We start from the raw sequence: 1,116,499 nt of genomic DNA, 5'->3' as shown, positions 1-1,116,499 counted from the left end.
ACCCTGAAAAATGAGAAGGGATATCCATTCTCTTTTGTACTTTACTGTATCATTTAACTTTTTTTAACATTGTTATGAAAATAATAAAACTGTTTTGAAAACAAGAGAGTGGAGAGTAGAGCAGTCCTGGTAAAGAGAATAGTACAGTATATAGAAGCCTTGAAATGGGGAAAACTTGGCATCTGGAAGGAACTGAAAGAAAGGCAGTGTGACAGGAGCATCACGAGCCATGGGGAATAGGGGGAGGGAGCTAGAGAGGTCCACAAGACTAGCTTGGAGGAGGGCTGTGGAGACCAGGCCACGCAGTCTAGATTTTGTTTCTCTAAGAACAGGAAGCTTTTGAAGAGGTTTAAGCCATTTCGTGTAGGTTGTAATACAAGTAAAACAAAACCACTTTGCATCTTCTTACTGTGAGCCTAGCTTGTTGGTATTGGTAGGCATGCAAAAATGTGATAAAGCTATGACACTGATAAAGAAGTCAAGATTTTTTTCCCCCCCAGCTTTGTTTACATCATAATTGACGAAAATTGTGTGTGTGTATATATAAGGTGTATAATGTGATGATTTGATATACCATACATTGTGAAATGATTCTCACAAGCTAATTAACACATCCTCAAGAAGTCAAGTTTTAAGTTTTTGTTTTGTTGTTTTAATCAGACTTTATATCTCAGAGTCTCACAAGTCTATGTGGTTCGTCTTTGTTCTCAATTTTCGTGCAAGGACATTTATCCCCATTTAAATGTCACAACCCTTTTAAAATGAGTTTCCCGATGAAATCCCCAATGTCTTGGTTTGAACTCTATGCTGCTTGCCATCGTGTTAAAATAAGTGCTTGTTTCAGAGTAAGGGCAGGTGTGCTACCTAACATCAGAAATGCCACTCTGGGCAGACCAAGTCTCTCCCTCAGTGAGTGGAAGAGTGAAGTTGCCTGCCATGGTAAAGACCTCAAAGGCCTGGTCCTTTGCCCCAAATGCCCTTACCTTTCCAACAATAATTTTCTATCCTTTTCTCATTATTACTTAGTCTGATTTGCTCTTTAGCTCTGCTTTATTCCCAGTTATTTCTTTGCTCAGCCCACCTCCATCATCTTGTTCCACAGAAGCCCACCCACCTTCTTGACATTTGGAAGGCTTGCTACAGTCATGTCATGCCTTAAATAATATTTCCAGTGCTCTTTTTCTATTTTGAAAACTAGACATTTTGCCCGGTTCTCAGGGAGATATTTTTCCATAAAGCTGTGGAAGATGTATAAGTGAGTAACATCTGTAAATAGAAGTGAAGTAAAGGAGGTTTTTGTACTATTTTAAGTATTACTGCAGGCGTTACTGTAATACTTTAAACATTTCTTCAAACCTTAGAATACATAAAGTTCTTCTGTAACTAACCATGTTTTTAGTAACAGTGACGAAGAAAAACATTTTTACTAAAATGAAATAACAGTTAAGGAGGTAAAATGATTTAACAAAGGTCTTATGATTTGGGAAAGATGAAACATATACTCGAGTATAGACCTGTTCCTACTCAGTTCAAGTCCTGCCCTCCCTATGAAGCCTGTTCCTGGCTCCCTCAGGAAGACCCAGGCTTTCTTGTTCTTGTGTTCCCACTGGTCTTTCTAAGTAGGCATTTTACAGCTATTGTATACTGGTTGTATGAGAGGCTCCTCAAGAACAGGAACAGTGTATGACATAGAGTAGGCATTGTTAAATATTTCTTGGTTGAATGAATGAATGTTACAAAACACAGCTGAGATCTGAGTTACTGCATATCACTAAATTTCCTAGTATTCAGATAGGAGAGTTGAAGGATAAATTTAATATACTGAGGAAACTTCTGTATATGTTTTTGATCCCCCACCCCTTCCCTCTTTGCCTGTCTGTTACAGATGCCTGAGGAACAGGCATTCAGTGTTCTGGTCAAGATCATGTTTGACTATGGTCTCAGGGAACTTTTCAAGCAAAACTTTGAAGATTTGCATTGCAAATTTTACCAGTTGGAGCGCCTCATGCAGGTAAGTAGAGAATCCAGCTTTGCATTTGCCAGTAGGAATGCAAGACTGGGAAGAGCGGGATTGATGAAATGGTGCCAAGGAGCAGGGGTGATTTCTAGCCCTCCAGGGTTAAGGACAGGTTTTAGGTTTTTCATTTCTCTCTATGTAACGATGATGCCACGATTAATACGGTGTTAACCCGACGGGTGTGAGCCGGGTTTTCAATCTCATAAACACCCAAAAGATCAGATGACTGTAGGAGCCTTTAACACAGCAAACTCAGTCAAGAAATATTCACCAAGGCTCTGAAGCTGACTGGTTAGAAATCTTATAACAAAAGTGAAACAAACTTTCCCAAACATTTCATAACTTGGAAAGAAAAACTGTCCTTCCAAATATTTGTCACCATTTGGGGATTCCTCTTCAGAGCTACTTTGTGGACTGGAAACGAGAGCTGAGTGCCAGTTTAATACCAGATGATAAGTGTTCTTCTCAGCACTTGGGCAGTTTTTAGAAAAACACAAATATGTGACTTTTTTGGCCTATTTCTGGCAGATTTATGAACCTCCTGAGTGAGAGTTCAACAGCTGCATATGTGCCCAAGACTAATTAGTTTGCTATTTCAGGAATACATTCCTGACTTGTACAACCACTTCCTGGATATAAGCCTTGAAGCACACATGTATGCCTCCCAGTGGTTTCTTACGCTCTTCACTGCAAAATTCCCTCTCTACATGGTCTTCCATATCATCGACCTGCTTTTATGTGAGGTACGTATCACACTTTGGCTTTTGTTTGTAGTGTCCTTCCTGTGTCACCTCTGTTAAAACAGAATTTGTTCTTCTCAGTTATTTTATTTCATTGCTGGAAAATCCAGGTTTAAGTTCCTCTTCCTTGGGCTGATGCTAATAATCATGTTTTGTCAAAGGTGCTCTCTGCTAAAAAAAGCACATTTGTATTAGTTAGGTTTGGCTGCATTGAAGAAATCCAAAATAACAGTGACTAAATAAAGTAGAGGTTTATTTTTCTTTCCCATGTAAAAGAAATCAGAAGGTTGGCAGTAACCTACCTTCCTCAGAGTGCAACTCTGATCCGTATGGCTGGTTAGAGCTCCAGCCACTGTCTCTCTATATTTAAGCTAGGGGGTTTAGGGGTTCGGGGAGGTTGCATCCCCTCTTTTAAAAGACATTTCCTGGAATTTCCACCTGCATTTCTTCTTAACCTCTTATTGACCAAAAGTTAGGTACCTGACCATACCTAGCTTCTAAGGGGAGTTTTTTTTTTATTTAAGCTGACTAGAAATTTGCTAAAACGTGGGGGTCTATTACTGAAAGAAAATAGATATTATAGTAAATAACAATCTTTGCCTCAGCTTAGTTTTGGGTTTTAGGGTATGTGTGTGCCTAAGAAGAAAAAACTAATTTCAAAAATAATACATGTTTGTTATAGAAACTATAAGCAAAAAGATTTAAAAATACTTCTAATCCCAGTCTAGAGGGAAACTACTTTTAACATGTTGGTGTATATTCTTTCTGCCTTTTCATATATGTGTATGTGTAATTTCTATATGGAACAGTTTTTTTTCATATGGAATATTATGTAATAATGTATATTATGGTTTTATATCTATATAAAAATACATAAAAATACGATTATGCTATATATGCTATCTGGTAACCTCTTTTTATCTCATATACTTGACTATCTATAGACAGACACCTCCACATGTATACCATCCTTATTTTTAATTATCCCATATTCAAAACGTATAAAAATCCATTAAGAAATTTGTATCTTCTATCTAGCTTGAAACATTATAAGAAACAGCATTTCAGATATACCATTATTCTTTTTTTTTTTTTTAAAGAAGATGTTGGGGGTAGGAGTTTATTAATTATTTTATTTTTGCTGTGTTGGGTCTTCGTTTCTGTGCAAGGGCTTTCTCTAGCTGTGGCAAGCAGGGGCCACTCTTTATCGCAGCGCGCGGGCCTCTCACTATTGCGGCCTCTCTTGTTGCGGAGCACAGGCTCCAGACGCGCAGGCTCAGTAGTTGTGGCTCATGGGCCTAGTTGCTCCGCGGCATGGGGGATCCTCCCAGACCAGGGCACGAACCCATGTCCCTTGCATTAGCAGGCAGATTCTCAACCACTGCGCCACCAGGGAAGCCCCATTATTATTATTATTATTTATTTTTTTTTTTTACGGTATGCGGGCCTCTCACTCTTGTGGCCTCTCCCGTAGTGGAGCACAGGCTCCGGACACGCAGGCTCAACGGCCATGGCTCACGGGCCCAGCTGCTCTGCGGCATGTAGGATCTTCCCGGACTGGGGCACGAACCCACATCCCCTGCATCGGCAGGCGGACTCTCAACCACTGCGCCACCAGGGAAACCCAGCCCCATTATTCTTAATTAATGCCAAGTATCCCATTCTTCGGATATATCATAATTTATGTAACCAATTCCTAATCTCAAACCTTTGTCTAGTTTTTCACTATTATAAACAACCATTCGTTAAGTAGTTACTGTGGGCCTGGTGGCATGCTAAGTAACCTACATAAACTTTTCAACTAATTAGTTCAGAAAACCATTGGGAGACTATTTGTTATGGAACTTGAGGCCCAGAAACTTTAAAAGTTTAACACTGTCAGCAGATTTTAGGGCCTCACCTGAGCTGTCCTTTGCCCCACTACTCCTAGAATGATTAGATTAAGAAAGGCAGATTAGAGGGAACCCTGAGCAGATTCAGTTCTGGGTCCTAGGGCTCATGGACAGAGTGATTGTTGTACTTGGAGTGAGCAGTATAGAATACAGGAAGAGCCACCAGGAGTTACTTCCTGAGAGATCACAATTTTATGACTCTAATGTTTTAGTTCGGAAGCATAGAATACTTTGAAAAGCATTCTTGAATTGCGAGAATAGCTCTAGAAAAGCTCTTCTCTCAAAAAAATGGGAGACTGGGTCTACCTTAAGTGGTTTTTCAGTGGTTGCCCTGTAATTTCTTTCCCCAAGATATTTTCAAGATTCATTCCTTAAGTTTTTACAGTTTATCTAAAAATTGTGGGGTATTCTGAAGACAAACAGCTTTTAATAATCCATATATAAACACTGAAAATGTTTTCTGTGTTTTCTTTTAGGGAATAAGTGTTATTTTTAACGTCGCCCTTGGATTATTAAAGGTACAGTACACATTTATTTGTAAGCTGGGTTATCTGGTATTCCTTGTTCAGCACTTGCAATATCTTGGTCTTAATCTCATTCTGAACAGCCACCATGCTCTAGCATTGTCCCTGACAGTGGATATGTGCAAGTAGCTCTGCAAAGGCTACAAAGTATCTTCTGGGGATTATAAAGGTGCTGGGATTATAAAATCCTTCTTGGGCACCTTCATAGCAGAAAACTTTTTCTGTACATGGTTGTATTTTCTTCTTTCTTCAAGACTTCCAAAGATGACTTACTATTGACAGACTTTGAAGGTGCGCTGAAGTTCTTCAGGGTTCAGCTTCCTAAGAGATATCGCTCAGAAGAAAATGCAAAAAAACTGATGGAATTAGCTTGCAACATGAAGGTAAAATCATTTTTGCATTAATTTAGATTCCTGTTAATATCAAATTGTCAACATTTATAGTACATTAATAATAATGTTTTCTTTTGTATTGTATAATTTTCTAAATATTTTCATATATATTACAGCCTATGAATTAAATATCAGGTTTCATGATTTCTACTGTGCTGTCCTTTAACTTTCAGTATTCGTTGTTATGGTCAGAAATTCCCTAAAATGAAAGTAATAATACATGAAGGAAACTTATTCACTATTTATCACTTCCAGTGAAGCATTTATGATTTGTATCATTTTTTTAAGGTTAAAAAAAAAGAAGAATCTCCTTGTGTTCATGTTATAAAAGTTTTGTTTTTAAAGAAGAAAAAGTAATTGAGGGAGTTTAGTTTGGAATTTGAGAGGTGGAGGCAAATGGGAGACAGAATAAATAGCTGTATTGAGATGCTTATAGGGTGCATAAAAGACTGACTGTCATATTTACTCAGTGTGTCTCCAGAGGGTAGAATTGTGATCAGTGTGTCGGGGGCAGATGTGGTAGGAGAGAAGCTTCACTATCTACTGAATTAGAGTACGGACTGGGAATTAGAGAGAGATCTGAATTCAAAGTTATTTCACCTATTTAAGGCACAATTTCCTCATCTGTAAAGTAATATTGGATTTCTGGTTCTGGTTATATGTCAGACTGAGCTAACTCAGGCTACCCTTCTTTAAACATTTAGAGATGCTAAATAAAGTATAATCCAAGAAATGTTTAAATACCTGGATGAACTTGAAAGAAAAAAGAGAAATACCCAGGTGCCTTAAACAAAGTGGCTCAGTGTATTGTGTGTGATAATAAAAGAGCATTCCAAGGGAATATAGAACCAGAGGTAGGTATTAGGATTTTACTACTCACGAAGACAAGACATGATTTGGGGCCTTCTGGAGGCCCCAAAATGAAACTGAAATCTCTGCATAAAGTTAGGACTTCAGAATGGCCACCCTGTTTGTAAAAGCAGGAATACAAAAACTACATATTAGCCTGATAAAAAATAGGAATCATGATATAAAGTGAATGGGGGATTTGGGGGGGAGGGAAAGGAAATAGAACTTCTAGAAATTAAAATAATCATTAAAGTTATCGTTCAATGTAAAATGTTACATCCTTCACAAGTATTATGGATAACATTTAATGATATTTTACCATGTGCTAGGTACTGTGATTAAGTGTTTTTACGTGTGAGGATTGTACAGTGCTTACCTTAGTGCCTGATAATTAGTAAGGGTTTAAGAAATAATGGCTACTACTATGATTATTTCCTCCCTGGTTTTTCAAGCAGAAACAAACTCTTTTCAGTAACATTTATACCAGTGATGGGTTTGCACGCAGCACACAGCCAAATGAGCTCTGAGCTTCTTGGAGTTGCTTTCTGTCCCAACCTGGTTTAGCATACAGAAGGATGCTGACTCTTACTTATGATTTCTTCCCCTCCAAAACCTGCTTCTTCCTCAGTGTCCCCATCTCCAGTTTGTGGGACCTCATTGCTCAGGCCTGAAAACTTGATACCATCCTCTTCTATTCTTTCTTTCACACTTAACATCTTCATATTCCACATCCAAGCCCTATCATCAAAATATATCCTGAATCTGATCACTTCTCAACCCTTTCATCACCAATGCCCAAGTCTAACCATCTCATCACTTCTCTTCTGGAATATTGCAGTCGATTCCTTGGTCCTTCTGTTTCCACAGTGATTTCCTCCCAGACTCTTTTTGATCTCATCTCTCTCTTGCTTAAAACACTAATGGCTTCTTATCTCAGAATAAAACTCAGGTTCTTGCCTTGGCATGCAAGGCCTGGCACCATCTCACCTCTGACAGTGTGATTTCAACTACTACTACTTTTCCCCCTTACACTTTTCCACTTCAGACACCCTGGCCTCCTTGCTGTTCTCAGACATGCTGAGCATGTTCCCTCTGCAGGCCTTTGTACGGGCTGGTCTCTCTGCCTGTAATGTTGTTCTCCTTGCTGTCCACATGGCTTCACCCTCACCTCATTCAGTCTTAGGCTCAATGATCATGTCATCAGAGAGGACTTCTCTGATTACAGTGTCTAAAGTAGCAGCTCCCCCCAACTCTTTACACCCTATCTCCTTATCCTGTCATATTTTCTTCATGTCACTTATTGATACTTAACATTATTTTATATGTTTGACTATTATCTGCGTGCCCCCTGTCCCCATGCTGGAATTAAGCCTGTGACAGAGGGGACTTTATCTCGTTTGTTTATTGCTGAATTCCCAGAACAAGAACAGGATCTGACATGTAAATATTGGTTGAATGAGTGAATAAATGAATATTCTGTTGAGCTTCTTCCAAGTGTTTTACAAAGAAGAGTTAACATGGATTTGGGCAAGGCTTAAAAATAGCTTCTAGCTAAAGGTTTACCTTTTGGGTTTTCATTAGCTTGAAACACTTTAATAATAAATGGATTCTTTATTTCCAAAGTCCAGATGGGAGGTGTCTAATGTCTTTTTCCTTGCCTTTGCTTCCAAAGAATTAAGGTAGACAAGGCCGCACAGCACACGTTATTATTTGCTTAGATACGTAATTCCTTTTGGTCTTGGAGAGCCCTGCATGGCTAGGGTACACTTTGGATGATTTCCCCTACTTGCACATGGTTTCAGGTGAGAAAAATAGTAATTTTTCTTGAAATTGACTCATCACGGAAAGCCTACAGATTCACCAGGACATGAGAGAGTGAGCTTTTTCTGTTAAAAGGTGGGATATGGTGTGTACAGTTTAGTTAGTGATGATTAGTTTCACTCTGGCAGCTATACTTAACACCAAAAAATATTAAAGGAGATATAGGCAATAGTTGAGCCAATTATTGGCAAAGGACTTCAGTCACAGTGATAATTTGTCAGCTCAAAAATAAGAGAAATCATTGGCAAGCTCAGTTATGAGCCCTGCATTACGTAGACTGCATGATGGAGGAGGGCCTCAGTCAGCACAGAGAGTGCATAGTATCTCTGGTTGTTTGGAGACCCTCTAGCCATGGAAAAGGGGATTCCTGCTAGGTGAATGCTTTGGAAACTAGCTTCTGAATTTCTTGGTGTAGAATTTAGAAAGGAACATTGGCCTTGTAACTCATTCAATCCCATTCCATTATTTTTTAATTAAAAAAAAAAGTTGTGACTCAGTTTTCTCAGTTGTACTTCCTAATTAAGGTGGGAATAGGGAATGCTTTACCTCACATGCCAGTCCAGGAAACAGATACCTATTCTTGTTGTTGTCTTTTGTTGTGTTTTAGCAGTTACAGTGTTGTAATTTCCAGTATTTGTACAGATTTTATAAGAATCTCATTTGTTCCTCACAGTACCCTGTGAGGTGCAAAGGGCAAATCAAGTATGGAAACTGAGGCTTATAGAAGCCAAGTGACTTACCCGGCTGATACTGACTGGGCAGTGACAAAAGCCCTGTTGGAACTCAGGCCTTCTGACTGCGTGCTCCCAAGGCTTTCCGCCCTGTTTCATGGCCTCTTATTTCAGAAGGCGGCAGGAACCAAGTTTGGTGCAGCAGTATCTGCAATGGCCACAAGGTGGGTCTGTTGCCCAGAAAGGTCCACTGTCCTCTCGGTGCCTGCGTCTTCCTTTTCTCCATCAATCTCTCAGTATCTGTCTTTACTTGCCTCTCCTTTTTTTTCCTCTCTCTCCTTTCTTCCCTTTTACTTCTCCCCTTCTTCTCCTTAATTTATTATGGGACCGAATTTTTTTTTTTATTTCTTACAGAGTTTTAGACCCCTGCTCTTAATCTAAAATTTAACAACATACATACATACATCAAAACTCATATAGCCGTCTGTTGAATTTCTCTCCCTCCATGGGTCAGTGACCTGAGATGGAAAAGTTGTTTCCACTTGCGATATAAGATCTAAAAGGAATTTCACTTTAAATAGATTGTTCAGGAGATCGGGAATGGTCCTAGGAGCTCCACAGCCCTTTCATACCCATAACTGTGCCATGCATCATCTTTAGTGGAGGGAAATGGGAAAAAAATAATTAGGTCTTTTAAGTTTTGACTCAAGAAATATGTGAGAGCAACTGTTTCTTTGTGTGTCTATACAGGAATTTTGAGAACAAGTCTGATACGTGAGGCTGGTTTAGAAGCAGCAGGAACTATGCTAAAAGAGATGGCTCAGTGGGTTTCTTAGATCAAATCTGAATACTTGACCCTTTGGCTGTAGAATCCTGCCTGATGTGAAATGGAATTTCTGAACCATGGCTTCATTGGAATTTGTTATGTCAAACATAAAGTGAATATGCTAGGCTTCAAACTACCTGTAAGAAAAGATATTATTACAAAAACCAAATAGTAATATCTGTCAATTAATGTAATCCTGACCATTTGCTATTTGGAGAAACAGAAAACTCTTTGGCATTTGGGGATATTTGCCCTCAGGGCATGTTTTTATTCATGAGCCTAAAAGCAGCACTAGTTTGAACTTCATTCTCCGCTCAAATCATTTGTGTAGTTAGTGTGGGTTTGGGTTTTAACTTCTGTGTTTGTAGTGACTTCATCAGTCTTTTTTCTTGATATGTTCACAGAAGCTTGTATAGTGTCTACACATAGTGAATTTATCCTTAGAGTGACCATATGAGGTCATTTTATGGATGTGTGTACTGAAGGTTAGAGAATTGAAGAAAACTCCCAAAGGGCACAAAGTCAGGGATGGAATTGAGATTAGATCCCAGGAATTTCAGACTCTAAAGTCAATGCTTATCATCATTGTGCTTTACTGTACCTGAGGGATTGAATGAATGGGACAAGAGCTACTTCTATTGGTCCACTTTTGGTGATATTTATCATATAATGATGGGTAACTCAGTCTCTATGTCAGTGTTGAAACTTACCTTTTGTACACTGTAGCTGAGTTCCATTTTCCTTATAACTAGACCTGGCTAGTTTTACAAGATATCTTTACGTGTTCCTACCTTTTAGAATTAGATTTCATGAGGAAGCTTCTGAGTGGGTTCTCTCTTTCTCTGCATTGAACCCTAAAGTTTGCTGGTTGTTGCAAGGGTAGCAGTGTTCACTACCTTCTTGTTTTATTTTAATGAGTTCCTCTCCCTTGGTCCTTATCTGCATGTGATTCGTCTGCTAATAATTTGCTTCTTGCATTTTAGAAAAATACTCTGATGGTAGAACAAGGATGCCTAATTCTATTTAGTTATCTTTGAGGGAGTGTGAGCCTGAACTGTTAGAATAAATTAAATAAAAAGGCTGAGAAATCAAATAGAATGTTGATTTGTTTCAAGTGGAGTCCCACAAACCTTGGCTCTCAAGCTGGCTCTGCCTCTGCTTTGTGAACTAAGGTAGGTTAGCACAGCAGGGTTGTAGAGAGAGAAATAAGACGATGCCTTTAAAGTAGTGGCTGCTCTTCTGATGATATTATCATCATCCTTCACACACCAGTGCTCTTTTGGCCCAGGCTGTTTTGATCTCCTCTGCCCAGGTATCTGCTTTCCTTAAGTCAGTTCAAGTCAACAAGCATTTGTAGATTGCTTTCTATGCCAAGAATATACTGTGCTCAGTACTGGGCATGCTACAGAGACGGGTAAAAAACAAGAATCACCCCAGACTTGCATTCTTGTCCTGGCATTGCTGCTGAACAGTCTGGGTCCTTTACTTTAGACAAGTCACTTTACCTAGCGAGGTCTCAGTTCCCCAGTACAATGAGGGTGATAATCCCTGCTGTACGCATCTCAGAAAGTCGTTTTGATGATTAAAGAAAATAGTAGATGTAGAGGTAGCTTGTTATCTTGAAACTTTTATGTAAATCTCAGGTTCTTGTAATCACTAACTGAAAAAGAACCATGGACTTGTGTCAGATTTCTTTATTTAGCAACGAGGACTTTGGGGTCGGGATCTCCTTAATGTGCCAGACCTCTTCCTGCCCACACTCACCCACACAGCATAACTCCAGTCCTGCCTCGCAGAGCTACTAACATTCAGCCTCCCACCTGCACTGGACTTTCTGTGAGTCCAGCCCAGCAGGGATTCTTGACTTTTGCAGGAACTTTATTTATTTTTTATTTATTTTAAAAATTTATTTATTTATTTTTGGCTGCATTGGGTCTTCGTTGCTGCACGCGGGCTTTCTCTAGTTGCGGTAAGAGGGGGCTACTCTTTGTTGCGGTGCGCGGGCTTCTCACTGCGGTGGCTTCTCTTGTTGCGGAGCACGGGATCTAGGTGCACGGGCTTCAGTAGTTGTGGCTCGTGGGCTCAGTAGTTGTGGCTCGTGGGCTCTAGAGCTCAGGCTCAGTAGTTGTGGCACACGGGCTTAGTTGCTCCGCGGCATGTGGGATCTTCCCGGACCAGGGATTGAACCCGTGTCCCCTGCATTGACAGGCGATTCTTAACCACTGCTCCACCAGGGAAGCCCCTTGCAGGGACTTTAAACCAAACTTCAGAATCAACTCCTAATATTTCCTATCAGCAGCCTGTTTCCTACTCTTCTGTGTTAAATGGACTTTGTTTAAATGGCTCATTGTTTGCAGCACATGTTCAGAGAAGAAAAGCAGATAATAATAATGTTACAGCCACCCTTTATTAAAAAGACTTCACTGTGTGCCAGCCAGGTACTCTTCTTAGCTCTTTATGTGTTTTATATCATGTGATCCTCATAACAGTAGTTCTCATAAGGACTGTTGGGATTTTCACAGATGAGGACCCTGAGGCTGAGATAAGGCAGCTTGCCCTCAGTCACACAGTAAGTCATCTGCAGAGCCAGGACTCAAGCCTTGGTCTGTCCAAGTTCTTACTGGCCGACGGTACTACCTCACTCCCACCAAGGTCAGCAGCCACTCTCATTCTTTCTCCATCAGTGTGGGCCACGACATCCCTGCCTGTTCCACGGCCTGATCGGGGGCCAGCTTTCCCAGGGCAAGTAGCACATGTTTTAAGAGAGAACCTTATCCAATTCCTGTGACAGATTCATGATAAGTGAGTGACCAAAGGAAAGGTGTTTTAGACTAATTTTTACCTCTACCAAAATATCAAACTGGCATGTTCCAAGTCTCCGCCTTCTCTCTAATTCAGGGTTTCTTAACCTGGGACTATGGATGGGCCTCAGGGAGCCCATGAGCCCTCTGAAATGGTGTGTAGAATGTTGAATTGCTGGGGGTGGGGTGGGGGTTAGCTTCTGTGCTTTTTTTGTGGGAACCATGGCTCTCAGGGGACATTCAAAGTGGTACTGTCTCAAACAGTGTTAAGAACCTTGTACTAATTGCAATGAGGTATAAAATTGGTTTTACCTAAATTACAAACTCAGCCTTAACCCAGGAAATTATTAGAATTTTTTCCTCCTTGAAAGTGTATTTAAACAGAACAGATTTCAAATTTAATCGTCTTTGAAGGCAAAAATACCTCTGTGTGTGAAGCCGTGATTTCCACAGCCTTCTGATAGGAGTCAGCCAACAGCGGGTGTGATTCAGAGATCTGCGGCTGATTCCATAGCTTCTCTTCTTCTTGAATTCAGTTAAAATTTTCGTGGTAGAAGTAAGAGACAGGCAAAATGAACCGTGGGGACTATGTCTCTTCATTAAGTATTTTCATGCTTACTGTGTGCCAGGTATTAGGAATTTCACAGTACATAAAGAGTTCCTGCCCTTGTGGAGTTTGCATATCCTGATCTGTGTACATCTTCGTATCATTAATGCTTAGCAAAGAACACTGCACATAGTGGGGCTCAACTATTGGATCAATAAATGTCCCTGCTTGCATCCTTATTGGGTTAAAAGGAAGGCCTTTGACTTTGATTTGTTCAACAGCTGACTGTTCCGATTATGTTCCAAGCATTGAGCTGGGCGCTAGAGGTATGGTGGTAAGCAAAACAGATGTGGCCTGTTTCCTAGTGGGAAGACAGTTAATCAAGTAAGCACATAAATAAATAATTGTGAACTTGGACAGCTGCCATGGAGGATTTGGCTTGACGCTATGAGAATATATAATGAAAGACCAAGCCTGATAGGGGGAAGAGACTGTCAGGGAAGGGTTCACTAAGAAGTGATGTGGAGGGACTTCCCTGGTGGCGCAGTGGTTAAGAATCCACCTGCCAATGCAGGAGACACAGGTTTGATTCCTGGTCTGGGAAGATCCCACATTGCCGCGGAGCAGCTAAGCCCGTGCGCCACAACTACTGAGCCTGCACTTTAGAGCCCGCGAGCCACAAGTACTGAAGCACACGTGCCACAACTACTGAAGCCTGCGCACCTAGAGCCCGTGCTCCACAAAAAGAGAAGCCACTGCAATGAGAAGCCTGCGCACCACAGTGAAGAGCAGCCGCCGATCACTGCAACTAGAGAAAGCCTGCCAGGAACAAGCAAAGAAGACCCAATGCAACCAAAAACAAAAACAAAAAAAAAAGTGATGTGGAGCTCTGATCTGAAAGGTGAAGAGGAGTGATCCAGGCACAGGGTTGCACAGGCAGGGGTACCAGGCTTGCAGTGTACGTTCGCTTTGGATGCCATTTCCATGTAGAAGACAGGTTGATGCAAAGGGGCGGGGCGGGTGGTGGTGTGGGTTCCCTTCTCATTAATTTAGCAAGCATTTCTGGGCGCTCTCTGTGCATGCGCAGGGGACAACAGTGAGTGAGACGCAGTTCTGACCTGGAGAAGGCACTGATAATGGGACAGGCGGGCTGAGAGGTGCTGGTCTTTCCTGGGTGCTGCCTCATAAGGACACTTGAATTGCTGCTTTTGCTGCTGATACCTCTCGTTCCTCATTCAGGCATCAGTCTTTTTCACAGGGTCTCTGCCTCAGAGGCAACCTGAACTAGTTGACTCTGGTATGCAGCCACATGCTCCGGAAGTCAGGATCAGCTATGAACCCATTATAAGCAGTGTTATGTTTGTTTATTTTTTGTTTGTAATGGGGTTGGAGTGGGTGGGGTAAGGCATTCAAGGGAAAGAGAGGGAAGAAGAGAGAGACCGAGAAGTGAGGCTGAGAGTTGGGAAGGCAAGTCTCAGCTGGGAAAGAAGTCAGAACTCTGGACCAGCAAGCTCTGCGTAGAGAAGTGAGCAGAGCTTTGTCTCAGAGAAGCCCAGGGTATGAGAATTGTTTTTAAACAGCGTTCACTTTGTTAGCTTAATTATAAATGTAATTCATGCTCAATGTAGAAAATGTGGAAGCATAGGAAACACAAAGAAATGCCCATATCCTATCACAGAACTGAAAGAACCAAATGAGGTGACATGTGTGAAGGGCCTGGCATGTCTGGGGCACTTATTACACACTAACTGCTCTTACAGTGTGAGGGAGAATCAACCCTTTTGCTCTGAGAATGAGACATTTATAATAAAGGCTAATGAAAGGTAGAAAAAATTACTTTGTAATTAGCCTTTTAAAATGTATGTTTATGAGAAAAATGTTAATTCTTCCTTACCCCAGCATGAGAATGACAAGTTGAAGAATCCTGAAGATTTGTGAGAATGTTTTGTAGGATTTGGTGTCAGTTCTCTTTTTTATAAAGCACGAGGGGAGCCTTGTATCCCTGCCCTTCCTTGTCATTTATACAGACTGACAGCAGAGAGTACTGGGAGGAAATGTTTGCTGCCCACAAGCCTCATTTAGTTTCTGTTCCTCTGCTATTGATCTGTTAGGATTGTTTATAAATTTACTGATCACAAAGTTGTTCTATTTAAGTGCTTTGTGAATCACTTACACGCACGATAAACATTCACCCCAGCATTGGCCTTAAACCGCAGAAGATCTAGGTTTAGGGATGTCTGTTTCCAGCTTGTGGCCTCACCCCAGGTGTTTAGTGGGCATCTTTCTATAGACTGCAGCCGGGGCATAGTGCTGCACGGCTCCTAGCTGCCTCCCCTCGGGCAGCGGCCAAACTCCAGGAGCAAACTCTAATTGAGGCAGGCCTGTAAACGGCCCGACAGGGCCAGGTGTCCACAGAATCAGTTGGAGAGGAACACCAGGCAGCTCGAGTAAGACAGAAAGGGAAGAATGGGGCAGGGATTGGAGATGCTGACATCAGCCTGCCAAAAACTTGGGCCTGTCCCATCCCCTTTCTATGGCTCAGTATTTTCTTCTGTAAACTAAGGAAGTTGGACTAGACTAGCTCTGTGATTCCTAGGAACTGGGGGCTAAAAGTCAGATTTGTGAGTCAGCAGTGTAGTAGTTTGTAGTGGTTGGTAAGAAAAAGCTTGAGAGAAAGAAGACAGTAGTTTAATGGGATGGAAGAGCAGCTAAATAGAACGCTCAGCAGAACTGTGTGTTTAAGGGCAGAGAGAATGTGCCTGTTTACAGGCAGCACAGAAGGTGCTAGTTGAAAGGAAAGTGGTAGATGGTAGGACAGTGAGGTAGCTACAGCTTGAACTTTGGATGATGCCTCGCGGCCTGGGCTCAGATCCTGAACCTGCTGGTCGCTAACTGAGTGACTTTGGTCAAGTCACGTAACTTCCTTATATCTCAGTTCACTTGCCTCTAAAATGAGGATACTAATGCCGTACCTTGTAGAGCTGTCATGAGGTCACAGAATGAAAGCACCTGCAGCAGTGCTGGTATGTGCTAAAGAAGTGGCCCATGAGGAGGAGGAGGAAGATGGACAGTCAGACCTAGAGCTCAGGTAGGAGGGGTTATCTGTTGGGTGCTCATTCTGACTACTGGTAAAAACTTCAGCAACCAGTTGTCCCCAGCAGACCCATGGACATGATGGTAGTCATTGAGTAAGAATTTTAGGTCCTGGGCTCATGTGCAGGAAACACCACTTTCATGGTAACTTGGGATGCCCAGGTCAGCAGAGGTCTTGGTCTTCAGGGCAAGCCCTGAAAGCACCCACCCGTTGCTGATCCTTTTTTTTTTTGGCGGTACGCGGGCCTCCCACTGTTGTGGCCTCTCCCGTTGTGGAGCACAGGCTCTGGACGCGCAGGCTCAGCGGCCATGGCTCACGGGCCTAGCAGCTCCGCGGCACGTGGGATCCTCCCGGACCGGGGCACGAACCCGTGTCCCCTGCATCGGCAGGCAGACTCTCAACCACTGCGCCACCAGGGAAGCCCCTCTGATACTTTTTAATTTGTGCTGTGCTTTATCCTACAGATTAGTCAGAAGAAGTTGAAAAAATATGAAAAAGAATATCACACCATGAGGGAACAGCAGGCCCAACAAGAAGACCCCATCGAGCGATTTGAGGTTTGTTTACGGCCTAGGTGATGTGAAGTGTTTTCAGCCTTTCATTTTACATAATTGTGCCTGTAACTAGCTTTAGTGAGTTCTTTTTAAAATTTAGTTTCACTATTTCTAGGGTCCAGTTTCAGTTTGAGTTTGCAAATGAGAAAGCAAGATTTGTTTTGCTTCAGACTAGCAGCCTAGTTTGTTACAGTTCGGTGGGCTTTTGTCACAGTTAATAAGAAGTAGCTGCTTGACAGTCACTTGAATTTAAGTATTTCTCTGTGGAGATAGAAGGTAAGCAGTTGTTGACTGGCAGCACGTTAGGACCAGCCACATCTCCCGTGATTCCCGTAGGACTCAGCAATTAGTTTTGGGGGTTAACCTGAGAAGTTGTCATTTCCATCTGATTTTTATGTCTGTAACTGGTTTCTTTTTACCCATCAGCGGGAGAATAGGCGTCTACAAGAAGCTAACATGAGGTTGGAACAGGAAAATGATGACTTAGCCCATGAGCTGGTGACCAGTAAGATTGCACTGCGAAAGGACCTGGATAACGTAAGTCTGACTTGTCTGAAGGGATGATTATATTGAAACACTTCTCCCTTAATCAAGTGAAATCCTGGAATTTTAGTGTTTGTTGTTCTAGTTAGTGTTTCCCTCTTATGATCCACCTTGCTCTTGTCGGTACTGTTCCCTCCTCTCCTTCAGGACCATCCATGATCTCATTAAGGCCTCCTTACCGCATTCTTCTCTCATTATACAGCAAACCCTGAACGCCTTTCCAGACATTGATTGAAAGGTGTTTCTGGCTATTCTTATGTTATTGCAATTGGCAGTAGCATTTAATCACTATAATTTCCTTAACTTACCCCTAAGACAAGAACAGATTTTGTCATCCTGCACATCACGTGCCTGTTGGATAAGCATTGCCAGTTGTAATAAAGCTCAGTGCCTCCGCAGCTTGCAATTTCATCAGGAATTTCTGTTGGCAGATATTCTGTTTTTCTTTGCTTCTCCTAATCTTAAAAGGTTTGAGATGGTGGCATTCCTGGCAGGGTGTTTGTCCAATTTCTATACTACAGGCTTCCCATAGTGCACTCTCTCATTCATGGTTTAGGTCGAGGTTGGCGAACGTTTTCTGTAAAGGGACAGATAGTAAATATTTTAGGCTTTGTGGGCCACATGGTCTCTGTTGCAACTATGTAACTCTGCCATTGGTGCCTACACAATAAATAAACGAATGCACATGGCTGTGTTCCAGTAAAACTTTATTTACGAGAATAGGTGGCAGGCTGGCTTTGGCACTTGGACAAAGTTTGGCAGCACCTGACTTACGTTTCCCTTCAGGCTCCTAAGATTACTTTTCTGCTTGTTGATTTTCCTGAGGCTCTGGAGATAGGCTTAGGCTATTGAGGGTTTACAGGGGACTTAACATAATATATTGAACCCCTTAGGACCTGTGAACTTCACAAGGTCCTTGACAGCCACCAACATGTATGAAAATATTGTGTACTACTGTATTTCTCTGACAGTCTTTGCTTTCATTAGATTCTCCAAGTGAGTCACATCGCAGATGAAGAGAAAGAGAGATGGCAGTATCTACTGGTTCTTATTACTTCTCTTTAGAAATAGAATAATGGAGTAAAATTTTGAACAGGTCTGGATTCTACCATCAGCTACTCTACTTTCAAGCAGGGTGAAGTGTGGGGAGGTGGAATAATAGCTGTGTCCAAGAGTATAGTGAGAATTACGTGATTTGGTGTGTATGAAAGTGCAGGAATTAGGCACAGGCAGTGTTGTTTCACTCTCTTTGTCTGATTGTCAGCTATAAGTAGCTGCAGGTAACTGGGAAGACTCCTTTTTCCAGTTTTTCCAGGGAGGGTGTTGCAAGGCCATTAGCCCTCAGTAACCAGAACCTGGAGATCCCGTTGCTTTTTGGTTTACCACAGTCTCCTTAGGTTGGAGTTTCCTCCCTGTGGTGCAGGTTCCCAGCATACCCTCTGATCTTCTTTGTAGAAACACTATGAGAATCATTCCCTCACTGTTCAGGCATTTCTGCCAAGTGAGCGGAGGGAGGAGGGTGTACACTGAGCAGGGTAATTGCTGAAGCAAAAATCACAGTGTGCACCTGTGATGGCTCTTCTAGCAGCTGTAGGTCATGCAGAAAGGAAGTGGAAAAGAAAAGAAAATGGGTCCTGTACTAGAGCTTTGTATTCTACAATGAAATTATATTAAGAGGCAACTTAAGATAAAATTCCAGGCAGATTTTTAGTTTGAGCTGTTGCATTTGCCAGTCTGATGGGACCAGAAGTAACATTGATGCTCTACTAGTTTAGGGTGGAAAATACACTTCTTAGGTTCTTGAAGCCTGCCTCTAAAGAGGGTAAGCCTTTTTTTAAGTTGTCTTTGCCTGGCACAGTAGTCAAAGAGCTAGGTTACATTTCTGGTATCAGAAGTGAGAAATAGTAAAAATAAGATGAATTCCCATTTACTCTATGATGATGTATGTGACAGGCACAGTGAGAAGCACTTTGTCAAACTCTAATATCTCTTATCCTTACCTCAGCCTTGTAACATGAGCCCCATTTATGGATAAGGATTTTTTAACAATAAAGAAACTTGAGACTCAAGAGAGAGGAAGGCACCCAGGAAGAAGCAGAGCCAGGAATGTAACCCAGGTGCATCTAATTGAAACACCCAGGCTTTTTCTGTAATGCCACACTGTCTCCAAAATAAATATGGAACAAGAAGCTATGGTTTGATGTCATAACTACATCAAAAATATACTGACACCTAACAGAACATTTCTTAAGCACTTACAGAGTTCTAGACACTGCTCCACGTGCTGTGTACTTACTGTCAAATCCTCCAAACAACCCTTGTGTAAAGGATACAGTTACGATCCCCATTTCACTGATGAGGCCAAAAGAGGTTAAATGTCTTACACAGTCACACTGTTAGTGGCAGAGCCCTTAGACTGCAGTCCAGCTGGCCTGCCGCTCTTAACTTGGCTCAGAGGAGCAGGAACCCTGTTGCCACTGGGGTCAAACTGGGGTCCCATCGTCCAGCCATCGACGATGCTGAGAAAACAGACCTTTTCACACTAAACGTTGAGTCCCTTTCCAAGTTAGTCTTCTCTCGTATCTTTTGAATCATCACGGAAAATCAGAGGTTCTGAAGTGAGGGCTGTGGGGTCCTCTCAGCGTGTTTTGGCTTCAGGGACTTAGATTTCTGAAAGAACTTCATCATGCCCTTTCACTCTTCCCTTTCTGCATCCCAGAGAAAAGCTCTCATATGTGGCTTATAGAATTTCCAGAACCCTCTTTGTATTTCCAACTGATTTTATTATCACTTTTGTTATTCCTCACCTGTCATTTCTGTTACTTGTCACAAAGCAGCTATGGAGAGATCCCCGGTCAGCTACTGAGTCCCTAGGTGACTCCATCCAAGCTTTCTCCTCTATGAAATGGGAGTAATGCATGGACCTGACATTAAGGCATTGGTGCTAAAGGCTGAGAGGGAACCTGTGGAAGGTACCTGGCACAGGGCTGATAGGACCCCACCTGAGTCCCCTCTGGCATGGTTGCTCTCTGCATTGAGACAGTGTAATGTGGGAGTGATGGAAACAGACTCAGGAGCTCAACTCCTGGGATTTGAATTCTGGCTCCACTGCATTCTAGTTCTCTGAACTTGAGCAGGTGGCTAAACTTTCCCCACTGAATTACTTTGGTCTCTTTATCAAAAATCAATTGACCTGGGCTTCCCTGGTGGCGCAGTGGTTGAGAGTCCACCTGCTGATGCAGGGGACGCGGGTTCGTGCCCCGGTCCGGGAAGATCCCACATGCCGTGGAGCGGCTGGGCCCGTGAGCCATGGCCGCTGAGCCTGCGTGTCCGGAGCCCGTGTTCCGCAACGGGAGAGGCCACAACAGTGAGAGGCCCGCGTACCGCAAAAAAAAAAAAAAAAAATCAATTGACCTGTATGTATGGGTCTCCTCGATTCTGTATCTCCTCCATTGATGTATACATCTATCGTTAATGCCAATACCACACTGTCATAATTACTCAGGTCATGGGAGTCCTCCAATTTTGTTCTTTTTAAAAAATAATTTGGCTATTGTAAGTAATTTGCATTTCTATATAAATACTAGAATCAGTTTGTCAACTTCTAGAAATAAAAGCCTTCTGGGATTTTGAGTGGGGTTGTATTGAATCTGTAAATTAGCTTGGGGAGTATATTAACATCTGAGCAGTGATTGAACCTTCCAATCCATGAATATGTTACAATTTTCATTTATTTAGGTCTTTTTCAATTTCAGCATTGTTTTCTTAGTTTTCAGTTTACAAGATTTGCACATATTTTAATCTGTTATTAAGGGTAATTTTTTCTTTCCTTTTTTAAATAAATTTAATTTATTTATTTTTGGCTGTGTCATTGGGTCTTCGTTGCTGCGTGTGGGCTTTCTTCTAGTTGTGGCGAGCAAGGGGTACTCTTCACTGCAGTGCACAGGCTTCTCATTGTTGCAGATCACGGGCTCTAGGTGCATGTGCTTCAGTAGTTGTGACACGCGGGCCCAGTAGTTGTGGCTTGCAGGCTCTAGAGCACAGGCTCAGTAGTTGTGGCGCACAGGCTTAGTTGCTCCATGGCATGTGGGATCTTCCCAGACCAGGGATCGAACCCGTGTCCCTTGAATTGGCAGGTAGATTCTTAACCACCGTGCCACCAGGGAAGTCCCAAGGGTAATTTTTTCTTAATTGCATTTTCTAATTATTTATTGCTAGTCTCTAGAAATACAGTTGATTACATGACCTTGTATCCTGTGACCTTGCTAAATCACTATTCTTGTAGCTTTTTTGTTTATTTTTTAGGATTTTCCACATACACAATCATATCATCTCTGAATAAAGACAGTTTTACTTCTTTTCAAGTCATTCTGTCTTTTTTCCCTTGCCTTCCTGCACTGACTGGGACCTTCGGAACAATATTGGATGGTGAGAGTGGACCTCATCACCTTGTTCCAGTTAGCTGTAGGTTTTCCATAGATCAGGTTGAGGAAGTTCTCCTTTCTTCCTGTTTGCTGAGAGTTGTCATGAATGGGTGTTGACTGATCAAATGATCTTCCTGGATCTGTTGAGGTGATTATTTGCTATTTTTCCTAATTCTCTTAGTACAGTGAAGTGTAGACAAACTGATTTTTCAGTGTACACAAACATTGCATTCCTAGGAAACGTGGGGTTTCTTTTTTCTTTTAAGATTTTTATTTGTATTAAAGATTTTGGTGTTGCTAAGGAATATTTGTCTGGAGTTTCTTTAATGTTTTTGTCTGGTTTTGATATCAGGGAAATGCTAGCCTTCTAAAATGAACTGGGAATTGTTCCCTCCTATTTTTTAAGGACTTTTTGTGGGATTGTTCCTTGATTAAATCTTTAATTCCCTAATGAAACCACGTGGGCCTGGAGTTTTCTTAGCAAGAAAAAAAAATTTTTTTTTTTCTTGCTGCGTTGGGTCTTCGTTGCTGCGCGCAGGCTTTCTCTAGTTGTGGCGAGCGGAGGCTACTCTTCATTGCAGTGCACAGGCTTCTCGTTGTGGTGGCTTCTCTTGTTGCGGAGGCTTCTCTTGTTGCGGAGCACGGGCTCTAGGCACGGGCTTCAGTAGTTGTGGCGCACGGGCTTAGTTGCTCTGCAGCATGTGGGATCTTCCCAGACCAGGGATTGAGGCTGTGTTCCCTGCATTGGCAGGCGGATTCTTAACCAGTGTGCCACCAGGGAAGTCCAGCAGGAAATTATTTAATTACGATTTCAGATATGGAGCTATTCAAATTTTCTAATTCTTCATGTGTACATTTTTATACTTTGTGCCTTTCAAGTGATTTATCCATTTCATCTTAGTTGTCAAATATATAGGCACAGAGTCGTTGATATTCCCTTACTCTTTTAATGTTTATAGGATGGATTTGTTGAAGTCTTCTCTCTTTCATTACTGATATGGGTAATTTGTGTCTTTTCCCTTTTTTCCTTAATCAGTCTACTAACTAGAAGTTTATCAATTGTGTTGATCTCTTTAAAACCAAGCTTTTGGTTTTGTTGATTTCTTTTTCTTTTATTGATTTCTGCTTTTTATTATTTCCTACTTTTCTTTTGGTTTAATTTGCTCTTTTTCTGGCTGCTTAAAGAAGCAGCTTAGTCATTGATTTGGACCTTTCATCTTTTCTAAAATAAGCATTTAAAGTTATAAATCTCCCTGAAGCACTATTTCAGCTACATCTCACACATTCTGATGTGTCGTGTTTTTATTTTCATTCACTTCTTGTGATTGCTTCTTTGATCTCTGAGTTAATTAGTAGTGTGTTGTTTAATTTTTAACTATTAGGGATTTGTCCCCGAAATTTTTCTGTTGTTGATTTCTGATTTAATTCAGTTGTCATCAGGGTACATATTTTTTCTGATTTTATTGCTTTTAAAACATACTCATGCTTATTTTAGGGCCTTCCATATTGTCTGATGGGTGAATGTGCCACGTGCTCTTGGAGAGTTTGTGTGTCCTGTTGTTGTCGGTGGGGCGTTCTTTCATGTCACTTCTGTCAAGTTGATTGACTTCCACGGATTTACTGCCTTTCTCTTTATTTGGTCTATCACTTACTGAGAGAACAGTGAGGAAATCTGTAACTCTGTGCACTTATCTATTTCTCCTTTCAGTTATGTCAGTTTTTGTTTTCCTGTAATTTGAATTTATGAATGCATTTCAGATTTACTGCCTTCTGGAGTGACTCTTTTATTGTTATGAAATGTCCCTCTTTGTCCATGGTTAATACTCTTTGTTCTGAGATCTACTTCGTCTGATGTTAATATAGCCATTCCGACTTTCATGGTATTTCATGGTATATCCTTTTCCATACTTTTACTTTTAACATATCTGTGTCTTTATATTTAAAATGGGGTTTTGTAGCCAGCATATAGTTGGATCTTGTTTTTTGAAATTTAGTCTGATAATCTCCTTCTTTTAATTGGAATGTTTAGACCAGTTACATTTAATGTAATTATTTATATGGTATATTTAACTCTACCACTTGCTGTTTGTTCTCCATTTGTTGTATTTGCTTTTTCTTTCTTTTTTCCCCTTTTCTGCCTTCTTTGGTTTAATTGGGTATTTTCATGATTTCATTTTATCTCCTTTACTGCCTTATTCGCAGTTCTGGAGCGCTCAGATCTCCAGAGCTCTACTCCACAGTTTCCAGCCACCTCAGCATCTCTGACCCCCTATCTCTGCCTCCTGAACCCTTTGAGGCATATGCTCTGTTTGGAACTCCTCACCCTGCTCCTTGGTCCAGAAGTGCCTCTAGGCAGAAAGCCAGAATGGTAGTAGGACCTTGCTTGTTTCCTTTCTCCCAGGAACCACAATTCTGCATTTGTTTTTAGTGTCAGCAAACAGTAGTTTTATGTATTTCGTCCAGTGTTTTGTTTACAGTGAGAGGGTAAATCTGGTCCTGGTTAGTCCTTTATGACCAGAAGCGGAAGTCTGGACTTGTGTTTATCGCCACATGTTGCCTCCTTATGTGCTTATGTAAGTAGAATGACTGTGCAGCAAGTGTGGTGCCATAAGAGGACCCTGGCTGGTCAGTCCAGTGGCCTGTGTGCACCTTCCTATTGACACAGCCTTGAGAGTCAGCTCTTGGAGTGATGGCACAAATGCTGGGCTTAATGTTGAGAGACCTGGTTTCGGATTCCAGCTCTGCTACATGCATTGTGCAAGCTTGGGGAAATCACTTCCCCATCTAAATTTTTTTCTAAGCTGGGTAATCAGGATGGGCCAGGAAGACTCTTGAGTCCATGACCTGGCTGTCCCGTACTTCTTAGAATCAGTCTTATCTACCATGGGAGTGATGGTGAGTAACTGAGAGAATATAAGTGTGTGCTACAGGTTCCAAAGTACTGTTCAGAAGATGTTAACTGGGTCCAGGGGAGAGAAGGGAGAGGTAACAGGATGTTCTGTTGATTAAAGTAAAACAGAATCTTTGACAGGACTTTATTCTTCTTTGTTATTTCCTCTTTTGTTTGATTCTTATTTCCATTTTGATTGCTACTGGGGTTTGAACTAGAGGTGATTATAAGCCACTCACCAGAAAGGACAGGCCTTAACTCCAGGACCCCATTTAATTGCACGCATATGCAAGTAACTGATGGCCTTTTGCACATCATGCCATTCTCAGTTCTCCATTTAAGGCCCCAGCCGCCTGGAACCTATGCCTCCCAAAGAAAGTACGTCAGAAGATGTGGTGTAGTAGAAAGCAGAGGGGCTCAGCTATACCACTTTAGCTAGGTGACATCTGAAATGCTCTTTAATTTCAGGGAAACCACCATCCATTGTCAAAGGAGGTTGGATATAAGGAACTGGCAAAGACCCTCTATATCTAGCACTCTGTAACTAGGAGCTTCCACCTCCTTTCCTTGACTGCCTTCTAACATGCTACAGTCTCTCATTCTTCAGTTATCCTTGGACTCTCCAGTGTCAGGGACTGTATTTGTCAGGTACAGGTGTATCATTTTCACTTGGACCCAAAGATCTGCCCACCAGACCTTTGCATGCTTTAGAAAAAAACTGGGGTGGAAGATGGCCATTTCAGATAATAAAAGGAGAGTGCTAGCAAAGGGGTGCCTTCCTTTGTCAGGTGACAGGGAGAGCAAAATGCAGAACTTATTTGATTAAGCAGAGCAAATACTGAGAGTTTGGAAGAAGAAAACCAGAATTTATTATTACTATTAATGATAATGACACCTACCTTTTGTTGAGTGTTTACTATATGCTAGGCACTGTGCTGAGTCCATTCCATGCCTTATCTCTCAGCTGAAGATCGTGAAGCTCAGAGAAGTTCTCAATGACTTGTCCAAGTGGCACACAGTCAGGGAGCAATGGGAGTCAAGACCAGGCTGTCTGACAAAGGCGAGCTCCTAGCTACTGCCGCGCACTGCCTCTGGGCAGGAGACGGGGCCAGACACTTGTGTGTGAGTGTAGTCTCAGCGTGACCTTGGGCATATCACGTCCCCTCTCTGGATCACAGTTTCCTCATCATCTTAAAATTGGATTGTTCTGGGTAATTCAAATCCCTTTCAGTTCTCACTTCTTGTTCTGTAACAGCACCTCTTAAATGTTTCAGGCTGAGGAAAAGGCAGATGCACTGAATAAGGAGCTGCTTATGACCAAACAGAAATTGATTGATGCAGAGGAAGAGAAAAGACGGCTGGAAGAAGAGTCTGCTCAGGTGAGGGGAGCTTTGCCCCTCCCACATTCCTCTGTGTCTTGCAAATGCTTGAGAGCTGGGAGTTCACTGGTGGCTTCCTGTTGGCACTGGAGAACCCAGAGACAGCTGGCTTCAGTTTCTCTCCAAAGGCCTTTTGTATTTACTGTGAAAAGCATAATGGTTCTTAATAATTAAAATGTAGGGGGAGACAGTGGGGCAAAGCCCATCCTTCACTGGGGCAGGAGAAATTCCTGTGTGTCAGCATCTGAGTGTGACAAGAGGGTTAGCATTTCTGCAAAAGGAAGGCAGACATCACGTAATGTCTGGCTCTTCCCCTACCTGTCCACCGACATCTCCCCCACAGAGCAAACTCTGGAAGGCTTGTCCTGAGCATAGCCCCTGGGCGCAGACTCACAGCCATAGGAAGAGCTTTGGGTGCTGCATGCCCCAGAGCAGGCGGGCTCTCCTTCACCATCCACCTTCTCGTCTCAGTCAGGCTGCCTGAGGTGAGAGATGGCGGGGCGCCTCCCACATAATCCATGAGGCACTGAAGGAGCAGCAGTCCTCCTGTTAGCTCTTCCTCTGCATTTGCTTTGTGTTACCTCTCAGCTCAGGATCCCAGGTAGGGCTGCACTGACAGGGAGGAACTTCAGCAAAAGCCGCAAGCTGAAAGTTCAGAAGTTTTGACTGTTCTCTCCTAGCATCAAGAGTAGGGTTAATGGGCTTCCCTGGTGGCACAGTGGTTGAGAGTCCGCCTGCCGATGCAGGGGACATGGGTTCGTGCCCCGGTCCGGGAAGATCCCACATGCCACGGAGCGGCTGGGCCCGTGAGCCATGGCCGCTGAGCCTGCGCGTCCAGAGCCTGTGCTCCGCAACGGGAGAGGCCACAGCAGTGAGAGGCCTGCGTACCAGGAAAAAAAAAAAAAAAAAAAGAGTAGGGTTAGTAGTGCTGAGAGTGAGGAAGAAGGGAGGGGAGTTACCTCCAGTAGGTCAGGCACTTTGGGGAAAGCCCAGCGCTAAGCGCGGAGTGCCAGAGCTTCGCTTGTATTTCCCTTAACATTCACTTTTGCTTTTCTTAATGTACGCAGTTAAAAGAAATGTGCCGTCGGGAACTCGACAAGGCAGAATCTGAGATTAAAAAAAACAGTTCTATCATCGGTGACTACAAGCAGGTGGGTCCGTGCACCCTGGAATTGGGCCGTGTTCTCTGGAAGCCCTGCTTGCCTGCACAAGATGTCTTCTCCACACCCACACGCATCCCTGCTCGGCGACTTGCACTGACGAGTCCCTTCGCTTCACTGGACAAGTTACCGCACTGCTTTTCAACTGTAAAATAAGGGAAATCATCGCTCACGCGGAGAACTGTTGTGAGGAGTCCATGAGATTATCTTTGTGGAGTACCTGGCATAGTTCCCTCACATAAGCAGGCACTTAATACATGGAAGCCCCCGAGTTCTTGGGAGCACTTCAGACTCATGACGTAGAACCACCTCTCTCCCCAGCGGGTTGCATTTTGAGAACGTAACTGAATTGGTCTTATTTCTTTCTGTACTGGGATCTCGTGCTGGCTCCTGAGTCTGGCAGTGTCTGTAAACATTGGCCATCGAGCGTGGCACTGATAGGTCCCTGCAGGTCCTAGGCCAGTGGATGCGGGGGTGGGAGAGCCAGAGGCACCTCTGCCCACCTGTCGTCTCACACCCGCTCCTGCTCAGTGCTGTCCCAGTTCCACTCCATAGTCCAGCTTCCACTGCAGAGCTCATCCCAAGCCCAAGTTGTGCGGATTATGACATTGCTGAAGAGATTGTCATTTTCTATTATGTTTGTTTTCTTCAGATTTGTTCTCAGTTGAGTGAAAGATTAGAGAAGCAGCAGACTGCTAATAAAGTGGAAATTGAAAAAATTCGGGTAAGTCTTCCTTTATCAAAGACATTTTATACCACCTAGTTCATTTTATGGCTATATTCAGCACAAAAAATTTGGGGAGGGAGTATTCTGCTTTTTTTTTTTTTTTAAATAACCTACCACTATTAGTAACAATACTATCTTTTTTTTTTAAATAAATTTATTTATGTATTTATTTATTTTGGGCTGCACTGGGTCTTCGTTGCTGTGCGTGGGCTTTCTCTAGTTGCGGCGGGCAGGGGCTACTCTTCGTCGTGGTGTGCGGGCTTCTCGTTGCAGTGGCGTCTCTTGCTGCCGAGCAGAGGCTCCGGGTGCGCGGGCTTCAGCAGTTGTGGCGTGCAGCCTCAATAGTTGTGGTGCACAGGCTTAGTTGCTCCGTGGCATGTGGGATCTTCCCGGACCAGAGCTCGAACCCATGTCCCCTGCGTTGGCAGGCGGATTCTTAACTACTGCACCACCAGGGAAGTCCCCAGGTATTCTGCTTTGATTCCAAAAATGAGGGAAGCTGATGAGTACCTGACAAGGTGGCTACAACTGACAACTGATATTCTGCCTCTTCCCTCTAGGCAGGGGATACAGATAAGACCAGAAGAGCTCTGGCATTAGATCTCAAAATACAAGTGTCCCTCTTCCTTACAAATTTGTGTAACGTCCTCCTCCGTGCTAACTTCACTTGTAAAAAGACAAAACAAAACACAGGAGCCCCAGGACTTCAGGTGTTGTCTGTGATTACTGCGGCACCCTGCTGAGGTGGAGGAGTCCTGCAGGTGACAGGCTGTGCTTGAGGGTGGGGCGCAGAGGCCAGGTCACTCCCCACACCGTTCTGTAGCAGGGGGACACTCGCCTTCTGAGCTCAATTCCTCTTGCTGTAATGGGCCCAGATACAGTGAGAACCTGAGTTTTTAATGTTTGCTTGCCAATTTGAGGGGTTTTGTAACTTGGTGCTTTCTTTCTTTATTATTAGAATACTTGTCAGATTTTACTGAGATGAGTAATTTACTGAAAGATACTTTACTAACATGTTTACAACTCTGGACAGAAACGTGGGGGAGTCCATGGCCATGTCTGCACAAACCAGCATTTCACCTGGAGCAAGATGATACCTGGCCTCCATTATAAGTAGTGTTTAACCAGCAGTACCTATTTTTTAAACAAAATTTATTTTCTGATGCTAAAACTAATAATAATGTTCATTGCAGAAAATTTGGAAAATAAGAGTAAAGGAGGAAAAAAAACCCTTATAATCTTATTACCCACAGACAACATCATCATTAACACTTTGGCGTGTATTCTTTCAGTCTTTGTTCTAACATAGAAAATTTCATTCACTCTAAGGCATTTTTTTCACATTCACATCTGAAATTGGGACATATTTTATAACTCATGGCTTTTTGTGGTTTAATTGGCAGAGTATTTTCTTAGAGGAAAACGAAATGATGTTTTCTTACAGTCATTGCCATCTTATTTTCATGAAATGTGGTATATCCTTGTAGCTATACTTTAAAGACATTTTTGTGTCCTAGTTTACCCAGCATTTAAACATTTTTACCATGTTACAAAAAATTCCTCAAGAACTTTTCTGAGGCTGTGTACTTCTTTGTATAAATATAGCACATCCTATTTAATTTTTCCCAGTAGCTGGATAGTTTATCTCCCCACCCCTTTTTTGTGTCTCTAATTCTGCAGTGAAATTCCTTGTATGTAAATCTGTATCTAGTCACTGCTTTTTCATTTTTTTTTGTTTGTTTGGTTTTTTTGGTTTTTTTTGCAGTACGTGGGCCTCTCACTGTTGTGGCCTCTCCCGTTGTGGAGCACAGGCTCCGGACACGCAGGCTCACCAGCCATGGCTCACGGGCCCAGCCGCTCTGCGGCATGTGGGATCTTCCCGGACCGGGGCATGAACCTGCGTTCCCTGCATCAGCAGGCGGACTCTCAACCACTGCACCACTAGGGAAGCCCGCTTTTTCATTTTTTTAGCCAAGGTTCCTAGAAGTGAGATGACTGGATCAAGACATAAGAATATTTGTGTTGCTTTTGGTATATAACACCAGGTGACTTTTCCAGTAGGTCATCTGCCAGTTTACAGAGAGAACACAGTTTTTCAGAAGCTGTAGTGCTCGGCAGAGAAGCCATCTCTTGGCTCCCCAGAAAGGAGATGCTCACACCTTCATGTCTTCTTTGTCTCTTCACATCTGACATTCAATTTCAGCAAAATGTGGATGACTGTGAGCGCTGCCGGGAATTTTTCAACAAAGAAGGGCGCATAAAGGGCATCAGCTCAGCTAAGGAAGTTTTGGATGAGGACACAGATGAGGAGAAGGAAACACTCAAGAACCAGCTGAGAGAGATGGAACTGGAACTGGCACAAACCAAGCTGCAGCTGGTGGAAGCTGAGTGTAAGATCCAGGTAACAGCTGCCTCTGTGCCCCCGGCCAGCCCTCTGCCCCTGGGGCGGCGGGACCCAGACCTGCACGGGGGCAGGATTTCCCTGGTGTGGGCTAGAAACCCCAGAAATGATCTTCATGGTTTGGGGTTTTTTTCCCTTTTAAACTTCTACCATAATCCTCATGGGAAGAAGCCCATTACTTGCTATTTACTAGTGGATGTTTAATTAGCATTTAGCCTGTCCTAACGATTGGACTTTCTCATAATGAGAATTATCCATCAAACTTGGAATCTTTCTGGTGGAGCAGAGAATGCATGATTTGAAATCACAGCTGCACCACCAAACTCTTTGACCTTGGGTTAGTGGTAACCTTTCACTTCAGGTTCCTCCTCTGCCAGTGGAGGTGATGAGGGGTCACTCTGATAGTTTGCTTTGAGGACTAAAAAAGATAATGCACGGGAAGGGCTCAGCACGATATCTGAGGGCTTCACAAATACAGGCTTTTGTGCCCCCGCTCCCGTCACTTACCCAGCTTTGTGACTTTGGACGTATTACCTAATTTATCTGGGCCTCCTTTCCTTATGGAGAAACTGGGGCTTGTTTTGTTCATCGTTACACTGCATGGCTAGTTCCATCAGGCCTGATGCTGAGCACAAGGTAGGCACCAGGCACAGTTTGCAGAAGGAACCAAGTTCAGGACTAAAGCTTAAGCCCTGGTCTTCGTACCACACACGGTACCTGGGCGTCTACTTCGCCCAGGCCCGGTTCCCACTGTTGGGGCTGCACAGCTAGCACGTGGCCTCCGTGACCGTCCAAGGTGGCGAGGAGAGGCCTCACCAAGGACAGTATCTGGGCTGTAGTCCGAGAGTGAGCAGAGGTTGCTGCTGGAGAAAAGACGGAACAGTGAGCCTTCCTGGTGGAGGGCATGGTGTGTCCAGCCGCACAGAGGGAGGAGAGGGCCTGCCTGGAAGGACCTTTAGGAAGTAGGGGTGGAAGTGGGTGCCAAGCTGGAAGAGTCTCTGCCCAGATTGTGAAGCATCTCGGACGTCTTGCTAGGGGGTCTAGGCTTGAAAGGCTCTTGCCGGAAATTAATGTTGCATTCTTAGGTAGAACATTCGGTCTGTCTCCTGGTATGCAGTGGGTGGACGGAGAGGGAGACGTTCAGGGAGGAGGCCGTTTTAATAAGTAGACGAGGCAAGAAATGAGGAGGTCTTAACTAGGAAATCTCCCAGAGCTTGAGGCACTCCAGATCTTTCTATGCCACTTTGAGAACTGGGGGAATTTCCAGAGCCCCCTCGAGAGGAAATAGACTGAATTCTTGGCTCGGCTCTGGGGAGGCAGTGTCATTAGCACTGGAGACCAGCATCCTCACGTACGTCGTTCTTCTTCCAGGACTTGGAGCACCATTTAGGCCTTGCCCTCAACGAGGTACAGGCGGCCAAGAAGACGTGGTTTAACCGAACACTGAGCTCCATAAAGACGGCAACCGGGGTTCAAGGGAAAGAGACTTGCTGAGAGCAGCTGCTGCCTCCAGACACCTTCAGAAAACATGACACCTTTTGTTGCCTTCTTTGGCCAGATGTGTGATTCTGTGACATGTCCCAGGACCAGAATGTACCTAAGTCAGATCCATAGAAGCATGTGGGTAGGTTGTTGGACCAGAGCTCATGAAGCAGGCAGCCTGTGCGGTAAGGCCCTCCTCACTCCTGATACTAACAGGCCTGCCGGCTGGCCTGCCACCCTGGACGTTCCAGAAAGCCACTCCTCCGTGTGACCTCCGGGCCTCTTCCCGGTTAGGTCAGCTCCTCACCCAGCCCAGCGGCTGAGTGACATTATCAGAGTCTGGGGATCCTTCAGGCCTTTGGTTTTTTTCTAAACCTTTAATCTTTTTTTTTAAAATACACATATTATTATATATTGGGGGAGGTGGGGCAGGGGATCGGTAGCTCAAATAATTATCTGCTCCAGTGCCAGCAAAGGGTCCTCCAGGTAGACATGGAGAAGCACTTTGTTTTAAATAGGAGGGTTTCATGGTTGTAGGTGAAGCCGCCTAGTTTTGTTAAACTAACTCTACGATGCACAGGTTTTTGGTTTGGCATTATTCACATGTTTCTGATCAATTCTATGCAACTCTCATAGTTCCTGTTGTTTTTAGTGTTAGCTGCCAAATGACTCCCCAGTGCTGGGGTGGGTGACTTGACCGACTGTCGAGACTGGATTAATCATAACGTGGACAAACCTTATTTTGCTTAATGTGTCGTGTGTGTGTGTGTATATATAAATATCTTTTCCCAATGCACCCAATTGACAGTGTTTAAATCCCAGACTAGGACTGATCTGCACAACTTAATTATGTGGTTATTTTGGGCACTTAATTTCACTCAAGGTTTGTCGGGCTCTGCTCTCCACCCTGCTGTCGCGAGAGCTGTGAAGAGCTCCCTCACTTCAAGGTTCTAGTGTTTTTGCACAACAGCTTGTACAAGTGAGAAAGACTCTGAGGTGTGTGTGTGTATGTATGTGTGTGTGTAAATGTGAGGATGTGCAGGACACACATGCCAAGAGGCCCCCGTCCGGCTCGCCTGTGTCCCTGCCTGCCGGGGCCCTCCCCGGAGTGAGGCTGGGTGCAAACCTCGCTGTTCAGATGGGCTGCAAGTTCTCGCTTCAGAACTATGGAATAGAGGTTTTAGCACCTTTTTTATAAACAAAATAACTTTAGACTTTTAATTTATATAGTGATATGCTGACAGGCTGTCTCGCAGATGACTTTGTCGTCTTCTCTGCGTGCAGTGTGGAGGTCGCTGGTTACAAGAGGCACTGGTTTGTACATAAAGACACCTGGGTTGTTTTGTATCTCTTTTCCTGTTGGCTGTATTAACGCTTGCTGAGGTCATCTGTGATCAGGGAGGTAACAAGCGGCAACCCCTGACCCCCAAACCATCCCCTCCACCGCTTTCTGTGTCTTTCTTGTTCAGTTACCAAAACAGCTGTAAGCCCATCTAAAACTAGGTGCGTGGACATTGTGCTAGGGTAGTTTCAGTGTGTCAACTTTATGAATTGAAATATAAACCAGTAAAATTGTATTACTATTTCTTTTGTTGGCTTTATTTTAACGGCATATTCATTAAATATTTTGGTACAAACAGCATTGCTTTGTAACAACCAGTTTTATCATGGTGTGCTCTTGCCTCCCTCCCACGGGCAGTCAGAGAAGACCACCCTCTGGGCTGGCAAATAGGTGTACTTGAGCACTGGGCAGCGCCTCCCCGTTCATCCATTCAGACACTTAATGAGCAGCTAATGTGCTCCAGGCCCATGGGGTGAGAGAAGACACAGGCTTTGTCCCCTGGGAGGCCTGTGCCTTCATCGTGAGCATTGCCTGTCTTGGAGAAATAAAGTGAGACATGACCTGTGTATTTGAGGGTTAGGGAAGTCTTATAGGAGGTAAGGGTGTGTGTGGTAAGACCTTGAAAGACAAAAGCATCTCACCAGGCAGAGATGGGAGAGGGAATTGCAGGCCCAAAATGTGAATGTGCAGGGGAAATGGCTGAAGAGCAGAAAGGCCGAGTACCCGAGGTCCAGTTATGCTCTGCTGGAACTTTCAGGGGAAGTGGTGGCATGGCCAGCAGGTACCTCTTTCCGAAAGCTCCTTTCTGTTCCCTGCTGGTCATCCCACACCGCGGCACCATAGGGACGAGGCTCCCAGACCCTCGGCCGTCCTTTACCACCTCGCCCCCTTCTCTGCAGCAGGAAGAAGAGCAGTGCTTCCCCAACCCGACGGTCCCCTCCTTGCTTGACCTGCCCTCCAGGACCCCCTACACCCAGCCTTTGGATGGAAGCGGGCTGAGATGCAGGCCATGAAGAAGGGAAGGTGGTGAGTGAGCCCTGCCCCATCTTCTCTCCGCTGAACTGAATCAGGGCAGGTGCCTAGCAAGGGGCCCGGCCATGACAGATGCTCTGCAGAGACCAGGACAGGGACTCCGGAGCACAGTTGGGATCCCTTTGCCGTTCACAGACTAGAAGGCATATTTCTGGGATCCACGTTCCTGGCCAACAAGGGCCAGAGTCCAGATGGGCCAGCCTGCTCCGGGCTTTTCCAGTCCCCAGGGTCCCAGTGTTCCGGAGTGTAGGGACTCTGCAGAAATCCTCATCCCAGCAGCTGTGCCCTGCCAGGAGAAAGGCGCCCATAGCCAGTCAGCCTTGGCACATGGGGCCTAAAGTGACTCCGGGACATCCGGAGAGAACAAGCAAGCTCCGCCTCGGGAGAGGGCGGGACTGGACGAAGGCTCATGGGCTTGGTGACTGGGAATCTGCTGGCGCTCAGGAAGGAAGGAGAGCAGAGGTGGGTGGGGTGCAGCGGAGGGGCCAGACCCAAGTGGGTTGAGAGGCAGGAGGGTGGGAAGCAGAAGCAGGTGAGTGTAGATTTCAAGAAGCCTGCTCTGCCTGTCACGTATTTCTATGTGACAGGCTGAGTAGACCATCTAGCAGGCCCTGTTGAACCTGAGCGGATCTGCACGGCCTGGTCATGATCTCTCAGGAGGAAGGAGGCAGCTCAGAATGAAAGGCAAGAGGCATCTGCCGCCCTGTCTGTTCTGAACCCCAAGTCCCAGGGGCAGGAGTGAACCACGAGAGGAGTGAAGGAAAGAGAACTCCATGGGAGCTAAAACTTAGTCCAGAACACCGCTCTCAGCTCTGAACTGACCCAGCAGTTGTGAAAACCAAGACATCTATGCAGGGGGGGGAGTAGGTAGGTGACAAGAGAGGAGAGTCATTTGGCCTCTCAGAGCCTGTTTCTTCATCTGGCTGATGGGGGTTTAAAAGGCTGTCTGTAGTGCTTCACTTGCTCAGAGAGATGCCTGATTCTGACCTTGGGATGCAGATCTTCTCCTAAGCTTCATTTGGGGGCTGATGAGACAAGTGAGCTCAGAATGGCTGAGGTGCTCACTCCCAGAACAAGAGGACCGAGCACTCCGTTTCCCTGCCCTTCCCCCACTTTTATAGGCGAAGAAATCGGGCCCATAGAGCGGTTCCTGGCCCAGACCACAAGGCTAGGACGTTAATCCCCATCTCTAACTAACTTCCAGTGACCAGCAGGGCAGCTGCTTTAAGATGACCACGTGGGCAGTAGGTGGGTGTAAACTCTCACAGCACTTCACTACAAGCAGCGTACCTGGGCCAAAAACCCTGAGTTCAAGGCTGGGCCGTGACCTTGGATGCTCACGTCACGTGGATAGGTCACTTCACCCTCCCAAGTTGTGTGTGTGCCGTGGCTTCGGTGCCCATCTCGGTCTCACACGGGTTGCTGAGCTACTGTTAAGCTCCTGACCCTTCCCCTGTGTTCTCCCCCCAGTTGTCGCAACACCCCTGTGAGTTAAGTGACGTTATCCCCAGATTTGAAAGTGAAGGTGAAAGGCCCGTGATGACGAGATCTGGGATGTCAATGCTTTGTACCAGGTACCACCACCTCCACCTTCTCTTCCAGGGCCCCAAAGCAAGGAAAACAGTGCTCCTCCCTCCACACCCCGTTTTCAACTCCTCTTGCTGTTCCCTGTGCCAGTCACGGGCCAGAGGGTGGGAGTGGGGCCCCTGGGAGGAAGCAGCAGCGGGCCGGCCTGGCCGGCTCTTCTTTCCATCAGTGCGCTGTGGTTGTAAAGCCCAGGGGACAGTGTGCAGAGCGAAGGCGGCCCTGAGTTACAACACACCCAGTGCCTTCGTCCACTTACCTGGAGGGCAGCGACAGGCCCGGCCTGGCTCCCTCCAAGACCTGCGTGGGCCGCCTTTGTCCTTCTTCCTGGGGCGGGCAGAGACCTTACTGTAGTCTTGGAATTACTGGGGTCGGTCGACTGCAGGAACCTCACAGGGGGAGCAGTAGGAAGAGCTTTGGCTTTGTTTTCAAATTGCTGCTGCCATTTCGAAGTCCTACTCCCTCGGGTAAGTCCCTTTATCTTTGAGCCTTAGTGTCCCGATGTGTAATATCTGCCAGCTCTGGGGACAGGGGTCAGGGGTCAGGACTAGGAGGAAGGCAGGTGTGTGAGGGGCACCCGGTGAACGCTGAGCTGAGCTGAGGCGGCGGCACTCACACCACTCGCTGCACCAGGGGCCCGGGTCAAAGGTTCAGGTTGAGTAAACATTTGGCACCATTAGCAGAGAGAGACGGCAAACAGGAATAGGAATGAGGCCTGGCCCTCTGCATGAAGGGAAGATTCTTCCACATGTGCTGAGCTGGAGAGTCAGGGCCAGGAAAGGGGTTCTGCACTTGACCCTTTCATCAGTCAAAGCCAGAGTCAGTCCGTCCTGCACAGAACAGTGCAGCCCCTTGCTGTTGAAGACAGAAGCTTTTATTTTTATTCATCCAAATGGGGAAAATGCAACATGTCAGGGCATTACAGACAAGCTGCAGCAGCCAGACAAGAGGGTCAGTCTATGGCAGAGTCCAACACAGTCAGTGCACAGGAGCCGCAGTGTGGGCGCTGCCTGTGGGAGTCGGGGTGCAGAGTCCCTTTGGGTGAAGGCCAGGCGTCTCTGGGTGAGGCACTGGTGACAGTCCACACGTGCAGGCTGCTGCTTCAACCACGCCGCAGGTTGAAAGTTCGGAGTCCTACGTGTAATCACTGCCCCAGAGAGGGAGGACAGTCCAGGGTGGTCGCGTTCTCCAATGTTTTTTTTTTAACATAATACACAACATGACGTTATTGCCAGGGACTCTGCACTGTAATTATACTATGTACACTTGTGTATCCAGAAAAAACAGTAAATAGATACAGATTGGTATTTTAAATAGATTTCTTAAAAACTACCTTGGCCATCACCAGACCAGAGAGAGAGCAAGCTGTATATAGCCAGGAGTCCGATGTCACGTGTGTAACTGTGCAGGAAACTGGGAAAGGTTTTCTACCCACAACTAAACGCAGCCTTCTCCTTGCCTCCTGAACCCCCATCCTGGGGCCAAGGAAGGGCTACGACTGAGCAGGACCCCTTCCTCCTTTGTGAGGGAAGCCCCTTCTTGAACAGCTCAGGGCTTCAGGTCTAGACTGGCTGCCTCCTGTCTCCTTCCCAGACAGTGAGTTCTGCTCGGAATGGGTGAGAAGCGAGTCTCAGAGGCCGCTCTCCGGGAATCCTACGCGGCAGGGAGACCCGGGTGCCTGCACTGTGGGGCTTAACAGGCAGAGCCGGGCCCCAGGCCAGCCCCTTCCCTGGTCCTCCTGCCTCACTGTCCCTGGAAGTGCCCTGGCCCTGATTAGGGCTCCCTCAGGAGACCTGCCTTTTCCTGAAGGTGTGACTGGGCCCCAGCCAGCCACTTAGACCAGAGGTTCAGCACAACAGGCCAAGATGGTCCCTAGTCAGAGGTCTGAGTTGACAGATACTTTGGGGAAAAGAGGATCCACACTGCTAAGAGCTGAAGTAAATGAAGTCTGCCCAACGCAGGTGGCTCATGACTCATTAGAAGACATCAAGAAGGACAGAAGCAGAGGAGGTGTCCCACCTTGACCAAGCATTCCCTTTGCCGCCTCAAGCCCCTGGGAAAGGAAGTCTGTGTGGAGGCTGGCGACAGCTCACAAGACACGCAGAGCCACGCTTGATTCCCGGGAGATGCGGAAAGTAAGGCCCCTGGTCAGGAGCCCTGAGGATGCCTGTTGTCTGAGAAGCCACCACAGTAAGTGAACGAGGGGACAAGCGGTACTCAGTGTCCCCTCTGCAAAGTAGGGGTGCAGTGTGAACCCCACCTGACCGCACAGGGCTGGCCTGAGCAGGAGACACTGCCATGGTCAGGGAAAGGGACGCATCAAACACCAGCACTGCCAGCCTGGCAGGTGAGAGAAGAGGTGTTTCAGGAATCTGACTAAACCCCACACCGTGCCTCGTGTGGGCCATCATCACAGCCTGGGCGTCAGGGCCGCGGCCGAGGGAGCCACTGGGGGGAAGAGTCGAGGAGGCTCACAGAGCGGCACGGACACGTCAAGGAAAGGAAAGGAGCGCCAGCTTAACTGCAGCTTAAGCCCGTCACGCCGGCGGAAGGGAGTGGGGGAAGAGGCTGGGCACGGAAGGTGCTGCTTCCTTGATTAGGAACTACAAGTGGAGAAGACAGTCCTCTTAGCTATCTAAACTCCTACCCTTATCCATGGTTCATCTTCACGAACAAAAATTTTAAAAAGTCTTCCCAGAACAGCAGAAATATCTAGGTTAGAATCAAAAAAAGAACTTTCAGACCATCATCTGTTTCCCCAAGCAGGAAAGTGAGACAGATGGCATCTAGCTTATTATGGCCGTGGGCCAGGATGGCGCAGGGGCCAGGCTTGAGCTCCACGAGGGTCTAGGGTGCCCCAGACACAAGCCTCCCTGTGAGGCCAGAGCCGCAGCACAGGCTGAGCTGCCCGACGAAAGACCACAGCTGGCGGCACATCTGGCTGGGCCAGGCTTGCCTCTGTCTTTGCCGTTCCAGGACCCCAGAAACACCTCTGGAAGACCCGGGCTGTGCCCCTTAGAGATGGTAAGTTACGTGCCCGCTGCCATGCTGAGAGCACCGCCCCCGGAGCCTGAGGAGCCCCACGGCAGCAGCCCGCGTGCCCTGGAGCCGTGGCTTCTCCGCGACTCTTCCTTCCACGACCCTCTTCCGGCCTCAGCAACGACCAGCCGTGCCCTCACTCAGAGCAGGCAGCAGCAGTGCCCTCAGGCAGCCCACCACCCACCTGCCTGAGGCCCTGCCCACGTCTGCCCAACGGCTCAGGGCAGCACCAAAGCCCTCACCTGCTGGCTCAGTCCCCAGGGGATCCACAGCCACACGAAGCTGGTCCACGGTGCGGCGCTGCCAGAGCCGTGCGGGGAGGCCCCCCGGGGTCAGCACCGCCACACGCCCCCGCCGTGGGGCCTCGGGCAAGCGCCTTCCCTCCTCGAGCTGCCCCTGATCCTCACCCACTCTTACGGGCCCGTGCGGGTTTCAAGGAAACGGCATCTGCGCAGCCTCTTCACGGGCTTGTGAAGCCAGCACCCTCCAGGCTTCTGTCCACGTCAAGGGAGCACGCTGGCAGCTCGTGCCCCTGGAACCTCACCTCACGGTGCTCAGTCAACAGAAGCTCCCTTCACCTGCCTAGAAACATCTCTGAGGGGAAATGCTGTGGAGAGTAGAAAGCACTATAGAGAGTCTCTTCCTCGCCCCAACTACACGGAGCACCTTGGGGCCAGCGCCGCGTCCGACCTGCAGTCTCCCCCAGCCCGACCTCAGTCCCGGCCTAGAGCGTCGGGATGCACCTGCGCAGCACCTGCTCCGGCCTGGGCATCTTGCCCCGGTCTACAGGCACCAGCTCCATTCTGAAGTGAGGGGAAGCCCATCCCTAGCATTTTTCACCCTCATACACCAAGGCCCCAATCCAAAATTAGACATGAGACAGAAGAAGCCCAAAGGCAGCGGACCATGTCAAGCTCTGCCGTGTCAAAAACTGTGCCACTCACTGGCCCCCTACAGCCGGCGGCCAGAAAAGCTACTCAACTTGGGGGTCGCTCCTTCCCACTCGGGTACCAACAGTAACCAGACTCTGGGCAAAAGAGACCAGATTAAACTGAAAGATACTACTTGTAACCACAGACGTGGTCTTCCCCAACCAGAGGATCTTTCCAAAGTGCATCTGTGATCACTTCACCTTCCTGAGCACAACCTCCCACTGGCTCCCCAGCGCCCTTTATTCACAGGCTGGGCCCCAGCCGTCCTCCTCTCCGGAGCTGCCTCCCTCCCTCCCTCCGGCTCTCCGGGTTCACCCTCAGCCTTCTCTCCCTGAGCCCCGTTCTGTATTTCGCTCTGCAGCACCCGCTGCCCCGAAAGGGCCCACCTCTCACTCAAAATCTGAGGTCCTTCTGGGCAAGAGCTGCACACCTAACAGACGCGCAGGAAGCCTTCGTGGGAAGATAGATGGGTCCAGGCAGCAGACGGGAGGAAGCTTCCAGTCATGATTGAGCCAGAGGGTGAGTAACCGCCACAGTCCAAGGCAGGGATTGGCGAAGTGTGGCCTGCAGCCACGCCTGTCTGTCTACCTTCTGCCTCTGGCTGCGTGGGTGCTGCTGGAACGGCAGAGCTCAGCAGCTGTGACAGAGCGAATGGGCCACAAGCCTGGAAGAGTTACTCCCTGGACCTTTCCAGAAAGTTTGTCGACACCAGGCCTAAGGCAGCGTTCCCATCAGTTTCCACACTGTGACACGCAAAAAGTGATTTTTCTGTGGCCCACTGGGCTAAACAAACAAGGCCACTTGTAGTTAGAGACACCTGGTCACCCCAAAGGCCGATGCAGTCAGTGTCTCAGTGAACCCTAACCTTTCAGAGCTCTGACCTAAAGGCTCAAAACCACCACCGCCTTTTTAGCCCCCGTCCCCAACAGAGGTATAGAAACACAAGTGCAGAAACCTACCCCGACTCCTCCTCGGGTCTCCCTGCCCACCTGTGCAGAACGAGCCAGCGGTGGCAGGACAGACACAAAACTGAGGCCCAAAGCAAATTCTCTAGTAATCTTACAATTGCGCCTTTTTCCCTTCCCTGTAGCACTCTGTGGAGCCAGTGTGTACCTTCCCCCGGCTAAAGACCCTGCTCCACAAATGCTGAATCCAATGAACTCCAGCCCTTGCCCAGGTAAAGAAGCCAAAACATTACTTTTTTTAAAAGCAGAAGCCTCTGTACCAACGAATATCCAGTACCTGCCACTCCCTTTGACTGGCAAACTCAGCAGAGCAGAAATGCAGGGAAAGGGTAAGATTCTGACTGACCGGCCCATAAACCTCTCTGTCCTTTGCCAAAGGAGACGCTTCCCAGAGAGCACACGAAGGGGGCTCAGAGCCCCCGCACCCACGAGAAAGTCAGGCCCACCGAATCCCCGCTTCCTGGCCAATGGAGATGGCCCTTGCTACACTGCAACGCCTCTCCCCGCCACCAACCCCCCTTTCCTGTCTTGGTCCCAGGCACCTACTGAACAGTGGCCCCCAGTTCCCTGGCTGCACGTGGGGTTCCTGTGGTTCCCTGGCCCCATAACCTCCTGCTGGGCCCAGGCAAGGAGCCTGGACTATGAAGAGATGCCATTCCTGCCTCTGACGCCCTCAGCCAGCCTCCTTCATCCGGGCATCTGCAACAGCTTCTGACTCCTTCCTTCGGTCCTTCCCCATCCAGCTGTCCAAACCGATCCTCCAGAATTCTCTCACCGTTCTGGAAGATGGTAAGCCCTCCAAGGCCTTTCACGAAGTGGCCCCGAACTACACATGCCATCTGCTACTTCACCCTCCTAACCATCCCAGTTCCCAGGTTCCCATTAACAAGCACCTCCACGCTGTCCTGAGAAGCTGTGCCTTTCTGCGCACACCAGACGCCCCTCCTTGAGACCTCCCAGCCAGCTGGATGCCAGGCTTTGCAGAAGCCATGGCCACATCTGCTGGAGCCCCTCTCACTCTCTAAGTCACGCAGCTCTTAAGTCTCTTCACAGGCCTGGCTCTGCTCCTGGACTGAGTGGGAGCCCTTCTCCCAAGCACAGAAGATGGCTCTTGTTCTGCTCAAGGCCCCGAGCAGTCCCCTCCCGCTTCCTGGGCTCCTTCTTGGTCAGGGGTTTCACCTTCTAAGCTGAAAATCCTGACGTTTTCCTCAAGTGCTCCTCCCCCAGCACAGCCTGGTTAGTAGTAGGAGGTGACAGTGAATGTTTCCAATAAATCCATGTGCCCAAGAGGGGAGAAGCGGTCTTGACAGTGTCACCAACCACATCAGCATTCTGTGCAAACTGACACCCCATAGAAGACCTTCCTCTGCAGTATGCAAACAGCTGGCTTCCTGCCTAAGCACTCCTGGTAACATGCGGCCCACTTCTCACCACACCTCATGGGAGGCACACTTTAGCTCAAACTGCCCAACTGGCTTTACCGTAACTATCTTTCCCCTTCTAGAACCACATACGACAAGTAAATACAACCCTTTGAAACAGCTGATGGAGGGCTTCCCTGGTGGCGCAGTGGTTGAGAGTCCGCCTGCCGATGCAGGGGACACGGGTTCGTGCCCCGGTCTGGGAAGATCTCCCATGCCGCGGAGCGGCTGGGCCCGTGAGCCATGGCCGCTGAGCCTGCGCTCCGTAACGGGAGAGGCCACAGCAGTGAGAGGCCTGCGTACCGCAAAAAAAAAAAAAAAAAAACCCAAAAGAACAGCTGATGGAAAGGTCCATGATCTCTCCAGGTCTGTCCTTCAGCAGCCTTAACCTATCCCATCTTGAGGTGCTTTCAGCTTTCCTGAGTTCCTCAGGTGCCACCTTCCAGATGATGTGGAAGGAGTGATCCCCTCCAGGATGATGGCCACCATACCTCCCATAATACAGCCTCCAACCTTGCCTGAAGGACGTCAGAGAGCTGAGCATCTTCTGAGACCGTCTACATCGTGGAAGGGCCCAGTGAGACCCTGGCACCAGCGCTCTGGGAAGGCAACTGTGAGGGCGACCCCTTTAGTTGGAGCACACAAGGAAGGCCTAGCCAGAAACATGACAGCTGACAACCAAAACGTGGATGAAGCTCAGCGGAAACAGCACATCCCTTCCCTCCATACAACGCCTGGGGATCTCTCCGATGGCAGTTACTGGTTTGCATTTTATTACAGGGTTCAGTTACAGCACAAAAAGATGGTCTGTGGAAACAGACCCAACTGTGCAGCTGGCAAAGAAAACAACAAACAGGCCACCTGGCCCAAGGCTGGCCGGTCGGTAACCTTGCCCAGGAGCCAGGTTAGCGGGAGAAGGATGAGCCCGAAGTCTGGTTTCTTTTTTCCCACGGGGGGAGGGGAAGAAGAGGGGGGTCAGGGGGAGAGAGGTGGCTTTCTGCGTGTTTTGTCTCAAACCACACAGGACACATCCCAGAAGTCTGGAAGAAAGGTAAGTAGAACGAATGCCTCGTAAAGAGGAGAGGAAACTTGCCAGACAGTTTTAGGAAACAGGATAGCAGCAGCCTAGACTGTCGACACCAACCAGCAGTGGTGAGCACAGCGCCAGCAGGAGGGGTGGGCTCAGCCACGGACTAGCTGTGTAATTTTGGGCAAGTCATCTTGTCTAAGCCTCTATTTCCTCATCTGTAAAAGGAGAAAATTTCTAGATCCCACAGTTGTGGAGGAGCTCAAATCTCATCCCTAAGAAAGGGCTTCTGTTAACTCTAAAAACAGGAGAAATGCCATTTCTCCTGTGTGATTAAAAACTCACTTATCAGGAGCCACAGTGTTTTACCACAAATAAGCTGGTGGTTTGCAGAGGCCTCTTGGCTTCAATTTTCTTGTCTGTGCAGTGGTAACAACCACCCCTGTGCTGCAGCTTCTCTCAGTGGGACCATCAGGGCAGGGAACACAGCCACGGCCCGGAGAGAGCTCTGCTGGCATGCTACACGCGCACGTGCCATTCCCTCCGCAAGCCGCGGCTCAAGAACGCCTACAACCTGGGTTTACAAGAGGTTCCTTCTTCCTGTTCCGCCCCAGGATTCTGGCAGGTGGCTCAGAAAAACGGCAACTGCCAAGGCTGGTGGTGACGTGGGTTAGGGAAGAAGATCCTTCCCTGAAGAGGATTCTGCGTCCACCTCCACGGCCACCTAACCCTAAGCAGAGACCCAGCCAGCCCCAGTCTGCCGAGGAGCTGGTGAGGGGACCCCAGCCTTCCGTGAAGCCGAGTCCAGGGGACACTCCTGGCAAGCAGAACAGGCCACTGCAATCTGCCCCTCACCCCCATCTCTGCGCAGCACTTGCCCAGGGCCATCTCTCTGCACTCACACCCCAACCCTGGGCCACCCCTCTTCCTTTGACCCAATGAGCCCAGCCTCACCAGCTCTCCTTCAGAGTTTGGCTTAAATCTTTTAAGACATCCCCATCGCCAATCTCAGGCCAGATAGCGTGTACTCAGAAAGCATTAGCTAAATGAAAACGCACACCTCAATTTCTCATTGATATTCAAACAGAAAAACAAGCTTCAAATGCAAAAGCTTCCTCTGTTTATACAGCCACACCTCAGCCCTCCAGTCTATCTTTCCAGTTTGTTAATCTTTTCCAACGGCTCTAAAAGAAAACAGCCCTATTTTAGGCCAGGGTATCTGGTCTAAAATGACCTCAAGCCAAAGCCTAGATTCTAGCACGGGAGCCTGGGATTGGTTTGAGTCGGTGAGCTCCAAAGATCCTGCGACAGTGAGGCCCCTGGCTTGTGTTCAGGCCCTTTTTAGGCTCCATTCGACCTTGCCTCACTGCCCACACACCACCTTCCTGTCCCCCGATGTGCTTCCTCACCTTCTTTCCAGACTTCTAATCCTTGGCTGGTACAGCAGAAAAAGGCTCTGGCACTGGACAGAGCTGGATTTCATTCTTGACTCTAGCACTTAACTCTGAGCCTCAGTTTTTTCATCTGTAAAATAAGAATAATACCACCTTCAAAAAGGCTGAGAAATAAGAAAAATGTCCAAGTGCCTGGCACACACAAGGTACCAATTTTAGCATCTTTCTTCCCGCTCTCCTTTCTTCCATCCACTGCTGCCCACAGCCCAAAATGACCTAAACTGAAGGCCACTGTTAGCTACCTGGGACATTCAGCTGACATGTGAATGCAGAGACTGTTCTTCCAAACCACACAAAAGGATCAAGATAGGAGAAACTGCAACAAAGCAGAGAAAGACTAGGCTCCTAGGCAGCGCAAAGAGAATGCCCTCACTGCAGCAGGCTAATCCCGTTACCTCCTGGGGGCCGTAAGCAGCAAAAAGATGACTCAGGACCGCATCTCCAGCTAGGATATGCTAATCTGACTCTTAAACTGCCTGGGCAGATGGTGGCAGTCTCCACACTACCCACCAGCAGAGACAGCATAGTTTGCAGAAATAGCAAAGTTCTGCCAAGAAAGACCCTAAGACCCTCCTTAGAAGGACCAGGTAATTAAGGTGTTAACAACTGACTGATCAAGGCAAAACAAACAAAAGAACCCTCGATCGTTACTGAGGCAAGAATTCCACCCAGATGGCTACAGCTGAGGAATGGGGTCACGTCTGCCAGGACATCACTGACACACATATATCCTGGATTGAAGAAGCGCCTCTTGACTATAATGCAACTCTACCTTATTTGCCTTTAAAAGTAACACTCAGTCCTGTCTACACAGTTTTTATAACCTTAGAGCATCACAGAACTCGATCTGTATTCCCCACTCAGCTCACCTCTACCAGCAGAGAGGAATGCGGCCGCACACTTTTCTCCAGAGGTTCCGGAGGTCCACGTAGACACGTGCGAGCCAGAGACAGACAGGAAGATGCTCACCCTTTATTCAGACCAACCATCTCCTCATTTTTCTTTTTGCTGAAAAGCAACTTCCCAACTGTGTCCAGATAGATAAATGGGTATATGGACAGAGAGAGGGATGGATAGACAGGTATGTTTTTTTCTAAGATTAACAGGCAAGAGGGAGGCCTCAAGTGGTGTTAACTACAGATTTTTTTTTCCCCAGGGTGTTGCAGCAAACTAGAAGAGAGAAGCATCCAAGTCAACAGCCTTCTAAGCATGCCACCCGGTCTCCTCTTTCTTTTCTGTGATTTATAGCAACTTGCGTTCTACCTGCCAAATAAATGGTGAGCTCTGAATGTCAGATTCTGGGGCTAGCTGTAATCAAACACACACTCTTTTCTTACTAATGCACTGGCAGGAAACTTAGAATCAGCAGGTTGATAAGCTCAGCCCCTTTGAAGTTCCAAGCACACCTAAATCCCAAAGCAAGTATTACGAACCCCTGGCAACAGACTGCCCGATGATTAACTACCGCACAGAAACATGAGCATCTTCGTCCAGCACGGATCTGCAGCAGCCTCCCACACCAGGTCTCATCCAGTGTTTGCTTTGTACCTCCCGACTGACCCGAAGTTGCTAGAGTCCTCTCCCAAAGCCTGGAGTATCCCAAACCTGCCAACACTAAAGAACCCACGCCGCTCCCCCCGCCCCCCAGCAGGCCACGCACCTGCTTCTCCACTACATGCCAGCACAGCACAGCCTCCCGCACGTATTTTGTCACCTCAGCCAACCACAGTAAGAACGGTCAGCATTTACTGAGCACTTACTCTGTACCAGGTCCTATTCAAAGCACTCTGTGTATTAACTCAGAATCTAATTCCTAGGCCCCACAGGAATTTGCTGGAGGGAGAGAAATATACTCTGGCCCAGAGTCCCACATGGTTTCTAATCCCTATTTCTAGCTGTGCTATAAAGCTTACATAACCTAATTTGCATTATGCTGCTATTTTAAAAAAATCTCCAAAGATCACTGCTTCAAGCATCAATGGAAGCTGTTAGCTCTTACCTAAAATGATAATGTGGGAAAGGATATCTATTCTTACAACTAAGTCAACTTCAATTCTTGACTTAAAACAGACTTTCTGGAAGATGCTATTGGGAAAGGAAGGAACTTACATAAGAAGTACTAGCTCTGTGCTCTGTAAGTAACTGCTAGAGAGAAACACGTCAATATTGAACTCACCTCAGTGGTAGACAGCTTCCTGGCTCTGCAGGTTCACTTACCACCCATCTCCCTTCCCGGCCTCCTAGTAACACTGAGAAATCTCTGGTCAATGGATGGCATGGCCTCAGATGGTTTCAGAGTAGGAGTCTGAATACAACAGAACCTTTCTTGTTCTGGGTGACTTCAGAGGGACCACCCCCATCCCAGCACCACCAGGGAGGCACTGGCATACGCTGAATGGAAGTTGCAGGAAGACCACTCACAGAGCAGGCTGTCTTCAGCTTTAACTGCTCTCAATGTCCCTGATTTTTAGGGCTCTAGATTGCTAGAAATCTAACTGTTGGGGTTGGGGGAAAGGGGGCAGATCTCCTTAGTTCACTCCTGTAACTCACTACTGAAGATTTACCTCCAGTGCAGTTATTAATGAAACCCAAGAAACAGGGAAATGATAATGAATGATTGATTATAAGAGTAAAATTTCCCTCACTCGTCATCAAAAAATGTGGTCAGTGTTTAAATTAACCACTTTGGTTCTTTGCTACACTATAAAAACTAGTTTTAAAGGACTGGGCTCTTTGTTATTCATTTCATTCACTGCACTTATGTGGATAGAGGTCCATGAACATAAACCAGAGTTGGTTTCAGGCTCTCAAAACTGCCAGGGAAATTTAAAATGAGTGAATTTCCAAATGATGCCCATTTTCAGTGATGTCAGGGGGCCCATATTATTAAATAATTTATAAATAAACTATTAACTAAGTAAATTATCTTCTGACACTGCTAATGCATTATTTGGCTCCCAACCTAGGATATTTACAATAGGCCCAATTCCACCAACAAGGAGACTCTCCGACTTAAAAGGTTTCCACTGGGCGGAGCCTGTTTTGCTAGAGAAGAACCTGTCCCGTAAGGGGCACTTGGCTGTTTGATCAGGACTGGAATGTACTTGGTACTAGTCAACTAGACCTCACTCAGCCTTTTATAGATGCCGAAGCCACATTCAATGTACATACAGATTCTGTATGGGAAAAAAGTTGTTCCAGCAACCTTCAAAGTTAGCAATAAAAAGAAAACTACTACTTAGAGACAAATATAAAACATAAACTTCATTTTAATCAATCTATCTATCTATATATATATATATATATATATCAAGTACAACCTTAGCACAGAACATCTAACACATATGAAATGCATTTATGGAATGAATACACGTAACGAAGAAGCAAATCCTTTTAAAAATATTTGGCCTAACCCTCACATCTTTTAAATGAACTCCATGACGGTTGAATCAGGTGGGAAATAAATCATCTATCTAATCTGGAAAAGAAAGATGAATTGCCTTACATCTATTTGGTCTCTGCACACCAGGTATTTACCATTCTGAGTCTTGCCATAATTGATTCTGCAAATACTTAGCTTAGTCAATTTTATATTTTTCCATAGTTACCTTAATAGTTTGGTTTTTTCATTTGCTATTGCTTTTTTTTTTTATGGCTTCTTGCTGCTGTTGTATTAGGGCATACAACACAGATCAGAGATACTCATTTCTCAGAGAAGTCTCTCTCCTTGAGAAATTGGCACTTGGATCCTCAGCTTATGTAACAGCTACATATAAATGGGTCCTACCAGCACTGTTACCAATCTTGCTGCTTATGAAATTCCAGCACTTTTTGCCCTGACGTAAAAATCTTCTTAGGTGAACACTTCCCACCACCAAATTCTTTTATTTAAACAGGTAAGTGTGTGTAATTCGCATATACGTTATAAGTTTCTATACACATACACACACTTAACTCAAAAGTGAAATGTCTCTCAAAGAGAAAGTAATTATAAGGGTATTAAAAACAAAATGCTGAAAATAACTATTTCACATTTAGATCATTAAAAATGTTAAAGTAATGTGATGAGATAAGACCTAAGAGATCAAATACATCATATATGATTGTCATATATGCATGTTGTGTTCATCGATTTTTAATTTTCTCTTTAATCAGAAAATAAAAGCGCTTACCTTTGTATACTGAGACCACAGCTTACAGTCACTATATCTCAGCCTATTTTATACAAGTGATATGGCTACGAAGGTCCAAGGAGAACGAGAATAAAGTGAGATAAACGTGCTGAAAACTGCTTAAAAGTATTAACCTGAAATACACAGAGGATCCAACACCAGTTTTAAAAATACATTAACGAGGTATTCCCAGCTCTTCAATTAATAATGGTGAATGACTGATTCATGATTTTCAAACATTCACCCAAATTTTAAAAAAGAAGAAAAGGCTAATACCAGCAAAATCTATCAGTGGTTTGTTCCCCAGGTTAACAATTTGAGAGAGACTACAAACGACTCCAGGAGCCCTGGCTTCCCCGCACCATGCACTGCATCTAGTCAGCATGAGGTATGTTGGGAATCTATTGGACCAATTACCTTGCACAAGAGATGGGGTGCTCCCACAGCCTCAAGAAACATGGCTGCAGGCCACCTCCCTGGCTGGGTGCCAGCCCCCATGCAAAGAATATGGCTTCAAGGAGGACCCCTATCTCTGAGGAATTATAATAGCGCTAACTGACGCAGTCAGGAATGCAACTATTCAGTTTATGTGCTAAAAAAGTTTAAAAACTGTCAGAAGATAGCACAGCTCATACACTAATTCTAAGTTCTACATTGGTTTGTAGACTCCCCGACGAGAGACTAGGCTAGGAGGGGCTAAGTATATCTAGATATTGCTAGGTTTCCAAAGGAAAAGTTTTCAAACAGACACCGTGGCTCTGAATAAAGTATTGCTCTTCTTTAAAATGCTCATTCACTGCTTTCCAAAAGGAGGTGTCAGAGTGCTGTGTCTGAAAGCTGGAAAGCCTCAGGGGGTCACATTGCTCTTAAGACTAAGACATAGAAATTGCCATTTCAAGCCAGACAACCTGATGGTTCTAGAAGTCAGAGAAGAAATCTTGAGGGCCCAAGTGAATAATAAATGGTGCGACGCTCAGAGGCTGGCAATAGGGGCTGTCAATGAAAAAACCACCTACAGTGGAGAAAAGAGCAGAGAAGCAAAACTTTATGTTAATTTCACAGAATTTGGTGAAGCCAAAAGCTTCATTTATATTTCTCTGCTCTTTCAGCTGTAAGTGGAATTTTCATTACAAAATGAAGGGGTGGGAAGGGTAAAGGGGGTGGGGGTAGGGGGAGGACACTTAATTCATTACAAGATTTAAACAGTTGAACTTGCATGGTTACCACTTCTAACAAAGGACTGACAGCTCAATTATTTTAAGTAAAGCAGAGAAATGTAAAAGTTTGCAGCAACTGGGCAGGTTTACAACATGGTTAGTAACTTCCAACAAACAACAACAACAAAAAAAAAGACTTGGTAGAAACCATTTGAAATGACTGCCATCATGTTGGAAAACAGCACAGCTCCATTTTCACCATTATAGAAGGGTTGAGTTATGAAGCTGAGTCAGCTACTTCAAAAGAATTTTCTAAAGAGAAATCTCCAAAGAGATTCCAACTTGGAATGCAAATTTGACAATCAATTTCAAATAACAATACAGCTGCAGCTGCCAATTAATAGTATTCCAAAAACAAAGAGGACTGTTTGTAAATATTTAATTAATAAAAAATGGACACTACCAGCCATGCTTTTTCTTCTCAGTGATGGCTCTGTTTCATCCATAGGTCAGCAAAACGAATCAATGAAACATGAAAACTCCCAGCTGAGATGGGCCCTCTTGTGTACGTCTAGCCACTAATGCACAGGATGAGAATGGTAAGTTCACAGCTACTTCCAGCAAGTGATGAGGTTTTATTAAAGTATCACCCACCACTAATAAAGACAAAAGGTCAAGGAGCAGCAGTAACAAGCATGGTGTAAAAATTTTATTTCTGATAAGTAACACTAACATTTGTTTTAAACGATCTGTTTCATTCTCATTTAGCGGTCCCAAAGAAATCTGGTACATAAATTTGCCGTATTTTGTGAAGCCCATTCTCAGCGACGGGTACTGTTCAGCTCCAAAAACCAGAAATGAAGAAAGACGAGGAAAGCTAATTCATACTAAAAACAGACATTTTTAAGACACAGAACTTGTAAATATCAACATGGGACCACACTGTTGCCTTCATGGGGGCGAGTACCTTAATAAAACCATTACCTTCTAGTAACATCATAGGCTTCCAAACAAGGTGAGAATGCAAGTGGAAGACTTAGGTCTGCACCCTTTACAGAACAACACAATGTTACCAACTGATCATTTTTCACCAGCTTAATCAGGTGTCTTAAAAAATAAATGCTGACCCATGGCTGAAACCTGTCACTTTTCACAGCAGCACTCAACAAGAACTGGGACAATCGAAGAGCAAGTTTTTATGGGGACCCTGTTGCTGCTTTAGATTCTGATGTAATTGAAGAGGATAAGAGACCCTTCAAAGAATCCCAGAAAAATCGCTAATCTTCTCTCTGCATGAAAAAAGCCAGGGAGTGAACACAGTATCTTACAGAGTGAAGAAGGCCACAAGAACAAGAGAGGGTGATTGATCAATTAATTTATTATTTTTTAAAACTTGGAAATTCGGAAACTAAAATAATCACATTCCTCCTTCCCCATCTCTGGGTAGTGCCATCATTTTAATAAGCAATGCTCAGATAACAGAGTAAACCTTTATCATGGGGATGCCCTCGTACAGCAGGAGTACAAAGGGCTTACAAAGTAAATAGACTGTGGCTCAAACTAACAATCGCCTTTGCTTTGTTTTATCAGTTTGGTTACAAATGAATGGGTTTCTAGGGCTAAGTTATTATTAGTTTTCAATTCTTTATAATTTGATACCAAAACATATCAAAAATAATAAGCTAAAACAATATTCAAACCCATATTTTATTGGCTTTAATTACACACTTCAATATTTACAAAGTTAAAGTTTAAATGAAAAGTCTCTATTGTATTAAAAAAAATAACTACAGCCCGAATTAACGTGCCCTGGGGCAAATACATATCAATCAGCTAAGCATCAGTGACTGCATCAGGAACCAGGCAGTACTCTGTGTTACAACAAAGCAGTTTATTTGTGATCAGTGTTTGAGACTCTATACATCCTTCACGAATTTAATTTTACATAATCTGATACTCCTCTTAAAACTTAAACTTTGAACTGCTAGACTTATTTCCCTAGAACAGAAGGGCTGGTATAAGTTATTTTCCGGAAATGAGGTACCGTTTCACAGAACTAGTTTCTTTTTGTTTGTTTGTTTTCAAGTTTTAGAGAACTAAATTTGCGTTTGTTAAAATCAAAAAGTAGGAAAGATGTTCTTTACAAATAATTTTGATCAAGTATGTGTTCAAAGAAAGCAGGATAAAAAGGCTTTTTCTCTAACATTCTGTATGTACTGTATTGTTCAATAGGAATTAGCTTCTGTCATTTGCTAAAAGAATGAGTAGTGGGGAACAGGATATGTTGGGAATTTCATAACGGGTAACAGAACCATTCTCTTGGGTAAACCTACAGAGAAAAGAAACGGAGAGGACTCCAAATAAGTTTAATAATCCAATAAAAATTTCAGGTTAAAAAAGAAAAAGAATCTTACAGTAATTATCATTAACCTTTTCCAGATTAGTCAGTCAACATGTACCATTATGGAAGAGGCCCACAAACTTTGAAGTTACTCTTAATATTTTCCACTCAAAATTAAGATGGCTACATCATAGGAAGAAGGATATTCAAAAAGGGATTTCATCTGAGTGAACTGTCATGAATTATAAAGCTCAAAAGCAATGCTATTGATTAATATTCTGAAGTGACTCTCAATTTGGCACATCACATATTACAGGAGAAACAGGGACGGTCAAGATTCACAGCACAGCTTTCTGTGCAGGCCTCAGATCCCCAGAAAGACAGTTCCAACTGGAGCCGTGACCAGGTGTTTACCTTGGCTACTGCCAATATTGGCATGGCAAATCTGGAAAGATTAATTACTTGCTTAATTTTGTAATTAATGAGTTCTTGTGGCCTCACAAACTTCTGCATACTCAAGCATGATTTGAAATCTGATCCTTATTTCTATTCTAATATTTAAGCTCTGGAGAAATCACAAAGCAGCAACAGCAGGTACTCGAGGGCACCAGATGATCAGAGGGAAGTTACCCCACATGCAACAGCTTTACAAAGGCCAAAAGACATATTTACCTTACAGCCAAAAGAAAGCATCGTTTTAGTAGGTTGGCATCACAGTAACATTTAAAAACCAAATCTTTTATGTGAAAAATGGGGGCATTACATTTCACCAGCTTTGGAAGTCAGTTATATGGCGCATGGGAGCCTTCTGAAGGGGGGCTCAGAGGCCGTGGGGTGAGAGCATAATGTTAGAGAGGGAAGAACAAGAGAGAAAAACTAAAAAGACAGGAAAAACGTGAATGTGCCTTAGAGCCTAGATATACAAGTGTTTTAAAGAAAAAAATTAAGCTGTAGCAAACCTGTACTAAAGAACATGGGACTTACTATGTCTAAAAGAAAGACACGGACTTCAGGACCTGCCCTAGGAGGCAGACGCTTTGGCTCTCACACAAGACATATTACAATGAGTCTAGTGAGTCAAAATGTATTTGGATAAACTGACCAGACCTAATTCACAGGAAGGATGAGGTGGTCAGGGTATCCAGAAGTTGGCTGAATGGTAAAAGCAAATTGCCAAATCAAAAGGAGCTAGAGAGCCTGAATTCAGAAGGAACTCTAAGTGATAGCATATTCTTGGATGGGGAGGCCCTGGCCAATCCTGAATGTGTCAGTGGAGACATTCAGTTAAGGAAGAAACTCCAGACTCTGCTCTCAGCCTTAGAGGAAACTCACCCCAAACGTCTGAGCCTTCCAGCTTCTCCACATCTTTCCAGGATGTAAATTATCTATCTTAATGGGGAAAGCGGTCAAACTGTTCACTTTCTACTTATTTCTACAGCTAGGAAATCAGATGAAGCTTCAGTTTAGCAGTGTCTTAAAGACCCATAATTTTCATCCAAACAAAAATGGGAAAGCTGATGCATGAAGAGAAAAAGCATAATGGAAGGTCTGAGGCTCGTGTGGAGGACTAACGCCACAAGTAGCAACACAGTCCAGGGCCTTCTCTTCTGTGTGCACACACACCCAGCCTGGGGTCGCACTGCTGCACACACACGTGTGCACCCGCCCACTCTTACACTCACATGCATTCTCTCACATGTGTGCACACACACTCGCGCTCTTTTTTCTCTCAACGGCAAACATCCTATAGATGGCCAACTCTATACCACACAGCACCCGAGTTAGGAAAAATGCCTAAGAGAGCATATCACTGACTCCAAACCTACTGCCTCCATTGCCACATAAACCTCATTCAAAAGTTATCCAAAGGGCCACTGAGGTTCATTTCCGCATCTGCCTTTGTTTTTTATTTTTGGAGGGAGAGGAGCTATTCCTATGATTTTCTCACTGTACTACACAGACCTTCTGCAGTAAGCACTTCAGTAACTGCTGCAGATACCCCCTCATCACCCTCTAGGACCTGTTCACTACACCTCTACAGAAAAATTCATGAAAAAGGATGACAGCTATGAATTTGAAGTGAGCACTTCCTATCTCTAACTCAAATCACCTAGAGTTCACAAACCAGAAACTTAAATGTAGCTCTATAACTGGCAGGCAGCCAAGCTAGAAACTGAGTATGGCCCTTCAGTAGCCTTTGAATGGAGTATAAGTTGGCTGTAAGAAGAACTACTTAAAATATTTAATTTCAATATGGTCAGAAACAGGCAATTAGAACAAGCAGTCCTTCAATCAGGCAAAGCAGAGAGAAGAGCAACTCCAACCAAACCAAGAACCACAAGGTTGTGGCATTTTCAACGGGAATTTAAGTTGGGTCACTAGAATAAGTAGGTCTGAGATCCTCCAATTCATTTAAAGAAACCCTAGATACAAACTGTGCTTTGGACTGCTGTACAGAGTGGCTTAAGAGGAGAAATCAGTAAGACGGTGTACATACCATAGGCAGGGGCAGCTGTGCTGTAACCATATGGTGTTCCATAGCCTGGTGCAAAGAAGGAGAAAGCACATCAGTCCAGGAAAAAGGGCAGAGTCAGCGCCAGCCCGATTCACAAGGACCACCCGGCCCGGCGCCTTGGGCCCCAAGGGCTCCTTCCAGGTGCTGGCTCAACCAGAACCCTTCCCAGAATGGCCCGAGTCCACCGAGATTCCTCCATGCCTATGCAGAGTGGAAGCTTTTTACTACGGCCTACCAAGCTCTCCTGACCTACCAGAATATCCTGTTTCTTTCTCACTACACTTACCACATTGTATTATAATTATCAACCCTTTGTCTGTGTTCCCCCCTAGAATGGCAGAGACTCAAGTCTTATACATCTTTGCAACACTTGAACCTAGCAGAATGTCTGGCATATAGTAACCACTCACACATTTAATTTGTTCAACAAAAGAATACTTAGAACCACTCAAGTTACCAATTTCTCACAGTTGGAAAATAGGAATTTCCAAGTCTTTTTTTCAGAAAGCAGTGACAGAGCAGGCTAAAGCCTCAACTGCCACTGAAGAGGGCGCACAGATCAGGCTGTGGGCTCGAGGGCAAGGTCCATGTCTTGTTGAAATCCGAATTTTGGGCCCCAGCACAGGGTCTCTCAGTAAATGTTGTTAAAATTGCCATTAGCATCTGGTGCCTATGAAGAAGGCTCATATTATCAATAAAGTACAAAGAACACAAAAGTTTTTGAACCATTTAGTTCTGGCACTAGTTTCTTATATGTCCTTAGATATGTAACCTCTGAGTTGCCACTTTCATCTATAAAATGGGAAACCCTCCAAGCTACTTTATAGTTTTAAAGGGATTAGAAATACTACGTTAATAGAAATGACAATCTTTAATCTTTCAGTAAAATGACTTTAAAACATATAACTACTAAATCACTTGGGTAAATCTCTAGGAAAAACTGGTTTCTAAAATAGAACAAGGGCACAAAATCTACATGGGCCCTTCACATTGTACCCAAAACAAATCAAGCTTTTTTACTTTACAGCCCCTTTTTCTATAATCATTTCTGCCGCTAGAATGATTTTTTTTTCCTTCTTCTCTAGCTGACCAACTGCAACTCATCCTTTAGGTATCTATCACCTCCTCTGTAAAGTCCCCCAGGCTTGCTGTTCACTTTGCCCACCCCATGTCACAGCTTGCATCATATCACACGGTACTTTCTCAAGTGTCTGTTCCTACCCCATGTGACCCCGAGCATTCACAGGGGCAGACGCTAAGTGTTGGTCATCTTTGAATGCTCAGATCTAAATCTCTTGTTTGAGATAAAACATTCAAATATATGTTGAATAAGTAAATTGCTTTTGGGGACTAACTGAAACATTTTCTTAGAGATAAAGTTTTTCACTTTTTAGTCTATACTTAAGTCATATAAAACTGCGGGTTGTACAACTTAGTCTTTAGTGCTCACTAAATCATATATTTCAAGAGGACACAAGGCAGCTGAAATAAGCAGTAGGAAATATACAGTAGGAAAAGTATCAGAAGCCAAAAAAAAAAAAAAAAAAGATTAATGCTTAAAAAAGAAGGCTGTATATCAAATCTATTCCAGGAAAAGGTAGCTGGTTGGCTAAGGCTACAGTTTCAAACGTTTTACTAAAACCTCCTTAAAGAGATGAAACTATAACAACTAAGCTGGCCACTCATGAGGCCACTGGGGTTCTAATCCTGACTTCACATCTCACTAAGGTGACTCTGAATTGCACCTGCTATTTAACCTCTCTGAGCCTCAGTCTTCTGCAGAAACTGATGGCAGAGGAATGTAATTAAATAACATATGTAAAAATACTTACTACACTCCCTGCTGCACAAAATACACTCTGCAAATGGCATATAGCCTATTCATAATCCAAACTGACCTAATCTGAATCTTCTCTAGGCTATAAAAGAACTTCCTTTTTAAAAGCTTCAGAAGACAGGCCTTTCACAGAGGTCAGTGCAATGATGTAAGAGAGAAGCTACTACAGAGCAGAGAGGCAGACAGCAGGATTCCTCTCACAATCACTGCCACTAGCTGATGGCTGCTGACCCCTCGGGCGTGAGGGAAACGTCCCATGGCCCAGCAGCTGGACAAAACTGGACGAGCACGTCACCAAAGGCAAGAGAGTTCACCTCAGTAACCTGCCTACTACTGTTTAATGAAAGCTGCTTCCTTTAAATAAGACATGAAATGAGGCAAAAATAAATAAATAAATAAATTTCCATAGAAATAGTGAGATGCACAGAAAAATGTCTTAATTTTGGACACACAAAAAATACCAAACTGTAACCACCCTCTTACACTGTCTTTCAGCGCTCTCTGTCTCCTTCAATGGTGCCGCCATCCAACCTACTTCCTCCAGCATAAGATCCTGGGAGGGACCTGAAACCTCACTCTGTTTCGTTCCCCACATTCAATCCATCAATTCTGCTTCTGAAGTTCTTCCATCTGCTCACTTCATGACCCCCATCTACTTCCCTACACCCCCTGGAGATCCCTCCACGGCCTCTAGTCTAGTTTCTGAGCTTACAAAAACCTTCTACTTTGTCTTGGCATGCTGACTTCTATCCTTACAAGCCATTCTTCATGCTACAGAGAGTGATCTTTACAAATAAAGTCTGAAAGTCTTATCTCCTTACTCCTCTTAGAACCCTTCACGACGTCCCCCGTACTTAGGTGCTAAGACCAAAATCCAAACCACAGCCTCCAGGACAGGACTGAGCACCCACTTTAGCCCAAATTCCCCCCACCCCCTCCCCCTTCACCCACACCCAGTGCTCTCCACACTACAGACATGTTGGCCTCCTCCTAATTCTTCAAATGAGCCAAGTTCCCTCCTACCAGCACCATAGGGTGCTGAAGTGCTATTCCCTCTGTGTGAGGTGTTCTTCTGTCCCAATCTTCTCTGAGTTAACCCCTACTCATTCTTCAAAGCTCAGTTCAAGTGTCACATCTTCAGGGAAACCTTTGAGTCCCCGACAGACTAGACCAGGTTTCTCTGTCACATTCCCTCACAGCATCGTGCCCCTCTCCTTCATCACAGCAACTCAGTCAGTCGTGAGTATTCCATTAGTATGTTTCACCTTTAGACCAAACACTGCAGGAGAACAAAATCCATGTCTGCTGTGTGTCAAAGCAGGCACACAATATTTGAATAAGAGTACACATTGTTTATATGACACATCTTTGAGCTATGCCCCTACTGGGATCAACTTCTAGAAGCTTAATTCCAAAGCCACATCATCCACAGAACTTCCCAAAAAGCCTATTCTAAGTCTTTCTTAGAAAAAAAAAAAAAAAACCACAACCTAAGTGAACTTCTTAAGAGTGTTATGCAAAAAAATAATGACAGGATAAGACCCAATCTTTATGACCATTTCATCCTGATCAACAACTACTAGTGGTTTAGTTGTCAAGTTCAAAGTTCCATACTTGCAATATTACAGAGAATTTGATTTTCATGAGACAGAGGTACAGCTACTGCTGAGATGATACAAGGATCAGAAGAGAAGGCAAGCAGAGCGCATCTTTTCCCATCTTCCTCAAGCCATGTGGTGAAATGGAAAGAATATAAACTTTGGAATTAGAAACACCGACATTCAAATCTTTGCTCTGCTGTTTACAAGATGTCTCACACTGAGCTAGTTGCCTTACCTCCCTAAAACTTAGTTTCCTCACCCAGAAAAATGGAAAATATTTCTACTTGAGGAAACACTGTGAAGATTAAAAACAATTAAGTGAAATCATTTATATGAAAGTATCTAGTGTATACTCAGCTCTAGATAAGTAAGTTCCCCCTTTCCTCTTTTTGTACTTCTTTAGCCCCTGATGGTTCCCCAACATAGAGTTAAAGAAATGCTAACATCGCCAGGCTTCACACCAATTAAGTAGCTCTTACCAGCCATTTTTCTCACCTGTGATACCCAATCTGTCATCTATGTCCCCACCGAATACACTCTGCTCAGGTATCCAAACTCCCAATCTGTGGAATATCTTTGAGCTCATATCTCATTGTCAAAATATGTCCCCTCAACCAAGCGCAATACTCCTCATCTGTCACCTCCCTCCAGAAAGCCTCTAGTCACTCAGCAGATTCCAGGAGAAAACCTGTAACATTCTGTAGATTCTCTTCTTTTGAAATTCGGTGCACACCCATCCTATACCCATATTATGTTTCCAGAAACCCTGTATAACCCTGGAAAATAAAGGAGAGGCTGTTCTTGGAACTCTGGCCCAGAAAAGGAGGCAGATGTCTCCCAGGGTGCACTGTACCTGGAGCTATGTAGCCAGGAGCGGCTGTGGCCCCAACAAAAGCTCCCCTTGTCAGAGTTCCTCTTCCTCTGCCCCGAACAGCTTGGACTGCTGCGGACACGGCTGTATTCACAACACCCTTTGCCTGTTAAAAATAACACATTTCATTACTGAGAGAAATAAGATCATCTCATCAACTTTGTAATGTATAACCTCTATGAGAAACTTGAGCCTGTACATGAGATTAGTCGTCTATGACCTTGAAGCTTCAGTTTATCATCTGTAAAATGGAAATGACATCTATCTTACGGAGTTGTTCTGGAGGAGAGCTGGCACACAGAAGTGTGCAAATAAATTCCTCCTTCCACTTGAGGGTTCCCCAGAAAGAGTTCGTTTTCTGCACACAAATTTCAGCAGTCAAGTTACATCCAAAGTCATTTTAGGCCTGACTAAAGCAATTACAGACACTTGATACCTAGGTTCAAAATTTACTGAATTCTCCCCCAGCAAACAAAAAAATAGCACAACAAACCACCTGGAGTTAGCTGTGAACCTGAATGGGGTTTAAAAAAAAAAAAAAAAAGGAACTAAGACAGGAAGACCAAAGGTGTGGATGCCAGTTCCTGATGTAAGTAACTGAGACCTCAGGAAGGTCATGCAATTCTGTGTGTATGTGTGTGTGTCTGTGTGTCTCTGTGTGTGTGTGTGTGTGAATCACCTCTGAAGTCTCTTCTTGCCCTAAAATGCTATGGGACTCTGGTAAAGTCACATAATCTCTATGGGAGTCTCCCCAATAATTGCAAAATGACAATTATGATACCCATTTTGTTTTCCTTACTTCAGAGTAGAAAGAGCAACTGAGAAAATAGATACAAAGCTCTGAAAAGTAGAACAGATAAGGACAAAGAGTAACGGTACACAGAGCTGCTAGAACATTCTTTTCCAAAACTGAAAATTTAAGAAATAAGAAAATATCTAGTTTTAAATTACATATTATATTTACTTTTTAATATAAAGATGCTATAAAAACTCAAGCTCATAAAACTGCTAATACTCCCTGCTATAACCAAGCTGCAGGGAAGGAGGTGCAGAGCCTCAAAGGCATTGTACGATCAAGTCAACAGCATCTCAGACAGCTTAAATAGTCAGTGCATATACACATTTATCTCTCACTGAAAAAATCCTAGGATAGCCTCTGTAACTGGGTAGAAGACAGTTTCAAGGTCGAATGTATCGTGCACAGAAAACAGCCATTTTTTCCTTTTGGCTGAAAAAAATCCAACCAAAATAGACTGCTTCTTGGCTGTCAAGCACATTGAACACGTGAGTTCTATAGCTTTTAGTATGGAAAATTTCTAAAAATGAGTGAACTTCATGCGGGCATTTTTTTTTAAAACACAGCTTAGTCAAATGCAGTCAGAAAGTAGTAGTCTGGCAGCAGCAGAGTGACTCCACACAAAGCAAGCTCATGTCTCCTAGAACCAAACCTAACTACCTAGTAAGTATCTGCACATAGCACAGGCTTTTTTAAACACTAAAATTAACTGACCCATATACAAGATGTAACGCATGAGAAAAACACACCAAAACAAACAAGGTAACAATTATCCTTCCACTAATTTAGAACATATTCTAGGAAGATTTTAGAAAAAGAAAATCCACTTATCCTCTCTCTACATGTGTACCACTGCAATTTAAACGCTTTATTTGTATTTCATCTCAGTAAAAGTTCGTTTTCTTTGTTTATATTTTGAATTCTAGAATATAAGCAGTGTTTATTATAGTAAACACAAGAAGTTTAAATTAACACAAAACAAATTTCTAAGGTGGATATAATATACAATAGGAGCATGCCAATGGTCTTTGGAAGATGAAGAACCAGGTTTCAAAGGGAACCCTTACCATCAATTAGCTATGTTACTACAAGCGGTATCTTAATGTGCTCAAGCCTCATTTCCTCATCTATAAAATGAGAGCTATTCTAACCTCTTATAATGGACTTTGCATATGCATATTTAACACAGAATCTTAAATAATCTAAGCTTCCTTCTATTAGTCTAAACATTTTTACTTGACTTGTTCCTATCACATAATATATTCAGACATTATTATACCAGTATTCTCCACGAGGGAGAGAATGTGTCTTATAGTTAACGTATCTCCTTTTCCCTCACAATCGTGCACATGGTATATGTCTAGAAAATATTTTTGAATACGTAAATGAATGGATAGAAGAATCTGTTATTCAAAAGCGTGCAATTAGGAGGCCATCTTTTCTTACTGCAACCCTTGTTACAATCCTGGGCCTTTAGCAGCTCTGACATTTCCAATGTCGGTAATGAACAGAAGCAACAAAGGGTCAAGTTCTACTGTGACGCCCTCAAAGGAAAACCCAAAATAAATAATGCAAAAGGACAAAACTGGAAAGGAAATGGAAGAGCACCTGCAGACTCTGATGAGAGTAAGCCCCAAATACTCTTGGCAGCTTCCCTAAACTAAACAAATGCTAGTATCTCATTAAAGTCCCAACCCTCCAACACTCTACCTCTTCAAGAATGACCTAAATCCCCCAAATAATGCTAATAGTCTCTATTTAATAATTTGCCTAAAAGACCACAGAACAGAGAACCACTAATCATATTTCTATTATTCATGATCAAACCCAAAGCAAGGGTTGCCAAATCCAAGAAAAAGAAGTAACTTTAGAAAAACCTGAAGTGCCACAAAGACAGGAAAGGAAATTTAATTCTGGTAATATCTTTCAAAGGTTTAATGCTTAACTCATACCTGAGGGATAATCTTCTTTTTCTTATTATTTGCTGCATTGGGTCCAGAAAACAGCTTCTCCAGGGCAGCTAAAGCTGCACTTGCCTTTGCCACTTTCTTATTTGGACCTGCACCTCTGAATTTCTGTCCATCTACTTCTACCTAAAATCAAGAACAACACTCTGCAATTATCCCATGCAATTCCTCTACGTAGTTTTAATTTAAATGTGTCACAACACAGAAAACACCAAAAGTCAAACAGCACCATGAGATTTGACTCAGTCTAAAGCTTTTTTATATATAAGCTGAGGATATCCTATGTCTTTGAGGGGAAAAATAAGGTTGGCTTGTATCTAGGTACACACCTCCATTACAAAGCGTTTGTCATGGCTTCCACCAGTCTCCGAGATGAGTTCATACTTAAGACCTCTTCTTTTTTCATTGAGCTCCATTACAGGATTTTTGCCACTTGCTGTGAGGATAGGGCCCTGAGTTCTTACCTAAAAGGAGGTTCAATCAAGTAAGATTTTAGAGTATTAGATTTCTTATTAATACAATTATACTACGTCTCCGTTGACAAAGAGGCTCAAGAATTGTACTTTAAAGCATTCAGGGGCTAGGATGCATGATCACTTCTGTATACAAATGGTAAAATATCTTTAAAGGTATAGAAATTCTACAAGCAGTAAACATCACAGTAAGTCATCTGGCCAGCCTGCCATGGAAGCAGGCTGTCTCAACAGATCAGTATTCAAGAGCAGTGTAGCCTTGCCATCACATGGCACTCCAGGGTCTGATCTGGGGTGTTCAAGATCTAAGAACAATACTCTAAATGACTGACAATGTAGGTAGAACAGTTGAGACTCACATGGCACCTGAGCATTCATTGTTTTTCATCTTTAGGATTAGGAAGAAATAACTCTCAATTTGGGAGACGGAAACAAAATGTGCCTACACACCTCTCAGTCTCTCTAAAGAGATTTAACGGCACCTAGAGTAAAAACAGTAGGCTACAGACCATGAATTCTGAAATTTAAAAATAATAAAAGCAGTCATTCTCGGCCCTCAAGGAGCTAGAGTACAGAAGGAGGGATTGATCGAATCACTGTAAAACAATGTACATTATAGAGCCCATGTATATTATGGAAACATAGTACAAGGAATCATTTTCTAGGGCAAACAGGATAGTTTTCCTGGAAGTGACATGCAAACCTGACCTTAAAAGGTAGGTACCAGACCATGAGAAGGAGGAAACGAAGGAGAAGGGCATTCTGGACAGAAGAAACAGCCATGCAAAGGCCCAAGAAAAAGAAAGACCATTTGTTTGGGAAATGGCAAGAAGTTCCATTTGGCTGTATTAAGCGAGTGAGGAGAGGAAAGCACAACCAGATTAGAAACACTCTTGATGGAGCCAAATCATAAAGGACTTCAAATGTCATGCAAATGAGCTTCGACTTTATCATGGACAATAGGGAGCCACTGAAAGACTTAAATCTGGGTAAATTCACGATTAGACTAGAAAACTGCTCTAGGAGTGGTGGAAAGAACGACATAAGGATAAGACTAGAGGTGAGGAAGAGAAGTAATTCACGTAAGAGTGTGAAGGCTCAAACAGAGAGGCTAGCACCAAAAATAAAACCAACCACAAAACACCACAAAATTTTAGAAAGACCCAACGACTGAGCACTTTTTGAGGTTAGAGAGCATGTCTGTAATTCTATCCCAGTAATTGCTCAAGAAATGCTGAACAAAAATGAATTATTACATATAATAGGATTTTCATGTATGTAAACCTAATGGACAGCAAGATTCTCTTAACATACTCTACACTGATTTAATAAGTGGTTGATGCTATAAAAGTGAAACACTGGACAATTTTTAAAGACAATTTTAATAAACATTCCTGGGTCTTTTGCAATAAACCACTTCTTGAAGAGTTTTTAATAATCTACATCTTTTTAATTTCAAGGCAAATTTCTGGAGTCCATCTTTAAAAGGTAATGAGTAACTTCTGAAACTATGGTAATCACTCCCTGCTTTCCAAATCTGAAATCACTTTATAAAAATGAGTCAAGATAAAAATATTTGCGGTTCTAATCAATTATTACTATTTTAATGAAGAATAAGAGCTTTCTCCCCTCCCCATTACTAGATTATACAGAAGCAAAGCAGAGATGGATTCACAACCAGAACCTCCACATACTCTCGTAACTGCTATTAGTTTAGCCCACGCTGCTCTCTTAATTCCCTTTGAACTTAACAGTCTGTACCTCATAATTAATGCGCTCTTTCTCTCTTACTATTTACAACACTGCCAGCAAACCATCTTGGCCTGCCTGTGACAACCACTTATGAATGACTGGTCCTCTCTAAAGCCAGGGCCATGTCTTCTATCCTCCACAGCATCACATGAGGAGTCAGGCATGGCTTCCACAGGCCTCAGCCCCATCAGTCCCCACCATACAGGCCTACCTGGTACTTCTCAAACATTTACTTTCACAACTCCAGATATTATACCTTCTATTCCTTGGCCCAGAATGCCTTCTTTCCACCTCTTCCCCACATAGCAAAATCCTACTCATCATCTCAAACCAAGCTCACAGTTTATTCCCTTTGATTTTACATGTGTGTACATTTCATAATCACATCCTCCTTTGAGATTATACATTATTAAATTCATTTTGCAATCACGGTGCTTATCACATTACATTGTAATTATGAGCGTATCTTTTGCTCTTCTATCCTGAGAACATCTTAAGGCTCTGGACACAATTTCTGCAGCATCTAGCAGTAAGCAGGTACTAAAAGGGGAAAAAATTATAGTCCACTAAGTCCTTGATAGATACTCATTCTTACAAATGACATTTTTTTAAATTTAATGTAAGCTCCTGCGGTTATTTAAAGCCAATTTTTCTTATGTAGAATGTAATAAGCAAGGGCCCCATGAATTCCCAAATAAGCCGTGTATACTCAGTACTTGGATTTTTGTCTCGTTCTATTATCTCTGACAATACGTCATAGGTCAGGACTTGCTCAAGAGTCTGAGGAACATGCTAAATCAGACGCCCTCTTTAGGGCTGGACCAACTCAATGATGACCCCACTGACTCCCATAGCTTAGCACAAATTTCGAATAATTCTAAATTTCTCCATTAGATTTTTTTTTAAGTTTGCAAACATACATGCATACACATATTCATTCATTCATTCATTCGTTTATAGCACAGCAGCTTGTGGGATCTTAGTTCCCCAACCAGGGATGGAACCGGGGCCCCCTGCAGTGGAAGCATGGGGTCCTAACCACTGGACTGCCAGGGAAGTCCCTAGATCTTTTTGTTTTTCACTCTTCAGTTATTGTTGACATTCCTGATACATTATGATTGGATACATTATGACATTCCTGATACATTATGATTGAAATGCTGGAAGCAACTCCCATGGCCAGCAAAGGAGAAATGCTAGTTAAATTAGGATACATCCATGTGTTGTATAGTATACAGTTATGTTTACAGCGATTTTTAAAGTTAAGTGAAAAAACAAGATGTAAAACTATATGAAAATATGACTGCCTTCATAAAAAATACACATAGAAAAAAGGCTGGATATAAATAAAGCAAAATATTAATAATGACTGCCTCTGGAATACATACACTTGTATATGCTTTTGATTGTCTCATTTATACTTCTCCATACCTCTCAAATTTTTGACAATGAACATACATTACTTTTTTTCCAAGGAAAAAAATATATAAGTATACCTCTAAGGTACTGGAGGTTTCAGTTGTAGAATTTCCAGTATTATTGCTTGAGTTTGAAGACACTGTTTCATTTTTGCCTTCATTATCTGACTTTTCATCGGAACTCATACATTCAATATCTGCATCAAAGCCCGTTGGGTATCCCATTGCCTGCAGTACCTGTACAAATTACATTAAGATTCAGTTTTATTCAAATACCAGACACCACAGAGAACAGATGAAATATTGAGAACAACAGTTTCAAACCCACAACATTTGAAACGGTGAAACACCTTGCAGAAAGAGAAAGATGGTGCTAAATCTATAAATCCTCGGTTAAAAAAGTTTTACCTACCAGAGTGTCACCGTGGAAAATGGGGGAAACCTCCTCAGAGTATTTAGGTTTAAATAACGGAAAACAGAAATGCAAACCGGAGGCTACCCTGGGTTCATTTAATTTGGAGATGAGGGGTAGAGAAACAGAATAGCCAAGTTCAACCAGTGAGGCGAGGGGGAAAGTAAAATCGCACACTATGAAAAGTACACGAGGCTAGAAAGGAAAACACCTGATGTTCTAACTCTTTATTTCTCCTCTGGTCCTCAGTTTTCCAATTTGCAAAACAGGAAGACTGATTAATTGACCTCTAAGTTCTATGACTCAATCCAATAGGGGAAATTAGCACAGAAGGGAAATCAAGGAGTTTTCTTTACCTTGGAGCCAATATGCCTGTTAATTACAAAATTACATCTGAAGCTTTCTACTATCCATCCCTTTGGCTCTCCAATTAAAACCATAATCGAGACTTGAAAGAAAAGATTCAGCCTCTAGGTTTATTCTCTACCACTAAGTGAACCAGGAACAAGTTTAGGTTTGTATCTCCATCCCTGCCTCTCAAGGCCCGGTTACATTATGGCTTCCCCCAGTGTTCACTCTTCTTATATTTCTACTCATGCCTGGCATTTCTCATCTTTTTTAAAATACAGTTTTCAGAACTGTGTGTGTGTGTGTGTGTGTGTGTGTGTGTGTGTGTGTGTGTGTGTGTGTGTGTGTGTGTGTGTGTGTGTGTGTGTGTGTGTGTGTGTGTGTTACACCTTTTAATATCTCCTTCCAGGTTAAACTGCTTTTTAGATGTTTGCAGAAGAATATGTGCACTAGCATTTTTATAAGCCTCTATCAAACTGGTTGACATTGCATTGTCAGTTACTGACTTAAAGGTCTGTACCAGAACTAGGTGCCTAAAAATCCCTATATTTGTTTTAGCTTTTGACTAATGTTTAAAGTTGCTGGAGTGTAAAAGCAACAGCATATTTCTTTATAATCCCAACTATACCCAATAGGTGTCTCAAAAAACTGTTATTGGCTGCCACACAAATGAGTAGCCAAACAGTCTAGCCTTTATAAACAATGGCATTCTGTACAAAGGATTCTGCCAATATAAATAAAATATTACTCTAAACAAAAAATGGGCAGAAGTAGACTTCTGTACCTAGAGAACTTGAAATTAATTCACCCAATTCATATGGAGAACCTGACATTCTGTTGAACGTTTCAAATCGTAAATAAATTCCTTATATTCATTGGGAGTAAGGCCAAGAATACTTCTGTAACATCGTAAGTTCTAAGAGTACTCAGGTAGGACTTCGCACTAAATACACTAACATCGTTTGCCTATACCCTTGTCAATATTTATAAAGAAAACACCTTCTCCACTGCCTGAGTCCTGCAAATATGCTCTCCCTAAGAAATCGCGTCTCAGAAGGAACAGTTATCGGTCTGGAGTTAACACCAGGCTAACACAGGCTGCAAGTCAAAAGCCAAGAGTCCCAAGGAAATTTGATTTGTTTACTCCAAAAAAAACTAAAGACACAGTTTCCCAATTTAATACAGACTGTTAAAAGTCTAATGTGAATTATTTAACACCACTTCTCTCTGCCCTTTCCACACATATCAGATTCATTTATTGTTTTTGTAGCAACATATTTCAATACATTTACAAATATTTTATATAACTGATGGATAATTTCAAAGGATATTAGAAGTGTACTTGCAATACAGCACAACTAACAAAAAATTTTCAAATTATTTTTCTATGAACATATTCTAAGATTATTAACTAACATATGCTACAGAAGTAAAAAGAAAAAAGTATGGAGTTTTTGGACCTATAGAACCAGTTTGTTTGGAATCAATATTAAGGCCATGATTCTTCCTGCAGCATGAAGAGGGGCCTATAAAATATGTCCCACCTCCTTTCATGCAAGATGCATCCTCCTATTAAGGACCATAACCCTCTATTTACTTTACCATGTTGCACCATGCAATGTTTCTGCCCACCTTCACCATTTGACTGTTGGTAAAAAAGGATATTTTACTCTTTTCCATTAAGTGTGAATCCTGTTTTATCTCTGATTATAATTAACACACTTGTTTCTGCAAGGTTAGCAAAATGATGACAATTGATGAAGTTCTATAATGGGCACATGGATGTGTACTGCATTATTTTACTTCGTGTTTGAAAATTCTCATAATAAAAAGTTTAAAAAACATATATTAAGGCCAAAAAAACTGGTATACCAAAGAAAAGTGAGCTTCAAATGTCTGGCAAACAAATCAAGCCTAATAAACACATCAACTGAGCTGAAAAATCACAAAATGATTCTTGGAAACAAGGTGACTGGAAAATCCAGGGTAACCATGCCTGTTTTCTCCTGGAGAGGGGTTGAGACTGAGAAAGTTGATACCCTCAAAGACAAGGGGCCAAGAGTGAAAACATGCAGCACACCCTACCCCATGGCTCTCCACTCAGGAGAAAGTCATACTCGTGGCTTCCACACAGTAGAGAGCCGATGGCTCCGGAACCTCTGCAGAGGGGCTTTACCCCTTGTCCCCTTCAGCCGATCTTTTCCCCACAATGATTAAGATTCTTTTCATGGAATATGGCTGATTATGTCCTTAAAGGTGTCCTTTGTGAGGGACAGTCAGGAAAAAGGACTAGAGGAGGAAAGGGAAGACTGGCCACTAATCTTCATCATTTTAGGGTACGTGCTGCTGGGCAGCCACACTCCTCCTTCTGTTATGTCATAGACAGTGAATTGATATTGATATTTCAAAAGCTTTCTGGGTCAGATGCTAGAGAACTTAGATCCAAATTTGTGACTCATTCTCAGTATACTTTACAGCTAAGTTATTAAACTGTATTTTTAGCCTTATTCCTAAATTCACTTTTTCCCTCATTCTTAGTTTTCTTTCTCTGCCTCATTTTAAACTCATACTATTTCAACAGACTTAAAAAGTACCCCTTTTGTAAACAACATAACATATTGTTCTATAATTTTACAGCTTAGTTATTATTTTTCTGCATTGTGCTTATTACTACCTGACAAATAATTGACCCATTTGTATATCCCGCTGTCTTTCTCCCCATTCTATCCTCACTAGAATGCAAGCTCCAGGAGGGCAAGGACTTTATTTTGATCACTGCTGTATCCTTAGCATCTAGGATAATGTTTGCATCTACATTAATAATACTTGCAAACTGGAATGACTATGAAAACAGACCAATTACATCTTATGTCATACTGTAACATAACAGAACTTTTCTTTAGTGAAAAGTAATCTTCCATCTACTTGATCTTTGACATTTTCGCATTTGTCTGCAAGAGGTCAAATGTAGTCATGGAGAGATTCCAATATTTAAGAATTTTCTATAAACCTATATGCATAATTGACTGGTTCAATCGTGGACCTTATTCTCTATGGAAATATTCTGAAATACAGAAAAGGCACCACATGCAAAAAAAAACACATTAAATTTATTTATGACAGAAAAAATCTGCAAACAGCAAAATAGCCAATGATAGGGGAATGTTTAAACAAACAATAGTACATCTATATCATGTTAATCATACAGCCATTTAAAATTATTTATGAAGATTTTAATAACATAGAAAGACACTGATGACATGTGAAATGAAAAAAAAAAAATCAGAGCATAAAACTACATATACACTGTGAGCTCAACCTAAAAAAAAGAAACAGAAAAGGACTGCAAGTATATACTATACACAAATATTAATGAACTGCCTCAGAGATAAGCAACCAACAGTTTTTATTCTTTTACTTTTTTGTGTTTTGCAAATTTTATATGATCAACACATTTTATAACCAAAAAAAGAAGAGTTTTGTGATCCAGAGGTGACAAAAGACTGTATGTCACTGTCATTAAAATCTTGAAAAATTCTGTTAATTTACTATAGATAAACAAGCACCTTATTTACAACATAAAATAACAAAGCACTGTTGAGTAAAAGAAATACCGTACCTTCACTGCTACGTGAAGTTTTGCTGTTTTCTTGGATGGTCCTGAGGCTTCATATGTTGTACCATCCACATCTACAGACATTGTGAAGACTGGGGCATGGACAGGGCCAGACTGAGATAAGAGCTTATATTGAAGCCCAGGCCTGATCTGATTTAGCCTCATTAGTGCATTCATAAGGTCTATTGCTTTGCTATCCAGAACTGTACGAGAAAGAGGAATAAGATCAGAAGTTAAACCATTTTGCTTTAATCTATGTTTCTGTAGGTTCCTAGTGACCACTATAAATTCAGATTTTAAAAAAGAATTTCAGGGCTTCCCTGGTGGCGCAGTGGTTGGGAATCCGCCTGCCAATGCGGGGGACACGGGTTCAAGCCCTGTCTGGGAGGATCCCACATGCCGCGGAGCAACGAAGCCCGTGTGCCACAACTACTGAAGCCCGCGTGCCTACAGCCCACAAGCCGCAGCTGGAGAAAGCCCGTGCGCAGCAACGGGGACACAATGCAGCCAAAAATAAATAAATAAAATAAATAATAAATTAAAAAAAAAAAAAGAATTTCAAAACGCACATATAAATTAACTTCACTTCGTAAGTAATTCTAAAACTACTGCTTAAATAATTATGGTAACATCATTGTAAAAGTAATATGCATTACCATAGCTATACATTAGTTTTAGTTTGTCAGTATATTTTAAGCAAATGATGCTTGGAAACAAAAGTTATTCAATCAGTTTCTTAAAACTCCAATTCAAATCAATCAAATCAATCACTTTTTAATTTTTATTTTCCTGAGACATAAATCCTTTCTAGTTAACATCTATAAGAATAAAGATTTTACACACTTTTCCTTAAGTTTCGTTTCATCTTCTTATTGGGATCTTTATCATCCCCTAATCCATCTTCAAATGGCCTCTTCAGAGCTGAAGACCCAGCACCTAAACAATTATAAGAGATTCATTATCAGTCAAAACAATGATTCTACTTACTCTACCAAATGTACCTAATATGTTCAGGAAGGAAAAATCTTAGGAATCACAAGGACCATAAGACCCTTTCACTGATAAATTAAATATTTATAATCTTGTAACAGCAAAAAGTTTTAAGTGAATCTTTATGAAACAATATTATCCCTTTTTATAAATATTTATTTTCCCATTTATTCACATATACACATACAAATATCTATGCATAATATTCACATCTGTATATGCATAAATAGAAAAAAGTCTGGAAAGAGATGTATCAAAATGTTAAAGGTGGTTATCTGTGGCAGTAAGATTTATTTTCACTTATGTCTCTTCAAATATTTCTATAAGTTCACATTTATTATACTATTAATTTTTAAAGTCCACATGTTAAATATTCTGCTTATGGAAATCTGATTATTTCTCATACTATGACATATTCTTCTGCCTGTTCAAATTTCTATTCAAGATTTTATTTACAGTTCATCTTCCCCATGAAGTTTTCTTCAGTTTCCCTCTCATCTCAACTTTTTAGAAGAGTTTCTATGGTATCAGAAATATAAAGTGTCATACGTAGTCTTGTGTCATTGCCTATTTCATATACAGAGACCTTGTGTTTCCTTAGTGTTCCATGAAGGTCAAAGATATTTTCTCCTTGTCTGTATCTTATAAACTATCTAACGTAAGACTCAGAAACAACATAATGGGTATGGAACAAAAACTAACTGAGCTAATATTACTCAATTTCTTACATAAAGCAGCTAGTTAATAATGCCGTCAAGACATAAGGCAGGAGCTTTGCTGTCCAAGATAAAAACAATCAGAGAAAAGCTCATCAACCTGTCCAAGTACTACTTTAAAGAACTCTGTGTTTTCAACGTAAAAGTTGGTTGTTGGGTTTTTCCTAAAGGAAAGTTATGCTCAAAAGATTCATGCCATAAGATTTCCAGATACTTCTTAGTGAAACCTTGTAGTAACACTGAGATTAACTACATATTCTCTGATCATCAAGATTTATTGTCCCTTGGGGTAAACACTGACTTCAGCATTTGCTTGAGTCAATACTTACCACTCAGGTCAATCAATCTTGATGTGCTCTCTTCAACAGATGGCAATATCTGCTTATATGTGCTTAGTATTGTATTTCATTTGCATTACATAAAACTGTGAGTTTGCCAGTCTCCCAGAATGCAGTCTTTAAGAGATAAAGTTAAAAAGGAACAACATCTATTCAATCACTCTCCCACTCATTAAGTTACATTAAAAGCTGCTCCCTGATTGCCTGGAATTCACCAGCTGGCTTAGACGTATGGATCTATTCTCTAAATCCTCCAGCTACGTGAACAGTGCTGCATGGATTAAGCTTCATTCTACCATCCCTGCCCTTGGACAAGGGCTGTAAAATCTGGAGCTAATCATAATAGTAATGGGGGGGAGCAGCGGGGTGGGGGGGGATGGGCTTGTGTTACAAAAAGCAAGTTGTTTTCAACATCTACAGTATCTAGAAATAAGAAGTGACCATTTCAGAGGCAACAATTTTTAAAAACAATAGGTGAAGGCTTACCATATGCCTGGCACTGTTCTTAATACCTTATATGAATTAATTTATTTAAGCCTCACAAGCACCCTATGAAGCCTGTACTTTCATCATCCTCATTACAATTTTATTCATGTATTCATCCAGCAACAAATATTAATAGTTTTTCTATGTTCAGGACAATTTTAGGTGCTGGACATCTAACAGAGAACAAAACAACGTCCCTGTTCTTAAAGAGTTTGCATCTGGTGGTGGAGACTAAGCCCAACATGTCATATGGTCCCGAGCACAATGGAGAAAAATAAGAGGCTTACGGAGGAGGATGTGTTGCTATTTTTTTTACATGTGATGCCCGTCAGAAAGGTATCACTTATAGATAAGGTAGCTTTCTGATGAAGATCTAACGAAAGTAAAAGAGTAAGCTATTCAGCTATGTGGGGAAAGAGCCCCAGGAAGAGAGAACATCAAGTACAAAGGTCTTAAGGCAGGAACACGCTAAGAAATAGCATACAGGCCTGAGTGGTTCGAGTGGCATGACGAGGACGGGACAGGAGCAGAAGATGAGCAGCAGCAGGAGCTCTCAACCTTAGCTGCCACTAAGTCACCAGAGGAGCTTCTGCAAAATACACAAGTTCCACTTCTAGTACGAGAAAGTAAGTCAACTGAAATAGATGAGAGCAACCAGAAAAGATGGACCAAATGTCTGTTCCTGGGCAACAAAGAATTATAGAGTCAAGATCCGAGAGACAAAGGAAACCCTGCTCTGGGGGCCACACTTCCCCTGGGGGTATCTTGCACATCCAGAAGAAGCCACTAAGAACTGAACAGAGCACCTCAGGCACCCCAGGTCTCAGGGGTCAAAAACTGGACTTTATGGACCTCCAAAAGGGGAAGGCTTGGTGAATTCCCCACGCTGTGGGTTGGGCCTCTGCAATGCCACATGCTAGAAGTAAATGAAGTAGAAACAGTCTGGATCTCAGAAGGACTGAAGCCCACCTTCAAATCACCTTAATCCCTGATTGCATTAATATGATCCAGATTGCCAATTCCACTAGTCATCTCCCAGAAACAAATATAAATCCTCCCTGGAGCACTATATCATTACTCTAAGCTTTAATTCCCTCCAAAATTTTTAAATTTAAGTCTCCATCACTCAAAACAAAAACAAAACACAGGTACATGAGAAGACAAGATACTGTGATCAAAAATCACAAGAAGCAGCAGAAAACAGAAACAGATCCCAAAGAGACCCAGACGATGAAGCATTCTTTCAGAAACAAACTTTATTAAAAAGAATGATTAGGATGCTCAAAATGAAAATAAAAAATCAAGAAGAATTTGTGGCAGAAAATCTGAAACTATAGAAGAGCCAAAATTGTAGAAATTAAAAACTGACAGACCTGCAAGGGGAAACAGACGATCCACAATAGAGGGGAATTGGCATACCTCTCTCAGTAATTAAGAGAACAAGTTAAAAAAAATATGTATGTATGTATGTATGTATGTATGTATGTATGTATGTATGTGTGTGTGTATGTGTGTGTGTGTGTGTGTATACAGGTATATAAGATTTGAACAACACAATGAACAAATGCAACCTGACATGTAAAGAATATTCTGGCTCTACCAACTACAGAATATACATACTTTTCAAAGTATGAATCATTTATAAAAACTGACCATAAATGAAGTTTCAAGAACTACCAAAGGAAAAAAATCACACAAAGCATGTTCTCAGATCACAGTAGAATAAATAAGCTCAAATATAAGGAGATAACAGACTTCCCTGGTGGCACAGTGGTTAAGAATCTGCCTGCCAATGCAGGGGACACGGGTTCGAGCCCTGGTCCGGGAAGATTCCCACATGCCATGGAGCAACGAAGCCTGTGAGCCACAACTACTGAGGCTGCGCTCTAGAGTCCACAAGCCACAACTACTGAGCCTGAGTGCCACAACTACTGAAGCCTGTGCACCTAGAGCCCTTGCTCCACAACGAGAAGCCATCGCCATAATTAGTCCGTGCACCGCGACAAAGAGTAGCCCCTGCTCACCACAACTAGAAAGCCCGCGTGCAGCAACAAAGACCCAACGCAGCCAAAGATTAAAAAATTATTTAAAAAATTAAAAAAATAGGGATAACTAAAAAATCCTCATTTGTCTGGAAATTAAGCAATGACATCGAAATGGCTTACATGTCAAAGAACTGATAACAGGAAAATTAAAAAATAGTTTTAACTAACTGATAATGAAAATGCTAATGTAAAAAGAGTACAAAGCACATAAATCTGGGCATAAAGGAGAACTTAGTCTTAATAGTATATATGATAACGTAAGAGGCTTAAAAAAACGCCAACAATGTATTCATCTATTTCAAAACATTTAAAGAAGAACAGCAAATTAAACCTAAAGAAGGTAGTGAGGAAAAGCAAAGGATAAGAGCAGAAATCAATGACATAAAATACAAGCATATACCAGGAGATGATCAACAAAGTCACAAGTTTATTTCTTTTTAAAGACTAAAAAAACTGATAAACCTCTAGTGAGAGCGATCAGAAAAAAAGGAGGTACAAAACGTATAAGACAGGACATCAATACTGCAGACAATAAAAAGATAAAAGGATCTTATAAACTACTTTATTTTTAAATTTAGATTAAATGGACAAATTCTTAGAAAAACACAATTTACCAAAACTCTCATAAGAAGATGATAGTTTGATGCCTATTAAGGAAATCAGATCCATAATTTAAAACCTTTCCTTAAAGAAAACCTCATGCCCAAATGGCTTCACTGATAAATTCTTCCAAACATTTAAGGAAGAAATAACATCAATCTTACACACACTCTTCCAAGGAACAGAAAAAGAAGGACGGACACTTCCCAACTCATAAGACCCACATAACCTCAGAACCAAAACTTGATGAAACATTACAACAAAGGAAAACTGCTGGCCAATCTAACACACAAAAATCTACGTTTTTGTGAATTGCTCACAAAAACCTACACAAGATTGTTCACAGCACCTTTATTTGTAATAGCCCAAAACTGGAGACAAACAGAATGTCCTACAATAGGTGCATGGTTAAACCAAACTCTGACTCATTCATGCCACGGAATCCTACTTAACAGCAAAAAGAAACAAAACTATTGACACATGCCAAACAACTTGGATGGGCCACAAGGGCATTATGCTGAGTTGGGGGACGAGAATCTCAAAAGATCAGATAATGATAACTTCATTGACATAAAATCCTTGAAATAACAAAATTATAGAGATGGAGAAAAGTTAGTGGTTTCCAAGGCTTGGGGATGACTGTGGGAAGAGGAATGGTGTTACTATTAAGGGGCAGCATAAACGAGATCTTTGAGGTGATGAAATAGTTCTGTGTCTTGATTGCTATGGTGGTTACACAAACCTACAATGTGATAAAATGGCATAAAACCTATACACACATTGTATAAATGTCAATTTCTTGGTTTCCATGTTCTCCTATAAGTTGCATAAGATGTAACCATTGGAAGAAACCAGGTGAAGGGTCCACAGGACCTCTCTGTACTATCTTTGCAACTTCCTATGAATCTGTAATTATAGATAAAATGTTAAGGGGAACAAAAAGAGACTGCTGCTTTGTTGAGAACAGACAAGAGGGGCAAGGAAGACCAGATAGGGAAGATGCTGCAATAACAAGGGTAAGAGATGACAGCAGTTTAGGCCAGGATGGTAGCAGTGAAGAAATTAAACAGACTTTGACACACTTTGAAAGTAAAACAGCTAGGATTTCCTGATGGTTTGGATATGGGTGAAAGAAAGAGAAGATTCAAGGGTGAAGGTTTTTGGCCTGAGCACAGAGATGCATAGAGTTTCCAAAGACTGGGATGGTGATAACTATGGAAAGAACAGATGAGAAGCAGAGTAAGGACAGGACATCTTAAGTTTGAGATGTCTGTTAGACATCCGTGTGGAGACAGTGAGGAGACACTTGCATAGCTGGGGCTGAGGTCAAGGGCTGGGAGTCTAGAGTGAAGACATACATTTGGGAATCTTCACTGAACAGAAGGTGCTTCAAGATGAGAGACTAGATAAGATCTCCTAAAGAGTCTAAATGGGTGTAAATAAAGAGAAATGGTCTGAGGCCTGTACCCTGGGATACTAATATTCAGAAATCAGGAAGATGAGGAAAAACAAAGACAGCTGAGGAAAGGGCAGTGGGATAGCAGACCCAAGATAAAGTAATGACCTAGAAGTCAAAAAAAAGTAGTATTTCACGCCAGAAAAAGTGTCTGACGGACTTCCCTGGTGGCAGATTGGTTAAGAATCTGCCTGCCAATGCAGGGGACATGGGTTCGTGCCCCGGTCCGGGAAGATCCCACATGCCGCGGGGCGGCTGGGCCCGTGAGCCATGGCCTCTGAGCCTGCGCGTCCGGAGCCTGTGCTCCGCAACGGGAGAGGCCACAGCAGTGAGAGGCCCACGTACCGCAAAAAAAAAAAAGAAATAAAAAGTGTCTGACAGTACCAAATGTTGTTGAGGATACAGAACAACAGGAACTTTCATACACTGCTGGTGGCAACATAAATTGCTATATATACCACTTCCTAGGTCATATACTGGTCCACAGTAACTCCTGGATCTATACTCCAGGAGGCATGAATAAGAAGGCTCCCAGAAACAATGTGGGTGGCTGCCAAAAAATAAGAAGAATCCTAATGTCCTTCAAAAGCACAATGGATAAGTTGTAGTATATTCATAATGGATACTATATAGGTATAAAAATGCACTATAGCTATATGCAATAACATGAATATATCCCAAACAATGCTGGACAGACAGACGTCAGTCACAAAAGATTAAACTCAATATGATTCCATTTCTAAAAAGTTCTAGGCAATATCCAATTAATTGTTTAAAAAGCACAGAAAGGTGGAAAAGCTTTAAAGAAAATTAAGGAAACAATTATCAAAAAATCAGGAATCGTAGTTCATGGGGCACGGAGGTGATGTACAGGATAAATAAATGGCTTCTGAGAAGGTGACAATGTTCTGTTTCTTAACTAGGATGGTGATTATATGGAATTGTTAAATAATTACTTGTTTTTAAATTTATTTATTTATTTCTGGCTGTGTTGGGTCTTTGCTGCTGTGCGTGGGCTTTCTCTAGCTGTGGTGAGCAGGGGCTGCTCTTCGCTGAGGTGCGCGGGCTTCTCATTGCGGTGGCTTCTCTTGTTGTGGAGCACAGGCTCTAGGCATGCAGGCTTCAGTAGTTGCGGCTTGCGGGCTGTAAAGCACAGGCTCAGCAGTTGTGGCGCATGGGCTTAGTTGTTCCGTGGCATGTGGGATCTTCCCGGACCAGGGCTCGAACCAATGTTCCCTGCATTGGCAGGTGGATTCTTAACCACTGTGCCACCAGGGAAGCCCAAAATAATTACTTTTTAAATGATAAATATTTTATACTTTTATATATACGTGCCATATCTCATAACTAAATATACCAGAAATAAGTGTTCATCTGTGTCCAGTGTTGCTGAAAAGCTGCCTAAGATGAGTACTGAAAGCTAACCACTGAACGCAATAACGTGAAGGTCACAGGACAGACTTAGGTAGAGTGACAAGGAAGAAAGGCTGATTAGAATAAGTTGTGTTTTTTTTTTAACTTATTAATTTATTTTTGGCTGTGTTGGGTCTTCATTGCCGTGCGCAGGCTTTCTCTAGTTGTGGTGAGTGGGGGCCACTCTCCGTTGCGGTGCGCGGGCTTCTCATTGTGGTGGCTTCTCTTGTTGCGGAGCACAGGATCTAGGAGCAAGGGCTTCAGTAGTTGCAGCATGTGGGCTCAACAGTTGTGGTTCGTGGGCTCTAGAGCACAGGCTCAGTAGTTGTGGCGCACAGGCGTAGTTGCTCCACGGCATGTGGGATCTTCCCGGACCAGGGCTCAAACCCGTGTCCCCTGCACTGGCAGGCGGATTCTTAACCACTGCGCCACCAGGGAAGCCCCTAGAATAAGTTTTAAAGAAAGTGTGGAAAAGGAGAAAGAAACAATAGGCCACTCTTTCTGAAGGTACTGCTATAAAGGGGAGCAGAGAAATGGGAGGAAGCTGCAGAATCAAGGGGGAGTTAAGCTTTGTCTTTCAAATGGGAGGCATTATAGCAGGTTTTTATGCTGATGAGAATGATCCAGTAGAAAAGCAGAAAAGGAGGAAATGACGCTGGTGAGGAAAGAAAGAACTGCTAGAATAATGTCCATTTGTAGACAAAAGGGAATGTGATATGGTGGACAAGCAGAGAGGCTGGTCTTTATTCGGTCAAGGGAGGGAAAGCAAAGTGCATGAGTACTTAGAGCAAATAAGGTCATCAGACGAGAGGGAGGCCTGGGTAGGGAAGTGTGAAATGACAGAAGATTTGCAACAGCTGTCTAGGAAAACTGGGGAACTCTAGACTTTACAGGATGATTTCCAGCCAACACAAACAGTCTACTTAAGGTTAATGTCTGAAACTTAAAGGGAAAACAGTTAAGATGACTATGTATTTTTTTCTCCAACGATGTCCAACAACCTGGTGTAGGCACACAGTTGGATTTCAACCAGAGCTGTCAGGAAGACAGGATCAACAAAGTGAAGGTATATGCTAGGGCGTGATTATTAATGACAGACCACGTGAATATAAGCAGAGAAGGGACAGAAGTGAGTACATGAGGAAGGAGAGGGACTAAGAAAAGTTAACAGAATCAATGGTGAGGTTCGAGAATTGGGGCAGGAGGACTGCTCCTGACAGTATGATGATGAGAGGCGGTTTACAAAGTGGGATTCTTGAGAATGAATTAGGGACAGGGCACAGGTACAGTTATTGAAGACAAGGTCTAGGATATGTCCACAGAATGGGCACCTGAGGTAAGGTAGAAAACAAGGTATTTGTGGGAGAAGAAGTCAAGGAATTAAGAAGTCAAAATTCTGAAAAAAAAAAAATCATCTAAATGCATATTGAAATCACCAAGAATTCTAAGAATAAAGTTTAAAAGCAAATGTCAGGAGGCTAGGTGGTAAAAACATGAAAGTATGAGGAAGACTGCAGCAAGTGTCTGGAGGCAATGACCTTGGCTCCCTCATCTTATAGCTAAGGCACAGAATGTGTAGGTGACCTGCCCAAGTCATGTAGCTAGTAACTGACAGGGCTCAAATGGAAACACCAACTGTCTGGTTCTATTTTAAGCTATAAATTGACAGACCAGCAGTTCCCAAACTCTTGAGAAAGACTGTTGATGTTAAAAACAAAACAAAACAAACAAAAAAAAACCCATAAAAAACTAAGTCACGTTAACAATAGATATACTTTTACTATCTAGAGAAAGAAAAAATACAAAACCCAAAGAACTGCTATGAATTCAGTGACTGAAATAAAAATTTTCATTATTAACCATAAGAATCTACACATATATTTGAGACATATTTATTCAATCATTTATTATATATTTATTCAGTCATTCAATCCAGAGACATGGTTATGTGAATCTCTTTCAAAAATTCTTTGCTGCTGTGTGAGCACCCTCTGGAAGAGAACAGCTTTCATTCCACAACATTTCTTGAGCATTGGTTTTGTAATAGTTATGTGGTGAGGTCTGGAGGATTCCTTACCCTTGAGGAGTTTACAGTGTAAGGCAGTGATTCTCAAACTTTTCAGTCTCAGGACCACTTTACCCTCTTAAAAAATTATTGAGCACCCAAAAAACTTTGTTTTGTGGGTAATATCTATCAATATTTAGCATATTAGAAGTTAAAACAAAAAAATTTTAATGCAATATACAAAAAATTTCATTAGCCATCAGAGTGACGATGCCATCACAGGTCATATACAGCTTCTAGACAACTGTACACTCATGAAAGACAGAGTGGAAAGGGTGAAGAAACAAAGCCTTAGTATTACTATGAAATAATTTTGATCTGGTGGACTCCCTGAAAAGTCTTTAGACCCACTGGAATTCCAGTGTTTAAATAAATAGATTGGGCCATTCCACTATTTTTGTCATATCAAAATTGTTAGAATAATAATATCATTTGTGGTAGGTGGGTTGTCCCAGGTGAAAATATGGTGTTAAACATCCCACCTTCTAGTATAAATAGAGATGAAGGAAGGAAGGGAGGGAGGGAGGGAGGGAGGGAGGAATGTTTTTTGTGGCATAATGAGAAGAGTAAGTGGATTTGCATTTGAGTATCTACTGTTTCCAGGCACTGAATTGAGCATTTTAATCTGACAACAGCCAATAAGGTTGGAATAATATCAGTACATAAAGTGATGAACTAATCGCTCAAGAGCTAAAGCTAGTAAGCAGGGGCGCTATGACTGGAACCAGGTCACACTGACACTAACGCCTGTGCTCTTTCTGCTGAAACTCTAATCTGAGTTCACACAGACTAGTACAAATGGAAGACAGTCCTGAATTTTCCAATACACTTTTCTCCTCCTCTATGTTTTTGTTTTCTCTTTCTTGGTTACATTAACACTTCCAAGTATGACAAGATCATCAAACTGATGAGTGACCGTGACAACGTCTCCTCCTCGTTTGTGACTTTTCTCTTCGCCTCAGACCAGCGGTTCTCAAAGTGTTGTCCCTAAGTCTATGCAGTAATGGAATCTGATCAACATAGCCAAATGAGTTCGTCACTAATAAGAATAAATGACAGCAAGCTGATGTCACTAATGGGATGGAAGAAAACCAATAAACGTTCTTATATGACTTGGGTTAAAAATTAAGTTCTCTCAGCTCTAACAAGAGACGCATCCCATGGCCATCTCCATCACTGCACACATCCAACCCCAATAAAAAACTTGCACACTCACCTTCTTTATCAGTAACTGACCAGGAATATTTCTGAAAAGGCTTACTAGATGGAAGGGGGTCCATTTCCAGCACTTTATAAATCTGGCCAAAGGCTGATAGTCTGAGTGCATGCTAAAGAACAAAAGATTGTATTTATTCAAATTTCAAATGTTTCATTCATAAAGCCCTTAGAACATCTAGCTAAAAACACATTCATCAAATACTATTATTATGATGACAAAAGTCCCTAACAGCAGGCAAGAATAAAGTGTTTAAATAAATTACATGATATCCCTCTAATAGACCACAGTGATATGGCCCATCTCATACCTGTGCACTGTGGGTAATATCTTCTTTTTGTTGGATGGTCATATAGCTCAGAGCATCTGTTGGGTCCCTCTCGCAAGGATCATGAAGACCAGGACCCCCTTTAGCAAAGGCAAAAGAAAAACTCAAGTATCATTCAGAACTGAGTTTAGAATTCAATAAACTAACACAAAATAGAAAGAAAAGAATGGAGAGAAAAAGAAAAAAAAACTAAGGAACGAGGTTAAAAATCTCCTCAATTTAAATGGAGTAAAAAGGACACTCATTTTCAGTATGTTAGCATATAAATGTCCTTATTTTACTAGAAGTCACTTGTATATCTAAGGTCGAAATTGGGTTTTAACTCTGAGAATTTAGAAATGGCATGATGAATCATCCCAAATCTTTAAAGGGATTACATATGGAAAATAAGACCAAATTTAATTTTTCCAAATTAATCACCAGATTGCAAACAGAATGAACTTCATACATTTTAACTCAACATAAACATTTTCAAATTCAAAGCTCTAGGTGAAGCAAATTCATAGCAGACACAATATCTTATTAGTACCTTTTATGTTAGTACATATGGAACATAAATTACAATTATTGAGAGAGAGTTTTATGGCACTTCTCCAACATTCAAGCATTCTAGTTGCTAAAATTCCAAGCAAAACAACTCCTACACATCATTTCCCTGGGCAGAGGACAAACTTAGCACATAATAGAAAACTAAACTAAAATGAAATTTTTCTGATTCTTCTGCCTCCACAGTTTGAAACCCTTACCAGGAAGTAGAATTCCAGATGCCAAACACTCCATTACTCGTCTCAAGGCCTCCCCAGCGCCCAAAGGTCTATTACAAGTACCTATAGACTTTTCACATATAAGCTCTAGTGGCTAGAAGATATTAAATTACAAATTAGTACATGCACCAAGTGTTAAAAGGATTCCAGTTAAATGTGAGCTGACATTTCTATCTACAATGGAGGCCAAAAAGGTTAAAGTCCATTTAACATTTAGGGCCCAATTAACTTTTCCCACTTGATTATCAACTTTTACCCCAGCCAGAGTGTTTAAATCAACCATTTTTGAGATAATATATTCAGAAGACATTTTGTCACCAAAACTTTATTTTTATTTACCCTGAAAGGATTACTTAAGAAACTGCAGTCATCTAATTGACTTAACAAAGTTTTAACAAGCCTTCATATAGGTTAGTAATAGCCAATAAATAATCAGTGTTCAAACCCAGCCCACCTGTATCTCCCACTTAACCTAGGAAGCACTCAAACCACAGTAAGACTTCATTTCAGACATCCTGCCCCAACTATTACAACTGGAATTAAAGAAGGACCAAATCTCCATATTTAATAAACTAAAAACTCACGATGCCAATATCAAAGTAATAATTGCTAAATTAATTTAAAATGACCCTTTTATAGCTTTATTTGTTTTATAATGTTCTTTATTGGGTCTTAATTGGTTCAAGCAAAATAATTTCCAAATTAAGTAAGTTTGGCAATATACATTATAAACTACAGTTAAGTGTACTATTCACCTGACTTCAATTACTAATATGAACTTATTTTTAAGTGTCTATACTCAAAGAGAAAGAAAAAGAGGGTAAGGGAGCCTTACACTGGTATACCAGGTAATTTTTACTTTAAACGGAAGTAGCACTGAAAGAGAAATGTGCCAGTCACGCAGGCTTTCCTGGGCAGTAGGTGAAGAATAATCAACCATCAGTGCAGAGTGAAGTGCAGGAAGACACTTACTTTTAACAGGTATAGAAACTTTTTGTCAGAAAAAATAGCTCAGTCTGTATAGTATGAATATGATGAAGTAGAAAAGTTATATTCATAAAAAAGAATTCATATAAAAAGATCCATAATTTTTTTCCAGAACAAAAATAGATAATGCACACCTTAGCTAACTCAGAATATAGCCATTTTACAGTAACATATAATTTCTACAGGATTTCCTCTAACTATAGCTTCAGAATGTGCTTTTAATCATATTTAAGTACTTACCCATCCTTTTAATGGTGCCCATGTGGGGACTCTGTTGCACAAATCACGCAGAATTCGGAGGACAATTACGCATGATTTTAATCCATTTGCCCTTGCCTAAAACAAACGAAATGGTTCCAATATCCCTGTTGAAATCCACCCTTAATTTTAAGGACACTGATCACAGATAGGTTCTTTAAAATGAATACTAATTAGTTAGTCATTCATAAATTGTCAAGTAAACAAAAAAATCAAGTTCTTAAGAGTAGTAAAATTATGGTTTAGAAAGGCAGGTTTTAAAGTAAAGGAAGCATATTATTAAAGTCACTTTTATAGCCTCATGGCAACCCCATTTCCAGGCAACTCTGTCTGAACTTTTAGCTTTTCTCACCCCATGTTTGGATTTTATAAGCTATCATCTGAAATTCAGAGTACTAAGCCAAAAAGGATCATGTGATAATTAAATATCACTAACTACAGGAGAAGCTATACTGGGCACTTTACCTAAATTAAAGCATTTGCTCCTACAATAACCCTAAGAGGCAGAGAGCACCCCTGTTTTATATATTACACAGAAACCATTAAGAGGCAGGTGTTCCAAATGAAACCTGCACAAGGCTACAATAACAATAAGATAATAACAAAGAGCCAACCTGAAACCATTTGGCATGTCGAAGAGACGCCAAGGCGTTCAGGCATTTCTGCCTGTCCAATAAGTCCGGAGGATCTTTCATCGCAACCTTTTCTAATGGGAAAATGGGATAAAGAGAGACAGATACAGTTTGACCAAGGGGTTCCTGTCAAATTACCAAACGATAAAAATAAAAAGAAGAGCAGCATTTGAGTGAACTAATAAGACTCCCAGAAGATTTCAGGTTTTGGCTTTGTTGCTTTCTTTTTAAATTATGTGCACTATGATTACTTAAGTAAACAGTCAACAGAGCCATTCTGCACACAAGTCTAACAGGAGCACAAAGGCATTCGTTCAGTAAACAAATCAATGACCACTGCTACATCCAATCTGGGATCTTATTAAGCATGTATATAACACCACAGGGCACAAAATAGGTACATAGCACTTTTTCCTTTGGCAGGGGACAAAGAGTGGCAATCTGGGACCACTAGCAATAACAATTTTTCGCTATAGAAGGGATTTTAATCACTAATCAATTCTTAAGGAAAATTAGGGCTCTCTTAGGTCATCAATCTGAGATATACTAAGAATACACTGAGCATGGCAATTTTATTTTTTTACAACTGAATAAACTCATCCAATAAGATAACCATTAATAGAAACTTTACCCCACTGATGAGAACTCTGCCAGTGTTACCTTGGAGTTTTCTAATTATTTCTTTTCTAAACCAAAATTATTAAAACTACAAATATGAAAAACACTGAAATACACTTCAAGTTTTACATAGCTTTTTTTTCAAAAAGCAGCAAAAAATACTATCTAAGTACAACTATTTGACTTGCCTTAACATTTCAAAGTTGGATTAGATGGCCCAGAGCAGCAAAATTAAGAACTCAAATGTGTGATTAGTGACAAACATCCACATTCGAGAAGCTGTCACAAGATACTAAACCCACGTTTAGACAGCCAAATTCATTTCCTCTAAGCCACTAGGAAGTGGGTTTTTAAACTTTTGAAGACTTGGTGCATTACTTAAATGCATACAACATACAAATGTTTCTTGGAGAACAATTCTTTGACTAATCCAATTAAGTCATATTCACCATCCTCTTTTAAGAACTCTCTTAGCAAGTCCACCAACACTCCTTCCTGGTATAATCATGACAGTCACAAACTCAGCAGTATGTCTATGTGGGCTTTCCTTATTGGCTGCAACACGTAAAGGCTGAAGTGCTACACACTTATTTTTTGACCAGGCGAGCTCTACAGCAGATACTTGCATTGTTTCACATTAATCTCTGCCAACAAATTCAAAACACGGGGTTTCATTTCATCACCCCTTTTTACTCATTAAATGGAAAGCCTCAAAAAGAACTGTTAATATGTTTTTATTTATAAACATAAGCAAACATACTATGGGTACTTATTTCATAGGTGATCTAGTTCCTGGCCTTGCTTAATTATGTCTTTTTAATGACACAAAGCATACAACTCACTCATTTTCATGTTTATATGTGAAAATGTTTAACTGTGGTCAATACAAGCATCTGTGTAAAGCTCACGTACAAGGTAGCACAAACTACTGTAAATGAACAATTAGGATCTCTTAAAAGTTAGACATGACAAAGGTTGACTGACTGCTAAATAATGTAATCCCAAGAAAAGGTATGGACCGTGCTTATTTTTTAGGACTTCAATCTTTAAGTTAAGAGTAAAGCAAACTAAGTTTTATTCTATCATTGTATCAAGTAGGAGTATTTGGAAGCGGAGGGTCAATGGAAGAAGGGAGTGAGTCAGAGGAAGTTTGGATAGGAAAAGACAAGGCAAAACAACTCTTTGAACTTTCTGATACTTTCGTCCAGTGAACAGAGCTTGTAATTAACATCTGCTCATCACCACAGAGACATTTTTATTTAATGGCAAAAATGTTTAGACAAATTCTTTCATTCCCAAAGTCAGATTATATCCATTAATTCTTATTAAAAAATAAAAATAAAAATACTGACATCTGCTTGCTACAGACAGTCAACATTTGGAGGCAGCAGATTCTACTAAAAAGAGATGAAAGGGACAGGCAGTGAACAGAAGACTTCCACCGGATTCCTTTTTATATCACCATCACAATGGCCATGTTTCTTTTCTTCATGCTCTGACCATCAAAAAGTCAAAAGATCCAAAATGTTTCAATATTCATGAGATGGGAAACAGCAGAGGAGATGTACTCATTTATCTTATTTTATCTTCTTCAAAGTTTCTTATTTTAAAACTATATAAATTTATATGGCACTGCAGTGCTACTTATAAGCCCTGCTTGCCTATTTCCTTTATATAATTAATTACATAGTTTTTTATATTTTCATTCATTAAAAAAAATAACTTACTTAATGTGGCAATCACAGGATTGTTGCTGGAAAAACACTGCTACTTCTCAAAGAAGAACCTCAAGTTTAACATTTCTGTGTGAACTTTAACATAGATGTTTCAATTTTGCGGGGAAGCAAAGCTTTTCTGATAAAAAGGCATCTTGGAGTCTTTAACTTAGAAACAATGGAACTGTGAGCCATTTCATTTTTTCCTACAGTGACCAGTAAAACAGATAGGGGATAGCAACAAAAATGACAAAAGCAAAGAAAACAGCTTTTTTAAAAACTTCACTGCTCAGTAACCTGGTATCAGGGCATGAAGGTACATAAAACATTCGAAACAATGGAAGCACTGAAAAGAAGTCTATTATGCCTAACTTCATTTATTTGGTTAGAGGTTAGATCAGTGACCAGAAACACACCGTATGGCAGGAAATGCTGGTCAGTTTCCCTCCATCCCTTACATGCAAGCTAACTCTTTGCCCGTTCACAAAAACACTAGCCTGGAGATGGGGTGGGGAAAAGCCAGAACATGACTGTGTTAAATAGGATTTCTGTGCCTGGAACCTGGGCTCTTCAAAGGTAAAATAACCAAGCTGAGTTATCACGAAGGCCTCCTTAACATTTCAAAGTTGGAATGAAGCTGAGCTACTGAGCTGACAGCATTTCCAGGGTAGCCCGAAGATACTCATGCAGTCCCTTCTCCTAATTCCTTGAGGCTTTGCGGAGAGCAGACATTATGCTTCAAGTCACTGCCCGTGCGAAATCTCAGGCCACAATAATGTGAACAAGTAAATGTAGCACTAGGGTAAAACAGAGCACTGTTCTCCTACTTTATGGTAGAAACATCACTAGATATCACTTTTCTTCAGTGCCTCAGTAGGCAGTGAGCCACTGGAAAGATAGTGGCTACAGGTTTGCACTGGATAATGTAGGTCTAGCAGCTGGGGAAGGCAGGAAAATAAAGCCTGCAGCATTGTTATAAATCCTAGTTGTGATCTCTGGACTGGTCTGCCACCTAGCAGAACTCATGCTAGCGAACTTCTGCCAAAAAGCATCAGAAGTTCACACTGGCACAAACACGGAAAAGGGACTCTCGGGCAGCTTCTCTGTGAACCCCTGAGAATCTATCTTCATACTGAGGGCTGCGGTTTATCTTAGCCTTAGCCACAAGTGCCTCTGTAGTTTCCCTATCCACTTGGTTTCAAATTGCACTGTAAATACAATAAGCAGCTGGATTTATCAGCCTCATAGCAAATATACTTCTGGTTTAAAATCACAAGCACCAAAAGAAGCTTAGACTGTGTGATGCTCAGAATAACTAAATCAGCTAAGATGCTCCTATGATCATCCTAGATAGTAACTGGACTTAAGAGTCAGAGGAAACGGGTAAAACGTGAGACTTTCTTCATTTATACAACAGTACAATTATCTACCTCATAGAACTGTTGTGAGGGTTCAAATAAATCATATATGAGAAAGTGCTTATAACACAGTATGTTATAAAATACCTTAACAAAGCTAAATCTTCAATATATATTACTTGAATTCTGAGATGTCCACTGTTAATGCTTCTTGCATACCAGACAGTTCTATTTGATCAGATAATATGCTAGCTACAAAAATTCATTTAACAGATTTTCTTTTGATTGCCTACTAAGTATTAGGTACCACTCCAGGTGCTAGGGATAAAGGACAGAGGTAGGGAAAAAGACACCTGTCTCAATGAATCATAAACTTTATAGTAAGAGAGCTCATTATTAGCACTGCAGCAAATACAGTATACTGATTCCAATACTACACTTCAATGGCTATTTATGAGTTTAACTGTGTTTACTTTCACTTCTTCAGACCTATCATGTACATATTATTCTCACTGTGAACTCAAGGCACTTTGAGTAGATGAGTTTGTGCTGTGACATTTTTTAGTAAGCTGAGTAACTACTACTATTTACTAAGCAATCGCTTTGTGCTGGGTATCGTACAGGTTACATTACATAAATTCTCTCATGTAACAACTTTCTAAAGTATTCATTACCCACATTTTAAAATAAAGAAACCTGTCCAAGGTCACAGAGTAATAGTTAATGGAGTTAAGAATCAAACACTTGGCTGCCAGGCACCAAGGTCTGTGCTTTTTCTCCTGTGCCTTCTTTAGCAGGAAGCATGTAGTTATGGGGAATGGTTATTCTACAGGGCCTTCAAGTAAAGGGTTAGAATATGGAAAAAAGACTGGCGGCACAGGAGAACTCTTACCTGTGAAACGTTAAACCACACCAAAGAGATTCACTATGTACTCTGGCCACTGAAAATCTAAACAGTGATTTGAAACGAGTAGTTAGATAGATCCACTTCTGCAGAGACAACCCTGAGGAGGTAAGTGTGATGCTCTTCACCTGCCCCAGTCCTCCAGTTCTGCCTGCTCTCGGACATTTTTTCCCTTTTTTGATTTTACCCAAATATGTGGCAAGTGAAGAGAGGGAAGAGAAAGACATAAGGTATGTATTGTGAACAGCCTGTTTGTTTTGTGGGAGGGGAGAAATTGAAATTCTATAGGAAAATGTCTCCCAAAAAGTTACAATGCCTATTTTTTTAAACTGAGAAAGAAAATGAACGCAGATTTTTTTAAAGAGATCTCTCTTAAACTCAGAAATCCCTGGAACCCAAATGAATCTTGTGCTTTCACCCCATGCAGCTGAAAAGAACTGCATCAAGGCAAGAGGAGCCATCTGGTGTGATAAAACAAATCCTACAGAATTGTATAGCCCAGATCTCAAATGCTTAGTTATACTGGATCCTCAAAGTTGCCCAGGAATACAAAAAACTGCTAGTGCAGATCAAAAAACCTCTTGACAGGGACTTCCCCGGTGGCGCAGTGGTTAAGAATCCGCCTGCCAATGCAGGGGACACGGGTTCGATCCCTGGTCCAGGAAAATCCCACATGCTGCGGAGCAACTAAGCCCGTGCCACAACTACTGAGCCTGCGCTCTAGAGCCCGCAAGCCACCACTACCGAATCCCGCACACCCTAGAGCTTGCACGCCGCAACTACTGAGCCTGTGTGCCGCAACTGAAGCCGTGTGCCTAGAGACTGTGCTCTGCAACAAGAGAAGCCACTGCAATGAGAAGCCCGCAATGAAGAGTATTCCCCACTTGCCACAACTAAAGAAAGCCCACGCGCAGCAACAAAAACCCAACGCAGCCAAAAATAAATTAAAAATTTAAAAAAAACAAAACTTTGACAAAGTCCAAATTAGACAAAATGGGCAAATTATAAGAGATAACAAGCGAGTCAACAGGGCAGTGAGGTTAAGGAAAACGGCAAAGCAAATCTTTCTGCCATTTAAAAGGAGAGGAAGTAACGTGTAAATCATTAGATCCAAGCTGATTCTTTCATCTTACCTGATCCCACACAATTATGCTAACATCATCTAATGAGATTCATATTATAAAGAGGTCTTGGGATCCTTTAGTAACCCAAACACCTTGAATAGAGACTATAACTCTCCTACTCTCCTACAAATTCCATTCTGTAATAACTAGTCTTCTAGTAAGGGTGCAATATTCTAAGAATCTGTTTTCAGGTTCTCTGAACATAAAGTTATAAAGGCAACAGACTAAGCTTAAGGGCATCACTGAAAACTGATAAAATCCCATGTAAGTGCACAAAGCCATGGGGAAAGAAGAAGCCTGATATTCTCAATACTTTTAAAGTAATGGAAGGGATGTCTACAGCTACAAGCAAACATTATCCAGTTTTCGGCAATTTCAAATCTAGACAAATCTAGCCTTTGGCAACTTCAATCTTCTTTCATCTCTCTATACTCAAAGAATTTTTAATAATATCTATAATTATAACTATACTTAGAAATGGTTAGTTTTACACTAGAGGGTCAAGAGAACACAGCTTACCAGAATTAACAGAATTATCTTGATACTTCAGAAATCATTTTATAGTTCTACAGTTAATGGTGAACTGTAAAGCTGTTAAAGAAATTAAGCCATTTAAGATTGGTTCTTCAGAGGTGTTAGAGATACTATATGCAGCCAAAAAAAAAAAGTACAGGCATAAACCTAATTATAGATAGGATGCATTTTAATTTTAAGCTATGACTCATAAATGTGTCTAGTTTATATCCGTCGGGTATGGTATAGCTGATTTTAGTTACCCCAGAAGACTTTTTACAAAAGGAGTCTATCACTTTTACTTTAAGAAATCCTGAGTCATGTCTGCCAAAACTCGAAATTCTAACATCTCTGGTAAATGTGTCTTTTTCTTCCTTTATCATCAACTTGAAATAAATTAAGACACTAACCAATACTTCTTGCTGCACTGGTATTTCAGGTAGGGGAGTAAGCAATGGAACCTGCTGAATGTCTAGTGATGAAAAAACAGCAACAGGGAGTCCCCCCCACCCCACGTTGGTCCAGTTAAGCCACATTGCCTCTAAATTGTCATGATAGGGAGGGGCCAGTTGGTCAAAGGTCTGACACAGGGGAAATATCACATGGCAAGTTTCTAGTGACAGGACTGAGAGGCAGTAACAAGCTAATGTGAAAGGATAAAAATATCAAAAAAGAAACCCAGCTCCATCATTACTTCTCAAAACTGAAGAGATTTATCACTCTTTTGTACGATGGCATTGCCATGCAGAAATTCTTTTCAACTTCAGAAGAAAGTTAGTTTAAAGCATGATTCCCACACATATAAAATTTTAAATGTTAACAGGATCACAAACCTCCTAGAAAAGAAATTTACTAAAGATTATTTATTAAAAAAAAATCAGTCCCCCAATTTGTATCTCTTACATTATAAAACATTTACACTTAGGCAATCAGATAAAGCATAATTCTTAAGAGGTTATATAGTTATTAGAAGTCAAGAGAGATGTGCAAATGAGTAACTTGACACAATAAGCGAGTAAATTTGAAAATAATACTGTTTTGAACCACATTTAAGCCTAAAATCAGACCTAATAACCAAGCCACACAGAATAGGTTGGCTGATACCAATAACACTGCAATACTAGACAAAGTAAAACAGAACACCAAAACAGTATAAAAATTAAAGTGGATTTAAGACCAACATGATAAGCACAGGTTTTTGAATTAATTAACGTATCTTATATTTCCAATATAAACATTTTTGTAAAATACAGTGATTGTGTAAATAAAGCTGCTTAAAATACTATAAGTGGCGTAAAACAAATGAAGACAGGTATTTCTTAAATCCATAAAACAATTAACATAGCATTCAAGAGAGTGCTTATGTGAACAAAACAAATATATATTTATATATATACATCTATCTATATATATATATATATATACACATGTGTACCTCCGTCCTTCTTCTCCAATTCGTCCCTAATTAGAGGGGAAGTAAGTATCACCTTCAAAGTTAGCGTGGGTTCTTTTGTATTCCGAATTATAATAGATGCCTCATCTACACATTGTTCCACTTGATATTTCTCTTCTGTGAGTTTCTGAAAGTCACAGAGATTTCAAAAATACCCAATTAATTAAAATTTCAAAAAATGAATGATTGCCCCTTAAGTTTTTAAATGTTATTAACGATTAGTATTACTGTGCTAAAAGAGCAAATAGTCTTTAACTAGTTCTTTAGTGTAGAGGTAACATTTTTCTCTCCTCCCAACTTACCAGCAAATCCTTTCTCCATCCCTCAAATAGCAACCACAATGTCAATCATCTATACAATTATTAAACAACATTTAAAACCATTCTTTCTAATATTTGAAAATGAAAGTTACCAAAAGCATCATTATATGAGAAAAGGTAAATTATTGTTCTTGAAATTATTACAGAGGACAAGTATAGAATAATAAACTCCCAGTTTAGAGAGCATTCCCAGCAGTTTATTATTCTATAATTGTTCCTCTGTACGGTCCGTGGCCTGTTAAGAACCAGGCTGTACAGCAGGAGGTAAGTGGCGGGCAAGCAAGGGAAGCTTCATCTGCTCCCCCCCATCGCTCATATTACTGCCTAAACCATTGCCCCCCATGCACCCCCATGGAAAAACTGTCTTCCACAAAACCGGTCCCTGGTGCCAAAAAGGTTGGGGACCACTGCTCTAAACTGATAACTTTTTGATAGGACAGCCTAAACAGGAACTCCTACTTGCTAAGAACTTATAAGATTAGATAGGTTTTTATATAAGATTATGTAGATTTTTAAAGAAAATCAAGTAAGAATGAATAAAAAAGGATCTCTGCACAGTCACTCATCAGCAAAAAAGTTAATATAAACAAGTAACTAACTTCCTAACAACAGGTCTCAGAGATCATTCAAGTGAGACCTTCTTCAGGGCAAGTCATCTGACATCCACAGGGAAATGTACATTGCTTCTTTTAACATACAATTATACACATACAAAAAATAATCACCAATTAGAATCATATATTGTTATATTTAACGTATCATTAAAGTTAATAGTTTAATAAGTTGTGCAGGGCCATTCTTGGTGGTGAAATTTAGTATCTATTATCTGACATAAATAGCTGAACGGTAACACTCCTGGGTCTCTGCTCATCACCGAGCATTGAAGGAACTAAAAGCCATTTATATAAAACCAGCATTTTACCATTAAACATCCCAAAAAAGACAGAAAATAGAAAATTCATTACCTTAATTTTGAACAGAGGAAACCAAGGAAGGGAAAAGCCACACAGTGGCTAGAAAAACCAGAACTAGAATACAGAGAAAAAGCAGAAAACGGCTCACATTCATTTTGCCACTATAAGAGTATTAAAGATGTATCAGAGAAAAAGCAAACTAAATTTTTCAATTTAGTTTGAAATTGCAAGTAAATTTCAATGGTCCAGTGATTAAGAATCCAACTTCCAATGCAGGGGACGCGGGTTCGATCCCTGGTCGGGGAACTAAGATCCCACATACCACGGGGCAACTAAATCTGCACGCTCTAGAGCCTGCACACCACAACTAGAGAGTCCACATGCCACAACTACTGAGCCCACAGCCACTAGAGAGTCCACGTGCTGCAACTACTGAGCCCATGCGCCACAACTAGAGAGAAGCCCACGTGACACAATGAAGAGCCCGCACACCACACTAACACCCGACACAGCCAGATAGATAGATAGATAGATAAAATATTTTAAACGATAAAATTTAAAAAAATAAAAAATAGGTCTCATGTATATGTCTTAAAAAAAATTATACATGCAGATCACCATAAGACACATCCAAAGTAATAAACATATGGTATGAGTTTTGGGCTAGACTAATTCTAAGTGATTCTGGTTTTGGTCATCCTTCTCCCTTGCTCAAGGAAGTACTAAAATCACCCTAGAAAAGAGTATGTAGAGAAAAGGTAAGGTACAACCCCAATTAATTAAGCTACTTTGATAACTGAAAGTTTTGCTATAATAAGTACTCAGGAAAAAGATTTTTAATTCACAAGAAAATAAGATCATATCAGATCAGAGATTGGTTTTCCAAATAAACACCAAGAAAACAAAGGGGAGGTAGTGATTTTTAAAGGTAAAAATCACATTTAAAATGATTTTCTGAAATATTATTAGTAATAAAACTATGTCTGTGCTTATGTGTATATATGTGGGTGTATATATGTGTGTACATGTATACAATTTAATATAAAATGGGTGTACAATTACATACCCATTTTATTTGGGTACCTTTACCCAAACACCTATGGTCATGGATCTAACCATTACACAAAGCAGCCGGTTTCACTGCCGGATTACTCTATTGGCTATGGTAAATTCAAATATGTTTCTTTTTTTTTTTTTCCAGCAGTTTAAAAAAAAATTTTTTTAATACATCTTTATTGGAGTATAATTGCTTCACAATGCTGTGTTAATTTCTGTTGTTTCTTATAATGTCCACCACTGGTCTTAAGAGTTCAGGCCACCTTTACCTTTTCCAAGAAGCTCTTCAAGATCTAAAGATATTTGTGTCTTTTTTTGGCTTCTCTAGGCTAAAAAGCCCTCCTCTCTTCAACTTTGAAACAGTTTACACAGCCCACACTCTCTCCTGGGTCCCTCCCTTGAACACCTGCTAGCTCGACAAGAACATTTTAAAACTGTGGTGCCCAGAAATAAAGACCCTCACTCAGGAGAGAAAATGCAGAGTTCACACAGTTGTGATCTACACAGAGAAAGTTCTATTAATGCAACTGAAGCTCCAATCTTCTCTATCTTCAATACTCAAGAAATACGACAGATCGTCAGGATAAGAACTTCAGTTTCTTAGTGCAAATGGTTCTCAACCCTTTTTCCATCCTGACATACCTGAAAATATGACCACTCTCATAAACAGGACGCACTAAGTGGAACAGAAAAGGGGGTGAGATGGTTGGAAAAGCCTCTATGTCCAACCCTTTGATCACTGCTTTAGCATAAATCTAAGAGTAACAATGTTCACTACAATAAAAGCAGAAATAAAGATTAAATTTTAAAACAATATAAAAAATAATGGAAAAAAGATGAATTTTGTTAACATTCTGATAACAAAAAGTATAGTTATTCAGAAAACCGTTACTGAGCTTTCCATTTCTTAAAGCTTTATTGTACTCCATGTTGCTTACCACTCTCCCTCCCCAAATGATCACATAAGGATTTAAAATAATTTTTTAAAAGAAATGAATTTGACCCTTGAAAGAACAGAAACCTTTCTTCAATCAGAATTGAAAATGGAAAAGCCAAATGTTTGTTCAGTCACTTAGAAAACCTTAAGATCTAAAAATGATAAAATAAAACAGTGCTCCAGAAGTTAATACAGGAGAATGTGTCAACAAGTAACACAAATTTGAGTGTCAGGAACAGTAGATTAAAAAATCAGGAAGATGGTTTTGAAGATCAGTTGGTGAATATGAAAGAAAATGATCCAGTAACAAAGCTAATAAAAACAAATTTAGAATTCATATTACTTGGGGGGAAAAAGTCTCTTTAGAAGAAATACAAATACAGGAAACCAACAACAAAAAAAGAGAGCATTCAACAACTCAACAGTTTGACCTTGTATACTCGTATCTATTTATGTGACATGGATGTAAAGACTAACTAATATGAAATCATCAAAAAGCTATAATCTAATTATACCACAGATAACACATCTGAAATTGAAAGGTGATCACTGCTTCCCAATTAGTGATGCAACTAGCCCTTGGAGCAGGCTGGCAGAGCAGGTCCTAAGGTGACCACAGCCCCAGATGAACCGGTTGACTTCAGCCCTGAGGAGCCCTCAGCCTCCAGCAGCATCCTCCAGGAAGCATGACAACATTAAAATTGTCTAAATGCATCCCAATGTGAAAAAGGTTTGGAAACAAGGAATTAATAGCGACTTTCCATTAACAGAATGAATGAGTGAAGTTAAATTAACAGTCTTCAATTTAAAAAATTATCAGCTATGGAAGTCTCCAGTTGTCTAGGCTCTTTTTGATCTTTCAATTCTTTTCTGCATTATACCAACCTTTCTAAGAGTTTTATAATGCTGAGAGGCCTAGTCTGGAAAACATGAAGACTGTCAGCAAGACACATCTGAAAAATTTAAGACCGTACTTTAAGAGCCATCTTAATTTGGTAAATATATCCTTAATACTAATCACCAGAAGTTTGCCTTAGATGTGATGGATGAGTCACTGACCCAGAGTAGCAATTCCACTTGTCTGTACCTACCCTTTACTATTACCAATTTCTTATTAAATTTATCAAGGTCACGGCCTATTTTTACCTTTTTACAAATTCTCCTAGAGGTACAATTAAACTGTACTCACCTGAATCTGAATAGGAAGATTATCTTTGACTGTATTTAACAGGGTCTCTGTGGGTTTGTCTTTGCACATTAAAACCAGCTCCAAGTCCATATCATCTTTAATCAGCAAGCCTTTTGCAACCAGGCCAATCCTCATTACACCACATAATGTCCGACCACCTTGATCCCTAAAAATAAAAGTCTGAATGATTACTTTCACAACCTATTTCCCAAACTATAACTTCATCATCACTTGGCTTTCTGGCTAACCATATGAATTGATAAGGGAGAACATAAATCCAAATATCCAAAATTCTGCAAAAGTACATCTCAGATTTAAGGCTCATAAACTATCTACCACAAAGAATCAATAGGGAGAATATTTCAGACTACAGATCTTTCAATACTTTATTAAATCTATATTGCTTAGGAAAATCCAAAAATACTGTATCCCCTTAAATATCTTCTCAATTTTTCTAACTTCCTCCTTCTGTCTTTTAATTCAGTAATTAAAGAATTGTGAGAAACATGAACACCATGGTATACTAAGAAGGAACATCAGGGTGGAAATTAAAAGACCTGAGCTCTACTCCTAGTGGTGCCTGCTGGCTCAGTATATGTAACTGTAAAATGGCTATCCACTAGATAAGCCTTAGCTCATCCCTTCTAGCTGTAGCATTCTAGGAATCCATAAAAGTTTCTGGGGAAAGGAGAATAATGTGATAAAAGTAAAGAGCTGAGGAACCCAAAGACGATCTGCCAACACAGGCATTCCATATCCAGTGGTAGCTAAAAGAACAAACATTCAAAGAACATCAAGTCATGAATGGTGTGTAAGAATACTGTTAACATCTATCCTTGATTTTAATACCAAAAGTTTCTTATTGGTTCATTTCCCTCAATCACAAGTGAAAATGTAACTAAACTGAGCAGTCATTCAACAAGCAAGCAACTGTTTGAGTATGGAAAACATACTAAAGGAGCTCCAAACTCTCCAGCTCCTGAGGCTCACACTGCAGACTAAGTACAAAAGCTGTTTAAAACCTGCTTCAAAGGGAAGAGAAAGGTGACATCTGAGAATAAACTGAGTGCCACAGATCTCATTAAACCTTACAAAGAGAGCCCTGTATTTGAAAGACAAGGAATGCGAATCTCAGAAAAAGTGATTAATTGCTCAAGTTCACAGAGAGAGTAAAATGGCAAAGCCGAGATTCAAACTCAAGTTGGTCTGACCATAACACTCAAGTTCTTTATATAATTACAGCTGCTTCCCAATTTCAGAAAAGAGAGAGGTCAAAATTAGAGAGGTCAAGCAAGGCAACCTGCACGTGTGACTTCAGCAGAGTCGTGATTTGGTTAAATAGAAAAAAAGGTCATTCTAGCTGGAGGCAAAGAATCAGCAGAGTTGGGCCCAAGTCAGCAGAGTGGGGAATGAACTAGAGAAAGGAGAAGGGACAGAAGTAAATTGTGGCAGTGGAAACAAGACAGGAAGTTATAAATAACCCAGCCACGGCTCAGTGCCTGACACTCCTTAGAGATTCAGTAAACGTTAAATCAATGAAAAACTATAAGGGTGGTACAAGTATAGAAAGAAAGAAAAAGCATTTTGAAGGAAGTGAACCAAGTATGGAATTATTTGATATTAAGAACAGAGTCTAGGGCTTCCCTGGTGGCGCAGTGGTAGACAGTCCGCCTGCCGATGCAGGGGACACAGGTTCGTGCCCCGGTCCAGGAAGATCCCACATGCCGCAGAGCGGATGGGCCCGTGAGCCATGGCCGCTAAGCCTGTGCGTCCGGAGCCTGTGCTCCGCAACGGGAGAGGCCACAACAGTGAGAGGCCCGTGTACCGCAAAAAAAAAAAAGAACAGAGTCTCATCTTTGATTCTTTTTTCTTCTATATCCCTGTTCTTTCATCTTCTCATTCTCCCAAATCTAGTAACAGTTTTTTAATTGCCCCTCTGTAATCACCCTCAAACCCCTGCCTTCAAACTAGCTTATTTTCAGGCTCTTACTACCTCTTACCTAGACCACCTCAATAACTTCCTCTCCACTGGCCTTACTAAAACTAACCCCTACCATCTATCTCAGCTACTGTATGTACACAGTATGTTGCAACCAGAACAGTCTTCCAAAAGCACCACATGGATGGAACTCTGCCTGTTATTTTCCTGGTATTCCACTGAACACTTAGACATGAGCATATTGGGAGGCAATTGAAGAGACAGCATGACTTCCTGCTTCGAATCCCAGCTCTGCCACTTACTGTGTGACATTGGACAAATTACAAATTACTTGACTCTTTTGAGCCTGCCTTCTCATTTGTAGAAAAGAAATAATACCTTCCTCAGAGTGGTACTGAGAATGTCATTTAATTAGTGTAAGTAATGAACTTAGCCCAGAGCCTGGCATATATTAATAGCTCAATATTCCTTAAACAGTCCCTATATTTTCTCACACCTAGATCTTTGCTGAGATTTATTTCTTCTTCCACTTCCACTGCCTGACAAAACCCTACTCATCCTCTGGACCTACTGCAAACGCTACCTCCTTCATAAAGTTTTTTCTGATCCCCCGAACCAGCATATAGTCTCTCCCTGCTCTGTATTTTCACATTTTTGTCACAGATACGTGAAGTAAAGATGCTAAGAAAACTGGATCGGGAGTCCGACAGACTTGAATGTGAATCCTGACTCCACCACACACTCATTCACTGACCTTAAGCAAGTTAAAGTTTGTTAATGATTCTGAGTTCCTGTTTTTTCATAAGTAGTGGAAATCTCTTAAGTAAAATGGGGGTGGAGAAGGGGGATAACAATAATAGAGACTAGCAGGTTTGTTGTAAAATAATGTGAAAAGTAATCTGGTACAGTAATTGGCACTCAATAAATGGCAGACATTCTTAACTAGCCATTATTAGCTTGCTTATTAAATTCCATATCATAATTATGATATACTTGGTCTTATCATGTACAAGACAGCATGACTGAGCAGAGAAACTAAGTCCTAATTCAGTTCTGAATTTTAATAATGAATTTGAATATGACGTATTATAACGCAAGTGACCCAGATACAGGGAACTAATTAAAATTAAGCTAATATTCCTAAAATACAAATAGTGTAAACTTATTCAATTTATTTGACTTGTGAGTCAGCTTGTAAAGAGGTAAGGTAACAGCACACAGGTTAAAGCTGCCTACCAGTCTCTGGCAATAGGAGGTGCTTAGTAAATATAAGCTAGCTTTCCCCATCTCTATGCCCTCTGTAGTGCTTAGCATACTCCAGGAGCATAATACGTATCTATGACCAGAACACACCTCTGTTCTTGGACGCCTCTGTTCTAAGGACACGATCGTTCTGCACTCCTTGAGTTCTACCACATGGGAAGAACCATACACAAGTGCTCAACCCCGGAATGTTCCACAAACTGGAAACACTTTACAGAGACAACTGATAGCCTGCACACAGAGCACTCTATTTAAAGATCCAAACAAAGCACGGAGTATGTTATCTTTTAAAAACCTTGAAAACTCAGTGACCTGATCCAGTTAAGCAAAAGTCTACTGGAGCACTTTCCAAAGGTCTGCTCAGCCTTGACAGCAAACAGAAGATGTATTTAGAAGGCCTGAACTTCACTGAAAAATAAAACTCCACTTAGAAATAGTAAAAATAGCAAATTTTATATGTATTTTACCACAATAAAAAAAAAAGTTTTTAAAAGGGTATAAACACATTCCAACGTGCAATTTAAATATGTAATGTGGTAACTCACTGGCGGTCCAGTGGTTAGGACTCAGCATGTTCACTGCCATGGCTGGAGTTCAATCCCTGGTCCACGAACTAAGACCATGAAAACCACACAGCGTGGCCAATCAGTCAATCAATAAATAAGGAATGCATGACTATTTCACTTGCACAGGGACTGGGATTTAACTTGCACTGGGAATGGGCTAGATTACTGGATGATACTACTAATTACCAAGAACCCCCAAATTTGACAGTATCTTTTTTAAAGCCATCATATGCAAGAAAAAGTGAATTACTGCCAAGAAACTTCTAGCTGACACGTCCCTGACTAGATACAATGTATATATTACCTGTAAAAAGCTAACAAAGTCAAGAAAATACATTCTTCAGCTAAAAACTGATACTGATTTTCTTTCATCTGAAGATGGAAAGGTTACACTATCACTCAGTTAAAGATATCAATTTATTACTACCTTCCCACTATTATCTACTTATCACAGATTTAGAATTGAAAGCCTGAGAAAAAATTCTGTAACTTCTATCCTCAATTTACCAGTTGCAGCCAAAGTAATGTTCTTAATCCTATTAATACAATAGAGTCAAATGAGCTACACTTTTTGAAGTAAACCATACAATTATTCCAATCATAGTGACATTGCTCAAAACAATAACTCTAAGTTTAGCAAGGCATAAAAAGTTTCCTAGTTATCATTCAGCTTCATCTCATTAATCTCTTACTGTTGTTGCAGCACTGGGAATACTGTGCTATAATTGTTGAAGGGTCTGGCTCCCATTAGGCCTTCATTCATTCCACAAATACCCAATGAGCATTTACTATATGCAAGATACTGTACTGGATCCTGGAAATCAACAAGGCAGATACAGTCATAAAAACCTTTACAGTATATTCTCCTGCACTCTCTCTTCTACACCAGGATTTTTAAATACCTGACAAAAATGACATTCTATGATTTTCCCAGAGACCAAAAACACTACTATTTATTTCTGAATTTAGGAGGCTAAACCAACACATGAAAAAGATGACATAGCATAACCTCCAAAAAAGAGAAGTTTTTTTTTAAAAGGGCTTGGTGCTTGCTCCCTCGAAAGGCATCCTGAACAGGTCTATCTTCTTTTTCTGGTCTAATCATTATTCCTTTCTTGCTTTCCCTGCAAATTTAACTCAGAAAAATTCCACAAACATTTACTTCCTTGTTTACAGTCATATAAATGAGAGAACCCAAAGAACAGCAAATGTAACCCAGTGGGACGGGACCCTGGGCATTACAGGACAGCACCACAAATGTCAGGTCACACTCACTTGGAATAGGAGTCTACAGCCTCATCCTTCTTCACTTCTGTCTCACCCTCTGCTTTTGTGCCTTTATTTGTTTCATCCAGCCAATCCGAGACATGTTTAAGAGCACACTCAACAGTAGACACCATATTCTGAACAGCTTCAAGTTCCTCCGGAGACGGATAAATTGTTGAATGTTTCACCATAACATGGCGATCATCATTGGCAAAAGATCTAATAGATCTCTGTCAGAAGGTGAAAGGAAACTATTACTTCAATAAAAGAAATGTTACCTGAAAAGGATGACTTACAAATATATTTAAGTCAAGTCATAGCATTAATTGTCAAACTGCTGTGAAACAGTTAACACTGAGGCAATGAAAAACTGCTCAAGAAAGGAAGTAAAACCCCATCCTGCCAAACTCCACACCAGAAAATTAGAGATCTTTCATTCATATTTTGGAAGAGTTCACCCAAGTTACATTCAGTATTATGTATATGCCACATTTTAGCTCAATCTATGTGTTTTCAACACCACGTCAAAAAAGGTCATCCATATCACACATCATCTACAAGAAACAAGATACTTCCTAGCTTCGACAGAGTATCTAGAAATGCATATGGGTGACTCATGATACCCAGTCACTCCTTTCCAAACTCCTGGACACTTCTGCATCTAGAAAAATTGAGATTTTGTAACATAGTAATAACACATAATACAAAGTTACATGTGAACAAGATAGTAAAACTATGGACCACATTAGAATATTATTTATTATTTGGCATTCAAACTTTGGTGTGCAGCTTTAATTTTTTAAATAGATTAGTAGGAGATATTCCAAATTCCAGAATGGGGAAAATACATATTGTAAAAGAATTAATTTTCCAAACTAATTTACAAATGTATTCACATTCTCAATCAAAATCCCCTCAAGATAGATTTTAATACTCAACAAAAATAATTTTAAAGCTCATTTTGGGTGGGGGGAGGGAAGTCATGAGTGTATCAAGAACTATTCTACAAAGGTGGATGGGTGGTACCATTATGCTAAAATATCAAAAATGTTAAAAGCAATAATTAAAATGACACGCTGGCCCAGAAATCAGTGGAACAGATTACAGCCTAGAAACAGAATGAATTTCATGAAAATTTAATAGAGTAGATCCTTCACACTCATGAGTCACACATCCAAAAACCTTTGAATATTTCCAAATTTACAAATACCATAAAGACACTTGTACCAGTACAGAGCAAAATGAACAAGGAAAACTTGGTGAGTTTCCATAAAGCCAAAAGTATTTGACTTAAAGGGTGGCTACAGTGCCCTAACTTACATGAAATTATGTGCTAGCAGACAGTAAATATTTTGTTTTAAAGTCTTTACTGCAAAATAATATATTTGCAATGCTTTATCAGTCTTGTCTCTTTTGTTTTTGTTTGAATGTCAATGTTTTAAAATCAGATTAATTTGGACACTAGTAAATTAATACTACAGTATCATTGTCCCCTACAAAATGAAGCTATAACTAAAAAGGTAAGTAATCCTTTGAAACCCTCAATTATTACATAATAAAAGTTACTAAAATCAATCATGAAGCTTTCCTTTTTTCTAGACAAAAGCCAATCTCTGTCTAGATTTCTTTCTTGCTCTCGAAGTCCATGACCAGTTTTCCAACTGGAGAAGTCTTTTGCTACAAAGAAAAAAACTTTTTAACCACTTCATGAGATTTACTTATATATCCCAAAATAAGTTAACAAGAAAACAAAAGAGCCATGTAACAAATTGGAGATGCTAGGTTGTTCTAGGGATTATAACTTATTGATAGTTAACTTGCTCTTTAAAGAAAAAATTCCACTAATATTTTAGTTCTCGATGGTGGGGGAAAAATTGTTAACTTGAGATTTTCTCTGTCATTTAGTTTTATGATGAGTTACTAAGTTACTAAATTAAGTTACTCAGTCCTACACACTGGCCACACCTTAGGAAAATTACATACTGCTACCTAACACAAACCTTTGGCCTTTCTCTCACAAAAAACATAAGACTGCCAATGTTAAACCCAAGAATCTACTGGATGTGATAGGACAAGCATCATGAAACAGTGATGAAAGAACTGAATGAATGGTATTACCACCCCCCAAAAAAAAAGCTACCTTATTTACCCAAATAAGCTCCACATTGATTTTAAGTATTAAAAAATTAATTAGAAGAACTATGCAGAAACAAAGTTCTCTTTCAAACCTGAGATCTAAGGCAAAACTGGAAAACACCTACTGACCAATTAAACTACGTAAACACAAAATTTCTACACCAGACATCTAAAGCTACATTTAAGATGAATAAACTAGGAAAGGAATTTTCATCAACTATGGCAAGTAACACATATAAAACATTTCTTTAAGTTCGAAGAATATCAAGACTATAGTAGATAAATAAGCTGAAAAGGCAAATAATTTATATGGGAAGAAACACAAGTTACAGTGTCATTTTTCACATCTCACCATAAACGTAAATGACAGAGAAAATCCCAAGTTAACATTTTTTTCCCACCATCCAGAACTAAAATATTAGTAGAATTCCTTCTTTAAAGAGTAAGTCAACTAAGTTATAACCTCTAAAACAAATTTTTTAAAAATCAAATGTCATTTAAAGAAATACCATCAGACTTGCTAAACAACATATTTCAAACATACTGATGATTAATATTTTTGTGCTTTTTCCCTCACTTACAACATCTTTTTAAAGCCTTTTCTCACTTATGGAAAAATTCACACAGCATCCTCCAGAACCAAAATATGAGGAGAAAAATATTCAGCACATTTTACCAATTAAAAAGTTAGGGACCAGATGTTATGACCTCATCTAACATCTCAAATTCAATTTAAGTATTAACTTTCCACAAAAAGCAAGGTTTCCATGATATTCAGTTCAGTGCCCTCAATACACTCAACACCTGACCCTATTATTTTAAAATTAAAAGCATGTGAAAAAAGGTGTCTTTTTGAGTTAAATACTCACACATTTTATAAACTCCAAACCCTTCATATCATTACTTAAAGGACTGGTTCAGGATTTTTAATTTCCATGGGAAAAAACCTGAATTTCAGGTAGAAAGCTAGAGAAAAATTACATAATTTCAAGTTCAAGGTCACCTTAGCCATTTGTATCAGTTTGCTAATGCCAGTTTTATTAGAAAATATTATTTATGAGCATTCCCTCCTTTGTATTTAATAATTTACGGCCTGCAGGCTCATGGGGCTCCATCTTGTGGTTTAAAGGGCTCGTAATAAATCTGAACTCATTTGCTTTGCTTAAATAGTAGAATGCCATCTTTAGCTGATACACTGGAGCAAAAAATTACCACCACTTTTTTTCACTTGCCCTCACTGTTAACGGTTTCAACTTCAAGCGACTGAGATCTTTGGTAACTAAATTAAGGAAACATAAATAATAACCTACCATGGTTTTCTACAGTATTTTAGCTTCTTCTTCCGATCCTTTTCCCTCTTTCTTGTCGTCTTCACTAGACACTGTTTTCTGTGACAGTACCTCCTCATAAGCCTGAGTCCCCTGACAGCTCAGAGTCAATACGGCAAAGGTGTTTGAAGACTTGTTCTCTAGAATACACCTGCAAAAGAAAAAGAAAAACAACTTTTCAAAAATGCTTATTTAGAATTAGTTTCATATCAGAGTGTGGAACCCATAAACGTGTTATTGACAAAAATGAAACAATCTTTATAGAGGAAAATTACTTCATTTTAAACAAAAAGCTAATACATCCTTTGAAGGCGTGGGCCCAAGAGCCTAAGTGATATGGCCAGAAAAATAACCCTCCTGGTAGCCATAATGTGGCAGCTGGCTGACTTGCACTCAATGAGATGAATACATTAACAGACAGAGATTCATTAAAGAAGTACAACCAGAAAAAGTAATACTACTACTGGTGGCAAAAATGTTGCAATTAACCATGAGATTTTCAATAGAAACTGGCATTAGTCAGACCTATCTGAAAAGTAGATAAGACACCTGAAAATATAACACTGTTGATTGTAACCATGAAGCTTTTCCATTTGATACTGCCATCAGATTTACAGCAAATGTTGGAACCACGTTTCATCTTTAATCATTTTAGGCCTAAAATTCAGAATGCTTTTTTGGCTCTGCTCCCCTAACCCCCAAGAGACCCTACTTCCCTCTCAACCTATATGCACTGTTATGCCAGACTCCTGAATATTCACTAAATCCTGATTTCATTACCCATGAATGACTCTCACCAGAATCCCACAGTATATTTCTGCCCAGAGGCCTAAACACCATTCTATTACCCCTTTGTTCCACTTTTATAAGATTTTATTCCAGATAAGGTAAAAAATAAGCTTTTCTGAGCGCTGAAGTCCTTATATAAGCCCAGTGGTAAAAAAACAAAAAAACTAGAGGGAGACCATTAAAATAGAACATATGCCTTACATGGTTATCAGGAGTAACACACACCACAGGATATGTAAACACACACAAAGAAAGAGCTCCCTCTTCATCTAAATATCTTTCCTTTAAATTCTCCCTTAAATAATGAAACCCCCTTTTACTTTTATTTTTTTTTTTTGCAGTATGCGGGCCTCTCACTGTTGTGGCCTTTCCCGTTGCAGAGCACAGGCTCTGGACGCACAGGCTCAGCGGCCGTGGCTCACGGGCCCAGCCGCTCCGCGGCATGTGGGATCTTCCCGGACCGGGGCACGAACCCGTGTCCCCTGCATCGGCAGGCGGACTCTCGACCACTGCGCCACCAGGGAAGCCCCCCCCCCTTTTACTTCTATCTACAATTATTTCCTATCAGTTGCTCTCTTAAAGAAAAAAATCCTTTTTGAATTCTTGGGACCAGGAAAGTTAAAGGTGACATTTAACTCTCCCCAATACTACAAATGAAAAAACAGACCCACATTTACAGTCAAATGATACTCAGTTGTGACCTACATGCAACACTATTCATATCTTATAATAACCAACTTCCCTGACTCTGACTTAACAAAATCCACCTGAAATAAGCTAGTGAAGATTGATATTTTTTTAAATTATGTAACAACGAATAGATAGAACTTACTTTGATTACTACACATATCAAATCAAGGTAAGGAGGGAACACATAATGCTGCAATTCATAAGGTCCTTTTATATAACAAAGTTAAGAAACAAACTAAAACATGATCCCATGGTAAGAGATATCTCAAAGATCCTCCTGTCACTAAAATTATACCTTTTGTATAAAGATCGCACTATACAATTTAGAGTCTTTGGCACTTCCCATTCCCAACCCTACTCCATTCTAGAAGATTCAACCATTCAGTACTTAGCTGTGAATCCTGCAGCCAAAGATTGCTGCACTGATGAGAACTGAACTAAACTGCTCACAGGTGAGAACTGAAAACAAAGTCCACAAGCTGCTCGCTATAAAAAGGTAAAACCAATAAGTCAAACATATTAAGAAAGTTGACTGAAAGCAGAAAAAGAGGGAAGAATGTTAAGTAAAAGCTGATGTAGTGGAGAAAGAGTGGATCACCAATAGCACTTTTCAGTCATCAGTATGGAGAGTAACCACCCTACCTATACATCAAGAAGCTCTGGGCTCATTCTTGCCGCTTTTATTCAACATAGTTTTGGAAGTCCTAGCCACAGCAATCAGTGAATAAAAAGAAATAAAACAAATCCAAACTGGAAAGGAAGTAAAACCGTCCCTGTTTGCAGATGACATGATACTATATATGGAAACCCCTAAACATATCACCAGAAAACTACTAGAGCTCATCAGTGAATTTGGTAAAGTTGCAGGATACAAAATTAATACGGAAATCTGTTGCATTCCTATACACTAACAATGAAGTAAGAAAAAGAGAAATTAAGGAAACAACCCCATTTACCATCAAATCAAAAAGAATAAAATACCTAGGAATAAATCTACCTAAGAAGGCAAAAGACCTGTACTCTGAGAACTACAAGACACTGATGACAGAAACTGAAGATGACACAAACAGAAAGATATACCATGTTCTTGGATTGGAAGAATCAATACTATTAAAATGGCCATACTACCCAAGGCAATCTACAGACTCAATACAATTCCTATCAAATTACCAATGGCATTTTCCACAGAACTAGAACAAAAAATTTTTTAATTTGTATGGAAACACAAAAGACCCCGAATAGCCAAAACAATCTTGAGAAAGAACAGAGCTGGAAGAATCAAGTTCCCTGGCTTCCGACTATGCTACAAAGCTACAGTAATCAAAACAGTATGGTACTGCCACAAAAACAGACGCATAGATCAATGGAACAGGGTAGACAGCCCAGAAATAAACCCACGCACTTATGGTCAGCTAATGTATGACAAAGGAGGCAAGAATATTCAATGGAGAAAAGACAGTCTCTTCAGTAAGTGGTGCTGGGAAAACTGGACAGCTGCATGTAAAACAATAAAATTAGAACATTCTCTAACACCATACACAAAAATAAACTCAAAATGGATTAAAGACCTGTATATAAGACTGGATACTATAAAACTCCTAGAGGAAAACATAGGCAGAACGCTCTTTGACATAAATTGCAGCAATGTTTTTTTGGATCCGTCTTCTGAAGTAAAGGAAATAAAAGCAAAAATAAACAAATGGGACCTAGTTAAACTTAAAAGCTTTTGCATAGCAAAGGAGACCATCGACAAAACGAAAAGACAACCTACTGAATGGGAGAGAATATTTGCAAACCATATGATGGATAAGGTTAATAACCAACATATGTAAATGGCTCACACAACTCAATATCAAATAAACAACCCAATTTAAAAGCGGCAGAAGAAATGAATAGACATTTTTCTAAAGAGGAAATGCAGATGGCCAACAGGCACATGAAAAGATGCTCAACAGAGCTAATCATCAGTGAAATGCAAATCAAAACCACAATGAGATATCATCTCACACCTGTCAGAATGGCTATCATAACAAAGAACACAAATAACAAATGTTGGCGAGGACGTGGAGAAAAGGGACCCCTCAAACACTGTTGGAGGGAATGTAAACTGGTGCAGCCACTGTGGAAAACAGTGTAAAGGTTTCTCAAAAAACTAAAAATAGAACTACCTTATGACCCAGCAATTCCAGTCCTGGGAATACATCTAAAAAAACCCAAAAACACTAATTCGAAAAGATACACACACCCGAATGTTCATAGCAGAATTATTTACAATTACCAAGATATGGAAGCAACGTAAGTGTCCACCAACAGATGAATGGATAAAGAAGATGTGGTATATATGTACTCGGCTGGCCAAAAGGTTCGTCTGGTTTTTTCCCATAAGACGGCTCTAGTAGCACTTAGTTGTCTTTAACTTCATTCAAAACAATTTTGTTAGATTGTATGCGACAGCTGTCACATCAGCTTGCATTTAAAAAAAGACTTAAGGAGACACAGGTTTGAGCCCTGGTCCCAGAGGATCCCACATGCCGTAGAGCAACTAAGCCTGTGTGCCACAACTACTGAGACTACACTCTGAGAAGCTCATGCACTGCAACAAGGAGTAGCCCCCGCTCTCCACAACTAGAGAAAGCCCACACGCAGCAGTGAAGACCCAACGCAGCCAATAAATAAATAATTTAAAAAATTAAAAACACTTGGAGTTTTAAATAAAGACTTATCAAAATGGGTGAATTTTTGTGTAGCCATTTTAATACTGAAGATGGAAGAAAAAAGCAACATTTTTAGCATATTATGCTTTATTATTTCAAGAAAGGTAAAAACGCACTGAAACGCAAAAAAGAAAAAAGATTTGTGCACTGTATGGAAAAGGTGCTGTGACTGATCAAACGTGTCAGAGTGGTTTGCAAAGTTTCGTGCTGGAGATTTCTTGCTGGACGATGCTCCATGGTCAGGTAGACCAGTTGAAGTTGATAGTGATCAAATCGAAACAATACTTGAGAACAGTGAACATTATACCACATGGGAGATAGCGGACATACTCAAAAGTACCCAAATCAAGCGCTGAAAATCATTTGCACCAGCTTGGTTATGCTCATCACTTTGATGTTTGGGTTCCACATAGGTTAAGCGAAAAAAACCTTCTTGACCGTATTTCTGCAGCAATTCTCTACTTAAACATAATGAAAACGTTCCGTTTTTAAAACAAATGTGATGGGTGATGAAAAGTGGATACTGTACAATAATGTGGAATGGAAGAGATCATGGGGCAAGTGAGATGAACCACCACCAACCACACCAAAGAAGGTGATGTTGTGTATATGGAAGGGAGTCCTCTATTATGAGCTCCTTCTGGAAAACCAAATGATTAATTCCAACAAGTACTGCTCCCAATTAGACCAACTGAAAGCGGCACTTGACGAAAAGTGTCCAGAATTAGTCAACAGAAAACGCATAATCTTCCATCAGGATAACACAAGACTGCATGTTTCTTTCATGACCAGGCAAAAACTGTTACTGTTTGGCTGGGAAGTTCTGATTCATCTACCATACCCATCAGACATTGAATCTTCGGATTTCCATTTATTTTGGTCTTCACAAAATTCTCTTAATGGAAAAAATTTCAATTTCCTGGAAGACGGTAAAAGGCACCTGGAACAGTTCTTTGCTCAAAAATACAAAATTAAAAAAAAAATACAAAATTTTTGGGAAGATGGAATTATGAATTTGCCTGAAAAATGGCAGAAGGTAGTGGAACGAAATGGTGAATATGTTGTTCAATAAAGTTCTTGGTGAAAGTGAAAAATGTGTCTTTTATTTTTACTTAAAAATCGAAGGAACTTTTTGGCCAACCCAATACAATGGACTACTACTCAGCCATAAAAAAGAACAAAATTTTGCCCTTTGTTGCAACATGGATGGACTTAGAGGGCATTATGCTAAGTGAAATAAGTCAGAAAGAGAAAGACAAATACTGTATGATATCACTTATATGTGGAATCTAAAAAATACAACAAACTAGTGAACACAACACAAAAAGAAGCAGACTCACAGATACAGAGAATAAACTAGTGGTTACTGGCAGGGGGTGGGGGGACAAAACAGTGGTGGGGGAGTAGGAGATACAAACTATTGGGTATAAGATACAAACTATTGGGTATAAGATAGGCCACAAGGATGTACTGTACAACACGGGGAATATAGCCAATATTTTGTAATAACTGTAAATGGAGTGTAGCCTTTTAAAATTGTATAAAAAATTAAATTTTTTTTTTAAAAAGCAGCTCTGGGAACTTCAGGGTATTATAGCATAGTGCAATAATTCATGATATCATCTCAGAATCATAATCTGTCAATGCTGTAAAAGGAACTTAGAAATCATCTGGTCCAATTCCACCTACCCCTCAGTTTAAAGTGAACTACAATCAGAGATATTCAAGAAGTCACACAACTAATCAGGGACAAAGCGTGGTCCAAAACCTAAGTCATAGCCCAATGATTTTTCCCTACCATATCTGACTGAAAAAAAAAAAAAGTTATATTTGGTAGACTGTGAGCTGATAGAAACTGCAACACATTTTTAAAGAGTTTCTCTCTAAAAAAGTGATTAACTTAGTGGATAAAATTCTGGCCTTGAAATTTTAAAAAAGACTCAACTTCACCATTTAATAGCTCTGTGACCTTAGAAAGTTATGTGACTCAAAATCACTTAATTTCCTTGGGTCTCAGTTTCCTTAACCTATACAGTGAGAAAATATTCCACTACTAATTAACAGCTAACAGTTATGGGACTCACATTCTGTACCAGGCACTGTTCTAAGAGCTTTTGATATATTAATTCATTTAATCCTCACAACAATCTTTTTTTTTAATTTATTTGGCTGCATCGGGTCCCAGTTGCGGCACGCGGGATCTTCATTGCGGCATGCAGGTTGTGGTGCGTGGGCTCCAGAGCGCACAGGCTCAGTAGCTGTGGCGTGTGGGCTTAGATGTCCTGTGGCATGTGGGATCTTAGTTCCCCAACAAGGGACTGAACCCGAGTCCCCTGCATTGGAAGGTAGATTCGTAACCACTGGACCACCAGGGAAGTCCCACAACAATCTTAATATCTCCACTTAACATATAAGGAAGCTAGAGCATAAAGAGACAATATAATCTAATTAAAATCACAAAGCAAAAGTACATACCAGAGCTAAGATTCAAACCAAGGCAATCCTTTCCATAATATTTTTGCTCTAAAGGCACTTGCACTTCTGTTAGTGGATAAACTTTAGCTCTTTCAACAAATATGTCTATGTGAATTACAAAGGCCATATAGGACACCGGCTTTGGAGTCAGGTCTAGATTCAACTACCAACTTCGTTGCCACTTCACTTCTCTTAGCCAGAGCTTCCTCACCTGTGCAATGAGGTGAACAGTATTTACTTCAAACTAAATGAGACAGGTTGTTAAAAATACTTAAAAGTATTTGGCATATAGTATATGCTCAATATATGGCTTCAGAAGGGAAAAAAACCTCAAGTATCAAATAAAATGTTTTGCTTATATATCAGATATACGTTCTCTGATATATATATCAGATATATATTTCTCTGAAAAACAGAGCTCAGAAAAACATTAGCTGTGTTCTACTTATTAAGTAAGAGTAGTTGTATGCAGAGGGTGGAGTGTGTATATATGGGCATGTGTGTGCCTGTGTATCACTTTTTTTATTAACTACTATTTTTTTCAATTAATAGACATTGTTTTTTTAGAGCAGCCTTAGGTTTACAGAAAGATTGAGTGGGAAATAGAAAGAATCCCATATACCACTTCTTCCTAACACACACACAGTTTCCCCTATTATTAACATCTTGCATTAGTGTGGTACATTTGTTACAACTAATGAACCAATGTTAATACAATATTATTAACTAAAGACCACAGTTTACATCAGGGTTCATTCTTTGTGTTATACCTTCTCTGAGTCTTGACAAAAGGATTATGACATGCACCCACCATTACAGAATCATCCAGAACAGTTTCACTGCCCTAAAAATCTCAGGCTCCACCTATTTGACCCTCCCTCTTCCAAATGTCACATAGTTGAAATCATACAGTATGTAGTCTTTTCACTAAGCAATATGCACTTAAGATTCCTCCATGCCGGGACTTCCTTGGTGGAGCAGTGGTTAAGAATCTGCCTGCCAAAGGCAGGGGACACGGGTTCGAGCCCTGGTCCAGGAAGATGCCGCAGGGCAACTAAGCTCGTGCACCACAACTACTGAGCCTGCGATCTAGAGCCCGCGCTCTAGAGCCCACGTGCCACAACTACTGAAGCCCACGTGCCTAGAGCCCATGCTCCGCAACAAGAGAAGCCACCGCAATGAGAAACCTGCGCACTGCAACGAGGAGTAGCCCCCGCTCACCACAACCAGAGAAAGCCTGCGCACAGCAACAAAGACCCAACGCAGCCATAAATTAAATAAATATTTTTTAAAAAAGATTCCTCCATGTCATTTCTTTTTATCACTGAAAAATATTCCACTGTCTGGATATACCACAGTTTGTTTATCCATTCACCTATCAAGTTTTGGCAATTATGAATAAAGCTGCTGTAAACATTCGTGTGCAGGTTTTCAACCCATTTGGGTAAATACCAAGGAGTATGACCACAGGATCATATGGTGAAACTATGTTTAGTTTTGTAAGAAACTTCCATACTGTCTTTCATCCAAAGTAGCTGTACCATTTTGCATTCCCACCAGGAAAGAATGAGAGTTCCTGCTGCTCCACATCCTCATCAGCATTTGGTGCTGTCCAAGTTTGGGTCTTCAGCCATTCTAATAGGTGTGTAATGGTATCTCACTATCATCTGAAATTGAAATTCCTTGATGACGTATGATGTTGAGCATCTTTTCATATGCTTATTTGCCATGTGTATACCTTCTTTAGTGAGGTGTCTGTTCAGGTCTTCTGCCCTTTTTTAATTGGGTTGTCTGTTTAATTTTACGACTTCTTTGTATATTTTGGATACCAGTCCTTTATCTGATACGTGTTTTGCGAAGATTTTCTCCCAGTCTGGTACTTGTCTTCTCATCCTCTTAAGAGTGTCTTTCGGGCTTCCCTGGTGGCGCAGTGGTTGGGGGTCCGCCTGCCGATGCAGGGGACGCGGGTTCGTGCCCCGGTCCAGGAAGATCCCACATGCCGTGGAGCGGCTGGGCCCGTGAGCCATGGCCACTGAGCCTGCACGTCCGGAGCCTGTGCTCCGCAACGGGAGAGGCCACAACAGTGAGAGGCCCATGTACCACAAAAAAAATTAAAAAATAAATAAAAAAGAGTGTCTTTCATAAAACAGAAGTTTTTAGTTTTAATGAATCCCAGCTTATCAAATTTTTCTTTCATGGATCATATTTTTGGTGGCGTTGTATGTCCTTTTTAACTAACCTTTAAAGGTGAAAGCTTTAGATGTCAGGCTACCCAGCCCACAAAGCTAGGTTTTTGTAATGTATGAAATCTCAAAACTGGAGAATGACGATGCTTTCTATATTCAAACTATAAAATTTAGTCAAATATTTAGGAATTTTTCTGAAATGCAATTAGGAGAAAATATTAAAAATTAAGGCAAAAAATATTTAAATATACCTACTTTCTTGAAAAATTCCAAATAATGTCTTGTAAACAGTGTGACATAGAATCCAAGAAATTATTTACTCTCAAAATAATAACTGAATAGAAAACTTTAAATTTTGCTAATACTAACATCTGCAACCTCTCCAGAAGGAGCTATGTGAAAATCAAATATCCAGGCTCTACTTCTCCATTACAAAAGAACAATCACATGTCCACTATATTAAAGATGGGCAAATAAAATTAGAAAAAGATACCTCACTGATACGCCAAAGAGGATTACTTTAAGATAAAGAGATTTACCAGTAAATAGATACTAATTGCCTGTTCTGTAACTTGGTACTGTGCTTGATAGCACAGGGCATATGAAAATGAACCAATTCAGATACATTAAGAGAAGAGCAAATACATATAAATTCAATACTTCCTCCAAATCCCTTCAAATAAACTAAACTTTCCCTACGTGGTGGCATTCAGTTTCTGTACAATACTAATGTGAAAAGAATACTGAATTTCCGTACTTTCCTCAGAAAATTTCCTTTTATTTTCTATATTAAAACGGCACTAGGGGAATGCTAAACTGAAAAACCTTTAAATTACTTATACCTACTCCAAAAATCCAGCTCTTCATCCCTACCCCAAAACACCTATAATGATGGAAAAGCTCAATCCCACCACATCACTTGAAGCCTTGCAACACTGGGCTCAGGCCAAAAGGTCCCTGCTCAATTAACAATTTAAACAAGGATTGCACAACGGCTGCAGCGCTAACATAAAATGCACTGTACAAGCCGGCTAGGTCAATCAGAATGCTTTCTGAACACTTACTGTCAGTGAGCAGGATGAAAAAGATGTTATCAAGTAACCAATCCAAGGAAGTGGTGACAGGAAACCACATCTCCTCACTGAAAGCACACACACTAGCCCTTCCTCATTCCTGATGGAATAGTGACAGAAGTGAAAGAACTCTATCCACCAGTTAGACAACTCATTTGGTTAAAGAACCAAAATTTAGTGCATCTCAACAAGTCTTTATTGAGAACCTACAATAAGCCAGCCACTGTTCTAGGCACTTAGGATGCATCAGTGAACAAAACAGACAAAAAGCCCTGCTCTTGTGTTTAAGTCCAGAGTTGGGGAAACAACCAAAAAACAGTAAATGTAAAAACAAGTAATTTAAACAGTATGTGAGAAGGTGTGAGGTGCTATGGAAAAGAGCAGGGGACAGCACACGTACGTGCAGGTACTATACAGAGGAGGGTGCGATTTTAAATAGATGGTCAGTCCTCATGGAGAAGGTGATGCCTGAGCAAACCTTGATGGGGTGAGGGAGTGAGCCATGCAGAGATCTCAGGAACGAGCATTCCTGGCAGGGGACGAAGACTGTGCCTGGTTAGATAGAGGCACAGGAGGCCACTGTGGCTGGACGGCTGGAGTAGGCTGGGTGGGGAGAGAAGGGCAATGAGGACTGAGGGTGGGAGTGAGGAACCACATCATACAGGGCAGAGGTTGGCAAACTTTTTCTTTAAAGGACCAGATAAAAAGTACTTTAGGCTTTTGAGCCATAAGGTCTCTACTACTCAACGCTGCCTTTGTAGTGCAAATGTAGCCATAACACAGTGTGCAAACAAATGGGTGTGGCTGTATTCCAATACAACTTTATTTATGGGCACTGAAATTTCAACTTCATATGATGTTCATGTCACAGAGTATCAGGTTTTTTTTTTTTTCAACCATTTAAAAATGTAAAAATCATTCTTAGCCCACAGGTCACACAAAAACAGGCAATGGGTCTTCCCTGGTGGCACAGTGGTTTAAAGTCCACCTGCCGATGCGGGGGACGCGGGTTCGTGCCCCGGTCTGGGAGGATCCCACGTGCCGCGGAGTGGCTGGGTCCATGAGCCATGGCCGCGGAGCCTGTGCGTCCGGAGCCTGTGCTCCGCAGCGGGAGGGGTCACAGCGGTGAGAGGCCCGCAAACCGCAAAATAAAAAAATTAAAAAAAAAACAAAACAAAAAACAGGCAATGGATCCAAATGTGGTCCAGGGGCCACCGTTTGTCAATTCCTAAAACAGGAGGTCCTTCTAGTCATCTTAAGGACTATGGCTTTTACTCTGAGTGAGACACGGAACCCTTAGAGGGTTTTGAGCAGAGCACTGACAATATCTGACTCATGTTTTTAAAAGATCACTATGCTTGCTATGTTGAAATACATTGTAGAGAGGGCAAGGGTGGAAGGAAGGAGACCACTAAGAAAGTTTAGCAATCAGAGAATAGATACATTCTGAAGGGAAAGATGGCATGTCTTCCTAGTAGAATGGATGTGGAGTGGGAGCGAGGTGGAGGCGTCAAGATTGACTTCAAGGTTTTTGGCCTGAGCAACTGAGTTAGGGAAGGTGCAGGGAGAGGCGGTTTGGGGATTAAGAACAGGAATTCAGGTTTGGACATGTTGAGCTGGAGATAATTATTAGATATACAAGTAGGCAACTATAGCATATGAACCTATAGTTTAGAAGAGAGATCTGGATTAGGTTATAAATTTGGTACTTTTCAGCATATAGGTAGTATGCAAAGCCACAAGATCACCAAGGGAGTAGGTGCACCAACGAACAGGAAAAAGAGGCACAACTAGCCAGAGAAGTGCCTGAGAGATACCAGGAAAACGAAGACTGTGCTGTTCTGAGAACCATGTAAAGAAAACATAAATGAGGCAAACTCTCTGAATTCAAAACAGGAAAAGGGATACAGCATGAGAATGGAAATCCTGAGTTTCAGTCTTTGTTTTACTACTAAAGATGTTTATAACTCAAAGATATAGAAGTCTTGTATACTACTGTGAATAGTTTTGCCATGTTTTACTATTTACAGGAATCTATCTTCTCCTAAACTATTCTATCCCACTTCAGCCCATCTTTGGGGAAAATTTTACTTTGAGAACATCAAGCTCCCCTTCAAAACCTTCAATGATGGGGACTTCCCAGGTGGCGCAGGGTTTAAGACTCCGCGCTCCCAATGCAGGGGGCCTGGGTTCGACCCCTGGTCAGGTAACTAGATCCCACATGAATGCCGCAACTAAGCCTGTGTGCCACAACTAAGGAGCCCACCTGCTGCAACTAAGACCAGTGCAAATTAATTAATTAATTGAAATAAAATAAAGTAATAAATAAAATTTTAGAAAAACTTTCATTGACTACTCAATAGCTTAACTGGCATTCCAAATACTGGGTGTCACCAAGGCCCTCCATAATACAACACGTATGCAATTCTGTCCCTGTCATTTCTCTCATCACTGTAGTTCCAGCCAAAAAGAGAATAATGAATCTTCCCCAGAATACCATACAATGTGCTACCGCTAAGCTCCAAGTTAAACCCTTCCCTTACCTGGACTGCAACTTCTACTCCACTATGATTTGCCCTTGTTCTATTCATCAAATGTCCATCTCAAATCTACCCTTCCAGGAAGTCTTACCTAATACTTGAGGTTAATATAAATTTCTTCTTTCTTTGAGCCATCCAGTCCTTTTTCAACTTCCTTTATGACATTTCTATTACTCAGTTTTAGTTATTTTTATCACAAGCTCCTTAATGAAATTACTTACCTTTATCTCCACAGCACCTACAGTGCCCTGCACTCAGGAGAGGCTCAATAAAAATCTGAATTCAACCCGAGATTTCTCTTTCCTTAGAGAGTGCCATTAACTGTAGAATCCAAGAAGGCTCCATCTGAAATGTCACTCTCTCTTCCCATATATTTCCACAGCTGTCATCATCATAGTAACTTACAGGCAATTTCTGACTCTTCTTCCATAAGCACAATTTCCACTGTTTATTTGCCTTATTTCACCCATCTTAGATTAATCCCCCAAACTTCCTTCCACTCCTTCAGGACGGACTTTAGTACTTAGTTCATCTCTAATTCCTGGCATAATTCTTAGTAATTTCCAGAACCACATAGATGATCCTTCTAAAATCCTTGTATTCTTTTCCTCCAATGTTCTCATCTCCTTTCCTACCCGAGGTACCCACTCCCCACCAGGACCCATAATCTACTAGCCCAACCACCTTTCAGAGTCCCTCACCCTTTGCATGCCCTCACTTCTGTCCTTATCCAACTGAAATTACACAATCCATCATCTATCACTGATTTTCACCAGCAATTTCCTTTGTTATCCTACCCTGGCAAAACCCCAACCCTGATCATACCCAACACTCTTAACTATACCCCACCAGTAACCCTGGAATGTGGCAGGGGGGTGAGGGGGAAATCACATAATAGTGCTAATTGGTTCTTTTTTTTTTTTAAGGTGTTTTTTTTTTTGATGTGGACCATTTTTAAAGTCCTTATTGAATTTGTTACAGAATTGCTTCTGTTTTATGTTTTGGTTTTTTGGCCGAGAGGCATGTGGGAGCTTAGCTCCCTGACAAGGAATCAAACCCATACCCTCTGCATTGGAAGGCGAAGTCTTAACCACTGGACCACCAGGGAAGTCCCAGTTCTTTTTCTAAATTCATGATTTAACTTCAAAAGGCCCAATAATCAACAGTTCCCAAACAGGGGTGGTACTGCAACCCTGGGGGATTTAAAAACGTGAGGTAAAGTTTGCTGGTTGTCACAATGACTAGGTGGGTAATCCTGGCATTGGGTACCCTGGGATGCTAAACACCTGCAACGCCCAAGGAGCCCCATTAAAAAAAACAAATATTCATTCACTTCCCACTTTCCTAATGATTATTTCACATCTTCTCTTGTCTCATCACATCTGTATTTTCTTCCCATATCCTCGCATTCAACTGGTTATCCTCCTGCTTCCTATTTCATGCAAAATATCAACGTTGCTGCATCTTTTCCCATATATTCTTCCTTCTTTCCTGTTTTACAAATGAACTGTCCCTATTCCTATCTAATGGAAATCCTTCCACTCAAATCCTCTAGATCCTATCCCCTCAAGAATATCACTCCTGTAATCACCCCCCTCCACTCTCTTGAATAACTTTCCTTGACCTCTTGCCTCCCCACGGCCGGATTCTCTGCCTCTCTTAAGGCATAATTCTTTGAGTTCACACTTCTGGTTTCCATTTCCTCTCCTCCCATTCTCTCTTAAATTCACCCCAATCAGCCTCTCACCCCAATGCTCCACCGAAACAGCTCTTGTCAAGTCCCATAGGACTTCCATGGAGTTCAATGCTGTGAACGATTCTCGGCCCTCATTTTAGTCAACTTCTCAGCAAGAGCTGACACAGCTGACTGCTCCCTGCTTAACCATTTTACTTCCCTTGGCTCCCATCCAGTACACTACCCTCTTTGCTCTCCCCCTACTTCATAAATTACTCTGCCATCTCCCTTCTTTCTTATATCCACAGCCTAAATGCTGGAGTGCCTCTGGACACACACCTCACTCTTAATCTCTTTACTATTCTACACACACTCCCTTAGCAATATCATCCAGGCTTGATGCTTTAAATTCCATGTGTACACTGAGGACTCCCAAATTTATATCACCCTGAGTTTCAGACTCACATTCAAGTACACAATCAACATACCCACCTAGATGTCTAATAAACATCTTAAACTTAATATGTCCCAGACCAACTCGTGACCTCCTCCCTCAAAAAAACAAAACTAAAACGAGATTTGCTACTCACTCCCAGTCTTCCCTCTCTCAAAAGAAGGCAAATACCCCATCCTACAGCAGCTCATGCCAAAGACCTGGGGAGTCATCCTTGACACCTCTCTTCCTCTCACATCCACATCTGATCCATCACCAAATCCTTCACTTTTACCTTGTTCTCTTGCTTCCCCACCTAGAGTTTATTCTCAGCAAGAGTAACCAGTGTTCCCTTTAAAATTTAAATTATGTCATGTCACAGCCAAGACATGAAAGCAACCTAAATATCCACCAATAGACAGATGGATAAAGAAGATGTGGTACATATATACAATGGAAAATTACTCAGCTATAAAAAAGAATGAAATAATGTCATTTGCAGCAACATGGATGGACCTAGAGATTATCATACTAAGTGAAGTAAGTCAGACACAGAAAGATAAATATCATATGATATCACTTATATTGTGGAATCTAAAAAATGATACAAATGAACATATTCACAAAATATAAACAGACTCACAGACATAGAAAAACTTATGGTTACCAAAGGGGAATGGTTGGGGGGGGGAGGGAAAAATTAGGAGTTGAGATTAACATATACACACTACTATATATAAAATAGAAAATCAGGGACTTCCCTGGTGGCACAGTGGTTGAGACTCCACGCTCCCAATGCAGGGGGCCCGGGTTCAATCCCTGGTCAGGGAACTAGATTCCACATGCATGCTGCAACTGAGAGTTCCCATGACACAAGTAGGGAGCCAGCAAGCCACAACTAATGAGCCCACTGGCCGCAACTAAGGCCTGGCGCAACCAAATAAATAAAATATTTTTTTAAAAAATTAGTCAACAAGGACCTACTGTATAGCACAGGGAACTCTACTCAATACTTTATAATAACCTATATGGGAAAAGAATCTGAAAAAGAATAGATATATATGTATTAATAAAACTAAATCACTTTGCTGTACATCTGAAACTAACACAACATTGTAAATCAACTATATCCCAATATAAAATTAAAATTTAAAAAACATTAGGTCATGTCATTCCTCTGCTCAGAACCTTCCAATGCTTCTGGTCTCTGAGTAAACACCTCATAATGGCCTATAAATCTCCAATAATCTGATTCCCATTAACTTCTTGGCCTCATCCCCCATCACTCCCCTCCTCACACACTGTGTTCCACCCACACTGGTATCTTGCTGTTTCTCAAACAAGGCACACAATTCCGCACCCTTGGAACCTAGCTAGTTTACCCCTGACATCCACATAACTCCTCTTACTTCTTCAAGCGTCTGCTCAAATGTCACCTTATCATAAGCCCATCCCTGATTACCCTATATAAAACAGCACGCCCTCCTCCAGCACACCTCTGACCCTGTTCTCTCCATAGGATTTACTATTGCCATATGACATCTTTTGCTTACTTTTTGTTTTGCAAACATAGAATACCTGGCACAAAGGAGAAACTCAAATGAATTTCTCAAAATATTTTCTCATATAGCATCACATTCATTGCTTACAACAGCCCTGAAAAGTAGTAAAAAACAGAATGGTATAAATTTCATTTTTTAAACTTTTAAAATGTGAAAGCACAAATATACAAAGATGTTAAATTATTTATCTATGATCACACATTGGCAGAGCTATCCCTAGAACTTGGGTTGGGTCTCCAGCATCTTTACGATTCATATCACCGTGTCCACAAGCAAATCAAAGAGCAGGTATAGATTTAATTTTGCACAGTGATCTTTAAAAGATCTAGTCCTTTAAATCACAATTAAACATGAAGTAGCACCTGAACTATATGTGCCTCAGTACCTATTAACTGCCTTCTCACTAAATGGCTGTGATAGAGGTCATCAGAGTATCTTTAGAATTTACAGATCTGGTGACAATTCTGATCAAAAGAAAAAAGTGGTAATGAATGTGCCAAGAAACAGTATTCTCTGCCCTACTGTGCCCACTGCAGCACACTTAACACTGGAGGGAAAACCAGCACCTTGGTAAACAAGGTTCAAATATTGTCTTTGGTTCCCAAAAGACTTTTTGTTGTTATTCTACAGGACAGAGCATCACAAAGAAACCATATCTGAAGATAGAAAGGACAAGATTATTTCTCTTAATTAGTTAGGTTTGCAAAATGACCTCAGAACCTGCAATCTAGTAATAAACAAGGAGTAATGTTAAAAACTACCAACTTTAAAACAAAAAGAAGTCTTTTTGTTTTCACCTTAGCAAAATAAACAATAGGTCTTGTATGCCAAAAAAGTACACAGATTCACCAAGTATTACAGCAATACAGAAAATATTTCATATACAACAGTGCTAAAAATGAAGAACTATATTAGATTCCTCAGTAATATAATAATTTAATTTCCAGCCTCTTGCCAGCACTCATTCTCCCTTTCTGGCATCCTCTGCCACAGTTGGAAACTGTGTATCTAGGTCAGAAAAGACAAGCAGCTTTTCAGAACAGCTCAGTATCTTTGGCACAAGTGTTGATATTATAATTCAACCCTTTCACGAACTCCTTTTAAAATACAACCTGTTGTAAACCACAAGATTAGTACTGCACAGACAGTACAGTAGTCTGATATTTATGAAAAGCCACTGGAAAAAGTACTTAAATGCCAGATTTAGAAAACTGATGAAAAACATGAGACAGGCAACACTATGTAATTAGTGGAAGAGCAATGGATTTAGGGTCAGAAGATCTGCCTTCTAATTCCAACTCTGCTACAGTGAGCTGGCCAATTTTAAATAAATTTCAACCTCTCTGAGCCTCAATTCTTTCATTTACAAAGTAAAAGGGTTAGACTACACCTAGATTACTTTATAGGTACCATTTGTTTAAACATGATTCTATGAAAAACCAGAAATCTAAGAGTACATTTTATATGACACTGCTTAAATATATTCCTTAAAAGTATATATTTTCACAATGTAATCATATTTTAAATAGTGTAGATAAAATGAGAAAACAGATAATTGGCAAAATTTGAATGCTGAATATTTGATAACATTATGGAATTATTTCTGGAGGGTGATAATGGTATTGTGTGGTGACAATGGTATTGTGGGTTTCTTTTGGGGGGGTAGGAGATATATAGTATATAAAGATTAGTATAGGGCTTCCCTGGTGGCGCAGTGGTTGAAAGTCCGCCTGCTGATACAGGGGACGCGGGTTCGTGCCCCGGTCCGGGAGGATCCCACATGCCGCGGAGCGGCTGGGCCTGTGAGCCATGGCTGCTGAGCCTGCGTGTCCGGAGCCTATGCTCTGCAATGGGAGAGGCCACAACAGTGAGAGGCCCGCGTACCAAAAAAAAAAAAAAAAAAAAAAAAAAAAGATTAGTATATACACTAAAGTATTCACAGATGAAATTAAATGAAAATCTGTGATCTCTAAAATAATCTAGTTGAGGGGATGAGGGAGAATGAAATAAGGCCTGCCATATGTTAATAATTACTGAAAATTGATGATGGAGGTTTTCTCTATGGTTTGCAGGGGTTCTCTCTACTTGTACAGGTTTGAACATTTCCATAAGAAGGTTTTTAAACAGGAATAAATTTATCAAGAATCTAAACAACCAACTTTCAATTTATCTGTAGTAAAATTAGATTGTCATATGTCATATTTTCTTCAGGTACAACATGTCTGCTTTAGAGTACCCATGATGTAATTGTGCAAACCAAAGCAAGTGAAATTATAAAAGGATAAAACCATTTTGCGAAGCAATTCAGTAATAACTGAATAGTCAAAGATGTGGATATACTACAAGCAACAATACTATTTCCAGTTACATTATCTAGAGAAACTCCAATATATAAACACAGTAAGACAGATAACACCAATATTCACTTTAGCACTGTTTATAATCACAAAATACTGGAAACCTAAATGTCCATCAACAAAAGAATGAAGATACAAATCATGTAGTAAATGAATTACAATGATACATTTTACCATGTCTAAATTCAAAACAAGGCTGAGTGGAAAAGCTAATAGTTGCAGAATAATATGTACAAAATGATGGCTTTTATTTAAACTTGAAAATGCATAAAATATTACATATAATTTATAGATACAAACATACACACTTTGTTGGTATAAAAACATCTAACGTAATGACAAGCAAAAGATTCAAGAGTAGTTATCACTGGGAAAAGAAGGGACAGAACAGGATCAGGGAGGGATACACACACAGTATGTATCTGAGATACTATTTCTTAGAAAAATAATGTGAAGCAAATTTGGCAAAACATTAACATGCAAAAAAAAGCTATGTGTGGTGGGCATCCAGTTTTTTGTTATTCTATTTTGTCTATATGCATGAAACAATTTGTAAATATTCAGAAACAAAAGGAACCTTGCTTGTTCCTCTTAAATCGGAAGCTACTTTAGCTCTGGTTCTAGTCTTTGGGGATTAGCAACTTTTTCAATTTAAACTAAATACTGACATTGGATAGAAGATCCTAGAAAGTTCCATCATCAAGAAAGATTACAGGGTTTTTCTTTTAAAGTGGAATGAGACATATTCTTACATAGAATTTGTCCAGGGGAGTAACCAAAGACTTGCAAAGTATCAAGAGTGTAGGCTAAAGCCACTGTCACTGTTAGAAAGGTCCCAAAGCACTACAGGAGGCAATACTGCTCAGAAACATTCTAATTTTAAATAAAATGTCAAGTAATACTTTTGTTAGGGTATCTATGGAAAGTTCAAGATGCTTCCCAAGTTTCCCTAACCTGGGAGAACTCAACCTCCAAGTTCTGTCTCCCCTGCAGATTTTGCCTTATAGGCTTTGTTACAGGAAGATCTAGATTTGGTCATAGGCTTTGCTATGGGAAGGTCTAGAATAGGCTTTAACTCTAGGGCAGTAGTCAGAAAACTTTTTCTTAAAGAGCCGAATAGTAAATATCGTGGCCTTGCCGGCCCTAATGTCTCTGTGGCAAATACTGAACTTTGCCATTGTAGACTGAAAGCAACCAGACAATATGTAAATGACGGGCGTGGATATGTTTTAACAAACTTTACTGACACGGTTTGCCAATCCCTGCTTTATCTCATGTTCTTTCCAGTGTTTCATCAGTTGCCTGGGGTGTCCATCATGTCTCTCAAATCCGTCTGGGCCAGAGCTCCAATATCCCCCAGCTGTACGACCTCTAGTATCTCTGTTCCATTCCCAACCCTAAGGCACCCTTCTGGTCTTTCTCATTCATGGACGCCCAACCCTCTGCCAAGAATTCACAAGGGACCCACAAACAAACATCTGAGCGCCCCTCCTACACACCTTCCTCTTCTCCAAGGTCCTGCCCTGAAGATGCTAGACATTTTAGCTGTCCCAAATTCTGAGCTCAGAACAGTAAGGCCACAATGCTCTGCCTGGACTCCAGCTCAGGAAATTGTTTTCAGGTAGAAATCAGGGTCAATCATGGGGCTCATTCCATGAATTCCAAGACCACAGGCCTGTTGCCCAAAGGCTAAAAGAGCTGCCTCATATATTTTGTCCAGTTTTACAGTTTTTTTAAGGCAAGAAGGCTAGTCCAGAACATTACTCCAACATAGCCAGAAGCGGAAGTTGTAGTCAATAAACATTCTAGTTTCTACTATATACCAAGTCCTCTGCTGGGGTATAACTAAATCTGCAGCCATGATATAATCCAAAGGGCATGAGGGTGAGAACAGCCATTCATTCATTCATTCATTCCTCCATCCAATAAATACTTACTAAGCATCTTAATGTACAGGAAAGTGCTGACTTTATGACTTTGAGCCTTAGTATTAGCCCAGCCCAAAGTAGGACTAAAACTTGCCCTGCCAAACACATAGGCTTTAGGTAAGGGTTAAAGTTGAGAAAATGTACATAAAAGCACTTGGTAAAGCACTACACCAGTACAGGTTATTTCTGTGATGGCAACAACTATACCCTTATTAATAAAGCACAAGAGGGGCTTCCCTGGTGGCGCAGTGGTTGAGAGTCCGCCTGCCAATGCAGGGGACACGGGTTTGTGCCCTGGTCCGGGAAGATCCCACATGCCACCGAGCGGCTGGGCCCGTGAGCCATGGCCGCTGAGCCTGCACGTCCGGAGCCTGTGCTCCGTAATGGGAGAGGCCACAACAGTGAGAGGCCCGCGTACCGAAAAAAATAATAATAAATAAATAAAGCACAAGAAGTTCTCCCAGCAGCAGAAACTGCATGTAAAAGGATAGCTGTGAAAGAATATGGTGTCTATTATGAGTGTGTGTGTGTCCGTGTGTATGCTTGCACAGACATTCCCTGGAGGTGAAGGGATTCCAGAATTCAAATCTGCTAGAAAACAGAGTACATTTATAGAAGTGACAGGAGATATGGGTATCTGTCATACAATGCTTCTGATAAGCTGAACGAGGAGCAGAATAGCATTTAAGTGAAGCACTTTTTTGAAATTTAAAATCAGCGTATAGAAAAAATAATTTTTGAAAATGTTTTACTATAGAATGCTTTACCACAAATTTCTTTAGGTTAAGCTTTATTCCAACCATTTTCAAATTCTAGAAGTAATTTCTAATATAAATAACACATTCATGTAACATCCTTTTAATATTTGTCTAAATGAATCACAAAGGTCATAATCATTTTCTCACCAACAGTCATGACACGAAAAAAAAAATGAAATATATAATAAAGTCCAGAGAAAGGGTAAATCATTCAAGAAACACAGGCTGGTGAGAGTTTAGGGAAAAGTCACGCTGACTAGTAGACCTGTGATCCCTACACAGGTACCTGAGTTTAAAGCACAAACGTGAATCCAGCTTTTTTAAAATGACTTATTTTCTGTTGGGGGTTGGGAATGAGCAATGACTAGTTATACATACACATGGGTATATGCCAAAATGTTTCTCATTCTGCTTTCATTTTCCTAAACAATCTTCTTCCTTCACTGTTATTCTACCACTGCAATCTCAGGACTTTAAATGTCAGCTTTAATGTTAACAGATATTGGCATATAAAATGAAAAAAAGAAAAGCAAACGATTCCGTAAAGACACAAAAGTGTTGACTATAAAATAAAATATAGTTGAGTATATTAAAACCTAGAACTTCTGTTCATCAAAAAAAAACCCTAAAGGAAGTTGAAAGAACAAGTTACTGAGGACTCTAGGAGGGCTCACGCCAAGGAGTACTTCCCAGAACTTCTGTTGCCAGTGTCCTTGTCCTCGCGGTGAGTGAAAGCCACCCCCCAGCTCTGCAGGAGACCCTCCAACACTAGCAGCTGTGTGCCTGACAGGGTCTTGGTGCTCCGGCCGGCTGTCTGGCCTGAGACTCTGAGGTGGAAGAGCTGAGTTCAGGACACTGGACCACCAGAGACATCCGGGCCCCACATAATATCAATCGGCAAGTGCTCTCCCAGAGATCTCTGTCTCAACACTAAGACCCAGCTCCACTCAACGACCAGCAAGCTCCAGGGCTGGACACCCCATGCCAAACAACTAGCAAGACAGGAACACAACCCCACCCATTAGCAGACAGGCTGCCTAAAACCACAAGTTCACAGACACTCCAAAATACACTACCAGACGCAGTCCTGGCCACCAGAAAGACAAGATTCAGCCTCATCCACCAGAACACAGGCACCAGTCCCCTCCACAACCCACTGAACCAACCTTACCCACTGGGGACAGACACCAAAAACACAGGAACTCTGAACCTGCAGGCTGCGAAAAGGAGACCCCAAACACAGTAAGTTAAGCAAAATGAGAAGACAGAGAAATACGCAGCAGATGAAGGAGCAAAGTAAAAACCCAACAGACCAAACAAATGAAGAGGAAATAGGCAGTCTACCTGAAAAAGAATTCAGAGTAATGATAGCAAAGATGATCCAAAATCTTGGAAATAGAATGGGGAAAATACAAGAAACGTTGAACAAAGACCTAGAAGAACTAAAGAGCATGATGAACAACACAATAAATGAAATTAAAAATTCTCTAGAAGGAATCAATAGCAGAATAACTGAGGCATAAGAACAGATAAGTGACCTGAAAGATAAAATAGTGGAAATAGGGCTTCCCTGGTGGCGCAGTGGTTGAGAGTCCACCTGCCGATGCAGGGGACACAAGTTCGTGCCCTGGTCCAGGAAGATCCCACGTGCCACGGAGTGGCTAGGCCTGTGAGCCATGGCCACTGAGCCTGCCCGTCCGGAGCCTGTGCTTCACAATGGGAGAGGCCGCAACAGTGAGAGGCCCACGTACCGCAAAAAAAAAAAAAAAAAATAGTGGAAATAACTACCGCAGAGCAGAATAAAGAAAAAAGAATGAAAAGAATTGAGGACAGTCTCAGAGACCTCTGGGACAACATTAAACACACCAACATTCGAATTATAGGGGTCCAAGAAGATGAAGAGAAAAAGGAAGGGACTGAGAAAATATTTGAAGAGATTATAGTTGAAAACTTCCCAACATGGGAAAGGAAACAGTCAATCAAGTCCAGGAAGCACAGAGTCCCATACAGGATAAATCCAAGAAGAAACACACCAAGACACATATTAATCAAACTATCAAAATTAAATACAAAGAAAAAATATTAAAAGCAGCAAGGGAAAAGCAACAAATAACATACAAGCGAATCCCCATAAGGTTAACAGCTGACCTTTCAGCAGAAACTCTGCAAGCCAAAAGGGAGTGGCAGGACATATTTACAGTGATGAAAGGGAAAAACCTACAACCAAGATGACTCTACCCAGGAAGGATCTCATTCAGATTCGACAGAGAAATTAAAATCTTTACAGATTTTAATTTTAAGCAAAAGCTAACAGAATTCAGCACCACCAAACCAGCTTTACAACAAATGCTAAAGGAACTTCTCTAGGCAGGAAACACAAGAAAAGGAAAAGACAATAACAAACGCAAAACAATTAAGATAATCTAATAGGAACATACATATCAATTATTACCTTAAGTGTAAATGGACTAAATGCTCCAACCAAAAGACACAGACTGGCTGAATGGATATAAAGACAAGACCCGTATATATGCTGTCTACAAGAGACCCACTTCAGACTTAGGGACACATACAGACTGAAAGTTAGGGGATGGAAAAAGATATTCCATGCAAATAGAAATCAAAAGAAAACTGGAGTAACAATTCTCGTATCAGATAAAACAGACTTTAAAGACTTACAAGAGACAAAGAGGACACTACATAATGATCAAGGGATCAATCCAAGAAGAAGATATAACAACTGTAAATATTTATGCACCCAACAGAGGAGCACCTCAATACATAAGGCAAATGCTAACAGCCATAAAAGGGGAAATTGACAGTAACACATTAATAGTAGGGGACATTAACAACTCACTTTCACCAATGGACAGATCATCCAAAATGAAAATAAATAAGAAAACACAAGCTTTAAATGACACATTAGACAAGATGGACTTAACTGGTATTTATAGGACATTCCATCAAAAAACAACAGAATACACGTTCTTCTCAAGTGCTCATGGAACATTCTCCAAAACAGATCATATCTTGGGTCACAAATCAAGCCTTGGTAAATTTAAGAAAACTGAAATCATGTCAATTATCTTTTCTGATCACAACGGTATGAGACTAGATAACAACTACAGGAAAAAAACTGTAAAAAATACAAACACACGGAGGCTAAACAATACACTACTAAATAACCAAGAAATCACTGAGGAAATCAAAAAATACCTAGAAACAAATGACAATGAAAACACAATGACCCAAAACCTATGGGATGCAGCAAAAGTAGTTCTAAGAGGGAAGTTTATAGAAATACAATCCCACCTCAAGGAACAAAAAAAAAAATCTCAAATAAACAACCTAGTCGTACACCTAAAGCAATTAGAGAAAGAAGAACAAAAAAAGCCCCAAAGTTAGCAGAAGAAAAAAATTATAAAGATCAGATCAGAAATAAATGAAAAGAAATGAAGGAAACGATAGCAAAGATCAATAATACTAAAAGCTGGTTCTTTGAGAAGATAAACAAAATTGATAAACCATTAGCCAGACTCATCAAGAAAAAAAGGGAGAAGACTCAAATCAACAGAATTAGAAATGAAAAGGAGAAGTAACAACGGACACTGCAGAAATACAAAGGATCATAAGAGATTACTACAAGCAACTATATGCCAATAAAATGGACAACCTGGAAGAAATGAACAAATTCTTAGAAAAGCACAACCTTTCGACACTGAACCAGGAAGAAATAGAAAGTATGAACCGACCAATCACAAGCACTGAAATTGAAACTGTGATTAAAAATCTTCCAACAAACAAAAGCCCAGGACAAGATGGTTTCACAGGCGAATTCTATCAGACATTTAGAGAAGAGCTAACACCTATCCCACTCAAACTCTCCCAAAATACAGCAGAGGGAGGAACACTCCCAAACTCATTCAACAAGGCCACCATCACCCTGATACCAAAACCAGACAAAGATATCATAAAGAAAGAAAACTACAGGTCAATATCACTGATGAACACAGATGCAAAAATCCTCAACAAAATACTAGCAAACAGAATCCAACAGCACATTAAAAGGATCATACATTATGATCAAGTGGGATTTATCCCAGGGATGCAAGGATTCTTCAATATACACAAATCAATCAATGTGATATACCGTATTACCAAATTGAAGGATAAAAACCATATGATAATCTCAATAAATGCAGAAAAAGTTTTTGACAAAATTCAACACCCATTTATGATAAAAACCCTCCAGAAAGTAGGCATAGAGGGAACTTTCCTCAACATAATAAAGGGCATATAGGACAAACCCACAGCCAACATCGTTCCCAATGGTGAAAAACTGAAACCATTTCCACTAAGATCAGGAACAAGACAAGGTTGCCCATTCTCACCGCTATTATTCAACATAGTTTTGGAAGTATTAGCCACAGCAATCAGAGAAGAAAAAGAAATAAAAGGAATCCAAATTGGAAAAGTAGAAGTAAAACTGTCACTGTTTGCAGATGACATGATACTATATATAGAGAATCCTAAAGATGCTACCAGAAAACTACTAGAGCTAATCAATGAATCTGGTAAAGTAGCAGGATACAAAATGAATGCACAGAAATCTCTTGCATTGCTATACACTAATGATGAAAAATCTGAAAGAGAAATTAAGGAAACATTCCCATTTACCATTGAAATAAAAAGAATAAAATACCTAGGAATAAACCTACCTAAGGAGAAAAAAGACCTGTATGCAGAAAACTATAAGACACTGATGAAAGAAATTAAAGATGATACAAACAGATGGAGAGATATACCATGTTCTTGGATTGGAAGAACTGACATTGTGAAAATGACTATACTACCCAAAGCAATCTACAGATTCAATGCAATCCCTATCAAACTATCAACGGCATTTTTCACAGAACAAAAAATTTCACAATTTGTATGGAAACACAAAAGACCCCGAACAGCCAAAGCAATCTTGAGAAAGAAAAACGGAGCTGGAGGAATCAGGCTCCCTTACTTCAGACTATACTACAAAGCTACAGTAATCCAGACAGTATGGTACTGGCACAAAAACAGAAATATAGATCAATGGAACAGGATAGAAAGCCCAGAGATAAACCCACACACATATGGTTACCTTATCTTTGATAAAGGAGGCAAGAATATACAATGGAGAAAAGACAGCCTCTTCAATAAGTGGTGCTGGTAAAACTGGACAGCTACATGTAAAAGAATGTAATTAGAACAGTCTCTAACATCATACACAAAAATAAACTCAAAATGGATTAAAGATCTAAATGTAAGGCCAGACACTATAAAAGTCTTAGAGGAAAGCATACGCAGAACACTCTATGACATAAATCACAGCAAGAGCCTTTTTGACCCACTTCCTACAGAAATGGAAATAAAAACAAAAATAAACAAATGGGACCTAATGAAACCTAAAAGCTTTCGCACAGCAAAAGAAACCATAAAGAAGACAAAAAGACAACCCTCAGAATGGGAGAAAATATTTGCAAACGAAGCAACTGACAAAGGACTAATCTCCAAAATATACAAGCAGTTCATGCAGTTCAATATCAAAAAAACAAACAACCCAATCCAAAAATGGGCAGAAGACCTAAATAGACATTTCTCCAAAGAACATATACAGATTGCCAACAATCACATGAAAGGATGCTCAACATCACGGTACATACATACAATGGAATATTATTCAGCCATAAAAAGGAACGAAATTGGGTCATTTGTAGAGACGTGGATGAATCTAGAGACTGTCATACAGAGTGAAGTAAGTCAGAAAGAGAAAAACAAATATTGTATATTAACGCATATATGTGGAATCTAGAAAAATGGTACAGATGAACTGGTTTGCAGGGCAGAAATTGAGACACGGATGCAGGGAACAATCATATGGACACCAAGGGGGGAAAGTGGTGGTGGTGGTGGTGGTGGTAGTGGTGGTGGTGGTGGTGGTGGTGGCGGAGGTGGTGGGATGAATTGGGAGATTGGGATTGACATATATACACTAATATGTATAAAATGGATAACTAATAAGAACCGCTGTACAAAAAAATAAATAAAATAAAATTCAAAAAAAAGAAAGGATGCTTAACATCACTAATCGTTAGAGAAATGCAAATTAAAACTACAATGAGGTATCACCTCACCCCGGTTAGAATGGCCATCATCAAAAAAACTACAAACAATAAATGGTGGAGAGGGTGTGGAGAAAAAAAAGGGAACCCTCCTGCACTGTTGATGGGAATGCAAATTGGTACAGCCACTATGGAGAACAGTATGGAGGTTCCTTAAAAAACTAAAAACAGAACTATCACACGACCCAGCAATCCCACTAGTGGGCATATACCCTGAGAAAACCATAATTCAAAAAGAGTCATGTACCAAAATGTCCATTCCAGCTCTATTTACAATAACCAGCACATGGAAGCAACCTAAGTGTCCATCGACAGATGAATGGATAAAGAAGATGTGGCACATATATACAATGGAATATTACTCAGCCATAAAAAGAAATGAAATTGAATTATCTGTAGTGAAGTGGATGGACCTAGAGTCTGTCATACAGACTGAAGTCAGAAAGAAAAAAACAAATACTGTATGCTAACACATATATATGGAATCTAAAAAAAAAAAAAGGTTCTGAAGAACCTAGGGGCAGGACAGGAATAAAGACGCGGACATAGAGAATGGACTTGAGGACATGGGGAGGGGGAAGGGTAAGCTGGGACAAAGTGAGAGAGTGGCACTGACATATACACACTACCAAATGGAAAACAGATAGCTAGTGGGAAGCAGCCGCATAGCATAGGAAGATAAGCTCAGTGCTTTGTAACCACCTAGAGGGGTGGGATAGGGAGCGTGGGAGGGAGACACGAGAGGGAGGGGATATGGGGATATATGTATACGTATAGCTGATTCACTTTGTTATACAGCAGAAATTAACACAACATTGTAAAGCAAGTATACTCCAATAAAGACGTAAAAAAAAAAAAAACAAGTTACAAACTGAAAAGACTTCTGGAAAACATACATACAACAAAAGTACCAAAAATATACCAAGATGACTTAAAATCCAAATGAAAAGCAGACAACACAGAAGAAGCGGGGAGGGATTTCCCTGGCAGTCCAGTGGCTAAGATTCCCGGTGCAGCAGGGGGCCCGGGTTCAATCTCTGGTCAGGGAACTAGATCCCACATACTGCAACTAAGAGCCCGTGTGCTGCAACTAAAAGATCCCTCATGCTGCAACTAAAAGATCCCTCATGCTGCAACGAAGATCCTGTGTGCTGTAACTAAGACCTGGCGCAGCTAAATAAATAAAGACTTTTTAAAGGAGGGTGGACAGAAAAAAGTCATAAACAAGCATTTCACAGGGGGAAAAAAAACACCACAAGACCAATAAAAATGAAAACCACTTTATACCCATTAAAGCTGCAAAAATTAAGAAGTCTGGCAATACCAAGTGTTGGAAAGGGTATAGATCCGTAGGGACTTTTATGATGGATGTTGGGAAAAAAATGTTTGGCATAATTTCCACAAATCGAATAATCCCATACTCTGTTACTCAGGGATTTTACTCCTAAGCATACATGAAGAGAAACTTACACACGTACAAGAGACACGACGTGTACATTAGCGTGTTTATAGCAAAATTGTTCAAAACAGCAAAATCCTGGAAAACATGCAAAATGCCCATTCACAGGAGAATAAATGAATACACTATGGTATATTAATGCAATGGATTATTATTCAGCAAAGTGAAGGAACTACAGTGACATGCAGCAATATGGATAAATCTTAGCAGTACAATATTAAGTGAAAACACTATGTCCCAAATGATTACATATAGAATGATATCTTTTTTGTAAAATTAAGACCAGAATAAAAAGAATCTAAGAATCCATAAAGATATAATAAAGGTATATACAAAACCAGAAAGCAAGGGAATGATGAATACAGAATTCCAGCTGTGAATTCTGTTGCGGGTAGGAACTGGAATAAGGATGGTTGGGGGAACCTATAAAGTAAGATGTAGGTTATTAAGGGCTAGCTTCTGTTCTGATGGTGGGTTCACAGGAGCTTATTAAGTTTTTAAAAATAATATAAAAACAGACTATCCATGGGCAAATGAGAGCATGTCATAAACAATGTTTATGTCTAATCCATTATCCAATTCTGTGCACATTATCCAATTTTTTAAAAAGCTTCTTAGCCTATGTTAAACTTTTTACTAAACTGAGTTTTGATCTTCCTGATTGGGGTATAATTTTTTTATTTAAATAAAAACCACTCAGCTATAAACAGTTATTAAGCTATTTTCCTAATGTGGATAACAAAAAATATGAATTTCTGATATAGTATCCTAAGTTATTATGCCTATTATTATGTAAAAGTCACATACTATGACTCAACTCATGGTATATTCAGTACAACAGTATTCATGAAACTGCAATGTAGTAAGTGCTCTAAGCTTGCTACATACTGGAAAGGGAACAAAAACTTCCATGATCCACAGAAAACATCCTTACTTTTCACAGGATGACTTGTTTCTCACCAGCTCTTAAAATATAGATGCCAACTCAAAAAAGTCTTCTTACTCATAAGTGACACTTTCAAGTTAACCTCAGCAATTTTCCCCAACCTTCTGTACAGAAAAAGAACAAGTAAAATGCAAAATTTCTTCCTTAATGCAGATATTCTCAGTTATTAGAAAACTTAAAATTGGGGTTTTCATAACAACTCAACCACTTAATAGACAAATGCATAGGTATATATTTAATGTTTCAAGAAAAAATTAAGAATATAAAAACAATTTGTTCTACTTAATTTCTACATTTCGTAATTTCCAGTTAATATGGTATTTACAGAACTACATATTCACCTACCTCTGACAGAGGTTCACAAGGAAGACAGTATATAAATAACTGATAAACACTCATGAAGAATGATCTTCATATGTAAAAAGCATCCCCTTGTGTGAATTTCCAGTGGGAAACAAACTTCAAACTTCTAAATGATGTACTTTATTATTAGCTGAAAAGCTTTAAAGCGCTCAACCATCTGAGTAATATTAAGCTGAGAGAGAGAGAGAGAGAGAAAGGGAAACAGAGAGACAGAGACACACAAAAGGGAAAGACCAAGCAATGCAAGTAATAATGTGAAAAATGAATTCAATTATTTTGTGAAGTGTTATTATAAACCCATCAAAACAGTTTTAGGTCTCCTAGGTTTTCCCAAGATGGAGTCCTCACATCACTATCAAAGATATTACCCTTAAAAAGCAGGATAAGAACATTAAAGGCAATACTAAAATAGGAATACTTCTTACCGGCATTATCACTAGGCAAATAAGATAACAATTAGTGAATAAACTTGCATCTTAATACACATTCCCCTACAACATTACACAAAGCAATTCTTTTTTTTTTTTAATTGAAGGATAGATGATTTACAATGCTGTGTTAGTTTCTGGTACACAGCAAAGTGATTCAGTTATACATACATATTTTTTTATATTCTTTTCCATTATAGGTTATTACAAGATATTGAACACAGTTCCCTGTGCTATACAGTAGGACCTCGTTGTTTATCTATTTTATATATAGTAGTTTGCACAAAGCAATTCTTATAAAGCATTACGCAAAGTAAATTTAGCATGACAGACAATCCTGCGTGGTTCAAAGTTTCATCACTTGACAGACGGTAAAACAGACTCAAATAACTCTGACAAGATCATGTAACCAGTAAATGTCAGTGATTAAATGCAAACTCAGGTCTGCTGAATGACTTCTATTCACAGAAAACTAAAGAAAAAGAAGCAGAGCGTAAGTCAGGAGACCAGGGCTATAATGTTGGAATGGCCACTAACAGCTATAAAGGCCTTTCCCCTGGCCCTGTGGATTCTGCTTCCTGAAAAATAATACCTCTTGCCCTATATGCCTGCCTCACAAGGCTACTGTGAGGATCAACTGACTAACAGTTGCGGAAGTACTCTGAAAAGTACAGTGTTATATTAAACATGGGAGTTTACCCTTCCAATCGAACCAATGACAGTGAGTCCTGAACTCAAGAGACAGCAGTACAGTACCATGAGCTTGTTGCCACAGTAATAATAGCAAGTGCTTGCTGTACGCCAAGCACTTGGCTAAGCATCTTACATGCATCACTTCATTTAATCCTCAAAAACCCCCTGCCGCAGCACAGGGAGATCAGCTTGGTGCTTTGTGACCACTTAGAGGGGTGGGATAGGGAGGGTGGGAGGGAGACGCAAGAGGGAGGAGATATGGGGATGTATGTATATGTATAGCTGATTCACTGTGTTATACAGCAGAAACTAACAAACCACTGTAAAGCAGTTATACTCCAATAAAGATGTTAAAAAAAAAAAAAAACCCTCTGCGAGAGATGTGACTATATCGATTTTACAGAGGAAACAATAGTCCAAAGGAGTGAAATAACTTATCTGAGATCAAGCAGCTAGTCAGTGGCAAAGCCAGGATTCAAACCAGACCACCTGTCTACAGAACTGGAGCTCTTTGTGACTCACTATGCTATAAAGCATCTGCCAAAAAGGCCCACCGATCTCAAAAGCTACCTCTCCAGGAAGGCTTCCTTCATCCCAACCAAAGTGTAAAACTAATTCTCCCTCATACGCATATATATATTTGTATATATACACATTTATACATACACACACACACACACACACACACATATATATGTATAAAAGAATAAGCATGTAACTCATCTGAGTCTTGGGTTTCTCATCCCTGAGGAACCATCTGCTTCAACAAGAATTGTTTTCAAACTAAATAAGAATGTCTTTGAAGTGCTTAACAGAGACATTAAGTTAACTGACCAATACCATAGGGTGAGTGACAGAGCCAAGATATGAATTCATGTTTGTTTAATAACCAATGTTACTAAGTCAACTGACTGATTCCAAAGCCCAATGTTCTAAGTACTATCTACTAGCTCACCCAATCTCTGAGCCTCTCAGATCTTAAGGCTGAAGTTGGGCTACAGACCAGAACCATGCCAATCCCATTTGCTACTCAGTCAACAAATATTTACTGTAACCAAATTTTAAAAACTCAATACATACATTGCTGGTAATGTTCTAAAATTCCATGAGAGAGAAGGCCATCAGCTTCCAAGAGTGATCCTGGACCTTTGTCTTTCCAGAGCACAAAGTTAGGTCTACTCCCCATGCCCGATAATATGGAGAGAAAGAAAGGATCTCTGAAATCTGATTTCCCACTTTTCCGCTGGAAATTAGATTCAAGCATGCTTACTCAATAACCTATTCCCAGAAATAAGATGCTGAGGGGCTTCCCTGGTGGCGCAGTGGTTGAGAATCTGCCTGCCAATGCAGGGGACACGGGTTCGAGCCCTGGTCTGGGAGGATCCCACATGCCACGGAGCAACTGGGCCCGTGAGCCACAATTACTGAGCCTGCGCGTCTGGAGCCTGTGCTCCGCAACAAGAGAGACCGCGATAGTGAGAGGCCCACGCACCATGATGAAGAGTGGCCCCCACTTGCCGCAACTAGAGAAAGCCCTCGCACAGAAACGAAGACCCAACACAGCCATAAATAAATAAAATTTAAAAAATATATAAGAAATAAGATGCTGAACTCGTGGAATGAAATTTTCAAAATACCATCCTTAACTTCTTAAACCCTCTACCTTCACTAGGCACTCGGCTTAAACAGCACCTCTGGTAGGAAGCCTTCCCCAATCTTGACCTCCACCTCTACTCCTTCTCAACCATTTGGCAAGCTTGGGCTGATTACAGTACACTACATTACACCAGTTTTGCCTTATGTTTCACCACTTACCAGTTTTGTAACTACATGTTCCTTGAAGGCAGATATCGTGTTTTGTCCTCTGCTGTATTCCTAGTGCATGACACAGTGCCTGGACAGTAAGCTCTCAAACATTTGTCAAATGAATAAATGACTAACGACCCAATTATGACTCTGTCCTGGTACTTCTAGTGGGCCATATGAACAGCTCCTCATCATTCTCCATAGCTGCAGCACAGCTAGATGCATAACTTATAACAGACAACTTGCCATAGGGCTATCTCTCTACCAGGCTATAGGCAAGTAGATGCTAAGATCACAGCTCAGACTGTGTACCCTTTGGTTGCTGAGAATCAAATTCAAGCTCTTTAAGAGTGTGCTTCAACTGAAATCCTGACCACAATACATCCTGAAGGTGCTTTATTCCCAGATAATTCATTTAAGGAAACTGCTCGTATAAATTGTAAACACTGCTGCTATATCATACACAATTACATGACCAATCCGGTAAAATGATCACCTTGGCAGTTAAGCCTCTATTTTTGACCCCTATGTTCCACAGACTGTACATGACACTTTACATTAATCATCTACTTTAATATTTAAATCAGCCCTACAAGGTAAAAAAAAAAAAAAAAAAAAGCATATGATCAGTCTCCATTTTAAGGTTGAGGAACTGAGACTCAGATGGTTAAGTAAATTGCCCAACAGCACCACAAGGCAAATCTATAGTCTGAACCCAAATCTGTTAAGTGCACCTAAATCTGTGGATCCCTACACTAAAGTTCCCTCAGGTAAAAGACACCTGCTTTATCTGCTTCATAAGGTATTGTCAACCAACTAAAAATTAAGCTAAGCAGTCTGGAAGAGATGATCATCCAATAACCTAAAATGTAAGGACAGGCTTTCCATCCAGTATTATATACAGATATGAACTCAATCAAAAAGATAAAAGGAACTTCAAGAATCAAAATTGTCATGATGAATAAGAGTTATACAATCCTAAATGATGCTGTCATAAGAAAATTTAAGTCACTGTTAGAAGGTGGCCTTTTTCAAGAACAGTTATTCAAAATGACGGAGCAGAAGGATAAAATGAACATCTGTTAACAGGGTGGTTAAAGGTTAGAGAAGCAGACCAGAAAGAAGAGAGGAAAAAAAAGTCTCTTATTCCAAAAATAACAGACCATATGCAAAGTTAGTCCCTTGCCAATTTATAAGAAACACAAAGAATACAGAAAATAGGGAAAATGTAAGAGTTTTTACAGGAATTCTCTTTTTATTAAAAAAAATCCAATTAAAAGAAAAAGGTTCAAATCATTATTAATTAGCACTAATAACAGCACTTGTAAACACCTGTAGAGCAATTTCTCTAGTGAAATCAATCCAATCAATGCACAGCTACATAATTTTTAATAAAGTCACTAAAGTTAAGCCTCACTTAAAATTACAATTAGCTACTTGTTAGGTTATCGTCACTAAAAACATCTGATTTAATGCGTAACTATCCTAACCTTAAAAGAAATATGTAAGTAATGTTCATTCTTAAATTATTTCCCATTGTCCTTTATGACAATAATTAAAGACACTGGCATTTTAATATTGCAAATCCACACTGCTTCTCTGACACGGTTTTTTTTTCTTGTTGTTGTTTTTTGCGGTACGAGGGCCTCTCACTGTTGTGGTCTCTCCCGTTGCAGAGCACAGGCTCCGGACGCGCAGGCTCAGCAGCCATGGCTCACGGGCCCAGCCGTGAGATCTTCCCGGACGGGGGCACGAACCCGTGTCCCCTGCATCGGCAGGTGGACTCTCAACCGCCGCGCCACCAGGGAAGCCCCATCTGACACATGTTTGCTTTTCTTCTTCTTAAAGATTAATGAGCCTTCACTTGAATGCATTTCTAGTCTGTCAGTCCTGATGCTTCGATGGCTTTACAATATCCCTCGGAATAAAATTTTAACAGAGCAGGCAGTTTTTTTATTCTTTACACCTGTAACGGAAGCTTAGTTAGCATCCTCAGGTTGCACACAATTTCCTGAAGAAACTAAGTTAAACAGACAATGTTTCTAAATTCAGCAACCAGCACAATTCCTGCATCTTTCCTATGGCATCTTTATAGCTTCCTTCTATGATATCCTGTTTCTTCAGAGATTTAACTAACACTACCTCCTTCCCTCTCTTCTGACTACAGATTCTTAACACAGAATGTCTTCTTCACTCTTATTTTTAATGATAAAATGAATAAACTGAGGAGTAGATTAGGAATGATATATAATATGTAATCAAAAATGATACAATGGGGAAAAGACCTAAGTGAATATATAGCTCATCTACATACATTAATACAACTTCAAAGGTTTTATGTTCCCTATACCTAGGTGCAGAGGTATAAAAATACAACTTGGTTAATAACATTTATCCTATACACATTCTACTAGTGACTAGAATTGCAATTAACCCTGTGCCAGGAACTGGTTACTAACATGCATAATTTTATTTAATAATAACAATAATAATAAAATCACACCTAACACTTAAATTGTGTTTACTATGTTCCAGATACTGTCCTAAGTACATTGCACATATTACTTTATTTAATCCTCACAACAACTCTATGAGGTAAGTACTATTATTACTTCGAATTCACGGGAAACAGCCTTTAAAAAGTTAACTAACTAGGGGCTTCCCTGGTGGCGCAGTGGTTGGGAGTCCGCCTGCCGATGCAGGGGACACGGGTTCGTGCCCTGGTCCGGGAAGATCCCACATGCCGCGGAGCGGCTGGGCCTGTGAGCCATGGTCGCTGAGCCTGCGCATCCGGAGCCTGTGCTCTGCAACGGGAGAGGCCACAACAGTGAGAGGCCCGCATACCGCAAAAAAAAAAAAAAAAAAAATCCAGTCTCATCTTTGCTTTTGTTTTTCATGTCAGTATTTTTTTACGAGTGCAGGTCAAGTGTCTTATCAAATACCCCACATTACAACTTCTCTGATTATTTCCTCATTTCTGGCAATAATACTAGAGATGATGTTATGTAGTTCTACTGTACCAAGTGAGGGAGTACCTGATAGTGATCCTAAGTTTAATCACTTGGTTAAGGTGGTGAATGCCAGCCATATTGTAAGGTTATTTTTCCCTTCTGTAAAGAGTTTCCCTTCCCTTCTTAGCCCATGTAGCTATTTTCCCTTCCTATCCAAAGAAGACTTTCCTCCCCCACTTCCCCTTCCCCTCCCTTCTGTGGTATAAGCCTTCAAAGGGAAGAAGCTTCAAGCCACTTTATGTTTTATTTTTGATTTCTGACACACACAAAAAAACAAAGGTGCTAGTGTAGAAGAACAACAACAAGGCAGAAGAGAAGGTGGGCAAGCCACTCTGGAGATAACGACAGTCAGTCAAAATTCCAAATGGATTTACACTGGCAGAAGCTGAATTTCCTCTCTGTCGTAAGTTATACTCTACAACATACATTTTAAAAGTGCTGAAAGGACCTACTGTATAGCACAGGGAACTATACTCAATATATTATAATAACCTATACTGGAAAAGAATCTAGAAAAGAATACAGATAGTTATGTGTATCTGAATCACTTTGCTGTACACCTGAAACTAACACAACATTGTAAATCAACTATATTTCAAAAAAAAATTTTTTTTAAATAAGAAAAAAAAAAGAACTCAATCTCAAAGTAAAAGAATTGTTTTAGGGCTTCCCTGGTGGCGCAGTGGTTGAGAGTCCGCCTGCCAATGCAGGGGACACGGGTTCATGCCCTGGTCCAGGAAGATCCCACATGCCGCGGAGCGGCTGGGCCCGCGAGCCATGGCCGCTGAGCCTGCACATACGGAGCCTGTGCTCCGCAGCGGGAGGGGCCACAACAGTGAGAGGCCCGCACACCACAAAAAAAAAAAGAATTGTTTTAATTAAAAAATAAATAAAAGTTCTGAACCTTGGACTGCCATATAATATGCAGAGAATAAGAAAAAAAATCTACTCGTATTTTTATATTAGTTATAATCTTTGTAAGAAAGATGTGAGCTCCATTTATAAAGAAACTAAGATCTAAGAGGTAAAGCTAAACAAATAAACACCAACCCATGCCTTGTCTAATCTGTGTCCAATCACAGGTCCAAATCTTTTTTTGAAACTGTTTCCTAAAAGCTGGGCATACCTTTAAAGAAAAACACAATTCTTCATTCACAGAACAAAACAGCTTTCATTAATTCTCTCCCAGTTCAGGAACCAAAAAGGGCTATTTATTACCTATGGAATCCAATCAGATTCCACCTGACTTAATTCCACCCTATCCCACCACTGTTTCCAATATACCATCCATTTTTAATTCCAGTCACATCACTGAAGTCTCTCTCCCACCAAAAATGCCAGGATTATTCCAGCCTACAGACATATTCTTTTTTCACTTTTTTCATGAAACTTTCACTGAGCATTTACTATGTATATCTTATATTCTGTACTTAATACTAAGAAGACAGAGATAAATGAAACATGGAATCTCACATCAAAGAGTTAATAACATAATAGAGAGAAGCATAAGATTAGGTAGAATCAAACAAATATTACACTGGGGTAAAAAGTTTTACTGAAAGGACACGTCAAAAAGATAGATGTGACTAACTGAAACTCACATGTACTGCTAAGAGGAGTGCGGAGTGGGAAAACTACTTTAGAAAACTTTTTGGCATTCTCTCCTAAAGCTGAACATACACAGAACCCATGACCCAGTAACTCCACTCCATGTTACACACCCACAGAAATGTGCACATATGTAAACCAAAAGACATGTGCAAGAATGTTCATATTCATAGCAGCACTTACACGTATTAGTCAAAAACTGGAAGTAACCCATATGTCCATCAACAGACTGTTACATTCATACAATGGGACAATGTGAAATCAACTCCTGCCATGCACAAGAACATGGATGTAGCTCACAAATACTGAAAGAAATCACACACAAAAAACAGAACATACAGCTTTGATTATATAAAGTTTGAAAACAGGCAAACTAGTCAAAGTTAGGATAGTGGTTACCTGACAGGGCAGGGGGTTGGGAGGGAGTGGGCAGTTTCCAGGAGGGGCAACATGAGAGATTTCTGAGGTGCTGGTAATGTTCTAGTTCTTCTTCTGCATGTTAAAAGGATGATTTCACTTCATGATAATGCATCAAGCTGTATATGCTTACAATTTATGTACTTTGTTTTATTAAAGCTCAACTAAAAATTTACCTAAAAAAGACAGATGGGAAAGCAGCAGACAGGGAAGCAAACTAACATTTACAACCTACTAAGTAGGAAGCATCTAGTACTAGACACTGTACAGACATTATTTTATCTAATCACAACCACCTCTGGAGTTAGGTATTTGGGGTATATGTGTGTGTCATTAATTTTAGCAGCCCCACATCTGAACCCCCTTTCCATGTTTAGGGAGTCTCCCACCTCATGAGACAGAGCTCACCTCCAGAAGGTGATGCAAAAATAATGACTCAAAGAAGCTGGGCCCTCAGAGAATCCATTCTGGCAAGTGCTAGCAGCAGAGCAGCTTCATCTGGTTTCTAGAGACCACAGTTCTACTTACAGCGTCCAGCATTCCCCAACAGTGTTGGCAGTTGAAACTCCAGTATCTGTGCCTAGGATAACATTGTGGGATACAGAACTTCTGAGCCTGTCTCTCCAGCCCTCCAAGGGATTCTATGAGACACCTAAAAATATTCTATTCAGAAGTTTCCTTGCCAGAGTCAATTTCTGTTGTTTCCAACTACGAGTCCTAACTAATAGGCTCATTTGATAAAATGAAAAAAGATTCACCACTTTGAAAAACAGTTTGGCAGTTTTCATAAAGTTAAAGTCACTTACCATACAGCCCAGCAATCCCACTCCCAGGTACTTACCCATGAGAAATGAAGATGTATGTCCGCAACTCCCCCCCACCACAAAAAATATATGTATACTATATATATACAGGTTTAGCAGAGACATAGATATAGAGATGATAGATAGATAGATCGATGATACATGAAAATGTTTAGAGCAACTTTACTAATAATGACTAGAAACTGAAAAATCCATCAACTGGTGAATGAATAAACAAATTGCAGTACAACCATACACTGGAATACTACTCAGCAGTAAAAAGATATCAATGCCTATCACTTATATGTGGAATCTAAAATGTGACACAAATGAACTATTCTACAAAACAGAAACAAACTCACAGACACAGAGTACAGACTTGTGGTTGCCAAAGTGGTTGGCGGGGGGCGGATAAATTGGGAGTTTGGGATTAGCAGATGGGCAAACTAGTATATATAGGATGGATGAACAACAAGGTCCTAACTGTATAGCACAGGGAACTATATTCAATATCCTGTAATAAACCATAATGGAAAAGAATATGAAAAAGAATATATATGTATAACTGAATCACTTTGCTAAATGGCAGAAATTAACACAACACTGTAAATCACTGTAAATAAAATTTTAAAAAAATCAACTCCTGAAACATGCCATAACATGTATGAACCTCAAAAGCATTAGGCTAAATTAAAGAGGACTGAATCAAAAGAAGTCATACTTGGGACTTCCCTGGTGGTCCAGTGGTTAAGACTGCACGCTTCCACTGCAGAGGAAAGAGGTTCGATCCCTGGTCGGGGAACTAGGATCCCACATGCCATGTGGGAAGCAGCCGCATGGCACAGGGATATTGGCTCGGTGCTTTGTGACCGTCTGGAGGGGTGGGATAGGGAGGGTGGGAGGGAGGGAGACGCAAGAGGGAAGACATATGGGAACATATGCATATGTATAACTGATTCACTTTGTTATAAAGCAGAAACTAACACACCATTGTAAAGCAATTATACCCCCCCAAAAAAAAAGGAGTCATACTTAAATGACTCCGTGTATATGACATTCTGGAAAAAAACGTAACTATAGGGACAGAAATTACATCAGGTTGTCAGGGGCATGAGATAAAGGAAGGGAACCGACTACAAAGGAACCCAAGGAACTTCTTGCAGTGATGGAAGTATTTCATATCTTGATTGTGGTGGTGGTTACATGACTGAAAAAATCTGTCAAAATTCATAGAATTGTATACCCAAAAAGGGTGAATTTTACTCTCTGTAAAGTATACCTCAATAAAAATGACTTAAAAAAGACTCAAGAGTGGCCACAAATCCTGCTCAAGGTCATATACAGTAAGAAGCAGATTCAAACTCAGGTGCAAATTCAAATGCCCATGCCTTGAAAGATAAGGAGATTTTGCTAAAGACACAAAGAGGGGAGTGGGAAAAATTATATTCCAAGCTGTTCTTTTCTCCCCAAAACTTTGCTTATCAAAAATTTTCAAGGCCTGCCTCTGATACCACCTCCCTCATAAAGCTATCCATTATTTGCTCATTCCACAAATATTTCTTGAATGGCTAGTATGTGCCATCCCCTGTTCTAAACACTTAAGACACATCAGTGAACAAAACAAAAATCCCTGCCCACATAGAGCTTCATCCTAGCAGAGGGATTGGGAGGGAGAGCAACATATCATAATCATCATAAATAAGTCAGTAAGGCAGTCAATATTACCGTCAAGTGCTATGCAAAAAAAAAAAAAAAAAAAAAAAAAGGCAGAGTAAGAGGAACCCAGAGTATAGGAAAAGCAAGTTACGGAATTAAAAATTAGAGTAAGCTTAATTGACAAAGTAAGTTTTGAGAAGATCTGAGAGAAGTGAAAAATATTTCATGTGGAAGGAACAGCAAATGCAAAGGCCCTGAATCTAAAACATGCCTGGCCTGCTTGAAAAGTAGCAAGAAGGCGAACAGAGTGAACCAGGGAGAACAATAGTAGATGGGGCTGGACAAATAATGGGGTCAGACGAAACAGGGCCTTGTTTGGCTATTACTGAGTGAAATGGGCAGCCAAAGTAGTGTTTGGACAGAAAATGATTATGTTCTGACATATTCCTGAAGGATTCTTCCAGCTATTGTGTTGAGCTAGCTTGTTGGAGGCAAAGATACATACAGCAGAGGGTCTGATGAGGAATCTTTTTACAAAGATCCAGGTGAGAGACGATGATGGGACCAAGAAGATGGCAACAGTGGAGGTGGGGAGAAGTGTTCCAACTCTGCGTATACTTTGAAGGTAAGGCCAAAAGGACTTCCTAGCATGTGACTGAATGTGGCATGTGAGAAAGGAGGAGCAAAGTTAATGCCATGGTGTTTGGCCTGAACAACTGAAGGATGAAATTGTCTTCATCAAAGACAGGGAGACCTGTAGGTGGAGCATATTAGACAGAGCAGGAAAGGGGTTTGGCTTTAGACATGTTCCATTTTAAGATGTTTATTAGACATCCTGGTGAGGCTGAGTAGGTAGTTGGATATTTGGCTCTGAAATACAAAAAAAGAGATTTCAGAGTTATCAACTTGGGAGCCAGTGTAAGACAGTATTAAAAGATGTATAAGTAGGGCTTCCCTGGTGGCGCAGTGGTTGAGAGTCCACCTGCCGATGCAGGGGACACAGGTTCGTGCCCTGGTCCGGGAAGATCCCACATGCCGCGGAGCAGCTAGGCCCGTGAGCCATGGCCGCTGAGCCTGCGCGTCCGGAGCCTGTGCTCTGCAACGGGAGAGGCCACAACAGTGAGAGGCCCGCGTACCACAAAAAAAAAAAAAAAATGTATAAGTATAGATAGGATCCCCAATGGAAACTCCATTTTAAAAAGCACGGAGAAAGGAGGAAACAACAAAAGAAACTGAGAAGGACTGGCCAATAAAATGGGGGGTAAGAGGGAGGGAAAAGAATGTGTGTGGTATTCTGGAAGCCAAAAGTAAAAAAAATGTACCAAGGAGGAATGAGTAATCAGCTGTGTCAAATGCTGTTTATAGGTCAAACACAATGATGACTGAGAACATACTCTGAATTTTGGTACTTTGATGTTCCCAATGACCTTGCCAAAGGCAGTTTCAGTCAAGAAGTAGGAGAAAGACCTGACTGAATCAAGTTGGCTTAAGTGAGAATGAAATGGAGAAACTGGAACCCTCATACATTGCTGGTGGGAATGTAAAATGCAGTCCTTTTGGAAAACAGTGTGATAGTTCCTCAAAATGTTAAACATAAGGTTACCATATAATCTAGCAATTAGGTATGCACCCAAGAGAACTGAAAACACATTCACACAAAAACCTGAATATGAATGTTCATATCAGTGTATTTCATAGGAGCCAAAAAGTGGAAACAACCCAAATGTCCAAAAACTCATGGATAAACAAGACGTGGTATTCATCCATACGATGGATTGTTATTAGGCCATAAAAAGGAATGTAGTACTGATAGATGTTACAACATGGTGAACCTTGAAAACATGCTAAGTAAAAGAACCCAGACACAAAAGGTCACATATTATATGATTCCCTTTATGTGAAATTTCCAGAATAGGCAGATCCATAGAGACACAGGCAGATTCCAAGAGAATAGGCAGAGCCGCAGACTGGGGAACAGAAGGAATAGTGAGTGACTGCTAAGCAGTGCAGGGTTTCTCATAGGATGATGAAAATGTTCTGTAATTAGACAGTGGTGACAGAGGCACAACTTTGTGAATATACTAAAAACCACTAAACTGTACACGTAAAGTGGTGAATTTTATGGTATGTGAATTATATCTCAACAAAAAAAATAGGAGAGAATGGGAGGGAAGAAATCAGAAACAGTTGAATAGAGACAACTTTCTAGAAGTTCTGCTACAACAGAGGGCAAATATATGGGACAGTACCTGGCAATGAAAGTGGAGTCAAGAAAAAGTATTTTTTAAACTGGGAAAAATAACATGTTTATATGCTGATGACTGACCTAATGGAAAGCAAAATAGTGATGCAGGAAATTGGAGGGGGGCGGTGATTCTTGGAGCAATATCCTTGAGTAGTTGAGAGTGGATGGTATTTGGTACAGAAGTAAAGGAATTACCTTTGATAGATGCACAGATAGTTTATCTATGTTAACAGGAGTGAGAGCAGAATGCATATGCACAGAATGCTTGAGTTTTATTAATGAAGTAGGAAGTTTCTTAGGAAGTAAAGTCATCAGATGAATGGGAGAGAAGGTGTTATGGGTGTAAAGAGAAAGGTGATAGTGTAAAAGAGCTGTCTAGAAGAGTAACAGAGTGAATGGACTACGTACATATGACTGCCTGGCATCATTAAGGACCCCTTGAGGTTCAAGGGCATGAATTTTAAGATCAGTCAACACAGTTACAGGAGTGTGTGTGTGCACGCATGCATGTGCACACATGCTTTTTCCATCTATGTTCAGATGCACAGGTACAGAGTAGGAGAGTCAGACTTCATCAGGATTATAAATTTTGCCAAATTTATGATAATATGATAAAGCAAGAAGGGCATGGGAATTGAGGGTATATGCAGAACAGTTTGTATGATGACTGGCTATGGAATTTACACTGGGTGAGGAAGGGAGTGAGAACATCAAGAAGATAAAACACAATGGAAAAAGTGGTAAGATCATGGACCTGAGGTCCATGGTCTGAATGAAGTCCATAGAAAACAAAATCACTAGAGGAAGAGAGTTCAAGGGACTAGAGGCCAGTGAGTTAGAAGAATCGTCTATGTGTAAGTCATACCTAAAGGCTCAAACCCAAGAAATCATTCCAGTTTCTGAGTAGCAAATGGATTCTTATAACTATCAAATAATTTTGCACTCTGCTGCTCTTTATATGCCATCCAAAACTCAAACACTGGCATGCCTGGTGCAAGTCCCATGCATTTTAATCTATTTATTTAGTAACTTACATAAATTTCCTAATATACCCGTGGCATATTCCATGTGCTAATAAATACTTATTGATGGATACAGGACCCTGATGAGTTACAAAGCTATGCAGTGAGGGAATGAAAAGACAAACCAGTGAACAATTGTCCTTTCCATATCACATATATCAGAGACAGTTGCTCAGCATTTACAGCTGTCTGCCTTTCAGACTACATCACACACACAACTCATTTACCAATCATTGTCTTTCATATTTACTATTCAAAGACACTGCAGCTGATGAGGCGATTTTCTGTGTTTGGCTGCAAAGACTATACATTATTAATAATTAAAATTAGAGAAGACATAGCCACTTCATCAAAGGAAATCTGTTTTAAAACTGTTTTAACTAAAACAGCTTGCATCTTCCACATATTTTTCTTCAAGAACACATGTGCATCATTATTTTAACAAAAAGCATACCTTTTTTAACTTCAGGTAATAATGGCGGGAAAGCACAAGTCTTAAGAATTATGTCCCCCAAATATATACCTATATTGAATTCTAAAGCAATTACAAAATCCTCTCTGCTCAACTCTACCTCCCTATCACAAAACATAGGAAATAAGTAATTTCCCTGCAAGCCAGTGGTTCTCATCTCTGTGCATTAGAATAAGCAGCACAGGGAGCTTTGTAAGCTAGACGTTGTGCCCTCATACCACCATAAATCACCAAGGACTGATTTAATTGGGCTGGGGTGGGATCTAGGTTGTATTTTTTTTTTTTTTTAACTCTCCAGGAGATCCTAACTCACAGCCAGGCAGGTGAACTACAAACCTAATCTAATCGTTTCATTGGCAGCCCATACTTCTCTCCCATACTTCTCTCCCATACTTCAAATGTCATATCCAACTGCCTTCTACACATCTCCATCTGGAAGGTCGCATGGACGCCCCAAATGCAAATGTCCACTCCTAAAGTCAGCATCTTTTTCCCAAAGCATATTTTCTGTTTCTTTTTATTCTGTAACATTTTAGATTATGAAATATAACTTATGTACGGAAAAATGCATAAAACATATATGCACAATTTAACAGTCCTAAAAAATTACGCCTGTAATTATCAGCCAGATCAAGAAATGCACAACCAACAGCACCTCAGTATCCTATATTTCTTATCTTGGCTGGTATCCCAATTCACCCAGTCACCCATCAGAAGACCAGGGGGCATCATCTTAAGATTTCTCCTTCTCCCCCTACATTCAATAAATCCCAAGTACTGAAGATTTTACTGCCTAAATATCTCCCCTCTCCTTTTTCACTGCCATTTTCTTAGTGCAGGCTCTCACGAGGATGAACTTGCCTCCAATTTAGCCAATGAAATGATCGCTTAAGAAAATAAATCTGATCGTCATCTACTCCTCCTGGTTTCCCATCTTAGCAAGGTAAGATTCTCCTTTGAACTGGCCCTGATCTATCTAAATACCTAAATATCTATCTGTCTATCTCCCTACCCACCTCTCTCTCTCCCCTGCCGCTAACAAACCTGCCCCACTTCAAAAAGTATACTACAAATGTACTAATGTGCTTACAATTACCTAAACACTATCTTTCTACTGCTGTTCTTCTGTAGCACATATCCTTCTTTCCCACTGCTGTACTTGAATTTATCTGTCAAAACCCAACTCAGCCACCAATTTCTTCAGGAAGCTGTCTCTGACCACCACTCCATCCCTAAATAGTGATTCATTCCCCCTCTATGCTATTTGTGTATGCTGTGCTTGTCTGTAGAATTATTTATCACACTTGGAGTTGGAAACATTTTTCAATGTCAGCCTCCTTACAATAGCCCCACACTCGCTCCGGGAACAGTCTCTTCTATCCCCATTACTTAGCTCCTTACAGAAAGGTAGGCTTCCAACAGGAGATATGTACTTCAAAACTCTGCCCTCAAGCATAGGTGGACCAGATTGGGCCAATCAGATTCCCCCTCCCAGGAATTTGGAATTGAAATTAAAATAGAAAATTGGTGTCTCTGTGTGGCTGAGAACTGTTAGTTTTAAAAGAAAGGCTATGGAAGAAGCCATATTCTACCATATGTACTAAAAAGAGAAGAGAGCAGATCTCCAAAGAGAAAGGAACAGATGGGCAGAGTAAAGCAGAGGTAAGAAGTGACAGTCCTATCAGCCTTCCAGTTCTTGGTTCCAGTTATTCCTAGAAGCCCCTCTGATTCCTGCCCTTGAGTTTTGAAAGCAAGACCTATATATTGAGATCCTACAGATTTCTATTACTTGCAACTAAAAGGTCCAAGAAATCCTGAATTTACTTTCTTACACATATCTCTCCTATTAGCACCATGAAGGCAGAGGCTGTTTCTTCTATCTATCTCCTAGCCTAGCACAGGCCCTGGAAATGTCAGGTGCTCAATTAATAAATGCCATCCATGGCAGAGCTGTGCATTTTTACATATGTAAATTTTAACTTTTAAAAAAGTATAACAAGTTTGAACTCCAGCTAGTTACATGTATGTCGAAGGGCTTAGGAATAAACTGTAAGAATGTCTGCAACTTATTTTGAAATACATCAAAAATAAGATGGATTGGGCTTCCCTGGTGGCGCAGTGGTTGAGAGTCCGCCTGCCGATGCAGGGGACTCGGGTTTGTGCCCGGGTCCGGGAAGATCCCACATGCCGAGGAGCGCTGGGCCTGTGAGCCATGGCCGCTGAGCCTGCACGTCCGGAGCCTGTGTTCCGCAACGGGAGAGGCCACAACAGTGAGAGGCCCGCGTACCAGAAAAAAATAATAAAAATAAAAAAAGATGGATTGATAGACGGATAAACATGATAAAGCAAATAAAAGAAAATGTTAATTGCTGAGCTAACTGTAGAATATATGTGTTCACTGTACAATTCCTTCAACTTTTTTGCATGTTTAAACTTTAATAACAAAATGCTTAGAGAAAAACATTTTTCAGCAATACATCTGCAATGACTTATACAGACAAAGTCTATATATATACTCACATTAACTGACTGTATTGCTCTCTGCCTTAATATGAAATTTCAAAGGAGTTTGATACAATAGGTACCTAGGTGTTTTCCTTTCACTGATTAAGAGGTTTTAAAAGTGTTTTGTCCTTCCAGTTCACGTTTGTTTTATGACAGCAGTGAGGCACAATTAAAATGTAAAACTAAATACTTCTTATTTCATGTCTCCTTTAAAACTAGTTTTAGAAAACACAATAAAGCTAGATGGGAAAATTCAAATAATGTTTTCTACTATCAAGACCATTCATCAAGACAAAAGAAAAAGAGCTAGCAGCTTTATACTGTAAACCTTCTCTTGACAAGACAGAAAAACACACTAGGAGAATAAGGAGATAAGAATCATAAAATCACAAACTGCTGAAAATGGTCAAAAAGACTAATACAAGATCCTTATTTCTCAAAGAGAAAACTAAGACCCAAAGAGGTGAAGTATCTTGCCCGAAGTCACCAAACAACTTTTCAGCAAGGCTCAAACTCAAACCCTGGACCCATGCTCTTTCCATCCTCCTTTGTAGTCTTAGATCTTTTTTTTCAAAGAGTAATATTACATGAAGTGCCTCGTCTCAGCTTAAATATTTTGTATTTGTCCAACTGGCTTAATTTTTTTGTACTACACATTCAAATTATAAATACAAGTGAATACAAGAATCATATTATGACCAGGATTCAAATGACATACCGTGTCATTCACTGAACTTCATTAAAATGGCCTGAAAGTGCTGTCCCACCATTTTAGGCAAATAAAGGGGCACTGACAGAATTTTAGCAGTACATTTGCCTGCATTCCTTGTCTGTGGTAGAAGGTCAAAGTTTAACATGTACTTTTCCCAAAAGTGAATAACTCAAAGCTACAGAGGTTGGAGGATAAGCCTTAATTCATCCTATTTTTTAATCTATCTTTTTATTCAGAGTGTATACACTAAAATAATGGGTTACAGATCTGGATAGCTATTTATTCTTGCAAAAGCATTCAAGGAATGCTAGTCTGTATTGTATAAAGACTGCAGTTAGGCTTCAGTGAATTATGATGCAATTACTATATTTCTATTCATATTTTGTCAGACAACTGAAAATCTAAGCAAAGACTGGATCCCTAAGGTACAACTTCAGCAAAATACACTTTATCCCGTAGAGCTACAGATCACCAGTCAGATGCAAACAGAATGGTGTTTCTTTGTCTGATCTCTGTCCCTTTCATAACAAAACTAAAGCTGTAAGGAATGCTGAAAGGGTAGTTTGCTATATGTAAAATAAATTTAAATCATGTTACTTCTATTAAAATTCAGCTGTACCACAGTCACCTCCTCTGAAATAATTCCAAGGGTTCCCAGAAAAATAACCAAAAATAAGTCAACCAGAATGAGCTTGCTGTCTCTGTTATATTAAAATGGGGATGTGGAGAAGTCTCCAGTTTACTCTCTGATTAATAATCCATCTGTACAAATACTTAACATTCTATCGTAGTCCACAGCTTCCAACCCCTAAATCAGATTCCCACAAGCGCTGCTGCTGAAATCACCTCACCAAGAACATCTCAACACTGATGAAAAACTCAAAATACTACAGAATGGCATCTTACCTGTAGTGTGTCAGCAAGGAAAAAGGCCCTCACTGCTACAAAGCAGAAAATGTTCCCAATTTCTTGAGTAGCATGTACTAAAATGTTTTTTACCACATAGTAAGTACAGCAAAATTATCTGTGAAATTACATAGATAAGCACTGTGTTTCAAAAGGAATATATTTTTCCTACTGAGAGAAAATGTAACTGCCGCAATTATTTTATTTGTTTTTTATTTTCTTTTTTATTTCCTTTGCTCATTTTACACATCATTTTATCTACCAGAAGCAAGGCTATAAAATGTAACTTCTAAAGAGAGTAAAACCTCTGCTGCCTGGTATTTCATTAACTGGCATATCTAAAGTATGATGTCATTTATGAATGTAATGATGACAATGAAGCAATGCAAGTTCTTGATGTACTTTCTGAATCTTCAAAATAAGACCAAATTGTACCAGTAATTTGTCAGTATATTATACTGGACATCAGTAATATTATATTGGACACACTGTTAAGGAAAGATGTAAGAAACAGTGATAGCAGTAAGCATAAAAAATGTTGTATAGCATTTTCTGCCCCCAAAATGGTGTGTTATACAAACTGCACTGACTTTGAAGCCATGAGATCTGGATTTAAGTCCCAGTTCTACAACTTCCTAGCCGGTTTCCTTCAATGTTAATCACCCGAGTCTCAGTTCTCTCATTTGCAATGGGAATACCACTATTTGCTTTATCTACTTACCTCACAGAGCTGGTCCAAGAAGCAAGAGTTGTATGTGTGCAAGCATACTTTGTAAACGTCAGCACCGGGCTGCTCTGACATTCCTATAGAAATCTACAGCATTACAACTGCGGAGGAGACTGCTAACTATCCACCAAAATCCACTGTTTCTTCCAAAGCAAGAGAGTTGTAGCTGGGAAAAGGTTACCCACCTTCACATTCTGTAGCTGAAAATGAACTCCTCCCAAGAACATTTCAACACTGACGAAATACTCAAAATACTACAGAATGGCATCCTACCTCCTAGTCAGGAGAAAGGATGTGACATTTCCCAATCCCTCTGCAGCTAGATAAGGCAATGAGATTAAGCCCTCAGCAATCAAAGTGGGCCGAAATTATATTTGCAACGTCCATCTCACTGACTTAGAGAATGCTTCCAACAAAAACAACCTTGGAAGCCAGGCACTAAAGATGGTAGAATCCCCATCAGCCCTAATGTCTGAGGTCCCTAAATGCCTATATAAAGGAGAGCCACATGCTGAGGTGGACACCTGCTCTGGGTTATTATGCACTGTATTTTGGCATTTTAGCCAACGTATTTCAGGGCTCTAATTCAGTAGCTGGGGTTACTTAACTAATACAATAGCCAACCCCTCACACAAGGTGATGGGTGCAACTAAAAAATCCCTAACAAGAACTTAACAAGCTTCCAATGCCTTCCCACCAAGTAACACATAAAAGATAAAATCCCCAATATGACAGTTTCCCAGATGGACATTATCTGAGAAGACTGTAAAGCACGGTGGATAAGAGAATTGGCCCTGAAATTGGACTGCCTAGGTTCAAATCCCTGCTCTACCACTTGCTAAGTGTATAACGCTGGGACAGGAAATTAACCTCTCTTGTCTCACATGTAGAGTGGGAATAAAAACGGTACTCACCTCATTACGTGTGGTGATGTTTAAGTGAAAAAAAAATTCCATGTTTTAAAGCTGCTTAGCAGAGTGCATGGCACAAGAACACTCAGTAAATGTCAGCTTTTATTATTAAAACTAAAAAATCGTCATGATTCTGTACAGTTTCACTGAGCTGATCACGTATCAGTAAGGAAGGTTACTGAAATGCTATCAAAGGTTCTCTATAGTCTAGTTAGTGGTGCAAAGTATTCTAGTAGATATGCAATTAAACCTAGATTCTCTGAAAGGCAAATTAAGAGCTCCTTGCTGACTAGGAGGTAGGATGCCATTCATTTCACTTCCAGAAATCAAGAAAGACAGCTGCATTCAAGAAGCATGACCTGGGGTCTGGCAATTTGCAAACCATTACAGTGACCAAGAGAGAACAGTGCATTGTATTAAGACAACCCAATTTCACGACAGGCTGTACAGGGACTCTAATGGCACTGTCTTCCAAAACATAGTCATCCTAGCAGCCCACATATGCACATGAATTTATAAACAGCTGAGAAACAAATAATCCAAAGATGTGAAGGGAAATTACCAAGGAAACTTCAGAAATCTGCCCTGCCTTTGTAACAATAAATCTTACAGCATAAAATAGTTTTGTTTTTTATACACATACAAGCAAAAACTGGTAACAGACATTAAACCTAGGTATATCATAAAAGCAATTCCATATTTTTAAAAAGGACACTCCAAAAATAAATTCTACACTATAATGCCATCTGGAGAGCAGGCACAAATTCAATAAACTGTATAAGGAAAAAGGTAAATTCAATTAAAACATTACACAACTTTTAGAATGAGAATCTTTTAAGTGCTACTAATGATTTCCTCAGCAGTGACAGTAACATTTATGCTTTGCTATCCCTAAATATAAATACATGAAATAAAATAAAATAAAATAAAATAAAAGCCCTCTTAGTATATAGAATGCCTACCCTGCCCTCTCTGCCTATCCAAATCTTAATTTTTTTCCTTGGCCACATTTACTGTCAATGCCACAATGAGGCCTAGGGAAGATGCTTATCCTGACCTCTTTATCTGTACCTGTAACCACAAATTTAGACTCCAGGGCATTTAATGCCTTGCATTCATGAGTATGACTTAACACCAAGAGCAAAACTCCTGAATGGCAGGGACTGTCATCTTGTTTTGCCATGCTATTCTTACAGCCTGCGCTGAGTAACAATAATGATTATCACCTACAATTTACTGAACGCCTCACACTGAGCTAGGCCCTCTAAATAATTTTTAAATTTATTTATTTTTATTTATTTATTTTTGGCTGCGTTGGGTCTTCATTGCTGTGCACAGGCTTTCTCTAGTTGCAACGAGCAGAGGCTACTCTTCGTCGCGGTGTGCAGGCTTCTCATTGCGGTGGCTTCTCTTGTTGCAGAGCATGGGCTCTAGGCACCGGGCTTCAGGAGTTGTGGCGCATAGGCTCAGTAGTTTTGGCTCTCAGGCTCTAGAGTGCAGGCTCAGTAGTTGTGGCTCACGGGCTTAGCTGCTCTGTGGCATGTGGGATCTTCCTGGACCAAGGGTCAAACCCGTGTCCCCTGCACTGGCAGGCGGATTCCTAACCACTGCACCACCAGGGAAGCCCCCTAAATAATTTTTAATTGAAAGTTATAAAATATTTGATAAATACAAATTACTAAATGGCACATTTGAATTTATGAAGCATGTTAATAAAAATAGCATCTGTGAACCAGCCATCCAACAACAGAACTAATGCATTACTATTACAGTGGAGGTAACCTATACAGTCATCTTCACAGCAGCCCTGAGGAGGCAGTTATGCCCCCAAGAGGCACACAGGCTCAAAGGGACTAAACAAAGTCTCAAAGCTATTAAGTGATAGAGCCAACATTCAAACCAAGTCTTCTGTCTAAAAAGCCAATTTTCTTTCCACCATATCTATTCTATTACCTGGATTTGCTCTTCTCCTCTGCCTACTTAAGTCCTACTTACACTTTAAGCCCCAACTCCTCTAAGAAATCCTCTCCAACTACCATAGCTTACACTTAATTACCTTTTTTCACTTCCCTTTTCATCAAAGTTCAATGAAAGCAAGGTCTATATTTTACACTTCCTTTGTTGTCGCCCCTAATTTTAGCACAACACTAGACCCAGAGCAGTTACTTGTTTTATATATGTATATATAAAATTGTCATATATATGTGAATATATATACACACTGTATACATACATGATGCTTTCTTGATGAAACTGTTATATTGTTACATATAAAAATTCTAAGCGTTGTCTGCCCACCACACCAAAATCTAGGGATACTGCATTTTCTTTAATGTTATCAAGTCTATGAATTCAAGGGAGCAAACTAAAGAGCCAGGCACCAATGACTAAACCTTCTTAGTCTTTGCTGGCTCTGCTTCCACCTCTTCCAGACCTCATAATGTTCCAGTGCTCCAAGGCTCTGTCCTGGCCCTTGTCTTTCATCATACTTTCTTCTCAGTGGCCTATCCCAGTTTCATGACTCTAAATAATGTCTATCTACAGATCAGCACACTATACCTATAATCCTGGCCTCTACCTGAATTCTGGACTTCTCTAACCAATTGATGCCTGACAGCACTGAAAAACACTGAAATTCTTCCTCCAAAAACCTACTCCTCTCCCAAGTCTTAACCATCTCAATAAACAGTAATAACCATCCACGAAAGCTCTAAAAGGGAAAAATTCAGTCCTGACGTAGATTATCAATATATCTTATAACTCAACTTCTAAAATATATCCTGAATCCTTTTTCTAGCATCATCTTTCACCTAAATTGAAACAGCCTCCTTATCATCTTCCTGCTTTTATTCTGGCCCCAATGTACAATCCTTTCTCCAAACAACAACTGAGTCATTGTCTAAAACATCACACCTGTTCATTCCCCTATTCAAAATCTTCCAAGGGCTTCTCATCATCCTTAGAATAAAAACCATACTTACTCCTCACCCAGGTTTATAAAGTCTCAGCTGATCTGGGCCCTGCCTACCTCACCAAACTCTCATCTGTATCTCGCTCTCTCACTCTTCCTCTCTCTTCTTGGTTATTACACTTCAATTACTCTGTCTTCCTTTTTGGTTCCTTCCACATACCAACTGTGTCCCTGCACTGCACTAGCAGTCCCTCTGACTGGAAGAGTCTTCCTTTTCTTTTTAAGGCTGACTGTTTCTTAACCTTCAGATCTAACCATAAATGGGATCTCTTCAGAGGCCTTCCCTGATCATCCAATCAACTAGCCACCCCATCACTCTCCTATCTTAATATCAACCTGTATTTTAATTCTCTGCATAGCACTTAACTGATGTACTTCTTTTTGTTTGTTTGTTTGTGGTACGCGGGCCCCTCTCACTGCGGTGACCTCTCCCGTTGCAGAGCACGTGCTCCGTTTGCGCAGGCTCAGCGGCCATGGCTCACGGGCCGAGCCGCTCCGCAGCATGCGGGATTCTACCAGACTGGAGCACGAACCCGCGTCCCCCGCATCGGCAGGCGGACTCCCAACCACTGCGTCACCAGGGAAGTCCCCTGATGTACTCCTTGATTATTTGTTTTCTATTTCCACACAGGAACACAAGGTCAACAAAAGTAAGGACCTTGCCTATCTTATTTATCACTGTATTGCAGAGCCTAAAACAGTGCCTGGCCCACAACAGATATTCATAAAGGTGTTGAGTGAATATATCTATGAGTAAATTAACAATTACTTCCATTTCCATCACTCTATTAATGGTGTTTTTTAGCACCAAATGGGGGGGCACTTAAAAAGTTAATATTTTGCTAGTTATAAACAAATCTCTCCGCCCAATTGAAGTAGTGTGAGTACTTTTTCTACAGAACTCCTTCTCTCTAATCTCATTCCAATCTATTTAAAATGAATGGTGGGGCTTCCCTGGTGGTACAGCGGTTAAGAATCCGCCTGCCAATGCAGGGAACACGGGTCCAAGCCCTGGTCCAAGAAGATCCCACATGCCCGGAGCACCTAAGCCCTCACGCCACAACCACTGAGCCTGCGCTCTAGAACCCACAAGCCACAACTACCGAGCCCTAGCGCCACAACTACTGAAGCCTGTGCGCCTAGAGCCCATGCTCTGCAACGAGAAGCCACTGCAATGAGAAGCCCACGCACCGCAACAGAGTAGCCCCCGCTCACCGCAACTAGAGAAAGCCCGCGTGCAATAACGAAGACCCAACGCAGCCATAAATAAATAAATAAATGTATTTATTTAAAAAATAAATAAATAAAACGAAAGGTAAAGATGCACCATAGTAAAGCTGTCAATTTTCCACAAACTGATCTGTAGATTTAATGAAATTCTTATCAAGATTTTTCTTAGACACAAACTTATTCTAAAATTTGTATGGAAAAGCACAAGATCTAGAATTGCTAAAACAATTTTGAAAAAGAATAAAAGGTGAGGAGTCACTCCACCCAATTTAAAGATTTATTATACAGTTACAGTAATCAAGACTGCATGGGGAGGACTTCCCTGATGGTCCAGTGGTTAAGAATCCACCTTCCAATGCAAGGGACATGGTTTGATCTCTGGTCGGGGAACTAGGATCCCACATTCCGCGGGCAACTAAGCCCTCATACAGCAACTACTGAGCACGCGAGACACAACTAGAGAGCCCACGTGCCGCAACTACTGAGCTACACTCTGGCGCCCGTGTGCCACAACTACAGAGCCCACACACCACAACTAGAGAGAAGCCCATGTACCGCAACAGAGAGCCCGCGCCCTGCAACGAAAGATCCCACGTGCCACAACTGCGCCAAAAGACTGGATGCAGCCAAATAAATAAATATTTTTTTAAAAAAAAAGACTGTATGGGGCTTCCCTGGTGGTGCAGTGGTTGAGAGTCCGCCTGCCGAGGCAGGGGATACGGGTTCGTGCCCTGGTTCGGGAAGATCCCACATGCTGCAGAGCAGCTGGGCCTGTGAGCCATGGCCGCTGAGCCTGCGCGTCCGGAGCCTGTGCTCCACAACGGGAGAGGCCACAACAGTGAGAGGCCCGCGTACCGCAAAAAATAAAAAAGACTGTATAGAGTATTGGCAGAAGAATACACATAGATCAATGGAACAGAATAGAGACCAGTATTAGAACCACACAAACGTGTCCAACTGAGTTTTGAAAAAGGTACAAAAGTAATTTAATGGAGGAAGGATAGCCTTTTCAACAAATGATGCTGGAGGAATTGGACATTCATAGGCAAAAAAAAAAAAAAAAGAACTTTGATCTATATCTCACATCTTATACAAAAAAACTAATTCAAATGGATCACAGACTTAAATGTAAAACTACAGAAAATCTTCAGGACATAGAGCTAGGTCTATAGTTCTCAGATTTGACACCAAAAGCAAGACCTGTAAAAGGAAACCTGAACTGGACCTCATCAAAATTAAAAACCTTTGTTCTATGAAAGACCCGGTTAAGAAGATTTTTAAAAAAAAGCTAAAAACTGGGAGAAAATATTTGCAAACCATATATCCAACAAAAGACTTCTATCTAAAATATACAAAGAATGCTCAAAACAGTAAAAAAACAAAAACAAGCAATCCAATTAGAAAATGAGTAAAAGATGTTTCACTAGAAAGGACATATAGATGGCAAATAAGCACATAAAAAGATGTTCAATATCATTAGCCATCAGAGAAATACAAATTAAAGCCACAATGAGATATCACTGCATATTGATCTGAACGGCTAAAATAAAAAATAATTCATTGCAAAATAGTGGGAATGCAAAATAGTACAGCCACTTTGGAAAACCATTTGGTAGTTTCTTACAAAGCTAAGTACAGTCTCATACAATCCAGGAATCGCGCTGCTAGATATTTACCCAAATGAGTTGAAAATTTATGTCCACACAAATACCTGGACACAAATGTTTATAGCAGCTTTATTCATAATTTTCAAAAACTGGAAATAAGATGTCTCTCAATAGGTGAATAAATAAACAAACTGTGATATATCCACCCAGTGGAACATTATTCAGCAATTAAAAAGATCAGCTATCAAACCACCAAAAGACATGGAGGAAACTTAAATGCATATTGCTAAGTGAAAGAAGCCAATCTGAAACGGCTATATAAACATATAATTCCAATTACAGTCATCCCTTGGTATCCACTATGCTTAAGCCCGTTGGGTTCCACATCTGTGGATTCAACCAACTGAAGACTGAAATTCCAAGGTTAATAAGCCACAGATATATGATATTCTGGAAAAGGGAAAACTATAGAGACAGGAAAACGATCAGTGGTTGCCAGGGGCTGGGGGTGGGGGAGGGATGAATAGGTAGAACACAGGAGATTTTTTTTTAGGACAGTGAAACTATTCTGTATGATATGGTGGATGTATATGTACTTGTGAAAACCCATAGAATGAACAACACGGAGAGTGAACCCTAATGTAAACTATGGACTTTAGTTAATAATGTACCAATATTGGTCTATCAATTTAACTACTGCAAGATATTAATAAAAGGGGGTACCAGTGAGGAAGGAAGATACATATGGGAACTCTGTATTATCTGTTCAATTTTCTGTAAACCTACAGCCGCCCTAAATAATAAAGTCTGTTAATTTTCCTTAAAAAACAGTAATAACATCAAATGCTGGTTAAGGTGTAGAGAAACTGAGCCACTCATACATTTCCTGGTGGAAATGTAATGCTACAGCCTCTCTGAAAAAGTACGGCAGTGTCTTACAAAACTATTATATTTACCACACAACAAAGCAATTGCACTCTTGGGCGTTAATCCCAGGTAAATGAAAATGTATACACAAAAACCTGTATACAAATGTTCACATCAGCTTTATTGGTAACAGCCAAAAACTGGAAACAATCTAAATGTCCCCCAATTAAACAAACTGAGACATACCTACCTACCATGGAATACTACTCAGCTATAAAAATGAACAAACTATTGATACTATTCAAACAACCTGGATGGATCTCAATGGAATTATGCTAAGTAAAAAAAGCCAATCTGAAAAGATTACATAGTATATGATTCCACTTTTATAACATTCTTGAAATGACCAAATTATACTGATGGATTATTAATGAATTTATTATTTCTTACGACAGCAAATGAATCTACAATTATCTCAAAAAAAGAAGTTTTTTATGCTCCAAAGATAAAGATATACTCTCCAAAATCAAGTATTTCCTCTTGGGTGGGCTGACAAATTTCCCAGAGCAGTGGGTCTCAGCCTCAGGTGCACACAAGAATCACCTCTAAAAGTTCCGATGCTTAGGCAGTATCCTAGACCAACTCAATTAGACTCCCTCAAGGTGAAACCCAGGCATCTGCATTTTTTAAGCTCTCAGATAATTCCAAGGTGCAGTTAAGATTGAGCATTAGTATCTGTCAGAGTAAGAAGAGTCTTTTCAAAAGCAACCCTTTTTAGCATGCCAAGATTATTAACAAGTGTTAAGGATCTGGCCATTAACAATTTGCTAAAATCTTAGCTACAAAAATCATTCCACTGATACATGGAAACTTTAACCCAAATCTCACCCACCTTCCAAAAACAGAAGACTCAAAGAATTAGCCCTAGAAAGACAACAGTTCATTATGGTATATTTTTAAATAACGTCCTTCCTTGGTAATGGAGTTTGAGTCAGAAGTTGAATTCTAGGTTCACTTTCATCTGTGAAACTTCTACAGATGTAAAAATGGAACTATTAGTCTGGCTTTCCAAAATCTTTCAAGCAAAAAAGGTTACCATATTCCATTTAAGATTTAACGTAAAATCAATAGGAAGGATTTGAAACAATCTCATGACTTTCACAAATTTAACTACCTACACACAAACCATGAGAACAAGGCACAGAACACGAAGCATTTCAAATGAAGTGCTCTTTTCCACTTGCATGTGAAAAAGCAGCAGTGGCAGCATCACACAAAAAAAACGATTTAAAACTAAATGTCACGCAGGAACACTAAACACACCCAAACAAACCCACATACCACATAATTTAACACATCCGAGTAGCAGTGTCTAGGAAATGGAATAGCATGGATACTGCAAGGATTTGGCAGACTGACGTAGAGAGATCCACATTTCCTTTGCCTTTAACTGCCTCTTACATTACCCAAATAGCTTTTGGTTTTAGGTTTGTTTGGAGGTTTGGGGTGGGGGTAGGGGGCGGGGAATTCCACTGTATAAATTATTAATTTAAAACAGATTCTCAGCCCAGGTAAATTAAGTAAAAACACAAGAATCCTATCCCATAACAGAATTCGACAGTTGTATGGTGCTTAAAACATTAAAGTGATAAGGTCATTTTTAAATATGTGTAATCTTTTTACAAGTTCAGAAGAACCACAAATTATGGAGCTACAAACCACCAGCTATTCAAAAGAAAATTGTAGCTTATAAAATATTGGCTGACTGCCAGTACAAATGAATTTTTTTCCCTCAAACCAGCTTTGTAAGCCACAATACTCTTTCAAATGTGACTATAACCATATTATTGAATCAAAGAGTAATTATTAGACAGTAAAGGTAAGTTAATTCTTGGCCTAAAACAAGCTGTAAAAATCCACAAACTGTTCACCAACACAGCAAAACGTCACCTTGAAAATTTTCAATTCATTACTATTTTACCATAATTTCATCACGCAACTAAGTAAAAATAATTTTTTAAGTTTGGAATCCAAATACCAATCAATAACTTTAAAGGAGGAGAATAACCACCATCCAACTACCACCCTCCCCCTTAAAATAGTTGTCCATTGAAAAATAGCAAAATTCCCACTACAATCCCAAAATATTTCCTTAAAAGTTACTGCCCAAATAGAAATGTAAAATTCACTTTGGAGGGCTTCCCTGGTGGCGCGGTGGTTGAGAGTCTGCCTGCCAATGCAGGGGACACGGGTTCGAGCCCTGGTTTGGGAAGATCCCACATGCCGCGGAGCAGCTAGGCCCATGAGCCACAATTACTGAGCCTGCGTGTCTGGAGCCTGTGCTCCGCAACGGGAGAGGCCGCGATAGTGAGAGGCCCGCGCACCGTGATGAAGAATGGCCCCCACTTGCCACAACTAGAGAAAGCCCTCACACAGAAACGAAGACCCAACACAGCTATAAATAAATAAAATATAAAAAAAAAAAAATTCACTTTGGAGACAGACGAGGGTTCAAATCCCAGCTACACAACTTCTTAGCTAGTAAGTACCTTGCTCAATTAACCATTCCAGGCCTCACTTTTTTCATTTATAAAACGGAAACACCACTACTCACCTCACAGTGAAACTGTTAAGATCTAAAGAAGCAACACATGTAAAGTGCTTAGCACAGTGCCTGAAAAAGTGATGAGCACTCCATAAATGGAGGCCAACATAGCTGAATTACTATATTCAAACAAAGGGACTAGTCAGAACACTCACACTATTGAGAAGTCTGATGTCTTATCTAAGGGGTACATTAGAGATAACCCTGAATTGAAAAAGCTGTAATAACAACAACAACAATAATAATAGCTGCCATATGAGTGCCTTCTCATGCTAGGCATTTTATAAATTTTTTAAAATCTTTGTAACACCTAATAAGGGAAGAACCAAGCACAAGGTGTACACAAGGTACTTTAGGCAACATTAAAATATTCCTGGAAAGTCTTGAGTGGAGATATTTACTGTGTATACCCATACATACATACTTTTGCCCCAAAGAAAGGGATCTGAATATTTTTCATTCTATTCTGAAAATATATATACATTCTAATATGTGTCAATAACATATTACTCATATCTAGTGTTCTTGGCACATTTCACTTCATCTTGTTTTCTTATTTATCAAATAGTTATAACTTTTCGATAGATGTCTGATAGATAACTAGTCCTACCCACATCACAGTGAATTAGTTATTTTTTAAAAAGACAAATAAGAAGCTATAAAAATACTGGAAAACATACAATCCTAAAAAAATAGGGTAACAACGTGAGAATAAAAATATAAATGCAATCTAATTTTGCAAGCCTAGATTAATTATTCTATATGAATTCTCCAGTCTAGCCTGACATTATGACTCTCTGAATAAGCACTACACTTTTCCCCCATAAAGACAATGGCCTCCTCTTTCTCTCACTTATTTTTAGATTTTCTTTTCTTTTGATGTGGACCATTTCTTAAGTCTTTATTAAATTTGTAGCAATATTATAATATTGCTTCTGTTTTTTGTGTCTTGGTTTTTTGGCCATGAGTCCTGTGGGATCCCAGCTCCCCGACCAGGGATCGAACCTGCAACCCCCTGCATTGGAAGGCGAAGTCTTAACCACTGGACTGTCAGGGAAGTCCCTCCCTCACCTATTTAAAACTCATTCTACCCAACACTGTATGTCACACTTGTTACAGAGAACACTGCATTAGTTATCTTGTCATGAAATTGTATGTCTAACCTCTCTAGTTAGACTATAAACTACTGAAGAGAAGGAATCCATTTTCATAATGCATAGTAGTACCTTAACACAAAGTCTTATCTATAAAAAGCACTTAAATATTCAATGACCAATTCACTGCATTTCAAAATTAGGCCACTTCTTATTTCAAGGAAAAAGATAGTTTCTGAGACTTATACAACAATCCATTCCATCTTAATTCCCAGATTACCCATTATTAAGCAGCAGTCTGCAAATCTAGTCACTATCTTTAATTTGCCAATTTGTCTAACTTAACTGTGATCCAGGGACCTCTGGAGGTCTTAAAGACCCTTTCAGGGGTCTACAAGGCCAAAAGTATTTTCACAGTAGTACTAAGGCATTACATGCCTTTTTAACTCTCATTCTCTCACAAATGTAGAGTTTTCCAGAGGCTACATAATGTACAGAGATATAACAAAATGAAATGCATCACATTTGGAAGCTCAACATAATTCAGTGAACCAACATTTTCCAAATGACCAATGTAACAATGTTACAAAACTATGTATGGATAAAGATCCATTCAAAATGCAGCAGATCAGGTACTTCCCTGGTGGTCCAGTGGTTAAGAATCCATCTTGCAATGCAGGGGATGCAGGTTCGACCCCTGGTCGGGGAACTAAGATCCCACATGCTGCAGGGCAAATAAGCCCGCGCGACACAACTAGAGAGAAGCCGTGCACTGCTTAATTAAGAGCCCGCGTGCCGCAACTAAGACCAGACGCAGCAGAAATATAAATAAATAATTTTTTCAACAGATCAATAAATTTTAATGTGACAAAATATGAAAAGCTCACTGATCTGGTTTCAAATTCCATTAAGAAACTACCATTTGTCAAGTTTTGGGGTTTTTTTTTTTAATAAATTTATTTATTTTGGGCTGAGTTGGGTCTTCGTTGCGGTGCGTGGGCTTCTCTTGTTGCGGAGCACGGGCTCTAGGCATGTGGGCTTCAGTAGTTGTGTCTCATGGGCTTAGTTGCTCCAGGGCATGTGGGATCTTCCGGACCAGGGCTTGAACCCATGTCCCCTGCATTGGCAGGTGGATTCTTAACCACTGCGCCACTAGGGAAGTCCGAAGGGGAACTGGTATAGTATTAAAGAAGAATATCCACAATTATCAGAAAAGGCTATTAAAATACACCTCCCCTGTTTCAAATTCAAATCTGTGTGAAGCCAAATTCAACCAGAACAACATACCACAACAGACTAAATGCAGAAGCAGCTATTAGAACCCAGCTGTCTTCTATTAAGCTATACATTAATGAGATTTGCAAAAATGTAAAAGCAATGCCACTCTTCTTGCTAAATTATTTTGTGTTTTGGGAAAGAGTTATTTTTCATTAAAAATATATCATTTGCAGGAAGTGGGGGAAATGGGTAGATGTTGGTCAAAGGGTAAAAAGTTATCGTTATATAGGATGAATAAACCTAGTAATCTAATGTCAAGCCTGATGGCTATAGTTAATAATACTGTACTGGATACTAGAAATTTGCTAAGACAGTAGATTTCAGGTGGTCGCACCACCAAAAGAAAAAAAAGGTAACTATACCAAAGATGGATATGGTAATTAGCTCGACTACAATAATCATTTCAATAGGTATATGTTTATCAAAACATCATGTTGTGTACCTTAAATATATACAATTTTTATTTTAAACGAAGTCACCAATCAACATTTGTAGTATGAGAGAGAGAATTTATAACTGCACAGTAATAGTTCTGGAAGAATACATGCTAAACTCTTGACCACAGGGGTTGCAGTCTGTATATGACAGGAATTAAATAATTTCATTTTTTATTTTGATTCTATATTACTTTAATTTGCATGTATTACTTTTGTAATTTGAAACAAAAATTTAAAACCTAAAATCTTAAAAAATATACTTACACATATATAATTTAACATTTGTTACTTTTAAATGAATTAATAAATATATACATTTTTAGCTGATATAATTTCTAATAATATAAACTTCAACAGATGTAACTCATATAAGCAAGAAATCTTTGGGGTCCCTCAATAATTTTTAAGGGTGTAAAGGAATCTTAAGTTTAGTAAGTTTGAGAACTGCTAGCGTAACTACATGTAGGTTGATTTTGGTGTTCCCCATACTATGCCCATTTTCCCTGGGAAATGAAGACATTTCCCAGGAAGGAACCACATCAACACTGTACGACTCGGAGCAGCTCTTGAGCGCAAAATGAATTTTGCTCTCATTTTGCAGTAAGCAGCCCTCTTACAATGAACTACTACTTAAGATTTTCAGTGAAAGGATTTGGCAAAAACATCAACCATTCTCACTGATTCATTTCATAAAGAATAATCACTTAGCCATATGACCTGTTTTAAGTAATCAAGAAAAACAGTACAACATAGCACACAGTACTTATTGAGTCCATAGCCTATGCCGGGTACTGTGCTTTACTTACATTACTTCATAATCCTCACAGCCCTGCAAACAAAGTATAACAGGGCAGGAAAGAGACTCGGATGCACTTGACAAAGGTCATACTGTTAATAAATGGTGGAACCAGGACTCAAAATCAGGACTGTGCGACTCAAAGTCCAGTGTTCTCCCCACTCTACCAGGTTAGCTCATAACACTAGACTGGAAATTAGACCTGTCACCTGCTCTCTGCGTCCCTGAGCAAGTCGCAACTTCTCTCAGCCAGTTTTCTCATCTACAAGATAAAAGAGTAAGTCGAGCTGATCTCCGAAGTCCCCTCCATAACTGATATTCTTAGATTATAATTCATCACAACCTCAAGCCTACAGTTTAGAGTAAAAGGCCTTTTGTACGCTTTTCTGAACAACAGAAGCGAAACAAGTAATGGGGGAAGTAATGAGTAACATTAATAGACTAGGATATAGATTTTCATGCTTTAATACTAACAATCATCATAAAATATACTATAAACACTAAGCAGGCACTGTGTACCTCTTTCATTCCAAGCAACCAGAGCTTCCTTCTCTGACATAAGCTTGGGCATTCAGCCAGCAGACATCTCTGAAGGTGGTAAGAACCCGTTAGCATGCAACACACGAACACCTCAGTGAAGGATTGCTATGAGGAGCAAATGCCTCATCATTAGCTTGTACAGGGAGCACCATCTCTTCTATGAGGTAAATCATACAATAATCAATGGAGATATTGGCCAAGCATTTCTGAGGAAAGGAGGGTAAGCTGCAGGAAGCTGTGAAAACTGACACATGGCACTTCAACATAAAAAAAACCCAAAAAAACCAAGAAGAAATGTATTGATTGCAGAACAGTATACATTACGAGGTTTTACTGTATTTGCATTGCACTGATATTTGTCTAGGCTAGCAAAATTTAGACTTCTTTCTACAAAAACTACAATTTGAACACAGTTTAATGTGTGCCAGACACTGTGCTGAGCCCTTTAGAGACATCACTCTCTAATCCTACTCTGCAAAGTTGGGAGGTATTATATTCATTTTAAAAGGTGAGAGAAGGTCTTACAGCTAGTAAGTGGCAGAGAAAGGATTTGAAATCTGACCAATCCCAAAGTCTGTACTCTTTATGACATGTTTTTCCTGGTTCCAGAGAGAAAAAAACTCATCCCTTGGTCAAAGGAGAAAAATGATGTGTAATATTTGAGCCAAGTTAAAAGGGCATTTTTAAAAGTTTAAATAAAAAGTTTTTAAAAGCTTGAAATCCATTTATGTAAGTACCTACTGTTTAGATATTAGCAAAAGTCACAAGGTCACTGTCAAAAATCTATACTTCTTTGGACATCTATCAATACACTTAAACTCAGGACATCTGAGATGGCTGCTGTGGCTACAGCTTATATTCTTTTTATGCTCACATAACCTAAAAAAAAATCTCTTTTGTCCAAAGTAGCCAGGAAGCTATCTTTTACATCCTTTTTACCCGAAATCCAGCATATCGAAGCAAATTACTCCAGTGCCTATTACTCAGGAGAAGTCACATCATCCAAAACACAGTAAAAAGTGACAAGGTGGGCTTCCCTGGTGGCGCAGTGGTTGAGAGTCCGCCTGCCGATGCAGGGGACACAGGTTCGTGCCCCAGGCCAGGAAGATCCCAGATGCCGCGGAGCAGCTGGGCCCGTGAGCCATGGCCGCTGAGCCTGCGCGTCCGGAGCCTGTACTGCACAACAGGAGAGGCCACAACAGTGAGAGGCCCGCATCCCACAAAAAAAAAAAAAAAAAAAAGTGACAAGGTTTATGAGGTGACTTGCCACTTCCAGGGGAATAACTGAAAATTGGCCTACTAAAGTTCTTTCAAACTTTAAAAAAGATACAATTAGGGTTTTTTTCAACAGGGGCAAAAGTGTAATTACAAAATCCTTCAACACACACAATTTGAGTTATTCTTCTTTGGAAGTGAACAACCACTTTTTTAAAGTATCTTAAAATGGAAAGTCAATCAAGCTCCAATACTGTTATGACTAATCACTAATTACTCAAGCAAATCAACTTATAATTTTAAAATCAAATAACAATTCACTAAAAATAAATGGAAAGGAAAAAAGGAAATATAGAATTTCTAAGAACACATCTCAGTAGCTACAATGCAATTTCTTCTAATTGTTTATAATAATGTCCATTAAAGAGTTCCAAAGGTTATTTCCTATTTTGCTTTCCCCCTATGGAATATGGATATCAATTGGTCAGGAGAAAGTGGTTATTACTGCAGACACTAACAAGACCAGCAAACTCAACTCCCCTTCCCTTATACGCTGTCCTGCTAAAACAGTCTTGGTCCCCTAGGACCAGGGAAGATGATCCCTTCCATTTGCTGCTTTTTGCAAACTTTTGGAACCAAATAGACATGGATTCAAATCCCAAGTCCACAACTTAACAGTTAAGTGATTTCAGAGTTACTGAACAAAGCCTTAGTTTTCTTATCTGAAATAGAGAAACCTTTCTGAAAGGCTAGTGTGAAGATTAGAGATAATATGCATAATGCTTGTCTGCTATTAGTACTGTTAATCATTATGTGCCTGACACTTTCTTTGTAATGCTGCTGTTGTTTGTTAAGTATAATAACATCTACTACTAAATAGCATTAAAGATGATTCTCTTTATTTCTCATTGGCAAATCAGAGATGGGTGACCTCTAATACAAACCTGCTATTGTTGACCTGGTCATAGTAAAGATTTTTATTTTAATTGTTTAAAGATTTTTATTTTAATCACTTAAAAATTTTTCCAATTGCTTAATGGGTCAGGAGTTTCACTTTGGAGTGATGGAAATGTTTTCAACTAGGTAGGGTGGTGGTTGCTCAACACTGTGAACGTACTAAATTTTAGCCACCAAATTGTTCACTTTAAAATGATTGATCTAAAACTGTTAATTTTCAGAAGGAACAAGGAAAAAAATATCCTAATTGTTCCTACTGAACGTCATTAGGTGCCAGCAATGTGACAAGTTAAACTAAGTTTATTCAAAGTTTTCTGGTCTACATTTCTAATGCAGCAGCCTGAGATGGTGGAAGGAGCCCAAGCCTGGAGGTCAAGAAATCCACTTCTCATCCCAACTCTGCCACCAGTGAGGTGTGTGATTTTGGACAAGTGCCTTAGCCACTCGATGTATCTTGAGTTCTACATCTGTCAAAGAACAAAGCAAGACTAAAAGAATCTCACAGGTTCCTCACAAGATTAAGATGTTACATGTTATAGTCCTGGCAAACAAATTATGTGAAATAAAATTGCCTAGATTAAAAAAAATTACATAATGTGCTACATCTGCAAAATTAACTACAACATATATAATACAAACTAAAAGCCACCACACCTCCATTGGACTGAAAAATGTAAGTTATCCTAAATAGGAAAACTTTCTCATTTCAGGGTAATTGGGTCCTGTTGACTCCTATTTACTGGAAAACAAGAACAGGCTCCATAAGGATATTGCCAAAATCACATTCACTGACATGACGATCTAAGCACAAAGGAAGAGAATTCAGAGATGACTAATGTGGTAAGCTCAAGATCATTCTAAACCAAGCTGGTGAACTGCAAGTTTTCAACTAACAAACTCAGTGATGTCTTTTTATTCAACTATTTAAAAATCCATTAAGGGGACTTCCCTGGTGACACAGTGGTTAAGAATCCTCCTGCCAATGCAGGGGACATGAGTTCGAGCCCTGGTCCAGGAAGATCCCACATGCTGTGGAGCAACTAAGCCCGTGCACCACAACTACTGAGCCTGCACTCTAGAGCCCTCAAGACACAACTACTGAGCCCACGTGCCACAACTACTGAAGCCCACATGTCTAGAGCCCGTGCTCCGCAACAAAGAGAAGCCATCGCAATGAGAAGCCTGCGCACCACAACGAAGAGTAGCCCCCACTCACCGCAACTAGAGAAAGCCCGTGTGCAGCAACGAAGACCCAACGCAGCCAAAAATAAACAGATAAATTTATTTAAAAAATAAAAATGCATTAAGTATAGAAATATAAATATCATGCATCATTAGCTAGCCTATAAATAAAAATTGTATACATTAATCAAAGTATTTTGCAAATAATTTTTTCCTATAAATAACCTTGGGGTCAAAAACTCCTCCTGCTACAAGGCTCTTTAAAAGGATATAAATCTAAAAGGACTTTATTCTGTTCTTGAATTTGCCTGGAATAGAAGCTAAATCCTCTGATATCTTCTGGTATTTTGTTAAGTCTAGGTTGTTAAAGAAATGTTTTGGCAACTAACACCTTAACTGCCATTAATTAGCATAGAGGGCTTGTCTTCCTCCAATACACCGCTAAGTCCTAAGGGAAAAAAGAGGGCTACGGCATGATCATGCAAACCTAAACCTTTTAACTCAAAGTGATCTCAACAAAGTGATCGAGGTAACTAGTTCGGAACTCCCATTCTGTTCTTTTCAAAGGGGTAAGACAGACACTCCTTAGATATCCACAGCCAGTGAATCAGCAGTAAAGGGACACTCAAAGGATAACATTTAGGTTGTATCAAGCTGCTGAAGTGCTTTAAAGCAGTTTATCTAACAAACTTAGTGAAACAAGTGGAGCCACTTACAAATCAAAAGAAAAATTTGGATGACTTATCAGAAGTTTCCCAAATCAATTATCTAGATTCAGACCTCAATAATAGATTCAGAATTGAATCTTACTTCTCTTTCTGCCAATTAGTTGTATCAAAATGAAGGCATAGGGGCTTCCCTGGTGGCGCAGTGGTTGGGAGTCCACCTGCAGATGCAGGGGACGCAGGTTCGTGTCCCGGTCAGGGAGGATCCCACATGCCACGGAGCTGCTGGGCCCGTGAGCCATGGCCGCTGAGCCTGCCCGTCTGGAGCCTGTGTTCCGCAATGGGAGAGGCCACAACAGTGAGAGGCCCACTTACGGCAAAAAAATAAATAAAAAAATAAAAAATAAATGAAGGCATAGAGCCACAGATGCACATCCTTTATAAAAAGATTCTTGACTTTCTTTCTATCAGAACAATAATCACCTGGTGTCACCACCACACCTGCAAACTCAATACCAAAACTAAACTAAACCTGTCCCTGATCCCACCTCTCCTGGCTTCCCGACTTCTCTTCAGGACACCCCAGCCGGCCTGTCAACTAAGCTTGAAACCTTGTAGACTTGGAGCTCAGTCCTCACATCCAGTTACCAAGTTTCGTCAGTACCAAGGCATTCTTTTTATACCCACTTGCACTACCTTTATCACTTTTTTCCTCAAACTGTTACAACAGCATCTTAATCAGTATGTGTTCTGGCCTCTTTTCACATAAAGTTGTCAAATTCATAAAGGTAGCTCTAATGTCATCCCTCCACTCTTGCTCAATCAAAACCTTTCACTGAAGCCTCACTGTCAACAGAAAAAAGTCTGAATTCCTCATTCTTACATTCAAGGCCTCTATCAGTGACTCCAATATTCCACTCCAAACTTACACTCTACCAATTTCCTTCATATTCCCTTATCTTTAATTAAGTGAACCACTTGTTCTTTTCCATAGAAGTGTTGAGCATTCTTATTTTGCCTACACAGTTCCCTCCGTATGGAATTCTCTTCTGCATTATCTCATAATCTAATCCCACTTTTTCCTGTGACTCAGCACAGGTACCACATACCACATCCTCTCTTAAGTCTCTCCCTTATTCCCCTTAGCAGAAATAATTCCTTGCTCTTCTAAATTTCTGGACCATTTTAAGTACTTACTTTAAAAAAAATCTTACAGATATCTCAAAATCATACCATCACCTCCCCTCATAGACCGTAAGCTCTTAAAGTTCAGGGTCTATGTTTTATCTTTGTATCCCCCAATGCAACTAGCATAGTACATAACAAGTACTCAAAATTATAACGAATAAATAATAAAACCTATTAGCAGTCTGAAGAAAGGATATTCAGAAGAATCAGAAATACATCAAAAAGACATCAAGGTGCACAGTATTCCATAGGAAAAACCAAAATTCCAACTAAACACTACAACTATAATATCCTTTACCAAAGTAATAGACTACAACTAATAAAAGAATAGTTCACTGAACAAATACTCAAGTGCCTTAGTGCCAGGCACTATTCTAGATGCTTTAGAATCTACAGAACACAAAACCAACATTAATCCTTGCCTTTATGGAGCTTAAACACTAGTGAAGGGGAAAAAGCAATAAACAAAATAAGCAAGGAAAATATACTATAAGTTAAACGGTTTCAGTGGTATGCAGAAAAAGAGGCTGGGAAAAGGAGGCTAGGGAGGGCCAGAAACGGATGAACTGCCATTTTAACAGAGTGGGAAGGAAAGGCCTCACTGGAAAGGGGAGATACGCACAAAGACCTGAAAAGGATGGAGCCACGCATGTATCTGAGAAACAGCATTCTAGGCAGGGCAAACAGCAAATGCAAAGGACCTGAGACAGGAATACGCCTGGCACGTTAAAGGAACAGAAGAAGGCCACTGTGGTCAGAATGGAGTAAGCAAAAAAAAAAAGAGGTCAGAGAGAAAAGAAGGGGGACTTCCGTGGCAGCACAATGGTTAAGAATCCGCCTGCCAATGCTGGGAACACAGGTTTGAGCCCTGGTCCAGGAAGATCCCACGTGCCGCAAAGCAACTAAGCCCGTGCACCACAACTACTGAGCCTGCACTCTAGAGCCTGCGAGCCACAACTACTGAAGACTGCGTGCCTAAAGTCCACGCTCCACAACAAGAGAAGCCACCACAATGAGAAGCCGTCACTCACCGCAACTAGAGAAAGCCCACGCACAGCAACAAAGACCCAATGCAGCCATAAACAAACAAACAAACAAATAAAGAGGAAAGAAGGGATCCAATCACTTACAGCCTTGATAGGACTTGACCTTTTACTCTGAAAAAGATGGGGAATCACTAAGGGTTCTGACCAGAAGGAGACAAAAACCTGACTTACCTTTTTAAAAGGATCATTCTTGCTACAGTATTGCAAGCAGACTATAAGGGGGCGAAAGCAAAAAGAGCTACTGCAGTAATTCAGAGGAGCTGATGTAGACTCAACTCAGTAGACGTGATGAGAAGTGGTCAGAGTCTGGATATATTCTGAAGAAAGGACTGGCAAGATTGCCTGGTGGGTCAGATGTGTGTGAGAGGAAGAGAGTCAAGGATGACTCCAAGTTTTGGCCTCAGCAACTGGAAAGTCGGAGGAAATTGCTATTTACTAAGATGTGGAAGACGACAAGAGGGGCAGAGGAAATAGGGAGTCTGATTTAGGACAAGTTCAGTCTGAGATGTCAATGAAATATGTAGGTGGAGGTATCAAAATAGGCAGTATCCTGGAGTTTCAGATAAAAATTTTGGGAGTCATCAGCACATATATGGTATTTAAAGTCATGAGGTTGAATGAGATCACCAAGAGAATGAGAATAAAGAGCAGAGATCCCATGGGGCAGTCCAATATTAAGAGGTAGGAGTAATGAGGAAGAACCAACAAAGGAGACTGAGAAGAAGCCAAGGAGGTAGAAAGAACACCAGCAGAGTGTGGTGTCCTAGAAAGCAGAACATAAAGTATTTCAAGGAAGGAGGCATCTACTGTGCCAAATGCTGCTAAAAGATCAAGTAAAAATTAAACTTGGTAGTTTTGACAACAGCAGTTTCAGTACGGTGATGGAGTTAAAGTCTCACTGCAGTAGGTTCAGGAGAAGACAGGAAAACTGTAGATGAGTAGAAACAACTTTTTCAAGAAGTTGAGAAATTGGGTTGTAGCTAGGAGAGACAGTGTGGTCAAGAAAAGGTCATTTAAAAAAATAATAGATTAAATAATAGCATATATATGCTGACTGGAATGAGCCTGTAGACAGGAGAATAATGATGTTGCAGGAAAGAAGGAAGACGGACATGATTTCAACTGCTAACAGAATTTCACCAGAAGAGTCAAATAGCTCAATGATGAGAAATTTCACTAGGTTAGTGGGCAATAATTTCAGAGTACTGTTATTCTTTGGGATATTCAAGAAGGGAGGAGGGCAACCCATAATTCTAATTCACATGCCATAGGAGGCTGGGCCATTTACTGAGAAACTTCATGTTAGGCATTTTATGTGTTATTTCATTTAAGCTCAAAATAACTTCATGAGGTATTATCTTTATGTTACAGATAAGGAACCAGAAGCTCAGAGAGCTAGTAATTTGATTAACACACAAAGCTGGTGAGTGGTAGAGCTATGTTTCAAATTCAGCTCCTTCTAAGTATTAGATAAAGAATTATTGTTAATTTAGAGGGTTAAAATAGTTTTGTGGGGGTTTTTTTGAGGTTCTTATCTGTTAGAAATACACACTAAAGTATTTATGGATGAAAGCGTATGATGTCTAAGATATGCTGTAGGGGCTTCCCTGGTGGCGCAGTGGTTGGGAGTCCGCCTGCCGATGCAGGGGACACAGGTTCGTGCCCCGGTCTGGGAGGATCCCACATGCCGCGGAGCGGCTGGGCCCGTCAGCCATGGCCGCTGAGCCTGCGCCTCTGGAGCCTGTGCTCCGCGACGGGAGAGGCCACAACAGTGAGAGGCCCGCGTACTGCAGGGAAAAAAAAAAAAAGATCTGCTGTAAATACTCCAGCAAAAGCAACAACAAAAATTGTTAATGAGAGACCGATGAAACAAGAGCAACAAGATGCTGGTAATTGTTGAAGCTAGATGACGGGTACATGGACGTTCACCGTACTGTTCCCTTTTATGTACATCTGAAAATGCCATGATAAAAAAAAAAAAAAAATCCAGGTCCTCTGAGTCAAATTGCTCATTACTTCAAAGCCTGTCCTTAATTTCTACTCAAACCTCCTTTCAAAGAAAGTTATGTGCTTCACAGCTTACAAACAATTTTCTTATCTTCTTTAATCCTCACTATAATTCTGTAAATTAGGGGTTTTATTCCAATTTTATACACGAGGAAAGAGATCTATGACTAGTAAACAGCAGGATCAGACCTCTGAGCCAAGTCTTTTTGTGTCAAAAACATTCTTCTACTACCCAACAGAGCAATCGATGTTGCACTAGGGTCACCTCTGGGCATACCTATAAGGAGAGTCCACCCAAGTGCTAGCCCTTTCCCTCAGATTCAGTGCTACTGCATAATCCTAGGACCCTGAGTTTCCTAAGAAAGAAGCATTATTCCAGGTAGCCCTTAAAAAGCCTTGTACTCAGGTGCTTGACTAAAAGAGGCAGGAGGCAGGTTTCAAATTTCTGCAGCCATCAACCTTCCTTGCCAAATTTGGGGACTATCAGGAATTTGATATACAACTTCTGAAAGGGTGTTCTGAAAGCCTGCTTATCTCTGCTCCAGGGTCAACTCTTCTTGCCTCCATTTCTTCAAATGTAATACTCTGCTGTTCACCTACACAACTATCATAGGGACCAAAGTCCAGGTATGTGAACCCTGAGCTCTAAAAATAAACAAGACTACTAAACAATACTGACCAATTTCAAAAGCCAATTTTGTGTAACTCCACAACACTTACCACAAAGCTGGCTTATCAGAAAGCATCACAGTTGATACTTATTTTTAAGATACCATCTTTCAAAAAGCCTCATCGCTACTATTTTTGATATCTGTCCTCCCATGCTAAACTTGACGTTATAAGCATATTTAGAGCTTACTTCAAAAACAACCGAAAGGGACTTCCCTGGTGGTCCTGTGGTTAAGAATCCGCCTCCCAAAGCAGGGGATGCGGGTTCAAGCCCTGGTTGGTGAACTAAGATGCCACATGCCATGGGGCAACTAAGCTCACGTGTGGCAACTACTGAGCCTGAGTGCTGCAAACTACAGAGCCCACACGCTACTAGAGAGAAGCCCGTGCCACAAAGAGCCCGCGCGCCACAATGAAAGATCCCACATTCCCCAACAAAGATCCTGCATGCTGCAACAAAGATCCCACGTGTCACAACTAAGGCCCAATGCAGCCAAATAAGTAAATAAATACATTTTTAAAAACAAAAGCAACCGAAAATATGTATACCAAGGGCACTACATGTTTATTCTCTCCAACTGCTAACCTACACTACCAAAATTGCAACACCTTTCCCCTCTAGTTCACTAACTTTGCTAACTAAAACTGAGCTGTCCAGAGTTAAGTCAAGAGCCACCCAGTATCCAGTAGTTCCATTAGGTTAAAATGTAGGTTGCCTAAGCTCTATAAAAGCCTAATCACTGCATGATTAGATGCAATGTTTGAGGAGTTTCAGACTTACTTGGAATTATAAACATCATAAGAATGAACTGCCTTGGGACTTCCCTGGTGGCAGAGTGGTTAAGAATCCACCTGCCAATGCAGGAGACACGGGTTCGAGCCCTGATCTGGGAAGATCCCACATGCCACGGAGCAACCAAGCCCTCGCGCCACAACTACTGAGCCTGCGCTCTAGAGCCCGAGAGCCACAACTACTGAGCCCACATGCCACAACTACTGAAGCCCGTGCACCTAGAGTCCATGCTCCACAACGAGAAGCCACTGCAATGAGAAGCCTGCACACTGCAATGAAGAGTAGCTACCGCTCGCCACAACTAGAGAAAGCCTGCGCGCAGCAACGAAGACCCAACCCAGCCAAAACTAAATAAACAAATAAATAAATTTTTAAAAAAAGAATGAACAGGCTTCCCAGGTGGCGCAGTGGTTGAGAGTCCGCCTGCTGATGCAGGGGACGCGGGTTCGTGCCCCGGTCCGGGAGGATGCCGCATGCTGTGGAGCGGCTAGGCCCGTGAGCCATGGCCGCTGAGCCTGTGCGTCCGGAGCCTGTGCTCCGCAACGAGATAGGCCACAACAGTGAGAGGCCCGCGTACCGCAACAACAAAAAATAATAATAATGAACTGCCTTCATCTTACCTTTTAGAAACAAAACACTACCCAGCTGTCTTAAAATATACTGATTTTTAGTTAGGCTGACTAAACACAGGTAACCAAAATTACGGACTCCATTTTCACATTAAGGGTCAATCTATCTAGGGAAGGACATGTTCTTTACTCAAAACAATATTATTGAGCCCTACTAAGAAATCTCAGGTCTGGCACAAAACATGCCTTTGAGCCTAAAGCCAGCACATGTTTGCTGACGTAAACTGACAAAACAGGTAAGCATCATAAAAAATAAATAAAAATCTACACAGAGTCTTTAGGACAATTACTTTCTGCTTTAGGCCAATGGTATTAATATCGTTAAATTCAACTCATAAACAAAATGCTGATCTAACCAACTGGATATCATGAAAAGCCCTGGCACCTGGAAAACTGCAAAGAACAGGAAATTCTGCAGGTGCAGTAAGAAACTACACCTTATCCATGACCCAGAAATGCCTTAGAATTTGTCACACAACCTGCTGCAGAATTCTCACTTTTCAAATGGAAATGAACCATGAAGTCACACAACCCAAAGCTGTGATTTAATTATTGATATAATCAACTGCACCCTTTTGAGTTGTGCTAAAGTTAACTAAAGAAAGCAGATGTTCTACACAGTGTTAGTTATGTCATAAGTTAAGAGAATTTGAATATCAAATAACTAAAATTTAGGACTGCCTTCATTCACTCCACAACACACATATTGTTGAGACAGACACCATACTTCTCAAAAATGGTACACTTAAAGGACCCTCAGGACAAGAAATAAAAGACATGAACGTGAGAGACCAGGTCATTTGGTCACCTCACTATTTAATGCAAGACCTAAAAGTTAAAGATTTGCAGGTCTTTCAGGCTCAAACCATTTAAATATTCAGCTCACCATTAATCCGGTCTCATTACTTTATTCCTTTCTGTTTTAACTGACGTATAAATTTAACTTACATCTCTCAATAAACAGTTTTCTAAAATTAAACTGAATTATGAAGCCTCTCATAATTACCTGTCAGAAAGTTTTTCTACAGCTGAACAAAATTTTTAAAACAACCAATTTTCCAATAAAAGGGTCTATGCAAAACAAATGAAAGCAGAAGAGCAGTAAGATGGGTAATGGTGTCCAAACATGTTATAAAAGAGAGTAAACTATTAAGAATAGATCAGCTAGCATAGAAAGACTATCAGAGCTGGGTATTACCAAGCTCAAGCAAATTAATGCCTAATAAAGCAACTTACTATTTACATTTTTGCAATGTCAATCAGGACCAGATCTGGAGGCTTTTTACAACTAATAAACCAAACACAACATTAAATAAACATTTAAAAATCATTCCTGGGACTTCTCTGGTGGTGCAGTGGTTAAGAATCTGCCTGCCAATGCAGGGGACATGGCTTCGAGTCCTGGTCCAGGAAGATCCCACATGCCGCGGAGCAACTAAGCCCATGCGCCACAACTACTGAGCCTGAGCTCCAGAGCCCACGAGCCGCAACTACTGAGCCCACGTGTCACAAATACTGAAGCCCACTCGCCTAGAGCCCGTGCTCCGCAACAACAGAAGCCACCGCAATGAGAAGCCCACACACCGCAACGAAGAGTAGCCCCTGCTAGCCGCAACTAGAGAAAGCCTGCGCGCAGCAACGAAGACCCAATGCAGCCATAAATAAATAAATTTTAAAAATAAATAAATAAAAATAAAATGAAAATCACTGCCCCTCAAATAGAGCATAACCTGTCAATGGGCTTGGAAATGTGAAATGGATAGGTAATTATTTGCTAACTAAAACTTTAAAAAGGAAAAAGTATGCAATAAATCTGAAAAAGGAGGCTCAATGCCACTAGAAGAAGCGATAGCCCCATTCTTCTGTTCAAGTCACTCAGAATTAATCAATTTTCTGCAAAAAACATAGGGAAATTATATTATTCCTGATTTAAAAATTGAATTCACTTAGTGAGAAAAGTACTCTGTGTCTGGAAATTCATGCTTAGAACTCAGAATGTCTCTCACAAGTTTCTGCTTGACTCAAGAATTCAAATCAGCACCAATACTCAGCTGCAGAAATGAGCCAGGAAAGATATGTAGACAGTAAAGAATGAACAAACTTCAATTTGCAGATATCTCTGATATTCACATAAGTTTCATCTCTATCCAAGTTTCTCATTACAAATTAACCCACCTAACGCCAAACTCTGAAGTACTAATTATTATTTGACCAGGCTAAAAGGAAAAAAAGAACCAAAGAAATAACATCTATTACCCCTATTTACATAGTCCTAATCTTCGTGAAAGGTTTAAACTTGTTTTATATAAACCATCTCAATTCTCATGGGAGATAGATAAAGAGTCAGGTTTCTGGATGAGAAACAAGCACAAAGGGATTAAGTATCTTGTCCAGCAAGTCACCAGTGAAAATAAAACCAGACCCAATTATTTAGCCTACAAAGTCTAAACAACCTGCTTTCCTTGGTTCATAAACTTAGGATAATATTTTAAAGTGCCTACAAATTATCCCAAACCATAGAACTTCACGGAACAATACATATAATCAGAACACTATGCCAGAATTGAGTATTCTGAACAAGAAAGTACTGCTTGCGCCAAATCAATGAAATGAACCAACACAATGGACTTTAAAAATACAAGGAGGAAACAATAGTTATACGGGAGAGAATTTTCAAAGGTCACTCTATTCATCTTATATCTTACTGCTCAAATTATCTGCCAGGAAGCCAAAGGGGTCAAACATGATCCTTATAATTATATTCAACACATATATAAAAATCTCAAAATACCGCTAAGAGTTTCAATCAAAGCCATTTATATTTTAAAAACTTTGCCCTCCAAAAATAAAATCTTATAGCAATGTCTTTAGAGCGTTACTTTGCTGCCTTCATGATACGCTTCAGTATACACTTCAAATTTGAATTTTAAAAATGATTAGCTTCCAGTTTATTTTTAAAATATTTATATTTACAGATACAGATTACTTAAAATGTGGTGTTCTGCTCAGCTCTCATTATGTTTAGGCAAGATTCCCACTTCCACTCAAACTTATTATTTGAACTTACAATGGCTGCATTATTCAAACTTAGAATTTAGATACTTCCTAAATGGATAAAAGAAGAAAACTAATCAACCCAGAAAGCTTCCCAAGGTACCAAAGAGGACCTTTTATTTGAGATCATACTAGGTACCACATTATACAATACATGAAGCCCACAAAGCAATAATTGAAGTTATCTCTGCAACATGATGAAATCATTTTTTTTGCAAAATCTGACAAGACTGAATTTTCAACTGTCAAAAGGGAAATCGTTTTCCAAGATTGTAGAAAACCCTGCTTACCGAGGCAATCTCAAAGCAGTTTCCTTAATCCTTCCAAATCCCAAAGAATCTAACACAAGCCACAGAACACTGAATGAGACCTGCTGAAATGTCTGTGCTCAAACCCCTAAAGGTTATTCCATATGTCCACACAATCCATGAAGTCTTTCCTAAATAAAGCTAACACTGCACTCCTCAACTTAAATTAAAATACCAGAAAATCCAAAAGCCTCTAACTAAATTTTACATGAACTATTTGGGGATAAAAGCTGACAACAAAGGATCTGTTATCTGCACCTTGAAGAGCCATAGAACTCCATTCCTGCCACTTTCAGAAGCTGCATGTACATTACCTCTGTCTGCCTCTAGCATGGGACTCAGATATTACATCACTCAAATGCCTGAAAACTGCCCTATTACCCAGAAAGCACCAGGGTACCTGAGACACTGCACCAAGGTATCCCTTCCTCCCTCTGATACATAGCCCTCAAACACGCTGGGCCCTGCTCTCTTGCAGTATCTTCACAAAGACATCTGCCCTTCACCTGCTGCAATTCTGTTTCTGTTCACTCTTGGTGTACTCCTCTTGACTCTGTATGCCTCTTCTATTTGCCCACTCATCTGGCCAATGCACTAGGACGATACTCCACCACACAACTCCTCCAAATTTGGGAGTGTGTACTCAGGTCTCCCTTAGCCCTTCCCCATTCACTGGGTTCTGGAACTAAAATCAGGCTTCACGATCTCTCTGATTCTAGAAGCATGAACTTTCATATATGGTAAAGGGCTTAATGTTCTCCATTTTCCAGTACCATCATTCCAGGATCCACACACACAAACCCACACACTCTCCAGTTCCTGTGAAGGTCAGAATTTAATCCCCTCCTCTTTAGTTTCTTTTTTTTCCAACTTCTACACTCCGCTCTTCTGTATACTTACAGTGATCTAAAAAACTGTGGCCCTTTTAATCTCTCAAGACCCCAAGTTTTCCAATCTCTCTCCACACTTCAGGACCCGCTCTTTCCATACTCTTTTGAAGCAATCTGATTTCCTAATTCTCTCCAGCCTGAATACTCACTTCCTGCTCTAAACTGGGGCCTCCTACTTCCCCACCACTGCCCCAATCCAATACACAACCTACCCCTTTCTAGTAACAGGCATGTCCACACACATCCCCACCTTACCCTTTCCTTACCCCACTACAGGCACTACGCATTCTTCTACATCCTCTACCCAAAGATATCCTGTCTTCCCCCTTTCCTTCCCTTTATTCCCTACCTACCTCCTTCCCTCTACCAGACAAAATCTAGCCCCCCAAACCCATGCTTCCCTCCCTGCACATATTGTATACTTGTCTTCAAACCTATCCCCTATGCATCCCCTCTACTGATTTCCCTCCCACACACTCCACCCCCCTCTTTCCTTGTCCCCAACTTCCCTCCACACGTGCTGCCCGAGAAACATTTCTTTCCATCTGCTCCCCCTCCCCACCTCACCTGCCACTCGAAGAACATCTCCCTCCCCCCACACCTCTGGCCCTCCACCTCACACACACTCCACTCCACCTGTCCCCTCCAAGGTCTCCCCAACCCCGAAGTCCCCTCTCTCGCTGCTCCCCCACCTTCATCCATACTTCCTTCAAGAACACCCTCCAGGGACTTCCCTGGTGGTCCAGGGGGTAAGACTCCACACTTGCAATGCAGGGGAACTAAGATCCCATATGCCATGTGGCATGGCCCCCCCCCCAAAAAAAAGAACACCTTCCATTTCACTCACTTGTCCTGTTCTTCGCTAAATGCCCCGACATCTCCTCTCCATCCCCATCACTCTCTCCCACTGTCCCCACTTCTCTGTCAAACCCCTCAAACTCAGACCCTGATCCAAATGCCCTCCCCCTTCTGCCCTCTACTCATCTCCCCTGAGCACGGCTACCAGAGAGATACCTGCCTTCTGCCCTCACATGCTTTCCCCTGGCAGGGCCCTTCTATCCAGCCTCAACACCCTCCTGCCTCCCTCCTGGCCAGACACTGCCCTCACACCTCTCACAGGTCTCTTGAAGCCTCTGGGCCTATCCTCCCGCACCTCCTGCCTGAACACCTCACCATCACTCCAGAGACCCCCCCCCGACACCCTCCTTCCCCGCCAAGCCTTTCCACGCTCACCCTGCCACACTGTCCCCGAGCCGGACACCTCCGCATTTCCCTTCACATTTGTCCGCGGTCTTCCTGATTATCTTGCCCCCAGTCCCTGTCCCTCGCACGCAGCCCCGGCCGGGACATCGCCTCTTCCATGACTCCCCTGAGTCCCCAGTCTTCTCCTTCCATTCCCATCACACTCGCCCCTGCCCTCCCCAAGCCTCCCTCACACCCTCCCGAACCCCCACGGGCTGCCCCCCATTCGCCCGACCGCCCTCCAGCCCTTCCGCGCTCGCCCCGGCCCCCATGGGTCCCCAGAACCTGCCTGAAGGCCCTCAGCCTCCACTGGGCCGGATCCCTCACCCTTCCTTCTCCCCCAAATCTGCCCACACCCTCCACCCGCCCCCGCGCAGTCTCTCCCCCAGCCCCTGCCCCCAACGTCCTCCAACACCTGCCCAGAACCCTTCGTCCTCTATCCCACCCAGAGCCCCCGGTGCCAGGTCCCCCCACACTGCCCACGCCCTCCCTTCGCTCGGGGCCGGGACGCTGTGCCCCCCAAAGGTGAGGAAGGCTGCCCGCTGCCCTTGCCCGAAGCGGCCGGGGTACCGCAACTGCGGCGGCGGCGGCCGCCACAATGCCGGAGCCACGGGGGCCGGGATTGCTCCCCGCTCTCCGCCCCGGCCGCCGCTGCCGCCACCGCCGCCGCTGCTAAGGACGCACAACAAACAATGCGGGGCCCGGGCCGGCACCGCCAACCGCCTCAGCCGCCGCCTTAACCGCCGCCCGCCCGGGACGGCCAGCCGCGCAGGCGCCTGCCCCTCCGCCGCAGCCTACCCGCGCCGCCGCGCTCTGCCCGCTCCCGGTCCCCGCTCCCGCTCCGCCGCCGCCGCCACCTCGTCCGCCTGCGTCTCCGACTCCTCAGCCCAGCGGCGGCGGCTGCGGCGGTTGCTGCCCTGGTGGCGCTCGCGGCTCCGGTCTCCGTTTCGGCGGCGGCGGCGGCGGCGGCGAGCACGTGACGCATCCGAGGGCGCCCATTGGCCGGGCCGGGGGGCGGGCCCCGCGGCTGCTGGGAAACGGAAAGCCCGCCCCCTCGCTCGCCGCGCGCCCCCTCCACGCGCGCTCTGCCGCACCTGAGAGCGCCTGCCAGCGCCCGCCGCCGCCGTGCCGCGCCACCGCCTGCGCCAACTGCGCACCTGGGAGCGCGCAGGGAGCACACGCTGGTGGCGGCCGCATGCACCTGCGAGCGGACGCTTACGTAAACTGCGTCCCCGCCTTCCTCCCAGCGCCTGGCCCCCTCCTGCTGCAGCACCTGAGCCCCGCTGCGCTAGCGGCGTAACTGCTGCGGAGCGGGGACGAGCTGCGCAGGGAGGCGAGCGAAATGCACGGAAACTTCGTAACTTCCGAATCTGGGAGCGGCTCCCGGCCGCCGCCGGGGCGAGCCGGCCTTTCCCGCCCAGCGCCCCAGTGCTCGGTATCCGCCAACTCAAGTAGTTACGCAAGCGGAGTAGGTGCCATAATGCCTCTCCAGGTGGAGGAGGGGGAGCCCAGGGAGCTTTGACAAGTTAAAAGGTTGGAACCCAGCTTCCACACCTCCTACACCAACCAGCTGTGTGACCTTGACCAAATTACAGAACCACTCATCCTCAGTTTCCTGGTCCGGCAAGCTGGGACAATAATTCCGATTTAGGAGCTGTTGGAGGGATAGATAAAAGACAATAGGTGCGAATTCTCCTAGCACATTGCAGTTTAGTCAGCAACCTCCTCTCCTTCTCCCACTCTTCATGGACCTCCCTGGGACTGAGTTGGGGCCAGGACCTCTCTGACCTCCTTAGAGTTAGGTCAGACTTTGGCTGAACCCCTGCCCAGCCTGTGCTGGGGAAGAAATGAAGGTTTGCTTTTTATTTTACGTTCACTATCCCGGCACCTTCTTGGTACCCAGCATTCTGCCAGCGAGGTGGGCCCCTACTACTGAGTACCTCATGCATGACAGGTGCTGTACTGGGGGCTGGGATGCACAGGTGAATGAGATAGGTCCTTGCCCTAAAGGAATTCCCAGCCTAGGGTGGAAATGACCTGACCACACAGAGCCAAGGCTTGGAGAGCTGGGGGCACGGGAGGGATCTCCCACAGCGGCTCCATTCAGGGCGTTTCCATCTTTCTAACATACTAGGCTCAAATATTTTAACAGCTTTGCTTCATTCACAGGATAAAGTGTAAACACCCTAACTCAACTTAAAAGGCTTTGATGGGCTTCCCTGGTGGCTCAGTGGTTAAGAATCTGCCTGCCAATGCGAGGGACATGGGTTACGAGGGACACGGGTTAGAGCTCTGGTCCGGGAAGATCCCACATGATGCAGAGCAACAAAGTCCGTATGCCACAACTACTGGGCCCACGCTCTAGAGTCCACGCGCCACAGCTACTGAAGCCTACATGCCTAGAGCCTGTGCTCCACAACAAAAGAAGCCACCACAATGAGAAGCCTGTGCACTGCAACTAGAGAAAGCCCACACACAGCAAAGAAGACCCAATGCAGCCATAAATAAATATATTAATTAAATACATTTTTTTTAAAAAAGGCTTTGATGATCTGGCCTTAAATTTCAAGTTACACGCCCTTGCCTTTGCCCCCTCCTCAGGCCAACTTGACCCTCCAGTTACACTGAACTTGAGAACTGTGGTTGACATAATATGGCACTTCTGAGCCTCCTGAGTCAAGTGCTAGGCCCCAAATCCTTTTCTATACCCTCTCCCCACCTCCAACCACCATACCTTTCTTTATCCTCCTGAAAAACTCCTTGGTGTTCTTATCAGTCAGCTCAGAATGTATTCTCTGCAGAACTCCTTGGCTGCCTTCAACACATTGCCTAAACTCCCACTGCTTTGCACATAGCCCCATGAAACCATGAATTCTTATAACACTAGATTGTAGTTTTTTTGCTGTCTGTCACCTCCCTGGACTGTAAGCACTTTGAGGACAGCGTCATCTCTCTACCTTCGTGGGGTAGGAAGGACATGAGTTGAGATCATTAAAGCTGGGCTTTGCAGGAAGTACATGAGTCTGTTGGGGGAGGAGAGACAAGCTGCACTAAAAAAGTCTGGGGTCAAGTGAGATAATAATATGTCATACCTAACAATATGCAAAAGGTTGTCCTAAGGATCCAATGAGAAATATATCTCAGGAACTAAGTATGGTGCTTGGCACTTGGTAAAATTTTTAATTTTTTTTAAATAGGAGGATTGGACAGCATTAAGCATTTAATGGTATCTCTTATTCAAATATTTTTAAAAATATTTATTTATTTATTTGGCTGTGCCTGGTCTTAGCTGTGGCAGGCAGGATCTTCCTTGCCGCGTGCAGGATCTTTGTTGCGACATGCGAAGTCTTAGTTGTGGCATGTGGGATCTAGTTCCCTGACCAGGGATCAAACCCGGGCCCCTGCATTGGGAGTGTGGAGTTTTAGCCACTGGACCACCAGGGAAGTCCCCTCCAATATCTTTTTTAGTTGAAGTATAGCTGATTTACAATATTGTGTTAGTTTCAGGTATACAGCAAAGTGATTCTTTTTTGTTGTTATTTATTACAAGATATTGAATATAGTTCCCTGTGCTATACAGTAAATCCTTGTGTTTATCTATTTTATATATGGTAGTATGTATCTGTTAATCCTATACTCCAATTTATCCCTCCCTTCTCCCCTCCTCTTTAGTAACCAAAAGTTTGTTTTCTGTGTTTGTGAGTCTGTTTCTGTTTTCTCTTATTCCAATATCTTTATTGGATTTAGAATTCCAAACATTCCTGATAAAAACATGCAAATGAAACCACAGTAAAGAAAGTAAAATTTTTCAAGTATCTCTTCCTTCCTGTCCCCCCTCCACTCTCTTTACCCCTAATCCCACCTTCCAAGGCAGCTACTTTTAAGTTTTCCATGTCCTATAACGTATGTCCAGAGAAAGAAGAAGATTGCAGAAAATTATGTACTTATAATGTGTATGTATACTTGTATTCTGCATAGAAAAAGGTTGGAAAGGATTAAACACCAGTTACTACTGTTATGCCTGGAAAGTAGAATTGGGCGTGGAGTTGGGGGACTAAATACTTCTGCACTGTTTTATTTTATTTTATTTATTCATTTTTTTTTTTTCCCAGTACGCGGGCCTCTCAGTGTTGTGGCCTCTCCTGTTGCGGAGCACAGGCTCCGGACGCGCAGGCTCAGCAGCCATGGCTCACGGGCCCAGCCGCTCCGTGGCATGTGGGATCTTCCCGGACCGGGGCACGAACCCACGTCCCCTGCATCGGCAGGCGGATTCCCAACCACTGCGCCACCAGGGAAGCCCCTGTTTTAATTTTTTAAGAATACATATACATTATACATAAAGCACATTTTTAAAATTTTACTGAGGTATATTTACATATAAAATTCATGCATCTCAGGTATACAAATCAGGGATTTTTAGTAACTTTACCAAGTGGTGCAACGTCAGTATAAATCAGTTTCAAATCATTTTAGATTCCCCATAAACCCTTCATTCCCATTTACTGTTAATCCCCATTCCCACCCTTAGCCACAGGCAATGACTAGTCTACTCTTGCTCTATTTTTGCTTTTCTAGCTATACTAGGTGCATTTTTTAATCAAATAGAAGTTTTAGGAAAAGAAATAAATAAAGGTATCACCTCCTAAGCCCACCCAGTGATAGTAATTACTGTTAATATTTGTATCTGGGGCTTCCCTGGTGGCGCAGTGGTTGAGAGTCCACCTGCCAATGCAGGGGACATGGGTTCGTGCCCTGGTCTGGGAAGATCCCACATGCCGCGGAGCAGCTGGGCCCGTGAGCCATGGCCACTGAGCCTGCGTGTCCAGAGCCTGTGCGCCGCAACGGGAGAGGCCACAACAGTGAGAGGCCCGCGTACCGCAAAAAATATATATATATATTTGTATCTGTTGTTCCAAGCTTTTCCTAGGCATAAAAATATATAACTTTTACGAAGTGAGATTATAGTATACCTTCTGGGTTTTTTTTTCACTTAACAATATAAAGTAATTACACCTCTCTTTGTGTCACTGAATACTCTTTGGCATAATGTTGTACCTTAAGAATGATTTAATTAAACCAAACCTCTATGTTGGGTGTTTGAGTCTTTTCCAGTATTTTCACTGTTATAAACAGGGGAAGGTAATAGATGTTGTAAAGTTCTAGAGCTCAGTGAGCTTTGATATCACACCTAAGTTCAAATACTAGCACTTCTTGTTTCATCCATTGGCTGCACAAATATATACTGGGAACCTACTATGTGCTAGTCCCTAGGGACACAAGAGCAAGCAAACAGCTACCCAGCCCTACCCTCATGGGGCTCAAGGCCAGCGGGAGAGAGACGTACTTTAATCAAATAATAACACTGAATGGCCCGCAGAGAGGGGAGCCTCCGGGCAATGGGGAGGGGAGGGGAGAAGTAGGGTCCTCTGAGGAGGCGTCTTTGGAGTATATACTTGGCATAGCGCTGTGCTATTCTTCCAGAAGGCACCTAAGAAAGGGAGGTGAATTGGCTGCCCTGCCTGAGCGATGTGCAGCCCTTCACAGTTCCTGGTGCTTTCACACTCTTAGCTCATTTGACCCTCTCATCTCCCCACAGAAGAGAAGAAAACAGAGGACATCGAGGCCCGGAGAAGGAAGTGAATTGCCCCAAGTCACCAGGCCAGGAAAGAAGGGCACAGCTGAAATTAGACTCTGGTCTGACTCCTAGCCCAGTGCTCTTGGTCTCAAAGGACACCAGCCTCTAGAGAAGGCATTCATATTTGAAGGACCACGTTGAGACAGAGGCAGAAAACACACAGAGCTGCACTATCCGATACAATAGGCAGTAACTTAATATTCAATTTCTCTTCTGCATTAGATATATTTTAAGTGCTCCGTAGCTACATGTGGCTAGTGGCTCCCATACTGAATGGCTCTGATATAAAACTTTTCCATCATTGTAGAAAGTCCTATCAGTCAGGGCTGACCTAGAGGAACAATAATAATATATTCGTAGTAATAGTAATATCTAACTTGTATATTATTTTCCAAAGCACTTGCCCTGGGAGGTACAGGTCAGTCTGGTCTCCCTCTTCTTCATTTCCCCACCATAGACCAGTTCTATAGAAAGAAGCTGAAGACAGAAAGGTGGCTAGTCGTGCCCTAGGTCAGAGGGGTGGGACCTAGGGGATATGACATCCCTCAACTTTGTGCCATCATGTTTCTAAATCTACATGTATCTCCAGCCATTCTCTCCTCCTTCCCTCCTTTTACAAAAACTGGCTCTTTTCAACCAAGGCCAGGTCCTTTGCCTGCATCTGGACGCCCTCCTTACCTACCCTCTAAGGAACTTCATGCCTTAATGTGCCCCTCTCTGCTGTGGTCAGCCTCTCCTGGATTCCTTCCATTATTATCCAAACAGTCTCTTCTCTTCTTAAAAAAAAAGAAGAAGGAGAAAAGAAACTAGATCCCCAGGTGATCACATGCACCTTGTAGTTTGAGAACAACTGACCCAAAATCAACAGCTTCAGGTGTCAATTGGAGGAAACTCAACTATCACAGCAAAATTGCCATTGCTGACACGGTTTTCTGAAAAGGTGAATAACTCTTGGTAGAGTCTGAACACAACAAGGTGTAATCTTCATTCACTTTGCATAGTATTTGCCTCCCTGGAATATTAAAATCATGCTAGAATATACTCTGTTTGAAAATGGGAGTTAGTTGTTAGGCTCAGATAATTGTACACAGGACTTTCACCTATGTAAATGTCCAGTGTGACGTTCAAAAAATCATGATGGGGCTTCCCTGGTGGCGCAGTGGTTGGGAGTCCGCCTGCCGATGCAGGGGACATGGGTTTGTGCCCCAGTCTGGGAGGATCCCACATGCCGCGGAGCGGCTGGGCCCGTGAGCCATGGCCGCTGAGCCTGTGCGTCCGGAGCCTGTGCTCCGCGGCGGGAGGGGCCACAGCACTGAGAGGCCTGCGTACCGCAAAAAAAAAAAAAAAAAAAAATCATGATGCAGGGAATTCCCTGGCGGTCCAGTGGTTAGGACTCCGCGCATCCACTGCAGGGGGCACGGGTTCGATCCCTGGTCAGGGATCTAAGATCCCACATGCCGCAGTGCAGCCAAAAAAAAAAAATCAATACAAAAATTCATGATGTGTAATTGTCCATACATTGCAGGGCATCTAGCATTCTGAGCTTCCTCCCAATAAATGCCATTATGCCTACCCAAACTCCACCATAAATGTCTAAAAGCTCCAAGTGAGAACTACGGCTCTAGACTCTCATTCAACAGCCTATTCAGGATCTCTATTTGGATGTCTCACATGCTACTCAACTGTCCATAAATGATGGATCTTTCCCCTAAACCCCAAACTTATTGCCCCTACTGTTCCCCATTTCAGCTCTGTTGTTGAGGCTATGATAGCTATTGATATTGAATGACCAGTAGACTGAAGGTTTCACGGGGGCAGGATGTTTCTTTGCTTTGTTCTCTTTGTATGCCTTAGAATAGTGCCAGGCATAGGGTAGTCACTTAAATATTTACTGAATGTGTGCCCAGCAAATTTTCCCAGTCCCCTTCCTCAGGAAACAAACCTCAAAGAAGACATGAAGATACCGGGGATTCCTGGTCAGAGAGTCCCCACGTCTTACAGAATGTCTTCTAATATCCCTGATACTTGTGTCAGTGAAAGAAGCAAAACAGCCCAGATCTACTGCTGAAACTTTCCCAGCAAAGGAGGGAAAGACAGCCTCCCTGGAGGTTTGAGGATGAAGCCCAAATTCATCAGCCGCAAGCATAAAATTTCTTTGAAGTCTCACATTTTATCTTTTAAATTCATGCACATTTCACTTTTTATTCCCATGTTTGTTTTAACATGAAAATAACATTTTAAATTACTTCCCTTTAGGAGAAAAATTCAAAGCCCATTTTTCCAACACTTCAAAAAGAAATTCACACTCTAGGAAGATGTTCCTTATCTATCAGGTGGCTCTGAATATTCCCTGGCACATCACCATCTAGCCCTGACGGTAATTATACTAACAGCCAACATTTATTAAGCACTTATTATATGCCAGCCAGTACATTAAGCACTTAACATGCATTATGTCTTTAATCCTTGCAACTATCCTATAAAGTAGGCACAATTTTCATCTTTATTTAAGGCTCCCGGAAGGTAAGTAACCTGCACTATGTCACAGAGCTGATGAAGACCTGGGATTCAACTTGGTGTCCTCAATCACTGTGCTGTCCACCCCAGTTTGAAAAGCAAGTTTCTAGACTTTTAGAACAAGAATACTTTCAGACAGCAGGAAGGCCCTAAGAAATCACCCAACCCCTGTACTTTGCAAACCAGGGAAAGCACTGAGCTGTCTGGATCTCTGAATGGACACATTTTTAGGGTCCAATAGTTCTAACAGAAGTTTCTAAATGTGTGTCTTGGCTTCAAATATAATCTACAAATAATAATAATAAAAGCATATTCTGGATCACTGGGACAGCCATCCTGTAAATGATTCCTGACGCCCCAAATTTAGTGCTCACGTTGGTGCAAAGGTATTGCCTAAAATGATGAGTTTAACATTAAATGCAGATATCTTAGACTAGAGGTCAAATTTTCAAGCCAGCAAGAAATCGTTTCCCTTAAAACAGAGATTCTCAGCTATTTGTAATTCCCTCCCCATCCCCCCAACCCCTCCTTTAGGACATTTAGCAATGTCTGGAGACGTTTTTTTTGGTTGTTATAACAACTGGCATCTAGTGGGTAGGATCCAAGAATGATGCTAAATATCCCACAATACACAGGATAGGCCCCGCCCCCCATAACAAAGGATAATCCAGCCCAAAATGTCGTGGTGCCAAGGGTGAGAAACCAAGCTTTAAAAGGAGTTCTGGGACTTCCCTGGTGGCGCAGTGGTTAAGAATCCGCCTGCCAATTCAGGGGACACGGGTTCGAGACCTGATCCGGGAAGATTTCACATGCCGCGGAGCAACTAAGCCCATGCGCCACGACTACCGAGCCTGTGCTCTAGAGCCCGCGAGCCACAACTACTGAAGCCCGCGCGCCTAGAGCCCATGCTCCGCAACAAGAGAAGCCACGACGATGAGAAGCCCGCGCACCACAACGAAGAGTAGCCTCCGGTCGCCACAATTAGAGAAAGCCCGGGTGCAGCAACGAAGATCCAACGCAGCCATAAATAAATAAATTTTAAAAAATAAAAAATAAATGGAGTTTTACAGGGGCGAAAGAGAACAGAGTAGAGGGGAAAGGATTGGAAGTGAGGCTTCTCTGAATGAGCCTTGTTAGATAGCTTTGACTTTGAAATCTCATAAATGATTCATGTAAATATTTAAATCATTAAGTGATATAAAATTTTAAATAATCCCTAAAATGAAAAACAAGCCAAAACACGAACATAACTTTATATGAGGTTGCTAACATGCCCAGATAACGAAAAGAATTACCCCAATTGACCTTGAAACAAAGTACTTTCAACCATACATCTTCAATGAGATATATTCTAAGGATAAAGGGAAAAAAACAATAACAAATCTTAAATTCCTCTCAATAATCTTATTGTTAGTAACGATATTAGTGTTGCTATTTTAAAATATGTCTATCATGGAATAAAACATATTGGTAATTATTATCTCTCATGGCCCTGTAGGTTGACTGGGCTTAACTGGGTGGTTCTCACTTGGGGTCTCTCATGCAGTTGCAGTCAGAGGTCAGCTGGGGCTGGATTCATCTGAAAGTTCAACGGGGCTCAAAGTCCAAGATGGTGCACTCATGCTGTTGGCTAGGAAGCTCAACTGCTACCTATATGTAGCCTCTTCATATGTCTTAAGCTTCTCACAGCAGTAGCTTTTAAAGCTAGTCCCAGGACTGGCCCAGCGTCACTTTCCCTGTGTTCAATGGATCACAGTAGTCACAGGCCTGACCAGATTCAAGGGGGGGTGGAGGTATAGACTCCGTGGTGGGGGAGGGGTATATGCATGTTCAAAGAGGGAAGAAACTGACGACCATGACAGGCTACCAATACAGAGCTGAGTACAGTGACACGTCCAAAGCATGGGGAAATGGCCTTGCCCCTTGTTCCTGGCTCTATTTAAACTTCTCTCAAATCCACCCTCTTCTCTCCATCACTCCCCACCACTACCTCTAAGAGGGTGGTGGTCTCATCTCCCCTCATTCTGTTATTCAATAATTGTTGCATACTCCCTGAGACTTTTCCAGAAGACCAGATAGCCAAGATAAAATGAGCACCTTAGTAAGGTGAAACTACTCACTGGCTCACTGAAACATTTAAAGGAAAGAATTGCCAGGAGGTCCTCTGATGCTGCCACCGCTGGCCACTATGTTCCTTTCCAAAGCTCACTTCTTAAAAACAGGTCACAGAAATCGTCCTTGCTGAGTCCCAGTGAGTTTGGATTTCTTTAAAAATAGCTTGTTCTTCAATGCAAAAAATAACATCTGAGACGTTTGTTTAAGTGTGAAACACACCTTTGTCATGACTCAGTACAGGCTGAACTGAAGTTTATTAAACTTTCCAAAAAGAAAAATTTCCTCTTGAACCGAGAAAGCCTGAGAGACAACAGCTTGGGAGTGGGGTGGGGGGAGAGGCAAGAAGAAAAGAGACAGACAGGTGGAGCAGGGAGAAAAGCAGTAAAAGGATCTTTCTCATCATGTGAAAGCGGCTTTCACGTGCAGTTCCTTCCACCTTGAACGACCTTCCTCCTCCAGCCGGCCGATAATATTCTCATCCTCCTTGAAGCCTCATTTAAATTTCACCTCTGTGAAGCCTTCTCTGACCCCTCCAGGCAGAGTTACTCCCTCCTTCTTTGTTCTCAAAACACTTTGAACGTGTCTTTATTATTAGCACATTGTACTGAAGTTGTCATTTTACAGGTCTGTCTCCCTTAGACTGTGATGTCTCATCGGCAGGGACACTGGGTGAGTCATCCATGACCCCCTCTGCCTGGCGCCAGGCCTGGCACGGACGGGGTGTTAGGAGAGGTTGTTGATAAGAGATGGTCTTGCTGGGAGCCGCCTTCAATCCTAAAGTCACTGCTTTCATTCCTCGTTCCACTTTCCAAAGGCCTCCTGACTCTCCACACCCTCCTAATGCCAGATCTTTCAATCTACCTGCCTCTGAGCCCTTTCTGAGCTCTGCCCTCATTCTGGATACAAAGGAGCAACTGTCCTCGCTGCTACCTAAGGCCAGCTGCTGCCTGTGACCACTGGATCACGTGCCCTTTGTTTCTGCAATTGACCCCCTTTCTCCTGCATCATTGATAACTTTCCCTTTCTGGTAAATTATTCCACCAACACACAAATACTCCACTTTTTCTCAGCTAAACACACACACACACACACACACACACACACACACACACACACACACACACACACACACACACACACACACACACAGACGCCTTTCTCTGCAATTATCCTATTCCCTCCTCGTTCCACTGCATTCTGTTCCACTTAATCTTATCAAGGTCATCTGTGGCTTGGGACTTCCCTGGTGGTCCAGTGGTTAAGACCCCACGCTTCCCCTGCAGGGGACACAGGTTCCATCCCTGGTCAGGGAGCTAAGATCCCACATGCTGCGTGGTGCAGCCAAAAAAAAAAAAAGTTAAAAAAAAAAGGTCATCTGTGGCTTCCATGTTGTCAAATCCCAATGGTCAGTTTTTTCTCTGCCTCAGTTTACCTCCTATCTAATGCACCTATCCTATCTTGGCACTCTGACTCTGCCAGGCCTCAGCAGCATTCAACACCATTGTTCCTGCTCTTTTCTAGAAACATTTTCTTCCTGGGCTTCCAGGACTCCACATGCCTTCCTTATCTTCCCACCTCACTGGCCACTCTTTCGCAATCTCATTGGGCTGCATCCTTCTCCTCAACCCTACTTCTAAATGTTGGAGTGCCCTAGGGCTCAATCTTTAGATCTCCTCACTAGCAAACCTACTCTCTAAGTGATCCATCCAGTCTCAAGGTCTGACGTAGCCCTGGAGAACGCTCAGATTGCCATCTACAGCCCCAATTTGGACTCCAGACTCGGGGGCTAACTGCCTACCCAGTAACTTCACTTGGACATCTAAAAGGCATCTCAAGCTTCAGACATCTAAAACCAAACTTGTGGGAATTCCCTGGCGGGCCAGTGGTTAGGATTCTGCCCTTGCACTGCAGGGGCCCCGGCTTCGATCCCTGGTCAGGGAACTAAGATCCCGCAAGCCGTGCGGTGCGGCCAAGCAACAACAACAAAAATAATAAAATAAAAATAAAGAAATGTTTAAAAAATTAAAATTAAAAAAATAAAGCCAAACTTGTGATTACCCTCAACTCATCTATTCTTTCCCCAGGGATCCTCACATCACAGTAAAGTAAATAGCACCACAATTCACCCAGCTGCTCAAGCCAAAATCTTTGGACTGCTCTTTAATTTCTCCTTCTCCCACACCCCATATCCAATAGTTCAGAAAATTCTGTTGGCTCCGTCTTCAAAATATACCTGGAAACTGATGTTTATTCACCACTTTCTCCACTACAACTGTTGTCCAAGCAATAACCTCTTAATTGGTCACCCTGATTTCAATCTTTTCAACCCAGTGGCTAGAATCAGCCTCTGGGAACAAAGGATTATGCTCAGTCTTACATATAATTCCAATGGCTTCTCCCTTTACCAAAAGTCTTTATCATGTCCTACAGAGTCCCACACCCTCTGCCCCCTACCTGCCTCTCCCACCTCAGTCTTTCAATCTCTCCCTCACTCACTGTGTCCCAGCCACATGGGACTCCTTGCCATTTCTCAAACAGATGAAGAATGCTCCTGCCTCAGGGTCTTTGCACTTGCTGGTCTCCTCCCAACCTGTAAACATCTGCGTGGTTCTCTCCCTCACTTTATTCAGGCTTCTGTTCAGATTTTACTTACTTAACGAGGCTTTCCTGGACTACCCCTTCTAAAATAGTTCTCTCTCATCCTTTATCCCACTTTATATTTCTTCACAGCACTTTTCAGTTTCACATTGTACCATAGTATTATTGTATGTCTCCCCTACCCCTAGATTGTAAGCTCCATAAGAGTAGTACTCTACCATCATCAGCTACAGCTTTATCCCCCTCAGTGCCTAGAAAAGAGCCTGATATACAGGAGGTGTTCAATAAATACTTATTGAATGAACAGCTACCTGACTGACTGAATGAATGTATTCACTTCTTTTTACTGCCCTGCCATAGGCCAGGCTTCATCATCTTCCATCTGTATGGTAGACTGTGAAATATGGCTACAAATTCCTCTTATCACACACACACACCCCGTTGCAATGTGACTTTGCCCTGCCTCCCATCAAGGGGTGGAGCCTCTTTCCCTACCCCTTGAATCTGGGCTGGCCTTGTGAATTGCTTTGGCCGACGGAATCAAGCAGAAGTATTGTTGTATGACTGCCAAGGCTAGGCCTTAAGAGACTTTGCAGTTTCTATCTCCGCTCTCTTAAAACACTGCCCTGAGATCACCATGCTGAGAAGAAGTAAAGGATGAAAGACCATTTGGAGAGAGGTTCAGCTGCTCCAGCCAGCCTGCCTCCCAACCAACCCACCAGCTGAATGCAGCTGCATGAGGGAGCATAGGTGAAACCTGCAGAAGAACAGCCCAGCCAATCCACGGAATCGTAAGAAATAAATCATTGCTTTAAGCCACCAGATTTGGGGGCTGTTTTGTTACACAGCAATAGATAACTGATACAATCTGGATAGTTACAGTGGCCTCTACTCTAGGTTCTCTTCCTCCAAACTTATCAACTCCAGTTCAGCCCCACAGGTCACTAGAGTGGTCATTCTAACTTGAATTCACACTGGATGAACAATTTTGTTAAGTCTTCAGTAACTCCCTATCTTACAGGGTAACAGTGAGCCTCTGTGTTTTTGTTTTTTAATTTTAATTTAATTTAATTTTATTTATTTATTTTGGCTGTGTTGGGTCTTTGTTGCTGCACGCGGGCTTTCTCTAGTTGCGGCGAGCGTGGGCTACTCTTCATTGTGTTGTGCGGGCTTCTCACGGCAGTGGCTTCTCTTGTTGCAGAGCATGGGCTCTAGCCATGCGGGCTGCAGTAGTTGTGGCACTTGGGCTCAGTAGTTGTGGCTCGTGGGCTCTAGAGCACAGGCTCAGTAGTTGTGGTGCATGGGCTTAGTTGCTCCACAGCATGTGGGATCTTCCCAGACCAGGGCTTGAACCCGTGGCCCCTGCATTGGCAGGCAGATTCTTAACCACTGCGCCACCAGGGAAACCCCAAGCCTCTGTGTTGCAGTGTGTGAAACACTCTGTGATCCAGCCTCCACAGACCTCTTCAGCCTCATCTCCAAACACAATGGCAACCTCTGCTGGGAAGAGCAGTTCTCAGATTCTCTATGCCTCAGAATTACTCGGGGAGCTTCGAAAAATTCCAGGGCTCAGGCTCCTCCCCCAGAGACTCAGATTTAATTGGTCTGAAATGGGACCCAGGCAACAGTATTTTTTAAAAGCTCCCAGGGGGACACTAATGTGCAGTCAGAGTTGAGAACCATTGAGCTAGAGGATCTAAAAGCGTATTTTAAAATTGCTGATCTTGCCTTCAAGGAAATTCAGAAGCTTCAAGGAAAGATTAAATTATGCTCAGTGTCCTTTTAGCATTAAGTAAGCAATACTGTGTTCTAAGTTTTGGGAAATTGGTAATAGACTCTATGAGAACATTCTTTAATTATTTGAAACGTTGAATTATCACTACTTCATTTCCTGCATTCTAAGACACACCCTTTTCATAGTTTAATATTTCTGAATTCAGGCTCCATCTTATCATTAATGTGTACATTTAATGTTACTTTATTTCACCAAAAAACCGTAATTGGACTAAAGTGTGTCTTTTTTTTGAATAAATTTATTTATTTACTTTTGGCTGTGTTGGGTCTTTGTTGCTGCATGCGGGCTTTCTCTAGTTGCAGCGAGTGGGGACTACTCTTCACTGCGGTGTGTGGGCCTCTCATCGTGGTGGCTTCTCTTGTTGCAGAGCACGGGCTCTAGGCTCGCAGGTTTCAGTAGTTGCGGCGCATGGGCTCAGTAATTGTGGTACATGGGCTCAGTAGTTGTGGCTCGCGGGCTCTAGAGCACAGGCTCAGTAGTTGTGGCGCACGGGTTTAGTTGCTCCACGGTATGTGGGATCTTCCCAGACCAGGGCTCGAACCTGTGTCCCCTGCATTGGCAGGAGGATTCTTAACCACCACACCACCAGGGAAGTCCCTAAAGGTATGTCTTATTGCCAGTGGTGATTCCAATCAAGGAAACATCTTTCCGGGACACAGCGCTGTGCATGTGCAAAGTGCTATAACTTCTTTGATCCCAGTTGATTTTCCCACCAACCTGGTGCGGCAGAGTTTTTAATTATGTTTTATATATAAATAACTGCTATGATTTTTTGAGCATCTCCCTTGGGCCAGACACTGTTCTAAGTATTTTGCGAATATTACTATCTCATTTAAGCCCCACGGTGACCCAAAATGTGACCACCTTTTATGCACAGGGAAACAGAAGGCTGAAGATGTTAAGTAAGTTGTTTAGGGGTCACACAGCTGAAAGGCTTGGGGAATGTGGACCACAGCCCACAGGGGCTCTGAGCATGCCGTGGGGTTTTCAGGAGATGGTCCTCCCTGAATGTTTCTTAGAATAAAGGGCAAATGCCTTGACACAGCATTCAAGGCCTTTTATAATCCACCCCAAACTTATATATATATATATATTTTTTTGCGGTACACGGGCCTCTCAGTGTTGTGACCTCTCCCGTTGCGGAGCACAGGCTCCAGACACGCAGGCTCAGCGGCCATGGCTCACGGGCCCAGCCGCTCCGCGGCATGTGGAATCTTCCCGGACCGGGGCACGAACCCGCGTCCCCTGCATCGGCAGGCGGACTCTCAACCACTGCGCCACCAGGGAAGCCCGGCCCTTTTCTTTCTGAGCCTGGCTCTTTGTCCTTGCCTCAAAGTCATCCATACTGCAGCCTTCCAATAAATTCCCTTTTTACTCGTGAGCCAGAGTAGGTGTATATGACTAAGAAACCCTAACCAATTAAAGGAGTATTGCTTCTGCTTGTAGGTGAGGAGTCTGAAGCCCTTAGGAGGTTAGGCAATTAAAAGCAACGCCTATTATTTAGTAATAACAACAATAGTCACAGTAGCTAGCATTTTAAAAAAATATTTACCATTTAATGAGTGCTTACTACAAAGCAGGCTCTGTGCTAAATGATCTACATAAATTATCTCATTTAAACTTCACAACCCCCCTATGAGGTCAAGCTGGGTTTTTAAATTGAGATATAATTCACATGACACAAAATTCCTTCTTTTAAAGTGTATAATTCAGTGGTTTTTAGTATATTCACAAAGTGGTATACCTATCGCCACGATCTCATTCCAGAACATTTTCGTCACCCAAAAAGGAAATCCCGTACCCATTAGCAGTCATTCTCCATTCTTCTCTCTGGCAACCACTAATCTACTTTCTGCCTCTAAGGATTTGCCTACTCTGGACATCTCATATCAGTGGAATCATACGATATGCGATCTCTTATGACTGGCTTCCTTCACTTAGCATAATGTCTTCAAGGTTCATACACGCTGCAGCACATATTAATATTTCACTCCCTTTTATTGCTGAATAATAGTCCATTGTATGGATATACTGCATTTTGTTTATCTAGTCATCAGCTGATGAAGATTTGAGCTGTTTGCACTTTTTGGCAATTATGAATAACACTGCTGGGAAGATTCATGTACAAGTTTTTGTGTGGACATCTATTTTCTTTTGTCTTGGGTAAACGCCTAGGAATGGAATTACTGGGTTATATGCTAACTCTACGGTTAAGCTTTTGAGGAACTGTCCAGGGCTATTATTATCCTCACATTATAGATAAGAAAATGGTGCCCAGATTGGTTAGGGCACTCAGAGCTACAAGGCTTAAAAGTGGTGGCTGGGCTTTGAGTCTGGTCTGGCTGTCACAGGAACAGAAAGGAAAGAAGTCTTTGTTCTAAAAAAGATCACAATAGTGTGGGATTTTTCAGAAAATTTGACACCTGAGGAATTTAATGCCGCTTCAACTCTCAGCAAAACACACTTTCATCATCATCATCATCACCGTGATTATTTTTAGCTACTATTTGTTGAGTACCTGCTATGTCACTGGTATTTTATACCTGTGAACGTTAAAACAGGGAAGCCTAGTGGGGGTTTTGGGGTCAGACAGCCCCCAGGTTTGTGTCCCGCCTTGCCACTTGGGCAAGCAATGTAACCCCTCTGAGCCTCAATATTCTCATCCGTAAAATGGGAACAATAATAGTAACTATCTTATAAAATGATTGTGAGATTGCATGAGTTAGCCCAATAAGAGATCAACAAATACTAGTTTTAACAAGAGCTTGTAAAAACCTAAAGTCCATCTCCCACGCACATTTTCCAGCTGAGAAAATGGAGAAATTTGATGTAACCTATCCAGGGTCCTGAAGATAGAGGTGGAAAAGGTGATGCTTTTCATCTTTGCTCTTTCTGTTATTGGTCCATCCCTTGCTCTCCCCACTCCATCCGTGGACCACTCAGACACCTGGGATTTCTCCACTCTGCCCTCCTTATGAAAACTGAGTAAGTGCCAGCCTTTGGGGCCCCTACTGATTCCCAGCTTATGCTCCCTTTCCCTCCACATCAGACTGTGTCTCCCAGGACATCTCCCTCAGGCGCTCTGGCTGCAGCTTTGACTTCTCAGTACCTGGCCGCTAGGCATGCTCCAGGGAGACAACTTGGTGGAGCGGAAAGAGTGTAGGCTTTGCAGTCCTGAGTTCAAATTGTAGCTCCAGCACATAGAGAAATGGCTTCATTCCCCTGATTCTCAGCTTCCTCAAACGTCAAGTGGGGAAAATGGTTATACTTTGCGGGATTGCTGCAGAGATTTGAGAATGTATGTCAAGCATCTGGTACAGGTGCCTGGTGCACCATAGGCGCTCAATGAATGCTCATTACCTTTCTCTAGCCCTGTTCCTCTCATGGGGTGGCAAGGAGAGGCTAAGGCTGCTAGAAGACAAAGCTCAAAGATGGAGCCCACAGGGCTGGGGAAACAGCTTGGCAGCCAAGTGAGAGCAAAGGAGGATTGGGGGTGGCAGAGATCAAAGGCTAAATTATGCAGATTATTCCTTTGTTTCTTGTAGTTTGCACTTGCCTCCGTGCCTCCTGGGGCGTAAGGAGAGGCAAACTCACACCATATGCACACAGATACACAAAACCACATATGTGCAAACACGCACACAAACCCAGACGCACATGGGATACACCCTACCACACCATACACAAAAAAGCACATGGTCGTGGGTACCTTTGTTTGCTCACACGTATGTGTGTACGTACTCCAAACACATGCTCATCCACGTGCTCATGCGGTCATTCAGAAGCTCATGTTCCCATGAACACGGGTAAACCCACAACCACGTGGCTACAGGCAAGCACATGTGCGTGCGCAGGCACACGCGTGTTCACAACCATAAGCCCACACGAGAATGCACACAAATGCTTGTCCATGTGTGCGTGCACTCTCTTTTCAAATTCCCAACTCTAAATAGAAGCATAAGCTGCAACATATGTGCTTCCCTGTCGATAGGAGAGAGGAGGCTTTAGAAAGACAGCTTTGCAAAATAATGTAGGGAAACTGGCAGGGGTTCCAAGCACTGCAGAGAGGGTTGAAGGGATGGGGGTTGTCCAGCAGCTGGGTGAAAGAGGACAGAGGATGAGACGGGTCTCTTAGGGAGAGGAGATGACCCCTGAAGTCACCCACCATCAACCTGAATCCAAATTGACCAAAGGTTTATAACCAGGATCTCCCAGACTTACCGATCACCAGGGCTATTCACAGCCAAACAAGGCTCAATATGAACACTTAGCATCTCCAATAGGTCAGGCACCGTTCTCAGCCCTGTACGTGGATTAACTCATTTAATTTTCAACAAAAATAATGCTTAACATTAATACGATAGTTACTAATATTATTATTCTCCTCAATTTTCAGACTGGGGCAGACTACCTGCCTACCTGACCCCACAAATGATGGGAGACCCAGATTCTGGCTTGACCTCCAACTTCCGAGCACCTCTCTGGACTTGCCATTTCCGGATTTCCTACTACGCCCCCTCCTCCCTCCTGGAGTCTCCGCTGCTCCACTGCCCTCTAAACACAGGCTGGCCCTCCTTTGCCCTCACTCATTCATTCATCGCCATGCAAAACATGAGCCATTTACTCCTATTCACGGTACAGACTAAAGAAGGTTAATGTGGTTTGGGGGACTGCACATGGGGACGGAGGGAGCTCAAGACCTGCCTTACTGGGGAAGTGACCTTTTTTTCCAGCTTTGTTAAAGTATCGTTCATATGCAATAAACTACACATATATTGAAGGTGTAAAATTTGGTGTGTTTTGACATATATCGATGCCCATAAACCATCACCACACTCAAGATAATAAACATAACCTTCATCGCCAAAAGTAGGAGATAAATTTTTTTTAATATAAATTTATTTATTTATTTTTGGCTGTGTTGGTTGGGTCTTTGTTGCTGTGCGCCGGCTTTCTCTAGTTGCGGCGAGCAGGGGCTACCCTTCGTTGTGGTGCGTGGGCTTCTCATAGTGGTGGCTTCTCTTGTTGCGGAGCACGGGCTCTAGGCGCGAGGGCTTCAGTAGTTGTGGCACACGGGCTCAGTAGTTGTGGCTCTCGGGCTCTAGAGCACAGGCTCAGTAGTTGTGGCGCACAGGCTTAGTTGCTCCGAGGCATGTGGGATCTTCCCAGGCCAGGGCTCCAACCTGTGTCCCCTGCATTGGCAGGCGGATTCTTAACCACTGCGCCACCAGGGAAGCCCGAGATAACTTTTAAGATGAAACAGGAAGCAGAAGTTGCCCAGGTGATGGAGGAGTGGGAAGGAGGAGGGAAGAATATTTCAGGGAGAAGGGACTCTACCAGCTAAGGTCCTTTGGAAAGAAAGAGCAAGTTTCAGCTGAGAAACTCAAAGGAGCTCTGAATTGCTGTAGTGCAGTGTTGGGGGGTAGGGAGCAGAGAAAAGGGGTCAGAAGCAGTTCCAAGGGGTCAGATTACAAGCGCCTGCACTGGCCCCGCCCTGTGGTCTAGGCCTCTCCCAGCCTCGTCATCCTGCTACAGGTAGGTTTGGTCCCAAGGAGGAAGGCAAATTGGAAACGTTTTCTCCATGGACCAAGAGAGCAGGGCTCTCACTCAGCCAGGGAGGCTCCTGTGGCCTATTTCTAGAGGCTAACCCTGCAGAACCCATGGTAACACTTAGCTCTGAGCACTCAGCCTGCGTGTTAACTGGTAGGTTTTTGAATTTTCAATCTGTATTTCAAAATCTGTAAAGGTTTTTAAATTGGTTTTGAAGTTCTTATTTTGAAGATATTTAAAAATAGCCATAATCTCGCCTACCCAAATATGACCAATATTAGCATTTAGGCATATATTCTTCCAGACCCTTTTCCATACCTAATTATTATATATATATATATATATGTATTTTGTATATATATAATTTTTTAATGGATAACACCAAGGGCAGGTTTTTATCCATATTTTAAAATTTAATGATATGTTATACACATTTCCATGTCTATAAATACTGTTCTAGAACAAACAACTCTTTATTATTGTATTTTTAAAAAGTGCTGTGATAAGCTTCCTTGCTTATACAACTGTACACAATTCCTTAATTATTTCCTTAAGATATCCAAGGAACACAGTTATACATCTTTAAAATCAACTTTATTGAAAAATTACACATTTTTAATGATTTTGATATATATTGCCAAACTGCTCTTCAGAAAGCCTGACTCAAATTTTCAGTATATGAGTGTTTCTCTTACCAAACTGTTGCCAATGCATATTGTATACTAGCAAGTTTTTCCTCTAAAGTTGGTCAGTTAAAACATGGTATCACAAAGCTGCTTTAATGTGCATTTTTTAATAGCTAGCAAGACTGAGCATTTTTCATGTTTATTAGTCACTTGTATCGTTTCTACTTGCATGGACTTCCTTTGCCTTTTTTTTTTTTTTTTTTTTTTTCAGTACGCGGGCCTCTCACTGTTGCGGCCTCTCCCGTTGCGGAGCACAGGCTCCGGACGCGCAGGCTCAGCGGCCATGGCTCACGGGCCCAGTCGCTCTGCGGCACATGGGATCTTCCCGGACCGGGGCACGAACCCGCGTCCCCTGCATCGGCAGGTGGACTCTCAACCACTGCGCCACCAGGGAAGCCCTCCTTTGCCTTTTTTTAATATATAAAAAAAATTTCATTGCTTTTTCTAATTATTAAAGCACTACATTCTGACTACAGAAAATTTAGAAAATAATAACTATAAAGAAAATAAAATTTAGTCAGATACCCACAATTAACCATATTGTGGATTTTTTCCAGATAGAGAGGGTTAGAAACAGATCACATATTTAGAAAACCAAAATAGGATCATGCTCTACATAGCTTTATATACTGCTTTTAAACGCATTACAGATCAGTCATTTTCCTATGCTATTAGGTATTGTTTTAAAAACATGATTTTAATATGTGCAAAAATTTAGTTATACCATAATTTACTTAATAATTGCCCTAATTGAGACATTTAAGTCCTTCCAATCTTTTGCTGTCATAATAACAGAGTAATAAACATCTTTATCCTCAAGTTTTTTTTCATTTTTTTATTATTATCTTTAGCATAAATTCCTGGAGGCAAAATTTCTAGATAAAAAGGCACAAATAATTTTGTTGTTGTTGTTGTTGTTGGGTTTTTTTTTTTGGCTGCACTGCACGGCTTGTGGGATTTTAGTTGCCTGACTAAGGATCAAACCCCTTGGCAGGGGACTTCCCTGGTGGTCCAGTGGTTAAGACTCTGTGCTTTCAATGCAGGGGGCACAGGTTCGATCCTTGGTCAGGGAACTAAGATCTCACATGCTGCACGGTGTGGCCAAAAGATAAAATAAAACAAACAAACAAACAAAAAAAAACCCTTGGCAGTGAGAGTGCAGAGTCCTAACCACTGGACCACCAGGGAATTCCCACAAATACTTTTTTTTAAGGTTTCCCATAACTTAAACTCTGTTTCAACGAACACTGCCATTACCATATAAAAAAGTGCCTGTTTCTTGACATTCTTGCCAAACTGGGTATTGAAATACTAAGTGAAATAAGGCATCTCATTGTTACTTTCAGTTTTGTTCCTTTGATTACAAATGAGCCTGCATCATGAACTGATGGTGTGTCTTATTTTTCCAGTCCAGCTGGTGGTGATGGGGGCTGGGGGAAGTGTGTTCTCTAGGCTTGGGGTCTCCTCCACCGTTTATCATAGAACTAGGCACAGATTTTTAAACGGTCTTTGTTGTTTAATTCGCATTTTTATATAATTTTAGTAACATTAATAGCTTTAGTTAAAAATGTATAGGTCAGGGCTTCCCTGGTGGCGCAGTGGTTGAGAATCCTCCTGCCAATGCTGGGGACACGGGTTTGATCCCTGGTCCGGCAAGATCCCACATGCCGCGGAGCAACTAAGCCTGTGCGCTACAACTACTGAGCCTGCGCTCTGGAGCCCATGAGCCACAACTACTGAGCTCATGTGCCGCAACTACTGAAGCCCGCATGCCTGGAGCCCGTGCTCCACAACGAGAGAAGCCACAGCATTGAGAAGCCCATGCACCGCAACGAAGAATAGACGCCCACGCACAGCAACAGACCCAACACAGGCAAAAATAAATAAATAAATTTATTTAAAAAAAAGAATTATGGGTCTTTTCTTCTCTAGTTTTACCCTCTTTTGAGTCACTCTCCAAATATCATCAGAGTGATCTTTCTAAAACATAGGTCTGATGGTGTCACCTCTTTCCAAAACCTTCAATGGCTCACTGTCTCCTACTGGATAAAGCGTAAGCTCCTCGACCTGACATTTGTGGCCCCTTATGGTTTTACCTCAACCTCCCTTTCTAGCCTCATCTCCTACAAACTTCCCCCAGACCTTACCTCCCCGACCCTACAGCTAATCTCTCAGCCACACAAGACTCCAACTTGCTGCTTCCCATTCAAACGGAGGGCCTTCACCCACACTGTTCTCCTTGCCTGGAATCCCTTCTCCCTTCCTCACCTGGCAGAGGCCTCCTGAGCCTTTGCGATCCAGCTGAACATCCACTTTCCTGACTCCCCAAAGAGAGACAGCTTTGGTCGCGTCCCCGTGCCCCCGTAATACAATGATCACGCCTTGTCATCATTCTTTGCATGAGTCCCCAGCTCCTCCACTGCACTCTGCATCCTTGGGGGCAGAAACTTAGTGCCTACATTTCCCTCCCCTGGCAGAGAGTAAGGGCTTCATACATGTTTTCTGTTGAAGAACAGTGTCTCTCTGATAATTTAATATTTGATTATAGAGGACGCACTCTGACACAAAAGCTGTCATCAAAGATGTATAAATTAAAACACAAAACTTCTCATCAAGATGTCTCCCAGGAATGGCTGGGTCAGAGCGGTTGGCTAGCTGCTAAGGTGTTTAATAAAAACCCCAGTTAATTAACAAGAAAAAGATTCCTTTGTGGTTTGCTTCAAGGCGGAGGACAGCCAGAAGCTGGTGCTGGAGACAGATCCCAGCTTCGCTTCAGGTTTCTTTCAGAACTTTTAGAGTTAAAAGAGCAATTTGACAGTATGACAATGTCTAACCACTTTGACCTCGCATCCCACTGCTAGGAACCCAAACTAGAGAGATACCAGCTCGTTGCGCAAGGACACGCATGTGAGGATGAGCTCTTGCTGCGTTGTTAGGAGGAAAGATAAGCAAATCATGCCTTATCCAGCCGTAGAATCCAAACAAGTGTTTAAAAGAGTAAGGTAGATCTGTCTGTCATGAGATGGGAGTGAAATCCTATATAGGATTCCATTTTGCAAAACAACAACAACAGTAAATTATATACATGGGTGTACACACACACATACAGAGTTTGTAAAGGTATTAAGAGAAGATGTAGCAGGCTACACATCTAATCTCTGGGGAGAGAATTGTGGGGGAGGGAAGGAGTACGCTCACTTTTTTACCATCCCAGCTGTGGGTGGTTTCCATTTTTACAAGCATATATTAATTTTGTAGTTAAAGGGAAGATAAAGCCCTTTACAAAGCTGGCTTCCAAGTATCTTCTCAATCTTGACTCACAGGGCTTCCTCATTCCAGGGATAATCGAGTTAGAATAATCACTAACAACTGTCAGTTATGTTTTCTTTTCAAGCGTATCCTACCTGCTGCTATGCGTTTTGATTGTCACAACAAACCCATGATAGACGTCTTTATTATCACCATCATCTTACATCTCAGGAAACTTGGATTCATGAGTGTCTTGAATTTATCAAATTCACAAAGAAAAAAAATTATACAATGCTAGTGGAAATGATAGAATGGGCTCCCTGTATTCTGCTAGCTGGAGTGTAAGTCGGTACAAGCTTTCTGGGGAGCAATTTGACAATACGTATTAAAATTCTTTAAAACCTACATCCCTTTATCCTAGCAATTCCTTTTCTAGAAATTTATCCCAAGGATATAATTAAGGACATGCACAGAGTTTCAGCCACAAGGATGTTCATTTAAAAGATGCTTATGATACTGAAAAATTAGAAACCACTGAAATACCCAAGAATAGAAAATTACTTGAATAAATTATGTTCCATTCATATGAGAGAATATTATAAGTTCATTAAATAGTGGTGAAGAAGAATATTTAATGACAGGGAACACAGTTCATGATGCATTTTTAAAAGTGGGTCACAAACAGTATGTATTACATGAGTCTATTTTTGCTTTTAAAAAAAGAAAGAAAAAGGAACATAAGTAATATACACACATAGAGAAAAGGTGGAAAAAAGCACACCAAAATGTTAGTACTAGTTACCTCTGGGAAGTGAGATTACTGAAGATTTTTTACTTGACTCCTTTTCTTAATTGTATTTTTATAACTCCCCCTTGCTAAATGTCCTACAATGAAAGTGTATCATTTTGAATTGTACCACATTTTTTAAAGGAGGTTCATCTCCTTGCTCTTCCCCGTGCAGCAACTTTTGTGCCTTCCTCCCTCCCAGACCCCTGCCCTCTCTACTCCTGGCAAACACTGCTCATTCTGCAAGGCCAACTCCTCCAGGAAGCCTGCCATGGTCTCTGCTGGCTTCTGGGCTCCCTAGCTCACACTCAGCTTTCTGTTCTTCTTGCATGAGACACAAGTGTCATGTGACACCGCCAAAGTACACTGGGAAGTGGCTCATCAGCCCAGGAAGCTTAAGGCATCTCCAAAGCAAGCACTCAGTCCCCGGTCCTTTAAATAGATCTGGCTGCTTACACAGCAGGCATTTGGGTACCTTAAAGCCCAGCAGCCCTCGAAGTCCCTCCACAGGCTTTCATCGGCGGCTCTCCCACTCAACCAGCCTCACTCTGTTCTTCGTGCTCAGCTCACTAATCTCTTGGTTCTGTCCCCAAACTCCCAGCACCCTGTGGGCTTGCCTTGCTCTGACCACTGGTCTGCCCATGCTTTGGAGTTCATCTTCTGGTTGCAGTGATGTCTGGGTAATAAGCAAGGCCACCTTCCTTCTGGTCCTCAAGCCCTTCACCAATCACTTGCACGAAGTCAGGGGTGGATAATGACCATAGCTTTCATGTACCAAATACCGACTATGTGCCAGGCACTCTGCCAGGTGCCTCACTGGCCAATCTCCTTTAATCTGCATAATAATAATAACCATAGCTGTCCTTTACTGAGTCCTTGCTCAACTCTTTACAGGCACCCCATTCTCCCAAGCATGAAAGAGAGTCTCAGAGAGGTAGGGTGAGTTACCCAAGGTCACAGAGCTAGTACGGAAGAGGCTGTGCCCCATCTCAAAGCAATCCTCGTCTGAGCACCAAATTCATCCCCTTAACTGGTACCCTTTGCTGCTCCTACAACTACCCTCTGAGATAGGTGTGAGAGATGAGCAAACTGAGTTTTGACAAGGTTAAGTCATGGTTCAAGGTCATTTCAGCAAAGCATCAGAGGGGCCTGGGAGTTTAGCGCAGGTCTGGTCTTGGTGAGGCACTGGATGAATAGGAAGGTCACAAAAGGGGAGAGTCTGGTGGGGGTGAGGAATGGGGCTAAGGTCCCCACCAGGAAGTCTGAGATTCACTGCTGGGCTCCAATCTTGGCAAGAGAAGTAACAGCTGGGAAGGGGAGCTTCCCAGGGCTCCCCTCCACCCCAGAAACACCACCTACCTGTCTGGTACAGCACAGCTATTCTTAGATCATACGTGCCACTGTTCTCCTTGGCCTTGGGCTCAGGGATCTGCTGAGAGGGATGGAGGTGGGGTGCTCAGGGCCTTCTGGCATCTGGGGGAGCTCAGATAAGCTAGGGCTGTCACTGTTGACCTTCTAGAAAGCGAGCTGCCACGAGCAGAGGCCATGCCTCATACCACTTCTCACCCACTGGGGGCACAATAAAAAATCCAAGTGATGGATCCTGGGTGCCAAGGGTGACATGGTAAATCTGGGCCCCAAGGTTCTTGGTTCAGCTCCTGGCTCTGTCACTAACTTTCCCTGGGGCTTTGAGCTTACTACTTTCCCCGCCGGTGCTATAACAGCTCCCCTCTGGGCTGTGGCATGATGGTGTGTGGGAAAGTGTTTTGAGATGTGGAGTCAAGAATAGCTGGTGCAGCCGTTCTGGAAAACAGCCTGGCAGTTCCTCAAAAAGTTAAACATACAGTTGCCATATGACCCAGCAATCACACCCCTAGGTACACACCCAAAAGAAACAAAAACAGATATCCACACAAAAACTGGTACACAAACGTTCATAGCAGCATTACTCAGCCTCAAAGTGGAAATAACCCAAATGACCATCAGCTGATGAACGAATACACAAGATATCCTTAAAACAGTAGAATATTATTCAGCCATAAAAAAGAATCAAGTGCTGCCTACATGCTATAAAAATGGATGAAACTGGAAAACATTATAAGTGAAAGAAGTCAGGCACAAAAGGCCACATATATATGTGATTCCATTTACATAAAATATCCAGAATAGGGACTTCCCAGGTGGCGCAGTGGTTGGGACTCTGTGCTCCCAATGCAGGGGGCCAGGTTCGATCCCTGGTCAGGGAACTAGAGCCCACGTGCGTGCCACAACTAAGAGTTCGCATGCCACAACTAAGGAGCTCACGTGCCGCAACTAAGGGGCCCGCCTGCCACAACTAAGACCCAGTGCAACCAAATAAATAAATAAATATTAAAAAGTATATATGTATCCAGAATAGGCAAGTCTGCAGAGACAGAAAGTAGACTAGTGGTTGCCTGGGGCAGGGTACATTGGGGGGAGTGATTGCTAGTGGGTACAGGGTTTCTTTGGGATAATGAGAATGTTCTGGAAATAGTGGTGATGGGTGCACAACCTTGAGAGTATACTAAAAACCACTGTACACTTTAAAAGGGAGAATGTTATGGTATGAGAATTAAAAAGAAGAGGAAGAAGTGGCACTGACTTGGTGCTTACTCCTCCCAGCTCTGTGCTAAGCCCTTCCTGCATCTTACCTTAATCCTCCCAACAGCCCTCTAAAGGGAGGACTCTCATTATTGCTTTTCTGTAGATGAGGAAACTGAGGCAGAGGGAAGTTCAATAACTTGCCCGAGGTTGCACAGATCCTTGCGGTGCAGGTGCAAGGTCAGTGTGGACCCTGCGGTACTTTGTACCTTTTCCTGTGACCAGTCTCTCTGTCCATCTCCCCCACAAGGCCATGGGCACCTGGGGAGGAGATGTCTCATCCTCGGACACCCAGCCCAAGGCCTGGTTCTTAGACGTTTATTGAATGGACAGAGAATTGTGCTATCTTTGCCCTCTCGGCTTCTTCACAGAGAAATCGACTTCTCCCAAAAGCACAGCATCCGCTGCGAAACCTTAAGGCTGCCGGTTGCCGCTTTGCACTCGCCCTGAGGTTGCTGAGCCGATAGGCAAGAACCACCTCAAATCGAGACAAAATGCATTTGTGGTTTCGAAGGAAAGTCGTTAGAAGAAAAAGTCTGCCTTCCAAGGCCAAGGTTGCTCCAATTCCGTTTACTTAAAGTAGAAAGAAGACAATCCCGCCCCAGTGAGTCTGAGCCGGCTTGCAGGAAGGAGCGTTTTTTTGCTGAGTATCCACCACGAACCGCAGGAGAGAGCGGGCGGGAGACAGTGGGAGCCAAAGCAAACATTCTGAAGTCAGAGATAATGGGAGAAGGTAGGAGGAGTGGGAATAGGTTTGGAGGCCAAGCAGGAAACAGGTCTGAAAGGAAGGGTGGGAAAGCAGGAAGCTTTCCGAGCTTTTATGAAAAGATGGCCCTTCTGAGTCTGGGGGGAGATCCGTTTGGAGCCGGGCTGGCTGAGACAGCACCGAGCCCACCCTGCTCCAGCAGCCGCCTCCCAAGCTGCCCACTCCTTGCCATCCTGCACTGGGTCCCAAGGGTTCCTTCTAACAGAGAGATTGTCCCATCCCCCCACTGCTCAAAATCCTTCCGGGGCTCCCTATTGCCCATCATTCAGAGAACCACCCAGATGAAGCGTTCCAGGCTTCTGTGTCTACACTGGCCCCAGCCCTGCGTGTCCTTTCAGCTTTTTGTTGCCCCCTCCCTCTGTGGCACCACGCTGGGATCTAATGCACCCAACTGCATGCTCTTCCCTAAATGATCTCTACCTTTCCCAGCCTTTGTGTTTTTTCTTCTTCACAGCTATGTCTTACCTCCTCAAAAAGCACCTCGAGGGACTCTTTTCTCCACTGCTTAACTCTCCCTCAGTGTCTAGTCTGGTGCTGGCCATACACCAAATCCTCAGTAATTGCCAGAAGAATTAATCAAGTCACCAGAACGGTGGAGAGGGTTCTGGACAATCCACCTGTCTGGTCAGCTCTTTCGTAGCTGGATGTCTTAGGGTGGGGTTCCCGGGAAGCAGCCTCTGAGAAAAGGACTGGGGTCCAAACAGTGCATTTTGGAGGCGAGCGCCAGTCTAGCGTGCTTTCATAAGCAGGTCGCATTCCTGGCACTGGGGACTTCTGGGAAGTGGGATGAAACACCAGTTAGAGCTGCTGCCACAGCAAGGGGCAAGGGCTCTAGGGTATTTCCCTGCCATCGCCCTTTCGTCCTGGCTGAGGGCAGTTCTGGGGGTTTTACTCCTGGCCACACAGCTGCTCACAGCAGGACCCCACGGGCAGATTCCAGATGAGTAGGAGGGGTGAGGGTGTGCGGCTTCACCTTCACAGGCTTCACCTCCAAATGCGGGCCCTGCTCTCCTAGCCTCTGCATCTTTGCCTGTGCTGTTCCCATGCCTGGACCGCCCTCTTCCGGGCCTTTCCCTCCAGCAGGTGACTTCCTATGCCCCTTCATGGCCCAGCCACATGGTCTCTCTCCAGAGGCTTCTCCTGACCCACCCCGGAGGAGTCCGTGCCTCTCCCAGCGGCCCCATACCACCCACTCTCCTTATCACTTGTGCAGGAGTTCCCACTGTACCGACCCTGTGCTATCACTGCGTCCACTAGTGACCCCGGAGCTTTGTCTGCCTGCCCCTCTGGCCTGGGAGCCCCGTGAAGGTGGGGTCTCTATCTGATTCATCTGTGTGCCTAGCACCCATCAGAGTGAAGGTGTCCAGTGAATGAATAATTGAGTGAATAAGCAACAGTAATCTCAAATATTTGTTGACTGCTTCCTATGTGCCTGACTCTGATCTAAATTCTTTATGCGTGATGACATTTCATCTACACGGCCACCCACAAGGGAGGAGCTATCATTATCTGCAACATACAGAGGAGACATCCAAAGCAGAGAGGACTTCAGGAACGTGCCCAGGGCCTCACTGCTCTAAGTGGCTGAGCGGGGAATGACTGGGAGGAGCTTCCCTGGTCCCTCAGTAGTGCCACGCCCCCATAAACCAGGCGAAAATGGAGGCTCAGCTGGCCCAGGGCTCCTCCAAGCCACCTTGGGCTAGGAAGCCATCTGCTGGGAGGGTGGTGAGAAAGGAAAACAGAGGAGGCTGCAGAGAGGGACCTGGAGGCTGCCCTCCTACGAGCCGGGAAACCTGCCCAGGTCTTAGGTAAGTGGAGCTGAGTGTGGGGTCCTGTGAGGAGCAGCCTGGGTGGGTGTGAAGGGTGTCAGGTCACATGATTTCTGGAAGGGCAGTTGTGACAACAGACTCTCCCAGCCAGACAGCTCCTTACAGGCTTCTAAGCAGCTTCTTATCCGTGATCCCATGTGCCCCTCATGGTCCCTTCCCCAACCCCAGTGACATGGGAAGAGACGGGTCTGCCCAGGGTCACAACAGAGCTGGGACTTCAAATTAGGTGTGTGTGACCCTGAGGGCAGTGCTCTTTCCACTGTGTCTCAGTCCTCAGTCAGGGTGCAGAGCAAACTTGCTTTCCCTCAGGGCTGGGGAGAGAGAGAGAGAGAGAGAGAGAGACAGCCAACATTAAGTCAGGCTCTCAGTACGTACCAGAAAAACCTCATTCCATTCTCTTCACAGCCTTATGAGACAAAGATCATTACCCTCTTTGAAAGCTGAAGAAACTGAGGCCCAGAGAGGTTAAGCAGCTCAGCCAAAGTCACACAGCATGGGAGCGGAGAGCTAGGAGGGGGGCCAGTTTGAAATGGCCCCAAAGCATAAAATCTAGCAGGTAGATAGGAGAAGAGGACATTGGAGGGACTGAAAATTAAGTTTTGCCAAATTGAATTCGGCAACTGCACTGTTTACCTACAACCTATTAATCTATACGCAGTTCATTCCAGAGAACCGGAGACAGGCTGCCTGAGAGACCTGCAGCTCAGACAATTCACCTTACAGCAGGCATGAAGCATACAGCCAAGGTCATGAGTAAGAATAGGATACCCACCGCTCCTGTGGCCAGAGGCAGCTGAACAGGCTGGCTGCCTACATAGTGGTCCCTAAGGCTTGACCTTAAGAGGTGCTAGGCTCTGTGCAGCAACCCCTGGGGGTTAGGAAGGGGCAGACGCATGAAAGCGTCTCAGAGAACAAGAAAGGACTTTGCTAGCCGCTGAAATCCCAACTGTTTCATGAAATTTTATTTGGCCTCTGGTGAAAGAACTAGCTGTGATCCAACAAGGGCAAAATTGCAGCTGCAGGGGCTTGCCTGGTGGCGCAGTGGTCAAGAGTCCGCCTGCCGATGCAGGGGACGCGGGTTCGTGCCCCGGTCCGGGAGGATCCCACATGCCGCAGAGCGGCTAGGCCCGTGGGCTGTGGCCGCTGGGCCTGCGCATCCGGAGCCTGTGCTCCGCAGCAGGAGAGGCCGCAGCGGTGAGAGGCTCACGTACCGTTAAAAAAAAAAAAAAAATGCAGCTGCAGGAAAAAAACTAGTCTCTTAAAATGCAAAGGCTTGAAGGTGCTTTCCAGAGATTGCACTGAGATAAATTCAGTGGTAAAAGAGACATCCGTTTGGAAAGGATGACCATTTCGTGGGAATCACAGGTTTAGGAAAGATGTTTTTCTCAGTAATATGACAGTGAGCTTGCAGCAACTGTTCAAGTTGGCTGTTAAGGAGAGCTGGAATTCTCTTTATTACATTAGAAAGGTTTGGAATTAATAGGGAATCCACCATGCAGGGTGGAATGCACTTAACAAATACCAAAGGCATTTAAAAATTGAAGACCAAAGGTTACAGTTGTATTTTATCTTTGGAGAGTTTCCCAAACATTCTCACTTGCATTAAGTCACATGATCTGCAGAACCCTAACAGGGCAGGAAAGAGCGGCCAGCATTGCACGCATTCTTTAAACAAAACAAAACAAAACAAAAACAGCTTTTTTGAGATATAATCCACATGCCATACAGTTCACCCATTTAAAGGGCACAGTTCATTAGTTTTTAGTATATTCACAGAGTTGTGCAATCACCACCGCTATCTAATTTCAGAACACTTTCAAAAATAAACCCTGTATCCATTAGCGGTCATTCAAAATTCCTTCTTTCTCTCAGCCCCTGGCAACCACTAATCTACTTTCTGTCTCTATGGACTTACCTATTCCAGACATTTCATATTAATGGAATCATATAATATGTGGTATTAACGGGCTGAATTGTGTCTCCTCCCCACAAAATTCATATGTTGAAGTCCTAACCCTCAGTACCTCAGAATGTGACCCTGTTTGGAAATAGGGTTGTGTTGCAGATGTAATTAGTTAAAATCAGGTCTTTAGGGTGGACCGTAATCCAATGACTTGTGTCCTTATAAAAAGGGGAAATTTGGACACAGGGAGAACGCAACGTGAAGATGAATGCAGAGATTGAGGTGATGTTTCTACAAGCCCAGGAACACCGAAGATTGCCAGCAAACCACCAAAAGCTACAAGAGGCATGAACAGATTTCCTCAGAAGAAAGCAATGCTGCCGACACCTTCATCTTGGGCTTCTAGCCTCCAGAACTAGGAGACAATAAATTTCTGTTAGTTAAGCCACCTAGTCTATGGTACTTTGTTATGGCAGCCTGGCACTCTAATACACAGGGTCTTTAGTGGCTAGCTTCTTTCAGGTAGCATCATGTTTTCAAGGTTCATCCATGTTGTAGCATGTATCAGTACTTTATTCTTTTGAAAACCAAATCATATTCTATTGTATGGATTTTATTGTATGGATATATACCACATTTTATTTATCCATTCATCCATCGATGTAATTTGGGTCTTATTTGCTATTATGAAAAACGCTGCTATGAACATTCATGTACAAGTTTTTATGTGGACGTATGTTTTCATTTCTCTTGGGTATAGACCTATATTTCTCTTTTCCAGCTGCAGAAACTGAGCCCCCATGAGACGACTTGCCCAAGGTTACCAGCTAGAGCATGGAAGAACTGTCCCTCCAACTTAGAACTGTTTGATTTCAAACTCAAAGGTCTTTCAACTCTATTAGGCTATACACACTCACATTCATGCAAACTCGTTCACACTTCCACACGTCACACCCACATGACAGATAGTTCTTTGAGCCTGTTGTTTTGCCCAGGGTGCAGAAGTTCAACAAAAGCAATCAAACAGAAGTGGTGCGATACTGAGGCAGGTACTGAGACTTCCAAAGGATAAATAAGTCAGGACATTGATTTGAATATCACTGAGGGAAAGACCAAAAACATTTAAAGGGGTATAAAGAGGTTAGTGAAGAGCAAATGGCTCGAATGTGGTCTCCCGTAGGGCGCACACAACTTCTATCGATTGCGACCAAATGTAATTTACCAGAAGAATAGTATGCAAGTCAAAGACGTTTATGTGAAGAGAGCCGCATTTGAAATCTGTACGGGGCTCTGCTCTCACCATCCAGTTACTCAGTGAGGGTGGGAACAGCTTACATAAGCAAACTGGCCTCCGATGGGGCGAGCGCAGGAAGATTTGATTTCACCGTTTCTGTGAGCGAACAGGATCAGAAGCTATTCTGAGCGGCCTCAAAGGAAAAGCGCCAGAAATCATAAATAAAGAAGAAGTCAAGCGTGTCCAGTGGCCATATCAAATGTGACATTCCTCCAGAATGTTCGAACGTGGTATCTTTCAAGCCGCTGATTCTTTAAAAAAAAAAATAGAAAATACCTTATTTCCCAGTGACAATAGCATTCACTACAGTTAAAACCTAACAGAAGGCAAAGTGATTTGGGGCATAAAGAAAAAAGTAGCATCTGGAGGAGTGCAAGATTCAGCCTTTCATTTAACAAATATTTATTTTTGACACTCTCTCTGCCTGTCATTCTGTCCCCACTGTTCTCGAGTTCCTCACCCTGCTTCATTGTTTTCTTACTTTCTCATTGCTCCCTGAGCACACATTATACGTTTACCTGTGACGGTTCATTTTATGAGTCAACATGACTGGGCCACAGAGTGCCCAGACATTTGGTCAAACATTGTTCTGGGGGTGTCTGTAAGAGTGTTTTCGGATGAGATGAACATTTGAATCAATGGACTGAGTAGGGCTTCCCTGGTGGCGCAGTGGTTGAGAGTCCGCCTGCCGATGCAGGGGACACGGGTTCGTGCCCCGGTCTGGGAGGATCCCGCATGCCGCGGAGCGGCTGGGCCTGTGAGCCATGGCCGCTGGACCTGCGCGTCCGGAGCCTGTGCTCCGCAACGGGAGAGGCCACAACAGCGAGAGGCCCGCGTACCGCAAAAAAAAAAAAAAAAAAAATGGACTGAGTAAAGCAGGTTGTTCTCCCTAAAGTGGGTGGCCCTTATCCAGTCAATAAAGAGCCGAGTAGAAGAAAAAGACCAAGGAAGTGGGAACTTTGCCTTCTTGATTGTTTGAGCTGGGACATTGCTTTTTTTCTGCCCTCAGACTGGAACTTATACGATGGACGTTCCTGAATTTCAGGACTCTGGACTCAGACTGGAATTATATCACGGGCTTTCCTGGGTCTCCAGCTTGACAAATGCAGATTTGGGGAGTTCTAAGCCTCCATAAATTGCATGAGCCAATTCCTTATACTAGATCTCTTGATATAGATAGAGATATAAATACAGATGATAGAGACAGAGATAGAGGTGTAGATATAGGCATATATATATATATAGGTACATATCCCATTGGTTCTGTTTCTCTGGGGAAACCTACTATATTGCCCATCTCCCCTACTGGAGTGTAAGCTATCTCACCTCACTTCAGGTGATGGCTCCAGCCTCCTAATTCATCCCTCCGGTTCTCCTTTTGCCTCCTCCCCAGTCCATTTTCCACCAATTGGGTGTGTCATTCTCCTGCTTAAAGATATCAGGGCTTCCTCTGGGGTAGAGAGGGCCATAGAGTGAGAGCCGGCCAGGCTCCCTGTTCTGGAGACCTGACTTTAGGCAGCCACAGATGGAGACATCTGACCCGCTCTTTGACTTTTCTCCAGGTGGCCTCATGTCTCAGGGATGCTCATCCCCACGATTTCAGCGTCACTCCCTTGGGTGAGTGATCCCTTATCCATCCGGGAGCACCTGTCAGCCAAACTGGGCCTCTCTCCCTCTTTCCTCCTCACCTCCCTCCAAGAAGGTAGGATTCACCTGGGTCCAGCTCAGGCTCATCAATAGGTCAGCCCTGTCCCCAAAACCTGGTAATGAAATGGGATCAAACGTGTACTCAGCTCACTTGCTGGCGCACTGGAAGTGCTCAAAGATGGCTAGCACTTATTTAATAACACTTTTATTGAGATTATAATTCACACACCACAAAATTCACCCCTTTAAAGTGTGCAATTCAGTGATATATTGAGTTGTGCAACAATTACCATTACCTGTTTTGCAGAACATTTTTATCACCCCAAAAGAAGCCCTGTAGGCATTAGCAGTCCCCTCTCCTTTCTGCCGTGTCTCCAGTCCCTGGTAACCACGAATCTGCTTTCTGTCTCTACGGATTTGCCTATTCTGGACATTTCATATTAAAAAAAATCATACAGGGCTTCCCTGGTGGCGCAGTGGTTGAGAATCTGCCTGCCAATGCAGGGGACACGGGTTCGAGCCCTGGTCTGGGAAGATCCCACGTGCCGCGGAGCAACTAGGCCCGTGAGCCACAATTACTGAGCCTGTGCGTCTGGAGCCTGTGCTCCGCAACAAGAGAGGCCGCGATAGTGAGAGGCCCGCGCACCGCGATAAAGAGTGGCCCCCACTTGCCACAACTAGAGAAAGCCCTCGCACAGAAACAAAGACCCAACACAGCCATAAATAAATAAATAAATAAATAAATAAATAATCATACAACATAGGGTCTTTTGTGTCTGTGTTCTTTAATTTAGCAACATGTTTTCAAGGTTCATCCATGTTGTAGCATGTCTCAGTAATTCATTCCTTTCTATTGCCAATAATACTCTATTGTATTGGATAATATATACATATATTGTATTGGATATGGACATATCACATTCTGTTTCCATCCATTCCTCATTTGATGGACATTGGGTTGTTTCTGCTTTTGGCTGTTATGAAAAATGCTTCTGTGAACACTCATGTACAAGTTTTTGTGTGTACAAATGTGTGGATGTGGGCATATAATAGTAGTGGAATTGCTGGGTCATATGGTAACTGTATGTTTTACTAGCTGAGGAAATGCCAAACTGTTTTCAAAAGTGGTTTTAGTTGGGAATTCCCTGGTGGCCCAGTGGTTAGGACTCTGAGCTTTCACTGCCGAGGGCTCGGGTTCAATCCCCAGTTGGGAACTAAGATCCCACAAGCCACGCAGTGTGGCCAAAAAAAAAAAGTGGTTGTAGTATTTTACATTCCCACCAGCAATGTAGGAGGGCTCTAATTTCTCCACATCCTCACCAACACTTGTTATTGTCTGTCTTTTTGTTTTAGCCATCCTAGTAGAGGTAGCACGTAATATTCATTGTGGTGTCTGGGGTAAATGTTGGGTACTCAGGAGTCCACCCAGCCTCCCTGTCGCCCATCCTTCACCATATTGCCCCATCTCAGCCAACTCTGCTTCCACCTAGCATCCCTCATCCTTCTCCTGGCTCCAACCCTCACCTTCTTATGCACTGACACACCCTTGTCTCCGTGCCCTTGGTGGCGGTCCCACTCTAAACTAGACAAACATCTAGAACCAAGTATGGCCAACTGCCTGAGGAATATGGCTGTTGTCTGAAGCCTCAGGTGTTAGGAGCCAATGTTCTTGGCTACAGAGTCCAGCCCACATTAAGCCCAAGTATCCTGTCCCTTTAGATACTGCAAGGGGAGGAGGAGTTAGTCCTGATTAAGGTCAGTTCAAGAAACAGTTAATGATGCATGGTGATAGTGGTAATACTGGTTAACATTTATTTGTTCAGTGCTCCCCATGGGCCTGGCATGGTGCTCAGCACTGACACATATGCTATTTATTAATCTTTACAACAATCTTATGAAGGAATATAGTTATCATTTCCATCTCACCAATGAGGAAATTCTGTTGAGAGGACAAATCACTTGCTCAAGGACACACACATGCAAACACTGTGATATAAACGCTGATCATCTGAGGCAGAATCTAAATGCTTACTTGGTATACAGCGCCTTCTTATGCTTCAGAGATGAATTAGGTGCAGTCCTGCTCTCCATTTCCAGGTACCAAAATCTGTATTAGTTTCCTATTGGTGCTGTAACAAATTAACGCAAACTTAGTTACACACAAACTTAAAACAGCACAAACTAATTATCTTATGGTTCTGGAGGTCAGAGTCTCCAGAGGGTCTTACAAGGCTAAAATGAAGAATGTGAGCTGGGCAGGGCTGCATTCTTTCTGGAGGCTCGGTGAGAGAATCCATTTTCTCATCTCCAGTCTCTGCAGGCTGCCTGTGTTCCTTTGCTCGTGGCCCCTTCCTCCGTCTTCAAAGCCAGAAATGGCTTCTTTCTGTCTTTGGTTTTCCAATAATTTTTCTAGGAGTCTTAAGGCTCTGCAACCATATGGACTTTTTTTTTTTTATTTAGCTCCCCTGAGGACCAGAAAGGGCCAAAGCTACCAAAAGGGGATCTGGGTTCTCAACCCTTATTAAAAATGTGGAAGTGTCTTGACACATGCTACAACATGGGTGAACCTTGAAAACATTACGCTGAATGAAAGGCCACATGATGTATGATTCCATTTATATGAAATCTCCAGAGTAGGCAAATCTATAGAGACAGAAAGTAGATTCCTGACTGCCAAGGTTTGGAGGAGTTGAGGGGAAATGGTGAATGACTGCTAATAGGTACAGGGTTTCTTCATGGAGTGAGGAAAGTATTCTGAAATTAGTGCACAACTTTGAATATACCACTGGACTAGACACTTTAAAAGGATGAGTTTTATGGTACTGTAATAGGGAAGAACAAATCTGACTCCATATTGGATGTTTCTTTTACTTTAATTTTTGTATTCTATTGCTTTTGCTACAAGTTAATCACCAAAGGGATGTTGCCTATAAGCTTAAATTATACATAATGGCCCATCTCTGGGAACCCTGCCACCCATGTAATGAGCATTAAGATAAAATACCTTTGTTTAGCTCATAGGAAACCCCCTTACCAGGCCCACATGTGAATGGCTGCAGGAAGGAAGAAATCAACATATCCCCTTCGGAGTCTGACTGGAACCAGGACTTTACCTCTTCCCCTTTTAGAAGCCTGAATTCTAACTCAGAGAAGATGATTCTTTGGGACACTGGTCCAGCATCTTCTCGGTCTGCTGGCTTTCCAAATAAAGTCGCTATTCCCTGCCCCAACAACTAGTCCCTAGATTTATCGGCCTGTCGTGCAACCAGCAGTATGAACTTGGACTTGGTAAACTGTATGTGAATTATATCTCAATAAGGCTGTTATGTTTTAAAATGTGATAAGTGTAAAAGGTGTTTTGAGACACAGAAGAAGTCTCTTAGTCAAGTCTGGGCTTTGGGAAAGGCTGTCCAGATGATGCTATGGTCATGGCTGAAAGATGAGTTAAATGTCAAATGAAGGAAGATGGAAAGGGTATTCCAGGCAGAGGGAACAGCGTGAATAAAGATACGGAGGTATGAATAAGCATGGCATCCCCAGAGCTCCCCTCCTGGGCCCGGTCTGCCTGGGTCCAGGGCTTGATAGATGATTGTTCGACAGATGAATGGACAGATGGATGAACTGACGGGTGGATGGATGGGTGAATAGACGGTGGATGAATGGATGGCGGGTGTCTGGATGCAGTGGCAACATAGGCACACATAACCTCATTATCTTATCTTATCCAACACTTATCTCAGTCTTTATGGAGCACACCCTTGATGTTTGGGTCAGGAACTTAGGGAACGTCAAAGACGAAAGACACAGCATGCCCCCTGGGGAGTTTGCAGTCCTAAGTGCAGAGCAAAGGGTCAGTTGTGGAGCCACAGTACTCTTGCTGCTAGGGTACTTCCCAGGGGAGGAACCAATGGTTACATTTAGGGGACGGACAGAGAAGGAGGAACTGGAGGAGAAGGTGGAATTAGAGAGATAGGCAGGAACCACTCTGAGGTAGCCTCACCCCTTAGCTCTGCAGGCAGAAAGAAGCCATGAAATAGGACACCTTCAAGGTGGCCTGCTGTCTGGGGAGGGCCCTGGCCTGGGACTTGGGAGACCTGGGTGCCTGTCCCTTTTCTGCATTTGAATCCCTGTGTAACTCTGCGCTAGACACTAACCCTCTCTGGACTCTACTTCCTTGTCTGTATGATGAGCTTGAAAGTTTCAAAGGCCCTTCAGTGAAACTGAGTTGGTGGAGTCTTGAGACTCAGCAAAATAGGGGCAGAAACATCATTTCAAATTCGTGCCAGGCAGTGTGGTACAGAGGAAAGAGGAAGAGCGCATAATTCCAGGACTCACACCATCCTGGACCCTCATGCAGACACACCCCTTCCTAGACCCAATGTCTTGGGCAAGTGCCTTAACTTCCCAAGTCTAATTTCCCTCACCGCACAACAAGGTTATTAACGCTTATCTCATAGAGTTGTCGTGAGGATTTAGGTAAACTAAAAACTGTATGTAGGGCACTCAACCTATGTCAGTTTTTGAAAATGTTAATTCCCATCCCCTGATTTTGTTTCTCTCTGTTTAGTGCACATATTTTAGGTCTTAATCTGCACCATGTTCCCTTTTCCTCTGAGAAGCCCTAGTACCAGGGTTGAACCCCAGCAGCCATATGAATGTTACATAACCCTGTTCCCTTGGTCATAGCTGATTGGACCAAGGGGGTCACCTAACCCAAACTGGGCCAATCAGATTGAAGTTGGAACTGGGGCAAGAGACACCAGTCAGACTCTGCTGGATGCTTGAGCCGGCAAGTGACACGTTTGAGAGTCAAGTTTGCTTGAGGAAACGAAGGAAGGGAGGGAGAAAGGGAGAGAATGAGGGAGAATGGGAGGAAGGAAGGAAGGTAGGAAGGAAGGAATGGAAGATTCGTTAATACCTTGATTTAATTTGATCAGATACTAACCCAGGCTTTGGGTACCTCTCCTGAGACTTATCCCTGAACTGTCCAGGCTGAAGGCCTGACTGATGTCACCACATCACAGAGGGTCTTTCCTATGGTCTGCCCCTGACAGGGACCCCTGTGAGGAAGAGAGGGTTCAGGGGCAGACAAGAGGAAGGACCCTGCCGAGATGTGCTGACATTGGCCAGGAATGGCCTCCTCCTGCTAGGCCAGAGATTAACCAGGGTGTGTGTGGCTGCCTTAAGGACTAGCGATGACTCAGGTGGTACCTGTTGAGGGTTCCTGGTGAAGATGCCCAGGACAGCAAGGAAGACCGGAATCGCAGCCTCCTGACTCCATTTTGTGCAGACGGGGCCAGGAACACCCTTGAGGGTCCAGTGCGGTTCTGGTGCCAGGCCATGGGTTGCCGCCAGCCAAAGCTGGTCTGTTCTAGGGCCCCTGCGCTGGCTCCTCCTCTCAGCCGTCCTGTTCCCTGCCCCGCCCCACTGAAGTCTCTCTCCTACCTCCATCCCACCTCCTGGCTGCCACCACCACTTCTTATTCATTCTGGGCTTCTGTTCTCTGCTTTCTTTCTGTGTCTCTTGGCTTCTTGCCTTGCAAAAACAGAGCTCTGCCTCTCTAGGCTCCCTCTCAAGCCCCGAGAGAGAGGCATGTTGGCTCATTTGGTCACTGTTATCCGTGCTGGGTACTGGGCTCCCAGGCCACTGGCTGCCTTTGTGTCAGGTACACACCTTAATCCAGTATGCAAGGGTGGGTCACCCAGGTAGCTTTATTCTAGAAGGGGCTGTGGGCCTGGCAGCTCCCAGAGCACGATACATCTTTCTCCAATATACATGGGGAAGGAGCACATGAGAGTGAGGAGGTGAACGTGCACTGAAAAGTATAATGGGCCTGCTAGCACAATATATGTATTATTTACAACATTAACAAGGCCATCATGTCACTACTCATGGATGTTTTCCTTCCCTAGAACTTGCGGGCCAAGGGCAGTGGTTATCAGTGGCCCTGGTCTTTGATTTCCAAACTCCTCTCCAGGGAAGTTGCTGGGACACCCAGCCTCCCTCCACCTCCTCCCCTTAGTGCTGCTTCACCAAGAACCTTCCTTACCTGCTTCTCTGCTGCCGCTCTGGTTGCTCAGGGCTCTCCCGAGGAGGCTCGCAGATCCCCACACTGCCTAAGTGCTCCCAGGTGCTTTCACTTTAGAGCTCCTGCCACTGGGAACTCGGAATATTCCCATCAGCTGGGGAAACAGCTTCCTCTTCTTTTGAGCCCTGCCCACAGGGAGTTGGTCAGGGAGGCTATGGCTGTTCACAACCTTCTAGCTCATATAATCTAGCCCTTTGGAGAGAAGGCCTCGTCCTCTGTCAAGATCCCAAATTCCAGAGGAAGGACCGTGACTGGTTCAGCTGGGGTCAGAGGTCCATACCTGCACAATCAGCTACAGCGTGTCAGAACCATCTCCAAAGACAGGGAATGGGGAAGAGTGGAGGGGGTCATCCAGGGCCAAGCCTTCACACCAAAGAACCCGGCACACGTCACCATGCTGCCCTGTGCCATCAGGTCTCTGATCTCTCCCCGGTGCTTGAGCCAGTGACCCAAGCTGGCATCAGTCACCTGGATCCTCTGCTTCCTCCTGGAGCGTCCTGCCCACCTCGGGCCTTGGAGACAGACTTTCTTCTCCCCTTTTTCGTTTGAGGGCTATTCTTTACACTCCAGGGCTGGACTCTCAGGCCCCAATTCCCTTCACGTGTTATGGAATCCAAGGGGTGAGGGGCAGGAAGGGCGGCCAGTTTATCAGACAGTTGGCCCTGACATCCCAGGGCTCCCAGGCTGCTATGCGGCTTAGGCCCCCTTCTCCTACCTCCAGTATATTCTTTTTTCTTCTTTTTTGGTAATAGCTATCCTGAGATATAATTCACAAACAATACAATTCACCTGTTTAAAGTATACAATTCAATGTTTTATTGCATAATTTGTATTCAAAATTATGAAACCATCACTACAGTCAATTTGCAGCATCTCCCTCCAGATCTCCATTAGCATTCCCTTTATTCACTCCGATTCCTTCCCCCACAGCTATAGACAATCCCTAATCTACATTCTGTCTCTCTTTTTTTTTTTTTTTTTTTTTTGGCTGCATTGGGTCTTCGTTGCAGTGCTCGGGCTTCTCTCTAGTTGCAGTGAGCGGGCTTCTCTCTAGTTGTGGCGTGAGGGTTTTCTCTCTCTAGTTGTGGTGCACGGGCTCCAGGGCACATGGGCTCTGTAGTTTGTGGCACATGGGCTCTCTAGTTGAGGCGCACGAGCTCAGTAGCTGAGTCACGCGGGCTTAGTTGCCCCTGCAGCATGTGGGATCTTAGTTCCCCGACCAGGGATTGAACCCACGTCCCCTGCATTGGAAGGCGGATTCTTTACCACTGGACCACCAGGGAAGTCCCTACATTCTGTCTCTATGTATTTGCCTATGCCTAATATTTCAGATAAATGGAATAATACAATATACGGTCTTTTGTGGCTGGCTTCTTTCACTTAAGATTTTCAAGGTTCATCCACATTGTAGCAGATATCAGTACTTGATTTCTTCTTATGGTGGAATAATATCCCATTGTATGGACAAACCGCATTTTATTTACCCATTCATCAGCTGGTAGACATTTGGGTTGTTTCTACGTTTTGGCAGTTATGAATAATGCTGCTGTGAAGATTCAGGGACAAGTTTTTGTGTGGACACGTTTTCATTTCTCTTGGGTATATAGCTAGGAGTGGAATGACTAGGTCATACAGTAGCTCTACGTTCAACTTTCTGACGACCTGCCAGACTGTTTTCCAAAGCAGATGTGTCACTTTGCATCCCCACCAGCAGTGTGTGAGGGATTCAAGTTTCCACATCCTCACCAACACTTGCCATTATTTGTCTTCTTGATCGCAGCCTTGAGAAGTTCTTACTGTCCATCCTTGAAGGCCTCGTTCTGAGGCCACCTCTTCCACGATCCCCTCCTTACTCCCTGGCTTCTTGCCTTGGAACTCCCCCACCTCCTTATGATTCCATGTAATGGGGCCTTTATAAAACTCCAATGATGCCATGGAAGGGCCTCATGCTGAGGCCACAGTCAGAACCAGTTCCCCTCTGGCATGTGGTATGATTTGAACAGAGATTAGAGAAAGCGCAGGCAAACCAGCGCTCCAGAAGCTGCTGTCACAGGTGAAAGCTTCCATTAGAGCTGTTCCTCTGGGACTGGGGGCTGGGCCTGAGCTTACTCAGGGCTGGATTGGTTTGTAACACAGAAATTCACTCAGCACCATGTTAGAGACTTTTGGGGGGTAGGGGGGAGGTATTTGGCACTCATTCCCCATTGTTCCAAAAACAGCACTTTGATTTCTTTTTAAAGAAAATCCATTCTTCACCCTCTCTTAGTCTACTTGGTTTAGGTGGGCCTGGACCCATCCAGAGGTAATGGCCCCTGTTTGGCCAATCACAATGAATGGTTCAGGGTGGTCACATGACGCAATCTGGGCCTGTGATAATCAGCCCTGGGACCTTTTCTAGATGAGCAAATGAGTCAGCAGAAACGCTGGTCTGCAGAGGAAAAAAAAAGAAGGGGATATGCAGAGAAAAAGCAGAAATGGGAGACTGTGTGGGCTCAGGGAAAGAGATCCATAGAGAGACACGGAGTCGGAGGCAGCCTTTCATTCCTGTGGTTTCTGGTTATGCTTTCTGCAGTGGATTCTATGACATTCCCCTCCCTTTTTTATTTTATTTTTTGTTTGTTTGTTTGTTTGTTTGTTTTTTGCGGTACGTGGACCTTCCACCGTTGTGGCCTCTCTCATCGCGGAGCACAGGCTCTGGACGCGCAGGCCCAGCGGCCATGGCCCACGGGCCCAGCCACTCCATGGCATGCGGGATCCTCCTGGACTGGGGCACGAACCCATGTCCCCTGCATCAGCAGGCGGACTCCCAACCACTGCGCCACCAGGGAAGCCCCCCCTCCCTTTTTTAGAAATTTATTTATTTTATTTTATTTATTTTATTTTTGGCTGCGTTGGGTCTTTGTTGCTGCATGCGGGCTTTTCTCTGGTTGTGGCGAGCAGGGGCTACTCTTCATTACGGTGCGCGGGCTTCTAATTGCGGTGGCTTCTCTTGTTGGGAGCACGGGCTCTAGGCGCGCGGGCTTCAGTAGTTGTGGCACATGGGCTCGGTAGTTGTGGCTCGCGGACTCTAAAGTGCAGGCTCAGTAGTTGTGGCACACAGGCTTCGTTGCTCAGCAGCATGTGGGATCTTCCTGGACCAGGGCTCAAACCCATGTCTCCTGCACTGGCAGGTGGATTCTTAACCACTGCGCCACCAGGGAAGCTCCCCCCACCATTTTATAATACACCCTATTTTTAGTTGAATTTTTTTTTAAAATAAATTTATTTATTTATTTATTTTTGGCTGCGTTGGATCTTAGTTGCTGTGCGTGGGCTTTCTCTAGTTGCGGTGATTGGGGCTACGCTCTGCTGCGGTGCACAGGCTTCTCATTGTGGTGGCTTCTCTTGTTGCAGAGCACAGGCTCTAGGCACGTGGGCTTCAGTAGTTGTGTCACGTGTACTCAGTAGTTGTGGCTCTCGGGCTCTAGAGCACAGGCTCAGTAGTTGTGGTGCACGGGCTTAGTTGCTCCGCAGCATGTGGGATCTTCCTGGACCAGGGCTCAAACCCATGTCCCCTACATTGGCAGGTGGATTCTTAACCACTGCACCACCAGGGAAGCCCCTAGTTGAAATTCTTGATTAGTCAAGATTTATTCAATTTTACACGATAGAAGCTCAAATCAAATTAGTTTAAACAAGAAAAAGGGGATTTCGGGCTCACAAAATTAGAAAACTCAAGGGATAAATCCAGGTATGGTGAAATTTAGGACCTCAAATTCTCAAATGATACACCAAGAAGCTGTCTCTCCTAACTTGTTAGGTAGGTTTTCCAGTGAGGTAGACAAAATGGCCCCAGCAACTCCAGGCTGTGTAGAGAACCCTGAAAGACAGCAGCTCTTTCCCAGTAGTTCAGTAAGGCTGGAGACAGATTCCCATTAGGCCCTGGATCTGACACTGCTGTCACTGCTGTTTACTTTCAGCCTAATGGGGCTGGGGGAGGGGAGGAGGAGAGAAAGAGGAAGAAAGGGCATAGCGTCTGTTTAGTATATACCAAAGTGGGGGGTCACTGTTCAGCTCATTTACCTGTGATGGAGTCCATTCACAACCTCAGCTGACTGCCTAGAGCCGAGGACCTATCCTGTTCAAAGAACGCTCCTTCCTGTGCCTGAGACTTCCTGGGCTTGAATATGCAAAGATGGGCTGGGTTTGGGACAGGGCCTGAGGAGGTTGAATTGTTCTGCCTAGGAGAGTAGAAGAATTTGGAGGGGTAAATAATAATAATAATAATAATAGCAGCTGACATTATTAACACTCTTCTAAGTGCTTCCCGTGGATGGCTTTATGAAATCCTCACCACTAAGCCTATTCAGCTTTTATTATCCTCATTAACAGATGAAATTGAGGTTCAAAGAGGTTAGGTAACTCCCATCTTATCACACAGCTGATAAGACGCAAAGCCAGGCTCACAGAGCCAGGCCATCTGGGAACAGAACTCTTGTGTTTAACTACTGGACTATTTTGACTCTCAAGGAAGAGAGATGTGAAAAGGAAGATGAAGAAAAGAGCCAGGACTGTTGTACAACACAGGGAATACAGCCAATATTTTATAGTAACTATACATGAAGTATAACCTTTAAAAATTGTGAATCACTATATTGTACACCTGTAACTTATATAATATTGTACATCAACTATACTTCGATTAAAAAAAAAACAAAAAACGACAAGAGCCAGGATGAGACTGGGGAACTGGGTGAGGTAAAGGGGCCCATGAAAGCTTCTCGGGGTAGGTTGACCAAAGAACTTTTAAGAACAGGATTGTCCAATGTCCGTTTGAAGTTGTTTTTATCGTAGCACTTGAAACCATCCCTCTGGCTTCCCTAAATCTCCCTCTGCCGGCCTTACACACAAATACCTGCTGTGGTGGGTTTCTGGTGGAAATAGCGGGAGGCGACGGCCACATTCCACGTCTCAGGCAGAGCTGTGTGGAAACAAAACAGCAGACCTGGGTCAGAGGCCCAATCCAGACACTAAACGAATTTAGCAGAAGTCGCCACTCTGATGCAGAGGGGAGTGTAACAAAATGTAAATCATTCCAGAATGTTCCAAAGCATTGGGGCTATCTTTGCATTTCCACAGGGTATGGAATATAGATTTGAACTGATTTTTTTTTTTTTTTTGGCTGCACCGCGTGTGGGATCCTAGTTCCCTGACCAGGGATGAAACCCATGTCCCCTACATTGGAAGTGCAGAGTCTTAACCACTGGACCACCAGGGAAGTCCCAGATTTGAACTGATATTTTTGAAATCATAAGGGATGGGAGGCTCCAGTTGACAAATGGGTTCCATACAGATGGCAAACTGAGGCTTAGAGAGGCCCCAAACCCTGAGAATATCAGCTCCCCCTTTGCATCCCTGAGCCTCCAGCCTTGGAGACTCCAGTTTACGTCTGGCATGGGGTGGGCCAAAGATGTATGTGAGAAAGGGACCAGGGAGATGATTGGAGTCCTTGGGTCTGTGTGTCTGACCCAGAGCATAAGCCCTCTTGTCGGAACTGACACAGAGAGGAGCTTCTAAGGGGGAGCGGGCTGGCTTTGCTGCCTTAGGTGGGAAGGGTCCCAGGGCCCGGCATGTGGCTATACCTGTAGACGGGCCTTAAATGGCTCCTGCTATAAGGAGAGGAGAGAGAGGGCCAGGGAGCCAGGCTGAACTTGGCCGGGGACTCAGGAGAGAGATTCAGACCTGCCTGGTAAACTCTGATGAGAAGACACTCTGGAACACTGGGCCCCCCAGGGGAGGGCACCTCTGGCCGGGGCAGGGGCTGTTTCAGAGGCAGCCCTCAGCAGCAGCCAGAGCCTGAGGACGGCAATGCAGGAAGCAGGGAGATAAACTTGTCCCGCTGCCCACCTGGGCAGACTCAAGGCCATTAGGTTTCCCAGAGCAGCTGAGAGATGCATCCTGTCAGCTGCCAGAGGGGCCCGGAGGACGGCCAGGATCTGGCCGCTGCAGGGCTCTTAGGCGAGTTCCTGCAGCTCTTCCTCCCTCTTCTAAATGTTATGTTGGCTTCTCCGAGGCTCCCTTCTCCTCGCTGCCTCTTCCCGTCCTCTGCTTTCCCTCCAAGGCTGCGGCATCCCCTCTACCTGATGATGCCCAGGTGTCCACCTCCGGAGATTCCCCGACCTCGTGTCCACCCCCTCCCCCGGACTGCCACACACCCCTCACACCAGAGGCCCCGATCCACACTCCTCTCTGCAGCTCTAGGCGTTGGGAGCAGCACTCCTTGCTTCAGCCCCTTCCTTTCCTTACCCCCCACCCCGCCAGGAGAGAGCTAGACCTCGGGGTCAGGTCCCCCGACGGAGCCACGTTTTTCAGTGGGTGGGCGCTGGGGGAATCCAATCCCACACTTGGCCGTGCCCCCGACTTGGCTGAAGCGTTCCTCTTCCTGTGCCTTAGCATCTGTGCTCTCCCTCTGCTGCCTTCCCATCCCTGCTGCAGAGGTGGTTGGCTAAGCGTGGCCCATTGGCTAAGCGTGGCCCAAGCTCGCTGCTGCAGGCTCCTTCCTCTCTGGAAGGTCATTTGCATGACCTTGCTGCTTCAGGCCTGTCCCACTTCGGGCTTGGCCTTGGAGGGAGAGGCCTCCTTGGGCCTTAAACTGACCTGGGTGAGGGTGCTTGGCACTGGGTTGAGGGCAGAAGCCCAACCAATAACACAGTGACCCCGCGTTTCCTGTGATACAGCTGCCCCAGGCCGCCTGCCAACGGGTGAGTGGAGGAGAGACAGGTGTCCTTCCTGGGTCCCTCTGTCTGATACATTCAGTAACGCCTCATTCCATCCTGATTTCTAACAGTCTTTCCCCTTCAAATCTGATGCCCTTTTTGTGTTCCCCTCGTAAACGGTTTATTAAGGACTTTTAGGTCATTGGGTTACAGCTATGGCACAGTTTTATTTTTCTAATAATGGCTGCCGGCTGGACTCTGTGAACCCCTCCACCAGTGGGGAGCTATGCACCTTTGACAGTATTTTGATCCAGTTTCTAACATTCAGACACTTTTGGTTATAAAAGCAAGCTCATTCTGGTTAAGATCGGGTTGTTTTAAAACTTTGGGCTATGGCTTCCCGGGTGGCGCAGTGGTTGAGAGTCTGCCTGCTGATGCAGGGGACGCAGGTTCGTGCCCCGGTCCGGGAGGATCCCACATGCCGCAGAGTGGTTGGGCCCGTGAGCCATGGCCGCTGAGCCTGCGCGTCCGGAGCCTGTGCTCCGCGACGGGAGAGGCCACAACAGTGAGAGGCCCGCGTACCGCAAAAAAAAAAAAAAAAAAAAAAAAACTTTGGGCTCAGATTTTATTCTAAACTTGCTTCTTCCTCCACAAGGTAAGGTAAGCTGGTAGCTCCGGGGGCTTGAGGTGTGAGTGTGTGTGCATGTGAATGTGTGGTCTGTCACACATACACACACACACACACACACACACACACTCACACACCCTTCCTCTGGGCTCACCCCCAGAGCTGGGGTTAGGGGAGAAGAAGGAGGGAAATGGCTGTCCCTCCAGTGGCACCTGGCCAGGCTGCGGTTCCCCTTTTGTGAGTCGTGTCTGTGGTGGAATTAGTTCAATGCCTGCAGGTCTGCTGGTAGTAGGTGGAGGCCCTCAGGGTCCCACTGACCAGGGACTTAATTCCCAGCCCCTCCCCCAGGCACTGGTGGTCCCTCCCCAGACAAACTACACCTTCCAGGGACCCCTCAGCCACATCCCTCCAGTGCCAAGACTCCAGCCCCAAGCTGAGAAGGTTCCAGGGAGCCTGCCCCTCCGGCCCCTTCAACCTCCACTCCTGTGCTCTGCTCAACCTCTCTGCCTCCCAGGAGCCAGAACCCAGAGGACTTGACCCTGGCATTGTGCCACCACAGCCCCCTCTGGTGGTCCTGGGGCAGGTGGCAGCCGATGGCTAAGCAGACGTCCAACAGGGGAATGACGCGTCAAGGTCCCCTCTCGCAGTCACCCCCAGACGTTACAGGCAGTACCCTTGGGCTCCCATTTCTCCACGCTCTGATGCTCTCCACAGCAAACCCACCACATCTGTTGGCCTGTCTCCCACGGGAGGCTCAGAACCTCAGGGCGATCTCCGGGACGCAGGACGTCCTGCTGTGCTGTTATACCTGCCTGGCTGACAGCATCTGCCCACGCTGGGCTGGGACCCCAGAGGCCCAGGAGTCATCCTAACCACCTTCCTCTTCTTTTTGCTGCTCCATGACAAACGCTCCTCAGCCATCAGACCCACTTCTCTGCTCCCCATTCAATCGGGGCCCCACCCATTCTCACCTGGACAGGCCCCTCGGTGCTTCCCCTGCCCCAGTTCCTTCCATCAGTGGCAGTGACCTTAAAACTCTTAAAATGCTAGTCTAGCTATATGCCTCTCCCTAACATCCTCTGATGGTTCCTAATACCTAGAGAATATTCTAGGCCTCTCTCAATTTGAAGTCCAGCCTCAGCTCCAGCTAAATCCACACGCGTACCCACTGCTTAGCCCCTGGTGGCTTCATCTCGTGCACAGCTTGACGACTGGTAGTGACCGGCCCCCGGAGCTGTGTCGAGGGCTGTGAGGAGAGTGCTGTGGTCAATTAGTGATGCCTGCCATGGGCCCAGGGTTGGCAGAGCTGCAGGGTTTCTGCCACCCTGTTCTAGTTGTTCCAAACTGTGCACCTTTTCCCACCTGCAGTCCACCCTGGACTCTCCGCAGCGCACATACTGCGTTATTGCCACCGTAAACTCGCCCATTGTCCCCACCCTTGCACACGCCATTACCCCTGGCGAGACTCCCCTCTACCTGTCCTCCATCTGTCAAGTCGCCCCTCACTTTTCCTTCTTTCTATTTAACTGGGGTGACCTTGCATCTTGGTTTGCCCAGGTCTGTGCTGTGGCCCCATCGTAATTATTAGCAGAATCCCTTTACTCTCATGCATGTCCCAGGCTGCACTATGAATCGAGTATGCTCACCCTGACTCTAGCACATATGATGTTAAAGGCGCCTGTGTCATTTTTAGGTCTGTCTTGCCAGTGCCCAGAGAGGGGTCTTGGACTGGAGCGGAAGTGAACTGGCAGGAAGAAAGAGAGAAAGCACACTGTAGGGTGAGAGATGGAGAGAGCCGGTGTCGATTGGCGTTGGAGTGGGGGCCCTGGGACCCCAGAGAACCAGTCAGTACCTGCCTCAGAGGAAGCCGAGTCTTCCCATCAGCCCCACAACTCAGGTTCTTGGGGGGAGAGGCAGAGATAGAGACACCACGGTGGGAGACTATAAGAAGCTGGCCCAGGGAAAGTAAGAGATCTAAAAATACAGCCGGCAGACAGAGAGGAAGTGGGTGCAGCGCGGGATGGCACAGCTATTGTTCTGCACTGCCTGTTGCCCTGAGGGTGTCCTGGCGGGGGCACTGGTGCCCCAGGGTCTTCACTCTGGTAGTGCTCCCAGCTCGGAAGGTCCTTCCTTCCCTGGACTCTTTCCCTATCCAACTCCCCTTCTGGAAGTTCTCAGCTCCAAGGACACTTCTAGAAAGCCTTCTCTGACCCATCGCCCCTTCCCCCTACCTGGATAGATTGGTTCTGATCTCTCCTCCATGGCTCTGTCCTTAGATCGTTACTTATGTGATCGTCCGACTAACCTTGACCAAAGCCCCTCGTACAATGTTGGTCAGATGGCTTGAAGTCAGGCACCTGGGCTCCAATTCCAGCTGTGTGGCCTTGGGCTGCATCGCTCTGTGCCTCATCTGTAAAATCTTTCCTCGCCTGTAAAATGGAGACAGTTCCAGCAGCCACCTTGCTGGGTGGTCATGACGGTAGTGTGCTTTGAAGCACGTCGCAAGTCTAGAACCTTCCCGGACACATTGTAAGTCCCCTTGTTATTAGCATTCAGTACTACAATTACTTGAGGGCAGGGCTGAATTGATCTTCTTGCCTCACCCTGTAGCCCCTAGTAAAGTGCCTGGCTTGTTCAGCAAGCGAACGCGTTTTTGTTTATGTCCCACCTGGTTCCAAAAAAGACTTAAGGCCACACGATGACGCATGTTATTGAGAGTTTTGCAAATTTTAAAACAAGCTTAAAATGTTACTTATTTCTCTTCGCCAGCCCTGCTGTCTCCTCACGGATGACCATACCTCCCAATCATAGTCTGCTATAGACCAGCAGGCGCCCACTGGCACTGGGGCCTCCCTCCCTCCCAGAGCATCTGTTGCTGGTTACAAGAAAAGTCTGTGTCCCATGGAACTGAACTGAAATGTGCCTCAGGTCACTTCCTGCCCCTGGTCCCAGTTCTGTCCTTTAGGCCTTGGCCTGAGAATACCTGCAAGAGATTTGAGGACAGAGAAGCTTGCAAATCCTGGACAGAGGTGCGTGCTGGGGAGTGGAGCAAGGGCCTGGGGAGGTGCCCTGGGCTGGCTGGCCATCCCTGCCCAGGCCTCTGAGGGCAAGTGGGGGGTGTGAGGACAACAGAGCTGTGTTTTAGTTAAACCGTCGCTCTTGCTAGAGTCCCAGGGAGCCTGAATAATTGACAGTGTGGTCAGCAGCTGACCGCTACTTCCAAGCATGGTGGAAATCAATCAGGTCGACATTTACTGCCCCAGCCCCGGGAGGCCTGGGGGTCAGAGGTGAGAAACTGACCCGTCCTGAGTCTTAACCAGGCAATGTGGATGGAGTCAGACAGACCCGTCTGTGCGCTCAGTCCTGCCCTTCTGCCAGCCTGTTTCCTTCTCTTCTGGGGGACCAGGCATCTGCTCCTCACTGGCAGGTAGAGCGGGAGAGTGCCCGTAATCAGAATGCGGATACAAAGAGCTGGTGGGAGGGGGAGGGTGAAGAGTCTGGTCTGGGAGGGGTTTGAGTCTGAGGTGCCTGCCACACAGCCGGGCACAGAAGGTCCAGTCACTGGGTAATTGGGTCTGGAGCTGATGGGAGGTGGAACTTCAGGAGTCCCCACCTCTAAGTGGTTCCCAAAGCCACAGGAGTGGATGAGAGTGTCCAGGGTGAGTGGAGAGCAAGGCGACTGGGAGGTCACTGACATTTAAGGAACAGCGGTGGACCCAGGGAGAGGAGACCCCAGGGGGACAGAGAAGGAGCTGCCGGGGAGGAGCAGAGTGGGGCAAGGTCGGAACGTGGAAAGCTGCTCGGAGGTCAGGGAAGATCAAGACTGAGAGGGGTCTGTCTTCCGGATCTAGGGGGCTTATGAGGTCCCCCTGTGAGGGTAGCTGTAGGAGAGTTGTTGGGGGCGGGCCCGATTTTCCTGATATAAACAGGGCCACAGGGGGAGCTTAAGGGTGCCCAGGCACTCACGTGGGTGATACCCGGAGGGAGCTCTGACATCATTAGGACCACTTAGGATTTAGACCTAGATCAGCCCCTACTTGTAGAAGTCCTAATTTCTTGTCTGATACTTAATCCTTTTCCAACCTAGTCCGTGTTGTCTTCTCTAGCCTCTTCCCCCCAACAATCGTCATCCAGAAAACTCCTATTCGCCCTTCAAATCCCGCTTCAAATATCACCTCCCACCCCAGACAGTTCCTGACATCTGCCCACATAGAGTTAATTCCTCTCCCCTCTGTACCTTGGACATCCTTTCTTCTTTTGCACGTGTTCATTTGTTCATTCATTCATTGATAGGTGTTGACTGTACATCTACTATGTGCCAGGCTCTGTGAGGACCCTGGGGATTCAGTGGAAACAAGACAAAGAGTGACATACTCCATTTCCAACTAGCCAAGGCAAAAAGGGGGCAACTCAAGGAGGCAATGAATAACCAGATTGCCAGGGGGGCAGGGTCACAGCTGGACCAGGGGCTAGGGTGCTGCCAGCCCCCTCCCCTCCCCTTCTCTTCTCTTCTCTTTTCTTTCTTTTTCTTCTCTCCTCTGTCTCTCTGTCTCTGTCTATCTCTCTTCAGCTTCCCTTCCTACTCAAATTGGCTTCCCCTACTTTGTGGAAAACAGAACTGCTCTTAGCTCCCGAATCCCCACCAGGGAGGGAATAACTATTTCCCCCAGTTCCGGTTTTAAAAAGACAACTGCAGAGAAGGAGCTGGTTGGCCAGGTTTGGGTCAGGAGCCCACCCCTCCTTAACCAATCAGCCAAAGCTAGAGAGTGAGGTCATGTGACAGTGTGGCAACTCCTGCTGGGCCCACCAAGCTCTTTAGGGTGGGGAGAGCAGCTGGCCCCCCCAAAAAAGTAGGGATCTTTTTCCAGTAGGAACCACGCAGGGAGGATGGGTTGGTCCTCAAACCAGTAGGGGTCTCATAAGGCAAAGGAGCCCCACGTTGTGTAGGAAGGAATCCTGGTACCAGCAGTTTGGGGTCAACAGCCCAGAGAGATCCTCACCTTCTTGGGGCCCTGGACCCCGCTGGCATCAAGTGAAGACTGCATGCCTCTTCTCAGAATAATGGTTTTAGATGCATAAAATAAAATACATGGGATTACAAAGAACACCAATTATGCTGGTTCTGTCCACAGCCCTCTTGAGGACCTTAACTGCGGAAGGAATGTAAAAAGACATTAGAAATTTGCTCTGAAATCTCCTGGAGGGAAGAGATGGGAACCTTGGCCTTTCCCTTGAGGGTGGAAGCTGTTAGACCTGCCTGGGGCCTGGGATGGCCCTGGAGGAAGCTGCCAGCAAAGGAGATCCTTGCAGGGAGTGAGTCGGTGACCAGCTGCAGCGCTGAGGCTACAGCAGGCAGCGTTCTTCGCAGCTGTCAGTGGAGACTGATTCTGGTTAACCTAAAGGAGGTGTTTGGGAAAGTGTCAGGTGGCATGTGCAACTGATGGGGGCGGGGCGGGGGGGCGGGACTGGACAAACAGGCTTGACGGGAACGCAGAGTGAAGGCCCAGCCAAGGTGCCACGCTGAAGGCCATGCCTGCCAGCAGGTCACCACGGCTCCTGCCGGCACCTGGAGACAGTGCCATTCTGCCGCAGTGGCCTTTAAAGTTCTGCCGGACGCTGGGCCTCTGTGTCACTCGAACGATTCAAAGTCCCGGGAGGGTGTGTCAGTTCGCCACACTTTAGGCCATATTCTAGCTGCTGGGGGTGCAGAGTACGTGCCCCGGTCAGCGTCTGTGGTGGTGGTGGGGTTCTTTCACCATCTTGGGACAAGGGTTGCTGACACCATTTGGAATGAGTTAGCAAGGACCCCGGGAGTCTTAGACTTACCATGGGGTGGGGTCTCTCTAGAGAGAAGTCATGGGCTTCCAGTGATCAATAGACCGGGCTCAAGAAGATGAGCCCTTACTCGGAACCTCAGACTGGGGGTCACCTGTGTCTCCACGTCAGCCATCTCTGCCCAGGCAGCTTGCAGGCCAGGGCCCGGCACCGAGACCCGGCCAGCTGCTCACCCGTCCGTCTCCTCTTCCTGCCGGGCGCACAGCTAGGCTATGCTTCCCAACCTTCCTTGCAGTTAGGTATCGAATGTGACCTTGGGTCGGCTGATGGAACATGGACAGAAGTGGCCTGAGACACTTCCAGGCCCAACATAAAAGTCTCCGTAAAGACAGGAGTAAAGACACAGACCTACTAGAGAATGGACTTGAGGATATGGGGAGGGGGAAGGGTAAGCTGTGACAAAGCGAGAGAAAGGCATGGACATGTATACACTACCAAACGTAAGGTAGATAGCTAGTGGGAAGCAGCCGCATAGCACAGGGAGATCAGCTCGGTGCTTTGTGACCGCCTGGAGGGGTGGGATAGGGAGGGAAAAAAAAATGTCTCCGTAAAAATCCATAAAACCCTGCAAGCCTCCGAATTCTTCCCCCATCCAGCCAAAAGCAGGTGGTTCTGAGGCTCTAGGGGAGGGTGTAGCCACAAGAAGGAGGGAGCCTGGGTCCCTGAATCACCACATGGAAGGCCCATCCACCCACCATCCACCACAATACCTGCCATGTGAGCCAGAAAGACAGCTCCACTGTACCACAGAGACTGGGGGCCTGGCTAGAGCAACAGCTCCACTGTACCACAGAGAGTGGGGGCCTGGCTAGAGCAGCAGCTCCACTGCACCACAGAGACTGGGGGCCTGGCTAGAGCAGCAGCTGGGGATCACTGATACCCTCTGAACATGGCTGCTGAACAAAGCTGCTCCGTGATCCTGGACAAAGCACTGCCCTGCCCTGGGCCTCAGATCCCTTGGCTACCAACAAGGACCTACTGTATAGCACAGGGGACTCCACTCAATATTCTATAATAACCTATATGGGAAAAGAATCTGAAAAAGAATGAATACATGTATATGTATAACTGAAGCACTATGCTGTACACCTGAAACTAACACAACATTGTAAATCAGCTATACTCCAATTAAAAAAAAGTCACACACACACACACACACACACACAAAGATTCCTTGACTATATGAGAGCCTGGACCAGGTAGCCTCTAGGGACCCTCCCTTCTGGGGCAAGGGAGAATTTTAGCCACACACTTGCGCGCGCACACACACACACACACACACACACACACACACACACTCCTTGCACTGGGGGCTGTGTCTGTAAGGATAGGCCCCGGAATGGCTTCTCGATACTATTTCTCTAAAGCACCCAAACGAGGACAGCATTCCGGAACCTCATTTCTACCAGATATCAGTATAACAAAAACACATGCTGTAGACCAATAAAATGCGATGACCAACTCCAGGGATAAAATGTGTTTGTTTATATGTATTTTTGTACCTTCCTGGATCATAAAAGGAATTACATTCTCATCAGATGGTGTCCATGCACAGACAGCATTGCAGGGAGAGAGGAAGTGGCAGCTTTTGTTCTTATAACCTCGTGATCCTGTGGGGACTAAATGGCCATCCTTGTTGGCTGTTTTCTCTGACTCCTCCAGGGCTGGTGGGAGGAGGGGTGCGGCAGGAAGGGAAGAAGAGCAGATGCTGTCGAAGATGATTTCTTCCCAGGCTCCGGCTATGGCCCTTCTCCCTTTTCTCACGGAGAGAGCGGTACCAGTGAGGCTGCGGCACGTAGTCACAAAGGTCCTTGGGTGGCAACAATGGCTCACACTTATCGGCCAGGCACTGCTCTCTGTGCTTTGCATATAGTAGGAACTCATTTAAACCTCATGATATATTACTTTCGCCGGGGGCGGGGCATTTTACAGATAGGGGAACTGAGGCACAGAGAGGTTGTGAACTTGTCCGAGGTCACACAGCCAGTGAGTAAACAAGTTGATATTCTCACCTAGCCAGCTCTGGCTCCAGAGCTGCCTCTCTAGGTTGGGAGAAAGGTTCTGATCCTTATCATAAAAGCCACCAGAAGCAGAGGAAAGGAGTAGTAAAGTCAACACAGATTCTCTGCTGGGGGCAATTTTGCCCCCAGGGGACATTTGGCAATGTCTGGAGACATTTTTGATTGCCACACGTGGGAAGGATGGACTGCTGACATCTAGAGGGTAGAGGCCAGGGCTGCTAAACATCCTACAATGCCCTGGACAGCCCCAGCACCCAACAAAGAATTTTCCAGCCCCAAATGTCAACAGCACCTAAGTTGAGAAACCCTGCTCTGAGGTCAGGCAGGCCTGAGACCTGTGCCACTTCCTAGCTGTGTGGCCCTGGGAAACCGGCTCACGCTCTCTGAGCCTCAGTGTCTTTAGGAGAATGTTGGGTAGTGTATTTAATGAGACAAAGCCTGACACATAGGAAGTGCTGGTTGTCTCCACCTTCTTCTTCTTCCCTGCACCTCCGCATCCTCACCCGTCCCAGGCCCTGTCACATTTCTTGACCAAGAAACAGAACCAGGCCCTTCCCAGTGAGCCTGGGAGAGTTAGGAGTTTATACTCCCCCGCTTGCTCCTGGATGTGCCGACGTCTTCAGCTCCTCTAATTACTTATTTAAAGGCTATCGATTCCTTGGCCGCCGCTGGGAGGCCTCACAGAATTGCCTGTCTCGCAAAGAGCAGGTGCACCCTGGCCTAGCGACTGGGGCTGTAGCCTGACATAACCAGGCAGGGGGTTATTTGTGCCAGGGATGCTCATGAAATATTCATGTACTGATTTAAATACCGAGGATGTCAAAGCTGGAAAGAGCCAGAGAGATCATATCAGCAAAGCTCGCCCTCATCCGGAAGGGGATGCAGCTGGGTGTGGTGGGAAGGGAGGCCAGCACATGAGCATTCAAGACAGATACCAAGGCCTCTGGGCTCACTGTGTGACCTTGGGCAGGTCACTTGCCCATTCTGGGCCTTTGATTCCTCAACCGTAATGAGAAAAAGGGGGTTGTGAGGCTGAAATGAAACGGATATAGAAGAATAAACGTAGCACATCGTAGGCCTGCAAAATTTAACTGCATTTAAAGTCAGCAAGCCTCTGGGCTTTCCTGGCACAGTGGTTAAGAATCCACCTGCCAATAAAAATAAAAAATAAAAAATAAAAAAAGATTAAAAAAAAAAGAATCCACCTGCCAATTCAAGGGACACGGGTTCGAGCCCTGGTCCGGGAAGATCCCACGTGCCGCAGAGCAACTAAGCCTGTGCACCACAACTACTGAGCCTGCACTCTAGAGCCCGAGAGCCACAACTACTAAGCCCATGTGCCACAACTACTGAAGCCCGCGTGCCTAGAGCCCATGCTCCGCAACAAGAGAAGCCACCGCAATGAGAAGCCTGCGCACTGCAATGAAGAGTAGCCCCCGCTCACCGCAACTAGAGAAAGCCCGCGCACAGCAACGAAGACCCAACGTAGCCAAAAATAAATAAATAAAATAAATAAATTTATAAAAATAAAATAAAATACAATAAATAAAATCAGCAAGCCTCTCTGAAACTGAATTTCCTCCTCTAGAAATTTCCTAGGGTTGTTAAAGGTAAATGAGATGACAGATGTGATCACCTTATACCAGGCCAGAGACAAAGGGAAGGCTGATAAGTGTTAAGTGTGTTTAACTATCATGTATTAGTGCCCAGGTGCTGCACTAAGTCCCAGGTACTATGCTAAGGGCTTAACAGGCACTAGCTCTCAGAATCTACCAACAGCTGTGGTGAAGGGTATTATTATCTGAGTCCCAGTGGCATGCTGGTAAACTGACTGGTGGCAGTGGGGCAGGGGAGTCCTGATTTGTAATGTTTGCCAATTTTCCTAATGTAGATATTCCCACCATGGCCAACTGCCAGCATGATGTCACTGTACAGTTACAATGAGATGCAGGCACTGCTGGATCTCTATTTACAGATGAGGAAACTGAGGCTCAGAGAGGTTGAATGACTTGGCCCAGGTCACACATCATGATGGGCCAGAACCAGGACAGTCCACACCTCCTTTCTCCCAGTCCAGTGCTCTTCCCACCAGGTACTCAGGACAGCGTTGGGGCCACCTTGTCGCCCCCTTCCACGCCAAAGCTTGTTCAGGAAGCCAAGAGAACCACACTTCACGGAACGCCGGCTCCAAGCTGCGCCCTGTGCCAGGTAATTAAAGAGGACATTCTCTTACTGATTGATGCCAACAGCCTGTGAGGCAGGAATTCTGATTGCCAATTAATGGAGGAGGGAAACGAGCTTAGATGGGTGAAGTGTCTTGTCCAAGGCAACAGCGCTGGAACGAAGTAGAATTGGGAATTTGAACCCAGGCCTCCAATGACTCTAAAGCCCACGTAACTTCCTCTCCACCATCTGGCCAGACCCTCCCCCTGGACACCAGCCCCCAGCCACACCAGCCTGATCCATGGAGGGATCCATGTGGAAACTCCATGGGCATTCATAGACCCATTTGTTTCCAGAACTCACCCTCTTGCTCTGTCTCAGTGGTGTAGATTTGGATCAACTAGGATTTTAAAGAACTCAATCGGGGCTTCCCTGGTGGCGCAGTGGTTGAGAGTCCGCCTGCCAATGCAGGGGACACGGGTTCGTGCCCCGGTCCGCGAAGATCCCACATGCCGCGGAGCAGCTAGGCCCATGAGCCATGGCCACTGAGCCTGCGCGTCCGGAGCCTGTGCTCCGCAAAGGGAGAGGCCACAACAGTGAGAGGCCCGCGTACCAAAAAAACCAAAACAAACCACAACTCAGTCATCAGGACCCCTGTTGGATCATTTGAATCAGAATCTCCCGGAAGAGGAACGAGAACCAAGTGGCCTTGGTGTTTAAAAGCTTTCCAGGGGATTCTGACATGCAGCTGGTCCTGGGAACCACAGCTCTGTTTCTCTGTCACCACCAGTGCCCCTCGGAAGAGGGGCACCAGGGGTGACAGAGAGGGGGAAGAGGGGCTGGACAAGCATAGAGGGCAGCTTCCATTCTCCTCCTGACTCGGTAGCCCACCGCACTCATTTATTCATTTACTCAGCACATGTTCATAGGGTCAAACACTGGGTTGAGTGCTGGGGTACAACTGGTGACCATGGCGCACAGTACTGGCCCTCGAGAAATGTACAGACCAGTGCATGCAACCAGAGGAAGAAACCTATATTCACCACTGCTAGGAATTTTCTGGCTTTGTTCAGAAAAATGGATTATACTGCAGGAGGCAGGAGGGCAATGTTGATATCTTGCTTCTGAAAAGGAAGGAGAGGAAGAGAAGAAGGTAGGGCAGGAGGGAGAGAGCCTGAGTTGGGCTCAGGGGCAGGGTGATCAGAGCCAGGTCGCTGCAAGAGCAGGGTTCCGACAGCATCTGTTCAACTCGCCCACGTAGCTGCGGCGCAGACCCTCTCTGGTCTAGGAAATCTAGGGCAAAGGGCACGTTGCTCTCGCATGGTTTGTGTGAGGGTCTCAGAGAGCTGAGTTGCACTTTGGGGTCAATACCACCCAGCCGAGGGACAAGAAGGAGAGGGGCTGGGAAAAAGAAGTTTCTCTGAAGAAAGTCCAGGAATGGAAGCCTTTAGCTGCATCCAGAGTGCCCAGGGCCCCAGCTGCCATCAGGGTGACAGGGGAAGGTGGGCTTTTTATCAAGTAATTGCCAACGTGAGGAGGCCCGTGAAGGAGCAGCGTGTGGCGTTATGGAGTACAGAATAATCTGGGGAGGGGAGATCACAGTCACCACTGACTGAGCAGGTCTTGTGCTCTGGATCTGGTACATTGCATGCCATCCACACCACGTCTTTGAATCCTCACCAACTTTTTATGAGGTAGCAACTATCATTATGCCCATTTTATAGATGAGGAAATGGAGGCTCAGAGAGGTGATGTGACAGGCCTAAAGGCACACAGCTGGCACGTGGCAGGGTCAGGATTTGAATCCGGGTCTTTTTTATTTGCTTGTTGGTTTTGGCTGCACCACGTGGCTTGTGGATCTTAGTTCCCCGACTGGGAATTGAACCTGGGCCCTCAGCAGTGAAAGTGCAGAGTCCTAACCACTGGACCACCAGGGAATTCCCTGAATCCAGGTCTTTGTGATTTGAAAACCCATGCTCATCACCCCTACCCCGTTGAAGCTGCCTCACCTTCTATTTCTCTTTCATTAGAAGGCCCGCAGGCCTATGGACAAAAGAAGGGACAGAACGTGTATGCACAGGTGACATACACACAAAGAGGGGTGACATACACACAAGGAGCCACGTTATGGCTGAGGAACTCTGGCTCAGAGAAGTGAGAGAACTTGCCCACGGTCACCCATGAGAAAGTGGCAGAGCTGGGATGGGAACCCAGGAACGTCACAGGCCAGGCCTTCGCTCTGCCCCCACAGCTGTCGGAAGGTGGCAGCCCTCACCCGTCCTCAGCCCGTGAACCCCTGCTGCTCTGCCAGCGATGGGGCAGCAGGTACTCGGCCTGGGTCTCCGGAGCAGGCCCAAGCCTGGGCCTCAGAGCAAGGTTATCGGGCAGCCTGGGAGCCTGCCACCTTCCCAGTCACCCCAGGGCATCGGGTTCATTGCCTTTGTGGTAGAAAAAAGAAAAAAGACAAGGCAGGAACGCAAGGAAGATGGGGCTGATTCCTGCCGAATTCCTCCTGTTTGGCTGAGTCAGCAATGCCGAGAGGCCTCTCTGGCCTCAGAACAGAATCGCAGGGACCTGCAGATAAGCTGGAGTTTCTCTGCATGGCCAGCAAGGGCAGGGGTGGTGACGGTGCCGAGAACAAGGGGAAACGGGCTGCTGTTCTCCTCTAGCTCTGGTTGCTCTCTCTACCCACTCCCACCCTGCGACTTGCCCATGCTTTTGAAAGGCCACTTGTTTCAGACTTCACAGCACTCAACAGTCTAGAAAGCCCTTACAAAGAGCTCCACGGCCTCTAAAGTGGTTTATGATTCTGAAGTGCTTTTTGGATTATAAAAAGCTAATCCACAGTCGCCTCCTTAATGCGGCAACATTTACAAAACACTTTGCAAGTCACAACGTGTTCTATAGTTTGCATCGTCCTTTGCAACCCAAAAATGCCTGCCTCTCCGGAGAGACCTTTATAGTTTGCAAACCCTGGTCACACCCATCGCCTCATCTGAACTGCAGAATTAGCACCATGGTGAAGGCTAATAACATCTACCCCTTGTACAGCACTTAGAGTGTGCCCGGCAGCCGTATGAAAGCTTTACGTCTGTTGACACACTTCATGGGCACAACAACCGGTGAAGCTGGCATCCTTCTCATCCCTGTTTACAAATAAGGACTCTGGGGTACAGTGAGGTAAAGCGGCTTGCCCAAGGTCACAGGGCTGTTAAGTAGCAGAGCCTGGATTTGAGGCATTGATGTTTGATGGGATGCAGGCAGGCTTTGTGTCCATATTTCAGATGAGGAAAACAAAGGCCCAGCTCTGCCCCGCTCACTGTGTCTTGGCACATCTCTTGGCTTCCCTTTTCCTTCTCTGCAGAATCAAAGGGTTAAGCCTGCCCCGGTTTCTTCCCCGCTCTGAACAGATGTGAGGCACGGCAGTGACAGGGGCAGCTGGAGCAGGGCCAGGCCTGAGCACCCACCTTGGCTTTGCTCCCTGTGTGGCTGCCCTGTGGCAGGAGCCCTACCTTGGTTTCCCCCCTAGGGCTCGGCTCGGCTCTGCACAGAAGGTCACCTGGAGGCCTGTCACGACACCTCCTGTCACCCACAGGAGGAGGGAGGGAAGGGTGAGGGGGGTTGAGGGAGCAGGGAACTTCTCTGGGGACCTGACTCAGGGAAGGGAGCTGCAGAGAGAAGAGTGGGCTCCCTTGGAGAAACTCTACTGAGAGCCTGGGGAGAAAAAAATATCATACAGTCCAATCCCCCAACCCATTGTACAGATGGGGAAACTGAGGCCCAAGAGGCAAGGGACTCATTTACAGTCATGCAGAGCACTGGACGCAGAGGTGGGACTAGAACTTATTTCTAGGCTCTTCCATGGCCCATGAGGGGAATTGCCTTTTGATCTAACAAGGCCTCAGACATTTATTCATTCATTCATTCAGCTAGTCAGTCAGCCAGTCATTCAACAAACATTCCCTTAGTCTCCATTACATGCCATACCCTGGAAATAATAGCGACGGGTACAATCATCGTCCCGACTCTCATGGAGTTTACAGTCTAGAGCCGAGCTCTCTGACCACAGTAGCCACATGTGGCTCTTCGGCACTTGAAATGCAGCCCGTCCAAAATGTAAGTGTAAAAGACACACTGGATTTTGAAGATTTAGTAGAAAAAAAAAAAGTTTAAAAAACAATATCAGGGCTTCCCTGGTGGCGCAGTGGTTGAGGGTCCGCCTGCCGATGCAGGGGACGCGGGTTCGTGCCCCGGTCTGGGAGGATCCCACATACCGCGGAGCGGCTAGGCCCGTGAGCCATGGCCGCTGGGCCTGCGCGTCCGGAGCCTGTGCTCCACAACGGGAGAGGCCACAGCAGTGAGAGGCCCGCGTACCGCAAAGATAAATAAATAAAAATAAAAAACAATATCAGTGATTATCTTGATTACATGTACAAATGATATCTGGGATATTTTGGGTGAAATAAAACATTAAAATTAACTTCAGCTGCTTCTTTTTTTCTAAGTGGCTACTAGAAAATTCGAATTAAAAATTACGTAACTGGTCATATTATGTTCCTATTGGGCAGCGCTGGCCTATAGGGAAAGTCTGAAAAGGAACAAATAACCCCATTGGCAGCCTTACCTTTATGCTCACACTGGCCAGAGGTGCAAACAGGCTCAGACCACTCGTGGAAAGCTGACCCGGGACACGCTGAAGGTCCGAGAGGTGGGGCCAACTTATCTCCAGTTCTTCTTCTCCTGGGGGCCCCAGGAGTCCCTTTCATCTTTCTGCCTCCTTTTTTTCCTTCTCCCGCCAGAGCCTGAGGCAAGCTCCCCTTCAGTCCCATTTCACGTCACCACATCCAGGCTCTCCAGCAGCTGCAAGGCCATCAGAGAGGAGTACCTACGTGGTAGTCACCTACTTCGCCTCTCACAGGCCCTCCTGAGCAGCTGAGCCCTTGGGGGGAAAACCCTCCGTGGCCACAGCGCCTGCGCCCGGGCCTGGCCCTGTCCTCACAGCTGCGGCCCATCACCTGTAATGACCCACCTGATTACAGTTGAACTTCAGGCCTTGCGGGGAAAGCACAGGAGGATCTGACCAGTGGAGGAGGCCAGGAGGAGGCAGCACTCGAGCTGAGGCCCCGGTGTAGGTGGATGGAACTTCTGGGAGCAGTAGGTGCCGAGGCTGAGAGTGCTGGGCCCTGAAGGGGTCCTGAGAGCAGGTCAGCGTGGCCTGCCTGTGGCTCCGAGATCCCGGGCAGTGGCAGGAGGTGGGCTCTGGGAGTGGGCAGAGGCCAGATCACAGGGCCTTAAAGGCCTTGAATTTGGTCTTTATCTGGAGGGCTCTGGGGAGCCATGGAAGGTATGTAAGCAGGGGAGTTCCTGGAAGCCTGAAGCTTTCTCTGGCCCCGGGCAAGGATCAAGGGAGGCGGAGCCTGAAGCTGGCTCTCTCTTCTTCAGAAAGTTGGCCCTTTTGCAGGGCTTGTTGGAATCCCAGCTCCACTGCTTCCCAAGGTCCACTGCTGTGTGACCTTGGCCAGATGACGTACCTCTCTGCGCTTCAGTTTCCTTATCTGTGAAGTGGGATGACAGTGGTGGTTCTCTGAGACAGTTTTTGTGAAGACCCAGAGATGTGCCGCTTTTGAAGCACTTGGCACAAAGTAGGTCCACACGTGGTTGTCCGCTTTCCCGTTCCCTCCCCTGAGTTCCCACCCCACCTGTCAAACTCCATGCCCCCGCTCCTCAGGCAGCAGGAAGCAGGATTGCAGGAACGTTTCCGCACCCGTCAGAGTATTTATAGCTGTGTTCTGTCAGCTCGTTGTTTTTCGGTTGCATATATATTTTTACATTCTCCTCCGTCACACATGGTTTCTCAACGTGGCTGAGAAACAGTGTGGGTGGATGGATACACAGGGTGGAGGTGTAGGAGGTGGAGACAGATGGCATGGACAGCACCTGGGCACCTGAGGACCTAGCCTGGGTCATTTCTCTCCAGCTTAGAAACCATCAATGGCTCCCCAGCACCCTCTGCACAGAGTCAGCCCCTTCCCTGTGGCGTGAGGAGGCCCCCGGGCCCCACGGCATTTCTCTCCCCTTGCCCTCTTTGCTCCACTCCTCTGAGCCGCTCGCTTCCCTGGAAGTGCACAATGCAGGAGAAAGTGCGCTGGACTTAGCTCTGCCATTCACCGGCTGTGCCACCTGGAGCAAGTGCCTTACCCTCTCTGAGCCAAGTTTCCTGTCCTGTGAAATGGGAGCAGTACTCCCAGCCTCATGGAGTTGCTGTGAAGGTTAAAGGCAAATGTGAATGAACAGTGGCTGTCGTTGAATGGGCTCCAGTCTCGTGCCTCCAGGCCTTTGCACGGGCTGTTCCCCCGCCCCGCTCCCTGCCAGGAATTCTCTCCTCCTTCTGACCCTCATCTCCACTTGGAAAAGTCTTTCAGGGCCCACCTCTTCAGGGAGCCCTCCAGGGTTCCCGCAGGGCAACCCATCCTCTCTTGGAGAGGAACTCTGAGAGTTCTTTGCCCCAGTATTCTTTGTCCTCTAGAGCTAGTTTACACACTTCTTGCTTATAAAAATAGCCCGTCCCCTCCCAGTGCAAAGCCTTCCCGTGCCGGTCCTATCCTCGTACCATCCCTCTGGGAAGCAGGCACCGTATCCCCATTCTGCAGATGAGGAAGTGGATTCAGGAGGGAAAGTGAGTCATCCAAGATCTCCTCCAATCAGGACTTCCAACTCAAGGCCCGTGGTCATTGCCATGAGCAGTCTTGGGCATCTCCACCTGCCCTGGGCCAGGCAGATGCCCTCAGAATAAAGGTTGGTCTAAACAGCCCTTCCCCACGGGACTCAGGGCTCTTCTCCCAGTCTTGAAGCCCACCCAGGCCCACCTCTCCGGCCTCTGAGCTTCCTTTCCCCAGCCCGGGACCCCACCTGCCAGGGCCCCAGCCCCACAGCTCTGGCTGACTGAAGTGGGGTGGGGCCGGGGGCGGTGGGGGGGGGGTGGGCGGTAACAAGGGCACCGTTGCCGGGCAACAGCGTGGAAAGGCTTCAAGCCTCCCTGAGAGGAGGGGAATGGGGCCTTTTCCTGGAAGCTGGAGGTGGAACAGCGGTGATGGCCTCCACTTCTGCTCCACTCTGCAAGACCAACCTCTCACCCTGGCTGCTCCGTCACTCCTTCAAAACCTCACATGCTTACTCACCTTTTCTCTCCTTTATTCCCTCATCCTGGCTCACGCTCATTTATTCATCAATTAGTTCATTAATTTATGCACGTACTTGCTGCCTGGTGAATCACGGCTTCACCATTTCCCAGCTGTGTCTCAGTTTTCCTATCTGTGAAATGGGGGTAATGATAGTACCTACCTCAAAGGCTCGTGGTCACATGGTGAGCACTTTAGGAGTGTCTGCTCTTAGGCTGATTATTCATTCACAGTGTTTTCTAAGCACCAATTCTGTTCCTCGTGTCATGTGGTGACAGAGGTAAAGAAGCTCTATGTTTAGGGCAAGAGATGGACAAGACCACAGGTGGAGCCAGTGTGGGCCTTGCCCACCCTGTGTCTGGATTTCCTCCCTTTGTTTCCAGGGCACGACAGGTGAGGGTTAAGGGCATGGGCTAATCCTTTACTTGCTAACTCTGTGCTCTTAGGTGACAGATTGCACCCCTCCTGACCTCAGTTTTTCTTTTTTTAATTTAATTTAATTTAATTATTTATCTTTATTTTTTGGCTGTGAGGTGCGGCATGTGGGATCTTAGTTTGCCGACCAGGGATCAAACCTGCGCCCCCTGCATTGAAAGTGCAGAGTCCTCACCACTGGACCTCCAGGGAATTCACCATGACCTCAGTTTTTCCATCTGTAAAAAGGGACCGAGCAGTAACCACCTTACTGGATCTAGTGAGGAGGAAATGAGATCCAGCGTGACCCTCCTTGGGCACACAGTAGTCAGCTTTCAACAACAGCAGCAGTTACTGTTACTGGTGTCCGGTGGGACCCGAGGCTCCCCAGGGTGCTATGAAATCCCCGAGGGCCGAGACCCAGTTTCCCGCCCCCTCTCCTCTCCTTGCTCCACCGTCCCAGGTCTGCCTACTGTTTCCCACCTCCATGCCGATGTTCATGCCGTTCCTTCTTCCTGAAATAGCCCTGCTCCTGTCTCCTAAAGCTCTGATACAGTTCTTGGAGGCTTCAGGCCCCAGCTGGCACGGTTTGCAAAGCAAATCTGGGGGGAGATTTTCCAAAGGCCCCCACCCACCATTCACCTCCTGACCTACTTCCTGCTGCAGCGAAGCCCCCAGGACCCCACCTGCTGGAGGAGCCAGTGGGCTGGCTACAGCCCCACCAAGCCAGCTGGCTCAGCTGGGGCATTATTCACGCTTTTCTGGGAGCTTCTGTCCCCTGAGGCCAAGCCTACAGGGCCATCTCAGCAGGTTTCCTGCCTACCAGCTCCCTGAGGCCCAGGGAACACTCCCAGGAGAGACGGTCCCTGTTACACCCACTCACAGCGTCCTGGGCTGCTTCTTCCCAGCGCTTAGCACAAGGGTGATGCATTCGTTTTTTTGTGAGTGTGTTTGTCTAATATGTGGCTCCTTTGCCAGCCTGTACATGCCACAAAGGGTAGGCCCTGCCCACCCTGTCCCCACACCCAGCCCAGACCTGGTACCCAGAGGATGCTCACTGCACAGCTGTGGATGGATGGGGGATGCATGGATAGATGCATGGACGGAGGCATGGATGGATGCATGGATGGGTGGATAGATGGATGGAAGAATCAACAGTGTGGAACAGATGGGGAAAGTGGCTGCCTTAGCCACTTAGTCCATTCAGGCAGCTATAAAAAAATCCCACAGATTGAGTGCCTTTAAACAGCAGAACTTTTTCTCATAGTTCTGGAAGCTGAGAAGTCCAGGATCAAGGTGGTACCAGATTCAGTGTGTGGTAAGAGCTCACTTCCTGGTTCAGCCATCTTTTCGCTCTAACCTCACAGGTGGAAGGAGCCAGGGATCTCTCTGGGGCTCCTTTTATAAGAGCACTAATCCCATTCTTGAGGGCTCCACTCTTAAGACCTCATCACCTCCCAAAAGTCCCACCTCTAAGTACCCTCACATTGGGGGTTAGGTTTCAGCATATGAATTTTGGAGGATCCAAACATTCACTCTGTCGGCTGTGGCCTTCATTCTTCCATATAGATGAACAGAGGATGGAAGACTGAGTATCAGGAATTCTCAAAGTGAATCCCAGCCCTGCAAACCTGGGCAGGCGGTGTCCCCTCCCTGGGCCTGTTTCCTCATCTGTGCCTATAACCGTCGTGCCTACCTCAAGGAGATGGGTGTGGGAACCAGAGCAGATGAATCGGAGGGCCCTGAGAGGAGCGGGGGCCTGCCTGAAGTTGGGGTTGATTGCAGTTACACAGATTCACAGACTGCCCACCACTCTGTTCCTCACTGCCCTGCTGCCCTGGGCAGGCTCGGGGATATGGGGGCCTTTCTTTGGGAGACCAGTTCCTGCCTGAGCCTAGATCCCACAGAAGCAAGGAATGGTCCAGGGTTTGAATGCTGGTTCTGCCACAGCTGAGGCTTCCTCATCTGTCAAATGGGTGATGAGAGAACCCCACGTGGTTGTCCTGAGGGGACAGCAGGGTCATGATGTATGATTCCGTGGTGCCCAGGACACTCCCTGCTTGAGAAAGGGCAGTGATTGTGATGATTCTTATCATTCCTGGTTCATATTTTTGTTTCACGAAGAAGATCCTGGTTAGTTGTTTCTGAAAATACCTCTCTGGGAGTGAGATTCTGTGACTCCGCCGTCATGGCTGACGGGGTTGTCAGTCGGTCTCCTCCGGTGAGGTTTACTCTGGCCCTACCCTCGGTCTCAGCCAGACTCCAGTCCCTTCCTACCTCCCACTTACTGTCCCGTAGTTCTGTCTTAAGTGTCCTCTGACTTCCATGGGCTACTTGGGCTCAGCCTCCGTTCAGGCCCAGGGTTGAATCTGGAACCAGGATCAGGGCTCAGCCTGGGACCAGGTCTATGGTTAAAGTCAGGGCTCAGTCTGGGACCAGGATCAGAGCGTGGACCGGGGCAGGACATAGGCTCAGCCTGTAAGCACTACTGAGTATTGGTGACCTGGATTGGGTCTCATTCAATGCTGAGGTTGGGCTCTGTCTGTGACAAGTACCTTAGGCTGGGTTCCTGGAAAGCGACTCCGAGCTGGAGGACTGTGTGCAGGTTTACTGGGGCGTGTCCACCTGGAAGGAAACAGGAAGGCAGGGCCGGGCAGAGAGAGAGAGGCTGACCGGTGATGAGGTTACAACAGAGGCCCCTGCAGGGTTCCCTGGAGCTGTGACAACCCTTCACAGTTGTCCCAGTCTCAACTGGGAGCTGGGCCTTTGTACCCTCACATCAGTCAGGCACTGGCCTCCAGCTGCCCCGGGCAGGGGGCGTAACCCCGTGAGCCGTCAGCAGCTGGGGTGGGTAATCGGCCCTGAAGGGGACTCTGGAGCCTCCAGGATCCCCTACAATCCGCCTCAGGGCTCTGGGTCAGACCAGGGTCTTAGCCGGATACTGAGAGTGGAAGAATGACACATGGAGATTGGACGTCCCCACAGGACAGGATCTCTGTCCCCAGCCTCCAGCACAGGGCCTGGCTGAGCAGCACAGGCCTCAGCTCACAGAAGCAGGGAGAAGAGAAAGTGTGAAGTGGGGCCAGCTGGTCAGCCTTCCCCAGAGGCTCAGAGAGGGTAGGCCACCTGCCTGAGGTCACACAGCTGCTTAGGGCAGAGCCAGGCCTGGAATCCAGGACTGCCTGAGTCCAGAGTTTCTGTTCTCTTGACAACACCAGGCTTATTAGAGCTTATTAGAAAGCAAAGGCTGGGGATGGGAGGAGGAAAGACGCTCTGCCCAGTTCTTGGTGCAGGGCCCCGGCGTTCGCCAACTCTGGCGACCTCTGGCTGGCCCACCAGGACCCATGCCCAGAGGAGGGAGTGGCATCTTGTGGGCGGGTGGCCCTTCTTGGGTAATGAGGCCCAGCCAGCGGTTTGAAGGCCTTACCATGTGAATAATTCATTTGCAACCAAGTCTGGGAATTAGAAACTGTTACTGGATGATTTATTTACCAGGGGCTGCTGCTGGGGAGAGGGGAGGAGGACTTTGAACTACAAGAGGAAAGTGCATGCCTTGTAGATAGATTTAGAGAGGCCTACAGACCTGGCTTCCAATTCCAGTTCTGCCTCCTACCGGCTGTGTGACCTTGAATAAGTGACTTGACCTCTCTGTGCCTCAGTTTCCTCAGTTGTAAAACAGGGATAATAGAGCTGTTAGAAGGATTAAATGAGGCAGAATTTGGAGAGTGCTTCGAATCATGTCTGGCTCACAGTAGGTGCTAGTAGGTGACCAAACAAAGGAGAGCTGATACATAATAATAGGAACGAACTTAATGACCACCTGTTTTGGGCCAGGCCTCAGGCCAAAAATTTTACAGGCGCTATCCCACAGCACTCACATAAAGTGGGCATCCTTATTATACCTATGTTACAGGTGAGAAAGTAGGAGCTCAGAGAGGTTAAGTAACCTGCTCAAGCTCACAGAGCTAGTCCTGGAAAAGCAGGGATTTGAACCCAGCCAGGCCTCTCTGACTCCAGGGCCTGTGCACTTATCCACATTCCCATATCACGGGCCTGGCACACAGCTGGTGTCTGATAAACATCCCACTCTTATTTTACTGAAACTTCCCCTTTCTCCCCACATCCACTATTGAATTTGATTCTAATAACAAATCCAACAGGTGGTTCCCATTTCTCAGGTGAGGAATCTGAGGCTCAGAGAAGGACGTGAATCGCTCAGTGTCCCACAGCCCCAGATGGAACCCAGGCCTCTCTGGGGCCTCACAGCCATCGTCACAATGGTAATGTAACAACAGCTCAGCTCTGGGTGTGCCTGTTCACCCCTGGACAGCACTCCGGGGTGCAGAGGCTACACCTTGTTTTTGCCTGATTCACAGAAGGTCCTCATTAAATATCAGATGGAGGGAGGGAGGGGAGGAATCCTAAACCCAGGTGTGGTAGATGAGCTCTCTCCTTCCACTGTTACACTGCCCTGCCCCGCCCCCGTAGCACACACTGGAACACACCCGCTCACGCACTCCTTTGGGGTGAGGAGGGGGTGGGGGCGGAGCCGGGGCTGGGGACAGAGCTGCCTGCGCACTTGCAATGAACCACCCTGGCTCTTCCGAAGGGTGTGGTCCTTGGGCTCCCACAGCGGGCAGCAGTTTGCCCATCTCAGTTTCCCAGGCCCTTGCCGAGGCAAGGCGTGGTCTCTGGACACTCCACGTTGACCCTGATGTGAGCATGGGATATGGCTGTTTAGCCCAGAGTGTTGGCCTGTGGCCATAGGACTGTGTGTGTCTGTGAACGAATGGGAGTCTGTGCGTCTGTTATGTGTGAGTGGTGTGTTTGTAGACGTGCGTTGAAGGGTAGTTCTGAATCTTGTGTCTATCTGTAGCTATCTGCAGGGGGCGGTGTGGGTTCCGTGTGGGTGTCTATACATATCTGAGCTTTAGATTTGGAATGATCAGATGTACATGTGTGAGCACCTGTGTATGAAGGTGAGCATGTTCCTGTATATATTGGGGTGCTCTCGGGGGGCACTATGGGGATGTCTGCACACTTCTATCCAGGCAGGTGTAGGTCTATGTGAGTGAATCTGTGAGCTTGTGGAATCTTGCATCCGTCCAGGTGTTTGCGTATCTGAGTTTGTAGAGCATTTCCTGTGGGGGGTGTGTGTGTGTGTGTTTGGTGTGTGATGTGTGCAGACACACAGGAGTGTACAGAGAGAGACCCAAGCTTGGGAGTCAGGAGTCTTTGTTCCAGGTCCAGCTCTGCTGTGTGACCTTGTATAGACCCCGCCCCATCTAAGCCTTAGTCTCCCCTTGGGAAGCTTTGCTGCTCACGAGGCCTCGGATTCCGGATTCCAGGCTCCTGGCTCAGCCCACGAGGCAGCTGGAAGTGAGCTCTGAGGGTGTTGTGGGCAGGTTTTGTTACAGGTTATTAAAATCCTGTTAGCATTATTTTGGGTTTCGATTTGCCCTTTCCATCAGATTCAAAAGTAAATGGATTTCCTGTTTCAGTGTCTCCATTTGTTATTCATTCTTTGTTTTCATAAAAGTTTAAAAGATTGTACTATTTAGACTCAACTGGAGAGGCCGATCACTTTTCCAAAAATTGTAATTCTGCCACTCCCTTGCCTGCAGCCGGAGCGATCTTTCCACCCATCGCAAATGCCCAGCTGTCCTGGCATTGCCACCGAGGCTCCCCCCTTTTCCCTGGCGGCACCCAGCCTCCCTAATGGTGCCCCATCCTCCCGGTCGCCTCTGGGCCACCCCTGCTCCCTGCAATTCTGCCACATTGCCTTCTGCCCTACTCCTGGAAACTGCAGCCTCCCCCTGCCTCCATGCCTCTCCCCATGGACCCCCTCTGCCTGGAATGCTATCTCCCCTGCCTCTGGGGGTCCCAGGTGATGTGGGAGGTGGCTCACGGGACCCTTCTCCAACCCCAGGATTTTGTAGGAAGGGTGGGGGGTAGACAAGTGGCTTGTACTCTTCTAGTTCCCGAGCTGCTCTGACCTGGGGAGCTCTGGTCCATTCCCATCCCCTAACTGCTGTGACAGTGGTGTGACCTTGGATGGGTCGCTCCCCTACTCCCACGGGGAGAAGGAGATGGGGCACAGAGTGCGACGGGACGGGCTGTCAGTCCTTCTTGCCTGCAATCCCCAACCTCTGTCTCCACCTGCCCACCCTCGCAAGATGGCCCCTGCAAGCCAGTGGCTGGAGGACGAGGCAGGCCCGAGACTGTGAGCCACTGGGCTTGGTCCAGGCCCTGGCAGGAACCCCAGAGCCTACATCTGAGCCGTGGGACGGGGTCCAGTCCCCCTCTGAGAAGCGGGTGGAGGCTGGCGGCTGGTGGGAGAGGGGCCTGGCCTATCCTGGAGCTCCCTCTAGTGTCTCCAGAGGGGCCTGCAGGCTGTCCTTTAGAGTGGAGAGGACGGGGCTCTGGATCCCCCTGCCCGCGGCATCCTGCACACTCCAGCCTTCTCCCTCTTTCTCAGCCCCAGAAGACACCATATTCTGTTTTTTCTGCCACTCAAATGCCCACTCTCATCCCTGTCCTCTACTTTCCTCCCTGTCCTAATTCAGACCCCGTGACCTCTCCCTGGAATATTTCTACTCTTGCCCTCCTGCAGTGCATCTGCCACACTCCTCCCAGAGGACACTCTGCCACATGCAAACCTGATCATGTCACCCCCCTTCTTTAACCCCTTCTATGGCTCCCCAGTACCCCCGGCACAAAGCCCAACCTCCTTGGTACCTTACAAGCTCTTCATAAGCTGTCCTCTGCTGACTCACCAGCCTCACCTCGGATCACAGCCCCTCCACATCTGACCTCGGGCAATACTCACCCGTCTGCCGTCCTGAAGGTACGATGGCACAATGCTTTCTCCCACACCTGACCTTTGCCCACGCTGGGTCTCCAGCCAGATATGTCTTCTGCCTCCTCTCTACCTGGAAAACTCCTACCTCCTCTGGGAAGTTGCCCTCCGACAGCTGGCCTCTCTGTCCTTAGGGCTCTCACTAGGCTCTGAGCAACCGCCTCCCAGCACTGTCTGTGCGTCTGTCTTTCTACTAGATGTGAGCTCCCCAAGGGCAAGGGCTCAATGGACCTTGCTTGTGTATTAATCACCTACTACGTGCCCTTGCTCAGGAGGGTACAGCCATCTATACTGGCAACTAGAACAGGGCATGGTCAATCAGTCCTGGGGGCTTCGATCAAAGCCGTGGGGTCTGTGGGAGCACAGAAGAGGCCCTAACCAAGCCTGGGGGTAACCAAGCCTGCTCTGAGGAAGTGATGCCAGGTCTTAAAGGATCAGCCAGAGGTCAGCACAGCATTCAACCAGGGTGGGCTTTTCAGGGAGCAGAGCCCAAGAGCAAAGACTAGTCAGCCAAAAGCCAGCCAGGGAGTGTGTGTGTGCGTGCGTGTGCGCGTGTGTGTGCGTGTGCGCATGCGTGTGTGTGTGCGTGCGTGTGTGCGCGCGCGTGTGTGTGCGCCTGCGTGTGTGCGCGCGTGTGCGTGTGCGCATGCGTGTGTGTGTGTGTCCAGTTGGGGTTGGGGACGTGGCACAGCTGGGTGTAGGGTGGTATGGGTGGTATGCTGGTGGTATGGGTCCGCATCTGTGGAGGTAAAGCCGGCAGCTGCATGACGAGGATTTGGGCATCGGGTTCAGGAATTTGGACTTGGCCTGAGGGTAACTGGGAGTCGACAGTCTGGGATTTGGAAAAGTCCCTCTGGCAGCTGGTGTAGAACCCAGGAGCCTCCTGGGCGCCATTGGGGAATTTGTGGGGGTGCATTCAGTTTTCATGACTGGGGGCCCCACTGGCATTTAGTGGGTGGGCCCTGGATGCTGGCTGCCCTGCAACGTGCAGGACATTCCACACCATGGAGAAAGTTCCATGTGCCTTTTGACTTTTGAATGTCCTGCCAGACGTTCACGTGAAGGAAGAACACTTGTGTCTGAGCCCAGAACCCAGGTCTGGCTTGCACAGAAATAAGAGCACTTTTGCATGAATGCTCTGAGCTTTAACATACACTGAATTTGCCAGAAATACAGCTTCCATGTAAATTGAAGGAAGATTGCTCTTTATTTTGTTCAGAACCTTACCCAGGGTTGCCACCATTTGGGAAAATTACCTACTTAATTTCAACAGTGCTTATGGTATTTGAGTTGCCAATACCTCACTCTGCATAGGTCTGCATTTGGGGTTGTTGCATTCAGGGGGGTTCTATGAATAGGTGCAAGCTTCTCATTATTTTATCATGTCTTCTAGTGTAGTCAATAAGAGTATTTACAACTTGAAAGACCTATCATCTTAAATTTAACCAACACTCACTCAGCTTGTAACATACGCCAGGCACTGTTCTAAATGCTTCGTGAATAATTACTCATTTAATCCTGATAACAACTCTATGCAGTAAAGTGCTGCATAGAGAAAAAAAAAAAACTTTTTGACTGGGGAGGTAACTGAGCACAGAGAAGTTAAGTAACTTACCTAAGGTCACACAGCTGGGAAGTGGAGAAGCCAGGATTTGAACCAGTGTCTGTGCACTTCACTGCTAGCCTACAATGGCTCGCTCTGATATTTCAGTCTGGGCATTGGGATCGTTTTCTGTTGGGGAATTGTATGCATACGCACGTCATTTCATTTCAGGGTAATAAGGAGTGATACAAGATATTTGTTACCAAGGGGGAGTTGAAACAGGGTTAAGAACCACAGGTAGAGGGCTCATGAGAGAGCTGGGTTGGTCAGGAAGTTCACCCGGGGAGGGTCATCTGAGAAGGGTAGGGGGCTGGGAGCAGACCCAGACACACCCCAACATTCTGGGGGGAAAGCGAGCAAGGAACAGCCAGGCAGGTAGGAGGGAAGCCAGGGGAGAGGGTTCCCAGAAGGAGGGAGTGGATGACAGTGGAGAAGGAAGGCTTCGGAGAGACCCAGCCAGGTCAGGGCTGAAGGTGGCCCCGCAGCTGGCCACAGAGAGAACAGCATTACCTGAGCAGTGAGAGCGGAAGCAGCAGAGGGGCCTCCGCTGCAGCTGTAGTCAGCGGTGCACCCAGTGCAGGAAGAAAGAGCAGCGGGAGCCCTCCCTGCTCCTGCTGCCTCCCCCTCCCGGGGAAGGGAGCCGTGAGGAAGGCCAGAGGATCCGCAGGGCAGAGAGGGAAGAGGGTGGATGTGGCTGGGGAGCAGGGGACAGACAGAATAATCACACAGCCCCTGAGAAGGGAGATGCAGGACCCTGGTGGGGGCATCCAGGGCAGAGGTCACCTTGGAAGAGTCTGGAGGCTTCTCCTGAGTGGGAAGCAGCCCCGCGTCACCATCCCCTCCCCCACCATCCCCTCCCCCACCTGGGCCCTGCGGGCAGCAGCCCACTCATCACAGAACTCTGAGGCTGATACTGGTATTACCCCAATTTACAGATGGGGAAGCTAAGGTTCAGAAAAGTAAAGACAGACCAACAAAACCCTGCCTAAGGGCACAGAGCAGAATCAGGATTCAAATGAAGGGGCCTGATGCCAAAGCAGGCATTACCAAACCACTAAACTTTACTGTCACATCTCCATAAGGCTGGTGGGCACCTGCCCCAGGACTGGGTGCCCTTGACCAGGGAGCAGGCAGCAAATAATTCCTGAGTTGAATGCAGCACAGTTAGTCAACCTACAGTCAGAGGCTGGAGAGGGAAAAGGGGTGGCGTTGGGCAGCCCCCAGGTCGAATCCCACCCCTGCACTGATTAGCTGTGGGACTCTGAGCAGCCAATCTCACCTCCCCCAACCTCAGTTTCCTCATCTGTAAAATGGGGTCAATGCTGACCTTGCAGCGTCGTTGAGGAGGTAAGATGAGATTATGTTGGCTTCCTTTCCCCTTCCTCAGCCCCACCCCCAGGTCGGGAGGATGGGGGAAGTGGACTCTCCTGAGGGACCATCTTCTCAGAGGGGCTGGCCCACTCTTACTGTCTCTTCTCCAGATCCAGGCCGGGAAGTGCGTCAGGATGATCGGCCCTGTCTAACCTCAGTCCTGCCTGCCGCCCACCTGACTCCCGGGCCCCTCCTTCCCGCTCACTTGTTTCCTCCTGCGGGTGCAGTTTAGTTCCCGCATCCCTCCCTCGGTGTCCTCATCGCTCGCCTGGGTGCTCCACAGACCTCGCAGGACACTTCCAGTTCTGGCCACAAGGTGGCGCGTGGCGGCTGCAGGACCCGGGCAGGGGGCAGGGGGCGGGGCTTGGAAGGAGAGCTCAGGCGCCCTTCTGACCTCGGAGCTCATTGTAAAAACGTGGGTGTTTGTGTCTGTGTATCCAGAGACCCAGGGGGCTGTGGGAGCCTCGTGGTCCTCCTGTTCTCCGCTTGGGGCTGCCTGGATCTCTGAGAAGCAGAATAAAGAGAATTTGCACTGCTGCTTAAACTCATCATCACCCCCATGTTACAGATGAGGAAAGTGAGGCCCAGAAAAGGGATTCACGTGCTGGAGTCACTCCCTAGTCAGTGGTGGAGCTGGGCTCAAACCTGGATCTATTCGGCTGATGAGACTGTGCTTTTCCCAACAGAGTGGCGAGGGGCCGCCACGTGGAGGGAGATGGGCTCCTGGTATATGTGAGAGGCAGGGAATTAAAGGTGATTTGGGAGTATGGGGAGCTCCAGAAACCAAGAAGCAACTCCTACCCCAGAAGGACCAAGACTGGAGGGTGGAGATGGAGCAGGGATGTGGACGAGGGGTCCACCCAGGCCTTTGGTGTCCTCTCTGAGCACTTCCCCAGCATTGGAGAACCAGCGCCACTGCCTATGCCCTGTGTGACGCCCACTCTTCCCTTCCTGGAAGTTCCACGGGCCATTGCCCATCCCTCAAGCTCAGCCTGGAGCTCCACCAATTTACTCAGTTCTGTCTCTCCAGACTGTGCCCTCGAGGTGTCAGGGACACATCCAGAGCCCAGCATAGGGCCTGGGTGGCCTGAGTCCACGGTCACTGAATTGTGCCAAACAGGCACAGGGGCCAGCTGCTCATTTCAGGAAGTCCTTTCAGCAAGGGGATTCTCCTTTCACTGGAGCTGAGGGCAGTGGAAGAATGGGCTGTTTTTTGATGTTGTAGTGCCTTTGAGATGACCTAGATTCCTGGGTCCAGGTCCCCGCAAGAACTCCTCCTCTCCACCCAAACAACATTTCCCTCTCCAGCCTGGGGCAAGCAAACATCAAGTGCAGCAGGAGACTGTAAGGTTAGACAACAGGAAGGACTTCCCAGCCAGTGGAGAGGGAAAGCTTGCTGCTTAGTTAGAGCTGCCAGTTCCCTAGAATGGGCTGCCTTGGATCGTTATGCGGTTTTTGGAGTTGTAAACAGCAAAGGCAGAAGATCTAGGCCAAAGGGGAGAAATAGAAAAGACTCAGTATGGCGGTTGAAGGGATGGTGAGGGTCGGGGGAGCCGGGGGCCTCATCCTGAGGGCGGGGGTGAGAGGGGCTGTGTGTGGCAGTGTGGGGCCCATGGGAGTGAAGAGGTGGGGTGGGACTGAGGGACACGGAGGTGAGGAGCGGCCAGGAGCTCGCAGTGGATTGAACGTGGGGAGTGGGGAGCGAGGCGTCAGCTGCAGGGGGTGCTGGAGGGGTGGGGGGGGAGGCGGGATGCCTTCTCAGGTGGGCAGCCCTGGGAGGGAGCAGGCTGGGAGGAACAAGCTGAGTGGGAGGGGCTGGGGCTTCCAGCAGAGAGGAGGTGGGAGGGGAGCTCGGGCTGGGCTGGGGAGGGAGGCCTGGGCTAAGAGAAGATGGGGGTGGGCAGGGTGGGATCACGGAGGAGTTGGGAGTAGCTGGTATCATCTAGTGAGAAGAACAGCCCCCAGAACAGAAATGTCTATGAGGAGGCTGAGGCAGCAGGACCTGAGAGGTGGGAGGAAAAGGCGGGGTGGAGGTCAGGAGGGAGAGAAGGGTGGGCCCTTGGACAAGGTCAGACACATGGGGGCCCCCAAGGCCTCATCTGGAGTCCGGAGCCCTGGGCTTGGGGAGCGGGCTGGGTCAGACCCCTCCTCTAGACCCTACTCAAGGTGGAGCCGCCTGGGAGGGCGGGGTGGGGAGGGGGAGGGGAGGGGGAGGGGCAGGCGGGAGGGGCCGGGCCTCTGTCCACGGCATTAGTGCTGGTTGGAGGGAGACGGGGGTGTGGAGCCAGCCAGGCCGCCCGTTCCCACAGCCGCCGAGCAAAGCGCTGCCATGGCGCTGGCCCGGCCTGGGACCCGGGACCCCAGGCCCCCGGCCCCTCTCCTGCTGCTCCTGCTCGGGGGCTCTGCCCTCGCCCTCCCGGTCGGTGAGTTGGGGGCCGAGCCTTGGGGGACCCAGGGCAGCACCCCAGGCCGTGGGGTGTCCGTGTGGGTGCCGGGCCCGACTGCAGGGTGCAGGGAGATGCGCATCTGGGGGCCACTGGAGCTTGCGTGGTCGCGGGGGACTTTGTGGGGGGACCGCCACCGGCCGGGGTCCGGGTAACGGGTGGGCCGTGTGTCTTGGAGGGGTGTTGGGCTGGGCTGTGCTGGCCTGTGAGGCCCGAGTCTGGGGGCTCTCATGTGAGCTGTGCGCAGGTTATGGGCTGTGGGCTGTAGGCACGTCTAAGCTGTGAGGCTGGGCAGCTGTCCCGCGCGAGCCAGGGGTTGTGTCTGAGGCTCTGTGCGTGTGGTGGGCTATATCCCAGCGCGAGTTGCGGGGTGCAACTTACTGAGTGGGTTGAACTGTGTCCTTGCTCTCGACACGGGGACGTGGGGTGGGGGCAGCAGACCCCAGCCCAGTGGATTGGGGTGGAGAAGAGGGAAGGAGACCCAGGGCTCCTGCCTGCATCCCCTCCGTTTGGTGATCACCCTGCCTGCACTGCGGGGCTGGGGGGTGCTCTGGCGTCCCTGGGGAGTGGCTGGGCATCTGGGAACACATGTGTCCACCGCTGCCCCCTCCCCGCCCCCCAGCGTTCCCAGATCAAGCTGAAAGGGCTTCGTGAAGCCAGACCCCGTTCACCAAGAGGTTTTTGCTTTTGTCCAAGTGGATTCACGTGTGCGCCGGCCTGGAATTCTTCCTGGGGGGTCTGGGGGATGCTTTGTCTTGGTCACTATAGCTACGGGGCCAGGCCTGGGAAGTCCTGTGCAGGAGGACGGCCTGGGCTCCGCTGCAGCGGGGGAGTCCCCACCTCCTCAGAGTCCCAGGATGTGGGTCCAACCTCTCAGGCCCCTCCCTGGGGCCTTCCTCAGCCTCTCGCACGGCCCGGCTCACAAAACCTTCGTCTCCTCTCCGCAGGGCCCTTGTGGAGGACAAGGCCCCTGTTTTGCAAGGGAGGAAACTGAGGCTCAGGGAAGGATGGGGGCTTACAAGCTGGGCCCCTGAGGCAAACCAAAGAGGAGCTGGGGGCCTGCTCTCTGCACAAGGGGCATGAAATCCTGGTCTGTCCTCTACCGTACGGTGCACACACACAGGCACGTGCACGCACAGATCGCACAAATGCACCTGCACACACACACGTGCACTGCCCCCACACCAGCACAGTGGTGTGGCACGTACAAGGGCACACAGGCACGTGTAGACCCGCCACACATGCACTCGAGCACACACACCTAGCTGTACGTGACACGTGCCTGCACACAGGTGTGCACTCACACTCAGATGTACCTTCACGTGAACCTTGTGGCAAAGTGGACACTAAGTAGATGCATGCTACCGAAGGGAGCGGACGCTGACATACACACTCACCCGCACGCGGCCCTGCTGGGATTCCCAGGACCAGCCTTTCCCCCTGCAATTTTGGCACAGGGAGCCCCCTCCCTGGGGATCCCTGAAAGCTGGGGTGCGGTCCTATGGGTATGAACATTTCTGGATGCCAGGACCCAAGCCCTGACTGCCAGGAGGAGATGGGCCAGGGATGATGTCACTTAAAAAGTAATTTCCATTCCAGAGGGGATGGGGGTTCTGGATGCCCTGGGCCCCTGGCTCTGCCGCCCACCCCTGCCAGGCCCTGAGCGGGGCCCCTCCCTCCTGGGCCTACTCTGCCACAAAGGCCCGGCTGGTTGCTAGGAGAGCGCCAAGCATCTTGGAGCACAATGGGGCACATCGGGGCTCTCACATCCTTCCCGGCTGCCTGCACACCAGGGAGCCCAGCTGACAAAGGGGCAGCAAGTCCAGCCCCCAAGTCCGGCCCCTCCTCCAGCCAGAGCTGGGTGGGGGCTTGCAGGACAGAGGCAGGGAGCAGGGAGCCACACACAAATGCTCTAACGTCAGGATTTGTTGGATAGTCAGTGTTTGCCCCAAGTAAAGATCTGTCGGCAAGTGAACAACACCATCAGCCTGTATGTGCTGCTCCTGGACTAACATGATCGAATTTAATTCTCACAACAGCCCTGTGAAGTCGACTCTGATACCCCCCAGCTTACAGAGGAGGAAAGCGAGGCCCAGAGAGGGTCAGTAACTTGCCCAGAGTCACAGCTTGTGTGTGGCAGGGCCAGGATTTCACAGGCGCCTATGGGACTAGTCTGTGTAAAGTCACATCTCCTCTCTGTGCTTCTGTCTAAAGGGGGCAAACCAGCTCACTCTGAGGGCTGCTACAAGAATCCGATAAGAAAATGCAGCAGTTCTCCAACTTAGGTTTGGCATGGAATCCCGTTTCAAAGGAAATTTTAGACAGGAGCCGGAAGCCACTAATAGTTAAAAGTGGCCTGCTGGGGTGGCAGGCCTGGGAACCCCTCTGCCCCGTCTCACGCCCATTCCAGGAAGCGCCTCCTTGGCCCCAGCCCTCTGAGGCCATGGTCTGGAAACACTGGAATTTGCCAACGCCAGGCAAAGGGTAGGCAGTGGATCCGCGACAGCTATTGTGGGGGTTACCAAAATTATGTCTTTTAACCTCAGGTGATAAACATTTTTGTAAAAGACTATTCCAAACTCTGCTGCCTTATTAGAGGCATTTAGCCCTTTCCCGATGGCTCTGCCTCAGCTGTGCTGCACCGTTATGCAGTCCTACCCTTGGGGCCTCGTGCTATTAGATGGGCAGTTTTTTCCCTATGCCAGAAGCACATCTTATGGGATCTTCTCAGATGTATTCTCTTTTTTGCCTTGTCAAGATGAGAAGCTTTACAAAACCCACCCTCAGCAAACACTTCTCATTAGTCGTTGGTGGTTCTCATTAGGCCTGTTACAAGTGCAAATAAAGTAGGAGTAACTAGGCACGGAGTGAAGCCTGAAGCACCGTGCAATTGCTAGCAGCTGGATCTGGATAGACAGGGAAGACTGCCCGCTCTGCCCAGGCTGATACTGGAACCTTCACTCTCAGGCAAGCCTTCCGAGACTCTTTCAGTGCCTGGGGGAGGCTGGGCTAGAATGCTCTAAAATGACAATACATGGGTGGCAATTTAGAGTTTGCAAAGTGGGAATTTCACATGCATCAGGAGATGTGGACTTCACAGAAGTCTGGAAATGATCTGCTTCTTAGTTTTTTGAGGAGTGATCCCGGGCAAGTTTATCAACCTCTCTGAGTTAGAGAAACAGTTTTCTTACTGGCACCCACCTTTTCCAGTTTGAATCAAACGCAATAATGTAATAATAGATGCAAGATGTGTAGCACAGCTACACGTGCACTCACGAAATGGTTCCTGTTATTATAATCCTGTCCTTTCCATGAAGAAAATTCTCTTCCCGGAGGTGGGTTCTGGGCCTTCCCAGGGCAGGGCAGCAGGTCCAAGGGGAGGGGCGGGTGTCCGTTAATCCTTCCTCCGCCAGGTCGTCCCAGGCAGCCTGAGAGGTCAGGAGGGATTTGTAAAGATAAGCACAGGCCCCTCGTCACCCTGGCAACAGGCCACGCCCCTCCAGCCAGGCTGGGAAGGCCCCTTCTCCGTCCCGCCAGGCTCACCTCTCCTCCCCTCAGCCCTGGGCTCCCTCCCTGGAGGCAGAGAGCCCAAGGTCAGTGCTTGTTCCCAGGCCTCAACGTGCAGAGGAGTCCCCAGGGAGCGTGTTGCAATGCAGATTCTTGGGCCCAGGCCCAAGCGTCCTGCATCTCTGGGTCTGGAGTGGGGCCCAGGAATCCGTATCCTTTATATAGGTCCTGGGGTGATTCTGGAACCCCCAGAGTGGAGGCTCTGGGGCCGTGAGACCTGGGTTTGGATTCCAGCCCCTCCTACGGAACTGTGAAGCCGCTTATCTCTGAGCCTCACTTTCCTCAAGTGTACAAAATGAATGATAGCTCTATCCACCCCCTAAGGTAACTGTGAAGACAGAGATTACACAAGAGACACGGCTGTGCCTCACACGCAGGCTTCTGGCACCACTGCAGGCCTCCTAGGGCGGACAGCTCCCTCCCTCTCTGCCTGCAGGAACTCCTTCCTCCAGTGGGGCTGGGCTCGGCCTCCCGGGGCTCCGTCATACAGGGTCATGGCCCACCTGCTCCCACAGTGATGGAGCACCTTCCCCTGTCCCCACAAGTGCTGCCTCCTCAGCCTGCTCTGAATCAGGGGCAAAGCTCCAGACTGGGGTGGGGTCCCTTGGGTCACACAGGTGAGGGGTGGCGCTTGCTGGGATTAAACGAAGGGCCTGTTGGCATAGGACCCAACAGCCAGGGCCCTTCAAGTGGGAGCTGTGACTGTGCTGCTCCTCCTGAGTGTGCTGGGTCCAGGGACCCCGACTGTAATGGCCAGAGCCCTCGCTGAAGGCTCGCTGGTGCCAGGGCTTCACTCACGTTCCCTCAGTGGCCCCTCGCAACACTCACAAGGCGGGCACTGTTCACACCCCAGATACAAGCCGGGGCTGATGCCCAAACCTGTGTCCTTTCCCAAGGAAGCCTGATCCACTCACCCCCGTCAGAGCATCTCCCCCTCCCAATCAGACCATCTTCCCACCCACATCGGACTATTTAGCCCTGGAGGACCAGGGTCTATACTGATCCGCCACCATGGCTCAGGGTGGGAAGAAGAAAGACAAGCTGCCCATAAGCCCCTCAGACAGGCCCAGATGGCCCCTGCCCTCACTGATGAGACCAGGCTCGGGGGAGGGGAGCTTTGGGCAGAGAGGGTCTGTGGAGCCCAGAGCCCTAGAAGGTTATATTGGCCTGACAGTGTTTCAGACCCTCCGTCCCCTTGCCACACACCTGGCCCTGGGTGGGTGCTTGCCCCTACCCCCTCTTGGTGAGAATCTTGGAGAGCGAGCCCATGTTGAGCTGTACCAGGTGCTTTGGGAGCTGGGCAGTGGGGCTGACAGCTGGGCTCTCTCCCTGGGTCCATCGGTCGGTCGGTACCTGTGTCTCCCTGTCCCCCATCCTGCTTGGCCCTGGCTGGCAAGGGTGGGGGCTGGCCGGTGGACAGCCCTGCCTGGTGGAATGTGGATGACGCCTGAGAGGCTGTCGAGCCTTATCTGGGGGTCTTCGCTGGGTGGGGGAGGGGAGGCACAGGGCCCGAAGCTGTTCCGGGGCCTGGTTAGTGTCTGGTTGACAACCTGGGTGGGGGAGGGGCGCCTCTCGGAGCCCCAGGTCCGTCTGAGGTGTCTCCTTCTCGTGGGCGGCTCCCGTTCCTCCATCACTTACTGAGTTCCTACCCCGAGTGGGCACTTGACTGCCGTCCCTGAGGCCCTCAATCCTTCTGTATCCTACGAGGCACGTACTATTATTAGCCCTCTTCAGATTGGGGAACGAAGGCTCAGTAGGAGAAATGACTTGCCCAAGGTCTCATAGCTTGTTGGCCGAGTGGGGATTTGAACCCAGGGCTGTCTGACTTCAAAGCTTCAAAAGTTCTTACGCCGACATGACACTGACAGGCTCTTAGCAAGGGAGGGTGGGAGGGAGGCGGGCTCCAGATCAGGAGCTGACCCTCTAAGTGAGGGAGCTCTGCCTTGTGGAGATGTCGCTGTGGCTGGAGCCGGGAGTTCAGCCGGCTGGTCTCAATACCTGCCCTGAACCCTGTGACCCCGGCCAGTCTGGCCACTCACACTTGCTGATGGCGGCGGATACTGTGAGGGCCAGGGATCCTCTGAGAAGTTCCCAGGCCAGCAGGGCCAGGAGGGGAGGAGGGGTGGAGGGGGGAGAGGGGCCTTTGAAGTCCTCCATCTCCAGTTTCACGCAGGGATGGAGTTACCAGACCCCCAGCGGGAGCAGTGGAGTGGGCAGTGGGAGGAGACACCCTCCTGGGAGGGAGCAGGCCGGGGATCCCCTCCCCAGGTGGGGCTGGAGCACACAGACAGACCCTGAGGGCTAAGCCAGCACGAACTTGCTGTGTGACCTCAGGCAAGTCCTCACTTTCACTCCGGAGCCTGGATCCGCTCTCTTGTAAAATGGGCCTGACAGGGCCTGCTTCCGAGGGGCGTTGCGGGGCTGCACTGACACCGTGGAGAGAAAAGCTCACAGGGTTAGTGGGCGTCTGCTCACTAATCCTGCCCGGGGAGCCAGGCATCCCGGGTCCTGCTTCCCTGCTATGGAGGCATCCCTGAAACCATTCCCAGTTCTGGGTGCAGATGCGGGCGGCCTGCTGGCACCTGGTGTGTAGAGCCCCTGGCGCTCCCTGCGTCCTCCTGAGTACTGACGGAGCCCTGCTGCTGACTCTGGGGTCTGGGGATGGGCCTGGGTGTGGGGAGGGGAGTGTCCTGGTAGCCCCCGTCCACCCTGCCCAGCCAGTTTCCTCTCTCTACAGGAACGGCACCTTCGGACCCCCCGGGTGCCTGTGCCTCAGACCCATGTGCTCCAGGGACCGAGTGCCAGGCTACAGAGAATGGTGGCCATACCTGTGGGCCCCTGGATCCCCGGGGCTGTGCTAGTCAGCCATGCCACCACGGTGCTCTGTGTGTGCCCCAGGCTCCAGACCCCAGTGGCTTCCGCTGCTACTGCGTGCCCGGATTCCAGGGCCCACGCTGTGAGCTGGACATCGATGAGTGTGCGTCCCGGCCCTGCCACCACGGGGCCACCTGCCACAACCTGGCCGATCGCTACGAGTGCCACTGCCCCCTCGGCTATGCAGGTAATGGCCCCAGCTCTTCCCAGAGGCGTGTGTAACGTCGACCCCATCAGCAGCTCAGAGTTGTCAAATCACGAATTCAGCTTTGACCTTAGAGGAGAGACACCCCCAGGCATCCTGGCAGCTCTAGGGTGTACCCACTCTTGGTCCTGCTGCGGAGTTAATGCTTCTCGGGCTAACCTGAGAGTGTGACGAGCGAGCGCTAGCGCGGCGCCTGGCACACTACAGACACTGGACACATGTTATTTCAGTCCCTTGTAGGGTTCAGGTGGTGCTGGTAGTGGAGACACCCCTCAGGCATCTCTGGGACTAGAGTGTAGATGTGCCTGGCTTGGCTTTAACGAGGACACATCTAGACAGTACTTCTAGCATCGACTCACTCCAGACCCGTCAGGCTGTAGCACAGACATCCTCTGGTGGCTCGTCTGATGGTTCTGGAGCGTGATACCCCGGTATGGTTCAGGTTGTCATGTGGACCCTCTCCCCTGGGGGCGGGAGCCCCCAGAGTTCCTGCATAGAGACACTGGTGGACTTGCTCAAATTGTAACGTAGATGTACCCCCAGGGATCTCTGCTGTCTTGTGGGGGACAGTTCCCTCCTCCAGAGTATGGCCCCGTCCCAGTCCCATCCACCCTCCAAGGCGAGAGCATCCTGGAGCAACTGCCTGGAAGTCAGGAAGGAGGGCGCAGCTAGGGACAGGTCTGGGAGCGAGGCTAGGTCTAGGGCAGCTGGGAGCCTGCAGTGTGGACACTCCAGGTTCTATTCAACCCTGAATTCAGATGACTCTCTCTGAGGGCAGAGGGCAGTTTGAGGTCACCTCAGAGTAAGAGGTACAGACTTGGGGGCTGGGCTCCGGGAGAGGGGGCATAGAGTGGAGAGATGGATCTCAGCACACAGATGAAAATGAACTTTGGAAACGGGTTCCATGTACCTTTCTCATCATTTGAGAGTTCAGGTGTCTGGATAGATTAGTGGTGGATGTGTGAGTAGGTCACGTAAAGGCCTCTGTGTCTGCCAGTATCCACGGGTGTCTGGGATCCCTGAATGCGTTTGTGGGAAAGTCTGTGTGTGGGTGCCAGCAGGTGTGTGCGTGCCCAGATGTGCGGTGCTCACTTTGGGTAATGCTGTCTGGGTGAGTTGTGGATGTGAGTGGGGGCAGCGTCTGCTGTGATTCATTTCCTCCTCCTTCCCTTCCTAGCCAGGCGGGGGAGGTTGGGATTCCAGGCGGCCTGGGCCTGGCTCCCCCTGGCACAGAGGGTGGGAGTGGGGCTGGGTCACAGGAAGGAGGGCCCCTGTTTTGTGCTCACTGAGCCAGGAAGGGGGGAAGGTTCCAGCTGGAGCCAGCTGGGTCCCCAGACCCCCACGACCAATCCCACTTAGGGGGTAGAGGCAGGGCCACTGGAGTGTACAATGACAAGCGGGCTCCACGATGAGCTCGGGCAGTACATTTCCAAACCCTGAGATCCTCCATCTCCCTTCATCTCCACAGCCCCTCCCCTGAGAGCCTCCCAACCGTCTTGGTTTTACCCAGGACTGAGAGGGTTCCCAAGACACAGGACTTCCAGCTGTAAAAGCAAGACAGTGCAGGGAAAGCCTGAAGGAGTTGGCTACCTTGGTCCAGCATCTCCCACCGGGTATGCCCCTCCTTGCTGGGGTCCCTCCTTACACCCTCCACAAAAAGCCAGCAGAGCGAAATGTAGAGAGGACTATATATCAGCTGCTTAAAACTTTTAGGATAAGCTCGGATTGTGTTACCTGGCCCCCAAGGCTTGACACTCCCCACTCCTGCCCCACCTCCTTAACTCTCCCCTTTGCTCCCCGACCCTCCATGCACCCCTGCCCTAGGGCATCATGCCCCTGCCCCAAGCAGGTCTTCACCAATAGTCTCTCTGGAGAGACTTATAGTCTCTCTGGAATCCAACTGATTCCACACAGCCCCCTATCCTAGTCCAGCGAATGCCCCCTCATCCTTCAAGTCTCTTCTTCCAAGAAGCCTTCCCTGACTCTCAATACCCCAGGCTAAGACCCTGCCTCTTGCTGTCACAGGAGCTAGCACGTACCCACTGTTGAGCTTATCAAAAGTAAAAATCAGTCCTCATTTACGTAATATTGACCTAATCCCCGTCTCCTGGGCTAGACTGGTATGAGCTCAAGGGGGCAGGGATGTCTGTGTTGTTTCAACCCCACTGTTATTTTTGGCGCAAGAAACACCTGCTCTGGATGAATGGAACAACGGATTCTCTCTTTGGATCCTGACGTTCCGCTTCTGGTCAGTCTGGAGCAGGTTTCGGGTCAGCCTGGCTCGGCCTCATTCGCTCTCCCTCTGGGCGGCCATCTCTCTCTCTGTCTCGGTTCCTGTCCAGGCGTGACCTGCGAGGCGGAGGTGGACGAGTGTGCCTCGGCGCCCTGCCTGCACGGGGGCTCGTGCTTGGACGGCTTGGGCTCCTACCGCTGCGTGTGCGCGCCGGGCTTCGGGGGCGCCAGCTGCCAGCTGGACCTGGACGAGTGCCAGAGCCAGCCGTGCGTGCACGGGGGCGTATGCCACGACCTGGTCAACGGGTGAGCGGGCGGCCGGGTGCCCTCAAGCGGTGAGGCTGCGCGGTGGGCGGCGGGGTGGGGGGCGCGATGGAGATAGGGGGGGCTGGAGATTCGGGCGCGTGCTCAGCTCCGGTCGCGCGCCCCCCTGCAGGTTCCGGTGCGACTGCGCGGACACGGGCTACGAGGGCGCGCGCTGCGAGCAGGAGGTGCTGGAGTGCGCGTCGGCGCCCTGCGCGAACAACGCGTCCTGCCTCGAGGGCCTCGGGAGCTTCCGCTGCCTCTGCTGGCCAGGTGTGTGTGTGCGCATGCGCGAGAGCGTGTGCGCGTGCGCCCCGCACGCCCAGGGGGGCGGTGGCTCAGGCTGAGGAGGACTGCCCTGGGACAACCTGGCGGTGCGCACACACCTTGAGTGGACTAAGCCCAGTGTGTGCCTGTGACTGCAACTTCTCTGAGCCTCAGTTTCCTGATCTGCTAAACAGGGCTAATCACAGCACCTGCTCCTGGGCTGTTCTGAGGAGAGTAAAAAGGTGTAGCGCCCATCAAGCCTTGGTACAGGGCCCCGCACGCGCAGAGTGCTCAGTAATGCTAGTAATAATAGTAACACGATGCCGATGCTGGTGAAGCCTGCACTGGTCATTCCTACCCCCTCAGTGTGTCCCTCCCTCGGAATATCCGTGACCATATCTGAGCTGTTGTCCCCGCCTGGCCCTGGGCCGGCCTGGCAGCAGTGGAGGGCTGCTGCTTGGTGACCCCCTGTGACCTGACGCCCACCTGTGTGTGTCCCCAGGCTACAGCGGCGAGCGGTGCGAGGTGGATGAGGATGAATGTGCAGTGGGCCCCTGTCAGCACGGGGGTCAGTGCCTGCAGCGCTCCGACCCAACCCTCTATGGGGGCATCCAGGCCGCCTTCCCAGGAGCCTTCAGCTTCCGCCATGCTGCTGGCTTCCTGTGCCGCTGCCCTCTGGGCTTTGAGGGTGAGCCCCCTTCCAGGGAAGCAGGTCTGTAGTGTCCAGATGCGCGGGAGGGATGCCGAAGCTGGGTTCAAGCACCTCTCTCTGGCCTCAGTCTCCCTAGCTATAAGATGGGCCCTTTCCAGTTCCAGTCTGGCTCTGAGGGAGCTGTGGGAACCACAGCTGGGCTTCTTGCAGGGGACGACTGCAGTGTGGACGTGGACGAGTGTGCCTCACGGCCATGCCTCAGTGGAGGCCTCTGCCAGGACCTGCCCAATGGCTTCCAGTGCCACTGTTCAGATGGCTACACAGGTGCCTGGGGTGCGGTGGGCACTGGGGCAGGGCAAGGTCAGATGCGATGGACCTGGGGCGAGAAGGTTCCTTCTGGCTGATGTGTGGAGGCTGGATTGATGGGGTCAAGGACATTAGGGAGGAGGTGGGTGTAGTGGCCAGGTGACAGGTAAGAGGACTGAGCTGGGACCTGGGCTTTGGAGGTGGGAGTGGGGGGAAAACCTTCTGGAGTGGAGGTTGAGAAATATTTATGAGGGGCACGCCACAGGCCCTGAGGGTTTTTCCAGGTGTGAGTGGGAGGTGTCAGGGATGCTGGCCGAGTTTCTGCCCTGGGGGACATTGGGTAGAGGATGGTGAGCTCAGCCTTGTCCATACTGAGTCTGAGTGCCTGCGGAGCACCTACAGGGAGGAGCCTGGGTGGGGGCTGGTGATCTGGGGTCTGTGGCCCAGGAGAGGGGCCTGAGACTGGGGGTCCTGCAGCTGGAGTCTCAGGCAGCCAAGGTTATCCAGGAGAAAGTGTGGAGTGTTGGGCAGAGAGAGCCCTAGACACCTGACATCAAAGGGCTGGGCAGAGGCCGAGGGGCCTGCAGGGAGGACAGGGCAATTCGGCCAGGACAGAGGAGGTAAAAACGGTGTGTGTGTGTGTGGTTGGGTGTGTGGTGGAGGGAGTGTGGTGGGGGTGTGTGTGGTGGAGGTGGAGGGAGTGTGGTGGTGGGGTGTGTGGTGGAGGGGGGTGTGGTGGAGGTGGGGGGTGTGGTGGAGGGAGTGTGGTGGTGGGGGGTGTGGTGGAGGGGGTGTGGTGGAGGTGGGGGGAGTGTGGTGGTGGGGGGTGTGGTGGAGGGAGTATGGTGGGGGGTGTGTGGTGGAGGTGGGGGGTGTGTGGTGGATTATGGGGGAGTGTGGTGGACGGCGGGGGCTGTTACGGAAAACTGTGGGCAGTGTCTGGAGAAGGATGATTGACCTTTGGAGAGCTGGGCACACCTTTGGGGTGTGCTGGGCAGGAGCTGGGCCTGCAGAAAGCCTTTCCCTGCCTTGGGTACAGAGGATGCGGAGACACACAGACACCCTTCCCTGCGGATACTGATGAACCCGAGGACCTCCTCACACAGCACGGAGTGTCCCTGCCCCCTCTGGAATGCCTGTGACGCTTCCCCCACACCCGCCCGCATTCCTGCTCCGACAAGCTGCCTCCTCTCCCTGGCACGGCTGCTGGGCACAGGCTCCCCTGCCTGGGGGAAGGAGGTGGTGATCACCACCGTCCCTTCCACTCTCACCCCCCAAAGGTGCTGGGGGCTTGGCATCCCACTTCTGGGTGGCCAAAACCTCTGGGCACCTTGAAAACCCATCTCCTGCCCCCATGGGCTGAGGTTCCTTGAGTCCTTGCCCACTCCCAGGCACAGTGCCCCAGAAACAGTGGCCTCGTGGGTGCCTGGCACACACTGGGCCCACTGCAGCATGCCCTGCATCTGAAGCGTATTCTCTGCATTGTTTTCCTCCTCACCAAAGCCCCACGAGGTAGGGTTCTAAATCCCCATCTTACAGATGAAGCCATAGAGGCTTTAGAGAGGGCATGTCATCCCCCCCAGGTTCGACAGTGTTAGCGGGAGCCCAGCTCCTCCCCAAGCTGAGCTCAGCTGATGGGTGGCAGGGAGGTCAGACCTCTGAGGTCAAGGACCCGGAGGGGGAACCCCGGCTGTGGGGCTGGTCCGCCCCCATCCTCCCTTGGGGTTGTGCTGGGCGTGGGGGAGGCCAGTGCCTGGCATTCCTGAGCCAGCTCTGAAGGAGGCGGCTGGCCAGGCGGGGAGCTCTGCTCCCCAGCCTTGGTGCCTGCCCACCACTCTCAGCCTGTCTGTGGGGAAATGCAATGGGGCTGCGGGCTCTGCGGACCTTCCTGGGGGTGTTGTGGCTCCTGGCAGGTATGCAGGGCTGGGGCCTTGGGCAGGGGGAGGTGGGACTGGCCATCCCCAGAAGGAGGCGGTGGTGTTTGTGGGCTGACTGGGGCCAGGATTCAAATCCTGGCGGCTTCTCTGGGCTTGGGTTCCCCTGGCTGGGTTACATGGGCAGGGCTGGCCTCAGTGGTCTTGTGGAGGCTCTGGCTGAGCAGGGGTTGGGCTGTAGCCTCTTGACCCACGCTGGGGCCAGAGCACCTGGCATGGGAGCCCCTGGAGGGGAGGGTGACCTCACAGCCAGTGCCAGGGCCCTAGGGCAGAGGGACGGGGGTGGGGGGTTAGAACCAGGGGCTACTCGAGTGCCACAGATGCATACATCCATCCCCACTCCCTCCTCCATTTCATCTCTCTGTCCACAAAGGCCATGCCAAGTCCTTTTCTGGGCACCAATGACATATCCAGGCCCCTGGAGGAGATCTCAGCTGCGTAAACAGATATTTTCAATACTGGGTTCTGGGGAGCTGTGCCTGGGAGTGGGCAAGGAGCTGGGAGTGACACAGCAGCTTGGAGTTGGGAGTCAGAGAAAGCCTTCTAGGGTACTGGCCATGTGAAGCTGGGCTTTGCTGGATGAGTCGGAGTTTGAAAGGCAGGATTAGGGAGAAGGAGGCATTCCAGAGAGAGCGCTATGAGCAAAGCCCCAGAGGCAGGACTTCCCAGGAAACGTTTGGAGGAACAGGCAGCTCAGGGTTTGCAGGGAGCAGGGTTGACATACGAACTCCTGGTAGGACCCAGGCCACGAGGAATCTCGAATGCCAGGGTGAGTGAGCGGACCTTAAGTAGCAGAGGAACCTGGCCAGGTGATGCTTTAGAAAGAGATCTCTGGCTACTTGTAGAGATGGATGGTGGAGGCTGGTGAACTAGAGGACACTAGACTATGGCCTAGAGAGCTGGTGAGGCAGGAGGAAAGGGGGCATTGGGGAGTATTTAGGGGATTGAATCGACTCACAAGATATGGTAAAGGAAGGAGTACCTTGGATTCCAGCCTCTGGGGACTTCAGGGGACCTTGAGAAATCCTTTGGAAATTGGGAATGGGTTTGGTTGATAGATACTGAGGTCCCCGTCCCAAGAGGCAGCTAAGCTCTGGGTCGAGACTGTGCTTTCGGCCTTGGGTGCTGAGCCTTGGCCTGGTCTCTCCTGAAGGCCTGACATGTCAGGAAGATGTGGACGAATGCCTGTCGGAGCCCTGCCTCCATGGCGGGACCTGCGAAGACACCGTGGCGGGCTACATCTGCTGGTGCCCAGAGGCCTGGGGTGGCCGTGACTGTTCCGTGCAGCTCGCTGGCTGCCAAGGCCACACGTGTCCGCTGGCCGCCACCTGCATCCCCACCTTCCAGTCAGGGGTCCACAGTTATGCTTGCCGCTGCCCACCTGGTACCCACGGACCTTTCTGTGGCCAGAATACCACCTTCTCCGTTGTGGCTGGGAACCCTGTGCGGGCTTCGGTGCCGGCTGGTGGCTCCCCGAGTCTGGCACTGAGGTTTCGTACTACGATGCCTGCTGGTGCTCTGGCCGCTCGCTCTGACACTCAGGGCAGCTTGGAGCTGGCGCTGGTGGAGACCACGCTTCAGGCCACACTCTGGAGTCACGGCAACAAGGCGTGCCTCCTGCGGCTGCTGGACCTGCCCCTAAACGACGGCCACTGGCACCGAGCGGAGGTGACGCTCCGCTTCGGGGTCCTGGACATGCGGCTCTGGCACGAGGGCTGCCCTGCCCACCTCTGTGTGGCCTCCAGCCCTGTGGCCCCGCCTCCTACGGCTTCCCCGGCCCCGACGCCTGCTGGGTTCTGCTCCACGCAGCTGGGTGGTGCGGCCTTTACGGGCTGCCTCCAGGACGTGCACGTGGACGGGCACCTCCTGCTGCCTGAGGATCTCGGCGAGAATGTCCTCCTGGGCTGCGGGCGCCAGGAGCAGTGTCAGCCTCCGCCTTGTGCCCACGCAGGGGTCTGCGTGGACCTGTGGACTCACTTCCGTTGTGACTGCCCCCGGCCCTATAGCGGTCCCACATGTGCTGATGGTGAGGAACGAGCCAGGTGGGCCCCAGGGCAGGGGCTGTGCCTGCCCCCAGCCCACAGGCCTCATGCCCAGCACCCTCTCTCCCTGCAGAGGTTCCTGCTGCCACCTTTGGCTTGGGGGGCACCCTGAGCTCTGCCTCCTTCCTGCTCGACCAGCTGCCAGGCCCCAACCTCACCATGTCCTTCCTCCTCCGCACCCGGGAACGTGCTGGCCTTCTGCTCCAGCTTGCCAACGATTCAGTAGCTGGCCTGACAGTGTTCCTGCGTGAGGGCCAGATCCGGGCTGAGGTGCTGGGCAGTCCTGCCCTGGTGCTTCCCGGGCGCTGGGATGATGGGCTCCGCCACCTGGTGACGCTCAGCTTTGGGCCTGATCAGCTGCAGGGCTTGGGGCAGCAGGTGCACGTGGGCGGGAGGCTCCTGCCTGCTGACGCCCAGCCCTGGGGTGGGCCCTTCCGAGGCTGCATTCAGGACCTGCGACTCAACAGCCTCCACCTCCCCTTCTTTCCACCGTTGCTGGAGAACTCCAGCCTGCCCAGTGTGTCGGGCAGCAGGCGGTCCTGGAACCTCACCATGGGCTGTGTCTCCGAGGACACGTGCAGTGTGAGTGCCACGGGGAAAGGGTGGGTCCTTTTTCCGGGATCCACCCTGCCTCGCTGGAGGTTAGCATGTCCTTCTACTGGTCAGGTCGGCACCAGGAGGTGGAGTGCCCACCCAAGGTCCCAGTGCTGGAGAGAGACAGAGCAGGGTTCACTTTCATCTCCTCTCTGGCCAGCTGCTCTTGCCCTATGGTAGTCTCCATACCTCTCCTCTCAGTCCTAATCTGAGACAGACAGCCTGACCCAGGCAGAGGCCGCCCAAGCCTTTCTGTGGGAGTTGCTTGGGGCACAGGGACACCCAGGTTCATGAACAAAGCACCAACCAGCTCTAGGATTGGAATAGCCTGGGTGTGAACTCTGGCTCCTCTATTTACTGGCTAGGTGACTCAGCAAGTGATTTCTCCTCTCTGAGCCTCAGTTTCCTCATCTGTAAAATGGGAACGCTAGTTACTTTTCTATTTGTTTGTGACGAGGTAATGTATCTGTACTAGGTGCTCAATGAAGAACCACTGCAAGGATGGTTATGGTGGGGCGATGCTAGCCCCAGGCCTGAGCCAGTCCCTGCCCTGATTCTCCTGCAGCCTCAGCCCTGTCTCAATGGTGGGACTTGCCTTGTCTCCTGGAATGACTTCCACTGCACCTGCCCTGTTAACTTCACTGGGCCCACATGTGCCCAGCAGCTGTGGTGTCCTGGCCAGCCCTGTCTCCCGCCTGCCACCTGTGAGGAGGTCCCTGATGGCTTTGTCTGTGAGTGCCTGCCCTGGAAGGCCCACATGCTGGGTGCTGAACACCAAGCTGGGTTAGATCCCACCCCTGCCTTCAGGACTCAGAGACAGTGGACCAGGATGCCAACAGCCCCAGCCCAGTGTGGTTGGGCCACCGCATCCAGAAGGACAGGCTTTTTGGAGGAAGAGAGCACTTGCTAGGTTTTCAAGGGCAAATAAGACTCTGACCGGGCACAGGGAAGGACATTTCAGGAAGGGGGCAAAGCACACGCAAAGGCATGAGGTTTATAAGAACTGAAACACAAGTAGAGGTATCAGCGTTGCTAGGGTCCTTGAATGCTAGGCCAGGCAGCTTGGGACTTTTTGCCAAGGGCAATGGGGAGCCATGGGAGGACCAGCAGGAGAAGGCCATGGTCAGCAGTTTTAAAAGATGACTGTGTTATAATATTAAAATGATTGCAGTGAAGAGTGAGCCACGGTGATGACACAGGGCCACTTCACTAAGGAGAGAAGGAGGCAGATTTTCCAAGGTGTTATTATTGCCTGGTCTGTGACCTGGAGGGCAGGGTGGGCACAGTAGGGTAGGTCTCCCCAGCCCGGAGCTGGTTCTTTGGAGGTAGAGAGTTATGAGGTGGGGGGAACAGTTCCTGGGATTAGATGATAGGTGGGTGTGTGTGCCCCCGCCCCCAGACCGCGGGGGTGGGGGGAACGGGGGCGGCAGGCGGGTCCCCGCATCACCCAGGTGTGCTTGGGCTGGGCTGGGTACCGATAGGCCGTCCTCTGACTCTCTCTCTCCCTGCAGGTGTGGCTGAGGCCACGTTCCGCGAGGGACCCCCGGCGGAATTCAGCGGGCACAACGCGTCATCCGGGCGCGCGCTCAGTGGCCTCTCTCTGGCCTTCCGCACGCGCGACCCCGAGGCCGGGCTGTTGCGCGCCGCGGGCGCCCCCGACACCGTCTGGCTGGCCGTGCGCAACGGCTCGCTGGCGGCCGGCGTGCGCAGTGGCCCCGGCCTGCCCGGCGCGGTGCTGCCGGCGCCCGGGCCGCGCGTGGCCGACGGCGCCTGGCACCGCGTGCGCCTGGCCATGGAGCGCCCCGCGGCCTCCGCGTCGCGCTGGCTGCTGTGGCTGGACGGCGCGGCGACGCCCGTGGCGCTGCGGGGCCTGGCCAGCGACCTGGACTTCCTGCGCGGCCCGGGCGGCGCGCGCGTCCTGCTGGCCGAGAACTTCACGGGCTGCCTGGGCCGCGTGGCGCTCGGCGGACTCCCGCTGCCCCTAGCAGGCCCGCGGCCCGACGCGGCCCCCGGCTCCCGGGAGCCCTTCTCGGCCTGGCCCGGCGCGCCGGTTCCGCGCCTCGGCTGCCGCGGTGCGCCCGTGTGTGTCCCCTCGCCCTGCCTGCACGGCGGCGTCTGCCGCGACCTCTTCGACGCCTTCGCCTGCGCCTGCGCCCTGGGCTGGGAGGGTCCGCGCTGCGAGGCCCGCGCCGACCCGTGTCGCTCAGCGCCCTGTGCCCGCGGCCGCTGCCACACGCGCCCAGACGGCCGCTTCGAGTGCCGCTGCCCGCCTGGCTTCGCGGGCCCGCGCTGCCGGTGCGCACGGCCAGCCGGGGGCGGCCTGGGTCCGAAGGGTCCGGCGTTTACGGGGCAGGGGTGGGGATCCCGGGGGCGGGGGTTGGGTCAGACTAGTCCGGAAGCCCGGGTGCGGATGCGCTGGTTCCGTGGGCCAGCCACGTCCCTTCTCTGAGCCACCGCTTTGTTATCTGTAACTTGGGAACAGCAGCCCCCTAGAGTTGCCAGAAAAAATACAGGACACCCGGGTAAATTTGAATTTGAGATAACGCTGCCGTCTGGCAGTCGGGGTGGGGGAACCCCGAGCTAGTGTCGGAAGAAAGCCTAGAGGCTCTCCTGCCGAGCTGCCCAACCACGGATGCCCTCCTTCGTCAGTCCCGTGGGACGGGGCCAGGCAGAGATGGTCCGAGTCTTGACCGCTTCCCTTATTCAGTCTGGCCATGACTCCCCACTCCTTTCGGAGCCAAGCTTACGGAGTGGTATCTGGCAGAGGCCTGAATCCCCCTCTCTACGCAAAGAATGTCAGGCCCAAGCTCTATGTCTAGAAGGCTGCTCTTGCCCCGGGAGACTACTTACATTTCATCAGCTCCTCGGAGGACTCAGCCTCGAAGGGTTCAGCCCGATGTTGTACACCTTGGTGGGGGTAGGGCTGGAGTCACAGAGTGGCAGCCCTATGTCCCACCCCTTCCACCCTAGACACGGCTTCCAGGACTGACGGCAGGGTCTCCAGGAGGTGGCTCTTAATTCCTTGGATGACAATGCAGAGGCTCAGGTCACCTGAGTGACCCGCGGGCGGGGGGTGGGCCAGGTCCTGGGTGTCCTGTCCCCAGGCCAGCCTCTGTGCTTTCTCAGGTTGCCTGTCCTGCCAGAGGAGTGCAGCCTGAATGTCACCTGCCTCGACGGTGGCCCGTGTGAGGCTGGGCCCCAGGGTGCCAACTGCAGCTGCCAGGAGAGCTTTGCTGGCCAGAGGTGGGTCTGGGGTCCAGGGGCCTGGGAGGCGGGCTGCTGAGTGTGGCGAGTCGGGCAGGGCGGGCCTCTGGACCCCCTCCAGCCAGGGCAGGTGAAGTGGGGTGTGGATCCCTGCTCACCTTCTCAGCCCTCACTGTCGTCACAGTGCCAGACAGTGCACCTCTCTTGCTTGAATTCTTTCCCTCTGGGGCTTCCAAGACCATCCTGGGTTATGCAGACACCTGCTGGGAAGTAGTTGCCTGGTGGTGTTTCTTAGAGCTCCGTGCTCAGCCCACCTCCCACTCCTCCACCTGGGGAGACTGTAAAAATGCAGGTTCTGGGCCCGCTCCAGACAGAGTCAGCATCCCTGGGCAGGTGGCTTTACACAGGCTCCCCCCGTGCTTCTGGTGGAGTGACAGTCATTCTGTCATGAATGCTGGGGTGAAGGGGCGTGGTAGGTGATGGAGATCGCTTTCAGCATCAGTCACCTGGCAGGGCCCAGCCAGGCAGGGACAGTGCTGGGGACAGTGGATGAATGAGCTTTGATGCCGGTGTGTGTAGGGTGTGGGGGAGGGTTTGAGGAAGCAAAGGAGCTGGGGGAACAAGAGGCAGCCTGGGAGGGAGCAGCTCTCTCAGCCCCACCCTTGTCCCTGCCTCCCAGGTGTCAGATCCCCTGTGAAGCCAACCCCTGCTTGAATGGCGGCACCTGCCGGACAGCTGGTGGGGTCTATGAATGTATCTGCAGTGCAAGCTTCTCAGGCCAGTTCTGCGAAGTGGTGGTGAGTGATGCCCGAGGGGGTGGGTGCCCTGTTTTGGACTTTAGTGAGATGGTGTTACGGGGGAGCGCATACAGCACCTGTGGAGCTGTTCCTGGGCCAGGCCTGTCACGGGGTCGGGGGGGAGCAGGGAAAGGAGACTCAGGCCGCTTCCACACTCCCACACAGGAGGGGCCCCCAGCATCCCTCTGAGGGCTGCAGTGAAACAGCTGGGCTTTGCCAAGTCTGATCTGGGCCAGGATTCAGGGCCCACGGGATCTTGGCATTCTGGGATTTACGTTGGTGAATACGAGAGCCTGTAATCTCTGGTGGTTTCTGAGCCAGGATTCTAGAGTAGGAAGATGTGGGGAGCCCGGGATTCTGAGCCAGAGAAGGCTTGGGAAGGCTTGGCTGCCCAGAAGGCAGCCCCTGACCCCAGGGAAGCTCAGCTGAGGAGGGGTCCGAATAGATGGGGGCCAGCCGGAAGCTTGAGCTTGAACCTCCCTCTGGCCCCCTCCCCACTAAGGGGCAGAACAGACTCTGCAGGCCCAGCAGGAAGTGAGCCCAGAGTGGGCGCAGCAGCGAGGGACGAAGCCTGGGGAGGAGCCTTGATCTCCACAGGCTTCTGGCGGCCTGGGTCATAAACCCCAAGCCTCTCTGCTCTGGGCAATGTTTCCTTTCAAGGTGAACTTTACAGCCGCTGGCACAATCCCCCCCCCGTCCCCGCCGTCCCCCGTCCCCGCCACCCTCCTCCTAGGGAGGAGATGGCTTTACAGCTCCTCCTGAAGTGCCCGGGCCGGAGCCTGGGGAGGGCCCATCCAGGGCTGGGATGGATTTTTCTCTACAGTCTTGGGCACCTTCTTCAGGGCTGGGGGCTGAGACTTGGGACCCAGGTCACAGTGGGCTGAGAAGTCTCACGGGACAGAGGGGGGCCGGTGAACCTGAGGCGCTGGGCCTCCGCCCCCGAAGTCGGTGATTCTGGAGCTTCAGAACTCCAGGTCTGTAGAATCTTTGATGGGGGCATCCCGGAGTCTGTGACGAGCCAGAGAGGTGGCTTCCTGGGCCCCCAGAGCCTGGTCTGAGTCTCCGGGGAGCGGGTGGGGGCCCGCCCTGGTGGATTCTGAGCTCGCCAGCAGCCAGGTCGGCCTGCTGCAGCTCATGCCCTGCACGGGCCCCCTGGCTGGGGAGCCTCTCCTGCTACTGCCTGAGATGCCTCCCACTTGGGGGTTGAGCATGGTCTCCACAGACACTTAAAAACCCAGACTGCCCTTTGGGTTCGGGAGGGATCAGGTCCCATCACTTCAGATTGGGTGTTTATTGAGAGAGGCAGGGTGGCAGGGCTGGGCACTGAGGCCCACCTTGGCCAGTTGAAGGAAGGACCTTCGGCTGGAATTTGAGACTGAAGAATGGTGGTGTGAGCTGGGCATGGGCATGGCGTTGGGGGAGGACAGAGGGCAGTGCCAGTCCCGGCTTGACACCCACTAGTCATGTGTCTGGGGGGATCTGGGCAAAGCCTCTGTTTCCTCCTCTAGTATTTATCGAGTGCCTACTGAGCAGGCTCTGCTGTGCGTTTTGGGATACACGGGTAAACAAAATAAACCAAAGATTCCTGTCCTCACAGAAGAAAGGGGGTGTCCTCACTTCCGCTTCATCAGATCATTGTAAGGTTTACATGAAATCCCACACACGGTGCTCAGCTCCTAGTAGGCACTCAGTAAATGTGTTTTCTCTCCTCCTAGCCAGAACCCCTTTGCTGTACAGGAATCCCCTTGTGGTGCCTCTAATAGGTAGCTCCCAGGCACTCGCTTGCATACCTCTGGGGCCAAGTCTCTCACTACCTCCCAGGGAAGCCTCCGCCCAGCGATGCTTTTTCCTCTCCTCTGAAGGAACTGGGGGGTCTCCCCGCCTCCATGGTCTTAGGCGTGTTACTGCATCTCTTCCAGAAGGGCCTATCGCTGCCGCTGCCGTTCCCGCTGCTGGAGGTGGCAGTGCCTGCGGCCTGTGCCTGCCTCCTCCTCCTCCTCTTGGGGCTCCTCTCAGGGATCCTGGCGGCCAGAAAGCGCCGCCAGTCAGAGGGCACCTACAGCCCGAGCCAGCAGGAGGTGGCCGGAGCCCGGCTGGAGATGGACAATGTCCTCAAGGTGCCACCCGAGGAGAGACTCATCTAGGCCCACCTGGCTGCGGCTCCAGCGCCTGTGAGGTCCTCGCCTTCCACCTGGAGACCGAAGGAGGCCGCTTTCGGGAGCCTCCCGGGCCTCAGGGAGCTGCTGCCGGGCCCAGGATACCTGCTGGGCAAGTGGCCCCTTGCCCCGTCCTGGACTGAGGGGAAGGGGCGCGCTCGGGGAAGCAGAGAGAGGCCTGGCGAGGTTGTGGACATTCTCCATCCAACCGCCTGGTCTTAACCTTGGCAGGCACACGGCTGTGCCGGGAGGAGCACCTGCGGGTGCACACGACGTGTTCAGGAGTGTGTGTGAGTGTGAGCGCGTGCACGTGTGTTTGTACCTGGGCCTCTTGATCTGCAGATACCAGTGTGAGTGTTACGGATGGGGCTCACGGGCACGTCCACGTCTTTGCTGTTTGTGCACGTGACTGTGTAGTGAGTGCAGGTGACCCCGCGGAGGGGCAGCTGGGCAGTGGAGACCACCTTCTCAGCCCCGGGGCAGGGGCAGCCCAGGGCCACGAGTTCTCCTGGAGGCCAGGCCAGGGCTTGCCCAAGGACCAAAGCCCCAGCTCCGGCAACTTCTCCCACCTCCGGAGGCTGCCCCGGCCCTGGAGGCAGCTGGAAATCAGTGGGGTGGGGGGCATGAGCCAGAGGTTAATGTGTGAGCTCCTGGCTCCCCAGACAAGTGCTCCCTGAGGCAGGTCTGTCTCTGCCCTCTGCGGCAGCCAGGCACCCGCTGGGATGCAGGACTGAGGGGCAGACCTGCAGGAGCGGGGGGGCGGGGGAGGGTGTCTGGCCACTGCAGCCTTCCTCCTGCAGGCCTGTCACTTATAGAATGAGGAAAGCAGCCCTTGCCTACCTCACGGGGCTGCTGTGAGGATGGGCAGGGCAACAGTGGGGAAGGAGCTCTGGAATTCGTTAAAGTCCAGTCCGCTGTGAGGGCTGCCCGGGCCATCCCAAGGTGTCGGGAAGGGAGAGGGTGAGAGCGGGGAAGGGGCCTCCCTGAGGGGTAGCAAGGGGGCCAGAGGGCGATGATGACAGAGGAGCAACCCTCCCTGCCCACCTTGTGGTTCTCCAGCCCCTCCGGCATCAGCGCTCTCCTCTCCAGGCTGCCTGGCGAGTCCGCTCTTTCACCTGCAGACCAGTCACCTCTCTAATGGCCGCTGGGAGGACTCGAGGAGGGCCTCGCAGGAAGCCCTCAGGGTTGTTTGCTGAGGCAGGTGCTTGGCAAATGCTGGCACTGTCTCTGGGTCGGGGCTGGTCCTGCGGACAGACACAGATGAAGGGAAGAACTGGCCGCTTTGCTTCCAGTCCCTTCCGTGGTGATGCCATCTCACTTGGATCTCTGATCTCTGAGGGGCACTTGCCTGAGGGCCTGGCCTCTGAGCTTCAGAGTCCCTTGGTCCCTGACCTGGAGATGTGCCCTTTGGTCCTTCCCATTTCCCAGGCCAGCGCCCCCTGTGCCAAGGCCAGGAGACCCCTTTCCACTTCTCGACTGGAGGTGGACTTTACCCATCTCCCCTAGGGGCCTCAGCCAGCTTCCAGAGGCACAGGAGTCAAATGTGAGGTGGAGGCATGTGGTGATGGAGGCAAGGGAAGGGGTGAGCGGGCTGAGACTGGGATGGGAAGGGCCCTGAACCCTAGGTTACGGGGCTTGCTTGGTCCTTATCCTGTAGGAGGTGGGACCACCTTTTCCCCCAACTTTCTCCCTGACTCTTGGAAAAGTGGGGGAGAAAACATCTGGTAGCAACAACTTAGCCCCAGCTGGTGCCTTGGTTAGTTTATTAAGTCAGAGATTTGGCAAACCTGTGTTCTTGCAGACTCCTAAGACAAGACATTCTGGGTGGAACCCCAATATATAAAAGCTGGGCTGTTCTTTTTTGTTCTTCTCTTGCTTCTAAGTGTTCTGGGTACCTGTCATTTTCAAGCGCAGCCCAGGGAGGGGGACACAGCCCAGGGAGCCGAGTGAAGGGCAGATGGGGGAACGGGGTGTGTCTAACACCCTCTCTGGGTGCTTGGTCCAGGTGTCCCTCCCCAGCACAGCCAATAGAGGTGCAGACTCCAGGCTCTGCCCTTGCTACTGAGAGGTCTGTGGGAGGAAAGCTCCAGGTGTCCCCTTGAACTTCTTTCCTGGAGCCTGGGTGCCTTCAACATCATTGGTGACCTGCAGCCCTGCTCCGTGGACCCGGCAGGCCTGTGCACACCTGTGACCCGTCCAGCCCCTGGGTCCTGCTTGTAAGAAGAAGGGGCTAAGCTGGGCTCAGAGGCCCGAATGGTAACAGGCTTAGGAGTGGGCCAGGCGTCAAAGCCTTCCCTGACTGCTCCAAGCCCGGCCTCTACCTCTGCAAACAGGGATGCTGAAGATGCCTGAGGCCTCGCCTCCCCGCAGAGCTTCCTCAGGACACAGGGATACCAGCCTTCTCCCCAAGAAGATTTTATTGAGCGCACACACACAATTCATCCTTGGATTTTCACATTCAGTCCAGCAAGTGGAGAGACAGCAGTGCTCATGTGAATGTGGAGCGCTTGCCACCAGGCCCCAGCAAGCCAGGGAGACCAGGGGCTGGGCTCCACTTCCCTGGGGCCACCTGGTACCTCTTGCCTTAGACTCTGCCCACTGGGTGGGCTACCCTATACCTGATGGGGCTCAGGGGTCTGCCCAGGGTGGATGGATCTGGAATCTCTACTGAAACACCTGAGTGTCCTAGAGGTGCCCACATGGCCCAGACATGACACGGCTCCCCCGCTTCCAGCAGCCAGAGGACACTGCCGAGATTTAGACAGAAGACTTGCCCGAGGGGCTCTGACTGACGGAGGAAGGGGCTGCGTGCTGGGCCAGCAGCTCTTCACACCCCGCGTCAGAGCAAACCTGAGGGGTGGTCTCCTAGCCCCTCGGATGCTGACCAGGCTCCCCGGGGTTACGAGGTCTCCGGGAACTCCCCTGCCCCGCCAGACACCCCTGAGACTGCATGTCTGACCATTCACAAATAGGAAATGAGAAATGAGGTCAAAATGCTCCCAATTTCCTGCATGTCTCAGATGGTTGTTTTCTTAAATGGTTGGGCCACATTTTAACTTGGTTTATTGAAACTAGTCAATTTCAAGATTCATCAAATCAATAAAGTAAAAAGGAAAAGAAAGATAAAAGAAACAATAACAAAACGTTTCAACTTAGCTTTGGGGATGCTGGCCTCCGGGGAAATAGGGAGGGGCGGCTCCAAGCCCTTCTCCTGCCCCCAGGCTGCAAGAAGTGCGAGAGGCCAGGCCCGCCCACTCCCCAGGGGCCTGGAGAGGGGCTCGGTGCCCTCCTGCCCCAAGCTGCCAGGCAGCTGGGACTCCTGCACCTCTGTGGTGCTAAGCCTGGTCTTCCAGTGGGAATGAGGGTGTCTGCTCCTCAACTCTGCCCCCTTAGACCCACTCAGCAAGAGGCCGAGTCCCGCTTGACAGTAACTCAAGACGAGGAGAACCTGTGGGGACCAGAGGGAGAGTGCGGGGCGGCAGCCTGACCCCTCCTGGTGCTCTCAGATTTACCTGTTGCCGTTTTGTGGTCTACAGATCAGAGTTGCTGGTGCTCTCGGGCCCCACGCAGGGCTGTCTGGGGCTTGCTTTGGCTACCGGGAGGGATTGCAAGGCTGCCTCAGCCCCCAAGTCCCTATCAAGCCAGAAAAACGAAGTTTGGGGGTTGGGGTGAAGACTCAGGAAAGAACGAGTGTGCATATTGCTAGAGAGGATTTGGAAATGCCTTGCCAGTAGCTCCTCCAGCCTGGGAGGGGGGTTCCTTACTGCAAACTCCAAACCATGTGCGTCTCGTGCAGACGAGCTCATGCCGAGGGCACTGCCAATGCCTGCGCCCATCAAGGTGGGGTGTGCAGGGCTGGGCTGCAGTTGGGGCAGGAGAACAGGGCTCAGGAGGACACATCCTGAGGCGGCGTGGGGCTCCTGGTGGGCAGTTTCCAGAAGGAAGCTGGGTAGGATGGGGTCTGGGGCAATCATCGGCCCAGATGACCTCTCTAGTGCAAAACCCAATCAGGGGTGCAGGGGAGGGGTGGTGGCAGGGCAGGACAAGTGCCCAGGAGCTGGGTTGATTCCCAGGCTGGAACTGGTGCCGTTCTCCAGAGATGGGCAGTGTAGAGAGGAGGAGGGGCAGCAGAGAGGGCTCCCAACCCTTCCCACCAGTAGAACCTGGACAGAAATAGCAGCAGGGGAAGCAGGGCCGGCCAGCCGCAGAGCTGCCGCAGTGGGCAGCCGGGCCTCAGCTCGCCCCCAGCACTCAGCGCCCGCTCACTCGAAGGTCTCCCACTGCTTCCTGAGCTGCTCCACTGAGCCGGGGGCTGGGGCCGGGCTCACATCTTGCTTGGTTTTCCGTAACAAATCCTCAAAGGGGTCTCTGGCCTCTCGTGGAGCAGATGGCTGCAGCGCTGGCTCCAGGCCCTGGGGGGCTCTGGGAGGAAGGAGTGGGGTGTCTCCAGGCCTTAGCGCCAGCCCTTGCTTGGCCTCGGCGGCCCTGGCACTTGAGCGGGCCAAGGGCAATGTTCGGATCCTTGAAGGGGTGACTGCTGGGGGACCCAGGGGCTGCAGGGAGTGGGCACCCATGGGCATCTGGCCAAAGAGGTTGGGCATGGAGAGGGCAGAAAGGTTGGGCTGAGACCTCTGTGGGGCACAGAAGCCAGAACTGGACAGCAGGAGGCTGGGGGCAAAAGCAGGCCCCAGGGAAGCAGGAGGGGCCCCAAAAGGCCCAGCTGGTGTGGAGACCAGGGGCATGGCAGGCAGTGTCGCTGGCACAGATGGGACAAAGGGGTTGAGTGATGGCTGTGGAAATGGGGTGGGGGTCCCCATGGGGGGGAAGCTAAACTGGGGAGTAAATGGGGTGGCTACATTTGGGGCTGTAGGACCTGGTGGAAGGGTACTGCCTGACCAGGCTGTGCTAAGTGGGTCCAGGAGGGCCAGCAGGGCATCACTGCCTGTGCCCGCAGCCTCCGGGGCCAGGCTGAGTGGCTGGAGCAGTTCGGTGGGGTCTTGGGGGGCAGCGCTGGGGTGGAGCCCGGGGATCGCGGCTGAGCCCAGGGCAGCCCACCTTTCCCGCTCCGCCTGCAGCCGCTCTGAGGAGAAGTCGCCGAGGGCAGTGCCGGCAGCCTGGAGCTTGGCCGGGCGGGCAGTGGGGGGCGGGGGCACGATGCCCAGCTCCGGGGTCTTCCTGCCCTGGGGCCGGGGGATGGTGATGCTGCCCAGAGTGGGGGTGGGCACCTCCTCCTTGTCGGTGGGGTTCAGGATGCCGTCCCGGTTCTGGGGCCTGCTGGGCAGGGCAGGGGATTTCCCAAGCAGGGCCGAGGGCTTCTCGGGGGAGGTGGCAGGAGGCTTGCTGGGGACGGCCATGTCGTCCTGGCCCAGGCTCCAGAGCTTGTTGTGTGGGTGGGCGAGCTTCAAGGCTCCCGGCATCCCACGGCTCCTCTCACTCCTGCCCAGGTCCAGCCTCTGTTAGAGGGAATGAGGGAGGCAATGACCACAGGCTGACCTGAGACAGACTGGCAGGCAGCATGTGCCCCTCCCCCCCCGCCCTCCTGTGTGCCAGGTGGACACTGGGACTGTGGTCCCGGGAATGTGGCTGACTAGTCCCTGGGACCCAGAGCAGTTGGGGGCTCGGCCCAGGTCGGCGGCAGAAAGCAAGCCCAGGTCTGTCTGCACTAGAGGCCGGGATTCTCTCACTGGGTGGCACAAAGGGCCTCCCGAGAAAGCTCTGTCTTTTCAAACCAGTGTTGCCAAGTAGTTTTAGGAAAAGGACTCCACCTACTGACCCTCTACTGGGGTGGCCCATTTTACTTTTCGAAGCGTGCGGGCACTTTCAACCACCCATTAGCCCAAGAGGGCAAGTGAGGCTCGGGGCCTGGGAGAAGGCACACTGGCTGGGAAGGAAATAGGAGGGCTGGGCTCAAGTCCCAGCTCTGCCACCTATAGGGCCCACGACCTGGGCGTCACATCCCTTCTCCTGGCCTGAGCTCCCTCGTGGGCAGCCTGGGAATAGCAATTCCCTGCAGAGGGGCAAGCGTGAATCATCAGATGCGTGGGAGCTCTGTGAATTCCACACTGTGACCCAAGGACTGCAGAGTCAGCAGCCCCCAGTCACAAGTGAGGAAACCGAGGCACAGAGAGGAGGTGTGCCTGACTGAAAGTCACAAGGAAGGTCAGGGGTCACATGCTAATATCCAGAGCCCAGGAACTTTGATTCACAGGCTCTCCAAGGAGGCTTGGTGGGGTTGGGATCATTAATCCCAGTTCCACCAGGGGTCATAGCCCTGCCCACCTCTGATGCATAAGCAGAAGTGGGGGGCAGATTTCCATCAGGCTCCAGCATCTTCTCCAGTGATCCCTGTGAGCGGGGCGGAGGGGGTGCGGGGGGGTCTGGCCATTGGCCGGCCTGGCAGGATTTGCAGTCAGTGACTCTGAGTGTTGGCTGAGGACCTCAGAAAAGTCGCTGTTTCTCCCTTGGTGTCTTTTACTGTCACATGGGGAAATCTACCTCATGTGCAGAAAGTACCCCCGCCAGCGCCCCCCGCCCCTCCCCAGCATACCTGATAGTCAAAGGTCCCCGGCTGCTCCCTCAGGTCTTTGGGGGGCCGAAGGTCCTCCAAGCTTTTGGCCTGGCCCAGCGGCTGCAGTGGGACCTCCATGTCGAGGCTGCTGAAGACGTCCTCCAGGAGGTCGATGCTGGCAGCCCGGTCGGGCGGAGCTGGGGTGGGGCCCACAGGCTCCCGCGCTCGCTGCTCAGGGCTCTCCGCCTCGTCTCCAGCGCTGTCTGACTCCTTGAGTGTCCGATATGGCTGCGGCCTGGGAGGAGGCAGAGCAGGTTGGATTCTCCTACTCAGAGCCTCCCCGGGAGGAGCAAGCAGCCCTCACCCCCGAGAACTTCCAGGCCTCGGGGAGCACGCCCGGGAGCCTTGGGAGAGGAGAGCTGTCCTGGGTCCCTGAGAGTGTAGGCGTCTGGGCAGCGGCACTCTGACAGACCTGGGCTGAACATGGCTTCTGTTCACTCAGGGACCTTGGGCAAGTTGCTCTGGCTCTAGCTTGCACTGGGGGGCCCACTTAGTTTCCTCCAAACCACAGGACCCACCGCAGAACTGGCTAGTGGGCTCACACGCCATTCACACAAGGCGTGAGGAATAGGACACGTCTGGAGAGGGAACAGGCAGGAAGACTCAATCCTGAGCCCACTGTCTGCGCTCCCACCCCTGCAGCAGGTCCTGGGAACAGCTCGTGGGAACTGAGCTGGGGGAACTCTCCCCAGGGAGCTGCCCAGTGCACCCCAGGATCCTCAGTGGGGAACCATCTGGGCCTCAGCCTGTGCAGACCTCAGTTCCAGCCCTGGTGCCATCTCTTCCTGTGGGACCTTGGGCAAGTCACCACCTCTCTGAGCCTCATACGCTCCCCCATTCCAGGCTGCACTCCCCTGCAGCTGGTGGTGGAGACTACATGAGCAAATACAGTGCCTGGTGCCCAGCAGGCATGCTGAGGCTGTTAGCAGCATTCATGCACCAAAACCTTGCAGTCAACCAGGTGCAGGTGACACAGGGTGCCTCTTGCTACCCCTTCTCACAAGCCTGAGCCCCGGGGTACCTGGAGAACGCTGCCCAGACCTCTAGTGGAGCCCGGGCCAGAGCAGCATCCCACCTCCTCCAACCATGAGGCTCTGGCTCCTGGGTCAGGCAGAAACTGCCCACGGCTCTGGTAAAGTGGGGGAAGGGTGCCACCTACTGGTCCTGGAGGCCCACTTGCACGAACCTGGGCAGGGGACAGTTGGCAGAGGGAAGGGGCTCAACTAACAGCCCTGACTCTTGGCAAGGACTGCATCAGACTGTACTAACTCCCTGAAGCCACACAGGCAGCCCACGAAGTAGGACTCACACCCCCCACTTTATAGATGAGGAAACTGAAGCTCAGAGAGGCTAAGTAATGGAACGTATGTCACACAGCACCTGGCAAGAGATGGAAATGGAAGCCAAGTATGAGAGACTTCTGAAGTCTCTCACTTGTTCTGACTAAGCCATCTGACCAAGCTCCTTTGACCAAGTTTGAACACAGTGAAGGAGATAAAGAAAAGCCAGTGTGCTTCGTAGTTAAGGAAGTAGAGTTCTTTAGAAGGAACCCATTTTGCTTTGAGTTAAGAGGGCCACTTCCCTTTTAAACACACACAAAAGCCTATGCTTTTCATAGATCGTGGCTCAGGAAGTGAGCATTATTTTAAATAATTAAGGCATCAATTAATTTAAAAAGAACGTGACCTGCTGGACTCCGTGGTGGGAGAGTCCTTGGACATTACCTGTGTGGGTGCCTTTACCTGCAAGGTGATTTTCAGTTGATACATGGATGAACTTTTCTTATTCCAATGATGCTATCTTTACTTTAATTAATAAAAGAAATAACATATATTAAGCCTATGATACCATGAATATTATTGCTTAGGACGAGGCTTCTCTTCTAGTTTTAAAGAATAAGATTCACTGTACAGACCAGGTGGCATTCCAAGCTTGGGCAACACTGGCTTAGGCCACTGCTCTAGGTGAGGACATCAGGAGGGGACTGACTTGCCCGTGGTCACAGGTGAGCTGGTGGCAGAAAGGGCCAGGACCCTCCTCCCCTGGGGGGCGGGCAGTGGCAGGAGCAGAGCTGTTGGGTTTATCAGGTGCCCCGAGGAACTCACAGGCCCAGCCTCGGGGGAGAGACTGGGAGCAGGGAGATGGTGAAGGGGGCTGGGAGGGGGAAGGTGGGGGAAGAGTCCTTCTTCTATAATCTGGCTGTAACGGTTTACTCCCCGAAGGGTTGCTGTGTGTGTTCAGCAATGGGCAGTTCCCTTCCCCTAGAGGCTTCCATTAAAAACACCATGCAAACAAATACACACAGAACCAAAGCTGTCCCTTTGCTCAGTCCCAGCCCTGAAAAGCCTGTGCGTGGAGAGGCAGGAATTGCAAAGAAAGGGCGGCCACCAAAGCCCAATTCCAGGGGCGGCTGGATCGTGGTGAACCTTCTTTTTCTTTCTTTCTTTATTGCAATTTGTAATTAGAAGAAGGCTTAGGCTATAAATAATAATGATAAAAATTATCTTGAAGTCAGGCAGGTCAGTAAAACCTTTGGACATGCCAGCATTAATACATACATTCCTCATCGGTAACGTTGTTTGAAAACTTAAAATCTGACGCTCCATCTCCATGGCTTTCCAAGATGTGCTGAGATAAAGGAAGACTCGGGCAGCAACAACCAGGCCAACTGTAGCTGAAACCGCAGCCACCAATTCCGTTAACAGCCAAGTGCATTTTCCCCAAAGGAATGAGACCCATGCTGCTGTCTCACACCTCTAGAGCCCAGTCACTCTTGTCACCTCACCCCATGGTCACAGCCCCCATGGGGCTGGCAGAATGACGCCCTGAGAGGAGGCACACAGAGGGGGCGTCCGTCCTGCAAGCTGGCACCGGAAGGCAGCAGCCCCAGACCCCCTCCCCACACACAAGCGCAAGCTGGCCACCCCCAGCCCTCCAAGTGGCCCCGGAGAGTCACCAAGCCGAGCTCAGGGAAATGGAAGAAGGAAGGAGAGACCATTCAAAGGGAGCGGAGAAGAAAAAGCTTTCGGTGAAGCCAGAGCTCGGGCCCTCTTCCCGCTGGCATTCATCGTCAGAGGAGTCTTCGGAGAGGAAGACAGCATAGTGTCGCAAGGGCTTTACGAGGCTGGGGCGGAGGAAGACAAGAGAGAAAACAGTTAGGAGGCACCTCGGGACTCCACGTGGCGGGGTGGGAAGGAGGCCTGAGGCTCCGCACCTGACCCTGGCCTCCCTCTGCCGGCCGGGGAGAAGGCTGCCTGGAGAAGGCCTGACGGGCCCCACAGTGAGGAAGCTGGTCCCGAACAGAAAAGAAACTGGGTTTGCCACCTGTGTCAAGAGCCTTAAATGCATCTATGACCTTGTGATTCCACTTCCATTTAGATAACCCCAATGTAGCAACAAATTATGCACAAAGATGTTCATTGCTGCTATGTTTATAAAACATGAGACCACCTGAACTTCCGCAGTGGGGATCTGGTGAGGTGAATTATGGTATGGTTGGCTGAAGAGTATCCTCCCATTAACTATAATGTTTATAAAGAAAAATCTACAAGCCAGGATGCAGAATTGCAGTTATACTGCATTCTCTCTCATCTGCTTATGGAAAAATGCACAGAAAAAAGACTGGAAAGGTATGTGTCTAAATGTCAACAAAAGCTAGGGGACCCATGTCCCCTGCATTGGAGAAGCCACTGCAGTGAGAAGCCCACGCACCACAACAAAGAGTAGCCCCTGCTCGCCGCAACTAGGGAAAGCCCACTCGCAGCAACGAAGACCCAAAGCAGCCCCCCAAAATAAATAAATAAATAAATTTAAAAAGCTAGTGGATTATGGATTTTTTCCCCTCTGCCAAATTTTATTTTTGTGTCTTCTCCGTTTTCTCCAATGTGCATATCTACTTCAATAATCAGGAAAAAATAAAAAATAAAAAAGCTCAAGAAGAAAGTGAGCCATGTGGAAGGGCACTCGCGAGAAGGCCCTTTTCTGATTAGCGGCCGCTCTCTGGAGTCTCCCTCAGATGCCTCTTCAGAGAGTCTTTTTCATCTGTGATGTGGAAATTAAATATTCATTGTTATAAAAAATACATCTCCCTTGTCAGCCACCTGTGAGCTCTACCTCTATAAACACAAACACATACACAGCCCAGAGAAACTCCACGCCAGCTTTTATGAATTATACACTGACCAGGGCCCGCGAGAGGTGTGTGCTTGGGAGAGGGGAGCTGGACCCCGCAGCCCCTGGTTCAAATCCCGGCCCCATGGCTGCTGCTCCGGCACGCGGCTGGGGAGCAGGCAGCCCACGCCTCTGCCCTGTACAGCGGGCTGGACGCACACCGAGGATCCCAGGGGCAATGGTGAACTTTGGGGAGGTGGGTGGGGTAGGAGACACAGGGGTACCTGATGGGGGGCTATCTCCTCTCCCCTCCACCCCCAGCCAGAGCAGTCTCCTTTCTTTGCCTTATATGATGCAATTCCTTTCCGGTTTCATTTCAGGAAGAGGAAACATGTCCAAAAAAGTGCATGGGAACCAGGGCTGGAGAGTAAGTGAGGGACAGCAGCTCTCCCTGTGGGGATTGGGAGAGTGGATTGTGACCGGCTGCTGCTATGGTCCACCATCACCAGTCATAAGCCAGTTGTTACCCAAATATACGCTGCCCTTTTAAAAGTGGAACCAAAGCTGGCGCCCAGGGCTGTGAGCTCCCCAGCACCGTCACACCTGAACCCTTCATTTCCTCGCATTGTCCCTGGAAGTTAGCCAGGCAAAGACTTTTGTCCTCTTACTGAAGGGGAGGTTGAGGCTCAGAGAGGGGAAGCCACTTGCCCAGGGGCTGCACAGGGAGGTCACAGCGTTCCTCTCCTCTCCCAGGCTGCCTTGCTGCGTGTCAGGGACAAGACATATCTCAGCCTGTCCTGGACTGGCGGGAGCATGGCCTAGGAGGCTCATTCTCCTCTGAACTCAGGAGAGAGGGTGGGAGGATCTGACCTGCAGAAACATGCCCTGGCCAGCACAGGGGCTAGGCTGCCCGGTTCCTGCCTCGTCCACCGGGACATAAAACAAGGCCCAGCAGGAGGGCCACTGGAATCCTGTTCTGAATCACAGCCCTGACCTCATCACTCTCCCGCTTCACACCTGCAAGCCTGCTGCTCTGAACTGTGGCTTCGTGCGGTGGGTAAAATGTCAGCGGTACTAATGTTCAGGTCTGTCTGGAACGACTTACACGTCTGTTTAAAAGTTTGGGGGACCTGCTCTCACTCGCCAGCCCTGGACTGTTCTCCCGAGCAGGGGGCAGGCACCCTGCCTCAGGCTGCATTCCGGGGAGCTCGTGGAACACACTGGGTGGGCGGGGTGAGGGTCGCCAAGTCCAAGCTCCAAGCAGGGCAGACACCGTGCTTTGCGCCTGGCCCCGCCCACCTCTGTGTTCCTTCCCTGCCACCTCCTGCCACCTGCCCTTGCCTTTGCCTGGTGCACTGATTGCCCTTGGCCTGCAAGACTCAGCTCAAACCGCACTCCTACAAAGCTTTCCTGGAGCTCCCAGCAGAGTTTTCTCCCTAGATAGAGCTGGCTTCTCCTCGGGCTGCGTGGTTTAGCGCTTCGTTAATACAGTTGAACCTCTTGCAATTCTACTTCTGAGTGGAGGTCCTCGAGGGCAGGGGCCCTGGCACGTTCTTCTTTCTCTCCCCACCCATGGCACAGCGTTAGTGCAGAGGAAAGTTTGCTAAGGGAATGACTGGAAGCCAGTGTACTGGAGAGACTAGGCCCCGCACACGCCAGCTTCACCCCTCTTCTGGATCCCCGCCGGGCACATGCCCCTTTCCTCAGCTCGTGGCTGCAGTATAAGAGGGTCCCCCCTCTGGTGTGGAGCAAAGGGAGCCTCCTACACTGTTGGTGGGAATGTAAATTGGTGCAGCCACTATGGAGAATGTTATGGAGGTTCCTTAAAAAACCAGAGTTGTCAAAAAAACCCACAAAAAAACTAGAGTTGTCATGTGATCCTGCAATCCCACTCCTGGGTATATATCCAGAGAAAACTCTAATGTGAAAGGACACATGCACCCCAATGTACATAGCAGCACTATTCACAATAGCCCAAGACATGGAAGCAACCTAAATGTCCATCGATAAATGAATGGATAAAGAAGATGTGATACATATATACAATGGAATATTACTCAGCCATACGAAGGAATGAAATGATGCCATTTGCAGCAACATGGATGGACCTAGAGATTATCGTACTAAGTGAAGTAAATCGGACAGAGAAAGACAAATACCACATGATATCACTTATATGTGGAACCTAAAATATGATACAAATGAACTTATTTACAAAACAGAAACAGACTCGCAGACACAGAAAAACTTATGGTTACCAAAGGGGAAAGGGGGTTATAAATCAGGAGTTTGGGATCAGCAGATACAAACTACTACATATAAAACAGATAAACAACAAGGTCCTACTGTATAGCACAGGGAACTATATTTAATATCTTGTAATGAACCATAATGAAAAAGAACATGAAAAAGAATACAGACCTGTAGAACGGGACCACGTCTGGGGGTGAGCGTGTTAGGTATATTGGGGCAGGTGGGAGTCTCAGAAAAATGCTTAAAATAATATCCACAAGTAGGCACTGTGCCACGGGCTTCACACAGGTTATTTCTACCACTCCCCCCAGCAGGAAGCAGAAAGGCGTCGCTGTACAGATTTTAAGAGGATGAGACTGTCATTAGTCCGTCCATCCACCTGTCCGTCTGTTCATCCACGCACCCAACCGAGAGGCACCTCCCGCGTGCTTGTAGTGAGCAGACCCAGTCCTAGCTGAGCACTTCATGGTGAAGAGGAGAGGTGTGAAGAGGAGAGGTGTGACCAAGCCACCCAGCCAGGAAGTGATGAGTCCAGGGTCCTCTCTTTCCTGTCCTCTGGGCTGGTCGTAGATGTGTATGAGGGGGACCCACACCTCTGCTTGGGTCAAACTGAATGAGGCTTTGGGTGGCCCTCAAATCCATCTTGAATGCCTTTCCAACACCCATCCAAGCACAGCCCCCTCCTCTGGCTTTGACAAGTAAGCAGAGAGCACAGCTTGGCACGTTAGCTGAACGCCAGGAATGTCTGGATTCACACAAGAGCAAAGAGCCTTTGTGCTGGACTGGACCTTGGCTTCATCAGCTCAGGCTGCTGCACCTCCCATCACTTTCAAAATCCAGTGCCTCCCACACGCGAGATCACGGAGGGCGCTTGGGGGTGAGGTGGGGGGAGACAGGGAGCCTCACTTTACAGCTCACCATTTTCCTCTCCAGACAGCTCTTCTGGCCAGGCCAGGCTGGTCGGGCAGTCTTGACTTCAAGAAGAGGTCCAGGGTGTCTCCTGGATACACCATCTGTCTCTCAAGAGTGATGAAACACCCAGATGAGAACTCTGCCATGTGGTTTGATCAGAGTTTCTTCAGGTCCAGGCTTTGGACCACACGGATAAGGATGATGACACGAGCAGTATTTCCTAGTGTTGGGCTAAATGCTGTCCGTAAAGTTTCTGATTAATTACTCATCACATCCTCATTTTTCAGATAAAGCAGCCAAGGCTCAGAGAGGGGGAGTCACTTGCCCAGTGTCACACAGAAGTTAAGGGTAGAGCATGGAATCCAGATATGCCTAACTCTGAACCACTATGCGATCCTGCCTCTTCAGTTCTGTGGACCCGAAACGGTGAAATAGGGTGTTTCCCCTTCCGCTTTTGATAAAAGGTGAGATTTCAAAATGAACTTATTTAAATTCAGCTGCTCATGTTCTCCCATGAAACATACAGTCAGATATTTGTCAGAGACAAAGGACGAACCGTCGAATATGTCCAGGTTTAAATTTTTTATTACTTAAGGCAGAATATGAAAAAAAAAAGCGCGTACCTCTTCCCTCATTAACCCAATTCAGCTACTACCCTGCAGTCTGCCACCCACCACTTGCCTGGATTTTATTATACACAAAGAGCTGTCTGTGAAAAGGCAGGTTGTGGCGAACTTGGCTACCCAGCAAGGACTGCCGGAGTCTCGGCGAGAAAGAAAGGCCCGCTGTCCATCACGTTCAGATCCCATCACCTCCCACGGCTGCTCCCGCCTCTGCCCACCTCATCTCGGCACGGAGTTCCCATGCAGATGACTCCCCGAACCCTTTCTAATGTTTGGTTTAACATGTCGCCGGCTAGTGTGCGCGTGTGACAGTGGTGACAGGCGCGGCTGTTCCTTTTTAAATACCATGTCAGAGACACGGCGTCAGGAAGCGGGGACGTGCTCTGTGGCTCTCTGCCGTGCCGGGATCGCACAGGCTTATTTTTTAATGAGGAAGATCTGCATCTCGAGAGTTTTTTTCATGTGTCACATCGCGTGGACAAATCAGCAGCACGTCACGCTGGCCCAAAATGAAATGCTGACAAATGTAGATATTTCAAATTTAATTGACATTTAAATGTACTTGAGATAAAGAAGGGGAAAAAGTCAGCAGGGACTTGGTCTCCAGAGGTAACGAGGGGAGCTGGTGATCATTTTTAAAAGGATCATTTCACTCCTGCACAAAGGATCTTTACTTTTAAATGTCTCGGCCGCTCTGGCCTCCCTTGATTACAGGGCTCCTGTGGGGCTGACAGGCAGGGACAGGCCCCTGGACGAGGCCCGTCTGTCCAGCCTTCCACCAATCCCCACGTGCCAGCCAGATGACCTCAGGAAAGTCATTGTACCTCCCTGAACCTCAGTTTCTTAGCTGCAAAATGGGGACTCTATAGCCCTCCAGTTAGTCTTACCACAAAAGTTGAATGAAAATATTCGTAAAGGGCTTTGCACAGTGCCCAGTGCCTGTTCAGTTACTACCCAGATGCCACAGTCACCTGCCAACAAATAAACACTGGGCCGCTTCACCCTGAGCAGAGTCTCCCCTAGGTGTTCAAGGACAAATAGGGTGGTCCCTGCTTTCAAAGACCTTCCCAGTCAAAGTCACCGGTCCCCAGCTGGGCATGTCACAGCACATCAGAATGATCTGCGAGCACCCCCCGCCTAGACACGCCGCCATGCCTCACCTCCAGCACCACTACACAGGGCTGACACTCTAGAGCACACCTTAGCACGTGCGTGGGCTAAAAACAGAGAAAAAGCGTCTGAAGCAAGTCAGAGGGGTCTCTGGGGGAAACAAGCTTGGTGCAGGACCCACGGGGGACGCTCCAGAACTTGCACTGGAGCTATTCCCTGTGTGGCCTGGGGCCAGGCTGGGACTGTGCCCAGGGAGGAAGGCCTGATGACGGATGTGGGAACCTGTTGGACGTGGGATCTCTGTACTCAGCAGTATGTGAATGTCTACTTAGAACAGTAATGAGAGACTCACTGCTGTAATGAGCCGTGATCACCAATGAGAAGGCGCCTTCCTGTCACATGGACTGGTCCAGAGGGGATGGGCGAGTGTGAGGCCAGGTCCTGCCCACCCTGCTAGGGACTTGCTCTGCCACAGTGCAGTGGTGGGCGTGCCGGGCTCAGGGGCTGCTGGACAAGCCTCCATTTGGGAGGTGACATGGGGCTTTTAATCTGAGTCCAGCAGAGGCCGCACAATGGCCTGGAGGTGTCTCCGTGGAGGAGGGGGCACAGGGGCTTGAGGCTGGGGTGGGGTTTCAAGAGAAGAGGCAGGCAGGGTTGGCAGGGACCGGCTGGAGGAGGGCCTCCCCCCAGCGTGAGGGCTGAAGGCTACGTGCGAGGTCAGGGGGTGATGGGGGGCTCAGCTGCCCTGATCTCTGTCTCTTGGATTGGTGGTGCCCTTTGCCTTTGCAACCTTCGTTCATCTATCCATTTATTTATCAACCCATCTCTGTCTGTCTGTCTGTCTATCTTCCTTCCTTCCACAGAGATCACTAGTGTCGACTTCCCCTGTCCACACCCACGCCCAGCAGGCTGAGAAGCCTTTCCCAGGCGCTGGGTGGACACTCACGTAGGCGCAGAGGTCTGGCTTCACTTTCCCACCCTTCATGCCCTTTGCTGGAGGGAAGACGGGGAAGGGGACACCTTGGGGGCACTTTCCCTACCTGGAAGAGCAATTGTGTAGATTGTGAGGAACAACTGCCCCTCACCCCAAGGACAGCCTCTGCCTGCTGAGGGCCAAAGTCTTTTCTAGGGACCGTGGCAGCAGTCGGTGGGGGCGGCTGGTGAGAAAGCAGTGGACACAGACGCGGGACCCAGCAGACCCTGGTATCTGTGCTGCACCCAGGGCAGGTCACGGCACCCGTCAGAGCCTTGGTTCCCCCGTGGCTGAATGGGCTAACAGTGCCTTCACTATGAAGACTTCTGGGAAGCAGGGGAGGTTCACCAAGATGACATATATCGAAGTACCGGGCCTGAAACAGGCACTTGGGAAATGGTGACGTGAAATCTGGAATGGGGAGGGTGCTTGTTGGGGTGGCGAAGCCTTTCAGAGGAGAATGAGCTCAGTGACACCCTGAGGATGGGGCACCTCTTCTGAGGGCTTCCTGAAGGCTTGGCTTTCCAGCTGGAACTAACTCGCCCTACTGTGACAGCTCCTGGGAGAGTCCCTCCTTCCAAGCAGCAGGCAGAAGTGGTGGAGACGAGGAGGTCCTGTGTTTTCCTGGGCTGCTGCACATCCCCGGAGGCTCTGCGGCAGCTCCTGCTTTTCCAGTCTGAGCTCAGGCTCCACGCCTGGCCTCTGGCTTGGCTTTGTCTCCGGGGCCCGAACCCCACCGTTGGAGAGGGGAGGGGGCCCGAGTCAGGTCAGGCGCCTCTCACCTTGTTAACTGGGTCTGTGCCCTTCTGCTTGGTGTCCTGGCGGCTTGCCAGGGGGTAGTGCCCAGACAGCTGCCCCTACCCCCTGGGGCTCAGGGCCCGGCTGGCATCTTGGAGATTTGCTCCTGGGGCTGATCAGTTTCTGGCTCTCACAGGGCCAGGCTGGGCACGTGCTGGTAGCTTCAGATTCACATCCGATCACACTTGGCTCATAGTAGGTGCTCTTTACGTACTTGCGGTTGTTAACTGATACCCTCCCCCATCTCCAGGACGCTAGGCTGTAAGCTGCTCTCAGTGATTCCTTTGTTCACTCATTCAGTAAATGTCCCTGAGCAGAGCTGGGCCAGGCTCTGGTCGGGGAGTTGAAGAGTCAAAGCTGAAGGTCACACAACCCTGCCCAGCTCATAGGCTACCGGGGTGGGCAAGCGTGTGTGGGTGCGCGCGGGTGACGCACAACGTGGCAGGTCACGGCTATGCCAGAAGTCCCAGGCATGGTGACCCTGCGAGGAGGGAGCGTGCAGCTCGTGGCGGAGGTGTTGGGGGGAGTGTCAGACTGGTGAGGCCGCAGCACCCACTGCTGCTGGGGATGCTAGTGTGGCTCCCGTGGGCAGTTTCCCAAATTGTGTTCTTCGAGATGTTAACAGGCATTGCGTTAAAAAAAAAAAAAGGAAGGCAAAGAGACTTGCCCACGGTCTCAGACTGGCAGCTGGTGGGCCAGGGTGCTGCCCAGATCTGCGGACGCCCAGCCAGGCCTGCGCACCAGGCCCCCACCCTCGGGCAGCTCTGGGTCTGTGCAGGAGGGAGAGGGGTCCGGCTGTGACCCTCAGCCAGGGGGCTGTGCTGAGCGCAGGTCCCGAGGAGGCTGGGGCTGGGGGAAGTGGGGGTGGAGCAGCATGTCATCTCCTGCCAGCGCATGTGTGCAACCAGCATGAAGAGGTACAATTGCAAAGTGTTCTGAGACCTGGTCTCTGGGCAGAGCTCCCACTAAATGCTTCTGGCAGCTTCTTCTGATCTTATTTTAATCTTCTGGGGCTTTGGGTGCTGGGGTCACGCAGTGCAATTCAGATGCAGAGCAGATTCTCCAATTCCTGAGGAGTGTGGGCTGGCCGTTTGGCGCACACACAGCCTGCCCAGGCAGCGCAACCTGCAGACGTTCTCCTTGGCCAGAAGGATTTCTAATGCCAGCCACACGTTCCTCTGGGTCTCCCAGATGCAGATTCCCAGGGAGTCCACAGTTCTGACGGGAGTGTGAAGTGGTACAATTCTTTCAGAAAGTTATTTAGTAACAGGGGGCAGAAATCTGCCTATAAGACGTTAAGGGTTGGCCTTTGGCGTTAGAGGCGTTTGAAGCTCAGCTCTGCCACTAACTAGTTGTGTGACCAAGGGCGGTGACCACCTCTCAGAGTGGCAGCTACTTCTATAAAATAGAGCTAATGACACCTACCCCCGCCCCCAGAGTTCTTGTGAGGATTTAACAGAACAACATACGTAAAGTGCTCAGTTAATGGTAGTTGTTCTTACGATAACGTAAAACTAGGAAAAAACTTGGAGAACAAGGACATTCACTTAGGCATTTTTCACAGTTGTGAAAACCTGGAACAATCTACAAATCCCATAAAAGGAGCGCGGTCAGGCAGACCACACACGTACACACAGTGAGATCTTCTGTGGTCACCACCAATGGGGCTTACAAGGACATGAGGCAAGTCTGTGCTGTGGGATATTGCAAGGAAGCTGGCAGCTCTGCAAAATATATCTAGAAAAAAGACTGGACAGGAGTCTGCAGAAATGCTAGTACACTGTTGAGCTGAACTAGTGGGATGAATGAACTTGTCTCTTCTCCCTAACTTCCAGCCTGCCTATAAGGCTATTGGGTTATTTTTAAAAACAAACAAAATTACTGGAAAAGAGCATGTTTTTGCATGCCTCTGGCCAGGGAGGTGACAGGGCAGTGGCTTACCGGCCCCTGGTGGCTGAATCTGGACCTTTCTCACTTAGTACAACGGACTCCAAATAACCAGCCTGCAGCCAGTCAGGACGCGGGTGACTGGAGGGTGTTCTGTGCGCCACCTTTAGAGGACAAGGTGTGCATTGCAAGAGCTCGGGCTCTGCAGCGGGCTGGGACTGGGCACGTCTCAGATCCACACTGAGTACAAGCCCCGTCACCATTAGGACTTGGAAGACAGCCCTACCCTTCTGGGTTATTGCGAAGATTAAAGAAGGTGGAGGCTGCTTGTGACTACCTCCCTCCCAACTCTCATGGCAGTGAAAGAGTGAAAGAGAGAGGCACCTGGGGACCAGTAGGTCACCCCCCAGCCCCCCACCCCCGCCTTTGGCCTCTGTCTGCTCGCTGTGTGTGGTCCTGAGGGGCGGGCAGTACTTAGCACAGCACTGCCTTTTAGGGCTTGCTGTCGGCTCTTTCAAAGTCTCACATTCGATGAAATACAGGGAAATTGCCCTATATCTAGTAAGCCAAAGGGAAGATAAGCTAGGGCCTGGCAGCCATGCACGCTCCCGCTGAAATAACCAAAGCCCACCTTTAACAGGTGGGGAGCTGTGACCTCACCGTGCCCGCTGCAGCCGCCATCGTCCTCACCACTCAGAGTAGCTCATAGTCATAATTAGGTTCTTAACAAAATGCCTGGATGCTGAAGAAGAAAGGGCCAGGCCCTCCCCACTTTCCAGTCCTGAGACCTTGGGCAAGTTATGGAAAGTCTCTCTCTGAGCCTCAGTTTCCCCATCTGTTAAATGGTAAAGCTACCACCTACCCTTCATGATCTTAAGCGATGTTCAGTAAATGTTACTTCTCTTTCCTTCCCCAGATAGGAACACTCAGGCACCAGGGAACACTGCCTCCTTGGCAGGAAGAGGACTGAACAGCTCTGGTTCCCAACCCCAGGGAACCTCCCCCAGAGAGGAAGGTGGTTCTCAGGACACAAAGCTGTCTCCCTGGGCAAAGCCAGGAGAACAATGGACCCCCATGGACAGCAGAGTGCAATGGAGAGAATGAAACTGAGCAGCGTTTGGAGGCCTGGCCATGCCGCTTTCTAACTGGATGACCCTGGAACACTGGTCAATACATTTTCTGAGCCAGCGTTCCTGTTCTGTGGAAGGGACGCCTAAGAGGACCTAGAACACATGAGGTGCTCCACTGTACTCACTGCCACCTGGCTTCTGACCCACAGCCCGAGCTGCCTGATTCCTCCTAACCCCAACTCTTACCCCAGGGGATCCTCGGGGCATACCATCAGCCCTGTTCTGAATAATAATGTAAGTAGCTAATACTTCTTGAGGAGAAGTAGTCACTGAATATTAATTAGCTAACGTTAACAGAAAAACAGAGGGAATGTTTTCCCCAGAAGTCTTTGTAAATTGTTCTTCCAATTGCTATCACATGGTTTTGAGGGGCTAGGACACCTACCTTCCACTGGGGAAGAAAATGTGACATGGGAAAAATTTCTTTCTGGGAAAATACAAGTCAAAATAAGTCGGCACTGGGATTCCCTTTGGGGCCTCCTTTAAAAGTCCTAAGAAGCTCACACCTAGTAGGTTTTTGAAGATATTTGCTGAATGAATGGATGCAAGAATGGACGTGAGCTAGAAAGCAAAAAACAGACCTCAATGGATGGAGTGGTCTTAGAGCTGCTGGCGACGCTACTGGGCCTCGACGAACTCCAGATGCTGAGCTGCTGCAGGAGGCCGTGGAGGCTGTCTAATTCTTAATCAGCTCCGTTTTGCTGTCCACAAAGTTAATTACTTAATGTGCTTCTTTGGAAGTGAGAGTTGGGGCAAGAAGTCGGGAGGACTGAATCCTTCCCTTAACTTCAAAGATCCTGTGTCTCTTTCTGCCTCCCAAATCCTCTAAGTTTCCGATGCACTGTGATATTCCCAGTGGAGACAAAGATCTGTGATTCAAGAAAATCCAGGCCAGATTAAAGGGCCAGGCACCGAGTCCGTGTGCCCAACACTGAACCACCAGCAACGAAGGCCCATTAGGATGTGGCTCCTGCCCGCCAGCTTGTCTTCTTGTGTCTCCCGACACAATGCTGACAGATTGGTGGGGCTGGTTTCTTCCTCCCCAAAACAATATTTTATGAGGAGTCTGTTTTATTAAAATATTTTCCGCTGGATGCTTCCTGTGTTTCAAGAAGTTGGTCTTGCCAGCTGGAGCTGATGACAGTTGAGAAAAACACATCCAAGTGCTGTTGTGACATGGCATTTGGAAGTGGAGGAGCACAACGGGGGGTGGGGGGGGGGGAGAAGGCAGCATGGGAAGAGACGCAGGAAAACACCCGGGTTGCACCAGAAATGTCACTGGCATTATGGGAGAACAGCTCTGCCGGCCCCCCATGCCCCACCCCCATCACATTAAAAAAATGTGAACAGAAACTCTCGGAATGATGTTCTAAAACATACCTCCCTATCTCCTGGTGGACCCGGGTCACTGTTACGTACGATCACAGAGAACCTGTCATTTGTTTTCTATCACTGCCAATTTGCCAACCCAGTAAACTAGCCACCGCTGCTCCCTCTGGTTCATTTCAACCCCAAATGGTTCCCAAAAAGAAATCTAAAACAAGGTGTACTGCCAAAAAAAAAACCCAAAACAAAAAAACCCACAAAAAGTGGTACTGACACAGTTCTGGTAATCTCCAGAATGATGGGGTTACCAGACACTGGCTCTCTGCATATACTGATGAAGCAATTCCCTATCACTGGGCTGGAAAAGCAACAGTGTAAATAAACGTGGTGAGGGAGTCCGAGCTCTAATCGGGAACCGGCCACAAAACGGGTAATGCTTTTCTGTAGAATGGGAAGTGTTGTTGGTCCAGGGTGTTTTTGGTGCAAAGCAAGGATATTCTGGGTTTGCATTTCAATATCTACAGGACCATGACCCTGTATCCCAGTACAGTGTCTAAAATATTTAGTCCAGTTTTAAAGAGATGGCTCTAAAGAAAAGTGACTAAATTCATTCCCCTAAGGAGAAATCTTTGGGGTCTGAGGCACTCTGAAGACATGCAGCATTTTCTCCACAAGGGGGCAATCATAATCCATGGCAGGGAAATAGTCCTCAAGATTCCCACCGTCCTATTGTGCACAGCAGAAGTTAAACCTACACCCAACTTCTGGAGTCCGACTTCCAAATTCTGCATCACCAAGCATCTCCCAAGACACACAGACACACACAGGTTTGAGGGCTGTCTAGGTAGGCTGGTTCTGTAACAACATGATAGTCTCAAGTGATACCATCCTATAAACCAGAGAATCCTGGAAGAGCTGAAGTGGACTGCAACCCGAGCTAGGCCACAGCCTGACATTTGGGAATTATTTCTTCCTTTTGGCTCCTTTTCTGGCTAGGACGTACCATCTCCCATCTCCCTTAACTTCCTTCCCTTCCTTCCTTTCTGAAAATAAGGCAGACACGAGGAGCATTCCCCTCTTCACCCAAGGGACCTCAGGGTCCCAGGGGCAAATTTTTTTTGGTTCCCCCAACAACCCCAGACCAAGATGGCTTCATGCACTGTTTCAAGGCATCACTGGAAGCCGGTGTGTAGCTGCTGAGCTGTCTGGGCAGAAGCCACCAGCCGTGTGCCTCGGGGGTGGAGGCACACTCCTCTGATGGAAGCAGTGCTACCTTCTCCAGCTGGCTCTGAAGTCAGGGCCGCAAGCAGCTTTAAGCCTCCCACATTCAGACGGCTCAGCCTCTGGCCACTGCCTGCCCAGCTGCCTCGTCATTCCCCTCATCTACCCAATGTCTACCCAGCAAGTGATTCTAAGCTGGGCCCTATGCTTGGTACTGGGCATAAAACCCAGCACCTGTCCCGTGGAGCTCTGGGCCCAAGGGGTGGTAGGAAAGCAAAGTCATAATAAAATAAACGCTAAGGCACAGGTGAGCAAAGGTACTGGTGGGGGAGGGGCCGTGGATGAGGACAGTCCTGTGTATAAATCTGAGCTCTGGAGACCCGGAGCAGCCCAGGCCTAGGAAGGTGAAGGCCCTCGTTAAATAGGTTGCCTCCTCGACCAGGTTCCTAACTCTCTTTTTCTGACCAGCTATCTTCAGCATAAGAAAAGGCCTAGAATCTTTTTCTGAGCTTGTTTGAGTACCCCTTGGGCGTCACCACTCAAAACCCAGCCCGGGTGCCCGGCTCCCTGGCCTCTGGGGCCTCCTGCTGGCTGTGACAACTGCCAGCAGAACTGACACTGAAGATCAAGCCGTGTTCCCCGACTGACCTCTTTGTGAAACACCCGCTCGGGGCTCCAGGGAAGCCTTTCAAAGGCCGGGGCTGCCACATGGTCTCCACAAAGCGCTGGCCCCGCTGGGCTCCTGCAGACACAGGGGAGGGGAGAACAGGGTACTCACTGTTCGGGGCTCGAGACGGACGTCCTCCGGCCTTCCACTGCGATGTTGCTCTTCGGTCTCTTAATGACGTGTGGCCGGGGAGGGCGCACCTAGAATGGGCACAGGGGGAAATCCCCAAGAAGGGCTCAGTTGGAAAAGCCACGTAGGAACATTCTCAAGATGCAGATAAGTGGCCCTAAAACAAACGCTGAGGAATTTTCACAGCATAGGTTCAAAGGCTCTGCTTATCGTGGAGACACGGCCGTTGAACCTGCAGCCGACCCGTGAACTGGAATTCTGTGGCCTACTCAAAGGGGAAAGGCTCTTCTGAAGGGCTGGGTGTCCTCATCTGCAGGTCGGGGGTGGTACCACCTGCCTCCTCTCAGGGCTGCCGCGAGGGTTCAGTGAGACACTGTCTGTGCAGGACCCGGAACAAAGAGGCTCTCATTAATGGTGAGTCCCTCTTGCCTTCTCCTGGAACCCGGAAACCAGTTTGGTAGAACAAAAAGGCTTCACTTAGACTTTGTTTTGGGGGTACATATGCCTATTTTGTTCTTTTTACAACTGAATTACAGGACGCCTATTTTCCTCTCTAAGTGGGAGTGGGGAGAAGCAAATACTAACAGCGTTAGAGCGCCAATAAAAGTCCCTGGGCATCCCTGTGTAGTCCTCCTGAGCAGGGCTCGGCCTGGAAGCCACACAGCCTGTGTGGGCACTGCACTCACCACGCGGACCTAGCTCAAGGGCTGGAGGTGGGCGTATTGACAGTGAAGTACACAGCTTCCCTGTCCACAACCAGGCTGCAGCGGCAAGGTAGTTTTTTTCTGACCTGAGGCCTCCGAAAGCCAAGATGAGGGATCATATAAAAAGACACCCCCCTCTCCCACCAGAGCCCGTGATGAGAGTTAGGCTTAGAATTTCTAGGCGTCCTTAGAAGGACACTCATTTGGTCCAGTCAACATTAGCTGGCTTTAACTCCGGCACCATCATCTGAACACCACCAGAGAAGGACTGGAGAAAGCGAAGAAAGCCTGTCTGTGAATTTTGCTGCCAATAAGAAAGAATGAGCAGCCCAGTGCGGGGGCCGCTTTCTCTCTGCAGATGAGGGACCACGGCGGGAAACGCCACGGACGCTGAGCTTAGCAGGCAAGACAGGGAAGAGGAGCACATACTCACTCCAATCCCTGCCGCCCTCTTCCCTGAACCCACCCTCCCACCAGCCCCCAACCCAGCACTGGTGGGCGACACAACACAGTGGCTTCGGAACACAGATCACAGAAGCTGGCTGTTGTAAGAGACACGTCTTTAATAATCTCATCAAGCCCTCACGTCTCCACGTGTCTGACCTAACCAGAGTTTTTCCTGTGGAATGGCCAGTCTGATCTCAGCCTGGTCTGGCAAATCAGAGACGTGGTAAGAGCCAAGTGCGTTCCACCAAACTTGCTGTCTGCTCTGGGATTACTGTGAAGATCCAATGAGGTGATGCGGGGAAAGTGCCGGCGCGGGGCCTGGCGCACAGTGGGGGCTCAATAAACGCTCGCCTTGTTTCTCTGTGACCTTATCAGTAACAAAAAGAAGACGGGGTGTGGGTGTCTCCAAATTAGAAGATGGAGCTATGGTGGCCTACCCTTGCCTAGCACGGTGCCTCACTGCCTGGTTTACAGTGACCCCTCAGCAAGATTTTTAGAAATGGATGTTGCTGCCTGGAACCTAAGAAGTGCATAATAATGTTGCTATTATGATAACTGTTATTAGAACAGTGCCTGCCACAAAGCAGACATCCAGTCACCGGCTGCTGAATAAACGAATGGATCCGTTCCCCACTCGTGCGAACCCTGAACCGGTTTCCCGGCCTAGAGCCGGACTCCTCTTCCAGCTGGTAAACAGGATCACCTGGTTTGCACCTGACTTTGCACCACAAAGGCGGGGTGCAGTCAGGGCAGCGCTGCCCTGCCCCGGAGGTCCCGGGGTGGGGCTTTGGGAAGGTCAGACATTAAGGCCCATTCGCCTGTCCTCGCCCACAGCTGCTCCTTGTACAATAGAGGCAGGTTAGGAATGTGAACTTGTGGCTGAAATGGGGGGATTAAGTTTGTGGCAACTTCAACTGAACTTGCAACGTGGTGAAACATGGGGAAAAAGAACAACAGAGCTAATTAGACGAGCTGAGCTGTCAGAGCGCCGCTGAATGGCTCAGCGCCAACAAACAAAAGGAATGGGTTGGCAATCAGCAGGATCGATGGAGAAGACTGCTTCATTAGGGATGATAAACCAGACAGAGCAGGAAAGGGGGGCGGGAGGGGGAGGGAGGCGGCAAAGCAGGGGAGGGAGAAAGGCACGGCGGACCCAGAGACAGTCGCCCGCGTGGCTGCAGACACACCCAGAGTCACACACACATCTGACTGGTGTGGACAAAGCAGACACAAAATAGCAGACACAAAATTATACTCATGGACAGACAACCACCCAGAGACACGCACAGGCCTCGAGATACCAACATGCCCAGTTTCACAAATACACACTCACAGAGGCACACACAGGAGGAGAAGGCACATGCACAAATCTCTCTCTCTCTTTCACACACACACACACACACACACACACACACACACACACACACGGCCGCAGACGTACAGCTAGAGCCGTAACCAGGCACAGACACACACAGACAAAATGGTTTAATTAAGCCCGAATCACAAGACGATACAGACAACTGGCCTGTCATATTTCAGCGATCACATCCGTCTTTCTGGGGTGCTTAGGAAGGGCGGGGGCTGGGGATGAGGGAAGAAACCACATGCACACACAACTACGACCGGCCCCACCAGTGCTAGGATCCCAGCAGCGCTGGGGGAGAAAATGCTAAACGGGGATTTGGAGCTCTGTTCAAGGGGGACTTGAGGGGAAAGTTGGGAAACCAGCCAATTCCCCACTGGATTTAAAACCTGAGAAATCTAAGTCGGCAGGGTTAAATGTGTATTGAATACAAAAGCACCGAGTACATTTGATTTTAATGGTGAGCAAGAAATAATAAATACAGAGCTTATAAAGCGCTTCACATGCAGCGGACCACAGCCTGCCTCTCCCCTGCACGCCCCGGCCCACTCCCCTGGGCCCACCAGACACTGGCAAGGCTTTCTTCTGCTTTTTCCTTTTTCTTCTTTTTAAAAAGAAAATCTAAATCCTCTGGTCACATCTGAACTCCAGCCACAGGTGCCAGGCTACAAGGCTCCTTCCAGAAAGGCTGAATGGCTAGCCCCCATGCTCCCACTACCCTGGGCCGATGGCCACACTTCTGCCCAGAATGTCTGCAGCTAAGTGACCCGGCAAAGCCTGGCTATGGGCCAGTGGCTCCTGACATGGGAGCTTGTCAGGCCATCTTCTTCAAGGCCCTTGAGGGGTTCCATAGCCCACGTGCCCCAGGTTCACCCCTAGTGTGCAGTGGTGCCCACTGGAAATGCTTGCATGAATGCACTCGGAGTGAACAGACGCTGGCGCACTGGGGAACGCAAGGCCGAGAAAGCACAAAACTTCTACGGCTCCCAAATTAGTCCCATAGTGACTCTGCTTGGCAGAAGGTGTTTGGGTTGGCAGAACTGGGGTACGTGTACCCACCTCTTGCCAGGGACTGTGCTAGGTGCTACACATATATGACCGCATACCCCACCAGGTAGGTGTAGCAAGCCATTCTACAGATCATGAAACTACGGCTCAGAGAAGGTATGCGTCTGGCCTAACATCACACAGTCAAGAAGTGTCCAAGCTGTGATTCAAACCAGGACAGGCCTCTCTGACTTCCAGGCCCAGGAGAATCAGTTCTGCTAGGTACCTGCCTCTTCAAAGTCTCATAACCCAAGGCGGGTGCAGCCCTGCGTGCCGGGCTGGTCACCTCCTGCACCAGGGTGGAGGCAGAGGCAGCTGCTGCTCAGGCTTTGCTCAGGGCAATACTTGCCTTCCCAAGTCCTCAGTCGCCAACGGATGTGGCTGAATTCCAGCCCCCTCGCCCCCAATCTATATGAGTCCCCACGCTGGTGACACAACGTGGAGCCCACAGTAGCTGTCTCCAGTACCTGAGTTCTTCCAAGGGGAGCAATCCTGCCCCGGATCACACTTTCTAAGAGACTCCCTGCCTGTCTTGGATCCTAGGTCTCTTCAAGGACTTCTGAGAGTTACCCTCTGGATGACATTGGCTTGGGAGAGGCTGCGTGGTGAGGAGTGGGGAGAGGCAGGGCAGAGAGGCAGGCCTGGGCTCAAGGGCCAGCGTGGCCTCTTACCATCTCTGTGGTCTCGGCTGCCATCTGGGGAAACAGCGTCTGCCTCCTGCAGGCTGTTGTAAGGACAAAGGAGCACAGTCTAGGCACACAAAAGGTGCTCAGTAAATGTCAATCCCCTTCACCTCTGCATGCCTGCCAGGATCTAACACTGCCGTAGAGATTCCACAGGAAGCCCAGCCGGCTGCTGATGAATTTTTTCTCACCTGAAGGCTCTGCCCCAGTCCTTTGTACTCTGTGGAGATGGAGATGAAGGGTCTGGGGAGCTTGGTATGCTGAAAAGACCATGTGTTCTAGAGTCTGGTGACCCCTTTGTGGAGTTGAGGGACTTGGGTTAAGTCACTGGGCTTCGGTTTTCTCATCTCTAAAACAGGTGGAGGCAATGCCTACTTCATAGAGTCACTGTGAGGCTCAGCTGGGTTGATGTGGCCAAGAATGATTTGCCGGCTATGAAAATCCTAGGTGAATGATGATTATTAAGAAACTGGGCCATTCCTTAGAAGCTGGAAGATTTAGAAACCTGTTAAGAAGAGTAAGAACTGCTACTGTGTGCCAGGCACTGTGCTAGGTGCTTTACAAATGTCATCTCTATCATGCTCACAGAAACCTCCATGAATGAGGGTGTATTCGAGAGAGAGGAGAGAGGCTCAGAGAGCTTCAGGACCTGCCCCGAGTCACACAACTTTGGTCTCAAGCCTGGCTCTGTCTACTCTCCAAAGCCATGTTGCTAATGACTGTACTGAAATTCTCACTAAATCACACAAGCTTTGACCCAGTAGCTGGCTTGCTGTCCCCCAAAGCGCTTTCTTTTTGCTGTTTGTGACTTCCTTCCAATGACAGCGAGCAGAAACATTCCAGCCCCTCGACAGCAGTGCTGATCACGGTTGGACTGGGGTACAGGATGGATCTGCCACACGTGGTTGGAACTGCAGTGTCACGGCTGCCTCCACCCCAGCCCTCTAACTCCCACATGCGGTAGGGAAGGGAAGGGAAACAGTGCCACAGAACTTTCCAATATCCGCGCAGAGAGCGGCCACCCAACCGATGCTGGGTACGTGCGCCTAGGATTCAAAACAGACACAGTTTGAGAGCGCTCCTAACCACTTCCGGCTTGGTGCTGCCTGATTCGAATCAATTTTTGCTCAAATAAACTCTTAAATTAAAAAAAAAAAGAAACAGATACAGTTCCGCCTAGTCAGCTGCACCCCTGGGCCGCCACACCTTTCGAGATGGATGTGGACACCGCCGTGGGGCGGCGGGAGGGAGTGGGACTCGGGCTCATGGGGAACTCTGAGGGCCGCTTTTGCTGGACTGCCAAGAGTGGTGGCCGCTTTGAACAAGAAACAGAGAAACTCTTCTCTTGGTAAACAGCCCTCACTCAATGGTCCCGGCAAGTTTCCTTCCCACTTTAAGGGAACCTGCTAAAGTTATCAGGCCTCTCAGCACGACCAAAGTCTGAGCCCACAAGAAAAAGGACTTCACCGATGCTCAACATGGGACCCACACCCCATATGTTCCCAAGGTATGTTCTCTTGAGAAAACACGGATGGGTCTCTTTCCCTTGCCCACCCAATCCCAGGCGTTGGTGGGTTTATCACATCTCACCCTGCTTTTCTGCCCTTAACTTGGAGCTTCGCTCGGGAGGGTGGAGCCCCACGTGAGGCCCAGGAGATGAGGCGACCCGGTCTCCATCTGAGCCGGTTCAATATTCCCTGGGCGTAGCCTCTACCCCCCAGGAAGGGATATCAAATGCATCTGCAAACCGAGATCTGGCGGAACAGACCCCTGCTGCCAGATTTCTGCTTCCTTTGTGAGGAAGAGGCAGCTGCAGCCTTTAAAGCTCATTGGCTAGCAACGTGGCTCAAGCCAGGAGATGCGCTTGAACGATGCACACACGGCAAACACACCACACGGCGACCCTGCTGCCTACAGCTCTGACCTGCGAGTCACCAAACTGATTCAGAAAAAGGAGAGAGAAGCCCAGAAAGTGCCAGTCCAGGGACATGCCACACAGAGGGAAGCTGAATAACCCACTTCATGGTTTTCTTTGGCAAGGCAGCTGAGTTCAGACCCCCGAGGTTTAGTCAGGCGGGGAGACGGCTCAGGCAGTGTTAGGCGGGAGGGCAGTACCACCGGCTACTCACGGGCCTCGAGCGCTGTATCTTGGGAGGCGGCGGGCGAGTGGGATGGAGTCTCGGCGGCTGCATTAAAGTGGAAACTTAAGGAATCAGTACACACGGAGATGGTCTGATGCATTTCCACACACGGCTCCAAGCATTCAGCCCCCCAAGCGGGAGCCCAAGGGCCGTCCTCGACGCCTCCTGCTGCCTCGGCCGGTCACCGGCTCCTGCACATCCCGCGTCCAAGGCCCTCCTCTCCACTTCGAGCCTGGATCACTGTAATCACCTCCAAACAGGCCCCCCCCCCCCGCCGGATCTCCTCAGCCATTCTCCACACAGGCCAAGGGGGATCTTCTAAAATGCAATGTGACCCTGCCGCACCCCAGCTTCGAGACCTCTGCTGTCCCCTCCTGTCCTGGGGCCACACACAGTTCAACAAGGCCCTGGGCTGGCATTCCAAATCCTCCAAGACCTGGGTTCTGCCGTGCCCCACCCAGACCCCTCCCAACCTGTGCTCACCAGCAGACCCTCAAATGGCCTGAGGTTCTCAGGCCTGCTTCCTGCCTGCCCAGCAGGTGGAATGACCAACCCCATCCTGATGTGCCTGGCAAACCTTTACTTATCCTTCAAGAATTCGCGCAGGTCAGATGCTGCCTTCAGTGCTCTGACGCATCGCTCACTACCACCACGTATCTTCCCCTCCCCGCCCCCCATTCTCCTTCAGATGTTCATTTCCTTAAGGGATTCATCCCTGTGCCTTGGGAAAAAATATCTGCTCAGTAAATGTCTGAGGAACAAATAAAATTTTTGCACAAAATGCTTGACTTTTGAACTCAGGACTTGAATAAAAATCAACAGAGCACAGACCTCTTAGCTCGCTCCTCAAACCCTTTATCTCGAAAGTCAAGCTTTGTTCTGTCAATGGCCTGCCCATCTAGATGCCCTGGACAGTGGGGCAGACAGAGTAAGGAGAGGAAAGGTCCACACTAGGCCAAGGTCACAGACGCTCGGTGAGCCCTGGGAGGCTTCCAGTTGGGTCCTCTGTGAACCTCGCGGTTCACAGAGGTCCGTCAGCACGCTGCAAAGTCCAGACCTGCACCGCCCACTACAGGAGCCAATGGCCACACCTGGCGAATCCAAATTAAGATGCGCTGTAAGTGTGAAATGCACGCTGGACTTCAGAGACTTAGTTTGAAAAGAGAATGCAAAATATCTCAATAATTTTTTATATTGATTATATGTTGAAATGAAAATGTTCTGGATATTTACAGTTAAATATATTATTAAAATTAATCTCATCTGTTTCTTTTTACTTTTTAAATGCAGTTACTAAAAAATTTAGAATTCCGTATGTGACTTGCGTGTGTGGCTCCTGTTGCGTTTCTCGTGGACAGCACTTCAGAGCTTCACTTGGTTGGAGTGGTCCTCCAGGTAGTAAACTTGCCTCAGAACTCATTCTCTACAACCGGCTCCCGGAGAGACGGGCCACGCTTCAGGCGTCCCTGGATCCCTGGTGTCAGCAAAGGGCCTGTCAGAGTGGCCTATGGAGAAAATTGGCCGACTGACTTGGTGGAGAACTGGGGTCCCTCATGGCACATCGAGAGCATATGTGGATGGAGATAAAGTCTGGCTTCCCAGATCCTGTGCCGTTAGGAGTGTAGGCCAACCCGTGCTCGGTGACCCTTCTTCATTTGGAGGCTATCTGGGGTTAGGATGCCACCCAACGAGATGAGCATGGCCACCCACAAGTGCATAGGCTGCTGCCCTTGTCCCAACCCCCCGACTCTCACACACAACCCCCACTTCCCCCATCACCCTCAGCTTCCCTTGTCCTCGGCCACTCTGCTTCTGGGTGACCTCCTTCTCTAGCCCCAGAGCCCTCACCACTAGTCACCTCTGACCTGCATTTCTGTCCCTGCTGGCGGGGGTGGCAGCATTCAGGAGGTGACCTCTGGGGTCAGACAATCTCAGACTGAACCCCATCCCTCCACTCATCCTGTGGCCCAAGATTTAACCATCAAGCCTTACTTTCCTCATTTGTAAATGCAGGTAATGGCACTACCTACCCAAGGGGGCTGTTAGGAAGTTTCAATGAGAAGATGTTCGCCAAGATCTTCAGCCCATAGACGCCAGCAACTATCATCATTATCAGGTGTGCCTGCCTCCAGCCTCTCCCCTTCCCAATCTATCTTCCATGCTTATTCCAGAGTGGACTTAAAAAAATACACGCCCAATTATGTCATTTGCTAGCCTAGAGCATCTCAGTGGAAGGCTGGCATCTCCCAAGGTGTCTTCTGAGAAACCATCCTGGGAGATGCATTGTATGAAAGAAGAAAAGGGGGTTCTCCAGACAGACAAGTCTGGGAAGTGCTGTGTCTTGCTCCATTTGGGGATTCACAATGCTGGTTAGCACAGCAAAGGCCGCCAACCCTTGCAATAAAACACCTTACCGTGAACAGGCAAAACACTATTAACTCCTTTTTTTTTTTGGTAAAAGTCCCATTTCCCACATTTATTTGGATATAGACTCACTTCCCCTATAACACCTGTTAATATTGCCTGGAAAATGTTAACTGAAGTGCTCAAAGCCCTCCGGATTCTGGGCCCCACCCATAAGCCTCTGCAATCTCATTTCTGGTGCATCTCCCCCACCAACCCCGCCCCGCTCAGCCCCTTGCTCTCCCTGAAAGCTCAAGTGTTTTTTTAATTTTTATTTACTTTTGGCTGTGCTGGGTCTTCGTTGCTGTGCACGGGCTTTCTCTAGTTGTGGCGAGCGGGGGCTACTCTTCGTTGCGGTGCGTGGGCTTCTCATCGCAGTGGCTTCTCTTGTTGCGGAGCACCGGCTCTAGGCGCAAGGGCTTCAGTAGTTGCAGCACGCGAGCCCTAGAGCGTGTGGGCTTCAGTAGTTTTGGTGCGTGGGCTCAGTAGTTGTGGCGCGTGGGCTCAGTAGTTGTGGTGCGTGGGCTCAGTAGTTGTGGCTCGCGGGCTCTAGAGCACAGGCTCAGTAGTTGCGGCACGCGGGCTTAGTTGCCCCGCGGCATGTGGGATCTTCCCGGACCAGGGCTCGAACCCGTGTCCCCTGCATTGGCGGGCGGATTCTTAACCACCTTGCATCTCCTTTTGTCTCACTCCTGGTGCCTCTTATTTGTCCTTCACTGTCCGGCTCAAGCACTGCCTCCCCCAGGAGGCCCTCCCTGCCCTTCCCTGAGGAGCATGGGTCAGGTGCTCTGCCCCCCATGTATTCACAGCACAAAGGCTGTAATTATCACTCATTGCATTTCTCTGTTTATCTAGTATGGTACTGGCTAAATAGGTGCTCAACAAAGATTTTTGGCTGAAGCTTCCTGGCACATGTAGAAACTCAACACATGTTAGTTCTCTAGATTCTGTGATTAATTTATTTTGCTTTGATTGTCATCAGGAAGTGCTAGTTCTTTTGTAACTGAATTTATAAACGGTGGGAGGAAAGCAGCCTCTTGACCACACCTAACCTAGAAGCTAGTAAACCAGGGGAATTTACAGACACCAAGAAATGGTAACGTGGTACAACTGTCCTGAGTGTGGCCGTGAGGACCCACTGCAGGGATGCCGGGTATATCACGGCAGATCCCTCGGGGCAAGGCGCACAGTGGATATGCTGCTAAGAAGCTTCTGCTTCTTGGAGGGGAGGAAGTAGTAGGCTGTTGGGTCATGGTGGTTGCAGTTTCCCAAATATGCTGGGTGGCATGAGAGTGGGGGACACAGCTTGGGGAGAGCTGAGTACTCTGGGGACAGTTAGAACAGCCCATAAGGGTGGAATGGTGGTAACTTGGGCGGGAGGAGAGGGTGAAGAGAGAAGCTAGGGGAGAATCAACTCGACATACCGTTTTCTAGAACGTGGCTCGAGGGCTGGGGAAGCTGAATCAGGGAGTAACTGAATATGGGGCTGTAACAGGGTGAGGTGAGGTCTGACACGACTGCAGAGCTGGCCAGATACAGTTAAAGTCATGTCCGTGAGCCGGGGTCCCCACCCCCGGCCGCACTCCTTGAGGGCCAGGGCCAGTGCGCGCTTGTCTGTCTCTTCCCACGGCTCTGGTGCCAGGAGCTTAGCCTTCCACGGACAAGGAGACAGACTGGAGGGGGGGAAAGTGACCTGCTCCCAGGCCGCCTGACTGCCAACCCAGGGCTCCTCCCACTGCTGGAGGAAGAGGAGACAAAACCAGAGGAGCCTTGGAGCTGAGAATCAAGAGGTCTGGGCACTTTTGCAGAGAAATCGTGTCACACGTGATCCTCAGTACCCTAGATACACCGACTGCTGATTCTTAAGCGAGTTCAGAAAGGCTGAGCCTTTGGCAACCTTCGGCTAAGAAGAGTTCTGGTCAACAGTTCACCTGGCGCTTCGTGAGCTGAGCTGTGGCAGGAGGGATGGGGCGCAGGCACATGCCTTCCTGAGGGTCACGTGTAGTCGGGAAGCAGATCCACTCCCCCATGCGCAGTGAGGGAAAAACTACCTGGGGCCAGGCCCTGGGGATTCAGGAGACTAAGACACAGTCTGTCCTTAAGGAGTGTATGGTCTAATGGAATTTGACCCACGTTGCGGAAAAATACCTTTCTTAGAGTACAAAGAGCATTTGGGCTAAAACCCCAAGACACATAATTTGGTGGAAAGACTCACGTGCGTGTCTTGACTCTGTCATTTTCTAGTTGAGTTCAATACTGGCTCTGCCATTTGGCAAGTTATTTAATCTAAGCCTCAGTTAACCCTTCTGTAAAATGGAAATAACTCCTGAGTCACAGGCACTGGTGTGAGGGGGCTACAAGAGTGCATTACAGCTGTGGGAGGCTCTGGTCTGGCAACCTGCTGATGAAACAAGACCATCCAATCCTGTCCTTCCCTTAAACCCCCCAGTCTTCCCAGAAGAGTCCTGAGAATGTGAGGACCTTGGTTTTTCAAGGGAGTGTGCTGTGAGCAGGGCGCTGTTGAAAGGGACTGGATTTTACTAATCTCTTCTATTTACATGATGCGTTTTCCTTTCAAAGCATTTCTACTTCCCTTCTTTCCTTTGAGCCTCACATTCCCTGGTGAGGCAAGTTAGAGGAGCGTTATTTCCCTGTAACAGAGGCAAGAAACAGGAGGCCCAGAGAGGTTAAGTGACTAGTATGAGGTCACAGAGCTAGTAGCAGGAACTAAAACAAGCAGGCATCCTTAGTCCATTGTGCTATCCTTGTCAACCAAAATTTCCAAAGTCATCTGGAATCCTTTCTGATTCGGTTTTTCTAACCCATATCCCTTCTGAAGTTGCACTATGTTGTTAAGAGATCTGTGCCTTAGAGAAAAGGCTGGTGAAAGAATGACTGACATCCTCCCCTTCCTTCCTTATTTGAGCATCTCTTTCCAGTGCTTTCCAAAGGAGATTCACGTGTTGAGTCATTCAACAAACAATGCAGTATGCTTTGTACAGGCAAGAGGCACACCAGTGAATAAGACCCAGTCCTGCCCTCAAAGGGCTCCCACTCTGATGGTGGGGTTATAATACAGGTGGAAAGAGGTCTGTGGAGGTACCAGGGAGGGGCTCTTCTACCCGATGGGGGTGGTACAGAATTTAGGTGCATGAGATGGAAACCCCAGTGATCCAACAAAACCAAGCGAGGGTGAATATGAGGATGGGGCAGGCCAGGAGGAACGGCTGGTGGGTGGGGTCACATAATACAAGGCCTTGACTGTCAGCCTAAGAAGTGTGGATTTCCTCCTGAGTGCAGCGGGAGGGATTTAGGCAGGGAGGGACATATCAGAGGCCTTGGTGTCAAAGATGGATGGGAGGAGGATGGGTGGGCTCCTGAGGACAGACACTCCCTTCCGGCCAAGAGGGCCCGCCCAGACCTCCATGCTGTCAACTCGCCAGCTGGCATGTGACTGCTGGGAGATGTGAACGTGAGAGGGTAAGCCCCAAAGTGTGATTGACATGGAAGTCCCAGAGAAGAGAGGAACTCTTTTGGCCTCTGACGGTCTCTGCCTGACCCTCGGCGTTTATATCTGTCAGCCGTGTGGACCAGGTGAGTATGCTCATTGGATATGAAACCCACATTTATGAGGACAGCATCTGATTTGCACTTAATTTGTTGATGCAGCAAAACACATTGTTTCCAAAAGGTCGGGGGGGAAGCCGTGTTGGAATATCAACTTAATTACCTGGGTGGCATGAATGAATGGGCGCCCTACACGGGGCTGCTGGGTGGAAAATGCTTCACTGCCAGGCGTGGACGTGGGGCAGAGAGTGAAGCGGGGTTACAGGTGGGGGCAGCCTGCGAGGTGGGCAGAACCGAAGCTCCGGTGGCCCGCTGTCTTCTAACGCCTAACCAGCGCATTTGCTGTCCCAGGAACGAGGGTCATTATTCCATTTCACAGATGAGCGGAGGCAAAGACTTGCCCAGGGTCACACCAAGCAGTGGACGACAGGCCTTCAGAAGAGGGTCGAAGAGCTCGTCTCAAGTTAACTGTGCACTGGGGCAGGAGTCCTGTGATGGACGTGGGAGGGGCCGGCTGTTTGGGAACCAGTGCACGGATTTCCTCAGTCCCCATGGAGGACACACCTTGGACTATCCCTTTAACATCCCTTTAAGGTCAGAATCAGCCTCCCCTTTTCACAGCTGGTAAAGCAGACTCAGGGAGGGCAAACAGGCGCTACCTAAGGCCACACAGAAAGTGAAATGTCAAAGTCAGTGGGCGGACAGGCCAGACCCCAAGCGGGGACCGGTGGTGAGGGGAAGGGGGCAGAAGATCGGAGATGCCCGAGGCCACAGGGATCAAGCAGCTTCATTCAAGGCCGAGGTCTATGCATGCAAAGCTTGGGGTAGGGAGGCAACCTGCGTGAGGTGGCAACCAGAGCCCCTGCCGTTACCCTTTCTGAGGGCCAGAGAAGGTGGGGCATGCCCGATGGCGGCTGGAGGCATGAGAACGGTGGCCTCCAAGGTCAGCCTCAAAGGGGGTCTCAGGTCCTTTGGGTCTGAATGGTATTCCGAACTGTCCCTTTTCTGTCAGACTCCCATCTAGCTCACCTGGAAGAGGCCCTGGCATCCCCAAAGGGGAGGCTGGGTAGATGCTGCGGGCTTTTCTGTGCCAGGGATGTGCCCCAACCAGATACGCTTCCAGGAATGGAGAGGGTAAAAGAGAAAATTCACAATTAAACCCTGTTACTGTTTAACGAGGGAAGAGTTCACCTGGTTAATTTTCCTGGCTAGTAGCCACATCAATGCTCTGACCTGTGCATGAAACGGCCCTGGTTGGGAGAGGAAGACAAAGCTTTCTGTGGCTTTACAAAGCGCCTCTGGGCTGAGAGCAAGGCTCCTCTACTCCTCGGGAAGGGAGAGCCGCTATTATGCAAGGTATGAAAATAAAAGAGGGCTTCTTTTGATAGGCCTCCAAAAAGGAGTGTATTGAAGCTATATTTGTGTGGAGTGTCTCCTTTGAAATGCCCAACCAGCTCTCTCAGGCACAGCTCTCGCTGTCCCCCAACTCCTGTCATTATCTTGAATCCTCTCGTCCACACTTGATAGAGCTGATCCTGCTTGTTGGGGAGGATCAAATGCTTGCCTCCGCTTCAGAGTGTCAGCAAGGATGCTGGAGAAGACTGAGCGCTGGTGTCCTACAGCACTTGCTCTGTGCCAACAGCACTGGGCAGGCCCTGGGCCCCCACAGGGGACCCTGGGGTCCTCGGGCCCTGCAGCATCCGCAGAGGTAGCTCTCAGCTCCAGGCTGTCATCTGGGAGGGACGCTCATGGAAAGACATTGCACAGGATGGACTTCTGCATCAGAGCTGAGGAAGAAGTTTCCATCCTGCCCGTACACGATGACAAGGTGCTTCTTACTGGGAAAGGGAGGCTGGGAGGGGCCTCATCCTGGAGCACCCTCAACGGGCCAGGTGTTACCCAGTATATCTCAGTCAGTCCTAAACCTCTGGATAGAAGCCCTGCCATAATCCCTCCGGCCCAAATTCGCACAATACGTTAGGAAGCTGGCTGTCGGACTCCGGGGGGAGGTTCCCACATGCCTGCAACTCGCCGTCCTGAGGCACCCTCTGCAGTGGTGCTGGGGACTGAAGGTGGCCCTTGAAGAAAAGCTGTAGCACCTGCTGTCGGCTCTGTACGCCGTTGTCTCTGGAGAGCGGCTGCCGGGGACTCAGCCCCCTCAACAAGTCACCCTGCGAGGCCACTCTCCCTGCTGGGCCCAGGCACTCTGCGGCAGTGAGAGCTGAGCTGAGAGACGGTTCCTCCCGGTCCTGGGAGCAGCGCATTCTTCCCCGATGTTGACAGGAGTAGTATTTTGTAGCGGTGCTGGTTAATTTGTAGTGGCATTTGTGGTTTGAAGCCTTGTCAAGATCCCTGATTACTTCCCGTGCAAGGAGCTCGGCTGATGGGGAAGTTCACATGCTGAACAAAAGCAGCAAGGCAGCTGTGAGGGAAGGCTGCGAGGGGGCCGGGTGACCCCAGGCCGCTTGGGGGACAGAGGCGGGGGGAGGGAGGGGGGACAGCAGTGGGGCGGGGGAGGGGAGCCCTTTGTTTTTAGTCAGGTGCAGCTGCTCGGTCTGAATAGGTGGCATCCCATTGGCGGCCCGAGGTCAGGCAGCAGATGCGGGCCGTGGCTGGGCAGGGGCAGGGAGCCTTGCTGACGCGTGCCATTCTCTGCCCAGACAGAAACAGGAGGCGGGGGCTTCGCTGCTACCTACATGGGGGCAGCCATCTGGGATGCCATCAAGGGTGCCTGGGTGACATTCCCAGGAGGTGGGGGATGCCAGGAGGGGCTTCCAGATGTTGGGAGAGAGAATCCCCCTCTGACAGAGGCAGGGGAGCTGCTTTGAGGCACTTGCTATGTTCCAGGTTCTGTACTAGAAGCTCTGCCTGTAAGGTCTCTAATGACCCCAACCACCCTGCAGAGAAGGTAAAATCCCCATTTGGGAGATGAAGAAACCGAGTCTGCATGGCTCAGTGACTTGCCCAGGCCTCACCGCTAACAGGTGGCCGAACCAGGCTCCAGACCCAGGGAAGTCTGACCCCAAGGAAGCCCACACTCCTTCCATCAGACCCGATACACAAACGGCAGAAGGAAGATGCTGGATCTTATCCCCTTGAGAATGAGGGTGCTCCCCTCTCCCTGGGGAGTTCCTCCCCCCAATATCCTCTGAGTTTTTTGTCTTGCTAAGTCCATTCTGACCACACAGAAAGGTTTGTCTTTGCAGCCGCCTACATTTCACCGGGCCTGTGTCCTGACTTGGGGAGGGTTTGCTCGGTGCATTTAAGGGCTGGGCCCAGCTCAGCAAAACCGAGGCTAATTTATCATCTCTGGAATGGTGTCCACCCCAAGCAGTACTACCACTAGGAAATTAAAATAAAGATCTTCTCCCGATTTTGCAGTTGTACAGATAGGATCGCACAGCATCTTCCGGAAAGGGAGTCTGGTGATTACGACAGCTTCCACGCTGCTCTCCCGGCCACCAGCTCCCCCCGCCCTGGTCCACCCGCAGCTCGGGGAGCTGGTCATGTCCTGCAGACAGTTCTCGGCAGGCCATTCGAGACCCAGTCTCTGGCCCACCCACCCCATATTGCACCCTACCCACAAGCAGCCCATTTTTCCAGCCCTGCAAAGACATGCCCTGCCACTCATGTGCCACAGCCCTTCACAACGCACGTGCTCGTCCTGGGTGCCCTTCCTGCACCTGCCTACCCGGTGGGTTCGGCTCATCCCTCAAGCCTCTGTCCCTTCCCTGGAAGCTGTCCCTCTCTTCCTGGCTGGATAGAGCCCGGCTTCTTTCTTCTGTCCCTCCCCTAAAGACGAGGGGTTCCTCGAGAGTGCCGTGGCGTCTTGGTCACATCTGAATCCTGGGCTCTAGGCACAAGGCCCGCACGCGGTCAGTTCAAAGTAAATGCTCGCCCAAGACTGTGGGACTAGACTCAAACGATCAGTAAGGCCGTTGCCCAGCATTTGACTAATGTGAACCAACTAGTTGTCATCCTATCACTGAGTCGCACTGTCCACAAGGCTGGCGATATTTCTGATCAGGAACGGCATGCTTCTGATCAGGAAAAACTCCCAACCTAGAGCTATCCTGGTCTAACAGGTTGAGCCCAAGGCCACCCTGAAGAGCAAGAGACTTTTCGAGGAGAATGCAAAGGTGGGAAGCTTAGATGTGAAATATCCCCAAATTTCCCCAGTGTCTGTTAAAGACAGTCAGGTTCGCCAGACAGAGGTTTTTTTTTTTTTTTTCCTTCCCTCAGAACAAATGGATGGAGAACCTGTTTTTAAAATTCCTGGACCCTGGCATACATTTCTATCTGTGTCAAAGTCTAGCCCTCCACCGCCTCAGCAGAGTTTAAAATCCTAGCTAATAGGTTAACAACTGTTTTTCTTCAGCTTCAAATGAAGAATATCAGAAGGCTGGGGGGGAATGCAGCTCTCCAATTTGTACGGACTGCACACAGCTCCCTGCAACGTGTGTTTGACAGGACTGACATTCTGTACCGCTGTGAGATGGGAAAACGTGTGACATTTTTATTCATGGTGGCGTACGCCCTTGTAATGATCAGCTCTGGTCGATGTGCTTACCGCAGCAGCCCCAGAGCCCTCGGAGAACAAACAGGAACCCAAGGTGCCGGCAGTTCGACTGCCTTATTAAACACCGCCAGGATCCTAACGAAGACCAACTGCTGGAAAATCTCACTGTCAAATCCTCAAGGACATTGTCAGTGCACAGCTAACTGCATATATTTTTCATTTAAAATACTGAAATCCAGCATTGTGCCATTACAACCGAGGGGAGGGGCACCCACTCCAGCGGCCATTCTGTCGGCTGCCTCTTCGGAGCTCCAGATGCCCAGTGGGGTTCAGGGCTGAAAAAGGGGTGGCGGAGATGGGAAACTGACTTTCTGAAAACCCAGCCCAACCTTCAGGGTGAAAGGCTGAAAGTTAAAGGGCTCTGGTGAGAGTCGTTTAAACTTGGAAAGTCGATCCACTGGCTCCCTCCTAAGTCTGAGAGAATCTGCATAATGAGAAAATCCGTTTCCCCCAGCCGGCCCTCTTCCTGTAGGTGCAACCCATCGCATCCTGCACCTTGGTGCTAATCAGCCCGCTGCTTGGCGGCAGACCTTCAGACATCTGCAGGAACACATGGCCGTGGTAGGTTTCACACCTTGGCAGCAGAGCTCTGGGTCAGGGTGCCCACCTGCGATCTCACCACTCGCCTCGATTCCAAGGCCTCAAGGTCAGTGTGCAGGAGGACCCCTCCCTTCGGCGGTCATTCTGAATCCGCATGCACACTGATGGATGGAAGCCAATCACATGGTAGACCCTGGAGCTTATCGTGGTTGTTACGTGGGGTGGTTTGGTTATGGCTGCACACGCTAACGTACTGTGTATTTACCTTGTAAACGTGTATTATTTATGCAGTGCCTCTATTTCCATACTCCAGCCCTGACGCACCAAGACATACTCTGCTATTTATTTATGGGGTCCTTGGCATAACGGGCCTCACAAGATGCCCATGTGTGGTTCTTGCAGGTTTGCAACAAACCGTAAGTGGTTGGCTAAACAACTGGATGTTCTCCATCCATCACAGACAGAGGCTTGCATTTTAAGGGGCTGTCTGTAAAGCTGGTTTAGCATAATACTGTACATCATCCTTGGCAGACATGCCCTGGGACGCTGAAGAGCTGGCAACCCAGCGAGAAGGAGCCCTAACCTTTCCTACCCTGGGATGGGGCATGGGGTAGAGTAAGCCATGGGTACCCTGGTTACAGGTCCCAGAGCAAGGGGGGAAAGGAAGGAGGATGGTAGACAGCCCCAGGGCAAAAGCAGGACAGTGAGGGTGGAGGTGCCCTGTTCCTCTCAGCTGGCCATTTTGTCCTTCTGCAGAGCCTTTCCGCATTGACCCCGTATATCCCAACAGACACTCCTTTCATCATGGGCTGTGCCTCACATCTCATTAGAGCATGCTGGTTAGAGGAAGAGAAATTCAGCCTGCATCCAGCCCTGTGCCATTCCAAGGTGAACCTCAACAGTTCCCACGGAGGGCATCCAGCGGACCACGGCGTCCTGTCCCTTTGGTCCCCTGGACCTCTCTCCCATCGTTCCCTCATCCTCACATCCCACGAGCTCTCGTCTGAATGCTGGCAGCATTGTTAGTGGTCTCCTGGCCTCACCTGCTTCCACCCCTTCTAGCAGTGGCCCAGAGTGAATGTTCCCAGATGCCATTCTCTTGAATATAATCCCTCACTGGCTCCTGACACCCACAAGGTATGATTCAAGCTCCCCCAGGGCCTGGCCCCTGTCTACCTCCGCCTACCTCACCAGCTGCCTCTACCAGCATTTCTCTTTCTGCATGGTTTGTTCACTGTGTCTCCCAGACAAAGAGTGCCATGAAGGCAGGACACACATCTCATTCCTTCGCGACCCTGGGGACTTGGACAGGGCTTGGAGCTCGACGTGCCTCATAATATGTTGGATAAGTGAAGGAAGAATTAATGAAGGCATAAAAAAGTGACTCAGGGTTCTGCCTGGCAAAATACTCCAAGGCATCAGGATTTTTAATCACAAAAAGCAGGGGAAGAATTCTTAGCTGGTCATCATGGTTTGGGCAATGGAAAGTGTTTGGTAGACAGCTCTGGGGTGAAAGTGGCCCTCTGTCCCACCCTGTCTCTGTGGAGAGAACCATCCCCTGGTCAGCACGCCTGGAGAGCCACCATCTCTGCTGATCGCTTCACTCCACCTGGCCTCCCGAGGCGCCATCTGGCCAAGGCTCCATCTACTGCCCCTCTGGAAACATTCTCTATCAACCTCTCCAGAAAGTGCCAACAGGGATCCATCTAGAAGGCGTCAGGGAGTAGGGCATCCCTAGGAGGGCTGAGGGGTAGCTGTAACCACGGAACCATACCATGGTTATGGGCAGTAACATCTCAGAAATTCAGTTTAGACTGCTGCCAGGCAATGTTAATCGCCCATCACATTTTGCATGTTAAGTGGGATATAATCAGCGATCCCTTGGGAGAAGTCCCTTTTATACATTCTCTTTTAGTACTTTTATTACATTTTAAAATTCTTTGCAGTATAAACTAAATGTGATTTAATATTCTAGAAGACATGGAACTAAGCAGACTGACAATAAAACTAAGCTGGCAAAAACAGTGACCTAAATTAGGGACACGGTCAGTGCCATCTCAGATCCAGTGTGCAGGAGGCTGGCAAGCAGCCTTTGCTGCCAGGGAGCTGCCGTCACCACCAAGCTGTCCCAGGTCAGCTGAGATGGGCGGTATGATGGAAGAAGCCAGGGTTTTGAATCTGAATCCATCCTACCAGCCAGGGGATTAGGGCTGGACCCTAGTGAAAAGTGGGGCACTCGTGGTCCCTCCTGCATCAGTCTGGGGAAGATAACGTGAGAAAATGCAAACACCTGCTGAGCATTCTGCACAGAGCCCAGCAGGCGCTCAGAAGGGCAGCACCACTGCTGTTCTTACCCCTGTGTTAAGGAATCCAGGGCTCTGTTAGGTTTACTCTGGGGAGGAAGCAAAGTCTCAAATCCAGGAAGTAGCCGTCAACCTTAGCCAGGAGTGGGGGAGAAGCAGAACAGTGACCTTGACCTCCCTAGCCACCCTAAGCCGTACTGCTGGAGTCTAAGCGTGCCCCAAACCACTGGCAGCCACAACCAGATACCCCAGGAACCAGAAGGAACTGAGGCAGAAGGCTCGATGAGAGGGGTACAGTGAGGGGAGGGCCTGGGGTCCAGCATCAGGTAGACCTGGTTTGGAAGTCTTGCTCTGCCACTTACTGTGTGACCTTGGGCAAGTTGCTTAACTTCTCTGAGCATCAGCTTTCTCGGGAAAATAATAACTGTATCAGTCTCACAGGGTTGTTGAGAAGATGCAGTGAGATGATACTTGTGGAGGGGTTTGCATGAGAATGAAAACTGACCCGACCCATCCAACGCCTCCTCAGCCTGCCACTTCTCAGGTAGTCCTTGACACCCCTTCCCCCAGGCACGGCCAGGTTAATCATTTACCTCGTCCACAGCAGGGCTCAGGGATTGCTGGGGGACAATGTGACAGGCAGCTCCGGGCACAGCGCTCCCGTGGCCACAGGGCGGGGACTCCCCACACTGGCAGCGACACTGAGTTGATTCTCCCGGAGGATTGTGCTTGTGGGATAGAATTTATTTTCAATATTTTATGTTTTATTTCCCCTTCCCTACTGGGATAAACTCTCCACCTTTGGCACATAGAATTCTAATCTGAGAAAATGCCTCCTCTGGTCTCGCTGAATCAGATTTCCTGCTCTTGTCCCGCTGGGCTCAATCTCTCCCTGGCAGGGAGCTGCATTCCGAGCTGCTCCAGCACAGACCTTAAAAGAAATGCTGTTTTTAGGCTCTGGTCAGTCCTCTGGCAAAGAGACCCTGCTGTCACACTGCTGAACGTAGACAGGCTTGGGGGACGCAGGAGGCCTGTCACGCACACACGGCACCGCACGCAGGGGTCCTCAAGTGAACTCAGGCCTGCAGACCAAGAGCCACCTCCCTTTTTTGATTTCTCCTGCCCTGAACTGACTGGTGGCTCAAGGGCATGGGGAGTACACAGAGCTGCCCTCACCCCCCACGACCCACCGCCTTCCGTGTATTCACCGCTCACCACTCGGTCACTCCCCAGACTCACTGGGCAACTCATCTGCACCAGGCCCTGCAAGGGTGCTAAGGTCACGGAGATGAGGCCGACACTCTCCCTGTCTGGGGACAGTGCGTCAGGCGCGGGACGGTGCTGGCCCAGGGCGGGGACGGATGGCTCTGCTTGGAGGAGTCGGGGAGGGCTCGTGGGGCGAGAGGCGCTTGAGCGGGCCCTGAAAGGTTGATGGCGTTTTGTCAGCTGGAGCAGAAGAGGAAGGCCATTCCTGGCACTGGAGACAGTAGGAGCCCATTCATCTCTGGGTTCCCCCAGCGCCCAGCACGAGGCCTGGCCTGGTGCAGACGCCCATGAGGAGCTGGTGAAGGAGTGAACACGGAATTGTGCTGGGCACTAGAGGAGAGGAAGGGACTCTGCCTGGGGTGGGGACACTTAGCAGAGTCTCACAGGGTGAGAAGGAACTGGCCAGATGTCAAGGACTGCAGGTCCCTCCAGCCCAGCAGGCCCAGCCGTGGGCAGGGGGCTGGGAGGGGGCCCTGGTGGCTGGGTAAATTCTCCTTTTCATCCAGCAAGTCTGTGCCCCGGGGAGAGAATCCTGGAGAGGGACCCACATTGTGGAGGGCTGACGGGCCCTCCCATCTCACTACTTGCTGATGTTTTCTGATGCCCCTTGTGCCTCACAGACCGGTGGAGGAGAGCGACGGGTGACCCGAGGAATTTGAGGGATGTACGGGTGCGGTGCGGCTGACATCCAAGGGCAACTGGGGTGGGGCAAGTCTGGGGAAGGCCAAGGACAGACTAAGATTGCAGCAAGTGGAGCTCGTGAGGCAGGGCTGGATGAAAAGCGGACACTGGAGCTGCCAGAGCAAAGGTGGTGCTGGAAACCACAGGGGTAGCCGAGCTCCCCACTGAGTGGAGAGTCAGAGGGGACAGGCCAGAGCTGGGGAAGAGCTCTGTCCAAGGGAAGGAGGACCAAAGACAGCTCCCTTGGTGCAAAGTCCAGTTCGGAACTCCTGCCCTTCTGGACTCGACGCTTCATCCATCCACCAGGCTCCCGCTGGCCAGCCCCATTTCCATGCCTTGGTGTATTTCACTTGGACCTTTCTGGAGACTCTACCTTGGGCCAAAGGAGCGATTTAGAAGGCAAGAATTCTCTACTGCAACCAGCCAGAGAAAGCCATGGGGCAAGGTGCAGGGAATTCCACCTGAAGTCAGTTGCCACCCCCTCCTAGAACAGGCTAGAACAGCAGCTCTGTTTGGTCGCTCAGGTTCAGAACCATCATCAGGTATCTGAGACACAGCCTGGAGAGGCTGCTCCCACCTAAACGAGGACAATGGGCTCTCTACCTAGTCCTTGAAGCTGATGGAGAGCAAGGGCAATAATTAAACATTGCATCTACTCTGCAGTGATCTCCAGCAAGTCAGCAGTGATGAGGTGAGGGGCACCTCCTGAGCATGCCGGTGGGGAATCACCCCGAGGACCCAACTGGTTGGAGTTTAAAACAAACGAAAAGGGACTTTGAGATGCTCTGTGGCATGATCATACAGCACAGGTCTGTGCCTTTCAAAACCACCAGATGGATTCTGTCCACCAGGATTAAGTTGAACCACTCACTGTGACACCGTGCTCTCCCTGAAGGCAGGGGCCTTGCGATCGTCACCCTGTTTTCACAGATGTGGCACAGAACAGGTATCCGTGATTATCTGCTGAACAAGTGACCTAGGTTCTTGGCTCTTTCTCCACCTCTGGGCCCTGGGTTGCGGCTGACTTGGCACACTCCACTCCCCAGAAGCTGTCACAGGCAACTGTGCCCATCTCTGTAACCTGCAAGCCCTGATTCGTACCTCCCTGCCATGCACTCACCTGTCCCCTCTCTATCTGGTGCCCTGGGTGACCTCTGACCTTGGCCCTCCACCATGTATACTCTTGATTTCAAGATCCCCACCAGTCTGGGTGTGAACCTTTCTCTGCCATCAGACAAGAGGACAAGGGCCTGGGACAATGTCTCCTGTTTGGCTTCTGTGCACATTTATCTGTTTTCCCTTCTTTTGATAATAGCCCCCTCATTTCCCTTCCAGGAACTACCCCTCCTGTGCTTCTTAGGTATGTGTTTCAGGTAGAGCCTTACTCGTGGCCAACAGAAAACCCTTGGCCACAATGATGGGTTCTAAGACAGGCAATATGATCAAAGTTGGTTCAATGAGTGAACCCATGCCTCGTGTGGCAGTCACTAGGAAGTGACACCCTCCTGCTGGTCTCACCCCTGGAAGGATACAGTCTGGAGCTGCTGCAGCCAGGGAAAGCCTCCCTGAGAATGGTACCAGCAGAGGAGGCCAAGCCGGGAGAATGCAGCAAAAAACTGGGTCTGATTGACATGATTTAATGCCTGGATCAAGCCATACTTGAAGCTGGTATGAGTGAACAATTTTTTTTTTTTTTTTTTGTCTCTTGCAATCCAAAGTAACCTAATTGATGGAGATTCCTAGTATAAGCCCTGCCCCTGGTCTCTGGGGGCTGGGCTGGCCCCTGACACCCCAATACTAACTCCTACACATGCCCAGTTTCTATCCTGCATTCTAATCCCTCACACATACGAAGAGAGCACCCAGCGTGCCTCTGGTGTCTAGTGATGGGTTTGGTGTGCAGAGTCTACGCTGGGTGCAGAATACTAACTTTCTTGTCTTGGTGCCAACCGAGGCCCAGAAATATTAAGGAAGGCCTGGGATCTGGAAGGAAACCAGAAACAAGGCCTTACCTGTGGTCCAACATCCTGGGATCCTGGGCCACCTGCCAAGGCTGCTGCACTGGCCCCATCACTACAAACTCAGCAGGAAACTGCCATGTTCTTAGCACAGAGCTGGAGCGTGAACCTGAGGTCTAGTAATAGACAACATGGCTTTGAATCCTGACTGTTGCTCCTCAGCTGTAAACCTTGGCTAAGCCCCCAATCTCTCTCAGCCTGTCTCCTCTGCAAAAGGAGATGATACCTGAGACCCAGTAGGCTGGTTAAAAGGACTCAGTGGACTCACTCGTGGGAACTGGAGTTGGAACACAGACCCCCTTTTCCAGGTCTCAGCACGGTGCCTGGCATGTGGTGAGCAATTCAGCCTCATGGCCCCCCTCCCCTCCCTCACTGCTCTTCGACCATAAGACGTGCTCAAACTGCTGTGAAGGTGCCCAAGACCTAGCCGGAGGGGGCTGGACTATGGTCCTTGGCCCTTTGCAGTCCTCCTTAACTTGTGCTGAATGGAGGTCAGGTGGTGGAGCTTAGAAAGCAAATTGCTACTTTGAACCTGGATTTTCATTTGGCCGCTGACATTCCTCAGCCCTTCCACGGCACATCAGGAGCCCCTGAGCTACCTGTGGCATCCTAGCTGAGAAGGCAACAACACACGCTTAATCAGAAATCGCCTGGATTTTTCAACCCAATCCTTATAACTTCCAGAATCTGATTTCTCTGTTTTTGACTGGCAAGTTTTTCCTCTTGAAATCGAACATGTCTGCTCTACGGAGCAAAGCCTGGCCTTGTTAACCTGGCATCAGAAAGCTGTCTCTGGGCTACCTGGGCTATGAGAAAGTGAGGCCACCTGGAAAGACAGGACCAGCCAGCCACCCTCGCCAGAAGACCTGACAAACCCACTACCAGTGAGGGACCACACTGCTTCAGTAACGGCAGGGCGTGAGTCAGAACAACTCTGCACAGCCACCAGCCTGCACTGAAGGCAGAGCTGCCTGCTGGTCACCCTGTAGGCGCACGCGGGAGCTGGAGGGAATGGAGCGGGAGGCCACCCCAGTCGTGCTCGCTTTCTCACGCAAAAATCTGGTTGAAAGAGTGGAAAAAGGGGCAATGGAAAAGGGGGAACTACGATTTGAAAACAACAGGGCTTGAAGGAGCATCGTGCAGAGAGCTCTGCCTCGGGGCCTGTGAAGGCACAGCTGATAAGTTAGGCCAAGAAAACGACTTCGGATGGCAGACCACGACACTCACCTGCTCACTCACGCCCGGTGCCCCCACCTGCCCCCTGGCCCCTTCCCCTCACGTGTGTGAGTCAGACTTGGGCGCCATCTCCCTGCCATACCCCCAGTGCCTCTCCCCCTGCCCCACGATGCCAGCCCTCCTCGGTTTAGCTGTTGACTTTCCCACAAGAGCTGTAGGCACGAGGGTCTACAGTTACACGTGTGCACGTGCAGGGGGGCTGCCACTGAGGGGTGTGTGTTCTGAGAGCCGCGGTGTGATGGGCGCTGGGAAGACAGGCTGACTGGGAGGCCATGTCAGTGGGTGACTGACATCTGGCTCTGCTTTTCCTCCACTGGAGAAAGAGACTGATGTTTACCGAGCGCCCATGTGTAGCGCTGATCCAGACAGACAGTACCTCACTCAATCCTTATAAAGACCTATGACGTGAGTATTATTATCCCCACCCTAAAGCTGAGAAAACTGATTTCACTAAGGTTAAGCTACGTAGTGAAGGTTACCAGCTTGTTAGTGCCAGAACTGAAATTTAAGTCCACAGCTGCCTGATGCTAAAAGCTGTGCTTTACCCTCATCAGCTGATGAGCCTCTGCCTTTCAGCAGCTCCATACTTGGGGGGGTGGGGGCTGTGTTTGCTTTCTCTCTCTGTGAATGGCTGTTACATATGTGCGTGCCTGTGCCTGTGCATGTGTGTAATTTTTTGGCCATACCATTTGAAAGCAAGTTTCAGACGTCACCTAAATACTGCAGTGTGTACCCCTGAGGCATAAAGATAAGCCCCTAAAAACCATGACATACATCAACAATAGCTCTAACATGTCACCTAACACCCCAGCCCATCTTCAGATCTTCCAACTTTCCCAAGAATATCTTGGAAGCTTTTTTAAAAAAAAAAATCCAAGTTCATACCTTGCATTTGGTTATACAGCTCAGTCTCTTTTACAGATAAAATCTTTGCTTTTTTGATAGAATTCAAGGGACACCGGGCCTTTCCTTCCCTTGCCTGCTCTCTTCCCAGCTTTCTTCCTTTCCAGGTCGACCCATCCTGGAAGTCTGGGGGTGTCCCAGTGCTCGCCTCTCTCCCCTCCCCTCCGTTCCTGGGGCATTTAGGACTAGACCTTAGGAGCTCATAAAAACACAGAATGAGACAGGATCTAAATTCCTATAATACAAATCTGTTTCTACTCGGAAACAGAACCCTTATTTATGGAAAGTGATTTGGAAGTAGTTTTTGACCACTAATGGAATATTCATTTTCCTTTTTCAAATGAATGGAATTACAAGCATAGCAACGGAAATAAAACCAAGTAACCTGGACACACAACAAGTACTTAAACAATAATCAATTAATTATTAAGCAATTTGAAAATCCACATCAATAATGAAACCCCAAGACATCTACTGACTGCCAGGTCAGTGCCAAGCCCTATGGTGGATGTTCCAGGCTCACATTCTCATGGGCCTAAAGGTATAGTTACAAGGCTGCGTGAGATGCACTGCATGTGCCAAGTTCTGGGGCAGCACAAACACAGGAGCGACCAAATCAGTCGGGAAGATTTACCAAAGGGACATGCTCTGAGGGCGGACAGGCAGATCACCCCGGGCCTCGTGGGCTCTGCCAAGGGTGAAGGTGGAATCTTCAGGGGAGATGGGGAGCAGGGAGGTGGCACGGCCACTTGTGTGTGAGGCTGTGTGGGGAATGCAGTGCGGGGGAGTCTGGAGGCCCGGAGGCCAGTTAGGAAGCTCTGGAGTGGTCCAGGTGAGCGATGATGCAGCCTGAACCAAAGCTGTCAGAGGCGCTGGAGAGGAGAGGGACTGGGCGGTGGCAGAGGGCAGAAGGGAGAGGCTCTGGGGCGTGGGGAGTGGACCTGAGCTTGTGGATGGACCTCGCTGTGGTGGGAGATGGAGGAGGGGGGTGAACGTGGCGCGAGTGCACATTCAGACTGCAGGCCTGTGGTGTGAGGTGTCTGGAAACATGTGAACATCTGTCTGAGGTGTTTGGGAGGCAACGGCTGAGTTGAAGGGAATCGTGTGTGACTTCCAGACTCATTGGGACAGAAGGGGTTTCTCAGGGCACTCAGAGCTGAGGGTGCTGAGAAGGCATTCGCTGGCTGGGCAGCTCCTCCAAAGCAGCATGAGACTGGCACTAAGTGACCCAGCTCACGCTTATAAAGCACAACTCTCCGTATGCACAGATAAGCAGGCAACCGTATTCCAAGAGCTGCTTCTGGGGGTGTATCCAAACCACTCCGTCCCAGGTCTCTGGAAGCCTGGTAGCGCTTAGTTTGAGCTTTGGTTTAACTGGCTTTTCAAACTTTATGTTAAAGAGGTTTAGAGAGCTTTGCTCTCTAAATAGACACCTTTCAATGCACACTTTTTGGAATCTAGCAGATTGGAAGACAGGCAATTACTCTGTTTGTAGGATCAACTGGCGGGGGGGGGAACACAACGAAGGGGGCCTTGGAGTGGGTTTGCCCTGTCCTCCCACCTCCTGAGGAGGCCCAGCCCCTGGCCGAGGCCCACAGCAGGTGGCAGCACGTGTGCAGGACTAGAATCCAGTGTCACTGGGTGCCACTGCTAGTCCAGTTCCTCAAGCCAGGGAGGGAGAGCTGCACTCAGGCGAGAGAAGCAGGGGTGCTGCTGGGGGCGGAGTGTGAATTAGCTCCTAAACCAAGTGAACGTCTTCTGGGCCTGTTTCCCCAGCCGTACAATGGATACGAGGCCTTCTTCCTTACCAGCTAATGTCGATTCGATTAAACGAGTACAGAAGTGAAAGCGCCTGTCCTGTCCACTTATTAAGTGCAGGGAGCAGAGCAGTTTCCATGGGGGCGCTGCCTCTTCTGATTTCTCAGATGGGGAAGGGTCAAGCCAAGACGTCTGGCTGAGGGGCGCCCAGACCCTGCTGGGGAGGGCAGGGCTTCCTCACTTCTTCCCCAGTCACAGAATAGAGAGAATGTCCACTTCCCTGCCCAGGAGAGAAAAGCGTGGGGGAGCCCTTAGCTTCTCTCTGCGCCCTCTTGCTCTCGGCTGCCCAGGGGAGGAGTGTTTCCCTCTGACTTTGGGAGAAGGAACTGAGCAGGCTCTGTGCTCCCGGGGGCCCCGCCCCCGCCCATCAGTCAGTCCACAGGCACCCTGGGCGCTGCCTGCAATTGTCCACGTCTCCTGTGGGGAGTAGCTCAGTCTTTTCAATTTGGAGGTGAGGTTTCAGCAAGCCCATTTGGCCTCAGGTCTAAAGCAGTATTCTCCTTTTAGCCTATTGGTAAAAAAGCTGGCATTTTTACCTCATTTGACTGTCTCCTGGGCCTTATTTCTCATTTGATTCTGAACTTGAGAGAATAAAAAAAGTTATTTATAGGGGGCTTCCCTGGTGGCGCGGTGGTTAAGAATCCGCCTGCCAACGCAGGGGACATGGGTTCGATCCCTGGTCCGGGAAGAGCCCACATGCGGCGGAGCAAGTAAGCCCGTGAGCCACAACAACTGAGCCTGCGCTCTAGAGCCCGAGAGCGCCGCAGCTACTGAAGCCCGTGCACCTAGAGCCCGTGCTCCACAACAAGAGAAGCCACCGCGATGAGAAGCCCAAACACATTAGCAACCAAGAGTAGCCCCGCTCACCGCAACTAGAGAAAGCCCGCGTGCAGCAACGAAGACCCAATGCACCCCAAAATAAATAAAATTTTAAAAATACCAAAAACACTGCTTAAAAAAATAACAAAGAAAAGCTATTTACAGCCTCCCTAAACCTAAACATTTTCCAAGGTAGGAATAGGTATTCTCAAGTCAGAGACTTTTTTTAAAAAAAATTTATTTATTTATTTATTTATTTGGCTGCACCGGGTCTTAGTTGCAGCATGCAGGATCTTTTAGTTGTAGCATGTGGGATCTTTAGTTGTGACACGTGGGATCTAGTTCTCTGACCAGGGATCAAACCCGGGCCCCCTGCACTGGTAGTGCAGAGTCTTAACCACTGGACCACCAGGGAAGTCCCTCAAGTCAGAGACTTTTGAACTCTTTAAAGAAATCAGACATGATAAGGATGTAGAGGCCAACTAAAAATCCCTTTATTTGCCCTTGTCTGGAACTATTGACATGGCTCATGATGAGGTCTGAGGGGCGTTACGTATGTCTGCTTTAGAAAACAAATGAAATGCTAGTGAGTTCAGTTTGTTGACAAAATATCTTTCAGTTATAGGGTTCAGCTTAGGTCTACAGACAGTGGTCCTGCAGGTGAAGAGGCTGCCCCTGTGGGGCCCTCAGAGTGCCCTGAGCTTACCTCTCTCACTGTTCTCATCACTCTGAGTTGGGCTGTCCACTTGCTATTCCGTCCCCCTTATAACACCCCACAAGTACTTTTTTTTTTTTTTAAGCACATGGTAGGTCTCAATACATGGATGAATAGATGCAGAATTAAAGGGAGGAATGGTCATAGCCTTGAAAGAGAAAGCTCTGGTGCAGTAGAGGCAAGAGAGCACCTTTTCTCCCCCAGGGGGTCTGAAAAGGCCTCCCCTGGGCTCCCTGCCTCCCTGCCAAACGTCTTCATGGAGTCCCCTGGCTGGCTCCATGGGCACTAGCTTTGCAAGGTGGAGGGATTAAGGTAATAAAGATCTCAACAGTCTCTGCCCCCAGTGGAAAGCTAACTGTTCTTAGAGAATGAAATCCACAGGAACACAGACTCAAGGCAAGGGTCTTTCTGAGGTTAGTGTGCACTGTCTGGCTAGCTTAAATTATTTTTCCAGGACACATTAGTTTTACTAGACATTTCAAACAGAAGCTGATGTCTCTGCTTGGTGACGGACCTGAAATGGGTTCTGAAGTTGAACTGTCCTGGGTTTCTGTGCTGGCAGTGTGGCCCTGGGAAGGTCCCTGAGCTCGGGCTCTGGGTCCACAAAATACAGCTAATGATCCCTTCCTCAAAGGACTATGACAGAGATGACACATGCTTTCCAAGAGGAGAATATGTACTGCTGGGGCTACATGAGTAGTTTAGGTGATACATGGATGGACACTTAAAAAAGTTGTTTTGGATACACCTTTGAAAAAAACTGGACCAGTACATCGAACTATGGTTTTACCAACAATCATTGCATAAGATGAGGGTAAAGTTGGTATAAATGTCAGGTTGGAGTCTGTTTAAAGAAAAGTATCAAGTAAAAAAAATGGTACAGATGGAGTACAGAGGAGAGAGTGGCAAAAAATTCTGAAATGGAACTCGACGGACTTCTTTGAGAATACCTAGCCCCTAAAACTCATGTCTGCCGGTAGTAGGTGCTCTAGAAACGCGGCGTGTTCCGGTCAATGGCCCATCAAAGCAGGCGCCCAGGGAAGGACTGAAGGACAAGCTAGTACCAGGGCAAAGCTGGAAAGAGTTAAAAGAAAGAGGTCTGCGGTTTCTGTGGCCCATCCCCCCTGCAGCTAATCTGTCACCTAATGAAGAAGCGGCCGGCACAAGTGAGCTGGCTGGCAGTTCACTTACAGCAAACTGATTAAGAATGTTCAACCAACAGCAGACTGTAGACCTTTCCAGAGAAAATAAATAGAGTGTAGACTGTATGCAAATGTGTTTGTCACTTTGACAGCACGTCTCAATTAAGGCATCTCGCGGCTGTGGGTAGGCTCTGCGGCTGCAGCTGTAAGGGAGAGCCCGCTGCATGGCTGATACTTGGGGCTTGACCTTAATCCACATGCATGCATTAAAAAAAACCCTGCCTTCCTGTACACTTGCATAATGCTGGCAGCCACGTGAGGGAAGTGACAAACTGGGGAAAAAAAGCCACTTTCATCCTCTCCAGTTTACAGACCTGTGAAGGCACAGACAGCTCTTATTTCAACAGAGTTTGGGGTGGCTTTTTTAATTGTTTATCCCCCACCCGTGCGCACACACGCTCTTATTCTGCATTTAGCTGGGAATGACATTAAAGCATCTCTACTTCTCGCTGAAATGGAAAGAAGGTCTTTCTCCATTTCAAATAGGGCCTCCTTTTTTGTGTTTCGAAAACGGAATGTTTAACACCATGAAATCCCTCCCCCCCCACTGCCCCCTCTTTCTCTGTAATGGGCTCCAAACTCCAGAGAGGGGCTCTTTTCATGGGAAGGTTAGTGTGTGCAGGAATGAGGACAAAGGAAAGCAGGAAGCTGGCTCTGGAATGCCATGCTGGCGACGACCGAGGCTGTGCTTTCAGCAAACACAGCCAGGGAACTGGGGCGCAGATTTCTCCAGCCGGGCCTGAGCCCCAGGAGGAGGCAGCTCCTCAGGGGTGCAAACACTGATGCAATTTGAAGATAATCATTAATCAGATGAGCACTGCCCTGTGGACATTTCTTTCTTGGGCTACATTTCAATTTTTATAACATCCCTTTTAAGTGTAAAATCAGAAAAGGGGGATGGATGTCCCCAAGTTTAAGACGTATGAATGTATTATCTAAAAATATCGATTACAGAGGAAGATTCTAATGTTTCAACAAACTCATCCCTCACAATAATAACCCACAGCAACAATTTCATTAGTTCCCTTCATTTCTAAATAGCTTAAAGCCTGGTACATAGCAGGCACTTGATAAATGTCTGCTAGAAGCAGGAACGTTTTAAATGCATGCTTCTAGATCATTTAGGTGATAAAATAGCATCATATTTAAGATAAAACCATGAAGATTATTTAAATCACGGGGATGGAATTCATCATCTAATAAATGGTTAAAGAATCAGGTGATTTAAGAATGAATAACCTTGCAAATTCTTGTTACAGTCATAGCTTGCTAACAGAGCCATTTCTCACAAATAAAAAAATTATGACTTTTGCTAATCAAGAGAGTTAATTCAAGAGTAGAGGAGGGTATACAACCTTTTTCAACCAAAAATATAACCACTGATAGGAAATGGATACGAAAATTTTCAGTTTCTATATGTTTTACTTAAGAGCAAAAAATCAAACAACTGGACAATTTTTAAACGCTCAGGTCGAAAACAGTTGGTTACAGAATCGGATCATGAGAATCGTAGCGTGAGTGTTTACTCTGAGAAGCACGACACCCAGAATTGATTTTCAGGAAGTACATTAATAAAGAACTCCTAATTGATTTTTTTTAAGACTTTGCTTGTTACCTTTTATTTGAAGGTGCAAAGAAGGGCCTGGGATGCTAAAGTGTTCTAATGAGATGCTTAGCTAACAGAGGCACCTTAAACGGAGTACCTTGGAGTGGGGAGGCAGCAGCTGCATTTAATGACTTCATTCAACAGTTCAGCTGGCTTACGACCAGAGCCATGCTGTCTCCTCAAAATTTCTGAAAATTCACCTTTTTGAAACATGTTTGCACCAAGCGAACCTTTGAGACGTGCAAAACTCCATGGGGTTGTTTTGTTTTGCCAGAGAGAGCCGAAATGAAAAACTGTTACATGTGCTATATCGTCTGCTGAAACATAACAAAAAGCCCAGATGGAAGGGCCAGGGTACCTACCTGTCCAAAGTGGACTGTGATTGGCCTCCGGTCTTCTCGGAACTTGGGGTCCTTGGCCTCCACCAGTGGGGACGGCGCCGTCTTCGGCAGCTGCTCTTCTGTGGTGGGGACACAGCCATTCTCGGTGATGTCCTGCAGGGAGAAGCCCGGTCAGGGGGTTGGTGTCAGGGTCATGACCCCTGCCATGAGCACAGGGGCTCCATCCAACCCCATCGCTAAGAGGCCTGCCAGGGAATTCCCTCTGGGACATTCTGAGCCTATCCCCCTGCTAAAGATGAAGGAAACGGAAGGCTAACTTGGCCCTTTGACTTTTAAGGAGTAGAGAAACCAAAATCATGCATATTAAATTACAAAGATAACATCATAATTCACAATAATGTGTGTGTGTGGGGGGAATGTTTCATCCTACTACCTTACATGGTTATTTTAATTTTCAAATATTCACTCTGTCCACATGCAGACATTTAAAAATTACTTGCAATCATAGCTCGTGCATGGTTTTACATTCTGTTTTTTTCTACTATAAGCATCTCCACGGTGCTCCATAGTCATTAGAATGATAATTAATGGATGCATAATATTTCACTGAGCAGATACTCAATAATTTAATAAACCATTCTTACTACTATTGGGCATTTAGATTGTTCCTAATTTTTTTTTAACTTTCTAAACATCTAAACATCACAGTGATAAACACTGCAGTTTTTCTTCCTTTTGTATTATTTCTTTTACAGAAATCCCTAGGAATGAAACTGCTTGATCAAAAGACATAAACATTTTTAAGGCTTTTTATTCATTCTACCAAACTGCTTTCCAATTTACACCAACCACCAGCCATGGATGTGTTATCCGTTTCACCGTGCGTGTTAGCCTCATCGTTTTAAAAATGTATTGCTAATTTAAGAGGTGAAAAATTAGACCTCATTGTTGTTTTAATTTGCATTACTTTGATTATTTGTGAGTGTGGACATTTTATCCACATTTGTTTACTGATGATGTTACTGTTTGTGAAAACGATGTGTTTCTGCTCCCTCTTTCTTAGCCCTAGTCTTTCTGGCAGAGAATGAAGAAAGAGACCGAAGTCTAAGTTAGGATTCTATGACCTGGAGAGTATTTAGGGAGCCAATGTCATTTTTTTTAAATCAGAAATTTACATTTAATCTGTGCTTGTGATGAATGAAGTCAAATTTTAAGGTAAAGAAAAATCCCAATGTGCCGAAGGCAGGTAATGGCTCCTCTGCCTAACGCTGGCAGCTGACTGTACCCATGGGTTCTTTGGGACATGGATGGTGCCGGGTTGTGCAATGTGGATCATATGGCTTTATTCAAGTCATGAAACTTGCTTAAATCTTCACTGAAGCAAGGCAGAGATTAAATGTACACGTAAAAAACACTTAAATCATTGTTTTTTTCTAAGTAAAAATAACAGCTAGAATAAAATAATAAATACAGTTTCCAATGATTTTCATTGCAAAAACAAATACACACTTTGGTCAACAAAACACACACCCTTAGTACTCATTAAATTCTGCACATAAAAGACAACTGGCTGTTCTTACTTAGTCAAATAGAGAGAACGGTGACGCATGGATGAAAGTGATCCCTTACTAAATAATAATGCATTAAGGAAGAAACACATGTAACATCTTTGAGCCTCAGTCTCCTCATCTGTAAAATGGAGCTATGGCAGCTATGAGGAGTAAAGGAGATTAAACAACATACGTGTCTTGAACATTTTTACTCAGTAGTGTCCTATATACAGGACTCAGTAATAATAACTGAGTACCTACTAATAAGGTATTCAATAAACTATAGGGAGTAAATCAACTACACTTTAATAATAAAAATAAATAAACAATAGGGATCCCTCCCCCACCCCTCTTCTCTGTATGTTCAACTCCACACACCCAGCTGAGTCTCTGCACTGCTTGGTAACAACACAGGGAAATGGTGACCTTTTGGTTGTGCGGGGAGGGCTTGCATCAAGTGGCCCCCGAGTCTTAGCCTGGCTGAGGCTCAGTGATGAGAGAAGTTGCCGCCAGCCAATTAGAAAAAGCTTTCTTGGAAAGGGGCTGCCCTAAGGTGCTCAGGTCAAGTGGAACAAAGACGGGGAGGGGCTCCTTCTGTGTCAGAAAGTAACAAAGGGCAAAAGAGGCATTTTGGATCCAGTGGGGTTACTGAGAGGACAGACATAAGAGGTTGAGTAAAGCCAAACAGAAAAAAAAAAAAAAAAAAAAAAATTCACTTTTAGTTCAGGAAAAATATTGCATGTGTGTATGATTGGTTGGGGAAAAAAATAAAGACATGAAGCAGTAGGGTAATCTAGAAAGAAAATATTGATAGTAATGAAAACTATAAGACGATAACTATTTTTAAAAATGTCTGTGGTCATTTTGGGAAAAATGTCTTAGTTTACGTTTTTAAGTTAAAATTTTAAGTAAAAATTTCTTAGGTTTTGTTTTTACCATTTAACTACCTGTCTGATCTTTCCAATTCACTCAACCTCTCTGCACCTATTTCTTTATTTTTGCAACGGACACCATCTGCTTGGCGAACTTCAAAGCTACTAAGAGAATGGGTTAAATGAGATGAGATGTGAGGAAGCGTTGAAAAATGTCAAAGTCCTGCACAAATTGAACGTTAGAGACTTATTCCCTGCAAAATGGAAAAAGCACCATCTAAAAGGAAGAGCTTCCCTGTGCTGAGTGTCTACTACTTGAAGTCACTTCTCCAGACCCTTGACCTTCACTATCACACTTAGTTTCCAGAAGAGCCACAAGGTAAATAGGATTATCGCTCTTTTATAGGTGAAGAAACAGGGCTCAGAGAGGGCAAGTTACCCAAGGCTACACGGCTAGAAAGTGGAGGAGCCCAGAGCAATGTGATTTCTGGCATTTATACCATATCGACCCATGACAATAGCACAAGAGAAGGTATTCTGAGTTGAGAAGGTGCTCAACAAATCATCAGGTGTGACCTCGTCCTCAGAAACCCCTTTGTCACACTGATCCTAAGCTGCCGTGCTGTGTGCTATCTGCACACTTATCTTATCCCTATAGTCTGAATGCCTTGGGGTTTGGGTTCTCTGCCCCAGAGCCTGGAATATAGTACATGCTTTCTGACGAATCTTTGTTGAATTGAACATTTGGAAGGCAAATGTGTCCAATATACACACGTGCTTGTGCATCAGTAAGCAGCGCTGCACGCTAATTTTCTTTAGTTACACGAGCCAAAGGTGCCCAAGGCTTCTTACAAAGTCCTGTAGCTCGCCCCACCAGTCTGTTAACTTCTTCACTATTTCCTCCACCTGGGGAAGGATGGCTGCTTCTTCCCAGGGTCCTAGAGAGCAGGGCGGGAGGAGCCCTAGTCAGGAAAGAAATAGGGCCCGTTTACGTCCTCTACTGTAGGTACCAGTAGAGACCTTACACACTGTAGGGATCCAAAACCACAACTCCTGGTGCTCACGATTAAAGAAATTGTGTTCCAAGAATTAACTAAGATGCCACCAGCAAAGAGTATGGGAGAACGGGCACTCTCATACCCTTCTGGTAGGAACACAAACTGCAATTCCTATCAAAACCCTACAAGAGGTAAAGGGCCTTTGGCCCACTAATTCCACTTCCAGAAATTTATCTGGATGAAATAATTAAGAATTCCCGCATGGATTTACCTATGAGGACGTTTGCCTAGAAAAAATGGGAACTAAAGTGTCCAATAATGGGATTAATGAATGTATGTATGTCCATCAGATAAAATTATATGTAGCCATTTAAAACAACAACATGTGCAGGAAACATTTAGTGGTCTGAGAAATGGTCAGGATACAGTTAGTGAAAATGCAGGTTATAAAATGAGGTTATTTTATTTTTGCTTGCCGGATTTGTTGAATTTTCTCCAACAAACATGTTTTTCATTTGTAAATGTTCAAAGTGCCATTAAAAAAAAAAACCAAGGGCTTCCCTGGTGGCGCAGTGGTTGAGAATCTGCCTGCCAATGCAGGGGACACGGGTTCAAGCCCGGGTCTGGGAAGATCCCACATGCCACGGAGCAACTAGACCCGTGAGCCACAACTACTGAGCCTGTGCGTCTGGAGCTTGTGCTCTGCAACAAGAGAGGCCGCAACAGTGAGAGGCCCGCACACCGCGATGAAGAGTGGCCCCCGCTCGCCGCAAGTAGAGAGAAAGCCCTCGCACAGAAACAAAGACCCAACACAGCCAAAAATAAATAACTTAATTAAATTAAATTAAAATTAAAACAAAAAACAAAACAAAATCATGAATCTGGTGGGAAGTGTAAATCTGTTCCTTCCTGAAGAGTCACACAGGAGGAAGACACTAGACAGAGCTGCAGATCAGAGGCCACTGCAGGGCGGCCGATTTCTTCCCAGGAGCCTCCACAGCTCGGCTCAGAGCTGGGACACTATTAGTTCCCATCCCTCGGTAAAGCAAAGGAGTCAGAAAATAATCCGATTCGTATCACCTTCCCCAAGCTGGAATAAAAAATCATGACTGGGATCTAATTTCCACCTGTCTGCGGAGAAGGCAGGGCCAGAGTCCCCAGCAGAAGCCTGGAGGCAGGAACCCAGAGAAGGAAGGGGGCTCTGTGTGGCCTTGGGTGGGAGCTGGGGTGAAGGAGCTGAGGATGTGACTTCATGAGGCAGAGGTTCCAGGAGAACATTCCTGGCCCAGGGGAGGTAGGGAGCAGGGTGCCTGGAAGACTACTCTGTGTGTGGAGGACCAAAAGGGAGAGGGTCCCACGCCAGCCATGTTCTCAGGGTTTGTGCCCACAGGTGTGTGGACGGATTGGTTGCTCCAGGTGTGGGATGTGAGAGGACAGATGGGATGGTAACTCCCACTTGCCGAGTGGCTACTACGTGTTGCTGTTTAAATCCACTACCTCTTCTAATCCTTACAACAATCCAGTAAAAATCTGTATTTCCCCTACTTTACAAATGAGAAAAGCTAAGTTCAGAGAGGTCTAGTAACTTACTCAATGTCACACAGTTAATATCCTACACAACCAGCACTGAACTTGGTTCATCCACCTGCCTCAGAAGCCTAAACACCACTCCACATTGCAGGGGGGAGCTTTAAAGCCTCCTGGGAGGCCGAGGCCTCCCATCTCTGACTCAGCTTGCTGGTCTCCATGTTCGGATTTGTGCAGTGCCCTTCTTTTCCAGTCTACTTCACACTACAGCAAATGCAAATTACAATATGAATATTGATATCGAAATAGTATCCAGAGTTGGAATGTCTGTGATTGAGGTTGCAGCGGAGACAGGGAGCTGACAGTTGTGTGATACGGTGTGAAAACGTCTGTTCTACAAGAGTCTACCGGGATCTCCCTGCCCTACACGTGCTTCCTCACTCTCTTCAATACACCAGGAAATGTTTAGCCAGAAACTCAAGCCTTCACTAACCCAACTGTGAGTTTGCTCCCTTCAATCACACAGACTCTAAATCAACAAGCTCAATTTATCTTTAAAAGATCAAAGATTTAAAAAGGGCGGTGAGGGAATTGCCTGGTGGTCCAATGGTTAAGACTTGGTCGGCCCTTTCACTGCTGTGGCCCGGGTTCAATCCCTGGTCCGGCAACTGAGATACTGCAAGCTGTGTGGTGCGGCCAAAAAAAAAAAAGGGGGCTGTGAAATGGACACAGTTGATTCAGTCATTTTGATTTTGATACTGAAGAAAAAAGATAATTTTTTAGGGGTTCCCCGACAGGCAAAAGAATGACATCCTCATGTAAATATCTGAATGTTTCCTGTAGGTGAGAAAGAACGTGTGTGCGGCCACTGCTTTTAAAACAGGGCATTCTGGTGCCAGCTGCGTACGGCGCTGCAGTAGAACGCGATTTGTTGAGAGCCGCAAGCCCGGCCACACAGCATCCTCCTGCAGGCCAGCTCTGGCAGGGAGGTGCTCTGGACAAAAGCACCGCATTCTCCCTTTAGAAAGCGACGGCTGGGTAGCATTCTTTGCCATTTCTTCTTCTTCCTAATTTTGAGCAAGTTAAACTTCAAAGAAGGCCAAGCTATAGAAGAACTTGACCACCTTGTTCCATTTATCCAGAGAAATGTGTTATCCCTCCTTCTTTTTTTGTTGTTGGGCCGAAGCAGAGCAGGTATGGAATAAAGCCACACTACAGTCTCTATTAACAATTATTTGCCAATGGTCACACGGATACCCTGAAAGCGCCTCTTTCAGATGCTTTGAAAGTCTGCAGCACAAATGAACGAGGGATGGAGAAGGGGCCCTGCTCAGTCGTATTAGAGATGGACCCTCCACACACCATGGTGACCTCTCCACAGGTCAGCCCCACATTTTCTATTTGCAATTCAAACCCAAGGCGAGAGTGAAGAGGGCAAGGTTGGGTTCTTGATTATACCTGAGGGGTCACCATTGCTATGCAGAGTTAGAGGAGGCCAGGTGGCAACCCAGTACATTTGAAAATTGGGTCTTTGTTGGGAATTGCCTCAATTTCATAGCAGAAACCAAACTTGAGATGTCTGTATTGGACGCATCTAGGGAGCCACACAGATATGTTGCCACGTAAAGGGGAAGGGGCAGAGGAGAGGAACAAAAAAGCCAAGGAAATATTTTCTACCGCACTGAGAGAGGTCAGACAAAGCCAAATCCTAAATTAGCTCAGGAAGGGGAGCTGCAGCACTGTGGAAGACCTGGTCCCATCTGTCCCAAACAATGCTAGAGTTTCAATTACAAAATAGCTCTTCCAAGAACAACTGCAAAATATCAAGTCTGAAGAAATCTGTAAAACCGAAGGGGGGGAAAAGTGAAAATTGAAAAGGGTGCACTAATAGATCTGTCAACAGTCCGATGGTGACAAGCCGCATTTCTATGAAATGCCTTCACCATTTGTGTCACCTGAAATGTACTGACACTCTCTACAGAACATTATCTCCTGAAGCTATTCTTGAAAAGACTGGCGGGGGAAGAGGAGAAGGGGAGAAAAGGCTCTGCCTCAGATACCATCAAGGAAAGGAAAGGGAGATGGCGTGAAGGAGAGTGATCTAGATTGTTTAAGTGAACCTTTGAACAACATCAAAAACCTGAGCTTAACTGGTTATCTGCAGAAATGTTACACATCATAAAAAGGGGATTTTCTTAAGGCCCGATGCTTACTCATAGGAGGAGGGAGGCAATGGCCTGCAGAGAGTGGATCTGACCAAGGAGGCACACGTGTCCTCTGCTTGAGGAGGGACCCTTTCTTTGCTTACTTTAGGTAATATTCTAATACTAGCCCGATGCAGTTATCAAGGAGGGAAAACCTGGTGAGAGCTCCGCCCTCCCTGCCCCTCCATTTTATATCAGCAGTCCACTTCAGTCACATGTGACTGGGACAGGAGATAAAAAGGTATATTTAGGGACTTAAATAACATCCAAGTAAAGAATTCCACCTGCCAGTCTCTGGCAGGGTGCAACAGACCACAGTTAAGGTCTATGTGAATTTACATTAGCAAGATTTTAATTTCAGGACTCGAATCTCAGCTGCTAAAAATTCATTCTCAGCTGAAACTAAGCATTTGAATCTTAGTCAGAACAAATTATTTTGCAATTAAAGTTAAGGAATCAATTCCTTTGACCATTTCAAGTTAATGAGAGGTCCTTTCTGACTCCCTAAAATTAAAACTGCTTTCAATTTTTAAAAAACTGCCGAGACAGACGAAGGCCCTGATTAGCCTGGTAAATTTCGGGGGTATGGGAATAATGAAATAAGTGATCTCAAACACCTTTTGGAAAACAAAACACTTGTTTCAGGAAGGCAGTATGAAATACTAGAGTGGTAAGAGCAAACACTAAGGTAGATGGATCTGGAATCGAATTCCGGCTCTGCCAGGCTCGAACAGCATGACCTTGGGCAAATTACGCCACCTTTGAACCGTGGTCCCCTTACACATGAAATGAGAATAAGACCCCTCAGTGTTGTTCTATGGATTAAATGTGAAAGCTCCTGGCCTGGACCACCCTTAGAAAGTGCTTAACGAAGGGTGGCAATGCTATTAATGACGATGATATTCATAACAATATAAAGATGCCCTCTCTGTTGTATGAACCTCTCTGTACAAGTCCAGATAATCAGGTAGGGGGACTCTTAGTCAGGATGTAGTTTGTATGATTTTATACGATTTTACTGATGGTCCGAGAAGACAATCAGAGCCTCTCCCTGCCCCTCTGAGTCTCACACATGAACTGTGAGTAGAGCCCGAAGTGTCCTCCTCAAACCCACCCTCTGTGCCCTGTTCTGTGTGGCGGCCGCGTGCATGCCAGAACCATGGCAGTCATTTCCTGGAGATGCTTCTTGGTTTTGGTTACAGTCAGCCCCAGAGCAGAGGTCAGCTGTAGGCGGTGGTGGTGCCGGGATGGGGAGGCCGAGCCAATTTGTATGGACCCTGGTGAAGCTCAGGCCCGGTGGAGCGGGCAGGGGACAGACTGACAGTGGTAACTCTGAACTTGCTTGCCTTTGTGGGTTTAAGCCAGTCTTAATGTTATTTGAAGACAGTTTTTTGTCTGTGAATATTTATAACAGTGTGAAAACTCCCGGACAGCTGGTAATGCATTTTGAAGTGTGCTAACAACACTGTATCAAACAGCCTCTATTGATCACATCGTACTTTTTTGTGGCCACGCATTTCATACATGGTGCTTATACATTTTGAATAAGAACTTCAAGTACCTTTTGCTTCAAGCGGTTTTTCACCTCTTTTATTCCCATTTTTGCATGATCTTTTGCCTGCATGAAAAATTAATTTAAGTTAAGATTCCCTCTCTGTTTCCAGCAGGGACTATGCTTGATTTCAGTCCATCGTGAATCACCTTCTCTGATTACTAGAAAAAGGAAGGAAAAATGGGATCATCAAGTTGAAAACATAATGGCTATGAAAACAAATACAATGTTGAAAGGTTAAAAAAAAAAATCCCTTAAAGAGGCTACAGAGATTTTATTTTCTGCATTTTGATGGGACTGATTTTTTTTCCCCCTCCGAAGCCCTTCTTCTGCTCTCTGTAATTATTTATCTCCGCAGCCTGGTGACAGCTACCAGTAAGAGGAGAGCAGAAGCTTCTTCAGCTGCAAGATTCAGAATATCTATTACACTTCACCAGGGCAGGGCCTCAGGACCAATTTTCTGCCCAGGCTGAACAGACACATCGCTGGGTTCCTCTGGTGCCATTTCTTAAATCTCATTTCGGCAGACACCCTGGCTTTTATTTTCTGTCATTCTAAGACCTGTGTGGTTCTCTTGGCAGCCACCCGCCCCATTAAAATAGCTACAATTTAAGCACAGAAAGGACTAACAAAATTAAAAATGGAAATAAAACAAAACCACCCCAGTTAAGTGGCTCAGAGTCAAATTAGCAAGCAAGAGAAATCATGAGAAAAAATACTTGAGGCCCGTAAAAGATGGAGCATCGGGAACTGGTGTGTTCTCTTATTTTCACTCTGCTGTGGGCACGAGTTTCACAAACAATGCATTTCCTATATAGGGCAGTGATGAGAGAGATGATGAAGAATTTGGGACAAAAATTCGGGGGGGTGTCCCACCAGGAGCACTCTTCAGTAACCTGTAAAGGAGCTGCTTTATTCTAACATTCTAACAAGGATACGTGTAGGAAAGGTCTGCCAGAACACCTGACAGACCACACCTCTGGTTCTCAGGGATGTAGGCGTGGAGCAGCCTGAATTTTAGCCACCCTGTCTACATTTTAAAAGCTAAAACCAGTAGCCTCCCTTTTCTCTATTGCAGCAACTGTGTGTAGAAACATTTTAAATTAAAAACGTCACTGACCTGGTCATAAAACATCAATGCCAAATAATTCTAAGAGCATTGAGAGCTTTAGGAAATTGCACAGCAGCCCCCGAACCATCTCTGCAACATAGGATCAGGACTATTTAAGAGTCTCGTCATGCTAAGGAACAGAATTGTTGGGATCCTGAGACCAAGACCAGTACTTACGAACTTATAGACAGTCTTCATGGCTGGGTTTGCTTTCGTTTTTACAGTATTCAGAATTGCTCCACTTCCTTTCTATAATAAAAACGCCAGTTAGCAATTTGGACTGAAGATATAGTAGGCCAACACCAACAAAGACCTCTTCTCTTTAATCAAGTTAAGCCACATTTCATAAGTGTGTAACTTAATTAGAGAAACAGCCCTAGATGGTGACTGGTCCCGGGCAATTAAGTTACCGCCACGGCGGAATCCCTCTGGGGGTGTATGGGAGCGGGTGGCAAATGAGGATGGAGATGAACTAGCTGAGCGGGAGACCCCAGGCTCAGTAGTTTGCTTGGCGCCTGTCTGCTGGCTGGGAGGAAAGCTCGTCACAGGCTCTCTGAGGCAAGGGTTTCCTCAGAGTGATCTACAGCTTCTCAAGAAGTTCCAGTTACCACGGACAACATTAAGGGAAGTTTAATAACAATGGACTCTAACTAACACCGAGCCAGGGCAGGAAACTGGGGGCCCACTTAGGCAAGATTATCCGGCTACTGTGGCTACCTTAAGCCATGAACCCTTCTTTCCTCACCCTGGTTTTCTGTGTTGTTTTTTAAAAATCACGGTGGTAGGCTGCCTCCCTAACACATACATCTTGACAAAGGGAAAGAATGAATAGCCACAGACGTTCGTCGTTTATACTTTAGTATAAATCCGACACACCGATTCTTTGGCTCTGTTTTTTCAGGACAGCAGGGGAGCAAAAGGAGGAGGGAAGGCTTTCCCAGTACACAGAGGAGGCAACACATGTGGATGAAGCGTTTTGTGAGGGCTCACTGTGGAGACGTCCTGGCTTAGGCTCTGAGGGTACCGAGCCACCGGAGGACCCGTCTCTGCCTTCAAAGACCTCCAGTCTGGGGGGTAAACAAGTGCAACCCAAGATGGTGAGAGCCGCACTGGCCGTGTGCACAAGGAGGGTGGTGGCAGCTCACTGTGTGGAAAGGCGGAGAAGGCTTTCGAGGATGAAATATTTGGTCCATGAAGGATGAGTAGGAGCTCATGGTGGGGAGAGGAAGGATAAGAACATTCTAGGGACAGGACACAGCACATAAATAAGTGCAGAAGCTGCAAAGCCATGGTGTGTTCTGTGAGTAACAAGGGCCGTGCATCACGGGAGGACTGGCAAGTGGGGCTGAGAGCCAGACAGGGTCAGCCCACAGAGGGCCAGCACAAGGAGTCCACACTCCAGAAGATTTTTAACCAAATGCATCACATAATCAGATCTGTGGTAATTCCAGCTGATTTGAATGGAGAGAGAGACCTGATCCAGTGCGTATACAACAGAGTAAGATACGCTATGTAATTATTAGGATTAACTTTTAGCACAATTTTTGGTAACTGCCTGCATTAGAAAATTTGAGCTTTAATTAAGAGCTTCAAAATTTGACCTAGAAAGCATTCTCTGTTGTAGGATAATAGGAAATTTTCACCCACTCACATATTCCACACTGCTTTCCAAAATTACTCAGTATCCTATTTCAATGGTTCTTTAGAGTATTAAAACTCCCTTTATCAATCAATCAACAAGTCCTTATTGCTTGTCTGTGATTTGCCAAGTGCCGTGTTTGGCCATATGAGAGGAACAAAAGAAGCCTTTCATTGAGGAATTGCTTACTCTCGGCCCACTGCAGCCACTTCCAAGGAACCTGCCTTGGCAGTAGCGCACTTGGCCCACAAGCAGGAGAGAACACTTGTCACACTATGTCGGAGCTGCCCGTCTATGTGCCTGCCTCCCCAGTAAGGCCGGGAGCTCCCCCAGGGCAGGGCCTGCGTCCTGCTCTCCACTGTCTCCCCAGCACCCAGCGTGGCGCCCAGCACACAGAAGCCCTTTGGTACACACTCACTCATGAACCCACGTAAAGGAAAGGCAAGCATCTGAATTCTTTAGTGGCTTCTGAAGCCCTAAGCACCTGGCTTCCAACACAATAAAAAACTGTTCACAACAACAGCGAGGGGAAGAAAACTCTCAGGGATGCGTTTTCCATCCTCTCAGGAGCCTTTGCGGTGAAACATATTCAGAGCAGCAAGAGGCACGAAGTTTTGGTTTTCCCATGAAGAGTTCCCAATTGGTCTGGCCGTAGAAGGAGACCCCGCAAAATACTCTAAGATGGCAACATCCTTTCAACACGCCTTGGCCTGCTTCCTGAGACACGGACGCTTCCCCTGGCTCTCATCATCCTCACCGAGGGATGGCTTTGGACAGTCTCATCCTTGGCCCGAGAACGGCCTGGCTTTACAAACAAAAGCATCTTCAGCTGGGAGAACAGAGCGCCCTGGGCCGAATGACGGCCTGGTGGGTGGCAGGGGAAGAGGAGGGCTGCCAGGAGGCTAAGGAGGGGCCCAGGTGGCTCTGCGGGGGTGACACTTACCCGGACTGTGGAGAGCCACTGGTGGTACAGTTTATCGCTCCCTGGGGAAGGAAGAAGCAGAGAAGCTGGTATTTAAAGAAGTCATGTGTATGCCCTCAGGAGTTCCTCAGTTGCTTTCAGCATGCAGGACTTGGAAAGTTCAAAATCTGGAGAATCACGCGGAGGCTCCCATGCACCACTCCCTGAAGGAGTTGCTGCCACAGGTTTCCTTTCTCAAAGTGAGATCTGATCCTATCAGCGCCCCGAGTACAAACCCAAATCCTCCTCCTTGCCTACTGGATAGAGGTCGGGCCTCTTAGCAACCCTGCTCTCTTCCCCTGTCCTGTCTCGGCACTACCCACCCTCTGCCTCTCCATCCTGTGTTTCCATCCTGCACAACCTCAGGCTCCCTGGCCACACCTCCTCCAAGCCGTCCATGCCCTCGCAAATGCTGTTCCCCTTGCCTGGCCACCGTTCCCTGCTCTCTCTGCTGCAGGGACCAGCTCAGTCATTTCCTCTGTTTCTCTTACTCCTTCCTCTCAACAGCCCTCTAGAATAGGTAACACCCATTCAGAGGTCCACGTTCTCTAAAGTTCTGTGAGCCACACCACGGCAGGAACCACAGGGCAGTGTGTCCAGTGTAAGCACACTGCTGGACATACACTCGGCCCTTCTCATGCTTAAGCAGTGACAGGGAAAGAAAAAGGAGGTGCTGTGAGGAACTGATTCATTTTATCTGGTGGGATAAGTAGGTCTTATCGGCAGACAGCTTTTCTAGGAGTCCGAATGACTAGACTTAGTTTAGCAACACATAAAGCCTGTCTTCTCCCCAGAACCCACATTCAACTGTTAGAACGCTACTCAAAACCCGCCTCCTTTGTGAAGCCCTCATGTTACAGAGCGAGCATTAATAGAGCCCTGCTCTACCCACACAAAACCCCGCGTCTGCTCCTCTTCCTGCAGTGGCTTAGTGTGTATTTGTCTTTAGTTATGAGCTTTCTCCCATCAGTCTAAAAGTTCCCTGAGGGCAGAACTGGGCCCCCCATTCTTACTGTACAGGGCTGTGGACACAGTAGATGTCCAGGAAATGCTCATCAACGACTCACACACCAGTTTTATTGATTACTGTGCTCTCCATGCAGCACAGGCTGGTAGGGCCTGACAAAGGGGTCTGTAGGTGAGATCACACCTGGCTCTATGAGTTTATGGACTGCCAGTTGGATTATCAGCACAGTCGAGACCAGACACACGCCCAGCAATAAGAGGGGGCTAGCAGTGTGATTATTATTGTTTTGCATTTAGTTTTACTTTGCTGACAGAGACTGAGGCTTTGGGTCTTGGAAAGGCAGCCAGATTGGGATTCAGGAGGCAGGGTCAGCCACTAACATTTCTCTGGGCCTCAGATGCCTCCTTTGAAAAATGAGAGGATGATTCCTCTGGTTCTAAAGGCCTGCAGAGACAGGGCACCCGCAATGATCTTCACATTTTAAAGAAACATCTACTAAGCCGCGATCCTCTGCCTGGGTCTGTCCTGGGCGACTGCACAAACCTTTCCTTGGGGTCTCTGATTTAATCTCAACAGGACTCCTGTGAGGTAGGCACTGTTACACTCCGCGCACAGATAAGAACACTTCAGCTGAACGAGGTGAAGTGACTCGACCAAGTTCTCACTGCTGGGCAGTGAATCCTGGTCTCCTAATTCGATTCCTCATGTGCTTTCCACTGCATCGTGCAGGCCACTACGTTACCTAGACTTCGCCCACCCAGGAGAAGCAAGTGACCCCAGCACAGAGGACTTCAGATGGGCCAATGTGCCTCTCATCAGAACATGAAGAGGAATTCCAACACTTCAAGGCCAAGGTTGCAATCAGTCTCTCTAATCCCCAGTGAAGGAAAAAAGAAGTCATTGCCACTCCTAGCGAACACACCCCAATCCCACAGACAGCCCACAGCTCAGAAAGAAAAACGAAATGCCCTCACCAGCATACTCGCCCATGTTGATCTCCTCTTCAAAAACATCACTGAAGCCCTCACCGGAATTGAGAAGGTCTAATCTACCATCGATAAACTATACAAAGAAAGAACAAAAGCGTAACAGCTAGTGCAAAGGAACAGGGAAAGGACGTTCAGCTGGGCTCCTTAGTAGATGACCAAAGAACCAAGACAGGAAAGGGTCTTTGGAATTGTGAGCTTAAAAAGGCAAGTTTCTGAAAAACTCGCTGCGTGTTTATGATAACTTATAAACCTGCACGGCATATTTGCAAAGGCTCCGTCTGGTGGCTGAGCCAATCTCACCCAATCTCCCTCCCCAGACTCTGGGCCTCTCTGGGCTGAGGCCTGCGTTCCCCCCATGCCTGCAGCCTCAGTGCTTAGAGTGGAGGCAGCTGCAGAAACCCCACCAGGGACCCAGGTGCAGAACAGGCGAGGGTGCCGGGCACCTGTTTGAAGAGCTGCAGCTGTGTGGCGTTCTGCAGGAACTGCCTCATGGCTCCGGAGCGATAGTGGGACACGAAGGCTTCCTCGCAAAAGGTGATTGGCTCCTCCTGGGAGACAGAGATGAGACGGGGAGAGGAGGGTTAGAGGGATGGAGTGAGAGAGATCAGTGCTTGAACTCTGTTAGGTGGCACTCCTACATCTGCTGATTTATCTAATCCTCACTTACCTGTGAAGTGGCTGTTACGCTCGATGGCATTCTACTCTGGATGAGGAGGTTATTTCAGAGAGGAAAAGACATCTCCCAAGGTCGTAGGGTAAGAGGCAGGGTGGGAACCAAAGGCAGTATTCCAAACCCCACCCCGCCCCTTCCATATCAGCCACAGGCACACCCCAACAGCAAGTTAGTGGGATGTGCCCTTCGCGGGGGATGATTTCCAAACTCTTCTTTTCAGTTTCAGGAGAGGAACTCTTTCTCTGGACAGCACCTTAGGCAGAAGGAGACCTGCCGCATTCAACAGCCCAGCTGCTCTGGGAGGGCTGGGGGCAGGAATGGAGGCTGGGCTCTCCTTGCTGGGTGGTACCCCGCCCCCCACTTGCCCCTTTGCAGTCCCTAAGGCACCAGCCGTGGAACGCAGTGTGGAAACTATTTACAGAGTGAGCTTAACCAGTAGCGAGTTATAATTTTAAAATAATTAATTATATTAAAAACCAGGGATGATCAAAAATAAGATTTATCATCCAGTCAACTTTGTGCTTATGCTGCTTGATGAGGACTACATTTTATGAGTCAAGAAGAGACACCCTGAGCTTAAAAAACCACCCATCTTTGTAGTCAGCACCTCACTCCTTTGAAGGTATGTGGAGTGCTCATCTACACAGACCTAAGTCTTTAATTTCAACAGTGTATTCTCAATTCTGAAAGATCAGACTTTTACATGTTGAACTAAATTAAAGGTACCTCTCCCTTCACAGACTTGGTGGCAAACACAGATGTTTGAAGCTCTACTTTTATCCTGCTTTAATGAGTTAGGTGAGTGTTAAAGTTACTGTGTAGCGGCTGTAAATTCCAAGAGTCCCTCCTGCTTAAATCCAGCCAATATTAGCTCAGCAACTGGGCAGACCTACTGCTCAAGGGTGATAAGGATGACCCTAAAATACTAGGGTGAGGGGAATGTTTATTTTTATACAGTTACACCTCACCTAATTTTACAAAGAATCTGAGGCAGCTTACATGAGCACCTAAAACAAAGAAAAAAAATCAGCGCTGGAGAATACATAAATATGTAAAACGTATTTATTTGGGAAAATAGTATCTGGATATGCAGATCCTATATGGTTTCTAAAATTCAGTTACAAAATTAGCTCTGAGCTTCCTGGCTGCCACCGAAGAAGGGAACAATGCAAATGTTATATTGTCTGTGAGGAAAAAACACACACCAGTTCCTCAGGAAAAAGGGTTTTCATGACATTTATTACTTTGGCATGGATTTATACCTTCCTTGCTGAACAGTGGAAAGATCAGCTAGTGAGAACCAACAGAAGCCCACCTGGAATTCCATTCCTGTGGCCTAGAAGTGTCGCTCCTCACCCTTGGAACCACAGCAGGGCAATTAATTCTCTCTCCAGGAGGCCTCATCCACGAGCACAGTGTCACCCGTACACTGATCACTCCTGATAAACACTGTCAGCTCAGACGTCTCTTGTTCCAAACCCATATGTCTCAATCCCCACCTGAATGGCCCACCAGAACCTCAAACTCAGAATGGCCAAAACTCCCAATTACTATCCCATCTGGACTGCACTCTAAATCTTTTTTTCTTTCTGAAGTTATCATTATCCATAGCTACTCACAGCAGACCTATCAATTCCCTAGTCTTTCCCATTTTCCCACTGCAACGTCTCATCTGTCTGTCCCCTGCTCTCTATCCCTTGGCACGGGCCTGACTGCCATGGTGGACGTTCAGCTTCATGTCCCTCTCTTGTTTCGTTCCTCCCCGTCCACTTCAATCCTTCTGGCCAGAGTGATTTCTAAAATGCATATTGGATCATGTCACTATCCTACTCAAGAACTTTGATGGTGGAGATGTTACATTTGTGTGATTATTTAATTCTTGCACTAGACTATAAGCTTCACGGGGGCAGGGACAGTCCCTGTTTGTCTAACAGCAAGTGTCACACACGCGAGCTCCTGTGCGGGGGAGGAAAGAACAAGTCCTTGCTCCTTAGTCAGGCAAACAAACCTTTCCTAAGCTGAGAGAGTCCTCGCTTTTCCAGAGTCCTTTTGTGTCACTTTCCTATGCTCCCCTGTACACCTTATGCTTCAGAGGTGTCTCCTAATCACAGGCCATGTCCTTTCCCACTTTCTTCCGTGCTTTTGCCAGTTCTACTCCTTCCACCTGGACTGTCATGCTTTAAACACAGGCCTGTGTGCGGCAGTCACTCACCCCTGCTCAGTGCTCCCACAGTGCCTTGTGCACCCTGGGTGCTGGGTAATCTTCACTGGTGTCCCTGTGACCAGAAGCTCGAGAGGGCAGAGGCCCTGCTGGATGCATCACTATACTCCCTGGGGACAGTGCAGCAGCCAGCCCCCAGGTAGAAGCTTGAGGATGTTGGTTAAAGAGCTGCAGAATGTGCTTGGCCTGGCTCCTGTCACATGAGCCCTGCGATCTCTGTGTGGCTGAGACACCGCTTAGTCTGATGGTGGAGAGGTCTCAGAGTACGAGGCCAGGCTGAGTGACGCTTATGTCCAGGGAGTTTAGAGCTGCTCAGAGGAAATGCTCATTGGAGCTGTTAGCATTCACTCCTGGAGCTTTGGCCCAGTGTTGCCAGGAAGGAGAAATCTGCCGAGGGACCAATGAATTCAAGAGAGTTTGCAACCGAATTTGCATGGAAGAGTAGCCTGAGGCAGGCTTTAGCTGTAGGAGAGCAGAAAGAATCTCATCTTTGGGGAGACAAGAACATTTTGGGGCCTGTTGTCTACTTAATGGAGATGACATCCCCTGGTCAGATGTCTGCGCCATAAAAACGAACAGAAGGACATGGGCACGGATGGGAAAGACTCAGGGGAAACGTCGACAAGCGGGGCTCTTTCCACAGAGAGCTTAAAGAACAACATCAGCAGTGTCAGTTGGACATGGAAACAAGTACTGGCTACAGTGTCGTGCTGCCGGGCTGGGTGGCAAAATACGCACTGGAGTCAGAGAGGAAAAGGCTGGTCCTTGCAGGGCAGCAGGTGCGGACATATGAGGAGAAGTCGGCACGTTCAGTGGAGTCTGGAAGGGTGAGTCAGTTAGGTGAGCCGTTCCCACCCATTCAGGGCAACTGCTCTACCCTAACCCTGCACTGCCACTCAGAGTCATGTATAAAGGCCTGACCGGCAGCAGGCACAGAGGGCGCATTCCCCTGCACTACGCGCCTTCTAAGGAAATGACAATGATCATGGTTCACCTGATCCTTACAGAACAGCAGGTAGGGTACCTTGCCTGAGGTCACATGACCCGCACATGGCAGAGTCGGGGTTTAATACGAGGTGGCCTCCAGAGCTCAGCCATCTCATGCACGGTCTGCCATAGACTTGGGTTTTTTCTGGGGCCTCAGCTTTGCTTGTGCTTGGACACCTGCTGGGGAGCACAAGCGTTCTCTTTAAAGTGGGAGCCCCTCATGTTCTCCTAGTGGACACTCAGAGTACCAGCCCCTCAGAGACAAACAACTCCCGGGAGGGAGTAGGCGAGGCGTCGTGAAGGAGGTGCTCCTTCTGTCATGGAACCAACTGGACACCTAACCATTTGCGCCCACTTGTCCACCTCCTCCTGCGGTTGAAATGGCTGCCCCCACTCTGCTCTCTGCAGCGGAGGGGAGAAGGCAAGGTGTCTCGTTAATTCCCTCCTTTACAAGAAGTGCCGATTTAGTTCTCCTGTTAGGCTCCTGTTAGGATTAAACCTTTTGTCTTCTTGGGCGACACTCTAGGCGCTGGGGTTACTGACTGATAGTGACGTTAATTCAGGCAAGTCAGGCCGTGAGCATTCAAGCTCAGATCGCATTAGTAGAGTTTTCCATCTATGACCCGAAGGACAGTTAAACACAGCTGCTTAACCCTATCAAGGACTTTGTTATGGAAAGACAAGTTTTACTCTTGGTTTATCCTCTTGACACATGGAATCAATTGGAAATTCCATTATTAATGAGTCCATCTATGTTAACAGGTGAAGCTGGTGATTCCAAAGGTTTTTGATACTTCCAGAAATAAACGGCTTTTACCCACAGCATTGTGGGTACTGGCATAAAAATAAAATCTCCCATCAGATTCCTTGGCATCTTTCCTGTTCTGTGGATCCATACTCAAAGTATCAAATTCTTATTTTCCTTCACAAATTTAATTTTTATCAAAATTTTATGTGCACATTTACCCGGAAATTCTAAGGAAAAAAGGAGGTGTCCACTCTTTATGGACCTTGCTTAAATTTTAAAAAAATGATAATTTTGGAAGATTCACATACATCCAAACATTTTAAAAACACCTATTGTGTGCCAGGCTCTGAGTTAGGGGAATACAAAGATGAATAAAATACAGTTCCTACAAGTAATACCAATAATCAAATGACGGGTGGGGAGTAGATGAAGGTATGTAGAGATGATACGAGAATGGCAGAATGTTATGTTTATAGCAGCATTATTCACAAAAGCCAAATGATGGATGCAATCCGAATGTCTACAGATGAATGGATAAACAAAATATACATAAAATGAAATATTACTCAGCCTTCAAAAGGAAGGCATTTATGGCACATGCCACAATATGAATGAAACTTGAAGGCATTACGCTAAGTGAAATAAGCCAGCAACAAAAGGGCAAATACTGTCTGATTCCACTTATCTCTAGAGTTGTCAACTTCATAGGGACCGAAAGAAGAATGGTGGTTGCCAGGGGCTGGCGGGAGAGACAGGGAGCTGTTGCTTAAAGGGTACACACTTCCAGTTTTGCAAGATGAAAGAAGTTCTAGAGATGCATGGTGGTGATGGCTGCACAACAGCGCGAATGTACTTCATGCCACTGAGCTGTCCACCTAAAAATGGCTGAAGTGGTAAAATGTATGTTACGTATATTTTACCATAATTAAAAAATTTTTAAATGATAGAATGTTTATGGTTGTAGAAGCTGGGCAGTGGATACATAGTTTATTTATTTTGTATATATTTGAATTTTCCGTAACAAAAATAAAAAAGAAAAGCTCCTGTTACCAAGGAATCTTGCCTAATTCAGGGAACAAGTAAGTACAGGACAGCGTGACAACTGGCGCACCAGAGGGCTGGTTTTGGCTTTTTGGGGTAAAGCCATCTTTAAAAAAATTAAAAAAGAACTCTGATCCATTTGAGGTGACACAACATGGTGGGGAGAGAACATGTCTTGGGGTGAGAAAGACCTGGACTTGAACCTGGACTCTGATGATACTGGCCACGTGGTCTCAAGTGACTTGTCTTCCCTCATCTGCAACAATTACTCAAGGCTGGCCCACCTCTTAGGGTTGCTTAGAAGATTAAGACAGATGACAGCAAATAAATTTTGCACAAATAACCATTTCTTGAGGGCAGAGACTGAGTTTTACTGAGGCTGGTAACATAATTTAGGGGACCCAGTGCAGAATGAATGTGCAGGAAAAAGCGCTGCTGAGCACTAAAACACGAAGCTTTCTTCTTTTTTCATGGTCTCTTTCTAGACCCTTTATGGTGTTTTTTAAGTTTGCTATTTAATGTCATTCCATGTAAAGAAAAAATAAGAATTTAAATTATTAGCATAGCTTTTATTGTTCAGCTTTTATCGTGCAATGCCAGTTCTGAATGCTAACATATGTGGAATCGTATTTTGTAAATCATATATGCATTTGTATTTTGTTCTCACCAGACAGTGGAAATGCTGCGCAAAACTAACTCAACTGTTTTAATTTCAGTTCTTGATATACACACATTTTATTAACACTCTGTCTTCGGCTTACTGATGAGAAAGGAAAAGGGACCACGGTTTCTCCACCTTTTCCTCTCCTTCCATGTCATCCTTTTCCCAAGAAGCGGTTGGCTAACACAAGGATGAGTAAGGAATGTGATAGATTTCCGTGGTCATTGGTGCTTCCTAGAACACCACTGCCTTCTCTCAGTGTGAAGAAGTTCTGGTTCTGACGCAGAGTGAGGCCTCTGGGGGCTGTCAGTGCCCCGTGCCTCGGCCACAGACGCTGACGCGCTTACCCTGCAAGTGAGCTCCACTCACACTGGGTGGGCTGGAGCAGCTCTGTGAGAGGAGGAAGGCAAGGCTCCTAGGAGGGTGTCTGTGCAGATCTCCTCTGCTCCTGCACATGCTCTACTGTCCCATCGGACTTCATTCACAAAGCAAGAGTTTGAAGGTAAAATTACTAAGAATTTCGAGACGGTGACGGCAGAGCATAAACCAGGCACAGGCCTTTCTGAGCGTGGGGCCCCAGTCGCACACCATACACCAGTGAGGCCCACCTGGTCTCACATTTCTCTTCTCCCCTCTCCCTTCAGAGGCTAATGCTCCGTAGGAACTCTGGTTATTGACTCTGTCTGCCATCTGATTGCGCAGCACAGAACAGCTTCAGGCAAGTTTGTGGGTTGACGGAGGTGGGGTTTCTAAACTCCTGAGCATGACACTCAAGGCTCTTTGTGACCTTCCCCAGCTGATGTTTTTTTGCTTACGACGCTGTCCACCTTTCTCCACATAACTCATTCCCTTCCAGAAATTCTGGACTGTCGATCACCCCCCAACCACTTTACACACTCTCACTCCTCTGGCTTCCTTCTTCACGTTACTTCCTGTGAGAACCTTACCTGATGCCCTCAGGTGAAGAGGGCGCCCCCGTTCCTCCTCCAAGCCTCCACACCAACACCACCTGTGCCTGTTGGCCACTCCCAGCCCACTGCAGACTCCTGGAGGCTCTGATCTACTCCCCACGGCTGGCATGCAACGGACAACAGCTGAGTCACTCCAGGAAGAGGCAGATGGGTGAGTGGGACACAGAGCTGGGTTCCAGTCCCAGCTCCGCCCCTGTGTGCAAACAGCTGCACCTCTCAGATCCCCATTCTCACCACTTGTCACATGGGGCTAGCTGGGGGGTTAAACAGGGATGAATGTGGTAGTGTATTTAGCAATGCTCAACCTTGGCCATGCATTAGAATCACCCGGGGCACTTTTTCAGTAGTTTCTAAAACTCCCCAGGCGACTCTAATGTAGCCAAGGTTGAGAACCACGGGTGTAGGTGAAAGTGACCAGCACAGCACCCAGACCAATCAACACTCATTTTTAAAAACTTAAGAATAAAGAAATATTATAAAGAAAGCCAGAGAATCTGGCCCCATTTATCACCAGCAGTCCCAACCCAACTGCATTTTATTTTTTTATACAGCAGGTTCTTATTAGTTATCCATTTTATACGCATCAGTGTATACATGTCAATCCCAATCGCCCAATTCATCACACCCCCACCCCCCCAGCCACTCTCCCCCCTTGGTGTCCATATGTCTGTTCTCTACATCTGTGTCTCTATTTCTGCCCTGCAAACTGGTTCATCTGTACCATTTTTCTAGGTTCCACATATATGCGTTAATATACGATATTTGTTTTTCTCCTTCTGACTTACTTCACTCTGAATGATAGTCTCTAGATCCATCCACGTCTCTACAAATGACTCAATTTCGTTCTTTTTTATGTCTGAGTAATATTCCATTGTATACATGTACCACATCTTCTTTATACATTTGCCTGTCCATGGGCATTTATGTTGCTTCCAGGACCTGGCTATTGTAAATAGTGCTGCAGTGAACGCTGGGGTGCATGGGTCTTTTTGAATTACGGTTTTCTCTGGGTATATGCCCAGTAGTGGGATTGCTGGGTCATATGGTAATTCTACTTTTAGTTTTTTAAGGAACCTCCATACTTTTCTCCATAGTGGCTGTATCAATTTACATTCCATCACCAACAGTGCAAGAGGGTTCCCTTTTCTCCACACCCTCTCCAGTAGTTGTTGTTTGTAGATTTTCTGATGATGCCCATTCTAACTGGTGTGAGGTGATACCTCACTGTAGTTTGGATTTGCATTTCTCTAATAATTAGTGATGTTGAGCCACTTTTCATGTGCTTCTTGGCCATCTGTATGTCTTCTTTGGAGAAATGTCTATTTAGGTCTTCTGCCCATTTTTCCATTGGGCTGTTTGTTTTTTTAGTATTGAGCTGCATGAGCTATTTATATATTTTGGAGATTAATCCTTTGCTCATTGATTTGTTTGCAAATATTTTCTCGCATTCTGAGGGCTGTCTTTTCGTCTTATTTGTAGTTTCCTTTGCTTTGCAAAGGCTTTTAAGTTTCATTAGGTCCCATTTGTTTATTTTTGTTCTTATTTTCATTACTCTAGGAGGTGGGTCAAAAAAGATTTATTTATGTCAAAGAGTGTTCTTCCTATGTTTTCCTCTAAGAGTTTTATAGTGTCCGGTCTTACATTTAGGTCTCTAATCCATTTTGAGTTTATTTTTGTGTATGGTGTTAGGGAGTGATTTATGTCAAAGAGTGTTCTTCCTATGTTTTCCTCTAAGAGTTTTATAGTGTCCGGTCTTACATTTAGGTCTCTAATCCATTTTGAGTTTATTTTTGTGTATGGTGTTAGGGAGTGTTCTAATTTCATTCTTTTACATGTAGCTGTCCAGTTTTCCCAGCACCGCTTATTGAACAGACTGTCTTTTCTCCATTGCATATGCTTGCCTCCTTTGTCACAGATTAGTTGACCATAGGTGTGTGGGTTTATCTCTGGGCTTTCTATCCTGTCCCATTGATCTATATTTCTGTTTTTGTGCCAGTACCATATTGTCTTGATTACTGTAGCTTTGTAGTATAGTCTGAAGTCAGGGAGTCTGATTCCTCCAGCTCCATTTTTTCCCCTCAAGACTGCTTTGGTTATTCAGGGTCTTTTGTGTCTCCATACAAATTTTAAGATTTTGTTTTTGTAGGTCCTTTTCTTCTCTTGTGTTTCGCACTTAGAGAACTTCCTTTAGCATTTGTTGTAGAGCTGGTTTGGTGATGCTGAATTCTTTTAGCTTCTGCTTGTCTGTAAAGCTTTTGATTTTTCCATCGAATCTGAATGAGATCCTTGCCGGGTAGAGTAATCTTGGTTGTGCGTTCTTCCCTTTCATCACTTTAAATATATCATGCCACTCCCTTCTGGCTTGTAGAGTTTCTGCTGAGAAATCAGCTGTTAACCTTATGGGAGTTCCTTGTATGTTATTTGTCGTTTTTCCCTTGTTGCTTTCAATAATTTTTCTTTGCCTTTATTTTTTGTCAATTTGATTACTATGTGTCTCGGTGTGTTTCTCCTTGGGTTTATCCTGCCTGGGACTCTCTGCGCTTCTTGGACTTGGGTGGCTATTTCCTTTCCCATGTTAGGGAAGTTTTCGACTATAATCTCTTCAAATATTTTCTCAGGCCCTTCCTTTCTCTCTTCTTCTGGGACCCCTATAATGCGAATGTTGTTGTGTTTAATGTTGTCCCAGAGGTCTCTTAGGCTGTCTTCATTTCTTTTCATTCTTTTTTCTTTATTCTGTTCTGCGGCAGTGAATTCCACCCCTCTGTCTTCCAGATCACTTATCCGTTCATCTGCCTCAGTTATTCTGCTCTTGATTCCTTCTAGTGTATTTTTCATTTCAGTTATTGTATTGTTCATCTCTCTTTGTTTGTTCTTTAATTCTTCTAGGTGTTTGTTCTTTAATTCTTCTAGGTCTTTGTTAAACGTTTCTTGCATCTTCTCGATCTTTGCCTCCATTCTTTCTCCGAGGTCCTGGATCATCTTCACTATCATTGTTCTGAATTCTTTTTCTGGAAGGTTGCCTATCTCCACTTCATTTAGTTGTTTTTCTGGGGTTTTATCTTGTTCCTTCATCTGGTACATTGTCCTCTGTCTTTTCATCTTGTCTATATTTCTGTGAATGTGGTTTTTGTTCCACAGGCTGCAGGATTGTAGTTCTTCTTGCTTCTGCTGTCTGCCGTCTCTGCATTTTGTTTAAATACCTCCAAATTCCTAATAAAATACCCAAGTCATTGGCCAAAGTGCGGCATAGCCAAAACCTTGCTCTGAAGTCTGAAGGGTGCTTCTGTAGCCTCCCCTGGGCAGCCAGTACGTCCCTACTGGCCCCTCCTCATGGGGTCAGCTGTGGTGGGGGCCAAGGAACCTGGGTGAGCTCCCAGGCAACACGGAAAAGGCTTAGTGCGATATCCAGCCTAGAGAATGCCAAATTCTTACTTACTGGAAGGCAGGGAAGGAGGGTGGGAGAGCTGGGACAGCAGGATTAGCGGGCTCCAATCACTTCAAGTTAGCCAGAAGCAGACACGAGTTTAGGGAGAGGGAGCCGATGCCAGCTGAGCACTTGCTCTGGACCAATGTGTACCTTCCCCTCCCTGAACCCTCACCAGAGCTGGGGGCGTCCATAAATGACTCCCATTTTACAGATGAGGAAAGGACGCTCATGCAAGTGAAATGTTTTGCCCACGGTTCGAGAGCTGGTAGGTCTGAATGACTCCCAAGTGCAAGCACGCTCTTCCCCAGCTTCAGAGGCACGCTGTGGTATGCGCACGAGGGCCGCCAGGGGTACTGGAAGGTGGTCCCTGTATAGCCACAGTCATGGCTCTGGCTGGGTTGCGCTGAGCCACGTTTGGGGATGACAGGGCCAATCTGGCCTTCTGAACCATGGGTGTGGTAGTCCAGGTACACTGGGGACAGCCTCTCAGCCAGGGCCCCTGTGACTATATAATAAGCTCTAAACAAAGAATCAATGTGTCACTGTGAAGGCGGCTCACTATTGGGATGATTTAAGTTGGGGGAAATGTGGGTGCCCGACGAGGGCTGCTCGGATGATTTGCAGGGGCAGGGACAGCCGGGCTGACAGCATTCGCCCATTCAGGCGGGCCAGCCGCTCGGTATTGACAGAAGCCCCCCCACACACTCGCTAGATTACAGTAAAGGCATTCAAATCACAGGCGCGGCGGCCCACGCCTGGCTCCTCTGTGCCAGCAGCCCCTTCCTTCTGCATTAACCGAGACAAACGGGGGGAAGTCAGGAAATCCTGATTAGCGCGGGATGGCAGACGAGCGGGGAGGCCCGCAGAAGCCAGCTGAGGAGACACAATGAAGCAGGTTCTCGTGCATACCCGTGGAAGATTTCCTTCCCATAAGAATGCAGATGGAGGCAGCTCGACGGGGAAAGCAAGTGCGGCGATTAAAACAGAGGCTGCTCACTGAGCACCACCTGCCCTGGGTGTTGTCGTGTGCATTATCTCGCTGACTCAAGGCAACCTGTGAGGTAGGTGTCGCCGCGACCTCCATTTTACAGATATGCTACTGAGGCTCAGAAAGGGGAAGTCACCAGCCTTAGGCTGCAGAGCTGGTCACTGACAGAGCCAGACTTTGAAGCCAAGTCTGACTGGCCCCTGGGGCTCATGTGACACAATGTTATTTAAAAGAAATAACCACGAGATAGTATTTGACCTATCAGCCGCCCCTGGGACTGTCCTAGCAATTCGGAGATGGAGCAGAAGGTGGCGATGAAGAGAGCAGGCTCTGGAGAGATGAGTGGGTTTGGGCTCCACTCCTTGCACGCAGGGGCCACCCATCCTGGAGCCTCCGTTTTCTTACCAATATGCCAGAAATAATCCCTATCGTCATCCTCTGAGCATTCACATCGTTATGTTGGCAGGTCCAGGGAGCAGCGGCTGGGTCAGTGAGAACCGGTGACCACCCCTCACTGCAGCGGAGCACCGTGCTCTCCCCAGCAGGACACCAAACAGGGACAGGCCGAGATCTCTGTGTCAAACAACCTTTTGCTTGGCCACCAGAGCGTGCCTTGCTGTCACTGAGAGCCAGATTCTGGGTTTTAACACAATGACCCGTGCATTCCAAATCCCAGGAAAGGATGTGCCAAACTGACTAGAGAAGAGGATTTCGTTTCCTGAGAGTGAGGAGAAGACAATTTGAGAGCGTGTATGGGAGAGCAGGTGGGTTTGGAGGGCCTGGTGGGCCCCTTTGAGAAACGTAAATCAATCTGGAGAGTGACCAGCAGGAGAACCAATGTTAGCTGTGGCCATGGGAACACGGGACTCATGGATCGAAAGGTTTTTAAAGGACATGGAGATAAAACTGGAGGAACACAAATTAGTGTGTAGAGAGGAAAAATCCCAACCCCCTAGCTGAGTTAAGTGAGGGGAAAAAAGACGGACCTCACGTAAGATACGCAGTCTGCCAGTGCTTGGCACACGGCTCCGAGGGAGCTCATCCACAGCACTGTCCACACGCTGGGTTACTGGGCTCACTTACGGGGTCACTGATTTATGACCAGCCCTCTCCCGAATGTCACTTATTCAGGGCCAACCTCCGGTGTCTGGATGGGGTGTGTTGCCCAGGAGGCTCTGGCAGCAAGTTTTTAGTCATGAATAAATGGCAGCATTGTGAAGGGGAAAGGGCACAAAGAGAACAGCTGAAACACTCGACTCGGCCTTGATTCCTTTTCCTTGTCTGGGCCTCAATTTCCTCATCTGTCAGATGGGAAGGTGCTGAGCTAACACGTGCTGTTTCTAGACACCCAACTAGGCCTTTCTAAAAAGGGCCTTTCTCTGTGAGGTCACCGACAGCCCCTCACGGAGAATGTGTGCAGAGCCCTCGGTGCAGAGTTGGGAACAGGGAATGAACTCGAGCGGGAATGACCGCTCTGCCACTTACTACCTTGAGAGCACAGAGGAAGGCCCTGAGCCCTCTGAGACAGTTTTCTTATTCCCAAGATGTAAGATATACTTCTTACCTCCTGGGGCTATGTGAGGATCAATAGGTGATTCGTGTACAACAGTTAGCTCAGGGCTTGACTCCTAGAGGGGCAAGAAAAACCTGGTGTTCTACCCCAAAGAGTTCTCTGCCCAGAGCATGCTTTCCGTGATTCACATCAAGGCACGTGACGTGCACTACCTGCCCAGGACATGTGTTGGGACATGGAGCGAGGAGAAAAGGGATCACCGCACCCCCCCCCACCAGCTGCCTTCTGCGGACGGCGCCCCTGCCTGGCCGAAGGCTGGATCTGCATAACAACCCTATTAAGAGAAGCTCTTGATCCTCATCTTACAGAGGGACATGACTTGCCCAAGGCCACAGTGCTGCAAAGTGCCAGAGCTGTACTTGAAGCCCCTTCTGCCTGTCCCCAAAAGCCCAGGCAGGCTCTTCCTACAACACCCCAGGGCACTCTGAGCATGCTCAGTTGCCTGAACTTTTTTTTTTCCCCTCTGGGTTTCTGGGGGAATTTGAGATACAGAAGATGATTTCTCACACAACAAAAATCCTTTCCCACGTACTGCAGCCCCAGCCCAAGGAGTCTGGAGTCTCTAGGTGGGGATTATGTACTGCCCGGGGATTCAAAAGAGGCTCAGTGCAGCCCAGAGCTCCATGAATGGGGAAGCAAGTGAGCCTCTTTAAGCCCCGTTTCCTCATCTGTGAATTGGGGATATTACTTGCTCTATATCAAGAGGTTTGAAATGGTATAATATCTGTCCAGGTGCCAAATTCTGAGGGGCACACAGCAGGTGCACAATGGCAGTTCAGGTCCTAACAGCACTTTTCAGATGCCCTTTGAGAGCTGGGTGTTTCGTCTTGTGCGGGACCTTCTACCTCTTTCCGTCAACAAATACCTTTGACGGGGTGCTGGGAGAGCACAGACAGGGTGCCTATGCTGGGGCTGGGCGGGCTCCGGGGTGTAGAGTGGGGCGCGGCGCTGATATAAAAACTAAGCTCCAAGGAGGAGCAGTCACTAGCTAGATGGAAAAGCGGCGGAGGTCCCGAGCAGGGGAGCGGGGCCGTGACGAGGCGGTGCACATTGAGGAGGTGAAGTCCCTGGGGCTCAAGGGGCACGTCACAGATGGGGTGAGTGAGAGAGATGCTGACTCTCTCCTTCCTTATTTGGGGGCATCTTCCCTGAGAGCCAGAGATCTGAGGAGTGGTGAATGCTGGACCCCTAGAATTCACACAACTGCCAAGAAAGGTGCAAAAAATAATTACTCAGCACATGCTGGTGGCTCGCCCCTGAGCAACCCACCCAGCCCTGAGCTGAGCTTCCCATGTCCGAGGAGCAGACTTCATTCACAGGGATGAAGGCCTTCATTTTCTCATAGCCTCATCTTCGAATCTACCCCCTACACGCCAGGCTGCGGAAGTCCCCCCCTCGCCCTTCAAGGATTAACTGGGGGACAGCTGCCCTGGGACACTCCCCCTCGCCTTCCTTCTTCCTGCCTTGGTTGGGTTAGGTGTCCCTGCTCGGGGTTCCGCAGCTCCTGTGCTCGCCTCTACTATAGCCCTTCCTGCCATTTTTGCACTCCTGGCTGCCCGGGCGTTCCCTCGCTAGATGTGGACTCCGCGTGGGTACAGGCTGAGTCTTACTTGGCTCTGCATCTCCAGTTCCTAGCACAGTGCCTGGGTCAGCTCAGGCACTGTGATGCTGTGTTGAATGAATTATTCACTGCAGATAAGGCAACAGGAACATTTCTGAGAAAGACGCCAACGGGGTGGAGAGCAAGACAAACAGACTGAGGATGCGAGGATGAGGGTTAGCAGGAGGAAGGGAAGAGAGAACGCGGTGTGTATGCTGGGAGGGGTAGTGGAGGGAGGCGGGAGGCCGGGAACACCATCTAATTAGACCACATGTGCAGAGCAGCATCTGGCTCAAAGCGCAGCAGTTTACACCGCTCCTGGAGTTGTCGTGGAGACAAGCACATGACCAGCCTGGAGCTGAGACTCAGGGGCAGCGATCCAGATGCACTCCTAACATATTCTGACAGAGAGCAGATGGGCAGCTATTTGCAGGGCCAAAAAATGCCAACTCCGCTCCCCTCCAGACCTGTGTGCCCTCACTGATCATTTTCATCTTGTAAAGTCATTCTTATCTGCCCTGGAACCACCAGTTCCTCCCGTGTAGGAATCAGTGTGAAAGCTGCTATTTCTGTAGTTCTCCGACCATCACAACTTCCAGCCCGCTCCTGTGGGTGAGGAAATGTCGCCACCTTTAATGAAGGGGTCCTCTACGTTGGGCTCCACTGCCGCAAGGCTCCTCCCCCTTCCAATCTCTTTCTTAATGAAAAGTGTCTAAATTCCTCACTCTTTAGGCCCCACTAGACAGATCCTGGCTCGGGAGCAATGCTGAGCAAGTGTGGGGAGAACACAGGCTTTGTGGCTGAGCTCCTGCTGGGCCGGTACTCACCTGGGGAAGCACTGGGCCTCTCCAAGCTCCGTTTACTTCTCTGTAAAGTGGGCTTTGTAACACCTACTTTCACAGAGCTATTTCAAGGATTAAATTAAATAAGCATGGAAGATCCCTGAAAATAATAAAATCTTATATAAAATTTTTACCAGGATAAAAGTTCTTTATAAACTTCATTTTAGGCAGAAAGCTCATTATCATCTGAGGAGCAGAAAAATGACAAAATCTTAGGTTCTATATGACGCTTCATTACCCACGTATATGGCAAATTTCTCATTTATGTCTTTGGCGAGGTGGGAAAGCATCTAGTGTTGGAGAATCAGGTTGGGTTTGAATTCTGGCTCTGATGCTTACTAGCAGTGTGGTCTTTAGGAAGCAACTGAGAATTCTCTAGAGGCTCGGTTTCTTTATCCATTAAATGGGAATAATCATTTTTACCTCCTATGAGCTAATTCCAGTTGGGACAATATATGTAGGCACATAGTAGGCACTCAATAAACGTTTCCCTTCTTCCTGATGATTTAACAGCATCAAGTAAGACTGAGGGTAAGAAAGAGTGTAGTGAAAAGCGTGGGTTCAGTTGGAGCAGGCTGGAGTCCCACCCCCTGGCTGTGTGGCCTTGGGGAAGCAGTCATCTTTTCTGAGCCTCAGTTTCCTCTTCTGGAAAAGGAGGAGAACAGGACATACCTGTCACGCTGTTGTGTGGTTTAACGGAAACAATGAACTTAAAGCAGTTAGTATCCAATAAAGGTAGTCATGATCCTCTCACTCTTACTGGAGAAATTCTCAACCCTTTTGGGAAAAATTACACCTTTCATGTGGGTCTAGCCTGGGGCCCATATTGCCATGCTATCTCAGGAGAAATGAGTTTCCTTTTCGGTGGACGGGGCATAAAGTGTAGTGAGGACCCGGACTGGAGGTGTGGGCTGCTTCGGGCTCCCATCAGGACGCGTCCCGGCCCAGCCTGCTGCCTGAGTGGCGTGTGGGGAGGGCTTGTCCAGGTGCGTGGAGGCTTATTTATAAAGCACCGCAGGGCTTCCTGCTGCCACACTTGCCTGCCATCGCAGGTGTGGGGAAGGCCCGGCTAAAAATATTGCTAACGTGGGTTTAATGTCGCCCAGCAGAGACTAATGATTGTTTTAAGTAAATATTAATTATAAGAGTCACCCAGATAGAGTGCTGGAGTGGCATGAATATTTCTGCATCTACATATGCAGGTGAAGAGCCCATGTGGGGAGATAACTTCTTACACACCTCCCCCAAGGAGTTACTGAATGATGGGAGGACTCTAAATACTTGGGCGATTCCTGGTTAGAAGAGTTGGGAAATGTCTTAATATGTGAGATATAGGGATTTTCCTATTTGAGAGATGATCTTCTCCAGACCAAATAGCTGATTCAGTTCTACTGGACCCTCTACCATGAAGAATTGTCACAGTGGTGTGGAGAACCCAGATTTGGGTCAAGGCCCAGCACACTGGCCAGCCGATCTGGGGCAAGTATCTGCCCAAGAGCCTGGAGGTGGGGGTCACCAGTCTGAGATGGTGTTCTGGTTCTAGTGCTTTACTACCTGTGTCCCCTTGGGCATGCTCCTTCCCTCCCTGAGTCTCAGTTTCATCACCTGTATGGGGAGCTAACATTTGTTGATCACTTTGATCAATGGTTCCTACATCCGGTGTTGCAAGAAGACTCACCTAGGGAGGGTCTTTTTAATGCATATTCCTGGGCTGTGGCTCAGACCTTTACAAAGCTGCTCAGATGATTATAACGCATTTGGGAACCTGGGTGGGGGGAGTAGCAGTTAACAAGAGTAGTAGACACTTACACTTGCTTACCAGGTGCCAGGTACCTTTGTAAGCGTTTTACATGTATGCACTCAATTAACCCTCATAACAACCCCGTGAGGTAGATATTGCTGCTGTCCCTGTTTCACAGTTGGGAACTGGAGGCACAGAAATGTCAGTTAACTTTTCTAGGTTCGCACAGGCAGGATTTGACCCAGGTGGTCTGGCTCGGGTCTGTGCTTGACCTAGACTGTAAGCGCTAAGGGAACAGTAGCTCTGCTTCTCTTCATCACCACTCTGTCCTCAGTGCCCAGTCTCAGCCTCCATTGTCACAGTTGGGTTATTAAGTCTTCCAAAGGCTTTTGGAGGTTGTCAAGGGGATGAGCATCCAGGGGCTGGGCTGAAGTCTGTGCCAGGGGCACCGTGGTGGCTGTGACTTCCAGCCATTTCCCTGCCTGAGACCAGTCCACAAAATAAGGACAGTTTGCTTCCCAGGAAATGGTAGGCCCCTCCCAACATGTGGCTAGCAGGTGTCTTACCTTTGGGAATATCAAATCACCATGACTGTCTTTCTTTCCTGAATAATAATAATTATAATAATAATAATAGTAATAGCAGTAACCATTTACTGAGTGTCTGCTCTTCACAAACAGTATTATTCTAGTTAGCGATTAACATGCTGAATTGTTTAGGGGAAACTGTACTGATCTGCAACTTACTCTGAAAATGCATCAAAAAACAGATGCAGGGCTTCCCTGGTGGTGCAGTGGTTGAGAGTCTGCCTGCTGATACAGGGGACACGGGTTCGTGCCCCAGTCCGGGAAGATCCCACATGCTGCGGAGTGGCTGGGCCCGTGAGCCACGGCCGCTGAGCCTGCGCGTCCGGAGCCTGTGCTCCGCAATGGGAGAGGCCACAACAGTGAGAGGCTCACGTACCGCAAAAAAAACACCCCAAAACAAACAAACAAAAAAGATGCCGTGATAGATGGACAGATACGTGATAAAGCGAGCATAGTAGAATGTTAATGGTACAACCTAGTTGGTAGGTATTTAGGTATTCACTGTAAAATTCTTTTGATTTTTCTGTATGCTTGAAACATTTTGCAACAAAATGTTGGGGAAAAAAACCCCACAGGGGGACATGAAATATTAGACTTCAGAGGGGCAAGGGTGGTGGCAGGCAGGATGTATTATTCCACAATCAACTAGTCTTGAGGGGACACCAAACATGACATTGGGTTATCCAATTTATTGCTGACCTAGTGACAGGGAAGTATTTATTTATTTATTTATTTTGTGCGGTACGCGGGCCTCTCACTGTTGTGGCCTCTCCCGTTGTGCAGCACAGGCTCCGACGCGCAGGCTCAATGGCCATGGCTCACGGGCCCAGCTGCTCCGCGGCATGTGGGATCTTCCCGGATCGGGGCACGAACCCGTGTCCCCTGCATCGACAGGCGTATTCTCAACCACTGAGCCTCCAGGGAAGCCCGACAGGGAAGTATTAAAAGTGAGTTATAAATGAAAAACAAACTATTTATTGCACATCTACTATGAGCCAGGCACTGGAAGAGTAATGATTAAACTGGTCCGTCTCTCTCCCCTCGGAGAGTGTGGGGAGATCACCCCTCTCCCCGCCCCACTCCCCCCCGCACATAGACGTGTACATGACAGGCACGTGAAGGCACCCATCCTCTTTTTACAGATCTGGAAATAAAGCTCTGAAAGGTCAAGCGACTTGCCCAAGACCATGTAACAAGTAGGTGGTGGCTGAGGATTCACATCTAGGCACGTCTAAGTGTAAAGGCTCGGTTCCTTCTGCCACCTTTCAAAAGGTCGCTAACATCATTGAATCTCATCTGCTCTTGATGAGAGGAGCTACATAGAAAACTGACATTCCAAGATCACTTACAAGTTTCATTCCAATTATTCTTTTCAACCCTGCCCCTCATCAGACTGGGCCCCAGATTACCAGCAAACAACTTTTAATTCTCTTCACTTGGGAATTCTTTCGGCTTTTAAGGTGGCTTCCCAATTGTTACCTTATTTAATGCTTATGTGACCCCGAAAGATGACTCTGGAATTCCATTTGACCTGCGAGAGGCTGTCTGCTTAGCCCTCCCTTCCCTCTGTCCCAGGGTTAGTGGGGGTCGGTGAGTTTGGCAGAAGGAAAAGAGAAGCTGCCCAAAGAGAGCACGTGGATGACAGAGTTTTGACTGGACAGTTCCAGGCCTTTCACTGCCCACTGGCCTGTCTGCCCCTTCAGGACCCCTAAGGCCTTTTGCCAATAACCTCTTCACAGGGACCAAACGATTCTCCCTCTTGCTCTGGTGGTACACTGGGCGCCTCTCACTTCTTGCTTCCTTTAGAAGATAACTGCAGGGTCATGTGTGGTTCCAGCCAGGGGGACTGTTAAAAGACTATCCCAAGAACCCCTGGAAAGAGCTTTTATTTGGTAATGATGAATGGGGAAAGCAAGTGTCAGCTAAGTTCATTTTACTAGCAATACATTCCCCGTGTCAGGATAGACAGGGGGAAAAGAAAAAAAAAAAAAGAGAGCTGGTAATCTGAGGTACTTATGAACAAAGTTGTGTTAAGAGAAACACAAGGTAACAGACTTTCTGCCTCAGGGCTTTACTTCCTGAACATCCCATCCTGCTGACCACCGCCCGGAGGTGCACCACGAATGCACCACTCCCACCATCTGATCACATCACACCCGCTGAAAGCGCGGCCCTGCTCCGGCTGCCTCTGTGAGGGCTCCGAGGCTCCTCTCAATTGGGCACGTGCCCAAAGGCACCTCCAGCCACACCTCCTGACACTTCCCCCTGCAGACCAGAAGTCTCAATCACTGCAAGCTGCCGGCAGCTCCCCTGCACCGACCATACTGTTTCGGACCTTCCCGCTCTTCTCTTTCCTCCCTTCTTCACCAGGCTAACTGCTACTCATCCTACAAGGCCAAACTCAGGTGTCATGGTCTGCAGGAGCGGCCCCTGTCCCCAGGGCCCCCCTCTCTGGAACTTCCGTGGGCTCCCAGGGCACCCTAAGCCGACCTCTATCACCTCATACAGTTCCCTGCTCACCCACCGGCCTCCCCTTTGGGGACGTGAGCTCCTTATGGGTAGGCAGTGAACCGCCTTATTGGCCCACAGTTCCCTTAGAGAGCACACAGCCTGGCACACAAGTGGCACTGAATACCTGTGTGTTAAATGAATGAATAAATGAATGAACCGTCTACAATCATATATGGGAGTGAGTCCCATGAAATGAAGCCGCTTTCTGAAAAGTAAAAGAATACCAAGATAGTTCGAAACAGACCCACACCATCCCAGAATTCTTCCTGGAGCAGACGGCTGCACAGCAAGGCTGCAATTATAGACACGCACACACACACACGAGCACACATTGTTTAAAAAAATTCATAGAATGCACTTAACACTGACTTTTTTTTTCTTATTGGAAACCTGTTTACAATCTTGTCCACTGTCAGTCTTAAATGTCACTTTTCAGAAAGATGGCTGCTGCCAGGAGAAATTTATTTTCAAATTGAATCACAGCATGTTCATGCAGAGAAGCACCTCTTTTGAATCTCTAAATTGGAGGGAATTCAGGGAAGAGAACGGGAGGTGATCAGAATCTGCACAGGCTGATTCAGGAAGAAAAATTATGAGGCTAAAATATGCACGGGTGAGCTAAACAGCAGCTATTAGTTGGTGGAAATGGTGAAGGCAGGACAGCAACTACCTAGAAACCTACCAGAACAGCGAGGATGCACAGGAAGAAGTGGAAATAGGGCTGAGGGAGTGGGAGAATGAAATGGTGGGGGAAGTCTAAGCTTCCTTTAGGAAGGAAGTGCACGTTTACTGATGCCCACCTGTGCCAGGTACTGTGCAAGGTGGCCTTGCTTGTTCAGCCTTTGCCCACTAGCTACATTATTCCTGTTGTAAAGGTGAAGAGACTGAGCTTCTGAGAGATGAAGAAACCCAAATAAGGAAGCGGGTGTGTGTGTGTCAGTGTCTACCAGCCACTCTGCCACCAGCTAGTGACTAAGACAAGTGTGCAGTAGGCATCACTGTCCCTGCTATTTGCCAGAGGAGGGTGATCAGGGAGGGCTTCCTGAAGGGGGAACACTTTAGCTGAAGCTGATTATGCTTCTTTGTTGCTGCTCAGAAGAGAGTTGTCAGCTTAGGAAAGTGAGCCGGACCTCAGCAAAGCCTCTTGAGCAGACCCCCACCCTGGGGTGTGTGAAGTACCTGTCCTCCACGGCAGATTCTGTGCCCCTGCTGAGCCAGCCAGCAGGTACTCTGCATCCTGGCTCTTGTACCTTTAAGCCAAGTGAACTTGGGCCAGTCTGAGCCCAGCTACCTCCCCAAGAAGATGGATCTGATGCCGCCAGCCTCATGGGGATGCTGTGAGGATGAAAGCACTAGCACGTGGTTGGAATCCACTGTGAACACTATTCTTCCTTTTTTTTTTTTTTAAATTTTATTTATTTATGGCTGTGTTGGGTCTTCGTTTCTACTAGAGAAAGCGAGGGCTTTCTCTAGTTGCGGCGAGCGGGGGCCACTCTTCATCGCGGTGAGCGGGCCTCTCACTGTCGCGGCCTCTCTTGTTGCGGAGCACAGGCTCCAGACGCGCAGGCTCAGTAGTTGTGGCTCAAGGGCTTAGTTGCTCCGCGGCATGTGGGATCTTCCCAGACCAGGGCTCGAACCCATGGCCCCTGCATTGTCAGGCAGATTCTCAACCACTGCGCCACCAGGGAAGCCCCTATTCTTCCTTTTTAACACAAACATACACGTTTTCGATTGTTCCCTTGACCTGGCAATTGTGTACTCATCCATCAGGACCCAGCTCAAGAAACTATGCCTTTAAGAAGCCTGTCCCACACCACCGTAAAGCAATTATACTCCAATAAAGATGTTATTAAAAAAAAAAAAGAAGCCTGTCCCAAATTTGCACGGTGCCTCCGCCATTCTGAGAGTCCCGCAGAGGCCTCGAGTCAGGACCAGGTTTTGTTCACCACTGAATCCCCAACCCCAAGGGCAGGGCCTGGCACATGGAAGGTGCTCCAGAGCTGCCGGTGAATGCCTGGCTGAGGGGCTCCTCAGCCCCTCCACCTGGCTGCTGATGACCCCCCAAGGCGGCCTCCAGGAACTCAGCGAGCGAAGCCTGGGCCTTGCAATGCCTGCTTCTGCGTGCAGACTCTCTGTCTGGAAAGCTGAGGATTCCCAGCCCAGACCCGGGGCTCTGTGGGTTCCCCAGCTTTTAGCTGACCCGATACTTGAAAACTGGTGTTTGTCAGGGTCTGTCCTGCGCTCCATCTGTCGTGAAGGAAGTGCCCTGTGTTGACTGTGTTCCACTCCGATGGCCTCTGAGGGAGGGTGTGTGTGCTCTGGCGTGGTTCAGGCTCCACAGGGGGCTGGGCGGGGCATCCCGGCTCTGTCACTCAGTATCCATGTGGCCGCGGGAACATTTTTAAGCTAACCAAGCCTCAGTTTGCCGTTTGTAAAACGTAAACAATGCAACCTACCTCACAGCGTTGTCATGGGGAACAGACAGTTCCCCGAAGTACTTGACTCAGGGCCAGACATGTAATGGAGACTCATGGTTGGTAGTTATTAATGTCCTATTCATTCCCAGTCTCCTAGGATTGCACAGTAAACGGGTCATCTCCTAGTAATTGTGGTCAACCAATATAAGCTACTAAATATTACTTTATTCATTTAAAAATCTGTCTAAATCTGGTCAGAGTGACTTGGTTGAGTTGGCAGCTCTGGTCTTTGGGAAGCCCGAGTGTCTATCCTAAAAGTTCCCTATTCAGAATCCAGGGAGCCCACGCCAGGAAACTCTTCGTGTCCCCATTCATTTAGTAAACGTCTATCTAGCGGGCCACACGGTGAAGGGAGGGGGCTTGGTTTCTGGAGACAGATGGATCTAGGTTTGAATCCCACCTCGACTCCCTAGCACCTGGGCAGCTTAGAGCAAACCTCTCATGTGGAGGCAAAGGGCAGTGATGAGGCCTTGACCCTCGGATCTCAGTGTCACCTGACCCATCAGAGCATGTGCAGACAGTGCCACCCAGGGATTCTTCCAGCCAGCCCTCTGATACTGTCCCTCCCCTGTCTTTTTTTTTTTTTTTTGCTGTATGTGGGCCTCTCGCTGTTGTGGCCTCTCCCGCTGCAGAGCACAGGCTCCGGATGCGCAGGCTCAGCAGCCATGGCTCACGGGCCCAGCCGCTCCGCGGCATGTGGGATCCTCCCAGACCGGGGCACGAACCCGTGTCCCCTGCATCGGCAGGCGGACTCTCAACCACTGCGCCACCAGGGAAGCCCCCTCCCCTGTCTTTAACTTTCAGTGATTGTCCCGCCTTCATGGTGACTGTTCCTCCATTCACCAACACTGATTGACAACCTACTATGTACTGGGTGCTACCTAGGTCACAGGGAGGGTGCAGTGTCAGGAAGTCCGAAGTCTTCACCCTGCATCTGAGGGCCTCCCGCTCTGGCCCCTGCCTGCCCTTCCTGCCTCGCTGCCCCTCGTTCCCTGCTCCGCGGCCGTACTAAGTGCCTTCGGGTCTGTGAATGCACACAGGGTTGCTCTCACCACTGAGTCTCTGCCCAGGTTCCTTCTGCTTGGATGGTCCTTGCACACATCGTCCACCTGCCTGACTGACTCCTGCCCGCTCTGGGGCCCTCAGTGAATGGTATGGCACGAAAGGGAGACCCTGGGCGAGCGTGGGGAGTCCACTGGCCATAGCGGCCGGCAGACCTGGCCCTGCTCAGCTCCATACCTTCCCACCTGCGGCACCTGGGGCATGTGACATCACCACTCTGCCCCCAATCTCCTCTTCTGTAACACAGAGGTGGTAATGTCTGCCTCAAAGTTTCATTTCAAGGATCACAGGAGACCCGTGCTAGGGGTGTGGTAAATGGCAGCCCCTGTTAAGTGTCTCCGTAGTTTCTTGCCTGGCACTCTAAACCCTGAGCTTCCTGAGGGCAGGATGTGCCTCTGCCATCCTGGGACACTCCATGTGAGGGCAGAGTCTGGCGCACTTGAAATGAGCAAGTGACAAGCCTTGGGGAAATGTGTCTCTTGAAATCAAAAGCCTCTTTGGTGTTGAAGGAGTTAAAATCTGCTCATGCTTATAAACAAGCCCCACTTCAGCTCAGCACTATCACTGGGTGTGAGTCACAAGGCTTAGCAGGTGTGGGCAATAATTAAAGGCTTCAGCAATCTACCTGGGCAAGGTATTTTTGCCTCTTATTCCAAAGAGGAAACTCTCTCTATGGAGAGCAGAGGAGCTCATTAATGAGACTAATTAGGTGTAAAGGGGGTAGAGGCTGGCATCAGCTGCAGCTTGAAGGAGCTAATCATTAAGCTCTGTAATCTCCTCCACTGAGCACAAGCAGATCAGGCTCAGGGGCTGTGAGTAGGCTCCCACACCTGAGTACCTGACCACGGCCTTTGGAGAGGCTGAAAGGTCTTACCTCTCCCCCTGCCATGCTCCACCAGGAGATCACACACACACACACACGCGCGCGCGCGCGCGCGCACACACACACACACACACACACACACACACACACACACACACACACACACACACACACACACACACACACACACACACACACACACACACACACACACACACACACACACACACGAAGAGGCTTTTCTTTCAGTGTTCCCTCACCCCTGAGGAGCATGTGCTGGGAAGTTGTGCCTTGGGTTTTACAAGTTTTCCTGGATATAAGGAATGGATCAAAGAATCTCCTTCTTGGCCTCCACATGTGGAAGATGAAACTCTCATGCCTAGAATTCCAGATTTTCTAGCCACCATGAATGTTTAGCTGGCACTGGGAGGATTTCTCTTTCTGTATCCTTCTCCTTGCTGGCCTGTGAGCTCAGTGACCTGTGGGCCGGGGGCTGCTTCCCTGGGATCTTCAGTGGCTGGCATCCCAAGGTGTCATGGATACATTGGATGCGTGGTGGGATGGACGGCAGGGAGGGCGGTGGGGAGAGAACAGATGGATGGATTGTGGCACTGCCACTTTTCTCAGCTCTGTGGCTTTGGTCAGGTCACAGCCCTGAGCCCTAATTCCTTCATCTGTGAAAGGAGTGTAAGAAGATCATGGGCGCAAGAGCATTTTCGACAGTATAAACCACGTATAAAAGTAGTTCACAGGGCTTCCCTGGTGGCACAGTGGTTGAGAGTCCGCCTAACGATGCAGGGGACATGGGTTCGTGCCCCCGTCTGGGAAGATCCCACATGCCGCGTGGAGCGGCTGGGCCCGTGAGCCATGGCCGCTGAGCCTGGGCGTCTGGAGCCTGTGCTCCGCAACGGGAGAGGCCACAATAGTGAGAGGCCCGCGTACTGCAAAAAAAAAAAAAGTAGTTCACGTATAATTATTGTGTGTTTAAAATTTCGGTAAAAGTAAGAGAGAGGCTGATCATCAGGGGAGTGGGAAAATAATTCCAATAAAGTCCCCACTCTGGGCTTGAGCTCGCCAAAGGGCAGGGCATCCCTGGGCAGGGCCACAGGGGCACAGAGGCTCGCACTTGGAAAACTGGGCTCTTGGATGCTGGTGCCGAGGAGTGTTTGCACTGTTTACAGAGCTCTCACCAGCTTCGGCCCGGCTGCCAGCCTCCCAGGAGGCTCTCCATCTCAGTGACATGCCCTCAGAGACTCCTGAGAAGGAGGGAAGGAAGCAGCTTGGCTCCTTGTCTCCCCCATGAGACCCACTCCACACAGCCCCCCTCAACCTTCTACATCTGCAGCCATGTCCAACAGGAGCCCTCAAAGCCAGCGCCAACCAAGCAGCAAGTGTCCAGCCAACACACCCTGAGGGTCAGTTTGCTGGTGACACCCTCCTTGCCCTTAGAGCCTCAGCTCTGCTATGAGCACCTTGGTGAAGTCTCCCCTGATATCCAACTCCATCCCTCTCCCAACCAATCTTCTGTAGTCCTTCCATCTTCTGGGCACCCTCCACCCCACCACTGACCACTTGTTCCCATGTTTTTCTCTCCCATTCCATCGTGAATGGGAAGTAAGAAAACTCCTTCTGGGGGCTTCTCTGGTGGTGCAGTGGTTAAGAGTCCACCTGCCGATGCAGGGGACACGGGTTCATGCCCCGGTCCGGGAAGATCCCACATGCCGCGGAGCGGCTGGGCCCATGAGCCATGGCCGCTGAGCCTGCGCGTCCGGAGCCTGTGCTCCGCAACGGGAGAGGCCGCAACAGTGGGAGGCCCGCGTACCGCAAAAAAAAAAAAAGAAAACTCCTTCTTCCTAATGGAGCTGATCTTGCCAACCCCCAACCAGCCAAGGGGCAGGCATGTGACCTGTGTCTGGCCAACTGGAGGCCCCCATCCTCTGGTCAGTGATTGGCTCAGGGTGGCCCAGATGTAGCCAAGCTGGGCTAAGCAGTCTCCGAGAGTTGATGCACAGACACAAGGGGTGGAGACTCATTTTAAGCTCTAAGGACCACACAGGCCCTCATGCCTCTATTGCAAAGCAAGAGAACGTCTGAAATAAAAACTAACAGGCAAAGCCAAGCTAGGCCAAGCCAAGCCAAAGCGTGATGGATGAGAGACGAGATAACCATCTGAGCTCCTGAATCCAGCCATGGCTGTAGCAAGGGAAGACTTGGGGTTCTCAGCTATGTGAGCCAAGAAATTCTCCCTCCTGGCTTTTTTGCCCAAGTTAAAGTTCTACCGTCTACAACCAAGAGAGGCCAAGCCAGGGTTTAACCAGGTCTAGGGCCGTTTTAGCCAGCCTGCAGGGTTTTTTTCCTCCCCAATATTATTGCTGCTATTGTCGTAACTAGAACAGACTCCATATTCATTTCTCCCCCTCTTGCCTTTTAGTTATGAGGCAAGATCACAGTTCTAGACCAGAGACGAGCAAAGACATGGCAGGACCCGAGGCTGCTCTCAGACCAACGCCTGCGGCCTCCAAATAGCTCTCCTGGTTGTAGCTGTCCTGTGGACATTTTCTGGCGCCACATGCTCCTTACAAAAACCACTGTTTGTTTCTCAGAGTTTTTTCCTGAGATCCCTCAGAATGTTTTCCACCATTTTCTCGGTCTGAACAAGAAGTCACGAAAATATCAATATACACAATGTCCTGTAAAATCAATAGCTTTAAAATAATTGGAATTAAAAAGGGGAGCAGAGGAGCCCAAAACCTGTTCCCAGTAACAGTATATAAAGCACTCTGAAAGGGGTGCTGGTATGTCTGGAGCTCTGGTGCTTTATGTACATATTATAATCCCCATTTCACAGATGAAGAAACTGAGGCTCAGAGAGGGTGAAGTAAGTTGCTTCCCATCACACAGCTTGGCAAATGCCTACTTTTCCCCGTTTAAGGCCCAGCTCGAGTGTCGTCTCCCCTGTGACCTGAAGCATTCTTCCTGGCGTCTCCAGCAGAGCTCCCACAGCCCTCCATCCAGCAGTTACCACGGGGTGTCCTCCTCATGGTTACAGGTGGGCCTCCACAGTAGGTAAGATCTCGAGGCAGAGACCTTTTCATTCATCCCTACACTCTGTCCATCAGCACAGGCCCTGGCCCTGGGCACGGCTGAAATAAATCTTTGCTGGAGTAAATGAATGGCTGAAGGAGTCGTGATTTGAACCCTGCCTGTTCAACTGTAAGCCAGACAGAGCTTTCCCTCCCCCAGCTGCCTCCGTGACTGCCTCTTGTTCTCCCTGGAGGGAGTCAGGCTGGGTAGGAGAAGTGGTTACAAGACTAGAGGGAGCATGGACAATGGTAATAAATATGTAAAACCCAGAATTCATTACATCCAGCTAATTCCAAATGCAAAAGACACCACATCCTCTGAGACAGACCCAAATGAAGGAGTCTGGTTTCTGGCTAGAGGAGTGGACCAGAATTGTTTGGTCCGACTTAAGAAATCATTCTCTTCTTGATGGGCAAGGTATCCACAAGGCTCTCCATCCTCCACTAATTCTGTGCCCAAGGGATCATGCCCCACCCCATCTCAGTTTCAGTTCTGTAAAAGACCCTCCTTTCGGTCCCTGAGAGGTCTCGCCACCTTATGGCTGTGAACTAGAGACTCTCTGGTCAGAAATCTCAAAATCTGCAAAGTGGAGGATGTTAATTCTCTTAAAGAGACAGTGTTACAGCAAGATGTTAACATTACACAAAGTAAACTCTGTCCCCTGGGGGGAAAATGCTCCATAAACCAGAAATAAAGTGAATATCCCTCACGCAGTGCACTTGAAAACAGGCACCTTCGTGTGGTGCCTGCCTTCATCTGTGAGCCCAAAGAAAGGGAGAAAGGGCCTGGCGAGCCACCCAGGAAAGACAGCTAATGCTTACAATTCAGGCAGGCAGGAGGTCTGCAAACGCTCCCCTCTAGCCTCCCACACTCAAAACATTTCCTATAGTGAGGGCTTCAAAGGTAGAAAGGGGAAAAAAGATTTCCCCTCTGCCCTACGCCAGCCAAGAGAATATCTTTCTGTTCCCTCTGACACACACACACACACACACACACACACACGCACACACACAGCTACAGGAGAAAACCAAAACTACACACCTTGCTAGAAAGGAGGGGATTGGGTTTGAGACCATAGATGAAAGTCATGCCCAAAGCACGTGATCTAGAGTGAGAGGTTCAATTCCTATTTCTGAAACTTACTAGGACTAAAGGAGATTAAGAGAGAGTGTGGGAAGAGGCACTCCACGTGAACTGCTAGCACAGCAGTGGGCATACACACCTACAGATCCTGGCACTCACTAGATTGCATTGACTGGGTCTTCACTACCAACCGTAGGAAAGACCATTCTTCAGTAACAACTAATGAGGGAAGTCTTGAGGGGCACTGGACAAGGCCCCATTCCTCCTCCCCTAAGGCCCCAAACTTCTTCCCTATTGACTCTGCCTCAGCGGTATGGCTCCAAACAAAGTTCTCTGTCTGCCTGTAGTACTGAAGGTCCCAGTTAAATGTTGTATGCTCTCTTTTAAGAGACAAAAGTCATGTTCAGCCCCTATTAGTCGCTAACACTTTAGTGAAAATTAGTTAATCCATTTGGTGTCTAAAAGCAGGAGAGTAAGTCATATCAGATTTTGTGTTTCTTTTCCTAATAGGTGGTGAGGCAGCTTGGGGGTAAGGCTGGGGCAGAAGGGGAGGCGGCTACTTTAGGTACAATACAGGCTGCAGTTAGTGAGACATTTGGAGAAAATCAGTCTCCATGTGGGCAAAATGGAGAAACATGGGCTGAACAACCACAGCTAAATGGTGGGTTTGTAGCTGTTATCAAAACTGTTGGCCAATGAGCTTTGTGTGTGGTAGAACTCTCTACTTTGTTCTGATGCCAACCAACATCATCAATAGCGACTTAGATAGAAGCACAGAAAACGCTGATCAAATCTGTAAAGGACATGGTGACAGCAAGGATTGAAAAAAATTCTCAGGAGACAGGAACAATGGGCTGAAACTAATAAGTTGAGATGTATTTGGGACAAATGTCATTTCCTACACTTAAGTTCAAAAAATCAACTCTACAAGTACTAAGTCAAGGCTGACCCGTTTTAAAAGAAATTTGTATGGCAGGTGTAAAAGTGGCAGAATTTTATGTTCAATACATGTTCAGCAATGGCCGACAGCGTGATATGGTTCAAAAAAAGAATAATGCAACCTGCTACATTCACAGAAGTAGAAAATCTAGAGCTGCACTCAGGGCAATAGAGTCCAATAGAGATATAATGTCAGTCACACATGCAATTTAAAATTCTCTAATTTGGTTCTGGGGCAAATTTCTACCTCATCCTGCGACAAGAGAAATAAACAACTGAAAAGAAAAAAAAATTCTCTAGTAGCACATTTAAAGAGTAAAAAAAGAAACGGGAAATTAATTCTAATAATGTGTTACATTTTACCCAATAAATAAAGTAATTATAATTTCAACATGTAACTAATATGGAAAATCAACACGTAACTAATTTCAACATGTAACATTCTTTCTTCTCACTAAGTCTTAGAAATCTGTTGTATATTTTGCTCTTACAGCCCATCTCCTTTCGGCTAGTCACATTTCAAGTGTCCGAGGGCCGCCTGTAGCCAGTGGCTACTGTATTGGACACCACATGTCTTGAGTAAGAGTGGGGACAGGCCCACCAAGTTCTCTTCTCAGCAGATCGCATGTGGAATATCTGGTATTTTAGGCATTTAGGAGGGACGACGACAAACTAGAGCCCTCCAGAGACTAGCTGAAGAACCGGGATCAGAAGGCTGAGTGCAGAAGGGCTTCTAGGACTGGTAGGAAAATCACAACCAAGTGATACTAGTGATATGTGGCTGCAGAGCATACAACTAGGGCTAGAGGATGAAAACTGTGACCAGAAGATCTGGCTCTTTAAGAGTGAGTTCTTCTGACACCAGGAGTGTGGAAGCACAGCCAGCTGACCTGCAGAAGAGGATGTACATAGAAGTGGATGTCCTCTAAGGTCCCTGTCAACTCCGAGATCTAAGTGTGACCATCAAGTAGAATGGCTGGCTGTCTAGCTGACAACCCGGAACGTGCACTGCCAAAGCTCTTTCCTCCGGCGAGCAGTCTTCCTGGGGGTATAGATTTATTCTGGCTGACCCTCACGGGCTGCCCGTGTGGTTCTGGTTGTCAGATGAAGGCACTGGGGGGCCTGAATTCGCATGGTCCCTGCCATCAAGAAGCTTACAAGTGAGGGTGTGCAGTGAACATTCCTCGTTAATGTTGTCAACTTGCTGGCTCCCAGCTGACTATGGTGAACAGAAGTACCGCCAGAAGGGTCTCTGTGTGAGCACTCCATCTGCCATGTCATGGGAAAAGGACACCTCCGGTTCCCCATGGACGCCAAGGCTAGAGAGGCCTCCAGCCCATGGAAGATCCGGGGAAGCCCAGAGCTCTGCTTTGGACGTCTCACTACCCACCGGTCGCCTCTACCTGCATGTACCGTGGACACCCCAACATCAACATGTCCCCAACTCAACGCTTTATCTCCTACCCCCACCCACACCCTGTTCCTCTGTGAGCCCAGATTTGGCTGAGTTCTCTGCTGAGCCAGTCGGCTGTCTCTGACCTGGGTACTGGCTCTCACAACCTGGTGGGAGAGGTACACGTAACTCTAATATAAAGCAAACTGGCTGGAAGAGAGGGCTTCCTTTCCTTCCCCTGACGTTCATAGGGGAACGTCTGTCAGCTGTGTACTGGACACTGGGCGCCACCAAGGACTCTGATGGGGCTTCTGCCCTTGAGGTGACTGCAGCCTCCTGGGAGAGACGGGCACACAAATAAGGGTGATAAAGGGTTTAGGTGAGGGGACAGCGGCTTGCCTGGGCATAAAGAAGGCCTGAAAGAGGAAGGGATGGATCCCACTGGGGCTGTCATGGAAAAGCGACACAGAGGAACAGAGGGTGGGATGCTCATGCTGAGCCTTGAACCTGGTCGGATGGAGTCTGGAGGGTGTTCCGGGCAAAGAGTGCACGAGCCAGAGCATGGAGCAGAGTAGCCCGGGGCCCAGGGCCCCAAAGAGCAAGTCCCTCCACAAGAAGATATGCGGGAGAGAGGAGAATGTGAAGGGAAGTGAAAAGAGGCAATCAACGGCCAGATCGTGAAGGTCTTAGATGCTAGGCCAAGGAGTTGAGATGCTATCCTCTACAGACTGGGGGGCACAGGAGGGTTTTAAGATCAGATCTGTCAGGAGTAAGTGTACATTTTTTTAATGCAAGAATTTTTTTTGCTCTGCCTTCATTTTAGTAAAAATGAAGCATTATGGAGCTGGCAAATCACCTCTGCATCCCAAAGACAGTGCGACATGTGATAATGACTGTGAAGCGAGGCTGAGCCTGTTAGCAAGAATGACCAGGGAGTGAGAGGCAGGGGTGGTGCATTACCCTCCGCCATAGTCTCTTTGTTTGAGCATTGTTAGGAAAGGAGCCATTAGAAAAATACCAGCCAGGTAATAGGAGGGAAACAGGCCCTGGCAGGGCTGTGCTACCCATGGAGAAATTAGCAAATGAAATTCAGAGAAGGCAGGGGCTTCTGGGCTTGCCCATTGAGCTTCTTGGGGAATAACAGCACTGCCACCCGACGAACTCTTGATGAGACCGAAGACTTGCCTGGCATGCTGCAGCAGGCTTCAGGTGGGCAGAAGCAGACTTCCCAGGCAGGGCCGCGAGCCCCAGGGCCCTCTTAAGCGTTGGCCTTTCACCCCCGAACCACTCTCCCAGCCACCAGCTGATGCACCAGGGACGGTGTGATGACCCAGGAAGCTAGCACTCCCTGATGTGGTGGCATTTGAGCCTTGAGGGAGGCAGGGCGGGCCTGTCATCCCCATTCCACCACTGTGGGCAGTAGGGAGGGAGGGACTCGGGTTAGTCATGCATCCGTTCCCTGTCCCTTCGCTGAGCCCCAAGTTCCTCTTGTTGAAGCAATCACTCAGAATACCAAGAGCGTAAAAAAGGGGAGGTGACTCACTGGTCAGAATGAAAACTGAGGGTTGGAGCTGCCAACGCCATTTTCACGGCAAAGAGGGGTGACCCAGAGGGCGGAGCCATCACAGTGGTAACTCTCTACCCTTCCTAATTCTCTTAGGTTTCAGATACTCCTTCACCCAAGATTTCATGGAGTGGCTGTGTGACAAGCCAGGAGCCAGAGAAGAGTCACAGCCTCCGCCCTACGCCGTACAGTCCAGCGTGGCACTTCTAACAGGGGTGTGCATCCCTGAAGGAATTCAGCGGGGCCAGGGGTCTGAGTTCTGGGGGTCAAAGTTGGGCATTCTGCCTTAGGGATGCACTGCCTTCTGAGAAGCACTGCTGGGTGATGAGGAACTGCTTAAGGTGGGAGGAGGACAGGGTGTGGAGAACAGCTTGTGGGGAGAGAGCGGAGGCCGGGGGACTGGAGGGTGACTGCTTCATGAACAGCTTCTGGTTCTCTTTCCTGATAGCAGTTTGAAAGAGAAGCAGACATCTTGGCGGGGGTTGGGGGGGGGTAGTTGGGATAATCTGTCTCCGGGACTGTAAAAACGTTCTGCAAAGGTTGCTGGGGAAATCCCCTCCACTAAGGGTGCTATATCCCGGGAAACTGAGGATCTTGACATGCAGCCAGGCGCTCTTCCCCTTTCCTGGTGGGATGGTAGAGCGCATTTCTGAGTGGGCCAGGCCTGAGAGTCTCTTAGCTGACAGCTGCTTCAGTGCCAGGAATTTTCGTGTCACCTTGTAAGACCTGAAGCGGTTCCAAATATGAGGTTAGATACCCTAAAGCTTCCTACTTAGCCAATAATACCAACTTTTTACGGCTGCTCCAAAGGAAGCTGGAGCCGCATGGTGGAGGTGGGCCCTGCAGCCGGCCTCATCTGAGTGTGGCTCTTGGCTCTGACACTCCCCAGCCGCTGGGGGAGCCTGGGCAGATAACTGCACCCTCCTTAATCAAACCTGATCCACCCATGAGGCTGGCAGAGTTGGTGGTATCTCAGTTTCATTGATGAGAAAACAGGCCAAGTGACTTTTGGGGGATATACACAGTTTTTAGGGGTAGATTTAGGGCTAGAATCCAAGACTCTTGATACTGAGTTCAAGATTTTTCCATAGCCCCTGGGGAGCCTTGGCAAGGGTGACTCAAGGTTGAAGAACACACCCTTAGGAGAGCAGCTAAGAATACTATTTCAGTTTGGTCCTTGGACAGGTCATCAAGCCAGATCCTCTGTATTAAGGACACACAATCTGACGATCCCATTTCTTAGCCTCTGCATAGCTGCCCTCTCTCTAGAAGCTCCACCTCACCTCCTAACTTGTTAGCAAACTTCTACTTAACTTTTAAGGTCCGCCTCATATGTTACCTTCTCTTCAGACTTCCTTTTTTTTTTTTTTTTGTACTTCTTCTATACATCCATCTACTCCAACCCATCACTGGCTTATTCATGTATTTTTTTAAAATGTCTGTTTCCCTCACAGGGCTTGAGCTCAGGGACAAGGGGCTGCATCCTATTCATCTTTTTACTGCCAACAGCCAGCAGTGCTGACACACAGTAGGAGTCAACTGAATGCTTCTCGAATGGACGGTCTTAGTTAGGCTGGGGTTCAGGGAGCTGTAAATAGCCCTAGGAGGACACACTTTCATTAATACCCCGCAGCTCTTCCCTCCACGGGTTTTGAAGGGACATTTGAATGGCCCATGTGGCTGAGTCACAACCCCACAAGACAAGGCCCCTTTTTCTCCTCAAGGGAATAATTTAATAAACTATGGGCGCTCCAAATGGTCACTTTCTCCACTTTATGAAAGACACCTTGAGGAGGCGTGTTGGGGAGGAGGCAAAGGGGAGGGGCAAAGTATCAGGTCTGTGTGGTCAAAGATCACGATTTTTACTTACCCTGAAAGCAGCCCTGACCAATATTAAGCAAGCAGTGTCCCAAGAGAAGGACAATAGCTTAGACTTTTGGATTCTTTCAAACACAAGCAAAAGTCATGCTATCAGAGACCTCTCCAGTTCCCATCCATTTCTTTCCTTCTAACTTCCCCCTCTGAGCCATCTTGCTGGCCCATGACAAGTATGGAAAGTAACTCTCTGAGAGTTTTTAAGCACTATGTTTCTATTGTTTTAATGGCCCCACTAAGGGCACCATTGTTCCTTAGCGGTATACACGCTTCATTCTATAATTAGCTGTCAGAGAGGACCCAACAGCAGCCTAGTGTTGTCCCCTCAAATCATATTAATGAAATGCAATCCACTCAAATGTCCTGAATGCGTATCTGTAATTGCATTAAGCAGAGAGACTGGGGACATCAGGATCAAACTTCAGTCTCTGAACAGACTGCTATGATCAAGCACATTAATCCAATATTTCTTCAGAATCTGACAGCCAATTAATATACCAGGCCTTCATACACCAGGCAAAGGATTGATGTCCCTGTCATGATTTTGTTTTTTAAAAAAAATCATTAAAATGACTGTTTGTACTCTGGGATGTCAAAGTAAATGCTGGGTGTAATGTTTCTAATCAAAATCAATTGTTCAAGGGTGGAAAGGTAAGAAACAAACTTTAGAGAAGCACTGTCATCTCTCCCAAAAAAGGAAATTTAAAGATCTGAAAGCCTCACTGCTTTCCTTGGTGTTTTTAACAAAAAAGTAGCTAAAATTAAGTACTAGTCAGAGTTCAAAAAGCTCAGCTTCATCAAGTGATTTTGAACAGGACAAGTTTGGCATGGACTCTTTTTTACTTTTAACGCAAACGGGTCTTCATTTTAAGGATTTCACTAGTATTCACAGCTTAAATGCATAAGTACACAGTGCGAGATGGCCCAGTCCTGAGTTTTCCTGCTTCAGTCCCCACAACACACTTTGTTAATTATCAAAGCTGCCTTACACACATTAGAACTTCTGCCGGACTGGGAAGGCAAAAATGAGAATAAATACCTCTTCAAATCTGCAGAATTGCACAAATGTCCTATGAATCAGACCTACTTGGAAGAGTGTGCAGGTCACTGGTGCATTCAGGACTGTGATAAAATTTAATTAGAAGCTGGTATTAGGACACTGTTACTGATGTGCTAGAGCAAGCAGAGCTAAAACTGCAGCCTGTGTATTGCCTGTGCCCTTGGCGAGAACCGTCTTGGTGGGGCTGACTGCACCACGCTGAAATCAAGCTCATTTTGGGTTGAGGACCAGAATGTGCACCCCCAGCACGCCCCCGCCGGTTGAGGACCAGAACGTGCACACCCCGCACACCCCCGCCTCCTCTGGTATGTTCCAGACACACAGCAACCAGTGCTGCTCAGCTCCATGCTGGGTCCCTCTACCAATTTTCTTTGAGTGACAACCTTCAACACTGAGCCCGGCATTCCTTTCTCGAGCCGGGGTTGGTAAGCTTTCTGTGGGGCTCCGTGACCCCCATGCTTCCTGCTAGCACAGCACCTACCAGCACTGTGTGGGAAGTGCCGGCTCCCAGGCTGACTTCCTTTACCTGAGCGTGCGCAGCTACAGCGTAGAGATGACCACCTAGTGTAGGGCCCCGCATGCAGCAGTGACTCAAGAAAAGCTTGCTGAATCCAACAAAGCCTGAGTATCTTTAAAGCTCTTGATGTAAACTGCCACGCTGCTTCCATACTCCTCTCAGCAGCACAGGAGAGTGCCTTGTGGGAATTATTTCAATTGTTCAAAACTGGGTGTGCTGACTCTTCTATGGCTCACCTCACAAATACTGGCTGTTTCTAGTTTTATTTCCATAGACCCATCTCCCTTCCACCTAAAACAAACAAACACACAAACACCTCCCCCCCCCCCCCCCCCCCGCCAACTCCACCTCTCAAGTTAAGTCCCACCCAAACCTTGGGGAATGGGACACTGGTTTTATAAGCAACACCAAAAAAGTAGCAGTTGCCTCATCAACCCAGACCCCGCGCCGGGAGAGGGAAAGGTGGTAATTACTGTGCAAGGAGCCTTAAGAGTGGACGTGGTATGAAACAGGGTATGAAACAAGATGTGTGAAATTTTAGGGTTCATGTCAGAAAGACACTTTTAATAGAAGAATTTAAATGCTGACAACTAAGAGATGGTTTAAATATGCAAAGCCTTGGGTGAAATAACTGCTGGGAAGTTCTGATTATAAAGAAGAGTTCTGTACAACACAGGAGGGTGGGGAAGGAGAACACACCATTTACAGAGCGGCCACTAGGTGACTTTGCACAGGCTCACTTTACACGCATCTCTCAGTCAGTCTCCACGACCATCCCTGTGAGGCAGGAATGACTGTCCCTGTTTTACTGAGGAGGCTCAAGGAAGTAAAATACCTTGTTTAAGATCCCCAGTGTGCTAGTCAGGGGCAGAGCTGGGATCTGACTTCAGGTCTCCCTTGTTCTAGCCCATCCTTTCTCTCCATGCCACGTCTTAGCAAAGGTCAACGATTTTTCTTTTGTGAAAAGAGTTTTAACTACCATTAAAGCAAAAATACTACTCAAAATATCCAGGAGCTTGGAAGAAGAAGCTACACAGTAAAGGTGTGAGCAGAAGCTGTAACGAAGGGGGCCAGGGCTTTGAGGCCCAACAGGTTGGCGTTCAACTCCCAGCTCAGTCACTTACTAGATGCATAGTCTTGGGCAAATCACTTAGCTGTTTCCAGTACTTCGTTTCCTCACCTGAATTATGGGCATAAAACCACGTGTCATAAGGGGATCCCTATAATTTTATCCAACCACTTTCTCCTGCTTACAGGTTGATGGACAGTGGTAATTCATCCTTCAAGGCTCAGCTCTGTCACCTCCTCAGGAAAATGCCTCAGGGCACTTCTTGCCCACAGTAAACACCTCTGACTCCTCTACTCATCTCTGAGCACCAGGCAAGCATGACCTGGGTCCTCCCTTCTCTGCACCCTCAGAGCCCAGCATAGAGCAAGCATCCTCCCTTCACACCTGGGCAAACAAAAGCCCCACACTTATATCAGCCACTTAGCCTACATGGGAGGGGAAAGTTTAATTAAAAAGCAGAAAGCCTGAAAATTTACTTATTTTTCCCCTTAGGTTTCATCACTTGTATGATTTTAAATGAAGCAGGTCACCTGGATACACCATGGTCTCTGAATGAATAAACATTTGTAAATGCCACTCAGAGAAGACAGAGGCAGAAGGCCTCTGCAGGTTCCTACAACTCAGCAGTCCAACCATGTCAGGTTGGCAGGCAGGGTGGGACTAGATTTTCTTAAAAGCAAATCAAGGCACCAAGAGCACCAAGAGTACCAGTTTCAAGCTCTCCGTGAATACTGCTGTTGTTCCTAAGTGGATCATCGACATTCAATCCAAGAGAGAAAAATAAGCTCAGACACGTTCCCCCTTCACAGTTTTGCAAACTCCTATTTATCCTTTAAGACCCACCGTAGACACACCTCCTGTGAAGCCTACCCTAACCCCTCTTCTGGGTTCCCTGAACAGCCTTCAATAACCACACTTAACATGCCGCGCTGAGAGTTCTCCACGTCTCTCCCACATGACAGTGAGGGCAAAGGCAGGGTTCTGCTCGTGTCCGAGTCTCCAGCTCTGAGCTCAGTGGCAGGACTAGAGTAGGGGCTTGACAACATGTGCTGAATTTAATGTAAAAAGTCTTCACTCAAATCTGGGTTTCTCATCTCCAGCATCAAGGTCAGGATCTAACCATTGGGCTCAACTCAGCTCAGAGCCAGAGTACTGTTGCACCAAAAATAAAGCCCACCTACTTTCTAACATGTCTACAGAGAAATATTTCTGAGCTACTTCTGGAACAACCTCCTCAGAATTATTAAGGCGGAGTAGTGAGCAGGCTGACTGAAGTTCAGTACCTGGCTTTGCAACATCTAGTTGTGACCTTGGCTACTAAGCAAAGCCTTAGTTTGCTCATCGATTAAGCAGGGATAACACCCCTTACCTGGTAGCGCTGCTGGGGAGAGTAAATTAAATAGTGCATGCAAGGTGATTTGCACGGTGCCTGGCAGTTGGTCAGGGCTCTTACATGGAGGCTTTCTGGGGCAGGCCGTACAGCTCAGTGTTAAGATCATGGACTTGGGAGTCAATTGGATGGGTTCGAGGCCTATCAGCCACGTGACTTCGGGACAGTCAACCACCCTCTCTCTGCTTCTTTCTCCTTATTCATCAAAGTGGAACAACAGCAATTCCTGTCAGATGGTTTCAAGGAATAGTCGGGGAGTGTATGTAAAAGTACCTGGCACAGTCCCTGGCACATAGCAGGCCCCCAACAAATGGCTTCAGGGGACCAGGGAAACCTTCAGCATCAGTCTTTAGCAGAAGTCTTCATCTTCTGCCTCCAGCCTCCTAACCCTGAGCCCATCCTGTGTCAGTCACCAATTCTATCTGCGGGCTCTGGCAAGGCTGCCAGGCAGATGACTTTGACTATCACCATCTGGCCAGCCTCCTGCCTGTAGGACTCCCGGAAGGCCCACATCCGTGGAGAAGGTGTGGATTGTATCCAAAGGGGGCTCTCCTTGAAATGCACCTTGAACACCTCCAGGTGTAACCAGGTGTCTAATCAGATACTGGTGATGCTCCCCTGCCATTCTCCCCCAGCTCCAGTCCCTCCTCCAGGTCAGAGTGATCTTTCTAAAATGCTGACCAGATCTTGTATTTCTACCAACTGCAGCTCTCCAGTGGGACTTCCCATCTCAAGCTCTATGTCCTAAAGTTAGCTCCACAGCATCAATAGGACTTCTGCCTCAGAAGGGTTTGATGGTTAAAAGTTTGAGAAACCAAATTCAGTATGGGTCATTGCTGAGCACACATAGAGTCTTTATTGTACACGGTGTACTTCCAAGAGGTGAATCAAGTCAACTGTATTCCCAGAGTCTGATGGTCACAGAACCCTTTTTATGCAAGAACACCCATTACCACCAGTTTGAAAAACACTGGGCATACTCCTTGGAATGGAACTGCTAAGAGTCTGAGACTTTTCACAAACCTTCCTTTCTAGTTTTATCCCTCCCTCTGGCCCTTCCTCAGCCCACCGCCATGTTTCAATACTGCAGAACTCATTGCTTTGCTCCAATATGTTGCACCCTCCCTTCCCTCCTAGAAAGAGTACCCCTTCCCCATTTGGTAAAACTGCACTTCCCTTTCAAGGTCCAGCCCAAATATCCCCTCCTCTGTGACTCGTGCCCCTCCCCACCGAGTATGCTATAGGGATCCCTTTTAACAAAGGGATGACCTCTTTACTTGCTTTTCATACAACCCCCAGCCCCCCACCACAGGAGATAAGCTCCTGCAGGGCAGGGCCATGAATGATACAGCTTTGAACACCTGGCGCCAGGCCTACACAGGATAGGTGCTCAATTATGCTGAGTAAATACTTGCTATTCAGTCAGAAGGAGCCATTGCATGCAAAGTAACAGAATTTTTTTAATGTGGTTTAAATGCCTTAGGTTTTATAGACTTAGACTTTTTATTTCTCAGAACATAAATCCTTAGCATCTGACTATAAATTCTTAGTGGATTTAAAAGCATCATGTACTTTCTGCTCTACTGAATACAGAATCTGAGAAAGGCAGAGCCAAGGGGCCTTCAGAGATCTGCTGACTCTGCTCTGTCATTTTAAAGATGAAGAAACCGAAGCCCAGAGAACGGAGGGGCTCTCCCAGGGGCAGCTCTCCTGATGCCCAGGCCAGCCCTCTTTCCCTGCAGCTCCGTGGACTATACAGGCAATTCCTTGGGGGTATGGAGGTGACCAATCAGGGTCTCGCAATCCAACTGCCTCCTCATGCCTAGCTGAGCTGAACTTCTCTGTAATGACACCAAAATGTGCTGCCTGGTAATTACGGACTCAACAGTCATGATAAGCTGTGGCACACATAGAAATGGCCACAAAAAAGCAGTGACAGCATGACACAAGAAAAGCCAACCCCCACCCCCGACTCCGCACCTCCAGAAAAGTTGGCTGGTGTTCACTCTTAATGTTAAATGATGGCAGTCACATATTTCTTCAATGTAACTCTGAAGGAACTTTGTGATAATTTGGCATCAATATCCAACTTATGTTACCTAACATATTTTAAGAGCTACAACTCCTTGCATGAGATATTCTATATGGACAGATGTATGGTGATTGGTAAATTACAATATGTACAAGTACAAATGCCTCTAAGGAAACAGAACTTTATGTAAATATGTGATATTTTATACAGAATCCATGCTACCTACATACACAGGTTGCTGTAATAGATGTGTAAACAGACATACGTTGGAGAAGATAAGGTTTGTCTTCACCATGACTTGGGATTATTTCTTTAAACAATGGATTGTGAAGTGGGATTTACAAGTACCCTCTACGTCGTGAGGCATGTAAGCAACACAGCTTTAAAAGAGTTAACATGTCTCTACCAGAAGTCTTAACAAATTGAATCTTATTTAATTAGATAATGTATTTGGGGGGCGGGAAATGAAAAAATTCTTTCATTAACTAAACCAAACTCCCTTAAAGGCAACAATATGTTCCTCTTTGTCAGGACAGAATGGAATGAAATCTTTATTTTAATTGGGGTCAGATGAGGAGCCATTTGGATTCAGATGCTTTGTTTATCAGCCCTGAGCTTTATGGCTGAACCGGAATGTGAAATATTCCATTACACAACCGTTCCACTTAAAAGCCCACTTTCCCAACGATTTTTCATATGTTAAATGCTGTAAATATAGCCTAAGCTTGCTTTGAAATTTAGAAATAGAATACTTAAAGATTCCCCAGCAACATGATGATCCCAGATGGCCTTGGGTCAGAGGTGCTAGTTCTTCTATCTAGCAATGTGGCTTCCCTTAGACAAGGGCCCTGTGGTGGAGAAGAGTAGGCTAGGAAGCCGCCACTGTGCCACTGCCCCTCAGCATGCATGAGTGTGTGCCCTTCAGGCACCTGAGCCGACAGGTTCCAGATTTATCAACGAGCATTTATTAAACACATACTACATGCCAGGCTCTGAGAGACAGCACAGTATGGTGATTAAGAGCAAGGACTCTGGAGCTAGACACTAACACTGTGTGACCTTGGGCAAGTCATTTAGTTAGGCTTTCCATGCTTCAGTTCTCTCATCTGTACAAAAGGAAAAAGAACAGTATTCACCTCACAGGGTTGTTGTGAGGATAAATGATAACATGTGTCAAGTGCTTTAAGAGTGCCTGACACAGAGTAAGTGCTATTATTATGATTACTGTTAATAAATATTTCCACATTTGCCCTCATAACAACTTACTGAGGTAAGGGTAAGCAAGGCCCTTTCACAAACGAGGAAACAGGCTCAGAGAGGGTAAGTTATTTGTCCAGGGTCACACAGCCACTTCAACCCAGGCTTGTCTTAAGTTCAAGGCTCTTTCCACAAAGAGATGTTGCTTTCAGGACAAAGAGAATAAACACACATTCGAACTTTAGAACCCAGAGGTGGCTCGAAATTTCTATATACTCTCTGAAAAGAAACACATAACATTTCTGCATAGGTAACTGGGAAGAGGAGAACAAATTTGTAACCACTACGATTTTTTCTTATAACTTGTGTCCCAAAGGGAATTCTAAATAGATATTATTATCTACAAAAAGATGACCTACATCATCTAATACAGTAAATGATTCAAATTTAAAAACTGGCATCTTTATTATAACTGAGGATAACATTAGTTATGATTAAGTGTATTAACTCATTCATTATGTGTTTATGTGCAAGGTTCTAGGCAGAGAGCCATTCAAGTTGATTATGTGAGATTATGATTTCCCTCCCCCCAAATGGATTAAGGCAGGAAAATATTAATATAGAAATACTACTTCTTGTCTTAAAATAACTTAAAATAATAGTGTTCAGAGAGTCAAAAGACAGTTTCCATTTCCCCTGTGAAGTTTCATTTGGCTTTACTCAGTTCCCCATAAAATGTATTCACTCAGAAAACAACTTGCTTTTCATCTTTTAACTTCTAGCATAGAAATCCAGCTAGAGTTTCAGGATTCTTTTTCAAGCACATTGGCAATGGGTTAATGATGACATTATCTGACAGCTCCCAAATAACACAGGCAGAGAGATGGAACTAATCAAGAAAATACTGCCTCAGCTAGACTTGGCAAGTCCAGAGCCAATGTTACACTCGACAAGGCTCCTAAAATGAAAGTAGCAAAGTTTGGCAAAAGGCACATTTTTAACTTTCATTTTCAGTGTCTGCACCTGATAGGACCGAGTCAAATTCCAGTATGTCTTTGAAATTTGCATTCATACATGCTTACAGAAAATACAGCTATTTCAAATTAAATGCATCATTCATGGTTCATAAATTCTAAGACGACACCTATGAAGTTCTCTCTCTACATTTTCCCATCTTCTGTGAAATGCTCTCTTCTGGAAAATGAAATAAAATGAGCTGTTTCTGCAACTTCACAGCAGGTAATTTAATTTGATGGCAAATCACTTTCCTTTACTATTTTCATATAATTGTGCCACAATCTTTGGACAAATAAAAAAGATAAGTGGACATCCACATGTATGTAATTCACTAATCGCACATCTTCAGTGAGGGAAAACGTTTCTTTTAAAAGTTATTGATTCTCTTAACCAGAGTTCAAAGCGAAGGTCCCATGAGCATCTAAATAAATGTCAAGGAAGGGTCAAAGGTAACGAAGGTGGAACCAGGTGAAGTGTGAAGTGTTAAACTGTATCTAAAAAAGTATAAAAGAATAGAGAAAAAAGACTGAATTTCCAATTATCATAATGTTGTCTTATTCCTAGCACATTCTCAAACTTGAAGAAAACACTGACACCAGAAGAATTCAGAGGAGGGTGCCCCCCCGGCTGCAACCGACTACTGTAGCAGTAGCAGCAGCGCAGCAGAATGAGGCCCGGCTTCAGCGCAGACCTGGGTCTGCTCCCTGCTTGGCTGCTTACTAGCTCTGAACACTGGGAAAGTCACCTCTTACGTCCAATCCCCAGTTTCTTCAGTTGAGGAATGTGACCAATACTGGTACTTGCGCCTCCTCCCTGACAGTTGGCTGCATGTGTTAGGAGGGCTTTGTGAACCACGGAGCCCAAGCCAACACCAGTGATGGATGCTGCAGGTGAGGCTGGGATGGGGACAGGAGAGGCAGAAGAGCTGCAGTGCAGCTGGGCTGGGGGGCTGGGGGCTGGCTGTGGTTTGGGGTCCTTGGCTCTCACAACAAAACCCAGCAGTTATTGGGGCCTTGTGACTCGAGGGTCTCTGCTTTGCTCGTATGTGGAAGCTGTGTGCGGTCAATCACACGGGAAACCAAAATCAGAGAGGAAAATGACAAAGGGAGAGAGAGAGAAGAATACAGAAGATCGAGGAGGTCAAAGTGTTCCTGGAAAATAAAAGCTCCAAACAAGAGCCAGCAGAATAGCAAAAAGGCAAACAGACGATCAAAAGCAAGAGAACAAAATGCAGGCCGGGAAGTCAGTGCCAAAGAATTGATTAGTCAAACATATGAATCTCTCACGCTGAAGCAGAAATATCACAGCCCTGGCTCCTCACTGTGGAGCCCTCTCGGCATAATGGGAGCTATGAAGAAACCGGGGAATAAAGCAACTTTCATTTTTCCTCTGTGAACGCAGAGGGCCCGGCCCCATGAGGACCTCGCCTTGTGCTGGCTTCGAGGGGGAGCGTGGCCCCTGGCCACGGGAGTGGGGTGCGAGTGAATGGGCCAGCACTCGGCTCACTTCACTTGAAAGCTCGGAGGCCTCTATAGACGCAGATCTCGGGCAAGAACAGCATCCTGGGACGTGGACTTATAGATTCAAATGAGGAAAGGTGAGTGTCCTTCTTAGCACCATGGGGACTAGAGTTCCTTCGCTTCTCTTTTCAGCGCTCCTTCCTTGCTGCACCGGCCCACTGGTTACTCCAGCAGCCGGCAATGACAGAGCGCTGCAGATCTCTACAAAGCAGAAGCCAGAAACGTAGCAGAAATGATGCAACTGGAAGACTCCCAAGTGTGTGGGGTGGCCCCAGAAAGGGTGTATATAAGTTTGGTTGGCAACAATAAAGAACTGTAGGCAGCTTGGAAGAGTGGAAGGAGCAGCGGATTTGGAGCCAGCAGATGTTGGTTCTAATACTAGCTTTGCCATTAATGGTTATGTGATCTTGGCCAAATTACCTCATCTCTCTGAGCCTCGGTTTCCTAAACTGGAAAATGGGGATAATGAATGATACAGACCCTAAGGGATGCTGTGAGGATTAAATTAAACGAGATGTGAAGATGCCTCGAAGTGTGTTTGCCTCACTGCTGTGCAATTTACGTAATCTGAAGAAGACATGCTGCCATATTTTAAAACATTTCTGGTATTCTGGAAACTAGAGAATGAGCTACATATAACGTGTGGCTCTTCTCTGAATGAGCTACAGGAACTTGGATCATTCAAGTTAAGTTTACATCCATTGAAATGTCACTCTGAGGCCTGTTTACCTTTGGCCTTTCTTCTCTGGTGACCTGTGAGGCGGCCTGGCCTGAACTCTGGGATGGAAGAGCTCAGGGCTCGCTTCTCTGTTGACTCTGATTCTCATTGCAGCCCAGGCCTCCTTGTTTACTCCACACCCAGAATGAGCCTGGCACAGGGGAAAAAGCTCAGGCTTTGGGGTCAGAGACTCAGGTGGGAAGCCCAAGTCTACCACTGACTCAGTGGTAAAGGTGTTTCTAAGTTGTCTACACACCTTGTATGCATGTGTTACTGGAAAGTTCAAGAAGGAAATACATTTTTTTTTTTAGGGTCAGTCCCAATGGGACAAGTGAGATTCAACAGGACTGATGCAAATGGAAGAATCTTTATACACCTCAGTGCTACACTGTAATTTTCTGTCAAGATCTCCACGTTTTTCCCTGCTTGCCAGGAAGCCAACTAAGGCCCAGGGTCTGAGGACATCAGAGCTGGAAGAGTCTCTGGACTACATCCAGTCCATCTCTTCCTTTTACTGTTGGAGAAACGGAGGCCCAAAAGGACTAGGCAATTTGCACCCAGGTTACACAAGGAACTGGAAGTACTGCTTTGGGTTGGTGCCGCCCTGAGCTGGCTCCGAAGTCAACACATAGAGCGCTGCCCTTGACCACTGGTAGGAAGGGACTAGCTGGCTGCTTCATGGACAGGATGGGTTGGTCAGTACAGCTGAGCTTGCTGCTGCCTGGAAGGCAAATGACTACAGAGTAGTGGGACACACCCCTGTTGATAATTGCCTGCACTACCCACTAGCGTGTCTGCTTGAGATATATCTTAGATGAAAACTCAAAACCTTCCTCATCTCATTGCAGCCTTGCCCAACACCTATTCCCAAAGCCTCTATTCTCTAGGATGAAAAAGATAGGAAGGAATCAGCTGGGGACAAAGAATATACATGACACTCAAGAAACTAAATGTCAAGAATCATCTAAAAGATTCCCCGTCTGAAAAAAATATTTGTAAACTATATCATAAACAAAAGGCTTATTCAACTCAATATATAAAATGTTCCTAAAAAATCAAGAAGAAAAATTACCCAATAGAAAATAGACAGTCATATAGTTTATAGAACCCCCCCCACAAATTACTCTTAAATGTAAGAAAAGATATTCAACCTCACTTGTATAATAGGGATGTATATAAAATTTCACTGAGATATCACTTCTTACCCACCAGACTGGAAATAATCCATAAGTTAGCAATATAGTCTACTGGTGAAGCTGTGGGATAACAGGATAGGAATGAAAAAAAATTACAACCCCTATGGAGGGGAATTTGGCAATACCTAGCAAAATTACATACGCAATTACCATTTGACCCAACAACCTCACTTCTAGGACCTAACCCAAAGATATACTTAGAAAAGTACAAAATGGTATATGTACAAGGTAATTCACTGTGACATCTAATAGCAACATCCAAAGAACATCAACATGGTACTGGCTGAAAAAATACTGTAACACATCCATTCTATGGAGCATTAGGTAGCTGTGAAAAAAGAATGATGACGATCCTTATACACTGTGATGGACTGATTTCCAGAAAAGATTAAGTGCAAAAAAGGTAAGATGCAGAACAATGTATGCAGCAGTTACTTTTTTTTAAGTAACAAATAGAGGTTATGGGGGAGGGAAGTATAAGGGTAGAAGGAATAGGGATGAAAGCCTGATTTCTCTGAATGAATCTTGTTATATATTCTAAATTATGTAAAGAGTTCATAAGATTAAAAAAAAATTAAATTTTAAAGAATTCCTAAGAATTGAAAAGATACTGAAACAAATGAACCTAACTGTATATTACATTGGTGACATAACCACTTGGAGAAAAGAATTACTGCAACAGACCCTACAGACAATATTCTAACTGTATGTCCTCAAGGGGCCTTCTTTTTTTTTTTTTGCGATACGTGGGCATCTCACTGTTGTGGCCTCTCCCGTTGCGGAGCACAGGCTCCGGATGCGCAGGCTCAGCGGCCATGGCTCACGGGCCCAGCTGCTCCACGGCATGTGGGATCTTCCCGGACCGGGGCATGAACCTGTGTCCCCTGCATCGGCAGGTGGACTCTCAACCACTGTGCCACCAGGGAAGCCCAAGGGGCATTCTTTAATGACAAGAACCAAAAAAAAAAAAAATCATAATTTGAAAATTATTGGCAGCAATAAATTTTATGTTTTAGTTTTAAAACTATTATATAAATATTGATAAAACAAATAATTACATTGTATGAACTTTTTTAGGAATGAAGAATTTCAAGATAGAATAATCATATAAGTATAAAATTTAAAAAGTAAAAATTATGAAATTTTAAATTTGAAAAGAAAATCAGTATGAACTCATTTTTTTCCTTCTTTTAAAAATATACATCTAGGGACTTCCCTGGCAGTCCAGTGGTTAAGACTTCGCCTTCTGGTGCAGGGGATGCGGGTTTGATCTCTGGTTGGGGAGCTAAGATCCCACATGCCTCATGGCCAAAAAACCAAAAGGAAAACAAACATAAATATATATATATATATATATATATATATATATACACACACACACACATCTAGACTCTGTCCACTGAAAAGCTCTAGAAGTAATGACAGACCAGTAGCAATGACTACCCCCAGTATTCAGAAAATGGTCTCTAAATGCCACTCCCCACTAATAAGAACCAGGGCTCACTGAAGAAAGGACTGATTCCAGATCTGGGACAGGAAATTTACAAGATGAACCTGAGGCATCTTATCATGCTGGAATATAGTCATGAGTTAACAATCAGAAAATCCACATTATGGGACATTCTATAAGACAAGTAGCCTGGAATCTTCAAAAATGTCAATGTCACTGAAGACCAAAACAAAACAAACAAAAAGCGAGGGGACCCTACTAGATTCAAGGTCACTAAAGAGACAATAACAACCAAATACAGTTTTGAGCTCAGGTATATAAAAAAAGAAAGACAGTTATAAAAGATTTTGGTGCCAGTTGGGAAAACTGAATATAGACTGTATATTTGATAATATTTTTATATCGATGTCACATTTCTTGAGAGTAATAATGACTGTGTAGTTATGGTACAGAATGTACTGCTTCTGAGGAGACAAAGGCTGAAATATTTAGGAGTGAAGTATCATGACAGCTGCAACTTACTTTCAAATGATTCAGCAAAAAAATAAACAAGAAGTGAGGTGTGTATACATATTTAGAAAGGCTATGTAAATGTGTAAAACATTAAGTGTTGGTGAACTTAGGTGAAGGGTTAAATGGGTATTCATTGTACTGTTCTTTCAGCTTTCCCACAGGATTGAAATTCTTTTAAATAAAAAAGTTGAGGGGAAAAGAAAATGCCAAATTCTTAATTTTTTTACAGTGCTTACTAATATAACTTAAAATGAAATACAATACCTGAATTTGTCTTAAAATAATTCAGCAAAAAGAGTGGGCAGAATAAAAGAGGAAATAAGTGAAAAAAATAAGACAAAATGTTGATGGCTGTTGAAGCTGTGTGATGGATAGATGAGGGATCTGTACTCTGTACTTTTGGGTATATTTGGAAATCTTTACATAAAGAGCTCACATAAATAAAAAATAAAAAACAATGAGAGCCCAGCAGATAAATGGGCAAAAGGCAGGTTTCATAGCAGAAAAATAAGTATCTGGCTCATACACATGAGAAGAAGTTCAATGTCACTAGTAATCAAAAGAAATGAAAATTAAAACAGAATTCAATTATTTTCACACATTAAATTAACAAAGATAAAAAATAAAGACTCCTAGTTGTAGCCCAGGGTAGAGTGTAGATAAGAATGGACAACAGTAAAACATTTATGAAAAATAATTTGACAAGTATATCAAGAACCTTAAAAATATGCATATCCTTTAATCTGGCATTGAAACTGCTGGGAATTTAGTTTAAGGAAAAACTCAAATGCCAATGAATCTCTCTATATAACGTTGTTCACATCAAACCACCACCACCAACAAAGATTTAAATTTCCCTCCAGAGGGGCACAGTTAAGTAAACTGTGGCAAATCTAAGCAAAGGAATTATATAGCCATTCATAAAGACACTATCTCATGGCCTGAGGAAAATCGGTATGATGAGGATCACATGAAAAAAGAAGAAAAAAAATGTACTGACTATATGAGCTCAATTATGTAAAAAGGCATAAAGACATTTGGAAAGAAATGCATCAAAATTTAACGCTGGTTGCCTTAGAGTGGTGGGAATGTGAGTGACATTTTTCCCTCATGTTTTTCTGTTTTTTCCAAATTTTCTAAAATGAAAATACATTACATTGACAATCAGAAAAAACAATATACATTATTATTTTTTGGATGTTGTTTCAACCTGGCCCTTTGCCCTGGTGTAAATTTTTATGGTTGCTACTGTTATCACAACAAGAAGAGAAACATCGTGACTGGGTAGCCCTGAGTGGCATTAGGGATTCACCTTCGTGGGCTGGATTTTATCTAGCACAAAGGACCCTATAAGTAGGAACATTCAGTCAATTAGCTGGTAACAATATTATAAATAGAAAAGCAGGCAAATAAATGTTTGCTGGATATCATTAATTTAGTTGTAAAATAGATTCAGTTACTCTGATAACCCCATATAAAGAAGGCACTCATTATAAAGACAGCCATGGGTTAAACAAGAAAATGTTAGATGCAGAGATGGCTCTGCTGTACACAACTAAGATATTCCCACGGAGACAGCAGTTCTCAAAATATCACCCTCAAAAACAAAAGCTTCATCTAGGAAAACAATCCCAGTGCAATGCTAATTCAGTTGGTCCTGCCTACTTCTCTCAGAATCCAGCTCTCTTCCTCCCCGCTCTGGCTCGGTCTGAATGCCATGACCCAGTGCAGGCCACTTTTTGGAACTTTCTTATTTATAAAGTGGGTATAATAATCTACTTTACAAAAAAAAATTTATTGTATAGGAGTACAGAGAAGACTGGACAGGAGGCATGGGGACGCACCTAGCACACTGCCTGGTAAGTAACATTGATCCCATCTCAAAAGAACTCATTCTCCTCCATTCCTACTGCCACCATGCAAGTCCAAGTCACCCCCATCTCCTGCGTGGGTGATCACAGTGACCTTCTAATTGCTCTCTGTGCTTCCGTTAAGGTCCCCCTCCCAGCAGCCAGCATGATTTAAAAAAAAAAAAAGAAAAAAAAAGATTGGTTGTGTCACACCTATCTTAAAAACCCTTCACTAGGGCTTCCCTGGTGGCGCAGTGGTTGAGAGTCCGCCTGCCAATGCGGGGGACACGCGTTCGAGCCCTGGTCCTGGAGGATCCCACATGCCGCGGAGCAGCTGAGCCCGTGTGCCACAACTACTGAGTCCGCGAGCTTAGAGCCCGTGCTCCGCAGCAGGGGAGGCCACCGCAGTGAGAAGCCCACGCACCGCAAGGAAGACCCAACGCAGCCAAAAATAAATAAAATAAAATAATTAAAAAAAAAAAAACAAAAAAAACCCTTCACTGGATTTCCACTGACTTTAAATAAAATCCAAACTCCTTTCCATGGCCTCCAAAACCTGTGTGATCTGGCCCTGCCTAAATCTCCAGCTTCAACTCAGGCCACGTGCCTCCTCCACTGCTACATCCTGGGCTCCCTAGTTCCTTCTGGTTCAGTGCAGTGTTAACCCCTTCACTGTGCCTGGAACATTTTCTTGCCCCCACTCAACCTGGTTGGCTGATTCTTACCCTTCACCTCTCAGGTGAAAGGTCAGCTCCAAGAAGACTTCCTCAACTACTCCATGTGAAGTAGAAGCACTGAAGTACAACTCAGAGGAAACATTTTAAATGATATAGATGTCCATCTCCTTGTTTACTGTGTCTATTTCACTAGACTGTAAGCTTCTTGAGGACATCTATCTCTAGTCACTACTATTGGTTGCCTCATTCCCTCCTCTTCTAACACAAACCCAATTTGTTCATGCCCCCATCCTCCTCCATGAGGACAAATGTTTCAGGTCCCATCCCAGAGGCAGGGGGTGGGTCCTCACATTTAAGCCAATCCCAGTGGTCTCAATTTCCTTATCAGTGCTTGGTTAGGGCATGGGCATATGACTCAGTTCTGTTCAATGATGCATGAGAAGTCACCAGGAGAGCTTCGGGCAAAGGTTTTCTGAATCTTAAGAGATGCCAGGAAGAGAAGGTCCTTTTGCTGCCTTTTGAGATTGTTGTGAGGATGTAACGCCTGCAAGTGACACAGTCATCTTGAGGCCATGAGGGAAGCCATCTGGTGGCATGGCCAGTAGGCTGGAATCAGCAGCCTCAAGAATGAAAGAATGGGGTACTTGATATCATCAATGAGTTGCTCAATTAGCCAGTCACAGAACTGCCCACCTCTGAGCTTTCTATGATCGATAATAAAGTTCTTATTATTTCAGCCAGATTTCTGTCACCAGCAGCTGAAAACTTCCTGGTACATCAATCTGTTCTCTCCCGCCCACAATCCAGTGCAGTGTTTAGCACACAGTAGGCCCTCAATAAAACTTATTTGAATGAACGAATGAGAGTGTTTGTTGTAAAGTATTAAGAAAAAAAACTCACTTCTAGAGTAGGATTCATACCATTTCTATGAGAAAAGTGTTGTTTTTTCCCTCTCCCACTTTTTTTTTAATTAAACAAACTACACTAAAAGAAAAAAGAGACAAAGAAAAAATTTAAAATACAATTCTACCATCCTAATGTAGTATAGGATTGAGCCGTTATAGTAAAGGGTTCCTACCGTAAACACGGACTCCTTGCACCGAGCCAGCTCGCAGAGATGCAGTTCCCCAGTTCCTTTAGGCACTAGTGCAGTGTGAGTTTAAATTTTTTTACATTTCTCAGGAATAGAAAGAAAAATTTCCATTGGCTATTAAGCTTCCTGGAATATTCACAGGAAAAGTTTTTAATGTATATGGAACATCCATTTCCAAATAAGCAGCCCAGTGGTTAAGAGGCTTTGGAGTGAGACCTGGATTTGAATCCTGGCTCTGCCACACCTAGTTGTGTGACCTTGTGCAAGTCACTTACCATCTCTGAGCTTCAACTTCCCCATCTATAAAGTGGGAATAATACCTAATTCATAGTTTGTTTGATTTTTGGTAAGATTAAGTATGATATGGACCTTAGCTTGGAGTTTAATATATTGTTAATGCTCAAAATTAGTTATAGTTATGATGAAATTGTTCCTATGATCATCCTTAAGTTTCATGATTCCTTAAAGGAAGCGCCTTTCATGTTAACACAGGTGTTGCCTAAATGCCATGTGCCACAAGTCAATTGAGATCTGGCTTTCCAGGGTTGCCAAAGGCTGGCCACCTTCCTGGGAGACAGTGCCCACTGAAAAGAGCACAGGCCTTGGAATCAGTGAGAACTGGGCTCCAGTCCTAGCCATGAACTCAATGGCTATGACCTTAGGTCTGACATGAAATCTCCACTCTTCAGTCTCCTCATCTGTAACTGGGGTCCTACTATTCCCATCCGTACCTCCTGCCCAATGTCTTTGGGGACTGAGTGACAGAGCACATAGAAAGTGTCCTGTACCTGGCACACAGGAGGGACACAATACACACTAACTCCCTTCAAGTCTTTCAGTATCAGCTCTTCCTAATCAAATTCAGGTTGAAACCAGAAGTTCTCACTACACAATGAACTGGGCCCCCCTGGCAGGAGGGCGCAGGACTGGTACGTTGGCTTTAAAAAGATGACTAAATTGCCCAACAATGGCACAACGTATAATAAACCTATCCCACAAATGCTTTGTTTGGTTTTAAGGCCCTGCTGTGCCTGCACCCTACTACCCCCTTGAACACAGGGGTCTCTACGGCTCACTCACACAGGGAAAACTGGCAGACTGCTCTCCCCCACCCAGAGCTGCTTCTTGTGCCCTCTACCCGAGGATGGCAATGTCACAGGAGCAAGGGAGCTGCACAATGCCCAGAGATTTATGAAAATACGCATCTGAAAAAGGGAATGCTGTGCAGAGAGTGGTCGTGTGGGCAGGCCTGGTGCATGGGAACAATTAGAGCAGGTCTGCAGCAACTCAGGGCTGTTCTATTCGACTGCTTAAAGAATTGCCATAGCAACAGCAGGCACACATAGTAAAGGAGCAGCAAGATGGAGCAAACACTTGAAAAAGACTCTCTTGTTAACCCTCCTCCCCTCCCCAAAATGAAGAAAGGGCCATCCTGTTTCTCTAAAACAGTCCTCCAATCGATGTCCATACTTCATGCCAAAGTGGGTGACTAGGTGCCCATCTTTCTTCTTCTTCTTTCTTTTTTTTGTGTGTGTTAATAACAGCAGCTACCTTTTAATGATCTCCTACTATGTCCTGGGCCCTGGGCTGATGAAAACTTCACCTAATAATTCTAGCAACTGGCATTTACTGAGTGCACACTATATCTGCACTGGGGACGTGAGACGTCCTGGACATTGTCCCCGCCTGCAAGTGAGATGGAGCCATATGCAAACCTGTTTATGAGTTGGGGTGGCATCTGAGCCAAGTCTTGAATGAACACTCAGTGGCCACTCTATGTGCTAGGGATATAGAGATGAATAAGAAACTCTCTTTTTCTTCAAAAACCTCACAATCTAGCGTGGGGGAGAAATATGGAGGTAAAGCATTAATGTGAGGCCACATCTAATTGCTTACATATGGAGTTAGGAGATCACATTCAGTAATTGACAAAACAAAACAGATTTCAGGAGGGGTGTGTGGGGAAGGTTGAGCATTTAGGGAGAGCTGCCTCCTGACAGCTGACGGGCTAGGTCCCTTAGCTACGTTACACATGGACAATATTATAACCCCTTACATGACAGGCAGATCCCCAACTGCACGCCACGTGCTCTTCCTCACCCTGTTGATGAGATGCTCCTCACCCAACAAGAACCATGGGAAGCGGTAATTCCAACTTCATGTGTACAATAAGATGTGGAACCAGAGCTCAACTAGCTGTGACTTGCTTTTAGGGTCATACAGCTAGTAAGTTAGAGATTTGAACCCAAGCCATCCTGATTAAAAAACCTGTCCTGTTTACTTGGTATGCTGAATAGATTCAGATTGACAGGTCACTAGTTGGAAAGTTCACAGCTAGTTCTTGGAATAGTAGAGGTTGGTACTGGAACCTAGACAAGTGGAGCAGTCTTTCTGGAGAGATTCTATGTAGAAAGGGGTTCTTTCCCCTGCTCTCAGGGCCGCTGTTAGGCACAATCTGGCCTGCTGGTTTCAATTCACCCTCACTGGCGAGTGGGAAGGTGACTAAAGGAAGGAGCATAGCAAGAATTCCAGCCTCATTTTTTGAGGCCTTCCCTGAAATATGTGCTAACCATCTAAATTCCATGAGAGAAGACACTGTTTGAGAGTTTGCCTCAGTCACCTGTGTACGTAGGTGGGTGGCAGACAAATGCCACAAGCCAGGGGGCAGAGAGAAGACTGCTTTCACCGGATCCTTCTCTTTCTGATCGATAACTCACTGAACAATAATCAGCTGGCATTATGACCCTTCTCCACAGGAGTCACAGAGGAAAAGCATTTAGGAACATCCTCCAAACACAGGACAAAACAGGCAGACCGTGGAAAGTCCACTTCCTCCTCACTAATGGGCAAACCCCCCAACATTAGGTCAAAGAAAACCATACGCCTTCCAGGTTCACCCAGTGAGTGCTCTCCATCATTCTCTGGTCAAACCTTCTCTCCTCTCCAGCTGCTGATCTGTCCCTCTTGTCCCCAACCACTGCCCAAAATACACACACACACACACACACACACACACACACACACACACACACACACACACACACACGCCTGCCTGAACACTGTAGAGAGAACATCGCAGAGAACGTTAAAACCATCAGATGGACCCCCTTCCCCTCCCCCTCTTCCTTCACCAGAACCCCCACCCCTCAGGCTTCCTTCCCCACTGATACTCAGGCAGAGGGCCTGTTCTCTGCTCCAAGGCCAACCTAACCACCCTGCTTTGCCAAATTCCTTCCTTTTCAGGGCCTTGGTTCTGTCAAATCCCCTTACCTCCCCTTCCTTTCTCATCAGCATTTCAATGTGCTCATGTTTCTTCCAGTGTTAAAACAAACAAACACTCTCCTCCTTGTCCCCAGTTTTCCCTCCTTCCTATAAAGCCATCTGGCTACCATGATCCCCTCTCTCCACTTCCTACCGGCCAAACTGTCCAGAGGAGTTGTCTAATCTCACCCAAGACTCCCAAGACCTTCTTGTGGCTAAAACCCACAGGAGAGTCTCTGTCTTTATCTAATTAACTTCTCTTCAGTGGCTAGACACGTTTACTAAGCACTCTCATCTCTGGGCTTTGCTGTGTTAGCCTGGTTTTATTCTCATCTCTCTGGATGTGCCTTCTCTGGCTCCTTCACTGGCTCCCCTTTTTTTGCTAGCCTCTTACATACAGACGTTCTTTGTCTCATGCTTTCTTTATCTCTTATGCCATATACTTCCCCTGGTTAAATATTTATCACCCATATATTGACATCTCTCAAATCTCTATCTCCATCCCACCCCTCACTTCTCATCTCATGGACATTTCTTGGATGGATGTCCACTGACAAGTCAAACTCAACGTGTATAGAATTAAACTCATTTTCCTTCCCAAACTGGTTCTTCCTTCATCCGAGGGAACAGGAATAGCCCTACCCAGTCACCTGGCTCAGCCTTGCTTTTCTTCTCTCTTCTCTCCATTCACTCAATTACCGAGACCTGGGGATTCTACCTCATCATGTTTCTCAAGCCCATCCACTTCTCTCCACCCCTTCAGTCCCTTCCCCAGTCCAGGTCGCCATCATCTTTCCCCTGGGTTATGGTAACAGCCTCCTGGGTGGTCTTTCCCTTAAGCTTGCCTTCCTATTCATCGGTTCTCTTCTCACACTACCACCACAGTTGCCTTTAAAAAATGCCTGCATAGGGCTTCCCTGGTGGCGCAGTGGTTGAGAGTCCGCCTGCCGAAGCAGGGGACACAGGTTCGTGCCCCGGTCCAGGAAGATCCCACATGCTGTGGAGCGGCTGGGCCCATGAGCCATGGCCGCTGAGCCTGCGCGTCCGGAGCCTGTGCTCCGCAACGAGAGAGGCCACAACAGTGAGAGGCCCGCGTACCGCCAAAAAAAAAAAAAAAAAAGCCTGCATATTCATGCAGCTTCCTTGCTTTAACAACTCTTCCATCGCTGCCCCAGTGATACCAGAATTCATTTTAAGCTTCCTGACATGGCTTATAGGTCCTCCCTGATCTGGCCCAAACCTGCCTTTAAATTTCACTTCTCACCACGCCGCTCCCTGTGCCAATGTCTGTTACCCTCAGAGGATGCCTCCCTCTCTCCTTTCCCTGGCTAACTCTCACATCTCAAGTCTCAGCTTGGATATCACTTCTCCTGGGGCACCTTCACTGAGCCCTAGTTCCTAGTTGGGTGCCTCTCCTAGGGTCCAACCTCATCCTCTACTTCCCCTTTGGAGCACCCATTAAACTGTGTTATAATTGCCTATTTGCTTGTCATTCTTTCCACTCGTCTGTCTCATTCCCTGTTGCTAACCCAGTGCCCAGTGTGATTACTGAGACATAGGAGGGGCTATTTGTGGTTAAAACAATGAACGGATGAGTGAATAGAGAGCTCAAAGAAAGGTGCATTTGTTTTTTAAAAAAGTTCATGCTGTAAGAGTGGACGGGGCTTCCCTGGTGGCGCAGTGGTTAAGAATCTGCCCGCCAATGCAGGAGACACGGGTTCGAGCCCCGGTCCGGGAAGATCCCACATGCCGTGGAACAACTAAGCCCCTGCGCCACAACTAATGAGCCTGCACTCTAGAGCCCACGAACCACAACTACTGAGCCTGCATGCCACTACTGAAGCTCGCGTGCCTAGAGCCCGTGCTCCGCAACGAGAAGCCACCACAATGAGAAGCCCACGCACCTCAATGAAGAGTAGCCCCTGCTTGCCACAACTAGAGAGAAAGGCCGTGTGCAGCAACGAAGACCCCATGCAGCCAAAAATAAATAAATAAAAATTTAAAAATAAATTAAGAAAAAAAAAGAGTGGACGGCCATAGGATGGTAGGGAAAAAAACACCAGATTTCTGGTATGAATCAGCTTCTAACCTTGATACTGCAAGTGACTTGCTTTGTGACCTGGACTGATCGTTTAATGTCTTGGAATCTCAGCTCCTCATCTGTAAAACTGATGTTACCACCTACCTCTCAGGTTGCTGTATTAAATGAGATGACATGTAAAAGCACCTGCCACCATGCAGGGTGCATAATAGGCATCAGAAATGTTTTTTAAAATTAAGTGAATAAGTCTAATTATTCAAAAAGAACATTTCGAGGTACATGACAATAGAGCTGGCTGGTAAGACACATGACCAACACTCTATCTACAATGATGAAAGAGAGCTAAAGGCAGGAGTCACGAACCCAATATCAAAGCTATTCTGTGCAAAGGAGAGGATTCCTCCAAAGACGTTAAATTAGAACTAAGCTTCCACACGTTGTTCTCATTACTTTCCTAGCAAGCTGCTGAGAACGTGAAGCCATTTTTCTTGGGCAGCTTCTCTAGTACACTGTTCTTGCAGAAAACCAATGTTGTTGATTTCCTCCAGGATTGGGGGTTGCTTGACAGAAACCAAGATGAGAAGAAATATTTGCCATATTCATTGCTGGAGCCTGATGGTGTGAAAAAACTCTCCATACAGGCTCCCAAGCTGGGAGCCTAGAAGTCACCCTAGATCACTCCCTTTCCAGCTAGCCCTACATTTTTTTTTAAGTCTTTATTGAATTTGTTACAATATTGCTTCTTTTTCGTGTGTGTTTTGGTTATTTGACCACAAGGCATGTGGGATTTTAGCTTCCCGAGCAGGGATCGAACCCGCATCCCCTGCATTGGAAGGCGAAGTCTTAACCACTGGACTGCCAGGGAAGTCCCCAGCCCTACATTTTTTTGACTGACTGATTCTATCTCTTAACTCTCTCTCAGATTTGTTCTCTTTGCTCCATTTCCACTGCTTTAGAGTTTTGAGTTCAGTTTTTCTTCCCAGAACTATTAACAGCCTTCTCACTAGCCTCTGCTTTGGTCTCATTTCCTTCCAACCAACTTTCTTGATGCCTTCAGAAATGCAAATGTTCCCTGCTTCAAATCCTTAAGTGGCTCCACTGACTGACTGACTGACTGCAGGAGGACACCCAAACCTCAAATGAAGCAGTTAAAGGATTCCACCAACTGGCCCCTGCCTCCTAGTGTTATCATTCAGAGACACACTCTATAACCCAGCCTATGCGCCACGGCGAACCCATGCGTTCCCATGGGTCATGTGGAACAAATAAGTCTTTTCTAAAGGGTTACTACTCTCGCTGTTCCATCTGTTTAAAGTAATCTTTTGCTTTCTGGAAAACTTTCAAGACCCATTTCAAGTGAGTAATCTACTCCCCTGGGAAGCCACCCTTAACGTATCCTGGCAGAGTTAATCACATCTTCTTTTGTGCCATTCCCTTATCTAGAACTTTCCTTCATGTTACTGCATTACAACTGTTTTTCATGTTTGTTTCCTCATGGGCCTTTGAGTTCCCCTGTCAAATAACATGATTAATATAATATTTTTAAAATGAATGAATGAATGACAAAGTAATGTATGTGTCACCCTCATCTTTGGCTGTAATGCCCAAACTGGGTGATTGTGAGCTCCTACAAAATGTTACTGAGCTACTCGAGATAAACAGCAGATACAATATTACAAAGAAATTACAAGTGATGTGATTTGCGCATAAAAGAATCTGTGTGAGTTTGGATTCTTCCTTCCCCCACTATAGCGATACTCAACACCCAGCATTCTGTGGGTGCTTAACAAATGTTGAAAAATAACAATAGACTTTTCTTATTTATAGAATAACATTGTAAACATTTCAGCACTTTCCTGTGGCTGAAAAATTCTAAGTTTAACAACATCTGCCCAATAAAACAAAACCAAAATTCTGCTGAGAAGAGATAAGTGGTACACAAACAAACCCTGGTGAACAGTCTATTTAGACAGCCAAAAGAATGGGAAAGATGGAAAATTTTGTGCACCATGAAAGATAAAAAGGAACTAAAGTTTCCTTTCTCAGAAACAACATAGGATGAAAATGGAAAAGAGGCCAAATATAACTCCTGACACTTCTCAGGTCTTCTCGCATGTGGCATACTGCACAGTCTGAGGCTGAAGTCATATTCATCCTCCCAGTTACATCCACCCACATGACAGGAATAATGCAGTGATCTGAAGCTATTGCACTGTTTTGGGGTTTTAACTTCTGGGATGAACTCATTAATTCACAAATGATTGGACCCAGGTCAGAAGTTAGGTAGATCTGGGTTCAAATCCAGGCTCTTACCTCTTATTAGCTATTTTACCTAGGGTAAATTCTAATCTCAGTTTTTAAAAAAAAATCCATAAAATTAGGAGAATATCACCTATTCTGGAGATAATACTGAAGAGTTCAGTAGAACAAAGCAGAGAGAGATCAAGAGTAAAAGAAGATGAAAGAGTAGTTGGATAATAGATTGAAAAGTACCAACATATTTATATAGGAGTTTCCAGAATAAAAACCAAAACCAACCAAACAAAAGAAACTCTAGGTTTGGCAGAGAAGTAATATTTAAAAAGATAAGGGCTGAGAATATTCCAGAATTGAAGAAAGATGAGCCCTCAGACTGAAAACTGTGAGTACCAAGGAACATGAATAAACCCATCCCTAGATACATGATAGTAAAATTGCAGAATATAAGGTGAAAGACGTTCCCAGAGAGAAAAGATGGATTTTTATAAAAGAATGACAAGTGATTGATCACAGACTTTTCACCAATAAAAACAGATGAGAAAAGACAAATTTTTCAAAGGAAGAAGGAAAATTGTCAATGTACAGTTTCATATCCAGATTAACTATCCTTTAAGAGTCATAGCAAAATAAAGATACTTCAGACATACAAAGATGAAAGGGGTTTGTAGATCCTCACTGAACAAAATATTAAAGATACAATTCAGCAAGAAGAAAAGTGAACCCACAGGGAAACAATGGTAAACACAGATGTTGATAAATTGTAAAACTACAGTCTGTTTTACTGTTAATGTTTTTTTTTTAAAAGTTAATATTCTAATAATGTTAAGATTTGTAGATACAGGTGCACAATGAGTAGTTAAAGTATATTAAAATCCTTATATTGTTTAGGAAGAGAAAAAAGATGCTAAATAATTTAGAATTGTTAATTTATGTAACTTCCATATATGCAGGTTTTTCAGTATTCTGGGCTAGACTCCCAAAAAAATCTTCCTGGAAAAGCAAAATGTCTCCCTTGTCCATTTTGTAGATGTAGTCTTCCTATCATATTTTATAAACAGCTTGCCTTAAACTAAGCTCATGTTTCAAGCTACTCTGTAGAAGTTTTGTTTAGGATCTCTCTCCCCCTCTGCTTTGGTCTTTTTCCCAGCTGAGTCATTTCCCTTCCCTTTTAACTTCCTTCATTTTTCACATTTGAACTTCAATTAAAAAAATAGCTTCCCCAACCCTCTACTCTTTTTTTCTTTTTCAACTTTTTATTTTGACATAATTTCAGATTTACAGAGAAGTTGCAAGAATAGTATAAAGAACTCCTATTTATCCATCACCTAGATTCCCCAAATGTCAACGTTTTACCACAATGGCTTTACCTTCTCTCTCTTCCCACACACATATTATTATATTACATGTATGTTTTATCTGTATAAAATGTTTTTCTGAACCATTTGAGAATAAATTTAAGACATGATGTCCCTTGACCCCTACATACTTAAGTATAGTCAGTTCTGCTATAATGTGACATATATCTTCCTAAAACTCACCATGCTTGGGGCACAATGCTCAAAAACTTCATCAGTGATATGTTAGAAATAAGACAGAAACCTGATAAAAACAGTACACCATTTTATACATGTTCAGTGGGTAAGAAATATATAAATACTACAATAAATGTCATCTTTACCTTTAAAAAACCTGAAATTTGCTGTGGAAGTGGGCATCAGAAGGACTGCAGCACGTGGGTAGATTCTGAAGTGGTGGAAGAAGGATGAAGAACTGAAAGACCACTGTGGACAGAAAGCGTGTGGCTCATCACACACATGGTGAACTGAGGTAGCTGTCAGAGGTGCGTACATGTGTGCATTCTGTGTATTGCTACATGTCTTGGTTAATTTGAAATTTTGGTTCATTTGGGTGCAGTTTTCTGCATTCACCTAGTATTTCTCATGGATATCATGCATAATCAAACATAATTGAACACGTTATGCTCAAATTGTTCCCTAATACATCAACTGCATTCGAACAATCTTGTGTTGTTAAAACAGGCATTACAGGGCTTCCCCGGTGGTGCAGTGGTTAAGAATCCGCCTGCCACTGCAGGGGACACGTGTTCGAGCCCTGGTCTGGGAAGATCCCACATGCCGCGGAGCAACTAAGCCCATGCGCCACAACTACTGAGCCTACGAGCCACAACTACTGAAGCCTGCGAACCTAGAGCCCATGCTCCGCAACGAAAGAAGCCACCGCGATGAGAAGCCCACACACCATAACGAAGAGTAAGCCCCACTCACCGCAACTAGAGAAAGCCCGTGCGCAGCAACGAAGACCCAATGCAGCCAAAAATAAAATAAAAGTAAAGAAATAAATTTATAAAAAAAAAAACAAGCATTACAGCAAACTGTATTTCCTAAAATCAAGAACAGTGTCTTATATAACCACAGTATAATGATCAAAATCAGGAAATTAACAATGGTACAGTAAAAATCTAATCTACAGACTTTACTCGGAATTCACCAATTGTCTCAATAATGTCTTTTTACAGCAAAAGAAAATCCTGGCTCATATATTGCATGCAGTTGTCCTGTCTCTTAGTCTCCTTTAATCTAGAATAGTTCTTGGGTATTTCTTTGTTGCAAGACATTAACATTTTTGAAGAGTACAGGCCAGCTATTTTGTAGAATGTTCCTCAATTCAGGTCAAACCCTCCACTCTTACTTCAATCTATCACTGTTAGCTGAAGCACTATTAACGTCTGAAATCTTCCTGAATGCAATTCAAGTGTGGAGGTAGGGTCTGCGTCTTTTATCATAGCTCCCTTTGAAAAATCAAGTAAAATCTGCATTGGGAAACCTAGACAATGGCAGTTACCTAACTGTCCTTAAAATAAAAATCCTTTCTTTTAAGAGAATTAAAAACTAAAAGACACATAGAAAGCCCATCTACCACAGAAGGTAATTGGCTTACCATACTCCGAAGTACAGAAGTACATGTCACTCACCAAACAGTCATTTTTAGAAGTCTGACATTCACACTAATATTTTAAGAAGGCTATTGTGACTGGAGGAGGAAGGTTGGGAACTAACATTTTTTTGAGCATCTACAATGTGGTAATTATACACATTATGGTAATATGCATTTAATCCTCATAACAGCTCTGTAAAATTGGTATTAATGTTCCAGTTTTACAGATAAGGAAACTGAGCCTAGATATGAGCTCTTGCCTAAAGGCAGAGGTATTGAGGTAAAATCCTACATAAACGCATTGAGGTAACATCCTCCACAAAGTTATAAGAAAAATAGGGGAAAGATATGTCCACAAAAATATATACTGAAAGATATGCCCACAAATAGATTAAAACTGCAAAAAATAGATTAAAATATTTGCAAATGAATCAACGGACAAAGGATTAATCTCCAAAATATATAAACAGCTCATGCAGCTCCATATTAAATAAACAAACAACCCAATCCAAAAATGGGCAGAAGACCTAAATAGACATTTCTCCAAAGAAGACATACAGATGGCCAAGAAACACATGCAAAGATGCTCAACATCACTAATTATTAGAGAAATGCAAATCAGAACTACAATGAGGTATCACCTCACACCAGTTAGAATGGGCATCATCAGAAAATCTACAAACAACAAATGCTGGAGAGGGTGTGGAGAAAAGGGAACCCTCTTGCACTGTTGGTGGGAATGTAAATTGATACAGCCACTATGGAGAACAGTATGGAGGTTCCTTAAAAAGCTAAAAACAGAATTACCATATAATCCAGCAATCCCACTACTGGGAATATACACAGAGAAAACCATAATTCAAAAAGACACATGCGGGCTTCCCTGGTGGCACAATGGTTGAGAGTCCACCTGCCGATGCAGGGGATGCGGGTTCATGCGCCGGTCCGGGAGGATCCCACATGTCATGGAGCAGCTGGGCCCGTGCGCCATGGCCGCTGAGCCTGCGCGTCCGGAGCCTGTGCTCCACAGCAGGAGAGGCCACAACAGTGAGAGGTCTGCATACCGCAAGAAAAAAAAAAGACACATGCACCCCAATGTTCATTGCAGCACTATTTACAATAGCCAGGTCATGGAAGCAACCTAAATGCCCATAGACAGACGAATGGTTAAAGAAAATGTGGTACATATATACAATGGAATATTACTCAGCCATAAAAGGAACGAAATTAAGTCATTTGTAGAGACGTGGATGGATCCAGAGACTGTCATACAGAGTGAAGTAAGTCAGAAAGAGAAAAACAAATATTGTACATTAACGCATATACGTAGAACCTAGAAAAATGGTACAGATGAACCAGTTTGCAGGGCAGAAATTGAGACACAGATGTAGAGAACAAGTGTATGGACACCAAGGGGGGAAAGCGGTGTGGGGTGTGGGGGGGTGCTGTGATGAATTGGGAGATAGGGATTGACATGTATACACTAATGTGTGTAAAATTGATGACTAATAAGAACCTGCTGTATAAGAAAAAAAATTAAATAAAATTCAAAAATTAAAAATAAAATAAAATAAAAATTGAGCTATAAAAAAAACCCCTGCAATCTACTATTTCAAAATGAGCTAAAGATGCTAAGAAGATTATACAAAGTATGAAAGAACAACATACATACAAATTATAAAAACTTAGAAATGAGGGGATAGAACTCAGGAAAGAATTAGAAACAAAAGAAAAATTTTCTGAAATGAAGAGTAAACTAGAGGGAATACAAGAGCATATCAACTCAAGAGATGATGCTTTAAGAAAAACAAAAGAAAAAGAGAAAAACTTCAAAAATCAAAAATAAAGATGAGGGGCTTCCCTGGTGGCACAGTGGTTGAGAGTCCGCCTGCCAATGCGGGGGACGCGGGTTTGTGCCCCGGTCTGGGAGGATCCCACATGCCGCGGAGCGGCTGCGTCCGTGAGCCGCAGCTGCTGGGCCTGCACGTCCGGAGCCTGTGCTCCGCAATGGGAGAGGCCACCACAGTGAGAGGCCCGCGTACCGCAAAAAAATAAATAAAATAAAGATGAATTCAATCTCAATAATAATATAAAGTTTAAAAAGCAACTGAGATAAAAACATTTTAAAGAAAGTGAAAAATATTGAAGATAGGCAAAGAAGATCAAATACACAAATAATTGGAGCCCCTGAAGAAGAAAAATAAAGCAAAAGAATGGAACCAATGCTAGAACCTATCATTCAAGAAAATTTTCTTGGTATTAAAAAAAAGACTTGAAATTGTATATTTCATATATGTTGAAAGACCACATTATATACCTGAGATGACAGACCCAAAATGACCATCCAAGACAGTCTAATAAAATTACTGGACTTCAGAAGAGAAAAAAATACTTAGGCTCTAATATAAAAAAGAACATGTGATTTATTAAAGAAAGAAAATTAAGGTTATCATCAGACTTTGACAGCAACACTTTTTGCCAAAAGAAAATGTAGTAACACATTTAAGATATTCAAGGAAAGAAAGTATAAGCCAAGGATTTTATATCCAGCAAAACTGGCTCATCTAGAAAGGGCACAGAAAAATTGTTATCAATCTTTAACTACAGAGGGAATATTGTTCTCCTGAGCCTTCCTGAGGAATCTACTAGGGAGCCAGCTTCAGACAACCAGAAATGGCCAAAGAGTTATCACCATTAAAACTGGTTACAGTTACCTGAAGCCTGAGACTAAATGAGGGCTGAGAGGGAGAGAGTCTAGTGTGTAATGGCTGTGTGTTTTAGCAAAGTAAATACAGTTCAACTAGCCAAAATCTGCTGGGAGAATAGGGAGAGAATATGCAAAACAAAGTTAAAAGATAATCTGTAATCATGCTGGTGGTAACATTTGCAGTGTTTACTGAAGCTGCTGTATATGAAAATAAATGAGTAATTATGAGATATTGTAATTCTATTATCCCCTGTGCCCTTTAGAACCAGAATCCTCAGCACAGAAGAAAGGAAGTACAAATGTAATAGGGAAGAGGTTAAGCAAAAGGTCTGTAATTTTGAATTTGGAATGGAGGAAACTATATATATACACATATGCACATGTATACATGTATATGTGTGTGTATCTCCCTCCTCTGTCCATTGAAAAGGCCTGGAAACAATGACCAACTCAGCAGCAGTGAGTATCCTAAGCACCCAGGTTTTGGTCTCGAGACATTACTTCTCACTAAAAGAAACCAGTGCTTCCTAAAGAATTGTCTGATTCTAGGTTTGGGGGCAGGAAAGGTACAAGATGGGCCTGGAGCATCTTGTAATTTCAGATAACAAGGGAGCTAGGGTCACGTTAAAAAAAAAAACAAAAAACAAAACAAAACAAAAAAAACAACAACTCAGGGCCAACCTGAAGAAATTCTCACTGAGCAAAATGGTACAGTGTGAGTTTCAATAACAATAATAATTGCAATGAACCCAAACCCATAAAATATGTTTAAATCCACCAGGTTATAATAATACACATACAAAAGAACTGTCATGTTTTGAGGGTGTTAGGGAACTAATTCTTATACTAAAAACTGGTAAATATAGGAAAGAATCAAGCATTTATCTTGTCTTTGCTATATGAACTGTGACACTGGGTAAGAACATATATAATAGTAAATGAAGGAAAGTGTCTCTTTATAAAAATATTCCAACCAATAAATGAAAAATAAACAATAAACTGAGAACATCATCATTTTACAACTCCCAATGAATAAAGAGATATAGGTATTAAGCATCACTGGCTACTAAAAATCACCAAAAAAAAAAAAAATGCAACCAGACTTAATATGTCTCACATAGACGTACCAAATACCACTTGCAATCTCACCAAAAAGACTGAACCTTAGTCTATCCAATCTCAAAACCCAGTTGCCAATTAGCAGGAAATATAGAGGACAGAGGAACATGGTGAAGAGCACCATGATCACGCAATCAGCATGAAAGGGCGGAGGAGGAACCTATAAGTTAAAAGAGAATTTTAAAAGTCATATCCTTTTTTTTAAATGGACAAGGCTAAACTATAGCATCTAGGGATGCACATTTGGGTAATAAAACTATTTTTAAAAAATTCTGAAGTCAGGATGGTGGTTACTTTTGGCAGGAGGAAAAGGATTTTGATTGAAGGGGTTTCCGGAGAGGGTGGTGAAATTTCACTTTTGTCCTGGGTAGTGTTGGTCTTTAGTCGTTTATCTGATTAAGGCAGTTTTCTTTATCTGTTTTACAATTTGTTTTACAATAGAAAGATTTTTAAAAATGTATAATGATACCTATCTAGTGGGAAATATTGTAATGATTGAACGTCAACATTTCTTTGTAAATATTGTCGTCATGATGAGAATTCTTACTATCTTTTTCATTAAAATACACTATCTTGACTTTGAAAAAGAAACCTTCATATCAAATCCACTGTTTTCTCATAGGATAGAATGTAGAGAAAACTCATCTATAAATTAAAGAGTTATTTTTGTCTACTTAAAAACTAATATTGTTGATAATGGAGGAAGCTCTGCATGAGTGGGGACAGGAGGTTATATGAGAAATCTCTGTACCTTCCACTTAATTTTTCTGTGAACTAAAACTGCTCTAAAATACGAAGTTTTTTTTTTTTTAAAACACACCTAATATTAAGTTCTTTCCACGTGCGAGGCCCCATGCTGTATTATCTCATTTAATCTTCACAACAATCCTATGAGACAGATTACATTTGTTTTCCCCCTTTTACAGACAAGGAAACTAAAGCACAAAGGGGTTAATAAACTTGCTCAGAATTACATCAATAGAAAAGTAGAACCCAGGTCTATATGACTCCTGTGGGCAGGTTCCATATTTGATCCATCTCTTGGTGCTCAGTCTCAACTTTTGGAATTAAACTGACTTACTGAATACTAAAGATCAGGAAACAGATATTAAGGTTACATAAGCTACTACCTATAGCATCACCTCTTGGAAGTGGAGAGAAAAGAGGCATGGGCTCCTTTGAGCCCGGTAGTCACAGAGACCCTCTTCTAGGACAGACTTATCTCCCCAGCATGAGGGCTTGAGTCCAAGCTGGCTGATGCTTTCTGCATCAAGATTAAATGTGTTTGGGAAACCAGAGAGATGAAAGAAACAGCTCCATGCTGCTGACAGCAGGGAGTGCAGCAAAAATGTTTTCTGTACCATAGGAATGCAAAGTCACCACCCTGAGACATTGAATTATCAACTCCAGACTAAGAGGCGAAATGTTAGAGTTCACGTTTCTTCACTAGATGCTGGAAACCATCACCAAAGAGGATCGGAAGCAGCATGGGACCAGTGGAGAAAACGTGAGTTCTAGAGGCAGACAGCCAGGGCCCCCAATCCTGGCTCCATCTCCTACCAGCATCTACCTTATCTGGGAGCTCTCTTTATCCCTTTCCTTGGCTTTCTTTTTCTGAACAACACTTATCACCACCTGATACAGTATATATTGACTTTCACCTTTGTTTCCTGTCTGTGTCTGCCTAGAATATAAGAGATGTGAGGGCTGGAACTTTATTTTGTTCACTGCTGCATCTCCGAGCACCTAGAACAGTGTCTGGCATAGTATGGTCTTGTTAAATGTCTGTCCAAAACTGTTGGTTTAAATTATTTCAACTCTCTATGTTTTAAGTTCCCTATCAAACCGGGGATACATACGACGCACATTTAACCAAGAAAATAGAAGTAAAGGGCAAGAAGTAGGGTCTCAGTAGATAGCAGGTATTTCCTCCCGTATTTCTTTTGCCTAACATTCCAAAACGGAGGATAAAATTAATCAACTCAGGAGAAAAGTTCCCTTCAAAGGAATAGATAATGACCTTTTAAGCTGGCAAGTGACTTGCTCAGGACACCCTCAAACCCACAGACCATTTTTAATGCTGTGAAGATGAGAGTAAAAGTGCATCACAGTAGGAATATGGGCAGAGAAAAGTCTCAAGCAAATGGCTCATGCATAATGCCAATGAGCTGTGACTGAGGAGAGCAGGGTGAGTGGAGATCTGCCAGGTCACATCACTAACAGGGACCAGCAAACCAAACATAAATAATCTCCGGTTAAAGGCTTTCCAAAATTCCTGCCACACTTCCATGGAATGTGACTGCTGGGCATTCACTGGATAAAAGGGAAGCTGCCTCCGTAGTCTGTTGTGGATGGTGGGGGGGATTAATAGAGAACAAGTGCTTTATATCCACCATCTCATTTAATTCTGAAAGCAATTTTAGGAGGGTGGCATTTTTATCCCCATGAAACAAATTAAAAACCTGTGGTTCAGCAGGGAAGGGCTTCCAGAGGTTTCATATCTCTTAAGTGGTGGCTTTCCTGGAATCGCAACTTTCTTTAGCCTGTACTGAACTGATAACTAACTACAACATATGCGGGGTACCTGGCCAACACTGGAATATTCCACTGCACACTTTAGAAGCTGCCCCCCACTCCAAAGCCCCTAGGAAGTGAATATATTAAGAAAATAGACATCTACTAGATAACAGTTGCTAGCTAACAAAACACCAGCCAACTCACTGAAGTCTGGAGTAGTCAATCAACATGTGTGGATTTCTAATACTCCTGTTAGTTCCAGGCTAAACCCCAAAAGTTTAAAATACCTTGTTCTTGTTTCATTGTAAAATAGGAACCAGCCAGACATATGTCAAAGATGCCCTGTGAAGGTATCATTTACGTAGAGATTCTCCTTCCTATTTTACAATTCAGGAACTAAGCTTCTTGAAAGTATAGTAACTTGCCTAGAGTCACACGGCTGGGAAGAGGCAGAGTCCAGGTTGGCACCAGGTCTAACTAGAAACCAGGTTTTTTTTTTAACTTCACCATGTTGTTTATTATTTGCCGGGGGTGGGGGGGTGTCACTAAATAGCCTTAATACCCAGGATCTGGGAGTGCTGGTTCTGAGCCCGTCTGATCTCAGACCCACTCTCCACTTCTCTCTATTCTGTACAGAGAGCAGGCTGAGTTCCCTGGGCTCCGGAGTCAGCTGGCTTCCTGACTGGTTTGGCACGTGTGAGGTGCTGGTGGGAGATGAAGAGGAGGAGAAGAGGGAGAGGCTGAGTGTTTCTCCTCTCTACCCTGCTGGGGTGGGCTGTCCAGCAGTGGTTCACCTCCTCTCTGACCCAAGCACCCACAGCACAGACCCACAGGTCCCAGCTTTCATCAGGTGACCCTGGCCCTGGACACAGGCCACCGCCTCTGCTGTTGCTAATCTCTGGATTACCTCTCTGCTCCCCTGTCAGCTGGATAACCATTTCCTTGTTTTCCCTCCTGTAAACATATGAAGGGGTTCCTGTTGTCCTGGTTAGATCCTGACTGATACACGGATCAAGTAGCTGGACTGAGGGGACAGGGACTGGTGGCCTGTGGCCCTGCGCTGAGAAAGCTGAGTGATGGCTAGGCTCTATGTCGCAAGACCACCTGTTGGCCACAGTCCTCTGTCTGACTAGACAAGAAATGCTTTGGAAAAGGAACATGCATTTTTTCCCTGAGGCTCATAGCAATGAGACTGGGGTGAAATGAATGCATTTGGTATCCTAATTCCATGGCCTAATAGCAAGAAAAATTCATCATCAATCTTTAGCTACAGCAGTGTTTCCCAAACTGTGGTGAGAAGTAGTAGATGCATGGAATGTTAATAGGTAGTCTGTGGGGAAAAGGGTTTTGAAAAATGCTGGGTTAAGCAAAGTTAACCTGATTTCTTTACAGCAGGGCTGTAGTAATGTACATTGTAAATATCTTTAAAAAAAAGTTATAGTATGCAATATGTGACGATCACAAATTTTATGTGATCAGAAAACATATCAATATCTTGTGGATCTAATATTTCAAGGACCACTCTTCTAGAAATGCTGGTTTACAGTATTAATGCTAAACCCCTTTGTGGCCTTCAAGGTCTTTCATGGACGACCATGCCATGTAGTTTCAATGCCCCTTGCCTTTGCAAGGGCTACTTTCTGCCCCTGCTCCTGGGGAACTGCTATTCCTCCTGCAAGGCACCATCCCAGGTGCATCCTTCCCTGGGAAGCTTGCCTTCAGCATCCAGGCGGAAGAGACTGGTCGTGCCTTTGGATGTTTACCACCTTGTACAACGTTCCACTATAGAAGTTACCACACTTAGCGCAGCTCTCTGCTTACCTTCTATCTCTGCCCCTCACGGCCCTTAAGAACAGGACCGAGTCTTACTTGTCAGTGTGCGCTAGCCAGTGCCCTGGGTAGGTGGTCTCCAGGTCAGGTTTGTGGGGGGAACAAGTACACCAGGATTTTAAATACTTGTAACCACTTCCTGCTAAGGTTTGCTTATAATTGACTTAAAATTCATGTTAAATCAGATAAAAGTTCCATTGTTATGATGACCCATAAAAAATTAACCTTATATTAATGTAGCCTTTATTATGATGAAAATAATTTTCTTAAAAATCCTAATATCAATTGAAAAACTACCACCATCAGGAATATTTAGCACCTGGATTAACACTGCTACCAGAAAGCTCGCCACTAGGTGTCAGCCAAGGAAAAGAGGAGGAAGGGCTGTACCTAAAAGTGTTACTTTTTCATCCAATTATCGCCATAAATATCAAATATTTAAACAACAAAATATTAGGCAACTAAAATTATCTATTAAAGCGATGTTTTTAAGAATATATCTAAAATTTTGAAATTTCCCCTTTGTAAAATTGTTTATAAATGGTTTTAGTTTACCTGTATTTTCAAGAAACATTTGCACAGATTAGAGACATTGACTCCTAAGAGACCAGCTCAGTATTCTTCTGAAATGACCTCAAATTGTACATAACACAGACTATATGGTAATCACCACTGGGGTGAGCGGTCAGAGGAAAGAGCATGGTTGCTAGAATCAGACAGATGGGAGACAGGCAAATCTTGGCTCTGCCACTTCTTAAAAAAGTGACATAACCTTTCCTAGCCTTGGTTTCTCATCAGTAAAATGGGACCACACCACTTCCTCCATATGAGGACTGTAAAAATCAAATAAGGGAACATATATATAAAGAATGTAGCATAGAACAGATGCTTCATATTGTTTTCTTTTTCTTAGTATTTCAAGTCTCAATGATTTATTTAACAAAACTGTATTTCAGCTCCCAAACTACTAAGGACACTGTAACTAGGGACTATTCTAATTTCATTCACTCCACAGAGAGTTATCAAGCACCTTCTATGTACCAGGCTCCGTGCCAGGGATACATGAGTAATCACGACACTCCACTGTGGCTTCCATTCCTTTGTGAAAGGGTAGCATAAGGCTGAGTGTGACTGTCTATTTCTGAGACTATACCCACACCTCATAGAAGATCAGTGTGGATGCATGTCTGAGGGGTTGCGTGGTGGGGGAAGGAAATCTACAATTTTATCCCCTAATCACCATAAATACCATAATGTCCTCCACAGAAAGAACCCACTATCACTCCTCCGTACGTTACTGAACGTCTACTGTGTGCTGGGCGTATAAGAAGGAATAAGACAAAATCTTGTTCTCAAGAAGCTCACAGTCTAGCTATGTACGTGAAGTCATATAACACTGCTTCAGGCTCTAAATTGTCAAATGTTGTAACTGCTTGAAAACGGATCAGAAAGGTTTCTTTTTCAGAGTCTCACTGAAAAAGTAAGAGACCCTAAAGCGAGATCATTTGACTTAAAACACTGGTAATAATAACCATATTTCTTTGCCACTGCTTCCACAGAGATACAGTATTTAAAACTGTATCTGGCGCAGTGCTTAAGGCTCCGCGCTCCCGATGCAGGGGGCCTGGGTTCGATCCCTGGTCAGGGAACTAGATCCCACGTGCATGCCACAACTAAGAGTTTGCATGCCGCAACTAAGGAGCCCGCCTGCTGCAACTAAGACCTGGCGCAATCAACCAACCAAATAAATAAATATAAAAATTATGTTAACAAAAATAAAACTGCCAGGATGGATTCAGCTTACTCCATTAATATACTCGCCTCGTGTATTTTCCTAACTAGAACTGAATATTTACTGCATGTGGTGATTTCACAGAGGATGGTCCTCTCCAGATCCTAACTGCCTGGGGTTAGCTACCATGCAGATGCTGGTTGTGCCCTTGTTTTACATTTACATGTTCACGGTGTGGCATTTGTGTCAGATTCTTCTTCTCATGCTCTAAGATGAAGCTGTGGATGGATGGTTTTTTAAAACTAAGCATCTATATTGTGCAACACTGAAATATGACCACCAGTCTTTCTGATGCATAGTATGGGGAAAAAGGGTATTATTCATTCATCTGTTCATCTATTTATTCAACAAACATTTAATGAGCACTTACTAAATATTAGACTATGTAAAGGACACCAAGGAGTACCAAACATAGTCCCATCCTATAGGAACAAAGTAAGAAAGGAGCCAGGATTATTAAATGAGATCAAGTTAAAGCCTGGAATTCCTCCTGGATAGTCTAAGATACACTAGCTGTGTTTTATTTTTCAAGTATTTTAGAACATATGGGGATTTCATTTTGATCATATTCAGTGATGCTCTTTGAAATCATACAGTTAAGCTTGATCATTGTGTTGAAGCGGATTTCCTGCCAGTTCTCATCTTCTCTCACCTAAGGACCGACTTCTTACTTGGGCAGTCTACTTCTAGAACAACAGCTCTTAGTTCAGTGAGCATTCACTGTGGGGCTCAAGGTGCCAGGACTCCCAAACTGTGTTCCCAAGCCACATCAGTGTCCCTGGGAAGTAGACAGTGGAGATTTCGTGCCAATATCGAACAAGGGTCATCTCCCAATAGGCAAAAAAGGTTTTGATGAACTAGGAAAAAAGATTCTCAATTATATTTTCTCTTATGCATTTTAGAAATTAATGCATTTCTGACTTTTAAAACCTTGGTACCACCCCTCCCATTTGCCTGTAAGTGCTGGTGAGTAGTAACATGAATGAATAAATATAAAATAAATGCTGAAGGAAATAATTAAATGGGATTTCTTATAAATCCTTTATGCATTATTTGAGATAAAAGCTGAACTTTCATAGTTACTTCAAAAGACAGGAATAAACGGGCCAGAATCTCGTGTTTCCACTGGTTCCAGGTAGCCTGACACCTGCTGAACAACTATGGCCACCACCACTGTTCTAGAATGTGGCAGTCTCATCTCCTCCCCTTCCTCCTTTACCTTATTGTCACCCAGGAAAGGTCATCCTCATTTAGTTGAAATCTGCTATCAGCAAAAAGCTACATTATTGCTATTTTTCTCAATAGTCCTACAAGGTAGGCATTATTTCCATTTTACAGATGAGAAAATTGAGACTCAGGTCATCTTCGGGCAGATGACTGATCCAGGATTAAAACTCAGGTGACTCCAAAGACCACACTCTTTCCATCACACTCAGGAGCCTTCTTAGCCACTCGGAGGCAGAGAGCTACAGTGCTGGTCCCCGGAGCCCTGGTGTTGGAAGCCCATCCCCTTAACCCTGCTTCACTCCCAGGACATGATCTTGACTTGGGATGAACACTGAAATGAGAAAAAATCGTAACCAGTAATTCACCAGCCCCTTCTCTAGTCCACCATATACTCCTGTGTCAATGCATCTATTTAGCTGAGGCCTGTGGGTTTTGGCTATAATACCCTACCTACTTGCCTAAAACAAACTGGGAAATAAGAAAATCTTTCACCAACTCTTCCTACAAAACATTCATGGGTACCTATCCATGCTTCACAAACATACCACTGTCCACTTAAAAACAGCGTGGGCTCTGTGTGGAAACAGTTTGGTGGTTCCTCAAAAAGGTAAACGTAAAATTACTATATTACCCAGCAATTCCACTCCTAAGTATATACCCCAAAGAATGGAAACCAGGGATTCAGATACTTGTACAGGAATATTCATAGTGGCATTATACTGAATAGCCAAAAGGTGAAAACAATCCAGTGTCCATTAACGGAAGAATGCATACACAAAGTGTGGTATATACATACTTATGGTGGAATATTATTCAGCTGTAAAAGGGGATGAAGTTCTGACAGATGCTACAATGTGGATGAACCTTGAAAACATTATGCTAGCTGAAATAAGCCAGACGCAGAAGGACAAATATGATATGATTTCCTTTATATGAAATATCTAGAATAGGCAAATTCAGAGAGACAGAAAGTAGATTAGAGGTTACCAAGGGCTGGTGGAATGGGGGAATTGAGAGTTACTGCTTAACGATTCAGAGTTTCTGTTTGCGGTGATGAAAAATTTTGAAAATACATAGTGATTGATGGTTGTAAAACATTGTGAATGTAATTAATGTCACTGAATTGTAACTTAACAATGGTTAAAATGGCAAATTTTGTGTTATTTATGTTTTACCACAGTTAAAAAAAAGAAGAAAAGCAAGGGCTCTGGAGAGACAGACATGGATTTGACTCCCAGTTCGACCATTGCCAAGCTGTGTGGAGAATCTCAGAGCCAGCCCAGGGGTGTGCATATCACCCCTTCCAGGCTTCATCTAATTTCTCCTTTCCCTTGGTCACTTCCTTATCTCATCTTGTTTTACTGTACATATTGCTTTAAGGTTCCTCAAGCTTTTTCTTTTTTAGCACAAGATAGAGGCACAGACAAATCAGTAATATCCTTTATATGTGTTCTGGGTATACTCAGCTTGCCTCTGTGGAGGGCAGGGAGCGCACACCACGAAGCATTCTTAATTCTTTCCATTTTGAGCTGCTCCTAGGCTGAGTCAACAGAAATCTGCTTCCTAACCATGTTGTGACAAGTTAGCACCCAAAGTCAGGCTCTTGCATGCAGACTTGTATTTCTTCTACTCAGAAGACATCGAAATAAAGCATATCAAAGCTTTACCCACAAAGATGTCTGGTGGAAATATTAATGATAATCTCAAAAAACTGGGAACAATCTAAAGGTCCGACGTGAGAGAGTGTTTACAGAAATTAAGGTAGCTGTACTTGATAGACTATTCTGCAGCCGTGTAAAAAAGCCTAGGATGTAATAATGTTAAATGGAGGAGAAAAAAACTTTCAACTTAGATTTGAAAGCAACTTTGTAAAAGCTTGACATAATGAAAAATAATAAGAATACACAAACTGTAGTTGAGGTAGTTGCGTTAGTTCAGTGGAACTACAGAGTTATTTTTTCTAGTTTGTACATATTTTTCTACTTCTGTTACACTAAAAACATATAAATACAGTTTGGGTTTTTTTTTTTTTTTAAACCATGAGATCAATGGTGTTACTCAACCAGGAGAGAGATATATATAGTATTTTTCTGACCTGCCCCAACATAACCCTGTCCATTCATGCTTGTAAGCCAGGCTATCAATCTGCTTTTATCTTAACTTCTCTCTCTTCAAGGGTTTTGGGTGGATAAATATGACTCAGCAGAATCATGTGACAAATCAGGGGCTGTATGGTGGATGAGGCCAGTGTACCCACAGCTAAAACTGGAAGCCGGGCCTCTTGGGAAGGACTAAGCAAGCAGCACCGGAGGAGCTGGCTGCTGCCTTCACAGCCTCCTTCACGGCACTGATGTTGACTGCCAGTTTCCTGTCCCCACCTCGGCCATCGCTCCCTGTGGGCAGGGCTGGGCTCCATGCATCCTGGGGAAGCCCAGCCAGCACACTGGCCCAGAGAGAGCCACACGAGCTTGTTGAATAAACAACTCTCACAGTGCTCCATCTACACTGGCCTTTCCACAGCTACTGGCACAGAAGAGGATGCATCTTAAAGCACCAATTCCCATCAGTTTTGCTCTTTGATCTAACATTCACCAGGGACCTGCAATGGGCCAAACATGGGAAAAGCACCTTCACAGGCACTGCCTTAAGATGATTCCACCTAGCCATGAGCTATGAAATAAGAAACTATGGACAGAAAAAAGGATGCAATTAAAGCACACAATTCTATTTTTGAAAGTTCTTTAAAACTGAGGGCACTGTGTCTTCCAAAGAGAGGGTGGTGGTTTAGTCTTATTCAGATTTCAAGATGATATAATTTTAAACAAAGGAGTGAGGTAAAGTAAGATTCTTTCTAAAATTCATTCGTTCTCCCTAGGAGGGAGAAAGGGGACTCGAGGCAAATTCAAGACCCACACTGCTATACACATCCTCCCAAAGTTGCAATCTTCTACCCAGCAGAGAATGGATGCTTGGCCTAGCAATTAAAATCATTTGTCTTTTATCCCCTTCCTGCCAAAAAGGACCCCAGCCCTAACTAGTTAATCCCTAACACACACTGCTACTCCCAGAGTTGCCTGGCAACTGCTAGGAGGCGTGTCAGAGAGCAAGAAAGGCCTAAATAAATGAGCTGGAGCCTGGGCTGTCGCTTGACACGGATAAAGGGGGTTTTTCCAAATGGAGCTGCCTGGCTGCTTGTGGTTCTGTCATTTAAGTGGAGAAGAACAAGTTGGCTTGGCCGATATTGTTAAATACCTTGGGCTTTGCACCTGATATTCTCTGAGTGATTGAAAAATGGGTCACATGCCCTTTTGATTTGCCTACACTCTCCCCTCTGCCAGGCAGGACCAATCTCCAAAGCCTAAAGACAGGGCAGGAGCAATGTGTATGTACTGAACAGGGGTCAAGGGCCAAACCCGGCCCCACACACTTCTCTGTTCTTCCATTTCTTTCACCCATCCTTCCAACCACTGTTCCAAAATACATGCATTGATGCCTCTGCTATGCTATGACCCATGCCCAGCGCTGGAAATGCAGAGAAAGAGTTGTTAACGTGGAACACCAGGAAACCAGAACAAAGGCAGGCGAGAGGGTGGGGTGGAAGAAACCTGGGTTTTTGAGTCAGGCCGACCTGAGTCCGATTCCTGGCCTCTGCTACTTGCCAGGAAGTCAAGGCAACCTCAGCCCCTCTCCCAAATCTGTAACGCGGACAGCAAGGGGCAGTCACGGGGAATTACTGAGACTACGGATGCAAAGCAACTCGGGGGTAAAGCCTGTTGGAGGCCGCCGAGCAGGTAGGAGACTCACTTTCTGATCCTCGGGAGGAATAGGTCACTTGGCCCTGAAGAGAGACCCTACCGGGGAGCCCACAAAGGTCCTCTGGCTCTGGGACAGACACATGGCAGAAGGCACGGACGGAGAAGAGCAGCCTGGCACCTGGCACCTGGCCGGGCCTCAGCAAGGGGGCCACCTTCCTCTTCTCTTCCAGGCAGGGGAAAGAAAATAACTCCCCAGCCAGCTGCGTTTTAAATTTTTTCCAGTAGGAGAGAAAAAAAAGGCCAAGGAGTTGAAAATCTCAAGCAAGCTCTGGGCCGCGGAGGAGCTGTGGCCCATCTCTGCTTCTTGGGCTGGGGTTGGCTCCTCCTGAGGGGTCCTGCGGGAGCCGAGTAGAAAGGAGCACCGTCGAGTCTGTGATGTTTCATGTTTTAAAAAACCCAAACCCTGTGACTTTTCAGTGACCCAAGTCCCATGATGGCAGCCGCCGGCCCAGGTGGGAAAAGCCCCCAGGCTGCACTGTGCGGTGCGCCCCGTTGGCACCCTCTGTGCCCACACGCTCCTCCCAACCCGCCCCTGCAGGCAGTCTTCGTCCTCAGCCACGGACTGTTCTCCACTTGACCTGTCCCAGAGTCTCCCCTCAAGGCTACCAACCACTTCTGGCCACCAGCTTTCTCCCTTACTTTATGAATCGAAGGCCTTAAGTGTACTCGGGTCCTTTGACCCAGTAAAACCACGTTGGGGATGCTGCCAAGGGAAATAATTCAGACCATGGAATGAAGGTTTATATAAAGATGTTCACCACAGTGTGGTTTAAGATGGTGAAAGGTTACTGACAATCAAAAGGACCAGTGCTGGGATAATGTGGTGGGCCTCGGCACTGGTTTCAGATGGCAAGAACCTGATAAAAATCTCTGTGAGTAGGGCCCAGACATCTGCCTTTTTAAGAGCCCCACAGGTGATTCTGATCCACAGCCAGAGTTGAGACCCACTGGGGTCACCTGATGGGAGATGTGCAGCCAATGTTTAAGAAGAGTTTTCAGGGCTTCCCTGGTGGCACAGTGGTTGAGAGTCCGCCTGCCGATGCAGGGGACGCGGGTTTGTGCCCCGGTCTGGGAAGATCCCACATGCCGCGGAGCGGCTGGGCCCGTGAGCCATGGCCGCTGAGCCTGCGCGTCCGGAGCCTGTGCTCCGCAACGGGAGAGGCCACAACGGTGAGAGGCCCGCGTACCGCAAAAAAAAAGAAAAAAAAAAAGAGGAGTTTCTACATGATATGAAAAAATGCTTACGATACACTAAAAGACAAAACTAAATAACTGGGAACTGGATTGGTTTGCCAGGAATATCTCAACTAACTAAAAGTAAAAAATCAAAACCCCAAACCGAAATGAAACAAAAACAACCCCAATCTTCCAACTTATCCCCCCTCCCCCTTGTATATAGAAAAGATAACTAATAAGGACCTACTGTATAGCACAGGGAATTCTACACAATACTCTGTAATGGCCTATATGGGAAAAGAATCTAAAAAGAGTGGATATATGTATATGTATAACTGAGTCACTTTGTTGTACACCTGAAACTAACACAACATTATAAATCAACTATACACCAATAAAAATTTTTAAAAAAAGATGAGGAAAACAGGCTCAAAAACAAACAGATAAAACAAAACAAAATAAAATCCCCCCCAAACCCTAGAACCTTGGTAGAAACATGTTAACATGTTATCTCAACTCCAGATGGTAGGATTATGGGTATTTTCTCATTTCTAGGCCTGTTGCTTTATTTTATTTTATTATTATTTTTTTTGCAGTACGCGGTCCTCTCAGTGTTGTGGCCTCTCCCGTTGCGGAGCACAGGCTCCAGACGCGCAGGCTCAGCGGCCATGGTTCACGGGCCCAGCCGCTCCACGGCACGTGGGATCCTCCCGGATCGGGGCACAAACCCATGTGCCCTGCATCAGCAGGCGGACTCTCAACCACTGCGCCACCAGGGAAGCCCTATTGTATTTTTTAAAAGATTTAATTTAATTTAATTTTTGGCTGCGTTGGGTCTTCATTGCTGCGTGCAGGCTTTCTCTAGTTGTGGCGAGCGGGGGCTACTCTTCGTTGCGGTGCACGGGCTTCTCATTGTGGTGGCTTCTCTTGTCGTGGAGCGCAGGCTCTAGGCCCGTGGGCTTCAGTAGCTGTGGCACGCGGGCTCAGTAGTTGTGGCTGGCGGGCTCTACAGTGCAGGCTCAATAGTTGTTACTGCTCTGTGGCATGTGGGATCTTCCCGGATCAGGGCTTGAACCCGTGTCCCCTGTACTGCAGGTGGATTCTTATCCACTGAGCCACCAGGGAAGTCCCTAGTCCTGTTACTTTAAACCTTTTTTTTTTTAAAAACCAAGAGCAGGGTTTTTTTGGTTTTTTGTTTTTTTTAAATAATCAGAGAAACAACTAAAAACAATGTGGCCCCTATCCCCTCAGCACTGTGCTGCCTGTCACCCAAGCAGGCTCACCCAGTCACCGTTCCCCATGCACCACCCCCACCATGTGGCCTGACTCTAAAACCCCTGACCCCTTCTTGAGCTCACATGCACTGTGCAGTCATTATTTTAATTAATCTCACAAACAATCTGGCATTGGAAGTGTTGTTATTCCATTTTTTAGATGAGGAAAATTGGCTATAATTAAATCTATGGTTTAAAAACCATCTAGATAACATGGTGAGGCTTGGTCAGAAACTTTCAGGCCCTCTGGCTTCCCTCTTGGCCTTACAGAAAAAAGCCATTCTAGTACAGATAAATCAGACCAAAGCACGACAAGTCTGCCTTATTTCACTGATTCTAAGACACAAATTTCTTCACATTTTAACATCTCTGAAATCTGGATGTCTTACAATTAACGGCATCCTTCAATTATAATTGGCAGCACCCTTTCTTAATGATACATGCAATAGTGGTACATCTTATGATGGAATGACAGCTAAAATTCAATGAAATGTACCATGTTTACAACCAAACTCATCAGCCTATCCTCAAAATGCTACTTTTAATGGCTATATAATATTCTATCATATGGATATACTTTAATTTACTTAACCAGTTGTTTATCATTATGGACACTTAGTCCATTCCATGTTTTTATCATTATAAATCTGCTACTGGGGACACCTTTACTTCAAGCTTCCCCTTTTTCTACTATGGGCATCATCATTCTCTTCCTGATCCAAATCTTGGGAGATATTTTGACATTTCTTGCCCCTCATCTCCCATATTTTTTCTATTTCTAGACTCATCTAGTCATTTCTTCTTCGTGGTACCTTTTCCTGGTGTAACCACTGAAGGGCTTTCTTCTGAGTTCCCCAGCCGTCCCCCAGTCTCTGCTTCCAGTTCCTTTTCAGTCCAGCACTGGATTACTGGTCAAACATGACTTCAGTCACACCTCATCTCTGCCCACACTCCTAGCCTACCATCCAAGGCTCTGTCAAATCCGGCTCCAACCTTTCCTGCAGCCCCATCTCCCCACCCAAACCCATGACTCCAGACAAAGGGGCCATGAAGGGTCCTGCCTCCAAGCCTTTGCTCACTCAGATAACCCCATGCCCACCACAGGAAGGGATGCTGCTGTCTTTCTTTTTCCAAGTTTCAGCTTTCCTATGAGAGGTTCTATGGCTCACTAGCTCCTTATAACCATCTGGAAATGCAGAATGATAGGTATGCTTATTCTCATTTCACAGTGAAGAAGCTGAAGTTCAGAGAGATTAAGTGCCCAAGTACAGAGCCAGGCTTTAAACTCCAGGACTTCCATCCTTAAATCCGATGCCTTTGAGAGCCAAGTGCAAGTACAACCATAAACTTCTCTGGAGGAGCAACTTTTGCCCGGATCATACACCCAGCAATATGCACCAGACTCAACAGTGTCTGGATTCTAGACGTATACATGACAACAATGATGTCATTGTAAGAGTGGAAATACTTCATGTCTATCAGTTCCCAGCAGCCTAAGGAAAGGACTGGGCCAGTTGTCCCATTCTCACTTTAAAGATGGGAAGAAGACAGAATTTTCCTTGAATTATACCAGCTCTCAAAACAGCACTGAACCTGACTGGTTTGGATGGGCCCAAGGTCAGGACAAAGAATCAGAGCCATCTGTCTTGGAGACAAGCAGGATGTGAGAAACTTGCTTTAAGCTGAAGGGCTTTTTAGGACCTAAGGGAAGTATTTCTTAGGAAGCAAAGAGAGTGCATCCCTTCTATTATGTGACCATGACATTGCCTGAAGCTGAGGCAGCCTAGCGAGTCAGGCCCAAGTGTTGGATGGAAGACAAGGAACAAGGTGGCATTAGGCTGCTGCTCCCTGAGCAGCCACTGCCCCAGCCACTTCACAGAGCATGCGCCCTGGGTGAAGGGAAAACAAGGTGTTTGCTATCACTCTGTGCTTCACTTACACACGCAATGGAGTCATAATAGTGAAAAAGTACTTAGCAAGGTATAACTGTGGCTTATGAGGAAGCATGGTCAAGAGTCACTGTCAGAGTCTGCACATGAAATGCACTGCCTGATATCTACTCATCTTCTGTCATTTAATCTAATAAAATGCTATGGGTTAAAACAAAAACAAACATCCTGACCTACAGGCAGTGCGACCTGGGCTGGTCCCTCACAGCCACTGTGACTAGGCTGAGTGTGACTGCCATCTCTGCCTGTTCAGGATGAATGGAGCTCCGTGCTCCCTAGAGAAAAGGGCTGTCAGCAAGGTCCCCTCCAATGTCCTCTCCTATGCAGCGACCCAGGTCCCTGGGCCAATTTCTCCATTCTCCTTGGCCAAGAGCCTACGAGGAGGCGGATATCCGATGACAGCTTCTCACTGAAGCTGGGAGAGCTGGTAGCTTCTTTGGTTTTAGGGATGACCTGGTGTCTTCATATCCACACTATAACTAATCACCTCACGGATGAGGCAACAGAGGCTCAGAAAGGTTGAAGGGCCATGGAGGCAGAAGACATTTTTCCCCAGTCCTCAGTATACTTTGTAGTCAATACATCAAGACCACTCTGGGAACATCTAAGAAGTGAGCTCCCTGGATGCCTTGCTTTCTCAAGTGTGGAGTAGAGGTCCCCGTGCAGGAAAAGGGCGTTGAGGCACAGTGGGAAAGCATGGGCACTGGGCCGACCTACCTGGCCCCTCCACTGGTCAGCAAGTCGTTGCTTCTGTGAGCCTTGGTTTCCCCATTTGTCAAGTGGAGATGATCACTGCTACCTCACAGGCTTACTGGACTCCTCAGTGAGAGCAGGTGTGTGTGCAGTGCTGAGCACTGTGACCCACAGAGGGTGCTACTGACCAGGGAGGGGAGGGGCCCTAACATTCACAGGAGCAGAGAGTGCTTCACACAGGGCAGCTCGGCTTCCTTGTGCTAAGAGGTAGCTCGAGGGGAGGCCACTCCCCCAGCCCTCCAATACACACACACACACACACACACACACACACACACAACCTCTTTTGGTGAATTCAACAACCAGATGAATAGCAGGTTTCCTGTGGCCCTGACCAAACATGGATTCATGACATGCCAAGAAGCTACTCACCGGCTCTATTTTCAGAGCGTTTCGGTAGCTGCCGAAGAAAGCGGCCTGGGCCTTGAGGAAGGCTCTGGCCACACCATCGCCAGTTGTTGTGGAGACCTTCTTCAGCCGGTTCTTCAGTGAAGAGATCTGGTGACACAAAGGAGAGAGAGGCTGAGGGCAGGGTCGGAGGAGGATGGCTGGCTACACCCAGCACACACAGAGCTCTAGAGAACCCCCAGGATGGGGATGGATTTGACACATCAACTGCTGGGAGAACAAACACACATTCAGTATTGGGGCAGGTTTTTGAAATTTAAATAAATCTTGCTCCTATTAGGGAGTATCTAATAAAAACAAAAACAAAACCACTTTCTAAGCAGTTTCAATGTGCCAGGTTAATTGCTTTCACATAAATTTTCTTACTTCTTTCAACAATCCTGTAGAAAAGGGATTGTGCTCCCATCTTACAAGGGTGAAACAGTCTCAGAGAGGTTATATTACATGCCTAGTAACAAACCCAAGCAGTGACCAAGTTGGAATAGTAATTGAAGTCTTATAATCTGAGCCCAAACTACACAAATTTTTTTAGTTCCAATTCCATTTCCTCTTCAGATTACTTACAAATATTAGAAATAAATGGCTTATTTATAACAGATTATAATATACCTCATACTCAAATATGTATTTATTAAATGTACTATAAATTATATATTTATTAAATATATATAAAGTATATATAATATGTATAATATATTATTATAAACCTCATATTCTAAAGGAATAGTCATTATATAGACTTACAGAAACACACTTATATAGCTTACAGATATGCACCCAACAGATTAAAACAAAATAGACAAGAAAGTCATGGCGAAGCAAAAAGGGAAACATGAGAAGTTGTGAGATTCTTTGGGTCCAAAGCAGTTGCACACATGAACACAAATTTCCTGAAAGTGAGAATGAAAAGAGATTTTTTCCTATGAGTCCTCAATGCAGGAAAGATTGTGTGACATGACGGTTGTTGCCCTCAACGTCAGAGACTACATTAAGCTTCCTGGTCTGTTTCCAATATGCCATCCATCTCAGGAAGCCATATTGCACAACTTCTGGGCACACCACTCACACTATGTTCCATGTGAAAAGTGTCCCTGGAATTGTGCAACTTGGTAGCCTTGAGTCAATGGTGATACAATGGTGAGCAAAACCAGACAAGGGTCCTCCCCTCATTAAACTTATATTCTCGTGAAGAAAATACCAATACATATGACATTGCTACCATGACAAGCCTGTGATAGAGCTCACCAAGGAGGTCAAGGAAGGCTTCCCAGAGAGAAACAGGCTTAGACTGAGATCTGAAGGATGAGCTGAAGTAATTAACTTGCAAAGAGGGGAAGGAACAGTGTACCAAACACGGGGATCAGCATTTGCAAAGACACCGTAGTGAGGAGGAGTTCAGAGACTAGGGAGAACTGTGGCTTCAGTGGAGAGAATGGAGAATATGGCTTAAAATGAGGATAGAGGGAAAGGCAGGGGTAAAGAGCTGTGAATACATTACGAAATTTTTTCCTTCATTTTGAGATAAAGGTAAAGCTAATGACTGTTTTTAAGCATGTAGGTGACATATGAAGAGAACATTTCAGAAATCTATATGGGGCTTAGATATAGGACTACCTAACGGGCCTGACATTATTTAAGGATAAAATTTAGGGTAAAATTTAAAGATGAAATAGGAAATTAGATGCAGGTGGTCCATGAATCATCTACAAATTTTTAATATGAATGAGTAATGATCATTTTTCTGGGTATAGGCTGTATAGCTATCCTCAGGTTCCTAAAGGTGCCTGTGAACCTAAAAATATTAAGAATCTGGGATGGATTACATATACTCTTTTTTTTTTTTTTGCGGTATGCGGGCCTCTCACTGTTGTGGCCTCTCCCGTTGCGGAGCACAGGCTCCGGACGTGCAGGCTCAGAGGCCATGGCTCATGGGCCCAGCCGCTCCGTGGCATGTGGGATCTTCCCAGACCGGGGCACGAACCCGTGTCCCCTGCATCGGTAGGTGGACTCTCAACCACTGGGCCACCAGGGAAGCCCGGATTACATATACTCTTGAAATGCTCCATGGACATTATTTCTTATTACCAAGCTTCTGATAAGGGGTTTGTAATAGCTTAAGATATATTTTACATATCATAAAATTCATTCATTTAAAATCTATAATTCAGTAGTTTTAGTATAGTGACAATGTTGTAGAACTATCACTATAATCTAATTCCAGAACACTTTCATCACCCCAAAAAGAAAACCCATCTTACTGGCAGGTACTTCTCACTCCCTACTAATCCTCACCCTCCTCCCTCACCCCAGTCCTAGGTAACCACTGATCCACTTTCTGTCTCTATGAATCTGCCTATTCTGGACATTTCTTACAAGTGGAATTGTACAATAGGTGGTCTTTTTTTTGTGACTGGCTTCTTTCACTTAGCATACTGCTCATTATAAACATGTTTCATCCACATTGTAGCACTTATTAGTACTTCCTTCTTTTCCACAGTTGAATAATATTTCATCCTATGGAAAGACCACATTTTATCTCTTCATCAGCTTCATTATTAATAATATTAATTAATAATAATAATTAACGCTGCTAAAAACATTCATGTATAAGCTTTTATGTGGAGACAGCAGAGATTCTGAGGCAAGAAACCGAATGGCAAGAATCCTCTGTTGCCAGATCTTTTAAAATAAAAAGAATCCGTGTTCACTGAGTGTAGGGGAAGAAATCCTGTGCTGCTGCTCAAGGGGCGTGCCACATGCTTGGACAATCTAGTGAGTGAAGGTGGGATGATCTACTTCTTGGCTAAGTCAGAAGGGACGGGAACATGCGTTGAGGGGGCGGCCACCCCATCTCCACTCAGACGTGGGCCAAGGAAAACAATTTTCCTCTGGAAGCAGCCTGGAGTCTGTCATGACACCTGGGTAGAAATATTCAGTTTATCGTGACCCCCCCGCCCCCCGACTCTGGCACACATGCGCCCCAGCACCACAGTGGTGGGAGCTCACGAGAAGCAGCAAGGCCACTCAGTGCCCTGGCAGTCTGTCATGAACCTCCAACTTGAAATAGCAATGTGAAAAAGAAATACGCTTTATTAAAATGTTAAAAATATTGCCCACTTCCCACCCTCCAAATAATAAAAGTCCTGCCTTTCCCGGGACGAGGGTGACATTTCCATCCTTTGAAACAGTACAAGCCGGTGTCTCTCTTTTGTCTCCTCAAAGCCCTTGGGCCACCTGTGCCGCAGATTATTCCTCACTTAACCTTCCTTGGCCTTTTGCTTTCGTTCGGGAGGTGTTTAATTACCTTGGACTCACAAGGCTGCACTTCAGGTGAGCCTCTCCTAATGGCCTCATTACCATTTTACACAAAGAAGTCGTAGCTGATTGTAACTAAGCAAATAGGAGTGTGTGCCTTCCGGCCTGCCCCAGCTGCTCGGAAACCAGCCAAGTGGTCCTGGGCTCCTGGTGCCCCTGTGACCACTCAGGCCAAGACTCCTGAAGACCTCTCCTCACCCTACAACAAGGAGAAGCTTTTGTCAGGACTTCAAACTTTGAAACTTCAAGTATATGCACAACTGATAACTGGTGACAGCATACTGTCCTTTAAATACAAGTGAGGAAGGAAAATCTAAGGCTTAAATAACCCACAGTCATACATCTAAAACCCAACTTGCTCTGAGTGCTCCTGGGGGTGCTGGTCAAGTCATTAACATCAGGGATCATCAGGCATAATTTGGGGGGACAGAAAAGCCAGCAAGGGTGGTTTCCTCCTTTATCGAGGTATCAGGAGGGAGATAGAAAACAAAGGGAAGAGAGTACAAAATTGAACTTGTCAGCATCTTAACTTCCCTCCTCCTCTTCTTTTCCCATCTTGGATACCGCAGCATCATCCAGCCAGTCTCCTAGGCTAGATTCAGATGTTAGACTCCATTCTTCTCCTTCCCTTCCTACGACCATTCTCCACATCTGAACACCCTCCTGCCAATATATCCTGAATCTCTCAGTGCCCATGACCTTGGCCCTGTGCTGCTCAGCTCTACCCATCTTCTCTGGCCCAGATCAGTGGAGTAGTTTCCCAGATCAGATGGGCTCTCTGTCTTTAGTTTTCCTTCAACGCCATCTACCCATAGCTGTCTCAGTATTCTTGGAAATATATGAAACTGATCTCTATCAAAATCCTTCAGTGCCGCCACCCTTGGCCATCACCACCTGCAGGAAAACATCCCAACTCCTCCGAGTAGTCCGTGACGCTTTCCTCAGCTGGCCTCGCTTCCCTTGGCCCCCCGTAATGGGTATTTGATTGATACTGAACTGCTATCTAGAAGCATATACTACCCTCCAGCCCAAACACATGCTGACAACTCAGATGGAGTTGTCCCTTGTCCCTTTCTGTCCTACTTGTGAACATCTATTTACCCTTTGAAAGACCATCCAAGTGTCCATGAGTAGGGGCCTATTAAGTAAATTATACCACATCCTTGAAATATTGCATAGCTGCTGAAAAAAAAAAAAAGTGGCAGTACTCTGTGAACTAACATGAAAAGATGTCCACAAACTACACCCAAATGGGGAGAAAACACAAGTTACAGAGCAATATATATAACATGAATCATTTAAAAAAATACATATGTATAAAAATCATTTATATATATACGTAGCAAGAATCTAAAATGCCACGTATCAAACTTTAACCATGTAGGGATGCTTTCACTTTCTATTTTATGCACTTCTGATTGTTTTGATTATGCTTTATAAAAAAACATGTCACTTTTATAATACAGAATTTAAATGAGGTATTTTTCTTTAATAGTCAAATTAAACATTGCCTTGGGTTAAAGGAGAGAGGGAATCCAAATGTCCCCTCCTTTGTGAAGCATTCCCTGACCACTAAGACAGGCTTAATGACGCCCAGCCTGGGCCCCCCTGGACTGCGAGTTGTCAGTGAATTGTAGTGTCTACTACCTTTCCTGCTAGACTGTGAGTTCCTAGAAGGGCCAGCAGTGGTCCAGCAGTACTTGGCCCAGTGTCATCATTCAGCACTTTTTGCTAAATAAAAGAACAGATGAGCGAGTGTTCTGACATCTTAAAAGGCATTTCCAACGGCCGAGCCTCCGTGCTTGGAGGAAAGTCTAGGATTACATTCTTCAGTGAATGATCATTGGAAGAAACGGTCTCAGTTGGGAAGGATTGGGGGAGAAATTGATACTCATCCATTTCCCTTTTGCAGAGGGTCATCGCTAAGATGCAACCAAAATTGCAAGGAAAATGAAGCTCTGGTGGCTGAATGAATTAAAGTGGACAACGGGGCCAGTCTTACACAACACTGCACGTGCCACATGTCCAGTAACATATGCAGCGTTCCCCACCCCGTCCCGTATCCTCTTCCTGTTTGCCCTGGTCACTACAGGCTCTACCTCTGGGGTCTCTTGGCTTCACTTGCTCCTCTATCCCCGCGCACTCCTCAGGCAGTAGAGTGTAGAGCTTGAGTCACAAGAGCCAAGTCTAAGATTAGAAATCAGTCTTCCTTACTTTCTTAACCTTTCTGAGCTTCAGCTTCCTTTGCTGTAAAATGAGGTATTTGTAACATACATACACTGTGAGGATTAAAATATAATGGATGTAAATGGAGAACTGACATAACAAACTGCCTGGCTTTGTGTTTTGTTTAATTAGTACCTGGACTACTGCACCCGTCTTTCAACTGGTGGCCCTTCTCCTGTTTTCTTCCTGGTCTAATCCATCCTTTGCACTTTGAATTATCTTTCTAAAACAAGAGGTTGAATCATATCACTTCCTTCTTCTAAAATTTTCAGTGACTCCATGGTGCTAACATATAAAGTCCAAGTTCCTTAGCACAATATTCAAGGCCTTCTATGGGTCTGGCTCCAGCTCTGTTTCCAACTTTATCTTCTACTCAATCTCAGAGGCCTCAAAACTATCCCTAAGCCTGGGATACTCTTTATCTCATTCTCTAAAAAAACTCTTCTATTAAACTTTTTTTTAAAAAGCCGCCGACTTTCTGTGATGCCCTGTCAGAACAAATAGTTCTTTCTCCGGGCACATTAGTTCTGTTACTTTTGTTCATGCCTAATCTTTGCAAGCCCCATGCTGGAGATGTGCTGGGAACAGAGCTGCATGTGATCGGGGCCCAGCTCCCGAGGGCTTGCAGTCAAGCTCCCCCAGACCAGCCACAAGTTAGCTTATTCCTACTTCAGAAGGGGCTCTCCCATTGTATTCATCATCATATTTAGCTTTTTTTGTATAACCAGCAGCTTACATATCTTCCTTCCCGCTACGATGAAGATAACCCTTGCAATTTATACCACTCAACAAGTCTAAGATTATTTCTTCATCACTTGGTTGCAATTTGTAGGGGGAGAGGAGAATAAGGACGGCACGCTATTCGCCTAGTCACCTCTGAGACACTCCTATCCACCTCCTTCCGTCAGTGCTGGCACCTTAAGATCTTTCAGCAGCTTCCCTGTTGCTCTGAGGATAAAGACAGTCCTAGCCTGGCCTGCAAGGCTCCAGCCTTTCTCAGATCCGAGGCTCCTGTACCCCCTCCATGGCTTCGGCCACACCAACTGGGTTCCAGTTGCCCTGGCCTCTCTTATACTCCAGGACCTTTGGACAGGCTAACTCTCTGTCTGGAGTGCTCTCTCCACCGTCACCCGCTTGCCTAGCATTCAGCACCGTGCAACAGGCCTTTCCACAGATAATCGGTCGCCTGTGTCGTCCAGTGTGGTAGCTGCTACTGAGCACTTGAAATGTAGCTGCTTCGACTGAGGAACTGAATTTTATTTCATTTTAATCAATTTAAATTTAAATAGCCACATGTGGATAGTAGCTACCATACTGGACAACCCAAGGCCGTAGATCAACTACTATTCATCCTTTAGATCTCAGCTCAAATACCACTGCCTCGGTCTGACCCCCTCAGATTAGGCCAAGGTTCCCTTGTCATATACTCTCCCTGTACCTTTCCTTCAGGGACAAACAGCAAAGTGATGATGTATTATGTGGCAGTCCATTGACGTCTGTCTCCTCCATTAGACTGAAGGTTCTAGGGAGGCAGGGGCCACGGCCACCCTCAGTCCTGGCACAACACTGCAAGTAGAGACACAGTTCTTCTCAAAATGTGACTCAAGTCATTCTGGGCGGGGGGTCCACTTGCATTAACTGCTCAGTGTCAGAACTGAAGTTAGAAGTTCTTTTTTTTTTTTTTTTTTGATAAATCAGACACCTGCAGCAGCTGGAAGGGGGGCAATAGAATTACTTTCTCTCCCCCTTTATAAAATAGCCCTTAAGGACTAAGGCAGATTGATTCTTCCTTTCGTGAATGAACTAGACATCAAGGCTTTGTTATAAGATCTCCTGGGGAACGTCTGGGTCTGGAGAGGGGAGGAGGAACTATTGCCTTGTTTTCCCATCCTCAGGGGCATGTGTATATTGGCTCCTCTGCTACCTTCACGTGGGCAATGAAATGGCACGGTGCATCTCTCTGTGCCTTAGTTCTTGCCTAAATTTGAAGCAAAAAGTCTTGATATGTAAGGGCAATCTCACCCCACTCTCTTTCCCAGTAATAGTTTCTGAGAAAACCAGGAATTCATCAGGAAAAAGGAACAGGAACTAGTATTTATCAAGCACTCTACTAGGTACCAATAGCCATGGTAGGTGTTTTCATGCCCAGCACTGTATTAAAATTTCAGAACAAGTGGGCCAGGCAGAGACAGTTATCCCCACTATACAGATGAGAAAAGTGAGCCTCAGCCCCATCTCACACAGATAGTACAGCAAGGGGCAGAGGCTAAAGTCAAGCACAAGTCGGTCTTACTCCAAAGTCTGTGCTATTCCATTAATTCTTACTGCTGCCAGGATTTCTCAGACCAGCAAATTAGATTTGTCCACGATACTGGTTTATTTTTTTCCACAACTTAATATATCGCCATTATTGCCTCCTTTCATTCCTTGCTTTTCTGTTTCTTACTTGAGAACATGGTTGTACCTTGACCTCGGTTGGCTTTAATTGCTTCTTCTGCATCCGATTTTCCCCTCAAAGAGCCTGGTTCTCCATGGGGGAGTGGGGACTGTGCTAGTTACGCGGAGCTCCAAGCTGGGGCCGGCTATGACCCCAGCGGCCCAGGTCTTTGCTCCCTCTGTCTCTCCTGACATCTTATGGGCCGAGTATTAAGTCGGAAAGTTAAGAGGTGAGCATTACAATTCTAAGCAGCTTTTTGTCAGACAAAAGGATCAATTTTCATTATGTGAGTGGCTACTTAACTACATGCTATAATGGCTTTGTTGAGCATCCTGAGAACAAACTATCAAGTCCTCAGGATGACATTCTTGGAGTAAAAAAGTACAATTTAAAAACAAAAAGGTCCATTTCTACTATCTGCCAAATAAAGCTCAGGAGGAGCCTTGCACTCACAGTGTACTCCAGCCCCCTCCCTGCCTGGTTAATCCCAGCACCTCCGCATTGTAAATGGAAACACACAGGAGCAAAGATTTTTGCATTTTCCTATCTATTTGTAATAGTCATCTTCCTCCAAACACATTTTTTTTTGGCCCGAAGTGAAACTGTCTTTGTTTTCCCTAAAAAACAATTTAGTTTTAACACACCACACACACACACACACACACACACACACACACACACACACACACACACAATTAATGCAGCTGAACACTAAAGAAGGTTACAAGATTTGAGCTCAAAGTAAATGTGTATTTATAATATTAGGTGGTCATTCAAAAAAGATTATTTCTATCCATATGTGTTCATGCACGTATGCCTGTGTATGTACGTATCCATAGAGTATTTTCAAAGAAGGGTTTTCTCCCCCATACTTCTGGCAGTTTAGGTTTAAAGGTCAGATTTAAACTATCATCATGTTTCACAATGCAATCTGTGCAGTGCTGGGTAATGAAATGGTTCAGTAAAGGTGCTCGTGGAAATTCTTTTAATTAGGTCTAAGGCTTTTCAGTTGTCAACATGAATAAACCAAGAACCAGTCTCTTGCAAACACAAGGCACAAAATACACATGTAAGTTACCTTTGAAAAGAGAGATACACTCTTGTAAAAGGAAAGTTATAAAGCATGTTTTTTACAACATATACTTCAATTTTTTTTAAAAAAAATACCATCATCTTTCAACAACAAAATGGACTGCAGATCAACAACAAAGCAGTTACTCTATTGCTAATGAACCAGGACACTAATGCTTGCTTCTAATGAAAAGTATTTGGAGGAAGACTAAAGTTTTTCATACCTAAAAATGTTTATCAGGAGACTGACTTTCTTCATGAGCAAAAGCCACCTCTCCATTTAACTATAATTAATCCTACAGATCAGCGGTCTTTCACTCAGACATGTGAATGTCCCATAATGACTCCTGCAAATTGAATGATATCAATGAAAAATGCACTAGAATGCACTTTTGCCTTTAGCATTATCTGAGGCCCAAAAGATGAGCATATCACAGTAGGAACATCATCAAGACTCCTGCTTTTCAAAGCTGTGTTGACAAACTAAACTATTTAGATTTGGAATTTTCAGCTGTCAGCTCAAAGCTGAATCTAGGGATTGAAATTCACAAGATGAAAACTGCAAGAAAATGGTAGGTTGCTTTGGGAAGTTGGATTGTATTTGCATTGAGCTTGATGGAAAAAGCAAAACTAAATAAATGATTTCAATCACCACCAATAGTTCATGTTCAGATGGATACAAAGGTGTTCATAAAAGCCGATCAGCTGGCCTGAGACCTGACGTGGAATGGGACAACCCAAATGGAGCAATGGCTGCATGTAATGAACATGTATAATAAATCCATGCATCGATCAACCAATGTATGTATGTCTAGCAAACCCTGAGTTCAGATTCTGACTCAGCTGCTTGCTATTAGCTGGATGTCTTTAGGCATCTTATTTTCTTCTCTTCATTTAACAAAAAAGGGGTAAAGTACCTCCCCTTCCCCTCAGGATTATTATGTAGATTGAATGTCAAGATTTTCAAAGCCTCTCACACAGTACCTGGCACACAGCAGGAGCCTAATAGATGCTGATTATTCTTCCACATTAACCCAACTCCAAAGCCAAAACTACCCAAGCCATTATTTTAGCATAAAAAAGAATAATGGGCTCACAATTAACATTTTCTGGGGCATCAATGACTGAAATGTCACTCATTATGCTAAGCCTAGTGGGTTTATCTAGTGACCCAAACTTATGTGTATTTGGGAGTTAATGAAGTGCTTGGTGTTTACAAAGATAAAAGCAGGATTCGGCTCAGCAACAATCCTGGGCTGAATGGATATAGATTTCCATGCTTAGGGACGTAGCCAGGCCGGATCCATGGTGGATCACATGGGTACATCCACACAGAGTGAGATATCTCCCAAGGGGATCTGGGCATCTCCACCTCCTCAGGGGAGAAAAAAAAACAAAACAAAACAGGAAGGGGGGTGGTGGGAAGTGTGTATAATAGATGTGTTTCACAGTGTCCCTGCTGTGATGAACAACTTGATCCACTTACAGTTCCAAACACATGATGCATAAAAGAGCTGACAGAAATTCAATTCTTGCAAAGAAAAGCATCTGCTCTCTAGTGGGAACGGCCAAATATTAAGCAGTTTTAAGGCAGGGCAAAGACCTAGAGGAGCACACTTCATTATCTAGATAGCCAGAGTCAAAAACGCAGATCACAAATGAATGAAGAAGTAGCCGAGATTCCAAGCATTAATTACCCAGAGTAAAACGATTCAAGTTAAATCTTTGTTACGACAAATATTAAACCCAGCTGTGTTTATGTAGCAGTTGTGAAAAAGAAGGAAAAAAAGAAATCCGTGTATAATATCTGTGAGCTCTGCCAGTTAATTGAATTCGCTGGCAGCACTTCCTCTACCAGGAGCCAAACATCCTCAAGGATAAAACGTAGCTTTTAAACAGACCTGGGGAAAACGGAATCAAGAAATTTCAACCAATAAAACACAACTCTTAACTGGTATAAAAGTAAAGTAAAATTCAGTAATGAAAGGAAGGAAGTCTCTTAAACATTTACTGCATTCCAGAGCTTGGAGTTGCGGTTTATTGCTGAGGTCTCTTCTGATGTCCCACAGTGCTTCTGCTCCAGCATCTTTAATGAAGTCCCATAAACTCCCATAAAATACTCAATTGTTGACAAATCCTACACACACACACTCAGGGCAAGGCACACTGGATCACGATGCTCCTTTCCTTCCTACATGAAATTTAGAAGTCATGGAGTGGACACTGTCATGGAGAGTGGTCCAACACAGAAGAGACCTACAGACAATCCCCTAAAGCATGAGGGACGAATGACTGGATAATGGTGATAGGTGATACTGATACGAATTCTCTTCAGCAAACTGTCCCCTGACCCAAGTCCAATATCAGATTTGGGGTGGGGAGAGCTTGGCTAGATTCTAGGAACCAGAGAAGCAACAAGAGGTTGGGTCCAACATTCCACCCTTAGTCTAGTCATTACCTGACCTAACTACCTTAGTTGATTCCCCACTGCCCAAAATATGAAGTCCAGACTTGTTTTTATGACAGAAGACCATTTCCCATCTGGTCTTTCCCACCTACTTCTTTGGTCTCATCTTTTGTCCCTCCCAAACACACACCCTGTGCTCCAGCTGGACTAAACTATTATTCCCTGCCCAAACGCATTATACTTTTGTTCACACCTCCAGCCTCAATGCATTCCATTCCCGCTCCCAGCATGCTCATCTCTCCTTTTCCAGGAACAGTGACTGTTTCTTGTGCATCTTTATGTTCCTATGGTCCAACACACTGAGCACACCTCCAGAAAACGTTGGCTGGATAAATAATCTCCAATCCTGAACTGGCTACTGATCTGCCCTTTTGGGACACTCTGAATGGTTCCTGTGGATGGAAACAAAGCTGCTGGTATAAGTGGGTAGGAGAGCGGCAAGAGATGTGCCAGGAGAGGCAGGCAGAGACTAGATTATAAAAGGCTATATTATGGAGCTTGAATTTTACTCAGAAGAAAATGAGGAACCATTAAGGGTTTTAAGTTGAACAGTGACATTCATGTTCCAGATTATGCCTTCATTTACAGCAACAGAGAATGGTCTGGGATTGGAGAAGTGGGGGCAATACTGGCAGCCCAGCCTTCTGTTACCTCTTTTACTAACCAGCCAGTGACCTCACTGGGAATAAGGTGCATGTCTTAATCATCTCTGCATCCACTATACCCAATACAAAGCCTGACACATAGTAGGTGCTCAGGGAATGCCTGTTTTGGTTTCTTTTGTCTTTTCTGGCTTTACTGAGGTCTAATTGACAAATAAAATTATACAGATTTGAAGTGCACAAGGTGATGATTTGATAAATGTATATATTTTGAAATAATCATCACAATTAAGTTAATTAACATATTCATCACTTCACATAGTTACTTTTTCTTTGTATGTGATAAGGACACTTAAGATCTACTCTCTTAGCAAATTTCAAGTATGCAATAGAGTATTACTAACTACAGTCACCATAATGTACATTAGATCCTTGGAACTTATTCATGTTATAGTTTGTAACCTTTGACCAACATTTCCCCATAGGAAATACCTGTTGAATGAATAAACATTCTATTAGAGAATACTAACAATACATGTTTTACCGGTGGCAGAAGGATCAATTCCACAAGGATACTAAGTCTACAAGGTCTATACACATAAAGAGTTACATAAGATACTCAAGACAATCAGAGCCCGCCCATCTCCCCACTCGGCATTTTTCTTCCTACTGGGATTTTAAGAATGGGTTTTTTGCAAGGTCTACTATTAGTACAGACATTTCCCGGGCCAGACTACTAAGCCAGACAGCCTGTGATGTCTGCTCCCTTGCTTCTGGGATTAAATGCATTGTTGACTCACAAGGTAGGATGGCACACCAGCACCTAGGAGGCCCTGTAGCAGCATCTCTAGGGTCTGAAGTTTCCGGGCCTTTGGAAAAAACATGGCATAGAGAAGCTCCAGCCAACAAAGCTGTTAGCAATGGCCTAACAAAGCAAGGCTATCTCTGAGCAGACTGCTCTCTCTCCAACCAGCATTCTAAGCGGGGGTACCCCAGAGAAGAGGCAGCAAGCAGACCCCGGGCTTATTTGTTTTTTTTTTTTTTTCCTGCGGTACACGGGCCTCTCACTGTTGTGGCCTCTCCCGTTGCGGAGCACAGGCTCCAGACGTGCAGGCTCAGCGGCCATGGCTCACGGGCCCAGCCACTCCGCGGCATGTGGGATCTTCCCGGACCGGGGCACGAACCCATGTCCCCTGCATCGGCAGGCGGACTCTCAACCACTGTGCCACCAGGGAAGCCCTAGACTCCGGGCTTATTTGAATCTGGGCCCTCCCGAACCAAAGTTTTGCCTTTGGACTCCCAAAGACAGTTACCTACATGGTATAGCCCAATTTTAATGTGATTTGAACCAGTCCTGAGGTCACAATTAAACAAGATGCTGTCATTCACTCAGTGAAAATTTACTGAGTACATGCTATATATTTAACTCTGGGGCAGATACAAACGTAAAGAAGGAAGAATTTTTAGTCCCTACCCTAGAGGGGTTGGAAGAGAGGACATAAGAAGCCAAAAATAATTCCGATATAACATGACGAGTGCTGTAACAGAAGGGTGTGCCATGTGCTTTGAGAATACAAAAGATAGAGCAATCAACTACTGAGGGAGGGTCAAGGAAGACTTTACTCTAGAAAGACCAGAAAACTGATTGGAGTTAGAAGAGACTGAAGACAGGAATGTAATTAGGAAGGCATTGTCCATTTTCCAGTTTCACAGCACAGAAGAGAAGTACAGGGTCCAAGTGACTGCTGGGCCTAACACAGGTGACTGGGATAGCTACACATGCATATAGTTTCCACCAAAAAAAAATTATGTGAATTTTAAACAAATTTTCAAGAGTAAGTGTTAACTTTCATGTTACTGATAAAAGTGAAAACTGGTATAATCTTTTGGGGGAGGTGGTGGTATTTAAAAGTATGTATCAAAAGCCTTAAATTTTTATATAAATTTTTATATGATTCAAAAATTCTACTTCTAGCAATTCATGGAATTCAAGTAAGTGATATAGAGATTTAGTTACAAATATGTCCATCATACTGCTGTTTAAAAGAATGCAAGGGCTTCCCTGGTGGCGCAGTGGTTGAGAGTCTGCCTGTCAATGCAGGGGACACAGGTTTGTGCCCTGGTCCAGGAGGATCCCACATGCCGTGGAGCGGCTGGGCCTGTGAGCCATGGCCGCTGAGCCTACGTGTCCGGAGCCTGTGCTCCGCAACAGGAGAGGCTGCAACAGTGAGAGGCCCGTGTACCGCAAAAAAAAAAAGAATGAAAAACTTGAGGGACTTCCCTCGTGGCTCAGTGGTTAAGAATCTACCTGCTAATGCAGGGGACATGGGTTCGAGCCCTGGTCTGGGAAGATCCCACATGCCGCAGAGCAACTAAGCCCGGTGCGCCACAACTACTGAGCCTGCGTTCTGGAGCCTGTGAGCCACAACTACTGAAGCCCACGTGCCTAGAGCTGTGCTCCGCAACAAGAGAAGCCACTGCAATGAGAAGCCCGCACACCGCAACAAAGAGTAGCCCCCGCTCGCTGCAACTAGAGAAAGTCCGTGCGCAGCAACGAAGACCCAACACAGCCAAAAACAAATAAATAAATTAATTTATTTTTAAAAAAAAGAACGCAAAACTTGAAATTATCAGGCCAAATATATTATGGTGTATATCCATACAATGAAATGGTAGTTCACACATTAAAAGGTATGAATTTTAATGATTAAAATGGTCACAATGTATCAAGTTTTCCTTTTTTTTTTACTGTGTTGCAGAGTAATGAATGTATTATATTTTGTAAACCAGTATTATATGTATATTACGTATATTTAAGAGTTTCATGAATTGATGCTTACCCATATTATTTGAGATATACTCTGATATTCCTTGTTCAACTCCATTAAAAAAAAAAGCTTGCTGTGAGCCACTAAGTTGATTTTATGGTTTCACTAATGGGTGACTACTTGCAATTTGAAGAAATCCATTTTTAGGGTGTAAAATAAAATCCCAATGGCATTTAGTAATCATGACCAAAGAGTCAAAATGCTTGGCACTCAATTTACCCAGTAAATTGTAGCTGTAATGTACACTGAATTTCTCCTGTCTCTTTTAAAAAGGGAACTCTGATCTTTGCAGATCTTTGCTTTTCCAGTTACTTGTACAAAGTAAAGAGTCAAATGTTGAATAAATGAGTTTTCCAAGATCTGGAGTTCAAAGCAGATTGCATATTTTGATCATTCTTTCATTCATTCACTCATTCCACAAACACTCATTGAATGCCCCGGTGAGTCATGCATTGTGCCAGGGCTGTGTTCACAACCATGTAAAGCCCAAATGCTTAGGAGGGGAAAGAGTTATTATATAGTACATGGTATAAAAGAAGTATGGGAAAAATGTTATGAAATCCCAGTGCCGAGCTGTGGAAGCATCACAGAAGTGACACTTGAGGAGTGCCCTATAGAGCAAATAGGTTTAGCCAAGTAGAGAAGGAACGGTATCCTCACCAGAGGGAATAGCATGGAAAGAAGCATAGAGATGTGAAAGAGCATGAGGCCTTGGGGAATGGGATCACTCTCCTAGTGGGTGGGAAACGGGGTATGAGTACTGAAGTGATGCAAGATGAGGCTGAGAGGTTGCCTGGGGTCAGCGTCCAGCTTGTGAAGAAGATTGGATGCAGCATAGAAGGACTGGAAACTACTCTGGCCTGGGGCACTGCAGGTGCTCTGTAAACAGTATCTTTCTTCCCTTGCCTTCTCCCCCTTCTCACACCAAGGAAGACTGCTCAAGATGGTTTCTCTCTCTTCACATGCTTAGAAACCTCTTGGATATCCCTCAAAAATTCCACCAAGGAAGAACAAGAAGTTTAAGTGATTTAAAACGCATCATTAAGTCATTTGTGATCTTTTTATCCAAAGAATATGGAGAAGAAAGAGAAACTACAGTCCTGAAGACATACAAACCATAAAGCCAAAAGCCAAGATTCAAGTGTTTCAGGAGAGAGGAGGAAAGATGAGTCTTCCATCATAAAACTAGTAATAATCATATCACAGAAAATTTAGAAAATGAGAGAAAAAAATGTTAACTCATAACTTTACTATCCTAATATACCACTGTTGATAATTTGGAAGTTCTTTTAAAACTCTTACTTCTGAGTATCTGGCTGTTTTTCTTAATTGTAGTCATGGTAGATATATCATTCAATATTCTGCTTTTTCCACTGAACTGTATCCTTAGCATTTCCTGTGTTGCCCACATTCTTCATAGCAATCATTTTTAGTGACTGTATGGTACACTCATTGAATGGCAGTGGAATAGATCACCTTAAACACTCCCCTTAATTTTGGATATTAAGGTTGTTCCCAACTTCAGTTAACATAAACAATGCTATTTGGTTAGGTGGCTTTCTCCATTTAGAAGGATTTGCCAGAAAAAAACCCTTAAAGGTAGAATTATTGAGTCAAAAGGTAATACGTATTTTAATGTCCTATTACATATATCACCACATAAGAAAGCCTGATTTAGAAGAGCATTGATCAGGTTACAGAAAGCACGAAGTAAAAGAAAGGAGAGTGTAAGCAGATGGTAAAGGTCTCCGCATATACGTGCATACACAGAAACCTGTGAGTTTCAGGCCAAAGAATACTAGAAAGGGCCCCGACTGAGCTCTGGGAAATCAGTGATGAGGTGTGGTATGTTCACCTCACTAGAAGCCTGGAAGCGTCTGAGCTCTCTTTTGCCAAGCTTTTAAAAAGCTCTACAAATTTTATCCGTTGGCTAAACAGTGTATACTTAACACTCTTGAAGGAACAAGAGATGTTCTTTAAATTTTAAGAGAGAAACAGATGAAGAGTGCTTGGTTAAATGGCTGCGGAGGGAGGGACATTATGTTTCTGTTCAAAGCATCCACATGGGCTTGAGATAAACACCAGCAACGAAAACCCAATGCAGCCAAAAATAAATAAATAATAAATTTATTAAAAAAAAAAAGAAGTCTGTAAACAGGCCTTTATACCAATAAAAGATGGACTATTCTTGCCATATTCCTTTCCCCAAATCCATAGCTAGGGAACAATACAATATTGTCAGTGAAAGCAGTACATTTGGCAAGTTTCATGGAACCCAGCAAAGTACAACAGTATTAACCTTGCCAACTCTCTCTCTCTTTTTTTTAATGGTACAAAAAGCTAACTAAGATTACAAAATTTAAGACTAAATTGTCTAGGTAACTAGTAGAAAGCCAGAGCCACCCTGCCTCCAAAGTTACCCCTTAACCCATGTTCATAAATCATGTGAAAATCAGCAGAGCTGCTCTGAAAGCTAATCAATATTAGAACTTCCTTTTTAAAATTAATTTCCAAGTCCTCTTCCTTTTGAAAATTTACTTTATGAAGTCATAACTAATATACAATAGAATGCATATATTTAAAAAGTACAGTTCAATGAGTTTTGACAAATATATACATCTGTGTAACCATCACCACAATCAAGAAATAGAACACTTCCTTCACCTCAGAATGTTCCTTCCTGCCCTTTTCAATCAGTTCCTGCCTTCTCCATCCCAGGCCGAGGCAACCACTGGCCTGCTTTCACCCACTATAGAGTAGTTTTCTCTCTTTTAGATTTTAAATACATGAAATCATATAGTACATTCTCATGTGTCTGGCTTTTTTTGCTCAGTGTAATATACTCAAGATTCATCCATGTTGTTTTGTGTATCACAAGTATGTTACAATGAATAATGACTCATGTAGTAAAAAGTAGGGATAAAATATAGTGTTTCTCCATCTATCAGCTGATGGACATTAGGATTATTACCAGGTATTGTTTACTGTGAATAAAGCTGCTATAAACACTCGTGTACAAACCTGTTTGGATATATATTTTCATTTCTCTTGAATAAATACCCAGGAGTGGGGTTATTGGGTTATATTGCTGGTGTACATTTAACTTCAGAGAAAACTGCCCAACTGTTTTCCAAAGTGGTTGTTCTGTTTTATGCTCCCAATACCAGTGATGAAAGTTTCAGATCAGTTGTTCCACATCCTTCCTAACACTTGCTATTGTCAGTCTTTAAAAAAAATTTTTTTAAGTCAGGTATGACTTACATATAGTAAAATTTACCACTTTTGGTGGCTAGTTTTATGAATTTTGAAAGATGCACATAGCCATGTAACCATCCCCACAATCAAGATACAGAACAGCTCCGTCACCCCAAATCCCCTCACACCCCTTGACAGTCAGCTGCTCCTCCCAGCCCTGCTCCGGACAACCGCTCATCCGAGTTCTCGCTCAACAGTTCTGCCTATTCCAAAACGTCAAATAAATGGATTATTTCACTTAGCATAATGTGAGATTCATCCATTTTGTTGGATAGATCAGTACTTAGTTTCTTTTGATCGCCAAGCAGTATTCCATTCTACAGGCACACCACTGTCCCTCACCAGTTGAAGGACATCTGGAATGTTTCCAGTTTTTGGCAATTATGAACAAAGCTGCTAAAAACATTCACGTCCATGCGTCTGTGTGTACATAAGTTTTCATCTTCTTGCGTGTATACCTAAGACTGAAATTACTTGGTCACAGAGTAAACATTTGTTTAAGATACTCATTTATAAGAAATGCAGTCTTTTTACTTTAGCCATACCAGTGGGTATATAGCAGTACCTTCCTTGTGGTATCAATTTACACCCTCATGGAACATCTTTCCCTGTGCTTACTGGCTATTGTTTTTCTTTTTTCTCTCCAAATCCGTCCTTTAATGTCAGGTAGTGCTTCAACCTAAACACACACAGGATACATACCGTAGAGAAAACGGACCTGAGGGCATCCGAGTCATGGACGGTGTGGTAGGTAAAAACCTTGGCCCAATGCAAAGGAGCAGTCAAGGGCCTGGAAGAAGGATGGTACTCTCTTTCCCCTCTCCATTTCTCTTTCCTACTGGGCTTAAACTCAAGTTTGTGGAAGAGAAAGAGCTTTCAATTAGTGGAACCAATGAGGCCCCAGGGCCTTGGAAGGTAGATTTGGTTGTACAGTATTACAAAATATATTTAAGAAAAAAACAGCCCAGGCCTCCCAGCAGCCCAAGTGTCAGCTGGTCCAGTGGCCCGACCTCTACATGTAGGTGTTGGACCGGGAAGGGGGAGGGAGTGATTGCTGGGCACTGGTGTCAGTTCATGATGGAGCAGCATAAGATCTTCCCTGCTCTGTGAACGTGCACATAAACATAGCCCCCTGCCCTCAGCCCTGCTCTGCTGCAAGGAAGCCACTCAGAGTAAGTGACAGCTAGGCACAAAGTGTTCAGTAAGACCAGTTATGGGGTCTAGTGCAGTGAAGTCAGTCATTCATTTAGGACCTATTTTCACACAGGGGCAAGGAAAAACCAGAAACTTCTATCTCACCCTTTAAACTGGGACATTCCAACCTATACAATTACCTGTAACGTGTCTCAGCTCAAAACAGGCCTTAGCTTCTGCTAAGGTTTGAAGTATGGAAAACATACAGTGCAGCTCTTCTCTTGGTCTAAGCTCTAGCTTTCGGCAAGACTGTTGCAGAAGATTTCTAATTGAGAGGCAGAAGCATCTGCGGTGAGGAAGGCAGCTATTGAAGGAATTCCAGGAGCCTGAGGCTGAGTTTGCAGAGCTGAGTGCTATCAATTTCCTTTTCTACTGGTATCTTCTTCCTTCAGAGCAAACTTCCTCCTTAGGACCTCAGAGGTAAGCATGGCAGGGTCTTCCTCCTTCAATAAACTCCAGTTCAGGTCTTGGCTCTGCTTCACTCGGTGGAAGTCCTTTAGGATATCCATCATATCTGCAAAGCTGCTGGCCTTGGACAGAGAGACGCAGTCATCTTCTTCAGACGGGCTGCAGGTAGCTTTGTGTTCTGGTTTGCAACATTCAGGGCTGGCAGAACAAAGCAGGGGGACTGATGGAAGCTCAGGGACCTGTACCTTGGTCTCCTTGGTGATGTCACTAATGACAAAGGAAGTTGTAGAGTAGAATGAGGATCCAAAACAAGGTAAGGGAGAAGAGACATTTGAACTTCCTGCATCAGCTGACACCATTTTAGCAATCTGGCTGCTCAGGTGGCTCAGCTCATCCTGCAGCTCTTTGGTGCAGCCAAGGGCTGGCAGGGCTGGCTTCTTCAAGGCCAGAAGCCTCTCCTCCGACCCACGCAGTTTGGGCACTGAGGCATTGCACTGAATGACGATCAGAGGGCTGGGCTTGCAGGTGTGCCTCAGGGGGCATGTATCGCTCCTGACCAGGACATAAGTCTCCTCTACATCTGCAGGAATGCAGACGATGTCAGCCAGAGTAGGGACTGGCAGTACATGCCTCAGACACAGGTCAGAGATGTTGGGCAGGGTCTCAAAGGATGCCCGGGGACATGGCTTCAGGGGCAGGTCGGTCCCGATTCTTCTCACTATACTTTGAGCAGCCCCACGCGGCTTGTTTTGCCAGATTGGGATGGTCACATTGGCCTCCATTCCTGACATTTCAACTGGCTCCTGCACTTGAAGCACAAGGCAGCCACAGGGCAGCTCTGGAGGCTTGGAATGGCAGGAGGCGTGAAGCCTTCATATCAGGCCATTTTAAGAAACACCAGACTTATCTTCCTCAGGGCCCCTCCTGCCACAGCCTTATTGGCCATTTGAATATCTTTTATTGTTGAGTGACTCTTCAAGTCTTTTGCCTACTTTTTAACTGGGCTGCTGTCTTATTATTCAGTTTAAGGGTTCTTTATATATTCTGGGGAAAAAGTCCTTTTGCAGATATAAGTATCAAGAATATTTTCTCTCAGTCTGTGGCTTGCCCCTTCATTTGTAAAATGGTGACTTTTTTTTTTTTGGCTGCATTGGGTATTCGTTGCTGTGCGCGGACTTTCTCTAGTTGCGGTGAGTGGGGGCTACTCTCTGTTGCGGTGTGTGGGCTTCATTGCAGCGGTTTCTCTTCTGGCGGAGCACAGGCTCTAGGTGCGCGAGCTTCAGTAGTTGTGGCACATGGGCTCAGTAGTTGTGGCACATGGGCTCAGTAGTTGTGGCTTGAGGGCTCTAGAGCTTAGGCTCAGTAGTTGTGGTGCATGCGCTTAGTTGCTCCGTGGCATGTGGGATCTTCCAGGACCAGGGCTCGAACCCACGCCCCCTGCATTGACAGGCAGATTCTTAACCACTGCGCCACCAGGTAAGTCCCTGTGTTTTATGTCTTAACTAAGAAAACTATGCTTACCTTAAGTTCATGAAGATTTTCTCCTATCTTTTCTTCTATTCATTTTATAGTTTTTGCCTCTAAGTTTAGGTCTATAATCCATTTTGGGCTAATATTTGAAAGAGGTAAAAGTCAACACTCATTTTTTTCCATATAGATATCCAGTTCTTCCAGTAGCATTTGTTGAAGAAAACTATCCTTCCTCAATTGAATTACTTTGGCATGTTTGTTGAAGATCAATTAACCATTTATATGTGGGCCTAATTCTGAACTATTTATTCTGTTCTATTGAACTCTATGTTTACCTACAATGTTGATCTACATTTACTATAACTTTACTGGAAGCCTTAAAAGTAGGTAATACAAGTCCTACAACTTTGTTCTTTTTCAACATTGTTTTGGCTATTCTAGATCTTTCGCATATTCATGTGCATGTTAGAATCAGCTCAAGTTGTTTTTTTTTTTTAAGCCATCTGGAATTTGGGCTGGGATTATATTGAATCTATAGATCAATTTAGGAAAAATTAACATCTTAAAAATATTGAGTCTTCCAATCCAAAAAGTGGAGTATCTCTCCATTTGTTTAGGTCTTTTAAATTATTTTCTGAGAAATGTTTTATAGCTTTCAGTATACAAATCTTGCACATATTTTGTTAAATGTATTCCTAAGTATTCTGTGTTTTGTATGCTATTTAAAATGGTACTTTAAAATATTTCATTTTTCAATTGCTCATTACTAGTATATAGAAGTACATTTGGTTTTTTTATGCTAACCTTATCCTGTACCTTTGCTAAATTTGTTTATGAGACCCCCTTTGGATTTTCCATATACATGATCATGTTGTCTGAATAAAGACAATTTTTCTTCCTTCTTTCTAACCTTTAGGGCTTTTATTTCTTTTCCTTGTCTTAGTGAGTGGTTAGAACCTCCAGTACAATGCTGAATAGAAATGGGAAGAGCTAACATCCTTTTTTTGTTCTCGTTCTCAAGGGGAAAGCATTCAGTCTTTCACCACAAAGTATGTTGGCTCTAAGTTCTTCCTAGATGCTCTTTATCACTATGAGGATACCTAGGTTTGCTAAGAGCTTTTATCAAGGACAGATGTTGAATTTTTCCTAAAATACTTTTTTGGCTTATGTTTCGATATAGTTTTCCTTTTTTAGTCTGTTGATATGGTAAATTACACTGATTTATTTTCAAATATTTAACCAATCTGTACACATTTGATCATGATGTATTATCCTTTTTATATTGCTGGATTCAATTTGCTAATATTTTGTTAAAGGTTTTTACATCTATATTTATTAGGTATATTGATCAATATTTTTTTTTCTTGTAAATTCTTTGTTTGATTTTCATGTCAGGGTAATGCTGACCTCATAAAATAAGGTGGAAGGTGTTCCTTTCCTCTCTATTTTCTGAAAAAGTTAGTGTAAGATGTATCCTAAAATATATGATAGAACTAATCCGTGAAGCTATCTGGGCCTGGAGTTTTCTTTGTGGGAAAGTTTTAATTAATTACAAATTCAAATTTCTTTAATAGAAACAGTACTATTTTTCAACTTTCTATTCCTTCTTCAGTCACTTTATGTTAACTGTGTATTTCAAGGCATTTGTTCATTTCATCCAATTTGTCAAAATTATAGGCATCAAATTGTTACTAATACTCCCTTAATTTCTTTTTTCTGTTTCTCTTTTTCAAAAAATATACATTTTGGAATATTCTTAGATTCACAGAAAAGTTGCAAAGATAGTAGAGAGAGTGCCCAGATACTCCTCAATGCAGTTTCAGTTTCCCATACCTTACATTACCATGGTGCATTTGTCAAAACTAAGAAACTGACATTGGTACATTATTATTAACTAAACTCCAAACTTTATTGTGATTTCATCAGTTTTTCCATTAATGCGTCTTTTCTATCCTAGAATTCAACCCAGAATTCCAATTTAAAAAAAAAAATTTTGGGGGGGGGGCTGCACTGCGCGGCATGCGGTATCTTAGTTCCCCGACCAGGGATTGAATCCGTGCCCCCTGCAGTGGAAGCACCGAGTCTTAACCACTGGACCGCCAATGAAGTCCCTGACCTTGATAGTTTTGAGAAGTACTGGTCAGGTATTTGATAGAATGTCCCTCAATTTGAGTTTATTTGAAGGTTTTGTCATGATTTTACTGGGTTTCTGGAAAGAATAACACAAAAGTGACATATCCTCCTCATCACGTCATATCAAGTTTACAGTGATATTCACATGACATCACTTGGTTAAGGTAGTTTCTGCCATTTCTCCACTAAAGTTACTCTTTTTCCCTTTATATACACTAGTTTTGGAAGTGAGTCATTAAGTCCAGCCCACACTCAAGTGTGTGTGTGTGTGTGTGTGTGTGTGTGTGTGTGTGTGTGTGTGTGTGTGGTGCGGACACAGAGATTAAGCTCCTTCTCCTAGACAGGACAATATCTACAGATATTAATTTGAAATTCTTTTATAAGGAAGATTTGTCTCTTCTCCCCTACCAATTCTCTTCATTAGTGTTTGTATGGTATATCTTCTCTACCCTTTTACTTTTCATCTGACTCTTTAAAGTGGAATTCTTGTAGACAGCATATAATTGGGTCTTACTTTTAAAATATAATTTAATAATCTCCAATAAGTGGAGTATTTAGACCACGTACATTTAATGTAATAATCACTATAGTTGGGTAAATCTATCATCTTGCTAACTTTTCTATTTGTTCCATCTGTGTTTGGTTCCTTTATCCTTCCCGCCTCCAAAATCTTTTGGATCTTCAATATTGGTTTATTAGCTATATACCACTTTCTTTTTCCTTAGCGGTCTTCTAAGGTTTACAATATACATTTTTTTAAATTTTATTTATTTATTTTTGGCTGCGTTGGGTCTTCATTGCTGTGCACGGGCTTTCTCTAGTTGTGTCGAGCGGGGGCTGTTCTTCGTTGCAGTGTGCAGGCTTCTCACTGTGGTGGCTTCTCTTGTTGCAGAGCACAGGCTCTAGGTGCGCAGGCTCAGTAGTTGTGGCTCATGTGCTCTAGAGCACAGGCTCAGTAGTTGTGGCACACAGGCTTAGTTGCTCTGTGGCATGTGGTATCTTCCCAGACCAGGGCTCGAACCTGTGTCCCCTGCATTGGCAGGCGGATTCTTAACCACTGTAACACGAGGGAAATCCTACAATATACATTTTTAACTTAATAGTCTACTTTCAAATAATATTATAACAGTTTACATATAATTTAAGAACCTTAAAACAGTATACTTCCATTCTCCCCGTCCTTTGTCCTACTGTTGTCATACATTTTACTTCTACGTACAGCACATAATACACTGATATTATTTACTTTAAATACTCATTTATCTTTTATTTTTTTGCGGTACGCGGGCCTCTCACTGTTGTGGCCTCTTCCGTCGCGGAGCACAGGCTCCGGGCACGCAGGCTCAGCGGCCATGGCTCACGGGCCCAGCCGCTCCATGGCATGTGGGATCTTCCCTGACCGGGGCACGAACCCGTGTCCCCTGCATCGGCAGGCGGACTCTCAACCACCGCGCCACGAGGGAAGCCCTTGCCTTTATTTTTGAAGGATATTTTCACTGGATATATATTTCGAGGTTGAAGAAAATTTTCCTTCATTACTTTAAAAATGTCATTCCATTATCTTCTGGTTCATGTTGTTTCTTACAAGAAGTCTTCCGTAATCACTTTTTTCTTTTACATAATGTGTCTTTCTTCTTTAGCTAATTTTAAACTTTTCTTCGTATCACTTGTTTTGAGTAATTATCATGATGCACCTTTGTGTGGTTTTGTTTGCGTCTATTATGCTCGAGGTTCATTCAGCTTCCTGGAACTGAGTTGATTGTTTTCATCAAAACTGAAGAAAAATTGTCTATAATCTCATTAAACATTTTTTCTGTCTCTCTCCACCCTCCTCTCCTTCTAGGATTCTACTTACATGTATGTTAGTCCTCTTGATATTGTGCTATGGGTCCTCGAGGTTCTGTCAACCTTTTTCAGTCTTTTTCCTTTCTATGCTTCATAATGGATAGTTTTTATTGCTATGTCTTCGAGTTCATTGATCATTTGTGCTGTAGTGTCTAATATCCTTTTAATCCTATCAGTGAAATTTTCATTCCAGGTATTATATCTTTCACCTCTAGATATTCCCTTTCATTCATTTTTTTATAGCTTCCATTTCTCTCATTTAGTTCAAGTCTTCCTTTAAATTCATGAGCATACTTATAACTTCTATAATGTCTATCTTAAGGTTCTCATCTGCTAATTCCATCATATCGTCATTTTTTAGTTTGTTTCTGTTAACTAATTTTTCTCTTGGTTACGGGTTACATTTTTCCTGATTCTCAACATGTCTAGTATTTTTTTTAACATCTTTATTAGAGTATAATTGCTTTACAATGGTGTGTTAGTTTCTACTTTATAACAAAGTGAGTCAGTTATACATATGTCTCCATATCTCTTCCCTATTGCATCTCCCTCCCTCCCACCCTCCCTATCCCACCCCTCTAGGTGGTCACAAAGCACTGAACTGATCTCCCGCTGCTATGCAGCTGCTTCCCACTAGCTAGCTACTTTATGTTTGGTAGTGTATATATGTCCATGCCACTCTCTCACTTTGTCACAGCTTACCCTTCCCCTTCCCCTTCCCCGTATCTTCCGGTCCATTCTCTAGTAGGTCTGCATCTTTATTCCCGTCTTGCCCCTAGGTTTTTCTGACCTTTTTTTTTTAGATTCCATATATATGTGTTAGCATACGGTATTTGTTTTTCTCTTTCTGACTTACTTCACTCTGTATGACAGTCTCTAGGTCCATCCACCTGACTACAAATAACTCAGTTTCATTCTTTTTTACGGCTGAGTAATATTCTGTGGTATATATGTGCCACATCTTCTTTATCCATTCATCTGTCAATGGACACTTAGGTTGCTTCCATGTCCTGGCTATTGTAAATAGAGCTGCAATGAACATTTTGGTACATGACTCTTTTTGAATTATGGTTTTCTCAGGGTATACGCCCAGTAGTGGGGTTGCTGGGTCGTATGGTAGTTCTATTTTTAGTTTTTTAAGGAACCTCCATACTGTTCTCCATAGTGGCTATATCAATTTACATTCCCACCTGTCTAGTATTTTTTTTGATAGGATGCTAGATATTGTGAACGTTACATTGTTGGGTGTCAGATTTTGTTGTCTTTTTTAAAAGAGGGTTGAAGTTTACTTTGACAGGTTAATTTTCCTGTATATCAGGTTGATCCTGACAAGGCTTAAAAAGAAATGGTTTTGTTTAAAAGTTTTTACTGAAGTTTAACATACATACATAAAAGTACACATATCATTTGTGTACAGCTTGATAAATTCTTGCCCACGTACTTGGCACTCAGATCAAAAGCCAGCACGTTACCAGTATCACAGAAGATCTGTCTTGTGTTCCTCAAGGCTTGATTTTAAGCTGTGTTAGGGCAGGGCTAAAATCATCTTTACCCTAGAGCTAATTTAGACTACTACACCAAGGCATGGCCTCTGTGGGTCTCTAACGACTGCCTGAGTGATCAACAAGATCTTACTCTGGCCGGCTGGAGCTTGAATGGCTCCTACTCTTAGGAGCTCCCCTCTACACACGGGCAGATCAGCCTACAGAAGGTTAGTGAAGGGGACTCAATTCAGATTTTTGCTGAGTAGCTCCCTCCTATCTGGTACTCTGACCCACAAATTTAAACCACCTCTCCCTCAAACTCAGATCTCTACCCCCTTGATTCAGCAAGATGGTGTGCTTTGCTGGGGAGTCCCCTCTGGCAACAGGGTCCAGAAAATGCCTCAAGGCAGAAAGCCAGGGGGATCACAGGCCTCTTCTCAATTGCTTCCTTTCTCTCAGGGATTATATTCCTGCACTGCTTGTTGTCCAATACGTGAAAACAGCTGTTTTCATATTTGCCCAGAGTTTTATTTGTAAATGGAGGGAGGAGAAATTCAGTTCCAATTATTCCATCATGGCTAGAAACAGAACAAAGGCCTCTTTTAATAAAATTTCCAGCATGGATGCCATGTTTTGCAACATTTCATCTACCAAAATAACCCAATCCACATGTCCCTTCCATCCTTCCATCTATCTATTCAGTGGCTGCTACATCCCTCGGAAACAAAGATGAATAAAACTTGATTCCTGCCCTCAAAGAACTCACAATTAAAAGAGAAAGCCAGAAATGTGTAATAAATTATACCGCTGGATGGTAAGTATAATTTTATAAGCAATATAAGGGTTTGAGAGGACAAAGAGAAAGGTACGGTCAAATCTACTTGGAGAGGTCAGGGAAGGTTTTTACAGACTTAGGTTTAGCCTAAATTTTGAAAAATGAGTTTCATTTTTCATTAGTGATTGACAGATGGGGTAGGACCTTTGGGACAAAAGAAACTGTATGCAAAGTATAAAGTCATGAAACAACATGTAAGCTTGGGAGAACTACTAATTCCAAACACCTATAACATAGGGTTTGAAGCAGGGACAGGAAAGAGCTAAAGTTATGGGGAAAAAATGGGAGGATCCTATCATAAAGGAGGGCCCTGCATGCCATGCTAACCATCATTTGCATCCGTAATTCATCATCATTGACTACCACCTACAGAGCTCATAGGATAACTGCTTTATACATATTATATTCATTACATTTACTTCACACAACCATATATTATAAGGAAACTAAGGCTCAGAGAGCTTACATAATTTTGCCCAAGATCACATGATTAGTAAGTGAAGAAGCCAGAATTTAAACAAAGGTCTGATTCCAAAGCCAACAAAAGAAACTTGCCTCTAATCTGTAGGCACTGGGAAGTTATAGAAGGATGTTTTTGTCTTCAGAACTTGTTTTTTGTTTTTAAAATTATATTCACTGATGAAATGGTTTTCAGTAGGAAGAAATAAAGTTAAATTTATGTTTTGGAAAGGGCTCTCTAGTACATGAGGAAGAAGGGCTGGAGTCTGAAGAACCAGTTCAGAGGCTGAGGGAAACAGTACAGGAGAGAAATAAGAGCTTGGACTAGGTGGTGTTTAGGAGGGATGGAGACAAGGATTTGGGAAAGTTTAAGCAGCAGAATCTGTCAGATGCAGTAAACAAGTAGCTTTGGCAAAAGGGGAGATTGTGAGGTCAACTGTGGACATGTTGATACACTGAAAGGACCTGGTTCTGTACCACGAGCAGAGGATGCAAAGGTGTACCGGACAAGATTTCCCCTCTCAAGGACTTGACAGCTCATGTAGCCTCAATGAAGGCAAGCACCTTTCAACACTAGATGGGGTGGACATCATCAGCGCCCCGTGCTTCAGCCCCAACAGACACTGGCTCTGCTGCCACAGGCCCAGCATCCAGATCTGGGACTTGAAGGGCAAGGTCATTGTAGATGAACTGAAGCAACGAGTTATCAGTACCAGCAGCAAGGCACGGCTGCCCCAGTGTGACTCTGGCTTCGTCTGCTGTTGGCCAGACTCTGTTTGCTGGCTACACGGACAATCTGGAACGAGTGTGGCAGGTGACCATAGACACCCACTAGAGATATATGGCAGAGCTTTAAAAATAAAAGACTGGTTTTCTGAGTTAAAAAAAAAAAATCAAATCTATGAATTCCACTGAAACACAGTAAGTACTATATGGACCATATTCCCTCCTCACTACTATCTTGGAATCTTTGATGAGTCTAAAGCCCCATTCTGGAAACAACTGCTGTGGAACATTCTCAACCCTCCACAAACCAGCTTGCAAATGGGAGGTCCTTTTCATGTGGGCTGAGAACTGTTAGGACATGGAGGGAACCAACTGTCCTCTAACTCTGGCTGTAATTATTGACAATGATTTTTATTAAGAACAAATGCAGCACCATTTATCAAACACTGACAAGTGAGCACGGTGTCAAGCACCTGATGAACACCCCCATCTCACTTACCTGCCACAACGATCTAATGACAGGCCTAGCAGTCCTCTTTTGAGGATGGGAAACTGAAGCTCAGAGAGGGAAAATAACTTGCTCAAGTTTCCTTGGTTCCCTGAGGCCACCTCACTGATCACCTGAAAGGCATCTTGGAATGCGCCATCTGCATGGGCCTTCAGTGCCCTCTCCCTGGGCTCCTCTGTGCCTGATTTCCTATTTTCTTTGTGGCCCCTGTTACGCTATACCCTGAGATATATGTGATTCACATGTCTGTTTCCCCCACTGGAATATGCTCTTTGAAGGAAAGGACTAGATCTGCTTCATCTTTGCTATTTGATGCCCAGCCCTGGCTCAGAGCACTGCATATGGGATAGTCAGTCCACTCCATGGTTTCTGAGCCATCAGTCACTCATCTTAGGCTGCCTGGGGCCCCTGGCCATTCCTTGTACTTCAAATACCCCAGGCTCACTTGCCACATTTATTCAGCACTTGCAAGGTCCATACCTAAGACACCCATGACTTAAAGGGAGAACTTTTCCACTGAAAGGGAACCGGAATAGAAAGCTCAAATTCCTTGGACCAAAAAGAACTCAAATTACAGCCCAGAGGCCCTGAGACACCAACCACGTACCCTGTCCTGACATGATCAACAGCAAACCTCATAGGGTCTGGCACTTGTATTTTTCCTATGCTGTCATCTCTCTCTGCCTCAGAGTGGGACCGTGTACACGGACTGGAGACAGCACGGGCTGGGTGTCATCCAGACTAGGCTCCAATCGCAGCTCTGCCCCCACCAGCCGTATGATCTGTGGGAAGACACGTGCTCCCTGAGGTTCTTTTCTCCCTCACCTACTCCATGGGGCTAGGATGCCAACTGAGTGAGACCCCGAATGCAGAAGGTACCTAGGGGGCAGCGGGGCTCGGGGGTCTGTGGAGCGACAGAGCTGGGTTCACTTCTTGGCTCCCCCTCTTTTTAGTTCTGTGAGGTAAAGTGAGGATAAGAGAAATGCCTTCCTCAGAGTTGTGTGAAGAGTAAATGGGAAGTCAGTGATGAGTGTTTAACACATAGAAGTCAATGAATTGTAGCCACTGTTTAATTATGGCACAAAGGACACATCCTTACAGAACACAAAGGACCCCCCAAAATCTCACAGTGAGTTAAGAGCAGAGGTGTCTGAAACCCTGCTGCAAACCATTCACCAACAAGCAGCAATCTCTCCCAGACAGCTAACCCCCAAGTGCCACTGGGACTCCTGGCAGTAATGCAGGGGCAGTGGCCACCTGCCACCACGCAAGCCCAGCCGCGCATCAGCACACATGGCCAGGAACACCCACTCCTTCCAGTCTGTAAGCCAGTGTGACTTTACAGACTTTCTCGCAAGCAGAGTTTTGGAGGCCAAACCACAAACAACAGAACTGTACTTCCCAGGGAGCCCCGACCCTCCTCATCCGTATGAACAATGCGGGAGGCTGGGTCTACTTCGAACAGCCACCCACAAGGCAGCTCTGGGTGGCAACATGAGACAGGTGTGTGGTCAGATGTCAGTGTGGCAAATGTGGCAGCCAGTTGCTTTTCGCTAAATAGGCCCACCTTCTGTCTAGACCTGAGGTAACTAAGAAAGATCTAGGGCGCGTGGAGCCACATGCAGAGCGCTGGCAGTAGACACCCCGCTGCGTGGGGACAGCTGCGTTTGACGATGGCACAGGAAAAAAAACGTAGGTCTGAAGTGCCCCAAATTGCTCACACTGAAGCCCTTCCACCCGCCTTCAGTGGGGTTACTCCGGGAGGCTGTCCTGCTCTCTGGACACGGCAATGGCAATGAGGATGGCAAGACCCCCAGGCTCCACAGAAAGAGGGGCCGTCTAGACCCTGGGGTCACTTCAGATGAGGGTTATGAGAGCAAAACAAGACTAAAAAAATGAACCACCTCCCAACTTCCTTCACTGAGACAAAGGTTCCAGAGGTAACAGAAACCAACCGCAGTTCCTAGGCTACAGGAAAACCACAGCTGTATCCATCCCTTCTCCTCCCCAAAGGCATGTTCACGTCCACTGCATGAGCTCCCGGGAGTCAGAACTCAAGGGCTCATTACCCACCACGTCATTCGGGAGGCTCTGGAGGTCATCAAAGGGGGTTTCCAGGGTGTTGGTGTCCACATTCAGAATCACGACATCATCCAGGGCCATGTTTCTGACTTTCTGCAAGTAAGAAAAAAATCCAGAAGAGAAAATCATTGAAGCCCCACGAAGACACAGGCATTTCTCTGGCTTTCTCTGGGAAAGGGGAGTAGGGAAGAAAAGTGACATTTGACAAAGGTATACTCCGTGGCAGGCTCAATGCCAGGCAGTTCACATGTGTGAGGCCATTTAACTGTGACAAAAACTCTGTGAGCTTGTATGGTCATCCCCAAGTCCCAGGAGTGGAAAGGGTTTCAGAGACTAAGTTAACATGCCCTAGGTCACACAGCTAGGGGGAGAGATCTTTACACCCCAACATGATTTATTTTCCTATATTTTCAAATTAAAAAAGAAGAAGAAGAAGAAGAAGCTGAAGTCTAAACCTCTGGCTCCAGGAACTCTGATATGCAGCTAGGGTCTTATGACAGCCCCATTCAACCCATCCCCTCTCATTTACCAAAGACTACTTGCCCATCTCTGTCGGCTCCTGGCATTTTGGGGTATGGAATACGTTGTACAGCCTAGTGTTAACACATTAACATTTCTCTTTAACATTAAGTAGAAAGGTCACACTTTCAAACTGGTTCCATTTTCCATAGAAATCCAGCTAGTGAATCATGGCTCCGAGGCTCTGGCCATAACTCGTTATTCTACTGGTACAGTAGTAGGAAGGGTAAGGGAGACTTGTGCCTACTAGGTGCTCGTGTTTGGTGAGAGGATGAAGGTACAGTATGGAGAAAAGAAGAGCCCACCATCTGGGAGCAACTGTCCATCGTCTGTAGAAGTATAAGACTGTATGTAAGCTAGTTTTCAATCACACTTTACCCACCGCTAGAATCCATCTCTACTTCCCTCCTGCCTACATACCACTTCCAATCTCATTCAATCCTCTTACCCCATCATATATCAAAGCTCATTTCTTTAGAGTCTAGAACCTTCATTTTGTCCTGATTAAGCAGAAAGACCCATTTGCTAATGCCCTGGAAATGGACAACAATTAAAGTGTAGTAGATGCCTACTAGTGCTTGCTCTATGTTTTACTTACTAATTCTCATTTAATTCTTATCAAATCCTGCAAAGTGCACACTATTACCTTCATGTTAGGTAACTTGAGGAAAATGAGGTTCAGAGAGGTGAGGTGAGTGGCAGAGGTAACGCAGCACCGGCCACCTCCACAGCTCATATTCTTGCACTGCACCTCAACCTCTTCGTCATCAGACACCCCCAGTGAAACTGACCTCTGCCATCCTTGTTGCTCTGAGCCCTAGCACCCCGTTGCCTGCCTGCCTCCCCCTGCTGGCCCCAGGAGCCCCCTCCCTCAGGGGCTCATCAGTTTGGTTCAGCACTGCATAATAACCACCACCCAACAAAATGATTGGCACGGGCTTCCCTGGTGGCACAGTGGTTGAGAGTCCGCCTAACGATGCAGGGGACATGGGTTCGTGTCCTGGTCCGGGAAGATCCCACATGCCGCGGAGCGGCTGGGCCCATGAGCCATGGCCGCTGAGCCTGCGCGTCCGGAGCCTGTGCTCCGCAACGGGAGAGGCCACAACAGTGAGAGGCCCGCGTACCACAAAAAAAATAGAAACAATGATTGGCACTTGGTAAGGGCTCATTAATATCGGTTGATGTTTGTTGTCTCAAATCCCAGCCTCTAGGACAGAATTTTCGCACCTAAGTAAACATTTTGAGATTCTTCCCAGCAGGAGGGTTGGAACCATGCTGGTCAGAAGCCTCCCAGGGTTGAAATAACACTCCCAGAGGGCAGGATCCTGGAACCCTTCCGCTCAACAAGACCAGGAGCCTCAAATTTCTTCTGCTGTTGACTTTTCCAGCGGCTAGTCAGTCCACAAACCTATCAATCAATTCATACATTTACTAAATGCTTCCTGTGGGCTGAGAGCCGCAGGGGAGGGACAGGTTTGCCTACTTAGAAGTTTATTCTTTCCTCCAAACCCCAAAACTGATATTAACTGACTGCTTTATTCACAGGGTAAAAAGCTATCAGCAAACAGCATTGATAACTAGTGTTTCACAAAGCACAATCCCATTTTACAGTTGACAACATTAAGCCTCATGGTGAATTGTCCAGGGCTCCTTAGCTGCCTCACTTTGCAGTCCGACACGTTAAATACTTCGCAGTGCACGAGCAGGAAGTTACAAAACAGCCTCAACAAGAACCTTTTTCACTTACATCACACTTCAGAGCTCTCAAAGTACTTTCACACAGATTCTTTCATTTTCAACAGCAGCTGGAGGTGAGGGATCACCATTTCAGAGACGAAAAACTGAGGCTCGGAGAGGTGAAGTGGCTTGCCCAAGGTTATGTGGCTACTAACTGGCCTCTTCATCTGTAAAATCGAGAAGGTAACTGTGACTGCTCACCCCACCCCAGCCCTCTTCCCCGGGGCTGCTGTGCGAATCAGAGGTGGTGTGTGCACAGCACTGGGCACACAGTAGGCCTCACAGTCGCTATTATTATTGCTTTTATAATATACACGTCACCCACGGCCAGTCTGGAAACTGTAGCGGCAGTGGCCTAAGGGCAAAAATCCTCTGGCCCCTCTTGGTAACTGCTGGGCTCTCACTTCAAAGGCTGAGACTGGCGCTGGACACGGAATCGGAGAAGGGGCCACGAGGGGCTCCGGAACTCAGCCGGTGACTCCAGGCCTTGAGGACTGAGCTGAGGGTCGCTGCACCTCACAATCGCCAGTTTTGCCTCATCTGACCTCCAAAGAGCTCCAGAGAGCCCCAAACAGATGGGGGCAAGGGGCCCAGCCCTTGGAGAGAAGCCTCGGTCTGAAAGGCCCAGAGACAGGGCTGTTGATTCTGGACCAGAATTGGGTGTTGTTTCTGCGTTCCCAGTGGGGGCCCAGGGACACAGACCAGCCCTTGTGGGCTCTCCACGGCTGGGCTGGAATGGGCTTTTGATTTCTTCCCACTCCTGGTTGGAGGACTTGCTGCTTAAGCTGTGTGGAGTGTTTACTTTTTGAACAATGGCAGCAGGCTGAAGAAGAGGAAAAAACCTGGCTCTTTCTTCTGACTTAGCAGGCCAGGGTCCCCTTAGTAACCAAAATGCCCGTGCACCAGGCTCCAGGAGGAGCTGGGTCGGCACAGTTTCCTCTCATAGGACAATGCTGCCCTCCCGGTGGTAAGGCCTCTTCCAAAGGGGCTGGCGGGGACTCAAGGGCCTTCCTGAAGCTCATGTTCCCAAGGAAAGAATCGGAGGCCAGCTTGGCCGGATGGTGCCCTATCCCTGAAAGGCTCAAGGAAACAAGAGGAATGAAGAAAGGCAAAAAACAAAACAAAGCCCCTCAAACTGGGGGATGGAGTGGGCGGTGCTGATGGAGAAGGAAACTGGGCCATTACTGGGTGACCGCATTTAACCCTGACCATGCTATGAGGGAGGTATCACCAGATCTGTGGTAAGGAGGAGGCTCAGAGAGGTCAAAGAAACTGGTCCAAATCACACAGCTAGGGAGTGGCAGAGTTGACTTCTGAACCCAGTCTGACTCTTCTGAAGATGTCCTCAAACCAGTTGCTCAGACTTCAGAACAAGTATCTACGTAGGGCATGCAGCTACACCAGCACCCTGAGGGCTTGCTTTCTCTCACGCAAAATGACACGTCTTTTGTATCATAAAAATTACATATGTAAAAAAAAATGGGAAAGACAAAAAAGTTCAAAGAAGAAAACTGTGGTTATCCTAATCCCTCTACCTGGAGATAATGTTTTGGTGTATTTCCTTCCACAACCCTCTGCCCCAATCCCTACTTTTTAAAACACAGCTGAAACAATTTGTAATGTTTCTTTCTGATTTTCTCATTTATTACAATATAAGCAATATTTCACTTCATTAAAAGCTTTGTAAAGATCATTGCTAATTGCTACAAAATGTTCCACTTCATAGAAACAAACCCAATTAAGCCCCTTTTGTTGGCTATTTCCAGTTTTTCAGAAATTATTATAAATAATGTTGTTGTGAAATCTGTACGCATAAAGCCTTGTGCTTTAGGATGGTTTCCTAGAAGTGGAATTTCCTTTCCACTTCTTAAAGAAATGTCCCTCTCAAATCCGACTTTGAGAGAGATATCTTTACTTCCAATTATTTTAAAGTCATTTTATCCACAGCTTGTGTTTCCTACTCTAAGTGAAGAAAAATCAGCAAAGACACGAGCAGATGTCAAAATAGTCCTCCAAAAACCCTACCCAATTAAAACACTTACTAGTACCGCAGCACACCGAGACAGCTCTCCGGTAGCTCGTCCCACCAACACATTCCCTCTCTTTTTAGTTACAACATATGCCAAAGCTCCTGCCAGCTGCAAACCCTCCCCCCACCAGACTCTATAGGCTTTTTCTCAGAATGAAAAAAAAAAAAATGATACTGACATGCACACCGGCTTTCCAAATGGCATTTCTTACACAGAGAAACACACAAAAATGGCATCTTCCCATAAATATTATTAATCAAAAATGTCTTTCCCTTTATACTTTGTCACGGACAGACTTAGTCTGACCTCTGCCTTTCGGGACAAGAAAGGGAAAAATCAGAATATGGGAGGTGGTCAGGGCGGCTGAATGGATACAGGCTCAATCTCATAAATTCTCCAGGTTTTCATCTGTAAAATGGGGATCACGATAGTACCCACCTCATAGAGTTGTCGTGAGGATTAGATAAGTGAATGTACGTAGAAGAGTTAGCAAGACTGCCAGGACATCCATAAGAGGCGTTCAACCAACAGCGGCTCTCTTGCCCGTCCGTCCCGTCTCCCTCAATGTTTCTCGGAACCTCAGTGGAGCCTGGCTAACCTTACCCCAAAGGGCCCGAGGGAGCAGAAAGTTTGCTTTTCCCCATGGTAGCCTATGGTTTACTCCCACAACCAGAAAAATACATCAATCTAGAGTCATTAATACAGGCATTTGACTCCTTCCCTGGTCTGTGGGTTTTTTGGGGCCACCAAGACAGATCTCTGTATTCTCAGCTCCTACCTCAAGATTTGGCCCACAGCAGGCAATTTATGAATGAATGCATGAATGAACGACAGGAAGTAGAGCCTAGAGAGGAAGCCCACAGGATCCGGAAGCCAGTCTGTCTGAGTTCTCACTTAGCTCCGCCACTCACCAGCTGTGTAAACTTGGGTATTGCACTTCATTTCTCTGTGCCTCAGTTTTCTCCTCTGTATACAGTGCTTACACCTCATGCGTGTGAAGAGGATTACATGGGTTAACATTTTTAAATCATGTAGACTAGTGATTGGCACATGAGAAGCTCAAGATAAAATAAAATTTAAACAAAAATGAATGGGGCTTCCCTGGTGGCGCAGTGGTTAAAAATCTGCCTGCCAATGCAGGGGACACGGGTTCAAGCCCTGGTCCGGGAAGATCCCACATGCTGCGGAGCACCTAAGCCCGTGCGCCACAGCTACTGAGCCTGCGCTCTAGAGCCCGCGAGTCACAACTACTGAAGCCCACTCGCCTAGAGCCCGTGCTCCGCAACAAGAGAAGCCACCACAATGAGAAGCCCGCGCACCGCAACGAAGAGTAGCTCCCACTCGCTGCAACTAGAGAAAGCCCATGTGCAGCGACGAAGACCCAATGCAGCCATAAATAAAATAAATTTATTTTTAAAAACCCCAAAACACTGCAACAAAATATTTTTTTAAAAAAAAGGATGGGGCTTCCCTGGTGGCGCAGTGGTTGAGAGTCCACCTGCCGATGCAGGGGACATGGGTTTGTGCCCCAGTCTGGGAAGATCCCACATGCCGTGGAGTGGCTGGGCTCGTGAGCCATGGCCGCTGAGCCTGCGCGTCTGGAGCCTGTGCTCCGCAACGGGAGAGGCCACAACAGTGAGAGGCCCACATACCGCAAAAAAAAAAAAAAAAAGAATGGTCTTTTGAGGGTGATGGAAATATTCTATATCATTATTGGTAATGGTTTCATGAATGTATAAAACTCAGAATTCATTGAATCGTACACTTTAAATGGATGGTTTGCTGTGTATAAATTACAGCACAATGAGTTGATAAACATATTAGCGTTATGTCCAGAACACAGAATAAAGTCATAACAGACAGTGAAAAATAACAACGCATGAATGATGGTGACCAAATGCCACACGACAAGGTAATTCTTCCCTGAACCATCACCAATGTAAATTCTGATTTGCAGCTGTGTTTGGCTCCCTGCTTCCTTCCTTTTTTGTCTAGCCTAAGGTTTTTTAAACTTTTTTTCTACTCATACCCTTCTAGGATAAATATAGAATCCAATGCCCATGATATACATCCCTATGTAAAAGTGGGGTCCACTTGAGGATCACTATGCCTTCGGTGTATCTTCTCGAGTCAAGAAGATTCTACTGAACCTTACTTTCTAAAGTTGGTTGTATGAAAACAATGGGTCCCCTCAACTCCTGTGCTAAAATATAAAGTATCAGCTGTACCTTTTCAAACCACACCAGTCCTCTGCACAGATGGGGCTCACCCTGCCTATCTAGGGAGGGGATTGGGCAGCTAGTGACAAAAGACAGGATTTAGAACCAGGTCATAAAATGAAGAGCAAGGACTCGTGCTGGTGATGCAATCCAGGGGATCCAAAGAATGGTCAGAAGCATGTGCTGTCTCCCTGGCTGAGGAAGCCGGGGGCTGGAGGTGAAGGAAAGAAGCTGGTGCTGGACCTTGAGGAGCAGAGGCCCAGATCCACCTCCGCTGCCTCAGCTGAGAACGGGGGTCCTTATCTTGTATGGGAGTTGTTGGGGGGGGTGTCAGTGAGGTGGCATGCATGGAATAAATGAGCCAGCACACGGTGAATCTCTGCTGTTGTCCTTTCATCAGGACCATCGTGAGGGCAGAGCTATGTCTTATTTGTCTCTGCATCCCTAGTGCCCAGCACAGTGCCTGACACAGGGCAAATGCTCATTAATTGGAGAATGAATTAAATATTGTGGCCTCTCACTCTACTGGGAGGCAGGCCTGGCACAGATGTCAATGTGAGCCCACATGGACAATGTAAGCCCAATGTAAAAGTCTGCACAAGGAAGTGTGATGGGAGTAACAATAATAATGACAATGACAATAATCACATAAAATTATCATGATTAACGTGTGTAGAATTAATTCACAGTTGACATAGAAAGTAAGATAGGCATTACCATGGTAGCTTAAGACGTGGGTTCTGGAATGAGACAGCCAGATTCAAGCCTTGCCTCAGCCACAGAGTATCCTTCAGTTAGTTCTTCACTTTTGAGCCTCGGTTTTCTCATCTATAAAATGGGGATAATACTACCTACCATCCAGCTGTGTTTGGAGGTTTAAGCAGGATAATACATGTAAAGAATTTAACACAGTACCTGATTGCAGTAAGTACAATGAATGGGAGGCTCTGAAAAGCGAGTTTCTATCCTTGCGATTTGAAAGTAGGATTAGAGTTCCAAGACTATACGAATTTTTTTTTTTTTTTAATTTAATTTTATTTGTTTATTATTTTGGCTGTGTTGGGTCTTCTTTGCTGGGCTTTCTCTCATTGCGGTGAGCTGGGGCTACTCTTCATTGTGGTGCATGGGCTTCTCATTGCGGTGGCTTCTCTTGCTGTGGAGCATGGGCTCTAGGTGCGTGGGCTTCAGTAGTTGTGGCACGTGGGCTTCAGTAGTTGTGGCTCGCAGGCTCTAGAGAGCAGGCTCAATAGTTGTGGCATATGGGCTTAGTTGCTCCGCAGCATGTGGGATCTTCCCAGACCAGGGCTTGAACCTGTGTTCCCTGCATTGGCAGGCGGATTCTTAACCACTGCGCCACCAAGGAAGTCCCAAGACTATACGAATTTGAACAACTGATTTTCAGACTAAAGGCAAAGGCTAATAACTCCACTATTATGATTCTGTGCCACTGAAAACTACCACCAACCTATTGTTTTTTCCTGGCTATGTCTCAGGGACATGAGCACATTCTCTGGAGCCAGACTGCCCGAGTCCGAATCCCAACTCCGCCAGTTATAATTGTGTTACCTTGGGCAAACCCTTTAACCTCTTTGTGCCTCAGTTTCTGCATGTGTCTGATGAGATTAAAATAGTACTGACACCCAGGATAATGGTTACTCTTGGGTCAGAGGGAGAATGACTACAAGGAGGCACAAGAGGGGCTTCTGGGGGCTGGTAACGTTTTGTTTCTTGATCTGGTGGTGGTTACATGGCATGCCTGCCTTGTAAAAACTCACCCTGTTCTATACTTTGGATGAGTGTACGCTTCGCATAAATCTCATACTTCAGTGAAATGTTTAGGAAAAGCAAATAATGTAGATTTCACTGGATTGTTATGGTGGTTAAATGAGTTAATATACGTATAGTACTTAGAATAGTGTCTGGCATATAATAAGCACTGGGTATTGACTATTATTATTATGAAAACAACATAGCAATAATTCTATGGATAAAAAGGATTCAATCTAGAATATATCTGTCAGAAAATTTGTTTGCAAAGGTAGACCCTTCCCGGACACCTATTGCTTCTCCAATCAGTCCTGTCCCCTTCTCCAGTTGAGGAGCAAAGCAGCAATATTATTGGGTACCTTCCGAGGGACATTTGCAGTCCTGAGTCAGCCTGCTTTGGGAGAGCAGCAGAACTGAGTAGGAGTCAGATTGGGCTTTGAGTTTTATCTTCTTTAATGCCTACTTACAGGACCCAGGGCAGGTTATTTAAACACAGTTGAACCTCAGTTTCTTCCTCTATAAAATGGGGCTATGACCACGTGCTACATAGGGTTGTGACAGGATTAAGTAAAAAGAAAAAAAAATGGAAAAATTCATTTTATACCTATGTGGCCATGTTCCCATCTGCCCAGGGTACTGGTCTTGGCTACAGGCAGGACCGTGCTCAGTCAGGGAGACAGCACATGCTCCTGACCATTCTTTGGATCCCCTGGATTACATCACCAGCACAAATCCTTGCTCTTCATTTTATACAGGCAGGCCTTCTCCTTGCTGGAGTGACCCCTGAGGCCTGTAAGGAGTCTCCTCTCCTATGGCCACGCCAGCACCTAAGGCAGCACCTCTGACACCAGCATCTAGACCACCAAGCAAAGGGCACGGGTCTACAATGACTTCCTGCAAAGACACTTTGCTTCAAGAGGATGCATCATCCTCTTAAATCAGAGCATTACGAAGTCCACAGAGTGCTTTGCTTTGGCTCAGAGAAAGTCCAGTGTTTGTTTCTCTCTGAAAAAGGCACAGTAATATGGCTCCTGGCATTACAGTTTATGTCTCACTTAAGTATGACTTCTTGGCAGGTTTTTTTTTTTTTTTTAAAGTTTTGAAAGGTAGGGAATATGGTTAAAACAAAACCAAAAATTACATCTTCATAGTTCGTCCATTTAAACTTTACCCTAAACGACTATTGCTGGCCTTCACACAGTCCCCTCTTAGGCTGCCTATACTCCTGGTTACGTGTGGACTGAGGCACAGCTAACTTCCCAGGGGCCTGCACGGCCCGGAACTGTGTTACACGCTCCGCATCCATCACGTGCCTGACGCCCACAGTAAGAAAATGAGAGCTGCTAGCTGATGTGCTCCTCCCGCGGCCCAGCCCTTACATGCCGTACCATTTAACGCAATCCTCACGACACCCTTGTGAAGAGACAAGGAAATGCCGGGGCAGAGAGGTGAAGTAACTTGTCCAAAGTCCTATGGCCTAGCAGCAGTGGAGCCATAGCAGTTGAACCCAGATGGACACCAAGAACTCTGTAGTATCCAATGCACCTTACTAACTGCTCTGACACGTTGTTTCCATCACAAACATACTGAGCAACTGTAATTTAATAGATGTTTGTCAGGGACACACCAAGTGGCTTGATGGTTGGTCCGGACTCCATTAAAATTCTCAAGGGAGAGGGTTTCCTATGGAATACTGTACCCATTGGATGGATGAGGACACTGAGGCTAAAGAGATTAAACAGATTGCCCATGTTCTCACATGCTTGTGAGAGAAAGGATTTGAATCTGGGTTCTCCATGCCAACGTTCTTTCTTTCCACTATACAGCCCACATCAAATGTACTCAAATGCATGCGCATGTATATGAGAACATAACAAAGAACAGCACGGGGAGCTGCTGGCCTCCTAGGAGGAAGGGAAAGAGAAATCAGAAGGAAAGTGGAAAGGACAAGAAGAGGAAAGGCAAATATGCAGGTAGTCTAAACTCTCTATTCCCTCCTGAAATCTCAGATACACACAGAGGGAAGAGTGACATTTTCCTTCCCCTCCTCTGGCCCCAAAGGTCACTGAGCTGCCAAGCAGTTGATAAACGTAGTGGCTTTTCTTTGGAGCCAGGAGTCACTGATTTGCTCCTTCCTGCTCTGCAAAATTAAAAATCTAAGCCTGACAGTTCAGAGGACCCCTGAAAACACTGCTGGAATTTCCCAGTGTGCTTTAAACAGAAACAGAAGCTTGGCAGGGGAGGGAAGTGGTGTAAGCACCTCACAGGTCAGGCCAAATCCACTCCTCACAAGGTAGTAAGCACTGACTCTCATTAACAAGTCCAGAGATTTTCAACCCAGGTCAGCAAAGGGGCTATTTCTTCAGTAGTGCTTTCCCTCCTTTCCTGACCATCCATCCATTGGACATTCATTCATTCACCCATTTAGTTAGTCATGTCAAACTGATGGATGACTAAAACATGATCTCTAAACTCAAGGGGCTCCCGGTCCACTTGTGTGTGTGGGAGTGTGGGTAGGGCGGGGTGGGGTAAATTATAATCAATAAGAAATTATAAATCAATAAATTATAATCAATAAGAAAAGGCATAGTCATATGGAGTGGAAAAGATCTCAATCTGGTGGAACATCTCCATTCACACAGAGCTTGCCCAGCTGCCTCCTCAGGATGGTCATGGCCCAGAGCTGCAGAGTCCCAAGGTTGGTGTCCTGGCTCACTCACTTACTAGCCAGGTAGCTTTAGGCAAGGCCCTTTGCCTCCTCTAGCATCAGTTTCCTTCTCTGTGAGACTGGGTCTTGATCCCCACCTTCAGGACTGTTGAGAAGATTAAAAGGAGTTATGGTAGGACACGTGCTTCCTAAAGGGCCAGCCACAGGGCAGAAGCTCAGTCAGTGCCAGCCAGCCTCCGTCTGAGATTTTGGTTCTGCCAGCTCTGCCAGCTCTGGGGCTCACTCTACACGTCCACCCAACACAGCACCACCATCCACTCTGGCCTCCACTCTGGCCCCCAAAATGGAGGGGTGAGCCCATGTGCACGCCTGACACTGCTGGGGTTTTGCCCCAAATTGAAACACCCTTCCTACTGCTAGAGATTCAGTTTCCACATGTGTAAAAAGAGGACAAGGAAGGTGTCAACACCTTTCACCACTGCTGCAAAATGCAAACGAGAGATGAGGTGGCAGAGCACTTGGTAAGATGTGAAGATGGCCCAGACATGGATCACCATGATTATCTCCATCCTGCAAAAGCCTGCTCTTCTACGAAACCTTCCTGACTATTCCTGCTCCCACAGCAAGTGGCCTTCTTTGGTCCTAAGCAAGTACAGTGGGCAACACATACTTGGATCCTCAATTAAAACCTGATTAGTGATGTTTCTAATTGTTTCATGTGTACCTGTCACTTTTCCCTTAAAGTAACTGGTTTAACCATTCTATATTTACATACACTGCAGTAACACTCACCACTGTCATCTATAAAATATCGAGTTTGAAAACACTATATTTTTAAATACCTGATTTCATTTGATCCTCATGGAATAGGCGTTATTATTCTCATTTCACAGAAGAGAAAAATGAAGCTCTTGTTCCAGGTCCAGAGTAATAACAGAGCCAGGACCTGAGCTTTGGACTGCCACTCCCCAGAGCCTGGGCCCCTTCTCTCTGTGGAGCCCCGTCTACATTCCTGGTTTAGCAAATACTGAGGACAGTGACCAGATCACATATTTCTTTTGTAACCTCCATACACAGACTTATCATAGGCTAGATATATAATAACAAAAAGACCCTAAAGGCAGGGTCTTATTATTATTATTTGTACACACTAAAATATTTCACACAACAAAATAATTGGGTTTGAATCCTGGTCCTGCTAATTATTAGCTGTGTGACTTTGGACAAGTTACTTAACCTTTCTGTGCCCAAATTTCATCATCTGTAAAGCAAAGCCACCACTTCTATAGCACAGACTTGTTGTGAAAATTAAATGATGAGTGTAGTGCGTCCAGCAGTATTTCAAAAATAGTATCCATCCAATTTGAAATGACGAAACTTGAATTTAAGAGTTTCACTTGGGGTTTAAGGGGATGTTGATTCCCTAGTCCCAAAATGGTTTGGAGTCACCCTCTCATAAAATAGGGCCTTCCTTCCTCCCCCACAACTGCCACTTGCCATCATTCATTCATCACAAGCACAGCAAACCTGGACTCCCATCTCCACCTGCCTTTTATTTGAAATGTCAACTTTTAAAGAGTGGAGAGGTTGGAAACCCAATTTAACAAGCATGCTGAAACATTGTTTATTGCCCCCATAAACATGGCTTAGTGAGAATTACACACTTAATCAGAGTGAACTTATCTCCCAGTGAAAAGGAACACTTTAAATTTCAGAAATGGCACCTTCACTGTGAAAATCTCTTAACTTTTCAAACAAACTACAGGGGGTCTTAAACATATGGGCAGTAAAGGGGCAGCCGTTACTGTGATTTGTCTTGCCCGAGAGCCAAGGAGCCCTAAAGGTCCATAACAACTTTAAGATCTAGGAAAAATATTTGGAAAATCATATTCAGGAGACATGTCTCTCAAAACACCTGAAAGGTCTGCTGAGTGGGAAGTAATATCTGTATAGTTGCTTGGGGCTACCTAAAAGAAAGGACCCTGTGGTCATTAGAACAGGGCCTGTTTAATAAGCAGCAGCACTGGGAAAGCTCACCTCTCATCCTGTTTGTACGATTAAGCATTTAGCAATAGGCAATATTTGGGGACCAGCTTTTCAGAAGAGAGGTGCTACATAAATCCCAAAGGCTGCTGAACAGTTTGTGTGATTTTTTTTTTCTTTTTAAAAAACATGAGGATGAGGTCCTAGGAACCCCAACTTCCTAATTTGAGGGAGGCTTCATTAAGGCTGCTCTGATCCTTCCAGGAAAGGTTTTCATAAAGATGCCCCATTTTGCAGAGAATGTATCAGCCTGGCTGCCAGAGGCAGGAAAGGCAACAGATATAAAATTTTATTATTTCAATGCCCCAGTAGCAGCCAGGAGGACTTAATGAAATCACCAAGATTTACAATCTGAAATAGCTATTGCACAGACAGATATGGTTAAGGAAGCTGTGCCTTCTGACCTTTCAACCCTTTGATCCTCACACAGCAGGTGGCCTGGAGCCCCCTCCTGGGCATCTTCCCTCTCTTCCGACACTGCTGAACCTTGATGTGCAATAAGCCTGACCCTACACAGGTGACTCTCACAGTGCTTATCACCAGCAGCTGCTGCTAATGGAATGGCCCAAATCACTTGGCCTCGAGATTCTAACTCAGAGATGAGGGGGAGAGGGATCTGCTGTGCAGTGTCCAAACGGTGCTGAAATGATGCCCAATAGTTCAGCCCCAAGTCCAGTTGTTTGGAAATGCTTAACGATGTCATTACCAAAAACTGTCCTAGAAATGGAACTCTGGTCTCCTCCGATTTATACTTTGAGTTAGAAAAAAAAATCACCTTTTAAAAATAAATCGCAAAGCTCAAAAAAAAAAAAAAATCAACCCCGAAGTCCCAAATGCATCTCTCAGAACTTCCCTAAAACCATGTGCAGCAAATTTATACCAATGAAAATCAAAACAATTTTTGGAAACCTAAAATTGACTGTTTTCAGTTCCATGAAATTTCATTTAAAAAACCCCATATGCCAAAATGTCCAAATTCTCTTATTTTTAAAAATTGGGATGACTTCCAAAATCATAGCTATCTTTTTCTTCCTTTTTTTTTCTTCTAAAGCTAAGGATGGGTAATGTGCATATGTACTTATCAAGCTTCATAATTTAACCCGTTCGGTCAGCACAAAATACTTTCAATAAAATGCTGAAGAGGCAGGATATAAATTTATTACCACTGCATCTTTTAAAACAATTGACTCCCAGGCACCAGGGTTTAACAGATATTCTGTTTGGTTAAGGACATGTCCAGAAGTCTAGGCAGCCCCAGTCTGAAGCTTTTAGTTTTTGTCAGGTATTTGGGTTTATGGAGGAAAGGATTTTAGGCAGGGCACATAAACCATTCTGTGGGATGTTGATAACGTCCAACTTCACTGCCACTGTTGATCATACTTAGGAAAAGCCCTGAGCCCATGCCTTTGTTTGTAAACAAAAATAGTACGGTGGCCCCATTCCTTACCTGCAATGGCCTGAGCTTAGGTCACAAATGTCTGAATCCAATGGGCAAAGAAAAAACCCACTTCTTTTGTAGCCTAAATGGCATATATTTTAAATATTCAACTTTAAATTCATTTTGAAATCAGCTGAGAATCAGACAGTATGTAGAGAGAGGTTTATATAGGCTCCAATTTTAGTCACACTTTTCTCTATGGATGTTTAAGTTTAGTACGGAGAGCAGTTTATGGAGAAATCAGTTTAGTAAAGGGAAAAAAAAGGAATAGTTACTATATCACAGTTTGACCACTTTGTATAAAATTATTAAGTGCTCTTCTTCAGAGATGCCTATTGGAAATACTTTATTAATAATAATAGCTACCATTGGGTGAGGGCCTACTAATGTGCATGGAACTTTAGCCATATTATTTCTAATTGTCATCACTTTGAGGCAGGTGACCCCATTTTGCAGATGGAGATGTTAAGCATACACGCACAGATGCTCGGCGACTTGCCCAAGTTACAGAGGGACAAATAGTGGAGCTCGGATTCAAACTCAGGATCACTGCCTGCCTTCTCAGCCCTTGGTCCAGCCACATTTTTCCCAACAAAAGCAAAACAAACAAAACAACAATATGCAATAATTTGTGCAGAAAATGCCAGATTTCAGCTTGCTTACACATTGCCATGGCCCATTTAAAGGCCTTCCGAATCAATTATTTTAGGTTATTAAGAGGAAGTTTAATTTGGTTGACAAACACCCCTACTGTGGTGACCTCACATATCAACAACAAACGTCTCATGGTCACAAACCTGTACCATGAGTCTGCTGAGCATGGTGTTAAACAAAACCACATGTGCCCTGATTCCAAGTGGGATTTGACTAGGCCAAGGGCGCCGCTTTTCAATCATCATGCTGCTGGTCTCTGAGCGCCCACAATGGCCCCGCCCCTAATCACTTGCAAGGAGTTTGAAAAGAAGTCACCAGTCCCATGTGGCTGTATTCAGTTGAGAGTGCCTTTAAGCTAATGTTGATTTAGAAAAAGTCACTCAATAAAAACTACAAAAGGAGGCTGAAAAAAAGGGCAGAGCCAATTTTAGGTAGATGTCTCAGCTTATTTTAAAGAAAATTTACCAGTTCTACACACACATAATACTGATAATCACTTCCATCTACTTGGCGCCTACAACGTGTCAGGTACCGATTTTCTCATTTACTCCTCATTAAAAAACTCCTATGAAGTGGAGAATCTACCCAAGGAGTCTGAAGCTCAAAGAGACACCTTTACATCCCCATCTGCAAAACAGGAGCACCCCTCACAAAGGCGTGACAATGAAAAATTATACAGCTCAAGTGCCATGTATATTGGTAGAAGCTCATTCAATGGTTGATATTATTATTAAATATTTCCAATAGGCATCTCTTCAGAGGATAACATAATAGTAGTTTTGTACGGAGTGGTCGAACTGTGAGATTTAGTAGCCGTACTTTTCCCCCTGCTAAACTGATTTCTCCTTAAAACAAAGGAGCTTGTTTAAAGTCTCCCAGTAGCGGCGGACCTAGAATTTGAATCCAGGTCCCCATGATTCTAGAGCTCAAGAGCTCTTCCGCTCTGCTCCACAGCCTCCTGCATGCTGCTCCTTGTGTTAATCTGACAGGAATTTGGTTAGTTTAAGCTCCTCTTAGTAACAATTTAGAAACTTTGGGTCTTCTTTGAAGTCAGTTTTAACGTTGCTAAATTGACTGGCTAAGTGAGGATAGGAAAATTGGAAAACAAAAGCATCAATGATGGTTTCACATTTTCTACTGGGACTCTCCCTCATAAATTACTCAATTTTTCTAATCTATAACAGAGGGTTATCTCATCTCACAAGAGAACATTTCAGTCACGACAAATTAGACTGAAAATGTACTGACTGCAAGAGATACTTAAATCAGCCAGAAGTACTTGTTCCCTTTGATAACATAAATTACTACTAGGGCTTTAAGTTGTTTCATATTAACTAATTCCAACATTAGGCTAAGTGGCATTTAAGAACCACACATTTTAAAAGCAGACGCCACATGAGGAGGGGAGAGCTTCCAGGGGGAATCCATCAGGTGAAATCCAGAACATTCTTCAGGCCCTAAGTTGAACAGAGCTGCTGAATTTTCACTCTGAATGCACTGGATGTGACAGATTCACATGTGATATCGCTTGATAACAGCACGCTAAGGAAATTCCAGCAAGACCAAGCTACTGTCCAATTACTTTTCTCTTTATATAATTAAGCAAGCGTCAGGGTTTCATTGATCTAAACTTTGTCTCTTGTTTTTACTACTCACTATGAAGAATAATGTTTGGTAGAATTTTTTAAAAAGCTCTTTACATCCATTATATCAGTTAGTTCTCACAACTCTCTGAGATGGATAATATTACCTTAATTTCACTGATTAGAGAATGGAGCCTCGGAGAGGCTAAGTAACCCAGCCCCAGTCGCAAGTGTACTCAGAGCTTTCCTCTGGAGAAATATGAGGCTGCCAGACGTGAGCCCTCCGTCCCCTCACCACAGTGCTCAGGGCATGGCCTGGAGGCCGCGCCGAGAAGGAAGAGCTCAGGCAAAGGTCCTGGGAACCTCTGCCGGGACTGCGGTAGGGTTAGGCGTAACCCACACAGCCTGATCCAGGGGGTCTGGGGTCTGACAAACCCAGCACAGCAGAGGGACCGGATGCAAACTACTTTCTCTCTCTGAGCCTCAGCTTCCCCATTTGCAAATATGGATGTCTCCTCCTTGGCAGAGAGATTCTTAGGATGTGCAAAAGTGAGAACAGGTACAGCACCGGGCACTGTGTCTGGCATGGAACAAGGACACAGGAGACGGCAGTTTCTTCCCAACCTTCTCCCTTTCTTGCTAAATCTCTCCCCATGAACCTATGACTGAAACTACCAGGTGGAATTTTTCATGCAAATATCACCATCTTACAAAGCAGGACTTTGATTACTTATCACTAACAAAGAGATCTCACATGGAGCTTCTCAATTCTCGTGAGAACACATGCACAAGTCACCACCTATACCTGCATATAATTATGGCTGAGAGTTTTGCATGAATCACAGTATTAACAAGGGCAAACTACATCTTATACTGTCTACCTGTGGAGTCCTGTGACGAAGCAAAATGGTACAATGGTAAACAAGAAACACTCTTCTACACTGACCGTGAAACTTAAAAAAAATAAACATAAAAAAATGAACAAGGGATTAAAGACTTCCTATGCCAGAGAAAAATGAAAAGAAAAAGCTAGTTAAAATGGCACCAGTTCAGCTGACAGCAATTCAGGTTCTTTTAGAGGTAAAGGGGAAAAAAAAGTTATTTTTCTTTGTCTGTAAATAAGTCAGTGCTGTTATTTTGTGTAAAAGCTCCACAGTTAAACCATTGCAGACACAGACGAATATGGCCTCTGCATCCCAGAGATGGAGAGGTGCTTCAGTGTGGACAGGGATGTGTCCCTGGAGCGGTGGCTCAGCGCTGCCCCAAGCACTTGGTGCATCTGTAAAACCAGGCTTCCATGCGCTCCCGCTGAGCCTTCCTACATAAAGGATGGTGAGGAAGAGAGGAAAGCTGTGAGCTGGGCCTGTCTCCTCATGCCCCCATCACATGTCTCTTGAAATTGCATTGGTGGGAGAGGTAGGTAGACCCCTGTGGTACCTGGGTCTCACTCCCCTGTTCCTAGTGCCTGGAACTTAGCATTTAGTATATAACCTAAATTTATCCTCTCAAACTGCACTGTAAAAAGATTATCTAATTCATAAAAAGTACTTGGAAACAGAGAGGAAACAAAAATCTAGTAAAAATGGTGCTTGAAACCTCAAAGTAAGTCATCACTACAAACACCTCTGCCACAGTTTGGTAGTTTGGTAGCAAGGAAACCATTTGGAAGCTTGGGTTTGGGATGCTAACACATCTGAATTTTATGTACATGGTTGTGGTGTGTAATTTTTTTTTTTTTTTTTTTTGTGGTATGCGGGCCTCTCACTGCTGTGGCCTCTCCCGCCGCGGAGCACAGGCTCCGGACGCGCAGGCCCAGCGGCCATGGCTCATGGGCCCAGCCGCTCCGCGGCATGTGGGATCCTTCCAAACCGGGGCACGAACCCGTGTCCCCCGCATCGGCAGGCGGACTCCCAACCACTGCACCACCAGGAAAACCCTAAATGCCCCCCTTTTTTTTTTTTTTTTTTTTTTGCGGTACGAGGGCCTCTCACTGTTGTGGCCTCTCCCGTTGTGGAGCACAGGCCCGGGACGCGCAGGCTCAGCGGCCATGGCTCACGGGCCTAGCCGCTCCGCAGCATGTGGGATCCTCCCGGACCGGGGCACAAACCCATGTCCCCTGCATCGGCAGGCGGACTTTCAACCACTGCGCCACCAGGGAAGCCCCTTGTGGTGTGTAATTTTACTTAAGAATTACCTTGATCCTTACAAACAACAATTTACTTTATGAACATGGTTAAGCCGTTTCCAAGCATTTTATATGGAAGGACCGTGTTTCTAACGGCCCAGGAGGAGGAGGCCTGACCCTCCCCTATTTACACCCTTCAATGGCTCTCCGTTGCCCCGTAAAGTTGAAACTCTTTAACACGGCTTACAAGGCCCTGGATGGCCTGGCCCTTGTCTGCCTGCCACAGTGCTCCTCTCCCCTTCAGCTCCACGCTCCTGTCAGACACTGAACTGCTCATACTTCCTGGGAAACACCATGGTCTACACTCTAAGTCTTTGTAGATGCTGTTCCCTGTCCTCCTGGTGGAACTCAAATTTATCTGCTAGGTTTCCATTTAGGCATTCCTCTCCTCTGAGAAGCAGAGCCCACAAGGCTCAGTTCACTGTCTTCCCTACCAGAGCCTATAGCCTCTCAAATTCCCTGCAATTACTTTCTCCTTGTCTGCATATGTTCTAGACAGAACTCTGAAGGCACAGATTATGTCACATTCACCATTTTATATAGAACCCCTAGTGTGATACAATGCCAGGTACACAGAAGGCTACCAAAACATTACTGTAGAAGGGGATGTGTATTGTGTACCGACCACAGGCCAGACACTGGGATATGCTGGACATATACAGGACTCATTTATTTAATCTTTACCACAATCTTAAGAGATGGGGACTAACCACTCCTATAGATGAAGAAAGTAAGATACAGAGACAAAGTACCACACCTGAAATTACTACTGCAAGGGAGTGGTCAAGCAGGGAACTGGAAGTGCATTTATCAAGTTCCTTAAAAACACCACTCCCATCCCTGACACATTGCCCCCAGCATTGTCAACCAGAAGAAAACAGCAGGCACAAGCCAATTCTAGTGAAATTCTTTCCCTAGGGAATGAAGGTGATGATCCCTGGAACCCAAGAGTCCCTAAAACACAATTTCAAAGGCATCAACTTAACAATGTAAACGGCTTTAAGGCCACTGAGGAAATAAAAATGGCAATGGTTGCTGACCTCTGTTGAACTCTTTATGTGCCAGGCACCGTGCTGAGTACCTGATAAGCATCTCACTAGACCCTCAATGATACTATAGGGGGGAGCTATGGCCATTGCCCTTATTTTACAGGTGAGAAAACAGAGGTGCAGAGGTCCATCACCTTGCCCAAGATCAAACAAGCAGGAAGTAGGGGAGCCAGAACCCAGAGTCCACATTCTAACCACCACACTCTACTGCCTCTGCATACAGGTGGAGCTTCATCTGCAGTCTAACCTGAGCCTCTGTCTGCACTGTGTCACTGCTATCACCTTTCCTTCCTCCTTCCTGACCATCACCAGGAATGATACAAAACACCTTCTGCATGCATCCCTCATGTGGCTCTGAGGTCTGTACACAAAGCATTATTTGTGAGGCTTGGAAAGGAAGGTCTTCATTTATCAAAAAGGAAAAGGAACCCATCTACCAGCACTGACCTGGCACCTGCTACCAGACATGGCACAGAGGAGCTGCAGAGCATCTCCTGAACTCAACTGAGGTGGAGGGAATGAAAGGAAACAGTCACTGTGTAATCTGGCCGCGTTTTGGTGTTTCCTAGCTGCCAGCTAACATGATCATTCTCTCCAAGAAGAAACTAGGTCTATGCCAAAACCCTTGGCTATCCTGCTAACTTACCACCAGCCTCAAATTAGTGTTTGCTTAAATGAGAGAAAGGATATAAAAAGGCAGTGGAGGTCTAAGAATGACGATCAGCTAGAAACTTGTCACTTTAGAAGGAAGGTGTACTCTTTTAGGTGACTAGGTTACCACTTAACAAATAGGACAGCCTGTAAGAGCTTGAAGGCTAGAGTTAGATCTTCCTCCCAAATAACCTTCTTTCAAATGAGAACAGTAGGTTATAATTTATATTTCTTTTTGTGCAACAAATTTGAGTGTCATAAAAATGGTTAAAAAGTCTTCCTATGGTAGCTTTTTCTAAACTTTTATGAACATCTGCCACATTCATTTGAAGTTTAAAAAATTCTGGCACATATGCAAAGGCATAATAAGGTGCCTATAGCTTTCAAGAAAAAATAACAAGACAGTCAAAAATAAGCCTTTTGCTGAATTGCCAGTAAGAAAACTAGTGTGCGAGAGGAGATGGGCCTTCCCAATCTCCTTCCCTAAAGAGTCTTCCTTTGGCCCCAGGTATGAGCTCCACCCCCAAGCATTATAGCCCATGGTTCCTGGAAGAAATCTCAGGGAACCATCTCTCTCACTTGAAGGTCTGATAGAACCAGATAAGCCCAATCAAAAAGCATGACCGGAGGACTCCGAGTCTGAGCTGAAATCCATGGGAGGAGATCAGGAGACTGTACTTCATGACTTGGTAGTTCACAGCTGCCTCACACATGCAGGAAACGCTATTTTGCTTGGAAAGTGTCTTAGCTGGCTTCAAGAGTGGGGTAACTACTATTTTTGTTTTTCTTTTAGTGCTGACCACATAGTAGTTCAGCATGGCAAACCCTCCCTAATTTAAATCAGCAGGGCTAAGATTTATCTTGGCCAGTGCTTCCCAAACCTCCTCATTTAAAACGCTTCAAAGGCCAAGGAGAGTGGACTTGCACCCATTCACCTAAGTGCAAAACTCTGTCTCAAGTTTTAGCTTCAAAATTTATGCCTGTTGTGCACGGCATGTTTTACTACAAAAAACCCTTGTTTTAAATTACTTACAATCACATAAAAAGTAAAAAAATTTACTCCCTCCACCTTTAAGTAAAATTATGGTGCTGGGTTCCCTGACAACAGCAATGCCTACTGGAGGGCTCTAAATGTGTTCCAAATTCCAGCTTTCCAAGCACTCACTCAATCTTTCTTTTCTGAACGCACCTGCTGCGTATCCTGCTAGGTGCTGAGGACACCACAGTGAATGAAGCACAGTCCTTGTTCCCAAAGAGCTCCTGCTCCTAGGGCTGAAGGAGAGGGCAGGGAAGCAAACAGCTGTCATCCTGAGCAAGAGGTACAGCAAGCAAAGACAACGGCCAACGGGAGGACTTCCTCCAACAGCTGGGGAAGAGAAGGTTTAGCCATGCAGGGGCGTGGGGACGGGGGTGTTTCAGAGACCAGCCAGAGCACTGGCTAACAAGGGACAGTGAGAGGACAGGAGGCTTGACAGCAGCGGGGAGCCTGAGCAGGACTCGGGGGTAGGGCAGAGGAGGCTGGAAGGCAGGCTATTAAAGACAGAGTGACCAGAATTTCATACTCATCTGCATACCTCCATGACCTAGCAAAATGTTCGGAAAACAAGAGGCCTTGATCCTGCTTCTCGAATGAACGAATAAGGCTTTGCAAAAATCTAAGCAAGCAAGGTAAAATGTCAACGAAGGCAGCGAGGAAGGAACAGGGCGAGAGACATGGCAGAGACTTGGTGACTATTTAGAGAGAAAGGAATGAGAAAGAGGACACTCAGCCATGCTCAGCGTGACCCACTTTGGTGCCTTTTCAGGCAGTGGTGCCACTCACGGGGACCGGGAACAGCAGAAGGGGAGTGGAGTAACTCGACGGGTGTGTGTAATAAGGGGTTTGGGGAAGACTGAGTTTGAGACATCGACAGTACATCTTGGTGACCTTCCACTGGCATTTGCAGCTCTGGGCCTTAAGTTCAGAGAGAGGCATGCCAGTGTTAGAATCACAGTTGGGAGTCACTGACATTACCCTGGTGGCAAAAGCAAAAAGCCTTACAAAAGATGGCCAGAGGGCATATAGAAAAGCAAAGCAAGCCAAGACTAGAAACCTGGACAATGCTCAAGGTAAAGGGCTGTGAAACGGAGCCTGAAAAAACCCGTGCTGGAACAGCCTGGAAGGCAGAAGAGGCAGGAAAGAGCTGTGGATGCCGATAGACCAAATGGTCTTTAGATTAGAGTTTCCAACTGTACAACAATTGACACGAAAGTTCTATTAGCAAGTACTCACTTTCAATTTTTCACACAGGAGCTTTGAATACACCCCCAAACTTGACAAACAAAGGTAAAACACAGAAGAAATCTCTTCAAGCTGATCTAAATACACCATCCAAGATAGTCCATAAACTGTGTACTGTATGTGCTCAGGGCTGGGTGATGACAAGGAGGAACTGTTAACAGAATGTAGGAGCCACATGGCCGTCCTGTCAAATTAGAAATTTGAGCAGATTTCTGTGGTCTATTTTGATCAAGATTCTCAATGTCAAACAAACAGGTTTTTCGATAACCAACTTGTTTCATTTTCGTAAGCACAATAGCACAGTGTGCAACAGTGAAGAAGCAGGTGGTCCTCGTCGACGTGAAATGAAGGCAACAGAAGAAGAGAAGTAGCACTTCCTTTAAGACATGCAAAGCATCATCACAGACGGACATGGCTTTAGTTTTTCCCTCTGAGAGCTTATCTCCTGTGCAAAACAGGCAAGCCCCCTACCTCCTGCCCCATTTTGCTCTAGTGCAAATTTCAGCTCTCTCCTGAGGAGGGAAAAGCTTAGGGTTCATGTCTACAAACCAGTGGCACTTACAAAAGCACAGAAAAGTCCCTTAAAAGAATTGCTATCTAACCGGTACAGCCATGCAGAAAGCAATCTGGCCTTAGATTCATAGCTTTGACCAAGCATTTCTACTTTAGGGGTTCTACGCTAAGGAAGTTAAGTCAAGATGCAGATTAAGCCTTATGCATAAAGATGTTCACTGACATGCTATTTATAATAGTGAAATATTATAAACAGCTTTAAGTGTCCAACAGTAATAGGAAAATGGCTAAGTTGTGGCATATCCAAACAGTGGAAGGGCCAGTAGCAAATTAAAAATTATTACTGAGAGTAGACAAAAACATGTAGAAATCCCCATGCCATAATATTAAATGAAATAAAGACATAAAATTCTATACCGTAACAGTGAAGTACATTTATACAAAATATATATTCACAGAATAAAGACGAGGATGAAGAAAAATAAAATGCTAACAGTGGTTGAATCTGGAATAATGGTATTGTGGATAATTTTAATTTTCCTACTTATACTTCTGTATATTTTCTATACCACATTTTCTACAGAGAAAAAATGTAATATAATATTGTTGCAGTGTTTTAGAATAAACATCATTTTGAAAAGTGAATCATTTTCCTTCCCTCGTTCAAACCCTTAAAGAACCCTTTCCTCCTGCCTCTTTGAACCTCACTCCCTCACCCATGAAAATTGACAATCTCCAAACAAAGTGGAAAAACACTGGAAACAAGAGCCCAGTGGAAAGGGTCTAAGCTGAACGCTCAGCTCTGTGCATGAGGCGTTGCTCTGACACGCTCCCGTGTGTAGAGCTGTGAATCCAGAGACTGCGTCTTTTCCACTGCCACATAGCAAAACACAACCGCAAACAGAGATATCTGGGGAGGAGAGGAGCCCACTTACCTCCATTAAACTTAAATGGATTCCTATGAGGTAGGGCATGGGAGCGCTGTGAAGAGAAACAGAGACACACAGCTGCTTTAATGTCTGTTGCTTCTGACAGAAAATTACACATGGTTCACTATTTGGAGAAAAACTGTTTTAATAAACGTATGCACAGTTACATTTCCTTTCACAACAAAAATCCTAATGTGACATTTTGTTCCCAAGCCTAGAAACTTCGGAAGAATTTCAAAATGTGGGCAGCCTTAAAAGCATGGGTGGCGGGAAGAGCACTGACCCTGGCGTTAGTCCCTAAGTAGCAGCCATGCGATTGCATAGCCTCAGTTGCCTTATCTTTAAAATGGCACTTTGGAATCTAACTGGCAGCTTGCTATCAGAATGAGAAAATATACGTCGAGTGATTAGTGCAGTTCCTGGTACAAATGGGAACCACTGTTGCCATGATTACAAAAGAAAAAGCAGTTAACAATGTCAGATGGAGGGCATGATGTGCTTCAAAGAGGAATGATTTTTTATTTGCTGTTTCCTCCTGCCATCAAGAGATGTGATCTAACTGTTCATTCTGGTTGGACGAAGTGCATCAAAGCCAGCAAGCATCTCCACCCCAACTGCACACATGCCATCTGATGACACTAATTCAAAAAGCCCCTTCCAACTGCTTCATTCCCAGAGCAATGGGTTCCCTTAGTTAGTGACTGAGCAGGAGATGAGAACCCAACTCCAGGGGCTTTAAAACCTGGGCATTATGGATTGACTTCCTTTGGTTTCAGGGGCACACATATAAATTATCATTATGATGCTACTTACCAACGATAAATGGGCTAGCCATTATACAAGGAACTTGAAATTCATCTTTCCTAACCCACACAACCTCACAAGGTAGGTATTATATTCATTTTACAGAGGAGGAAATAGGCCCAGAGAGCTTAAATCACTTCTCTAATGCCATTAAAACAAGCGGCAACCCTAGGATTTGACTCCAAACCCTCTTCCTCCATGCCACACTGACTTTGTAATATTGGACCTAAAATCCCCAGGCCCGCCTCCCACCCAGTGTTTTTCCTGCAGGTAGGGAGGTCAAGGAGTAGAGAGGAAGCAAGACATTGACAGTGTTTCCATCTGTCTCTCCAGCATGTGATACATCCTGAGAAAGGTACAAAAAGGTATTTTATGAGCCCAGTGGAAAGATACCTGGCTCAGACTTGAGGTGCCCAGGTACCTTTCCTCTGGGGCAGCTGGTGGCATGGAAGTGGACCTAGGAGGGTGGCTTTCTTGGGGACAGGGAAGGGAAGTGAGGAGGGGTAAGAAATGAGAAAGGAGAGGTTTGCTTTCCACTGAATGCTGAGGAGTTTAGGCTTTATCCTGAAAGCAATGGATGGGCAACGAAGGTTTTTTAAACATCATATGTGCATTTTAAAATTGCTCAAACATTTAAAAATAAGAAAGAGCACAATTCCCTCATTACCATTCAACAAATAAAATTCTTCAAGCAAAAATCCTTCCCCAGAATATAAAATGTTCTCCTTACTACAGACCTCTGCAGGAATATATCTTGGGAGCCTGTAAAACAGTCTTGAATATTAGCAGCCCAGTTTGGCAACTATTCTTCTAGAAGATTTTTGGATTTGATAATAGCCAAAGAAAGAATTAGACACAAAACTGCAGTGAAAGTGGAGTTGTCTTTCTTCTTCTTCTTCTTTCCTTTTTAAAAAAGGTATCTGCTGTGCACATTCAGCTTCCCTTCGCTTCTAGGGGCAAGGAAATGCCCTATGATATTTTTTCCCCTTAAACTGTAAACCATTAGTTTAGCTGCCAGCTACACAAATGCTCAAACTTCCCAGTGTGCCTGGCTCTGCTGTCCAAGCTTTCTCCAGTGTACATTGAAATGAATGTGTTTCTAATTAAGTAGCTTCAGGAACACGACAGCTTCAATGTCAAAAATACAAAGTCTGAACCCTGGCAGGAAGTCTTAAGACTGCAAATGCCTCATCTAGTGGAACCTTGCCTAATGTAATGAAAGGAAGCAGGAAGAGTGCAGAATTCCAGAAAAATGGCCACTTATTAATGTGTCCAGAAGTACAGCCAAAAACATAGAAGGGAGAAAACTCAAATCCATAATATTTAACCAAATCTTATAAACTTTCCCAGCTCCTACCAGCACTGTCATGCAAGTGACAAATGACCCTGAGTTTTAATTAGAATTTCTGAACTGAAATTCCAACAAATGAATTAATGTATAGAAAAGGACATTCAAACAACTGTGAGAAAAAGGTAAAAATAAATACCTACAGCAAAAGCCTCTGTATAATTTAGGCTCTTATCTGAGACTATAGGCTCTTATCTGAAAAAAAAAATTTCTAGAATTTTAAATATGTAGGTTTTAATGCCATGCCCTTTTGTCCTGCAATAAAAATCAATGAAAGAGAGTAAAAAGGAGTCTTAGAAGTGATGGCAGATGTAGAAAGGGACAAAGTGAGACTCACTCTTCAGGTACCATTAGGTAGGCTATTTTTTTTTTTTTTAAGCCCAATAATTTACCAAAGGGTAATTATGGCCTGTCATAGAAATGTAGTTTCTTAGCCAACTTAGGGCTGCAACAGCTCTGTATTTAGAAAATATTTAAAACACATTTATTCTGAAATCACAGCACACCATGTTTTGTATGAATGCAAATTTGGACAAATACCTTTTACTGTATCATCATTTGCTTACAAAACCTCAAATGTGTCCCTGAATCTACTGCATTTTTGCTCTGCAAATACAATGATTACAAATTTCAAGTGGGGAGAGGGAGAGAGGAAAAAAAGAAACCCCAGAGACTCCTTAACATCTGAATGCAGCAAATATGTAACTGGGTAATTCTACTTGCATTCTGAAAACAATTTGTATTCTCAATATACCTCAATAGTTTTTGCAGCTACTGAATCATTCTCTTTTGTTTGTTTTTTCTTGTTGTTGTAAAGAGAAATTTGGGAGGAGGGGACACTCACCCACGATCAAGTCATCTTATCACAACTACTTTTATTTTTGTATTATTCTCCTCCAATATTAACATTAATATTTAAAAATATCTTTGAAATTATAGAGTGCATATATTTTATTGTTTTCTCACTGGCTACATTAACATTTCCCATATTATACTGTAAACTTTGTGATTATTTTAAAGACTATGTAATATTCAACCAAGTATGGATGTCCCTTAATTTGCTGAACCCTATTGCTAGAGTTAGACATTAAGCCACTTCCAACTTTTCACTATAAGTAACATCGTAATGAAAATGAACAACTTTATGTGCATGAATTCCCAAATACGGAATTACCAAGTCAAAGGGCAGGACTGTTTTTAATATCTTTTGTTATATCTTGGTAAAGTGTCTTTTAAAAGGGCAGTACCAGCCCCAGTGGAAATCTTTCAAGATTGTTGCAAGGATTAGAGAGAACCCATGAAGTGCCTAGCACAGGAGCAGCACATGGTAGGCTCAGTAAGCTATTATGTCCAAGTGGGTTCTCTTCACAGCCCTGGCATGGCTGGTATGACTGGACCCATTCTCTTAGTGCCCAAAGAATGGTTTCTTGTTCCTTCCCTGGTTCTGAAGGATACCTGGCAAAGTGTTGGTGAGGACAGTCGAGACTCCGTGATGAGCGTGAGGTGTTTGACATGCATCACCTCTATACATGAGTTTCTGACCCCAAGCACACTCCCTTGTCACCTGTCTACTTACTGAGCTCAGTAGGGTTGTTTATCACTTTCTTCAGAGGGTAACATTTAAACTTGATTTTATGTACCACCCAAAATGCAAAAACCACCAAGTAAACTATGACTCATTACTTGCTTATCACACAGAATGACAAATTTGTAAAGCCACTCATCACGCTTTCTTAAAAAGAAAATATAGCAAAAAATTGGTTAAGCTAGTCCTAAGAAACTTCACATTCAGAACCTGACTCTTCTGAATCATTTTCTGATTCAGAGTCATCAATGCCCTTGTTTCATCCAAGGTATCTCAGTAACAAAACATAATACTTTATCTAGATGCTATCTTCATTTGTTAGGTCCCAGAAAGAACTTGTTTATTGCTTATCAAGAAAATATCAACGCAAATATCTGTTTCACCAATAGTAAATGAACACCATGCTTCTCTGCTCTGGTGCCTTTCACCATTCACACTGACTTTACATTTCAATGCTGAATCTGACTGCAATTTGGAAGACATTTTAAATGGCAATTAGATACAACATGTGCAGAACCAACAATGCACATGATTAAATTAAAGGGGTGATAATATTAACAGCTACGACCAAGTTCATGCATAGGCGGGCCATCACAACCGTGTCACAACTGCCCTATGGCTGACGGCGATTGTGGGTTGCCACTGTACATCTCTGAGTAGCGGGACAGGGTGTATCTGCCCTAGGCCTTTGTTCTCTGGGAATTACGGCACTATCTGACTTCATCACTGTCATCTTGGAAGAGTAAAAGCTATTCTTTCTTCCTTCTCCCCTGAAAAGGAGAGGGGTTATATTGCTAGTGTCAAGGCAGTGACAACATAATGACCTTTACCTGAAAGGTATGTTTACTTTGAATCCTCTTAAGGGGAAAAGGAACTCATATCAATTGAGCTACTATAACCCAGGTGCTTTTGTGCATCACTCACACATAATTCTCAAGGCAACTCTGCAAGGTGTCACTGCTATCCACATTTTCAGATTGGGAAACAGGCTTGCTTGGAAAGGTGAAGTAACTTGCCCCAGGGTCACAAAGCTAGAGTGAAGCTGTAATTCAAAGTCAGGGCTGTTGGACTGAAAGCCTATACTGTCCCACAGCACATACTCAGAACTTAAGCCAAAAGAAAAGGCGTGCTGGAAAACCAAGGGGGCTATTCACCCAGTCCTCTCACCAACTCCAGACCTGCAATGCAGAGCACTGCTCTTATAGGTAAGTCCTGCAGCATGAGCTCATTCCTAGCAATGGACAGGCATGAATATGGATACTGCAGACTTATTAATGATCCTATAGTCCCCGTTCATTATTACTGCACTTTCTCAATTTGTTAATTCCTTTCCCCCAGATAACTAGAGCCCTTTTAATTATGTTCCCCTGAGGTGAGCGGCTACTAATTGGAAAAGAGTCAGGTGAAATAAAGGAACACTGGCTGCTCAAATATATAAAAGGCAGCTTCCTAAGACAAAGAGGGAGAGGAGGGGAGGGGAGGGGAGGTGAGATGAGATGTGGAGAGAGGTAGGAGGGCCCCCACCCCCGCCTCCCCAGGAGCAACACCTCTTTGACCTTAGTAAGGATACAGCGTAGAGCTACCCAGGGGTTTGGAAGGTCTACTCTTTTTCTTTTCCCATATTAAAGCATAGTGAGCATTACAGTGTACACATCACAGCACCCATCTCGCCTCTCAGAGGCACTCAACCTTTTTAGCCAAATACCCAGATCTGCAAAGGCAGCCCACAAGTCTTTCCTCAGCTCACTGTCTTTAAAGGAAAGGAAAACTCTTGGTCTTACTCATTTGAGCTTTCCTTCCTTCCTTCTTCCCTCCTCTCTCCCTCCCTCCCTCCCCTCCTTCTTTTTTGAAAAGAAACAAACGTGTAAACACAGTTTGTCTTACAGTTTAAAATTCTGCTCTGAAATAACAAAGCCTGGCATTGCTAGAGAGGTTAAAGGACAACAGAACGGGGAAAAGAAAGCGAACAAAGACCATACAACACACCTTGCTGGAGAACACAGATAATCCTAGTCTTCATCTTCCTGAAAGTGACCAGACAGATGGGCTGCAGGCTAATGCGATGGCCAGTGTCGCACAGGGAGCCAGGAAGAGCCAGTGCCGTTCATGGTGCACTTGCCATAGCCAGCACTAGGCTAAGGGCTTGACAGGCACTTTCTCACTGGACCCTCAGGACAACGGTATGAGGTAGGTATCAGCACCGCCCCCCATACAGATGAGGAAACGAGGGCTGGGAAGCTAAACAGCTCACTGAGGTCACACAGCAGCCCTGAGACTAGAACCCAAGTCTGTCACACTGAGAGAGAGCAAGCTCACTGCTTCCCAGGAGCCCAGCACGTGCCCGGCTGTGGAAGAAAAGTGGAAGGAGGTTCGGAGGTTTGCTCTAACCTGCTCCCTGGGGGCCCGCCAGCAGCTGTGCCAAGTCCCGGGCCCCTCCACGTTCTGTCCGAGACTCCGGCCAGCCCCTCACCACAGGAACCCCAACTTGCCTCTGAGCTGAGCCACGAGTGTCCCCGTGGGCCCCAGTCCCCGCCTCCTCTAAGTCCTACTGAACCTGTGCTGTCCGCCAAGCACCACTTCTCAGATCACGCCGGGCTTGCTAACACCTCCCTATTCAGAGGCTTTTGTCTGGGTTGCCCATTTGGCATAAAGCACGCGCTAATTTGTATGGTTATTCCAGACTGTCAGTCACAGGAGAACCAAACTTTGTTTCTGATTCCCTAGAGTCCATGGTGGGGCTGTGTGCAGAGCAGGAGGAATAAAGAGGCGGGTATGTGCCGAGAGTGCTCACCAAATACCAAGGGCTGTGTGGGAGCCCTTATCTCATTTAATCCTCAAATAATCCAATTTATACCATCCATTTTATAGATTAAAAAAGGGATTCTCAGAAACTTGCCCATGGTCACAGTTAATGGTGATTCCAGCCCATATCCTCCTACTTCAAGAGTCTCTTATACTACTGTTGCTTTACATTAACTTTTTTTTAACCATTATGTTACACTTAACAAAAAAAAATGGGTATTTGATAATTACAGCTGAAAAATAAAATAGCAAGTGGACATTTTGTAGCCAGAATAAAACTACATTTGCCAACTAGCTTAAATGAATTGACACCCTTTCTTGTTCTAAATAGAATTTATGGCAGTTTATAGAAGTATGTTCAATACAGCAGCAAAAATAGGAAAAAAAAATAGGGGCAAAGGGAAAAAGCATAAGTCGGAGTGAGTGAGCACTTCTATGTGTGCCATGAGGTGCTGCACACCCGCTGGGGCGGCCACAGGTTTGGCTCTGAGTCCTCCAGCTGCCAACCCAAAGAGGGAAACAGGGTTGTAATGTGATTCACGGTGTCCATAGAGAAAAATAAACTAGTCTCTCAGGAGCTTCCATTTTAAAAAGGCAACCGGGGAGGGAAAGAGAGAAAACTAACAACTTACGGTGCATTTACTACGTGCTCAGTGTTTTCCGTGTGCTGGTCAGTCAGTCAGTAAATATTACTCAGTCAGTAAATATTACTATATGTTGGGCACCACCTTGGGCTGAGGATAGAGGAGAGAAAAAATAGTTCTGATCCCTACCTATTTGGAGCTTACAATTAATAGCAGACAGCCAATAAGCATATTCTTGTATGTGTGTAGGCTGCCGTGAGGAGACTTACAAAGTGCTGCGGGGCGGACCTAAGATGACCTCATCTCGTTCCCACAGCAATCTTGAAAGGCTGATCTCCGTAATTCACAGAGGAACCCATGGCTCCAAGAGGTTAAGTGACTTGACAAAGGTCACAGCTGGTGAGAGGCAGAAAATATGACTTGAAAGGTAGAAGGGGTGCGAATGCCATTAGTTAATCGAGATTTTCTTAGGGGAAAAAGTATTTAACTTCTTGTCTGGTTTCCAACCGGCCCTCCCTGATTTATGAGCAACAGAGGAGGAGGATCCCTACGTATGAGGACAGGAGCAACCCCAGATTAGGAGAGGCGGCACAGACTGCCTCATTTCCATCCGTGGTTTCGGCAGCCAGAGCATGGGGCTCACAGCAGTGGAGGAGCTGGGCGCGCGGTGCTGGTCACTGGAAATGGCCTGCTAATGCAAGACACGTGTGTATCTGAGCTGAGGGTGAAAGTGGGGAGGGGGGACGATGCCCTCCTAAGTGTGGCCCTGTGGCTTCCTGGGATAACCTTGGGGGTTGGGAAAGCGCTCCAAGCCACCAAACCCAACCGAAACAAACACAAAAGTTATAAAGATAACGCCTGGACGAAAACCCAGAGAGGTCAACATCAAAGCCTAGAGTAGTCCGCCCTTTTATGCCTCCTCAGTCTACCGGAAGGAGACAGACTTGGAAAACATCAGGAAGGGCTCCATGGCTAAGACCACTGCAGCAGGAGAAGTTAATCACAGAGGAAAGGTCAGGAGACAGGTCTCTCTATCGCCCCAGAGAGTTCAGTGAGAACCATTGACAGCCAGAGCCAGGTCACAAAAGGAAGTCTCAGGTTTGAGCCACCAGGAACCCATGAGACCCTCGTAGAAATCCAGGAAAGAATGATGTACAGAAGAAATAAGAGAAAAAGAGGTTTATGGATAAATAAACCAAGAGAAAGTAACACCCCAAAAGAGTGTAAACGTTGAAAACCCAAGTGGTAACAAGGGGGAAAGAAATCTCTTCTTGTTTTTCCAGGACTAAGATACGCCACATGCCAAGGTGCGTAGTGTCCAATTACCTTCTTAGCCTAGTCTCTCATTCTTTCAAATATTCACAGGGAAGACAAACCCACATTTGTTGAGATAACTCTGAGCCTAGCACTACGCTGGTGCTTCATGGATTCTCGTTGTGGGCGAGGTAGCAACACAACCGCAACTCCCTGCCACAAGGTAACCTCCTCCAGAGCTGAAGCTTCTCTGAGGATGGCATTACATGGTCTGTGGCTCCTGCTCTACCGGTGACCATGAGCATATGTAGAATGTCTTTGCTGCAGAGACCACTACACTATGTCTTAGAAATTCCAGAGTTTTCTAAGTGTTGGATTCAAGACAGGCTCCAGGTCAGGGAGGAGTGAGGAATTACGTACAGGATGTATCACAAGAAATGGAAAACCAGGCCAAGGCTTGGTCATATAAGAACAGGTAAGAGCCAGCTATGTCCCATGGAGGCCAGGCAGAAACTGGGGCAAGGGAGGCAGGCTGCTGCCCCTAACCACATCAGGCAGCAGAAAGGGGACTGGGAGGGTGGGACTGGCAGGGTGGGTCCAGACACTCAGATGTAGATGCTGCAGCAAAGGATGTGAAGGACCATGGGGCGGTGGGCTGCAGTCAGGAGAGTGCCCTGAAGGGGGGGTGGGCAAGCCAACAACCACCATCCCCGACTGCGGAAGGGTCACTTCCATGGTAAAGGGACACTATGTCTCCTCTAACCCTGCAAGCCTCAGCACCCTCACAGGAATGTCAACGCTGAGGCTGAATGACTGTCACACACTGTACTCCTAGCATCTGTGACAGCAGGGGCACCTTGGAGGGATCAGATTAAGGGTCTGATGCCAGCCATCTACACAGACTACTCACTTTTATAGAACATTTGCATTTGCTATATATACTTCTGAAAGGTTAAAAAGTATTATTTTAACTAATAAGGGTGGATTACCTTACCAACAACGATAAAAATTAGGTATTAAAAACCTAATGGATCTGGAATTAGTGGTGATGGCTGCACAACCTTGTGAATACACTAAAATCCACTGAATTGTACACTTTTAAAAGGATGAATTTTATGGTATATGAATTACATTTCTTTTTTTTTTTTTTTTTTTTCCCGGTACGTGGGCCTCTCACTGTTGTGGCCTCTCCCGTTGCGGAGCACAGGCTCCGGACGCGCAGCCTCAGCGGCCATGGCTCAGGGGCCCAGCCGCTCCGCGGCATGTGGGATCCTCCTGGACCAGGGCACAAACCCGTGTCCCCTGCATCGGCAGGTGGACTCTCAACCACTGCGCCACCAGGGAAGCCCTACATTTCAATTTTTAAAAATCAAATGGAAAACTTGAAAAGGCAGTTTTCCTATAGAACCTATATAGTATAGATATAGATTCCTACAGAATCCACAGCATAGATAATGCAAAGAGCCATCTCTTCTCTCTCCCATTTTTCCACCAGGGAGACAGTTTACTCAGAACTTGTCCAAAGCTTCCTCCAAAGGCTCTTGGCATTTTCAGTTTTAGGTGCTGCTGAAGAAAATGAAGGTGCATCTCAATATAGGGCTCAGTGACTGTCATCACCTAACAACTTCCTTTTAGGTGCCTACTTGATGCCAGGCTCTTTACAGAGAACTATATTTTTAGCTATATTCTGTGGATGAGGAAAGAGAGACTGTGTCATTCACCCAAAGACATAAATTCAGTAGGACCAGAGCCAGGATTTGGACCCAGAGCTTTGACTTCCAAGCCCGAATTATTTTCTACTCCTAACCCTCTCTGCTCAAACCTCAAGGTCAAGTTCAGCCAAATCTTACTAAGGGATTTACCCAGGAATCTATAATTTCACTTTGTTCAACCAGCACACATTGTGCACTTTCTAACCATCAGGCCCAGCACAGACCCACCTTACCTCCTCCTTCTGTTTCAAACTGAAATCCTGGTCCTTATCCCCTCCTGCCTTCCCAGATGAGCTCCTGTTGCAGTGGTTGTACCCCCAGAGCAATGGACCTATCATGGCCCCTTGATGCCTCTTAGCTTAAAAAAAAAAAAAACCTCCCAACTCTTGCCTGGACACCTGAGTTCTTTTGTGAAGCAGTGCTTCCTCAGATCCGGAACCATCTATAAGTTCCTATCTCCCTATGTCCAATGCCAGGGACATAAAAGGCACTCATAAATACTTGCTGCAAAATGGAAACGACACAGTTTTTACTTATGTGTTAGAATTCAATCTTGAACAAAACTTGCACAGCCCAGAGTTTGATAAATAGAAAAGAATTTCGGTCATGCCTGTCTACCTAATCCACTTCCACCTTACTTGGGTCTTGTGAACTTGAATTGGATTGTTGGTTCATTTTTATATATACACATATACAAACACATACACGTTAATATATATTGACTACAAATACATACACATAGTCAGTAATAACAAAAATAGTACCTACTATTTATGGAACACCTGCTTTTCATCAGTAGCTTATTACTATTCACATTCAACAGAAGAGAAAACAGGCTCAGGGGTGTTCAGAGACCTCAAAACTAGTAAATGGGGAAGCCAGAACCGAAGCCGGGTTTTCCTGTTTCTACCACACCACACTTTGTTGATTTCTATCACTGCCACCAAGAGTATCAACAATCCCACTTACTTTAGCATCAATCTATTCCCTGCGCAAAATTTCATGGCATCAGTGAAGACAGAGATTAGAATGGACCCAGCTCTGATCATCCAGCTGTCACTTCACAGCTGTGTCTGGACTGATGCCCCATCACCCACATGGACTACGCACCCTGTGAAAAGGCATATTAAGACAGTTTGCTAAAAATCCTAGATGGAATACATGATGCAGCCTGTGGGGGTTGATTCAGAACCCCACATACAGCACAGATAAAGAGGCTAGAACTAGTACGTCTTACAGAGAATCTTCCACTCTGGGTGGAAGAATGGATTCCAGAGGCACCGAGAAATGTCAGAAAATATGAGGTGTTTTACAAAGTCAAATACAAAATCCAAACCTTAACTGTACACACTTGATTTAACTTTTCGGTTCAACCATGCCCTCAGAAAACATCAGGAGTTCGCTACTAACTTGGCTCTTGGCCTGGCTGCCTTTTTTGGGGTAAAATATGAACCTGCCCTGATCTGCTTTGGAAATATTTTATCACATACTTGAAAATATGTTAACAGGTGTCCAGAATAATCCAAATGTACAATTCAATTTGGGAACTGATTTGTGGTCCTCATTTAGGACTACTTCTGAAGGAGTAGGGAGAAAAAAGTATTTACATGGGAAATACCATATGGCTTCTACTGGGACCTTTTATTAGCAACATTTAATTAGCATAGCATAGCATAGTGCCTGGTACATATTAAGTGCTCTATAAATATTTGTTGAACGAATGAATAATGAATGATAACGTAAGTCCGCAATTATTAGCAAGTCATCAAAAAGCCTATGTAAAGGATTTTTTTCACAAAATCTTGGTGATAGGTACAACTTATTCCATAATTCTTTAAAGGATATTACTAAGGAACACTTTAATGAGATGGCCTTGGATTTCAAGCGCAGGCTCTACCATTTCTTAGTTGTGTCATGGTGGGTAAGTCACTAAACCCCTCTGAGCTTCAATTTTCTAACCTATACAATGGAGCTAGTATTTACCTTACAGTTTGATTTTAAAGATTTGCAATCATGTTTATAAAGAGCTTGACTTGCACGCTGTACTCAATAGATGGTGATTATTATTATGAAAGGGAACACTGATTTTCATCAGCAAGTTAATCCTTTTGTCCCAGAAATGGGAAAGCTCTTCCAACACTGGCCAAGGTCAGGGCTGCCATCAGCCAAGGTAGGGAACATTCTCATTTTCACTTTCAAAATCAAGAGAATGGCACAGATCTAAGTAGAAAGGAACCAGCAGCACATGTTTTTAAATATTCATAAGGGCTGGAAATGTCTTACTCCTTTCGTTTTCTCTGCCATCTGCTTTTGTTTCTTTTCTTTTCATTCTTATGCCACAGCTGCAAATGAAAACAACCATACAATAACCCAAGTTAAATAAAAAAAAATCAAAATAAAAACAATCTGATGGGTAAAAAGAGAAGATGAATTATAAAGTTTTCCCTTGAGTTCACAAGGCAGCAGAAGCAAGAAGAACGTTTGATGTGAGTTAGACCTTCTGGAAACCAAAATCCATGCCCCATGTTTATAATAACCATAGTAAGAGCAACCACCATTTATTAAATGGCCCCTATGTGCCACTTGATGATCAGTAACTCTAATTCCTAAAGCCACTCTTCAAAGTAGGTAAAGCGAACCCATTTCACAGAAAACGAAATGGCAGATCAGAGAGGTAAAACAGACTTTTAATGGTTACACAGCTAGTAAGAGATGAAACAGATTTGAACTTCGGTGTGTCTGAATACAAAGCCCAGGCACTTTCTTGACCACCCTCTCCAAAAATGGGAAGGAACATGAAAAAAAATTAATTTAGGAAATATTTAGGGCAGACTATTTGTATTTAATGGATTTATTCAGATAGTTAAAATTTGTGATTATAGCTCTAATTAAAGTTAACTTAAATAATTGGTTGTTGTATTTGTGAATGTGCAATTAGTCTTCCACATAATTGCAGGGTTTCAGCATCATACTTTCTATTTATTCACTGCATCCCAGAGCTTTGCTACACTGACTTCTGTTCTACCAAAGGCCACATTACAGCTCTCGGGGTCTCTGGGTCCACGACCTATGATACCAATAGTAGGGTCTAGGCTCAGCCCCATTTAGCATGTCTTTGTCCAAAAGTCAATGAACACCTCATCTTCAATTGCAATGTAAAAAGCTCTTACAACCTACACTGTTGTCCTGAAAACTCCTAGCAGCATGTACCTGAAGAAAAACTGGCAGCAGTGGTCTTCATGTGTTAATTACACTTGCGAAGTCTATTATGCATAGAAAGGGCACCTGCTGGCAGTGAAAATGACTAGAATCTGCCCTTCCTGTGCAGTGAGTAAATTGAGAGTTCATTTCTACAGGAGATAATAGTTTTCAGATTCCATTTCGTGTATCCCCTGCATGGGGACGTACTTAACATTAAAATCATCTGCAGAGGAACAAACCTCCTTCAAATCTACATGTTTCAGGCTCCTAGCACATTATTTAAAATGCTAGTTATCCCTGCTGGCTCTTACCACCAAAGATTAAACTCAACGGTGGTGAAAGTCACCGAGCACAACAGAATAAAGTTATTAGCATTGACTCAAATTTCATGACATTTGTAGTTTCTGACCAAAGCAGTGGTAGTAGGCTGAAGGTGATCAAATCAAGCCTTGAATAGAGGATGTTTTTTCTCTTGGGGTCTTTTATTTCATCATTCCTACATCTTGCAGTTAATAAACAGATACCAATCTCCACAGGCCTGTAAATCATCCTTATGTCAGATGTCAAAAAGTCCTTTCATGAAAACAAGAGATGGGAGAGAGACTGCTATCACACAAACAGAAACTTCCAATATGGAGCCTAATCACAAAACCCACTCAGGCTCCAAAAATTACCAGCCTTAACTCTGAGTTTCTGGAGTGAAAGTTTGGGGTGACAAGGGCTTCACAGCCGTCCTTGCCAAGTCTCCCCTTCTCGGTTAGAGCTGTCAGCACCGTTGCTCTCGGTCAGGCTGGTGACAGTTCTTGAAAGGGTTAGAGTTTGAGAGGAAGTTGAAAAGAGGATCTTGGGTCAGCTTCCACGGGAAAGAGAGAAACAGCTAATAAATCCTCTAAGCAAACAAGAAAGGAGGGCTGCGACCTGAGATGGCAGCTGGAAAGAACAACTGGCCAGAATAAACACTGATTTTTTTCTTAAATGAAACTTTTCAATTATAAAAAAACTATACTTTTTCATTGTGTCGATAGAAATATTTGAAAGCATGGAAAATAAAGATCATGTGGAATTCCTCCCCTCCTCCCCAACACAAATCACTGTTAACATTCTGGTGTATTTCCTTTCAGATTTCTGCCTCTCTATATGTATGTATGTATGTATGTGTGTGTGTGTATCTAATTTTTGTGTCATATATACACATAATTTTTGTTTGTTTTTGTAAAACTGGAATCATACATATATAACATCTATTTTAGGGTAAGTTATTAAGCCTCTAGGGGCCTTGGTTTACTGACCTATGAAATGGAACTAATAATACCTGCCTTACAGGGTTGCTGGAAAAATTAAATGAGATCACAGATGTAAGGAGATGGTCCAACGAGTGGGGGCCAAAGGAGAGATTCAGCAGTGGCAACTATTGTTATCACTGATGTTACTGACAGCATTTTCTTCTCCATAGTTTTGGGGCTCTAAGCTGCTGGTTTTCAACTAGCTAACAATTTGGCAACTGAAACCTTCCAAATAATGGAAAGTGAAAGCTGTACCATTAGGGAGGCAGAGGGACTCCAATGACTTTCTCAGCTCCACCAATCCCTGCACACAAAAGCCCCTGGGTGTTCCTACCTGAAGCATCGAGACACACAGGTGAGTCTCTTCCAGGGAGAACTCTAAGGTTTCCCTGTAGAGCACATGTCTGGGGTGAGGTGTGTGGGGGACCCTGAGGCACATGTCTGTAGGGAAGGGACCTCTGTCTGTGTGTGTAAGTATGGGGCCATGTATTGCGGAGGGGGGGTGGTGCCTGTGAAGGGTGCTGTATGTCAGGGCTGGGGCACTGTGTCATCAGATCCTCTGTGCTTAAGGGGACTGGGTGTCACTGTGTGAGTCTGTCTTAGGGGACATATGTCCCCTTTCCCACCTCTTCTTTCTATCTCCCTTCCACCTTCCCTGGGTATGCTTGTTCTTTCTCTCCCCTTACCTCTTTCCTCCTCTCTGGCAGCTGTGTCTGCCTCTGCCCAGCCCCCCAATCTTTCATTCAAACAGAGAACTGGATAGAGAACACGGTCCTTTCCTTTGAGATACGTGACAGCAGAAAAAACCAATAGAGTTGGTTCAGAAGCTCAAAAGAAGCAACAAATCTATACAGAGAAATTGCCCTTTAATCTCATGAGAGGTAGGAGAAAGGCATGGATAAAGAGACCCACCTTGATAAGAAAGATACACACTAAAGAGAGAAATGAGCCAATTCACTTAGTGCTATGCACTAGAGAGGGCCGCTGATCTTCACTTCACGGCCCTGAGCTACAACTTTGCTGAACCCATGGCTTCTTGGGATGAGGATGAGCCCAACACATAACATGAGAAGGACTCCTGAATACCTTTAAATTCTCAGGATAATTTGGCTACCTGGGTGAACCTTTTCACTGAGAGGACTGCAAAACGGGCTGGAGATCCTGGCAAAAATTATGACTGACCTGGACTCAATCTCTCTGAACCAATGGTAAATGTCCTGAATCATCTGTTCTTAAGTAACAGGGCTGTGACCCCTCAAATGGGGCCCTCTCTCCTGAAGCTCTCAATTTCTGGCAGACAGTGCACAGCCTTTTCTATACATGTGTATCGCTCCCTTATCAACTTCTGCTGACTTGAGCTGTATGGAGATAATGTCTTTAATCATAATACACTGGGGAAAGAAATTATTTATAAGGACATTAGATCACACAGTCTTTTTTGTTAATCTACTGGAGACAGAAAGTGATGAAGATGATGATTCTGCAGAAACATTTACTGAGCATCTACTACGAGCCAGCTTTTCTACATGGTATCCTTTCACGTTATTTCATATCATCTTCACATAATTATGTATAGAACAACTTTATTTTGCAGATGAGAAAACAAAGCTTTTAGCCAAGTGACTTGCCCAAGTGGTTAGCTGACTCTAAAGCAAGTCAGCCTCCCTCCCTCCCTCCTCCCCTCTCTCCTTCCACTAAAACACATTTCACTGAATAGTGAAATTCCCCTCAAAAGACTTCAGAGAGTTTTGAAGGCTGGTTTGTGCTCTCAAAGCACAGCTGAGGGCAAGTCTTACAAAACGTGCCATGGCACGGCTGAAACTTGAAGACCTTGGGGATCTCAATTGTTCTTGACACCAGTTTCCAATGTGTCTTAGGAAAAAAAAGAATCACACAACTCCTTGGTGCTTTGGTTTCCCTACACTGAGGAATGCAGAAGGTATTATCTATCCACTTGAACTCTTAAGAATGCCATGACATATATGAAAAGCTGTTTGGAAACAAAGAGGCCATGCAATCAGGTGATCTAAAATTCAGATCACTTTGAAGTTAGTATTTTTAATTTAGAGTCACCAACTGCCTTACAAGTTATAGACCTAACTTGCCTGGTCATTCTCTGGAGAAGGAAAAGCAGAGGACAGGGTAAGCAGTGGCCTTACCAGCAGTAGTCCAGCAGATGTGGAGGCAGGACGGGGATGTACACGTGCTGCCAGAACATGGGGTAGAGCATCGCAGCAGACCCATGGATGCAAGCAGTCAACTGCAACGGAAGCAAATTAGAGATTCAGAGCTAAACAATTAAAGTCAGGAGACACTGTCATTTGAGTTCAGCAATAAAACTAAATATATACTTATCAATATATTTAAAATTATAAGTTAACTCAATGACCCTAATTCAAATTTAATAAGAGCTTCCTTTTCCAAACAATGTATTTTTTTCATGATTATGAAGCTAATTCACAATGACGGTAGAAAAATCTAGAAAATGGAGAAAGGGATAAAAGGAAAGTCTTCACCATCTGAAAATAATTTAACATTTTGGGGTATTACATGCATATGGATTTTTCTAATAAAAATCAGGATTACTGTAAAGACAGTGTTGATTTGCCCTTAAGTTAACATTATTTGCCAGCATTTTCCCCATATCTTTAAACATTCTTAGAAAACATGTTTTCATGCCACTCAATGAATTTCCCATACTATATTTGACCACTCTTCCATCATTAATTCATATAATCGGATCAGGTCAATAATTTTTTTTTTTTTTTTTTTGTGGTACGCGGGCCTCTCACTGTTGTGGCCTCTCCCGTTGTGGAGCACAGGCTCCGGACGCGCAGGCTCAGCGGCCATGGCTCACACGCGCAGCCGCTCCGCAGCATGTGGGATCTTCCCGGACCGGGGCACGAACCCGTGTCCCCTGCATCGGCAGGCAGACTCTCAACCACTGCGCCACCAGGGAAGCCCAGGTCAATAATTTTTATATATGGTTCCTAGATGCAGAATTTAAAGACAAAGGTTATAAATATTTTAAGGCACTTAATAAATATAATAATTGTATTAATATAATAAATAGAGAAGGATTGAGGCTCTTTCTACCCCCCCACCCATGTACTGGAATGCTGGCCTCCCTGTACCTCACTGTACCTATCTTCATTTTATTTTTATTTCTCTGATCATGACTGAAGCTGAACATCTTGTTATATGTTCTAAACTATATTTCTTAAGTAAATGGTCTGTTCATATTCTTAGTCCACTTTTTCTAATGAGAATTAGCATTTTTTAATTGATTTAAAAGCAAATACTGGATATGCAAAGCATAGTAATCCTTTGCAATGTTTTTGAAAATAATTTATCCTTATTTAATTTTCTTTGAATTTTTGGGTAAAGAGAAGGCTTAAATAATTACATGGGCAAATATTTTCCTTCATGATGGTTTCCACTGCTTTTATACTAAGAAAGTCCTCCAAATTTTTCCTCAGCATTTAACTCTTTAATCCAGCTGGAATTAATTTAGGTTTAAGGACTGAGGTGAGAATTTATTTTTTCCACTTAGTTAATCAAGTGCTCCAGCACTGTTTACTGACTAATCCTTCCACTCCCTCCTCTTCTGACTTGTCCCTATTTCATATTTCCTTTTTTTCTTAAGAGCTAGACACTTCATACAATCAGTATTTTATATAACAGAAAAATTAGGAAACAAAGATACAATGGAATAAAATTGCTACAAAATTCAATATGGTGAAAGAAGGAAAAAAACCAACACCTTTGGAGATAGGACTATGAAGTGACAAAAGTCAACAACAAATGTTTCTTTCTGCCTTTTTTCTTTAATGTTTCTTTGGTTTCTGGGAAGCCTGTTCCCCTGAGGACTTTGCTTCTTTTGGAAGCTGTTAACTGGCCTTTGCTGACAGAAGGACATTTACGTGGCAAAAGAGTGACGCGCCAAGGCCCAGTTAAAAGAATCCCAGAGGTTAGTGTAACATGAACAGCTTTAAACTGGATATTCTGCTGATGGTTCACAGTTGAGAGCTGTGTATTAAATCCAGGGCCTAAATTTCCCCCTCCTTTTCCCTCCAGACCCTGTTCTTTAAATCAGGTACATGCCATGAACAGGAGCTTATCCAACAAGCTCGCAAGAGCAGTTCCCAGTGACTCTGCCGAGGCTTGTAGGTTTAATACATTTTTTCTCAACCCATTTCGGTAGGTTACAACATAACGGAGGCTGTCTGTCATAGTATACATGACTATCTCTTTGGGCTTAGAAGAGATAAAAAATCTTTGCTGGTAGTGAGTGAATGGAAAATGAACCAACTTTACTCCAACTCCACCCTCAAGTCAGGCTGGAGGGTTACCCTGGCCTTTGGCCCCAGCTCTTCCTCCCCATCCATTAACCAACTGCCAAAGTACTCTTACTAAAGTGCAGGTCCAGTCATGTAACATCCTGCTCGGAAATGTACTTGGGGGCACACCTGGAACAGGCATGTCTTCATATCTTCACCAGTTCCCTGTCTACCTGTAAAGAAGCATCTCCAGCCACAATCTCTACTACTTCCTCCAAGTTCATCCTTGGAATAAATCATTTGCAGATTTAGGAGTAGTTATGTACTCCTTTTCCTCCCTTCTGTATTCCCACTGGCCCAGATCTGTGCCCCTAGCAAACTCCTCCTGCCCCGGGTGTCTGTGCACTACCTTCCTCTGCAAAGCCTTGCATGGCTCCACTGGGCATGTGCCCCCATTATTAATGGGACTATGACTGTATGTTTGTCCTCTCACTGTAAAGTACAGAAAGACCCTGTCTCTCTTTTGCTCAGTGGCACAATATATGTATACATATGCATGTATGTATATGTGCTAGATAATGCAATGTTTCTTGAGTAAATAAAAAACAATTCACACTTAGAATATATTCACAATATAAAGATAGTCAGTGGCTTGGCTTTTCATAGTACTGGACCAACATATTCATTGAGTCTCACAGAGTAGGGTATATATATATATATATATATATATATGACTGAAATTCCAAAATGATAACAGCAAGCTTAGAAATACAAATATGCCACTTCTGGAAAATCAAGTCAATGGATTCATCCATCCACTTATTCAATAATATGCCTACTCTGTAACTCTACAACACAATAACTAAATAAATAAAAGCACTTAAAAATCTATATGGTGCCATACAAATGTAAGGCATCATCATCACATGTATTCACTGGTAATTCTCTTTGAAAAAGTCATTCAACAGAATGTTCCTGGTTGAGAGAGAACTTGAATACCTGCCTCTTTTTAGCTTAAATTGGTTTGAGTCAAAATCCTATTTCAAGCGACACAGTGGCAGAGATCTTATCTTTAGACAATGTTCTTTTCATGTCTCCTTAGCCTCAAAAAAAAACCCTAGCAAGCTAAATGACAAGGTTTTAAAATTACTTATCCCTCATAAAAATCAAACTTTTAAGATGACTGATCATCATTTCCATTGTGGGGTTTTCTGAGGGCCAAAGCTCTGCAATTGGAGTAAAATGCTTTTACCCATTTGATTAAGAAAACAAACAAGGAGTTGTTTGGCTCTTTTCCAAAATACTAAATAGCACAAACAATGTGCATCATTTCTTGGAAATAGTGGCTAAGTGGACCACAGAAAAGTGTTATGACATATCTATGCTTAATCAGAAATAACATACATCCCATAAATTATCATTAGCCACTTACTTAAAAAAAACACAACAAAACTCTAAAACCAACCCCATTAAGAAAAAAGAAGGATCCTAAAGGCCTATGCTCATTCCTTACAGAATACAAAATTTAAAAGTAATGAAAGTATACAATTTGGATTGTAGTCAACAAAGGAGTATTGTGAATATTTAATTGAAGTGCAAGTTGAGGAAAATGATCCTATCAAAATCTCACTCAGTGGGAGAATAGAAAGATAGTATGTGTAAAATTTGCCCAAAGTCATTAGTCACAATGAATATTCATCAGAAGCCAATTATCAATCCCATTTAATGACACCCCAAAAGATTTTGCCCTGAAGCAGCTGAATAGTCTAAGACTCCAGACAAAACTAGACAAATTACACAGCCAACAGCCAGTCTAGCCAGGACACAAATTGTAAAGTAAACCACTGGTGGGTTTTTGGACTCACTTTTCGCAAATTCTGTCCTCAATTAAAGGTACATAAGGTCAGTCTGATTTTGGAGCTTTCTATATGGCTCCATAGTTTCCTTTGAGGCAAAGGGAGAGAAAGGAGAAGGCAATGGAGGTAGGACATGAATGGAGAGCCATCAATGATAGGGTTTGAAAAATCACAAAGACACATTTTTTTTTCAGTTTGAGGTATTACTTAGGGATAATGCCCAGACTGTCACAATCTTAGATACCAATTCAGCTGATTCCTAAGAGTAACTCTGCAATTAACATGGGGGGGAAAAAAAAAAAAGGAATTTCAACAGAGCATGTGCCATGCACCATGCTGGGGGTTTAGGATCTTGCAAAGTACTATTTTAGAGTTAGGGGTGTGTGTGTGTGTGCGTGTGTGTGTGTGCGTGCGTGCGTGCGTGTGTGTGTGTGTGTGTGTGTGTGTGTACCACATTTCACAGATAAGGAAACAGTTTCAGAGGTGAAATAACTTGCCCAAGGCCACACAGCTAGTAAGTGACAGAACTGGGACTCGTATCCAGGTCTATCAGACTATAATGGCCATCTCCACAATGCATAAGTTAACTATTGTGTTGAGTGCCTATGCTGTGCCAATACATTATGCCCAGGATTCTGAGCTAGGTGAAATATTGTCCCTGTTGGCATGGCCAAATAATGTAGAAAATTATCTAGAATTTGCCTTGCTGTTAGATGACCAAATATCTAAAGCAAAATGCCAATTAACAGAAAATAATCATTTTAAAAACACACACAGAGCTGATCACTTCCTGAGGATTAGTTACATTTAAGTAAGGTGGTATAGTATCTTTAATCCATAGGAAATTCTAGACAATGAGGTAACGAGTATTAAAAGGTTTAGATTCCAGTGTGGGCGCACCTACTGGAAAGTCTGGCTTTCTGTCACATACTTTCATGGAGCTTCCACTAAATCTCTTTTTTTTTTTTTTTGCTGTATGTGGGCCTCTCAATGTTGTGGCCTCTCCCGTTGCGGAGCACAGGCTCCGGACGCGCAGGCTCAGCGGCCATGGCTCATGGGCCCAGCCGCTCCGTGGCATGTGGGATCTTCCCGGACCGGGGCACGAACCCGTCTCCCCTGCTTCGGCAGGCGGACTCTCAACCACTGAGCCACCAGGGAAGCCCTAAATCTCTTTTTGATCTGAGCAGGTCACCTCCTCTCCTGGGTCTCAATATGGAAAACAAGAGGCTGGACTACACGATCCCTGTCCCCCCTTCCAGCTTTGACAACTTTGATCTAGAGCAATTGCCATCCTTTGACATAAAGAATTCTCCTCCCCTGCCCCAGCTCCCTTCCTCAGCCATACTTGACTAAGCGTAAGTACAACAGACTCAGTCTCAAAGTTGGTCTTGCTTTCTCAGCTCTGCAGTCACAGGGGCGCACCTGAAATTCATGTGCTATCCAGGAACCACCACTGTTCAGCCACCCCATCTCCATCACCTGACTGTGGAGAGCACAGCCTTCCTCCATGCTTGGTCCCTGACACTCTAAGGATCTCAGAGGTAGATAATCTCAGGAGACCAAGGGCATGAGACTAAAGATGTGAGCTCCACAAGGACAGAGACCACATTTGATTCTCTCCTTATCTCTAACTATGCTTGACACAGAGCAGGTGCTGAGTAAATGTTTGGGGAATGCTAGAATGTCTCCAGCCTAACATCATGAGGAATGGTAGACAAGATTATCAGACATTTAACAAATTGCAATTGCTTAACAGATCACAACTAGAAGCTGTAAATTCTGAAGAGGTATGAGATTCCAGGTTCCAAAAGTTGAAAGAGGAAAAAAAAAAAAATCAGAGGTCAGAGTCACTATTCACATCCAAGAACTCAGAATGTTAAAAGATTAAACTGACACCTGCTTCATCACAGGGTTAGAGCCATTTGGATTTCTCCTCTGAACATAAACATCAGGAAACTGATAAAACAAAGAATATAGAAAGAGTACCACATTATTAACCTTAAAGGGTCACTTTTCAATCTACCGATTTCAACAAAAAATAATCCTATGTAGAACAATTGTAGAAAACCGTATGTGTCTTAGAGAAGTTGTTAGCTTTCTCAATTTGAGAACTAGATTCTTCTATTTAATCATAAACCACCCTTGTAGTCATAAGGAAATAAATGGTGCCATGGTTCAGACAAGTGATTCAAACAGTGTTTTGATTTTTATTTCTTCGTACATGTAAAACCTACTATAAGATCAGCAAAAAGTTTTAAGTAAAACCTTCGGGGACTCTGAAAGTTAATGTACTCAACCCTTCGAAGAGTATGAGAAAAACCTTTAATTATAAATGGTTAAAATTGTGTTTACTATAGTTAGTGAGGGAAGAGTTGGCTTTTTAAGAAACTACCAAAGATGCTTTAGCAGAAAGAGAAATTAGAAAGCCTCAGAAATCAAAGGCCTTCAGCTCTTCTAGACAGATGCCGGACATGTGAGTAGAAAGAAGGAATGTCCTGCTTTTTTTAGAAGTTGAAATGTAATGCTTTCTGTATTTATTTTTTGTAGGGTGGGAAGGGCAATCTATCTTCAAGGAGTTTTTCATTCAGTTGGGTGGAACTCATCATACCTCTTGCTTCTCCACTATTCTCTGGGGAAAGGGAAGGAAAAAATTCCCACAAAAACCAACACAGCAACATGGAGTCAAGTCGAGTGCCCTACACTAAGAGAAAGGTCATCCAGGCAAGAAGGAAGCTTTTCCAGGCAATCATCTGCCTACTCAATCACTTCTCTTTCTGCCTTCTCTTCTTTTTTCTTAAAGCTACCTACTAACTAGAGTAATCAGAGTAAGTTATTAACAAGGGTAACAAGTTTCGTGCCAAGATCTGACACTTCAAAACATCAAAGCAAATAAAACTGACAGAGAAAAGCTTTAGCTACCAAAGCAGAGGCAGATACTATGATATAGTAAACTACAGTGTAAATAAGCCTATAGCACCATACGTGAGGAAACTGCAGACTTTTTTTTTTAAGATGAAAAAGAAAAAGGTAAAATTACATTGGGATTGATAACAATTCATTTAAATACATGGACAGCTACTTCTCCATTCCGTGCCTATGACAGATACTCTGACTGTGGAGTGAGGACATGGCCTGCGGATCCCTCTGAAAGTGCAACCGTTGGCAGTGGATCCAAGTTGGCACTCAAGAAGAAATCTATTTTCATCCCCAAGTCTAGTATAAGTGGATATTTACATTTCTTTGAAAATATTTCTAAGATCATAATTTATGTTTAGCTAATTTATATATTGCTTTAATAAAGAATCTCATTTTTTAAAAGAAAGCAAGCATAACTGAACACAGAATCATGAGAACCTATCTGTCAGGCATCCACATGTGAAAAAGAAACTAAGAAACCTGCAGGTGGTAGGAGTTACTAGATTTGAAGGCATAGGGAAAAAAAAATTTCCCCTGCATAGTTTTGTCAGACAAATCCAACCTCAGAAAGTGACAGTAAATTCAGAAAGATTGAAGCTATAAACAGACACCACCATGACCACTTACTCAGCATTTACTATCTGCCAAGCACTGTTCTAAGTGCTTTACATGTACTATTTAACTCACCTCATCTTCACAGCAACCCTATAAGGTAGGCAGCATTATTGTTCCCATTTACAGATGAGGAAACTAAGATTCCTAGATGTTAAGGACTTTGTGTAAGGTCACAGTAGTGGCAGAAGTAGGCTCTAAACCTAGGGAGTCTAGCTCTGGAGTTCGTGCTCTTAGCTCATAGGAAACTGCCTCAGTGCTATGATCTGTATTAATCCGACAATTACTGAGTATCCACTATGTGTACATGCCACGCCCTCAAGCAATTTAAAATAGAACAAAATGCGAATAATCAACTTCAACACAAATGCATTAGGAAAGAGGTGCTGTAACAGAGGTTCAAGTGTGCTAGTATATAAAGAAGGAATCGCTAATTCTGCCTGGGGCAAGAATCAGGCCTGCTTCCCAGAGAGAGAGGCAGGAGAGCAGAACCTGGAAAGATGAAGACAGGAAGCGGTTAGTCTTCCTCCCTGGGAGGCTGGTCAGGTGGTAATGCTAGGTCAAGTGAACATAGCAGCTTCTTAGGCCACTCCAGCTCTACGTAGTGATGACTGGAGACTTGAAGAAGAAATGACAATTTAGTCAATGACTATGTGACTAGTGAGAAGTGGGTGGATATGGAAAATCTCATACGAGTTGCCATGACTATTCTCTGTTTTTTGGATTCATTCACCATCCACTCTCACCAGTTGTACTAATTAAATCTTCAGAGCTCTTCCAGGATCTCTATTGCCTTCTTTGCTTCTGAAAGTCAAATCAGACCTTACTGCCCTGAAAAGGTAGGATTCAGAGTCAACATTTACTAAATGAGTAGTATGTGCCAGCAATGGGCTACCTGCTTTCATATCTATGGCCACTGAATCCTTTCAACAACCCTGAGGGGGGTATTACTACTAACCTCTTTACAGAAGAGGACAGAGAGTCTCAGAAGGATTAAGTAAATTGCCCAAGGCCACATGGCTAGGGAGGATTAAGTTACACAGGTAGAAATTGAACAAAACCATCCTGACTTGAAGTCTGGTGCTCTCTCCTTCAGCCCTGCTGTCCTTTTTCTTGGGAAAGTACAGCAGAAGCAGGGCTGTCTGAATCATCTAGCTGGGAGAACACATAGATATCGAGATAGCAGAAGAGAAACAATGTGAACTTTCACAAGGTCTATACTAGCCCCTAACTACCTAGTCGAACCTCACATCACATGACACTTGCTCACCAGGGACCACACTTTCAGCTTGCAGAAGCCATAGGAAATTCTGAGTTCTTATTCTCACTGACTCAGCACATAGTACGTGCTCCAATTTCTTTAACGAAATCCACACAGATGCCTGCCAATGTGAGTGCCATTTAGGGCTTTTGCAAGTATATTAAGATGTCAGTGACTTGAATATTACCTGTTAGTGTTTTTTAGTAGAGATCTGATTCATAAGAGTCATATAAAAAAGCTATCAGTCTTATAATCTAAAGAACATACGATTTGTTTCACAAATTGACCACACTACTAAAATAATAAACAAGATACCCTGCCAATGTTCTCAATGCAATGGCTAAAAAGAAACATCACCTCTCTAGATCTATTTATACACATGTATCTAAAATTACACTGGTGGACTACATCAGCACCCAACATTACTGAGACCTTAAATAGGATATACTTAGCTCTGTCCTGTTCTAGACCTGCCAATGTCAAAATCAGAGGTCTCTCAAAGAGAAATATGGAAACAAAGAATTTTTTAGTGCTAATCTGTACTCACAAATATTTTCTAAACAAACTTAATCAGCCTCTATTACACAGTCTCAAAATGAAAGGAACTCTAATGATGCAAAATAATCAAAGAATAAATACTGTCTTAGAGAACTGTCTATTCACTGGTTCTGAATCTGCTTGTGTATCAATCATTTGGGGAACCTTAAAAAAATAGACATCCCACGGTCCCATGTTAGATCTTTTGAATCAGAATGTCTGGAGGTGGTGCCCAAGAACTTGAATTTTTAACAAATTCTCTGAGTGATTTCTAACACAACTAGTCCATGGATCAGAATTTGGGAATCACTAACAATCTGAATCCTCTGGCTAGTCCAAAACATGTGCTCAATGTGTTGAAGCAAGAGGCAGGAGAGGAAGGTAAGAACTAGTAGGGAGACCATGGCTGGTTGATGTCACAACAATTTTTAAAGTATTGCAAATTAAACTGTTGTTACTCTCTATATTACATAGTTTATATAGTCTCCATAACATCAAGGTTCTTCATTCTAGTTATAGTTCAACATGAACAAGAGAAAACGAACTCACACATAATTACATGGAGAACACAGTTCAAAAAGCAGTTAATTGTATTTACATTTAAAAACCAGAGAAAAACCACATAAATAAAACATACCAATCTTTACTCCTATTTCCTGCCAATGGAAGTTCCTTTCATCTATTTCTAAGTTTTTAATATTCTCTGAGCCACAATAAAATTTTATGTGATGGAGATTAGACAGGCTATGCTATTTGAAAGTTTGGCTGCAGAGTCTGTGTTTCATGCCACTTCATTACATTTTGTTAAGGATTTCCCTCTTCACCAAAAGGGATTAGTTTTCTTCCCACTTCTTTGAATACTCTTCTTAGGTTGTTAGTGTGAACTAGGTTAATCTCTCTCTTTTTTAACATATAAAAGATGAACAGAAAAAATGTTCGATTTATTTTATTTTTTAAATGGAACACTAAATTTAGTCTTAGAATTCTCTGTTTGGTAAGTTTCCAGTTACAAGGTCTTGGCTTCCCTTGAGCACAGTTTGAAACAAAATAATGCAGTTTGTTCCTACGGCTGGAACATGCAGAGTGGAGTGCGCAGGCAAAGAGGCCCTGGCTCTAGTCCAGTATTTCAAACCTTCTTAAACTGCCACTCTCATCTAGGCTTCAAGGGCTGCAGATAAGCAAACAGGATTAGTTACTTCTAGCCCAGAAGAGCTAGGAAAGCCTTACACACATCATTTAGATACCCAACCCACTACACAGGCTGGGGTAGTCACGGCCAGGTGGAGTTCATCAGGAAAGAAGTAAAGATGAAGCTAAATCTGAAAAACTCCCTAGTCCACAAATTGGCCCTTCTTAGGTCACAAGACCAGGTGGTGATAAGATAGTGGATGCTGTCAGTGGAAGTGGATGGGACAGGACTGGAGCAAGGCTGGAAAGTTACCCATCCCTTCACGCCAACACTGAAGTGTCTACTAAGGGTCAGACCTGAGGGTGTGGAGGGTGGGGTGGGTGGGGGAGAGGCAAGTATCACCCACCACTCTCCAGGCCACCAATGTCCAAGACCTGCGCAAAGCCCACATTCTCTCGGACTAACAGGAAGACACTGACAGGGAGAAGATATTAGGTTTTTTTTTTTTTTTCCTTCTCTATATGACGTACTATCAGAAAAGTAGTAATTATTTTCACAGTTATGGGTACCACACAAATAATTAGGTGTGGAGGCTCAATTAATTAGGTAACAGTCTTGCCACTAAACTGTGCTTCCTTCCTAAGAACTTGTTTTAAAAAGCACCTGCTGAAAAAACAAATACACATTCCTTTGTAAAGTAAATATGCTTTTGTCATCATTTAACTGGATATTCTTAGTTTTCACAACTTCTTGCAGCACCCCTATGTCATAGAGGGAGCGATTAGGGCCAAGACACACAGGGGCTGAAAGGAACTGCAGTACACAAAACCTGAAGCCACAGTGAGCTGGGGGAGACATGCCCCAGGGACGCACCAACGCTGGACTCACAGCAGAGGAGCGGCACAGGTGGGGCTGGGAGAGTCTAACAACACGCAGACAGAGTGGACTGAATCTGAATGGTGCTCATGGAAACGGGGCTTTGGCCAATAGGGTCAGTATGCCAGTTAGAGATTCACATATTGGCCTTCTGCTTCCCTGGTGCCAGGCACACAGAAAATGCTCATCTGAAGTGAAAAGCTTAGGTGTGCATTCCAAGGCAATATCCAGACTGAAATTCTTTCTGTGATTTCAGATCCATGGTCAACAGAATCATACCAAAAATATTTCTCTGGGTACAAGTGTCAAAGGGAACTCATGACAAACGAGCTACCAGGAGGGCAGTATGAGATAGTAAGAAGGGGGTTGGCTTGGAGCCAAGAGAAGGGGGTTTTAATCCCATCTCTGCTGCTCACTTACACAAGGCACTTCAACTTTCCAACTGCCAATATTCTCATCTGAAAAAGGAAAATAAAACCAACTAGTTCTTAGGGTTCCTGCAAGAACAAATGGGGAAAAAAAAAAGATTAGCACAGTAACTGGCACATAGTAGGTGGCTCAAAAAGGTTAAGAGAATTTTTAAAGAGTGTGGGGGATAATTGGGGACCTGCCATATAAAATATAGAGCAAATCTAAAGAAGGGTGTCCTACATGCTTAATCTACGGATGCTGTCAATACGCTTTTGGTAGTCTTGGAGCTATGTACAGGCTACATAAGAAGCTTCCCTAAATACTACACAATCAGGATATACCTTTTACCCAAACCAGCCTTACCAGCTCCACCAGCCACATCATCCACCAGCTTTGACTCAGAGTATCTTTTTGGCTGTTTATGAGAACTTTCAGATTCCCTCAAGTGTGACAGATACTCTTAACAATGTGTCTCTGGTTCTTGTGACAGTTCCCACACAAGGATTCTGATGTTCGTTTAAGAGGTGGCACCTGATAAACATAACCTGGTCTCCACAGCAAGCACTCTGAAGGGGCTAAGAGTCATTTGTACGTGTAATTATTGCTTGCTTCTCCCTTTCCTGAAGCCGAAGGCTCCCTTCCCCTGACACTGCATCATAATGACCCACCTGCATATCTGTCTCTTCTATGACTAGGACGTGACCTTGGGCAAGTTAACCCATCTCTCTGAGTGGATGGGCCAGTCTGTAAAATGGGATAATATTGCTCTTCTAGGACTTCTGTTGCAATTAGATGATATTATCGCTATAAAGGTCTTATTTTAGACCTACTTGCTATCCAGAAGAGTTATCAAAAAAGCAATATGAGTTAAACTCAGATATGAAAATCTGTAAGAAAAATAGGGCCTTTGTGTTAGAAGAAATCTCACTGAAGTATTTACATTAGAGAACAAGATGTAGTTAAGCCTTCCCTATTTATCATTTATAAAGGAAAACGATCAATATACATTAACTGCACAAAAAGAACAAAAACTTAACATTTTTCTTATACAGAATATGACAACATTATTGACCGAGAAAGCCTGAAATGAATATTACCTGACTCTGGACTAAATATGGCTGGGTTTGTCTCTATTGACGCACAGTCATTTTTATGGAAGACGGCACTCTGGGGTGTTCAACAGCTTTTATCTTTCAGATTCTTGATGGCTCTGAGAAGCATTAAGCCTACATCTTATCAAACAAAATTGAGAAAAATCTGGTTTGTCAAGGTATGACAGGCCACATCTGGATCTGTCAAGAGAGGGTCATCAGAAACTTCAGGCTAAAGTAGCCTTTGCATTCTCCTTCATCGAGAAGATAATAAAAAGCCACTATTAAGGAAGTAAAAGACAACAATTAGAAAACATTTTAATTCTGAAATTGAAGGGGTCCAGAGGCTTGGATAAAACTTATGTCTGAAAAAAAACAAAAAAAACACCACAACAACAACAAAACCCTGATGTCTGCTCAGCTACTTATCCCCAGAGAAACTGCACATAACTGGTCGGGATGCTAATGATCCCATGTGAGGTACAAGGAGACCCCTCCCCTTCCCTAAAGAGATTTCTACCATCAATTAGTAAAACTCAGAACTCAGTTAAGAGTCAACTGCTTGTTAAAAAAATTTTTTTTGAGTCAAAGTAATGTGTTTATAGTCTGAAAAACAAAACAAAAACTGCTAAAGGCTTATACTACTGGCAAATAGCAGTCCATCTCATGATTTCTTGATTTAAAATTTTAAACATTAGGGCTTCCCTGGTGGCACAGTGGTTAAGAATCTGCCTGCCAATGCAGGGGACACGGATTCGGGCCCTGGTCCGGGAATATCCCACATGCCGCGGAGCAACTAAGCCTGTGTGCCACGGCTACTGAAGCCCGCGCACCTAGAGCCTGTGCTCCGCAACAAGAGAAGCCACGGCAATGAGAAGTCCGCGCACTGCAACAAAGAATAGCCCCCGCCTGCCGCCACTAGACAAAGCCGCGGACGGCAATTAAGACCCAATGCAGCCAAAAATAAATTTATTACGAAAAATTTTTTACACATTAACATTTGACTTCCCATTACAGATGTTAATAATTTATCAAAAACATACACATACACCTTATGCCAGACTCTGTTCTAAGAGTTTTGCAAGTATTAATATCAACTCGCTTTATTTGACATGAGGTCACTGGTGACTGAACAAAAGCCGTTTCAGTGGAGGTGGGGGCTAAATCCTAACACAAGACAGAGGAAAGAATGAGAGGAGAGGAATTAGACAGGAAACAAATATCTCTCGAGGAATTTTGTTCTAAAAGGAAGAAAACAAATGGGATAAAAGGAATGTGGTTAAGGATGTTTTGTTTTGAAGTTTGGGAGACACTATACCGTGTTAGCAAGTGCCTAAGAATGTACCAGTAGAGAAGAAAAAATAATGATGCAGGAGAGAGGAGCTCAGTGCTGGAGGAATTTCCGTAAAGTAACAGGAAGAACGCTGAAGTGTTACTTTCTCTATGAGGCACTCCTTGGCCATCTATCTAAACTGCAATCCCTGCCACCTCACCAGCCCCTATCCACTCTCCTCCTCTGCTTTACTGTACTCCTTGTACTTAGAACTAGCTCCTGTACCATATATTTAATTCACCTCAGTTATTGAAGATCTACCCTACTAGAATGTAAGCTTCATATGAGGACAGGGATTTTTGCCTATTTTGTTCACTGTTGTATCACCAGTACCTATGAAAGTGCCACAAAAAATATTTGTTGAATGAAGTCAGGTGGACAAGCGGAGTGGCTGGCCTAGAAAGGATGGACAGTACATCCACAATAGAGAAGGTGAGTGGAGGACTAGTGACGACAGGAGGTTGACAGGTGTGGTAGGGGCTGGTGCCACTCTCTCCTGAGTACTTCCATTAGATAAGGATAGAATTTCAGGTTAGAAATAATTTTCCCTTAGAAGTTTAGACACTGCTTCACTATCTTCTGGTTTCTACAATTGCCATTGCAAAATCTTGTGCAAGTTTGATTCTTAACCTTTGTACAAGAACTATTTTGTCTCTATCCCTGTATTGTAAAATTTCATGATAAAAGGGCTTGGTTGGGCTTCCCTGGTGGCGCAGTGGTTGAGCGTCCGCCTGCCGATGTAGGGGACACGGGTTCGTGCCCCGGTCCGGGAAGATCCTACATGCCGCGGAGCGGCTAGGCCCGTGAGCCATGGCCGCTGAGCCTGCGTGTCCGGAGCCTGTGCTCCGCAATGGGAGAGGCCACAACAGTGAGAGGCCCGCGTACCGCAAAAAAAAAAAAAAAAAAAAAAAAAGCGGCTTGGTATCTTCTTTTTTAACTTTTCAAGAATTCTAAAAACTATATACATATGAAAGTATGTAGATCATGTAAGTGACATTTAAAGGAGAAAAATTTAACATGCCAAAACCCAGCACCTATTTCAGGGTTGGCCAACTACAGCCCGAAGGCTAAGTCTGGTGTGCCTCCTATTTTTGTAAATAAAGCTTCTTGGAACACAGTCACACTCACTAGTTTACTGATTGTAAATTACAAGGTCAGAGTCCAGTAGTTGCAATATTGGACCCTTTACAGAAAGGTTTGCTGATCCCTAACCTAGCTCAAGACAGAAAATAATACTTCTGATGTCCCACATATGCCTCTTCCCAACTATACTCCTTTCACTCCCTTTGAGGAAACTACTACCTAAATTTTCTGTTAATCATTTCCCCCCTCCGTAGTTTGTATGTATCCCTAAATAATATACCATTTAGTTTTTCTTACTTGAATTTTATATTAATGAAATCATACTGTATATTCTTCTGTAGCTTGTTTCTTTTACTCAGAATTCTGTATTAGAGACCCCACCATGCTGATAGTGTAGTTCATCTTCACTTACACAGTGTTCTACTGTATGACTATGCAACAATTTATGAGTTCTCTGTTGATGGTCATGTGGGCTCTTTCCAGGTTTAAAAAACAAAACCCAAAACAATGCTGCTATGAACATGCTTGCACATGTATCCCACTATACATGACCAAAAAGAGTGTGTAGGTATGTGTATGTATACACACACACACAATTCCACCCAGGAGTGGAACTGCTGAGTGTTGGGCATATGCAAATAGTTCTATGCCACATACTCTTCAAAGAGTAGTACATGAAATTCTCCAATACATCTGCAATATAACACTTGGCTTTATCAGACATCTAATTTTTGCAAACCTAGTGTTTTAATTACTGTAGTTTTAATTTGCTTTTCTGTGGTTACTAATGTGGTTGAGCATCTTTCCATATATTTATTAGCCATTTAGGTTTCTTCTGTGAAATGCCTATTTGTGCTTTTTGCCAATGTTTCTATTGATAGATTTGTCTTCTGCTTTTTTTTTTTTTTACTGTAGTAGTTCTTTATATATTTCAGATATGAATCCTCTGTCAGTTTTATATATAGCAAATACCTCATCTCAGCCTGTGCCTTGTCTTTCCATTCTCTGAATGGTTTTTTTTTTTTTAAGATGTTGGAGGTAGGAGTTTATTAATTAATTAATTTATTTTTGCTGTGTTGGGTCTTCATTTCTGTGCCTTTCTCTAGTTGTGGCAAGTGGGGGCCACTCTTCATCGCGGTGCGCGGGCCTCTCACTATCGCGGTCTCTCGTTGCGGAGCACAGGCTCCAGACGCGCAGGCTCAGCAGTTGTGGCTCTGTTGCTAGTTGGGGGCCTAGTTGCTCCGCGGCATATGGGATCCTCCCAGACCAGGGCTCGAACCCATGTCCCCTGCATTAGCAGGCAGATTCTCAACAACTGAGCCACCAGGGAAGCCCCTGAATGGTATTTTTTAATGAACAAAATTCACAATTTTAATCTTTTCCTTTACATGATGCATATTTTGGATTATTTAACTGAATCCATTTCTACTCCAAGATCAGAGATTTATTCTCCTATTTTGTCTTCTAAAGTTTAAAAATTTTGCCTTTGACATTTAAGTCCTTGATCCATTTGGAATTCAGTTTTGCAAGTTGTGTAAGATATAAATTATCTCCCTTTTCTTCCCCATGTGGATTATCAATTATTGAAAAGTCCATCCGTTCCCCCAGATTTTACAATGCCACCTCTGTTGTATATGAAGAACCCACACACATGGTCCGTTTTTGCAATCTCTATTCCGTTCCATCAGTCTATTTGTGTATCCCTATGCCGTTACTAGCATCTTAGTTACTAGAGGTCTATAAAAAGTCTTGATGTCTGGTAAAGCAAGCTTTATCACCCATTCTTTTTCTTCAAGTATATCTTGGCTCTCCCTTTGGCTTTCCATATTAATTTTAGAATCAGGTTGCCAAGTACTATGTAAAATCCTACTGGGATTTTGAATGGAATTATATGTAATCTATAATATACGTCATTTATACCTTTAATATAATGAGTCTTCCTATTCATGAACATGGTCATGCTTTTTCTCTATTGAAAATTCATATTGAACACTTGAATTTTCCCTTTCAATATGTTAATGTGGTGAGCTATAGTAACAGATTTTCTAGTATTATCAGCCTTACATTTCTGGAATAAAGTCAACTCAGTTATTATGAATTATATTTTTTATGTATTTGCTACTGTTTTGTTTAAGATTTTTACAGCTATGTTACTCAGTGAGATTGGCTGATAACTTTTCTTACTTATAGTGTCTCTTCGTGTAGTTGAATGTCAAAATTATACAAGTGTCACAAGAAAAGCTCAGGGGGTGTTCCTTCTTTTTTAGACTCTTAAGGAGTTTGTCTAAGATTGAAATTACCTGTTCCTTGAGATATTTGATAAAACATACCTGTAAAACCATCCAGGCTGAGTGTTTTGGGAAAAAAAATTATATATTGATTCAATTTCTATAAATTAAATGACCTATTCAATTTTTATATTTCTTCTTAATTCAATTTTGGTAAATTATATTTTTCTGTTCATTTCACCTTAGTTTTTGAATGTTGGCATAACATTGATAACAGCATTTTCTTAATATCTAAGATTTCTGCTGCATCTGCTCTTTGTGCTTGTTGATTTACTCCTTTATTTCATTTTCGTTTTGGGAAGGAGCAGAAATAACTGTGTGTGTTTAATCCCCTACATTTATCTAAAGAAAATCACACAGAAGATACATTCTTCCTTATCTATCACATGGAGAAATAACAGAAACTACTACAAACTGTTGTAGTGACAATTAAATGAGTTAATAGATGAAGAGGGCTTAGCACAGTGCCTGGCACATATTAAAGGCTCAAAAACACCATGGGAATTCAATTCCACTGTTATGATGTCCTACTTTTGTTCTACTTAAGTTTAATTCTTCAAAGCAACAGTAACTGGTTAGGGACTAGACTCTTTCGAACGTACTCTTAATCTATCCAGCCTCATAAAGAGGCAATGATAAATCTGGTTGACAATATTCTCATTCTGAACCTCAGTCTGGGTGTTCAGGCCCTGAGATTACCAACTACACTTACGAGTTTAAAACCAAATGCAAAACAAAGCAAGAGGTCTATTATGGGCTGTTTTTCCCTTGAGGGCAAGGGCCATGCTTTTATCACCTAGTATGCATTGTAAGCCTAGCACCTAGCAGGCAATTAAAAAATTGTGCATTCTTGGGCTTCCCTGGTGGCGCAGTGGTTGAGAGTCCGCCTGCCCATGCAGGGGACACGGGTTCGTGCCGCGGTCCGGGAAGATCCCACATGCCGCGGAGCGGCAGGGCCCGTGAGCCATGGCCGCTGAGCCTGCGCGTCCGGAGCCTGTGCTCCGCAATGGGAGAGGCCACAACAGTGAGAGGCCCGCATACCACAAACATAAAAAAAAAATTAAAAAAAAAAAATTGTGCATTCTTGACAAGCAAACAATACCAAAAAAATAATAAAATTACAATGAAAACCATAAAGAAAACTCTAATGGTCTCACTAAGTTTGCATTATTAGGTGCCTTGAATTCATAGGTAAACACATCGGTAAATCATAGGCCTATGATTCTATCCATAGGAACTTCAATAGGGAAATTCCCACCATAAGAAGGTCTTTCTACCCTCTCAAACAGTCAACTTCTCCTAGTCAATATCTTTATGTAAGTTTTACCTCAAAAAGAAAAAAAGATACTGTAAACAGATATTTAACTTTAGTTAATGACAAACATACGCAATTATTGAGGGGAAGCATAGTGCTGTCTGTGATTTACTTTGAAATGCATCAAAAAATAAAATGGCTTGATGGATGGTATGAGGGATGGATAGATGGATAAAGATGTGCCAAAGCAAGCATAGAAATATGTTAATGGCAGAATCTAGATGGAATAACGTGGATGTTCACTGCAAACTGATTTCAGTTTTCTGTGTTTGAGAATTTTCATAATAGATACTGGGAAAAATATAAACTATACTTAGCAAGTTAAAAAAACTAACATAAAAAGAATAAGAAAAGTATTTATATTATATAGTAAAAGTTTTTACAATATAAAAAGAGCTCATCCCAATTTATTTTTTTTAAATCAAGAGCCCTATAAGATAAATGAGAAAAGACATTAACAAAATGCAAATTGGGGGGGGGAAACGCATGGAAAATGTTGTTACCTTTAACCAAAGAAATTAAAAATAAAGCAAACCTGCAATACCATTTGACGCCTATTTTATTAGGTAAATTAAAGCACATGTCCATGAGCACACACACAATTCTGGCAAGGCTGCAGTGCAAATGGTACACTCACGCACAGCTGGCAGCATCCACTATAAAAAAGCACAGCCTGTTTGGGAAGCAATTTGGCATCCATAAGTCATAGCACTTATTCAGTCCTTTGACCCAGTGGTCCCAATGCTTAGAATACAAACTGTATCAGTCAAATGCAGCCGAAAGATGTTCACTGCAGTGTTAGCTACTAAAGGATTAAACTACGAACTACCTAAATGGCCATGAAGAGAAAAAAGATTTAGCAAGTGATGACACATCAGTATAATGGAATATGATACAGACATATAACAAATGACAATAATGGAAGAATGTGGAAATATGTAAAGTGTTCATAACACACGATCAAATGGGAAACTATTTATAATTGATTGTGAAACTACAAGAATAAATGAAATGTGCATTGACACTGTGAAGGAACATGAATAATTAATGAAAATGACATGTTACTACCTGAGGGGATTGTGGTTGATTTCTTCTTCTAAACTCTCCTTTAATCTTTCCGATACATCTTTCAATTAAAATAAAATTCAAAAGCCCGCCTCGACTGTCTACTCACAGTGCTGAGCTTGCTGCAGATGATGAGGATCCGGCGCTCGCAGAGCATGCTCGCGTACAGATGCAGCATGTTGTTTACGTCCACAGCCACAAAATACTCTGTCAGATTTCTCTAGGAGAAAGAAGAAGGGAGGTTTGGGGATTACTTTGTTTGTTCTTATTAAAAACGGAATCTAACAGAAGCACCCGAAACAGAAAATGATCAGAAAGTATACTCCCCTCTTCCCCAGTCCTATGCTTTCTCCCTGGGAGGCCAAATCTCACTCACATGTAACTCATGAAATGTAAAGTTGGAAGAGACCTTAGAGATGAAGGAGTCTGAGCAATCACACCTTTGGGTGGTGATTACAGTTTGCAACGTGAAGTCACATGCAGCACTGTGCTTGTTCTTCACGTCAGCTCCGAAAGGTGAGCCGGACAAGAAGTCTGCAATCTTAAAAATGAGGAAACCAAGGCAAGAGAGAGAGGCCAAGATCAAAAACCCTAATGAGCAGTGAAGATGAGACCGCAGCTCATATCCTCTGACCCTGGGTCCTAGAACTTTCCCAATGCACTGTGCCATACGGCTAAGCAAAAGAAAGTACCCAGGGACCACAACGCTTCTGGCACAGAGCCTGTTTCTGTCCAACAGGCCCCACCTGCAAAGGCCAGGCATGCTCCTCTCCTGTCATCACTGCTGGGGTCCCCTCCTCCACGGTTTACATTCTCTAAAACGCCTCGGCTGGAAGTAAAGCAATTTCCAAGATCTACAATTTCCAGGTATTTCATCAAAAGGGGGAAAAAGCCATTGAAGACAAGCAGTAGCAAGTTGTGACAAAGCAGTGTTTTAAACTAGCTTTTGTGTGTAGCCTGCGCTTCACTCCTTTTATTAGTACTGTAGATCAGTACTCTTCAGATTTCAGAAAAAGTGTAATGTGTTTCATTTCTGCAACCTTTTCTATACCCACCTGACTTTAATAATACACATGAATATGCTAATTTCTTCAACGTTACAGGTTTTCAATGCCATACAACATAATCCTCTGAAAATGAAGGGGGTTGAAGAGGGAAGGATGGCTATTGCCAGGGGTTGCAGTTTATAATGATGAAAGATCCATAACCCATAAATTCAAGTAAACCAGGTGGATTTTATATGCAAAGTAGCATAAAGTGCTTTTTGACAATATTATGGGTTGGGAATAAGAATGAGCACTTAGGATTTATTATTGTTTGATTTGAGTACCAGGTTAACTATCGACCTTTATAAATAAAGCATGAGTGAATTAATAGGTCTGCATACTGACTACCTACCAAGTCCCAGGCACTGGACCAGGTACTCTTAAACGTGTAATTTTAAGCAATCTTCACAAAAATCCAATGAGGTATTATTCTTTCCAACATATAGGTAAACTAAGTCTAGGAGAGATTCAGTAACTGGTACAGTCAGATTTTGGACACAGATGCAACACCATAGCCCTATACTTTCCCTTACATTACATTCTTCCTCTTAAATACTTTTAAATATCTACAATATATGAGGCTTTACATATATTATTTCACTCATCTTGAAGCCACTCCTTGAACAAACATTATCATCTCTATATACAGATAAGAAAACAGAGGCACAGAGAAGTAACTTGACCAAGGTCATATAGTAAGCGGATAAGGCATTGCTCAGTCTTGGGTGGGTTTGTCTTTAAACCTGTGTTGTTGTGGTTGTTGTTTTTCTTTTTTTTAACCACCGCGAAAAATAGTAGATAAAACTTGTATTTGGAAAGAACATGCAGGATCAAAGTACGGCAAAAGAAAAAGTATTTCTGTTAAAAATTGTTATTCCATTTATTGAGTAATCCTTGTGGGCCAGAAAATAGGTGCTTTACCTGCATTCTCTCTAATCTTCTCAACAACCCTGAGGAAGGCATTATCATCTCCATTTTATAGATGGGGAAACTGAGGCTCAGGAAGGTTAAACAGTCTTCCAAAGGTCACCCAGCTGGACAGGGCCAAGTTTCAAAACCAGGTTACCTGAACCCCAAACTCTCGCTCTAACCGCCACACAAACTTGAAAAACAAAACTGAGCAAACAAGAAAGGCAGTATAAATTAGTCAACAAGTGTACCTCTGGCCCAGTGGACTGAGGAGTGCTGAGCTAATGAAGTCAGGGTGGGGTTTGTTCTGAAGACAGTGACATGGCAGAGTTATTCTCGCAAACAAAAATACAAGGCCCTCAGCTGAGCATTTCAGTAAAATGCTTAACTGCTGATGAATTACATGAATTTTTCTTTTAGGAGAGGATGGAAGTAAAAAGAAAATAGAAATGAGGAGCTTAAAGAAGGCCAGAAAGCCCATTAGCACTTTTGACAGATCCAAAGATAACTCTGAAGCCACCAAAACGTGGCCTCAAGAGTCTGCCAAGAAGCTTCACGCTGGGTAGAAATATGTTACACAGCTTGCCGTCCAAATAGGGAGACACAGCGTCAGAGACAAATCCTGCGCCTTATTTTGGTGGGAGAAAAAAAAATCACAAGGATACTTTTGTGGATGGGAAAGGGAACATTTCTGAAATAAAAACACCACTTGGTTGAGGCATAACCCCCAGGCCAACCAGGTTCTGAAGGATTCAGGTGCTTGGTCCAAAAACTCTACACAGGTATGTTAAAAATATGTAACATTTAACCAAATTCTCTCTAAACTGTCATGTACTTTTTTTGGTATTTCTCATCCCATCTGTGCTGATTACCAAGATATTTGTGTCTAAACAGAAGCTGTCTTTCTTATCTGCTTCCTCCCTGCCTCTTTCCTTCTGGGACGCCACCCGCCTAGGCAGTGGGAGTGGGTGGGAATGGACTGGAAACCTCGATCAGCCACAGCAGCACCTGTGGGGCAGAACGGACCTTGGGAACACCTGGAGGGAGCCCTTGCAGCTCCCATCAAGCCTTATCTCAGAAGAAAAGCCCTCAGAGAGAGGGGCCTCCTTCCCCCTGCCTTTAAGAATCCGGTAGCTTAAGCTACAACCACCCTCAATTTCTCAGACCTGCCATGCTTTTCACACCCCCAGGCCTTTACTTCCTCTGTTTCCTCTGCCTAGAAGGCTCTTCTCTTCCTTGAGGACACCATTTACTTTTCATGACTCAGCTCAAATGTCACCTTCTCCTGAAAGGCTTCCTCAACTCCTCATTTGTCAAGCTGCCCTTTGTGATTCCATGACAATTTGTCTCTATCATATAATCACTCAGTTACAAGTATGTTTTTGCCACCAGACTGAGATCCCTTTGGGTAAAATGATGTACCCCATCATCTTAGCAGTTTGATGAAAGAGAGAATCAATGAGTGGAGAAAGCAACTGACTGAAGACTACTGCTCGTTAGCTCAGGCGTGAGCAGGGTGGTATAAGAGAAACACGAGGGCCTCGAAGGGGGACAACGTGGTACGTTAGGAAGAATGGACCACTTGACTTCAGAAAACCTGGGTCTGAGTTGGATGAAGTGATCAATTACTTAGTAATGATGAAGGGCCCACAGGAAAAGAACTGACATTGGAGACTCACAAAGTCAGGTAAGGTAGCTGGAGGAGGGAGAGCTTTTAAAGGTGTCAGTGGCTACATTCATTTTTGTTTGTTTGTTTATTTATTTGGTTGTGTTGGGTCTTAGTTGCAGCAAGCGGGCTCCTTAGTTGCAGCATTCAAACTCTCAGTTGTGGCATGCATATGGGATCTAGTTCCCGGACCAGGGATCGAACCCGGGCCCCCTGCATTGGGAGTGTGGAGTCTTAACCACTGTGCCACCAGGGAAGTCCCTACATTCATTTAAAATGTAAAGAAATAGGTGATTTGTTCTTCAGGTAACTGAGGCAGGGGGCAGGGAGAACTGTACACAGAGGCAGGTGTACATTTCACAGAGAGGTCAGGGGACGAGGAATAAGAAGAGAAGGCTTCCACGGCAAGTTGTCCTAAGTTAAGACTGTAGCCAGAACACACTGTGAGCTTATATTTATTAAAAAACACAGGTATGCCACTTTCTCCCAGCATTTGGCTTCAGTGGAACTAAGTCTTCAATCTTCCATTTCTGTCTCCTATAATCAGCCAGTCAACAAACACCTGTTTGACTCCTACTAAGTGCTTAGTACCACCCTGGGAGCTAGGCCTGCAGAGATTAACTAAACATGATCCCCATTTTCTAGGAGCAGCGTTAGACCCAGAAACCTCATATGCCAAGAACTGTGATCCAGGCTAGACATGCGCCAGGGCTGGCTGAGAAGGGAAGATTCAACTCTGCCAGATGGATATGGGGGGAAGGCTGGGGAAGACTTGACAGAGGAGAAGATACTTCTCTGGGCCTCCCAACAGGGGGTTCACTTAGGGGACAGGGGGAGAAGCGTGTTCCAGCCAGAGGCAAGGGGGAGAGAGCAGCTCTATGCAGGTCAGTGGAGTGAAGGGCAGGGTGCAGGGCAGGGAGCGTGCTGGGGCAGGGGAGCTGAGTTCAGATCCTGTGGGAGCCTAGACTTGATAATAACAGGGAGGTAACAAGGAGCTGCTGAAGAATCAGGATGGTCCTATCCTGTTGCGGAAAGATCTTCCTAGAGGTCCTGGAGAGGATGCACAAGAGAGGGCAAGCAGGAGGCAGGGCAAGCAGCTAACAGGCTACTGCCACATTCAGGGAAAGAATGAGTACAAGCTATTCAGATAAAAGCTTTGAATATGAATGTCACAGATCTCTGTAAAGTGGAATCACAGGACTTGACAATGGATCAGACTCTGAAAGGGGGCAGGAAGGATCTGGGACAAGGCCCAGACTTCCAGGTTCCTGTGCTCGACATCTGTCCACTTGCCCAACAAGTTTTTTTTAAAGGGAGAGTCCAGTCTTTTAATAAAGGATCAATCCTCCTTCTAAAGAACCATCAATCCTGTCAAACATGGTATTGCTGTCCACCTAGTCTTAGGCCCAGTGTCCTGGGTTATAATGCCATCATGGCGAAGCCTAAATAACCACCCCCTTTATTCCCTGACAATTACTCCTCCATGTGACTCACTTGCTAAAAAGGAAAACCTTGCTTAGACAGACTACTTCCCAGTGTCCATGCTCAAAAGGGCTCAGTTTTCTCAGTGCTAGTAAGTTTTTAGGCTTAAGGAAGAACGTTCCTTTTCTATTCATGGAGTTTAAGCATATTTTCAGTTACATATAGTTATGTGCCTCTGAGCATCCTCCTATATGCCTAGTAATTATTATTTGGGCCCACTCTGTAGGGCTGGGTAGCAGGGACACAAAGCTGACCACTTTCCAGGCCGAACAGGGCTCAAGTCCGAGAAAGGTCTCTGGTTAACAGAGAAAGAGCAGCCCGGAAGTTGAGCTTCGGAAGAGGCACGTACAAGGCTCTCCAGGCTTTTCATTTCTACAAAAGCAACAGCGCGGAAGAACACTTCCAGCTCTAACTCTCTGTGGCTCTAAATCCAGACAAAGAAGAAAGGAAGACACTTGGCAGAACCCCATTTCCCCCAGGAGAAGCCCCATAATGGCTGCTCCCTTTTAGTTGTCCCTGCTGGCTCCTGTGCCGATCCAGGTGGCTGGGGACTTCAGGCTCACTGCGATCCACGCCCCGGGTGAGGAAGCAGGTGGGGGTGGGGGTGCTGATGGGAGGTGGAATGGGCCTCGGAAGGGAGGGGATACAGTGGGGCTCAGAGAAAAAGGGTCTTAGGTTCAGTACCTTAGGGAAATGAGATAATCCCCAAACTAAAGAACTGACTCTAAGCTGGGTACTCCTTGGAGCCTTCGAAACAGATGCTAGTCCGCCCCACGGTCTGTCATTTTATTAGTCTTTGTCACTCTCAGCTTTATACACAGTATAGATGATAAAGACTTACTGTACTGTGTCTGGAGGAGGTTTCTAAGGCAAGAGGCTGGTTTTGTCCAAGGGCCTTATTTCCTGAAATAACTCTTGCTCAGATTATTTTACCATAATGTAAACCTTTAAAATCCTCAATTAATTTTTTAAAATAAGAATTTAGGTCATTTTAGTTGTGTAGGATTCTTAAAAAGAAATTATAAATTTGGATTCTAAAATAATCTGTTTGAGAAAGAATCCCACAAACTCACACAAGCAATCAAATCAGAGAAGTATCTTATAGGAAAGAAAGCAGAGTTTACCCGGAGGTCAACTTTTATCCCTCTGTATGAATGGAAAAACCATTAGAATAAACAATTACCTGACAACTCTTAACAGCAACAATGGAATTCTCTATAATCTCAGTACTTGAAAATAGGTCTTCTACTACCACTTCAACTTTGTTTATTTTTGAAAGTCATGATGAGTTCATAAATCTTTTCTATATCATGGTGCATCTTTTGACAAAGTGGAGTCTGGGCAATGTTATATGTAACTGTCCGTTCTAAATGCTTTCCTCGCATCATTAACCACTTGGTATGACACAGGCCAGATAATTAAGACAGGTTTGTTTAATATTCTAAAAGAAGGTCTATATGATTATCCATTAATCAAAAGTAAACTTCAAACCCTGGCCACTAAAAAAATTCCTTAGAGAGCCAGTTTACAATGTAATTATGAATACATATCTGTTCATGATCTGTGACTTTTTTTTAAAATGCAGGTCAACTGTTTAAATTTATAAAGATTTATGCTCATTTAATTATTGCCTGTATAAAATTCACTCCTACATGTGTTAACTTGATAGACAGAAAAAACCCTGAAGAGCAATTACATAGTGATAGTTTTTCAGTGAAAAAGAAGAAAATATTTTTACACAGAAATTGTAGAAATAATGAGAATTAAGTTCAACAGGGATCTGAAAGTGGAAAGACTTAATTTTCTCCATTTGCTTTTCATTAACATCTTGCAGACGCACTGGCCCAAAAGCCAAGTGAAAGGAACTGTTATTTTTCCTTCTCCTGAGAGTGACTGCATTGCTAATTCATTCATTCATTCAATCATTCAGTCATTCCGTAAATACGTACTGAATATCTACTCTGTTCTAGGTACAGTGCTAATTACGGAGATGCAGTGATGAAAAAATCTGATCCCTATCCTTATGGAAGGAGAACTGATAAAAACAGTCACACAATTAATTCTATAATTTACACTTAGGATGAGTGATTTCTTAGGAAGGTGCTGGGAGCCAAGGAGCAGAGGCCCAGGACCCAGCAGCGTCTTGGTGATGGAATCAGACTGACCTGAGCGTGAATGCTGGTTTAGCATTTACTGGCTGGGTGGCTAGGGGTAAGTTACTTCATGTCTCTGGGCTCTATCTCCTCTTCAGATCAGGGATAACAACCATACTGTAAGGCTGCTGTGAAGATTTCATGATATAACAAATAGTACCTGATCTGATCCACAGTGCATGTTCAATCAATACTACCTCCTTTCTCTCTCTCACATTAACCCTTCTCTGAAGCTGTCCAGAAGAATATAATTATCTGCTGACAGAATCAAGTTCCATATCCCAAAGTCCTTTTACCCTTTTCTTTGCTTATTCTCTTAGTTCAGAAGTCCCTAAGAGGAGATAATCAATAAATGTGTACACAACATCTCCCACATGACAGGCACTAGAGTCCTGGACTCTATTTCTTGTACCATTTCCAGTCAATGGTGGCTGCTAAGAGACTTTTGTGGCCAAACATACACTCCATGAAAAGTGTTGCTCTTCACAACCAAAAATGTCAGCAAAAACCAAGAAAAGATAAGCTCCAAGAAGTAATGCTCCCTAGCCCTTGGCCACAACTCAAGAGAGGTTAAGACTAGAATTTTAGGAAAGCTGAAGGACAAAGGGAAAGAAAGGACCATCAAAAGCAGTATCTCTGTGGCACCAGGCATTGAACTTGGAACTTTACATGTAATAGTTCACTTGTTCCTCCCACTTTCCTTTATTAGATAAGGAGGCTTGAGAATATAAGTAAGTATCCCAAGGTCCCAGAGTGGTGGAGCCCAGTGTCTGGCTGTCTCCAAAACTCATGTTCTTTCCACTACAGCAGACTATATCATATTAACAACCCCTTCGTTATTGCTTGTTTCAATTTGCAATGCAGCAATTTAGTCATTTTAAATTAATCCTTGAAAACCTGCCAAGAGATTAAAATGCAAATTTCAACATGGCTAGAGCTCAATAGCGATTCTATGTCAAAAATCACACAAATTGGTCCTACAAAAGTTCAGATTCTCCTTAGAGGAAAAGCTTTCCTGCTTCATTTCACACTTGAAATATGAAAAATCATTTCTTTTCCTTTTTCCATTCCTCATGAATATCAAAAGTCAACTGCAGGGACGCAGGGGGGTATAATGGAAACAAAATGTTTTGGTTCCTTACAAACCTGGGTCACTACACCCCATTTGGAAGCAGACCTTGTGCTATAACCTCAGGCCTGTGAGCCCTGGGTCCCCACATGTAAAATGAGGCTCACGTCTACCTCTCACAGAATAGCTGTAAGGATTTAAATGGAACCATGTATGTTAGGAGTCTGGCAGATTGTTTTTATTATTCTCACTTAGAAACAAACAAGGCCAGCCTTTTACTGGTCTGCAAAGGAAGATTTAGGGGACAATGGGTCATACACAGGGAATTGGTTCATTAGTGGCAAAACCAGCAGAGGGAATGCAAATTTTTTTAAATGGCGGGGGCAGGGGAGGTAGCATACAGTGCAAACAGGAATTGGAGGTGGGGTTATGAAGAAGATAAATTTTTTTTTTCCTACACTATTTCTAATCTCAGTAATTGTGGTTTTGAAAATTGAGAAACTGTCAGGACTTTCAGGTACCTTAAAGTTCTTGAGTAATTCTCAGTCCTTAAAATTAAAAAATAGAAAGATGAACTTAACCTAGGCAATAATTGTTATTATAACATTGTTATAATAGCAAAACATTAGAGACAATCTAAATGTCTATTAGTAGGTGAAACATAGTTAAAATATGTGGGGATTTCCAGTAAAATATGGTGGATTAAACATATGTATTTGTTTAATACATATTTTCTCTCTCCTGATACCATGCAATCCTCACCACCCCCTGCCAGGAAAAGTCACAATGAAATAATTTTAAAAGATGTAAACCTCAAAGAACAGGAGAAAAGATAGTAATGGAAGAGAGATGTCAAATTTTTTGGAAGCCAGATGTTATTAAATAAATGGTTCTCAACCTGGGTCATTCGCCCCAGTGGACTTCTGGCAATGTCTGAAGATATTTTTGGTTGTCACAGCTGGGGGGGGGGGTACCATCTTACAGTGGGTAGAGAGAGCCCAGGGATGCTGTTAAACACCCCACAACATACAAAACGATCCTGCACAACAAAGAATGATCTGGTTCCAGGTATCAAGAGTGTCAACCGAAACTTCAGTTGAGAAACTAAAGAAGAATGACTTGGCAGCCCAGAAAAGGCTGGGGCCCGGGGCACAGGGCAGCAAGCATCCAACCCAACTCACACCACAGAACTCCAAAAAAGTTCAGGAACTGCAGACACCAAGCACCTCTAAAGGCTAGGGGAAGGGTGCCGATAAAAAGAAGAGTAATTCGATCCCAAGATTCTCCTCTCCCAGCTCACTCAGCTAGTCAACTGGCCTTTTGGCACCCCTCCTGAGGAAAAACTGTTTACTTTCTAATAACCAGAAAGGTTTGGGAACACTAGGTACAGCTGAGGACAGGGGATAAAGAATTAAACAAAAAATGGGAGGGGAGCTTAAAGTATACATGCTAAATGTTCATATCCTATAACTTACCACCCCACTCAGCTTCCAGAACACGTGTTATGAAGCTTACAGTCACTGGCAAGAGAAAACTGACTAGTCCAAAAGAAAAGATTCTGATATTGACATTTAAAATCCTCCCCTCATCCCCAGTAGCCAGGTCTCTAAGCCATGATCTACAGTAAAGCCCACCAGGTAACAAGCCCCATTCATGAACACAGAGCTTTTTAAGGCCTCACGCAGATAGGATTGGGCACCTATTTGAGGAAAGGCCTCTACAATCAAAGATACAGAACAAAACAAACAGAAGAGAGGACCTCTAAGCAAGAAAACAATGCAAAGAGAAGAAAAAATTTTTAAATTTATGAATAACAGTGTCAAAGAAATAAGAAGAAATGTTGCACCCATGAAACAAGATGCCATTAAAGAATGAATAATCTATTGTACAATACCAAAAAGCTCTTGGATATTAACAGTGATGGCAGAAGTAAAGAATTCAAAAGGGTGGAAAGATTAGTTGAAGAAAGTAGAAAGAAGACCAAAAGAGACATGGAAAATAGAAAAGTTATGAAAATTAAAGGATCAACACTAGGAAGCTTAACATGCCACCACAGAGACCCCAGAAAAAGAAAAGAGAAAAAAATAAAGAAGAATTTTTTCAAAGAAATAATGTGAGAACATTTCCCAGCTCTAAAGGACATGAATTTTCAGACTGTATGGGTCCACCAAATATCCAGCACAGTAGATGAAGATGGACCCATAGCAAGGCAAATCACTGTACAATTTCAAGATACTAGAGACAAATAAAGGATCCCCCAAAAAACCCCACCCAAAATAAAAACAAAAAAAGACCCCAGCAATCAGAATGGATCAAGACTTCTAAGCTTCAACGTGAAATCTAGAAGTCAACGGAGCTATGTCTTCAAAGCTCTGAGGGTAATTCCCAACCCTATCAAGAGTAGAATAAAGTCATTCGCAGTCATGCAAGGTCTAAACATGTTGCCCCCAACACTGTCAGGAAACTACTGGAAAATGTTTCACCAAAATAAAGGAATAAGATAAGCAGTAAGATGTGAAATCCAGGAACTCTTATTTGACAAATGTATAAGAAAGAAAACATATCATAATCTATCATATGATTCAGCTTGCTCATTGAAATGTAAACATTAACTTTTGATTTAAATTTTTTCCTGAAGACAGAGAAAGGATGGGGGAGGGGAAACGTGAGTGAGAAAAGGATACTTTATGTATATGTGTGTTTCTGGGGGAGAGGGGATCAGAGGTAACAAAAGACCTAAATTCATCTTCCATGAGAAAGTCAATAAATGTTATCTGAAACAGAAAAATTAAGAACAGCAATATGAGCATGTCAGGTAAACACATGGAGAGAAATACTACAACTGCTAAAAACCTGAAGGTAGCTGCCTCTGGGGAACGGGAATAAAGGAAAATGTGGAAACTTCATCAACAATTATGTGATATTACATGTTTGTTTAAGCCGTTAATATGTATTACTTTCATAAGAATAAAATACCATTAAATAAAAATATCACTTAACATAGATGAAAGATATGAACAGTTTTGAGAGTACATTAAAAAAATAAGTTGCCAAACAGTATGAATAGTACTGTTTTATGTCTAAAAAAATGTCTACAACACACAAGGATTCATACATTTAACATGTAAATTCATAGAGAAAGGTCTGAAATGACACTCATCAAACTCTGGATGGAGAATGGGATTGGGGCGGGGGAGGGATGGTGGGGCTGGGATGGTGGTAATGTGGGACCTTTCACTTTTTTTTAATATGTACTTCTGAATTGTTTGATTTTTTTTACAACAAAGATATTTGTAAAGAATTTTTCATAACACAGGTAAATGTTCATAATACATTGTCACAGAAAAAGCAGGTATAAAGGTATATAATTGATATGATCCTCCCCCATTGTGTTTTTTAAAATGTAGCTTCCAAGCTTTAAAAAAAAAAAAAAAAAAAAGAACCCTTTTATCTCAAACAAAATATTACTGAATTCCCAATTTAAGTAGATAGAAATGAACCTGCTCTGAATAAAGCAGAAGCATCCATGCCCTGGTGGGTCAGCCGTTTAGCTCCCTCAGTCCTTCCCATGTCCCAAAGAACCTCAGGCAGGGCTCCAGGCAGAACAATTTGAAAACTACTACTATCACAGAAATGAAGAAAAGAAAAACTCAGAACATGACTTTCTCAGGGATTACAATGATTTTTTCTTTTGCTTCTTTTTTTTTTTTTTTTGCGGTACGCGGGTCTCTTACTGCTGTGGCCTCTCCCGTTGCGGAGCACAGGCTCCAGACGCGCAGGCCCAGCGGCCATCGCTCACGGGCCCAGCCGCTCCGCAGCACATGGGATCCTCCCGGACCGGGGCACGAACCCACGTCCCCTTCATCGGCAGGCGGACTCTCAACCACTGCGCCACCAGGGAAGCCCTCTTTTGCTGCTTATAATACACATATATACATACCATTCCTATGACTTGGAACAGCTTAAACAGTAATAATATCTGTTCCTTACCATGCCTATATAACCAACTAAACCTGACACATTCATAGCAGCGAGGGGTAGAGAAGGTCAATAGAACTCCATTAATCTTTCCAAGTTATGATTCTATACTCATATTTCCTATTTCTTAGGGTGACTTGGATCAGTTACATTTTTCTAGAAAATTTTATATTATCACAATTTTCAAATTTATTGGATACGTCTAAGATTATTTTGTTGTTTTTAGAAATTTAGTTTTTAAAAAGTCTATTTTTCAATTTTACTTTAACAATATTTTCTAACTAATTACATTGTAACTTATTCTTCAAGTTTGGATTTTTTTTTATCGCTATCCTTCTTCTGGCTTCTTGAATTGCAAGTCAAGTTCATAATTTTCTAAAATTATTATTTATAATGAAAGCATCCAAAGCTATGAATTTTCACAAGAGTAGTTTTGGCCAAATCTGTTAGGTTTTTGTTGTTCAGTGTTCTCACTAATTATCAGATAATTATTATTATCTAAATAATATCCAATTTCAATGTTTTATCTTCTTTGACCCAACCACTCCTTCAAGTAGATGAATATTTTTAAAATCTTTATTCATCATTAATTTCTAGGTTTATTTCATTGTAATAAAAGACAGTGGCCTGTAAGAGTTTGAGTTTTCCTGTTCTGAATTCTTCAGTGCAATCTAGCACATAATCAAATTTTTTTTTTTTTTTTTGTGGTATGTGGGCCTCTCACTGCTGTGGCCTCTCCCATTGCGGAGCACAGGCTCCGGACGCTCAGGCTCAGCGGCCATGGCTCACGGGCCCAGCCGCTCCACGGCATGTGGGATCTTCCCGGACCGGGGCACGAACCTGTGTCCCCTGCATCGGCAGGCGGACTCTCAACCACTGCGCCACCAGGGAAGCCCCATAATCAATTTTTATAAATGTTCCATGCCACAGCCCTGGCTTCTGCTCTTTCTGCAGGACTTTTCCAGTTCTTTTTGGGTTCCTTCATTGTCTACACCTTCTTGACTGCTCAATAACCATCTCCTTTACGTTGCAGAAATTCCTCAAATTTTCTAGCTCATGGTGGCTCCTTCTGCCATTACGTGGACATTTTTCTCCTTAATTTTATAGTTCTCTTATCATTTCAATGGAATTTTTTGAGAGATGAAAGGTAAAATTATGGGCTCAAAGTGTAGCACAATATATAAGAACTCAGTTTCTAGTATCAGAAAGATCAATGTTTGAATTCCAGTTCTACCATTTCTGTGCTGTAGGACCTTGAATATGTTACTTAAGTTTTCAGGACCTCTGTTTCCTTATATAAAATAATAATTAGGGTACTGACTACCTAAGCTTATTACGAGAGGTAAATGAGAAAATACAGGTAAAGCAATGAATACCTTATTTGACAAGCACTAGTACTCAATGAACATTAGCTATTGTTGTTAAAATGGTAACTGTGGTGTGGATTTTTTTATTACTTAATGTCAAACCAAAAAAAAGCAATATTTTCCACCAGAGCCTAATCACATAGATAGTAAACTTTGTGAATATCTTCGACAATCCCAGTTTATTAAGACTGTTACCTAATCACAACACTATAGACTAACTTCATTAATTAAATGTGATTACCTGACTTATTCCAGTACTTTAAAAAAGTAATCAAGTACATACCCAAAAGAATCAAAAGGATTGAACACAAAGTTCAATCTGTACACCAAAGTTCAAAGCAGCATTATTCACAATAGCCTAAAGGTGGAAGCAACCCAAGCGTCCATCGACCGATAAATGAAACGTAGTATGTTACGTATATATAATGAAATATTATTCAGCCTTAAAAAAAGAAGGAAATTCTGACACATGCTACAACATGGATGAACCACAAAGGCATTATGCTAAGTGAAGCACACCAAACACAAAAGGACAAATATTGTATGATTCTACTTAAATGAGGTGCCTAGAGTAATCAAATTCATAGAGACAGAAAGAACAGTGGTTGCCAGGTGATGATGGGAGGAGGAGGGAAATGAGTTGTTGTTTAAAGGGTTATTTAATGGCCACAGAGTTTCAGTTGGGAAAGATGAAAAAATGGAGATGGATGTTGGTGACAGTTGCACAACAATGTGAATGTGTTTACCAATGAAATATATACTTAAAGACGGTTAAAACAGTAAATGTTACATTATGTACATTTTGCCACAATTTAAAAAGTAACCAAGTGCCTTAGTGGTGGTGATTCTATATTTAATTCTACGTAGTACTATTCACAATCTGAGTAAAACATTTTGAAAATACGTCTTAAGCCTAGGCTAGATAACATCATTCGGCTTGTTCAGAGGGCAAATATTACCCTCTGCTCCCTCAGACTCAAGTTCACTGCTAAGTCTTTAAGAGGTGGGGATGGGGGTCCTCACACTTCTACCCACAATTACTTTTACTTTCTTAAAAGTCAATATAGAAATGTAGTAGGAGCATAATTTTACTTGAGTATATCTACCCTAATAAAGAAATCTTTACATGGCAAGTTCTTTACATAGAAGCATTTTATTTACAACAGCAAAAACTAAAAACCCCTAAATTCACAACAGCGAGGAAATAGCTAAATAAGCTACATAGCAAATTGAATATTATGCAGCCAACAAAAATGACTGTGAATGAAATGGCAAAATGCTTATGTAATAGGTGATTCTAACTATGTAAATAATACATTCTAAAAAGACTACAATGAGACATCAACATGTTAATAGGTGATTACCTTTGAGAGGTATGAATAATGATCTTTCCTTGTCTTTATACTTTCTATATTTTTAAAATAGTCTTTATTTGGTTTTACTTTCATAATGCATTATTTTTATAATGGGAAAATATATCCTTTTATTTTCTTTCAAAATTAGTAAAAAAACAAAGAGGAATAAAAATTTAATCCACCCCTGCCCAAGTACTCACATTCTCAGGGATGCTGGGAAGTTCTCTGGTGTCAGGCACAGTAAAATAAGAATGCTGGAAAAGAAAAACAAAAGCTATTTATTTCTGCAAAAGTATGCAACAAGCACATTATTCAGAAATCAGGTAAATGATCTGAAGATAATTCCTCACTCAGATGAAGAAACAGAGTTTCACTCATAGAGAACAGTCTATGGAATATTTCCTTAGGATAATGTTGGATTAAAGCCAGATGCATTAAATCATTCATTTGGTAGATGGAGTTCTTTTCTATGAAAGAGGAACTTCTTTGAGATACAGAAGAACAGCTCAAGGAAGTTAAAGGCCAAATTCTTTTAGGATGTTTGCAGGTTTCTGAACACATGAAAGCTACAGACTTCATAATTTATTGTTCAGTGAGGCAAGTGGACACTAGGGACCAAATATCACTAGGTTCACTTAGGAATGGTCTTTACCAACCAAACCTGCCATTTCATTTCAGCACCTGAGGTTATATCCATCTACAAACTGCGGGCCAAATCTGCCCCGAAGGCCCAAGGGATGTTAAGGACAGCTCCAGTGGAAGGACTGCTGCCCTGAGACACTGCAGATGGCTAACAGTGGAGAAAGTCTCTCCACTATGCATGCTCTGCAAATAAGCCTCCTGACTTCCAGTGCAAATTCCAGTGAAGGGAGCTGGAGACTCAGTGGAGTTGAAAACCTGACCTGTTCAGAGAACTTTCAAGGAGGCATCTCCATGTTTGTAACAAGCATGTGTCTCTGAGTTAAATGAAAACAGGCTGAACTGATGACACCTCCTCCGTGCTACTAAAGACTCAGAGAACAATGGCAAGCAGGAATGGAAAGAGCCTGGTGCTGGCCAATTAAAGAAGGGATTGTGCAAAGGCCAGGAAGGGTCACATACAGAGAAAGTCAGCTTAGCCATGGCCAAAGTTCAAACCTAGACCCCCAAGTGACATTTCAGGAAGTTCTCCCCACTCCCCATTCTTGGATAATTGCAAAATAAGTAGGTCTCTGGAAAAATGAGTTGTACAGGCCTCCTGAAATGAAAGGCCTGGGGGACAACTGCAATAACGAAAATAGCAACAATAACAGTATAAGCTATTTGTCTAATATTCAGCAGATATTTATGAACACCTGCTGCATGGAAGGCTTTATATCAGGTACTTTATAAATAGTATCTCTAATTTCCACAGCAAAATTTAAGATAGATATTATGTCCATGTTACAAATGGGTAAATTAAGGCTTAGAGAGGTAAAGTGACTTAAGGTCATACAGCTAGTAGGTGACAGAACTAGGATTGAAACCAGGTCTGCATAACTAGAGCTATGCTCTTTCCACGATAACAGACTGTTATACCTGTGCTTTTTAATGAGAAAATTATAGCTAAAGCCATTTGAATTAAACTAATAAACTGAAAAGTAAAAAGAAAAAAAAATTAAAAGATAACTTAAAAAAACACCCCCTGCAGTGCACTATTCCAAAATCTGTGGGTTTGTGTCAAAACATTATCTATGAAGTATTATGACAGAGATTATGTAGCAAATTAGTTATGGGAAACTAACTGGAAACTAGTTAATTAATTCAAGTCAACAATGAGGATTAAAATAATAAAAGTAAAATACAGGTTAAATTTGATGCCATGAGATACCAAATTCTATACCAAATGGCTAAAAGGGAGTCCCAGGAAATGTTCAGTAATGGAAGTCCACATGGTGATGGAGTCACAGAATAAGGATCGGCACAGTGAGGGACAAAGGACAGGGACCACAGAGTCAGACACTTAATAGTTATGTGATCTTAGGCCACTTCACTTAATAGCTCAGAACCTCAATTTTTTAACCTGTAAATGGGAATTGTAATATCTACTTCAGAACTGCTGTGAAGAATAAATGTTATATATGTGAAGTGCCTAGCATTCCATAAATGGTATTTTAATAGAAAATTATTATTACTCTCTCAACTGTTCGTTTATATTCCTATTTTTCTCAATCATCTATAGAAGACACACAGAAACATTCTCTCGTGACTCAAGACAGAAAGTCCAAGACTGCCATTTTATCAATTTTTCAGGCTCTATAATACAGTTGAGACTAACCCTTCAGAAATGCAACATGGAGAGAGGAATTCCTTGTGAAGAGGAAAGAAGAAAATTTCTGCCTTTACAAATGCAACAGATTGTAAATAGTGAGCCTACTCAATTCCAAAACCAACTACTCCCCAGGCTGTCCTTTGAGATTCTGTCTTGCTCCATCGCCCATGAAATGCTGGGACCAGAGGAGGTCAGAAACATTCCTAGAAACCACTGGCATGAAACAGCTGCAACACCCCCCCTTCAACAGTTCTTCCTGCCCCTGCGATGGCTTGTCCTTGAGGCCTGGCAGCCACTCAAAGGAAGGAGAGGCCCTTCCTCCCCAGTAGCTGGTGACCCACCCAGGCTACTCCCCAGCTACCTGTCAGATGTCATTACAGACTGAAACGGTGAGATCAAGCTGCTTAGGAAAAGGGACAGAGACAAAGGCAAAGTTGCTTCGCTATGCGGCAATGACTGGGGCAGGTTTAAAGCTCATTTCTTCATCTTTTCCAGACACTCTTCCTTACACAAATTTCTGGAAAAAGGTTTCTTTCCTTCCTATGCTCCATTAAAATGAGCAAAAACCTCTACCAGTTCCTTCTTTCCTCCCTTTCTTTCAACACTCATGGCCTAGTGGAAAGAACATAGGCTTGGAAGTCAGCCCTGGGTTTAAAAGCCCCGATCTCACTTATTAACCACACGACCTTGGACGGGCAAGAATCTTTCTCTCTAAGCCTCAACTATGAAATGAGAATGCTAATATCTATTTGTAGAGTTGTTTTGAACACTAGAAATGCATACTTGGCATAAATTAGGAACTTAGTATATAACAGATCTATTATTAGTTATTGGCAGTAATATTGCTTTCAATGTGATCATCATGAAAAAACCCCCCTATATGTTCATTTTCTTTAAGAGGGAAAATACCAAGTTAATTACCACTGAATACCAACACTGTACCTGGTTCTACTGAAGCTGAAAGACAACACTTCTTAAACATTCAGACCCCACAACATGGGGGAAATAGCCCCTGGATAATCAATAGCTGGTCAAAGGGGATCCATCTGAGAATTCTGATGAAGGTGGTGACAAGGGTTTGACCTAGAGAACTGCAGTAACTGAAATATGGAAAAGAACTCCTTATCTGATGCCTTATCTGACAGATGAGGAAATTGAGACCCACGAAGTTAAAGGTTTTGATTAAGATCACTCAGGTCATTGGCAAAACTATGACTTGGGGATCGAAATCTCCCAATTTGTAATTCAGAGGCTTTTCCACCCTGGCACATTACAGACCACATAGCATGTACGCAGAAGAGTTCAAGGAAACGATCTGGCCAGGAACTGTGCTAGACAGTCTCTATCCCTGTCCTTGAGGGCGTACAGTCCAGTGGCGGAGACAGGAAAACAGGTTGTTCCAACGTGTTTTGTGACTAAGTACTGCAAAGTGTACAAGCTGCTTGGGGCAAAAAAAGACAACCTTAGCTAAGGGGGGTTACCCTGGTAAACAGGGGAAAGGCGGTGAAGGTTCAGGGGTGGCAGGATGGGCTTCAGTGAAGGGGCAGACACAGCAGTGCTAGGGGGGCAAAGCATGAGGCAAGGAGCCCCACAGGGGCTGAGGAGGCAGGGGTCAGCCATCCCATTCCAAGCCCAGCAACTGCCATTCAGGAGATGATAGCGACGGGATGAGAGCCAGGAAGAGAGGAGCCTGGGGGCATTTGGGATCCCAGAGAAAGAAAGAAATACATCTCCCTGGCCTGTCTTGAGGTCTCAGAGTACTTGGAGGTGGGGAAGGTGCGGATGACAGAAGACAATCCCATTTGGCTCTCTCTTACTGTTAATAATGGAAAGGTTTCTCAGTGATTGCTAATATTCTGCCGCCACTTACCACGCTGAGATGAACAGATACTCCTGGGTCAGGGATAGGAAGTTTGTGCAGAGTTTCAAGAAGCTCATTCCACTGACTCTCCTGAAAGAAATAAAAGGCCTAAGTAACAAAGGCAGGGCTGAGCCCTTAGTCAGAGACCTGCAGGGAGGTCTGGGCACACAACAGAAATAGGTTTGATATTCAAGTAGGGTTGGACAAAAGACACTGCTTAGGCTCAATAAAAGAGCCAAACAGATCCGCCCACACCAAGTTTGACATTTTCTACTTAGTGAGACACCTACCATGACCGCCTTTTATGGATCATATACCATAAGCTCTCAGCAAATCTATCCTCTCAACTCCATAGCAACAACTTTTAAATGCAAACAACCCCAGCTTACAGGGCGGGGGTGGTAGGGAGAAATAACGATGACACTATAGATCTTGTCTTCATCATCATTACCCTCAATTAATTTTATTGAGTGTTCACTGGATACACAGCAGCCTCCAATTATGGAAAGTTAAAAATGAACTACTACAACAGCATGGAATACAGGATGGTGGCTGTGCATTTTAATTAGTGAAACTGAGCCACAAAATGAAATGCAAAGCAGTACAAATTCTTCGACTGAAAACAGGTTCACCTTTAAAATGCTCAAAAGAACACTGTTTACGGAATTATCCAAAAGCTGTTTCTCCCACCCTGTGGAATTCTCTGTGCTGATAAAACAGTAATAAACTTACATTTGTACCCATTTGGTAGGTGTTTGAGCCTCACAACTACCTCACTTTACAGGTTGAAAACTAAGGCTCCGAAGGGTAAAGGAACTTGACTCAAATCATCCAGCTGGTAAGTTGCACAGCCAGGAGCTAATCACAGGTTTTCTGTGTTCAAACCCAGAGCCCTCTCCCCTGTTCCACAGCTGTCTTTGTTACTGAATTTAAAGGAGAGGGAAAAGAGGATGGGCCCAAAGTAAAATCCTGTTTCAATCTGAATTCATAAGTTACTCAAATTTCTCAGGGGGTAGAAATGAACGTGTGCAGGTACACAAGTTTAATTTTGCTCTGAAACAATCTCAAATTTACAGAATAATCACACGACAGTACAAAAAAACTTTATTTCCATTTGAGAGTTACCAACATTATGTCCCAACATCCGTAAATAAAAAGGACATTCTCCTACATAACAACAATTAATCGTCAAAATCAGGAAATTAACACTGAAACAACATTACCATCTAATCCTCAGATCCCACCAAGTGTTGCCAACTGTGCCAATAATGTCCTTGGATAGCAAAATTATCCAGTTCAGAATCACATGTTGCCTTCAAATGCTGTGACTCTCTAGTTTTCGTCAGGAACAGCTCCTAAGTCTTTCCTGGATTTGTATGAACCTGACAGTGAGACCAACCATTTTGTAAAATAACACTCACTTTTTTGATGTTTTCTATTGATTCAGATTTCAATTCATCCCATTTCTGATGATGTTCACTTTAATCATTTGATTAATTCACCTGAGGTCTCTATTGTGCGATCACTCATTTTCCCTAAAGTGAATCAGCTATACATATACATATATCCCCTCTTTTTTGGATTTCCCTCCCATTTAGGTCACCACAGAGCATTGAGTAGAGTTCCCTGTGCATAGGTTCTCATTAGTTATCTATTTTATACACAGTAGTGTATATATGTCAATCCCAATCTCTCAATTCATCCCACCATCCCTTCCCCCGCTGGTATCCATTTGTTTGTTCTCTACATCTGTGTATCTATATTTGCTTTACAAATAAGTTCATCTGTACCATTTTTCTAGATTCCACATATAAGTGATATTATATAATATTTGTTTTTCTATTTCTGACTTACTTCACTCTGTATGAGTCTCTAGGTCCATCCACGTCTCTGCAAATGGCATGATTTCATTTCTTTTTAAGGCTAATATTCCACTGTATAAATGTGCCACATCTTCTTTATCCATTCCTCTGTTGATGAACATTTAGGTTGCTTCCATGTCCTGGCTATTGTAAATAGTGCTGCAATGAACACGGGGGTGCATGTATCTATTTTCAGTTTTTTAAGGAACCTCCATACTGTTCTCCATAGTGGCTGTACCAATTTACATTCCCAACAACACTGTAGGAGAGTCCCCTTTTCTCCAAACCCTCTCCAGCATTTACTGTTTGTAGATTTTTTGATGATGGCCATTCTGAATGGTGTGAGGTGATAACTCATTGTAGTATGTATGTATGTATATATTTATTTATAGCTGTGTTGGATCTTCGTTGCTGTGCGCGGGCTTTCTCTAGTTGCGGCGAGCAGGGGCTACTCTTCGTTGCGGTGTGCGGGCTTCTCTTGTTGCGGAGCATGGGCTCTAGGCGCACAGGCTTCAGCAGCTGTGGCTCAAAGGCTCTAGAGGGCAGGCTCAGTAGTTGTGGTGCACGGGCTTAGCTGCTCTGTGGCATGTGGGATCTTCTAGGACCAGGGCTCGAACCCATGTCTCCTGCATTGGCAGGGGGATTCTTAACCACTGCGCCATCAGGGAAGCCCCCTCATTGTAGTTTTGACTTGCATTTCTCTAATAATTAGTGATGTCGAGCATCTTTTCATGTGTTTGTTGGCCATCTCCATATCTTCTTTGGAGAAATGTCTATTTAGTTAGGTCTTCTGCCTATTTTTTGATTGGGTTGTTTGTTTTTTTGATATTGAGCGGCATGAGCTGTTTGTAAATTTTGGAGATTAATCCCTGTCAGCTGATTCGCTGGCAAATATCTTCTATTCTGAGGGTTGTCTTTTTGTCTTGTTCATAGTTTTGTGTGCTGTGCAAAAGCTTTTAAGTTTAATTAGGTCCCATTTGTTTATTTTTGTTTTTATTTTCATTACTCTAGGAGGTGGGTCGAGAAAGATCTTGCTGCGATTTATGTCAGTGTTCTGCCTATGTTTTCCTCTAAAAGTTTTATAGTTTCTGGCCTTACATTTAGGTCTTTAATCCATTTTGGGTTTGTTTTTTTGTATGGAGTTAGGGAACGTTCTAATTACATTCTTTTACATGTAGCTGTCCAGTTTTCCCAGCACCACTTATTGAACAGGCTGCCTTTGCTCCATTTTTTATTCTGGCCTCCTTCGTCATAGATTAGGTGACCATAAGTATGTGAGTTTATCTCTGGAGTTTCTATCCTGTTCCACTGATCTATATATCTGTTTTTGTGCCAGTTCCATACTGTCTTGATTACTGTAGTTTTGTAGTATAAAGTCGGGGAGCCTGATTCCTCCAGCTCCATTTTTCTTTCTCAAGATTGCTTTTGCTATTCGGGGTCTTTTGTGTTTCCATACAAACTGTAAATTTTTTTGTTCTAATTCTGTAAAAAATGGCCTTGGTAATTTGATAGGGATGGTACTGAATCTGTAGATTGCTTTGGGTAGTATAGTCATTTTCACAATATTGATCGTTCCAATCCAAGAACATGGTATATCTCTCCATCTGTTGGTATCATCTTTAATTTCTTTCACAGTGTCTTATACTTTTCTGCATACAGGTCTTTTGTCTCCCTAGGTAGGTTTATTCCTAGATATTTTATTCTTTTTGTTGCAGTGGAAAATGGGAGTGTTTCCTTAATTCCTCTTTCAGATTTTTCATCATTAGTGGATAGGAATGCAAGAGATTTCTGTGCATTAATTTTGTATCCTGCAACTTTACCTAATTCATTGATCAGCTCTAGTAATTTTCTGGTGGCATGTTGAGGATTCTCTATGTACAGTATCATGTCATCTGCAAACAGTGACAGTTTTACTTTTTCTTTTCCAATTTGTAATCATTTTATTTCTTTTTCTTCCCTGATTGCCATGGCTAGGACTTCCAAAACTATATTGAATAAGAGTGGCAAGAGTGGACATCCTTGTCTTGTTCCTGATCTAAGAGGAAATGCTTTCAGTTTTTCACCACTGAGAATGATGTTTGCTATGGGTTTGTCATATACGGCCTTTATTATGCTGAGGTAGGTTCTCTTTATGCCCACTTTCTGGAGAGTTTTTATCATAAATGGGTGTTGAATTTTGGCAAAAAATTTTTCTGTATCTATTGAGATGATCATATGGTTTTTATTCTTCACTTTGTTAATATGATGCACTGATTGATTTGTGTATATTGAAGAATCCTTGCATCCCTTGGATAAATCCCACTTGATCATGGTGCATGATCCTTTTAATGTGTTATTGGATTCTGTTTGCTAGTATTGTGTTGAGGATTTTTGCCTCTATGTTCACCAGAACATTATGGTCTGTGATTTTGTGTGTGTGTGTGTGTGTGATATCTTTGTCTGGTTTTGGTATCAGGGTGATGGTGGCCTCATAGAATGAGCTTGGGAGTGTTCCTCCCTCTGCAATTGTTTGAAAGAGTTTGAGAAGGAAAGGTGTCAGCTCTTTAAATGTTTGATAGAATTCACCAGTGAAGCCATATGGTCCTGGACTTTTGTTTGTTGGAAGATTTTTTAATCACAGTTTCAATTTCATTACTTGTGATTGGTCTGTTCATATTTTCTATTTTGTCCTGGTTCAGTCTTGGAAAGTTGTACCTTTTTAAAAATTTGTCTATTTCTTCCAGGTTATCCATTTCATTGGTGTAGAGTTGCTTGTAGTACTCTCTTATGATACTTTGTATTTCTGTGGTGTTAGTTGTAACTTCTCCTTTTTCACTTCTAATTTTACTGATTTGAGTCCTCTCCCTTTTTTGCTTGATGAGTCTGGCTAACTGTTTATCAATTTTGTTTATCTTCTCAAAGAACAGCTTTTAGTTTCATTGATCTTTGCTATTGCTTTCTTCGTTTCTATTTCATTTATTTCTGTTCTGATCTTATGATTTCTTTCCTTCTACTACCTTTGGGTTTCGTTTGTTCTTCTTTCTCTAGTTGCTTTAGGTGTAAGGTTAGGTTGTTTGAGATGTTTCTTGTTTCTTGAGGTGGTATTGTATTGCTATAAACTTCTGTCTTAGAACTGCTTTTCCTGCATCCCATAGGTTTTGGGTCATCATGTTTTCACTGTCATTTGTTTCTTTATTTCCTCTTTGATTTCAACAGTGATCCACTGGTTATTTAGTAGCATGTTGTTTAGCATCCATGTGTTTGTATTTTTTACAGTTTTTCTTTTTCCTGTAACTGATTTCTAATCTCACAGTGTTCTGGTCAGAAAAGATGCTTGATACAATTTCAATTTTCTTAAATTTACTGAGGCTTGATTTGTGACCCAAGATGTGATCGATCCTGGAGAATGTCCCATGTGCACTTGAGAAGAATGTGTATTCTGTTGCTTTTGGATGGAATGTGCTATAAATATCAAGTAAGTCTACCTTAATTGGTCTACTGTGTCATTTAAGGCTTGTGCTTCCTTATTAATTTTGTCTGGATGATTTGTCCATTGGTGTTAAGTGGGGTGTAAAAGTCCCCCACTATTACTGAGTTACTGTCAATTTCACCTTTTATGACTGTTAGCATCTGCCTTATGTATTGAGGTGTTCCTATGTTGGGTGCATTAATATTTACAATTGTTATATCTTCTTGGATTGATCCCTTGATCACTGTGGAGTGTCCTTCCTTGTCTCTTGTAACAGTCTTTATTTTAAAGTCTATTTTGTCAGATATGAGTATTGCTACTCCAGCTTTCTTTTGATTTCCATGTGGAAGGAATATCTTTTTCCATCCCCTCACTTTGTCTGTATGTGTCCCTAGGTCTGAAGTGGGTCTCTTGTAGACAACATATATACGCATCTTGTATTTTTTATCCATTCAGCCAGTCTGTGTCTTTCGGTTGGAGCATTTAATCCATTTACATAATTATCAATATGTACGTTCCTGTTGCCATTTTCTTAATTGTTTTGGGTTTGTTTTTGTAGGTCTTTTTCTTCTCTTGTGTTTCCTGCCTAGAGAAGATCCTTTAGCATTTGTTGTAAAGCTGGTTTGGTGGTGCTGAATTCTCGTAGCTTTTGCTTGTCTGAAAACCTTTTGATTTCTCTGTTGAATCTGAATGAGAACCTTGCTGGGTAGTCATCTTGGTTGTAGGTTCTTCCCTTTCATCACTTTAAATATATCCTGCCACTCCCTTCAGGCCTGCAGAGTTTCTGTTGAAAAATCAGCTGATAACCTTATGGGGATTCCCTTGTACATTATTTTTTGCTTTTCCCTTGTTGCTTTTAGTTTTTCTTTGTATTTAATTTTCGTTAGTTTGAATAATATGTGTCTTGGAGTGTTTCTTCTTGGGTTTATCCTGTTTGGGACTCTCCGTGCTTCCTGGATTTGGGTGACTATTTCCCTTCCCATGTTAGGGAAGTTTCCAACTATAATCTCTTCAAATATTTTCTCAGACCCTCTCTCTTTCTCTCCTTCTTCTGGGACACGTATAATTTGAATGTTCGTTTGTTTAATGTTGTCTCAGAGGTCTCTGAGACTGTCCTCATATCTTTTCATTCTTTTTTCTTTATTCTGCTCCGTGGCAGTTATTTTCACTATTCTATCTTCCAGTTCACTTACCCATTCTTCTGCCTCAGTTATTCTGCTACTGATTCCTTGTAGTCTGTTTTAAATTTCAGTTACTGTGCTGTTCATCACTGTTTGTTTGTTCTTTAGTTTTTCTAGGTACTTGTTAAGTATTTCTTGTATCATCTCGATCTCTGCCTCCATTCTATTTCTGAGATCTTGGATCATCTTTACTATCATCACTCTGAATTCTTTTTCAGATAGATTGCCTATTTCCTCTTCATTTATTTGGTCCTGTGGGTTTTTACCTTGCTCCTTTGTCTGAAACATATTTCTCTGTCGTCTCATTTTGTCTAACTTACTATGTTTGTGGTCTGCTTTCTACAGGCTGCAGGGTCTTAGCTCTTCTTGTTTCTGTTGTCTGCCCTCTGGTGGGTGAGGTTGGTCCAGGGGCTTGTGTAGGCTTCCTCGAGGGAGGGACTGGTGCCTGAGCTCTGGTGGGTGGAGCTGAGTCTTGTCCCTCTGATGGGCAGGGCTGCGTCAGGGGGTATTTTTTGGGGTGTCTGTGAGCTTAGTACGACTTTAAGCAGGCTGTCTGCTGATGGGTGGGGCTGTGTTCCTGTCTTGGTGGTTGTTTGGCCTGAGGCATCCAGCAGTGGAGCGTGCAGGCAGTTGTGAGATCTTAGATCTTGGTGGAGACCTCGTGAGAGCTCACCCCAATTAATAGTCCCTGGGGCCGGGAATTTTCTGGCAGTCCTGGACTTGGCGCTCCCACCCTAGGGGCTCAGGCCTGACCCCTGGCAGGGAAACTAAGACCCTGCAAGTTGCATGGCATGGCCCCCCCCCAAAAAAAAGGAAAGAAAAAAAGCAAAAGAAGAGAAACAGACAAACAAAACCCAAGACAAATGATAAAAACAAAACCAAACAAAAACAAGCAAGAAAAAAAAAGGCCAAAAAACCCCCCAAAACAAGAAAACAAACAACTGAACCCCAAAATGAAAACAATGAAAAAAAAACTAATAAAAACAGAAAACAAAGAAAAACAAAACCAAAGAAACACAAAAGAGTAAAACAAAGATAGAAAAATAAAAAATATATTTTAAAACGTTTTTCTTAAAGAACATATAAAAATAAAAACAGGGAGAGACCTTCAAGATGGCAGAGGTGTAAGAGTGGAGATCACCTTCCTCCCCACATATACAACAGAAATACATCTACACGTGGAACAACTCCTATGGAACACCTACTGAACTCTGGCAGAACACCTCAGACTTCCCAAAAGGCAAGAAACTCTCCACGTATCTGGGTAGGGCAAAAGAAAAAAAAAAACAGAGACAGAAGAATAGAGACAGGACCTGCAACTCTGGGAGGGAGCTGTGAAGGAGGAAAAGTTTCCATACACTGGGAAGCCCCTTCACTGGCAGAGACAGGTGGTGGGCAGGAGGGAAGCTTCAGAGCCACAGGGGAGAGTGCAGCAATAGGTGTGCACAGGGCAAAGCGGAGAAATTCCTGCACAGAGGATTGGTGCTGACCAGCACTCATCAGCCAGACAGGCTTGTCTGTTCACTGGCCAGGGCGGGCGGGGGCTGGGAGCTGAGGCTCTGGCTTCAAAGATCAGATCCCAGGGAGAGGACTGGGGTTGGCTACATGAACACAGCCTGAAGGGGGCTAGTGTGCCACAGCTAGCTCAGAGGGAGTCCGGGAAAAAGTCTGGAACTCCCTAAGAGGCAAGAGACCATTGTTTTGGGGTGGGCTAGGAGACGGGATACAAAGCACCGCCTAAATGAGCTCCAGAGATGGGTGCGAGCTGCGGCTATCAGCGCAGACACCAGAGACAGGCATGAAACGCTAAGGCTAGTGCTGCAGCCACCAAGAAGCCTGTGTGCAAGCACAGGTCTCTATCCACACCTCCCGCCTGGAAGCCTGTGCTCCCTGCCACTGCCAGGGTCCCATGATCCAGGGACAAGTTCCCCGGGAGAACACATAGCATGCCTCAGGCTGTTGCAACATCACATCGGCCTCTGCTGCTGCACGCTCACCCCGCGTTCCATATCCCTCCCTCCCTCTGGCCTGAGTGAGCCAGAGCCCCCTAATCGGCTGCTACTTTAACCCTCGCCTGTCTGAGCAAAGAACAGATATGCCCTCAGGTGGCCTACATGCAGAGGTGGGGCCAAATCCAAAACTGAACCCCAGAAGCTGTGTGAACAAAGAAGAGAAAGGGAAATTTCTCCCAGAAGCCTCAGGAGCATCGGATTAAATCTCCACAATCAACTTGATGTACCTGCATCTCTGGAATACCTGAATAGACAAAGAATCATCCCCAAATTGAGGTGGTGGATATTGGGAGCAAATGTAGACTTGGGGTTTGCTTCCTGCATCTAATTTATTTCTGGTTTTATGTTTATCTTAGTTTAGTATTTAGAGTTTATTATCATTGGTAGATTTGTTTATTGATTTGGTTGCTCTCTTCCTTTTTTTTTAATATATATATATATATTTTTTCCTTTTTCTCTTTTTGTGAGTATGTGTATGCTTCTTTGTGTGATTTTGTCTGTATCGCTTTGCTTTTAACATTTGTCCTCGGGTTTTTTTTCTGTTTTTTTTTTTAGTATAGTTTTTAGCGCTTGTTATCATTGGTGGATTTACTTTTTGATTTGGTTGCTCTCTTCTTTCTGTTTTCTCTTTTCTTTTTTTATTACTTTTTAATTTATTACTTTTTAATAATTTTTTTTAATTTTAATAACTTTATTTTAATTTTTTCTTTCTTTCTTTCTCCCTTTTCTTCGGAGCCATGTGGCTGACAGGGTCTTGTTGCTCCGGCTGGGTGTCAGGCCTGTGCCTCTGAGCTGGGAGAGCCGAGTTCAGGACACTGGTCCACCAGAGACCTCCCGGCTCCACATAATATCAAATGGCGAAAGCTCTCCCAGAGATCTCCGTCTCAACGCTAAGACCCAGCTCCACTCAAAAACCAGCAAGCTACAGTGCTGGACACCCTATGCCAAACAACTAGCAAGACAGGAACACAACCCCACCCATTAGCAGAGAGACTGCCTAAAATCATAATAAGGTCACAGACACCCCCAGAACACACCACCGGACACGGTCCCGCCCACCAGAAAGACAAGATCCAGCCTCATCCACCAGAACACAGGCACCAGTCCCCTCCACCAGGAAGCCTACACAACCCACTGAACCAACCTTAGCCACTGGGGGCAGACACCAAAAACAACAGGAACTATAAACCTGCAGCCTGCTAAAAGGAGACCCCAAACACAGTAAGTTAAGCAAAATGAGAAGAGACAGAAACACACAGCAGATGAAGAAGCAAGGTAAAAACCCAGACCAAAGAAATGAAGAGGAAATAGGCAGTCTACCTGAAAAAGAATTTAGAGTAATGATAGTAAAAATGCTCCAAAATCTTGGAAACAAAATGGAGAAAATAGACGAAACGTTTAACAAGGACCTAGAAGAACTAAAGAGCAAACAAACAATGATGAATAACATAATAAATGAAATTTAAAATTCTCTAGAAGGAATCAATAGCAGAATAACTGAGTCAGAACGGATAAGTGACCTGGAAGATAAAATAGTGGAAATAAGTACTGCAGAGCAGAATAAAGAATAAACAATGAAAAGAATTGAGGACAATCTCAGAGACCTCTAGGACAATATTAAACGCACCAACATTCAAATTATAAGGGTCCCAGAAGAAGAAGAGAAAAAGAAAGGGACTGAGAAAATATTTCAACAGATTACAGTTCAAAACTTCCCTAATATGGGAAAGGAAATAGTCAGTCAAGTCCAGGAAGTGCAGTGTCCCATACAGGATAAATCCAAGGAGAAACAGACCAAAACAGATATTAATCAAACTATCAAAAATTAAATTCAAAGAAAAAATATTAAAAGTAGAAAGGGAAAAACATACAAGGGAATCCCCATAAGGTTAAAAGCTGATCTTTCAGGAGAAACTCTGCAAGCCAGAAGGGAGTAGCAGGACATATTTAAAGTGATGAAAGGGAAAAACCTACAACGAAGATGACTCTACCCAGCAAGGATCTCATTCAGATTCAACAGATAAATCAAAACCTTTACAGACAAGCAAAGGCTAAGAGAATTCAGCACCACCAAACCAGCTTTACATCAAATGCTAAAGGAACTTCTCTAGGCAGGAAACACAAGAGGAGGAAAAGACCTACGATAACAAACCCAAAACAATTAAGAAAATGGTAATAGGAACACACATATTGATAACTACCTTAAATGTAAATGGATTAAACGCTCCAACCAAGAGCCACAGACTGGCTGAATGGATCAAAAACAAGACCCGTATATATGCTGTCTACAAGAGACCCACTGCAGACCTAGGGACACACACAGGCTGAAAGTGAGGGGATGGAAAAAGATATTCCATGCACATGGATATCAAAAGAAAGCTGGAGTAGCAATTCTCATATCAGACAATATAGGTTTTAAAATAAAGACTATCACAAGAGACAAAGGAGGACACTACATATTGATCAAGGGATCAATCCAAGAAGAAGATATAACAATTGTAAATATTTATGCACCGAACATAGGAGCACCTCAATACATAAGGCAAATGCTAACAGCCATAAAAGGGGAAATTGATAGTAACACAATCATTGTAGGGGACTTTAACACCCCATTTTCACCAATGGACAGATCATGCAAAATGAAAATAAATAAGGAAACACAAGCTTTAAATGATGCATTAAACAAGATGGACTTAATTGATATTTATAGGACATTCCATCCAAAAGCAACAGAATACACTTTCTTCTCAAGTGCTCAAGGAACATTCTCCAGGATAGATCATTATCTTGGGTCACAAATCAAGCCTTGGTAAATTTAAGAAAATTGAAATCGTATCAAGTATCTTTTCCGACCACAATGCTATGAGAATAGACATCAACTACAGGAAAAAAGAAATCTGTAAAAAATACAAACACACGGAGGCTAAACAATACACTACTAAATAACCAAGAGATCACTGAAGAAATCAAAGAGGAAATCAAAAAATACCTAGAAACAAATGACAGTGGAAACATGATGACCCAAAAACCTATGGGATGCAGCAAAAGCAGTTCTAAGAGGGAAGTTTATAGCAATACAATCCTACCTCAAGAAACAAGAAACCTCTCAAATAAACAACCTAACCTTAAACCTAAAGCAATCAGAGAAAGAAGAAAAAACCCCAAAGTTAGTAGAAGGAAAGTGATCATAAAGATCAGATCAGAAATAAATGAAAAAGAAATGAAGGAAACAATAGCAAAGATCAATAAAACTAAAAGATGGTTCTTTGAGAAGATAAACAAAATTGATAAACCATTAGCCAGACTCATCAAGAAAAAAAGGGAGAAGACTCAAATCAATAGAATTAGAAATGAAGAAGGAAAAGTAACAACTGACACTGCAGAAATACAAAGGATCATGAGCGATTACTACACGCAACTATATGCCAATAAAATGGAGAACGTGGAAGAAATGGACAAATTCTTAGAAAAGCACAACCTTCTGAGACTGAACCAGTAAGAAACAGAAAATGTGAACAGACCAATCACAAGCACTGAAATTGAGACTGTGATTAAAAATCTTCCAACAAACAAAAGCCCAGGACCAGATGGCTTCACAGGCGAATTCTATCAAACCTTTAGAGAAGACCTAACACCCATTCTTCTCAAACTCTTCCAAAATATAGTAGAGGGAGGAGCACTCCCAAACTCATTCTATGAGGCCACCATCATCCTGATACCAAAACCAGGCAAAGATGTCACAAAGAAAGAAAACTACAGGCCAATACCACTGATAAACATAGATGCAAAAATCCTCAACAAAATACTTGCAAACAGAATCCAAGAGCACATTAAAAGGATCATATACCGTGATCAAGTGGAGTTTATCCCAGGAATGAAAGGATTCTTCAATATATGCAAATCAATCAATGTGATAAACCATATTAACAAATTGAAGGAGAAAAACCATATGATCATCTCAATAGATGGAGAAAAAGCTTTCGACAAAATTCAACACCAATTTATGATAAAAACCCTGCAGAAAGTAGGCATGGAGGGAACTTTTCTCAACATAATAAAGGCCATATATGACAAACCCACAGCCAACATCATTCTCAATGGTGAAAAACTGAAACCATTTCCTCAGAAACAAGACAAGGTTGTCCACTCTCACCATATTATTCAACATAGTTTTAGAAGTTTTAGCCACAGCAATCAGAGAAGAAAAACAAATAAAAGGAATCCAAATCGGAAAAGAAAGTAAAGCTATCACTGTTTGCAGATGACATGATACTATACATAGAGAATCCTAAAGATGCCACCAGAAAACTACTAGAGCTAATCAATGAATTTGGTAAAGTAACAGGATACAAAATTAATGCACAGAAATCTCTGGCATTCTTATACACTAATGATGAAAAATCTGAAAGAGAAATTAAGGAAACAATTCCATTTACCACTGCAACAAAAAGAATAAAATACCAGGAATAAACCTACCTAAGGAGACAAAAGAACTGTATGCAGAAAACTGTAAGACACTAATGAAAGAAATTAAAGATAATACAAACAGATGGAGAGATACACCATGTTCTTGGATTGCAAGAATCAACATTGCGAAAATGACTCTACTACCCAAAGCAATCTACAGATTCAATGCAATCCCTATCAAACTACCAATGGCATTTTTCACAGAAGTAGAACAAAAAATTTCACAATTTGTATGGAAACACAAAAGACCCCGAATAGCCAAAGCAGTCTTGAGAAAGAAAAATGGAGCTGGAGGAATCAGGCTCCCTGACTTCAGACTATACTACAAAGCTACAGTAATCAAGACAGTATGGTACTGGCACAAAAACAGAAATATAGATCAATGGAACAGGATAGAAAGCCCAGAAATAAAACCACGCACATATGGTCACCTTATTTTTGATAAAGGAGGCAAAAATATACAATGGAGAAAAGACAGCCTCTTCAGTAAGTGGTGCTGGGAAAACTGGACAGCTACATGTAAAAGAATGAAATTAGAACACTCCGTAACACCATACACAAAGATAAACTCAAAATGGATTAAAGACCTAAATGTAAAGCCAGACACTATAAAACTCTTGGAGGAAAACATAGGCAGAACACGCTATGACATAAATCACAGCAAGATCTTTTTTGACCCACCTCCTAGAGAAATGGAAATAAAAACAAAAATAAACAAATGGGACCTAATGAAACTTAAAAGCTTTTTGCACAGCACAGGAAACCATAAACAAGACGAAAAGACAGCCCTCAGAATGGGAGAAAATATTTGCAAATGAAGCAACTGACAAAGGATTAATCTCCAAATTTACAAGCAGCTCATGCAGCTCAATATCAAAAAAAACAAACAACCCAATCCAAAAATGGGCAGAAGACTTAAACAGACATTTTTCCAAAGAAGACATACAGATTGCCAACAAACACATGAAAGGATGCTCAACATCACTAATCATTAGAGAAATGCAAATCAAAACTACAATGAGGTATCACCTCACACCAGTCAGAATGGCCATCAACAAAAAATCTACAAACAATAAATGCTGGAGAGGGTGTGGAGAAAAGGGAACCCTCCTGCACTGTTGGTGGGAATGTACACTGATACTGCCACTATGGAGAACAATATGGAGGTTCCTTAAAAAACTAAAAATAGAACTACCATATGACCCAGCAATCCCACTACTGGGCATATACCCTGAGAAAACCATAATTCAAAGAGTCATGTACCACAATGTTCACTGCAGCTCTATTTACAACAGCCAGGACATGGAAGCAACCTAACTGTCCACCGACAGATGAATGGATTTGGCACATATATACAATGGAATATTACTCAGCCATAAAAAGAAACAAAATTGAGTTATCTGTAGTGAGGTGGATGGACCTAGTGTCTGTCATACAGGGTGAAGTAAGTCAAAAAGAGAAAAACAAATACCGTATGCTAACACATATAAATGGAATCTAAAAAAAAAAAAGTTCTGACTAATCTAGGGGCAGGACAAGAATAAAGACGCAGACCTACTAGACAATGGACTTGAGGACACGGGGAGGGGGAAGGGTAAGCTGGGACAAAGTGAGAGAGTGGCATGGACATATATACACTACCAAATGTAAAATAGATAGCTAGTGGGAAGCAGCCGCATAGCACAGGGAGATCAGCTAGGAGCTTTGCGACCACCTGGAGGTGTGGGATAGGGAGGGTGAGAGGGAGACACAAGAGGGAGGAGATATGGGGATATAAGTATAGCTGATACACTTTGTTATAAAGCAGAAACTAACACACCACTGTAAAGCAGTTATACTCCAATAAAGATGTTAAAAAGATAAAAATAAAAATAAATAAAATAACAGAACAAAATGAAACCAAAACCACATATTTTCCTGGGGCCTCCGCGGTCAGTGTCTTTGCCCCCACAGTGAGACACAGCACCCCGCGCCTCTCCAGGAGGCCCTCCAATACCTTTAGGCAGGTCTCTGGGCCCGCTTTGGGCACAGTGGGGGCAGCTGAGACTCTGACCTGGTCCAACTCCCGCGTGTACTTGCCCCCAAAGTCCACAGCTGCTAAAGCTAGACCAGTCTTAGTTGTGGGAGTACTCGTTGTCCCTTCAGATATTCCACAGACGCAGGGTATACCAAGCCGATTGCGGGGATTTAATCTGCAGCTTGCGCACTTGCAGAGAGAGATTTCTGTTTCTCTGCCTTCGTTGCACAGCCCCTGGGAGTCAGCTTTGGTTTTGGTCCCACCTGTGCCTCTGCATGTGGGTTACCCTCAAGCATCTGGTCCTCGCCCAGGTGAGAGGGGGAAAAAGCGGCGGCTGACTGAGGCACACTTGCTTGGCTCAGGCCGCGGAGGGATAAGGCGGCCACAAGTGGGGTGCATGCGCTTCCTCCAATGGGATCCTCTTCTAGTGCCTGCAGGGGCGGCACTGGCAGGAAGTTGCAACAGACTGGGGCGTGCTTGCTCCGGTGGGAGTCCCTCCCAGTTCTTGCAGAGGCAGGGGCTGCCGTGTGGGGAGAGAGTCCGAAGATGGCGGCGTCGCCCATTGTGTGCCACTCAACAATGGCGCCTCGCTTCCAAAGCAGCCCACTCTTCCTCCAGAAGTGCTCCTGGCCGCGGAGCCCCTCACTGCCATCCCCTCAGGTTGTCTCCACACAGCTGAGCTCCTCACTCCAGTCCCTTCCGCCTGTCTCCACGCAGCCAATAGCCGTTCTCACCCTGGGTCCGCTCTCCCAACCCCACGCTTTAGCACTCAGCCCCTGCCTGCCTTGGCCGATTCCTGTCTCAGGCTGGGGCGCCCAGGGCTGATTCCCGAGGAGGCTTTGGTGGGGGCAGCGCTCAGGATCCCGGAGCCTGCGCAGGCAGAGGAGGCCTTGGCTTGAAGCAAGGGCAATCCTGCTCAGATGAGTGACCCTCCCAGTGCCTGTGGAGGCAGGGGCCGATGGGTGGGGAAGGGGGTTGCCCTGGCCGCCCCGCCCCTTGTGCACCACTCAACAATGGCGCCTTGCTTCTACGGTGGCCTGGGCTTCCGCAAACTTCCCCGGTTGTGGAGTTCCTTACTCTCGTCCCTTCAGTCTGTCTCTTCACAGACCACAGCTGTTCCCTCCGTGGGTCCGCTCTCCAAACCCCACTTTCCAGCACCCAGCACCCCTCCATACCAGGAGACACACGACTCAAGCTGGGGTGCGCAGCGCTGCAGCACAGACCACGCAGGCACATCTTACTCTCTCCTGCCTTCCACAGACCGGTTGCTGCATTCCCCTCCGATGCCCTGAAGCTCCTTCTCTGTCCCAGCTGATTTACCTCCCTGAGGGGGTCTCTCTGAGTGCAGGAACCTCTCCTCACCTTCAGCTCCCCACCAGGGGTGCTGGTCCCTTTCTGTTCCCTCTTTTCTTTTTTTCTTTCTTTGGTCCTACCCGGTTGCGTGGGGATTTTTCTGGTCCTTTTAGGTGTCCGAAGTCTTCCACTAGTGTTCAGCAGGTGCTCTGTGAGAACTGCTCCATTTGTAGATGTATTCTTGATGTCCTTATGAGGAGAGGTGAATCTACGTCCTCCTCTTGCGCTATCTTGATTCCTCCCCTCTCTCCAACATGTTTTGAGCACTACATTACTTTTGGCACAAAAAGATATTACAGACTCATACTTTTCCCTGCCTCAGCTCTGGAACTAGACATTTCTTCAGGGAGTCCTGGCTCCTTTTAGTAGGAAATGAATTTAGAAACCAAGATTTGGGCACTTTGGTGTGCTCATTGCTACTTGTGTATAGTTGACCCCAGACCCTTTCCGTGGATAGAGACAGGGAATATATCTCACACACACACACACACACACACACACACACACACACACACACACACACACACACACACACACAGACCTACAATACACAGTTACATCTCTGTTTTCTATATCACATATGTTGAAAGCCATGGGTTCATACCCATGGCTCTAATTCTAATCCAACATGGGAATCATTCTAGTTTCCTCCCTTTACATATTTGTAACAATAATCTAACAAAAGTGAAAAATCCTGCCCCTGTTTTCTTAATATATTTACTTGCTTGTATGTAAGCAATCTTTTTTCACTGCCCCTACCTCCCTCTCCATCTAGATGCCCTCCTTGCCCTGCTTGAACATTGACAGCCAATGCTAGGCCACCAATGTCTGCCTCCCTCCCTCAGACCTCCCACCAATAAAAAATGCCCTCCTCACCCCAGGCTCCAACACCCTAGTGCTGGGCCACTGCTGCTGTCCTCTTTCCCACAGGGCTCCTCTAGATCCCACTGAAGTTCTGATATCTGGTGCCCAGATGATGCCAAGCCACTGACACCACTGTTCCACAAAAATAAATGCCTCACTCCTCAGCCTCCAACACCCTCAGCCAGGTTGCTCTCTGGCTTAGATGCCCTCCTCACCCTCTGCCATCCCTTCCACAGGGATGCCATCATTGCCCTACTCAGGGCCTGATAACCCTGTTGTGTCAGTGAATTAAACAGACACTCTCATAATGTAGCTTAGGCTCAGGCACTCCATGCTGAGCCATCATGGTCACTCCCCACACCTCCAGCTGAAGCCTACCTACCCTGCCCAACTTTCCCAATGACTTCTGGACTTGGGGAAGGGATTCTGTTTTTTTTAATGAAAGCTCTTTCCTCATGTTCTAATCTGATAACCCACACCTTGCAAACAATTAAGCCAGTTGTAGGCAGACTACCTATCATGTGTGTCATAATTCCTTTAACCAGAAGAAATTTAATAAAAAGAATCCTTTGTATAAGGGAAACAGACTTCACTAAAACACATCACTAATCTCAGTCTTTAACACTCCAACAGGCAGGGTCCTTATCTGGGGCAACAGCGCAGAGGATGGATACACCAATTTTACAGGGTAATAATCCTATCTCTCCTATGCATAGTTTGTACCTACCCAATCTTTCCTGTATCCCAAGACATGTTTTCCAAAGTCTAGTAAGTTTTTTTTTTTTTTTAACTGACTGGAGCTTATATATGGGAGGAAAAAAATGTGAGTTAACTTCCGATTCTAAGACTGTTAAGAGCCTACATGCTATATAATTTTATTTACTAAAGACCTCTTTTCATTTTGAATGAAAAACTGAATGTTTGACAAAAGTGAACTGTGAATCAGCAATCAATGAACAGACCCAAGGTGGCCTCTTAACTCATTCATCAAAGAGTACATCACTTCTTTTAGGACAGAATTCCCTGATATCTAAGCATCCTTTCAGAGTGAGTGTAGTGATCTAGGGAGCCATTTCTATTAGTTATTCCTCCCATTTACTGTGGTCTCTGGAATACATTTGCCAGTAAGTCAATCTAACTTAAAGATTTATCCATTATTCACACAATTTCCACCTTTTCTCCAAAATTAGCATTTCCCAAAGTGTGTTCCAGGAAACACTGGCATCTCAGAATGTTAATACTTGTCATGGAATTAAAAGCATATGGGGCCAAATAAGTTGGGAATATTTGGGTGACACAGATTTCTCCACTGTAGGATTTTTCAGAGCCTATATTACATGAATCTTAAGGAGACAAAGATGAGACACAGCTTTCCCTTTCCCTGACCCAATATCACTCAACTATAGTAACCCTTTTTTTTTTTTTTTTTTTGCGGTGCGCAGGCCTCTCACTGTTGTGGCCTCTCCCATTGCGGAGCACAGGCTCCGGACGCGCAGGCTCAGCGGCCATGGCTCACGGGCCCAGCCGCTCCACGGCAGGTGGGATCTTCCCTGACCGGGGCACGAACCCGTGTCCCCTGCATTGGCAGGCGGACTCTCAACCACTGTGCCACCAGGGAAGCCCTGGTAACCCTTTTTGAGTGGAGCATTTCTTAGAACTAATGTTCTGTAGAAAATATGATGAAAAAAATTCTCTAACAGTTAATAATAATATATCTCTTTAATTAAAAATCTTAGGCCATTTACAAAAAAGGAAAATATAAGAAGTTAGATATATGGACAAATATTCAACTTACTAATAATCAAAGAAATGCAATTAAAACAATGAGAACTGTTCACTTGTCAAGAACACAATGAATTCAACAAATGATACTGGTGAGAGTATGGTGACCCGGGCACTCTTGTACATTGCCAGTAAAGGGTATCTATCTTTTAAGAAAACAGTACAATTCTTTTGGAAAGCAGTTTGGCAAATGTTTTTGAAATGTTTATGTCCACTAACCTTAAAATGGCCCATCTGAGATTCTCTTCTTAAGGAAACATTCCAAAATGAAGAAAATGTTTTATGCTCAAAGATGCTAATAGCTACACTTATAATAGTGAAAAAAAATCCCAAATAATGAAAATTTCCAGTAATAGGAAATGTCTCAGTAAACCAAGGTACATGGTATGCAGCTGTGAAAAAGATTTACAACGTTTTTATTAGCATGGGGGAAATGCTTCTATTATTACGGTACCTAAAAACTGTGGGCGTGAAAAGTCTAAATACAGATCCAGTTGCCCCTTGACGCCCATGGAGGGTACTTCAACATACCATTTCTTCCAAAAGTACAGTGAGGTAGAGCTGAACTTTTAAAGTGATTTTCAGACCCTTAAAAAAATTACTGTAAAAGCACAAGAAAGCCCTACTGAAATGGGAAGTGGGACAGCTGGTTAGGTCACCTGCCAGTTAAGTGTTTTACTCACAAATCCCAGCAATTCAAATTTGTGCCTCAGCAAAATTATTATTTAATACATACGATGAACTTGTGGAGCTGCTTGGGAATGTAAGATGGTGACTATTAACTCCGAATGCGAAGGGTCTATTTATTACTTATTTAATTCAAAAAGTAAAGGAAGAAAACATCCCCAAATGCTAGCAATATTTATTTGGTGGGGGGGAGGGGGCAGGGGAGGGACACGTATTAGGAGTGATTTTTCTCTTCCTTCCTACTGCTTTCTGAATTTCCCAAATTTTCTGTAACGGGAATGCATTACTTTTTTAGTAAATGTTTTAGTGAAATACAAGGCATGAAAGTTAAAGTTTAGTTGTTAAAAAGAATAAAATAAAAGGCAAATACCTGTCCTTTTGTCCTGTAATCTGCCAAGATGTTAAGCAGCTTATAAAATACTTCGAACCAGGGGAGATAGCTGGGGGAAGAAGAGGAAACACATGGAATATTAGTACGCAGGTCAAAAACTTTAACCAGGAGCTAATTCAAGATGGTACATTTCGGTTTCTCTCTACATCGTGAAGAGCCTTCCTGTCGTAGGCTGTGCTGGAAACGCAGACTGGTAAAATGTTAATTATTTCTGAGATTTTAAAAAATTGCCTGTGTAAGGCAGAAGATTGAATGTCCATTATAAATTATTCCCATGCCTCAGAGCTAGAACAGGTTCACAGAGAAGAAATTCAAAGCAGACTCTGCAATCAGGAACCATCTCTGAATAGCCCCCCAGGCCCCACACCCACCCCTTCCAGGAAAGCTTCTGTTCAAGTTTCTCATGATTGGACACACACAGCCACACACACACACACAGCACTTCCACTGCTGCCATGTGCAAGGTGTCCCAAAGGCCCCATGAGCCTGTAACCACTCATTAAACCTTCTATTACCATGCACCCTTCCCTGTACTTACTGCAGAAAGAGCTCTAACTCTGCATCCCACCCTGCCCTCCACCGGGTTCTGACCATCATGTCCCTTAACTCTGATGACAGCCTGGTCCTGACCTTACTCCACCCTCTGTGTGGCTCATAGAATGGTCTTTCTAAAGTGCGAATCTAAGCGGCACATTGGATTAAATTCCTGCAGTGGTGCCCCATCACTACGGGACTTCTTAGGACAGTGTTCAAGGCTCCTCTGTCAGGTCCTTGACTGTGTCTCCGGCTGTCCTCGCCCTGCAGCCCCACATACATACTCCTCTCACTGCAGCCACGTTCCGAGGAATGTCCAGGCATCCTCAAGCCTGCCAGAGCTTGCACTGCATACACTCGGCACTTTTCTCCCTCTGACCTTCATGATCTAGTCTAGCTGATTTCTACTCATCCTCCTAACAGTTCCCCAACCCCTCCCCATCCCCACCTCTCATGCCCTAACTCCCTTTTTTCTGTGCTGCCCTGTCACGTGCAAACTCCTGTTAGAACAGTCCACACACCATGTGGCCCTCAATGGCGTGTCTGTCTTCCCAGCAGACTGAGCATGACGAAGAGGAAGGATCACATCTTTCTTTACTTTGTCTTCCTAGGACCAAGCATGGAGCCTAGCAGACCCTCAGTGCTCAGTGTTGATAGAACAAACAAAACCAAAGACTAACAACGAAGGCGCATTGTTGCTATAGAATTATTGTTGAAACATACCCCTACTCCCAAGAAGTTTTTTCACTTAAAATTTAAATGGCTTTGTTCTCCATAAGAAACTTTTCCAAAGCAATATCAAATACTCATGTGGGAAGAGCGTCATCCCAAGCGCCTGCCGACCTGCTCACATCTGCCCTGCTGTGCTAACAGTATCCGTTACTGATAGAGTGGAGCACTGACTCCATCCTGCCAAGCAGAGGGAAATCAGCGCCCTGGACAGATTACCAGCTGTACCGTTGAGGGTAATAAATGAAGTGAGAGGCAATAGAGAGGACAGATAAAGCGCACAGTTCTCTGTCATTAACGTCTGTCTGAAGCCAGCACATGCTACTGTAAAATTTAAGTAGCTTATCACAATATACTGATAAGCAACTTAACTTTTCACTTCTATGACAGTATTATCACTTATGTTAATATGTTTCAATCAGCTCTGGCAGCTGCATATTGATTATTACAGAGCAAATGACTGCTGCCACTTTACACAGCATTTACCCTGGCAAAGTAATGTAAACATTCAAGAGGGATTAGGGAGGAGATAAGTTTCTCCCTTCCTATTCTGTTAAATAAACCTCGGCTGAGTTAAAAGCCATTATAGAAGGAACAATAAATCCCCTCAGAAGAAAACTCCTGCCCAGATTAGAGGACTGGTAGCAAACAAATTCAACCAAGGATTACAAATATCTTTTTTTTTTCCCTGAAAGAAAAAAATACCACTAGTTAAATCCAGCAGGAAGGGGTCGAGGGGAAGCAAGAAGAGAAAATATTTTCTTGTAAGGAAACCATGGCTTCAAGTAAATGAGAGAAAAGCTGAAGTTATTTTAGGAAGTCCTGATCAAGTGACTTGGGACAGGCTGGCTTCTCTGATAACTTAGGACTGTGGTATATAGGAAGCAGTTTTGGCCACTAGGTTCAACTGACCAACATAGTTTGGGCCCAGAACCTCACACCTCCGCGTCCTGCCGGGCTGTGAGGATGCAGGAGGTTGACATGGTACGGCCACCCAGCCAACAGCAGACTGTGCCCAGGTTCTCACACTCAGCCTCGACCTCACCAAATCGATTCTTTTTGGCTACGCTAAGCAGAGCCCTCAGCCATGGGCGGTTTTGTAGTTACCCTGGAAATCAGCCATCTCTTTCTTCCTTCAGCCTGACTGGACACAACTGTTCCCCACATGTTGTCCCCTGTGCACTGACAGATGAATATCTAGTGATGGCAGTGTTAAGGTCTTGAAACCAAAACCCAGCTGTCTTCTTCAAAGGATCCCTCTTTTCCCCTGTTGGGAGGCCAGGGTTCACAGCTGAACTTTATCCAGTGGCGTTTCCTGTACTGCTTCATTAGTGCGGACACAACAGCTTCACGCTGCCTGCGAGGGTGCAGGTGAGGATATGGAGACCCTCCACTCCATTTTGTACTTGTCTGTCAGCATGGAGTAAACACTACTTCCCAATCCAGAGACAGGAAACAAACACTCCATTACACTGCTCCTCCCGGGACGGCTAAAGGACGGCGCCTGCTCCACTTGCTACCTTAATGCAACTGCTCGAGTTTGCAATGCAAAGCATCAACATGTGGTGGGCTCAGTCCAAGGCTGGGGCCCAAAATCCCAACCACAAAGGGTCCCTGCACTCAAGAAGGCCACAGTCCTACGTGGGAAAAAGACATATACAACAAGGAGTAATAGTTTAGGTGGGGGGTTGGAACTCTTCCCCAAGTGTTTTCTTTAGCGTAGGCTTTTGGATCAAATTATTAAACCAAAATGAGCGTTATCATGACCCAATCAGCAGAGCCTTGATGGGAAAAAGCCAAAATGGGAAAAGTCTGCTTCCCAGGCACCGGCCTTGATCCAAGCTTCTCTTGCCAAATCATAGGTCAGGTAACTTTGTCCCAGGGTCTGTCCTTACTCCCTGACCTGACAGTCAAATGAAGAGGCTTTTGTTTTGTGTGAGGCAATATAAATTCTTAAACTTGAGAAGAGCTCAGGCAGCACTCAAGTATTGCTACACATATGACCTCACTAGCGTGGGCTATCACAAGCCTTTGTGTGAAGTGCAGGGGCAGGTCCCAGAGATTGCACATAGAGTCAAATGGCTCACAGTCAAAATCACCTGTAAAATTCCCTTAAGATGACTCCAATGTACAGCAGACTTGGTTTGTATAGAAACAAAGCAGATGGCCCAAGTATGGGGGACCTATTGAATGAAAACTGCCTCTGTTCAAATCTGTCAGCTTGGTGAGCTGCTTACCCTCCAGGTGAACTTAGGAACTGAGTCCAACAGAGGATAGATAGATGACTCACTTTTCTAATCTCACTCCACTGAATGGACTTTCAGTATAATCATTCCCACACATGTACGAGTGACCTGGAATAGTGTGTATATGATGGGATTCCACTCCAGTGTCTTAAGTACTAAAATAGAAAACCATTACAAATTTTAAAAAGCTCTCCCACTTCACTTGCTAATAGTTCAGTTCAAAGCCATTAAATGAGCCCAAGCAAGGTAGAGGGGTGTGTGTGTGTGTGTGTGTGTGTGTGTGTGTGTGTGAGAGAGAGAGAGAGAGAGAGAGAGACAGACAGAGACAGAGACAGAGAGAGAGACAGAGAGATGGGGTGCAATGGTGGCAGAAGCGGACCAAGTTGAGAAAGGTGACCACCTGCGAGAAGAGTAGTCGTGAGCAGGACGTCACAGCACAAGCATGGAGAGGACGATATCCCCCCGATGGAACAAACTGGCACAGAGTTTTGGAGCCCAAGTGGGGTGAGGAGGGTTCCCTGGTAAGGGAAAGTCAGGGCTCCAGGAGGATAAGGAGGGTGTCTACACAGGAGGTAGCCTGGCTCGGAGTGTCAGAACTCAAAAGGGGTAAGAAGGGTGCATAAGTAGGGGAAAGGCCTGGCACTGGGTAACGAAAGCATCTATGTCAGTAGAAACAAGTTGACTAGAGTAGTATTAGAACCCAAGAGGATTAAAAAAGAGCATCTGGAAGGCAGTCCAGTGTGGGATGCCAGAGCCTAAGTGGACAGGAGGGCTTCCATGAAGGATGGCCAGGCAGAGTTCAAGCAGTTGAGAAGGATGTCTATGGCAGTAGGAGACAGCAGTGACTGCCTTGCCTACAGTCCGAGTTCAAATGGGGTGAGGACGGCAGCCACAGAGGAGGGGGGCTACAAAAGAGGGAGACTGGTTACACACAGGGGAATAGATCAAGACTGATCAAGTAAGTAAATATATAATGAAAACCAAGCTTATTACTATTAGAGAAGAGAGTTACTAATATGAATAGGGAGAAAATAAGAATGAACCCTACCACACTGAACTGGAATTAGATGTAACTATGTGAAATCATGGAGAGAGATAAAAGAAATACAAATGTATGTATGTACATTATTACAGATACACATACAGATACATATATTCTCTAGCTCTAGCCACTGAAGGGCCTGGCATAGACATCCCAATTATAATAAGCACACTTAATGCCCAAATCCTGGCTTCTAAGTACCATTCTCCACTAGAAGGAACCAGGGCTCCTGGAAGAAATGCCTCATTCCAGGGCCAGGGCTGGGAAATACCTTGTGCTAGAAAAAAGGCAGTGCTCAACATATGCTTAGGGCATACCAATGGGACACAAAAGCTAGTATGGATGGGTTCCTACTGACCGTATCTGTGACAATTTGAGCATCAAAACAAATAAGGATAGAAAGAGATCATTTAATAATAACTAAAATAGGAAATCATGAGTCTATGCTGGAATAAATAAGCAAATTAAAAGTTTGGTAAGGATAGGATGAGGATATTCCTAGTATACCTTTTAATTAAAAAGGGAAAAAGAATGGAGAATCCTAGGAGATATGTCCTCAATCAAGTAGTGGGACAAATTGAAATAGTGTACCACCTGGAAGAATGCAATGAAAAGAACGCAGAATACTACTACATTCCTGCCACAGAGTAGAACTTAATTCCTACGGAAACATCAGATAAACCCAAACTGAAGAAGCTTTTACAAATTAATAGCCTAAGTGTCAAGTTCATAAAAGTCTAGGAAACACTGAGGAGTTATTTCAGAATAAGAAGACTAAAGAGACATGACAACAAAATGCAACATGCGATCCTTAACTATATCCTTTATATACACTCACACTTACACACATACACACAAATGGGAGGTCCAAGTATTACATGGTAGTACTGCATCAAAATTAATACTAATTTTCTGATTTTGATGATTGTAATGTAGCTATGTAAAAAAAGAATCTTTTATAACACATACTAAAGTATTCGACGGTTACTGGGTATTATTTTGGCAACATCTCCCAAATGGGGCATTTGTATTATACTCACACTTTTCTGTATGTTTGTTATTGTTTCAAAATTAAAAATAAAATGGGGAGGAGAGAATCTAAAGAGTCTCTTCTTCCATAAAAACTACCATAAGTAGGAACTTCCCTGGTGGTTAAAACTCTGCACTCCCAGTGCAGGGGGCCTGGGTTCGATCCCCGGTCAGGGAACTAGATCCCACATGCCACAACAAAGATCCCGCATGCTGCAAAAAAAAAACAAAAAAACTCGCATGCCGCAAAGAAGATCCCATATGCCACAACTAAGGCTCAGCGCAGCCAAATAAATAAATAAACAGTAGACCAACTAGAGTATACAGAATAATGACATGAGTTGGGAAAATAAAATAAAAAATTTAAAACCATGGCTATAGGGAGGGGCATGCAATGGAGAGAAGAGCTGGTTGCAACTGTGAGTGGGAGTCAATACGCATCACAGAGAGAAGGTTGGGCTTCAGCTAAGTCTTGAAAGAGGCTGTTCTCTGCCTAAGGGAAGAAGGTTGGAATGGGTGGGGATAAAGAGCATTAGAGGCAGGGAAAACTCATGAGCAAGGGCTTGTAGGCACAAACCACCGGTGCAGTTGGAATAGCCAGAGAGTAGGGTGTGCAGGCTGCAGGAGGACAAAGATGAGGCAGGGGCAGAAGGGCCAGGCTCTGGAGGGGCTCTCATATGCCAAATGCACGGGCCTCCCTTTTATTCTGGAATCGGTGGGGAACCAAAGGGCCAGTTAAAGAGAAGCAACATTCTGAAGATGAGTATTTAGAGCCAGGCAGAAAGTGATTATCTCCCCCTCACCATAGCCCAGTGGGTCATCTCAGCCTTACCAGAACCACTGTCCACTTTGCTACCCTAAAAAGAAAAACTTCGAAATATGATCTAGTTATGGGCTTCCCTGGTGGCGCAGTGGTTGAGAATCCGCCTGCCAATGGAGGGGGCACAGGTTCGGTCCCTGGTCTGGGAAGATCCCACATGCCAAGGAGCAACTAAGCCCATGCGCCACAACTACTGGGCCTGCACTCTAGAGCCCGTGAGCCACAACTACTGAAGCCCTCATGCCACAACTACTGAAGCCCACGCGCCTAGAGCCTGTGCTCCACAACAAGAGAAGCCACCACAATGAGAAGTCTGCAAGGAAGAGTAGCCCCCGCTTGCCACAACTAGAGAAAGCCCGCGCACAGCAATGAAGACCCAACAAAGCCAAAAAAAAAAAATATATATATATACACACACACACACACACACACACACACACACACACACACACATATGATCTAGTTATACACATAATTTGAAAAAGATCAACAAAATGCCCTGGCTGTAGTATGAAAGTGAAATGAAAAAGTACTTTATAACAAAAAGTTTAACATTTAAACACTCAGGCACCATTATATTAGAAGATATAATGAAATAGTACCTCCCTGAGGGCTTGCCACAGATGTGCATCTACTCATGTTTGGAATGATGAGTTTAAAGCTAAGAAGAGTGACATGCAATACAGTCTTTCAACTTTTCTTTGTGATCTCCACTGCCTAAGAAGCCCTTAAAACTTCATTGCAGGTACTCTAAGAGAGGTATCCCTTCTTTTCTTACTTCCTGCCAGCAGATTTTGCCAAGATTCATTGGATGACAAAGCATCCCTTGGCTAAGGCTACTTGGCATATTACCAACCCCCAAATTTAAACAAGCAGAGCAGCATGGGACATCGGGAGAACACAGACTTGAGTCGAATAACCTTTTATGAATCTCAGTTCTGATACTTAGTAGTTGTGACACCTCAGGGAAGCAATCTCTCAAAGACTCAGTTTCCTCTTCTACAAAAAGATACACACCATCTAACTAATGTAACTGATGTATACAGAGACATCCAACCCCGGGCCTGGAATACTCTTCCTGTCCCTCTCTGCCTAACATTCCTGGTGTCTGCTTCAGAGGTTCCTCCAGGACTCTGTATAGGAATTCATCAGGCCCCGCAGTCACCAGAGCAGACAGGAAATTACAACCTGTTATAAGAGGAAGATACTCACAAATGATATGACCGCTTAAACCAGTAAGTCCCCACTTAGCCCTTGCAGTTTGACTAGCATCTATACCTACTCCTCTGTCAGTGTCTCGTTGGTCAAATGTCTACAATAAAATGCAAATAAAGGACTTCCCTGGTGGCGCAGTGGTTAAGAATCCTCCTGCCAATGCAGGTCGGGACACGGATTCGAGCCCTGGCCCGGGAAAATCCCACATGCCGTGGAGCAACTAAGCCTGTGCGCCCCAACTACTGAGCTGCACTCTACAGCCCATGAGCCACAACTACTGAGCCCGTGTGTCACACCTACTGAAGCCTGTGTGCCTAGAGCCTGTGCTGCACAAGAAAAGCCACGACAATGAGAAGCCCGTGCACCGTAACAAAGACCCAACACAGCCAAAAATATAAATAAATAAATTTATTTTAAAAAATGCAAATAAATGTTCAACCTTTGCAACGATGCAGGATTTCATGAAGCCCTTGTTAGAGATGCTGGACAACCGCTCAGAGCTAAGGAAAAGTGACTGATAAATAAAGACCTGGCAGCATTAGACCAGGTAGCAAAAGACGAAGAGAAAAATCAAGAAAAACAAGGATGGTGGCACATCAAAAGAAAATGAATTCAATATCAAAGGGTTAAGAGAGGTCTTGGGGAAATTGATGACGTCCTCAAAAACTTTTGGAAAAATGACTCCTTTTATGATTATGCTATGAAAGTCAAACATGAAGTGTTATTATGTCTGAAAAATCATACCACCACCGACAAAAAACTCACTTGACTCATTATTCTAAGAATTAATGTGTTGTTGGAATAAAAGCTAGATTTTGTCAGAATGAATTGATTTTCAAAGTTTGTTTCATTTTTTCTAGATAAAAATTCTAAATAACCCCCCCATTTTTACTATAAAATTTTGGTCCCACTTAAATAAATGCATTTTAGTCCCAGCATATGAGGTCGTCCTGGGCTTACCCTATATGAAGACTCACCTCAGTTCTTGACTAGTATCAACTCCATGAGAGCAAGGATCATGACTGTATATTGACTGTTTAATCTCTAGTGTGTGCCTGGCACATGTCAGACATCCACTAAGTCAGAACTTCCCTTGACAGATGTAACTCATCCCTATAGTTTCTACTAAGGCCATTACCACTAGAGCCACAGAGAAACAGTCAACCAACTCTTATTAGGAGGTGGGGCTCCAAATTTAGGAGGCAGCATTTTGGTTAGAAAAATGATCCAGAACCAAAAACAACTCCTATCAATGGACTGCTGGAGTGACAAATAATTTAAAATAGAGTGAGCAAATAAATATTCTAAGCAGATCAAGAAGTACCCACAAACTTAAGATTTCTTGCTCCTTGTCCATCCCTTCAACGCAAGTAAACCCTGCTATCTACTTTTTTTGTTTCTACTTCAAGTACTGTGGGAAGATGTAATATGGGAAAATGTCAAAAACCAAGCTCATTATTGTAGTTTGGCAACTTAATTTTTCAAGCACAGGTGAACCTCTAAAACTGCTCAAGAATCCTCTAATCCGTTAGTGTATCAGGCCCCATGTTCCCACAGAGTCTGCCCTAAACTTACTCTTTTTCTCCCATCTCTAATCCATCTCTCCTGCTCTTCAGAAGATTTTCTTCTCTCCAAACTTACTGAAGAGAATAGCTCTAACATGAGCTTCCCTTTCTCCTACTCCTACACCTCTCATGCCCTCCCCTTTCCCTCCCAATTGGAGATGGAAAGTGGGAAGACCCTAGTCTCCAACCACACTGCCTTCTATAAGACTCATCTTCTCTCTCATTACACTCAGCCAACAAGCATTCCCATCTTTAAGCCCAACAAAAACCATCCTTGTGTGCTAGTCTACAGTTCTCAAACTACAGCCTTAGCACCAAGGTGCACACATTCCTCCCTATGAGAAAAACATACCACAACCTCCTGAGCTAACCACACTAAACTTCAATGAACATATTCTGGAATTTGAAATTGAGGTGACGTTTACAGTCCAAACATCACACATTTCCAGATCATTCACTTTTCAAATGTTGCAGTCAATCATCCATGAAATCACATATTCCTCCATATTTATTAAGCCACATCCAATATATGGCTGGCACTCTGCAAGGTGCATGGGGAATGAGACCCAGGACCCAGCATTTGGAGAGCTCACTGTCTCATGAAGGAAGCAGACACATTGGCAAATACTGTCGGCAGCACTGGGTCAGTGCTATGACAGAGGTTCATAGAGGGAACAGAGGAGAGGTTCTGGAAAGTCTTCCCACAGGAAATGACACTTCGCTGATCAACTTTACACAGACTGCAAAGTCAGGAGACCCACTGTTCTGTCACTAGCTGTGGCCTGAACTGTGTTTCTTCTCCCCCACGTGTGAAATGGGGATATACTATCTACACTCACATGGCTGTTGTTAGGGGGAAACATATGCACCCACCATTGAGCCTGGAACAGAATAAACAATGGTTTTTCTTGATGAAATTGTACTCTTTTGCCGTTAAGATTAAAAGTTGGAGGAACCTAAATAAGAAAAAACGAACAATCCCCTTTGGGAGATCAGAGCAAGTCTCACTCAATCTGAGCATTCTGCTTTGCTCACAGTTGCTGATCTCAAATTGTAAATTTATTATGGCATCTGGTTAAGCTCAAGAATCTCTGACTTGTGTCCATAATTAATATCCCATTGTGATACCTATTACATCTATGCAGGAAAATACGTTATATGCACTGAATGAGCAGAAATATTAATTTGCATTAGGAAAAAAACCAACAAGCTCCTGTAAAACATCTGTGCTTACATAAATCTACCCAAACATACACTTGGATTTGAGTTTGGAAACAAGGCTCTTTTCCCTCTTGATGGGTATTCAATAATTGTTGCTTTTAGACAGCGGATGTGTCGTCTTCTTTTCTATGACAGTATTACTATGATTGAGGGAGATTGCTCAGGAGGAAAGCAAGGAGGCACTTTTCTGTTATCACCAGTGAAGTGTTGGTAACAGAAGATCTGTGGAGTAATGACACCTGCACTGACAATTCAATGTAATTCTCAGATATTTTCCATTGAGCCCAGAGAGGATGAGCACATAGGCCTTTCATCATTTTCCTAAGAGAGTTTATGATGCAGCCCACCTCCTGTATTCACACACCTGCAAGTTTTTTCCCCATTCAGAGCATCTTATTTTATGGTTTAAATTACTACTGTAATATAATATAATGGGTTAGTGAGGGTCTAACCATGGCCCACCTTACAGAAGCTTTCACAGACTAAAAGAGAAACACATTGTCTCTACTGAAAATGAAAAACACAACAAAAGGAAGAAATGGCTACACAAGAAGTCCTGTCCTACTTTCAGAAGTAAACAACAAAATTAATTATCCCACTGAGACACCATTTGATATTATTCTCATTTCAGAGCTAGGAAGTGGAAGCTAATGGAGAAAAGTGGGAAATTTATCAAGCAATAGGTGCTTTGAACTATTATTCTTTAAAACAACTCTATGAGATGAACTATCATTCCATTTTACAGATGAGAAAACTGAGTCTCAGAGAAGTGAAGTAACTTACCTAGGACAGCACAGTTACTAAAAGCACAGCTCAGACACAAAACTAGTCCAATGTGATTTCTATCCTACTCACTCCATACAACACAGTAACAGTTGTACAACCTGATCAAGTACAATAGTCAATCCTGAGATTAGGATTTAAAATCCTTACCTTGCAGTTCTTACTGTAATGCCCTGATAAAATGAAAGCTTGCCTCCAAAGGTCCCTCAGCTCGATGCGTTCTGAGCAATCCAACTTTGGCTGCCTCCCAACAGTTCAGCATGTTTTCTTACTTTGCCAGCTCCAGGGACACTAGTCATGTGTCAGCTCTTTATTGCTTTAGGAATTAGCGTACATGTTATATTCGGAAACACAAATATAAATAGCTCAATTTAAAATGTTTTAATCAAGCATGGCAAAAGAGATATTTTAAGTTTCCAGTGCTGCGTGTCAAAACCCAATGCCTCTGCTACCTTAGAGGTGTATTTTTAAGAACTTATCTAAAAAAACAATGGCCTGTGTCATAGATTCTTAAACAGACTGTTGCCTTTTTTAAAATTTAAAGCATAAAGCTTTAAATGTATGCTTATGGTGACAATTAAGGAAATGCTAGATTAGACAGGGCATCAGTTTTCCATGAATAGCACTCATTTAAGTTCATTTCCACCCCAGATCTCTGCAGATCTCTGTTACGTCATTCAATCACAAATCTCTCTATAAAAGTGTCTGGCTGTCTCTTAAAACCATTTACGCTCTATGCTTCAATGCCTTTCCTTGGCAACTTTTTCCATATGCTTAACTTCTTTCAGGAAAGCAGTTCTGTCTCAATTCACAGGACAGCACACCAATCAACACAAGCAAGCAGGCAGGTAAAGAAAGGAAAAAGGAGAGACGGGCACATAGAGAGAAGGTAGAATATAAATGTAGCTGGTCCAATAAAAGTAATGTTTTAGAAGGCAAAGAGTTTTAGGCCAAAAGAAAACTAACCAACCACCTACCCCCAAGCAATCAGAGAGCCCTGAACTTGAATTTATAACCCAAACACCCTGTACCATATGCAACTTGAGACACAACTGGTAGCACTACTGGGGATTTATGACTTATGACTTGTTCATATTTAATTTGTAACCAAACACTTCCCCTTCCTCTTTGCTACCTTAGAACTCTTGATTAACTCTTGTTTTCACAGGTCAGAGGTTAAATAAAGGAAGGGAAGCATTCTGGGGTGAGATTGCCCAGAGCACCACATCCAAGAGTGACCTGTGCAAGGAACATTAAAATAAGTGATAAGACTAGAGATTGTTCAAGACAGCTGATGTTCAAAGACCCCTTTGGGTACAAAGCAGGATCTTGCGACTAGAGAGCTGGCAAGAAAGGTGGACAGGAAACTGCTCTCAAGTTACCTTTCGTGACAGAGCAACTCTCTCACCAAGAGGTTTCTCCCAAAATGTTTTTGGAAATGAGACTGAGGTTTTAAGGGAAGGTAAAACAGGAATTTGTATAAGCCAAACAACCCTTCTCCTCGCTTCATTCTGCCACAGGCATCTGTCTTGCCCAGCAGATTCTCCTACTCCAAAGAAAACCTCCATGGCTAACACAAGGGAAGCAGATTTCTTGTACACACAGAGGCACAGCTACCCTGCTGAACAGGGTATATGTAATCTGTCCAACTGCAAGATCCACCTCGTACCAAGTACCTTTACCACTCATCATGTACCAAACTGATTAAAAAAAAGAATAGTAGAGACCACCACTTATTCTGGAATACCAAATGCCAGGAGCTTTACATGCATTTGTTTATTTACTCCTCATAGTAGTTTATTCCGTAGGTACCATTACATCCCCAGATAACATATGAGGAAACTGAAGCACAGAAAAAGTAAGTAACTTGCTCAGACTCACACAGCCACAGAGTAGATCAGGGCTGGATCCAGGTCTATGTGGCTTGCTATACCAGTAGGTACTTTTCTGAAAAAAATCTTCCTCAGGGAACAGTATCACTGAAGTACACACTAGACAGCGCATACACTTTACATGTGATCAGGTGTTTTCAAATTGTCAAAATGGGACAATGCTCATTTGTTTTATAGCTAGCTCTCGTTTGTTCGTTCGTTCGTTCCTTCTTTCCTTCATTCATTCATTGCCTAATATAAGCCAGGCACTGGACAGAGAGTCAAGGCATAGCTTCCACTAAAGTAGGTCCCTGATTTAAATTTGTATGTGAAACCATTATGGCATTAGGAATGATCTGATAGAGGCAACAAAAACAAAACTTGGAAAATGTGGGAAGCAATGGCTGGGCCTCCATGCAAGGAGCTAAGGCATGCTTTTCTCTGCACCATAATCACAGAACACAGCCAGAGCCTGGAGCAGTTTCCTCAGCTGAGCCCTTCAACAGGATGGAGGAACTCAATCCTGAGCAACCTGAGAAGGTGGGCGTCCACTACTGGGTGATCAGATTTGAAACATAAAGTGCCGTTAGTCACTCTCTGTTGTTTCCCTGACAAAAAATCCTGCCCCTCGGCCACTCCTTAGTTTTAAAACAATCTTTGTGCTTATGGCTTATGTTTTATTATAATCCAGGAGGAGTCCGTAATGCTAAAAAAGTCTAAAATTGGTGTTATTAACTCTCTTAAAGTATGGTAGGTTAGAGGAAGGTCAAGTGTTTGGTTAAACAAGTCATAAGTCAGCAGTCCCCAGCAGCACCACCAGTTGTGTGTCTCCCTCAAAAGAAACCCTAAAAACGAATTTTTAGAAAAAGGAAGCTTGGCCAGCAAAGCTGGCAGAAACAGGTTTCTCTGACATAAATTCTTAAACTCATATAATATGAAAGACAGCAGGAAAATTATCTTTCAGTAACCATTAAAAGCAGAATATGGGGACTTCCCTGGTGGCACAGTGGTTAAGAATCCGCCTGCCAATGCAGGGGACACGGGTTCGAGCCCTGGTCCGGGAAGATCCCACATGCCACAGAGCAACTAAGCCCGTGAGCCACAACTACTGAGCCTGTGCTCTAGAGCCCATGCTCTGCAACAAGAGAAGCCACTGCAATGAGAAGCCTGTGCACCACAACAAAGAGTAGCCCCCGCTCACCACAACTAGAGAAAGCCCATGCACAGCAACGAAGACCCAACGCAGCCAAAGATTAATTAATTTTTTTAAAAAAGCAGAAAATGAAGGTTAAAAAAAACGTATGCAGGAATTATTTTTACTTTATTTCCACCAGCATTAAATGCTGTAACAATTTTTTGGTACTATATTGTAAATGGAAGTTCTTTACCATGTGTATAATAGCGAAACATATGTACTCACATCTAAGTATGTACTAAGAGAATGGCTAAATAAATTATGATAAATCCAGGCAACAGAAAATTAGGGTTTAGAATATTTTTAGTAATACTATAGGAAAATGCCCATGAAATAATATAAAGTTGACTCAACTGTGCAGGTTCATTTATACATGAATTTTTTCCAGTAAATACAGTACCTGTATTTTCATTTTACAGATCTTTAACTAACTGAAGGGAAAAGTTTGCATTCAATTACTGATCATAGTATGTGGAATCAAAAGAACTAGGGTTTGAACCCTGCTTCTATCCAAACTGTTTCAGCTTCCTGCCCTTGGGTGAGTCTGTTATCACTTCCTCTGTTTTTGAGGCAGTATGTGGATCTTCAACTTGCGATGGGGGTTGCACCCCTAACCCCATGTTGTTCAAGGGTCAAATGTAGATTGAAAAGAAGCAATGTTCGCAATTATGTATCACATGCAATCATACACTCATAGAAAGATTAGAAGATGAAAAATTAATAGTGGTTATCTCTAGGTTGTGGGATTACAGATAATCTTTGTTTCCTTCTACATTCTTCTCTACATTTTCTAAGGCTTATGTACTGAGCATGCAATGCCTTAAAAATTAGAAAAAGGTTGTGTTGCATTTTAAGTACTTTATCTTATTCATGGTTGCAAATACTTGGAACCAAGCTAAATGTACAATAATAGTTCACAAATTTGGACTATCAAAATAATGGAATATTTTTTAAAACTTTCAGGTGTAAAATTTTTTTTTTAAAGTTTGATATTATTAGAAAAAATCACAAGCTTATAATTATAAGCATAAAATTGTATTTTTATTTGTTTTTTATTGAAGTATAGTTAATATACAATATAAGTTCCAGGTGTACAATATAGTGATTCACAGCTTTTTAAGGTTATGCTCCATTTATAGTTGTTATAAAGTACTGGCTATATTCCCTGTGTTGTACAATATATCCTTGTAGTTTTGTATATAATAGTTTGTACCTCTTAATCCTCTATCCCTATACTGCCCCTCCCCCCTTGGAATATTATATATTCATTAAAATCAGACTACAGAAAAGTATTTCAACATAGAAAAATATTTACTATATATTTAGATATAAAAGCAGGCTCTATAATATATATAGATGATTTTTCATTTTGTGTGTTTTCCTTTATTTTCCAAACTTTCTACAATAAATATGCATTATTTTTATGCACTTTTAAGTTTAAAAAAAAGCAACATGCATGATCCTCCCTGCCTACCAACTTCCAAGTCATCTTGTTTGGTGGTAGGGAGGTGGATTGGATAGGGAGAGCAGAATCGAAAGCCTATCCTCTTGTTTCCTTAAGTGTGCTTAATAACTGTGATGACTCAGTTCCCAAAGAGGTTCTCTAGCTGAAATGGACGTTTGCACTCTTTAACAAACTGATCACACCAGTCTCATGCTCTTTCCACTGCACCACGCTTAACATGGATCTCAGCTCCAGGGAGGGGTGGTTGGTTAATAAGGGTTTCAGTGACCTTCCTCACTGTGGGAGCAGTCAGCCTCCATAAACCCTGGTGGATCTCAGAAAGGAGACACACTCACTTGTGCAAGGCCACCCTAAGTTGAGAGGGGGAAGAAAAAAGGCTCAGAGTCTTTTTTATCCCTGTTAGATTTTGAGGCCAAATCCTCAAGGCTGGATGGTTCATATAAACATTTAGCAGGCATCAATACACACCAGCCTGTGCTAGACAGCCAGGATAAATAGATGAGCGAAACACAGCACTGTCTGTCCTCAAGGAACCTAGGTCTCTCAGGGTAAGACAAACATGGAAACGGTTAATCTCAATGCAATGTGAGGCTGCTGTGATACAACGAGGCATTGACAGCTGTGGGAATACTGAGGAAAAGTGTCTCAACCAGACCGGGGTATTAGCTAAATGAGGAAGAGTAGTTAGATGAAAGAAAAGTGCACTTCCATCTGGAGGGGACAAAATATTCCAGAGGCATAGAGACAATGGACTACAAATGGCTTGGGGTGGTTGGTTTCCACTTAAAGGTAAGGGCAAGATGTTTCTCTGTGTGATTTTGGGGCGGGGGGGAGGTTCTGTTGGGGGTGCAGATGGAATTCTTGGCAGAAGAAGCTGAGACTAGAGAAATCCAAAAAGACCGGCTTGTGAGGAGTTTTATGTGCAAGACTAGGGAGTTTAGCTCTTTTCCTAAAAGCAAAGAAGAGTTTTAAGCAGAGGAGGGATCTGATCAGCTTTGTCTTTTTAGAAGCACACTTTAATGGCAGAGTGGGAGGTGAACTGAAAGGGGAAGTCTGGAAGCAGATAAACTCAAAGGTTCTAAGACCCAGGTAGCTGGCAAAGTCCTCTAGGAAGAAGGTTCTAATAGTGAAGGCTTATGCCAATGCTCTTTTAATCACTTAAAGAGACTACTGAATGCAATTAAAAAGAGCGTTTGGCTCCAAGAGAAGAACTAAAAAATGAGTTCCTATTAGGCAAAGGCTGGCCTGAAGAGTGAGACTCTTGCAGAAGCAGCATCCACTGTGTGATATGGTAGGAGAGGAGGATAGCCCGGAGCAACAGGTGTGCTTCCCCAACCTATCAGAGGGCTCCCCCTGAGCTGTGACTTCATCTCTCCATGACCACTTTCCTCTGCCAAAGGGCAATACTTCCTATTTACCTAACAAGGCCATTGGTATGGAACGAATTAGGCAACTTAATACAAATTTAATAATAACTTTCTAATACAAATAATACAGAGTGCCCATCAGAGTTCACAGACCATACCAGGCACTCACAAACAGACGGCTTCTGTTATGATTGTTAGGTAGGAGATGTCTACCTGCTCTCTCAGGAGAACGAGTGGTTCTAAGCCATATTTTGGATTATTTTAAATGCCTTTAAAATGCTGAGCACCACAAGCATATGTATATTCCTTACAATTACTTTTCACACTGTATTTGTCATAAAAGAGGGAACTAGGGTCAACAGAAATTTTATTAATATTTATCCACTTGAAATACTACTCAGCCATGAAAAAGAATGGAATTTTGCCACTTGCAGCAACGTGGACGGACATGGAAGTCATTATGCTAAGTGAAATAAGTCAGACAGATAAAGACAAATACGGTATGATATCACTTCCCTGTGGAATCTAAAAAAATACAACAAACTAGTGAATATAACAAAAAAGAAGTAAGACTCACAGATATAGAGAACAAACCAGTGGTCACCACTGGGGAGAGGGAAGGGAGGGCAATAACGGGAGAGGGGATTAAGAGGTGCAAATTACTAGGTATAAAGTAAGCTACAAGGACATACTGTACAACATGGGGAATATAACTATAAATGGAGTATAACCTTTAAAATTGTGAATCACTATATTGTATACCTATAAATTATATAGTATTATACAGCAACTATACTTCAATAAAAATACACTATCCCTCCCCCCCAAAAAAGGAAAAAAAAATTTATCCACTTGATACAAGATGATTTCATTTCAAAGACAGAATGAAAACAAAGGAAAAAAGACAGGGATCATAAATGTGTCACCAGTATTTTTCCAATCATTCCTCAATGAATGACTCTTCTCAAGATAACACTGTAAATAGTTCCTTAGGCTTTCCTGACTGAAGGAATATTACGTATTGTTCTTGACTAATTAAATAAGACTTAAGCCTAGAAGATTTAGTATGCTATAATGATATAAAAGACAGCAACAGTAATAAGACTCTAAGAGCTGTCGTTAAACATATGGATGTTAATATTTTTACCTTTCACAAATGTTTGAACTTAACTTCTATTCTAAAATAGAGCAACTTCAGTTAATTTAAAGATCAGTTCTCCACATTGAACCATTCACAGGATGAAAATATCTAGTCCCTCAGCTATGGCAGGCAGTGACCCAGCAGTTAAAGGGCATTATCTCTACTCCCCATCTCTACTCCTTACCTGAGCTACATGACATGGGGAATCTTCAGCTATAACTAATAGATGAAGAAATGGAGGCTCAAAGATGTACAGCGACTTGCTCAAGATCATCAAGCTAGTAAAGCAGCGGTCAGGATTTGAAGTAAGGTCTTCTGGTTCCAAAGCTCATGGTCCTTTTTCTTTTTCATAAACCAACTTCAAATTATAATTTACATACAATAAAGCCCACCCATTCTATGTGTACATTTAGAGGAGTTCTTTTCTTCCCCCCCCCCCCGTACGCGGGCCTCTCCCTGTTGTGGCCTCTCCCGTCGTGGAGCACAGGCTCCATACGCGCAGGCTCAGCGGCCATGGCTCACGGGCCCACCCGCCCCACAACACGCGGGATCCTCCCGGGCCGGGGCACAAACCCGCGTCCCCTGCATCAGCAGGCGGGCTCTCAACCACTGCGCCACCAGGGAAGCCCTAGAGTTGTTTTGATAACCATATACGTCTGTTTAACCACCACCACAATCAGTATATACAACATTTCCAGGACCCCAAAATGCTCCCTTGTACCCCCATCAATCCCCTCACCCGCTGCAGGGTGTCTACCACACTATACTGAGATCACCTCTTTACCACCTGTTTTCCCCACCATTACCATTTTAAAATTTACTTCCTTTTAACATCAATTAAAATTCACTCTGTTGGTTGTATAGTTCTATGAATTTTGACAAACGCACACAGTTGTGTAACTGCCACAGACAATCAAGACACAGAACACCTCTATCCCACACCACCCAATTTGCTTATGCTGCCCTTTTGTAGTCAACACTTCCCCACTCCCAGCACCTGATCTGTTTCCTATTCCTATAATTGTGCCTTTTTCAGAATGCCATATAAATGAAGTAATACAGTATGTAGCCACTATCATGATCTATCATGGCTTCTGTCATGACTTTTAAGTCACACTGTATATTTTAGCCTTTTCCCCACTGCTGACCCATGAAAGACAAATTTTTATAGTGACATATTCCCATGGACATTCCGATATATCACAACACCAAGGCACTAGTTATTGCTCTGCCCCAAGTGAGGAAATGTTACAGGAATACCTTCAGTCCACCTAATGCATTGAAACAGTATGTTATTTACCAACTTCATTAGCTATGTTATTTAATACTAATAAATTAAGTAAGACACATCTCACGTGTGAATGAAAGAAACTAATCTGTCTACACTGGGGTTGTAGTACATCCTACCTCTGTAGCACCATGCTTTCTCCTATAGCTATGAAACTATGCCCAGCCTGGAGGTCTGACCATAATACTATGGGTAGTGCCAAGGGTTTGCTCCATGACCAGAAAAAGCAGAACCCAAGCTCTCTGCCACCTGCCCAACCAGATGAGGCAAACGGGGTGTGAGAGCAGCCAGTTGCTCTAAACTGTTCAACCTTCTCATTTTGTAGCAGAAGGAAGGGAAGTCCAGAGAGTGGAAGGGATTTACCCAGAGCCACCCATTTGCAGAATCAAAAGGGTATCTCAACAAACCCAGAATGCTGTCCTCACTGAATGGATTAGCAATCCCTCAGTATTACTCTCTCGTTTCTTTTTCTGCTATACTTTCTACCAACTAGGGTGCAAAAGAACATGGCTTCTCTTGTGTGAGAGAATCTAGTGTAGTTGCGGTCTTCAATATCTGGAATTGTCCTGAAACATCAAAATTTCAATCGGATTCCACAGAGAAGTCCCACAGTCTCTTACTAACCAGGATTTGAAATAATGTCTGTTTAGTTCCAAACCTGATGATCTTTCTGTCTACTGTATATTTTGATATCTGTTCTGACACACATCTGGTTTTAGTATTCTATAGCTCATATGGACATCAAAAATGTATTGACTGTGAGGCCCTTTGCTGGGTCCTGGGGCTAACAGGTGAATCAGATGTAGTTTCTAGTTTTAAGGAGCTCAGTGTCTAGAGGGGAAATAAGACACATAAATCAACAAGGGTAATTACTGAGATAAGTGCTATGAGAGAAGTGTGCATAGGCACCGATTATCTGTCACACGAGCTTGCGTGCGTGCGTGTACACACACACACACACACACACACAGAGCAGATGACCAGCCCCATCATATGTGACAGAATTTCTTTAAATCCTAACAGGGCTTAATAATTCTAAAATCAAATAGAAATGGTCACATTAGAAGAAACTTTATTTTACAGAGAACAGTTGAACAAAGGCTACTGGAGCTCAGGATCCAATAGTGATCGCCCAACAGGGCCACTTGATTTTTATGAACAATTTTCTTCTTCCTTTTCCTGTTAATACAGAAAAACTGGCACCTTTGTCTGGGTCCAGAATGTAAAATCAGGAAATAAAATGGCAAGTCTTACAACTGTGAACTTCAATCAGTTCATTACAAACCAAAGGGACATATTTGAATGCATGTTGCTACATTCATTTACCTATTCTGCCAAGCCATTCAATTACACGATTTCAGATTTTGTATAAAAAATACAGCCGTGTTTCTTTCAAAAGCTGGTATTTAGAGAAAAGTGATTAGAACAGCATGCTATGATACGTTAATACAGTGGTTTCATTTAATGGACAATGGCAGTTTCTGAAAGGCTCCCTGTACTTTAAATTATTACACTTAGAATTCATGACTACAACGTGTCTCAACTTTTTTCTTACTGCTGTACAATACACTCCATTGCCACTGTGAATGCAAAAAACCCCATATTATCAGAAGAGTTTTATTAGCATTTATAATCTTAACGAAAGTCATTTTTAAGGGTGGGGGGTGGGTATAGTGGGTTGTGAACACTGAGGAGGATAAGGCGTCATAATTGAAGAGTTGAAAAAAGGGAGAAGAAAAGCTAGAGCAGGAGAAAAATCTTAAACCAAAATTTAACTTCTCCTTGGAGAGAGAGGGCACAAGAGACGGAGTTTATTCTAACCAGAAGCAGCTGTTGCTGTTCGAATTAGGAAGCATTCCTAATGAATCAGCAGTTCTTATAATAAATATACTCCCCTTTGAAATGTGAGGATTCGCTATGAGAATTTCTTTTGATATATTTTTTACACGAACTCATTAGACGGAGAAGAGGCAAGGATCGAGTATGTTCCTTTCTAAATTATGACGGAGATCTTATCCATATCATATCCTCCCAAGGTTAGTTAGGTGGGGCACAGGAAAATAAAAAACACAAATTTAAAACAGTTTCTACTGACCAGCACCCTGTTGTGACTCACTCCAAACAAACCTCGTAAGATGCTATGTTAACAGCACGCCTTACAAAATACCTGCTACTACACTAACTTAACAAGTGCCAGTTAAAGTTTAAAATGAAATCAGAGCTATACAAACAATGAAAGAGGCATGTCTTTTGCATTCATTAAAAGGAATCCCCAAATTCCATCATAGTGAAGAGCTGCTTGCAGAGTATATCCTGTTCCCCAGATATCCCTCTTGGCATTTTAAGAAGAGAAAAGGAAAAAAATTATGCATATTTATAAATATGTACACATACATATTTATTTCACCTCCACCTAGGTTCCATATTACTTTTTTTTTCTTGCATTTAAAAACAGCCATTTTAACAGAGGTTTCTCCAAGCAAAACTCACTGTGTTCCTATCAATACAGACAGAAAATTTAAAGGGACATCTTCCCATTAGCAGAGGTGAGAGAAACTGGATGGACATTATTCTACCCACCAGTTTTCTCCAACTTTTAATCTATCAGTCTTCCTCCTCTTCTTCGACGGTGGGTTTCCAGGATTCTTGGAGCCTCAGTACTCAGTATAAAAACCAAGAGCCACCGGAGTTGTAGAGTGACACAAGGAATAACGGAGAGACTATTAAAGCTGCTTCGTCTTTCTCCCCTAACACCAATGGTACTTAAGCCTTAAACTTGGAAATGAAAATGAAAGGACATTCTAAACATAAACACCATCTTTAGGCTGCTTAAAAACAACACTTTCACAAACTTAGGCATGACTTCCTATCTCAGGTCACTTGTGCTCTCAACAACAGGTTAACAGAACGCAACGGATAGGTAGACCTGCAGAAAACAGAAATTAAGGACCAAGATGATTTAACTCTATCATTACCAAGTCCTACAGAAGAGGTGGAACTCAGTAACTCCTTAGAGGAAAGAAGACTTGAATCACATGAGTGGGAGTGGTAGATTACCCTGCTTCTTCTACAGAATCAAAGCCCTAATAAGGATGAATCCAGGGAACAAACCGAGGAGTTTTGAGAAAAGATCCCTTTGCTAAAAGATCACTGTGCACGCACGCTACGTTCTAAGTAATTAGAACAGGGGGGCTCAGAAAGGCTCAGATCACTTGATAAATGTTAAATATTTGAACCCAAGTCCCTCCAAAGCCACAAGACCTTGTTGCCTCCCTAGTGACTTCTAAATCACAGAGAAGAGTCTGTCCACTGGGCTACACTACCTCTTTAGAACATTTCACTTGGCCATAAACTTAGTGGCCTTCTCTGGGGTGGAGAAAACAAGGTAGAGAGAGAGGGGTTAAGTGACTTGACCAACATTACGTAATTCCATTTTAAAGTGGGACTAAATGTCCTAGGGGGCAGACTACTAAAAATTATTCCCCCTTTGTTTTCCAAAACGAGTAACCACCAGATAGTTCCAAATATTTCGTTAGATCCGTTCCCCTGCAGATATGTATTCCTACAGAAATGCCTGGCCTGGCCTGGTGCTTATTTGGCCTCGGCCTTCATCAACCAAAACGACAGCTCTGCAGTTTGTACACTGTTTCGCCCTGCGTGCTATGTTGGAAACCACACTGGCTTTGAAAATATTTCATTAGATGAGGATGGATAAACTATATGAAGGATTGGCAGGGGAAAAGAAGTTCAGATGTCTGAAATGCAGACAATGATTTTTACACAATGATATCTACCTCAGAGCTACTTATGACAGCAAAAAAATGTAAAGAGCTTAAAAAGTAGCAGTGTGTTTTTCTTAGGGACTGGAATAAAAGATGTGATTATAAAACCAAGCTTCACACATTAGAGATATGCAAGTTACTTAAAAACCCTTGGTTTCCTTTTCTTTAAAATGGAACTAACTGCCGGAAATAGTTGTCATAAGGATTCAACAGTATAATTCATGTGACGCGCTCAGCACAGTTTCCACACGGAAAGTAATCAATAAATGGCAACTACTATTACCATAATTATTAATTCCAACAGTAAAGATAATGAGATTAAGTATGGGCCTCCTTTGCGATTTAGTTTTATGTGGCCATTAAAATGTCCTTCAGGGAGAAAATTTTAATGTTACAAAAATATGTAAAAAGAATATCAAATAAAAACTGTATATGATCTCAAATATGTAAATTTTAGAATATGTGGAGGAAGGGGCAAGTTAGGCATAGAGGATTAAGAGGTACAAACTACTATGTATAAAATAAATAACAAACAAGGATGTATTGTACAACACAGGAATATAGCCAATATCTTATAATAACTTTAAATGGAGAATAATCTATATAAATATTGAATCACTATGTTGTACAACCTGAAACGAATATATTATAAATCAACTATTACGTCACTTAAAATTTACTAGTAGCCACATAAAAGAAAGTGGAAAAAAATTTATTATGTCCATATGCATTATATGCATATTGCATATATTATTAGTAAAAGACTAAAAGGAAATGCACCACAATTTCTACTTTTGGATGGTGGAATTAAAGATATTTTCTTCTTCTGTACTGAAAAACACATTCATTCAAAAGTCAGCTGCGTTTTTTTCCTGTGGATATCCAACTGTTCCATCAACATTTTTTCCTAATAGACGATCCTACCCCATCCCTTTCAATCATCCTGGCACCTTCATTAAAAAAAAAAAAATCAATTGATTCTCTATTCTGTTCCATCGGTCTATACATCTATCCTTGTGCCAATACCACAATGTCTACTATTGATTACTATAGCTTTACAATAAGACTTGAAATCAGGCAATATCGTTCTTCCAAACTTATTCTATTTTTTCAAACTTATTTTGGCTAAGTCCTTTGCCATATGAATTTCCAAACAAATTTTAAAATCCAGCTTGTCAAATTCTATTTAAAAATCCTAGTGGTATTGCACTGACCCTGTAGATCAATTTGGGGGAACTGACATCTACACCATTAACGGTCTTCCACAGAAACAGAATCAATAGAACATATATAAATAAAGACATTTATTTTAAGGAATTGGTTCAAGCAAGTCAAAAATATGCTGGGCAAGTCGGCAAGCTAGAAACTGAGGCAGGATTTCTTTTTTTAAATTTATTTATTTATTTATTTATTTTTGGCTGTATTGGGTCTTAATTGCTGCACAAGGGCTTTCTCTAGTGGCAGCGAGTGGGGGCTCCTCTTCACTGCAGTGTGTGGGCTCCTCATTGCGGTGGCTTCTCTTGTTGCGGAGCGCGGGCTCAGCAGTTGTGGCTCGCAGGCTCTAGAGCACAGGCTCAGTAGTTGTGGTGCATGGGCTTAGCTGCTCCGCGGCATGTGGGATCTTTCTGGACTAGGGAGCGAACCCATGTCCCCTGCATTGGCAGGCAGATTCTTAACCAATGTGCCACCAGGGAAGTCCCTCAGGCAGGATTTCTCTTACAATTGTGAGGCAGAATTCGTTCTTCTTTGGGAAACCTGTTTTTGGCTCTTAGGCCTTCAACTGATTGGTTGAAGCCCACCCACATTCTGGAGGGTTTTCTCCTTTATTTAAAGTCAACTGATTATAAACATTAATCACAGCGTCATCTATACTAGTATTAGACCAAACAACTGGGCACCAGAGCCTAGCCAAATTAGGCATCACAACATCCTGACAACAGTGAGTCTTTGAATCCAGGAGCATGGTTTATCTCTTTACTTATTTAGATCTTCTTTTAACATATCTCAGCAATGTTTTATACTTTTTGGTGTCCAGGTCATGAAAATATTTTGTTCAGTTTACCCCTAAGTATTTACTATTTTGATGTTACTATAAAAGCACTGTTTTATTAATTATAATTTATAATTTTAATACCAATTTCCTTAACTCACATCATATACAAAATTAATAGAAATGGATCAAAGACCTAAATATGAGATAAATCTATAAAGTGTCTAGAAGAAAATATAGGAGAAAATCTTTGTGCTCTTGTATTATGCAAAGATTTCACAGGACACAAAAAGCATGAACCATAAAAGAAAAAAAATCAATAAACTGGACTTTGAAATTAAAACCTTATGATACGTGAAAGATGCTGTTAAGAAAATGAAAGGGCAAGCCACAGACTGGAGAAATATTTGCAAAGCACATATCTAATAAAAGACTTATAGCCAGAACATATTAAAAAAAAAACTATCCTAGTTCAGTAATCATAAGGCAAAGAACCCAATCTTAAAAATGATCAACAGATTTAAACAGATGCTTTACCAAAGATGATATGCAGTATCTTCTAGTAAATAAGCACATGAAAAGACTTTCAACATAATAAGTCATCAGGGAAATGCAAATTAAAGCCACAATGAGATACTGCCACAATTCAGTAGGAAGACTAAAATGAAAAAGACTGACAGTATCAACAGTTGGTGAGGAAGAGGAGTAATTGAAACTCTTGTATATTGTTGGAAAACAATTCTGCAGTTTCCTATAAAGTTATCATACCATAACACCCAGAAAAATCATATGTCCGTACAAAAACTTAAACGTGAATGTTTCCATCAGTCTTATTCACAGCAACCAAAACCTGGAAACAACACAAATGTCTATCAAGAAGTAAATAAACTGGGATACATCCATACAACAGAATACTACTCAGCAATAAAAAAGAACAAACTACTCATAAATGTAACATGGATGAACCACAAAATGTTACGCTGAGCAAAAGAAGCTAGACCTGAAAGAGAACATAATGTATGATTCCATTTATGTGAAATCCTAGGAAAGACTAAGCAAATCTATAGTGAAGGAAAACAGATCTGTGGTTGCATAGGGTTGCTGGGGGTGACTAAAAGGGGAACAAGGAACTTCTGAGGGAACAAAAATGTTGTATATCTTGACTATAGTCGTGGTTACACATTTGTATACATTTGTCAAACTCGCTAAAGTATACACTTAAAACTGGTAAGAGAGAGAGAGAAAGAGCGTGTGTGTGTGTGTGTGTGTGTGTGTGTGTGTGTGTGTGTGTGTGTTTACATTTCTTTAGATCTTCCATTTTGGCATATGGAGATATTTTGAAAAACCCTCCCAATCAATATAATTGAAATTACAGATTATATATTTATACAGACACAGTACAGACACACACACACACACACACACACACACACACACACACACACACACACACACACACACACACAAACTTTAAACACACTGCTAATCTGGCAAAAAGTAAAGGCTCCAGAGAGCAAAATAAATGAAATGGAAACTCGAACTCAGAGACGAAAATTAGCAACAAAGTTGGCTTTTACCCTGAAGCTCTTTGCCAAACTATGGGCACTTTGAGCTCCCAAATAATACAGATAGAAGGCAGAATTGAAAGGAGGTAAAGCCTAGAAACCTCCTAAGGACACTACAACCTAAAGCTTGTGGACTACATCTTTAGTGGAAGGGTAAAAAAATTTGAATGCATTCTGCCAGTAGAGAATTTTTCATTCTTGATGCTCTCACAGGGTGGAAGGCAAGCATCTCCACTGATGGGCTTCCCTGGTGGTGCAGTGGTTGAGAGTCCGCCTGCCGATGCAGGGGACACGGGTTCATGCCCTGGTCCGGGAAGATCCCACATGCCGCAGAGCGGCTGGGCCTGTGAGCCATGGCCGCTGAGCCTGCGCGTCCGGAGCCTGTGCTCCACAACAGGAGAGGCCACAACAGTGAGAGGCCCGCGTACCACAAAAAAAAAAAAAAAAAAAAACTCCATTGACAATTTCTAACTAAAAGTATGCTCTCACATAGATCTGCAATCCAAATTTACCTACAAAGTCGGACAAAATGGCAAACAGATAATATATAGAGCACCGTAATCATTAGGACTCCTAGGTGACAGCCAGAAGAGAGGGACTAAAATTTAACCAAGGCCTCAAAAAATAAACCCTCCAAATATGCTTTATGAATAACTAAAATAATCAGGTACAGAATATAAAAAAGTGTTTAATGTGTTAAAAAACTAAAGAAAGAATGGAAATGAGTAGAAAATAGAAGACTATGAACAGCCATATAGATTTATAAAAGAATGAAATGGAACTTCACAAAATGAAAAGATTAGATACAAGTAAAGGTAGAATTAGTGAACTGAAAAATAAACCCAGATACACTACCCATAACATGGTTTAAATAGACAAATAGAAGAAAAAAATAAGAAAAAAATAAACAACATGAAAGAGAGTGAAAAAGTTGAACACATTCTAATCAGATTTCCAGAAGGATATAATAAAAAGAACGGAGAAGAGGCAATAGTTAAAGAAATAATGGCTGAGAACATTCCAGAATTGGTATTCCATAACTGCTGATCCAGAAATCCCAAGCAAGACAAAAGAAATCCATACCAGAGGCAAAGCACTGTGAAAATGCAGAATTCCAAATAAAAACAGCATGAGAAGGCTTCCCTTGTGGCGCAGTAGTTGACAGCCCGCCTGCCGATGCAGGGGACACAGGTTCGTGCCCCAGTCCAGGAAGATCCCACATGCCACGGAGCAGCTAGGCCCGTGAGCCATGGCTGCTGAGCCTGCGCGTCCGGAGCCTGTGCTCCGCAACGGAAGAGGCCACAGCAGTGAGAGGCCCACGTATCACAAAAAAAAAAAACAAAAACAGCATGAGAGAATAAATGATTTCATTTAAGAACAACAATTAGATATAACATTTGTGGCAAGTAAATTAAACAAACAAGTAAAAGCAAATTAGAAACACCAATGGACCTCCATAATCTAATAAAGAATAATATTTAAGACCCATCTTACTGGAAAAATGTTAAAATACTTCCTTTAAAATCAGGCACAATAAAAGGATATTCACTATCTGTTTCTCCGCAACAATGCCCTGGAGATACAGGGCACCACAACTGAACATGAAAATAAAATAAAGGGTATAAAGAATAGAAAGGAAAAAAAAGACAAAACAGTCATTTATAAGTTACACGATTTTCTATCAGAAAACCAAAAGAAACTATAATAAATTACTAGAATTAATTAGGTAGCTGGGCAAAAAGATCAATATTCAAAAATCAATTGAATTTCTAAACAACAGAAGACGCCACTTATAAAAGCTATTAAAAAAAGTTCTTAGGGGAAAAATGATACAAAGATATGCAGGATCATTATGGAAGTTTTTTTTTTTTTTTTTGGTGTGCCGTGCAGCTTGCAGGATCTTAGTTCCCCAACCAGGGATGGAACCCGGGCCACAGCAGTGAAAGCGCCAAGTCCTAACCACTGGACTGCCAGGGTAGTCCCAAGAAACTTTTAAATGTTACTAAACGATATTAAAATAAGACCTAAAGAATCTTACATCATGTTCAAAAATTGGGTAGGAAGACTCAATTACGAACAATGTCAATTCACCTCAGACTTACCTCTGTATTCAATGAAAAGTCCAATCAAAATATCACTGTGGGGCTTCCCTGGTGGCACAGTGGTTGAGAGTCCACCTGCCGAGGCAGGGGACACGTGTTCGTGCCCCGGTCCAGGAGGATCCCGCGTGCCGCGGAGCGGCTGGGCCCGTGAGCAGTGGCCGCTGGGCCTGCGCGTCCGGAGCCTGTGCTCCGCAACGGGAGAGGCCACAGCAGTGAGAGGCCCACGTACCGCAAAAAAAAAAAAAAAAAATCACTGTGATTTTTTATGAAACTTGATAATATCAGTCTAAAATTTACAAAGAAGAATACAGGAACAAGAAAACCAGGATATTTTTTGAGAAAAGTGAGGAAACTTTCCTGACAGGTATTAGTTAAGACTATCATAATCAACACAGCAAGTTATTGGCACAAGGATAGACAAATTAACTAATAAAACAGAATGAAAAGCCGGAAATAAGACCATGCATGTAGGAAAACTTGACCTATGACAGGGCACTGCAAATCACTAGGGGAAAGACGGGATATTCAAGACATGTTACAGGGAAAATTGGATATCCAAACTGCGCACACTGTGGGGAGAAGAAAATGGATCCCAACTGTACAGTATCCGTAAAAAGCAATTCCAGGCGATTAAAGGTTTAAAAGTGAAAGGAAGAAATGTCAAACTTTTGGAAGAAAAATAACTCTGATAACAACAAAGAACAAAGACATTATAAAAATACATATAACCTAATATCTCTCATGAACACAGACACAAAAATTCTAAATCAAATATTAGCCAACCAAGACAAGTAATATATAAAAAGAACAAAATATAGTTATCAATTGGACTGGTAGAACATTAAAAAATCAATGATAAGTTACCATTTTAAAGAATAAAGGAAAAAAGAGATGTTTATAGCAACAGATACAGAATAAACAACAAAACTCAACATCCATTCATGACAGAAACCATCAGTAAACTAGGAATAGAAGGAAACCTCCTCAATTTAATGGCATCTCTAAAATAATCTACAGCTCTTACTTGATGGTAAAACACTGTTCCCCCCTAAGACTGAGAACAAGACAAAGATATTCTCTCTTACCACTTGTTTCACATTCCACATGGCACTGGAGGTCCTAGCCAGTGTAATAAAGAAAGATATAGAAATGGAAGACATAAAAATCCAACAGGAAGAAGTAAAACTGTCGCTATATGTAGATGACATGATTGTTTACTTTACCTAGAGAATCTATAAAAGAACTATAAGAACTAATAACTGAAATTAGCAAGGTCAAAGGATATAAGAATACAGGATACGGGCTCAATATACAAAGAGTCAATTGTGTATTATATACAGCAACTGGCAAATACAATAAAATAAACAATTCTATTTGTAGCATTGTAATAAAAACATAAAATACATAGGAATAAGTGTAACAAAAGACAAGCAAGCCCTTTAAACTGAAAAATAAAAACACTGCTGACAGAAATTAAAGACATAAATAAATAGAAAGATATGCCATGTTCAAGGATTAAAAGATTCAATACTGTTATAATGTTTTCTCTCTAAATTGGGCTACAGATTCACCACATTTCCAATCAAAATCCCACCAGATGTTTTTATAGAAACTGGCAAACTGATTCTGTAACATACATGGAAATGCAAAGGATCTAAAATACCTAAAGCAATCTAGAAAAAGACCACAAAAGTTGGAGCATATTTACTACCAATCTTTAATACTCACGTTAAAGGTATAATAATAATCAAGATTCATAGAAAGATAGACAAGATGAAAAGGCAAAGGGCTATGTACCAGATGAAGGAAAAAGATAAAACACCTAAACAACAACTAAATGAAGTGGAGATAGGCAACCTTCCAGAAAAAGAATTCAGAATAATGGTAGTGAAGATGATCCAGGATCTCAGAAAAACAATGGAGGCTAAGATCGAGAAGATGCAAGAAATGTTTAACAAAGACCTAGAAGAATTAAAGAGTAAACAAACAAAGATGGACAATACAATAACTGAAATGAAAACTACACTAGAAGGAATCAATAGCAGAATAACTGAGGCAGAAGAATGGATAAGTGACCTGGAAGACAGAATGGTGGAATTCACTGCCGTGGAACAGAATAAAGAAAAAAAAAATGAAAAGAAATGAAGACAGTCTAAGAGACCTCTGGGACAACATTAAACGCAACAACATTCACATTATAGTGGTCCCAGAAGGAGAAGAGAGAGAGAAAGTACCCAAGAAAATATTTGAAGAGATTATAGTTGAAAACTTCCCTAACATGAGAAAGGAAATAGCCACCCAAGTCCAGGAAGAGCAGAGAGTCCCATACAGGATAAACCCAAGGAGAAACACTCCGAGACACACAGTAATCAAATTGGCAAAAATTAAAGACAAAGAAAAATTATTGAAAGCAGCAAGGGAAAAACGACAAATAACATAGAAGGGAACTCCCATAAGGTTAACAGCTGATTTCTCAGCAGAAACTCTACAAGCCAGAAGGGAGTGGCATGATATATTTAAAGTGATGAAAGGGAAGAAGCTACAACCAAGATTACTCTACCCGGCAAGGATCTCATTCAGATTCCATGGAGAAATCAAAAGCTTTACAAACAAGAAAAAGCTAAGAGAATTCAGCACCACCAAACTAGCTCTACAACAAATGCTAAAGGAACTTCTCTAAGTGGGAAGCACAAAAGAAGAAAAGGACCTACAAAAACAAACCCAAAACAATTAAGAAAAAGGTCATAGGAACATACATATCAATAATTACCTTAAACATGATGGATTAAATGCTCCAACCAAAAGACACAGGCTTGCTGAATGGATACAAAAACGAGACCCACATATATGCTGTCTACAAGGGACCCACTTCAGACCAAGGGACACATACAGACTGAAAGTGAGGGGATGGAAAAAGGTACTCCATGCAAATGGAAATCAAAAGAAAGCTGGAGGAGCAATACTCATATCAGATAAAATAGACTTTAAAATAATGTTATGAGAGACAAGGAAGGACACTACATAATGATCAAGGGATCAATCCGAGAAAAAGATATAACAATTATTAATATATATGCACCCAACATAGGAGCACCTCAATACATAAGGCAACTGCTAACACCTATAAAAGAGGAAATTGACAGTAACACAGTAATAGTGGGGCACTTTAAAACCTCACTTGCACCAATGGACAGATCATCCAAACAGAAAATTTATAAGGAAACACAACCTTTAAATGACACAACAGACCAGATAGATTTAATTGATATTTATAGGACATTCCATCCAAAAACAGCAGATTACACTTTATTCTCAAGTGCGCATGGAACGTCCTCCAGGATAGAGCACATCTTGAGTCACAAATCAAGCCTCAGTAAATTTAAGAAAATTGAAATAATATCAAGCATCTTTTCTGAGCAAAACACTATGAGATTAGAAGTGAATTACAAGGAAAAAAACGTAAAAAACACAAACACATGGAGGCTAAACAATACGTTACTAAATAACCAACAGATCACTAAAGAAATCAAAGAGGAAATCAAAAAATACCTAAAGAAAAAAGTTAAAGAAAACACGACGATACAAAACCTATGGGATGCAGCAAAATCAGTTCTAAGAGGGAAGTTTATAGCTATACAAGTCTACCACAAGAAACAAGAAAAATCTCAAGTAAACAATCTAACTTTACATCTAAAGGAACTAGAGAAAGAAGAACAAACAAAACCCGAAGTTAGCAGAAGGAAAGAAATCATAAAGATCAGAGCAGAAATAAATGAAATAGAAACAAAGAAAACAATAGCAAAGCTCAAAACTATAAGCTGGTTCTTTGAGAAGACAAACAAAATTGATAAACCATTAGCCAGACTCATCAAGAAAAAGACAGGACTCAAATCAATAAAATTAAAAATGAAAAAGGAGAAGTTACAACAGACACCGCAGAAATACAAAGCATCCTAAGAGACTATTACAAGCAACTCTATGCCAATAAAATGAACAACCTGGAAGAAATGGACAAATTCTTATAAAGGTATAACCTTCCAAGACTGAACCAGGAAGAAATAGAAAATATGAACAAACCAATCACAAGTAAAGAAATTGAAACTGTGATTAAAAATCTTCCAACAAACAAAAATCCAGGACCAGATGGCTTCACAGGTGAATGCTATCAAACATTTAGAGAAGAGCTAACACCCATCCTTATCAAACTCTTGCAAAAAATTGCAGAGGAAGGAACACTCCCAAACTCATTCTATGAGACCACCATCACCCTGATACCAAAACCAGACAAAGATATTACAAAAAAAGAAAATTACAGACCAATATCACTGATGAATATAAATGCAAAAATCCTCAACAAAATATTAGCAAACAGAATCCAACAACACATTCAAAGGATCATACACCATGATAAAGTTGGATTTATCCCACGGATGCAAGGATTCTTCAATATATGCAAATCAATCAATGTGATACACCATATTAACAAATTAAAGAATAAAAACCATATGATCATCTCAATAGATGCAGAAAAAGCTTTTAACAAAATTCAACACCCATTTATGATAAAAACTCTGCAGAAAGTGGGCATAGAGGGAAACTACCTCAACATAATAAAGGCCATATATGACAAACCCACAGCAAACATCATTCTCTATGGTGAAAAACTGAAAGCATTTCCTCTAAGACAGGAAAAAGACAAAGATGTCCACTCTCACCACTAGTATTCAACATAGTTTTGCAAGTCCTAGCCACAGCAATCAGAGAAGAAAAAGTAATAAAAGGAATACAAATTGGAAAAGAAGAAGTAAAACTGTCACTGTTTGCAGATGACATGATACTATACATAGAGAATCCTAAAGATGCCACCAGAAAACTACTAGAGCTAATCAATGAATTAGGTAAAGTTGCAGGATACAAAATTAATGCACAGAAATCTCTTGCATTCCTATATACTAATGATGAAAAATGTGAAAGAGAAATTAAGGAAACACTCCCATTTACCATTGCAATAAAAAGAATAAAATACCTAGGAATAAACCTACCTAGGGAGACAAAAGACCTGTATGCAGAAAACTATAAGACACTGCTGAAAGAAATGAAAGATGATATCAACAGATGGACAGATATACCATGTTCTTGGATTGGAAGAATCAATATTGTGAAAATGACTATACTACCCAAAGCAATCTACAGATTCAATGCAATCCCTATCAAATTACCAATGGCATTTTTTATGGACCTAGAACAAAAAATTTTTTAATTTGTATGGAGATACAAAAGACCCCAAATAGCGAAAGCAGTCTTAAGGGGAAAAAGCGGAGCTGGAGGAATCAGACTCCCTGACTTCAGACTATACTACAAAGACAATATAGTACTGGCACAAAAACAGAAGTATAGATCAATGGAACAGGATAGAAAGCCCAGAGATAAACCCACGCACCTAGTCAACTAATGTGTGACAAAGGAGGCAAGGATATACGATGGAGAAAAGACAGTCTCTTCAATAAGTGGTGCTGGGAAAACTGGACAGCTACATGTAAAAGAATGAAATTAGAACACTCCCTAACACCATACACAAAAATAAACTCAAAATGGATTAGAAGCCTAAATGTAAGACTGGACACTATAAAACTCTTGGAGGAAAACATAGGAAGAACACTCTTTGAAATAAATCACAGCAAGATCATTTTTGATCCACCTCCTAGAGTAATGGAAATAAAAACAAAAATAAACAAATGGGACCTAATGAAACTTCAAAGCTTTTGCACAGCAAAGGAAACCATAATCAAGATGAAAGGACAACCTTCAGAACGGGAGAAAATATGTGCAAACGAATCAACGGACAAAGGATTAACCTCCAAAATATATAAATAGCTCATGCAGCTCAGTATTAAAAAACCAAACAACCCAATCCAAAAATGGGCAGAAGACCTAATTAGACATTTCTCCAAAGAAGACATGCCGATGGCCAAGAAGCACATGAAAAGCGGCTCAACATCACTAATTATTAGAGAAATGCAAATCCAAACTACAGTGAGGTATCACCTCACACCAGTTAGAATGGGCATCATCAGAAAATCTACAAACAACAAATGCTGGAGAGGGTGTGGAGAAAAGGGAACCCTCTTGCACTGTTGGTGGGAATGGAAATTGATACAGCCACTATGGAGAACAGTATGGAGGTTCCTTAAAAAACTAAAAATAGAGTTACCATATGACCCAGCAATCCCACTACTGGGCATATACCCAGAGAAAACCATAATTCAAAAAGACACATGCACCCCGTTGTTCACTGCAGCACTATTTACAATAGCCAGGTCATGGAAGCAACCTAAATGCCCACTGACAGACTAATGGATAAAGAAGATCTGGTACAAGGGGACTTCCCTGGTGGCGCTGTGGTTAAGACTCTGCACTCCCAATGCCGGAGGCCTGGGTTCGATCCCTCGTCAGGGAACTAGATCCCACATGCATGCCGCAACCAAGAGTTCGCATGCCACAACTAAAGGAGCCCACTAGCCACAAATGAGCCCGCCTGCTGCAACTGAGACCTGGCGCAACCAAATAAATAAATAAATATTAAAAAAGAAGATGTGGTACATATATACAATGGAATATTACTCAGCCATAAAAAGGAACGAAATTGGGTCATTTTTAGAGAAGTGGATGGATCTAGAGACCATCATATAGTGAAGTAAATCAGAAAGAGAAAAACAAATATCGTATATTAACACATATATGTGGAACCTAGAAAAATGGTACAGATGAACCAGTTTGCAGGGCAGAAATAGAGACACAGATGTAGAGAAGAAGCATATGGAAACCAAGGCGGGAAAGCGGCAGTGGGGTGGGTGTGGTGGGGTGATGAATTGGGCGATTGGGATTGACATGTATACACTAATATGTATAAAATGGATAACTATTAAGAACCTGCTGTATAATAAAATAAAGTTCAAAAATTCAAAAAACAGCTATAATAATCAAGACAGCATGGCATAAGGATAAATAAATATATCAATGGCATAGAATAGATTCATACTTAACACAATCACTACAAAGGCACCGAAGTAATCCAACAGGGGAAAGAAAGTCTTCACAATGAATGGTGCTAAAATGACTGGATAACCACGTGGGAAAAAAATGAACATTGACCCCATACCTTGCACCATGTACAAAAGTGAATTGCATATAGACCACAGACTTAAATGTAAAATGTAAAATTATAAAGTTTCTAGATGAAAACATAAAAGAACATATGTTCTAAATGAGAACATAAGAAAAAACATAGGAAGATGACTTGAGGGTAAGCAAAAGTTTCTTAGGACAGTGAAAGCATTAAGCATAAAAGGAAAATATTGATAAATAAACTTCATCAACATAAAGAACTTCTGCTCCCCAAAAGGCAGTATTAAGAAAACAGGCAAGGGACTTCCCTGGTGGTCCAGTGGTTAAGAATCCACCTTTCAATGCAGAGGATGTAGGTTTGATCCCTGGTCAGGGAACTAAGATCCCACATGCCACAGGTCAACTAAACCCATGCGCCGCTACTACTGAGCCTGCGCACCACAACTAGAGAGCCCACATAGCGTAACTACAGAGCCTGCATGCCACAACTAAAGAAAAGCCCACGTGCCACAGCTAAGACCCAACACAGCCAACAAAGAGATAGATAGGTAGATAAATATGTTTTTTTAAAAGAGAAAAAATAGGCAAGCTCTAGAATGGGAGAAAATATTTGCAAGACATATATCTGACAAAGGATCAGTATCATTAAAATATAAAAAGAATTGCTACAACTCAAAAAAACAAATCAAAGATTTAAACATTTTCTTCATGTGCCAATAAACACATTAAAAAATGCTCATTAGGACTTCCCTGGTGGCGCAATGGTTAAGAATCTGCCTGCCCTCTCCCATCCAAGTACTAACCAGGCCTGACCCTGCTTAGCTCCGAGCAGAAACTAACACACTACTGTAAAGCAATTATACTCCAATAAAGATGTTAAAAAAAAAAAAAAAGAATCCGCCTGCCAATGCAGGGGACACAGGTTCAAGTCCTGGCCCGGGAAGATCCCACATGCGTGGAGCAGCTAAGTCCGTGTGCCACAACTACTGAGCCTGCGCTCTAGAGCCCACGAGCTACAACTACTGAGCCAGCATGCCACAACTACTGAAGCCTGCGTGCCTAAAGCCCATGCTCCGCAACAAGAGAAGCCACCACAATGAGAAGCCCGCGATCTACAACGAAAAGTAGCCCCCGCTCGCTGCAACTAGAGAAAGCCCACGTGCAGCAATGAAGACCCAACGCAGCCAAAAATGAAAATAAATAAATTAATTTAAAAAACTGCTCATTAGTTACCAGGGAAATGCAAATTAAAACCACAATGAGCTACACCCACCAGAATGGCTAAAAATAAACAGACTGACAACATGAAATATTGGTGAAGATGTAGAACAACTGGACCTCTCATACGTAGTTGGTGACAGTGCAAAATGGCACAATCATTTAGGGAAAAGATCTGGCAACTTCTTATAAAACTAAATATACAACTATCTTATGATCCAGCATTTTTACTCCTGCATTTACCTAAGAGAATGAAAATTTGTGGTCACAGAAAGATTTGTACAAGAATGTTCATAGCAGCTTTGTTCATGATAGCCAAAAACTGGAACTGCCCAGCTGTCCATTAAATAGGAGAAAGGGTAAACAAACTGTGATATAATCATACAATGGATGGATATTCATCAACAAAAAGCAAAGAACTATTAATAAACCAACAACCTGCATAAATCTCAAAAACATAACACTGAATAAAAGAAGTCTTACACCAAAGAGTACATACGATTTCAGTTATATGAAGTTCTAGAACAGGGAAAACACCTACTGAATAAAAATCATAGAAGTAGCCTTCCTTTAGGGGACAGGCATAGGGACTGACTGTGAAAGACCATATAGGAACTTTCTGGGGTGACAGTAATGTTCTATGTCTTGATAAGGGTTTGGATCACACAAGTGTATGCAACTGTCAACTCACCAAATATATAACTTTTCTCTAGGAAGGGAAAGAAAAAAGAATGGGAAACAAATACTGAATTCAAGTAGAAGTGTTTAGAGGTGAAGTGTACTAATGTCTGCAACTTACTTTTAAATGCATTAAAAAAGATATATTGATGGATAGATAGACATGTGATGGAGCAAGTATAATAAAACGTCAATTGTAAAATCTAGGTGATGGACATGAGTGTTAAATACTGGAAGGAGAAAGACAACGCTAAGTGAAGAGGTAAGTGGTAACAGGGAAATAAAATTTCCTAGGATAATGAAAGCAAATGAAAGGAAAAGAAAAAGAGAAAATAAAGATATCGTTAAACAAATAAATCGGGGCAAGGGGATAGGGGCATTTGTATAAAGGGATAATTTTAAACAGGTGGGTCAGAGAAGGCCTCACTAAGAAGGTGGCATTCTCAGTACCCAAAACTGAAGAAGAGGAGAGAGCGAGTAATGTATCCGGAAGAGTATCCAAGCGGATGGAACAACACAGGGTCAGTATGGCTGGAGCAGAATGGGTGAGATGAATAATAGAAATGAAGTAAGGAGAGGTAAATAGGCAGCCAGATCGCCTAGGGCCTTGTAATGCGAAGACTTTTCCTTCAGAATGAAACCACTGGAGGACGTGGGGCCAAGGAGTGGTCTAATTTGACAGCCTTTTCGAAGGCCCCCTCTAGATGCTGTGCCAAATACAGACATTATCATTCTTTCTCAACCGGGATTTTAAGAAAAGAATTACGCCTCAATGCACTGTGATAATCATTTCACAATACATACATATGTCAAATCATTATGTATGTCGTACACCTTAAACCAATACAGTGTCACAAGTCAATTATATCTCAGTAAAACTGGGGTGGGGGGGTGATAAGCTTAACGCCTTAAGTATTCCTTTGTAAGTAATGAACTAACTACTCTTCTATACATCAAGAATAATACAAGTTATGACCAGCCTTGGGAGAACTGAGAAAACAGTCATTTAAATCCTTTTCTGTGTTCTGGGATCAAATGAGGAACGCTGTTTGAGAAGAGTCGCATCTGGGAGGTTAAGACTGGAGTCAGGGAAAATAGCTGTAGCAATCCAGCAAGAAACGGTGGTGACTTGGACTAGGGTGATAGCAGTGGAGGTGAAGAGAGTGATCAGCTCCTAGATATACTTGAATATAAGCTAAAGTTGACTCTGCCAAAGGATTTGATACACAGCATATTGAAGAGAAGTCAAGGACAGCTCAAGGTTTTTGGCATGACTGAATGCAAAGATGGCATTGCCATTAACTGAGATGGTGAAGACTGAGAAAATCAGAAGCTCAACTTTGTTATGCAAAACTGCCTTCCGGACAGCCAAGAGCTGCTGCAGACAACTGGAGATCAAGGGAAAGCCCAGGTTTGAGGTTGTTATTTAATTTGGGGAGTTGTCAGATGGTATTGATAGCCATGACACCACACTGTATGTAATCAAGGGAGTAAATATATTTTAAGAAAAGACGACAAGGACTGAGCCCTGGAGCACACCACTGTTAAAAGATTTGGGGACCTAGAGAAGAACCGGAAAAAGGGACAGAAAGAAAAGGCTGGGAGATAGTAGGAAAACAGGAAAGTAGAGTTCCCTGGAGATGATATGATGAAATGCATCAAAAATTGGTTCAACAGAGTGGTTTCCTACTTCCCCCTCTAAGATGGGAGAAACAGCCACATGCTTGAACAATGATGGGAAAGATACAGGAGAGAGGGGGTAAAATGACAATCCAGAATAGAAAGAGAGGAGTTAATGGAATCATATCTTGAGTAGGTAAGAGGGGATGGGATCTAGTATACAGATGCAGGGTTTTGTTCTTGCTGAGAATCTGGAAAGTACATCTGATAACAGGAGAGAAAGCAGAAAAAATGGACAAACTTGCAGACAGGTCAGAAGATGTGGTAGCAGGAGCTCGCAGAATTTATCTTCTGATTGTTCATAACAGCAGTGTTTATTCTAGTAAACATACACACACACACGTGGAAATGACACGTGTCCATCAACAGGAGTACTTTTAATGCCATTGGTCATGTTCTCAAGTAAGACAGTAGATTCTCAGGTGTTCGTTTGATCATTCCTTATATATATGTTTTATTCTTTCTTGTGCATCAAATAATACATACAATAACTATTTATGTAGTTCTGTTCTGGATAGGGCACTGGAATTGAAGGGCAGTCAAAGGAGACTTGCATTATGTCTATATTATTTAAATATTTATGCACGATTTAAATGATTTACAAAGAAAACGCTGATATATTGCTTGTATAACATTTCTGAACACCTAAGTTTTCTGGGTAGATGACATTATGGGTCATTTTCTTCAATTTTCTGGTATGCTGTACATTTGCATCAGAGCCTAAATATATTCATGGCTGGAAAAATAAAATTTCAATAACCATATATAAAATATTGTAAGTATGTATATGAAAAAACCCTAAAAGAATAATATGCCGTAATTGTTACACACAGTAGAGGGTTATGTGGGCGGGGGGGGGTCCCTTCTATTTTCTTATAGTACCTTCACTTTGGCAGGTGCAGTAGGATGAGCAATCAGCATGTACTGATTACATAATTGGGAATAAAATTTTAAAAAAGAAAAACTCCTGGAGACTTCTGTTTTCCATCTCTTTTAGCATTCTCAGTATCCAAAATTGAATTTTGTTTTTAACTGGATTCTAATCTCTTAACAAATGATCACTCAATTTCCTCATGATGTCACTGGCTCTAGCACTCCACTTTCAGGTATTACCTACTAAATGGGTGACCCTGGGTTACACACATGACTTGAATTTCATTTACAGCATTGGGATAACCACTCCTGCCTCAGGCCCTTTTGGCTTTTGGTAGGTTGCCTTCTGTTCCTCTGGAATCGACCTTAAGCCACCTGATTAGCATGTCAAGAGCTATCACTCCACAAACCAGCAGGTTTTAAATGGTCAGGTCTGTTCTGTCTAAAAGTGAAGATGCCAAGCATTTATGCAACCAGACCAGGGAGAAGGCCTAAATGGTGCAGACAAGTTTCCTGTTGGCTCAGTGGGCCCTCTATATTGGCCTCCTCAATTCCTGGGACTTCTCTTCCCCAGCCCTATCCCTGCCTCTGGCCCCTCTCTGAGCACTAGTGCCCCAGTTTCCAGGTGAGAAGGTATGCTCTTTGTTCTGGTGCCTTTGGGATGGACTTCTTGTATTCATCAAGCATCAATTCTCATATAGGGATCAGCTCTGCCCTGAAGGCTTTGCTGCCTCATTCTCCCCAGACTAGATTACCCTCAGGTCTCTATGATTGGCCTGGCACTGATTCTGCTTTGCTAAACTTCTGAACTTGACCTCAGAAAGCCAGAGGCCTGTTCTGCCCCACCCTCCTTCCCCTACCTCCAGGCACTTTCCCATATCCCATTAAGTTTTCTGCAAAGGCCCGCCTTCCGCTAGCACCAAAACTTACTATGTCCTTGGTACATGACCTACTGCTCAACAATGGCTACTGTCCACCCACCAACTCTGCAGGAGCCAGTTCTGCCAGATACAATGTACCTACATTGTGGACTGTATTTCTGATAGTACCTACTGAAGTTTCCCCTAAAACTTGGCCATACTCATGAGAGCTAGAAAATGTATGGCAAATTTTCCACCTAGAATCTAAGGAACCTGAAACCAAGGTTTCCTCAAGCCAAATGATCTAAAATTCAATGGAATATGGGGAGAGAGGTATTTTAAAGGGAAAATTAACATTTGCTCAGCAACTACTATGTACCAGACATTTACCTATACAAGCTATTTAATCCTTGCCACAATTCAATGAATTAAGAATTACCACTAGGGATAAAGAAGCCAACACTCAGAAAGGTTTAATAACTTTCTCAAACTTGCCAGCAACTGGTAGACAATGTTTTGAACTCAGGTCTTTCTGATTTCAAAGTCCAAATTCCTTAACTATATAAATAATTCCTTAGCTATATAAATAATATTCAGATTCGTACATTTATTTTTGCTAAAAAGCATTCATCTAAAATTGTAAAAACGAAGGAAAGGTAATTACAGAACAATATAATGAAAGAGTTTGTTCTGTTTTGTTTTTTATACTGCTAAACAGATTTCGTAACAAGGCACCATGTATTAAGAGTTTTGAGGGCCTTTTGTTTGGTTACAGGTAACAAGCAATTGGGAAATCACTATCAGAGTTTGAATGGCAAATTCTGAAGGCTGAGTTCAACAAAACTATCACTCTAGGCAATCCTTTCTGATCACTCACCAGGCAAGGAAAGATAACCCAAGTGCAGTTTGACTGTCAAGTCATGTAAAGGTGATTTATCTAAAGAAAATTCAGCATCATACAAATTTAGTTTGTGCTTTTAAGAAATTCTGATAACTTAAAAATGTTGCTAGGGTCCTCACACCCCCTAAAAATTATAACATAACTAAAAAACCTTGAAAGAGATCATTTCAATTTATCTCTCCCATCTACCTTGGATGAGTAACAGGTATTTGAGAATGTTTATACAAAAAGGAATAAACAAATATCCATCAATATTTGTACATGAATTTAAAAAAATTATGTCTTCCAACTCCACTGCTACTGTGAAATACCACCAAAACGCAGAAATACCATTTGTACATCTGACAAAAACAGACATCCAACACCCTGGCCTTTCAGGTATTTCAGTGACCTGTCATCTTTCTGACCACCTTCTTTACTGCACCTCAGCCATCTCTTCCTTTGGTCTCCCCTTGACCTTCTCATTGCCAAATTAAGACTTCCCAGTTCTAAACCTACTTTCCTATCCTTGGTGTTTGTTCACCTTACAACTCCTGCTATACTCATTCTTAACCCTCATCACTGATAGTCTCTTCATTCTCTCCCTTTATCAGACCCTATCTTCTTCACTCCTGCCTTATCCAGGAGGTCCATCACATTACGACCCTAAAGGTCCACGTCTCCTGTCCTTTCATCACGTATGCATGGAAATGCCTTATCCCTGAATGAATCCAACTATCTACGTTCTCTGTACCTATCTACATTTAGGCTGATATGCACAGCTGGGAAAAAATTCTCCACCAATGTTATACCTCTAAAAATTCTACATGTAAAAATTCTACAGCATCAACTAAGCCTTCAACACCACCCAGCAATTCTTTTTTCACTAGTCAGCCTACATTTTTTTTTTTTTTTTCCGGTACGCGGGCCTCTCACTGTTGTGGCCTCTCCCGTTGCGGAGCACAGGCTCCGGATGTGCAGGCTCAGCGGCCATGGCTCACAGGCCCAGCTGCTCCGCGGCATGTGGGATTCTCCCGGACCAGGGCACGAACCTGTGTCCCCTGCATTGGCAGGCGGACTCTCAACCACTGCACCACCAGGGAAGCCCCCTACACGACTATTTTAAATCTTCTCCGTTATCTACTCAAACATCTACTCTCCATATACTCTCCTCCTTACTCTCAGTATCTGATCTCACCATCTGCTTCATCAAGAAAACAGAAACTAACAGACAGGAGTTGCCTCAACTTTCCAACAATAGTCATTCATTCATTCATTATTTATTAAACACCACTGGATATCTGGGCTCTGGAACCAGATCACCTACATTCTTATTCCAGTTTTGTCCTTTGGAGAAGTCACTTAACCTCTCTGTGTTTCTGTTTATTCATTTCTAAATTGGAGATAAGAATAGTACCAACTTCACAGGGTAGTTGTGAAAGTTAAATAAGAAGCATGTTTAGAGCTTTTAGAATGGTGCCTGGCACAGAGTAAGCATGCCATAAATTTTAGCCATTACTACCACAATGATGACAACTACATGGGCCAGGCACCAGATGTATACAAATCTATACCCAATCTTTCCTCTTCCTCTTCTGTTACAACATAAGAAATGTCTGTGCCTCCTCTACCTAAGGCCAATACCTCCACTCTCTTTCTTTCAACTGGGTTTAGAATAGGATAAAAACCAAAATAAATACAGCCTAATGTGAGAAGACTTGAAAGGCAAAAGTAACTAGCCCAAGGTCATAAGGCTATTAAAATGTAGAGCTGGGATTAGAAATCAAGTTCAACTCTGTAACTACATCATTCTGCCTTCCATATTTCCTTCAGATTTGACAGAAAGTTCTCCCTAAATACTTCAGCTCCTGCTACAGAAGAGAAGCTCAGATCTGACAAATGAGTATTTCCTCCAAAGTAAATATGGGCCTTTAAAGGCCTGAAACTACAAGTATGCATAAAACACTCTAAATTATGGAAGAGGGAGTACTGAATCTGAAGGTGGTCAGAGAAGGCTTCACAGTCTACAGGATGCCAAGGGGAATACTGTGTGTGAACAGAAGTATGCAGAAAATCCCTGGCTGAGTGTTAACAAGGGGCAGGGAATGCCTTGATGGTGAGAAAAAGTTAGAGCTGCTACCAGCAGGAAATCTCCTGGACATGACAAAATCTGTTTAATAAAAAAGGAGAACATATTAAAACTATTTGGCATGTGGGCCCGAATCAAACGGTAGAGCATGAAAGTCTGGAGATCACCTGAGGACTAAAAGCGGCGTCCCTTCAAGTAGGGAGTTAGAGTTCCAACAGCTGTCAAGGAATCCCGATCCTTCAAATACTATTAAAGAGGTAATATAAAAGAACTTTAAGGAGTAACTGTGGAGGTGGCGGATAAGAGATTTCACTATGTTCAGAACACCTGGAATCACTTAAGAGACATCTGTTATCATCTGGGAATCAGAGATTAGAGCGCAGGACCACTGGTTTAGGTCAATTCAGAATAGCATTTCCATTTCTCCACAGAAACTGTTCATACGAGTAGGGCTATGGGACTTCGGGCTTTTCATCACAGCTTTACACAAATTCCTTATTATGGCATTTAAAACTATATAGTTCCCCCACAAATCAGGGTAAATACAATGAATAAATTTTAAAATTAAGACAAAGAGTGAGAATATAAAAAAAACTAGACTATGTTAAACATCCTAATATGCCAGTAATTCTCACATATAGTATAATTAATTCTCACAATGAGAGGATAATAATTATTTAGTTGATTAATAATGTTATTATCTCTGAACTGACATTCGGAAGTGAAACATCCTGCCCAGAGACATATAGTTCATAAAAGATGAGCTGAGATTTGACCCTTGATCTATCTGACTTTGCCACTATACCTTTCCATATAGGGAGAGGAGGGGGAAAAAAAAAGTCCCAAAATCATGTCCCTTTATAAAGCTAAACCAATGGCTTACAGACAAAAGTCATCTAAAGACTGGAATTTACTTTTAAAATTACTTAAAAAGTAATGTGTTTAATTAGAAGCATTCTTGCCTAGCAGGCATGTTGGAATTGATCAAATAAAGGAAAGACAAAGTAGTGGCATTTTATGCTGGAAAATGCACAGCTGGCTGGATCAGCCTGGGTGGTGGTGACCAGCACTCACCTTCAGCACTGTGTCATTAGAACACTCCCAAAAGTGATTCTGGTGGGCTGGGACTGGTGTTCTCTTCTGTACGATGCTTCAGTCACAGATACTAGCACCAGTGGTGGGGGAGGCTGAGAAAGTGTTCAAGTGGCTCCCTCCAGGCCACCTTGTTCACTGCCTTGGCGGGACAAAAACCCTCAGAGCCAGCACTCTCATAAGAGAGCGCCATAAGTGCGCTGGTATGAAAAAAGCAGCACAGTTTCACACACTTTTACATGCCTGTATATTACCATAACTATAAAACAATGGGGGAAATTGTGGAGAACAGATAAATTGAAATGGATGCCACTCTAGGCTCTCTCTTCTTAATTAGAGTCCACAGGTTGGTTGCCAGGAACAAACATTTCTCAGTAACAGATTTCACTGACTTCTTAAAAATTATTTTTCACTGACTTCCAATATATGTTTTGTTCACAGCTTAACTTTTCTGGATTAGCAAGAGAAATGAGAATACAACATTGTTGCAAAAAGTAACTCTTTGAGGCTCAGAGACCCTGGGTTGGCAGTATATCACTAGCATGAGGTTCTAAAATTCACTCATATAACACCTGCCTTGGTCAGATGATCCTATCAGAGACGGAGCTGCCTGAAGACAGAAAGCACAGCTCCTCCATTCTTCATTCACCCTTATACTAACTTACCTCCTTCCCCTACAGAGACACCTGAACAAAAGAGGTGTTCAACACACGCTTGGTTAGTGGGTGAGTGAGGAGAATTCTGTAGCAAACTACCTAGGGTTGGTTTTCAGAGGTTAAGCAGCATTTCTCTGGGTTTTTTTTTTTTTTTTTGCAGTACGCGGGCCTCTCACTGCTGTGGCCTGTCCCGTTGCCGAGCAACAGGCTCCGGACGGGCAGGCTTAGCGGCCACGGCTCAGGGACACAGCCGCTCCGCGGCATGTGGGATCTTCCCGGACCGGGGCACGAACCCGTGTCCCCTGCATCGGCAGACGGACTCTCAACCACGGCGCCACCAGGGAAGCCCATTTCTCTGGATTTAAACTCAGCTGATTCTAACCCAAGGTATCCAGATTCTAGGGCCATCAACTTCAGGACTGGAGCTCAGGGAAATTAATGCTCCAACAACTGGATTTTTTTAAAATTTATTTTATTATTATCATTATTATTTTTTATTTATTTTTGGCTGCACTGGGTCTTCGTTGCTGCACGAGGGCTTTCTCTAGTTGCGGTGAGTGGGGGCTACTCTTTGTTGCGGTGCGCAGGCTTCTCATTGCAGTGGCCTCTCTTGTTGCGGAGCACAGGCTCCAGAGCGCAGGCTCAGTAGTTGTGGTTCGCGGGCTTAGCTGCTCCGCGGGCTTAGCTGCTCCGCGGCATGTGGGATCTTCCTGGACCAGGGCTCGAACCCGTGTCCCCTGCATTGGCATGTGGATTCTTAACCACTGCACCACCAGGGAAGCCTGACCAACACTGGATTTTAAAGCCACAACAACTGTCCCTTAAGAGCATGCCTTCTGCTGCCCTGGACCACTCTAGGGAGAAGCCTCTTTCAGGATATATGTGATCTTGGTCACTACCAAAAGCACCGCAGAGAAAAGCATATTTTCATGTATTCCCTTAACAAAGACACCGTAAGAAATTCTAGCGAGTGATGGAAAGGCACAGCATAAGAACAAGGGAAATTACCTTTCCTGCAATCATTGTTTCTCAGTTAGCATCTTCACAGATCTCTACTCCTAGGTCAAATTAGATCTGATCAAGTAGAGAGTGGATCCATGGACAACACTTACCTTCAAAGAGGAAAGAACACTTACGATGCCCATTTGTGTTTTAAAGGTTCCCATACGGTAACAGTATTAAGCTCTCATTTTCAGCATTAGACGAAAGAGTGTTCAAAGCCTTAACAGGGAGGAGGGCGGAAGGAAGGGAGCCTGCCGAGGCCTCACAGCTGTTTTGAAAGCTGGAAGACCACTGTAGTCACAGTCCATCAGTTTCATGCCTGCGGTTTCCTTTCATTCTCAGAGTCAATTTAAATTACTAATAATCAGAAAACGCACATGACAAGACATCTATTAAAGACAACTACTAATAAAATCAAAACTAAATATCAAATCGGATCATGGTACGGCTGGCTCCTGGGTTATAATTTAAGCTTGCATGAAGTGCAAACTAAGTCAGTGGAGGCACTGCTCTGAAGAACAAAATTAATTGCCTTTGTGAGTTCTCCCAACTCACAAAACTCCTTCAGGGAAGTTACTGCTTTGTTACAAACAGTAGCCACTTAAAATCCCAGATGCTGTTAGTATCACATATATTCTTGGTGGGACAGAGGAATAAGGAATAAATTTTTGTTCTCAATAAACTATGCCAAGATTTTAAAGTGGGGACCACCTTACCATAATCACATGAACCATAAATACAAATACATAATCTAGTTTTTTGCTTTTTTTTGTTTTTTGGCTGTGTTGGGTCTTCACTGCAGTGCGCGGGCTTCTCATTGCAGTGGCTTCTCTTGTTGCAGAGCACAGGCTCTAGGTGTGTGGGCTTCAGTAGTTGTGGCTCGCAGGCTCTAGAGCATAGGCTCAGTAGTTGTGGCGCACGGGCTTAGCTGCTCTGCGGCATGTGGGATCTTCCCAGACCAGAGATCGAACCCGTGTCTCCTGCATTGGCAGGCGGATTCTTAAGCACTTACCACCAGGGAAGCCCCCATAATCTAGTTTTTAAGTCTGATACAAATAACTCTGTCTTGGTGAGTGAATATGCTACTTCCTATTTTACTTTTCCTTTTGCCTGCTAAGGTTACTATGTAAAATATACCGAGAAAGAGTAAATATGCAGTTACATTACAGCCCAAGAAACTTGGCAGTGTTTGGTGGCAGTCTACGTAAGATTTAATTGAGAGACCACCAGATGAGTCAGGTGACCCAGATACCACTCTCAGCTCTGATCAAACAACCTTGGACAAGTAACACCTTCTCTGGGTCTCTTTGGGAAACTGAAGGACAAAGAGGCTCTGATACTAAGTGCGGCTGTAAATTTTACGAGTGTGGAGATTTTCTTGAATACCACTGTAGCCCCAATATTCATTTGTTGAAAAAACGAACAGAGTCCATACCATGGGCCAAATCCTGACTACAAGATGTATATAGTGTAACTCATTTAATCCCTATAACAGCACCATGAAGGGAAATGATTATCCCCATTTCATAGATAAAGAAATGGAGTTTAAAAAGAAAGCCAACTGTGCAAGATCACACAGCCACTGAGCGGTGTGGGGATCTGTCTAACACCAAAACCTAACTTCCCATTTTTTTTCCCACCAAGAGAAAAGTAAGTATTTCTGTGAAATTGAATTCTTTCACCTATACCACACACGTCCCATATCATTTTAGTCCACTCAAGAAAACTGGATATGCATCATTTTTAACCCCTAAACCCCATTTTAATTTAGGACTTTTACACTTTGCTTACATTTATGGCGTTGTGAGTAACCTAATGGACAGAGCATTGCAAGAGCCTTTCACACTCTCCCACAGGTTGCCCTCTGGCCACTTCATTTCCTCCAGCTTTTGCCAGAGTGCATAGTTTCTTTCCTACCATTCTAATCCATTGCTGAAATGCCAAACACTGTGCTGTTGGAATGGCCCTATCGCTCTAGCATGCACGGTCCAAATTTTTGCAAAGCAGCTACAAAAGCAAATTTGGAAACATACAACTCTTAACAACTCTCCCATCTGGTTTTCACACCGGCTCCTTCCTCCATAAGCCCGCAGAAGTCACAGGCAGCTCCTGTTTTCTGGGAAACTAGCTGTCTTTTCATCTTGCTGGGTGTCTGCTATGTCTGTCTGTCAGCAAATTGGGAGATGGCCTCCATCCTGACAGATACATTTAGCAAAGCCTTAAAAGCACATACACTAATGTGAAGAAAAAAAAGAAAATTTTTCTGTTTTTGGAATCTGGCTATTTGCTCTTTACAGCTTATGTGTCAAGGGAATGGGATTTCCCAGGTAGATGTACTAATGTAAAATGCATTAGTGTTAAGGTGGGGGCTCCCAATCCACCCAGGGCCAAAGGGTTAATACAAAATGACAGAATTTAATGACTGCTATTACGGTTGCCAGGCAACCAAGAGAAGGTGTGCCATAAAGGCCTAATTAATGAACAAGGTAGCAAGAGTTTCTGTTAACTTGGTAAGCAGTTCACAGTTCACCATTGGTTGGCTTTGCCCAGATGGTAATACTCTTAAGCTTTCTTAGCTCCACTGAGTAGCAGCAAAATAATGTGATTATAGTTGCAGCTCTGGCTAAAGTTTTGACATCCATTCCATACTCAGGGCAATTTCTCAAGTCAGTTGAAACAAGAGTCTCCTACAAAGATTCATATTGGGGATTATATGCTTGCATTTGATTCCTCATACATTCCAGGTCCAGAGGAACACTGGGATGATTATTTTCTGAGCACTCTTCTGCTGCAGTAACATTAAAAGTAATCAAAATTTGGGGTCAAAATTGAATACCACTGAAATTAGAGGCTTTGTTGGGAAAATGTTCTTTTCAGATGACAGTAACAAAGGACTACAATGGGAGTGTCCACGACTTGCCAAGGGTCTGTACTAGTGCTTTACATTCATTATCTCTACTTTCCACAGCCCTGTGAGGTAGAAATCGCCACTCTCACTTTATAAGCTAAGGCTCTGAGACACTAAGTACCTTGCTCAGTATCACATACGCTGCCAGAATGTGGCTGAGCCAGGATTCAAACCCTGTCCTGACTCCCAAGCCCATTCTCTCCACAGCATGCTATGCTGCTAGTGCTATGGATGACATCATGATGGCAACTGCCCTCCTGAGAGTACTCGCTTGGTGTCAAACACAGAACTGGTACTTAACATCTATTATTTTATCTGATCTTCATCCTTATAGCAACGGAGATTCTGCTGGAATTATTAATCTCCATTTTAAAGAGAAGGAAAATGAAACTCAGGTATCCGCCCAAAGTCACAAATCTGGTAAATGGGGAAGCCAACACTTGAACTCAAGTCTGCGGGTTCAAAGCCTCTCTGCTTTCACTGTGCCACACTACCTCAGCTCTTAATTAAGGGCTGGCTCTAATTTCCGTCCTGAAAATGGACAGTATACTCAATTACTCTGTTCCCTCCATGCCATGATCATCAATTAAATATGTGAACGTTTCTTTAAAGAGTATACCTTCTACACCAGAATGTAGCTCAAAATCACCACCTATTCAGACAGGGGAAGGTCCCTGAAAGCAGGTGTAATGGATTGGCACGAGAGAAAAAAAGGTTTTTCTCCCCGCAACCCACAACTAAGTCTTGAAGGAAACAGAGGAAACAAGGGGGGCTGGGGGGACAGAAGAGGCAGCAAACTCCGATGGCCTGAGCTCCTAGGGGAAATGCTCTTATTCTTTAAGGGAGGAAGGTTTGTGCATGCTGAGGGGCCAAGGTGGTGGTGGGAGGGGTTGGGGGGCAGATGGACAAAGGTGAAAAGAGGAGGAAGAAAGGTTGAGACCAGTTACTCTCATTAATGGGCCTGCAACTTCAAATGTCATCAAAGTAGAGGACCAGCTCAGTCTAGCAAAAGATCAGAAGAATTGCCCCTCCAATCCTTTCAGTCACCAAAATACAGTCTTTTCACCTGGCCCACAACTAGTACAAACGTTTGCTTTTGTAACTATCAGGGCTATTTAAAATACATTCAAACCTTTTCGGACTAATCACGGCAGAGTTAATTTCACTTTTTTTTTTTTTTGAAATGGTTTGGTCCGCGGTTATTTACAACTAACTCATGCTTATCTATGGCAAGTTTTAAAATCCAAGACTGGCTTCCTGGGGCCACTCAGTATCCATGTGGACTGCCTCAGTCCTGCTGTTTGTGAGTGTACACTGGGGGAAGACAAACAATACTAGTTTAAGCAAGATGGAACCAGAAGACTGAATTAATCGCCTTTGCCCAAAAGAAACGGCATTCATTCATTCGACAAAACATCCCATGAGCATTTAAAGGCAAATGCTAGGGATTTAAGTACAAAAAATAGGCCTTTTAGATTACAAGCCTTCAAGATTTAGATTATAAATGACAGTCCTTCCAACTGTATAACTAAGTGAGAACTATCTTCTGCCTTAGACTGCAAAGCTCACTCACTTGCTCACTTACTCTGCCCTAATGCAGGCCCCCAGAGCTTCCCTTCTGTCCTATCAACTAATTCCTCTAAAATGGAGCCAAAAGAATTTCCAACACACACGTCTGATTTTGCCACTGCCCCAAGATTCTCCGGGTCACGCTTCACTGACGTCAGGTTCAAGTCCAAAAGCCACACATGGCATGTGAGGTCCTTGTTCTCTGTTCCTCCCCACCCTGGGCCACTCTGCTGCAGGCACACTGAGTGACTTGCTGCTCTGCAGTAGCACTGTGGTCCCCTGCTTCCGGGCCTCTGCTTGCTCTTTCTAATCTCTGTTCCTACCCCAATCCCCACCTACCTGGGTAACACTCTCACTTGCCCTTTTCATGTCATCTCACTTCCTGACTTCATCAAGTTAAGTGCCCTTCCCTAGGGCTTGGTTGTTTTATACATTTATGACACTCAAATTGTTAGCTTTACCATCTTCTCCCACAAGAACACCCCATCTTTGCATTGCCCCGTTCATAGTAGAATGCAGTAAATATTTATTGAACTGATATTTATTGAATGAATGAAAGGACTATAACTAACTACAGCATATATAACTATAACATACTATCAATTTTATACAGCAATAACAGACTACTCTAGTTAGACCTTTGCTTGCTGCCCAGATTGTTAAAAAAGAAAATTCCAAATTCTCCTTCCTTCCTTCATTCTTCTTCCTTCCTTGAACGGGTCCAACCTTTGTAGTCTTAGCAGTGGTGCTCACTCTCATCTTTAAAGTCATTTGAGATCTTCCACTGAACCTGCACTTCTCATCCTTACCCCTGGAGTTGGAAATTGAGAGCCACAATATAAAACAAGCACCACGCCTCAGAAGAGAGGAAGGATCCCAGAGATCACACGTGTGGAACATCTAATCAACTTCTAAGATCACACACACCTAAACTTTCCTAACGAGACATTAGTATGAACTTCATCCTTTGGAAGTACTGAAAAATAAACACTGCATTCTCAATGCTGGCTCCAGGCCAAATCTGTCCTCAACTTTGGCACTGAGAGTTCACCACCTGAAGTGAGGAGGAAGAAAGGGGAGGAGAAGAGAACAGGAAAAGAAGCAGAGGACCATAAAATTGCAAAAATATCCATTGAGCACATTTGAGAAGAAAAGCCTGGTTGATTTAAAATGAAAGCTAGGATGCAGACAGGAGGTGGCAGCATGGACTTGAGGTCTGAGCAGCAAAATGCCTGGCCAGGCCTCTCTAGCCTTTTCTTCAAGGCTGTGCCACTGAAGCCAGAGCATAACCTCTCTGAGCACAGGTCTGTCCTCTAAAAAAGGGAGAAGCAACTCATTTTTCTTAGTCTAAAGGATGTTCTAAGAATAAAACGACAAAAGATTGTTAGCAATTCCTGTAAGAATCAAGCTGTAAAAATACAAATCAATTCCCAGTCCTCTCACAGCTGATACAAAATTGTCAAAATCTGAACTTGCATTCTAATTTTGACTAATATTCTAAATTGATTTCTAATGACTCAAAAACATGAAATTGGCTTTATTGTATACCACTTCAATCTGGCTCAAAAGCCGTTAACAAATCTATCTACAAGAAAATTCTTAGCAAAGAGAAATCCAAAAGCAACTCTTAGTCATTTTTGAGATCTCAGTTTCAATGAGTTCTCTAAGTCTATAGTAAAACATCCCTGCAATTGTAATACCATTCAGAGAGCAATGACACCAATTAAGTATGCCCCAAGCCTCAGTAATTGTTAAAGATTTTGATATGGCTAAAAATTTAGAAGTTGAATATAAAACTCTCTCATGACCCTCATTATATTTTTCTTCAAAAAGTTTCAATATTAGTAGCATAATTGTGAGTTAAATGCTAAAATTCAGCGACATTCAGAGACAGAATTTACAAAGCCTTTTAAGACACTTAAAAGCTGAGTAGCTCAGGTCTTTGATGTGACTGAATGCTTTGCAAACCAACTGGAGAAAAGTTTCCTTCTCTCCAGTATGCAAAGGCAGCTGCCCATGACTACAGGTTCTAGAGTGTGATTTGGAAGCATTTTAGCATCACACTCCTCATAATTCAAACCCTGGTTTGTGTCTGTCTTTAGAGGTCATGGTTGGCCAGATAGAAAATATTAAGGACAAGATATTACAACAAAACCAGGGCTGTGGTACACAGTTGCAAGCCCCCAGTTAACCACAAGCAGACCTGCAGGTGGGCTCTGCTCAGCTACAAGCAGAGCTCTGGTGCATCCTCTCTGCCCAGCAGCAGGAGGGCCCCAGGCCAGCTGAGAGCAGCCACTGTGCCAAACAGACTGTGCGAGTCTCACTGCTCGGATGCTTCCAGAGAAAGAGGGAGAATCGATGGGCTCCTTTGTAAACAACTTCTTGTGCTTTCAGGCTGTGACTGACTTCAAAGGTGGCATAACTTAATCCTGTCACAAATTATGCCATGGAAATCCTGAGGCAGTTTTCTTCCTGAGGAAATAAATACCTATGCGGTTGCTTATAAACTGGATTCTAACAGGTAAACAGCAAACAACAAAAAAAAAACAAGCACAACCTTTAGCAAGGAAGAAAAACTGCACAGCCAAGTATAATTTCTACTCACTATTTAAACGAATTTTAAGTAAAATCTCGCTGGATATTTTTATTAGACCTCAAATTTAAGTAGTTTCGGTTGCACTATGACATTTCTTTCTATGTCTGTCTCCATTAACAGGTCCCGACTCACAGCATTCACTCACCCTCAAATATTTGTTGAATAAAAAGTTTTAATTGCTAATAATGACTAAACTTTATTAAAGGCTTAGATTTCAACAGGCATTCTTCTGAAGTCTTTATGTGTATTAAATTTCTGGAAAAAGTCATTTTACCAAGAAAAGTTCTCATTTAGAAATGATGTAAGACAGGTGTTAATATCATTATTCCCTCTACACAAAGGCCTAGGATAATTCAATAATAACTAGCCTGAGATTTAATCTAAGTCTGACTACGAATCCAGATTGTTCCACTACTCCGTGCTGCCACTCCACATCATTTGAACGAACTTTAGCCATTCCAAGCATGGCTATTTCCGAAATGCACTGGACCATGAAGCCCTTGAGGACAGGGATAGGGCTTTATTCATAGCTGAATCCCCAGTACCCAGCATGAAAGGATGAAAAGAATGAATGAAGAGTAGTAGAAGGAAGAGCCTCAGGCTTTTACCAGTTGCCCACATGCAAGCACCCAGGATAGGTAGTGTTGACTCCAAGTGTCAAAGGAGAGAATACAGTACTGGGTGGTTTTGATAACTTGGGGGGAAAAAAATTAGTGCATAAAAAAGAGGTCTTGGGCTTCCCTGGTGGCACAGTGGTTGAGCGTCCGCCTGCCGATGCAGGGGACACGGGTTCGTGCCCCGGTCCGGGAAGATCCCACATGCCACGGAGCGGCTGGGCCCGTGAGCCACAGCCGCTGAGCCTGCGCATCCGGAGCCTGTGCTCCGCAACGGGAGAGGTCACAACAGTGAGAGGCCCGCATATGGCAAAAAAAAAAAAAAAAAAAAAAGGAGGTCTTGAGTATGGATTTTTAACCTGGGCTCCAGAGACCATAGAAAGGGTTTTGTGAAAAGCCTTAGTGTCTATAAAACTTTATAAGGACATCCAAAAACTTTTTTTTTAAGATAGTTGCTGGAGCTTTCAGCAGATTTTCAAAGGATACCCATCACTCAAAAAAGTTAGCCCTGTGAGGTAATAAAAATGGAGAGGGGGCTTCCGTGGTGGTGCAGTGGTTGGGAATCTGCTTGCCAGCACAGGGGACACGGGTTCGAGCCCTGGTCTGGGAGGATCCCATATGCTGCGGAGCAACTGGGTCCGTGAGCCACAACTACTGAGCCTGCGCTCCGCAACAAGGAGAGGCCGCGATAGTGAGAGACCCACACACCGCTATGAAGAGTGGCCCCCACTTGCCACAACTGGAGAAAGCCCTGGCACAGAAACGAAGACCCAACACAGCAAAAATAAATTAATAAACTCCTACCCCCAACATCTTCTTTTTTTTTTTTTTTTTGCGGTACGCGGGCCTCTCACTCTTTTGGCCTCTGCCGTATGCAGAGCACAGGCTCCAGACACGCAGGCTCCGCGGCATGTGGGATCTTCCCGGACCAGGGCACGAACCCGCGTCCCCTGCATTGGCAGGGGGACTCTCAACCACTGCGCCACCAGGGAAGCCCCCAACATCTTCTTTAAAAAAAAAAAAAGAAACAATCTTTTACTTGCTAAAGACCCTAAATGATGGGAAAATACCTTCAGAAAACAAAGACTATAAATTAGTGGGAAAGTCATGAAAAATTAGTATTTAATTTTTTCACTGTATCATTTACATTAACGACAACAACAAACAGGAAGGAAACATTTAGGTATAAAGCTAACAATATATTGTGGGAGTTGTACACTGAAAACTATAAAACGCAAAAGAAAGAAATTAAAGAAGTCCTAAAGAGAAAAATGTACTGTTTCATGGATTGAAAGACCTGAAAATTTTGTTAAAATGTCAACTTTCCCCAAACTGATTTACATATTCAACCCAGTATTAATCCAAATCCCAGTATGATTTTCTGTAGATATCAAAAGCCAAGGAGCTAAAAGAGCAAAATTTATGTAGTAAGGCAGAGGAACTAGAATGGCAAACACAATTTTGAAAACACAGCTGGAAGACTCACGCTGATTTCAAGAGTTACTACAAGGTTAAAGTAATCAAGACAGTCTGGTGTTGATAGACACTTAGACAGGATTGAGTTCAGAAACAGATCCCACAAATACAGTCAATTTTTGACAAAGGTGCAAAGGTAATTCAATGGAGAAAAGATGGACTTTTCAACAAATGGTGCTGGAACAACTAGACATCTGTATGCAAAGAAGAAAAAAAGAAAACCCTCAACCTCATACCTTGAAAAAAATAACTCAAAATGGATCATAGACCTAAATGTAAAATATAAAACTATAAAACTTCCAAAAAAGAAAAATAGGAGAAAATCTTGTAGCCTTAAGTTAGGCAATACATACGACACCTAAAGCATGATCCATAAAAGACTGATGTATGAAGACTTAATCAAAATTAAAATCTTTGAATAGACAAGCCACAGACTCAGAGAAAACATATGCAAATCCCATATCTGACAAAAGGTTTGTTATCAAGAATACTTTAAGAACTCTTAAAACTCAACAGACACTTAACCAAAGATGATACACAGATGGCAAATAAGCACCTGAATAGATGCTTAAAATAAACCACTCATTAGGGAAATGCAAATTAAAACCACAACGGATCCCACTAACACCTAAGAGAATAGCCAAAATTTTAAAATAGTGATAATACCAAATACTAGTGAAAATGAGGAGCAACTGGAACTCTCATACGTTGCTGGTAGACATGGAAAATGATACAGCCACTCTGAGAACCAGTCTGGCAGTTTCTGGTAAAACTGAATATATACTCAGCATATGATCTAGCAATCCCAAGAAAAACAAAAACTTGTGTTCACACAAAAACCTTTATGCAAATGTTTACAACAACTTTATTCATCATCATAAAAACTAGAACAACCCAAACATCCTTTGTGAATAGATAAATAAACTGTTGTAACAGCCATACACTAGAATACCTACTCAACAATAAAAAGAATGAGTCACTGATACACACAACATGGGTGAAACTTAATCGCATTCAGCTACGTGAAAGAGCCAGTCCCCAAAAGATACAGATCATATGATTACATTTTGTGGCATTTTATAAAAGACAAAACTCTAGGGATGGAGAACAGATCAGTCGTTGTCCAGGGCTGGGAATAGGAGGAGGGTTTAACTACAAAGGGAATTTGTAAGGACTTAACGGAACTCTAGTTTGATTACAGTAGTAGATATGTGACCCTGCATTTGTCAAAACTCATAAAACCGTGTGTTACAAAAAGTGAATTTTCTGTAAACTAAAAATGACAAAATAGGATTAAAAGTCATGGTATCTCTTAATTTTGAAAAAGAAATAGATTTAAACTTTTCTAATACATACACTTATCTAACTGAATTTGTTTAGGAATGTAGGCTCTGGAATCAGAAGAATTCTGCCACTTTTTAGTTGTATCACTTTAGGCAAGCAACTTAATTTCTGCAAGCCTCAGTTTCTTCATCTGTACCATGGGGACCATAGTGCCCTCTCCCAAGGTTATTATGAGGATTTAATGAGAGCATGCATGGAAAGCACTCAGCAAATGGTAAGCATTTAATAAATATGAGCTGTTACTTACTTTTATGCATATTTTAGCAAGTTTTTTTAAAATTATGGAAATAAACGATGTTACATTCACCCCCAAGGCAGAACTACTTTAAGATTATAATGTGGTAAGATTATATTGTGATACCTGAAACCAAGAGAAGTCAACTATTCAGAGGAAAGTGTTCAATATACACAGATGATGAACCATTTACATAGCCATCTAATATCCTGTGCTTTCTTTAGCAGGGCTCAATATTACAACTTATTGTTTAATTATGTGTCTGCCTTCAGACCCTGGGCCATGTGAATATGGTTAATGTGAGTATCTTATATAATACTGCATCACCAGTGCCTACAGTGCAATACCCAGCACCTATAGACACCCAATAAATGTCTCCGTAACCTAAGTCAGATAAGGCAGAAAGTATGTGATGGAAGCAGCACATAAAAGTAGGAGGAATATGGATTTTAGAATCAGATGAGCTAACTTCAAATACTGACAATATAATAGTAATAACTAATATTAACTTATTAGCTAGTAACTATTTGCCAAGGCTCCCTTTCCTCTTCTATAAAATAAAGATAATGTTTCCCTTGCAGAACTGTTGTAAAGGCTGAATAAGATAATGTATGTGAATATACAGAGCACTCAGTTCCCTAAACGTGATGAGCTTCTACTATGGCAAATCTCTGTCTCATTCTCTTATGTTAACACATCCCAAGAAAGGGAAGGGCTTGGGAACAAAGCTGGAGGAAAAAAAAAAGCCCTATTAGGTTTCAAGTTGGTCACCAGGTAAAACTTGTATAGAGATCAATTCAATTCTTACAAAGAAGTGTCATGTGTTATTATCTGATACCCATAATACTTTGAAGGACTTATGATTGTCCTCATCATATAGATGGAGGAAAAGAAGTCCAGAAAAGTTAGGATACACTCATGGAGATGTAGCTGGAAAAATAAGAGCTGGGACTTGAACCTTCTGAGTTTATATTCTGGGCTTTTTTCCCCAGGAGAATCAAGGGACAAATCAAAGGACACATTCATCTAAGGGCTCAGTGACCTTCCCAATATTAACCAGTTGATGAAAATTAAAATACTCCAATCCTACTATAACTGTTTCTAGATGCTCTAAACCTGTTCATCCAGGGAGGAATGAGTAATTACCACTCACAGAGAGCCCCTACTGTTTACCAGGACTCTGCTGATTTGCAAACACTATCTCATACAACAACACTTTGAGGTGGGTCCTTATATCTGAATTTCAGAGATGAAAAAAAAACTTAGTTTCAAGAAGCAAGGTAACTTAACAAAGATCATAAGCTGGCAAGTGGGCAGCTGGCAAGCAAACCCAAACCTGTCTGATTCCAAAGCTCCTCTGTTTCTACTCTATCACAGCACTCACTGCCAGAAGCTTTAAGATGCTGCAGACTTTTGAGAAGCTGGCTTCCTGATCTCCTCTCATCACCCTCACTGCATACACAGCACTCGGTATTTACCTGAACTTCTATAAATTATCCTTTCAAAATGGTAAGTGTTGAGGTATATTTCCTTTTAATAAGTTTTATTATTAACCAAGAATTCTGAATTCCCAAAACCACCTTTTAGAAAAATCACTGAAGACAGTTAGAACACACTTTTTCTACAATTATACTCATAGCCGGACATGTAGTTCTGATGAGAAATAAAATTCCTTACAATAATTATACATACTAATAGCAATTTTGTCTTTATTGAGGCTAAAAGCACAAAGAAAAAAAATGAAAAGGATGTCTCAGTAAGTATTTGAGAAAAGATGATCTGTAAGAGCTGTACCGTGAGCTTGGAAGGGCTAACATTATCATTTACCATTTTAAACAGGGAGAAAACCCCAGCACCTTATCCAAAGGCACATAGTGCGTGAGTCTCAGAGTGGGGTCCAGATCCAAGGTCTTTCCTCTCCTGATCCAGTGGTTATTCTCTTACTACGCAAGGGTTCCAGGCTAGGTCATTCTACAACGCTGCAAGGAAAAAGTGCCCTGCCCTCTTAGTTTCCCCAGGGAGAGCTATTAGGGGAAAGACAGTAATAGCGTAGATCCACTGTCCCTACCTACTTTAAGAATGAAAGAGGTTTCATATTTAATGTTCCATCTAAAAGTGACCAAAATGCTAAGAATCAAAAGCAATTAAAAAAATTTTAAATACGTCCATGCATTGGCAAGACCATACTAAAACTTCTAGAATCCCTCTGATCATGCATCTCAAAAGCATTCAGGGGAATAAGGAAAGAATCATCCAAGAAACATGAATTATAGCAATAAAGCCCTAATGAACTCCCTGGAATTTAATAAGATGACTTGAATTTAAAAAAAAAAAAGCTCACATAAAATTTGAGTCTCAAGGGACATTGACAACTATCTAGTCCAACTCCCTCATTTTATAGATGTGGTTGATACAGGTCAGACACCTTGCCCAATGTCACCTGGCCTAGCAGAAGTACATACAAAACTTGAACCCAAGTCCTAAAACTAATCTTTCCTATATACTACACTGCTGCCAATGAAGACTGTCTTAATTAACTACCAATGCTGTGATGCTATTGATCTTAAAGTTATAGAATGTCAATGTAATTTATTGGCATTTTTAAGACAGACAAAAATTTCATTAAAGCCAGTGAGGTGAGCTAAGGGAGTATAGTAGTTAATCCTGCCTGAGTTAGAATTATTATTATACTAGGTTAGAATTACTGTTGGCATCAATATGGAAAATATTTTAAAATTTAACCTTGAATTGAAATCAGTCACTATGTAATTGTGTCGTTTGAATTAAATTTACTAAGAAAACCTAGTTGTGTTTGGAAAAAACATAACAGAAGCAAAGATTTTTCATGTGCATCCCTTGATCTTTAAAATAGTATTATGATAACAGGATGTCCCAGGAAGAGATTTCAAACTCCATTTTCTTCAGGGGATTTAGCAGCCATCATAGCACTTCAAAGGGGGCAAACAGTGGATTGAGCAACTCCCATCCTTTGGAAATATTTTGAAAACAATACTCTTAAAACAAATACACCTGAAATCCAAGTGACTAAATGGACTGCTATTTGGTAACTGTTACTGACATTTTGCCATTTACATTCTAAGCTATTATGTAACCAGAAAATACAAATATCCTGGGAAATTAACATTCTGAGAAAATTTTTTCCAAGACCATTTAAAAGAGCCCACTAGGGCTTCCCTGGTGGCGCAGTGGTTGAGAGTCCGCCTGCCGATGCAGGGGACATGGGTTCGTGCCCCGGTCCGGGAAGATCCCACATGCCGCGGAGCGGCTGGGCCCGTGAGCCATGGCCGCTGAGCCTGCGCGTCCGGAGCCTGTGCTCCGCAACGGAAGAGGCCACAACAGTGAGAGGCCCGCGTACAGCAAAAAAAAAAAAAAAAAAAAAAAAAAAAAGAGCCCACCACTTTGATGGTCTTAGCTGAGAAAACTTCCTAGAAGAACGAGAAACTGAAATAAGAGGAACAATATCCAGAATGCAAAGCGCTAAACATACTAACATTTATCAGGGGACTCGTAACCAGCATTTGTTACAGAGGATTTTAAGATTAATAGCTAAAATGAAATTACATTTAAAGCATATTTAAACTAATCTACGTTAGTTTGTACACACACACAGAATCTCAAAAACAGTCACTGAATAAAACTTATGATGCTAAACAACTGTTTGCTGATTCTCCTTTTACAAAGTAAAAACCTGAAGATAAATAATCATCACAAAGCTGCACACTGCTGACATCTGGGCCAGATTACATCAAACACTGCCTTCCGGTTCAACACAGCACAAGAGAATAAAAAAAAAAAAAAAATCCCAATTTAAACCTGTCCCTAGAGCCATAAAGAATGAAAAACTGCCAAGTCAACAGCTTCTGGGTTTGTGCGTGCCTGTGTATGTGTGTTGGGGGGGCGGGGGGGAGGTGATGTTTTTGTTTGCTTGCTTTTCAGTTTTTACTTCATGCATGTTCAATCCATCTATATACTGTTCTGTCCACCCCCCGCCCCTCCATTCATTGGCTTTGTAATGCTCTGAAAACTTGCACTCCAAATTATTAATGGAACAAACCTCATATCCTAAAGTGCCAAAAGAATTGGCTACTGGTACAGAAACAATTTGAAGGACACCAGCAACTTTTGTTAAGGCTATTGTTTTATAGTTAAATGCCATTCAGAGCAACTTGAACTAGACCCTTCTACTATCAAAGAGAGTAATTCACTGGGTTGCCTAGGATTTGGCAGGCAGGCCATCCTAATATTTATCTGAGGACAACTTTCACCTTTGGCTAGAAAATACTAACACAGAGCTTGAAAATGACCAAAGTAAGGAAAGTAAATACTATGGAAAAAACATAATCTGGATTTGCTGTGGCTATTACTCAAATGATGAAACCTGCAATATTTTGTTATAACACATTCACATGTATGCTTGTGCACATATAAATATAAAAGAAGCTGAAAACATTTAGTATGTCTTTTAGCTAGAGTATAATATTCCAGCCTTTACCCTAATCTAGAAATGCTTTCAAAAATAAAATCTGAAGGACATAACCAGTTTTCTGCCATATTCTCAAGAAATCTGTTGAATAACTCTGATTTCAGTGTTGCTTTTCATTAGCAAAAGGTAGGAAAAGAGGGATTTCTAGAATTTTCAGAGCTGACTTAAGTTTCAAATTAATTCCCTTATAGACCCTAGAACAGTTAGTGCAGTGAGGGACTAAGAAGGCCTAGCACAAAACACATGTAGGAGAGGAGGGAGAGAAAATAACAAGCAAACTTCGGGCTTCCTTCCTAAGTGTGAGGATTCTTTATTTTCCTATTAAAAATAAATTTTAAAGCATTTATCTTTCCTAAGCCCTACAACTAAGTTCCTATTCTGAATAAGGATAATCTTCAGATATAATAAAACCAAGAGAGAAAACCAGACTTTCAAGCATCTGGGAGTGACAAATTGAGAAAAGAAATGTGGTAAACCACAGAAAAATCTCACTCCAGCTTAGATAGGACCTGTAGCTGAAAGTTATCTTAGGTTTTCAGGTCCCACTCTTCTGAGATGATGAACTCATAGTATCTTTTAATGAGAGGCTCATATCTGCCTTTGATGTGTGAGAGACACTCCCAGCTGGAGGAGAGTACAAGAAAGATCTAAAATATTTGCTTCAGCTGCAAAGAGCTATTAATGAAAGTTTGGAAAATGAGGTAGCATTAGGGGAAAAATCTTTAGAAGAAAAGATGACATACTCTCATTTTATGAACTCTTAGGGGAAAATATTCCCTTAAAATAAAATCTGACAAATAATCTTCCCTCTTCTACACATGAGAGTTGTTCACCCTCCTCCACCTTGTTCAGAGCACATTCTTAAACCCCTGGAATGTAGGAGACAGAAAAAAGGGCTTCATATAATTTGCTATTCACACAAAACACCAAGGTTGAGACTCACATAATAAATAGAGAGGTTATAAAAACCAACGGTTTCATCAGCTCAAATGGGGGAGAGCTTCAGAATTAATACTTGTAAAACAACCTTTAAGTGTGGTTAAGAATGAGAGCACTTACAGTGAAATCCTGTGTGAAACGGAACTCAACACAAGTTCAAAGAATTCTATGTAATTCTCTGTACTGTGTAACGTTCTAAAATTACTAGCAACTTCTTAACTGACAAAAAGCAAGGAAAAATAGAATCTGGCTTTCTTAATCATCTATTTATCTAAATATATTTTCTAACAATCTAATCTACTCTTAGTATAGCGCATAGGCACAGAAAACAACCATCATTTCCATAGGCTAATAAAGATTTTCTATTGTATTTAGAGTTTGGGTCTTCAGAGTAACTACATTCCCTGTATGAGCAGGGAGAGTCTTAGACTCAGCAAAGTATTTGAGACCTTTTCTTACGACTCCCTCTGATAGAGGGTAGGAGAGAAACAAATGATGAAAATAAGTTCCTTTCTGAAAAACAATTCTGTGTTTCTAACGCCTAAATCAGGTGTTTCAGATAACATTTTTACCTATAGGTTAACAACTTTACAAAGTAGATCTCATTATCTTTATTTTATAGATGTGGGAAATGAGGATCAGAAAAAGTTAAGTGATTTGATTTGTCATGTGGCTAATTTGAATCTAGTTCTGACTAAATCTAAAAGCTTTGTGTTAGAACTTTAGGTAATTAAAATATGAGGGCATCATCTACCTTCTGTGGGAGTAATAAATGCTCTAAGGTAAGGGTTTTGAGGAAGAGATATTATATGTGTGTGTGTGAACGGGCAAATACTGAGACTGGGAAATAAGTTTCCTTTACCAATTTTACTCATTCAACAAATACTTATGGAGCACCTACGATAGATCAGGTTCTCTCATGCATTCTCTTTTAATCACATCTAAATTCTTACAAAGTCTCTAGGAAATTATATAATTTCTCTTCGTAGAGTTTCCATATTCCTAGCCTATCTGCCATTGATTCTTAGGCCAATGTGACATTCCTTTTTCTCCTCACACATGCCTGATTGAAATCACACCAAACCTCAGCAGCTTTTAGAAGTGATAAGTTTGCTGGAGTATTTATGTTAAAAATAACAACTTCAACAGCATAACTGGAAATAAATATTATATTCCAACAACCAAAATTTAACAAGTAGTCAAGTAGACAGAGATATAGACTGATATGATTGTATATCTCAGGATGACAATTGATAACCAAGATAGCTTTCCTAGCCACCATCAATATGTTACAGTATTAAAATAAATCGACTTTGTAAGCAGAATAACTGCTTTCTCTTTCTAGTCTGATTAACTTATTCATTTTTTCTAAACATTCTATTTGCCTCCCTGTCGTTAAATTCACATAATGTAGTCTTTGGATTAAAGATGAAAACCAGAGAAAATATTAGTCTCTAGTCTCAATTACTATGCTGCTTTGCAGGGGCAGCAAATCATTTAAGGACTTTTCTTAAGATTCCTTTTGATAGAGAGCAAGGGAGAAGAAACTGCTTAACATTCTCATGCCTCAGTTTCCTCAACCAGTAAAATGAAGAGATATCCTGACTATCCCTTCAGCTTGATAGAAACTGAAATTTGTTAAGTAAAACTCCAGAGTGGATGCTGAGTACCATCCAAAAATGTGTTGTTCTATATTTGAGCAACACAACACCGATGAAAAGATTAAAACAAGGGTTTTGAGGAAAGAAGGGAAAGGCCAGAATCATTGCCATCAAAAAGAAGTGCAGGGCTTCCCTGGTGGCGCAGTGGTTGAGAGTTCGCCTGCCGATGCAGGGGACACGGGTCCGTGCCCGGTCCGGGAAGATCCCACATGCCACGGAGCGGCGGGGCCCGTGAGCCATGGCCGCTGAGCCTGCGCGTCCGGAGCCTGTGCTCCGCAACGGGAGAGGCCACAACAGTGAGAGGCCCGCGTACCGCAAAAAAAAAAAAAAAAAAAGAAAGAAAGTGCAGTCATTTTCTCTTTTTCCTTATGCTGAGAGAGAATTCTGAATTGTCTACCCCAGCCAGAACACTAGGAAGATGTGTCCAATTCAGGCCACAGTGTTGCTTTTGGAGTGAAGGGGTATCGCAGTGCTCTGGAGTTCAGTTTCCTCTGCACATACACAAACACAAGTGCACAGCGCCCCAACGCTGTTTGTCCCCTCGGCTTCACAGCCCTGCCAGTTGGCAAACCCAAGCCAGGAAGTTGTCAATTCCAATTGCGTTTAAGGCCATGTAGTCTTATTAAAGAAGCCTTGCTGGTTAAGGGGCGTCCTCTGTTTCCAAAGCATGGGAAAAAAAAAAAAAGGGCTCTGCTTAGATTGGAGCTGGCAACTTTCACTGACTAGAGTTTTCAAAGAGCTATGAATGAGTTTAACAAAGGAGGTCTGTGGCTAGTTTCTGGCTGAAGTCCATGTCAACAGTTTTTAAGGTCACAGGCCACACTAACTAACATTTATTCCCAGCAGACCCTGTTCTAAACACAAGCTGTAAGTAGTACAAATTTGGAATTTTTCTGTAATCCCTTGAGATATTCCTGATCCTTCCACATGTTTCTGCTCAATTAGAAACAATTCTCACTTTGCACCACAAGAGAGGCCGTGCTCAGCAATCTCAGTCCATCCTTAGGGTAGATGAACAAAAACCTGGCAAATCAAAGGGCTCAAGTGGGGAAGGGAAGGAATTCAGCTGGATCACACTGAAAAGTGCAGACAGCTCCCCAGGGGCTCAGTTTGTGAAAGCATAAAACGGGTTATGACAGAGATCCTGAGGCCATAAAAAGCAGGTTTGAGGCACGAATTGGGAATAGGTTCCTAGTCCTTTCACACAAATACAACAGAAATTTCTGAGAAAATTAAAAGGTCAACTAGGTGAGTGTAAAACAATAATAATCTATAGGATAGGTGCTAAATATCCCACTGTGAAATTAATGCAATCATTTCTCAATTAAGATGAACTCTTACTCATTTTTAATGTTTCTAAAATCAAGATGCTTCGTGAAATCAATCTGAAAATTCAATACAGCCCCTTTTTTCCCCCTGAAAATCTGTTTTTACCTCTACGGTACACTTTATAGCTGATAGCATTTTTAAATCTTGCAAGGCAACATGGGAATAATTACTTGGAATTGAGCACCAAAAATCTCATTTAATCTTCATGGCTACTGTGGGAAGTATTTTCTGTTTTTATGGATGAGGAAACTGAGGCTCAGAAAGATGAAGTGACTTTCTTCCATTCGTATGGCTAGTAAGTAGTAGAACGAAGATTTGAAACACAGGTCTTATTCCAGAGCTCAAGTCCATTCTGCAAACTTAAGAAGAGAAAAACACATACTAGAGCATCAGTGGTCATTTTGGTAGTTAAAGTACTACCATTTGTGGCATCCTATACTGGGAATCATGTTCTATATGAAGGTAGTTATCATTTTTCCAAATTAAAAAACACATAAACTGTGGTGCAATAAATATTTGGATTGAACTTGACAGGATAAAACTGCAAGAACTACTTCATTAAAAAATACAAAAAAGAAAATTTAAAACACCCGTGATCCCATTACCTAACTAGTCTCATTGTTAATGCTTTGATATTCAACCACCAGGTTTTTTTTCTATAAATTTCTTACAAAATAGAGATATCATATATGAAAATTCATCTCTTGCTTTTTTTGCACAACACTATGTCCTAGATATTTTCCATGTCATTAATCACCGAAAACATAATTTTAATGGTATTAACCTAGCTATCTCCCTCCATTAATTGTTTCTAATTTTTCATTCTATGTGCTATAATAGACATCCTCATACATGTATCTATACATATATTTGAGTTTTCCTTAGGAGATTCCAAAAATGGGAATAATTTTAAAAGTTTTGAATATACATTGCCAATTGTTTTCCAGGAATGTTGCATCATTTTCCACCCTGACCCACAGTGTGTATGTGCCTACCTCATGGTCACCAAGTATCATCTTCAAGTTCATGTGACCAGGCTCACACAGATTTGGTTATGTACATGCCCACACAAATCACATCTATGACAATGACATGTGTATGTTACAACTGGTCTATCCTTCTTTTTATAACTCCTGCACTATGTAATGTTGTAAGGTACCAGTGACTACCTTACCAAGATTTTTTGCCTATATTATCTCTAGTCCTCACCCCAAAAAAAGCAGATATGAGGAAATTAAGGCTCAAAAAGAGTCAATGGAGCACCTAAAAGCACACTTCTACATCAGCTGGACTAGGATTCAAGTCCTGCTCTGACTCCAGACCATGCTCTTCATGCCATGCCACCTTACAGCTCATTTTACGTCAGAGATGATCAACTTGCCTCTTCCAACCCCAGCACTGTCTCTTTCTCCAGCAATGCCTCTTTAGACAATGAGGCCAGACTAATCTTTAGGGAAATAAAGAGGGACAACACCTAGATCTCACAGACTTTGTGAAAGGAGAATAGCAAGCTGCATGTCTTCTTTAAAAAGCAAGACGGGGAAGCAGTGTAGGACTAGAAGCATGCTTATACACAGCTGGCAGAACCATAAAATGGCATAGCCACTTTAGAAGACAATGTGGCATTATCCAATGAAGTTGAAGATGTATGTACCCAAGACATTTGGCTATTCAACTCCTAGGTCCATACACCAAAGAACCTAGTGCCTTTGTGTACCAGGATATCTGTTCAAAAATGTTCATTAAAGCCATGAACTGGAAACAGCCCAAATGGCCACCTACAGTTGAATGTATGAACAAACTGTAGTATGGTCATACAATATGGAACACCTATATAGCAAAGAAAAGAAACAGCATAGATAAATCTCAAAAATTAAACAAAAGAAGACTTAAAATAACAATTCCAAATTGTATAATTCAATTCATACAGGTTCCAAGCCAGACAAAACCATACCATATTACTCAGGGATACATACATAGGCGAAAATATTATTCTGGGTGCTGGAAATTTCTTAACTTAGTGATTACTTGAGTATTTGCTACGTAAGTCTGTACTTATGTGAGTATATATAATATATATGTACACTTATGTATACATACTTATGTGTGTACATATAGTTAAAATCAGTGCTCTTTCTCTTTGCAGGTTACAGTTCACAGTTTACAAAAGAAAGGCACAGGGTTGTAGTTAAACACTTACACAGTAGATATAACACACAAAGAAATTTATCAAGTGCTGTTTTATTAGTCATCACAACAAAATTCTCAGTTAGTACTATCCTCAATTCACCACTGAAACAACTGAGACAAAGATGAATGATGGGGGGACTCCCCTAGTGGTGCAGTGGTTAAGAATCCACCTGCCAACACAGGGGATGCACGTTCCATCCCTGGTCCGGGAAGATCCCACATGCTGCGGAGCAACTAAGCCCGTGTGCCACAACTACTAAGCCTGTGCTCTAGAGCCCGCCAGCCACAACTACTGAGCCCACGTGCCACAACTACTGAAGCCCGCGCACCTTGAGCCCGTGCTCCGCAACGAGAAGTCCGCGCACCACAACAAAGAGTAGCCCCCGCTCACCCAAGCTAGAGAAAGCCCACGCGCAGCAACGAAGACCCAATGCAGACAATAAATAAATAAATAAATAGATAGATATTCCTTTAAAAAAAGAAAAAAGATGAATGATGGGTAAGTAAAAATATTTTATATTATTAATCCAATTTTTAAGAAGATAAAAAGAAATCAAATATAGTACCAATGTTCATTCCAATTTAAGTACTAAATCTGAGGAGAGGACAAAGTCAGGGAGTCCCATTGTATGAAAGTTAAACTATCTCTTCAAATAAAAAGACCTGGAAGTATAATCTCTGGGGAATTTTAATAAAGAGAAAAACGATAAAAAGTATTGTTTCCGGTAGTTAGGGAACAATGGCTACCTTTACTTAATGAGGATAATCAACATTTAGTATATTTCCACATACTAATAAAAAAGAAAAAGTACAAATTAAAAATTTCTTTAAAATGATAATGAAAATTACTATATATGTGTTGGTTTTTTTTTTTAAACAGATGATGGTAAAAATCCTGGCTCAGCAGAAAACTGGACACTAGCAAATATAGTTTCTTTAGAGTCTTTTTGACTTGGGTTTTTTTTGTGTGTGTGTGGCTTTTAGTTTTTTATCCCCCCCAAAAACTTGTCATTTTCTTATAGGACTAGAATTTAAAAAATAAAAAATAATTTTTTAAAGGAAACCAGTCATTAGGAGCTCAGGCAAAAAAACTACAGGACACTGAATTTCACTCAACTTCTTTTTCCACCACACGTTTAAATAAGTTTTAAAATGTCAAGTTTTTTTTAGAGCCCAGCATTTTTGCTGCATTTTGGGCTCATTAATACACATAAAGAGCTAGTTAAAATACCAGACTGAATAAATGAACAATGGGACAATTAACCCCACATACAAAGCTCCACCCACCTTACTTCAAAGACATCTGAAATACAATGGATTAGAAACCATAAATAATGCCTCTCAGAATTAATTTTGTAATAAATATTGTTTTATATTATAGATAAGGGATTAAAAGTCTCCATAGTGGCAGTCTAACACTTGTGAATTGAGTTAGAGGACAACTGCCCTTAGTTTTGCTGAAGGTTACTGGTAGTTACATGTCCCATGAATGAGAAATAAACACCTATTCAATTTCCATTGCATACTACAGCACAGAACTTAATTTTACCTACAACGTTTAAAAATTCCCTAAGTTATCTCTACATAAAGTTTTAAGATGCATATACTTTCTTTTCATTCAGAATATATTAAAAATCAAAATTTATATTGCTATATAACTTTAAAAGCATTCCCTATATGCTACATTATTTTTGCAATTTACAACACAACTCACACTAATAAAAAGGATTACTTTGAAGATATGTCAAAGTGAAAATAGGAAAAGGAAAAGTAAACTAAATACATTATTTGTCATTTGATTTAAATAAGACTTTTGATGCTATTTCCATACTTTTATGTTCACTTTTCATAAGTTAATAATTATTCTTCATTGTCAAGAATTGGGTAATAGCTCACACGTTAAGATAAAAAGTAGTTGAGCTTTTCTTTTAAACAAAAATACCAAAGTAATTAGCTGAATGATAAATTCACTGAAACAAATCCATTTTTTAAAAGCATGTTAAGTCTTAGCAAGAAATTTTTTTTAAGATAACTAAGAGCTTCTTCCCCTATAAATCAATCTCACAAAAATAAGTTATACAGTCAAAAAGATTCTCAGGAAAGAATATTTAATGATATGGAAAGATGCTTGCTTACAATATGATAAATGGAAAAGCTAGGTAGAAAACTATATCTACAGCATGATCCCAATCCAAGGAAAGAAACACATCTAGTCATTATTAAAGTCATAAGATGATAGACTGCTTTTCTTACTTTTCTGAAATTTTCTAAAGTCTTCTAATGAGGAAGTATATCTTCATAATCTCAAAAAAATTACAGCTTAAAATAAGTGACTCATAATTGATTGTAAGAATTGTGGGCTCTTCAAACTTCAGATGGCATAATGAGTTTTCTGTTTGAAATGATGTAAAGAGGCACACTATTATCTCAGTCTTCCGGGGCCTTTCCACGAGGGATAAATGTTAGGCCTCCTACTGCTTCTAAAACTGATCATTGGAAGGGCCAGAAAACCTAAATTCAGACTCTTCTTTGTATTCACAAATCTATCTTGCTCTTAAAATAAGAGTGCAGCTTAGATCCAAAGGGCAATTTTAGGTGTGAAGCATATTGAGTTATTTTCCTTTCTACCCCCTGCCCAGTGAAAAGCAAAGATAAGGCTCAAATAAATACATTCTGCTTATTGTTGCTGTTGTAGGAAGGTGGTTTGCTTGCAGGGAGGTCCAATAAAAATTGCTGACACTCAGACTCAACCAAAAAGCACCAACTGGCCTCTCCTATAGAATGTTTTCCCTGTCTCCCAAAAAATGTCCCTCATATGGAATTCTTAAGACTCTCTTTCTCTCAGAAAGCAGGATCAGTTTTACTGGTTTTCCATTCAAACATACCCTGCATCAGATTTAAACAAAACTGTATCATTTTCTTTATAATAGTATGGTTGGATTGTCCACACAGACTGCAATGACGCTGGCCAAAAGCGGATGTGACTTTTTGATGCTAACTGGAGGTTACTGAGTCCTGAAAAACCTTAGTCACAGGTGGTCTCGGGCTTATTCTCCTGAGTTGGAAAAATCATTGCCATATCCTGGACAAGACTCTGGATTGGGGGTCAGAAGACTGCTATTAGCCAGCTAAAGAACTTGGAACAGGTCTCAATTTCATCATATATAAAATGAGGATGAGCTGTAGTACATTATTCTTAAGAGCTCTCTAAACTCACCTCTGAGATCATTCTGCAAAGGCAAACAACTGATCATGGCTCTTTTATCTAAATATGTATGAAGAGAAACAAACTTTTTTCTTTTTGCGGTACGCGGGTCTCTCACTGTTGTGGCCTCTCCCGTTGCGGAGCACAGGCTCCGGACGTGCAGGCTCAGCGGCCATGGCTCAAGGGTCCAGCCGCTCCGCGGCATGTGGGATCCTCCCGGCCCCGGGCACAAACCCGTGTCCCCTGCATCGGCAGGAGGACTCTCAACCACTGCGCCACCAGGGAAGCCCGAGAAACAAACTTTTGAAACCCGTAAAGCTTGCTTAGTGGCAAGAAAATAAAACTTGAAGTTTTGAATCAGACACAAAATAAAGGTATGGCAATAAGCCCAAAGCAGTTGAGAGTATGAGCTCTGGGTTGGATTTTAGGTTCCAAACCAAATTCCTTCACTTACTCTTTGTGAGATCTTGGCCAAGTCACTGTAACTCTTTCAGTCTCCAGCCCTTTATCTCTACAAGGGAGATAATTTCATAAGGTTGCAATAAGAATAAATGAGAATTATATAAACCACCTGGCATATTAAATAAATGCTGATTCCTCCCTTCCCTTCCAAATCCTCTATAGTGAGCTCTCCTGACTTAACTCTATCCATCTACAAAACGGTATAACATTAGCCATCAGCAGCAGTTGCTAGAGGCAGCAAGATGAATAAGCTATGGAGGGGAAACAACAAAAAAGTGCACTCCTGGAGTTCCTAGGGCGGTTTCACTTTGCTGCCCTACACTAAGCTTCGTGAGCATTAGGAAAATGAATGCTCTGCCTTCAAAACAGAGTGAGAAGATACCATGTCCATTGTAATGCCCAACTCATTCAATCTCAAAATGAAAATTTTCTTTTAGCCAAAGTCTTGGATTTGCAAATACTCACAACTCACAGGCTGGTTTCCTTTGTAAAGGACCAGGAGGAGAAAAGAAGCTTTCTCCTATGGTGGGCGGCCCTGAGGCTGGCTGCTGGTGCAGAAGACACACCTGTCCTTCCAACTGTCCAGCTTCCCAGCCCCTCAAACAGCAGGCTGCTAGGAGAGCAAGGGCAATTTTATTTATCTTCCTTTCTCCTCTTTGAAGGTGATTTTCTTAAAACTGTACAGCTTGTTACTATTGTTGAGTTGTGACTCCCTAGAGGATTATACATTTCTAAGCATGAAAGCATCTGTGTGGCAATAAAACATGCAACATTCCCCAACCACTTCATTTTTTTTAATTAAGAAAGAAAAAGTTACGGCCTCCCACAAAGTGATGTTCTGATGAACACATCCCCCTGCAAGCCTTTCAAAATACTCTGAGAAAGGGCCCTAGGCCTAGTAAACCAGAGCCTCTGCAAGCCCCATCCCATGGGTTCAGTTTCTGACAGAGCCATGTGCCAGGACCCACAATGAGTGGAGTTATAATCTGCGTAGCAATCAGGCCTTCTCCCAGTTGACCATCCAGAAAACAACATTGTACCCATCGTACTTTTAAGGGAAGGAATTAAAAAGAAACCAAACAGCCCCAGAGAGATGGAAACACTTGAAAACCAGAGGAAAGTCTTCTGTTAAATAGTATGAAAGATCCAGGTTTCCCAAATGGCATTTAAGGCATTGGGAAGAAAGGCTGATTTCTCCCAGAGGGGCCCCAGCTTTGATGCCCAAACTGCCCTCAAACATCAGGCTGTGCATTTTTGTATAGCAGGATACCCTCAGGCGAGACAACCATAAATAGCTTAAAACAAGAATAGGAGGTTCCATCTGTTTCTGGAGTATTTCAGCAGCACCTGCTTTCAAGGTAAAAATCTGGGAGCTGTCCCCACAGCCTTCCTTCCCAACTCGCCTCCCCATCCCCCATAGACTTATTTTAAACCAAAGCAGCTAAAACACAATCCAAAAGGGCTTCTGCCACTGCACCTGCCTAAGGAAAGAGTCCTTTGATTTTTCTCCTAAACTGTATGTGTTGGAACAGTTAGAGAAGCCAAAGTTCTCAAAACCAGACTCTATTACTTTTAGCTTCTTTTTCTCTGTGAAAACTGAGCTTTCCTGTTTATAGTAGAAATGAGCACAATACAGATGAAAAAAGGATGCGACAGTTGTTCCTGCCATTAAGACAGAAAGTGTTCCAGAAGGAGGATGGTTCTCACTTAACACAATTAACGTTTAAACATAAGCCCACATGCCAATTTGCATGGGAAGAAGGACAATAACTCCCCAACGAGGGCCAAGGAACATATTTCATTAAGGTATAATTTTAAAAAAAAAAACAACTAAAGTTGAGGCTTGAAAATTCCAATCTAAATCAGGTGTTACTCCCAAAGTGATGTGCAGCATCCCTCTAACAATAACCAGAAAATCCCAAGCCTGTGTAGATAGCAATTTCATGTACAAAAGCCACTTTACCCTTGGTGTAAAAACAATATTTCTAACGCCTGCCCCAGACCATCGCATGGCGCACCATTTTCTATGGGATAAATCCAAAATCTTGAGCATGTCCCACAAGGGCTTTCACAGCCTGGCCCCAAGACTTTTATGGCATCATCTCTTGCTATCACCCTCTCATCAGAATTCTCATCATTCTTTCATCTTGCTATACCTTTCATTTCTCTGGGCCTTTGTGTACCAGTTCTCACTGCCCAGTGAGCTTTTCTCCCTTTCTCCTCTAGGCAAGCCCCCATTGATTCTCTAAGACCCAGTTTAACTGGAACCCATCAGCAACACTTTCTCTAATTCTCCAAGTCAGACATGGGCACTGCCTAATCTGTTACCCCAAAGAACCCTACACATACATATTTTTTAAAATAGCACTTATCACATTATATTTTAATTACTTGTTTACAGAGTCCCTTCCCAAAGGTTAAGTGGCTCCTAAGACAGGAAGGGTAGTAGAAGTGAAATGGGAAGTGGGTATCAAAATCAGAGGTGGCCTGGGAACAGTGCACCCAGAAATATATTCTATTTTATATTTGGTAAAGGACAAAAAGTATACATTGTTTTCAGTTTGTAATACCAAGTTCAGAAAATTCAGCTCACCAAAATCTTGGATGAATATGACATCTGAAAGGTTCTCATATGGAGCGCCGGGGCTAGATCCCTGTGTCTATTTTATGGGACCCCGAGGTAAATAAAGGCCAAAGACCACGTGTTATACATTGCTCATTCCTGGTATATACTAGATACAAAGATACTAATTGAATAAAAACTTTAAATGTTAAACTAAAAAAATTTTAGATACCATCTTGATGAAACAAGTTATTTCTTCCCGAAATGTATAATAGGTTCTGAACAATCCTATTTGGGTATAAAGATAGTTACTCAAGCTTTCTCAAGAGCTGAAATAAGATCCCTATATATACAGGGGAAAATTGTAGAACACAAATATTTTTAAAGTTCCTTTATAAAGAGTAAAGAAATTTAATATTGTATGGCTTATCTTCCATAATCTACTCCCCCCAACCCCAAGCAATACAGTTATGGGTTTGAACTCTGGCATTCCTTCTGTTCATCCAAAACCAGAAGTTGGCTATAAATAGCATATTTCATTACAGTTTAAGCCTTGATGGGGCATGTGTTATTTGGGCAATAGAAGCCACAAAAAAAGTGATTTAGGTCACTCTGTCTTATGATATTTGAAAGATTTCAGAGGTAAATACTTATTATATCTTAGATTCAGATGGTGCTATCTAAAAATGCTAAAATACTTTCTCAGATTCCTGGGTTTATAATGAAGAACAACTAACTTACCCGTAACTCCTGTTCTCCTAGCTGGTGCTTTTAATCTAGTATTAACTAGATTATTTAACTAGCAGCTAGTTAAATAATATAATGGTGACTCTCAAGGTAAATTAAAATGCTTTAATAGAGAGAACCAGTCAATTGTGGGAAGAAATAGTGCATTTGACTTTATATACCACGGTACTTTCATTAACAAGACTTATACTTCAGTACAACTACATCTCTGTCAAGGTTAGCTGGTGACAAGAGTTCAAACCAACTTTGAAAAAATGTTTAAAAATAAACTCAGAGGGCTTCCCTGGTGGCGCAGTGGTTGAGAGTCCGCCTGCCAATGCTAGGGGACGTGGGTTCATGCCCCAGTCCGGGAGGATCCCACATGCCGCAGAGCGGCTGGGCCCGTGAGCCATGGCCACTGAGCCTGTGCGTCCGGAGCCTGTGCTCCACAACAGGAGAGGCAACAACAGTGACAGGCCCGCATACAGCAAAAAAAGAAACAAAAAAACTCAGAGATTCAATCTTTCATAAAACAAGTATTACTAACTGTCTACTATGTGCAGACATTCTTAAATACACTTTGGGTGTATTTGTGAACAAAACAAACAAAGGTAAGAATTCCAAGCCTTCATGGAGCTTACATTCTAGGGGGAAGGACAATGCCCCTCACAATGAACCTAATAAGTTATACTGAATAAAGAACCTTTCATTGTGAAATTAAGTTCAAATTTTGTAAATAGTGATGACCTAGTCCTTTATGGACATAATGTCTGTCCACTGTGTCATTGAATCTCCACTGTGACACTCAAAGGTGCACCTCTTATGACTAACATGAATTGTTTGGTAATATGAACCAATAACTGGATTTCATATTTTCTCTTTGAACTAGTGTCCAATGTGGCCTGTCCTCTCACTCAGAGCCCTCAGTACCCGTTTCCTGTTCTTCCAACCGAATGGAACGGATCTCCCTGTCTCTGAAGGCCATGCACACAATATCTTGGTCGAGCACTACACTAAGTGCTGGGGATACAGAGTTGTTTAAGACACAGTCTTTACCCCTAAAGAGTTAACTGTTCAATAGGAGAAAAACAAAGGAAGATCAAGGCTTATGAGTGTGTAACTAAAGTGTGCAAAGCATGCTGGGTGCATCTAGAGGATGGGATGATTACCTCTGCCTGGAGAAGGCTACTCTGAGAAGTGGCCAAGCTGAGTCTGGGAGGATGGGTAAATGTGTGAAGGCAGAAAGGTCCAGTCGCTCATATGGGCCAGGAAGCATATGAGCTTGGGACAGCAGCCAGAAAGAAAGTGACCCTAAGAAGTTAATCCTAGAACAGTGGAGGCTATGTCTGCATGGATGCCATCACTAGGAACTACATCCCTCATGGGAAAAAATGGAAAACAAAAGTAAAGGTGGCTTCCGAGCAGACTTGAGCTATAGTACTAGGCACACTGAGAAAGATGACTGGACCTCAAGACACAGGTTAACTAAAGGAAGGAGACCAAACAGCAAAAGAGGATGATACTTATAATGTAACCCAGACCCAAATCCCACCCATGTTCTCTTGGCAGACTTCTCCACTCTCCACTGGACATGTCACCAACCAGTCATCCAGGGTTAACAGAAACCGTTCCACTCATATGCTAGTCTCGGCCCAGCAATGTTTCCAAACCAAGCACAGGGAAAGTGCCATTTTGTGTGCCCTGTATATAAGCAAAAGGTGGATAAGATAAAGAGAGCCTTCCGCCCTCATGTTAAATACCCATGAAATTCATGTCCCAGGATTCACAGAAGACTATTTTTAACTACAGCCACTATCCTCTGGCACTAGATTATCAACAGTAAGAAGACATTATGCCATGGGGTCGTTCTATGTGTTATATATAGCATATTATAGCATAATCATCTGTCTCCCCAGCTCGTCTTGGGAACTCTTCAAGGACAGGGACTAGCTAATAGTAGGCATTCAATTAAGGGCTGACAAACAAATGAATGAATTAACCCACCAAATTTTCTTCCATAGTTCCAAGCTAGTATAACAGACAGAAAACACACAAATTGCTGTTATTTTTCATTCTAAATGATGACAGCAAGAGGCTATTCAACTAGCTTCTCGCAAACATGAAGTCCATGGCCCTACATGTAGACACACAGAGTCAAACGCCAGAATTGGATGCGAGCAATCTTTAAACTTAAATTTTTAAATAAACAGATTTCCACTCTCTGAAATTTGCTGAGAGAATGCAATAATGGCAATTCAAGAGTCCCCTTTCCCCCAACACACACATCCAAGCTTTGAAAGAAACATCACAACCCAAAACACCATGGGACAAAAACCTTTCTGCAAAACTTCAAGAACGTGGTTTAAACCCTCATCTCCTTTGAATGACTACATAAATATGCAGTGTCCTAGCCAAGGCTGAAATATACGATTAGACAAAAATGGAAGAGAAAATTTTCTTGAAAAAAACACTGTTAAATAAAAAGTAAGTAGTAATTTACATGAGAGTCTAATACCCTGGGCAGGCAATCCTTGGACCTAGACTACTGAGGTGTGCGTGAGCACAGCAGCCTCACAAGCAGCCGGCTTTGTCCCTTCTTCTTAAGGCCTTTCCAGCTGTTGTTCTCTAGGGCCCAAATTAGATGCTATGCTTGATGAAGAAGAAAGTTGATTTCACTGATTAAAAATAATAATGATAATGAGATTTGTGTAGAGAAATGCAGAAGTAGCAGTCCCGACTGACAGTTATCGAGCTCAGGCACTTCGAAAGTCAGCCCTCACCCGCTCATGGTGTGAGGGTGTGTGTGTTTGGGGGGCAGGGGCGGTCTCTTCCTAGTGAGGAGGAGAAGAAAGTGCAGAGACTAGTACACCAGAGAACTACCCTTTCTGGAATTCATAGAGGGTCTGGCCTCTTATCCCCAGCCCCAAGCCTGGAGACCCGGGTTTTGTCAGGGGCGCCTCCCTGCTGTCCTGCCCTGAGCTGTTGCACATGAGCAGAGAGAGACAGGAGGCAGGCCCCTCTGACACCTACTTAACCGAGGCAGATGGGGAGGAGGGTGTGTGGGATGCCTTTACTTCCCCCTCAGGAGGCTCCCAGCAGGAGCCCAGAGCCAGCAGCTCCAAAATCAGATTTCCACACATCCTCCCACCCCAGAACATGCCTTACGTCTCTGGCAGGAGGAAATGGAGCAGTAAGCAAGTATGATTCTAGTGTAGGAAGGGGGTTTTAGAAGACCTAAAGAAGCCTTCTTACAGGATTCTGCACTTTTTTCAAACCTCTACAGAGGGAGCCAAGTTGGGAAACAGTTACTCACTCATTGACCCAAAGGGGGCAGGGGTGTTACTCTGAGAAGGACACAATCAGTGTCTGCAAGACGTCCTGAGCTACAGACACATACTTTATTAATAATCTTACATACACAAAATGTCCAAGGGAAAGCCTAACAGGCTAATTTCTGACAGCTCCAGATAACAGCAGGAGGAACTGAAGCCATGCTGATTCTCCAGCTTCTACACACTCCCCAGAAGCAATGATCCCTTTTCCCACCCAAGGGATGTGATACAAATAAATAAATACAATTATCTGTAGAACTTAAAGTGCAAGGACAACACTGTGAAGTCCTTCGCCCCAAGTGCAGTGACTTTTGGGAAACAGATAGGAAAATAAAAAGAACAGCTGGAAAATTTAATTACAGAAGAACAACGCAAATGCTGACATTGTTTCACAGAACTAGCCAATAGCCAAAGCCATTTTCCTTACCTTAAGATACAGAAGCAACTCTTGGCTCCTGAAGATAAGCGGCAGAACCCGAATCTCTGTTTGCTGTCAATGTCAGTGAGCACAAACGTGAAGTTCTGGCCAACTTGGCTAACTGAGAGGCTGCGGCAGAGACAGAACAAAGGGGAAAATGAATGTGCAGTAAGTTTCCTGATAAAGTATCTAATCACAACAAGTCGTTGAACCTGTAACATTTCCTTTCTCAGTGGAATTCTTTATAAATGAACTTAAAATTTACACACTTCAAGGGAACAGACTGTGAGCTAGTATTTAAAAACAAAAAAATGACAGCAAGCAGTGACCACGTCATCACAGCTACCAAACCTCCTACTTGCTGAGCTCAGGCAGGTGTCCCTGTTGATCACTGCATCCAGTTCTGAAAGGTGCATTCTATTAACCTCATTTTATAGATGAAGAAATAACCTACAGTGGCACTGCCTAAGGTGCCAGCTGGTAAACTGCAAAAAGCTGAATTTTAAACCCAGACCCATCTGACGCCAAAGCCCTCTCTGCCAGCTCGCTGGTAATGATGCTCACTTGATCATTCCTCTAGTTCAGAAAATAACAGGGATTGCAACAGCAGAATTGAAGTACCAGCCACAAAGTTAGACACTTGATATTATACCATCTCATTGACTCTCCCAGCAACCCTGGAATTTAGAAGATGTTCCCATTTTACAGAAAAGGAAACTATAGAACTGAACAGGTAAATAACTGAATCAAGTTCACAGAGCTACTAAGGGGAGGACCTGGAATTCAAAAGAGGGAAAGGTTAGCTGTTATATTCCTAAATTCCTGTATCTTTCATAATTTCCAAATTTATGAGGAATATATTTTATATCTTACAGGACAGAAATAGCAAATGTCTTAACAATGCAAGGTATTTTCTAAGAAACAAGGTTTTAAAGAAAAACATTTAAGATAAAAGCTAAAAATTCCTGCATCAACACAAAAATCAGCAAACCACACATAAAATAGAAAACATCTGCTTCAAAAAATTAAAAAGCATATTACTAATCACATTAATCTAGAAACTCTTTTTTAAAGTTACAAAATGTTTAAAAAATCCACTTTTTAAAATCAGTTTACCAGTTAGCTTAGATTCCTTTTTAAAAAGAAGCTAAATATTACAAACTCTAATACACAAATTTATGCTAACATAATATTTTAGAATGTGACATTGAATTATTCAAAGGAACTCATTAACTAGTATTGTATCTTATACAGAACATATTTTACAAAATATACTCAAATTGATAAAATATTCAAATTGATGCTCTCACCTATAATCTGTTATAAATTGTCAGTAGAAATGAAAAATCATGGTTCACCAGGCCTTTTCCAAAGGCAGACTGAGTTTTTTGATAGGATGTGAATTAAGTTTTCAAATATGGATAGCCTTTTTTTTTCTAAAACTCCCTTATACAGGCCACATAAGAAAATTAAAGAGACTTTCAAGGTATTCCAGAACAAAAGGTCAATGGACCCTACTGGTCATATTAAAGGAAACAATTCCAGCCCTCAAGGAGTGGTTAGAGAGTACAAGAAAATAATTCAGAAAGAAAAGAATGTTCCAACACTCCTTTTTTAACTAGGAAGGTGAACAAAAACAAGGTAGCAATTTAAAAGCAATGTGGTAATAAAACAGGTGTAAGTAAGTAATGCTATCCCTCCACCTTACACAAGCCAGGAGAAGGAACATATTTCTATAAAAGTTATAGAGCTGTCAAGGGGACACCAAACTACCTTCTTATGGCTGTTATGTTTTATCTATAAAGCTTGGATACTGTGTTACTATGGTGATTTAATACTATGTTTTAAAGGGGGATTATATGATTAATTTTAACAAGGTTGAGAACTAAAGATGTGTGAGAAACAGGATTCTAGCTCACATAATTAAAGTGATTGGGGAAAAAAGTGGGCCTCATTGGGGGAGGGGGAAAACCTGCATTATTGAAATATTTAAACCAACAGGTCAGGATGATTCTAAGTTACAAATAAGGTCATGCTTTTATGAAATACTATCATGTGATCATGTAAAATATGACTGTTCATTATTTTAACTCAGGGTTTGACTTCACTTCTAGACTGTTTAAAAAGAAGCATCCTAGAAGGAAAGGGTATTGATAGGACTAGATGAAAAGAAAACACCCAGGATTTCTAGGAAAAGGACACAGAAGGAACACAACTTGGTTTGTGATTTGAATGTCATTAATTTCTCTATTATCTTTTCACTACCTTTAAAAAGGCTGAAAATTCTTTCAGCTACATTGTAGGCTCAAAGAAAGATTCATTACTCATTTACTTCGTTCAAATCCCAATTCAATCACTTGCTAACTGGGCCTTAATTTAGCAAGTTACTTAACCTCTAAGTAGCTCAGTTTCTTCTGGAAACTACCACCCAACCCAAAGCATATTTGAGGAATAAGTGAGATAAGCATTTGGTATAAAGGCTAGACCATTGTAGGAACAATTAATAAAAGAGATACAAGCTGCTACCAATCTGAATGAAAACTAAAATTCATGTTAAAATCATCCATTTGCTTAGAATCTTCCTGACTGACTCAGCTTTGTAATACTTATAAATGGAGGAAGGAAGGCTGCCTTTCAGCAAGGGGGAGTCCTCTGGGTGACCAAGTGAGTTACTCATTCTTACATTAAAGTGAAAAAGATTCTTTTTGGGGTGCCACAACTTAGAAGGGGACACATTATTCTCAGTTGATTCACCTTTTAAATTCCTAGTAGGGTGAAGTACAAGTCATTAAAAGCCCCAGACCATTAAACTCTAAAATATTTTTTCCTTGGACACTCAAATTAACAGTCAAATTGAGTTCAGATTAACTCAAAGGAGTCTGAATCTTCAAGGAATTTGTCATTCCCTCTCTACTATTTCTCCATAAAAAATGACTTTGGGGAAAGAAAGGGTTGGTTCCCTTAAAGGCTGCAGTTTTTGTGATTACCTCCAGGATCAGAATCCGTGCATTTTTTACAGGAATCAGAGATTTCATGATGATTAAAGGTAGTGGGAATCTTAGAAACCATCTTGTCCAATTCTCTTGTTTCATAGATGGGGAAACTGAGGCTCAGGGTGTTTTGTTGTGATGGTGGTTTGGGTTTGCTTTTTTCAAAGTAACCAGGACCAAAATAAAAACCCAAGCCCAATTCTGGTTCAAAGTCCTTTCCATGCTGCACCAAACACTATGAAAACCCTCCAAAGAAGTTGTCAACTCGGTTTAAGGAAATCAGGTATGTGAGGAATTCAAATAGTTGTCTCATCAAACAGACTAACTATACTTCCCACTAAGCAAGAGAAACCAAATTTGAGTTATTTCCAGAATTAAGCCAGGTGACCAGGACCAAAATCACCCTTAGCTGTGCTTCCCATGCCTAGGTGAATACAGAAAACAGAGGAGAAAAGTAATGACCATTCCAACCACAGACTTTACAATTCATGCTGCCTCTTAAATGCCTGTCAGCCACTCAAGACCCCTCCTACAGCACTGTGCCTAATATTCAAGTTATTTATAGGTTCAGTGTATAAATGGCATGAAGCAAGTGGATGGATAGTTTGATTCCAATCTTCCAGTGAGAAATCAGATTTTCTATATCAGCCTCACTTTTTTTTCTTTTTGTTTCTTTTTTGTTTTGTTTTGTTTTTGTTTTTGCGGTATGCGGGCCTCTCACTGTTGTGGCCTCTCCCGTTGTGGAGCACAGGCTCCGGACGCGCAGGCTCAGCGGCCATGGTTCACGGGCCCAGCCGCTCCGCGGCATGTGGGATCTTCCCGGACCAGGGCACGAACCCGTGTCCCCTGCATCGGCAGGCGGACTCTCAACCACTGCGCCACCAGGGAAGCCCTATCAGCCTCACTTTTAAGTTTAGTTACCCATCTTACAAACTGAGCAACTATATTGGGCACCGTAACAAGTGCTGGATATACAACATCCATCCTGCTGTGGAGCTTCCTGTCTAATTGGAGAAAGCATAATAAACTCAAAGCATACAGCTTGTGTTAGTGTTATATGAAACGAAAGAAAGAACAAAGACAGAAGAAAATGGAAGAGAAGGAAAAGCCCTACTGAGACAATGTGGTCAGAGATAGCTTCTCAAAAATGCTGACAATACTGACCTAAAGGATGGGATGGAGCAGCCACTCCACAAGCAGGGCACTGGGTGTTTCAGGCAGAGAAAGAGCTGCACAGAGATTCTTCAGCTGGAAAGAGCTGGGCATGTTCAAGGTACTAAAAGGTCACCAGTACAGTTAAGGCCCCAGAGACAAGGAGGAAGTGGCTTAAGAAGGTGCAAGATAAAGCAAGCACCAGATCATGCAGAGAGCCCCATAGACCATGGTGAAGAATTAGGATTGGCTGATTGATTGATTAATAAGGGCAATGGAAAGGTATTGAAGGATTTTAATCAAGCGAATAACAGTCTGGCCTACAGTTCTAAAATTTTTATCTGACTCTTACGTGGAGAACAGTTTGGAAGAAGGCAAAAGTAGGAACAGAGAAAGCAGTCAGGAGGCTACAGCAATAGTCCAGGTGAGATTGGATGGTGGCTTAACTCTTGTAGTGAGAGTGAAAATGGATCAGGTGGATAGATCCAAGTTAGAGCCAGCAGATGGACTGAGATGGAGTAAAAAGGCAGCATATTACCATTTAATGGTAGGAAAGTCTAACGTGTTTGGGAAGAGTTCCAAGAGTTTTATCTGGGACATGTTAAGTCTAAGAAACCTGTAAATAGAAATGTCCAGTACATAGCTGAACATACTACGTAGGAAATCAGGGGAAAAGTTTGGGCTGGAGCTATAAATTTGGAAATCATCTATACAAAGATGGTATTTAACACCATGGTAAAGGATAAGATCACTTAGGAAGAGAATTGAGAGAAACAGAAGAGGATCCAGGACTAAGTTACAGAAATAGCAATTTAGAGGATGGCTAGAGAAGAGATCACCAAAGAAGAAAAGAAGGGCCACCAGGCAGAACAAGCAGGAGGGAGTGGTCGACCAAATCCACAGGCATCAAGATAAGAGGAAAAAATGTCGATTGGATTGAGCAACATGGAGGTTTTAGACAGTCTTGATAAGAAAAGCTCTAGTAGAATGACAAGCTGAAGAGGGCTGAGCAATAAATTAAAACGTGTAGGTAACTCTTCCAAGAAGTGGAGAATTAGGCAGTAAGTGAATGGGAATGAAGAGTCAAAGATGGGTATTATTTTTAGGATGGAGGAATACCAGAGCTTGTTTTTAAGCTGTTGGGAATGATTCAATAGAGGCAGAGACTTATGATGCAGGAGAAAGAAGATGAAACAGTAAGGTTTGGACTTTGGATAAGAATCCCAGATATGCCACTCACTACGGATGTGAGCACAGGCAAGTTACTGCACCTCTCTGAGCCTCATCTCTAAAATGGGAATAATACTTACCTTGCAAAGTGGTTTTGAGGATTAGAAATAATGTATACAAAGTAAATGACATCTAATAGGTACACAGTGAAAATAATTACCATTGCTATGAAATTATAAAATTTGAGAGATGGAATAGAAATATTTTGCTGTTCTGTTCATTACAGCTTCCTAGCTGACCTGTTGGGCCATCTACTGCAAGGCATCCATAAGAGCTGCTTCTCCTTTCCTTCACTGTATATGAGACATCAGGCGGGAATCAAGTTTTATCAAACTACCATATCTCCCAACCTTTAGTTACATGAGCCTCACAGTTTCTTTCCATAAACACAACTTCCATCTGCCTAAAACTCGAGTTTTTCACATTCCCTGCTCAAAGATCCAAGTGGCAAAGATGGCATTGACCCAAAATGCCTGGGGACCAAGAGCAGGTCACACACTCTGCTCGAGAAACTCACTGGATAATTCTAAGAAGAGAGATCCCTCCACTCCCTCATCTACATGAGCCCGACAATGTAAAAATGAATCATAAATGGAGAATGGAAAAGTATCAAAACAAAACAAAGAATCAAAACTAGAAGGAACAACAGAGACCTAGTTCAATTCCCTCATTTCATCCATGAAGAAACTAAGGTAGTCATGGGAGAGGCCACTTGCCTCACGGCACAGAGCAAGTCAACGGCAGAACCAAAATTGTAACCTAGGTCTCCTGGTTGATACCCCCGATGCTTTGTCCACTAAAGCCCAATTGCTTCATGGTTCTCAAATGCTACAGAAAATGACCATGGGGTACAGCTTAACCAAGAGCTTAAGTTAAATCAAGGGACTAAACCAAGGGTGGAAAACAAGGGATGCAAGTGGCCAAATGGATTCAGTTTTGAAAAGCACAGCAGGATGAATGCATAGAAGTGGAAGCGAGAGGAGAGATCTGGGCAGACATATACTAATGCACTAATCATGCACCTTAGTTTCATTTTCTTTCAATTATCTGAATAAAAATGGGTTTCATTGTCTTCAGTTACCTGAATTTTCTACTTTTTTACAATAACTACATATTGCCTTTGAAATAAATGTTAAGAGTTTGCTTGGTGGCTTTCTTTGTGGTGTGATGGATCTAACAACGGCAGTATGATATAGAACACGTATGATGGAACTGGAAGTCAGACAAACGTGGGTTCCCACAGCAGCTCCGCCACTTACCAATGGTGGGACCTTGGGCACATTAGCGAACCTAGCTGAGCCTCTGTTTCCTCATATGTGGCATTATGATAATGGCAACCTTGCAAATGTGTAAGATTTTAATGCAGGAAAAGAGCACAACAGAATGCGTGGCACATAACAGATACAGAATAAAATGGTAAATAGCATTTGAACCACATTTGCATCTGTGATTACATCCTAAACCATTAAACTGTGCCTCTGCCCTTGAAAAGATGTCATTTCACTTCATGCTCATGTCACTTGTGTATACTAGTATAATTAACAGGACAACTGAATAGTAGCTGGTTTTCTGGGTTCTGAAAGAAGATAAGCACAAACATGGAGAATAGCTTTTCCACCATCCAGTGAGTCTCTTGAGTGCTTTGACTAGCTGAAGCAGGTTGCCAGCTATCAAGAGCAAGTAAGTAGCACCACAATATGAAATGGGATTCAAATCTTTTTTATTTTTTTGAAGAGCCTGCTTTCATCAAGAATAAAAACTTTTTGAGAGTGATACAGGGATCTTAGCACTGTCATTTCACTGCTCCTTTCCACCAAGTGCTTCAAGTACAGGGTAGGGTAGAAATAACTCTGGCTTGGGAATAAGATTATCCGTCCCCCCGCCCCCCGGCTCTGTAATTACATAGCTGTGACATAAGGAAGTCATTTCACCTCTATGGATCTTACTTTCCCTTCTGTAAAATGGGATGCTTAAGCCAGATAAATTTCAGCTTTAAAATCCTGTGGTCTCATTCCCACACATTTTCAAGGCCTCCTGTAGTCAGAGCCCAAGCTCTTACGGCACACATTACCCTCTCAGCAGGAGGCTCCATCTGCTCTGGCCAAATGATCTCTAGGCTCATTCGCAGTTTCTCCTCTACCTTGTTCTTCAGCGCATGTGGGGTGTTGGGCTCTCCCTTCCACTTACCCCATTCTTGCTGTCCTTGCAGTCTCAACACAAGCCTCACCCACTATATGATGTTTTCTCTGACCATCTCAGTCTTTCCCAACCTCATTATCCTTTTGGATAGATATTTTTTACTGTGTCTTTACAATACATTCTGGACTAGACTGAGAAATGCATGGACAGCAGAGCTCCAAGTCTGATACCATTTCCATACCACCCAACATAATGCTACACATTCTGAACCTTCCTTTGCCCTTTTGTAAAAGAGATACCACCACCACCTATCTCCTAGAGTTGCTGGGAAGAATAAATGAGGTATTACTGTAAAAATGTCCAGCATGTTGACTAGAATCAATTAAGAACTGAAATATTAATTTCCTTCCTTACCTCCCTCTATCTGGTGACTAGTCTTCCCACAAGGTGGTCTACTGAGAAATGTACTCATTTGGGAGATGGATGTCTAGACTGTGCTAGCAGCCTAAGCGGACCTTGGGCAAGTCACGATTTCTCTACAGCTTAGATTTCTTCCAGTGATGATAACAGCACTTGTTCTCATCTTTTATGACAGAAGGATAAAATGAGATAACACATGAGAAAGCACTTTCTTTTGAAGAGCTACCAGCATTATTATTTTTCATAAGTCCTAGTTTCAGAAAGAAAAACCTTAAAACAACAGAAGAGACAGCAAGATGCCAATGTTAATGGGTGATTTGATGACGACTGTGAAAATCCCACTCTTGATATAGACTAGAAATGTCAGAAAGTTGTATTTACTGTTCCTTGAGGTAGAAAAGCACAGATACTGAAAAGATTAGGTAGCTTTCTTTTTTGAACATAATCACCCGGGGCATTACTCATCTCCCATGACGACATATTTTCTAAGTCAAACAATATCATAAATACCTCTGCGGGGCATTGTGGGCCTCAGAATCTGGGCATATCCATTTGACAGTGCTAACTGTGAGCTAATAAAAAGCAGTGACGTTAGAACCTTTGTATTTTTTTGTAAACAAACTTAATTATTATTATCTCTTCTGCAGTGAAGTATGCCACAGTTAGAAGTGGGGCAACAGAAGAGAAAAAATATAGTCCCCCAACTAAGTTGATTTTTTTGTATCAATAAAAGTTATCAATGCCTACAGGGCGCATAATACAACACAATGTAAGAAAGAACCATTGTATACAGTAAAGATTAAAATATACCCATAAAGAGACATTTCTGTCCCAAATTGTTTTGTGGGAAAAAAAAAATGAGGAACACGATTAGGGGAGGGTAATTTGGAGAGAAGCATTTTAGAAAAAAGATGTTTTTCTAACAAAATAAAGACATCAGCCGTTACTGGTGACAAAACAGATTTTAGCACTGTAACTTAAGGACTCTGTTTTTCTTCCATTTCAGAATGTAATCACCCAGACAGGTAGGTAAGTAAAGATGTGTGTGGGGCATGAGAGAGAGAGAGAGAGAGAGAGAGAGAGAGAGAGAGAGAGAGAGAGAGAGAGAGAGAGAGTGTGTGTGTGTGTGTGTGTGTGTGTATGTGTTGGGAGGGATTTAATCTCATTGCTTATTTCTTCTAATATTAGTTTATAAAGTCAATTAAGGAATACCTATCCAAAACAGATCACCACTCTTATCAAGGAGTCATGTAAAGATATATTCTTATTTTTCTTTGTTAAATACCTAGCGACATTTTAAAAACATTTCACCTTTATTAATTTGTATAAATATGCCCTTGCCATAATTTGTAATACATTTTATAAGCAACTGGAGGAGATTTCATGCATCACTAATTCATACATATAAATGTGAAGTTTGCATTAAACGTCTCTAAACAAAACCCTACTTCCTTGCTATTTTAGAAGGAACAGGATAAAGAAGAGACAAGAAGACTCTCATTACAAAGGCTGACCCTCTTAAAATTAAGGCTATTCTGTTTTGAGCATCAACCTGCTACTAAAACAGCCCTGGTACCAGGATTTTAAAAGGCCCGAGTCTGGAAATACTACGATGGTTGATTGGCTTTAAAAAATAACATGTTAGAACCACAGAAAACAGTGATTATAAGTGGCTGGCAACATTCCAAAGCTGCTTTTTAGTACTCCTTTGCTTTTTAGTATTCTTTTAAACTCCTTTGGCTACCAGTTCTCATCTCACACCATTTTTAGGTTTATGCCAAATAAACCAGGACACTGCTACTACAGAGTGTAGAAAAGATCCAAGCAGTACACTACCCACACGCACTCTAAATCACTAAACTCCTTCAGGTCTGCCTCGTCTGGGTACACTAAAATATATGATAGAACCTTCCTGAAGATGGGCACATTGCATAGCTTTCTTGGAACAGATTATGCCACTTATTATTTATAATGATATTTTCTAAAACCTCTGTCGCTAAAAGTGGAACTTAACATTTATACAGTCTAATAGTTCAATTTTCCATGAAGACAACATTACGAATAGGCAGCAGTCAAGTGAAAAAATAAATGATTGCAAAAACAATGCTTAAACTGTAATGAAAAATACAGTAGACCTTCCTTGAAAATAAGATTAAGATGACTGTTTTGTCATTTTATTAGCATTATTAGTAAATTATAGTTTTATAAGTTAAAAAAGCTCTTCTAAAATTGTTTTTAAAAATAAGCCATTTAAAAATAAGCTATTGGCTTATTTAAAAATAAAAAAACAAAAAAAGACCCTCAGACTATTTTAATTATCTTCAAGTTCTGATATTCATACCACTTCAAGAAACAGTTAATCATAATGCAAATACTAAGGAAATGTTTAGATGATTTTTATTTTTTAGTCTAGAAATCTACTGAAAATGCTTATTTCCCCAGAGATACCATTCTTAGACACCTAAACAAAATGCAAGACACTATTTGGCAATTTGCTTTTTAAATAGCTGAACACCTTTAAACAAGTTGGGCCTATGCTGATTTAAATTTTAAGTTGAAGTCTAAGAAAAACAAAGTCTATATAATACTCATAAGGCCATGGAGTTACGCAATACTACTTGGTTAAGTCAAATATATTCCTATTTCAATAAAAATTAAATAGCACTGGATTAAATACCAACCATTCTTAATCATGGTTTGAGTCTGATAACCAAAATAAAAAATTTAATGTCATGCAAAATATATCTCACAAACTAACCAATGCAAAGCTCTAGGCTTTAAACTTTTTGATAGTGTCAATAAAATCCCCAGGAAAGGAGAATACTGCAACTCTCCTTGGAACATAGGTGTTTTAAATCATGGTTAAACAGACAGAATGTTAAGAATGGTATGGTTTTTATTTTCCATAGCAGGTTTATTGACACTTTTTTTTCTAGTAAAGTTTGAAAATCTGACACTACCTGTCCACATAGAAGGGGAAACAAAACTTGGTCAAAGTCTGTAGAACTTCCTGTGGAGAGAAAGAGAGATAATTTATACATCTAATGGGACCAATAAATCTAACATTAACCATGGCACACAATCTAGCAACTTTACCCTAAAGAAAGAGGAGACAGATGAAGAAATATGGGCTTTATCAATTACATGGGAGGAGTACCAGGCAGTCAATCATGAGAAATAATAAACATGATCAAACTTCATTAAAAATGAAAAATTAATCAAGAATCACACATGGGCAAGCAGCAGGAGCCGTGCAGGAAAGCTCTGAAGGGAGGGAGGCGGGTGGGTTGCTGAGTGTTAACACCCCTCCAGGGACCATCTCCAGCCTGACCATATGGATCAGAGTGAATAACACCGAGCCACATGGGTTTGGCCTGGCAGGGCCGCTGTTGCTGGCACCGTTTTTGCCTGTTACCTAGGAACAGAGGGGGCCAGGATTAGACAACGCTTCCCAACATCAATAGGCCAAATCACAAGCAAAATAGAAAACCAACTGGAAGATAATTGTCCCCGAACATTGTCAACTACATTTTTTTAGAGTTTAAAACTTTATTTACTTTATAAAGAAGTTGCCATTTCTGGCATGAATTTATTTTGTAATCAAACTATAACAATTTTAAGTGTGCAGTATTTTTAGTCATTATCATTAAACGTCATTATCAAAATGGAACACACTTACCTGCTTGTAATTTATAAAAATCCAAAGCAAACTACCAGTTTAAATGTCTTTTTACAAATATGTAGGTACATAAAACCAAGCACATTACTCAGGGGAAGTATACAAAAAGGGTACAAAAAAAAACCCAGAGTGACATTTCAAAGACTTATTCATAAAAGAGAAACTTCTAACATTAAGAATATTATATGAGACACAACATACAGTGGTGTGTGACTTTTCCCAATAGATACATTTCACGTACACAGAATATATACAAACAGCAACACACAGACCCAAGTAATTAATCATTACTTCCTTCACAGAATTTTCTCTAACTTGACTTAATTTTAACTGCAGACTTGGACAGACCACAGTTGGTGCTTATCATAAGTTCATAGACCAATATTATAAATTTTAAAAAAGTATTCCTTTCATGCACTTGATTTGCCTTTTAACTATTTAAAATCCAACTTCAAGACAAAATGAAGAACACATTTTTCGGTCATTGAGAAGCTGGTTCAAATTAAAACAAACCTGCCCATTGCAAATCCTAATCCAAGTGATAAATTAAAGATCAGTTTACAAATGTAGCACTTTTCTAACCAATAATAATGAATTATCAATGCTAACTGAATTGATGCTTCTCGCTTCATTTATTTTTAAAACCAGTTCTATCACTCAAGAAATAAACCACATCAATCTAATAACCCACTCAATGAAGCAGAAAGCACACTGACTTTCTCTGCCAGAGCATGTTCTGCCTACATAATTCAATTGAGCATATCCTATTTTTTTAATATCATTTCGGGCTGGGTGTATATCACAGCACTGTTAAGGCATGTCATGATACAGTAAAGGAATAGAAAAGTGAAAAATGAAAAAGGGCGGGTAAGAGTACTTCAGCATAACCTGAGGCATTACTGATACATTAATTAATTTCATAATGTGGCATATTCATAAGACCGTACACATACTGTTTTAAAACTCATAGTAAAATAAATTGCAATAGGTAATGGGGAATCAGAAGAACAACAGCAATTTTTCAATGCATAATGTTATTATCAGGCAAATATTGGCAAAGAGATCATACAACACATTCATTTTAATGTCTGCAGTTTTCATTATAAAATATATTATAAGCCCCATAAACAAAACTCTTAGGATTTACACACAAAAAGAAATTCCTTACAAATTCCTTTCACATCAAGTTTCAAATACCACAGAGCATTGCTTGACTTTAGTTTATGTACCAAGCATTCTCTAAAACTCAGTCCCCAGTGCTCACTCATTGCGAACACCAGCTACAAAGACATTTATCCTTTACCCTTCAAAAGTTACAGGTGCAGACGTACTCCTCTACTCTATGCTGGAGTTGAGCTGACAAAAGCCCTCAAGATTTTTGAAAGAAAGGACCCCCATGGCTACAGCAGAGTCAGAGAAATCTAATATGCCCAACTTATTACTCACTACAATACAGAAACTACTTACCACTTTCTAATGTCAAGAGTAATAAGCAACCATGAACTTGTCTGTCAGATAATATTAGAACAAATATCAAAATACCCAATGTAGGCTGAGTACAACCCACCTCCCAAGAGCTTTCCTTTTTACCCAAGAAAGCAGTGATAAGTCTAATTAAGCAATGGGGCAGGGGGATGGGGAGGAGGGAAGGGAATATAGGCAAATGTAGGCACATGTTTGTGCATTACAATATGTTTCTTCATGTTTGTGATATTACAAGAGTTTGATATTCCAATTTAAGTCAAACAGCACAGTAGTGTGCTGTCAGAGGAGAAAACAAAAATGAGCATTGCTCTGTGTTAGGCAAATTCACACATTATCTCAATCAGAACTGAAAAATCAAACTTCTCAGTTTGGGAAGGGGAGGACAGGAACAGGGAGGGGAAAACAAGTAATGTTTCCTGTAAATAAAAACTGCTGAAATAAACCAATTTTTCTTAATACTGATGTTTTCCCCATATATAAACAGGTAACTACCTTATCCTCTCTTTCCAAAGAAAAACACAATTACTTCAATATGAAAAGTGCCACTCTCTGAGAGAGGGGACTTTAAAACACTGATTTAAACATATGTTGAGCATCATGCTTATAGCAGAGTGTCCCACAGTCTTTCAATATTAACTTTACTGGGAAAACAGTCACTAGCCAGTTACCAACCCATTTTTCTCTCTTGAACCTGTGTCTCTGGCTAGGGAACTTTCTTTGTAGAAAGTAATTCTCCTGTTTTCTTCTCTCTCTTTCTCTCTCTCTCCTCTCTCTCTCTCTTTCTCCCTCCCTCCCTTGCCTACACAAGCTCTTTCAGACGACCAGCCTCAGTACAACCTCAACTGCCACGTAAATCATAAATCGGATCTTGGAGATGCAATACAGCTGATGAAATGTAAATGACCTCGTTGCTAAGGCAGGGGGTGGGGAAGATTGTGCCAGCTCTCCAGATCAATTCCCAAGTTTATATTTTCACAAATCTTTTTATGTACAGTTTGATTTTTTAACATTTTAATGAGCAAAAAGTGCATCTATAGTAGCCAGTCACCACAGTTAAAGTGCAGGGCATGAACTAGATCCCAGGAGGGAACCAGTCCACCATGTCACCACTGGCTTTAGGACATTTGCCACCTGGTTCCATGTCCCCAGGTTCCAACTCTTTTCATAATCAAAACACTGCTGACATTATAAACCCCAGACGGGTTTTCTAAAATCCCTCCCAATCAATATATCCAACACATAACTTATTGGAGACAACACTGAGCTCATTGATTAAGGTGAGTTCAGTAGCAAAGTTTTCAAAATAAATGAGACAAGAATACAGAATTCAACCCCTTTGTGTCACCAGACAATTTATGAAATAGGCAATTTCCAAAAGGGCTTTTCTTCCCAACACAATATACAATACTTCATGCAGGAATAAGTAAGAGCAGAAGGGGCAGGGGGGGAGCGTGGAGGGCAGGCAGTTGCACTAACCTTTCAGTTATGGGTATATTAAGCAGCAGATCGCACAATGCAGTAGAAACGCAACAACATCTACAAAGCTCTGCCCACAAGGAGATACCAAATCTCAGAGTGTGAACCAAAATATGAAATCAACAACCCTAACACTGGATTCATCTGCAAGTGAAAATCAGAAATGAATTCAAGTTTCATCTCAGTCTTCTTTGGATTCATTTCACCCAGTTTGAATTCTCATACAGTCAGAAGGCCCATCAAGGGACCTTATTCCAATCCGGACAAAGTCAATTATGTTCTAATGAAACCGAGCTATTCCCTTAAAAACCTGGTAAAATTTTACATTTATAATATTATCCATAATAGAATCCTATCTCGAGGCAAAACTTCGAAGACTAAATTTGATGTAGTTAACAAGGATTATTAATAATGAGAGGCTAAACCAATTCCCCCTGAATTTGGAGTGCAGGGTGGGAAGGTGTATGAGATACTGCAACAGCCATCAGTTTAGGTGTCAAATACTTTGTTTTCATTACTTCATTGAAACCCATAAACAAAAATTAGTTGTATTTGGCAGATGAAAACAAATGACAGTCAAACACAGACATACGCACCCCGCAAATAAATGCCATCTGAAAGACAAAAGTGCAGGCTGATTATAACGTCCACTGGGGTCACAGAATGTTGGGAGGTGAGGCACATTCTCAGTAGTCCAAAAGGAAAAAGAAAATGTGTGCAGGAAAACATCTAAATAGAGCAAAGAGACTGCTTGAATAAATTAATGTATTTTAAAATATGTAAAGCTACAATCACCCTCTTTGGAAATTGCTGGTATAGTGGTCGATAATTCACCTTTGTCCAAAAAGGACTGAAGGAGGAAGAAGCAGGAAGACAGTAGGAGAGCATTTCCTGAGTCTCTCATATGTAATTTATTTGTTCATTTCAGAATGTAGATGTGTCATGAAAAGATCTGTGGAGCGCAAATTCCTAAAATATTCTATTTCTATGTTTAAAAAAAATTTTTAATAGCATGAGGTAAATGCTGACCCTCTAAGTCCTGCAAGTGAGATCAGTGCAACTGACTTGAAAGAAAAGGCTTTGATTGATGATCTCAAAACTCAAGTTGAAAGTTAAAAATAGAACACACACAAAATCCAAACATACAAAAAAGCTAGCAAAATTTCTACCTTAAGCCATTTCAAGTTAAAACCAGGGACTCCAAGTGAAAGCTAACAGAGGTTTTAATGCTTATGATTCAGAAGAGTAAAACAGAATGGTAAGAAGTTCTTAGAAGCTTAATTAGCACCAAGTTCAACAATGTTGACCAGAAATTTCCTAAATATGAAAACAGGAAATACAATTTTTCTCCTTCCCTATAAATGTCAACTTAAACCCAAGATCCATACTATAGTTACAACCAAACTTTTATTTTTTTCCAATGAGAAAAGGCTTTGAATAAGGGATTTTACAGAAAGGCCTTTCAACACCCGAACATAAAAGCCGGGTCAAATTTCTAACAACGCTGCTCAAATGCTACAGAGTCTGCTTCTTTTCTTTGGTATACTTCAATATTTACTCTCAGTTCACTTTTTATAAACTTTAATCTTGAGTCATGCATATGTTATCATTATGCTAACTTGTGTAATATCTAATATGCATAGTCAATGTTGTAATTCAAAAATTAAATTACAATAAGATATAGAAATTCACCATTTTCTGTACCATGTAAACTTTATATCTAAATTATCAAGGACACTAAGTATATAGGTGGAATGCTTACAACAGCAGAAGAGCCACCTCTAAAACTACTTTTAAGTGTAAATCTTCATGACCTTTGAAGTCTAAAGTAAAAACACTGAATCTTATACAAAAATTTTTTTAATTTAACACAATCACTTTATCCTTTTGTATCCTTCCCTTTCTTCAAAAATTACTTAAAGTTGTCCCCAAATTATGATATTATATAACATTCTATATTCTCGGATTTCATTTTATTAACTTTAAACCTTACAGCAAAAGGTTTGAAAATGAGAGAGCTATATTTAAAAGGTCAATGTTAAACACCAATAAACTTTGTGACACTGTTTCAAATACTTCGAAAATGAATAAATAATTTGGTTTGAATCTCTTGCAATTAGCATTCAGTGGTATCGGTAATATAATTCCTTGCACTTAATAGTATTACTCTACAATATTTTGCTTTGTTCATTTCCTTAGACATTTGAAATCCTATTATCTGAACATTTATGTTATGAATTTATCTAAAAGAAAGAAAGGTTGGGGAAAATGCGGGGGCGGGGGGAGGAATGGTTGGTGGGGGACACACAAGTCAGCACATACCAAAGGAACAGAGTCCCAACAGTGAAACTACAAACATGATTTCACTGAAGAAGCAACTTGCCCTCAGGAAGATACTATTAAAAAAAAAAAAAAGAGCACTAATAGAAATACTATTTTATAAGCATTTAAAATCTGTCAGCTTTTAAATATTTTAAATGCACACAAAAATGTGCACAGATGGGCAACTTTTTTACTTACATTTGTCTAGAAAAAAATCTTTCATTATCAAGCTCAAAGTCCTTGAATTTTTTAAACTTAATTGTGCCTCTATTTCTTAGAATTCATACCCCAAGGCCAAAGCTTTCCTGCCACCAGTCCTTCAAATCTGACTTGGACATTACACGGGAGGAGGCTCCAAGCCTCCCTGAGGTCTCACTGCTTTTACAACACGCGAAAAAGCAGTCGATAATGGGCCCATGCTGAATTCACTGCTCTCCACGTCTCCTCTTGGGACACAAGCCTAGCAGATGTGATAAAAACTGTGTCAGAGAAGTGGCTCTAGTTTGTGCCTTAATGACAACTTAAACCTCTAAACCAATACAACCAAAGGACTAACAGAACTGGCTGTTACCTCTCTCTCCTGCCAATCTTCGAATATCTCTGAACTAAATTAGCACCTCTACCCACAACATCCCTTGTCACCCCACAAAATCCATTCTAATTTTTAAAAAAAAATGAATTCAGCAAACACATCGGCGGCATGAGTATCTGGGCTCTGTGTATATGTGTGTGTGTGTGTCTTATAATTAAGCCTTAACACATATTCCATGTAGTTTATATTTTCTCAAGGTATGACTGTACATTCAGATATCTTAAAGGACTGCCTGGTATATTTCCTCTGATTACCATCCCAATAACATATTAACACGTACAACTGGTAGCCTTACAGTTTCCCAAAAGCCCCTAAAGGTCTAACAGTTATTTTTAAATATGTTCAACCATAGGAAAGAAAAGTGATATTCTGAGTTACTGAAACATTCTAACTATTAAAATTTATACAGTGGATTTTTAAAACCGTGGGTAGTTATACTTTAAATTGTAAGAACCCTTTGTCTAACCTAATGATATGGTACCAAAAAAATAGATTTAAATGTGTACTTCTGATAACATTTTCTAAATTCTATAATTCAGCCTTCAGATGATAGGCCTTTTTACCCAGGATCTTGAAAGCCTATTCAATCACAATTGCATACCCACTTAATCAGCAATCATTGTTCTGGGATGCAGGACTTTGTTGTCAAGACAAGCACCAAAACCTTAAAAAATTTTTTTTCAGAACTGGCATAAGAAAAAAGTGATCTTTGTCAGACAAGGACAAATTTATGCAAATCTTTTATAAACATTCACAAACATTTATTTAGCTTTTGAAATGTTGGCCTCATTTGAGAGCATGAAAATGAGGGGGAAGTAGGAAAACGCAAAGGACAGCTTAGAAGCTGGCACGCTACATAAATATTCAGAAGGAAGATTATAGGATTCATGTTAGGCTGTCTTAGGCTTCTCCAAAGTCCACACAGAATAGCAAAGAACAAAACTAACGAGAAGTACAGCAGATGTTAGACAATGCATCAGCCTCTTTTCCTCTCTCACTTGGCTATACTTGGACGCTTTTATATTTCCTTTCAATATGGTTAGGTCATTCAAGGATTCTCCTATAGACTATGTATTGTGGCTACAGATCTATAAGCTGGAGGTCTGTCAGCCTTCCAAAAGTTTCCAATGAAAAGGCATTATGCAAATTCTACCTCTCCTACCCTCTTTCAGGGGGGAAAAAAGCCTCCAGTATGCAGTCATCAGAGTATTGGAAGCCCCAGCCTTCATTTCTGTATAGCTGTGTTTGCCTCAGGGCCACGCTGCTTGTTTTGACAGTGGATCCCCCTAGATAGTTGGGATTAGTCGAGCTTGTTTAGATAAACTTGAAATCAAGGCCTTCTCTAGGTAGACAGCTAGATGCAGCTACCGAGTTTCCAGCTGCCTCCTCCTTTCATCCCCAAACAACTGGAGATTCACAGTAGCTATCACAGCCACAGGCTATGTCACATACAAAGGTACAAAATTAAAGGCTGCTAAAAGAAGCCTTTGTAAGTCTTAGTGCTAAAATAAGGAATCTGTACTGCTTGGTTTATACAAATTATTCTAGCACTACCAGTATGGAACTGAAATCATCAGTTAACAAGGCATATTAATCAAGATTCCCAGCTTCTTCAAATAGACAGGATGATAGTTTGATAATATACTTAACCTTAGCTCTTGTATGAGAGTAATCACTTAAAATGTTAAAAAGGAAATAATAGGCTTTATTTATCCAGTGGCAGGGGATGTCAGACACTGTCAACAAACACTGTGAGCAGAATATGAAAATCAAAATGTAACTATCAAATCCGCTTTTGAGAGGGAATTATTTAGCAATTGATTAGATAGGGCCTCGGTTCACAGTCATTTCCAATTACAGAACTGTTTCATAATCAACTTTTATTTCCCACAACTTGCAAATTCTGATGGAACAATATCAGGAGGATTCAAGAACTGAGGAAATTTATACTCAGAACAGAATAGATCGACGACATCTCATTACAAAGACAGAAGGCAAGTGATACGAAACACTATTGATATAAAAAAGTATACAATTCAAATAGTTTTCTAAAATCTAATACTCAAAGATTTTACTCTTTTGCAACTAGAAAATGTCTCTTCAGAGGGCCAGCAAAATACAAAGAAAATAATTCAATTCCACATATATGTTTTATTTCACTTTACATATCTTGCTCCAACACGTCAATGCTAGTGTTTACCTGAGGCTGCCTGGGATAAACTAAACACAACCGAAATAGGTTTAAACATTTTCCAGAACTATTCTGTGATAAACCATACAGTACAGAAGGCCTCTGACCATACTGTCAAGTCACATAAGGCAGTCTTCAATCAATCAAGTTCATATATCACCAAAGAAAATGTGCTCTCATAATTTAACAGCTAAGTCACTATTTAAAAGAAAAGCCTTAAGACATGTAAGACATTCTGGAACTGCAGTCATCATTTGAGGTTTTCTTATGAAATTTTTGGTTTATTTCATACACAACTTACAAACTAAAGAAAGACTCAGCAAACTTTTTCTATAAAGGGTCAGGTAGTAAATATTTTAGGCTTTGTGGGCCACTTATGGTCTCTGTCACAGATTCTTCTGGTTTTTTTTTCCCCAACTCTTCAAAAACGATAAAAATCACCTTAGCTCAAAGGTCCCAAAAAACCAGCCCCAACCTCTGATCTAGAGTGTCAAGGAGCTGGTCACACACCATTACCCAAACAAACTCACGAACACCCCAAAACACAAATTTAGAAATTCCTGAAAGGTAAAATGACAATGTCAATCATGTTGGTTCTCTGGTGATCCAACAATTCACACATGATTATTGCTAAATGGCCAAATGTCTATTGCATACTCTCTTTTGGAAAAATTACTTAAAATACAAAATAATACAAAGAATTAAAAAGAAAACATATTTCCACTACTCAGAATTCACAGCTGTTTTGTGGCATGGACTCTTCAGAGAAACAATTCCTTCTTATATTAACAGTTCACTACTACAGTTTAGGTCCAGGAGTTTTCTTGACAGATAAATCATGCTCTCTGGATTCTCAAGAGCTCTTCAACTTGAGAGTTATTTTGTTTATAATATTTTTAAATTTTATTTTACTGAAGTATAGTTGATTTACAATGTTGTGTTAATTCCTGCTGTACAGCAAAGTGATTCCATTGTTTACAATATTTTAAAAAGCAATATTAAAAGAGAAGAAAGCTTTTTCTGGTGCTTTCCTCACCACATTCACTCAAATACGTTATATGTACACCCAACGTTCTGTTAGATGTAGAAGGGCCTCTTCCTGCCTCTCTCACTCCTCAATTTCTGCCCCCCCAACTCCTTTCCCTTATATGTATTCCCAGGAATTTATCTCCCTTCTTCTCTCTCTGTATCCTCCTCCATTAACATAGTCTACTTATACTTTAATCTCAATTACCATCACTGTGTAAATGACTCAAATTCAAATCTTCATTTATAAACTACCTCTCCAGCTCCGGGCGCCCATTCCAACTGCCTTTTGACAGTTCTGCCCCATGTCCCATAGTTACTTCAAGCGCAACATGTCGAAAATCCAGATGTACCATCTAGGTCCTGGTAAGCTGCTGCCTGCTAATCTCTTTCACCCCATCAGAACAAGAAAGAATCTCACTACTAACACTTGCTGGGGGACAGATGATCCATTCATGTGACTTTGATTCAAATATTTGCTGTGGTTGTTGAATTTCAAAATAACTCTGAAGAAACCTTCCCAAGTGTCAATTAACAAGGAAGGAGACAAGGGAGCCCCAGAAATCAAGAATATTTCCAAGTCATCTTAGAAAAGAAAACCGATACATTTCCCTAGGCAAGATAATATATTTAGTACCAGACAATGTGCTAAAGACCCGGTCTGCATGGAGTTTTTGATCTAGTTGAAAGACAGATGCTATGCAAAGGAATACACTAATACATCGTTGGAACTGTGACAGAAGCTGTGAAAGAACAGAAGAAAGTGCTCTAAGACAAAAAGACAGGGGCCTGAATTTAGATGGAAGGGTCAAGAAAGGCATCTCAGGAAGCGACATTTTGAGCTGAGACTTGAGGAATGAGCAGGTGTTTACCAGCCAAAGATTGCAAGAGGGATAGGGAGAAGAAGGCCAAAAATAAGTAAATAAATAACAGCATGAGCAAGGGCCACTGAACAACAGTCCTTGGCACATTCAAAGAACTAAAATAAGCCTGGCATGTTGGATCAGAGGAGGCAAGGGAGAGAGTGGCAGAAGATGGTGTTAGACAGGTTGGCAGAGGCCAAATCACATGTGGCCTTAGAGGGCATGTTAAGGAGTCTGGACTTGATTCTTGTGCACTGGAAGTCACTAGGAGGGTTTGAATCTTTTGCATCCCACTTGCATGTCATTTCCTAACCCCTCTATCTACTCCCAAGTCTTCTAGATTCCAGGGGGATTCAGAAGGTATTCTCACTGAGCTCCTCTTGTCTCCTGAATTCCCATGCTACTCCTATTGCCGTCATTCCTATCATCAGACTGTCCATAGATCTCAAGACCTTCCGTTTCCACAGGAAGGGACAGACACACAACTGGATGCCTGTCAGGCCACCGAGATGGAGGAGGAGCCTCACACAGGAGCCTTAATAATAACCCTGGCAGCAGGGAGAAGGGTTGTGGTTGAAGACAGCAACATAGGAACTGTAATAGATTTGAATAGGACCAGCTTAAATCTCTCTTCAGAACCTAACAGTCTACATGTCTTCTTGTTTAATCTTCATAGGAAAGCAGTGAGACCACATGGACCAAAGGAGAATTGAGTTTGTCAGAGAATCAATATTTATTTTTGATGTAGAAAATGAAAGGAATAGAGAAAACTATTAAAGTCTGTATAAATGTAATATTAGTCATTCCTGTCAAGGGTTTACCATTTATGACTTAAAAGCTAAGAATTATGTATACAATTTAAGGTATCTAATTGATTTACCTAAGTTTCTTCTGTTTCAGCCTGTATTTTGTTTCCCAAATACTCTGGAGGGGCTTAAGTGACAAGTGGAAGGGGACTGACAAAGCAGCTAATAAGTGTCACATCCTGTGCTAGAAGCTTTACATATATACTCAGTGATCCTACCAGTAATCTGATGTTGATATTATCACCCTCTTACACATGACCTGAGGCCTTGAAAGCCAAGTAAAATTACTTTCAGGTAGAATGGTGAAGTAGCTTGCCTAATTGGAAATAGATAGTGATGGAAAAGCTAAGATTCAAACCCAACTTCATTCTCCTAGGAGCTCAAGCTCTTCCCACCTTGCTTTCCAATTGCAGCAGTGGAGTAAAAGATTTTTGTTGTATCAAAAGGTCTTAGGTTAGGGTAACGTTATGTGCCAGCTTGCCCAGAACATCCTGGTTATGCTCATTATCTCTGTGTAATCATGGTGCCCCCTTTTGCTCTCACAAGTGTCCTGGATTGGATGCTATGGTCATTAGTCTTAGAGAAAAGGAAAACCATGGCTTGTCTGAAGGGTACTGAAAGAACAAACAGACGTTCCATCTGCCTTGTAATGGGAAACTGGGGAGTGGTGTTAGAAGAGTTAGTTTTTATCTCTTGACTCCAAGCTCTTTAACCACATTAAGGAGTTATCTACATTCTAGGGCTTAGTGCAATACTAGACATCAACAATGACATGGAAACGGCAAAATCTTCCCTTTGCTTCATTTTCCTCACGCTACATTAGAAAACATTTATTAAACTAGACTAATGCAGGTATTGTGTACACATCATGCCTAATTCTCCTACAAAATCCTCATTACTTCCTTGTTTTATAGGTGAAAAAAAATGATGCTGAAAAAGTAAAGCCTTTGCCCAAAGTAACATTTCCAAAGCCAAATCTCATATAACATGGGGATACTTGCCTTCTACTATTCTTTGGGCCAAACATACCCAAAAAAAGGCACTTAAAATTTTTAGAGGGGATGATATTTGTTAAGAAATAAGTGAATAATGAAAAGTATTTTAGCTGCCATTAAATCTGTTTATTATAACAGATACATTTTAAAAATGCAAAAATATTTCTCAATTTACCAGGGGTTTAGATCTCTAGGAATGATAAGTATCTGGCAGGCTGGAAGAGTTCTCTAATAAAAATAATGTTCTTATCAATTACTGCTGACACTTCTAAAACTAGATGTTACTAACGAGGCATCATATTTGAAATATACTCAAATATAAGAATCTTAAATTCCTCTCTGTTAGGCAAGGTGAGACTTAATAAAGGTATGTTTTGGTTTGTCCTACTTTGTTCAAATTCTGAGCCCAAAGACCACAGTGTGAACACTATTTGGTTGTTTATTATTATATATCAAATATTTGGCCTATTAGCATCCATGTACAGTACCAGGTCCTACAGATGTGGACATGTAGCAGGAAAGAATCCCTGACTTTCTGCCTGGGAGAGAGAAAGGATACATAAACAAGTATGTGTAATAACGGGTTTTAAGGTTTCTGAAAGCATGGTCAAGGAAAAAAGGCAGGCACTGTCAGGTCTACCCAGGGGATATCAAAGACTCCTCAGAGCTGGTGACATTTGAGCTGACTTTTGAGAGTTGGGTCAGCATTTACTAGACAAGCAGACTAGATATTTAAAATATTATATAAATATCTAATATTTAATAATACTTAGAATATTATATAAATAAAAGTATAAAATATTACATAAAAATATTCCAGGAATAAAAGCAATGTGAAACAATATTATATATTTCACAAGGTTGATATGAAAGTAAATGATTTTTGGTAAGCTCAATTTTATTTAAAAACAATCTTAATTATCCTTTCCATTTCTACCCACACACACATACACACACACACACAGACATATACATACATAGTTCAAAGTCTGGGCTTCATGTTATCTCACATTTGAAATCTGAAACTGACAGTTTCAGTCAGTTAGACAGTTTGAAATTATGGTAGCTAGAGGAATCTTAACTCTACTGCATATATTTTTAAAATGAAAGTTAACACAATAATAAAAAGTACTACATGCAACCAAAAAGGCTAATTTACAAGGACAGTGGGACCCATTACTAAATTCTGAGGTTTTGAAAATGGAACGTCTCAATACAGCTTTCACAACAGAAATAAAAGTAATTAGTTATTTAAAATCCCTTCAACACCATTTAAAGAGTTTCCATATTTTCCGTACATTATAGAACATAAATATTCAGAAACTGTTTCTGGTTATCTCTTCATCTTTACTTGACAAATTTCTCTTACCTATGTGACTTCTCTAAATTTTGCTGTAGAACAGTGTGGGCTTAGAAAGAAAAGATTTTTCAGAATTCTTCCTAGGATCAGTCTGAAATTCTAGAGGCAAATTTATCACACATAATCCTAATACCTGATAAAACAAAAGCACCAAAACCAGGTTACCCTGCTACCTTGAATCCACCCCCTAAAAACAGTAGGCACTCTATAATAATTGGTTATTATTAAATGCCAGGTATTATTCTGAGCACTCTACACATTTAAAATCACTTAAACCTCACAAGAATCCTATGATATCTTTACTATGATTATCTCTAGTTTACAGGTGAGAAAATGAAACCCCAAAGAGGTAAATCCCAGTAAATGACAGAGCTGGAATTCAAACCCAGTCTGGCTCCAAAGGCCATGCTCTGTACTATCCTTTCTGGAATCTGAACTCCTTAGCAATTATGTCTGTGTATTACATACTTTATATTCACAATCATTCACTGGCCCCTAATTTATCCTAGCTGCTGAGAAGAGCCAGTAACACTGATTATAGTCATTCCTGTACTTGAAGAGTTCATAGTAAATAAACAATACAATGTAAGGAGTCAATGCTCCAAGTGCTCTCCAAGTGCTGAGGATAGAGTGACTAATTCAGTCAGGGCAAGTTTCACAGAGGAAGTGATATAAGCAGGGCATTTAATGCTGAAAAGAAGTATATTGGGTGGGAGGGGGAACTGAGGAAGGCATTTTAACCATAAAAACATCTTGGACTTGCTGGGTCATATGGTAGTTCTATTTTTAGTTTTTTAAGGAATCTCCACACTGGTCTCCATAGTGGTTGTATCAATTTACATTCCCACCAGGAGTGCAGGATGGGCCCCTTTTCTCCACACCCTCTCCAGCATTTATTGTTTCTCGATTTTTTGATGATGGCCATTCTGACTGGTGTGAGGTGATACCTCATTGTGGTTTTGATTTGCATTTCTCCAATGATTAGTGATGACTAACACAACATTGTAGAGCATTTGTACTCCAATAAACATGTGAAAAATAAATAAATAAATAATAGCAACACCCAAAAAAACCCAAAAAAACCATCTTGGGCAAAAATATAGAGGTGGGAGAGAGCTAATCATGCTGGGAAATAGACATTCTATGTCTGGTTATGAAGGGAAGTGGTAGGAAACCAGGCTGGAGGTTGGGGCAAGGACAGACTGTGATGGGCCTCAAATCCAAGTAAAGAAATTTGCAGTAGATCTTGAAGGCACCAGGGAACCATCAGGAGTTTTGACTTAAGAGAAATGGTGTGATTTGATTTAGGTTTTAGAAAGACATCTCTGGCCATCTTATAGAATGTAGTGATTACAAGGTCATTAGGTTGCAGGTCATTAGGAAAACTCCACAGGAGAGAAGCTGAGAGTGTGAATGCAGAGGGAAATAGCAGACTAGGACAGACTAGAGAGCAATTTAGGAGGGATAATGAACAGGGCAAGGGCTTGATGACTGCAGACTTGCAGATCCATCCAAACAAGCAACAGAGACTGATTAAATGAGGTTAAAGTTAAGACTCAGACTACAGCTCTCAAAAGCAGCCACAGTCCACTTAGTTATCATCACTGAGTAGCTCACCAGAAATAAGACCATCCAGTAGTATTCAGAGATGTCTAAAATTTACCAGGGCTTTTTTGGAGCCAGAATAAAACCAGGAGAACACTTCTAATAAGAATGTATAAATAGGGATTGCCTACTTCCATTTCCTAGAGTCAGATTCAAGTAAGTAGTAGTACAACATAGCTCTATAGCCTGGCATGCCTTCAGAAAGAATAGCTCAAAAAGAATTTGTCTTTTTAATGGGTTCCTTCTATATAACTGTAACAGCTGGGAAGTGACCAAATTGAGAAGAAATCTTCAACTCAAAAGAAGAGCCTTAAATCAGAAAATTTATCACTTTTTCAACTGAGTTTGGCTAAATGTTTAAGATTTTGAAATACAGTTTCATTAAGAAGCCAGTCCAGGGCTTCCCTGGTGGCGCAGTGGTTGAGAGTCTGCCTGCCGATGCAGGGGACGCGGGTTCGTGCCCCGGTCCGGGAAGATCCCACATGCCGCGGAGCGGCTGGGCCCGTGAGCCACGGCCGCTGAGCCTGCGCGTCCGGAGCCTGTGCTCCGCAACGGGAGAGGCCACAGCAGTGAGAGGCCCGCATATGGCAAAAAAAAAAAAAAAAGAAGAAGAAGCCAGTCCAACCCCATCCCATTCTTTTTTTTTTTTTTTGCGGTAGGCGGGCCTCTCACTGCTGTGGCCTCTCCCGTTGCGGAGCACAGGCTCCGGACGCACAGGCTCAGCGGCCGTGGCTCACGGGCCCAGCCGCTCCGCAGCATGTGGGATCTTCCCGGACCGGGGCACGAACCCGCGTCCCCTGCATCGGCAGGCGGACTCTCAACCACTGCGCCACCAGGGAAGCCCCCCATCCCATTCTTAAATTCACCCTTTTCTGGAAATGGGGGTGGGGGGGAATGAAAGATATAGATATGACAGAATAGCATCTATTATATACAAAGTGGTTTTTCTTCAGCAAACACTTGAAAAGCATTCATCCAAGGTGATAAATTTGACTTGTAACAGCACAGGGAGAAATAAGAGGCAACCCGTGATAGATAATTTTTTAGGATTATTTTTCCCCATCCATGAGCCTGTAACTTAAAAAACATTTAAACAAGGCAATCATCAAGAATGGGACACTTTTAAACATATAAAAAGAAGTAGACACTTAATCTGGGATGCATTTATACATCTGCAATCTATCAATGAAAATCTTTGAATCTGTAATGTGGTCCGTCAAAATGGCTACATTTGGTGGCAATTGTGGATACTGACCCACTACTTGAAGAAAGCGGCTTCAGCAGGGTGCTTTGTTGCCATTACACTAAACAGTCACCTCCCAGGTTTCAGGGTCTGAAGAAATTAAGAGTTTATATCTGTGGATGAGAAAATTACATTTCTACCTATAATCCCAGGCTGACAAGTTACTAAGAAATATGGAAACTGACCTTTTTGAGCAAGAGGTTTCAAAAAAATCCATGAATCAACAGTGACTTTTAGAAAAGCACACATCTAAAACAGACTTAAAAGATGATCTTCTTTAAAGGCAGCCCCAAGACTTTCCACTTGGGTTTCTCTGTACCACTCTGGCTAACTTACTAACTTCTATGGCTTCACAACAAAAAAAAACAAGAAATTGCAGAAATGTGATTACATTGTGGCATCACTACCCAAAGGTCCTAGTTTTCAAAGAGATATCCCCAATTTCTGGCCTTGCCATTGTTCTACAAGCTATTGAAACAACCTGAACATGTATTACCTTTGTAGCCTAGCAGACAGTAAGGTCTTTCAAGGGGGAGATGAAATCTTCTACATCTTTCTTCATCTTTACCTGGTATGGTATCCAGCTCATACTCTGCAGACACTACACTTATTAAACTCTCACACAATTAATGCACCAAATCGTATCTAGTCTCCAACACGGTTTCTGCCACCAAAAACAGACATGAGGGGGAAAAAAACCCAGAAAGTTTAGCCACTTTTAAGTTAGTCTTTTTAAGGCTGAGTTGTGGAGCCATTTTAAATGGTGACCCATTTGAACCTTATATAAATAAATCCTTTGGATAATATTCAAATGAAATGACAAATTCTGTTCCATGTCATATGGTGTCATGAAAAGTTTCCAGAACCAAACTTGACTTCACCATTTAAAGTGGATCAAATCTGAACGGATTGCATGAGTAGGCTGGAAGCATGACAGCACCTACTTTGGAGAAGAATGGGGAAAATAAAGAAAGCTCAAAAGTTTCCAAGAGGAACAGGATACACCCAGGTCCAATTCCATTCTTTGTGAGCTTGGTGAATGCATGGCCCAAAAACCCACAAACCCAAATTTTCAATTCCAACTTGAAGATTCTATGGCTTAGACAAGTCACTATAGAAAGACTGGTGGAACCTTTGTGGAATCAATGTCACACTTTATACAGACCAGGTACACTGCTGCTTATGTTTCTCTGCCTGACAATAATGGGAAAATCAAATTTTATCATTTGTTTTCCATTTTGTGTAAATACTGTACATGTACGTCATATTACACAATGTTGGTGCAATGAAGCTTCCTTTCACAGTAACAAAAAAATGTAGGAGCTGTGGATTATATCTATAATTTTCCTATTAGATAGTATTCTTTCAATGCATCAGGACATGAACAAGTTTTGAATAGAAATGTTTAGTCTCTGGATTATCAAGATTTTGAAGAAAGTAACTTGCAAGTTTCCATACACAGCTGCTCACTAAAAGAAGGAGGCAATCACCAACAAGCAAGTAGGGAGCCTTGATTAAATATTATCTCCGTTGTCTTTCAAACCAGAATCTTTCAATCCACTTACATAGGTTACACTGTGAATAACTGAGTTTAAATGTTTTTTTTAGAGCATACCTGAAGCATGAACAAATGAAAACTCCATATTTAAGCAATTACATGCAACTCAGAAATGCCGATTTCCATCACAATTAGCCTAAGTTATGCAACATATTTTTGTTCCTTTTTAGTATATAGGTGATGCATGTTTTTCCACTTTGCTTAACTGCCTATAGTGAAATTTCAAAAATCACACAGACCATATATAACCATAAAAGAAAGGGCACCTTTTTATTTTTCCCAATGTACCATGTTTCTACATTGCTTACAGAGCTTATACAAGAAACACTGTTGGTTTCTATATAAAGATTTCCATAAAATTTTTATAGTTTCTATAAATGTATAAAGACTGTTGGTTTCATTATAACCTCTGTTTCAGTACCAGTGGAAAGAAAAATTACCTGCAGCTCTGAACAGTGATCTACATGTACAGGGACGGGTGGGTATGTTCAGACCTCTAGTTAAAGAGCTCTAAGACACTTGCTATATTTCATCAAAATATAGATGAGCACAGTGGAGAAGCAACTTCTAGCACACTAAACTCTAATCGCCACTCTTAGAACAAACAGGCTATAAAAAGTGCAATTGTGAGAACAAATTATTAATTCTTAATGTTTTAGTACAAGAAGTAAATCATATAATAAATAATGCATTTTTAAATGGTAGGTGTAATGCCTATTGTACTTGACACATTACAAGGCTATTTATGGAAATCTCTGTGATATGTTATTGTATCTTTATTCTAAATTATCCCATACTACATGTTATAATTACTAAAGGCTCTTTTTTAATCTGAAAAATCATATGTTTTGAACCCAAAGATGGGGTTTTGATGAGAGTGGTAACCATAATTTGCTAACACGTTAATTTATCCTTTTCTCCTTTAATTCAATTAATATTCATTAAAACTGCACTAATCACAATGAATAAAGTTTTACCATTTATTTCCATAATTATGAATGAATACAGTAAACATAATAGAATAATTATAAATCCATTTAATTAATTACAAGGCTGTTTCCAGCAGGGAAAGATATTCATGTTTTGTTTTCTTATTTTTAATGCCAGATTGACATGTTGGTATCTTTGAGAAACCATTTCTAGAAATGAAAGAAACACATTGTGATTCTGTTCTTCTTTACCAAAAATTTTCTATTAGACAGGCTTTATTAAGAGCCACATTATCTAAACTTGTAGTAAGAGAATGAAAAGAATCTGGTTTAAGCTACCAAACTCAAAGTAACTTGAAAATTGTGTCTGTAATTTAGTAATCTTAACGTTAAAAAAATGATTTAGACTAATTCGGATTACGCTTATGAGAGATACAATTCTTTAAATTTCACAAGTAAGTTGTTAGAGGTGGTTTTTTTTTCAAATGCAGGATCCTTTCCAAGTCAGGATCCTACCAATGTTAATGTTTTAGTATTTAAACTAGGTAAACATTAAACAAAAGCAGATGAATAAATAATATGAACTATGAAAAGACCTTGCTTTTGCCTTTGTTGTTGTTTGTTTTTCTCTTTTAGAAAACATAGGCATTGCATATCTTTCAGGAATTAACAAAGCCTGTACTTTCAGGTTTTAAGATAGCAGGCCTACCAGATTTTAAATGAAATATTGAGTGCTACAGTGATTTAATGGTTTTAAACCATAGATGTCATCACAGTCTGAGGGTGTCACAGACAACTTAAGGAAGAAAAAAAAAAATGGGGCACAGAGAAATCACTTTGTCAGTAATTACAATCAAGAGTCCGAAAATGTGGCTCAGGCTGCTCATTACTTCTTCCTTCTGTATCAAGACCCTTATTTACATTTCAGATTACATTTTTTATGAAACAGTAAGATCTATCAGAGCTGAGAGGACTGAAATAATGAGGGAAAAACATTTTAATAAAACGTGTTGGGTCTGCATTACTTCCGTGTCAGAAAGAAAGGCTACTTCTGTAGTGATGGATCATTTATTCTGCTTCTAAACGAGAAGCAAAAAGATGAAACTGATGAACTTTTACTGCCCATTTGTCTTTAGCAGACAATTAAGACAGAGAAGATCAAAATGGATTATCATACCACACAGACAACTGGCCCAACAGTAATACATCTCTGGGACCACAGATTTGTAACTCTCTTTTATCCCTCCCCTTTCTTCTTACTTCTTTTTCCACTCTAAAGGCAGTGCTAGCTTTGTGGCTCAAGGAGAGCCAAAAGGCTGGTCATCATTATTCAGTCACAGATGTCAATCTAACCTCCCTTTTTTCTCAGTTTCTAAAGCAGTGAGCCACAATAATTTGTGACAGATTCTTTTACTGTAAGGTACAAAGAACACACAGAATAAAACATCTAGCAGCAGCAAGCGTCTCTGATCAAGTGTGCTGGTACATGGGAAATACACTATATGTAAAAACAAGCACTAGTAGTTTAAGCGAATGGGGAGAAAAACTGGGGAGGCGGGGGGGTTGTGTGTGTGTGTAGTAATAAGTGCTATATTTTGTGGTGAATTATCTCAAATATTCCTTATGGATTGCATCATAAATGTTTTAATACTAGCAATGTTGTCTAGATTAAGTACACATTCAGCATTTAAAGCTTGTATGTAATAGAAATATTTCTAAGAATTCCTTTATAATAGCACACCAAAGGGAAAGATAATTTGGCATAATCCAACAAATGCTAAAAAGAAAACACATAAGATCAGAATTCAAATTATAAAAATGTAAGTAAGAAATATGCAGGTCTCATTTCCTTTACTAATAGATCAACTCTCAAATTTCTTGGAATTTTGAGGTAACTTCTCCAAACAAAGTAGAGCTTTCATTCATCCTTCATTCTTGAGTTACATGTGGTAAAGAAGGGAAACTGTGTGTCAAGTTGGAAGAGATGCTAAATAAAGCAGTGATGTGCATACCCTCATAAGTCTACATCCAGCCTATGAGCATCAACCTCCAAATTTCAAAACTAAGTCACTGATCCAGACAAAGAAAACAAATGCCTATCCTAAGAGCACTTTAAAATAGCTAAAAGTTATTTTTTAGATTCCTACTATAATTGAATTCCAACTTCAGTATATAAAATACTTGTAAGATCATCCATTAACTAAAGTAAAGAGAACTAAGTTCACAACACAACAATACTTAATCAGTAAACTGGGCTCCATATGCAGTGACAAAATTGATGATAATCTATATTTCTATTTCTATCTCATATTTCACGTGTTTGTATGTGGAGTACCTGTATATATACATACTCTACCCAAACATAAACACATATATATACTCAAAGAACTAAACATGAAAAATAAACACCAAATTGTCACAGTAGTTATCTGAGTAGTAAAATTTCAATGACTTGTAGTTTCTTTCTTTTCATTCTTTCTTTTATTTTTGCTTTATTTTTATTTCCTAAATTGCTTTTTGCTAATGAACATATTACCATGCAATTCTTTTAAAGTTACACCAAAAAAAAAGATCATGGTGCTCACAAATTTTCAGATATAGCAAGAAACTATGTTTAAAGGAATAAACCCAGATGTTAACTATGTTATTTTAAGTTTTCTCCTACATAATTTTTTCTCATTGGGTAATTCAGATCATGGGACCACAAAGGTTATTTACCTAGACAACAATATTTTAAAAGAATGATTTTCTTAAGAGCTATGGCCTCAAGTCTATTCTAAGTAATACTTTAAGATCTTCCACCCTTTAAACATTGTCGAAAGAAAAAAAACATTAATAAAAAGGTCCTATAATCTTTGGATTGTGTAAATTAAATCCGAAGGGCTCAATCCCATACCAACTTAGGGTAAGATAAAAATCTAACTCTCCTGTTGGAAGATGAGGCAAGGGGTAGAGTGAGAAAATTACTATTTTTGTTAAATCTCATTTTAAAGTCTTGAGATCACATGCAAAGCAATCCATACCAGTTTTCTTGGGCTCTTGTACAGTAAAATCTCATGACAAAGCATCTCATTATCCTGATTATCCACTTATATTCCTAAAGATGTATCAGATACCTTGCCCTCTATACAGCAAGCCACATTGCAAAGCTGTTACTACTACTGTACTGGATATTTATATTCCATTGTACTTATCCTCATTCAAGGACATTCTTTTAATATACAAAATTAAATGAATGTACTTCAGAAAAATGTTTTTATTATGTACAATATCCCACATGTGAAACGCTTTAAAAAGTTGTTTTATTGTATAATCAAGAATGCTTTTATTTCAAAACTGCTTTAAAAAAGCATACCAAATTGCATGTTTGAACTAAAAACGTAAGGTTCCCCAAAAAGCTACAAAACATTACTAATATTTCTCAAGATAGAAACTGGAATCCAGAATGTATAACCTGGATCTAATTATAAAGAGTAGAGCAGCTTTGGAACTTCAGCACTATTTTGTGAGTAAAATAGTTCCTTCCACTCCATTCATTCCATGTTTGCAGAATGCAGGAAATTCAAGATGGCAAGACCAATTGGCCAAACAACTTTCACTACCATCATTAGAACCACCCTCACCCTAAAGACCATTCCCGCATGTGTATCTTCTCCTTCAAGGACTACCATAACACAGTTTCATAATCTATTTCCAATTCCAGGAGATGTTATAAACTTCCATCCTTACCTTTTTGTTACGCCGGTTCTTGCCTGCTTAAATAGCATAAAAAAAAGAGTTCACAGGCAATCCAAAAAGGATTTGCTAATGAACTGCAGACTGTAGCAAAATAAAAAGTAAAATTTGTGATAGGTTTTCTTCCTTACTTTCTGTGCATTTTTCCCCTGAAGGTAACACCCCAAATCTAGCACCAATATTTTCGATCCTACTTCAATATGTTTTACTTTTTGTCTTGGGTTCCTAATTACTGTTTCTCTTCCGTTCTAAAAATTCATTTATCTCTTTCAGTAAAAAGAACAGTAATAATATGTTGAACGACTCTGAAATAAATTTTGTCATGTAAAAAATTAATTACGCATTCCGAACCTGGTCACTGTAGTCCTCCGGGAATTGCCTCTGCACCTCAGGATCTGTAAATAATTGACAGATAATATTAATTGGCTTTGGATTAGTGAGCAAGCAGAGGATCACACATTAATATTTGATCAGAAGATGATAGCAGCCCTGGCAGGGGATCCAAGGGGGGCAGCTGAGGCTGCTATGTTGATGAGCACAAGGAAGGACTCGGCAAGGCACTCCCATTACCCTCCTCCAGAAATATAAAAAAGAAAAATTTTAAAGACCTGATACTACTGTTAACTTTAGACTATTACCTAATGCAAAAAATTTTGCCAGCTGCAAATTGCCCTCGATATATTTTTCCAGAGAAAGTCAATCGGAAACCTGCCTGACTTTTCTTATCAGAGGCCTCCTTTTCATAGTTACAGATGTGGGCTTGATAAACCACCTTAAAGGCCAGTTTCAGATCTTGTGTGTGTTTGGGCGGGGTGGGGTGGGGGAGAGGGCAGGGTGGAGGGAAGGATCAGATAAGAATTCTTTCAAGGAACAAATGCAAAACTCCCTGCTTTTAAAAATAAAATATATCCTTCTCAAAATACTCATGGTCTCTTGAAAATAGATGAAGTTTTCTTCAAAAGAAAACAATACACTTTTAGCTTGTCAGAGTTAACAAAATATCATGATATGAGATATTATGTTCTAACATAATTAGACTTGCTCAGAAACTAAAAATACATAGGTGAAGATATCTTTCATGACCATCTGTTTAAAATAGAATTAGGAAAGGGGTCACTTGATTCTTCAATCATAATTGCAAGATAATCCAATGGCATCGTCTATAAGTCAATACAGAAGTGTACTAATTAAAAGCTATTAGCACTCCACTTGCTATTGATTAGGAAAACATTCAATCTTTTCTAATAAGAGAGAGATCTGGTTCCTCAGAGACACATTAAGAAGAGTGATCAGAATAATATCTATTTGAGAAATCATGTATCAATGCAAAAGGCTGTGGAAAAGCACAATATTTGAAGGTCCCCAACCACAGTGATCACAATATATACTTCTCAGTTTTCATATATATCCTTTAAAATACCAGTTTACTTCTCCATGAAAGTGAATCCATGTAAAAGTTAAAGCCCTCCATGCCACAAGATAAAAATGAGGTTAATTGTTCTGCAGTTAAAGAATCAAAAAGGGAGAAAATAATGGGCCTATTCACAAATTACATTTAAATCTTAGAAATATCAGTTTTCAAGTCATTGAAGTCAATGGATATTATTTTTCAAAACTCAAGACTAATAACAAAAGTAGGAATATTCAAAAGGTCACACCAAATGAAGATCTTCCCAAAATGGGTGGTGCAGAAAAGTTGAAACTATCTGTAGATTACTTCGGCTCTTGAAGTGTCTTCTGGTTGACTTTCTTTACCCTCATCTTCAAATACTAGGATGAGACCAATGACATGTCTAGACTGGGACTAGTAGAATTCTGGCATAATCCCTCCTGCAGTATCTTGCAGGGTTGCCCTGGTAAGTCAGAGGAAGTAGCTGTTGCTTCTATTCTCTCTGGTCTAAAGGGCTGAAACCACACAAAGACTTGGCCCTCTTGTGACAGGAGGCCAGAGGGCGCTAATGGTGTGGCATGAAAAGCGCTAGGTCTAGGCGGGGGAATTGGGGGCGGGCCAGCAGGATGCAAAGAGACAGCTACGAGCCCAGCAAACCTCTAAAAGTGTACTGTGGGGTTGGGGTAGAGGATCCAAAAAGAGGGCAGTGGCTGTGATTCCTAACACATATGTAAATGACTTCGTTCAGCAAAATAACTGGTATTTTAGGATTTAAAATTTGGTACTGAGACCTGCCCCCACCCCCCACAAAAATGCAGCTCTAAGTCCCTGAGGGACACAGTAAAACAGAGGCTGGAAAAGCCGCAAAATAATCTAAGGCTTATTTTTTTTTTCTTCCAGTTGTCATGTGGTTAACAATTACTCTTTACCCAGAAAACTTCACACAGAAATGACTCACATATAAATCTTTAATATCAGGTCCTCTTTCCTGCAATAGTTTGCTTCTTGGGAACTACAAAATACCAATGGAAATAAAGAGGGAATAAAACCAAAGACTATTTTTTATCACCATTTTCTGAGGGGATGAATATCAGAAACCAAAATCTGTGGTATATTCTCCAATTTAAAAAAATGTTTCTTGCTTGTAAGTGGGAAAGGAAAGGTCTTTAAATCTCTTTAACGAACTAAACCAACTGTTAACAAGAAACTACATTAATAATTAACTTGTCATTTTTAAAATGTATTTTATTCATATATACAACATAGAATTGAAAAAAGAGAAGGAAAATAGGTGAAAAGAAAAATCAACTTGTTTTAATACACTGAAGGTAAAGATGACCATGGAACCCCAAGATGGGGGTCATTCAAACCATCATATCATCCTAAACACTGCCTCAGTGGTAGGCAACATCAACTAAACACCTTCATCAACTAAATCCCTTCAACTGCCCTAAGACTACCCCTAGAGTGAGATTCCCAGATTTTAACAAAATCATGTTCCAAGATAATACATGGATTATTATTTACTATGATTCAAGCATAAAGCTTTTGATTCCCTTTCTTTAAGGCCCTGAGATTTACAAAAGCAAACTTCATGGGTCTTTAACACTCTCAAAAGCAACATCAAAAAAAAAAAAAGGCAATGCTTTTTAAAACCAAAGCCCAACCTATATAAAGTTCCATTCAATTAGCTCAAAGATCCAGTCTGATAGTTAACAAAACTATGAAAGCCATTTTGTAAAAATTAACACAAAAACTAAAAATAATTTGTATGAATTTTCTTTAAATGTCTATTTTGCACAGGAGGCTGAAATCATGTTTCACATTGAGTTGATCATAATGCCATAATGTCACCAAAATATCGACATTGGAAACATCTGAGTTAAAAAGGTCCAAATACAATCTGCTTTTCTCAAGCAACACAACACCCGCCTTACTAACAGTTTCAGCATGGCACATGTACAAAACCTAGCACCCTGCAGTTCAGCAAACCGCCTTTAAATTTTCTGTCTGGCAGCAATCCACTTTCGTGTCTGTATGTTTTTACAAGTACTCTATGTATTTCATTGCATCAGCTGCATTTCTTTGAGTTTTAAATGGTCTGGTAACATTTTATGAAATGTTCTATATCTTTATATGGAAAATAACATACACTGGAAAACTGTGCATCGATCTAATATTTATATATCTATTTCTTTACCCACTATCCAATACTATAATTGCTAATGCTCCAAAACTTCTTCTCACATTCATACCCTCACTGCCAAATACAGTGTCACCAAACAGCTAACTTTCAACACAAAAATCTGCAGATGAGAGTACTACCATGGAAAAAAGTAACATAACAATTTGTTTAGGCAATTGGCAGTAAGAATACAGTTATCAGCATATGTCAAGCTTTCTCTCTAAGAACTGTCCCTCTGACAGAAAACTAAGAACATATAGTAATGCATTACCCTTCTTTCTCAGAAACTTTCTCCAGGTTCAAGTAATAGATTCTTACAAAATTAAAAATCAACTTCATCATCTCCCAGGAAAATACAATCTTTTTGTTATAAAGTATTTAAAATATCTTGCTAGCAAGATGTATGGTATAGAAAAGTCCACACATGACTTAACCACATAAGGCTAAAAGAGACAGCTGGCTCTAGAACAAGGTTTCGCATTATGTCAATCTGACCAGCCAGTACCTTCTCCCAGCACTGCAACCATGCAAGAGGCTGACCCCACACAGACACATGTGCACCACTTCCACTGGAGGTCACAAAAGCATTTCTATACTTAAAAGAGACATTTCACAGTACAGGACTCCCAACAGCACAGTCTCATTCAGGCGCAGAACATGACCATGCTTAAAAGCCTGTGTCTTGACAACAAAAAAAACAAAAACCAAAAAAAAACCTGATCTCAGAACAAACGCCTTACTTTTTTTTTTTAAAGAAAAGCTAATTTTCTTCAATCTCAATAGTCCATGTTTTCTACTCTTTTACTATAACATACTTTTAAATCTTTAAGATATACCAGATTGCCACAGGATGTTTAATTAATAGAATAAGAGTTTGGGCAAGACTTACTGGAAAGGCACTATAAATTATTTTACACAGGATCCAAAAAACCTTGAGTTCTGCCTTAGGCTTAAAGTTTCTAGAAAACGTGGTAGACAGATCTTTTACAACAGAAATGCAAAATAATTCATAAAAGTACTGTGCTTATGTATGAGGACTCATTTGTAGATTGGTAACTAATAAGCATACAAACACACACACCTTACCAAATTATTTTCCCGTTTTTCTCTGTCACACTAATGACTGACTCCATTTGAAGGGTCAAGGCATGACACTTTAACTGATTATTGAAAGATACACTGACTTCATTTTCTGTGAAAGCTGTCAAATGTTAGTCTTATATAACTGGAGCTCTTTTAAGAAATATAAGGGAAACTGCAAATATAGCCATTAACATGGGAATCTACACTGCTTTCACTTTTAGCATGCTAGGTATCAAGGCAGAAAACATTACATTTAATGCCTACTAAATTTATCCAGTCATTATCTCTAGGATATTTCAGTCAATAAGAGACAAAATACTGAACACATTTAAAGCTTACAATGATAAAAATCTGCTCCTTAAAAGTGAGACTTTAAAATTAGCTATAGGACTTCCCTGGTGGCCCAGTGGTTAAGAATCCGCCTGCCAATGCAGGGGACACGGTTTTGAGCCCTGGTTTGGGAAAATACCTCATGCCGCGGAGCAACTAAGCCCGTGGGTCACAACTACTGAGCCTGCGCTCTAGAGCCCACAAGCCACAACTACTGAGCCCACGTGCTGCAACTACTGAAGACCGTGCACCTAGAGCCCGTGCGCCGCAACAAAGAGAAGCCACCGTAATGAGAAGCCCACTCACTGCAGTGAAGAGTAGCCCCTGCTCGCCACAACTAGAGAAAGCCCGCACGCAGCAACGAAGACCCAATGCAGCCAAAAATAAATAAATAAATGTATAAAAAAATAAAATAAAATGGTTATGATGATAAATGTTACGATAGTAAATTTTTAAAAAATAAAAAAACTTTTAAAAATAAAATTAGCTATAAACAACATAATCTCATTGTTTAATTTCATGGAGTTTAAGATACTATCTTCCTCTCCCCAAAAACCATAAATGTTAATCCCAGCTGTAATCAGATTTAATTTTCCAGATGAGAAGATGGGAATATGCTGCAAATGGGTAATAGTCCATTACACTGCTCTTTCCCTAATGACATTTTCAATTTTTATATATTAAAAATGTAGACCCTCAGAAAACAGTCCGAGAAGTTGTACATTTTGAGGACAAACTCAATCTTCCTCCAAACACACTTAAAAATAAACTTTCTTTTAATCTTCAAGAAGAAAAGTTAATTTTTTGTATAATGTAGAATCAAAGTTTCTTGACAGTACGATTGCAAACTGGACTGCACTAAACTAATAAAGAGCTTCAAGGACACTACCTATTAAATGTTATAGCTATAAAAAGTCAGCTTTGCTTACTTTATGTTATAAAATACTTGAACCATTAATACAATTATTCTAGTAAATTATTTCATTTATGATAGTTAAAATTCACTTATTAAAAAATATTTTTGGAAAGAATATTTCACATAGTAAAAAAAACAAAACAAAAAAAAACACATTTTCCTTTTCCATGACAATAAAACAAAATGATTTATGTTGTCTTTTTTTTTAATTTTTTTAAATTGAAAATTACTCATTTCAAAAAAATTACTGATTCCAAAATGCAGGTTTTATTCTGAAATTACAAAGGAGTATACTTCACTAATTTTTAAAAAATCATCTCAAAGTACTTTAAATGAAGTACTGCATGCACAAATGGAATTTCTTACTTTAAAAATCTATTCTAGGTATAACCTTTTTGCTATAAAACATGAAGACTGTAAGACATAAAAACTTTGAGTCATCACCAATTTTAAACCATGTTTCTATTCTAGCCTTTCCCCTCAACACCGGCATTTAAAATACATTCAAATACTACTTCACAGCAATCAGCCTGACAAACACAGGAACAGTTCACCATCTACAGCTATAATGAAAATCCAAACAGCATTATTCAGTAAAGGAGAGCACAACCCACCTCAGTATGGCAAGCAATGGAACCATTCGTGTGCCAGATTCCTCCTCAAACTAACATATTCTGCCTTTCAGATACATCCTGCTCTGATGTGACTATTTATGAATAAACAGCGGACACTGACCTATTGTTTTCAGTTGTTGGAGTTATGAATATAGTACAGTTACCAGTTAAGTGAACCAACAAGTACTAAATGCATCAGCTGTTCTACAAATAATGAGTCCATTGACTTTACGCAGTAAAATCTACAGTTTCATCTTTCTTCCTAGAGAATGCTGATAGCTTTTGACCAGTAAATAAATGCCACTACTTACTGATAATTTGAAATATTTCTCATAACCAATTTCACCTACAGGAAATATACATCTGATCATTAACCAAACCTTTGCTGCATAAACCCAAAAATCAAACCTAAGTCAAATTCCAAAGGGAGATTTTAAATGGAAAAGAGAGGGTGTGCTGGAAGGGAAAAAAAAATCAAAAGAACATGCTCACTTACACTTACCTTTTTCCCTACTGAATATACTAGTTTTCAACTTTCATTATTATTTAAGTATTTAGGGTTTCTTACATTGGTTCAAAGTTTGGAACACTAATCCATAAAAATCTATCAAACTGATAAATACTGATGGTTTTTAATGGTTATAATCTCAGGCTTCCATTTAATTTCTCTATGAGTTAAGATTAGTTTTACTCCACCTTTTTGAATAAGTACCGTAAGTATAAAATTTTTATTCCAATGTGAATAATTACTTCAGACTTAACCTGAAGAACAGCTGTGCCCTTTATGTACCACAAAAGTGATATCACTGCATATGGTCTTCATTAATAGATATATCACATTTGTCAAATTTGGTGAAAAGAGATAATTAACCTACTCAAATACAACTATTGACTGAGTACCCACTATGTGCCAGGCACTATAATAGGCATTTTACATTAAATATCTGATTTTATCTTCATGACAAACCTATGATATTGGGACTATCACAATCAATTTTATCATAGTTAAAGAAAGCATAGGTTATCACTAGCCCAAAGTTAGAAAGTTAGTATTTATACACAGCACGAATACTCTGATGTGACTGGCCCAGTTGATGAATAAGCCATAGTCTTTGCTCTCCGGGAGTTTACAGTCTAACTCTAATAGAGAATACAAAGAATTAAACAAGCAATCATCACAGGGCCTGGTAGGGATTAGCAGAGGGGCACTGAGCCTAGTCCTGGCCGAGACAGAAAAAGCTTCAGGGAAGAAGTGGCAGAGCCAGGTGTAGAGCCCAGGACTACACCAGGGTTCATGTCATACCACCACACGTCCCTTCTGAACAGCCTAGTGAATAAGTATTTTGTGAGTCCAGGGCCCATGTTTTACTTAGCTTTGTCTCCTACAAAATGTCTTGCCGATTATATATACCCAACAGATACGCTGGCATAACAGAATAAATAGAATAGAATAAAATAAATTCATTAAATACCCTGTCTCTCCAAATGGATGAAAGGCCAATTTCAAAACATCCAATTGAAAAGAAGCCTTTGAATGCTACAGGCTTCCTAAAGATACACTGGCTTATAGTAGGTGCACAATAAATATTAGTTGTTATTATATTATTTAACCCCAGTGGAGAAATAAGCAAGCACTATAAATTAGATGGCTACAGATGTATAGGTGTGCCTCAAATTGGAAATACATGTGCTCCTGAAATAAACTTTTAAAAGCCCAATTAAAAATTTCCCATGGCCTGCTATTAGTTACTTAGAAATGTTATAACTTTATCAGAAACTGATTTTCTCTCCATCATCAATGGTTCAAAAATCCTTAGATACAGTTTATTTGCCTCCTGGCATCTGTTTGCTAATGATGTGTAAACATCAAACGCACTAGGGACTCTCCCAGACTTACCGAAACCCTGAGGTGAATCTTTGTATAAATTGAAGGACCTTTCTGCTAATTCCTTTGCTTTCTAAACTTGCATTCTGGATTTCAGAAACAGAGTTTCATTAAAGATTTTTGCAGTAATAATTATAATGCTATCAGCTACCACTTACTGAATGCCTAGATATACCAGTCGTTGCCAAAGGTAGTTTATCATCTTATTTAATCCTAACAACAACTCCACCAGGTAGTAGATGTATCCTTATTTTATAAATAGGAAAAGTGAGGCTCACTAAGAACAAATTCAGAGTTAAGTAACAGAGCTGGGATTCAGCCTAGAATTATCAGACTCCTAAGAGTCCAACACTGGTTGTCCTTTTCGGCTTTATTTATTTATGTCCTCCTGTTGATCTGTCTTCTAGTCATTATTGTGACTCAACAATAAGAATACATCTGGACAAATAATTAAAACATGTTGTCATGAAACAGGCCTAACAGATTATGAATGAGAGCTTTCCAATTTCTCTATTTAAATTTCTTTGCCAAGTTCAGGATATAAATAAAATGACTCCAAAGTAACTAGCACTCAATTCAACTAGTAAATACAGTATTTCAAAGATAAATTCGTATTAAAAAACTTAAGAGTAATTTTGAAAGCTAGAGGTTATCCTTGTATCATCTATGAAAAAAGTCATTGGCTAAACAGAATGAATAAGAACACAGAAAAAATGTTTTCCTGTGTAAGAAAATGCGTTTCCAAGTACCTCTAAACCACACTGAGAACTAAGGCCAAACTAGTACATACAGCATAGATAAAGCTGACACCCCAGCAAGGGAAACATGCTATGCCCGTCAACAAGAAGACTCTTATACCAAACTTCCACCTCTCTTCCCCGGAGAAACAAGCCATTGTTGGCTAGTTGTTATCTGTATCATTAGAGAAGCAATACCTACATCCTTTATCACTTTTGTGTGTGTGCATGGTAAAATATACATAACATAAAATTTGCCATTTTAACCATTAAGAGTATATTTCAGGGACTTCCCTGGTGGTGCAGTGGTTAAGAATCCGCCTGCCAATGCAGGCAAAACGGGTTCAATTCCTGGTCCGGGAAGCAACTAAGCCGCGGGGCAACTAAGCCCATGCGCCACAATTACTGAAGCCAGCGCTCTAGAGCCCATGCTCCACAACAAGAGAAGCCACCGCAATGAGAAGCCCGTGCACCGCAACGAAGAGTAGCCCCCGCTCACTGCAACTAGAGGAAGACCGTGCGCAGCAACGAAGACCCAACGCAGCCAAAAATAAACAAACAAATAAATAAAGAGAGTACACTTCAGTGGCATTAAGCATATTCACATTATTGTACAACCATCACCACCATCCATTTCCAAAACTTTTTCATCTTCCCCAGCTGGAACTCTGACCCCACTAAAAAACTCCCCATTGTTCCCTCCCTCCCCACAGCCCCTGGTAACCACCATGCTTCTTTCTGCCTCTATGAATTTAACTACTTGAAGTACATCATGCTAGTGGAGTCACACAATATTTGTCCTTCTGTGACTGGCTTATTTCACTTGGCTCATCACTTGGCTTCAAGGCTCATCCATGTTGTAGAATGTGTCAGAATTTCCTTTCTTTTTAAGGCTGAATAATATTCCATTGTATGTACATGTCACATCTTGTTTATCCACTCATCTATCTATGGGCACAAGTTTCTTTTATCTTCTTGCTATCGTGAATAATGCCACTATGAACATGGGTATACAGATATTTGTTCGAATTCCTGCGTTCACTTCTTTTGGATATTTATCCAGATGTGGAAGTGCTGGATCAGATGGCAATTCTACATTTAATTCTTCTGAGGACCTACATCACTTCTGATATGTTTTAAGACCTTTATGTTATTAAAAAGCTAGAATCCTTAGCCTGGCCATTAAGACCAACCCACCCCATTTCATCTCTATCTCTTAAAAATAAATCCCCAAATCTAGACTGCCTGATCAATTCACTTTCCCACGAAACTTGACATGCTTTGCTCATCTTTCTCCTCTTTTCACATCTAAATCAGATGCTTCCAAAACATGCTGTTAGGCATCAGAATTTATAAATGTGGCCAGATATGTCTTCTTACATGAATTAACATTCAATCACCCTAGTACTTAAAAAAATTTTAAAAACAAGGAACCATGTGCTCTGTCAAAAGTGCAATGAACTTTACATGTAGCTGGTGAAGGAACAGCAGAACTGGCACATTCACTTACACTGCCCCCCACTCAAGAAGCTCCTTTACTTGCTTTCTAGCACTCATGCTCAGACGGCAGCAAAATTCTCAACCTCTTCGAAGTTCCCTTCACATTATCACATTCTTACTGTGGCCAAAAGCTGGCTTCCTCTGCAGCCCTCTCAAGTGGTGAAACGTTTCCTCTCCACCCCTCCTCAGACGGGCCTGGAGGTGGGGTAGGTGGCCTCTGCTCCTTGCTGACACTTCCAGAACTTTCTCCCTCATTTTCCAAAACCCCAGATTTCAGCCTCAAGTCATCAGACTACACCCCACTCCCCACTCTGCTGTCATCTACTGATCCCAGGGTCACTCCTCATTCCTTGAATCTTATGGATCCTGGTGCACTGCCCCTCACTCTACCACTACTCCCACCACGATCCTACCAATTTTACTACATATTCACATAGACGATCTTTCTAAATCCTGGAATTCTTGATTCCTTGGCCTCCTCCTCACCAAGGAACTTGCCCTCTACCCAGTCTCAGCTACTCACTACCATGGTCATACCCAAACTCTACAGTTACCAATAACTGAAACCCCCTCAATAATCACAATTTCAAGTACCTCAGTCTCCAACCATGATCTACCTCCTTTCCTTCTAGTTCATTCCCTATAGCATCCCAACTTCATTCTTCAGTCCCACAGAGACATTCACTCTATCAATCTTTTCTCTGCCCTTCATCCACCTCGGGTCTACACTATCCTCCTTACCTAGCTTAAATTCTATTTTGTAACTGTTCCTTTACATACATCCTTGACTCCTTCATGCCTCTCTTACTTTGTTGTCCTCCCTTGGCAAAACCACAATCCTTGTTAAATCCAGCTATCTACCTGCACCGCAACAAGAGAAGCCACCACAATGTGCCTGACTGTGGCTGAAGAAAACCACACAACTGTGCTGACTAATCTAACTTCAAATCTGGATTACTCACTGTAAGAGAGCTTTAATGCAACTTAGTAATTATACCACATTTTCCTTAAGTCATTACTCTCTCACTCTCCTTAGTGACTATTTCATACTTTCTCCTCTCCCATCAGACCTCCAACTTTCCCCAATCTCAACTGCCACCATTTATCTTACTTGCCCCTTCACTGAGAAAACCGAGCGATCAGAAGAGAGCTCTCACAAGCTCCCTCCACCACTCTACCACTAGTTATCTCCAACCCCACAGACCTGCCTTCATCCCATTACCATGAAGTACTGTTGATGTCCCTTGCAAAGGCCCCTCCTCCACTTGTGAGCTAGGATCCCATCTCCTCTCAGCAACTCAGTCATTGCTCTACCAATTCTCTTGTTCTATTAATTTTACCTCTCTGCCAGATCTTTCCCATCAGCATGCAAACAAACTGTTATTTCTACAAATATTTTTTAAAAGGTCAAGCCCACCTCCCCACCATGGCTACCACCCCATTTCTCTCATTCTCTTTAAAGCTATATTCCTCAAAATAGTATCTATACTCACTGTCACCAATTCCTGTCCTCCTACTCTCTGGAACCCATGCCAACCAAGCTTTCAACTCAGCACTTCTCTGAAACGACTCATATACCAAGGACCTTCTTACTGTTGACATCAACTATTAATCCTCAGTCCTCATCTTACTTGACCTTTAGCACCACTGACACCCTTGATTGCTTCCTCCTCCTTGAACCACTTTCATTTATTTATTTATTTATTTATTTATTTATTTATGGCTGTGTTGGGTCTTCATTGCTGCGCGCGGGCTTTCTCTAGTTGTGGCGAGCGAGGGCTACTCTTCTTTATGGTGCACAGGCTTCTCACTGTGATGGCTTCTCTTGTCACAGAGCATGGGCTCTACGCGTGCAGGCTTCAGTAGTTGTGGCATGTGGGCTCAGTAGTTGTGGCTCGCAGGCTCTAGAGCGTAGGCTCAGTAGTTGTGGTGCACGGGCTTAGTTGCTCTGCGGCATGCAGGATCTTCCTGGACCAGGGCTCGAACCTGAGTCCCCTGCATTGGCAGGCGGATTGAACCACTTTCTTCATGTGGCTTCCGGAGCATCCCACTTCCCTATCTCACTGCTGCTCCTTGGGCTTCTCGTTGACCTCTTCCTACTGAAGAGCCCCAGAGTTTAGTCCTTGCACTTCTTCACTTTTTCTTCTTGATGTCCTCCTTTGCTGGTCTCTTTCAGTTTCATCACTTCAAATACAAATATGCACTGTCAACTTTATATTTCTCCAGCTCAGACCTCTCCCAACTCCAGACTCATTTAACTGTCTACTCAACACCTCCACTCGGATGTCTAACAGACATCTCAAATTTAACATGTCCATAACTGAACTCCTGATCTTTCCCTCACATTCAGATCCAATCTGTCAGCCAATCCTGTCAACTAAATCTTCAAAATATATTCAAATTCTGACCATTTCTCTCTACCTCCTCCACTACCACTCTGGTTTAAGTCACCATCATTTCCCTCTTGGATTACCACAACAGTCTCCTGAAAGGTTTCCCTGCTTCTGCTTCTGATTCCTTATAGACTCTTCTTGAAACAGCAGCCACAGTAATTCTGTTAAACTTAAGCCAGGTCCTCTTATGACTTCCCTTCACCAGCAATTCTCTGACCTCACTTCCTAATATTCTCCCTTCCTAATCCTGTTCCAGCCAGGCTGGTCTATTTGTTGTCCTCAAACATGCAAGCCATGCTTCCACTTCATGACCTTTGCCCTTGCCATTCACTCTGTCAGATAAACATCAAGGAATGAGGCATGTTCTATGAGTCTTCATTCACAAGTTACTTTCCCAGTGTGGTCTTCCCCAATCACCTTATTTAAAATTATAATTTTTCCCTACCCCCGCCATGCCATAGTCTCTTTTCCTGAGGTATTTTTCTCCTTAGCACATTTTACCACCCAACATACTATATACTGTCTTATTATGTTTTGCCTTACTGCTATGTATGATTTAAAATGGAAGGGATTTTTGCCTTTTTTGTTCACTACTCTATCCCCAGAACCTGGAATAAAGCCTAGCAAATAAATACTGAATGAATGAAAGAGGGAATGAAGGAAGGGAACAAAAATTCAACTACTCCTTCTGGCGAATAATTTGGTAATATATTTCCAAAGCATGTGTGTGTATATATATACACATAATGTATTATTTACATCATATATGTTCTATGTATTATATATATATTATTATTACATTATGTTACTGTTACTATTATTACTACTACTTTTACATTACTATTTTGACACCTCTTATAATCTCCCTCTATGGGCCCTCCAGTATTAGAGAGGTGTTGGGCTAAAAATTATCTCTTACAGGATCCTGCAACTAGGATACCAGGTGTGAATCAGGTTCTGCCTATCAGATCCACCTGGTGAGACTTGAAATCAGCACAGGCAAGTGGGGAGCCAGGAGGTAACATGAAGAATCTACTTTTCTGATGCAGAACTAGCAGGAATGGCATGATGGCTCTGGAGGCACAACCCTGATGGAGACTTCCTGAGCCCAGACGGCAAAGGTGGGAATATCCTGGGGCTGACATTTGGGGTGACAGATTCCAGATTCCCCCAGCTTCCTGACGTGGCAGAGGTAGTAGTTCTCTTGGTGTGTTACTTCTGTAGTGTTTCTCTGCAAGTTATTCCTGGAGATTCAGCCTCAAGCCTGTTCTTCCACCCTTTCCAATTATTCTGTAAGAATTCTCTGTATTCAATCCTTTTTCTGATAGAGTAGTTTCTCTTATTTTCAACTGGACTTTGACTGATACACATCTCGTGTATACCTCTGTCCTGTATTTATCACACTGGACTGTAATCTTCCATTTACTACTGACCTTCCCTACCTAACCCTAGCTTTCTTGACGGAACCACTTTTAACTATCTTTGAATCCTCTATACCTAGAACAATATCTGACTCATAGCACACAGTCATTTTTTTAGTAAGCTTTTAGACAGTTGCAATAGCCATTATAACATGAGAAAGATTTGGCATGAATATTAAAGTGCTGGCCTGGGAATCAGCAGGCCTAGATTCTGCCACTTTGTGATCATTAGTAAGTCTCTGAACCTGAATTCTCTCAAATACAAACTGAAATTTTTTACTAAATGATGTTTCTTGACTCTTAAATTCTATGATTCTATGATCTAAAATCCTTAGACAACTCATTGCTTTGGTAAGACATCCATGCCTTTAAGTAACCTTTAAAGCAGAGTGGCCCTGAGGAAAGCACTTCTTTCTGGTTTTCCCTGTCGCCAACCACCCTACAGAGTAAGTAAGACTCTCACAAGCGACAGAAAACAATTCTAAAGTCCTTTCAATGAAGCAAAATTCTAAATTTAAGCAGCATGGCTACTTTAATATCATTCTACTTATGATTTTTTAATTAAGAATTTAGGAAATCTGAACACTAAAATAAATATTCCCCGTTAAGAAGCAATTAACTCAATAATTATCCTAAACCAGACCTACACACTTGACACAACAATGAGAATTTTGAAGACTCCACTCATCCTCTCTGCCTGGCTCCACAACTTTGCTTCCATGCTTTCACTTCATAAAGTGGAGGGGTTTCCTCTTTCTTGCCATTACTATGAAACTTGCATTCTGTAAAGGCCCAGCCTCCGTTTCAAGAACCAGTAAAACCTGGTAGGAGATAACAGGATTCTTGGTTTGGAGTAATTCTATGATACCTCTCCTCCGCAATTTGCATTTCCACAGTAGTCTTATAAACACCATCACCTGTGTGCTTTCATGTTACAAGGCAGTTCTTCCTGGGTTGAATTCATCAAGGTTTCCCTAGCTTCTGGGCTCTACAATCACGCTAAGGGCGTGATGACTCAGTGGAGCCAGGTGAGGAACCAGGGCTTGATAAGCAGGGCGTACAGGATGTGTGGGTTGTTGGAGGTTGGGGGTAGAAGGGCAGTTAAGTGGGCAGCAGAGACTGGTACACAAGGGGAAGGGGAGGGAAGAAAAACAACCCAAACCCCACGGTGCCTAAAGCTAACCACTGTCAAAGTTTCAGTAACTTTTTCCAGCTCTTCTCCAAGCCCGAATAAACTAGGATTCTCAGAGAACTAGCCTGTGCTCAGGGGTGTACTGAGACAAAGGTATAGCAGCAAAAGCTGTCATCTTATTGCCTCTCAAAGACTTGCTCACACAGTCCCTCACACAGATACCTTTGAATAAACAAACAACTCATCCCTGAGAATAGGAATGAGGCTTTGTCTGGGCTGGTTCTTCCCAGCTGCAGTCTGTGGGTGACTGAATTCACAGGAATGCAGCAAACACAGATTGGAGAATGCTTTCCCAAGACACTGACCACACACTCTCCCTACACATCCTAGTAGGGACAAACCAGCCCTGCACCCCACTGTACCACCACAGCCCTGTTCTACGTCCAGGCAGTATCTCACCCTATGGAAGACAACCCATGTCCTGCTGCCACAGTAGCTCAACACACAAAACCAAGTTCAGCTACACTCCTTTCTGGGGCCCCCTGGCACTTACAGGATTAAGTAAAATAATGGATGTGAAGCACTTCGAACAATGACTGGCATTTAGTAGATGCATAACACTCTTTTTCCTCCCAAGGCCACTCACATGTAGAAAGCGTATAAAAACTATAAACAGCTTCGGAGGTAACCAACTATACAGTTCCTCTGACTGTGACTTTCTGTTTACGTAGCGCTGGAGTTTTTACCAAAGCTTTATTTCCAAGCTGTACTGGAAATCCTGACCTTTCCCAGTCAACCCTGCTGTATTGTTGGCTCCCATTCCTTTCCAAGTGAGATGTCTGATCTTCTACATTTGTCCTGTTATCCTGGTTATGCCCAACAGGAGCCCTTACTAATTCATCCTGGGCTCCTACCCTGTCCTTGCCCTCGGTTGCCCATCATTGGCCCTATCCAAGAAGGTCCAATCTTGAGAACCAGCAATGTGAGGTTGTCAGACTATCCTGACAACATTTCCCTTCCCAAGTGAAAAAAAGGGGTCCAGTGCACTAGTGGGTCATTCACTACAAGATTATTTTTATGCACTCACTACTAGTGGTGTGTTAGGCATTAAGAGGGCATCAAGAGACATGATCTTGTAGTCTCTCCTTGATAAAACACAACAAATACTCTCCTAAAATGGCCCAGGTACAACAGAAATTAAAGTCTGGAAAGGAAGGGTAAGTAGGTGAATTATAAGAAAGTAGTAGCCTCTACTAGAGAACTGTATCCGCTCTCCTTTCACATCAACATAATCTGGAGTTACCTAGGTAACCAACATTTCAATTTGAACTTGAATTCTTTCACCCTTCTTGCCTTAAGCCTTGACCAGACCCTGTTAAACAATCAACTGGGCCTCTCCTTCCCCTCACATCTTCCAAAATTGAAAGCATTTCCCAAAGAGATGGGACACCAAACCCCATACCTTACCACACTGAAAGATGCCAGAAAAGGGTGGCAAAGAGATGCTGAAGTTTTACAATCTCTTAACTGCTGTCTTTTCCCCCCACCCCCTCAGCAGATTAGCAAAGGTTCAAAGTATGGGAAACATCTGGAAATTGAAAATCTGGGGAAATAATCACTCTCATATACTTGGTAATTAAGAGTGTGGTTGGATGGAAAGTAATTTAGTATCATTTTCACCAGCACAAATAGAATCAATTTTAAATGTCTATGCCTTTTAAACCACCAATTTTACTTCTAGGAAAGCAACCATGGAATTCAGGGAGGTCACTGGCATATAGCCAAGAGAGATAAGTGTACATGTTTACCAAAAGACATATACAAGAATATTCATGGTAGCTTTATTGCTAATGGTAAAACAAAAGTGTCAATCAACAGAAGGATGGATAAATTGTGGTATATTCCTACAGTGGAATACTACATAGCAATCAGAAAGAATGCACTACATGCAACAACATGGATGAATTTTGATCAAAAGACACAAGATGATCCCATTTACATCCAAGACTAAAACAGTAGTTGCCTCTAGGGGCAGGAGGAGAAGGGAAGATACTGACTAGGAGGACACACAAAGGAACCTTCTAGGGTGCCACAACCGGTGTTTTCCCCAGCTTTACTGAGGTATAATTGACAAATAAAAATTGTATATATTTAAGGTACAATATGATGTTTTGATATACGTAAACACTGTGAAATAATCTATCAAGCTAAATAATCTATCCATTAACTAACACAGTTACCTTTTTTGTGTGTGGTAAGAACACTTAAGATCTACCCTGTCAGCAAATTTCAACTAGGTATACAATTCAGTACTGTTAACTATAGTCACACTGCTGTACCATAACTGAACTTGATCTTGGTAAGGGTTACACAAGTATATACATACATCAAGCTGTACACTTAACTTTCTGGATTTACCTCTTTGTAAACTGCAATACCTTTTTTAAAATAACGAAGTGATCAGAACACGTATAAGTGACATGAAAAGGTGTCCTTTTTAATAATTTTTAATTGAACCTCTGAAATACTCTTATATTGACTGCCATAGAGATTTAACAAATATTAACTTTTTTATAACTTGACTTTGGTATATTTCATATATCACATAATTCACCCATTTTAAGTATATAATTCAATGATTATTAGTAAATTTACCAAGTTGTACAACCATCATCATTAAGTCAGTTTTAGAACATTTTCATCAACCTAATGAAGTCTCTCATGTCCCTTTATTGTTAATCTATTTTCCTACTCCTGTTCCAAGCAACCATTAATCTATCTGCCCCTCTAGATTTGCTTTTTCTGGACATTCATCTAAATGGGATCATACAATGTGTGGTCTCTGCATCTTGCTTCTTTCCCTTAGCATAATGTTTTTCAAGTTTGTCCACATCATGGCATATATCAGCAGTTTGTTCCTTTTTATAGTTGAATAGTTTCCCATTATATGAATATACCACATTTTGTCTATTAACTCACCAGTTGATGGACACAAATATTAACTTTTGCAACATTCCTATTTACAAATATAGCTAAAGCACCACCTCCCACCCTCATCCCATTCTCCTCCTCCTCCCCTTCCCAGAAGTCACCATTGTCTCGAGGTTGGTATGCAGCCTTCCCCTTCACTCTTTTATACTTTTAATACATACGAATATACCCATGACAAAAAATAGAGTTGTTTTGTGTTTTTAACATTTCCATATCTGGTTTACTATATGTAATATTTTTAAACTTGCTTTTTTTACTCACAATTATATTTTTGAGGTTTGTTCGTTTTGTCTCAAGTAGATTGGATTCATTCATTTTAACTGCTATAATATTCTCCAACTATGAATAAGTCATAATTTATCCATTCCCCCTACTGATGGCCATTTAAGTTTTCAATATTTTTCTACTACAAAAAAAATGCTATAAACATTTGATTATGTCTTCTTGTGCACATGTGAGAATACCTCTACATTATCTATATATAAGTGACACTGCTGGTTCCTAGTATATGAAAACCCTCCACTTACTTTTACTAGGTATTGCCAAAGCATTTAAGAGTTTTTGTTCCCCAACATGCTCACTGATATTTGGTATTATTCAACTTTTAAAATTTTCTGCCAGTCTCACATATGAAATAGTATCTCATGGTTCTGATTTGTATTCTTCCTTGATTTTTCGTGATGTAATCTTTTCATATGATTATTAACCATTTGAATTTCTTCTTTTGTGACTTGCTATTTAATATTTTTGCCTATTTTTCTACTTATTTCTTTCAAAATTCTTATATATTCTGGATCCCAAGCCTTGCAAAATTTTTCCTTCAGTCTGATCATTTTCTTTTTGTTTCATTTATAGTTACTTTGGCCATACCAAAATTTTAAATTTTAGTGTAGTCAAGTCTTTTACATCATGATTTGTGATATCTTATTTAAGATATCTTATTTAAGAAATCCTTTCCTATCCATACCTTTAAAAATATCCTCACATTTTCTTTCAAAAGTTATGAACTTTTGCTTTTAAAATAGTTCTTTAATCCAGCTGCAATTTATTTTTATGAATGGTATGAGCAGGCAGGAAACTTGTTTCAAATGGACAGCCAAATGTCTCTCAAATAGAACTGCCTGGTGACAGCCATCTTGCTCCTTAACTCCTAAGGGCAGCTGGCAAAGCCCTCCTCATCCAAAAAATGCTTAGAGAGTTTGATATGTCTTAATTCCTTTAAATATGATAAGTCATAGCTAGTGATATTTGGTAGGACAGAATATACCAGAATACATTGGGTCAATTTTTCTTAGACCCAAAGAAAGACCTGTTTCACCTTTATCCAACAAAAGCACAATGAATCCAAACAGATAACTGGACCACCTAGCAAGTGAAAATACTAAGCAACAGCAAAGTGGTCAGATGCTTCTACCAGCTTTCTTTCATGAATCATGAAATACCAAGTTTTAAGAGCATTTCATGGGGACACAAATCCAAACTTTTACCTAGCCCTCAAACTTCACAATCTCAAAGCTTCCCTCTCCTTTCCAAAGCTTAGGTTTAGAAAAAGGCCACAAGGTAAATGCTTACTTCAATAATTACAATATTAAGAGAAAAGAAATGGCTCATTTAACACTGCTTCAATCATCTCTAAACTTCATCCACAGAGATACTTACATAAACAAAAATTATTTCACCGATATAAATCCTCATGTAACTACTTTGGAGATTTTTACATAATGTTACATTTACCACAATAATTTACATAATGTAGCTAGTTTCAAGCAGCTAAATTTGAATACTTTGTTCTCTTGAAAAAGGGAAAGAACACCATCTTAGTTAATGATATGTTTCTGAATATGACGCTATACGGCATTCTTCAGGAGGTATGTAATACGAACATTGATAATTTACTAAATAAATTCACTGTGATCAATTCTTTTATAAAAATTCACAGGAACTGTTAATAAAGCAAATGTTAATTCAATATTTTTACCCCTTCCTTCTCCTGCCATCTATTAAAACCTAACTTATTGAGAATATAATTTTTTATGGCATTTCTTTGCAAATGCTAAACTGCAACTGCTGTATAATTACCTTTTAGGCTGCAAATTTTCATTCTACATACTTTATAGTATATTTTATATCCACTTAAAAATGTAAATGCAATGGTCAAGAAAACAAAAAAGGTACTCTTTGGTTTAAAAAATTCATTAAGCATAATAAATTCAATTAGACACAGTATGAGGTTCTCCTCAAAGCCATACAATAATAATACAAGTATTGTATTGTTCAAATATTCTCATTGTTATGCAGGTTGTCACATTTCACTTTTAATAGGAACTGACTCAAAGAGACCTTGAAACAAAAGTATCCTAACCAAGTAGCAGTTCCCAAAGTGTCATGCTAAAAAAAATTACTCTCCAATTCACACAATTCAAACAATCAAATCAGAGAACAACCACTTCTTTATTAATAGAACAATGCACACTAGTTTCCTGTGTCCAAGTGATGCTACCTAAAAAATATTTAAAGAAAAACAAAAGAGGCAATAATTGGAATAATATTAATACTAACAAAATATTTTTTAAACTGATCAGTTAGATCTCATTCACTGAGTGATATTTTTGTGAGTCTAGCAATGATTCCAACTTTAGCTGAAAACAAATGAATTCCAATTCCTTAAAGGAATTCCTAATGCTGACAATCTTTTTCATTAAAAATATAAAACTGAAAATGATTCAATCTATAAAGGCCAAACCCCACTAGAAAAGAAGTGTTGTGGTTGGGTAGGAAATTAAATGTTATTAAAACTAAGACGATGGAAATGAAACAGTACTTTCACAACAAAGATATCACAAACAGCTTTATTCTTTAAAATTATTCATTCAAGATATAATTTGCTCTCCTGCAGGGTCAGATGCCAACGCAACCAATTTTATACAATCTAAGCACTGTCAACATATGCACCTTCTGTTTTTAAATCAGCAGGAACCATTGACCAGCATAAGCAGTATTCCTAACTAGATATTCAGCAAACGTATAAAGTCTGACACCCCCCTTATATTACCATATAACTACTTTAATAAATTCACATGACTACAGACAGTTGCAACACACTGAACAAGTCTAATCAAAAAAAGGATCAGAAAGTCACTTACTGCAAATAGCCATTGTACTGTAGATCAGGGATAACCTCTAATAACTCCCACCACCACCAAAGGGGGAAATGGTTTTAATTTATTAAAAGCAAGTTTTCTAAGAGAATTCCTAAAGATATACAATGTTATGGCCTATCTAACTTCCAAACTGACTTTATTCTCCTTTATTACCTAATATCTAACATATGGGGAGGCTAAAACATATCTATAATTTAGTCTTTCAGGACAATCTAGCACTCTGAACAACAACAACAAAAAAAAAACTGGTGTAATAATTCAAAGGAAAACTTACAGCAATATATCCAGAGGATAAAGAGAATGGAAACAATTATTGAGGACCTATTTGGCAACAGGCCCCAAACTGACTTAACATTTTCGTTTTTAATCTTCACAATAATCCCATGAGATCGGCACTATCATTCTTAATTTACAGATGAAGAAACCAAATCTTAGAGGTTAACTGATTTCCCCAAGGTTATGCAGCTATTAAGTGACAGAGTCAAGATTTAATCTAAAATTTGTATGACTTCGAAGTCCAAACTTTCATCTGCACCAAACTCTCCCCATTAAGAAAAAAAAAAAAAAAAAAAGGAAGAAGAAGGTGAAATAGGCTTCATGGGCTAGGCTGAGAAGTTAAATGCTGGGATGAAGTTCTTTCTAAAGAGATTTATAATTTCAAATAAGTATTTTACAAACTTATTCAACATGACCCTTTGTTAACTGGGAACGTTAATTTGGGAATCAAAAATCTATGACAAATATCTGTAAAATCTATAACAAATATCAGAAGACAATTTGGAGGAATATAAATAACTACCTGTCTCTCTAAAACTACCCTTGGGGGCCACGGAGTGAGTCATTTCAATAGTTCCTTGAACAGAGAAAAACATCACGTTACTTTGAATTCACAAAGGACTGGACAGTTTTCAAAGAGCTTTCACAAGCTTTAGAATTCATAAAATCCTCAAAACAATCCAGTGAAAAAGTTAAAGGAGTATAGTGGATATGTAAAAGAGGAAAATAAAGAGAGGTATTCTAAATGCAGACAGTAGTACTCATCAGCCCCACTAACTCTATCCCCACACCTTCTCAGAGGCAAAAACATGGCCACTGGGAATGGAAAGAGCTGTTGATGGCTAACTGGTCTCTTGCCTGTGATCCTCCCTCAAGGCTGAGGGAGCAGGTCACTTCTGGCAGAACTCCATGGGCTACAGCAAGAGAATACTGCCCTGTTCTAAAAATATCCAAACTCTCCATATAAACAACTCCAGGTGTTACTATCATCCTTTCAGAAATGACAAGGTTGAGGTTTAGAGCTCAGATTATTAATGAGGTCACAAACTAAGTGGCAGGGACAAGATTCAGAACCAATCTTTGGCCTTCAAGATCAGAGATTATTACCATCTCTAGTACTGCTTTGAAAGATAACTCATCATTATACCAAATTATAACAGGAAATGTAAAATTACAGAGATTTCACTGTAGGAGATTATAAATAATAAATAGCATGTTGGTCCACATGTTGGGAGGCTTGAGGAAGAACAGATCCTTTTATCTGAAGACATACACTTAAAAATGCTAATCATCCATATATAAGGTGTAATTGTAATATAAGTTGATCAACTTTTTAATATACTGGAATTTTTACATCCAAATGACTATTACCCTCACAAAATAATAACAAGGCTACACACTTATTTCAATGCTAAATTATTTTGGGAGTAACTTTCCTCAGAGACTTTAGAATGTTCATTGAAATCACTCATATCTTCGTAGATGGAATATAATGGATACAGTCGGAATATGATTAGGCATTATATAATAAAGGCCTTAAGAATGTGCCAACTCTTTGACTAGGTAATTCAACTTCTAGAAACATATTAAAAGGAAATGTTAATAAATGTACACAATGATGGTCATTATCATATTGTTTACAACAGCAAAACTAGACAACCTGTCTTACAAGGGATTGACTAAATAATGATACATTTATGTGATGAACTAAAACACATCCATCAAAAATCATATGGTAGAATAGAAGTTCTCAAAGTGTGGTCCCTGGGCCAGCAGAATCATCATCACTTAGGAACTTATTGGGACTTTCCAGGTGGTCCAGTGGTAAAGAATCCGCCTTACCGTGCAGGGGACACGGGCTCAATCCCTGGGTAGGGAACTAAGATCCCACATGCCACAGGCAACTAAGCCCATGCGCCACAACTACTGAGCTCACACACCTCAACTAGAGAGCCTGCATGCAGCAAATTACAGAGCCCATGCACCCTGGAGCCTGCACACCACAACTAGAGAGAAGCCCGCGCACTGCAGCAAAGAGCCTGTGACAGTGAAAGAACCCGCATGCCTCAACGAAGATCCCGCATGCTGCAACTAAGAGACCCAATGCAGCCAAAAATAAATTTAAAAAAAGAAAAAGAAACTTATTAAAAATACAAGTTCTCAGGCCTACACCAGACCTACTTAATCAAACTCTGGGCATGGGTTCCAGCAAGCTGTGCTTTCACAGTCTCTCCAGGTGATTATCATGCACACTAAAGTTTGAGAATTGTGGCAGAATAGTATTTAACAACTATCTACTGAGACCATTTCTCCATTCTAAATTTTAAAGAGCAGCATTACTATACACTCGATCCTTTGCCTCCTTTGCTTAAAATTACACACCATTTAACCACATGCACACATACGTACACATACAGAGGTAGCCTTCACTATCCAAACTCTAACCATCTTAACAGTCAAATAAATGTCTGGATGAGTCTCTCGAAAATCCAAGTTCTTACTATTTGTCATCCAAAATTCAGGAACCAAATATTATAGATTCAGATAATGCAGTAGCCTTGCCATCCAAACTCAAGAAAAAAGAAATTCAGAGAACAAGAAATATTTGATATAAATTGGGGGGGGTGGTGTACATGTATGTTAACATATCCCAGAATCTTACCAATGATTATACCTAGGAATTGAGATTAGAAGCTATTTTAGTTTTTTCCTTTTGCTTTTCTGATTTTCATAAATAATCTTCAATGTAGGTATTCTAAATTAAAACTTAAAAGATTATCTTAAGAAATAAATTCATATCAACAAGCAAACTAAATAATACATTATTTAGAGATACCTACATACCTGGTAAAATAATCACGAAAAGCAAGAAAATGTGAAAAGATATGGGGGGGTGGTTATCTGAGGGTGGGAATGAGGGACAATAGGAGGGCAGATTCAGGGAAGGAGCAAACAGAGGGCTTCAAGGCCTTAGCAATGTTCTATTTAAGCTAATGTGGTAGTTTGTCTCCAAAAATGTCACCAACAATTACTACCATCCCTTTGGCACATGCCACTCTTCCACCAAGTCATGGAGTCAGTTTGCCCTCTCCTTCAATTGGGCTGACTTCGTGACTTGCTTTGAACAACAGAATGCAGTGGAAATTATGCAGCCATTTTGGGGCCTAGGCCTTTAGAAGCTTGGCAGGTTCTGCTTTCCTCCTTTTGGGATCTGGCTTCCACGTTATCACAGGCTGGACTTCTGAATGAAGAGAGGCCACATGGACAGAGAAAGGCTCAGCCAGGATGCAGCTGCTCTAGCCACCCAGGTGAAGCATGAGACACATGAGTGAAGCCATCTTGGACATCTGAGCTCCTGGCTGAATAAGCAACTCCAGCTGATACCTTGTGAAGCAGCAGAACTGCCTAGGGGAGCCCAGCCAATTCACAGAAACATGAGAAATAATAAATCAGTGTTGTGTTAAGTAGCTAAATTTTGGGGTGATTTTTCTAGGTAGCAATAGATAACCAAAAATAAAAAATGTTTACTGCTGTTTTCTATATCTTACAAGTAATAAATAATCTTTTGTAGGATTAAAGTTTTAATTCATAAGTTGTTTATATTCAGAGTGAATAATGTAATAGCATTTTATATTCAAAATATATTGAATTGATTTTCTTGTGGGATTTCAAAAAATAGCCAGAAGAATAGCATTATCCCTGATTATCCATGTCAGTTTCCTTGTCATAAATAAGATTAGTCTGTACTTTTCTTTTGTCTTATCTTTTTGTCCTAATATTTTTGTATTTGGGTACAACAATGTAGTAAGATGAAGAAGCATGCCATTGAAAAACATTTATGACAGTTTAAATAGCACAGGCACCTGTGCAAAGATGTGAATAGTGACTAGCCAAACCATCTGGAACTGGCAACTTTTTAGGAGTAGTATTTTGACAACTTTATCAAATTCTTCCATGAATGTTGTTCCAGGTAAGTTTTCTACCTCTTCTTCTTCTTCTACTTTGGTAATATGTAATTTCCTCTAAAATATTCATTTCATCTCAAATTCATTAAAAAAAACACAGTGTTCTCATGTATAAACAGAAAATAGACTGCGTATATATATATATAATAAAATAACAGGAATTATCTCTCTGAGTGTTGGAAAATTTTTATATTGCAATTTAAATTTATCTCCCAAATTTGCCAAAATAAATGTCACCGTTTTAAAATGAAAAAGAATGTAAAGAATAAACAAGAAACCATTGTATAGCTCCTGTCCTAAGAGTAGGACAGCATCTAGCTCCCCAGTCTGCAACAGCTGACAGAAATTCGTAATAAGAAAATGTGAAAACTGAACTCTGTAACTTGACCACAGTCTTTCCTTATGGTGGATTACAGGAAAAAATTTGTATTATTAGAGCATTTGCCCCTAATACCTACAAAACAGATTAACTGTAAGGAAGGGGGTAATCTGTGCTTGCATGAGATTTTACAAGATCCTGAAGGGGATCAGATATGGAGAATGAACTAGAATTAGGCAAAGTTGAACCTAAGTTTAGTTAGGTGGCCATAACAGTAGTCTGATCATACTGTTTCTCACTTTGACACAGGTTACGGCAATGGAGGTGAAGAGAAGTTAGCAGACTTGAGATAAGAGGTAGAATTGGAGAGATAAAAGTGAGTGAGCGAGTGAGTGAAACAGAGAGACCAAGACAGAGAGACAGGGAGAGAATGACTCCCAGGTTTCTAGTACAAACAACTCTAAGATGGGCAAGCTACAGAATGAACAAAATTTGGGGGAAAGATCCTAAGTTCAGTATGAGATGCCTATAAGGAGAAATTCAAGAGAAGCCATTCAACAGACAGTGTGATGTCACACACCTAAAATGTCAGAGACAGACTGGAATCCTGCCAGGGCTATTTAACACCAAAATCAAAATTCTTTCACTACATCCAAATAAAGATGAGAATTATGATTATGACAATGATGAATATGATACAGCATCAGCTAACAGTTATTAAACTTCTACTATGTTCTAGGTACTCACAGCCACTCTATTGAAGCTGCTGAGGGCTAGAAAGGTGAAGTACTTCGCAGAAGTTGACAAAGGAGCAACACCAAGATTTAAACTCAGATCTAGAAAGGCTCTAAAATTTAAGCTCTTGAACTCTAAACCACAGTGTCTCTCAAACCCAGAATGGGGATACCAATACCTTTAACTCCCAATCACTTGCCAACAAGAGAATGAAAGTTCTTTGAAGGCAGAGCAGTGCTGATTCATCTTTGTAAACTCTACCACAATGCCTCATTAGTGGTTTGCTGAATGCAATGTGAAAAGTATGTACTCAATTTGCAGTTAAATGTATTTTTTTTTAGATTTGGAAAATCACCAAGAGGTTACATATTATTAACTTTTTTCTAATGTGTATAATTTAAATTAAAAACACTTAGGTAACTTCAAAACTGAGAGGGTCACACAGTAAGTGAAAGATGTCAAAATGGCAAAAATACTCTTCCAGACAAGTTAGATATTCTATGCAATTTTTTCCTGACACCAGCACACCTTACAATCTATATCTAAGGTACTACTATAAGCTGTTACTTTGTTTTAAAAGTGAAGGTTTTAGCCATCTACTGTAGTATAGGATTAAATACTTAGAAAATAAAACAAAACTCTCCTTACCAAAATTTTACCATTTGGAGAAAAAGGTTAACTTCACTGTGTAGTCCCAAACAATGGAGTGAAATTTCAGTTCAAGAACACTGGTATTACTTACACATCTTATATAAATCTTATTTACAATTAGAATGAATAAAATTAGTTCAAAGTTAATTTCAAGGTATGTATTATAAGAAGGCCTTCTAAGAAAGAAACCTTGGCTCCATTTACTCAATAAATATTGAGCATTTTTTTAATGTGCAGGAAGCATTTTTACCACATTCCATAGACTTTAATAAGACACTGAGAGTAAGATGCACCACCAGTCTATTACTATCCAAAAAAAAAAAAGTAGGGGGAATTAAATTACAGTGTAATGGTTTCTTACCATGTAAAATTAATTTATTTCTTCAGAACAGATTTTTTTCATCTAACACTATTATACATACATAATAAGTAAAATATAACCACAATAAATCAATAAATTAGTGACAGTATTTCTAAAAGTTCTTCACATTCAGAGAGCAACTCTTCTGAATCACTTCAACTCAAAGTCCTCAATCCAGACTTTTCCTAACAGTATCATCCCCTGTGCTACCAGGAGCACTTGGTGATGCAGCTTTTCAAAAAAAAAAAAAATTTTTTTTAATGTTCCACTACTGCCTCCACGATTTTTTTCCAAGCTGCTGACACCCATACCACAATGGATGCTGATCTCACTACAGGATGTCAATAGACAGTTTTCAGATGAAAATCTAGATTCATATTCCTTTCTCAAATGGTTCTGAAATGTCAGTAGTTGCAGGTGTCCAACCATATCACCAGGACTAAGAGCTAAGTTCTTCCATGCTTCAGCAATGACATCATGACAGCTGCCTGGCTTGCAGTGATTATAAGACCCCATCTATTGTAAGATGCATAGTGATTTCAGACATTAAACTATGGGAGAAAATGTGTTCCAGAAGTGATGAAATAAGGTAAATAGGCTCTAATTCTACAAGACGGCACACTTATTACACAAAAGTCTCACCCAGAAAGGAAGATGTGGCTGATTGTAATTTTGTACCCAATTTTTCACTGCTCCTCCCTGGAGAGATTATACATCCCTGCCTGTTGGCACATGACTTGCAGTGCCCTTCTCTGTGGAAGTAGTGGCCAAAGAAATGCGAATGCAAGTGACCTGTGCCAATTCGAAGCCAAAGCTGTACAGGCCATTACAACTGCATTGTTTCTCTTTTCCTTTCACCATGAGAAAGGCATGTCTCAGTTGAACGTTGCTCCTTCAGTCTGGGTCCCTGACTGAGATACAAAGCTGACCCTGGAGCAGAGCTACAACCAAAACATACTGTGGGAAAGTAATAAACTTGTTTTTCTCAGCTACTGAGATTTCTGGGGTCCTTTCCATTAATTTGTTAAGGCAGCAGAACCTAGGGAAAGTTTATTAGAACAGAAGATTCCTGATATGAACTATGGACTCTAAAAACTTATTTCCAAGTGTCTGGGCCAGAAAGCCTCCTCTAGGCCACCGTGTTCTCCCCTGTGATCCTCCAGTCACCGCTGCGGCACACACTTCCCCTTCATCACCTTACTTCCAGACTACTTGAATCAAACCACTCCTCACACCACATTCCTTGATTCTCTTGGCTAAGCTTCTCATTACTAGCTCTCCTCTTTTCATTTTCATCTTGCTCCTCAGGCTTGATTCAAGATACCATCTTCCCTTGGATCCCCAACTAATCTATTTCTGTTCTCTGCCATGGCCTGCCATCCCATCTGTCATGTCCCAGAACCCACCAACTTTGGCACATATTCTGTGGACAACCATCTCATTCATCAGACGTGAGGCTCAAACACCAACTAGATTCTCTTAGTTGGAGGTCTATCAAGAAGTACTTTAAAAATTCCTCTTTCAAACTGAATATGATCCAAAGCAAAATGAAAATTTTAAAAAAGTGTAACGTATGACTCTAGAAATAATAATTTAAACCTAACTTAAAGCTGGAAAATAACTTCTAAAATTCTAACAAACCCCTAATTAATCACACATTATGGATTGAAAATTATACATACATAGATATTTAACAGGAAATCAAAGCTTGTAATGTATGGCAAATACTTGGAAAGTATTTTTCCATTGAAAAATAGAGAAATACAACTCAACTAATTGTGTGGGTGGATTCACATCCAATTATTCATGCATACAAAATTAATTATAGGTTTCTATAGTCTACATATATACACCCACATAATACTGATTCTATTTGGACTTGTTTCTCTATCACTTAGATTTCCTGTGTACCTGCCATTTAATACCAAGGTACTTGTTATCCTTAAGTCCAAAGTCTGAAAGAGAAGGTGGACTAGAACAGGATTATTTACTGCCTCAAGGGAAAGGTTTTGTTGTGATCTTGGACAACTTCATTAGCCTATTCAAACATCTATTTCCTCATAAGGAAAATGGGGATAATACCATCTTCCTCAAGGAATGAATGTTATGATTATGAAACATTATAACAAACTTAAACCAGTGCCTGAATAAAGGGCTCCTTTTAAAAAAGCTAGCTGAATTTCCACTCCAGTTAAAGAGAACTAGGATTTAGATCTATGTTTCTATTCAGAAAAAATAGAACAGATGAATAAAATATAAAAAAGAACAACCGTTCAAAGGCATCAAAGAATTACCAAAAAAGTATCAAATTACATTGAGCCAAGATCCCAGAGATCCTTTAAAAAAAAAAAAAAATTATTCTACCTTTGAGGCCACATTTCTCCTAAAGATGTGGGCTGATTCCAGGAAAGGCAAGTAAGAGGCTAAAAGGTGATCAGAGTTTTCAAATCACCAACAGGTTAACAGGATGAAACTGGAATTCAAGGCCCATAAAAGGGAGGTCATCTCAGGAAGTACCTCAGGCTTCGGGCATGAACCCCAAATAATTATACCCCATGATAAAACTGAAAAGGAAATAAATAAATCCTCAGAGACTGAAGCCCATCTTCAAATGATCTAAATCCCTGACTGGGAGATAAGAAGGATGAGGTGTTATGCAGAAAATTAGAGATGATAAAGAACTGAAATTTCAGAACTGGAAATATAATTAAGTAATAATTCAATAGACAGGTTTAACAGAAAACTCAATTAGTTGAAAAGAAAAATCAGTAAAATGGTAGATAGGCCAGAAGAAAATATTCAGATTAAGTCCAAAAAGACAATATAGAAAATATAAATATGGAATATAGAAAAAAAAGAATAAGAAATATATGACCTACTGTGAATAGGTCTAACTTATATGTAATTGGATTCCCAGGGCAGGGGGGTGGGGGCAATAGGGTTACAGGCAATAGATAAATAACGGTAAGAATTGTGTGAAAATTAACGTGAAAAATCAAATCCTAGATTCAAGAAACACTCTAAACCTCAAGCAGGACAAATGTAAATACAACACAGTACAAGTGTTGAAAACGAAAAATGAAGAGGAAAACCTTAAAACCAGCCAGAAAAAAAGAAGAAAAATCACCATCAAAGGAATAACAATAAGACTTATAACTGACTTTCCAGTACAAGAAATGGAAGCCAGAAGATATGAGATAATACTGTTAAGATTCTGGAAAAAATTAGCTGCCAAACTAGACTTTTCCACCCAATGAAAAGATCAAAGATGAAAGTGATATTCTGGAGCTTCCCTGGTGGCGCAGTGGTTAAGAATCTGCCTGCTGGGCTTCCCTGGTGGCGCAGTGGTTGAGAGTCCACCTGCCGATGCAGGGGACGCGGGTTCGTGCCCCGGTCCGGGAAGATCCCACATGCTGCAGAGCGGCTGGGCCCGTGAGCCATGGCCGCTGAGCCTGCGCATCCGGAGCCTGTGCTCCGCAACGGGAGAGGCCACAACAGTGAGAGGCCCGCGTACCGCAAAAAAAAAAAAGAAAAAAAAAAGAATCTGCCTGCCAATGCAAGGGACACAGGTTCGAGCCCTGGCCCGGGAAGATCCCACATACCACGGAGCAACTAAGCCCATGCGCCACAACTACTGAGCCTGAGCTCTAGAGCCTGCAAGCCACAACTACTGAGCCCACGTGTCACAACTACTGAAGCCTGCGCGCCTAGAGCCCGTGGTCTGCAACAAGAAAAGCCACGACAATGAGAAGCCCATGCACCGCAATGCAGAGTAGCCTCTGCTCACCACAACTAAAGAAAGCCCACGAACAGCAACGAAGACTCAATACGGCCATAAATAAATAAATAAATTTATTTATTTATTTAAAAAAAAGAAAGAAAGTGATATTGTGGGAAGAAGGTTGGGGGGCAGCGGCACAGTTTTTGAAACTCTGAATACTCATCTAGGGCCTTCTTCCAGGATAAGGCCCTACACTGAAGGGAAACTTGGGGGTGAAATTAAAATTGAACAGAAAAACTAGAGAGGAAGCAAAGAGAAGTGACAGAGAAGAACAGAGCCGGGAAAGATTAGGTAGAAAATCATTACATGCTTTTAACTACCAAATGCAAACACCAGAAGACAGAGCTTAGTGAAGTTATAAAAGCTCCCTAACCACTCGTCCTCTACAAGTTCAGTAAAATTAACTTCACATATAACTAGAAGAAAGCCCGCATGCAGCAACAAAGACCCAAAGCAGCCAAAAATAAATAAATAAAGTTTAAAAACAACATTAAAAAAAAAAGAAAATTGTACAAGACACAAAAGAATGGAAGTCAGAGCTAAAAAAGTGTACAAATGAGGTAATGAACTCAGGAAAGAATCAGAGTTAAAAGAAAATCATTTCAGATATGAAAACTAATTAGAGGAAACATGAAAACAAACTCAAACAACAGGTAACGCATGAAGAGAAACATACGGTGGGGGGAAGTCCAAAAGAAATGAGAAAATAGAAAGAATTCAAAATAAAGTAGCAAATGTTGAAGAGAGAGACAAAGAAAATCAAACAGATGCATAATAAAGGACAAAAAGAAAACAAAAGCAAGAGAAAAAATACCAAAAATATTTAATTCAAGAAAACTTCTTAAAATGTACAATAAATAAATAAATTAAATATCTGAAATTACATATTGAATAAACACAAGTACCTGAGAATACTGACCTAGAACATCTAACACCAAGACAAAGTCTAGTAAAATTACGTGGCTTTGGGTCAAGATGGAATAATTACAAACACAAGATTTACTTCCAGCCTGAACCAAAAAACAAAAACAAGCCAAAAAGAATGAAACGACAGTTTTCAAGACACTAGACATCAGGAAGTGAAGGACAGTGGTCCCTGAGAATGAGAAACAAAGTAAGCCTACAGTTGTACCAGCCTACAGCTGTACCAGCTTGCTGCCTAAAGAAAGTTTCCAGGCCAAGGCACTGGAAGGTAAAGCCAGGAGAATCCCAGCAGACTCCTTCAGTTGAAGAGACACAGCTGAGGAAGTCAATGAAAATCAAGGTGGCTACAGTTAGCAGGGCAGAGTACCAAAGAGGAAAGAAATGCACAGAAAACTCTGGAAATCTTCAGAGGGTCCCCCTTGAGTATTCAGGACAGTGCTGATCTGCACATGCATGTGAGGAAATTATCCAAGGATGGGGAAAAATCATCCAAGAGGTTTAAAGGGAAGAATGCCCACACTTATACAAGGGCAAAAACAGTGACTGTTCCTCCCAGCTAGACTGGAAAAACACTCATAATCCACTGGACACTAGGTGGAGTACAAAGAAGGGTCTTACCTCAGTAATGGGGAATAATTAGTCCCAGATTAAATGTGGCTATTGGCACTAACAAATCTTAAAAGCAAGACCCCAAAGTATCAAATTGTGTCCAAGTAAATTAACTATGTCTCAGAAAAAAGCTCAAGAATATTTATAGGAATACAAAAATATCCAGCACCCAACAAGGTAAAATTCATTATCTCCGGCATGCAATCAAAGGTTACCAGGCATACAAAGAAGCGGGAAAATACAAACTAATTCATTATCCTGAAAATTGGTAAACAAAGGTGAAGAAACCACCATTTACCTTGCCTTCAATTATGAACAGTAACACATTGACCAAACAGTAGACAAATAGTATCTCTTTGTACAAGTATTCCTACTAACAAATTAATGGATCTAGGCAGTGAACAACAACAGCTGTTAACATAAAGGGAGACAACTGGACATTCTGTGCCTCCACACACACCACCACCTATGTCTTGACAAAGAGATCAAACATGATTCTAATCAAGCCTTTGGACCCAGGAGCCAATTTTCAGAAAATACAAAGGAGAGAGGAACATTTTAAAGTGCACCATGAGTATGCAATCAGCAAAATACAGACTATGGGAAACTAATAAGTCACATGCCTGGTGTTCTTCAGCAGATAAATTTCAATAAAAAGAACAGGGTGTAAGGTAAGCTTCTAGTTTAAAAGAAATTTAAAGGGACACATTAAAAAACTTTAAATGTATGAGACTAAACTACACTGCCTAGTAAGGCACACCTGAGTGATAAAATTATAAAGAAACACAAGAAAGTGATTACTATAAAGTTAGGATAGTGGTTATTTTAAGGGAGGAGAGAGTTAAGATTGGGATGGGCCACATGGAATATTATTTCAACCATTAAAAAGGAATGTGGTGGTGATACATTCTATAATATTGATGAAACTTGAAAACATTATGCTAAGTAAAAGAAGCCAGGCACAAAAAGCCATATCTTGTATAATTCCATTTATATGAAATGTTCAGAATAGGCAAATCCATAGAGACAAAAGTAGATTAATGGTTGCCAGGGGATGGGGAGAAAGGTGAATGGGGAGTGACTGCTAATGGGCATGAGGTTCCTTTTTAAGGGTGATAAAAATGTTCTAGAATTAGATAGTGGGGATGATTGCACAACCTTGTGAATACACTCCCCCCCCCAAAAATCACTGAATAGTACACTTTAAAATGGTGAATTTCATGGTATGTGAATTAAATCTCAATTTTTAAAATATCAGATGATGTAAACTTTAAGACAAAAATCAGTACTAGATATGAAAATGGTCCTTTCATAACGATGAAAAGTTCAATTTACAAGGAAGAAATAATTCTCAATTAGTATGCACCCCTAATAACACCTCCTAAAATGTATAAAGCAAAAGTTGATAGAACTACGAGGATAAATGAAATAACAAAATATCATTTCATGATTATGGTTAATATACATTTACATTTCTCCTTCAACTAAAAGAACAAGACAACAAAAAATTAGTAAGGGCACAGATGAATTGAAAAGATCTTGACCTAGTTGACATAGATAAAACACTGCAACCACAACTGCACAATACATATATTTTAAAGGACACATGGAACATTTACAAAAACTGACCAAATTCTGGGCCATAAACCAGGTCGCAACAAATTTCACATGATTAAAATCATAAAGAACAGGGGATCAGTAACATTTTTCTTAAAGGGCCACACAGTTAATTATTTTAGGCTCATGGACTAAATGGCCTATGTCATAACTATCCATTCTGCTGTTGTAGCAAGAAAGCAGTCATAGATAATACATAAACAAATGAGTATGGCTGTATTCCAATAAAATGTCACTTATAAAAACAGATGTCTGACCCCCTGGGCCATAGTTTGCCAACCCCCAACAGACTATGTACTCTGACCAAATTGAAATCAAGCTAAAAAATAAATAATAATTAGAAAAATCTCTAGATGGTTGGAAATTGAACAATACACTTCTAAATAACATGTGGGTTAAAGTCAAAATAAAAATTAGAAGATATACTGAATTTTAAAATTAAAACATTATTAAATCTTGTGTGATACAACCAAAATCATGATTATAGGGGAAAATGTAGCCTTTATTTTTTAAAAGATTTACCAGAAAGCAAGAAAGCCTGGAAATCAATGATGTAAGGCAGGATAGGCAAATTATAGCTTCAGAATCAAATCCAGCCCACCATCTGTTGTTGTAAATAAAGTTTTATTGGAACACAGCCCTGTCCTTTGTTTACATATTGTCTATGGTTGCTTCCCTTTTACAGCAGCAGAGGTGAAGAGTTGTAAGAGAATTGTAATAGAACCCATAAAGTCAAAAATTCTAATTAAAAGACACCATTTAGAATAGCAGAGAATACCAAATACCCAGGAACAGGTCTAATGAAAGATGAACAAGACCCCTATGCAGATAGCTGTAACAATTGAGAGAAATTACAAAAGACTTAAATGGAGAAATATGTCATGTTTATTACATATTCTCCATGTGAAAACTAAATATGTAAATAATCAACCTGCTCCAAATTTACCAATTCAATAAAATCCTAATCAAAATTCTAGCAGGGTGTTTTAAGGAAATTAACAAGCCAATTCAAAACTTATATGAAACTACAAAGACAAACAATAACCAAGAAAAATGTTTAACAATAACAGAATGGAAGAACTTACTCTACTAGATAACACAACTTATTTTAAAACTTCAGTACTCATTCAGTTGATATTCATACGAGCAAAGATGACTACATCAGGAAGAGACTCATCCATATATGGACTTTTGATTAATGAAAAGTAGGGGAGACGGGGGGGAGGGAAAGGTGGCATAGGCAGTAGAACAGCTGCCCTACACCTCATACCATACTCCCCTCCCCCCCAACAAAAAAATCAATTCCAGGTGCATTACAGACTATATATGAAAGATAAACTTGAATGTTAAAACTTCTAGTATAAATATAGAAGAAAATCTTTTAAATCTTGGAATAGGGAAAGAGTTTTAAAATAGGACACAAAAAGCACAAATCATAAAGAAAATATTAATAAACTGGACTACATGAAAAGTAAAAATTTCTACTCAGCAAAAGACCCCATCAAGAGTAGAAAGACAGCCCACTCTTTCCATTCTTATTCAACATAACACTGGAAGTCCTAGCCAGAGCAGTTAGGCAAGAAGAAATAAAAGGCAAATTGTAAACGAAGAAGTAAAACTGACCTATCTGCAGATGACATAATTTTATATATAGAAAACCCTGAAGATTCCACCAAAAATATTAGAATAACTGAATACAGTAAAGTTGCAGGGTACAAAATCAACATACAAAAATCCATATTTGCATTTCTATATGTCAACAATGAGCTAGCAGAGAGAGAATTAAGAAAACAATTCCACTTATACTCATATCAAGAGAATAAAATACCCAGGAAATAAATTTAACCAAAGAGATGAAAGACCAATACACTGAAAACTGTAAGACATTATTGAAGGAAATTGAAGATGACACACACAACCAGAAAGGTATTCCATGCTCATGGACTGTAAGAATTAACATTGTTAAAATGTCCATATTACCTAAAGCAATCTACAGATTCAATGCAATTCCTATCAAAATCCCAAGGACATTTTTCACAGAAATAGAACAAAAAATTCTAAAATTTAGATGAAAACACAAAAGACCTCAAAGAGCCAAAGCAATACTGCGAAAAAAGAACAAAGCTGGAGGTATCACACTCCCTGATTTCAAACTGTATTACAAAACCACAGTAATCAAAACAGCATGGTAATGGCAGAAAAACAGATACATAGATCAATGAGCAGAACTGAGAGCCCAGAAATAAACCCATACACATATGGACAATTAATTTACAAAAAAGGAGCAAAAAACATACAATGAAGAAAGGATAATCTCTTCAATAAATGGCGTTGGGAAAACTGAACAGCCACATGCAAAAAAATGAAACTAGACCACTATCTCACACTATACACAAAAATCAATTCAAAATAGATTAGACACTTGAATGTAAGACCTGAAACTATAAAACCCCTAGAAGAAAACATAGACAATATGCTCACTGATATCAGTTTTATCAATATATTTCTAGATATGTCTCCTCAGGCAAGTGAAACAAAAGCAAAAATAAACAAATGGGACTACATCAAACTAAAAAGCTTCTCTACAGCAAGGGAAACCATCAACAAAGTGAAAAGACAACCTACCAAATGGGAGAAGATATTTGCAAATGATATATCTGATAAAGGGGTAATATACAAAATATATAAAGAACTCATACAACTCAAAAACAAAACAAAAACCCCAATTTAAAAAATGGGCAGAGAAACTGAATAGACATTTTCTCAAAGAAGACATACAGATGGCCAACAGGCACATGAAAAGATGTTCAAGAGCACTAATTATTAGAAAAATGCAAATCACAATCACAATTGCCTCACACCTGCTACAATGCCTATTATCAGAAAGGCAAGAAATAACAAGTGTAGGCAAGGATATGGAGAAAAGAGAACCCTCATGCACTTTTTTTTTTTTACATATTTATTGGAGTATAATTGCTTTACAATTGTATGTTAGTTTCAGCTTCACAACAAAATGAATCAGTTATATATATACATATGTTCCCATATCTCTTCCCGCTTGTGTCTCCCTCCCTCCCACCCTCCCTATCCCACCCCTCCAGGCAGTCACAAAGCACCGAGCTGATCTCCCTGTGCTATGCAGCTGCTTTCCACTAGCTATCTACCTTACGTTTGGTAGTGTATATATGTCCATGCCTCTCTCTCGCTTTGTCACAGTTTACCCTTCCCCGTCCCCATAGCCTCAAGTCCATTCTCTAGTAACTCTGTGTCTTTATTCCTGTTTCACCCCTAGGTTTTTCATGACATATTTTTTTTCTTAAATTCCATATATATGTGTTAGCATACGGTATTTGTCTCTCTCTTTCTGACTTACTTCACTCTGTATGACAGACTCTAGGTCTATCCACCTCATTACAAATAGCTCAATTTCGCTTCTTTTTATGGCTCAGTAATATTCCATTGTATATATGTGCCACATCTTCTTTATCCATTCATCCGATGATGGACACTTAGGTTGTTTCCATCTCTGGGCTATTGTAAATAGAGCTGCAATGAACATTTTGGTACATGACTCTTTTTGAATTATGGTTTTCTCAGGGTATAGCCCAGTAGTGGGATTGCTGGGTCATATGGTAGTTCTATTTGTAGTTTTTTAAGGAACCTCCATACTGTTCTCCACAGTGGCTGTATCAATTTACATTCCCACCAACAGTGTAAGAGGGTTCCCTTTTCTCCACACCCTCTCCAGCATTTATTGTTTCTAGATTTTTTGATGATGGCCATTCTGACTGGTGTGAGATGATATCTCATTGTAGTTTTGATTTGCATCTCTCTAATGATTAGTGATGTTGAGCATTCTTTCATGTGTTTGTTGGCAGTCTGTATATCTTCTTTGGAGAAATGTCTATTTAGCTCTTCTGCCCATTTTTGGATTGGGTTTTTTTTTTTTTTGTTATTAAGCTGCATGAGCTGCTTATAAATTCTGGAGATTAATCTTTTGTCAGTTGCTTCATCTGCAAATATTTTCTCCCATTCTGAGGGTTGTCTTTTGGTCTTCTTTATGGTTTCCTTTTCTGCGCAAAAGCTTTTAAGTTTCATTAGGTCCCATTTGTTTATTTTTGTTTTTATTTCCATTCCTCTAGGATGTGAGTCAAAAAGGACCTTGCTGTGATTTATGTCATAGAGTGTCCTGCCTATGTTTTCCTCTAAGAGTTTGATAGTTTCTGGCCTTACATTTAGGTCTTTAATCCATTTTGAGCTTATTTTTGTGTATGGTGTTAGGGAGTGATCTAATCTCATACTTTTAAATGTAGCTGTCCAGTTTTCCCAGCACCACTTATTGAATAGGCTGTCCTTTCTCCACTGTACATTCCTGCCTCCTTTATCAAAGAAAAGGTGACCATATGTGCGTGGGTTTATCTCTGGGCTTTCTATCCTGTTCCATTGATCTATATTTCTGTTTTTGTGCCAGTACCATACCGTCTTGATTACTGTAGCTTTGTAGTATAGTCTGAAGTCAGGAAGCCTGATTCCTCCAGCTCCGTTTTTCGTTCTCAAGATTGCTTTGGCTATTCGGGGTCTTTTGTGTTTCCATACAAATTGTGAAATTTTTTGTTCTAGTTCGTGAAAAATGCCAGTGGTAGTTTGATAGGGATTGCATTGAATCTGTAGATTGCTTTGGGTAGTAGAGTCATTTTCGCAATGTTGATTCTTCCAATCCAAGAACATGGTATATCTCTCCATCTATTTGTATCATCTTTAATTTCTTTCATCAGTGTCTTATAATTTTCTGCATACAGGTCTTTTGTCTCCTTAGGTAGGTTTATTCCTAGATATTTTATTCTTTTTGTTGCAATGGTAAATGGGACTGTTTTCTTAATTTCACTTTCAGATTTTTCATCCTTAGTGTATAGGAATGCCAGAGATTTCTGTGCATTAATTTTGTATCCTGCTACTTTACCAAATTCATTGATTAGCTCTAGTAGTTTTCTGGTAGCATCTTTAGGATTCTCTATGTATAGTATCATGTCATCTGCAAAGAGTGACAGCTTTACTTCTTCTTTTCCGATTTGGATTCCTTTTATTTCCTTTTCTTCTCTGATTGCTGTGGCTAAAACTTCCAAAACTATGTTGAATAAGAGTGGTGAGAGTGGGCAACCTTGTCTTGTTCCTGATCTTAGTGGAAATGCTTTGTTTTTCACCATTGAGGATGTTGGCTGTGGGTTTGTCATATATGGCCTTTATTATGTTGAGAAAAGTTCCCTCTATGCCTACTTTCTGCAGGGTTTTTATCATAAATGGGTGTTGAATTTTGTCAAAAGCTTTCTCCGCATCTATTGAGATGATCATATAGTTTTTCTCCTTCAATTTGTTAACATGGTGTATCACGTTGATTGATTTGCGTATATTGAAGAATCCTTGCATTCCTGGAATAAACCCCACTTGATCATGGTGTATGATCCGTTTAATGTGCTGTTGGATTCTGTTTGCTAGTATTTTGTTGAGGATTTTTGCATCTATGTTCATCAGTGATATTGGCCTGTAGTTTTCTTTCTTTGTGACATCCTTGTCTGGTTTTGGTATCAGGGTGATGGTGGCCTCGTAGAATGAGTTGGGGAGTGTTCCTCCCTCTGCTATATTTTGGAAGAGTTTGAAAAGGATAGGTGATAGCTCTTCTCTAAATGTTTGATAGAATTCGCCTGTGAAGCCATCTGGTCCTGGGCTTTTGCTTGTTGGAAGATTTTTAATCACAGTTTCAATTTCAGTGCTTGTGATTGGTCTGTTCATATTTTCTATTTCTTCCTGATTCAGTCTTGGCAGGTTGTGCATTTCTAAGAATTTGTCCATTTCTTCCAGGTTGTCCATTTTATTGGCATAGAGTTGCTTGTAGTAATCTCTCATGATCTTTTGTATTTCTGCAGTGTCAGTTGTTACTTCTCCTTTTTCATTTCTAATTCTATTGATTTGAGTCTTCTCTCTTTTTTTCTTGATGAGTCTGGCTAATGGTTTATCAATTTTGTTTATCCTTTCAAAGAACCAGCTTTTAGTTTTATTGATCTTTGCTATCATTTCCTTCATTTCTTTTTCATTTATTTCTGATCTGATTTTTATGATTTCTTTCCTTCTGCTAACTTTGGGGTTTTTTTGTTCTTCTTTCTCTAATTGCTTTAGGTGCAAGGTTAGGTTGTTTATTCGAGATGTTTCCTGTTTCTTAAGGTAGGATTGTATTGCTATAAACTTCCCTCTTAGAACTGCTTCTGCTGCATCCCATAGATTTTGAGTCGTTGTGTCTCCATTGTCATTTGTTTCTAGGTATTTTTTGATTTCCTCTTTGATTTCTTCAGTGATCACTTCGCTATTAAGTAGTGTATTGTTTAGACTCCATGTGTTTGTATTTTTTACAGATCTTTTCCTGTAATTGATATCTAGTCTCATAGCGTTGTGGTCAGAAAAGATACTTGATACAATTTCAATTTTCTTAAATTTACCAAGGCTTGATTTGTGACCCAAGATATGATCTATCCTGGAGAATGTTCCATGAGCACTTGAGAAAAATGTGTATTCTGTTGTTTTTGGATGGAATGTCCTATAAATATCAATTAAGTCCATCTTGTTTAATGTATCATTTAAAGCTTGTGTTTCCTTATTTATTTTCATTTTGGATGATTTGTCCATTGGGGTGTTAAAGTCCCCTATTATGAATGTGTTACTGTCGATTTCCCCTTTTATGGCTGTTAGTATTTGCCTTATGTATTGAGGTGCTACTATGTTGGGTGCATAAATATTTACAATTGTTATATCTTCTTCCTGGATCGAACCCTTGATCATTATGTAGTGTCCTTCTTTGTCTCTTCTAATAATCTTTATTTTAAAGTCTATTTTGTCTGATATGAGAATTGCTATTCCAGCTTTCTTTGGTTTCCATTTGCATGAAATACCTTTTTCATTCCCTTACCTTCACTCTGTATGTGTCTCTAGGTCTGAAGTGGGTCTCTTGTAGACAGCAAAATCATGCGTCTTGTTTTTGTATCCATTCAGCCAATCTGTGTCTTTTGGTGGGAGCATTTAGTCCATTTACATTTAAGGTAATTATCTATATGTGTGTTCCCATTTTCTTAATTGTTTTGGGTTCGTTATTGTAGGTCTTTTCCTTCTTTTGTGTTTCTTGCCTAGAGAAGTTCCTTTAGCAGTTGTTGTAGAGCTGGTTTGGTGGTGCTGAACTCTCTCAGCTTTTGCTTGTCTGTAAAGGTTTTAATTTCTCCATCAAATCTGAATGAGATCCTTGCTGGGTAGAGTAATCTTGGTTGCAGGCTTTTCTCCTTCAACACTTTCAATATGTCCTGCCACTCCCTTCTGGCTTGCAGAGTTTCTGCTGAAAGATCAGCTGTTAACCTTATGGGGATTCCCTTGTGTGTTAATTGTTGTTTTTCCCTTGCTGCTTTTAATATGCTTTCTTTGTATTTCATTTTTGACAGTTTGATTAACATGTGTCTTGGCATATTTCTCCTTGGATTTATCCTGTATGGGACTCTCTGTGCTTCCTGGACTTGATTAACTATTTCCTTTCCCATATTAAGGAAGTTTTCAACTATAATCTCTTCAAATATTTTCTCTGTCCCTTTCTTTTTCTCTTCTTCTTCTGGGACCCCTATAATTCGAATGTTGGTGCGTTTAATGTTGTCCCACAGGTCTCTGAGACTGTCCTCAGTTCTTTTCATTCTTTTTTCTTTATTCTGCTCTGCAGTAGTTATTTCCACTATTTTATCTTCCAGGTCACTTATCCGTTCTTCTGCCTCAGTTATTCTGCTATTGATCCCATCTAGAGTACTTTTCATTTCATTTATTGTGTTGTTCATCATTGTTTGTTTCATCTTTAGTTCTTCTAGGTCCTTGTTAACTGTTTCTTGCATTTTCTCTATTCTATTTCCAAGATTTTGGATCATCTTTACTATCATTATTCTGAATTCTTTTTCAGGTAGACTGCCTATTTCCTCTTCATTTGTTAGGTCTGGTGGGTTTTTATCTTGCTCCTTCATCTGCTGTGTGTTTTTTTGTCTTTCCATTTTGCTTATCTTACTGTGTTTGGGGTCTCCTTTTTGCAGGCTGAAGGTTCGTAGTTCCTGTTGGTTTTTGTGTCTGTCCCCAGTGGCTAAGGTTGGTTCAGTGGGTTGTGTAGGCTTCCTGGTGGAGGGTACTAGTGCCTGTGTTCTGGTGGATGAGGCTGGATCTTGTCTTTCTGGTGGGCAGGTCCACGTCTGGTGGTGTGTTTTGGGGTGTCTGTAGACTTACTATGATTTTGGGCAGCCTCTCTGCTAATGGGTGGGGTTGTGTTCCTGTCTTGCTAGTTGTTTGGCATAGGACGTCCAGCACTGTAGTCTGCTGGTCGTTGAGTGAAGCTGGGTGCTGGTGTTGAGATGGAGATCTCTGGGAGATTTTCGCCGTTTGATATTATGTGCAGCTGGGAGGCCTCTTGTGGACCAGTGTCCTGAAGTTGGCTCTCCCACCTCAGAGGCACAGCTCTAACTCCTGGCTGCAGCACCAAGAGCCTTTCATCCACACGGCTCCTTAATTTGGGATGATTCGTTGTCTATTCAGGTATTCCACAGATGCAGGGTACATCAAGTTGATTGTGGAGCTTTAATCCGCTGCTACTGAGGCTGCTGGGAGAGATTTCCCTTTCTCTTCTTTGTTCTCACAGCTCCCAGGGGCTCAGCTTTGGATTTGGCCCCGCCTGTGTGTGTAGGTCGCTGGAGGACGTCTGTTCGTGCGGGGCAGGCCTGCGGCGGCAGAGGCCGGCGTGACGTTGCCAGCCTTTGGCGCGCCGTGCGTTCTCCCAGGGGAGTTGTCCCTGGATCCCGGGACCCTGGCAGTGGCGGGCTGCACAGGCTCCCCGGAAGTGGGGTGTGGATAGTGACCTGTGTTCGCACACAGGCTTCTTGGTGGCGGCAGCAGCAGCCTTAGCGTCTCATGTCTGTCTCTAGGGTCCGCGATGTTAGCCGCGGCTCGCGCCCGTCTCTGGAGCTCCTTTAAGCAGCGTTCTTAATCCCCTCTCCTCGCGCACCAGGAAACAAAGAGGGAAGAAAAAGTCTCTTGCCTCTTCGGCAGGTCCAGACTTTTCCCCCGGACTCCCTCCTGGCTAGCCGCGGTGCACTAACGCCCTGCAGGCTGTGTTCACGCTGCCAACCCCAGTCCTCTCCTGGCGCTCCAACGACCGAAGCCGGAGCCTCAGCTCCCAGCCCCGCCCGCCCCGGCGGGCGAGCAAACAAGCCTCTGGGCTGGTGAGTGCCGGTCGGCCCCGATCCTCTGCGCTGGAATCTCTCCGCTTTGCCCTCCGCACCCCTGTTGCTGTGCTCTCCTCCGCGGATCCGAAGCTCCCCCACTCCGCCACCCGCAGTCTCCGCCCGCGAAGGGGCTTCCTAGTGTGTGGACACTTTTCCTCCTTCACAGCTCCCTCCCGCTGGTGCAGGACCCATCCCTATCGTTTTGTCTCTGTTTATTTTTTTCCTTTGCCCTAACCAGGTACGTGGGGGGTTCCTTGCCTTTTGGGAGGTCTGAGGTCTTCTGCCAGCGTTCAGTAGGTGCTCCGTAGGAGTTGTTCCACGCGTAGATGTATTTCTGGTGTATCTGTGGGGAGGAAAGTGATCTCCGCGTCTTACTCTTCCGCCAACTTCCCGGAAGTCTCCCCTCATGCACTGTTGACAGGAATGTAAATTGGTGCAGCCACCCATAGAAACTAGTATGGAGATTCCTCAAAAAATTAAGAATAGAAGTACCATACAGTCCAGAAATTCCACTTCTGGGTATTTATCCAAAGAATACAAATACACTAATTCAAAAAGATATATGCACCCCTATTTTCATTGCAGCATTATTTATAATAGCCAACATATGGAAACAACCTACGTGTCCATCAATGGATGGATAGATAAAAAAAGATGTGGTAGATGTATACAAGAGAATACTATTCGGTCATAAAAATAAAAATAAAAAAAGATGAAATCTTGATGTTTTTGACAATATGGATGGACCTTGAGGGTATTAAGCTAAGTGAAATAAGTCAGGTGGAGAAAGACAAAAACCATATGATCTCTCTCATATGTAGAATATTAAAAACAAAGAAACAAAGTTAATGAACAAACCAAACCAAACCAAACAAAAACACGTAGATACAAAGAACAGAGTAGTGGTTACCAGAGGGGAAAGGTGGGGGGGGTATGAAATGGGTAAAGGGGATCAACTGTAGTGATGAATAGAAACCAAATTTTTGATGATGAGCACACTCTAGGGTATAAAGAAGTAGAAATATAATGTTATACACATGAAACTTAATGTTATAAACCAATATTACCTCAATTTTTTAAAAAAGAGTGGAAAGATAAGCCACAGAATAGAAGATAACTGTAACAAATACAACCATCAAAGGACTTATAAACAGAATATACAAAAAACTCCTAAAAGAAAAAAAAATAGCCAGATAACCAATAAATATATTAAAAGATGGACAACTTCATTACTAATCAGGAAAATGCAAACTTCATTACTAATCAGGAAAATGCAAACTATAATGAAATACACTATACAACCACCCAGAATGGCTAAAATTGAAAAGACTTTTTTTTTTTTTTTTTTTTTTGTGGTACGCGGGCCTCTCACTGTTGTGGCCTCTCCCATTGCGGAGCACGGGCTCCGGACACGCAGGCTCAGCGGCCATGGCTCACGGGCCCAGCCGCTCCGCGGCATGTGGGATCTTCCCGGACCAGGGCACAAACCCGTGTCCCCTGCATCAGCAGGCGGGACTCTCAACCACTGCGCCACTAGGGAAGCCCGAAAAGACTTTTGATATTAAGTGCTGGTGAAGATGTGGAGCAACAGAAACTCCCACACATAGTTAGATGAGAAGCAAATTGGTTTAACCACTTTGGGAAAACTGCTTGGCATTTTATGCTAAAGTTAAATATGCACACACTCTATGACCTAGCAATTTCACTCCTAAGTATATTAAAAGAACAGAAATGTGAGTACGTAAGCACCGAATATATTCAAAATGATGACATATGGGTCTTCCCTCGTGGCACAGTGGGTAAGAATCCGCCTGCCAAGGCAGGGGACACGGGTTCGAGCCCTGGTCGGGGAAGATCCCACATGCCACAGACCAACTAAGCCCCTGCACCACAACTACTGAAGCCTGCGCACCGAGAGCCTGTGCTCCTCAACGAGAAGCCACCGCAGTGAGAAGCCCGTACACTGCAACAAAGAGCAGCCCCCGCTCACCGCAACTAGAGAATGCCCGCGTGCAACAAGGAAGACCCAACACAACCAAAAATAAATAATAAATAAATAAATTAATTTTTAAAGAAAAAAATGATGACATATGCTTCATTATTTGAAATAGCCAAAAACAAGGGGGAAGTGTTAATGTCTATAGACAATAGAATGGATCAATTATGGTATATTCATATAATGGAATACTGTATAGCAAGGAAAGAAATGAGCAAACTATAGTACCACACAAGGATAATCTCATAAATGTAATGGTGAGCAAAAGAAGTCAAGTGAAGAAATAAATACACTCATGACTCTATTTATATGATTTCACTTATATATGTTCAAAAACAGGCAAAAATGATCAATGTTATTAGAAGTTAAGATAATGGTTCTCTTTAGGGAAAATGGAAGGGGTGACGATTGGAAGGACACATACGGATGGCTTGCAAGATGCTGGTAAATGTTCTCTTTCTTTACCTGGGTGGGAGTAACACGGATGGTTTAACTTTGTTATAATTAATCAAGTTTTTAACTTATAATTTTTTACTTTCCTGCCTGTGTGCTTAAATAAACTTTTTCTAAACATAAAAACAAAAATCATCAGCTGGAAAAAAATTAGAATGTAACATGTTTTGTCAGCCAATTTTCTTCTCTAAAATCCTTGAGGGTCGGCGAGGGAATGTGAAATTTCCTATAATGATCAAATGAGGACCCTATTAATTCTGAATCAACAGGATATAGTCTGAGCTTAAAAGGCATAATATTAGGATTTCAGAAATGGGTTATCTGGACTTCAGAAAGTCATCATCAGCTTCACCAGCAGTGAAGGTTCCTGCATTTGCCTCCATGTTTGATTTAACTTGGGGGAAAAAACAGCCCATATATTTTTCTGCACATAAGCTTTCCGGTAGGAAAATGAGAGAAATTCATCTTTTAAACTTTAAAAAGATAATTTGTATTGCTAACACACAACAGTGGGTCTCAAAACCACAGTTTAAGCAGAATACAGTTGCTTATTTCTTATTATTACTACTGTTAAAAGAATGTGTGTTTGATTCTTATATCCTTGACACAAATTAAGACATTTGAAATTCCTTTGCCAAAAGAAAAACAGATGAAAGGTATCTACCTACTCCAAAATTTAGCAAGCACCAAAATAATTTATTCAATACATAAGGATCACAGCATAATAATAATAAAAAATAAATCAGTATCATTTACTGAGTTTTATTATGTGCTGGGCACTTGCTAAGCATTTAAGATACTTATTTTATCAAAACAACACCACTATGAGAAAGATAGGATTACTTTTCCCATTTTATAGATGAGAAAATTGAGGCTTAGAAAGTCAAATAATTTGTACACAGTAAGTAGCAGAGGGGGCATTTAATCAGTTCTTTAGTTTGGTGTGGAAGATCAGTTTTCTATTTATATTTTCTATTTTGTATCATTCTTTTTATCTTGAAATTTTGAGCCTAAGTATTATGTAAGGCAGGGAACGTGCAAATATATGTACATACATACACATTCAAAAGGGTTTTAAAGACAAAAAACTACTCACATCTGCAAGCCCGCTGTGTAGCACTGCGCCAGAACAGAGCTTAGGTTTGCTCCAAGAAACAAAATGGACTTCTCAATTATAGACGAACAAGCCAAAGCACTGCATATAGTAAGTCTACAAAGCATTAACTGGATTAATTAGCAAGGGATTTGAGGAGAAGCTTGGAGCTAGGAAACCAAAACACTAAATTGTTTAAATACTTTGGCAAAAGATCAAGGTTTCTAAGCAGCACTGGGTCTCCTTCCATCCTTTTCGTTCCGTGTTTTAACACATTTAACCTGTCTGAGGTACTTGTTCATTAAATACAAATGACATTGTCAAAATACCAAAAAGAAAAGTGAATTTAAAAAAATGCTGCAAGCTGTTGCCAATTCTGCCAACATGAGAGAGCCCAGGCAATATTAATTACAAATCAATCGCTTAGGACATAAACAGCTCTTATCACTGGTAAACTCTCCCTCTAAAATACCTTGCTTTAGAGAAAAAAACAAAGCCAATGTCTCTTCTATTATACTTGGTGACCTAATGAGGACAAAGAAACAAAATAAAACGGGAGAAAATGCTCCAAAGAGCAAATGTGAAAAAGGAATCCTAGCTAGATGAACGCCTGGAATGCTACAAGAACAGCACTATCATTTAGAAATAACGAAGAGGAAGTGGTCAGGGTAGGGACATTTACTGAATGGGTTTCTGGTTTCCAGGAAGTAAGAATTTTTACAACGCAACTGATTTTCACAAACACATATGGCAGCAAAATGATAAAAGAAAGCTTGCAACGACACAATCATGGAGGGAAAAAAAAATTCTAGTTTTATGAGGACCAAGCACATACATCACAATTCCAACTCCACCACACACAAATACCCAATCAAAATAATAAACTCAAAAATCAAAGGGTCCTTCCACAAGTCTAGTTAATCTAGACTCTGCCCACAAACTATTAATTGCCCTCACTCTATCTTGGATATCTCTGAATTTTCCTCTTAATTTCCCTAAAGGGTTAGAGAAATCTAAGTACCTTTCTACAGCAAAAACTCAAAATTCCCTGCTCCACAATGCACTTCATTTATTCCAATGGGGGGAAAAAATAAGTAGAAGGTAATTACTAACTTTCCATCAAAATACATTCTGATTTCCATTATCTACAGTAGGGTTTCTATGAATATAGGGTATAAAAGTGGGGAAGAGCTCCAGCTATGAAGCTTGGCAAAAGCAGTATGGTTGGGGGCAGTTTTCTTAGCCTCCATCAATTAAATGATGAATATGCTCCATCTTGAAGCAGTATAAGGATTAAAGATACTATTTGTAAAGTATCCAAAAGTGTGTCTGACACAAAGCAGGTGTTTAACAGTTACTATTATTATTTTTCTTGGCTCTAGGCATATGGTATGTAAAGTTTCAAGGATAATACAGATTCTTTGCTGAATCTGAAATTTTATTGACAATAACATAAACAAGGCACTGGCAGATTATGGTAGGTCATGCTGGTCATGAACAAAATTTATCCCAGTATGTCCAAGGCACTGTGTTTCCAAAGAGTTCACAGCACTCTCACACCAATCGTGCACTTTTACAAAATAACTGTGAGGAAAGGCTAATAGGCAATGATACCCCTGGCATATCAATTCAATTCACATATGAATTAACAAGACTTGAGGAAATCAGAGAGTTAACAATGCATTCAAGCTCATGTAAATTTCCTGACTATAGGTGTTTTATTCACTAAACTTGGCTGCCTGTAAGAGGAAGAAAAAAAAAAACACACATTTATTTTTTCAAATAAAATTATAATGAAGAAAAATATGGTTAAAAAAAGAATACAGTTTTCAAAAAAATGAGAGGATATATCATAAAATTTCCAAAAGAAAAGTGGCCCAAAAGGTAGGTAGGTAGATGAAATGTATTATACTTTGGGTTTAAGTTTTTTAATATTTCATATTCTAGAATTCTTTCGAAGTGACAATATCATACACTATTTATTTCAAGTTTGAGGAAATACTAAAATACTACTGCATTATAACAATTTTCCATACAGGTATACAAAGCTTTTTTTAAAATAATATTTAATGCTGTCTTTAAAATAGGTGTTTATTCACATTACAGAATTCACTACTTTTTAAAAAGAAGTTTCATTTAACAGTGGCTAGTTTACAAAAAACACTAATACTATAAAATGTTTTGGGATATTTATTGCACAAAACAGGCTACAACTATATTTCTATTATCTTCTATAGTTCCCTTACTAAACATTTGTTGAATACCTACAGTAAGTGAGGGGCTCTGAATACCTTATATCATTAAAGGTCTTATGACATTAAATTCTCAAAATAACCTTAGGAGGCAGATGGCAATAATTCTGTATTACTGATGAGAAAACTGAGATCCAAAAAGATTAAGTGCCTCACCCACATTAGTATACTGACCATTGAAGGGCCAGGATTTAAATTCTAAACTGAGCATAGAAACCCGTGCATCTTAGACTATGCAGGCTGCTTTCCCATATTCCTACCTTCTCTGTATTAAAATAATCAAAGAGATACACCATCCCACTGCCTTCACAGACACCAGTGTCTCATCACTCAACAAAGATACTGCACAATTAGCCCCCTTTGCCTGCTCCCAAAAGGACTGAGCATCTTTCAACAAACCAGGTCAAGTTAAAGGAGAAGAAAACACAACTTTAAAAGTCTTGTTGCATCAGCACAACCCAGAAGCAACCAGATTCTTCTATCCAGGGTTAAAAATATGGATACAAACATACAGACATATATAGCTTTTCTGAAAATTGAAAAACTAAACTATTTTAAAATTATCTTTCAAGACTATATAATTTCTATCAGGAAAGGCTGCAAGCACAACTCAAGAGTCCTTGACTCTATCATTGCCAATCTCACCGCAAACCTTCCCGGTCAGAATCTCTCTTCCTAAAGATCTCCAAGAAAAGGCAAAAATAAAGAAAGTGAAAATGTGCTCAAATGTAAAGACCAAGAGAAACTGTTGGTCTACTTTGAATTCAGCTAATGTAAGTTGGAGGCATAAAACATACAAACCAATGCAACTTCTACATTATTCCAACACTCACACATTCCTCTTTCCAATTGCCTACGAGTGAATTTTCATTACAGAAACACATGTTGTAAAAAAACTGTACTTGCTCCTTTATTCCTCATACCAAGCCTCTAGGATGGGCCCCATTAATAATCCCATTTTACATACTAAAAAAATAAAAAGCTAACTCACCCAGCCTATCATCGCACAGCTTATAAATGGTAGTAACTGAACTATAACTTATGTTTTTAACTGAACCATACTAAAGCCAAACCTTGTTCCAACAGAGAAGTTCAGAACACACCTGAACCATTATCTTTAAACAGAGATATCGTAGACATAGGCATATTCTTTTGGAAGCAGCATGGTATAGTGGGAAGAAGCAGGCCTAGAATCAAATCACCAATCTACTACCTACTAACTATATTATCTTAGGGTAAGTTAATTTCTCTGTGCCTTGGTTTGGAACAAATATAAAGACAATAATTCATATCTTATGGGCTCCAGGAAGAATAAATACACACATGTGTGCATATACATGTGTGTACACATATGTGTGTGTATATAAATATATATATGTATATACATATCAAATAGAAGCTCAACAAATGCTGTCATATCCACGCTGTTACCTACCTCTTAAGTTTGCTCCATTTCAGTACTCAGAAGAAAAATGATGATGACTGTTAAAGAGCAAATGCAGAACCTACCAGCACTTTTAACCAGGTCATCAGAAAATTGAAATGTTGACAAGGAAGTAGCCATATCAAGACTCATTAGCCACAATGGACCAAACCCAAACACTGCAAAAACTTCCTTAAACTGCATTAGATATTTCTGCCAATCACTGTATGTGGCACCTGGAAAGAAAACCCAACTAAGAAAATCTATTTTTCTTTCTAAACTCAGTTTCCTTGCATAGTGGCAAGCAGGAACCAATTACAGCTTTGGACTCTTGGGGAGTCCTAACTTAGAAATCTAATTCCAAAAGAAAATCACATCACCTGTCCTCAATGGTAAACCCCAAAACCTCCAACCATTTCCTCAGTTTCCAAACACTGCAAATGACTGAGAGAGTTCAAACACTTATTTACAGGGAAGTCCTCAGCACATTAAGTAGAAATTATCTTTACGTGTATATAATCTCCACAAAAGGCACACATGGGCAAGAGTCATGCCTTATCAATCCAGCCATGTTTCACTCTCTGCTCACCTATGGCCCCCAGAAAAGGCAGTGTAGCATAACACACCTGGGTGACCACAGGTATCCCAGGCCTGGGCTGAGCACATGCTCTACGCTGGGAACAGACACAAAGTGTCTGTTAGCCATGGGAAGCCAAGCTTGAAAGATCATATAGTCTGAGGATGCCAATTTGAACCATTATCAAGATCAGTAGTGAACCAAGGAAGCCAGTAGCGAAAGAAAGGAGAATGAGCAAAGCCATGATGAAAGAGATGGAATCACCCCAGTCCACGACTTTCCAGTTCTAGTTCGTCCTCATGAAGCCCAGCTACATTTTGCTTCCTGTTCTTCCCTGTACAATAGACTCCTCTACTTCCATCCCTTCCTTCTTGAGCTAGTTTTAGTGAAATTCCACTCCTTGCATTCAAAAAAGCCTTAACAAGGAAATTAGCCCATTGCCTGGCACACAAAAAGGATTCAATTAAACATTTAAAAACAGGAGTACAAACCTTATAAAATACCTGATGTTAGATGGGCAGTCCCGTAATTACAGTTCCCTCAACAGACAGGCCAATTTCCCTTAATCCACTTACCAAATAATTGTTGAGGAAATAAACAGTATTTGACACAACATGACAATTTATTCTAACTTATCATCCAATAATAATTAAGCAGTCGAAGATTACAATGAAAGCACAGCTCTGCAGTTCATATTGTTCTTTTAAATTAAATAATTTGGAATCCTGTGAAGAGTTCCACCTTACAGCATATTCCCTCATTCTTGTGCAAATACAATCTGTCTATCAACATATTAGCATTTCAATCACCTTTGCTTTTTTCATAACTGGGAGAAGCTGTCTTCATTTATTCCTGTTGAGCATATACCACCTATGAATTATTTCTAAAGCTAAGTAGTAAAATTCAATTTAAATCCAAGTAAATGAGAAACTGGAACTATTTTTGAAAATAAATGTAGGACACTGGTTCCATATACATGCTCCTGAGTATTATAAATATGCTTTTCAATGATTAATTTACCTTAAGCTGCAAATAATTTCCTCTGAATTAAGTTGTTAGGATAGTCGGAAATGGAAAACCAACCCCACATTTCAAGAATTTTTTGTCTATCTTCTTAAGAATTCTGCATCAATTTATATTCCTGGAGTAAATACATCCACCATTCAAAAAAAATTTTTTTCTAAGTCCCCTTTAAGCATCCCTTTATGGCACTGACCATAAATGGTGTAATTTGCCTTGAACATCATTAAAATGTAAAGTTAATGAGGATTCTGAAAACAGAAGGAATGTAACCTATTTTCAGGCAAAAGTTCTAACACAGCAATCAGAGGAAAAAGCTCTTTGATGTTTCTTTGTCTCTTCTCATTAATCTTTTTTTGTCTCAGAAAAAAAAAAAAGACGACTATTTAAACTAAAAAAAAAAATTATATATATACATACATACCAAACTTTAAATACGATAATTATAACAGAACTCCAGTGAGGTCATTAGAATTTTTTTATGAGATAAACAAGAGTCAGTCATGTACACACGGGGATAACACCACCTACCTGGCAGAACTGTTATAATGTTTAGATATGTTGTAAGTAAAGTGTATAGCACAGTAACTGACACATGGAAGGTACTCACTGATATTAATTCTCTCCCCTTTTGTCCCTCCCTGGTCTCCAAAGGCCCAGTACAGTGCTGGCACAAAAACAGTGCTCAAAGAGTAGCCATTATTATTATCACACACGATGTATTCCTTTTTCTTGCTGAAAAATTCACTAAATTAACCCTAACCTTCTTTTCAAGATTTATGCAAGACTCAGCACCCCCTGTCTCTAGGCAGGTGGGGCATTATCCAAATAACCGGCATGGAGTAAACAGTCCCGTGTGACATTTTATCATGTGAAGTGCCTGCACAGGTATAAATATTATATCCTCTCCGGTTTTACTGCCTCATTCTACAATTATACTACTAAAGAGCAAAACAGCATGCAGAATGTTAAGTGGCATTCTGCTGCTTGGAATTTTATCCCAAGGCTCCATTCAGAATAACAAATGTGGGAGCTATTTCATCTCTGCTCTATCGTGAAGAAAGTCATCACCTTTACTTGAATATATACGAGGATTTGGCTTTCTGCAACCCATTTTGTGCTAAGTGAAGTCTTAAACCAAATATGCTAATTACCAAGAAGGTGTTATTTAAGAAGTATTATAGTGCTTTCCAGAGAGACTTTACCATATACTTTGTAACAGCTATACCAATTTCATAATCCCAGTAAACAAAACCTAATCGGCAATAAGTGGATGTATCAAAGATGATCCACCCTTAAATAACACTAAAATTTAGAATTTCTCTACATCCAAACAAAGAAATTGTAAATTCAATAAACTAATCAGTTTTCTAAATGTTAAGAGATCAAAACAATGTTTCCTTAGCAAATTTCACTTTAAAAGCATTTCCATTTAACTTGTCTCATAGTCCCTGATTCATTCATTCCATAAGCATTTATTAAATCTTAGTACTGAGCACTGGTCATACAGTGGTAAAGAAAACAGCAGGGAATCCTACCCTCACAGAGTTTTAGCTCCAGTGGAGAAGCTCAAACAAACTAATAACCACACAAGTAACTTAATTACAAGCTGTGATAAATGCTACAAGAGGATACAGTATATGCCACAAGTTTACTTTGGTGATCTCAAAAGGGTTCCGTTAGGAAGTAATGTCTGAGGTAAGAGCTAAAAGAATGGGAGTTGCCTAGTTTAAAAAAATAAAAGGTGAGAAAGTTTTAGGACAGTGATGCTTGAGATGGAAAGAACGAGTTTTTAAAGACATTTAGGTAAATCAATCAAATATCTGTGATACACTGAACAGGCTGAGTGGGAAGGTAGGTGACCAGCATAAACGCAGTAGGTTTCTAGCATGCAGAACTGGATTACAATTTTTTAAAGTGTTGCTCACTGGAAGTAGACCAGATCTTCAACAGGGTTAGTGGGGAGATCATGAGTTAGGATTTAGACATTTTGAATTTCAGATGCCTCTGAGGCATCCAAATGGAATGGGAGCTCAGAGGAAGAATTTCATACCTCATTCATTTATTCGACATGCAATTCCTAAGAAACAATTATGTATCAGGCCCCATGCTCCTCATGAAGGAAAAGGAGATGAACAAGATGCTGAGCTGCTCTTTGAAAGAAACAAACACAATAACAAAGGTGCAGAAGTGCACTGAAGTTCAAAGGAAGGAGAAACAAAGTCTGCCTGGACAATCAGGGAAGATTACATGAAGAAAATTATCTTGAAAGATAAACAACAATCCCTCAAATGGAGAAAGGCAAAAGGCATTTTAGACAGAGGAAAAGCATCTGAAAATGATAATTAGTTTGCAGTGGCTGCAAGTACAAACTGTGTGAGTGAGTAGTAAAGGGAAAAAACGTAAGGACCAAATTTGCACAAATAAAAGGATTTTAAGTGAATCCTATGAACAAATGTATGAAAACAAATTAGATAATTTAGATGAAATGGACAAATTCCTAGAAAATCACAAACTACCAAAACTCAGGAAGAAACAGATTATCAGAATAGACCTATAACAATACAATGAATTACTAATTTTAAAACTTCCACCAACCAAACCAAAAAAGCCCAGATTCACATTACTTCACTGATGAATCCTACCATACATTTAAAGAATAATTAATACAAATTCTTCACAAAGTCTTTCAAAAAATAGAATAGGAAGAAAAACTTTCCAACTCTTCTATGAGGACAGAATTAATGCTGATATCAGAACCAAACAAACATACCACAAGAAAAGTATAGAAATGCAAAAATCAATCAACAAGGTATCAGCAAACCAAATCTAGCAACACATAAACAAAGAATTAAGCCAGGGCTGAGCAGCTCCATCTCCACCCAGCAGTGGGCTAACAGACTCAGTGATATAGCAGGACTACCGCACCTGCAGGTATAGCAGCCACAGCCAAACTGCTGATTTAAAAAAAAAAAAAAAAAGAATTATACACAGGGTGGGCAGAATAGGTGAAAGGGATTAAGAGGTACAAGCCTCCCGTTATAAAATAAATAAATAAATAAGCTGTGGGGATGTAACATACAGCATAAGGAATATGGTCAATAATATTGTAATAACTTTGTATGGGGACAAATTGTTACTAGACTGATCATGGTAATCATAAGGCAAATCACTATGTAGTGAAACTGAAACTAACATAATATTGTATGTCAACTATATTCCAGTTAAAGAAATGATGAGGGCAAAAAAAAGACCCATACACCATGACCAACTGATATTTATCCCAAAAATGCAAGGTTGGTTTAACATCCAAAAACAGATGAATGTAATAAATCATATCAAGAGAATAAAGAACAAAATAACATGACCACCTCAACAGACACAGAAAACACATTTAATAAAACCCAACATCATTTCATGATAAAAAAGCATTCAACAAACTAGGAATAGAAAAGAACTTCATCAAACTGATGAAAGGCATCTACAAAAACCTACATCTAATACCATACTTAAGAGTGAAACACTAAATATTTCCCTTCAAGATAAGGAACAAGACAAGGATATTCACTCCTACAACTTCTATTCAAAACTGTATTGGAGGTGCTAGCCAGGGCAATTAGGCAAGAAAAAGAAGTCATCCAGATTGGAATGAAAGAAGTAAAACTGTATTTGCATGTGACATGATCTTTATATAAAGAAAATCGTAAGAAATCCATTAAAAAACTATTAGAACGAGTAAACTAGTTCAGCAAAGTTGCAGCGGGATAAAAAAAAATCACTATACAATAATAAATTCTTATTTCTATTCACCACAAATAAACAATATGAAAATGAAATTAAGAAAGTTCCACTTAGAGTAACATCAAAAAGAATAAGATACATAGGAATAAATATAACAAGAGAATTGCAATACTTGTACTCTGAAAACTATAAAACATTATAGGAAGAAAATAAGACCTAAATAAATTGAAATCACTCTATGTTCATGGATTGTAAGCCTTCATATTGCTAAGGTGTCAATGCTCCCCAAATGGATCTACAAATTCAACTCACTCCCTATCAAAATCTCAGCTGGCTTACTTGCAGAAATTAATAACCTGATCCTAAAATTCATATGGAAATGAAAGGGACCCAGAAGGGCCAAAACGACTTCAAAAAAAGAACAAAATTGGGAGACTCACACTTTTCAATTTCAAAATTTGCTACAAAGCTACAGTAATCAAGACAGTGCAAAAAAAAAAAAAGAAAGAAAGAAAGAAAACAGACAGCACAGTACTACCAGAGGATAAGAATAGAATTAAGAGTCCAGAAATAGAGGAGATTGGTTCAAGATGGCACAGAGTAGAAGGACGTGCAGTCACTCCCTCTTGTGAGAGCACTGGAATCACAAATAACTGCTGAACAATCATCAACAGGAAGACACTGGAACTCACCAAAAAAGATAACCCACATCCAAAGACAAAGGAAAAGCCACAATGAAACAGTATGAGGGGCGCAATCACAATAAAATCAAATCCCATAACTGCTGGGTGGGTGACTCACAAACTGAAGAACACTTGTACCACAGAAGTCCACCCACTGGAGTGAAGGTTCTGAGCCCCATGTCAGGCTTCCCAACCCAGGGGTCCAGAAATGGGACGAGGAATTCCTACAGAATCAGACTTTGAAAGCTAGCGGGATTTGACTGCAGGACTTCGACAGGAATGGGGGAAATTGACTGCAGGACTTCGACAGGAATGGGGGAAACAGAGACTCCACTCTTGGAAGACACACACAAAGTAGTGTACGCATCGGGACCCAGAGGATGGAACAGTGACCCCATAGGAGACTAAACTAGACCTACCTGCTACTGTTGGAGGGTCTCCTGCAGAGGCAGGGGATGGCTGTGGCTCATGTGAGAAGAAGGACACTGGCAGCAGAAGTTCTAGGAGGTATACCTTGACGTGAGCCCTCCCAGAATCCGCCATTAACCCCAACAAAGAGCCTGGTAGGCTCCAGTGTGGTGTCGCCTCAGGTCAAACAACCAACAGGGAGGGAACCCAGCCCCACCCATCAGCAAACAAGTGGATTAAAGTTTTACTGAGATCTGCCCACCAAAGCAACACCCAGCTCTACCCATCATGAGTCCCTCCCATCAGGAAACTTGCACAAGCCTCTTAGATAGCCTCGTCCACCAGAGGGCAGACAGCAGAAGAAAGAGCAACTACAATTCTGCAGCCTGTGGAACAAAAACGACATTTACAGAAAGACAGACAAGATGAAAAGGCAGAGGGCTATGCACCAGATGAAGGAACAAGATAAAAGCCCAGAAAAACAACTAAATGAAGTGGAGATAGGCAACCTTCCAGAAAAAGAATTCAGAATACTGACAATGAAGATGATACAGGACCTCGGAAAAAGAATGGAGGAAAAACTATGTGACAAGCACTGTTGTGAATGGTTTACATGTATTAGCTTATTTGATTCACACAGCACCTTCTCAGGTAAATACTGTTTTTAACCACATTTTACACATGAGAAAATAAATAACTTGATTGAGGGCACACAGCCAGTAATTGGTTGTGCCCGTATTTAAACCCTGGTGGTCTGGGTTCATGCCTGTATAATACTTTTAAAAACTTTTGTTTTGGGCTTCCGTAGTGGCGCAGTGGTTGAGAGTCTGCGTGCCCCGGTCCGGGAAGATCCCACATGTGGTGAAGCGGCTAGGCCTGTGAGCCATGGCTACTGAGCCTGCCCGTCCGGAGCCTGTGCTCCGCAACGGGAGAGGCCACAACAGTAAGAGGCCGGCATAACGCAAAAAAACAAAACAAAACAAAAAAACTTTTGTTTTGAAATAATAACAGACTCTCAGAAAGTTGCAAAAATACTACAAGGAGTTCCATGTACGCATCACCCAGCTGTCTCCATTAGTAACATCTTATATAATGATAGTCACAGCCTGCACTTTTAACTGTTACACATCCTGCCTCTTGTGCAGCAGTCATATATACATTTATTCATTTTTCAAATGAAGGGATTGAGGCCTAGATAAACTAATTTCCTCATTGATTATTCTGAGCATTCCATTTCTAACTCCATAATCCTGATACCGCACAGGAAATCACCGACATTACTGAAATTGCTTAGGTAGGGGAGGATTTCTGCCAAGAATAGTTCATTCCATTCCATTGCCAATTTTGTCCATGTTGATTTTGTATGGTTACCACTTCTGCTTGTTTACTGTTATCTGCCCAACACGGATTTCCATTCTTGTTCCTTTGATATCTTGTATCAACTCTTTTGACAGTCTTTCCATGACATACCTTTACCTACCTTTATCTATTATCTTCAGCATTATTTGAATCGTGAGCACTCTAAAGTAGAAAAAAATTACTTCTAAAAGCCAAAAGTAGTGGCTTGGAAAGTTGTTTAGAAATGCAGTACCATCATCATCTTCTACATTTTTTAAGTTTATTGATGCTATGCAGTGGAAAACAGTGGTGAATAGTTTTTAAATAAATTAAATCAGTAAATTCATTTCCCTAAAAAAAAAAAAAGAGGCAAAGATCAAGAAGATGCAAGAAATGTTTAACAGAGACCTAGAAAAATTAAAGAACAAACACAAAGAAGAATTAAGGAACAAACAGAGATGCACAATACAATAACTGAAATGAAAAATACACTAGAAGGAATCATTACCAAAATAACTGAGGCCAAAGAACAGATAAGTAGCCTGGAAGATAGAATGGTAGAATTCACTGCCGAGGAACAGAATAAACAAAAAAGGATGAAAAGAAATGAAGACAACCTAAGAGACCTCTGGGGCAACATAAAACACAACAAAATTCGCACCACAGGGGTCCCAGAAGGAGAAGACACAGAGAAAGGACCCGAGAAAATATCTGAAGAGATTACAGTCAAAAACTTCCCTAACATGGGAAAGGAAATAGTCACCCAAGTCCAGGAAGGGCAGAGAGTCCCAGGCAGCAAAAACCCAAGGAGAAACACACCGAGACACATAGTAATCAAATTGACAAAAATGAAGACAGAAAAGTTATTGAAACCAACAAGGGAAAAATGACAAATAACATAGAAGGGAATTCCCATGAGTTTAACAGCTGACTTCTCAGAAGAAACTCTACAAGCCACAAGGCAGTGGCATGATATATTTAAAGTGATTAAAGGGAAGAACCTACAACAAAGATTACTCTACCCGGCAAGGATCTCATTCAGATTTGATGGAGAAATCAAAAGCTTTACAGACAAGCAAAGGCTAAGAGAATTCAGGACCACCAAACCAGCTCTACAACAAATGCTAAAGGAACTTCTCTAAGTGGGAAACACAAGAGAAGAAAAGGACCTACAAAAACAAACCCATAACAATTAACAAAATGGTAATAGGAACATACATATTGATAATTACCTTAAATGTGAATGGATTAAATGCTCAAACCAAAAGACACAGATTCACTAAATGGATACAAAAACAAGACCCATATATATGCTATCTACAAGGACCCACTTCAGACCTAGGGACACATACAGACTGAAAGCGAGGGGATGGAAAAAGATATTCCATGCAAATGGAAACCAAAAGAAAGCAGGAGGAGCAATACTCATATCAGAAAAAATGGACTATAAAATAAAAAATGTTGGGCTTCCCTGGTGGCGCAGTGGTTGAGAGTCCACCTGCCGATGCAGGGGACACAGGTTCGTGCCCCGGTCTGGGAAGATCCCACATGCCGCAGAGCAGCTGGGCCTGTGAGCCATGGCCGCTAAGCCTGCGAGTCCAGAGCCTGTGCTCTGCAACGGGAGAGGCCACAACAGTGAGAGGCCCGCGTACCGCCAAAAAAATAAATAAATAAATAAAATAAAGAATGTTACAAGAGACAAGGAAGGACACTACATAATGATCAAGGGAACAATGCAAGAAGATAAAACAATTATAAATATCTATACACCCAACACAGGAGCACCTCAATACATAAAGCAACTGCAAACAGCTATAAAAGAGGAAATCGACAGTAACACCATAATAGTGGGGGACTTTAAGACCTTACTTACACGAATGCACAGATCACACAGAAAGAAAATTAATTAGGAAACACAAGCTTTAAATGACACAACAGACCAGATAGATTTAACTGATATTTATAGGACATTGCATCCAAAAACAACAGATTACACTTTCTTCTCAAGTGCACAGGGAACATTCTCCAGGATAGATCACATCTTGGGTCACAAATCAAGCCTCAGTAAATGTATGAAAATTGAAATCATATCCAGCATCATTTGTGACCACAGCACTATGAGATTAGAAATGAATTATGGGGAAAAAAACATAAAAAACACAAACACATGGGGGCTAAACAACACGTTACTAAATAACCAAGAGATCAATGAAGAAATCAAAGAGGAAATCAGAAAATACCTACATACAAATGACAATGAAACCACAACAATCCAAAACCTATGGGATGCAGCAAAAGCAGTTCTAAGAAGGATTTACAGCAATACAAGCCTACCTCAATAAGCAAGAAAAATCTCAAGGAAACAATCTAACCTTACACCTAAAGAAACTAGAGAAAAAAGAACAAACAAAACCCAAAGTTAGTAGAAGCAAAGAGATCATAAAGATCGTATCAGAAATAAATGAAAAAGAAACAAAGAAAACAATAGCAAACATCAATAAAACTAAACGCCGGTTCTTTGAGAAGATAAACAAAATTGATAAACCATTAGCCAGACTCATCAAGAAAAAGACAGGACTCAAAACAATAAAATTAAAAATGAAAAAGGAGAACTTACAACAGACACCACAGAAGTACGGTCCTAAGAGACTACTACAAGCAACTCTATGCCAATAAAATGGACAACCTGGAAGAAATGGACAAATTCTTACAAAGATATAACCTTCCAAGACAGAACCAGGAAGAAATAAAATATATGAACACACCAATCACAAGCAATGAAACTGAAACTGTGATTAAAAATCTTACAAAAAAACAGAAGTCCAGGACCAGATGGCTTCACAGGTGAACTCTATCAAACTTTTAGAGAAGAGCTAACACCCATCCTTCTCAAACTCTTGCAAAAAAATGCAGAGGGAGGAACACTCCCAAACTCATTCTATGAGGCCACCATCACCCTGACCCCAAAACCAGACAAAGATACTACAGAAAAGGAAAATTACAGACCAATATCACTGATGAATACAGACCCAAAAATCCTCAACACAATACTAGCAAACAGAATCCAACAACGCATTCAAAGGATCATACACCATGACCACATGGGATTTATCCCAGGGATGCAAGGATTCTTCAATATATGCAAATCAATCAATGTGATACACCATATTAACAAATTGAAGACTAAAAACCATATGACCGTCTTAACAGATGCAGAAAAAGCTTTTGACAAAATTCAACACCTGTTTATGACAAAAACTCTCCAGAAAGTGGGCATAGAGGGAACCCACCTCAACATAATAAAGGCCATATATGACAAACCCACAGCAAACATCATTCTCAATGGTGAAAAAGTGAAAGCATCCTCTAAGATCAGGAACAAGACAAGGATGTCCACTCTCACCACTAGTATTCAACATAGTTTTGGAAGTCCTAGCCATGGCAATCAGAGAAGAAAAACAAATAAAAGGAATACAAATTGGAAAAGAAGGAGTAAAACTGTCACTGTTTGCAGATGACATGATACTATACATAGAGAATCCCAAAGATGCCACCAGAAGACTACTACAGCTAATCAATGAATTTGGTAAAGTTTCAGGATACAAAATTAATGCAGAGAAATCCCTTGCATTCCTCTACACTAATGATGAAAAATCTGAAAGAGAAATTAAGGATACAATTCCATTCACCACTGCAACAAAAAGAATAAAATATCTAGAAATAAACCTACCTAAGGAGGTAAAAGACCTGTACTCAGAAAACTATAAGACACTGATGAAAGAAATGAAAGATGACACAAACAGATGGAGAGATATACCATGTTCTTGGATTGGAAAAATCAATATTCTGAAAATGACTATACTACCCAAAGCAATCTACAGATTCAATGTAATCCCTACCTATCAAATTACCAATGGCATTTTTTACAGAACTAGACAAAAAAAATCTTAAAATTTGTAGGGAGACATAAAAGACCCTAAATAGCCAAAGCAATCTTGAGAAAGAAAAATGGAGCTGGAGAAATCAGGTCTGGTGACTTTAGACTACACTACAAAGCTACAGTAATCAAGACAGTATGGTACAGGTACAAAAACAGATATATAGATCAATGGAACAGGATACAAAGATAAACCAACGCACCTATGGTCAACTAATCTATGACAACGGAGGCAAGCATATACAGTGGAGAAAAGACAGTCTCTTCAATAAGCGGTGCTGGGAAAACTGGACAGCTACATGTAAAAGAATGAAATTAGGGCTTCCCTGGTGGCACTGTGGCTGAGAGTCCGCCTGCCGATGCAGGGGACACGGGTTCATGCCCCGGTCTGGGAAGATCCCACATGCCGCGGAGCGGCTAGGCCTGTGAGCCATGGCCACTCGGCCTGCACGCCCGGAGGCTGTGCTCCGCAATGGGAGAGTCCACAACAGTGAGAGGCCCACATACCACAAAAAAAAAAAAAATGAAATTAGAACACTCCCTAACACCATGCACAAAAATAAACTCAAAATGGATTCGAGAACTAAATGTAGGACTGGACACTATAAAACTCTTAGAGGAAAACAGAGGAAGAACACCCTTTGACATAAATCACAGCAAGATTTTTTTTGATCCACCTCCTAGAGTAATGGAAATAAAAGCAAAAATAAACAAGCAGGACCTAACAAAACTTGAAAGCTTTTGCAAAGCTGAGGTAACTACAAACAAGACAAAAATACAACCCTCAGAATGGAAGAAGATATTTGCAAATGAATCAACGGACAAAGGATTAATCTCCAAAATATATAAACAGCTCATGCAGCTAAATATTAAAAAACCAAGCAACCCAATCCAATAATGAGTCGAAGACCTAATAGACATTTCTCCAAAGAAGACATACGGCCAAAAAGCACATGAAAAGCTGCTCAACATCACTAATTATTAGAGAAATGCAAATCAGAACTACAATGAGGTATCACCTCACACCAGTTAGAATGGGCATCATCAGAAAATCTACAAACAACAAATGCTGGAGAGGGTGTGGAGAAAAGGGAACCCTCTTGCACTGTTGGTGGGAATGGAAATTGTTACAGCCACTATGGAGAACAGTATGGAGGTTCCTTAAAAAACTAAAAATAGAATTACCATATGACCCAGCAATCCCACTACTGGGCATATACCCAGAGAAAACCATAATTCAAAAAGACACATGTACCCCAATGTTCACTGCAGCACTGTTTACAATAGCCAGGTCATGGAAGCAACCTAAATGCCCATCGACAGACAAATGGATAAAGATGATGCGGTACATATACACAATGGAATATTACTCAGCCATAAAAAGGAACGAAATTGGGTCATTTGTAGAGATGTGGATGGATCTAGGGACTATCATAGAGAGTTAAGTAAATTAGAAGGAGAAAAACAAATGTCGTATATTAATGCATATAGTGGAACCTAGAAAAATGGTACACATGAACCGGTTTGCAGGGCAGAAATAGAGACACAGATGTAGAGCACGAATGTATGGACACCAAGGGGGGAAAGTGGCAGGGTGAGGGGGTGGTGGTGTCATGAACTGGGAGACTGGGATTGACATATATACACTAATATGTATAAAATGGATAACTAATAAGAACCTGCTTATAAAAACAAATTAAATTAAAAAAAAAGTAATCCAATTGCTCATCAGTAGTCAGTGCACTAAATAAATGATGGCATAGTCATACATGATAATCTGATGGAATCAACATGATAAAATAAATCTCTAATTGACCAAAAAAAAAAAAGAGTCAGAAATAAACATTTACAATTGTAATTGTCAATTGATTTTAAACAAAGGAGGCAAGACAATTCAATGGGGAAAGAATAGTCTTTTCAACAAATGGTGCTAGGACAACTGGATATCTACATGCAAAAAAATGAAGTTAGACTCCTTCCTTATAACCATATACAAAAAGCAACTCAAAATGGATCACAGAACCAAATATGTAAAATAAAACTATTAAAATCTTAGAAGAAAACATGAGTAAATCTTCTTGCCCTTTGGATGGACACTGACTATTTTACGTACAACACCTAAAGCACAAACAACAAAAATAAATAGGACTTTGAAATCAAAAACTTTTGTGCTTCAAAGGACACTGTCAAGAAAGGTAAAAGGTAACCTACAAAATGAAAGAAAGTATTTGAAAATCATATACCTGACTGGGGACTTGTATCCAAAATTTACAAAGAACTCTTAGAACAACAACAACAACAAAAGTAACCCAATACATAGGCAAAGGTTTTAAAGAACAAAGAACATAAGAACATATACAACTGCCCAATAAGCACATGAAAAGATGCTTTTCATCGTTAGTCAATAGACAATGCAGATAAAAACCACAAGGAAATACCACTTCACATCCATTAGTATGACTATAATAAGACACACAGACAATAGCAAGTATTGACGAGGATGTGAAGAAACTGGAACTCTTGTACATTGCTAGTGGGAATGTGCTTAGGAAAAACCCATTCTTCCTATGTCTCTCTCCTTTATTCTCACACTACTACCACACTCACAACACTACTGTCACCAAATGTGTGTGTTTTTTTCCCCATGTCAAGCAATTCTCTACGATATCAGCTACAATTTAACTCAATTCTGACACTATCTCCCGGGAGATAGCATGAGAGCCCACAGGTTAAGGACTCAGCCCAAAAAGACTGCCACCCACCTCATTTGCCAATCACAAGTAGTAGGTCCCCAGATTATCCACAACATCTGTCCAATTTGGCTGCAAATTAGAGGTTCCCATGACCTCTTCCACTTGGATTCAGTTATTTGCCAGAACAGCTCACAGAACTCAGGGAAACACTTATGTTTACCAATTTATTATTTAATAACGGATGTAATAAATGATACAGCTGAACAGCCAGATGTAGGTCTGGGAGGGTCCCATGTGCAGGAACTTCTGTCCCCATGGAGTTCGGGTACGTCATGCTCCCAGTACACAGGTGTGCTCACCAACCTGGAAGTTCTCTGATCCCATAGTAAGGGGACTTCTATGGAGGCTTCATCACATAGGCATGATCAGTTATTAACTCCATTTCTAGTCCCTCTCCCCTCTCTGGTGAATGGGCTGAAAATTCTAAGCTTCTAATCATACCTTGGTCTTTCTGATGGCCAGGAGCCACCCAGGAGCACACTCAGAGTTGCCTCATTAGAACAAAAGATACTCCTGTCTCCCAGGAAATTCCAAGGAGCCCTGTGTCAAAAACTGGGAGCAGAGACATATATTTCTTTTTATTTCATAGAATGTAAAATGCTGCATCTGCTTTGGAAACAACTTGGCAGTTCCTCAAAAAATCTAAAAACAGAATTACCATATGATCCAGAAATTCCACTTCTAGGTATATACCCAAAGAAATTGAAAGCAGAGACTCAGATACTTGGACGCCACTATTCACTGCAGCATTATTCAAAATAGCCAAAGGTAGAAAAAACCCAAATGTCCATCAATGGATAAACATACAGTATATACATACAATGGAATATTATTCAGTCACAAAAAGGTACGAAGTTCTGATACATACTGCAACATAGACAAACAATGAAAATACCATAAGTGAAATAAGCCAAACACAAAAGAATAAATATTGTATTATTCCACTAATATGAGGAAACTAGATTAGGCAAATTCATAGAAACAGAACGTATATCAGGCTCTTAGATAGCCTCATCCACCAGAGGGAAGACAGCAGAAGCAAGAAGAACTACAGTTCAGTAGCCTGTGGAAGGAAAACCACATTCACAGAAAGATAATATGGTTATCTTTTTATCTTTTTAAAATTTAATAATTTTGTCTGTGATAATTTTGTTCACAGACAAAATGAAAAGGCACATGACTTTGTACCAGATGAAGGAACAAGATAATACCCCAGAAAAACAACGAAATGAAGTGGAGATAGACAACATTCCAGAAAAAGAATTGAGAATAATGATAGTGAAGCTGATAACAGGACCTCGGAAAAAGAATGGAGGCAAAGATCGAGAAGATGCAAGAAATGTTTAACAAAGACCTAGAAGAATTAAAGAACAAACACCTAGAAGAATTAAAGAACAAACAAACAAAGATGGACAATACAATAACTGAAATGAAAAATACGCTAGAAAGAATCAATGGCACAATAACTGAGGCAGAAGAACAGATAAGTAGCCTGGAAGATAGAATGGTGGAATTCACTGCCGCGGAACAGAATAAAGAAAAAAGGATGAAAAGAAATGAAAACAACCTAAGAGACACCTGGGACAACATTAAATGCAACAACATTCACATCACAGGGGTCCCAGAAGGAGAAGACACAGAGAAAGGACCCGAGAAAATATCTGAAGAGATTACAGTCAAAAACTTCCTTAACATGGGAAAGGAAATAGCCACCCAAGTCCAGGAAGGGCAGAGGGTCCCAGGCAGCATAAACCCAAGGAGAAACACACCGACACACAGTAATCAAATTGACAAAAAAGAAAGACAAAGAAAAATTATTGAAAGCAACAAGGGAAAAACGACAAATAACATAGAAGGGAACTCCCATAAGGTTAACAGCTGATTTCTCAGCAGAACCTCTACAAACCAGAACGGAGTGGCGTGATATACTTAAAGTGATGAAAAGGAAGAACATACAACCAAGATTACTCTACCCGGCAAGGTTCTCATTCAGATTCGATAGAAAAATCAAACGCTTTACAGACAAGCAAAAGCTAAGAGAATTCAGGACCACCAAACCAGCTCTACAACAAATGTTAAAGGAACTTCTCTAAGTGGGAAACACAAGAGAAGAAAAGGACCTACAAAAACAAACCCATAACAATTAACAAAATGGTAATAGGAACATACATATTGATAATTACCTTAAACGTGAATGGATTAAATGCTCCAACCAAAAGACACAGATTTGCTAAATGGATACAAAAACAAGACCCATATATATGCTGTCTACAAGGACCCACTTCAGACCTAGGGACACAAACAGACTGAAAGTGAGGGGATGGAAAAAGATATTCCATGCAAATGGAAACCAAAAGAAAGCTGGAGGAGCAATATTCATATCAGATAAAATGGAATTTAAAATAAAGAATGTTACAAGAGACAAGGAAGGACACTACATAATGATCAAGGGATCAATCCAAGAAGAAAATATAACAATTATAAATATCTATGCACCCAACAAAGGAGCACCTCAATACATAAAGCAACTGCTAACAGCTATAAAAGAGGAAATCAACAGTAACACCGTAATAGTGAGGGACTTTAAGACCCTACTTACACCAATGGACAGATCACACAGACAGAAAATTAATAAGGAAACACAAGTTTTAAATGACACAATAGACCAGATAGATTTAATTCATATTTATAGGACATTCCATCCAGAAACAGCAGATTACACTTCCTTCTCAAGTGCGCACGGAAGATTCTCCAGGATAGATCACATCTTTGGTCACAAATCAAGCCTCGGTATATTTAAGAAAATTGAAATCATATTAAGCATCTTTTATGACAACAACACTATGAGATTAGCCATTAATTACAGGGGAAAAAAATGTAAAAAACACAAACACATGGGGGCTAAACAACACGTCACTAAATAACCAAGAGATCAATGAAGAAATCAAAGAAGAAATCAAAAAATTCCTAAAGACAAATGACAATGAAAACACAAAAATCAAAAAGCTATGGGATGCAGCAAAAGCAGTTCTAAGAGGGAAGTTTATAGCTATACAAGTCTACCTCAAGAAACAAGAAAAATCTCACGGAAACAATCTAACTTTACATCTAAAGGCACTAGACAAAGAAGAACAAACAAAACCTAAAGTTAGCAGAAGGAAAGAAATCATAAAGATCAGAGCAGAAATAAATGAAATAGAAACAAAGAAAACAATAGCAAAGATCAAAACTAAAAGCTGGTTCTTGGAGAAGATAAACAAAATTGATAAACCATTAGCCAGACTCATCAAGAAAAAGACAGGACTCAAATCAATAAAATGAAAAATGAAAAAGGAGAAGTTACAACAAACACCACAGAAATACGGTCCTTAGAGACTACTACAAGCAACTCTATGCCAATAAAATGGACAACCTGGAAGAAATGGACAAATTCTTAGAAAAGTGTAACCTTCCAAGACTGAAGCAGGAAGAAATAAAAAAATATGAACACACCAATCACAAGCAATGAAATTGAAACTGTGATTAAAAATCTTACAAAAAACAAAAGTCCAGGACCAGATGGCTTCACAGGTGAACTCTATCAAACATTTAGAGAAGAGCTAACACCCATCCTTCTCAAACTCTTGCAAAAAATTGCAGAGGAAGGAACACTCCCAAACTCATTCCATGAAGCCACCATCACCCTGATACCAAAACCAGATAAAGATACTACAAAAAAAGAAAATTACAGACCAATATCGCTGATGAATATAGATGCAAAAATCCTCAACAAAATACTAGCAAACAGAATCCAATAACACATTCAAAGGATCATAAACCATGACCACATGGGAATTATCCCAGGGATGCAAGGATTCTTCAATATATGCAAATCAATCAATGTGATACACCATATTAACAAATTGAAGACTAAAAACCATATGACCGTCTCAACAGATGCAGAAAAAGCTTCTGACAAAATTCAACACCCGTTTATGACAAAATCTCTCCAGAAAGTGGGCATAGAGGGAACCTACCTCAACATAATAAAGGCCATATACGACAAACCCACAGCAAACATCATTCTCTATGGTGAAAAACTGAAAACATTTCCTCTAAGATCAGAAACACGTCAAGGATGTCCACTCTCACCACTATTATTCAACATAGTTTTGGAAGTCCGAGCCACAGCAATCAGAGAAGAAAAACAAATAAAAGGAATACAAATTGGAAAAGAAGGAGTAAAACTGTCACTGTTTGCAGATGACATGATACTATACATAGAGAATCCTAAACATGCCACCGGAAAACTACTAGAGCTAATCAATGAATTTGGTAAAGTTGCAGGATACAAAATTAATGCACAGAAATCTCTTGCACTCCTCTACACTAATGATGAAAAATCTGAAAGAGAAATTAAGGAAACACTCCCATTTACCGCTGCAACAAAAAGAATAAAGTATCTAGGAATAAACCTACCTAGGGAGACAAAAGACCTGTATGCAGAAAACTATAAGACACTGATGAAAGAAAGTAAAGATGATACCAACAGATGGAGAGATATACCATGTTCTTGGATTGGAAGAATCAATATTGTGAAAATGACTATACTACCCAAAGCAATCTACAGATTCAATGCAATCCCTATCAAATTACCAATGGCATTTTTTACGAAACTAGAACAAAAAATCTTAAAATTTGTATGGAGACACAAAAGACCCGGAATAGCCAAAGCAATCTTGAGGGAAAAAAACAGAGCTGGAGGAATCAGACTACCTGACTTCAGACTATACTACAAAGCTACAGTAATCAAGACAATATGGTACTGTCACAAAAACAGAAACAAAGATCAATGGAGCAGATAGAAAGCCCAGAGATAAACTGAGGCACCTGTAGTCAACTAATCTATGACAAAGGAGGCAAGGATATACAATGGAGAAAAGACAGTCTCTTCAATAAGTGGTGCTGGGAAAACTGGACAGCTACATGTAAAAGAATGAAATTAGAACACTCCCTAACACCAAACACAAAAATAAACTCAAAATGGATTAAAGACCTAAATGTAAGACCGGACACTATAAAACTCTTAGAGGAAAACAGAGGAAGAACATTCTTTGACGTAAATCACAGCAAGATTTTTTTTGATCCACCACCTAGAGTAAGGGAAATAAAAACAAAAATAAACAAATGGGACCTTATGAAACTTCAAAGCTTTTGCTAAGCAAAGGAAACTACAAACAAGACAAAAAGACAACCCTCAGAATGGGAGAAAATATTTGCAAATGAATCAATGGACAAAGGATTAATCTCCAAAATATATAAACAGCTCATTCAGATCAATACTATAAAAACAAACAACCCTATCCAAAAATGGGCAGAAGACCTAACAGACATTTCTCCAAAGAAGACATACGGCCAAAAAGCACATGAAAAGTTGCTCAACATCACTAATTATTAGAGAAATGCAAATCAAAACTACAATGAGGTATCACCTCACACCAGTTAGAATGGGCATCATCAGAAAATCTACAAACAACAAATGCTGGAGAGGGTGTGGAGAAAAGGGAACCCTCTTGCACTGTTGGTGGGAATGGAAATTGATACAGTCACTATGGAGAACAGTATGGAGGTTCCTTAAAAAACTAAAAATAGAATTATCATATGACCCAGCAATCCCACTACTGGGCATATACCCAGAGAAAAACCATAATTCAAAAAGACACATGCACCCCAATATTCATTGCAGGACTATTTACAATAGCCAGGTCATGGAAGCAACCTAAAGGCCCATTGACAGACAGATGGATAAAGAAGATGTGGTACATATATACAATGGAATATTACTCAGCCATAAAAAAGAACAAAATTCGGTCATTTGTAGAGACGTGGATGGATCTAGAGACTGTCATACAGAGTGAAGTAAGTCAGAAAGAGAAAAACAAATATCATATATTAATGCATATATATGGAACCTAGAATGATGGTACAGATGAACCAGTTTGCAGGGCAGAAATAGAGACACAGATGCAGAGAACAAATCTATGGACACCAAGGGGACGGTGGTGGGACGAATTGGGAGATTGGGATTGACTTATATACAGTAATATGTATAAAATAGATGACTAATAAGAACCTGCTATATAAAAAATAAATAAAATTCAAAAAAAAAAAAAGGAATGTATATCAGTTTACCAGGGGCTGGAGAGAAGGGAAATGGGGAGTTAGTGCGTAATGCTTACAGAGTTTCTGTTTCAGTGATGAAAACGTTTTGGTAATAAATAGTGGTGATGGTTGCTTAACAGTGTGAATGTAGTCAGTGCCACTGAATTGTAAGCTTAAAATGGTTAATATGGCAAATTTTATGAGATGTATATCTCACAACTTAAATAAATTAATGTAATATACCAAGCACCATAAAACTGTACTCTTTAAATGGGAGAACTGTATGGTATGTGAATTATATCTCAATAAAGCTGTAAAGAATTTATTTAAATTAAACACTAAATTGGTGTTTTAACAGCAATTTGACACAGCTATGGAGAAAACTAGTAAACTGGTAGAAAGATTTGAAGAATTTATTGAAATGCAGCAGACAGATGGAAAATACAAAAATATATGGTTAAAAATTGTGATGGACAAAGTGGGAAGGTCCTATCCACGTCTAGTCAAAGTTCCAAAAGAAGGAAGGAAATAATGGTGGGGAGAAACAATAACCAGAGATATAAAAAAGAGATCCCAATCTCAAAGAGTTAAATCCTAATCAGGATATATAAGAAAAATCCACCAGTAGACATACGTATTGCTACACTGAAGAACAAGAGAGCCTGTCTACATAAAAATAATAATTAGAATGGAAAGTGATTTTTCAACAGCAACATAGAAGCCGGAAGATAAATAAATGACATCTCCAATGTGGTTTAAAAAAGTACCAACCCAGGAAAAAATAGAAAACTTACATATAAACAAAAACAGACATTTGCCAGCAGCAAAGGACTATTCAAGAAAGAATGAAATTATCCCAGATGGAAAAAGTCTGAGATGCAAGAAGACACCTAAGACAAAGAAAGTAGAATATATGTGGGTCAATCTAAATAACTGGCTATATTAAAAAATAATAATAATGTCTTACAGGTTTAAAGTAAAATACACAACAATAAAAGCATTTAAACTGGGAGAGGAGTGATTAAAGTTAAACTATATAAAGTATTCAGGAGGAGGGTAAAGATACCAATTAACTTTGCTAGGTTACATAAGCATGCTAAAATTTCTCAGAGAGACTGTATATTTCTATCAGTTAATATCACAGACTCCGAAAGCACACTACCTTAGTAGTGTAGTAGTAAAGTAGTGCCTCTACTACTTAACAGTCATGTGGCCTTGGCAGTTAAATAATGTCTCCATCCCACAGTTTTCCCATCCGTAAAACTGAGACAAAAATAATATCTCCGGGACTTCCCTGGTGGCATAGTGGTTAAGAATCCGCCTGCCAATGCAGGAGACGCGGGTTAGATCTCTCGTCTGGGAAGATCCCACATGCCACGGAGCAACTAAGCCTGCGCGCCACAACTACTGAAGCCCGCACGCCTAGAGCCCGCACTCTGCAACAAGAGAAGCCACCGCAATGAGAAGCCCACGCACCACAATGAAGAGTAGTCCCCACTCGCCGCAACTAGAGAAAGCGCAGCAATGAAGACCCAAGGCAGCCAAAACTTAATTACTTAATTAATTAATTTTTAAAACATTGTATCTCCTAGGGTTTTTGTGAGGATTAAATGAGTTACAGGTAAAGCATAGTTACATAGTGAGCTCTATGTAGGTCATAGCCACCATGATTTTTAGTTTAACTATTAAAAGCATAGAAAAAGTATCTAAATTCTCATTATAAGAGGAAAAAAATAGAATAAAAATGCTTGACTAATCCAAAGAGGGGAAGAAAACTTAAAAAGCATTCCCAGTGAAAGACACAGATATCAGACTGCATTTTAAAAGATCCAGTTATGTGCTGCTTACAAGAGACATACTTAATAACAAGACTGAAAAAGAAAATAAAACAATGGAAATGTATAATTTTGACATATGTATTAACACATGAAACCATGACTACAGTCAGACGCCCCTAAAAGTTTCCTCCTGCTCCTCTGAAATCTATCCCTCCCTCTCCACTCTCCACCACCCATCCCTAGGAAATCACCGATGGGCTTGCTGTCACAAACTATAGATTAGTTTTCACTTTCTAGGATTTTATATAAACGGAATCAGAGAGTATGTACTCTTTTGTATTCTGGCTTCTTTCACTCAGCATAATCATGTTGAGATCCATCCAAGTTGCTCAACTATTTGTTCCTTTTTATTACTTACTAGGATTCTATTATATGTACATAACGCAATTTGTTTATCCATTCCCAGCTTCTCCCAACAACAAATGATGTAAAACTTAAGAAATAGCTTCTGGATAAAGATCAAACCCAGGGCACTCTTAGGATACCACCATCTCAAGATGAAGCTGAGGGCATAATTTTCAAATTCTTTGTAAGACCTCCAAAAGATCCAATGTGGTACTGTAGAGAATCATTCAGTCAAAAACAGGGCTTTTAGGAAGTTGAAGAGTATAGCTCGTCAGTGGTCTAATTAGAAACCCAAAGTAGAAAGGGGCTCATCTCATTTGTAGATATGAATATTATACAAAGGAGTAATTCCAATAGATTCACAAGAGAACCAAGGATTTTTAAAGAGAATTGTATTGGCAGAAAAACTGCCAGCTTGGACTAAAAGGAACAGAGAAAATACAAAATGGAAAAAAAATGCATTTGAATCACCAAACTCTACAGGCCTGAAGCAGGCTGAGAAAATTACTGAGTTGCCAGCACAGGTTCCCTTTTATTGAAAAAGAAAAGATGACTCAAAACCCAAATGCCTAGAAGGTGGAACTAAGAGCCACGGATAATTGTTTTCAGGCAGGGAGAGTACTGAGTCTCCATCAAGAAACTTCCACCATCTGCCCAGCTGTATTTCAGAACCGCTATGGAGCACAGTCTCCTGTGTACTCCTATGTACTTCCCACTGCCCCCTTTTATTAGATGGGTGTCTCCAGTAGTTGTCTTATGCCTGTCCCACCATTATATGTTGGGGAAGGAATAAAGGAGGAAGTGGGGGTGATGGGGACAAATAACTTCTCTCTTTAGTTCACAAATTAAGAGGACTTGTGCTTGAGAAGCTGTAGTTAAGGAACTATATCTAAGGCACCTCATTCTCATCTAAGCCTGATATATAGTTCAGGAGACTGAGGGGTATAAGCTGATGCTGTAATGGGATTAAATTTTGGGGGTGCCTTGGGGGAGATTGAGTGTACATTTATTTCCATAGCAACTGGGTACAAAATTGCTCGCTACTCCTCTACTGAGCTCCCACAGCACCTTGTGCCTATCTTTAATATATTTACCCCAAATATTTATAATTGCTGGTTTACAATTTGTTTCCCTCACCAAATTTAAACTCCTTAAGAAACAAAGTGTTTATTTTATTTATATCCATAACATTGAATAATCCCTCAAACTACTTGTTTGTATGAATCAGTATATAAAGCAAGCCCAGGATGTCAGGGATTCAGGTCATGCAGATCCACACTGATATAGACAAGGTCACATTTCCAGGGCACTTGTGAGGCAGCCCTCAAAGAAACAGTCAGGAACACTAAGCAGTTAAAAACAAGAATGGGGGGCTTCCCTGGTGGCGCAGTGGTTGAGAGTCCGCCTGCCGATGCAGGGGACACAGGTTCGTGCCCCAGACCGGGAGGATCCCACATGCCATGGAGCGGCTGTGCCCGTGAGCCACGGCTGCTGAGCCTGCGCGTCCGGAGTCTGTGCTCCGCAACGGAAGAGGCCAGCGTACCGCAAAAAAAAAAAAAAAACAAGAATGATCACTTTATAGACCATAACAGTGCATGGAATACTGAAAATTAGAACTGATTCTCAAGAACATCCTGAAAACATCACCGTTTTTTTTTTTTTTTTTTTGCAGTACGCGGGCCTCTCACTGCTGTGGCCTCTCGCGTTGCGGAGCACAGGCTCCGGACGCGCAGGCTCAGCGGCCATGGCTCACGGGCCCAGCCGCTCCACGGCATGTGGGATCTTCCCGGTCCGGGGCACGAATCCGTGTCCCCTGCATCGGCAGGCGGACTCTCAACCACTGCGCCACCAGGGAAGCCCAAACATCACCCTTTAAACCTGTATTTTAGTAGCCTGACACAGCTCAAAAGCATTATCTGATCAGAGTACAACTGGTTAAAGAAAAAAACCTTCCGAAGGTGATTTTTTTTCATTTTTAATTTTACTGTAAATAATAAGTGATAGGTTATCAACAGGGAAGAGTAGAGTTGACTCCCCAGCTGTTGTGTAAAAGAGGAGGAGGAAGGGGAAAAAGGAGGGAAGGAAAGGGGAAGGAAATATTTCACTTAAAACAACACTTTCGTAAAAAGGCTCCTGAATGGAAGACACTGAAATTATGAGCTCCAGGTAGTTTATTCTGCTAACACTCTGGCTTGAGGGAACAAATCCTTCCATGAGGGTTTTCAGGAGATTTCTTTTTTGACACAATAAGAGCTCGATGACAGAGTAAAGAAACCATTCAGCACCACTCCAGGGCAGCACTTAGAGACATCTTTCTGTCTTGAGGATGCTAGCTTCTCAGTAGGACTACTGCTCCTTTCACTGGCCTGGAAGATTTCTCAGAAGCAGCAGAACCTCTTTTAGATAATTACTGCAGTACATCTAAAAGAGCAACTTCTAAGATATCTTTCTGGGAAAATTAAGTATATACCTTCACCTTCAAAAAGTCACTTCTATTGTCTGAGCATGTAATTTGCAAGAAAAGGGAAACCTTGGGTGAAACAAATATTGGGCAGCAATAACTGAGTCAGATGAAAGTATTTATAAATCAGTTTTGAATGTGTTGCATACCTCATTTTAAGCCTGATCATTCTTAGTACTTTTCTTCTGGCAAATCAACCCTCCTGGTCTCTCTTAAACAAATGGCAAGTAGTGAACATTCATTCCAGCCCTCAGCTAACTCTTCTGCCCAGGAACCTAAGACTGTTGCTTGACCCCAATCACAGCTTTCCTAAAGAACTACTGAGACCCTTGAGGTTTAATACTTTGCCTCATATCAAAAAAATAAAATTCAAACTGACCCGGAAAGCAAACCAAAAACCAAATAAATTGAGTGATTTAATCAATTTAGGCAAATGGTTAACAATCCAAATGAAGTCTGTCTCTCCTCTTCTGTCTCTTGGTCAAGCATATCTTTATCAGTTACCTAGATAATATCAGACACTGCACAGCCTACTGCATACATAGTGGTAATAAATGCAGTGGATGGGAAAGAGAAGATAATGAACCAATGCTTGATACATACTAAATCTCTTTTCCACCCTGCTAGGAAAAACAAGGGTAAGTCCCTGGAGATATTCTAGAAGTAAATGTAACTACAGGTAAAATCCCACTCTAAAAAACACAATTATAATGTCTAGTTCAGAGTAAATGGGGCCATTTCAAAAGCCTCACAAACAACTGATACTAACATTGCCTTGCTTATTTGGACAAAATACCTTCTACAGAATGAGAAATTATCTAAAACAAATATTTTTAAATGTCTCTTCATTTAGGTAGCTACCTACTGAATAGGGTTACCCTTTGGAAAGAATTTAAGCAACTTCGTTCCTGACCTAAAGAATAAAAGGAAAGACAGTTATGGTACAATATGCAGGGTATCAAAAGGAAACTCATCTAACCAAGTTTGAATGGGGTCAGGGAGAGGAAGAAGTAAGGGTAGACAGAGAAAAGGGATGATTAAAGAAGGTCTTCTGGAAGAGGGGGCACCTGATCTGAGTCTTAAATGCAAGTAAACCAGCGGGAAAGGAGAAAGAAGATGGTACAGAAAAAGGAGGAAGCAGAAGAGATTTAAGTGATTCAGCTAGAGCACAAGGTCAATGACAGGTGGTGAGAGAAGAGGGAAGAGTGGGCACCGAGCCATGAAGGGCCTTGTAGGATGCTAAGGATTTGAGTATTACCATATAGGTAATGGAAAGGCATTACAGAGTTGAAGCAAGATATGATCGTGATTACTCTGTTTAACATACACATCTCACTGACAGCAGGACAGAAGATGGGTTAGAAGGGGGAAGACTCCAGCCTAGGAAACCAATTAAGTGGCAATAATTCAAGGAAGAATAAGGAGAGCCAGAACTAAGACAAAGGCAAAGCTGGATTATGAAGAAGAATGATAGGAAAGAGATCAAGAAATTAGACTTCCCCTTTCTCTCCCCCTCTTCCTAATCAATAGTTTAATCCTAAAGCCAAGGTACACATCCACAGTTGGTGAGAAGTAACCACAGTGGTCCAGGGTAGTGTCCACACAGAAGGGCACCCAACACAGAGAGAGTGAGTCCAAGCATACGAGAAGTGTCCATACTCTAAGGGGCAATCCAGTATATGGTGTCAGAACCCAAGAAGAATAACGCGGGTATACACACAGGGGAGTTGCCCAGCATTGGAAGTCAAAGCCCAACCAGGGAGAAGAAGGAATCCACAGGGAGCAGCTGGCTGGTATGGGTTATCAGAGCCAGAACAGTTTGAAAAGAGTTTCCATGTAAAAAGGTGAACTGATGCAGTGTCAGAGCACCTAAGCAGGATGAAGGGACTTCCAAGGAGAGGCTGCCTAATGCAGGGGATCAGATCCTGAGCAGGAGGAGGAGGAGGGCAACAACATGGAAGAAGGTGGCAGTCATGTAGGGGGTGTCCAAACCCAAGGTGAATAAGGCCTCCACAATGAAGGACCAGCCTGTCATGCATTATGAAAGCCCAAGCTGGATGAGGTAGGCATTCATATGGCAGAGGCAGAGTGCCAATGTGGTATCAGAACCCTAGTGGAGTAAGGAGGGCATCCATGCTGGGAAGGAGGTGGTGGCATCCATGATGAGAGATTGGTCATGTACAAGAGAATAATAAAATAAGTTAGTGTATTAAGAATAATGGGGGGCTTCCCTGGTGGCGCAGTGGTTGGGAGTCCGCCTGCCGATGCAGGGGACACAGGTTTGTGCCCCGGTCTGGGAGGATCCCCCATGCCGCGGAGCGGCTGGGCCCGTGAGCCATGGCCGCTGAGCCTGCGCGCCCAGAGCCTGTGCTCCGCAGCGGGAGAGGCCACAGCAGTGAGAGGCCCGCGTACCGCAAAAAAAAAAAAGTATAATGGGAACCAGGCTGCTTGCTGCCAAAAAAAGAAGTTAATAATATGGAAAGGGAGAAAACCAGAATGAATCTTGTGGTGCTGGATTGAAATTGGAAGTACTGGAAGTACATTAATATTCACAGATGGATACAGAAATACACTTAGATGTAAATGTATGTGTGTTCACAGACACATCACATACTCTCTAGTTCTGTCCACCAGGAAGGCCTAGGGGCAGCAACACCTCAAGAGCAATGAGCACACCCAGCATCCAGATTTTTGCTTTTTTTTTTTTTTTTTTTTTTTTTGGGCTGTGCCTCGTGGCATGTGGGATCTTAGTTCCCCGACCAGGGATCAAACCCATGTCCCCTGCAGTGGAAGCACAGAGACTTAACCACTGGACCGCCAGGGAAGTCCGAGATTTTGGCTTTTAAATAGCATTCTCCACTAAAAGGAACCAAAGCTCTTGGAAATATGGCAGATTTCAGAGCTAAGAAAAGAAAAGTAGAAGATGAGCATGGAACATCTTGTGCCAGAAAGCAAAGAAGTACTCAAGGAATGGTGAGGATGTGTCAAAAGAGCATAGGTGCCCCTTCAAGCTGGTTCTTACTGATCAAAGCTGGAACAAACTGAATAATGCAATTTATTAAAATAGTCTGGGTAATTCAATAATAACCTTGCGTAAACAAGGAAATGATGAGTCCAAAGTCAAATATACAAATAAACTGAAAGTGTAATGAGGAATGGAATATTTATATCATTTCAAAATACTTTCCCCCAAAACACTTATTACAAAGAGGTAGAGTAACTTTTCAATAGAAAAGCCTGGCAAACACTACCCTAATCAAGTGATCAAGTAATCATCCTCAGCAGTGGTACAAGTCGCAACTGTGCACTACCTGACATAATGAGATCACAGCATTACTTCTATGATTTTCCTGCCAAAGACAGATACTTAACTTAAATCTAATCATAAGGAAACATCAGACAAACACAAATTGAGGCCTACATTTCTCAAATGTCAAGATAATGAAAATCAAGGAAAGACTGAGAACTGTTCGAGACTGAGGGAGACTAAAGAGACATAAAACTAAATGCAATTTGTGATTCTGAATTGAATCCTATTGCTTTAAAGACCATTACTGGGAAAACTGGCAAAACTGGGAATTAGATGGCAGGACTATATCAAGGTTAATTTCCTCATTTTGATGTGTATATTGTGGTTATATACAGGAGAATCGCCCTGTTTGCAGCAAATACTGAATTATTTGAAGGGGAGGTCTGCAACTTATTCTCAAATGGCTCAGGTTGGAGGGAGGGAGGGACTTGCTTGAAGTGTAATTACAACTTTTCTATAACTTTGAGATTGTTTAAAATATTTTCAAAGCTTTTTAAAAACGTGGGAAAAAAATACTGTGGTTCAAATGGATGTAGGGAGAGTCTAGTATGACTTTCAGGCTTCTGGAAGTGAGCAAATGAACGAGTACTAATGCTATTCAGCAAGACCTTAGAATAGATGGAACAGTTTTAGGACTGGCTTTTCAGTTTTTCTTTGCTGAGTGGCCAGGATTGAGTGTAGAAGACTGGGGGGAAGGGCTGCTATATTCAATTTGAGGAACCTGTGGGACATTGAGAAGCAGCAGCTGCTGGCAGAGGAGCCAAGTCTGGCACTCAGGAGTCTGGGTCAAAGACACAGACAGAAACTATCCGTCTGTAGGTGATAGCAGAAACCAAGGTGTGACTGAGATCATACTGGGAGAGTTTAAATTCCACCACATTCCAGAAACAATCTGAGATGACTTTAAAAAAAATACATGAAGTTAAAAGGATTAAAAAAAATACACATGTAAACTGAGGGACGAAGGACAAAGGGAAGATTAAAAGGGGGAAAAGTAAAGCCAGAGAAAATAATAGCATACAAAAACGCATAATAAAAAATGCATATAAAAATAATAGCTTACTGGGCTTCCCTGGTGGCGCAGTGGTTGAGAGTCCGCCTGCCGATGCAGGGGACACGGGTTCATGCCCCGGTCTGGGAAGATCCCACATGCCGCGGAACGGCTGGGCCCATGAGCCATGGCCGCTGAGCCTGTGAGTCCGGAGCCTGTGCTCCGCAACAGGAGAGGCCACAACAGTGAGAGGCCCGCGTACCGCAAAAAAAAAAAAGAAAAAAAATAGCTTACTAAGAAAGTTGCATATAGCTCACAGAGCTAGAAGGCAAATATAGCCCTAAGGTTCCTGAGAGGCCAAAGAGAACATACAGCAAAGAGACCACAAACGCTGCATGGACACCCATTTACAATACAGTATGCACTTCCTTTGTTAGCATTTACCAACAGTATAAATCTGACATTTTCCTTTTGAAAGAAAACTACAGTATACCATTTTCTGTTTGCTATGAAAATAGGCTTACATTTTAACATGATATGAATAAAACAGTTCTGATGTTTTTTCAGTCATTAAAACACAGATCTGGACTTCGCTGGTGGTGCAGTTGTTAAGAATCCGCCTGCCAGTGCAGGGGACACAGGTTCGAGCCCTGGTCCGGGAAGATCCCACATGCCACGGGGCAACTAAGCCCGTGCGCCACAGCTACTGAGCCCACGCTCTAGAGCCCACGAGCCCCAATTACTGAGCCCGCGTGCCACAACTACTGAAGCCTGCGCACCTAGAGCCCGTGCTCCGCAACAAAGAGAAGCCACTTCTCATCACAACTAGAGAAAGCCCACGTGCAGCAACAAAGACTCAATGCAGCGATAAATAAATTCATTAATTTAAAAAAAAACACGCACAAATCTATCTACAACCATGAATGCTTTCTCTTCATTTATAGGACCTGGAATAAATTAAGAAGATTAACAACAGTAACAAACACTTGCATGGGGTTTACAGTTTGAAAAGCATTTGCATTTACTGTACATTATTTCATTCAGTCCACATACCATTTACTGTGACAATCAAGACTGGTGCAGACTTAATTTCACAGATTAGCAAATAGGTTCAAAGAGGTTAAATGGCTACTAAGAGAATTTGGACTATAATTCCAATTTTCTGACTCCATAGTTCACTCATTCATTTATTCATCCATCCAAATGTTTATGGAGCACCTCTCAGAGAACACTGCCTATTCCGTACTGTTGCTGTGAAGATCAAATAAAAGAACATGGTACTGTTTACAAAGTATGAAGCCTAAAAAATGTTAGCTATTTTCAAAGCATCATCATTAGATCCCCCTTTTAAAGATATCAGCCCTTCATACATTTTTGGGAAACTAAATATGATGTGGAAATAGAAAACACGCATGAAATTTTGTTGGGACATATAGGAAAATGCATATCTAGAAGTAGAGGAGTGTGCCAAGATGAAGCTGGGATAGGTAGAGGATAGATCACGCAAGACCTCATTTGCCCTGCTAATGAGCTTGACTTTAGCTTGTGGTGAAAAGAGGACACAGAAAAATATAAGAAGGGGAGTGCTGTGGTCTCAGCTGTGCTTTTGAAAGATCCCTCAGATGACAACATTAAATATGGATGTGAAGGAAAGCATAAAGGCCAGTTAGGAGGCTATAGTAATGAGCTAGGAAAAAGAGGGTGAGCTAATTGAAGGTAACCACTTAACTTTCAGCTAATTTTAATCTGTAACATTAAGTTGTCTCTGGCCTCTAAAGATCTAAGGGAAACTGAGACAGCCCAATAGGCCCTTACAACAAGTTTTAAACAAGCTGCAAGTCATACTATGGACAACTGAAAAACTAAAACAGAATCATCCCTGGGACTTTGTTTCTGCAATGGAGTTACACAGTATAATTACTATTCTTATTAATCTACAGGGAGCCTACTTTAAAGCCATTAGTTTATTGTTTCTTTTTAATCTGAATGATTCTCAGTCATTAAAGTTTTTATCAGTTACAGAATTCTCTATAGTGAAATACAACAGCTGACTTCGGATGCATTAATGCTTTAAGCAAAAACTAACACTCATTAACAAGATTACCTGTTGTGATTAAATAAATACAAACTGTTTGCAAAGTTTGTAAATGAGTACAACAGCATAAAAGTAAAACTTACCACTTAGCACAAACCTTATTTTCTTAACTCTTCAAGTCCATGTAGGAAACAGGGCAAGCCTTCATTTTTCAGTTTCCCACTTCCCCACTGCACTGCCTAATAAACACCTATACTCCACTTTCTGCTGCTTTAACTTCCTCAATTGTATCTGCTAATAATGGCTAAGCATGTTGAACAAAACAGCAGCACATGAAAGAAAGCCTGCTTCCTCCGCTTTACAGTGCTCCACATGGCACAATAGAGTTTCTAATAGTGCATCAGGTCGTAAAAGTTGTACATATTATGAAATCTCAAGACGGCTATTTTGCGGAAAACATTAATTATATTTACAAAAAGTTCTTAACAAATCTTTAGTAAAGGCTGCAATTAATTTATGGAGCCATGAAAAGTCTACAAAGGGTATCAGTGATAATACCAGAAAAGTGAAAGAGTTTCATCTGGCCTTAAACTGCAAAGTTCATGTCTAATTTGACTGGTAAGAGTCAGACCACAGACTATTAAACTTGGAAGGGATCTTAAAGGTAGTCCAGTCCATGCCTATGCCCCCACTTCAAGGATAAAAACCCTACGTAAGACCTGACCAATGCTTATGCAGCCTATTCTGACATCTCAATTTATTTAAGAAAAATTCTCCTTCAAATATTCAAGTTTCAATTTGGCAGTTAATTTCAGTCTGCAGTTAAAAGGCACTAGCTGTCAGTCAGATCTCTCACCCAGTTCCCTCCTGAAAAGAAAAACTGACAGATCACAGGAGCTTTCTTTTGTAAACCAATTCTGGAACTTTCATGCTTCTTATTTGTTAGGTTAAAGGTTAAATTGCTGACCTGTGCCCTCCTGCTTAGCGGCCTTCCCCTTTTTCTGTAAAGCTTTATTTTGGGGCTGTATTTACATGGATTAGTCCCTTTTCACGCTAAGAAGGAATCTGTTCACAGCCAAAGCCTTAGTTCTGGTTGTACAAAAAGCAGCCACAATTATTCACCACCAGACAATGACCATATTGTGGATTTACAAAAAACCCACCCCAGCCATGGAAAGATCTGTTCTTGCTGCACAAAACAATAGAAGAAAAATCTTATCAAGCATTCAAGAGAAAGCAAACAAAGCAGGCCCACTGTGAACTTGATGAAGATGTCAAGCTCCTTTAAAATATATATATATAAATCAACAAAGAGGGGTTTTCTTGTAAAGTCTTGGGAGTGAGACTTTTTCTACTCTGAGTTTCCCTTTCTGGTTAAACACAGCCCATAGCAGCAAGACATTGACAGCCAAGACCAGCAAATGCTGCCATTTTCTAAGCACGCTTACAGACACTTTTTTAAACGCACAATGCAAAGAGGCTTTCCTTTCCAAATATGCCCAGTGCAAATGCCAGGCAAATCATTTTCAGGCTAGTCCCTTACCACACAAGCTCTTTCAGCAAAGGCAAAATTCTTGTCCCAATCTCTAAGGAACAAGCATAGGCTACCTCCCCAACCCCTAACTTACTAATTCCTCTGAAAAAGAGAGAGAGAAAAAAAAAAACATTGGATTTAATTAAACCATAGCTCCAACAAGATTTCCTCATCTGACACCCATGAAGTATTATACACACCCTGTTTCTTTGGGGTGGGTTTGAATGACAGTCCCAAGTCACAGCAACAAACTTTCACTGGGAACATTTTATGTAAGGTGAGGACTCCACAGCTGCTACAAAAGCTAACTCCAGTCCAGAACACAGCTGTCTAACAATTTATGAGAGCAAATACAAAGAATTTCTCCCAACAACAAGTCTTTCAGGTAGATGATTTCTATTCTTTTTAGGCTAAAATGACCTAAATCCACCATCAGAAGAATGCCCTTCAAGTAAAATAAGAAAGTAAAATAATCACTGTTAGAAAAAAGCACACCTAAGAATCCCTAAAATATAACTAATTTTTTAAAAGAAATGGTACATTAATTCATCATAGAGCAAAATACTAAGATAATAATACTTTATTTTGATTTCAGAAAATGGTTCAATTTAAGGGTTCTTACAAATTTTGGACTTAGAAAAAAAAAACATTTCCATCTGTAACAGTTTATGTTTGACACAGCCTTTCTCAGCCCTCTCTCTATTCCTCTATCTGCCTCTCCATCTCCCTGATCTCTCCCTGTCCCCCCAGCCCAAAACCAAAAAAAATTTTTAAAAAGGTAATACCAAAATTTTGGTCACAAATGTTTATAACTTGAGAGTGATATAATTTGTCTTGTTTTAAAAGGGGCTGAATTTATATGTATAATAACAGACAACTGGTTAATCAAACTATAAGACTCTGATGGAACCTTCAAAAATTAATTGAAATATTGAAGATAACCATCTTTTTTTTGGCCACGTCGCAGGACATGCGGGATCTTAGTTCCCCCCAACCAGCGATGGAACCTGTGCCCCCTGCAGTGGAGGCTCAAAGTCGTAACCACTGGACACTCAGGAAAGTCCCTATGATAACCATCTTAAGGTCTTACTTTCTCTCATTTAAAAATGTACACCAAAAAATAAATAAAGTAAAAAAAAATTTTTTAATTAAAATGTACACCAACTGCAAGGTTGTCAAATGGGAGTATTCGAAACTTGAAAGTGGGATTGCAATGGAGGTGATTTTATTCTCTTTCAAACTTCCTGTAATATTTTGTCTTTTTTATAGTATTTTTAGTGCGATCATCAATGCTGTGAAAATGAGACAATTCTGGCCAATGGCCCTACTTAGATGACTACGACAACTACAGAAAGTACTTCCATACAAAGCCAAAGCACAGTGTCTCAGAAGTTTGCTTACTTTGAATTAGGAAATTTATGATCCCTGAGAAAATTAGGATGGCACTACAAGGACCAGAACACAAAGTAGGAAGTACTTAAACTCCTCACCAACTTCTAGGACGAACGAGATTAGGGCACAAACTACACTCAGAGTCGATTCAAATGTAAATGCTCTGCTTCCTCTCAAACAATGATAAACTCCCTCGGAGTTAATAGTTTCTCCCTAAGAGATTCATCTCTCTTTTCAGCTTAGAGGTATGTTTTGGAGAAAAGGAAGAAACACATGGTGGGGCTTAGAGCAAAACCTTTTAAATTCTTTGTCATAAAAGCTGCAGAGTAAACTACATTTCCTTTACTAATCCTTCGAACACTTGTTAAACTTGAGCGCGCTGACAACTTTGCCACTGCAATCACATTTTGGTTTCTAACAAGTTAAAAAAAATACTGTGGTTGTACTAAATTGTATTACCATCTTCCTTGAACACCAAGTGAGAATTTATGCTGCCTTCACAAACTGTTGAAAGAGACACTCCCTAGGGAGAAATAACTTTTGGCACATTGCAGAGCAAAGCTAAAGTTACAAAAGCAGGCTAAAATATCTCTTTCACCACACATATATTTTCATTCTCTTTTCCTCTCTCTCTTCCTCCCCACTCCCTCTCTCACTCACACACTCACCAACATGTAAACATGAAACCATGCTATGCCCTCCATAGGCAAAGGAGGACCCTTGAAAGACCCTTAGTTTAAGTTTCTATCTCGAAAACTTTTAAATTATGTATATAAGTTTTTTACATTAAGTATGTAAGTCTTTTTGTGAAGTAGTTTTTCCATGTCTTTGGAAATACATTAACAAAACTCCACATTGCTCATCAAAAGAAAAAGAAAAAATAAAACACAGAGGGGGCTTCCCTGGTGGCGCAGCGGTTGAGAGTCCGCCTGCCGATGCAGGGGACGTGGGTTCGTGCCCCGGTCCGGGAGGATCCCACATGCCGCGGAGCGGCTGGGCCCGTGAGCCACGGCCGCTGAGCCTGCGCGTCTGGAGCCTGTGTTCCACAACAGGAGAGGCCACAACAGTGAGAGGCCCGCGTACCACAAAAAAAAAAAAAAAAAAAAAAACACACAGAAAATCGTTATCAAGCATTTCAAAGACTCTATAGTCCTCCAAGCTATGAAAAATAATATAGGTGTTCTTTCATGTCAGGAGGTTGAAAGAGTAGAAGACAATGACTTGACAGAAGAAAACAAACTAGGCACTGTTAATTATTTTATAGTGTTTTATTTAATCTTCACAGCAACTCTAAAAGATAAGCATTAACAAACTCATATTTGCAAGTGCAAAAAGATGAGTAACTTCCCCAAGGTCAGATCGCTATTAGTTGCGGAGCCATAATTCAGACCCAACTCCAAAGCTCCTTCCACTGCACACACTGCTTCTGCTAGAGGAGAGGATGGGCAGCTTTTAGTAAGACAAATTCTCATGATGCCAGACCACTAGGCAGTTTCCCAGGGGTGGCAGAAAAAGCCTAAAATGCAAAAAGTATGGGCTGTCACCGAGGCCTGGAGTAAATGCCTCATTGTACTCTGGGAAGTCTGATGGACACGTACTAAATGGAGAGGAAAAGGCATTCCTCGCCTAGTGGGACAAATGTAAGTGCGCCTTCCTTTAAACTTCTCATCCTGAGCACATCTGCTCGTAGAAAAGGCAGAATAGCATCTTCCAGAAAAATCACTAGAGAGAAAACTGCAAGATAACTCTTGCTTCTAAAATAAATGCCCTCCCCCTAGTTCTACCCAAAGATTTCCATTAAAAAGCAAAATATAGCAAATTGAGCAGCCATTCAACCTACTAGAAATGAGATATTTACCAACAATAAAACTGCAGAGACTAATCAAAATATCAAGGTTCACTGTAAACAGCTGGAATTGTGTCAGTTCATTTATTTGTCCAAAAAATATGTACTGAGTGCCTACCACGTCCCACTCACTGGGCTAGGTGCTGGGCGCACATCAATGAACTGAATAAACAAAGACCTCTGCCCTCACGGAACTGACAGACTGAGTGTGATCACACAGGGTCCCTCAAGCTGATCAGAATCTGCTTAAAAGTCAGATTCCTTATTAATAAAAAGAAATAAACTATTCCTCCATGGCTTTGCAAATGCTTTGCCTTCTGTCTGAAATGCCTCCTCCCCTCCCCAGTACCTATCACACAGCAAGTTTTAATAAACATTGCTGAGGGACTTCCCTGGTGGCTCAGTGGTTAAGAATCCGCCTGCCAATGCAGGGGACACGGGTTCGAGCGCTGGTCTGGGAAGATCCCACATGCCATGGAGCAACTAAGCCCATGCGCCACAACTACTGAGCCTGCGCCCTAGAGCCTGCAAGCCACAACTACTGAGCGCACGTGCCTAGAGCCAGTGCTCCCCAACAAGAGAAGCCACTGCAATGAGAAGCCCGTGCACTGCAACAAAGACCCAACACAGCCAAAAATTTTAAAAACCCAAATAAATAAATTTTTAAAATAAACTAAAAAAAAAAAAACATTGCTGAATGGGTGAAGTATGATACAAAAACACCTTTCTAAACAAAATGGGGGAAATGTAGTAGTGGACAGATCTAAATCTCAATTTAAATTGGGTCTAGACCTGAACTTTTATCCTACAGCAGACCCAGAGCAGTCCAAATAAAACCTCAGTAAATTCAATCTCCATTCAGCAAACCCAAGAAAAATTAGGTCGGCTTGTTCCAGGGTCCAACCCCCAGGATTAAGAATTTTTTCAAAACCTAATCCGGACTTGCTAGGGCTACTAGAGGCAAGAAAGGGCCTAGTGAAGGCTTCCAAGTGCCCTGGGCCTAGAACTGCCTTAGATCTGGTCCCAGTGCCCTGCTATCACAGTGTAGAAGAAATGAGCCTTCAGTAGGAACAGATGACATTTCCCCAGTTCAGACCCCCGATGACCCTCAACTTCTAGTTTGAAGAATCAAAACAAATGAGTCCAACTTTTTTTTAATAATAGTTCAAACTGAAGGGTGCTCTGTGCTGTGTCCTGTGCTTAATTCTTCAATATTTTTTTCTCATTTAATCTTTACAATAACACTATGAGGTACTACCATCATCATCCCCATTTTACAATTTAGGAAACTAAATAAGACAACAATAGGACTAAGTAATTTGCCCAAAATCACACAGGGAATTAAGTCATAGGTGGAGTTGGAATTTGAACCCAGATGATCTGATCCTAGAAACCATGCTCTTAACTAGACTTTTGCTAATTATACTTTTGAAGTTTTAGGGGGAAGAGGAGCAGGAACTCCTATTAACCAAAATACTTAGCAGGAAGAGGGAATAAATTAAATGTTTTGCTGAGCTGATTTTCTACTTCATTGAGAGCCATGATGAAAATATTTTTCATTTCAGTCTTTGTAGAAAATCTTTCCCATATACTTCTGTCAATTTTCCTTTCATACTAAGTACAACCTAACAAACTAATGGAACCCTTTTCCTGTGATGTTCTAGAAGTCAGCTGCAACATTCTGAGTATCAGTGATGCTTACCATTGAGGACAGAAATCTGAGCTAAATATACACTAATTATAGACCATATTCCAGAAATGGGCTCTTTTAATAAATCTCTGATACCAGCTTACTTTCTTGGCATTTGGCTCTTCTCACAACTAGACAGTTAAAACAAAACAAAAAAAGAAAAAACTCTGGTAACTGAGGACTGATCATTGGGTTCTTGTTAAAGTTGAACTGTGACATGAGGAAAAAAATATATAGGTTAATCATTTGAAATTATCCATGTGTCCAAAGTGTGCTTTTCTGGAAAGAACTCAGAATTAATCCTACATTTTCTGAAAGAGAAAATTGGTTATTCAGACAGTTTTCTTTTCATCAAGTGAGTTCAATATCTTCACCTCACTATTGTTCTAGTATCTGAACCATTTCAAAAGGAATTTAAATTAATTATATCAGAAGGAAAATTTAATCTCTTAACAAAATCACAATTGCAGGAAGTTTTATTGTTTGGAGTTTGTTTTGGTTTGAAGTTTGGGTTTTTGGTTTTATTTTTCATTTAAGGATGATGTTGAATTAAGTCATCACAAGAATGCCTAATTTGTACTTGTGTGTTCGACATTTTAATCCATATTGTCTCTAATTCACAAATAGATATAAGTCCCATTTAAACAAGAAGCAAACTAGAATCAGTTTAAATAACTTTTCCAAGGTCAAACAATTAGTTGGTGGCAGAAGAAATCTAACTTCAAAGCCTACAGTCTTTCCATTATGTTGTTTCTATTACAAATTATCCATGAAGATACTTACTGACATTGTTATAATCTAGACAGCAATTCATCTGCATCTATTTTCTCTTCAAATAAGGCTTTGTGATAACATAAAATTCTAATGCCTAAGAACACATTAAAGGTTAAAAAAAAAAAAAACTGTCTTAAATCAAGCAACTTATTAAAGTTTCCTGCTGGGCAAAGCAAGCTTATAGCAATAGCTTCTCTGAAGATTTCTTTTTCTAATGAAAGCCTTTGAGGAGACTGCATGTTTTCAATGCAACATAAAGAAGGAAATGCAAAAAGTGTTGTGAAATAATACCAAAATAAATGCAAAGGCTAGAATATAATTTCTTAAAGGTTAAAAAAAAAAAGTGTCCTAAGCATTTAAAACATGAGGTTCAGTTCCTGTTTTACAGAGCTCACGTTCCACTTTCTATGGTCTAGCACAGTGCTGAACCTAAAGTGAGTGCTCAAATAAGTGATTAAAGAACTCTAACCAAAAAATAGACGTGTGATAATAACACCTCAGTCATGTACACTCCTGCGGAAATGAGGCTTATGTGGCAGTTTGAGAAAGCTGAAGACCCACATTTTTCAGCACTGAAACTTTAACTTTTTGGTTGTAATTCCAAACTACATTATATATCTCACTGCTTTTTTGAAAAGAATATTTTGAACAAAACATTTTCTTGATGACTGCAATGTATATTTATTTTGCCTGCTTAGCATCCATTCTCCCTTCCTCTGGTAATAGCACCAGATTTTCCTCTGAGTAACTACCCTGCCCCATTCTCAGGCTAGAGAATCCAAGTGGCACTGAATAGGCCTCCCACATACATACTCCCTCATTCCCCAATCAGCATCTGAGTCACCTACCCAAAACCATCATGATTGGTTCATAGATCAGTCTATGACCCAAAGAGGCCTATTACAATGGTCCTTAGGTTAATGGCTCAGAAAAACATAAAACACTCTTCTTCCACTTGGGTGACTAAATTGGTAGAATATAATCTTCAATTTGCTAGTAGCCATCTTTGCAATTATATAGGGAGCACTTGACCAGAAATGAACCAAACACAGACGACAGAAAACCAAGAGATAAAGATATGACAAATCTATGAAAATATATGTAGAACACCTAGATCCATCAAAACCCAAAACCAGTTTTACCACTGCAACTTCTCAGTATTGAGAGCCAACAAATTCCCTTTTTTGCTCAAGCCAGATTTCGTTGGGTTTCTGCCACTTACAACAAAGAGCCCTAATACAATGATTTAATGTCATCAGCATAATCAATAACTGTGCTGATCAATATAATACAGAAGAATCCTCAGGGCAAAGCAAAGCACATAGGGCATAAGCTAAGTGCTTTCCCATGAATAAAAGATTTAAGTTTGAATGCATGGATTCTGAGAAATCTATTTTGGCTAGTTACTTTTACTTACTTCCCATTTTTCAGCTGTGTTAGACTGATAACAATTGTTGGACAGCAGAGTTCTACACAGATAGGAACTCTTGCCTTAAATAAAAATAACATCGGAATTTAAAATAACAGCTACTCTGGAATAAATCTAACAAAAATACATACAAGAGGGCTTCCCTGGTGGCGCAGTGGTTGAGGGTACGCCTGCCGATGCAGGGGAAGCGGGTTCGTGCCCCGGTCTGGGAGGATCCCACGTGCCGCAGAGCGGCTGGGCCCGTGAGCCATGGCCGCTGAGCCTGCGCGTCCGGAGCCTGTGCTCCGCAGCGGGAGAGGCCGCAGCGGTGAGAGGCCCGCGTACCGCAAAAAAAAAAAAAAAAAAAAAAAATACATACAAGAACTATATGAGGGGAACTACAAAAAACTCTGATGAACGAAATCATAGAATTAAATAAATGGAGATATATTCCATGTTCACAGATCAGAAGACTCAATATTGCCAAGATGTCAGTTCTTCCCAACTTGATCTAAAGATTCAATACAAAAACGAACAAAATACCAGCAAGTTACTTTATGGATATCAACAAACTAATTCTAAAGTTTACAGAGAAAGGCAAAAGGCCCAGAATAGCCAACACAATATGAAAGAAAAGAACAAAGTTCAAAGACTGACACTAACTGACTTCAAGACTGACCATAAAGCTATAGAAACCAACACAGGATGGCATTGGTGAAAGAATAGACAAATGGATCAATGGATCAACAGACAGCCCAGAAATAGACCCAAAGAAATTAGTCAACTGATCTTTGCCGAAGCAACAAAGGCAATACAATGGAGCAAAAATGGTCTCTTCAACAAACACTGCTGGAACAGCTGGACATCCACACTCAAAATACTGAATCTAGCCACAGACCTTTCTTACATCTCTCACAAAAATTGTCTCAAAATGGATCATGACCTAAATGTAAAACACAAAACTATAGAACTCCTAGAAGATAACATAGGAGAAAACCTACATGATCTTAGTTATGGTGATGACCACAAACATGATCCATGAAAGAAATAATTGATAGGCCAGATTTCATTAAAATTAAAAACTTCTGCTCTGCCGAAGACAAAATATCAGGACAATGAGAAAACAAGCTATAGACTGGAAGAAAATATTTACAAAAGACATATTTGATAAAGGACTGTTATCCAAAATATACCATGAATTCTTAAAACTCAAAAATAAGAAAACAAACAACCTAATTTTAAAAATGGGCCAGGGCTTCCCTGGTGGCGCAGTGGTTGAGAGTCCGCCTGCGGATGCAGGGGACGCGGGTTCGTGCCCCGGTCCGGGAGGATCCCACATGCCGCGGAGCGGCTGGGCCCGTGAGCCATGGCCGCTGAGCCTGCGCGTCCAGAGCCTGTGCTCAGCAACGGGAGAAGCCACAGCAGTGAGAGGCCCACGTACCGCAAAAATAAATAAATAAAATAAATAAATAAATAAAAATGGGCCAAAGGTCTTAACAGAAACCCCCTCACGGGACTTCCCTGGTGCATCAGTGGTTAAGAATCTGCCTGCCAATGCAGGGGACACGAGTTCGAGCCCTGGTCCACGAAGATCCCACATGCCGTGGAGCAACTAAGTCCGTGCGCCACCACTACTGAGCCTGCGCTCTAGAGCCCGTGAGCCACAACTACTGAGCCTGTATGCCACAACTACTGAAGCCTACGCGCCTAGAGCCCATGCTCCGCAACAAGAGAAGCCACCGCAGTGAGAAGCCCGCACACCGCAACAAAGAGTAGCCCCCGCTCACCGCAACTAGAGAAAGCCGGCACGCAGCAACAAAGACCCAACACAGCCAAAAATAAATAAATAAATTTTTTAAAAAAAGAAACCCCCTCACCAAAGAAGATACACAGATGGTAAATAAACATATGAAAAGATGCTCCACGTCATATGTAATCAGGGAGATGCAAATCAAAACAATGTTATACTACCATACACCTATTAGAATGGCCAAAGTCCAGAACTCAGACAACACCAAGTGCTGATGAGGATATGAAGCAGTAGGAACTCTCATTCATTGCTGGTGGGAGTGTAAAATGGTACAGCCACCTTGGAAGACAGTTTGGTGGTTTCTTACAAAACTAAACATACTCCTGCCATACAATCCAGCAATCAGGCTTCTTGGTGTTTACCCAAAGGAGTTGCAAACCTATGTCCACATGAGAACCAGCACGTGGATGTTTATTAGCAGCTTTATTCATAACTGTCAATACCTGGAAGCAACCAAGATGTCCTTTAGTAAGTAAATGGATACATAAACTGTGGCACATGCAGGCAATGGAATATTATTCAGCACTAAAAAGAAATGAGGCATCAAGCCATGAAAAGACATGGAGGGACATTAAATGCATAGGACTAAGTGAAAGAAACCCATCTGAAAAGGCTACATACAACTATGATTCCAACTACATGACATTCTGGAAAAGGCAAAACTGGAGACAGTAAAAAGATCAGTGGTTGGTGGGAAGGGGACAGTGTGTGGAGGGCAAGGGGGGCTAAACAGGTAGAGCACAGAGAATTTTTAGAGCAGTGAAAACACTCTGTATACTATAATGATGGATACATGTCATTATACATTCATCCAAACCCACAGAATATACAACACCAAGAGTGAACCATGACATAAACAACGGACTTTGGGTGATTGTGACGTGTCAGTGTAGGTTCATCAATTGTAACAAACATACCACTCTCGTGGGGAATACTGATAATAGGGGAGGCTGTGCATGTGTGGGGCAGGCATATACAGGAAATCTCTGTATCACCCTCTCAATTTTGCTGTGAACCTAAATCTTCTCCTAAAAAAATTAAATCTTTCAAAACAAATGATAAATAACAACAGCTCCCATTAATTAAGAACTTCCCATGTCCCACGCACTGTGCATTTTACTTTAATCCTTTCGACTGAATGAAGTAGACACTATCAGGGCCCCAATTTTATAGTTGAGAAAAATGAGGCTCTGAGATTGGCATTTTGTGGCAATTAAAAAAAAAAAAATTAAGGGCTTCCCTGGTAGCGCAGTGGTTGAGAGTCCGCCTGCCGATGCAGGGGACATGGGTTCGTGCCCCGGTCCGGGAAGATCCCACATGCCACGGAGCGGCTAGGCCCGTGAGCCATGGCCACTGAGCCTGCACGTCCAGAGCCTGTGCTCCGCAACGGGAGCAACAGTGAGAGGCCCGCGTACCGCAAAAAAAGAAACAAAATTGAGTTATTTGTAGTGAGGTGGATGGACCTAGAGTCTGTCATACAGAGTGAAGTAAGTCAGAAAGAGAAAAACAAATACCATATGCTAACACATATATATGGAATCTAAGAAAAAGAAAAAAAAAGGTCATGAAGAACCTAGGGGTAAGACGGGATTAAAGACACAGACCTACTAGAGAATGGACTTGAGGATATGGGAAGGTGGAAGGGTAAGCTGGGACAAAGTGAGAGAGTGGCATGGACATATATACACTACCAAACATAAAATAGATAGCTAGTGGGAAGCAGCCGTATAGCACAGGGAGATCAGCGAGGTGCTTTGAGACCACCTAGAGGGGTGGGATAGGGAGGGTGGTAGGGAGGGAGATGCAAGATGGAAGAGATATGGGAACATATGTATAACTGATTAACTTTGTTATAAAGCAGAAACTAACACACCATTGTAAAGTAATTATACTCCAATAAAGATGTTAAAAAATATATATTTTAAGAACAAGAAAAAAAAAAGTGCCTGCAGCAGGCTCAGAGATGCCAGCTGTAACGAGATACTTGTATTTGAAATGCATTCCAGAGTTTCAGCATGCCAGTACCATCTGATCATTGGACTGGGCAAGCTCATCCCTCCTGCAAGAGCACCCTCTCTCCAGACCTTCAGTCAGACAGGCTGAACTCAGCTCTGGAGCTTTCACAACTGGAGGTGACTGTATTCATTTTCTGGTGGGTTCTTGAACAAATACATAAATTAGAGTACACAAAATGAAACTGGCAAAAAAAAAAAAGAAAGCACTAAAAAAGTAAGAACAAGATAGATCAAAGATCTACTCAAAATGATCCTACTTCTTTTTAAAACATTAAACTCACATACCTAAATAACAAGATTATACACAAAAGATGTTCACTGGCATTATTTACAAGAGAAATACCCTGGAAAAAATCTAAAGATGTAATTACAAGTAAATATAGCACATAAACATGATGTCATAATTTATAGCAACTAAAATGATTTTTACAAAGTTATATTAATAATTTTAGGAAAAGTTTAATCATTTGAGGGAGAACATGGAAAACACACACATGTAGCAGAAGTTGGGGGGAAGTTTATATATTTACACACACACACATACACACACAAAAGAAGGCTACAAGAAAATAAATCAAAACATTAACAGTAGTTATTACTGAGTAATAATTTTTCTTTTCTTCGTAATTTTTAAAAATTTCTAAAAATGTATACATAGTCAAAAACTAGTAAGAAAACAAGCTACTAAAAATTTAAAGATGAATATGGGCTTCCCTGGTGGCTCAGTGGTTAAGAATCCGCCTGCCAATGCAGGGCACATGGGTTCGAGCCCTGGTCCAGGAAGATCCCACATGCCGTGGAGCAACTAAGTCCGTGCGCCACAACTACTGAGCCTGCGCTCTAGAGCCCGCGAGCCGCAACTACTGAGCCCATGTGCCACAACTACTGAAGCCCATGCGCCTAGAGCCCGTGCTCTGCAACAAGAGAAGCCACCACAATGAGAAGCCCGCACACCACAACGAAGAGTAGCCCCCCCTCACCTCAATTAGAGAAAGCCCACGGGAAGCAATGAAGACCCAACACAGCCAAAAATTAAATAAATAAAATAAATAAATTTTTTAAAAAATTTAAAGATGAATAGAAAAAAATACACACCAGGGATGATCTGCCAATATGTACTCAAATAATTGGAAAATTTTTAGTATTTTTTTTAATTTACAATGAGAACATAATATACCACAGTATAAGAAAAAATCATAAGAATGAAACTCCCACAGAAATTTATAGAACAAAATGTATACTAAATCCTCCAATTAAAGACCCATAAAGTAGTTTCAGTGCTTTCTAACCCACCTTCTCACAGCAGGGAATTAAGCCCTCTGGGGGATGCAAACAAACTTCAAAGAGAAGATTATGCCCAGACACTAGTACTGTATAGCATAAGGTTTATATTTAAGTTTGCTCAGATATTTTGGCAGAGATCAGAGATGCAGATCCAATGAACAAAGACTAATTTTAAGACACATTCTTTGCAATCATCTAAATGGCAAAAATAAGGCTTAAATAGTATCAGAAAAAGGCAGATATAATAAGTTGTATTAAAAAAAAAGAGGTTGTAGAAGTAGACAAAAGTTACCTAAAATCAAATACTAAGTGACAGCTTATTCACTGGTATTAGGAACTAGGAAATCTTACGAATTCCCAAAGAAAGTAAGCAGCACCATGAGTTCAGTTTGTGTACCCAAATTTTATTTGCACAATCTTTGGAAGATGTCCCACTCAGTGCCACAGGTCTGGATGCAATATCTAAGTAGAACTGACAAAATACATGTCCCTTCCATGGATGTCATGGAATGCTTTCAGAGCAAAGAACACATGAGAGTTGACAATACCGTCACTAGTTCAGACATTAAAAGTAATCGATGGGAAAAAGAACTGTCTTTAACGTCTAGTAGTATTTCTTACCAGCCTTTCTCACATTTGTCACCCTCTTTCTTTGTGAGGTAATTTTTTAGGTATTATTTAGAAGTACCTGACCATTTTATAAAAACACATTTTATGTAGAGGAATAGCGTATCTTAGTAATTTGGCTTTATTTAGTTTCCCAATTTTTAAAAATCATGGATAAGGAATCAAATTTAAGTTTAGCTTTTCTGGATATTAATCATCTAATAGAAAATTAAAATCCTTGCTATATTAAAGAATGTGAAAGACAAAACTATAAATTTCTCAGAAGAAAATATAGGATAATAGTTTCTTATCTGTAGGGTAGGAAAACATTGATAAACTGTAGATATGAAAATCAAGAAGTTTTGATCAAAGATACCAGAAAGAGAGGGAAAGACAAATCATAGAGTAGGAGACAATATCTACAACACACTTGACCAGATAATTAATAGTAGCAGGACAAACAATTTCTTATAAATCAACAAGGAAAAAATAGAAAACAATTAAAAAATGAGTAAGCCTTGAACAGGCACTTTAAAAAGAAAGGTATTCACGAGGTCAATAAGCATATGAAAAGGTGCTCAATCTCATTAGTCACCAGGAAAATGCAAATAAAAGCAACAAGATACTACCACACAACTATCAGGTTGGCCGAACCCAACAAATTTAATTGTATTAAGAATTAATGAAGATGTTCAACAATAAAGACTATCAAACACTGCTGAAGGGAGTGTAGACAAGCACAATCAACTTTGAAAAACAGTTTAGCATTATCTAGTAATCAAATATGGTATATATCCTATGTAAAAGTATGTTTACATGCTCCAGGATTTATGTATAAAGATCACAGCAGCCTTGCTTGTAATAGCCAAAAACTGCAAACAACTTCAAGTGCTTTCAACAGTAGAATGAATAAACTGTGATATAATATTAAAGTGTATTACACTGCAATGAAAATAAATGACACACAACAACACAGAGGACCCTCACAGACTTGAGCAAACAAGCAGCAAAACTACACACAGAATAATTCTATAAAATTCAGAAACAGGCACTACTAAATTAAATTTTTCAAGGAACTATACTTATGTGATAAAGCTACAAAGAAAAACAAAGAAATGAGTATCATAAAAGTCAGGATAGTAGTTACCTCTGGAGAAGGGGAGTGGAGGGACTTCTGGGGCACTGGCCAGCCCCACCTCTAACATTTACAGGGCCTTGGCAAGAGTACAAACAGAGGCCCACAAACCATATGTCTAAATATTTACAAGATATGAAATAAGCTAACAAACCATTAAATAAAATATGTTCCATCCTCCTATCATAACTACTTGGAAGGACAGATTCACACTGAAAATTCTTGGATTCCTTAGAGTTCCACGTAGAAACATGGTTCAGGGAAAACTGGCCACTGGCCCACTGTCCATTTCCCCCTTTTCCATCCCACACTGCCAGGAACCTCACACACAGGGATGCAGTCACCTCCACTCACAAGCCCAAGCTCCATCGCATACCATACTCCCCACAAACAGATACCCTTCGGCCACCCCTTGGGCCTAGGGGTGTGTACACCAGTAGCCAGTCTACCCTTAGAAGGACAAACCCTAGAGAAGACTCACACAGACTCTGGAAATAAACCTGGGGCCACTGGGTCAAGAAATTCTTAGATCCTAGGTATTCAAAGTTTGTCTAGGATGGAAGGGTTTGGGCTCTAAATGGGCATGTCCCACAGGCCCCACAGACTCCTTGCCTGAAGGGGGCACTGCAGAAGAGGGCCAAAGCAGGGCCCTCTAAAGCACAGGGCTAGGGCAGGGGTCTTCTTGCCAGGACCAGAATTTCCTTAGAACCAGGCAATATTATTTGTCTTAACCTGAATAGCAGTAACATGGGTACTCACTTTATAATTATTAAACTGTACACAAAAGTTTTATGCACATTTTTCCACAAATAATGGGATGGACATCATGTCCCTGCTGATATGATACACTGAGAAGGATACAATATCACGTTTGAAATATTCCCACCCAAAATCCATAACCTAATCTAATCATGAGGATACAATCAGATTCAAACCCAGGGACTTTCTACAAAACAAGAGACCTAATTTCTTCAAAAACATTTCACAAAGGTTTAAAAAAAAACAAGGTTGCAAAACTGTTCCAGACTAAAAAAAATAAATAGATGTGAAAACTAAACGGATTACATGATCCTGAATTCTCTGGATCAGAGGCGAAAGTGCTATAAAGGATATTATTGGGACAACTGATTGAACATGGACAAATGACATTAACTTTCTTATTCTGGTAACTGTACTGGAGTTATTTAAGAAAATGTCCTTATTCTTAGGAGATATATCCTGAAGTATTTAGGGGTGAAGGGTCACAAAGTCTGCAACTTATTCTCAAAAGGTTCAGCAAAAAATACACACAGAGTAATAAAGCAAATGTGGCAAAATAGTAACAATTGATGAATCTAAGGAAAAGGGAGTATGCACATAACTATTCTTGTAACTTTTATCTTTTAAAATATTTTCAGGGCTTCCCTGGTGGCACAGTGGTTGAGAGTCTGCCTGCCGAGGCAGGGGACACGGGTTCGTGCCCCAGTCCGGGAAGATCCCGCGTGCCGCGGAGAGGCTGGGCCCGTGAGCCATGGCCGTTGAGCCTGCGCATCCGGAGCCTGTGCTCCGCAACGGGAGAGGCCACAACAGTAAGAGGCCCACATACCGAAAAAAAAAAAACTTGAAATAAAATATTTTCAAAATTTAAAGTTTTTAAAAAGTAAACTAAAGGGTTAAACAAGAAAAGAGTTGTCTACGGGGAGAGGAATTAGATGACTGAAAGAAGAGGATAAGGTAAAGACTCCATTTTGTTCCTTTTTCTCATTTGTACTCATCAAACTTTGTTCACATTCCCCAAGAAAATTCATTTTAACTTTGGGGGAAAAAATCCTACAGCATTGAAAGGGGGAACATTAGCAACTGTAGAAATAAGAAAAGTTTTTGTCCTTAAATCTGTCAAATCACAGCCATCACCAACTGGTTACTCTGACGAGTCAGCTCACAGAGGTACTGCTGCACGAACACACCTAGTATCAGCTACTTCCCTTCCCAATCCAATGGTTTGCACAATTAGAGGCATAACTTAAGATGAATATTAACATTCTACTTCTAGAATGACCATAAGTTTATATAACATGTTTCACAGCCTTCATGAAATAATCCAGAAAGTGGAGCACACGCAATTCTCACTTTTGACATTGAGAAATGTATTCATTTTAACAAATATTGGTGACATTGTACAAAGCCCTGCAGATGACATGGAGAGATGTGTACAACATGGTCACTGTCCTCAAGAAGGCAACTTAGCAGAATGAAGAGGACTTGAACCTAAAACCCTGGCTATTCCACACAGTAGCTGTAAAATCTTGGTAAGTTATTTGACCTCTCAGACTCTGTTTTCTCATAGGCATAATGGAGACACCATCCAACTATCTTTAAGGGTTGTATTGTAAGGACTGACTATGTATGTCAAACATGTAGGACAACAGAACAACAGATACTCAATAAAAGGTAACTATTTTATGAGTATTACAATCTAATTAAAATAATGAAGTAGAAAATATGTCCAAGGTTTGTATAGCCAATTACGGGCATAACTGCCATTGGAATCCTGATTACTCCAAGTTTCTAATCCAAATAAATTCATTCTCCATAAACACCAAATAATACATGCAACTGTTGGTGTGTGGACCGAGAGCCGCTCCCTAACAGACCTTTGGCAAATGCATCACTCTCTTAGGCACCAGGAAAAAGAACACTAGGTCAGAAGGTTATTTTTTCTCATTAACCAAGAAGGATTTTAGGTCAAGAAGTGATTTACTCAACCTGCACAAGATACTCTAACCTTATCCAAGACCCTGTTGCTCAGGAATACATGTCCAAATTAGTCCAAAAGCTAAAGCCAGAGGAGGTGTTTCCTTCAATTAAGTTCCAACCTTTCTTTAACCAGCTGACAAAATTTACTGAACTAAATCCATTTCAAACATCTCCTTCCAGTTTACTGGCAGAGATTTCCCTTTATATTATTTTGTAACCTAATTCTAAACCTTCCTTATTAGCAAGGTGACAATATTTCACACTAAATAGTTGACTTCCAGGCATCTCTGAAAGATACAAACCAAAACCCAATGATTACAATGAATAAAGCCGTATTTCAAGGCTGTTATAGTAAAACTCTTAATTTAAATTGTTCACTGCAATTATTCTCCATTCCCTAGGATGATGTGGGCACAGATAAAAGGGAAAGACACTTAAACATACTTAAAGATAAGTAACCGTTTAGAATATTCACATATTATCCGATGTGCATGGCTAGCTCATACAATAAACAAACACGCCATATCATAATGGAACATGCAAATACCTGAAACAGTGCCACCTGTCCTAGGATACGCCACTTCAACATACACTTCAAACATGGTCTCTGGGTTTTGCCTATAAAAGAAACAGATTGTGATTACTGACAAGCATTGAGGGAGTATGGTATAGAATATGCAGGCTGTGGTATAGGGCAGACCTTGATTAAAATCATTAGCTCCGCAACTTAATGGCTGTGGAACTTTGGACAAGTTACTGAACTTCTCTGAGCCACGCCCTCCTAATCTATAAAATGAAAATAGCTAACCAGAAGAACTATTGTGAAATGTAAAGAAAACACACAAAAATTGCCTAGATACAATGTTTGGCATATAATAGCTTAGCCATTATTATGATTTTACAGATGTCATATTTCCAGTTTACACAGCTGATCTCCAAAACCATAAATAGAATTTTGAGGAAACTCAAACCAAGGCAACACTAGCACAAAGTAACCTTCTCCCTCATACGCCAGGATAAAATATTCAGATGAAGTTAACTTGTTTATTTACAGGTTTTAAAGACTCAAATAAGAGAAACAGTATCCTATCTCATTAGGCTATAATAAAGACAGGATGCTAATAGGGGGCTTTGCCGAAATTGTCAATGGCAAGTATATGAATGTTCATTATTATATCCTTTTACCTTTTTATGTCATAAATATTTTATATTAAGTTTTTAAAAGATCATAGCACTAAGAGAATGTTAACAGTTGCTCATTCTGAGTGATAAGAACATCGGAGTCATAGTATCTTCAGATTTTCTCTTTGATTCTAAAACTACAATAAAAAGATTCTTTCCAGGTTGCATGAAAATCATTTAGTAGAAGAAAATGTTACACATTCAAACATCTATGACTGAATTCTATTTTAAACCTGACAACAAAGCTCAGAGAAGAAACTTTCTGAGTTGCCTAATCAGATCTAAGGCTTAATTTCAATCAACTAAATACCCTGAATTTGCCCAGTAGATTCCACTTTTCAAAATAACTATCTCATTTATCTCATTCCATCCTCATTATAATCCTATGAGGTATGTAGATCAGTCATCACCCTCACCATACAGGTGAGAAACCTGAAGCAAAGAGATTCTAAGTGACTTGTCAGTAGTCTCACAACTAGTTAGAAACACAGTCAGAGCTGCAACTCAGACCTCCGGGAGCTCAAATTGTGTTTCATGGATTCTAAGATGAAATTTTTTCCCCACATTTTCCCAAGTCTTACAATCTATTGCATCTTACAATTCTAAATGGCAACATTTTTTTCTTTCCTGGTAGTAAGTAGTACATATAGTAACAGTGCATCTTATAAATAATGGCATCTTAGACTCAGTAAAATACCGTAATACTCCCTCTACTTCCTCAGGGGTAGTTGTCTGTCGATCAGGGATCTACTTATTTCTCATGTGAAGGATCATTACTTCCTCACTGAGGAGAAATTTGGGCTTGTGCCTTAAATAAGTACCTAGAGTGAAAAGAGTTGGCTGCTCTAAAAGTCAAGGAATTTAAATATACCTTTGTCCAATATAATTTTTAAATTAGACATTAAATCAGAGTATCTTACTTAACTAAATAAAAGTAAACTCAAGTTTTAAGAAAGCTGTTTAAAAATGTTTCATGCCTTTTTTTTCCTGCAAAAAAAGAGAGTACAAAAAGACCTACAAGGTCAGCATCCTTTGGTCACCAAAACATCTGTGGAAAATACCATATGGAACATCCCCTTCATTCAAATAATCTCAAAGTAGAGGGTTTGTTGAAAGAAAGGAATGTTCTAAGGTCATCTGAAGAGTACGAGGAAGATTCCCTCTAAAATCTAAAAATATCTTTAAGCCTATTTTGCAACTGGCTGAATTTCATCTCAGAATTTCATTCCTCGGGATTAAGATAATGACTTTCAAAACGTATTCTGCAGGACCCTACGACTCCATGGAGATTCCTTGGAGATTCCACGCATTTTTTACCCAAATGTCCACTTTTAAGCTTATTTTTCCCCATTTAAAAAATTGAAAGGAAAAAACATGAGCATACAAAGGTGTTACATATCAAATTTTTTAGCACTGGAGCTCCGACATGTTAACCTGTGCCACTAAGTTAAGGTGGTTTGTACAGATCTGCTATCTCTCTAAGCGAAGAACATCCTAATGTTGTCTAAACTCATTATATCTCTGCTGCTTCTCCTCCCTTTCTCTTTAACACACTTCAACCAGGCTTCTGAACCCACCACACCACTGAGACAACTTGTCATGATCACCAATGACCTCCACATTGCTAAAATGTGCCAAAATGGTAAATTCTCAATGCTTGTCTTAACCTCTCAGCAGCATTTGACACAGCTGATTGATCTGCCCTCCTTCTCCAAACACTTTCTTCACTTGCCTGCCAGGACATCACTCTCAACTGGTATTCTTCCTGCCTCACTGGCTGCTCCTTTGCTGATTCCTTCTCACATAAGCTCTTCTACCCTTGAACTTAGTGCTGGACCTCTCCCTGTCTACACTCATTACTTAAATGATCTCATTCAGTCTCACAGCATTAATTACCAGGCAAATGCTGATGAGCCCCAAAATCCTGTCTCCAACCCGACTTCTTCCCTGACCCCAGATTCCCTTAGCAACTGCCTGCTCAACTTTCCCATCTGGATTTCTAAGAAGCATTTCTAACTTAACAAATGGCACTTTTCTTCCTCAGACTTGCATTTCCTGATATCCACCAGTTAAGCGGAAAAAAAAAAAAAAAAGCCCACCAAACGCAGTTCTGGAGATGGATGGTGGTGATGGTTGCACAAGAATATGAGTGTACTTAGTATCACTGAACCATACACTGAAAAGTGGTTAGGCTGATAAATTTTATGTTATGTGCATTTTACTATAATTAAAAAAATGAGAAGGAAAAAAGTCCTTACAAGGTCCTACATTATCTGGCCTCTGCCTGTCTCTCCAATTTCATTTCATACCTCTCTCTCCTTGCCCACTGCACTCTAGCCATACTGGCCTTCTGTCTGCTCCTCAACACACCTAATTCATTCCTATTTTATAGCCTTTTGTATTGATCTTCATATAGGTGGTCCTTCCTGTCATTCAAAATAAGGCTTATACCTGACCTCAGAAAGGCCTTCCCCAACACACTCTCTACCATCGAATTTTAATTCTCCACATCACACCAATCACAACCTGTTTCCCTCCTCTAAATGTAAACTGCAGGAGAGCAGGGATTTTTGTCTGTCACACCCACTAGTTTTCCCCAGGTACCTAAACAGTGCCTGGCACATAGCCAGAATCAAATAAATATTGAGAAGGAATAAAGGAAGTACAGACTAGCTTTCCTGGGGTCTAAAGGATTTCAATAAATGACTGGAGTGATTATACACTTTTATGACTCAAACTTTAGCATGTTAAAAGATAGATTTGAAGCCCCACCTCCAGGGTTTCTGAGGTAGGACCCAAGAATTAGCATTTCCAATAAGTACCCAGGTAATAGTGATGCTGCTGGACTAGTGATCACGCTTTAAGAACCACTGATCTAGTTAAATGGAATTCTTCTTCCAAATAATTTGTACATATAACATAAAATAAATATAAGGTATACCTCAATAATCCATCATTTCAACAGTGCTTTTGCAATAAAAGATTTCAAAGAAAATAAGCATTTGTGGAAGCAATGAAGCTAACTTCTCTTCTAGTGTTACCCATAGTTACTGCCTCATTGTAATGCATAATAAAACTACCTAAGTTTCTTACTCAGTTCAAATAGCTGCCAGAGCTCTATTACATGGAGCCGAAGATTATGACAGTCTCTTTAGGGAAAAAAAAAGAAAAAAGCTGACTACAACCCTAAGAACAAACTAAACTGGACTATACAAGTTATAGTCATGCTCATCCATGATCATTTACATGTTACATTACAGAAGAAGTAGTGAGAGAACGGAGCCCGCGTTTCCGCAGAGCTGGAACGCCTGGCTCGGGGTCTCTTCCCTCCGCCATCACGGAACTGCCCCGGAGCCCGAGGGGAGGGCAGCCTCACTGAGGCTGCCGGCTCTGGAGGGGCCCCGGCGGCCAAAGCCGCGACAGTCGTGGGGACGGCGGGCCGGTTGGTTCAACAAGTAACTTAAAGACAAAATGGAAAAACAAGTAGGTTTGTGCCTGAGACCATGTTGATGTGAAACCAGGGATGGCCACCTTGTGCCAGCCGTGTGGATGAAAGGCTCTTGGTGCTCCAGCCAGGAGTCAGTGCTGTGCCTCTGAGGTGGGAGAGCCAACTTCAGGACACTGGTCCACAGCTGGGATATTACCTCCCAGCTCCACTTAATATCAAACGGCAAAAATCTCCCAGAGATCTCCATCTCAACACCAGCACCCAGCTTCACTCAACGACCAGCAGACTACAGTGCTGGACGTCCTATGCCAAACAACTAGCAAGACAGGAACACAGCCCCATCCATTAGCAGAGAGGCTGCCCAAAATCATAACAAGGCTACAGATACCCCAAAACACACCACCAGATGTGGACCTGCCACTCAGAAAGACAAGATCCAGCCTCATCCACCAGAACACAGGCACTAGTCCCCTCCACCAGGAAACCTACACAACCCACTGAACCAACCTTAGCCACTGGGGACAGACACCAAAAACAACGGGAACTACGAACCTGCAGCCTGCAAAAAGGAGACCCCAAATACAGTAAGATAAGCAAAATGGAAAGACAGAAAAACACACAGCAGATGAAGGAGCAAGGTAAAAACCCACCAGACTTAACAAATGAAGAGGAAATAGGCAGTCTACCTGAAAAAGAATTCAGAATAATGATAGTAAAGATGAGCCAAAATCTTGGAAATAAAATAGAGAAAATGCAAGAAACATTTAACAAGGACCTAGAAGAACTAAAGAGGAAACAAGCAACGATGAACAACACAATAAATGAATTTTAAAATACTCCAGAAGGGATCAATAGCAGAATAACTGAGGCAGAAGAACAGATAAGTGACCTGGAAGATAAAATAGTGGAAATAACTACTGCAGAGCAGAATAAAGAAAAAAGAATGAAAAGAATTGAGGACAGTCTCAGAGACCTCTGGGACAACATTAAATGCACCAACATTCGAATTATAGGGGTCCCAGAAGAAGAGAAAAAGAAAGGGACCCAGAAGAAGTAGTGACTAATGTTGTGACACTGTGACAAGTTATATAACATACCGACAAATATACATAAGGGCCAGTGAAGCCAATGCAGATGGAAGCATTTTCTATTTCTCTGCACATCAAAAAATAAGTTTTAATGTGTCTCCTCTAAATGTAAATGGCCAAGCAACTCTTACTTAATATTTTTATTAAACCACTAATACTGTAACAATTTCCAGAGAATCTCTGAACTACTGAATACCTTGAGACTACTTATTTCCTCCATTACTCTTTAAGATGCTTAATATTTTTAACTACTTGGCTAAAGGAACTGAAAATCCTATTTCTGTCCTATTAACACTCCTGCTAATTCAGTACATGTAATGAAGTTAAAAATACTATATTCTGAGCCATTTTCCAATACAGACCCAAGCTTTCCCAGAGCACATCATATCTTAACATATTACCATGGAAATGTCCTGGTTCTGCCATGATATCCCATCATTAGTTGCCTTATACTCTTATACCTCCATGATCTGGAACTCCGCCCATCTGCCAAGCTCTTTTTTGCCACCCACCCTTACCTCGTGCAGTCTTGCACCCTAAGATCCAGCTATAGAGAACTACTTGTAGCTCTCTGAACAATCCATGCTCTGATTCTCTAACGATAACATCATTACCATAACACAGCCCGTATCTGTTTCCTAGGTGCCAGGCATGATCCTAAGCACTGTACATGCATTATCTCAGATAATCTTCAACAACCCTGTAAGTATTATTACCCCCAGTTTAGAGATGAGGACACTGAAACTCAGAGGATAAACTAGCCAAAGTCAAAGCAAAGTAGCGGCAGAATCAGCATGGATCATCCAAAGGCACTAACCACTTCACTGTTCTACCTTATTCAGCTGCTCTTCTGGAAGGAACTATCTGTCCAGTCTTTTTCATCAAGCCTTAGCTCAGGCATTTCCTCCTCTCTGGGAAGTCTTCTCAATCCCCCCACATTCACATCCTAGACTGGGTTAAGTGCCCCTCCTCCGTGCTCCCAAGGCACCCTGTACTTCCCCACTTTTGCAGCTCTTACCACATTCGACCCTGACACAATCACAACTACCTGGGGAGCTTTTAAAAGTCCTGACGCCCAGGCCACACCTCAGAACAATTAAATCAGAATCTTTAGGCATTGTTTGTTTGTTTTTTTAAAACCTCCCCAACTTATTCCAATGTGCAGCCAAGGTGGAGAACCACCCGTGTGCCTCTAATCAAATATCTGTCTTCCCCACTAGAGTGGCAGCTCCTTGAGGGCGCCAAATGTCTTCTCATATCCTAGTCCCACACCTGGCACAATAAATGTATGATGAATGAGTTTTCCTCCAACATCTGACACATAGTTTCCAGTTCCCAGTAACTGTTTCTCTAACAAGAGGTAACTTACTGAATATACACTGCTTACACCTGACTGTTATTCTTTAAGATGTTTTCCTTTGGAGTCAAAGGTATCAATAAGTCACACCTGCTGACAACAGCCTTGGCTCTTAAATATGAAAAATGACACACAAGCAGTTAAAATGTGTTTGAAAGAAGGGAGGTCTGGTAGGTTCTTGCCTCTGGGAGAATGAAGCCTGAGAGTAAGGCAAGAGAGCATTTCTATTCAATACCACACTCTTCTGAACACAATTCTCAGTGATTGACTGGAAGGGCCATGCTCTGTGCTCAGGGCCATGTTCTCAAAATGATTAAGTACACTCAGCTTGAAGTCATGAAACAAAGGCTTTGACAATATTCAGGCAGCGGGAAAGCTAATTTTTTTAAAAGAGCATCATGCTATTGATCACTCTGCTGGATCATCAGCTTTCAATTAGGACCTACTTTTCTTCAATTACAACGTATTATGAGATTAGGAGAAAAATGTAACACGAACTCCTCACAAAATGTATCTGCTGCATATGATAACTATGCCATCATGCTAGGCCCTCAACCCTTTGTTATTTAGAAGTACAAACTGAGACACACACAGTACTGGGATCCCTTACTCATTTCACAGCTATCAAATCTTCACACCAGCTAGTATTCTAAAGCAAAATAGCAACCTATTCTCTATGGACTAGGGTAAAACTTCAGCACTGTCTCCTTAGTTACAAATTTATATGCCGAGGGGGCTGAGGTATAGTATTTCAAAATTCATACCAACTGAACTGTCTTAAAGTTGACAACATGGGGCTTCCCTGGTGGCGCAGTGGTTGAGAGTCCGCCTGCCGATGCAGGGGACACGGGTTCGTGCCCCGGTCCGGGAAGATCCCACATGCCGCAGAGCGGCTGGGCCCGTGAGCCATGGCTGCTGAGCCTGCGCGTCCGGAGCCTGTGCTCCGCAACGGGAGGGGCCACAACAGTGGGAGGCCCACGTACCACAAGGGAAAAAAAAAAAAGTTGACAACACGGTCAAAAGTAACTGTATACACTTCAGAAAGTGCTAGCAAACATCACCTAATAAACACTGATTCCTTTAAGCTAGATATACAAGCAAAAAAGGTAGTGTTAATATTTCCAACAAGTCTCCATTTGTTTCAGTAGACTCTGAAATTAAGGCCGTTTTTCCAGGCTGAAAATGCTGTATCAAAGGGTGCTTTCTAACCCATAACAAGTTAACACCTCCATAGAAGAACGCTGTCACTGTTGAGACTTGTCAGAAAATGATTAACTTAGTTGTGTAATTATACAGACAAGTCATTTCAAGATTTTGCACTTAACTTTTCATTTCTAATACTGTTCTCAGGATCAGATTAATAAAGATACATAGATACTACTATGAGAGGAGTTACAAAGTTTTACCTTACTATAGATTCCTATGGAAAGATTCTTATGCCACAATGTGCAAAGCAAGTTAACTGGAAGAAGCAGAGCTGGATCCCAAGCAGAAGGACAGAGCCTGCACATCCCTCCACAATGTGCAGTACTCCATGTACTTTTAATAAATTCTCTCCTGTGCTGAGCAGCACTGTAAAATCTAGACTCTCCAATCGTATTAATGGCATTTGCAAAGATGGCATCCATTTCCTTGTCAATAAATATTTTTGTTCTTAAAAAAATTTTAAGAGCCTCCCCTTCCCTAAGTTTTCCTCTGCTCTTTCTGAACAATTTACTCCTAAAACTATCATGTGGGCAGAGCAGGGTAGATGCCCACATCGGCGATGGCTCAGCGTGAGATGTCAAAGCCTGAGCAGGGTGAGGAAAATGTCCCTCAGAGGGGGTGACCTAACAAGAGGCATCAGATCATGAGCGAGGTAGGAGAACGTCCACGGTAAGAGGTGGCCTGGCCAATATGATGTTAAATCAGAGTGAATGAGGAAGGCATCCACTGAGGGGAAGCACCCTGGCATGTGGAGCCAGAACCTGAGTGGGCTGGAAAAAGCATTCATGCCCAAGGGCAGCCACGACCAGGATGTTGAAACAAAGGAGTGTGAAAGGTGCCCCATGGAGGGACAGCCCAACACGGGTATCAGAGCCCAAGAGGGTGAGGAGCATGTCCAAGCACGAGGGACCCTAGAGTGGGGTGGGGAGCCAGGGCAGGTATGAGGAGGCTATGTGGGGTGAGAGGAGACTTGCCTAGTATAATGGAGAATCAGAGGGCAAGCAGGGCATCCACAGGGCAGTGGGAGACCAGGGGCATGTCAAACCACTGTAATCCCAGGAAAGCAAGGTAAATGAGTAGAGCATCCGCATGGGGTGGAAGGTGATGGGGGAGCATGCCTAACGCAAGCCCAAGACCAGTAAGGAAGGCCTGCTTTCTCACAGTTGAGGTTAGCAGAAAACCATAATAGAATGAGTTCTACGGAGTTGAATTTGAATTGGAGATACTAATGTGATTTCAAGGTTTTCAGTAAATATATAATAGAGAACTGTAAGTATGACCTGACTTTTAACACACACATACCTCCTGGCTCTGTCTACTGAAAGGGCCTTGGCAGGAGTAACACCCCAATAGCAATGAGCATATCTAGGACCCAGACCTTGGCTTCTAAATACAACAGTCCTCTAAAAGCAACCGGGGTCCTTGGAGAAATACCTGATTCCAGGGCTGGGGCAGAGAAAGTAAAAGATGAGACTGAAACATCCCATTGTGCCAGAAAGCAAAGAAGTGCTCAAAGAATGATGGGGACATGTCAAAAAAGGATACAGGAGACAGCTTAAAAAGGCTCCCACTGCCAATCTGGGTAATGTGAGCATCAAAATCAATAATGATATTAACAGATTATTAACCAATCAAATAAACAGAAAACTGTGAGCCCACACTGATATAAATGAATAAATTGATAACTTAATGAGAAATGGAGTATTTACGAGGTTTTAAAGTATCTTCCCACAAAATCTTTACTAATTGCAATGACGAAGAGTAACTCTTCAGTGTAGAAGTTTGGCAAAAACTACCTTAATCAAGTCATTAAAGTGATCACCGTCAGGAATGGACAAACTACTAGAATGCAATGAGAAGAGCACAGCATCACACCCATGATAATCCTGTCCAAGGTGCTTAACCTGAATCTAATCTTGAGGAAACATCAGACAAACTCAAATTGCGGGACCATCTAAAAAATATCTGACCTGCAATTTTCAAAGGTGTCAATGCCATGAAAATCAAGGAAAGACTGAAGGAAACAAAAGAGACATGACAAATAAATGCAATGTATAACTCTGAACTGGATTGTTTTGCTCTAAAGAATGTTATTGAGACAACGACTGAAATATGAACGAGGTCTAATGACTAGAGATAGTAATGAATCAATGTTAATTTCCTGATTTTGATGGTTGTACTGTGGTTATACAGGAGAATGCCCTTGTTTGTAGGAAAAGCACACTGAAGTATTCAGGGGTGATGGGGTATCAGGTCAGCACCTCACTTAAAACTGGTTTTTCGAAAAGTTCTCTATATTGCCAACTTTTCTGTAAGATTCTGGTTTTTAAAAAAATTTAATAAAACAAAAACAACCATTAATAGCAATTTCCCTGAGCTGATTTTACCAAGATATTCTCACAAAAATAGTATGCGGATCTATGGAAAGAGCCCCAGACTAAATATCAGAGAGTCTGGGTTCCAATCCCAGGTAAATCCCTTACTCACTATGGGATTAGAACAAGCCATTTACCCTTTCACACATCAGCTTCCTCCTCCATCAAGAGATAACATCTGCCCTGCTCATCTCAAAAGCTGTTTTAGGGATCAAATGAAAGAAAAACAAGCAAGTGCTTTGTGAACTAAAAGATACTAAACCAAGGTAAAGAGTACTATTTATTATAAAAAATAAAATTGCTTCACTTTACAAATCACAGGCTTTGTAAGTAATCCAGACATTATTGTGTATTTCAAAGATTCAAAACTCTTAAGCTTTCAAACACTGTTACTAAAAGCAATCCAGAAAATAAGGAACTATCCAAATAGAAACATTAATCTAGGGAATAAATGAATTTTAAGAACAAGGGGTAAGAGTTCACACTTAACAAAAAGTGAAAAAAAAAATACCTCCTCTACAGGGAAAAATTCCTGAACAAATGCAATATATGAAAATCAAAAGAGTCTCTGATATACAACTTTACTTCTCAATCGGTAATACTGTGACTATTTGTATACTTTTATGGTTAATGTGGAACTCTCACCTACATTTCTAAACCTGCCTGTCAAAACCTTGTGAAGGTAGTGGGATAGTATTACCCTCCCTGTTTAACAGAAAAAGAAACTGAGGCTAGGATGTGGTAATACTCCAACTGATTCCTGGTTTTCAGATTACAAAGCCCATAACTTTTCCATGACTTTTCAAACATTACTCTCAGGTTGTTTAAAGTAGCAACTCTTAATCCTAGATTAGGGGTGGGGGTGACAGACCATTCCAAAGAGCTCATGAAAAGCTTCACTAACTTCCCAGGGAAAATTACATATAATTTTCAGGGAGCCTACATATGGAAATAAATAGCTTATATTACTGATGACTTGTTTTTATGTTCTTTCTCATTTAATCCTCAAGCCAAGCCTATGAGAGGAAGGTTAATATCATTACCACATTTAAAAAGAGCAGATACTCTGCACAATAGCAAGCAGCTTCTAAACCTTGCTAATACTTGCTAAACACTTAACTCTGTGTCATATACTGTTCTAAGCACTTTTTTACGTATTATCTCATTTAATCTTCCCAACAACCTGTGAAACAGCTACTATTATCATTCCTATTTTACAGATAAGGAAACTGAAGTAAAATAAAAATAAAAGCTTAACTTCCCAAGGTCAACAGCTGGTAAGAGACAAAGCTGGAATATGAACTCAGTGTGGCTAGAGTTCCTATTTTTTAAACCAACTCTACATATATAATATACAATCGTATCTATATTAATGTATACACACTAAAATGCACCCAGTTAAGTGTACAGTTCTAGGAGTTTTTGCAACTGTATACATTCATGTAACTTAATACTCCATTGATTTCTTTTAAATAAATTATTTATTTATTTATTTATTTATTTATTTATTTATTTATTGGCTGTGTTGGGTCTTCGTTGCTGCACACGGGCTTTCTCTAGTTGCAGCAAGCGGGGGCTACTCTTCCTTGCGGTGCGTGGGCTTCTCACTGAGGTGGCTTCTCTTGTTGTAGAGCACGGGCTCTAGGCATGCAGGTTTTAGTAGTTCTGGCACACGGGCTCAGTAGTTGTGGCTCACAAGCTTTAGAGCACAGGCTCAGTAGTTGTGGCGCACAGGCTTAGTTGCTCCACGGCATGTGGGATCTTCCTGGACCAGGACTCAAACCTGTGTCCCCTGCACTGGCAGGCAGATTCTTAACCACTGTGCCACCAGGGAACTCGCTATTCCACTGATTTTTTAAGACTTTTTTTTTTTTAAAGAGAAGTTTTAGGTTTGTAGCAAAGTTGAAAGGAAAATTTTTAAATTTCCTACATACTTACTGCCTTCACACACGCACAGTCGTCTGCACTATCAACATCTCCCACCAGAGTGGTACATTCATAACAGTTGATGAACCTACATTGATACATCATTATCTCCCAAAGTCCATTGTTTACATTACAGTTCACTCTAGGGGTTGTATATTCTATGGGTTTGGACAAATGTCTAATGACATGTATCCATCTTTATAGTATAGAGTATTTTCACTGCCCTAAAAATCCTCTGTGCTCCACCTATTCATCCCTCCATGTACCACCCACCACCCCCAACCCCTGGCAAACACCGATCTTTTTACTGTCTCCATAATTTTGCCTTTTCCAGAATGTCATAGTTGGAAATGATACAGTATGTGTAGCCTTTTCAGATGGGTTAGTAGTATGCGTTTCAAATTCCTGTGTCTTTTCATGGCTTGAGAGTTCATTTCCTATTAGTGCTGAATCTTATTCCATTGCTGGACATGTCATAGCTTATCCATTCACCCACAGAAGGACATCTTGGTTGCTCCCAAGTATTAACTATTATGAATAAAGCTGCTATAAACATCCACGTGCAGGTGTTTGTGTGGACATAAGTTTGCAACTCCTTTGGGTAAATACCAAGGAGTCTGATTGCTGGATTGTATGGCAAGAGTATGTTTGGTTTTGAAAGAAACCACCAAATTGGCCGTACGGGGACTTCCCTGGTGGCACAGTGGTTAAGACTCCGTGGTCCCAATGCAGGGGGCCTGGGTTTGTTCCCTGGTCAGGGAACTAGATCCCACATGCATGCTGCAAGTAAGGGTTTGCATGCCACAACTAAGGAGCCCGCCTGCCACAACTAAGACCCAGTGCAACCAAATAAAAATATATATAAAAAAAAGAAAGCAAAAAACAAAGTGGCTGTACCATTTTGCACTCCCACCAGCAATGAATGAGAGCTCCTACTGCTCCATATCCTCACCAGCATTTGGTGTTGTCAGTATTCTGGATTTTGGCCATTCTAATAGGTATACAGTGGTATATCATTGCTTTGATTTGCATCTCCCTGATTACATATGATGTGGAGCATCTTTTCATATGTTTATTTGCCATCTGTGTATCTTCTTCGGTGAGGTGTCTGTTAAGACCTTTGGCCCAGTTTTTTAATTGGGTTGTTTTCTTATTTTTGAGTTTTAAGAGTTCTTGGTATATTTTGGATAGTGGTCCTTTATCAAATGTATCTTTTGTAAGTGTTTTCTTCCAGTCTACAGCTTGTTCCCTCATTCTCTTGATATTGTCTTTGGCAGAGCAGAAGTTTTTAATTTTAATGAAGTCCAGCTTATCAATTCTTTCTTTCATGGATCATGTTTCATTTTGTATCTAAAAAGTCATCATCATACTCAAGATCATGTAGATTTTCTCCTATGTTATTTTCCAGGAGTTCTATAGTTTTGTGTTTTACATTTAGGTCATGACCCATTTTGAGTTAATTTTTGTGAGGGATGTAAGAAAGGTCTGTGTCTAGACTCAGTATTTTGCATGTGGATATCCAGTTGTTCCAGCACTGTTTGTTGGAAAGATCATTTTTGTTCCGTTGTATTGCCTTTGCTCCTTTGGCAAACATCAGTTGCCTATATTCTGTGGATCTATTTCTGGGCTCTCTGTTGATCCATTTGCCTATTCTTTCACTTTGCTGTTTTCTATAGCTTTACAGTAAGTCTTGAAGTCAGCTGGTGTCAGTCATATGACCTTGTTCTTTTCCTTCTATATTATGTTGGCTATTCTGAGTCTTCTGCCTCTCCATATAAACTTTAGAATGAGTCTGTCAATATCCACATAATAACTTCCTGGTATTTTGATTGCAACTGCATTGAATCTATAGATCAAGTAGGGAAAAACTGACATTTTTGACAATATTGAATCTTCCTACCCACGAAATCTCTCTCCATTTATTTAGTTCTTTGATTTCATTCAGGGTTTTGAAATATTCCTCATACAGATCTGGTATATATTTTGTTAGCTTAACACCTATTTCATTTCTGGGGGGTCCTAATGTAAATGGTATTGTGTTTTTAATTTCAAATTCCACTTGCTCATTTCTAGTATATAGGAAAGCAATTAGCTTTTGTATATTAACCTTGTATCCTGCAATTTTGCTATAATCACTTACCAGTTCTATGCAGTTTTTTTTTTTTTTGGTAAATTCTTTCAGATTTTCTACATAGATGACTATGTCATCTGCAAAGACAGTTTTATTTCTTCCTTCCCATTCTGTATACATTTTATTTCCTTTTCTTGTCTTATTGCATTAGCTAGTACTTCCAGTACAATGTTGAAAAGGAGTGATGAGAGGGGATATCCTTGTCTTGTTCTTGTTCTTAATGGGAAAGCTTCTATTGTCTCAACAGTAAGTATGATGTAAGCTGTAGATTTTTCATAGATATTCTTTATCAAGTTGAGGAAGTTCCCCTCTATTCCTCATTTACTAAGAGTTTTTATAATAAATGGATGTTGAATTTTATCAAATGCTTTTTCTGCATCTATTGATATGATCATGTGTTATTTTTTCTTTAACCTGTTGATGTGACGGATTACATTAACTGATTTTCAAATGTTAAGCGAGCTTTGCATAACTGGGATAAATCCCACTTGACTGTGGTGTATAATTCTTTTTATACATTGCTGAATTTTGTTGTTGTTGTTTTTTAATGAAACTTACTATAGCCAATTTATTTTCCTCCTCCACCCCCTTCAAAAAGCAATCCAGGTGCACTGCTAACACCTAAGGACAACTGAAAAGGTCTTCAGAACACTGGGCTCAAGGCCCTGAGCTCTCCATGGGCAGTCCTTTGGGCCTCCCTGAGAGCTGATTACCAAAGTTCCAGGGTATTCAGGAATGACAGAGTAGATCTGCTTTTTCTCAGCACAGAGTACTGGAGAGGAGACAGCTACATAGAAAGAGAACCCCAGAGATCTGCAAAAGGCCCCCTTTGAGTATATGGCTTAAGTATTGATTAGTGCATGTGTGTGAGGAAATTACTGTGGCTAGAAGAAAAATCATCAGAAAAGATTAGAGGTAACAGTGCCTAGTACTCACAAAGGGCCAGAAATAATGCCTGTTCCCACCAACCAACGTTAAAAAACAAAAACAATAACAACAAAAAACCCCTCATGATTCATAATGCATGGGGCAGAGTACCTAGTAGGGTATTACCTTAGTAATGGGCAATAATTATCCCCAGACCAAGTACTGCTTCAGTCCCACCTAACAAATCTTAAAAGCAAGACTCAGAAGGATCAAACTCTTTAAAAGTAACTTAACTGACAAAATATATGAAACAGTGGTTTTCAAAACATTAGGCAACACAGCACAGCAATCCCTTGAGATATGGAAAACAAATAAGATGAGCCTATGGTTGCCTCACATTGCTATACTGAGTAAGCCCAAGAATATTTATAAGAATACAAAAATAAAAAAATAAAAAAAATAAAAAAAAAGAATACAAAAATACCCAGCACCTTACAAGGTTCAATACACAATGTCTGGCAGTCAATAAAAAATTACCAGGCATGCAAAGAATCAGGAAAATACAACCCAAAGTGAAGAGAAAAAAGTTAATTGAAGTCAACCTAGAACTATATAGATGTTACAATTAGCAGTCGGGACATTCAAAGTTGTTATAACTGTATTCTATGTGTTCAAAAAGTTAGAGACATGGGAAATTTTAAAAAGACCCAAATGAATTTCTAGAGATAAAAACTACAACATACTAGGTGGAAAATGCACTAAATGGGACTAACTACAGAGTAAACACTGCAGAAGACTAGTAAACTTGAAGACATTGTTTTAAAAATTATCCAAGATGAAACTGAAACAAAAACTTCAAGAACAAAACAAAAAAAGAGCATCATGACCTGTAGGGCAACTTAAAGCAGCCTCAAATATCAGTAACTGGAATCCCCAAAGGGGGAAAGGAGCAGAAAAGATATCTGAAAAACAAATAATGGTCAAAAACTTTCCAAATTTGATGAACACTATAAATGCACAAATCCAAAAAGCTCAACAAACCCCAAGCACAAGAAACATGAAGAAATCTAAGACAGATGATGAGCAAATTGCTCAAAACCAGTAATAAAGAGAAAATCTTAAAAGCAGAACAAAAAACACGTGTTACATTCAGAGGAACAAAGAATAGAATGACAGCAGATTTCTTGTCAGAAACAAGGCAAATGAGAAGACAGCAGAGAAACATCTTTTAAGTACTGAAAGAAAAAACTGACAACGTTGAATTCTATTCCCAGAGAATATTTCAAAAGAGAAGGCAAAATAAAGATTTTTCAGACATTACAAATGCTGAAAGAATTCATCACCAACAAACCTGCACTACGAGAAATGTTAGAAGTCCTTCAAGTGGAAAGAAGAGATGCTAGATGGAAATACAAACCTGTACCAAGGAATAAAGAACATCAGAAATGTAACAACATGAACTAAAGCCAAATGATCATCTCATAGATGCAGACAGTTTCACTGGAGAATTCTACTAAACATTTAAAGAATTAATACCAATTCTATACAATATCTTCCAGAAAACAAGAGGAAGAAACACTTCCCAACTCATTTTACAAGGCCTGTACTACTCTGATACCAAAACCAGACAGACAGTACCAAAAAATAAAATAAATTCTACACACACACACTATAGACCAATATCCTTCCCAAATATAGACATGCAAATCCTTAACAAAATTTTAGCAAATTCAATAATATACAACATGATCAAGTGAAGTTTACTCCTGGGATGCAAGGCTGGCTCAATATTGAAAAAATCAATGAAATCTACACCATATTAATAAGCTAAAGAATAAAAATCATAATTGTATCAATTTATGCAAACAAAGCACTTAATAAAATTCAACACATTCACGATTAAAAAAAAAAGTTCAGAAAACTAGCTTCCTCAACCTAATAAAGGACCTCCACAAAAAAAACTACCATTAACATTATAGTTAATGGTGAAAGACTAACTATATTCCCTCTAGGATTGGGAACAGGGCAAGGATGTCCATCCTCACCACTTCTCTATCACACTAGAGAGCCTAGCCAGGGCAATAAGGAAAGAAAAAGAAAAGTCATAAGAACTGGAAAGGAAAAAATTAAATTGCTCCTATTTGAAGACAACACAACCATCTACGTAGAAGAGAATCTGGAATTTAGATTGAGGTAATCTCATTCTCCCTTTTCTATCTACAATTTTTCCATTTCCAGCTGATCTCCTTCTAGGAATTTCTCTCTGTAATCATTCCCTAATGGTGTCCAAAGTCAAAACCAGAGATTTGGATAGCTAAAGATTTGAGACTTCAAAAGCACAAACCATAATGTGAAAATTTGATGGATTTGATTACATCAAATTAAGAATTTCTATTCAAAAAAGGAAAATTTTGCTTAAAATTGAAGTATTCTCTCCAGTTAGTTACTTTTTTCTGTGACTTGGGGGAAAACATCTAGCAACATTCAATTTTAACAGCAACCTTGAAAACTGCTATTAATTCATCCATCACTAAGAAGTGGATATATACATGCTATATCCGTGTGTGTGTGTGTGTGTATATATATACACACACACATGCTATATCCGTGTGTGTGTGTGTGTGTATACACACACACACACACACACACACACACACACCCCTCCCCTTTTAAAAAGGCGGGTGTGGGGACGGACCAGGATTGATACCTGACATGCTGAGTCAGTCAGATTCTCTTCCCTGGAATCCAGCACTGAGTCACAGAGCTGGAGTCAGTTATATGACTTGTTCTAGAACTTAGGTCTATTAACTGACCAAAATTACCTGAGGAAACTTTTTGAAAACACAGATTCCCAGGTTCCAGAGATTGTCATTCAGAGGGTCCATGATGGGGTCCCTGAAAAAAGTGTTAATTTCCCCAGGTGATTCTAGTACATAGCCAGCGGGTTTGGGACCTACTTAAATAATAGTGCCAACACTGATCACAAGTAGGAAGAGCCCACAGAGAGGAGGGAAATAGAGAAAACCCAATACAAGAGTCTATTTGGTTCTTGAGAGAGTAGAAGAGCCTGGAGGCTGTGGGAGTGCCTGAGAGACTGACTGTGGAACCTCAGCTCCCCCAAGTGTTCAGGTCCAGGCTCTATGTGACCTCCCAAGGACACCTATTCAAGTGTCTGCTACTCCCTTAATATAAAGATCACTAAGAGACAGGAAAACTTTAATTTTCCATAAGATTTTCAGCTACAGTTGGTCTGCTTACTCACCCAGGTAAATAATAAAATGCCCATTTTTAATTTAAAAAATCTTTACTTTTCATATAGTTTGCCTATGCTCTAGATTTATTGATAGATAGCACTTAATCACAGACATAAAAACTTATCGATATAAGGAAAGGCATCTTGGAATACCTAAGCAGCCCAAGTCCAAGGTCCTTCAGAGAACTTCAAGACCAACTAGAAGAACAGAAAACAATCCATAGACCACCAAATAACCCTTCAGAGCAAAGTCAACATTAAAGCCAAGAAAATCTCTCGCTGTTCTACAGTAGGTAAAGAAACATGAGTCCTAGAGTGATGAAAACTCTCTGCTTGCCCTGGTTTTGGCCATGAACTTACTGTGCATCTTTGAGCAAGAAATGAGAGAAAACAGTGGCCCAGGGGGACTAACACATGAGCACACGTGGACTGGCTGCAACATATCTTTAAAGACTTCTCTCTCTAGAATTCAATTTCCCCATCTCTAAACAGATCTCTAAGAATCAATTCTTCCAGTTCTGACATCTTGTAGCTCTATTATTCTAAATCAAAAAGATTTGCAATCTTCTTTGCAAAATACAGTCATATTTTAGTTGTTAATATGAAGTTTCATGATTTCTATATAAAAATATTGATTTAGATTAATACAAATGATAATTTCCCAAGTTCCCAACTTATAAAAGTTCTTTGCCCTGAATATCAATTCAACAAATACTTAAGTGGAAGACATTCGGTCACTTGCTCTGGGGCAGTGGTTTTCACTGGGTAGGGCAGATATGTCTCACCGGGAAAGGGAGAGAAATGAAAGGGACCCACTACACAGAACTACTTCTACTGTTTTAGATGTCTAATTTTCAAATAAGATTTCCTCTGACAAAGAGTTCCACAGCTTTAAAAACAAAAGTGGCTCAAAGAGAATACATGCAAACAAAACAAACATATAAGATAGGTATGTTTATTATCCAGTTTACCAATGAAGCTAAGGTACAGATAGGTTAAAATACTTGCCTGAGGTCAGGCATGTAGGAAATGAAGACACTGGGACTAGAACCCAGGCATTTTAGCTCAACTCCATGCTCTTAATTACTATGCTACAGCTCAGCATGCCACGACACAGTTTAGAAAATAAAGACAAAAATATAAACTCCAAAGCTCCCAAATGCATTCAGGAATAAAAAGATACTCATTAGCATGACATGCAAGGTTGTTTGCGATTCAGCCTTGGCTAGACCCTGCAGCCTCATCTGCCACCACCCCCTACCAACACACATACACACACACACAAGTATTACAGTCACAACTGCGCTTCTCATCAGGCCTTAATCACCCCGCATGCCGTGTATGTGAATTTTACCATTTATTGAGCTATTTCAGAAGGGCTGGGCACTGAACAAAGCACTTTATACACCACACCTCATTTTATCCACATGACAACGCTGTGAGGTAGGGAGTATTTCTGAATTTTACAAAATTGTCTTAGAGAAGTTAAATAGCTTGCCCAAGGACAAATATCTTGAGTATATGAACTTAAACCCAGGCCTGTTCTTACTTCAAAGGACATGTTCTGGATCCCAATTTCCCTGCCTAAATTTGCTCTATTCCCAAACAATGTCCAATTCATTCAAGATGCATCTAGAACAGTGGTTGGCAAGTAGCTGGCATTTAAGAGATATGTGCTGAATGAATGAATGAATGAATGTGTCCTCTCTGGAGGCTCCTCTGACTCCGTTACAAAACTCAGTTGCTCTCTCTACATTGTCACAAGACTTGTTTCAAAGCTCTATTATAAGGCTTCCCAGGAGGTAGGCTACACTTTCTACTTTTATGTACATGTTATCCACTAGACTGAGAACCTTGTTTCACTTCAGTTCTATTCTCAGCCCCTTAACAAAAGGCTTGGCTTTTAACAAGCACTAAGTTTCTTAACTGAACTAATTTCCCTGAGGAGGCAAAGAGAGATGAGTAAGAGATTCACAATTCCTATTAAAACTTCTTTTTTCTTGGGAAATAAACAAGAGAGCTGTGATACACTCGAATGTGTGCTCTGTACATATTTCTAGGTTTCAGCTATCATCTGTGGCATCTAAATTTAACTCATTCAACACATTTATGAGTAATCTAAATACATACATATAATGGCTCTTAAGGAGCTTACAATCTAGTCGAGACAAAACATAATAAAATATAAAGGCCAACAGTCAAACATGAGCTACCATGAGGAAATACATGACTAGATGTCACATAAAAGGTACAACAAAATGCTGTGGGTTTGCAAGTTGAAGACCACATTCTGGGCTAAGGCTGTGGGTCTGATTATCTGTGGACAGTCGGCACTGAGGCCATTTCCAGTCAGCTGCAAAATGAGGGGGGAAATGGGACACTGCAGTGTGTTTTCCATAGAAAGGTATTTAATTGAATTTTTAAAACTGTCTCTAATCTGACATGATGTTCCTCCTGCTCTCTTGATGTAAAACTGTAATTTCTTTTCAAAAATAATGGTGAGAGGAGATGACCAGTTTTATGCAGTTCCACAAAACTTGTTTTAAAAATTTTATTGGTATAAACATCAAGCATCTGGGAACTGCTGAGCTAAAGCATTCAAGAGAAGCATCAGAAAGAGGGAGAACCTGAAGCAAACACTGCAGGATGAACAGGATTTAGCTAGTTGGGGAAGAGAGAGAGATTTTAAGCAGGGGGAAGAGCCTGCATAAAGTACAGAGGTATGAATGTTCATGTAAAGTTTGAAAAATAGCAACTAAATCTGCCTGATTAAAACTTGGAAAAACTGCAGCTGCAAATTCCATTTCTGGCAATATGACAAGCTAAGTACCTTTCTCAACTTCCACTGAAAACAAGTATAAATAATGGATTTTTTCATCTCCTCAAATAAACACACTGATGAGCTTACAAGAAAATAAGGAAGATTCAGATAAAGAACTAAGTGAAGACTGAAACCCAAGAAAGCAATCAAAACACACAAACTAGCTTTCTCCTTGAGGGCATTTACATAGACCAATGCAAGCTTCATTCTCCCAATCTAATGGGGTTCAAGGAATGCAGTAAAAAACTAAGGTGGAAAGTGTAATAGATACCCCTCCCTCATAATTTAAACGGGAACTACAAAGATGATCAAGACAGAAAACCATCCACACATGTACACATTCAGGAACTATAGTAAAAACCACTAGTCTCAAAACTTGGTATTGAAAAAAAAGGAAAAATCTTTCTGCAAGTTCAACCACAAGCTGTCTCTCACAAGGGATTCCTACTGAATGGTCAAAAAAAAAAAAAAAAAAAAAACTTCAACCCAGGAATTTAAGTTGAAATGGTCACAAACTAAAAGTGGCCATAGGACACTAACAAAAGAATTACATAATCTCTGGAAAAATTCACTTCAACCTTGGCCTCAAAATAATTTTCACAAAAAGTTCCAGGAATAATGAGCTCATGAGCAAAAATTTGAAAACCCTCAGGGAAACAAAGCCCATAAATAAGAACTTCAGAAATAAAAAATGGCAGAATCAGACTTTCAAAGACTTCAGATACTTGAATTATAAGTCTGGATATGCAATGCGTTTAATAAGCTTAAAGAAATAAAAGGGATTGAAAATTAATAAAGAGTAAGACATTATGACATGATCAAGCAAAATTGAAAAAGAACAAAAAATTTCTCAAAATAAGAGTAACACAATGGATGGCTTAGGAGCAGAAAAGATACAACCAAAGAGAATTAATGAATATACAGAAACTATATAGAATAGTACTCAGAAAGAGAGAAAAAATATATATATTTTTTTTTATTTTTATTTTTATTTTTTTGCTGTACGCGGGCCTCTCACTGTTGTGGCATCTCCCGTTGCGGAGCACAGGCTCCGGACACGCAGGCTCAGCGGCCATGGCTCACGGGCCCAGCCGCTCCGCGGCATGTGGGATCTTCCTGGACCGGGGCACGAACCCGTGTCCCCTGCATCGGCAGGCGGACTCTCAACCACTGCGCCACCACGGAAGCCCGAGAAAATATTTTTTTAATAAAAGCTAAAGACACAGAAGATAGGCACAGAAAATATAATATAAAACTAGTCAATATTCTAGAAGAGGAGAAAAGAATGGGTTATAACCAATAGCAGGTTTTAGAAAGCTGGTTTTAATACTCTGTTTACCCTTTTGGGTTCCCCTCTTCACTTAGTACTGGGTCTGAAAATAGCTGAAAAATTTCCAGAACTGACAACAGATACACATTCACACATTCAAGAAGCCCAATTAATGTAATTAATCTTCTCAGTCCTCCCACTGCTAGGTCCGGACTATAGATGCAGTCATGGGAAGAGCAAAGCAGAACAGGGTTAATAAAGCCCCTACTTTCTGACCAGCAGAACAAAAAGGGAGCCCTAGGGAACTGGGGAGATAATAGAGAGAGGAAAGCTCAGAAAAATGACCCCATAAAGTTAGCTTTGAACTTCAAGCCTCACCTCTGAGTCCATCAGCAATGTATGAAGGTTCCAGTTGGTCCAAATCCTCATCAGCACTTGACACTGTCAGTCTTTTTAATTTTAGCCATTCTATTGGGTGTGTTAGGGCATTCTCAATATTGTTTTAATTAGCATTTTCCTAATGATTAATGATGCTAAGCATTTTTCACAAGTTTATTCGCCATCTGTATATCTTCTTTGATAAAGTGCCTGTTCAAATCTTTTGTCCATTTTTCTCTATTGGATTCTGTCTTACTGAGTTGTAAAAGTCTGAGTTTATATATAAATTAAAAAGTACTGAGTTTATATATAAATATATGTTAGACAAATGTTTTATATGAAGGCAGCAGTGGAAATAGAAAGAACTGGTCAAATGTGTGAGTTTTTAGAAGTCTGTGGCCTGTCTTTTCATTTTCTTAAAGTGTCTTTTTTTTTTTTTTTTTTTTTTGCGGTACACGGGCCTCTCACTGTTGTGGTCTCTCCCGTTGCGGAGCACAGGCTCCGGACGCGCAGGCCCAGCGGCCATGGCTCATGGGCCCAGCCGCTCCGCGGCATGTGGGATCTTCCGGGACTGGGGCACGAACCCGTGTCCCCTGCATCGGCAGGCGGACTCTCAACCACTGCGCCACCAGGGAAGCCCTTAAAGTGTCTTTTGACAAGTAAAAGATTTTAAATTTGATAAAGTCCAATTTATCAACTATTCTTTTTTTTTTGGATTTCAATAAAATACCTGAAACGCTGGTGGTTTGGGAAATAGACTAAGGTGCCATATATGGCCTTTTCCCAATTTGCATGAAAAAACTAAGATAATATAATTTTAAGTTTTCCTACTATAAATTTTTCTTAAACCTCTTTCACCTGCTATTCCCTGTTTTAGAATATAATATAAAGTAGTATCTGACTTAGGGGAAAAAAATGTAGTTTGAAATTTAATACATAAATATTTCATAGTATTCCTCAGGATACCATTACTTTTAGGTACACCATCACCTGAACATGTCTGAGCACCACTGAACTAATAACGTGCAACTCATATTCCTGCTAAATTGTTCTTTCCTGTGCAATATGGAACTTTTCCTATGAGGAAGTCAGACCAAGGTGGGAAAGGTCAGACCAATTTGCCTGAGAAAAGATTAAGAAGGGGCTTCCCTGGTGGCGCAGTGGTTGGGAGTCCACCTGCCTATGCAGGGGACACGGGTTAGTGCCCCGGTCCGGGAAGATCCCACATGCCACAGAGCGGCTGGGCCCGTGAGCCATGGACGCTGAGCCTGCGCGTCCAGGGCCTGTGCTCCGCAACAGGAGAGGCCACAACGGTGGAGAGGCCCGCGTACCAAAAAAAAAAAAAAAAAAAAAAAAAGATTAAGAAGTAGGCTGCAACCATACTCCAATAAAAATTAATTTAAAAAAAAAAGAAGTAGGCCATCAGAACACTCTATAATTTCTTCCTTCTTAATTCCAGGCTATGACTACCTATCCTCTGGCACCAAAGAGAATAACCAGCTAACAGGCAGAGGAGAAACAACTTTCATTGATCAGTGTTAGAAAGACTAACTTTATATACTAGTCACAGCAAATGAGACACCCCAGGCTGCATCCTTCACTTAAACCAGAACATTCTGAATTGTCTTTCTCTGCTGATAATCAGTATTTACTACCTCAGTAGTGCAAACACCTGCTAGTCACTAGGAATTCAACTGGGAGCAATGAACATGAATGAGTTCTTCAACTACAGATCTGAGAAGGGGATCTCACTGTCACCCATGGGAATAAAGAACAGTGCCCATGGTACCCCATTCATCCCACCTGTGGCAAACAGCAAATCTAGACAGAGCCCCCCTTGTTCAAGAGCATATGGAAAATAAAAGACCTGTTAAAAATATTGCAAATGGGGGAAAGAGAATATCATCTCTTGGTGAACAAACATACTTCTGAAAAACATTAATATTGTGTCAGGAAAGTGGCATACTTAAATAGAACAGAAACATGACTTCAACAAAACAGCAACAGAAAGCTACAAGGGAGAGAAAAGAAGAGGATAAAAAGACAACAAATGAGAGCCTTTTAAATAAGGATGAAAGAAAAACTGGTGACTTCCAAGCAGAATACAAATGCATAGTATTAGACACATTACCTATGGTATGTGGTATTCCTGCCAAAATATTTAAACATGAACTTAAGCATGAGGAAACGATGAGACAAATCCTAGATGTAGAACATTACCCAAAACAATGGTCAGGATTCTTTAAAAAGTCAATGTCAGAGACAAAAAAAAAAAGGCATAACTATTATAGCTGAAAGGAAACTAGAAACACGACAGTTAAAAGCAACATATGATCCCTAACTAGACTCAGACTCAAAAGCCAACAGCTACAAAGGACAGTATTGGAACTAGGAAATTTTAAATATGAATTTTGTTAGATAACATTATTGTATGTATGTAAAATCTCTTTATGGTGATAAAAGAATTGTAGTTATATAGAAAAATATACTTGTTCCTAGGAGATATATGCTAAAATACTAAGAGATAAAACATCATGATGACCATAACTTGATATTGAATTGTTCAGCCAAAAAAAGTAAATCTGTGTAAATAAAACTGAGAAGGGAGAGTGAGTGTGAATGTGGAAGGGGGAAGGGAGGGATTACCTAACCCCTCATATTTTAGGGAAACACATAAGCAGTTTCCTATTCTCATTACTTATGAGTAATACTTAATTTTCTTAAATTCAATATAGACACCTCCCTTGTCTATCCAAAAAATCAGTAACCACTGATAACTTCTTTTTACACTAAAAATCATACCACTTCTTGAATAGTTTTTTAATATAGTCCTCTTTCTCATGAGGCCAGTATGACCTTGATACCAAAATCGAACAAGAACATTACAAAAAAGAAAAATTATAGCCAAAATATCCTATGGCTACAGATGCAAACAAAAAAATAAAATATTAGTTAATTGAATCCAGCAATATGTATAAAAAGGAGATCGTGACCAAATGGGTTTATCGCGGCAATGCAAAGTTAAACATTTGAAAATAAATGTAATTCACTACATTAACAAAGGGAGAAATCATACGATCATCTCAATAGATGTAGAAAAAGCATTTGATAAAACTGAACATCCATTCATGACTACAGCAGCTGGCAACCTGAAACACCAATTGATGAAGACCAAAAAGAGCTCCAACAAAAGTCAGCTCTCTCTAACTAAATAACCTGAAAAGGGGCAGCCTAACAAGTCAGAAAACTTTCAGAAAATAAGCACCAAACAATACAGCCAAACATGACTGAGAAACCTGTGTGGTCTCACACCACTCAAGTCAGCAAAGGACGAGCAGGGAGAGAACTTAGATTTCTACCCTTGCCAGGCTGTACTGTATCCCATCCACCCACCCCCTGCCCTGTTGGTGTTAGAGGAAGCCAAGTAGGGAGCCTGGGCTTTCATTATCCTCACTGCACAGTAACGAAGACTCTCTCAACGTGGTTTCAGTGGAGGCTGTGGAGAGCCTGCCACTCTCATGTGGCAGTAAATGAGGCCATGGAGGGAACAGCAACAAGGCACCACTGCACCCAGCCAGGGAGATATCGGTGGAGGTCTCCTGGGAACCAGAACTCCCATCCCAACCCTGCAGTAAAGGGGAATTCTGCATCCTGGGTGTGAAGGAAGGCTTAACAGGGAACCTAGTCATATACCCCAACCTGACAATATGAAGGCAGAGTGCCCCCTTTCCCTTCCAGAGCAGTGTCACAGGAAGCCAGCTAAAGGACAGTGGGAAAATGCCTTCAAAGCTCTGCAGGAAATTTTTCCAACCTAGAACTCGATGACCATATAAACTACTGATCAAGTGTGAGAAAGGAGACATTTTTCAGACACGAAAAGACTTGCAAGAACTCAAATGCACCCTTTAGCAAAGTCCACTGATGTGATTGTCTCCTACAAGAACTTAAATCTGTCCTCCAGCAAACAAATTAAAATAACACAGGGGCCAGGAAATAATGAAATGGGAGAGTGGTGAAGGGACATTCCAGAATTACAAGAATATAGCTGACTTTATACAGATCAGAACAGGAAGTTAGGAAGAAATCATCAGGAAAAAGGAAAAAAAAAACAAAGCCCCGATAAAACTGCAAGTATGATTGCAAGTTTGGAAAAAATTAAGGATATGGTGAAGCAAATAATGCAAGGGAGAAAAAAGGGATTTAAAAACTAGGGGAGAGAGGAGGGAGAGAATACAATTTTTAAAAATCCAAATTTAGATATGACTCTTTTCCAGTCTCAAGCACTTTCTGCGCTACAAACAGCAGTGCACGTATGGCCAAGTCCAAGAACCACACCACATATAACTAGTTCCAAAATGGCATCAATAAACCCTAATCATAAAGACATCTTTTAAGGAGGAGGAACCTAAGTTCCTAAGGATCTTGAACTTTTTCTAGAAACACAAGAATGGTCTACAGAAGACGCAAACCAATAAAACGAAGACCATCAAGGCCTCTGTCAAGCTCAAGGTCCTGAAAGCTTGGGAGACATGCTTCTAATGACACTCCTCTGCTGATCTAAGGCTTCCACCAAGGCCAAAGTCGAAGCCAGAGCTCAGGCTCCCAAAGATGTCCCAGCCCCCACAAAGGCTGCAAAGTAGAGGTTTCAGTTTGCCAACATGAGGATGGAAGTACTCATGTGGTGCCCTGGGCTGCTCTTTACACAAGGCTGTTGTCTGGTGCTATTTTGTGCATATAAATGTAAAATATATATATATCCAGATACAGGACAAAAGAAATTTAGCATAATTTTAAATTCTGAATGGATTATAAAAAGTTATATGACCCTGATGTTAAGAACACGCTCCTTCAAATGGGATCATGACAATGCACCAAAAAGGAAGAAAGTGTTATCCTAGCACCCTACATGACCTGTATGAAACAATATTTAAATATTCATAATAACACAATTTTCAGAGTTAACCTAAGGATAAATAAAGGAAAACTTGGTCCTGGTCTTGGATGAGAATGAAAATGACCACATAAAAGTAAAAGTATAAGCTAAGAGAAAGTAGAAGAGCTATCCTTCCCTTAGAAAGTGGGGCATCAAAGACACTATTGAAAGTTAATGAGGGGCTTCCCTGGTGGCACAGTAGCCAAGAATCTGCCTGCCAAGGCAGGGGACAAGGGTTTGAGGCCTGGTCCAGGAAGATCCCACATGCTGCAGAGCAATTAAGCCCATGCGCCACAACTATTGAGCCTGTGCTCTAGAGCCCGTGAGCCACAACTACTGAGCCCATGTGCCACAACTACTGAGCCTGCACTCTAGAGCCAATGTTCCACAACAACAGAAGCCACCGCAATGAGAAGCCTGCGCACCGCAATGAAGAGTGGCCCCGGCTCTCCGCAACAAGAGAAAGCCCACATGCAGAAACGAAGACCAAATGCAGCCAAAAATAAATAAATAAAATTTTAAAACAAGAAAGTGAATGAAATAGAGGATTAAGTATATTACATTAAAATGTAACCATTATAAAAATTAGAAATAATATAAATATATAAAACAGTGGAGAGGGCAGACAGCAGAAGCAAGAAGAACTACAATCCTGCAGCCTGTGGAACAAAAACCACATTCACAGAAAGACAAACAAGATGAAAAGGCAGAGGGCTATGTACCAGATGAAGGAACAAGATAAAACACCATAAAAACAACTAAATTAAGTGGAGATACACAACCTTCCAGAAAAAGAATTCAGAATAATGATAGTGAAGACGATCCAGGACCTCGGAAAAAGAATGGAGGCAAAGATCGAGAAGATGCAAGAAATGCTGAACAAAGACCTAGAAGAATTAAAAAACAAACAAACAGAGATGAACAATAACTGAAATGAAAAACACACTACAAGGAATCAATAGCAGAATAACTGAGGCAGAAGAACGGATAAGTGACCTGGAAGACAGAATGGTGGAATTCACTGCCGTGGAACAGAATAAAGAAAACAAAAAACGAAAAGAAATGAAGACAGCCTAAGAGACCTCTGGGACAACACTAAATGCAACAACTTTCACATTATAGGGGTCCCAGAAGGAGAAGAGAGAGAGAAAGGACCAGAGAAAATATTTGAAGAGATTATAGTCGAAAACTTACCTAACAAGGAAAGGAAATAGCCACCCAAGTCCAGGAAGCACAGAGAGTCCCATACAGGATAAAACCAAGGAGAAACATGCCAAGACACATAATAATCGAATTGGCAAAAATTAACGACAAAGAAAAATCACTGAAAGCAGCAAGGGAAAAACGACAAACAACATACAAGGGACCTCCCATAAGGTTAACAGCTGATTTCTCAGCAGAACCTCTACAAGCCAGAACGGAGTGGCATGATATACTTAAAGTGATGAAAGGTTACTCTACCAGGCAAGGATCTCATTCAGATTCGATGGAAAAATCAAAAGCTTTACAGACAAGCAAAAGCTAAGAGAATTCAGCACCACCAAACCAGCTCTACAACAAATGCTCAAGGAACTTCTCTAAGTGGGAAACATAAGAGAAGAAAAGCACCTACAAAAACAAACCCAAAACAATTCAGAAAATGGTCATAGGTACATACATATCGATAATTATCTTTAACATGAATGGATTAAATTCTCCAACCAAAAGACACAGGCTTGCTAAATGGATACAAAAACAAGACCCATCTATGTGCTGTCTGCAGGAGACCCACTTCAGACCTAGGGACACATACGACTGAAAGTGAGGGGCTGGAAAGATATTCCATGCAAATGGAAATCAAAAGAAAGCTGGAGTAGCAATACTCATATCAGATAAAACAAACTTTAAAATAAAGAATGTTACAACAGACAAGGAAGGACACTACATAATGATCAAGGGATGAATCCAAGCAGAAGATATAACAATTATAAACATATATGCAGCCAACATAGGAGCACCTCAATATAAGGCAACTGCTAACAGCTATAAAAGAGGAAATCGACAGTAACACAGTAATAGTGGGGGAATTTAACACCTCACTTACACCAACGGACAGATCATCCAAAATGAAAATAAATAACAGAAGCTTTAAATGACACAATAGACCAGATAGATTTAACTGATATTTATAGGACATTCCATCCAGAAACAGCAGATTACACTTTCTTCTCAAGTGCGCACGGAACATTCTCCAGGATAGATAACATCTTCGGTCACAAATCAAGACACAGTAAATTTAAGAAAACTGAAATCATATCAAGCATCTTTTCTGACCACAACGCTATGATATTAGAAATGAATTACAGGGAGAAAAACGTAAAAAACACAAGCACATGGAGGCTAAACAAAACATTACTAAATAACCAAGAGATCACTGAAGAAATCAAAGAGGAAATCAAAAAATACCTGGAGACAAATGACCATGAACACACGACGATCCAAAACCTATGGGATGCAGCAAAAGCAGTTCTAAGAGGGAAGTTTATAGCTACACAAGCCTACCTCAAGAAACAAGAAAAATCTCAAATAAACAATCTAAACTTACACCTAAGTGAACTAGAGAAAGAAGAATAAACAAAACCCAAAGTTAGCAGAAGGAAAGAAATCATAAAGATCAGAGCAGAAATAAATGAAATAGAAACAAAGAAAACAATAGCAAAGATCAATAAAACTAAAAGCTGGTTCTTGGAGAAGATAAACAAAATTGATAAACCATTAGCCAGCCTCATCAAGAAAAAGAGGGAGAGGACTCAAATCAATAAAATTCGAAATGAAAAAGGAGAAGTTACAACAGATATCGCAGAAATACAAAGCATCCTAAGAGACTACTACAAGCAACTGTATGCCAATAAAATGGACAACCTGGAAGAAATGGACAAATTCTTAGAAAAGTGTAACCTTCCAAGACTGAACCGGGAAGAAATAAAAAATATGAACACACCAATCACAAGCAATGAAATTGAAACTGTGATTAAAAATCTTACAAAAAACAAAAGTCCAGGACCAGATGGCTTCACAGGTGAACTCTATCAAACATTTAGAGAAGAGCTAACACCCATCCTTCTCAAACTCTTGCAAAAAATTGCAGAGGAAGGAACACTCCCAAACTCATTCTATGAGGTCACCATCATCCTGATACCAAAACCAGACAAAGACACTACAAAAAAAGAAAATTACAGACCAATATCACTGATGAATATAGATGCAAAAATCCTCAACAAAATACTAGCAAACAGAATCCAACAATACATTCAAAGGATCAAAGACCATGATCAAGTGGGATTTATCCCAGAGATGCAAGGCTTCTTCAATATACATAAATCAATCAATGGGATAAACCATATTAACAAATTGAAGACTAAAAACCATATGACCGTCTTAACAGATGCAGAAAAAGCTTTTGACAAAATTCAACACCCGTTTATGATAAAAACTCTGCAGAAAGTGGGCATAGAGGGAACCTACCTCAACATAATAAAGGCCATATATGACAAACCCACAGCAAACGTCATTCTCAATGGTGAAAAACTGAAAGCATTTCCTCTAAGATCAGGAACAAGACAAGGATGTCCGCTCTCACCACTAGTATTCAACATAGTTTTGCAAGTCCTAGCCATGGCAATCAGAGAAGAAAAACAAATAAAAGGAATACAAATTGGAAAAGAAGTAAAACTGTCACTGTTTGCAGATGACATGATACTATACATAGAGAATCCTCAACATGCCACCAGAAAACTACTAATCAATGAATGTGGTAAAGTTGCAGGATACAAAATTAATGCACAGAAATCTCTTGCATTCCTCTACACTAATGATGAAAAATCTGAAAGAGAAATTAAGGAAACACTCCCATTTACCATTGCAACAAAAAGAATAAAATATGTTAGGAATAAACCTACCGAGGGAGACAAAAGACCTGTATGTAGAAAACTACAAGTTACTCATGAATGAAATTAAAGATGATACCAACAGATGGAGAGATATACCATGTTCTTAGCTTGGAAGAATCAATATTTTGAAAATGACTATACTACCCAAAGCAATTTACAGATTCAATGCAATCCCTATCAAATTACCAATGGCATTTTTTACGGAACTAGAACAAAAAATCTTAAAACTTGTATGGAGACACAAAAGCCCCCGAATAACCAAACCAGTCTTGAGGGAAAAAAACAGAGCTGGAGTAATCAGACTCCCTGACTTCAGACTATACTACAAAGCTACAGTAATCAAGACAATATGGTACTGGCACAGAAACAGCAATATAGATCAATGGAACAAGATAGAAAGCCCAGAGATAAACTGACGCACCTATGGTCAACTAATCTACGACAAAGGAGGCAAGGATATAAAATGGAGAAAATACAGCCTCTTCAATAAGTGATGCTGGGAAAACTGGACAGCTACATGTAAAAGAATGAAATTAGAATACTCCCTAACACCATACATAAAAATAAACTCAAAATGGATTAGAGACCTAAATGTAAGACCGGACACTATACAAATCAGAGGAAAACATATGAAGAACACTCTTTGACATAAATCACAGCAAGATCTTTTTTGATCCACCTCTTAGAGTAATGGAAATAAAGACAAAAATAAACAAATGGGACCTAATGAAACTTCAAAGCTTTTGCACAGCAAAGGAAACCATAAACAAGACGAAAAGACAACCCTCACAATGGGAGAAAATATTTGCAAACAAATCAACGGACAAAGGATTAATCTCCAAAATATATAAACAGCTCATGCAGCTCAATACTATAAAAAAAAAAACCCAATCAAAAAATGGGCAGAAGGCCTAAACAAACATTTCTCCAAAGAAGACATACAGATGGCCAAGAAGCACATGAAAAGCTGCTCAACATTACTAATTATTAGAGAAATGCAGATCAAAACTACAGTGAGGTATCACTTCACACCAGGTAGAATGGGCATCATCAGAAAATCTACAAACAACAAATACTGGAGAGGGTTGGAGAAATTGCATTGTTGGTGGGAATGTAAATTGATACAGCCACTATGGAGAACAGTATGGAGGTTCCTTAAAAAAACTAAAATCAGAATTACCGTATGACCCAGCAATCCCACTACTGGGCATATATCCAGAGAAAACCATAATTCAAAAAGACACATGCACCCCAATGTTCATTGCAGCACTATTTACAATAGCCAGGTCATGGAAGCAACATAAATGTCCATCGACAGACGAATGGATAAAGATGTGGTACATATATACAATGGAATATTACTCAGCCATAGAAAGGAACGAAATTGGGTCATTTGTAGAGAAGTGGATGGATCTAGAGACCGTCATATAGTGAAGTAAGTCAGAAAGAGAAAAACAAATATCGTATATTAGCGCATATATGTGGAACCTAGAAAAATGGTACAGGTGAACCAGTTTGCAGGGCAGAAATAGAGACACAGATGTAGAGAACAAGCGTATGGACACCAAGGTGGGAAAGTGGCGGGGAGGTGGTAGTGGTGTTGTGATGAATTGGGCAATTGGGATTGACATGTATACACTAATATGTATAAAATGGATAACTAATAAGAACCTGCTGTATAAGAAAATAAATAAAATAAAATTCAAAATAAAACAGTGGAAGAGGAAAGAGAGAGGTATTATAAAGGTACTCATCATCTTTCGTTTCAGGGTATCAACAAATACTGTCTAAAGTTAATTAAATTAAGAGACAGAGATGTATCTAAGGGTTATAGGTTAACCACCAGAAGAACTGAAAATAAAATAAGTTAGTAGAGGCTGTTCCTGAAGGAGTGTGGGGTAGGGTAGAGAATTACTGCTCTTCATCATGAGCTCTTACAACTATTTGATTTGTTAACACGTGCGTTTATAGCTTTGACTAAAATAATTTTTAACGTTTGACAAACACATTCTGTTGGTGAAGCTGTAAGGCAACAAGGCACTATCATATATGGGTATATGAACTGGCTCAACCTGTGTGGAGGAGAATCTGACACTTTTCACTATAGTAAAATTTTACTTTACTATTTTACAATTTTACTAAAGTGAAATTACATATAAATTTACTCTATGACCCAGCAATCCCACTTCTAAAAATCTATCCCAATGGTATAATGGTATAAATACAAAAAAGGCACATACACAAGACTATTCATTATAGCATCATATAACACTGGAAGCAACCTAAATGACCATCAGCATGAGACTGGTTGAATAACCCATGTACCATCCATCCAATGGAGTACTATGCTGTCGCTACAGAGAATAAGGATGACCTATATGTACTACTACAAGTGATCTCTTTAGAGGGTATAAAATGAGAAAAGTAAAGGAGAAAAGTGCACACAGAATGCTATCATTTCTCTGAAGGGTTGGTGAGGGGAAGTGTGAATATACTTACATGTTTACTTTTTTCTAATGAAATTAAAAATGAAAAAAAATTTTTTAAACTAGTTACCTACAGAGGAGGGAAGAAACAGGGTGGTGTGGGAAGGATAGAAGTTAGACTTTTCTGAATATACCTTTTTTGTAGATTTGGCTTTGAAACCATAGAAGTTTTTTATATAATTATAAAACAAAATTATTTTTAAAAAGCAATCCCAAAAGATTGAAAGAGAAAAAAAAATAACACTATGAATTGAGTTGGTGACACAACCACAGAGAAACTATTTCTAGTTTTAAAACAGTAACTACTATATATTCCTAATGTGATATACTCTAAGGACAAAAAGAATCGCCAAATTGAAAAAAAAAACCCAAAAACCTCTTTTCAGTACATATTATTGGTGGTAATGTTGGTATTGCTGTTGAGTTTCTGGATATTGTGGGATAAAGCAAAAAGAGTACTTCTGTTGGTGTCACTGGAAATCAGGACTTTCGACATGAGTGATAAGAGATTCAGATGTAAGAATAATGAGGTTAAATTAAAATGCTATGGTCTTGAATTGTAAATACCAATGTGAACATGTGATGTAGTTACCTTAAACACACAGACACACACACACACTCTTCCTAGTTCTGACCCCTGGAGAAGCCTAGAAATAATGCTACTAGGTTATTTCTAGTAGCAAATAATAATATTTGCTATTAGAAATAACCTAGTAGCAAATAATAATATTTGCTACTAGAAATAACCTAGTAGCAAAAAAAAAAAAAAAAGTTCTAAAACCCAGACTCTAATCTCTAACACCATTTCCCACCAAAAGGAAGCAAGACTCCTTAGAGGAACAGCAGAAAACAGGTCTGGAGCAGGAAACATGCAAGATGAGTCTGCAACATCTCATCATACCAAAAGGCAAGGGAGCTACTAAAAACTACTGAGATTCTGTCAAAAGGACTCTAGAAATTAACTTAAAGAAGCTTCCACTAGACAAAGATAGGGCAAATTAACATCAATGAGGATAACTACAGTAGAGTGAAATACAGCAAACAGGTTTAAATCTATGCGTTTCACGTGACAGAAAAAAAAGAATCAGTCACCTGGGGAAAATGCTAGGAAACTAACTCAGTCTGAAAAATAAATAAACTGAATCAAATATTTATTCTGCCTTTCCTATATGAACTGCACCTTAGGGTAAACAAACAGTTGATATGAAGAAGTTTTTCTTTATAGAAGTATTCTAGCTAATATCAAGAAGAAATGATGGAAATAAAATATCACCATTTTATAGCCCCTAATAAATTAATGGATCAAAAAGAGATAACCAGACATACTTTACTTCAAAATAATCTAGGACTAGGAGGCAGAGGAGCGTTATGGTCAGTTATCTATAAATGGAACTAAGAAAGCCATAAATTAGTAAGTGCTGAAACTGAGTGATGGGCATTTGGGGGCTCATTATACTATTCTCTCTACTATTATAATGTTTACATTTTTCCAAAATAAAAAAATTTAAATAATTTTAACACTCAGAAAAAAAGGAATGAAGTTATATTAAAAAGACAAGAAGTGAACACTGATACCAGCTAAACAGATAAATATAAATGGGGTAAATCTTTTCTAAAACTGAATAAAATTTTTAGTTATTGGTGAAAGAGGAGGCATAAAATATTCTTAAATGCTATTATCATTTTAATTATTTACATGCTCATCTTATTTCTCTTAGCAGACTTTAAGCTTCTTTTCTCCCAACCAGTAAGAGAAATAGTGCTTTGCACATACCAGGATCACAAACCTTCCAATAAATTCAGTAAAATATACAACACATCATCCTAACATACAGAGAAAAAGCAAATACTTTGTCTTTTTAAAAAAAAAAAACAACAACTATAAAAAGGAACACTTGCTTTCTTTTGACTTTTTTTTTTTTAACCCTAGGTTCTTCAGACAAGAGTGTCCCATCCACTCCAAACAATATTAATGACAGCTGCCATTTACTAATCGGTCATTTTTCTGCTGAGGGCTAGACATAAGGTTGCTTTTAATCCTCACAACAACACTAGAGGTGAATTTATTAGCTTCCTTTTATAAATTAAAAAACTGAGGCTCAGAAACTTAGAACTCAGATGGGGATCGTGCGTGTTTGTGGGGACTCAAACCCTAGCGTCTCGGAGGCCCACATCCCCCTCGCTCCTCTCAGGTCCTGGAGTACAAGAACTGTTTGCTTGAAGTCAAACAGCATCTTTCTCTAGATTGGTTTCCTTCCTCCTATTTATTCATAGTCTAGGCGAGATCAATGCAACATCCCTGAAACCTTTCCTGTGGCTAAAGTGAGTTCAGAAGTTTATTTTTTCTCTTCCTAAATCTAACACGGACAAATTTCCCCTCGGCAACTTGGCCCAGCCCACTTGAAATCTTACTCATCTAACCAAGCACACACATTCACTACGGCGCCCTTAAAGATTTCTTCCTTTCTCACCACAGACTAAAATGCCTTCTCCCAATTATAACTTTTCACTTTTCCTCAGAAAAGCAAACACATTATATAACCAGTCCTCACCTTCCAAACACTCATTTATAATATAACTTTGCTAACCTTGGCAAGTCATCTTTGATTCTTCTCTCACCTCTTACATGTAATTTGTCACCAGGTCTTGTCAATTCTCCCTAAAATCTCTCTCAAAGTCGTCCTTTTTCTTTTGAAAACTAAAACCTCACTTTGGACCTTGATCTTCTGCAGTATAAACACTTCCATAAACCAGTGGTCTCCAACTTTTTGCACACATTCCTCCCTATCAGGAAAAAAATTTGAGCATACATCTGATATATGTATTTTTATTTATAAATTATAAGAATGTCTTACTACACTCATCTATAGTATATTATTAGAAAACACAAAAACAAATTTTGAAGATTGATATAGAAACAAATATAGGTTCTAATATATTTTTTTCACACCCCCATGGATCATGCTGCACAACCCAGAGATACCACTATCCTAAACTACTGCTGCCCGAGTAATCTTCCTAAAAACCCAAGTCTCATCATACTACATTCCCAACTCAATCCTTCAATGCCATGAGATCCCCGTAGCACAAACCTGCTTTTTCAACTTCAACACCTATAATCTTTTCCCACATATTCTGTATTTCAGCTATACCTGTCATCTCCCTAATCTCTTTTACACACACAGTTCCTTTCCTCTGGAATGTCCTTATGGCTGACATACATAACAGTATCTCTAAGAGAAAAATACATTTTGTTTGTTTGTTTTGGTTTGGTTTTGGCTGCACTTGCTGCATGTGGTGTCTTAGCTCCCCAAGCAGGGATCGATCGAAACTGTGCCCCCTGCATTAGAAGCGTGGAGTCTTAACCACTGGACCGCCAAGGAAATCCCAAAAATACATTCTAACTACCATAACCAAATTACAAATAAACTTTTGGGATGTAACCTACCTTTTCTATAAGAACTCATATATTTTGAACATATATTTTGTTACTTCCTTTATTTGGCTCCTTTTCAAGTCCATACTTAGAAATACTTAGAATGAATGGGTATGAATTTCAATTAAAGTAGAGGAGACCAACTTTGCTTTGTTTCCTTTGGTTTACTTCCTTGTTTATCTTTCCATTTTAGAACAAAATCCTTTTAAGCAAAAAGGATGTTTCAAATCCAGAGATTAGTTCCCCCTAGGGCCAGGTAAAAGGCTGAACCTTTGCAACTCACAAGAATTCCAGCCTGGAACTTACACACAGATTTAACAGTGTGAATAAAAACATGTTTTCCTACAGCAATACTCCAGGTTTTTATCTTCCCTGTTTCAACCTTCCTATCTGCTGTGCAAACCCCTCCAAGTTGACTGCAATGACTCAAATTAGAATGATGGAGTTGCAGCAAAACATTTTCCAGAAAAGTCATGAAAATTCAAGGGACTGCTTCTGGGTACTAATAATGGGGAGCTCAGTCTCCAGCAAGACTTCCGTTCCACCACCCCAAGTCTTTGTACTCTCTTCTATGGAGACTGGGAGGGGAGCACCGTGGTGGAAAGAGGAAAAAGAGGCAGGGGACGGCCCTGGAGAGGAAGTCACATTTCAACTCCCTAGTCTTATCCCACAGAAGGAAGATATGTCAGCTGTGCTACACAACAGGCCTCAAGAAGAAGCCAGCCTGTGGTGCATTTTGGTAATGGAATCTTTTAATGGGCTATCCAGAAAAAGCCTGGAGCAGAGCAATCTTAAAAAGCCAAGGCTGCTTCTCTGTATCAGAAAACAATGATGGGCTTATCCCCATTTCCAAGTCATAAAACTTCCGCTGTTCTTCCCCCAGAAATCCCTCCTCCCTTCTCCAAATCTCACTTTTCTTTCAGTTCCAGTTTCACCCTCTTCTGAGAGCCTATCTCTGTCTACTCTGATCTTTCGTTTTCTATACAACTCATGTGGACCAAATCATAACCACAATGAGATATCACTTTACACAAAGTGGTGCAATTGCTTTGGAAAACAGTTTAACAGTTCCTTAAAAAGGGTTACCATATGATCTAGCAATTCCACTCCTAGGTATATACCCAAGAGAAATGAAAACATATGTCCAAACAAAATGTTCACATCAACATTATTCCTAACAGTGAAAAAGTGGAAACAACCCAAATACCTAACAACTGATGAATGGATGAATAAAATGTGGTTTAACCATACAATGAAATATTACTGAATGATAAAAAGTAATGAAATGCTCATATATGCTATATCATTAATAAACTTGGGAACCATTACGTTTAGGGAAAGACAAAGGATTATATTTTATATGATTCCCTTTATATGAAATGCCCAGAATTGACAAATCTATAGCAACAATAAGTAGGTTAGTGCTTGCCTAGGGCTGAGAGGGTTTGGGGGGAATGGAGAGTGACCACTAATGGGTATGGGGTTTCTTTCTGGAGTGATGAAAATGTTCTGGATTTGGATAGTGGTATTTGGAGTATACTGAAAACCATTTAATTATATACTGTAAAAGAATAAGTGTTATACTACGGTTTATTTAGTAAAGTTGTTTGCAGATTACCACAGCCTATAAGGCCCTGCTCAGGGCCCCAGTCTCTCTCTGACCTCACCCCAGCCTCCCAGCCATCAGTCACTACCCAAACCCACTATCAGTTCCTGGAATCCTTCTAGGGTTTTCTTGCCTCGAGGCTTCAGGTAAGCCCCACCCTGCCTGGAATGAAGTCTTGTGAGTTTCTTTACATGGCTAATGACTTCTCATCCTTTAAGTCTCAGCTCAAATGTCATCTCCACGGTAAGCCCTCCCTCACTACTTTTATCTAAAATAGGGCAGCCACTCCCACCATCCTCTCTCAGCAACTTGTGTTTATAGCACATCCACGTAGCTTTACGTGAACTGATTTTTTTTCACGTGAACTGATTTTTTTAATCTGTCAGGTCCACCAGATTGTAAACTCCATGAAAGTAGGAATAAATATTATTCCCATTAACTCCCAATGTCTAACAATTCCTGGCATTTTAATGTCTATTAGGTGGTAATTAACATTTTTATTTCCCTAATGTGTCCTGTCTTCACACATACTGTACCCTCTATTGAGACTACTACCACTACTGCCACCACTGTCACTACCATGATCACCACAGCCATCACCATGGCTTCTACTCCCTCTGCCACCATTGTTACCCCTTTCACACCCTTACTCATCTCTCCTGTCTCAACTGAAACATCATCTTGATGAAGCATTCTTTCTTTGGAAGCCCTCCTTAGGAGACAGTCTCTCCTTCACTTATTCACCTATTCATCACGGGCTCCATCTCCATTATAGCAATGATCTTACTGTCCGACACTCAGGTTTCCTGGTGGGGAGGGGACTTGGAGGGAGTTGGTTTTGCTTTACACTGCTGTCTCACTACTACTTTGGAGAGGCTTAAAGCAAGATCTTTTCATTTTTGTGTCCCTAGTACTTAGCATACTACCGGGCACATAACATAGTACTGAAGACAGGTATACAGGATAATGCAGAATAAACACTACCACAAAGCCCAATGAGCTGCCCTGTCCTGTCTGTATGCCTTCATATCTTTGAGTACGCTTCTTTCCAAGTCCATAAATGTCGGGTTTCTTCAAACTCACTTAGAATACTTCTTTCAATTACTTACAATCCACTTCCTGCCCTTGGTGCCTGGAAACAATTTCTAGGATGTCACCACAAGCAATATTAAACTGCCACAGTTTCCTGCTGTGTGTCTACATTATCAGTTAAATTGCTTCATATTAACCACATTCCAGTCCACTGGGATCACTCAAACACTAAATAAGATTTAAACATACCTGTTGAAGACTGGCAGTTACCATTGCTCCTTTTATCTCTCTAGACAAATAAATGTCTGCTCAGGTTTAAGGTTTAGGAGCTTTCCAGAGTGCTACCTGCATACTGGTGACCTTTTCTTTCCTTTGTCAAGTAGATGTTTGGTCTGAGGCAAGACAAGTTTCCTTTATTAAAATGAACATGAACTAAACACTCTTCAGAAAAAAATAAGGAACTGCTGCCTAGACCAGGGCAATCTGGCTTAAAACTTAACACTTAAACACTCTTCCTCCTCAAGAGTTCAAATAGCAAACTGTTATTTTTTAGCTCTATGTACATTCAACCCAGAGCCTTTAGTTAGGAACTTAATTCAGATCCTAACATATTTCTTAAAAGCATTCCATAAACTCTTCCTAAACAGCATTATGTGTCAGGTACTGGGTTTGACACAGGGAACTCAAAAAACAAATAAGGCAGTCCCTGCTCTCAAGAAGTTTATGTCGGGCTTAGTATAGGAGACACACAAGGAACTGGATTTAGTGCTATGACAGTGATAAACACAGGGAGCCACAGAAACAGACGAAGGACACCTGGCCTAGGTGGGGGGAGAGGGTCCACAGACGAAGGACACCTGGCCTAGGTGGGGGGAGAGGGTCCACAGATGAAGGACACCTGGCCTAGGTGGGGGGAGAGGGTGCACATATGAAGGACACCTGGCCTATGCTGGGGTGGGGGGGGTCCACAGATGAAGGACACCTGGCCTAGGCTGGGGACGAGGGGGCACGGATGAAGGACACCTGGCCTAGGTGGGGGAAGAGGGGGCACGGATGAAGGACACTGGCCTAGGTTGGGGATAAGGGGGCATGGATGAAGGACACCTGGCCTAGGCTGAAGAGGGGTGGGGGCAGGGCACTGTCATCAGGGTAGGATTCCTCAGGATGGCATCTGATCTAAGGCCTATAAACCCCCATTCTCTCATTTGAAAAATGTAGCCAACAGTAGCTACATCACAGGACAGTTGTGAGGATTTGATAAAATGGTTCACATAAAGCACTATCACCATGCCTAACACAGAGACTGTGTTCAACCAGCCTTAGCTTAAAAGGAAAGTCTGAACAAGCACTGAACCTCAACACCTGTGCCTAGGAACTCACCTGCTTTACTACTGATCACATAACAGACCAGCTTCACAATTACGCAGAGTACTGTTTTTAATCAATTTTTATGCTTTAATGAGAGAATGTTGAGTCCTGCTCTGCATGTTCAGTCTAATTCCTGGATCATCAAAACCTTTTTCTCCATTACCTGAAACTCACAGTTCTCTAACATTTCTGGTATAAAATATAACAGTTTTCTTAGTCTTTTGATAGAAAAGGTGTAAAAGAAACTAACAATTACCGACTTTTTAATATGGGCCCAGCAGTCATGTTGATACTGTGTTTATTGCGCATAAGGACCCTGCAACATATAGTCTTCCCCATTTTACCCTCAGAGCAACTGAGGCAGAAAGAGATATTTGTACAAAGTCTGTACAAAGTTTCCGAGTCAGCAGACAAAAGAACCGGAATAGGAATCCAAATCTGATTCCACATTGCTAGCGTGACTGGACCACACAATATCAGAGATGAGGAGAGAAAGCACAGGCGGCCAGAGCGCTCTCCTGCTCAGAGGGGCACCCCATGCTCTCCTCCCCCACCCCCAAGACTGTCCTACAAAATAGAGCCTGCACACTTAGACTACACCTCAGCCGGGTGAACACCTTGAGCTCAGTCTGTTCTTTCCTATCAGGATGGAACAGACGGTCAGTAGTAATCAAAGCCCTGTTTCCCCCCAAAATTAAGGGAGCGCCTAAGAAGATGGCTTCCTCACCACCTGTCCATCCTCATTCCTACCTGCAGGCAGAAGCTACATAGTCAACAGTCACCATAAATCACAACTACTTCTCATAACTTCTCTCTTCATACTCTTTCAGCCTCACCACAAGCTAACATAATTCCCATGTCTAAGTTTTTATCACCGAGCAGTCTAGTTTCAAGATCAAAAGGGCTATCCCTTATACTAATTTGCTTAACAGAATTTCATGCATTAGTATAAGTTCTCTCGCCCAAGCGCTGAGATAAATAGATGGGCTCCACAAAACACTCTTAAGGTATGTATTTGCCAACCTGCAACGTTCAAGAGCAAGACAGAGACCTGATGCCTAGTCATCTTAACTTCCACTTGTTGGATTTTCATGCTGATTCTGACACTGACTTGACCCACATTTGGCAAGTTTCTGAACTTCTCTGTAACAAGAAAGGTAAGCATCCTCACAAGTATACTCTGCAACTCTATGGTGGCTTTTGTGAAGTGTTTCTAAGTGCTATTGAAATCCCAAGTTTACAACTCTTACTTGGAAGCAGGAGCTGAACTTGGAGTGCCTCTTTAATCCCAATGCTTCACACACTACGTCTTTTTACCTCCCAAGCTTCTTAAGCTCGTATTTGGAGCATGCTTCTTTTTCCCCTCATTTCCACAAAAATCAAGAATTAACAGTGTACTCATCCAACTCTTCCATTTTCATTATCATAAGCAAACTTTTCTAGTCTCCGGGCTGCTGCAGCCTGTTAAAATACATTTTGTGAATGGAGGCCTAAGCCGGTCAGGGGTCTACAAGGCTGGGCAAAGGAATCACTGCATGGACATTGACGGGACAAGAGATGCAATGCTTGAATAATTATTAGATTTCACTCATAAGGCCCTTCCCCTCTCAAACTTCCCTAGCATAATTCTCAAAATGCTGAAGTAAACACATGTCTCAGACTTTCTTGTAAGCGGGTTTAAAGTATCCTATGAAAGCTGTTTTAAGGAAAAGCCTGTGCTGCTAACAGGGTTTGTAAGTGCCGTTAAACAATTCTATTACTCATAGAGAAAAAGTGAACATTTGTTAGTGATTAGAGATAAGGCATCTCATGTTCTGGAACTGAGGAAGGGAGAGGCCAAAAGAGGACCTGGCTGGGAGGGGAGATAGAGTTCAAACCAACACACCCAAATGGGACTGCATAAAAGTTGCACTTTCCAAAGTCAACTTCTAGGTCTAGAAAGAGGGCAACAATGTTTCAATGGGTTCCCAAGTCAGATGTATCAACATTTTCCGGGGAAAACTAACCCCTCACCAGGGACTCCAGATGAATGAATGAGTGAGGGAATTTGCCAGATTGAATTACAAAACCTTTCCAACGATTATCAAGATCAGGTGCTCGGTTACAGCACAGAGGTATCTTCCCTCACAGCTTTTGGCCCCTCGCTGTGGGGAGACTTGCATAGATAGAAGGGGGAAACAGGAGCAGAGAGAAAAGGGCCTTCCTCCCCGGGCCATCCAGACCTTCAGTCCTTGAGTGGCCCCTCCCTCTGAAAATCTCACGCGACTTTTATGGGGGCCCGCAGGCCTTAAGCAGCCAGGACCTGCCCGACTCTCAGGGGCGCCCCAAACACCCATTTGGGGAGTTGCCTCTAGAGATTTCTCGCCCTCCCCCCAACAGTTGTGTGACCGTTTTCAGAGGCTCTCTGTAACCCCGGGGAGGGGTCCACCTTGTAATCTCAGCTGTTCCCCCCCTCAGGTGAGAAGGGGACAACTGACCACCAGCGCCCTTCCACCCCGCCCCCGCGCCTCCCTGGATCGTCATGGCAACCGTCCCCCTCCCCGCGTGACGCCGGCACGCGGGGAGCCCCTTGGGCCCCGGCAACAAGTCCCCCGCGCGGCCCGAGGCCTGCAGCCCTTGCCCTGCAGCCCTTGCCCGGCCTCGCCGCCCCTCGCCCGGCCCGGCTCCGCCCGGCCCGGCCGCACTCACTTGATCCTGGAGCCCATGGTCCCCGGGCCTCCTCATGGGCCCGCGGGCCCCGCTCGGCGCTGCGCTGCGCTGCCCGCCCGCCCGCGGCCGACCGGCCTCCCTCCGGCGCTCTCCCCGCCCCTTCCTCCCTTCCCTCAGGCTGGGGCCCGCCCGCTCGAGGCTCGCTCCCCCGCCGCCGCCGCCGCCGCCTCCCGGGGTTAATACACTCGCTTCAGCCCGGCGAACGCCATGGTCGCCGGCGCGCGTGCCCGGCGCGCGCCGCCCCCTCCGCCTCTCACACCGCCGCCCCCTCCCGCCCGCACCGCCGCCGCCCGTGGGGGCTGCCGGGAAGTGTAGTCCGCTAGCGGGAGGCAGTGCCGCGTGAGGGCGGTGGACTCTTGGAGGTCGGTGCGTGGTGCTTTCCGGGCGCAGGCCCCTAAAGACCTCCCCTCCCACTGTTCTCCTATAGAAACCAACACCTTACAACCCCTCTGAAAAGATCTTCATCCCACAGAGATCCCCAAGCTCACCTGAAGAAACCTTCACCCATTCCTCTCCTGTGGAGTCCTCCCAGCCAGTGGCTCTGGCTTAGAGATAATCTGTCTCCCATTCAGGCCTCCAGGAAGAGACAACTTTTTCCTTTGAAAATCCCATACCTTGCAGTAAGTTCCTTAAGGGAGCCATAGCCCCTCTTCTCTGTCACACCAGCCACTTCCCCAACATGGTTCTTGATGGAGACCCCCTTAGACCTTAAACCTCTTAGACCTTTAAGGAGACCTCACATCCCCACAGGAAAGCCACCTGACGGCTTCATAGGACCCATTTAGTCGCTCTGCTCTGCCCTACCCTTGAGGATCTCTGCCTCCCTTTGTTAGCCATTTGGGGGCCTCCAGTAGAGACATCTCATGTCACCATAACAGTCCCTGACAGAGACTAAGTCAAGGCAAATGAAGGTACTTGAGAGCCAAGATCACCAGCCTGCTCCCCCTTGGGGCTCATTTTAATGAATGTCCCAATATCATCCCCTCTAGGCCTGGAGGAATCACAAAGCCAGCAGTAATGATCACTACCATTAGCTACTGTTCAGTGCATGGGTGAGTGAGTGCCCTCTCTGAAGCAGGCACTCTATTTCCCCTACATGGTTAGCACCAATGCTCACAATAATCTTATGAGTTTACCCCCTCTTTTCACAAAGAGGAAACTGAGGCATGTGTTCAAGGTTACATAGCTAGCAACTGGTGGAGTGGAGATTAGCATCCGGGCTGAATAATTCCAGACACGTGACATAGTTATGCTTTAGGATGGCACCTTTGGCCACAAGTCAGAAGACACTGTAGGTTCATGGTTCACTTTTGAAATTAGGCTTTTCTTCTCTTTTTTACACTTTTCTGTTCTGAAATTCCATTCATCTCTTCTAACATTTTAGCTCTTATAAAATCATGGAGTGGCTCCCCACTCCACAGTCACTACAGTAACTAGTCCCAGCCAGGCAGGGAGCAGAGAAAGCAAGAACTCCTTTTGGAGTTACATTCTGGATAAAGATAATATCTCTCTTTTGCCTATGCCCTGAGGTTGTTGAAGGCACAAAATGAAGTTTTTTGAATTCAGACAAACAAACAAAAATTTTAAATGTCCAAACTGCCATTTTGAATTCAAATCTTTTGCATCCAGACACCAACACTGACTTATAAACAACCCCAGGAGCAAAGCTCTGCTAGACAGGCAGGGCTTCTGTGGTGTTTATTCACCTAGTTTCCTATGAACCCAGTCCAAGGAACAGTTGTTATCAAGATCTTGCCTGGAATGAGCAGCCAGTTCAAAAGCTCTGAGCAGGAGACTATAAATAAAACAGAGTTATTTGGTGGAGGGCAAAGCTGGCTGCTTTTCAAAGGAGGTTGTAGCCACCCTGGCCACAAAAATGTCTGAGTGCCTGCTGGGTGGTGGTGGTGGTTGTGGTGGTGTGTGTATGACAGAGGGGGAGACTGGATGGGGAGGGCTATATATCTGTCCAGGTGGCCTCTGAGACTGCAGGGTGGTCTGGGGAGAACACATTGAACTGGGAGTTAGGAGCCTGGCTTCTAATGCTAGCTCCAACACTGACTAGCAGAGAGATTTTAAGCAAATGGTTAGACAATCATCTGCTTCAGTTTCCTCCTCAGTAGAATGGGTAGAGAACTCAAGGAGGAGCTCACATCATAAGAGAGAGCGTGATGGAGGAATTAAGAGGGCAGGCTCTGGAGCCAGACTGCCTGGGTTCAAATCACAGCTCTGTCTCTTACTAAATATGTGCCTTCGGGTAAGTTATTCCCTTTCTCTGTGCCTCAGGTTCTTTGTCTGTAAAATGGAAATTATGGTAATGGCTCTCTCTTACTGAGGTGGCATGGGAATTAAATGAGTTAATGACACTTACAAAGTACGTAAACAGTGACTAATATATAGTAAGCACTCAAAAATTATCAGCAACTATTATATGCAAGACGCTTAGCACAGTTTGGCTTCTATTATTAATAGTAATAATCTTCATAATAAATAGTCCTGTACTTGAATTCAGTAGACCTGAGTTCCCAGCCCAGGATGTAATTGTTTACATTCTAAAACAACTAGAAGTCAGTTCAACTGTGGATGATAGAAGACTGAAGTAACGGTGGCTGAAAAAAATAGAAGTTTATTTCTCTTTCACATAAGGTCAGGAGATGAACATTCCAGAGCTGGTATGACAATTCCATAAATCATACTCTAAGATTTGAAGGTATATCAACAGGACAGGGCAGCTGATTTGGTCTTGGGTTGGTGTTTATTCTGCATTAGGTTGTAAACGTGTCTTCTGTTCCTCAGACTGTGACCTCTTTGAGGTTGGTTAGCCAGAATTCTACTTTCTTGCTCCCCTATTCTCCAGATGCAACTTCCAGCTCATGGTCCAAGATGGCTGCTTGAACTACCTCACCTTCTAATCTGTGACCAAGCCAAAGGAAAGGAAGACGGTCATGCCCCACCCCAAGCCCTAATCTTTAAGTACATTCCCCTGGAGTTGCACCTACTGCTCCATTTACATTCCATGGGTCAGAACTTAGTTATACAACCACATCTCACTAGGAAATATAGCCTTTATTTCAGAAATCATGTGCACAGCTGAAGCCGGGGTGGGTGGTGTGTTTCCAGGGAAGAAGGGGAGTACAGACATTGCAATCTCAGCCAAGCCATGCTTGGCTGTGTGACCTTGGACAAGCCCCTGACTTTCTCTGGCCCTCAGTTTCCCTATATCCAAAGTAAGAGATTCAGGCCAGATGACCTCTCTCCAAAGTCCTTTTCAGTTCCAAAATTCTCTAATCAGTAGCTTACTGTTTTATAATTCCTTTACATCTAAGTGAATCTGATGTCGTGCAAACAAAAGGAGACCTCTCTGCCAAGTACGTGGCAGGATCACCTGTTGGAATTAAAACCTGCTGGTGATGAGAAGGGGTTTAGGAACTTTACCTTATAGACTCTTGTCAGAATAGGCTAACTAAGCACATCTAGCAGATAAAAAGTCCAACAATGTGTGTGATACCACCCATGCAGACAATGATGCTCCTGGGTTTCCAAGCTGGCTCTCACTCCTCTGTGCCTGTTTGGTTTTTCTGCTCAGGATTTAAAGGATTGTGTCTATTGAGGGGAGAAGAGCAACCCCAAGGAGTTTTAATACCCCACTAATGATACAGTATGAAACGGCAGGACTGCTGGGCCAGTGGTCTATTATTCCTAGTATACTTAGTTGTGATTATATATATTTTTTAATTGAGATATAATTTACACGTCATAAAATTCACCATTTTAATGTGTACAATTCAGTGGTTGTTAGCATAGTCACAAAGTTGTGCAACTACCACCAATGTCTAATTCTAGAACACTTCATCCCCAAAAGATACCCTGCACCCATTAACAGTCACTCACCTTTCCTGCCCTCCCCCGAGCCCCTGGCAGCCATGAATCTACTTTCTGCCTCTGTGGATTTGCCTATTCATACAAGTGAAATCATTTAATAATGTGGCCTTTCTGTCTGGCTTCTTGTACTTAATATAATATTTTCAAAGTTCATCCACGTACCATCTATCAGTACTTCATTCTTTTTTATTGTGTAATAATATTCTATTGTATGGATAGGCCACAATTGTTTGTGCACAATTGTTATTGATGGATATTGGGGTTGTTTCCACTTTCTGGCGATTATGATTCCTATGATTATTTTTGTGTGGACATATGTTTTTAATTCTCTTGGGTGTTGTGGTTATATTCTGCAGGAAGAATCCACAGCTCAATTAAATAGGGGTGCTGCTCCCCTCACCCAAAAAAGGAGGGTTATGTAATGAGGTAGATTTGGGATATGCAGAATCATGCCAAGTTAAATGGGTTTCTTTACTGAACTTCTCGGGAACTTGCAGGTTGGCAAAGTGCATTGTGGATCACCTAAGAGGTGAATGTAGGCAAGACATACCAGTCGTTAAGAGAACCAACTCTGGAATTAGGCAGACCCAACTTGCTAGCTGAGTGAACTTGGAGAAAGTTCAACTCTCTGAGCCTTAGTTTCCTCATCTTTAATAAGGGGATTATAATACCCACCTCATGAAGATGAAATGAAATAAAGAATGTAAGGTTCCTGCTTAATATTTGGTATTTAATAAAGGAGATTATTGTTCTTGTTTTGTTTTTTTGTTGTTTCTTTTTGGCCTTACCGTGCGGCTTGCAGGATCTTAGTTCACTGACCAGGGATTGAACCAGGGCCCACAGCAGTGAAAGTGCTGAGTCCTAACCACTGAACAGCCAGGGAATTCCTGAGATTGTTATTCTTCTAAACTGTCATATTGATAAAGACAGGAAAAATATCAGCTTGTCCATATCTAGACCTCACCATCTAGTACAGAGCCTGGCATGCAGGCAGTGACTAATAAATATTGAATTATTTACTCATTTGAGGCACATTTCCTAAGAATAATAAGCCTCAGAACAAGATTTGGTACTAATTTTTTTCTTAAATTTGAACTTAGTAAACTGAATTAGTACATCTTTACCTTCTATTTTTCATATTTTCTTTTTTACATTGTGGTAAAATATGCATAATATAAAATTTACCACTTTAACCATTTTTAAGTGTACAGTTCAGTGGTAGTATGTATATTCACATTATTATGCAACTATCACCATCGCCCATCTCCAGAACTTTTTCCAAAATCGTCCTAAACTGAAACTTACCTATTAAACAATATATCCCATTCCTCCCACCCCCAGCCTCTGGCAGTCACATCCTACTTTCTGTCTCTATGAACTTGACTACTGTAAGTACCTCATATAAGTGGAATCATACAGTATTTGTCCTTCTGTGATTGGCTTATCACACTTAGCATAATGTCTTCAAGGTTCATTCATGGTGAAACATATATCAGAATCTCCTTCCTTTCCATTGTTTATCCAATCATCTGTCACTTGGGTTGCTTCCACATTTTGGCTATTGTGAACAATGCTGCTATGAACATGGGTGTACAGATAACTGTTTGTGTCCATGCTTTCAGTTCTTTTGAGTATATACTCAGAAGTGAAATTGCTGGATCATGGGGTAATTCTATTTTTAATTTTTTTGAGGAACCACCATACTGTCTTACATTCCCACCAGCAGGGCATAAGGGTTCCAATTTCTCCACCTCCTCACCAACACTTGTTATTTTCTGTGTGTGTGTGTGTGTGTGTGTGTGTGTGTTGTTTTTTTAAAAATATATTTATTTTATTTATTTTTATTTTGGCTGCATTGGGTCTTCGTTACTGCGCGCGGGCTTTCTCTAGTTGCGGCGAGCCGGGGCTACTCTTCATTGCGGTGCACGGACTTCTCTTGCTGTGGAGCACGGGCTCTAGGCATGCGGGCTTCAGTAGTTGTGGCATACAGGCTTCAGTAGTTGTGACTCCAGGGCTCTAGAGCGCATGCTCAGTAGTTGTGGTGCACGGGCTTAGTTGCTCCGCGGCATGTGGGATCATCCCGGACCAGGGATCGAACCCATGTCACCTGCACTGGCAGGCAGATTCTTAACAACTGTGCCACCAGGGAAGTCCAGTTCTTTGTTTTTTTTTAATAGTAGCCATCCTAATGGGTGTGAATTAGTTGCTGTTTTCTTTTAATAGTAGCCATCCTAATGGGTGTGAGGTGGTTTTGATTTGCATTTCCCTAATTAGTGATGCTGAGCATCTTTTCATGTGCTTATTGGCCATTTGTATACCTTATTTGGAGAAATGTCTAAGTCCTTTTTTAATCAGGTTGTTTTGTTGTTGTTGTCGTTGTTGTTGAGTTGTAGGAGTTATTTATGTATTCTGGATATTAACCTCTTAACATTTACATGATTTGTAAATACATTCCCCCATTCTGTGGGTTCCCTTTTCATTCTGAAATGTCCTTTGACAGAAAAGTTTAAAATTTTGATGTAGTCCAATTTATTTTTTCTCTTGTAACCTGTGCATTTGGTGTCATATCCAAGATATCACTGCTAAATCTAATGTCATAAAGCTTTCCCCCTATGTTTTCTTCTAAGAGTTTTTATAATTTTAGCTCTTACATCTAGGTTTTTATCTAACTTGAGTTAATTTTTCTATAGGTCTTTGTTTTCTTTGGGGGCTAAAGGCGTGCTTGAGCCCTTCCCCTTACTGGTTAGTAACCCCAGCCAGGGTGCTCACCTGCTCTCTGATTGTATGATTCATTATTCCATTATTGTTAACAATACTATTCAATACCTTGCAAATACTTATTGGTTTATATTTTTCCAATTGCTCAATAATCAGGGAGAGCTATCGTCCTTGCTTTAAAAATGAAGCTGCTGATACACAGCAGGCGTAAGCGACTTACTTGAGGTGAAACAGCCAGAAAGTGATGGAACCAGGACTCAGCCCAGATGCCCTAACTACTATCGTGGGCTTATTTGTTCGTTCCCTAAGATATAATGTTTTATTTTACTATGGTTTTCTTTCACCAATTTATTCATTAATTCATCAGATATTTTCTTTAGTGATAATAATAACTTCATATTGTTAAAAAATTAAAAAAAACAAGAATATATAGCACATGTAATTCCTTTGTAGTCCTCTCCTGGCCATACACGAATGGAGATTGATGTATTTAAGTCTTTTGTTATAGAAGCTAAGAGCATGGGCTCTGTGTGCATGACCATGGGCAAATTAGTAACCTCTCTCAGACTCAGTGCCTTCATTTGTAAAATGAGGATAATAGTGCCTTCCTCACAGGGTCATTGTGAGAATTAAATGTGTGAACTCATGTGAAGCACACAGATTTACCTTGCTTTTAGTAATGGCTCAATGTGAACTATTGTCTTCTTAACAACAAACTACCAATAAGAGCCAAATTCTAAGAAAGGCCAGTGAGAATTGATGATTTAAGGCCTTGGTTCCCATAATTAGCCATGTGTGTCAGCATCACCTGTGATGCTTGTTAGCCATATGGAGTCCGGGGTTCTGATCCTGAATATTCTGATTTAGAAGCAAGATCAGAAACTGTGGGTTTAACAAGTTCCTCAGGTGATACAGCTCCATAATCACTGGGTCTGTGGGAACCACTGACTTAAGCTTTACCAAGGTGCCAACATGAAGTGAATTCCCATTAGAACCTACAGGGCCTCAACAGGCCACCGGCTCCTCTCCCAAGTGTCACCAGCCGCCAGCTCTGGATCCCGCATTCCTCCTGCTGTCTTCCTAAAACAATCAGTGCATCTGGCTTAACATTGTTAGTACTTAGAGACCCAAGGTAGGTGTCATCAACAATCCATTCACTCACATACCAAATCCCTCCTATGTGCCAGGTCCCGTGCTTAGAACTCCTCTTCTGCTCCCAGCTGAGGCCCATTCCTCTCCCCAGCCCCTCAGTGTAGCATTGAGCAAACATTTTCAGTGGCCTTACTGTGTGCTTGGCGCTTAATGCTCGTTGCCGGGTATACCTCTATAAATAAGAGGGTCTGTGGGTTAGACACAGTACAGAGAGGACACCCTGTAAAAGGATCTCTGTGTTCCTGAACTTGCTTCTGACCCCCTTGCCTTGCCCCTGGTGCCCAGATCTCTGAGTTTTCCGGCTCACTACCTTGCAATTTGTTCTTCCACATTCCTTCTCTCTGCACCTCTATTTTTACCTCTATTTTAAATTTTATACGTGCATTGTCTACCCAGCGCTGACCTTGGCTCTTCTCAAACCACCTTGGGTATTAATTCTGCTTGTCAGGACTTCTAGGGCCCCCTGCTCTAGAGCTGCTTCCACTTCCACCTGATTTACCAGTATTTTAGGCAAGACTCAGGCCTAAACTCCAGAGGTCCTGTTCTCCTCTTCCATGTTGAAAATGGTCACCATGTACCCCCACCCTTTTGGGAGTGAGCTGGAGAGTTTGTAGGACTCTGCTCCATTGTACTCTTGGACTCTTTTGCCAGTTTTCCTTTATTTTATACCTTTCCCCCTATGTATTTCTATATATCGCTAATATATATAATGTAAATTATTTTCCCTACTTACTTCAACTGCCCCTTTTCCTAAGGCTCACATAACCATTTTAGTATTTTGGTTATGAGCAGAAAATATAGTTGATGGAATTCTAAAGTTTCAATCCTAATATATCTTCCACTTCACACATCAAGGAACACAAAGTGAGTGATGGTAACATACTTGCCTTAGCATCTGAGTGGAGATTAATACCATAGTTCTTTGACCTCTTGGCCTGGGCAGGGTTTTTGTTGGTCAGTCAGAGTGGCCATGACACTGGGGAGGAGATCCTCTGATCCAGTTCAATGACAGAGGTGTTTTTAATTTGTAGGTAACTTACTGAGGTCCTCAAAGGTGGCTCTACCTCCTGAAAATAATGACCCAACCTCTTGTGAGCTCTGCTTCCAGTGGTGAAAGTCAAATCTCTTTAGGAACAATAGAGACAGTATGTGTGATGGTTAGGGCACAGGCTGCCTGGGGTTGAATCCTGGCCCTACCAGAGCAAATTACTTAACCTTAACTTAGTTTTCTCATCTGGGAAACGGAGGTATTGTTAGTACTTGTTTCATGGGTAGGTAACAAGAATAAAATTATTATATCCATAAACACTGAAGACTCAGCAGTGAGTATTTGAAAAAAGAATTATCATAGGTACAATTGGTGACCATTGACCACATACTTTACTCACATTATCTTCAATCTTTCAACACCCCTGAAAGTTTGGTACTCAGATATAACATTTTCAGAGAGGAGAGGTGATTTGCCCACAGTCACCCAGCCAAAAGCAATTTAGGAGCTGAGAGTTGTGCTAAAGGGCTGTCTGATTCCCAAGCTGCCTCTTCTTCCAAAACAACGTTCTACCAATTCTCATTCTCTTCTCTCTGTCTCTCTCAGCTCAGCTAAAAATATCCTGAGCAGCATCCTCATTAGCTAATATGCATACATTATTTTTTGCTTTCTGAACATAATTGGTTCATTCAAAGGGAAGGCTTCCACCTACCTGAAGGAAGGAGCTGAGCTGCTCTGTGAAAACCCACCTGAATTCAGAAAAGTCAGCTGCCTGGGGAGGCCCCTCAGCTTCCAGGCTTGTGTCCCTAGCTGGATGGCAGCATGGCAGAGTGGAATACAAATCTTCCATTCACACACTCCCGCCACATTTGAGCTGAGTGACTTTGGGCAAGTCCCTTCCCATTTCCCAAGAGTCAGTCTCCTCAGCTGTTAAAAAGAGTCAGTCTCCTCAGCAAGTCCCTTCCCATTTCCCAAGAGTCAGTCTCCTCAGCTCTTAGAAGCACTTGCCTTAGAGTTGTGGTGAAGATTAAATGAGATAATACGTGGGGCCTGACATTTAGTATACAGCCCCTCAAAATCTGGGAGCTTCTACGACATAGGCATCCTGTATAGAATAAACAACCAACACTTGCAGGAGAGGCAGGATGGCTTAGTGATGAAATGCCCAGGGTCTGGAGTCAGGGTGATGATGGATCAAACCCCAGCATGTACCAGGCTCTGGTTCTATGACACAGTTTCTTTCTCTCCCCAAGCCTCAGTTTTCCTGTAGTAAAAAAGATATAATATATATAAAGAGCTCAATAATGAACAGTGGCTGCATTCACAGCAAGCCTCCCCAACCAGATCATCTCTCTAACAGCAGTGGGAGTAATTGATTTCTGCTTTTAGGGCAGCACACACACGGACACCACAGAGTGCTCATCCTGGGGCAGAGCATGTGTGCCCCGGGCGGCCAAAGCCAAACTGTCTGCCCCGACTTCTCCTGCTGGTAATGTGGCTGATGACAGCTTAATGGACTCTTTACCCTTGAATGCTAAGGGGGAAATAACTCATGGCATTATAACATATGAATGTAATGTGGGTTTTTTTTCTTCTTCTTCTTGAGCAATGTAGAGAGAGAGAGTCAGAAACATATGCAGACTTGAGCCAGCAATCTGAACCTCCCTCTTCCTGGTCCTGTCTGTATGGGGGGACAGATTTAGCCATTGTAATTAACCAAATAATTCAGGTTTGTAAAATATAGCCATAGCCATGTGCGTGCGTGTGTGTGTGTGTGTGTGTGTGTGTGTGTTTCCCTGAATGATCTAGACGCAGGACGCAGTCAGTTTATGATGAGAGGATGTGAATGCCCCTAAATTATGGATTTTCCAGGGACAAGCCACATGGGTTGTCCTTGGAATGGATGGGTAAACATCCACACACACACACACAGACACACACACACACACACACACACACACACACACACTGTTATGGAGAAGCTGGTCAAAGATCCACCTGCACGACTTTCAGAAATCCATGCCATCCTGACCAGTCAGGTAGGGAATCCCCGCTGTGGGAAGTTAACATTTTCCTCAACCTCACAGTCTGAGGGAGGAAGTAGTTCATGGCAGCCACAGACACCTCCATCAGATTGAGAGGGGCCAGGGAGGCAGGGCTGAGGGCAGAGAACTGTGTGGAAAGGTGGGGAGACCACAGACTTGAAGAGTCAGGTTGACCTGGGTTCAAATCCACCATCCTGACTTTGGGCAAGCTTCTTCCTCATCTTGAAGCCTCGGTTTCCCCAGCTGTAAAATGGATTTCATAACAACCCCTGGCATGGTGCTATGAGAACTAATGATGAAACAGGTAAAGACTTAACAGGACGGGAGGGCCCGTGCCAGGCTCAGGGTAGTGCAGGGTACAAGGTGTCTCTGCTCCCTTGGGAGGAAATCCAGGCCAGGCAGGAGGTGCGCAGAGTCCCAGCTCCCATGCAGTGCAGGGGGCGTCCTTTCCAGCCACCCAGAGCCTTTCTGAAAAGGAAGCGTGTGGAAGCGTGCAGCTCTCCATCTGGCTAATGTTCACTTGTGTTTTCTACTGGAGAGCATCACTTTTTTCACCTCACCTGGTTTGTTTACCCAAACAAGCTGCTCATTAACAACACGAATTGCATTTTCTGCAATTCTGTTGACAGCACAAATGTCTGCAGTCAGCTTGGGAGTTTGGAGGGAACTGTTGCCGGATCCCAACCAGCCCAGCCAGCACAGCTTCTGAGGAAAGAAGTCAAGGCCGTGCAGGGGTCTGAGTGGCTGGGGCCTGCTGGCACCCCAGCCCCGGGGTCTCCAGGCCCTGAGTGGAGACAAGGCCCTGGGCCCTCCTGGGAGAGATGAGGCACTTACCCAAAAACAAAGGTAGACAGAAAAAGATTTTCAAGCAGCAGGGAGGTGGGTGGGGGGAGGAGCCAGACCCGAAAGAGTAGATGAAACCCCAGACAGAGGTACAGGCCTGGCAGTGGGGAGGCCCAGCCTCAAAAGGGAGACCTTTAGGGGCTTCCCTTGTGGACCCAGCAAAGCCTACATTCAGCTGCCTTTGGCGCATCCGGCAACAAGAAGCAGATGAGAAAAATAAAAAATAATTCTCTCTCTTCTTGTTTCGGCCCCAAAAGGCCGAGCTCAACCTGGTTTGCCAAAGCTCTAGTCTCTCATCTCCGTTGCTCAAGCGGGAAGAAAGACAAGGTTTTTAATGTGTATGCTCAGTTATTTTAAATGATTGCCCTCAGAATGCTTTCTTTTCCGTCCATTTCCTCATTCAATAAGTTTCTATTGATGGTTTCCCGATTGCCGGACAATTGTTGCTGAGGGGTATGGAAGTGAGAAAAGACACAGCCCCTGCCCTCTTGGAGCTGACAGTCTAGTGGAGGGAGTGATATTAAGTTATATGACACATATGGCAATTCATGATGAGTTGGATGAGGGAGAAGTCCAGGATGGAAACATGTAACAGGGAGACTTGACCTCTGGCAGGGACCATCAGTGGCATCTTCTAGAAAAAGTGAGATTGAAGCTGACACTCCGATTAAGAGAAGAAGTTATCTAACCGAAGAGTGGCAAGGAGCGATGGGTCTGTGTGTTTGGTTTCAGATTTTATCAAGACACCAAAGAAAGTCTTTGGGTTCCTCCTCTGTCTGAGGGAAATCTTGCATGGAACCTGAGAAGTAGATGGTACCTGCCTGACTATCTGAGATAAGCTCTAGGAGGCAAAGCCCCAGTCAATACCATGGTCTGGTATATAGTACACATACACACATATTTGTTAATTAAAAAAGAAAATAGGAGGGGGTGCGGGTAGGAATTTCATGCAGGGAACAGCATATGCAGAGCCTCAATATGTGCCCACCCCCCACCGTGTTAATGTTAACAATAAACAATACTGTTAAACATGTACCTGCAGTGGCTCTCTGTATATGATCAGAGTTCAAATTCGCAGCCTCTCAATGAGGTTAGGTCGCCATCCTCACAGTCAGGGAAATTCCCAATTCAGGGTTCTTCTGCTCCTTTATGATGATAACTCACAATTTGCTCCTGCCCCCTCCTCACCCTGGCAGACCAGGTTCTTAACACAGCTCTTATCTCAAGAATAGGTGATGCCAATTATCCAACCAGACCCCAATGCCCAGAGCCCAGAGGTAGGACAGAAAACACTGGGGCCTAAGAGCCAGAACATCCTTCCCCTCCTTGCTAGGGGATCAAACATTCCTCACTGTGGCTTTTACTTTCCCCACCCCCTCCTAACAAATGATTTATTCTGTAGGGCCTCCTGATCCAACCCAAAGTCAAGAGGGTTAGGAAAATAAGAGCAGAGATGTGTTGAGCGATTATCCCACACCAGGCACTGTTTTAAGTGCAGTTACTTGTATTAATGCATCTAATCCTCCCACTCACCCTGTGAGGAAGACACTTGATCATTCCCATTTAACAGATGAGGAAACTGAGGCATCAAGCTATTAAGTGACTTGTGGATAACAGCACCCATTGTACTTCCCCCACCCCTTGTCCCTCCTCAACTCTTTCTGGTGGTGGATCAACAATTGTTGATCTCTTCTATGTACCACACACTGTACGTACATGGTTTCATTTAATCCTCACATGAACCACCAGGTAGAAGTGGTTCTTATCCCCATTTTACAGAGAAGAATACTGAAGCTGAGAAAGAGAAGTGACTCATCCCATGTTCCTGGGTTGGAGAAAATCTTAAACCCTGGTCTGTCCAAAGCCCACATGCTCACCCCAACTTCCAAGTCAGGCAGAATTCTAGGGCATGCTACTGTCTCCTGCAGTCCTCACCCAGGAAATGTATCCACAGTGGTATCATCACACCTGACACAGTTGGGAAAAAGAGCATCCAGCCTAGACTTCAATCTCCTCACTTGATAATGGAGATAAAAACCCTTAAACCCTAGAATTATTTAGCAGATTAAATGAGATCATGTCTGTTAAGTACTGGGCACATAGAGGCACTTGAGAAATCCTTTCTGCTCCCTTCCTCCAGCTCTTCCCAGTCATTCAGAGTCTGTGTGAGTCTGTCCAGTTCCAATGGGCGCCCATCCTCACCATCAGGCAAGGCAGGATGTACCTTGAGGGTGGAAACATTGCCCTCTGTTCCAGTTTCCTCTGGGCATTGTAAGGTGCTGTGTACACCTACAGCCCCACACAAATAATCACTAATAGCAGTAATAAACCACTCAGCTTTCATTTAATGCCAAGCACAACGCATTCTGACATGACTAGAAAGGCAAGTCCATGGCTGCACAGACATGGGAAGTCATTTTCCAAATGGGCATTTTCTTTGGAAGAACTAATTTAGCCTCATTTCCGGAAGGCTGCATTCCTGGGGCCTCTAAGTACAGAGATTCGAACTGGCCGGGGTATATCCTGGGCTCAAGTTGGGGCCAGTGCTCAAGAGAAAGAAGACCATCGACTCCAAGAAGCACATGTTGGCTGGAGTGCATCATACAGGTGGGGAACTGAGATCCAGAGATGAGAAAAACAAAGTAACACTAATAATCATCCCAGCTACCATTTACCTAGCTAGAGATGATGGTAGAGACAGTTCCAGAAGAAAATCTCCTCCAACAGGAAGCAATCAGCCACCAGTTAGAACAATCTAAATGAGCCCAAACACTCTCCAGACTGGTCATGAAAAAATTTGAGCCTTTTCAGAAAGCAATTTGGTGGATGTGTCAAAAGACTTTTAAAAGTTTATGCTCTTTGATATAGTCATTCCCCTTCTCAAAAATCTGACATCAACAATCAATGATGGAGACAAAATAAATGCACAAAAATGGTCTCTGCAACATTACTTATATATGCCTCGGTATTTTACTGAGCACTTACTATGTGCCAGTCAGTGCATGGCACTGTCCTGTGGTAGATAAGACCTCAGTTTACCCAGGGCCATTAAGTCCCCTTCATTACCTAGGGAGGTAATGTGACAGAATAGAGGGAGCCTGGGAGTTGGAAAGACCTGGATATTTTTTTCATTCTTTCTTTCATTCACTCACTCGCTGATTCATTCTACCAATATTTATTTAAAACCTTTATATGTAAACATAGAATTATCTTATGACCTAGCAGTTCTACTCCTAGGTATACAACCAAAATAACTGAAAACAGGTATTCAAGCAAATACTTGTTCATGAATGTTCTTATCAGCATTATTCATAATAGCCAAAAGGTGGAAACAACCCAAATGTCCATCAACCAACAAATGAATGAACAAAATGTGGCATATTTGTACAATGGACTATTATTCAGCCATGGAAAGGAATGAGGCACTGATACACGCTACAACATGGATGATCCTTGAAAACATTATGCAAAGTGAAAGAAGCCAGACACAAAGGTCACACATTGTATGATTCCACTGATATGAAATGTCCGGAATAGGCAAATCCATAGAGACAAAAAGCAGATTGTTGATTGCCAGGGGCCGAAGAGAAAAGGAAATGAGGAGAAACTACTTAATAGGTGCAGGGTATCCTTTGGGGGTGATGAAAATGTTTTGGAACTAGTTGAAGGTGATGACTGCACAACATTGTCAATATACCAAATGCCACTGAACGGTACATTTTTAAATGGTTAATCCTATGTTACGTGAGTTTCACCTAAAAAAAATCCTTATGTGATTTTTAGGGAATTAGGCACTTGTTCTAAGAATGAGACAAAATCCCTGCCTCCATGGAGCCTGGGGCAGGCAGTCAACAAATGAGTAAACAGAACAAAACAAAAACTAGACGATTGCAGCTGTGATACAGCGAAAGCAGGGTTGGAAGAAAAACTCAGTGGGAAGGGGAATTTTTTTGGTCATGTGCTCGGGGAAGGGCTCTCTGAAGAGATGACATTTAACAAAGAGCTAAGTGAGGTGAAGGAGTGAATGATGAGGATACCTGGGGGAGAAGAATGTTCCAGGCAGAGGGAAGGGCAGGTGCAAAGGTTCCGGAGGAAGGATGAGCTTGGCAAGTTGTAGCCCAGCAAGGAGGCTGGTGTGACAGAAGCAGAGGGAACGAGGGAGTGTCCGGAAGGGGGCATCCCATGACCTCCTCTGAACCAAATCCTCATTTCTAAAAATGGGCCAGAATCCCTACCTTGAAGGTCAGCCATAAGGATGGGAAAAGGTCCCAGGCTTCGCCAGCCTGTGAGAACAAGTGCATTAGTACAAAGTCTTCTCTTTCTGGGTTCTAGAAAACCAGGCTTTCACAGTTACAAGCAGGTCTGGGATTCACAGGGGTGCTTACATTTGTCCACATCCCAGACCTGGACATCGCACACTGTCTCATCTGGGACTAGGACTGGTGGGGCCCTGTACAGAGGGCACTTCTGGTACCTCTGGGCCTGCAGCTCGAGCCACCATCCAGGGATGCTCCTCACCCTGTGAAGTGAGGAGAACGCTCCCCTCTGTGTGCTCAGTTGGTGAGGGCGGGTCCCCACAGCAAGGCTGTTTGAGGCCTGAGTGTCACAGAATTCAGTGAAGTATTTAGGTTCTTTCAATTCAAGGATGTAGCCCTTTGTTATCTGGGGCACACGACAGAATGGGTTTCATGAGTGCCTGTTCTCACCTTCCTTTTAAAGTCTCTCTCATTATACCAAACAACTTGATGGGAAGCTCTCTCAGAGCTCTCATCCTTCCCCTGCCATGTAGCAGGGTCTCCACCACCCCAACTCTGGGTAAGTCCAAACCTCTGTGGGGGGCAGGCCTCAGTGCCTACTGGGTATTCTCCATGTGCTCCCCAGATCCACTCTCCCCTCTCCATCACTCTGCTCTGTGCCCCCGGTTCCGCTGCCCTCTGGCTTCTGGTTGGGTTCAGCCAATGGGGAGCACCAGCAGAAGATTGGAGGGCAGGAGGGGAGAGGGATGGAGCCTCACACCCCGTACACTGTGGTTTGACGAGGCTGCCTCTTCTCTCCATGGCCACGACTCCACATCACTGGCACCTGTCCGCAGCTACAGCTCTCATCAAATTCAGGAAGCCCCCCTCTCCTTGCCTCTCACACCAAGGATAGTAATGGCTCCCTTCTCTTGCTAATCCTGAGGTGCTTCAGCATCCCATAGCCCCGTCTACCCATGCAAATAGTCTCTTCATTGAACTCCTTTTCAGTATCCCCTCTTGAACATGTCCCCTCTCTCCACCTCAGACCCTGAGTGTTACAAAATCTTTTCCCCCTAGAGCTCCTCAGCACCTACGCAATCAGTGAATGAAGCAAAGAACGTCATCAGTTCAAGCGCCCTTCTCGGTCCAGACAATCAGCCTTGTTACTTGTAGAAATAAAGAGTGAGCTCTTCCAGATCTAGGTTAGAGATGAAGAAAGGATAAGGATAAGCACTTGGAAAGACATCTGAGGATGAACTCCTTTCAAAGCAAACAGAGCTTTGGAACAGCGGCAAGTTCTGTTATGACTGGTGAAAGCAGGGATAGACTACAGCTAACAGGCATCTCTGCCCAGCTTCTCAGTCCCATAGTTCCAAAGTATTCAGACATTCTGGAATGAGACGGAGAAGGACTGCAGCTAAAATCCCAGATCTGATTGGGGGAAAAGATGACAGGATGCGAGCGTGTTGGAAAGGCCCAAGTTAATAGTTTGATTTCTCTCAGCTTTTCACAGAGAAAAAGAAGCAAAGGCGAGATGTTTATTTTCAAAGCAAGCAACGTATTTCTTATGTTCTTATATTTCTTATGACAATATCTCCGCTTAATAGCCTTATCATGTCTAATAACTTAGGAGATAAAATACGTTTCTTTGATCTGAGCTAGTCAAGAAGAGTGACAGCTGGCATTCTGCACACAAATTTAGTGCCTTGTCTAATTGTGTTGACTTCTCATTATCTCATTTAATCTCATTAAAAATTCTCTCACAACCACGAGAGAATTTTTTTTTTTACTTTATCAAACTGTTAACCATTTCCTGGCTCCTACCCCACTCCACCCCGGACACACACAGCCTCTTGGAACTGACACCCATTCAAAAGTGGAGTCAAAGCTGAGCATGACTCGGCTCTGGGCTACAACTTGCATGAGGGGCTCTCGGGAGGTTTGCTGATCAAGAGGTGCACCCTCCCCATCCTCATGTGTATCTCCTTTTCCAGCCTGGGGCTGTTATGCCCATTTGAACCCGATAAGAGCATCCACCTGGGTTGATTTTTAATGGATGTGTATGATTTTTATCCAGCCATCGGAGGTCACAGAGCACTTGTAGATCAGGTTCACTTGTATATAAAATCGGGAAAATAGAAATGTATCAGTGTTGACTTCTGCCAGGAAGGACTCAGTATCTAGTGGGAGGGATGGGCTCATGAAAAATTGTCCTACCTTGTGGGGACTGCGTTGGAATCCTGATTTGGTCGTTTCCTCCCTGGGTGATCTTGGGGACGTCATTTCCTCTTTCTGAGCCTCAGTTTCCCCAAAGGCGCCGCAGTTCCCTCACTGGGCAGTGGCTTGCCAACTTTAGATTACATCAGAATCACCTGGAGTTCTTTGTAAAACACAGGTTGCTGAGCCCCTGAGTTTCTGATTCAGCCTGATAATTTGCATTTCTAACAAGCTCCCAGGGGACCACACTTTGAGAGCCACTTTCATGCCTGGTGGGGCAGATTATACGAGCTAAGGTGTGTGAAAGACCCAGTGCAATACCTGTCTGAGCTTTGCTCAGTGATTCTCTGTATAAACCATAGACCTACATATACAGCACTGGACAAGCACATGGGGCATGGAGAAGAGGAGTGAAATCTTCCTAGAGGTCGTTTGGCCACAGAGGCCAGGAGGAAGTGAATAGCGAAACTCATCTGAGGGCTAGCCAGCCCTCTTCTCTGCTGAGGAAGACCATTTAGCGTTTCCCTTCTGAGGTAGTGGCTTTCAGACTTTCTACTGTGACCCACTGGAAGAAATTCATTTTACATCACCACCCTGAACCCATACATGCATATGTGTTACAACGGAAACACAAAACAGGGATTCTCCCTGCTCTGTGTGATGCACTCTAAGATTTTTGGTTTTATTGAGCATTAAAAACGTTCATTGCACAATCACTAATATTAACTGACTTAAATAGATGCTGTAATAGATTACACACAGGGTGCCTCTAAGTCAGATTTGGAGGGGCATTTAAATTAGAATTGGGCTGGGGGGAGAGAGGAGGCAGGGAAGGTTTCTTATGATAGCTAACCCTGTGAAGTGCTGACAATGTGTCAGGCTCAGTTATAAAATTGAGCTAAGTTCCAGATGAACAGATTAAAACACACACACACACAAGTGTTTTGACTCACTTAATCCTCATACCAGCTCTCTGAAGTAGATAATATTATCACCATCTTCATCCCTCATTTTACAGACAGATAAGGCTAAGTGACCTGCCCAAGGTCAGACAGTTGGTAGGTGGCAGAGCTGGGACTCAACCCTAAGAGCCCTAGCCCTAGAGTCTGTATTCACAGCCACTCTGGCCCACTGCATCTCTGTGCTAACAGATTGCAATCCACAGACGAGACATCTATCCCTGGAGACATTAATCATGGCCCATCCATTGGGTCAACAAACATTTAAAGGATTTCAAGTGCCAATTCGAATCCTGCATGTTGGCACAGATCTAAGTAAATTGATTAATTTATTTTCTTTCCCACGAGTCCCTACTAGGTACCATGTTTTGTACCAGGTACTGGAGAACATGTGAGTTAGTTAGTTCACTTGCTCACATGCTCAACATGTAGTCACTAGCACCTGCTGTTTGCCCAGCCCTGTGTTGGAGCAGCCATACCTGGGCCTGACACCCAGGGCTTGGGGCTCCAGGAAGGATCAGAGAGCCCTTCCTTGGATTTCCATGCACTGACTGCTCCAACTGGATCCCTTCTTTCCCCCGAAAGAAACAAAAGACCAGGACTCTCCTCTTGTTTCTTCCTCCCTGCAGCTTAAAGACCTAAAATACCAGGCAAGCCGAGATGATTTATGGGAGGTATTAATAAGGCCGCATTTGCGGTGGCTGGTTTGGGTGCAGCCACTCCTTTCTGTGCTCTGGGCAGTGAGAGCCACCACAGAACACCTGTTAAATGAATTCTGTGGTCCTGTCTTTGGCCCCCATCCTGCTGACCTCCTGCCTCTATCAGGATGCTCTGCAGCAGGCTTTGCTGCCAGGAAGTGGGCAGCCTGGCCCTTTGGGGAACCCCCTCTGCTAGTGGCTAAGCCGGAGCTTAGCGTGATTCCTTCGCATAGCTCCCGACGTGCACACTCACCAGCCTGAGGCTCTTCCTCACTGAACACTTTGCCCGGAGTTTGGCCGTGGTTTGAGGAGATCATGCTGAGCTAGTATTCTAAAGCTGTGAAGCCAGTTCTCTATGCTTTAGTCTTTTTTCTCCCTCTGAGCTTCGTATTCTCTGTGTGCTGATCTGATTCAGAACATTGGATTTCTTTCTGATAATTTCTTTATGAATGGTAAAGACTTGGGCTTTGAATGAGACAGGCCTGGGCTTGAATTCTAATTCCACCACTTAGGGGCTCTGTGACCTTGACCGGTGACTTTATCACCTGAGCCTCAGTTTCCTCAACAGAAAATGAGGATGAAAAACACATGTAAAGGTGAGCAGAGACTAAGGAGACATGACTAAATGCAGTGTTTTATCCTGGACTGAATCATGAGACAGAAAAAGGACAACAGTGGGAAAACTGATGAAATGTGAATAAAGTCTGTAGTTTAGTTAATAGTGTCATACCGATATTAATTTCTCAGTTTTGACAAATGTACTTTGGTTATGTTAAGCTATTAACATTAGGAGTAAGGTGAGTGAAGGTGATACAGGAGCACTTTGTACTATCTTTGCAACTTTTCTGTAAATCTAAAATTATTCCCAAATAAAAAGTTGAAAAGGAATGTCTGTAAAGCACAGAGCACAGTATCTAGACCCAGTAAATTCTTGAAAAATGTTAGTTATTACTATCATCATGATGACAATCTCATTTATTCGTTGCAACTCCATGAAGTAGGTATGATTATTAGTCCCATGTTACAGATTTGGAAACTGAGACCCAGAGAGGTGACAGACTTACCCAAGGTCACACAGCTAGGAAGTGGCAGAACCCAAGTTCAATCTAGCTCTGCCATCCATGCTCTTACAAACTCTGCCTCCCACTCCAGAGTGCTATCATTACTATAATAAACAATAAGTAATGATCATTACTATGATTAATAGTAAGGAGGAGTGGGGCAGAGGGGTGTAAAACAAGCTCAGATTTTAGACCCAGAAAGACGTGGGTTCAAGAGCTACCTCCACTGTGGACCCTGGGCAAGTTGTTTAACCGCTCTGAGCCTCAGATTCTTTGTCATTAACACGGAAATGAACTCTCAGGCATAAATAAGATGCCAGTAAATAGACTAGTACATAGGAGAGGCTCAGTTAATACTAGTTCTTGCTCCAGCAATATGTTTGACCACCTGGTTCGGATAACTGCCTCTCACTCAGGGGATCGAGCAGGGGTTCTTACCTAGCTGTCAACTCTGATGCTGCTAGTTACTCACTGTGCACCTTTGAACAAGCTACTTCGCGTCTTTGAGTGCCAGGTTGCCCAAGTAGTAACTGAAGATAAAAGTCCCTGCTTTGGAGGATTGTTGAGGGAATTAAGAGGTGTATCTGAAAAACCCTCAGCACCAGATAAATGCATCCTGGCACGAGATAAATGCTCAGTGAATGGTAGATACCATTTAACAAGTATTTCTGATTCTCTCCCCTCATAGGCACACAGTAGAGTTGCACCTCTTGAACCCCTGATGATTGGGTAGGACCATGTGAAATGTTCTGGCCAATGAATTGTGAGTAAAAAGTGATATGTGTCATTTCCAGGCCAGGACACCTGATTATCCAGGGGAAAACCTCCAAATCCCCTTTTCCCCTTAGAAACAATAATCATAAACAAGAAGATGGCTGCTCCTCAGCCTGAGTCCCTTTGTAACCAGATGAACAGCGTCCTCATTTTGACCCATGATGGACATGGAGCATGAGTGAGAAAAAATCATTTACTGCGTTAAGCCACTGAAGTTTTAGGCTTGCTTATTATTATTGTAACAAAATGTAGTTTAACCTATATAGCAGTTATATTAAACTATTAATATATTAATAGTTTATTATAAACTATAGTTTATTAATTAAATAAGCTAATTGATTAGTTTATTAATAAATTAATAATATTAATATATTAAACTATTATATATATACATATATATATACATGTGACATGTTCATTTATAAAGCACACTCACCACCCCAGCAAGCCATAATTTATCTCCATCTTACAGACTCACACATAGAGGTCAAGGATGCTTGTCCAAGGTCACATAGCTGGAAAGTAACTGAGTTTGGACTTGAACATTGTCTCAAATCTTTAAATCTGCCTGTTTATAGCATGGTTGCCAGCCACACGCTGTACTATTCAAGATGAATTTGGGTCAGAAACTTGGATCCTTGAGAGGTTTCTAGGAGGTGGTGACAAGGTTAAACTTTACTTTGTTCTCTTTCCATCTCAGCCTCTCACATCTTGCTTTGCTCTTTCATAATTTTAATATCCGAAAGCTCACACCAACCATGTTAGTGATGTGAATGTTTTCAGAAAACATGTGCTGGGCATATGATTTCAGCTTAAGCTCATATGATTTCAGCTTAAGCTCTAGTGCTTTGTAATTTCCATATTTTTCAACCAGATTGATACTTCTCTGCTCTGCAGCTCCATTGCGTGCTGTGTCTTTACTGTGAGTTTATTTGAGTCAAATCCAAGCTCCAGCCTCTTATCTATTCATGGCCCTGAAATGCGTTATTTACCCTGCAAACTGCATCTATAAAGCGGGGTCATGAAACCGACCTTCCCTGTGAAAAGCAGTTTGCAAACTCTGTAGAGCATCATACAAGTGTTAGTGATCACCCAGCACTTCAGGTATATATTCAACAGCAAGCATTTATTGAGCACCTACTGTATATGGCACTATGGGCCTGGTGCTAAGAAATGAATGAGATGCTGGCCTGCCCTCAAGAAGGCAGTATGTTGTCATGGTTAAGAGCACACACGGTGAAGTCAGAGAAACCTGGGGTCCATTCCTTACTTTGACACTCGCTTGTGCCCTTGAGTCTTTTTTCTTCAACTGCAGAATGGTGATGATAGTAACATTTACCTCAAAGCACTGTTGTAAGGTTTAAATGAGATGATGCCTAAAAAGTGCAGCGTCTGACAGGTGGGAAACACTGAACAGGGTGACCAAGCAGTGTTTCGGGACGTAGTAGGAGCTCTATAAATGTCTGTTGAAAGAAAGAAGGAAGACGAGTGCATGGACACGAATGAAAGTGAGCTTGCATGAGGGATCTGGCCAAGCTGACTTCAATCTGAGCTAAAATGAGGCCCCCGGGCCTAGACTGAGGGGAAGGTTCAGCAGCCTTGAGACCCTCCACTGTAGGAGCACCCCTCAGTGTCAGGAGCCCTCAAAGCCACCAGGATGTTATAGCCACCGTGGTGTGTGAGAAAACATGCTTCTAGTCAGCACTTCTCACCTGGGCATGCAAGTGTTAACAGGATAGTGAGAAATGAGGAGTGAACATATGGAATGCCATTATAATGCAGAAACCTGGGATTAAACAACTCAGTAGCATGGAGTTGCCACCCTCCAGGCTTCAATGGCTCCACTGGGCTCCCTCTTTCTGTCTCTGCTGGGGTTGGCATATACTGCAGGCTTTGGTTTTAGGAAACAAACTTGCATCCAGGGAATGAGGCCACTGGTGGGTGACCAGGGCTTTGGGGTCAGGCAGAGCAGGTTTGAATCCTGGCACCCCACTTTCCCTCTGCAAGATGATGGCAAGGCGCCTCACCCCTCTGAGCTCAGATTCCATATCTGTCAAGTGGGGATGATACCACCTTTCTCACCATGTTTGGCTGTGTTATTATTAACAGCTCACATTTATTGCATGAACTCTACTTGCATTTCCTACATCCACTCAATTACTGCTGGCAATAACCCTAATATGAGTTATTACAAACCCCATTTGACATATTGGGAAACTGAAGTTCAAAAAGGTTACAAAACTTGCCCACAGCAAGCTGGGATCTGACACTAACACCTATGCTTTCTCCACCTCATCATTGGAAGACATTTGGCTCACATTCCCTCCACTTCAAATATATTTAAATCTGGGAAGACATGGGGAGAAGGAACCCAATTTTTTTAAACCAATTTGAATAATTAAATTTGGAAGCAAAAAGCTCAGTATTGGAAATAATTTTCACCACCCCATTGCTGAATCTGTTTAATGTATTTTGAACCAGCTTAGTTCAGCTACTTAGGAAATAGAGCAGGAGTTTAAATTTTAAAACTAGCAGCGAGGGGTCACATCTATATGTTGTTTGCAGAAGTCTATACTCAAAGTCGGCTTCCCACAGGAGTCGTGGGGAGGTTACCCTTACCTCTGAACTCATCCAGGGCTCTTTAAAGGCAAGAACAGCAAGAGAGAAGGCGTGAAGGAAGACTTGAAGAAAGCTTTGCCTCTCAAGGCATTTATTTCCATAACAAGTGCGTTTCATCTTCAAAGCCCTTTACGAACCATAATTAATCTTCAGAACACCTTAGTGAAGTGGGTGCATGGCATTACCTGGGTTTTATAGGCCAAGGTGGCCCGGAGGAGGCCTTTGGATGGTCTGGCAGGCCAGTCTAGGATTTCCCAGTCCCAAACCAGGCCCATTTGATTAATCTTCAGAAACTGTTTCCGGATGTGAAGAAAGGTGGGTAGGAAGAAGAGGCAGAAGAACTCGGAACACCTGCAGAATGTAAACCCTGGTAGTGGTGTTATTTAAATATGTTTTAATTTATTGGAATTATACATGGATTGTTAATTTTATTTACAGAACTGTTAATAAAACTAACTCATATTTGTATAGGTATATTTAGCATTTCCAAGGCGCTTTCATATGTAGTATGTCAGGTGATCTACACAACACTCATTTTATTCAATGCATATTTATTGAGCACTTACTTGATGCCAGGCTCTGAGAAGCCTGTGGCTGGAGCAGTAAAGAAGGCATGTAAGGGCCTGTTCTCACTGGGCATGTGGCCTGGTGTGAGAAGTCACTATTATTCTTCCTCTCCTTTTTTTAACGGATGATGGAACTGCGGCTAAAGGTCACACGGTGAAGGGGCAGTGGAAGCAGAATTCAATCCAGGTTTGGTTGATTGTGAAACTTGTGTTCTAGCCAAGTACAAAGATGCTCATGGCAACGGTGCTTAAAGTGACAAAGAACTGGAAGCAACCTGTACGTCCTTTGGTTAGGAAATGGATAAATAAAATGTGGGAAATGCATGAGATGAAATATTACACCAGTTGAAAGGAATGACTTAAGTTGACTTACAGATAATGTCAAAAGGAAAACGTGGGCTTCCCTGGTGGCGCAGTGGTTGAGAGTCCGCCTGCCGATGCAGGGGACGCGGGTTCGTGCCCCGGTCCGGGAGGATCCCACATGCCACGGGGTGGCTGGGCCTGTGGGCCATGGCTGCTGAGCCTGCGTGTCCGGAGCCTGTGCTCCGCAGTGGGAGGGGCCACAGCAGTAAGAGGCCCGCACACTGCAAAAAAAAAAAAAAAAAAGGAAAACGTAAGTAACAGAATTAGATGTATAACATATCACTTCCATAAAAATTTAAAGGCACACTCAAAGCAATGCAATATGTTTACATATATGTGAATAAAGATATAGAAGATGGGTTGAAAGGTCACATTAAATACACAAGCATGGATGCCTTGGGGGGTAGGAGCAGGGCTATGAATTAAGGGTAGGGGACTGAAAAACTAGGGGTGGGTGGTCACGCTAGATGAAGACAGTGGGGTGCCACAAACCAGGGGACCTGGCTGACAGACTCGATTTGTGTAAGGGCCCTCCTAGGGCCCCTCTAAAATTAATAACATCACAAGACACACACATCATCTGCTCTTTTACAGGCGATATTCTCTCCCCTCAATCTCAGTGTCGAAATTGCCTGTCGAACTTGAACCAGCCAAAAATCTAAATGAAAAACAGGAACAAAAAGAGCAAAATTTGAAACCAAATTGAGAAGTGAACAGTGTCTGTTTGGGCTGCAAATGGGTGCTGTCGAGCGTGTGTGACAGCCGTCACAGAGCAGAGACCAGGAGCAACTGAGCTGTGAGCCCTTCCGGGGCTGGGCCTGTCCTGTGGGCCAGGTCAGCCACGATGCCACAGAAGCCGTGGGGCGGCAGGGGAATCAGGGTTGGAGACTGCCCGCAGAACCTTGCTTCCCCACTCCCCAGAGCCACACTTGCCTGCTTACTTGTTGGTTTCCTGCCATGGCATGATCGATTCTTACAGATACGTTTTCTAGAAGTTGAGTTGTGCCAGGCAAACCATGCCAAAGAAGCCTCATTTCCATGTGTGGTCTGGGTGGATTGGGGGAGGCTGGAGGCAGAATGATTCTGAGTTCTAGCAAGACACTTGGAGGAGTATTTTGCCCACCTGGATCTTCCTAAAATGCAACTCTGACCTGGCCCTTCCGCTGCTGAAACTGGATAGGGTGGAAACCCCTCAGCTCTGCACACGAGGCCTTCAGTGCTCTGGTGGTCTCTGTCAAACTCCAATCCTGGTGCTCTCCCCTCGCCCTCTCCCCGCCAGCCCTTCCCTGCCTTGTTCCCATGGCTGATCTGCACCCAACTCTGAGACTTAGCTGAACCGTCACCTCCGCGCAAAACTTCCCAGACCTTTCCCCTTCTCCGGCAAAATACATACCGACTACATCAGTTACTCTGCGTGGAATGCTGAGGACAGTAAGCCTCAGGGCTAGATGTGCCTCAAAATTCAGAATTTTTCGGATTTTATCAAATAGCTAAATTTCATATAACATACCTTACAAAAAAAAAAGCTTGGGCAGAATATGGAGCAGGCCACCATTAAAATCATTACTGTTTCTGCAGGACATTCCTGAGTATTCACACACTAAATGAAGATTATAAATAGTTTCATGTCAGGTCAGGCAAGGTTTTGTCACTAAACTTCTGGGAAAAAAATGTTGGTGTTCTTTTTCAGAGCATTTAGGATTTTGAAATTGTGGACCTATATTATTATGATTCCATCTTTTGTTCTACCTTTGTAACAACAATCCTGAGGACCAATACGAGCACTTACTATTCACTAAGAATTATGCAAAGCGATAGACATAAATAATCTCATCCATATGCCACCATGAGGTACAAGAAGTTCAGTAACTTGCCCAAGTAAATGACAGAGCTGAGACTTGAACTCACAGCTTTTCTGACACCAAAGCCCACACTCTTAGCCACTACCCCATACTGCAATTCCTCACTGCTCTTTACACATCATCGTACTTACCTCATTTTGCTGCAATCTATTCTGTATGAGTTTATCTCTCCAACTTGGCCATGAGCTCCTCAGCTGTGGGGACTTGGAGCTGCTCCATCCCTGCCTGTGAATGAATGAATGAAACTCACATGCATGGGATGGTTACTGCTGTGAGCTTGGTGAGACTGTCCTGATTGGCTGTGTCACATGTTAATGAGTGGACTGATGCCACCGATGTGTTCACACACCAACATTAGTTGCCTACCTGCCTGCTAAGGGCCCCAGAGTCAGGCAAAAACATCAAGCCAGATTCCCTGCCCTCAAGAGGTTCACAGTCTAGAAGGAGAGTTAGGATGCATCTCCCTGCCACTGCAACATGAGATCAAGGTAAGACAGATGTCTGCATAGTGCTTGGGAACTTGAGGAAGGAGAGGCCATTCCGCTGAAGCTCATACAGGGCCTTGTGGATATATCCATTAGCTATTTTTGCATTAAAAACCATCCCAGGGCTTCCCTGGTGGCACAGTGGCTAAGAATCTGCCTGCCAATGCAGGGGACACGGGTTCGAGCCCTGGTCCAGGAAGGTTCCACATGCCGTGGAGCAACTAAGCCCGTGCGCCACAACTACTGAGCCTGTGCTCTAGATCCCGCGAGCCACAACTACCGAGCTGAGCGCCACAACTACTGAAGCCCGCATACCTAGAGCCCATGCTCCGCAACAATATAAGCCACTGAAATGAGAAGCCCACGCACTGAAATGAAGAGTAGCCCCCGTTCACTGCAACTAGAGAAAGCCCGCATGCAGCAACAAAGACCCAACACAGCCAAAAATAAATAAATAAATTTATTTTTTAAAAAAATCCCCAAACTTAATGGCTTAAAACAATCATTTCTTTAGCTCTTCAGAGAGACACCCCTTCCCCACTCCAACCTGGCTGATCTGAAGGTGCTGCCAGGGCTCCTCCTAGAGTGTGCAGGGCACTGGGAAAATACCTTTTGCAGGCCTCCTGTCTATACAAACAATTTGAGTCACTCAAAATCAGCAAGTCAGCACCATTCTGGTGGCCCAATCTCACAAGATTTTGCAAAATTCCACATGGGCCACCAGGAAAGAGTTATCTACTCACCGGACTGTCTTCCTAGAACTGGAGTATGTCTGGTCCATGTGGGCACAAGTCTGGAAGCTCGTCAGTCATCTGATTAAGGGGAGAAATGAATCCTAGGGTCCATGAAGGCCCTAAGCTCAGAGTACCACACCGGATGGTACAGCCAGCTTAGCCAGTGTCGGCCACCAGAAGGGGACTTAGAAAATTTCAAGCAGGAGGATCCTCTGAGAAGCAGGTGTGGAGGAGGGTCTAAGGGTAATTCTGGATACAGTGACACCAGAGTGAGGTCAGGGGACCCTGGGAGACCTTCTGTGATCAAACCTTCACAGTCCAGTTTCCTGCCTTCTCCTTGTTTGGATTCTGTGTTTCCCGAGAGTCCCATTATCTGGCTGAATTCTTGGTCTACTGGCTTTCAAGCTCATAAGAAGTCACAGCTTCATTTCCATTTCTCCTTTGGGTAAGTGGTATACAGTCAGCTCCCCTTCCCTCATCTCCCCTCCCCGCTCCTCTCATCTCCATCTAACTTTCTCTGCCTTCTCTGTTTCTTTCATTCTCCATCACTTTCTCTTTCTCCTCCCTTCTTTCCCTCCTCATTCATCTCTCTGCTTCCCCTCTATTCTCCTCCTCCTCCCCTATCAGACACACACACACACACACACACACACACACACACACACACACATACACACACACACAAAACACAACACACTCTGAGCTCTGCAGCCCCCAGACTCCTCTGGGCTCAGCCCCTCTCCCGGGCAGGCGTATAGACCGTATGTGATGCCAGGAACAAGCAGGAGCCTGGTGGACGTGGCGTGGCAGCCTGGTAACCATTTGTTTTCACCTGGTCCTCACGCTGCTAATATGTTGGAGCATCTCCATGCTTTAACCGTCTTGGGGCGGGTTACACAGTCTTGAAAGAAGAGACAGAAAGGAGAAGAGTATGGGAAAGCGTTTGGGGTTCCCTCATTGGTTTATTCATTCACCCAGCAACGACTGGTCCAGCCCTAACCTGCCCTCCATGGGGCCTGGCTGGGCTCAGGGGAAGTAGAGGTGAAGCAGGCAGGCTGGTCCAGCCTGAGAGGAGCTCATAATATAAGGAGGGAGACACACAGCAAAACAGTTCATATCCAGCCTGATAAACACAGTGATGGGGGAGGGGGGTGCTAGAGTACCAAGTGGGGCACCTAACACAGCTTTGGGGTCCCTGAGGCTTGCTGGAGGAAGTGTTGCCAGAGCTGAATTGTGAAGATCAACATCAAGGTCAGGTAGGTGTTAGCTGGGCAAGGAAGGAAGACAGAACATTCTACGCAAAAGGAACAACAGGTAGAAAGATATAAAAGCGTAGAGAGCCTGGTACCTCCAGGAAACTACGTTCAGAATGACACTGTGTGTGTGTGTGTGTGTGTGTGTGTGTGTGTGTGTGTGTGGTGTGTGTAGGGAGGGTGGAAGATATGTAGAAGATGAGGCTAGAGAGGAAGGCAAAAGCCAGGTCATATTCTGAGGACCTTGGAAGCCAAGCTAAATAGCCAGGACCTTATTCCAAAGGTCATTAACAGAGAGTGGTAGAGTCACATTTGTGTTTTCCAAAGATCCCTGTGGGGCTTCCCTGGTGGCGCAGTGGTTGAGGGTCTGCCTGCCGATGCATGGGACACGGGTTCGTGCCCCGGTCCGGGAAGATCCCACATGCCGCGGAGCGGCTGGGCCCGTGAGCCATGGCCGCTGAACCTGCGCGTCCGGAGCCTGTGCTCCACAATGGGAGAGGCCACAGCAGTGAGAGGTCCACATACCGCAAAAAAAAAAAAAAAAAAAAAAAAGATCTCTGTGGCTTCAGGGTAGAAGAGGAAAGGGGTAGTGGGACGCAGGGAGACTAAAGAGGAGTCCCCACCTCTCTCTGGTGCCTCCGTCCCCTGCATTGGGGACAACGGGCCCCCCTTCCATCAGCCTCTGTCTCCACCTTGGGCTTGTGTACCAGGGCAGCTTGTTCCTGGGTAGCTACATTCCCTTCTCCATGAAGGCCTTCAGGACTGGGCCAGGACAGGCAGCCCCAAGCTGGGTTTTCCTGGCCTCAGCCTGCCAGGCTTCTGGACCGATCCTGACCTCAGTGGGGTGGGGAGGGGAGGGACACAGAAGCGCAACCCCTCGGGTAGGTGGGGCCTGGGATCAGTCTGACCATTACCCATCTGGTGCCCATGTGTCTGCGTGAAGCTCTGAGGCCCCAGGTGCCACCCTAGTTTCGGTTTTTACCCACCCACCTGCTGGCTGGGAGTCAGCTTTGTAGAAAAGCCTCAAAATCTAGATTCAGACTGCCAGAAGGATCTGGGCTCCTTCTGTGTGTGCTTGGGCAAGGCTCTGCACCTCTGGGCCACTTTCCTCACTCGCAAAATGAGAGTCTGGTCTTCACCCTTGGAGACTTGGGAGATTTGCATGAGATGTTGGAAGCATTGTGCCCAAAGTCAGACACGTGTGGGTACTAAATGAATGGGACAGTGATTGTCATCCTTGTATTCTCTGATGACCCTGGCTGGGGTCCTTACTAGTCGTGTGACCTTGGGCAAATTACCCGCAGCAGATCTCTGTTTCTTCACCTGTAAAATGGGAATAATACCAGTATGTATTGTAGGGAATTGTGAGTTAATCCAGGTAAAGGGCTTATGACAACGCCTAGCATGTAGTAAAAATAAAATGGTATCTTATTTGAGTTTCTCATAAGAATTCTACTTTTTTCTCTGATTTGGAGATCACCCCTGAAGCCAGAACCCCTTGAATAGTGCCCTGAGACACAGCTTAGGTCCAAGCAGCCCCCAGACTCCATATAATACAACAAAGTATTAGCTGTGGAAGTGTGCCTGGTGTGATTATGCTTAAGACATTTCACAGACAATTTTACCAAGACTATCTGGGGAGTGAGGTGTGGATTTTGTTCAGTGAATTGTTCAGCTGAGTTTCACACTGGCTGAGCCATAAGTCACTTCTAGGTTGGAGTAGGTCGTTCATTTATTCAGTCAGCAAACTCTGATACTTCCTCCGTGCCAGAGAGGGATGCCGAGGGAAGCACACTGAAATCACTGCTTCTTATCAACGAGCAAGGCATGTTACTGAGATTTCCTAGGTGGATGATGTAAGCAAACTCCACTTCCCTGCAAGAAGAGCCAAGAACAAAATTATTTTTTTCTTCCAACAATTCCATATGATGCTTCCAGGTCTGGCAAAGGCATTCCCTCTATTTAGAATCACCAAGTTGTAGCTTTCCAAGAAAATTCTAATGTAGCATTCCATTTAATCTGCAAACAACCCAGTGAGGAAGAGATTATTCTAACCTTCCTTCAGGAGAGGAAACCGAGACCCAGTGACCTACCCAGATCAACCGAGCCAGGATAAGAACCCAGTTCTCCCCAACTTTGAAGTTCACATTCATTCACTGCATGATGCTGACCTGTAAAGTGCCCTCAATGCCCCCAGTTACTGTGATTCTTCCTTTAAATTTAATCCTAGGTGGAAGGAAATTTGTCTTCAAGAAGGAAGATTTTACTCTCTGAATGCCCTTGATTCTGGTTGGTTGGATCATCTCAAGAATGATCAGCAAAAAAAAAAAAAAAAAAAAAGTGATCAGCGTCAGTTTTTGCCTCAAATCTTTATTTTTTCTCTTTATGAAAGTACTTCATGCCTATTTTTTTTTTTTGCGGTACGCGGGCCTCTCACTGTTGTGGCCTATCTCGTTGCGGAGCACAGGCTCCGGACGCACAGGCTCAGCGGCCATGGCCCGCGGGCCTAGCCGCTCCGCGGCATGTGGGATCTTCCCGGACTGGGGCACGAACCCATGTCCCCTGCATTGGCAGGCGGACTCTCAACCACTGTGCCACCAGGGAAGCCCCTTCATGCCTATTTTTAACAATTCAAATATCACTGGAACATTTAAAAAGTGTGAGTCACAGGTATTCCTCTCCCCCGAAATAACAGCTGTTAACAATATGGAACATATTCTTCCAGTCTCTCCCCATGCAAATATTAATAACACACACAAATAATTGTTAGCACTTCAGAAATAAATACCATACACCTTTAAAAAATGTTAACACTATATTGAGAACATTGTTCACTGTCAATTCATATAACCTGCCTCATTCTTTCTTTTTTTAAATAAATTTATTTATTTATTTATTTTTGGCTGCACTGGGTCTTCATTGCTGCACACAGGCTTTTTCTAGTTGTGGTGAGCAGGGGCTACTCTTCGTTGCGGTGAGTGGGCTTCTCATTGCGGTGGCTTCTCTTTTTTTTTTTTTTAAAGAAGATGTTGGGGGTAGGAGTTTATTAATTAATTTATTTATTTTTGCTGTGTTGGGTCTTCGTTTCTGTGTGGGGGCTTTCTCTAGTTGTGGCAAGCAGGGGCCACTCTTCATCGCGGTGTGCGGGCCTCTCACTATCGCGGCCCCTCTTGTGGAGCACAGGCTCCAGAAGCGCAGGCTCAGTAGTTGTGGCTCATGGGCCTAGTTGCTCCGCGGCATGTGGGATCCTTCCAGACCAGGGCTCGAACCCGTGTCCCCTGCATTAGCAGGCAGATTCTCAACCACTGTGCCACCAGGGAAGCCCACGGTGGCTTCTCTTGTTGAGGAGCACAGGCTCTAGGTGCACAGGCTTCAGCAATTGTGGCTCATGGGCTCTAGAGTGCAGGCTCAGTAGACGTGGGATCTTCCTGGGCCAGGGCTCGAACCCGTGTCCTCTGCATTGGCAGGTGGATTCTTAATCACTGCACCACCAGGGAAATCCCTCATTCTTTTTAATAGGTTGCTATAGACTGAATGTTTGTGTCCTCCCAAAATTCAAATGTTGAAACAGAATCTCCATCGTGAGGGTATTTGGAGGTGGGCCTTTGAGAAGTGATTATATCATGAGGGTGGAGCCCTAATGAATGGGATTAGTGCCCTTATAAAAGATACTCTAGAGAGCACCCTCCCCGCTTCCTTCTGTCATGTGAGGTTATAGTGAGAAGATGGCCATCTGTGAACCAGAAGGTAGGCCCTCATCAGACACCAAATCTGCCAGCACCTTGATCTTGGACTTCTCAGCTTCCAGAACTGTGAGAAACAAATTTCTATAAAATTATTTTTATAAGTCACCCGTCACCCAGTCTATGGTATTTTTGCTATAGCAGATCAAACTGCCCAAGACATAGGTACATGGTAATTCAAAGTATAGATCTACAATTTTTCTCACCACTCCCCTACGGATGCATATTTCGCTTGCTGCCTTTTTTCACTTACAAAAAACATTGCTGGAAGGATTTTTTTTTGAATTTTATTTTATTTTATTGTTTTATACAGCAGATTCTTATTAGTCTGGAAGGATTCTTGAACCTTTTCCCACCGTGCCCTGCACTTCTCACTTGCAGTACTTAGTATAATCTCAACTAAGGATTACTGTGAATAGCTTATTCAATGTTTCTCTCCCTTACTAAGCTCTGAGATTTTTTTAAGGGAAACTAAAGGGATCATGTCTGTGTGTTCATGAGAATGTCTCGGTGCCTAGTTCAGTGCCTGGTACATAGTGGAACCTCAATAAATCATTTTGTGTGAACAACTAAAGGAGCACATTACTAAGTGGATCTATGCATACTTGTGTTTGTGCCTGCAGGGCACATTACAGGTCACGGGGTGTGCGGCTTTGAAGTGTGTTTACAGGCTGCAAAGTTGTCCTCTGGAAAAAAAAAATGAACCAATGTGAGCTTAGAAAAGGCCTGGTTTCCCCACACTGCAAGGAAGACACGCTTTGGGAGGACGTGAGAGTATAGTTGTACTCCATTTTGTCCCATATAGGGTGCAGAGAACCCAGTGATGAATCTTCCCCAGGCTGCCCTTCAGGAGCTCTCACCTGTCACCTGCCACCGAGAGAAGAAAGGAAATATGAAGATGCTTTGCCTCAGCAGGGGAGACAGCCCCCTCCCCAAACTCAGCACGTGTGGGCACTGCCTGCTCCCAGCTGCGCCCCACCCTGCCTCGAGCCCCTTGGTCTCCCAGCTACCTGGCAACCGACAGTTAAAGACGCAGCCTTTGAAGTCTCTGTCTGCCCTGCCAGCTTTGCTATGGCTGCCCCGTGCCCTCTCCTCAAAGGCAGAATAGGAGCAACACCCAAGCCTGCTTTAAAACTCAGGATTATGCCACAGCTGCATGGGGCTGGGAGCTCGGGCAGTGGGCAGAAATGCGGCCTGGAGCCAAGAATTAGGTGAGCAAGGAGACGGCCTGCAGGACCTCTCTGCTCCAGACCAAGTACTTTCTTCTGACCTAAGGGACGGCTGCACGGGGTTCATGTGTATGTGTACATCATGAGTGTGAGTGTCCTAACTACTATATATAAAATAGCTAACTAATAAGGACCTACTGTATAGTGCAGGGAACTCTACTCAATGACCTATCTGGGAAAAGAATCTAAAAAAGAGTGGCTATATGTATGTGTATAACGGATTCACTTTGCTGTACAGCAGAAACTAACACAACATTGTAAATCAACTATACTCCAATAAAAATTAATTTAAAAAAAAAGAGTGTACGTGTCCTAGAAGCACAGGTGCAGGCATCCGCCCCCAACATCTAAGGAAGCAATGGAAGGCCAAGGGATTCAAGACTTCTGGCTTGGTTGGCAGGCAGGAAACAGCTGAATCCCCCCATTTAGGCTGCACCCCTCTTAGATAATATGTCACATTTACCTTTCACTCATTCTTTCCACAAATATGAATTGAGCAGCTGCTCTGTGCCAGGCACTCCTCAGGGCTCCGGCGACAGCACTGTCAACAGACCAGATAAGATCCCTGAACTTCATATTTTAAGAGGGAGCCGACTATAGGAACACAAGCAAATAAATGAACTAAATAACTTCAGATGGAGAGTGTTTTGAACAGAATAAAACAGGTAATGTGCTCAAGAGAACAGTGCGGACCGCCTTTAGACTGGGTGGTCAGGGAAGGCCTCCCCAAGGAGGTAGCATTTGAGCTGGGGCTAGAATGAGGCCACGGAGCCAGCCCAGTGATTAACTGGAAACAGAGCATTCCTGGAGGAAGGCATGACAGGTGCAAAGGCCCTGATCCAAGAATGAGCTTGGCGTTTGATGGTCTGAAAGATGATCAGAACTGGAAGATGGTAGGCCGGGGTCAGATCAGGCAGGACCTGGTAGGCTGTGGGAAAGGGTTTGGATTTTGTTCTACATGCAGTGGGAAGTCATTTCCTACTTCGTATGCAAGTTATTGTTGAACATCCATTCATTCATTCAATCAGCCGGTTGGCCAGTCAGTTAACAATATTTCTCTGAGCAAAAGCACAGGGACTGGGGAGATAGATGAATGAGAGACAGGCCTTGCCCTTGCAAAACTCATAGCCTAATGAGCAGACAGTGTGGACACAGATACTTACAAGCCAAAGGGACACGCAGAGGGATGATGTTCAAGGTGCTAGGAACCCAGGGCATTTGTTTCTGAAGTGGGAGGATTGGGGAAGACCTCCAAGAACACATGATATACTTGAGCTGGATCTTGGAAACACGAGGCACCATGCTGGCACATCGAGGTGCTCAGTATATATTTACTGAAAGAAGGAAGGGAGGGAGGAAGAGAAGGAAGAAGAAAGGGTAGGAATTTGCCAAGTGCTGAAGAGAGGAAGGGCATTTGAAGCAGAAGAAACTATGTGTGCAGAGTTTTGGCGACATGAAACAGCATGGAAACGGGTCATAGGTGACATCCCAGAGGTAACAGGTGAGCAGAACCCTCTCCCCCTCCAGTTCTGGAACTCCTGCCATGCATGCCATGCAGTAGTAGGTGCACAGTAAAAGGTGATGGGTGGAGAGGTACTTAATGTAATTTGCTAAATATTTCAGTCTCTCAGCTTCCAAGGCACATGCGAGGATTGCAGCTCTCTGCCTTATGTAGAATTGGGTGTGGTTATGTGACTTGCCTTGGCCAGTAAAGTATGAGCAGAAGTGATGTGAGTCACTTCTGAACAGAAGCTTTAAGAGCCGGTGAGTGACTTACGGTGCTCGCTTTTCCCTGCCTCGGCAATCACAGAAGCCCAGAAAAAGAGCCTCGCTCAGCATGGGTCCCTGAGGGGAACAGTTTAGAGCAGAGGTCCCCAGCCGACCTGCAGTGTACATACAGGATGAACCACGAAGACTCTTGGTGGGGGGTTGTTACTGCAGCAGAACCCAACCTCTCCTGACTTACAGAATGGAGTGAGTGAGTGAGTGAGTGGAGCTGAGGGAAGATTTCTGAGTTAAGGCAGTGGCATGAGGCCCCTTTGGAAGTTATGGGTGGGGTGAGGCTGTCAAGGAATGAGTCATCTGAAGCCCATTAAAAATATTTCTTGAGATAAAAATCTTGGAGTCTCTTAATTTAGCCAGTCAAAGGTAACTGGACTAACCCTCCAGCCACCCTGACCTCTCCCATGGGCTTTCACTTCTTTTCTTTCCCAGGGACAGCATTTTGAGCTTCCTATGAGCATAGCTGTAGCCTTGGTCCATTCCATTGGCTCATTAGTTGTTTCCCAAACATTTCTTGTGACCTAGTCTCTGCTAGAGATAGAGAAACACAGAGAGACACAGAGAGTCTCTCTCTCTCTCTCTCTCTCTCTCTCTCTCTCTCTCTCTCTCTCTCTCTCTCACACACACACACACACACACACACACACACACACACACACACACACAGATGTACCAAGTAGGAGAGATTGACTTGGCTTCCCTGACGTGTGAGCTAGGTGTGGAAGAATGGGCCAGGGTTCATCAAATGGAAAAGGCAGGAAGAGTCAACATGTGTGAAAGCATAGGATTGTGAAAGAGAAGTGAGGCTCTCCTGTGGGCTGAGGGGCAGTGGTGGAGCCAGAGGGTTAGGCATGGAGAGCTCGTGAAGGGCCTTGAGTGCCAGACTGAGGGATTTGGACTTTGCCCTAACATTAATGGAGAGCCAGAAAACGTGTTTGGGCAAAAGATGGGTTAGGTGAGAGATGAGTTTGGGCTCAGTCAGGGGTCCCCCAGCCCCCTCTTCCCACTTTGGTGTCTGGCAGTGCAGCCCCAGTGAGACCAGTCCCTGCTCTGTTTCTAGTCTATCCATCATGTTGCTTAGCAACATCCCACAGACCCCCTTACCTGCCTCCCAGATCCCAACTGAGCCCAGGCTTTGCCCAGCTGATAGCATCTTTTCCTCCATCTCCTCATCTAGACAGGGGCTTTTTTTTTTTTTTTTAAGAAGGATGATTTATTTATTTATTTATTCATTCATTTATTTATTTGCCATGCCACGCGGCATGTGGGATCTTTGTTCCCCAACCAGGGATTGAACCTGCACCCCCTGAAGTGGAAGCACAGAGTCTTAACCACTGGACCACCAGGGAATTTCCTAGACAGGGGATTTTTATTTATTTATTTGTTTGTTTGTTTATTTTTATTTATTTATTTATTTTGCGGTACGCGGGCCTCTCACTGCTGTGGCCTCCCCCATTGCGGAGCACAGGCTCCGGACCCGCAGGCTCAGCGGCCACAGCTCACAGTCCTAGCCGCTCCGTAGCATATGGGATCTTCCTGGCTGGGGCATGAACCCACGTCCCCTGCATCGGCAGGCAGACTCTCAACCACTGCGCGACCAGGGAAGCCCCTAGACAGGGGCTTTTTAAACAAACCGTTTGGGACCTGGATTCACGTCCCAGTCAACCAATTTCCAGATGGCTGATTTGGCAAGTGAAGTAACCTCTGTGAGCCTCAGTTTCTTTGTCTGTGAAATGGGACTGACAACTGTATATAGTTCACAATGTTTAAAGAGGAACAGTCCAAGGAAAAACTTAGCAAGGTGCCTGGTACGTAGTAAGGCTCAGCGAATGGTCGATGTGATTATTATTAACAAAGCATGACCTCTTAGGGGAAAAGAGCAATGTTTAATGTGTTTACAGTGCTGGGAGGGAGGGAACGTTACATATTCCCAGCTACTTTGTAAACTCTTTGGACTCGTAGCTTGTGCCCAGTACGCCTTGAATTTCCTTGAAGGCCCTCATCTCCCTGTATCCTGGAGGGTGTGCTAGCCAGGCGGATGGAAGGTTTGCACCAAGGACGTCTCCCTGAGCACGAGGGTCTGTGTCACTCTGTCTCTAAACCCTGGGATCAGGGGTGGGCAGCTCTGATGTGCAGCTACAAAGGTCCACTTGCCTCTGCCTGAGACGCGGCCAGGTCTACACGGGTGATGGCACCCCACCCACTTCGGAGGATGTCTTTTTTTTTTTTTTTGCGGTACGCGGGCCTCTCACTGTCGTGGCCTCTCCCGTTGTGGAGCACAGGCTCCGGATGCGCAGGCTCAGCGGCCATGGCTCACGGGCCCAGCCGCTCCGCGGCAGGTGGGATCCTCCCGGACTGGGGCACGAACCCATGTCCCCTGCATCGGCAGGCGGACTCTCAACCACTGCGCCACCAGGGAAGCGCTGGAGGATGTCTTTAATAAGAGGTATGCTCTGGAAAGTCCCAGAGGCTGCTTCTGGAATGAGCCTGGCTAATGGGCATAAAACAGACCTGGAGCTTTGGTCATACCCAAGTCCTTGAGATAATTGGGGTAAATTTTTCCTTGGGCCCAAAGAGGAAGGAGCCAGACTTGGTTGTGTGACTGCTTCGTGGGGCACTTGCACACCCAGAATCTCGCCAAATCCTCTCAGTCACACTTGCATGTCACCTTTCTTGTCCCTGACTTACAGATGGGGACTCCAGGCTCAGGAAGGGCCAGCCACTTACTACCACAAAGCCCTAAAGCGAGGAGCCAGAGGAAGCAAGGTCTACCTGACCCCCAATCCCATTGACTTTAATTTCTATGAACTTAGGGGGAACATGTTCTAAGGAATCTCTTCTGCCAGGCTAAGCCCTGTTCACACTCTTTCCAGAGAGCAAATCTGATGATGTCACCCTCTAATATTCACCCCCAGTCTGCTTGGGACTTCGCCATGGCTCCCTTTGGCCTACTGGTCAAAGCTCTCTTAGCACGGAGGCTCCCTTACATCCCCTCACTGGCTGGCCTCAACCTTCCCCTGAGCCCCCTCCAGCCCGCAGCCGGCACTTTGTCCTTCTGATTGATTCATCGTTCTCAGTAATACCTTCAGGCCTTTGCCCATGTTCTTCCCTCTGCAGACAGAACTTCCCTCCACCTAAATCTCTGCCTGGGAAACTTACTTTTCCTTCCCGGCAAAGCTCCAGCCTCACATCGTCTGAGAAGCCATCCTTGGGGCTCCCATGAGAACCCCTCTACCACAGCCCGCTGACACTCTGTTGTTTATTTAAGGTCTTTCTCCTCCACTGAATCACAAAGTCCTTGAAGGCCAAGGTGCTTGTGTGCCTCAAACTTCCAGTTCAAGAGCTCACAGATTTCGGAAGCAGATATTGATCTCTGCACATATGATTTTTCTCCTCAACAGAGGGTACTTGAGGGCTATGGTGAGGGCACAAGCTTCAAGGCACAGCAGTACATAGGGTTCACTAAGGCCCTGCTATGACCTAGGTCATGGCCGAGAACTTTACATAGAATCACTCACTGACTCCGCGCACCTTTGTGAAGGTTCTTTTTTATACCCATTTTACTCATGAGAAAACTGAGTCCTGGAGAGCTTAAACATCTTGCCCAAGCCCTCTTCATTTGCTTGGTGACAGATCCAGGATTGTTAAATGAGTCTGATGGCATTCTTCTCGTGTATGTATTCAATCTGTCAAAATCTACTGAGAGCCTGCTCTGTGCCAGGTGATGTTTTAGGCACTGGGGACATAGCCATGAACACTAGATAAGGGGTGTGTGTGTGTGTGCGTGTCTGAGTGTGAGTGGGTATGTGTGTGTGTGAGAGTGAGTATATATGTATGAGTGTGTAGGAGTGTGTATGCGTGCATGTGTGGTAGAGGGTGCAGGTGCTGACAGGGTAAAGATCAGGGGAAGCTTCCCAGAAGACATTCAAGCTTAGACCTGAGAATGAGCCGTGGTTACGTCAGCAAAGTAGGGGGTGGGGTAGCCTCTAGGAGGGGGAGCAGCAGAGGTGAAGGCCTGGAGTGAGAAAGAAGACAGTGGTTTGGAGGAACTGGGGGAGGAGGGAGGGCAGAGGCTGGTGGGAGATGGGGCTGGAGGAGGAGGCAGAAGGTCCCACCAGGGAGGGCCTTCCCAAGAAAAGTCACCATCATAGATTTTTGATGACTTGGCAATTCAGTGGCCACAGCCTGATGAGTGTTCCTCCATTAGAAGAACAGAGAAGGGAGACCCGGAGGCTGAGATGGAGGCAGCCCCAACTCTCAGACAGCTCCGGAGTGGAGTATAGTATATGCTGGGTCCTGGGCCAGAAGCCAGGCACCCTGGGTTTGGACCTTGGGGGCTGATCTGCTGTGTGGGCCTGGGCAAGCTGCTTTACCTCTCTGAGCTGGTTATTCTGTGTGAAATAATGAGACCATTCCCTATGTAGTTGCCCTAGAAATGCTTGCCCCTTCATTTCCACCTGGAGAAAGGAGCTTATTTTGCCCAAGAGGAGGACCAGCTCAGGATGGAATAAAACATTTATTGGACATGCTCTGATTCCTTGCAACTCCCAGCAGGCAGTAAAACACAGGGTGGAAACGCTGTCCCAGGGACTTTCTAAGATGAAAGATATCTGCTGTAAGGCTGGGCTCCCTACTGGCCTCTTATAGACCCTCTCTGCCAGCCTCCGGGCTACTTTTCCACTCTGCCCAGAGGTTAAACATGCCAAAGTCTTCTGTTTTTTCCCATTTTTTTTCACTCTGCCCCTGCACCAAGGCAAGTGTGACAAGCCTGGAGCTGCCACTTTCTGGATGTGTGCTCCTGGGCAAGTCGATTTCCCCCTCTGAGCATAGTCGTTTAAGGGCAGGGGTTCAAGGTCCTTCCTAGCTGTAAGGTCTGGGGTGAGTCTCTGGGAGACTCAGTTTCCTCATGTGGAAACTAGGAGAAATAATTACCACTGTGATTGTTGCAAAGGGCTAAATAGATGATGAATGGAATGAATTCAGTATAATGCCTGACACACAGCACTCAATAAGGATTATATTTGGGGGGGGTTGCCTTTGCCTTTTAGTTTAGGAAGTTTTTTATTAGAAGTAAGGGAAATGTCAGCTTTGTGGGGTTTTTTAACTATTTTAAAAATTATTTTATTTTATTTTATTTTCTGGCCGCGCTGTGTGGCTTGTGGGATCCTACTTCCCCAACCAGGGATCGAACCCCTGGCTTTTGGCAGTAAAAGCACGGATTCCTAACAACTGGACCACCAGGGAATTCCCAGCTTTGTTTTTTATAATTGTGGTAAAGTATGCATAAAATAAAATTGATCATTTTAACCATTTTTAAGTATACAGTTCAATGGCACTAAGTACATTCACGTTATTGTGCAGTCATTCCTGTCATCCATCCCCACTTTCTCATCTGCCCTCATTAAACAGTAACTCCCAATTCCCCCTTTCCCCAGCCCCTGGCAACCACCATTCTATTTTCTGTCTTTAGGAATTTGACTACTCTAGGTGCCTCATACAAGTGGAATCATACAGTATTTGTCCCTTTGTAAGTGGCTTACATATATCATTTAGCATAATGTCCTCAAGGTTCATCCATGTTGTAGCATTTGTCAGCATTTCCTTCCATTTAAAGACTGAATAACATTCCACTGTATATATATACCGTATTTTGCTTATCCATTCATCTATCTCAGACACTTGGGTTGCTTCTACCTTTTGGCCATTATGAATAATGCTGCTATGAACATGAGTGTACAGATACCTGTTTGAATCTCTGCTTTCAATTCTTTTGGATGTATACCTAGGAGTGGAATGGCCAGATCATACGGTAATTCTGTGTTTAATTTTTATATAGTGGGTTTTAAGGCCTCCATTTCTTCAGCTTAAACAGGTCCTCCCTCTGCCCACCACCAGGCTTTGGTGCCCAACTCAAGGCTCCTCTGAGTTATGCTGACTTCTACTGTGGTGGGTGTAGCTGGTGTGTTTCTGGCCCTCCATTGACACGTGGCATCCGGCCATCCCTTGTAGGGCAGCTCTTGCCTCTGGCTCCCACTTCAAAGAGGAATTTAGGGGCCCCCTCCTGTTTGATAGAGCTCCCTAGATGAGGCTAAGGTACTGCCGCCTTGGCCCAACACCATTAGAGGGATTACCTCTTCCTGCTGCCAGCCTGGGAGACCCCAGCCCCACTGGTCCTGCAGAGTCTGCACCCCAGCAGGTTAGTGCCCTTGTTACAAGCGTGGGCTTTGGCACCAGACGGATCTGGGCTGGAGACCTGGCTCTAGCAGTTGCTGGCTGTGTGACTTTGAGAAAGCCACTTCCCCCTCTGAGCCTCAGTCTCCTCTTCTATAAAAAGGGGATGGTAATAGACTCTGTTAATAGGAAAACTGAGCTAATGCATGGAGACCCCTGAGTCTTCTGCCTGGCACAGAGCAAATGCTCAGTAAATGGAGCTGTCATGACCATGCTGTTCACCTGGTCAGGCAGGAGACTGAAGGAGGCAGAGCTTCCAGATGGAGGGGAGCTGAGATGGGGAAGCACTTCTGAGCAGGGTCCTCAAGGTCCCAGCTGAGGACACTTGGAAGGAGATTCCAGGCTGGTGGAACCCAACTCCTCTCCTCCCCATGGGTCTATCTTAATTTGAATTCCCTTTCCTTATTATGAGTTGAAGGTGGGGAACGGAGCGCACATTTATGGAATATCATTGTTGTGCCTCATTGTGTCTCAGGGAAAAGGTGGCAGTCCTTAAAATTTCATCTTTCTTTAACTGAATAGAAGAATTTTTATGAGAAAATTGGTCCTGTTTCTTGCCATCAAAATACTCCTAAAAGGGCATGAACAGGAGGCAGCAATATGGAAGTTGCTTTCTCATTTCTCTTTAAATTCCTGTATTTGAACTGGATGTTAGTGTTCACACAATTCTGTCACCTAGTGTGTTGGTCATCTTGACCCACTTTACAGATGGTGACACTGAGGCTCTGAGAAGTGAAATGGGCTCCACAGAGAACTGGAGTTGGAAACACTTCTTTCTGTTTTAGGCAGTCCTCACTAAGGATGCTGTAATGGGTTGAATGGTGACCTCCAAAATGATATGTACATGTCCAGGAACCTATGAATGTGACCTTATTTGGAAAAAAGGGTCTTTGCAGATGTAATTAAGTTAAAGAACTTGAAATGAAGTCATCTTGGATTACACAGGTGGATCCTAAGTCCAATGGCAAGTGTCCTTAGAAGAGGCAGAAGAGGAAAAGATACAGACACAGAGGAGAAGAAAGCAATGTGAAGTCGGAGGTAGAGGTGGGAATAAGCAGCCACAAACCAAGGAATGCCTGGAGCCAGCAGCAGCTGGAAGAGGCAAAGAAGAATTCTCCCCTACAGTCTTCAGAGGGAGTTCAGCCCTGCTGACACCTTAATTTGAGACTTCCAGCCTCCAGAACTGTAAGAGGATAATTCTCTGCTGTTTTAAGCCATCCAGTTTGCAGTGATTTGTTACGGCGGCAGTAAGAACCTAACACACTGGTGGTGACAGAAGTCCCTGGCTTGGCCTGCTCTTCATCATAAGCCCTCTTTGGGATGACCACTCCAGCCTCCCCTCTGGCCTCCTTGCCTCCAAGCTCACTCTCTTCAGTCCCTCTGCTGCACTGTGACTGCCAGAGTGATGTTACTTAAACACACGACAGCATCGCGCTCCTGTTTGAAGCCTATCAGCTAGAACTGTCTGTTCCAAGTGACAGAAAACCCAACCCAAACTGGCTTACACAAAAAGGAATTTATTGGCTCATGAAACCAAAAAGGCCAAGAGCTAAGGCTAGATTCATGTTGGCTGGATTCAGGGCTCAAACGATGTCACTGGGACTCATTTTGCTCTGTCATGCTGCCTTCTGTTCTGTTGGCTTTGGTTTCAAGCTCCACATGACGGTAAGATGGTGGCAGCAGCCCTAAACCCTGCATCCTGTTAGAGTAGAGACCAGCAGACAGGCTCAAAGACCTCTGTCAGGTCCTCAGGCCAAAGTCCTAGATTGGCTCCCGTTGGGCCCGCTTAGCCTTCCCTCAACCAATCACTGTGGCCACAGGAATGGAATGTGCTGACTGGCTTAGGTCTAGGTCCTTCCCCTGGAGTCATGGTGGTGTTGCCTCTACTAGAACCACATGGACTGGGAGGGACGAAGGGGTAAAAAGGGGGAAGATGCAATCCCAAAAGAAAAGTCCCACTCCAAGTATAGCAAACGACTGCTGTGCAGCCAAAACAACAATAAACAAACAGCAACAATGAAAAAGAATAAATGTCCACTCAGATGCTCTTCACTGGTTCTGCAAAGACACATCAAGATCTCAGTCCCTGGTCTCCAGCCTCACCTCAATTCCAATCTGCTTGACATCTCCAGGTACATCCTGTCATTTCTTGCCCATATGCTTTTGTTCACATGGCCCATTTACCTAGAATATTCTTTTCCCTATCCCCATGCCGTTCATCTGACTGATTCCTACTCCTCCTTCAAGATTGCTCTGCTGGGGGCTTCATCTCCACTCTGGACCCCCAAGAGCATCCTGAAGTGTATCTGTAATGGCTCTTACCCCACTGGACTGAACTTGAATGCTAATGAGTCTGTCTCCTCCACTGAACTCTGCACTCCCTGAGGGCAGGGATTTATTATATTTTTATTTAACAAACACAAAGTTCTTTCCAAGGGTCAGCCACCGTTCCGAGCTCTTCACATATATTAAGTCATTTAATCTTATAACAAACACAGAAAGAAGGCTCTGTTATTAATCCTACTTTAAAGATGGGGAAATTGAGATAGGGAGGCTATATCTGATTCAACTCTGTGTTTGTCGGGCCCAGCTCATGGCTAGGCACATGGCAGGTATTCAAAACACATGTGTCTTTCAGGTTGTGTCTCCTGGTTGTCCAATCTTACCACGATGGCCACGTCCTCGGATTTTCCCATTTCCCAAAGTTGCCCACATTCTTGGTTTTCCCAGCCTGGAAAGTGTTGCCGCTTGGACAGCCTCAGCCAGAGCAGCCTGGGCTGGCATCTCTCTGGCTCTGCATCAGGAGCCGGGCTAGCGACCCAAGGGCTGGCACAGAAACCTGTGACATGAGGAAGGGACCTCAGTCTGGACTGTTTAGGTTCATAAAATCCCTGCAGTTTGAGGATGAGCCCACCACCCCAGGTGTTCTCCTGTCTCCCCCACCTCAGTGCCATCCTCCTCCTCTGTGTTCTCAGAGCCCAGTACAGGGGTTCTGTCCCGATAGTCACTTACCTGGACAGACTCCTAAAGACCACTCTGTCCAGAATCCTAACCCGAAACCTCCTGAGCTTTAACTGGATTGAAATTAACATGTGTTTATGTCTTGTCCTCACAGGAAAGATGATTTCCTTCAGGCCAGTGAGCCTCCACTTCTGCAGACCCGCCTGATTCTGTCTCTTCCGTCTCCCTTCTGCCACCGGGGCTCAGTCCCCATCCCTCCTCCATCACTCTGTTTAAGCTGTCTCTTCCTCACAGACTCTTTATCCATCCTGTCCATCTGTCCATCCCTGGACTTGCTCTCCCTCTATCTCCTTGCCTCTCGTCCTGGTCTCTTTCTGTCTGCCTGTCTCTCTTTCTCCTTGTCTCTTTCTGCTGGACTCATCTCTTCTATGTCCCCTGGCATGTGTCTGACGGTGTCTCTTGTATATCTGTCTGTTTCTCTCCTGGCCTCTCTCCCCATCCTTGGTTATTTGCAATGTCCAGAAATGGGCCTGGAACCTCTAGTTTTCTCATCAGTTTGAGAGAACCCTTCTGTAGCAGGGCAGCCTCGGGGCTTCCCAGCCAGGACTCTCTCCTGTTCTCTGAGCCTCCTCCTCGCTGCCCTCGCTCCTCAGGGCTCCTCTGCCCAGCCGAGGGGGGCGGGAACTCTCAGGGCCACCTGGGCAGGATGGCTGTCTGCTGCCCCGAGGACCCAGGCCGCTGTGGCTTTCCTTAATGAATGTGTCTTTGGTGACACATTCATTATTCCTATTTGGTCGCTTGGAGTCAAAACTGATTAGTTACACTTACCGCCACAAAGATGTAATGATTTTATTGTTTATCTTCAATTTATTTTGATTAACATCTCCATTCTCTTCCTTGCAAGCGCAATTAGGTGCAATCTAACAGCGACTACTTTAATTTTGTTGAAATTAAGATGAATAAGTGATGGCTTATGGTGCTTTGTTTAACAAATAAATCATAGTTAAGAGGAGTGTATTCGTAATAAATGAAAAAAGACAGCTTAATTAAAATGCATGGAGCCAGCCTCTTGATGTACATCCAAAATCCAAATCTGAATTCCAAAAATCAGAAGGAGCTGAGGGTTAGGAAGACCCTTGCCACCTCTCACAATGGTGATCAGATGACAGACGGTGTGTTGTGGTTTGGAGGCTGCTGGGCAGAGAAGAGCCAGGCACACATATGACCCTCGTGAGCCGGTCACACCTGTCAGCAAACACCACCAGGAACCCACTGAGAAACCAGGCTTGGAAGGACACAGGAAGAGAAGCCTCATCCTCCCCCCCCCCGCCCCCCAGGAGGGATCAGCTGCCATGCCCACACCCTGAATTCTCCCTGGGAACCCACTGAGGGCAGGGGACAGGTTCCGCCTTGCCCCACCCTCCAGGTTCCCTTGGGAGGTCGGGGAGCTTGATGCCAAGCCTGGAAACCCAGAGCCAGACTCTCACTGAGATCTCCTCCCCGCTGGGCTGACAGGGACTTCCCCATCTCTTGATTTGGAAACAAAGTGCAAAAAGTCAACCCTGGAAAGTTTCCCGTGTGAAGTTTAAAAGCGCCTGTACTGAAGAGGCCGGCTTTGAAGCAGCTCGCTGGGGCCCCTCCGCAGGCTCCTGCAAGTCAGAGGGCCGGCTCGCCTCAGATCGACCCGCACCAGCCTCTGCAGAGTTAGGAAATGGGAATTGTTTTTAAGCTGAAAAATTCCTCGTAGAGTTCATTCCTTTGCCACTGCTCTTCTTTTGTTCTCAGTCATCTCCTTCCTCCTCCCTTTCCTCCTCTTTTGCTTCCTCTTTTTAGTGGAGAGGAGCAGGCAGACCTGGGTTCAAATTCAGATGCAGGCTCTTACTGGCTGTGTGACCTCAGACCAGTGACCTAACCTCTCTGGACCCCAATGCTTATTCAGAAAAGGGAGAGCAACAGGGCCTCCAAGGCAGGGGTGCTGTGAAGGTTAGTCAAGATAACTGCACAAAAGTGCCCAGATCCTGCCTGGCCCAGAGGAAGAGCTCAATAAGCATTCGCTCCCTCCCTCTCTACAGATCCTCCTCTCTCCTCCTGTCTGTGTATTGCTCTTATCTAGATCTTCACAGACAAGTTTCCCCATCCTTTCTCCTGGCTCACTTAACTCCGATTTATCCTTAGTCCTTCTGCATTTAAACTTCACTTTTCTTTTTCATCCTCTCAATGCATGTTACTGAGTGCCCATCTTGTCCCAGGCCCTGTGCCACACCCTGAAGACTGTACAAGGTGAACAGACCAGGACAGGCTTCCCCTCAAACAGCTTCCATTCCCACACCTCAAGACCCCTTCATAATGGTCATTACCATCCTGTGTGTTCAAAAGTGTCTTCCCCATGAAACAAGCGCTTTGGGAAGGCAGGGACAATGCCCAGCACAGAACCCGGCACACAGCTAGCACTCAATGGCTCCCGACTGTTCGGTCCAACAACAAATGCCGGCTGAAGACACTCCTGTGCGGCTGACTGTAGGGGCACAGAGAGGAAGGAACCAAGCCTGGGTGTGTGGTCTGGGGGAGGTCACACTCACGGGGCGACACAGATGCCAAGGCAGGCAATGACACTGCGGGTGGACAGTGCTGGGACTGAGCAGAGGAAAGGACAAGAGATGACAACCCCCAAGACAGACGACAGGCAGAGAACATGTAAGGGGACTGAATCTGGCTTCCCCCTTCCAGTCAAGAAAAGGGAAATCAGGACTCATGTGGTTAGCATGTACTGAGGTGCAGGCTCCTCCTCAATCTATAAGCCCCTCCCCCTCTAGGCCTGGCCCCGCCCACCTCTCCAGCCTCACACATGCTGGTCACTCTTCCAGGAACACTTTCCCTTTAGCAGCACCTTCCCACTTCCTGCCAACTGCAAGCCCCACACCTGACTTCAGGTCTCACCTTGAGAAAGCCCTTCCTGAGCCTCCAGCCCAGGTCAGTTTCCCTGGACGTTTGGTCTCAACTGCATTCTCTACTTGGCACTTGTCATGAAAGAATAATGGAATTGCTTTTTATAGTCTGTCTCCCCAGCTAGACTGCCAATTGCATGACGGCAGACAGGTGTGGGTTCAACGCCGCTTAGTGTGTGGCCTTGGGCAAGTCACATCACTCTAAGTTTTGGTTTCGTCATCTGTGAAATGAGAACAATAACTGCCTCCCTTTTAGGACTGTGGTTGGGATCTTCCATGGTATTCATCATGTGCCTGTAGAAGGTTATTTCTTCTGTCTAGCTTTTATTCAACAAATTCTTAATGAGGATTACACTTAGGGTACAGCAATTCACAAGGCAGGCTGTCTGACTCTGAAGCTGCACTCTACCCAGGAAACGTCTTTGAAGCTTAAAAGTCATTCATTTTGTGTGAGTGTGTGTGTGTGTGTGTGTGTGTGTGTGAAGGCAGGGAGGAATAATCTTTCTCCTGCTTGGGTTTAAGGACAGGAAAGAGTATTGCCCTTCTGCTTGGTGTCAGTGAAGGAGGAACCAGCAGGTGACAGGGCCTGAGATGTCAGATCCAGCTCTGGGATCTGCCCTGGGGACCACAGATGCTCCTCAGGAGAGGCTTTCGAGACCCCAGAAGAAACCACCCTTGACTTTCCCTGCTGAACTGGCCTTTTGGTACTTGTCCTGGCCCAGGAAGCTAGCGACAGAGGTTTTGTGGGGCCCATTTGGCACCTGGTGAGCCCTGGTCATAGGCGGCTGCCACAGCGGCTGCTGCACTTGGGTAAGTATGAACTCCAAGAGGGAGAACCAGAGTCCTTGAGCACTTCCCGCATGCCCTGCCTGCGGCGCCCCTCCCAACCACATCACCAAGAGCAGCGTATTAACTCCTTTCAACACGGAAACTGCAGCTGGCAGGGAGGAAGTGACTTGTCCGAGGTCTCAGAGCAGAGAAAATGCATTAAGTTGGATTCTGGGGCTGGGGCTGCTGTTCCAAGGAGGGAGAGATAAATAGTCCTCCTGAGCAAAGGGAGCAAGGAGTGGAGAGTGAGGGTAGGTAGCAAGAAAGAAAGAAGAGAGAGTGGGAGAAAATGGTGAGAGCGACCGAGGAGAGAGGGTAAGAGAGCACCACGGCTGCAAAGAGAGAATACAGAGGCGCAGTGAGCAAGAGAGCTGGGGACCTCGGGAGGGACCGAGAGAGGAAGGGAGACAGAGAAACGCGACAGAGACCGGGAGATGGAGAGAGACAGAGGGAGGCGGGCAGAGACGGACAGACGGAACGGCCAGAGCTAGTGACAGTGACGGGGGAGCGGGGGTGAGGGGGAGCGCGCAGCGGGCCCAGGCCAGCGGCGGGCGGGGGTGGAGGCCGGGATGCGGCGCCGCTCGGCCTCCGCCCCCGCCCGGGCCGCACGCGCCCGCAGCCTAATGACCGCCGCCCCGCCCGCGACGCCGGCCCGAGCGGACCCGAGGCAGCCGGTAGCTGGCGGCGCCGGGCCGGCCGGGGAGCCGCGAGCACCGCAGCGCCGGTGGCAGTGCCCCGGCTCGGCGGGCCCTGATTGATTTGTCAGCCGAGGCGACAAAACCGTCCCCCGACCCCCGATCCGCGCGCCTGGTCCTCCGCTTCCCCGGGGTCGGGGTCTCCCTCCCGCGCCTCGCCCGGCTCCCCGGCCGGTCCCGCAGGCTGGAGCTCCCCGCCCGCCGGCCAGGGCCCTGGCGCCCCTCCTCGGGCCCCCGCCCCCCGCCCCTCCTCCGGCCCGGCCGGGCTCGCCCGCGGGCCCTGGGGCAGCCCGTTGCCCCCTCGCCCCCCTTGGGCACTGTGCCAGCCCCCCCAGCCCTCACCCTGCCGCTCCCCCCCAGCCCGGCGCCCCTGCCCCCCGCCCCCCGGCCCTGGCCCGGGGCCGCCCGCCGAGCCGGCCACACCCGCGGCGGAGGACTCGGAAAGGTAAGAAGGTGCCCAGGCCGCCCCGAGAGGTAGGGGGCTGCGCTGGGGGCGCGTGCGGATGGGGGCGCGTGCGGACGGGGGCGCGTGCGGACGGGGGCACGGCGGGCACCCGCGGGCCGGGGACCGGGAGCCGCCGCTGCCAAGGAGCGGGGACACGCGAGTCCCGCCGGGCCGGGAGGGCCGTGGGAGAGTTAGAATCGCATCGGGAGGACCCGGTGGGAATTGGGTGAGATAGTTACCCATCTTTCTGTCCCGGGACTCGGGGAGTCTCTCTCTCAGCTACGGACATCTCGGTCTGTATCTTCTCTTTTAAGGAATTCTCCTCCTCTCTCACCTTCATCTCGGAGTCTCAACATTTACGGGACCATTTTCCTATGTCTCTTTTGAGGAATCACCTCTTTACCTCTCTCTTTCTCAGTCAGAAGGAGTCTCTTCTCATCCCTTTCCCCAAATAAGCATAGTCTCTCCTTGCCCCATTGAGAAGGATTTTCTTTCTCTTTCTCACTGCCCAGTTGAGAAGCAAATTCTGTCTGCTCACAATTTGCCACCGTCTTCTCTCTTACCCATTTTGAAGGCTAGACCCCCTTCTCTGTCACCCTTTTACGCCTTACGCCGTGTAATTCTGAGGGTGCTGACTCCATTTGAGTTTTCAACTAGGGGGTGGACCTTCTGTTTTTCTAGTGCAGGGGCCAATTATGGGGACTCCTCATCCAAAGCAGGGTACCAGCCATCCATGTTAGCCTCCAGGCAAAGGGCAGCTGCCCAGGTGAATGGGGCACTTGTTTCCAGGGGCGAGCAGGGAAGACTTCACCTAGAAACAAAGAATTGAGATCGACTGAGACTGTCCCAGCCTCTTCCAAGGCTGAAGAACCCCAGCTTCCGGGCTGAGGGCCCACCTGGAGCCACCCTCCCCCATCCCTTTAACTTTAAAATAGTTTAATGAACACAGAGAGAGAAATCATTTTTTTTTTCTACGTGGTGAGCAGTCTACAAAGAGAAAGGGGAAAGGAGGGAGAGGGCTTTAACTCTGATCCCCGCAATTAGTTCCCTGGGAGTGGGAAGGGGGGGCAACCGGGAGCCTCAGTTCTTCAGATACAAAAGCATTTAGATCGCTTTAGACCGGTTAATCCTGAGTCTGGCTCGGGTCTCTTTTGTTTCCCAACTCCATTGTGGGTTTTGTGCAGTTTCTCTCTGTTCGAGTGATTGACTAGCCAATGGATGGTAATTATCCAAATGTCCCCTCTGTCCTTTGACTGACTTCTCCGTATTATGGGCAACCGTCATGCATTCTGTCATTCTATATCATATTACATGTATTATCATATGAAGTCTCCCACACACACACACATAAAGGAGGGAGCCTCGGCCCAGATGCTGCTGCTTTTAGAAGGAAGGGTCCCGAGAAATTTGTCCTGGGCACGATTCGGAATACAGAGCAGGGGACTCCAGAAATGGGAGGTTCTGCAGGTAATTTGTTTTGCTGGCTGGGGGTGGGGTGGGAGGTCTCTGGGGTTGCGGTTAGAAAGGCTGTGCTGCAGGCTTGGAGCGGGCCTGCCAGCTGGTAGTCCTCCGGCCAGATGACTGGAGCGGTTTGGACAGATCTGGCATACTTTATGGAGAAACTTAGAACCAGCCTTTTGACCCCAGCTATCAGAAAAGTCTGCAGGGCTGAGTCTTTTTTCGGATACTGGAACTTAGTGGCATGTGCTCAGGACATCAACCCTTGAGATCCCAAAATACACCTCTTCTACTTGTGGCTCTTCATAGGACAAGCTCTGTGGACTCTTGTCCCTGTTTGCTGCCAAGGAGACTAGGGACAGAGGAGCCAGCCATGTCTATTCCAAACCCCCAGTAGCTGATGCTGAAGGTCTGAGAAGGGACAAGCTTTTCCAACTATGCTTTTTTTTACAGATAAACTGAGTGCCCCTTGGTGCAATTGTGCATGCCATCACTTAAGAGGGAGGCAGGATTTATAAAAAGGAGGCTTTGCAGACGGAGATGCTGGGGTCCTCTGAATCTGTGGGCAGGACTAGCCTTTCTTCTGCTGAAATGGGAAAAAAATTTTATTATTACAATGGATATGAAGTGCCGCCCAGATGTACAGCCTTGCAGTTAATTACCTTGTTCTTCATCAAATATATGAGCAATAAACTCTCCAGGAAGGGAGGTGTGTGTGTGTGTGTGTGTGTGTGTGTGTGTGTGTATGTGTAAATAGATAGATAGATAGATGGATGAATGCAAGGGAGAGAGAAACCGGCACTCTTTTTAAGACCACAGAAAAAGATAGACTATTTTATGGGAAGCTTGATACACTCTGCAAGATGCTTTGAATTTTTCGATGATCAAATATACATGATCAAGCTGTGCATGTTCGGGTGTGAGGTGCGCTGCCAGTCAATGGCTATTGATCAGGCTGCTAAGTGTTTCTGCTCAGTTTTATAAATATAGATGGATCCCAGATGATTTAAAGAATTGGATAGTTAAGAAACTGGCATTCTACATTTCTTTGGAGAAGGGGAAATGGCTGATTGGTTACAAAAAACACAAACCATTGTTTACTCCCACATACACAAACACACACACATGCCTTGGAAAAGGTGAACTTCATTTGCAGGGGTGTTCACGAATAGAGTAAAAATATTCCAAGTGTTTTGTTTGGAATAGTCACTTTACTTGAGCATTATTCACAGGCTGGGAGTTTACTTCCCTCTCTGTCTCTGTCTGTGTGCCTCTCTGTCTCTGTCTCTGTCTCTCTATCTCTGTCTCTCGCTCTCTGTCTCTCTCTCTCTCTGTCTCTCTCTCTCTCTCTCTCTCTCTCTCACACACACACACACACACACACACAGAGGCAACCACAATTTTCACCCAGACTGACATGCTGCTGAAGAGATGGGGAGAGTGTCATTTTGGGGAGTAGGGTCTAAGGTCCTTAAAACCCTTCTGGTTAAGAATAGGGTGAACTGGCCACATAGCCTTTCCTGATTAGCTAATTTCTCACTGATCTAAAGATTTTTTAGAAAGGTGTGGGGTGTATGGGGGGGGTGGTGAAGATTTAAAGATAACCTCTAATTGGTCTGGAAAAATTCAGCCGACACATTAGAAAACCTCTCTATTTCTCTTTCATTCTCTCTTTCATCCTCTCCTCCTCTTTTTCCTGTCTCTTTCTTTCAGTTTGCCTTCTAGAAATTAAAAGTGGACTTTGAAAGGAAGGGGCAATGAGAAATAGTTGGGAAGGGGGAGAAGAGAAAGCAGACTTTTAAATTTTTTTTATTGTGTTGCATGGCAATCTTATTTGTAATCATCCAATTAGCTATTTTGTAGAAAGATCATGTTCAAGAAAATCAGCCTTCACCCAGATCAGTGAAACTTAAGCATACAGACAATTTATAGTTATGTTTTGGTTTCACATCTGAAAAAGACAGAGAGTGTGGATTTTAGATTTTTCTGTCTGGAAATACCTTTTCCAGCTAAGAGCCCCTCACTGGGGGAGCTCAGGCATTCCTACTGATAAATCCTCCCTGGAAATGGAACTGAAATTGGCATCCCTCAACAAAGTTGATTCACCTAGAAATGGATGAATCGGTCCTGATTGGGTGGACATGCCCCTTCACCTCATTGTGTCTGACCTATCACTTAATTAATCTCTCCCAGATGCAGAGCTGTTGACAATGCCAAAGATAAGCAGTATTTTGAACAAAGCAGAAAGCTTTATAAGAACAATGCACAGTGAGGTTTCAAGCTCCTAAAAATGTGTAAATCATCAACATTTTGATGGAGTTTGTTATAGCTGAGGCTCAGAGATGGTCCCATCTTTGCTACAAACTTTCTGTGCTTTTCTTTAACCACTGGTATCTATCGACATTCATTTTCTGCCTCTCCTTTCTGTCTCTGGTTCCCTTCCTCCTGCCACTCCCTCTCTCTGGATTCAGATTATTCATGGCTAGTTTTCTGAAAATTGTCCTCTGTTTCCCAGCTTTGTCCCTGGCTCTTCAGATCCTTTTGATAGTATTAGGGCTATCGAGGTGGTCAGCTTCGAAGGCTTTGGGTGACAAAATATTGACTGCATTTTCTAGTACCTTATGAAGGAGGACGTTTGTGCTGGAGGCACCTTGGTGACATACAGGGAATAGTTCATTAATTAAAAGACTTGCTAATTGCTGCTTGAATTACTGTACAGAGAGAATGAAATGAGTTTGTAAAAAACAACAATTTGGGGAATTTTTTTTTTAGCTTAAAACAGTCTTATAAGCAGGTCCTAGAAAATGTGTTACTTTTACTCATGCCTCTATCGTCAACTATTCAATTGAGCTTCAATTAATGATAATGTATGGTCTTGGATCCTTACTGGGCTGACTGATGGAAGAGCTTTGTTGAATTTGGTGCAGGTGGCACTGTTTAATAAGCACAGGAAAGAGTGAATAATGTAGTGCTTGCAAAGAGAAGTAAATGCAAAATAGATCGCTCTAATTATGGCAGCCCCCAGAAATGGAGATGCAAGCTGAAATGGCCAACTAGCTGGGAAATTCCAAATAGAGCTGATTGTCCCCTGCCTCTTTACTTTTGAGGACTGATGGTAGCTTAAAAGTAAATTTGGATGAGCTCATCTGATTCAACACAAGCACAAATTCAAAACCTAGGTCTGATGACCTATCAATGTTTTCCTTAACTGTCTAGAAGCCTTTGCCAGATAGTATAATTCAGTTCTAAAATGGGGCCATCTGAACATTTCTTCCTGCAAGAGATCGGCACAAACTCATTACTACTGGTCTTCGTGCTTTACTGCAAAGTATCAGGAGATTGTTTTTGTTTTGTTTTGTTTGAATTTCTTTATGCCTGAGAAAATGAGTCTATTGGAAATCAAAGTGTGAATACTTAAGCAAACAGAATTTCCCATATACCTGCAAGGACCCGTAACGATTTTCATTCATGCAAAGATAATCGATGGAACATTAGTTGTTTTAATTAATGGAAGAATAAAAATGGGGGAGGGGGCAAGAGGTTGGGCTAAGGCTGAAGCTTATGTGGGAAATGACTCACTCCTCACCTAAGGAAACAATGCCAGCTCCCCAAATAGCAGTAGAGATTTGCTAATCAAGCCAGTGGAAAGTTGGGCTAGGGTAGAGAAAGGGCTCTGCTGAAAGTGCAGGGTGAGAGAAGGTGGTGATCACGCTGAGCATTTTCCCTTCCCTGCAACCTCACTGTTCCCCTTGGAAATGTACCACGTCCTACATCACCTCATAGGAGAGGAACCTTCTTACTTCCCAAGAAGGTGCGATTTGTGCTCGGAGCGAGTATGTTTTTGTGATGGTAAAACAGTGCCAGTGGCTGGGAAACCAAAATCAACATTCTTTAGCCTGGATTAAGGAAAGGCTGGGGCTGAATACTTGTGAGCTTCGTGAAATGGGCTGACAGACGTCTGGAGTGTGCTAGGTATGGGGCGATCCATCCTGCGAGTGTGCAGAGATCCTCTGGTTGGGGACTCAGGGGAGAGCCAAGTCCAGCATCTTTAGCCAAACCCCCCTCTTTTTGTTCTGTGGAAATGTTTACCAAATCCTCCTCCAGTCTAGTCAGCGCTGGCTGGGTACCCCTGTCGATTAGTGTAAGTGAAGCTCATAAAATGTTTATGAGGAAACCTTGCTTGGAAATAGAGTTTAGGGGTGCCCTGCTGTCAGAAAGGGGTGGCAGAGATGCCTTTGAATGGAGAAAGACCGTGGTAGGAATTTTTCCAGTCTCAAATGCATGTCAATACAAGAGTTGTCAGTTAGTCAAGAGTTCAGCTGCTTCCTCCCCCATCCCCACTTTTTTTCCACACAATCCTCCTGATTCTCCTGTTAGCAAAATGCGGTTCCCAGTGTGAGGAAATTTACAGCTGTTAGTTGTGCTTCTATCTAAAAAGCAACCAGATTAACAAAATGGGCAGAATTCTAGGACTGGGGCTCTTCTAGGACTGGGTAGTATTCTGGGTTAGATTAAGAAGAATTACCCTCAAGGAATGGTGGTAGTTACACCCGTTGAAAAAAAAATGACATCTTGTTGCAATATTTACTTTTTTTCCTTCCAGAATAGTTTACATCTTTGCATGGAAATTAGTAGGTGGGGAGATGCAATTAGCTATTGGGTATTTTGTTACAATTGTTCTTTAAGAATAATCTGATCTGACAGATTTACATTGTTGACAATGTAATGTGATTTAAGCAGACCCAGATACAAATTTTCCCCACCCTAATCAATAATGGTAAATCCTTTTGCTGAGATGAACAATCTCCGACTTAGTATATTCATGTTTCTTTTGCCGATTCCCTGTAATAAAATTGAACGTTTTGTCACCACTTTGAGAAACACTGCCAAACACCTTAAAACACATGTCACACGCCAGCAGCCCCTCATTTCCCTCCTCCGGGAGTTTCTACATCTGGAATCATAATCACAGATAAAAACCTTGACAAAATTGCATCTGAGTACATTCCTCTCCGCAGCCCTTACTTTCTCATAACATTTAATACAATATTAATACCTGCTACCGAAAGGCAGGAGGGAGGAAAGGGCTGCCAACCTCCACGTTTCCTGATGCATCATGTTCAAACCTGAAATTCACACTTCGTGTTTCATTTTAAGTTCAGTGCATTTAACAGGGCCCTAGAGAGAGGGCCCTGGTTAGTTCCCCCAACCTGCTCAGCTGATGCTCTGGGAGGCAGTTTCGGAACTGTTCAGATCGCTGCAGGGAGAAGAGGAGGAGGAATTGGGCTCCTCCATGCCTGAGTCGGGCCAAGCCACTTATCTATCCACAGACACTGGGGTTCTTCTTCGAAACAGCTAAGGCCCCACTAATTTGTATTGTCAATAGTGGTAACCAGCAGATTTTCTGTAAGGTGTGACCAAGGCAATGAGTTGATATCATCAAGAGGTGGCCATGCCTGAGCTGATTTGCTGACTGACAGCCTCTCACATAATATAAAACACTCTCCCCTTCACCTCCTCCCCCAGGCCTGGGAAGGGGTGTCCTTGTTGAAGATATGGGGCTTTTCTGCCATCCTTGTGACTCAGCTTCACCCCATCTCTTCTTGGAGAGGTCCACAACCCCACATTCCTGTGTGGTGGCAAGGAATCACCATTCCTCTGCTATATAAATGAGAGCCAGAGGTTAGAGAGAAGGGGAAAATGCAGGGCGCTTACCCCCCTGGGGGGTTCCTGGGGGCATGTGTGATACACTGGAAGTGGACTTTCAGATATTGGTGGCTTTGTTCAGTCCTTGCCATTCTCTAACCAGAATTAGGGTTGAGACAGACCACAGCAGTTCTAGAGAGCCCAACCAGGAGTGCTCCCTCCCTTTTAAAGATTTAAACCACCAGGTTTCTGAAATGAATAACCAGCACCTCCAGTAGCAGCCTCACTGTAGAGGGACACACCCCCATACACACACACACACACACACACAGAGAGAGAGAGAGTTCCCTAAGCAAGACCCACTTTGCAGCCGAGCAAGGAGTACAATTTGCTGAAGGGTGCAACCCTGAGAGCGGGAGACATTACACTCTACTCAGGGAACCGAGGCAGGCAACTGGCCCTGTGACTGCAGCCAACAGCTTTAAGAACACAATTCTTCCTGCTGCAAAGCAGAGAAGAAACAGTTGTCTTTGCCTCTTTCTTCTTTGCAGTTATTATCCAAGAGGCTTTCCCCACCCCAGTCCGCGGCACCATCCTCAGTGTTTCAGATAATCCATTGGCGGTGCCCAAAGGGGGTCCCCAGGCAGGCGGGTCTGGGGCCAAAGAGGGCGGCTTTCCCTGCGCGGAATCCTTCCCTGGTGGCTCCCAAATCAGGCGTTTTCTCTGCCTGCATTTCCCTCGGGGGAGACTCGAGAGGCTGCAAAAATCTGGGCGCCCGTTCGCTCGCTTGTCAAGAAGCAAACTGTCTTCACATTCTCCAAGAGCAACATCCCTGCCTAGGAAAAGGAAAGAAGAGGCAAAATAAATAAAACCAGTTAATGTTGTAGTTAACTTGCAAATCAAGTAAATCTGTTGGTGCCGTATTTGAGAAATAAACCATCAGAGCGTCACAGCAAACACACACTTCTGAACGTCTTCATTTTGATTTAATGGTATATCAGCGTCAACTATCGCTTCCTCTGCTGGTACACACGGCCTGATGCCGCGGGAGGAGGGTGCCCATGTTTATCACCGAGTGAGATGACTAATTACACCTTGTCAATCACCGGCTATGAAGACATAAAACCAGCGCGCACAATGAAGTAGTTGCCTGCAGCGTCAATTAGTTGGCGATTCGGCGGTTATTGCGTGGCCCTGCTTTGGCCGCCTCTAATAACGGGACGGAGCTCCGGGAACAGCGCACTGATCAATCACCCTCCTTCCGCGGCTGCCGGGCTCCCGCCCCCTCTTCCCCCGCCAGGCCCGGCCTCACTTTCTCTGGGCGGCATGTGCTTCCTCCCTCCGCGGCCCCGGCTCTGTGGCGCCGTCAGCCCCGGGAGCCCCGGGAAGTTTGCGCGCCCGCAGCTCCGCAGCCGGCAGCCGGGAGCCCCGCAGCCTTCGGGGAGCGCCGGGGCTGGTGGCCCCTTTGTTGGAAGAGGCGTGGAGGGAGCGCTTTTGTTCTGAGTTAGTCACGGTGGCCGGCTGGAGGCTGCTACCTCATTATGCGCCCGGTCTGTCTGTCTGCGAGGAAGCAGATGGTGGGGAGGTAGGCAGCGGCGAGAGTAGCCAGACCTGAATTCCGTTCACCTGTCACCTCCCACAAAAGGCAGGTTCAAGGGACCTAGGGAGTTTCTTCCCCTACCTGGGGGAGGGGCGTCGAAGGGCCGCTGTTTCCGGCGCCCCAGAAGGTTCCATTTACCCGCGGTTGCCTGCGCCCCCCACCCTCTGCCATCCCCTCGGCTGCGGCTTCTCGCACCGCGTAAATGTCACTCACGTGTCAGGGTGTGTGTTTACAGCCTGTTCCTCTCCTTGTTTAGTCTCCGCGGACAGGGCTCAGCGGTTGTACCACGTCCCCTCGCCGCTGGGGGAGATTAGCAAAGTTACCGGCCTCTGAACCCGGGGGCGGGGAGGGGTCCCCAGATCCCGTGGCGGGACATGGGTTTGAGCCTTTTGCAGACCGGAGCCCGTCCCAGCCTGCCACGGAGGGATAAATAGGCGGGCGCTCCCGGCGGGAATCCTGACTGCCAGGGAATTTGGGGTAGGTCAGCGATGGGTGTGGGCTGCTGGTCAGTGAGGTGTCGAAGAAAGCGTGCGCTTACAGATACGGGGGAAGTGAAGAGACACAGGGTGTGTTTCCACGTTTCTTGGGAAGCCCGCGGCAAGAGTTACCGAGTGCTCCTCCCCCCGCCCCGCAGCTCCTAAGGCAGCCCCTCGAGTTCTCGAAAACGTATTGCAACCACCAGCCTGGGCGCAGAGCTGCACCAAGGACAAACACTCCAGCGTTGTTAACAATTTTTTTCCTACACGTTGGGAGACCTCCCAATGAACCCCACTGACTCCCAGATTAGATTTTCACTCCCTACTGTCTTTGAAAGAAAGTACCCCAGATGCGTCAGTAAGACATGCTTGTGTTTTAAGCATCCGTGTGGCTGGGCGCTGGCCGTGTGCAGGCGCCAGAGCACACGTCTGTGTGAACACTCGCGCACGCGCACCTTTGGGATTATGGTCCTTTCCTTGCCTCGCCTTGGGGCATCCGTGCATGTGCAGCATGAACACACATACTTGTAACTTCAAGAGTTTTGCAAATATGCAAAACATGGCCTCAGAGAATCGTGTGGCCTTGGAGAATCTTTCGCAGGGATCTAGGTAGAGTCGCCTGAGTGTGCAACTGTACATATAACTGTGCAAGTTTCCAGTATATAGATGCACCCTCCTGCCTGGCACTGTACACTTATACTGGCAGTGCACATGCTAGGTCTACATTCCTGCTGGCCGTGTTTTTGCCAACAAAGATGAACGTGTGCATTTGCACACATGAGCATGACTGTGCTTGGACGTTACAAGCACACGTATATTTATGCCTGAAACTTATATAAGATTTGTGTAAAGTATGATTTTGTGCTGCCTCAATTCTATGCCCTGTAAGATAAACTACACAGATCCTGGCTAGCCCCTTACCTCCTGTTGGCAATCAAGTCACTTCACACTAACCCGCCTCCAAAGCAGAGCCAGGAGATGGGACCCTATAACTGACTAGCTCATTCAGTTTTTCTCTACAATCACCTTTTATTTCCTAAATCCCGCTTCACCACACACCCGGGTATCGCTCCCAAGAGATCCTTGGTTGAGCCTAAAGTCTGGGGGTTGGGGTGGCAGTTGGGATTTAGGCGGCAGGCCAGGTTGGTGGAGAAGTGGTGCTGCCAGGAGGCAGGATGGATGCCCTTCAGTAACTGGGTCTGTGGCATGAGGCACCCAGCGGACAGAGAATGGGCCTGTGGTTTTTGAGAACCTCACTGATGCCTAATGTAGCTCGGAGTGGGAAAGTTTGTAAAGGGGGGAGAGGAAAAGGAAGTGATGAAAGAATTTGCTTAGTGCCTACTATGTTCCAGGCATTTTACAGCCGTGATCTCTTTCACTCATCACATCCAAGTGGAGAGGGCTTTCCTGTCCCTCACTTAAAGATCAGAAACAGGCTTAGGGAAGTTAAGTCACTTGCCTAAGGTTACACTGCAAGTAAATGGCAGAACTAGGATCCGAACCCATGCCTTTCCTAGTTCCTACAGCCATGCTCGCACCCACTCTTCCAGGCTGGAGAGAGACTGGGAAGAGCGAGGAGCTGCATGCTGGACCATTAATTGGGCCCTAGCTCACTTGAAGGGAGGATAAGCTGGCTGGCCCCACTCCCCAGGAGCCACAGCTCCCACCGGTTCTTGCCTCTCTGGCTCAGTCGGGTCCGCGGGAGTCCTGCGCGGCAGTCCGCAGCCCGCGGCGCGGAGCCTGGGCCGAAGGCAGAACTCGGCGGCAAGCGGCCCAAGGCTCTCCCAGCTCTGCTCCAAGGCCTGCCTTCCCAGGCCTCCCCAGCCGGTGCCCGAGGGGCGGCTCCGGGCCGAGGGGAGACCAGAGTGAGACCTCCTCAAGCATCCTCTGGCGGCTGCGCCTTCATAGGATGGAGACGGCGGGGAAAGAGGGTTTAAATTTCCTTCCCGAAGCAATCGCAGGAAACTGTTTGTAGCTTAAAACTCTAAACCCCGCGCTCTCCCTCCTCCCTCCCGCCCCCGCCCTCCAGCCTCGCGCACCAGCTCCCACCATCTCGTCGCTCCTCTCCTCCTCTAGCTGCTCCCCTCCCTCTCGGGTCTCCCGCCTTCCCGGAGCACGCGCTGCCAGGGCCCGGGGTGCCGGGCGGCCAATGGCGCGGCAGCAGGACGTGATGTCAGGCGCGGCTGTAGAAAAGGCGCGGACGCTTGGCTGGCGCGGACTGCAGAGCCGGGGCCGGGCTCGGCGCGCTCTTGGAGAGCATTGCGCGCGGCTGGGCCCGCGGCCGGCGGCTCCTCCTCCCACTCTGCTCCTCCTCCTCTTTTCTCCTCCTCCACCTCCTCCTCCTCCACCTCCTCCACCTCCTCCTCCTCCTCCTCCTCCTCCTCCTCCTCCTCCACCTCCTCCTCCACCTCCTCCTCCTCCTCCTCCTCCTCCTCCTCCTCCTCCTCCTCCTCCTCCTCTTCCTCCTCCTCCTCTTCTTCAATTCTCCCGGTGTCTCTGCTCCGCTCGCCGGCTTCCGAGAAACCCCTACTTCAGTAGCCGACCCAGCGCCTAGGCGGGTTGCCTTGGGCTGGGGGCACATCCCGGGGAGGGGAGCGGTCCAGGCAGCTGGGCGGCCGCGGGCACCTAGTCGCTCCCGGGTGAGCCCCGACCGCAGCCGTCGCAGCCTCGGGCAGAGTTTGCGCTCCTGCTTTGCGCCGGGGGCGCCGAAGACGGGCGGGCGATGCCCGCGGCGTGAAAGCGCCCGCGGCGGGCGCTGACCTCTGCCCTGGTCTCTCGCCCCCTCCCGCACCCACCCCCCCACCCGCCCCGTGCCCTTGTGACCCTGGCTTTGGCGCCGCCGACCAGGCGCCCCGCGATGTAGCTGCCCCCGCTCCTCGGCGGGAGGCGTCCTGGCCCGCGGGCGCCCGGGGCCCGGAGCCCGGCCTGGGGGCACAGCCGAGCTCGGGCGGGGCCGGGGCCGCGGTGGCTATGCACCGGGCCCGTTAGCGCGGGGAGCGCCAGGCAGCTGAGGCGGGGGGCAAGCCCTCCCGCGGAGGAGCCGCGCCCCCGGCCCCGCCGGTCCCGCCGCGATGCTGTTCCACAGTCTGTCGGGCCCCGAGGTGCACGGGGTCATCGACGAGATGGACCGCAGGGCCAAGAGCGAGGCTCCCGCCATCAGCTCCGCCATCGACCGCGGCGACACGGAGACGGTAGGCGCACAGCTGCGGGGTCGGGGCCAAAAGCTGGGACGGGACCGGCTCGGTCTGCTCCTCTGCTCTCCTAAGTTTGGGGGCAATTTGGGGAGCGTCCTTCGTGCCGCACGGGACTGGACGCTGGGGCTCCGCGGACAGGATGCAAGGCCCGTAGCTCCCGGCTCAGGGGAAACCCGGCTGCTGGCGGAGGAGGGAAACAAGGTTGAAACCGAAATTTCAGACGCTGAGGGTGGAAGAGAGCATTTCTCCCGAAGTGGGAGCGAAGTCCTACCCGCGGCCCGATGGCTCTCTTCTCACTTCAACGGGCTCTTTGGTCGCCAGCCCTTCGCTCTCCTCCACCACTCGGCTCTGGCTGCTGGCGGCGCCGCCTGCGGCGCGGGGAAGGCGAACAAACCGGCAGCACTGGGGCTCCAGCCGACTTGGGCCTCTCCCCGCCTCCTGGCAATCGGGGTTCCCGTCCCAGCGCAGTTTCAGGGGTCGAAGTCTTCTAGGCTAGGGCTTTTCGTTGTTCGCATCTTGGGCCTCCTGGCTGGCCCGACTTGGCTCGGTTAGGGCCGGGAGTTCAGGCTCTGGCCTGGCTCTTGTGGAAGGAGAGTCCGTTCGGATCTCCACACCTGGCTCCACCAGCCCAGCCCCAAATAGCCAGTTCCTTGCCTCAGACCTCCCTGGGGGCCCGATGAGCAGACGCTGCCCAAGCCGGGCCCAGAAGTGACCTTTAGAGGCCAAGGAGGTGGGGAGCACGAGCGAAGCTTCTCTGCTTGGAAAGCAAGAGCAGCAGCCCCCGTGCCTCTGCTTCTGAGCTCTTCTTCCCCAGTTAAACCCTCTCAGCTTGTCAGTTTGGTTAGGAGAGGATTTGGATTGGGCCTATCCTGCGCTCAGAGACTTTGAGGGTGCCCATGCACCCCACTCACCATCTCCCAGGACCCAAGAGGGCCCCAGACAATGTGGCAGAGGTGGTGGAGGGGCAGAGGTTGCCCCGCGATTTGCCCTGGCCTGAACCTTCGGCTTAAGGATCCAGAGATCACTGGGATTAGGGGCCAGGAGCTCCACCGAGTCTCTGGAGAGGAGTCTGCGTGGAGGGTGACTTTTAAGGGTCATCTTACCCCTTTTCCTGGGACCCAGCAGAGTGGCTCCTTTAAGAAACAGTTCGGGGGAAGCTTTTGGAGGGCTTGGCTGAAGTAGCCACTGCTGCCCCCAGTCCCCAAACACAGCATGAACCTTTCTGGGAAAAGAGCAGAGGGGACAGGAAGGGGGAGAAGTAAGGAGGAAGATCTATCCAGGCCAGCAGCCGGTCCTGGGCCTGTGGCCGGCTTGGGCTGCATGGGCGGGCCTGGGTCCTGAGCCCCCTGGATATGGGCCTTATGGGGTGCAGGAAGAGCACCGCACACCCTGGCAGGCACCCCACCCCCACCCCCGCGTTTAGGGCTAGCTGGAGCCTCGGAGGGAGCTGCAGGTGCCCGGTTCCCCGTGGCGTGGCGGCGGGGTCGCAGGCTGACGCAGGCGCTGCGGACTCGCGCCTCCCTCCCTCCGCAGACCATGCCGTCCATCAGCAGTGACCGCGCTGCGCTCTGCGCCGGCTGCGGGGGCAAGATCTCCGACCGCTACTACCTGCTGGCGGTGGACAAACAGTGGCACATGCGCTGCCTCAAGTGCTGCGAGTGCAAGCTCAACCTGGAGTCGGAGCTCACCTGTTTCAGCAAGGATGGAAGCATCTACTGCAAGGAAGACTACTACAGGTAGCCCCCACCTCGGGACCCACTGCCCTGGGCACCCAGGACCCCTCATCTCAGATGCAATCTTCTCTGGTTGCCTTCCCTCCAGTCCCAAGGGAGGGTTCCCTGCCTAGGTCCTCCCTTCTCCAAGCCAGTACAAATTGGATGACATCCTTTTTAAACAGCAATTTGAGGGAAATCTTGGAAAGATCTGCGAAGTGTAGGGACCCAGAGAAAAGCAGAAAGTGTCCTCTTCTTAGCTTAGACCAAAAATAAGCTCAGGTTGGGGGTCCTTGCACCCTTCTCCCTTTGAAGTTTCTTGGGTCAACTAGAGGGAACAGAAACAGGCACCCCACCCCCCCCCCACCAAACCCAGGCAGTCTAGGCTGGTGTGGAACAAAGTTGGAGGGAGAGCTGGGGGATTGGGTGCATTTCCGGGTCTTTCCTGGAGATGGGAGTGAAAACTGGCCAGGACTGAAGAACGGGAATCACTAACAGACTCCAGGTTCCTTGGTTCTCCTCTCTGGGTTTAAGGTTAGGTCTGCTTATTCTCTCTCCCTCTTTCTTTCTTTCTTCCTCTCCCTTTCTCTCTGTCTGTCTGTCTGTCTTTCTCTCTCTGTCTCTGTGTTTCTTACAAATTACAAACGTCTGTAGGATGCCCAGGCACTGCTGTGGAGGGCAGGATTAGAGGTTGAGGAAGGGGTAACTGGGAAGTTCCCCTTACTCCCGAGCAAAGGCTTTCCGAGGGCTTGCTCAGACTCTGGGTAAAGTCTTTGTAGGCACGAAAATGGTTAAGGGAAACTATATTTCAGGGTAGGACCAGACCTGGGCCAAAATCTAGTTCCATCTTCCCCCCATCCTCCAAGTTAAGACCTGGTTGCCAGTCTTGAGGAGTGGAGTTCCGCCAGTGGCAGCAATGGCACTTGGAGGAGGGATATGGGGGGGTACCCAACCGTGTGTCCCCACAGTCCCTCCCTCGATGGTCCCTACAGGCGGTTCTCTGTGCAGCGCTGCGCCCGCTGCCACCTAGGCATCTCGGCCTCGGAGATGGTGATGCGAGCTCGGGACTTGGTTTATCACCTCAACTGCTTCACGTGCACTACGTGTAACAAGATGCTGACCACGGGAGACCACTTCGGCATGAAGGACAGCCTGGTCTACTGCCGCTTGCACTTCGAGGCGCTGCTGCAGGGCGAGTACACCGCGCACTTCAACCACGCGGATGTGGCAGCCGCAGCGGCGGCAGCTGCCGCGGCCAAGAGCGCGGGGTTGGGTGCAGCCGGGGCCAACCCTCTGGGTCTTCCCTACTACAATGGCGTGGGCACGGTGCAGAAGGGGCGGCCGAGGAAGCGCAAGAGCCCCGGGCCCGGGGCGGACCTGGCGGCCTACAACGCTGGTGAGTGCGAGGCGCCCCGAGCGCCCCGACGGGTTGAGGGAAAGTGCACTGCGTCAGCGGCCAAGAGCCGAGTGAATTTCAGTGTCTTATACATGTATACTTATAGCACTCTGGGTACTCCAGCCTTTAGCTTCCCCAGGCCCACCGGACGACCTGGCAGAAGGGACATTAGCTCCCTGGGCTCCAGCCCTTGCGCTCTCGGCTGGAGCGGGAGGAGAGGGTGCATTAATGGTCCTGATGCTCTGGGTGCAGGACCATGTCGCTGAGAAATTTTTTAGAAACAGCTTTTTGGTTTGGGCCTTTTACCCACTTTGCTGTGCAGAAAGTGCAAGGATAGAGAAAACAAGGCAGAGCCGACACCAAACAGGCTCTAGGTTGGCGTGGCTGAGGGAGAGGATCTGGGGCGATGGATGAGCGAAGCAGAGCGGCGGGGGTCCCAAGAGAAAGCACTGGCTGTGGCCTCGGGCACCGAGCTTGGCCTGGCCTGCAGCCGGGGTCATGCGAAGTGTCCTGAGTGCGGCAGGCTCGGGAAACTTGGGCCCAGGAGCCTTTGAGAAAAAGTGGGTCGTAGTGTCCCACCCAATCCTCCTGCTCTGCCAGGTCTCGGTTTCCCCCCGGGGCTCTTCCTCCGAGTTCCGGGTGACAGCGGGGCGCTGGGATGAGAGCCGCGACCCTCCAAAGTCGGCGCCCCGGGTTGGGACCCAGTAGGCCTGGCCTTGCGCCGGGGTAGGGTGGAGGACTTGTTTCGCATTTCCGGCATCTTTGAACCCCGGGTTGTTCCGGGAGAGGCTCTGCCCCCTCTCGCGTCCCTCCACGCTCAGGACAGCTGCGGGGGTTCTGAGGCCCGGCAAATTGAACCATTAACATCTGCCCGAAGTCTGCACGGCCGGGAAAGGTTTATGACTCCCTGGGCTTCTGAACTTGATAGAGTTTATTTGCAATTACTTTCTTTTTTTCGTCTGCGACAGAATTGGATTCGGAGACTTTGTTTTCTTTCTCCTTTTCCCCTTAGTCCAATGCACAAGTGGAAACAAAACAAAACAAAAACCCTGAACTGTGCGGAGAGGGCTGTGGTGGGGAAGAAGTCAGGATTATTTTGATTTTTAAAAATCTGAGCTGGCTCGGGGCAGGGGGGCGGGCGGGGGGTGGGATGGGAGGCAGGTGGGGATCCCCTGTTCGCTCCAACGAAGTTGCTTGTTGGGTGATCGTGGGGCATGTGTGTCTTGGTGTGCGGAGCTGGGAGGAAAATACAGCCCCCAGTCTGGTAAATGGTGAGGGGGCTGCGGCCAGGTCTGCGAGGCGGATTTAATATTTGTTGAAGGCTCTACCAGAGATGCGGCTCTCCAAAACTTCCATCCCTCGTCACCCACCACCCTGAATAGACCACACGGAGTCCAGATCAGGTCCCCCAAAACAAGGCCGGTCTATTTATCAAGTGGGGTCGGCCTCCAGTAGGAACAGCAGGCGGGCTGGGCCACAGGGCGCGTGGTGGTTGGGAGCGGGATTATGTTTTCCCGGGCAGACAGGTTCGCAACCGGGTTCGCAACTGAAAGGTAGGAGGTACCGAGGTGTATTTGTGCTTTTTGCTGCTCCGCCGCCCTCCCTGGCGAGGCCGCGCCACACCGAGCAAGATGTGGCTGGAGGCTGAGTTTCAGAGGAGCTGGCACCTCTACGAGACTTCCCCACGCGTGCCATCTCGTCATTTTCTCTCTGGTCCCTGTCTTCCTTTTTTTTTCCTTTCGGCTCTCTAGGCGCCACTTTCTCTCTCTGCGTGCGTCTCCCGTTTCTCTGTTCCTGTCTCTTTCTCTCCCGACGCTCACGTCTCTGGCCTTGGCCCGGGCTTAACCGCGCACTGCGTGCCGCCGGTGGCTTTGCGGCTCGCTTACTCGGGGCTCCCGGGACTAGGTTGGGAAAAGGGGGAGCCTCCCTCGCTGCTCCAGCCCGGCCAGGCCTCCCCTGGTCTGGCTGCTGTCCCCCTCCCTCCCCTCCCGGCGCTGGCAGGAGAGAAATGGCCGCAGTGTGGGCCGCGGGGCCGCTGGGACTGGAAAGAGGGCCCGGTGGAGGGTGAGATTTCGGACGTGTGTCCGGGCAAGTGTGTGTGTGCGTGTGTGCGTGATTCTGACTGTGAGGACTCGAGCTTGTTTGTGTGAGTGTCCCGCACCCAGGGGCCCAGCCACACGGACCCCCTGCAAAGCCCATCGCTGTGGGGGACAGTCCGGTGGAGGAGCGGCGGCACCTCACTACAGCGCGGTGAGCTCGGGCAGAGTGGCGAGGGGGCGCCGTCGGTGCGCCCGGCCCTTCGCTCGGGGAAGGGCAGTCAGAGCGGCGGGGCCGCAGGGTCGGAAAGTCCTTCCGGGGCGATGGCCGCGGCGGTCCTCCTCTGGCTGCCCCTCTGGTCCGAGAGCGCAGCCCAGGTCCCAGAGGCGGAACTGAAACCTATCCCACCCCAGAGCGTGGCTGCCCGCCGGCCGGGGTCGCGGACAAGGCTGCCGGAGCCCGTGAGGGGCCCGGGCCGCACGCTTTGTGCCCGGGTTTGCGCGCCGCGGCCACGGGAGTCCCGCGCGGACCGGCCGGATGCCCGGGCCTCCCCCAGCCCCAGCTTTCTGTGTGTGTGTGTGTGCCTGGTGGCGTAATTACTGATTTGATTCCAATCCATTATTTAGACAATTGAACCTACAATCTAGTCTTTAGTAAAATGAGGCGAAGTCAGATTTGATTACAGGTTCAGTCCCAGCGACAAGAGCTCGAAACCCGATGGGTTAATAACAGATCACGAGTAAATTATTCATGATTTTACGAGCTCTTTAGCTCCATTGAATCGGCCTAATTGAGAGGAAAAAAAAAAGGAGAGCGAAAGCTTGGTCCTCCCCCTCCCCTCATCCCCTTGCTCCTCCCTGGACCCAATCCTGGGGAACCGTGATCCTTCTGGGGAGCTGGGGGCGAGAGTGCGGGGCTTGGGGCACCGACCAAATCTGGGCTCAACAGCCTCTTTGCCCCCAGCGCAGCCCCCTGCCCCAGCTGCTGGCCGGCCTCGGCCTCCCTGCCTTGGGCCGACTCCTTTTCTGCCCTCCTCTCCTTTTCTCCCTTTCCCATTTTCACCGCTCCCCAGCCTGTAACAGCTTCGAAAAAGCCACCCCGCAGGGACCCAGTCTCCCTGAGACCTGGGATTCAGTTCCGTGGCCTGGACCCTCCACCACACAACATCCCTACTATTTCCGGGCCTTGCTGTCCCCTCAGGCTCTCTCTGTGTCTCTCCTGGTTTCTTTCTGTCTTTGTAGCTGTTTCTCTCTGGTTCTCTCCATATCCACTGCTTTCTTTTCCTCTGCCTCTTCTCTCTTTTTTCCTGGCTCTGTCCATTTTCCCTCCCTACCATCTCTCCTTTTCTCTCCATTCTCTCTGTCTTTCTACATCTGTCCCTTTCTTTCCTTTCTCTGCCCTTTCTTTCTCCCTCCCCCAACCACCTCCCCCCATCTAGGCCTCACTCAGGGCACGTCCCTTGGGTTCGTGGGGCGCCAGGGTCCCCATGGAGCTCATTAACAGCCGCAAGGCCCAGGCAGGGGCTGGGCGGAGGAATGGGCCCAGAGATCCCCTGTGGGGAGGCCTGCCTCCCCCTCCCATGGAGCTGGGGACTAGGGGCAAGAAGAGGGTTGCTCCCCACAGTGGGGGCAGGGCAGTTTCCATGGATCCCATTCGGAGTCATTCTGTGATCCCCTTTAAATTGCTGGATCCTCGTTCTTCACTCTGAGCACTCTCAGTGGGAGTAGCCTGGCTGGAGGACTTGGGTGCCTGGGTGCCTATGGGAGGAGCCCTTAGGAGGTGTAGCCACTTGCTGACAACTCCTAGGTTAGGGACAAGACCAGCATCTTGTGAAATTTTTCTGCAAGGGACCACTCCTCACTTGGACAGGGGAGGAGTAGGTCACCAGGAGAGCAGGAGTACTTCTGAGGTAGTATTGCCAGATAAAATGCAGGACTCCCAGTTAAATCTGAATTTTGGGTAAACGACAAGTAAATTTTTTTAGTGTAAGTGTATCCCATACAACATTTGAATTTTAAATAAACAATGAATAATTTTTTAGTATGAGTGTATGCCATGCAATATTTGAATTTTAGGCAAACAACAAAGCAGTTTTCAGTACAGGTATGTCCCATGCAATATTTGAGACATCATACTAAAAAAATTTTTATTGTTTATCTGAAATTCAAATTTAACTGGACAATCTGTATTTTTATTTGCTAAATCTGCAGCTCTATTATGGGCATGTGATGAGACAGGAGATATATTCCCAGTTGCCCACTTTAGGGGGAATGAATTAATCTCTTATGAGGCATTCCCCAAAGTAAGCCTTATGTGTGGAATGGCTCAGGATGTATTGAGGGGATCTTGGAGAGGGGTCCTGCGTGTCCCCATCAGCCACCAGGTTGCTAAGCAACTTCCTGAGGCCCAAGTTTTCCATCCCTGTCCCCCACCCCGGTGCCTTCCAGGCATTGGCAGGCCCAGCTGGGCTCCTTCTGGATGGGGACGGGCTCCCCAAAGAGTCATGCTTCATCTTTGCCTGCCTTTATGGTGTAGGGGAAAGAAACAGCAAGGAGGCAAGCACTGTAGTGTTGAATCTAGGCTCAGCCATAACCAATGGTGTGGCTTTATTTTCCTTAGCATTAGCTTCCTCATCTCTAAAATGGGGTGAATAGCAGTAGCCACCCCTTGGAGCAGTAGTGAAGCCCCCCTCCGCCCATGTATGTAGAGCCAAAGGCATACCCTGGGTGTGGCATGCATGTTCATTTCTTCCTCCAGCTTCCTTCCCTTTTGGTTAGAACTCTGCCACTCCATGAGATTTCCAAAGATAGCTTTACCTCCCTGCCTCATTCACCTCATTTGTCAAACTGGGAAACAGCTGCCTCATAGGGCAGTGGTGAGGATTAAGCTACAAAATACAATTTCCAACCTTCGACCCAGTGCCCGCGGCCCAGGGCTAAGGGGTCGTGCCAGTACCTTTGGTTGTAGGAACTGATGAGGGAGAACTGAAAGTGAGTGGAGAGTATGGAAAGTGAGTTGAAGCCTGTGACTTCCAGGTGCCTGCCCCAGACACTGTGTGGGGGGAAGGGTCAGGGGAGACTGGAGACTGCATTCCTCCTTAGGGAGTGCAGGGAGAAACGGGGAGATCATGGGCCTGCTTCTGCAGTCAAGTGACTTCCCTTTCGGAGCCTCAGTTTCAATATCTGTAAAAAGGGGGAAATAATGCTTGGCTCAAAGGGTTGTTTTGAGGATGAAAATGTGCATGTAAAGCCCTTTAGCACATCTTGTGGAGTTGAATGTCATTGACAAGTTGTAGCTGTTGTTATTATTACTATTATTATTGTAACATGATGGCTCAGAATGGTTTTTGGATTCTCCTAGAGCTGGGTTTGAATCTAGCATTTCCTAGCTGAATGACCCTGGGTAGATGGCTCTCAACCTCAAACTCCCCTATAAATCTATAAAATGGGATAATATCTCCACCTCACCAGGGTGCAGCACCCACCGTGTGGTTCTGAGGCTAGAAACATTTGGCGAAGCGTGGGGTGGGTGTGGACTTAGCAGTGTTGTGGGGGTCCGGGCCAGGAGGTTCACCTGCTGCCTCTGCGTTCCTTCCCCAGCCCTGAGCTGCAACGAGAACGATGCGGAGCACCTGGACCGCGACCAGCCGTACCCGAGCAGCCAGAAGACGAAGCGCATGCGCACCTCCTTCAAGCACCACCAGCTTCGGACCATGAAGTCTTACTTTGCCATTAACCACAACCCCGACGCCAAGGACTTGAAGCAGCTCGCGCAAAAGACGGGCCTCACCAAGCGAGTCCTCCAGGTCAGCCAGGCCGGGGCTAGGGGTGGGGGCATCTGTGGCGTCAGGACCTGGGGTGGAATCCCACAGTGGCCGTGGGCCTTGGAAGGACCTTCCGCTCTATGTCCGCCTATCTCTTTATCTTTCTCTGTTCTCTTTCTCCATCTCTTCAGTCTATCTCTAGCTGTATTTCAATCTTTTTTTTTCCATTCTAACTTTGTCTTCTCTCCTTCAAGTTTTGTCCCTCAGTGTTTCTGTTTTGTGTCTGTGTGTCCCTCTGTCCTCTTTGTCTACACACTCAGTCTCTTTTCTTTCTTGTAAGCAATTCTTAGTTGCTATTTATTACCCAAGTGACACTCAAATATGCTCATGTTGTAAAAGGTTCAAGCATTTCAGTTAAACCAGAGCTTCCCCCCACACCCCCACTGGCAACCTTGGCCCCTTAAACCAGGATGCCCGTCCAAGGCACCTGCTGTTAGCCATTTGCTCCTTCTGCTTCTTGTTCCTCACTTGCTCTCTCTAGTTTCTCTCTCTCTCTCTCTCTTTCTCTCTCTCTCTCCTGTTTCTCTCTAGATTTACCTTCTGTTTCTTTGTTGCTTCTCAGACTCTCCCAGAAGCAAGGTTTGTAAGGGAGAGGGATCAGGGCAGATCCCCTGGGTGGAAGTAGATGGGTGCCTCTGAAAACAAGCAGCATTGCACTTGTATGTGAGGGTGCTTTCTTGATAGAGAGAATCCAGAGCTTTCACCAGATACCCTAAGGGTCTGTCCACCACCCCCAAAATGTTAAGAACCCCATTTGGGGATACAGGTATCCCAGCTGCCTGTATGACCCAAACTTGTGGCAGAGCCTTGGGTCACCACTTTTAAAATCTTCAGCTCCTCCTCTTACTCATTTCATGGTCCTGGGCAAGTCACCTAACTCCTCTGAGCCTCAGTTTCCTTGTATGTGAAATGGGCACAAGAAATTACACTGAAGGCTTATTGGAGGAGCAATTGAGATAATGTAAGTGCCCATCACAGTAGCTGACAACCGCTCAGTGGATGGTAGCTAGGATAACATTAACTAGAATAATCAGTTGACTGATATTAACTAGTATAAACAATTATTCTGGTGGTTGGACTTCAGTTTCCACATCTGTACAATGATAAGGTGGGAGAATAGCTCCCTTTATAGCTAGTTTAACCAATTTATTCCTCAGAACGTGTGACTGTAGGGATAACAATGCACATTTTTGGGTAAGAAAATCGAGAGATGAAGTGAGTTGACTGTGGTCCCACAGCAGGAGGAGTGGTGCTGGAATCTGAGGGCAGGCCAGTGCGACCGACCCCCTAGCCCTAAGTCTTTGAGGACTGAGGGCCCGGGGGTGGGTGGCGACACCGAGTGGGTGAGGGTGATGGTGACGACACCGAAGGCTGTGAAGCCACCCTAAGCTTTCTTGCGAGTCTGTTAGAACTTTTAAGAAAGCATTTTGGAGGTGACATTGGTGGCGGGATGGGACTGTGACGCGGGCGAGGGTCCGCAGATCTCCGGGAAGCCTGGAGTCCGAGCGCCCAGGCTCCCGGCTGCCGGCCAGGCGCACCGCGACGGGTCTGGCGCAGCTTGGTCTCGCGCGCGGTCTCAGTGACGTAGCGGAGGGAGCTGAGGACCCGCCAATGAGACGCCGATGCGCCTCTCTGGGCCCGCCCCCCGCCCTGGAGTTCCCCGCAGGCCCCGCCCCTCCTGTTTGGGATCCGTTTTGCCCAAGATCCCTCTGACCAGGGCACTAGAAGAGGCGGCCCCTTGGGGTCTCAGATCCCGCTGGCCCGTTTTCCTCCGACTTTTCCTTTTGGGGATTAGGTCGGGCGACTCTTCTTGGCGCCCCCTCTGTTCCTCAGCCCTGGGCGAATTTGGACGCAGGATCTGTGGTTGCTGCCTTTTCTCTGGTTAGTAGTCCTTCCTCTCTCTAGATGCCCTTATGGTGAGTTGGTGGGGGAAAAGGGATCCGTGAAAAAAGCCCTAAGAGCAGGCAGGGGCAGGAACAGGGACTTGAAGTCAGGCAGAGCTGGGTTCCGTTCTGCCCGTCTACTCACTGGCAGTGTGTCTTGCACAAATTAGTTACCCTCTCTGAGCCATAGCTTTCTCATCTGTAAAATGGGCACCATTAGGGCACATACCTCGCCAATTATCCAGATTAAGTGAAATAAAGAGTAAATGTCCATGGTTGGGTCTGAATCTGGGGTGGGGAGCTGATCTCTGCTGGCCTCTGTAAGGCAGGAAGCTTGATTTAGGAACACATTGGATTTCCAGCATAGTTATCTCTCATTCTTTCATCTGACCAAATAGCTATTGGCACCAGGCCCTGGGGACACAGAGGTGAATGCACCACAGTCCTAGCCCTGAAGAAGTTCACCTATTAGGTGTCGAGACAGACCCACAATCAGTTTCCCCATAGTGTGATCAGTCGGGAGGGAGTTTCTATGGGAGACCAGGGGAGAAACCAATTACCTACCCTGTATGTGAGGAAGGGTTCATCTGTGTGACCTGGGTCTAGACTTGCTCTTCCTCCCCTAGAATCCTGAGCCAGGGCTGTTCACACCTGCATGCCCTCTCCACCATGGGGACTCAGAAAAGCCAGGGCATGGGACTAGTTGAGAGAGAGAATCACTGATAGAAGCACTAATCAATAAATGTTTGAGTGCTCTGCTATGTGTCTGCTATGTGTTGAAAGACTCATGAAGTACACTTGCTCATTGAGTCCTCGCTATCAGGCATCATGATCCCTTCTCCTCCACTGTACAGATGGGAGAACACTGAGACCCAAATGATTTCCACTTGCCCCAAGTCACACTTTGCTGGTAGGTAGCAGAGCTGGATCCAAATCCAGGCGCGTCTGATCAGTGGGCCTTGCCCTTTCTCCTCTAAGCCAACCCAGCAGTGACAGCCTCTGAGTGTGAGTATTGTTTATGGCCTGTACGTTGTTGGGGTGAGGGCAGTCATACCCACAGGACACATCAGACCCCTGTTCTCCCTCCTCCCAGACCTCCCAATCTCCTGCACAAATGCTTAGTATTCCCTTACAGCACAGCAGCTCATGATTATGCAGCAGTTTGCAAAGCCTTGTCTTTCCAGCCACTCATCTTCCTTACCTTAATATTTTCCTGCCCATTTTACAGATGAGAAGCTTAAGAACTAGTGAGGTGAAGTGATTTACTTGAGGACACAGGAGCCAGGCATTGACAGGGTGGGGCTCTCTCCCAGGTGTTCTGACTACTGATGGGCCAGCTAGGGGAGATGGGATGGGGGCAGTTTGGGGCGAAGCAGCTGGTGGTGTGGCTTTGGAAGGTAACATAGAGATTAAAGTCCTTTCTGACATAACAACAATGTGATTTGGGCACTTTAACTTCTCCTCTCAGAGCCCAATTCCTTGTCTTTGAAATGGAGATAATAATAGCTTGTACCTTGAGGATTCCTGAGGATTGAGACAATGAATGGGAAGGCTCCAGCATGGTGCCTGCTGGTACAGAGTAGACAAAGTAGGTGCCCATGAAATGGCTTCTCATCACTGGCTACACAAGCTTAATTGTGCTAGGCCTCGGGTGCCCCCTGCAGGTTGTGGTCCACCTCGACCCTGTGGAGAGAGTCTGAAGGGCAGGGCAGGTTGAGGTTGAGGCTGAGTTCGCAGAAGTGGATGAGGTAGGGTGTGTGTGTGTGTGTGTGTGTGTGTGTGTGTGTGTGTGTGTGTGTGTGTGTGTGTGTGTGTGTGTGTGTGTGTGTGTGTGTGTGTGTGTGTGTGTGTCTGTGTGTGTGTGTCTGTGTGTGTGTGTCTGTGTGTGTGTCTGTGTGTGTGTGTGGCAGGCCCCGGATGCATTTGGAGCTGATAGGAGGTCCAGACTAAGCCCTCCCACTTACTCTCTGAATGGTTATGAGCGAGTGATTTAACCTCTCTAAGCTTCAGCTATGAAATGAGGATGATAACAGTGCTTCACTAGGTGGTTGCAAGGAGTAAATAAGATGACATAAAGTGTAATTTATAAAGTGTATATGAGGGACTCAAAAATATTAATTTCATACACATTTACCTAGTAAGGTTCAGTCTACCATCCCCTTTTGCACACATTTAGAAATTTTAATTATCTTCATTTTGCAGATGAGGAAACTGAGGTTCAGAGAGGCTAAAACCCTTGCACTGAGGCTCACAGCTAATAAGTGATGGGAGGGGTCAAGCCCAGATTGGTTTGATTCCACAGCTCTTTCCAATATGGCACAGTGTAGGGATTGGGATTCTCAGCGCCCCCTCCCCTTGGATGTAGCTGCCGAATGCAGCAGGACAGATGGGGGACAAGGGGAGGAGTGAGTCATAGATGCCATGTCTTGGTAGGAAAGCAGGAATTCTGTTGTAAAGCCCTAGGGGTGTAAAAAGTGCTCAGAATTGTCACCAGAAGCAGCAGCATGACAATCACAGTACTCACTTGTCACCAGTGGGCAAGGTGACCGGGAGACAGAATGGCTCCTTGGACCGAAGTCCATTAAGACATTAAGCTTTACCAGTTCTTGGAGAGCATTGCTCAGCACATCCATGCGCCTCTGCATTGCCTCTCTTCCTTCCTGGGGAAGGATTAGGAAGGCAGAATATTAAGGTGCCCTAGGCTGGGGAAGGGGCTGGTGAGCTGATGGATTTGGATGGGTGAACGTCTCCTTAGGGGTTCCCAGTGTGACTTTGAAGGAAAATACATTTTAACAACCAGCAGTTTAAAAGCATTCTTCAGATGACCAGTTAGTCATCATTAGCCTATGTGAGAGCTCAAGAACTGAGGACACTAGCTTTCCTCCATTCACTCACTTCAACAAATACACTGACCTGCCGTGTTCTGGGCGGGGCATGAGGTACTGAGGATTCAGTGATGACCCTGGCAATGAACAGGCCCGGCTGGAATGTACAGTCCACAGGGGAGACAATGTCCAGCAAGGTAGTTTATAAATAATTAAAATGGTGATAAGATTGACCTCTGTATTTTTCTGTATATTTGAAATATCTCATAGTAAAAATACCTTTAAATGATTCCAGGGCCAAATAAGTTTGGGAAATGCCAAAGATTGACTGCATCCTTCTCTTAGAGATCAGAGCACACTGGCATTAATACAGGCATTGAGAAATCTTGAAGAGATTCAACTTTGTCTAGTCCAACATTTCCCAAGTGTATTTGGCCACAGAACCCTTATTTAACTCTTGACAAAAATAAAATAGAAGAAGTGCTAGGATGGAAAAATATAGGGGTGCAACGAGAGCATAAACACGGGGACCTGACCTGGGGAGGGAGGTGGTCAGGAGTGGCTTCCCTGAGGAGGTGAGGTTTAAACTAGGACTTCAGTTCATTGAGCCTCAGCTTCCCCACCTGTAAAATGGGGAGAGTGAGCATTGTTCTGCATGTCATTTGCACAGGGCTGTACAGAGTGTTTGATCTAGTCACGGATGGTTGAACTTGGATGGAATTTCATAGGTGATTTGGCCCAAATCTCTCCGTTTAGAAGAGAGGAAACTGAAGCCCAGAGAGGTGGAGCGACTTGTTCAAGGCCCCAGAGCAAAGTAGTTGTAGCCCTGGAACTGGACCTAAGGGGTCCTGATATCCAGTCCACTGCTCATTATTTTTTATTCTTTAAAGAAAACTTTCTTTAAAGTTTATAAAGTAATAGAACCACCATACAGGCAGGTTAGAAAACTAGGGGGGAAAGTTACCCATATGAAGACACAGGAAACCAGTAATCCAGGTGTGCAGTTTGGAAGTTAAGTAGTGGGTAGGGGCGTGGGCCCAGCTTGCTGGGATGCACATCTCATCTCTGTGTCTTTGGCTGGGCTCTGGGCCTCAGTCGCCTCACCTGATGATAATATCAGTGCTGACCTTGTAAGGCACTAACAGGAGTTCATATGTGTAAAATCCTTAGAACGTTGCTTAGACGTTGCCTTCTGAGTGAATAATATTGGTCGTTATTATTTGCTTTATGAAGTTGCAATACCAGAGGATGTCATTTTGTTATCCTTTTTTTTCCTCACATAACATTCGTCACAAGGCATTTCCTCTGCGACTGCGTGGAGTGGCTGTGTGGTGACTTCCACTCGTCCCATCTGGTCAGATGCTTTGGATGCAGCCGTTGGTTTTGATGTCATAAAAAGAAACCGCCAGTGGACATTTTTGGTCTTGAAGCGTTTGTATTTTGGCTGGTTTCCTTAGTGGCCCTGGAGGGGATCTGTGGGGCAGAGTGGGTTTCCCACTGACCCTCCTGGTCTCCTTGATGAACGAATCCTGGGGAAGGGGATTTGCGAGGCAAAGCTCAGCCTTCAGGGCCAGGGGGTGTCTGAGGAGGAGCCATGTAACCATTTGGGCTTCCTCCTCCACCCAGGACCTACTGGGGATCCCCTGGGCACCTGACTGAGGCACTCCCTGGAGATGAAGAGAGAGGGCTGTCAGTTTAAGAAGATGGGTGGGTAGAGCAGATCATCTTCCTTGTTGCAGCTGCCAGAGAATCGCAGCCTGTCAGCACTCCAAGAGGCCATAGAGATCATGTGGTGTGGTCCAACTCCCTTGTTGTACAGGTAGGGAAACTCAGGCAGACCCAGAGGTAAGGGACTAGCAGGGGTCACTTGATTGGTCAGTGGCAGAACCAGAGCTGGAAGCTACAGCCTGTGCTCTTTCCACTACATCATAGTTGCTTCTGTGTTTATTCACTCATTCATTCATTCATTCATTCATTCACTGACTCACTCCGGATCATGTGGTAGGGAAAGCATGGACTTTTTATGGCAGATAATCCTGGATCTTAATCTCAGTTTGGCCTCTGTGTGACCTTGGGCAAGTGACTTTGCCTCTCCAAGCCTCTCTGGTTTTAAATCTATAAAGTGGGGATAATGATAGTACCTCCCTACTTGGCCTATCATGGAGATAACCTGTGACCGTGCATGTTAGAGGATGGCTGGGTGCCCGGCATGAAGAGGTCTGTAAATGTTATGTTAGTATTACTATTAACTCAATGCACGTGACTGATTCTTAATCTTTGCCAGTCCCTCTGCCATATCCCCAGGGATATAAAGATGACTTAGACAAGGTCCCTGTCCCAACAACCTCTTGGGAGGGGATTTTTTTTGAAATACCCAGGAGAATTCTGGTGAAGCCTGGCTTAAGGTGAGAAACAAACTCCACACAAACCCCCGCAGCAGATGGCTTTTAGTTGAGTTGTTGACTTTCATCCACCAGATTCCCAGCGCCTCAGATTCGGTAAAGCAGAGAAGGCAGTTGTGGAAGATGGTGTCATTGTTTACAAACCTCTGTTAGGGGCAACGCCAGAGAAATAGCAAACAGCCAGCAACTAACTGTTCCAGCCCTTCCCAAGGGCTTGGAGCCCCGGACCGATGGGCGATGCACTGCCCCCGGGGCTTCCCGCTCCTGCTACCACTTGGAGAGTCCGGCCCACAGGACGCTCACAGGGCCACACATGCTCAGGACAGGACGGTGGCAAGAGTGTCACAGCTCCAGGCTTCCTCATCCCCAATCTGCAGTGTTACTTTGGGGAAGTCGCCTCTTCTCTCTGAGGGTGTCTGGGGGCTTTCTCCATCATTTTCTCCGTCGGTCATTCTCTGGGCCAGACGGACACAGAGTCCCACCTCTGTAGATTCCTGCAGGCCGGGCAGGGAAGGAGCCCCCGTCGCAAGAAGTGCCTATCGAGGCTGGTCTTAGAAGCACTGTACTTATTTGCAAGCCCCCAGAAGAGGTGATGGGCTTGCTTTGGGCAAAGGCCAGGGAAAATGTGCTTTCTTCCTGGAAAGATCCAGCGGGAGAGAGCTTTGTTTCCCAACTTCACAGGGTCTGCATCTCCCTCCTTACTCCAGGATTCTAAAGGCTGTGCTTTTTAATTGAGCCCAAGTTGTATCAGGCCACCAAAAAGAGGGTTTGAGGCCACAGGCCCCTGGAGCTGGGGTGGTCCCCAGGGGAGGGTGGGGCCGAGGGCTGGCCCTTCCGATCCCTGTCTGAGACACTGGGAAGACAGGAGATGCAGGCGCACCTGGAAGGACGCAGCTGGACACCCTAGAGTCTGTTCAGTTCCCCAAGGCCCTCTGTTTTACCGGGAGGCTTCCGGCGAGCGTTTTCTTCACGCAAAGGGAAGGGAAGGGGCCCCGCCCTTTGGGCTTTTTTCTCTGGGAGATACAACCTCCCACCCCATCCCCCAACCCTCCTCCCCCCAGATTTTCTTGGCTTCTCCCAAAGTACTTTGAGGACCTCGGGGTACAGCGGGATCTCTCTGTGCAGTTCGATGGGTGGGCATACTGGCTGGGGGGTGCTGTGTAGATAAGTATCGATGCTTCGTGTGTACAGGCTTGTGTGCAGTGGTCTGGGTGCGAATGTGTGCGTGTGTCGGTGCTCAAGGGAAAATGAAAGCAAACCCTTATTCTCTCTCCTGGGCATTCTTTTCACACAGAGCTCAGTAACTGGGCCCCCCACCCCACCTCCCTCGTAAAGGATACTGGGACATGGCAGGTCGGGAGAGGGAATCTTTCATCGGGCAGCTCTTCCCATCCTGTCCACTCCGCCCTGAGACCTGAAACCCAGTGGTCCAGGATGCTGGCGGCTTCTCCAGCAGATAGCGGCAGGGATTAGGAGCTGCGTCTTTCTCTTCCTCTCAGTAACTCTTTATTGACTGATTCCTGTGTGTTCTTTACATCGTTCTGGTATTTCCCAGACGTGCCATGAAAAACTTGAAAAATGGTACCCACAAGAATTTGTGGGATCTCTTGCCCGCTTAAAGGCGACTGCCAAAAAAACGAACCTCTCAACCATGGTGGAAAATGATCGAGATTCGGCTTGTGTGAATCTCCCAGAACAGAATAGAAATGCTATGTGAGCCACATATGTAATTTTACATTGAAAACTGTCCAGTAGCCACATTAAAAGAGCAAAAAGAAACCTGTAAAATTAATTTTAAGGATATATCCTGTTTGGCCCAATATATTGTCATTTCAACGTGTAATCAAAATAAAAATTACCATCGAGATATTCTACTTCCTTCAGATCTGATGTGGTTCTTACCTATAGACCAGCCGTCTTGGGGCTAGCCACATTTCAAGTGCTGGGTGGCCACATGTGGCTAGTGGCTACAATATTTGAGAAACTTCTAACAGAAGGGGAAACCCAGTAACAGGCAATTCGAGGAAAGGACATTTTTATTGTATTAACAATAAAAATACAAAACAAAATATTGCCAGCCCAACTTTTTAATACACAGCTCCCCTACCCCCCCACCCCCATTCCGGCAGAACACCGATTGGCATCTCTGAGTTAAACAGTCCGGAGGCATGCTCTGCCCTTCTTCTCCTCGTCCTGCCCGCCTTCCTCTGACCAGCCCTTCCCTCTCCCCCACGCAGGTCTGGTTTCAGAACGCCCGGGCCAAGTTCAGGCGCAACCTTTTACGGCAGGAAAACACTGGCGTGGACAAGTCGACGGAGGCGGCGCTGCAGACGGGGACGCCGTCAGGACCGGCCTCGGAGCTGTCCAACGCCTCGCTCAGCCCCTCCAGCACGCCCACCACCCTCACAGACTTGACTAGCCCCACCCTGCCGACTGTGACATCCGTCTTAACTTCTGTGCCTGGCAACCTGGAGGGCCACGAGCCTCACAGCCCCTCGCAAACGACTCTTACCAACCTTTTCTAATGATTCTCGGCCCCCCGCCCCCGCCCCACAATTTCTTTAAAAAAGAAATTATCTTTAGTTGAATTCCAAGTGTATTTTAAAATAGAGGCTTTGAGCAACTAACTAACCACATTTTAGGATCTCGCCTGGAAAATGAGGAAGAAAATAACTACGCCCCTTGCAGACACAGCGGTGTGGACTGGAATTACTTGGAAGATCTATCTGCAACACAACATTTGTGTCACTGTACAGTTTTGTGGACTGAGCGAGGAAAAACAACAAATAATTTAAGTTGGCTAGAGCTTCTGTATTTTCAAAGACTGCCACGTGCCTTAGGAATACTGTTTTATCTCCATACTTTGGATGACTTGTTCATTTTTCTCTCCCTCTTTTTCTCTCTGTATATTTATGACCAGAGCAAAAATGTAAAAAAAAAAAAAAAAAAAGTTTGTTACTTTGAATAGTCCTAAAAAAGAAAAAAAAAAAAGGAAAAAAATCAAACCCCCTCCAACAGTCGCTTTGTTGTTTTAGAATTTTAAGGTGGAAGTCTGTTCAAATATCAGAATTTGTAAAATCTAACCAGTAATAAAACCACTTACTGAAACTAGCTGGTGCCACTGCTGTTCAGAGGTGTGCCGAGTTCACAGGACTTAAGAGTCTTACTGAAGCCCAGAGATCAATTCCAAGGTCTTCCCCTATTTATAATAATTTATAATATTTGCGAGGACCCTCTTTTGTGCCAGACTTTGGGCTGCTTGTTGGGATCCAGAGATGAAGTAGACACAGTCCCTGCCCTTAAGGAATTTAGAGTGGAGGCAGAGACAGACAAGAGATCATCTTAGCACGTGTGCTAAGTGGGGAGCATGTAAGCAAAATACCATTCATTCATGCATGTGTTCTTTCAAATATTAAATAAGCACGCCCTGCTGGATCCTTTGACAAAGCTCAAAGGTCATTACACCTGCCTCTTCTGCTCTTCCCTGGGCTGGAAGGGTATGTCAGGCAATGAGGGAGGCCTTTCCCCATGAGGAGTGAACGCTGTCACCAAAGGGCAGCATAAGCTCAAGTTTTCCTAATATAAGACACAAAATTTCAAAATCTTCCAAGAGGGCAAAACCAAATGAATTTGGTTCCTTTACTAAAGCTTCAGGTAACCTCAGAAGCCCAGAGAAAAGATGCATCCAGAGAGGATGGAGGTTGAGAGCCAGGCAGAATGAGGTTGGAATCTCTACTGTGGAGCAGCGTGAGCTGAAGGAAGTCATTTCACCTCTCCAGGCCCCAGTTTCCTCAGCTGGAAGGTGACAGTCATGACCTTTATATGACAGTTGTAGTGAGGGTGAAGTGAGGTGTGTTGCGGGGCCCAGCAGAGGGCCTGGCATGTAGGAGCTCAATATATTTTATGGAATGACAAGTGACACGTCAGGACCTTGCAGGTGGAGAGCAGGAATGTGTGTATCCAGGCACTGCCTGTCATTGCTGGATGCATCAAGCAGGTGTGACGTCTGTCCACTGAGCATCTTATACCTCTCCTTTCTTGCCCTGAGCCCTACTGCAGAGTACTCTGTTACCAGCTTGATCGAATGCCAGCCGTCGTCTAGCAAAATGCCCCACAGTGCCCACCAATTTGAAAACCCAGAGGGAAAATCATAGCTGCTTTGAGGAGAACACAGCCAGGCAAGGTTGGGCAGGGCAGCAATCCAGCCCAGGACTGTGGTCCCTCTCCCTTCCTCCTCCTGCCATCATGATTGGGACCATGTGGGGAAAGGGAGTAGGGCAGGAATGGGTTGAAAGTATGTAAAGCCTGAAGCGACTCACTTTCTGAAATGTTAAACACACACACACACAGCACTATTGTTTCTATTGCAATTTAATGCCTGGCAAATAGTAGGAGCTCAATAAATTTTTTGTAAACTTTTATATTGATGTATAATGTGCATAAAGGGCACATTTCTGAAATGAACAGCTTGATTGCTGTTTTCCAAATGAACACACCCATGTAACCACCACCCAGATCAAGATACAGGACATTTACAGCACCCCGAAGTCTCCCTTGGGCCCCCTCCCTGTCAACCCCTCCCAAGGTAGCTCCTATTCTGACTTGTAGCACCATGGATTAGTTTTATCTGGTTTTGATTGATACATTTTTGCTGAATGAAGTCAGGATTGCCCAAGATTAACCACCTTGCCTGGGGTCAGGCAGCTAGTGGTGGAGGAGCCAGGGTTTGAACCAGGTCTGTCTCCAGATGCCAAGCTCTCAACCTCAAGCAGACACATTCGTAGTCACACATCCAAGCATGTGGGTTAAGAGCCTCAACTTTTCTATCTGTCAAATAGGGTAACAGAATCTACACCTCCTTGATGACTAGGTAAGAGAATGCAAGCAGAGGGCCTGGCCCGTGGACAGCCACACAGATATAGCCCGACTCCAGGTACTCCCAGGGACCCACAGACACAGGCACACTCTTGAGGCTCTAATGGATGGATAGACCCACAGGCTAATGTGCTCACACCCAGACAGCCCCACACAAAGACGCACGTGCAGAAATCTAGCAGATAAACATAAACAGGCCCAGACGCTCACAGATCTATCCAGACAGACACCCAGAGCACCCCACACAGGGAGACCCGCATACAAACCCAGATTGCGCACGTGCAAACATTTGCAGGCACCCAGATGCCCCCACATAACCCGGCTGTGCTCCTTGCTCAGGCCTGGACAGACCTGAGTCCGATCCCTATCTTGTCTGTCAGCACTGCCACCCAGAGGGAGCAGGCCCTGGAATGATGCCCAGGGGTCCCCTGCCCTCTACATGGGAGCAACTTTGGAAGCAGGGCCTGCTGTTGGGCCAGGGATGGGGGGTGCTGTGGAGAAGGCACTGCTCTCCCCTGAGTCCAGACTGAGAGCACCACACACAGAATGAGACACTCAGAGAGAGTGACAGAGACGGGGAGATGGGGAGAGAGGCAGAGAAAGAGTGAGACACAGAGGCAGAAAGGGACAATGACAAAGATGTGCACAGACGCAGAGACAGAGAGAGATGACAATGGGGACAAAGATACAGGGCAGAGAGGCGGATCCGCAGTGGACTGGGAAAGAGAGATGGAAAGAGAGAGAACAGCCACAGAGCAGTGAAGAGGCAGAGAGACAAGAGACAGGGATCCAGGTTAAGAGACAGAGTCAAAGTCACAGGTGGAGAGATGACAAGATGGAGAGAAAAGCAGATGGAGATAGAGAAGACTCAGAGAGAAAGGGAGATCCTGGGACAGACTCAGAGGCTGACAGAGACCTTGACAGAGAGACAGAGCGAGAGGAATAGAGATGGTCGTTTTGAACTGGTGAAGAGTGACACTCAGAGAGGGAGAAGGTGGCACCAAAAGGACAGCACAAATAAACAGAGACTCAGACTGGAAAGCAGGCACTCGGTGGGGCAGGGGATGAGGCTGGGCTTAGGCTGCCAGCCCAGCGCTGTCCCCTGGTGATGGGAGGGAGGGAGAAGACGCTGTCATCACTGCTACCTGAGACTCTGGGGCAGTGTTGCCACCTCCCTGCATGCTGGCTCCAGAGGGGACCAAGGAACCATCACCAAAACCTTTTGGTCTCCAACCTGCTGTGAACATGGAGAGCCTCCTGGTTCTGGGGACCTATACCCAGGCCTGGCATTAGGCAGTTTGCAGGGGCTGAGGTTTTGACAATGACTGTCCCCTGCCCTGTCTCATCCTATGAAGTCTCCTTTTCCCTAGAGAGGGGAGGCCTGGGGCAGATGGAAGAGACCTTCCACAGTCTTCTCTGCCTTGCAAGAATTTTGGCAAGGTACTTAGCTACTCTGAACCTCAGTATCTTAATCTGTAAAATGGGGCCAAAGCTATCTGCCTTGTAGGAGGATTGTTAGGATTCCATGAGAGAATGTATGCATGCTGTATTCATGTTTGACTAAATATGAGGGGAGCTACAGGGGAGGGGTGTGGAGTTGTCTCAAGAAGTTGGGAGAGACTCCAAGGAGATGTTATATGAGTTGGGATCTTGGATGAACCGAAGGTGACCGGGTGGAGGAGGGGAGCAGGGTGAGAATTCCTGGCGAGGACACAGCCTGGGCACAGGCAAGAGGATACGGAGAACAGTGGGGAGTGGAGAGTAAGTTAATGGCCGGGGTTGCTCCTGTGGAGGTGGGTCAGGTTCAGCTCATGGACAGCCTTGAATACCAGCTGGAGCTTGGCCCTGGGGGCCTTGGGGAGATGCCTCTGATTCCCCTGTTCTTTCCTGGGCTGCAGGCCCAGGATACAACCAAGCAGACCCCCTTGCCACCCCTGTACTCAGGTCAGAGTCCCACATGGCAGAACCAGCTTCCTGGAGAGGAAGTGTTGGCCGCTATGGCTTGTGCGTTCTGCTGGCAAGAGTGAACACCTCCAGGCTTCATCTGCCAGCTGAGGCCCCAGGGAGGGACCGCCTTGGACCCTCTGGCCCCTGGGGACTCTAGGAGGGCCAGTGGGCCCTTAATACCTTCCTTTCCATCTTCCCCCTCCTCTCTTCCTCCCTTTCTCCGTGGCCCAGTGCTGGGCATCGAGGTCTGGGGACGTGGAGATAATTTGGCCAACGGCCCCTCCCTATGGCTCCCAGGCTTTCTGGGAGACAGACGCGTCAACAGCCAGACACTGTCAGCATGAGGGAAGCCCGGGGGCTTACAGGAGCCCCAAGGAAGGAGAGTCCGGCTCTGCGTGGGATGGAAGCCCTACGCAACTTGCCATGCCGTTATGTTCATTATCTCACTGAGCCCTTCCCACAGCATCAGGAGGCAGGGAGTGTCATTCCATTTCACAGAGAAGGAAGCCAAGGAGGGGTCATTTGCTCAGGATCACACAGCTTGGGGGCCACAAAGAGATTTTCATTGCAGTTCTAGAAATTCAGCTAGCACCTATCAATCCATCCATCCACCGTGCCAGGCACTGTGGCTGGGGGCACTTAGACAATTCCGGCCCATCCTGGGGTCTTGTGCACCTGGACTGGAGGTTCAAGAGGCAGAGGGAGCCCAGAAGAGGGTCCTAACGGGGGTGGATGTTTGGGGAAACTTTTTGAGTTGGAAGATCCGGCGACTGACCTGGAAGTGTTTGAGGCCACAGGGGGATCTAGGGAGAGGGCAGAAGGGTGCTCAGGGTGTAGGATTTTTCCACCAGTGAGCAGCACTCATGTGGGCAGGAGAGAATCACCGAAAATTTGGAGATGGAAGCTGCCTTGGAGAGCCTCTAGCCAGACCTGTGCTTCAGAACTAGCTTCCTCAGAACCAGCAGCTTATCTAAAATACCCACACTGTGGGGGAGCCCAGGTTGGTGTATCTTACACAAAGTTTTTTTTTTTTTTTTTTCGGTACGCGGGCCTCTCACTGTTGTGGCCTCTCCCGTTGGGGAGCACAGGCTCTGGACGCGCAGGCTCAGCGGCCATGGCTCACAGGCCCAGCCGCTCCGCGGCATGTGGGATCTTCCCGGACCGGGGCACGAACCCATGTCCCCTGCGTCAGCAGGCGGACTCTCAACCACTGCGCCACCAGGGAAGCCCACACAAAGCTTTTTATTATGGAAAATTTCAAACATCGATGAAGTAAACAGAAAAGTATAATGAACCCCTCTGTACTCATTGCCCAGCTTCTATAGGTATCACTGTTCATTCATTCTTGTAACATCCATACCTCCACCCACTCTCCACTCCCAATTCGATGATGATGATGATGATTACCTGTGCATCTTTTAAAAATCAGGGATTCTGATAGGCAGCCTGAGTTGGGGACTACCCACCTGGCCCCCTCATTTTAGGGATGAGCAGTGTAAGCTCAGAGAGGGGAAGGGACTAACCTAAGGGTACCCAGCCAGTAAGCAGCAGAAGTTCATCTTGCTAAAGGGCATTTACTGAGAGCCATGTCCTGTGCTGGTCACCGGGTATACCAGTGAATAAGACGGTACCTTATGGAACTCGAAGTCTTGTGGGGGATACAAATGTCAAATAGCCTCAAAAGTAACTAATGATGTATGTGATAAGGTGTATGTGAGACCATACACACAGGTGAGGGAAAGGACAACTTCCTGGAGGAAGGTGTCACTGAGAGATCAGATAAGTGAGTGGGAATTAACTCAGCAAGTGGGAGGGGGAGGGGAGAAGAACGAGTAACAGCATGTGCAAAGGCCCTGAGCCCGGTAGGTCCAAGGCATTCAAAGGTAGCTAGTATGACTGGAGATTTCAGGGCAAGGGCCAGAATGGTGGGAGTTGGGGCTGGAGACATGGCCATGGGCTTTCCAGGCAACTTGCCTGTATCTTTATTCCAAGAGCACCAGGAAATTGGAAAAGATGAATCAGGGCAGTTGGGGACAGAGACAAATGTGCGGTCACTCAAATGATGGGGCACCCGACTGCATGGGAGCAGAAGAGGTGGGCTGGCTACGGGGAGGGAGAGCGAAGAGGGGGCAGAGCCACAACTGGGCAGCTGGTGGGACCCTTCGATGCAGTGGGAAAAGTCATTGGCAAGAGGATGGGGGAAAATGACCAGGGATTTGGGGTTTGGACTTGTCAAGTTTTCGATGCCTCTAAGACATCAAAGTGCTGGCCCATCCTTCCCATCAGGGGCCTCTGAGTCACATGACGGAGGCATGAAAGGGATCTGGGACATTTACTCCTTGCTTTGGGTTTCCCATCCCTCCTGAGCAAGTTGGTCCTTAAGCTGGTGTGTGAGACTGTCACAATCTGGTCTCTCTCCTCCGGTGCAGGACTCAGGACCATCTCTGGGCTTAATGCTAGCCAAGCACATCAAACTCATCCATGATTTATATGCTGGGTGGGCCCTCTGCATGGGGGTCCTACCCCCTTCTCTCCTCAAAAACTCCTGCTCAGAAGCCCCTTCCTTTTTGGAGCCTTTCCTGCTTAGCCTTCTTCCCTCCTGACTGTGCTGTAACTGTGTCCTTCAGAGTGAACTCACCACACAGGGCAGTAATTGTCTGTTTGTCCCCACTCACCTCTACCCTGCAACAGGGGCACTCGAGGCTGGCCTCTTCCTGCCTAGGTCAGCACTGCCAGCACACTGCTGGGCACAGGGTCCCTAGTAACATCTCTTTAGCAATTGAGCAAATCAATGATGAATCTGACTATTTTATTCTCTTTCCTGCCACTGTAAGCTCTATGACTCAGTATCCCCGTGTTCTTCTTTATATTGCACCCAGCACAGTGCCTGGCAGATGGTGGGTCCTTAAAAAATATTTCCTAGGTCCTGGAGAGAATAAATGTCAGCATGAACCTTCACTGTGGCTGAGAATCTTGCCTTTAGAGCTTTGGCCCTAGACTCTGCTGCTACTTAACCTCTCTGAAGGTAATGGTAACGCCTACTTCACAGAGTTTTGTGGACTCTGAAGCATGTGACTCAGTGCCTGGCCCACAGGATGCTCTGCTCGGCTCGAGGGAGCTGTTGCTCTTTATTCAATTCAGTTCGGTCGTTCACTTCAGGCACCTTTGAGTCTTTGCTCCAAGAGAAGAGGCGAGGGAGGAGGCTCCACTGTGGGACGGCCTCAGAAGTTCTCAGACAGCCTGGGGTGGGGCTGGGCTTGGGGGCGGCTCCGGGCACAGGGGGCGGCTGCGAGCCCGGAGCTGTCCGAGGAGGCCCCTGGGGACTGGGGAGGGGGCGGAAGCCGGAGCTGAGGTCAGATCCGGCAGGGTGAGGAGCCGAGACATCGTGCGGGGGCGCCCGCGGGGACCTAGCGAAGCTCCCGGGGGAGCCGCCCTGGCACAGCGGGAACTGGCAGAGGGACGCCAGAGCCCCCGCAGGGGCCGGGCGGAGGGCGCCGCCTGGCGGTGCACCGCGACATTGTCCCGGTGGGGTCTGCACTGTTGAAATGCCCCGCAGGGAGGTCAGAGACCGATCTCTATTCTATTCGGGGCTCTGGACGCTTTCCTCAGCTTCTGCTTTGGAGTCCCTGACGTGTGCCAGGCACTGCGTTAGGCAGAGTCAAGGGGCTGTGACAGCATGGAAGCACACAGCACAGGGATCGGCACACAATAGGTCCCCCCAAATGCCCTCCTTTCCTTTAGGCTCATTCCTGAGGGCCTCTGGGCAGAGGTGCTGGGCTCAAGCCTGAGGGACTCCCCAAGTATGGGAAGAGAAGAGAAGGTGCAATTCCAGGCACCCATCCTGGGCTCCCTGGGGGGGCTCACTCTGCCCCCTGCCGACCCCGCCAGTGGCCTCCACGAATGAGGACTGAAGCCCATCTGCCTGGTGTATGATGGGTAGGCAGGGTGTGAGGTGTGCACCGAGGTGTGGTGGGTGTGGGTTGGAGGGAGGTGTGTTTGGATGTCAGTGTATCTGTGTGTGTAGTCGTGTTGGTGTGTATGTTAATTTGGGGCTGTCTATGTCTTTGTTGAGATGTGTGTGTCTGTGATCAGGGGTGTGTGTCCGTGTGTGAGTCTGTTTTCAGGGGCGTTTGTCCATGTGTGTCTATGACTAGGGGTGTGTGTCTGTATATGTCTGTGATCAAGGGTGTGTGTGTGTGTGTGTGTGTGTGTGTGTGAGATCAGGCGTGTGTGTCTTTGTTCAGGGGTGTGTTTAAGTCTGTGTGCTTGCACAGGGATGAGAGCTCAGGTGAACACAGGTGTTCAAGGTGGTGTGTGTGTATGTGCTGCAGATTGCGGCGGGGAGCTGAGGGTGATCTGGGCCTGTCTGAGGAGGGGGTGAAAAACTAACCACGTTTGCACCCAACAGAGGGGTGGCCAGGCCCCTGCCCTGTTCCCTTACTGCAGCCCCTCAGGACCACTACTTTCCTTTCCTCCCCCTTCCCTAAGCCCTACCTGTACTGAGTCCAGCTCTCTATGCCTCCCCTTGGAGATGAGGAAACCAGGCCTAGAGCAGGGAGGGACTGGACCAAGGACCTCAGCCAGAAGGCAGTGGAGCTAGGGTACTGGCTGGACTCCCAACTCCATCCTGAATTCTTTCCTCTTCCAGGAGGGCACTGCACACCTTGTGCCCAGCCTGGGGCAGGGGTGGGGATGGGTTTCTGGGCTGGGCTGCATGGAGAGTAGGACACAAAAGGCCCAGTGTCTGCCCCGGGCTCTCCAGCCCGGCCCCTCCCTGTTCCAGGAGCCAGGTGGGTGTCCAGCACCAGGCTGGGCAAAGGGGGCCACCTGTGACATCCATGCTCACCGGGGGCCAGTCCCAGTGCCGGACCCACCTGCCCCACCGCCCCATGCGCTGACTCTCACTGGGTGTGACAAGGAAAGAAAGCTTTGCCCACATTTTGGGCTCATGGCACCAGCTCTCAGCTGGCACCCACTCAGGCCCAAAGCGCTTCAGCTTGCCCTGCTCTGAGGAGGGATTGATGAGTAATTAAGATCGTAATGATATCAACACATATATTAATAGAATCATACTAATGTGTACTGTTTGCTGAGGCCTGACTGTGTGGCATTTCTAAGCTCTTTACACAGGCTCCCGGGAGGCAGTGAGGCAGGGTTGTTAGGACCTTGGGCTCCAGTGACAGCCAGACTGCCAGGATTATTTCCCAGCTGTGTGACCTTGGGCAAGACCTTAAAATCTCCCTGCCTCAATTTTCCCAGCTGTAAAATGACGGTAGATGAGTTAACGTACAATAATCACTTAAAAACCCTGTCTGGCATTGATTAAATGTGCAACAAATATTAACTCTTATCATTGTGATCTCCTCAGCTCCTCACGGCATCCTAGGAGGTACACACTGCTATCCTTGCTTTACAGATGAGGAAACTGAGGCTGAGCCGTTAGCCATAGGTTGCAAAACAACAGGGTGTCCAGGCTGGGTCCTGAAACCAAAGCCTTTGTCCGAGGCTATATTCCCCATACTGGCCTTGACAGGATAGTTTGTAGCTGATAAGGTTAACCTCTGATAGAAAGTGCTTCCACATGCATCAACTTGTTTGAATTCCACCAGGGCCTTAAGGTGGGGATTTAATGTTAGCATCTCCCCTGATAAATGGAGAAATTGTGGTCCAGAGAAAGTGCCTTGCCCAAGGTTTACACAGCAAGCAAATGGTAGAGCCAGCATTCGACTCCAGGTCTTTCCACTGTTAAACAGCATCATTTTATGTAATTATGGTTTCGGGGTAAACCTACTGTGTGTCAGGTAGCGTACCAGCAGTGTGCCCACATAAGCCTTTGTAATTCTTATAATATTCTCATAGTGATTCCTTGCTCTCTGGAGACATCTATCTCTACCCTCCAGGCGGAGTCCCCTTAGAGGACAGGGCTAGAATGTGAGTTACCTCTGGGTGCCCAGGGCCAGCACAGAGCCTGGCACAAAATGAGTGAACAGTCTGACGGGGAAGACACACATCTGGGTGGTGACATGGGTGAGGAGGGCTGCCAGAAGGCGTGGATGAAGGGGGGCTTGGAAGGGAATGTAACTGGGGCACCTGACCCATGGTGGGGATCAGGAAAGCCCACCTTGAAAGGCAGATATCTGTGTTGAGATGGAAAGGGCAGGTGGGCATAATATATTTATATCTATAGTGACATGTTTCTGTGTGATATTTTGTGCCTGACATTACGATAGTTATGATTTTAAAGTTTTAGGGAGCTCCCTGGTGGCCTAGTGGTTAGGATTCTGGGTTTTCACTGCTGAGACCCAGATTTTTTTTTTATTTTAACATCTTTATTGGAGTATAATTGCTTTACAATGGGGTGCTAGTTTCTGCTGTATGACAAAGTGAATCAGCTATACGTATACATATATCCCCATATGCCCTCCCTCTTGCGTCTCCCTCCCTCTCACCCTCCCTATCCCACCCCTCTAGGTGGTCACAAAGTGAGACCCAGATTTAATCCCTGGTAGGGGAACTGAGATCCTGCAAGCTGTGCAGCATGGCCAAAAAAAAGGTTTTATAGTCATTACCACATTTAATCCTCAAAATGTCTCATTTAATTCTCAATACTTGAGGTTGGCACAAGAATTAGCCCTATTTCATAGATAAAGAGACTTGGGCATAAGGTGGTGAGATCATGGAGCTGGGATTTGAAACTTGGTCGTCTGCCTCCCTCCAGGCAAAGATGGGGATGGTATGGGGAGTGGATAAAAGACCCCCTCAGCAGTCTCATTTCTTTTTTCCAACAGCTTTGTGAAGGTCTGCCTTAGCTCTCCTTACTTTTCAAAGCAAGGGAGGAGGCACCATGTATAGATGAGATTTCCCCCCGAATTTCCTGCTAGCTATGCCCATTCTCAGTTCTTTCCTGGTTCCCATACCTCCATCACCCGCGCTGCCCCAGAACAGGGCCAGGCATGCAACGAGCACTCAACAGAGTGGTGCTGATGGATGCCTGGATGGGCCCCACCTGGGCTCCAGGCTGGGGCGGGGACAGGGCTGGAGTTGGGTCCTCGGGAGGCCCAGGCTGATGCTAGGGCCCGCACGCAGGAGAGAGGTTAAGAACAAGCATTAATTAAACGCCCCCTGCATGTTGGGCTCGTGTGCAGGGTAGCTTGGGCTTTGGGGCAGGAGCTATGGGTGGCCTCCTGAGATCCGGGCTTCCAGCAAATTGGACCCCCAGAGTTTCGCCCGAGGCCCCAGGGGAGCTGTCAGGACGGAGCCGCTCTGGGGTGAGCCAGCGTCTGGGGCCGCCGCGGCTCTGAGCAGGCCAGGAAATGCCCGTTTGTGCGTTTGTTTTCCATCAACAACAGGCTTACGTAAACTTCTCGCGGGCTCCGAGGGCTGCCAGCGCGGGGGAGGCGGCCTTATCTGATAGGGGCTCTGCCAGGGCCAGGGTTCCCTGCGTGTCCCGGCACAGGCCACCGGAGAGAGCCCTGGCGGTGGGTGGGAAGCGGGGCTTGGCACTGGGCTCCCCTCCTCTCCCCCAATCCCAGAGCAGGAAAGTGCAGGGCTCCCTTCCCCCAAGATAACGAGGGGGAGCTAGTGTCTGCCCCCAGACCCCGATTCCCAGTTCCCAGTCCTGCACGTGCCCACCTTACCTGCGCCCCACGGAGGAGGAAAGCAGCCTGCAGTGAGATGCTGGTGTGCCCCAGTCACCCCAGGTTTGTGCTGGTCCAGTGGTTCTCAGAATACAGCTGGCTTGGGAGAAAAGGTTGGCTCACGAGCTTTACCTCTAGAGATTCTGATTTAATAGAGTCTGGGGTGGGACACACTATCAGCAAAAAATAAAAACAAAACCTTTTTATTTTGAAAAAATTTCAAAATCACGGGGAAAAGTAGTAATACAATAATACAATGAACGCCCACATAACCTTCCTGGAGTCACCAGTTGCTAACCTTTTTGTTTGTTTGTTTTTGTTTTGCGATACGCGGGCCTCTCACTGTTGTGGCCTCTCCCATTGCGGAGCACAGGCTCCGGACGCGCAGGCTCAGCGGCCATGGCTCACGGGCCCAGCCGCTCCGCGACATGTGGGATCTTCCCGGACAGGGGCACGAACCCGTGTCCCCTGTATCGGCAGGCGGACTTTCAACCACTGCGCCACCAGGCAAGCCCTCCATTCTTTTAAAACAGTCCAGGTAATTCTCTGGCAGTCCAGTGGTTAGGACTCGGCACTTTCACTGCCAGAGCCCGGGCTCCATCCCTGGTCGGGGAGCTAAGATCCTGAAAGCCTCTGTGAAAAACAAGCAACAAACAAAAAACCCCACAAAAAACAGTCCATAGTATTTCACCTAATAGATGTTCCATAATTCATTTCACTAGTGCCCTACTGATGGGAAATTAGGCTGTTTCCAGTCTATTGTTATTATAAGCAAACCTGCAATAAATGGCCACATCCATACATCAACCTGCACATATACAAGTGTATCTGTATGGTAAATTCCTAGAAATGGAATGGCTGGGTTAAAGGTTATGTAGATTTCTAATTTACTTACATATTGCCAAATCACTCTTCACGGAGGTTGTACCAATTTGCCCTCCCACTTGCAATGAATGAGAATGCCTGTTTCCCACACCCTTGCCAATACAGCATGTTATCAAACTTTTTGATCTTTGTCAATCTGTTAGATATAAAATGATATCTAGTAGCTGTAATTTCATTTTTCCTGCTACAAGGGAGGTTGACCATGTTTTTATAAGACTAAGAATCATTTACATTTCTTTTCCTGGGAACTGTTTGTTTATACACTTTTCCTATTTTTAATTAGGTTTTTTGTTTTTCTCCCTGATAAGTAAGAACTCTTAAAATAGCAAGAATATCAGGCCCTTGTCAATAGCATATGATATGTCTATAATATATATATATATATTTTGACTTTGTTTATATTATTTTTCATGAAGAATTAAAATTTTTTGTGTGGCCAAATTTATCAAGTTTGTCATTTATGGATTCATTTTTTCAAATTATACTTTTAAAGGCTTTCCTTACTCTAAGAATCCTTTTGAAATTACTCCCAGGTTTTATTCATTCTAGAATTTGCCTTGGTGTATGGTGTGAGGTAGGGTTTCAGCTGTTTCTCTGGCAGGCTATCTTGTTGTCCCAGTGCTATTTATTGAATAATTCATCTTTTTGTTATTGATTAGCAATGTTACATTTGTCATATACTAAATTCCTGTAGGCATTTAGCTACTGTATTAGTTTCCCAGGGCTGCTGTAACAAATTAGCACAAACTGGGTAACTTAAAGCAGCAGAAACTTTTTCTCTCAAAGTTCTGAAGGCTAGAAGTCTAAAATCAAGATGTTGGCAGGGGGTTTCCCTGATGGTACAGTGGTTAAGAATCCGTCTGTCAATGCAGAGGACACAGGTTCGAGCCCTGGTCCGGGAAGATCCCACATGCCGTGGAGGAACTAAGCCCATGCGCCACAACTACTGAGCCTGTGCTCTAGAGCCCGCGTGCCACAACTACTGAAGCCCACGTGCCTAGAGCCCACGAGAGAAGCCACCGCCATGAAAAGCCCATGCACTGCAATGAAGAGTAGCCCCCGCTTGCCGCAACTAAAGAAAGCCTGCGTGCAGCAATGAAGACCCAATGCAGCCAAAAATAAATAAACAAACACATAAATAAATAAATAAAAGATGTTAGCAGGGCCAGCCTCCCTCTGGTGACTCCGGTGGAACAAACCATCCAGTTGGTCTGTCCTAGCTTCTGGTAGTTGCCAGCAACCCTTGGCATTCCTAGGGTTGTGGCAGCATAACTCCAATCTCTACTTTGGTCTTTACATGACCTCTCCTCTCAGTGTTTATGTCCAAATTTCCCTCTTCTTATAATGATACCAGCCATTGGATTAAGGCCTAATCCAATATGACCCTAATTCAGTATGACCTCATCTTAACTTGATTACATCTGCAAAGACCCTATTTCCAATAAGATCATACTCCCACTACTAGGGGTTAGGAGTTGAGCATATCTTTTGAGGGGACACAGTTTTACCCACTACAAATATGCTTTCAAATTTCCTATTCTGTTCTATTGATCCATCTGTCTAAAATGCACCAATAGCACACTGTTTAAAACATTGTAGGTTTATACTATGTTCTAATATCTATCAAGACTAGTCCCCACTCATTACTCTTCTTTTTCAGAATTCTCAGAATTTCCTTACTTATGTTGCCATAAGGAGTTCAGAATCAGCTTGCTTCTTTTAAAATTCCTATTGGTATTTTACCAGAATATATATACATGATAATAATGTTCAAGTCTTCTTCTGTTCCCCTCAGCAATTTATTAAAGTATGTTTCTAATAAATCTTATACATTTTGTTTTTGTGAAATTCATTTCTAAATAGTCTATCTTTTTGCTGCTATTGTAAACAGGGACTTCTCTTTCATTATCTCTTCTAACTGGCTGTTTTGTATTTATAAAGGCTATTAATTTCAGGTATTAAATTTTGCACCCACTACCTCACTGAGTTCTCTTATTATTTATAATTGTTTTTAAGTTGATTTTGTAAGTAATGATCAGTTTTCCTCCTTTTTTCTGATTTTTATACTTCTCATTTCTTTTTCTTGTCTATTGTGTGGGCTGGTACCTCCAGAACTACATTGAATAATAGTGTTGATAATAGACACACTTCTCCTATTTTTCATTTTAATGGGAATGCCTTCAATGTTTTCCCTTAAAGCATGATGCTGGCTTTTGCATTGAAATAAGTATATTCTATTGTATTTAAATATTTTCCTATTTTATTAAGAAAAAAATTCTTTCTCAACTGCCTAATTCTCTGGCCTCCTCTACATACAGCCTAGACTCTGCATTACTGAATTATTTGTTACTCCCTGACAGGAATTCTGTACTTTTTGTATTTTTTTCAGCTTATATGTACTTTAAATTTTTGAATGCGGCATAACATACATAAAGTGTGTATATAAGTGTATTTTTGATAACTTTTTTACATATGTATGTATACCCACATACCCACACCCAGATCAAGGTGTAGACATCTCCAGCATCCCAGGAAGTTCCCTTCTGCCCCTTCCCAGTTTTCCCAGTTACCTCCAGAGGTAGTCACTATCTTATCTTCCATCATCTCAAATAGTTTTGTTTGTTCTTGAACTTCATGTACATGAAGTAAGTACTCTTTGCGTCTGGCTTCCTTGGTACAACATAATAAACATGTGATTCATCCACGTTGCACATGCCGGTCGTTCATGCCCTTCTCATTGCTGTGTAGTACCCTGTCACAGAAATGCACCACAGCTCATTGATCCAGTCTCCTGTTGAAGGCATTTAGTTGTTTCCAGTTTGGGCCTGTTATGAACAAGGATGCTGTGAACACATGTATCAGGTCTTTTGGTGGATATATGCACTCACGTCTCAGGCGTACACCCAGGAGTGGAATTGCTGGGTCAGAGGGTAGGTGTATATTTAGCAAAGCATATACTACCTTTGTTATAAATTTGGAAAGGTTGACAAGTGATTTGTTATCACTTTAAAAGTACATAGAGAGTGTTGTATGGGAAGTGAATCCAGAGTTCTCTGGGGCCCCAGTTCTAGCATCTGGGATGTGTGGTTCGATTCCAGAGGGGAAGGTCAAGCACAGGCATTGGGGGTGGGGCATGGAGGGCATAAGCTGTGTCTGGACCCTCTCAGGCCCCCTCCCAGGGAGGAGAGGGCAAGGTCTGCTAATATATGTCTCCAAGGGCAGATCCTATAAGATTTCTGTAAAGAGGCTGATTTGGGACTTCACTCTCCCCACCTGTGCAACGGGTTAGAGTGGTAGACTCAATGGCTTCTGAGGCTTTGGGGTCTTTGAGCATCTGCCTGGCAGTTCACTCTTTCAGTCCCTTTCCTCTGATCGCCAAGGCTGCTGTCTGTGGCAATATTGACTCTGGCAGATTTTAAAGGGGTGGGGGAAGGTCCCTGAGCCCCAAAGCTTCTGCCAGGGTGAACTCTGTGATCAGGGCCCCAGAGGCCTCTTCCCACCTCAACCCAGGCCTCAGCTGTGTCTCAGGCTCCCTGGGAACCCAGGGAAAGAAGGGACGAGGTGTGCCAGCCTCAGCTATTTCCAAGAAGTCAGAGCAGCTGCCGTGCAGAGTTTGGGAAGTTGTTGTTCTGCCAGGGGGCACCCCAAGGGAAATGCTAGAGCCAGGGCCCTGGCCATGGCTGGGCGATCAGATCACCCCCCAGATGAGCTCAGGACTTGCCCCCATACCCAGCAGCTGAGCAGAAGTACTCAGCAGCTCAATCAAATACTCTTCAGTCTGGTGAAAACAGTCAGCAGTGCAGAAAACTCTGCAGCCCGGCGGCACTACTTACAGGGCCAGCTGAAGGCACTCGCTAAACTTGGAATAATACTTAGCAGTCCATGATAGCAATCACTCATTTGGAAAAAAACAAAAACTATACTAAGAATCTCAGAGTGGCTCTGGGATTCACATCCTAGCCCTGCCCCTTCCTGAGGTATGCTTCCTCTACAGGGATATTCACTTCCTTCGTGGTTTGTTGGGAGGATTAAATGGATAATGTCTACAAAGTGCTTCTCTTAGTGCCATCAGCAATGATACACCAGATCCTATTGTTGCAATTCCCACAGCCCTTGGGGGGCAGTCCTGGGAGCTGGGGCTTTGGTCAGGGTAGGATTTTATGAACAAAGCACACGAATGTTATCCACAGCTTGAAACAGTATGGGACTTTCTGGAGTCCTTTTTGGGTGTACTCTCTGGTTCTCCTTTGACTGTGTTTACCAAGCCCTTCCTCACACCCAGATGCATTTCTCTTGCTTTGTCAACCATACCCAATGTCCAGCTCTCTTCTGGGCATTGGGCTTCGTAGATGTTGGACTTGAACCCTGTGTAAATAGTCGATTAGAGTGTCTTAGGAATCTTAGGAAGAGCAGTGGTACTACTAATAATATCAGTAAAACTAATATTATTGCATGTCTGCCCATTTGTCTGTTTCCACATTATGAAGAAATAGCTACATGAATTGTTTGAAGGGTATATTGGGGATGGTCTGGGTTGGTCTCTTAGCTCACTTGGGCTGTTATAACAAAAATGACATATACTAAGCTAACAAACAACAGAAATTTATTTCTCACAGTTCTGGAAATGTGTAGGTCCAAGATCAAGGAGCTGGAAGATGCTGTGTCAGGTGAAGACCTCTTCCTGAGTCAAAGATAGCCATCTTCTCACTGTGTCATCACATGGCAGAAGGGGTGAGGGAGCTCTCTGGAAAGCTCTTTTATAAGGGCACTAATCCCATTCATGAAGACTTCACCCTTTTGGCCTAATCACCTCCCAAAGGCCCCACCTTCAAATACCATCACATTGGGGTTAGGATTTCAGCATATGAATTCAGGGCGGGGGACACATTCAGTCTATAGCACTTGATGTTCACCAAATTACTCAGAGTGGTTCAGGATGTGGGGGCATGGGGCAGGGTCAGAAAGATGGGCAGGTGTCCTCCAGGCTTCTCATATCGACGGTCAATGACAGGCCATTTGCTGTCTGAATGGGAGGCCATGTATTAAAATGGCACAGACAGAGAAAACAAATGGGTTTCAAATGTGAGCTCCAAGTCAGCAGTAACTAGGGCCATCACTGATTATGGGGGATAATTTGTGATCAAGCTGCTTTAAACACTGGCAACTCAGTGTAGCTTCTCCTTGATGAATAGAGTCAAGAATTGATTTATTTTACTATGGATAATTATCTCCCTGGTTATGCAGGAGAAGCCAGTTAGTAATAATTACAAGAACCAGCATCAGTTCTTTCTCTGTGCTAGGCACTTTTATGCATTTTATCTGCCTTATTCCTTGAAATAACCCAGGGAATGGGTGTGATCATTAGTCCAGAGAGATTAAGTAACTTACCCAATTAGTAAGTGGCAGATCTAGGATTCAAACCCCACTCACCTGTCAGAAGGCCGAGTCCCTACTCTAAACACCTAGCCTAGGGACTTCCCTGGCGGCCAGGTGGTTAAGACTCTGCACGGGGTGTGGGTTCGATCCCTGATCGGGGAAGTAAGATCCCACATGCCATGCAGCACGGCCAAGAAAACAAAAAACAAAAACAAAGCAAAACACCTGCACTGCATGCCTGCACTGCATCCTGCCTTGGGCCCTGCAAATTACCAAGTCCAAAGCTCCCCATCTTTCTGGTTGGAACTGGAAAGGAATTGATGTTGCTGGATATGAGATCAACATAGAAAATCCATAGTGTGCTTATCCATCAGCAATAACCAATTAAAATGTAAATGTAACAGAAAAAAGATAGGTTTGAAACTATAAACACTAGTAATCAACTAACAAAAGATGTTTCTCAATGGAGAAAATACAAAATATTATTGAAGAACACACACATGCACATAAGAAATAAATGAAGATATGTATTATGCTTATGGAAAGAAAGACTCGATATCATAAATACTTTAATTTTCAAATTAATTAATAAAATCAATGTAATTTTAATTAAAATTTCAATAGGATTTCTCATTAAACTTGTTAAACTGATTCTGAAATTCACACAGAAATGTGAAAGGGCACAAATAGCTAAGACAAATCTGAGATAGAGTGAGGTAGGGGTCCTACCCTAACAAGTACCCTGATTTACAGAACAGCACGGTATTGGCAGAAAAACAGATATATAGGTCAATGGAACAGAATTGAGAGCCCAGAAACAAGCCCATGCACATATGGCCAATTAATTTACAATAAAGGAGAAAAAAACATACAATGAAGAAAGGATTGTCTCTTCAATAAATGGTGTTGGGAAAACTGGACAGCTACATGCAAAAAAATGAAACTTGACCACTATCTCATACCATACACAAAAATCAACTCAAAATGGATTAGACACTTGAATGTAAGACTCCTAGAAGAAAACATAGACAGTATGCTCTTTGACATTGGTCTTAGCAATCTCTCTCTAGATATGTCTCCTCAGGCAAGCGAAGCAAAAGCAAAAATAAACAAATGGGACTACATCAAACTAAAAAGCTTCTACACAGCAAAGCAAACTATCAACAGAATGAAAAGACAACCTATTGAATGAGAAAAGATATTTGCAAATGATATATTTGACCAGGAGTAAATATCCAAACTACAATATATGAAGAACTTATACAACTCAACAATAGCAACAACAAAACCCAAACAACCCAATTAAAAAATAAGCAAAGGAACTGGATAGACATTTTCCCATAGACACACAGATGGCCAATAGGCACATGAAAAGATGTCCAACATCACTAATTATTAGGGAAATGCAAGTCAAAACCACAGTGAGATATTACCTCATGTCTTTTAGAATGGCTATTATCAAATAGGCAAGAAACAACAAGTGTTGGCAAGGATGTAGAGAAATGAGACCCCACAGGCACTGTTGGTGGGAATGTAAATTGGTGCCGCTGCTATGGAAAACAGTCTGGACATTTCTCATAAAATTAAGAGCAGAGCTACCGTATGATCCAGCTATCTCACTTCTGGGTATTTATCCAAAGAATAGGAAAACACTAATTTGAAAAGATATATGCACCCCTATTTTCACTATTTACAATAGCCAAGATATGGAAGCAACCTAAGTTTCCATCAACGGGTGAATGGATAAAGAAGATGTGGTATATCTATACAGTGGAATACTACTCAATCATAAAAAAATGAAATCTTGCCATTTGTGACAAAATGGATGGACCTTTAGGGTATTATGCTAAGTGAAATTAGTCAGATGGAGAAAGACAAATACCATATGATTTCACTCATGTGCGGAGTTAAAAAAAAAAACACACACAAAAATAAATGAACAAACCTAACCAAACAAAAACCAACACAAGGATACAGAGAACAGAATAGGGGTTATTAGAGGGGAAGGGGTGAGAGGGAGGGTGAAATGGGTAACGAGGATCAACTGTGATGACGAAAACTAAATTTTGGGGGATGAGCACACTTTTGGGTATACAGAAACAAATATACAATGTAACATTGTACACATGAAACATATTACAAACCAATGTTACCTCAATAAAAATAAATCATTAAAAATCCTGATTTATTATAAAGCTTTGATAATGAACACATCTTATTTATTAGCACAGAGGTAGACAAATAAATCTATGGAACAGAAAAGAGAGTCCAGAAACAGACCCAAGTTATATGGGACCTTGGTGTATGATCAAAAAGCATTACAAATTTGTGAGGGAAAAGGATGGACTATTCATAATTAGGGTTTGGAGAAGCTTTCCAAACGGAAAAAAAATAAAATTAGACCCTATCTCACACCATACAGAAAAATAAATGAGATGAATTAATGAATTATTAATACATATGGCATCACTTATGTAAAAATTTAAAAGACAATCATATTATGTATTATTTGTGGATTTAAAAAACCGACTGTGGGACTTCCCTGGTGGCCAAGTGGTTAAGACTCCGCGCTCCCAACGCAGGGCCCGGGTTTGATCCCTGGTCAGGCGACTAGATCCCACATGCATGCCGCAACCAAGAGTTCACAGGCCACAACTAAGAAGCCCGCCTGCTGCACCTAAGACCTGGCGCAACCAGATTAAAAGAAAAAAAAAGGACCAGGAGGGTGCATACCAAATTCTTGGTGGTCGTTGCTTCTGTGTAAGGAAGGGAATGGTACTGGAGAGGGGTATAAAAAAGGGCTTCAACTTAAAAATCTTCAACACCTCTTCTTTTATTAAAAATGTCTAAAGCAAAAATGTTGAATCATCTACATTTGTTAACTCAGAGTGGTAGGTGTGTGTGGGTATTTGTTACTTTATATTCTCCGGGTTCTCTGTTATTGAGTATCTGTGACTAATACGTATCTGTGTACACAGATGAATTTCAAATCTTTGCTTAAGGGTGTGTGCATTTCCGTGCATTTCCCGTGTTCCTGCTTGCTCTAGCTGCCTGGCCAACATCTTCTGCTGTACACATTTGCATCGTGCTTGTACAACGGTGGGAGCAACCCTGTTGGGTCACCCAGTGACCCTGGGTGATGAGTACAGCTGGATGGCGTACCAGAGACCTGCTTTCTTCGTAAGTCTCCTTGGGGGCAGCTCCTGAATTTTCTGGATAACAAATACCTCCAGAGTGGTAGCCCACAGGGGCACACGAGACGCCTCTGGACCTGGCAGGAGCAGCGGCAGAGGCAGGGGCTGCCACCCACTGGCTCCTCAGTCCACTCTGAATTCCTGGCTTCCTAGAAGCCAGGACCACAGAGGGCAGAAGCACCAAGTAAATATCTCCCCAAGAAAGCGGAAATGATGCAGTGCCAGGCAGGGGACAGATCCTGGGCTGGGCAGCTCCACTGTGCGCTGTCTTCTTTGAGACCATGGGCAAGTGCCTCCCATCTCTAAGCCATACACTAAGTAGGGGGGATGGATGAGAACAGGTTGACCAAGGGTGCACATCTCCACGTAACACGCCTGCCTCCGTGGAAGACATCACTAATCAATCACAGAGCACTTTCTGTCTCAGGTCCCATCTAGCCTCCAAATCCTTCTCAAGCAGGCCTCTGAGACCAGTCAGCCCCAGCTGCATGGGAGATGAAACCACCCCTGGGGTGGATGAGCCCTCAGGGTCTTTCCGACTTGAATGTTCTGGGATCCTAACTTCTGGGTGGCAGTAAAACACCCTGGAAACTTTCTCAGTTACCTCATCTGGAAAATGGGAATGAGAATCCTTCTGAGGTCTGCTATTAGACTAAATGAGGGAGAAGACATGGAATGAGCTCACAGCAGACAGTACAGAGCATGGGAAGGATATTTATGCCCTAGAAAGTACAGTAGAGTCTGGTTCAGGGGCTGGGCAGTTCCCAGGTCTATCATCATTGTGTCTTCCCCACCTTCTCCCTAGGCTGGGAGGGGTAGCCGGGATGTCCTGGGCTTCTGTGGGCATCATGTTGGATCCATTTAATTTCCTGCTCACCCACAAGGTTAAAAATTATTATAATGATGGTAATGCAGACAGATATAACTCTATGTGTCTTGCATCCTTATTCTAAGTTTTTTACACGTATTAATTCATTTTATGTTCACAACTGCCCAATAGACTGGTACAGTTATCATCCCCACTTTATAAAGGAGAAAAACTAAAGCACAGGGTGGTTAAGTCACCTGCCCAAGCTTACACAGCTGGCAAGTGTTAGAACACGAGTTTGGACCTAGATAGTCTGAGTGTGAGCCTTTCCTGCCTGTCGTAAGGTGGGTGCTGCCACCCCCATTTAACAGATGAGAAGACAGCCTTGGGGAGGACAAATGCCCACGTTGCCCAGGCCTCCCTGAGTGGAGAGTGGTGAGTTCAGCCCAGCCTGCCTGGCTTTCTTCCTGCACCATCCCAATTTGCCGTGGGACCTGCATGCTCTCAGGAAGAATAGCAGAGTATAGGGGCTCCAAATTGGGGTCCTTTGAGCCTGGAGGTATCCCATACAGAAGCTACACCCACCACCTTTGGGAAAGGGTGAGGCTGCCACCTGGGAAGGTGTTGGTCCCTAGTGGGCCCATGTGGGCAGCCTCATCATGGTTGAGGAGGGGGTGGGGTTCGAGATTGCCAACATGGCTGGGCCCCTCCTTAGGGTGTAGGAGTTCGTAGGGCTGACCACCTTCTGCCTTCATTGGACCAGGAGGACAGGCAAGCTGGGGGTCTTTCTGGGCTGTGTCCTGATTGCTTATGTGCAAGCCTGCTCCTCAGAGCCTAGATCCCCTAGGCTCTTCCCTTGGGGTGTCTAGACCTGCCTCTGCATGGAGGTCACACAGGTGGGACCAGGGCTGGTGTCTGAGCACAATTGTAAAAGGAAACTTCAGGTGGGCCAGGCTGGCACTGAGCCCGTGTCAGAAGCATGTGCATGTGCATACACACACACACACACATACAAACACTCATTCTCACACCCTCACACTCAGTTTCTAGTTCACACTCAATAGACTCGCCCATCAGAGGATCCTGGCTGGGAAGCCACTCAGCCTGGTTTCCAATACCAGGACCTCTTGGCTGTGTGACCTAGAACAAGACACTTTGTCTCTCCTAGCCTTACTCTCCTTATCTGTAAAATGGGCATAATAGTCCAGTAAAAACTCTCAGGTAACCTGATGGGTCCAAGTAGTTGTTTAGATAATCAAAATGTTGGCTAAGAAAGGCAGTTATTAAAAATGGAGTCATAAATACTTTAAACATTTTGTTCTAACATAGAACAATCAGTATAGGCCAAAGCTACTGCCTTGAGTTCAAGTCCTCTGGCTGGAGTTCTGCTTTGTCTGTTTTGCCTGTACCCACAGAGCGGCACTAAAAATATCCAGTTCTTTTTTTCTTTTTAAATGGAATGCAAGGACACTTATGAAGCAATTTGAATTTGTAATTCCACATTGTTATTATCCCCTCCCTCCCAGAAACTCTCCCACACGAAATCAACAGATTTATTTTTAGCAATTCATCTTTATTGCATATTTCCAAAGCTTTGGACTTAGTTTTTCTCAAAACATTACTTTTTCTCTCTCTCTTTCTTGCAGTCAGATTTCATGATTTTTGTTTTATTTAGCTAAATTACATGATCACAACAATAAATACAAATTGGCCAAACCTTCTGGGGATCAGACTCTCCTGATTGAGCCAGTGGGAGCAGAGCTTGGGCAAGGTGAGGAATGCTACGGAAGCTTGAGCCACCAGCGCTGGTAGGCTGCGTCAGCGTCTTCGGACCTGGGATTGGAAGGCAGCCAATGGCCTGGTAAGTTGGTTACATGCAGGTCAGTTAAGATAACTTTTACTGAACACGTGTCACAAGGCTGTTGGGAGCATAAGAAATAATTCAGGTCCAGCCCATGGGGGCACTCAGTGACCTGTGGCTCTGGCTGCTGCCCTTGTGTATCTTGTCATAGCACTTGTCACCCTGACTTGTCAGGGCCCGTGACTGACACCCTGCACTGTGGGGACGTCTTGAGGGCATGGTCTTCTTCTCTGTCTCTTCAGAGCCCAGTGCCAGGACTTGACATGGTGTCTGGTTCCAAAGCCCGCGCTCTTTACCACTGAACACACATGCGTAAGTACTGGAGGTACAACGGCACTGCCTAGGGCCAGACATCCTTCTGAAAACCAGAGAAAGACCCTGCCTTTTACACCCAGTTTCCAGGTCCCTTGTGAGTGTCCCATGGAAGTTCCCACAGCCCGGGTGGGCCCAGGCAGTGGTGGGCTGAGCTGACCTCATGTCTAGAGCTATGTTCCCAGGTCCTGAGTGGAAGGAAGGAAGCAGTTGGGGCAAACAATTCCACCTGGGTACCCCCATGGTGGCCCCTGAGGTTTGTGACCTTCTAAGATGGCATGCCCTAGGCTCCCATTAGATGAATTCCCAGAATGAATTTAACCCCCTAATGAGGGATGTTTAAGTTGTCTCTAGTCTTGTCAAGTTACAAGCTATAGTACAATGAGCATCCTTCTATACACATATTTTCGGTCACTGGTGTATTTCTGTAGTTTAAATTTAAAAGTGGCACTGCTGGGTCAAAGAGCATATGCATTTCTTTTCTTTTAAATAACTATCTTTAGAGTAGAACTGTAGTGGCAGCCTGGCCACCCCAGACTTCACCAGCCTGTAAATACAAACGCTGCCCCACCGACATTAGCCCCCAGTCCCCAACTGGTCCTGGTCTCTGCCTAGTCGCCTGCAAGACTCCAGCCATGCCACCAGTCTCCCCAGATGTTTGGTTTGTCCCCAGCAATGGAAGGACCGGTAAGTGCTCAGAACACATCCTCCCACTCCAGGCACCACATGGCCATTCACCAGCCCACAAGGGAGAAACAGCCACCTGTGCTGCAGGTTCCCCTCATGGTCCCTGTCAGGCACAGCAAGATGTCCTTTGCTGTCCCCTGCTGCCAGGAGCCCTCAAGATAGCCAAGTTGCATTCTGGTTTGTGGAGGAGAAATGGGGGCTGTGGGCAGGGGAGCAGGATTCTCCTTTCTCCACCTCTGGGTCTCTGGGTCACTTTTTGTCTGCTGGGCCCGGAAGCAGCATTACCTGGGCTGGGGGCCTCATTGGATCTATCCCAAGCCCAGTTCCTTCAGTCTCTTCGGCTGATCCTTCTGGTACAGAGGCCTAGAGAAGACTGGATTATTGCTCCTAGCTCTTCATTGCTTCTGTGAAATACACAGTCACACGCTTTCCCATCCAACTTTGCAGTGCCTCCCAGTAGAGCACGTGGTGTATTTTGCAGCTTGCTTTGGGGTTGGGCCTCCTGGTAACATGCTTCAGCCAATGAAGAGTTAGCAGTCACGATGCCAGCAGAGATTTAAAGGTACTCCTGTTGTTTGCTTGGCCTCCTGGTCTTAGCCATCCGTCATGAGAGGAGTATGCCCTGGGTAGCTGCTGCTCCCAGAATGCGAAACACACAGAGCAGACTTAAACTTGACCTGCAGCCTGGAGCCAAACCCAGCCAGCAACAGGAGAGCCCAGCAGAGCTGGCACAGCCACAGGCTCATGAGTAAAAAGTAAATACTTATTGTTACTTGCCATTGAGTTTGGGGGCTCTTTGTTATACAGCTTTATTATAGCAATAGCTGACTAATAGAGGGCTGAAAACCATCCCTTTTGCTACAAGGTCTTTGAACATCCACACTCTTTTTTCTAGGATCCTCTGCATCAAAATAATTTATTCTTATTCAACAATCACAATACTAAAACTTCCATGATGTCAACCCATGCTAAGGATGACTAGTTTAGTAGTTCCATAATCAACCAGACTCTAATTTCTGGTTTGGACTTAGCTGCTACATAATAACACCAATAGCTATTCTTCTTCAGGAATTTCTAGCATAAAAAACCGTTTCCCAGCCATGATCTTCATTGATATTCACAAACAGACTCCTGATGCAGGTATCCCCATCTCCATCTTGCAGGAAACAACTGGGATGACTTGGTCAAAGTTCCAAGACCTTATGAGGTCTCTAAGGAGTGATGGATCCTATGTCCTCTCTAACAAGACATGTTCCTGTGCCTGCATCCTGTCAGTTCCATCCAAGCCCTCTTTCTGCCACCTGCCCAGGTCCTTGAGGAAGCTGCGTCTTAGCCATGCCTCTTTCTTCTTGTCTATGCTGAAGGTAAAATGAATGTTTCTCTGCCTTCAGGTTTCATCTTGTACCTCCAGGGTTTTCTCAACATTATCTCTGCCTAGAATTTCCTTCTTCCCTATCTCCATATGTCTAAATCCTACCCATTCTTTTTTTTTTTTTTAAATGTGGTTAAATATACATAACATAAAATTTACTGTCTTAATCATTTTAAGTGTACAGTCCAATAGTATTACATACATTCACACTGTTGTGCAACCAACCTTCTGAACTCTCTTCATCTTGTACATCTAAAACTCTATACCCATAAACAACTTACTGTCCCCCCTACCCCTACCCTGACAACCACCATTCTACCTTCTGTCTCTAAGAATTTAACTGCTCTAGGTTCCTCATATAAGTGGAATCATACAGTATTTGTCCTTTTGTGGCTGGCTTATTTCACTCAGCACAATGTCCTCAAGATTCAGTCATGCTGTAGCATGCATCAGAATTTCTTCCTTTCTAAGGCTAAATACTATTTCATTGTATGTGTATACGGTATTGTATTTTTTATTCATTCATTCATCAGTGGACACTTGGGTTGCTTCTGCCTTTTGGCTGTTGTCAATAATCCTGCTATAAACATGAGTGTAAAAATATCTTTTTGAGACCCTGCTCTCAATTAATTTGAGTGAAATTGCTGGATCACGTTGTAATTCTATTTTTAATATTTTGAGGCTCCTCTGTACTGTTTCCCACAGCGACCGTGCCATCTTACATTCCTACAAACAGTGTACAAGAGTTCCAATTTCTCCACATCCTCTCCAACACCTGTTACTGTATGTTTTTTTTAGTAGTAGCTATCATAATAGGTGTGAGGTGGCATCTCACTGTGGTTTTGATTTACATTTCCCTAATAAATCCTACCCATTCTTCAAAGCTTAAACCAGATGTTACCTCCTCCATGTAGTTTTCCCATATCTTCCTGTCTCCACACAGTTCCTCTCTCTCTATCTCTCTCTCTCTCTCTTGCTCCCCCTCTCTTTCTCTTTCTCTCTCTCTCTTTGTCTTCCTCCTTCCCTTCCCATCCTCTCTCTTCATTTTCCTGCTTTGATTCCTAACGTCTATTGTTCGCATCTCTTTGAAGGCCCTGAGGACTTGCATTCTTGACTACCTCTGTCTCCCGCTTCAGACTTAAGGTGGGCAGGGACCTTGACTGAGTCACCTCTGGGCCCCCAGAATCCAACTGAGACATTTTCACAGAGTGGGTTCCAAGGGTTTTTGGGGTGACTGAACAATGAAAGGATGGGTGCACGGATGGTGGGAAGGAGACGGAAGCACAAATGAGTTTGTGGATGGTGGGTAGATGAATAAGATGGATGGGAGATGGAAGTGTGGATGAGAAAAGGTTTCTCTCCATCAAATGCTCTCCTGTCGCTTCTGGACACTGAACATCTTCATGATTCTACTTGAGGGACCTCCAAAGACAACCCCTCTTGGGAGCTCTCCTACTTCTCTTGAACCCATTCACACTGGAACTTTTTTCTCTTCTGATTCACCTCCCTCAATATCGCCAAGCAAGGGACAAAGAATGTCTGAAATCCAGCCCTCATTCTGCTTGCCAAGCTGCATGCCTTGGTAAGAGTTTCATCCATCAACAGGAAGAGGCATCATTTTCTTTACACACAATGTGTTCCTCCCAGCCAAGCTTGTAGGGCTGTGACGGCTCAGAGGGGTGCCTCTTCCTAATTTAGATGAAGACAACTGTTAGGTGACAGGTGGCTCTGTTCCCACGGGTTCTCCTTCTTCTGCCTTGTTCCTCTCCTTTTCTTCTTCCTCTTCGCCCCTCCTCCCCCTTCCCCATCTCTTACCCATTTCTTCTCCTTTCTTTGCTCTTTCCTTCACCACATGGCTGGGGAAGAGTCAGGACTTTGGATTTAGATCAATTTTGGTTTTAAGCTGCTATATCTTTGGTCAAGTTACTGCACCTCTCTGAGCCTCAGTTTCCTAATCTGTAAAATGGAGCTAACAGTTTCCAACCATCAGGGTTGTTGTGTGAATTAAATGACAAAATGTGTGCAAAGTGTCTCATAACAGGGACAGCAAAATTGTAGTTATTGCTTTTATCAATACAATTGTCACCATCAGCCTCTCTTACATTTATAAGAATATCACCCTAACTACCAAAAAAAAAAAAGAGAGCTGCCATTAGTATCATGACACCCTCTAAATATCCATCTGTTGCATTCTTTCTACCCTTTCCCTGGAGCTCTTCTTCTTCTTTTTCAATTGAACTTTAATCTTTTACAAGTGTGTCTTTTAAACAAAATGCCCAGGCACAGGTTCACAGAAGCATCATTTAAATTAATTAATTAATTAAATAAAGTCTGCTTCTAAAGTGTTTGTTATCCATTAACTCAACCAACATCTGTTGCTGTTGTGAAAGCAGCATGATCTACTCTTCTGTTTCAATGAAGTACAGTCATGAGAGCCCGCCCATGTGCAACTTCATGAGGGCGGGGCTTGAGGTGGTCAATCACCTCTGTAGCTCCAGAGCCCAGGACAGGACCTGGCACAGAGGAGGCTCCTATATGGATTTGTTGAATAAAGGAATGAACGGTGTGGCTATTAGGAACATGTTGCCAGTGCCCTACCCATGTCCCATCAGCCTATCCCAAGGTCACCTGCAGACAATTCCCTACAAGCTGGGGGCCTACTCTATCTCTCCACCTGAGGGCATCTCTGGTCATTCTCAGCCCACCTGTGGGTAGTCACGAGTGATGGAGAGTTACTGCCCTAGCAGAAATCCTCAATAACAAGGGAAGGGAACTAGTGGATAAATACCCCAGCTTGGGATTTCCCTGGTGGTCCAGTGGTTAAGACTCAGTGCTTCCATTGCAGGGGGCATGGGTTAGATCCCTGGTGGGGGAACTAAAATCCCACGTGCAGCACCGTGCGGACAAAAAAACAAAAAAACCCAAAACTCCAGCTTCCTTGCCCCTCAGCCAGACACTTTTAAGGCATGCATGTTCCATACAGCCTCTTGAGGATCCTCAGTGGGATTAAGACCCAGTTGCCCACAGTGGTCACCCCTGCATAAATGGACCCTTCCTTTATCAGCTTTTCCCTTTCTCTCTGTCACTTCTCTACCCCCTCACCACGTTTCCTGGGATCATGTCCCAAATAAATTATTTGCACCCAAATCATTGTCTTGAGGAATCCAAGCTAAGACAAATGATATGAAAATTTTGTCTTTCAGCACATGAATCACTCAATGTAAGAAAGTTAATTTATTTGAGTAGTTATGAATCAACGCATTGTTCTAGGGAACAAAAATAGTTACGGTGTTTTATCCCGGCGTTATAATCTCCCCCCATCTTCCAAATGTACTAACTTTTCCGTATGTGAGAAACATGAACCAGCCTAATTCCAAATTATAAAGTACTTTTAAAGTAAATATCACATGCAAACTATTATATACAGGGTGGATAAACAGCAAGGTCCTGTTATATAGCACAGGGAACTATATTCAATAACCTGTGATAAACCATAATGGAAAAGAATATTAAAGAGAATGTATATAGATATGTTTAACTGAATCACTTTGCTCTACAGCAGAAATTAACACAATGTTGTAAGTCAACTATACTTCAATAAAAATAAAGTAAATATCACAGAATGACTTCAAATAGTCAAAGTGTTTCCAACAAGTGATTGTATGAGAACCTGTGTAGATGGACACATACACTGGCTCACCTCTGAGTAGTGAAAAGAAGGCAAATTCTACGATTGGAAAATCCTGGCTCAAATCCCAGCCCTGCACCTTCCAGCTGGGGCCTTGGGCAAAGTCATTACAACGCTCTGAGCCTCAGTATCCCTTTCTGTTCAGAGAAGATGTAAATAATCCCAGTCTTGCCAAGATGTTGTGATAATGAAAGCAGATAACGAAAGTAAAAGCTCTTTGAAAGCTGCAGAGCAGGATTCCTGTGCTTGTTGAGATGTCTTTTGAATGTCAAGGCAATAAAGTAGAGAACGATGAAGAATGTGGGCTTTGCAATCAGATGAGCTCAAATCTTGGTTCGTCACCCAGTAGTTGGGTGACTGTTGAGAAGTCCCTTTACCTCCCTGGACCTCAGTTTCCTGTTCTATAAAGTGGAGATAATAACTCTATGCAGTGGATCTCATTTTGGTCTCTGGATTCCTTTACACTCTTAAAAATTATTGTTTTTATAAACAGGAAGAGTTTTAATTTACGTTAGTTATATTTACTATATTAATATTAAAAGTAAAAAGTTAAGAATATTCATGAATTTATTGAAAAAGAACAACACAAAACCCATTACCTAGTAACATAAATAGCACATTTTTATGAAAAATAAATATATTTTAAAAAATATTTGTTAAAAGTGTGGCATTCTTTTACATTTTGCAAGTCTCTTTAATGTTTGGCTTCATAGAAGAAGACTAGATTCATATTTGCTTTGGCATTCAGTCTGTTGTGATATGTTGTTTTGGTTGAATTATGTGAAAAAAAAATCTGATCTCATGCAGGTATGTAGTTGAAAAAGGGAGGAGTATTTTAATAGACTTTTCAGATAATTATGGCTATTCTTCTTTGATACTACACCAAAACTTGACAAGTAGTAGTTTTTAAAAGGTTAGTTGCAGGGACTTCCCTGGTGGCGCCGTGGTTAAGAATCTGCCAGCCAATGCAGGGGATACGGGTTTCAGCCCTGGTCCAGAAGGACCCCACATGCCGTGGAGCAATGAAGCCCATGTGCCACAACTACTGAAGCACGCACACATAGAGCCTGTGCTCCATAACAAGAGAAGCCACTGGAATGAGAAGCTCACGCAGTGCGACGAAGAGTAGCCCCCACCCACAGCAGAGAAGACCCAACGCAGCCATAAATAAATAAATAAATATTTTTTTAAAAGGTGAGTTGCAATGTAGACTCTGAATCATATCAGTAAACATTTTGTATTGTTTCATAAAAATATATTGGCCTGTCTTGCATTTTGAATGGGTCTTTTACTTACACATGCATCATTTGGAAAATGTTGGTTGACTGTACTAGGCGTATCTTCCAAATAGTGACACATCTCAATATATAATATCAAAAAATTATACTTGACAACACCTCATTAGTCTTTAAGTGTAAGGAAGCAAACTCAGTTTTCCCCTGAAAGCTCAAATTTTATCTTTGGCAACAAACACCAAGAGTTGTTTTCCTTCTTTCATTTTTGAAGAAATGTCTGTCAAATGCCCAAGTCTGATTAATCAAAATTTATACAGCACGTGAAAGAACTTTCAGGGAAAATCATATTCTGTGAAAAAAAAGTGGGTAGTTGAGCTCGCAATTCAAACGGTCACACAGTGCTTTTCCTTGAGACAAATGTTGTATTGAAATATGCAGCAGAAGGGCTTCCTGTGTACTTCCCATTTTTTTTACACAGCATATTAAAAAGATATTTACTCCAGGGTTGAAACTTAATAATAGTAATTTTTACCAATTCATCAGGGACACTTTTTATACTGCAGCGTGTGGTGATAAAGAATATAATGATCATTAGTACAGCTTGATGACACTGTCTCGATTCACCTTTGCTTGTTCCCCATCAGCACTAATGTCAAACTACAGGAAAGAGAGGCAAATAACTTCCAAGTACTGCTATGAAAATGTTTGACTTGCAAAGCCTCCAAAAGAGTCTTGGGGATGTCTAGGATCTGCAAATCACACCTTGAAAATTGCTGACCCTATTTAGTGAGATGTTGTAATAACTGTGATCATATACTTAAATGGCATCATGTAGGTTCTCAACTCAAGTCGTTTCCTTTTCTTCTCCGGCTATGCCCCTATGACTCCTTCTTTAAGAGGGCTGTTCATCAACGCCTTCCTTTACTCTATTAGAAACGATAGGATCAGTCCTCCCGCCCATCCACTCTCCCACATTTGGGAGACCTAGGGAGACCTAAGTCTCAGGCTGTTTGACTCACAGATCTACAGAGGATTCATTGATAGTTGGAGCTGACTGATGTCTGAGTCCTAACCTGATTCTGAGATACTTTGACAGTTATTTTATAACCTCAATCTTATAATATATTCTTTAGTCTTCTCCTAATTCTGCCCTTTTGTGACCATGATAATTGACTTCAAAAGAGGCAGGAGGAGAGATTTCTATTCCTATCTTGTCCAAAAGCATTGCCTATGTTGTACTCTCAATAAGTTAAAAGAAAAATAAGAAAGATAATAAGTTTTCCATAAGTTAAAAGTAAGCACTTTTGAAGATTCCAAAGATTATCTGAACTTTACATATCAATGAGACTGGTGTCTATCAGAAGGATGCCAATATCAGCAATATTCTAAAGTAGTTAGGGGGCTTCCCTGGTGGTGCAGTGGTTGAGAGTCCGCCTGCCGATGCAGGGGACACAGTCCGGGAAGATCCCACATGTCGCGGAGCGGCTAGGCCCGTGAGCCATGGCTGCTGAGCCTGCGCGTCCGGAGCCTGTGCTCCGCAACGGGAGAGGCCACAACAGTAAGAGGCCCGCATACCGCAATAAATAAATAAATAAATAAAATAAAGTAGTTAGACGGGGTGATAGAGAAAGCAAAGGAACCATAGAGAATCTATTGTGTAAATTTCTGCCATTCAAAGCTTTTGTAAACATTAGGAAAGTGCTTTTTGTCTGAGTTCACTTCCAATTCTGTTTTATTGCTAAATCCCTTTATTACTAATATTTCTCAACTCCTTTCTTCTCCTTTGCAGAGATCTCTGAGAAAGTTGAATTAGGTCCTGCTCCTTTACACATTTTTATGAGTCAGATTGCTTTCCCAACATCCAAGACAGTCTGTCTCAATGAGAGTAATGGAACTTTTCTGGAGATTAAGGTTGAAATAAGTTATTTTAGAGCTTTAGGCCACAAAAAGAAAGCAAGCCTGGTGGATGCTTTAGGTATAAGCGAGTTAGCAGGATTGGGTGTGAGAGTGGAGCTGTCAGACAGTGGGAGGGGTGGGCCAGAAAGGACTGAGCTAAGATCTTAAAGACACATTTGACTGAATTTTATGAATTGCTTGAGGGTGACTTCTTAATTTGGCCTGGAATTCAATGCCATGCTGGTACCATTCTTTCTTTCACTTCTCCAGGGACAGGTTGGCCTTCCGGACCAGGGTTTCTGCCATGGCCTATCAGCAAGTCACTGTGCAGGGCATTCATTCAATGAACATTTCTTCAGAACATTTTTTATTTCAGGCTCTGAGTTAGATGTTGGGGATATAGACATCGCTCAGTCTCTATTCTTGCCCTTGATTGCTCTTGACGTTTTAGGGGAGTCAGATCATCAGCTTCAACTCATTGTGGTAAGATTTATGACCAAGGGATATCCAAGAGGCTGTGAGCCCAAGATCAGCTACTCTGCCTGTTCTGTGATATTAAAGTAGGGTCTTGAAGGATGAGTAGGAGTTTGACAGGCAGAGAGAGGTCTTTCCAGAGAAAAGCACGTATGGAGGTGTGAAAGGACATGGCTTACTCAGGGAGAAAGACAAATTACAGGATCACTGGTTAATGGGAAGAGATGGGGATGAGCATGGGAAGGTGGAAAGAGATCAGGTGGTGAAAAACCTTGAATGCCACTATTAGGAGTTTGGATAAGGAGGAGAAGTCAGGGAAGTGTCAGACTCAAACCTGGGTTTGCTGAATACTCAAGGCACCAACTTAAAAGAGTGAGAGTCAGCCTGACCAGGAGCATCTTACATGCTTCCTGCTGCAGTAGAAACTAATTCCAGGATATTAGAGGTTCCAGAGTAGCTGGATAAGGCAGGCACGTGATATTCCTTGTTGTGAAAGGCAGGGATGAGAAAAGAATAATCCAATGCATTTCTAAGCCATCCGAAGCAATGCAAATCTCATTTAACAAATATTTGTTTAGCTCCTACTATATGCAAGACAGAGACGATCAGTGTGTTCAAGTCAAAGGTCAAATACTCATGCCTGAGAGCTGGGTTCTAGCCACAGCTCTGCCATTGATTTGCTGTATGAACTGGGGCAAACTGCTTGTCCTTTCTGGGCCAAAGTTTCCCCATTGGTACAATGTGGGAGTTAGATTGGGAATTTTGACCATGACTTATAGCTCTCATGTTCTGTGACTCTGACTTGCTCTCTGATCTTTGGCAGGCCCCTTCCCCTTTCTAGGCCTCAGTTTCCTCATCTGTAAAATGGGAGGTAGGGCGATACTTAGCCCAAGATACATAAAGCCTGTGTGATATGGGCACCCAAGTTTCCCCCTCCTCCCAGCCCAGGGTCCTGAGCCATCCCTCCAGCACACTTTAGCTTCCTCTACATTTCTCATCAAGATGCAACATACTTTAAATAGCATCTGCATGACTGGTTGGTTTTTTTCTTCCCGGAGAAGCTCTCTACAAAGTGTGCCAAGTGGCAGCTGTCAGGGCCGAGGTGGCATTTCCCTCAGTGATGCTGACAGCAGCTGTCCCAGTGCAGGCTGAATGGAATGGAAATGACATCATGTTTATTCAGGAAGGATGTTCCCAGACCCAGATCAGTGTCAGCAAGATGCTGGGATGCTCGAGGATGGAAAACACGCCCGAGACCAGTCGCTGGAGCTCCTCTGCTGGAGCACACACTGCGCCACTCATCTCCCACGTCTCTCCCTCATATGCACACAGCACAACATGCCTTGAAGACCCATACCACCCCATATAAACAGATCTCCACACATACCACACCATCCACACACCAACACACACCACACACCACACACACTCCCCCCATACATCACACAGACACATACCAACACACACCACACATCACACAGACACATACCAACACACGCCACACACCACACACATCACACAGACACATACCAACACACACCACACATCACACAGACACATACCAACACACACCACACATCACACACATACCAACCACGCACACACCACACACATCATACAGACACATACCAACACACGCCACAGACACTCCCCCAACATACATCATACAGACACATATCAACACATGCCACAATGGGAGCACACACATATGCACCACACGTTCACAGATACACAAACACCCAGAGGCATATACAGATGCACACGGTCACTCCCAATCTCTGTATAGACAGCCACTCATCACATATGCATTCAGGTAGTGGCAGAGCAGTTGGGATGGGGAAGAAGCTACAGGTGTTGAGGTGCATAATCTGAACTTTCTCCTTCTCTGTTACTTCTCAAAAATGGGTGTTATACCATCTAGTCCTTCGTACTGTTTCAAGGACTGAACAGCAGAGGCAATATCTTGCGTTAGGAAGACTTTGGAGTTAGGCAGACTTTGAAATGAGTCAGGACCATGAGTTCTAGCTGTGACTCTGGGCATGTTCTTTAACTACTCTGAGCCTCAGTTTCCACATCATTAAAATGGGTTGTTTAGAACAATTGGGATGTGTAGAAAGCCCTAAAGACTCCACCAAAAAAATTGTTAGAACTAATAAACAAATTCAGTAGAGTTGCAGGATACAAAAACAACATACAAACATCAGTTGCATTTCTACACACTAACAATGAGCTATCTGAAAAATAAAGAAAATAATCCCATTCATAATAGCATCAAAAACAATAAAATGCTTAGAAATAAATTAAACCACAAAGGTGAAAGATCTATATAATGAAAACTGTAAGACATTGATGAAAGAAACTGAAGACACCCATGGAAAGATATCCTGTGTTCATGGATTGGAAGAATTAATATTGTTAAAAATGTCCACACTACCCAAAGCAACCTAAAGATACAATGCAATCCCTATCAAGATTGCAATGGTATTTTTTACAGAAATAGAAAAAAATCCTAAAATTTGTGTGGAACCATAAAAGATCCCAAATAGCCAAAAGCAATCCTGAGAAAGAAGAACAAAGCTGGAGGCATCACACTTCCTGATTTCAAACTATACTACAAAGCTCTAATCAAAACAGTATGGTACTGGCATAAAAATAGACACATAGATCAATGGAACAGAATCAAGCACCCAGAAACATACGCACATATATATGGTCAACTAATATTTGACAAGGGAGCCAAGAATCATACTTTTCTTCAATAAGAAAAGACAATCTCTTCAATAAATGGTGTTGGGGAAACTGGACATTCACATGCAAAAGAATGAAACTAGACCCCTTACCTTCCACCAGTCACAAAATGAACTCGAAATGGATTAAAGACCTGAAACCATAAAACTCCTAGAAGAAAACACAGAGAAAAAGCTCCTGATTTCTACAGAGGCTCCACTCCAACCACAAAGGGATACCCCAGATGGGTTTGGCCCTCCTTCTTCTGCTTGCCTGACACCCCAGACCCCCAGCTTAGACTAGCCTGTAGATTGTACTGCCCACCTTCTCTTCCATATGACTTTCCTGCTGCTAAAAAAAATAATGAATGACTACTATTTGTAGAGCACCTACTATATGCTGGGCATTTTTATTATTTGTGTCAGTGAAAACTGACAACAATTCTATGAGGTAGGGAGTCTTATTCCCATTTGACACACGAGGGACCTGAGGGCAAGAGAGAGCCAAGGTCACAGAGTCAGCTATAGCAGAGCTCCTGCTTCTGACTCTGTTACTTCTACTCTGGCACTGACAGCACTTAACCTCCCTGGGTCAACAGTCATTCCAAGATGGGTCCAAGATGGCAGGAAGTGTTGAGATTGGGGCTTGTTTGCAGGGAGATGGGGGCATCCTTCTCTACTCCTCTTTTGCACACAGCTGGGGTTAATATAAAACACAGGGTCTGGAATCATGTGGTCCTGGGTTCAAATCCTAGCATTGCCACTTCCTTGGGCAAGTGACTTCACCTCTCTGAGCCTCAGTTTCCTCATCTAAAAATTGGGGATGATCAGAGTATCGACGTCATGGGCTTGTTGTGAGAATTCAACAAGACGATCTATGTATAAATAGAGAGTTTAGAACATGCTGGTGGGGGATGCATAAATGGGGCAAGATTAGCAAAACATCGATAGCTGTTGAAGCTAGGGCATGAGGACGTGGGAGTTCATCCTATTTTTATGTATGTTTTAAATTTTCTGTCATAAAAGATTGTAAAAGAGTTTTTTATACCAGTGCCTGCCACTAAAGTTAACTGTTATTATAAGTGGAGCCTGTTATTGGAAGGCGGGGGGAGGACAGGAGTGGGTGAGGGGAGGGGGAACCCTCCCAGCAGGAGACTACACCCTATAACACAGGATTACTGTCACCTTAAAACAGGTGCAGCCACCCAAAGGGTCAGGAGTAACTGTTAAAAATGTTCACTGACCTGCCCTGTTTGTCTCTTTTCCTTCTTGTGCCACCTACCCCCCTACTCCTAATAAGGTCTCACTTGTCCCCCACCCCTACCTCAGCTGGCCTGGGTCCTTCCTGCTTTGTCCTGGCACTGCACCACAAATTAAACGATGATATTCTGGTTTCATTCCCTCATTTTTTTCCCATCTGTTTTCCCTCTTATTTTTAAACATCTCTATTGAGATATAATTCACACATCGGCCATTGTACATCTTCCCTGAAGAAATGTCTATTCAGATCCTTTGCCCAATGTGTAATTTTTTTAATTTGTCTTTTTATTATTGAGTTGTAAGCATTCTTTATATCTTCTGAATACAAATCCCTTATCAGATATATGATTTGCAAATATTTTTTCCCATTTGTGTGTTCATTCTCTCTTAAATTGGAGTTTCTCCTTCCAGATTCCACCTGATCTCAGCTTTGCTAAATCCTGGAAACTTCTCTGGGGGATGCTGCTTCCTGACTATGTGGTCATGAGCAAGTAACTCAATTCCTCTCAGCTTCAGTTCCCTCATCTGCAAAGGGTGGGCCCTGATGCCTGCTTCACAATGCGTGCGTCATTGTGAGAAACAATGTGGTAAGGAAATGAAAGCTACCTGGTTAGATGTAGTTCCTGACAGCCTTTACAGTTGGAATCTACCTGAAATCTACTTCAAATGTGCAAAGACATCATCATTGTGGTGGGTGGTCATTTACTTAATGTAATCTCCACAATATTAAATAATCTTATTATACAAAATAACTTTAATGTAAAGTTATTAATATTTAGAACCTGTAAAATATGGTACTCATCAGTCACTCCTGGTAGAATCCAGGCATTCAGCTCTTCCACTCCAAGATGCACAACTGGGTCCATGCCTTTGTCTCCCATCTCCTATCCTGACAAAATAAAAATAAAAGGAGAAAAGTTAAGTTAAACAAAGAATAAGTCCACAGGAGCAAATGTTGAGAGGGAGAGGGTTCACCATCTTTCTCTGGAAACAAGGAATTTCAACAAATGTGTGAAAGGTAGAAAACAGATGGGAGTGGGCTGATGGATGGAATGGGCATAGCCTAGAATACACTCCAAGAGGGTTACAGAGGAGGTGGCAGTGGACGCCAAGGGAGAGATTCTGCCCTAGAGTCAAGGCAGAAGAGGTGCTGAAGGCAGTGCACTACCTGTAGGTCTGGACCTGGGATTACAGCTGTGTGTCTCTCCAGCTCTGTCTTTAATCTTGTGTAGAAAGTAGCCTGCAGCATTTACCCCAGGCTGAAAAGCAGAAGGCTCTTGTGTAAAGAGAGTAAGCATGTTGTCTGGGGAAGCTCCTGGTATGCATTTTGGTGATCTAGAGTGAAGGTCTCCTCATTCTGACATCTGGGGGCCTTCCAGCTGGCTCTCAACATATTTGCCTTAAAACAAAGCCCACAAGTCGTCACGTGCCCCACCTTACCCCACCAGACCACACAGTCAAAATCTTCAGTTGGTGAGAGGCCTCAGAGAAAACTAATCTCCTTACAAGACAGCAGAGGAAACCCAGTTACCCGTTCCTTTTATAAATATGAACAGACACCCAAAGAGCAGCAGGCATAGGAAGAGAACCAGCATCATGAAAGAGAAAGATGAAGCTAAACAGAAAAGTTGACCTGGAGTTCATTGCAGCACTGTTTACAATAGCCAAGACGTGGAAGCAACCTAAACGACCATCTACAGAGGAATGGATTAAGAAGACGTGGTACATATATACAATGGAATATTACTCAGCCATTAAAAAGAATGAAATAATGCCATTTGCAGCAACATGGATGGACCTAGAGATTGTCATACTGAGTGAAGTAAGTCAGACAGAAAAACAGAAATATTGTATGATATCCCTTATATGCGGAATCTAAACAGAAATGATACAAATGAACTCATTTACAGAACAGAAACAGACCCATAGACTTAGAGAATGAACTTATGCTTACCAGCAGGGAAAGGTAGGAGGAAGGGATAGTTAGGGAGTTTGGGATCGACATGTACACACTGCTATATTTAAGATGGATAACCAACAAGGACCTACTGTATAGTACAGGGAACCCTGCTCAGTGTTACGTGGCAGCCTGGATGGGAAGGGAGTTTGGGGGAGAACGGATACATGTATATGTACGGCTGAGTCACTTTGCTGTGCACCTGAAACTGTCACAACATTGTCAATCGGCTATACACCAATATAAAATAAAAAGTTAAAAAAAAATAAAGTCCTCAACTATTTAAAAGAATTGATCTGGAGGAAATAGAACTAATTCAGAGAATGGAAGATAACTTTTAAAGATCCTTAATTAATATACTCAGGTTAGAAAATATTATAGCCATGAAACCAAGTCAGGTTGTCATGAAAAAATGAATAATCAGAGGACAAGAAATAACTCTGAAGAACTAAAATTATGACTGTAGAGAAAAACTTCACCAGAAAGCCTGGAACATAAGGGTGAAGATACATTCCAGAACACAGAGCAAAAATTCAAAGAGTTTAATTTATATAATATATATTATAAAGATGGGTTCTATATGGACCATTTTGAGCCCTAGGAAGAGTGAACAGAAAACAGAAGGGAGGAAATAGCCAAAGAAATAGAGAATTCCCCAAAGAGAATCTTTACAGTGAGAGGACCCACAAGGTACCTAGCACAATGAATGAGAAAATACCCATACCTAGGCACATACTCATGAAATATCAAGGTAAAGGAGAAATCTTAAAAAATTTCAGAGAGAAAAAGCAGTCCAACAACATGAGAATGGAATCAGACAAGCACTAGCCATTCCATCAGCAACACGGGGTTCTAAGACAAAGGAGAAATACTTTTAACATTCTGAAAGAAAATTATTCTCAACTTAGCTTCTAAATCCATTCTTATTGTCAGTCAAACACAAGGGAGAGGATTTTTTAGACACACAGCAATGTATAATTCCATGTACCCCTTTTTAGGATGTATTCTAGCAATAAAAAGTAAATACACCCAGAAAGAGGAAGACATGAGACTCAGGAAGAGTGGGCCCTACCCAAGGCAGCAGGAGGACCATGAGTTTGCAGGGTTAGAAAGCAACCTGTCCAGAAGGAAGAAGGAGAATGGATGGGTCAGAAAGAGGAAATGGGGGATTTGATAGACTCTTAGTAATTTGAAAAAAAGGAAGATATAATAAAGTGTATGAAAGAAACAAATGCAATTAAAAACTCCAGGAAAAGCAAAAATTTGTAAGAAAATCATGGTCCAAATACAAATCAAACTAAAATGTGACAGTGTTTTGAGTGTTTGATAGAGCTTAGAAAAGAGAATCAGGTTGACTGTGATGCTAGGAAACGTCTCCTACCAGTGGCCCAGGGGTCCTGACACTGGATTTTAAGAGAAGAAATGGAATCCTAAGATATTACTTGACTCATTAATGGATAATATTTACACAGTCACAATAGTATAAATGTCCTTTCTTGAATATCAGTTTTTAGAGTCAAACTGTGGCCAAAGCACAGAGGTATTGGCTGTGACTGAAGATCAGAATATAAATACTAGCAACCTTGACAATGTGAAAATAAATGTGTAGCCAGAGGAAAGGAGGAACAAAGGGCAGGGGTGCAAAGTCCTCGCTTTCAAAGTAGGGAGCCAAGAAATATCCTTTAAAATAAATGATGGTTTAACAGTAGTGAACAAGAAATGGTTTAAAGTAAATTATTTACATACCATTTAAAGTTTCAAAGGTTAGCAGTTGGAAGATTTAAAAATAATTATTTAAGTTCCAAACCTTGGAAGAATAACAGGAAAAGAGATCGACTAAGAAAGCTAAATTCCCATCTTTCAGATCATGGGGTTGATATTGTGTAAAGATGATAAACCAAGAAACAGAAAGAAAAGCAAATGAGCTAGACATCTCAAGTTACCCACAAGAGAGTCAGAAAGACAAACTATATTTTTAAAAAGTTGTTTTTCCCAGGTGGGATGGGTGGCTGGGGTTGGGTGGAAAAGGTAGAAGCCTTGTTTTTTATCACAGCCTCTTCTGTACCATTTGTTACTATGTAGGCATAGTGTTGTTTAATAGGAAAAAGAAGGGTTCCAGGTATTCTAAAAGAAACGACTCAAGTGGGTTCAAGGCTCTCTGTCTGCCATCTGGCTGCCATTTAAACAATTTCCCTTTGTGTTGAGATCCCAGCTTTGCTTCCTGACAGTTCTATGATTTAGGCATGTCACTTCTCTCAGCCTTAGTTTTATCTCCTGTAAAAGGGGAACAATACCCTTGCCTAGTCAGGTAGTGTAGACTACATCATGATGTATAACCATCCCTGTGCCTTCCTTCTTCCCTCCCTGCCTCCCCTCCTCCCTCCTGACATCCTAGGGGCCTGTTTGGAACCTGAGGTGTCAGACTACTTTAAAAATTCAATAGAAAAAAAAAAAAAGGCCTCAGTCCCTGAGAAACATTCTTTACTGCACAGCGGTGAACGGACGTTTTGCCTCGGTGTTGCTCTTGCCTTCCAAGGAATGGTCTGGACCAGCTGGTGTGTGCGCTCATACCTCTGTGTGTGTGTGTGTGTGTGTGTGTGTGTGTGTGTGTGTGTGTGTGTGTGTGTGTGTATCACAGCCTAGTGGTCCCTATTTAATACTTGGGAAGGGGGTGTCAGCTGGAGGCTGACGCACTGCAAGCTTCTCACTGAAAACGAAGGGCAAGGGGGTGACTGCTTAATGACTAGATGTTAAATGTTCCAAACAATTTATACATTTAGAATCCTAAGTTTTCAAAACTCAGCCCGCCGCGCGGTTCTGCAGATCTTGTTTATAACACATTTGGCTAAAATTATCTCAGTGCATACTGCACCTCCTATAGCACAGATGCTCCGGAACCTGCAGCTCTGTTTTGATCCCAGATATTCGTGCTGAAGCTATTTGTGTTCGCCGTAAATGAAACACGAAACCGAGGAACAGTGGCTCTGCTGGTTTTTATAAATATATGCCTCATCTTCACGGCGGGCACTGAGGTTCAAGTTTTATTTATGTGTGTTTTTGCCTCCTGGTGCCCTCAGGGGCTTGTTTTCCCATGTGCCTACAGGGGCTGCTGCCTGTGCGGGCAGAACAGGCAGGACGGAACGGAGCCTCCTTCCTGAGGACTGTCCTCGTCCTTGTCCTGGAAGGCAGCTCAGAGGAGGGCAAAGATCATGGGCTTTGGACTCTGCCACTACTTTTGGCAATTCTTCCCCCCTGCCTGAGCGTTACCTTCCTCATCTATGAAATGGGGACAGTATTATTTCCCACCCACAGGGGTGTTGTGAGGAGTCTATGAAATGCTCATTAGATGTTAGTTCATTCATTCAGGGCTATTTACTGAGCAGATCAGGGATGCTTAAGCCCTGCTCTATATTAGATCACGTGAAGAGCTTTAAACAGGCCAGACGTGCAAGGCCACCCTCAGATCAAATATGTCAGAATCTCAGGGCAAGGGGACCCTGGCATCAGCTTTTTAAATTCCCCAGTGTTTGAGAATCACTGACCTAGATAAGTGTTTCCCAAACTTTCATGTGCACACAAGTTCCCTGGGATTTGTTAAAATACAGATTGTGGTAGAGTAGGTTGGGGGACTGGGGCAGGGCCAGTAAGAGCCGCATTTCCAACAAGTGCATGGGTGATACTGATGCTGCCACGCTTGAATAGCAAGGTTTAGGCACTGTCAGGTCCTGTGTGTACCAAGTTAGGCTGGGCAGAGGTAGTTACTGCCTACGTAGATCTTACAAGGATTACAGACAATTAAATAGGCGATGACCATGATAAAGGTTACAACAAGAGAAGTACAGGGCCCTGTGGGAGTGCATAGGGGACCATCAGATCAGTCTCTGGGAATGGAGGTGGGAGGGCAGCAGGAATGACTTCTTGGAGCAAGCTACGTGTTAGCCAGAAGAAAGAGGAGGGTTGCTGGGGAGACTGACGCAGGCAGACAGAATAGCGTGTGCAAAGGGTCAGAGGCAAGAGAGGGGAGAAAGGGCTAGTGGTTCAGCGTGACTGGAATTTCCAGGTGAAGCTGGATCTGTACACAGGGCCCAGATCAGGAAGCAGCTTACTGACCCCTAAGGTTAAAGCGCTTGACCTTTATCCAAAAGGAATGGATGGGGAAAACAGTGAAAAGCTTAAGGTGGGGAGAGAGCAATCAGTTTTGCCTTGTAGAATTATCAGTCATCCCACTGGCTCCAGCTTCTCACCAAACCCCATCAGCAAAGCATCTCTGCAGAATACAACTGGATTACCAGCAATCAATGAGGAGGGCAGTCAAAGCCCCTGCTATACACACAGCTCAGGGCTAGCTGCTGTTCTGCGAGGTGAAGAGAACCCTGACCTCATCTCCATCTGCTGAAAGCTCTCGACCTGTGTGTGTTTAGGGTGAGGGGTGGTAGAGACAGACACCCAGAGGACATGAATATAAAGTGAATTCCAATAGATTCAGGGAGAGGAGTATGAAGAGTGATGGGAATAAAAGGGGCAGAGGGAGGTTCTGAGAGGTCTTCTGAGAGGAGGAGAAGTTTTGGAGGCTGGTAAGAGGTCAGGGAAGAAAGGAAAGGGACTGCTGTGGGGCATGCTGACAGAATGGTGACCATTGGTGACCATCAGTATAGGGCAGGGACCAACTACTGATTCCCAGCACCTGGCACTCAATAAATGTTTGTTGAGTGAATGTTGAAGGTAGGGTGGTGTCATGGACTGAATATTTGTGTCTCCCCAATATTCATATGTTGAAATTCCTATCCCCAATGTATTTGGAGGTGGGGCCTTTGGGTGGTAATTGAGGTTAGATGAGGTCATGAGGGTGGGGCTCTCATAAAGGGATTAGTGTCTTTATAAGAAGAGACACCAGAGGGCTCTCTCTCTCTCCCTCTCCCTCCCCTCCCCTCCTCCCTGCCTACCCTTCCCTGGCTACATGAGGCCACAGTGAGAAGGCCATCTGTAAGCCAGGAAGAGAGCTCTCACGAGGAATCAAATCAACTGGCACCTTGATCTTGGGCTTCCCAGCCTCTGGAACAGTGAAAAAGTAATTTCTGTTGTTTGAGCCACCCAGTTTACGGTCTTTTGTTATGGCCACTCAGGCTGACTAAGATGGGGGAGTCTGAGTGTGAAGGGTCTGGCTGTATTGGTTTGGTTTGTTCTGCTGGCATTTTCTTCAGATACTGTAACACTTCTGTTTGGTTGGTAAATAGTTGCTGGCCCAAATCCCTGGACAGCAACCACTGCCACTTCTGACACCAGGCCACCCTGGCTCTCCCTGGAACAGCTGGATCTTTTTATCCTCAAGCAACTAAAGGGTTAATGTCCTGAATACCAGGTGATCTTTGAGACCCTATTCCAGGGCCAATGTCACTGATTCTTAGGGCCACATGGTCCAACTGTTACGTATTTGGAATCTCACTTTTGGCTGCTAGCAACAGAAAGCACCTCTGGGAGACTCAAGTCCAAGTGAAGGTGAGTTGGAGGACATGGCTGGCTCCCTGAGGGCAAGGGTTGGGTGCAGACAGAACCAGGGCCTGAAGCCCCTGGTAGCCAGCCCAGGAAATGAGCTCTGTCTCATGCCCCACTTCTCTCTGTGCTTCTCTGTCTGCTCCCTCTGACACCTGACTTTTCCTTCTCCTGGGTCCACATGGCAGGGCATGGCCAACAAGGCTTCTTAAGTTTATGCGTCCTAAGGTTCAGCCATCCAAAGAGCCTGACCTCTCATCCATTTCAGGGCCCAAATTCCAGGGACGGCCTCTGATTGATCCAGCTTGAGTCACGTGCCCACCACTGGGCCAATCAACTGTGGCTCAGGGTGGGGTCATGCTGCCTAATATAGTTGCTTATGCTGTAATCCTCCGGATGAAATGTGCATTTGTGTTGGGAACGTGAGATTAAGGGGAGGTTTCCAAAAGAGGACAGGGGTCCCCGAAATGGGAAGAGGCTGGGCAGCCAAATAATAAGTGTCCACTAGATTAAACTAAGGAATGTGGGCTTTGTAAATAGGCCATGGGAAGCCATGGAAGGTTTTAGAGGCATAGCACCGTCTGAATGAGGAAAGATTATTCTCATAGGTATGTAGAAGAAGAAGGAGTAGAGAGGGACCAGTGGAGGCCACTACAGTTTTCCAGGACAGAAGTGATGAGGACCTGCATTAAAGGGTAACAAAACAGGAAGAAGAGGTGTGGGATGCAGGAAATCAATGGGGAATGAGTGACAGGAAGGAGTCAGGATGAATCCTGTCTGTGGTCTCGGTGACTTAGGGCCCATTCATTGTTTGGGAGTCATTCCTGTGGTGGGTGATGGGTCTGAACCCTGGTGAAGGCCAATATTTCACACCTGGAATCCACCTGAATCCCTTCCCAGGGAAGTTAAAGAGAAGAGGAGATCTGAGATTAATCCTCAATACAAGGAGAAAGCAGTTGGTATGATCTTATTAATCTCGTGAAGGGAATACGGGCCTGACGTTTTCACAGCCAAGAGGCTCAAGGAAGTTCTCAAAGGCTGCATAGCTTCTATATCAAGAGCTGGAAAACTACTCTTGTAAATACAGTTGGGTTTTTTGCTTGTTTGTCTTTGTTACTGCTAGATTTTTTTTCGTTTAAAAAAGTTATTTATTTATTTGTATTTATTTTTGGCTGCATTGGATCTTCGTTGAGGTGTGCGGGCTTCGCATTGTGTTGGCTTCTCTTGTTGCGGAGCACGGGCTTTAGGTGCGCGGGCTTCAGTAGTTGTGGCGCACGGGCTTAGTTGCTCCGTGGCACGTGGAATCTTCCCGGACCAGGGATCAAACCCGTGTCCTCTGTATTGGCAGGCGGATTCTTAACCACTGCATCACCAGGGAAGTCCAATACAGTTTTATTTGAACACAACCCCACTCATTCATTTACAGATTGTTTTGCCTGCAAAGCCCCAGATATTTACTCCCTGCTCGTTACAGAGAAGGTTTTCTGACTCCTGTTCCATATCAGTGGATCCTAGCTCCCTCTCGCTGCCACTGTCACGCAGCCCCAGAGACCAAGGACCACAAATCTCTTGCTCCACAGAGTGAGACCCAGACAGCCTCCGAGATGCACAGGTTAAAATCTGCTTTTAATTCAAAAGTGTGAGTCCTGGTTTACCAGGGCCCACCTGTCAGTTCTGAAGTCACTACTGGGTTGTATCCCCGGAGGCCTGGGGAGTCCGCGCACAGATAGGATGCCCGGTGTCCCCAGCTGTGCCAGGATTCCAGCAGCGCCTGGATCAGACTCTGCTCCCTGGGCTTTCTCTTCCCTTGGAGAGTAGATGTCAAAGAATTCACAGGAAAGCCGAGGCTGATTATGAAGTTGCAGAATGAGATGGCAGAGAGGAAATGCTGATGATCCGACTGTGAGGGCCGGGCGAGGAGGGGAGGGGCAGCCAGAGACATCAGCGCGAACACCCCGGGTGCGCTACCCAGCCCAGCCAGGACGGAAGGAGGAGAGTAATTAAGGAGGACCCGGGGGAGCACGACAGGGTAGGAACGAAGGTTTGAAGGTCTGAAGCCTGGGGGGAAAGGTCAAAGCTTGTGAAAAATGTTTAGAGCAGGACCAAAGGGTTTAGGTTCAGGGTTGGGTCTGGGGAGAGAGACATGAGGTAGAGACTCACTACTGGGTGCGAGTATAATGCTAACGGAAAACAGAACATTCTGTTTTTTTCCCTCCCCCTCATGAAGGAGAATGTTCTCAGAGAGAAGGAAGAGCTCATCCTAACGGGAGTGGCTCTTATGAACCAGGCGCGCATCAGGCATCCAGCATCAGTCTTCTGTTATTTTAGAGTTTTTGTTGCTGTAACACATCCGTACAGAAAACTGCACAAATAATAAGTGTACAGCTCAGCGGCTTCTCACAAATTGAACACACCCATGTGATCCACCCCCGTTTTGTCCCCTTTCCAGTCACTGTCTCCCCCAAGGGTAGTCACTACCCTCACTTCTAATGCCCTAGATTGGTTCTGCTTCTTTTTGAACTTCCTGTAAATGGAATCACAAAGTATGTTCACTCTTGTGTCAGGCTTCTTTCACTTGATTTTGCGAGACTCATACACGCTGGTGCCTGCAATTCTAGACGGTTCTTTTCCATTGCTGTATTGTGTGAATACACCACAAGGTGTGTATCCAATCTAGTCTTTTTTCCCCTTCTATTCTACAGTCCATGTTCAATCGGGATTAAATTTTTTTGAGTAAGAAAAAGGTATGAAAGAGAATGTCCTTGTGTTAGTTCAGAAAAAAAGTATGTATGTGTGTGAGTATATCGAGAAAGAGAAAGAGAAGGAGAAAAAGGGGAGAGAGAGGGAATCCATTCTATTCTGATGGACGTTTGTGTAGTTTCCAGTTTGGGCTGTTACGAATAGCTGTGCTGTGGACATTCTATAATTGTGCTTTGATGGAAACGTGTATGCATTTCTGTGGGAGATACTTAGAAGTGGAGTTGCTGGGCATGGGGTGGGTGTAGGCTTAGCTTTAATTGATACTGATTAGGAAAAATTCTTATTCACATTTTATAAACAAGGGGACCGAGGCTCAGAGAGAAGTGATTCACCCGAGGATGCCCAGGTTCCTGTCATCTCCTCCCACACGATCAGCCTCTGGAGAGGTCTCTAGTGATGTGCCATAGGGCTCTATATTGTTAACCAGCGTTTTCAGACAATTGAATAGACTTGTCAAAGACACCAAAATAATGGATCTGTGCTGACGTGAAGCTGGAAGGGATGGTGCAAGTGCTGGGACTTTAAAAAGTGTCACGGATTTTACTCGAAAAGGAGCTGCCAGTCACACTGGGTGGGGTCTAGGCTGTGACAAGACCAAGGCTGGGGGAAGGGGTGGTGGGTGTCCATCTGGGGGTGGAGTCAAGGGATCAGGCCTGTGCAGTTGCTGGGAGTATGAACAGAGGGTGGAGAAGAGGTGGGACCAGGAACCAGGAAACCAGAAAAGGCCACAAGAGGCAGTGATGTGGGGAGCAGGTGCTGGGCAGTGGGTTTGCTTCTCGTTTCTGAGGGTGTCTGGCCACCAGGGTGGCTTTAGTGTCAAGTGCTCAACTGTCTGACCAGCCTATGTGGGACCTTCCAAGGTGGGCTGGATGTGGCTGTGTGCGTGTACGGGGTTGGTAGAGGGGTTGGCGGATGGTCTTATGCGGTGTGTGATCTCTGAGTGTGTGCATCCAGGGTGGCTAAGTGTACGTGAGCACGTGAAGTGGGACTTCTGACTTTCTCCTAACCAATAGAACATGGCAAAGGTAATGGGATGTCACTCCTATGATTAGGTACATACACATAATACACACACACACACACACACACACACACACACACACACACACACACACACTGCTCCATCTCGCTAACTCAAACCTGTGCTGGCTGGATGAGTTAAGTGGACATGTTGAGGGAGCCCGTGAGACAAGGAGCTGCAGGCAGCTTTCAGCCAACAGACAGCAAACAGCTGGGGCCCTTCCTCATAGGCCACCAAGAAATGCATTCTGCCAACAACCTGCATGAGTGTGGAGAGGGGTTTCCCCCCACTTGAGCCTCCAGATGAGAATACAGCCCAGCGCCACCTTCTCTGCTGCCTCCTGAGACCTGGAGTTAAGCCATGCCAGACTCCCAACTCACAGAAACTGTGAGATAATAAATATCATTGTTTTAGGCAGCTGTCTGTGGGCATTTGTTGTATGGCGAGAGAACGCCAATACGGCTGAGTGGGTTTGAGGTGTGGGTCACTCGGGGGCTTTGTGAGCTTGGGTGTGGATTTGGATGGCATGTGTTGGAGAGTATGTTTGTGTGTTTGAGTGTGCGTCTCGGTGTGTGGATGTTTGGGTCCATGTGTGTGGGAGTGGCAAAGGGGTGTGCCTGTGTGTGCTACTACATGTATGTGTCTATGAGTGAGCAAGCATGTGCGTGCACACACGTGTGTGCAGTGCCCCTCCCCAAGCCTCTTTTATTACTTCCTCTGTGGATTTGATGTTGGGGGTGAATAAAATTTAAAGAGCTCTGAAATTTTTTAGAAGAGCCCTAAAGGGAGTGGAGCTTTCCGTGCCTGAGTCATTACCAGGAACACCTGTGAACTGTTGATTTTAATTGAGCCACAGCTGTCAGTTTGCAAGGGAAGGGATTGGTCCCTTGGCTGGTCTGTCTCAGCCACTACCTCCTGTCAGATCTTTGGGTAGGTACAGAGGCAGGAGGGAAGGGTGGCCCCTTGAACCCTTGTCTGGCCAGGCCCTCGGTCCTCCCAGGAGGCAGCGGGAAAGGGCTCAGTGCCTTTGGGACACTAGCTGAGCCTGGGTCTGGCCTCTCGGGCTATAGCTAGTGCCTCACCTAGGCCTTGGGTCTCCCATCCGTCTGTCTTCCGTTTTCCTGCGCCAGGAATCACGCACCTGAGACCTGGGCACCTCCACCCCTTCACATCCACACACCCACTCACACATGCAGATGTTAATCTGCATATGCAAACCACACTTGTAATAATAGTAGCAAGTGCTGGTAGAGCCACACTGCGCGCCAGACACTCTGCTAAGTCTCTGTACACACGATCTCATCAGATCCTTGAAACAAACCGGGAGGTGGGCGCTCACCACCTCCAGCTCACCCACCAGGAGACTAAGGCATAGAGGGCTCACAGTGAGTAACGCATGGTCACCGGTGCACTGATATGCACACACACACACACACAGATGTGAACATGCCTGCCCCTCCAATTACACCACACACGCTCCCACTTACAGATATTCACAAACATTTGACGAAAACACACAAATACTCGCCTGCCTTCCCAACCAATGCTCACACGCACACACACGTGATCACACATGCAAATGTGGCCCCCTCAAGCACACAGGTGTATCCACCACCTACATACATTCCCCCTCAAACGTGAATACACCGCATCCCCCCTTACACAGCCACTTGCACTAACCTCAGACATGGTAAAGCACGATCCCAACCTCAAAACCCCTCACAGGCTCACCTCTTACAATTCTGACCACAGACCAGGCACAGTCCCTACAGAGCTGCACCTCCACCCCACTCGCTCAGGGCAGGGCTGCGTTGGCCTCTTTGGGGCCTGCGGTGGGGCTGGCGAGCTCCTGGCGTTCTCACCGCTGCCCGGCTGCAGGGGCTGGAGGAGGCAGTGTCCCGCACAGCCCCTGAGATGGCCAAACGTGCCCACCGTCCACCACCAATCTGGTCCTTTGTCTACGTCCACGCCAGTGAGACACGACATTTTCTCCACTGTCACAAACATGACATGTGACATTCACGTGAGCCACCAGCTCACACCCTGGCGCTCGCAGGCATAGGCTGATAGGCCCACCCTTTCTCTCACACTCAAGAAGTCGTGACAGAAAGCCAGTGAGCGGAGCGATGTCATCATAGCGGTGACCCTAAACCGCTGGGCACGTGACTCATTATTAGTGTTGCCCGTGGGCCTCCGAGGCCTTCAGGAGCCTGGAGTCACCTTTAACCTTAGTATCTAGACAAAACGACCACCCTGACTCCTTGAAGAGCAGGACCTAGTTCCCCTCCTGCCTCTGCCCCCTCACGGTCACCTTGTCACTTTCCTTCAGTCTATTTGGTGGCGGGGGGGGGCTTGTCTCAAGCCCACACTGCAGCTTGTTTCTCCAATGGCTTCACGTTTTCATGCCCAGCTCCCTCACGGGCCATGGTTCCCCCGGCTGCTGGGCACAGCAAGGCATCCTGGTGCTGCCAGCTCTCTTCCTTCATTCCCCAAAGAGTGACCCATGCAAAGCTGTTGTGTGTAGAGGAAGCAACTTTGCATGGGCGTCAGGTGGTCCCTGCTGGCAGGCATCAAACCCTCCCGCCTCCCACCTATGCCATCTCCCCCCATCTCAGTGGGGGCCCCCTCTAGGCTCTTCTCTTCCCCAGCCCCTCCTTCTCAGTGCCCCTGAGCAATTCTGAACTCCTTTCCAGGCAGAGCCGTTTGACCCTTCGCTGTCTGACCTCCTCCCCCGGGCCCTGTCCAGAGGCCTGGCCTGACCAAATGGGCTCACGGGGTGCCTCCTTAATAAAGGAGCAGAGTTCCCCAAAAAGGGTTTCTGCACCCTCCCAGGCCAGCCAGCTCACAGCACTGCCACATTTCATAAAAGCAATTTCTGCCATCTCATTGCATCAGGACACAGGACTTGCCACCCGTCACACAACAATGCTGATCTAACTCACCTGGCTGAGGCCACGTCTGAGTTGGAGAAGAAACTGAGACATGAACCCACACCCCTACCTGCAGTGGGGCACAAGCAGGTCTGTGTTCAGTGACAGACTCAGCCGTTTCGAGAAGGAAATTTCATGCTGCCGTAGAGAGAAGGGCTTGCCTCTTCCTCTCCAGCAATGATCCACTCATTCAACAGACCTCCGGAGACTCCTCTGGACTGGGAGATGTGGGCAGAAAAGAATCAGAAGCAGGGAGCCGGTGAGTTAGCGACACACAGCCGACCTCAGTGCAGCGACAGAGAGAGGAGACGGAGGATTTATGCAAAGTTCCTGTCACTTTTCCTAAAGCAGCTTCTTCTTCTTCCTTTTTTTTTTTTTTCAGTGAAAGCGCCAAGTCCTGACCACTGGACCACCAGGGAATTCCCACTTCCTCCTCTTTTGCTCAAGAAATCATTTAGAAGCAAGTGAGAGGGAAGCTTCGACCCTGGGACTCCTGCACCCTACGGCAAAGCAAACCTCCACCCACCAGTCGCATAGCACCTGGGTCCCCCGCTGCCAACACTGAATCCATTGTCCTCCCCAAAGCCCGCTTGTCTCTCTGGCCGCCCCATTTGTGTGCAAGGTGTTTCGGGGTAATGCCAGGGGCCGCCTTCCTTGTGCCTTAGTGAGTATAACTCGTGGCTCCCTCGCTCCCTTCACCCTCCTGCCCCAGAGGAGGCAGAGTAACTTTTCTGATTGATGAGTTTGGGAAGAATCAACTGGGCTCAGGGCTTCCCTTTTATCCCTGGGAGCAAGCTGCCCACAGGGAACAGGGCTTCTCTTCTGCTCCTCTATGCCCCTGGGCAGGCTCCCCAGTTCAGCACTTCCCAGGGGTACATGGACCTTATTCTGAGGCTCGGCTTGCAGGCCTGTTTGGCTCTCAGCCACAAATATGCTTTCGTCAGGAACGAAGGTGACAGCTGACCTTCGTCAGCCTTGGCCTTATTTCTTAATTTGATCAGAACTGAGATGGGGAAGAACGTGGTTCTTTATTGGACTTCATCCAGACCTCCAGCAAAAGGCACCACCGTCCACCCTTCCCTTAAATAAAAAGTCCACTTTACCTCTTCCCTCACCTCCATGCCTCGAGTTTAACCAATGCTTGTCAACACAATGCTTGCCAGACTCAACCACTTCGCTGCACCACCACGCTTCTCCCTTGTCGAGGACGCCACCATGTCCCAAGCAGCCACAGCTCCCTCGCCGTTCTCCCTGCCGGCACCCTCTCTGCCCACTGTCCTCTTCTCTCCTGGCCATGTGACAGGGGCCCAGAGTCTGCGTCCGTCCCATGTACTCACTCACTACTTGAAACATCCACATTCTATTCAGAGGGGACCACTCCTCATGTCTCCCCCTTTGTTTTTCACTTTCCCTCTGGACAGGGAGTCTATTTTTATTTCATTCCATGGAATTTGCCTTTTGAAATAATTAACCACCTTCTTGCAGCAATTTTTCTTCACCCAGGAATGCAAAAATCACATAACACATTGGAATATTTTTTAACACCCACTTTAAATTATGCAGTTGCAGTATTGTGATAAATATGTAGATCGGGGGAAGTTGGGGTAATATGTTCTGAGCCTGAAGCTGGACTCCATCCATCCCAATCCATGGAGGAGGTTGGCTGGGGGGAGGGGCATCAGGCACCCTCCTTGAATAGCCGAAAGCAAGAGATGTCCTCAGCCTTTCTTTTGCAAACCCAAGATCCAGAGCACAGCCCATTCAGCCAGTACATTGTCCCCTTCTCTGGCAGCACGCTTCATGTGCCTGACCTTACTTCATGCTTCCGATAACCTTGGAATCAGAACTCCAATTTTACAGATGTGTAAAGTGAGGCTCAGAGTGGCCAAGCGAATTGCCCAGGGGCGTGAGGCTAGGGAATGGGTTCCCAGCACTGCTGTACAAGCCAGAGAGTTTCCTGGTCGACATGACTTTTCCATGACTCCAAGACGACTGTCATACAACTCTCTCTTTCTCCTGAAATCTCTAACGCCCCTCCCCCTTCCTCATGCTCAGCTCACTGTCTTGCTTTCCAGGCTCACTGATACATTGAGGCAATTGGAAGAGAACCATCTCTTTGGATTGAATGTGTTGGAAAATGTTAGACAATGGCTCTCTGGATAAGAAGGCATTGATCTGTAGCACTTGCCAATTTCCATGGTGTAAATGTTCCCACTGTAGCCTACTTCAAGCTGCCAATGGTTTACTAACCAGCTCACAAAATGTTCCTGAAAATGTAACCGTCAGCTCTTCCAAGCCAGCTCCGGGGCACCACCAGCCTGAAGCTACCTGCCCCAGGCCCTCCAACCTTCTTGCACCAATGAATTCGCACTTTCTCCACCTTCCCTGCTCTCACAGAGTGTTCCCTACTGCCCCTGCTCCTTCGTGAGGCAGGTGCCTGCCTGGGAATGCCCCAGAACCCTCCCCTTCACCCAGCAAGGATCGGACCCCTGCAAGTACTGCCTCTCCTTCCTGAGCCAGCAATTTCCGGCTCCACTCAATCCATCCCACCATCACACAAACATGTTGTGATTTCTCCTGGAAGAAAACCTTCCCATGACCCTGCATCCTCCTCCAGGCACCACCCCATTTGGCTCATCTCTTTTTGAGCAAAAAGTCTTGCAAGAGTGGTCTGGAGCTGCTGTTTCTGCCCCTTCCTCTTCCGTTCACTCCTCAGCCTACCTGATTAGACCTTCATCCCTACCACTCCTGAGGACACTCTGCTCAAGGCACCCCAGTCCAGGAACTTGGCTTCTGCATATTTCTGGAAGCGTTGGAAAGCAGCTACGAGTCTGTCTGCCACACCTGCCGAGACTTTGCCCCTCAGTCCCACTGCCTGGGATACTCTTAGATACCCCAGATCTTTGTACGACGCAATCCCTCACTTCCTCCAGGTTTCTGCTCCAATGACCACCTGGTTGAAAAAAGTGTCCCTCTTCCCCTCTGTGTCCTTTCCCTGCTTTGTTCTCCCCACAGTATCACGGCCTGACATATTACACATTTACTGATGAAGTCGTTTATTGCGTATGGCAGAATGTAAGCTCTCTGAAGGCAAGGGCTTCATATTTTAGTCATGGATACATTCCCAGTGCCTAGAACGCATAGTAGGTGCTCAGTTAATATTTGTGAACCAAGTGAATCAATGAATGCATGAACAAAATAGTGGAACTGAAATTCAAATCCAGATCTGTCTGATTTCGTAGCCTGTGGCCTTCGCTCTCTGCTGCAAGGCCTTCTTTGTAGTCATCTCCATGAGCCAGAAGCCTCAGGGGACCACTCCTAAGATTTCTTTGTTCTGTTATGGTCTTGCTGGGGTTTTTCCCCCCTTTTGGGTACATATAGTTAGAGACCTATTTCTCTCTAGCTTAAAAATTTTCATGGTACCACATGGCCTTTAGGAAAACTCTAAAATCTTGAGCCTGGCATACACAATGCCCCCATCTTCTGATCCTGGAGTCCTTCTCTAGTCTTGCCCTAACCCCACAGCCAGCTGAGCACGTGCAGCTCCCCTCACATGACAGATTCTGTCCTCGTGTATTAGTTTGCTCAGGCTGCCATAACACAGTATCACAGACTGGATGGCTTAATCAACAGAGATGTATTTTCTCACGGTTCTGGCAGTTAGAAGTCCAAGATCAAGTGTTGGCAGGGTTAAGGGAAGGAACTGTTCCAGGCCTCTCTCCTTGGCTTGTGAACAGCTGTCTTCTCCCTGTGTCTTCACGTTGTCTTCCCTCTGTACATGTCTGTGTCCTAATTTCCTCTTTTTTTTTTTTTTATGGTACGAGGGCCTCTCACTATTGTGGCCTCTCCTGTTGAGGAGCACAGGCTCCGGACGCGCAGGCTCAGTGGCCATGGCTCACGGGCCCAGCCGCTCCGCAGCATGTGGGATCTTCCTGGACCGGGGCACGAACCTGCATCCCCTGCATCGGCAGGCGGACTCTCAACCACTGCACCACCAGGGAAGCCCTAATTTCCTCTTCTTATAAGGACATCAGTCATATTGGATTAGGGTCCATCCTTAGGACCTCATTTTACCTTCATTACCTCTTCAAAGGCCCTGTCTCCAAATACAGTCACATTGTGAGATAGTGGGGCTTAGGATTTCAATATGAATTCCTGGGGAACACAGTTCAGCCCCTGACACCTGGCCTGGCTAACTCAACTCCCTATCCCTCCCCTTCCCCCACTCCACACCCCGAAGGGTGGCATCTGCCACCCTATTCTGCGATCCCTTGAACTGCCTGCCCTGCCCCCACAGGGCACGCTAGGTTGGAGTAACTGTTTTTTATGTCTCCACCTCCCCTCATTAGACTGTGAGGTCCTTGAGTCCAGCTGACAGACCCACTTGGGAGCCTGCCTTTGACCTTAGCACAAGGCCAGCACACAGTAGGTGCTTAGGAGATGGCTGAACATAGGCAGAAAAAACGGAAGGAGGCACAGAGGAACCGGTTTTTGAGGAATTCCTTCCTGTTGCTAAAATTTCTGCTTCTTACTATTTCCTGAAACAATGCCCTGGGGCAGATGAAATGACAAACTGCTGAGAACTACATCTTTCCTGCTCCCACAGTCAAGGGTGAGAGTTCCTTCTGAATTTTTGGGGGGTCAACTCACTGTGTTTTGAGAAACTGGGTCCACTGAGACTCCTTGGATTTAATTCTGACTGCCTTCACTAACTGACTTTGTGAGCCTGGTTTGCAGCTCGCTTCACCACCGTGAGCATCCGTTTCCCTCCGACAAACAGGCATCATCACCCCGACCTGTTATGAGAATCAGAGAAAACAATAGGTGGCTAAGCGCCTTGAAAGAAGTCAGCTCTATTCAGATGAAGATCTTATGTTATTGTTATTGAATTCTGAATAGTGACATAGAAATTATTTCCCTTGAGTATTGTATATATTGCTATTAAATAATAGAACTTTCCTGATTTGGAATAATTGGGGGGAAGGTGTTTGTGAATTAGTGATAAGTCTGAATTATGGGACACTGCGAAATTTTTATTACTTTCAAATTAATGCGAATTAATGACTAACCCTGTATTGTCAAGACACGGTCCCTTAAGAGCATTGCTTTAATGAACAGATAAGAATCATGGGTAATTAAGCGTTCACTATAAACAAGAGGGTACAAACTGAGTGATTTTTAAAGCACTGGAAAAATTTCTTGAAAAAGCTACCCATCCTCCCAGTATACCATTGGTGTGTTTGGCAAATATTTTCATGATACCCCACTTAGGTTGGATGATGAAAAATTCCGAGTAAGCAGGATTGTGAGTCATTGAAGCGTGCTATTCCAAAACGACAGGCTTGAGATGGTGCTCAGAGTGGCAGGTGCTGGCAACCGGCAACCTTGTGAATTGCCCAGGACCCCTCAAGCCTGCAGATGGCTGAAGAGCTGGCATTACATCCAACAGCTGCACCCCTGTTACACACATACACGTAACCTTACACACACAACCATTTCTCATTTTCACATGTTATTCCATACCCAATTACATGTGTACTTCCATAAAAGTCACACACAATCACATGACACACCTATTCCTACACTCACAGATATACATGCACACAATCTGACGTGTGCACGCATACACACACAACATAACAAAGACAACCACAAAGGCTGAGTACTCCACTTAGGATCCCAACCCTAAGTAAGTCCCAGAGGACTCAGGCTGTGCTCCATGCATGTCTTTCCTGAAGAGATGAGAGTACACAAGATGGGCTCCAAATACAGGTGTTCACTCTGCTTCCAAAGAGCTTGAGGTAAGACTCTCTACTCTCCAACTTGTCAGGGAGAAAACAGAGCATCCCTTGAAAAGAATGATGGAAACAAAAATCAGGAAACCAAGAAGAGCAACAATAATGGCTAATAGGTAGTCGGCACTTGCCATGTGCATCTGTGCTAAGAACTTTAATGCATTTTCTCCTTTGCTCCTTGTAAGAATCTCATGAGGAAAGAGATATTATCATCACCATTTTACAGATGAGGAAACTGAGGCTAGAGAGGCTAAGTGACTTGTCTAAAGTACCACATCTAGCATGTGCTGAGCCAGGATTCAAACCCAAGTTTGCCTGTCTGTCTCCAATAGATATTAACCAAACTCTGTATGAGATTCAGAAGAGGTGGACTTGTACTAAATAAAAATTGACAAGACGGGTATTATGTGTGTGTGGAGGTGGGGGTGTTATAATGAACAGGGAAAGAAAGAGGAGTAAACTGGTGCTCTGGGAGGTACAACAGCCCATGGGAGTGGGAGGAAAGCCAAGCCCCCAGGACAGCCTCCAACATTAAGGGGTCTAAAGCTGACTTCACTGGAAGGGACACATGGTGATGGGTGTCTCCTCTTTGAGTCTCAGAGTCAGATACCTGAAGTAATTATAGTTACCAATTAATGGAGCATTTATTGAGATACTACTAAACACTTTAGGAGCAACATGTCCTTTGATCCTCCCAATAACCCTATGGAGGAGGTGCAGTTACTAACTTCACTTTATAGATAAGAAAACTGAGGCTCAAAAAAAGAAAAAAAAAAGAAGAAGAAAAGAAAAGAAAACTGAGACTCAGAGAAGTTACCAAGTCAGGGAGCTAGTGAGTAACAGAGCTAGGACTCAAACCCAGATCTGGCTTACTCCAAATCCCGTGCTCTTTTCTTGCTTTGTCTGTATCTGACTCGCCCTGCTGGAAGATGTGCTGAAAATCATCATGGCTTTGACCACACCCCTGAATGGAGAAATGGGTAGTAACAGAGATTTGGGAGCCTTGGTGCTTTCTTTCTACAGATTATCAGTACTGGAAAGGAAGAGAGGAGGCAAGAATTATTAGATGCTGTTGAAAATGTTTGGATTTCTGGACAGTGGTGTATGAGATTGGAGTAATGAGAAGACTTGGTTAACAATCCGTGGTCAACAACCAGTATTGTGCTTTGTTCTTGTTTTTATTATAATTCTACTTATTAAGCTGGAACTCTTGGACCCAACACAATGGGCATTCAATGGAATGTACAGGAGGAAAAAGACACACATCTGCCCACTGTGGGAATGAGAGCTTTCATTCTACAACTGTGTTTTAAGCCTGGTGATAATGGTTTGAGAGAAAATTGTGAAATCACTACCCTTGATCTCTAAGACCTGTGAGAATATCACAGAGGTCAATGGATGAGGAGCGAGGGGGAGAGAATGGAAAAGACTGTTATCTTTTATCAGCACCGTGGACAGCAGCCAAGAGGGCAAAGATGGGGAGCTGTCCTGGGTACTAGTGCTAACAGCTGGGAGAAGAGGACATTTACCAAGTCGGCTATGTGCCAGGCACTATTCCAATGCTGTACATATGTCATCTTATTTAATATGCCCAATGGGGGCTTCCCTTGTGGCGCAGTGGTTGGGAGTCCACCTGCCAATGCAGGGGGCACGGGTTCGATCCCTGGTCCCGGAAGATCCCACATGCCGCGGAGTGACTGGGTCCATGAGCCACAACTACTGAAGCCCGTGCACCACAACTACGGAGCCTGTGCTCTAGAGCCCGTGTGCCTCAACTACTGAAGCCCGTGAGCCTAGAGCTTGAGCTCCGCAACAAGAGAAGCCACCGCAATGAGAAGCCCGCGCGCCTCAACGAAGAATAGCCCCTGCTCGCCACAACTAGAGAAAGCTGCGCACAGCAACGAAGACACAATGCAGCCAAAAAGTAAAAAATAATAAATAAATAAGTAAATAAATAAATAAATAATATGCCCAATGGGTCTGCAATGTAGATGTCATTTCTCCCATTTTACAAATGCAAATATTGAAGATCAGTGACAGAGAGCATCTTGTCCACATGCATACAGCAAATAATAGAGCTGGGATCTGAATCTACAAGTATCTGGCTATTGCTCTAGCCCCTTTTCCTTGCTGCCTCCACAGATACTAAAGACCTCCCACTCTCCATTCTCACTAGAGTGGGGAGTCCACCTTGGATGTCTCTAGGGCAATCATCAAACATAGGTGATCTTGGGCTCAGGCTGGTGAGGGCCTGGTTTGTGAGTCCTTTAGTACTGGGAACAGGGCCACTGGGAAATGGAGTGTCTTATTCACTCCCAGGCACACACCTGTCTTCCAACCATGGCCAAAACTTTGATCAGCGGGAGATAGTGGCAGCCCTAGCTGATAAAGGGGAAGAGGTGTCATGCAGGTCACCTGAAATGGAGGCACAGAGATCTCCAGCCACAGGCTCAGATACCCCATCTCAGAGCCCTTCCAGACTAGCAGAGGTTATAAGGCTGCATTAGCAGTCTCAGCCCCTCTCCCCCAAGGGGTGCTGCCCAGTGGACAGCTAGAACCTCCTGCCCCCTGAGTCCCACTGCTGAGCCCCACTGCTTTCTCTGGGAAAGATAAGTCTGAAGGGCTGGGCTGAAGTCTGATTTAGAGGAGATTTGAATTCTGAGCTACAGAATTTAGATTCTTTTTTTTTTTTTTTTTTGCGGTTCGCAGGCCTCTCACTGCTGTGGCATCTCCCGTTGCGGAGCACAGGCTCCGGACACACAGGCCCAGCGGCCATGGCTCACGGGCCCAGCAGCTCCGCGGCATGTGGGATCTTCCCAGACCGGGGCACGAACCCGTGTCCCCTGCATCAGCAGGTGGACTCTCAACCACTGTGCCACCAGGGAAGCCCCAGAATTTAGATTCTTTTACACAGAAAATATGGAGCCCTCTAAGAATCGCCATCCAACTTTAAAGTCTTTACTAAGAGCCAGGCATGGTGCTTGGCCATTTCTATACATTTTATCATTAAATCATCACTGCAGTATTGCAATAAACTACCATGAAATAGTTAACAATCATCGCGATTCTTACAGTTGATGGAATTGGGGTCCAGAGAGGGGAAGGGACTTGTTGAAGTCACAGAGCTGATTGTGGGGCAGAATCAGGATGAACACTCTGGCCTGTGTAACTCCTAATTCTGTGCTTACTCTCTCATGGCCAGGGGACACTGATCCGCTGAGGACAAAGGACCCAGGGCTCAGGAGAAAGCTTGAGCTGGAGGCTGGACAGAAAGGGATTTAGGGTCTCTCTCATGAGGGGTGGAGTCACCACAGTTGCAGCCATAAACCTACTTCACAGGGAAATTACTTGGGAACCATACAAATTAACGGCATTTTCTAGGATTCTTAAAAAGATTTATTTGGGGCTGTCTATATGGCAATGGGGGGTGGTGGTCTCCGGACTCTCAGGGAGGGGGCTAAAGCTGGGAGTGGCATGAGAGGTCACTCCAAAGACCAGAGACCCACTCCCATCCAAGGGAATCCAGCCTCAATCTTTGAGTCTCTGTTCCCAGGCCTCCCAGCCCCACTAATTCTCTCCCGCCCCTCCCAGATGAAAGAACAGTCCTTCCAGGCCACGCCCAGAGGGATCTTTCTGCTCATGGCCAGCTCTAGACGGATCAATCTCTTGCTTTAAAAAGATGCCTCTGCAAGACTCAGTTTCCTCACTTGTAAAGTGGGAATAGTAATATCCACCCAGAAGTGTCACTGGCCTGGCTCATGAGGGTGAGACATGGCCACCGGCTTGGCGGGGCAAGCCCTGGGCTGCCGAGTGGCCCCAGGACAGTGAGTCAGTGCTCTGGGTCTGAGAGCGTCAGTGGCCGTGCTCTGTGGTCTGGTGGCCAAAGAAGGGAGGCCTAAATTAGTGGTCACTCTGGCAGCTGCCCAAGGCCTTTGTGGTTCTGAGCTCACCCCTACCCACCCTGGGAAGGTTCAGTCTCATAAGACTCAAAGCACCCCATAACCAAGGCTTTTGATCACTCTGCAATCCTTTTTGTTCCGCTTCAGGCATGACAAATCAATTGCAAGTCCCCAGAGGTGTCATTTTCTCTCACTTCTGGGACTTGGCACATGCTGCCCTCTGGCTAAAGCTCTCCTCCACTCCGACTCACCGGCTAATTCCTGTTACACCTTCAGGTTAAGACCTCAGCTTAGACCCCTCTTCCTTGACTGCTAGCTGGGGTAGGTATCACTGCTCTGTGCCCCATGTGCACTGGGGCGTGGGGTGACTTGGGGGCTGAATGGAAAATGAGGCAGGAGAGGTGGGGGGTCATTGCCTCCATAATCCACACCTGTGGCCAGAGAGGGAGCTGCAAGCAGCAGGAGGCGTGGGCTGGGGCCGGGGTGTGCCACTGTGGCAGCCGCCTGGAAGGCTTCCTGAGCTCAGCCTCTCCTGGGAGGCTCCCAGGGGTGGCGCTTTGTGAAGCTGGCCCCAAGGGTGGCTCTGCTTACCTGGCGGATTGGAGTGGGAGGCGTCCTCAGAGGATCGGGGCCACCGGCTGGCAGGGCTCAACGCAGCACTGCCCAACCCCCGAGCTCCTACCTGCCCCAAGAGGGGGCAGGCAGGGAGGAGATCTATGCGAGGACCCAGATCTGAGTCTGGACTTAGCTCTGCACAAACTCAAGTCAGTAAACTCAGCGGATGCAGCTGCAAGTGGCCTACATTAAAATGTGTGGCTGTGAGCCTACCGGGAACTGACTGCGTGTTTATGTGCCTGTGTGTGTCTTTGCACACAAGTATGCCACAGGTGGGGGTCCACAGGCATGTGTGTGCCTATAGGTGTGCGTCAATGTGTCAGTACCTGTGATCTGTGTGTGAACTCGTGGGTTTGTGACATGCAGCTGTGTGTTAGCAAACAGTCTAATGATTGTGCACGCTGGCCTTGGACTTTCACCCACTGGGATTCAAATCCCACTTCAACCACTTCCAAGCTCTGTGACCTTAAGCAATTCACTTCACCTCTCTGAGCCTTGTTTTCCTCATCTGTAAAATGGGGGTGAAAATTATAATGCTCATCCTGACTGATTTTTGCAAAGGGATTAGGTAGCAGTATATGTAAAATACTTAACACAGTGCTTGGTTCATTGGAAATAATAAATATTGGCAATTGGCCTTTGTATTATGTGTGGTTGTCTGTGAGTTTATGTGTATATCTAAGCATGCGTTTATGGGCCAGTCTGGGGTTAGTCATACAGTATTTTGTGTTTATGTGTAAGCACATACATCAGTGTGGACATGTGTCTATATTTCACCTTTAAAAAAAACTCTCTACGGTCCCCTGGAAGCTCAGGTGCCAGGGTAACCACTAGGAATGAGATTTATATTCCTAACATGCCTTAAAACCACCTTCCCTGACCCCTAGATTTTGAAAGGAGATGATTGTTCTTTCAAAAAATCAAAATTTGAGTTATCTGGAACTCACACACATATCAAACCCCCATACCTAGGAAACATGTATGTAGTGCACACGTGTATACACATATTAACGTCCATGATCGTCCATGGCTCACCTGTGTAGCCCAGCCCGCAGCTCAGGGGCCAACACAAGGTGGGCAAAAACTAGTACTCCTTGACTGAGTGATTCCATCTTGAGCTTGGAAGGGAGCAGAAGCGCCTGCAAGCGGGAAGAGTCCTGAGCATGACAGCTAGAGAGGGGCAGGCCTTGAACGCTGCCTCCAGCTCAGGGCCAGTGTCACCGCATGTACCTTCCAACAACGTCAGATAGATACGAGTTCAAGCCTCGTCCCTGCAGTGGCCCCCAGATCCAGGAGTGTTGCACTTGGCTGCAGTTTCCCTGAGCCCTTTGCCTGGGCCTGACCCCAGCCCCAAGGCTGCAGCTAGAGAAGACTCAGACCTAGTCTTACCTCAGGAGGCTCTGGATCCCAAACAGACCATCCCAGCAGGTGTGACACACCCAGGGGATTGTGGGGGATGACTGGGAGCTCAGGAAAGGTAGAGTCCAGCCAGCCCAGGGACCAGGCTGGCTTTGCTACTCCAAAGGCAGACTAGGGAGATGGATAATGAAACAGAGAAAATGGACAGAGTAATTTTATGTCTGTTGAATCTGATACATTTTTAAATGGGGCTTGTATTTGTACATCAATGTTTGTAACAGTCTGACTATCCACAATGGCCAAAAGGCAGAAACAACAAAAATATCTGTTGACGGATGAATGGGTAAACAAAATGTGGTCTATACATACAATAAGAAAGAAGTAGAATGGTGATTGCCAAGAGCTGGAGGGAGGGGGAATGGGGAGCTCTTGTCTAATGGGGACAGAGTTTCAGTTTTGTAAGCTGAAAAACGTTCTGAAGATAGAGGGCGATGACGGTTATGCAACATGGTTGTACACGCAAAAGTACTTAATGCTACTCAATTGTACACTCAAAAAGGGTTCAAATGATAAATTTTACATTATATAGATTTTACCACAATAAGCAAATGGAGTTTGTGTTTACATTTTTTTAAAAGTCAGATTTATTGGAGGTATAACTTACATACACCCTTTTGAATGTATCCTTCTATGAATTTTGACAAACGCTGTCATGTAATTACCACCTCAATCAAGATACGGAACATTTCCATCACTCAAAAGTTCCTTCATGGGGCTTCCCTGGTGGCGCAGTGGTTGAGAGTCCGCCTGCCAATGTAGGGGACACGGGTTCGTGCCCCGGTCCGGGAAGATCCCACATGCCGCGGAGCGGCTGGGCCCGTGAGCCACGGCCGCTGAGCCTGCGTGTCCGGAGCCTGTGCTCCGCAACGGGAGAGGCCACAACAGTGAGAGGCCCGCATACCACAAAAAAAAAAAAAAAAAAGGTCCTCCATGATCCTTTATCATCAGTGCCCTCCCCTCCCCAAAACCCAGCCCCTGGCAACCACTGATCTGTTTTCTGTCACCATAGTTTTGCTTTTCTTTAATGTTATGTAAATGGAATCATACAGAATGTAGGCTTTTGAGTCTGGATTCTTTCACTTAGCATAATGCATCTGAAATTCACCCATACTGTGGGTATCAATAGTTCTTTCCTTTTTATTGCTGAATAGTATTCCAGTGCATAGATGTACCATAGTTTATCTATTCACCATTGAGGGCCATTTGAGTTGTTTTCAGTTTACAATGATTGTAAATAAAACCACTGTGAATATTATCATATAGGTTTTGTGTGGACATAGGTTTTCATTTCTCTTGGGTACATATTTAGGAGTGAGATTGCTGGGTCATATGGTAAGTGACTATTTAACTTTATGTAAAACTACTATTTTCCAAGGTGGTTATACCTCACTTTGTTTTTAAGTTTTTTTAAGTAACTTATTTTATTGTATTCTACAAAAACATCTCTCCATCATGGGATGGAAAGTGAAAAAAAAACCCAGCTTGGTTCCCCCCCATAGTTAGTTTGAGAAGTTCTAGTTTGGGAGAAGTCAGTAGATAAAGTATTGGGGTAAAGGCTTTTAAGCAGAGAGAACAGTATGTGCAAAGGCCCAGGGGAAGGAGAGGGCTTGGCACACCTAGAGAACTGGGAGCATGGGATGGGGCAGCTGGTGAGCCTTGACGCTGGGAATGGAGTCAGGGACCAGATGGTGCAAGAAGAGGCTGAGTTGGGACTTTATCTGGCATGGGGTGTGGGAGAGCCTTTGAAGGATCTTAAGCAAGAGAGGAAAATGATTTGATTTACATTTCAGAAAAGTTCCTCTGGCTGGGAGTGGCATGGATGCCCATGTGGGTATACACGTATGCATTTTTTATTGTGTTTCTGCATGGCCGTGTGTATGTCATCTGTGTTTGGTGCTTTGGGGTGGGAATGACTGTGAGTGGCTATGAATGTGGGCTGCCAGAGCCACAGCGGGAAGGAGACCTGACAGTGGCAGGCACGGGCTCCTCCTGCAGGCTCCCAGACAGCTGAGGATCAACAAGTGGCTCCTCCCAGGGTCCCCCTTGGGGCCTCTTAAGAAGCCATGCCCTTCCAAAGGGACCAGCTCCCAAGAGTTCAGCTTGTTTTGTTCAACAAACATCACTGGGGGCCCTCAGTGCCTCCATCGCTACCCTCTGGGATGCCCCCTCCCCCATGCCAGGCTGGGGGTAGGTGACTTCCTTTGGCTGCAGTCTCAGGACCTCAAATCAGGTGCAGCATCCGACAATGTTCAGAGAGCAAGACCCCTTCTTACTGAAAGGGTTAATATCTTTACTCCATCAAAGGCTTGTGCAAGAAAGACATGAAACCCAGGAGTTATAAAGAAAATGATAAGCAGATCCAACTCCACAAAAATAAAATATTTTATGCAGTGAAAGGCACCAAAGAAATTTAAAAGACCAACAAATTGACTGGGAGTTAGTATCTGTAATTTATATTGCAGACAATGAGTAATATCTACAATATAAAAAGAGTTCCCACAAACAAATAAGAAAACAACAGCAATCCAATAGTAAAATGGGCTAGATATATGGTCAAGTATTTCAGAAAGAAATATTACAAATGGTCAGTAAATAGATGAAGAAAACTTGAGCTCATTAGTAACAATGAAAATTAAAACATGTGAGGAAACCACTTTTTGCCCAACAGATTTACTAAACTAAAAAACTGGTGATATTCAGTGATGGAGTGGGGTGGGGAAATGAGCACATTCATATGCTGTTAGAGGAAATGTAAATTAATTTTACATTAATTGTAATTAATTAAGGGGGCAATTTAGTAATATCTATCAAAATGAAAAGTATGTATATTCTATCTGCCAGAAATGCCACTGTAAAAATTTATCCTACAAAATTACTAGCACATGCATACAAGGATCATGTTACTCCCTACACAAAAATATTTGAAACAACTTAAATGTCCTTCAGAAGAATTATGGTTGGATAAATTGTGGTATATCTACAACTCTGGAATACTATAGCACTATCAAAAACGAATAAAGTAGATGTATATTACTGATATAGAATCTCTAATATGTTTTCTAATATGAAAAGCAAATTTACAACAATATGTGTTAGATGATTCTACTTGTGCCTCTGAACAATTCTGTGTGTAAATGGGCTTAATAGTTTGAAAATTATTAATGTACTTTAAAAATAAAATTCTGATCTTTGCAACAGTTGGTCAGGGAACATCTGTTGGCCTGGGGGGAATTGGGAACATTATAGAAGAAGTAAAAAGAGAAAGGCACATTCAACTTCAGACATTCAAAAATAGGATTTTGTAGCTAGACGATAGTCAACTACCTGTAGTTCCTTTTTATCAATTAAAAATTTAGCCATGTGGTTAGAGTTGGGAAGGAGGAGGTGATACTGGGGAAATCCTACCCCAAAGATGGAGCAGTGAGAGAAAGGCAGGAAGGCAGTGAGGCAGCGAGCCAGGAGGGCCCCAGTTTCCACCTTTGGGGCCTGGCTTAGAGGGATGGCAGTGGGTTAAGGGGGTAAGTGAAGGGATGTTATAATTAGTAACAAAGAGGCTATGGCCTCCACTCCCCATTTTCACCTCAGGAAGAGATCATCTGAGGATGCCACCTCAAAACCTGGGCTGTGGTACCCAGGCTCTGAGATGACCCTCATGGTCACCTTCTGGCTAATCCCTGTTGGGACCAACTCTCCTGGAGCTTGCTATGGACTGAATTGTGTCCCTCCAAAATTCATACGTTAGAGCCCTAACCCACAATGTGACTGTATGTGGAGATAGGGAGATAAGGATTAAGGTTAACCAAAGTCATAAGGAGATTCTGAAATTTCCTGAAATCCCATGTGGTGTGGAAGTTGAGGTGAGAGCTGGCAGAACTGCCAGAGGGCCTCTGAGCCTCAGTTTCCCCATCTATAAAATGGGGGATGCTAAGAGTACCTCCCTCCTAGGACTGGAGTAAATATTCAATGAGATAATCTATGTAAAGCGTGTAGCACAGTGCCTGACATGAAGTCAGTGTTAACTTTTGTGTATAACAAACTCCATCATAAGCATGTATTGCTTTTACTGATTTTGAGAGGTTGAAAGTTCAGAAAACCCCAAAGGACAGTACAATAACCACTCAGAATTACACCACCTAGATTAATAACAAATAACTTTTTGGTCACATCTGCTTCAAATCTTTTTAAAATTAGACAGTAATATATGCATATGTTCTTCCTTCGAGAAATGAACCCAAACGTTGCAGATGAAACTGGGACCCTCCTGACCACTTCCCAAGTCCCACTCTTCCCCCCTTTCCCCTGGACAAGCTTCAGCAGGAATGTGGTGTGTTTATCTCTGGCCCAGTTTTTTTTCCCCAATGCCACTTGCGACGTCACCTGCACAGTTAGCCCCACCTCCAGGGTCAGCAATACAGAGTCACACACAGTGTCACCTGTAGAGTCAGCCGCATCACCCCGTGTCAAACCACACACACCAACTGTGCATCACCTGTGTGTCGTGAGGCTCACTCACTCATGGTGTCACCTGCACGCAGCCACGCAGTGTCCCCAGCTCAGTGACACACAACCCCACAGTCACCTGCCCACAAGCAGCCACACACAACGATTTGCAGTCCCATACTCCATCCGTTGCGCCGCGTGGTGTGACATCACACACGATGTCAGGGGACACAGGCAGACCCCGCCCTCCGCGGAGCCCCGCCCACAGGCCTCACTACACCTTGGGCACTGCCGCAGGCCAGCCTGGGGCCTGGGTCTTCCGGCTCGGAGGCCTGGACCCAGGCCCTGCCTCCGCCAGCAGGACCACTATTCAGGCTGCATCTCAGCGGGCTGAGGAGGCCCGGGCGCTGCTGCGGAAGCAGAGTGGATGCAGAGAAAAGGCTTTGTTCTTCGCGGGCAGGTCATTAAGAGGAGCTGGAGCCCCTCTGCCTGCCCCTTCCTTCCAACAAAGGAACAAAACAGCGGCTATTTGTAGATTCGTGTCAAACTCCCTCAGACCCTGGGGTGGGGAGTCCCGTGAGAGAGGCATTTGTGAGGACTCTAATGGCCAGCCGGTGCGGCCCGGCTCTCCAGGCAGCTGGCCCCCATCTCCGCCAGGGGAGGAGCCAGCCCGGGAGGTTCCTGAGACAAAGAGAGGGCCGAGACAATGACAACAATGCCTGGGCTCTGGGGAGCATCCCACTTGTGCGAGGAGGTCCCACTGGGCACAGGGCGTGGGCATCAGGACACTCCCTCCCCACTGTGGGACCCCCAGGCACCTCACAGGCCCCATTTCCCGAAGGAGGCTACCCGGGATGAGTCGTTTGCTTGGCAGCGCGTGGGCGCTTCCTACTACACACACATCATGTGATGGGCAGCTTGGAGATCATCCAGACCTAGGAATGAATCCCAGCTCCGCCCCTTAGAGCTGTGTGGCCTCGGACATAGGTTTCCTCACCTGTAAAATGGGAACGATCATTCTCACCTCCCAGGAGTCTTGTGAGGAGTCCAGGAGATAAGAACTGGGCACATAGTAGGTCCTCAGCCCGCCGAGCTGTGAGCTCCTCGCAGAGCAATGCCTCACTTTCAACACTGGGCTGGAGAGCCCAACATGCTGCCTGGCACACGGAAGGTGCCGTTGAAGAGGTTACTTAAGGGTTCTTACTAGCCTTCCGCCCTATAGGCTTGTCCCAACTTGGGTCACCCTCTTTCCAAGCCCTGCTACCAGTATTCTCTTGGAAAGAAATTTGCCAGAACCAAGCCCCTGGTCAGCGAGTGTCACCTCCCCGGACTGGGAGCCCTGTACTGCAACGACAGCGCCTGGCCACCAGGGGGCGCAGTCTCTTAAGGTTTCCACACCAGCCGGAGTCGTTCCCACTCCTCAGGGGCCTGGAGGGCTGGAGACCGTACCGCTCACCGGGTGAGGTACCTGTCCAGGTACGTCAGCCAGAGATCTTGGGGCCGTTCTCCTAGAACGCTGTGGAGGAGGAGCATTATAACCAAGACTGTAATCTCATGATGGTTAGAAAGAAGCACTTTTCAGGTCTGACCTGCTTCTCCCACTTTGCAGTGTCCTGTCCTCACAGACTATGGTGACCCACTGCTACCCATGCTTACCCCACCAGACTTCAGGATTCCCTGTTCTGTCACCCTCCCCTCCCCAGAGAAGCCCAGACCATCAGAGCCAGAAGGTCCTCAAGTTGATCTGAGTGTCTCCCACCCCATTTAACAGATGGGAAAGCTGAGGTCCACAGAAAAGACCCCAGGAGTACACAGTGGGGAGGTAGCTGGACCAAGACCAAAACCTGGGTTCTCTTTTTCAACTTGTGCCATCTCATGCATGAGCTATTTTACTCTTGTTCTAGGGGAAGGAAAAAAGGAGAAGGAAGATTTTCGAGGTCTTCTTATGCTGTTCAGATCTTTGGCCTTACTCTGTACCTGCATTATTTCATTGAATCCTCTACCAACCCCTTAGATAAGAAGTTGTTATCTCCAATTATGGATGAGGAAAGTGAGGTCACACGAGGTTGCCCAAAGTTTCACAGCTAAGAAATAGCAGCGCTGGTATTTGTCCCTGGGGCTGTCTCATTCCCACATTCTTTCTGCTCCGTTAGGTAGAACCATATAACATTGCCATTCCCATAGGTCAAAGTTTCTAAAATATCTGCTATTATATGCTTAAGCTCAATACTGTGCCAAAGAGACTCTCTTATCCTGAAGGAAGGGGTCATCAGTTGGAATATTCTGGTGGCAGCGGGGGATGGGAGAAAGATTTCTTTGGGAGCAAAACACCCTAAGGAGATGACTCTTGCTGGAGAGATTGTCTCCTGCAACCCCAAAGCCCAGATCAGGATTCTGGAATGGCCAGTTGGCTCTATAGGCCCCAGTTCAAGGACATCTGACCACAGAAGGGTCATGCATCTTGGGCAGGAGGAAAATTGAGGAGGGTCTTGAGGGGAGATATGGTCTCTCCGGCTATGTCAGGGAGACCCCTTGGAAGAGAGATAAACCCACATGATATAAATTTAGGATGTCACATAATGTCACAGAATATCGTGGCTAGAATGCCATAGAGTGCTGTTGAATGTCAAGGAATGTCGTAAAATGCTCTGGAATGTCAGAGAATGTCACAGGATATCGTGAATTCTTGTAAATGTCATAAATTGTTGTAAATGTCAAAAGATGTCATAGAATGCTGTAGATGGTTGTAAATGTCATCGGATGTCAAGGACTGCCTTCCAATGTCATCTTAGAATGCTGTAGATGGCTGTAAATGTCATGAAATGACTTGGAACGTCATCCTAGATCTCCTAGACTGTGGTAGGCTGTTACAGAATGTCAGCATCACAGAATGTCAGCATCACAGAATGTCATGGAAAGTTCCAGTCAGTTGGAAAAGACTTTGGGTTCCAGGTTCACCTGCTCATTTTGCAGATGGTAAAACTGAAGCCCAGAGGAGAAAAGGGGCTTGTCTAATGAAGCTCACCCAGATAGTCACCAGCAGATGCAGACGTAGCATCTGGGTCTCTGGACTCCCAGCCCAAGCAGCCTCCCTGGGGACTAATTAACCCTGTGATGGAAACAGTGGTGTCCAGTGGGTATTCAGCAAATCTCCCAGTTCTGGCTGGCCCTAGCCCTATGTCAGGATGGGGAATTAACTCCACGTGCGGGGCTTTCTGGTCTGGAAAGCAAAATAATGAGGTCTCTACACTGAAATCAACAACATTCCCTCTCTGCAGCAGAGAGAGGGTGGGTGTGTTCGGGGAGCTCTCAGAGACCTCTCCCAGGCCCTGGGCCCGAAAAGGTGCCCCCAGGCTGTCCTGGGAGCCGCTCCTTGACAGCCAAGGGCTCAGAGGTGCCCAACTTTGTAGACAACTCTTGGCGGAGGCTCTGGGACCCAGGAGGCTGCGTGTGTGTCTCAGAGGTGGGAGAGCAAGGAAGGGACCCTGGGAGGGTCTTTCCGGCCAGATGTCAGGCTGGTAGGAAGGACATCACTTTGGCTAAACTGATTGCCCTGAGTGGAATAGAAGTTATCAATATGAATCCAAAAAGTCATTCTACTGTCTCGGCAAGCTGATGGGTGAGGGGTCATGGAGGTGGGTGCGAGATGGCAAGATGAAAGTGTCTTCAGGAGGTGGTCTTCCCTGGTCTCTGCATCCAACAGGAGACTCCACCCATGATAAGACACACTCTGCTTCCCTCCTTTTGTCCCCAAGCCCCAAGTCTCTCCCTCTCCTTCTCCCCCACTCTCTCCTTCCCTCTTGTGAAGATCCCCACCCAGAAATAGCTTGCCCCCCTCCAGGCTCCTGGGTGGGCCCCTTGGTCCTACGAACCCCCTGCAGTCTCTCTGATCCACACAAATGGACAGAGCCCTGAAGCTCTCTGCCCTCAAAGGGGAAGTGAATCAGGGAGACTCCAGGGATCTGCCTCCACCCTCACCGATGCAGAATCCCCTTCCCCTGGCTGCTGGTCTAGGGACCTTTCCAGGCCCAGAGCCAACCCAGGGTGTCCCCAGCCCTGAGGGGAGAGCTGGCAGGAGCACTGAGCCAGCTTGCCAGGGAAGGTCCCTGTGGCAGACACTGGAGCTGGTCCAGGCTGACCACAGCCTCATCTCAGCTGAGCTGGGGAAACTTCGCCCCGCGGGGCTAGGCTGGCAGTGACTCAGAGCCTTAGGCACCCGACCTCTTAGCAAAGCCTTCCCTTCTCTCTAAGGGTTTGCTCCCTGCAGCTGTAAAATTAACAAGGTCCCAGCAGAGTCTGGTGGCAGAGCTGAGTTCAGGAAGGGGCACAAAGAACGTACAGGAGGAAGAGGGTGCAGAGGGGCTCAGGCAGGGCAGGCCATGGTACTGGGGGATCCGGGGGTGATCAACGGCGATACAGGACGTCAGGGGGAGCTGTGGGGTTGGCCCCGCTCTCGTCCATACTAATGAAACTTTCTAGTGGTGCACACACGTGTGTTGCCTGAGACTGTACATTTGCGTGCGGACACGTGTACCCAAGTTTGTGTCCTCACCCCTGCGGGGTTCTGTGTATGTATGCAAGTCATTTTTCACGTTGGAGTGTATGTGTGTGTAAACCTGGGTGCATTTCCATGTGGGTGGGTGTGACTGTGCACTTGTGTGTATCTTAATATAAAGATGGTGGTCTCAGCATCAGCTGTTGAGAGGATTTCATTTAAAAGACAGTGGAGAGCAGTATTGAAGAGCTCTACCCTGGACTCAGGAAGGCCTGGGTTCAAATTCTGCTGGTGGCACCTTGGGCAGGTGATTTAGTGTCTGTGAACTTTAGTTTTCCATCTGTAAAATGGGGACAATACTAGTAGCACCCTCATAGGGTTACCGTGGAGTTCTAGGGAAACAGGGAATGTAAAAGGGCTTTGTGAACTATAAAAGGCTGACAGGGTGTGGGAAAAGACAGGTGATACGGGCTTATGGTGAGTCCTGAGGATAAATATGGTAATACTATTCAAATCGCATGTGAGACTCGTGTCAGGAATAAGAGAATAGTAGAAGGAAGTGCCAGGCCCTAATATGCCCGGTCTCTGGTGTACATGTTGGGGACAGTGTTTATTAGTGCCAGTGTCAAGTTCATTACATCCCCTGCCCAGGCCCTCCATCCACCATTTGCCAACCTGGTTCCCAGATCTTGAGTCATGAAGAGTCAGAAGAATGCGTATAGGAGACAGGAGCAGAGAGAAGGAAGGAGAGGCAAGAGGCTGAGATGATGTACATGATAAAGAACTGGGAGGAAGGGAGAAGAAGGAGAGGGAAACTGGAGGGGGCATCATGGGGCCTGGGTGTGGAAAAGGCAGCGTGAGAGACTGGGGAGAACAGAGGGGTTGGTGAGAAGTTGCAGTGTGAGCTCTGACCTGGATCCCCTTCAATGTTCTTGAAATTCAGGTACAGGCTGGAATTCTTAACATCCTATTGGACGGCTGTTTCTTGTGTCTTTGAATGTGATTCTGGGCTGAGATTGGACCATTTGGGGCCACCACCTATAGTCTAACCAGCTATGTCCAAGTCTGCCTCTGGTGGGAGAAAAGTTTGGGGAGCAGGGGATCATTGTTAGCTAGGCAGATCCCTCCAAAGGTGTCTTCCAACGAGGGCCACTCCCAACCCTTAGTGTCAGCGCATCCTCCCCGGGCAGGTGTTTCTCTGTCTCCCCAGGGAAACAGATGGAAAGGCTGCTTGGAAGTCCCAAGTGGCCCTCGGAACCCTGGGGGGCAGGGCCACTTGGGACTCCCAACCTCAAGCCAGGCATGCTTCATCTGCATACCGTCTCTGCCTCAAAGAGCTTATATTCTAGTAGCAGAGACAGAAACTACAACTCCATAAGACGTGGCAAGAGTAACAATAAAGGCGTTACAAGGCTGGGTGGAGGGGAAAGTGTTGGTCAATTCACCCAGGAAAAGAGAGGGAGCCACAGAGGTGGTGAACTTCAACTTGAGTCTTGAGGTCTGAGCCAGAGACTGCCAAGAGGACATGGAGGGGAAATGTGTTCTGGGGAGGCTGGAACAGGCTGTGCAGAGGGAGGGGCGTGAGGAGTCTGGCACGTAAGGGAAAAGACGGGGGGATGAAGCGTGGGACATGAGAGGGAGGGTCCAGATCAGGAGGGGCTGGGGGAGGAGAGGATTTGGGGAAAGAACATCAGAGGCCAGATCAGGGAGCACTTGAATTCCAGGGTAAAGGGAGAGGATTGTATCTTGAAGAAATGAGGAGCCTTGGAGAGATGTGGAAGGTTTTAATCAGGGAATAATGGAATCAAGATGGCATTTTAGAAAGATTACTCAGCCTGCTGGGCGGGACACAGGAGAGGAGATGGGAGGCAGGAAGGCTGTCAGTGATGAAATAATAGCGAACATCCATTGATTTATGTGTGTTATTTCACCTTACCTTTTCCACAACTCAAGGTAAGATCAATATCCTGGTTTTATAGATGAAGAAACCGGGACTCGAGAGATGAAGTGAATTTCCTAAGGTCACACAGCTTGCAACCCAGACACGTCTGATGCCACAGCCCTCGTTCTCAGTCTCTGAGCCTGGGGTGAAGTGCATGGGCTCTGGGTCCAGGCTGCCTGGGTTCTAGTCTTCACTAGAACATGTGACTCTGACATCATGCTGGCAACTGACAGAGCTCTGGGCTTCAGTCCCCTCATCTGTAAAGTGAGGTTAGTAATAGCGTCCACCTCACGGGGCCTTGAGAATCAAGTGAGCTGATGCATGTAAAGGGCTCGGCACAGAGCCTGGCAGGCAGTGATCACGCACTGTGTCACGTGCTGTCCATCACAGAGCCACAGCCATGAGCTATTCGGCCTGGGCAGGCAAAGCGGCTCTGGGCAGGAGAGAAGGGGCAGGACTTGAGAGATGTAGGGGGCGGAGTGGGTAGGACATGGTGGGAGGGCAAGGAGGGAGGAGTGGAGGATGTGTCCTGACTATCTTGGGGGCTCTGGGCAGTTGGCAGGGCTCTTCACTCACTTGGGGGACTGGAGGATGAGCTCGACATGGGGATACTGCATCTCCAGCTCCTGTGAGAATCCTGCATCCACCCACCAGTCCCCACCTGCCTCTGCAGCCTAGGAGAAGACCCATGAGCTTCCTCCTGGCCCTGACCCTCACTCAGACAATGACCTATTCTGAGCTGAGTCTCCCAGGAGAGCCCCATGTCCTTGGCTGTCTCCTCGCCAGATCTGGGGTCCCCCATCCAGCCTCAGAGACACTCCCAGCCCCCTGCTGGACTCCCAGCAGAAATCCATGCTGAGTGGGCCTGGCGGCCCTGCAGGGCAGGTGCACTTAGAGGCCTTGGATTTTTTCCTTGTGTGATTCCAGTGTTCTCCCTGAGTCAACATGAATACCACTACCAGAAAAGTAAGAGCTTCTTTAAAAACGTAAGATTTCCTCCTAATAATGTCATTTGGGGAGTGTTTAGGATGCCAAGACCTTTTCAGTGTTTTAGAAAGAATAGATATATTTGTGAAAAAGCCTGGCCACACATGTTTCTTTCTTCTGAGCCTTCTACTATAAATGCCATTACAAAAAATTTAAAAGAAAAAAATCAGGCAAAAGGTACCAAATAAGAGTCCCTGTGGGTGGGGTTGTATAAATTAGGGATGAAGGACCCACTTTTGAATTCGGACAGCCCCGGTTGTGAATTCCTGCTAGGTCTTTCCACATCTTGAACAACAGGCAAGTTATTTTCATCTGTTGGAGCCTCAGTTTGTTTATCCTCTAAATGGGCATGGGAATTCTGCAGTATTTTCTGAACCCAACGACCAATTCTCCAGTTCTCCAGACACCCACTGGTGTCCAATAATTCAACTCCATTCTTTTTTTAAAATATTTATTTATTTATTTGGTTGCATGGCGTCTTAAGTGCAGTAGGTGGGCTCCTTAGTTGTGGCTCACAGGCTCCTTTGTTGCGGCAGGCAGTTTCCTTAGTTGTGGCATGAGAACTCTCAGTTGTGGCATGCATGTGGGATCTACTTCCCGGACCAAGGATCAAACCCGGGCCGCCTGCATTGGGAGCGCGGAGTCTTAACCACTTTGCCACCAGGGAAGTCCCAATTCAACTCAGTTCTGACACTACCTACCTGGAATTAGCATCAGGTCCCACAAGTTAAAGGTCTGACAAGACTGCCCCCACCTCCGATACCAGATGCATCCGTATTTCTGACCGACTGGCTATAAATTGGTGGTCTCACGACCCCTATTTCAGTTCAATAATTTGCTAGAACAGCTCACAGAACTCAGGAGAATACTTTACTTGCATTTTCTAGTTTATCATAAAGGCTATAACCCCAGGACAGCCAAATGAAAGAGATGCATAAGGGTATGGGGATGGGGGTAGCCCAGAGCTTCCATGCTCTCCCCAGGACCCTCCCAGCACCCTGATGTTCCTGACAAGTGCAGACAAGAGGAATAAAGTAGCCAACACCAGAGGCTGGGGCCCAGAGTGAGGGCTCGAGAAACGCGGGCCTCTGTGAAATGCTGTGCCTTCTGGAACCACAGCAGCAGAGGGAAGGGCAGGAGGGCCGGGCCGGCCGGGGACAGGTGGCATGGGGTTGGCCTGGTGTCTGGTATGTGCCTTATTCTCTTCTTTCCCCCGAAAATTAAACCATCTTTAAATAAAAGTAGTCTATTTAAAAGATTCCTTGGAAACAAAAAGATTCACTGGACAAGGTTCAGATTGTACAGAAACATGAACGAAAACAAAAGTCAGAAAAAGCCCATGTCTAGATATTAACTAATAACAATATTTTGGTATATTTTCATCCATAATCATTTCTTTCACTGTATTTGTCTATCTATCCATCTGTCATCTGTCTATTCATCTGTCTTATCTACCAACCTACCTATCTATCCATCTATCATTTATCCACCCATCCATCCATCCATCCATCCATCCGTCTACCTACAAAAAGGCATCGTTCGATAAGTTCAGTCTGCCTTTTCACGTTACGTGTGAGCATTTCCCGTGTAATCTAACATTCTCCTATAACACCTTTCCCTATTTTTAGGGAAACATCGTTTCTTTTGTAAAAACCTTCTTATTATAAGATAAAATAGAGAGAGAGAAGCTGCACAGCACAATGTATAGCTTAATGAAATAATAAACAGACACCCTTGTGGCCACCACCTGGTTCAAGAAAGAGAACTTAGCCAGCTTCCCAAATGCCTCCCGGTGCCCTGCCCAGTCACAACTGCTTCCTTCCCTGCAAAAGAGCCACTACCCTGATTTTTATGTCAGTTACTCCTTTGCATTTCTTTGTAGTTTTATCGCTCTAGTGGATACACTTAGACACTATAGTTTAGTTGGACATTTAAAAAAATTCAACATGCCTAAATTCTTTTAATCTACAGCTTCCCCCTTCATCTTGTTCTTTTCCTCAAAATCTATGTGTTGAGGAAATCTGCCCATTAGGCCTGTAGGGTTTTCACAGTCTGGATTTTGTTCAGTACAATTCACCACGTCCTCTGTCTGCTGTAGTTCCTGCAAAGTGTCTTCATTTTTAATGGTCGTGCCATGATTTGTAATCAATGCCTTTGGATTGCCCAGCTTATTTATTTATTTATTTTTGCGGTACGCGGACCTCTCACTGCTGTGACCTCTCCCATTCTGGAGCACAGGCTCCGGACGCGCAGGCTTAGTGGCCATGGCTCACGGGCCCAGCCGCTCCGCGGCATGTGGGATCTTCCCAGACCGGGACACAAACCCGTGTCCCCTGCATCGGCAGGCGGACTCTCAACCACTGCGCCACCAGGGAATCCCTATGCAGACTTCTTAATTGCAGCATGCAGACTCTTAGTTGTGGCATGCGTACGGGATTCCCCGACCAGGGATCGAACTAGGGTCCCCCTGCATTGGGAGCACAGAGTCTTACCCACTGGACCACCAGGGAAGTCTCTTTTTAGTGATTTTTTTTTTTAAGGATATTTATTTATGGCTGCGTTGGGTCTTCGTTACTGCGTGTGGGCTTTCTCTAGTTGTGGCGAGTAGAGGCTATTCTTCCTTGTGGTGCTTGGGCTTCTCATTGTGGTGGCTTCTCTTGTTGTGGCACATGGGCTTCAGTAGTTGTGGCACGTGGGCTCAGCATTTGTGGCGCATGGGCTTAGTTGCTCCGCGGCATGTGGGATCTTCCCAGACCAGGGATCGAACACATGTTCCCTGCATTGGCAGGTGGATTCTTAACCACTGCTCCACCAGGGAAGCCCCCCTTTTTTGTGATTTTTATATTTACGTTCTTCATTTCAGTTTTCAACTAGGTTTGTTGTTTTTTTTAAGTCCCTTTGACAAAAAAGAGTTATTATTTTTAAACCTAAAAGAGCTCATTTGATCAGTAAAACTCTCTAAAAAGTCAGTGGAAAAGTAGACCAAAGACCTAAAAGATAAATCACATTAAAATAAAGGCAAATGGCCAGTAAAAAGTGAAAATGTGGCCTTCCTTTTTAGTGAGCAAAAAAAAAAAGCAAATTAAAATGACAAAATACCTTTCTAACTTCAATAAAATAAATTTTTAAAAAAAGACAAAATATCGTCTTTCGTCTATCAAATTGGCAAGGATTTTAAGATGTTAAAAATGACTAGACAGGGCTTCCCTGGTGGCTCAGTGGTTGAGAGTCCGCCTGCCGATGCAGGGGACACGGGTTCGTGCCCCAGTCCGGGAGGGTCCCACATGCCATGGAGCGGCTGGGCCCGTGAGCCATGGCCGCTGGGCCTGTGGGTCCGGAGCCTGTGCTCCACAACGGGAGAGGCCACAACACTGAGAGGCCTGTGTACCGCAAAACAAAAACAAAAACAAAACAAAACAAAAAACCCAAAAATGCCTAGACAGGGACTTCCCTGGTGGCACAGTGGTTAAGAATTTGCCTGCAGGGGCTTCCCTGGTGGCGCAGTGGTTGAGAGTCCGCCTGCTGAGGCAGGGGACGTGGGTTCGTGCCCCCGTCTGGGAGGATCCCACATGCCGTGGAGCGGCTGGGCCCGTGGGCCATGGCCGCTGAGCCTGCGCGTCCAGAGCCTGTGCTCCGCGACGGGAGAGGCCTCGGTGGTGAGAGGCCCGCGTACCGCAAAAACAAAACAGAAACAAAACAAAACAGAAAAAAGAATCCGCCTGCCAATGCAGGGAACACGGGTTCGAGTCCTGGTTTGGGAAGATCCCACATGCCGCGGAGCAACTGTGCACCACAACTACTGAGCCTGCGCTCTAGAGAGCCCACAAGCCACAACTACTGAGCTCACATGCCACAACTACTGAAGTCTGCAAGCCTAGAGCCCGTGCTCCACAAAAAGAGAAGCCACTGCAATAAGAAGCCCGTGCACCACAACGAAGACCCAATGCAGCCAAAAAATTAAAAATAAATAAATTTATTTTTTAAAAAAATGCCTAGACAGTGTGACAGGCTGCCATTTATTCCCTCAAAAACATCCTTTCTTTCTTCCATCACAGCAGAGTTGTAGGTGGGCACATGCACACCCACCTAGAGACTATATTTCCATGCTCCTTTGCAACTAGGTATGGCCATGTGACTAAATTCTTGTCAAAGGAAGTGCTAGAAGTGATGCGTCTAATTTTAGTTTCACTTGTACCAGTCAGGGTCCCAGCAGGAAAGAGATGGCATCCTCAAATTGGGTAAACTGGGGAGAGCTAAACATAGGGACAATTTATGAAGGTATGGGCAGTGTGTAATAAAGAACTTTGCTGGCCTTTATCTCTGGTTCCCGGAAGGTAACCACCAAATCCTTCTCATTTCCTGAGTGACAGGAGTATCTTTGTTATTCATGATGGCCTCTTCAGACCACATATGATAGTTTATGCTAGCAAGGTGACTTGTGGTGGGCCCTTAGAAAGTTTATGCTAATGGGATGACTGAGGATGGAGGCTGACCATGCCAGAAAGTCAACCATGTGATTAGAGGGTTGAGGCTTTGAGACACATGATAAAAAAATATCCATGAAGAAATAAGTATCAATTAGCCAGCAAGAGTCTGTCCACTTGAATTTAATCAATGTCCATATAATTATTTCTAACTCCCCTTTCCCACTGCTTGAACTTGGGTCTGATTTCCTGTCTCTAAGACCTGCCCCATCTTCACTCTGTCCCAGGTGTGATACCTAGGTTGATAAAATTGGATTCCCATCCCCTACCCACACTTTCACTCGTGATTTACAGGATGCTCTAATGTTCATCACAGCTTCTCTGATTCTGACTCCCACAATTGCCTGGGTTCTGGTCTTGTTAGATCCTACCTCATAACAAATTCTAACACTTCCCTTTCAGAATTATTTACTTTCGAACTATTCTTTTCTCATCCTTTAGCATAGTCTGGGTCCTGTTTATTTACAAGGTGTATCTCTGGTAGCGTTGGGAAATTTGATCCTAATGAACAATGGTGGCAGCGTGAGAAGTGGCAGGATCCATCGCAGGGAGAATCAGACCAAGTTTCAGCACCAAGGAGAGCTCTGAGGGAACAGGATGATCTCGTACTGACAAAAGTTTTTTATCTTGGGAAGCTCATGAATACCTCTATAGGTCACATCTACAGGAAAGAATTGTATATCACTGGGGTGTCAAAGGGTTTCACCTTTTATGCTAAGTACAATGGACTGGTAGTGTCTGCCCAAATTGTCTTATTGGAGAGAACTGTAAAACCTTGTATAGTTTCAACAGGAAATTGTTCTAAGATTGATTAATGATGTCTGCCACAGGTAGAAAATGAGTAAGCCATGGAACGTTTGTTATTTGTTTGTCATTCTTTTGTCTAGTCTAGCTCTTAAGGTACATATAGAAATTTTATATATGTTTTGTTATATCTGTCTATATTTTCCTTTTAGGTACTGTTTGCTTTTTACTTTATTTTATTTTTTTGTAATGAAGGTTTTCCTGCCATGAGATTATGAAAATGTTCTTTTACTATTTTTTCCTAAAACTTTTATAGTTTTTTTATTTTCATTTTTGGCTGCGTTGGGTCTTTGTTGCTGCACGCGGGCTTCCTCTAGTTGTGTCCAGCAGGGGTTACTCTTCACTGCAGTGCCCAGGCTTCTCATTGCAGTGGCTTCTCTTGTTGTGGAACACCGGCTCTAGATGTGCGGGCTTCATTAGTTGTGGCACGTGGGCTCAGTAGTTGTGGCTTGTGTGCTCTAGAGCACAGGCTCAGTAGTTGTGGTGCATGGGCTTAGTTGCCCTGCAGCATGTGGGATCTTCCTGGACCAGGGATTGAACCCATGTCCCCTGCGTTGGCAGGTGGATTCTTAACCACTGCACCACCAGGGAAGTGCCTATAGTTATTTTTTTAAAATCCCGTATGTTTTGGTGGTCCACTGATATCTTCCCTCATCAATACCACAAAGATTTCATAGATATAACTTTGCATTTGGATAGATTATAGTGGTCTCTTTTTTTTTTTTTTTTTTTTTTGTGGTACACGGGCCTCTCACTGATGTGCCCTCTCCCGTTGCGGAGCACAGGCTCTGGACACGCAGGCTCAGTGGCCATGGCTCATGGGCCTAGCCACTCCGTGGCATGTGGGATCTTCCTGGACCGGGGCACAAACCCACGTCCCCTGCATCGGCAGGCGGACTGTCAACCACTGTGCCACCAGGGAAGCCCCATGAAGTCTCTTTAAAAAGTCTCTTTTTAAGGTTTCTTGTATATATTGCCTCCTCCAATAAACTTTAGAATCAGCTTGAAAATTTCCATTAGAATTTTAATTGGGATTGCATTGAATTTATAAATTAATCTGGGGAGAACAGAATTTTTGTGGTTTAAAAATCTTCTCCTTCAGGAACGCTGTATATCTTTCTTTAAGTATTCTTTTACTTACATCAATAAAGTTGTGCACTTTTCTTTATAGAGGCTAGACACCTTTCTTATTAAGTCTATTCCTGAGTACTCTACACTTTTTGATACTATTATGAGTGAGAATTTCTGTGTAAAATGTTATAATTGGTTAGTACTAATGGTTTGGAAAGTCATTGATTTTTGTATGTTGTTCTAATATCCAGACTCTTTACTAAATTCTCCTACTAGTTTATTACAGCTTTTCATCATTTTCCCTCTTGGATTTTCTACACTTATTGCCTTCAAACACTGATAGTTGGTCTTTGCTTTTCAATATTAATACCAAATCACCAATCTATCTTATATTTTATGTCTTTAAAGGTAAGTTTCAGGCATCAGTACACCTCATCCTTAAGCACTTTAGCATACATATTTTTAATTAGTATTCAATATTTGTTTATGATTCTTTTTTCTTTTGAATATTATACTGTTTCATGCATAGTGTAAGGATCATACAACAGTACGTTTCTAATTTCTCTCTCCCATCCATTGTGCTATTTAGTCATACATTTTATTTTTTATATGCTATAAACACACAATACATTGAATTTTGTATTTAACTTATGCTATTTTCTTTGTTCTTCATTTATTAGTGTAGATCCAAGCTCTTGTCTGGTATTTTATTCCTTCTACCTAAAAAAATCTTCCAACATGTCTTTAGTGTGGATCTGCTGATTGTGAATTTTCTCAGTTTTTGTTCATCTAAAAATTTTAAATTTCTCCTAAATTTTTGTTTGTTTGTTTGTTTGTTTTGCGGTCCGTGGGCCTCTCACCGCTGTGGCCTCCCCTGCTGTGGAGCAACAGGCTTCGGACGTGCAGGCTCAGTGGCCATGGCCCATGGGCCCAGCCGCTCCACAGCATATGGGATCTTCCTAGACCAGGGCACGGACCCGTATCCCCTGCATCGGCAGGCGGACTCTCAACCACTGCACCACCAGGGAAACCCTCTCCTAAATTTTTAAAAGATATTCTCATTAAGTAGATAATTCTTGGTTGACATTTTTTTTTCCTTTTAAAACCTTGTTGATGTCATTCTAAGGGCTTTTACTTATGTAGTTTCTGTGAGAAGTCTGCTATAATTCCCATCTTTGTTCCTCTGTATGCAGTGTGCCTTTTATCTCTGGCACCTATAAGATTTAAGATTTTTTTTTATCTTTAATTTTTAGCAGTTTGAATATGTTGTAACTCTCTCTTAAAAAAAAAAGTATCCTCCTTGGTGTGCTCTGAGCTTCTTGGATCTGTGATTTGGTGTCTTTCATTAATTTTGGGAAATTCTCAGTTATTATCTCTTCAAATATTTCTTGACCTGATTTTTCTCTCTTTTCTACTTCTGGAATTCCAGTTACATGTATATTAGACCATTTGATATTGTACCACAGCTGCGGGTCCTTTTACCATTTTCTGAAGGATGCAAGCATCTTACAGCAATTTAACCCCATTTATCACTTCCAAACCTTTGTAGTATTGTTGTCATATATTTTACTTTAATATATTTTATAAGCTCCACAACACATTTGCATCATTGCTGTTATAAACAGTGTTTACCCTTATATTTATCCATTTTCTTCATTCTCCATTTGTTCCTGCAGTTCCATATGCCCATCTGGGCTCATTTTCCTAATCTGAAAAAGCTTTCTGTAATCTGAAATTTTTTCTTTAGTATTTCTTATAGCACCAATGTGCTGACAATGAATTTTTCAACCTATATTTATATGAAATATCATTATCTCACTTTCAGTTTTGAAGGCTATTTTTGTTGTGTATAACGTTCTATGTTGCCAGATTTTTTCTTTCTACACTTTAAGGATTTCATTCCACTGTCTCTGGCTTCTGTGGTTTCCATTGAAAAGTCAGCTGTAAGTCTTACTGTAATTCTTTGAAGGTAATGTGGTAACGTGTCTCTTCCTCTTCAGTGTCTCTTTCCCCTTTTTTTTTTTTTTAACATCTTTATTCGGGTATAATTGCTTTACAATGGTGTGTGAGTTTCTGCTTTATAACAAAGTGAATCAGTTATACATATACATATGTTCCCATATCTCTTCCCTCTTGCGTCTCCCTCCCTCCCACCCTCCCTATCCCACCCCTCCAGGCGGTCACAAAGCACCGAGCCGATATCCCTGTTCCATGCGGCTGCTTCCCACTAGCTATCTACCTTACGTTTGTTAGTGTGTATATGTCCATGACTCTCTCTCGCCCTGTCTCTTTTCCCTTTTAAGATGATCTTTCTTTTTTGTTTTCAATATTTTGCCTATAATGCCCTCAGATGTGGTTTTTCTTGGTTTTATATGTTTGCAGTTTGCTGAACTTCCTGTATTTTGGGGTTACTGCCTTTCTAGCTTTGAAAAATTCTCAGGTATTATCTCTCCAAAATACCTTTTCTGCCACATTACCACTCTTCTCTGCTTCGTGAACAACAATTACATAATTATAACAGAGAAAAGAGAGGAAGGCTCCCTGTTCTTGTTGTATCCCATAGCTCTTTGTCACTCTTCTATGTATTGCCATCTTTGCCTCTTTCCATGCTGCTGACTTATCTGAATATTTTCTTCTGACATATTTTCCACTTCACTAATTACCTGTTCAGCTGTGTCTAAACTGCTGTTAAGCCCATTTAATGAGTTCTAATTTTCGTTTTCATAATTTTGTTTTAGAATGCTTATTTGATTGTTTTTATAAATTTCAAATATCTTGAAATTCTCCATCTTATCATTCATTTTGTCCTTCTTTTCCATGATTCAATTTAACATATTACTCATAGTTATTAAGTCCTTGTCTGATAATTCCAATATTTCATTTATCTGAGTGTTTGCTTCTATTTTAAAAAATTGATTATTTTTCACATTTCCCTGCCGTTATACATGTTTAGCAATTAAAAAAAATATGCCACACATTGTATATAAAAGAATCATAGAGGCTCCAGATGAAGGTTTCCCCAATCCTCTGTTAGGCAGATAGAATGGGGGAACTGATCACTTCAGTACAATGAGGGATTGAGCTGGGTCAGGGCTGAGTTGCCCTTTTAGTAAGTCTCAGCCTACCTCTGATTTTTCCAAACCCCTGGGAGCTTTTGATTAAGAGACTGGAATGTCTTTGACTCCTCAGCTCTAAATGACTATGAGAGATTCCGTTTTTCTCTTTGGAGTTTTGAGCCTCTTGATGATGAGAGCACCAGTGTTTGTGGCAGTCTCCTCCTTCTAGTGCAATAAAGCACTGTTAAAGCACAGATTTCACTCCACTTTTTAGAAGTTTTGGGCTCAGCCACTCATCCTCCCACATAACCCAGAACTCAAAAAATGTTCTGTGGGCGCATTGCATTGTGTACTCCTATAGATTCCACCCATTCCACTGGCTCTACAAGATCATCAAAAGTTTTGTTCTCTTCTCTTTCCTTACGTAGATCCTCAGCCTGAGCTAAATAAAATCCTCAGGTCCAGCTTAGAATTGGAAAATTCTCTTGAGGCAGATCACCAACTCATATGGGAAGGGCTCTTACTCCTCTGGATTTTAGTTCATCTAGTCCTCATTACCATAGTTCTGTGATATTTTTAATAATATGATTTTGCAATTTATCTCTTTTATTCCTAGTTAATGTAGTGAGAGTCCTGGCCTGCCATAGCCTACTACATCTTACTCAGAAAGAGAAATCTCCTTCTCTTAAATGTTTAACATATATTTAAACTTACATTTTTCTATATGTTTCTAGGATTCCTCAGTATCTACACTCTCTCCTTGAACAAGTTAAGAACACTTTCACTTCCCTTCCCCACCCCTGAATACACCCCACATTGAGATCATCTGGGGTTTTAGTTCCTGGGTAGTTGTTGCCATTGTCACTGCTGCTGTTTTATTATCTATTAAAAATTAGACTTAGCCACAAAGTTTTACGATTCTTTTTAATTTTTTTATTTTGTTTTACTTTAAAAACTTTTTATTTTATTGACATAGTTGTGTTAGTTTCAAATATAAAGCAAGGTGATTCAGTTATACCTGTATATACATTACTTTTTTCATATTCTTTTCCATTATGGTGTATCACAAGATATTGAATATAGTTCCCTGTGCTAAACAGTAAGACCTTGTTGTTTGTCCATTCTTTTTTTTTTTTTTTTTGGAATTTTTGAATTTTATTTATTTTTTTATACAGCAGGTTCTTATTGGTCATCAATTTTATACATATCAGTGTATACATGTCAATCCCAATCTCCCAATTCATCACACCGCCACCCCACCCCCCTACCACTTTCCCCACTTGGTGTCCATACGTTTGTTCTCTACATCTGTGTCTCAATTTCTGCCCTGCAAACCAGTTCATCTGTACCATTTTTCTAGGTTCCACATATATGTGTTAATATAGGATATTCGTTTTTATCTTTCTGACTTACTTCACTCTGTATGACATTCTCTAGATCCAACCACGCCTCAACAAATGATCCAATTGCGCTCCTTTTCATGGCTGAGTAATATTCCATTGTATTTATGTACCACATCTTCTTTATCCATTCATCTGTCAATGGGCATTTAGGTTGCTTCCATGACCTGGCTATTGTAAATAGTGCTGCAATGAATTTTGGGGTGCATGTGTCTTTTTGAATTATAATAATTATAATTACTATATTATAATTATAATAATAATAATAATTATTATTATTATTCTCTGGGTATATGCCCAGTAGTGGGGTTTCTGGGTCATATGGTAATTCTATTTGTAGTTGTTTTTGGGTTTTTTGCTTTTTTTTGTGGTACGAGGACCTCTCACTGTTGTGGCCTCTCCCATTGTGGAGCACAGGCTCCAGACACGCAGGCTCAGCGGCCATAGCTCACGGGCCTAGCCAGTCCGCGGCATGTGGGATCTTCCCAGACCGGGGCATGAACCCGTGTACCCTGCATTGACAGGTGGACTCTCAACAACTGCGCCACCAGGGAAGCGCCCTATTTGTAGTTTTTTAAGGAACCTCCATAATGTCCTCCATAGTGGCTGTATCAATTTACATTCTCACCAACAGTGCAAGAGTGTTCCCTTTTCTCCACACCCTCTCCAGCATTTGTTGTTTGTAGATTTTCTGATGATGCCCATTCTAACTGGTGTGAGGTGATAACTCATTGTAGTTTTGATTTGCATTTCTCTAATAATTAGTGATTTTGAGCAGCTTTTCATGTGCTTCTTGGCCATCTGTATGTCTTCTTCAGAGAAATGTTTATTTAGGTCTTCTGCCCATTTGTGGATTGGGTTATTTTTTTTTTAGTATTGAGCTGCATGAGCTGTTTATACATTTTGGAGATTAATCCTTTGTCCGTTGATTTGTTTGCAAATATTTTCTCCCATTCTGAGGGTTGTCTTTTCATCTTGTTTATGGTTTCCTTTGCTGTGCAAAAGTTTGAAGTTTCATTATGTCCCATTTGTTTATTTTTGTTTTTATTTCCATTACTCTAGGAGTTGGATCAAAAATGATCTTGCTGTGATTTATGTCAAACAGTGTTCTTCCTATGTTTTCCTCTAGGAGTTTTATAGTGTCCGGTCTTACATTTAGGTCTCTAATCCATTTTTAGTTTATTTTTGTGTATGGTGTTAGGGAGTGTTCTAATTTCATTCTTTTACATGTAACTGTCCAGTTTTCCCAGCACTACTTATTGAAGAGACTGTCTTTTCTCCATTGTATATCCTTGCCTCCTTTGTCATAGATTAGTTGACCATAGGTGCGTGGGTTTATTTCTGGGCTTTCTATCTTGTTGCATCGATCTATATTTCTGTTTTTGTGCCAGTACCATATTGTCTTGATTACTGTAGCTTTGTAATATAGTCTGAAGTCAGGGAGTCTGATTCCTCCAACTCTGCTTTTTTCCCTCAAGACTGCTTTGGCTATTGGGGGGCTTTTGTATCTCCATACAAATTTTAAGATTTTTTTTTCTAGTTCTGTAAAAAATGCCATTGGTAATTTGATAGGGATTGCATTGAATCTGTAGATTGCTTTGGGTAGTATAGTCATTTTCACAATATTGATTCTTCCAATCCAAGAACATGGTATATCTTTCCATCTGTTGATATCAACTTTAATTTCTTTCATCAGTGTCTTATAGTTTTCTGCATACAGGTCTTTTGTCTCCCTAGGTAGGTTTATTCCTAGGTATTTTATTCTTTCTGTTGCAATGGTAAATGGGAGTGTTTCCTTAATTTCTCTTTCACATTTTTCATCATTAGTGTAGAGGAATGCAAGAGATTTCTGTGCATTAATTTTGTATCCTGCAGCTTTACCAAATTCATTGATTAGCTCTAGTAGTTTTCTGGTGGCATCTTTGGGATTCTCTATGTATAGTATCATGTCATCTGCAAACAGTGACAGTTTTACTTCTTCTTTTCCAATTTGTATTCCTTTTATTTCTTTTTCTTCTCTGATTGCTGCGGCTAAAACTTCCAAAACTATGTTGAATAATAGTGGTGGGAGTGGACATCCTTGTCTTGTTCCTGATCTTAGAGGAAATGCTTTCAGTTTTTCACCATTGAGAATTATGTTTACTGTGGGTTTGTCATATACGGCCTTTATTATGTTGAGGTAGGATCCCTCTATGCCCACTTTCTGGAGAGTGTTTGTCATAAACAGGTGTTGAATTTTGTCAAAAGCTTTTTCTGCATCTATTGAGATGATAATATGGTTTTTCTTCTTTAATTTGTTAATATGGTGTATCACATTGATTGATTTGCGTATACTGAAGAATCCTTGCATCCCTGAGATAAATCCCACTTGATCATGGTGTATGATCCTTTGAATGTGTTGTTGGATTCTGCTTGCTAGTATTGTGTTGAGGATTTTTGCATCTATATTCATCAGTGATATTGGTCTGTAATTTTCTTTTTTTGTAGTGTCTTTGTCTGGTTTTGGTATCAGGGTGATGGTGGCCTCATAGAATGAGTTTGGGAGTGTTCCTTCCTCTGCAATTTTTTGCAAGAGTTTGAGAAGTATGGGTGTTAGCTGTTCTCTAACTGTCTGATAGAATTCATCTGTGAAGCCATCTGGTCCTGGACTTCTGTTTTTTACAAGAGTTTTAATCACAGTTTCAATTTCATTACTTGTGATTTGTCTGTTCATATTTTCTATTTCTTCCTGGCTCAGTCTTGGAAGGTTATGCCTTTCTAAGAATTTGTCCATTTCTTCCAGGTTGTCCATTTTATTGGCATAGAGTTGCTTGTAGTAGTCTCTTAGGATGCTTTGTATTTCTGTGGTGTCTGTTGTAACTTCTCCTTTTTCATTTCTAATTTTATTGATTTGAGTCTTCTCCCTCTTTTTCTTGATGAGTCTGACTAATGGTTTATCAATTTTATCTTCTCCAAGAACCAGCTTTTAGTTTTATTGATCTTTGCTATTGTTTTCTTTGTTTCTATTTCATTTATTTCTGCTTTATGATTTTTATGATCTTTATGATTTCTTTCCTCCTGCTAACTTTGGGTTTTGCTTGTTCTTCTTTCTCTAGTTCCTTTAGGTGTAAGGTTAGATTGTTTATTTGCGAGATTGTTTATTTGCGATTTTTCTTGTTTCTTGAGGTAGGCTTGTATAGCTATAAACTTCCCTCTTAGAACTGCTTTTGCTGCATCCCATAGGTTTTGGGTTGTCGTGTTTTCATTGTCCTTTGTCTCTAGGTATTTTTTGACTTCCTCATTGCTTTCTTCAGTGATCTCTTGGTTATTTAGTAACGTACTGTTTAGCCTCCATGTGTTTGTGTTTTATACGTTTTTTCCCCTGTAAATCATTTCTAATCTCATAGCGTTGTGGTCAGAAAAAATGCTTGATATGATTTCAATTTTCTTAAATTTACTGAGACTTGATTTGTGACCCAAGAGGTTACCTATCCTAGAGAATGTTCTGTGTGCACTTGAGAAGAAAGTGTAATCTGCTGTTTTTGGATGAAATGTCCTATAAATATCAATTAATTCTATCTGGTCTATTGTGTCATTTAAAGCTTCTGTTTCCTTATTAATTTTCTGTTTGGATGATCTGTCCATTGGTGTAAGTGAAGTGTTAAAGTGCCCCACTATTACTGTGTTACTGTCGATTTCCTCTTTTATAGCTGTTAGCAGTTGCCTTATGTATTGTGGTGCTCCTATGTTGGGTGCATATATATTTATAATTGTTATATCTTCTTCTTGGATTGATCCCTTGATCATTATATAGTGTTCTTCCTTGTCTCTTGTAACATTCTTTATTTTAAAGTCCATTTTATCTTATATGAGTATTGCTACTCCAGCTTTCTTTTGATTTCCATTTGCATGGAATACCTTTTTCCATCCCCTCACTTTCAGTCTTTATGTGTCCCTAGGTCTGAAATGGGTCTCTTGTAGACAGCATATATATGGGTCTTGTTTTTGTATCCATTCAGCAAGCCTGTGTCTTTTGGTTATAGCATTTAATCCATTCACATTTAAGGTAGTTATTGATATGCATGTTCCTATTACCATTTTCTTGTTTGGGGTTTGTTTTTGTAGGTTCTTTTCTTTTCTTGTATTTCGCAATTAGAGAAGTTCCTTTAGCATTTGTTGTAGAGCTGGTTTTGTGGTGCTGAATTCTCTGAGCTTTTGCTTGTCTGTAAAGCTTTTGGTTTCTCCATTGAATCTGAATGAGATTCTTGCTGTGTAGAGTAGTCTTGGTTGTAGGTTCTTCCCTTTCATCACTTTAAGTATATCATGCCACTCCCTTCTGGCTTGTAGAGTTTCTCCTGAGAAATCTGCTGTTAACCTCATGGGAGTTCCCTTGTAATTTATTTGTCATTTTTCCCTTGCTGCTTTCAATAATTTTTCTTTGTCTTTAATTTTTGCCAACTTGATTACTGTTGGTCTCAGTGTGTTTTTCCTTGGGTTTATCCTGTATGGGACTCTCTGTGCTTCCTGGACTTGGGTGGCTATTTCCTTTCTCATGTTAGGGAAGTTTTCCACTATAATCTCTTCAAATATTTTTTCAGGTCCTTTCTCTCTCTCTTCTCCTTCTGGGACCCCTATAATGAGAATGTTGTTGCGTTTAATGTTGTCCCAGAGGTCTCTTAGGCTGTCTTCATTTCTTTTCATTCTTTTTCCTTTATTCTGTTCCATAGCAGTGAATTTCACCATTCTGTCTTCCAGATCACTTATCTGTTCTTCTGCCTCAGTTATTCTGCTATTGATTCCTTCTAGTGTAGTTTTCATTTCATTTATTGTATTGTTCATCTCTGTTTGTTTGTTCTTTAATTCTTCTAGATCTTTGTTAAACATTTCTTGCATCTTCTCGATCTTTACCTCCATTCTTTTTCCGAGGTCCTGGATCATCTTCACTATCATTATTTTGAATTCTTTTTCTGGAAGTTTGCCTAGCTCCACTTTATTTAGTTGTTTTTCTGGGGTTTTATCTTGTTCCTTCATCTGGTACATAGCCCTCTGCCTTTTCATCTTGTCTATCTTTCTGTGAATGTGGTTTTCATTCCACAGGCTGCAGGATTGTAGTTCTTCTTGCTTCTGCTCTACTATTCTTTTTTAAAATCAGTGTTTCCTGTATCCCATGTTTTTTATGGCCTTGTGTTCATTTTTGTTTTCTTATATGACAGTGCAATCTTGAGTAGTTCCTTCACAGATTCTGTGAATAATAAATTTTGTTCAGAGCATCTGTCCCAAACATTTTCATTTTCCTCTCACTCTTGAAGATTAGTTGGGTTGGGTATAGGATCTTAAGATCAAAACAATTTTCTCCAGAAATTTGAAGCTCTTTTTCCTTGTCTTCCAAAGAGAAATTATTTGCCAATTGGATGTGCAGTTCTCTCTCTCTTTATCTCTCTAACTTTAGCTTTTAAGACTTTTCTCCATGAAATTTTACCACAGTGTGTCCAAGGGGTGAACCCCCCTCCTCCATTTATCTGTTTAGCACTTGATTGATCCTCTCACCCTGAAGACTCTTGCCTTTCTTCAATGGAAATGTTCTCTTATTGATTAATTAATTGTTTTCGTTTCTCCATCTTCTGCTTACGGAACACCTACAAAGTGCTGGATGAATCTTGAAACTTCTGTATCTAGTCTCTATGTCATTTAACTATTTTTGTCATTGTCTTTATCTCAGTCATTTTGCACAACAGTCTGAGAGAATCCCTCAGCTTTTTTTTTTTTTTGCGGTACGTGGGCCTGTCACTGTTGTGGCCTCTCCGGTTGCAGAGCACAGGCTCCGGACGCGCAGGCTCAGTGGCCATGGCTCACAGGCCCAGCCGCTCCATGGCATGTGGGATCTTCCTGGACCAGGGCACGAACCCACGTCCCCTGCATCCGCAGGCGGACTCTCAACCACTGCGCCACCAGGGAAGCCCCCCTCAGCTTATTTTTAACTCACTGATTTGTTCTTTTCTTTCTTTCCATCTTTCTTTCTTTCTTTCTCTCTCTCTCTCTCTTTCTTTCTCTCTTTCTTTCTTTCTCTCTTTCTCTCTTTCTCTCTTTCTCTCTTTCTTTTCATACTGTGTAGCTTGCAGGATCTCATTTTTCCAACCAGGGATTGAACCTGGGCCATGGCAGTGAAAGTGCTGAATCCTAACCACTGGACCACCATGGAATTCCCACTAATTTGTTCTTTTGACAACAATTTTGAAGTATTTCAATAATACAGAAAGGTATAAAGAATTAATAATACAACAAACATACTGGTTCACACCACCCAACTTTGTCAGTTATTACAATTTTGCCTTATTTTTTTCATATTTATATTTTTAAGAAATAAAATATTGCTGATACGGTTGAAGCTCTTTTTGTTCTCTTACCAATTCCATTCCCTTCCTTCATTGTCTAGGGATAACAGTTATGTTGAATTTGGCCTTTATAACTTTTAAATACCTTTTATGAAGGTATTATTTCTGTAGTATATAATTCACTTATTTTAAGTGTGCCATTTGATAAATTTTGGCATTTGTGTGAAATTGTGTAACTACCAACACAATCAAGATGTAAAACAATTCCATAACCCCAAAAAGTATCCTTGTGCCCCCCTTTCTTCTAAATTAATTAATTAATTAATTTATTTTTGGCTGTGTTGGGTCTTCATTGCTGCGCACGGGGCTTTCTCTAGTTGAGGCACGTGGGGGCTATTCTTCCTTGCGGTACACAGACTTCTCATTGAAGTGGCTTGTCTTTGTTGCAGATGCCCTTTTTGGCCAACCAGACATGCAGAAAATGCAAATCAACACTACAAAGATGTATCACTTTGCACCAGTCAGAATGACCGTCCTCACAGAGTGTAAAAACAAGAAATGCAGGAGAGGGCGTGGAGAAAAGGGAACCCTAATACGCTGATGCTGGGAATGTAAACTGCTAACAGCCACTCTGGGCTCTAGGTGAGAGGGCTTCAATAGTTGTGGCATGCAGGCTCAATAGATGTGACTCATGGGCCCTAGAGCACAGGCTCAGTATTTGTGGTGCATGGGCTTAGTTGCTCTGCAGCATGTGGGATATTCCAGGACCAGGGCTCAAACCTGTGTCCCCTGCACTGGCAGACAGATTCTTAACCACTGTGCCACCAGGGAAGTCCCTCCTTGTACCCCTTCGCAATTGATCCTCTTTGCCAACCCTGTCCTAGACAACAATTGCTTTCTGTCCTCATAGCTTTGCCTTTTCTATAATTTCATATAAATTGAATTATACAGTGAATGGTCTTTTAAGTTTGGTCTCTTTCGCTTAGCATAATATTTTTGAGATTCAGCCATGTTTTTGCATGCCTTATTTAATGTTTAATTACTTTTTATTGCTGGATAGTATTCCCAAGTATGGCTATACAATAATTCATTTATCCATTACCCAGTTGATAAATATTTAGATTACTTCCCGTTTGGGTCTGTTCTGAGTAATATTCAACTATGAACATTTATGTACAAATCTTTGTGTGGATATATGTTTTAATTTGCCTTCAGTAAATAACTGGAAGTCGAATTGCTATGTTATATGTTAAGTGTGTGTTTAACTTTATAAGATGCTAACATACTGTTCTCCAAAGTGGCTGTGCCATTTTGCATTCCTGCCAGCAGTATATGAGAATTCCAGTTGCTCTATATCCTTGCCAACACTTGGTATTGCCAGTCTTTTTAACTTTAGTATGTAATGGTACCTCATTATTATTTTAATTTGTATTTCTCTAATGACTAGTGAAGCTGAGCATGTTTTCATGTAACTATTTCCATTCTCATATATTTTTTGTGGAATTTCTGTTAAAATCTATATAAAGAACTCTCACATCATAAGAGTTCTTTACGTACTTTGGATACGCACTTTTCACGTATGTTTTTTAATGTAAATTTTATTGGAGTATAATCATCCATGTTATAGTGAATGCATCAAAAATATACACTATTATATTCATGTTTTAACTTTATATAATAGGTATTATACCAATTTATCATTCTGCATTGCTTTTTTATTTCACTCAGCATTATATTTCTGAAATTTATCTCTTTGGATACATATAGCTCTAGATGATTCATTTTGTCTGTTGTATAGGATTCTATAACGTGACCAGACCACAAGGTGTTTATCCAGTCTGTTGGATTATTGGCTGTTTCCAATTTTTTGCTATTACAAACAGTTCTGCAGTGAACACTCATACATGTTTCCTTACACACAAACATAAGAGTTTCTCTGAGCATACACCTAGAAGTGGCATAGGGGCTGCATATATTTAAATTTATTCCAATTTCTCTTTGGCTATATTCATTCTACTATTCAGCCAACCTACTGAGTTTTAAATTTGAACAATTATTTTAAAATTTCAAGATCTCTTAGTGAGTCATTTTAGTAACAGCCCGTTCTCAATTTATGGGTATGATATCTTCTCCAATCTCCCTAGGGATGGTAATTATACTATTTTAAAGTCTTCTTTTTGTTTGTGTTGGCTCTCTTGGGTCTATTCCCTTTGGTCTTAGGTCTTCTTTTTGTTAAGTTTATGCCTCTCTTGCAGAGTGTTGATTTTCCTCAAATGCTTGGGTATTCTTGACTTTCTGTTCACCTTTGCTTTGAGAATCCCTTTTTGCCTGTCTCTGAAGGATGGTTTCAATCACAAAAGCTTGTCTCTGATCATCACTGTGAAGGAGTTCCGCCAATGGTATGTGATAGAAGTTGGTCTTCTTCCTACTTCCTAGTGTGTCACTGGATTCCCCAGGGCATGTCCTTCACTCTCAGACCCAAATATATCCACTCACTGCTCTGGCTTGTGGGTAAACTCCCTTGCTGTCAGCTGCTCACATGAGCAATGGTGGGGGGGTGGTGGAGTAGTGGGGGGCAGTTGGGCAGAGGTGGGCCAGCCTGGCTGCTCTATGAGCAATGGTGGTGGGGGGTGGAGTAGTGGGGGGCAGTTGGGCAGAGGTGGGCCAGCCTGGCTGCTCTAAATGCAGCTTCTCAATTGCTCAGTCTCATGATTTCCCAGGTCCCCCTGCTGCTCTGGGTACCCCGAGGTCCTGTTGACTCTGAGCTGGGAGGATTCCTGGAGCCAACCCCCACCCCCTGCCTCCTTGCACAGTGATGCCCTCCTCATGTGTTTTAGGCTATGGGCTCCTCTGTCAGTCCAAGCCTGTCTACTTTCCATCTTCCTGGAATTCCACAAAGTTTCTGGTTCACTGAGGACTTTCTTTCTTGATTTATACAACTATTACAATAGAACACATTTACATCAATACATATATATTTTTTCTGTTATAACTAGAGATTTGAGGAGATAGGACTGGACCCAACCTGTCATTTTAATCCAACCTCTCATGCTTCTTATCTTCTTTAAATTCTGTCTTCTCTGTCTTCCTTGGAACTCTCTGTCCTTCGGACTCCCTGTCTCTCTCTGTGTCTCTGTCTCTGACTGTGGTTCTGTTTCTCTGTCTTTCTCTGGCTCCATCTCAGTTCCGACTCTCTCTATTTACATCTTTCTCCTTGGTTTCTCTAAGCCTTTCTGCCTCCCCGTCCCCTAATCTCAGTGGCTGCTCCGCATCAGTGGGAGGCTCCGGCCCCCACGGCTGGCTGGCTCTGGAGCAGTTTGTGGGTGGGGGAGCCCCAGATTGCTGCAACGTGGAACAAGGATTTCCAACACATGCTCCCTCTGGCAGCCTGCCACCACAGCTCACTGCCTGCCAACATCACACTTCAACTTAAAGAGGGAAAACTGCCAGACCAATGTTTTAGCTACAGCCCCGTGTCAGGGTTGCACGGGGAATCTCACAGCAGCCCCTGCCAGAAGCTAGAGCTGTGAGGGGATGGGGAAGGGGCTCAGAGCTGCTTGGTATTGGTGGGGGGTCCTGGCTGCCACCCTCTCTGGTCTCTTTCTGAGTATCAGAAAGTTTGCTTGGAATCCACTCTGGGCATCTCCCGGGATGGGGGCTCTTCCCTTCCTAGTTTGTGCCTGGGCAAGTAGACAGCTTGTGGTCCTGCTTCCTCTCCTGCCCCATGCCATCCACAGCATGGCTGTCTCCTCCATCTCTGGGCAGAGGACCTCTGTGCTGTGAGCTGAGACACCGTAAGCTCAGGGAATGGTCTGGGACTGAGGACGTCAGAGGAATCACTCTGGTTTTACTGGTCAAGAGTTAGGAGATATCAGAGACCAGTGTAGAAGCGCTCATTCTCACCAGTGAAGAGAATCCCCTCCCTCTCAGTGCAAAAACTTTATTCTTTTCTAGGACCACACCCCTGCCAGCATAGAAGTGCCCATCCTTGCTAGTACAGGCGTGTCCATCATTCTAGCAAATTTAGGGATTCCCACTCAGGTAGAAATGCCCATCTCTACTGTGTGATGCACCCTTCCCTGCCAGTACAGATTCACCCATTCTTTCTGACTATCATTCCCAGCTCAACCACTGCAGATGCTTTTGTTCTGATCAGTGTAGAAGCATCCACAGCTGTGCCCTCTATTCTCATCAATACAGCAGTACCCTCTTGCTAACTCCCACCAGGACTCAATTTAGATGTCTCTTCTTCCAGGCAGCCTTCCCATTCTTCCCTGCATGTGCAGAGGCTCTCATTCAGGGCAAAGGAGAAACATGCTCATCTCTACAGTATAGAAGTTCCTAGCACGGTCAATTCACTATTTATTATTCCTCCCAATGTGGATTTGCCAAGGGTTCCAGCAGGGGTGAGCCCATCCCAGACCTGAGGCAATGCCTCCTCTTAAGAGTACAGTGGTTCTTAGAGCTTCAAATATAAAAACATATATGCATATAAGCATAGAAGTACCCATTCTAACTAGTGTAGAAACAGTGATCCTTGAGAATACAGAGGTTCCCAATCCTACCAGTGCAGAAGTGCCCATCAGTCTGGAAGCATTTCCTGGTGGGAGTGCAGAGGCCCCCAGCCTTGCCAATGTGGACGCACCCCTCTGCCACCAGAGGCAGGCAGGTCCCTTGAGACACCTGGCAGACCCAGAAGGAGCATGTACCAGTGAGGGAAGGCAGCATGGAGAGGCGGGGTGGGGAGAGGGAGCCACTTGATCAAATCGACAGCCTGGTGGAAGTGCCGGCTGCCAATACAAACAGATAAGCACTAATAATCACTCTTTCTTAAAAGCCCCACTTGCATGTCCCATTTTCCTGAAGATGCCACCTGCACAGCTGCTCCTAATCAAGGACCATTTAATTCGTTCCCAGATCATTGTCTCCACTAATTGTCTTAAACAAACCGAAGTTCATTTCACCTTATTCCCCAAGAGCCTGGAGGGCTTCTAATTACCTGTGGGTGGTTCTCCACACAGCCCAGCTTCATTAAAGATCACAATATGTTCCTCTAATAGGTTTCCCATTAAAATCCAATGGGTTCCCATCAAAATGAGTTATGCCGCAGGAAAAAAATCCACTAAAATATATTTTAATTAAAGTGAATTAGACATTGCATATGTCTGTTTCTGCCAACAGGTTGCACTTGGGACCGATGCTGGCAGAAAGCTGAGGGGAGAGATGGGAAAGAGAGGGAAGAGGAAGCGGAAGAGGGAAGAAAGCTCAGTTGTGGGGTGAAGAGCTTTGGAATTAGACAGTGGCTCTGCCAGTCCTAGCAGTGTGACTTTAGGCAGTCACCTCACCTCTTTGAGCTTCAGTTTCCTCATATCTAAAATGGAGATAATAATCCTTAAGCTTGCAGTTTATTTTTGCTAGGAATAGAGATCATTTATATATATATAGTGCTTCATACATAAAAGCACTTAATAGAGGCCACTATTATTATATAATATTATAAATAAATATTATATTAGTCAGCTGTGTTGTGTAACAAACAACCCCCCAAATCTCAAAAGCTTACAGAAACAAATTGTTATTTCTCACAAGAAGGACTGCAGGTTAGCCCTGCCCCATGTGTCTTCTTGTTCTGCAACCTAGGCAGAAGGATCATTTCCTCCTTGGGATGTGTCATTCCCATGGCAGAGGGCAAAGGGCAAGAGAGCAAGGTGAACCATGCAGCTGTGTTCAAGTCTTGTGCTAGACATTTGGGTGTCACATCACTCACTTTCCAAAGGTCAGAGCAACTCACACAGCTGAGCCTGGCAGTGGTGCTGAGAACTCTATCCACCTACTAGGAGGCATGGCAAGGGTGGGGCTTATAATCCTCTTACAGGGAAGGGAATGAATAATTGTCAACGATAAAATAATATGCCACAACCCTATCACTAATTATTATAGCAGTGTTTCTCAAGTTTGCCTGGTAATAAAAATCTCCTGGGGATCAAAATATAGAGACCTGAGTTACTAAATCAGAGCTAATAAATCCAATTATCAGGAGGAAGGTCCTAGGAATCTGTATTTTAATGTGTCTCAGATCATCTTTATCATGAAGAACATTTGAGAAACACAGTTTTATAGAATAAGGGATAAACATTTTGATTCAGAGAGATCTGAGATTGCAAACTGTCTCCACCACATATTAGCTGTGTCATCATGGGAAAGATTCTTAACCTCTCTGAACCTCTTCATTTGTGATATATGATAACACATGCAAACCACATAGCATGGTATCTGGTACAGGGCAATCCTTCAATAAACATCAGCTCTTCCTATTTTTAAAATAACAATAATAATGATAATCGATGGTGATAATCAATGCACTGCAATAAATAGTAACGCTAAGAACAATAGTATTAAATAATGATAATAATAAACATACATAATATAAATATAATAATAATATACATGGAAGAATTCAACAGGAAGCACTATCTACAACCACTGGCTTTTGCTCTGAACTCCTTAGTGAGAGTCCTTGACCCCAGCTACACATTAGAATCACCAGTGGAAATTTAAAACATCCCAGTGCCTTGGCCCCATCCCTGGAGATTCTGACTTAATTAGTCCCAGATGTGCTCCATGCTGGTCAAGCTCCCCAGGTGTTGCTACCATGTCCCCAAAGGTGAAAACCACTGCCCTAGGGTCTTGCTACTCAAAGTGTGGTCCGAGGACCAGCAGCGTCAGCATCCTCTGGGAGCTTGTTAGAAATGTGGAATCTCTGGTCCCACTCTGGACCTGAGGAATTGGAATTCAAAGGTGGAAAAGACCCCCAGGTGATTTTGTGCATATTATAATTTGAGAAGTGCTGACCCCGAGGACCTCATCCTTCATCCCCAGCCCCACTCCTGGCCCAGTGGTTGCATCGCTCACCCTCTTGGCAGCACTCAAGGCTGAGGAATGGTTCCATCTTGAAAACCCCTCTCCCCTGTCACCTTCCATCATACCACACACTTCTGGTTTTCTACATTTTTGCCTCCTCATTTTTTTTCCTCACAAACACATCTCTGTCTGCCTTTCTCTTCCTCTCACTGTCTTTCTGTCTCACTTTCTTTTCTCTGTCTCTCTCCTTGTCTCATGATCTCTCCTGTATGGCTGTATCTCTCCCATCTTTCTCTCTCTCTCTCATCTCTCTGTCTTGTAAGCACATTTCAGCTTCTCTATGATCGAGTCCTTTCTCAGCTATTTTATGAACAGGTGGCCAAATATGGCCCCCGACTCAGCCTTATGACTCATTTCAAATAACCAGCCAAAAAGGCAGCCCAGAATTTCTGAATCTCAATGCCAAAGTCACAAGAGAGAGAAGCTGATTGGCTCAGCTTGAGTCAGCATCCAACCCTAGTCCAGCCAGCTGTTGTCAGGGGAGCAGAGAGATGGGGTACTAACAGGATCTGTGGGACTCTGCCCTGCGGTGCGGGGGGGGCAGGTCTCAGAGAAGGGAGATGGGAGGCTGGGGGAGCACAAAGGATGCTCACTGTACCTGCCTGCCCAGGTGAACCCTCTTGGCGATCAGTTTTGACTTGAATCAAGCTTGAATCCCCCGGCCCTTTGGCCATTGCCATCTGAGCTGCTGGTGGGTCCCCATCCTCTTCATTCCAGCACAAGCTACTTCCTGTCTTGGAGCCTCAGCTCCTTCATCTGTGAAATGGTGACAACGACCCCTCCCAGCAAGGCAGTTGCAAGATCTTATGTGACATTCTGTGGGCAGAGTACCCAAGGCCCTGTTGGTCACATTGACCATGACACATTTGAGTTCCCTAAAGTCCCAGAAGTTCCTCTGGGCTTCACCCGCCTACCCTCTCCTCCTTTTTCCTCTCCTGCCATCACCATCCTCCCCCACTGCCAGTGTGGTCCCTGGATGCCTTGTGGTCATGCTCAGTGAGACACACCGGCCCCCCTCACCACACACGTATAACTAATTTGGGACACACACCAGGGTGCCCGTGCTTAGCTACTGAAACCACAAACTCTGACCATCGTTTTGGTCACTGAGCCTCATGGCCAGTCTGGATGGGCTCCTTGTGGACCAGCCTTTGCCACCCAGCCCCCCTGCCTGAAATCAGGTAGGGGGTACCAGACATCAAAGGGAGGGAGGCAGGAAACCCCAGTGTCTATAGGACATTAAACGCCCCAGGTGTCTCTAAAGTCCTCCTGGGACACCCTCCACAACCCCTGGACAGAAGCAGCTATTGCTTTATGTTTCTTGTTGTTGCTGTTTTTCCTCATCCATCGAGCAAATGTTCCCCATTGTCTTCTGGCTGGGGGCTGGGCACTGGAGATTTGGAGGGGCAGCCGAGTGGGTGCTGAACTTGAGAACCTCAGCCAATGACCTAAGGCTGTCCAGGTCTCACCAGCCTATGGGTGCAAAAGTATCCCATGAAGATGCACACCCAGTCCCCGGCCCACCGCCTCGTCCCAGAATGCCAGTCCACCTCAAACCCCCTCTCTGCCACCCCCATGAGATAGTTCCGGTTGTTCCCCAGCGGAGTCTTGCATGGGCCCCTGAACCTGACTGGGCTGTGTTGGCCTCTGTTGCCTCTGCCTCTCTCACTGGGCCGTGGACCTCTCCGGCCCTGTGGGCACCTCGGCTGGCCTCTGAGACACTGCACTCAGCGTCTGCTCCACCCAGACCCTGCCTCTGCCTCGGCCCAGCCTCTGACCCTATTGAAGTCTCCCAGCCCAAAGCCCGGGCAGCTCCTAGGTCTGCGACAAATCGCTTTATGCCCAGTCAGGAGGTGCCTACAGTGGAGTTGCTTAAGCCCCAACGTGATACAGATGTTGATGAAGATGCTCTTTCAGTTCAAACCACACGACAGCTTTCTCCCTGTCCTTGTGTGGCACACACCTCACTGGGATAGTAGAATTAGGGGGGCTTCAAATCTGGAATGCTCCGTTTTGCTCAGGTCCTGTTGCTTACTCCAGAATCCATGTTTTCTAAAGATTCATTCTCCCTATGAGGCCCTGCAGCCCCTCCCTGTACCCCGGCTTCTGCTGGCCGTTCCCATCTGCAAGCATCAGAAACCCCAACTCTGCTGGCAGAATGTCCTGTCTCACAGATGAGAAAGCTGAAGGGGGGCGGGTCTGCTCCCAGGTCCACGGCTCTGTGCTAGGCTGCAGTGTGTCAGTCAGCAGATATTTGCTGGCCCCCTTTCCCCTGGCGGGCAGCGTGTATATCCCAACCCGCTGTGCTGGGTGTGGCTGTGTAGCTCTCTGGCCATTGGAATGTGAGCCAAGTCTCTAATAAGAGTGCTTGTGTGAGTTGCTTTGTCTTCAAGTCCCTGTGATCTGCCAGGAGAGGAGCTGTCTTCTGCTTACTGCGGCCCCTTCAGCCTGGACCCCAGAATAAACACATGCTGAATAGACCGGAACCCAATGCAGCCTGCAGCGGAGTGCCCAGCCCAGCCTGAATTAGCTGAACCACAGTAAACCTGCTGACCCGTGACCTTGAGGTGTCACTCACTGAGTTTGGGGGACGGTTGTTTTGTGGCATTACCATAGCAACAGCTGACGAGTCCAGGCACTCTGGGCAGTGGCATCAGTTTCCTCAGGCCTGTCCCCTCAGGTCTCAGATGGCTGCTGGAGGGGCAGGAGTCATGTCTTCACGCAGCCACGAGGAGAGGCAGGAGAAGGAAGCAGCTTTTCTTCATGTATCTTTTGGTTTTCATCAAAGGGGACTCATTCCCCAGAAGCCTCCTCCCCCATACATGTCTCCTCCTGTCTAATGGGCAAAGTCACGTCACGGGCCTGTCACCTGTGCTCTAACCGATCACAGGCACGAGGGATGAAATCACGGAGATTGGTTCATTAGAGAACATCTCCTCCCTCCTCGCGGTGAGGAAGGGCCTCTGTGAATCATAGCAGTGTCCAGTGGTCAACCAAACCGAGAGGGTTCCATTAGCCAGGGAGGAAGTAGCCCACAGCAACTGAGTGGGAACCCACAGATGCAGCCACAGTCTCCTGTGGCCCCAGGAAACCGACAATGAAATGTAATATTTCTTAACGCGTATGTCAAATGCGTAACAAATGCATGTGTTAAAACAGCACCATGATTCTTATTTCTCTGTGATCCCAGTAGGTCCTCTCTATGTTTGCAACCTGAAGGCAGAGGTGGACTGCTAGAGTTTTAGCAGAACCATTAAAAAAAATTAAGCAGAACTCCAAAACGTAAGACAGATAACGACAGAAATACTCTGGTCTGTAGGGGATATGTGTGTGTGGCAGTGGGGGGAAGGGAGAATGGCGGGGAGCCCCAAGCCCCGTTTTCTCGGCCTCCTTCTTCACCCCCTCCCACCCAGGATCACTGAGATATGGTTAGAGAGCCCAGGATTCTGCCAAAGTCAGTTAGGAAATCATTGTGCAGCAGAAACAAAAGCCACGTTTATTGAGTATCTACTATGTTCTAGGCAATTGTGTACACATTTGCACATTTAATCTGACAATATCCTTTATGCAGTGCCCTATTCCCTCCCCTCCCCACCAGGGGAACTGGCTGCAGGACAGTGCCCCAGGCTGGTAGTGAGGTATTTGGGAAGAGCACTCATTCTGGAGGCAAGTGGTAGCTTTTGGGGAAGCCTGGGTTTGAGTTCCAGCTGCGACTTTGACTTGCTGTGTGGCCTCAGGCAAGTCTCCTGACCTCACTTGGTCTCGGTATCCTCATCCGCAAAATGACATTTTGGGTTCTCAAGCTCTGACGTCCTAGCACCTACATTTAGGCCACGCCAGCTGGCCTGGATTGACACGTGCTGGGCAAGTCCTGCCCACCGATGAGGCAGAAGTAGCATGGAGGGGCCTGGGCCTCTGAGACAGGAAGTGCATCTGGAGCCTCTGCACCTCCACCCGCCCTCACGCCCTGCCACCATCTGACCTGATTAAAACCCAGCTGGTGGGGCCCGCCAGTGACTCAGCCCCTTGCCCTATCTGATTGTCAGAGCCGATTCCTAGAAGTTGAAAGTCACTTCTCTTCTGCAGCCATCGCCACCCCCTCTCCCATGAGGCAGGTTCTAATTCTGTCCTTTCACCACAGAGCCAGGACAAAGGCAGTGACAGCATAAGGGGCTTTCAGGGGAAAGTCTGGGTTGGAAATCTAGAGGCCGGGCGAGGATGAACGGGGTGAGAGAGGCGGGGGACTGCGTCCTAGCCAGGGAGGAAATGGGATGTGTAAGCCGAGGCGGGCACAAGGCCTCAGCTCTGCCGCTCACCAACTGTGTGATCCTGGGCACATGGCATAATTTCTCTTTGCCTCGGTTGTATGTAAAATAAACAGGAAAAGTCTCCTTCCCGATTTTACTTCTCAGAGATAACCGCTGCTAATGGTTCAGTGTGTTCTTCTGGATACAAACCCAGAAGAGAGAGATAGAAACAAAGATGGAAATAGAGAGAGATGGGAAGATGAATGGCCTTGACTGTTGTAACCACAACAATGGGATCACACTGTACAGGGAAGTGGTGGAGGATACAGGCTTGCTGCGAAGAACAGGTTTTGGAAGCATTTTCTGGGCCCCTCACTGACCTCCAAGAGAGTTATAAGCATGACAAAAAGCAGGAACTTGGCCTGTCTTGCCACATCCCGGCACCTGGGGTAGTGCCTGGCGCACAGAAGAGGCAGGAGGCGGAGAAGCCGCGGACCCGGCTGCTGCCCTCGACAGGCGGCCCGGGAGTCAGCAGCTCAGTGACGCCGCTCGTGGGCTGCCCCAGCGCCCCATCCCGGGCACCCACCTTCCAGGCGTGAAATGAACATGGTGCTGTTCACTTCCATCTTCCAAATCTCCCTCTGCAAGTCCTGTGACCCACTACCCCAGAGTGACACAGCGAAAGAAATTCTGGGAAATGCAGTTTCGCTTAATTAAGTCGACACAGTGCAAAACCACCCCAGTTCAGAGGCTTAAGACCCCTTCAGGCGACACCGTGACAGGGAGCACGAGAGTTAACGTCACCTGGGGTAAATCAGTGAAAATACTGCCCTCTGCCCAGGTGGATATGAACTGCTTCTGACCCTCCTCTCCAACGGGGATGGAAAATAACATTCTACAGATCAATAACCACGCGAGGCGCCGGCGGCTGTGACGCTCTGATGCAGCACCTGCGATGGGGCCTGCCGCGCTCTTGAGTTTATGGTGATTCACTGTCATCTCTGAGCCGCCGGGTTTTTACAGGGGCTCCCCTTGCTGAACCAAATGGGGATATAATAGGAGCCACGACTCCTGTATCCTTCCCATCTTTGTGGGTGGCGCCGATCTCTGCCATTCCTGCCTCTGATTTACTACCTTGGCTGGGGTGGGGGCAGTTTAGGGCCCTCCCCTCCACCTTCCCTATTATGAAGTCTTCTACACCACAGGGCAGGGAGCCAAGTGAGGGTTCTGCCAACTGTTAGGTACATCCGTCCCATTTACACACTCAGGGACTGGAGAGATGACCATGGGAGGGTCCGTGGACCCATTAGACCCACCGTGAGATGGACTTAAGCCGGCACTCATCTGTGGCCTCTGTCCACCCCAGGATGGCATGTTGGTGATTCTCTGGTCTTACATGACGCATCAATTCCCACATGTCCACCCTCTGAGCCTCCTGGCCCCTTCCCCAGGGCTCTGGCAAGGTGGCTTTGTCATTTCCATCTCCCTGTAGACCGACTAAGCCCCATGTCTACATGTCTCAGCCTCATGGAGCCATTCCAGCAGTGTCAGGAGTGGCTCAGGGCTCCTGAGTCATTAGACAGCGCCCCCTGCCAGTCCTCTCCCCAGACAGCCTCTTTCCTCCCTGCCCTGATATAGAACCTTCGAGACCCCCTCCCAGGGGTGCTCTACACATGAGCCAGGTCCTGCAGTTCTTTTGGTAGATAAGTTGTTTCCTCCTACTAAAGAGGAAATGCTAACCCCCCCTCAGACCACGCTGAGAACTGATTTTAGTGACCAGTCTGCATAGCCATTAGGAGAAGTAGGGGGTGCTGTGGAGGAACCCACATCATTCTGAGAGGCAGCCACCCCAGGTGAGGCCTTGGCATTACCTCCCACCACCGGGAGGCTGTAGCAAAGAGGAGGAAACATTTCTACCATCCAGAGGTTCAGGGGACGTTGGGGCTCAGGTTCCCATCCCAGGTCTCGGGGTCCCAGCCTTTCTATACCAGCTCTTCTGTCAGCCTAGAAGACTCACTGGGGCTGTGAATTTAGCCCCTTTTTCCTCCACTACTCTTTCAGTTAGGTCTTGGGTCTGATCTTCAGCACAGTCTGCCCTCCAGCTTCAGGAATTAAAAGGCTCTTATTTAAGGGCTGCCCTGGTAGCCTTCTGGCTTTCTCACTGGGCCCCATGTTGATAGTGGGCTGACTTGAGCCTGTCATTTTCATCCTTCAGGGCCGTCATGGCAGTTGCAAAACAACTGCAGTCCTTTGAGTTACCATTGCCCCCTCATCTCTCAAGCGCTGGAACTACTGGATAAATCAGCGCCTTCTCTTTCACCTGCACCTCTAACCCAGTAAGACAAGAGTCTCAGCAAAGGTGAGGCTACAGCATGCCAGGGGTTAGCACCACTCCACTCACCACCAACAATACGGTCACTGTTGCCCTCTGGCTGGTCAGTGATTCCATTCCCGAAGCCCATCCTGAGAGTCTGTTCCTAGGACCATTTGAATTTCCAACTGTCTTTGGTTGGGTGTCCCTGGAAGCAAATCCTGAGATGAGGATGGAGTATAAGCAGCTAGTTTATTTTAAAGTTTATCCAAGGAAAACAGAAGTAGGGAAATGGAGAAGGAACACGGAGAAGGAAAGGCAATAAAGTGTGTATTAATAAGGAGATTCGCACTATGGACAACTGAGGCTCTGTCTCCCTGGGAGACCGACAGAGTAGAACATGCCCTAGCGTTGTCCTGCCCGAAGGGACTGCTATGCACTGCTATGCACCCTTGGCTGACTGCTGCCTCTCAAGGTGTGAACAGCTCAGTGCTTCTGGCCTCTGATAATCAACTCTGTAGCAGGGTAAAGAGGAAGCACTCGGGCAGAAGATCACAGGTGCCTGCATCAGACACCGTCAGCAAGTGCTTAGGGGACATAGGTGGGGCACCCACAACGGCTGCTGCAACCAGTCCGCTGAGAATCAACATACACATGCATTGAAATTACTAAAGCATACAAACAGTTGACAGGAACTTATTGAATAAATGAGTGAATGACTTAGGAAGAGACCAAGAGCTAGGAGTTTCTTCCTCAGCTATCAATAACTGTGTGACTTTGGAAGAGTCTCCTTCCTGACGTGGCCTCAATTTCCCACCCCATGAACACCCCACACAAACCGCGTCTCCTAGCCATCCAGCCCCTTGCTCAAGTGCCCCCACTACAGTCGTTTCCGGATTTTCGTGGAGCCTTCCGATCCATTAGCCCAGCTCCCTTCCCACTAACCACTGCTCCCCTCCAATGACCCCCGCCTGGCTTCATTTCTCATCTTGATCAGCCCCATCACCACATCACCCTATTCCCCTGGTGACTCCGGACACCCATGCCATCTCACACCGGTAAATATTGCTGGAGAAAATCACACAGCCAAGTTGCCTGGTTTCACTCTAAATCGGGTTTCACTCTAACTTCACCACCCAGACGTCAGATGGGCACTTCGAACTGCCCCACAGAGCCCTCTGTGTATCTCTTCTCTGGGGTGACCACTTCCTACGTCTCTCTTTCACACTTACCACCCCCTGGCCACCCCTCTGGCTCTCAGTAGATGACCTTGCCCCAGACATAGGTTCAGAGAGCAGGTGCCAGGAGCCATGACTGGTTCCTAGTCTCCCCCCACCGCGTGGACCTGCTGTATCTGCCATCGCCTTCACTTCCTCACTCCCGAAGCCCAAAAGCCATGTCCCCTCTCCTCTCAGAGGCCGATCTTGCCTCTTGTGCTCTGGGTCCTGTTCCTTCTCACCTTTTCAAGGACTTGAATCCTCATGTTGTCTCCTCTCTCCTCCGTCATCAGCCCCTCCCTCTTCACTGGTCCTTTCCCATCAGCACACAGACCTGCTCCAGGTCTTGCCTCTTTACAAAGCCCTCCCTCGGGCCCCATCCCATCCCTCCCGCCTCCCAAGTCCTCAGGAGAGTCTCCTCCTCCCCCACTTCCCATGACCCTCCCCATCGCCCAACACAAACGACCTCTGTTCCTCCCAGCCCTGGGCCTCCAGGGAGGTTCTCCAGGGGGTGAGGCAGAGGTGAGAGGCCTGTGTCCCCCACTCTCTCTCCAGCTTCAGCAGCAATGTGCTCATCTGTCTCCACTGGTCTGATCCAGCTTGAGCCCTCCAGACTCCCTGTTTGATCTCCCAAATGGAATCTCAGCTTCTCTTCCCTTTGGGGCTCCATCTGGGGACACACCCCTTGACTCTAGATCTGGGCCTAATTTCAGCCAGTTCAGAGTGGTTTGAGCTAGTTTAGGACAAATGCAACCAGCTAGGGCCAGCTCCAAAAGGTTGGAAGCAGCTGCATCAGCTTATGTAGCTCAGAAAAATTCCACTGATCCAGCAGGGCCGAAGCAGGCCAACCCGGGGAGCTGTGGACAGGTAGAGTCAGGGAGCACCCCCCCCCCATAGCATGTAGCTTGAGCCAGTCCAAACCTGTTTGCTGGTCCCATCCGGTTTGCTCTGGTCGTAGTAAACTTTTTAAGTATATTGGGAACCCCATACATTTTTGCTTGGAAAAAAAAAAAGTGTTTGGAAACCACCAGGGGAACAATTGCTTAAGATGCCTTCCAGTCTTGCTCTTTTTAAAAAAAAAAAAATTTTTATTGGGGTATAGTTGATTAACAATGTTGTGTTAGTTTCAGGTGTGCAGCAAAGTGAATCAGTTATACATGTACATATATCCACTCTTTCTTAGCCCTGCTCTTTATGGCATCTAAGGAAAAGGCCAGTGCTGACCTCTGCCCAGTGTTTTTTATTACTTTTATTTATTTTTTATTTTGAGGTACGCGGGCCTCTCACTGTTGTGGCCTCTCCCATTGCGGAGCACAGGCTCCGGACGCGCAGGCTCAGCGGCCATAACTCACGGGCCCAGCCGCTCCGCGGCATGTAGGATCTTCCCGGACCGGAGCACGAACCCGCGTCCCCTGCATCGGCAGGCGGACTCTCAACCACTGCGCCACCAGGGAAGCCCTATTATTAATTTTTAGACCTTTTGTTTTTTTTTAAAGGGAACTTTACTTTTTTTATTTATTTATTTTGGCTGCGTTGGGTCTTCGTTGCTGCACGGGCTTTCTTTAGCTGCGGCGAGCGGGGGCTACTCTTCGTTGAGGGCGCTGGCTTCTCACTGCGGTAGTTTCTCTTGTTGCAGAGCACAGGCTCTAGGCGCGTGGGCTTCAGAAGTTGTGGCTCGAGGACTCTAGAGCACAGGCTCAGTAGTTGTGGCGTACGGGCTTAGTTGCTCCGCGGCATGTCAGATCTTCCCGGACCAGGGCTCGAACCTGTGTCCCCTGAATTGGCAGGCAGATTCTTAACCACTGCACCACCAGGGAGGCCCTAGACGTTTCGTTTTAATTTTTCACTTTTAGAGACTTTGATTTTCTGAGCAGTTTTAGGTTTACAAAGAAACAGAAAGTACACAGAATTCGTATATAACCCCCCATTTTCCCTACCTTGCATTACTCTGGTTTATTTGTTACAACTGATGAACCAATATCAATACATTATTATTATCAACTAATGTCCGTAGTTCACATTAGGGATCACTCGTTGTGTTGTGCATTCTGTGGGTTCTGGAAAACATGATATGACATGTATCCACCATTGTAGTATTATGTGGAATAGTTTCACTGCCCTAAAAATCCTCTGTATTTCATCTACTCATCCCTCCCTCCCCTCCCCCACTCCCCACCCCTGGCAACCACTGATCTTTTTTACTGTCTCCACACTTTTGCCTTTTCCAGAATGTCATATGGTTGGAATCATACAGTATGTAGCCTTTTCAGTCTGGCTTCTTTCATTTAGCAATATGCATTTGTTTCCTCCAAGTCTTCTCATGGCTTAATAGCTCGTCTTTTTTTTTGGTAGTAAAATATACATAACATAAAAGTTTTCCATTTTAACCACGTTTAAGTGTACAGTTCCCTGGCCTTAAGTTGTGCAGCCATCCCCACTACCCCTCTCCAGAACTTTTTTCCTTCTCCCGAACTGAAACTCCATCCCCACTAAACAATAACTTCCCGTTCCTACAACTCATTTCAGTTTGTTTATCCATTCACTTATTGAAGGACATCTTGGTTGCTTCCAAGTTTTGACAATCATGAATAAAGCAGCTATAAACATTTGCTTGCAGGTTTTTGTGTGGACCTAAATTTTCAACTCATTTGGATAAATACCAAGGAGCATGATTGCTGGACCCCTGTTCGACTTTATTTCATCAACGTGATTGAGCACCTGGAGTGCGGCAAGAGCCAATCCCAACTCTCTATAGATGTTATCTTCTTTAACTGCCACGGTAACCCTGGAAATGGGCACTGTTATCCCCAGTTTATAGACGAGCAAACTGAGGCTCAAGGAAGTGAAAAAAAGACTTGCCCCTGGTCATGTATCTATGAACTGGCAGACACCAATCCAAGCTTCCAGGACACAATCCAAGCTTTCAGGTTTAGAGAAACATGGAAGACACAGGAGGAAGGGCAAAGAGATGATTTCCAGTTTTCTTTTGCATCCAGCTCTGATTTGCTCCTTTTCTCTTTTTGACAAAACAAATATATATGTTTTCCAATCTGGTCGTTCTTGGAAGAGCGTCCTTCCCTTCCTAGTGGCTCTCTCTCTGGAATAGCTCTCTGACTCAAAGACAGCAACCCACGCCCCTATCCATATACACACTTCCTTGTGAATCCCCCTTTCTCACCCAGCCACAGCTCTGGACTCGATTGGAACCAACAACTCTTGGTTGTGGAAAAACAAACATCTTCTAGTTGATGAACCCCTTTCTCTTACAGACCCCTTTTCCCTGGGCGCCCCATGACTGTGGACTCCCTGGGGAGGCCAGGAGGGGGCAGGCCCGTAGGGAGACGTTGCGGACAGCAACTGCTCTGCGTGGTTTTCCCGCTATGCTTGGAGGTGGACTCGGGCAACAGAGCCGAGGTTCCTGAGGTCATGTCGTTCTGGATTCAAAGGATTCTCGACCAGAAAATGGACTGGGCCCGTCCATACCCACAGCTCAGCTTCCGGGCCCAGTCGGTACCCCACAAATGGCCTCCCTTCTTTTCCCCACCCCCTGCCCGTTCCTTCCATCCCCAAGCCCCCTTAAGTACCAATAATGGAAGTGCTTACCAGGCCCCACAACAATTCACCCTTATATTTTATTTATAGCTGACAAAGCTCCAAGCAGGAAAAATATAATCACACTTTAAATAATGGAAGTTGTAGGTATTAGAGCTACACGGGCAGTTACCGGAGTTGCTGCGATGTCTCCCTGCAGACCTGACGGGGCACATGCCGACTGCATTTTTAATTTTGAAAACATATTTCTTCCCAAATTATTCCACGTTACAGAGGAGCCACATTTATGGGGGTGATAAATTACTGCAATAAAGTGCCTCTCCCTCAAATGCACAGGATGAAGCCACGCTGAGCCCAGCCTAGCGCAGGTGGCCCCGAGAGAGTGGCGGGAAGTCCCACTGCCACGCTCCTCACTTTAATTATTTGGCTAATGTGTCCTACATTTTTAATACAGTCACAACTTTTCTTTAAGCAAAGAATTCGAACTGGCCACTGATTTGTATTTGTGTGTGTCGTTGTGCACAGGGGTCCACGGATGCGGGTACCTGTGTGTGTGCCCATGGGTGGTGAGACATTCATGGGTGCAAATAAAGGTGTACGGTGCACGCGTGTGCATCTGTCTGTGCATATGCACGTGTGCTGATGCCTGTTCGCACATGCAGACGTGTGTTTGTGTGGCAGCCTCTGGACCCCCCGATGCATGCACCTATGCATAAACACATCCCCGAGTGCGTAAAGCATGTGTGTATTTGCACACTTATGTGATACATCTGCATTGGCAAAACACACATGCTTGTATAGACTTGTCTTTGTGTACACATGGCACGCTGGTGTGGAAGTGTGGGTTCAGGCATGTTATTCTAAGCTGACCTGCCTTCTCCTCCCAGACCCTCATGTGCATTTGAATCATTTCTTCTGCATCAAATCAATTCCCCTCCTGCCTTCCCTCCTTCTTCAAACAGTAAAACACAGATGCTAAACCACAGGCTCCGAGGTCAGACTGCCTGGATTGAAATGCCTCATTACCTAGCCACTTTGGGCAAGACTCTTGGCACCTTACTTTCCCCATCTGTAAAATGGTGTTCGGATTAAGAGTACCTACTGCCTAGGGCTGCTGGGAAGACGAATGCATTTTAATATGTGTCAAGCAGCTCGTGTGCAGGGGGTACAAGTGTTAATTATTGTTCTTCCTTCCTTCCTTTCGGCCATGGCACAGGCTGCTGGAAACTTCCTTGGAAAGTTACATGCAGGAGAAAGCCAAGGGTGGGGAACCACGAGTCGCTGAGGAAGCGGCTTAGCGTGGCACGTGCTCTCCTCTTGCCCCAGCTCATCCTGTGGGGGTTGTGGTGCTCAGGAGTACCCCTCGGGAGGCCACGTCGACCTGCACAAGCCTGTGGGCCCTGAGGGCAAGGCTGTGCCCATTTCATCTCTCAAAGCGTCCAGCAGAGCAGACACCGTGAGCATGTGCTGCCTGGGCAAACACGTGAACAGATGAACGGGAGGGGGATGGGGTGGCCAAGGGGTGCAGGTGGATTGTTTGGGAGACAGGGATCTCGGGAAGCAGAAGTATGCAAGTGAACAGGCTACTGGGTGGGTCCTTGGAGCTCAGTCCCGTGGGGATCCCCCAGGATGGTTTATGAAATGTGCCCAGACTCAGCGATGGGCAAGCTGGAGTGCTTTGCCAGTGTCCTCTGTTCCTCACTGGGCAAGGCTCCCTCTGGGGACATTTCCAGCCCTGGTATTTCTGAGTGCCCTGCAAGAAAATGGTCAGGTTTCTGTGGTACCAGAGAAAGTTCCAGGCAGGGAAGTGGAGATGTGGGAGCTGGAGATGGGAAGATGCCTCTGTGGTAGGGACACCATCACTGCAGAGCAGGGACCTCAAAGGTGGACCAAGGGGACACGGGCAGTGCATGAAGAGCATCTGCTCTGGGTAAGCACTGCAAGTACGGACTCACAGATGGACATGAGGGTGGACAGACACATGGATGGACATGTGGAGGTCGGTGAGCTTTCTGTGACTGGGGAGGAGAGAAGCTGGTCATTGGGGTAAACTGGGGCCCACATCTTCCCCTGCAGGACTGGCGAAGGCCCCTGAATTGTCAAAGCTAGAAAAGCAGGAGGGGAGGCAGCAAAGGGCCATTCTATTGGATTGGCCCAAAAGTTCTTTCAGGTTTTTCCATAAGACGTTATGGAAAAACCCGAATGAACTTTTGGGCCAATCCAATAGACTGGTGTCAGGGACTGCCTCTAGCTGAGGCGCCAGGTCCTGCCCTTGACCATCACACAGCAGGCCTTTCCCTCACAGACATTTCTTCCACCGTATTGAACCTGCTGCTTGGGCATGGAAGCCAAGAAGGAAAGCAGAAGGCAAAAAGCTAATTCTTCAGCCTCATCTGTGCTACTCCTGGCTGCACCCCCCAGATCCGTAACCTCCTGGTCCTTCCCTTCCCCACAAGCTCTCTTCTGCCTCCTTGTCTTTGCATGTGCTCTTCCCTTTACCTGGAACGTCTTTCCACTGTGATCAACCTGGAAAATTCCTCTAGGCATCCATCAGGGCTCTCCTCAAATGCCATCTTCTGCACCAAGCCATCTAGTCAAAAGGAATCCCTCCCTCCCCTCTGCTCCCTGAGGATTTTCCTGGGACCCCAAACCAGCATCCATCTGGGGTTCTAATAATACACATGCTGACACCTCTGTCCCCACCAGTTTGGGGCTCCTCAAGAACACAGACCACAGCTGTGTCACATCTGTAGTCCTGGTGCCCAACTCAGAGCCCAGCATGGATCTGAGGCCTCAGTTTCCTCATCTGGAACATGGGGTTGATTATCTTACGTACTTCATCGTATTGTTGTGAGGATTAGATGACTGAGGGTTTAAGACGCTGTACTTAAAACAGCGCCTGGCACGAGGTAAGCGCTAGGTAAGTGTTAGCCTTTACTATCATCAACGTGGTTTGGAATGCACTTAGAAGCCCTGAATGGAAGGAGAAACAGAACTGCCGTGTACCAGCTGCCGTCAGCGGCCACAACTGCCCTACATCACCCCATTGTACGATGAGGACACCAAGGCTCAGGAAGGGTCACACAGCTAGGAAGGGGCAGAGCCTGTGTTCTCTCTGTGCTGCGCTGCCCTGGCTCCCTGTGTGCCCATCACTCTTCCCTCCTCCCCAATGCCCTCCTCACCCCAGTGAGGCTACGAGGGTAATGGGTACAACACGGGCATTGATTTTTAACAAATCTGGGTTCAAATCCCAGTCTGCCGCTCACCAGCTGTGTGACTCCGTTGGGCTGGTGACACCCTCTCCCTTTGCCTCAGTTTCCCCGTTGTCTCCCGAGGACTTTGGGGGCCCTGTCCAGAGGCAGTTTTCCACTATGCTGGAAAAGCTGAAGCTTCATGGTTCCTCGGTTGCACTGGTTCTTTCTAAATAAAAATTCACTTACGTAAGTAAATTTGTATTTGTGATTCTTTTCTTTTTATTAAAGATGGACTTTCAAAGTACTTTTCAAAGCTTCAGGTCCCCCGAATCTGATCTTCCCCAAGACACTCTCTCAAGCCTTTCCAGCCAAACGCCAGGCCGGCTTGCAGAACATCCACCCCTGCCCCACCCCATTCTCTGCCCAGAGGTCAGTTCCTGCCTAGTGTCAGGTCCTGTAGCACAGATGGGGACATGGGGGCTTGGAAGATGAACTTGGAGAGAGTACTGTAAGTTAGTGTCAGGGCTGGGCTTGAGTCGTGTTTCCCAGCTCCAAGATCAGCCTGGTTCAGCTGAAGGGAAGCAGGTAGAATATTCCTCACCCCTGAGTGCTCTGAGCTGAGGCTCGGAGAATAACTTGGTGCCTCTAAAGGGGCCCGGGCGCGGGGGCAGCTGTGGGTGGGAGGGTCCAGGGATCACTGCTAAAATAAGTAGCAGCTTCCTCTGAAGGGCTTCTGCGGTCTGTGCAGGGGAAGGAAGTGGGGGCCTGGAAACGGGAGGGGGCAGAAAGGTGAGAGGCCTGAAACTGCTGCCAGCACCTCAGACACCAAGCTGGGGCAGCCCCCACCCACCCAGACACAACAGGGGCCCTCAGCCAGCCTGCAGCCTTGGGGCCTGGGGAGCTCAGGCCCAGCCCTAACTCAGCCCAGAAGCTGGAGAACACCTCAGGCCACTCTTGGGATCCCCCAAAGCCTCCTCACTCCCCAACCATGTCTGCCCTTTTCTCTTCACTTGGAATGCTTTTCCCCACTTTTTCCTTTAACACCCAACACCAATGTCACCTCTTCTGGGAAGCCTTCCCTGATCACCCCCTAGACACACACACACACACACACACACACACACACACACACACTCGCAAGCACGCAGGATCAGGTACTCACAGACCCTCATCATAAACAGTAGCATTCATTGTGACAGCAGGCATTTCATGTTTACAGTGCCGGGTGCTCTGCCTGGATGATCTACTGACTTCTTAAGAAACACAATGCTGTGGTTCTATCAATAGCTTCATTTTACAGATGAGTAAACCAAGACTCAGAGAAGATGACCAACTTCCTTGAGATCACACGGTCAGACAATGGCCGAGCCAAGAGTGTAACCTCCACAACTGGGTCATTTCACCAGGTGCCATCCACTTAGACTAGGGTGTGAATGTTGCCCCCAGTGTAGTACAGCACACCTGCACCCAGGAGGCTGGGCTGAGATGCTAAGGAGGCTTAGCTTTCAGCCGTGCCTCTGCCTGCTCGCTGGAGTAGCTGGGAGCTATCGTGTGCTCTAAGGGGAGAAAGGAAGCCAGGTTGTAATCAGGAAGCACTTGGGTGTAAACATTTCTGGTAAACTGTGTGAAGAGATCTCAGAAATAGCTCCAAGGCTTTCCTACTGAGTTGGGTTTTCTGTTTATGGATCTGCCCCCCGGCCAACCCCACCCACCACGCTGCCAACTGTGAGCTCCTCACGGGCAGAGACCAAGCCTTGGGTTCTTGGTCCGCGGGAGCCTGCTTGGTACACAGGAGGCTAGGATGGATTTGTTAAATGAGGGAATGAACGAATGAATGAAGATGGGTCCCTCCAGTGTCATCAATAAATACGAGTGGCATCATTCCAGCTTCAAAATGCTAGGATGGGAACTTCGCTGGTGGTCCAGTGGTTAAGACTCCGCACCTCCACAGCAGGGGGCATGGGTTTGATCCCTGGTCAGGGAAGTAAGATCCCCCATGCCGTGTGGCGCAGCCAAAATATATAAATAAATAAATAATTTTTAAAAAATGCTAAGTTGACCTCCCTGTGTGCTAGCCTGCGTAGGTGCTGGGGGTGACTGACCATTCGGACAGAGTCCAGCTCAGGTCAGTGTCTGGCCAGGAGGCCCAGGAAGTCTCCCACCACCCTGCCCTCAGCAGAGGCAGCACTCCAGCCCCTCAGGCCTGGGCCCACGGACACCCCTCATGGCCTTTCAAGCCCCCAGTGAGGAGGCCTCCTTGCTGCAGCTGCGGCAGGTCAAAAACCTATTCCAGAGAAGGAGGAAGTGAAAGTGCTGTGCGGGTGAGTCATCGAGGGTCCTGGGAGTGTCCAGGGGCAGCGTGGAGGGAAAGCCTGGAGGCGAAGAGACGCCAGAGCGGGAGGTCTTCCCAGGACCCTGGAGGAAGACCTGGGAGCGTGCCTGGAGGGGAAGGGCCTGAAATCACCTCCTGGCCCTCCCCAGACCCTGGGGTCTTCAGCTTGGAGAAGAGAACATGTGGGAGACACCATCCTGTTGTATATCTGAGCACTGTTGCAGGGTGTTTGGGGCTAGACAGGGAAGTCACAGAGGCCACTGTCCACCATTGGGGCAGGGTTCTGAGGCTGAGCGGTCCCCTGGCAGTCACGATGGCTGACAGCAAGTGAGGCAGTACGTGCAGTGGTCAAGGCGTGGGCTCTGGGTTTGAACCTCCTGACTTGGCGCCCCAGCTCTGCCCCTCATGAGCTGCACGACCTCAGGCAGATGCTTCCCCTCTCCGTACCCCCTACTTCCTCTTCTGTAGAGTGGGGTAACGGTACCTAACCTAGGCTTAGTGCAATATGATTAAATCCATGAACACATGGAAAGTGTGCAGAGAGGGCCTGGTCCAAGGAGACCCGCAATGGGGGTGATGACAGTATCAGACAGGGTCTCCTCAGGAAAACTGAAACACTCTAAGTTCTCAATAGAAGGAAGTTAATACAGGGACTAGTTGCTCGAGTGTAAAAGAGCTGAGACACTATACTAGGGATGCTGCCACCACCCAGAGATCAGCGACAGCAGGAAGCGTGGAGGCCGGCAGGAGGAGGTGGCTTATCAGGGTGGAGTATGAGAGGAGTGGAGAGAATCCACATGACAGTGGTGAGGGGTTGTGGGCTTGTGGGCCAAAGAGGAAAGAGTCTGGGGGGCCAGGCAGAGAACGAAGGGATGCAAGAGAATGCCACAGATTCAGTACAGACTTCAGTCATACATCCTCGTAGTGCCATCTTCATTTGTTTACTTTACCTCTCAGAGCTTTCATTTCCTCACTTGCAAAAATAAAAATAAAAATAACACATAATGGTGGCAACAGACCCGTGAAGCAGGTACTACTATCACTATTACACCCATTTTACAGGTGAAGGAATGAGGCGCAAAGAGATCCCGTCATACAGCTGGGAAGTGGCAGAGCAGATGTGACCCAGTCTTTTAGGCTCCGAGGTCCCGCTCTTCACCGCTACGCCACGCTCCCAGATTTTACCATCAGCGGCTCTCTTCCTAGCTGGCCTCACCCGGTTCATTTCCTCTCTCCGTCTCAGAATTTTACCCAGAGCCCCCAACCCAGATTGATAATCAGCATCTGCTCCCAACGGGAGCACCTGACACCTGACATAACTTTTCTCCCAGGCTCCGGTCCCTGAAGTCCCCGCGACGTGGGCGTGAGCCCTGGTTCTGCCTTTTCCAGCTGTGGGGCCTGGGAGAAGCCACTTCCCTTCCGAAAGCCTCCGTTTCCTCACCTACGGCCCAGGGAGTCTTGTCCTGGGTTTGCTGGACTGTGGTGGGGACGGCATGGAGCTCCACTCAGGGAGCCTGTGGCACTGGGAAGGGTGTGCGGTCCATCAGACTCTTATCAAAAGTTAATCATATCCACAGTCCTGGGGATGGTGCCAGGTATTGCTTTGCTTTTCCCGACAAGTCTTCAGAGTACATCATGAGAAAGCAGGCTGGCCACTGCCCGTTTGCTTTCAAATGCGACTGCCCATCTCCTGCAAACTGCTTTTCCCCGGCTCCTTTGCCAGGGTGAGCCAATGGGAGGTTCTGGTGGGAGACTGGGGAGTGGGAGAAGCCAGGGTATTCCCCCCTACCTTCTCTGCTTAGTGGGGGCCGGGGTGGGGGGGCCGCGTGTCATTTTTCCAGCACTGGCTGGAAACCACCCATTCCTCGGTGGTTCAGGTGGGTGGTGGCTCCTGCCATGATTCAAACTACTGCTTGGCAGTATCATCACCTCCCCCATTTGTCCCTCCAGCCCACGAGCGGTAGCCGCTTCTGCCATTGCCCAAATGGGATTGCCTCACCATTTGCTGTCTGACTTTTCAGCCCTTCCCTCTCCTGTGTAATCAATTCCCTGTATTAAACTTCTTCTGTTTGAAATGCTTAGAGAGGCTTCTGACTGGCCCTGACTCTTACAGCAGGCGTCTATCTATCTATCTATCTATCTATATATATATAGAGAGAGAGAGAGAGAGAGAGAGAGGCATCCTCCCTCTTCTCCAAGCCCAGAGTCTTTATACTGGAGGGCTGGAGTTAGACCCCTGAGGGCACACGACAGGGCGGCTGGACAGGGCTCTAGCTCCTTCTAGCTCTCTGCAGTGAACCTGCTCCAAGGCGAACAAAGCTGTCTGGTGCTAACACCGTCTCCTGCAGCTGGAGTGTGTCATGTGCGGCGAGGCTGTCTCTTCACTATGGCTTCCCAAAGGCTCGCCTGCACGAAGTCGGGGGAGAGGAGAAAGCAGTGAAAGAGGCAAAGGAAGCCCCATCTGGCCACACTTGCAGAGGACCTGGACAGAGCAGCCATTCAGCAAGCCTACCTTGTCCTCCCCCTTCAGGATCGTCCCTGGGACTCAGGCCAAAGCCTTGAATGTTAAAACCAGCCCTAAGGGGAATGAAGGCTTTCTCCAAGCCAGGACAGCTGCCCCGGGGCCCCACTCCCCAAAGAGCAAAGGAAGCAGGGACAGACTTGTTTGAGTGAGTAGAGGGGTGGAGTCCTGCCTCCCAACCATACCTCTGGGACTCCTACTGGGGGCTGCTCACAGAGGTCTTCCCCTCCCTTCTTCCCTTCCAGAGCCCTGGGTAGAGGTCACTTTAGCCAGCCCCCTGCCTCTAGGCCACAGCAGAGGCTGGTCAGATGGGAGGCTCTGGTGGGTCTCACAGGCCCTTCCTGGGTGTGTCCCATCTGGGGCTCTGGGTCCCTGGCTTCATCTGTCACTTTGAAGCCTCTTGCCCCTCACCCAGGGACCTAGGATTTCTGGGCTCTCAATTTTCCCCTATTTGCATGTTTCTGGGGTGCTTGCACAGGCCCCCACAAGGTAGGAGGAGCCCCAAAATTCCCCCAGGTTAATCTCCCCCTCCATGGTAAGTGGGGAAATGAGGGCTCAGAACAGAGACTTGCTGGAAGTCTGCAGAGTCATTGGCAGGTTGCGGGGAGCCGTAGGGGTGAAGCATGGGAGAAGTTGGACCAAGGCCCAAGGGACACGTGTCCTGCACCAGCACCTGGAGGAGCATCTATACTTCACGTCACTCACAGGTACCAAAGAGGCCACACAAGGCCACACACCGTCATCCTCCCACAGAGGCCACAGGCTCAGCAATCTGGGGACTCACACATGCATAAGTGCACGTGCACCCCAATGGGCAGACACACCCACCCCCAATGCACACACATACATGGATTTTCACCCACATGCACGCTCATCAGCACACACAGCCACACACCTACACAAACCCCCAGGGAACCACATCCACATGCACAATCTCACATGTATGCAATCTGCTACACGTCCCATAACATGTGTGCATGCAAAGAGCTCACACACACACACACACACATCAGCTCGCCAAGGTGTCCTCAAACACCAGGATACACTTCCCACCGTGCAGGCTGTTGCGTTCATCCCTGTCCCCCACGCGAGCGGACAGACAACCCTCCAGGACTGCGCCCATGGAGGTGACCGCGGGGATAACCACAGCCGCAGGCACGGCGCAGCTGCCCACGTGCACACACAGTCACAAGGAGCCTCCTCCACTTTCCCTGCGGCAGGTGTTCTGACACCTCTGGGTGGGACCCTCCTCAAGGAACCAGTAGCCACCTGGCTGCCCTTGGGACTAAGGAAGCACCTTGTCCACTCCCCAGCCCTGTCCCCTAAGCTGGGTGGCCCGGGTCCTGGGGGAAGGGGAAGGGCTGCCCAGCTCAAAGTCTGGGGCCAAAGTCTTGTTTGCAGGCGCGGGGCGGAAGTTGCATAAACCTGCCCCAGCGCCCAGTGACCCGGCTCATTGTCTCCAGGTTCCCCTTGGCTGCAGGCCCAGGCCCAGCCGGCTGACCTGTTTCTCTGGGGAGGATGCGGAAGGTGGCTCCTGTCTCCCTTGCCCTGGGAACTGACGGCCAAAGAGGACTCTACTGGTCCCCAGCTCTATGTGTCACCCACCTGAAGCAGAGATGCACAGAACTTAGAACCTAATCTCTTCTTTGCCAGCTGGAGAGCTGAAGCCCAGGGAAGGCAGGAGGCTGGCCCAGGGTCACAGCAAGCTGAAGGCACAGCAGGGCTTGCACCCAAGCTCAATTTTCTCTCTAAACCTAAGAAAGATCACTCCGAATCTCAGTAGTTCTAATGCAAATGAGCAGAGCCACTCTGGGTTTAGATGCAGGGACCCCAGAGCCTGTGAGTAGAGACTACCCTTCACCCCTCAGCCTCCACCATGACTGAGTTAGTTCATCAAAGGATCAGTTTTCCATATCGCCAACTCATTGAGCTAACCAAATTTACCCCAACTGAAAAAAATTTGTTTTTCATTTGTAACGTTTCTAGCAAGGTGTATGAGATGAATTGGCAAGGCCTTTGAGGGCCATGGGAAGCCAGACCCCTCTCCACCTCCGGCAGCTGCAGCTCAGGCTGGGGTGCCACCTCTTCTCCCTCCTGTCTTTATTCCAAGTCCCTCCAATGGCAGCATCAGGGAGGTGGGGTAGAGGCAAACTGAATATTCCTGAAAATCCCTGAAATCTACAGCTATTCAAAACCATCCCATCTCTGGCAGCCTATCTTCTCTCCTTCCCTCCCTCCTTCCCCTCCCCCTTTCCTTTTTTCCTCCTGCCTGGGTGCATTCCTCATCTCATCCAGCTGAAATTCACAAGGCAGCTCCTAATGGGGCGGTGTGGTGGCCGTTATGGTCAGAGTTAAAGTTGGGTGGGACAGCAGCCTGGTAGCTCAGAGGACGGGTCTATACAGGGGATGGAGAAGATGAATAACCCACCGAGGATTAAAGGAGCCAGGTTTCTCATGGGCAAGGGAGGTACAAGTATGGAAAGGAGGACCCTGAAGAACCTTATCGCGTTGGACTACCAGTGGACCTATGAGTGACAGACATGGTTTAACGTGTGTGTGTGTGCTTGTGTTTTCTCGGCTCTGTTCACTGAGAAGGACTGAGAGCAACAATGCTTCAGTAGCCATGAGCACACCTAGCACTGAGGTCATATTTTCAAAACACCATTCTCCCCTAAAAACGAATCCAGTACCAATCATAGTACTCCACATGGCTGGGCTGTCAACAATATTTACATTGTCACAAACTAAACCCAGAATATTTATCTAACCAAAATGTATAATATGATCATATAAGGAAGATGGACCAGGAGAAGCAGGGAAAGGGATTTTAGATTATGTCTAAAACTGAAAATCAAGAAATAACACTAGGACTTCCCTGGTGGCACAGTGGTTATGAATCCGCCTGCCAATGCAGGAGACACAGGTTCAATCCCCGGTCCGGGAAGATCCCAGATGCCACGGAGCAACAAAGCCTGAGTGCCACAACTACTGAGCCTGCACTCTAGGGCCCGCAAGCCACACCTACGGAGCCCACGTGCTGCAACTACTGAAGCCCGCCCGCTTAGAGCCCGTGCTCCGCAATAAGAGAAGCCACTGCAGTGAGAAGCCCACGTACCGCAATGAAGAGTGGCCCCCGCTCACCGCAACTAGAGAAAATCCACGCACAGCAAGGAAGACCTAAAGCAGCCAAAAATAAATAAATAAATAAATTTTATTTAAAAAAAGAAATAACCCTATATTTGGGATAGAAAAGAACTTTTTGTCATAATTTGCATCCTGACTTTTTAAAGATGATTGTATTTATTATGTGTCAAATCCTTCTATATATACATTGCTATTTTATACATTTAACTCAATAAAGAAAATAAGTCAGAGTAAACAATAAATTTATGTAAAAATTTTAAAAAGAAAGAACCATGCGAGCCTGTTATTTAGAAGTATAAAGGCAAAGGAAAAAGACGCTGCTGTTATCTTGCTGAAAGCAGTTGCCTCTGGTGGTTGGGAATCAGGGGCAAAGGCAGATTAGACAGGAGACTGCATCCAGAGCAAAGTGCATATGTAATTTTAATAAAAGTTGAAATCAAAATAGAAAAATATAATTAAAAGAAATATATTTTGAGCAAAGCAGTAAATGTGGACAATCGGTGGAGTTAACTCTTTAGCAAAATCTACAAAAGAATCTGCCAGATGCTAAAGTGCTGATGAAACAGAAAACGACTTTTTAAGGGATTTTTAAAAAAAATCAGTCTCTAATGAAAATTTTCTGTGTGAAACTATGAAAAGCTATTCATAGGGTATTATGAGTAAATATGTAAATATGACCCTTAGCTTTGGTCTCGTTGAATAGTCCTTGAAACACTGCTAGGTGTTCCATTAGAAAAATGTACATTGAACATAAAAAGAATATTTCTTAAACAGATTTTTGGAGAATCAGTCAATTTAGTAATATGGGGCAGTGGTCCTTCAATGAGCCTTTGGAGAACTAACTTTGGCCAAATTGGCCTTTGGAGGTTTGGTGGTTTCCCCTGCATCCAAAGGCCCTCCCCAGGACCCAGGCCATTCTCAACCAGGTCCAGCTCCAATCCGATTGGCAGCCTCCCTGAAGGAGAGGACTCACACTCTTCCCAACAGCCCTGTGTGGTGTAAAGTTATAACCCTATTTTACAGATAAGAAAATGAAAGCTTGGAGAAATGAACTGACTTGTCCAAAGACTCACAGTCAGAAAGTAGCCTAACTGGACTTGGCACATAGGTTGATGAACTCTAAGGCCAGGGTTCTCTTGCTCCCTCGCCTTTTGGCTCTCCCACCTGCTGACGCCAGACCTAATTAGAGCCTCGCTGGCCCCGGAGATGAGCTGGGAAGCAGATGTGTCATTAGAGCATGAGATGCTGGGAGCTCACACCATGTGTCATTATGTTTAATTACATGAGTTGAGGCTTCTGCGTGGGCTGGTGGAGCCAGAGTGTCTCTGTGCCCAGGTGGCCAGGGAATTTCTGCAGCTGAGTGTTGGGGCAGGGGCTGCCAAAGGTCCTTACAACAGCCCTGGGAGCTAGGCCCATGTTCCCTGCATCTGCTGGAGAAAGCCAACCTCCAGGCTTCTTTCTGAGGCTGTGGGGAGGGTCTTGGTGGAAAGGTGCTGTCCTTCATGCCTTGCTGGATGTTCTTAGCCAGACTCCCACCTGGGCAGACAAAGGAGTAGAAGGAGATGGCTACACAAAGAGAACAGCCCCCAGGTCCCCTCATTCCATCCCCAGACAGACAGACAGGCGCGCGCACACACACACACACACACACACACACGCACACACACACACACACACACTTTACACCAAAACATGGTTTTGGAACTTGTATCTGAACCTTTGAGTAAAGAGATGCTTACACTTTTATCAACTGCATTGTGTGTTTGCTTTGGTGGAAGGGCAGGTCAGAAGGAATGTGGAACAGGAAGAAGATGGAGTTTTTTCCTCTCTGAGCAGAGATGGCCAGTGGAAGCAACCTTTTGCATGTATTCATTTAATAAACAGGTATTAAATTGCTTCTGCTTGTCAGGCATTGTTCTAAGCACTGGTGTTATGAAATAAAGTCCCTGATCTTAAGGAGTTTACTTCTAAGGGATAAAGGACAATAAACATACAAATAAATATATAATGTACCAGATGGTGACAAGTGGTATAAAGAAGTAAGGCAAGGAGCACCTGTTCATAGATGATGATCCGGTTGGAGAAACAGTCAAGCCTCTCTCCCCTGATTTACCCAACCAAATCCAAAGGATAGATGGAGAAAAATGTGGGTTGTAGAACAAAGGAACTCATCTCCCCAGTCGCTTCTTCCTCTTCAACCTCCTCTCTTCCTCTAATATTTCTTTTCTTTAGAAAATTAAATATTTGAAATGCACAGAAATTATAGAAAAGTTTGTAACAAATACTCATGTACCAACTATCCATGTTAAAAAAAATGAATTTTTAGATTTGTAAAAAACCAAAACCAAAACGTAACAAATACAATCAAAGCTCCCTATATTAGTCAGGAAAGACTAGGTTATGTAGTAATAACAAACAATCCCCAAATCGCAGAAGCTTTAAATAAGAAAGGTCTATTTCTCTCTCATTCTCTGTATTCAATGAGGGTTGACTAGAGAGAGCTGTATTCACTGTAGTCATTCAGGAACCCAGGCTGATGAATGCCCCACCATTTTATGATGCTGTGATCTCAGTAGGAGACTTCAGGATTTACCATGTAGGAAAAGGAGCAAGAAGACTCACACATTTGCTCTTAAATGTTTACAAATGGCAGTGGCATAAGTCAGTTCTGCGCATGTTTCACTGGCTAAAGCAAGTCATGTGTCTATGTCCAACTTCAAAGGAGCAGTGAAGTGTAATCCTCTCATGTGCTTAGAAGAAGATAAGAACTGACACGTTGGTGAGCATTGTTAATATCTACCACTTTCCCCATCCCATTTCCATCTATCCCTCACTCCCAGGGATAAGCCCCATCTGGAAGTTGTTGTGTATAAGTTTCATCTATGGATTTTGTTTTAACTTCTAATATACCTGTATGCATCAGTAAATAATACATGGAAAGAAATCACAAAGAAAATTAGAAAGTATTTTGAACTCAATGACAATGAAAACACAACATATCAAAGTCTGTGTGATGAAGCTAAAGCCGTATAATAGAGGAAAACTTATAGTATTAAATGATACATTTAAAAAAGAAGAATGTTCCCAAACTAATTATCTAAGCTTCTAGCTTAAGAAAGTAAACAATGCAGAGCAAATTAAACCCAAAGCAAGCAGAAATTTTAAAATAATACAGATAAGAGTAGAAATCAGTGAATAGAAAACAGAAAAACAAAAGAGAAAATAAATGAAACCATAAGCTGGCTCTTTGAAAATGTCAACAAAATTGATAAATCTCTAGCCAGACTGAACAGGAAAAAAAGGAAGACACAAATTACCAATATCAAAAATGAAAAAGAACATCCCTGCAGATCCTAGGAACATTAAAAAGCTGTAAGGGAATGTTTATGCCCAACTTTATGGCCATAAATTTGACAACTTAAATGAAACAAGGAAGGGAATTCCCTGGCTGTCCAGTGGTTAAGACTCACTGCTTTCATTGCCAGCTCCCCGAGTTCGGTCCCTGGTTGGGAAACTAAGATCCCACAAGCCACGCGGTGCAGCCAAAAAAAAAAAAAAAGAAAGAAAGAAAAAAATGAAACAGGCAAATTCCTTGAAAGACACAAACTATCAAAGCACACTCAGGAAAAAATAGATAACCCAAATAGTTCTATATCTATTAAGGAATAGGAATGAATGGCTAATAAAAGATTTCCCATGAAAAAAATTCCAGGGCTTCACTGGAATTTCACTTCACTGGAAATTCACAGTGAATTTCACTTCACTGGTAAATTCTCCAAGTTAAATTAACTTAAGAAAAAAATATTATTATACATAAACTCTTGCAGAAAATAGAAGGGGAGGGTACCTCTCAACTAATTCTCTGAGTTCAGAATTACTCTGATAACCAAAACATGACAAAGACATAAGAAAGATAACTATAAACCTATATCCCTCATGAATATAGGTACAAAAATCTCTAACAAAATATTAGAAAACAAAATCCAGCAATATCTAAAAAGAATAACACATCAAGACCAAGTGGGGTTTATCTCAGGAACATAAGGTTGGTTTAACACTAAATAATCACTCAAAATAATTCATCATATCAACAGATTTAGAAAGAAAAAAACATATTATCATCTTAATAGATGCAGAAAAAACATTTGACAAAATTTGAAACCCACTCATGATAGAAAAAAGAAATTCTCAGCAAACTTGGAATAGAAGGGAACTTCTACAGCCTAATGAAGAGCATCCAAAAAAAGACCTGCAGCTAACACCACACGTAACCGTGAAAGACAATGCTTTCCTCCTGAGACTGGGAACAATGCAAGGATATCCACTGTCACCACTTGTCAGCATTGTACTGAATGTCCCAGCCTGTCCAATAAAACAACAAACAAATAAACAAATAAATGGCAAAGAGATAGGAAAAGAATAACTAAAACTCTGATTATCCATAGATAATATGGTCATCTGTGTAGAAAAATCCCCCAAATCTACTAAAAATCTAACAGAAATAATAAGTAAGTTTATCAAGGTTGCAGGCTACAGGACTGATATGCAAAAATCAATTTCATTCCTATGTACTAGGAATAAATTTTTTGAAATTAAAATTAAAAATCAATACCACTTACAATAGCATTAAAAAAAAAACCACGAGGGCTTCCCTGGTGGCGCAGTGGTTGAGAGTCCGCCTGCCGATGCAGGGGACACGGGTTCGTGCCCCGGTCCGGGAAGATCCCACATGCCGCGGAGCGGCTAGGCCTGTGAGCCATGGCCGCTGAGCCTGCACGTCCGGAGCCTGTGCTCCGCAACGGGGGAGGCCACAACAATGAGAGGCCCGCGTACTGCAAAAAAAAAAGAAAAAACTAAGGGTAAATCTAATGAAGTAAGATTTGTACACTGAAAACTGAAAATCATGGCCAAGAGAAAACAAAGGTGACTAAATCAATGGAGAAATATACGATGTTCGTGGATCAGAAGACTCAATACTTTAAGATGTCAATTCTACCTCAATTATTTATAGACTCAACACAATCCCAATCAAAATCCCAGAGGACTTTTTTGTAGATACTGACAAACTGATTGTAAACTATACACAGAAAAGCAAAGGACTTAGAATAGCCAAAACAATATTGAAAAAGAAGAATGAAGTTGAGGGACTCACTCTACATTATTTCAAGACAGTATAAAGCAACAGTAAGAAAGACAGTGTAATAGTGGCCTAAGTTTGGACCTATGAATCAATGGGACAGAATAGAAAGTCCTGAAATAGATCCATACACATGTAGTCAGTTGATTTTTGACAAAGGGACCAAGGTAATGCAATGGAGAAAGAATAATCTTTTCACTTTTCAAGAAATTATGCTGAAGCTCAATAACAAAAAAACAAACAACCCAATCCAAAAATGGGCAGAAGACCTAAATAGACATTTCTCCAAAGAAGATATACAGACTGCCAACAAACACATGAAAGGATGCTCAACATCATTAATCACTAGAGAAATGCAAATCAAAACTACAATGAGATATCATCTCACACCAGTCAGAATGGCCATCATCAAAAAATCTAGAAACAATAAATGCTGGAGGGGGTGTGGAGAAAAGGGAACACTCTTGCACTGCTGGTGGGAGTGTGAATTGGTTCAGCCACTATGGAGAACAGTATGGAGGTTCCTTAAAAAACTACAAATAGAACTACCATATGACCCAGCAATCCCACTACTGGGCATATACCCTGAGAAAACCAAAACTCAAAAAGAGTCATGTACCAAAATGTTAATTGCAGCTCTATTTACAATAGCCCAGAGATGGAAACAACCTAAGTGCCCATCATCGGATGAATGGATAAAGAAGATGTGGCACATATATGCAATGGAATATTACTCAGCCATAAAAAGAAACGAAATTGAGCTATTTGTAATGAGGTGGATAGACCTAGAGTCTGTCATACAGAGTGAAGTAAGTCAGAAAGAAAAAGACAAATACCGTATGCTAACACATATATATGGAATTTAAGAAAAAAAAATAATGTCATGGGGCTTCCCTGGTGGCGCAGTGGTTGAGAGTCCGTCTGCCAATGCAGGGGACGCGGGTTCGTGCCCCGGTCCAGGAAGATCCCACATGCCGCGGAGCGGCTGCGCCTGTGAGCCATGGCCGCTGAGCCTGCGCGTCCGGAGCCTGTGCTCCGCGACGGGAGAGGCCACAGCGGTGAGAGGCCCGCGTACCGCAAAAAAAAAAAAAATAATGTCATGAAGAACCTAGGGGTAAGACAGGAATAAAGACGCAGAGCTACTGGAGAACGGACTTGAGGATATGGGGAGGGGGAAGGGTGAGCTGTGACAGGGTGAGAGAGAGTCACGGACATATACACACTAACAAACGTAGTAAGGTAGATAGCTAGTGGGAAGCAGCCGCATGGCACAGGGATATTGGCTCAGTGCTTTGTGACAGCCTGGAGGGGTGGGATAGGGAGGGTGGGAGGGAGGGAGACGCAAGAGGGAAGACATATGGGAACATATGTATATGTATAACTGATTCACTTTGTTATAAAGCAGAAACTAACACACCATTGTAAAGCAATTATACCCCAATAAAGATGTTAAAAAAAAAAAAAAGAAATGATGCTGAAACAATGACATCTATTTAAAAAAAAAAAACAAACCCTCAATCTTTACCTTTCACAAGATACAAAAATTAATTCAAAAATGGATCTTAGACGTAATGTAAAATATAATACTATGAAAACTATAGAAGAAAATATAGGAAAATATATTTGTGACCTTGACAGATAAAGATTTGTTAGGATGCAAATAACACAAACCATAAAAAACAAAAAATTGATAAACTGGACTTCCTCAAAATGAAAAACTTCTCCTTTATGAAAGTCACTGTTAAGAAAATGAAGAGACAAACCAAAGACTGGGAGCAAATGTCTGATAAAGAACTAGGATCCAGGGACTTCCCTGGTGGTCCAGCGGTTAAGACTCCACACTCCCAATGCAGGGGGCCTGGGTTCAATCCCTGGTCAGGAAACTAGATCCCACATGCCGTAACTAAAGATTCCTCATGCTGCAACTAAGACCTGACGCAGCCAAATAAATAAATAAATATTAAAAAAAAAAAAAGAACTAGGATCCAGAATTAAAAAATTTTAATGTTCTTTTATTTGTTTCTTTGTTTGTTTCTTTAGGCCATGCTGCACAACTTGTGGGATCTTAGTTCCCCGACCAGGGGATTGAACCCAGGCCCTCGGCAGTGAAAAGTGCCAAGTCCTAACCACTTGGCAGCCAGGAAATTCCCTTAAAGTTCTTTTAAGTTAGACAAACGACCCAATAATAAAATGAGCAACAGCTTTGAAGAGACACTTCTCCAAAGAAGACATATGGATGGGTGGCAGATAAGTGCATGAAATACTCAACACCATTATTCATTAGTCAGTGCAAATTACAGCCACAGTGAGTCAGCACTACACACCTACAGAATGGCTAAAATTTTAAATCCTGACAACATCAACTTCTGGTAAGGGTGTGGAGCAACTAAAACATACATTGCTGGCAGATTCCTGCAGTTGTACAACCACATTGGAAAATAGTTTGGCGGTTTCATTTAGTTAACTATATGACCCAATGATCCTACTCCTGGATATTTACTCAAGAGAAACAAAAACACATGTCCATACAAAGACTTGTACATGAATATTCATAGCAGCTTTATTCATAATAGTCAAAAACTGGAAACAACCCAAATGCTCAACAACTGGTGGATGGATAAGCAAAACTTGGTCATTCCCACAGTGGAATACCACGCAGCAATTAAACACAATGAACTACTGAAACATGGGACAATCTCTACATGGATAAATCTCAAAAGCATGATAATAATTAAAGTCAGATATTAAAGACTCACACTCTATGGTTCCATTTATATAATGGGCTGGAAATCACAAAACTAAAGGAGCTGAAACCAGATCACTGGTTTCCAGGAACTTGGAGATGGGGTGAAGATTGACTACGAGGGGGCACGAAGAACTTTTGCAGTAATGGAAGTGTTCTGTATCTCAGTTGAGGTCGTGGTTACAAGACTGTATTCAATTTCCAAGACTCATCAAAGCCTATACTTAGAAAGGATGAATCTACCATATGTAACTCATTTCTCAATAAACCTGACTTTCAAATGGCTCAAAGAAAAATGATGTCTTATGTATATGTGGGTATATATACACACACAAACATGCCTCTCACATGCATACGTATATATGTGTGTATATATCTATATCTATAACTATATTTATACGCCTACCAAGTGAGATTGGAGGGGAAAGAATGATAAATCAGATATACATACAAATATATATGTATAGATACACGTGTATATGTATATATATATATTTTTTAATATGGGGGAGAGGATGATAAAGCAAACGTGGTAAAATGCTAACATTTGGGGAAACTGAAAGTATACAGAAATTCTTTGTTCCGTTTTTCAACTCTAATCTGAAATTGTTTCAAAATAAAAAGTTAGAAATTATATATGATTGTTTTTGTATGATAAAAATTTGCATATATGGCATTAGACAACATCCCTTCTTTTACAACTTGATTTTTTTCATACCACATCATGGTTTCAAAACATGTCCATGTTGAAACATGCACCTGTAGTCATTCATTTTCACAGTCATGGGATAGCCTACTGTGTGCATGTTTCAAAATATAGTTATTCTTTTCCTTGTTGAGGGACACTTAGGTTGTGTCCTTTTTTCCACCCCATCACAAACTGCTGCAGCCAATGCCCTTACTTAGTTTTCTTGTGCACAAATACAAAAGTTTCTCAAGGGTTTCAATCAGGAGTGGAATTGCTGGGTCATTAGGCATGCAAATCTTTGCCTTTACTAGGGACCGTGAGGTTGCTCTCTTCAGCGGTCCAACCAAACACCCCTCCACCCATGACTGCACAGGGCCTTTTGCTGCCATGCTGCTTCCTGGTTTAGGCTCACCCCCTCCTTCCAGAGATTCCTCATCCCTATAGGCATGAACACTGAGTCACTGATGCAGAGGCCAAGGGCTTGGGGAGGGGAGGATGGTTTCTCTTTTGGGGATTAAAAATGTCCTAAAATTGACTGTGCTGATAAGTTTACATATCTGTGACTATACTAAAAGCCAGATTTTAAATGTGTTTCATTTCTAGCTTTATTGAGAGATAATTGACATATAACATTATGTAAGTTTAAAGTACAGTGAGATGACTTGATATATGTATATGTTGTGAAATGATTACCACAACAAAGTTAGTTAACACACCCATCACTTCACCTAGTTATCATGTGTGTGTGTGTTTGTGGTGAAAACTTTTAAGATCTATTCTCTTAGCAACTTTCAAGTATACAATACAGTATTATTAACTACAGTCACCATGCTGTACTTTAGGTCCACAGAATTTACTCTTCTTATAACCGGAAGTTGGTACCCTTTGAATACTCAAAACCACTGGCTTGTACACTTTTTATAAATTTATTTATTTACTTATTTATTTTTGGCTGTGTTGGGTCTTCGTTGTTGTGCGCGGGCTTTCTCTAGTTGCAGCGACCGGGGGCTACTCTTCGTGGCAGTGTGTGGGCTTCTCACTGCAGTGGCTTCTCTTGTTGCAGAGCACGGGCTCTAGGTGCGCGGGCTTCAGTAGTTGTGGCTCACAGGCTTAGTTGCTCTGGGCATGTGGGATCTTCCCGGACCAGGGCTCAAACCCGTGTCCCCTGCATTGGCAGGCGGATTCTTAACCACTGCACCACCAGGGAAGTCCCTGCTTTGTATACTTTGAATGGGTGAGTTGTATGGTATGAGAATTGTATCTCAATAAAGCTGTTTAAAAAACTGAGCCTGGTGAGTTGTCTCTTCCCTCTCCACTTCCTTTCTCTATAATTTTTCTTCTCTTCATTAAGTATTTCTTGGCTGTTCCCAAACAATTCCTGTTCTTAATTCTCTGTCTCTGCCTCTTTTTACCAAATGTCCTTATTCTGCATCAGCCCATGAACTGAACTGCCAAACGAAAGGATTCTCCAGGGAAGTGGTGGGCGGAGGAGAAGTTACAAGCAAACAGAATTCTCTCATCCATGGGGGAGGCTGTGGACACCAGGACCAGGCTTAGAGTGAGGCAACCAGGGCACAAAATGTGAGAAGGCAGTCACCCTCGGGGCTTGCAAGCGCAGGCTGGCACCCAAGAGTGATTCTTCCTTACATACAATTTACCATTAAAACCATTTTAAAGCGTACAATTCAGTGGTTTTTAGTACCTTCACCATGTTGTGGAACCATCACCACTATCTAGTTCCAGAACATTCTCATCACTCCAAAAGGGAACCCCATACCTATTAGTAATCCTTCCCCATTTCTCCATTGTGTAGCCCCTGGCAACCACTAATTTATTTTTTGTCTCTATGGATTTCCTTATTCTGGACATTTTACATGAATGGAATCATACAATATGTGGCCACTTGTGATTGGCTTCTTTTATTTAGCATAATGTTTTCAAGGTTCAGCCACATTGTAGCATATACAATTACTCTATTCCTTTTTATGGCCATGGCCACTAATATTCCATTATGTGGATGTATCCCATTTTGCTTACCCACTCATCTGTTGATGAACATTTTAATGGTTTCCACCTTTTGCTATTGTGAATACTGCTGCTATAAACAATCACGGACAAATTTTTGTTTGAACCCCCGTTTTCAGTACTTCTGGGTTTAGACCTAGGAGTGGAATTTGCTGGGCCATATGCTAATCTATGTTGAACTTACTGAGGAACCATCTCCTTACATTTTGCACCTTGAGCGTCTAGGGTGCTTCATCCTAGCGCAGCCCTAAGTGCACACTCACCCATTTATGACTCTCATCCCTACGTCCCCGCCATCCCCACGCACATCAGCAGCTTTGAGGCAGAGGGGTTGACATGGGCAACAATTCTAAGTCACATGCAGGGCCAGAAGGATGTCCTGCGAAGCTAGAACACAAAGGGAGCACCGGAAGTGGGGCTGGAGACGTCAGTAGATGCCGGGACACGAGGCTGTCATCCTCAGAAACTGGGACTTCACGTTGTTGGTTACAGGGAGCCGGGAGGAGAGAAATCACCAGGGAAGGAAAGGTTACAAACTCTGCCTTAAGATTGGAGAGTGCTCAGGGACACCGGGAAAGGTCACTGCAGTCCTCATCGGCCCTGACTCCACACAGGAATTGAGGTGAACCCCTTCCACCCTGTGGGCCTCCATTTCTCAGACTGGAAAATGGACGCAGTAAGCTTCTGCTGTCTGTTGTAGGTGAGATTCTGGATGTGAGCTGGCTTCGTGATCTGCGAAGCTCAGGGTAGAAGCTTCCAGTTGAAATGCCTGCTCAGGTGACTTCTAGAACGTGGAACAGGTAGACCCAGCTTGATCTGGCTCCATGGAAGCATCTGAGAAGTCGTGTGGAGATTGAAATTCTATCAAGGGAGACCCATTTACAGCACGGGGGAACTGACTACTTAAATGAACCCAGCAGTGAATCCTCAGGCATGACTTTTGTGCTCAGTAAATTGGAACTTTCATATATTGGGTTTGCAGCTCAGCCGAATTCTGAAAAATTATTAATAGTTCAAACCACTTGGAGGTGGAGGTGGCAAGATTCCGATTTCTATGATTTTCATAGTACAGGGACTTTCTTCGGAGCAATAATCTCATCTAAAAGAGGCCCAGGGCCTCCCTAGGCGGACTCAAAAGGAGAGGGCTCTGGACAGAAGAGGAAAGCGGAGACTGTGCTTTCCCCACCCACGGAGCATGAAGGTCAAACTAGATTAGTTAAGGCAAGGAGGCGTGCTGATCGTATCTGGGGAATTTGTAGATTACCAAGACTGGCAGGGAAGGAAACAACGGACTTTCTCTGGAGGAACAGGGATATTTCAGACTCCAATTCAATCCCCATTTGTAGAGGGAACTTCAGCCCCACGCTAGGCGCTTGGTACGTATTATTCCGTTTAATTTTTCCAACAATCCCTTTATGTACAAAGCCAGCAAGGGTCAAAAAGGTCAAGTGGCTTGCCAAGGTCACAGGGCAAGTTCAGCCCTGAGGCCAAGATTTGAACCCAGATCTCACGACTCCAGGATTGGGGCTGGTTCCACCGAGCCACCTTCAAGTCCCCTTGAGAGTTACAAACAGTTGGACACGTGGGTGATATCTGGGACAGAGAGGACCTAAGTGGTCAGGGCTAATGTGACCCTGTGGGAGGGTCATTCCTGTCTTCTCTTTTCGGTTTGTCCTGGAAAGTCCCACATCTTTTGCAGAACTGCTTCCTAGTATCCTTATCTGGAATGGTTGCCGAGGGCAGCCGAAGACCAGGCTTGTCCTTGGAGGCCTGAGAAGGGAGGCTGAGGGCAAAGGTTCAGTCCATGTCATGTGCCCCTCCCGGCCAGGGGCCCCGCAGCTGGGTGGAGTAAGCCTGCGTTCGTCAGCACCCTCCTCACTCTTCTGAGCAGGGGTCTGGCAGGCGGGGGCAGAGTCCCCCAAGCTGAGATTGCCCTTCCCCAAACAGGGCTGCCTGGGATTCAGAGACTGCATGGAGAGAGCAGAGACTGTAGGTTGAAACCTGGGTTCAAATCCCAGTCCCCAACTCACCTGGCAGGAGAGATACCATGGTCACGAAGGTGGCTTTCCCAGGGTGCGGCTCATCCGTTGCACTCCAGATGTGCTGAACCCCGTGACTTCCCCTGACCCTCCCCCAAAAGTCCCAGTCCCATCACTTACTTGGCTAAGTTTCTTCATCTCACTGTGCTTTGGTTTCTCCATCTGGGACCAATACTCATCAGACGGAAGGGGTGAGCCCATAGGAAGCGCTTCCCATCAAGGAATGAGAGCTGTGTAAGGTTTCCTGGTGCCCTCCAGCTCCAAGGAGCAGAACCTGTGTCCAAACAGTTAGCACACCTGCCTGGGTACTGGTGTAGCCCTGGGGAGATGCTGTGATGGACCAGTCATGGCTCCTGCTTGGCAGAACCAAGCCAGCCAGTGGGACAAGGGCTGCAGCAGAGGGATGCACAATATAGCCAGGAGGCGGAAAGGAGAGACTTCACAGGGGAGAGTCTAAACATTTAACAACCTGCTTGCCATGGTCACTGGCCAATCAGAAAGGACACTGGCTGTACACAAGCCATAGACCCATCAGTGTGATTCTGATGCCCTGGGAAGGGACATTTGATCTGTGTCCTGATGGATAAGAATTCTTCAGACATGTGGGAAAAAAGGGCACTCCCAGCAGTGGGAACAGCATGTGCTAAGGCCTGAGGACCAGAAAAAGCAGGGTCTGCCTAGAACCATATGGTTGGAGCGTAAGATGCCCATGGTGGGTGGGGAGAAGAGAAGGTCTTGAATCCCAAACTAAGTTTGGGGGACACAGTTAGGATACTTCTTTCTTTTCCTTCTTTTCATTTAGGATACTTCTGATGTGGCATTCCATGCCTGTGACCCTGACGAACGGGCACAGCAGTGGGAGTTTCCAGGGTCTGTACACTCCTCCCATCCCAGGCCCATGACATCTACTTGGGGCAGTGGCGTTGCTTGGGGTCTGGCTCCATTCTCCTGGGAGAGGGTCCAACAAGCGTGGGCTAGGAGGAGGGGCTCAGTCAAGGGCCCCAGAGTGTCACTGAGGCCCCCTGTCTGCTCAGGGGAAACTCAGGGATGCTTTGGGAATAAGGGGCCTGTTTCTAGCACAAGCTCTGCTGCTTATGTACTGTGTGATCTTGAGTAAGGCACAAACCTTCTCTAGGCCTCAGGGTCTCCATAGCCAGCATGAGGAAGCCTGTCGATTTCTCCCTTGGAAATGAAGAGAGTGCCAAGCTGATCCTCTCCGACCAGCCACGCTACCTGACCTTGTGGGAAACATGAGGGATTTGAACTCGGGCAGAGCCAAGTTTGAGTCTCAATTTTGGGATATCCTGGATCTTTGACTTTGAGCAAGTGTTAAGTTCTGGGCCTTCATTTCCTCATCTCTAGAACGTGGCCTTGATTGGCGAGGTCGATATGGTGTAGAATAAACGAGAACACTTCGGGTAAGAGTTTCGCTCCCTCCCTCGCCTTCTATGGGTGTCCTTTGCTCAGCGGCAGGGCCTTTGCTGAAGCTGGAGGTCAGTGGGGCGTGGGGAGGAAGGCCGTACCCTTTACTGCTCTGCCAGGACACTTTCGGGCACGGAAGAGGGCACTATGAGTAATAAACAGACACGAGCCCGGTGTGTCCTACGGAAACCGGAATCTATGACCCTGGCGATGAGAGGAGAGGCAGAAATGGAGAATAAGCTACAGAGAGGAGGGGAGGCGGGAGCAGGCACCGTGAGAAGAGGGCGTGAGGTCTCACGCTGGCTTTAGGATGTTCTCCTGCAGGACGTGCTGATTAGTCTAGTTCCCCTTGCCAGTGTTCCAGAAGAGCTTCAGTAAAGAGCTGCTCCTCTTTGCAGCGGTTTGGGAATTGGATTTGAGTTGGATGGGTTTTTTTTTAATCTCATGCATTTGCTTTGCTGGTTGGTTGCTTCGTTTTCCTCTTGGCTGTGACTCCCTGCTAAGCCTGCTCTCGGGCTGGGGGCAGGAAGGCCCAGTTACAGCTGGGCTCTGCAGGTAAAGAGCTTCACGATGCTCAGAAAACAATCATTGCTCAGAGAAGATCCTTCCCCTTCCATCATCCTCAGCAACAGCGCCCTTGCACCAGGACCCTGTCCACGGTCATCGCAACCCCCCAGACTCACCAGTGCCTTCATACTCTGCAAGTAGTCTGGGCCCTCCCGACTCCCCACGCCTCCCCATGCAAGAATCCTGAACTCCTCTGAGAGCTGCTGTACTGCTGTCCTTTCCGCTTCCTCTCTCTTCCTCTCTGGTGGGGGCTGGGATGCAGCTGGCGGGGCTGGGGGGGGGGCTCTCCCCCAGACTGCTTCTCTCACAGCCCCCTCAGCGCGGCACACCCGGGTCTGCATTCCTCCATCCTTAATGCCTCCTCTGGGAACATAGGCTTTCAGAAATCTGAGAAGACCAACCAGCCGGTGCAGGCCAGAGGGAGGTGGGCCCAGACGGGGGTGTGTGGGGGGGTGGGAGGTGGGGCTTGGCTTCTGCCTTCGCTGGAAAGAGAAACCTCAGGATTTCCCATCCCCTTTCAGCTGCTCTGGGCTTCCAGGCCAGGGAGAAAAGAGGGTTGGCTTTTGCTCAATCCACTTGGGGAGATGAGGGCCAGAAAAGACAAGAAGTTGTGATGGTTTGTAAAGGTAGAGGGACGTTGCCACATCTACCTGGTGCAGAAGTTTGCACATCGGGGACCCTTCATTGCCCCTTAGGCTTCCAGAACAACAGGAAGATCCTACTTGCAGGACCGATCAGAGAGGTGAAGCTAGTAGCCCACGGTCACACAGCCAGGAAGTGGAGGTGCTAGAGTTCAAATCCAGGCTGGTTCTGCAGCACCACACCACCTCCAAGTACATGTGTCCCAGGCACAGTTGGAAATATGCCCTTCCTGCACACCTCTCCCCTGTTAACAAGCAAACCCCTTCCCTTTAGGGATTTGTTCTTTCCATTGATGTAAGCCCTCACCCTCACCCCACTCTGCTCTTGGAATCTTAAAATGATGACTCATTTAGTCCAGAAAGGATGGTTAGAAATTGATTTGTCCAACTCCTTCTTACAGATGGGGAAACTGAAGCCCAGAAAGGGCCAGGGCTTGCCCACGTCAGACCCGGAGCTCCCAAGACGCAGCCCACTCAGGTGGAGTCTTGTCAGGCAGGCTGACTCTGCCATTTACTGGTTTTTTTCTTTTTTAACATTTTTTATTGGAGTATAGTTGCTTTACAATGTTGTGTTAGTTCCTACCGTACAGCAAAGTGAATCAGCTATACATACACACATATCCCCTCTTTTTTGGATTTCCTTCCCATTTAGGTCACCACAGAGCATTGAGTAGAGTTCCCTGTGCTCTACAGAAGGTTCTCATCTATTTTATACATAGTATCAATAGTGTATACATGTCCATCTGCCATTTACTTTCTGCATGACCGTGGCCAGTAGGTGTTACCTTTGTGAGCCTCAGTTTTCTCACCTATTAAATGGGGATCATTGAAGGGTTGTAGAGATTAAAGGAAGTTCTAGGTTTGGATGCAGTGCCATAGCTCCTGGCACACGGTAGGTACTCAGTACAGGCTGGCTGCCTTCCTTCTTTCCTAGCAAAGGAAAATGGAACCTTAAAGCACTGAGACTAGGGCCACCCCTTTACAGGGCCTAAGGGGGGGATAATAGGACCCAGTGACGTATGAGAGCTGGTTTGCACTGGCTGGTGAGAGCTAACTGTTGAATAAGAGCAGATTGTTAAATATTTGGGAATTCCAGAGCAGATGTTGATAGGTTTAAATCGGCTGTGCTGGGAGTACTTTACACCATGGAAATTGGCAAACAGTGCTAAGGGATTTTTTTTTTTTCTAGTAAAGTCATATAGTATGGGATTTGCCGGAAGTAGGAAGTGACTCATGGTATCATTATGCTTATTTTATAGATGAGACCCTGGAGCTAGCTGTGCTAGTGAAATGTATCTGCATATCACATAAATTACAGCTTCACTATTTCCCCGCTGTGTGAGCTTGCGCGAGCCATTTGACCTCTCTGAGCCTGTTTTGTCAGGCAGAGAAACTGAGGCAAACACCCAGCTGGATGGGTGGTGCAAAGGGAGGTAACCCTGGCGCCCATCTCACTGGGTTGTTGGGATGATTAAAAGAAATGACAGTTGTAAAATGTAAAGTGCTAGTTTCTGAGCCTGACAAACAGTTGATACTGATATGCTTTTCAGCCAGGAGCTGGCCTGGTATCTTCATCTCATCCTAACCTGGTGAGAAGGTTTCCCAGTGAGGACTCTGAGGCTCTGGTTGGTGAGGTAGCTTCATCCAGGGCTGTGCTGCCAGTAGGTAGCAAAGCAGACTTTGAAGCCTGGTCTGATTGGCTCCAGGGCTGAGCTTCTGCCGAGGGCCTTGGCCCCAGCCCAGCTCTGGGGGGCTGATTGCAGAGCTTGGGTTGTGGTATTTGGCAACTGGCTTCAGGCAGAAGGCGTGGGGTCAAAGTGGCTGCCTTGCCTAGGTCGGCCTGAGCAACACGGCTCAGAACCCAAAGCCTGCAGCTCTGAGCTGAGCAGTGCCCAAACACAGCTCCTTATTCAGGGGCTCTGGAGCCCCCAGAACTCACTGCCTCTCCTCCGATGCACCTCTCTACCCATACACCCTGCCTCAGGGGAGTCACCCCAAAACAGCAATGGCCGCCCCGGACCAAGTCCCTCAGACTATCACTGAATGAGGGGAAATGCATTTTCTTTCCCAACAATGGGTTAGACCTTCTCTGCCCCCACTTCTGGCACAGAGGGCTGCTTTGGGGCTGGGGGGAGGGAGTGGCAGCGAAGCCCCTCCTCAGGGAAACCTAACGAAGCCTCTTCTGATTCCCGCCGCAGCCGTCTTCCTCCTTTTGCTCCCGTGCCCTTTCTGCCAGCCTCCAGCCTCCATCTGGTCCCTCCACCCCGTTGCCCCCAGCACAATCCTGGCATGTCTTGATGCCTGGAAAAATTACACCCATTCCCAGAAAGCCAGGGGCAGGGCTGGGAAACCTAGCAACCAAAGGCCCATCTCCTCCTTCGGAGCACTTCCCTCATTTGGGGTATCTGGGGTCAATGGATGGATGGTGTCATCAGCCCTAAATCCAGAGGTCTCCCAGCCTCCACCTGCTCTGAGAGCATCCAGCCCCGTGGTGGGCACAGGGGAGGCCTCAGGCCCAGAGGAGACTCACTTTAGCCCCATGTCCCAGGAATTTCAGGAAGGGCAGTTGGACCCCTCACTTGGCCCCCAAAGCCAGGTAGACACCTGGATGCCTGGGAGAGAAATATGGCCAGCATGGGACCCTGCTAACTCAGCTCAAAGCAGAATTCTGGACTTACCAGATGCCCCCTTAAATTGTGTTTTAGACAGACTGGTTAACCACATTAATTTTCTCATGTGTAAACTTTCGCTTCCGAACATTGACACCCATGTCACACACAGAGCCAATGAGTGGACCACACAAGGGCGTGACTCAGTGCCCGACTGAGATGATCAGTTACTTATTCACCTGGCAAGTTATTGTTTTATTTGACATGAATAACAGGGTGGCCATATCCAGGACACTTTTGAGAGTGAAAGGGGACACTACCATTGATGCTGAGACAGGAGGCATAGCCCAGAACTGTCCTGGGCACGCAAGAACCTCCAGTCACACCATGAATCTCATGTCTCCCCTGTGTCAGGCTCCGGGCAGCTGCATGAGGCCCAGGCGAATCCATCAGCACCCCTCCCCCAGGGAGGAGAGAAAAGAAGCCACAGCCAGACAGTCTCCCTCAGCTCAATATCAGGAGAGAACAGGCATCCAGAAAGCAAAGCTGGGCCAAAGTCCCAGTGCTTTGTGAGCTTATGAAAATCCTTCGGAGGCCAAAATAACATTTCCACAGTCCCCCATCTCCACATCTGATGCCAACCCTTTTACAAAGGGGCGCAGTGGTTTTGAGTGCTCCTAGCGGGGACTGACAGAGCACCCACTCCTTTGTTAATTTAGTATCAACAGTCTCTGAGTCTCAGTTTGCTCATCTGCAAAACGGGCAAATGGGCATCACTACCTCAACCTGTAGTTGAGGAGGTCAGTTAAGAGAACATACATGAAAGGCACAGTTCTTGGTGCTCATTACGAGTCAGGGTTTGAATCTGTTTGTTGAAACACCAAGCATTGGAGGTTTGGTGGCAGGACCTGCAGGGACGTAGCAACATCACTGGGTGCATCTCTGCCTCTTCCTGTCTGGATGCCCTTGAGCCAGTCCCATCTGGAATGATAATCCCCAAAGTCCCCCTCCACCACCACCTTAACTGTAGACAGTTAACTTGTGTTGTTCCCACATCCCGGGGCCTCCTGGGTGGGGGCGGTCTACCGGGTCAAGCCTCTAACAGACTCAAAGTTGGCGACTAAGGCTGCCAAAGGCTGGAGGAGATAACAGTTTAGCAGTTATCACAGGATCAGCAAAGCGTGAAAAGCTTACAGGATGATTCCCTCCGGGCAGAAGAGCGCTGACACCTTGCACTTAATGTACCATTTCTTAGGGCATCGTCTTAGCCTCCCCAGATCTTCCAGCCTAGGAGCACAGCACTTAACTCTTCACCAAGCATTTTCAGGAATACAATTTCATGTGACCACTGTCATCCTGTGATAGAGGCTGACTGTCCCCATTTTACAGATGAGCAAACTGAGGCCCAGAATGAAGAAGTGGATTGCCTGAACGCACACAGCTGAGTTTTCAAGTTTCAAAAGAACCCATGTCTGGGCTCTTTCATCCACCCAACGCATCTCTGGAGCTGAGAATAATGAAAAAGAAAAATTAGCCCCAAAGCCAAACCTCACAATGAACATGGGGGCCATTGGAGAAACTGCTCTTCTATGCCCCTCCAATGTTTTCTGTTTTTCTTGTTCCCCAATCATACCATAAGTCCCTGAGGGCAGGGACCATGGCTGAAACTTCTGTCATATCCCACAGTGCTTAGAACAGTATACAGAGAAGGTGCTTGCTAAATGTGGATTAAATGCAAATATTCTGAAATACTACACATAGAAAAGGAAATCGTTCTTTTTTTTTTTTTTTTTTTGCGGTACGCGGGCCTCTCACTGTTGTGGCCTCTCCCGCCGCGGAGCCCAGGCTCCGGATGCGCAGGCTCAGCGGCCATGGCTCACAGGCCCAGCCGCTCTGCGGCATGTGGGATCCTTCCCGACCAGGGCACGAACCCATGTCCCCTGCATCGGCAGGCAGACCCTCAACCACTGTGCCACCAGGGAAGCCCAAGGAAATAGTTCTTTATGGAGTGATAGGAAGTAGTCTCCAAGAAGTGAAGGAAACACAAGTTGTATAGCATTGTAGATCAGATGCTATCATTTGCATGAAAAAGAAGAGAAGAAAAAATACACACACGTGTATACACACACACACACACAAAGCACACTGTCTGGGAACAGAGTGTGTTTGGCAACACTCGTTCCCTCCGGAGAAAAGAAGGAGGTAGCTGGGGATTGGGGTGGAAAGGAAATTTTCACCATTTTTTTTCTGCACCTTTGAACTTTGAACTGTGGGCAACTGTGGGCATTTATTTATTCAAAAAATAAATCTTTAAAAAATTAAACTAGCTAAAAAGAAGGTTTGCTATTTTAAAAAGTCAGCCATATGATGGCATGGGAGGCAGTGATGCTTCCTGCATTCCCAGCCCTTACCAAAATGTTCAATTGGTTTTCCAGCTCGCACTGAGCAACGGGAAATCCTAAAAGGTCAAGGTCGCATTTTGCCAGTCAAGAAACTGACCCAGGGTCACACAGGGAGCAAAGGGCAGAGCTGGGGTGGAAGGGAGCCCTGACTCCAGTCCTGACTCCCTTCCCAGCCAGCTGGGTTTGCTGCTCCTGAAAATCCCCATAAACTCTTGTGAAAGTCCTTGGTCAGATACACAGACAGACATCAGGAGGTGGAGAGGAGCCCAGCAGATAAGAGGCCTCTATTTCATAAAGTAAAATCTGAATTAAATTAAATTAAAGTTTAAATTAAACTTTAATTAAATTAAAGTTTATCGAATAAACCAAGACACTTTTGAAGTGAAAAGGAGTGCTATTAATAATCACACTCAGACGATAAGAACAAACAAGAGTTCCTGGGAAAACCCAGACCATCCCCCCAAAATGCCCACCATCGGGAAGCTGGCAAGAGGACATTTGGGACAAAGGGGCTTCAAAGAACATGGTGTGATCCTAGTACTTTATGGCTCCCTCTCCCCCCACTACCACTCCCCCAAAATACTGACAACAATATAAGCTTTTGGTAAACCCGGGTCCAAACCAGCTTCCTTCTCTGAGCCTCAGCTTCTTTATCTGTAAAACAGAAATCCTGACCCCCACCTCGAGCGATGCTGGGAAAATGCAGAGCCCGGCATGGAGAAGGTGCCCAGCAAGAGTAGTTTCTCTTCCCCTAATGCAGAGAGATAATGAAACGACACAGGCTTAATCCTGAAACCCTTGGGGGTGAACAGAGAGCCTTTCTCCTAGACAAGATTCACAAATGCCGTGGGAGGGAGTGTCAGGCACTGTGTGTGGGGAGATGTTGATTCTAATTCTGGGACTCGTTTTGCAAAGCACCTCTTAACAGTGACTCATTTGGGGACTCACAGAAAAATGCTTTGCGTTAAAAACAAAAGTTGAGTGGGGCTCAGGTTGCATTGTACCATTTCTCTCTACCTACCCCTGCCATGGCCAGGGTAGTGAGGGTAGTGCAGGGCACTTGGAGGGTCTCTGGGCAGAGTTTAACCTGATTTTCCCCCCAGCATGTCACCAGGGGCTGAGACCAGGCCAGAGGGAAGTAAGTAGGAGGTGAGGAAGAGGAAGGCCAGGAAAACAGGGTGGGGATGACTCCCCCGCAACCCCTCAGGTCCTGCTGCTGCACCCTCCTGTCTCTAGAAGCCTACAGCAGATGCCCTAGGCCCTCCTGTTCCTGAATTATAGTCCCAGAGGGAGGGAAGGGGGCGGCCAGGACTTCTTCAGTCCCCTAACACTCAGCAGCAGCCAACAGCTGGCCTGCAGCCAGACCCATCTCTGCTGTTGGTGGTTGGCTGTGTGACCTGTGGCACACTTCTTGACCTCTCTGAGCCTCCGTTTCCTAAATGGCAAATGAGGACACTGGGAGTACCTGTTACAGGGGCTCTGTGAGGCTGGGAACAGGCTTTACAAATGGTAGATTCTTATACAGACATGCGTGGGGGTCCCAGTGCTGCTTTCCTCGGTGGTCAGGTGCTGCTCCCAAAGTTTCCTTCAAAGAGGAATTTCAGGTTCTTGCTCTGTAGTGTACTAGGATGGTTCTTGGAGCACGAACCTGTCCTATACACAGAGGACCTCTTCCCTCACTCCCTCATACAGCCCTCTGTTCAAATGTCACCTCATCAGAGAGGCCTTCTCCCAGCCCTCTCTATGAAAAAGCACCCCTGGGGGGCTTTCCTCCTCCCTCCTTGCTTTATTTTCTCCATCAAACCTATTTTCCTTGCCATGCCAGATACTTCTCTTTTCCCCCACCTCCCACCCCCAGATTGAAGCCCCAAGAGAGTCTGGGCTGTATTTTGTTCATGACTGTAACCCAGTGCCTAGAATAGCATCTGACCCATAGAAGGTGCTGTATGTGTCGAGTGAATGAATGAATGAATGAATGAATGTTTCCTGCAGGAATATAGTCAATATCACTCACCTACTAGTAAGACTGCCACACAATCTCAGAACTTCTATTACTTCCTCTTGTTTTCTGCAATGCTTATTTTTTACATTTAACTGTTCAATCTATCTGGCATTTATTGTGAAGTATATCATGTGAGGTGAGGCTGTAATCAGATCCCCAACTAACGGCTAACCAATTTGCAAAATGATCCATTTCATCCCTGTCGCTTTGTAGAAGGGCTGGCTTCTACAAAGATGGGCTGCTGCCCCGTCTGCCCCTTCTTGTATCAGCAGCACAGAACCCTACTGTTCACATCCTAAATTAAGCACACAGGCACAGGAATCAGATCATCTGTGGTCCAGTTTCTAGCTCAACCACTTACCAGCTGGGTGACTTTGGGCAAGAGAATTTGTTACTCTAAGCTTCAGTTCTAGGCCTCATTTACCCCATCTGTAAAATGGGCACGAAAGCAGCATAAAGTCTCCTTCAAATAATGGCTGTGGGACTGAACAGCACCAGGCAGGCAGAGTGTGCAGCCGTGAGCCTGGCACACAGTGGGTGTTCAGTTGGTGTCATCATTGTCAGACATCCGAGCCAGCTGAAACATGTCCATTCACTGGGCAAACAGGCCCAGTGGGTATCCCCCTGTGCCCAGCACGGTGACCAAGCTGGACAGCTGGCAGGCAGCCAGCGTCAGTCCCTGGTTCCTGCCCTCCTGCGGGACACAGCACAGTTTTGCATGTAGAGGAAAAGCAGCGAGTGTGGAAACGGGAACTGTCTGGGCCAGGAGCGTCCCCTTTTGGGGGGTGGGGTCCCCCTAGGAAGTGAAGCAGGGAGCTGAGCTGCTGCCTTTGGGCCCCCATACAGACTCTGTCTCCTTCGAGGGGGTGTTAAGCATTCATTAGCAGAGTCTTACTTCTTCCAGAAACCTCTGCACGTTGATTCTTACTGGTCTTGGGGTGTACAGGAAGTGGGGAGCTCCAGATGAGGAGACGTTGGCCCTCTGAGGGCAGAGAGCAGTGCCTTCACCACAGCGAGATACCCTTGGAGCCTACTTCAGTGCCCGCATTCAGGCGCAAAAAAAGCGCTTGTTGATTAACCGATTTTAGTATCTCCTGGGTTGTGACGGAGCAAAGTTAGGTGATGGGTATGCAAAGATGCGTGGGAGGGGTCCACGGGGTTGACTGACTGCAGACCCGAAGTGTCTAGAGCCCGAGAAGAAGGGGAGATGCTGGACCTGACTCGCTGTGTGATCTGGGCCTCAGTTTCCCCAGCTTTGAAATGGGGAGGGGGTCCTCGGCTAAGTGGGCTTGGGAGAGTGAGGGGATCCGGCCTCGGTGAGGGAGCCGCCCGGGCGCCCCCCAAGCCTGCGTGGCGGCAGCGCGCACGAGCGCAGGGGGCGGCGCGGCCCCGCGGCGGGGAGGGGCGGGAGCGCGCGCGCGGGCCCGCGCAGGCGGCGGCGGAACCCAGCGGACGAGCGTGCAGCTGCGGCGCCGCCAACTCGTGTGGGACCCACCGCTCCCGCCGACCGTGCGCCGGTCCTCCCTACGGCAGCCGAGCCCGCCCGCGAGCCGGTGAGCGGCCTGGGGCCGGGGCCCGACCGGATCGGGCCGGCGCGGGCCGGGGAAGGGGCGGAGGCCGGGCCGCGGGGCAGCCACCCACTCTCGGGCCGAGCGGGGCGCGCGTGCCCGCGCACGCGCCCGAGGCTCCGCGGGGGACAGCGGGCGAGTGTGCATGCGGGAGGTCGGGACGCGCGTGAGCGTGCGTGTCTGAGTGTGTCCCCGGCCGTGCGTCCGAGCGTGCGTGGGCGGCGTGTCCATCTGTCCCTCCTGGTGTGTTCGCAGGAGTGCGCGCGTGCCTGTGGCCGAGTTGGTGCGTGTGCACCTCGGAGCGTCGGCGTGGTGGGGTGGTGGAGTTTGGTGTGAGTGAGTGCGGGGCAAGCGGGCATGGCTCCCGCTTAGGCATTTATTGAGTGTTTACTATGCGCCAGGCGCTTCGTGTGGGATCTCATTTTTGTGACCGAGAATGTGTGGATTCTGGGTGTATGTGTGAGCGCGCACACGTGGGAGCGTTCACAAGTGATTTGTGTGTGTATTTATGAGCCCTTGAGGGCAAAAGTGTACCTATGTGGATATGAGTGTGTAATTTGTGTACAGGAGCATGCGAGTATGTTTGCTGTGGAGGCTGAGGGCCCCCCTTTGCGCCCACCAGGCCTACTGCGTGATGTTCCCGCCGCTGGCCCGGATGTCAGGGGAACCCGTGGAGAGAAGCAGGCCTGGTGTGGGCACCCCGTGGGTGCTGGGTTTTCTTTGGTGAATGAGAGGCCAGAGGTCAGATCGCAGAGCCCCGCCGGGCCTGGGCAGGACCACTGGCAGGACCCTCCAAGGGGCTCCAGACTGGGCTAGGGCTGCGCTGGGCCTGGTGGAGCCTCTTGGCCTGGCACTGGAGGACCTGTATTCAGTTTTCCCAAAAACTCTTCTGTGTCCCCTGGCTTTGTTCTTGCCCCTCTCTGGCTCTGGTGAATTTTAACCCTTTCCCCAGGCCCAGGGAGGGGCTGACCCTGGGGAGACCAGGGGTCCGGGGACACTTGTCTGTGTATCTGGGGGTGTCTCTCTGCCTGCCTAAGTAGATAGATATTCATCTGATTTACTTGTATCGAGCCTGGGCTCCAAGTGTGAGCCCCCAAGACGGTAACAAATTGATCACAGCAGGCTTTGGACACTGTCTTCCGAGGTCTGTCCTTGATGTTTTAACTGACAGTTTTTGGTGTGCTTTATAAATGTTGAAAATCTCTGCAGTCGAAAGTCTTAATTGCTTTAAGGCAAACTTTTGAATCTCTGGAGCTCCCTAGTTCCTCTGGATTGTCAAAATCTGGCTTGCCTTTCTGAGGGGAACATGTCGTCTTAGGAGCTCAGTGTGTGCGCAGGCAAACCTTGGAGGGACATTTTAAAAACTGTGGCGTTAATGGAAGAAGAATTTCATTGAAAGGGCTGCAGAGCCGGCTGAAAACGCCTGTTCCCCACGCAGCAGCTTACTGAGTGAACTCTGGATGTCTTCTTTTAGCAAACAAAACCTGGAAGGAAACAAAAAAGACCCACATTCTTTTTCTTTTTTGTCCTAAAAAATGAAAAAAAAAACCCCAAACCCACCTCTGGGTGTGCTGGAAATGCTGCCTCCCCTCCCCCAGCAAGGCCAGGCCCTCCCTCAGTCCCCCACCCCCAAATAAAATATGCCTGTGGGGAGCTGTGGATGAGTCACTCCCTGGCAGAGAGCCCCACGGGCAAACATTTGGGAAGGTTCTTGCCTAACTTCCCAGAAGAAAGGCCCAGGATTTAAAATGGTCCCTGCGGTTTGTCAGCCTCTGCCGTCCCGTCTGCTTCGGAAATGACTAAAAAGTAGTTTCTACCTCCGCAAACTAAAGTCCCCGACGTAAGCAGCGGCCCAGGTTGGTCTGGGTAGAGGGCCGTTCAGGGTTCAAGAAACGGAGCTCCTGGCTTTGCCAGATGGGACTTGTGGAGGCTTCAAGCAAGGAAGGAGCGGGGGAAGGGAATTCACATTTATGCAGCACCCACTGTGTGCCGGGCACTGTTCTGGGCGCCACAATCCTCCCAAACGTCAGGCTGTGGAGCGTGGCTTCTGGTTTTATACGCACAAGGAAATTGAGGCTCAGAGAGTTCGAGCAGTGTCCTGGGACCACAGAGAGGAGGTGGCAGCAGAATCCTATCACCTGCCTGACTTCAAGCCCATCCTCTTTCCATTGCACCAGGATCTGCCTTCTGAAGGGGCACAGACTGGGTGCTGGGTGCTTTAAACGTACATACACTTAGTTAGTTTTCACTGTGAGGTAGGGGTTATTATCTCCATCTTACAGATGAGAAAAATGAGGCTCAGCGCTGAAATGTGCACAATTTTATGAAAGTTATGCACCCTGGCTAGTGGCCGCCATTCATGGAGGGTATTCCATGTGCCAGGCGCGGTACTAAAAGCTTTAATTGCCTTATTTCACTCAGTCCACTCACCAACATCATGAGATGGGAACGATCATGATGCCCGTTTTACAGGTGAGGGCACTAGGGCACAGAGAGATTAAATCATGTGCTGGAGATCACGTGATGATATACGGTTGATCTTGGATTTGAACCCAGGCGTGACTGGGCAGAGCCCATAGTCTCTCCACCGAACCTGGAAGGTCACAGTGGCTGTGCACCATGTGTCTGGCCCAGTGCGAACGTTCGGGGTTGTTATCCTGATCTTACAGAGAGGAAGATGAAGTTAAGTCACTTGGGCAGGGTCGTAAACTGGCAAATGGCAAAGTCAGGATCCAAACCCACATCTCTGATTCCGGAGTTGAAGTTCTTAACTTTAAACCAGGTCTGTCTGCCTTTGTCCTGCTGTGGATTAAGACACGCTGGGTTCTTTGCTGTGCTCCAGACTTCTGGGAGAGGTCTTCCTGAAGGCACTGCCATCCTTCCTCGTCCACACTTGCCCCTCTGGTGCAGAGGAGCCAGAGCTGTCAGATAGAAAGGGCCACAGTTCACATTTTTTCTTTCCTCTCAAAGTGCCAAAAATTGGTTTCAGAAGGGAAGTGTCAAAAACAGTTGTCAAAAAGAGAAGACTATTCCCTTCCCCTTCTTGGGTCAGACCGAGCCAGGGAGGTAGAGGGTGGAGAGTGGAGGGCCCTGGTGAGTCATCCGAGATTGAATACGGGTTGGCACCTCCAGGCTTGTGTGGGGTGGAAGCAACCTAGGACACTGCCCTCAGGAAGAGCCCGGCGTCCTGACCCCTGATGATGGCGAGTTACCCCCACGGGGCCGGACTCTCAATTCTGAATATCTGACGACAGCATCATTTCTACGTAGGCTTCTTGTCACTTCCTTACCATTTCAGTCCCGTGCCTGTCTCTCTTCCCCGTTCATTTTCATTTCCATCACGGTTTATGCTACACTGTACTGGAAAGGAATGTTGTGTGCGAAGACCTGTGTGGTTTTGGGTGTGGGGTGCTCCTGCGAGCGTCCTTTGGTGTTGAAAAGATAAAGGTGTTTCTCTCCCTTGCAAGTATGTTCTGCAAATTGATGAACATTTGCAAATTGCTTTGAGATGCGTTAATTTAAGGTGTGAAATAATAGATCTTGTGCGAAGGCCCAGCCGCATTTCTGGCATTGATGGATTTCTCTCCCGTCTGGCCTGTGATTTGGGGAGGTAAAAATAGTCCTTGTTTCTACATTTTTATCTCTCTCTCCCTCTCTCTCTCTTTTTTTTTTTTTTTTTTTTTTTTTTTTTGCTGACATCATTCTTAGGAAACTGTTTTGCCCATGGGCCCTCCTTGGCCATCGCCTCAGATGGTGGTCAGAACTTGGAGCTCTGGGGAAAGGGTGCTTGTGGAGTGAGGGGTTGTCTGGGTGGTCTGGGCACCCTTGGGTGTCTGTGAATTTGCTTTGAAAGGTGAAGGATGGCCACGCTTGGCCAAAGACCCTCGGTGGCTTTGGGTAGTTGCCTATTTTCTCACTTCTGATTCTTGGGCAGTGACAAGATAGCCTTTTGGGAAAATGTTAACTTAAAGAGAAAAAAAGCAGGCCAGTGGCTTCATCCATCCCTATCTGAGCTGGGTGGCATACGCACAGCCCCTTCCTTTGGCCCAAACTGAAATAGACCAACGGCCTCCTCAGACAGGAGCTGACATTGGGGCAAATCAGTTGGTGGTGTAATTTCCTGTGACGTTTAATTCGGGAACTTGAACTTGGAGAGTGATCTAGCGTTTTGACATCTGTCCCTCTAACAAGACTTACTTGTGTGGAAACAAACCCTCATACATAACCTCTGCCGTTGTCTCCAATTCTGGATTTTTCCACAGACAACTTCTCGGGTGGTCTGGTGGCAAAGGCCGGGTCTTCTAGCCAGGTCTTCTCAGCATGTACCAGCAGGATCACTGCACCCCAAACCCGACTCAACACTGTAGCTGGCTCTGTTTTGGGGGGTGAGGGGGGCTGGATGAGGGGCCTACAGAATTGAAAGGTGGCCAGCTGGGATCTGAAACGCATTCAGTTCCAACGGCCTTGATCCATGTGGAGCCAGTCTTTCTTTCTCTTAGACATCTGCATGATGGTGACCTCACAGAAAAGAAAAAGGGGCTTTATGTAAGAATTCCTTAGAGTGTGAAGGAATTCCGACAAGGGAAGGGGGAGGGAGGCTGCCACTGAGAGCCTGCAGGGCCTGCGTTTCCCGGAGTTGTTTAACCCTCACACTTCAAAATTAGGCTGGGGGAGGGGGCAGTGCTCTATCCTAGTGAATGGAGAGCCGAGAGCTGTTTAAGGAGAATGTTCCGAGGTCCCTGAGTTGTAGTTGAGGCCATGGGGTTTAGTCCCTCAGACCCATTCTCACAGCAAGTGGGCAGTGGAGGTGGAATTTGTACTCGACCCCTTTCCCCAAGGCCTGCCCTCTCTTGTTCCTTATTGTCCCCAAAGTCTTTGAAATTGGGGATTGTCAGGAAGAGACCTGCAAAGGGACAGTTACCATGCAAACCACCCTCAGCTCTGATCAGTCCAAGCTACAGGTGAGGAATTCGGCAGGCTCGCCATCCAGAGAAGAGCTGCACGCCCATTTTACAGGACGGAAACTGAGGCCCAGAGGGGGAAGGCACTCACCCACAATCCAAATGAGTGAGGTGCGAGGCCCAGACCTGCCGCTTGTGAAATAGTCCTTCACCTCTGGGAGCCTGTTTCCTCATCCAGAAGACAGGAGCAGTATTAAGACCTCATAAAGTGCGAGGGAAGAACTAAATAAAATAATGCATACAAAACGCTCAGCACGTGGGTGCTTGGTGAGAGACTACGAACTATTTAATTACCGAGGACGCGCCCAGGGTCACAGGGCCGGGAAGGTCATCTCTTTGTCAGCAGCATTTTCAGTGCCCCTGTATCTTGAGGCCCGAAACAAGGTTAAAAGGGGGTGTTGGGGGCCCCTCCAGGTAGGTGCCACTGAAGCACTTTTCGATGACCATGACCCTCAAAATAGAGTGGAGGAGACAATGACAATTTGGCAGGATTGGAAAGAGGCAGGATTTTTTTTTTTAAATAAATTTATTTATTTGTTTTTGGCTGCATTGGGTCTTCATTGCTGCTCGCGGGCATCCTCCAGCTGCAGCAAGCGGGAGCTACTCTTCGTTGTGGAGCACGGGCTCTAGGCGCGCGGGCTTCCGTAGTTGTGGCACGCGGGCTCAGTAGTCGCGGCGCACGGGCTTAGTGGCTCCACGGCATGTGGGATCTTTCCAGACCAGGGCTCGAACCTGTGTCCCTTTCATTGGCAGGGCAATTCTTAACCACTGCGCCACCAGGGAAGTCCCAAGAGGCAAGATTTAAATGTCAGGGTAGCCCTGGGCATCTCAGGGAAATGTTTAGAGATCAGTATTTTGCTTTCCTGTCTACCCTGCCCCCCCGCCAGCCCCACGGAGAGGAAAGTGAGCCTTTGGTGCGTCGTCTTGGAGTTGAAGGATCTCGGGAGGCCCCGAGAGCTGTGTCAGCCACGGTGTGTTATTAAGCAAGGCAGATGTTTTGTTAATTATTTACACAGCACTGGCCCCATCAGAGGTCTGTGCTGACGGAGCGGCTGTGGCAGACCTGGGCCGGGGGCAGGCAGTTCTTGGTTGGAAGTGAGCAGGTGGCCCTCTGCACCAACAGGGTCGTCACAGAGAGTCTGCACAGCGAGGGCTGAGGGAGACTGTGCGTGTTTGGCGCCCCCTAAGCTACTGGGGCTCCCTCAGGCTGGCTTGTCTTCCCCGAGGGAGAGGAGTGACCTTTGTCCCCCGGGACTGGCTGCCCTCGTGAGGTAGCTTCTGTGGGCTTTTGGCCAGCTCTTCACATCTGAGACCCCCACCTTGGTGTGTGTGGTGAGGGGAGAGCATCGGCGGGCTCTGGAGATCTTTGAATCCAGCTCCTCCCCAGCGGTCAGCTCAGGCTAGGGCTTCATGTGGGCCCAGCCTCTACTTCCTCATCTGGCAAGTGGGCCAGTAACGCCAGGCTCAAGGCCCTTGATTCTCGGGCACCGTTTGGGATGATTTGCCTTAGAAACCCAAGTTTAGGATTAGAACTCTGAAAAGAAAGGGTCTGGGATCAGAGCCTTCCCTGAAAGGCCACTAAGGATGGGGGATGTCAGCTCCCCGAAGGGGGAGGGGAAGAGATAAACCTACCGTCTTCAGCCTCGGCCCTTCTCCTCCTTCCTGTTTTATATAAGGAGGTTTTGCTCAGGTGTCATTTTAAGAAAGGTTCTTATACGAAATGTTCAGAATCTATAAACCCTTAGAGACAGAAAGGAGGTTGGTGGTTATCGGGGGTGTGGGGGAGGGGAGAATGGGGAGAAACTGCTTAAGGGGTACAGGGTTTCCTTCTGGGACGATGGAAATGTTTTGGAACCAGGTAGAGGTTGTGGTTCCACAACATTGGGAATGTACTAATGCCCCTTAATTTTTACTTTAAAATGGTTAATTTTATTTGGAAAAAAAATTTTTATAAGAAAAGTTTCTGGGCTTCCCTGGTGGTGCACTGGTTAGGAACCCGCCTGCCAATGCAGCAGACACACGTTCGAGCCCTGGTCCAGGAAGATCCCACATGCCGCGGAGCAACTAAGCCCGTGCTCCACAACTACTGAGCCCGCGCTCTAGAGCCCACGAGCCACAACTACTGAAGCCAGCGCGTGTAGAGCCCGTGCTCCTCAACAAGAGAAGCCACTGCAATGAGAAGCCCGTGCACCGCAACAAAGAGTAGCCCCCGCTCACCGCAACTAGGGAAAGCCCGCGCACAGCAAGGAAGACCCAACACAGCCAAAAATAAAAAAGAAATTTAAAAAAAAAAGAAAAGTTTCTGATGCTTAAATATAGAAGCTTAAAAGCCTCCCATTTTACAGATAGGGAGAATGAGGCCCACAGAAAGATTGTGACCAGCCTAAGGTCTCCCACGCAGGCTGCGGCTGTTCCGTGGCTGAAATCAGATCGTTCTCCCAACTTTCAGGCCAAGGCTTGGGTTCGTGGCACCTGGGCCCAGAATGTGGGCGAACAGTTCAGTGCGGAAACACAGACCCTTCACTGTTGCTTGGGTTAAGTGGACTCCATTTTGTTAAGCAGATATGCCCTTGCTGGCTGCTATGTGGTCATCTGTCCGCTCATTCACTCAAGAAACGTCCTGACGTTCTGAGTCAGGCGTTATGCTGGGAGCTGGCACCGAGACCCTCTAATGGTCCCACCCACCGCCTGTAGCTGCAGAAGTTGTGTCATGACCCCGTGGTAGGTGCTTGTGAACAGTTTACAGCAGGCACCCTTTGGGATTCACTCTCTGGGGAAGCGGGAGGGCTTCCAGGAGGGAGGGACTCCCCAGCCTTGAGGGAGACGTGAGATTTGCCAGGCAAGGTGCTGGAGGCCTGGAGGCCTGAGAAGGCTGGGGTGAAGGGCAGGTAGCCCACAGCGTGAGTGGGTAGGTGGGGCCGCGGGATGGGAAGCTGGGAGCCAGACTGCGGTCCTGTGCTGCAGGCAGACCCCAAGCAGTGCGAAGCCAGGAACTTCCTACCACTTTCTCAGCCTTTGGACCCTTCAATAGAGCCTTTGTACCAGGCGCTCACCACATGTTACATTCTGTTCTAACCCTTTACGTGGATTAACTCACTTCATCCTCCTGCAGTTCTGTGACACAGGTACCATTATGCCCATTTAATGGACAGAGAAACAGACATAAAGAAGCCTTAGTGTTGTGAGAAACCTGTGTCCTGGGGTCTGGTCTGAAGGCTGCCCTCTGGAAGTGCCCGTTGTGTGGGCTGTCGTTGGTGGCCAGGCCAGGCCGAGGGCCTCCTAGGCAGCTGGGAAGAAAAATATGAACCAAGGGGGCAAATAGTGGGAGAGGAGGCTGCCAAGGCCCCCCAGGATCTGTGAGCTTTGGTCTTTATTGCAAGAGCAGTGGGGCCCCTGCTACTTCGCAGCCTTACTTTTCAGCAGTCTCCCCCTCACTCACTCCGCCCCAGCCTCCTTACCTTTCCTCAAACATGCCAAGCGTACTCCCACCTCAGGGCCTTTGTACTTGCTGTTCCCTGAAATCCTTTTCCTCCTAATCTTCCCATGACTTGTTCCTAGCCTTCATAGGGACACCGCAAAAGTCACTTCTCCAAAGAGCCCCCACCATCCCCACTCTGTCAAAATTAATCCCACGTCCTTCACTCCCCATTCCCTGGCCCGGCTTTATTTTTCTTCAGGGCCCTTATCCATCCCTGACGTCGTGCGTTTGTTATCTGCCTCCCAGACTGGAATGTGAGCTCCATGAGGGTAAGAGTTGGTCTGTGGACCACAGCTCTACCTCAGTGTCCAGTACCGTGCCTGGCACACAGGTGCTCGATTAATAGTTGCTGAATGGATGGAAAGTTTTAAGTGGGTAAGTGACAGGATCCTTGAAGAATGTTTCTGTGGACTTACTGAAGCTGGTGGCAAACTCGACTGGCTGCAAGCACCCCCTCTTCATTCCTCCCAGTGGCCAGCAAAAGGCTGAGCTGTGCCCGATGGACCCTCCCCTGTGCAGAGAAGGTTTCTGAGAGAAAGACTTGTCCTGGATTATTCCAAGTAGGAGGAACCTAAACACGGAGGTTACCTCCCAGAGTTACAGGGGTCTCCCTCCTTTGCCCCTTTTCTGCAGAGGTGCCTCCTGAAGTCTGTAGAGGGGGGGCTTTGGGTAGGAGTTGGTGGGCGCCATGTCTTAAAGCTGCATTGTCTATAAACCACGCTTATTTTTTTAGAGGGCATATCTTTGGGGGGGTTGCTCAGGGAAGGGGAAGGGGTTAAGTCTCCCACGCCACCTCTGGGCACAGACATTTGCTAGGCAGCAAATGAACAAGAGCCCAGATTCTGCCCCAGCCCAGAAAACAGGGAATCCTGGGTTGAAAGAGGAAACGATTCCCTAGCTGGTGTGGCCTTGGTGGACCACCAGGGTGGATGCCCAGGTGGCAGGACCACTGGGCAGCACATGGCAGACAGACAGGGAGCCCACCCCGTGCATTTGGCGGGTCCAGCCAAGTCCAGCCGGATTTAGTTACACCGGGATCTCAAGCATGGACTTGGCGTGCCTGACTCAGTGCGTGTGCATTTCCTTTGTTCGTCTCCCTCAGGAATTTTAGTGGCCTTTTGTGTTTGTTTTAAATGCCAGCCTCAGCCAACCCAAGAGGAAATGAAGACTGGATTTTTATGCAGAGGCTGGGGACAAAGGTGGGGCATGCCAGCTCTTGATGGTGACAGCATGGCATTTGGGGAACACACAAAGAAAATACTTTTACTCCAAGCTAATAACTTTAATTTGCGAATACTTTTGTGACCTCCCAGGACGTCAGATGTCGATCATCTCTAGGTTGGACACATGATGACCACTGTTTCCAAACACCCAAAACAGCAGTGGTCTGTAAAAGCATTTTAGTGACATTTGGGGACAGGAGAGACAGTTTTGGAAGAAGCTCTTTCGTCGCTGGTGTGTGAGAAGTTCCTGGATGCTCGAATGGCTTAGGGGGTGGCATCTTTGAAACTGCATAGTACTGAAAATTCCAGGACATATGGTCACTGTGATGTGCTAATGTTAGCATTCGAGGTATTTAATTACCCAGGAAAACCCCTTTGCCTACCCACTACGGGTGACTGGAGAGCCTTTGTTTCTCTGGAGGAGGGTCTTACACAGTATAATTCCGACCAGCAGACATGACCAGAGTCATTATCCCGCATTCATTTATTAGCTAATTAAGTGATTTATCTGGTCACGCGTTTATTCCTTCAATTGCCGTTCATCCGGCAACATTCACTGGATCCCACTCCAGGCCAGGCCTGGTGCTGGGCAGTGGGGATGGAATGAAACAGGGGAGCAAATGTGACTGAATCCCTGCTGGACGCCAGCCCATTGGGTGGTGCTGTGGGCTGCAGGTGAATTGACTTGTTTTCCAGTAGACGTTTAAGAGCACCTACTATGCGCACATCTATGGCGATACAGAAAGGAAAATGACAGAGCCCAAGTGATCTGAACTGTTGCCCCGTCTTACGGGGTTTTTTTAGTCCCGGCCCTCTGCTTGCTGCGATAAACCCGGCCAGCCACCGTTCACGGGCCACACAATGACGTCCCCGGAATGAACCAGAAACAATCCAGATGCCCCAGGAACCGACGTGAGAACAAGGCATCCCCTTCACACGTTGCCTCTCAGTTCAGCGTCTTGCCACCACCCAGCATTTTGAGACAGAATGTGAGATCTCGTGGTTGGCTAAATATATAAATATTTTATGTCTCGATATTCCGAAAACGAAGCCCAAATGCGCAGAACTGCAGCACATCAGTGCTATAAATCATATGTTATAATAATCTGATGACATGTTGTTTAAATATTTATGGACTGATGTGACATGACAATGGGGGGAGAGAGCAGTCTCGGAGCAGAGTTGTGGCAGATGCTAGGAAGGAGGGAGCAGACTCGCACGGTCCCGGGAAGCGCCACGCGATGCTCGGGTTTCTCGTTGGATGTTTTGGGGCTTCACGGCAGTGAGCACTGGCTGACGTTTGTCAAGCACTGGCCGTGTGCTGCATCCTTCACTGACGTCACCTCACTTACTCATCACAGCAACCCCTCCAGGATGGGACTCTTGTTAACCCCAAGTTACAAATGGGAAACTGAGGCCCAGGGCGGGTCAGATCTGCCCCAGAACCCACAGCTGGGGGGTGGTCCAAGATCACACCCAGGTTGGCCCAACTGTGCAGTCTGAGCTCTTAGTCAGTGTGAATTCTTCTCTGTCCGTGACGCGTCATATCAGAAAAGCATGGTTGACCCCGTGCTCGGTACCAACTGGACTTTTTAAACCACAGAAAGTAAGGTGATGTTGGTAAAATGTCAAGTGGGAATAGAAACCACAGGAATAAATATCTACCCCAGGAGGGGGCCGGCGGTGAGATCAAGCCACCTTAGCCTGGCGTGTGGTAGGGGCTCAGGATATGGCGGTGCTGCGCCTCCGATGTTTTTTCATTGTTGGCTTTGCAGTCATTTGGGGAGTGGGCTGCTGACTGCCCTGCATTAGTGTCTCGTGCCTGTGCCGCCCCCTCTCTCTGCCGTGCCTGCCCCGGCCGGCTGGAGACACCCCTCAGGCACGATAGCCCCTTCAGTCTCCGACAGCCCCGGGAGGTGAGTCAGGGTGGCCCCACCTTACTGATGGAGGAGCTCCTGCCCATCTCCCAGAGCCGACCCCCACGTCCCTGCTTTCGAGAGGCAGCCTGCACGTGCCAGCTCTTCCCACCTCGCCCCCCCTGCTGCTCTGCGGGACCGCCTGACTGTGCTACCAACGTTCCTGCCTGTTTCCATCAGTGCTCTGTGATCTGGTTTACCGTCACATCTCCGGCACCGGAAAACCAGGCCTGGCCCACAAGACAGCAGTAAGTGACCAATGATTGATAGGGGTTCAAAGAACAAGCCTGGCAGGCAGGGTGGGTAGGGGGTGGGGGGGGCCTTGTTCTGAGAAGCTTCTTAGGCAGTGATGGCCTCAGACCCGAGAGCGGTGTCTTCTAGGTCTGCAGAGGTGCAGGGGTGTCCCCAAGGATCAATAAATAAATGGAAGGCAGGGCCAGCCACGTAATTTGGGGGGCCCAGTACAAAATGAAAATGTAGGTCCCCTGTTCAAAAAGCAGGCAGAAATCTTTTTCCTTCCTTTCACAGTCTCTCTCCCCACCTGTCGTGATGTTTTTAATTTGTTATTGTGCCCATGATCCCTTGGGCACAGGGACACTCACAGGGTGAGTACAGACCCTCGCAGGTGCCCACGGCTCCACCCTGTGGCTCGGTGGGCAGGCACACGTGACCCCAGCCCTCGCCATGTCTGCAGCCAGGCCCTTGCCAAGGGTGGAGAACAGCAGAGGTTGTTGGGGGCAGGGAGATGGGCAGCTGAGACCCGCCCTGGGCAAGGCAGGACCACTCGTGAGCTGAGACTTCACACCCCCAGCACATGCACCGTTGTTCCACCAACTTCGCTTAGAAAACACAAGTTCAAAGATAAGGTGAAGACTTTCAAGAGAGTGCACACAGAGCATGGAACTCCAAGCGAGGGGCTCCCTCCCGAGGACAGGGCCACATGTGCCGATGCTGATCTCTTGCCCGTGAAGCTGCCCCTGCTGGGAGAACTACAGCCCTTCAAAAAGAGCAAGGTCCCGGTATCGGGTCTCGACATATGGTTGAGGCCAGCCTTATTGGAAGGGAAAGTTCTGCTGTGAGGTACCGTCTACAGACCGCTGGCCCGGAACGTGACTGCTATCAGGTGGCCCGCTGGCCTCCCTCCTCACCCTGGGCGTCTCGTGCAAAGGACACACCGTGATCATGGGCCTCCTTGGCAATGCCCTCCCTGCTTTAATCCCTTACGTTGTTGCCAGATGTTACTGTGTTGACAAACCCATCGCCTCTGACTTCCTGAGTGACAAGGGTCAGAAATCGAATGATAAGGTTGCTGACCTGTTTCCTCGGGAACAATGCCAAGCAGGTGTTGCCCTGGAGATCAGAGAGGGCTGGGCACTCGGATTCCACCAGCCACCCACGCTGTTCCCAGCCCTGGAACTGGAGAGCCAGGCAGCCACAGGATGTCCATGTCTGGCCATTCCCAAAGCGATGAATGAGGGAACCTTGGGAAAGTTCACTAATGCTTATTATTTAGTACCTACTGTGTACCAGCGATCTGACCAAGTGCTTTATCTGTGTTCCCTTAGTTAACCCTTGCAACAATTTTAGGCTGACCCCATTTTCCAGATGAGGATACCTGAAATTCAGAGACAGAAGCCATCGGTCCAAAGCCATAAGCCACATGGTTGGAAAACTGAGGTTTGAACCCAGGCCCGGGCGATCCCCAAAGCCACTGCTCTTCGAAGACTCCCAGGCGTGGCTGGATGGCTGGGGTCACCACCCGGCTGAGCCGCTGCCCCCACCGCCGCGTGTGCGTGGAACGGGAAGGGAGCTGGACCGCAGCCTCTGCTGTCTGCCGGCTCCTGCCTCTGGGCAGTCACCCTTCTTGGCAGGGAGCCGTCCCGAGGCTCCAACTCCAGCTCTCCTCCTCCAAGATCCAGCCAGCCCTGGGGCTGCTCTTCGGATCAGAGAGGAAGGAGGGCGATGGTGGGTCAGACACACCTGGATGCAAGTCACACTTCTGCCTCTTGCTCACCGCGTCTCCTTGGCTCGTCACTTCGCACTGGGGCCTCAGTTTTCTCACTGCAAAGCAGGGGGTAATTTCAGTTCCTGTGTCTGGGGGCGTTTTCATGATCCAGTGAGGTGAGCGTGTACATAACAGGCATTCAGCCGTTGGCAGCTGTTACCGTATTGATAATTCATGACACTGTGGGGCGAGGACTGCGGCGTGGTGGCACCTGTGACGCTCAGGAACACCTCTCCACGCCGGGACACGCTGGAAATCACTCAGCCCAGGACCGCCCTCCCCAGGGAGTTCATCCCCTCCTTGCTTTGCTTGGTCATTCATTGATCCCACAGATCCAGGCACTGTCCTAAGACGCGTAATGAACAAAAGAGACAAAATGGAGCTGGCACTCCAGTGGGGAGACCGACCGGAAACAAGAGATGGGGAAAGTAGGTTCAGCGTCCCTGGTCCAGGTGTTAGAGACAGATGACCAGGGGCTGTGATGTGGGGGGCTTGGTGTCCCCAGTCTGCTTCATGGGGTGAGGCTCTCCGAAGTCTCTTAACGCCCTGGGAAGGTGGTTGTTGGGGATTTAACATGCTGCCTGTTGTTCAAGGTCCCGGCTCTCCCAGGGGGCCCGAGATGGCCTCGTTGGGTTGCTTTGCCTCCAGTGTCTTTGAGAAAGTGGTTTTCCCAGTTAGGAGGTAGGAGTTTTTCTCAGGCTCCCCCAGGACTCTCAACCACTCCCTCTCAGGGCTGCTGGTCCCCGGGGCCACCCCAGGCAGGCCCTGGCCATGTATCATGGCACTGACTCCCCTCAGTGACCCTGTGTGATGCAGGTTCTATTAGTCCCATTTTACAGACGAGGGAAGGGAGGCTGAGTCCTTTGCCCAAGGGCACATGGTGGGTCTGTGGCTGAGCCAGGATTTGAACCCAGGCCTTTGGCTCTCAAAGCATATGTCCTAAACCAGTCTGCTCTAGTGTGAATGGCCTACTATGTGTCTGGGTGATGCTGGGTACTATGGGAGGGTGTGCTGAGAACAGAAAGACCATCAGTGCTCAAAGTGGCCTGGGAGGTGACCATTGCCCAGTGAGCTGGGATTGCATTTACTCCTTGCTCCAGGGCTGGGAGGTGGGTGGGGTTAGCCCTGTGTTACGGATGAGGAGGCCAGGGCCCAGAGGAGTTCCACGGCTTGCCAAGGTCACACAGCCCCGGGCAGCCTGACTTCATGTCCACTTGCTCTGCCTGTCATTTGCCTTGGCTATGTCCGTCCCAGCCCCGGCCTCCACCCGCATTTTGCATTTGGACACACTGAAGCCCCCAAAACAGTTCAGCAGCTTGACCCCCAACTGGGGGGAGGGGTGAGCCCTTTGGGTCATTGTGGAAATGGACGCCCCTTCTGCAGTGAAGTTGCTTTTGAGATGCCACTGATTCTCAGAGCAGGAGAAGCCGGGAGAGATGATGGTGTGTTATGAGGGCCTGTGGGTGTGACTTGGGGGAAGAGAGCTGTGTCAGGGATTCCTCCTGGGACTGATGAAAGGGCCATAGGGTTTTATGGCATCTGGGACCAACAAGCCTTTTAAAAGAAAACGTTCCCAAAGCTGTCCCGTCCCACCACTGGCAAACAGTCCTTAAACGGCAAAGAAACATCCATGTTCTGTGTTCACAAAATGGTGAGCTGGCGTTCAGGCTCATTTATTTAAACCCGGAGTCGTCGAGGCTAAAGACTTCCGCTCTGGGTGGCAGCTCACCGCCTCGCTGCAGCAAGGGACCGCAATCTTCAGGGTTTTCTTCCCATTTACGGGTTTTTGTGTTGTTGTATATTTGTAAAATGAAGCTTCTGCTGGCAAAAGCAGGTTTTAGAGAGTGCGGCAGCTCTTTCAAGACCTAATAAGGCCCCAAAGGAGGGTGTGTTCCGGCAACACTTTCCTCCAATTCTGGCTCGCTTCGTACCCTTTGGGCACCAGGTACCATTCGTCTTGCTTCCCATTAACGGAATTGCCGCCATCACTTCTGCGGGACAACATGGGCCCTTAGGAACTGCCTTGGGAACAGAGGCAGGCAGCCACCAAGCAGTTCTGCTTAGAGGGGAAAGGAAAGAAAAACAGAGAGAGAGAAACCAAACTCTTACAAATGGATGGGGCCTTGGGTCCTAAGAAACTGGGCCAAGGAGGAAGGGGGCAGCAGGCCACACGGGGACACCTCTCGGAGGAGAGTGGACAGGACCTGGATGGCTCCTACCCCCAATGCATAAGGAAAGGGCTTGTCACCCTGAACTCACACCTTGAGTTCAGAGGAAGGGAAGGAGGGGGACCCAGTATTTATGGGGTCGTCACATATGCCTGACCCTGTGCCAGCCGCTTTGGGTATGTCATGGGGAGTGGGTGTCATTGGCTCTGTTTTCAGATGAAACAGAAGCTCAGAGAATCCAGAAACTTGCTTCAGATCATATATTTCATACGTGGTAGCTCTGGGGGTTGTTCGTTTTCCTGGGCCGCCCTCTGGAGAACAGCAGTGCCCCTCCAAGAGGTGATAGGAAGTAGCAGAGCGAGGACTCCCAAGTCCAGATGCCCATCACCAGCCTGCCCTGCTCCAGCCCCTGATTCCACACGACTGAGCCAGCATCCAGGGGTCTTTGCTGTTATACAATGATGCTGGCTGAGGGCAGTGCTGAACACTATCTGATGGTGGGAGTTCAGGCATCTGGGCCCCTGAGAATGGAGGAGGGAAGTGGGGAGGGACTTTCTTTACTCACTCTGCCTAACGTCCTGTGTGCCCCTTGGCAACAGGGATGGCAATGATTGTCACCTCCAGTGCCAGTTCTGATAGATTGGTAATGGCTGCCTGAGAGGGCATGTTGAGAAGGCTTTGGGATTGATTAGCAATGTCTGCTGTGTGCACAAGAATGAAGAGAGGAGGTCTGAGAGGGACCAGACTCAAGTTAATACAATTCTTAACCTGAGCTCTGACCCCAGGGGTCATTGTTCTCATTCTGAGTTAGTTGTGTGCTTCATCACATTGTAAACTTGGGGAGGGCGAGACTGTGTGCCTGACACACGCTGGGAATTCCACAAATACCGGAAGGAAGGATAGATGAAGGCTCTGCCATCTCTGAAAGAACTGTTCATTGGGATTCTCTTATAGTGAATGTTTTTTTTTGTTGTTTTTTGTTTTTTGTTTTTGTGGTACGCGGGCCTCTCACTGCTGTGGCCTCTCCCGTTGCAGAGCACAGGCTCCGGACGCGCAGGCTCAGCGGCCACGGCTCACGGGCCCAGCCGCTCTGCGGCATGTGGGATCTTCCCGGACCGGGGCACGAACCCGTGTCCCCTGCATCGGCAGGCGGACTCTCAACCACTGCACCACCAGGGAAGCCCGTAGTGAATGTTTTTAAAAACACATATTTAAACTTCCAGGGGTGAGATTTAGGTGCCCACATATTTAAACCAAGAGCCTCCCCTCCATGTCACTAATTTGCTGGCTGCCTTTGAATAAATAACCATTCCAAGCCTCAGTTTCTTCGTCTTTGAAATGAAGTTCCTCATGGGACTGTGGTGAGGAGTGGCCAAGGAGGTAACAATCAGGGAACCCAGAGCCCACAGGTGGGCAGATTGGCATTCAGCAATGTCCCGTCCAGCTGCACCCCTTCTCCCCCAGACGGGCCCCATCCCTCTGCTGTGCTGCACTCGAGGCTCTCTTGGGCTGTAATGCCTTTCTTCTTGCTTCTCAAACCTCACCACCTCCTGGAGTCTCCTCTGACCTCAGGACACTACTTAGGACTCTGCTTTGAGCCCCACAGCCCCCTGTGCTTACCCTCTTGGCGTGCCCCTATCCCTTGGGCCCACGGATGGGTCAGTCCCCTGGACTTGGAGCCTCCAGGGCTGGGACAAGCCGACTTTCCTCTGTGAGCCCAAGGCCCAGCCCAGGGCCTGGCCCCATGAAGGCCTTGGTGACAGTGGTGAGGGGGAAGGAGTGATGCACCCTCAGTTTGCTCCTCAGGCGTCGTTATCATGGAGACAGCTGAAACTCAGAGACTTAGACACTGTGTCCAAAGCCCAGGCCTCTGTTGGGGGCAAATGGGTTGGCTGGAGGGAGAGAACCTGTTCCGAGGGGAGGAATGTCACGACTCACACACCTTATGGGGCTGCTGCAGGTGATTCCTTAAGCGTTTGAGTCTATGGGCGATGATCCTACGATCCTATGATGATCCAGGGTTTGAGCCTATGGGCGATGGGCGTTTAGAAGGGTCTTGAGTTGGGGAGTGGCTCCCTGAAGCACATGCGTGGCCTGTGTGGAGGCTGGTGGTGGCGATGTGGGAGGGCGCTGCAGGTGTTAGGGTGGATGAGAGGGGATGAGGGCTGGCCTGGTGAGTGGGGGAGAGATGGGCAGCCTGGAGCAGAGATGAGGAGGGGCCCGGTGTCAGCAGTCTGGGCTCCTACCTGGAGACACCTGTGTCAGGGGGCGAAGTCGAGGCTGCAAGTTGAAAGAATATTCCGCTGTGGCTTAAACTGCTTCAGGGCCTCGGGAGGGACTCCTTATGGGCCCGTCTCAGTGTCCTCATCAGTAAAGAAGGGGTGATGAGCTCTTTGCCCTTTGACTTGATGCCTGGACTTGGGGTGGGGGTGGGGATGGAGTGAGGCCAAGGCGCATAGGGTCAGACTAAGAGTGAGGGGGGAACAGGAAGAATCAGGAAGCAACAAGGAATTCCTGCAAGAGGCTGAAGGGGCTGTTGACTCCCCAGTGGCTCATTGTGAGCAGGGGGCTTGCGTGTGGTGGGGGTGTGTTGAGAGGGGAAAGGCCTGGCTGGGGTGGGGGCTCCATGCCCCATGCCCAGTGCCTCCTCCACAAATGCCAGCTCTTTTCTCTTAACAGTATGGAATTATTTATATAGAAGTATCAGCTATCTTTTTTTAAACAGCTCTTCCTCCTACTACTATTATTTCCTTTTTAACAGAGCATCCATCAGGGGTTTACATGTGCTATCATCTAGTTTTCACCTTGGCATGGCTTCATTTTATAAGTAAACTCAAGGCCCAGAGACATGAAGTGGCTCATCCAAGATCACACAGCAAGGATTTGAACCCAGATCTGTCTCCCCTGGAAGCACCTGAGGATCAGTAGGGTTAGCCAGGTGGGGGGAGGGGGGAGCTAGGTGGAGGGCACAGGATGTGCCGGGGCCAGAGGTGTGCAGCAGTGGGTTGCAGGAAATAGTAAGAGGCTCTGTGGAGCTGATGTGGTGGATGACCGGTGTCAGCTGGGGTTGGGGTCAGGTGGAAGGAGGCCTTGGATGCTGCGCTCTAGAGTCACGACCACCTGGAAGCCTTGAAGGTTGATAAGGGAGGGAGGTGTGGCCAGGATGGCGTTTCTGGTGGCGTGTGTGGCAAACAGTTTGGTGTTATGGAGGGTGTTCAGCCCAGGAGGCTGGTGTGGTTGTCGTTGTGGGCTCCCCCAGAGCCTCTCAGCTGCCTGAGGCTGAAATTCCACCCAAAAAGAACCTTTGGGGCTTCCCTGGTGGCGCAGTGGTTGAGAGTCTGCCTGCCGATGCAGGGGATACGGGTTCGTGCCCTGGTCTGGGAAGATCCCACATGCCGTGGAGTGGCTGGGCCCGTGAGCCATGGCCGCTGAGCCTGCGCGTCCGGAGCCTGTGCTCCGCAACGGGAGAGGCCACAACAGTGAGAGGCCCGCGTACAGCAAAAAAAAAAAAAAAAAAAACCTTTGGCTTTCTCCCACCCACCGCCCCAGCCCGTTGTCAGTTGGGTGTCGGGGCGGGAGGCCCCTCACCTCCACATCCCCAGCCTCTCTCACAGCTTTCTTGTGGAAAACAAGGCCGGCGCCTACCAACTTGCTGGGGACAGTGTGTGAATAAATGATAAAATATGTAAAGCTCACAGCAGCCGCTTTGCGAAGGGAAAGAAAGTGCCAGGGATGTGTTATTTCCCCTAAATCTGAATTTCTGCGTGTCGTCTTCTTGGGATGAGAAGCCGGAGGTAATGGGAGTGCGTCCGCCCCGGGAATACATTTATTTTCCCAGATTTCCAGGCAGGCTCATTAATCTGCAAGAGCCCCGGTTTTCTAACTCGCTTCCTGGGGAGCCCATTGTATTGTCACCATGATTGAATTCCGATTCTCGCCTTATCGACTGATTGATTGACTGATTGATTGGTTGGTTGGTGTGGAGGAGTCAGAGGGGAAGCTGTTCAGACGGGCAGCTCTGAGCTTTAATGTTTGTCTGTGGCACGTGGTTGCGGCGTGTTAGAGGGAGCGAGCTGGGGTCAGAGGTTCCCCTGGCCTACCTGGTCATTGGCCTGTCTTACAGCTGATGTGTGGCACGCAGCGAGGGGCTCACAGTGTCAGGTTTGGTGTGAGGCCGTGTTATGGGGTCAGTGGCACCCAGGGGGTGAGCTGGCTGTTCCCAGGATCTGTCCGGTCATCGTTTCCCACAGAGGGTGAGCCTAGCTTAACCCAGGACCCCCTTTGTGCCCCCTCTCAGAGCCAGGGTGGTTCTAGAGGAGACGGGTCTGCCCACCAACAAGGGGCTGGGCCGCACCCCTCCCACCCTGGCCCCACACAGGGTCCAGCACCCACTTGGGATGCAGCCCAGACATTTTAGAATGGATGAATGAGGGTGAGTGGACTAACGTACCACATACTGTCTGGGTGACTTCACATACCTGGGTGAGGTCTCATTGCATCATCACCAGAACCCATTTTTCTGCCGGGGAGACTGAGACTCAGAGAGGTGAGGGTCGTGGCCAAGACACCCAGCAAAGAAGGCGCGGGGCCGCTCTTCACACGTGTCTGACCCTCCACTCCGGTTAGAGCGCCAGCCCCTCTACTTAGCCTTTCCCTCCTGATGCCAAGCTCCCCTAGGGCTGGACCCGGCTGCCCAGACCAGGTCCACACTCCCCCTTCCCTTGGTGCAGGTGGAGGCAGGGCAGGTGGGCCTCCTGTGTGCCAGGCACACCCTGAGCACTTTGCTTCCATGATCTTATTGAACATGTCAAGCAAGCTTTTTAGGGAGGGCTCCCCATTTTCAGATCATGAAAAGTGAGGCTCAGAGAGGTGATGAAAGTTGGCCAAGATTTCCTAGCAAATAGGCGAAGGACCCCAGATTTAAATTCAGGGGGGACATTCACCTGCTGGAACAGTCTTGCTGGTGGAGAACGGGTGGTTTTTGTGGGCTGGCCGGGGGCCTGATGATTTAGAAGGATAGACTTTTTCAGTGGTCTAGCCTGGGGCATGATATCAGAGGTTTTCCCACCAAGAAAGAGCAGGGAGTCCAGCAGGGTCAGGTGGGGCCGGTGGGGCCTCTCTTGGCTGCCCAGGAAACGTGGGGCAGTAAGGCCCCCAAAGCACCCCAGTCCTTAGACAGCCTGCTGCAGCCCTTCTCTTTCTGGCTTCAGTTGCCCCACCTGTGCAGTGGGACGAAGGGAGGACACCACTTATCTGCTGAGTGCTGATTATTTGCTAAGCAATTTGCTGCACCATCTGATTTCATTGTCCCAGCGACCCCGTGAAGCCTTATTTGTACCCGCCGGCCCACTCCTCAGCTGCATTTCCCTCGTAGCACTTATTGTGTCAGAAATGACCGTGTCTGTTTGCTGCCATGTCTGGATCCACCTCTTGACCACACACCTCTGGAGGGACAAGGCCCTCTCTGCCTTGTGCCGCAGACAGTGCTTGGTTCCGCGAGCCTCTCAAGAAAAGCCTGGCAAATGATGACGGAATGAAGGAACCTCGTTTTCTTGGAAAGGAAACAGAGGCCCACAAGAACACAGCTCTGAGCCCTCAGTCACCCACCGGGGCAGGATGGAGCCCCTGCCCATCCGGGGCCAGCTGGGGCCTCTCTCGCTGACCGGCCTTCAGCCTGGAATTCCAGGTGCGCCTGGGTCCCCGCAGGTTCATGCCGCCCAAAGAAGCTTCCAGTCCGTGCCTGTGGCTTTGGATCAGCTCAGAAAAAGCGTGTCCTATGACTGCTCAAGGAATCTGGGCATTTAGCCCAGAAAAGAGTGTGTTTCCTGGCTTCCTGAGAACTGGGGCCCACCCTGCCCCTGGCCTGGGCGTGCAGAAGGGGAGGGAGGGAGAGATGGACTCCAGCCCTGCAAGGCGAGGGCATCCGGCCTTATCATCTGAGGTTCTTGAGACTGTCCCGGCAAGGCCACCCCGGCACGGCCAGGCCAGAGTTTCCCCAGTGTTGGGGGGCATCTCTGAGACGGGATTAGAGCTCTCGAGTTACTGGAAAAGAAACATTCCTTGAACTCAGACAGCTTTTTATCCCCAGCGGCTCTGCCGGCACACCTCTGGTCACCACGAGGCAGACGTGGGTTCAGCGGTCACGGAGCACAGGGTGACTGGCTTCCATTGGGTCATCAGGCCTCCGGGGCCAGATGTTTCGAAAGCTCCTCCCCACAGCGCCAGGCATCTGGCCTCTCCCTCCGAGGCTGGGCGTGGGTTTACGAGGTGTCTTTGAAGAGGGCTGGAGTCATGCGGACCGTGATGTCTGCTTGTTGCATGATTTCACAATTTGATTTTCTTTTCACAAGAAGGGTCAGTGCTTCTCTCGCCCTCTCCCTCCTCCTTTTCCTTTTTATTTTCTTTTCCTCTTGATCCTCCCTCATTGACTGGCCTGGAACGCCTCCCTCGGGCTGGGAGATCACCCAGTCCTTAGAGGGGATTAACTGGAGTTACCCACAGGTTAACTGGAATATACTTGCCAAGTTTCTGAGATGGAGAAAACCTCCTTTTTGTACTCAGAGGAGAGTGGAGGAGGCTAGCCTCCCTTCTCCTCGGCGAGGATTGAAAAAAGTCACCCAGCAGGGCACAGCGGCTGGAGTTTGGTTCCCAAACTGTGTGACATTCTCGCTGATCCATGGTGACATGAGAAAACTTAAGGACAGGCCTGGCATCAGCTACTTTCTTGTGTCGGGTGTCCTTCTTTTACGCAGGATGGTGACCACAGATAGAAATTTTATTTAGATGTCAGAAAACGTTGGCAACCTTATGTTTATCTTCAGAATTCGGGGGATGCTTAACAGGCCTGTGAAATCCCCAGACCTGGGAACCACTGATTTACTTCCTCTGCAGCACCCAAAACAGAAGTTGAGGCTGAGGGACTCTTCGATAAGTCTGCAGTGCCTGGAGAACCTGGGAAACTGCAGCTGCACGTGAAAGCCAGCTGTGCTGGGGTTGGTGGGCCGGGGTGGGGAGTGTATTCGTTTTCTAGGGCTACCATAACAAATCAGCACAAACGGGGTGGGTTAAAACAACAGAAATTTATCCTCTCACAGTCCTGGAGGCCAGAAGTCCAAATTCAAGGTGTTGGCAGGGTTGGTTCCTTCCGGAGGCTCTGAGGGCAAGTCTGTTCCATGCCTCACTCCTGGCTTCTGGTGGTTACCGGCAGTCCTTGGCGTTCCCTGGCTTGTAGACACATCGCTGCAATCTCTGTCTCTGTTGTCACATGGCCTTCTCCCTGTGCATCTCTGAGTTCACGTTTCCCTCTGCTTTTAAAGATGCCAGCCATTGGATTAGGGCCACCCTAATCTCGTGTGACCTTATCTTAATTTGATTCCATCCGCAAAGACCTTATTTCCAGTTAAGGCCGCATTTCCGGGTTCCAGGTAGACGTGAGTTTTGTAGGGATGCTGTTCGACCTGGTACAGGAGGGGTGAGGAGGCAGCCCTGTCTGGATAGGGCGTAGCTGAGCCTTAGTACTTCAGCGTGTCTGCAGCCATTTGGGTTGGGGTAACTAGGGTACCCAGGGGCCCCACCAAATTCCCACAGAGGAGACGGATGGCGCACAGGGACCCCGGTCCAGGGAGGGAGAGCTGTCACCATAGCCAGGGCCGGGTCGTGTCACCCCCGCTGAATAGACTCAGAGACTCGGGAGGTGACCTGGCCAGGGGGTCGCTGACCCCAGTGTCCGTGCTCTGCGTCCTAGCCTCACTGGCCACAAGCACTTAGTCCTTCCGTGGCACCGGCCCGGGCAGCTTAGAGCCGAGAGCCTCTCCTCTCCCTGCATGAGCCACCAACCCTGGCTGTGCTCCCTGAGCTGGGAGAGGGGCCCCTCCCCATAATGACAGTGCCCCGCCCTTCTGGGTGGCGCCTGCCAGTGCAGCCTCTGCCTGCTTTGTGGGTAAAGGGCAGCCTGCAGGGCGGGAAGGAGGGATCCAGGCTCTTCTGTTTCCCCAGGGACGCTTATCTCTTTTGGCAAAGGCCCCGTAACCAGACGTTTCCGGGGGAGCGTCCCAGCCCGACCCGTCCTGGCCCAGTGATCTTGATCAAGGAAGTCCCAGGCCTCTCTGAGCCTCACATCTCCTCTCCCGGGTGATAGGAGTAGGGATTTCTGCCCATCTCAGGATTAGGGGATGGCTGAGTGAGTTAGAGGTTGTAACCACCTTTTATGAATCCTTCCGGTGCCTAGCACGGAGGCTGTCACACATTGGATGCTCAATGAACACCAAATAGGAGAGAGTGTCTTGGAGCCCAGAATGTACACTTCATGGCCCTCCTGAGATAGGGCCCCAGCAGGGTCTCTTGAGAGGGAGGCATTTCCTTCCTCCTGTCCGTGGCCAGTTACCTGGGATGACCAGGGAAGGGGTGGGGAGGTCAGAGTGCACGTAGCAGAGGTGGAGGCTGGGTGCTGCTAAACTGTGACTGGGGCTTTAATTCATCACGTAACCCATTGAGTAAACTCATACCTAGATTTGGTACCACAGGAGGCAGAGTGTGCAAAAGAGCCCTGGAAGGGGGGTCTGGAAACCCGAGTTCTGGCCCTGGCTTTGCACCCCTTACCAGCTCTGTGTGCAGAAGTTCGGTCCCTCCCCTCTGCAGACCTGAGGCCACTGCTGTCCTTAGCGCCTCTGTCCCGCAGCTGATGCTGGGCTCGCCTAGCCTCCAGGCCTTTGCACAGGCTGTGCCTTCCGCCGGGAGTGGCCTCCCCCTGCTCCTCCGCTCAGAGCAGCTTCCTATTACGAGGAAACACCCCCGCCTCCACAGGCGGACCGCACAGAGCTTTCCCTGTGTTTCCACACCCTGGGTGTACAAAGCAGCCATCCCGTGGGGCTGTAGGTGTCGGCTTATGCGACTCCTGTCTCTCTCTAAACAAGGAGCCCCACTGAGGACGGAGGCTGGTCCCACTATGTGTTGGTGGATTGAACAAACGGTTTAATGTCCTTGGACACATCACTTCTCTGCTCGGAGCCTCGGTTTCCTGTCTTCCTGCTTTCAAGTATAGGAAGTAGACTGGCGGATCCTTCGGGGTTTTTTCTGAGGTCTCTGGTGAGACATGAGGCCTCAGATGAGTGGATTCAGGGTTTCTCCTGCTCCCAGTGGCGTGGCAGCCACTGCACGTGTGTTTAATGATCACCTGCCATTGATGCAATGATACGAACGCAGCGTGGGAGATTTTCTGGGTGCTCAGCTCAGCATTCCCAGTTAGTGGATTCCAGTGTCTTTGGAAAGGCGGGACTGAGGCAACCTCGACGGGGTGATTTTAATTGCTGTTGGGCCAACCCTCCCAACCCGTCCCTCTGCAGGGATTCTTCCCACGTGCGGAGGGAAGCCTGTGTGCGTCTAGGGTCCGAGACTCCGTGTGCACCCACCCCACAGAATTCTCCCTACGCTTCCATGTCCGGCTGGAGCTCCCCTTCATGATGCAGACAGCAGGCTCCACTGGGATTCATCGCCAACCCCCTACGCTCCAGACCGGCACCAGATTTCAAACCCCACCTTTGCCGTCTCCCAGCTGTGGGAGTCAGCACCTCTCTGAGCCTCAGTCTCCCCATCTGCAAAATGGAGAGAGTAACACCCACCCTTGGGAATGACCGGGTGGACCCCAACACGTGGCACAGTGCGTGGCATGGGGTGGGAGCATGTTCTCACCATGGTGTTCCTTACTCTAGATAGAGATGAGAGTGAAACAGAGACCAGCAGCCTGTTCGTTGAAGCCAAAAAATGTCCGTTGTCTGAAGAATTTTGTTTTGGAAGACGAGCCCAGGTTTTGGGTCAGAACCTTATGCCCTCAGGAATTTCATGGTTGAGCATCCAGGCAGATTTTATAAGCTTGGTGACCACCCAAGGCTTTGAGCCTTCCACGTGGATGTTCCCAGGTCAGGCTCTTCGGGAATCTCTTGCACAGCTGGGCTGCTTGTCGCGTCGGTAGCGTGATTTCCATAGAGCAGGTTCTGTCTGGCTATGAATAGATGTTTTTTTCTCTCTTTCTTGGATGCCTGAATGGCAGTCTCCCTCCTGCGGTCCCAGAGGCCGACCTGAGTGTAAAACTCCAAAATGGACATCAGAGCAGGGTCATCCGTTCCTGCTTGGACTCTCGGCTCCCAGCGAGGCTCAAAGAGGTGGGTCGTTGGCTGCCGTGACCTGGGAGTTTCCCGAGGGTCTCCCAAGCTAAAATAGTTATAAAGACTGCTGAACAAAGTGAAGGAATCAGAGTTCACGGATAAGGTAGCAGCTCAGAGCAGCAGGCGAGTTAAGGAGGATGGTGTAGTGTCTTTAGAAACCTGCCTGCTGGCATCCAGGCCACAGATGGGCAAAGCCCCTGAGGGCAGGAAGGACTCTGGAGATATGCCTGCTGCAGGCCGGAGGGCCCTGTGGCTCAGTGGTTGGAGTGTGGGTGCCGGAGCCACGCTAGCTGGCTTCAAACCCCAGCGGTGTTATATAAGGGGTAAGTATGTTAACCTCACTTAAGTGCATTAGAGTAAGGCTTGGTGCATAGTAAATAAATCAGGGTAAACTGAGGCCCAGAGAGGGCAAGGGACTCGACCGTGGTCACCCAGAAAGTCATCAGAGCAGCCAGACAGAAACTCAGGATTCCTAGTCTTGTGGACACTTCTCCCCCTGGCCCCCTCAGTCAGACGGTTTCAACTCTGCCTTCTGAAGAGGAAGTCGCGTGACCCCTCAGCCCGTAAGAATTCAGACTGTACAGAATTTCGGAAACCTCTTCAGGCTGGCTGGGGGCCTTGTTGCAATTCCATTCAGCTGCTAGTTCTTTTTTCTTCCCTTTTTTCCTTTGAAAGCTCGAGAGAGTCTCCTTTTCTATCTCCCCAAAGAGAAAAATTAACCTTTTGGCAAAGGAGTTTGAAGACTTAAGTCCCTGTTGTGCATCCCTGAACCAACCCCTGCCCTCTTTCTGGGCCTCAGTTTCCCCGTCTGTAAAATGAGAAGAGTTCCCCCCCACCCCCGACGACAGGCTGGGTGACTCCCACCTGCCAGCCTGTAATTTCTTCGGTGACAAGCGAGCTGAGACGTGCCGCCCAGAGCACAGGTCTGCGTTGACGGCCGGGTGAGTGTTGACTGAACTGAAGCTGGTGATACATCCTTCTAGGAAGTGAGGTGAAACCCATCAGAAATGCCGCCTGCTTCCGCCCACCTCCTGGTTTCAAAGGTTATTTGAGTCATCAGAGTTGCCAGTACTTTTCTGGTTCTCCCGTTTCAGCGAAACGCTCCTCGACCACTCTGGGCTGAGGCTGGGTAGCCAGGACGGTCTCATCTGCAGGCCGCCAAGGCGTCAGAACCGAGGGGCTTGGTGGGCACTGCAGCTACGAGCTCTGGAAGCTGCCAGCCTAGGAGATGAATCCTGCTCCCAGGCTGGTGATACCACCCCTCTCTGAGCGTCAGTCTCCTCATCTGTGAAGTGGGTGGGTGAGCCCCGCCAGCAGGGTGAGATGGCAAGCCCAGAATAGGGGGATGGGAGCCCCAGCTCACGGCCCTCTTCCTTCCTGCTTAAGAGGTCCTGGCTCTCCTGGGCTCTGGCTGGGGCTCAGGAGATGTTTATATGCCCAAGGCCTCCCTGGCTCTGGGGACACAGAGGGACATTTGGCCAAGCCAGGAAGCCTAGAGGCAGACCCTCACCCATCAGGGCCAACAGCGTCCTGAGCGCAGTCCTCTCAGCCTTCCGATGGGGAGCTGAGGGCCCAGGAGGGGAAGGACCCAGAGCAGGGAGGCCGTGGAGCCGAGGCTAGAGCCGAGGATCCTAGACCCGGAGTCCCCTCGCCCTGGGTTCTCCCGGCACCATCAGGGGGGCCAGCCCGGCTGGGCCTGGGAATTCAGAGATGGGTGCCATGGTGGGCCTGGAGTGGACTTGGAGCTGAGCCCTATCTGAATAGGCCCTGGCAGGGGCCTCGAGCAAGTCATGCCCAGCCCTGAGCCCCCATGTCCTCATCTCAAAATTGGGCACCATTCCTGCTGTGCCCACCTATCAAAGTTGTCATGAGGCTTCGTAAGATGGTGTGGGTAAAAATCCCTCTGCAGAAAATCAAGATCTGTCCGGATGTGAAGGATTTGATATTTGTCCTCCCCTGGGGCATTTCTGTATCCCTATCACTCAGACAGTGTCTGGTACGGAGTAGGTGCTCAGTAAGTGTTGCATTAGTGAATGACAATAGGTACCATTTATTAAGCACCTGCTATATATCAAGCATCACCCAGGGAACTTGCCACGAGGTGCTGTAATCCTGACAGCAACCTGGGAGTTTAGGTGTGTCACCCTTTCACAGATAAGAAATCTGAGGCTCAAAAAGTGAAGTAACTTTACCTAAGTTCACACACAAGTGGTATGTGAGGAAGTCAGGATTCACACCTGACTCTTAAGTCCGCGTGTCCTTCCAGGTGCTCACGAGGGCCTGCTGGGCCACCCGCTCCCTGGGATATGCTGGTGTTTAACAAACAGGTCCCTGGGCAGAGGGGTGGCGGGGTGGGAGGGAGAGGGATTTGTACAAAGCCTTGATTTGTAGCATTTGCCAGTTTCCAGGGTGTAAGTATTCCTAGCGTGCCTGATTGCAAGACACCAACATGATAACTGTCTCACAAAGTCCCTGAGAATTTAGCAAGCAGCCCCCGCAAGCCGTGAGTCGCGGCTCCAGTGCACCTGTGCACCCCTCTGCTTTGTACAGCCCCCTCCTATGCCCAAGGAAGGCCACGGAGTTAGCAGTGTCCGCTGGTCTGGGACAGCAGACTGGAACCAAGCAGATGGCTTGGGTGGGCCTACCTGTGCTTCTAGACCCCTCAACCCTCTGCCTCCAGGGCCCCTGGAGCTGCCTGCGGTCTCGGTATCACACAAAGACTCGGGGGGTGGCGTGGATGAGATGCGAAAACTGACCCGCAACACTGCGACTGGAATATTAAGGCCTGCCAGCCCCACCGTGTGCGATATTCCTGCCAGGCCCGGAGCAGAGCCCTGTAAACGCCGGGATATAATGGACAATAAAAGTCGCCGGAAAATAGTGAGTCTCCTAGGACCACTGTCATCCCTGCCACACGCTGCTTGCTGGAATCACGAGCCGTGTGATCATGAGGCACGATCGTCATGTAAATATATAGGGTCTCTCGCCAGCCAGCACCGGCCAAGATTTATTTTATTGAGGCAGTGGGGGGAGGGGGATGACTCAGGTTCATCGTCCTGGTAACTTTGTAAAATGCTTTGCCATCACTTCCAGCTTCTGGGAGAATGCAGCAGGAGCCAGTGTGGCCTCCCCCATCCTCCCTGAAAGGGGGAGATCCCCAGAGGCCGTGGGCCCCGCCTGCCACATTCACAGGCCCAGGGGCCTGGTTGGCCACGAGACTGGGGTCCCCTGGGGAAGGAAGACCGGCCTTATTGTGACACTTGGTTCACAGAGTGGGTTGCCAGAAATATTTGTTGCAGGGATATCGCTGTTGAATGAGCACTGTTTTTTTTTTTAAGGGAATTCCTTTATTTTTATTATTTATTTATTTTTGGCTGCGTTGGGTCTTCGTTTCTGTGCGAGGGCTTTCTCGAGTTGCGGCGAGCGGGGGCCACTCTCACTGTCACAGCCTCTCTTGTTGCGGAGCACAGGCTCCAGATGCGCAGGCTCAGTAGTTGTGGCTCACGGGCCTAGTTGCTCCGCGGCATGTGGGATCTTCCCAGACCAGGGCTCGAACCTGTGTCCCCTGCATTGGAGGCAGATTCTCAACCACTGCGCCACCAGGGAAGCCCAGCACTGGTTTTTAATGGTGATAACGGTAAGCATAATAGTAGCAACAGCCACATTGATTGAGCTCTTGTGTATACCTAGTCCGATAGCCCTGAGCTGCTGGCATTCTGCCGGCGTGTCCTCCACGCGGTCCTCATAACCAGCCCCACGAGGTCGGTCCTACACAGCCCCCAGTTTACAGAGGAGGGAACTGCAGAGACACGGCTACAGGCCTGACCCGAGCTCCTGCGGCTGGACAGAGGCAGTGCAGGATTTGAATGTCAGATTCCAGAGCCTGTGCTGGGCGGCCTTACCTCACTTCCTGGCCCTTGGGTCCCAGATCCAGTGCCACTACCTCCCTGCAGCCCCCTTGATTGGCCCAAGTTGGAATCAGTGGCCCCTACTTTGATTCTGCAACACAGTTAAGCACTTGGGTCTGGTTCCCCCACGACCACGAGGACTCAGACCTACATTTCCATCCAGGCTCTGCCTCTCTCCAGCTGGGACACCTCCAGCGAGTCACGTGACCTCACTAGCCTCACTTTCCTCATCTGTCAAATGGACGCACTCTCTGCCTTATAGGGTTGTTTTGTAAGCACATGAGCTGCCAGCACCCCTCAAGGATCTGGCCCTGCACCTGGCAGTTAAGGGGTGCCCTGTGTGTGGACCGCACTGTGTACACATCGCCACTCCCATGGCTGTGTGTCTGGGAGCTGGGAGGCCTCTGAGCCATCCCCCCACATGGCTGTGGCTTGTTGCGAGTGGGGAGGGCAGTGTGCGGCTTGTTGCGAGTGGGGAGGGCAGTGTGCAGGGGGCTGGGGGGCTCACAAAATCTTCCAAGGTCAGAGAGAGTGTCCCTTAGCAATTCCAGACCCAGAAGGTCTGGTTTTCCTCCCAGACATGAGCACAGGATTAGATAACAAGCTCCTGGAGCTCAGTTTCAGGGCACGCCAGCGAGTTGCAAATTCTCCCTCAGCCTCATAAAAAGTGTTGGCACAAGAATAGCCCTCCCAAGACTGCAGAGCCCGACCCACCCGTGTTGTAGGTGGCGAAACCAAGACCCAGAGACAGGCCATGACTGTCCCAAGGCCATGCGGCCCTTTGAGAGTCCCAGACCCTGTGAGTCCTGAGCCACCATGCCACACGCCGTGGCTCAGAGCGGGATTCACCCTCGAGGGGTTAAAAATGGCCTCATAATTTCCCAGGCCCGACGCGGAGTCCACGAGGATCCCGTGGGGAATGTGACACGGGAAGGTCCAGGGCCACTGTGGTGTGGCCTGGAAGCGGAGATGGTGCGCTGGCCCGTCACTCTGCGTGGGGTGGCAGGACTAGATGGACGAGACACTGTCACCCACAGACCGAGCCACGCTGAGCTGCATGGAGGTCGCGCTGGAGGATCCCGGTGACCCAGGCGGCCCTGAGAGTCTGGGCACTGCGAGCCCGTCTGTGCCCCTCAGCACAGCTCCACCCTCCCTTCTGTGTCCCAGGTGGACAGGCGGGGAGTGACTGGCAGTGCGTGTGTGCCCACGGGCATGGAGGCTGATCCGAGCCAAGGTAAACTTCAGGAAGGTTCTTGCCATCCTGGCCCAGGAGGAAGAGGAAGGCTCCAGGAATCTGTGTTTTCCCTGGGTGCTACCGTGTCCTAGATGGGAGCCCCGGAGGGAATTCCTCTCAGCAGAAAGGAGGCCGGAAGCAGAAGAAAAACAATGGTTAGGCAGAAAGTGCCCAACCTGGGGGCCCGACCGGCCCGTCTGGAGCCTCTGCTGTGCGTGCAGGCTGATGCCGCCCACCTCGCCGGGTCGTGGAGGACGGTCCTCCAGGGGTGCCCCGTGAGCCGGGGCCTGGGCGGGGAGTCCACCCAGGCCTGTGGACGGCTGGCCTGGGCCCGGCTGCAGTCACCCAGGGGCCGGCACCTGGCATCTGCCCGACAGTTGGGCCCGGCTGGCGGGGAAGGTGTGCTGGCAGGTGGCCGAGTCCCGGTGCCAGGATCTGGCTCCGTGTGTCCTCTGGGGCCTCAGCTGCCATATGCCCTCGTCAGTCCCCGCGGTCGAGCTGCAGATGGGGCGCGGGGGGTGGGGGTGGGTTTTGCCCAGGGTGGAGCTGGCTTTCGTTCTGGAGAGGAAGGCGTGTTCTGACCACGGGAGCTCTTTTCGGAGATGGAGGGCTGGGGCCGGCCTGGAGGCGTCCCTGCCTTCTCCCACATGCCCGCAGGTCCGCCAGCCTCCGTGCCTTTGACCCCACTGCGTTCTCGGCTGGAATTCCCGTCCCTCTGGTGCTCACCCTGCTTCTTCCAGGCTACCCCAGCCTCCAACCCTTGGAAGAAGCTGTCCGTGATCTTGCCTGGGTCACGAAGTGAGGGTCTCTCAGTCCTTTTCTTGGGGACACTTTTCATGCTCTTTCTGGCTTGCGGTTATCCGTCCCTGTGTTTCTGGGTTCTCTCCTGTGACCCCGTAAGAGCAGGGGGGTTTCCATCCATGCGATCTTGGGGTCACCCGTGGCCAGCACGGGCCCTCAACGGAGCCAGCAGCTGGAAGGAGGTGTAGAAGGAAGGGAAGGTGGGAACACTCAGATCCTGGATCCACAGCCTGGTGTGCGAGAGCACGGGGCCAGGATAAGGATTAATAATCGACAGTAGCTCCAGTGACTGGGGCTCTGCTCGGTGTCAGGCCCGGGGCTAAGCACTTTTGAGGCCCCTGATGTTGTGGAGCCCTCCACAGCCCGGGGCGATGCACACTATTTGTGTCCCAGTTTTACCTGCGAGAACCCTGGGGCCCACATAGCTGGAGTGCGCCAGAGCCAGGACTTGAACCCAGGGCTGCTGCCTACCAAGGCTGTCATCTCTTAGGCAGCAAATATGTTTGGTTCAGCTCACAAAAGAGAGATTAGAAAGGGTTAAGCTTTTTTTTTCTTTCTTTCTTTCTTTTTTTTTTTTTTTTTTTGCGGTACGCGGGCCTCTCACTGTTGTGGCCTCTCCTGTTGCAGAGCACAGGCTCCGGACACGCAGGCTCAGCGGCCATGGCTCACGGGCCCAGCCGCTCCGCGGCATGTGGGATCTTCCCGGACCGGGGCACGAACCCGTGTCCCCTGCATCGGCAGGTGGACTCTCAACCACTGCGCCACCAGGGAAGCCCCCAGGGTTAAGCTTTTAAAGGGACAGCAAGAACATTTATGATTCTTAGCGTTGGCTGGCCCCCATGGGGGTGGGTGGGAATGGAGCCCTGTGGGTGAGAGAAGCACCCGTCATCCCTCCCAGGCTGGTTGGACCTCGGTGTTTACTGTCAGTGTTCTGGGTTCTGGGGTGGCGGTGAGGGGTTGGTAGAGCCTACAGGGCAAGTTCCTTTGCCTGACCATGTGGGTATGGGGTAGGTTTAGGAGGCCGGGTCCTAGCCAGGCGCTGCCACTGCTGTGCCTATGGCCCGGGGCCAGTCTCTTGCCCTCCTGCCGCAATTTCCTGGAGGGTAAAATGGGGGAGCAGGATTGGGCAATCCCAGAGTGGACTATAATTGCATGCCAAGCCCCCTGGCTTCCGGCACACTTGCGCTCTCTCCAGGACTGACCCCACGGCCACTGCCATCAGATTCCAGTCCCTGGTGAGCAGTGGGCTCCCTGGTGGCAGTGACAAGTCCCTTTCACCACGGAGGTGGCAGCCAGAGCTATTTTTGGAGCAGCTCATGGTGGGGGAGTTCCCTTTTGGCAGTAGCCGGGGACAGGAGTCTTGGGCAGGGGAAGTCCCATATGGAGACAGGGCTGGCCTCCCTTCCTTCACCAGCCCTGGCACGGGGAGGCCACCCAGATCCCCAGAGGTCCCGGTACCGTGCTCACATCTACTTCAACCCTGAGCCGAGGCCTTCCCCAGAGCTTCTCAGGAGCCACTGTGCAAGGTACCGGCCTTTGCCCTGCCTCTACTGTGGGGAGCCCCTCACCCTTTCCTGCCACCTGGGGCTACAGCCTTTGCCCTTGAGGGTGTGCCTAGCAAGTGACAGGGAGGCAGGCCCTGGCAACCTCCGGGGCCTGGGCTCACAGAGCACCTGACCGTGGCTGCACCTCTGCCACCGCTGCCCCCTTGACCACCCACCTGGTGGGAGCTGCCTGTGGGCCAGTGCCATCAGCCTGGCATGACCTTTGTCACTGCTCAGGTTAATGGTGGGAAGTTTCATGCTGGGTGATCCCGGGCTTTGCCAGAACTCCCGAGGTGACGAGGGAAACAGCAGAAGGAATTCTTATGTCTCCCGCGTGGGTCTTGGCTACCTGGGCCCCTTCCTGATGTCTTAGCAGTGAGTTCTCCACAGAAGTTTCTCTTGCCAGGAATAGCCACCCTTTCAAACCTTAAAAAGAGAGCAGGAGAGGAAATTAGGGGAGGCCAGGGATTGAAGAACTTGCCCTGTGTAGAGGCCACTGGTGGGATTATGGACGTCCTCCTGGGCCCAGGGCAAGCTTTTTAGAAACCCTGAGCCTCCACCTGCCTGAGGGCTGCTCTGCTGGGCTTCCCCCTTCGGCTGTCGGTTGGCAGGGCAGGAGCCGTGGTCTGAGACAGGATATGGGAGAAGAGGAATTTCTGCTCTCCCCAGGCTTCTCCCTCCTGGCTTCTGGTGTTTACGTACTGGGTCACCCCCCCCTCTGCGGCCTCCTGGGGCCACAAGGAGAGTGATTTGGTCTCTGCCCTTGAGGAAATCTCCATTTGAGGGAGAAGAAGACATGTGTGCAGGCAGTGACGGCACAGAGGCCAGGTCGGTGGAACTTGGGAGTGGCTGACTAGAGGAGTCCAGGAAGGCTGCCTAGAGCGGGTGCCCTGGGTTGGGCCTGGAAGGAGGATCCAGGTTTGCCGGGAAGCAGTTCATTCCAGGCAAGGGAGGCAGAGCCTGCCAAGGCCTCGAGGAGAGAGCAGGTTCCTTTCCCTGGAGGGCAGGGGTCCTTGGGATGGTGGACCTACCTAAGGGGTCTGAGGCTCCTCGCAGAGTGAGACCCCCCAGCTTCCCCCAGCTCCATAGTGGTCTCCAAGGATGTCCCCAGGTAGATGAGATTAAAACCCAGACTTTGGAGAGTCGATCTGGGTCCTAACACGGGTGCGTGCCGTTTACCAGCGGCAAGGCCTTGGCAAGTCACCTAACCCCTCGGCACTATCTTTCCTCATCTGTAAGAGGGCAGCGCAGACGTTGCGGAGGAGTGTGCCGAGGTGCTGCGTGTCACTCCCTGGTGCAGAGCAAGTGCTCAGCAGATCTTCCTTCACCAGGTCCCGGAGCCAAAGGCCTTCCCAGGTAGAACCCAAATGCCTCATTGCTCCTTGAACTGAGAGACGTTTACAGCTCCTACATTTTTTTCTCCAGAATTGGCTTTTATTACCCGAGAAGGAGAAAGTGAAAGGCGATCTGGAGCCGCCTCAGTTGTAGAAAGGCTCAGGGAAGCCCTGCAGTGTGGGTGTGATGTGTTGTGAACTGCCTGGTGGTCTCTCCTGCGCTGAGACCTCGGGGATCCTGAGCGTGGACACAGATGTTTCTTGCTTGGGGCTTCAGGAGGGTGGAGGAGCCCCCCTCCACTGACTGGGAGATTGCAGGCTGCTTGGTACCACCCGGCTGCCCCTGGGAGGCCACCCTGCGGGGTCCAGCTGTTGCCTCTTTATGGATGAGGTAGGGGGCGGGTCTTTCCCAGGATCCCTCGAGAAGTGCTGAGCCTGATTACGACCCAGGACCCGGTCCTGACGCAGGAGGGGGACTTTACCCCATGAGAGGTCATAGGTTCCAGGCAGAGGCTGGTGTGTGGAAGGTCCGGGGTGCTGTGTGGTTGGGAAGGGGAGGCCCCCACGTGCAGGGGCCTGGGGCGGGGTAGACTTTAAGGAGGGCAGGCCAGCACCAGCTGGACGGAGTTTGGGACGCCTTGCTCAGGCGTGTGGGCCTTTTTCTGCGCGGTTTTGGGTGGGGAGAAGCAGGTTGAGATTTGTGTCTTGGTGGGGGGACCCTCCTTTGGTGGGGCTGGAGGTCAGGTCATCAGGCAGGAGGCAACTACAGGGACCCCACAGAGAAGGGGCCAGGCCAGCAGAGGGCAGGGGCTCTGGGTAAGTGGAGACTTGTTTGGGGAAAGAATCAGCAGCGCTGGATGAAGACCAGGTGTGGGCTATGAGGGAGGGCGAGGCGTCCGGAGGAGGAGCCTGGGTTCCTGCCGCGTTCCTGGGCAGACAGGAGACCCTGTCGCTGAGATGAAGACCCAGGGAAGGGCAGGTGAGTCTTCAGTGCCTGGAACTTTTGGTGGTTGGCGTCTGGAGCTCTGGAGGGAGGCCTCAGGCTGGAGAGAGATGGGGGTGGGGGGTGGGTGAGGAGAGGGGAGCTGGAAGAAAAGGATGGGGTAGGGTGCCGGGGAGGTGAGCTGGGCGGGTGCTGCATTGCCCCTCAGCCGCTGACCTCCGGGTTCTGCAGACCCCCCCCCCCGTGAGAGGCCCCACTGCCCTGAGGAGGGGGCTCAGGGACCTCTCTGCACAGGCTGCACCGCCCTTCCTGGGGCTGCACGGGGTCCCGTGTCTCAGAGAAGCCAGGCTCCTGCTGGTCGTGGAGCTGCGGAATCTGAGTGGCAAGTGTGGCTTTCGGTGGGGGTGGCGGGTGGTGAGGGCTCCCAGGCCCAGTCAGGAAACCAGACACCATCTGTGGCTCATCCCCTACAGCTCCCAAGGCCCCCGTGACTCTGGCCTGAGACCGAGCTGCTTCCTGTCAAGTGATGAATGGGCAACGTCTGCTTATCCCAAGACCAGAAGGGAAGGGGGGCCGGGTGGGGGAAGAACACAGTAGCCAGAGCCACGCCTTTGGGCCAGAATTCATTCATTCATTCATTCATTCACTCAGTCCCTCACTGTCCAAGGAGGTGTGGACTACGGGAGTCTGGCAGACGTGGTTTCAAGTGTCAGTTCTGCCTAACGCCTGCTGGGTGACCTTGGGCCCGTTGCTTAACCAGTCTGAACTTTCATTTCCTCCTCTGCACTACGTGGATTATAGCGGCCCCCACCTAGGGTGGCTGTGAGGTGGAACGAGGCGTGCACGGCCCTTGGCGCGTGCCTGGCGCACCCACAGTGCGGGCTCCGCTAGCGATGCGCCGTCATTACAGCCGGTCTGCGTGGGTGGGGCGTTCCTTACTGCCCAGGCCTCGTGTGGGGACACGAAGTCGGTGGCACCCCTTTCTCGTTACTCACAGGCTCCCTGGTCTGAGGAGCAGGTTCAAATGGTAGCTCTCTCCTCTGTGTGGACTGACTTTGGCAAGTCACGTTTTCCCGTGGAGCCTTGGTTTCCTCACCTGCAAAAGGGGGGTGATAGCGCCGCTTGGGTCTCTTGGGAGATGTCAGGTTACTCAGCTCAGGGGAGGTGTTGCCGTGGATGCTGGCTGATGCTGCAGCTGGTCCGGCCTTGGCCTCACCAGTGGCCAGCCTGTGAGCTGCCTGGTCTCCCGCTGGGCCTCAGAGCGCCATCTGTGTAGGGGTGTGCTGGGCCGTACTGGTCTGTGGCGCTTCTCCTCTCCCGGCTGGCTGAAGGCCCCCAGCAGCGGGCATCTATCCTAAGCTTCTGTTGCCAGGAGCCTGCTGGACAAGCAGAGATAGCCCCTGGTGCCTGCACTGGCGTTGGGTCACTCATTCCGTGTGTGTAGGAGGGTGTGAAGTCACCAGGATGGTTTCCTCCTTTGGGAAAACAACGTGTGAAGCTGTTCATTGAGCAGGAAGGAGTGAAAAGGGGCCTCTTCCCCAGAGAAACGGCACAGGGTCCGGGTCCAGCCGAAGCTGAGTCTCCAAGGTTGTCTTTGTGATTCTCCCCGTCAGCCTGGGAGCCACGTGGGCCTTTACCAGCCCCACCCAAACCAGGGGCAGTGACGCCCCTACCCCAGTGGACAGACCGAGAGCACGGCTGGGCTCAAAGCCTTGTGGCCTGACCGTACACGCATACATGCACATACAGCATGCAGAAACGGGCAGGCAGACACTCGCTGCTTCCACCTCAGGGTTGGGGAGCCAGGTGAGGTGTGGACAGAGACTTGCACCCACACGACCCTATCCACTCAGGCCCCCAAACCTGCCCCGAGCTGGGTCTTTGGCCTGAGCCTTCTGGTGTCTTGGGTCGTCTTTTACTGGGAGGGTAAGGCCTCGATGAGCCGCCAGCCTCCACGAAGTGTGGTATTTGGCAGGAGACAAAGGAGCGATGTGACTTTCCCCTAGACGAAGTTTTAGAAATTGGGAAGCAAGCGCCCCAGGTGACAGTCATGGTCAGAAAGGCCTCTCGGGGGCTTCCCTGGTGGCGCAGTGGTTGAGCGTCCGCCTGCTGATGCAGGGGACACGGGTTCGTGCCCCGGTCCGGGAAGATCCCACATGCCGCCGAGTGGCTGGGCCCGTGAGCCATGGCCGCTGAGCCTGCGCGTCCGGAGCCTGTGCTCCGCAGCGGGAGAGGCCACAGCAGGGAGAGGCCCGCGTACCGCAAAAAAAAAAAAAAAGAAAAGCCTCTCTCTCAAGCCTCAGAGCCCAGCCCAGTGTGGGAACCTCTCGCTTCCAGGAAGTGCCTGGATTAAACCCAAGCCCCCACTTCTCCCTGGGACACACCCCACGTTAGTAAGAGGCTTGCCGAAGGCCAGGGCGGGAGGAGCATGTCGGGGGGCTTTGCAAAGGCAGCCCCAGATCTCGTAAGTGACGAGGAGGGTATTTGCTCCAGAGCCATTCCAGAGAGGCCGTGCAGTGCGGTAGACAGAATGATCTGGGGGTCCAGCAGCCCCAGCTCTTTTACCAGCTGTGTGACCCTGGGCAAGTCCCTCCGGTCTCTGAGCCCCAGTTCCCGTGTCTGTCACATGGAGACAATTCCTCCTCCACTGCCCAGGGATGGTCGGTGGTAATGACGCTGGTAACAGCTAAAGCCTCAGAGGGCCCTTCACATGTGCCAGGCTCTGTCCTGAGGAGTTTACATCTGTTAACGCATTTAATTCTCAATGACCCTGAAAGGTAGATCTTACTGTTAGCCCCATTTTCCAGATGAGGAAACTGAGACACTGCGTGGTTAAAGGAAGCCGGGCCAGGATTTGAACCCAGGCAAGTCAGGCTCCCAAACAGACCCGCGGCCTTACCCTGGCACTCATCCTCATCCAGGCCCCGGGTGCCTGGTAGACGGGCACATGTGTGGAACCCAGGCTGGGAAGCACTCTGCCACCCCAGCGCCCGCTCCCGGCATAAGAAAGGCCCTCTTTGAGGTGGCAGCTCCGTGTGGCCTGGGGCTCCGGGTCTCACATTCCACGGATTTTTGGCCCCTGACTTGGGCTTGGCAGCCTGGGCCCCATTGTTCTGCAACTTGGCAGGAGCCGCAGGGCACAGGCAGCTCCCGGAGGTGCCCAGTGCACGGAGGGGCTTTTCCCTGCTCTCCGTGTCTCATCCCTCCGGATCCCTTTGGTCTTTCTGCATCTGAACCCCCTAAGAAGGCGTTTCTGGCAGGAATGTCCAGGGTAAAGGGGTTGGGCTTCTGTTGGGGTGCAGACAAACAGAATGCAAATCTTCTGAAATCCAACACCCTGGAGAGCCTCAAGAGGCCGAGGCTGTCTTGGACCTGGGAGGCGCGTTGGAATCAGAGCTGGCTTCAGATCTGCCCTCTGTATCCTACTCGCAACACGACCTTGAGTCTCCCCTCTCTGAGCCTGATTCCCCGTCTGTAAAATGGCTCTGTCAACAGCCCAGGCTAAGTGGAAGAGATCTGGCCACTGGACGCCTCAGAGAACCTTCACTTCCTTCCTCCCTCCTCCTCCCTCTCTCCTCCCCCTTCCTTCCCCCTCTGCCCCCTTGCCCTTTATCTGGCCCTCTCTGGCACTGGGGGGCAGGGTGCGGGGGTGGGCTGTGACTTGCAGACTCCTTTCCTGGAGCAAAGGCCCTTCCTCCTCGCGGGGACATGAGGTATAGCCGGTTCTATTAGGTTCCGGGCAGAACTGCTCTTAGGCACAGCAGTTTACCCCAGGGGGTTGGCACACCAGGCGTGTGGACAGCAGTGCTGCATCTGCTCGCTGCCATCCCGAAGGGAGAGGGCTCTGGGCCCCCTGTCGGGGGAGTGGCTCCTCGTGGCCCACCGGCCCTGGGATCACCCCTACCCACTCAGCACTGCCCCATTCTTGAGTGGAGGGGGCTTGTTCCTTGGGGAGCCCCTGGAAAGGCAGTGATGTATTGCTGGTAAGAGCCTGTGAGGGGTGCAGTGCAGGGGTTATGGGCAAAGGTGGCATCACAGGTTTGAGTCCTGGCTTCACCACCTGTGATCCGTGTGATCTGGGCAAATCTCTCAACCTCCCTGTGCCTCAGTTTCCTCATCTGTAAAGTGGAACAGTAACAGAAGCTGTCTCGTGGAGGTGGTGTTAGTGAGATGGTGGTGAGATGGGCAAACAGAGGTGAAATGTATAAAGAAAGGGCCCAGCATGGGCCCTTTAATGATGGCTTACCATCATTATTACTATTATTTCTGATGAGGCCAGAGCCCCTTGCTTTGCTCCTGGAGCCCTGTGTGAGGAACAAGGTGAGCTCCTGAGAGCCTGCAGACCGCCTCTGGGTGCAGATGCTAGATCGCCACGTGGGGAATGACATTCGCAAATACCTCCTAGGTCTCTGCCCAGTGTGACTTGACCAAGGTCCCAGCTGGGGAGTGACAGGGTGGAGATACAAACCCAGGCCTGCTGGCCCTAGGAGGCTGGGTGAGGCGGGACGTTGGAGCCCGAGATGGAGGCACCGTGGTTTCCAGCCCGCGTGGCCTGTGAGCAGGTGGGCAGGTGAGCCAGTCACGTGTGGACCTGGCCTTTGGGCCACACCTGGTGCCTTCTGAGATAAAGACAGAACCTTTTTGCTGAAGACAGTTCTCCTCCAGCCTTCCCCCGGAGGTCTCCCTAAGGGCAGAGGACGGTGAACATGTCACCCCGAGGGGTCTGGGGCTGCAGCCCGAAGCAGCTGCAGGGCCTGCAGGAGTCTCCGGTTTTATCTTAAAATTCATGCGCATTTTACATTTTGTCCCCTCTGTATCCGGTTTATTGCCGCACACATTTCCCTCCTGAGTAACAGCACTGCCTTGGGAAGCTGCTCGTGTTTATCTGTTTATCCTGGGGCTTTTCATACCCAGGTCCTCACTGTGTCACCCGGGGGGTGTGCACTCCAGTGCGGAAGCTCGGGCGCAGATGGTGGGGAGGTGCTGTGGCCCCATCTGCATTGCAGGAAGCCACCTTGGTGGCCCATCTGGAGGAGGAGGGCTTGGCGGAAAGGGCACCGGGCACTGGTGGAGACCCAGGAGTCCAGGCGGGGGCGAGGCCTGGGCTGGGGCAGAGGTGGGAGTATGGGGGTGGGGAGAGGCCTCAGAAGTACAGGCACACCCCTTAACACCCTCCACATGACACCCCTTTGAGATAAGAGCAAAGAGACGACAGCACGAGATCTACCTCTTTATATGTACACGTTAGGACGAAGCACGTAAGATGCCGTGCGTGAGGAGCAAAACCGGCAATTGCACAGGCAGGACACAGCACAGGCCGGGCTGGGTTTGACGGGTTGCTCTCAGCCACCAGGGCCTCCCCGCTAGGCTGAGGCGGGTACTGTCTGCAGCCCGTGTCCCTGCTCCATGTGTCCTTGCTTTCTGCCATCTACTTTGTATGCTAGAGAGCAGTTTTACCCCAAAATGCTGAGGAAAGGGGTGTGAGGGAGGAGCTGGGCCTGCCCTGAGGACACAGAGGAAGGATGGGTGCTGGACGCCAGCGTGCAGATTCTAGAGAGGCTCGGAGTGCCTTCAAGGGCAGAGGCGGGGAGGCCGAAGGTGCAGCTCGGCAGGCAGTTCAGGGCTTGGTGGCCAGACTCCGACAGGTGTCGTAGACATCTCTAAGCCCGGGAGGGCTGGCCCATCAGCTACCAGACAGAGCTACAGTGGGGAGGAAGGAAGTGTGATCTGTGACCAGATCTCAGTGGCCCTGACCGTAACAGCCCCATCGGTGTGGGTTCCTTTCCCACTGCCCAGATCACCCGGTTCACGCAGCAGGACCTGCCAACCCACTGGACCAGGCGACGCCTATCAGCTTGGGCTTTGGCTGGTGGGGATGGCTGGGGGTGCAGGTGACCGGGTGACTTACAGGTGGCGAGAGGCAGAGTCCGTCTGGAGAGAAAGACGATGTCCTGGGTTGGGTTCTCCAGAAGCAGACCCTGAGACGAGACTGTATGGGGGAAACCACGAGGGAGTGGGGGAGGCAGACAAGCAGGGTGTGATCTCAGACCAAATCACTACCCCACTCGGGTCTCTGGAGTGACTTACCCCCAGAGCGTCCTGACCGGAGGCAGGGAACTGGCTTGCACACTCGCCCCCTGGGTCATTGATTCCTAGGGACTCCAGCGCTCCAGAGGGTATAGACGAAGCTGCTCTGATAGCCTGGCCAGCCCTTCGGGGTTCTGTTTGGGGAGGGTCAAGTGAGAGGTGCCCGTGGGAATGCCAGGGCGGGGTCTGGTGGAAGGAACAGCAGCCTGATTAGGGGGCCCTTGCCACATGCCCGCCCTGCACCCCGTGTCTTCCAGGCATCCTGGGGGAACCCAGGCCTGGCCCTGGACACCGAGGTTTAGGTGTTGTAGAAATGCTTGTGGGTGAACGGAGGGCTTTCCTCCCGAGGAGGAACGCTTTCCCTCTGCGTCCAGGAGCACCGCGAGCCGTACAGCGTCTTCTGTGCGCCTCATCCTGGGTCCTGCCCTGGAGGTGCTTGTCTGCTGGGGAGGCCAGCAGAGGCTGCCTGTGACACCAGCAGTGGAAGCGATCTTGGGGGTGGTACTGAGATGGCCTTTAGCTCAGGCCTGGGCACATGGTGGGCAACTAATCAGGACAGCTACTGCGGTTACTATGGCCGCTGGCGAGTGGCATCCTTGACTCTCCTGGGGGCCTCCGATGTGGCAGCCCAAGCCCTGGAGGTTGAGGGGCTGTTCCCCGTGCAGAGGGCTCTGCCCCTGCCTGGAGGTTTGTGCAGGACTTGAGTAGGACCCGTGGCCTCGGCCTTCCCAGTGTCGGGTGCGCCAGGTCCCAGCAAGGACGGGCATGTGGGGTCCTTCCTGCAGCTGCTACTTGCAGTCTGACTCAAGGTCTCTCTCTTCTGGCCACTAGGCTGCCAGCCTGGGTTTGTATGGGGGTGAGGCCCAGAGGACCGTAACGGGGCAAGAAGAGGCTTTGGAGTCCGGCACGTGTGGCATTGAATCTGGCGCCTCCCTTGCTGGATGGTGGGGGCACCTTTAGACTTTTCCCTGCACAGAATCTGTGTTCCCCTCTATCCAACGGGGATAGCCCTAGCAACCTAGTCGGGACAGCGTGATGGAGGGAGGTGTGTCACACGGGCCGTCGAGCTAGTTCTGCCACTTCCAAGCCGCATAACCAAGGACAAGTTACCTAACAGCTTGGCACCTCAGCCTGCGCATCTGTAAAATGGGACAAGTGAAATTACTTCCTCGATCCGAGGGCCATCGAGAAGAGAAAGTGCACAGGCCTGTGTGTAAGAAAGCCCTTCTTTTCTGTTGCAGCCCGTGTCCTCGTGAGGCTGGAATGCAGGATGGCAGGACAGCCTAGCCACCTGCCCCATGGAGGGAGCCCGAACAACCTCTGCCACACCCCGGGGCCCGCGCACCCTCCCGACCCACAGGTAAGCCCTCCTCCTTCATCTGCAGTGCACTGGAGAGTCTTGGAGGAACACAGATCCCTGAGGCTGCTTTGTCCCGGCCACGGAAGGATGCCCCTTGGCAGCCCCCAGGCACCTTGAATGCTTCCAGTGATGGGAGCAGAGTCACTACCTGACCATTCTGCCCTCCGTCCCAGTCAGCCACACGCACAGATGCCTCTCTGTCCCACACTCTGGGCTGGGATGCCAGGCCCTGGTCCTGTCCCCGGGGTTTCCGTGTGAATGGGACAGCGTTATCTCAGAGGGGTCAGCACTGCTTAGAAGGACAGACGTAGAGGGAGTCGTGGAGGCCCCAAGGAGAGTGAGGGGCGCAGGCGAGCGGACGGGTGCGCTTCCTGGCTCTGAGCTGGTCTGCCTCCTTTCCGGTCTCAGCTGTGTTCTGGGCCTCTTTAGCCGCTTTGTCCAGGACCCGTGGAGCTTCGGGGACGCTGCTTTCCCTACACGGGCCCCACCCTCTCAGCCAGGCCGCTTCTGGGGCTGTGAGCTGCTCGCACGCCCCATGCCTTTGCACATGCCATTCCCTGGGCCTGGGGTGCCCTCCTTGACACCTCCAGGCCTCAGTCCAAATGCCGCTGCTTCTGGGGAGCCTTCTTGTTCCACGGCACTCCCGTCTCTGTGCTGTCTCCACACCTGCGCACAGGCACTAGGTCATGGCCGTGATCGCATCCGCTGGGCCACTGGCGCCTGGGTCTGCCTCCCTTCCTGGACAGAAGCCTCTGGGGTGGGGCTTCGCCTGCGAAGTTCATGAACTGCAGATTCATGGAGTGCACCACCCAGGACACCGCCGTGTGTGAACAGACCCAGGTCTGCTCTTAGGGAGCACACAGCCTCACAGGAGAGAAAGACAAGACAGAAAGCAGAAGAAACTGGGGGTCAGTGGAACTCCAGCAAGGAACGTGGTCTGAACTAGGGGACCAGAGAGGCCTCCTGGAGGAAGCGGCTTGCAAAGAACTAGAGGGGACAGAGAGCTTGGCTGGGCAGATTGGCCAGGGCCAGGTGCTGTAGCATCCTGTGGGCAGCCTGGAATGATGAAAAGTAATTGTCCAGAGTTGGCTCGTGTCCCAGGCCTGTGAGACCTAAGTCAGGAGGAGACTCAGAGTCAGCCACCTTCCTGAGCCATGGAAGGGTTGTCACAGCTTCTGACTGCCTAGTCCTGTTGGAGGACTTCAGGTGGACTGGTGTTTGACCTGCTTGGGCAGGGTTGCCATGTACAGTTGTATAGGTTCTACACTGCCCAAAGGTGCCTGGCCAAGGAGGCAGGTGAGTCTGAAATCCTTCTCCTGCGCCTGAGCTGTCATCAAACTGTGCTGCCTGGTGTGACGCTGCATCAGCCCAAGGGAAGGGGCACATCTATAGATTCACACAGAGGTGACACGTTAAGTAGGAGAAACTGTGTGTGTGCATGCACACACGCACAGGGGGTCCAAAGGCATCTGTGCTATTCATCCTCCCCATTCCAGTTACTGGCTGGGATGCAGGGGCCCATTTCCTAGGTGGAATTTGGGGAGAAAACTGGGAAGCCCATAGACACTGCTGGTCCAGGGTCCACCAGAACACCTCCCCGATGGCTGGGGGCAGTGGGGCTTCCTCGGGTAATGTAGCAATTTGTCATATTAAGTCATTCACTAACAATTGAGTCCCCCTTGATTAATCTCCCAGAATTAGCCAGTTGCATTTTGAGCAATTAGGGTTAATTACAGCCTCATTTGGCAGAGCAGAGAGTCCCATAATTATGTCACAAACAAGGCGAGGAGGTGGTGGGCTCCCGTGGCAGTGGCCTCTTCTGGGTGTCTCCTCGCACATGTTGGAGTGGGTAATGACATAGTTAAGTGTAATTAGATACGATTACTCAGCGTTGGCTAGCGGCTGGCGGGAAGGATGCCCCTGGTTCGCCAGCATCTGGCCGGGTCTGCAGAACTGGGGCACAGCCGCATTGACGCTGGGGCTGCTGCAGGTCAGGGCTGGAATGAAAACAGTCAGGCGCTTTCTCTCTCCTCGTCTCATAGAGCACTGGTATTTAAACACTGTCTGGGGAGAGATCACGGCTGGAATCTTGCCTGTTTTCAGGACATAGAAACACCTCAAAGTGACGGCACAGGCATTTTCCTTTATGGTAGGAGACACTGCTGTTTCCCTGAAATCACCCTGAGAGAAAAGAGCCGGGCTGCATGATGGCAAAATGCTGTGCTCTGGACCAGGCTGGGTTTGGTTCCCAATTCCATCCCTTACCAGCCAGGTGACATTGGGTAAATGACCTCTCTGAGCCTCAATTTCCTCTTCTGTAAAATGGGGCCATGAAGAAAGTGAGATGGTATATTTTAAACACCCAACATGGTACCTAGCGTTGTTGGGGTTAAGGAAATGGTATGTCATTGATCTTATTCTTATATTTTAAAAATCATTTTGGTTTTCACAGCTAAAGAGCCCAGGACTGGAAATACCCCCAGTGTAGAAAGAACAATTTAGCGAATACTCAAACTCTGGCTTTTGTTAACCTTCTGTGTCCAAGGCTAGTGGTTTGTTCATTTCAAGGAACTTTCTAGCTCTGGGTGCTGTCAGCCTATGAAAATGTGTTTGCTGAACTGGGTTGAATCATATGTGAAATTCATATATACTTGGGAAAGCTGAACATGCTTGGTTTTATTGAGGTTTCTAATGAATGAATGAGTGGAGTTGAGAAGAGCTTAAAATGCCCCCATGTTTATGGTTTTACCAATTTGCTTCAGAGCATTTTCATCAGGAAAGAAACGCAGGGCTCAGCTGACCCACTAAGAAACACATGAATTTCCAAGAAGGAGAAAGGTGTTCTTGTCTGAGAAATCCCTGGCTAATGTGTCTTCCATCTGGAAAGTCTTTGCAAACCTGCTCGGGACGTGCCAAGTTCAGTTATATTCGGCACTGTTCAGAGACAGAGGAATGTGCATAACTTTGCAGGGGATGGGGACAGCTGTCATTAGTTCTGCATTGCACCAAAATCTTTATGAAAATCTTCCCAAAACAATGATGATAGTTAGATAAGATTTAATGACCAAATATTAACGGCCATTAAAATTCAAGAAGTGTTTGCTAAGTGTTGTAAATTCAGCAAGTGCTTGTCTCGTTTCTGCCTTGGGTCTGCGGGCGAGCCCTACACATAAGTGAATAAAGATGATGCAGAGGTGAGGCTCCCAGGGAGGGATGGACCGATGCAGGGGGAGCCCAGAGAATGGGGTGGCTTGTTCTGCCCGGGGCATCAGGGTTGACAAGGAAAGCTCTCTCTAGAAAGAAGATGACACGTGGGCTGACAATGAGCAGGAGTTTGGGGCAAAACAGGGAGAGGAGGATGTTCCAGGAAGAGGAAAGAGCCAGCCCTGAAGGTGCAGGACCAGTCAGGCTGGATAAGGATTTAAATACCTGTGCTTAGAAAAGGTAACAGCTGGTGTTTATGAAAAGCCTGGAATCCACATTGTCATTTGGAATTGAATCTGTAGCAAATGGGGAGCCCATTTGGGGTTTAAATTGACAAGGGGCTTGGGTTTTAGGTCACTGGTAGCTGGGGCCCGAGGCACAGGTTAGGTGAAAATAGGAGGTCACGTGATGCTTTGGCCTTAAATGGGCCCGACACAGGGAGGGAAGATGCCAGAGACTTCCAGGGGGAAAATCCAACTGCCCTTGGTAACTGAAGGGATTCGGGAGAGGGAGGTAGAGGACGTGGCCAGCCTGCTGGCATGGGGGCCGACGCTCTTTATGGTTTGTTTCCCTTCAAGTCTTTGCTTGTTAGTCGTTGGAGCTGGTTCCAGGTTCTCTCATCCGTGTGTTTAAGCTCAGCTTTCTCTGAGCTGGGTCAGTGAGGCTCGTCCTGGGGGAGCTACCACAACTGAGGTGACCTTAGGCTTTGTCATCAGGCGTCTCCCATGTTCCGGCGTCTTGCTCGCTGCTCCCGTGAGCTGATGGCACAAAGCTGAGTGTAGACAGACTTCCAAGCTGAGACAGTCACAGTGGTGGTTGTACCTACATTACAATGCCTGGCAGTTACCTCATTTCGTCCTCGTACCGACTCAAGAGAAGGAGACCTTATTCAGAGCTCCATTTTGCAGGGGAGGAAACCAAGATGAGTGGTAACTTGTCCTTTTTGCTGTTGAGGGGCAGAGCCCAGAGCCAGGGGTGGATCCAGGCCCTGTGGCCCCGCAGAGCATTTTCTTGCCACGAGGGCCGCAGGAGGGGAGACTGGCTTCGGGGACAAAATTAGCCAGATCGTGAAGAGCTGAGTGGGGCTGGCCTCGTACAGAGTCTGACAATATGGACTCTTTGTAAATCGCACCCTTCTTTCGTGCCACACGGATTTAAAGCACGTTGCTCTACACGCATGTACCGCATCCGTGAGAAGTTCCCTGCACACGATGTCAGATGTCTTTAAAGGTGAAACTCGTTTACAGGAAATGTCATTCTGATGAAGCGTGCTTTTTAAAATCATAGAAGCGGTTGCCTTAAAATTAATGATGCATTGCAAATATCAGGGAAAAAAGACCCATCCAGTGTAAAGATGATTAAAATTCAGGTCAGAAGTCTGACTTAGTCAGGCTAAATTTTTTAATGAGATTTCAGAAAATTAATTGGGTGAATGCATTTTTATTCTTTTAACATGGAATTTTATGCTCCTGTTTGAAAAAAAAAAAGGATTTGTCGATGACTGAGGCTTATTGTGGTTCAAACATTTTAAACTCAAATTAGCGCGGCGGGGGGAGCATTTGTGGCCTAATTTGATCTGACTTGGGGAAGAGAGCTGGGTCTCTCCACGCTTTCTGGGGTGGTCCAAGACACTCCCTCCCGCTGCTGTATGTCTGGTCGTGTCCTCCATTTCTTGGGAGGGTGCGATCGGGGCTGCAGGTGACTCAGGACCTCGGCCGCGTCATCGACTCCTGATCCCACCAAATTCCTCCTGCTGCCCAGGGAGTTGCTCCCAGAGGCTCCTCCTCTCTGAGATCGCGAGTCCTCCCCAGGCCTACCGCCACCTCCTCCCTGCCCCTCCACCCATCTCTTCTACCTTTTCGGGAGAGCTAAGGGGCTCCCACCCTGGGGAAGGGGGATGAGTAGGTCAGAAATGGCCTCTGGTGCCCACAGCACAGCCTAGAAAGGGAGGCGAGCCTGTTGTCTAGCACAGGCCCTGGGTGAGTGGCACAAGGTCGGTAAAGTCAGAAGCTGCAGGTACATTCACCTCACCACTTTCCTGTAGCCAGAGGATGTTGGGTAAATGAGCTCTCTGAGCCTCAGTTTCCTCATATGTGAAATGGGGCTGGGGAGACCTAAGTGAGATGGTGTACTTTAAACATCCAGCATGGTACCCAGCATCAGGGGTGTTAAGGAAATGGGATGTCGTTGATCTTATTCGTGTATTTTACAATTCATTTCAGGGAATTCCCCGGTGGTCCAGTGGCTGGGACCCCACGCTTTCACTGCTGTGGCCTGGGTTCGATATCTGGTCAGGGAACTAAGATCCCACAGGCCACGCGGCACGGCCAAAAAAAAAAAAAGAAGAAGAAGAAGAAACATTCATTTTAGTTTTTATAGCTAAAGAGCCTGGGGCTAGAAATATGCCCGGCACAGACCCTTGGTGGGGTGTGGACGGGGGTGATGATAATGACAGCTGACAACTCCCTGTGCTTGGGTCCCTGGGCCAGGCTCCCGCCAGGCCAGGCACACCCTGCCTCAGCTCATCCCCAGCCCCTGGGAAGTAGGTGCTGCCATTCTCCAGACATTCTACAACGCCAACGCGATAGTAATAATAACACAAACACGCGGCATTTCCTAAGTGCTGGGCCCTCTTCTAAGTGTTCACTCATTAACTTATTTAACCGCCAACAACCCTCTGGAGGGCGCGCTGACTATCTCAGTTGGACAGATGAGGAAACCGAGGCCCAGAGGGCTCACCGGGAAGTGGCAGAGCCAGGACTGGAACCCAGGCCTCCAGGCCCCAGCTTTAGTGTCTCAACCGACAGAGCCAGAGTGGCAGTCACCTCTCTGCCAACCTGGGCCCAGGGATTGTGTTTATTTTCCCCGGGAGGCAGCATGGGGTCCCAGACGTAACAGGGGACAGACAGTAAGCGTTGCATGAGCCATTTGCAGAAAGGCCATCGCCGTGTTTGCCCAGCAGTTTAGAGCTCCCCAGACCCTCTTGTCCTGGAATCCTCTGGGAAGTCCTGGGCTGGTGTTTCTAACATCCCCCATCATGGGTGACCTCTCTCTGATGCAGGAACAAGAGTGGAACTTGCCAGGGCCCACCCAGGAGGTGGGTGGCAGCAGGGAGAGGCCTGGCCTTTGGGGGCAAGAGCTCAGTTCAGCTTTTCTCCGAGCCCCTGAGTTAAATCGGGGTCAGGACTCTGCTGGCTCAGGCAGCTGCGCCCAGGAGCCCCGTGTCCCGCGGTGACCCCCACCTGAGCAGAGGCCCCTCTGGGGACAGGGCCCGGTCCTAACCCCTGTAAGGGCAGCAGAGGCCCCTGAGCCCCCTCACCGCTGTGCTGCTGCCCGGGTAACCTGCCCCCTCCTCAGAGCTTTCCTCTAATTAGGTCGAATGGGCTGTGACAGGAAATGCAAATCTGGGTCATCGCATATGCAGATGTGCAGGGGAGTCTCAGCGATGGTGGCTGGGAAGTTGCCTGCATCCTCTGGGAGCTTCCAGTGGCTGTGGAGCTGGGCCACGTGGCCTCTGGGGAACATCCTTGGGGTGGGTGGAGAGCACTGGGGACTGACCACTCGCCACGGAGGGAAGCAGCCCCACGTTGGCAGAGCCAGGCTCGTTAGTGAGCACATCCCCCAGACTCTTCACTGCCCCACGTCACCTGGCAGCGCAGCTGGGTCTCTATCATTAGGGAGTTCAAGTCCCAGCTCCCCACTGCCTGTGCCTCAGTGTCCTTATTCATAAAGTGGGATTAATAAGTCTTGTTTGGGCTTCCCTGGTGGCGCAGTGGTTGGGAGTCCACCTGCCGATGCAGGGGACGCAGGTTCGTGCCCCGGTCCGGGAAGATCCCACATGCCCCGGAGCGGCTGGGCCCGTGAGCCATGGCCGCTGAGCCTGCGCGTCCGGAGCCTGTGCTCCGCAGCGGGAGAGGCCACAACAGTGAGAGGCCCACGTACCGCAAAAAAAAAAAAAAAAGTCTTGTTTTCCAAGGCCGTTAGGAGACTTTAGTGCTGAGACCTGTCTAAGCATCTAGTACAGCAGCGGACGCACAGTAGGTGCCTAATACACGAAAGCCTGTCGTCGTTATTTTCAGGACCACGTGTGATCCCTCCAAGTGCCGAGAAAGCTCCCTTTTTCTAGGGTGTGTGATTTCAGCTGCACCCATAGAAGTGACAGTGGCTGTGTCACAGAGTCCCTTCTGCACCAGGCTGTTTTGGGTGCATTTCGTTGTGTCATTTGACAAACATGCCCTGAGCACTTGCTTCGAGTGGGTCAGAGCCTTAGTTCGAGGGGCAGAAAGGGGACTAAGACAGGGGCCCACTTGGTGAGGCCCATGGTGGGGGGATGGGTGGGACCCAGGTGGCTGAAGCAGGAGGTGCAGGCCTGGCTAGTCACAGGCTCTCAGAGGAAACGCAGAAGTGGCGTCTGAGTTGGGAGGCCACACAGCACCGGGTGAAGGGTATAGGCGAAGGGTGAAGGCTCTGGAGTACCCAACCCCGGGTTCAAATCCCCGCCGTTACGCGTGGTGGGGTCTGGAGCCTCCCCTCCGAGCCTCCGCTCGGTTTCCTGAAATGGAGATTGCGATGATGTCCGCTCGCAGGGTCCTGGGAAGCGTTCTGCACGGTGCCTGGCATGTAGTCCACGCTCAGTAAATGCATGCTTGCTCGTCTTAGGTGGACACGCAGCGTATAGGTAGGTCAGTTGCTGTGACGAAAGAACTTACCTGACAGAGACCAGCAGGTGCTGGTAAGAGCATCGTCTTCTTCCTCCGCCAGCCCTCCCTTCTGCTCGGGTCCCCGGGTGGAGCATCTTCAAATCTCTGGAGTCCTGGAGACTTCAGAGTCGGGTGGGCCCAGCTGTCATCTTGCTGAGGGAAGGAGGCAGCGGGATTGCGGGCTGTGAGGCTGAGTTCCATTTCTCACTCCTGGCAAGAGGGTCCCCGTTAGGGTCTCCTTGGCCCACGGCTGAGCCTCGGCCGGTGCAGAGGCAGTGAGTAGTTGCTCGGGGCCCCCCTGGCTTCCTCACTCCTGCCCTGCCCACTCCTGCCCGTAACATGACTGCAACCACTAAGTACCTACTGTGTGCAGGGCTCAGCGATCTCATGGGACCCTCACGGCCACCCTACTTCTCCCTTATAGACGAGGAGACTGAGGCACAGGGTGGCTTGTGTAACCGCCAAGGTCACCAGCCAGCGACCCAGGCTGATTGGCTCCACTGTCGGGGTTCCCAAGGCTCTTCCAGGGCCTACTGGTCTGTCGTTGGCATTCCTAGTAGGGAGAATTCCAGAACACAGCCCAGTGAAATACTTGATCTTCCACACTCTCAGATGATCTGGCCCAAGTCTGGAAGAGACATTTTTCACTTCAGAAAATTCAGCGGCTTATTCTTGCTGCAGTGGGGCTTTCAGGGTTCCTTGCCCCACCCCTGCTCCCCAGACTGAATCCTGCACACATTTCTGCACACCTACTATATGGAAGTCATCTGGCAACAACAGACACCCTTTCTTCATGCCACCATCCAGCTGGGGAGGGTCCCCAGTGTCAGTGATCCCCCGCCTGAGAGTAGCAGGAGGGAGGGTGCATCCCGCCAGGCTGACGTGGGGCATTCTCTCCCCCCCTTCCCCTCCCAGGGCCCAGCGTTGGCGCCCCCTCCTCTCCTCTTCCCGAGAGTACCTTTGCAGGTGTGTTTGTGTGTGTGTCGGCGGCGGGGAGGTCCCTGGCCACTGCTGCCTCACCTGTTGGCTCCATCCCTGGGCAGGTCCTACAGCTTAATCATGGCTTTCAATGCTGGCCCCTGAAGAGTCATCACGAAGTCTCCAGATTCTTCACGTTGCCATAAAGGAGGCAGTGTATCCAAAAAATGGGCTCAGAGCGTCAGGCTGCAAGTTTAACCTTCGTGTTCTCGTCTCTGTGATGGGACTGGCTACCCCGGGAAGGGAAGCTGCCGCTTTTAGGATGACTTGCAGGGTTAGGGTTGAGGTTGCACATGAAGGGCCCACAGGGCCTCCCCGTGGTTGTGTGACTTCGGTGAGTTGCTTCCTTAGACATTTATTGCACCTACTCTGCTGCCCGGCTCCACCGGGACAGAAAGGATTCAGGAGTGACAAAGGCAGGCGAGGCGCTGGCCCACAGAGCCAGCCTTCAGGGGGCGGAGACAGAAATGAGCAAAGGAAAAAGTGATCACATACTGAGGGGTGGTGATAAATGCTGTGGAAGAGATCACATCTGCAGAGTGGGGTCCTTGGCATCAAATGGAGCTGGTGTGGAGAGCGCCAGGGGGCGAGGGGGGCTCTGATAGTGGGGTTGGCAACCAGGGTCCCTCCTTCACCTTGTAGGGGCACTGCTGGAGCTCAGGAAGGGGCAGCAGCCCCCCGCCCCCCCCCCCACGGCTCCTGGCCCTCCGCTCTGCCTGGCTGGTCACCGATGCCCTCTGTTCCTCCCCTCCAGAGGCACCCGAACGCCCTGTCTTTTCGCTGCTCGCTGGCTGACTTCCAGATTGAGAAGAAGATCGGCCGCGGGCAGTTCAGCGAGGTGTACAAGGCCACCTGCCTGCTGGACAGGAAGACAGTGGCTCTGAAGAAGGTGCAGGTGAGCCAACAGCCCCATGGGGTCAAGACCACATGGCAGGAGTGGCTTGTGTCCGAACATTGTAGCTCTGGTCTAGTCCCATCTCTTCCCTTCCCTTCCCTCTCTCCCTCCCTCCCCCTCCCCCTCCCCTCCCCCTCCCCCTTCCTCTGTAAATGAGGGAAACTAGTGCGCATCTCACTCACGGGACTGTGGGAGAATCAGGGCGACGTGTCTTTGTGGAAACTCACTGTAAGCCATAAAGGAAAAGAAGAAGGAGCATGTGCTGAGCACCTGCTGTATACTGGATCACGCTGGCGCTCACGGAACTGTGACAGCACCCCTGTGGGTAGGGGTCATCATCCTCCCAGAGGTGGAAAACAACTCACGAGGGATGGAGGGAGCTGAGACTCAGATCTGTGGCCACTGACGCTTGTGGTCAGCTCTGGGCTTGAGTGCCCTGCCCGACCTCTGAGTCCCTCCTGAACAGAGGAGTGGGGTCGGACAGATGGGCTTTAGGCAGCAAAGCCCAGGCAGGAAGCTTTTCCATGAGAGCCACTGAGCCCGTCGGAACGCTGCTTTGCTGCAGGAACGGTCTTGAATCCTCCAGCAGAGCTTCCAGGGTCCCTCTATTTGCTCATTTACCTTAAAGAAGGAGATTAACAGTCTGGGCAGAGGAGGCCCAGGAGAGAGAAGGTAGCTGAGACACAGTCACAAGGTGGGGAGACAAGACGAAGACCCCCCGCCTGGAGCCGGCCAGCGTGGTCGCCTCCTTGTTGATCTGTGAGCTGCACGTGAGGCCTCTGATGGCCGGAGGAGAGACGGGCTCCTCTTTGTCTGCCAAGGAAGGGCTTACCCGGGTTCTCTTGGTGTTGGTGTTTAGTGCCAGGATGGGTTCTGTGGTGGGGCTGCTGCAGTGTCGCCCTCCTGTTTGTTCCTGTGAGTTAGAAGATGCTGGGAGGACCCACACAGTGAACACTAGGGGGGCTGGGGGCAGGGGGCGCATGCTGTACCCCCTCTTCTTACTCGGTCCACATGACGGTCCTGTGAGGTCAGGCTGTTGGCCCCATTTACAGACGTGAAGACTGAGGCTCCAAGCATGTTTCCTGCCACTTACCAGTGCACGACCTCAGCAAGTCACTGGGCTTCTCTGGACCTCAGTCTCCTCCTCTGTAAGTCGGCGACAGTAACTCCTGCCTCATGGGAGTTGCCCTGATGATTTGGTGGAAATTGGTCAGCACAGCACTTGGCACGTGGTGGGCACCCAGTAATACGAACTGTTGTCCTTACAGGGTTCCCTCGGCGAGGAGGTGGGAGAACCCGGACTGGGGTCCTGGGCCTCATGCCCCCTCTGGGGGTGCTGGGTTTTAACCACTCTTTCTCTGTTTCCTCTCACCCAAGATATTTGAGATGATGGACGCCAAGGCCCGGCAGGACTGTGTCAAGGAGATCGGCCTCCTGAAGGTGAGTGCCCTGGGCTGAGCGGGGGTCCCTCACTTCCTTGGGCCAGTCTGGGCCGCATCATGTCCATCACAGCCCTCAGCCCGTTAGCTTCAGAAACAGCATACCTGCGGGGGACAGCAGCTTGTTTGTTTTCTTGTGGCCTAGCAGGGACCCCGCCTCACCTCTGCCCAGTCCTCATTCTGCCCCCAGACTGGCTGTCCTTGTCCCACGTGGATCCTGGATGTGGCGGCCCGTGGACCAGGCTACTGGGGAAGGAGCGAGGGTGGGCATTGGGTTGAACTTCAGTTTGTCTGTCTCTGTCTCCCTCTCTGTCTCATCCTGTCTTTCCTCTCAGTCTCGTATTCTTGTATTTCCACGTGGTGACACGCACATCTGAATATTCAGCCACAGTGTGTTCTCTTTTCTTCTCTCCCATCCTCTTACTCCCCCCAGGAGATGCCCTCTGTTGGGGAGACGCAGCAAAGCCAGCCTGGGGCACTGGGTGGAGTTAACAGCCAAGCACGTGGCCCTGGGCTCTGGCTGCGGGAGGGGCCCAGGGCCCTTGAGCTGTCAGCCTGTTGGGCTCTTGCTAGGTCTCCCACAGGGAGGAGGCACAGTTGGGGATGGGTCTCCCCAGGGGGTAGCTGGTATGCCCGCTCCTCTGTGGGCGGAAGTCCTTGGTTCAGCCAGAGCTGGGCTGACTGGACAGGGTCATGTGAAGGACAGACGTGCAGGGGCCCATCTAAGGCGAGGGATGGTGGTGGTGTCTGTAGTCGTTCCTTTCCCCCTCCCCGCTGGCTTCCCCACTGGCCTCCTGAGAGTCAGAGATGACAGAACTTTCTGGACTAGACCAAGCCTGGTCTAAGGGCTGCTCTCTCCTGGGGATCCCGCCCTACTCCCCAGGCTTAAGGTTCAGTGTGGAAGGAGGGGGGCAGATTGTAGTGGCCTTGAATGCCACACTCAGGATGTGAGACTTGAACATGGGAACAAGAGGGGGGGCCCTGTAGTGGCTGCGAGCAAGGGGCCGTGGCCAGATGGGAGTTGTGAGCGCTCGCTGGGGTGGCCCCTGGCCACGATGGGTCCTGGGGGCAAGGCTGGAGGCGGGAGGCTTGTATCTATCACAGGTCCAAAAATACCCTTCAAATAACATTTTTAAAGTTTTACGAAATGGTCAAATTCGGGACCTGCTTGTGATGCTGGGAACTGATTACCCAGCCCTGGGGAACAGCTGTCATGATCACCCTGCCCTGTCTTCCCACTTGTGGCCAAGAACATGTATACTACTCACACGAGTGAGGAACTGTATGCGTGTGCACACTGAGCCAGGCTGTTCGGTTCCTGGGCGCAGAAGTGTGTGACCACAGCCCCTTTGGTGAGGCCGCCCCAGGTGGCGGGAACCCGGCCTTTCTGGGGGAGGGCGTTCTGACCCTCCCCCAGGCTGCAGTGCCGCCAAGTGCGGTCGGCCGTGGGCTTCCGAGGCAGACCCACCCCTTGCTCACTAGCGGTGGGGCTGTGGGCAGGCTGCTGACCACTTGGGGCCTCAGTTTCCTCATTTGTCAAAGGGGGTGATTGACAGCAGTGCTGTGTCTTCAGAGGTGTTGGTGGAATTAGTGAGAAGATGCATTGGAAGGACTCAGTGTAGCGTCCGGTCAGAGGCAGCCCTCGTTGCCATGGTTATAACCTCTGCCCCAAGGCCAGCCCCTTTCCAGAACTTGACCCACCTCCCCGGCCTGCCCGTGGAAGTCAACAGGATGTTCCAGGGCACGAGGTGTTTCCTACAAAACAGAGGGAAACACGGTTCTCGGAGGGGCCACTGGGTGACATCGTTCATACCGTTCATGCCAGGACCATTGAGAGGCTGCCAGGCGTGGGGCAGGAAGGCGATCCCTGTAGGAGCCTCCAGGGCTGGCTTAGGGAGAGAACAAGAGGCGGATGTGTGGCTGTGTGATGTCTGCCGACGTTCCCCTCATTTCAGAATCCAAGACTGGGTGCGGGGCGGCATGCAGCATAGATGCACGTCCCTTGCCCAGCAACCTTCTGGGCCTTTGGGAAAATGTGCTTTCAAGTGGCCTCTGGAGGGGAGCCCCTGTGGGCAGGCGACCATACTGTGGCAGAATATTTGCGTCCCCTGTGCCTTCCCCAGATCCTGGAATCGTTTTGGTGTAAACAGTTTCAGTTATAAGCAGTTGCCAGGGTCTCCTGTTAGCCAGCCAGGGGCTGACTTCCAGTCAGTGGGGTGCTGTCCTGTCTGGAGAACACACGGGCGATGGTGATCGGGCCAGAGGCAGGGCTCTGGCACTGAGCACCGCACTCAGGGCAGCTCTCACACCAGGAATGATTTTTTTCCCCAAGATTTCACAAAGAATGGGTCAGGGGCTTCCCTGGTGGCACAGTGGTTGAGAATCTGCCTGCTAATGCAGGGGACACGGGTTCGAGCCCTGGTCGGGGAAGATCCCACATGCCGCGGAGCATCTAGGCCCGTGAGCCACAACTACTGAGCCTGCGCGTCTGGAGCCTGTGCTCCGCAACAAGAGAGGCTGCGATAGTGAGAGGCCCGCGCACCGCGATGAAAAGGGGCCCCCACTCGCCGCAGCTAGAGAGACAGCCCTTGCACAGAAACGAAGACCCAGCGCAGCCAAAAATAAATAAATAAATTAATTAATTAAAAAAAAAAGTGGGTCAGAAATTGAGGAAGTGGGAAGGAAGAAGGAAGGAGACGGACACTTCTAAGTGCTCTGCGGGGTGCAGCGACGGAGCAGTGGGGGCCTGGCCCCGCCCTAGAGGGGCCTGGGTGGTGAAGAGGGGGGTCATTTCCACAGTGTCTAGTGAGTCTTAGCTCTGTGCAGTCACCATGTCAGACATTTCAAGGGTATCAGCCCCTGTAATCTTCACAACTTTTCTCCAAAACATTATGTCCATTCTGCAGAGGAGGAAACTGAGGCTCGGGGATGCAAAATGGCTTTCCCAGTGTCACCCAGGTCTGCCTGACTCCCAAGCGCAGGCCTTTCCCCCCAGATACCCCACCTCTCCAGCTGTATCGCCTCTCAGGGGCTCACTACTCCCTCTTTTTCTCTCTTCGGACAGCAACTGAACCATCCAAACATCATCAAGTATTTGGACTCGTTCATTGAGGACAGCGAGCTGAACATTGTGCTGGAGCTGGCAGACGCGGGCGACCTCTCGCAGATGATCAAGGTGAGGGCGCCTGGTGGGGGCCGGGTCGGGGGCCCCTCCTCCGACCGGGTTCCTCACTGCCCTGGCCTCAGGCAGAGGTGACCACTGCGGGACACTCAGCCCCCCTTGCCGATGCTCACAGGCCTCAGCTGTGGCCCCTCTCGGGTCCCACCCGCACTTGCTGGGAGAAGGCCAGCTATGGGCAGTGGCTCGTGGGCCACTTCTGCCTTGCAGAGGGATGGGGACAGAGCCCCATGGAGGTCGGACCCCAGCTCATGGAATCTGGGAAAGTGGCTATTGGGGCCAACTGGCTCATTTTATAGAAGGGAGAACTGAGCCCAGAGAGGCTGAAAGACTTGCCCGAGGATCCCACACGTGGGGACAGACCGGCACCTCTGGCCCAGGTCTCTACTTCCTGGCCTAGGGCCCTCCAGTGGACATCATCCCCCAGGTGACCTTCCTGAGGCCCCTCCAGCCCTGGAGAAGCATCTTCCTTCCCATATGATGGCTGAGGCTGGGGATCTTGGAGTGGTTGGGCAACTTGCCAAGTCTCACAAGCAGTCCCCAGACTGCCCCGTCCCCCTTGCCCCACCTCCTTGGGCCCAGGACCAGGTCCGCCTGAGTCTGCACTCGGGGACCATCACGGCTCCACTGATGGGCACCTACTGTGGGCCACAGCCCTGCCGAGCACATGCATCACTCACCAAGTCCACATCGTCCTTAGATAGCGAAGCTCAGAGAGGTTTAGTAACCTGCTTGAGGCAGCACAGCCTCTAAATGGGCCCCCCGGGCCTGAGCTCTCAGCTTCACTCATTGCTCCTTCCTCAAGGTTCTCACTCCCCTGCTGGCTAGACCCTCATCCACAGAGCGCTGTCGTGGGGTAGCATCGCCTCCCTCCCAGGAGCCCAGTCTGTCCGTGAGCCATGCTGGGCCACGCTCAAGCCCACACCCTGCTCTCAGTCACACTTGCAAACAGGGCCAGACATGGACTCTCTACCTTTCCCACCAGGCACTGGGGATTGAGCAGTTAATTGCCCGGCGCCTGCTATTCTGAAATTTGGCTCCTAGGAATACAGGCGTCTCTGGGAAGTGGCATTACTTGAGCTGTTATCACCTGTTTTTATATTTTCGTTGACATATTAATGCATTTGCAGGGACGTTAATCTCCACACAGATCCCTGGTGGAAACAGATGTGCTATATCACGTCTTACTTCTTCTTCTCCCCCCCCACCCCCGCCCCACTTTGTTTCTCCTTCCCATGCCATTCTCTCACAGAACACGCATGCCTCCAGCATCCACCGTGTGCCCACCCCCATGCTGAGACCTAGGGATGCTGCTGGCGGGGCAGTGCCCTCAGGGAGCTCACCTTCCAATGGGAGGGCAGGGCTGTGAACAAGCAGTCATGAGCTGCCATGAACAAGCCAAGTTCAGGGTCTGTGGGAGCCAGGGAAGGCTTCCTGGAGGAGGTGACACATGAGCAGAGACCCATGAGGGGTTACCCGCAGCCCAGAGGCAGAACAGCTTGTGCCAGAGCCCAGAGGGATGGAAACCCAGGGGTCCACAAAGTACTTTGGTCCAGGAGAGCACTGGGCAAGGGGAGGGGTGGAGAGCGTGAGGCGGAGGGTGGTCAGACCAACCAGGGCTTCATATGCAGGCTTAGGATTTGGAACCTTGCCCCGAGGTCAGCAAGAAGCTTCCTGGGACTCGTGGTGCAGAGTAAACACGATCAGCTTTGTGTTCTGGAAGAAGGACTGGATGCCCAGTGGAGGGAGGGGCGGGGCTGGGGGGAGAACAGCGGGAGGAAAGACCCTGGAATATGGCCTGTGGTGAGGGTGCTGCACCCTGTCAGCCCCAGTGGACCCCAGACCCCCTCACAGCCTCTCAGTCCATGGAGTGGGGCTGGAGTCAGACAGTGGGGTAGGGGGTGCTGGGCAAATTACAAATCCCTCCCCTCCCTGAACCTCAGTTTCCACCCCTGTCCCGGGGGCCTCACAGGGGACGGCCGTGTAGGAGCTGCGGGACCCGGATGCAAGCTTCTTCCAGCCAGGAGAGACAGGAGGGAGGCACGTGGGTGTCCAGCACCCTTTGTGCCTGGCCTGGGGTGGGGTGCCTTCCCTTCACCACGTGCCCCTTCCCAGACTTCCCTGGGGCCAACCCTGGCTCAGGGTTCAAGTCGGTCACTCACCCCCTGGGTTTCTGGGGGCAGTGGCCCGGCTTCCGGGCGCCTCAGGCCCTCCTGTCCCGGGAGCCCTTCTCCTCACCCGGCCTGGCACCTCCCCTCCCTCGGTCACGGGGCCCCTCACCCTGCCCTGCCCCTCCCTGAGCCTGTTCCCCCTGCTGTGGCCCTTCACCTGCAGAGCCTGGCTGGGTGCTGTCCCCAGCAGGCGGGACAGGCAGGGCAGGGCAGTAGAAAGACCCTGGGCCCAGAGTCAGATACACCTGCTGGATGGCCTTGGACGGGTCCCTGTGCCTCAGTTTCCCTGTCTGTAATGCACCCAGCACAGTGCCTGGGGCCTGGTAGCAGCTCGGTTTCTCTGGCCTTTCCCACTCTCTAGCCACCTCTGGATTTTGAGGGGAACAGGGGCCTTGCCAGGGCTCAGTCTGGGGCCATACCAAGGTCTGGCCTGGGAGGCCACTGGCCAGCAGACCCTGAGTCCCCAGGGCCCCCAGCCTCAGGGGCCAAGCAACACCACCAGGGCCATGGTGCCGGCATTATTTACAGTGGATGGCGAAGCCGGGAGCTGCTGCCAGCCCAGAACCCCCCGAGACTCTGCGCATTCCTGCTAAATGTCACACACACCAATAGGACGTGACATTTAGAAAGTCACGGCTCACAGCCGTGCACATCTCCACTTAAATGCTCTAATGAGGATAAGCTAACATCATGGCATAAATAACACCCCTGCCCGGCCCACTGCAGAGGTCTGGGGTGGCCCAGGAGGGATGGGGGTCCTGTGCTGGGGGGTCCGTGCCAGGAGCCTGGGGCAGATCACATATGAGGCCTTCTCCGAGAATGGAGCCTCCTGGGGCTGCAGTGCCAGGCCAGGGGCTCCGCTGTGACTGTCCCAATGTTGGAGGGGCCCACATCCAATCCCAGCTCTGCCGCCCCTGCTGGGTGACCCTTGGCAAGTGACTGAACCTCTCTGATCTTGATCCTTCATCAGGTGGTTACTGGTGTCCTTAGAAGTGGGTTAAGAACTTGGGTTTCCCGAGTGGAAGGCCTGGGGTTGAGCTGTTGTGACTCTGCCCCTTACTAGCTCCCATGTGGCCCTCAGTTTCCTCATCTGTGAGATGGGTGCAGTCATCCCTGTGTGGGGCCCAGCACAGACACTGCATGTGACATGTGCCTAGCAGAGGTTCGCTCGGGTCCCACCTTCTACCCCATGCCCCATCCCAGGCTGGGAGTGTGTCCTGGGTCCCCGTCTTCCCTGTGCCAGCTCGGCTGCCCTGACAGAGGGGCCGAGGCTTCTCCCCTGGCTGCTTTGGAAAAAGATGGTTGCTCTGAAGGGCACAAAAGCCTGGGTCCAAGGTACCAGCGTGTGAGTCATGCCCCCCGACCCGCACAGGCCTGGCTCACAGGAGATCCCCCAGAGGGATGCTGATCTGAACAGCGGACGAGGGCACGTTCCCAGTTTACTTCTTCCAGGACCTCTGGTTACTTACAGCTCCCTCCGTGCAGCCCGGGTTGCTTTCGGTTTTTTGGTTTGTTTTTTTTCTGGAGCATTATGTGTGATTTTCCAGGCAACAGAGTAGGTTTTGCCTGTCGAAGCTGAGGGGGTCCATTTGAGAATGTCAAGCTCGCTTCCTTGAGGTTCTCGCCATGCTTGTTGATGGTTATGTGTGCTGGGGTTCGCTGGCTCCAAGGAGGGGAGCTGTGATTGAACCACCAAGCGTGTCTTGGGTGTCCCCATCCTGGGCCAGAGCAGGGCCAGGGCAGAGAGTCCACACCAGTCACTCCTGCAAGGAACTCCCTGTCGGGCAGTGGGAGGACATGGGTGCGTGTCCAGGAGATTCCAGGGAAAGGGTGATTGAGAGTAGCCTTCAAAATGTGGTCCGGGGGGACTTCCCTGGTGGTCCAGTGGATAAGACTCTGCGCTCCCAATGCAGGGGGCTCAGGTTCAATCCTTGGTCAGGAAACTAGATCCCATATGCATGCCGCCACGAAGATTCTGCGTGCCACAACTGAGAC

At 44.7% G+C, this 1,116,499-nt stretch overlaps 7 protein-coding genes and 2 long non-coding RNA genes across 32 annotated transcripts in view; 6 read left to right on the top strand and 3 right to left on the bottom strand.

Moving 5' to 3' along the window:
• The window catches only part of RABGAP1 (RAB GTPase activating protein 1), a 151,198-nt gene extending 117,881 nt beyond the window's left edge, over nucleotides 1–33,317 (top strand). For all 4 annotated transcript variants that reach the window (XM_060154385.1, XM_060154387.1, XM_060154386.1 and 1 more), the window contains 11 exons: nucleotides 1,886–2,011; nucleotides 2,617–2,760; nucleotides 5,126–5,167; nucleotides 5,428–5,556; nucleotides 16,639–16,731; nucleotides 17,155–17,265; nucleotides 25,860–25,964; nucleotides 27,032–27,115; nucleotides 27,777–27,848; nucleotides 30,055–30,252; nucleotides 31,624–33,317. In XM_060154385.1, the coding sequence (XP_060010368.1) occupies nucleotides 1,886–2,011; nucleotides 2,617–2,760; nucleotides 5,126–5,167; nucleotides 5,428–5,556; nucleotides 16,639–16,731; nucleotides 17,155–17,265; nucleotides 25,860–25,964; nucleotides 27,032–27,115; nucleotides 27,777–27,848; nucleotides 30,055–30,252; nucleotides 31,624–31,746 (1,227 nt within the window). In that variant the 3' untranslated portion in view covers nucleotides 31,747–33,317. The remainder of the gene's footprint in view (nucleotides 1–1,885; nucleotides 2,012–2,616; nucleotides 2,761–5,125; nucleotides 5,168–5,427; nucleotides 5,557–16,638; nucleotides 16,732–17,154; nucleotides 17,266–25,859; nucleotides 25,965–27,031; nucleotides 27,116–27,776; nucleotides 27,849–30,054; nucleotides 30,253–31,623) is intronic.
• Nucleotides 33,318–43,033: 9,716 nt separating this feature from the next.
• On the top strand, nucleotides 43,034–56,964 carry LOC132523374 (uncharacterized). 6 transcript variants are annotated; one of them, XR_009541506.1, is made up of 7 exons: nucleotides 43,034–45,807; nucleotides 48,686–48,885; nucleotides 48,995–49,090; nucleotides 50,368–50,458; nucleotides 50,628–50,874; nucleotides 51,016–51,218; nucleotides 56,634–56,964. It is a non-coding gene; the product is annotated as an uncharacterized LOC132523374 (long non-coding RNA). The 6 variants fall into 6 exon arrangements; XR_009541504.1 differs by having other exon boundaries at nucleotides 49,010–49,090; nucleotides 50,628–51,218; XR_009541507.1 differs by lacking the exon at nucleotides 50,628–50,874.
• STRBP (spermatid perinuclear RNA binding protein) lies at nucleotides 47,799–184,938 on the bottom strand. Of its 11 annotated transcripts, XR_009541499.1 has the most exons (19): nucleotides 184,793–184,938; nucleotides 104,682–104,850; nucleotides 101,245–101,465; nucleotides 96,202–96,367; nucleotides 91,768–91,912; nucleotides 84,083–84,174; nucleotides 83,451–83,546; nucleotides 82,206–82,317; nucleotides 81,442–81,539; nucleotides 81,132–81,243; nucleotides 70,650–70,742; nucleotides 69,810–70,009; nucleotides 65,509–65,667; nucleotides 62,117–62,251; nucleotides 61,773–61,913; nucleotides 59,007–59,130; nucleotides 54,698–54,742; nucleotides 48,703–48,836; nucleotides 47,799–48,008 (listed from the first exon to the last, which is right to left on the bottom strand). XR_009541499.1 is itself a non-coding variant. In XM_060154391.1 (18 exons), the coding sequence occupies exons 2-18, from the start codon at nucleotides 104,682–104,684 to the stop codon at nucleotides 48,832–48,834; spliced, it is 1,947 nt and encodes a 648-aa protein (XP_060010374.1). In that variant the 5' UTR covers nucleotides 104,685–104,850; nucleotides 184,793–184,938; the 3' UTR covers nucleotides 47,799–48,831. The 11 variants fall into 11 exon arrangements, 8 of the variants coding, with proteins under 8 accessions (XP_060010374.1, XP_060010375.1, XP_060010372.1 ...); XR_009541501.1 differs by having other exon boundaries at nucleotides 47,799–48,836; nucleotides 54,698–55,385; XM_060154391.1 differs by having other exon boundaries at nucleotides 47,799–48,836.
• A 28,970-nt stretch (nucleotides 184,939–213,908) lies between these two features.
• On the top strand, nucleotides 213,909–216,490 carry LOC132522756 (uncharacterized). Its single transcript, XR_009541320.1, has 2 exons — nucleotides 213,909–214,122; nucleotides 216,276–216,490. It is a non-coding gene; the product is annotated as an uncharacterized LOC132522756 (long non-coding RNA).
• Nucleotides 216,491–262,171: 45,681 nt separating this feature from the next.
• Nucleotides 262,172–283,407, top strand: CRB2 (crumbs cell polarity complex component 2). The gene is made up of 13 exons (XM_060153305.1): nucleotides 262,172–262,265; nucleotides 268,591–268,914; nucleotides 271,275–271,470; nucleotides 271,601–271,740; nucleotides 272,237–272,422; nucleotides 272,597–272,710; nucleotides 275,780–276,652; nucleotides 276,742–277,250; nucleotides 277,828–277,993; nucleotides 278,774–279,557; nucleotides 280,389–280,505; nucleotides 281,146–281,263; nucleotides 283,183–283,407. The coding sequence occupies exons 1-13, from the start codon at nucleotides 262,172–262,174 to the stop codon at nucleotides 283,405–283,407; spliced, it is 3,846 nt and encodes a 1,281-aa protein (XP_060009288.1).
• Nucleotides 283,408–285,818: 2,411 nt separating this feature from the next.
• On the bottom strand, nucleotides 285,819–827,715 carry DENND1A (DENN domain containing 1A). Of its 4 annotated transcripts, XM_060154381.1 has the most exons (25): nucleotides 827,641–827,715; nucleotides 783,408–783,478; nucleotides 681,930–681,973; nucleotides 658,674–658,723; nucleotides 647,792–647,911; nucleotides 640,736–640,792; nucleotides 568,588–568,657; nucleotides 548,554–548,634; nucleotides 544,594–544,647; nucleotides 529,478–529,588; nucleotides 509,475–509,575; nucleotides 492,749–492,794; nucleotides 468,468–468,569; nucleotides 437,096–437,221; nucleotides 354,322–354,426; nucleotides 353,864–353,951; nucleotides 351,905–351,945; nucleotides 349,500–349,571; nucleotides 348,221–348,277; nucleotides 339,530–339,661; nucleotides 313,500–313,556; nucleotides 307,109–307,197; nucleotides 292,983–293,111; nucleotides 289,967–290,222; nucleotides 285,819–288,872 (listed from the first exon to the last, which is right to left on the bottom strand). In XM_060154381.1, exons 1-25 carry the CDS (start codon nucleotides 827,655–827,657, stop codon nucleotides 287,682–287,684), a joined length of 3,267 nt encoding a protein of 1,088 aa, XP_060010364.1. In that variant the 5' UTR covers nucleotides 827,658–827,715; the 3' UTR covers nucleotides 285,819–287,681. The 4 variants fall into 4 exon arrangements, with proteins under 4 accessions (XP_060010364.1, XP_060010365.1, XP_060010366.1 ...); XM_060154382.1 differs by lacking the exon at nucleotides 292,983–293,111; XM_060154383.1 differs by lacking the exons at nucleotides 292,983–293,111; nucleotides 313,500–313,556 and having other exon boundaries at nucleotides 827,641–827,714.
• On the bottom strand, nucleotides 456,883–457,743 carry LOC132522754 (mitochondrial fission regulator 1-like). Of its 2 annotated transcripts, XM_060153304.1 has the most exons (2): nucleotides 457,272–457,743; nucleotides 457,027–457,201 (listed from the first exon to the last, which is right to left on the bottom strand). In XM_060153304.1, exons 1-2 carry the CDS (start codon nucleotides 457,723–457,725, stop codon nucleotides 457,035–457,037), a joined length of 621 nt encoding a protein of 206 aa, XP_060009287.1. In that variant the 5' UTR covers nucleotides 457,726–457,743; the 3' UTR covers nucleotides 457,027–457,034. The 2 variants fall into 2 exon arrangements, with proteins under 2 accessions (XP_060009286.1, XP_060009287.1); XM_060153303.1 differs by having other exon boundaries at nucleotides 456,883–457,743.
• Nucleotides 827,716–890,047: 62,332 nt separating the features above from the next.
• On the top strand, nucleotides 890,048–909,376 carry LHX2 (LIM homeobox 2). The gene is made up of 5 exons (XM_060153302.1): nucleotides 890,048–890,345; nucleotides 891,882–892,084; nucleotides 893,053–893,456; nucleotides 899,093–899,298; nucleotides 908,664–909,376. Exons 1-5 carry the CDS (start codon nucleotides 890,226–890,228, stop codon nucleotides 908,949–908,951), a joined length of 1,221 nt encoding a protein of 406 aa, XP_060009285.1. The 5' UTR covers nucleotides 890,048–890,225; the 3' UTR covers nucleotides 908,952–909,376.
• A 145,305-nt stretch (nucleotides 909,377–1,054,681) lies between these two features.
• NEK6 (NIMA related kinase 6) overlaps nucleotides 1,054,682–1,116,499 on the top strand; it is an 85,502-nt gene continuing 23,684 nt past the window's right edge. The window contains exons 1-5 of one of the 2 annotated variants that reach the window (XM_060154380.1): nucleotides 1,054,682–1,054,802; nucleotides 1,097,821–1,097,939; nucleotides 1,107,576–1,107,716; nucleotides 1,109,094–1,109,156; nucleotides 1,112,220–1,112,330. In XM_060154380.1, the coding sequence (XP_060010363.1) occupies nucleotides 1,097,850–1,097,939; nucleotides 1,107,576–1,107,716; nucleotides 1,109,094–1,109,156; nucleotides 1,112,220–1,112,330 (405 nt within the window). In that variant the 5' untranslated portion in view covers nucleotides 1,054,682–1,054,802; nucleotides 1,097,821–1,097,849. Of the gene's footprint in view, nucleotides 1,054,803–1,090,190; nucleotides 1,090,529–1,097,820; nucleotides 1,097,940–1,107,575; nucleotides 1,107,717–1,109,093; nucleotides 1,109,157–1,112,219; nucleotides 1,112,331–1,116,499 lie in introns of those variants that run through there. The other variant, XM_060154379.1, reaches the window with a different exon arrangement.

The sequence above is a fragment of the Lagenorhynchus albirostris genome, chromosome 7 (genome assembly GCF_949774975.1).
Source record: "Lagenorhynchus albirostris chromosome 7, mLagAlb1.1, whole genome shotgun sequence".
Taxonomy (NCBI): domain Eukaryota; kingdom Metazoa; phylum Chordata; class Mammalia; order Artiodactyla; family Delphinidae; genus Lagenorhynchus; species Lagenorhynchus albirostris.
Note: the sequence above shows the minus strand (reverse complement) of the source record. Positions and strands in the feature narration are given on the sequence as shown.

Bases quoted from the DNA above. Each gene is read 5' to 3' on its own strand.
- DENND1A (XM_060154381.1), bottom strand. The intron at 544,648-548,553 runs GTAAGTGGCGGC...TTTCTTTTCCAG, and splicing joins TATCTGTTCATCTCAGCGTG to CATTCTTATTTTACTGTGCC. The intron at 353,952-354,321 runs GTGCCCGGCACC...TTCTTTGTATAG, and splicing joins AGCTGCAGCTCTTCAAACAG to TTTATCGATGGTAGATTAGA.
- CRB2 (XM_060153305.1), top strand. From the start codon at position 262,172: ATGGCGCTGGCCCGGCCTGGGACCCGGGACCCCAGGCCCCCGGCCCCT. The intron at 262,266-268,590 runs GTGAGTTGGGGG...CTCTCTCTACAG, and splicing joins TGCCCTCGCCCTCCCGGTCG to GAACGGCACCTTCGGACCCC. The intron at 268,915-271,274 runs GTAATGGCCCCA...GTTCCTGTCCAG, and splicing joins CTGCCCCCTCGGCTATGCAG to GCGTGACCTGCGAGGCGGAG.
- LOC132522754 (XM_060153303.1), bottom strand. From the start codon at position 457,725: ATGTCAGGAATGGAGGCCAATGTGACCATCCCAATCTGGCAAAACAAG.
- LHX2 (XM_060153302.1), top strand. From the start codon at position 890,226: ATGCTGTTCCACAGTCTGTCGGGCCCCGAGGTGCACGGGGTCATCGAC. The intron at 892,085-893,052 runs GTAGCCCCCACC...TGGTCCCTACAG, and splicing joins TGCAAGGAAGACTACTACAG to GCGGTTCTCTGTGCAGCGCT. The intron at 893,457-899,092 runs GTGAGTGCGAGG...TTCCTTCCCCAG, and splicing joins CCTGGCGGCCTACAACGCTG to CCCTGAGCTGCAACGAGAAC.
- STRBP (XM_060154389.1), bottom strand. The intron at 84,175-91,767 runs GTACACATGTGT...TTTTCCCATTAG, and splicing joins ATTGGAGAAGAAGGACGGAG to AAAAGGTTGCGATGAAAGAT. The intron at 54,743-59,006 runs GTACAGTGCACC...TCTTTGCACCAG, and splicing joins TCCTGGCTACATAGCTCCAG to GCTATGGAACACCATATGGT.